Source organism: Scyliorhinus canicula, chromosome 6, assembly GCF_902713615.1.
Source record: "Scyliorhinus canicula chromosome 6, sScyCan1.1, whole genome shotgun sequence".
In the NCBI taxonomy this organism is placed as follows: Eukaryota; Metazoa; Chordata; class Chondrichthyes; order Carcharhiniformes; family Scyliorhinidae; genus Scyliorhinus; species Scyliorhinus canicula.
This window is the reverse complement of record NC_052151.1, coordinates 125902719-127056151: the sequence shown is the minus strand read 5'-3', so window position 1 is coordinate 127056151 and position 1153433 is coordinate 125902719. Positions and strand designations below refer to the sequence as shown.

General features: G+C 46.7%; 4 protein-coding genes, 3 non-coding genes and 1 pseudogene across 21 annotated transcripts; 3 read left to right on the top strand and 5 right to left on the bottom strand.

Moving 5' to 3' along the window:
* The first annotated feature begins 18474 nt into the window (after positions 1-18474).
* On the top strand, positions 18475-18587 carry trnas-aga. Its single transcript has 2 exons — positions 18475-18511; positions 18543-18587. It is a non-coding gene; the product is annotated as a tRNA-Ser (tRNA).
* Positions 18588-22955: 4368 nt separating this feature from the next.
* On the bottom strand, positions 22956-147412 carry LOC119967486 (microtubule-associated protein RP/EB family member 3-like). Of its 2 annotated transcripts, none has more exons than XM_038800107.1 (7): positions 147305-147412; positions 129004-129131; positions 111011-111156; positions 97075-97276; positions 79506-79648; positions 27450-27602; positions 22956-23765 (listed from the first exon to the last, which is right to left on the bottom strand). In XM_038800107.1, exons 2-7 carry the CDS (start codon positions 129122-129124, stop codon positions 23697-23699), a joined length of 834 nt encoding a protein of 277 aa, XP_038656035.1. In that variant the 5' UTR covers positions 129125-129131; positions 147305-147412; the 3' UTR covers positions 22956-23696. The 2 variants fall into 2 exon arrangements, with proteins under 2 accessions (XP_038656035.1, XP_038656036.1); XM_038800108.1 differs by lacking the exon at positions 22956-23765 and adding an exon at positions 76597-76693.
* Positions 30162-30402, bottom strand: LOC119968123 (annotated as a pseudogene).
* Positions 147413-156447: 9035 nt separating the features above from the next.
* trnaa-agc lies at positions 156448-156520 on the top strand. Its single transcript has one exon. It is a non-coding gene; the product is annotated as a tRNA-Ala (tRNA).
* A 63669-nt stretch (positions 156521-220189) lies between these two features.
* Positions 220190-345665, bottom strand: dpysl5b (dihydropyrimidinase like 5b). Its single transcript, XM_038800106.1, has 12 exons — positions 345194-345665; positions 313384-313542; positions 293597-293776; positions 293141-293209; positions 290577-290621; positions 290405-290480; positions 283996-284152; positions 281783-281924; positions 271155-271297; positions 258211-258418; positions 221436-221598; positions 220190-220696 (listed from the first exon to the last, which is right to left on the bottom strand). Exons 1-12 carry the CDS (start codon positions 345452-345454, stop codon positions 220611-220613), a joined length of 1689 nt encoding a protein of 562 aa, XP_038656034.1. The 5' UTR covers positions 345455-345665; the 3' UTR covers positions 220190-220610.
* Positions 345666-355435: 9770 nt separating this feature from the next.
* dnmt3ab (DNA (cytosine-5-)-methyltransferase 3 alpha b) lies at positions 355436-1064753 on the bottom strand. 14 transcript variants are annotated; one of them, XM_038800092.1, is made up of 27 exons: positions 1064625-1064753; positions 1062024-1062165; positions 977401-977478; positions 921694-921801; positions 828985-829363; positions 681321-681367; positions 678307-678453; positions 598435-598623; positions 572876-573085; positions 569356-569514; positions 566420-566527; positions 561971-562127; positions 554930-555076; positions 548582-548626; positions 548412-548491; positions 522134-522157; positions 520737-520849; positions 507691-507874; positions 495420-495504; positions 458225-458370; positions 443701-443791; positions 433115-433263; positions 427961-428046; positions 405780-405849; positions 382600-382773; positions 376122-376240; positions 355436-359630 (listed from the first exon to the last, which is right to left on the bottom strand). In XM_038800092.1, exons 2-27 carry the CDS (start codon positions 1062081-1062083, stop codon positions 359489-359491), a joined length of 3297 nt encoding a protein of 1098 aa, XP_038656020.1. In that variant the 5' UTR covers positions 1062084-1062165; positions 1064625-1064753; the 3' UTR covers positions 355436-359488. The 14 variants fall into 14 exon arrangements, 12 of the variants coding, with proteins under 12 accessions (XP_038656020.1, XP_038656021.1, XP_038656022.1 ...); XM_038800093.1 differs by lacking the exon at positions 1064625-1064753 and adding an exon at positions 1062462-1062482; XM_038800094.1 differs by lacking the exon at positions 522134-522157.
* Positions 669480-670312, bottom strand: LOC119967484 (cytochrome b-c1 complex subunit 8-like). The gene has a single exon (XM_038800104.1). It carries the CDS (start codon positions 669816-669818, stop codon positions 669576-669578), a length of 243 nt encoding a protein of 80 aa, XP_038656032.1. The 5' UTR covers positions 669819-670312; the 3' UTR covers positions 669480-669575.
* LOC119968098 lies at positions 679752-679942 on the top strand. The gene has a single exon (XR_005461121.1). It is a non-coding gene; the product is annotated as a U2 spliceosomal RNA (small nuclear RNA).
* Positions 1064754-1153433: the final 88680 nt, after the last annotated feature.

The following is a 1153433-nucleotide window of genomic DNA, read 5'->3' as shown; positions in this document are numbered from 1 at the left end:
ACAGGCCTTTCGACCCTCTTAAGCCTTTGCCGATCATGATGCCCGAACTAAAAAAAAATTCTTCTGCCCTTACCCAGTCCACTTCCCTCTATTTCCTCCCTATTCATGTACCCATCCAGATGCCACTTAAATGTTGCTAATGTGCCTGCTTCCACCGCATCCTCTGGCAGTGTGTTCCAGGCACCCACCACTTCCTGCGTGAAAAACGTACCCCGCACATCTTCCTTAAACTTTCCCCCTCTCACCTTTAACCTGTGCCCCCTTGTAATTAACACTTCCACCCTTGGAAAAAGCCTCTGACTCTCCACCATATCTTTGCCTCTCATAATTTTGTAGACCTCTATCAGGTCTCCCTTCAGCCTCCATCTTTTCAGTGAAAACAATCCTAGTTTATTCAACCTCTCTTCATAGCCAATACCTTGCGACCAGGCAACATCCTAGTGAACCTTCTTCGCACTCTTTCCAAAGCTTCCACGTCCTTCTGATAATGTGGTGACCAGAACTGCACGTAATACTCCAAATGCGGCATAACCAAGGTTTTATAGCTGCAACATGAATTCCCAACTCCTGTACTCAATGCCCCGGTTGATGAAGGCAAGCATGTCATAAGCCTTCTTAATCACCTTGGCCACCTGTGTTGCCACTTTTCGGGAACTGTAGACCTGCATGTCCAGATCCCTCTGTATGTTAATGTTTCTAAAGGTTCTGCCATTTACAGTATAATTCGGACACAGGCAAAATGCATCACCTCAAATATGTCCAGATTAAACTCCATCTGCCATCTCTGTGCCCAAGACTCCAATCTAGTTTTTTCCTGTTGTATCCTCTGACAATCCTCAGCACTATAAGCAACTCTGCCAATCTTTGTGTCACCTGCAAACTTCCTAATCAGACCACCCACATTTTCCTCCAGATCATTTGTATAACGACAGAGCTGAAAAAAGCACTTATCCCTGTGGAACACCACTAGCTTCAGATCTCCATTCTGAAAAACACCCTTCCACTGCTACTCTCTGTCTTCGATAACCAAGCCAGTTCTGTATCCATCTAGCCAGCCCACCCGAATCCCATGTGATTTTAGTTTTTGTAAAGTCTGCCATGTGGGACCTTGTCAATCACCTTACTAAAGTCCACAGCTATTGCCTAAGATCCACAGCTCTTCCCTCAGACAGTGTAGTCCATGCCCCTATCTGTATCAATGGTGTTGAGTTGAAGATGATTGACATCTTCAAATTCCTAGATGTAAACATCACCAACAATCTGTCCTGGTCCACCCACGTCAACGCTATGACCAACAAAAAGCAAATTAAGGAAATTAAGGAAATTCGGCATGTCCACAATGACTCCTACCAACTTAAAAAAATAATAAATTTAGAGTACCCAATTCATTTTTCCAATTAAGGGGCAGTTTAACGTGACCAATCCACCTACCCTGCACATCTTTGGGTTGCGGGGGCAAACACGGGTGGAATGTGCAAACTCCACACGGACCGTGACCCAGAGCCGGGATTGAACCTGGGAGCTCGGCGCCGTGAGGCAGCAGGGCTACCCCACTGCGCCATCGTGCTGTCCTTGACTCTTACCTACTTTTATAGATGTACCATAGAAAGCATCCTATCTGACTGCAACCCAGCCTGGTATGGCAACAGTTTGGCCCAAGACCGTAAAGAACTACAGAGAGCCGTGAACACATGAACACAGTCCAGTCCATCATGCGAACCCGCCTTCCATCCATTGATTATGTCTGCACCTCCCGCTACCTTGGGAATGCGGGCAACATAATCAAAGATTCCTCCACCGGTTATTCTCTCTTCCAACCTCTTCTATTCGGCAGAAGGTACAAAAGTTTGAGAACACGCACCAATAGATTCAAAAACAGCTTCTTCCCTGCTGTTACCAGACTCCTCAATGACCTTCTTATTGTTTGAACTGATCTATAGTTGTAGCAGTATATTCCGTATGCATCACCCAATGTCTATGTTTATGTATTTACATTGTGTATTTATCATTTGTTCTATGTGTTCATGTATGGAGTGAGCAGCCTGGTCTGTGTGCAGAACTAGGTGGTAAATTCAGCCCGAAAATTGTCCACATATGCCCTGTCCACTGAAAGCAGGACAAATGGAATCTGGTCAGTTATTGCCTTATCAGCCTGCTCTCAATCATCAGTAAAATGATAGTGATATCAAGCAGCACTCATTCAGCAATAATAACCTGCTTACTGATGCTCTTTGGGTTCTCCCATGACTTAAGATTTCATTATAATGACATGGACAAAAGAGCTGAATTCAAGAGATGAGGTGAGAGTTACTCTTCTTGACATTTGACTGAAAGTAGCATTAACGAACTCTAGACAAATTGAAGTCAATAGAAATCAGGCGGGAAACTTTCCACTGGTTAGAATCATACTTAGCAAAGAGAAAAATGGCTATGATTGTTGGAGGCCAACATCTCAGCCCAAGTCCATCGCTGCAGGCCTTCCTCAGGACAGTGTCTGGGCCCAACTCTCTTCAGCTGTTTCATCAATAACCTTCCCTCCATCATAAGGTCAGAAGTGAGGTTGTTTGCTGAGAATATACATTGTTCAGTTCCATTCCCAAAACTTTAGATAACGAAGCCTTTTATGCAAAAAGACCTTAACAACATTCAGGCTTGGGCTGATAAGTGGCAAGTAATGTTTGTGCAACACAAGTGTCAGGCAATGGCCATGTCAAACAAGAGAGAGAACCTAACCATCTCTCCTTGACATTCAATGGCATTACCATCGTTGAACCCCCAATATCAACATCTTGGAGTTACCGTTGATCATAATCATAATTAGACCAGCCGTATAAAAACAGGGCAAAGGCAGAGGATTCTGTAGAAAGTATCTCATCTCCTGATTCCCCAGAGCCTAGCCACTATCTACAAGGCTACAAGGCACAAGTCAGGAGTGTGATGTATACTCTCCATTTGTCTGGATGAGTGCAGGTTGCTTGATATGATTCAGGAAAAAAACCCTTCTTGATTGGCTCCCCACTCACCCCTTTAAACATTCACTTTTTCCACTTCTGCAGCTGCACTTATACCATCTACAAGATGCACTGCAGCAGCTCACCAAGGCTCCTTCTGCAGCACCTCCCAAACCCACAACCTCTACCATCTAGAATGACAGGAGCTGTAGATGCATGGGAACAACAACACCTTCAAATCCCCTCCAAGTCACACACCATACTGACTTTGAAATATATCACCATTCCTTCACTATCACCAGTCAAAATTCTGGTACTTGCTACCTAACAGGGTTGTGATGTATCTGCACCACATGGACTGCAGCAGTTGACTGCTGCAGATGGCTCATCATAATCTTATCAAGCACAGTTAGGGATGGGCAATAAATGTTGGCTTTGCCAGCATGCTCACATCCCAGAAATGAATAATAAAGAAAAAGCTATATTTTGCCACACTGACGAATGGAAAATCTGACCTCCAGCCCTAAACAACTCCATTACCTGACATACTACACCACCTGCCAACTTCTTATCACTACCCAAACATAAGTAATGAGAGAAGAAACAGAAATGAACAAAAAAGAGACACCAAAAATCAATACCACAAAATGTTTTTTGGCTGTTTAGTTTTTTCTTTTAATTATCCACCTCAGAAAGTCTGAAACTAATGTTTTAATGCAGGGTATATTGACTGTGCTTTCTGCGCACAATGCATCTGGAAATAATTAACAATCTCTGCAAAGTTTGATCTCTTTGGGGAATATTTTCTCTCTCATAATTTTGCTGCAGGTGTTAAATGTGACAAGAGAGTGGGTGTGGGTGCTTACGGCAAGGGAACAAGAGAAAAACCACAACACAAGCCAACCATGACAAAATTATATTTTACAGAATAAAAATAACGCTGTTAGGCATTAGATACGTAAATGCGGGTATGGATATTTCCTTATCATTGGAGACATGAACAAAATCAATACTGAGAACTATTCCTTTCATCAGACAATTTGACTTCAGAAGAGATATTTACTCTTTCTCACTGGAATCTTACTAGCACTACCTAACTATTATTGCTAACATTGGAACATATGGAATTATCTTCTACACCTCTTTATTCACCATGGGATTGGCAAATATTCATATAAACTAGAGCCCTGGTTTTAAACATTTCCCCACTCTCTGTCTCACCCAGTGCAAATAGTGCAGATGAAGGGTTAAGATAGTGGCCGTGATTCTCCGGAAAGATTTCGAAGTGTTGTAGCGAGCAGGAACTATTCAACATTAATTGGTCCACTTAACGAGGCCCCACGGACTTCTCGCTGTAAATGAAGGCTTGACAGCCAATTCTCCAGCACGGCGCTCACCAGCCCCCCGCTAACAAGGTTGAGCAGCACTTACACAGCCAACCGCAGCCACCTTGCAACAATGGCGCCCAGGGGACTGACTCCAAGATTCGGGGATGCTGATCTGGGGAGGCTGCTGGACGCTGTGGAGGCCAGGAAGGATGTCCTGTTCCCCTGAGGGTCCTGGAGGGTCAACCATAGGGCAGCCAGTGCTGCCTGGGGCAAGGTGGCGGCGGCTGTCAGTGCCGGGAGTGTGAACAGGAGGATGGGTCACCAGTGCAGGAAAAAGTCAATGACCTACACCGGGCAGCAGGAGTGAGTAGACATCAATGCCCCGCCCCCGCCCCTCCCCCCCCAAACCTTGCTGCCCCCATGGGAGCATCCACCCCCCAACTCTCCATGCGGCCCCAACCTTCCCTCCACCCCCTCCCCCTTCAGACCCCCAACCCTCCCTTCACACACCCGCTCCCACCACTGTGAAACATGTGTGTGGCTAACGATGCCCTCCCTGTGTCTCCTCAGGATAAGCTCTCCCACAATCGCTGGGAGAGGTTCCAGACTGGAGGTGAGGTGCCGGACATAAGAATCCTTATCACCTTCAGTGAACGTGCCCTGGAGGTGACTGGTGTGGTTGAAGACAGGGTGGTCACCAACACGGAGGCTGGTGGATGCCGCAGAGCTGAGGAACCACAGGATACCAGCCAGAGGACCAGTCAAACGTGAGTTGTTACTGCCTTATTGACTGATCCAACCCTCCCACTGACCATATATCAATTCTCCCGCAGGTCCTCCAGCCGATGGAACTGGCCCATCCAGGGTGGCCCCCTCTCCAACCTCCCATGAGACCACCTCGGAGGAGAGCTCCGAGGATGCCACCATAATAGTCGCGTCACAGCTGTCATCCCCACCCTCCACCAGCACAGATACACACATCTCGGTGGGAAATGTCAGTGGTCAGGCATATGGGGCACAATCTGGTGAGCACCACACAGCAGCTGATGTACATCAGATGGAGGCAGGAACCCCCAGGCGAGACAGCAGTCGGAGAGCTGCTGGATCCCAGCACCCAGCTGGGTCTCAGCCTGATGCTGAGCCTCTGGAAAAGGTCATCCTGGAGCTGTTGGGGACATTAGGGTGCACCCGTGACATTCAGAGGGAGATGTCAGCATCGCCAGGGCTGGCAGAGCCGATGATGCAGGGGCAGCTGGGGCTCGAACCAGCTCCCCTCCATCCCAAGTTGAACTCCAGGGACCTATGGGCAACGAGCGGGAAGAGGGGGTGCCGGGTGCCAACTCAGTGACATCCCATGGAGTGATGACAGTGGACACCAGCTCCCCCGAGTTCCACCCCTCTGATGAGAGGCTGCATCTCGCAGCCAGCACACCGACAGGGTGGCATGGCTGTGCTTGTGCCACCGACAAGTGAGCCAGGGCCCTCTGGCCTCTTAATTCCCAGAGGTTGCCCACCAGGGGCATCAAAGTCCACAGGACGAGGTAAGCAGCTGGTTGCCTCCACCTCAGATGTGCATCCTGGTGACACACCTAGACGTAGCGGTAGAGTTAGGAGGGCCAAGCATATCAAGGATCACTGAGGGAACTGGGGAAGGGGAGCAGGGATGGGGGTAGTTAGGGGGTAAGGGGACGGGGGTGGTGGAGGAGGGGCAGCACCATCTGGAGAGTGGGGAATTGTAAAACACAATAAGCATCCTTGTGCAAAACCAGTAATTATAATAATAATCATCACTTATTGTCACGAGTAGGCTTCAATGAAGTTACTGTGAAAAGCCTCTAGTTGCCACATTCCGGTGCCTGTTCGGGGAGGCCGGTACGGCAATTGAACCCGCACTTCTGGCCTTGTTCTGCATTACAAGCCAGCTGTTCTCCACTGTGCTAAACCAGCATGACACCTCCGTCACTTTATTCTGTAATGTGGGCCTACCTCCGAATCCTTGGCATCTCTCTCCAGGCATCCCCCCTCCCCGTGGCACTCAGCCATCCCCCGGCCGTGGGCATGTCCCCGGAACTGCATGTGTGGTGTTGCCTCCCATACAGTGTCCAGGCATCAAGGTTGGATTGGGATGCTGGGCAATGATTCCCACATGTTACACCCACATGAATCCACTCGGGTTGTGTGAAGTGCTCACCTAACCACGATTGCCAATTCCCTGTTAGTCTTCAGCCGCACTGCCAGAGGTCTCGCCAGTCGATGGGGGTTATAGGTGGTCAGTAGAGCAGACGGGCAGGGACAAGGGTTGCCCCCCGAACTGGTACACACAATCCAGGGGTTGGAATAGTGGTGCTGCGAGCAGTTGCCCCCCAGCGCCTCCCTCCCACCCTCCCATGGCAGGCCACCCCTGCAGAGGGTCTCCATGCCCAGCCGAGGGACCCCCTCCACCCCATGCTGAGCACTGGGGTGGCAATCGCAGCACCCCCAGGTTCTTTGCCTGTGAGCAAAAATGGCTACTCACCTCGTTGGCTCCCCAGAAAAGCCCATCCTCCAGGTTTATGTTTTTCAAAATCACTACTAATCGACGCCAGCGTGAGCACTTGCTGGGGAAGCTGTTGGATATGGGGAGCCTCTTAATAATTGTATGGAAATAGGGCTTAAGTGGTAATAATTGGTTTCTTGTCACAGTATGGCGAGATCCCGATTTCACCAGCAGGAGTGGGCCATTTGCATCGCAAACTGTTTGGCGCCTGTCGCGGTTCTCATTTTCAGCCACTCCCGCTATTCACTGGCCTTGTTTCATTGAGCTTATGTCATGAGGCTTCTGCTCCTTTAGTTTTTTTTGGTAAATATTTTTATTGAACATTTCAAAATGTACAAATACAGAAACATAACACAAAAACAGGAACAGCCCCCCAACCACCACCCACCCTCCCGCCAGCCCCAAAAGCTGACAGTGACCAGCTCTTTAAAATCTAGAACAAGTGTTGCCATCTTATATAGCACCCCCCAATCGACCCCTCAGCCTGTATTTAACTTTCTCCAAATACAAAAACTCCAGCAGGTCCCCCAGTCACACTGAGGAATGTGAGGAGAAGCTGCCCTCTACTCCATCAGAACCCACCTACAAGCAATCAGCGAGTCGAAGGCTAAAAATCTGCCACCACTCCCGCCTGCAGCTCCGGCAGCTTTGACACTCTGAATAATGAAATGATTCTAATGAAATGATCTCATGAAATGAAATGAATGAAAATCGCTTATTGTCACAAGTAGGCTTCAAATGAAGTTACTGTGAAAAGCCCCTAGTCGCCACATACCAGCGCCTGTTCGGGGAGTCTGGTACAGGAATTGAACCATGCTGCTGGCCTGCCTTGGTCTGCTTTAAAAGCCAGCGATATAGCCCTGTGATAAACCAGGCCCAGAACTACTGGACCCGGCTCCAGCTCCGCGATCAGCGACATGGTGCTGAAGAGCCCCAAACGTTTGCACGTTAGGACATGCCCAGAACATGTACGGGATTCTCTGGGCCCCTCCCACACCGCTCACACTTATCTTCTACCCCTTCAAACACCTGACTCATCCTTGTCCTCATTAAGTGTGCCCGATGCACCACCTTCAGTTGTATGAGCCCGAGGCATGCACATGGCGCCGTGGTGTTCAACCTCCATTAGGCCTCAAACCACAACCCCTCCCTCCACCCCCATGCTCCTCCTCCCATTTCACCTTAATCCCCTCCTGTGAAGCCCTGCCCTCCACCAGCAGCCTCCCATAGATACTAGAAATGTTACCCTCCTCCAACCCGGCCAGCTACAGTACCCTCTTCACCAAAGACGTGGACGGTGCAACCGGAATACTCAAATAAACCTTCCATGCAAAATTCCAGAGTTGCCGGCTCCAACATATGGTTGTCCCTGATCGGTATCATCCTCGACCCTCTCCTCACTTTAAAGTGCTGCCGTAATTACCTCCATATTTTTAGGGTAGCCATCACCACCGTGTTACCCGAAAACCTCCTTGGAGAGAACGGGAGCGGGGGGGGGGGGGGGGGGGGGGGGGGGGGTCACCAGCGCCTGCAATCCTATTCCCTCACACAACCTGGCTTTCACCTTCATCCAGACTGACTCCTGATCCCCCCCCCACCAACCCAACACCTTCTCTGCATTTGCCGCTCAATAGTAGTAAAGCAGGTTGGGCAGCCCAAACCCCCCTGACTGCTGGGCCCTCTGTAGACCACTCCTCGGATCCTCGCCACCTTCCCTGCCCATATAAACAACAAAATCATGCTTTCCACCCCTATAAAGAATGCCTTTGGCAGAAACACCAGCAGGCATTGAAACATTGAACCATGGCAAGGTATTCATCTTCACCGATTGCACTCGCCCAGCTAACGACAGTGGGAGACTGTCCCATCTCTGTGGGTCTGACCTCACCCTGCTCATTAAGCTTGAACAATGTAACTTCCGAAGTTGTGTCCAATCTCTTGCCATCTGTACCTCTCACTACCTGAAATGCAAGTTTGTCAGCCTGAATGGCAACACTCCAAATTAGTTCCCCTCCTGAGCGGGGTGACCAGGAAACATTCACTTTTATCCCAATTCAGTTTATACCCGGTAAAATCTCAAAACTGCTTTAGTATCCCCATTTTGTCCCCCATCGTCGGGATAGAGCCGTGATGTACAGCAATAGGTTGCTGGCATGCAGAGACACTCGAGACACCCTATTCTCCTCCCTTTCTCATTATCCTCCTCCACTTATCCGAGCTCCTCAAGGTGATGGCCAAAGACTCAATCACCAACGCATATAGGAGAGGGAACATAGGGGACCACTGCCTAGCTCCCCCATGCAGTCGGAAGTAGCCTAAGCTTACATTATTTATCTGGGTACTCCTGGTACAATTCCTAGTGCAACAACTTAACCCACAACGCAAATTTCGTCCCTATCCCAAATCGCTCCAGCACCACGAGCAGATACCTCCACTCCACCCTATCAAAGGCCTCTCTGCATCCAGCGCCACTTCCTGCTCATCCCCCTCTGCATGAGATGGCACCACATTCAACAGATGCTGCATAATGGAAGACAATCGCCTGCCTTTCACAAATCCTGTCTAATTCTCCGCAATGAACTGCGGGAACCACCACTCCAACATGAGCGGTAGCACCGTTGCTGAAATCTTGTATCTATGTTCAACAACAAGATTGGTTGGTATGACCTACATTCCACCGGGTCTCTATCCTTGTCCAGAAGTATTGAAATAGAAGCCTGACTCATTGTTTCTGGGAGCACTTCCGCATCCTCAAACGCCTCCAGCAGCAGCGGGACCAACCTGTCCATGAATGTTTTATAAAAGTCCACCGAGAACCCATTGTTTATTCTGTGTTGTGGTCGTAGTACAGATGCACACAGAACATCTAATTCCTTGACTAGTAAGATACGTTATTAACAGAATAAACACGTGGAGAGATAAATAACAAATTATGGTACTAACGGTAACAAGTAAATTAATGCAGTGAATTGTCCTGCAGCTACTTCTCGTGCGACTATCCTCGAGTACGACTTACTACCAACTACCGGATATTTCAAGTCCCATGTTAGATCTCTATCGCCACCAGCTGGTTTGAGGGCAAATTGATAACTATATACATTAATATATACAAAACTGTACACAGGCATATCACCACACCCATCCGCCCCCGGTGCCTTCCCGTCTCCATATTCCTAATTGCCTTCCTGACTTCCTCTGCCCTGCAGAGGCTCTTCCAATCATCCTGGTCCTCCTCCTACATACTTGGACACTCCAACCCACCCCTACCAAAAATCAACCATGTCCTCTGGAGATTCCGAGCTGTATAACATTTTGTAAACCATCTCAAACACTCTGTTCACTTTCTCCGGTGCAGAAACCAACTCATCCCACCCCCCATCCACGTATCTCAAAGATTTCCGGGGTGTTGCCTGCCACCTCAACTGGCATGCCAGCAGCCTGCTGGCCTTCTCCCCATACTCATAGATTCTCCCCTCGCCCGTTTCAACTCTGAGCCACCTTATCCATGGTCACTAGGTCACATCGTGCCTGCAACAGCTTCCTGTTCACCAAAAGCTCTGGGGTAGGGTCCTGCAAATACTTCCCATCCACCTCCAATATCTAAACCACCAGCTACTGGCATTCCTCCCTCTCTTCCCTGTCCACCTGTGCCTTATATGCAATCGCCTCTCCTCTCACCACAGCCTTCAGGGCACCCATGGCAACCAGGGCGAAACCTCTCCATTCCTATTGATTCTGCATAATCATCCAACACCTTGGCCATCTTTACACAAAACCCTAGCTCTGCTAAGTGTCCATATCCAAACTCCACGCTGGCCGTAGAGCTGGCCCCCTCTCCAAAACCACATCCACCAAGGGTGGACCATGGTCGAAAATTCCAATCGTAGAGTACTCCACTTTCTGCACCCACTGCAGCAGAACCCTCCCCATTATAAAAAAGTTGTTCCGCGAGTAGACCTTATGTACTGATGAGAAGAAAGAAAATTCCCTCTCCCTCGGATGTAGGAATCGGCACGTGTAGGTCCACCCCCATCTCTGTCATAAATTCCACTAATACCTAACCCCCACCCTACCCCCAAAGGGGTAAGCGACTTTGGCCTGGAGCGGTTGCCTTTCGGTACCTGGAAGGACCCTGTGACGTAAATCTTTAGGACGACCCTCACCTTGGTGGCCACCGGGAGCAGGTGCCCTCCCCCATTTCCCTGCAGTGCCAGATGTGCCATGATCTGGCAGATATGTTGGACTGTCCCCCTGCTCAGCCTGAGTTTTTGATGGCATGCACATTCTGGCAGGTCCTTGAATGACATGTGTTACCGGTACACTAGAGGCCTTATGTAGCACCTCCTTTGCACCTCCTCCTACTTGCCCTGTTGGGTGGCCGGCTCTCCATCCCCAGCAACTGCCTCCTATTCCGCTGCTGCACGTTCCGCTGCTGCAGCTTCCTCCTCTTCCTCGAGCAGCTCCAGCTCGTACAGCCGCAGTGCATCCCCCAGGGCTGCGGCGACTAGCAGGAAGGCCACCATTGCTGGTTGAATTCCAATATCAATTGTCTGCAGGGGTGAAAGCCCGACATATTAACATGGCGCTTACCCTCGAAGAAAGCATTTCCTCGTGAAAAACAAACTTAAACCTTTGTTGTGATCAACAAAGGAGGATGAGCAGAGGGGAAACAATTCACTCCTCACCCGGCCATTACAAGTGGGATGGTCAAGCTAAATTCCCACCATTTTTACTTCATCAGACGTATGAGGCTAGTCCAGAGGAGTGAGGGTCGAATGTAATGGTGGAGTTTAGTTTAATTATGCCATACAGATGTGCATGCAGTGTTAATTACATTCAAACTTAGGGCTACAAAGTCTCAGAGCAGCAGCGAAAGTACCACTGGCACTACCGGGGCCTCAAAAAGCCCAGGTGAATTTATTTTTTCTTTCTTTTTAAAGGTGTCATGTGGACCCTACTCCTGCCTCCACAAGGATTTCTTGGGTCACCCTTCTTCTGAGATCCCTCATTCCACTACAGCCTACAATTTTTTCCTGATCCCTTTCCTTACTTACCTTGCTTGGGATCAGTCCCTGTGTCTCTAGCAGTGGCTTGACCTCCTGAGACTTGTCTCTTCCGCCTGCCAGCTCACTTGTCATTCTAGCAGGCTACGGGGAGCGGGTCTTGGGGCATGCAAGATCTCCTGAGCCTCACACTCCATGGAGCTGGATGAATTGTAGCCCATTTCAGCTTCCACAGTTCTAATTTCTGTCCAAACTTTTATCAGGCACATTGAGTTATGACATGTGATGAACGTATTGCAGTAACCATTCACCGTATATGTAACTGTACCACGCTGTTGCCCATGAGGGCACCACCTATGGACCATTGCAAGGTATTACCTGTGATGTATCATATTGGTGCCTTTGTGGGCTCCGCCCTTGGCTCCTCCCCTTGAGGGGAGGTATAAGAGCAGTAGCTCTGTAGGCGGTTCTCAGTAGCAGAGCAGTCGATTAAAGCCACAGTTACATCTACTCTCTGTTTCGCGTGAATTGATGGTCGCATCATGACAAAAAATAATGACCCAGATCTCCTGGTGTCTGGGTTATTGTTCACAGATGTATGACCCAAGATGTGGGTCAGGAACCTGTGGAATTTCTGACACATTGACTCCCTGGAAATGGCCCAGGAAGTTTAATCTTGTGATGGACAATTGTTCTGCTCCCTGGGATCTTCTGCGCATATTTTTGGCTCTGAATTAGATATGGAGGCTTTGGACTGTTCAGGTTTACTTACCTGAATAGTTAACCAGGAAATGTTGGACAGAAAAATCCTAGTCTAATTCTTGGATGACCACAGAACTGACCCCTCCACTCAACTAGCACTGCAGTCCCCAACCAACCCCTGAAGCAAACCTGACTACTCCAGCCCACTTACCCATCCTCACCAATTTACTACCTTACCCAATTAGCACCCTACCAACCTGCCACTCTACCCATCTTCCACTGCCATCCAGCCCACTTACCCATTTAACTCACCCACCTACCCATTGTAATTGAAAATACAGAAAAATGTGTCATTTGAAACATGGAAGTCTGGCAATATCTGGTCTGAGAGGATACAGGGAAAGATCCCACAAAAGGTTAATAGCAGCTGCAAAGAGCAGGATTATAAAATGCAGATTCTTTCTCACAAGCAGGCTTATCAAACACACAGGATCATTGTGGTAAGCTAAAACAATGGCTCACACCTTTATTGAAAGTAACTATCTCAGGAGGCATCTGAAAAAGCATGGATAAGAGTTTCAATTGAATTAAGTGACGAATGTTTAAAGCAGGCAGGTCTTTCAAGTCATAACCAAGTTAAATTTTAGCATACAGCTAAAAGCAAAGTCTCACACCTTAATTGAAATTAACTCTCTTAGTAAACAGCTGGAAAGGATGGATGATGCTCAGTCGAATTTGGTGTCAATTCTAAGTGCAAAATTCTACGAACATCAAGTCAATTAAAAGAAAATTGGAGACGACCTGTCTACGAGAGACATAATTTAAAGTCAAAATCAAAGGCAAAGTTATGAGCTGGGGACAATTGGAAAATTAAACGATTCAAAATCACAGAAATAAAAGTAACACCTATTGAAACCAAAGCATTTTGTAATCAGATCTGAGAGGTGATGTTATGCCCAAAATGAATAATTAGTTGTATTCAAATGTTTACATCAAAGATACTTTTTAACAATCAAAGTGAAACAAGCTCATTTACAATAAAGTCGATAAAACTTAATAACTCTTTGAAAGAGAATATAAACCGGAAGAAAGGCAACAGCAACAGGAGAGAAGGGGAGGAGAACTCAGAGAGAGAGAGAGAGAGCTCGGTCATGGGAAAGACAAGATAAGCAGCCGAGTTTAAACAGTTATACATCTAAGGAAGACTAGAATTTAAACAGGAGTCAGAGTCAGCTTAGAGATAGCTAGCAGAGTTAGCTCTTATAGCTCAGTACATGGATCAACAAGACACAGCAACAGAGCTAACCAGCGAATACATCCCAAAATGACCAGAATTTAAAGAAGATTGAGTGTCAAGGTGGGCCTGAAGGTCCCTTCAACCAACAGGAAGGATCCAGAAGCAAGGTCTTTTTACCTTTCTGTAAAGAAAGTATTTGCAGCTTTTAAAAGAAAAAATATAATAATAAAATAACTTAACTTAACCTGAAAAAGTGTTTTTTTCCTAAAGTCTACGTTACTTACTTAGCAATGCAGGACCCAGGACATCGATGCTACTAAGTGGTAAGTAGATAAAATCTTCGGTGAAGGTATGGGTTATACTGAGGGATAACTTGAAAATATAGTTTAACCTGAATAGCACCCACCGTAGCCTGCATCGGAGTCAGGGACTGAGAATCTCTGTTCACCATTTAGAATATTGGCCCTTTTTTGGTATAGGGGGAATTCTAAGAATAGTGGTGAGTTTTCAAAAACACCATCCAGCCACCCGACTCATTCATCCACTTACCCATTCAGCCATTCACTCTGGACATTTAAACTTAACTCATGGTAGCTAATGCTTTAAAAGAGGAAATGTTTTCTGCATGTTTCTTTTCACTCCTCTCTGCATGGATTCCTGTGCTGAGCAAGTTATTCCGGCTGCTGCATTAGCAGTTGGATCCTTTTAAATAAGTGAACAGTTTTCTGACTGATCAACGTCAAAAGCAGTGGTTCCAAAGCTGATCGGAAAATGTGGGCCAATAATAAGAAATATTCATCCAGCAACATTATAACGGCAGTACTGGTAATTTTTGAACTGTCACATGGGAAAAGCAGCTGCTAATTTACGCACAACTAAATAGCAATGTGATAATGATCCAAACCCGTTTTAATAATGTTGATTAAAGGATAAATACTAGCCAGGACACTCAGGGAATGTTCCTGCTCTTCTTCAAAATAGTGCCATCAGACCTTTGCCTCTGAATTTATTTATTGGTTATTTTAACTTTGTGTGCTTTGGTTATCAACCCTACTGCTGGTGGGATGACCTAACAGGGAAAGCAGGACATCTTATCTAAAAAATGGTACCTCAGTGTGTCACTCCCTCAGTAACTCAGTGGCGTGTCAGTCCAGATTATGACTCAAGCCTCTGCCATTTTTTTCATTCTCCACAAGGTGAATTATTTTTTGTCTTTAGTTTGCTGATCCTTTTATATATCAATGATTTAGATTTAAATGTAGAGGACATGAAGAATTTTTTTTCAGACGATATGAAAATTGTCCGTGTGCCTGAAAGTGAGGAAGAAAGCTGAAGACTGCAGGGTGATAGAAATGGGCCGGTCAGTTGGTCAGAAAAGTGGCAAATAGAATTCAATTTGGAGAAGAATAAGATAATGGGGAGGATAAAAAAACAATGGAATGCCCAATAAATGATGGGATTGTGATAAGTGTAGAGTAACTGAATGACCTTGGAGCGCATGTCCACAGATCCCTGGAGTGGGCTGGTACATAATGTGATCAAGAAGGAACACAGGATACTTACCTTTATTGTCCAAGGCCTAGAGTGTAAGAGCAGGGAGGTTATGCTAGAACTGTATAAAACACTAGCTAGACCACAGCCAGAGTACTCTGTACAGTTCTGCTAACTGCATTACAGGAAGGATATGATCACACCATAAGGGTACAAAAGATATTTTCAAGAATTATGGAAAGTGTCAGCAATGAAGAAAAGATTGGATAGGTTGGAGTGGTTTACTTTGAGACAGCGGATATATAATGGAAACCTAATTAGTCGATTGCAATGACTTATTTTGATTAGTAGAGAGGTCAATAATCATGGGCTATATATTTAAAGTAATTAACAAAATGATTAAAGGGGAGTTGAGGAGTAACTCCTTTTTGCTGATGGGATGGTAGGGATCTGTGACTTATTGTCTGAATGAGTATTAGAAACTGAAATCCTCATTGCAATTAAAACAAAAAACTTGGATTTGCATTTGATGAGCCACAACTGGAGGGCTGTGGATCAAGAGCTGGAAGTTAGGATCTGACAGGGTAGCTCTTTTTCAGCCAGCACAGGCATGATGGACTAAATGGCCTCCTCCTGCATCATAACATTTTCCATGTGATCATTCCAATCTTTTTTTAACTTTAAACTTAAACAGGAAGGCTCTACAGCGCAACCTGCTGGCATGATTGGGCTTGTGACAGTTAATAATAGCTCACATAAACATTGGGAAATTATGAAAGGGCACTGAGAGGCGTAACATGGAATAGCGCAGTGCTAGTGCTTGCAAGACACTGTAATTACAATGTGGCACATTTAAGTATATGAGCCAGATTTAACTTTCTGGCAGTATTGGATTTGTGAGGGTTGCAAGTGTTGCAACACTGTTCAAAGCAGGGAGCCTAGTCAGTCAGCCGTCAGCCTAACATCAGTGGTGGAGAAAAGTCTTGCGACCATAATCTGGGGCAAAATTGTCACTTGGAAGAAGAAGTCTTTCAATAAATGACAACCAACATGGATATCTTATGCAAATTATATTTGATTAACTTTATTTAGTTTTTCAATATCTGGCTCCCGAGGCCTGCTCAAGGAACTTACCTTGAAAACTTATTTTCCCTCAGTTTTCTGCTCATCCAATCATAAGCTGGCTTCTCCATGCATTTGCTATTGGTTGGCTCACTAGTTTGACAAACCTGCCATAGAAGAAAAGGTCAGTATGCTAAAAATCCCAAGGAGACAGGACCAGGGACTCACCAAAATTAAGGTAATCAAAATATTAGGAATGTAGAAAATAACGGCACCAAAGAACGACAACTTCCCAGGGCCAGATGCTTTCCATCCCAGCGTTTTATAGGAAATAGGTGAGGAAATTGCTTATGACTGATGCACAATCAATGGACACGAAACAAAGGAATAGTCCGAAGCGAAGGCTTTAATCAGCAAGAAGTGAGCCCAGCAGCAGGAGTCCAGAAATGACCTGGCTGCTGGGGAACGCGGGTTCTTATACCCCGCCTCATAGGCAGAGCTACCTTCCTCTCGACCAATGAGAATACAGAGGACACAATACTTGGGCCAATGGCAGCAAGCCCTCTGACCCATGGCAGCTCACACTCCCAGGTACCGTAATACCCCTAGTCATACTACCACAATGACAAGAGTATAACTTTCCAAAGCTCTCTTCTCCAAGAGCCATTTCTGTGGATCGTAAAATTGCATGTTATTCTCTATTTCTGAAAGTTGCAAAGAAAACCAGGAAATTATAGTCCAGTTTGCCTTACATTTGTTGTTGGAGAATTATTACAAGTCTGTAATTAAGGATGGGGTGACTGAATGCCTAGAAAACTTTCAGTTGATCAGACAGAACCAGCATGAATTTGAAAGGGCTAAGTCATGGCTGACAAACCTGACTGAATTTTTTGAAGAGGTGATAGAAATAGTGGACGGGGGTTATTTATGGCTGTTACTTATAAGGACCTCCAGAAGGTGTTTGATAAATTCTGTTATCAGAGAATGCTGGCTTAAGTTTAAATTCTTACAATTGAAGGCAAATTATTGAGCTGGTTAGGAAACTGGCTAAGCAACAGGAGATGGAGTAGGAATGATAAACAGGTACTCTAATAAGCAAAATGTAACTAGTGAGATCCCACTGTAGTAAGGATATTCACTGTATATATTAATAACTTAGATGATGGGATAGAAAGCCACATATCCAAATTTGCTGATGACACAAAGATAGGTAGCATTGTAAGCAATGTACATGGAACAATTAAATTAGACATATTGATAGGTTAAGTGATTGGACAAAACTGTGGCAAATCAATTTCAATATAAGCAAATGAGAACTCATCCACTTTGGGCCTAACAGAATACTTTCTAAATTGAAAATATATGATTCGGGATCAGGGATGCAAGAGCAGTGAACAAAGAAATGTACCCCTGGAATAAGATAGCAGAAGACCAAAAGGTCCACAATTGGGTGAAGAAACTAATCTGGCAGCTGGGAAAGGGAACAGTATCTTAACAGTGTCTGTGAACAGATTTAGTTTTATTTATTCTCTCACGGGATGTGGGCTTTGATGGTTAGACTGTCATTTATTGCCGATCACCAATTGTCCTCGAGACGGTGGTGGTGAGCTGCCCTCTTGAACTGATGTTATAAATGCAGGTACATCTACAATACTGTTTCGAAGGGTGTTCCAGAATTTTGACGCAGTGACAGTGAAGGAACAGTGATGTAGTTCCAAGTCAGGATGGTGTGTGGCTCAGAGGGGAACTTGCAGGTGGTGGTATTCCCATGCATTGGTTTCCCTTGCCCTTCTAGTGTAGAGGTCACAGGTTTGGAAGGTGCTGTCATAGAATCCTTGGTGAGTTTCTGGAGTGCATTTTATAGATGGTCCACACTACTGCCACTGTGCTGGAGGGGGGTGAATTTTTTTTAAGGTGGTGAATGAGGTGCCGATCAAGCAAGCAACTTTGTCTTGGATGGTGTTACACTTCTGGAATGTTGTTGGAGCTGCATTCATCCAGGCAAGGAGAGATTTTTCCATCACATTCCTGACATGAGTCTTGTAGATGGTGGGCATGGTTTGTGGAGTCAGAAGTTGAGTTCTCTGCACAGAATTCCCAGCCTCTGATCTGCCCGTGTAGCCATGATATTTATAAGGCTAGTCCAGTTCAGCTTCTGGTCAATGTAGTCGTGGCCTAGTGGTTAAGGCGATGGACTAGATGCGGCCGAGTGGTTAAGGGGATGGACTAGAAATCCATTAGGATCTTCCCGCGCAGGTTCGAATCCTGCCGACTACGGTACTTCATTTTTTAGGGGCTGGTTTAGCTCACCAGGCTAAATCGCTGGTTTTTAAAGCAGACCAAGCAGGCCAGCAGCACGGTTCGATTCCCGTACCAGCCTCCCTGGACAGGCACCGGAATGTGGCGACTAGGGGCTTTTCACAGTAACTTCATTGAAACCTACTCGTGACAATAAGCGATTTTCATTTCATGGTAACCCCCAGAATATTGATAGTAGGGAATTCAGCAATGGACATCAAGGGGCTATGGTTAGATTCTCTCTTGTTGGAAATGGTCAATGCCTGGAACTTCTGTGGTGTGAATGTTACTTGTCCCTTGTCAGCCCAAGCCTGGATATTGTTCAGGTCTTGCTGCTTATGAACATGGACTGCTTCAGGATCAGAGGAGTCGCAAATGGTGCTGGAGATTGATTTGGCTATCATCAGTGAACATTTCATTTCTGACCTTCTGCTGGAGGGAAGGTCATTGATGAAGCAGCTAAAGATGATTAGGCCTAAGATCCTAACCTGACAAACTTCTTCAGCAATGCCCTGGAGTTGTGATGATGACCTCCAATGACCACAACTCTCTTCTTTTGTGCAAGGTATGGCTCCAATCAGTCTAGTATTTCCCCCCCCCCCCCCCCCATGCCATACTCGGTCAAATGCTGCCTTGATGTCAAGGGCAATCATTCTCACCTTATCTCTTCGGTTCAGCTTTGCCCATAAATGAATCAAGGTTGTAATGAGCTCAGGAGCTGAGTGGCTCCGAAGGAACCTAAACTGAGCATCAGTGAGTAGTCTATTGGTGCCGCTTGATAGCTCTGTCAACAATCACTTTGTGATGGTCGAGAGTAGACTGATTGGCATTAATTGTTTGGGTTGGATTTGTCTGCTATTTGTGATCAGGACATACCTGGGCAATTTTCTATATTGCCAGGTAGATAGCAGTATTGTAGCTGTACTAGAACAGCTTGGCCAGGGGTGCAGCAAGTTCTGAAACACCAGTCTTCAGTACTCTTGCAATAATGCTGTCAAGGGGGCCCGTAGCCTTTTCAGTAACCAGTGTCCTCAACCATTTCTTGCTATGGGGCTTGTTTAGCACAGGACTAAATCGCTGGCTTTGAAAGCAGACCACGGCAGGCCAGCAGCACGGTTCAAGTCCCGTACCAGCCCTCCCAAACAGGCGCCGGAATATGGCAACTAGGGGCTTTTCACAGTAACTTCATTGAAGCCTACTTGTGACAATAAGCGATTTTCATTTCATTTCATGTGGAGTGAATTGAATTGGCTGAAATCTGTGATTCTGGAAACCTCAGGGGGAATCAGAAATGTATAATCCACTCAATACACAGGATAGGTTGTGCAAACTATGCATGCATTTCCTTGAGTATTAATGGTAAGATAAGCACAGTGGATAGCACTGTTGCTTCACAGCATGAGGGTCCTGGGCTCGATTCCCGCTTGGGACACTGTCTGTGTGGAGTCTGCACATTCTCCCTGTGCTTGCGTGGGATTCCTCTGGGTGCTCCGGTTTCCTCCCAAAAGTCTTGAAAGATGTGCTTGTTAGGTGCATTGGACATTCTGAATTCACCTCAGTGTACCTGAACAGGCGCCGGAGTGTGGCGACTAGGGGATTTTCACAGTACCTTCATTGCAGTGTTAATGTAAGCCTACATGTGACAATAATAAAGATTATCATTATTATGATGGAGCTGTTACAGTAGAGAAATTATATCCTCCGATAGGGGGCTCAGAACCTTAATATTAGAAATATTGATCAGAGAGCATTTTTTCACACAAAGGTTTGTGGAAATCTGACCCTGAAAAGGCTGTTAAAGATGGATCAATTGAAAATTTCAAAACTAAGTGATAGTTTTTTTCAGATAAGGGCAATGTAGGAAGATAGTGTGAAGATACAGATCTTGAGTGTTGGACTTGTCAGGGCTGCAGGAGGTGAAAAAGTCTTGGTCTTTGCCTCTCTAATAGCCCGGAGGCGACTCTTGCTTGGATGGAGGGCATCGCAGCCGCCCAAGGCGTTGGCATGGTTGGGGGATTTGTCAGAATTCCTGAATTTGGAAAAGATAAAGTATGCCATAAGGGGATTGGAGGAGGGGTTTTACTCGAGGTGGCTGTCGTGGATTAAATTCTTTAAGGAGCTGGTTGTCATCAACAATAGGGGAGGGTGGTGGTGGTTAGGAAGGGTTCTGGGTAAATAAAGGATGGGGGGGCTGGGTTGTGGGGATATTTTTGTAACATAATGACATAATTGAACTTCTGGTAGCGGCCAGGGAGTGAGTGGTCACACATTTGATGGCTCCCGCTCTCGGTGGATTTTTTCAGTCCTTCCCCACCTGAATTGTGTGGTGTTTGAGGGCAAAAGGTACACGAGTGTCCAATGAATGTAATACTCTTCTGATCAGGCTGATGTATGGCTATTCAGATGAGGAATGCCATGAGGAAGAAAAAGCAGCTGGAGCAAGAAAGTTTTTGTGGTGCGACACAGGAGATGGCACAGAGCAAGGGTGCAGCATTGCCCTCCCAGTGATCGACAGAGCAGCTGGTGGAATTCCTCAATGGAAAATTTCATTAGCAGAGGAAGGCCTCTGAGGATTTGGCGGTGGAGCAACTTAGGGTGGCGATTAAGCGGGTGGAGCAGAGGCAGGAGGCTCAGGGCCTGGTGATCCATAAAGTGGAGGAGTCAGTGTGGAGCATGAGGATCGCTTGATCTTGCTGGAGGCTGAAATGGTGCTGAGTAGCCAGAAAAGGCTGAGGAAGAACCTGGAGGACCTTGACAGGCGCGTTAGGAGGCAGAATCTGCAGATTGTGGGGATGCCCAAAGGCTTTGAAGGGGCGGAGGCTGCCAAGCATGTGGCGAGCACATTGGAGAAGCTGATGGGAGAGGGGATCTTTGAGCCACCCCTCCAGGTGGACCAAGTGCACAGGGCAGAGGAGGAGGATGCAAGTGGGGGTGCCGCTGAGGGTCATGGTGGTGAGGCTGCATTGGTTCTTGATCAAGCAGAAGATCCAGAGGTGGATGAGGCAGACCAAAAGTGTACCTGGGAGGGGAGTGAGCTGCACTGAATTAGTCATTATTAAAAACTATGGGATTTCCTGAAATAAATGATTGGGACATACACCAGATTAATATAGTAGCTGAAATATGAAACTTAAAATGTTTTATGAATGTTTTGACATTCAGCAAATTAATTAGTTTTTCAGAGAGTGTGAGGCTGCCCGACCATACCATGAACTTAGTATGCTATTAGAAACCCAGCTACAATCGTGTAAAAGAACCAGTTATAATGATAATCTTTATTAGGGTCACAAGTAGGCTTACATTAACACTGCAGTTAAGTTACTGTGTAAATCCCCTATGTCGCCACACTCCAGCATCTGTTCGGGTATACAGAGGGGGAATTCAGAATGCCCTATTCAGCTAACAAGTAATCTTTCGGGACTTGTGCGAGGAACCAGAGCAGCCAGAGGAAAACCACGCAGACACGGGGAGAACATGCAGACTCCGCACAGACAATGACTCAAGCTGGGAAATTTATCTGAAGGAGAAATTCACTGAGAATCACTCCCCTACCTGGTACATGTTTCCTTTTCAGATGATAATCCAAATCCTTCCTCTTAGTTTAGGTCTCTGCTGAATCTGCTTTTACCACACTTTCATGCTGTGCATTCCAGATCCTAACCACTCTGTCCATGAAAAATATTTTCCTCATGTTGCCATTACTTCTTTTGTTCAGTGATTTGTACTTGATTTCAGTCTGAGGGGTGGACCTCCAACAATGCAGTTTGTGGGAAGGGTATGTATAATTGTTGGAATTTCCGGATTTTTGCATTACTGCTCATGCGCAGACCCCAGAAGTTCCTGTCAATTTCAGGGCAGTAAGATAGTCAATGCTGACAGTTTGCTTGTCAATGCCACAACAAAATCTGGGCCATTACCTTTAGGTCACTGTCATCAACCATTCAATAGTACATTTTCTGTTTTTTGAATGCAAGAAAATCTGTGTCTTTACTCGCATACATGTATGTGTGGGGCATTATCTTGTTTACATTGCCAATTAGTCTGCATTTTGCTTAATACACCCTCTAGTTGATAGCTTGACATGTTTTCCGCATAAAGTTTGCAAGATGCAAATCCCCAACACAAAGTATAAATGCCATGCTGGTCAGTATAATTTGTCAGAAGGTTTGCTGCTGAAATTATAATCCAATGACAGTGCAGGTAACATTTACAAGCTGGCCAACTTCAGAATCACTGTTGTCGCAAGTCAAAGTGATTTCATCTTTCTTTAGCAAGTTCTCCTGTATTAACCATATAGAGTTAATGTTTAACTAGCAAGATAGAGATTAAATAAAACATTTTCTTCTGTCATTTTAAACGTTTATTTTAAATAAAACTTCACAGATGCAAGTTTTTTCGCACACTAGTGTCATGGGCACAGTATCAGAGAGGTGGTGCAATATGTGATGTCATCGGCATATTTTAGTGGTTTCTGATGAAAAGCAGCTGGAACCAAGTTAATTTGATCTTAGTCACATCATAAAAGCATCCTTTATTCCTCATGTTTGTAGCAAACTAAAATAAATAAAACCCCTTAAAAGCACTATTAAACTTCACACTCCAGACTTCTTCAATCCACCAAGTATGTTTTTCTGTGTTTAAAAGCCAGCAATTTGCATAAAACTGTAGATACCATCTTTTGTGTCACGTCACGGTCTACTAAAATCTCCAGGTTCTTTTAGATGTTAGAAAATAACCTAAGTATATCCAAGCTGTTTCAATTTAAAAAGAAACCCAAACTACATGCTGCATATAACACAAAGGCAATTAACTTGCATCATCATGGATTTCCGATTACTTTCAAACCAAAGTGCAAGTTATTCATTTAAGAAAAATATACAAATTAAATATATTTTATAATACAATCTGCCAGCAATAGTAATGAAGATGACAGCTTTAGCAATCTGTGATACAGAATGCACAGAATTATTGTGATTGTGCAGTGGCTGTACAAACTCAATTCAAAATAATGTTAGTAAACAGCCCGGTGGAGTTCTCAATCACAGAGAGAAGACAGATAGGGAGAGAATGGGTAACAATTACATAGGCTCAGTATTCATCCTGGTCATCTTCTGGATGATTTATAACGCCATCATCTTCTGGAGGAGCAAACCCGTCCTGTAAAATGAAAACACAAACAGAGTGTATTGAATCAGTAGCACTGGATCAACTCAACAACATACATTTATATAGCATTTTTAACATAAATGCCCCAAGCTGCTTCAAAGCATTATCAAACAAAATGTGACTCAGCGATAACAGTGAAGAAATTCAATAAAATTGAGACTGCTGCCAATGGGATTTAGTGTCCCGACATCTGAATTGCATGCTTTGTGAATAGTTAACCACAAAATATCACAGCTGAAGCTATCAGGCTTAAGAAATATTCATTGACCAGCAAAGTAAACTAATCTCCAAAGCAATAATTATCAATGTAAAATGCTAATTTGGATAGCCTGGGCCCCAATTAATGCAGTGCATGAACTACCGTACCATATCAGATATTCTGGGTGATATGCCCTCTAACTTTCCTCCAATTTGTTGCTTTTCCTGCATGTTTTTGATAAATGACAAAAGTTGGTACTTGGATTAAAAGTATTTTTCATGGTATTGTTGAAATGTGCAGCATGGGAGGGGGCTATTCAGACAGTCATGTCTGTGCTGGCTCTTTGAAAGTTGCTTCGTCCCACATCCCTGCCTTTTTGTACACAACCCTGTAAGTTCTCCATCCTCAAGCACCAACATCCTTTTAAACTGGTTAATGGAATCGGCCTCCATCTTTTCAGGTAGGATGTTCTAGCTCCCAACAACTCTGAATGAAAACATAATTTTTGCCCCTCTAGATCGCTTTCCAATGATATTAAATCTGGTTACTCATCAACTTGCCAGACAAATTAGGTTTTAATCATCTTGAAAAGCTCTATTAAATCTCTGTTCAAAGGAGAACAGTCCTAACATTCCCAACCTCTCTTTATAAATGAAGCTCCTCAGCTCCTGACAACATACTGTTAAACACCCTCTTCTATGTTTTCCAAGGCCTTTACATTTTTCCTGAAGTGTGATGCCCAGGATTATCCACAAAACTCCAGTTGAGACATGACTAGTAATTTATAACATTTTAGCACAATTCCTTTGCTTTTATATTCCATGTCTCTTTATAAACAGAACTATCCCTTTAAAAAAATTTTTTTTTTTTTTTTTTAAAAGAATACCCAATTCATTTTTTACAATCTGGTTGTCGATCCTCCCACCTGTGGGATCAGTTTTTCCCTACCAATTCTGTCCAGACCCTCGTGATTTTGAATCAAATTTCCTCTGAACCTTCTCTTCTCCAAGGAGAACAGACCCAACTTCTCTAATTTATTGACAGAACTGAAGTTCCTCATTCCTGAAGCCATTCTGACAGATCTTTTCTGCACCCTCTCTAATGACTTCAAATCCTTCCTAAATTGTGGTGCCCAGAACTGGACGCAATACTGGCTGAACCAGTATTGGTTTAATATAACTTCTTTGCTTTTGTACTCTATGCCACTATTGATAAAGCCATGATGTGGAGATGCCGGCGTTGGACTGGGGTGAGCACAGTAAGAAGTCTTACAACATCAGGTTAAAGTCCAACAGGTTTGTTTCAAACACGAGCTTTCGGAGCGCAGCTCCTTCTTCAGGTGAAGGAGCTGCACTCCGAAAGCTCGTGTTTGAAACAAACCTGTTGGACTTTAACCTGGTGTTGTAAGACTTCTTACTATTGATAAAGCTCAGGATACCATATACTTCACTGATTGCTCGCTCAGCCTGTCCTGCTACCTTCACTGATTTATGCACATATATGCACAAGTTACTTTGCTCTGTCACCCCTTTTAGAATTGTACTTTTTATTTAATATTGCCTCTTCACGTTCTTCCTAGCAAAATTAATTCACTTGGAATAGGTGTCAATTTCACCAATCTGTTAATGTCCTTTTGAAGTTTACTATCCTCCTCACTGTTCATGATACTTACAGGTTTTGTATCATCTGTAAATTTAGAAATTGGGCCCTTTAAATCAAGGCCTAGGTCATTAATATACATCAGGAAGAGCAGGAGTCCTAACATCAACCCGTGTGGAACTCCAATCTGAAAAACAATAGTTAATCCCTACTCTGCTGTCACTCAGCCAATTTCATATTCATGTTGCTACTCTCCCTTTTATTCCGTGTTCCATTATGTGAAAACCATCCACCCCTTTACTTCTTATCATTGAGCCATTCTCATATCCATTATTTTCTCTTAACTCTATTCCATCTTGACAAACTGCCTGCGCGTTACAATTGATAATGCCAGGTGGTGAAGGCTAGAACAAGTATTTAATATTTACACACTTATGCTTTTAATTAAGAGATGCATATTGCAAACTTGTACCTCTAATCCTAACCAAACATTTCAGTCTTCTACTATATGTAGGAGCACAAGTGAATCCCCAGTTAATACCATCCTTGTGCTCCCCACCCTTGAGCCCTTGCTGCTTCACACAACACCTTTCTGGCTGCCCTGTTCCCTGAAAACAGCAAGCAGTGCAGTAAAGTGAGTGGCAAGTGGAAGGGTTCTGTGCCAGTACAGTGGCAGGTGGTACAATGTTAACATAAAGGGTAGAGTGAAGTGGAAGTCAATTAGCTGGCTGCCAAATTAAGCAAATTGAGAACAGTTATATCACATCACAATTACTGTGAAATGAACTCTAACTAACTGTAATTTCAATTGAATGGTCACTGAGAGTTGGACATGATGCAAAAAAACTGTTCACATTAAATAAGGGTGTCTAAGATCAGAACTAGATGTTTCTAAAGACAATTCCAAAGTTAGTTAGTCTGTCAGTGAAGGCTGGCAAACTACAACAAATTTTCAAGGAAATGTCATTCCTGAAATTCTTCTTTCTATAGGTCAGAACAAATTACATATGCAGCACAGGAAAACCTGGTAGTTTGCCACCCTTCATTGACAGGTTTACTAACTTTGGCATTGCCTTTAGGGCAGGGATTTAATTCCATGTATTTTCAAATTGATGCCAGTGTTTGTGCTCCAATCAAGCCTCTTACCATCTTTCCTTTTCTAAATCTATTATTGTAACCTTCCATTCTCTTCTCCCCATATATTTGCAGAGCTTCCCTTAAATGCATCTATACCATTAGCTGAAATGAGTCCTTGTGATAGCGAGTTCACATTCTCACCAATCTTTGGGTAAAGAAGTTTCTTCCAAAATCCTTATTTAATTTTTTGGTGACTATCTTATTTTGGTTGTCTCTATTTCTGCTCCTCCCCACAAGGAGAAACATTCTGTGTGGCTGTCATTCGTAACTGGCTGAGCGAAACAGGGTTTCAGACAATGTTTGCAGCTTACCTGAAATAATTTATGACAAAGTAGATGTATTAGCTGGTGTTAGTGAGATCAATTGAGACCTTACAGATCCTAATGTCAAAAGCAGGTAACACTCTTCTAACAACAGTTGAGGCTGAGTACCCTATCTTTGGAGCTATTGCCTGACACTGGACAACTTTGATTAGGTCAAAGGTGATTCTAAGTTAATACTTTCAATAAAATGGAAAAGACGAAGTAACAATTTACTTATAAAGAACAATAATGAGTTTTACTATCGACCAGGAGAGAAAAGTAGGGAAAATACAATTCAACAAAATGCAAGAGTGAGGAAGAACACTTGGCTCTCAAGCCAAGTTAAACATTTCTTCAGGGATAGTGGTCTATTATTGGTTTTTACATTTGCGCACGCCATGGCATTAATCTAAAAAATATTGAAATGAGAAAACACACCTCGGTTGCATACAGAATCTCCACAATCCTCTGAATAGCAGAGTTGTTTTCGCTTTCGTGTTCTTGGCAGATGAGTTCAATATCCCTTAGTTTACTGAAGTAAAAGTCTCTCTCCTTCTCAAGTCCATCCACTGTTAATTTCAATTCCATTAACTGTCAGAAAGTAAAAGGGGGGAAAAGTAAATATGAACATTTTCATAGATTTATCAACTTTTACAGCACAGGAGGCCATTAGGTCCATCGTGTCCACACCAGTCAACAAAGGTCTGACTACATTAATCCCATTTACAGCACTTGGCTGGAAGTTATGGCAGCCCAAGTGAATATCTGAATGCTTATTTAATGTTATGAGTGTTTCTGACTCAACCATCCTTTCAGTCTGACTTCCAAACTCCTTCCACTCACTCCCTCCCTCAGGGTGAAAAGGTTTCGCCACAACTCCCCTATTAGTCTTCTACCTCTTATCTTAAATTTATGTCCCCTGTTTATTGTGTAGCCACCTGGGGTGGCCACGTCCCGATTCCAAAATGACCCGCAAAGAGTGCAGGGAAAAACGGACAACACTAGAGAAAACAAGCAGGTGCAAGGTTTCCTGTGTATTAAGATTTCAGAACCCACACAGAACTGAAACCAATAGCCATTAGCATATTAATGAGCTATCTCCAGGGACAAAAAGAAACATTGAAACAATCGAGACCAGGACAGACTTCCCGGCGCCAGTGGGAGCTAAAACAAAGGCAGGCAAACGGTTACATAGACCCCGCCCAACGATCAGGGAACAACTACGGTATTGGAGAAAATCAATACGAACAATTGGGACATGGTCCCAATTGGGACCAAGTCCGGGGTCCGCCCAGAAGGGTATAAAACCCCCAGGTTCAGTTCGCTTTCTTGGAAGCTCCTGGAAGAACTCCCACCTTGGCTTTGGCTCTCAGCGACGAGAGGCCCGCCAAGCATCAACCAAGTAAGTCTAAGGTCAACGCACACTACGAGATAGGCGCACCTAGCTACTATTCCGTACCAGTTCGAAGCCAGCAGTATCAGAACCGGACAACGGCCATTGTTCCTCTGACTGAGTGGGCCACTCAAAGCTAAGTATATGCTTTTAGTAGTAGTTGTAGTTTAGCGAGTAGAGTTTATGCATGAGTAATAATTGACTGTGTGTGTAAATAAACGTGTATTGATTTCAAACTTACTAACTGGTGTATCGAGCCATTGATCAGTACTTGGCTTTGAACCCTGTGGTGGTATCAGAAAGATACCTGGCGACTCTTGAGCAAAGGTAATTAAAACAGAGCAAATTAAGGGAAAGCATAACGAGCAACAATTGACCCCACTACTAATGGAAAAAGTGCCTTCCTATCCACCTGATATATGTCCCTCATAATCTTATACACCTATCAGGACCCATCCCAACCTCACTGCTCCAAGGGAAACAGCTCCAGCCTATCCAATCTTTCCTCAAAGGTCAAACCTTTCAGCCCAGGCAGCATCCTGGTAAATCTCCTCTGCACCCTCTCCTATTAATTGACTACAGCTCCTCCTTTAACACCATAATCCCAGACAAGCTCATATCAAAGCTCCAAAACCTAGGACTTGGCCCCTCACTCTGCAACTGGATCCTCGACTTTCTGACTCATAGACCACAATCAATAAGAATAAACAACAACATCTCCTCCACGATAGTCCTCAATACCAATGCCCAGCAAGGCTGCGTAATTGGCTCCTAATATACTCCCTTACACACACGACTGCATGGCAAAAGTTGGTTCCAACTCCATCTACAAGTTTGCTGACGATACGATCATAGTGTGTCGGATCTCGAAAAATGACGAGTCAGAAAAAGAACCTAGTGGAGTGGTGCAGCAACAACAATCTATCCCTCAATGCCAGCAAAACTATAGAGCTGGTTATTGACTTCAAGAAGCAAAGTACTGCACACACCCCTGTCAGCATCAATGGTGCTGAGGTGGAGATGGTTGACAGCTTCAAATTCCTAGGTGTGCATATCACCAAAAATATGTCCTGGTCCACCCACATCGACTCTATTACCAAGAAAATACAACAGCACTTATACTTCCTCAGGAAACTAAGGACATTCGGCATCCACACTGACTCTTACCAACTTTTACAGATGCATCCTATCTGGCTACATCACAGCCTGGTATGGCAACTGCTCGGCCCAAGACTGCACAAAACTTCAGCGTCATGAATACAGCCCAGTCCATCACATGAACTTGCCTCCCATCCATTGATTCTATCTACACCTCCTGCTGCCTTGGGAAAACAGGCAGCATAATCAAAGACCCCTCCCATCCGGCTTATTCACTCTTCCAATATCTTCCATCGGGCAGGAGAAACAAAAGTCTGAGAACACGCACAAACAGATTCAAAAACAGCTTCTTCGCCGCTGTTACCAGACTCCTAAAAGACCCTCTAATGGACTGACCTGATTAATACTACACTCCTGTTTGCCTCATCTGATGCCGGTGCCTAAGTATTTACATTGTGTATCTTGTGTTGCCCTATATTGTATTTCCTTGTATTTTATTTTCATGTACTAAATGATCTGTTTGAGCTGCTCGCAGAAAAATACTTTTCACTGTACCTTGATACATGAGACACTGAACAAATCCAATCCAATCCAATCTCCAGGAATCACATCCTTCCTATCATGCACGTAGTACTCCAGTTGTGGCCTAACCAACATTTTTTTATTACTTTATCAGAGTTACAAAGCCAGAGCTCAGAGTGTGGACAGGGGCAAACCCTTAACCCAGCTCCATGCCTGCTCCAAAAACTAATTCAAGTTGAATCCAATTCTTGATCCCTACAGGAGAGACATACCAGATTCAGGCATTACACCTGACCTCACGCTCATGTTAGCCAAAAGGCCGAGAAGCGATAAGAACAGATACCACACGTGATCTTAGCTGAAAGGCCGAGAAGCTATGCCAAACCAGCATTTCTTTGTAGGTCTCTATATCTTGATAAGAACATAAGTACAACACATGATACTATGATAATTTACGTAAAAACGTATTTAGAAAAATCTCATTCAGTCTATGGGTATGTTTGCAAGCAAATGGACACAAATGCTCTCATGGTGAGTAGAAGACTTTGCCATTTTAGAGGCCAATTGAGATGCTTAAGCAAGACTGTCCAATTTTTCAATTGCATGAAAACACTGGAGGTATTTGGGTTGAATCTGTAATCACACTCATTTTCTGGAAGCTCCTAATTATCGTCTCTATTTATTTATATGCTAAATTTGGTATGAACATTCTTTGTGGAAAAAGCTGGAGATCCAGGAAGTTGGCAGGAAAGATATCCAGTCAGCAGAAACGCTGGGGGCCAGTTTAGCTCAGTGGGCTCGACAGGTGGTTTGTGATGCATAACAAGGCTAACAGGATGGGTTCAATTCCCGTAAAAGCGTTAAAAAACGTACAAATTGATCATTTAATTAAAAAAAATATTATTGAGGTATTTGAAAATTTTTACAAAAATAACAATGACATCAACGTGGGATATAAATCCCCCCCCCCATAACAATCTTCATACACCCCCAACCATACAACACCAATCTGCCCCCCCGCCCCTCTCCCACCAAATACTGGAGACTACTCTATCCTGTATCCCCCGTGGCGGCAGCAGTGGAAAGGCCGGCACCTGTTTTCTCAGGAAGTCTCGCACCGCAAATACCTAAACCTGTTCCCTGCTGGCAATTCAAATTTATCCTCCAAGGCTTTCAAACTGGGAAAGCTCCCATCTATAAATAGATCCCCCATCCTTTCAATTCCTGCCCTTTGCCAACTCCGGAACCCACCATCCAGCCTACCCAGTACAAACCGATGATTATTATAAATCTGGGTCCAAATTGATGCTCCCTCCACTCTCTTATATCTCCTCCATTACCCCCAGATTCTCAGAGCCGCCACCACCACCGGACTTGTGGAGCATCGGGCCGGCGAGAATGGAAGAGGTGCCGCTATCAGTGCTCCCAAACTGGTGTCTTTGCATGACGCTGCCTCCATCCGCTCCCATGCCGACCCCTCCCCCACTACCCACTTCCTAATCATGGCTATATTAGCCACCCAGTACCTGCGCTCCTGCAACACTTTCTTCACTCGCGGGGTTTTACCCGCCCAGACAAAGACCAAAATAATCTTATTCACCCGCTTGAAAAAGCCTTTGGGATGAAGATGGGGAGGTACTGAAAAACAAACAGAAATCTGGGGGGGGAACCATCATTTTCACGGTCTGAATCCTCCCCGCCAGTGATAGCGGGAGCATGTCCCATCTCTTAAAGTCCCCTTCCATTTGTTCTACCAACCTGGATAGGTTTACCTTGTGCGGTGCTTCCCATTCCCGGGCCACTTGGATTCCCAGATATTGAAAGCTCTTCCTTACCATTCCAAGCGGCAGCTCTCCCAGTCTCTTCTCCTGTCCTCTTGCCTGGATGGCGAACATTTCGCTTTTCCCCATGTTCAATTTATACCCCGAAAAATTGCCAAATTCCCCCAAGATTCGCATTACTTCCCCCATCCCCTCCAACGGGTCTGAAATATGCACGATGTAGCCACCTAAGATGGACACTGGGCTAACAAAATGGAGAACTGCTAAGGCTGTAGGGAGAAAACAGTCTTAGCCAGGACAAGCAGTCTGCAAAGGCTAATTAGCATTCTGCACGTATCGAAACTAGTTTATGGCCAGGTGAAAGATCTCAACCAAAGGTGTAAATAGCAAAACGCTTTGCATAGTAATGAGGCGATCCAGATCTGGGCCCACACAATAGCAACATTTGGGTTTGAATGGATACTTTGAGTGGACGCCCAGACGAAACGGCACCAAAAGTATCCATCACAAAAGACCCTAGAGACCGCCCCACCCATCGAGAAGAGACCCTCAGATTGGGGGATTTGTAAGATATCGATTGGGAAATGGCCCAATCGATACATGGCAGGTAAAGGCCCGCCCCGAAAAGGCACGGACATTGGGGGACCTATAAAGGTAGACCCCGCACATGGTTCTGTCTGTTGTGCTCCGGCTCTGTTGCTGTTTTTGTGCTCCGGCTTGGACTGCTGTTTTGACTCCGGCCCAGATCTGCTGTTGTATCCTGACTCCGACTCCAGCCGTTGATCCTGTCTCCCATCACCAGCCGTTGAGCACCAGCCATCGTTCAGTAAGTGCCAAAACGACGCTCGCTACGTGAACCCGGCATTGCTTATACATTATTCGACTATTAGCGAACAGAAAGGAACAAAGGCCTTGTCCCCTGACCTTGCTGGTTCCTACTTAGATAAGTATTTAGTCGTTTAAATAGTAGAAATAAGTATTAGTCTTTAGCGTATGCATGCGTATTTATTATATTTGTATAATAAATATTAATCGTTCGATCTTACTAATCGGTGTATAGTTTTATTACTTTGAACCTGACCTTGAAATACTTGTGAGGTGTCTAAATACGGCACCTGGCGACTCCGAGCTGAAAATACACACACAGAGCTGTAGCAGTGTTAAGCACACGGCCTTTAAACGGAGGCGTGTTAATACACTCCAATAAACGCGTAATACACTCAAGTAAAACGTGCAACATTTAGTGGCGACATCCTGACGGGACGCGGTTACAAGTGGCACCCCCACTCCGTCGAGGACCCTGAAATTTGAATTAGAAATCTGGTAAAGAAAAAGGAAAAGAAATCACAAGTATTCAAGGTGTTCAAACGAATAAACGTAATTCGGAAGTGTGTTTTGTGCATGCGTACTAACAGGGTTGTAAGGAAAACCTGAAAGCAGTTTTGTTGCGACAAACTTTCGGGAGTTTTGTGAACGGAACATAGCGTAAGCCTTACCCGTTTCGTGAGACATAACCTCAACACCCCCTGTTCCAAATTAAAGTGAGTCAGAGAAAATGGCCATGCAGGCAATGGAACGCCTCATGATTCCAGAACGGTTTGTGGTCGCAGCGACCAGCAGTAGCTGAGTAGGTCAGTGTCCCGTGTGGGAGCTGGAACTCCGCAAGTATCTGCAAGGAAAGGGATGGCCCCTTTGGAAAGAATTCTGTATGAATGAGGAGACAGGTCCCGGAAGTATAGGACATACTTGGTGGGAGAACCTCTCTCAAATTCATAAGAAAACCCTTAGTAAAGCACGCAAGCCGATGGCAATCGTGTCCTGTTTGGCACAATTGCGAGGCACAGAGGAGGTCGTTCAGACGCTTCGGGCAGAATTAGAAGAGAGAAATCGAATGAGTAAAGTGGATGTCAGGGACATCGAGAAAGAAAATATGGATCTTAGAGGGAAGCTGGCAGAGAAAGGTAGAGAGGTGGATGATGCCAAGAGGGCACATCAGTCTTGTCTAGCCCATCTCAGCAGTTCCCAGACCCAGTACGAAAAGGCCTATCAGGACGTGCAACGTGCCGTCCTGATAAGAGAGGAATCAGAGAAGCAGGTAGAGGCTTTGCAGAGGCAATGCTCTGACCTAAAGGCAGCTTTAAGAGCACTCCATGCTGCCACCACAGAACAAAGACAGAGTACAGTAGACCATGCAAAATACAGGAAGCAGATTGCGGAGCTGCAATCGCTGCTTTCAGTGCAAAATGGGTTCCAAAGCACCTTTGGAACGCAGTTAGATGAGGAGAATGCCCCAGACTGGAAGGAATTAAGCGAAACAGCGCAGCGTTATGTTCAGGGAACATGTGCGCCAGCAGCGCAGCAGAAAAGACAAGCATCCCAACCCCCCACAGATCAGATAGTTACCGCACCAATGAATCCAGTCACCACCCAAAGGAAAGCGACCGCAGAAGGCGTACCCGATATCACTTACACCACCCCCTTAACTGTAACCCAACTCAGGGACGCATGTGAGAAGATCACTCCGTTTCTCCCCACCGCAGACCCCCACCAGTTTTTCGCAAAAGTAAAGCAACAGGCAACCATGTACGGCCTGGACGAGAGAGAGCAGGTTAAGCTCACGGTTCTGAGCTTGGACCAATCGGTTGTAGCAGCCCTCCCCGACCCACAGAACGTTGGCGGAGGCACCCTAGAGGAAATGCACACCTCCATTTTAGATGCCATAGGGTATAACCGAGGTGACCCAGTAGAAGGACTTAACAAGTGCCGACAAAAGAAAACCGAGCACCCCACAGCATTTGCAGGAAGGCTGTGGATCCATTTTAACGCAGTTTTCGGCGATTTAAATAGAGCCCATTTGAACCGTGAAAACATGGTTAAATGGACGCGCACCATAATTTCCCATGCCACAGATGCAGGACAGAGTGCTTGCAACAGTTATGACCCCTCAGAAGAAGCCCACAATGAGAAATGGGTCCTGAAAAGATTGTCCCGCGCTTGGGAGCAATCAGTTCAGGGCAGAGGCAAAGTGAAGTCCCCAGAAGAAGCTCAGGCTGCAGCGGACATCCAGGCAGTGAGAGCGCACCAAAACCCCGCTTGGGTAAATGAAGGAAAGAACAGCCCTCCACAGAAGCCGCAGGAATGCTACAACTGTGGCCAGTTAGGACATTGGGCTAAGGAATGCAATGCACCCCAAAGATCACAGAGAGGCCAGCAGACAGGAACTCTGAATAGGAATAAAGCCAAACCAATCCATAGTATAGGAATACAGTCAGGACAGACCAATGTGGACGGGACGGACTGACGGTGTTCGGGCTCCCCCACTTGGGTCTGTGACACTCTTTGGGATCAATCCGGAAGACCGGTAGTCACAGCTAAGGTTAGAGGGAAGCCCATAGAGTTACTTTGGGACACAGGAGGGTCCCGCACCACGATTAATTCCACCACCACGGCACAGGCAGACACGTGGCCGACCACCTCCACCATCACACTTAGCGGTTTCACAGGACACTCGCAGCAGGGACACATTACAGCACCCGTAGCAATCCAGCTAGAGAACATTTCCACCAAACACCCCGTCGTTCTAGTAAATCTTCCCCGGACAGCAGAACACATCCTGGGGATAGATTTTATGAATGCCCATAGCCTGTCGTTCGACCCAGTTAACCAGTGTGTCTGGCGAATGGCGAGATCAGACAGAGCACCCGCTACTCTCACAGTGGGAGAGTACGCTAACCGGATTAGCGCAGTAGGAGACTATTCATTTGACCTGACTGCACTACACACGGACAGACAAGTAAAGGCAGTATTACACAAACACAGGACAGCATTTGCCAGTCACCGGCACGACTGTGGCAGAATGGCTGGACAAATTCACGTTACCGGACCTGACCCCCGACCACAGAAACAATACAGATTTCCCCTAGAAGCAGAGGGAGAAATAGAGAAGGTAATAGGTAGCTTATTGGAGCAAGGTGTGCTTAGAACAGTAGCCTCGACCAATAATGCCCCTATTTGGCCAGTGAGAAAGCCCGACGGATCATGGCGTCTGACCATTGATTATCGGGAGCTCAATAAAGTAACCCCAGCAGTAGCCCCCACGGTAGCAACAAGTCCCGAGACCATGCTCAAACAGGGACTCAACTCCAAATTTTTCACGGTATTGGACATTAGCAACGGCTTCTGGTCAATCCCATTGGCAAAGGCGTGCCAGTACAAATTTGCCTTCACTTTCAAAGCGCAACAGTATACGTGGACATGCCTTCCACAAGGATTCCACAATTCCCCCTCCATTTTCCACCGACAGGCTGGCGAATGGTTTAGAGAAATTTTCCCGCCCCGAATGTCTGGTACAGTATGTGGACGACCTACTACTGCAGACAGACACAAAGGCAGAGCACATTACGCTTCTGGCCAAGCTCCTGGAACTTTTAACCTCAATTGGATGTCAAGTCAATCCAAGAAAGGCCCAGATTTTGGAAAATAAAGTGATGTATTTGGGTACAGTCATCACACACGGCAAACGCGAGATCGAATTCAAAAGAATTGATTCGATTGTCAAATTGCCCCTTCCCCAGAATGTTTCAGCCCTCCGGTCGTTCTTAGGACTGGTTGGTTATTGTCGGAACCACATCGACGGATTCGCGACAAAGGCAGCCCCACTCTCAGACCTCCTTAAGAAAGGAGCCCCCTGGGAATGGCTTCCGCAGCATACAGAGGCTGTGGAGGAGTTAAAGAAAGCCCTTAGCGCAGCACCCGCGCTGCAAGTCCCAGACCAACTTTCCCCCTATGCAATAGAGGTAGCGAGCACAGATCTGACCCTCTCGGCCGTGTTACTTCAGGAACGGCACGAGCAGCTAAGACCAGTGGCTTATGCCTCCCGACTTTTAGACCCAGTAGAACAGGGATTTTCAGCCTGCGAGAGGCACCTCCTAGCAGTTTTCTGGGCAGTTCAGTACTTCTCGTACATTACCGGACTCAACCCCATCACCATTTTGACCGAGCACACCCCCACACAGTTACTCCTAGACGGTCGACTGAAGGACGGTTCAGTTAGCCAGATTAGGGCAGCTAGGTGGACACTACTCTTACAAGGACGCGACATTACGGTTAAACGGACCCGGACACACACATTTTTAGCCGACAACCTCCAATATCCAGGACAGCCCCATGAATGTGAAATTGTAGCACCCCTACACAACACAGGACCCTTCATAGCGAAGACACCCCCCAGGAAGATAGGGAACCCAAGACAAAGCCCCCAACACACAGACACGTGTGGCCCACTACGGATATACGTGGACGGTTCATCCACGGTTTTAGAAGGTGAGCGTATCACGGGATGCGGCATCTATGTCGAGGACGCGCAGGGTCGCGCTCTCGAAGAAATAGCGTTAAAATTGCCAGGTCACTTAGGCGCGCAGGCAGCAGAGCTCGCGGCCATAGCATACATAGTGGACCACCCCGATTCTTTCCCCAGCCCGGCGGACATATATTCGGACAGTCTATATGTCTGCAATAGTTTGACAGATTTTCTACCCCTGTGGAGGACACGAGGTTTTGTCTCCGCAGACGGGAAACCCCTTCCATCAGCCCCTTTACTCCGCCACATTTTAGATAAAGCGAAGGACAGAACCTTCGGCATTATAAAAGTCAGAAGCCACCATAGGTCATCCCCCCCTGGGAATGTAAAAGCTGACGCACTGGCTAAGGCAGGTTCCAGGCGAGGACACTTGTGGACACCCCCAGCTAGCGCACCAGCTAGCGCCCCTGTGAGCGCAGTTCAAGTCTCACAGACCGATATCAAGGATTTAGCTGAAGCACAGAAGCAGGATGAGGATCTCAGGGAGATTTGTAAAGGCAACTTTGTGCCTCAGTTTGACAAATTTAGACACGCACTGACCACACATGAGGGTGTGATCATCAAGGACCAGCTTTATGTGGTCCCGCAGCAGGACAGGAATCAAATGATTGCCTTGTTCCATGACGGGCATGGACATCAAGGAATCGACACGACCACGAGGCACCTCAGGCAGCTCTGTTGGTGGCCTAACCTAAGGACCGATGTAATCCCACTACATCGAGAATTGCCTTATTTGCGCCCAGAATAACCCGGAGAGGTATTCTAAAAAGGCACAGCTTCGGCATACTCGACCAGTTAATGGCCCCTGGACAAACCTCCAGATCGACTTTATAGGACCATTGCCCCCTTGTAGGAATGGCTATAAATACGTTCTGGTGGTAATTGATACCTTTACCAAATGGGTAGAGGCATTCCCCTCAAGAACGAATACAGCTAAGACAGCTGCAAAGATCCTGACCCACCACATCTTCACGAGATGGGGTTTACCAAGAAGTATTGATTCGGACCAGGGATCTCACTTCACAGGACGTGTCATGAAGAACGTCCTGACCATATTCGGCATCAAACAAAACTTTCATATTGCGTATCACCCACAATCCAGCGGGATTGTGGAGCGCATGAATCGGACCCTAAAATCCACACTTAGAAAAATGGTTCAAGGGAACAACTCAACATGGGATTCAGTGCTCCCATTTGCACTCATGTTTATCAGAAATACAGTTTCAACTTCCACAGGATACACACCACACACACTCATGACCGGACGCCCTATGAAAGGTACAGAATTCCTTTTAGGACTGGACATGACTAGCCCCGAAGTGACGGCCCTCACACATGAAAAGGCAGTTAAAGACCTAGTTGAGACTGTGAGGTCTGCACAGATCGCAGCCGCAGTTGAGCTAGGGAAACGGCGTAGACAAAGCACAGCATGCTTTAATAAGACCGTACACCCCACAGAATTCCAGGTTGGGCAACAGGTAATGCTATCTGTATATAACCCCAGCAGTTTTTTGGCACCAAAATATTCCGGCCCGTATTCAATTTCGGACAAAATTAGCCCCTCAGTTTACAGGATAAAATACCCCAATGGAAAGACCGCGTGGTTCCATATTAACCAGCTAAAGGCATATGGAACACAGTCTAACCATGCACACCATGTCCTGCTAGACGCAGCAGAACACCTCGCCCCGCCCACTACAGACACGTTTCCACCATCCCCCTCACAGACCAGTTCTTCATCGGACTCGCACACGACTCCGCCCACTGACCACAACAGACCACGCCCCGAAACGCCCACAAGCTGCCGCAGCAGAGACAGCGATACAGACACTGACTCTGAGGACAGCCACAGCACACCACACTACAGCCCACACTGCAGCGACTATGACCCCGACTCCAGTGACCCCATGGAAGTCACCTATATTAAAAACCCAGACCCACCACCCGACCCCGACTACCCCGACAATACCCATTCACTTTCAGACCCACTACTTTGGCACAGCGACAATTCGTACAGACTTGTCCGCAACGACGAAAGTGACCCCCGGTCACATAATTCAAAAATTTCATGCCTGATCCACACAAGGGTGTGGGATCCGGGAGAGCAGGACGACACGGTGTCTGAATCCCGATATGGCAACCCCTTTGTGACCCTGTTCACAGAGACAGAGGAAAAGTGAGGTGTCCAGATGATGTAAAATAGTAACCGCTTGAGGGAAGCGATATCCTTTCTGATGGAACCTGCACGTATGTTTTGTTTGTCAGTTTATGTTTGTTTGTATTTAATGTTATTGGTTCAGTTGGAGGCTGGACACCTTCTTTTCAGCTGAAAAGATTGTGACCACCTCGCACGCACTTTAGCTTGTCCGCCGAAACCTTTGAGAACTTCAGTTGTATCCTCTGGTAAACTGACACGGTTCACGACTTGTTCCCTGTTTTTAGATGAAGGAGCATCTTGGCTCCTCCCTTGTTTTTTAGGTGCCCCTCTATTCGGCGAATAGAGGCTGCAAATCCACGGTAGACACATTCTTGCCCGTTAATCCAGGTTGCTCAGGCAGTGGACAAACGGCACTGAGGACCCGCCCTGTCTGAGAACCCACTTTGGTCAGCCAAGCTCGGGTACGGCACAGCACGCCTTACCCGGGGATCCCATTCAAATCGTACCCGTAGCGGCCCATACGCAACCCATTCGACCTTCTGTTTCCAATTTGTTTTCATTTTTTGTTAGGTAGCCCTTAGGCCGCCATCCCACATGCTATTTACATCCAGGAACATTCGGATGGTAAATTAGCAAAGCCTGCGAGACGGCTCGCAGGAGGAAAGTTGTTAGGTGTATTCTGTTTCTAAAATTCGCTTTTGAAAAAAAAAATAAATGAGGGGAGTCACAGGGTGTGACTTGGCCAGTCATTTTAATGGGTCAATTGGAATTAGAGGACAGATACACTAACAAGTACGGATATTAAACTGTGTATTGACAGATACTGTGCTTGATCCCATAGCTTTCAAAGGACGAAAGAGGGTTCACAGCAAGGATCGACCATACAGGAGGAAGAGAAAGAGAACGAAGAGAAGACCATGATGGAAGCCTACCTATTACTGTTAAATGTTATATTTGTATGTGTGGAAGCGAGTCACGTTTCCCCCACAACCCCCGCCGTCAATGTTTCCCTCACACCAACTTCCCCGTGCTCAGCTCTGATCAGTGAAGTTCAGACCTGGTGCACAAAATTTATGACATGGTACTCCATGTCATACGTGATTGAATCACTGCTAGTGATCGCAATCCTCTGCATAATCGTACAGACCCTCAGGTTGAGGAAGTGGAAAAGGAGAGCCTCCCGTTCCTGCCCCTCAACCATCTATGGAGTTCAATCCCCTATTTTCGGTTTCCACCAATCCCCCCAGCCCCTCAATGAATAAAGCACTATGTGAATAAAAGATACCCATGTATTATATTGTTCTGAACTCGACTGCCGAGTCAGAAAATGTTATGTAATGTGGTATGAATGAATAAGGTTTAGACTGTAATAAAATGTTTAAGGTAAGATAAGGATAGTTGTGATAGGTAGAGGTTCCCGGTTTTGGTAATGCATGTCCCCTTTGACATAGCGCCAAGTAGCGATGTCAGGTAAAAAATTTTTTCTTCCCATAGTCAAGGACAGAATAGACGCCCAGGAACTTGCCGAGGTCAGGGAACACAAAGAAGGCACCCAGAAGCACTCGAAGCAACGTGCATAGGTGATCCTTCACAATTTTATTGTGAGGATCACAAGGAGGGAATGTAGCCACCTAAGATGGACACTGGGCTAACAAAATGGAGAACTGCTAAGGCTGTAGGGAGAAAACAGTCTTAGCCAGGACAAGCAGTCTGCAAAGGCTAATTAGCATTCTGCACGTATCGAAACTAGTTTATGGCCAGGTGAAAGATCTCAACCAAAGGTGTAAATAGCAAAACGCTTTGCATAGTAATGAGGCGATCCAGATCTGGGCCCACACAATAGCAACATTTGGGTTTGAATGGATACTTTGAGTGGACGCCCAGACGAAACGGCACCAAAAGTATCCATCACAAAAGACCCTAGAGACCGCCCCACCCATCGAGAAGAGACCCTCAGATTGGGGGATTTGTAAGATATCGATTGGGAAATGGCCCAATCGATACATGGCAGGTAAAGGCCCGCCCCGAAAAGGCACGGACATTGGGGGACCTATAAAGGTAGACCCCGCACATGGTTCTGTCTGTTGTGCTCCGGCTCTGTTGCTGTTTTTGTGCTCCGGCTTGGACTGCTGTTTTGACTCCGGCCCAGATCTGCTGTTGTATCCTGACTCCAACTCCAGCCGTTGATCCTGTCTCCCATCACCAGCCGTTGAGCACCAGCCATCGTTCAGTAAGTGCCAAAACGACGCTCGCTACGTGAACCCGGCATTGCTTATACATTATTCGACTATTAGCGAACAGAAGGTGCAGCCCAGAAAGGAACAAAGGCCTTGTCCCCTGACCTTGCTGGTTCCTACTTAGATAAGTATTTAGTCGTTTAAATAGTAGAAATAAGTATTAGTCTTTAGTGTATGCATGCGTATTTATTATATTTGTATAATAAATATTAATCGTTCGAACTTACTAATCAGTGTATAGTTTTATTACTTTGAACCTGACCTTGAAATACTTGTGAGGTGTCTAAATACGGCACCTGGCGACTCGGAGCTGAAAATACACACACAGAGCTGTAGCAGTGTTAAGCACACGGCCTTTAAACGGAGGCGTGTTAATACACTCCAATAAACGCGTAATACACTCAAGTAAAACGTGCAACAACGAGCAGGTCATCTGCGTAAAGCGAGACCCGGTGCTCGACCCCCCCCCCCCCCCCAACCCCGAACCAGCCCTATCCAGTTCCGAGAGGCTTTTAACGCCATGGCTCTATGGCCAGAGCAAACAGTCCCTTGCCTCGTCCCTCGGTGTAGTTTAAAGTACCCCGACCTCAGCCGGTTCGTACGCACACTCACTACTGGTGCCTGATAGAGCAACCACACCCAGTCAATAAAGCCCTCATCAAACCCAAACCTTCCCAGCGCCTCCCACAGGTAATTCCACTCCACCTGATCAAAAGCCTTCTCCGCATCCATCGCTACCACCAAATCCACCTCCTCTCCTTCTGAGGGCATCATAATAACATTTAAAAGCCTTCGAACATTGGCCTTGAGTTGCCTGCCCTTTACAAATCCCGTTTGGTCTTCCCCTATGACACCCGGGACACAGTCCTCAATCCTTGTCGCCAGTATCTTAGACAGCAGTTTTGCATCCACATTCAGTAGAGAAATCGGCCTGTATGACCCACATTGCTCCGGATCCTTCTCCCGTTTCAGGATCAATGAAATTGAGGCCTGTGACATTGTTGGGGGGAGGACTCCCTTCTCTCTTGCTTCATTAAATGTCCTCACCAGCAGTGGGCTCAATATCTCTGAAAACTTATTATAGAATTCGACCGGGTAGCCGTCAGGCCCCGGGGCCTTGCCCGACTGCATGCCCTCCAACCCTTTGATTATTTCCTCAATCTCAATTGGGGCTCCCAGCTCTTCCACCAGATCCTCATCTACCCTTGGTAACCTCAACTGATCCAAAAATTGCCTCATCCCCTCCAGCCCAGCCAGGGGTTCCGACTCATATAATTTACTGCAGAAGTCCTTAAACACCTAATTTACCCCGCTAGGTCCAGGACAGTATTCCCGCCTCTACCCTTTAGTTTCCCTCTCTCCCTGGCCGCCTCCCTTTTCCTGAGCTGGTGCGCCAACATTCTGCTTGCCTTTTCCCCGCACTCATAAATCGCACCCCTTGTCTTCCTTAACAGTTCCACCTGTGGTCAACAGCCCAAACTCTGCCTGTAACCTCCGCCGCTCCCTCAGTAGCTCCGTGTCCAGGACCTCCGAGTTTCTCCTGTCCACCTGGAGTATTTCCTCCACTAATCTATCCCTCGCAGCCTGTTCTGCCTTTTCTCTGCGGGCCCGTATCGAGATTAATTCCCCTCCGACCACTGCCTTCAGAGCTTCCTAAACCACTGCTGCGGAGACCTCCCCCGTATCATTTGTTTCCAGGTCGTTCTGGATGGACTTGTTAACCCGCCCACAGCTCGCTTTGTCCGCTAGCAACCCCACATCCAGTCTCCACAGCGGGCGTTGCCCTCTCTCCACACTAACCCGTAGATCTACCCAATGCGGGACATGATCCAACACTGCGATTGCCGAGTACTCCACCACCTCCGGTATTAGCGCCCTGCTCAGAATAAAAAAGTAGATGCAAGAGTAAACCTTGTGGACATGTGAGAAAAAGGAAAACTCCTTCGCCCTTGGCATGCAAACCTCTATGGGTCTACTCCCCCTGTCTGTTGTATAAACCCCTTCAATTCCTTTGCCGCAGCCGGCCTCCTCCCTGTCCTGGATTTTGACCGGTCCAATTCCGGATCAATGACTGTGTTAAAGTTTCCTCCCATCATCAGGTTATGTGACTCTAAGTCTGGGATCTTACCTAAAACCCCCCTCATAAATGCCACACCGTCCCAATTCGGAGCATATATGTTCACGAGTACCACCCGCATCCACTCCAGCTTCCAAACTCACCATCATGTACCTACTCCCCCCCCCATGTCTGACTCGATTTTTCCTACCTCGAATGCCACTCGTTTGCTGACCAAGATCGCTACCCCCTGGTCTTTGAGTCCAGCCCTGAGTGGAATACTTGGCTGACCCACCCCTTTCTCAATCTCGCCTGGTCTGTAACCTTTAGGTGTGTCTCTTGTAGCATTGCCACGTCCGCCTTCAGCCCCCTCAAATGCGCAAATACGCAAGCCCTCTTGACCGGCCCATTCAGCCCTCTGACGTTCCATGTAATCAGCCTGGTCGGGGGGTTTCCAGCACCCCCCCTCCCCCGACCCCCTTTTAGGCCAATCTCTAGCTCGCACCCTCCGCCTCCTCGAGCCCCACCTCGGGCAGTCGCCGTTCCCCTCTTCCTCCCGTCAGCAAAGAAGCTCCCCCCTCCCTCCCCCCCCAGCAACAACACTAGAAGCCCAAACCCCCAAATCAAGCTCCAGCTTAAAACCTGCTCACCTCCCACTGTGCTGCCGTGAATCAGCTGCCCCATGCTGACTTGATAGCGCCCGCCCCTGGCACCAAGCAGTCTGTCTCCCATTGTTCTCTCTCCTCTCCCCCCACATGGATAAACATTTTAAAAGCATCACATTCCCCAGTAAACAAACATCAGAAAAAAAAGTGAAGAAACAGCCACTTTAGAAAAATAATCACCCAAAAAGCGGAACCAACCCCAAAGCCCATCCCCCCTCTAACCAGCTCCCTGCAAGAGAAAGTTACCGTTAGCCATTCAAACAGCACCTTATTATACATAGCACTACTTGTATACAGCCCAGCACAACAAATCACCGCCACAGTACTTCCCAAGGCTTCAGTGTCTTTTAATTTGCCTCCAGCCTCTTTTCTTTAACAAAAGTTCATACTTCGTCTGGTGTTTCAAAGTAGAAGGCCCGTTCCTCATGTGTGACCCACGGACCGGCTGGATACAGCATCCCAAACTTCACCCCCTTGTTAAAGAGGGCCGTTTTTGCCCGATTAAATCCAGCTCGCCTCTTGGCCAGATCCGCGCCCAGATCCTGATAAATGCGCAGCTCACAGTTCTCCCATTTGCTGCTCCGTTCCTCCTTGGCCCTCCGCAGAACGTGTTCCATGTCCAGGTAACTGTGAAAGCGTACCACCATAGCCCTCGGCAGCTCATTCGCTTGGGGCTTCTTTGCGAGGGCTCTGTGCGCTCTATCCACTTCCAGATGCCGAGGGAACGCCTCAGCCCCATCAACTTCTCCAGCATGTCCGTCACATAAGTCCTCGCATCCGATTCCTCACTGCCTTCAGGGAGGCCGACAATTCTAAGATTCTGCCTCCTGGACCGGTTCTCCAGCTTCTCCTGCATTCTTTTCTGACGGTCATTCATCATCTCCACCTTGGTCTTGAGCACGGTTATTTACTCCTCATGCTCGGACACCTTTTTCTCCACCTCCTGGATCGCTCTCCCATGGGTCTCTTGGTTCTGCTTGAGCAATCAAAGCCTTAAATCGGGTCCAGTGTGTCCTTCTTCAGCTTGGCGAAGCTATCTTCGAAAAACTTCACCAGCTGCTCCGTCGACCACTGTGCCGTCTCCCCGCGGCCCTTGCTCTCCGCCATGTCTTCCCGAGTTACGAGCTCTGCTCGCGGCTTCTTTATAGGACTGTCTTCTCACACAGCCACTTCTGGTCCAATTCTCCATACACCGAAGGGGGATTTCTCCTTACTGTCTGACTCATCACCGATTTATCCCATAAGGTCCGTAAAAAAACAGGGGAAAAGGTCCAAACGTCCATCACAGGCAGGAGCTATCAAATGTGCGACCTACTCCTCCATGGCAGCCACCAGAAGTAAGCTGAGGTTAATTATGAAGGACCTGCCTTCTCAACCTTTCCCTCGCCTGAGTGTGGTGAATGAACCTCAAGTTAAATCATCACCAGTCAGCTCTCCCTTTCAAAGAGGAAAGCATCTGAGATTACAGTGACTTTACTTTTACATGTAACAATACTTGAATGGAAAGACACTTATTTTAGGATTCCATTCGGATGCAATCTCTCTCTTTCCCTCTGTTCTAGATCCCTCCAATTCTTTAGCTTTACTTCTGCATTTTGTTCTCTTTGTGCCCCCCAGCCACCTTAAGAAGGTGATTGAGTGGCGTTCAAGCTGCCACACAATTGTAGTGAATACATAGGCTAGAATTTCAGCCATTAAGCACAAACAATGTTATTAAACATGCACATACATTTTTTAAGCGGTTCATGCCAAACTCAGGAAATGAAGGTCCTGATTTTTACCATCATATTTTAAAGACAGCCAGCACAGTAGCCAGCTGAAAAGACCAAAACAACAAAGATACTGCCGAATTCTCAACTGAGGTCCAGCTGTTGTGATTTAGGTGACAGTGTCATTACACGGAGCACAGTGGTTAGCAATGTTGCTTCACAATGCCAGGGTTCCAGGTTCGATTCCTGGCTTGGGTCACTGTCTGTGCGGAGTCTGCATGTTCTCTCCGTGTCTGCGTGGGTTTCCCCTGGGTGCTCCGGTTTCCTCCCACAATTCCCCAAAGACATGGGGCGAGATTCTCTGATCGCTGAAATCTAGTTCAGCGATTTCTCGGGTAGTACGCCGCAGGCTGTATGGACGGCCTCAGGACGTCACCTGAGGCCCTCCCCCGATGTGCCGAGTCCCCGACAGCATCGCTCACGTGTGCTCTCATTATTCACGGGCCTCGTTTGGCAACTGTGGACTGAGTCCAGGACCACCACAGTAGAGGGGGAGCTGTTCCACTGGCAGGGGGGCTTAAGGGGGTGGTAAAGCTGGTTACAAAGGGGGCAGTTTTTGGCATGCAGGGTCCATACATAGCCGGCGCCATATTGCACGCTACGGCTCCTGCAGGCTGCCACTGTGGGCATACGTGGCCATGGACTTGCCTATTCTCCAGCCGTATCCGCAGGTAATGCCGGGTTGTTTTACGCTGCGTGGCTGCGAGCCCCCAACAGAATGGAGGATTGGCGCTGACTTTCTTGTCATAAGACCAGGCCTATACTGCGGATATAGACGCAGGATCGGAGAATCCAGCCCATGCTGTTAGGTGATTTGGACATTCTAAATTCTCCCTCTGTGCACCTGAATAGGCGCCAGGATGTGGCAACTAGGGGCTTTTCACAGTAACCTCATTCCAGTGTTAATGTAAGCCTACTTGTGACAATAAAGATTATTACCAGAAACAGATCATCTATGCAAACTGGGATCTGTAGTTTCAAGGTAGCGCAGTGGTTAGCACTGTTGCTTTACAGTGCCAGGAACCCGGGTTCAATTCCCGGCTTGGGTCACTTTTTGGCAGTCAAACATAAAGGAATTGATGGAAGGGCACCACCAGGAGTGGAGCCTGCGGCTGAATATGACTCAACACGGGAAATCTTATCCGGCCCGGACACAGAAAGGATTGACATATTGTTAGCTCTTAAGAGGCTGTGAATGATGTGTGGAGTCTGCATGTTCTCCCCATGTCTGCGTGGGTTTCTTCCGGGTGCTCCGGTTTCCTTCCACAATCCAAAAATGTGCAGGTTAAGTGGATTAGTCATCTAAATTGTCCTGACATGTCCAAAAGTTAGGTGGGGTTGCTGGGTTACGGGGATAGGGTGGAGGTATGAGTTTAGGTAGGGTGCTCTTTAAGGGACGGTGTAGACTCGATGGGTTGAATGGCCTCCTTCTGCACTGTAAATCCTATGATCCTAAGTAGTTAAGATCCAATGGCATTATCCAATGGTATCCAATGGTTATCAGCAGAAACAGCCATAATTACCTTCACTCTCATGGATCACTGGATGAGATTTGACAATATTAAACATGATGTGGAAGTTTTCAGCTTTCAGGGTGCTCTTTATTGTTCTTCCTGCTTCCTTTGCAATGTTCTCAGCCTCAACTGCTGCAGGCTGATGGTCTGTGACTGCTATGTCTGATTTTTATGCTGGAAATGCACCAGTGGAGTATAAATGACGCCCAACCATTAAAATGGTTTGGGTTCCTTATGCTGGTGTCATGACTACACCAAAGAATGACAGTAGGGGAAAAATTACAGACTTGGGGGTGGTTGATGATACAGGACACATTTTAAAAATTTGCAGATAACTCAAAACTTGGAAGTACAGCAAACACTGAGGAAGTTAAGTGCAGACTTCAGGAAAACACATTCAGATTGGCAGAAGAGTGGACACATTGCAAATGAAAGTCAATGCAGCAAAGAGGCAATACATTTTTGTACAAAGAATGGAGAGATAATATATGCAAATGATACAATTTTAAAAGGGAATGCAAAAACAAAGAGACCTGCAGGTGCTTGAGCTGAACTCTAAGAAGGTGGTAGGAAGGGTCAACAAAGCAGCAAATAAATCATATGAGATCCTCCGCTCAGCAGTTGAGGCTGAGAACATTGTAAAGGAAGCAGGAAGAACAATAAAGCTGAAAACTTGAACATCATTAATGTTTAATATTGTCAAATCTCATCCAGTGATCCATGTGAGTGAAGCTAATTATGATAGAGACATGGCCAGGACACCTCAGTCCCATCATATGCGAGGCCTTTGCCATGGAGGAACAGCAGAATGCCTCTTGTGTTGTGGACAACCACATGTGCTATCAAATGCCATCAGCTGGAAGAACTTGAACTCTGGGTTTTGAGCAGCAGCCGGTGCGACTGCAGGGCATCCATGAGGCTGAATGTTTTGTGGGTAGCATGTTTCAGAAAATGGTCATCTCCAAACTAAAGAGAGTGCAGACAAAGTGTGAATGGGTGACCATCTGAACAATTAAGGCGCTTCAAGCAGATAGTGCATCTCGCTCACTAACTAGTATTAATTGAAGACTGGTGACGTTCTGAGAAGCGCACCAAAAGTCAAAAGTCAAATCCACAGCACCAGTTGTGGCTAAGTTCTATAGGGGAGCAAGAAGTTTGTAGAAAAAAATGAGCAAAAGTGATAGAGGACTCAATACTTAGTGAAACAGTTAAATGTATCTGTGGTTGCCGGCATGTTTCAGAATGGTATCAGGGTCCCAGGGTCAAGGATGTCAGAATGGCTGCGGAGCTTTCTGATTGGTGGTTAAAGTCCTGCTGAAATTTTAGGGAGCTAGGAAGTAAACTAGGATGTAATATAAGTAAGAACAAACTGTCACAATCTCCAGTCAGCTTTAGATCCATGCACAGGTGAGTATAGATATAGGAGGATACATCAGATGAATAATGATTGGAGATGGTGCAGAAGGGAGGGCATTAGACTTCTGAAGCATTGGAACATGTTCTGAGGGAGGTGAGGGCTGTCAGGCCAGACAGGCTGCACCTCAAAAAGAGGTCGAAGGCAGCTGCATAGTGGTATTGTCACTGGACTAGTGATCCAAAGATTTAGGGTAATGCTCTGGGGCTTGACTTCAAATACTACCACAGCAGATGGTGAAATCTGAATTGAATAAAAATCTGGAAGTAAAAGTGTAAGGACCCATCAGGTTCACTCATTTCCTTTAGGGAAGAAAATTTGTCATCTTTACCTGGTCTGGTCTACATGTGACAGCAGGTCCACAACAGTGTGATTGACTCTTAAATTCCCACTGAAATAGCATAGCAAGTCATTCAGTTGCATCAAATCACAAAAAGATCTAAAAGGAATTAAATCAGATGGACCACCCTGGCATTAACCTCGGCACTGGAAATGGTAAATTCAGCCCCAAGAATCCTGCATAGTAACATCTTGGAGCTAGTGCCAAAATTGGGAGAACGGTCCCATGGACTTGTCAAGAAACAGACTGACAGTCATATTCACGGAATCACACCTTACACATAATGTCCCAGTCACCACAATCACCATTCCTAGGTATGTTCTGTCCCATAACAAAGCAGACCCAGCAGAGGTGGCAGCACAGTGGTATACAGTCAGAAGGGAGACTCTGATATCATGGTTATGTTGTAATTCACCAACTGACCACTAGGACTCTCACTAGTATATAAGTGAATGTTATTAAAGTCAAAGAACAAAGAACAATACAGCTTAGGAATAGGCCTTTTGGCCCTCCAAGCCTGTACCGGTCATGATACCACCCTTACCCAAAACCCTCAGCACTTTCTAGTGCCGTATCCCTCCATACCCATCCTATCCATGTATTTGTCGACATGCCTTTTGAACACCGTTAATGTATCTGCTTCCACAACCTCCCCTGGCAACGCGTTCCAGGCATTCACCACCCACTGTGTAAAAAAACTTGCCTCGCACATGTCCTCTAAACTTTGCCCACGGACCTTAAACCTATGCCCCCTCGTGACTGATCCCTCCACCCTGCGAAAGAGTGCTTGCCCATCCACTCTATCCATGCCCCTCATAATCTTGTAGACTTCTATCAACCTCCACCATTCTAATGAAAACAGTCCGAGTCGATTCAGCTTCTCCTCATAGCTAACACCCTCCAGACCAGGCAATGTCCTGGTAAACCTTCTCTGCAACCTCGCCAAAGATTCCACATCCTTCTGATAGGGTGGCGACCAGAATTATGCGCAACATTCCAAGTGCGGCCGTACTAAGGTTCTATACAATTGTAGCATGACTTGCCAGTTTTTATACTCTATGCCCCATGCAATGAAGGCAAGCATTCTGCACGCTTTCTTGACTACCTTATCCACTTGTGTTGCCACTTTCAAAGATCTGTGGACCTGTATGCCCAGATCTCTCTGACTTTCTGTATTCCTAAGAGTTTTGCCATTTCCGGTATATTTCCCCTCGATGTCAGACCTACCAAAATGCATTTCCTCACATTTGTCCGGATTAATCTCCATTTGCCATTTCTCTGTCCAAGTCTCCAACCTATCTAAGTCCTGCTGTATCCTCTGGCAATCTTCAACACGATGTGGAGATGCCGGCGTTGGACCTGTTGGACTTTAACCTGGTGTTGTAAGACTTCTTACTATCCTCAACACCATCTGCCACTCAACCAACCTTGGTGTCATCCGTGAACTTACTCATCATACCAGCTACATTTTCGTCCAAATCGTTTATGTATAACTATAAACAGAGGCCCCAGCACCGATCGCTGTGGAACACCACTATTCACAACAGAAAAACACCCTTCTACTGCTATCCTCTGCCTTCTGTGATCGAGCCAGTTCTGTATCCATCATGCCACCTCACCTCTGATCCCGTGTGACTTCACCTTTTGTAACAGTCTGCCATGAGGCACCTTGTCAAAGGTTTTACTGAAGTCCATGTAAACAGCATCTACCTTCCTCCCCTCAATCATCTTTGTAACCTCCTCAAAACCCTCGATCAAGTTAGTGAGGCATGATCTCCCCTTCACAAAACCATGCTGTCTATCGTTAATGAGTCCATTTGTTTCTAAATGGGTATAAATCCTGTCCCTGAGAATTCTCTCCAATAATTTACCTACTACCAATGTGAGACTCACAGGCCTATAGTTTCCTGGATAAGTCAGGTGACCTCAGGCTGACTAGGGAGCTGGGACAGAGGTTGCTTGTGCATGTTCATACTGTTATTCATCTGTTGTTTTGTATATAGTTTACCACAGTTAATGTTAATAAATTGTTTATAGCTTTAGCTACAAGTGTTTGTGTAATATAAATCAGACCATCCGAAAAGGACACTACATGGTACCAGGGCTGGATGGTATTAAACACTGGAAAAAAAACTTATCAGCCTGCCACGAGGTCCACCGAGATTTGAAGATTTTGCAGACTGCCTTGACATTCAATGGCATTATCATGACTGAATCCCTCGCTATCAACATCCTGGCATTTACCATTGATCAGAACTGAACTTGCCATATAAATACAGTATTGGGGCAGCACGGTGGTGCAGTGGATAACACTGCTGCCTCACGGCGCCGAGGCCCCAGGTTCGATCCCGGCTCTGGGTCACTGTCTGTGTGGAGTTTTTGCACATTCTCCCGTGTTTGCGTGGGTTTCGCCCCCACAACCCAAAGATGTGCAGGGTAGGTGGATTGGCCACGCTAAATTGCCCCTTAATTTAAAAAAATGAATTGGACACTCTAAATTAAAAAAAATATATAAATACGATAGCTACCAGAGCAGATCAAAGGCTAGGAATCCTATGGCGAGTAATTCACCTCCCGGCCCCAAAGCCTGTTCACCATCTACAAGGCAGAAGTCAGGAGTGTAATGGAATACTCTCCACTGGCCTGTATGAGTGCAGCTCCAACAGCACCCACGAAGCTCAACATCATCCAGGACAAAGCAGCGCGCTTGATTGCAACCCCTTCCATAAACCTTCAATCTCTCCACCACTGACGAACTGTGGCAGCCGAGTGTACCATCTGCAAGATCAGGAACTCACCAAGGTTCCTTAGGCAGCACCTTCCAAACCCCAACCACTACTATCTAGAAGGACAATAGCAGCAGATAGCTTGGAACACCACAACTTGGAGTTTCCCCTCCAAGAAACTCACCACCCTGACTTGGAAATATATTGTTGTTCCTTCACTGTTCTGCCACTGGGTCAAAATCCTGGAATTCCCTAATTAACAGCACTGTAGGTGGACCTACACTTCATGGACTACAGGGGTTCAAGAAGGCAGCTTACCGGTACCTTCTCGAGAGCAACTAGGGATGGGCAATAAATGTTGACTCAGCCAGCTCCCACTGTAAATAAATTTTTAAAAAGTTCCCCACACTGCCATTACCATCAAACGAGGGATCAACCCTGGTTCAATGAAGACTGCAAGAGGTCATGCTCCGAGCAGCATTAGGCATACTTAAAAATGAGGTGCCAACAACACAGGATTATTTGCATATCAAACAGCATAAGCAGCAAATGATAGGCAGAGCTAAGTGATTCCAAAATGAATGGATCAGATCCAAGCTCTGCAATTCTGCCACATCCAATCTTTAATAATCGTGGGCAATTAAACATCTCACTGGAGGAGGTGGTTCCACAAATATCTCCATCCTCAATGAAGGGGGGAGCCCAGCATATAATTCTAATAACAAGAATAATTTTTATTAATGTCACAAGTAGGCTTACATTAACACTACAATGAAGTTACTGTGAAAAGCCCTTATTCACCACACTCCGGTGCCTATTTGGGTACACAGCGGGAGAATTCACAATGTCCAATTCACCCAACAAGCACGTCTTTCAGGACTTGTGGGAGAAAACTGGGGCAGAGGAAATCCACGCAGACACGGGGAGAATGTGTAGATCCCGCATAGACAGTAATCCAAACCGGGAATCGAACCCGGGTCCCTGGTGCTGTAAAGCAACAGTGCTAACCATGCCACCAATTCTGAAGATAAGGCTGAAACATTTACAAAGATTTTCAACCAGTAGTGCTGAGTGAATGATCCATCTGAGCCTCCTCTGGAGATCCCCAGCATCAAAGATGCAGTCTTCAGTCAATTCAATTCACTCCACATGATACCAAGAAAACGTTGAAGGCATTGGATACTGCAAAGTCTATGGGCCCTGACAATATTCCAGCAATAGTACTGGTCTTGACCTCCAGAACATGCCATGCTCTTAGCTAAGCAGATCCAGCACAGCTACAACACTGTCATTGTGGGAAATTGTCAGGTATATCCTGTGCACAAAATTCAGGACAAATCCAACCAAACCAATTATCGCCCCATCAGTCTACTCTCGATCATCAGTAAAGTGATGGAGGGGGTCATCACCATTGCTATCAGTGCAACAGTGCTTACTTACTTAGCAATAGCCTGCTCACTGACACTCAGTTTGGGTTCTGCCAGGGCCACTCTGTTGCTGACCACATTATAGCATTGGTTCAACAAGGACAAAAGAGGTGAATTCCAGAGGTGAGGTGAGAATGACTGAATTACTGCACCTGATATCAAGGCAGCATTTGACCGAATGTGGCATCAAGAAGCCCTAGCAAAACTGGATTTAATGGAAATCAGGAGGAAAACCCTCCGCTGGATGGAGTTATTCCTGGCACAAAGGAAGGTTGTTGTGGTGTTTGGAGGTCAATCATGTCAGTTCCAGGACATCACTGCAGAAGTTCCTCAGGGTAGTGTCCCGGCCCAACCTTCGATCACAAGTAGGAATGTTGACTGAAGGTTGAATAATGTTCAGCATCATTCACGTCTCCTCAGGTACAGAAGCAGTCCATCAACAAATGCAGAAAGACCTAGACATTATCTCGGCTTGGGCTGACAAGTGACAAGTAACATTTGTGTCACACAAGTGTCAGGCAATGACCATCTCCAACAAGAGATAATCTAACCATTGGCACACTGACATTCAATGGCATACCACTGCTGAATCCTCCACTAGCAACATTTTGAGGGTTACCATTGACCAGAAACTGAACTGGACTAGCCATATAAATACTGTGGCTACAAGAGCAGGTCAGAGGCTAGGATCCTGCAGCAAGCAACTCATCTCTTGACTCCCTAAAATCTGTTCATCATCTAGGTACAAGTCAGGTGTGTAATGGAACAAAGTGGGCAGCACGGTGGTTCAGTGGTTAGCACTCCTGCCTCACAGTTCTAGGGTCCCGGGTTCAATACTGGCCTCGGGCGACTGTGTGGAGTTTGCACTTAAAAAAAATAAATTTAGAGTACCCAATTCATTTTTTCCAATTAAGGGGAAATTTAGCACGGCCAATCCACCTACCCTGCATATCTTTAGATTGTGGGGGCAAACTGCACACGGACAGTGACCCAGAGCCGGGATCGAACCTGGGACCTTGGCGCCGTGAGGCAGCTGCACTGACCACTGTGTTGCCCCCTGAGTTTGCGTAGGTTTCCTCCGGGTGCTCTGGTTTCCTCCCACAGTCCAAAGATGTGCAGGTTAGGTGGATTAGCCAGGCTAAATTGCCCCATAGTGTCCAAAAGGTTAGGTGGGGTTACGGGGATAGGGTGAAGGCATGGGCTTAAGTAGGGTGCTCTTTCCAAGTGCTGGTGCAGGTTCGATAGGCCAAATGTCCTCGTTCTATGTAAATTCTATGATTCTAACTCTCCACTTGACTGGATGAGTGCAGTTCCAATAACACTCAAGAAGGTCGACACCATCCAGGACAAAGCAGCCTGCGTGATTGGGTGGCTTCCACAAACATTCACACTCTCCACCACCGACGCACAGTCGCAGCCGTGTGTACCATCTACAAGGTGCACTGCCGGAACTAATCAAAGCTCCTTTGGCAGCACCTTCCAAACCCACAAGCATGACCATCTAGAAAGTTAAGGATACACGTGAACATCACCGCCTAGAAGTTCCCCTCCATCCTGACTAGAAAATACATTGTTGATCATTCACTGTCATTCGGTTAAAATCCTGGTACTCCCTAACAGCACTAATTGGACTGCAGTGGCTCAAAGCACCAGGAATTGATGGGATGCATCAAAGGATACTGAGGTTAGAGTGGAAATTGCGGAGATGCCTGCCATAATTTTCCAGTCTTCTTTAGTCTCAGGGGTGGCAGTGTCAGAGAACTGGTGAACTGCAAGTGTCACACCCTTGTTCAAAGAAGTATGTAACACTGGTTTGGCTTCAAATGGAGTATTGCATCCAGTTCTGGGCATAAGACGACAGGGAAGATGTGAAAGCATGAGAGGGCAGAAAAGATTCATGAGAATGGTCCAGGGCTGAGGAACCTGAGTTGCATAGACAGATTGGAGAAGTTGAGACAGTTTTCCTTGGAGAAGGGTAATTTGAAAGGAGATTTGACAGTGGTAGTCAAAATATTGAGGGATTTGGACAGAATAGATAGGACAAAACTGTTTTCATTGATGAAAGGATTGGGAATAAGAAGGCACAGATGTAACGTAATTGACAAATTTAGCAATGACGATGAGGTAAAGATTTTTCACCCAGCAGGTGGTTAGGATTTCAATGCTTTGCTTGAGAATGTGGTGAGACAAATTAAATCAAGGCGTTCAAGAGGACATTGGATTATTATCTGAAAAGGAAGAATGTGTAGGGCTGTGTGTAGGAGGCAGGGGAATACCACTAGGTAAATTGTTCACACAGAGAACCAGTGCAGACATAATGGGCTGAATTACCAACTTTTAAAGCATAAACTGTAATCAGTTCAGAATCTTCTGGATTTCTGGTACAGAAACGATTTGTAAGCATGGCTCCAGGAATGAGGAACTTTAGTTACATGAATAGATGGAGAGACTCAGACCATTCTCCTCAGAGCAAGTAGGTTGAGAGAAGATTTGATAGCATTTATTTTATTAATTTCAGGGATGTGGGCTTCACTGTCTAGGCCAGCATTTATCAATCTTCCCTAATTGCCCTTGTGGAGCGAATAGAGAAGAACTGAACCTATTGTTGGGAATCGTCGAGAACTAGAAGACACTCATTTATAATCATTGTCATAAGAGCCAAAAGTGGCACGTATGAATTTGTGGTTAGAAGCTGAAATGTACAGAGTCACATAACTTTTGAAAGAGAAACAAATGCAGGGGTATTGGACAGAGCGTGAGGTTGGGACTAGCTAAATTGTTCTTCCAGAGAACCAGCACAGATTTGACAGGTTGAACGGTCACCTTCTGTTCAGTATCTGATTCTACAATTTTACAAAAGCCAGAAAGTTATACTAACCTCCATCAAACAATAGTTTAATCTCTACTATCTCCAATTCTGGGCAACACAGTTTAAGAAGGAAGTGACGGTTTTGGAGAGGATAGAGAGAGATTTACTATAATGGCTCCAAGGGTGAGAGATTACAATTATGTGGACAGACCGGAGAAGCTGGGATGGTTCTTATTAGAACACAAATGGCCAAGAGAAGATTGACAGAAGGGTTAAAATCGTGACGGGTTTGGATATAATAAATTAAGAAAAATTTGCCAATGGCTGGAGAGCTAACAATCAGGGGGTACAGATTTACAATTGTTGGCAAAAGGACCAGAGGTGACAAGAGGAATTTTTTCTCACACGTCAAATGGTTATGATTTTGACTGCACAGTGTGATAGGGTGGTGGATACAGGCTCAATATTAGTCAATCAAAATGAAAGAAAAAAAACTAAGGAAATGGGGAGAGGGTGGGACTAAAAGGGTTTCTCTTCGAAATAGCCTCCTTCCGTACTGACTTATTCCATGATTCTAAGAAACTGTGGGATAGTGGAAGTTCAAATGCGCATAATGCACCTGGCATCCTTTGTCTTCATCATTGTATGCCGTACACAATTCAGAGTTAACTGTTGATGTTGGGCAAGTTAAACATTCATGACAGCTGTTTACTTGCATCATGTTATCAACACAAATAAAAGTGCTGAGAAAATGCCCAAATTGTAGCATTATTTAGGAAAGATTAAGCTAATTTTGATAATTAAATGTTTGAACATTTAATTTTATATTAGGATTGCGCCCCCCCTGATGTTTGCACTTGCGATTGAGCCGTTGGCAATCGCATTAAGAAGTTCGGGAGCATGGAAAGGAATAGTGCGGGAGGGGGATAGAGCATAGGGTATCCTTATATGCCGACAACTTGCTGCATGTGTCGGAACCGAGTGCGTCGATAGGAGGAATATTGGAGCTACTGCTCCTGGACCTGGACAAGAGTGAGGGCAAGGACTCACTTTAGGTATCTGGGGGTGCAGGTTTCCTGGGAGTGGGGGAGGCTTCGCAGGTACAACATCACTAGTTTGGTGGGGAGAGTGAAAGCCGATCTGGTAAGGTGGGATGGTCTCCCTCTGTCACTGGCAGGTCGGGTACAGGCGGTTAAAATGAATATATTGCCGCGATTTCTGTTTATTTTTTAATGCCTACCGATTTTCCTCCCAAAGGCTTTTTTCAAGGAGATTGAGGGAAGGAGTAACTCGTTCATATGGGGAGGGAAGGTGGCAGAGTGAGGAAGGTGCTACTACAGAGGGGAAGGCAGGCAAGGGGTTTGGGTCTCCCGAACCTGATGTGCTACTACTGGGCGGCGAATGTGAAGAAGGTGCGGTGCTGGGTTAGAGTGGTTGATTCCCAGTGGGTCGGAATGGAGGAGAGTTTGTGCAGGGGGTCGGGACTGAAAGCACTAGCAACAGCGCCGCTCCCGATAGCTCCCGGGAAATACTCAGGGAGTCCGGTAATAATAGCTTCATTGAAAATATGAAGGCAGTTTCACCAACACTTCAGGTTGGGGGCAGGGACAAGGGAAATGCCGATTCGGGGGAACCACAGATTTGAGCAATGGAAGTGGGATGGAAGTTTTCGGAAATGGGAAGAGAAGGGGATTAAGATGCTAAAAGATTTGTTTCTTAGGGGTCGGTTTGCAGGATTGAGGGAGCTGGAAGCGAAGTATAGGCTGGAGCAGGGAGAAATGTTTAGATACATGCAGGTTCGAGATTTTGCCAGGAACGAGATACAGCTTCCCGAGGAACTGGCCTCCACATTGCTGGAGGAGGTGCTGATGACAAGAGGACTGGAGAAGGGGATAGTGTCAGCGGTGTATGGAGCTATTTTGGAAAAGGATAAGGCACCACTGGAAGGAATCAAATGCAATGTCGGAGGAAGAGTTGGGAGAGGTTATAGAGGAGGGGGTCTGGTGTGAGGTGCTCCGGAGAGTAAATGAGTAAATGCCTCCACCTCATGTGTGAGGTTGGGGCTGATACAGCTGAAGGTGGTATACAGAGCGCACCTCACGAGGACGAGCCGATTCTTTGAAGGAGTAGAAGATGTATAGATGTATGTGAGAATTGCGGGGGAGGGGGGGGGGGGGGGGGGGGTGGCGCTAATCACGCTCATATGTTTTAGTCCTGTCCAAAGCTAGAGGAGTACTGGAAGGAGGTTTTTAGGGTAATTTCCAAGGTGGTGCACGTGAAACTGGACCCAGGTCCCCGGGAGGCCATATTCGGGGTGCCGGACCAGCCAGGGTTGGAAACGGGTGCGGAGGCAGATATCGTAGCCTTCGCCTCGTTGATCGCCCGAAGGCGGATCCTTCTGGGATGGAGAGCAGCCTCTCCACCCTGTGCCCTGGCGTGGCGGGGGGGGACCTGTTGGAATACTTGGCCCTTGGAAAAGGTTAAGTTTGCACTGAGGGGAAACTCAGAGGGGCGCTACAAGTCATGGGCATTATTTATTATGCACTTTCAAGAACTGGATAACATCGAACATTAGTTGTTGGGGGGGGTGTATATTAAGGATGACTATGGGTAATCCCTGATTCCTTTTTGTCATTTGTTTGTGTAAACATGAGGACTGATGTTTGGGGGTTGGTGGGAGGATGGGATCGTTGTTATTGTTATGGGGATTGACATATCTGTTGCTGATTATTGTTTATTGTTGGTGGGTGTAAATTCGAGAGAAAATGTGAAAAAGGAGAATAAAATATTTTTTAAAAATGAGGATTGCAGTAACAAGACTGCATAAAACTGCTATTTATCATTAGTCCAGAATCCACAGCTACTTTCAACAACAAAAATAAGTCTTAAATATATCTTTTTATTCCGATCTATTTGAATTACTACAGAAGTTTGAATGAAAGCATGTCAATTATTTAAAGTTTCTCTTAAAATAACATCCAAAGGGTCAATCGTCATATTAAAGCTACATTAAATGCTCACATTATGAAGCTAACTCTTGCAAAATTCCATCATGGACTATTGGAAACATGGCGACAGCAGCAATTTGATGGAAATATGTACTATTTTAGCATTGATGAGTAGGGGCTGAGAAAATATAAAAATAATTTATTCTCTTGATTTGTTGGTGCATTCAATTCTTTCATACAGACTTATTATTTACTACAATAGTATTGAATCTTGTTAGTAAAATATGCAGGAGAATTTACAGGGACAATGTTAACAGAATGGCTACTCTTTATATAGCCAGTTTTAATTGGGATTTGGAAACTTGGGAATGTTTTTCAAATTACAAAAGGTATAACCATTTTGATTACTTTAGTTAATACAACTAAACTAACAGCAAGGAAACTGACTGTAAAACAATAGAAATGATGAACAACTTGCCGATGTTTCAGGGGCTGGTTTAGCACAATGGGCTAAATCACTGGCTTTTAAAGCAGACCAAGGCAGGCCAGCAGCACGGTTCAATTCCCGTACCAGCCTCCCCGAACAGGCGACTAGGGGCTTTTCACAGTAACTTCATTTGAAGCCTACTCGTGACAATAAGCGATTTTCATTTCATTTCATTTCAACTTCTATATGCTCAGATGAACACAAAGAAACTCAGTTGTGTATGTTACATAGAACATAGAACAGTACAGAACAGGCCCTTCAGCCCTCGATGTTGTGCCGAGCAATGATCACCCTACTCAAACCCACGTATCCACCCTATACCCGTAACCCAACAACCCCCCCCCCCCCCCCCCCCTAACCTTACTTTTTAGGACACTACGGGAAATTTAGCATGGCCAATCCACCTAACCCGCACATCTTTGGACTGTGGGAGGAAACCGGAGCACCCGGAGGAAACCCACGCACACATGGGGAGGACGTGCAGACTCCTCACAGACAGTGACCCAGCCGGGAACCGAACCTGGGACCCTGGAGCTGTGAAGCATTTATGCTAACCACCATGCTACCCAAGTACTTTCAGCCTTAAAAGATTAAACATCTTCAGAACATTATCTGCATTATTTGAAAACTATAATGTTTAGAATTTAACCTTGTGAAACACACATTGATATTTTAAGTTACAATTTTATAGTTAAAGTTAGAGTTTTAATTTCATAAACCATCAAATTGAAATATAAGTTTAATAATGCTAAGTTAAGATGATCAGAACTTATGTTCAGCATGATTTCTGCATTTGCTGCACTTATGATTCAGTCAATTTCCAAGAGTTATTCTTGGAATTGTATCATAGATTACATAGAATATACAGTGCAGAAGGAGGCCCATCGAGTCTGCACCGACCCACTTAAGCCTTCACTTCCACCCTATCCCCATCACCCAATAACCTCTTCTAACCTTTTGGACTCTAAGGGCAATTTAGCATGTCCAATCCACCTAACCTGCACTCCTTTGGACTGTGGGAGGAAACCGGAGCATCCGGAGGAAACCCACGCAGACACGGGGAGAACGTGCAGACTCCGCACAGACAGTGACCCAGTGGAGAATCAAACCTGGGACCCTGGCATTGTGAAGCCAAAGTGCTAACCACTGTGCTACCATGCTGCCCCATCTTTGATGGTAGAACCTTATGGCTACAAGTACATTGATAAAATTAATAAGTATACGGTCTTATATCTGGTTTATGTAATTAAAATAGCTATACAAAATGTACAATGAAGTTCATCAGGTCCTTGGCAACATCTATGTGAGTTGAGTGTGAAGATTAACGATCCAGTGCTCAATTATACTTACGTTAACTGGTGGCTGTGACAGTTGCTTTATATGAGTCAATACGTGGGAACGACTCTGGGCCACTTTAGACATCACAATATAACCCTAGACAAAACCTAGTCTGAATCAATTTCTCCTACAATAGCACTTTAAAATCTGTTGCCCAATATTGGACAAGTTTCAAAAGTGATGTGCTTTTATACTGCTCACTTCAAGTTTTACTTAATTTCAGATGAAAAAAACAATGACCAGAATTTGGAAATAAAAATAATAGTGAGGCCATCAGCAGAACCTTTGCATCAACAGTGTCTCACTTTGGACTCAACATCGAAATGCATGGAAGTGCGTGAACTTGTAATACTTAAATAAGAGATACACACTAAACTTGACAAAGTAAACTTGACAAAGATAGGGGGCGGGATTCTCCCTTCTGGGGACTAAGTCCCCATGCCCGCTGGAAAACCGGCGAGAATCACTCTGGACTTTTTCCTCGAAGGTCCGGGGTGATTTTCCGTTATCCAGGGGGCAAGCAGAGCCCATGTGCGTCCCGCAGCTCTGGCTGCTGGGAGGGGCCCTGCTAGCCAGATCGCGCATGTGCAAGTGGGTCCGCGCATGCTTGTGGTGGCCCACCTCGGCGTGGGCGTAAACGACGTGGCGGAGCCACACAGCGCGGAAGGTAGGTCCCTCCCACCACCGCGGCTGCTGGTCCCAGCTCCCGCTGGGTGATACCACATGTAAACCACGGCAGCGGGAGTTTGGCCAGTCAACCGCGGAGAATCGCCACGGGGGCCTGTTCCAATGGCCCCGACCGGCGTTGCGTCGACCGCCCGTACGAGACTGGCGGATCTACGGAGAATCACGGAAGTGCCATCGTGCCGGATTTCCGGCGTGAACGGCTATTATCCGCCCTGCGCCGGGATCGGGATCCCGGGGCGGAGAATCCCACCCAAGGTTTGTTCATTCCAGTGTATTTTTTTCAAGATGTAATAAGTCTTAATTCCTGCCTGACAAGCTGTTACTAGAAACTAACTTTTACATATGGGGGTCTCATTCCATTAGATTTGAATTATCAGTGGACATTTAAAAATTTTTTATTTTTTAATTAAATCTCACTCTTACTTTTTCTATCTTAACCCCATTTTCCTCTTTATTTTACTTTCTGTTCATGATTTGGAATTGAATTAAATATTGGATTGGATTGGATTTGTTTATTGTCACATGTACCGAGGTACAGTGAAAAATATTTTTATGCGAGCAGCTCAACAGATTATTAAGTACATGGGAAGAAAAGGGAATAAAAGAAAATACATAATAGGGCAACACAAGATATACAATGCAACTACATAAGCACTGGCATCAGATGAAGCATACAGGGTGTAGTGTTAATGAGGTCAGTCAATAAGAGGGTCATTTAGGAGTCTGGTGACAGTGGGGAAGAAGCTGTTTTTGAGTCTGTTCGTGCCTGTTCTCAGACTTCTGAATCTCCTGCCCGATGGAAGAAGTTGGAAGAGTGAATAAGCCGGGTGGGAGGGATCTTTCATTATGCTGCCCGCTTTCCCCAGGCAGTGGGAGGTGTAGATGGAGTCAATGGATGGGAGGCAGGTTCATGTGATGGACTGGGCGGTGTTCACGACTCTCTGAAGTTTCTTGCGGTCCTGGCCGAGCAGTTGCCATACCAGGCTGTAATGCAGCCAGATAGGATGCTTTCTGTAAAAGTTGGTAAGGGTTAATGTGGAAATGCCGAATTTCCTTAGTTTCCTGAGGAAGTATAGGCGCTGTTGTGCTTTCTTGGTGGTAGCGTCGACGTGGGTGGACCAGGTTAGATTTTTGGAGATGTGCACCCCATGGAATTTGAAACTGCTAACCATCTCCACCTCGGCCCCGTTGATGCTGACAGGCGTGTGTACAGTGCTTTGCTTCCTGAAGTCAATGACCAGCTCTTGCTGGCATTGAGGGAGAGATTGTTGTCGCTATACCACTCTACTAGGTTCTCTATCTCCCTCCTGTATTCTGACTCGTCGTTATTCGAGATCCGGCCCACTATGGTCGTATCGTCAGAAAACTTGTAGATGGAGTTGGAACCAAGTTTTGCCACGCAGTCGTGTGTGTACAGGGAGTAGAGTAGGGGGCTAAGTACGCAGCCTTGCGGGGCCCCGGTATCGAGGACTATTGTGGAGGTGTTGTTGTTGTTCATTTTTACTGATTGTGGTCCGTTGGTCAGAAAACCGAGGATCCAGTTGCAGAGTGGAGAGCCAAGTCCAGGTTTTGGAGCTTTGATATGAGCTTTGCTGGGGTTATGGTGTTGAAGGCGGAGCTGTAGTCAATAAATAGGAGTCTGATGTAGGAGTCCTTGTTTTCGAGATGCTCTCGGGATGAGTGTAGGGCCAGGGAAATGGCGTCTGATGTGGACCGGTTGCAACGGTATGCGAATTGCAGTGAATCAAGGCGTTCTGGGAGTATGGAGGTGATGCGTTTCATGATCAACCTCTCGAAGTACTCCATTACGACTGAAGTCAGGGCCATCGGACGGTAGTCATTGTTGCTTGGTTCTTCTTTGGCACCGGTATGATGGTGGTCTTCTTGAAGCAAGTGGGGATCTCGGAGTGGATTAGGGACAGGTTAAAGATGTCTGTGAATACCTCTGCCAGCTGGTCCGCGCAGGCTCTGAGTGCACGACTAGGGATCCCTTCCGGGCCCGTCGCCTTCTGAGGGTTCACTTTCAGGAAGGCCGATCTGACTTTGGAAGCTGCGATGGTGGGTATGGGTGAATTATGGGCTGCTGGGGCACTCGACAGCGGATTGTTGGTTACCTGCTGGAACTGAGCATAGAATGCATTGAGTTCATCGGGGAGGGGTGCGCTGCTGCCAGAGATACTGCTCGGTTTTGCTTTGTAGCCCGTTATGTTGTTTAGTCCTTGCCACAACTGCCAAAAGTCTGTCTGTGATTCTAGCTTGGTTTGATATTCTCTCTTGGCATCTCGGATGGCTTTGCGGAGGTCGTACCTGGATTTCTTGTATAGGTTAGGGTCGCCTCAGATCTGTCCTTTAGTAGGGAGTCAATCTCGAGATTGAGCCATGGTTTCTGGTTGGTGAACCTACGTACTGCTTTCTTTGGCATGCAGTCGTCCACACATTTGCTGATGAAGTCTGTGACGGTGGTGGCATACTCATTTAAGTTGGTCGCTGAGTTCTTAAATATGGACCAGTCCACTGTCTCTAAGCAGTCACGGAAGAGCTCTTCTGTCTCCTAGGACCAGCACTGCACAACCTTCTTAGCTGGATTCTCCCACGTGAGTTTCTACTTGTATGCCGGGAGAAGGAGTACTGTCTTATGGTCTGATTTCCCAAAGTGCGGTCGGGGGATGGAACGGTAGGCGCCCTTGATTTTTGAGTAGCAATGGTCAAGAGTGTTGTCGCCCCTGGTGGGACTGGAGATGGGCTGGTGGAATTTTGGCAGTACACTCTTGAGGTTGGCCTTGTTGAAGTCTCCGACAATGATGAACAAGGCCTCCGGGTGTTCTGTTTCGTAGCTGTTTATAACAGTGTGCAGTTCGTCCAGCGCCTTCCTCACTTCTACCTGGGGTGGAATATAGACCACTGTGATAATGGCTGAAGTGAACTCATGTGGAAGATAGTATGGGCGGCCCTTCACGGTCAGGTATTCCAGGTCTGGGGAGCAGTAGGTCGCCAGGGTCGACACATCCAAGCACCAGGAGGAGTTAATGAGGAGGCACACCCCTCCATCCTTCACTTTGCCTGATGATGCCGTGCGGTCCGCCCGGTGAATTGAGAAGCCTTCAGGTTGTATGGCACAGTCCGGTGAGGAGGGGGTGAGCCATGACTCTGTTTAACAGAGCACACAGCAGTCTCTTACTTTCCTCTGAGAGGTAAGCATTAAGTTCATCCAGCTTGTTTTTGATCGCTTGGACGTTTGCCAGGGGTATGCTGGGGAGAGGGGTCTTGAAACCGCATTGCTTCAGTCTAACCTGCAGACCGCCGCGTTTCCCTCGCTTCCTCGGTCGGCGGCTGCTGCTGGATGATCCTGGGATCCGATGGGAGACATCAGCCCTTGTGGAAGGTAGGTGGTTGCGTCTGGTGGGGTTAGGGCGCTGTTTACGTATCCGGGGTCGCGTCTGGCAGGGCCCCGGTTGAGGTAGAAGGGTTGCTAGGGGAGCATGTTTGCGATCCGGATGAGTCCCGGCGTTCTGCAGGCACGGGAACCCGGCGTTCTGCAGGCACGGGAATACCTTGCAGCGCGTTTGGGTCCCCGCGCGCGGTTTCCGCCGTTTCTGGGGTCCTGGGTCGTGGGCAGGGGCTTCCTGAGGTCGGTCTTGAAGTAGGCCCGGTCGGGCCTCCACGTGGATTTTTCTTTCTTCCATAATTTACAAAGAACAGTACAGCACAGGAATAGGCCCTTCAGCCCTCCAAGCCTGCAATGATAATGATGCTTGTCGAAACTAAAACCTTCTGCACTTCCGGGGTCCGTATCCCTCTATTGCCATCCTATACAAGTATTTGTCAAGATGCCTCTTAAACGTCACCATCACACCTGCTTCCATCACCTACCGTTTAGCGAATTCCAGGCACCCAGCAGCCTCTGTGTAAAAAAAACTTGCCTTGCACATCTCCTCGAAACGTTGGCACTTGCAACTTAAACCTATTAATTACCCCTAGTAATTGACTTTTCCACCCTGGGAAAAGCTTCTTATTATCTACATTTCTGGTTAGACTCCATGTTGCTCAGTAAAGATTCTTCAGTCTGATGAGGTACGGTATTACTGCATAGCCTGCTCACACAAGCCTGGAGATGTGTCAATTGAGAATGAGTGTCTAATCATAGAATTTAAAGTGCAGGAGGAGGACAATCATTGTAATTTCCAGCCTAAGAGCCCACAGTAAGTATAATGATTCACTGCAGCGTCCAAAATCCAGGCTAATAAAAATTCTGTGAAAGAATTTCATCTGTTTACTCAAAAAACATGCAATGTTAGAAACATGCTGACATTGTTGATTTCTTGTTAGTGAGAAAGAGCTTTCTGTAAGACATTGGAATTAGTGGTACATGGTTTTAAGATCAATCATTTTTCAAAAATTCATGCATGGGATATGGGCTTCACTAGCTAGGCCAGCATTCATTGCTCATTCCTAATTTCCATTGAGAGGATGAAGCTTCCTTCGAGAAGTGCTGTAGTCCATGTGGTGTAGATACACCCACAGTGCTGTGAGGGAGAGAGTTACAGGATTTTGGCCCAATGATGGTGAAGGAACGGCGAGATATTTCCAAGCCAGTATGGTGAGTGGCTTGGATGGCAAGTTCCAGGTGGTGGTATTCCCATGTGTCAGCTGCTCTTTTCCTTCAAGATGTTGGCAGCCCTGGGTTTGGAAGACTCTATCCATGGAGCCTTGGTGAGTTCCTGCAGTGCATCGTGTAGAATTATACACACTACCGCAGATGCCAATCAAGAGGGCTGCTTTGTCCTGGATGGTGTCAACCTTCTCGAGTGTTGTTGGAGCTGCACTCATTACATTACACTCCTGACTTGCACCTTGTAGATGATGGGCTACTTTGGGGAGTTAGGAGGTGAATGACCAGTCCTTGTAGCCATAGACTTTATATGACTTGTTCAGTTCAATTTCCGATCAATGGTAATCCCCCACGATGTTGATAGTGGAAATTCAGTGATGTCAATGAGCGATGGTTAGACTCTCCCTTATAGAGGTGGTCATTGCCTGGCACTTAAATGGCACAAATGTTACTTGCTACCTTTCAATCCAAGCTTGGATATTGTCCTGGTCTTGTTGTATTTGGACATGGACTGCTTCAGTATATGAGGAATCGTGAACACTGTGCAATCATCAGCTCCACTTCTGACGTTATGATGGAAGGATGGTATTGGATGAAGCAGTTGAAAATGGTTGGGCCTAGGACACCCCAGTGAGGAACTCCTGCAGTGATGCCCTGGGGCTGAGTTGCCTGATCTCCAACAACCACACTCATCTTCCTTTGTGCTAGGTATGACACCAAACAGCGGAAAGTCGTCGTCTTCCCCCCCCCCCCCCCGACTCCAATTTTACTAGGGCTCCTTGATGCCACATTCAATCAAATATGGCCTTGATATCAAGGGCTGTCATTCTCATCTCACCTCTGGAGCTCAGCTCTTTTGTCCATGTTTGAACCAAGGCTGTAATGAGGTCAGGAGCTTGGTGGAACTCAATCTAGGCATCAGTGAGCAGGTTATGCTAAGCAAGTGCCACTCGATTGCATTGTTTATTTAAGAATGTTTTCATAATAATCAGAACAACCTGAAACAATCAAACAGAAAAATACAATAGAAGAAATAATATTTTTTTAAAAGCAAAAACATCCACAACACACAAACAACTTAAATACAAAAACGAACCTAAACTCCTCCCAACAGCTAATGGTGACTACCATAAGACATAGGAGCAGAATTAGGCCATTCGGCCCATCGAGTCTGCTCCGCCATTCACGGCTGATATTTTCTCATCCCCATTCTCCTGCCTTCTCCCCATAACCCCTGATCCCCCAACAGGCGCCAGAGTGTGGCAACTACCTCCTTAAAAAAGAAATAAATGGTTGAATGGTTGTCATCTTAGGTAGTACCTCTCCACCGACCCCCGAGTGGTGAACTTGACCTTCTCCAAATACAGAAATGACAGTAGGGCACCCAGCCAAGCAGAGGCACCAGGCGGAGTGGGACACCTCCACCCAAGCAAAATTTGCCTCTGGGCTATCAATGAAGCAACGGTGAGGACATCTGCCTTCATCCCAGACTGTATCACTGGCAAATCTGACACCCTAAATAAGGCCACCAGTACACGGATCCAAATCTACACGGAGTCTCTCCGCCATGGTGTTAAACAAAGAAGCCCATCAATTTGGGAAAGGACCAGAACATATGCGTATGGTTAGACAGACCCCATTGAACAACCTGCTCATCCTAGTCCTGGTCAAGTGTGTCCAATGCAAAACCTTAAACTGAATCATGAAGACTTAGAGGGTGGCATGGTAGCACAGTGGCCAACACTGTTGCTTCACAGTGCCAGGGGCCCCGTGTTCGATTCCCGCTTGGGCCACTGCCTGTGCGAAGTCTGCACGTTCTCCCCGTGTCTGTTTGGGTTTCCTTCGGGTGCTCTGGTTTCCTCCCTCAAGTCCCAAAAGATGTGCTTAATAGGTGAATTGGACATTCTGAATTTTCCCTCTGTGTACCCGAACATGCGCCAGCGTGTGGCAATTAGGGGCTTTTCACAGTAACTTCATTGCAATGTTAATGTAAGCCTACTTGTGACAATAATAAAGATTATTATTAGTTGACCCTGTGAAGGGCCTCACTTCACACCTTACGGCTTTGAAAGCAGACCAAGGCAGGCCAGCAGCACGGTTCGATTCCCGTAACAGCCTCCCCGAACAGGCGCCGGAATGTGGCGACTAGCGGCTTTTCACAGTAACTTCATTGAAGCCTACTCGTGATAATAAGCGATTTTCATTTCATTTCATTTCATAGTACTCACCCTCCGATTTTGCCCTCACACCATTCAACAGAGCAGAATCCGTTGAAAGGATGTGACAATATAGACCACCCATCAAGGCTGGCCAGAGATAGAATCTTCTTCATCAGGGAAGAGGGTGGCTCCAGAGGAAAGGAGGGAAAAGATTTACAAGAAAAATCGTGAATTTGGAAATACCTAAAAGTTCCAGCTGGAATTTCTTAGTGAACTCCTTAAATCTAGCAGACCACGGTTTCACCCCCACACCCAAAGATGTGCAGGTTAGGTGGATTGGCCACGCTAAATTGGCCATTAATTGGTACTCTTAAATTTATAAAAAAATAACTAGCAAAACCCCTCTATGAACAGGTCACCAAACCCTTCCATTCCCAAAATTTAAACGTTGAGTTAAACCTGCTGGTAAGAAATGGTGATGACTACATATGGGGGCTAGCGAAGACAAGAAAAGGAGCTCGAAATGCTGCATAAACTGCTTCCAAATTCAGAGGGAGGAGGCTACCACTGGATTCAATGAAAATCCAACAAGGGAAAAGCAACGGTGCAGTAACTATTGCATGAAGACTCAAGGTAGCGCAATTCCATTTGTCCCCATATGGAACTGGGATCGCTAAACCACACAATATTTCCTGAATATTGGCTGTCCAATAATAAAACAAAAAAATTGGGATGGGCCAGGCCCACCGAATATCTGTGCCTTTGGAGCTGAACCCCACGGATTCTGGGAGTCCTGCTACCTGCCCAAATGTAAGAAGATATCAATTTGTTGACCTTAATAAAAAAGAATTTGGGGAGAAAATGTGGAGGCACTGAAACAGAAATAAAAATCTCGGGAGTACGTTCATTTTAACAGTCTGAATTCTCCCCGCCCAGGATAGAGGGAGGGTTCCTCCTCTGCAAGTCTACCTCGATACCACTAACCAGACTAGAGTAATTTAATTTATGAAGTGAGGCCCAACTGTGGGCCACCCGGACCCCCAGATAACTTGTCTTGGCAAGGCTAAAAGGTAACATCCCCAGTTGGGCTAACCTCCCAGGGGGGTTGATTAGGAAGCATTCACTCTTCCCTAAGTTCAACTTGCACCCAGAGAAGAGGCCAAAAGTGCTAAGTAACTTCAGTATGTCATCCATGGATGGTACTGGGTCCGTAATGTACAGAAATAGGTTGTCCACGCAAAGGGACACCCATACTCCAGCCTTCCCTGATTCATCCTCCTCCACTTAACAAAGGACCTCAACGCTATACCAAGCAGCTCTATTGCCAGAGCAAACACGTATAGGGACAGCGGACAGCCCTGCCTCATGCCTCTGTTCAAAGGGAAATAATCAGAGTTCAGGCCATTCGTACGAACACTGACAATAAACAAATCCAAAAAATAAATTTGCAGCCATACCTCCCAAAGATCTCAAATACGCCCACTCCACTCTATCAAATGCCTTTTCAGCACCCAGTGATACAATCACCTCAGGCACTGAGGAGGGGAAAAGATAACATTTAACAGGCGACGTATTTTGGCAGACAATTGTCGACTCTTCACGAAGCTCGTCCGATCCTCCAAGATTATATTTGGGAGGCAAGGCTCCAGCCGAAGCGCCAGCACCTTGGCAAGGAGCTTGACGTCAACGTTCAAAAGTGAAATACATCGATACAAACCACATTCTGTCAAGTTTTGGTCCCTCTTAAGAAGCAGAGATAGAGGCCTGAGGGTAGAGGGCAGTGATCCCTGGAATAGGGAATCATCGAACATGTCCAAAATTAGAGGCACAAGCTCTGAGAACTTCTTAACACTTTGACAGATTGCATCAATCCAATACATTTTAAAATTTCATCAGGGTGTAACGGGGATTCCAACTCACTGCTTCTCTCCACCTCAACAGTTGAAATGGGTAGGCCGCCCATAAAGTCAGACACAACCGATCCATCCGCAGGAGGTGGTAATCTCATTTTGCCCCTCTTCAGATTAGTGCGGCTTTGGAGTCTTTTTACCGCAGTAAAAAGACTCCAAAGCCGCACTAATCTGAAGAGGGGCAAAACGAGATTACCACTCGAATTGCATATCTGTGAGATCTCCCGGGAGGCTGCCTGCCGTTACAGCTGGTGAGCCAAATGATGACCTGCCTTCTCCCCAAATTCAGGTTGCAATTGGCTTACGCCCTGTTAGTAGAAAATAGTTTGAACTGTGTTTGCCGTATTTTTCTACTCGCCAACAACTTTGGGGTAGGATCAAGCGAGTATTGGTGGTCCACCTCAAGAATGCAATCTAACAGTTCTGCTGCTCCACCTTCGCTGTCCTCACCAAATGCGCTCTTCATGGAGATAACTTCCCCCTAAGGACCACTTTAAGGGTTTCCCACAGCATGGAAGGTCAGACTGACTTGGTTTTGTTACATTTCATATCGTCCTCTATGGGATGTACGCTCACAAAACTGTGTTGCGTCTAACCTCCATAGTGGACGTTGGGTGGGGCCAAACTCTAGTCGCAACTTAATGAAGTGTATGGCATGGTCAGAAATAACAATCCCTGAATACCCAGTCACTGCCACTGAAGGGTGAGACAGGGAGGCCTATCTAGAACAACAAAATCAATCTGCGAATATACTTGATGAAAATGTAAAAAAAATGAAAAATCTTTATTGCTTGGGTGCAAGATCTATCCCCTCCACCTGCATCATGAAAGACGACAAAGCCCTAGCCACCCCCAGTGTAGCAAAAGATTTAGGCTTGGAACGATCCAAGACATGATTCAGGTCCCCACAAAAAATAAACTGATGCGTGTAAATGCTAATCACTGGGGTGCTCACCAGGGAGCCACAGACAAATAAGGTATCGACCACTGGAATCAGCTATAATCTGAATGGGTGGCACGGTAGCACAGTGGTTAGCACTGTTGTTTCACAGTAGCGGAGTCCCAGGCTCGATTCCCGGCTTGGGTCACTGTCTGTGCGGAGTCTACACGTCCTCCCTGTGTCTGTAGGGTTTCCTCCGGTTGTTCCGGCTTCCTCCCACAGTCCAAAGATATGTGGGTTAGGTGGATTGCTCATGCTAAATTGTCCTTAGTGCTCAAAAAGATTAGTTGGGGTTACTGGGTTAGGGTGGAGATGTGGGCTTAAGTAGGATGCTCTTTCCAAGGGCTGGTGTAGACTCAATGGACCGAATGACCTCCTTCTGCGCTGTATACGTTATGAGACCAAAAACTGAACCCTAAATCGCCGCACCCCTGGCCCTACCATCGAAATCCAAATGAAAGACCTGCTCCACCCACCCCTTGCACAGTCATCTTGATTGCATTGTTGATAACCGCTTCCATAAATTTAATGATGATCAAGAGTAGGCTGATGTGGCAGTATTTGGCCGGATTGAGCTTGTCCAATTTTTTGTGGACAGGACTCTTGTATCTTGTATCCGACGAAAGAGGTTGAAAGAGAGAATAACCCGGTGGGAGGGGGTCTTTGATTATGCTGCCCACTTTCCCAAGGCAGCGGAAAGTGTAGACAGAGTCAATGGATGAGAGGCGGGTTCACATGATGGGCTGGGCTGAATTCACGACTTTCTGTAGCTTCTTAAGGTCTAGGGCTGAGCAGTTGCCATACCAGGCTCCGTTGCAGCCAGATAGAATGCTTTTTATGGTGCATCTTTAAAAAATTGGTAAGAGTCACCGCGGACATACCGAATTTCCTTAGTTTCCTGAGGAAGTCTCAGTGCTATTGTGCTTTCTTTTTTTTTATAAATGTTTTTTTATTGGGTTTTTGAACAAAGTATATTTACCGTTATGTACACAGGATAAGAGACATATATATATAATATACACATATATAGAAGAGAAGGGCACACCCAAACATACCAAAGGAAATAGTTTTGCTGGCATTGAGGGAAAGATTGTTGTAGTGACACCATGCCACTATGTTCTCTATCTCCCTATTGTACTCTGACTCATCGTTATTTGAGATCTGACTCACTACAATCAGGTCATCAGTAAACCTGTAGATGGAGTTGGAGCTGAATTTTGCCACACAGACGTGTGTGTATAAGAAATATGATGCGGAGATGCCGCCGTTGGACTGGGGTGAGCACAGTAAGAAATCTTACAACACCAGGTTAAAGTCCAACAGGTTTGTTTCAAATCACTAGCGTTCAGATTTCACCTGAGGAAGGAGCAGTGCTCCGAAAGCCAGTGATTTGAAACAAACCTGTTGGACTTTAACCTGGTGTTGTAAGACTTCTTACAATGAGAAGTATAGTAGGGGGCTACGTACGCAGCCTTGCAGGGCCCCAGTATGGAGGAGTATTGTGGAGGAGGTGTCATTGTTTATCATTACTGCTTGCAGTCTGTGGGTGAGGAAGTCGAGGATCCAGTTGCAGAGGGAGGAGCCAAGTCCTAGGTTTTGGAGATTTGATATGAGTTTATGGGATTTGGTGTTGAAGGCGGAGCTATAGTCAAAGTCCGACGTGGGAGTCCTTGTTGTCGAGATGCTCTCGGGATGAGTGTAGGGCCAGGGAGATAGAGTCTGCTGTGGACCGGTTGTGTTGGTATGCGAAGTGCAGTGGATCAAGGCATTCTGGAAGTATGGAGTTGATGTGTCTCATGACCATGTTTAGAAGGCGAAGTTGCTTCAGTAGGTTTTGTATAATTTTGGTGTAATAAACCCAGTGGGATAAATTTTGAGCTCATGCTAGCCATCAGTGAGAAGAGCAAGCGCAAAATCTGGAATCGTAAAACGTGATTCTCTCCGGCGAGATCGCGATTTTCAACCCCCTGGCCAGTGGAGTAATGCGCAACAGGTCGTGGGAGCCCAGGAACCTAATTTTAACACATTAGCATGTCATTAGCGAGCACTCATTCTGGAATTTCCCCCCTCATCGAACATTCAACGGGTCCAAGCATGACAACATTTACAACAGGTTTATATAAACGTGAACCTGGCGACCTCACCGCCGAAGGAGATTTTGGAGTTGAGCTCTCAGTTAGCCATCACCCTCCAGGGTGTTCAATGCCAGGATGTACTCAAGAGAACACGAGAAACACTGATAAGTTGAAATCGGGGTGAGGGAAGGGGTTCAGTCTCTAAATCTCAGGGGAGGGGTCGTTCGCAAACATTACCTTCTCTTCATGTCGGGGTGCCACTTGTTATAAGGAGGTCTGAAGGCTAGCATGCAGGCATCGCTTCCCTTATCCACCTTGCTGGTCATGTGCCAGTCCATAGTGGGAGCTGGAAAGTGGGTGGGAGGAGGTGAATACAGAGCGTCAGCACTGGGGGTGACTGTGAGATAACTGGGTAGAGTTCCATTTGAGGACAGGTTGTAAGGGAAGAATTGGGGACTCAAGAATGAGTTGTATCCCTTCCTCATGTGACATGAAGACCGGCTTACTGGAAGGAGGTCGACTGCATTGTGAGTTGAACCCCACATTCAGGCAGCACTGTGAGGACAAAGGCATTAAGCTGCATGGAAGATCAAATCCAGCACGGTAGCATTGTGGATAGCACAATGGCTTCACAGCTCCAGGGTCCCAGGTTCGATTCCGGCTTGGGTCACTGTCTGTGCGGAGTCTGCACATCCTCCCCGTGTGTGCGTGGGTTTCCTCCGGGTGCTCCGGTTTCCTCCCACAGTCCAAAGATGTGCAGGTTAGGTGGATTGGCCATGATAAATTGCCCTTAGTGTTGGGTGTGGTTACTGGGTTATGGGGATAGGGTGGAGGTGTTGACCTTGGGTAGGGTGCTCTTTCCAAGAGCCGGTGCAGACTCGATGGGCCGAATGGTCTCCTTCTGCACTGTAAATTCTATGATCTATTTGCCAGGGAAGTTTGATTGTCAGCCATTGGTGTTGTGGTCGATAGCTGTGGTTGATGGAAGGCTGGTCAAGTCTGCAGCTCTTGTGACCTCGGAGAAAGATGGTGCCCTCTCATGATGTACTTGTCATGGTCACTGCAGGCTTCACTTAAATCAGCTGTGCCTCGTCTGCCACAAGAGGCACTCATTTTCCTGAAATGTAACCTCACCCTTCCTTGACTAGTCAATTGTGCCAATGCAATCTGCAGGGCTAAACATCAGTGCCACTGATTGGAGCTAAGTTCTTAACCCTTTGGAAGCATTGGCCTCAAACATGGATCTTCAAGCATTAACATTACACAGATAACACTGTGCAAGCTGTGATGCGATGGTGATCACTCACTCCGTTCAAGGTTATGACGGGGTGGGCAGCTTTGAAGTCCTCTGTGAGGATGCACATGCTGGTCCCATGCTTCAACTGCCCTTTCACCTAACGCCAGGGTTGGAGCCATATGTCACTGACTCTCGAGAGTTCACGTGCCTCATCCAGGTAGAGTTGTGAAGGACAACTGGGGAAGTGGCTACTGTGTGACGGGGGGGGAGAGACTCAGTGGAAAAGCACTCACATTGGGTGATGCACATGGGTGGGAGTCCCAGATCCTGAGAGGGCCGAGGGTCAGGGCATTGTCAGGATTTCTCATTCCTCACTTTGGTGCTCTCCATTTCAGCGCATGATTCTGGAGAATCATGGAGCCAGTTGAGTTGTTTTTTTCTACTCAGCGATCAAGCAGCAGCAGAGACAGCGACATGCCACTGCACATAACCAGGAACTGCGCTCTGCAGAGGAAGGGGAAGCTGGGCTCCTAGCTGCTCTGGGAGCAGCACCATCGCCTTGTAGGAGACACTACTGGCATAGGGTCTACCGGCTTCGGACATCTTACCTGCGTTTGTCCTGGGGGATGGTGGCCCATCTTTGCCAGGTCCTGCAAGAGCTGGCACTACATGGAATGGGAGGACACCCATGGCCCATGCCCGTTAAAGTTAGCGACAGTCTGAACGTCTATGTGAGCGGCTCATTTCAGGACAGCACCGGTGCTCTGTGTGGCATTTCCCAGGCAGGCGCACGCAAATGTATACAGGTGGTAACAAGTGTCCTTTTTACGAGGCCCACATATGTATAAACTTGAACCAGCATCAGGAGAGCCAGGACAACAGTACTATGGGCTTTGGCCACTTGGCAGGCATGCCCCAGATGCAGAGCGCAATAGGACTGAACCCATGTGGCCTCATGGTTTCCATGGTGTCATGCAGCTTCATTCATGCACTTCAAGGGATTCCACTCCCTCAAAATATCCAGATCGTTTGTGACCACACGATGCGCATAATGCAGATGTGTGCCCGTTTTCCTCACCCTCCCACTATGTCTAGTTGTATCCTCTGGATCCACAGTTGAGGTTGAGGTGACTTGCTGGCTTCTACGCCCTGTTGCCGAAGATGACCTTAGCAGGTGTCCCCTGGGGAGTGTAGACCTTGAGGGTCTGGACCTACTTTCAGACAGCATAGGAGCTGCAGGTTTACCCTCCTCGGTATCCTGGACTGGAGGACTGTGGCTCACAGGGAGCAGGGTGTCAGATGGGCTGGACATCCCTTGGTCACCTGGGTGGAGGTCCCCGGGCTGTGCTCCTGTCGATCCTCTTCCCTCTGGGTGCCAGGGGGGCCTCTGGGCACCTCTTTGGGATAGAGGGGCAGCTGTAGTGAGATCCAGAAACTCCACTGTTCACTGGCAATGACACTTCTGGATTCCCACCGTGCCTGCACCATGTCCTCAGTCATGGAGGTCATGAGCTGAGCCATGGAGCAGACATCGCCTGCACTAAAGTCTCCACTGGGCACCCCACCCTTGCACTGTTGGCCTCCTTGTGTAGGAGTGACGCCATCACCACGGACAGAAGGTGCTGGGACTCTTCCAATTGATCTTGCACTCCAAGGAGAAATACAGTCATCCATTCCTGATGCCTTTATAGCTCCAGCAGCTCTGGGACAACTGGACCCAGGGGCACATCATCGGCCAGGGGCAAGCAGAGTCCTGGGCTCCCGCATCCCTCCAAGAGTTGGTTCCCTGGGATATCCCAGCCTCTGCCTGCAGTGGATCTTCAATTATGAGGTGCTCACCAGCGAGTGAACCAGCAGCCTGCCTATTACTTAATCTCGAGGTGTAAGTATCTGCGCTGGTGGAGGATGTGGGTGACAGACGTAATACCTCTTCAATGGTGTGTCCAGGAAGTTTCCCTTGGAGCTGCTCGCGTACTTGGTATCCAGAGGGTACGAGGATGATCCGGGCTGGTCGAATGATTGCTCTGCAAGGGAAGGGTGATGGCATTAGTGCATCACGGGGGATAAATGATGGGACAATGTTTATTCACATGAGGCTTGAAGAATGACTATGTGTTCTGCAGGTTCTCACTTTTGTCTGCAGACCTCACTTTGCCCTCTGCACAAGGGTGGTCTTGCTCCTCCCCAGCCAGCTCAAGGGCTCTGTCCTCAAAGGGGGAGAGGCTTCTGAGCTTGCGCGTAACTCTGAGTGGCTACGCTTGCTTACACCTGTTATGCTCGGGGTTGTCCTCCAATGAGACAGATGGCAAGAATGTAGGCGGGAGTCCTATTAGTTCAGATGGTGATGAGGTGTGGCATGGGACTTGAGTGGGAGCAGCATCTGAGGAGCAGAATGGAGGAGATCATGGAGATTGGGGTTGGGGTCTCTTGAAAGGTGTTGGCAACCCACGAGGTGGCTGGGTAAGAGGTCACCTTGGAGGTGCCAGTGGTGTGTGACGGGAGGCAGTGAGAAACTGTAGGAATCAGTCTTATCCTGGCCCCGTGAAGAAGTTCATTCATCTTTCTGCAGCACTGTTGTCCTGTCCTTTTCTGTAGTAAGTTGGCACTGACTAAGGCTGCCATTGCCTCTAATTCGTGGATGCTGACCTTGCTGGATGCATATCTTCGTGACTGTGGATAGAGGACACTCCACCTCTGCTGCACAACATCCAAGAGCTTGGTCAGGGCTCCCACTTTGAATCGTGGTTTTGACTCGCTGGCAGCCATCCCCTCTAATGGATTTGGAAGAAGTGCTAGGGAAATGTTTATATGGAGCTCCCCACTGATTACAGAGACAAGTTGTCCCAGGGTGAGCGAATCAGCGGGAGGCCGCCACAAGTGGTTAAAAAAAATTTCAAAGAGGCTCAATATTCTGTGTGATTTCTTGCCGCTGACGGGATTTGCATCGGTTTTCACACTAGATCTGACACTTTGCCAAAGTTTGGTTAGATTCTGCCCAGCATTTTGGAAATTTGGAAATAAGTATTTTCATAACTTATACCTCATGCAAGTAGTTCAGAAACCTATCATAAGTACTTAAGAAATTGAAGGAGTAGGGCCTTTGGTCCCTCAAGGGCCGTCTACCATTCGATGGGATTACGGCTGATCTGCTCAAGGCCTTATCTCCAGTTTCCTGCCTCTTGTCTATAACCTTCGACTCCTTTGTAGATCAAACATCTTACCCAGTATTAAATACATTCGCGCAGCACGGTGGCTGTCGTTAGCATTGATGCATCACGCACCGTGGAGCCGGGTTCAATCCTGACCCCGGGTCACCGTCCATGTGGAGTTTGCACCTTCTCCCCGTGTCTGCGTGGATCTCACCCCCAGAACCCAAAAAGATGAGCAGGGTAGGTGAATTGGCCACGCTGATTGCCCCTTAATTGGCAAAAGGAATTGGGTACTCTAAATTTATTGGAAAAAAAAATGAATACATTCAATACCCAGAATCCACTGCTCTCTGGGTAAAGAATTCCAACAATTAGAGGCCCACTGAGAGAATAAATTCTTAATTTCTATCTTAAATGGGTGGAGACTCCTTATTTCGAAGATGTGCCCTCTAGTTCTGGATTCCCTGATGAGGGAAAATAATCCTTTCGGCATCTACCTTGACATGGCTTTGTTAAAAGTATTCAATGTGTTTTTTAAACATAATGGATGTTGAGGAGAAATATTCAGATTTCTCAGAAATTTAATTTTTAATCATTTGTCCTATATTAAAAGTTAAATAAATTAACAAAATTTCCTGTCAGTATTTGTACATTTTCTTTTTTTTTGAAAATCTTTTATTGGCTTTTCTCATATTTATAAACAGTTGTTACTTATACACATTACATTTTTCTTGCCCATGCTAATTTGCTTCATTTTACAGAGAGGTTTGTTTTGTCCTTCATGTGACTAACTGTACGTACGTTTTGCTGCCCTCTGGATCGGTCTATGATATCCCCCCTTCCTCCTCTCCTCCCCCCATTGGTTTCAGCACCCTTCCTCTTCTCTTGTGGTTTCCCATTTTTCTTCTCTCCCCCCTCCCCCCTCCCCAAACCAGGGTGCGCAGTCCTTCAGTTCTTCATCTTTTTGGTTTTTTTTCCTGGCTTACTCCTCATTGCTGGCCTCGAACAGGTTTTGCAACAGGCCGATGAACTGCCCCCAAGTATCCAGGAAGCCTTCCTCTCACCCTCGGATGGCGTACTTAATCTTCTCCAGGTGGAGAAATTCTGAGAGGTCAGCGAGCCAGCCTGCAGCTTTGGGTGGTGCTGCCGATCGCCAGCCGAGCAGGATTCTCTGACGTGCGATTAGGATTTGTGCAGTTTCCATTGGAAGAACTCGACTGAATGGGTCGAATGGAATTCTTCATTCCAAGCACATTCATGTCTTGTAAACATGTTGTTACAGCTTCTTGTTGTTAGAAGTTCCCCCCCCCCCCACAAAAAATCGAAATACTTCTTTTGTGAGAAGAGAACAATAATTCGCAACGTATTTATAAAAGAGCTAATTAGACCTTTATTCCCTAAACTGAACATTGTATGAAGATCTCACCAAAATAAGGAACAGTGAGGAAACTATAACATGAAGCAGAATAAACAGTCCATTATTCCGCTAATATTTTTACCCCTATTTACTTTTTCAATATGTCCTTTATTTTTGAGGATATTATATATGGAGTTTTTGTCCGATTACTCAATTCTCCCTATTTGCAGTCACTTAATAGCAAAAGCTGAATATTCATATTTTTATTGATTCTGCGGTTCATGTGCAATTGGTTGGTTACCCGTGAAGCACTAAAATTGTTATGCTTACCTGCTGATTCAGTTCAATTATCTGGGCATCTGCATCACTGGCTCCATTTCTGGAAAAGTGTTGGGTTTTCCTTATACCCATTGAGGATGGTGCATTTGGTGTTCTTGTGATCTTAGGCGCTGTTGGAGATGTTCTCTGTGGCACTTAAACCAGAATTGAAAATAGACAATTTCAGAACAATTTAAGTATTTTAGAACTGATTCCTGACAAATATCCTGAAAAGTAAAACATTTTCCTGCTGATGAGTCTAATCATTTATTCTCTGTATTGGGTGTGGGGTGGGAGGTGGAATTGGGCTATTCCTTTTCCAAGAACTGACAAGAAGGAGTAAGCATTCCATAAAGTTAACAAGACATTTTATGCAGTATTGCTGTCTGCCTTCTAATCTTTCAACTAACATTCACATCACATATGTGCCAGGCAATGACAATTTCCAATAAGAGTCCAACCACTTTCCCTTGATAGCAATTGCATTACCATTGCTGGATCCCACAATCAACATTCTGGACCCCATCACTGACCAGAAACTTAACTGGACCAGCCACATAAATACAATGGCCAGGAGCAGGTTAGAGGCTGAATATTCTGTGGAATATAATTCAACTTCTGACTCCCCTAAACCCTTTTACCATCAATGAAATGTATAAATGTACAAAAATAATTTATCCAGGAATAGCTTTTTAAAAAGAAATTCCTGGAATTTTGATCGACGCTTTAAGCACACCTGCCATTAATGGAATATTCTCAATTTTCCTCATGAATAGACCTCCAACAACACGAAAGCAGCTCAAATCATCCAGGAAAAAGCAGCCTGCGTGACTGGCACTCCACTCACCACCTTAAACATTCTTTTCCATCTGCAAGATGCAGCAACTCGCCAACATCACCTTCCAAGCACATGATCTCTACCACCTAGAAGGGAAAAGGCAGCAGATGCATGGAAACACCGCTATTTGCAAGTTCCCCTTGAAATCACACACTATCCTGACTTTGACCCATATTACTGTTCCTTCATTGTCGCTGGGTCAAAATCCTGGAACACCGTTCTAAACAGCACTGCAGATCATAGAAATATTTTATGGTTACAGCACAGAAGGAGGCCATTTGGCCCATCTTGTCCATGCCAGCTCGAGGACATCCAGGTGCCCTTTCTAATCCCATCTTCCTGCACCTAGATCATAACCCTATACCTTAGAGCAAATAAGGTGCAGATCCAGTTACTTTATAAAAAGAGTTTCGGGTCTCTGCCTCCACTACAAACTTGGGCGGCGTTTTCCCTTGTGTTCACTCTACACCTGCCATTGCCACTTATCTTGAATCTATGTCCCCTGGTTCTAGAAACCGCCATCAAGGGAAACAATTTTATCCTGTCCACCCTATCTCTTCCCCGTCTAATTTTGTACACCTCAATTAAGTCATCCCTCTACCTTCTTTGTTCCAAGGAAAATAACCCCAACCTATCCAATCTCTCCTTGGAGCCACACGTTTCTAGCTCTGGCAACATTCTTGGAAACCTTCTCTGAACTCTCTCCAGAGCAATAACATTGTATTCTAACATTATTCTATGGCTATGCCAATGAAGAAGAGCATTCCATATGCTTTCTTACCAACCTTGCCTACTTGAACTGCTGCCTTTAGGGACCTGACTACCTGTACACCAACTCTCACTTCATCTACCCCTCTTACTATACTCCATTTATTGTATACTCCCTCCAAATGTTTGACTTCCCTAAATACATGACCTTAAACTTCTCGGTGTCAAATTCCATCTGCCACTTTATCGCCCACTCCACCAATCCATCTATATTGTTTTGAAGATTACAGCTATCCTCTACACAGTCCACCACTCGGCCAATCTTTGTGTCATCTGCAAATTTCCCACTCATTCTCCTCACGTTCATGTCCAAATCGTTGATATATAACAGAAACAGTAAGGGACCCAACACCAATCCCTGTGGAACACCACTTGAAACAACTTTCCAATTGCAAGGGCAGCCATCGACCATTACCCTTTGTTTCCTGTTACTAAGCCAACTTTTTATCCAGTTTGCCACATTGCCCTTTCTTTTCCAATCTGCCATGTGGGACTTTTGTCAAATGCTTTGCTAAAATCAATGTACACAACATCTACTGCACTACCTTCATCAACCCTTCTTGTCACTTCTTCAAATAATTCGATCAAATTTGTGAGACAATACCGTCCTTTAACAAATTGATGCGGACTATCCCTGACTAATCCTAGCCTTTCTATGTGTCTCTCAGGATTGATTCTACTAATTTTGCCCATGACAGACGTAAGACTAACTGGCCTATAATTATTTGGCATTTCCTTCAATCCCATTTTAAACAATGGTACCGCGTTTGCATTTCTCCAGTCCTCCGGTCCCTCCCCCGTGTCTAGTGAGGATTGGAAAATTATCCTCAGAGCATCGGCTTTCTCCTCCTTGGCCTCCTTCAGTAGTCTCCTCCATCTGGCCCTGGTGACTTATCAACTTTCAAGGCTTTCAATCCTTTGAATACTTCCTCTCGCTATATAATTATTCCATCCAGTATCTCACAGTGTTCCTCCTGGACACCTGCATCTGCATCATCCATTTCCTTTGTAAACAAGGAGACAAAATATTCATTTAAAACTCTTCCCATAGCATCTGCATCTACACACAAGTTCCCCTCTTCATCTCTGACAGGCTTTTCCTGAACTAACCTTTTATCATTAATATATTGGTAAAACATCTCTGGGTTTTCTTTAACTTTATTTGTTCATCTTTTTTCATGCCCTCTCTTTGATTACCTTTGGAATTCATCCCTGCACTTTCTATACCAGTCTAGACTATCTGCAGTGCTTAGTTTGTTTTAGCTACTGTATGCGTTATTTTTCTGTTTGATCTTCCCCTGTATTACTACCCAATATCTAATTCTGCCCAACATCTCTTCCAATGACCTGCACCCACTCTGATCCCAACTTCTCTAATTATCAAGGCCAGACTTGATGACTTGCAAACGCCAAACTTTACAAAATCCTGAGTTGACCTTTAAATTCCATATTCAAGTCATTTCTCAAAAGTTTGTTCACTTCTGGAACATATCACTCTCAAATTACTGATATCTTTACCAACACTTTCATTGCCACGTGTAAGCGGAGTTGAGATATTTGCTCATAACAACAGCACTATATATAGTTTAAGCTGTTGGGTAACTGGGTATAGTTCACTCGGTCACATAAACAGTTCCACCACAACAGTGGGGGAAGAGTACCTGCTGCAGAATAATGCAACTCTAATTATACTGAAAGTGGGAATAGACAATTTTTACCAACCAGAACTTGAACTGTTAATTCTGTCTTTAACTGCAAATTTAATCTGCTGCCAGGAAACACCTTTAAATATTTGTAAGTATGAGCCTTCCTGAAAAAACAGGTAGTGGCCTTTCCGACGCTGCAGCCACTGAGGATACAGGACAGGGTGGTCTCCGGCACCTGGGTGGGGGAGGAGAGGGTGTCGTATATCTACCAGGAACTACAGGTGGCGGAGGAAACCCTGGTGGAGGAGCTCAAGGGCAAGTGGGAGGAGGAGCCAGGTGAGGAGTTGGAAGCAGGTCTGTCGGTAGAGGTCCTGGGCAGGGTTAATTCCTTCTCATCATGTACCAGGCTCAGTCTAATTCAACTTAAGGTGGTCCACCGGGCACACATGACGGCAGCGAGAATGAGCAAGTTTTTTGAGGTAGAAGACAGTTGTATGAGGTGTAAGGGCAGCCCTGCAAACCATGTCCACATATTTTGGGCATGTGCATAGCTTAGTGTTCTGGCAAGGGATTGTGAGGGCAATGTCCAAGGTGCTTAACACACGGGTGGTGCCGAGTCCAGAGACAGCGATCTTTGGAGTGTCAGAAGACCCGGGAGTTCAGGGGGCGAAAGAGGCCGACGTCTTGGCCTTTGCCTCCATAGTAGCCTGGAGACGGATTTTATTAATGTGGAGGGACTCGAAGCCCCCGAGTGTAGAGAGTTGGGTTACCGACATGGCTGGGTTTCTCAGCCTCGAGAAAATAAAGTTTGCCTTAAGAGGGTCTACGCTAGGGTTCTCTCGGAGGTGGCAGCCGTTCGTCGACTTTCTCGTGGAAAATTAAAATGTCAGCAGCAGCAGCAATCCGGGGGGGGGGGGGGGGGGGGGGGGTGTGAATGCTTCATTGGGATGGTGTGGGAAGATTGGGTCGCATGGGGTAATGTCTATTTAATTGTTATTGTATATTCTCCTTTTGCACTATGTTAATGTTCACTCCAGTTTGTTTTGTTATTATGGTTACTACTGTTTTATTATGAAAAATTCTGCGAACCTTAATAAAAATACTTTTAAAAAAATAATTCTGTCTTTAACTGGAAAAAGTACAGGTCAATCTGCTGTACTGAATGGAAGGCTATCAATGGGAAGGGGCAACACAGCAAGGACAGTCCAAACTCTGGAATCCTAGAGCATGGCAGACTCTGGGATGGCTGTCAAATCCCACCTAACCATAACAGCTCCCCAGAATCAATCACTTTATCACATCATGTCATTTCCACTTCCCTTTACTGCTCTACTAATGTTATCTCATCACCAAACATCAATACATAGTGTTATTCAAGTATATATAATTGCGAGCAGATGGATTTCATGAGATATATTTAAGCATTGTCCAATCAAAATTCAGAATGACCTTTCAATCCATTACGAACAAAGGGGAAATTCCCAACATCAACCTTCCCCATGGGATTTTCTCATTTTCAGAATGTGCCCATTTACCTGTAATGCTCATTAGGCCTGTAGGTGGCACATTAGGCCTTCAGGGGAGGCAGTGGCGTAGTGGTATTGTCATTGGATTAATAATCCAGAGACCCAGGATGATGCTCTGGGGACCCAGATTTGAATCCCACCAGGGCAGATGTGGAATATGATTTCAATTAAAATCTTTAATTTAAAGTCTAATAATGACCATGAAACCATTGTCGATTGTTGTTGAAAACCCATCTGGTTCATTAATGTCCTTCAGGGAAGTAAAGTTGCCATCACAAATCTACATGTGACTCCAAACCGACAGCAATGTGGTTGACTCGTAAATGCCCTCAGGAATGGGCAATGCTGGCCCACATCCACATCCCATGAACGAATAATGAAAGAAAAAAGTGATAGGTTTAATGGCACTAAATTAACATGTATTCTATATCCTGGTATTTTGAATCAGTTTGCAGTTCTGCTACTGGTCACTGCATTTCTGTGCAAAGATTATTTTGCTTATTATGTTTTATGAAAGTATGTTCATTGGGCATTATTTAAATAATTAATTTTTCTCTGCTGCTTCCTTTACGCTGGCAGCTCCAGCCAAAGTTAAGGTACCCCTCCCTTCCAAATGTCTTGCTTCCTTAAAAAAAATGTTTATTAAAAATGTTTTCATTCTAAACATAACAATGTAAAACAACTAACCCAAGTTACAATATCAAATAACAAAATAAACAAGCCAAAGTACAAATGAACTTAACCCCACAGAACTAATCTAAACCCCATGACAACTGATGGTGATTAGCTCTTTAAAAAAGGAAATGAATGGCGACCATCTTTCGTACCCTTCTACTGACCCCCTAATGGTGTACTTAACTTTCTCCAAAGGTAAGAAAGACATAAGATCCCCCAACCAAGCCAAAACACTGGGCTTACTAACCTGGGACACCCGGGGACAAGACCAGAGCAATGAGCGTGATGAGTCGGACCCCCGAGGGCAACCTTCATACCTGTTCTCCACCAGAGAAGAATCCGCTCATCCTCGCTTTAGTCAAATGAGTCCTGTGCACCACCTTGAATTGGATCAGATTAAGCCGAGCACAAGGACGTGAAGTTGACGCTGTGAAGAGCCCCACTCCATGCCTCATCATCCAGAATAGGGTCCAATTCACCCTCCCATTTCACCGTAAACTCATCCAACGGGGCCGACTCCGCTGATAGGATCTGGTCATATATGCATGAAATAGTCCCCCCAGGATCTGGCCGTATATGCATGAAATACTCCACCACCAGACCTAGTCAAAGACAAAATCCTCTTCAACAGGGGGCAGGATTGTGCCAGTGAGAATGAGGGAAAAGCCTTGCACAAATAATCGTGGATCTGAAAGTATCTGAAAAGACTGGAACCAGGGAGTTGAGATTTCTCTGACAGCTCTTTAAAGCTGGCAAACCTTCCCTCCATGAACAGGTCCCCAAACCTCTCCCCATGACCCAAAGGTCGAATTCAAACCCACTGGTAAAAATAGGTGATTATTGCAGATAGGTACCAGGAAAGACATTGAACTGAGTTTAAAATACTGTCTGAACGGATTCCAGATTCTCAGGGTGGAAACCATTACCGGGAAAGTCTTACCGGAGAGAACGGCAGCGATATGGCCACTAAGTCTAGAACCCTTACAGGAGCTCGCCTCCATTTGCCCTCAAATGGAACCCAGGTCACTGAACAACAACAGTATCTTCTGAATATTGGCTACCTAATGGCAAACTAATAAACTGTTAAATCTCCTGATTGCCTATCTCTCTGAAGGTTTGCCTACGGATCCTTGGGCTCCCAAATAAATGAGGACACTAATTTATTAACTTTGACAAAGAAGGACTTGGGGAGAAAAGTGGGAGACATTGAAAAATAAATAAAAATCTCAGGAGAACATCCATTTTAATAGTCTGAACCATGCCCGTCCACTTCTGTAAGTCAGATTTGACGGCATTAACTCGACTATCATAATTCAATTTATGAAGCAAGGCCCAAGCGTGGGCCACCCATATTCCCAGATAGCAAAATTTAGATCTGGCAAGGCGAAACGGTAACATCCCTAGATAGGCTCCCTCTCCAGGGGGGGTTAACTGGGAAGTATTCAATGTTATCCAAATTCAACTTATACCCAGTGAGAGAACCAAATCTCCCAAGCAACCTCATTATCGCATCAAAAGTGGACACTGGATCTGGAATATAAAAAAGCAGGTCATCCATGTACAAGGACACCCTCTGCTCCACCTCTCCCGATTTATTCCCCCTCCACTTACAAGAAGATCTCAGCGCTATGGCAAGTGGTTCTATTGCCAAAACAAACAAGAGCGGAGACAATGAACATCCCTGCCTCTTGCTCCAATCAGCAGACGGTAGCCAGAAATCAAAGTATTTGTGCGAACGCTACCAGTAGGGGCCCTATACAATAAACACATTCAGGATAAATTGTCCAAATCTAAACCTCCCAAGAATCTCAAAGAGATATTCCCACTGCACTCTATCAAATGTTTTTTCAGTGTCTCGGGGAACAATCACCTCTGGTCCAGGCACGGAGAAGGGGAGAGGACAACATTTAACAAACAACGTATAGCGGCCGACAAATGCTGACCCTTGATGAAGCCTGCCTGGTCTTCCGGGATCACCTCTGGGATGCAGGGCTCCAATCACAGTGTCAGTACTTTAGCGAGTAACTTAATGTCCACATTTAAAAATAAAATAGATCAGTACGCCCACACTCTGTTGGGTCCTTGTCTTTCTGAAGGATCAAGGAAATAGAGGCCTACACAAGAGTAAAGAGCAACGAACACCCGGGGGCAATAAATGCCACAGATCCACCCCCCCCCCCCCCCCCCCCCCCCCCAGGAGTCATTGAACATTATTAAAATTAGAGGCACCAATTGCTCTGAAAATCTCTGATAAAACTCAATGGGGAGGCCATCAGGGCCAGGAATTTTAGCTGTCTACATAAACCAAATGCATTTTATAATTTCCTCTGGGCCCAACTGGGATTCTAACTCTTCACCCCTCTCCCTCTCCACAGGTGGGATGGATAATTCATCCAAAAAAATCAGTCATGACCGAACTCTCCGCCAGAGGATAAGACCTATAGAGATCCTGATAAAACATTTCAAACGCCACAGTGACCTGAGGTGGGGCAGGAACCAGTCTGCCACTTGAGTCACGTATATGTACAATCTCCCAAGAAGCCACCTGCTGTCTCAACTGATGAGCTAAGAGGCGACTGGCCTTCTCCCAGTGTTAATAATATATATCCTTCAAACATTACAGCTGGCCCACCACATTATTCGTTGATAATAATTCAAATTGTGTCTGTAGCTTTTTCCTATTTACCAACTCTGGGGTTGGGACAAGTGAGTACTGATGGCCCAAGAATGGAGAACAGCAGCCTCTGCTGCTACGCCCTTGCTGCCTTTACCATATGCACTTTGTAGGAAATGATCTCCCCCATGATGACCACTTTAAGGGTTCCTACTGCATAAAAGGTGAGATAGATTAATTTTTATTAAAGTTAATTATTCCCAAATAGCAGGACATTTGTTCACAAACTCCCTTGTCCGCTAATAATGCTGCGTCCAATCTCCATGCCTAATACTGTGAGGGATCCGATTCTCGTGCCAAATCAATGAAGTGTGGGGCATGGTCTGAAATCACAATTGCCAAGTAACCTGCTGCCTCCACAAAAGGGAGGAGAGACCCATCCATTACAAAAAAGCCGATACGCGAGTATACCTGGTGCACATGAGAGAAGAAAAGGAATAAATGCACAGATCTGCAACCCCCCCCCTTAATCTGTTCCATGAAAAACAACAACGTCCTGGCCACCCCTGATGGAGTCAGAGATGTGGGTATGCACTGATCCAGCCTGGGGTCCAGAACACAGTTTAAGTCACCGCCCAAAATAAGCTGAGGTGAATCCAAAATAGGGATGGAGGCCAGCGGCTTTTTAATAAAATCTGTATTGTCCCAGTTTGGACCATGGATATTAACCAGAATCACTGAGGTGCCCACCAAAGATCCACAGACAATAACACGTCTACCATTGGGGTCAACCAAGATTTAGTGGAAGAAAACTGAACCCTTTGAAAGATTAATATTGCTACAACTGGGCCCTACGATCAAAGCCTGAATTAAAAACTTGCCCCACCCATCGTCCCTTGTCTGGCATGTGATCCACAATTGAGTCTCTTGCAGAAACACCACGTCGGCATTTAAACTCTGGTGAGAAAATACCCTTGACCTCTTTCACTGGGCCATTCAACCCCATGACATTCCAGGTGACCAAACGAATTGGGGGTCTCCTACTCCTCTTCCTCTCTCTCTCTCTCCCCCCCCCCCCCCCCCCCCCCCCCCCCCCCCCCGCAACCTCAATCCAGAGTCAGCCATTTCTACCAAGAGGGATTATCTAACAGTTAAATAGAAAGTACATCATCAAGCCCATGCACACCCAAGATGGCCGTCAAACCCACTACCAAGAGTAAACAAAAATCTGCAGTCACGGTCAGGAAACTACCACTGCCCCGCACTTCCACCCCCCTCAGACATTACAACACCCAAATACACATATAGAAAACAGCAAGACGAATATAAACAACTAAAACCTACTTCTAATAAACCGCACCCCAAACAGAACAAAAACACTAAGCACATTATCTAAAACAGAACTACTGATATATTTTCACAACAGTTAGAACAAAAACCTACATAAAACCCAACAAGAACAGAAAAATGCAAACATGAACAAGGAACATCAACATTTCCACATATCAACATGTTCATCTCCAACATCCAAAAACCTCAATCGCCCTGTGTCCAGTCCATGCTTCTTCACAGCATGGTAGTATAGTGGTTAGCACTATGGCTTCACAGTGCCAGGGATGTTTTGCTTACAGGAATGATTCTGCAAATCATTTACTTTGGCTTTCAGTGCTTTATTCGCACAGGACATCAGAGACATCTTCGCTTCCAAAGAGGCAATCTGGTCATTGTGCCTCAAAGGTGCCACCTCCATGCTTTGTATTGTGGCTCCATATGCCTTTACGGTTTTGTTGATCCTCTCTAATGCCAAACGGATGGGAGCCAAGACCTTTTCCGTTGATTTACGGAGATCCACTGACACAACCTGCCTGTGTTTGTCAAATTCTATCGCCAAGGTACTCATAGGCATCTCAGCCATTAGTGGAGTAGCTGGAGTCCCAGATGGAATGCACCATTTTTTTTCCATCGACAAGCAACCGGGGCCTACGACTCTGTTGACGAACTTCTGCTTTCAACCTTTTTACCTCTGGGTTTTCTGGCCATTTCTCCTATGTAGGTTCGTTATCCCATTAAATATGTGGGTTTTAAAACAAAACTACCCCCTGAAACTAAGCAAAAAGAGCTAAACTTTCAGTACCCTAGTGGGAGCCAAGGCCTCTTCCATCAATTTGCAGAGGTCCCCTGACACAACCTGCCCCTGTCAAATTCTATCGCCAAGGTGCCTCGTAGGCATCTCGGGCACTAGTGGAGTAGCCGGAGTCCAGGGCAGAGTCCCGCTGTCTTTTTTCCACCGATGAATCACCGAGAGGCCTAAGACTCTGTCGACAAACTTCTGCAAGCAACCTTTTTTCCCCCAGGTACATCTTTTCCTTACATTTAAAAAAAAAGTATTTTTATTCCAATTTTCAACGTTTTACATTTTCAACGTTTTACATTTTCTAACAAAAATCATACCCAACATATTAAACCCCGAAAACCCCCCCCGCAAAACGGTCGACAGTACCCAACTCTCCAAATAGGAAAATAAATAACCCTAATGCTTGTGGAACCCATCATTCATCAAACACATAAGGTTGAGGCATTCACCCTCCGCAACACCACAAACCCTCCTCTAATACTGTCCCCAACTCCTCTTCCCACTTGACTGCAATCCCTTCCATGGACTCATTATCCCCTCCAGAATCCTCCCATAAATCGCCGACATGACCCCTCTTCCAGTTCACCCACTGACAACATCTCATCCAACAACAAAGAGGCCGGCGCTGTCGGAAACACCTTCTTCACAAAGTTCCGCTCCTGCATGTACCGAAAGCTCTCCTCCTAGCCAGTCCAAACTTCTCATTCAACTCCTCTAAGCTCACAAATCACCCTCCCAGAAACACCTCCCTGACCCTGAACCTCGCATCTATCCTCCTCGGCTCGAATTCGTGATTCCCCCTGATTGGCATCAGCCTCAACCCTGCTCCCAACCTGACGAGCTGCCGGAACTGCCTCCAAACTTTCAACATAGCGACTACAAGAATACTTCCCGAATACTTCCCTGGAGCTAACGGGAGCAACACCGTTGCCAGCATCCACAACCCGACCTTTTAAACGAGCCCATCTCCATCCTTACCCACAAAGGCTCCGCCTCCCTATTCCAACTCCGTATCTTCACAACATTCCCCGCCCAGTAATAATACATAGGAACATAAGAACTAGGAATCAGAGTAGGCCATCTGGCCCCTCGAGCCTGCTCCGCCATTCAATGAGATCATGGTTGATCTTTTGTGGACTCAGCTCCACTTTCCGGCCTGAACACCATAACTCTTAATCCTTTTATTCTTCAAAAAACTATCTATCTTTATCTTAAAAACATTTAATGAAGGAGCCTCTACTGCTTCACTGGGCAAGGAATTCCATAGATTCACAAACCTTTGGGTGAAGAAGTTCCTCCTAAACTCAGTCCTAAATCTACTTCCCCTTATTTTGAGGCTATGCCCCCTAGTTCTGCTTTCACCCGCCAGTGGAAACAACCTGCCCGCATCTATCCTATCTATTCCCTTCATAATTTTATATGTTTCTATAAGAGCCCCCCTCATCCTTATAAATTCCAACGCGTACAGTCCCAATCTACTCAACTGCTCCTCGTAATCCAACCCCTTCAGCTCTGGGATTAACCTAGTGAATCTCCTCTGCACACCCTCCAGTGCAAGTACATCCTTTCTCAAGTAAGGAGACCAAAACTGAACACAATACTCCAGGTGTGGCCTCACTAATACCGTATACAATTGCAGCATAACCTCCCTAGTCTTAAATTCCATCCCTCTAGCAATGGAGGACAAAATTCCATTTGCCTTCTTAATCACCTGTTGCACCTGTAAACCAACTTTTTTGCGACTCATGCACTAGCACACCCAGGTCTATCTGCACAGCAGCATGCTTTAATATTTTATCATTTAAATAATAATCCCGTTTGCTGTTGTTCATCCCAAAATGTATAACCTCACATTTGTCAACATTGTATTCCATCTGCCAGACCCTAGCCCATTCACTTAACCTATCCAAATCCCTCTGCAGACTTCCAGTATCCTCTGCACTTTTTGCTTTACCACTCATCTTTGTGTCGTCTGCAAACTTGGACACATTGCCCTTGGTCCCCAACTCCAAATCATCTATGTAAATTGTGAACAATTGTGGGGCCAACACTAATCCCTGACGGACAGCACTAGCTACTGATTACCAACCAGAGAAACACCCATTAATCCCCATTCTTTGCTTTCTATTAATTAACCAATCCTCTATCCATGCTACTACTGTACCCTTAATGCCATGCATCTTTATCTTATGCAGCAACCTTTTGTGTGGCACCTTGTCAAAGGCTTTCTGGAAATCCAGATATACCACATCTATTGGCTCCCCGTTATCTACTGCACTGGTAATGTCCTCAAAAAATTTCACTAAATTAGTTAGGCATGACCTGCCCTTTATGAACCCATGCTGCATCTGCCCAATGGGACAATTTCTATCCAGATGCCTCGCTATTTCTTCCTTATGATAGATTCCAGCATCTTCCCTACTACCGAAGTTAAGCTCACTGGCCTATAATTACCCACTCTCTGCCTACCTCCTTTTTTAAACAGTGGTGTCATGTTTGCTAATTTCCAATCCACTACTAATACATCACATTCGGGAGGCCTAACCCACCCGACTGCCGTCCCCTCTGAAGTACCACCATCCCTGCCCAAATGAATGAAGAAACCAGCCTATCCCATCCCCATGAAAAACGCCTTGGGCAAAAAGACCAGCAAGCACTGAAATAAAAACAGAAACTGTGGCAAAATGCTCATCTCAACTGCCTGCACCCGACCTGCCAATGAGAGGGGAAGACTATCCCACCGCAACTAATCTGCTTTCACCCTCTCCATCAAGCTCGAAAAATGAAATTTCCGAAGACCTGCCCAATCCCGGACCACCTAAATTAGAAGGACACTAAGGAAATTCGGCATGTCCAAAGTGACGCTTACCAATTTTTACAGAGGCACCATAGAACGCATCATATCTGGCTGCACCATAGCCTGGTATGGCAACTGCTCGGTCCAAGACCGTAAGAAACTACAGAAAGTCGTGAACTCAGCCCAGTCCATCACATGAACCCGCCTCCCATCCACTGACTTTATATCTACACCTCCCGCTGCTTGGGAACGCAGGCAGATTATTCAAAGACCCCTCGCACTCGGCTTATTCTCTCTCCCAACTTCTTCCATCGGGCAGGAGATACAAAGTCTGAGAATACGCACAAACAGATTCAAAAACCAGCCTCCCCGGACAGGCGCCGGAATGTGGCGACTGGGGGCTTTTCACAGTAACTTCATTGAAGCCTACTCGTGACAATAAGCGATTTTCATTTCATTTTTAAAAAAAAGTTTCTTCCCCGCTGTTACCAGACTCCTAAACGACCCTCTTATGTACTGATCTGACCTCGTCACACATCTTCTCTACTGAGTAGTATTACACTCCTGATTGCTTTACTCGAAGCCTGTTGCAGGCACCGAAGTTGGCCACTTCCCGACCCAAAATGGCGATTTACAAAGCACGCAGGGAAAATTGGACACTTTAAGAAAGACAAGCAGGTTGCAGAATCTTCCTGTGTATTCTGCCTGCAAAGAAAGCAGACAGCACCGAAACCAGCAGTTTGCATATTAATGAAGCGATCCCCGGGAACAATGGATACAACGATTAGCTACATTTGGGACATTCTATAGCAGGTCAGACTTCCCAGCGCCAACGGGAGTCTGAAACAAAGGAGACAAACAAGCCAGGAAGAACCGCCCCGCGATCGAGGGACAGCCTCAGTATTGGGGGGATTCATACCAATCGATTGGTATAAGATCTAATCGATTGACAGTAAGCTCGGGGTCCGCCCAAAAGGGCGCGAAGCCCCTAGGACCTATAAAAGTCAGGTCCCAAGTCCAGTTCGCTCTCTTAGCCGGCCCTCCCAGCAGAACACCTTTGCAGCAGCTCTCTAAGAACTTGACCGTGAGGAGAGGCCTGGCCAACAGCTACACCGCCAAGTGTCCAACCAACGCACGCTACGAGAATAGACACTCCTGACCCCTTAGCCCGCACCAACTGGGAAGCCTGCAGTCTCAGGACAGAACAAGAGGCCATTGTTCCCTGATCCAGTGGGTTCCCTTATCGAAGATAAGTATTGGCTCATAGTGCTAGGAATAGTTTAGTCCGCTAGTATTAGTTGCATGAGTATCAATTTACTGTGTAAATAATAAATGTGTTTGATTGAACCTTACTAACTGGTGTATTGAGTCATTGATCTGAACTTGAACTTGAACCTCGTGGTGGTATCATAAGATACCTGGCGACTCTAGAGCTAAGGAATAAAACAGAGCCAATTGAGTGTAAAGCACACTCACCAGAACGAGCAACATTGTGTCTATGTATTTACATTATGTATTTATGTATGTCCTATGTTTTTTCATGTATGGAATGATCTGTCTGGACTGTACGCAGAACAATACTTCTCACTGTACCTCGGTACACATGACAATAAATCAAATACAAATCCAATCAACTCATGGGTATCAAGATTCAGAATGGCAGCCTGCGTTTCATAAATCCTACGTCATCCCAATTGGAGACATATATGCTAACCAACACCAACACGTCCCCTCCAACGCACCTGTTACAATCATGCACCTACCCCCCTGATCCGCCACAACCATCTCAATCTGGAACCTCACTCGCTTGCCCACCAGAATGTGCCCTCTCAAACCCCCCCCAAGTGAAACACCTGGTTCACCCACCGCTTCCTGAGCCTCATCTGGTCCTTCACCCTCAGATGGGTCTCCTTGAGAATCACCACATCAGCTTTCAAACTCTTCAAGTGCGAGAAAACTCTTGCTCTCTTCACCGGTCCCCCCGACCCTCACACGTTCCACATCACTATTCTGACCGGGGCCTCTCCCATGGAAGCAGACTATTACAGCCCTTAGTGGCTCATTCGTTTTAGACTTCATCTGGAGCAACCAATGGGCCCTGCCCACCTTGTAGAGGGAGTGCTTTTCCCCCTCCCTCCATCAACTTGGCGAACATAGCCGCAATGTAATCGGTCGGCCTGCAGGCCTCCACATCCTCGGGCAAGCCAATGATCCTGAAATTCTGTCTCCGCGACCTGTTTTCCAGATCCTCCAATTTGGCTCTTAGCCCTTTATTGAACTCCACCACCCCCCATAGTTCCTCACCCAAGGTGAACTGGTTGCTATGCTACGACAATGCCTCCTCCACCCACTTCATCCTCTCTCCTCGCTCCTGCACTTCGATCGACGTCTTCGTCAAAGCCACGTTTATGGGGGCATCTTCTCCATCCACTTCTTGAGCAAGTTTATCATCTCTTTCCAATACACCTCTAGATTTCTGGCTAACAGCTTTTCAAACTCCCCCGATATCACCTCGGTCAGAGCCTCAATAATAATTGGTGCGGCCCCACCGGACAAACCAGCACCTGACATCCTCCCTCTTGCTGGACTCTGGCAGGAGCCATCCAACCTCCACCTACATGCCGCCACCGGATGTTCTCTTTCCCTTACTTAACACTACAGGATATCTATGTCTTGCTTTCTTGACAGCAATTTGCCATTTCTCTCCTGGGGTAGCCTCAATTCCCATTCTTTTCCAGATTTGCTGTTTAAGTGCCTTCCTCCTTTTCTCTCTGTAGAACATAAATTTAATTAATTAATCTTACTTGTACCAAATTTAGGGCCCCATTTTCTTCTATATCCTACAACAGTTTTTTAAAAACTTTTTTTCCCAGGATCCACTTTTACCAACTGGCTGACCTTCACGACCCACACGGCCAACCTTCACAACATACCATTTTTCCCTCCCTTTAATACGACAGATGAGCCTGCTTGGTCCTCACAATCTCACTCCAACCAGGTTCAAAGGAGGGGAGGGCAATACGCATATCAGGTGCAATGCTCAGCCGATTCCTTTGTGCTGCCTTCATCTTCGTGAGGACGGAAAATTCAACCTTGCAATGTAGGCTGCTGTGAAGGGCAATAGCAAGAAATTGCTATTTTTACTCAGCACTGGATACTCCTCGGAGATGCTACTACAGAATGCTGACAGCCTCATGGAATTGTGGCATATTTTTAATTGCTGAAACTGGTGAGGCTCAGAAGTTTAATCTCTTTATTTGGAGTCGGCTGTAAGTTAATAATTGACTCTGGGACCAACGCAAAACGCATCTCTTGTGTTTCAAAATCTGAAACTTCTCTGGAAAGTACCAACAAAAACTGTTGATCAGCGCAGCCAGATGCGACTGAATAAAGCTTGCCAGTCTATGGACACTGTGTTGTAGCAGTGTGGGGAACAGATCGTAGTTTTGGCCTTGTACTCACATTTGCCAAACTTTTAATGACTTTTGGAAAGCACCTACTTCTTCACAGTGCCGAAAGCAATCATCATCCTTCACTTGCAATTTAGGGTTCAGTTTGTTTAGAATTGAAAAACTGTCTGCAAGGTAAGACATTGTCAGCATCCAACTCTCATTTGTCAGTTCTTCCCCGCATATAACATGCACGGGCTTTCATTCAGGTTTGTATTGGCACAATTACCAAAGCAATACCTCAAGAAATCAATTTTATACTATTTTGTTCCCAATTTCAGTTTCTTCTCAGTAGGTTGTTCACCAGAGGCCCTGGAGCTCTGTATATAGCTCACAGTAGCACTACTTTGTCCTGCCGTGGACTGTCCTGTGAAGCTCACACTAACAATACTTTGTCCTGCTGTGGACTCGCCTGAACAGCTATCTTCAGCAGATTCAGCTGTGATATCCTGACCTGTTTGTGTCTCTGGCCATCTCTCCCTTACAACAAAATAATCCATTTTCAGTTCTTCACAGTCCTGTTGCTTGCTTGCTTGCAGCTAAAAAATGGAGAAATCCCTCTTCTGTGATTTTGCACCAAAAGCACGGATGTACAGGATGTACATGACGTCAGTGTACGTGGCGGACGCAAGACCTGCTCTCTGTCACTGCCTCTGGTGGAAAGACTGCATCGTTCACATTTAAAACTCGACTGCGGACGACATTCTCAACTTAAAAGCCGGTTGCGGTTGGTTCTTAAAAGGTGGTCGTGGTCATTGGGCACTTCTACCGTGATCAGTAACGCCGTGACTGATCACTTCGTGCCCCTTCCCGACATACCTCATCCGCAGGTCACAATCCGCAGTTTGAAAAATCCTGCCCTATAATATTTAGCTCTTTAGCTCATTAGACAGTACATTTTTGTATGGTGTAAACAATTTAACACTGATTAACACTTGCTGCAATGCATTCCAAATGCTGATAACCTAGGGTGACAAAGCTTCTTCCAATCTTCCTTTTGAGCATCTTGCATTTATCTTCAGAACATACCCTCTGCATGTGAATTTAGCATGGAAGTAAGAGCATTAGTTATCATTTAAGAGTGTGTTCAAACAGGACACATTTCCAGAATGTAACGGGTAATCAGAAATTTACCTGCAGTGCCCACAGGTCTTCTTGGTTTGTTGAATATGTGGTCACCTGGGTTGTGTGGCGTAAATACATCGTGTCCTTGTCTTGCCAAAACTGGGTCATATTCCTTTCCATCATAGTTTGCATCAAATAATTTCTTAAACCACTGAACAAATTCAAAATTGTCTTGGAACTTTCCTTTCACTAATCTTTCGACTGGAATAATCTGAAAACAAAAACAAGAAATACATTTCTTGTCCAATCTTGTGAGTTCTTATTCTTCAAATTAAACTATCCCCCATATACCTGTGAGATAGAAGAAATCTATTAAATCCTAAATTTTTCAATGAAAAGTATTACCTACGATTTGATTGTCTGTTTTTATTAAGATAACTCTTCAATTATTTTATTTCAACAAATAATAATTGAGTCAAACTTACCAATTATAACATTTTACTTTGTATTGATGTTTTGCTTACACAGTTCAAGCTATGCTTGTTAAAAGACACAGAAACTAGCCCCCCAACATGAAAAAAGAGCAGTGGCAAATTGCATAAAGCATGTGTAAAGCAAAGAGTAAGATGAGAAATTGAACCTAAAGAAATGACAAGAATTTCAAAGAATAGTCCTCATCAAAAAGGTGTGAAACGTTAAGTTTAGACTTTAAAAAGAGGTAAATACATTTGGAATTTGGATTCATCAGTGAGTATAAATAATTTACTGGAATTTTGAAATGAAATGTGTAATGTCCTCCATAAAAGCTTATGTAATTGATCGCAAATTAGACTGGTGGTTTGAAAACTGTTTGCCATAAAAGGGAGATGACAACAAATGAGAAGTATTGTTTGGGAACCAAAGATGTGTAGAGTCCCACGAGGACATGTTCTATGACTTAAACGATAAGAGGATATCTCTGGCAATATTACAAAAATTTCAATGTATATGACCATAGAGTACTTTATTGCACATGGATTACATTCCAAGGGTTCGAGCAAACTAATACTTTATTTTCTTCGCCTGCAATTCTCTGAGTTTCTCTATTAGGTCGTCCTGGCCTGAAAATATTGACAGGCTTTAGTACCAGTGGCCTAGAGGAGTTTCTTCATTTGTGAGTATAAATGGTGAGTGGCAGTGCACCGGTCAACTGGGTAAGTGGGAGTAAAAAGGTCAAAGGAGGACAAAAGCATATATAAACTCTTCAAACAAAAGCAGCCTCTTCTTGATTTTTATATGGGCTAATTCCAAAAGCCCATTTAGGCTGGAAATCAAATCTCAAGTTGAACAATGAGAATATTTTTCCTTTAACAAATAGTGGATGCTAGCAAATGCGAAGCTAATTCCTTTTAAGGAAAAAAAAAACAACAGCGAGTTAAGCATCTGGTTAAATATGGGATTTTTATTTTAAATTTAGAGTACCCAATTCATTTTGCCAATTAAGGGGCAATTTAGCGTGGCCAATCCACCTAGCCAGCACATCTTTGTGTTGTAGGGGCGAAACGCACGCAAACACGTTGGCGAATGTGCAAACTCCACATGGACAGTGACCCAGAGCCGGAATTTAACCTGGGACCTCGGCGCTGTGAGGCAACAGGGCTAACCCACTGCCCCGCCGTGTTGCCCTAAATATGGGATTGATAATAAGGACTTAGAGCAGAGACTTACACATGTATCAAACAAGCTGCTCTTCTAGTGGGTCAAAATGACTGGCCTGTTAAACATAATTGTATGCCTTCGATATACTTGGAATAATATTCTGAAACGTTATTCTGCCTACAATTTGTTTTTATTCCATACTTTGTTACTATTCTTATATCAATGTAATCCCCAGGACGATGGGAGATATATTCAAATACTGATCAATTTTGTATTATGGATTTGCTCTTTCGTTTGACTGACATATTTGCATGGTGTGGGCATTAATAATTAAAACAAATGCTTCAAATGTAGCAGCACCACATCAGTCATCCGGTTTACTTCAAAAGTACAGGAGCAGGAAAGGAAGAACGATGAGATTGTGACGCAATCTGTAGCTCAATTACATGAGACAAATATAGAGTTAGATTTATCTTTCAATTTTTTCCTCTTATACATCCTCACTTCCACTTACCGATCACCGGAGATTGTGACATCAACAAAATATGACCCAATCCCACCTTAAATCTCTCCATCTCTTTCTTCAAGATACTCTTTAAAACCCCCTTCACAACAAAACTTTTGATTAGTCTGTCTATGATCTCTTTCCTGGGCTCAGTTTCGTTTTGGTCAAATTACTGTCCTGAGAATTTTTGACATATTCCTATGATAAAGGTGCTATATAAATTCAGAATGCTCTTGCTGTACTATTCTTTGGAATAGCACTTGCACTTAGAGAAGTATCCACTGTCAACTTACATTAAAATGAAAAATAATAGTGATGGCAGCTACAAGATCAGATTTATTGTCCCTGAATCCAAATTATATGGATGAGGACAAATAATGAAAACTAGTAAGTTTGACTGTTTGAGATCATGAGATCAAAGTTGAGTATGCAAATCCCAAACTGAATTCACTTGGCTGGAAAACGGCTAAGAAAGCTGCTGGACTGTCCTAAAATTCTAACCATTTCAGTACCCAGTTATAACACATGATACTAGAATCCATTGTATAATTAGCATCTGTAGGGAGCCAGAAAGCTACTCAGTTGTACAACCAGTACCAAATCAGAAGACGGCGCACTACCATCTTTTCAAGGTCATTAAAAACTATGTTTTCAAAATAAGAAAAAGTTTTAAATATTATCTAAGGAATGAGTTATTCTACAAAAATTATTTTCTATAGCACAGATTGGAAAATCACAGGTGCCAGTAAAAGCACGCGGGAAAAATGAAACACAACTAAGCAGTATATTGACTTGTGGTTAATATTTCTAGGACTCCAGAATTACCTGACCTGCATCTAATTTATTTTAATTTATTATTCATTCTTGAGGTGTGTTATTAGCAAGTCCAGCATTTGTTGGTCTTGCGAAGACCATGTTGAGTCTTCTCTTTAAAGGGTCATGCCCACGTGGTCAAGACACTTGCACCCTACTGTTAAGTGGGGAGTTCCATGATTTTAAACCAGCAATGAGAAAGGAATGGCAACATGTTCAAGTTGCAAAGATGTGGATTGGGAATCTGAAGGTAATGATGTTCCTGTGTACCTACTGCTCTTGTTCTTTTAGATCAGGGAGATTAAAGATTTTAGTAGGCACTGTCAAGGATGACGACTATGTCCGGTTGTTGTTTGGAATCTGTGAGACACTTCTCCCAACTTTGGCACAGATCCCCAGATGCTAGTGAGGGGAATGTTGCCACTTGAGATTTGTCTTTGTCTTGCCGATGCCTGGGTCACAACCTAGTGGCCTGACTGGTTTTACTCATATTTTCTGCAACTGTTCGATGCAACTAAGAGGTTTCCTGAACCACTTAAGAGGGCAGTTAACAGTCAGCCATATTGTAAGAAGTCTTACAACACCATGTTCAAGTCCAACAGGTTTGTTTCAAATCACTAGCTTTCGGAGCACTGCTCCTTCCTCAGGTGAATGAAGAGGTAGAGTCCAGAAACATATATATAGACAAAGTCAAAGAGGCAAGACGATGCTTTGAATGTGAGCATTAGCAGGTAATTAAGTCTTTACAGGTCCAGAGACTTAATTACCTGCAAATGCTCGCGTTCAAAGCATCGTCTTACATCTTTGACTTTGTCTATATATATGTTTCTAGAACCTTACAGTTCATTCACTTGAAGAAGGAGCAGCGCTCTGAAAGCTAGTGAATTGAAGCACACCTGTTGGACTTTCACCTGGTGTAAAACTTCTTACTGTGCACACTCCAGTCCAACGCCGGCATCGCCACATCATGCCAGCCATATTTATGCCAGATGTTTTTTTTAAATAAAATTTAAAGTGCCCAATTCTTTTTTTCCCCAATTAAGGGCAATTTAGCGTGGCCAATCCATCTACCTGTACATCTTTGGGTTGTGGGGGTGAAACCCACACAGACATGGGGAGAATGTGCAAACTCCCCATGCATAGTGACTCGGGGCTGGGGACAAACCCGGATTTCGGTGGCATGACGCAGCAGTGCTAACCACTGCGTCACCATGCTGCCCCTTTGTGCCAGACTTAAGTCACATTTTTTCCCAGACAGGGTAAGGATGATAGGTGATCTATCTTTAAGGGCATTACTGAACCAGTTAGATTTTTATGGCCTTTCTGGCAGCTTCTTGGCCACTTTTACTGATGCCAGTTTCAATTTCCAGCTTTTTATTCATTTAAAAAATAATGAGTGTAAATTCACAAACTTCAATAGCGCGGTTGAACTCACATGCTCTGAATGACTCATCCAGTAACATAACCACTATGATATTGTATCCGTGTGATCCACACCTAACAAAACAATTCCTTACTGTAATTACTGAATAAAGAACTTCAATTTATGACCATCAGAATTCTCCTTGCCCAGCACAAAATAGATATTAGTAATACATTAACGCTACATAGGAGTATTACTTTGAATTGCAATTGAATCAGGTATTCATTCAAAGGTTACTACCTATTGTAAAAATCTTTTATATTTATTTCAACATGTATCGAGACAAACAGATCATCACTCATATTCAACTCAGGTAGTCCCAGTCTGGTGTGATTATGGTAGTTTTGCCAGTGATTCTAAAAAAAAATCCAATTTGGCAAAACCAAATAATTAAAGCTGCTTCTAACCTCTGAAAACAATTGTAACTAATTCTACATTTCAATCATATATCCGTTACCTTTAAGATACACATGAGGATAGAAGAACACAAGTAGATCATTCAGTCCCTTAAGAATGTTCTGCCAGTCTACTAGATCATGGTAGATGCAAGGCGGGTGACACGGTAGCACAGTGGTTAGCACTGTTGCGTCACAGCATCAGGCTCCCGGGTTTGATTCCCGCTTGGGTGACTGTCTGTGCGCAGTCTGCCTATTCTCCCCGTATCTGCGTGGGTTTCCACCGGGTGCTCCAGTTTCCTCCCAGAAGTCCCAAAAAGACGCGCTCGTACGGTGAATTGGACATTCTGAATTCTCCCTCAGACCAGGCGCCGGAGTGTGGCAACTAGGGGCTTTTCACAGTAACTTCATTGCAATGTTAATGTAACCCTACTTGTGATACTAATAAAGATTATTAGACTGCATATATGTAATATATACTATACATACATATGTAAATGTCGCCACAGGAACATAGGCTGCTCGCCCCTTTGAGAGAGAGCTGACTCGTGGCGATTTAACCTGAGGGTCACTACGCTTCAGGCAAGGGCTGAGAAGGCGGGGCATTCCTGAATAACCTCAGTCTGTACAATTATTGAACCCGAGCTGTTGCCGTTGTTCCGCATCACAAATCAACCATCCAACCAACTGAGCTAACCGGCCCCCAGTCAGCTCTCAAAGTGGTGAACCAATGGTCCTCTGGAACTGTGGTGACATATGTATATGGTGTGTGTGTGTGTGTGTGTGTGTGTGTGTGTGTATCTATACCACATGCACATATATAGATAACTAAATGCCAATATTTCAGCTAATTGCAAGACAGTAATCCATTTGAGCAATTTAATGCATTGAAAAGATAAAGACTGACATCACTGAATGGCATTTCCCAATTTTTTGAAACAGTGCACTTTTCCATTGCTATTGCATTGTGTGAAGGAAGATGACGTACCTTGGTATTGTCTTCCTCATGATTTCAATGGAGTTTATCCACCACATACAGATGAATCAGGTCTGTCATCCAATGGGGGAAATCACAGGACTCTGTCCTTTTAACAATGTTCTTCGCAACAGCCATGTGATCTCCCTCACTCCCACACTGTATACAAGTCAGCGATCCCGATTCCCTCCTTAGGTATTTTTGATGGGGGTGGCTGAAAGTAGACCGAGGTGATACAACGAAGGAGAAATTAAACAAAATTAGCAATCAACCTCCAAGCACTCCAAATCAGTATGAAGACAGTGGGGAAGGAAGACTGAAGCTCTTTATGTGGAGGATAAATGCACTTAAAGAATGAAGAAGAACCAATACCAAAAATAGGTCATCATATTTGCTTCCTCATTTTTATCCTCCACATACAAGCAATTATATCATGGTAGTAGCAAAAATGGAGATGGGCAATTCTGTGATTTGACTTAGACCAGCTTAGAGAACAGATGTAGCAAAGGCTGTATTTTCTTCAGCAGATATATCCAAACAGCGATGTTTAGGAATATCTTGAAGCTCTTCAAAGTAGCTACCTTATAGCTAGTCCTTCTCAAAATCAATCCATTAAGTAGTCATAGATTCAGCAGAATAATCTTTAATTCTGCTTGTAAGTTGCCAAACCAACCAATGAAATATGACAGAGAAATACATTCCATTACCCACTCACAATATACAGCTTGGACGTAAATTCACTTCAGAGTTAGATCAAAGAAGAAAGTAATTATCTAGGGCAACAACTCCTTGATCCAATCCATTGTAATTGCATCCCGTGTTAAAATATTAACAGTGAATGTTGCGATCAACTTCTAAGGAACACAATGGGGCAGAAATTCTGTCCGCAGTATGAGAGAAATAAATTTATGAAACAAGTTTTCATAAAGAATATGAAGGAGATCCAAGAATGGCTGCACTTGAATGCCAAAGTACAATGGTTGCAGCACCAAAACATGTTATTCAGACACTTGTCTCACGTAAATAGCGCCATGAGACCAACTGTTTCTGGTGCAAGGAATTTGATCTCAAGAGTGAAGAAGTGCGCAAAGTTTAAGTAAGGGCAGCATGGTGGTGCAGTGGTTAGCATTGCTGCCTCATGGCGCCGAGTTCCCAGGTTCGATCCTGGCTCTGGGTCACTGTCCCAAAGATGTGCAGGGTAGGTGGATTGGCCATGCTAAACTGGCCCTTAATTGGAAAAACTGAATTGGAAACTCTTAAGTTTATAAAAAAAAGTTTAAGGAAATAAAAGGATTATCACAAGCTGATTATAAAACTCTCTACGTTGAGGACAAAATACATTTAAAGAATGAAAAATCACCGATACCAACGGTATAAAAACATCATATTCACATGATCTGAAAACACCATTGACTGCTTTCAGATAGTGAATCAACTTGGGAAATGAGCCTAGCCCCGCTCATTAATACTGCAGGAATTTTCTACACACGAGAGGTGCCACGCAGAACGGCCAGTAACACAAAAACCAAACATATAGAATGTCTCTAAACAGAATGAGACTGACACCTAATTTGTTGAATAGTTCAAACTTGTCTCCTCAGATTCTCAAACAGCTGTGCGCTCGTTGAATCCTCAAAAAACGTTTATCGCTTGTAGATGGACAAATTTCACTCAATACCTTTGAGTGGTCATCTGTATTTGTAAGCTGCAGAGTATTCATATTTTGGCAGGGTTTCCATTCTTTATCTACTTGAAGAACATTAGAGATAACTTCATTAGATTTTCTGGGCTTACACAGTTAGTCTCTTCGATTGAGGAAAGTAATCCAAATCTTTCCATGCCAAGTTATTGAATCCACAAAAGGAAAGAAGAAAAAAACCTTCTGTTTTCCATATATAGAAATAGCACATCAATAGGCCATAGCTCACTGTACCGTTCAGAATAGATAAGATGGTAATAGGATTAAGCTCAAACAAGATTTACCCTACGCACCAAGGATCTAAAAATCATTTGACCAAATTCAACAAATTAAAATTGGATCACAGAACCATGAGCTTGGAGATACACAAGCATTCCAGCTAAAATATGACAGAGCAGTGTTAGCTACTACTATATAAGATCACATGTGGACACCAATGAAGTACCACTGACTTATCAGCTGCTCAAGCCATGTCTGGGATAAAACAAACTAGACCAATACACACACCTGATACTAACTTGTTAAAACCAGCTCACATTGCGGAAGATACTTATCAAAGTTTAACAGGGGAGAGGTTCTCATTCAAAGATGGTACAACTCGCTCAACATTGCTCTCAGAAAACCAATCAACTTGACAATCCCCATCTCAGATCCAATCTAATGTGGGTTACTCAGGACTAAATATAATGTTCTTCCACATCTTAGGAAGCACCAGAAGTAATTTGTGCTTCTAGTTAGTTTGGAATCTCAACTTCAAAATTTCACTTGAAGTAGAAGCCATTCTTTGGTCCAGAAATCTTTTCCAGTGAGTCAGATTTTCTCAACAAATGCTTCTTGAAAGCTAATTGTCATACTTCTTTTAGGATGCTACACAGATGAAAGACAGGGGGTTCGATTCTCCATTATTGGGACTATGTCCCCACGCCGGTGTCAAAACGGTGGAGTTTCATCCAGAAAAACTGGCGTGAAAGGACCACTAATTCCCAGCCCTGCAGGGGGCTCGTAGGGACCCGGAGTAAATCTCTCAGCTTTTGCTGCAGAAACGGGCCCCCGCACTTCAGGGTTGGAGGCCGCGCAAGCGCACGGCGGCGGCGGCCTCCAGCGGCCGCGCCATGCTCCATGGCGGACGCGGACCGCAGAGTCAGACCCAAGAAAGAGACCCCCCAATCGGCCGCGTGCCCAACCCTCAACCTGTGCATGAACATTCCCCGGTCGCCCATAAGGCTCCCCTAGCCTCCGATCCGTCCCAACCAGGGCGGCCACGGACCGATTCCGCAGCTGCCACGTGTGCATCCCAACCGGCTGGAGCACATTAGTTCCACGCCATCGGGACTTCGGCTGTTCGGGGGCGAAGGATTGCTGAGCGGGCCTCTGGCAATGGTCCCAGGCGGCGCGGCGTACTCCCCAAGTACGCCGCTTTTCGGAGCACGCAGCATCGGTGAACTGCCGCCGGTCCCGATTTCTTGCAGAAACATCGATTCTCTGTCTGCGAATTCACTGCGAGAGTTGGAGTTCCAGCCCAGTGAGTCTGTTGCTTGAAATAGTTAGTGATAAAATATATTAAATTTAAATGAAGCAGTAAATGACAAAACTGAAACTCAAATGTTTATCAGATTGAAGAAGTTTAATAACTTGATGCTGAGGGAAGGACAATAGTACAATACTGTTACTGCTGGTAAACAGAGTGAGAAACACGAGGGAACCTGGATCGAAGTTTTAGATATGCCAAAGGAATAAGTGAGATCTTCCAGCCGCTTGAGGAAGATATGAAGGAATCCTGTGATTTCTGTTGCAAGGTGACAGACCTGATTCATCTGAATATAAAGTATATATGATGTAAGAAAAATGAACAATATCTTTATTTTCCAACGGTGTAATGCCTTGATGAGCCACATGAAGCAAGAATTCACAAAACATTAGTTTTATGCTGTAGCAAAGTTCCTAATTTTAGATTATTTAGATAATTTTCTCAGTACTTCAACATATTTTGTCCATTATATACATTTAGAATCAGTCTATCACAAACCACAAAACCATGAAAGCTCCCAGGACTATACGAAAGAAAGACACTGGGGTGAATTCTCCGCCGGCGGGATTCTCCGTTCCAATGGCAGCGCACCCCCGCCCCCAGGTTTCCCAGTGGCATGGAGCAGCTACAATCAGAAATCCCATTGGCCGGCGGCAGGAACGGAGAATACCACTGCCAGTGACAGTTTTGTCAGCACAACCATTATGACAATTGGGACTAAAGAATCTTCGTCTAGGAAATAATTAAACTCTCTCATCAATTTCAGGTAGTATATTTTGTTAACAACTACATGAATGATTTATTTTTAAATATTTTTTTTGTTTTTTAACATTTTATATATAAACCAAAACAACCCCCAACAAAAATAGCAAAATAACCCCCACATCTACCTATCAACCCCCATATAACTCGAAGAATAACCCCCCCCCCCCAAGCAGCATTTGACGATAACAAGCTCTTTAAAGTGAAGAATAAGTAGACCCCATCTCTTGTGGAACCTCTTAGTCACCCCCCTCAAGGTGAACTTCACCTTCTCAAGATACAGGAACTCCATCAGGTCCCCCAGCCACACTGAGGCACAGCATGGAGAAGCTGGCCTCTACCCCACCAGGACCTGCCTGTGAACAATCAACAAGGCGAAAGCTAAAGCATCCGCCCACACCCCTGTCCGCAGATGCGTCAGGTCCAGCACCCCAAATGTAGAAATAGGGGACTGGGCCCCAAGTCTCCTATGGTGCTGAAAAAAAGACTTCCAAAACGTCTCCATCTTCAAGTAGGGCCAGAACATTTTTGACCAGGCCTATTCTAAACCGCTCACAAATATTCTCCAATCCCTCAATCAACCGTCTCATTCTTGACGTCATCAGATGTGCCCTGTGAAGCACATTTAACTGTATTACCCCCAGTCTCGCACACAAAGGCAAGGCATTCACCCTCCGCAACACCTCACACCACAACTCCTCCTCCAGCGCCACTCTCAACTTCTCCTCCCACTTGGGCTTGACCCTCTCCAACAACACCGTATCCTTTCCCAGAATTCTCCCATAAATCGCCGAGATGATGCCCCACTCCAAGTCCCATCACCCACAACAACCCCTCCAACAACGAGGAGGGAAGTGTCACCAGAAATGTTGGGAAAACCATCCTTGCAAAATCCTTCACCTGCTTATACCTAAAAGCTCCCCTGTGGAAATCCAAACTTCTCTGACAAATCCTCCAACTCGCAAACCGCCCTTTCAAGATTAAGTCCTTCATTTTCACCACCCATCGCTCCTCCCATCCCCGAAACCTAGAATCCATTTTTGCCGACTCAAACAAATGATTCTCATGAATCAACATCAGCCTCGACCCCACCCCTAACTTAAAATGCTGCCGAAATTATTGCCGTCATATCTTCAGCATGGCTACCACCACTGGACCACCTGAATATTTCCCCAAGGCAAACGGAAGGGGCGCCTGAAATCCGACCCCTACAAGAGCATGCCTCCATCCTCAACCACATTGCCTCAATAATAATAATAACAATCTTTATTAGTGTCACAAGTAGGCTTACATTAACATTATGAAAATCCCCTAGTCGCCAAACTCCGGCGCTTGTTCGGGTACACAGAAGGAGAATTCAGAATGTCCATTTCACCGAACAAGCACGTCTTTCGGGACTTGTGGGAGGAAACCGGAGCACCCAGAAGAAACCCACGCAGACACGGGGAGAAGGTGCAGACTCTGCACAGGCAGTGACCCAAGTGGGAATCAAACCTGGGACCCTGGTGTTGTGAAGCAACAGTGCTAACCACAGTGCTACCGTGCCCCCCCCCCCCCCCCCCCCCCAAGCTCCCTACTTCAGCCCTACACCTTCTTGTCGACATTTATCGCCCAATAATAACACAGCAGGTTAACCCCCCCCCCCCCCACCCCACCCAAGACTGCGCCCTCTCTGAAGCACCGTCTTCCGAACCCTTGCAACTGTACGTGCCCGGACAAACAACAAAATCAACTGTTCCAGGCCCATACAAAATGCTTTCGGCAGGAAGACCGGTAAATACTGGAATAAAAACAAAAACTGCAGCAAAACATTCATCTTTTTAGCCTGCACCCGGCCTGCCAATGATCGAGGGAGGCTAGCCCACCTCAACAAATCCGCCCTGGCCCTGCCCACCAGCTCATAGAATTCAATTTCTGGAGCCAGGCCCAATCCCGAGCCACCTGCTCCCCCAAACACAAATGATTTTTACTGTGCACTCAGAATCCAAGTAGAAAATATCTTGCCATGTACTTTAAATAAAATCTGCTACAAATACCAGAAATTGGAATGAGAAATTTAGGCTTTCAATGCTTGGTTTGCTAATACATACATAGAAATAAAATATTTTTTTTCTAGCATTTAATGGTGCAAGCCAATTCATGGAAACAAATTAACTAACTCACTTGAAAGACAATCAATTGCTTAACATTTTAAAAGGATAGAAATTCTCCAGAAACACTTGAGAAATAATTTGAAAAAAAATTGCTGTTGCTATGCTACTATTTTGTTTTAGTGCAACTTATCCAAAATAGCAATTCTTTATACAGATATAAATAGCAATTGAGTCCATATGCAAATTGTCAGACAATGCATTTAGCCATATAATATGCGATGGATTAGTTTCTACCATTTCAATCTTCTCGTGAAAAACTTACTTTTCAGGATATGTTACTGTATATGTTCTTCATCATTTCACATATACTGTTAGTTAGAAACACATACATTTAAAGTGTTGGTTAAACAGCAGCATTTTTGCCATTAAAAAGTCTCTACTATACAAATAATGAGCATTTAGCTTTAAGTTTCTTATTGATGCATTGATTAAAACATTAAACATATAACATGCTTGGCCTAAACAGAACTGATTTGAGCTGGGAGCTATTGATTGTGTAGGGGTCTATTTTCTGCTGGAAGATAGAGATTGTGAAAAAATTGAAATGTTATCTACACTAGGCAGTTCAGGCAGCATCCATCGAGAGAACAAACAAATTGACATTTAATCTGTCCACATTTAATCTGTGGACATTTAATCAGAACTAGAATATATTTCAGATAAGCAACATTTAAAAGGAACAAAGGAAAGGCTGAGGGAACATATTAATCTACAAGATAAACGACCTGTAGATTTCTTGGATGGGAAACAGAGATGGTTAAATAATAGTGCTGATTTTAACATGTGTCAATAAGATTCAAATCAAAGACAGTCAGATACAGGGTGTGAAAGGAAAATAGGGATAAGGCAGACAGATTGAAGTACAAAAACTGGCAAGATGCCTTGGTATAGACTGCCTGCCAGCATGGAACGTACCCACTCGAAGACCTGTTTATATACTTCTCCCAGGTGCTTGTGTCAGTTGAACCTGCTCTGTTTCACTTGATTTTTGTGTTTCCATCACCGATACCTATCTGCCTCCTCTTGAGCTATTTGCACATTCTAAGTGTCTCACAAATGTATTTGATTTCTACTATCCTGTCAGCCATTTTCACTCAAACACTTCACTGATCATATATGTTCCCATATATTTAGGTACATACTTCCCTCAATTCCCTTCGGCTGATCATCTATAATGTCCCTCCAGTTCTGTGAAAGGTTCACAACTGAAATACTTATTTGTCTGATCTCTCCAAAGAGTCTGACCTGAATGTTTTGAACATTGTTTCTGCTTCAAATTTGCATCAACACTTTAATTTTGATTTGTTGAAAATGTTACACATGATCTTATGCTTAGAAAATGCTTTCTGTTGCTCATTATTGTTACATTGCCAAAACATCTTCAGATTCAATACAGGAACAACAGAAAATAATACCATATGTTTGTTTACAGAAAACCTTAAAAATTATTTTTTAAAAAACATTTGGAGTACCCAATTCATTTTTTCCAATTAAGGGGCAATTTAGCGTGGCCAATCCACCTACCCTGCAGATCTTTGGGTTGTGGGGGGTGAAACCCACGCAAAACACAGGGGAGAATGTGCAAACTCCACACAGTGACCCAGAACCTGGGACCTTGGTGCTGTGAGGCAGCAATGCTAACCGCTGCGCCACTCTACAGCCCTTAAAAATGATTTTTGCTGACAAGAACCAATACCCTACTACATAATAATAATATACTCTTTATTGTCACATGTACGCGTACATTAACACTGCAATGAAGTTACTGTGAAAAGTCCCTAGTCACCACATTCTGGCGCCTGCTCGGGTAAACATAGGGAGAATTCGGAATATTAAATCCACCAACAGCACATCATGCAGACATGGGGAGAACGTGCAAACTCCACACAGACAGTGACCAAACCGGGAATCGAGCCTGGGACCCTGGAGCTGTGAAGGGTCCCCGCTGTGCTACCATGCCGCCCAGTAGAGGTGACAGTCCAAGGGAAAATACATAGAGGTGACACATAGAGGTGCCAGCCCAAGGGGAAAAACTTTGCACATGTGACATGAAGAAAGACTCAGCAACTCTATAATTTAAAAAAGTAGTATTTTTCTAAATTTGAGCACATACTTTATCAACATTCATTTTCTTGAAGGCTGCTTGGAGGATTTTAAAATGTTGAATGTATTCATGCTCCAACTTTGCTTGGAATTTGACTTTCTTTAGAAGGACACAGCCTGGAAAGAGCATATCCATAAACTGACAGTATGCTGTTCCTGTTGAGAAAAAACAGCCATATTTAAAAGAGCTGAAATAGTTTTGAAGATTCTCAAGCATTCTATAATATAGGTATGGTTCTACAGATTATTATGATTGCACACACTTAGATTGGACACTATGAGTAATGAAATAACCAGACGTCAATAGTTGCATTAAGTAAGGACGCTGTTGCAAGTTATTTCCATCATCACATGATGTTTCAAATGAAATCATTGTCTTGGAAGAGTTCACATTAGAGAAGAATCTGACAGATTGAGGTACAAGGAGAGTTAGTTGCTATGTGAAAGATGGAAGATCGATCATCCCTGCAGGCTTATTAAGTGATATTCCAAAAGTTAATTACCGAAAAGCAATATATAATACATTACAATACAAATGGTGATGGATATGATAATGCAGTGATTATATTGCCACGCTAGCAATCCAGAGGCCCCAGATGAAGTATATTCAAATTTTACTCTCGCAATTTGATAATTTAAGATGTCTCCAAAAATACTTTCCAGCTGGTTTAGAGTCACGTTCTGTGTAGTGACATCAGCAGAGTGTTTGCGTAGGCTTTGGGAAGATCACCATCCTTAATTGTGTGAGCAACACCCTGAATAAACCTCTCATCACGTTTTACAAAAATCCAGTATGGGCACCTCCATACCTTTGCTCTGTGCATTAACAAGAAATAAAACAGAGGAGAAAACTGGCGCCGAGGATTGAGGCAGGAAAAATCATTTTAAAAAACTTTTTTATCGACTAAATATCAGGAGAAAGATACTATTCTCGAGACCAGACTCACACACAACGTCCGGTGAAGCAATGGCGTTAATGCTAAAAGTTTAAAAATACATTTTGACTGCACCTGTGAGTAAGAAGTTCCGGTGGCATCATTTAGTTGGAGGTCGCACGTCAGGTCGCTCTTGCTAGAGTCTCTGGTTTTTGGACTTTTATGCCCTGTTTCAGGGGTAGTTTGTGAATGAGTTGGCGTGGGGAAGTTATAAGGAAGACATGAAATGTCGAAGACCCAGAAGAAGGGTGCTGGAAAGAAGGGGATGAGCAAACGTCCACGGTCAATGAGTCTGTGAGTCTTGTAGGAAGAAAGATGATGGGGGTTGGATTGTCGGGTGGGGCTGCTCCCCTCACAGTGGAAACTCTGACCGAGGTGATGTCGGTAGAGGTCGGGAGGCTGTTTGCCAAGCATATGGAGGTGCTTCGGAGGGAGATGTTCACTGCAACGGAAGATTGGGTGGAGGCAGCAATTGTCCTGGTAAAGGCGGCAGTGATAAAGACATTGGTCAAGGTGCGGGAGCAAGGAAAGAAGTTGAAAGGGGTGAAGAAGGCATTGTCGCAACATAGCACCCAGTTCACCTTGATGGGTGAGGAGCTGCTGAGGGTGGAGGAGCCAACAAAGAGCTCAGAGCTAAGGCGGAGGACCTGGAGAACAGGTCAAGGTGGCAAAATCTGAGAATCGTGGGCTTGCTTGAGGTGGTGGAGGGCCCCGAGGCTGACTGAGTACTTTGCAAAGACGTTTGCAGAGCTGATGGGAGAGGGGGAATAACCCTCCCACTACGAGTTGGATAGGGCACATTGGTCACTCAGGCCAAAGCATAAAGCGAATGAGCCACCAAGGGCAATTATAGTCTGTTTTCACAGGTTCCACATGAAGGAGAAGGTCTTGGGTTGGGCAAAGCAGAGATGAGAGGTGAAGTGGTAAGGCGTTGGTATACAAATATACAATATACAAATATACAAATATTAGGGGCAGCATGGTAGCATGGTGGTTAGCATAAATGCTTCACAGCTCCAGGGTCCCAGGTTCGTTTCCCGGCTGGGTCACTCTGTGCGGAGTCTGCATGTCCTCCCCATGTGTGCGTGGGTTTCCTCCGGGTGCTCCGGTTTCCTCCCACAGTCCAAAGATGTGCAGTTTAGGTGGATTGGCCATGCTAAATTGCCCGTAGTGTCCTTAAAAAAGTAAGGTTAAGGGGGGGGGGGGGGGGGGTTGTTGGGTTACGGGTGTAGGGTGGATACGTGGGGTTGAGTAGGGTGATCATTGCTCGGCACAACATCGAGGGCCGAAGGGCCTGTTCTGTGCTGTACTGTTCTATGTTCTATACCAAGACCTGACGGTGGAACTGGCGAGAAGACGGGCAATCTTTGGACGGGTGAACGCAATATTGTATAGCAGTAGAGTGAGATTTGGAGTGGTCTAACCTGTGAAGTTGAGAGTGACGCACAACTCAAGGTATTTTTATTTCAAAATGGTGGAGGCGGCGGAGGCATTCATTAAGACGGAATGACTGCGACTGAGATGAGAATTCAGAGTTGGTCTTGGTTGGTTGGGACAGGGATGGTGTTTGTTCTTACAGAGGGCTTTCTATTTGATTGGGGTTTTGTTTCTGTCTCAAATGGAGAGGGTGGTTTGTTTATATTTATTTACACGTGTTTGAAGTTTTTGGTTTGATTCCTTTTTTTCTCTGGGTACAGTTTTGTATTGTTCTTTGATATGTAGGAGTTGGGGTTTGTTGGGGTATGTGGGGCTAGGTTACTGAGGAGGATGGAGCTCTGGTAGGTGTCACTGGATTACCAAGCAAAGGTTGGCTAGTGAATGGGAGCGTGGGAGCAGAGACCGTGGTCATTGAAACCTGGTCGAGCAGGTTTCGATGTACCTGGGAGGTGTGAAAGGTGGAGTAAAGGATCAGGTGGCTCAGGAAGGGTTGGGTGAGCCAGGTGTTTCATAGAACATAGAACAGTACAGCACAGAACAGGCCCTTCGGCCCTCAATGTTGTGCCGAGCCATGATCACCCTACTCAAACCCACATATCCACCCTATACCCGTAACCCAACAACCCCCCCCCCCCCCCCCCCCCCCCCCCCCTCCCCCCTTAACCTTACATTTTTATTAGGACACTACGGGCAATTTAGTATGGCCAATCCACCTAACCCGCACATCTTTGGACTGTGGGAGGAAACCGGAGCACCCGGAGGAAACCCACGCACACAGGGGGAGGACGTGCAGACTCCACACAGACAGTGACCCAGCCGGGAATCGAACCTGGGACCCTGGAGCTGTGAAGCATTTATGCTAACCACCATGCTACCCTGCTGCCCCATTCAGAGTTTCATTCAGAGTTTAATAGTAGGGGTCTGGGGATAGCGATATTGCTGGGGAAGAAAGTGAGGTTTCAGATGGAAAAGGTGGTGGCTGATCATGGGGGGGGGGGGGGGGGTGTAGTGACGGGTTGCATTAGAGAGGAGGTTGGTGGCGTTGGCAAGCGTATATGGTCCCAACTGCGACTATGTAGGGTTTGTGAGGAGAGCGTCGGGTGCCATCCCGGATCTGGATACCCACCAAGGGAAGGAGAGTTTTTCTCCCTGATGCACAAGGTGTATTCGAGGTATGGCTTTTTTGTGGTGGGAACGGCACTGTTGGCTAGGGTTAAGAGGTCAGGGTACTCGGCAATAGTGTTCTCGGATCATGCTCTGCATCGGATGGATGTCGTTTTGGAGAAGGGTGCAGGCCAGAAGCTGGGTGGAGAATGGATGTGCGGTTATTGGCGGACCGGAGCTTCAGTGACAAGACAGGGAAGGTGATTGAGGAGCATGTGGAGTTTAATTGCGCAGGGAAGGTCTCATGGTCAGTGGTGTGGGAGGCTCTGAAGGCGGTGGTAAGGGGGGAGGTGATATTGTTTAAGGTTAAGGTGGAGAGGGAGGAGAGGGAGGAACGCCAACAACTGATAGAAGAGATTTTGGAGGTGGACGGGAGGAACACAGGAGACCCAGACACGGGTATCCGGGCAAAGAGGAAAGAGTTCTAGGCGGGGTTTGACCTAATGTCCACAGGGAAAGAAGTGCTTCAGCTGAGGAGGGTGAGGGGAGCTGTCTAAGAGTAAATTTGCGTAATTGCCCCTTAGTTTCCAAAAAGGTTAGGTGGGGTTACTGGGATAGGGTAGAGGCGTAGGGTGTTCTTTCCAAGTGCCGGTGCAGACCCAATGGGCCAAATGGCCTCCTTCTGCACTGTACATTCTATGATTCTATGAGTATGGGGAGAAGGCAGGGCACATGTTGGCAGGTCAGCTCCGAAGGGAGGGCACGGCAAGCGAGATATTTCAGGTGCGGGATATGGTGAGGGAGTTGGTGGTGGCTGGCTCCGGAACAGATTAATATGGTGTTTGAGGAGTTCTATGCTGACCTGTATAGGTTGGAGCGACCAGAGGAGGAGTGGGAGATGAGGGAGTTTCTGAATGGGCTGGAGTGTCTGAGGTTGGGGGTGGTGGAGAGGATAGGGTTGGAGGAACTTTTGGGGGAAGAGGAGGGGAAGGTGGGTGAATGGCAGGTTGCAGGCAGAGAAAGCGGCTGGGCCCGCTGGGTTTCCGGTCAAATTTTATAAAAGAGTTAAAGATAGGCTGGCGCCACAGATGGTGGGAATGTTTGAGGATGCGATGGATAGGGATGCCTTGTCGCAACAATGGGGAAGGCTTCCATATCACTGTTGCTAAAGAAGGAAAATGATCCAGTGGAGTGTGGGTCATATAGGCCAATATCTCTGCTGAATGCAGATGTCAAGATATTGGCAAAGGTGTTGGTGTTAAAGTTGGAAGTGTGTCTCCCAAAAGCGATTGGGGAGGATCAGACGCGGTTCATGAAGGGAAGACAGTTATCCTCGAATTTGAGGTTGTTGAATGTGGTGCTTTCTCCGGCAGAGGGAGAGGAAAGTAGCGGTGGCTTTAGATGCAAAGGTGTTTGACCGAGTGGAGTGGAGTTATTTGGTGGCGGTATTGGAGAAATTTTGCATTACATCCGGGTACAAGGCAGGGATGGCAGATGGAATACAATGTTGACAAATGTGAGGTTATCCATTTTGGTAGGAATAACAGCAAACGGGGTTATTATTTAAACGATAAAATATTAAAGCATGCCGCTGTTCAGAGAGACTTGGGTGTGCTAGTGCATGAGTCACAGAAGGTTGGTTTACAGGTGCAACAAGGCGGCAAATGGAATTTTGTCCTTCACTGCTAGAGGGATGGAGTTTAAGACTAGGGCAGTTATGTTGCAATTGTATACGGTGTTAGTGAGGCCACACCTGGAGTATTGTGTTCAGTTTTGGTCTCCTTACTTGAGAAAGGACGTACTGGCACTGGAGGGTGTGCAGAGGAGATTCACTAGGTTAATCCCAGAGCTGAAGGGGTTGGATTATGAGGAGAGGTTGAGTAGACTGGGACTGTACTCACTGGAATTTAGAAGGATGAGGGGGGATCTTATAGAAACATTTAAAATTATGAAGGGAATAGATAGGATAGATGCGGGCAGGTTGTTTCCACTGGCGGGTGAAAGCAGAACTAGGGGACATAGCCTCAAAATAAGGGGAAGTAGATTTAGGACTGAGTTTAGGAGGAACTTCTTCACCCAAAGGGTTGTGAATCTATGGAATTCCTTGCCCAGTGAAGCAGTTGAGGCTCCTTCATTACATGTTTTTAAGGTAAAGATAGATAGTTTTTTGAAGAATAAAGGGATTAAGGGTTATGGTGTTCGGGCCGGAAAGTGGAGCTGAGTCCACAAAAGATCAGCCATGATCTCATTGAATGGCGGAGCAGACTCGAGGGGCCAGATGGCCTACTCCTGCTCCTAGTTCTTATGTTCCATGTCCCCCCTTCTATTTGCATTAACTATAGAGCCCTTGGCCATTGTGCTGACGAGCTTGGGGTTGTGGAAGGCGATAGTGAGGGGGGTTGTTGGAACATAGGCTGTCTTTATATGTAGATGATTTGTTGCTGTTTATTTCTGAGCTGAGCTCTTCGGTGGGGAGCATAATGTGGCTGCTCCAGAGATTTGGGACATTTTCAGGGTGTAAGTTAATTATAGGGAAAAGTGAGTATTTGGTGGTCTCTGCTCCAGGAGTGGGAGTAAAGTTGGGGGGGGGCCTGCCATTTTGCCTGGCAGCATCTCATTTTAGGTATCTGGGGGTTCAGGTGACACGGGATTGGGCAGGGCTCTGAAAGTTTAACTTCGCTAGCTTGGTGGAGAAGGTGAAGGCTGATTTGCTACGGTGGGACAATCTCCCTTTGTTGTTGGCGGGCCGGGTGCAGGCAGTAAAGATGAATGTTTTGATGCGATTTATGTTTTTATTTCAATGTCTGCCAGTCTTATTGCCCAACCCATTTTTCAGGGGGTGGAGAGGCTGATCTCCTTTTTGTTTGGGCGGGGAAGGTGGCCAGGGTGAGGAGGGTCATACTGCAGACGGGACAGCAGGCAGGAGGGTTAGGCCTCCCAATACTGTTGTATTATTATTGGGCGGCAAATGCAGAAAAGGTGCAGGGCTGGAGCAGGGAGGGCGGGGGGAGGCTTTGTGGGTGAGGATGCTGGTGGGCTCTTGCAGGAGGTTGGGGTTGCAGGCTTTGGCAATGGCTGGGTCATGGGGATGCCGATTAGGGGGAAATCAGGGTTCGAGCCTGGGAAGATTGATGCAAGGTTTTGGGGGATGGGAAGAGAGGGGGATCAAGGAAATTAAGGATCTGTTTCTCGGAGGGCAAATTGCGAGCTTGGAGGAGTTGGACGAGAAGTTAGGGTTGGCACGTGCCAAAGGTTTCAGGTATATGACGGTGCGGCTGAAGGTTTCAGGTATATGCAGTTGCGGGACTTTGCGAGGAAGGTCCCGACCTTCCTGATGGTGCCTGCCCCCTCGTTGCTGGAGGCATGCTGTCAGTGGGGTGGGGAATCATCTTGGCGGTTTAAGGGAGGATTTTGAAGGAGGATGGGGTGTCCATGGTGGTAGTTAAGGCAAAGTGGGAGGAAGAGTTGGGGTGGTGCTGGATGGGGGGGTCTGTGGTGTGAGGTATTGTGGAGGGTAACGCCTCAACTTTGTGCACGAGGCTGGGGCTGATACAGCAGAAGACAGTGTACAGGGTGCACTTCACAAAGTCTAGGATGAGTCGGCTATTCGAGGGGGTGGAGGATACCTGTGAGCGATGTGGGAGGGGTCCTGCGAATCATGTATATATGTTTTCGTCCTACCTGAAGTTGGAGAGTTTTCGGAAGACGGTGTTCAGCACCATTTCTGGGGTTCTACATGTGGATATGGAGCCCGGTCCCCTGGAAGCCAAATTCAGGGTGTTGGATCGGCCAGAGCTGCAGGCGGCTGCGAGGGCAAATGTTTTTGCCTTCGCCTCGCTGATTGCTCACAGGCGGTTTTTGTCAGGCTGGAGGTCAGCTCCACCCTGTGCCTCAGCGTGGTGGGGGGGACCTGCTGGAGATTTTGACCCTAGAAAAGTTGATGTTTGCTCTGACAGGGGTGTGAGTGATGGGTTCTACAATTGTTGGGGTTTATTTTCGAGAGGTGGTTACCTTTGATTGTTGAGGGGGGATTTGGCGGGTTTTGTGGGGTTATTTTGTCTTGTAAAACTGTTGAAAACTTGCAGAATGAAAGTACTTCCCAAAAAATCTGAGTAAGAAGACCGGCAGTAGGGGAAAACTTGCCTGTTTTGAGGTGAGTAGGGACTGCACACATGGTGAAGCTCAACAGGCTGCAGGGAATTTTCGGAGATTTCAAAGTCTGCAGACTCTGCACGGGCCACTACTCGAGGGAAAAACTGAACTATAGTCAGACAAAATGGGGGGAAAAAAGGTTCTGGTTGCTTGTTTAAGGCAGGTTCTTGTTACTTGTTTTTCAAACCCAGGGTCGCTATCAGTGAGTGGGTCACGGGCGGGTGCCAGGAAGGTCGCAGAGTGATTGGTCGTGGCGCTCCCGATCGTGGAAAAGTGCTCAACAGCCGCGGCCGGCTTTTAGGTTCAGAATGCCACCCTCGTCTGCCAGCAGCCACAACATTTTGCTTTGCTCCATCCGACTGGCACTCAATTATCCAATGGGTGTTTAGCTTTCCTAACATCACTTCTGGCGTCTAATTGTTCTGCTGACCAATAGGAGGAGGCGGGGTCGGTACTTCTGATGGTGGGGCTGTTGGAGCTCGGGGCCTGAGAAGGACATGGAGAGCGGCCGAGTAAAGTTCTTGTGATGATTGCAAATGATAAGTCACGATGCTGGCAGTCAGGGCTTCCCCAAGTACTTCAATGCCTACACCATCACAGCTACATTTTCAGGGATTGCAGCAACTTGTTTGATCTTCAAACTGAGATCCACGAAGAAGGCACCAGCAGCAATCACAGAAAATAAATGGCATGTGGTTCACCTCTGGGGCAGGGCAAGTGGAATTTAAGGACCAGCATGTGAAATCTGTGTGAATGTTTGAAACTTCTGCAGTTGTGTCATGAAAATGGTGTACTATAAATTATCAGTCTTCACAAATGAAACTCATGAGACACCATGTGTTGTCTAAAAAAAAAGAGAATGCCGTTGCATACACACCCTCAGCCAGTGCACAGGCCCAGTGCCCAGCAGGGCAGAATGCCACCTGCTGATGTCAGTGTGCTATCCCTGAACCGTCTCGTCCTAACGTCAGCGTGCTGTCCCATTACTGCCTCCTCCTAACATCAGCGAGCTGTCACAGGACCAAATTTAAAAACAACAGTCTGCGCACCAGAAGTGGTGAGAGAGAGCAGGTCACGCGCCTGACACGTGCACTGATGTCACGCGATCCATGCTTTGGCCACAAAATCCTGGAGGAGAGATTCCTCCACTTTGTAGCTACCAGCAAGAAAGCAACAGGAGTGCGCGAAGAACTGAAGGTGTAATAAGGGACAGAGACACAAACAGGCCAGGATCTCACACCTGAATTTGCTGGAGAGAGAAGATTAAACCCTCAAAACTTCAAAAGCATTTGAAGACTAAGCCTGGCAAGTTCGAGGACAATCCGCTGGATTTTTTTTCAAAGGATGCAGCGAGAGCTATAATCGCCACCACCACTACAAACGGTACCACTAGGTAGATAGATTCTTGATGGGCAAGAGAATCAACCATTATTGGGGGTAGATGAGAATATGGAATTTGAAATACAAACAGATCAGCTATGATCTTGATTGGTGGAGCACGTTCAAAGGGTCAAATGGCCTTCTTTTGCTCCTCTTTTGTTTCCTTGTATGACTTGCCAATCAATCAGCACCCTTTCCTCCTGTAGTTTGAAATGTGATCATTTGAAATTTTGCGTTCTTGCATTGACTACAATTAAAGCTCCAGCGACATATTTCTCAAACCCTTCATTTTCAAAAGCTTATGTGGGGCTATTGGGTTGCGGGGATAATAAGTGTCACAAGTAGGCTTACATTACTACTGCAATGAAGTACTGTGAAAATCAGTGGGTTGTGGGCCTAGGTAGGATGTTCTTTTTGAGGGTCGGTGCAGATTTGATGGGCCAAATGGCCTCCTCTGCATGTAGTAATTCTATGATCTACAATGCCAAATCATCTAGGTGGGCCACGTCATGTGTGGAGGATTTTAAAATGTTAAAAGCAGTGCTTTATAGTGAACCATGCTCCAGGAAGCAAAAATGAGTTGCAACTTTCCAATGGTATAAAAAAACATCTAAAAAGACAGCTCTATCTGGTTAACACTGATCAACAAGTGTGAGAGAAAGAGGCTGTCAACAGAGACAGTTGGTGACAACCAGGAAAGCAGCCTACATGTTTGAAACAAACAATCATGAGGCTGCTGAAGGAAAGCAGACAATGGAAGCAATCTGATTGTACCAGAATCCTCCCCAAACCAGAAGTTCTTGTGCTCTAACTGTTCAAGGGTTACAGGAAAAGAACTGGCCTTTATAGTCACCTACGATCATGCCAACCACCATAGACAAGCCTTCCCATATCTTCAACTGCAAACAATCTGCATTTATGACAGCAGATTACCAACAATGCAGTTTCCTGTCATTCTTGCTATACTTTTTAAAATTGGATTTGACTTAAACATATCCTATAAAATCTTTCTTTGCTTCATTGTTCTTACCATTCTATTGTTCATTCCCCCTTTTTACAGCCGGTTTTACTTTTGATTTAATTTCTCTAATCCTCACAATGGAAAATACCATGTAGCTTCATCACCTCTGTACAGCTCCACATAATGTCCTGCTGAATCCCTTATTAGAAACATTCCTTCTGGGACATTTTGCTTTCAATTAGAATTACCATTTTGCCCTCAGTTGCTAAAACTCATTTATAAGTAACTATCTTTCCTTCACATGGAGTCTTCTCAAAAGGCTGTTAAAGTTATTTCTAATATTATGTCTTGAGAATATACTTGCAGTGACTGAGAATAGCTTCTGGCTTTCTTTTAACCTTTTCACTATATTTTAGAATTGAATTATTTTAAGGCATTTGAAACGCCGAAAATTAATATCACATACTGCAGTGAAATAGTACATAGAAATAATAATAATCTTTATTGTCACAAGTAGGCTTACATTAACACGCAATGAAGTTACTGTGAAAAGCCCCGAGTCGTCACAGCCTGTTCGGATACGCAGAGGGAGAATTTAGAATGTCTAATTCACCTAACAGCACGTCTTTCGGGATTTGTGGGAGGAAACCGGAGCACCCGGAGGAAACTCACGCAGGCACAGGGACAACGTGCAGACTCCACATAGACAGTGATCCAAGCCGGGAATTGAACCTGGGACCCTGACACTGTGAAGCAAAAGTGCTAAGCACAGTGCTGTACTTAGCCTATCGAGACTACTCCACCATTTAATCAGTTCATGGTTGATTTGTAACTTAGTTCCATTTATCTGTCCTTGATCCACATTGTTTGACATCTTAACCGTTTAAAATTATCGATCTGTCTTGAAACTTTAACTGAGCTCAAACCAGAGCCTAGAGTTCCAGATTTCCATTACCTTTTTTGAAACTGATTCATGATCTCCCTCCTGAATCTACTCGGTCACTTTAAGACTGTAGTTCTGGGTTACCTCAGCAGATAAATTGTTTCAATTTATCTACTCTCGCAAATCCCTTTATCAGTTAGAACATGTCAATTAAATCACCCCCCAAATTTCTAATTGGAAGGTTTATGAAACCTGCCCTCAGAATTTAACCCTTTAAAACCCATTGTTATTCCGCTCAATCCCTGCTTCACCCTCTCCAAGGTCAATATATCTTTCCTGAGGTGCAGTGCCCAGAAGTTACAGAAGTACTCCAGCGGTGATTTACCTAAGCATGTTGAATAATTTCTTCCCCTTTGTATTTCAGCCCACTTAATATAAAAGCCAATGTTACTTTTGACTATTCTTTGCACATTCTACTAATTATACGAAATGACTATTTTAGTCATTTCTGTGCATGTATACCTAAATACCTCTGTAGCTCCTAGTCTCACGCCAGAAATTAAATATACTGATTTATTATTCGATCTAAAGAGATGGCCTCACACTTAGATCAGTGTTCTGCACAATCAAGGTTCCTTTAAAATGGAATGTGATTCTTAACTAATGTTCCTGTAAGTTGTGCAGGTGCGCAGCAATCCAAAAGTCCCCAGGAACTCTGCAAAAGTCAGTCCATTTAAATGAAAACACACACAGGCTATACAAAAATAATTAAAGAAGCTGTGCATTTAAACAAGACACCTGCACACTCCAAGTAATTAGAGGGCACATTGTTCCTAAATTACAAACTTGAATATGTAACATGCTACATGAACCCCTGTGTAGACTGATAACTTTTATAATCCAAAAAACCCAGGTATTTACTGAAAAATTGAAGCCACTACGTTCACAGCTTAAAACAAAATAATTTTACTCAACAAAAGAACATGAATTCTAATAAGTACACTATCTTAAATAGTCAGTTATGATAAACAAATTTAAAGTACAAAGAACATTTGTTTCACTTTCCTTCCACAGCATGACTTTGACAAAATGTTAATCCTCCGCCATTTTCGCCAACTCCAGCGTGATGCCACCACCAAACACATCTCCCCTTCACTCCCTCTGTCAGCATTCCGCAGAGACCGTTCCCTCCGAGATAATTTAGTCCGCTCCTCCACCATACCCAGTACCTCTCCCACCACCCATGGCACCTCCCCATGCAATCGCAGAAGGTGTAACACCTGCCCTTTTACCTCTTCCATGCTTAACATCCCAGGCCCAAAACACTCATTCCAGGTTAAGCAGCGTTTCACTTGCATCTCTTCCAATTTGGTCCACTGCATCCTCTATATCGGAGAGACCAAACGCAGACTGGGTGATCGCTTTGCTGAGCATCTTCGGTCTGTGCGCATTCAGGACCCTGACCTTCACGTTGCTTGCCATTTTAACAAAAGGCCCTGCTCCAATGGCCACATGTCTGTTCTTGGTCTGCTGCAATGTTCCAGTGAAGCTCAACGCAACTTGGAGGAACATCTCATCTTCCGGTTAGGCACGCTACAGCCTTCCGGTCTCAACATTGAATTCAATAACTTTAGATGATCAGCTCTACCCCACCTCGACCCATTTGTTTTCATCCCATATCATTTTAACTGTCTTTTACCATTTCTTTCTTTCTTAATATATATTTAACCACCTCCCCCCCCCCCAATCTTATCCACCTTTCCTTAACCTTTCTCCTCTTTATTCCCCCTTCCCCTCCCCCCACACCTACAGTTCATCCTCTGATGTTAGTTTCCCTGCTGTTTGACCTTTCACATCTTTTGTTCTCTCTGGGGACTACCATTAGCACGCTTTCCCCTTGGTTTCTGTGGCCATTAGCACCCGGTTTCCCTGGGTTTCTGTGGCTATGACGCATCTTTCATTCTCACTCCACTGTATAAATATTTCCCACTTTCTCTGTCGGTTAACTTTGACAAAAAATCATCGAACTCGAAACATTAGCTCTTTTCTCTCCCTACAGATGCTGCCAGACTTGCTGAGATTTTCCAGTATTTTCTCTTTCGTATCATCTTATAAAATCCAGCAATCATAACGACATTCATTCAGATGATTGATATTCAAGGTGGAAAGTTGCTCACTGACCAACATCCTTTGAGATAACCCGCTGATGTGTTAGGCAGGTTGGTTTGACGTTGACTACAACTGGATGCAGGGAAGCTAGAAACAAACATCTAACACCGGAGATGATCCAACACGGTTTTATTTAAACTATGAACGGCTGTACATGTTCAGCTGTGGGTTGACACTCTACTAATCCTACTGACGACCTCTTACTGGTTCAACCAGACTTACTAGCTACCACATGGCAATAATTTCCACTGACTTGTGCACTCTGACTGTCTCAGTGTCTGGGTCCTGAAAAGAGCGGGAGTCTTAATGCCCTGTGAGCTTTATAGTGGTGGTGTCTTGTCTGGTGATTGGTTGTTCTGTGTTGTGTGTTCATTGGTCAACCTATGTGTCAATCACTACCTGTCTGCATCTCATTATACATGAGTGGATATTATGACACCCACCATAGAGAATATTCCTTTTATCCCTCCTGTCTCTTACCTCTCAACCAATTACCCTCTATGTCACCAGACTACCTCCAATTTTGTGCATTCTAGTCTCATATGCAAAAATTTATCAAATACCTTCTGCAATTTCATATAAACAACATTTCTGTCCATCACATTAGCAATCTCCACAAAAGAATTCAACTAGATTACTCAGAAGTGACCTACTTTTCACAAATCTGTGCTTACATTCTTTGATCAGCTCATCCTTGTCCTACTGCTCAGTCACTCTGCATTTGATAATAAATTCTAACAACATCCCCACAACTGATGCTAATTACTAAGTCCATAGTTTTCTGGTTTCTCCTTCCCTGTCTTCTTAAACAATGGAGTGACATTCTTAATATTCCAACTCGAGGACAAAAACGATAGTGGACAAGTTTGAGTTGAGAGGATTAGCGGAGGGCTTTGAATCATGGTGACAATGTTTGAGGAATTTTTTGTCGTGGGGGAAGGGAGGGGAAGAGGTGACAAGGGGGAAAAAATGAACAGACTGTGTTGTTGACAATGTTATTGATTTGCGTTTTCGTACTTTTGAATAAGATTTGAACAAAATTCATTTTTTAAAAAACGATAGTGAAATACTTTGCCTTATGCTACTGCCTAGCTAGATAAGGACCACCTGGTGATATTAAAGTAAACTCCCAAACATTATTGCTTCCTTGTTGGTCAACAATTTTTATTTTCAAAAGTTCTTTTTTGATTATCAAGTTGTATGATGGAGCATTATCCATTTTGTGGACATTGAGTGGGCACCAAGAACTTTAAAATCACGTATAACCGAATTAGATGAACAGAACACTACTGTACTCTGTTTCAGCTGCAAGCTCAGAAGAGAATAGTTCCTGCATTGCAAGAGATTTGAAATGGGGGGGACTTTGTGGTGTGTTTCATGCTTTATCCATAGGATTAGCTCAAGTGGTAAAGCCAGTGAGAGGATGAAGGATTGATGTCCACGTTCTCCAATATGACTTTTCCAGCACATATAGGTGAGTCACCTGTTTCTATGCTGTATGTTCAATATGAAGTGCATTCAGACTTACCAAATGCATATTAAATAGATATCCTGCAGCAAGCAACGGTTGGAGATGGCACAGAGAAAGATTGAGTGGCTTTGTAACCATGGTGCATTTTCTTGCACTACATAGTCAATGTCCCTCATCAATTTACCATCAGGCTGAAGATCAAGTGAGCCCACCACTTCTCGATTTATTGCAGTACCTGAACAGTTGAGTGGTGAGTCTGCGCATTGTCTAGGTCGGCTTAAAAAAGTTACAGCCAACTGGAGTGTCTTCCGGACTGGAGAGGTTATAGTGTATCGAGAGGGAAAAATAAGACCCAGGTGTTATGCAGATACCTCGTTTATGACCGAGAGGCTATAGTAAAAGCAAAGTGTATTTCGATGCACAGCTAAGATAATTCTTAGTGAACGGAGGTGAGATGAGAGGAGGGCTGCGGACATTGGAGTCTGGTTAGCAGGTTTTGATGGGCCGAAGAGGCAAGCGTGGGGGAGAGAAGAGGAGAGAGGATCGGTATTGGGGGAAATGTTTTCGAGGGGAAGTGCAGGGGGGGATTCTGGGAACGGAAGGAGGTTTGATGTGAATAATGAATAGGATGAGAGACACCCAGTTAGGATAGTGACGTGGAACGTAAGGGGGTTGGGAGGCCCAGTCAAAAGGTTCTGAAAAGTTTCTTAAAAGTTTGAAGGCCGATGTAGCAGTGCTGCAGGAGATTCACTTGAGGATGAAGGATCAAGTGAGACTTAAAAAGGGCTGGGTTAGTCAAGTGTTTCACTCTGACGGAAGGGCTCGAGGGGTACGGTAATGGTCAGCAAAAGGGTATGGTTCCAGATGGAGAATATGGTTGTAGATTTGGGGGGGGGGGGTAGATATGTGATTGTGACAGGGGAGCTGGAGGGGAGGCTAGTGGCGCTGGTAAGTGTAGATGTGGGACTGTTGGGAGACCGAAGGTTCTGTGAGAAAACTGAAAAAGTAAGTGAGGAATATATGGGTTTCAACTGCACGAGTGAGGTGTCGAAGGCGGTTGTCTAGGAGGCTCTAATGGCGGTGGTGAGGTGATCTCGTTCAAGGCTAGGCTAGACAAAGAGGAGAGGTTGAAGCATCAGAGGGTAATAGGTAAGATGCTGGAGGTAGTTAGGAGGTATGCAGAAGACGGGGACCCAGCGAAGTTGGAAAAGAGGAAGGAACTTCAGGCGAACTTTGACCGACCATGTACCAGGAAGACGGTACACCAATTGAGGCGAGCAAGGGGTTCAGTTTACCAGCATGGGAGAAGGCAGGGCAGCTCCGGAGGGAGGCTGCGGCAAGGGAAATTGTCCAGGTGCAGGACAGGGCAGGAAGTTGGTAGTAGCTCCAGATCAGATTAACAAGGTCTTTAAGGAATTCTATGAGGTTGCACAGGTCAGAGCTACCTGGGGGAGTCATGGAGATGCAAGAATTTCTAGGTGGGCTGGAGTACCCGAGGTTAGGGGAGGGAGACAGGGCTACATTAGAAGGGGTGATAGTAGAGCAGGAGATAAAAGATGCGATTGGGAGGATGCAGTCAGGGAAGATGGCAGGGCCGGATGGGTTTCTGGTGGAATATTATAAAAAATTCAAAGATAAGCTGGTACCGCTGATGATGGGGTTGTTTGAGGAGGCGATAGAGAAGAGGGTGTTACCACAAACTTTGGGGCAGGTATCGGTTTCCCTGTTGCTTAAAAAAGGTAAGGCTCCAACCAAGTGTGGGTTGTATAGGTCCACATTACTTTTAAACGTGGACGCAAAGATATTGCCGAAGGTTCTGCCAGGTAGGCTAGAGGATTGCCTCCCGAAGGTGATAGGTGAAGATCAGGCCGGGTTTGTGAGAGGAAGGCAGCCCTTTTCGAACATTAGGAGGGTATTGAACGTGGTTATGGCACCGGCGGAGAGAAAGGAAACAGAGGTGGTTGTGGCATTGGACGCCGAGAAAGCGTTTGACCAGGTAGAATGGGAGTACTTGATGGCAGTTCTGGAGTGGTTTGGGATTGGACCAAGATTTGTGGACTGGGTAAAAGCTACTGTATAAGGAGCCAAAGTGAGTGTCCGCAGAAATAAGATCAGCTCGGAATACTTTTCTCTCCACCGTGGGATTAGGCAGGGATGTCCTATGTCTCCCCTGCTGTTTGCACTCGCAATTGAGCCATTGGCCATCGCGTTCAGAAGTTCGGGTGTATGGAAAGGGATAGTGCGGGGGGACATAGAGCATCGGGGTGGAGGCAGGATCAAGGGAAATGCCGATTTGGGGGAACCATAGATTTGAGTCAGGGAAGTGGGTTGGAAATTTTCGGGGATGGGAGGAGAAAGGAATTAGGACACAAAAAGATTTGTTTCTTGAGGGTCGGTTTGCAGGATTGAAGGAGCTGGGAGCAAAGTATGGGCTGGAGCAGGGGGAAATATTTAGATACATGCAGGTTCGCGACTTCGTCAGAAAGGAGATACAGAACTTCCTGCTGGAGGCAGCTTCCACATTGCTGGAGATGCTGATGAAAGGGGGACTGGAGAAGGAGGTAGTGTCGGCAGATAACGGGGCTATTTTGGAAGAGGAGAAGGCACCACTGGAAGGGATCAAGGCAAAGTGGGAGAAAGAGTTGGGAGAGAGTATGGAGGAGGGGTTCTGGTGTGAGGTGCTCAGGAGGGTGAACACCTCCAGCTCGTGCGCGAGGTTGGGGTGAAACAGGTGAAGGTGGTATATAGAGCACACCTCACAAGGGCGAGGATGAGCTGACTCTTTGAGGGGGGTAGAAGATATGTGTGAACGTTACGGGGTTGGTGGTGTGGGGGGTAGTAAAGTGGTGCACGTGAAACGGGACCCAGGCCCTCGGGAGGCCATATTCGGGGTGTCGGACCAAACGGGTGCGGAGGCAGGTGTTGTAGCCTTTGCATCGTTGATCGCCCGAAGGCGGATCCTGTTGGGATGGAGATCAACCTCTTCACCCTGTGCCCTGGTGTGGAATTCTTGACTCTTGAGAAGGTCAAATTGGAAATGAGGAGGGGATGGAGGGGTAGTTCTACAATTCATGGGCATTATTCATTGTGCACTTTCGAGAATTGGATTACATCGAACATTGTGTGGGCGGGGGGGGGGGGGGGGGGGGGGGGGGGGTTAATTGTGACTAAGGGTGATTCCTGATTCCTTTTTGTTATTTGTTTAAGGTAACATGCGGGCTAATGTTTGGGGATTTTATGGGAAGATGGGATTGCTGTTATTGATATGGGGATTGACATTACATTCGTTACTGATTATTGTTTATTGTTGGGTGTAAATTTGGGAGAAAATGTGAAAAAGGAGAATAAAAATATTTTTGAAAAATCTGCATACAGACAAATATAACGCCAGGAGTTTTAAGGATTAATTTTACTTTTAAACCTTATAAATGACTAAACAAAGCATTACAACTGAAAATCAGTGTTATGTATATTACTTATCCAAAAATATTACATGTCACCAGCTCATTACCTGAGCATAGTTGCTCAATCTTGGTGTAGCTGAGCTGGAGAGAGTCGTTGACCCATGACAGCATGTCATGTCGGCTCAGATTTTCACTTGTCACCGAGGTGGAATATACATTCACTGCCATGCCACAGCTGCAAAATAAACATATGAATAAATTCAGAAGGTAGAAAAAAAATCAACCGGACACCAGTGTGATCCAGGGCAACTACATCTGCAATAGGGTGGCACGGTGGTACAGTGGTTAGCACTGGTTAGCCAGGGACCCAAGTTTGATTCCGACCTCAGGCACTATGTGGAGTTTTCACATTCTTCACGTCTGTGTGGGTTTCCTCCGGGTACTCCAGTTTCCTCCCACAGTCCAAAGAGTCACAGGTTAGGTGGCTTGGACATGCTACATTATCCCTAGGTGGGGTTACAAGGATAGGGCGGGGCATTGGGCCTAGGTTAGGGTTCTCTTTCAGAAGGTCAGTGCAGACTCAATGGGCCAAGTGATCTTTTCCTGCACTGTAGGGATTCTATGATTCTTCTATGTGTCTGGTTCAAGGAGCTTCTGCTCAGAGTCAATAGGCTGGAGGCTGAGCTATGGACACTGCAATGCATCAAGGAAGGGGACAGGTTTTGGACACTTTGTTCCTGAATGCAGTCTCACCTCTTAGGATAGGGTTATTTGATCAATAGTTAGAGTCAGGAGGGTGTGACTTCAAGTGAGGCAGGTAAGGGAATCAAAAAGATAGAAATGTCGGCACTGCAGGTCTTGCAATTGTAAATAGATTCAAGATTCTTGCAGCTTGTATAGATGAGGGTGGAGACTGCAAGGTGGAGGAGCAAAATGAACATGGCACCATGGTACAGGAAGCCATTCAAGTGGAGGTACTAAATAGGGAGGTTGTAGTAAATTATTTTGTTTTTTAATAAATTTAGAGTACCCAATTTATTTTTTTTCCAATTAAGGGGCAATTTAGCGTGGCCAATCCATGGTTTTTCTATTCATGAGGCACTGTCATCACTACTAGGGAAAGTAGGAGGTGTACCATTGGGCCGGTCTTCACCAGAACATGCTGGGACCAGAATTCTGGCGAGTCATATAACTGGAGTGGTGGAGAAAGTTTTAAATTAATAGTGGGGGCAAGGGATCATACAAGAGGAGATATGGTGAATGGAAATGAGGAGGTAATAGAGCAGATTAATGATTTGGGTAATGACAACCAGAATGTGTCAGGAAGGGACAGAGCATACAAACCTGAGGGTTCACCAGCACATAAGGTCAGAAATTGCAAAAATGGTAAAAAGACAGAGTTAAAAGTGGTGTATCTGAATGTGCACAAAATTCACAACAAAAAAGATGAATTGTTAGCACAGATAGAAATAAATGTATATACCCTAATAGTGATTTCAGAGACATGGCTGCAAAGTGTCCAAGGCCAGGATCTGAACATCAATGGGTATTTGACATTTTGAAAAGATTGAAAATCGGGAAAAGGTAGTGCGGCAACCACTGGTTGTAGTGAGAGATGACAGCTTGAAAAAGCACGATGTAGAATCAGTTTGGGTAGAGATAAGAAATAGAAACGGTAAAGAGGTCACTTGCAGGAGTCGTTTATTGGCCCCCTAACAGTAGGTTACACTGTAGGTCAGAGTATACAGGAAAATATAAATAGGGTACATGAGAACGGTACCACAATCATGGGTGACTTGCATCCCGCCGGCGGAGAATCTAGCCCAGGGTTTGTGCATAATTAATGCAATAAATCTTAACTGCTGCCAAAAAGAACTTAACTGAAAAGTATGGGCTTTCACTCCTTCAGGTTTCAATTACTGTCGGAGATTAATAAGACATAAAATATACTAGGGGCTTTTCACAGTAACTTCATTTGAAGCCTACTTGTGACAATAAGCGATTTTCATTTTCATAAAATATACTTGTAATTATTTTGCCTCTCACCTCGTTTAATCTCATCTTTCTTTGCCGTACTTTATCATGCTTTCTATACATGATTTTCCAATGAATTAAATATTTTGATTTATACTTCCTGGTTTAGACTCTACGGCCAGAATGTTACACCACCATTATCCCAGGAACAGGCTGGCAGGTGGAGTAAAACCATGTGGCATGGCAGAGGACACTGTTTCAGTCACCTAATCACTTCCACTGGAATTTTATCAGGGGTAGCCCATCTGCCCTTCGGTCAATTGAGACCCTTATCACTTAAGAGCCTCCTCCTGCTGTTATTACCAGCAGTCGAGGGTCCCCATGGCAAGTGGCTGCAGGCTCCTCCTGTTTGGATACCCTATGCCCAATGGAGGCCTTTCCAAACAGTGAAAGCTGCCTTCACGTCTCCTCACTAGCCTCCGCCCCCCCTCCCGGCTGGCCTCAAGAGCAGCCTCCCCAACATTGTCAAATGCAGCATGACCTGGACAATATTCAGGCTTGGACTGATAAGGGGAAAGTACCATTTTTTGCCACACAAGTGCCAGACAATGACCATCTCCAACAAGAGATAATCTAACCATTGACATTTAAAGGTACTACCTTCGCTGAATCCTCCACTATCAACATCCCACAGGTTCAGGTAGATCGATTTCGCTCCTGAATGTGGATGCGAAACTGCTGGCAAAGATATTGGCCAGGAGGGTGGAGGACATCGTGCCGCAGGTCATACACGAGGATCAAACGGGTTTTGTGAAGGGGAGGCAGTTGAATGTTAATGTACGGAGGCTTCTGAATGTCATAATGCCGGCAGTGGATGGAGAGGCAGAAATAGTGGCGGCGATGGATGCGGAGAAGGCCTTTGATAGGGTGGAGTGGGGATATCTTTGGGAGGTGTTGAAAAGGTTCGGGTTTGGAGAGGGATTTATTAAGTGGGTGAGGCTGCTGTATGAACATAAGAACATAAGAACTAGGAGCAGGAGTAGGCCATCTGGCCCCTTGAGCCTGCTCCGCCATTCAATGAGATCATGGCTGATCTTTTGTGGACTCAGCTCCACTTTTCGGCCCGAACACCATAACCCTTAATCCCTTTATTCTTCAAAAAACAATCTATCTTTACCTTAAAAACATGTAATGAAGGAGCCTCAACTGCTTCACTGGGCAAGGAATTTCACAGATTCACAACCATTTGGGTGAAGAAGTTCCTCCTAAACTCAGTCCTAAATCTACTTCCCCTTATTTTGAGGCTATGTCCCCTAGTTCTGCTTTCACCCGCCAGTGGAAACAACCTGCCCGCATCTATCCTATCTATTCCCTTCATAATTTTAAATGTTTCTATAAGATCCCCCCTCATCCTTCTAAATTCCAATGAGTACACTCCCAATCTACTCAACCTCTCCTCATAATCCAACCCCTTCAGCTCTGGGATTAACCTAGTGAATCTCCTCTGCACACCCTCCAGTGCCAGTATGTCCTTTCTCAAGTAAGGAGACCAAAACTGAACACAATACTCCAGGTGTGGCCTCACTAACACCTTATACAATTGCAACATAACCTCCCTAGTCTTAAACTCCATCCCCCTAGCAATGAAGGACAAAATTCCATTTGCCTTCTTAATCAACTGTTGCACCTGTAAACCAACTTTCTGTGACTCATGCACTAGCACACCCAGGTCTCTCTGCACAGCGGCATGCTTTAATATTTTATTGTTTAAATAATAATCCCGTTTGCTGTTATTCCTACCAAAATGGATAACCTCACATTTGTCAACATTGTATTCCATCTGCTAGACCCTAGCCCATTCACTTAACCTATCCAAATCCCTCTGCAGACTGCCGGTATCCTCTGCACTTTTTGCTTTACCACTCATCTTTGTGTCATCTGCAAACTTGGACACATTGCCCTTGGTCCCCAACTCCAAATCATCTATGTAAATTGTGAACAATTGTGGGCCCAACACGGATCCCTGAGGGACACCACTGGCTACTGATTGCCAACCAGAGAAACACCCATTAATCCCCACTCTTTGCTTTCTATTAATTAACCAATCCTCTATCCATGCTACTACTTTACCCTTAATGCCATGCATCTTTATCTTATGCAGCAACCTTTTGTGTGGCACCTTGTCAAAGGCTTTCTGGAAATCCAGATATACCACATCCATTGGCTCCCCGTTATCTACTGCACTAGTAATGTCCTCAAAAAATTCCACTAAATTAGTTAGGCACAACCTGCCCTTTATGAACCCATGCCGCGTCTGCCCAATGGGACAATTTCTATCCAGATGCCTTGCTATTTCTTCCTTGATGATAGATTCCAGCATCTTTCCTACTACCGAAGATAAGCTCACTGGCCTATAATTTCCTGCTCTCTGCCTACCTCCTTTTTTAAATAGTGGTGTCACGTTTGCTAATTTCAAATCCACCGGGACCACCCCAGAGTCTAGTGAATTTTGGTAAATCATCATTAGTGCATCTGCAATTTCCCTAGCCATTTCTTTTAGCACTCTGGGATGCATTCCATCAGAGCCAGGAGACTTGTCTATCTTTAGCCCCATTAGCTTGCCCATCACTACCTCCTTAGTGATAACAATCCCCTCAAGGTCCTCACCTGCCATAGCCTCATTTCTATTAGTTGCTGGCATTTTATTTGTGTCTTCCACTGTGAAGACCGACCCAAAAAACCTGTTCAGTTCCTCAGCCATTTCCTCATCTCCCATTATTAAAACTCCCTTCTCATCCTCTAAAGGACCAATATTTACCTTAGCCACTCTTTTTTGTTTTATATATTTGTAAAAACTTTTGCTGTCTGTTTTTATATTCTGAGCAAGTTTACTCTCATACTCTATCTTACTCTTCTTTATAGCTTTTATAGTAGCTTTCTGTTGCCCCCTAAAGATTTCCCAGTCCTCTAGTCTCCCACCAATCTTTGCCACTTTATATGCTTTTTCCTTCAATTTGATACTCTCCCGTATTTCCTTAGATATCCACGGTCGATTTTCCCTCTTTCTACCGTCCTTCCTTTTTGTTGGTATAAACCTTTGCTGAGCACTGTGAAAAATCGCTTGGAAGGTTCTCTACTGTTCCTCAACTGTTCCACCATAAAGTCTTTGCTCCCAGTCTACCTTAGCTAGTTCTTTTCTCATCCCATTGTAATCTCCTTTGTTTAAACACAAAACACTAGTATTTGATTTTACTTTCTCACCCTCCATCTGTATTTTAAATTCCACCATATTGTGATTGCTTCTTCCGAGAGGATCCCTAACTATGAGATCATGTCCCTAACTATGAAGCCCCGGTGGCGAGTGTGGTTACGAATGGGAGGAGGTCGGAGAATTTTCGACTGTACCGGGGGACGAGGCAGGGGTGCCCCCTGTCTCCCCTGCTGTTTGCGCTGGCGATCGAACCCCTGGCCATGGCGCTGAGGGAGTCGAGGAGCTGGAGGGGGATAGTGCGGGGGGGGGGGGGGGGGGGGGGGGGGGGGGGGGGGGGGGAGCATCGGCTGTCGTTATACACGGATAATCTATTGTTGTACGTGGCAGACCCGGTGGGGGGGATGCCGGAGGTGATGAGGATTCTTGGGGAGTTCGGGGACTTCTCCGGGAATAAGCTCAACGTGGGGAAGAGTGAGCTGTTCGTAGAACATCCGGGGGACCAGGAGAGAGGGATTGGGGAGCTCCCGCTGAAAAGGGCGGAGAGGAGTTTCAGTTACCTGGGGGTCCAGGTGGCCAGGAGCTGGGGGGCCCTGCACAGGCTCAACTTTACGAAGCTGGTGGAGCAGATGGAGGAGTTTAGGAGGTGGGTAGTGCTGCCACTCTCCCTAGCGGGCAGGGTCCAGTCTGTCAAAATGATGCTCCTCCCGAGGTTTTAGTTCCTATTCCAGGAGTATTATGGGGTTTGCGTGGGCGCAGAAGACTCCGAGGGTGAGGAGGGTGTTCCGGAGCGGGGGAGGGATGTGGGGAGGTTGCCGTTGCCCAACCTATGTGGGTACTACTGGGCCACCAACGTGGCGATGATACGGTGGTGGGTGATGGAGGGGGAGGGGGCGGCATGGAAGAGGTTGGAGGCGGCGTCCTGTGTGGGCACGAGCAGTTGCCGCTCCACCCAACAAGATATACCACGGGTCCGATGGTGGCGGCTACCCTCAAAATTTGGGGGCAGTGGCGGCGGCATGGGGGGAGGTGAAGGCTTCAGTCTGGTCCCGGATACGGGGGAACCACCGGTTTGTACCAGGGAGGATGGACGGCGGGTTTCTGAGCTGGAACAGGGCAGGTATCAGGCGGATGGGGGCTGGTTTAGCTCACCAGGCTAAATCGCTGGCTTTTAAAGCAGGCCAGCAGCACGGTTCGATTCCCATACCAGCCTCCCCGGACAGGCGCCGGAATGTGGCGACTAGGGGCTTTTCACAGTAACTTCATTGAAGCCTACTCGTGACAATAAGCGATTTTCATTTTTTCATTTCTTTCCCGAGGGAGGAGTTGGAGGGAAGAATGGGCCTTCCCCCAGGGAACATCTTCAGATACATGCTGGTATGGGCGTTTGTCAGGCGGCAGGTGGCGGAGTTTCCACTGTTGCCGCCAAGGGGGGTTCAGGACAGGGTGCTCTCGGGGACGTGGGTTGGTGAGGGGAAGATTTCGGCAATCTACCAAGTGATGGAGGAGGGAGAGGAGAGGAGGCCTCGGTGGAAGAGCTGAAAGATAAGTGGGAGGAGGAGCTGGGAGAGGTGATCGATGAGGGGACATGGGCGGATGCCCTGGGGAGGGTGAATTCCTCCTCCTCCTGTGCGAGGCTTAGTTTGATTCAACTAAAGGTGCTGCATCGGGCGCACATGACTGGGACTAGGCAGTCGGGGGCTCTGCCAGGCTGACAATACCAAGGTGCTCTTGTGCCAGGTTTCCCAATTACGAGTGGACAAAGTGAGCATCGGGTGTCGCTATACGCAGGCGACCTACTGTTGTATGTTTCGGACCCACTGTAGAGCATGGAGAAGATCATGGCCTGTTGGGGAAGTTTGGGGCGTTCTCGGGAAAGAAGATAAATGTACGGAAAAGCAAAATGTCCCCGCTGAACGAGTTGGGTTGTCAAGTAACAAAGGCGACTGTAGAACTTGCAGCACGGGAAAGCATGGCGGAGGTGCAGGATCCCGGTTTAGTGGCACAGTGGTCAACGGTACAGCTGGTGGAGTTCATTCAGGAGAGCTTGGCCACGAAAAAGGAGGACGGGTTAGACCCAATTAAGGCAACGATTGACCGAGTGGAAGCCCACGGACTGGCGATTCAGAAGGTGGAGGAGAAGGTAGCTGAGCAAGAGGACCATTTAGCCGTGTTGGAGGTGGGGCTGATGAGGGACAACCAGAAAAGGCTGCAGGAGAGGGTGGAGGATCTAGAGAACAGATCCCAGAGACAGAATCTGAGGATCGGCCTCCCGGAGGACAGTGAGGGAGCGGACGCAAGGGCATATGTGGCAAGTATGCTGGAAAGGTTGATGGAGATGGGGCGTTTACTCGACCCCTGGAAGTAGACAGAGCGCACAGAGCGCTTGCGAGGAAGCCACGAGTGAATGAACCACCGAGGGCGATGGCGGCGGGAATGCACTGGTTCCTGGACAAGGAACAGATTTTGTAGTGGGCCAAGCAGAAACGGAGCTGCAAGTTGGAGAACTGAGAGTTGCGCATCTACCAGGACCTAGACACAGAACTGGCCAAAAGACCAGTCAGATTCAATGGGGTAAAATTGGCTCTCTTCAAGACGGGGGTGAATTTTGGGATGATATACCCAGCGTTTCTGTGGGTCACTTATGAGGGCCAGGAACATTACTTTAAATCGCCGGCGAAGCAATGGAGTTTATTAAAGACAAAAGGCTGGCAGGGGTTTGAGGGCATTGAACCTTGGGGGACGGCATTGCGGTATCGATTCTGTTAAAGTTATTTTGTTTTCAAATTGTGTATGCAGTGCCCTTTGTAACAGGTTTCTGGGCTGTTGCTTAAGATCTGTAAGTTAACTTTCTTTCAGTGGGTGGAGGGATTTTTTTCTACTGTGTGTTTATTTGGGACTGTGATGTTTTGAATACGTATGTTCAAGCGGCGGTGGGGGGGGGAAGAGAACAATACGGGATAGGATACCTGGCACCATGGGCGGGAGTTACCAGGCTAGCTGGGCGGGCTAGCTCACGGAAGCGCAGTGGGGGGGCGAGCAAGTTTGTTAAGGGGGGTTGGGATTGTGGTGTGCTGATGGGGAGGGGAGCTGCTCTGCCGACAGGGGAGGAAGACAAATGGGAGGTTGAGGACGGTGGATGCCTGAGGACGGGTCCACAGAGGCGAGAGACGCAAGCTGGAATCTGGCCTAAGGGTGATGGCTGATCGGTAGGAGGGGGGGAAGCCTCCCGACTAGGCTGATCACATGGAACGTTAGCGGGCTGAATGGGCCGGTTAAGAGGGCTTGTGTGTTTGCGCACCTGAGGGATTGAAGGCGGACGTGGCAATGCTACAGGAGACACATCGGAGGGTTATATATCAGACCAGATTGAGGAAGGGGTGGGTCAGCCAAGTATTTCATTCAAAGTTGGATTCTAAGACCAGTGGGGTCGCGGTCCTAATCAACAAATGGGTGGAATTTGAGGCAGGGAGAATAGTGGCGGACATGGGGGGGCATGTACATCATGGTGAGTGGGAAGCTTGAGGCGATGCTGGTGGTGCTTGTGAATATATACGCACAATGTGGAATTTATGAGGCGGGTGTTCAGGAAGATCCCGGACCTAGAGTCGCATAAGCTGATCATGGGGGATGGACTTTAATACGGTCGTTCATCCAAGGTTGGACCGGTTGAGGTCAAGGACAGGGAGGGTGCCAGCCGTAGCGAAGGAACTAAAGGGGTTCATGGAGCAGATGGGGGAGTAGACCCATGGAGGTTCAGACGGCGAAGAGTGAAGGAGTTTTCTTTTTTCTCCCACATGCACAAAGCATACTCCCAGATCGACTTTTTTATTCTTAGCAGGGCTTTACTGGCGGGGTGGTTGATACCGAGTATTCAGCGATTGCGGTGTTGGGCCATGCCCCACATTGGGTGGACTTACGGGTGAGTAAGCAGAGGGCAGCACCCGCAATGGAGGTTGGATGTGGGACTGTTATCGGATGAGGGGGTGTGCGGGTGGTGAGAGTCCATCCAGAACTGGGACTGTTATCGGATGAGGGGGTGTGCAGGCGGTGAGGGAGTCCATCCAGAACTATCTGGAAATAAATGACCTGGGGGAAGTCTCGGCAACAACGGTCTAGGAAGCGCTGGCGGCAATGGTTAGGGGGTAGCTAATCTCGATACGGGCGCATAGGGATAAAGTAGAGCAAGCAGAGATGGATAGATTGGTTGGAGAAATACTCCTGGTGGACAGAAGATATTCGTGGCCCCGGAGGCAGGGTTGTTGAAGGAGCGGCAGAGGCTACAGATGGGAGTTTGGTCTGTTGTCTACGAGGAAGGCGGTGGGACAGCTGAGGAAGGCGAGGAGGGCGATATACGAGTATGGGGAGAAGGCCAGCAGGATCCTTGCACACAAGCTGAGGAAAAGGGAGGCGGCCAGGGAGACAGGAAGAATCAAAGACAGAGATGGGAACACGGCCTTGGATCCAGCAGGGTTGAACGGGGTGTTTAAGGAATTCTATAGCAGGCTATATGAGTCGGAACCCCCAGCTGGGATGTAGATGAGGTGAGTTCCTGGGTGAGATGAAGTTTGCGGGAGGTGGAGGAAGGATTGGTGGAGGGGTTGGGAGCCCCGATTGGAATTGAAGAAATAGCAGAGGGGTTGGAGGCAATGCAGTCGGGTAAGGCTCCGGGACCGGACAGCTATCCAGTGGAATTCTACAAGAAATTCTCGGAGATGCTGGGACCGCTGCTGGTGACGGCATTTAATGAGGCAAGGGAGCAGGATGTCCTTCCCCCAACAATGTCACAGGCCTCGATCTCACTGATCCTGAAGCAGGAGAAGGACCCAGAGTTATGTGGGTCATATAGGCCAATCTCCCTATTGAATGTGGATGCTAAACTGTTGGCTAAAATATTGGCCTCAAGGATAGATGACTGTGTCCCTGAGGTAATAGGGGAAGACCAGACGGGTTTTGTTTCGGGCAGACAGCTGACGGCCAATGTTAGAAGGCTCTTAAATGTTATCATGATGCCCTCGGGGGGGGGGGGTTTAAACAATTATTTTAAGCTGCATCGAGGGACAAGGGTGTCCCCTCCCCCACTGTTGTTTGCTCTGGCCATAGAGCCATTGGCGATGGCATTAAGAGCATCTAGGGATTAGAAGGGGTCGGTCTGCGGGGGATCTCGCTTTACGCCGACGACCTGCTCCTGAATATTTCCGACCCATTAGGGCGGATGGGGGAGATTATGCAGATCTTAGGGGAATTTAGCCGGTTTTTGGGGTATAAATTGAATGTGGGGAAAAGTGAGATGTTCGCGATCCAGGCGAGGGGGCAGGAGAGGAGACTGGGAGAGCTGACGTTTAGAGTGGTGGGAGGGAGCTTCCGCTAGTTGGGAATCCAGGTGGCACGGGAATGGGAGACTCTACATAAGTTAAATCTGACCCGTCTAGGAGAGCAAACGAAGGAGGACTTTAGTAGGTGGGACATGCTCCCGCTGTCACTGGCAGGGAGGGTACAGAGTGAAAATGATGGTCCTCCCCAGATTTCTGTTTGTTTTTCAGTGCCTCCCCATCTTTATCCCAAGGGCCTTTTTAAAAGGTTAAACAAGGTGATTTTGGGCTTTGTGTGGGCTAGCAAAACCCCGCGAGTGAAGAAAGTGTTGCTGGAGCGTAGTTGAGGCCAACTTCAGCAACTATTACAGGGTGGCAAATATAGCCATGATTAGAAAGTGGGTAGTGGGGGGGGGGTGTTCGTGTGGGAGCGAGTAGAAGTGGCAAGGACACAAGTCTGGGGGCATTGATAACGGCACCACTGCTGTTCTCGTCGGCCCGGTACTCCACAAGCCCGGGGGTAGTGGCGGCTCTGAGAGTCTGGGGGCAGTGGAGGAAACATATGAGAGTGGAGGGAGTCTGGCCTCTGGGCTCCGATTTGCAATAACCATCGGTTTGTACTGGGAAGGTTGGATGGGGGGGTTTCGGAGATGGCAGAGAGCAGGGACTGAGAGGATGGGGGGATCTATTCAAAGATGGAAGTTTCCCTCGTTTGAAGGATTTAGAGAAGTTTGAACTGCCAGCAGGAAATGGATTCAGGTGTCTACAGGTACAGGATTGTTTGCGAAGGAAGGTTGCAATCTTTCCACTCCTACCGTCACAGGGCTACAGGACAGGGTAGATTCCAGAATGGGGGGTGGGTGAGGGGAAGGTATCGGACATCTACAAAGAGCTTATGGAGTCAGAGGAAACTCAGATAGAGGAACTAAAGGGCAAGTGGGAAGATGAGCTGGGGGAGAGGTGGAGGCGGGTCTGTGGGCGGGTGCTTTGAGCAGAGTTAATACATCCCCATCACGTGCCAGACTTAGCCTGATACAATTTAAGGTAGTTCACCGGGCACGCATGCCGGTGGCCCAGGTGAACAAGTTTTTTTGGGGGTAAGAGGACAGGTGTGGAGGTGTGAGGGGGGGCTAGCAAATCATTTCCATATGTTTTGGGCATGCCCGAAGCTTAGGGGATTCTGGCAGGGTTTTGCAGATGTCATGACCATGGTACTGAAAACACGGGTGGTGCCGAAACCAGATGTGGTAATCTTTGGAGTGTCGGAAGATCCGGGAGTCCAGGGGGCGAGAGAGGCAGGTCCTTTTTCTGCGGTAATAGTACAATAGTTTGAAATCAATTTTATGGACTGTGAGTGTGGATTGGCAAGGAGTACAAATCTTTATTCTTTGATCGAGTAACAATATCCTGCAGGCAATATTTTCTATCATAGTGAGACAATTTCAGATTCAGAATCACCTAAATGGAAATCAATTTGTAAGAGTTTTATTTTATGGTATTTCTACCATAACATAAAATTAAGTTGTGATGTGGAGATGCCGGCCAATAAAATTAAGTGATAAAGAGCAGTACAATATTTAGCAACAAACTGAGTGCATGTTCAAATACCCTTGTTTTAATACTTTTGGTCTACGTTAGCTTCAGCAGAGATCATGAGGCTAATTTTTCCATCATTTCTCATAATATCACAGAACCAAGCAAAATTGAAATATAATTTCTTTGCACACAAATATACAAAAACCATAAATTACAAAAATACTGCCGAGAATATATCAGGCTTCGATTGCATAAACATCTTGCTAATTATGATTAATCTAGGACAAAGGTTCGGTGCAACATCGTGGGGCAACGGCCCTGTTCTGTGCTGTATTTTTCTATGTTCTAAGTGCAGTATACCTGTAAGGTGGTCTTTTTTAACTGCACTTGCAGAAGGGAATGATCTTACTTCCATTGGGATTGAATTGGATTTGTTTGTCACGTGTACCGAGGTACAGTGAAAAGTATTTTTCTGTGAGCAGCTCAACAGATCATTAAGTACATGGAAACAAAAGGGAATAAAAGAAAATACATAATAGGGAACAATTGTAAGTTAAGTAAAAAATGGATCTGTTAGGGAGAGCTCGCAGAGTCGCCTCACTCCGGCGCCATCTTCTGGACTGTTGCTTTCAGATGGAGAATGAAAGGATAAAGGCAGTGTGGTAGGAGTCATGACTGCATTGAACAAATCACCGTTGTGACTCAGCACTTGGTTCATGGATATTGTTGCAGCTCCCCTGACTAAGATGATACAGCTGATTTCCCACAGGGTGAATAATCACTGTAGCATTCTGACTCTAACAGTTATGAGAAAGGGTAGGATGTGAGGAAAATGGATGGGGGATGGTTTAACAGTCAAGCTATGTGATTTTTTACTGCTCTTGTGATTGACTGTCAGATTTTCAACTTAGGATACAAACCAAATACAGGCATCTTTATTGAACCTTGAGTTTGTTGACATTATTAAACAGCATATCCAAATTCCCCACTCCAGCCTCCAAATGCCATTTTTGTTGTTTTCCATATGACCATCTCCATACCCATTGCCAGTGACGGCTTAAATTGCTTTTGTAGAAACCTAACCAAATATTACTGGTATGAAGCTATCTGGGGTTAAAGGTTGCTTACCCCTACAAGCCCTGACATATATTTTGGTTGAAGGCAAAAGATGAGATAAGCCAGCGATTGACAGAGCCAAATCTCTTCCAATTCTGTGGTCCAGTCCCTCGGGACACTAAGTTACTGTGGGTGTCTGAGGAGATTCCTCAAAACTCTGGAAGGTGCTTATATCCACTGTAATTAACTAGTGTCATTGCTAGTCCCTGTAACATTGCAGATTACACCAAAATATGAGGCAATACAGGCTCATTAATTGATGTATTAAGGAATTTAACATTTCTGAAAGTGAAGTAATCCTCAGGCCTGGATGAAACATATTCTAGGCTGTTAGGGGAAGCAGGAGAAAAAATTGTGGAGGTTCTGGCCATCATTTTCCAATCCTCACTGGCTGCACGTATCTTGCCAAAGGACTGGACCACAGTTGTTTAAAAATGAAGAAAGGTAGACCAAGTCAATCAGGCCAACCTCAGAGCAAAGACAAAATACTGCAATATTGGAAATCTGAATAAGGACAAAGAATGCTAGGAAAACCCAGCCCATCAAGCAGCATCTGTGCAGAGAAACAGAATTAATGTTTCAGGTTGATGACCTTTCATCAGAACTGAAGAAAGAATTTAATGGACAAGTTTTTAAGCCAGTGGAAGTGGTGAGGTGGCATGAAAAATAAAGGTGGTCTGTGATAGGGTTGAGGGTAGGAGAGATTAATGCAAGTTTTCATGATGCAACATCCAGGGAGAGCAGTAATGGATAAAGTAAAGAAGCAAAGGTGGTGCCCAAATGGCGCATGAATAGCTACATAAAAAACATCTGAATGCAACATGAAGGGATAAAGAAATATGACCAACCCAGCAAAATAAACAAAAAAAAACCACATCCAACAAGATGGAGGCAGAGTTTCAGGTCTAAAATTGTTAAACTCAACGTTGAGTCCAGAAGGCAGTAGAGTGCTGAGTCGAAAGACAAGGTGCGGCTCCTTGAGCTTCCATTGTGTTGTGGAACATTGTATGGACATGGACAGAAAAGTCATTAAGGGAACACGGTGGAGAGCTAAAATGAAAAGCAACCAGAATCTCAGGGTTGTGCTTTGAGACTGAACAAAGACTACTGCAAAGCGGTAACTCAATCTGTATTTGGTGACTCCAATGTAGAGGACAGCACATTGTAAGTATTGAATGCAGTATACTAAATTGAAAGGAGTACAAGTAAATCACTTTCACTTGGAAGGAATGTTCGGGGTTCTGTCTCCATTTCTCTGATTTTTTTTTGCAAGGTTAGTCTCGTTTCTTTCTTTATTCCTTCATGTTCCCTTTTAGATTTTCGATTTCTACTTTCGATTTCCAGCACCTGCAGTATTTTGTTTGTCATTTATTTCCATACTCGTTCCAGCTAATATTAAAATTTCTGACCCATCTAAAATAGTTATACAAACATAATACATAAGTAATTCTTCAAAACAAAGTTACTAATAGTATAGTCTTCTGTTCTGTTTCTTTAAAGAAAATGCTTCCTTTAAAATAACACCTTTCACGATCTCAGCACATCCCAATGCACTTTACAGCCAATTGAAGTCAACGGGCCATGAGCTTCCCAGAGCCGGATTGGTGAGGGAGGGGACCCCAAAGATGCACTGGAGGAACCCACACAAAACTTCAAAGGTAAGGGCCTGCACAGCATTAGCCCAATGCGCAAACTTGCTCTGAGCAATTGCTCAGTGCTGCGAACCATTTGAAAATGTGATTTAAATCACAAACGTTCCAAAAGGATTACACCAATAGTTAATCCCACCCCCGCATCCCACAGGCCAGACCCGATCTCCCCCACCACTCCCCACTCATCCACCTCCCTCCGAGGTCCAACCTCCTCCTCCACCCCCCCCCCCCCTCCCCATCCCCATCTTCCCTCCAGGATCTGACGCCCCCACCCCACCGATATGTCCCGAACCCCATCTCTCCAATCCTCTCCACTTATATTCTCCCTGGACTATTCATTTCAATGGACCTTTAACTTGCCTGGTTTACAGCAGCTTGTGCAGTGAAAAAGGGGCTTGACCTCATTCGCTGTGCAGGAGCTGGACGCAGATGCTGGGCCTCGAGGGCAGCTGTGTTACTTGGATCTCATCCAACCTGAATCTGAAGGTTGGGCGTGACAGGCATAGAAGAAAATCCACAAAGATAATTTGCCGTGGAGTCGCAATGTGACCCTTGCCACTCCAAGGAAGTTATGGTCCAATGTTATAATATTGGAAACACAGCAGCTAATTTGTGCACAGCAAGTACTTACAAATGTCAGTGTGTAAACAACCAGTATTGATGTTGTTTAAGGGATAAATATTGACCTGGACACCAAGGATAACTTCTCAGCTCTGCTTTCAAATAGTGCCATGGAATCTCTACATCCATCCAAAAGAGCTCAGTTTAAAGACTTATCCGAAAGATGATATATCAGACAGTGTAGAACTCGCTTGAAAGTCGCCATAATCTGAGGACCATAGACTGCTCTCCCTTTTGAGAGAGAGCTGACTGGTGGTGTTTTAACCTAAGTATCAAAACACTTCAGGCAAGGGACAAGGTTTAGAAGGTGGGGCCTCCATTGATAACTCTCTGAATATTACACTGAATGGCAGCCAAGATTTATGTGCTCAAATCTTTGGAGGGAACACACAATCCTCTATCTCAGAGGCGAGAGTGCTATCAACTGAGCCACGACTGCACCCTGCCCTAGTTTGACACTGTCTTAGTATAATTGTTGTTTAGCATGTTCCTATTCTGGGCGAAGGAGCAAAATACAATATAGAATTTTATAATTAAAGTAAAAATAATTCTCAGAACGGTATCTTTCCCTGAAGAACCATGACGGCATTCCTGAGCAGAAGCCCACATAACTGCCTGACCAGTATCTGAGTACTATTTAACCTCCCAAAACCACAAACTCTTGCAGTATAGGAGTGTCGATTTAGGCCACTGTCTATATCAGTTCTTTGCGAAAGCAGTTCAAAACAAATTTCACTGCCCTGTTTAAATGCCCCAACTCTGTAACGTCCGCACCGTTTTAAAGACACAATCAACCTTACCTAAAATACTGCTGGTGACAAATCACTCAATACTCCAAATTCTCTGCATGACGAAGTGCCTTTTGAACTCCCTATTAAATTTAAATGAGGATTTGAAATAATTTGAGTTATTTTCATTAACACCCTGACCAGAACAAATAAATAGGAAATTACTATCCAAACTCTTCGTAAATTTAAAAACCTCAAGTAAATGTGTTAAGCCTAATCTACTGCAATAGAAATAGCCCAGGTACAGAGAGAGACCAGTAGATTGGAGACACCCAAGGAATTGTAGGTCCTTGCAGGTGTCCTTATTTTGCAATTGGCCAAAACATGTAAAACAGATTGGATGAGTCAAATATTCCAGGATTTCAAATATCTCCACAGAATACATCCTTTTTAATAATAATCTTTATTATTGTCACAAGTAGGCCTCCATTAACACTGCAATGAAGTTACTGTGAAAAGCCCCCAGTCACTACTTTTCGATGCCTGTTCGGTTACACGGAGAGAATTCAGAATTTCCAAATTACCTAACAGCACATCTTTCGGAATTTGTGGGAGGAAACCGGAGCACCCGGAAGAAACCCACGCAAACACGGGGAGAACGCGCAGACTCCACAGTGACCCAAGCCGGGAATCGAACCTGGGACCATGGCGCTGTGAAGCAACAGTGCTAACCATTGTGCTACCATTCCGCCTTGGTTTTTCACCAGGGATTGTGCCTAATTGCCAGCAGGACAGAGTTTCAGTTCCATTTCAAGATTATTGGATTTCTTAAATTATTGCCATCCAATATTTCATTAACATTTCTTAGATCATTACCATTCCTTTACCACTGAGGAAGGGGATGTTCTGGTCCTGGGAGTTGCAACAGAGGCAACTTGAGCAGGGTAAGATGGTTATCATAGAGCCTGGCAGTTCCCAGTCAAATTAGGGCGACTCGTCCCATGCAGTCTCCTGGAAAACCCCTACTTGTGTGCTACAATTACTAATGTTTGGCACGACAGGTGTTGGGGATTACGATTATTCTTTTTTGTCCACTATGTACATCCCAAAAGAGGACCACCGAGATATTACACAGAGGGGGACGGGGAGGATGACACAGAGGGGGACGAGGAGGATGACACAGAGGGGACGGGGAGGATGACACAGGGGGGGGCGGGGAGGATGACACAGAGGGGGACGGGGAGGATGACACAGCGGGTGACAGGTAGGATGACACCGAGGGGGACGGGGAAGATGACACAGAGGGAAACAGGGAGGATGACACAGAGGGGGGGGGACGGGGAGGATGACACAGAGGGGGGGGGACGGGGAGGATGACACAGAGGGGGGGGGACGGGGAGGATGACACAGAGGGGGACGGGGAGGATGACACAGAGGGGGACGGGGAGGATGACACAGAGGGGGACGGGGAGGATGACACAGAGGGGGACGGGGAGGATGACACAGAGGGGGACGGGGAGGATGACACAGAGGGGGACGGGGAGGATGACACAGAGGGGGACGGGGAGGATGACACAGAGGGGGACGGGGAGGATGACACAGAGGGGGACGGGGAGGATGACACAGAGGGGGACGGGGAGGATGACACAGAGGGGGACGGGGAGGATGGCACAGAGGGGGACGGGGAGGATGGCACAGAGGGGGACGGGGAGGATGACACAGAGGGGGACGGGGAGGATGACACAGAGGGGGACGGGGAGGATGACACAGAGGGGGACGGGGAGGATGACACAGAGGGGGACGGGGAGGATGACACAGAGGGGGACGGGGAGGATGACACAGAGGGGGACGGGGAGGATGACACAGAGGGGGACGGGGAGGATGACACAGAGGGGGACGGGGAGGATGACACAGAGGGGGACGGGGAGGATGACACAGAGGGGGACGGGGGGTAGAATTAGTTGTCAAGAGTTGTGGGGAGAGGGGGCGAATGTTGCATGTTTTAAACTGGCGATGCTGGTTGGCGGATGGACTGAGCTGAACGCGGAAAGCTGCCGTTTGCTTCGAAACAGAATTTTTATTTGAACTGAAATCCGAGCCGCGGCTCCGCGCCCCCAGCGCGAGGGAGTCCGGCCACATAACACCCGTTATCAGTGGGGAGAAGAGGGCGGCCCCGAACCACGCCGGCCTGCTGCTGCTGCTGCTCGTGTTTTTGGGAGAGATGGGGACACAGTTTAGGGACCGGAAGACCCGCTACTCACCCTGTGCCGCGAATCTGGAGCCGCTATCAGGCCGCTCGCTCCAATCAACGCAACGCACCTAAGCCGCACTGCGCCTGCGCACACTGGGCAGGAGGGGGCGTGGCTCCGAGCACTGCGACACTGCGCCTGCGCACATTGGGCCGATGGGGCGGGGCTTCGAATGCTGCAGTGTTGCTCCAGGGCCGTGGGGGCGGGGTGCAAATTTTGCAGCGTCCACAGGGCAGTGCATTAATAATGGTGTGTGCAATGAAAACTTAATTGAGCGAATAAAATCCACGCTCAGCGTCTGTCAGCATACCACGCTGCTTAAATGGTTGTTCTAATCTGCACTTGTCCATCTGACAGCGGTGTACAGCATTTGCCAAGGCGATCGGATCCCCCCCGTCCCCCATCCTCCCTGGTCATTTCAACAACTTATATATGGCGGCTTTTAACGAAAGAAACGGCCCAAGGCCTTTCGCAGCTACATTATCAAACAAGATACAACGCTGAACTACAAACGTGTTATTTGAGAAGATGACCAAACGCCTGGTCAGATCGGTAGCAGAGTGGTTAGCACTGTTATTTCACAGCTCCAGGGTCCCTGGTTCGATTCTTGGCTTGGCTCACCGTGTGCAATCTGCACGTTCTCCCTGTGTCTGCGGAGGTTTCCTCTGGGTGCTCCTGTTTCCTCCCACAAATCCCAAAAAACTGTAAGGTGAATTCTCCCTCAGTGTACCTGAACAGGTGTGGCCAACAGGGAACTTTCACAGTAACTTCATTGCAGTGTTAATGGAAGCCTACTTATGATACCAATACAGATTATTATTATGAGGAAGGGGGGGGGGGGGGGTAGAGGTTGAAGGAGGTTAAAGTATTACAGAGCTTATGGCAGTTATAGGAAAGGTTGCCAATGGCAGAGCAATTAAAACGAGGGATACCTAAGGAACCAAAATTGGAGGTATGCAGATATTTTGGATGGTTTGGGCTAAATGAGAATAAAGAAGGAAAGGAAAAGACCATGGAGGAATTTAAAAATAAGGATAAATTTGAAAATGTAGGTGTCGCTGAACTGGTTGCCAATAAACAGCAAGCACAGGTGATGGATGAATAAGTTAGGGAAGCAGTGTTTTGGATGATCAAAATTCAGTCATATTTGAAATCAAACTCCAGTTTGGAAGCCCTGGTCACGGCTCCTCTACCGCTGCCGCCGGCCAAGTACACCACCAGCCCGGTAGTGGTGGCGACCCTGCGGATATGGGGCCAGTGGAGGAGGCATGTGGGGGAGATGGGGGCGTCTGTCTGGGCGCCAATCTGCGACAACCATCGGTTTGCCCCCGGCAGTATGGATGGGGGGTTCCGAGTATGGCGGCGAGCAGGGGCGGGAAGGGTGGGTGATATGTTCCTGGAAGGGAGCTTCGCGAGTTTGAGGAGCTTGGAGGAGAAATTTGGGGTGGTAAGGGGAAATGATTTTAGATACCTACAGTTGCGGGACTTTGTTCGTAGACAGGTCCCATCTTTCCCGCGCCTCCCGCCAATGGGGATCCTAGACAGAATAGTCTCTGGGAGGGATGAAGGGGAGGGTAGAGTCTCGGGTATTTATAAGGTGCTCATGAGGGAGGAAGGGTCCCAGACAGAGGAACTGAAACTTAAATGGGAGGAGGAGCTAGGCGGGGAAATGGAGGATGGGCTGTGGGCAGAGGCCCTGAGTAGGGTAAACTCGACCGCGACATGTGCTAGGCTCGGGCTGATCCAATTTAAGGTCGTTCACCGGGCCCATATGACGGTGGCTCGGATGAGCAAATTTTTCGGGATAGAGGACAAATGCGCTAGGTGTGCGGGAGGACCAGCGAACCATGTTCACATGTTTTGGGCATGCCCTGAGCTGAGGGGGTACTGGGAGGGATTTGCGGGGGTCATGTCCCAGGTGCTAAAAACAAGGGTGGTGATGAGCCCAGGGGTGGCAATTTTTGGGGTTTCGGAAGACCCGGGCGTCCAGGGGGAGAAAGAGGCCGATGTGCTGGCCTTTGCTTCCCTGATAGCCCGGCGACGAATACTATTGGCGTGGAGGGACTCAAAGCCCCCGAAGACGGAGTGGTGGCTAGCGGACATGTCGAGTTTCCTGGGGATGGAAAAAATCAAGTTCGCCTTGAGGGGTTCTGTGCAGGGGTTCACCCGGAGGTGGCAACCATTTATTGACTTCTTTGCGGGAGAGTGAGCGTCAGCAGGGGGGGGGGGGGGGGGGGGGGGTTAGAGTAGAGTAGGAGGGAAAATATGGCGGGTAGTACCGATGGGAGGGGAGCGGGCTTGTGCAATATGTTACGGTGGAAGTATTGAAAGAACGTGGATGTTTGCACATTTTTGCCTTTTTTGCTTCCTTTCTGATGATGTCTGTAACTGTTTATAAAGCCAAAAACTACCTCAATAAAATTGTTTATTAAAAAAAAAATATTTGAAATCAAACATTTTAGAATGTTGTAGCTTATTTCAAGGAAAATAGAATATAAAAGTAGGAGTGTTTACAACAGTTGTATGGATGCTGCCAGACCTGCTGCTATTTTCAAGCATTTTCTCTTTGGTTTCAGATTCCAGCATCTGCAGTAATTTGCTTTTATCCAGGGTGGCAAGGGGTTTAGGAGGTAGGAAGGAAAGTGGAGACCACTACCTGATCAGCCATGATCTTATTGAATGACAGAGCAGGCTCAAGGGGCCAAATGGTCGATTCCTTCTCCCAATTCATCTGTTCGTATATTATCGGAGATAGAATGCGGGAGGCCAACCAGGAATCATAGAACCCATCATGGAACCCCTACATTGCAGAAGGAGGGCAGAAGGACGGGTCAAGTCTGGCTATAACAGGGCAGCACGGTGGCACAGTGGTTAGCATTGCTGCCTCACGGCGCCAAGGTCCAAGGTTCGATCCTGGCTCTGGGTCACTCCGTGTGGAGTTTGCACATTCTCCCTGTGTTTGCGTGGGTTTCGCCCCCACAACCGAAAGATGTGGGATTAGCTCAAATGGTAGAGCGCTCGCTTAGCATGCGAGAGGTAGCGGGATCGATGCCCGCATCCTCCAGCTTTTACGGGCCTCACGGTAGCATGGTGGTTAGCATCAATGCTTCACAGCTCCAGGGTCCCAGGTTCGATTCCCGGCTGGGTCACTGTCTGTGTGGAGTCTGCACGTCCTCCCTGTGTGTGCGTGGGTTTCTTCCGGGTGCTCCGGTTTCCTCCCACAGTCCAAAGATGTGCGGGTTAGGTGGATTGGCCATGCTAAAATTGCCCGTAGTGTAGGGTTAATGGGGGGATTGTTGGGTTACGGGTATACAGGTTACGTGGGTTTGGGTGGGGTGGTCATTGCTCGGCACAGCGTCGAGGGCCGAGGGGCCTGTTCTGTGCTGTACTGTTCTATTATGTGCAGATAGGTGGATTGGCCACACTAAATTGCCACTTAATTGGAAAAAATTAATTGGGTCCTTTAAATTTATAGAAAAAAGCCTGGATATAACACACTAATGGAAAAGGGCTTCAGTAGCAGATGAGCTGAGACATGGGCAAAGCTGGGAAATTTTACAAAGGTGGAATGGTGATTTTAGTGATAGTCCACAATCTGGTGGAAGTTCATCTCAAGATCAAATATGACGCAAAGGGTGCAAACAGTCTAATCCAGCCCTAAACAGTTGCCAAAGAGGGATTGAGTCAGTGATGGCAGCTTGGTTGCATCGTGGTTAGCATAGTTGTTTCACAGCTCCAGGGTTCCAGGTTCAATTCCCGGCTTGGGTCACTGTCTGTGCGGAGTCTGCGTGTTCTCCCCGTGTCTGCATGGGTTTCCTCCAGGTGCTCCGGTTTCCTCCCACAGTCCAAAAGATGTGCAGGTTAGGTGGATTGGCCATGCTAAATTGCCCTTAGTGTCCAGAAAGGTTGGGTGGGTTACTGGGTTACAGGAATAGGGTGGAGGTGTGGGCTTGGATAGGGTGCTCTTTGTAAGGGCCGGTGCAGACTCGATGGGTCGAATGGCCTCCTTCTGCATTGTAAATTCTATGATTTTATGAAGGAATTGAGTTTATTGTGGAGGACTGAAAACATAACTTTGTCTCCTAAATATTTGCTTGGAATAAATTTCTATTCATCCAGTACTGGATGTTGGACAAGCAGTCTGACAATTTAGAGTGAGTGAAAGCATCAAACTAGGTGGTGGTGAAGTGGAGCTGGATATCATCAGAGTTCATAGGAAATTGACAGTAATCTTGTGGATTTAGTCCTTGCTGGAATGGCTGGACCATTTTCTGAGTGAAAACCAGAATAACTAATTTGTGCAACTTGCTATTTCTCTTTAACTCAGCTGTGACTTTAGCATCTCATCTCCAGGTTGCCTGATCAATTAGAGAGTGCAGGCGGAATGTTTCACCCTCCAGTCAAAGGAAATATTTCTAATTGAGGGAACCATGGTATGGTTTACAGGAGCTCACTAATACTTGAAGGGGCATGGGGCTGAGGAAGAGATAGATAATGCTACTGCTCTAGTTCCTCCTGGTATTTATGGTGGTGTGGCACCTGCTGTTGCTTTTCATCAGGGGTGTTAGGTGCAACTGTATAAGCTGCTCCTATACCATTTTGAAAATTGGCAGTCAGGAAGTGCAGCTGACAGTGAAGGGTAAGGGAAATGAAATGTCTTCCATGAAGTTGTCAATCACCCATCAAGCCGTGATAGCTCTCAGAAGAAATGCTTCAAACAGCTGTCTCTTTATTACCATGGCTCTCACTCTTCAGAGTAACTGAGCAAAGCCCTCACAGCCTGCTAATTTCACTGAAGAAGCTGTTCGCACTGTTGTACTTGCTTGGTGGTCTTGGTGATTTGCTGACAGATTCAGGTCCCCTGGCTGGGAAATCCAGAAGTGAGAATGAAAACGGTCTTAATTGGCTTCTTAGAACAAAGAAAGAACAAAGAAAAATTACAGCACAGGAACAGGCCCTTCGGCCCTCCAGGCCTGCGCCGATCCTGATCCTCTTTCTAAAACTATCACCTATTTTCTAAGGATAAAGAACAAAGAAAAATTACAGCACAGGAACAAGTCTTACAGCACAAGAAAAATTACAGCACAAGTCTTAACTACTTCTTGATAATTAACTGACAGATCTAAGGGAGCTCTCCACTCCTCTTTAATCCCACCCTGCAGAAACGTGGAATAGGATTTGGATTCTGAGCCACTGACAATTTCAGGGAATGTAACTGCCTGCATGCATGCAAACCTGCCTTCCCTTGCCTGGGGAATGTTTGCCTTCTGTTTTGAATGATGTGACCAAGGAGTAGCTAGTAGATGAGAAATTGAAAAGGTCAAAGGATAGATCCTCAGGGAACACGGGAGGTAATGGTGCAGGAGTAAGAAGAAAAGCCATTTCAGGACATTCAGGGGCTCTGAGTGGAGAAAAATGGAACTCAAAGAGTGCAAATACAACCCAGCTGGATGACAGTGAAGAGGCATTCAATGAGGATTATATGGTCATCTATGTCAAACATTGCAGACAGGTCAAGAAGGATGAAGGGATATTGTTTAGCACTGTCATAGTCAAATAGGATATTGTTGATGACTTTGATAAGAACCGTTTCAGTACTGTGCATGTAGCTCATATGAGAGATTCAAACGTGAGGTTCTGGAAAAGATGGGCAAGGATTTGGGAGATGGAATAATGTTCAATGAGAAGAAAATAAGTTATGAGATGCAACAGTAGTAAGGATGGAAGGGGAAGTCAAGGGAGGAGTGATAACGGCCATATGAAGAGGGGGGGCAGTGACTGAACAGAGAACTACAAGCAATATCAATAAATATGCTTTGTTTGGCCCCTTGTTCTGCACTGTAACCAATCACTGTTTGTCGATGTACCATTTGTTAATGTTCTCTGTTGATTAGTCTCTTTGCCTACTATGTATGTACTGTTTACGTTCAGCCTCAGAAAAATACTTTTCACTGTACTTTGGTACATGTGACAATAAATCAAATCAATCAATCAATATAGGAGCCTGTAAGTGAAGTGTGGTGGGAATAGGGTCGAAGGAGCATTAGGTGGATGTAGTATTAAAAAGCTTTGATAGAATTAAATTAGTGTCTAACACCGTGCTATTCTAACAACTTTTTTCTGCTGCTAGATTGCTTTTGGCTATCTTCAAGAAAGTTGCATTGTAGTCACGGGTGGTCTGGTAAGGATGCTTATGGGGCGACATGAGCAGTGAAGAAAGCAAGAGAGTTTAAACAGCTGGTAGAAGGAGGAGGATGCACAGGAAACCATGGCTATTTATGGAGCTCCTCTATCTTAACTATATAGGATAAATGTATTAACCTCATGGCTGTAGTGAAGGCACCCTTCACCAATCTAGTCACCTGCCGTACCCATAACTAAACTCTTGAACCGGGGCCTGAAAAGCACTACCTGCTGCTGTCAAGGCCTCTGTGGCTCTTAACTTCCATAGAGTGGGTCCAGGCTGCAGCAAGTAACACCAGTGACTTTCCCATTTTGATATTCACCATTGTATCAGAGGTGACCAAAGCTTGTTACACCAGGAGCAACAACATTATTTCCAAAGGGCAAAGTGAAGCAGGGTGAGAGAAGATTATGTCTCATCTGCGGTGCAAGGTGCTATAAACCGCACGTATATTAGCTTCTGTGTTATGCTGCCCATCCATCATCATCCAAGCATCTTTCTGACCAGAAAGGGGTTCCACTCTTTCAATGTCCAGATGTTTGTGATCATAGGCAGCACATTAGGCAAATCTAAGCTGCGCTTCTTGGCAGTAATTGTATTTTAACTTTATTCCAACCAGGTTGCAGACTGGTTACTGGATGATAAAGGATACCCCTTCAGATAGGAGTCCTGCCAGGAACCTGGGTAAAGTGTAGAGCTCCCACCGGAGACCCGTGTGTTGAATTGCATTTGTTCTGATTTGTCCTGTTACTTTCACCACCAATATGCACACATATGCAGTAATAGCAATCGCAGAATCACAGAAAAATAGAGTGCAGAAAAGGCCCTTCGGTCCATCGAGTCTGCACCACCACATGAAAGGCACCTGATTTGCCAATCCTGCTCTCATTTGCCAGCACTTGGCCGAGAGCCTCAAATGATAAGATGCGCCAAGTGCTCATCCAGGTACTTTTTAAAGGTTGCAAGGCAACCCGCCTCTGCCACCCTCCCAGGCAGTGCGTTCCAGACCACCACCACTCTCTGGGTAAAAAGGTTTTTCCTAAAATTCCCCCTAAACCTCCCACCCCCCACCTTGAACTTGTGTCCCCTCGTAATCGGCACTTCAACTAAAGGGAACAGCTGTTCCCTATCCTCCCTGTCCATGCCCCACATAATTTTGTACACCTCGATTAGGTCACCCCTCAGTCTTCTCTGTCCACCGAAAAACAACCCTCTTCATAACTTACATGTTCCATCCCAGGCAACATCCTGGTGAAAAGCCTCTGCACCTGCTCCAATGCAATCACACCCTTCCTATACTATGGCGACCAAAATTGCACACAGTACTCCAACTATGGCCTCACCAAAGTTCTATACCACTCTCTGCTTTTGTAATCTATTTCAGGAATGATAAACCATGGGCGAAATTCTCCCCCCCCCACGACGGGTGGGAGAATAGCGGGAGGGCCTTCCCGACTTTTTTGACGCCCTCCCGCTATTCTCCCCCCCCCCCCGCCGAAATCCCGACACGAATCGCTGCCGCCGTTTTTTTACGGCCGGCAGCGATTCACAGCTGTTAGAAGGGCCGAAGTCCCAGCCCTTTACGACCTTTTTACGAACGGCAAACACACCTGGTCCTGCCGTTCGTAAAAACGTCGTGACCACCTGGAAAAAAATAACCATGGCACCGATTGGCACGGCAGTACCACGGCCGTGCCAAGGGTGCCATGGGCCCGCGATCGGTGCCCACCGATCGCGGGCAGCGGGCCCGATGCCCGCGCACTATTTGTCCTTCCGCCGCCCCGCAGTATCAATACGCGGGGCGGCTGAGGGGCAACCCGGACCGCGCATGCGCGGGTTTCGCGCAAAAACGCGATGACGTCACCCGCGCATGCGCGGGTGGAGTCTTCCCACCTGCGCATGCGCGGCTGACGTCATATGACGCGTCAGCCGGCGCTAAGTCCGACAAGCGGGCTTAACGATTTTCGTTAAGCCCGACTTGTCGGGGCCTCCGACGTCGGGCTGCTAGCCCCGACGGGGGACCAGAATCGGTCCCCCGTCGGGAAGGGGCGCGATGCCGTAAAACCCGCCCGGGTTTTACGGCAGTTTGACGATTTCTCCCGTTTTGGGAGAATTTCGCCCCATATTCTTTTTCATCACCCTATTAACCTGCCCTTCTGCCTTCAGAGATCTATTTACAAACACGCCAAGGTCTCTTTGTTCCTCAGGACTTCCCAGTGTGATGCCATTCATTGAATATTTCTTTGTCAAATTGTTCCTTCCAAAGTGTAATACCTCACAATTTTCAGGATGTGTGGAGACTAGGGGGATTTTCACAGTAACTTCATTGCAGTGTTAATGTAAGCCTATTTGTGACACTAATAAAAGATTAAAAGATTAGTTCCACTCTGGTTCAAATGTAGACTGTCCCACAAGTCCCACCTTTCCCAGAAACGGTCCCAGTGGTCCAGGAATCTAAAACACTCCCTCCTGCACCAACTCTTAAGCCATGCATTCATCTGTGCTATTCTCCTATTTCTAAATTCAGTAGCACGTGGTACTGGGATAAATCCAGAAATTACAACCCGAGAAGTCCTATTTTTAGTCTACAGCTTAGTTTCCTGAATTCCTGATGCAAGACCTCATCCCTCTTTCTGCCTATGCCATTGGTACCAACATGTACAATGACCTCTGCCATATCACCCTGCCTCGTCAGGACGTTCTGGCACCAGGGAGGCAACACATCATCCTGGAGTCTTTCTCATGACCACAGAACATAAGAACTAGGAGCAGGAGTAGGCCATCTGGCCCCTCGAGCCTGCTCCGCCATTCAATTAGATCATGGCTGATCTTTTGTGGACTCAGCTCCACTAAGCGCCTATCTGTGCCCATGACTATGGAGTCGCCCATGACTATCGCTTTTCTGCACTTTGACACTTTGACAATGCATGGTCTGGCTTAATTGAGATATCATACATCATAAAGCTAATTCGGGGGATTAGCTCAAATGGTAGAGCGCTCGCTTAGCATGCGAGAGGTAGCGGGATCGATGCCCGCATCCTCCAGCTTTGGGGCAGCAGGGTAGCATGGTGGTTAGCATAAATGCTTCACAGCTCCAGGGTCCCAGGTTCGATTCCCGGCTGGGTCACTGTCTGTGTGGAGTCTGCACGTCCTCCCCCTGTGTGCGTGGGTTTCCTCCGGGTGCTCCGGTTTCCTCCCACAGTCCAAAGATGTGCGGGTTAGATGGATTGGCCATGCTAAATTGCCCGTAGTGCCCTAATAAAAGTAAGGTTAAGGGGGGGGTTGTTGGGTTACGGGTATAGGGTGGATACGTGGGTTTGAGTAGGATGATCATGGCTCGGCACAACATTGAGGGCCGAAGGGCCTGTTCTGTGCTGTACTGTTCTATAATCCAGAATGAGTGCCTCACTACAGTGATTTGCTCATACCTAAATACTATGTTTATCTATTAATCATTACATGTCCTGTACATTATCTATAAGTTACAGTGAAGAAATGATATATGTGGGTGACAGCATAACCTAATAATGTAGTGACACCAAGATGCATAGCATAACTAATTAATTGTACAGTAAGAAGTCTTACAACACCAGGTTAAAGTCCAACAGGTTTGTTTCAAAAACGAGCTTTCGGAGCACTGCTCCTTCACCTGAGGAAGGAGCTGCACTCCGAAAGCTCGTTTTTGAAACAAACCTGTTGGACTTTAACCTGGTGTTGTAAGACTTCTTACTGTGCTCACCCCAGTCCAACGCCGGCATCTACACATCATAATTAATTGTAGTTAAATAATGATACATTCACATAGCTAGAATTAATTTGGCCTTATCAATTCCTTCCAATTATTCCATTACCATGGTTACACTGCCTTATTTAACTCAGTTCCATTTCTCATAACCACCAGTGATCGAATAGGCATATTTCAGATCATTACTGAGTAATTGTCTGATATTGCATCATCTACTTTATCTGTGGTGATGCCTTTCCTTGTGCTACTTTACACAATCACAATGGTTTACAATCCCATGTTGAGTTTCACAATCCCATGTTCAGCAAAAAGCCATTTTAATTCATCATGCACTAATCCTAATTTAATGCACACTGATCCACAGGCTGCCCAAGACAGTGGGCAGGATTTCATGGCTGTTCCCACTGGCAGGATCTTACAGTCCCGCCAATGGCGCACCCCATTGCAGATTTTGTGATGACAAATGGTGCGTTCAATGGCAAACCCTGTTGACAATGGCTGGACCAGAAGATCCCGCCGCCGGCCACGGGCCATCCACCCTCCGCCACTGCAGAACACCCCCCGGAGGTGGAGGAAAATCCCGCCCAACGTCTGGACTGTGTCCGCGTCAGAAATGTTATTGAGCAGACTGTCAGCATGCTCAAGCAATATTTGCACTTCCTGGGAGGCAAATGGGAATATAAATAGGTTAATTGAATGGGTAACACATTTGGCCGAAGTACAATGTGAGAAAATGTGAAAATTCTTCCTTTGCCAGGAAGAATAGTAAAGTAAAAGCTATTTAAATGTGAGAGATTGCAGAACTCAGTGGTACATGGTACAGAGGGATCTGGGTGTGGTGTGCATGAATCACAAAATGTTAGTATGCAGGCACAGCAAGTGATTAGGAAGGTGCAATGATGCACTTTCACAGACTTTATTGGAAACACAAAATAATTTAATAATAATAAGAATTGTACAGCAGCACACAGCTGCACCTAGTCCCCTACATGTCTCTGCCTAAGAGAGGACTCCATCGTCTGGGGTGATTACCCACTCTCACTCCCAATTGGTCACACAAGCCATGTGACCCTTTCTCTGCTGTCTTGCCCTTAAAGGGACAACCACCACAAATCACAGAAGGCAAATGGAATGTTGCCATTTATTGCAAGGGGGATGGAACATAAAAGATGTTTTACTGCAGCTGTACAAAGCATTGGTGGGACCACGGGCTGGATTCTCCATTTGGGAGACTATAGGTGGGATTCTCCCAGCCCTGGGCCAGGCCGGAGAATCCCCGCCCCACACCAGCACGCGATTCTCCGCAGAGCAGATAAGCGACGGCATTGGGCCAGCGTGGTTGGCGTGATGCCAGTTGCAGGCCGCTCTACGTGGCCGGCCCGAATGGGCCTGGCAGCCGTAAGAAAAGAATAGAGTCCCACCGGCACCTTTCTAACCTGCTCGGAGCCGGTGGGACCTCAGCGTTGAAGGGTTGGGTGGCAGTCTGTGGGGGGGGGAGGGAGGTACGACCCCGGGGGGGGGGGTCTCCGATGTGGCCTGGCCCGGGATCGGGGCGCACCGATCGGTGGGCCAGCCTCTCTAGCTGGGGGCCTCCTTTCCTACGTGCCAGCCCCTGTTGCCCTGTGCCATGTTGTGTCGGGGCTGGTGGGTTGAAGGAGGGCACTGTTCATGTGCACGTTGGCGACGGCGCCACTGCGCATGCGCAGATCCCGCGGTGCCCAGTTTGCACTGGGATCGGCAGCTGGAGCAGCATGAATCGCTCCAGCGCCGTGCTGGCACCCTGTGGGGCCCAAAATTACTCCTGGCAGCGGCCCGTTCACGCCGTCGTAAAACGCGATGACGTTTACGACGGTGTGGACACTCTGCCGCGGGATGGGAGAATCCCACCCTCTGTTCTCCTGCCGGAGCTGAATCACTTCTGGTTTGCACTGGAGCTAGGAGCGGTGCCCATAAACTATTCCCTCTCCTTTGTCATGCAAATGTATGCACTTCCTGTTTATCCCAGCAGAAATTACTTAACTGCTTTTGATGTAGTCAGGAGCTGTCAACCGTAGCTAAATGTTTATTAACATTGAGGTTAGGTTCAAGGAAGGGTATCTGAGATGCATTCAAGCATGAAGGTATATGCAAATAAATAATCCGACACCTGGCTCTCTGGAAGTTATTACCCTGTCAAAGTTCAGCCTACTAAAATCTTTTTCTCTTTGAAAGTGATTAAAAACCTTGCAGATAAAAGGATCTATGGGATTAAAACCTTATGATGTGATTTAGGCTTTCTATGAAGCTACAGCTGCTGCTTTCTACACGTCTGTCTGAGGCAGTAGATGTAAGGGACAGGTGAGTGATAAAACAGTGATTTTTCACTGTTTCTGTCTGGACTGCTCTTTAGCTTCCAGGCAGGGATGACTGATGGAAGGGGGAGGGGCCTCTGATATGGGGACGTCTCTGATGGGGGGGTGTCTGTTATGGGGTCTCATACGGGGAGATCTTTGATATTAGAGTCTCTAATAAGGGTACTGATATGAGGCGGTCCCTGAAATGGGAGTGCCGCTGATGGAGAAGTCCTCTGATGGGGGCCCCTGATATGGGGGATCTCTTATGTCTCTGATATGGAGGAGCCTCTGATGTTAGTCCCTGACATGGCGGGGTCTCTGATTTGGGGGGTCGCTGGTTGGGGGAGGGTCTGGCGATTGGTTGGTGAGGGGGATGTCGGGTCATATGCATGTGTGCTGTGGGGAGGGGGGGTGACCCACAAATTCTCATGAGGGGCAGAGAATGCCCCTACTTGTCAGTGAGGGGCGGGGGCTGGCCGTCAGACTTCGGTATTGGGCCGCCTGTTCAAAATGGTGGCCCAATAGTGGGATTTGGAACAGAATCCTTTGTGCTCCATGCCGTGCATAAAATTGCATGGCAAGGGAGAGGGAATCACTCTGGGTTCCTTGCGCCAGTGCAAACCAGAATTGATTCAGTTCCAGTGGGTGAACTTTGAGTGGCATTCACCGTTCCTCGATGCCGATTTGGTAATTGGGTGGAGAATCCCTTCTGACTCCATAATCGGGGGCAGCGCCTGTTTGACGCAGGTTTTGTATTCTCTGCCCCTCCGAAATGGCATCATCACGTCACGCACAACACGCCGTTGGAACAGAGTTAGCGCGTCACCTGAAGGCCCTCCCCCGATGCTCCACCCCCGATGGGTCGGGTTCCCGACAGCGCGGTTGACGTGTAGTCTTAGCGGGTGGGAACCGAACGAGGGGGACTGCTGACTGTGTCCAGCGCCACCACAGTGGGGCGGGAGCCATGCTGCTGGTCGGGGGGTCTTCAGCGACAGCTGGGGGGACTGGTGGGGGGGTGGCCGGGGGGGGGGGGGGGAGGGTGGACCCGACCTGCACTATCTGGCAGGTCGGGTCCACGCACAGCCGCTGCCTTGTTTTATGGCACGGACACGGACCTGGCCATTCCTTGGCCGTTTATATCGGGATTTCTTTTTGAAGTAAAACACCACAGTTCCTCCGTACTTAGTCTCAAAACCAGAGAATCCAGTCTATAGTCTCGCAAATGGAGAATCCAGCTGATGGTGTTGCTGATGGCTAGAAATACCGTCCATTTATTTCGCTGGGATTCTCGGGTCCTGCTGCAGTGACTGAAGTTTAGGCTGAGTGCTAAATTCTCCCTTCTCCCTTCTCCCTGGCATTGATGATTGTCATAATATACATCCAGGTATATGATGGAGTGCAGACAGGCAGTGATTGACACACAGGGTGACCAGTGAGCACACAGAACACAGCAGCCAATCACCAGACAGGACACGACCACTATAAAGCCAGAGGGCACCCGTTTTCCCGTTTTCTTGGGATCCAACCTCTGAGACAGTCAGAGCTCGTGAGCAGCAGCCAAGGCAAACACCATGTGGTAGTAAGATAGTCTGGTCAGGCTTGCCTCAGGTCTCCAGTCAAGTCAGCATAATGTCAACCCACTGTTAAGCATCAATGATAAAATCATTGCATCTCATTAAGTGTTGGAAGCCTGTCTCTCTCTACACTGCATCAAACGCAGTCCACATAGACCCAGCTTACCCAACACATCAATGATGAGGCAAACTCAGATTGAAGAATCCTGCCCAAAGTGAATAGGAGTTCAGAATCAGGTAAAAAATGTAGTTTTCAAACTTGTCTCTGTTGAAACTCATGTAAGTATTGGCAGGCATCCAAGGACTCTTAATTCTAAGACTTCAAAAGCTAAACGCAACAACCCAAAACTAGATAAAGAAAATGTATTGGCGACAGAAGCATCGTGCCAATTACGAAATTAAGTTGCACTGACAGCAATTCAGATTTCACACAATTACCTTACTTTGCACTCTGGAAATCCCTCACAGATGCAGGTTTGAAAGCATTCATCGAGACAATAGCCTCAATAGCTTTCATATTCTGTTGCAGAACAGAACATTCTCTGTTCATCAGGAGCTATTAATAGCCTGGCACACAATATCCCAAATCTCTATTGGATAGTTAGCACATCTTCATCAGATAGGAATGCCACATAATACTAATTTCCTTCCCTTCCCCCTGACAATATTCTTGATACCAAGAACTTTGCTAATGACAGCTGGTGGCAAGATTAAAAATAAACACTCAGATGTATGGATGCTTCCCTGTTTTGTTTTGAAAGCATACCCCACAATAACCTACCCTTAACTCCACCCATACAATTCACCACCATATGAAATTATCAAGGTCGATAAAAGAAACCATAAGAAAGGATTATAAACCAAACAAGATATAATCTGTATGACCGTAGTAGATATAGCAACTCCAGTTAAACCTATTAACTGCTTACGTCATGATCAAATCTCTTTGAATCTGTTACAATGAAAAAACATTGAGGTTAAAACCTCAAATTCTATGTACACCTAAGCCATGTCAGTTCATAAGATGATAACCTTTAATCAAAGGCTTCTATTACTAAATTTTGTTTTTCTAATAGAGATTTATAAGAGACAGAAGATTTAATATAGCAATCAGAACATAAGACACAAGAAATCAGTTTTAAAACTGGAAGTGACAAAATGGGACAAGAGTTTTACCCCAATATGAATGTGGAAGTGTAATTTTGTGATGCCAGCATGCCAGTTTTCTGGCACCATCCCATCCCCCAAGCCATTTTCCTGCAGGCCAGACTGGTACCTGCCTGTCAGCAGTGGATAGCTGGCTAAGATAAATAAAATGCCAATGAAGTCCAGTATCAGAGGTCAACTGGAATTTTCAAAATTTATCCCTGCAGTGTCGGGCACATGGCAGCTGCCTGGAGACGGCCACTTGGAGCTGCCTGGAGAGGGAAACCAGAGGCCCTGCTGGCCTTCTAGTTTCAAGAGCCTACCCACAATTTTTAATTGGACAGCAAGTGTTTGGCTACTAATCTGGCTATATTTTGGCAAGGAAAACCGATTTCAGGTTATGGCTCCTGAAACAGTGTGAGGTTGGAATCTTATTCAATGCCAATGTCAGAGTCTCCATTTAGAAGTATGTTCTGGGATTGAGGTTGTGAATATTCAGCAACATAGACGCATTTATGGCTGTACCTTTAATTTCTATGTTGGCATGGGGTGTAGACATGATTGACCGTACAGCAAGAAAAGTATTATTTTATTTTGATGTTAACAAGATTGGGTGGGGACAGTTTTACAGGCAACAGTATTTCTTTTTAAGTAAAGTGAGTGGGAGCTGTTTGGACTCTGGTGAGTAAGGGAGCCTATGGTAGATTAATCTGAATTGGTAAGATTTTAAAAAAATATTTTATTCAAGGCATTTTCATAAAAACAAACAAACGCAGAAGAACAACTGTTATAACGTGCCTGCTTACCACCGGCTGGGGACTAATGGCAATCCCACAATCCTTTGGGAGTATGAGCTTCCCCAATGAGAAGGGGGGCGGGCGGAGAAATCATTAGCAGATTCCCTGCATAAATAAAGCTGGCCAGTTTGGAACCAGCTAGAGAGGAGTGAGTAGCAAGGAAGTTGTTGCTGCTATATATGTTATTGTAAATAAATGTTATTTCTTTCTATCCTTCAACTCATGCTGGATTCTTTGTAGCCCTTACAAAAACAACCAAAGAACATTATAAACAATTAACCCCCCCACGCCTGTTCCCTAATACCACCCACTTCTCACATCCCCTGACCCCTCAAACCTCCTTGAAGAAACCAATTAACAGCTTCCACCTCCGAGTGAACCCATTCACCTACCCCCTCAAGATGAATTTGACCTTCTCCAGACTCAGAATTTCCGCCACGTTACTCACCCACACCTCCACCACCCGAGCAAATTCCGTCTCCGGGCTATCAGGCAGGCAAAGGCCAAGACATTGGCTTCTTTCACCCCTGGACTCCTGGGTCTTCCGACTGCCCGATTATCGCCACCTCTGGTCTCGGAGCCACCACCACACCCAGCAGCTCGGACATCATGACTGCGAACCCCTGCCAGAATCCCTTCAATCTTAGCCACGCCCAGAACATGTGGACATGATTCACACGCCTCCCCCACACCGTCCACACTTATCCTCTACCCACTCAAAGAACCTACACATCCTTGCTACCGTCATATGCACCCTATGCATCACTTTAAACTGGACGAGGCTTAACCTCGCCCACAATAACCCATTCACCCTCCATAAGGCCTCTGCCCATGCCCGGCCTCTACCTCCTCTCCCAGCTCCTCATCACACTTACGCTTTATATCCCCAACCATGGTCCCCTCCCAATCCATCAATGCCTTGTAGACCTCGGACACCTTCACCTCCCCTATTACGTCCCTCAACAACACCTTATCTTGCAACCCCAGAGGTGGCAGCCCAGGAAAGGACAGCACCTCCCTCCTTACAAAATTCCGGACTTGCAGGTACCTAAAGCCATTCCACCTGGGCAACTCGTACTCTTCCTCCAGGTCCTCCAACTTCTCAAATTTACCCCCTATGAACAGATTGCCAAATCGCTCAATCACTGCCTGCCACCACCCCCGAAACATCGCATCCAACGCCCCCCCCCCCCCCCCCACCCCCCGCCCCCCCGGCGCAAACCTGTGGTTGTTGCAGTTTGGTACCCACACTGAGGCACCCTCCAGTCACAAATGCTGCCTCCACTGCCCCCACACCCTTAGGGCTGACACCACCACTGGGCTAACAGAGTACCTATTGGCGAGAACGTCAGATGCGAGAACAACAAAGCCCTCAAAAACATGGGGCGGGATTCTCCCACAACTGGCCGGGTGGCCCGATGCCGGCACGAAGAGCGGTGTGAACCACTCTGGCGTCGGGACGCCTGGAAGTTGCGGAATCCTCCGCACTTCCAGGGGCTAGGCAGTCACCGGAGAGGTTGGCGCCGCGCCAACTGGAGCCGAAGGGCCACCGTGGGCTGATGCGTTGGTGCATGTGCAGAACCGCCGCCGTGTTTCCTGTGTATGTGCAGGGGGATTCTTCTCCGCGCCGGCCATGGTGGAGCCCTACAGAGGCCGGCGCAGAGGGAAAGAGTGCCCCCTCAGCACAGACCCACCCGCAGATCGGTGGGCCCCGATTGCGGGCCAGGCCACCGTGGGGGCCCCAGGGACGGATCCTTCCCCTAGATCCTTGCCCCCCCCCCCCCCCCCCCTGCCGAGTACTCCGGCCAGACCGCCTTCGAAGCCAGGTCCTGCCGGGATGGACCGTGTCCATTTCACACCGGCGGGACTGGCCGAAAACACCCCCCTCAACCCTCGACCCCGCTCCGTGAAGTCCTTTCTAACCCACAGGGTCTTCCTCACCCACACAAATCCAGAGATCAACGCATTAACCTTCTTAACAAATGACTTGGGGAAGAAAATTGGGATTTTTTGGAACACAAGCAGAAATCTTGGCAGCACTGTCATTTTTACTGTCTGCACCCGCCCTGCCAACGACAGCGGCAGCACACCCCACCTCTTTAAATCCACTTTCAATTGACCAGCTGAGCCAGGTTCAAGTTGTGCAGCTGCACCCAACACCACGTCACCTGGATACCCAAGTATCTAAAGCTCGCCCCCACCACTCTAAACAGCAACTTCCCTAGCCTCCTTTCCTGCAGTCTAGTCTTAATCGGGAACACCTCGCTCTGCTCCATATTGAATTTGTACCCTGTAAACTGGCAAAATTCCTCAAAATCCCCATGATGCCTTCGATCCTGCCCAATGGGTCTGAAATATTCAACAACAGGCAGTCTGCATACAATGAGACCCTGTGCTCGATGCCCCCTGCTCAATCTCTCTCCAGTCCCTCAAAGCCCTAAGCGACATTGCCAGCACCAAAGCAAAGAGCAATTGGGAGAGTGGGCACCCTGCCTTGTCCCCCGATGCAGCCCGAAGTACCCGGAACTCGGTTCGTTCGCAGACTCGCGGCCGGCCCCTTATACAGCAACTGGACCCAATCTATAAACCCCTGCCTGTACCCGAACCACCCCAACACCTCCAGCAGTTATTCTCATTCCACCCAATCAAACGCCTTCTCCGTGTCTATCTCCACCATTACCTCCACCTCCTGCACCTCTGAAGGCCTCATGATTACATTAAGCAGCCTGCTCATGTTCGCAATCAACTGCCTCCCCTCCACAAAATCCACTTAGTCTTTGCCTATCACCCTTTGCACACAGTTCTCGATTCGCGAGGCCAGCATCTTCGCCAACAGCTTGGTAAGACCCCCACTGTCCCTTCTTTAATATCAGGGAGATGGAAGCCTGAAACAATGTAGGAGAGAGCTTCCCCTCTCCCTTGTTTCATTATATACCCTCACCAGCAGTGGCACCAGGCCAGCCCCAAACACTGAGAAAACTCTACTGGGAACCCATCCGGACCCGGGACTGTCCCTGCCTGCATCGTCTTCATACTGTCCATCACCTCCCTCAACCCAATTGGGGCCCCCAGTCCCTGAACCAGCTCCTCCTCTCCTGTGGGAAACTCCAGCCCATCCGAAAACTGCCAAATCCCCTCCATCTTGGCCAGGGGCTCAGACGCGTATAGCCTTCTATAAAATGCCTCAAACACGCCATTTACCCCCTCCGGATTTATCACCACCTTCCCCTTATCATCCCTCACTCTGCCAATCTACTTCACTGCCTCTTGCTTCCTCAATGGGCCATCCTGCTTGCCTTCTTCCCATTTTCATGTGTTGCCCCCCTAGTCCTCCGTAACTGCCCCACCGCCTTCCTCACAGACACTAGCCCAAACTCCATCTGGCACCTCTGCCTCTCCTTCAACAGCCCTGCCTCTGGCACCTCCAAGTATTTCTTATCCACCCTTAAAATCTCGTCCACCAGTCTTGCCATCTCCACCTGCTTTGCCTTCTCCCTGTGTGCCCGAATTGAAATAAACTCTGTCATGTCAGAGTGCCTTTAAGAAATGGGTGTTTATAAATGGGTGTGTATATAAATATCTGTTGTGAGAGTACCTTTAAGAAATGCGTGTTTACTACTGCAGTGATGTCAGAGGGTGGGTGGAGCTGGGCTGTCTGTCAGATTTTAACTTTCGAAGCCGGTTTTTTGGGACCGAGGACAGGTGTATTCGGTGCTCAGGGAGCCCAGCAAACCATGTCCACATGTTCTGGGCATGCCCAGCGCTGTCGGAATTTTGGAAGGGTGTAGCAAGGACGGTATCGAGGGTGGTAGGATCCAGGGTCAATCCAGGCTGGGGACTCGCAATATTTGGGGTTGCAGTGGAGCCAGGAGTGCAGGAGGCGAAAGAGGCCGGTGTTCTGGCCTTTGCGTCCCTAGTAGCCCGGCGGAGGATTCTTCTCCAGTGGAAGGATGCGAGGACCCCAAACGTGGAGCCCTGGGTCAACGATATGGCAGCGTTTATTAAATTGGAGAAGGTGAAATTTGCCCTAAGGGGGACAGTGCAGGGGTTTTTCAGGAGATGGCAACCATTCCTAGATCTCCTGGCAGAACGGTAAAAACAAAAGGTCAGCAGCAGCAGCAACCCGGGGGGGGGGGGGGGGGGGGGGGGTGTTGTCGCTTTGTTTTTGTTTTGGGTTGAATATCTGTTTTTTGCCAATGACAGGCGTTAATTTATTGTTTCTCTTTTGTATTTACGGTGGGGGGGGGGGGGGGGGGGTTTGTTCTTAGAATTTTCTGTTATTGTTTTCTTTTTTGTGAAAATGTGAAAATTTGAATACAAATTATTTTTAAAAATAAAGATTTTAACTTTCATTTTTGAGCAGGCTCCAGGGTATGTTTTAGTTTCGTTTCCAGAGCTGGATAGCTGCAGTCACAGCCAGAAGGTGTTTTAGGGTCTCTCTCTGTAATCTAAAGACTGTAAATCGATCCTGGTGATTTAAAACTAATAACAGTAGTGACTTTAACCTGATGTGCTTCTGATAAAGGTTTTGTTTTTAAGTTGTATGGATGTTAAAAAGGAAAGCTTAAAGGTTTATTTAGTGTTGTAGTCTTTGGGAGTTGTACTTGAATTAATGGCTGCTAAGATGTTCACTGTATGTTTTTAAAAAGGTTAAATTAAGTTCATACAATAAACACTGTTTTGCTTCAAAAAATACTTTTCCATTTCTGCTTTACCACACCTGTAGAATGGACCATGTGCTCCCCATACCACAATCTATTAAAAGTAGTGGGTCAGGTGAACTCCATGATACACTTTGGGGTTCTCTAAACCCTGGCCCATAACAATTCCCCTCTAACCACTGCCTTGAGAGCCTCCCACAGCCTGGCTGCTGTGACCTACCCCGTATTGTTTAGTTCCATGTAGCCCCAAATGGCTGCCCTTACCCGTTTGCACACCTTCTTAACCGCCAGAAACCCCACGTCCAGTCTCCACTGCAGGTACCGCACCAGCCCCCACCCCCTCCCCCCTGGCAAATCCACCCAGTGGGGCGCATGGTCAGAAACCACAATAGCCGAATACTCCAAGTCGACCAACCCCGCTAACAACGTCTTACCTCGCACAAAAAAATAAATTCAGCAGTACACCCGATGCACATTGGCGAAGTATGAAAACTCCTTTACTCTCGGCCTCCCAAATTTCCATGGGTCCATCCCCTTCATGTGCTCCATAAACCCCTCAGCACCTTCGCAACTGCTGACACCCTTGATGACTTAGGTCTTGACCAGTCCAAGCTCAGTTCTATAACTGTATTAAACCCACCCCCCCCCATAATCAACCAAATGCCATAAAATGAACATGTGGTGATATGCATCACTGTAGATATACAAGGGGTTAATATAAATACAGGTAGACTAGCTAGACACTAGGGGAGCACCAGAGACATGAGACACAGACACTCAACCAATTGGTCAGTAAGATAGGACACGACCGATGGGCATTCACGATACACACAGAGGTGACACTACCACAGGGGGGCATTACACCAACCCATATATAAAGGACACAGCACACATGATCTTCCTCTTTCCAGTGGAGGCACTCAGTGAGTACAGACACAGGGTTGATTCAACATCACACCCACTACGTGGATTGTAGCAGACTGGTCCGTCAGTCTGAGTAGCTACAGAAGGATTAACAGTAGAGGCGAATCCGAGTAGGAGAATTGTAAATAGTTTAATAAACGTATTGAAGTTATCTCCACGTCTGAACCTTCCTTTGTCAGAGTGAACATCAAGGAAGCAGCTTATGCTACGCCAAGAGCATAACAAGACATGGTACCAGTTGAGTGACTGTTTCAATCCATATAGTTACAACTCAGCAAGCAATAACAGCCAGGCAAGATGATGTTCAGGATTCCGGTTCTGCAGCAGCTCAGGTACCAAGGCAATCTCAGTAAAAACTGGCGTTGGTTCAGTCAGAGATTCGAGAGCTACCTGGTAGCGTCCGACTTAGATGGCATGGCAGATGCAGAGAAAATAAAGCTTCTACTCACCATCGCGGGTCCAGAAGCAGCTGAAATCTTCCAGACTTTTAATAATCAAAGGGGCAAAACAAGAGCGATTTCCAGGCAGTCCTGGACAAATTCTAAGAATTCTGCGAGGAGAATACAAGAAAAAAGGGTAAAAGAAGCACCAAAACCCACCACGAGGTAGGCTTGCAGCAGAAATCTGCAGTTTTGAATTGCAGCCATCTTGGTAAAGGTGCTGCACATGCGCAGTGGAGACAAAGGTCCCAAGTAAAGGAACAGCAATCTGAGCATTCCCAATCGCTTCCTACGACCTACGTCACACGCGTCATGCCATCAGAGGTCCCAGGGCACGCCCACTTAAAGGGGAAATGTACCAAAACACGGAAAAACATTTTTTAAAGCCGTAAAACAAGATTCTTTCACCTGGAACGACAGCACAATGCCTGAAATTCGACCAGTTGCTGAAAGACTCCGCAGAACCCTGCAACAAGCAGTTAGCACCGCCCAAAGAGATGATACAGTTCTTGAATACTACGACTCCGTCCTTTATTACTTCTTTGGACATCACGAGCCCAATGCCAGCTCCGACACAAACAGTTATGACATGGTCCCAGAAGACTATGACTCAGACAAAGGTTTTTTCATTAGAGATGGGGACCCCAGTACCAAATCCGAACCACAACGAGATGTGTTCTACAGTGAAGAATCCGACACAGACGCGGATGTGTTCTTCGGATTTGAGGATCTTCAGCCCAGCATATATGACATCCCGACTCGTGAGTGCAGGATTATGCTGCGGCCTGATGCCAAGAGACAGAGAGCAGTACAAGCCCACAGAGAGCGACCTGCTGCCACACAGAGAGTGGTCCACGCACCGCGAAGGGTCCCCGACTCCACACAGAGAGCGGTCCACGCACCACAAAGGGTCCCAGCCTCTACACAGGAAGCGATGAAAGACTCACAGCGAGACAACTGCACGTCTCCACATAAGAAGTGACTCCAGTGACACAAGCCTCCACAGCGAACTCGTGGACAGACTCCACGATAGAAGCAACACAAGACTCCAAAACCCAGTCCTTGCATGAACAAGACCATGAGGGTCTAGCAACCTCCTCTGAGCAACCAGCAGCAGATGATACAAGTCTGCCATGCTCAAGTGAACAACAGAAAGACTATGACAGTCTGCCATGCTCAAGTGCACAGCAAGAAGACTATGACAGTCTACCACGCTCCAGTGAACAACAAAGCAACTATGAAAGTCCACCCACATTGTTTGAGCCACCAGAAGAAGACTCTGACAGTCTACCCAGCTCAAGTGAACAACAAGAAGCTACTGAGGCTCTATCCACTGTATGTGAGACAAGTGACGACAGCTCCCACTTCCCATACAAGATGTGCAATGTGAATGACCTCAGCTAGTGTGTACAGAGGCACTCGACGATCACAGTGAGACCATTGGTGACTCCGGTGACACCACGTTACTTCAAACCTCATTCGCTCGAGCATCTCCACAAGCAAATGCATTCCTGAATGTTTTGACTCCAGAGATGGAGCATCAAGAAATCTCAGCCGACTCCAGTGAACCTGCTATGACTCCAGACGGGGTGCATCGACAAACCAAAACTGATTCATGTGACACAGTTGGGGAGCAACCAAATGCCAAAGATGATTCAAGTAAGCCGGACATGACTGCAGATGGGGAGCACCGCAAACTCTGTGACAGCACGCTCAAGAAAACAGCAGATACCACAAAGCACGCTGACACGAGTAACTGTGTGAAGGACTCGTATTATCCACAGAGTGTGGTCCTTGAGCGCAGCGAACACAACAACTGAACCATCCAACACAACATCACAACCTACGAAAACCATATCAAAGACAACAACACGACACGTACCAAAGGCAACAACGTCGACAGCAAGCACAACAAAGACTACACCAATGGAACTACGACTGATACGACATGGTACAACTCTGCCCATGAGGGACACTGTTACTGCTCAGATCAGTACAATGACATACCATGGCAGGACGATGCATCTTCCCAATTCACATGTGCTGCACTACCAACAGGCAACCTGGCTTTCAGGACAGATGCCATCCAACATCGCTATCACAAGCATCGGAAAATAAAAAGACTCCAAATCAGACAACAAAGTGATTTGACCACTTCTTGGTTCCTGATGCACAGGGACACTGATGGCGTTCACAAGGACCTGCCACCATCAAAATCAACCCATCAACCCAACAAGAAAGACATTCGACTATGATAAATGATGGGTTTTGGACTCATACATATGAGTTGGACTTATTGTTTAATGACTGTTCTCATAACTTGTACAGAGCATCGCTTATCTACCTTTTTTTTTGTTCAATTTTCTTTAAGTGTACAGAAAATATGTAACACGAAAAAAGGGGGATGTGGTGATATACATCACTGTAGATACACAAGGGGTTAATGTAAGTACACGTAGACTAGCTAAATACTAGAGAGAGCACCAGAGACATGACACACAGATACTCAACCAATAGGTCAGTAAGATAGGACATGACCGATGGGCATTCACGATACACACAGAGGTGACACTACCACAGGAGGGCATTACACCAAACCATATATAAAGGACACAGCACATGTGATCTTTTTCTTTCCAGTGGAGACACTCGGTGAGCACAGACACAGGGTTGATTCAACATCACACCCACCACGTGGATTGTAGCAGACTGGTTTGTCAGTCTGAGTAGCTATAGCAGGATTAACAGTAGAGGCGAATCCAAGTAGGAGAATTGTTAATAGTTTAATAAACGTGTTGAAGTTATCTCCACGTCTGAACCTTCCTTTGTCAGAGTGAACATCAAGGAAGCAGCTTATGCTACGCCAGGAGCATAACAAGACAGAACATATGACTGTTCTGCTGGAAGAATAGTTCCATTATTTGAATCACTGCTGAGGCTGCTGCTTTATAGTCCATAGGATATATAATTTAATCTAAAATTAAGCAAACCTACAGAAAACAACAGAGGCAGCAGGAAAATTAGGAAAGTGGCCAGGAAGGAACCTATGTGCAAACAGGAAAATTGGAGTGAAACTTTGTGATTATGTCTGACTTATGAAGTTGATACATATTGTTCTGCAAAGAACATGCCCCACATTCTCTCTAACCAAACTGAATGGGCATCCTTCAGCCAATTACACTTCCATGGCTTTACCAAAGAAAGACTTCCACCTTCAACAAATGGAAAAATCAATATTGATTTTCTGCTCTTTATCATATTTATGTTTTTCTAAACTCTACATCTGCATTTTCATTTGTCATCCTGCTTACCCTATTCTGTGATTTATTTTTCTGTATAAACTGCTTCCTGGGCAAGAGATGCAGTTTTTCTGTTGGGCAGCGCAGCCTTGCACATCCTGCCACAACCACTGTCAACTGGTCATGGTGGACACAGATGTGGAACTTGTCTTCTGCTCAAATGTTAAATTCCATCTGACTAACGTCATGCAGCAAACATGTATCATGACTTTTCAGCCCATGGCCAGACCTTTAGTTTTCCTGCCATTTTCACCCGCTCCTTTTTACTTCTGAGTTACAAATTCAACTGCCTGAATTTTGAAATGTATGAATAGTTATGCCAGTGTTGGCTTTACAAGATCGGTAGTTGTTGTTACTTTGGCCTCTTCATCATGAAAAGCCAGCACAGGAAGAGAAACAGAAGAAGATTTTACAACGCATCCCCATTACAACACCTTCAATGAGTGACATTTCATATACCTTGCTTTACAGCGTACCTCAAAAGTGAAGATGTAAGAAGTGAATCAGTGCAGATAAAGCCCTTGCATTTTACATTCTCAGCATCATGCGCAGCAATCAGCAAAATAATTGTTGTTATTTAGGCAAATGTAAAAGCTCACAGCAATGTCCCATAAATAGCAAATTTAAAAAAAATTGTTGTCTATGGTTGAAGTTGGAATAATGGCTCGGACATCAGCAAAACGCCATGCTCATCTTCCAATCGTGTCATGATGTCCTCCCCAAAAGAAAGAATATCCAGGCATAATTCAATCCTAAAATCTAAATTAAATGGAAATCTTAAACTAGCTGATAGGGCTTAAAAAAAACTAATCAGCAGGGATTTAGAACATTTATCCCAATGTTATGAGAGAGACTAGCAAAGAGATTTGAAAAACACTGACAATGATTATGAGGGTATCAGTAGATGCCAATGAATTGGAAAAAGGCTAATGGAGTGCCCATATTAAACAAGAATAATAAAAATACCCACAGACTACGAAAAGCTTTTACTTCAGTACCATGTAAAATTTTGGAATTTGATTTTAGGAGTACACTTGAGTATAATCTATACAATACTGTTTTAGATGGGTTAGATCCTACTTGACCACTCCCCCGCCCTATCTCATAGGCCCAGTCCTCTCCCTATCTTTGTAAGCCTGTGCATTGATCATGGCCAATCCACCTAACCTAATCTTTGGACTGTGGGAGAAAACTGGAGCACTTGGAGGAAACACATGCAGACACGAGGCGGAGAAAAGGTGAAAATTCCACCCAGACAGTCACTCATGGCTGGAATCAAACCCGGGTCCCTGGTGCTGTGAGGCAGCAATGCTAACCACTGTGTCACTGTGCCACCTGACACCCTAATCTGTTCAAAATCTTTCAGTATGGATACTATCTGGATTGCAATTTGGGAAATAATGTCTGAGACACTATAGAATTTAAGTGACTTAAGTAATTTAAAATGACTTACTCCTTTGCCCAGTGATCCCTCATCCCCCCCCCCCCCCCCCAGATACGTGCACGTCACTGTGCACTTTCAACAGTGAAGAAGGGTTACCTATAGAGTACTGTATCTTTGGGGGGGGGGGGGGGGAGATCAGTGTTGATAGTTGGTAAGATGTTTACTGTGTGTTTATAAAATGTTAACTGGATTCATAGAATAAACATTGTTTTGTTTAAAAATACTTAAGATCTCTGTTGCATAACACCTGGAAAGTGGGCCCTTGTGTTCCCCATAACCAAAATCTATTAAAAGTTGTGGGTCAGGTGAACTCCATGATATACTTTGGTGTTCTCTAAACCCTGGGCCATAACAATAATCTGAAGTTACTTTATTTGTAATATAATTATAACTGCTTTCTATATATATTAGCGTAATCAGGTGGTGTAAAACATAGACAATGGGCGGGATTCTCTGACCCCCCGCTGGGTCAGAGAATCGGCAGGGGCCGGCGTCAATCCCGCTCCCGCTGTGTCCCGAATTCTCCGCCACCAGAGATTCGGCGGGGGTGGGAATCGCGCCGTGCCGGTCGGCGGGCCCCCCCCCCGGCGATTCTCCGGCCCGCAATGGGCCGAAGTCCCGCCGCTGTCAAGCCTCTCCCACCGGCGGGAATCAAAACATCTACCTGACCGGCGGGACTGGAGGCACGGGCGGGCTCCGGGGTCCTGGGGGGGGGGGGGGGGAGGGCGTGGGGCGATCTGGCCCTGGGGGGTGCCCCCGACGGTGGCCTGGCCCACGATCAGGGCCCACCGATCGGCCGGCGGGCCTGTGCCGTGGGGGCACTCTTTTCCTTCCGCCTTCGCCATGGTGTTCACCATGGCGGAGGTGGAGGTGACCCCCTCCCCAGCGCATACGCAGGGATGACGTCAGCAGCCGCTGACGCTCCGGCACATGCGCGGACTTACGCCGGCTGGTGAAGTCCTTTTGGCCCCGACTGGCATGGCGCCAAAGGCCGTTCCCGCCAGCCGACGGAGCGCCAACCACTCCAGCGTGGGCCTAGCCCCTCAATGTGAGGGCTTGGCCCCTAAAGGTGCGGAGACATTGGCCGGGATTCTCCCCTACCCGGAGGGGCGGGGGTTCCCGGCGTGACGGAGTGGCGTGAACCACTCCGGTGTCGGGCTGCCCCAAAGGTGCGGAAGTCTTTTTTTATATGATCGATTGTACTTTGACACTTATATTTCATATTATTCTGTCATTCAGATGAGATTTCTGTCGAGGTCTGAGCACGCGCTGATTTTCTTTCTTCTTAGACTCTATCTAATTTTAGCTAAATTACTTCAGTAATTACCTGGTACCATGTAATGGATTTCCACTACTGGTAACATGTAATGTTCCTTGAATTGTTCTCCAAGATAGCCAAAGTCGTAGTGTTTACAAAGAACATTGAGCTAGATACTTAAACTGAAGCAAGTTTATTTTACACTACTTGAAATGGTTTGCACACTCTACTGAGTAACAGCTAACACAATAATATTACCGAATCTATGTTACAGTAATTAATTATCTCTCTCTAATACAACCAACAGTCCAACTCAATCTCACACTATCCTTCACCATCAGCTTCTCCCAGAATGCTTAGAAACGCAGCCTTTTATAACACCAGCAACCCAACCACCCCCACCGGGAGAGCAGGGGGTGCGACGAGCGGCGGCCCGAACAGAACAGCAGGGACAGCAGCGGGGACCGACCCAACACCCCCCCCCCCCAACCGGCAGTGACCACCACAAGGCAGGAACAAAGGGACTCCGGACCAGAAGCCTCTCTCTCTCTCTCTCTCTCTCTCTCTCTCTCGGCCCTGGGTGAGTGAGGGGAAAGGAAGAGAAAAAAGAACTTTTACAAAAACAAAACTCTGAAAAGAAAACTGTTAAAGAGAGGGGGGGAGGGGGAAATATATTATTTTTGGTTGGCACTGCCCAGGCATGTCTATCTCCTCCTCCCCAGGGTTTATACTTACCTTTGCGTCCACAACTGATTCTTGTTTGGCTGTTATAAGCCTTGCCTTTGCTGGCTTGAACCTTGTGACATTGCCAGCAAGGGGTGGGGAAAATCAGGAAACTCAAACTCTCTGGAAAGAATTGTGTTCCAGATTCTCTCCGGATTTTGTGGCTGCGTCGCCAATCCCATGCATAGCTGGTGCGGGCTCAAAATTGTCCCCATTGCTTGTAAAGAACATCAAGCTAAGTGAGCTAAAGAGCCCCTTTACAACTTATGACATCCCAGGTGAAACTGAGAGACTAGAATGGACAGTTTTCTGTTTGTGTGTGTTGACTTTCTTTATAGACCACGACCGAACCTTTCTGGTCGTTCATACTGGCAGGATCTTCCATTCCCGATGATGACGCACACACACCACGGGTTTCATGGCAGCAAGGGGTGCATTCAACAGGAAACCCCATTGACAATGGCAGGCCCAGAAGATCCTGCCACCCACTTCCATCGCTGTGAAACACAGGGCGGGTTGGGTGGAAAGTCCCACCCAATGTATGTGGGTAAGTTATAACTGTAAATGATGGTGCATGCAATGTGTTTTTTTCTTTTTATGAAACGAGGATGCTGGAAGAAATGTAGTGCTGCCTCTTGTGTACTGTGGTTTGCCATATCATCCCCGAGGTTACCTTGGGTAAAATAGAGTCTTTGGCCACCACCACCATTATCCAGCAGTGCTGTCCACCCCGCCCATTTCCATCCTCCTCTGTGATGAATGATGCACACGGCTCACAATGCATCGCCGCAGGAGAAATTAGCCCACACCAGATGATAAAGGGTCCATACAGGCAACAGGATGCCAGACATCAGAGTCCTCACCCCCTGCGAGGAACGAGCCCTGGGGGTCATGGGAATGGCCGAGGACAGATCGGTTACCGATGTAGGGGTTGACGTACAGTGCAGAGGATCCAATGACCGCCACACAGATGACCTGTCACGTGAGAGTTGTTAATGCCATACAGAATGATCCTTCCTTTTCACCGACAACATATCCATTACCCACCCCTGCCACCGCTGCCACCGCCTCCCAAGCGAACACCTCGGAGAGCAGCTCTGAGGACACTACCATATTTGCAACACAGCTGTCATCCCCACCCTCCACCAGCAAAGAGACATACACCTCGGTGGCTGACAATGGTGGTCAGGCTTCTGGGGCATACTCTGGTGCCCATCAGGTGGAGGTAGGAATGCCCAGGTGGTACAGCAGTCAGAGGTCTGCGTTCAATCCTAGTCAGATGCTGACCCTCTGGACTAGGTTTAGCCGGAGCTGATACAGACAAAAGGGTGCAGCTGTGATCTTCAGAGGGAGATGTCAGTGACACTTCAGCAGGTCTATAGCCGATTGGAGGACTCCCAAAGGCTATGGGCACAGGAGACAGTGCCGGCAATGCATGGCACCGAGGCCAACACTGCTAGGGTATGACCACAGTGGAGAGCTTGGTGCATGACGCCAGCAGCAACATTAGTGGTGGTGTCCAAGGCGTGGCTTAGTCAGTGACGGCCACGGCTGAGGACCTCGATAGCATGCCCAATTCGCTGGGGGCTGTGTCCCAATCCCAGGAGGACCTTTCTGAAGTGCTGCAGAATATATCCCAGTCTCAGGTGGGCATTGCCGAGGCACTCCAGAGCATGTCACGGCCACTGGGGGATGTGTCCCAGCCTCGGGTGGACCTTTATAAGGAGCTGCGGAGCATGTCCCAGTCACATGTGGACATTACCTGGGACCTCCAGAGCATGTCCCAGTCACTGAGGAGCATCGCCAAGGATATCGACACCATGGTTCTGTCATTGGGGAGCCGCCAGGGCTGGCAGCGTCAGATGACACAGTGTCAACCGGGGCTCAAACCAGCTGCCCCTCCATCCCAAGGTGACCTCCAGGGCCATATGGGCGCATATCGGGAGGAGGGGCCTCTGGGTGTCCCCTCCCTGACAACATGACTCAAAGTCAGCCCCCAGAACAGGGTTGCACGGCAAAGCATCTGCCGCTGGCAAGTGGTTAGGGACCATTCGGTCCCAGGGCCCCCAGAGGACGCCTGCCAGGGGCATTCACCTCTGATGTGCATCCTGGGGACACATCTAGATGCAGCGGCACTGCATGGAAGGCTAAGCAGTTTGAGGAGGTATTGAGAGGGAAGGGGGAGTAAGGTGGGAAAAGGGGGTAAGGGGTGGGGGGGCACTGGGAGGAGTGAGAAGGGAGGCTGGCACCATCAGGGGCTGGGGCAGTTGGGGATACATATGTATAGCAATTAAAAACGTTACACCCAAGAAATATGACGCTTCAGGCCCATTCATCCACAATGCGGGTTGACCCCCAATCCCTTGCCACAACCCCCTGGGATAGTGGTCCTTGGTTCCCTGCCCTCCCAGGCACACTATGCACCGGTGATGGGTGTGAGCGAGCACTCAGCAGACAAGCAGGAGTCAGTCTATGGCATAGATTGAGGAGCGACAGCGCTCAGCTCTCAGCGGGTTAACGCCTTTGACACTGACCCGCTGACAGTGCCGACACAGTCCCATTAACCTGGACTGATATTACACAGACCCTGGGAGGGTGGAACAGGGTGGTGGTACTAGAGTACAGATGGATAAGTTGCCAAAGACTAGCATCATGACTGACAGCAGCAGAAAATCTACTATCATCAATTTACAAAGACACTATCATGATCAACTGTTCACTGAATCAAATCCAGGCAGACAGGAAATGCTGAGGAAGTAGAGGAGACACTTCTGCAATGGTTTCACAATGCTTGGGAGAAATGCACTTATGTGTACTCTTCTGGTCCAAGGAGCCAAGCATATGAAGCAAGTGAAACACTTTGGTCTGGATTCACCAATTCTGCGGCTATGTCCACAGGATCCGTCTAGTCTTACGACCAAAAAGTCGGTGTCGCCCCTGCACAGATGCTCCACCCAGTAGGTAAGGCCCGGCTTTACCTGCCAATATGGATGCAGAATTGCTGGGTCTGTGGCCGCGCATGCGCACGGTGGCGGCTGGCGGCGGAGGCGACGTACAACATGGCGCAGGTTGCGCGCGGACCTGGGCTGTCAGAAACCGCCCCCCTGTAACCCCTCTCGCCACCCAGACCACACCCTACCAGCCCCCGCCGAAGCCCCCCCTGCCAGCAGGACGGCTCCCCCCGGACTGTGGCGGCGCTGGACATAGTCCACAGCCACCAGACGAGGTCACTGAAAAGTGAGAGGACATGCGTGACTCGGCCCATCAGGGGGAAGCATCGGGATGGAGCATTGGGGGAGGCCCTCAGATGACATTTGAGGCTGTCCCGATGGTGAGGGGCATAATCCTCAAGTACTCCGTTTCTGAGGGGGCGGAGCATCGTAAAAACAACACCGCACCCAATACCGCCGTAAAAATAGATTCTCCGGCCGATCGCCAAATGCGATTTCGATGATCGGAGAATCCTGCCCTGTATTTCTGATTTTAATCACGTGGAAAAGAAAGATGTGCTTTATCATGAAGTGAGGAACTACGGGCGGGATTCTCCGACTCCGCGGCGGGTCAGAGAATCGCCGGAGGGGGCGCGATTCACACGACAACGCCCTGACGCTGGTTCGCCAATTCTCCGGTGACTGGAGAATCCACGGCATTGGCGCCAGTGCGGTGCCGGTCGGGGCCGCTCTCCCCGGCGATTCTCTGCGCGCCATCGGCCGAGTGCCCGACGAGTTAGGCCAAGTCCCGCCGCCGCCGTTCACTTGTGGTCCTACCCGGCGGGACCTCGGCGTTCATGTTGTAGGGGGTTGCCTGGTGAGGAGGGGGGATCCAACCCCGGGGGGGGGGGGGAGGGGCCTCCAAGTTGGCCTGGCCCGCGATCAGGGCCTACCGATCGGCGGGCGGGCTTATGCTGGTGGGGGTCTATTTTCCTCCGCGCCGGGCCCCTGTAGCTCTCCTCCATGTTGCGTCCGCGCCGGAGCAGAGAAGGCAACTATCGCGCATGCGCGAACTCACGCCGGCAGAAACGTGCATGCGCGAACGCGCACCGGCTATCCCGCGCATGCGTGGACCCTCAGCGCCCATTCGTACGCCAGTATCAGCAGCTAGAGCAGCGTGAGGCTCTCCAGTGCTGTGCTGGCCCCCTGTGTGGCACTGGATTGCTGATCCTAGGAGCTTGTTGATGCCGTCGTAAAACGCAACGGCGTTTACGACGGCATCAACACTTAGCCTCAGGATCAGAGAATCCCACCCTACGTTTTTACATATTTAAGTAAGGCCTAAATAAATTTCTGAATCTATTCACAATGTATACTGCGTTAACAACAACATGCCTGACACAACCAGTGGGGACTGCATATGGTTGAAATGAGGACTTTCCAAAACATGATAGCAATTTGTTTAGGCTTTATATAGCTGAAGTCCATTGGTTCAAAAGTAGCCATGATGAAATTCTAATGAGTTGAAATCCATTTTGAAATAAAAAGATTGAGAGATATGCCACTACAATCATTCTCTGTTGATCCATCAATGTAGTTCAAAATTTACATTTAATTTCTCACTATAAATGATCCAATATGATATGACAGTAGAAGACAGAAATGAGAAGATATGATTAATGCCCACTCGTGGTGCTGTGAATCACAGGACTGTATTCCTTCTGAGATCAGCCCAATAAGTGCCAGCTGCCGCCCACAGCCTCTCATCGTGTACCGCTATATAATTACTTGTCTAATTTTATTTTGTTTACACAGAAAACCAGAAATTACACCCCTGAGCATTCTGATGAAGCTGCATGACAATGCAAAAAATGTCATTTTACCCCACCCTGCGAAGGAAGGTATTTAATTAAAGGCTGTATGTGGAGTGAAGTGAAAGCATTATGTAATATAAAACAAAGTAGGAGGCGATATGCCTTCCCTTTTCAGAGAGCAAGTTTATTTTTTTTAAAAATTTAGAGTACCCAATTATATTTTTTTCCAATGAAGGGGCAATTTAGCGTGGCCAATCCATCTTTGGGTTGTGGGGGTGAAACCCACGCAGACACAGGGTGAATGTGCAAACTCCACACGGACTGTGACCCAGGGCCGGGATTTGAACCCTGGTCCTCAGCGCCGTAGGCAGCAATGCTAACCAATGCGCCACATGCCGCGCCAGTTAATTTTTTTTAAGGTATATTATACTAAACATGTTCAACATAATAACACAATTTTACCATCCAACAGAATATACAGTTTGTACATTTTCCCCATTTACTTCACCCCCGCCCCAGGGCAAGCAGCTCTTCAAATATAACCATGACGGCCTCCACCTCAAAAGTCCCCTCTGACCCCCTCAGGATAAAATTGATTTTCTCCAGCCTGAGAAACTCGTACAAGTCTTGCAACCACACTGTGACCCTTGGTGGCGAAGCCGACCTCCAATTCAAAAGTATCTATTGTCGGGTAATCTGTGAGGCGTAGGCCATGACATTCACCCTCTTTTCCTCTAGCAGCTCTGGCACCTCCGATACCCTAAAGATCGACACCATAGGGTCCGGCTTCACCTCAACCCCACTACCCTCGATAGGTTCCTACATACCACTTCCCAAAAATTCTCCAACTCCACACAGTCCATGAAGAAGAGGGCATGGTTTACTGGCCCCCTCCCACACCTTTCGCATCCGTCCAGTACCTCTTCTGGGCCCGAATCATGTGAACCATGTGTAGTGATCTGTACATCTGTACATACATCTGCACATACACCAGGGACTACAGACAGATGTAACAGCCACAGCATCACTAGAGGGCAGCATCAGTAACGTGTATAAAGGGTCCAGCCCAAGGGAGGAGCCGCCTATTTCAGAAGCACAGGGCTAGTGAGCAGCAGCAGACAGAGACAGCTCAGCATAGGCAGCTTACCTTAGCTTCACTGGTCATACCTCTTGACTGTATTATATCTAGTTAAGCTCTGGAAACAGAACAAACCCTTTGAATAAAGTATTTGTGTTAACTGGAAGTCTACAATCTTTATTCAGTCTTAGAGAATAACATACCATGTGCGCCATCTTAAACTGTATAAGACATCCCTGTTCAGTCGGCACATTACTTTGCACCAAAGTCCCCATCCTAACTCCCTCTCCATCTCCTCCTCCCACATCCTCTTGATCCTTTTCAGGAAGGGCATGCTCTGTTCTCCCAACCACCCATATACATCCCCAAACCTACCATCCGCCCCTTCATCTGGGAACAACATTTTCTCCAAAAGCATATATTTGGTACCTGAGGGCTGAGGGAATGAGGGTAGCTCCTTGTGCACAAAGGCCCGCACCTGCAGTACTTAAACTCACTCCCCTGTTGTAACTCAAACTTCTCACCCCCCCCCCCCCCCCCCCCCCCCCCATCCCCACATCCCAGTAAACCTATGATTCCTACATAGTGGAAGTGACCCCTTAGCTAGTTCCAAATTCTTCCAAACTCCACCACAGGACGACTCGTGTACTTCCTTGTGGTGAATGGCAGCAGGACCATCACAAGGGCCCTCAGGTTCGCATGTCTCCTCCAGTAACCTGACCCAATCTACCCCCTTCCCCCCCCCCCCCCCACCATTGTCCCACCTTTTCCACATTCGCTGCCCACTAGTAATGCAGCAGATTCAGGAACGCCAGTCCCCTTTCCTGCCCCTGCCTTTGCAAAAGAGCCCTACTGACCCTCAGCCCCTTTGCTGTCCATACAAACTCTGAGATTAACGCATCGACCTTCCGAGAAAAGGCGCTGGAGAGGAAAATCAGAAGGGACTGAAAAACAAATCTTGTAAGCATGTTCCTCTTTACCACCTATACATTCCATCGCCAAGGGTTCAATCACCAACATGAACAGCAGTGGTGACAGCAGACACCTCTGCCTTGATCCCCTATGCAGCCCAAAATACATTGGGTTTGTCTCATTTGTTCGCACAATTGCCATGGGGGTCGCATACAACAACCGAGTCCACTCCACAAACCTCGGCCCAAACCTCTCCAGGATTTCTAATAAATACCTCCACTCTACCCCATCAAAGGCCTTCCCAGCGTCCATTAAGACAATCACTTCCGGCACTCACCCCCGACAGGATCATAATTACATTTGCAACCTCCTAATATTGCTAGAAATATTGGGTCCCCTTCAAAAACTCAGTCTGGTCCTCCGAGACCCCCTCCGGTGCACACCTCTCTAACCTTCTCACCAATTCCTTTATTAGGAGTTTCAACTCGATGTTCATCAGTGAGATTGGCCTACAGGACCACACTCCACCCCTCCCCCCTTCCGCCCGGCGGAAACCCATGCAGGCACGGAGAGAAAGTGCAAACGCCACACAGGCAGTCACCCGAGGCCGGAATTGAACCCGGGTCCCTGACGCTGTGAGGTAGTAGTGCTAACCACTGCAAACATCCATCTCGTCTTCTCGCCATACTCATACTGCACCCCCCGTGCCCACCACAGCTGACCCACCGCCCTTTCTGTCATCAGCCGATCAAACTGCCCCTGCAGCCTCTTTCTTTCCGTCAACAACTGCTTCATGGGGCCACAGAGTACCTCCCATCCACCCCAATATTTCCTCCCTCCCCGTCCCACTTTTATAGCTGTGGACGAGATAATTTCCCCTCGGACCGCCACTTTCAAAGCCTCCCAGAATGTGACTGCCCATACCTTCCCATTCTGATTGAGCTCAACATAATTATTAATTGCCACCGCCACCTTTGTCTGAATGAAGCCCTGATTCCAACGTCCCCACCGGCCTCTGTGTTTGACCCGAACAAAATCTCGCATCTAGATAGAGTGGCGTGTGGTCCAAAATCACTGTCCCTGCACATTCTGCTCCTTCCACCCCCATCAGCACTACCTGGATCAGCACAAAAAAGTCAATCCAGAAATATATCCGACAGACATTTGAGAAAAAAAAGAGTACTCCCTCTTTCCCGGGTGTCCAAACCACCATGGATCCACCACCCTGAAGCTCTCCATGAAACCTCCCAGCTGCACCATTCTCGACCTCCCCATCGATTTCAGGCCGACCTATCCAACCTTGGCTCCAGTACATAAAATTCCCCCATAATCAGCAGGTGGGAGTCCAAATCCGGAATCGCTCCTAACAACCTCTTCATGAACCCAGCGACATCCCAATTCGGCGCATGTTCACCAATACCACTGGAGTCACCACTAGCACCTCACTAACTATCGCAAAACTCCCCCCAGGTCCCGCACCTCCCTCGTCCTCGTAAACCCCATTTTGTTATTCAGCAGTATGGTGACCGTCCTCGACTTCGAGTCGAACCCTGAGTGGGAACCACCCACCCCTGATGGAACCATCAATTCACTAGACACGTGCTTTAAGATATGAACAGTGGTTTTAATCTACTTACAACAGAGCCAGCCTGTTCCGCGTTGAACTCTCGATGAACTGAACGACTGGCTCTGAGCATTGGTATTTATATGGCAGTCCAGGGGGGGAGTCGTGGGCGGAGCCAAGGGTGGAGCCCTGTACAAACTCCTAAGCATTCCCAGCGCTACTCCCCCTAGTGGTTCGGCAACGCAACTGCGCTTACAAATGAATGGTCTCATGTATATACAATACAGTGTGAATTACGGAGTTACATTCACCACATTCACCCCCTACAAAAAAATCAAGTCCGGCGGGGGTGGTGGTTCATAAATTGAGTCTGTCCGGTGGTCGGACTGTCCGCTGCGATCTGCGGAGCACCGGGGTTGCAGCCTCTTGCGGTGGCTGGATGGGTGTTGTGGGTTGGGGTACGATGGCGGACTCCAGGAAAGATCTCGTCCGAGCTCCATACCCGTCTGGTTCGACTGGGGACTGAGGGCGCTGGGGGTTAGCCGGTGCGGGCGCGCGGAACAGATGGGTTGCCCGGAACCAATGCAGCGAGCTAGTGGGCTCGGGAGCCCGAGGGGGTGGCAGGATGGGGTGTAGGGTGAGGGGTGCATCTGTAGTGATAGAGGGGACCCGGCGGGTGCAAGGTCCCGGAGGGATACCGTGTCCTGACGGCCGTCAGGGAACTCGACGAAGGCGTACTGGGGGTTTGAGTGAAGCAGGCGCACCTTCTCAACAAGGGGGTCGGTTTTGTGCGCCCTGACGTGTTTCCTCAGGAGTACAGGGCCCGGTGTCTTCAGCCATGCCGGAAGTGACACCCCCATGGTAGTGCCCCTGGGAAAAATGAAGAGCCTCTCATGAGGGGTCTGATTGGTCGCTGTGCATAAGAGCGTGGAGCGCGTCTGGGAGGACTTCCTGCCAATGGCAGACTGGGAGATTCCTGGACCGGAGGGTCAGTAGGACGGTCTTCCAGACCGTCGCATACTCCCTCTCCACCTGCCCGTTCCCCCTGGGGTTGTAGCTGGTAGTCCTGCTCGAGGCAATGCCCTTGTCGAGCAGGTACTGACGCAGCTCGTCGCTCATGAAGGACGAACCCCGGTCGCTGTGCACGTAGCTGGGGAAACCAAATAGGGTGAAGATACTATGCAGGGCCCTAATGACTGTGTGGGAGGTCATGTCGGGGCACGGGATAGCGAATGGAAAGCGGGAGAACTCATCTACGACGTTTAAGAAGTAGATGTTTTTGTTAGATGAGGGGATTGGCCCTTTAAAATCAATCGCGAGGCGTTCAAAGGGCCTCGAAGCCTTGACCAGGTGGGCCCTGTCTGGTCGACAGAAGTGCGGTTTGCACTCCGCACAGATCGGGCAGTCCCTGGTGACCGCTTTTACCTCCTCGTTGGAGAAAGGCAGGTTTTGGGCCCTGATGTAGTGGGCGAGCCGGGTGACCCCCGGGTGGCAGAGGTCATTGTGGATACTTTTTAATCGGTCGATCTGTGCGCTGGCGCATGTCCCGCGGGATAGGGCATCCGGAGGCTCGTTGAGCTTCCCGGGTCGATATTTGATATCGTAATTGTAGGTGGAGAGTTCGATCCTCCACCTCAGAATTTTATCGTTTTTTAGTTTGCCCCTTTGCGAGTTGTCGAACATGAAGGCAACCGATCTTTGGTCGGTGATGAGGGTGAACCTCCTACCTGCGAGGTAGTGCCTCCAGTGACGGATAGCCTCCACAATTGCTTGTGCTTCTTTCTCGACTGAGGAGTGTTGGAGTTCTGAAGCGGGGAGGGTACGGGAGAAAAATGCAACTGGTCTCCCTGCCTGGTTTAACGTGGCTGCAAGAGCTACCTCTGAGGCGTCGCTCTCTACCTGGAATGGGGTGGATTCATCCACCGCCCGCATGGCCGCCTTGGCGATGTCCTCCTTGATGCAGTTGAAGGCCTGGCAGGGGAAATAGTGTGGCCTTAAAGAGTGGGCCGGCTTTGTCCGGCTTTGTCCGCATATTGAGGGACCCACTGGGCGTAGTAGGAAAAGAAACCCAAGCACCGTTTGAGGGCCCTGGGACAATGAGGGAGGGGGAGTTCTAAGAGGGGTTGCATACGGTCCGGGTCTGGGCCCAGGACTCCGTTTTCCACGACATAGCCGAGGATGGCTAGTCTGGATGTGCGGAAAACGCATTTCTCCTTGTTATCAGTGAGGTTGAGTTTCTGTGCCGTCTGGAGAAAACGGTGGAGGTTGGCGTCGTGGTCCTGCTGGTCATAGCCGCAGATGGTGACATTGTCCAAGTACAGAAACGTGGCCCGCAGCCCGTACTGGTCCCCCATTCCGTCCATTGCTCGTTGGAACACCAAAACCCTGTTAATGACGCCGAAGGGGACCCGGAGGAAATGGAAGAGGCGGCCATCGGCCTCGAATGCCGTGTAGTGGTGGTCCTCCGGGATTGGGGGCTGGTGGTATGCAGACTTCAGATCCACCGTGGAAAAGAGCCGATACTGGGCGATCTGGTTTACCATGTCTGCAATCCTGGGGAGGGGATACACGTCAAGGAGCGTAAATCTATTTATGGTCTGACTATAGTCGACAACCATACGGAATTTTTCCCCGGTCTTCACGACCACCACCTGAGCTCTCCAGGGACTGTTGCTGGCCTCTATGATCCCCTCACTGAGAAGCCTTCGGACCTCCGATCTGATGAACACCCTATCCTGCAGGCTGTACCGCCTGTTGCGAGTGGCTACGGGTTTACAGTCCTGTGTGAGATTGGCAAAGAGGGGAGGGGGGAGATTCGCAGCGTGGCGAGGCTGCAGATAGTGAGTGGGGGCAGGGGCCTGCCGAAGCTGAGGGTGAGGCTCTTAAGGTTACATTGAAAATCTAGGCCTAATAAGAGTGGCGTGCAGAGTTCGGGCAAGACATAGAGTTGAAATTTAGCATAGCTAGCGCCTCGGATTGTGAGTGTCGCGGCGGTGCGCCCCTGGATCTGGACAGAGTGGGAGCCTGAAGCGAGAGAGATAGTTTGCCACACGGGGAAAACGGTAAGCGAACAGCGTCTTACCAGATCTGGGTGTATGAAGCTCTCAGTACTCCCGGAGTCGAAAAGGCATGGTGTGCTGTACCCGTTGATTTGGACCTCTGTCATCGAGTTTCGCAGATACTTCGGGCGCGATTGGTCCAGGGTGACTGAGCTGAGTTGCGGGTAGTCGGCGGCTCGATCAGCTGTGCTGGAGTGGCCCCGTGATGACTGCCCTCTGAGTTCGTAGTCGCCGAGGTGAGTTTCAGAGTTTGAAGGGGATCAATCCCAAGATAGCCGCCCCCATGAGTCGCACATAGCCGGCTGCATGGAGGAGGATTGCCAAGATAGCCGCCCCCATGAGTTGCACATGGCCGGCCGCATGGAGGAGGATTGCCAAGATGGCTGCCCCCATGAGTCGCACATGGCCGGCCGCATGGAGGAGGATTGCCAAGATGGCCGCCCCCATGAGTCGCACATGTCGGGTGGGGGCGGAGTCGGCATACAGGCTGCAGCATTTCGGGGCCTGCGGGCCTGTGAATTCAGGGACTAAGTGCTTTGAGCTGCGGGAGGGTTAGAGGCTGGGGCTTTCTTCGGCAGACACACTCTGGTATAGTGTCCTTTTCACCCGCAGCTGCTGCAGGTCACATTGCGGGTGGGCAATGCTGCCACGAGTGCTGATTCTGGCCGCAAAAGTGGCAGGCTAGGGCAGCATTGTGGCTGGGCGGTCGCACGGCGCAGGCCTGGGGGAGTCGCTAGTCGGGGGCCCATGATGGGGTCGCAGGGTCCGCGGGGAACGAGGTGAGGCTGCGGAAAGAGACCTCCATAGTGGTAGAAAGTTCAACAGTCGCTTCAAGATTTAGGGCCCCCTTTTCCAGCAGTCGCTGGCGCACGTAATTTGACCTAAGGCCCGCAACAAAGGCATCGCGTACAGCAAGTTCTCTATGTTCTGCCGCGGTAACCGCCTGGTAATTACAGTCACTAGATAAAGTTTTAAGTTCTCTCAGGAATTCTGCGAGCAGGGCAGCACGGTGGCCGAGTGGTCAGCACAACCGCCTCACGGCGCTGAGGTCCCAGGTTCGATCCCGGCTCTGGGTCACTGTCCGTGTGGAGTTTGCACGTTCTCCCCGTGTCTGCGTGGGTTTCGCCCCCACAACCCAAAAATGTGCAGAGTAGGTGGATTGGCCACACTAAATTGCCCCTTAATTGGAAAAAATAATTGGCTAATCTAAATTTTAAAAAAAAGGAATTCTGCGAGCGACTCCGTAGGCCGCTGGCGGCGAGTAATAAACACGTGTCGCGCATAGACTTCATTAACAGGCCTCACATACATTTTGTCGAGTAGCGCTAGGGCTTCAGTATACGAACTGGTGTAGTTTAGTTGAGTAGAGATTCTGTGGCTCACCCTCGCGTGCTGTAGGCTCATTTTCTGCTCCTCTGTTGTTTCGGCTGTGCTTGCTTCCGCCAGGTAGGCTTTAAAACACCGCAGCCAATGAGATCTCCCCTACCTGGCCCCCTTCCCCTCAGACCCTTCCCTTCAGCCCTCTCCTCTCAGCCCTTTCCCCTCAGCCCTCTCCCCTCATCCCGTACCGCGAACCACACCTCCCTCCACCCCCCTAACTATGATGGTGTATTGTGTGTTGCAGGGCCACGCGGTGACCAACCCGGAGCACCTGACGGACACTGCCCGCATCCAGCGCCTGGACGGCCAGCCAACGCAGACCAACCGGGCGCACCTGGCAGACACCGCCCGCATCCAGCGCCTGGACGGCCAGCCAACGCAGACCAACCGGGCGCACCTGGCAGACACCGCCCGCATCCAGCGCCTGGACGGCCAGCCAACGCAGACCAACCGGGCGCACCTGACGGACCCCGCCCGCATCCAGCGCCTGAGCGGCCAGCCAACGCAGACCAACCGGGCGCACCTGGCAGACCCCGCCCGCATCCAGCGCCTGAGCGGCCAGCCAACGCAGACCAACCAGGCGCACCTGGCAGACACTGCCCGGCCAGCGCCTGGACGGCCAGCCAACGCAGACCAACCGGGCGCACCTGGCAGACACCGCCCGGCCAGCGCCTGGGCGGCCAGCCTGCAGGGTCTGTAGCAGCAACGGGGAGGGTAGCTCCAACAACAGCCCCCCCGGCCCAGTCCAGTGACGACACGACGACACAGGACACCAGCACACAGGGGACAGACAGACATGAAAGGACACCACACGACACCAACACGGAGGGGACGGACAGACAGGACATGGCACCCCAGGGGTGCCCCGACCACAGGTCCGATAAAGACACTGAGGTTGCGTCACAACCTGGGGCTATCTGGGCACACGGCCTCCGCAGCCTCCGCGGTCCGGAATAGGGCTGCCGTTGCACAGGAAGCCATGGGCCAGAGCCAGCTGACCATCGCAGAGACGCTCAACAACCTGGCCCAGTCCCAGCAGGCCATGGCCCAGTCTCTGCAGGCCATCAGCGCCATTGGCCGGCCGATGAACGGCATTGTACAGAGCCAGACACGGATGGCGTACTCCCTGAGCTCCATGGCCATGAACGTACAGACCCTGGTCAATACCAGCGCGGGCCTCCAGGACTGGCAGTGCCAGGTGATGCTGGTGCCCCAGGTGATGCTGGTGCCCCAGGTGCCGGATCCGCCATCCCATCCCCATCCCATGGAGAGCCCCAGGGCCCACCGGGCACCCTGGGGGGGGGGGGGGAGGTGCTGGGGCCCGTCCCCCTGCAGGGGGGGGCCTGGAACCCCGCACCACTCCCCCTCCCCCCCCCCCCCACTGCACTTGGTGGGCAGCAGGCAGAACAATTGCCCAAGGTGAGGCCTCAGAAAGTGGCCGCCAACGGGGACCCCAGTCACAGGGCAGGAATCACAGGAGCCCAGTTCTGCTGTACCGTCTGGGGGAACACCTAGACATAGTCATAGGGTCCGTAAGGCCAGAACGGTAGAAACGGATGAGTGAGTTGACACGGGTGCTGGGCACAGATTAGTTAGATGGGCCAGGGCACCTGTACAGGACGTCTGTTATTAAACACATTCCACACCTATGTGAACTGCCTCTTTACTCTGTCCGATGCATGCGGGGGTGGGGTGGGGACCCCGGCCATAAGACAGGGTCATGAGATGCAGTGTCAGAGCTGTATGCAGAGTCCACCCAGGTGGAAGGTCGTGATGTGGCCATGAGTCAGACATTGTCAAACAATGTATGGCTTGGAGCCCATCGCAGAGCAGGCTGTCATCATCTTCCATGTCTTGTGGCAGACCCGCATACACCATCGACCGTGCCCCCATCCCGTTGTGCCGCAGGCGGATGTGTCATGGAGCATCATGACAGGTAAAGGCTTGGAGGGCCGAAAGGCTGTTCCTGTGCTGCGTTGTTCTTTTTTATAATTTTACCTTTCCCTTCCCCAACATTTGCTATCCTTTCCATTAGAACACTGGTCCCAGGTCGGTTCAGGTAGAGACCATCACAATGTTACAGATCCCTCCTGTCCCAATATTGGTGCCAGTGCCCCATGAAATGGAACCCCTCTTTCCCGCACCACCAGTCCAAAGATGTGCAGGTTAGATGGATTGGCCATGCTAAATTGCCCTTAGTGTACAAAAAGATTAGTTTGGGTTACTGGGTTACGGGGATAGGGTGTAGGCGTGAGCATAGGTAGGGTGATCTTTCCATGGGTCGGTGCAGACTCGATGGGCCGAATGGTCTCTTCCTGCAGTGTAAATTCTATGTCTATGTCTATACCACTCCTTTAGCCATGTGTTTACTTCCCTAGTTTTCTCATTCCTATGCCAATTTGCATGTGGCTCAGGTAGTATTCCACAGATTATAACCCTTGAGGTCCTGTTCTTTAATTTTGTTCCTAGTTCATGATAATCCCCAACTCTTTCCTAGTTTGTCCCAAAGTGGACCACAACAACTGGAGCCTCCCCCTCCCACTCCAGTATCCTTTCAAATCGGTTAGAGAGGTCCCTCACCCTGGCACCGGGCGGGACTCTCGGTCCTGCTTGCAAAAGATGCGATCAGTTCCTCTAATTATAGAATACCCTACAACTACCACTTGTCATGTGAGAGTGCCTTTAAGAATTGGATGTTTAAGAAATGTACCTTTAAGAAATGAAGCTGATCATATTACTGAAGTGAATTCACAGAGGGGGAGCTGAGCTCACTTCTGCCTGAGGAGTTTTTTTCAGGTTTGAAGAAAGCTTGGGTGTGGCTGTGAGCTGCATTGCCGGTGATCTCTGCCATGAAGGACTATGTCTTAATCCTTTGGTGAAATCGGAATTGTAAAACGGTCTCGGTATTGAATATAAATCTAGTGTGCTTCTGTTTGAAGGATTTGTTAAGTCTTTTGGATGTGTAAAGGAAAGGTTTGCAGGGACCTCCAGTTGCGGCAATGATTGGGTGAGCCGCACATTCGGGGGCTCTCACTCTGGCGGGGCTTTAGGACCTGATTCCCCGCGATAGCGGGACTGTGGAGCGGCGAAAGGACGGCCACGGAGGTGCGGAGGAGCGGGCAGCGCTGAATGGAACCGCGGGACAGCAGGAAGCAACGAAAACGGGAGAGGAAGGGACAAAGGCAAGGTGCAGGAGAAGCTGACCCGGGACCCAAGATGGCGGACCTGCGGACCTCGGACCCAGCAATCCAGCAAGCGCTGGAAAACATGCTGCAGGTTATTAAGAGCAGCTTTGAGTCGCTGAAGCGGGATAACTTGGACCCACTTCAGAAGGCAGTGGATCAGCTGAACCAGAGGCTGGATGCCCAGGGCGAAAAAGTTAAGAAGCTGGGAGAGGCGGTGGAGGAGCAGGCGGATGCGCAGACGATTGCGGCGCTAGAAGTCGACGGGTTGAAGGAGAGACAGAGAAGACTGCTGGACAGAGTAGAGGAGTTGGAAAATAGAGCCCGCAGACAAAATTTGAGGATCATTGGCCTGTTGATGCAGCTGATGAGGGCTGAAATCTTTCCGCGACCGCTGGAGCTGGAGGGGGCACACAGAGTGCAGGCGAGGCAGGGGCGGCCGGGGGGACCACCCCATCCGATGGTGATTAGGTTCCACAGGTTTATGGAAAAGGAGCGGGTGCTGCGGTGGGCAAAGAGCGCCAGGAGCAGCACGTGGAATAACAGTGTTCTTCGCATATACCAGGACCTAAGCCAGGAGGTGGCTAGGCGTCGAGCAGCCTTTAAACAAGTCAAGGAGGTGTTGTTCAAGAAGCACGTGATGTTTGGTCTGCTGTTCCCGGCCCGTCTTTGGGTTACGCATCAGGGTCAACATCACTACTTCTCCAAGCCCGAAGAAGCGATGGACTTTGCGAGGGATCAGGGGCTGATCCCGAAAAGTGGTCCCACGGACGCAAACTAGGGTCCGAGAACTACCTTTTGAAGGGACGCCGATTGTGCCTAGGCTGTTAGTCGACTGTTTACTGTTTTAAAGGTGCCATGTGGGGTATTTGGGGTTTTTTTCTTCAGTTTTTTGTGTGGGCAATTTCTACCTGGGGGTGTGTGTGGGGGGAGGGGGGGGGAGGGGGAGGGAGCCCCCCCGTCCTCCCCCCCCGTCTTGTTGAGTCTTTTTCCTGTTTTCTGTTTTTGTTGCTTTTATTTTATTTTCTTGGGTCTTTCTGCTGTGATGGGTACCTTTTGTTGGGCTCACTGAGTGCACTGGAGCCGGTATTGTTACAAAGGGGTGGCCAGTCAGCAATGGGGATTAAAGACGTGGGTTGGGGGCTTTCGTTTTATTTATGTTTATGGTTTGTTAGGTTTGTTTCGGGTGGGGGTTGTAGGGGTAATGGGGTATTGCGGGGTTATCTTATTAATGCTCGGAAAGGGACATGGGCTAACACTTTTCTGTGTACGCGGCGGAAACTGTATTGCACCTGGAGCAACCTCGCGGGGCGGTTTGAGGTTTACATTTTGTTTGCCCTTCCTGTGTTAGTGAGATTGCTCCAGTGGGTTGGAGGGGGGGGGGGGGATGGTGTGCTGGGAAGTGGGGATGAGATCGGGACACAATGGGAATACAGGTGGGTGCCAGAGTGATGAGTCACCGGGCTAGCAGATTGGCTAGTCAAGGGAGTCAGGTGGGGGGGGGGGAGAATACGCCGCCAGCTGCCGACTCAAGCTTACCACAAGCCTGCGCCGCGCGGCAGCCAGCCAACTCCGGGGGGGCAGCGCTGCACGGCGCAGAGCACGACCTGCAACGGGTGCGGGAAGAACGGCCACTTTGTTTCCGTTTGCCAGGCCCGGTCGGTCGCCGCTGTTTCCAGGCCCGGCATTGCTACACCCCCCCACGTGTGTGATCCAGGGGCACCGCCATCCTCTTCACCACAAGCCATGTGTGGCCCACAGGTGCCGCCACCTTTGATGCCGCCCGCCATGTGCGCCCGTGGGCGCCGCCTCTTCGGCGCCATTTTGGACCGTGCCTCAGGACCCCTGCTCATTGGGCCGTTTGCTGCCCGCTGATGCTTCCGCCACCGCTGATCAGCCCGGCACCTCCCAACATCTTCCGCAGCTCGCATCCATCACCCTGGATCAGTCTCAGCCCCGCAACCTCGCGACCGCTACGACAACGGTAAAGATCAACGGGCACGAAACAAACTGCCTCTTTGACTCCGGGAGCATAGAGAGTTTCATCCACCCCATGGTAAGGCGCTGCTCCCTTCCAGTACACCCGTCACCCAGAAAATCTCCCTGGCCTCCGGATCTCATTCCGTGGAAATCCGGGGGTACTGCCTCGCAACCCTCACCATTCAGGGTGTAGAGTACAGCAACTGCAGCCTCTACGTCCTCCCCCATCTCTGCGCTGCCCTGTTACTAGGCCTTGATTTTCAATGCCACCTCCAAATCCTTACTCTGAAATTTGGCGAACCCCTGCCCCCCCTCACCGTCTGCGGCCTCACGACCCTTAAGGTCAATTCACCGTCACTGTTTGCAAACCTCACACCGGACTGCAAGTCCGTCACCACCAGGAGCAGACAATACAGTGCGCAGGACAGGGCCTTTATCAAATTGGAGGTCCAACGGCTTCTGCGGGAGGGGATCATTGAGGCCAGCAACAGCCCCTGGAAAGCTCAAGTGGTGGTAGTGGTAGTAGCACAGGATGGTCATTGACTACAGCCAGACCATCAGCCAGTACACGCAGCTCGACGCGTACCTCCTCCCACGTATATTTTATATGGTCAATCAGATTGAGCAGTATCGAGTCTTCTCCACAGTTGATTTGAAGTCTGCCTACCACCGCCCAGAGGACCGCCAATACACTGAGTTCGAAGCAGATGGCTGCCTCTATCACTTCCTTAGGGTTCCCTTCGGCGTCACCAATGGGGTCTTGGTCTTCCAGCGAGAGATGGACCGAATGGTTGACCAGTACAGACTGCGGGCCACCTTCCCGTACCTAGATAACGTCACCATCTGTGACCACGATCAGCAGGACCATGACGCAAACTTCCAAAAATTCCTCCATACCGCCAAACTCCTTAACCTCAACTACAATAAGGAGAAATGCGTGTTCTGCACCAACCGCTCAGCCATCCTTGGCTATGTAGTGGAAAATGGAGTCCTAGGGCCCAACCCCGACCGAATGCGCCCCCTCCTGAAACTCCCTCTCCCACACTGTCCCAAGTCCCTGAAATGATGCCTGGGGTTTTTCTCGTATTACGCCCAGTGGGTCCCGAATTATGCGGACAAGGCCCGCCCACTCATCAAGTCCACAGTTTTTCCCCTGACGGCTGAGGCCCGCTAGGCCTTCAACCACATCAAGACGGACATCGCCATGGCCACGATGCACGCAGTCGACGAGACCCTTCCCTTTCAGGTGGAGAGCGATGCATAAGACGTAGCTCTGGCCACCACAATCAACCAGGCCGGAAGACCCGTGGCTTTCTTTTCCTGCACCCTCCATGCCTCCAAGATTCAGCACTCCTCTGTCGAAAAGGAGGCCCAAGCCATTGTGGAAGTTGTGCGACATTGGAGGCATTACCTGGCTGGCAGGAGATTCACTCTCCTCACTGACTAACGGTCGGTTGCCTTCATGTTTAATAATATACAGCGGGGCAAGATCAAAAATGACAAGATCTTGTGTGGAGGATTGAGCTCTCCACCTATAACTATGAGATCTTGTATCGCCCGGGGGAGCTCAACGAGCCCCCTGTGCCCTATCCCGCGGTACGTGTGCCAGCGCACATGTGGACCGACTCTGGGCTCTCCACTATGACCTCTGCCACCTGGGTGGGTCATCCGATTCTTCCATTTTGTTAAGGCCCACAACCTGCCCTACTCCATTGAGGAGGTCAGGACCGTCACCAGAGACTGCCAAGTCTGCGCAGAGTGCAAGCCGCACTTCTACTGGCCAGATCGAGCGCACCTGGTGAAGGCTTCCCGCCCCTTTGAGCGTCTCAGAATGGACTTCAACGGGCCCCTCCCCTCCACTGACCAAAACGTGTGATTCCTCAATGTAACTGATGAGTACTCCCGGTTCCCTTTCGCCATCCCGTGCCCTGACATGACTTCTGCCCCGGTCATCAAAGCCCTGCACAGCATCTTCACTCTGCTCGGTTTCCCCACCTACATCCACAGCGATCAGGGATCCTCCTTTATGAGCGATGAGCTGCGTCAGTTCCTGCTCAGCAAGGGCATCGCCTCGAGCAGGACGACCAGCTACAACCCCCGGGGAAACGGGCAGGTGGAGAGGGAGATCGGGACGGTCTGGAAGGCTGTCCTGCGGGCACTGCGGTCTAGACATCTCCCAGTCTCCCGCTGGCAGGAGGTCCTCTCCCACTCCATCCGGTCGCTCCTGTGCATTCGCCACTAATGAGACCCCTCACGAACATGTGTTTGCCTTCTCCAGGAAATCCACCTCCGGGATCTCGCTCCCAACATGGCTGACAGTTCCTGGACCCGTCCTCCTCCGGAAGCATGTGCGGAGCCATAAATTGAATCCCTTGGTTGAGAAAGTCCACCTCCTCCATGCAAACCCACAATACGCCTACATGGCACACCCCGATGGGCAACAGGACACAGTCTCCCTCCGGGACCTGGCACCTGCTGGGTCCCCACCCACAACCCCCAACCTGACACCGCTCCTCACACCCTGGTTGCCTCAGTCACCCCTGCGGCACCCACCCTCCCTCCAGCGAACCTCACCGCAGCCCCCACCCCAGCAGGATCCATCCCCTCACTGGATCCACTAAGGGGTGGCAATGAAGAGAACAACACACTCCCGGAGTCGCAGGTGACCACGTTGGCACCCACATCACCACCAGGACTGAGGCTATTGCAGCGGAGGGTCAAAGCCACCGCCAGACTTAATCTGTAATGTTTTTCGTCACCCCTGCCGGACTCTTTTTTTAAACAGGGGATGAATGAGGTAAACACCGCTAGTAACACATTGCATGTATTACAGTACTGCCCATGTATTACAGGTACCATGGTAAATCCCTGTCTGCTGGCTCCTCCCAGCAGGCGGCGTATAAAAGTGTCTGTTCTCCTGCGCTGCTCCCATTCTGGTTCCAGCTACAGGAGGCACAATATCTAGTGCAATAAAGCCTCGATTGTTTCACTATTCTCGTGGTAATTGACGGTGCGTCACTCTGATCCTCCGAGACTGCTCCCTGGAGACTAGGCCGTGAATCCCCAAGGGAAGTTACTTTATATACTCACTGCTCCGATCCTCCACCCTCCGAGACTGCTCCCTGGAGACTAGGCCACGGATCCCCAAGGGAAGTTACTTTATATACTCACTGCTCCGATCCTCCACCCTCCGAGACTGCTCCCTGGAGACTAGGCCGCGGATCCCCAAGGGAAGTTACTTTATATACTCACTGCTCCGATCCTCCACCCTCCGAGACTGCTCCCTGGAGACTAGGCCGTGAATCCCCAAGGGAAGTTACTTTATATACTCACTGCTCCGATCCTCCACCCTTCGAGACTGCTCCCTGGAGACTAGGCCGCGAATCCCCAAGGGAAGTTACTTTATATACTCACTGCTCTGATGCTCTGCTTTTCAAGATTGCTACCTGGAGACTAGTTTCTCAGTAATTTTTGTATAGAAAGCGATGTTGTCAAACAAAATGCCCAACATAAGGCGGAGTGGAATGGAGTGGGGATGGATATTATTAAATTGTAAACATTGTACTTCAGTGCTGTGATGATTGTCCCTTTAAGGGAAACACAGCAACAAATGGTCACCTGGCCTGGTGGACCGATTGGAGCACAGAATAGAAATCACAAAATCATCCTCGAGGGGAGGGGAGTCCTTTTTTTGTTTTTAAAGTATTTTTATTAAGGTTTAGCAGAATTTTTCTTAATAAAACAGTAGTAACCATAATAGCAAAACAAACTGGAGTGAACATTGACATGGTGCAAAAAGAGAATATACAATAACAATTAAATAAACATTACCCCACGCGACCCAGTCTTCCTACACCATCCCAATGAAGCACTCACCCCCCTCCCCCACGGATTGCTGCTGCTGCTGACATTTTAATTTTCCCCGAGAAAGTCGACGAACGGCTGCCACCTCCGAGAGAACCTTAGCGTAGACCCTCTTAAGGCAAACTTTATTTTCTCGAGGCTGAGAAACCCAACCATGTCGGTAACCCAAGTCTCTACACTCGGGGGCTTTGAGTCCCTCCACATTAATAAAATCCGTCTCCGGGCTACTGGAGAGGCAAAGGCCAAGACGTCGGCCTCTTTCGCCCCCTGAACTCCTGGGTCTCCTGACACTCCAAAGATCGCTATCTCTGGACTCGGCACCACCCGTGTGTTAAGCACCTTGGACATTGCCCTTGCAAACCCTTGCCAGAACACTCTAAGCTGCGGGCATGCCCAAAACATGTGGACATGGTTTGCAGGGCTACCCTTGTAAATGTAAAAAAAAAGAAAACCATTTGTTGGATATAGTTCTCCACCACCCCCGAGTTGGATACAACTGAGGCTTTATTGCTCTAAGATATGTGGCCTCCCACAGCAGCTAGCGAAATGGCTGCAGCATGGGGGACACACATATTTATACTCCGCCTACTGGGCGGAGCCAGCAGGCAAGGACTACCAACATACCTGTAGTACAGATCCTACCATACATCACCTAATAGAGGTGCAACAGTGGTTTACCACATTCACCCCCTGTTAAAATTGAGTCCGACGGGGGTGGTGGAGAACTATATCCAACAAATGGTTTTCTTTTTTTTTACATTTACATTTACATTTTTTTGGTAGAGAGAAAAAAAATGTCTTTTGAAGTCCAGTGGACCAGTTAGAGGTTTAACCGGTTCGGGGCCTTGATGTGCCGCTGGGAGCGACATAGTGGTGGCGTCGATGCCGATGCTGGTCTGATGTCCGGTGCCTCTTCATCCTCGGGCGTGGGCAGGGAGAGGATGGATGGTCCAGGGGGGGTTGCTGCTGGGAGCGCCGGGGGAGGGGAGGGTGGTGCCGGGCCAGGGGTGTGTGTGTGTGTGTGACCTGCTGGTGCCAGGTCCCTGAGGGAGACAGTATCTAGGCGGCCATTGGGGTACGCCACGTAGGCCTACTGGGGGTTTGCATGGAGCAATTGCACCCTTTCCACCAACGGGTCCGCCTTGTGGAGTCGGACGTGCCTATGGAGCAGGACGGGTCCTGGAGCTGTGAGCCAAGTCGGGAGCGACACCCCGGATGTGGACTTCCTGGGGAAGGCAAAGAGACGTTCATGGGGTGTGTTGTTAGCGGCGGTGCACAGTAGTGACCGGATGGAGTGTAGTGCATCAGGGAGGACCTCCTGCCAGCGGGAGGCTGGGAGGTTCCTGGACCATAGGGCCAGCTGGACGGCCCTCCAAACCATCCCGTTCTCCCTCTCCACCTGCCCGTTTCCCCGGGGGTTGTAGCTTGTCGTCCTGCTGGAGGCGATACCCCTGCTGAGCAGGAACTGACGCAGCTCCTCACTTATGAATGAGGATCCCCTGTCACTGTGGATGTAGGTGGGGAAACCGAACAGAGTGAAGATCGTGTTGAGGGCTTTGATGACGGCGGCAGACATCATATCGGGGCATGGGATGGTGAAGGGGAATCTGGAGTACTCATTGACCACACTGAGAATATATGTGTTGCGGTCAGTGGAGGGGAGGGGCCCTTTGAAGTCCACGATGAGGCGTTCAAAGGGGCGGGAGGCCTTCACCAGGCACGCACGGTCCGGCCGATAGAAGTGCGGCTGGCACTCCGCACAGACTTGGCAGTCACTGGTGATTGTCCGTCCGTCCTCGACGGAGTAGGGCAGATTGCGGGCCTTTATGAAATGGTACAACCGTGTGACTCCCAGGTGACAAAGGCTGACGTGCAGAGTCCGGATCGGTCCACTTGTGCGCTGGCACATGTACCTCAGGATAGGGCATCGGGGGGCTCGTTGAGCTTACTGGGGCGACACAAAATCTCGTAATTGTAGGTGGAGAACTCGATCCTCCACCTCAAGATCTTATCATTCTTGATCTTGCCCCGCTGTGTGTTATTGAACATGAAGGCTACTGACCGTTGGTCAGTGAGGAGAGTGAATCTCCTGCTGGCCAGGTAATGCCTCCAATGCTGCACAGCTTCAACGATAGCCTGGGCCTCTTTTTCGACGGATGAGTGCCGAATTTCTGAGGCATGAAGAGTGCGGGAAAAGAATGCCAAGCAGCGGCTGGACCTCGGACTTGATGAAGGTTCTTGTCCTGGGTGCTGTACCGCCTGCTCCTGATGGTGACCGGTTTGCAATCTGAGGTTAGATTTGCAAAGAGGGAAGGCGGATTGACCTTTAGGGTCGCGAGGCCGCACACAGTGAGGGATGGTAGAGGCCCGCCGAATTTCAGGGTTAAGCTCTGGAGGATGCACTGGAAGTCCAGGCCGAGTAGTAGGGCAGAGCAAATGTTAGGGAGGATGTAGAGGCGGAGGCTGCTGAATTCTATGCCCAGGACCATGAGTGTGACCGTACAGTATCCCCAGATCGCCATGGAATGGGATCCGGAGGCCAGGGAGATTTTTTGGGTGGCGGGATATACCGCGAGGGAGCAGCGCCTTATCGTATCCGGGTGGATGAAGCTTTCGATGCTCCCGGAATCCAGCACGCAAGTGGTCATGTGTCCATTGATTTTAACGCTGGTCAATGCGGTGGCCAGGTTGTGCGGACGAGGCAGGTCGATGAGACGAGTCGTGGTCGGTCGTCGCTGGTGTCGGATGATGGAGAGCCGGGGGGGGCACAGGTCCTGGAACGCTCCATGTGCCGTGGGGGAGACAAGATGGCGGCGCCTGAAGATATTGAGGACAAAATGGCGGCACTCATGGGCCGCATGTGGCGGGGTTGAACAAGATGGCGGCACCCATGGGTTATAGAACATAGAACATAGAACAGTACAGCACAGAACAGGCCCTTCGGCCCTCGATGTTGTGCCGAGCAATGATCACCCTACTTAAACCCACGTAATCCGTATACCCGTGACCCAACAACCCCCCCCTTAACCTTACACTACGGGCAATTTAGCATGGCCAATCCACCTAATTTGCACGTGTTGCTCGGAGGGGAAGATGGCGGTGCCCACTGGCCGCGCATGGTCCGGGGAGGTGAAGATGGCGGCGCCCATTGTCCGTAAATGAGGGGGGTGGGGGCGATAGCGGCGACTGCGTGGGCCTGACACACCGTGGCGAAGTGCCCCTTCTTACCGCAAGCCTTACAAAGGGCAGCACGGGCCGGGTAGTGTTGGCGGGGGGTGTATCTGCTAGCTGCAAAAGTAACAACGGAGACCCCTCGGGGTTCACTGGCTAGCGCGAGGCGCAGGTGTATTGGCTGCGTAAGGCCCCTGCTGGGGCGGCCGTCTGTGGGGTCCACAATGCGTAGGAGGGGTGGGCCGCGCGGCTGGGGGTGTAGGCCTGAACATTGCGCGAGGCGACCGTCATAGGGAGCGCTAGTTTCTTTGTCTCTGCGAGATCGAGCGTGGCCACTTCTAAATGTCGCTGGCGTATGAGGTGCGACCCAATCCCCGTAACAAATGCGTCCCGCATGAGGAGGTTTGAATGTTCAGTGGCCGTAACGGCCTGACAGTCACAGTCCTGGACGAGTGGGATTAGGGCCCGCCAGAAGTCTTCAATGGACTCACCAGGGAGTTGAGAGTAAATGGCGAGTACGTGCTTGGCGAAGAGCGTGTTCGTCTTCTGCGCGTAATTCACTTTGAGAAGCATCATAGCTTCGGCATAGCTTGGCGCGTCCTGGCGGAAAGACGCTGGAGCTCAACCTTGAGTACAGCCTCTGAGACAGGGCTGGGCGCCGAGTTGATGTACGTCTCGAAACAAGCTAGCCAGTGTTGAACGTCCTTTTTGGCGTTGCTTGAATGCGGATCCAGCTGCAGGCGATCCGGTTTGATACGGAGGGCCATCTTCTGAAAATCTTAGAGCAATAAATTGATGCATGATCAATTGCACAAAGACTTGGGTCTTGAGTTGGATACAACTGAGGCTTTATTGCTCTAAGGTGTGTGGCCTCCCACAACAGCTGGCAAAATGGCTGCAGCATGGGGGACATACATACTTATACTCCGCCTACTGGGCGGAGCCAGCAAGCAGGGATTACCAACGTACCTGTAGGACAGGTCCAACCATACATCACCTAATAGAGGTGCAACAATGGTTCACCACATTCCGAGTATGGATAGATCTCCCATCCTTCTGATGCCTGCCCTCTGCCAGCTCTGGAACCCACCATCCATCCTACCCGGGACAAACCTGTGATTGTTGCATATCGGGGTCCAGACCGACGCTCCCTCCACCCTCTTGCACCTCCTCCACTGTCCCCAGATCCGCAGTGTCGCCACCACCACCGGACTTGTGGAGTAACGGGTCGGCGAGAATGGCAAAGGAGCCGTTATCAAAGCTCCCAGACTAGTACCTTTACATGACGCCGCCTCCAGCTGCTCCCACGCCGCCCCCCTCCAATCACCTGCTTCCTAATCATAGCTATATTGGCCACCCAGTAGTAGTTTCGAAAGTTTGGCAGCACCAACCCACCCCCCCGATTCCGCTCCAACAGCAATCTCCTTCCTCGCGGAGGGGAGTGCTCTTTGGCAGAAGGCATGTAGGGAGCTAGATGTCGTGATCTGGATCTCGCTTTCACTGGGCGAGATCCAGATCAGCATATTTAAATGAGACATACAGCTCTGCGTATCTCCAGCAACCAGGCTACTCTGCAAAATTATAATTTTTATATTTAAAAAATGGACAAGGCTTTACCCTGACGAGCCATGACTCATTCCGGAGGAATTTCTCACCTTGAGACAATCAGCAGGGTGTAATTCTCTTTAAAAAAGGTACTGATGCCACTTCCTGAAGCTGGCCACCAGAGAGGCTGTGTCTTCACGTTCAAAAGCAACTGCTTGTTACTCAGAGTGCAGAATTTTCCTTCTTTGTCTAAGTGCTGGCTCAGATGAGTCAGGCAGCGTGCAGCTCGCTGGCTATACTTGGAATGAAATAAATCTTGGAGTCGTGTCCCATGCTGGCATGCTTGTGGGCTTGGCCTGAAAGGCGAACAAGAGAGGAGTGCTGGGCCCAGTGCCGTGGTTCTGCGGTGGGCATGCCCCTCTTCCCCCACACCCCCTGGCTGTACTTACCTGAGCGACACCAGCAGATTCCCGGCGTCTGGATCACGTTTTTACAAACGTATAAACCTCACCGACGTGGCGTCACATCAGTGATGGGTTAGATCCCAATGTGGGGGATAATACGGGGAAGACACTAATGAGGTGATGAAAAGATAAAGATTGTCCTGCCCCTCCTGGGCGGAGACCTTAAGTACTCATTTTTCATTTAATTTCATTTTTATTACTCACTTGTGAGATTCTCATTTTTGGCCTCTTGTGGAATGTTGCACCCACGTCATCATAATAATAATCTTTATTATTGTCACAAGTAGGCTCACATTAACACTGCAATGACGTTACTGTGAAAATCCCTTAGTCGCCACGTTCCGGCGCCTGTTCGGGTACACTGAGGGAGAATTCAGAATGTATAATTCACCTATCAAGCACGTCTTTTGGGACTTGTGGGAGGAAACCGGAGCACCCGGAGGAAACCCACGCAGATATGGGGAGAATATGCAGACTCCGTACAGACAGTGAACCAAGCCGGTATCGAACCTGGGACCCTGGCGTCGTGATGTACCTATTGATGTGCCATTTGTCAATGTACTCTGTCAATTATTCTTTTGTCTTCTATGTATGATCTGCGTTTGTTCCCTTGGTCACAGAAAAATACTTTTCACTGTACTTTGGTACATGTGCCAATAAATATCAATCAATCAATCAGTGAAGCAACAGTGCTAACCAATGTGCACCATTTGCAGTGAGGAAAACACTGGCACAAAATGCCAGCCATAATATCTAATGTGGCATTAATGGTCCAATTGTACCTGCACCAAAACACAATGGGTGCGATCTACCGGCCACATCGCCACTGATCGGGAGAGCAACATGGCCGGTAGCTACCAGGAGAAGCCTCACACGGGCTTCCGGGAGAGCAACATGGCCGGTAGCTACCAGGAGAAGCCTCACACGGGCTTCCGGGAGAGCAACATGGCCGGTAGCTACCAGGAGGAGCCTCACACTGGCTTCAGGGAGAGCAACATGTCCGGTAGCTACCAGGAGAAGCCTCACACGGGCTTTTGGACAGTCATGCACCTCGTGAGATCAACCCTAGTCCCATGAAGCAGTGCAACCAGAATCCCACCCACAATGGGTGGACCAGGCCGCGTGTGCTTAAGTAGGTTTGAAAGTAGGTTTTAAACCTCCTAAGTGAACTTACCTGTGATCTACCAGCCTCCCGGGATCGGACTCCCAAAGGAGGCATCAGACAGGCACCATTCAGTATTGGTCCACACAAACATGGACCAGGAGGAATGGCACCAAGGTGGTCTCCCGGGCCATTGGAGGCTGTTGAGTAGTCAGGGATAGGGCAGAGTGGCCCCCTATCCCTCCACCTGGAACATGGACACCTTGGCATTGCCCAGCTGGCACGTTGGCACTGCCACCCTAGCAGGTTATAGGGTAGTGAAAAGGGCATATGGGACACTTGCCGTTATCAATCGAAGCATTGGTTACAAAAGCAGGGAGGTCATATTGGAGTTGTATAGAACTTTGGTGAGACCACAGCTGGAGTACTATGTGCAATTCTGGTCGCCACATTATAGGAAGGATGTGATTGCGCTGGACGGGGTGCAGAGGAGATTCACAAGATGTTGCCTGGAATGGAACATTTACGTTATGAAAAGAGGTTGGATAGGCTTGGATTGTTTTCGTTGGAGCAGAGAAGATTGAGGGGCGACCTGATCGAGGCGTACAAGATTATGAGGGCCATGGATAGAGAGCAGCTGTTCCCCTTAGTTGAAACGTCAGTTATGAGCGGACACAAGTTCAAGGTGAGGGGGCAGGTTTAGGGGGGATTTGAGGAAAAACCTTTTTACCCAGAGGGTGGTGACCGTCTGGAATGCACTGCCTGGGAGCGTGGTAGAGGCGGGTTGCTTCACATTGCTCATAGGTGGGGGACCCATAAGCTCACTTAGAGATCAGGGCACCCTTTGAAAATGGCAGCCCGATCTTTGAGTTCAGCTCCCCAGTGTGATGAAAATAATTCTACATGTGGGCTAACTGGTAATAAACTCCCCAGGGCCCAAAACAGTGATGGGGCTGCAATCTAAAGGTGACTAAGTGTGGCAGTGAGCAGGAACTGCCTCGAGCTTCTCGACAGTCAACCTGGCAAGGCCGTCACTGGCATGAAACATTAATTGGCCCACTTAACAAGGGCACACGGGCTTCAGGGCATAAATGATTGTCCCACCAGCTGAATCGCCGGGACTGCGTCCGCCAGCTCCCTGCTAATAAGGGCCAGCAGTACTTAAACCGATCCCATAGAGCATTCCCCACACAGCTCGCAGCCATGTCACTGAGGAGACCAGCACCAAGATTTGGGGATGCCGACCAGGACAGACTGTTGAATGTGGTTGAGTGCAGACAGGATGCAGTGTTCCCCCCTGAGGGGCTCGGAGGGTCAGCCACAGGGCAGCCAGTGCCCCTGGGAGAAAGTGACAGCGGCTGTCAGCTCAGGGAGCATCATCAGGAGACATAGCGGCAGAGAAGGCTCAGCAGGTCAAAGATCATTGTCCCTCCCCCTCCAGCGCATCACCCCACTGCTGTGCCAGGTTGTTGAGGGCACAGCAGACCACCAGAAAGCGGGTGACCCTCGGGGGGGAGGGGGGGGGGGTCGTGTACTGCAATGTATCACCAGAGTGGTGGAGGCATCGGAAACACATTTTAAGCAGTCTGATGCTGAGGCTGGCATGGTCAGTGGGAATTATGGGTGGTCTGTGAGACAGACAGGCAGGAGCTGGAGTTGCCCCCGTTATGCTTACACACGATCCAGGAGGTGGCATAGCAGACCCGCTGGTGCTGAGACTCTAACTCCAGGTAAATAGCCTGTTACTGTCTACCATCTTACCCTTGAGCAGGCAGAAAGTGTTCTTTGTGGGTAAATTGTCTGACCTGCATCCACACTGTGAACTACTCAAATATTGTAGCTTATGATTTCAGGACTAACTCAACTCCAAATGCCTTCTCCTACCATGGAAGTCTTCACTTCCGGAAAGATGGATTACCCTGCAACAGTCAGTCTGCTATCCTCCAAAGGAATATTCCATTAGACGTTTGATGCAGGACTCTGGTAAAACCGTAACTTGTTTTTTCAGGGTCTTGCCCTGTACCCCCTTTCTTTCCCTTCCTTTATAGTAGGAATGCAAAATGGGTCAGACACTACAAAAATCCCTTTCTTACATTTGTGTGTGAAGTAAATTTACCCTCTTATTTGATCTTATCTTGAGTCTGCAGTACAAGTTAGAGGATTGGAATACTCGAAGTCTAAGGCTTGGGGAAAATATGACACCATTTATAAAGGGGGGAAACCAAAAACACCTTTCTTTGGACGGGTAGTGAGAGCAGATACAGGGCTGATAAAATTAATCACCCTCTCGTCCGTGACAATAGGTATATTAATGGTCCCATTCAAGGCAGACACTGATAAAATTATAATGGGGAATAAGAAAATGATGGAGACATTAAACATCTGCTTTATATATGTCCTCACAGTAGAAGGTAAAAAACATTCCTGAAATAATCCTGAATCAATGGTCCAGCGAGAATGAGGATCTTAAAAATAATTAGTATGAGGACAGAAGTTGCACTGGAGGAATTAGTGGGAGGAATTTTCCCAGGCCAGGTGAATTGGCTGTGGGATGGGATGGGGAAGAAGGAAAATTGTAATAAAATGCTGTAGGGCAGGTATCTGGACTTGCCCCTGCTTCCTTCAGTCTTTTTAAAATTACTTTATCAGATACAAAGCCAGAGTTCAGAGTGTGGACAGGGGCAAACCCCTAATCCAGCTCCTTGCCTGCTCCAAAAACCAATTCAAATTGAATCCAATTCATGGTCCCCACAAGAGAGACAGACCAGATCCAGGCATTATACATGACCTCACGCTCACCTTAGCCAAAAGTCTCCCGTAGGGTGGGTTGGGAGTGAAGTCGGGAAGACAATTAAACTTGCTAGGAAGGCAATTAGGAGGTTTGCACATTGAACCTTCATTTTCCAACAGGGAAGCAGCTATACGTTTTCTCTCCAACCCGGTAGGTTGGCGAAGGAGGGTCCATAATGGAAGGGGCTTCCTCAGCGTAACTGACGAGCTGTGAGGGTTTTGATCAGTTGTACTTAAAGAGCTGTAGATGCGGCCAGATGATACAGAAGCTCCTTCTGTTCGAGAGTGCTGTCACTGTTTGACCCATCACCCGTACCCATCTTTAGCCACATTTCTCCACTGGTAGCCTTCCAATTAGCATAGGAGTAGCTTATACAGCTCCACCTTCCATCTTTGCTGATGGTCAGGGCAGAGATTTTCCACTTTGTTAACCGTTCAAGTTTTTCATATTCCATTATTGTAGCAAATTCCCCCCCCCCCCCGCCCCCCGCTTTTCTTTGTATCTTTACCATTTGCCAGTATCTGTGCGATTTTTTTGTATTCTTGTATATTTTTATGCTGGAAACAGCCTCAACCTCTCCAATCTATCCTCATAGCTACAGTTTTTTATGCTTGGAATTATTCTTGTGAATTTCCTCTGTACGCTCCCTCCAATGCTTTCACATTCTTCCTCAAGTATGACACCCAGAACTGGATACAGTATTCCAGATGAGGCCGAATTAGTGCATTCCAACTCAACATGATCTCTTTATTCTTGTACTCAATGTCGCTCTTAGGACATACTATATGCTTTATTACCTGCTCTCGCAACACATCTTGCTATCTTCAATGAATTGTGTACATGTACACTGAAGTTTCTGTTCCGACACCTCCTTGGGTTTCTCCCTCTATTTTATACTGCCTCTTCATGTCCTTCATGCCAAAATGAATACTCTCATCATTTCTCTGCATTGAACTTTATCTGCAAATTATCTGCATAATCCACCAACGTGTCTGTCCTTTTGAAGTTCAAATGTCATCACAGTTGACATTTCTAATTTTCATATCATCTGCAAACTTTGAAATCATGTCCAGAGCACAACAGTCTAGGTCATTAATACATATCAAGAAAAACAAGAGTCCTAATACTAATTCCTGGGGAACTCCACTATAAACCTTCCACCAATCTGGAAAACAAACATTTATCTCTACTCTTTTTTTTCCATAGAAGTCATTGCATCCTCAATTACCAAGGTGATTCCTCCTTTTGCCTGGACACCTTGCGGGAAATTTTACAAGTTCCATGGTTCGGAGGTGTGGAGGACCAGCAAAAGTTTGGAAAAATGCATTGGGCTCATTCCCTGGTGAAATCCTGCCTCCAGTTGCTTGTCTCAGAGTAGGCTGTGTGTGGATGGCAATCTGTCTGGCAGTGGGGATGCAAATCAAGGTCATCCAGGGAGATTGGTCTTATTCAGCACATCGGCCTGCAAATACAGTAAATTAGAGGCATTGGCTTTAGAGGCTGAACCCAAGGTAGTCCAGCCCAATACTTACAGGATGCCATTTCCACCTATGAAGTGAGTCCTCGTTTCCAACATAGTATTAACCTACAAGGCTCGGAAATGGTATAAGAACTAATTTGGCAGAATATTATGAACCACCACTGGTGCTTGGAGGTGGGGGCACTGTAAAATTCCCATGGAGCATTTCTGCCACCTGCCTTGATCACAGTTGAGGGGGCAAGCAAGGCCCATCTGCCCTCATTCCAATTGAGACCATTAAATGGACAATTATTGGTCACTTAAGGGCTGTTTCCCCAACAGGCCTCAATTTTAAAACAGTCGAGGGAATTCCTAGACAGGGGAGACACTAGTCATCCTGCTTCTGCCTCGGGGGTGTGTGTGCGTGGGGTGGGTGAGTGTGTGTGTGTGTGGGGGGGGGGGGGGGGGGGGAAGAGGAGGTGCGTGGTTGGTGGGGGGATGGACCAGCAGGCCTCACCTCTCCCCGCCATGCAACCCCTTGCCCTTAGATGGTTCTGCACTCCAGGATCTGGAAACTGTATGTAGTTCCATTCCTGGCTACCTCTGCTGTTGGCACTACAAAGCTGCTGACTAATTCAATTAAACAATACATGCGTCAGGATTTTTCACCCAAGTGAGGAGTGGAAGTCCCATCTCAGCTAATTAACATTTAGGCTGTGGGCCTGCCAAGACTTGTGGGACTTCTGGTGGCAATGTGAGATACCCCACGATCTGAAAAATCCTGCCATGTATCAGGGAAGCTGAGCCTGCATTCAACCGCTCAGCAGCATGTGAAATGCAATAATATAGATTATTATTATTATTAAGCTATGAGTGTAAACCACTTTTGAGCAAAATAGTTGTTGGGGGAAACTAGCGCTAAAAGTGCAAGGGATAGAAGAGAACAATTTGTTGTTGGAGAAGAGCAAAATCAAGTGAGAGCAGTCCCATCAGTTATCAATGGAGGAAATGGTTATCAGCAAAAGGGTAGGAGGCAGCAAAAGTATAAAGGAAGGAAAATATACCAGAATATTGATTGTGGCTGTGATTAGAGACTAGTTTAGCACAGGACTAAATCGCTGGCTTTGAAAGCAGACCAAGGCAGGCCAGTAGCACGATTCAATTCCCGTACCAGCCTCCCCGAACAGGCGCCGGAATGTGGCGACTAGGGGCTTTTCACAGTAACTTCATTTGAAGCCTACTTGTGACAATAAGCAATTTTCATTTCATTGAGTTGTTTTGGGGTTATGGGAGGAGCAGAAACCCGATGAGAGAATAAAGCAAATAATTGTGGTAGAGATGTTTTGGAGGCAAGAACATGTCAGGTATGCTGAAGAGGAGAGCAAAGTTAGAGATAGGATCATAATATGCAAAAAGTGAGAAGTCAAAGGGGGGATGGCGATGACAGTAGTTTCAAGAGGTGGGGGCATGAGGTGAAGGGATCGTATACAATTTCAGCAAGGATTGGTGTCAGGAAAGGAAAATATATGGTCAGTAGCTTATTGGGGACAGTGTAAAGCTAGCAGGAGGTAGGCCTCATGGACAAGATGAGGTTTGTTGTGGTCCAGAGAAACCTGGTGATGAATGGCTAAGCCAGTTGTGCATCAGATACATTCTATGCCCCTTAGGATAAGGGATTGAACATGGTAGGGGTAGACCACATTGTTTTGCACAGATTGGAGTTTGGTTCTGTCAGCTTTATTATTATCACACTTATAGAATACTTGTTGGCTTTAAAGTCTGGACTGGACTAAAACCATGTCAACTGATATCCTTTGGTGTATAAAACTCTAGCAACATGATAAACAAATGCATGCTATTCTTTTATTCGAAGTGAAACAATGTCATGCTTCTGAAATAAATTGTTGTAGTATGAAGAAATCACAACAAATCTGATTTGCAAACAAACATGCACTCCAAAACAGGTTTAATGCTGTTTTGCATAAATTATCACAAATTTTATATATATATGCATATATACACACAGACACAAACACAATGAAATAGCCATAAAATAGCTTGATCATTACAGCAACAAATTATAAAAAAAATTGACAGTAATTCATTTCCCCAAATTGAAACAGTTTTCCTTTCCAACACTGACAGCGATCTATTTGCTATCTAAACAAACTACAGAGTTTCAAAGGTATATTTCTACACATCACATTTTTTCCATAATCTACACATCTCATATTTGTCATCATTAAAATAATCCTACAGGTGATATACAGCTCTTCACATTTTCTTCACGAGAACCATGAGAATAACACTTCACTAAAACAATACAATACATGCTTCAAATAATCTGTCTTTTAAAGTCCAACATGTCTGAAATATAATAGTAGATGTGGGAGACTATATATCACTGATTATTGCATTAGGAATGGAGCATTTGTGAAGCAGATCAGAAATATAAAGGTTAGTTTTATTTGAAACAAAAAACCATGGACATCAGGGAGAAATTTAGAAAAAATCTGATTCTACTGAAAGATCTAGAGTAGTGTTATTATATGTATATAACACGGTGCTGGTTTAACACAATTAAGCTTTCTCTGAAGAGCTAACTGACCACCTTGTTCCTATTGTGAAAGAAAATTGTAAAACTTTCAAAAGATAAACGTTCATAAGCAAACCGAGGCTATTAATTAGCATGAATTTAAACATCATTCATATTTAGCCAATTTTAACATCAATCAACTGAATAAAACCAAATAATCCTATCAAGCCTCAAACAATTCTGTAGTAACTTCACCAACAGCACAATAGTTGGGCTGTCACAGAAATATATTTGTTTGCATTCAAGTTATTGTTATCATCAAGATTTCCATTGGAAACCGTGAAAGTACATTGTATCTCCATTACATTTAGTTCATGCAGACTACATTCTTCTGTCAGTATTCATTACACGTACAGAAATCATTCAAATATAGAATGAACTACTTGATACACCATTTAAGGGTACAAATCAGTTTTAGTGATAAAGATGGAATACATCCCACGGATCTATCCTATACATCCTAAAGAAACTGCAGACATCCACCTAATTTGACATCTTTCTGGATGCCTAAACCTCCCATTTAATGTAATTATGATTTAAACAAGGAAACATTTTGCAATTGGATTATGGAATTACAAATTCTTATTATTATTCATGGACTTGCGTGAATTGAATGAAAATACCTACACAATTCGTATTTCAAATGTTTACATCATTGAACTTATTTTATAAAATCAAAGTAGTTTGAGTCAATTTCAAGATATCCTAGATGTGTCATTCTAGCATAGGACTGATGTGAAATTAATGAAATTAGAAAAATAAACACTTAAAATGTTTTAAAATGTGCCAATATCAGCTCAACTTAATACAAGTACAATGGAACAAGAAGTCCATGATCTGATTATGATTATTACTTAACCCATGGTTTCATCTGTGCCACGTTGGGACACATCATGTCTCCCATATCAACCTTCATTTAAAGTTCTAAACAATTAAGAACAAAGGGAAAATGGCTCTTTACAAATAAGCTTTAAGGAGGAACTAGATAGGCGCTAGCGACAGTGCCGCTCTTGACGGCCCCGGGGAGACACTCAGAGTCTGGTAGTAATAGCTTCATTGAGAATTTGGAAGCAGTTTCGACAGCACTTCGGGTTGGGGGCAGGGTCAAAGGAAATACCGATTCTGGAAACCATAGATTTAAGCCAGGGAAGTGGGATGGAAATTTTCGGAGATGGGAGGAGAAAGGAATTAGGACACTAAAAGATTTGTTTCTTGAGGGTCGCTTTGCGGGATTGAAGGAGCTGGGAGTGAAGTTTGGGCTGGAGCAGGGGGAAATATTTAGATACATGCAGGTTCGAGACTTTGCCAGAAAAGGGATACAGACCTTCCCAGTAGAGCTGGCTTCCACATTGCTGGAAGAGGTTCTGACAGAGGGATTGGAGGGGATAGTATCGTTGGTTTACAGGGCTATTTTGGAGGCGCAGAAGGCACTGCTGGAAGGGATCAAGACAAAGTGGAAGGAAGAGTTGGGAGAGGGTATGAAGGAGGGGTTCGGGTGTGAGGTGTTCCGGAGGGTGAACACTTCCACCTCGTGTGCGAGATTGGGGCTGATACAGCTGAAGGTGGTGTATAGAGTACACCTTACAAGGGCGAAGATGAGCCGGCTCTTTGAGGGGGTAGATATGTGTGAACGCTGTGGGGTGAGGGGGGGCCCGCAAACCATGTTCATATGTTTTGGACCTGTCCAAAGCTGGAGGATTACTGGAAGGGTTTTTGGGTAACCTCTAAAGTGGTGCACGTGAAACTGGACCCGGGCCCTCGGGAGGCCATATTCGGGGTGTTGGACCAGCCAGGATTGGAAACAGGCGTGGAGGCAGATGTTGTAGACTTTGCCTCATTGATCGCCTGAAAGCGGATCCTGTTAGGGTGGAGATCAATTCTCTGCTGGAATTTTTGACGCCTTGAAAAGGTCAAATTTGAACTGAGGGGAAGGATGGAGGGGTTCTACAATCATGGGTGTTATTCATTGTGCACTTGCGTGAATTAGATCACATTGAACATTGGGGGGGGGGGTTTGAGGAGAGAGGGACTGTGTGTGTTAATGGTGGCTGGGTGATTCGTTTGTCATTTGCTTATGTTAACATGCGGGCTAATGTCTGGGGTTTGGTAGGAGGATGGGATTGTCGTTATTGATATGGGGATTGGCATTACGTTCGTTACTGATTATTGTTTATTGTTGGGTATAAATGTGGAAGAAAATGTGAAGAAGGAGAATAAAAATATTTTAAAAATAAGAATGAACAAGATAAAGAGGACTGGGTATAAGGTACAAGTGGTCAATGGTATGGTGTTCAAGCATGCAAGTGACTTCTCAGGAAAAAGGAATGTTCTTAAATACTTCATCAATGAAGAATCTGTCTGAATCTTTCTTTTAGGCTCCTCTTCCTATTTCATGGCTACGTTTTTCCCCAATTACAAGTATTGATTCTCTTCGAACCGGTAAACGTTTCTGAGCAGACCAAATAAATTATATTATGTAAAGAATTATATGGAACTTTAGAAGCTATATTTTATGATAGTTCATTTGAAACAAAACTTTAAACAAACTAATTCATAAATTATTCTGACAGTGGGTAATGTCCCTCCTCGAGCCAGAAGCTCTGGGGTCGAGTCCCACCCCAGGAGTTGGCCAAGGAAGTTGTGTTCATAACGCAGCCAAATAGGTGAGTGTCAACTTGAAAATCCTTCAAACACGCAAATGCATGGTGGAAACAGCAGGGCGTGGAGTGATGACCTCTCAAGCGAGAAGCCATTGGCAACAGACTAGCAACCTGTTTCAGCAAATGCTATTTATAGAAAGTGGTGAAGGTCTGCCAGAGGTATGGGAATGGAATTGGAATGGAATTTATGGTGAAATTCTGGAGCATATTTTCACAAAGGCTAGTGGAAATCTGGAATTCCCTCCCCAAAAGACTGAATGCTAGGTCCATCAACATTTTCAAGATTGAGATTGATAGAATTTTGTTCGTTTTTTTTCTACTCAAGGGACAATTTAGAGTGGCCGATCCACCTATCTTGCAAATCTTCGGGTTGTGGGGGTGAGACCCACGCAGACACAGGAATAATTTGCAAACTCCACATAGATAGTGACGCGCGGCTGGGATCGAACCCGCTTCCCCAGCGCCGTGAAGCAGCAGTGTTAACCACCATGCAGCCCCAGAGGTTTGTTAGATAAGGGTATCAAGGGACATAGAGCACAAATGGAGTTGTGATTCAGATCAGTCACAGCGGCATAGGCTCAAGGGGTGAAATGGTCTAATTATAACCCTATGCTCCTACTCAAAAACTGTCCTGCAAAAATTAAGAATTTCCTATTTTCACATTCAGTAACCATAATGTGGAGATGTCGGCGTTGGACTGGGTTGGGCACAGTAAGAAGTTAAAGTCCGACTTCAACCTGGTGTTGTAATACTTCTTACTATATTCAGCAATGACTAGGCTACATTATAACCGGAGGGATTCTCCAATCCTGCTCGTCGCAGGAATTGTTGCGGGTGAGACAGAAAATTTAATCGACCAGCAAAAGCTCTATTGACTTTGGATGGGAATTTAGTCCTGCCGCCAAAAGTTTTATTTTAGACAGTCTTCAAAATTACTTCTTTATTGGCACTTAAAACTTACTTAATTCTTTCTCTGTGCGCTCAGTAAATAACGTTAGGGATAAACAATAAATGAGAAAGAAAATCATCCAATGCGTACAGATCACAGCATATGGCTATTGAGAATTGGGTAACTACAGCACCACATATTAACTTGAAACTATACCTCTAAGTCAGAAAGATCAATTTTGTTATAAAATTTTTAAAAATTCATTTGTGGGGAACATCTAGCAGTGACAAAGAATGTTTCAAATGCAAACAGATGAAAAGCAGGTAATTCTCAATTTGCTAAAACATGAATGCCATAAAAATAGCCCTTAATTATTTAGTGTGAAACAAGCATTTTAAAAACAATCAACATTTGAAAATGCTTTAAGTATTTAATTTTTCATACACAAATCATACCAAGACACAAAAATGAAGCCTGTAATGAGTTGGAATGTCTTTCTCCCTTCAGCAAAAAAAATCTCAGGATGTTACCTGTGGGTAAAACGCATTTAAAGGCGGTATACTTGCAGTCAGACTTTTGATAATATTAGACGACTGCTATATTTACACCAATCAGTCTCAGACTAATGACTGCATTATGAGTTCTAGCCATGAGTCCAGCTGAAACTCTGATTCCTCTGCCCAGGAAGAATTCTTTGGCTCTGCACTTAGAAATATGTGCAGAGATCTTTTCACTTGGAACATGCATTTTAAATATTTAGAAAACAAGCAGTAGCAGTTTCCATGATCTCTGAACAGTCATGTTATTTTAAGGTATGTTTAAAAAGTATTTAGGAGGCCTAATGCATGGGCACTCTCTTAAAACTCTTGACACCATGGTGGTTACCACATGTGGTGCCAGATTGTAGCTTCTCACCATTGCCCTTGGAGTCAGGGTAGGCTCCAACTAAAGTTGTGCATTACATTTTCAGCATCACAAAGCTTCTTTTAATTGACATCAAAATTGTGGTGTCAATTTAGTGGTCACTTGTATTGATTCTAATGGTTGCAGTTTCAATCCAGATGATTAATGCCAAGTTTGATGTCCTAACCCAAAACAACCAGTAATAAAGTGAAGGAGTGACCCTGATAATTTTAAGGCTTGTTGAAACCACAAAGGCTCCATTAAACTTTATTGCTTGTTTGCCATTTTTAATTAAGTGTCCACATTAGCAGATGGCTTTTTACTTGGAAGCAGGTCCTATTTATTGAATTAGGCAGCTGTTGATTCAGAAAAGTAAAAAAATGCATACACAAAAACAAAACTTAATATTTCTATCATGTTACTGCCTAATGTGAATTCACAGATAAAATCTGCAGTTATATTCATGCTCTAATGTTCACTTGTGCAAGTAAGGATTTGTGTATAGAGAACAGTCATTTTATACACCATCCAACTTGAGCACCAATTCCAAGGAATTTCACAAAAAATAAACTCTTAAAACCAAATCAATGCAGAATGTGTGGTGTTTGCTATTCTTAAAAAGAAATGTGTGGCAGAATATGGCTATCTAAAAGCCATATATCAAGCACATATCAAATAAAAACTGGGATCATATGAAAACAAGTACTTTTTTTATGGCTTTTGAAAGTAAATTAAAGACTAAAGTTTCTTTTCATTTCAATTAATAATTTGCTCAACATTTCAAATGCTAAATACTGAAGTGAAGTTTGAGAAATATGCTACAGAAAGTTGGCCAAGTCCCTGGGAAAATACTTGATATTGATATCATGTAAATGTTAGTTCCAGAACATAGGGACTGGCCAAGTGGATAATAATACTCTTTCCTGGTCCTGCATTCACAGTATTATCAAGATAAAACAAAAATCTTGCACTTTTGCTGTTTGTATTTTTTCCTTTTGCACAAACAAGTGGAAAGTACCACTGACCAAATTTAAATTTGAACTAAAACAAATACACTGAAATTTTTCTGCTCTTCTACCCCCACAGTGCACATTAATTGCTGATCAGCAGCAGAGTATAGCGAGGCCTGTATAAACTACATTCCCTTCCTTCGAGTGGGCATAACATTGATGTGCATGCTACATGCTTTGTCCTGATATATATAGATATATACTCACATATATATCAGCAATGCACCAAAGCAATGACCATCCTTGCGATGACTAATGCATTCCAATGTCACAATTAAAATCTTTCCATGTTTAAGCAGTCTTAATTTAAGATCAAATTATTCTTTGTACATGTTCTATAATGCCAAATTTAATCAATGCTGGTAAGATGTTATGGTAATTAACAGCGCCCATTACTAACAACACATACACTCATAGCCCACATTCACAGCCCTCACTACAAATGTCTATAAAACACATAATGCCACAATATACTAAGACAATATGAGCTACCAAACTTGATATCAGACAGTGAACCCAATGCATTCATAAAATACACAAGAATTCTTCACAACTGTAACATTTTGTCATGTTTCTGAGCAACTATTCTAGAAGACAGATCAGAGTTTTATAGGATCCTCAATAGGTTTTGGAAAAATTATATTGCTTTGGGGAAAATAAATAACATGGGATTTCAGGAAAGGAGATAATCCTCAAGAAAAATCAATTAAGGGTTGGTTAGAGCATATTGTGTTGATTAAATCGTAGGTATGGACTAGAGGGAATATATATCTAAATATTAACAACTTGCCAACTGAAAATTGAACAACACAGTATGAGAATTATTTTGAAGATCCATTTGCCACAATCCTTACTTTGACAGAGCCCATGAAAAAAATGGCATCAATAAAAAAAAAAGTCGCTCACAAGCTACAATATTTAAATTTTTAAAGCTTGGATTAAATAAAAAATTTCAGCCTCATAGTTTCTTTCAGCAATGCTCCCCATTAATAACATACCATTTTAAAAGAGGTTTCTCTAACACAAGTAGTAACTTAGTTTTTTAAAAATTATAACTTGAATTCAATTTTTTTATTGATCTTTTTCACTGATATTTCTTCAAAGTTTGGTTACATCATATCCTGCAGAGGAAAACATTCTAATCCAGTATATTTAAGACACAAGAGGAAAAAGTTGGTACTATTGATCTCTGATCAGCTGTTAACAGTAAATCTGTTACATTATACAAAAATAATAGTCAACTACTGTGAGTTCAAAGTTTTGTAGGTACTGCATGCTCTAGGAATGATGGGATAAATGCATAGATTCTAGCAAAACGATGCGATTCCTTCATTGTGGTGTGTGCTATCAACTAGAGAAACCAAATACTAGACAATTAATTATCATTATGCCATCGCTATCCATCATCCATTCACTGAAAACTGCTGAAATATACAATAGGATAGTTAAGTGGATGTCAGCCGAAACTGGAAATTGAATGTAAAAATGAATATGGAAAAATAAAAATCGGAGTATAACTTTATCAGGCTAAATGTAGAAAGTGCCTGAAATTGTATGTTCAGATCAGATTTATTTTCAAATAATTATATTTAAGATGATTTCAAATTTAGAATACTGGTTAGGATGTCCATTTGTTGTATATCTCCTATTTCCTTGCATCAAATTAAAAGTCAGCAGGCAATCCTGAAAAAAGTAACTGGGTAGATGGGCTTAGCAGGGACAAAAGATAGAAACATTTTTAAAAATACTGTAAATGCTCAATAACTGGAAAGTCCTGTTTTATTATGTGGTGCTACCTTTAATTGAATTATTACCAAATTAAAATAAAATCTGCTGCTTTGACATATAACATTTTAAACAAATTTCAGCAGGTTCCTTTAAAGTACACTAATCTTAATCATTTTTGCGCTTCAGAAAATCTATTTTTCATAGTTTGGAATCAACATTAAATACAAGTGTAATAAAATACTGTTTGGTCACAATATCATAATTGTTTACAGTTATCTTTGGGACATTATGGGGCACCATTTTTCTTAGATATTTAATATTTAGGTTAAAATATTTCACATGACTTGAAATCTCCAAATTTCAAATTGGACAACATTTCTAAACAGACACTACATACATGTTAAATAAGTTACATAATCATTTATATTGCAGGACTTTTGAAATGAAAAGCAATGACGCTATCACTGTAAATGCATGGTGTTTCTTACAGCAGCACATGCGCACTAATTACATCTCAGGAAGATCAAATGCCAACACTCAATGCAACTACTTCTCAGGAATTTGTATCCTACAAAACATCACACTGAACTTGATTGCCTCATTGATGTATTTAGGGACTTTGGTTATAATAATAATATTTATTGTCAGAAGTAGGCTTACATTAACACTACAATGAAGTAGTGTTACTGTGAAAAGCCCCTAGTCGCCACACTCTGGCACCTGTTCGGGTACACAGATGAAGAATTCAGAATGTCCAAATTGCCTAACAGCACGTCTTTCAAGACTTGTCGGAGGAAACTAGAGCACCCGGAAGAAACCCATGCAGACACAGGGAGAATGTGCAGACTCTGCACAGACAGTGATCCAAGCCTGGAATCGAACCTGGGTCCCTGGCGCTGTGAAGCAACTGTGAAGCAAACCACTGTGCTACAATGCCACCCTGTTGTTACACGGAGTTTTACAGCAAATAACAAGCTATGAGGTCCAGTGGATCCATGTTGGTGTTCCACGAAGCCTCCTTCCACCTTGCTTCATCCCACTTTATCAACAGATCTTTCAATTCCTTTCTCCTTCATGCACTTCTGTAGCTTTCCTTCGACTGTTATGCTATTCATGTCAACCATGCCACGTGGCAATAAGTTCCATATTCATAGCTCTCTAAGTAAAAATGGTTCTCCTGATTAGATTTATTATTGACACAGAAATTGAACTTATGGGAGTGCAAGAAATACAGTAAAATGCAAAAAACTTTAAAGGACCAGTTGTGGAAAGAAGGAAACTGCTGTGTGGTCACATCCTAAATTGCTCAAAAGACCAAACACAATGAGCTGGATAATCAATTTCTGAAGTTAAGTGCCGACGCCAACAGAGAATCCGTGGTGCTCCACAACGGGTAAATCAGTGCAAATCCCTCACTGATTCTGGTATCGGTGAGGGGCTAGCACTGGTGCTACATGGAACACCCGTGGATTATGTGGAGAATCGCCGGGTCCCAGGCCCTGCATGCGCAGGGCTGACAAGCTGCAGCCGCGCACGCCTACACCCCCACCGGTTGAGCCGGGAAACATGGCACCGGCCGTGCTGGATCATGTACCCAACCACCCTCCACCACTCTGCCCAACCCTAGCAGAAGCCCCCCGGGCACAGCACAGATCTCGGCCGAGTGTTGAGGCGCTGGACACTGTCTGCAGCCGGCACTGCTGGGACCACACGTGGCCCGGGCCATCGGGAACTTGGCCCATCGGAGGCGGAGCATCGCGGGTGAGCCAGCTGATGACGCGCCAATGACGTTGCGGCTGAGCATGTCCCATGACGCGGTATGGAGGGGGTGAATCGTGAATCGGTGTCAAACCAGTGTCTGCCCCGATTCCAGCGTCAGAAGCCATTCTCCGCCCAATCGCTGTTCCCGATTTCAGCGTCAGGCTATGGAGAATCCCGGCAATGTATTTCCACAGGGGCTGACTGAGGTTTGGTAACTTATCCAAAATAATCCCAGTGGTGACAACCTCACAACTCAAACGACATGCACTTACATAATAAACAACTTGTTAAAAGAATTAAATTTGGTTTTGCCCCAATTTTGCACAAACTTTCCAGCACTATTGAGATCTTGCACAGTGAAACTTCCCCAAATGAGCACAAGGTAAAAGTAACAGGCTGCACAGTTATTAGTTTACACAAAAAGGGATAATTTTGTTCTGACAGCAGCATGAACCACTAAGTATATAAACCACCTGAGTGTGTTAACATAAATTATTGTGCAACTTGCGTGCAAGCATTCAAAATTAGTAAGTATTTTATCTTTTTTATTCATTAGTAGTAAGTTTTGTTTTCTTCGAATGAACAGTTACAAATTTTTGAGGGTGTATGAAGTCAGCTTGCATCATGCACAGACTGCAAAACATTCCACTCACTGGTGTGCAATTTATTGTGGCAGAATTATGAAGATTCTGCATTTGCAGCAGCAGAGCCAAACATATGACTATAATAATGGATCTAATAATAGTCTACTTTTACTATACCAACATCTTCTACGTAACATTTTCATACATCTTACAAAAGTCTTAAAATAACCAAAAGGTGGCTTGTCTGTTCATTCATGATAGGGCCAATGTCGTAAATTCCAGTGTGTCATGGGTCTATGTCATTCATATTCTGTTTTCATTTGATGGTAAGAGTTGGCAGTAATGGGATTCACTGTTGTTTTTTTTACCAGATACCATTAGAGTGGCCACCAGGTGGAGCCAGAACTCTGGATACAGATCGCTTTGGCAGATGATCATCAACTTGAGATCCTGCAAAGAACAGATGGAACAGCAATGTCAGAAACTACCATCCCAACCAAATGAGTAAAGGACCATCAATGTAAGAAACTACCATCTCAACCAAATGAGCAAAGGACCATCAATACTACCAATGTTAAAATATTACCACATAAGGCCAGGTTAATATTATGTAAAATCAGATACCAACTCATTATTTTTCCTATTATCCATAGACCCACGTAATCCACAGATGGACTAATGATACATCTACTGAAAACATGATCACCACATTTAGAAAAATTGTAGTTATGCTTAACCAACATAATTTCAAGAGTAGCCCATCTTCAGCAAATTAACAGATCAACACAGAGTATCAAACTGAGATTTATGGATATTCATTGATTCAGTTATTCAGATGCATAATTATGTATCTTTCCAGAATTGTTCCAAGTAAAAGGCAAGTCACCGAGAATACTGTTAAAGCTGTGACAAGTAGTCAACAGCAAAGTAACTTATTTTAAATCCCATTTAAACAAATGTGGGTGGACAACCTCCTCTCTGACCTCCGCCAATGCCAGTCCTTATGACCAATGACATCGACTGATACTTCCCTGTAGAGGTCAGTCATTACTTCTGATTCCTCAACAAATTAAATTTTGACAAGCAAGAACTTCAGACACACACTGAAAACAATAGCTTAATAAATTCGAGTTATCTATAGTTACAAAATAGAAATTTATAAAGTCCTTCAGATAAAGTTAAATTTTACCTGATAAGCTGAAGCTGGATTCATGCAAATCCCTCACTCCACTGTGGCGTGTCACAGGCCGCGATTGGATGTCTGGGTGAATTGGCATCTCTTTTCCTGCATGCGAAACTATTGCCACATCACCTATATATGGGGCACGATCCACAGGCTTTGCAGTCAAATTCTAAAGACAAATATAGCAATATGTTAATACTGAGTTACACTGATCACTTAAGATCTCACTAGCCAAGTATGCTGGATTGATTCTCTGATTGATTCTCCTCATATGGCTCTCATCCCCATTCACTTAAGCTCAGGGACGCAGACTTGAAGATTTATGGCAGATAACTGGTTTAACCATTCATTACAAAACTGGCTGGACCACATAAAGCACTATCAGGTCTTGCTCTCTTCTGCCAAAAACTGCCCACCATCTGAAGATCATCCTGGAATGCAAAGGTAACACCATGCTTTTTAAAATCCATTGCATACAGCTGCGTGAATCATTCCCTTCCTCCACCCTCACCTCACAAAAGTGTGAGAAACTCATAGACTCCTTTGTCACCAAGATAAAGACCATCTGGTCAGCTGTCTCTGGTTCACTTTCTTTACCAACCCTCGAAGACTCCACTCTACCCTAGTCCTCAACTCGATTTTTCTTGAGTATCTCTTCCCTCATGTTCTCTCCTGAGCTCATTGTGCCCATGGGACCACCCTCCTGCTCTCTTAGCTTTATTCAAGCCTGAATGGCTCAATTTAACAATGCTCACCCTTGTTTTCAATTTCCTCCATGACCTCACCCCATCCCATCACTGCACCTTCTTCCAGCGCTCTCTGCATACCTTCAATTCTGGCGTTTTATTAACCTGCATTTTAATGCCTCCATTAGTAGAGTTTGTGCTTTCAGCTGTTTTGCCCTCTTTTTAAAAAATATATTTTATTCCAAACAAAATTAATCAAATACACAACAACCCAATACAAACATAATTCAAATTGTTTGTCAATTTGCCCTTATTTTCTCCCCAAAACCAACCCCCAACCCACAAACATTTCTTTAAACAGGGACAGGAAATGAAATGAAAATCGCTTGTCACGAGTAGGCTTCAATGAAGTTATTGTGAAAAGCCCCTAGTTGCCACATTCCGGCGCCTGTCCGGGGAGGCTGGTACAGGAAGCCTTCACTGTGTATAAAGCCCCTCGTCCAATCCCATAAGAACAAACTTAATTTTCTCCAGGCTTAAGAACTCATATAAATCCACCAACCACGCCGACACTGACCTTCAACTCAATAAGATCACCACCAAAGGGCACTGTGATAACTTCATCCCCACAATTTCGGACAAGGTCTTCAAAACTTCTGCCCAGAAACCCCCCACTTACTGCAGCCCCAGAACACAGGAGCGTGGTTTGACGGCCCCCTCAAACATATTTCGCACTTCCGGGAAAAACCCACTCAAAAGGTCCGTATCATATGTGCCCAATAAACCACCTTAAACTGTATAAGGGTCATCCTAGCACAGAGCGAAGTCGAATTGATCAGGTGCATTATTTCACTTCAGGCCCCCCACCCAAGCTCAAGCCCCAATTCCTCCTCCCATTTCCGCCTTATCCCTTCCACTGGCGCTTTCTCTGTCTCAACCAACCACCCAATCAGCCCTTCTCCCCAGCTCATACGGTGTTAACAACTTTGGCAGCTGAGGGAACGAGGGCAGCTGCTTCCATGCAAAGCCCTATACCTGAAATTATCTAAACTCACTCCCACTTGGCATTTTGAATTTCTTCTGCAACTCCGCTAGCCCCGCGAACCTCCCCTCACCCCCACCATGCACCAGCTCCCATACATCACGTCCATCACCCCTGGAATAAACCTGTGGTTCCCAAATATTGGGGCCAGTACAGACATACATCATATATTAAAGTGCCACCTCAACTGATTCAAAATTTTGAGAGACAACCAAACGATGGGGCTACTAGTGTACTTACCTGGAGAAAATGGTAGCGGGGCCATCGCCAGGGCCCTCAAGCTCGTCCACACATATGAAGCCTCCTCCACCTGCACACATTCTGACCCCATCTCTCCCCATCATCTCACCTTCTCTATGTTTGCCGTCCAGTAATAATACAAAAGGTGGCAAGCACTCCATCTGTCACCCTTCCTACAAAAAAACGGTCCTCTGAATTCTAGGTGTTTTCCCTGCCCAAACAAATCCAAAATCGACTTCCGGTGGCTGTGATGAAGTAGGAAGCCACACATTTGGGAGCTCCCGTTTTAAACTGACTTTTCGGCTCTTTTTAGAGCCCAAAACGGAAATTTTTCGACGTGTCCCGGTGGGGGAAGGTGTGCTGAACGACTTTCCCCACAGTCCATGACTCGAACCCGGAGTGGAAAGGGGGAAAAAGCAGCAGCAGCTCCCCAGAAAAAACGGGGGAAGGGATCCAAGATGGCCACCGGCAGAGCTCCAGAGGAGTGGAAACAGTGGGCCCAGGAGCAACTAGCTGCTCTCCTGCGCTGCTTCACAGACTTCAAGGCTGAGGTACTGAGCTCTCTGCAGGAAACAAACAGAAGGCTGTCGGAGATTCAGACCACCCAGGGTGCTGCCATCAAGGAGTTGTAGACGCAGGCCACTGAACGAGAGGAGGAGGCCGTGGTCCTCGTGAGTAAGGTGGAGGGGCACGAGGCACTCCACAAGAAGTGGCAGGAACGCTTCTAGGAGCTTGATCACTGCATGAGGGTGAAAAACCTGCGGATCTTGGGCCTTGCGGAGGGGCTGGAGGGGTCGGACTTGACAACCTATGTGGCTATAATGCTGAACTCGCTAGTGGGGGCCGGGTCTTTCCATCTGCCCTTGGAGCTGGAGGGAGCACACAGAGTACTGGCCAGGAGGCCTAAGGACAATGAACCCCCGCGTGTGGTGCTGGTGAGGTTCCACCGGTTCAGTGATCGGGAGTGTGTGCTGCGCTGGGCCAAGAAGGTGAAGAGCAGCAAGTGGGAGAATGGGGTAGTACGGATTTACCAGGATTGGAGTGCGGAGGTGGCTAAGCGGCGGTCCGGATTTAATCGGACGAAGGAGGTGCTTTACAGGCAAAAGATAAAGTTTGGAATGTTGCAGCCCGCGCGCCTGTGGGTAACTTATTCGGACCGGCATTATTATTTCGATTCCCCGGAGGAGGCGTGGGCCTTCGTGCGGACGGAGAAACTGGACTTGAACTAGGGGTTTGGGGTCGGTTGTAATATCTTAGCACTGGATTCTGCTGTTGCTATGTTCTTTTTTTTGTACTTTTGCAATTTTGATATGGTTATTTATGGGGGTTTTATGTTTTTTTCTGCTGTGGGGCATTGGTTGAGTTGTCTATCTTGCGGGGAGGGTCGGGGGGGGTTTTTTGTATTCTATGTCGGGTTGGGGGTATGGAGTGGGGCTGTTATTTGGGAGCTGCGTCAGAAGGGTGTGGTGGGGCAGTGCAAAAGCGCGGGCTTTCCTCTGGTTTCCCACGCTGCGGGGCTGGGGGGCGGAGACGGTGACGGGGGAGGCGGGGCCTTAACTGGTTCTTCCCCGCGCTGGAGCGGTGCCTGGAGGAGGGATAGATTGGGGGATGATCCCACTTTGAGAGGGGTTGGGTTATTGGCGGGAGTTTCCGGGGTCAGCAGAAGATAACTGACCTACGGAAGGACAATGGAGGACGGTTCGCGGCTGGGAGGGTTCCTAGCCTGGGGGGGAAGGGGGGGGGGGGGGGGGGGGGGGGAAGGGGAATACCGGGTTGCTGCTGGTAGGGTCAGGAAGGAGCTGGTGTGGGCCGGGGGAACAGAGGTGAGGTGTTGTCGCTGTGGGGACTGGGTCGGGCAGGGGGTGCTGGCCTGGGGCGGGCAGTCGACGGGCTATGGCTAGTCAACGGGGGAGGGGGGCGGGACGCCCTCTGATCCGGTTGGTCACCTGGAATGCGAGAGGGTTGAATGGGCCGGTGAAGCGGTCGAGGGTACTGGCTCACCTGAAGGGGCTAAAGGCAGATGTGGCAATGCTTCAGGAGACCCACCTGAAGGTGGTGGACCAGGTCCGCCTGAGGAAGGGATGGGTGGGGCAGGTTTTCCACTCTGGGTTGGATGTGAAGAACCGGGGAGTGGCGATTCTGGTGGGGAAAAATGTGTTGTTTGAGGCATCGGAGGTGGTGGCGGATAAGGGGGGTAGGTATGTTATGGTTAGGGGCAGGCTACAAGGAGAGAAGGTGGTACTGGCTAGTATGTATGCCCCAAATTGGGACGATGTGGGCTTTATGAGGCGTATCTTGGGACGGGTCCTGGATCTGCAGGCGGGAGGTCTGATCATGGGGGGGGACTTTAATATGGTGTTGGATCCTTCACTGGATCGGTCCAGCTCTAGGTCGGGTAGGAGGCCGGCGGCGGCCAAGGTACTGAGAGGGTTTATGGATCAGATGGGTGGGGTGGATCCATGGAGGTTTGTGAGGCCGAGGGCACGCGAGTACTCTTTCTTCTCCCACGTACATAGGGTCTACTCTCGGATAGATTTCTTCGTGGTGAGTAGGGGACTGATTCCGAGAGTGGAGGAGGCCGAGTATTCGGCCATTGCAATCTCCGACCACGCTCCGCATTGGATAGAGTTGGAGATGGGGGAGGTGCGGGACCAACGTCCGTTGTGGCGGTTGGATGTGGGGTTGTTGGCGGAGGAGGAGGTGTGTAGGAGGGTCCGGGCAAGTATTGAGGGGTACTTCGAGGTGAATGATACGGGGGAGGTTCAGGTGGGGATGGTCTGGGAAGCCCTGAAGGCAGTGATTCGTGGGGAGCTGATATCCATCCGGGCACACAGGGAGAGGAACGAGAGGAGCGAGAGGGATAGACTGGTGGGAAAGATGCTGGAGGTGGACAGGAGGTATGCAGAGGCACCAGAGGAGAGACTGTTGGGGGAGAGGCGCAGCCTGCAGGCTGAATTTGATTAATGACCACTAGAAAGGCGGAGGCACAGTGGAGGAAGGCACAAGGGGCAGTGTACGAACATGGTGAAAAGGCGAATAGGATGCTGGCTCATCAGCTCCGCAAGCGGGATGCGGCTAAGGAAATTGCTGGAGTGAGAGACAAGAGTGGGAATGTGGTGCGGAAGGGGGTAGAGGTGAATGAGGTCTTCAAGGACTTTTACGGGGAACTGTACCGGTCGGAGCCAACGGGGGAGAGGAGGGGAATGGAGAGGTTCCTTGACGGGCTTTCTTTCCCGAAGGTGCAGGAGGAGAAGGTGGAGGGGTTGGGTGCGCCGATTGAGCTGGAGGAGCTCGTTAAGGGGATCGGGCAGATGCAGTCAGGGAAGGCACCGGGGCCGGATGGGTTCCCGGTGGAATTTTATAAAAAGTTTGTGGACCTAGTGGACCCCTTGCTGGTGCGGACACTCAATGAAGCGTGGGAAGGGGGGACTTTGCCCCCGACGATGTCGCGGGCGCTGATCTCGTTAATTTTAAAGAGGGACAAGGACCCCCAGCAGTGTGGTTCATACAGGCCCATATCTCTCCTCAACGTGGATGCTAAGGTCCTGGCAAAAATCCTGGCCACCAGGATAGAGGACTGTGTGCCAGGGGTTGTGCACGAGGACCAGACAGGTTTCGTGAAGGGAAGGCAGCTGAACACGAATGTGCGGAGATTGTTGAATGTCATCATGATGCCGGCGATTGAGGGGGAGGCAGAGATAGTGGTGGCACTGGATGCGGAGAAGGCCTTCAATAGAGTGGAGTGGGGGTACCTATGGGAGGTGTTGGGGAGGTTTGGATTTGATGAAGGGTTCATTAGATGGGTAAGGCTGCTATATGAGGCCCCAATGGCGTGCGTGGCCACGAATAGGAGGAGGTCGGAGTACTTCCGGCTTTACCGAGGGACCAGGCAGGGTTGCCCCCTGTCCCCCTTGTTGTTTGCACTGGCAATCGAGCCGCTGGCGAAGGCGTTGAGGGATTCAGAGAGGTGGAGAGGCTTGGTGCGAGGTGGAGAGGAACATAGGGTGTCGTTGTATGCCGATGACCTGTTACTGTATGTGGCGGACCCGGTGGGAGGGATGCCGGGAGTGATGGAGTTGCTGGCTGAGTTTGGGACCTTTTCAGGTTATAAATTTAGGCAAGAGCGAGGTGTTTGTGGTGCACCCGGGAGACCAGGAGGAAGGAATTGGTAGGCTCCCGCTTAGGCGGCCAGGGGAGAGCTTTAGGTACCTGGGGGTGCAGGTGGCCAGGGACTGGGGGACACTTCACAAGCATAACTTCACCAGACTTGTAGATCAGATGGAGGAGGAGTTCAAGAGGTGGGACATGCTGCCATTATCGTTGGCGGGGAGGGTACAGTCCGTCAAAATGACGATGCTTCCGAGGTTCTTGTTCCTCTTTCAGTGCCTGTCCATCTTTATCCCCAGGGTCTTCTTTAGGAGAGTGACTAGCAGTATTTTGAGCTTTGTGTGGGCACATGGGACTCCGAGAGTGAAGAGGGTGTTCCTGGAGCGAGGGAGGGATAGAAGCGGGCTGGCGCTGCCCAACCTTCTGGGGTACTATTGGGCAGCCAATGTGTCAATGGTGTGTAAATGGGTGATGGAGGGGGGAGGGGCAGCGTGGAAAAGAATGGAGATGGCGTCATGTAGAGGTATGAGCCTGGGTGCCATGGTAACGGCACCGTTGCCGCTCTCCCCTAAGAGGTTTACCACGAGCCCGGTGGTGGCGGCGACCCTAAGAATCTGGGGACAGTGGAGATGGCATCGGGGGGAAACAGGGGGCTCGATGGAAGCTCCACTGGGTGGCAACCATCGGTTCATCCCAGGGAACAAGGATGGGGGATTTAGGGGGTGGCAAAGGGCGGGCATCAGAAAATTGAGGGACCTGTTTATTGGCGGGAGGTTTGCGGGCCTGGGGGAACTGGAAGATAAATTTGGCCTTCCCCAAGGGAACATGTTCAGATACTTGCAGGTAAAGGCGTTTGTTAGGCGACAGGGAGAGGGATTCCCTCTGCTGCCGTCGCGGGGGACAATGGACAGAGTGCTTTCGGGGGTGTGGGTCGGAGAGGGGAAGGTGTCTGACATCTATAAGGTAATGCAGGAGGTGGAGGAGTCGTCAGTGGAGGAGCTGAAGGCTAAATGGGAGGAGGAACTTGGGGAGCAGATAGAGGACGGGACTTGGGCGGATGCCTTGGAGAGAGTCAACTCTTCCTCCTCATGTGCGAGGCTTAGTCTCATCCAATTTAAGGTGCTGCACCGGGCCCACATGTCCGGGACTAGGATGAGTAGGTTCTTTGGGGGTGAGGACAGGTGCACCAGATGTTCGGGGAGTCCAGCGAACCACGCCCATATGTTCTGGGCATTCCCAGCACTGGAAGAATTCTGGAAGGGGGTGGCGGGGACGGTGTCGAGGATGGTTGGATCCAGGGTCAAACCAGGGTGGGGACTTGCGATTTTTGGAGTTGCGGTGGAGCCGGGAGTGCAGGAGGCGAAAGAGGCCGGTGTCCTGGCCTTTGCGTCCCTAGTAGCCCGGCGAAGGATTCTACTACAGCGGAAGGATGCAAGGCCCCCAAGTGTGGAGACCTGGATCAGTGACATGGTGGTATTTATAAAATTGGAAAGGGTCAAATTTGCCCTGAGAGGATCAATACAAGGGTTCTATAAACGATGGCAGCCTTTTCTGGACTTCCTGGCTCAAAGATAGGTAACTTGGTCAATAGCAGTAGCAACCCCGGGGGGTGTTCCTTATTGTAGTGTCTATTCTGTAACTTTATATTGTGTTAATTTGCGTTGTTGTTAAAATGCTGTGTTGTTCATGGAGGTGGGGCGAATGTTTATGATTGTTAATATTATTGTTATTTTTGGTATTTTACTATGGTGCGTTATTGTTGTAGAAATTCAAAATTTTTCAATAAAAATTATTTCAAAAATACAAAAAAAACAAATCCAAAATCAACTTATCCACCCGCCTGAAAAACGCTGTAGGAAGCAATATCAGAAGGGACTGAAAATAAACAAAATCCTTGCCAAGACATTCATTTCACAATTTGTACCCTTCTTGCCGGAGACATCAGCAGGGCATCACACCTCTTCAAATCCCCTCAAAACTGTGTCCTGGCCACCTTGAATGGCATGGCTCCTAAATTCGCATTCTTCCCCTGGGCATTCACCGGGAATACCTCACTTTTGCCACGTTCCATTATACCCTGAAAACGCACCAAGGTTCCCAACAGGTCCAATACCTTCCCCATATGCTCCGTGGGTTTGAGACGTATAACAGAAAATCATCCGCATATAAAAACACCATATACTCCCTACCTCTCCACGCAATGCCCTCCCACTCTCTGGAAGCCTGCAGCACCATCGCTTAGGGCTCAATAGCCAACTGAACAACATTTGGGGACAGCGGGCATCCCTGCCTTGTTCCCCTATGCAACCGGAAATATCCCAAATTTGTCAGGCTTGTCCTCGCGCTCGCCATGGGGAACGCAAATAACAATCACACCCATGAAACAAATGTCGGCCCAAATCCAAACTACTCAGGACTTGAAACAGCTACCGCCATTCCACCCGGTCAAAGGTCTTCTCTGCATCCACTGAGATGATAATCTCTGGCACTTTGCCCCGTGAAGAGGTCAATACCACATTTAACAACCTCCTGATATTACTTGACAATTGCAATCCCTTAATAAACCCCGCCTGGTCCTCCAAGATCTCCAGTACCTAAAACCTTTGCCAGTACTTTAAAATTATTTAATAGAGACAAGCTTATAAGACGCACATTCCATCGGGTCTTTATCCTTCTTTGGTTCAACGCAATAGAAGCTTGTGCCAGTGTGGCCAGCAAATCCCTCAGTCAACGAATCATTATACGTATCCAGGAGGTGGGGAATCAAATCTGACAAAGACTGCTTATAAACTTCAACTGGGAAGGCATCTGACCCCGGTGCCTTACCCGATTGCATCAACCCCACACTCCTGCAACCCCAATGGTGCCTCCAATCCCGGTCTCATCCTATTCTCCACCTCCGGAAACATCAACCATCCAAAACATTCCCTATATCTGCATCCTCCGCCCAGGGCTCAGATCTATACAGCCTCTGCTAGAAGGCCTCAAATGCTTTATTGATTTTTTTTCCCGCCATCGTCACCAACACTCCCCTCTGCTTACCTCACCTGCGCAATTTCACGAGCAGCCACCTGCCGTCTCAATGGACTAGCAACCAACCGGCCTTCTCTCCGTACTCATTCTGGACACCCCTTTATTGGCGAAGCTGACCCACCACCTTGCCTATTGCCAACCGATCAAACTGCCCGCGCAGTTTCTTTCTTTCCGCCAACTGCTCCTTAGTCGTAGCCCCCTCCAGCACTGCCGGTCAACCTCTACAATTGCCTCCACAAGCCTCTGCCTCTCCTCCCTCTCAACGTTATCCCTATGGGCCTTCTAAGAAATAGCCTTCCCCTGGGCCATCACCTTCAATGCCTCCCAGAACATGGAGGCAGAAACCTCCACATAATTGGGAGAAGAAACCCCCTGCACATGCGCAGGAAAGACGGCAGCGGTTCTGAGCATGCGCTATAACATGCAGGCGCTCCTGCGCCAACTGGCGCCGGCCAGCGGAGGCCCTTCGGCGCTGGTTGGCACAGCGCCAACCACTCCAGTGCCAGTCTAGCCCCCCCGAAGTGCGGAGGATTCGCACCTTCCGGGCGGCCTGACGTCGGAGTGGTTCACACCACTCTTTGGTGCCGGTATGGCCCACCCACTAATTGTGGAAGAATCCCGGCCTCTATCTGCCAAGAGCGCCGAGTCCACCCTGGTCTCTGTGACCATCCCGTTTCAAACCCCAGATTCACATAATGCAGTACATGGTCGGAAGTTACTATCCCTGCATATTCCGCCCCCGCAACCCCTGACGTGCCTTTCCCACCACAAAGAAATCAATACGGGAGTATACCTGATGTACATGAGAGAAGGAAAACCCCCTCTCTCATAGAAATCACAGTGCAGTAGGCCATTCGGCCCGTCGAGTCTGCAACAGCCCTTGGTAAGATCATACTGAAGCCCACGCCGCCACCCTATCACCATAACCCGACCTAATCTTTTGGACACTAAGGGGCAATTTAGCATGGCCAATCCACCTAACCCTGCACATCTTTGGACTGTGGGAGGAAACCCATGCAGACACAGGGAAAAAGTGCAAATTCCACAGAGGCAGTCACCTGAGGCTGGAATTGAACCCGGATCCCTGGAGCTATGAGGCAGCAATGCTTTTTAAAAAATGAATTCATTTTTTCCAATTAAGAAAAAATTTAGTGTGGCCAATCCGCCTAACCCTGAACATCTTTGGATTGTGGGGGTGAAACTCACAAACACGGGAGAATGTGCAAACTCCACTCGGACAGTGACCCAGAGCCGGGATTGAACCTGGGACCCCAGCGCCTTGAGGCTGCAGTGCTAACCACTGTGCCACCGTCTCCCGGATGCCTGAACCTCCACGGATTCCCTCCACCCCCCAATCTGGTCCATAAATACTCGCAGTCCGTTTGCCATCCCTGGCCTGACCATTGACTTGGGGCTAGACCTATCCACCCTCAAGTCCAAGATACAATTAAAATTGCCCCCATAATTGACTGATGTGAATCCAAGTCCGGAACGGACACTACCAGCTTCTTAACAAAGCCCACCTTGTCCAAATTGGGCGCATATACATTCATTAACATCACCAATGCCTCCTCCAGGACCCCACTCACATTCACAAATCGCACCCCCAGGTGCCTCTCTATCCATTACAAATGCCACCTTCTTACTGAACAGGATCGCAATCCCTGCCGGCTTAAGAGTCAAAACCCAAATGAAACCCCTGCCCTACACATCCCTTCCATAACGGCATTTGGTCCTTCACCCATAAATGTGTCTCCGGAAGGAAAACCACATCTGAACTCAAACAGTTTATGTGTACGAACACCTGCGATCATTTAACGGACCATTTAAACCTCGTGCATTCCATGTTACCATCCTCACTGGGGAGTTTTGACAACCCCCCCGCCCCAACTAAGGTTCCCCCATCCCCACCTCCCCACCTAGCACAGATCCCGCCCAACCATCCAGCAGCTATCTCACCAGGGCCCACTCAAACTGGAACTAGTCTCAATCAAAAAACCAACTATGTCACCATCCTCACCCACCCCTGCCTTTGCCATCCCCAAAACACCTTTCTCCCCCCACCCACTCTCCCCCGACTTCCTCGCCGCCGGTTGCAGCCCCTTCAGTCCCACTGCTTCTGTTTGCTAGCTTAGTGATTCCCTCCATGGAGATCCAGACAAAGGACCCAACTCAAACTGCCCAAACTACACCCCCCACTGTGTTTCTGCTCCTTACTCCAACCCAAAATATCATTCCATCCCATCATCGACCCAGTTCCAGCACAAGACCAACATATGCAAAAAGCAACTGAACACTCGCACATAATGGCCGTGATCTACCTGATTCGGGACAGTGTTTGTAGCGTGAGATTTTTCCAGCGCTCGGAGCACCGAGAAACACCCTGCTATTTAACACCCATCTGGGTGAATCGGCGGCCTCAGTGCAGGTGTCCTGCATTGAGGAGTTCTGCACGCCGTAACACCTTAGTGCAGCGAGAGACCGGGCGGCATTTTAAAATGGCACACTGATCTCTCAAGCCCCCGTCGAGACACCTCAATCACCCCCCCCCTCCAAGCCCCAACTCACTACAAGGGGGTGGGTCCCAGGGACCCCCACAATCTCCCACACCCCCACAGAGCACGCCCCGCAACTCCCACACCCAACTAGGGCACACCCAGGCTCGATCACTATTACACAAAAATGCCAGCTTGGTTCCAGGCTGGCACCCAGATGGCACTGCCAGGGTGCTCAGGTGACAACTGCAGTGTCAGGGTATCAACCTGCCCAGAGGGCATGCATCTCCGTCTGGTCCCAGTTTGTAGAAATCAGTATATTTAATAAAGTCCATCAAGCGCTTCACAGGCAGTGGAGATCCAGCCAAAACCCAACATGTGCAAAATTCAACAACATATCAATTTCAAAATGACCATACATAAGTCATAAAACATTAAAATAAATCACAACATTAGCCCTCCCACAAGCCACGTTCCTTGACAAAGTCTCCTCCTCTGGTGTCATGAAATAATGTTCCCAATAATGTTCCCTACTCTTAAAAGTCACCTAAAGTTTGCCCTGTTCCGAAAGAGTGCCGCCTTGACCCCATTGAACCCTGCCTGCTGTTTGGCCACGTTGGCACCATTGTCCTCATAGATACAGATCGGATTCCCCTCCCAACTACAGTCTCGAGTCGCCTTCGCCCACCTCAGAATCTTCTCCTTGTCCTGGAACTTGTGCTCAATCACTACCCACAGCAGCTCCCAGGCTCTCGACCTCTGTCTTAGTGACCAATTGGCACGATCCACCTCTGGGGTCTTCTTGAAGACCCAAACTGCTCGAACATCCTCGAAAGTAGCCTGTGGCACTCATTCCCTCAAAACCCTCTGACAGATCTACGATTCACAAACTCTAAACTGATTTTCCATCGCCCGCAGCACCTTACAGGTCTTCCCCAGCATCAACATCTCTGCCTCCAATGACATGATCCGGTCACTATGATCAGTCACCACTCTTTCCATCTCTTGGATCATCGCACCTTGCAACTTCAGGCGCTCCCGCGAATAAGGGCTACTGCTCCCTCAATCGAACTGGACCAGTTGATCTCCTTTCACTGATGACGAAATTTCCTCTTAATAAAGTCCATCAACTGCTCCACAGGCAGTGTGGAAGACAACAACAACCCTTCTGCCATTTTTACACTGATGCTGTGCCAAATGTGTCCTCCTGCTCCTAAGCTTGGGCTCTCACCGACTTTTTCCAGGTGTGATACCCCGCTGACATTCCACTCTTGGGGGAAAATCACCACCCTCCATTCACCTTTTCCACAAAAATCATCTATTAACTGTGTAGAAAGGGCTTTACCAACACCTCCAAGCGGGAGCCATCTTGTTCAGCTCATGGCCACCACTGGAAATTGGAATTCCCTCTCTAAACCTCTTTCAACTCCTTTAAGATAGAACATAGAACATAGAACAGTACAGCACAGAACAGGCCCTTCGGCCCTCGATGTTGTGCCGAACACCCTACTTTAAACCCACATAACCCGTATACCCGCAACCCAACAATCCCCCCATTAACCTTACACTACGGGCAATTTAGCATGGCCAATCCACCTAACCCGCACATCTTTGGACTGTGGGAGGAAACCGGAGCACCCGGAGGAAACCCACGCACACACAGGGAGGACGTGCAGACTCCACACAGACAGTGACCCAGCCGGGAATCGAACCTGGGACCCTGGAGCTGTGAAGCATTGATGCTAACCACCATGCTACCGTGAGGCCCCCTAGCCCCCTAGATGTTCATTAAAAACCTAATATTTTGCTCTAGACATTGTTCATCTGTCCTGACACCTCCTTCTGTGGACAAGATAAGCTTGGAGGAAGTATGACAGGAGATAGAATCCAGATAAAGATGCAAGTTAGGCACCTTGGGTGTTTTAATTTAACATACTATACAAATGTAAAATGTTCTTTCTGTTACACATTCTTTGCTGGATTTGAACAACTTTAAAATTGACTTTTTCTCCCCATGAATTTACTGGCTATGAGGGCAGCAAGATCATCTATTCTTGGATCACAGGCACCATTTTATAAACTGTAAGGATATACAGGAGCATGACCTGGATATAGACCAGCTTTTGGATTTGTCCTACTTTTTCCCCTATAATATAATAATTATATTTTTTGTCACAAGTAGGCATACATTAACATTGCAATGAAGTTACTGTGAAAAGTCCCTAGTCGCCACATTCCGTCGCTTGTTCGGGTCACAGAGGGAGAATTTAGAATGTCCAATTCACCTAACAGCACGTCTTTCGGGACTTGTGGGAGGAAACCAGAGCACCAGGAGGAAACCGACACAGACACGGAGGGAACGCGCAGACTCTACAAAGATAGTGACCCAAGCCGGGAATTGAACCTGGGACCCAGGAGCTGTGAAGCAACAGTGTGAAAGGGGGGGCGGGGGGGGGGGGGGGGGGGGGGTAACTGGCCCTCTGACAGTGCAGCACTCCCTCAGTACTGACCCTCTGACAGTGCGGCACTCCCTCAGTACTCACTCTCTGACAGTGCGGCACTCCCTCAGTACTGATTCTCTGACAGTGCAGCACTCCCTCAGTACTGACCCTCTGACAGTGCGGCACTCCCTCAGTACTGACTCTCTGACAGTGCAGCACTCCCCCAGTACTGACTCTCTGTTAGCATGCCACTAGAGTAGTTTTACATCAGTTACTTTATTAAGGATTGAGATAAATTATAGGAAGAGTACCGGGCAATCATTATTAACCATTAAACATGTATTTTTAGGACATAGCAGTAATAAGTAATCAAATGGGATTTAGGATAGCTAACTTGACCAAAAGGACATTACTTTTGACATCTTGTCTTTGTGAAACAATCCAGGGTGCTGGTTCTATTGTTCTACTTCTCACAGTCAGCAAGCTGCTGGGATTGTACGCAGATGTCAGGATGAAGATCAATCATGTGCTGCTTGCGGCTCTATTGGATAAGTTTAAAAGAAACAGCTTCAGGGATTGGATTGCGTCCAACTGGGGTGGGCTATTGATTTTTGAACGTTGTATAATTACTGTGTTCGGGTCTTTGTTCGGCAGAACAGGTCTTGGCTGGTATCCAGTCTGTTCTCCGTGTACACGTAACAAGCTTGATTAAATAAGCCATCTTTGTCCAGGTTGTCGTGTTTGTTTCCCTCTGTACTGAGTTGAGCCACATGGAATAACCCCACGTGGAAGCTGACTCAATACACAGATCTTGAAATCGCTCCTACATTATTTGGTGCTGTGAGCTTGGGCGTACACAGGATTCTGGCAGAATGATCTGCCTCCTAAATACGGGTGAGTACATTTCAATTTACCACCCAGTAGATAGAGGAGGTCGGATCCATAAGTTGTGCAAAAGTTGCGAGTAGGTAGCGGTGGACATACGCAACACTGAGAACGCGCTAATGTTGGGTGGGCAAAGACGGACTTTTGTGCCATGCCGATGAGCAGAGCAGGATAAACCTCCTTGCGTTAAAAAGATTGGAAAGGGTAGGGCCCCACGACAATTCGAAACAGTGAACCCCAGAGAGGCTCAGATTAAGTGACCAGTCAGACAAAGCTGGTGTCATTATTCTGACGTTGTATGTGTAACAGGATTTGAAACCCCACTGCTTAGAGCAGCTGTGGATAAAAGGGGAGGTAAAAAAAATGATAAAGATGCATGAATTGGAGCACAAAAGTTAACTGTTTTAGCATTCTATTGATTGGTTTTTAAATTGCCCCGAAGCATGTGTGTAAATTATTTGATACAAGATTAAATTGTGGATGTATGGGAATTCAATAACGCCAGTTAAAAGTAGAAATTCTAAGCATGCATCACCCTTATGAGGGAACAAAGGTTTGGTCGCTCATAATGTGTTTGAGTGAAATGCCTTTGAGATTTAAATTTACTAAAAAATTGGTCATGCCTATGAAATCAGGTGTTGAGGATTGGATTAAATGGAAAAAAGATAAATTAATCAAACAAACAGTTTAACTTCTATAATGAAATAGGGTAGTGAACCGTGTTCATTACTGTAACCGAAAGAGTGTCAGCTTGCGGTGCAGCAAGAACAAAAGCCTGCTGTAAACTTTATGAACAGAAGTATCGTGTTTCGTTTGTTTGGAGGAGATTCCTGGAGTAATGTTATTATTAAGATTTATCTTTCTGAGGAATGATTATTTTTGTTTCAAAACACTTGCTGCCTGAAGTTGCATTTTTTTAAATGTTTAATCATTTAAGTGCTTCAAGTCCAAACAATGACAAAAACCTGAAGTCATGTTTCCAGGATTATTCTGAACCACATGTGGGAATTTTAATCCAGAGACAATATGATCAAACTATTAAAGGAATGTTGGCGGTGGAAGGTAATGGACAGGGATGTGGCCAAATTCTGCCAGCGATGCATACAGTGCACCCTGGTGGAACCAGGCCGTCCTTGCAAGATAAATGGGAAGTCAGCCCCCGGCCCAATGGACCATGGGGAAATTTGCAACTAGATTTTACTGGGCCTTTGCCTCAGGCACAGGGTAGAACATAATGTTTGGTGATTGTAGATCAATCCACCCGGTGGGTGGAAGCATTCCCGTGTAAGGATGCCACCGCTAGAACCGTGGCTTTGATATTGGCTAATGAAATAATACCAAGGTGGGAGTGCCCCTCCAACTGGATTCTGACCAAGAGGCCCATTTCACGGGGAAAGTCATGAGGGAGGCTTGTGGGGCTTTTGGCATCCAGCAAAGTTTCCACATCCCACACCATCCTCCAAGCTCGGGAATGGTAGAGCGGATGAACCAATCCTTGAAAATAACCTAGCCAAAGCTATATTGCAAGAAGGGAATAATTGGGTACGGGCCCTGCATGCAAAATTGTTGCGACAAAGAGCCACTCCCATCCGGGGAACGGGTCTAACCCCTTTTGAGTTAAAGCCAGGAAGAGCAATGCGCCTCCGGAGGTGGTGATAACTGGAGGAGTGGAACTTGAGATAAACAAAGGCACTGAACTCCAATGCATACAAGATCTGGTGAACCGCATGCATGTCCTTCAGGGTCAGGTAATTGCACAGCAACAGCATAGTGATTGGACCAAACTGACTGGAAAGGATACCCCTTAACTACCGACACCACGGGATAGGGTCATGGTCAAACTCATGACAGGTAAAAGGGACCAGGGGTTTGATGGGAGGGACCCTATGCAGTAATCATCGCTGGACAAATATGTGCCTTAATAGACGAGAAACCCGGTCCGCGGTGGCGGAACTGGACTCAGTTGAAATTATACCCTCATGAGTCATCCCATAGTCACAAGGATTGAGAGAACTCTCCGGTGGGTCAGCGAACCCAAGGAGCGTGGGGTAGCCATGGCACTGCCACCTGCGGCACTTGTAATGGGACTTATCTGGATTTGTAGATGGGTCACCAGAGTGGCTCAGGATATGGGACTAAGGCACGGAGAGGATGTATATGAGGAAGGAGTGGTGATGATATGAATGATATAATACTAATTGAGTGCCGGAAGGGGTTTGTTTATTCCTACTGGATTCTATTGCTCGCACACCTCTGGATCCCATCTCATCTCTGGTTGCAGTCATCAACATCAACCACCTCGCCAGGGACGCAGAAGGAGCCAGGCATTGCTGAAGCCAAGTCCAGTGATCGCATGTACACGAATGTCACGCGGGTGCGTCAGGATGCTGTTAATGTTATGAGAGATGCAAAGGGGAGGAGTGGTATAGGTTACAGTGCTCCCCACTGTGCTACGTGCAAGCTACCTGTCGCTTTTGGCATAGTCAAGGTATGGAACTATGCAAGGGATCGACCCTCTGGGCACTCGCCACGGCAGCGTTCTCATCCCACCCAGCAAAAATACACTTCCTGCCCAGTGGTGGTAGCCACATTGAGAACATGGAACCAAATTAGGCAGCATTTCGGTTTAATCGGCACGTCCTCCATGGCCCCCATCTGCGGTAACTACAAATACCCACCAGTCATGCTGGAAAAAATGGTAAATGTAGGAACCAACCGAGTCGGGTCAGAATACTTTGGTCTCTGTAACGGGACAAGGCAGGGATGCCTGCTCTCCCCATTACTGTTTGTCCTGGCCGTAGAGCCCTGAGTGATGGCCCTTAGATCATCGAATGCCTGGCGGGGGATAGTGAGGGGTGTGTGTGTGTGTGTAGCACAGGGTCTCTCTCTATGTGGACAATTTGCTGCTCTGTCACAGACCTGGTGGGAGGGGATGGCCGAAATCATGGAGGTACTAGGAGAATTTGGGTGATTTTCAGGCTACAAGTTAAATATGGGAAAGAGCGAGATGTTCATGATCCAGGCACAGGTCAAGAAAGGAGACTGAAGGAGTTACCTTTTAAAGTGGTTGAAAGGAGTTTTAGATGTCTGGGGATTCAAGTGGCTAAGGATTGCGGGCAGCTTCACAATTTAATCTGGGCAAAGCAGTCGATCAAATGAAAAGGCACTTCTGCAGATGGGACATGCTCCTGCTGATGCTGGTGAGCAGGGTCCAGACGGTAAAGATGAGTAACTAGAGAGTAAAGAAGGCACTCCTGGAAAGGGGTCGTGGAAAGGGGGCTTGGCCCTCCCGAGCTTTATTAACTATTACTGGGTGGCCAACATATCAATGGTCAGGAAGTGGGTAGTGGGGGTGGGGTAGGTTTGGGAGCGAGTAGAAGCAGCATCCTGCAAGGGTACGAGTTTGGAGGCTTTACTAATGGTGCCTCTGCCGTTTCGCCAGCTGAGTACTCTACAAGCCCTGTGGTGGTGGCAGCCCTAAGGGTGTGGGGGCATTGGAGGCAGCACATGGGACTGGAGGGGGCGTCAGTGTGGTCACCGATTTGTGACAACCACAGGTTTGCCCGAGGAGCGCTGGATGGGGGCTTTAAGAGATGGCAGTGGGCAGGGATTGAGAGATTTGGGGATCTATTCAACCAGGCGAACTTTCCGACCTTGGAGGCATTAGAGGAGGAATTCAAGCAGCCGGATGGGAACGGGTTTCGTTATCTTCAGGTGCGGGGCTTTGTAAGGAGGCAGGTTCCAAGCTTTCCTTGCCTGTTTTTTAGGTGTTTTGTGTATGTTGGCCCGGGCGTTTGTTTAAGAAATGTTAATGTGTTAAACTGTGAAAATTACAAATGCTTCAATAAATTATTTTATTAAAAAAATGGAGACAGGACGGGTGGACGCTAGCGGTCAGGGACTTTTATATAGGGGACAGACTCGCGACCCTCGAAGATAAGAACTGGAGCTACCAAAAGGACTGGAGCTCTGCTTCTTCAAATCAAACATTTTCTCTGAAAGGAGACAATGGGGTACCCTTGGGCCCCGAACTACTGGAAGATCTACTAGGGAACATAGCCTCAAAATAAGGGGAAGTAGATTTAGGACTGAGTTTAGGAGGAACTTCTTCACCCAAAGGGTTGTGAATCTATGGAATTCCTTGCCCAGTGAAGCAGTTGAGGCTCCTTCATTACATGTTTTTAAGGTAAAGATAGATAGTTTTTTGAAGAATAAAGGGATTAAGGGTTATGGTGTTCGGGCCGGAAAGTGGAGCTGAGTCCACAAAAGATCAGCTATGATCTAATTGAATGGCGGAGCAGGCTCGAGGGGCCAGATGGCCTACTCCTGCTCCTAGTTCTTATGTTCTTATGTTCTAAACATTGACAGTAAGGATAGGGGAAATATGGGGACATCTATGGATGACTTCTGGAAAGGGCATGAACATCATTAGATGGAACTAGGCAGAAATGGGAGGACGAACTCGGGACGGAAGGGGATTGGGGATTCTGGAGCAAAATACTAAACAGGGCCAACTCCGCCTCCTCCTGTGCAAGGCTAAGTTGCATGCAGTTTGAAGTGGTGCACAGAGCCCACCTAACTAGAACCTGAATGAACAAGTTCTTCCTGGAGGTGGAGAAAAAGGGCCAATGGAAGGAATGTGTGTAAAATTTGTAAATAAGAAATGTCATGCCGTGTAAATATCAGGTACATTATATGTTAAACTGTTTTACTCTAAAAATTGGAAAATGCCAATAAAAATATTAAAAAAAAGATATGGAACTAATTGTATGAGGACAGTGCTACCAATTTAACATCTCGACCTTTCTTATTTGCCCACATATTTTGCTTAAAACATGTCTATTTGTACTTGCATTTTCTCAAAAACTAATTTTGGATTTGTTTGTCAAGTTTATCTGTAAAGTTACACTAAAGTTCAACTTAATAATATTGTTGAAAATTTATTACAAGCTAAATGTGGTATTTTAGAAAATTCTCTTCAAGTGCAACTACACTTTCCAATCAACCCACAAAAAAAAAGTGGTGGCATACCATATAGAGACTATCAGGCTGGACGAAGTGTTACAATCTATTTAGTTTAGTTTCCAACAGTAATTAATTGTTCCATCGAAATTATATATCCTATAATGGTATCAGTTCTAAATTTGCTTTTAATGATTAGGCAAATGATAAAGGAAAGAAAAGTCAAATCAAAGGCTGTTAAATTATGAGTGTAAACTCCGTACCAGCCTCCCCGGACAGGCGCCGGAATGTGGCGACTAGGGGATTTTCACAGTAACTTCATTGAAGCCTACTCGTGACAATAAGCGATTTTCATTTCATTCAACTTACAAACAAAATACAAAGCTTTTGTGTATTTATATACCAGTATTGGAAGAAAAACAATGCAAGATCTTTTGCAGCAGCGACTATAACAGTAATAAACCCTGTTAGTTTTAATTCCGTTTACCAGAAGCAAAAAGACCCATGGCATTCACACTGAAGGCATCAAGACTCCATGCAATTGGAAAATTGGAAAATGCCAATAAAAATATTTTAAAAAAAAGATATGGAACTAAATGTATGAGGACAGTGCTACCAATTTAACATCTTGACCTTTCTTATTTGACCACATATTTTGCTTAAAACATGTCTATTTGTACGTGCATTTTCTCAAAAATTAGTTTTGGATTTGTTTGTCAAGTTTATCTGTAAAGTTACACTAAAGTTCAACTTAATAATATTGTTGAAAATTTATTACATGCTAAATGTAATTAGCATTATCCAAAGAAGGATATACTTGCCTTAACGGGGGGGAAGCATGGGCGACACGGTGGTGCAATGGTTAGCACTGCTGCCTCATTGCGCCGAGGACCCGGGTTCAATCCGAGCCCTGGGTCACTCTCCATATGGAGTTTGCACATTCTCCCTGTTTCTGTTTGGGTCCCAGCCCCACAACCCAAAGATGTGTAGGGTAGGCAGATTGGCCACGCTACATTGCCCCTTAATTGGAAATAAAGAAGGGTGCTCTAAATTTATTTTTTAAAAAGGGGAGAAGCAAAGGTTAATTTGATTGATTCCTAGAATAAAAGGGCTGTTCCATGAGAGAAATTGATTACAATGGGCCTATATTGTATGAGGTTTAGACGAATGAGAATTGATCTCAGTGAAACATAATTGTATTTGTCACTAGAGTTGTTTACCCCAAGGTGTTCCAACCAAATATGTTCTCTCTCACATTGCTGCAGTTGCCTACAGGCAACTCAGAAGCATAGTAAGCCCTAAATACTGGGTTCATAGAAAGAAAAACTATTCCAAGCACAACTTTAGTACTTCAATGAAACTGAAATTCTCTGCAAAGGCAGAACTTAATGGCAGTGTCGGCAGATAATTCGAGTCTGTTTTGATGGATCATTAAAGCAACTCCACCCACTGAATGGCATTCTAGCCCGGCAAAAGGTCATGGTCATTCAAGAATAAAGGCTTTTGCAGCCTTTCAAAAGTCCTTCCTGAATCTCCTGCTGAGATACTGAGAACAGGAAAAAAACAGCATTTCATTACAATATTACAGCAAAGGACGAGGTCATTTTAGCTCATCCCTATTTCCTACATTTTGAAGTATTCTTCAAATATTTATCGACTTACCTTTTATAAGCAATTGAGGACTTATTTCTGGTAGGGCACTCTTCTGTATAATAATAATTCTCTTAATGTCTATCTTTTCAATTTCGTGATCATCTTTAAGTTAAATCTCTAATCACCAATTCTCCCTAAAACCTTGCACATTATTCCTTTTCAGATACCATCTAATTTCTTATATAATTCTTCTATTGAACCTGTCTCCACAACATTCTCAGCTGGTGCAAACCAAACCGTAACCACTTGCAACGTGAGAAAGTTTTTGCCCATGTCGCTTTTCCTTCTTTTACTCATGATTTTAAAATCTGTGCCCTTCTGATCTTTTCACGAGTGACAACAGTTTCTCTCTATCTACTCCCTCCAGCCCTCTCATTATTTCGAATACTTTTATCAAATATCCTCTTTCCTCCAAGGAAAACAGTTTCAAGTTCTTCAATTTATCCAATTGAAGTTCCTCATGTCATGAACCATTCTTGTGAATCCTTTCTACACCCTCTCCAATGACTTCACATCCTTCCTGAAACGTGGTGCCCAGAATTGGATGCAACATTCCAGCTGAGGCTGAATTAGTGTCTTAAACAGTTCAGCATAACCTCTTGCTCTTGTATCTATGGCCGGATTAATAATGCCTAGAATGCGGCTTGCTTTATTAACTGCATTCTCAATCTGTCCTATCACCTTCAATCCTTTATGCACCATATCCCTCTGCTCCTGCACCAGACTTTGAAATAGTGCCATTGATTTTATATTGTTTCTCCATGTTCTTTCGATCAAAATGAATCACCTCACATTTCTCCACATTAAAACTTCATTTGCAACCTACTTGCCAATTCCACAAATTTGACTATGTCCCTTTCAAGTTCTTCATGATCCTCCTCACAGTTCATAATGTTTCCAAGTTTTGAATCATTAACAAACGTTGAATTGATGCCTCCTACACCAGCATCAGGGTCTTAATTGTACATCAATTTGTGCGTCAGATGCAATTCAAGCACAGTTGCACTCTTGCTTCGAAGTCAGAGGTTTGTGGGTTCAAGTCCCACTCCAGGGTTTGAGAACAAAAGTCAAGGCTGACACTCCAGTGCAGTGCTGAGGGAGTACTGCACTGCCGAGGTGCCATCTTCGAATAAGTTTTCAAAGCCAAGTCTGCTTTTTCAGGTGTAAGTAAAAAATAAAAAAATCCATGGCACCATCTAAAGAAAGAGCAGGGTACTTATCCCCAAGATCCTGGTCAAGATTTAAAACAGAATAGCAGTAATGTGACTAAAGGCACTCGTTTCTAGTCTTATAGTCTAGAACTTTCTTCTTCAGCTGTCCGTAGGAGCCTCCCACTTTCAATTAAAAGTTATCTATAATCATGCCCTTTCTCCCTCTTGGTCTACATCCCCTCTAGTCTTCCTTCAACTACCTCCTTTAGCAAATTCTCCTGTCATAGAATATGGCTAATTGCCTTTTCTTGATGATATTCGATAACCATCTTTCCTCCTCCGCCATCCTGATAACTTCTTCATTGCATTTATGTTCTCTCCAATTGACCCACTCCATTCTTCTGTTCTCCACATTTCACAACATTTTAGTCTTTGATTGCCTGCTTTTCTCAAGGTCCAAATTTCAGCCCTCAACAACAAGACACTCCAAATCACAAGTCTTGATATTTATTTTCTTAAGATCTCTATTCATGTGTATGCTCAGCAGTTCTTTATCACTGTTACTTTAGCTTTGATTATTTCTGGCCTGATGATGCACTGTTACTTAAATTGTCCTATCGGTTCGAGACGTTGACCATTTCTCTTGACCTCTACTTTCCCACCATTGTATTTTCCAATCTTCATGTCTTTTGCCTTTTCTAGATTAAATTTTATTCCACAAAATTTTACCACTTTATTCATTCTATCCATTAGTGTCTGCAAATCTTCAGCTGTGCTAGCAACCTACAGCCTGGTCGTCTGCAAATCTTACTAACTTCACCAATTGGCTTCTTGTTTTGCTACCTTTCTGGACTTCATCTAATGCTTCTGCATAAATGATAAAGTGCAATAATGGTAGTAGACAGCCTTGTCTCATTCAATGCCCATTTACACCAGGCTCAGTTTCACTAAATATTGTCCCGATTGTAATAGGCTCTCCCATGTACAGATACAACCATTCTTTTATTAATCCAGTCAACAGATTGTCTCCAGCACTTTCAACAGATTTTGCCAGTTCACCTGGTCAAAAGGTTTTTCATAATCCACAAAGCAGATCATAGAATTATCATAGAATTTACAGTGCAGAAGGAGGCCATTCGCCCCATCGAGTCTGCACCGGCTCCTGGAAAGAGCACCCTACCCAAGGTTAACACCTCCACCCTATCCCCATAACCCAGTAACCCCACCCAACACTAAGGGCAATTTTGTCACTAAGGGCAATTTTTCTTGTCCAATCCACCTAACGTGCACATCTTTGGACTGTGGGAGGAAACCGGAGCACCCGGAGGAAACCCACGCACACGCGGGGAGGATGTGCAGACTCCGCACAGACAGTGACCCAAGCCGGAATCGAACCTGGGACCCTGGAGCTGTGAAGCGATTGTGCTATCCACAATGCTACCGTGCTATTATTTTATGCTTCTTTCATGTTTCACTCTCATCACTTCTATAACCTCTTTAGTTACACAATCCTTCTTAAAACTGAACTGAAGCCAATGTAATGGCTTGCTGAAGTTTCTAATCTATTGGATGCATGCAAAATCAAAATTGTGGTGTGATATTCTTATCTTTTATGGTATTTTCCCTCTTCTCCACTGGGACAAACATTCTCCTCAAACCATCTTCTGGTCACTCTCCCTTATTGTACATCTCCGAACCAGGTTAATCAATTCTCTTGTTATCTTCTCTCCAAGTTCTTCTTTATCGTTTCTGAAGGGATTTCATATCGTTCCTGGCTTAAGTTTTTCTATTGTTCTAAATATTTCACACTCCAAAAGATCAAGTTCTAAATCCTCCTGAAAAATGTCTTTTTTTCCCGCTGGTTCTAGTTCTGATGGCTTGCCAACTTTGCTATACAGGTCTTCAATGCAATCTTTCCACCTATTCTTTACTTGCCCAATTTCTACAAGCACCGTACCGTCTCTACTAGCGATTCTTTTGTGCATGCTTATTGCTCCTTCCTCCAGCCGATTTTTCTCTTTTCTCATAGTGCATATCTATGCTTCCATTTTTCTTTAGTTCTTTCGATTTTCTGCACTGCACTCCCTTCAATCTGCCCCATGCCTGGCCTGCCTTACTTATTAGCTAATTGTTTCGTTGTCTGTACTTTGTTACCCGTATTTGTGTCTTTGTTCTTCCACTCTCTTGACCATTTTCTTCAGCATTTCTTCTAAGACTTGTGGCTTTCTATCTCTTCCCTTTAATCATGCCAAGATTTTATTTTGCACGTTCCAAGATAGTGCTTTTCAATCTATCCCACTGACCTTGGCAATTACATTCACAAGTTTGTCCATCTCCAACTTTTTCTCCACTGCTTCACAAAACTAGCCGCCTCATCGCCTTGCAGTTTCTTTCTATCCCAACTGGGCTTTTGGTTTCCCTGATTGATTCTATTCAGCTGATTTACCTATTATAATGTGTGCACATTTGCACCTATATAAACACATATGCTGTTTGATATCTCTGCTTGATAAGGATGTAATTAATTTGGTATTGCTTCAGATCCCCAGGTGATTCGAGTGTACTATTTCCTCTGATTATGCTTAAGCCAGATGTTGATCATGCACGGCTTCAATCTTCTACAGAACCCAGCACTCCTCTGTTCCTTCTGACATCCAGTCTGTGGCTTTCGAATTTGTTTCCTTTTCTACTTTTACTGACTACAGCATTCCAGTCTCCCATAATCACCAATAAGTTTCTTTCTTTTGCCTTTTCTATCAATTCTTCCAGTTCATCTAATACTCGGTCTTCAATCTTCATCCAAGTGCTCTGGAGTACACTGTTATAACTACATCTACTGGAGCACCACCTTCAACAGTCTTTTTTAAAAATTAATTTTCATCAAATATTTTGTCATTCCATTATCCATTGTCTCTTTTGCTTAATTCACCACATGCATAAATGGCTCTTGTATTGTCATTTCAAAATCACGGAACCGCTCCATCTTATCTCTGTCAAACAAATAATGTTCAGGTATTTATTCCAATTACTCTCTTGACTTTTGTTTTGTAGTTTCCCCCTTCTTGGGATCCTTTTTGGGCCAACGGTAACTTACAAAAGTCAGAGACAACCACCCCAAGATACCAAAAGATCCTGCTACCCCATATAATCTGGTTATTTTCACATTACTGTTCATGGGAGCTGGCTGTGCATGATTTGGCTGCCATAACTACACTACAACAAAAATATATTTCAGTGGCTGTAAAGTGCTTTGGGGTATCCTGTGGTCACGAAAGGTGTTACATAAATATAAGTCTCTCGTTCCTTCCATAGAGCCAGACTCTCAATCTCTCCCAGATGCACTTGAAGAAGTTTCTCAGGAAGAATAAAACAACTGTGTGGATTATCTCACCCATTGAAATCCCTTGCCTTACTCAATACCTTTCCCATTACTCAACTGAGATTATCAAGTCACTGAATAGGTAATGAGCAATATAGCTAATCATAGCTAATAGCTAGTATGAAACTGCTGCCTGCACTGCCAACAGTCTGACTATTTCTCTATATGTGCACAATTAGCAGGTATTCACTTGACACATGAAATCAGGAGCTCAACATATGTAAAATCATAGGCATGACAATACATTTGATTATTCAATGGGTTGCATGTTGCAAGGCTGTTTCTCCACTGTCAACAGACATACAAACATATCAGTTTTGTGTTTTTCTATCACATTAAAAATAATCTCATGTGTGCAGACATCTGATGTTAAGTATGTACCTTCCCTGACCTGATTTACAAAGTTGAGATGAACGGTGACGAATCACAACTGAACACATATGCAACATACTTGCAATTATATAAAATTCCAATAAAGTAGGGATGGATTAAAGCGGGGTTGTATGAAAGACCCAAAAGGCAAAACTACTCAATACTTTAGAAGACCCTTGCAACATTTTTGACCCATCTATAGTAATGTTAAATAATACAATTTATAACAAAGCATAAAATTAAAGGTTTGGTCAAACAAATTATATAATATTGCCCAACTGCTGTTGCAAATGCATCAAACCTTTGCCACCAGGGTTTAGAGGTAGGTGTTGGGAGTGGGGGTGGGAGTCTAACCTCTGTCAAGTATCTTGTGCTTGAGTTTGGCTCTGAGACTGCTACTGGAGCAGCTGGTGTAGTTGCTTTGTGATCCCAAGTAATGCCAGAGGTTGTTCATTTCATATACAAGAGAAGGGCAGTGGAGCAAGTGGAACATGAGCCAGCAAAAGACAAAGTGAGAGTAAGCAAATGGAAGCTTGAAAGAAAGAGAAAGAACAAAATAAATACAAACACAAAAATGATGGAAGACAAAGCTGGATAGAGCAAACCAAATAATTTAAATTTAATGAAACAGAGAGTTATATGATTTGTTTGAATCTTTTGAATGCTGAGCAATACCTCATACAAGTCATTCAGGTTCAGTACCAGTACTGTCTCAGTTTGCTATGTGCTTTCTTTCCAAGTAAGAAGTCTTACAACACCAGGTTAAAGTCCAACAGGTTTGTTTCAAACACGAGCTTTCGGAGCACGGCTCCTTCTTCAGGTGAATGGAAAGGCTTGTTCCAGAAATGTTTATATAGACACAATGTGGAGATGCCGGCGTTGGACTGGGGTGAGCACAGTAAGAAGTCTTACAACACCAGGTTAAAGTCCAACAGGTTTGTTTCAAACACGAGCTTTCGGAGCACGGCTCCTTCTTCAGGTGAATGGAAGGGTGAATTCACCTGAAGAAGGAGCCGTGCTCCGAAAGCTCGTGTTTGAAACAAACCTGTTGGACTTTAACCTGGTGTTGTAAGACTTCTTACTATATAGACACAGTCAGAGATGCCCCGGAATGCGAGCACCTGCAGGCAATCAAATCATCAAAGATGCAGAGAGAGAGGTAACTCCAGGTTAAAGAGGTGTGAATTGTCCCAAGCCAGTTCAGTCGGTAGGCCTCTGCAAGTCCAGGCTTGTTGGTGGGGGCCGAATGTAATGCGACATGACTGGGATTCATGTCGCATTACATTCGGCCCCCACCAACAAGCCTGGACTTGCAGAGGCCTACCGACTGAACTGGCTTGGGACAATTCACACCTCTTTAACCTGGAGTTACCTCTCTCTCTGCATCTTTGATGATTTGATTGCCTGCAGGTGCTCGCATTCCGGGGCATCTCTGACTGTGTCTATATAGTAAGAAGTCTTACAACACCAGGTTAAAGTCCAACAGGTTTGTTTCAAACACGAGCTTTCGGAGCACGGCTCCTTCTTCAGGTGAATGGAAAGGCTTGTTCCAGAAATGTTTATATAGACACAGTCAGAGATGCCCCGGAATGCGAGCACCTGCAGGCAATCAAATCATCAAAGATGCAGAGAGAGAGGTAACTCCAGGTTAAAGAGGTGTGAATTGTCCCAAGCCAGTTCAGTCGGTAGGCCTCTGCAAGTCCAGGCTTGTTGGTGGGGGCCGAATGTAATGCGACATGAATCCCAGATCCCGGTTGAGTCCGCATTCATGCGTGCGGAACTTAGCTATAAGTTTTTGCTCAGCAATTTTGCGTTGTCGCGTCTCCTGAAGGCCTCCTTGTAGAATGCTGACCCGGAGATCAGAGGCTGAATGTCCTTGACTGCTGAAGTGTTCCCCAACTGGAAGGGAACAGTCCTGCCTGTTGATAGTCGCACGATGCCCGTTTATTCGTTGTCGCAGTGACTATTCTCCAAATTCAGTTCCATTCTTGGACACACTCGTCTCCATCAAGGACGGTCACCTCAGCACCTCGCTTTACCGCAAGCCCACAGATAATCTCACGATGCTCCACTTCTCCAGCTTTCACCCGAAACACATTAAAGAAGCCATCCCCTATGGACAAGCCCTCCGTATACACAGGATCTGCTCAGACAAGGAGGAGCGCAACAGACACCTACAGATGCTGAAAGATGCCCTCGTACGAACGGGATATGGTGCTCGACTCATTGATCGACAGTTCCACCGCGCCACAGCAAAAAACCGCACCGACCTCCTCAGAAGACAAACACGGGACACCACTGACAGAGTACCCTTCGTCGTCCAGTACTTTCCTGGGGCGGAGAAACTACGACATCTTCTTCGCAGCCTCCAACACATCATCAGCGAGGATGGACATCTTGCCAAGGTCATCCCCACACCCCCACTACTGGTGGGCAACCGCGCAACCTCAAACAAACCATTGTTTGCAGCAAATTACCCAGCCTTCAGAACAGCAACCACAACACCACAAAACCCTGCCAGGGTAATCTCTGCAAGACATGCCAGATCATCGACATGGACACCACCATTACACGTGGAAACACCACCCACCAGGTACGCGGCGCATACTCGTGCGACTCGACCAATGTAGTCTACCTCATACGCTGCAGGAAAGGATGTCCCGAAGCGTGGTACATTGGCGAGACCATGCAGACACTGCGACAACGAATAAACGGGCATCGTGCGACTATCAACAGGCAGGACTGTTCCCTTCCAGTTGGGGAACACTTCAGCAGTCAAGGACATTCAGCCTCTGATCTCCGGGTCAGCATTCTACAAGGAGGCCTTCAGGAGACGCGACAACGCAAAATTGCTGAGCAAAAACTTATAGCTAAGTTCCGCACGCATGAATGCGGACTCAACCGGGATCTGGGATTCATGTCGCATTACATTCGGCCCCCACCAACAAGCCTGGACTTGCAGAGGCCTACCGACTGAACTGGCTTGGGACAATTCACACCTCTTTAACCTGGAGTTACCTCTCTCTCTGCATCTTTGATGATTTGATTGCCTGCAGGTGCTCGCATTCCGGGGCATCTCTGACTGTGTCTATATAAACATTTCTGGAACAAGCCTTTCCATTCACCTGAAGAAGGAGCCGTGCTCCGAAAGCTCGTGTTTGAAACAAACCTGTTGGACTTTAACCTGGTGTTGTAAGACTTCTTACTGTGCTCACCCCAGTCCAACGCCGGCATCTCCACATTGTGTCTATATAAACATTTCTGGAACAAGCCTTTCCATTCACCTGAAGAAGGAGCCGTGCTCCGAAAGCTCGTGTTTGAAACAAACCTGTTGGACTTTAACCTGGTGTTGTAAGACTTCTTACTGTGCTCACCCCAGTCCAACGCCGGCATCTCCACATCATGGCTTTCTTTCCAAGTCAGTGGAGCTTTTTTCTTAAAATTACTCCAATATTTAAATCTTTACTCTTTTAACATTCAACAAATGAGGCATTAAAGTCATTTTCTCCACAGAGAGTTCTTAGGGTATGTGTTGCCATCAGATACAAAAAAGTCTATAAACATTGTAAAGGCAATGGTCAAATATTTGAAAAGCATTTAAAAAAAAATAGATTTGAAGGTATTGAAGAAAGCAGAGAACTCTTTTAGAGGCAGCAAAAGATGCAACAGGTCAAATGACCTCCACCGTCACAATACAATTCCACGATTTGTTAGTTATTATTTCTATACTGTTACTGTAAGAAAGACCCAGGGGCCCACTGTTTCACATGACTGCTCCATCTTACTCCTTGTAGGAATCCTTATGATTTCAGCAGCCCTTTAATGCTGCCTCTAGCTCCCGGTTATGCCCAGTACTAGATGCCCTCCCTGTTTATGCTGTCCCCTGTTCCAGACCAATAGTCCACACACATTAATGTTTCATGTGCCATGTGGCTTTAAGTACTTTTCTGAGACTTGAGTTCACCAAGTTGACAACCTCTGCAATTTAAAAGTCCATTCCAGAAAGAACGGAACAATGGGCGCGATTCTCCGAGGCTGTGCCGGAGCGAAGTAGCCGTCGTGAACTCTGTCGAATTCAACGACGGCGCGAAACGGCTCCGATCGCGACCTATTCTGGCCCCGGGAATGGGCTAGCATCGGGGCCGTGTGGAACACGGGGGGCGTGGCGTTGAATGCGCGTCGTCAGCGCGCGATGCCCGAATGACGCCACTCCACAACCTAAAAGGGCGCGATCCAAAGACCCGCAGTAGAAGAGGGAGGGAAATGACGGAGCCACGGAGGGCCGCGCCAAGGTTCCGTGATACAGACCTGGAGACCCTCTTAGCTGAGGTAGAGCATCGCAGGGGCATCCTCTGCCCAAGACGAGGGCATCGCCACCCTTCCAGCGCCATGCGACGGGCCTGGCGTGAGGTGGGCACGGCTGTCAGTACTGTGGGGCAGACCCCTCGGTCCGGGGAGCAATGCCGCAAGAAGCTCCACGAGCTCACCAGGGCTGCCAGGGTGAGTGCCACGAATGTGCCCCCGGGTCACAACCATTCCCCCCACCCCCCCCCCCCCCCCGCATGTCCCTCATCGAGAGTGAGTGGAGGTTGGTGAACAACGTTGTCACCCGTTATGCACCCCCCTGACAGTGTTTGAGCAGATGGCACTGGACCTCGCTGGGGGATCCACCCGGGAGGTCGCGCAATGCGAGGTTGGAGGCGCAGAAGCAAGTGAGACAACCCTGCATGAAACCCCCCCCCCCCAGCCCATCCTCTGTTCCCTCACACTCCGCACACTGGACTACCCATCCTCTCTCCCCTCACAATCTGCACACTGGACCACCCATCCTCTCTCCCCTCACACTCTGCACACTGGACCACCCATCCTCTCTCCCCTCACACTCTGCCCACTGGACCACCCGACGAGCGTCCAGGGCCGTCTGGTGCCACACACAGCCGACCATCCGCGACGACCACCGCACCTAGCATCGCACGCCAGAGGGCGGCAGGAGGTCGGCCAGGAGGGTCATCGTCCAAATCTGGTACTCTCGAGCGGGACGTACAGAGGACGGACAGTGACGACTTTCATGGCTGTGCGTTGCCTGAAGTTCGGGCCATGAGACAGGAGAGGACGGGGTCAGTGGACCCAGACACACAGAGAACGGCGACAAGGTCAACGGACTCATCCGACGCTGAACAGTACATGGACCGCGTGCGCCCTGCGCCGGGACATGTGGGACACTCCTGATTTACTGATGGACGAGGACCTAGAGCTTGTGGCACTGCTGTCTCCCACACCATCCACCATCCCAGAGACACTCACCTCGGTTGGGCAATTAAGTGATGAGGCTCCTGGGTCACGGTCTGGTGTGCACCTCACAGCCGAGCCGGTACAGCAGGTGGAGGTCGGAGCAGCCGAGGGGCTGGACGGTCGGCGGGCAGCCCAGGTCCAGCATCCAGCTGCCGCCCAGACAGTTCCCGGGTTCCTGGATTTACTCGACCCACCCCGACAGCCGATGCATTTTGAAACCCAGGGACACAATGACGGGATGAGGGCCATCTTCCAGCAGCTGCAGATGCAGTTAGAGGAGTGAAACTGCGTCCAGGAGCAGGCAGCGGTGCCGCTCATCGCAGCCACCCAGGCCGGCACCGCACGGGTGGCGTCCGCGGTCGAGGCAATGAGTGAAATGGTATCGGCCATGGGTCAGGTTATGCAAGGCGTTGGGCTTCATGTGCACACGTCATCCATGGCCCAGGAGAGGGCTGCCCTCTCACAGGCAGCAATGCGCCAGAGTCAACATGACATTGCCGGCGCGCTACAGGCCCCGGCCGAGTCTCACCAGGTCATGGCCCAGTCCCAGCACGCCATGGCACAGTCCCAGCAGTCAGTCGCGGAGAGCATTGACCGCCTTACGCACGTGCTGGATGGTGTCGCGCACTCACAGGTTGAGGTCGCACAGTCCCTGGCTGGAATGTCTCACTTCCTGGACTCTGTCTCAGTGAACCTTCGGACCCTGGTCGATACCGTTGCAGGCCTCCAGGACTGGCAGCGCCAGGTGTTGGTAGGGCGACGGGGCACTTCCCCGCTCGCACCTCCATCCACAGTGAGGCCCGGGGGCCACCGAGGGAGGAGGTGGTTCTGGGGGCCGTCCCATTAACTCCATCACGGGACGTCCCTGAACGCTCGGCCTCCCCCCCGTCCCATCCCTAGCGCATCGGGTGGGCAGCGGGCAGAGCAGGGTGGCACCACGTCATCCGACACTCCCGAGGAGCAGCCTGGCCCATCAAGGCTGGGTCGCCCCAGGAAATGAGTGCCGACGGGGAGCCATGTCGCGGGGAGTGATTCTCAGCAGTCCGCCTCCACTCCTGCTGTACCATCTGGGGATTCACTTAGACGTAGTGGTAGGGCCCGTAAGGCAATGAAGAGGGACACAGAGTAAGTTGGCACGGGTGAACGGCACAGTTTAGTTGTAGGGGCTAGGGCATCTGTACATAATATTCACCATTAAACTCACAGTTGCACCTAACTTGTAAGAATGTGTGATTTTTCCGTTGCCACGGGGATCGTGATGGTGACCGAGTGTCGCTGGGGTTGACGAGCGGTGAAACTTCGGTGTCGGGTGTGCAGTGCAGTCCACCCCCCCCCCCCCCCCCCCCCCCTCCCACAGTCGGACACCATAGTCCTCGGCACTCCGTGCCAGCTACCCCACACGGGCACGTGATTGAGTGTCACTGACGAACTCAGCGACCACTGAGATGGATGGTTCAGCTATTGCCATGAGTCAGACTTTGTCTAACGATTCTGAGCTCACAGCTCATCGCAGATCGGGCTGTCATCATTCAACATGGCACTGATCACACCCGCTGACACAGCCATCAATGTCGTGCCATACCATTGTGCCGCAATGGTAAGGGTGATGTCGAAGTGGAGCAGGTACCCGGAGCGGGGGTCCGGGGGGGGTTGGTGGTGGGAGTTGTGTGCTGTCCGTGTGCACGACTGACAGGTTGCTGGGCGACAGGGGTTATCCACTGAGGTCTTGGCTGATGACGCCAATACGGAGGCCTCCGACCAACGCAGAGACCCTATACAATGAGGCCCATGCAGCAACCAGGGGTGTGGTGGAGCGCTGCTTTGGTCTGCTTAAAATGAGATTCAGATGCCTGGACCGCACCGGAGGGGCCCTGCAGTACCAGCCCGAGAGGGTCGATGCAGGTGGTAGTGTATTGTTCAGCGATTCCGTCGCACGCGATGCGCGAATCTTGCAGTCACCAACGCGTTGCGTGCCCACTGTCCTCGCCGTCGTGCAGCCTCCTGGACATTACCAGCACCCGGGTCATGTCTGTGTGCTGCGCCCGACGCGCCACCCTGCTGCACGCCAACCTCCTCAACCTCCTCGTCAGCGTTGGCACCACTGTCAGTGGCTTCTCCCTCCGACTCCTCCACCAGGGCATCGCCCCTCTGCATTGCGATGTTGTGCAGCGCACAGCATACAACAACAATGCGACCGACCCTCTCGGGCTGGCAGGGCCCCTCCGGAGCGGTCCAGGCATCTGAATCTCATTTTAAACAGACCAAAGCAGCGCTCCACCACACCCCTGATTGCTGCATGGGCCTCATTGTATAGGGTCTCCGCATTGGTCGGAGGCCTCCGTATTGGCGTCATCAGCCAAGACCTCAGTGGATAACCCCTGTCGCCCAGCCACCAGCCCCTCAGCCGGGGGGCCGGCCCTCAAACATTGCAGGGATGTACCACTGCGCAAGAATGTACGCATCATGCACACTCCCAGGGAACCTTGCGCACATGTGCATGATCCTCATGTGGGGGCCGCATACCACCTGGATGTTCATCGAGTATGTCACCTTTCTGTTAGTGAACACTTCCCTGTTGCCTGCAGGCGGGCCATGGGGACGTGAACACCATCAATCACTCCCTGGACCATCGGTATCCCGGCCACCTTGACAAATCCACGGGCTCGTGCTTCTTGATGTGCTCGGTCCTCAGGAAAGGTTATGTAACGGTCCACGATGCCCAACAGGGCTTCGGTCACGTCCCAGATGCACCTGTGGACCAATGCCTGCGGTATCCCGGATAGGTCCCCGCTTGGAGACTGGAAGGAACTGATAGCATAGAAGTTAAGTGCCACTGTCACTTTGACGGCAACCGGTATCGCGTGTCCTCCTCCCGTTCCACGTGGGGCGAGGTGCGCCACGAGGTGGCAGATCTGTGCGACCATCTCCCTGCTGAACCGGAGTCTCCTCCTGCATGTGATGTCTGGTAGTGCCTCGAAAGAGATCCGGTCACGGTACACCCTAGGCCTCGATTGTCGCCTCTGGCACCCTGGCTCCTCCATCAGTGTCTCCTCCTCCTCCTTTCTCAGCGTTTGGGGGTCAATGTTCCCCTCGGCATCCCCCTGGACATACCGGCGAGTGCCTGCGGCCTGTACGGCGACGACGGGCCACTCCGCGGCCATTCCCTCTGCTGCTGCAGCTGCCCCTGCATCCACTGTGGGATGTCGCTGTGGACGCTGCTGGATGGCCAACTGCGGTGCAGCGGCCCCAACCACTGTGGTGAACATCGCCGTTCGGTTCGAATTTGTGGTCACCTACAGAAGGGTGGTGGGGGGCAGAGAAACGACATGTTAGACGGAGGTTATTCGACACCTCGGCAGCCGCCTGCCACGGGATACCTGTGTGTCCTCGTGGTCTGGTCGCGCTGCTGACATGCGGCCAGCCTAACCCCTGGTCACTTTCTGCGTCCAACGGTCAGTTAACAACGTCTTCCTCACCGGTGCGTCAGTGGGCTGTGCCCATCAGCCACAGGGCAACCAGCGGCTGTGTCCTCATCAACGTCCTGCCATGGCAGGGCGGCTGAGATATTGCATCCGGGGGTGGACGACCCACTCCACCTTCCCCCCCTCCCACTACTCATTCCCTCCCCCCCCGCCCACTACTCACTCCCTCTCCCCCCTCCCACTACTCACTCCCTCTCCCCCCTCCCACTACTCGCTCCCTCTCCCCCTTCCACTACTCGCTCCCTCTCCCCCCCACTACTCACTCCCTCTCCCCTCCACTACTCCCTCTCCCCCCCACTACTCGCTCCCTCTCCCCTCCCCCTCCTCGCTCCCTCTCCCCTCCCACTATTCGCTCCCTCTCCCCTCCCACTACTCACTCCCTCTCCCCCCTCCCACTACTCACTCCCTCTCCCACTACTCGCTCCCTCTCCCCCTCCCACTACTCACTCCCTCTCCCCCCCTCCCACGACTCCCTCTCCCTCCTCCACTACTCCCTCTCCCCCTCCACTACTCCCTCTCCCCCTCCCCCTCCCACGACTCTCTCCCCCCCTCCCACGACTCTCTCCCCCCCTCCCACGACTCCCTCCCCCCCCCCACTACTCCCTCTCCCCCCTCCCACTACTCGCTCCCCCCCCCCCCACAGCTGCTGCGTTCTCGGGGAAGCCTTCCCCAGTCCGCTCACCACTCACTGCTCAGCGTCAGCCAGCACGACTGGCTCACGACTTTAAAAAGCAGGCGTGGACGGCGACGGCGTGAACCGGGGTCACGTCGTCGGGACTTTGGCCCACTCGGGCCGGAGAATAGTGGGGGTGCCGGAGAATCGCCATTTTGGGTGCCTCGGGTGATTCTCCGGATTGCGCCGCGCGGAACACAACGGGACCGATTTCGGCATTTGGGAGAATCACGGGAGTGCGTCGGACCGGCGTTGCGTGAAAAACTGGTGCAGCCCACTATTCTCCCAACTGGCGCGGCCTCGGAGAATCGCGCCCTATGTTTTCAATATTTGGAAAAACCTTTCTTAAAGAATTCTATACCACTTCGGAAGGCCACTAATTTGTAAAGTATAAGACGTTTAATCAAAACAGGTTACCCAAGCCTGCAAAATTTAAGCTTTCTGCTCCTGCTTCCGGCCCCACATGTTCATGCCTTCTGACCAAGTTATCAAACTCAGCAGTGTAGCTGACATCGGACTTTAAAATTTTTTTATACATTCAGGTGGATAATAAAGACAGCATTAGATAGAATATAATTGGTAGGATTACTCAATCGAAGGAGAAAACTATAGGACATGGTGGAAATTACAGCTTTAATGTATCTAAGCAGGATTGGCTATTCTTTATCAATGTAAGATTGATTGTAAACTACTCTATTACTCAAAACATACAAGAGTATCAAAGTCAACATTTGGTTGATACCTTGTATGCCAAACTAAAACCATAAAATAGCAGCTCGCTTTCCTCTCCTCCAAATGACAAAAGAATTAAAACCAAGCAAATGAAAAAATGTTGTACATTTCTCCATGCCAGTGGAAAAGATTGTCCATTACTATAGTCAACTTTACCTTTTCTCTCTGGATCAGCTTCTTGTACACAAACTCCGAAAAGGGTCGAAGTGGACAAAACTTTCCTGTCCCCTCAGCACAAGTAAACGTGCCATCTTCATAGACAACTCGCCCACGGCTGATTGTCACCAGTGGAACGCCATGGCATCGTACGTTCTCATGAAGGTTTACATCACCACCCTGTACTTGCGTACTCACAGATATTGTTCTGAAACAATTATTTTATTATTACTACACATGAAGAGATCATTGAAATATATCACAGATTAAAACACAAAATTTCAAACCAATAATCTCTGAATAAAATCTGGACTGATTTACCTTAATATCTGGCAGCATTCTTGGTTGTTAACTTAAACAACTCTGCTTTGCTGCAGAACTATATAGAACCTTGGCTAGGCTAATGAAGCCTTAATTAAAAAATAGTTACAGAAATCTAAATGAGGAAGAATGTTAGCTTGGTTCAGCTAGTAAAGGAACTGACACGCTCGCATTCGGATTTCTAATGGTCAGAGTCAGAAGATTGTGGATTCAAGTGCTCCAGGATTTCAGACTTAATATAGGCTCGAACTTAAATACATAATTGAGAGATTTCTGGACGACCGTTATCTTTGGATGTCAAATTAAACCAAGATCCTATTTCATTATACATATGAAGGCAGAAAATCCTGTCCGATGACACTATTTGAAGAAGAACCCAGTGTCCTGGCCAATATTCCATCTTATTCAACATCAACAAGGCAGGTTAATTGGTCATTTATTTTACTACCCTTTATGTATGCAAATTGGCTGTCACATTTGCTTCCAAAACAGTGACTGCATTCCAGAAGTAACTGATTATCTATGAAATAGTTTGGGATGCTCGGTGGACATAAGGTTATTTATTTTGGCACAGGGGTCAGGGGTGAGTTGGCTGGATGGATGGTTTGCGACGCGGAGCGACACCAACAGTGCTGGTTCAATTCCTGTACTGGCTGAGGCTATCCAATGTGCTCAGGTTAGGATTTTTCTGACCTGAATGATTAATCTTACTTACCTATTTCTGACTGAGCCACCGAAGGAGGGAAAGCCATTTTTCCTGCAAAGAACAGGTCGGCTCTCACTTGGGGGATATTACTGTTCTAGGTTAAGTTACCTTCTAATGGAAGGTTTTTTGAGTAAGTCACTCAAAATCAAACCTCCTATTTTTTCAGCACAGATCTTCGTCATCTGAGACATCCTAAATGAGCGTCTAGAAGCTCAATGTAAGAATACAGCTTATTTTTCTAGTGGCAGTTTATTATAAAATATTTCCGAATATAAAAAGAAAGTTTCAGAGTTTTCAAAATACAAAACTGCTAACGGTCCTTTGTTATCTGCCAACAGATTATCTTTGTTAAGAGGATATATTTATGAATGGAAATCTGAAAGTATCTATAAAACATCTAGGTAATACATTTCTTTTTTAAAAAATATTTTTATTATGGTATTTGCAATTTTTATAATACTAATAACAGCGACATAAACATGGCACAATAAACATTTCCACCTCTATCACAATCTTCATCGCATCCAACTATAAAACAACAGTCTGGCGTGCCCCCCCTCCCCGCTTTTTGGAATTCTGATTCTGCCGACATTTTAATTTTCCCCGAGAAAGTCGACGAACGGCTGCCATGTCCGGGTGAACTTTATTTTCTTGAGACTAAGAAACCCAGCCATGTCACTGACCCAGGTCTCTACGCTCGGGGGCTTCGAGTCCATTCACATTAATAAGATTTGTCTCCGGGCTACTGGGGAGGCAAAGGCCAAGACGTCAGCCTCTTTCACCCTGTGAAGTCCCGGCTCTTCCGACACGCCAAAGATCACCATCTCCGGACTCGGCACCACCCATGTTTTGAGTACCGTGGACATCGCCTTAGCGAAACCCTGCCAAAATCTTCTGATTCTGGGCATGCTCAAAACATGTGGACATGATTTGCAGGACTTCCGCACACCTCTCCTCTACCCCGAAAAACCTGCTCATCCGGGCCTCCATCATATGTGAACGGTGGACTACCTCGAATTGTATCAGGCTAAGGCTGGCACATGGTGAGGATGTGTTAATCCTGCTCAGGGCATCTACCTACAGACCCATCTCTATCCCTCCCCCCAGCTCGTCTTCCCATTTGTCCTTTAGCTCCCCCACCAGAGTTTCCTCCGATTCCATAAGTTCTTGGTAGATGTCTGAAAACTTCGCCTCTCCCACCCATGTCGTGTAGACGACTCTGTCCTGTATACCCCAAGGTGGCAGCAGCGGGAAGGCCAGAACCTGCCTTCTCAAGAAGGCTCATACCTGTAGATACCTAAACCATTCCCTGCTGGCAATTCAAATTTATCCTCCAAGGCTTTCAAGCTGGGGAAGCTCCCATCTATAAATAGATCTCTCATCTTCCTAATTCCTGTCCTCTGCCATCTCCGGAACCCACCATCCAGCCTTCCCGGTGCAAACTGATGGTTATTATAAATAGGGGTCCAAACCCATGCTCCCTCCACTCTCTTCCATCTCCTCCATTGCCCACAGATTCTCAGGGCCACCACCACCACCGGACTTGTGGACTATTGGGCCGGCGAGAACGGCAGAGGTGCCGTTATCAGTGCTCCCAAACCTGTGTCTTTGCATGACACCACCTCCATCCTCTCCCACACCGACCCCTCCCCCACTACCCACTTCCCAATCATGGCTATATTTGCCGCCCAGTAGTAATTACAAAAGTTCGTCAGCGTCAACCCACCCTCCCCCCGACTGCGCTCCAGCAACACTTTCTTCACACGTGGGGTTTTACTCGCCCACACAAAGCCCAAAATAACCTCATGCACCAGTTTAAAAAAGGCCTTTGGGATGAAGATGGGGAGGCACTGAAAGACAAACAGAAATCTGGAGAGGACTGTCATTTTCATGGTCTGTACCCTCCCCGCCAGTGATAGTGGGAGCATGTCCCATCTCTTAAAGTCCTCTATCATTTGTTCTACAAGTCGGGATGGGTTTAACTGGTGCAGTGCCTCCCATTCCCAAGCCACCTGGATTCCCAAATATCGAAAGCTCCTTCCTACCATTTTAAAAGGCAGCTCTCCCAGTCTCTTCTCCTGTCCTCTTGCCTGGATCACGAACATCTTGCTTTTCCCCATGTTCAATTTATACAACGAAAAATTACCAAATTCCCCCAAGATCCACATGAGGAGATAGGCAGCAGCAAAAGAAATTAGGTGTATAAGAAATGGCGGAGGTACAGTGGTAACGGAGCAGGAGGAGGTGAATATGGTGTTTGAGCCTTTTTACCGGAAATTGTATAGTTCAGTGCCTGCTGTGGGGGATGAGGGTATGAAGCAGGAGTTCCTGAAGGTGGCGAAGGTGAAGGGACCGGGTGCTCCAATTAGGCTGAGGGAGATAATGGACTGCATTTGGTCGATGCAGACAGGGATGGCACGGGTCTGGATGGGTTCCCAGCCAAGTTCTACAAGAAGTTTGGGTGGAGTTGGGGCCCCAGTTAATCGAAATGCATAATGAGACATTGGTGAGGGGAGAGCTCCCCCTCACGTTGTTTCAGGCATTGATATCGCTCATTTTAAAGAAAGCCAAGGACCCAGAGCAGTGTGGGCCATTCTACCTGATTTCTCAGTTGAATGTAGATGCAAAGCTGTTGGCAAAGGTACTGCCGATCCGGATACAGGATTGTGCGCCGGGGTGGTAGGTGAGGATCAGACAGATTTGTGAAGGGGTGGCAGCTGTGGACAAATGTCTGGAGGTTATTGAATGTAATTATGATGCCCTTGGAGGGTCGATAAGTGGAAGTGGTGTGGCGTTGGACGCAGAGAAAGCTTTCAATTGGGTTGAGTTGGATTCCTTATTTGAGGTGTTGGGGGCGGTTCAGGTAGGAATTTGTGCACTGGGTTTGGCAGTTGCATCAGCACCTAATGCGAGTGCCTAGCGATTGAGCCATTGTTGCGGATTTGTGAAGGGGCGGCAGCTGTCAATGAATGTTCGGAGGTTATTGTATGTAATTATGATGCCGTCGGGCAGCACAGTGGTTAGCACTGTTGCTTCACAGCTCCACGATCCCAGGTTCAATTCCCAGTTTAGGACACTGCCTGTGAGGAGCGCACGTTCTCCCAGTGTCTGCGCGGGTTTCCTCCGGGTGCTCTGATTTCCTCCCACAGTCCAAAGATGTTCAGGTTAGGTGGATTGGCCATGATAAATTGCCCTTTGGTGTCCAAAAATGTTAGGTGGGGTCACTGGCTTACGGGGAGAGGGTGGAGTTGTGGAGGTTAATGGGATGATTTGGAGTTTCGTGTGGGCAGGTAAGGTGCTGTGGGCTGGGAGGGTGTTCTTGGAAAGGGATTGTCCGGGGGGGGGGGGGGGGGGGGGGGGGGGGGGCAGTATCGTTGCAAAACTATTGCAATGGTTGAGAAATGGCAGCAGAAGAGTGGTTAGTGTGGTGGCGAATGGAGACAGCCTTGTGTAAAGAGACCAGTTTGAGGGCACTATTCATTGAGGCATTGAATCCCAACAGTACAGAAGGAGGCCATCAAGTCTGCACCGACCCTCTGGAAGAGCACCCTACCGTGGCCCACTCTATCGCAAACCCATAACCCCACCTACCTTTGGGACACGAAGGGTAATTTAGCATGGCCAATCCACCTAACCTGCACATCTTTGGACTGGAAGGAAACCAGAGCACCCGGAGCAAACCCACGCAGACACGGGCAGAATGTGCACAATCCACACAGTCATCTGGTCAGAATCAAACCCAGGTCCCTGGTGCGGGTTACACTGTGCCACTTTGCTCACCGTGGCACCCCTTCCGTTCTCACCAGCCAGGTATTCCGTGAGACAGGCGGTGGTATCAACGTTGAGGGCGTGGACCCAATACTGGCAGCATTTTAGAATGGAAGGCATGTCTTGTGGGTGCCGATTTGTGATAATATAAGTTTTCCCCGACGGGATTAAATGCGAGGTTCCAGGGGTGGTGGCAGGTGGGGATAGAATATTTTAGGGATTTATTTGTTGGAGCGAAGTTTGCAGACCTGGAGGAGCCGAAGGGGAATAGGCTCAAGTATCTGCATGTTGGGGGCTTCATGAGGAAGGTGCCCTTGCTTCCTGTACTGCCACCCCTGGTGCTGCAGGACAAACTCCTGACGTGGAGTAAATAGGGGCAGGCAGGGTCTAGGATATAAATGGAGATCTGTTGAAGAGAGAGGGGGCCCCGGTGGAGGTGGTAAGGCATAAGTGAGAGGAGCTGGATGGGCTGCTGGAGTGAGGCTTTGCGGAAGGTTAATGCATCCTCGTTGTGCACAAGGCAGAGGGCACCCAGTTTAAAGTGGTACACAGGGCACACATGACGATGTCTAGGAGTTATCGTTTCGTTCCAGGGGTGGAGGATAGGCATGGGTGGTGTGCAGGGAGCCATGTCCATATGTTTTGGGTGTGTCTGAGGTTCAGGAGGTTTTGGACACAATTTACAGGTATAGTGCGCAATTTTCTAGCCTTAATACGCAATTGTTCAAGCGAAACAAGGCCGGTGAATAGGAGAGGCTGAAAAAGTGAACCACATCAGGCCAAACAGTTTGCGATGCAACTGGCCCACTCTTGTAGGCTAAAGCAGGATCTCGCTGTTGCGTGGCGAAAAACCAATTATCACCATTTAAGCCCCATTTCCATACAACCGAGCACTAGGGTAGCAAGCCTAGCACCGCCAGGATGTTTGCTGTGAGCAAATATGGTACTCACCCCCTCAGCTCCCGACAGAAGCCCTTCTGCCAGGTTCACGTTTTTTAAGGAGTACTAATCGGCGCCAGCGTGACCACTTGTTGGTGAGGCCGTTGAGTGATGGGACGCTGTAGGATAAAGGATGGCTCCCATTAATTGTATGGAAATAAGAGCCACCCCATAACCTACAGCGACCCTTCATTCATCAGCCTCCCCAGCAAGTGGTCACGCTGGCACCGAATAGTATTCCTTCTTAAAAAATGTGAACCTGGCTGAAGGGCTTCTGTGGGGAGCTGAGGTGAGGAGCCATCTTTGCTCACAGGAAAAGATCCTGGCGGTGCTGGGCTTGTCATCCCACTGCTTGGCGGGGGGTGGGGGACCCTCCGCAGTGTTGGGCTTCCATGGGAAGGGTGAGAGGGGCTGGGGGTGTGGATGGGGCAAACTGGGGCAGTAACAGCTTGCGGCACCGTCATGTCAACCGGGGCAAACTGGGGCAGCAACAGCTTGCGGCACCGTCATGTCAACCCTGGGTTGTGTTTACGCGTTCTGGGAACAACCCTTGTCCCTGCCCGTCTTTCCCACAGACCACCATAACCCCCACCGACTGCCAAGGCCTCTGGCATTGCGGCTGAAGGCTTTCACTAATAGGAAACTGAAAATTGTGGTTAAGTGAGCACTTCACACAACCGAAGTAGATTCATGTAGGTCAGTGGACCATGTAATGCGAGTCATTGTGTAGCATCCCAATCAGATCGCGATGCCTAAACACTGTGCCTGAACACCGCGGGAGGTAACACCACACACAACAGTCAACATCCGAACACCCAGGGGATGGGACACTGCTCAGGCGACATATCCACAGCCGGAGGGTGGGTGAGTTCCCTGGGAAGGGGACCATCACCCGGGCCAGGTGATGTTACGAGCGGGTGTCCGGGTTACAGGGTCTGGGCCGGGCGGCCAACGCCGGAGACGGCATCAGCAGCAGTGGTGTCAGCAGATGCTTGTGGTGGCAGCCGATGTGCCAGACCCTACGCCATACCTTGAGGATCCGGCCATCCATCAGGCCAGGGAGGGACACAGAGTGGGAGTCCCATAAACGCCCAGGGTGTACAGGTGTTGATGGTCGTTTGAACAGATGATAGACACGGTATGGGCAGCATGGTGGCACAAGTGTAGCTTCACAGCGCCAGGGTCCCAGGTTCGATTCCCCGCTGGGTCACTGTTTGTGTGGAGTCTGCACGTTCTCCCAGTGTCGGCATGGGTTTCCTCCGGGTACTCCAACTACGTGCAGGCTAGGTGGATTGGCCATGATAAATTGCCCTTAGTGACCAAAAAGGTTAGGAGGGGTTATTGGGTTACGGGGATGGGTGGAAGTGAGGGCTTAAGTGGGTTGGTGCAGACTCGATGGGCCGAATGGCCTCCTTCTGCACTGTATGTTCTATGTAATGCGTGCTGCAACAAAGAGACGGTGCAACACCGGTGCCATGTTCTCATGGACTTGGCACCACATGGAGGCAGAGGACACATGCTCCCGGTGGCTGTCACGGTCACCGCAGCCCTGAATGTTTATCCTTCGGGATCATTCCAGGGCTTGAGCTGGGACCTGTATGGTATCTCACAGGTACATCTGACAGGTCACGGATGTCCTGTATGCCCGGGTGGAAAACTACATCATCTTCGACATGGACCAAGCCTAACAAGATGCCCCGGCAACAGGTTTCTTGGCTATTGTCGGGTTGCCTTAGGTCCAGGGGGTCATAAATGCTACGCATGTCGCCCTGCACTCACTGGGCCACTTGGGGTGCCCTATATTAATAGAAAGGGGTTCCACTCCCTCAAATGCAGCTCATGTGCGACCACCAGATGAAGATCCTGGGGAGTGCGCATTACAGCTACAGCCTGGAGCAGTCGGTCATCACTGGCCTCTTCGAGGAGCACCCCAGGATGGGTGGCTGGCTTTTGGGGGATAAGGGGATCCACTGAGGACCTGGCTAATGACGCCAATAAGGAGGCCAGTGACTGAAGCAGAGACCCGGTTCAACGAGGCCCATGTGGCCACCTGGGCTGCAATTGAGCGATGCATCGGACTCCTCAAGATGCGGTTCTGATGCCTCGACTGCTCCGGTGGTGCACTCCAGTACCCCACTAGAGGGTCGCTTGCTTTGTGGTGATCTGCTGTGTCCTCCACAACCTCGCATAGCAGTGGGACGACGTGCTGGAGGCTGGTGATGAGGAACATGTGGCCACCGAGGAGGAAGAGGACAAGGACGATGAAGTGGCCCCAGCCTAGCAGGGGCTGGAGTATGAGGCCAGGGAAGAATCTGAGGATCAACCGGAGCCTGCAGGACGTCGGCAGCGGCGAGGGTCAGGCAAGCCCGGAGGGCCATCGATTCACTTTGGATGTGGCCTTGTCCTTCACACCCCCCTCCCATTTCCCACCCTCCCAGGGTGTCTATCACATCACTCAGGGTGTTGGGATAGCGTCGGCACCGTCAGCAGGTCCCTGTCAATGGCAGGGGAGTGATGATAAACCTGCAGGGAGTTGAGCTGTAGTGTTCCTCAATCTGTGCCATAGTCTGCCTGTCTGCTGAGTTCTCGCTCACACCCATTACTTGCACACGGTGCCCCCGGAGACAGGGAGAATGCCTGGAGAGATGGGCCAAGGGTTAGGCGGTCAGCCCACATTGTGGAAGAAAGTGACAGAGGCATCATACTGGTTGTGCACAATGTGTAATACAATTCTCCACTCACCTGATGTTGCGCCCCCCCCCCCCCACCCACCCCCAAACCCATTCCCCCCTCCCCAAGATGCCCTCGATGTGCTTGGCTTTCCTTGCTCTACCCTAGGTGTCTCCCCAGGATGCACATCAGAGGTGGAGGCAGCTCACTGCTTACCACATCCAGTGGACTTCGATGCCCCTGGTGGGTGTCCTCTGGGGCCTGAGGGCCCCAGTGCACTTGTCAATGGCACATGCGTAGCTGTGCCACCCTGTCCTGTGGAACTCTATGGGATGGGTCTGAGTTGGCACTCAGTGCCCCCTCCTCCTGCTCGGTGCCCCTAGGTTCACCTTGGGATGGAAGGGCAGCTGGTTCGAGCTCCGGCTACCCCTGCATCATCTGGCTCTGGCAGCTCTGGCGGTTCCCCATGGTCCGCAACATCGTGTCGTGCCCTCAGCAATACCCCTCAGTGACTGGGACAAGCACCGCAGCACCTTGGCCATTCCCATCTGAGAACGGGACATGTGCCACAGAACCTTCAGGTCAGCCTGGTACTGGGTGACATCCCCCAGCAAGGCGGACATTCTGTTGAGACCCTCAGCCATGGTTGTCACTGACTCGCGACGCCTTGGACACCTTCACTAACGGTGCCGACGTCATGCACCAGGCTCTCTACTGCGGTCGCCACACTAGCCTTGGTGCCACACATTGCCAGCGACATTTCCTGCGCTTGTAGCCTCTGGGACTCCTCAAAGCGGTTATGGATCTGCTGGAGCAGATCTGATATCTCCCTTTGAAGGTCCCAGCCGCTTCCTAACATCTCCATCAGCTCCGGGTAACCCTGTTCCACACGCTTAGCATCATGTTGGGATCCAGCAGACCTCCGACTGCTATCTTGCCTGGGGGTTCCTGCCTCCACCTGATGTGCATCAGCAGCAATGTGGTGCTCACCACATTGAGCCCCAAAAGCCTGACCACCAACTTTTCCCACCGAGGTGTGTGTATCTACGCTGGTGGAGGGTGGGGATGACAGCTGTGCCGCGACTATTATGGTGACATCCTCAGAGCTCTCCCCTGAGATTGTCTCCTGGGAGGCTGGAGAAGGGGCCACTTGGGATAATCCGGTGCCGTCGATTGGAGGTCCTGCGGGAGAATGGACAGGTGGTCAGTGGAGGAGATGAGTCAGTTAGTTGGTAAGGCAATAACAACTCATGTTTGACAGGTCCCTGGGTAGAGCTTGGTGGTTCCTCACCTCTGCGGCATCCGCCAGCCTGTGTAGGTGACCACTCTATCCTCGGCCATACCGGTCAACTCCAGGGCAGGCTCCTCGAAGGTGGTGAGGATTCGGTTGTCTGGCACCACTTCGCCAGTCTCGGCCCTCTCCCAGCGATTATGTGAGAGCTTTTCCTGTGAGACACAGTGAGGACATTGTTGACCAGTGGCGGTGGTGGTGGTTGGGGAGTGGGCACGTTGCATGCAGAGTTGACGGTGCGGTCCGAGTTCGCCATGGAGCATGACACGGCCGCTGCAGGCCGCCGCCGTGCGCATGCGCGGACTCCCGACCGGACGTGCGGGGGCCGTTTCCTCAGCCAGATCTGCGAGCAGCTCCCCAGGGCCCTGATAGCCCCCTGCAGGTAGGAGAATCCTAAAGTCAAGAGTAAAACGCCAGTGTTTTACACTGGCGTGGGGACTTAGCCCCATTTTTGGAAAATCCAGCCCATGTTTTATAAGGGATATCAGGCTCACTGTCAGAATTTATAGAAGGATGTTACCTTCTCTATGAACAGGAGGTAAAGAGATAAAGAATTTAGATGTAGGAATTCCAAATTCCCCAATCCTAATTCAGGATATTCATTATGAAAAAAATGAATGCTTATATTTTCCAAATATTGACCTGAATTTACATCCTTGAGGTGGGTAGCGGGATTTGTTATCTTCCCGCTTCAGGGGAAAGTGGCTACAAAAGAGGGGTCTTCAGTGCCACGAAGGACGAAAATAGGGGGGGTACATTTTTGGAAAATCCAGCCCATGCTTTATAAGGGATATCAGGCTCGCTGTCAGAATTTATAGCAGGATGTTACCTTCTCTATGAACAGGAGGTAAGGAGATGAAGAATTTAGATGTAAGAATTCCAAATTCCCCAATCCTAATTCAGGATATTCATTATGAAAAAATGAATGATTATATTTTCCAAATATTGACCTGAATTTACATCCTTGAGGTGGGTAGCGGGATTTGTTACCTTCCCGCTTCAGGGGAAAGTGGCTACAAAAGAGGGGTCTTCAGTGCCACGAAGGATGAAATGGGGGGCTACAGGCTGGAGTTGAGGCAGCTGACCCGAGAAAGAGGTCGGAGGTAGCCGTACGGGCTGCTGGGTGCCGAGGCAGCCTGTTTAAACAGTGCACCTTGGTGCAGTGGCACTTTGTCTTGGTTAAAATAAAAACACAGGCACTCCAGCACTTAACAGTCCCCCACCTCCACACACAAACTACCATGTCCCATCCATGTCACCTTATCTCTCCAAGCCAAACTGTGCCCCTCCATTCACCGCATAGTCCCCCATGCCCAATGCCAAACTATGGTAATAAGATGCCCACTGACCTACTATACTATATAGAAGCAATGACACCTACAGTGACAGTTGGATATGCAAAAAAAGGATTGCGCAAGATTAGGTGGTTACAAGGACTTGTAGTTTTTGCTATTGATATTTAAAAGTGGCAATCAAGGAGATTGCCTTATAGTGAGATGACTTTTTAAAAAGTGGAACGTTATGAATGAGCTACTTGAAAAAAAACATTTTTTTGTGCATCCAATTGTCACATTAGGGGCCAATGGTTCGAGACAGTGTATAGTGGGTCAATAGGTACAGATGCCATAGCTTGGCATAAGGGTATCGGGGCAGTAGGAGGTGGATGGAGGGGCATAGTTTGGCATAGGGGATATGCGATGCAATAGGGTGAGGAGTGTAGCTTGGGATTGGGAGATGAGAGGCCATGAGGTGGGTAGAAGGGTATAGCTTAGCACAAGGAGGATTTACTGGACTCACCTTTTGAAAGGTTCCCTCATGAAAATCAGGGTTCACATTTCTTTGAGGGGCTGTGAATCACGACTCTTTAAAAACCTGGCCTGACTCCAGGTAAATTGCAGAAAAGTAGAACAAACCCTTCTCTGCAATGGTCAACTAGATTGGGAGTGGCAGATTCCAACTTTTGACAGGAATCAGCCCACACCGTTTAAAGGCACTCCTGAAAATCATTCGGCTCAGGAATGGGGTCAGGAATCCTGGAATCAGGACCTGGCCACTATTTTTAAAGGGCTCCTAAGTCTCCCATGTTGATGAAGCTTTATCCCATCATGAGGTCAAAAATACACACATGGGGGAAATGAGTCAACTATTTGGGACATACCCACTCGAGGGAGTGCAGCAAAGGTTTACCAGACTGATCCCAGGGTTCATATGAGGAGAAATTGACTAGGTTGGGATTGTTCCCGGTAGAGTTCAGAAGAATGAGGGACGATCTCATAAAGACATAGAATTTTGACGGGTGTGTCCAATGATGGTGTGTCCAGAACCAGGGTTTACAATCTGAGGATTCAGGGTAAACCATTTCAAACACATCTAAGGAGACATTTCTTCACACAAAGAGTGGTGAGCCTGTGGAATTCACTACCACAGGAAGTAGTTGATGCTAAAACTTTGAATATATTCAGGAGGTGGCGAGATATAGCACTTGGGGAGAATGGGATCAAAGGCTATGGGGAGAAAGCAGGATTAAGCTATTGAGTTGGATGATCAGCCATGATCGTGATGAATGGCGAAGCAGGCATGAAGAGCCAAAAGGCCTCCTCTTGCTCCTATCTTCTATGTATCTATGCCTCTGATCCTGCCTCTGCTCTATGTTCATAGGGTTGAGATTTGTCCCCTTTTGCACACAATATCCTGTGCAATCCATCTACCACCAGCGTGCAAAAACATCAGGTGCAATTTGCCAATTCCAGGAGGGCAGTTCCCTTCCCTCCAAACATAACCTTAAATGTGCCCCCAGCTGTTACATTATTTTTATATCCAAGTAAGCTACAACTATTTTCTTTAGCACTGCAGACCATAATGCTGATTTGGCACCCCAGACGGTGCCTACTCATACAGTTTGGCAGTATGGAGTGGCTAATACAAAAACATGTCCCACTGAGACAGAGGTGAGTAAAGTTCTGGTCTTCAGAATCCCTGCCCATCTTCAGCTAACGGCCTTGTACAGAAATTATAATTATAATTTCTCAATTAGAGAAATTTCCACAAATGTTTACTCTCTGATCTATTTCCACAAATGTTTACTCCTTGAATCAACTGAAATTATCAAGTCATTTGAGATTAGGATTAAAAGTGTGTTATGGAACAGGCTGGCATTCCAATCAAGGGGACCAAGCTGATCTGTACTGCAGTCTCTACAAAAGTCTTAATTACACTTTGATCAAAACTCACGTGGTTCAAGATACATACCTTGTAGCTTCCGGATCCCACACAACAATATCAGCATCAGCTCCTGGAACAATTCTTCCTTTCTTGGGATACAGATTGAAAATTTTTGCAGCATTTGAACTAGTCACAGCAACAAAACAGTTTTCATCCATTTTTCCACCAACCTGAAAATAGCAAATTGTAATAATGGTTGCTTGGAGAATTAAGACTCTTTGTTTTTACATTGCATTAAATTTACATCACCCTCTTCGATCTACCAACATGTAATATAATTTTCCAGCAACTGGTTTAACAAGAAACCTGCATGCTGGTACTTTGTCAATCTCCAGTGGGATAACTAATTGCAGGGAAAAGGAATGGTTCAATATGACAAATTTTTCCAACTTTTCCCTTCCTTCCAGCTACTGACAAACCTTGGAAGCATGGCATGGATAATTACCTTGTAGCAAGGCAAAAGAGAACAGTTAGGAAGTCAAATTACAAAAAGGGCAGAAAGGAATTGTCAAACATCCAAATTAACTAGAAAGGCACAATGCAAAGAGCGGTTATTGAGAATGAACGGAATATTGTAAATAATATGACATTAAATCTTAGAATAAAAAACAATTAATTTTAAATTTTTTTTAGAGTACCCAATTATTTTTTTCCAATTAAGGGGCAATTTAGCACGGTCAATCCACCTACCCTGCACATCTTTGGGTTGTGGGGGTGAAACCCACGCAGACACGGGGAGAATGTGCAAACTCCACACGAACAGTGACCCAGGGCCGTAGGCAGCAATGCTAACCACTGTGCCACCATGCTGCCCAAAAATAATTTTAAATTCATGAGAATACACAAAGAGGATTAGGAAAAAGAATGTAATTGCTTAGATGTTTTTTTGTATGTTTAAACTTATTGGCATAAAAAGAATTAAACTAGACAAAAGAAACAGAAGTGCTTGCAGCAGAGAGGAAGCCGATGTGCAAAAGAATGATATGGCCTAATGGCAGCATTGATTTTGGGGGTAATTTGTTCAACTACAGACAGCCCAGAAGAGAGGGTTGATTATTTTTTGATGGATAATTGTGTTCTTCAGGATAACACAAACTATTAATTAGCTCTTTAAATATAGCAAAGTGCTCGGTCTAGCCGATGTGTTAAAATTTATAATTTGCGGCAGGGGAAATAGTCCAAATATGCTAGGAACATATGTGCTTAAGTTATTTATACCCATTTCACAGATGACTTCCATTCTTGGCAGTTATTTAGTATTTCTTTCCTCAATTCTTAGCCTCAATCTTGTTGCAAGTCATTGAGAACAAGAGTAGAAGTAAAAATAGATGAATTTTTCCCTTTTATCATTGCAGATTCTAACACACTTGGGCATGATTTCACAGGGACTGATAACTCTCTGTACCAATAAGCCTTCCTTAATGGTACGTAATAACGTACGTAAGGGGCTGGTTTAGCTCTCTCGGCTAAATTGCTGGCTTTTAAAGCAGACCAAGCAGGCCAGCAGCATGGTTCGATTCCCGTACGAGCCTCCCCGGACAGGCGCCGGAATGTGGCGACTAGGGGTTTTTCACAGTAACTTCAATGAAGCCTACTCGTGACAATAAGCGATTTTCATTTCATAACAGACTATGGAAGGCTTTGCAATCGTCACCTAATATCTATATATGGGGCGGAATTCTCCGCAACGGCCGACGCCGTCGTGAAACCCAGAGTGTTTCACGGCGGCGTCGGAGGCTGCTCCTCGTCCCCTATTCTCCGCCCCCCCCCCCCCCCCCCGGGGGGCTAGGAGCGGCGTTTCGGCAAACTCGGCCACCGGGCCTTGCCGCTGGCGACAAGGCGGCGCGCTGAGAATGATGCGGCCGGCGGCGCCTAATGCGTCAGCTGCGCATGCGCAGGTTGGCCGGCTCCAACCCGCGCATGCGCGGTTGCCATCTTCCCCTCCGCTGCCCCGCAAGACATGGCGGTTTGATCTTGCTGGGCGGCGGAGGTGAAAGAGTGCGTCTCTTGGAGACGCCGGCCCGACGATCGGTGGGCACCGATCGCGGGCCAGTCCCCTCCCGAGCACGGCCGTGGTGCTCAATCCCCTCTCCGCCCCCCACAGGCCCCAAACACACCTTTCGCGCGCTGTTCACGCCGGCAGCGACCAGGTATGGTTGCCGCCGCGTGAACAGGTCGGAAATGGCAGGCCGCTTGGCCCATCCTGGCCGGAGAATCGTGTGTCGCCGTGAAAAGCGGCGACCCGCGATTCTCTGAGCGCCCGGTCTGGGGAGCGGAGAATCGAACCCATGGAGTCTTCCCAGCAGGATCAGCATACAACAGAGAAATGATAGAACAGGTTGAATAAATTTGGTTTGCATTCCCTTAAATTTAGACGGTTGAGAGCCGACCCAAATGAGGTCTTCAAAATTATTATAAGTCATTAGGCTAAATACAAAGAAATTATTCTCTGTACTGAAAAATCTGGTCCATTTTGGAGTGAAATCAGGAAGTATTTTTTCACAGAGCAGTGGAAATCTGGAACTCTCTTCCCTCTACCCCCTGGTCAATTGAAATATATGCAACTTGCTAAGAGTTTGTTTTTTTTAATATGGAGACCAAATTGACATTAGAAATACTTATGTTGGGAAGCCAATTATATTTATTCCTCAATCCCAAACACAATGGCCGGAATTTCTGCTCCCGTTTGCGTCGGGTGAGTTTAGCAATGTGTGCAGAAAATATTGCGAGTACTGCAAAGTCACGTGTTACGTCAGTGTAAACACATGTTTTGACTGTCTCTTCTCCAGTTTGCGACGTTTCCTGATATTCAACATTATAATAAATGAACATATTATCAGGTCTCTACGCTGGAAATGTCAACCCCTCCTTTTCCTCGCTGGAAAATCCATCCATGGCGGCGTAACAGCAGACCGGCGTGATTTACAACTGGTCTCCGAAGGCGTACACTTGGCTGGCAGACCACCCAAGGGAGCTCAAGTGAGTGCAGTGCTCTGGGGAGTGTGTCATACCCGGAGACCCCCTCATACTGCCCAGGAAATGCCTGGACAGTGCTAAGGGGATTTCCAGGTTTAACAGGTTTTCTGTTGTGCGCTGGGATGGCTTTTAAACATGGCACCCCATTCTTGAGTTAAGATGCTGGCGGGGCAGGCGAATCAGAGGCCGCCAGCAATATGTCACATGGCATGATCCTTGAAGGTTTTTTTCCCCCAAAGTGTTTCAGTTTAAAGTGGAGAAAGTCGCCAGTGGTGTTGGCGGTTTCTACACCACTTTTTGACCTGCCTTTGGCCGTTGCTAATTTCCGGGAAAATTTCACCCAATGGAGAAGATGTTCTTGTTCCTGCTCCTGTGCTCATTGGATTGCTTAAATTTAGCACACAAAAGCAAATGAGGAAAATCAAGAGGATATCAAATTTGCAGCCCACCCAATTTTCTGCTTGTGAATAATCTGATGTAAACTTGCGAATGTTCCCTAACATGAGAGATTCAATTTCAACTGTGGGGAAGCTACCATTAAAGTTTGTTATTGGGTGGCATGGTAGCGCAGTGGTTAGCATTGCTGCCTCACAACACTGAGGACCCGGGTTCAATCCCAGTCCCTGATCACTGCCCCTGTGGAGTATCAACATTCTCCCAGTGTCTGCGTGGGTCTCACCCACACAACCCACAAAGATGTGCAGAGTAGGTGAATTGGCCATGCTAAATTGCCCCTTAATTGGGAAAAAAAAGAATTGGATACTCTGAATTTATTTTTTTTTTAAATTAAAGTTTGCCACTGAACATTTGAATAAATATGGGCTAATCATACGACCATAAGACATATGAACGGAATTAGGCCACTCGGCCAATCGACTCTGCTCCGTCATTCAATCGTGGCTGATATTTTTCTCATCCCTATTCTCCTGCCTACTCCCAGTAACCCCTGATCTCCTAATTAATCAAGAACCTATCTATCTGTCTGAAAGACACTCAGTGATTTGGCCTCACAGCCTTCTGCGGCATAGAGTTCCACCACCCTCTGGCTGAAGAAATTCCTCCTCATCTCTGTTTTAAAGAATTGTCCTTTTAGTCTTGTGTCCTCTGGTTCTAGTTTTACCTACAAGTGGAAACGTCCTCTCCACATCCACTCTATCCAGACCTCGCAGTATCCTGCAAGTTTCAATAAGATCCCATCTGATCCTTCTAAACTCCAACGAGTACAGACCCAGAGTCCTCAATCGTTCCTCATATGACAAACTCTCCATTCCATGGATCATTCTTGTGAACCTCCTCTGGACCCTTTTCAATGCCAGCACATCCTTCCTTAGATATGGGGCCCAAAACCACTCACAATAATCAGCATGGTTTTGTTAAAGTTAAGTTATGTCTGACTATACTGAGGAGGTCACTAACATATAGGTAAAGGAGTATGTATGCATAAACTGAGAGGACATTTGGTAAACTTCCCTCGAAAAGATAATTGGCAGCAGTGAAAGCTGTTATATCCTTTTCATTTATGATGGAAATTGATTTGAGAGAGGGTAATTTGGTTAAAGTAGGCATTAACTGGTTATTACACTAATAAGACATGCCTGTTTGAAATTTAACATGCACATTACAGGCTAATTGATTATTTAAATTATTTTACATTTCTGCTAATTGACGTTCAATAAATTAACATATGATTGGTAAGCACACAAGTGCTGATTGGAAGCAATTTTATGGAGTGGTATATTTAGCCTCCATGCACCTACCTTTACTGGGTTAGAATAAACTGGCTGGCAAAAAGGTCAGTGCTGCAGGATTGTACAGGGACCTGGAGGGTGCATAGGTTCCAGGATGCAGCACTGAAGGAAGAATTCCAGAGAAGAAAGAAAGAAAGAAAGGTAGGTGTGTGTTGTATAAAGAGAGAGAGGCCTTAAGAGGCAAACAATCCCACAGGCACATTACCCCAATTACTGCATCGACCACAAACTCAACAGATTTCTTCTACCATCTAATTATACACTGGTGTTCAACACAGGGCACTGCACCTCACCAAACTGATTTTTGGAAGGCGGTGCAGCGCAGATTTAGCAGAATGATATCATGGCATAGCAAATTAAATTACCATAATGAATTGCTTAAAATTGGCTTTTATTCCTTTCAGTTGAGAGGGATGAGGCTGTAGTCAGTGGATCAACTAGTGTTTTTGAGATGTAGAATTATGTTGGGTAAAACTAAGAAGGTATGACGAGGTAAGGTGTATAAATGGAGTTGAGTTATAGATAAACCAATATTTAATGGAATGGTAAAACAGACACGAGGACTGGATAGCGTTGTTGCGTGCAATCTTTTGCTTCATGGACTGCACCTAGGTAATTCAATATGCCCAGCTGCATATCTTTCCCAATAAGAGTCAGCAAAAATAGTGCAGAAAACGGTCAAGTTAGTTTACTCAAATAAACTTTGAGCATAGGCAGCCTGGTGCAAATATTTCAAAGGGGTAACACTTAAAAATGATTTTTCTTCTTGTGAAGATCATAATGTGAAGACTGACAATGTGTAACCTGTACAAACTTCATACACGTAATCTAAGAAAAATAATTAACATTTAGCTGTAATAAAAGACTACTTTCAATTGCTTACCTCTAATAATAATGATTATCAATTAAGCTGATGAAGAGTAATGAGGAGGTTTCAATGTCATATCAAAATGTTAGAATATATAAAATTATTCACTTTCCCTCAGTTGAACAAACCAAAATAATAAAAAAACACTGAGGAATTAAGTAAAGCTGTCTTTTAAGGATGCCAAAGAGCAAAGTAAAACTTTAAGGAAGTGGTAGAACTCAGAAACCACATTTTTATACTGGAACTTTACTGTGTTCTCAGCAGCAAGGAAAGGAAACCAGAGAACAGAACACAGTTTTTGCATGCATGGGCATATGTCTGAATCAAACACAAACTCATTTGGGGGATTAAAGTCTTTTTCTCTGCAATGTACTAAATTAATTGCTTTTTCACAGTATCAATGAGGTTTCTAGTGAAAATCAATGTCGCACATAAGAGACGATAAATTCAGCACAACTCAAGAGCATCTTCAGAAATTCCAAAAGAATTTGAAAAACAGAAAACACAAGTGTTCCAAAACAAATCCTCAACGGTGGATCAGGCTGAAGGTACTCTTATGGTATCAACAGCTGCGATGGCAAATGAAGGCAAAGGCAGTATGGTGATCCCTAGGTTTAAGGTTCCCTTACCACTGGAACTAGACAGTGTGTCTGCTGATGTGCAATGGCATACCCACGTTGAAAGATATCCCACACCAGTCTTCTATCTAGAGGATACCAACACAGAAAACCCGTGCGGCAATCGGCAAGAGGTAATGGGGCAGGACTGTGAGAACTGAAAGTATCTAACTTTGGACTTGCACATAGGCCATGGGAGTTTGATTCAGTTGGCTCTCTTGGAACAGGAACTGGAGAGCATTTCGACAGCTTTCTTCGCAACCGAGCAGCCCTCTTCAGGATCCACTCTGCTCACTCCGCATGGGGAAAGGATTGGAAAAGGTGCTCTAAAAATAGTCTGTACCGTCCCCAATCTGGCTGGAAAACCGCATCCTGCAGGCTCATCTAATTGCGGTCAGAAAATCATATTTAAATTCAATTTCGGAAACTGAAATGTCCGAACCCTCATGGATAATGAGCAAAACAATCAATTAGAATGGAGACCTGCCCTTGTTGTCTGTGTACTCAGGCACTTCAACATTGGCATGACTACTCTGCAAGAGACCAGAAAACCAAGCGAAGGGCAGCTGTTTGAAGATGGCTGCGATTACACCTTCTGGAGAGGAAAACCTGAGGATTAGCCGAGTATACATGGAATTGGATTCAGCATCAAGAACAAGCTGGTCATCGAACTCTTGGAGCTTCCTGCTGGCATTAACGAGGGCCTTGTGACCTTCCGTCTACAACTTGCTAAGAAACAGCAGGTAATGCCCATGAGTGCCTACACCTCAAGCCTTGGTGCCAATTACGAGTCCAAAGGGGCGGCACGGTGGCACAGTGGTTAGCATTGCCGCCTACGGCGCTGAGGACCCGGGTTCGAATCCCGGCCCTGGGTCACTGTCCGTGAGGAGTTTGCACATTCTCCCTGTGTTTGCGTGGGTTTCACCCCCACAACCCAAAGATGTGCAGGTTAAGTGGATTGGCCACGCTAAATTGCCCCTTAATTGGAAAAAATAATTGGGTACTCTAAATTTAAAAAAAAAATTATGAGTCCAAAGAAGGCTCCACCCTGGACACCGTACTCTCCAACATTCCGAAGGAAGATGAGCCCATCCTCCTTGAGGACTTCAGCGTCAGAGTTGGAAAGGACTCCAATTTCTGGAAAAGAACCATCGGAAAGGAAGGAGTTGGAAATTTTAACTCTAACGGCGTTCTCCTGCTCATCAAATGTGCGAAACACCAGTTTGTCATCACTAACACACTATTCTGCTAAAAAGACAAGTTCAAGACTTCCTGGAGACCTCCTCAATCAAAACACTGGCACATGATCGACTCCATCATCATCCGATTCCAAGATCAAAAGGATGCCCTCATCGCCAAAGTGATGATCAGTGCCGATGACTGAACAGACGACAGGCTCAACTGCTCCTCCATATCCATCAAACTCCACCAGAAGCAATGGAAGATGAAGCAACAGCTCAGAAAAAAGATAATTGAGCAGCTTCAAGAGCCAAGCATGCTAGTGAACTTCCAACAATATCTCCAAAATATCCAAAGTGTTAATTCTAATCGAGTGGAGGAAAATTCTAAGAGCTGAAGACCGCCATCATCTCAAGCCATGAAGAAACCAACAGCTACTAGATAGGAAACACCAAGACTGGTTCGACGAGAATGACCATACTATCCAAGACCTCATTGACAAGAAGAGGGAAGCTCTACTGTGCTGGAAAAACAACATAACTAGCAAGGCAAAAAGGAAGGCTCATCAATCAGCTAAGGCAGAGGTACAAAGAAGAACTAGGGAAATCATGAACCAATAGTGGACGCAGAAAACCAAGGAGCTGCAACTCCTTGCTGACAAGTACTACCCCTAGGGCTTCTTCAGTGCCACAAAGGGAATATATGGGCCCAACACCTTAGGCCTCAAACCGTTGGTGAGTAAGGACAGAATCTTCTTGAGACACAAAAAAAATATTGGCCTTCAATGGGAACACTTCAGAAGAAATCACCCGTCATCTCCATCAACTGTTTCTGTAAATTTGAGACAGAAATTCCTGTCAACCTCAGGGATACTGTCGTCGCTGCCACCTTCGAGAAAGGAGACAAAGTGGACTGTGGGAACTACCGAGGCATCTCCCTACTCTTCTTGGGAAGGAAGATCATCTTCCAAATCCGCACTAGCTGCCTTCCCCCAGTCTCTGAGGAAATCTTTCTGGAAAGCCAATGTGACTTCCAACCAAACCGTGGAACAGCAGACATGATTTTCATTGCTCGGGAATTTCAAGAATAATTCCAGGTGCAACATCAACCACACTAGAGGCTCGTTTAGCTCAGTGGGCTAGATAGCTGGTTTGTGATGCAGAAAAAGCCAGCAGCGCGGGTTCAAATCCCATACCAGCTTATCCGAACAGGCGCCAGAATGTGGCGAATAGGAGCTTGGGGCTTTTCACAGTAACTTCATACTTGTGACAATAAAAGATTATTACTACACGGCCTTCATTAATCTGACCAAGGCTTTTGACTCAGCCAATCAGAAAGTGCCAAGGAAAACCATGTCAAAGGCCAGCTGTCCAGAGAAATTCATCAACATCCACCAACTCCTCCAATGACAAGATGTCAGTGACGGCCATCACCAACGGAAATAAAACAGAAACCTTTGAAATCAAGACTGGAGTCAAGCAGGGATGTGTCATTGTCCCCACACTTTTCTCCATCTTCACTGCCATCATCCTTCACCTTGTTTAGAACAAGCTTCCCAGTAGAGTGGACATCGTTTACAGGATGGACGGAAAACCTTTCAACCTCAACTGGTTGAAATCCAAGAAGAAAACAACATTAACATTGCTCATGGAACTTCAATATGTGAAAAACATTGCCACCTCCACTCTCTCAGAAGAGAATTTCCAAGCCACGCTTGACACATTCACAGAGGCATACCGAAGAATTGGTCTCAGCCTCAACGTCAAGATGACTAATCCTTTACCAACCCACCGCTGGGCAGGATCCGGTCCCTACCTCTATCACGATCTACAGTGAAACCCTACCAAATGTGGACCATTTCCCCTACTTGGGGAACCACCTCTCATTTAAGCGTGGCACCGTATCCAATCTGCGAGCGCCACTTTCAGACACCGAAGGACAAGAGTCTTTGACAACCGCAATATCCATGCCGACACCAAGATCCTCGTGTACACTCTCCTACACGGCTCAGGAACTTGCAATATGTACAGACACCACCTCAAGGTCCTGGAGAGGTACCACTTCACTGCTGTCCGAGACAGATTCTCTGCATCAGCTGGAGGACAGGTGTACTAACATCAGCGAGCTTGAAGGAGCACCAGCATTGAGGACATGATCATCCAAAACCAAGTCCGCTGGGCCAGCCATGTGCTTAGGATGTCAGAGTCCCAACTGCCAAAGCAAATCTTTTTGCCCAGCTCAATGAAGGCTCCTGAACAAAAGCAGGACAAAGGAAGCGCTTCAAAGACACCTTGAAGGCTTACCTCAAGAAGGAGTTGGGGGTGGCACGGTGGTTAGCACTGCTGCCTCACAGCACCAGGGTCCCGGGTTCAATTCCAGCCTTGAGTAATTGTCTGTGTGGAGTTTGTACTCCCCCTTGTCACCACCCCACCCCCGTATCTGGGTAGGTTTCCTCTGGGTGCTCCAGTTTCCTCCAACAGTCCAAAGATGTTCAGGTTAGGTGGATTGGCCACGCTAAATTGCCCCTTGGGTTAGATGGGGTTATGGGAATAGGGCGGGTGAGTGGGCTTGGATAGGGTGATCTTTCAGAGGGTCGATGCAGACTCGATGGGCCGAATGGCCTCCTTCTGCACTGTAGAAATTCTATTTAAAAAAAATAAATGCAACATAGATATCAATGCCTGGGAGACCCTTGCTCAGAAGAGACCTACATCGAGGACCCTCCTGATTGAAGGGACAAAATTGTTTGAGGACATTAGATAGCAAGAGAAGGAATGGAAAAAGAGCCTGAGAAAGGCATTTCCAGCGATCTAAAGTCCAAGATCTGATCCCATCTCCTGTGGGGTCGACGATGAGACTCTCGGATTGGGCTCATCAGCCATGCAAGGACTCCGAACCCATGACCAGTAACACGGAGTTCCTTAGCTGGATAATCACACTTGTTAGCGGTGATTGCCAAAGAAGATAATGTGCCATACGTAAAAATTTAGGGGGACTGTCAGATCACATTGAATTTCTGTTATTGTTGGACTGGTACAAGAAAACGCGGAGTGGGGGAAATGAGACATAATTCTGTTCCACTGTCACATTCTGAGGTATACAAATTCATAAGAAAAAGTAAAGAAAAGGTTTGATAACATTTCACAATTTATGGTTTATGAATCAAAATGGTATTGTTGATAGTACTATTACCAAACCTTGTTGAACTCCCTAATGCAGACGTAATAGTAGTCAACATTAAAAATATCTTAGTAATGTCAAACATACCACTCCTTTCTCCCAGATAACAGTCATTCTGTCCTGCACTCCAGTAACACCGTGAGGAATTTTGGTAAAATCCTCCTTTCCTATAGCTTTTTGCTTGGTACTAAATGGGCGATGATCCGAAGAAACAACATTAATGGTATCACTAGGAAAAATAAAAACAGAAATAATATTTGACGAGGCACCGTGCCAAGATTTAATATTGGATTCATGTTTTGGCCATTTTAATTTAAGGTTAATTTATGACAGAAAATATTATTCACACCTTTTTTTGTTCAATATATACTTTTCTGCTCAACTTTACACAGTAGATTTATGGTTTTCATTGAAGCTGTTCATATAAAGAAATCCTCAGAGATTTTCCCACTCCAAAAACTATATCCTGAACAAATGATCATTTGGCATAGTCTAGGTTTGTCTAGAAGTTGACTCCCTCTTGTTTGGTGCTGATGTTAGACATTACAACAAGTCTTAACAGTATCACCTAATTAAAACATCAATGCTATCATCCCCCAAAATGGCATTATCTCAAAATAATCATAGTGACTTACTGCACACAATGGCAAGAAGTTATGTTACGACTACTTGCACCTCAGTTATTTCAGATTTTCTGCTTGCTGTGCTCGAGTTAATTTGCTAAAATGAACCCGCTGAGCTCTTAGAAGTTCACAGGAGCAGGGTCAAAAATGTATTACTGTACCTGATGCATTTGTCTCTCTTAGAATTTGGCAAAGCACCTGAAAATCCCTAGCAGAAGCCAATTAGTGTCCAGACACAAAGGCAAGTCTGAAGCACTTTTTAGGCATTTTCAAACATTCTTTGAATCCAGTTTAATAATTTCTAAATTACATAATCTTCTAATAAAGTTTTTTAAAAATTCATTTACATGACATGGATATCACTGGCAAGGCTAATATTTATTGTCCATCCATAAATCCCCTCGAAGGTGGTGTGAACCGCCTTCTTGGACTATTGCAGTCTGTGAGGTGAAGACATTCTGATGGTACTTTTAGGCGTGGAGTTCCAGAACTTTGATCCACCAATAATGAAGAGCAATGATCAAGTTAAGATGGTTCATGACTTGGAGCGGAAATTTGAAGGTGGTGTTGTTCCCTTGCACCGGCTGCCCTTGCCTTTCTAAGTTATAAAGATAATTGGATTGGCAAGTGATGATGAAAAAGCTCAGCAAGCTATAGTGCATCTTGTAAACGGTGCATATTGAAGAGACAGTGCTAGTGGCAGAGGGAGTGAAAATCTAAGATAGTAGATGTCTAAAGGGTGCTAATCAAGCAGGCTGCTTTGTCCCAGATGGTATTGAGCATTTTTGAGTATTGATGGCACTGCACTAAGATTTGTCCTCGGTGGATGGTGGAAAGACTTTGGGGAGTAAAGAGGCATGCCGCTAATCGCAGAACAGTAGTAATGTGGCTGGCCCAGTTAGGTTTCTGGTTAATGGTGACCCCAGGATGTAGACGGTGAGGATTTGACAATGATAGCACCACTGAATGAACGGGCTATAGTTAGACTCTCTCTTTACCCAGAGGGTAATGGGGCATGGAATGCACTGCCTGTGGAAGTAGTTGAGTCGGAAACATTAGGGACCTTCAAGCGGCTATTGGATAGGTACATGGATTACGGTAGAATGATGGGGTGTAGATTAATTTGTTCTTAATCTAGGACAAAAGTTCAGCACAACATCGTGGGTACTTGCAAGGCATGAAAGTAACTTGGCACTTAACAGCCCAAATGTGAATGTTACACAATTTTTGCTGTATGCAGGTGCAAACTGGCTCATTATCCAAGGAGCTTGAATGCCATGTTGTAAATAACATTTCTTGTTATATACTCATTTGGATAGGGTGATTTAGAAAACTGTGGCAAAAAACAGGACGATAAAATGATGCTTGTATGTAACTGGAAGCTTTGCGAATAAAAAAAACAGGTATTGGACTTCTTCATTTTTGGCCATTGGCATTAAATTTCTTACAAAACATTTCTTAAATTTTAAATGTAACCTCTAAATTCTAATCCAGGTTATATTTATGGAATAACCAGAACTTTTAAAAATACATTTCCCAATTTGTGAATTAATAATACCAAAATCAGTCAGGTAGAATAAATCATGATATGCACCGGCAATCTTAAGAGCTTCACCAAAAATAGTATTCCAACTTTGGGCAAGCAGTTTAAAGAAAAAGCTTGTTACAGAAACTCACTTGGCTAGCAGGCTCATGAGGTAGTTAGGTGTGCTAGCATCCAGTCGGAGAGGAGGTGCAATAACGTGAGCAGCAGCATGAGACCAATCTGGATGGTAATAGCTTGATCCATTCAGAGTTGTGTGTGCTAGGGTTGTTTCCCCATATATGACTTTGCCTGAAAAAAAATTGAATTAAGAATTTAAAAATGGCTACCATAATGTGTACTTCATTCACGTAATTATTGCTTACCAGTTAAATATACATTTTTCCTGTATTTTCGTTCTCTTTATGTCAGTTCTTACTTTCAATGCTCTGAAGCATTTTTAAAGTTTGGGTTAATCTAATTTTTACACTAGTTTTAACTTTTAAATCCACACACATTTTGGTATATTAGAGAGAATCTGTGAGGAAATTATTGTCGTTAAAGTAATCTTTTGCAGAAAAAACATTGGTGGAGTTTTGATTATCAAATACAAACCATTCAGTCAGGTACTCTGAAATTATGGATAAGGAGCATTGCAGTGCATATTTAAATAGCAAAAGATAGGCTCAGCCATTCAAACCTGAGAAATCGCACTAAAGGTTGGTATGTAATTGAATGTAACCATTGCGAACATTACAAAATTCTAGAGGAGGGAAGATTTAAAGGTTCCTGGGTTTGATTCTCCGATTTTGAGATTAAGTGCTAACGCCGGCATGGGAATGCTGGCATTTTGTGCCCGAACGGTGCAAAACGGCCACCGATCCTCCGTTTGGTGGGGGGCTAGCAGGCAAGCAGCGTAGAGCTGCAGATACTGCCGGAGAATTGCTGCATCTCTGGCTGCGCATGCGCACGGCGCTGGCCTGCAGCGGCCGCGCCGTGCAACTTAGCACTGTGGACTCGGCCTGCAAAATAGTGACCCCCTTTGGCCATGCTCGCCATCTCTGGACCACAACTTGCCAAAGCCCCACCTTTTCGCGGATCAGCACTTCCCCGACTGGTGAACAATGGTATTGGGATAGGGGTTCAGGTGGGAGGGTTGGAATATTGATCACAGATACTGTGGGATCCAGGATTACAGGAGGATGCTGGAGATTAAAGGGTGGGAGCTCTACCGGCACACTGTGGTGTTAAGGGCCACTGACACACACAGGTGGAGGGCCAAAGCTGGTCTCATAATAAAATCTTAATACTACCATCTGCCAACACAAAGTAATGGCACAGTAACAAACTGAAAGTGGAAAAGAATCTGGATGGGAGGGATCAGAGTCAGTGTGGGAGGAGCCCAGGGTTGTAGTCAGAGGTCTATTTTAGTGGCAGCCTCAATGTGCTTGCACTGAAAACATTCAGTCAGAGCTGATAGAAAAGAGGATCATTTCCTTGAGTAGCATCTCCTCAATTGGAGCCACTGACTTTTTTGGTGCTTTATAGAAAAACTGCAGGAATCCCTGACTTCACAATTCAGTCACTACATTTGAGATTCAACAGGGAGGTATGTGAGAATAACAATGAAGGCAAGCCTTTGGGAAGCACCGTTGCTGCATCTGTGCCAGATCATCAACAAAAGCCTGTATTTGCTTTATCCAATTGGCCAGGATCACAGGCCAAAGTGCATCCATGCATTGCTGAAGTGGTATTAAGTAAGGTTGCAGGAGTTCCTTTGGTGTGGTTGCACAATTCATAATGGGTGCGATCTAACCATGAAGCCTGGCTCGGGACGCGATGCGGCCAATAAATCTCATGAGAGGCCTCTCGCGATATTTACCTGGCTTGTTACGCCTTGTGGGATCTCCCAGATGATCGGGGCCCCTGGGCGGTCGGGCTCTGGGCAAGGTGGTACCCTTGCATCCCCCAATGCCACTCAGGCAGCACGGCACTGCCAGCCTACCACCCTGGCAGTGCCACTAGGGCAACCTGGTAGTACCAGCCACCCTGGCACTTACCAGACTGGTAGAGGAACTACCAGGGTGCCAGGGTGTCCAGGTGACATTTTGCCCTTGCCCGCTAGTGCAGGAAATGGGACTACGCGCGGCCACAGCGTGTAACTGAGGCCCTGAAATGAAGCAGAGTCCCGTTTAATAACGGGGTTGTTCATAGCGCAGCCGGCGTCGGGATACACCAGGCTCAACGTTTTAGACACGGGACTCTTTTCATTTCCGTTAAATCACCTATGTGTTCAAAGCTCTCTCGAGCCCAATGAGATAGAGATGTAAAATGTCAGGGTTGACATCGTGACCACCTAGATGTGTGCATGTGCCTCAGCTGCCAGGCTGTTGCAAATAGTTATTAGCACAGACTCAGTTCTGGGGCATGACTTCCTCTTTCTGTGTGAGAGTGGGAGGTTTACTTCATTTGCCCAATGTTCATTAATATCTTGAGTCAATCATTTCCCTGGGAGAAGGGAGATTTAATAATGGGGCCTATGGTCAATGCTGCCTTTATGATGGCAATGCCCCTACTGAGGCGCCACCTAGTCCAGTTTTGAGAAGAGGTCTAAAATCCATGGTCCTAAAATCTAAAAGCCTAAAATCCATGGTCCAGGAGAGCCCCAGCAACAACCAGAGGATGATGATGATATTAGACCCATCCCAAGGAGACAACTCACGACCAAACATGGACCAAAAACAATTCTGCTATTTGATAAGTGAAAGATACTGCCGTCTGCACTTGTCAAGAGAGGTGCGTCACATCTGCCACCTTCTGCAGGAGAATCTAACACCACATGGACTAGGAGGACGCCCCCTGCCAGTGCCCCTGAAGGTCACCACCACACTCAGTTTGCTGGTGGATCATTCCAGGGATCCACAGGGGACCTATGCAGCATTTCACAGTGCCCAGAACAAATATGTATCAAGGAGGTGACAGATGCCCTCTACCGTAAGGCTCATCATTGTGTTCACATTCAATGAAGCTAGACAAGAGCAAGACCTCAAGTGTTTGCAGTTATCCCTAGTGTACAGGGTCCCACTGATTACACTTGTGGCATCAACTGCTCCAGTAACAGCCCCTGGTATTCATCAACAGGAAAAGGTTCTACTCCATCAATGGCTTTTGGTTACCCCACAGGAGGAGAGCTAATTTGGGGGGTTGCCGTTTCATTTGATGGCACTCATTTTAGGTATTTGGGGGTGCAGGTAGCCGGGAATTGGGCTTGGCTTCATAAGTTAAACTTTACAAGTCTGGTGGGTAAGGTTAAGGTGGACTTACAGAGGTGGGAGATCCTCCCTCTGTCCTAGGCAGGCCAAGTGCAGTCAGCAAAGATGAACATTTTGCCATGTTTTCTGTTCCTATTCCAATGCTTGCCTGTTTTTGTGCAAATGGCATTGTTTGTGGGGGCGGAGAGGCTGATTTCATCCTTTATTTGGGCAGGTACGGTTGCTAGGATTCATTGAACATTCCTGCAAAGGGATCTGCAGTCCGGGGTTTTGGCGTGACCAAGCTGGATCTGCTACTATTGGGTAACAAATGCAAAAAAGGTGTTGGGTTTATGTGGGGATCAGGAGGCAGTGTGGGTGAGGATGGAGTTGGGCTCACTTAAGAGCATGAGACTGCGGGTGCTGGCGACGGCTTCGCTGCTGTCTCTCCATGGAAGTATTGAGGTAATCCAGTGGCGGTTGCGACGTTGAAAACCTGACGTCAATTTCTGCAGAATCTCAAATTAGGTAGGATGTTGAAGTGGTCGCCGATTTGTGATAATCATATGTTGAACCGGTAAGACTGGATGCCAGTTCTGGAACTGGGAGCATGGCATGGGGGACTTGTTTCTGGAGGGGCGGCTTGTGAGCCTGGAGAAACTGTCAGAGAGGTTCGGGTTTTCACAGGCGGAAATCTTTAGATATCTGCAGGTGAGGGACTTTGCGAGGAAGGTTTTCCCGTTGTTTCCGGTAGCACCGCCATCCTCACTGATAGAAGAGGGAAGTACCTCGAAGTTATGGAGATAATATAGGATACTGTGTCCCTGGTGGGGATCAAGGCCAAGTGGCAGGAGGAGTTGGGGTGGCATTAGAGGAGGGGGTATGCGCATGCCATTTAGTCATGCGTGAGACTGGGGTTGATACAGTGGAAGGTGGTACACCGGAACCACTTCACAGAATTACATCATAATAGTGCAGAAGAGGCCTTGACCCATCAAGTCTGCACCAAAGCATGAAAAACACTTGACTTGTCTACCTAATCCCATTTGCCAGCACTTGGCCTACAGCCTTGAATGTTATGACGTGCCAAGTGCTCACCTCGGTACTTTTTAATGGGTGTGAGGCAACCCGTCTCTACCACCCTCCCAGGCAGTGTGCTCCATAGAACCCTCTGGGTAAAAAGGTTTTTCTTCAAATCCCCTTTAAATCTCCTGTCCCTTACCTTGAACTTATGTCCACTTCATAACTGACCCTTCAACTAAGAGGAACAGCCCTCAATCTTGTACACCACGCTCAGTTCGCGCCTCAGTCTTCTCTGCTCCAGTGAAAATAACTCAAGCCTATCCAACCTCTCTTCATAACTTAAATGTTTGATCCCAAGTAACATCCTGCTGAATCGCCTCTGCACCCCCTTTAGTGCAATCACATATTTCCTCTAGTGTGTCGACCAGAATTGCACATAGCACTCCAGCTGTAACCACACCAAATTTATATACAACTCCAACATGGCCTCCCTGCTTTTGCAATCTACGCCTTGAGTGATAAAGGCAAGTGTCCCATATGCCTTTTCACTACCCTATTAACCTGCCGTTCTACTTCAGAGAACTATGAACAAACACGCCAAGGTTCCTTTGTTCCTTGGAACTTCCCAGTGTCAGACCGTTCACTGAATACTTCCTTGTCACATTACTCCTTCCAGAGTGCATCACCTCACATTTTTCAGGGTTAAATTCCATCTGCCACTTTTACTAAAATCCACTCTCCTTCAATCAAAACTTTTTTTTGAAACTGGTCTATTTCTTTGTCCATAACAAACTTAAATTGTACCATATTGTGGTTGCTATCACCAAAATGCTCCCCCCACCAACACATCAACCAATGTGCCAGCCTGTTTCTGCCCCAGCGAACTCATTTCTTCCTATCTTGACTCCATATTCTCTACTCTTGTCCAGTCCCTTCCAAACTGGCACTTCCCTTCCTTGACCTTTCTATTTCAATTCTGGGGATAGAGTGTACACTAATATCCATCGCAAACATACCGACTCCCAGTTATCTTGACTACAGCTCTTCACACCCCACATCCCGTAAGGACTCCATCCCATTCTCTCAGTTCCTTTGCCTCCATAGCATCTGTTCTGTTGATGCCACTTTACAAAACAGTAATGTTGACAATCTTCCTTAATCGAGGCTTCCCACCTACTGTGGTCGACAGGACTCTGAAATTTGTCCAACCCATCTCCCGCAGCTCTGCCCTCACCACCTCCCTCCTAGAACTGAGATAGAGCCCCCCTTGTCCTCACTTTTCACCCCACCAGCCTCTCCTTTGAAAGAATCATCCTCTGCCAGTTCCGCCAACTCCAGCGTGCTTCCATTACCAAACATATCTTCCCCTCACTCCTCCTGTCAGTATTTTGCAGTGACTGTTCACTCTGGGATTCTTGGTCCACTCCTCCATCATCCCCAAGACGTCACCCTCTTCCCATGCAATCACAAAAGGTGTAACACCTGCCCCTTTACCACCTTGCTCACCATCTCAGACTCTAAACACTCTTTTCAAGTGAGGCAGCGCTTCATGTGCACCTTCTTCAATCTGGTCTATTGCATTCGCTGCTCCAGTGCAGTCTACTCTATCTGGAGAGACTAAACACAGACTGGGTGATCGCTTTGCAGAACACCTCTGATCCATCCGCAAGCAGGACCCAGATCTTTCTGGCGCTTGCCATTTCAACTCACCATCCTGGTCTCACGTCCACATGTCCATCCTTGGCGTGCTGTAATGCTCTAGTGAAGCCCAGAGTAAATTGGAGGAATAGCGCCTCATCTTCACATTCGTGCTGTAATGCTCTAGTGAAGCCCAGAGCAAATTGGAGGAATAGCGCCTCATCTTCACATTCGGCAAACTACAGCCTTCCGGACTTAACATTGAGTTCAACAACTTCAGATTGTGGAACTGTCTCCACCACCTTTACCCCATTTTTATTTCTATCGATTTATTTTCATTTCTTCCATTGATTTTTTTCCCTCCCCATTGTTCCCCTCCCCGCATTCCACTTGTGCAATTGTTCCTTGTTGCCCGTTACACACTGCTTTCCTTTGTTCTGCCATTAACACATTTTAATCTCTTGATGTGCCACTATCTGCACCCTTCTTAGCCCAAACCACCTCCATTTACATTTCTTTTATCTTCTGTCCTTGACATCTTTGTCTATCTCCACCTATCACTGGCCCCCTACCCAGCCCTACTCCTCCACCCCGCCACTACAGTATAAATCTGAGCCCATTTCCAGTTCTCTCTAGCTTTGACAAACTTTACCTTGCATTCTTGCAGAAGCAATGATGTCACCTGCAGATTTGCTCGAGACATTAACCAAATATAATGGACAATGGGTCTGAAATTGGAAATTAACAGGAAAAGTTAGATATGGCACAGCTGAAACACTGAAGAATATACACTTAAAACAAAAATGTTGAACAGAAAAACTCACTCTATTAGCAATTGTGATGGCACGTTGTGTTGCTTCTGCCTCAAGCTGTACAAAGAAAGCAAGAAATAGTTTAAATATTTTTCATACAGAAACAAAAGTATTTAGTGAAAATTTAATTATACCAGCTCCTCCAATGAAGTGTTTTTTAATTATAGCACAAGGTCTCAGAATAAACAAGATACAATGATTGAATATTAAAATAAAACTTTCACAGAGTCGCACATTGGCTGCTGTAACATAATTCTAGTGAACGTGTGTTTCCTGTGCAGTTTCTAGACTATGCTGGGAAATTTAGCAGTGTGATTTAACAGAATGTCTATTAAAATCACGTTCCTTCATTTAAATTACCAAAACATGGAGACAAAAAAGGATTAATATTTGAATGTAAAATTTGTATTGCGAACTTACTGAAACAGAACCATTTTGATAGGCAAACTAGCCTCGTACACAAGTTTATTCAACTTATTGTGCAGTTTTCATTAGCATTCCTTCAAAATGTAACAGGAGACAGAAAGTAGTGGTGGAAGGGAGTGTCTCAAAATGGAGAAGGGTGACTAGTGGTATTCCACACGGATCCGTGCTCGGACCACTGTTGTTTGTGATCTACATAAATGACCTGGAGGAAGGTATAGGTGGTCTGATTAGCAAGTTTGCAGATGATACTAAGATTGGTGGAGTTGCAGATAGCGAGGAGGACTGTCAGAGAATACAACAAAATATAGATAGATTGGAGAGTTGGGCAGAGAAATGGCAGATGGAGTTCAATCCAGGAAAATGTGAGGTGATGCATTTTGGAAGATCAAATTCAAGAGCGGACTATATGGTCAATGGAAGGGTCCTGGGGCAAATTGATGTACAGAGAGATCTGGGAGTTCAGGTCCATTGTACCCTGAAGGTGACAATGCAGGTCGATAGAGTGGTCAAGAAGGCATACAGCATGCTTGCCTTCATCGGACAGGGTATTGAGTACAAGAGTAGGCAGGTCATGTTACAGTTGTATAGGACTTTGGTTAGGCCACAGTTGGAATACTGCGTGCAGTTCTGGTCGCCACATTACCAGAAGGATGTGGATGCTTTAGAGAGGGTGCAGAGGAGGTTCACCAGGATGTTGCCTGGTATGGAGGGTGTTAACTATGAAGAAAGGTTGAGTAGATTAGGATTGCTTTCGTTGGAAAGACTGAGGTTGAGGGGGGACCTGATTGAGGTATACAAAATTATGAGAGGCATGGACAGGGTGGACAGCAACAAGCTTTTTCCAAGAGTGAGGGTGTCAGTTACAAGGGGTCACGATTTCAAGGTGAGAGGGGGAAAGTTTAAGGGAGATGTGCGTGGAAAGTTTTTTACGCAGAGGGTGGTGGGTGCCTGGAACGCTTTACCAGCGGAGGTGGTAGAGGCCGGCACGATAGCATCATTTAAGAGGTATCTAGACAGGTATATGAACGGGCGGCAACAGAGGGAAGTAGACCTTGGAAAATAGGAGACAGGTTTAGATAAAGGATCTGGATCGGCGCAGGCTGGGAGGGCCAAAGGGCCTGTTCCTGTGCTGTAATTTTCTTTGTTCTTTTGTTCTTTGTTTGTCATAGGAACATAGAATGTTATCTGTGACGTTTATAAGAACTGATTTGGTATTGTAGCAGGATGCAAACCTCATTGGAAGGATTCAACATCAAATTCAGGGAAAGATCCGAGGGGTGACAAGTTCAAGGATTTTGGAGAGCAAAGGAAGGATGGAGATGGGATAGAGGGTTTGAGGGTTTTTTTGAGAACAGCGAAGACTGCCGACTTGATGGGTATGAGGCAGTACCCGAGGAGACAGCATTAACAGCATCAGCTAGTTTGGGGGCCTGGAAGGAAATTTGGGTGGCTAGCAGTTTAGTGGAAATAGGGTCAAAGAAACAGGAGGTGGATTTCATGGACAAGATCAACTCAGAGGTCATGAGGTAAGATAGAAGGGAAATCTTAGCAGAGGTTTGGCCTGGTCAGCTAGGGAAAGACAAGAAGCAATACAGTTAGTTAATTGGATGGTCTCAATTTTAGTGACAAAATCCATGAACTCTTCATACTTGCTGCTCGGGGTGAATAAAATGAGAACAACAGCTGGCTTCAATTTATGGGACAGGATTCTCGGATCTGAGTTCTCCCCACCACCACTGCCAGCGAGAATGGAGAATGTGGCGCTCAGCCAACCAGAGAATCTCCATGGCGTGAACCGACGGCGAATTCTAACCATAATCTTTCCTGCACCGAGACCCCAAAGCAATCAAAGGTATGCTTTCTTTTTCTCTACATTTTTTCCAATGGTTATAAAATGGGCACATGACAGAAATCCCTAATTGATTAATGGAAAACTCATTCAAACTCATCAACAGTATTACATCCTCATGAATTATTTGCTTTCAAATCACAGTACATTTTTACTTTTAAGCTTGCTACCTTCTGGAAAGGGTTTATATTCACTTTAAAGTAACCCTAGTTTATAAATGCACACAAGGTTAATACAAATATAATTTCAGTTCTTTTTAAACAGACACATATTGTGCCTAAACCATTTTGAGAGGACAAACCTCCTCAGGTCTGCTGATGTCTAAACCCTCAGGCCCAGTGATTCCTAGTTCAAGGGCTTCTTTTGCACCCTGTAACACAAGAAAGAAGAAATAATGTTGCACAGTCCCGACTTCAGAACTAAATTAGAGGGGAAGAATATTTAATTCCTATTCATTCCCGTAACAGCCTCCCCGAACAGGCGCCGGAATGTGGCAACTAGGGGCTTTTCACAGTAACTTCATTTGAAGCCTACTCGTGACAATAAGCGATTTTCATTTAATTTTTAATTTTCATTAGCTTTAATGCTACAATAGAATACACATAACATTGGGTTAATTAAAGCTTTCAATGCAATCTTAAATTATGTTGTGCCCTTGTGTAAAGTACAACTGAAAGATGTCTTTGAACACTACCAATGTGTAACTTCAAACATTTTTCATTGTTGACAAGGCAGTTGTTTAAATGTGAACAATTACCTCGGCTACTAGCTCCCCATTTTCAGCATGGACACAAGGTATGGCACCAAGGCTTTTACAAGCTCGAAAAACTTGGTAAAGCTCATTGTCCCGCAGCATGTATTGGTCTTTATAGGTCATGTATGCTTGGAAAGAATTCACTCCGTGTTCCTTCACTAGTTCCTCCATTTCAAGTTGCACCTGAATAATTAAAAAATAATGTGTTTAATTTTATCCATATTTATTTAAAACTCATCAACAGTATTAAAAGCATCAGAAATAGGAGCAGGAGAATGGCATTGGATCCCGTTGAGTCTGCTCTGTCATTCGATAAGATTGTGGTTCAACTTCCACATTACTTTTCTGCCCTACATCTATATAACATAATTCCCGTGTCCAAGAATCTATTGATCACAATCCTGAATGTAGAATCAGTGAAAGGTTACAGTACAAAAAGAGGCCATTTGCCCATATTGTCCATCCCACCTTCTGCACCCGGCCCATAGCCCTGTATCTTGCAGCACTTGAGGTACTTTTGAAAAAGAGTTCCGGGTCTCTGCCTCTACCACCAACTCGGGTTGCGAATCCCAGACACCCACTACCCTCTGCAGAAAAAGATTCTTCCTCATGTTCGCTTTACACCGTCTGCCACTTATCTTGAATCTATGTCTCCTGGTTGTAGAATTCTCCCCCAAAAGGAAACAATTTTATCCTGTCCACCCTATCTCTTCCGCTCATAGTTTTGTACATCTCAATTACGACGCCCCTCAGCCTTCTTTGTTCCAAGGAAAATAACCCCAAAATATCCAATCTCATCTTGCAGCTACACTTTTGTTTAGCCATGGCAACTTGCTTGGAAGCCTCCTCTCGATGACAGCAGTCCAGAGCCCTCTGCGGTGGACAATTCCAAAGATTCAGAACCATCTGAGGGAAGGAATTTCTCCCCATCTCAGCCTTAAATGACCAATCCTTTACCCTGAGACCTCTAGTTTTAGACCCTGTAGTCAGGGTAAAAAGCCCTCTAGTCAGAGGGACAAGATAGAGGAGAGCGTGCGGCCGAGGGACAGAGGAGGAGAGCGCACGACGAGGGACAGAGGTAAATGAGGAGAGACCGCACGGCCGAGGGACAGAGATAGAGGAGGAGAGCGCGCGGCAGAGGGACAGAAACAGACGAGGAGAGCGCGCGGCAGAGGGACAGAGACAGACAAGGAGAGCGTGTGGCCGAGGAACAGAGATAGAGGAGGAGAGTGCATGGCTGAGGGACTGAGGTGGAGAGTGCTCAGCCGAGGGACAGTGGAGGAGAGCGCGCAGCCGAGGGACAGAGGAGGCGAGCACGTGGCCGCGGGACAGAGGAGGAGTGCGCGCGTGGGATAGAGATAGATGAGGAGCGCGCCTGGGTGAGGGTGAGAGAGGATGAGAGTGCGTGGTCGAGGGCAAGAGGAGGAGCGTGAGTGAGCAAGGGCGAGAGACAGCATTGCACAGGCGCGACCAAGAGCGGAGTAGGAAAACATGCCGGCAAAGGCGCAAGAGGGGACAGCATTTGGGCGAAAGGTGAAGAAAGCAATGGCGTGAAGACAGTGCGGGGGAGAGGAGAGTTCACGGACAAGGGTGTCTAATCAAAATTTGGTACAGATTTAGCACAATGTCCCTTCTTCACAATTCTGTTCCTCGGGAAAGAAAATTGGGCGGAATTCTCCGCAAGGCCCGACTCCGTCGGGAAACACGGAGAGGTTCATGACGTCGTCGGAGGCCGCTCCTGGCCTCCTATTCTCCCCCCCACGGGGGGCTAGGAGGGCCGTGCCGTAAATCCCGGTGAGCCGAGAATGATGCAGCCGGCGCGCCTAATGATGTCAGCTGCGCATGCGCAGGTTGGCCGGCTCCAACCCGCGCATGCCGTCTTCCCCTCCGCTGCCCCGCAAGACGTGGCGGCTTGTTCTTGCGGTCGGCGGAGGGGAAAGAGTGCGTCCCTTTGAGACGCCGGCCCGATGATCGGTGGGCACCGATCGTGGTCCAGTCCCCTCCCGAGCACGGTCGTGGTGCTCACTCCCCTCTCCGTCCCCCACAAGCCACAAACCAGGTATTGGCGCCATGTTCACGCCGGCAGTGACCAGGTGTGGTTGCCGCTGGCGTGAACCGGTCAGGAATGGCAGGCCGCTCGGCCCATCCGGGTCGGAGAATCGCGGGCCGCCGTTTTTCACAGCGGCCCGCGATTCTCCGAGCGGCATGTCCGAAAACGCGAAACGCCATTTTGGGGGGGGGGGGGGGGGGGGGGGGGGGAGAGAGAGGAGGAGGAGGAGAATCACGGGGGGTGCCAGATGCCAGAGCGGCCCTCCCGCGATTCTCCCACCTGGCGTGGGAACGGAGAATCACGCCCATAGTGTTTGATTTGATGTTTTCAAAAAATGGCAATGCAAATTTGTGGTGCTACCATTAATGATTACTGAACTTATACTCTGAAAATCCTTTTGCCCTCTCAATTGGACCATTGTTGTGGAAAAAAAGCATCTGGATCGCAATGTCCTTCAGGGAAGGAAAGCTGCCGTCCTTATCTGGTCTGACCTGCTGAGACTCCAGATCCACAGCAATGTGGTTGACTCCCAGATGCCTCAGAAATACCCTGGCAAGCCATTCAGTTCAGGGCAATGAGAGATGGACAATAAATGCAGGCACTGCCAGCGAAATAAACCATAAAACTCACCAACCAATCAATTACCTGCTTACCTAATGTAGAAAAATATATATTTTCATTTCACAATTTTTGGCCTACTTACCTAATTAATGCCTCTGGATTAGTTCAGTGCTATTTGTGACCCAATCCCTCTATCGGACTACTTATTGGGTGGAATTTTCTATGCAGCTCGCAGCATGTTTGCAATGGCGGAGGCGGTCCACCAGCCGGATCTTCTGGTCCCGCCGTTGTCAACGGGATTGCCTGCTAAATCATAGAATCTATAGTGCAGAAGGAGGCCATTCGCACCCCTCGCGCCATGAAACCCGAGGCGAGGGTAAGACCGTAGGCTCCCGCCGGCATGAACAGCTGGTAAATTCCAGCCATAGTTTTGCAAAAGAGCACCCCTTACCTCACTGCACTGAATTTCCTCACTGACCAAATTACCAAAGTTAACTAAGTATTCTGTTGAGGACCACTTTGTGCTTCTTACTGCAGTGTAGGCAAGAGGTACAAGAATTTAAAAAACAGTGCGCTAAATTAAATGGAGGTCAATGGTTGGTTGCGAAAAGTGCTTTGAATTTATGAATAGTGGAGAATAGGATACAAAGAAATAAAGCATTTGTATAGTTAGACAGAGGCAAGCGATGTGGTGAGATGGATGCGTATGGTTTTCAAGGTGGTTATGAAGTTCAGCTGCAGTTTAATACAGGACCCAGATTTGGAATCAGTCTGGGTCAGTTGGAGATAGCAAATGGGAGGGAAATGAAATTTGTGGCAAGCCAGAAGAAATTAGAACAGTGCTTTGAAAACGTGTGCTGTGACATCAACAGCTGCCAGCTTGTCCCATCAAGACTCAAGGCACACTTTTGGTCATGAAGCAAAACAATGCAGAATTAGTCTCAGAGCTGCCTAGAGACAATGGACATGATTCTCCAATGTCACGGCGGTTGGGAGAATAGCGAGCCGCGCCAGTTTTTCACGCGACGACGGTCCGACGCACTCCCGCGATTCTCCCAAACGGCGGAATTGGTTCTGTCGTGTTCTGCGCGGCAAAACCCGGAGAATCGCCTGAGGCACCCAAAATGGCGATTCTCCGGAACCCCCGCTATTCTCCGGCCCAGATGGGCCGAAGTCCCGACGGCGTGACCCCAGTTCACGCCGTCGCCGTCCACACCTTTTTAAAGTCGTCAGCCAGTTGTGCTGGCTGACGCTAGTAGTGAGGAGGTGAGCAGACCGTCCCGGAGTCTCCGCAGACTGGGGAAGACTTCCCCGAGAACGCAGCGGCCGGAGGGTGGGGGGGGAAGAGGGAGGGGGGAGAGGGTGAGTAGTGGGTGGAGGGGGAGAGGGAGTGAGTAGTGTGGGGAGAGGGAGTGAGTAGTAGTGGGAGAGTGAGTAGAGGGGGGAGAGGGAGTAGTGAGGGGGAAGAGGGAGTGAGTGGTGGGTGGAGCGGGGAGAGGGAGTGAGTAATGGGGGGAGGGGGAGAGGGAGTGGGGGTGAAGGTGTATGGCGCTAACAATTGTACACAAAGACTCGAGAGCAGTACAAGAGAGGCTTTATTACAGGGAGATGCTATTCCTCCGGCAGCAGCTGTAGAATTGCATCTCGGTGAAACATACGAATATTTATACTGCTCCGTGTGGGCGGAGCTTGCCGGCAGGGGCTTACCGGAGAAACCTGTAATACAGGTACGGTCATACATCCCCCTACTGCAAGCACACATATATACTGTGGTTAGATCACCACATTCACCCCCTGTAAAAATGAGTCCGGCGGGGGTGACGTGGAACTATAATACATATAGTGATCTATTTACAAAAGGGCAAAACAAAAGAAAACCAAGAGTCCATCAGACAATCCGGTCACAGGTTGAGTCGGATCGGCGGTCGAACGTTCCGTTGCGAGCGACGTAGATGCAATCCTACAGACGTAGCTGTGGTGGCGACGTCTGCACAGGCGGCGTTGGTGACGACGGTGAAGGTGCTGGCGGTGTTGGTGCTGGCCAGTGGCGGGATGACTCCAGGAGTGAGCCAAAATCTTCCATGTCCTCCAATGTGGGCAGGGGAACGAGGGATGGACCTGGTGGAGACGAATACGGGGGCGCCGGGGAAAAGGAGGGTGGCGCGGGGGGGAGGGGCGTGGGCATGGGATCGGCACCCGAGGCAGCTAGGTCCCGGAGCGAGACTGTGTCCTGGCGGCCGTCGGGGAACTCCACGTAGGCATACTGGGGGTTCGCGTGGAGTAGGCGTACATTGTTCACCAGGGGTTCCGCCTTGTGGCGCCTGACATGCCTACGAAGAAGGACTGGGCCTGGAGCCGTGAGCCAAGTCGGGAGCGACACCCCGGATGTAGACTTCCTAGGGAAGGCAAAAACACGTTCATGGGGTGTGTGGTTAGTTGCAGTGCACAGCAGTGACCGAATGGAATGGAGTGCGTCATAGAGGACCTGCTGCCAGCGAGCAGCTGGGAGGCTCCTGGACCATAGAGCCAACTGAACGGCCCTCCATACCGTCCCTTTCTCCCTGCCCGTTTCCCCGGGGGTTGTAGCTGGTCGTCCTGCTGGAGGCGATACTCCTGCTGAGCAGCTCATCGCTCATGAATGAGGATCCCGTCACTGTGGATATAGTCGGGGAAACCGAACAGAGCGAATATGGAATCAAGGGCCTTGATGACGGTGGCAGACGTCATATCCGGGCATGGGATGGCGAAGGGGAACCTAGAGAATTCATCGACCACACTAAGACCCTGGGGCAGCAGGGTAGCATGGTGGTTAGCATAAATGCTTCACAGCTCCAGGGTCCCAGGTTCGATTCCCGGCTGGGTCACTGTCTGTGTGGAGTCTGCACGTCCTCCCCCTGTGTGCGTGGGTTTCCTCCGGGTGCTCCGGTTTCCTCCCACAGTCCAAAGATGTGCGGGTTAGGTGGATTGGTCATGCTAAATTGCCCGTAGTGTCCTAATAAAAGTAAGGTTAAGGGGGGGTTGTTGGGTTACAGGTATAGGGTGGATACGTGGGTTTGAGTAGGGTGATCATGGCTCGGCACAACATTGAGGGCCGAAGGGCCTGTTCTGTGCTGTACTGTTCTATGTTCTATGAATGTAGGTGTTGCGGTCGGTGGAGGGGAGGGGCCCTTTGAAATCCACGCTGAGGCGTTCAAAGGGGCGGGACGCTTTCACCAGGCGCGCGCGATCTGGCCGGTAGAAGTGCGGCTTGCACTCCGCACAGACCTGGCAGTCTCTGGTGACTGTCCGTACTTCCTCAACAGAGTAGGGCAGATTGCGGGCTTTGACTAGGTGGTACAACCGAGTGACCACCGGATGGCAAAGGCTCTCATGCAAGGCGCGGAGCTGGTTCACTTGTACGCTGGCACATGTACCTCGGGAGAGGGCGTCTGGGCGCTCGTTGAGCTTGCCGGGGCGATACAAGATCTCGTAATTGTAGGTGGAGAGCTCGATTTTCCACCGCAAGATTTTATCGTTTTTGATCTTGTCCTGCTGCGTGTTGTTGAACATGAAGGCTACCGACCGTTGGTCAGTGAGGAGAGTGAATCTCCTGCCGGCCAGGTAATGCCTCCAGTGCCGCACAGCCTCAACGATTGCCTGGGCCTCCTTTTCAACAGAGGAGTGTCGGATTTTGGAGGCATGGAGGGTACGGGAGAAGAATGCCACGGGTCTGCCGGCCTCGTTCAGAGTGGCGGCAAGGGCGACATCTGAAGCGTCGCTCTCTACTTGGAAGGGCAGTGACTCGTCTACTGCGTGCATCCCGGCCTTGGTTATGTCTGAGCGGATACGATCGAAGGCTTGTCGTGCCTCGGCCGTGAGGGGAAATTGTGTGGACTGGATCAGTGGGCAGGCCTTGTCCGCGTATTGTGGGACCCACTGGGCGTAGTAAGAAAAGAACCCCAGGCATCGTCTGAGAGCCTTGGGGCAGTGGGGGAGGGGAAGCTCCATGAGGAGGTGCATGCGGTCGGGATCGGGCCCCAGTAGTCCATTTTGGACTACGTAGCCAAGGATGGCCAAGCGGTCTGTGCTAAAAATGCACTTCTCCTTGTTATAGGTGAGGTTGAGGAGAGATGCGGTGTGGAGAAATTTGGCAAGGTTGGCGTCATGGTCCTGCTGATCGTGGCCGCAGATGGTGACATTGTCTAAGTACGGAAACGTGGCCCGCAGTCCGTACCGGTCAACCATTCGGTCCATTTCTCGTTGAAATACCGAGACCCCGTTAGTGACGCCGAAGGGAACCCTAAGAAATTGATACAGGCGACTGTCCGCCTCGAAGGAAGTGTAGGGACCGTCCGATTTACGAATGGGGAGCTGGTGGTAAGCGGATTTCAGGTCAATTGTAAAGACCCGGTACTGTGCGATCTGATTGACCATATCAGATATGAGAGGGAGGGGGTACGCGTCGAGCTGCGTGTACCGATTGATGGTCTGACTGTAGTCCACGACCATCCTGTGTTTCTCCCCAGTTTTAACCACCACCACCTGGGCTCTCCAGGGGCTGTTGCTGGCCTCAATAATGCCTTCCCGAAGCAGCCGCTGGACTTCGGACCTGATGAAGGCCTTGTCCTGGGTGCTGTACCGTCTGCTCCTGGTGGCGACGGGCTTGCAATCTGTGGTCAGATTGGCAAAGAGGGAGGGAGGTTCAACCTTGAGGGTCGCGAGGCCACAAACGGTGAGGGGAGGTAGGGGTCCGCCGAATTGGAGGGTGAGGCTCTGGAGGTTGCATTGAAAATCCAGGCCCAGTAAGAGTGTCGCGCAGAGTTTGGGGAGAACGTACAGGCGGAAACGGTCGAATTCCACGCCCTGTACAGTGAGTTTAACCAGGCAGAAGCCCCAGATCGGGACAGAGTGGGAACCGGAGGCTAGGGAGATCTGCTGGTTGGCGGGATGGACTGCAAGGGAGAAGCGCCTTACCGTGTCCGGGTAAATGAAGCTCTCGGTGCTCCCGGAGTCGGTGAGGCAGGAGGTCACGTGGCCGTTGACGAGCATCGTCGTGGAAGAGGGCACCAGATTGCGAGGACGGGACTGGTCGAGCGTCACGGAGGCGAGTAGCGGCCGACGAGTCCGACGGGTAGCGGCAGCGACCCTGGTCCCATGGTCCCGTCCCGAGGGGGGACAAAATGGCGGCGTCTGGAGTACCTGTGAGGAATAAGATGGCGGCGGACAAGATGGCGGCACCCATGGAGCGCATGTTGTGGGGGCGGGACAAGATGGCAGCGCCCATGGAAGCGGAGGTTGTAGATGGCTGCGCCCATGGCGGGGGCGGCGCCCACTGGGGGAGGGGTGGAGGGAGGGGGAGAGGGAGTGAGTAGTGGGGGGAGGGGGAGGGGGAGTGAGTAGTGGGAGTGAGGGGGGACAGGGAGTGAGTGGAGTGGGTCGTCCACCCCTGGATGCAACATCTCAGCCGCCCTGCCATGGTTGGTTGCCCTGTGGCTGATGGGCACAGCCCACTGACGCACCGGTGAGGAGGACATTAACTGACCGTTGGACGCAGAAAGTGACCAGGGGTTAGGCTGGCCGCATGTCAGCAGCGCGACCAGGCCACCGGGACACAGGTATCCCATGGTAGGCGGCTGCCAAGGTGTCTATTAACGTCCGTTTAACATGTCGTTTCTCTGCCCCCCACCACCCTTCTGTAGGTGACCATGTATTCAAACCGAACGGCGATGTTCAGCGCAGTGGTTGGGGCCACTGCACTGCAGTTGGACATCCAGCAACGTCCACAGCGGCATCCCACAGTGGCTGCAGGGGCAGCTGCAGCAGCAGAAGGAATGGCCGCGGAGTGGCCCGTCGTCGCCGTACAGGCCGTAGGCACTCATGGCAGGTATGTCCAGGGGGATGCAGAGGGGAACATTGACCCCCAAACGCTGAGGAAGGCACAGGATGCGGGCACTGATGTCGAGCAGCATGGGAGAGGAGGAGGAGGAGGAGACACTGATGGTGGTGCCAGGGCACCAGAGGCGACAATCGAGGCCTAGGGTGTTCCGTGACCGGATCTCTTTCGAGGCACTGCCGGACATCACCTGCAGGAGGAGACTCGGTTCAGCAGGGAGACGTTCGCACATATCTGCCACCTCGTGGCGCACCACGCCCCACGTGGGTCGGGAGGAGGACACGCGATACCGGTTGCCGTCAAGGTGACAGTGGCACTTATGCTGCCGGTTCCTTCCAGTCTCCTAGTGGGGACCTATCCGGGATATCGCAGGCATCGGTCCACAGGTGCATCCGGGACGTGACCGACACCCTGTTCGCCATCGCGGACTGCTACATAACCTTTCCCGAGGACCGAGCAAATCAAGAAGCACGAGCCCGTGGAGTTGCCAAGGTCCAATGGTCCAGGGAGTGATTGATGGTGTTCACGTCCCCATGCTCGCCTGCAGGCAACAGGGAAGTGTTCAGTACAGGAAGGGGACATACTCCATGAACATCCAGGTGGTATGCGACCCCCACATGAAGATCATGCACGTGTGCGCAAGGTTCCCAGGGAGTGTGCATGATGCGTACATTCTTGCGCAGTCGTTCAGTCGTTCATCCCTGCTATGTTTGAGGGACGGCCCCCCCGGCTGAGGGGCTGGTTGCTGGGCGACAGGGGTTATCCACTGAAGTCTTGGCTGATGACGCCCATACGGAGGCCTCCGACCAACGCGGAGACCCTACACAATGAGGCCCATGCAGAAACCAGGGGTGTGGTGGAACGCTGCTTTGGTCTGCTGAAAATGAGATACAGATGCCTGGACCGCACCGGAGGGGCCTTGCCGTACCAGCCCGAGAGGGTCGCTCGCATTGTTGTTGTATGCTGTGCGGCTGCACAACATCGCAATGCAGAGGGGCGATGCCCTGGTGGAGGAGTCGGAGGGAGAAGCCATTGGCAGTGGTGCCAACGCTGAGGAGGAGGAGGTTGAGGAGGAGGAGGATGTGGAGGAGGTTGGTGGTGCGTCGGGCGCAGCACACAGACACGACCCGGGTGCTGGTAATGTCCAGGAGGCTGCATGACGGCACCGGCGAGGACAGGGGGCACACGACGCGTTGGTGGCTGCAAGATTCACGCATTGCGTGCGACATCATCGCTAAACACTACCACCTGCATCGCCAGTCGTGGGGGCGGACAGAACACAACTCCCACCACCACCCCCTGCACCCCGCTCCGCGTACACTGTTCCACTTCGAGATCACCCGTACCATTGCGGCACAACGGTATGGCACGACATTGATGGCTGTGTCAGCGGGTGTGATCAGTGCCATGTTGAATGATGACAGCCCGATCTGCAATGAGCTGTGAGCTCAGAATCGTTAGACAAAGTCTGACTCATGGCAATAGCTGAATCATCCACCTCGGTGCTCGCTGAGTTTGTCAGGGACACTCCATCACGTGCCCGTGTGGGGTAGCTGGCGTCGGAGTGCCAAGGACTACGGTGTCCGACTGTGTGTGGGGGGGGAGGGGGGGGAAAGGAACTGCACACCCGGCACCGAAGTTTCACCGCTCGTCAACCCTAGCGACACTCGGTCACCGTGACGATGCCCGCGGCAACGGAAAAATCACAGTCTCACAAGTTAGGTACAACAGTGAGTTTAATGGTGAATATTATGTACAGATGCCCGAGCCCCTACAACTAAACTGTGCCCTTCACCCGTGCCAACTTACTCTGTGTCCCTCTTCATTGCCTTACGGGCCCTACCACTACGTCTAAGTGAATCCCCAGATGGTACAGCAGGAGTGGAGGCAGACTGCTGAGAATCACGCCCCGCGACATGTCTCCCCGTCGGCACTCGTTTCCTGGGGCGACCTCGCCTTGATGGGCCAGGCTGCTCAGCGGGCGTTTCGGATGACGTGGTGCCACCCTGCTCTGCCCGCTGCCCACCCGATGCACCAGGGATGGGACGGGGCCAAGAGTTCAGGGAGGTCCTGTGATGGAGTTAAAGGGACGGGCCCCATAACCTCCTCCTCCCTCGGGGAGCCCGGTGGCCCCCGGGCCTCACTGTGGGACGGATGTGCGAGCGGGGAGGTGCCCCGTCGCCCCACCGACACCTAGCGCTGCCAGTCCCGGAGGCCTGCAACGGTATCGACCAGGGTCCGAACGTTCGCTGAGACAGAGTCCAGGGAGTGAGACATTCCCGCCAGGGACTGTGCGACTTCAACGTGCGTCAGGCGGTCGATGCTCTCCGCGACTGACTGCTCGGACTGTGCCATGGCCTGCTGGGACTGTGCCATGGCGTGCTGGGACTGGGCCATGGCCTGGTGAGACTCGGCCAGGGCCCGTAGCGCGCCGGCAACGCCATGTTGGCTCTGGCGCATTGCTGCCTGTGAGAGGGCAGCCCTCTCCTGGGCCATGGATGACGTGTGCACATGAAGCCCAATGCCTTGCAGAACCTGACCCATGGCCGATACTATTTCTCCCATTGCCTCGACCGCAGACGTCACCCGTGCGCTGTCGGCCTGGATGGTTGCCATGAGTGGCACCACTCCCTGCTCCTGGATGCGGTCTGACTCCTCTAACTGCGTCTGCAGCTGCTGGAAGATGGCCCTTGTGGTGAATGAGATTCACACGGTATTATAATCTGTGTATATGTATCAATATTGTAAGTGCAGTTGCACTACCTGACCACCAGGGGGAGTAGCTCTGGGAGTACTCGAGAGTTTGTACTGGGTTCCTCCCTTGGCTCCGCCCAGAACTCCTCCCCCTGGAGCTGCTGTATAAAGATCCGTGCCCAGGGCCAGCCAGCCAGTTCACCGAAAGTTCAACAGCTAACAGGCTGGCTCTGTTGTAAGTATATTGAAACCGCTATTCTAATCCAACAAGCACGTGTCCGTAGAATTGTTGGTTCGAACAATTTAATATACTCAGGAAACAGTCGAAGTAAATCATGGAAGTAGCCCTCAAGCCCGGACGCCTGGAACTCGACCCGCAGGATGCAGAGACTCTGGAAATTTTTTTCCCACTGGCTGAGATGTTTTAAGGCCTACCTGGCAGAAGCCAGCACCGCCGGAACAAAAACTCAGCCTACTGCACGTGAGGGTAAGCCACAGAATCTCCACACAGCTAAATCCGGCAGGTTCTTACACCGCAGCGCTGGCGACATTGGACAAAATGTACGTTAGGCCCATTAACGAGGTTTATGCACGCCACGTGTTTACGACTCGCCGTAAGCGGCCTACAGAAACGCTAGCCGAGTTTGTACGGAACTGAACAATCTTTCTAATGACTGTAATTATCAAGCCGATACCGCGGCTGAACATAGGGAGCTTGCTGTGCGGGACGTTTTCGTAGCGGGCCTTAGATCTAACTATGTGCGCCAAAGACTGCTAGAAAAGGGGGCCCAGGACTTAGATACTACTGTGGAGGCTGCTACCAATATGGACGTCTCCTTCCGCAGCCTCACGTCGTTTCCCGCGGACCCCACACGCACGCCATGCCTCTTTGACTCCGGGAGCACCGAGAGCTTTATACACCCCCGACCAACAATCCCCCCAGGCCTGAGCCGCACGGCCCCCCAGCTACCGCGCTGCCAAAGCCAGTTACTCTGCTGGCCCAGCCAGCTACTCAGCTGCTCCAGCCAGCTACTCAGCTGCCCCAGCTTGCCATTTCTGTGGCCAAAGCCAGCACCCGCGGCAGCACTGCCCAGCCCGATCCGCGACCTGCAGCAGCTGCGGGAAGAAAGGCCACTATGCCAGAGTGTGCCTCGCGAAAAGGGCCCCAGTTTTTAACTCCCCAGTAGAGAGAACAAATCGCTCCCAACACCAGCAGGCCCGTGGGGCCCAAAACGCTGCGGCCTACGCCCCGACTCCGCCCCCTCCCACCACGTGCAATCCATGGGGGCCGCCATCTTGGCAAACCCGCACCATGCGGCCGGCCACGTGCGACTCATGGGGGCCGCCATCTTCCTCGCCACTCACCACGTGCGGCCCACGGGCCCCATCTGCTAGCTCAGAAACCTCATCTGAAGACTACGACTTCCCCGGGCACCCATCACACAGCCCGCAACTCAGCGCAGCGATGCTGCAACAAGCTCGCCAGAACGTACCGGCATCTACTCGACCGGACGCCCACTCGGAAGACTACGACCTTCCCAGGCACTCATCATGCGGCCTGCAACTCAATGCGGTCACCCTAGATCAATCCCGCCCCAAGCACCTACGAAGTTCGATGGCGAAGGTCCAGATCAACGGGTACAGCACGCCATGCCTCTTTGACTCCGGGAGCACCGAGCTTTATACACCCAGAGCTGGTAAGACGCTGTTCGCTTCCTATTTTCCCTGTGAGCCAAACTATCGCCCTCGCTTCAAGCTCCCACTCAGTCCAAATCCAAGGACGCACTGTCGCTACGCTCACAATTCGAGGCGCTAGTTATTCAAAATTTAAACTTGATGTCCTGCCCGACCTCTGCGCGCCACTCTTATTAGGCCTGGATTTCCAGTGCAATCTCAAGAGCCTCACCCTCAGCTTCGGCGGGCCCCTGCCCCCATTCACTATCTGCAGCCTAGCCACGCTGCGCATCGCCCCCCCCTCCTCTCTTCGCCAATCTCACTCCAGATTGCAAACCAGTAGCTACTCGCAGCAGGCGATACAGCCTACAGTATATGGTCTTTATCCGATCGGAGGTCCGACGGCTGCTCAGTGAGGGGATCATAGAGACCAGTAATAGTCCCTGGAGAGCTCAGGTGGTGGTCGTCAAAACCAGGGAAAAATTTTGCATGGTTGTCGACTATAGCCAGACCATAAATCGCTTTACGCTCCTAGACGCGTATCCCCTCCCCAGAATTGCAGACATGGTTAATCAGATCACCCAATATCGGCTATTTTCCACGGTGGATCTGAAGTCTGCATACCAGCAGCTCCCAATCCGCCCGGAGGACCGCCACTACACGGCGTTCGAGGCCGATGGCCGCCTCTTCCATTTCCTCTGGGTTCCCTTCGGCGTCACTAACGGGGTTTCGGTGTTCCAACGAGCAATGGACCGAATGGTAGACCAGTACGGGCTGCGGGCCACGTTTCCGTATCTGGACAATGTTACCATCTGCGGCTATGACCAGCAGGACCACGACGCCAACCTCCACCATTTTCTGCAGACGGCACAGAAATTAAACCTCACTTATAACAAGGAGAAATGCGTTTTCCGCACAAACAGACTGGCCATCCTCGGCTACGTCGTGGAGAACCGAGTCCTGGGCCCAGACCCGGACCGCATGCGCCCCGTTAGAACTCCCCCTCCCTCATTGCCCTAAGGCCCTCAAACGGTGCTTGGGGTTCTTTTCATACTATGCCCAGTAGGTCCCCCAATATGCGGACAAAGCCCGCCCACTCTTTAAGGCCACACGATTTCCCCTGTCTGCTGAGGCGCGCCAGGCCTTCAGCTGCATCAAGGAGGACATCGCCAAGGCAGCCATGCAGGCGGTGGATGAATCCACTCCCTTTCAGGTTGAGAGCGACGCCTCAGAGGTAGCTCTAGCAGCCACTTTAATTCAGGCAGGGAGGCCCATTACATTTTTCTCCCGTACCTTATCCACTTCAGAACTCCAACACTCCTCTGTCGAGAAGGAAGCGCAAGCCATCGTGGAGGCTGTTCGTCACTGGAGGCACTACCTCGCAGGTAGGAGGTTCACCCTCATCACCGACCAACGATCAGTTGCCTTTATGTTTGACAACTCGCAAAGGGGCAAAATAAAAAATGATAAAATCCTTCGGTGGAGGATCGAACTCTCCACCTATAGTTATGATATTAAATATCGACCCGGGAAGCTCAATGAGCCCTCGGATGCCCTATCCCGCGGGACATGCGCCAGCGCGCAGATCAGCCGTCTGAAAGCCATCCACATGGACCTCTGCCATCCAGGGGTCACCCGGCTCGCCCACTTCATCAGAGCCCGAAACCTGCCTTTCTCCAACGAGGAGGTAAAAGCGGTCACCACGGGACTGCCCGATCTGTGCAGAGTGCAAACCGCACTTCTATAGGCCAGACAGGGCCCACCTGGTCAAGGCTTCTGGGCCCTTTGAACGCCTTCCGATCGATTTCAAAGGGCCACTCCCCTCCACTAACAAGAACATTTACTTCCTCAACATCATCGATGAGTTCTCCCGATTCCCTTTTGCCATTCCATGCCCCGATATGACTTCACCCTGTTCGGTTTCCCCAGCTACGTGCACAGCGAACGGGGTTCGTCCTTTATGAGCGACGAGCTGCGTCAGTACCTGCTCGACAAGGGCATGGCCTCGAGCAGGACTACCAGCTACAACCCCAGGTGGAACGGGCAGGTGGAGAGGGAGAACGCGACGGTCTGGAAGATCGTCCTACTGACCCTCCGGTCCAGAAAACTCCAAGTCTCCCAATGGCAAGAAGTCCTCCCAGACGCGCTCCACGCAATCAGAACCCTCCTCTGTGCAGCTACAAATCAAACCCCTCACGAGCGGCTCTTCATTTTTTCTAGGGGCACTACCACGGGGGTCTCACTTCCAGCGTGGCTGAGGACACCAGGCCCGGTCCTCCTGAGGAAGCACGTCAGGGGGCACAAAACTGACCTCCTTGTTGAAAAGGGGCGCCTCCTCCATTCCAACCCCTGGTACGCATTCGTGGAGTTCCCGGACGGTCGCCAGGACACAGTATCCCTCTTCGGGACCTGACACCCGCTGGATCCAGCCCCCCCCACCCCCACTGAGGAACCCCTTACCCCGTTCCTTATGCTGCCGCCCCCTCGCACCCCCGATTCCACAAGCTCGCCCCACCGGTTCCACGCGCCAGCACCAGCCCGCCCCCAGTCTCCGGTCGAGCCAGAGGTGTATGAAGTTTGGACGAGACCCGCCCCGGAGTCTGCCATCGTACCCCAGCTCTCAACACCCACCCAGCCACCGCAAGAGGCTGCAACCCCAGTGCTCCGCAGATCGAAACGAACAATTCGTCCACCGGACAGACTAACTCTGTGAGCCACCACCCCCGCCGGACTCGGTTTTTTCACAGGGGGTGAATGCGATTCACACGGTATTATAATCTGTGTATATGTATCAATATTGTCAGTGCAGTTGCACTACCTGACCACAAGGGGGAGTAGCTCTGGGAGTACACAAGTTTGTACTGGGCTCCTCCCTTGGCTCCGCCCAGGACTCCTCCCCCTGGAGCTGCTGTAGCTGTATAAAGATCCGTGCCACAGGATCAGCCAGCCAGTTCACCGAAAGTTCAACGGCTAACAGGCTGGCTCTGTTGTAAGCATATTAAAACCGCTATTCTAATCCTACAAGCACGTGTCCGTAGAATTGTTGGTTCCAACAGCCCTCATCCTGTCATTGTGTTCCTGGGTTTCAAAAAGGCATTGGCTGTCCAGGTGGGTCGAGTAAATCCAGGAACCCAGGAAACGTCTGGGCGCCAACTGGATGCTGGGCCTGGGCTGCCCTCCGACCGTCCAGCCCCTCGGCTGCTCCGACCTCCACCTGCTGTACCGGCTCAGCTGTGTGGTGCACACCAGACCGTGACCCAGGAGCCTTATCATTTAATTGCCCAACCGAGGTGAGTGTCGCTGGGATGATGGATGAGACAGCAGTGCCGCAAGCTCTAGGTCCTCGTCCATCAGAAATTCAGGTGTGCCCTGGTCCCAGTCGTGTCCCAGCGCGGCCCAGGTACGGTTCAGCGTCAGGTGAGTCCGTTGACTGCGTCGCCGTCCTCTGTGCGTCTGGGTCCACTGACCCGTCCTGTCCTGTCTCATGGCCCGACCTTCGGGCAACGCACAGCCATGAAAGTCGTCACTGTCCGTCCTCTGTACGTCCCGCTCGAGTGTCCTGGATTTGGAGGATGGCACTCCTGGCCGAACTCCTGCCACCCTCTGGCATGCGACCCTGGGTGCGGTGGTCATCGCGGATGGTCGCCTGTGTGTGGCACCAGACGGCCCTGGACGTTCGTCAGCTGGCCCTGGGGAACAGAATGATACGGGGTTAGTTAGACATGCTCGGCCGGGCGTAGGATGGTCCAGTAGGCAGAGTGTGAGGGGAGAGATGGGGGGTCCAGTGGGTAGAGTGTGAGGGGACAGAGGTTGGGGGGTCCAGTGGGTAGAGTGTGAGGGGACAGAGGATGGGGGGGGTGCAGTGGGTAGAGTGTGAGGGGACAGAGGATGGGCTTGGGGGTGGGGGGGGGGTGTCATGCAGGGTTGTCTCACTTGGTTCTGCACCTCCAACCTCGCATTGCGCGACCTCCCGGGTGGCAGTTCCCCCAGCAAGGTCCAGTGCCCTCTGCTTGAAAACTGTCAAGGGGTGCATAACGGGTGAACCCCCTCCGGTTCTGTTGCGCTCCCGGCTGTTGTGAGCAGTCTTGTCCTGTTGGGTGGGCATAGATAGATCATCACAATTAGGCAGGTATCATCAGGGCATTCAGATATTGGCACAGGGTGGGGGGAAAGTTGCAGCCACACCATGACATCTCTCCAGGGGGTTGCAGCGCTCATGTGGGGGACAACTTTGTTAACCATCCTCTACTCACTCTCGCCCCCCCCCCCCCCCCCCCCCCCCCTCATGCCCGCGCCACTGTTGGGGGGGGATGATGATGAGGGACATGGGGGGGGATTGGGTTGTGACCCGGGGCCACCCTCGTGGCACTCACCCTGGCAGCCCTTGTGAGGTTGTGGAGCTTTTTTCGACACTCCTCCCCGGACCAAGGGGTCTGCCCCACAGCACTGACTGCCGTGCCCACCTCACGCCAGGCCTGTCGCACGATGCTGGAAGGGTGGCGATGCCCTCGTCTTGGGAAGAGCATGCCCCTGCGCTGCTCCACCTCATCAGGGAGGGTCTCCAGGTCTGTATCACGGAAACTCGGGGCGGCCCTCCGTGGCTCCGACATTTCCCTCCCTCCTTTCCGTGCGTGGATCGCGCCCTTTTATGACGCGGAGCGGCGTCATTCGGGCGTCGCGCGCTGACGACGTGCATTCAATGTCACGCGCCCCCCCCCCCCCCCCCCCCCCCCGTGTTCCTCGCGGCCCCGATGCTAGCCCATTCCCGGGGCCAGAATCGATCACGATCGGGGCCGTTTCGTGCCGTCGTTGAACTCGACCGAGTTCACGACGGCTTTCTCGATGCGGCGCGACATCGGAGAATCGCGTCCAATGTAAGTTCCACAATAAAAAGATCAGACTGTGCAGAATTGTTTTAGAATGAAAGTTAATGAAGAGGCATGTTTTGTTTTTAAATGAGTATATGTCCGCTATTAGCCTTATTCTGCATATTGGTGGTATTTATCGTCATTCAAAGATGTCAGAAAGAGGGTGGGGTTTGATGGAGGCTTCTCTATTAATTTCAGGAGACTACGTAGCAGCTTTTAATTTCAGGAGACTATGGAGCAACTTTATGTTAAGAGGGGGAACAAGATTGGAGAACAGCTGTTTACGATTCTAGAAAAAGCCACCTGAATTTTTTCAGCAGTTGCCAAGGGGCTTATGGTCAATTCTTCTTTTTGGTTTCCTACTATATTGTTCATATAGATCAGCATCCTTAATCTGAACTAGAACAACAATAAATTTGGCAGCACGGTAGCACAGTGGTTGCACTGTCGCTTCACAGCTCCAGGGTCCCAGGTTCGATTCCCAGTTTGGGTCACTGTCTGTGCAGAGTCTGCACGGTCTCCCTGTGTCTGCGTGAGTTTCCTCCGGGAGCTCCGGTTTCCTCCCACCGTCCAAAGATGTGCAGGTTAGGTAGATTAGCCATGCTAAATTGCCCTTAGTGTCCAAAGGGGTTGGGTGGGCTGCTGAGCTACGGGTATGGGGCAGAGGTGGTTGGCTTGGATGGGGTGCTCTTTCCAAGGGTGGTGAAGACTCGATGGGCCCAATGGCCTCCTTCTGCAATGTAAATTCTATGTCTAAAGCCAAGCCCATGCCTGCTAGTTAAATCATTCAACTTCACTCTTCGCTATTTCAAACATCATTTATAGAGTGTATACTATTTATCACTGTTCCACTATGCAGCATTTTAATTTCATTTGTATTGAACTTCACATGCCATACATCAGCCTGCATATAAATTACCTACCACAAACAATCTTCCAGTTCCACCGACGTCAACACCCGCCGGTGGAGGGTGTGAACAACAGGAAGCCCTGTTGACAGTGATGGGGCTGGAAGATCCCGCAGCTGGCCAACAGTGGGCCGCCTCCGTGGTGTGCGTGGTTTTTAAAATTCATTTTTTGCAGGATGTGGGTGGGCTTTGCTGGCTAGGCCGGCATTTGTTTCCCATCACTAATTGCCCTTGAGAAGGTGGTGGTGAGCTGTCTTCTTGAACCGCTGCAGTTCTCGTGGTGCAGCTAAGAAATCAGATGGGTTTAAATAATTCATGAATGTTTTGTTATAGAATGTAGTTCAAAAGGCTATTGCATCTTTTAAAAGAAATTGGAAAGATTTTCTTGAACAGAAGATATGCAAGAATATGGGCAGAACAAAAGGCAGTGAGATTGCTGTAACAAAGGTCTAGCACAGACATGATGGGTTGAATGGTTTCATTGTATGTTGTAAAGTTCTATGATAATTGAGATTGTTTTGGTAATCTGGAGGTTTATGTCTGATTTGGTTGTTTTATTAGATAATAAAGAAAAACTATCGCTTGAATCTGTTTTGTGATTTTTTAAAAACTGGATGACATGATCTTTTCTTTCTATCGAGCAGGACCTCCAGTGCCTGACTAATTATTGGTATCTGTCAGCACCTCCCATTTCTTGTTTCTTATATTCAGCCATAAGCCAATCTTGACTGGGTTTCAAAGTTAACTTAAGGGTGTGTGAAATAAGTAGCAAGATTTCTGTTCAGTCCTCAGCTTAAGAAGTAAGAAATGTGGATGCACATACAGAAGTGTGAAACACTGAACCCAAAATAAATATAGGAAGTAAAAACTGTTACCAAGCCAGTATGTTAGTTGTCTCTTGTTACTTCTACAGTCAAGAAACAGGACTTAATTACATCAACAGATTAAAAATCTAAACTCAGCATTTGCTTTTAATTGATTCAACTTCTGTATTAATCTTGTCACATACTCTTATCTCTTCATTGAATAAAGTCCACCTTCTTATTCTGATCTGGAGCTCTGTTGCACATTTTTGGAATTAGCTTTCCAAATTGAGGAACAGACAAATAGGAAAAAAACGTTTTTTCAAAAATCAAACAATAGACTGTAAAATTCACCCTTACCTGTGGACCCCACCAAGTTACACCAACATGAAGGCAGTAGTCACAGCAAACCTTGGGATCTGCTAGATTCCTACACTTTTTATAAGCCTCCAGAAGCGAAATCTCTTTATCAGGCAACGCATAACCAATTATCATAGTTGTTCCTCCAACCAGAGCGGCCTAGAGAGGAGGAGAAGCTTTTAATTTAATAATACAGGGCACATTTAGGGCAATAAAACCAATATACTTCATGCATTTAAGGCAGGCAGACATTTTAACATTTAAAATAACATGCATAATCCAAAGAGGAAATCTAAATATTTAATAATTATAAATTTCTAAAAGTTATTAATAGAGGTTCCTGGACACAGTTTTCCACTGGTCCTGGTTTATCAGCTTTAACAGAAGCCTTGAAAGCTATATTTGGTTAATCACCTGCCTGTTGAATTATGACATGGCAAAGATGTGGGCACTTACGAGCAACATTACAAACAAGCACACTTCCTTCTAACCTGCGAAAACACTGTACTACATTACCCTCTGATTTCTGGCTGTGTGCCAATTTTGTACCCATGCTGCCACTGTCCCTTTAATGATATGGGCTAAGTAGAATGTGATTTGACAAGCAACACCCACACACAAACACATACATCCAGATAATATGAATTTAGATCCTATCATCTTATTTCAGAAACTGAATTTGGAAATCAAATGCTGAAATCAGTGACAAAACCATGAAGCTACCAGATTGTCATACAGTCCCAATTGGTTCCTTTTAGAGAAAGAATACAACTGTCTTTACCTGGTTTGGCCTACATATAACTATAGTTGCGCACAACTGTGGTGGACTCGCTAATCAAAGGGTAGACTCTCTGAAGTGCCAGTAAGCCACTCAATTTGGACTAGAGATGGACAATAAATGCCAGCATTGTCAACTATGCCCACATGCCAGGAGTAAAACAGAAAATATTTAACACAGTACACTATTGTGTGTAATGCGTAGCTGTCGAGGTTTACAGATCGATTTGTTTGTATATGCAAATCTTTTTTAAAAAGACCATGAATTAAGGCACATTTTATGAATGATTCAGGTTTATATCTTTCTAAGCTCTCTCAAATTTCCTTTGATGGCAGCATTATTATCATCTTTGTCCAAAGAAATCGTCATTTTGCAGAAAAATCAATAACACTATCACATTAATAAATAGCAGCAATTGGGAATATTTGAAATATTAAAATGAGTCAAAATTTGTAATTTTGGGCAAGATCTAAATTATTTTACCTTTCTCTTTCAAATGTATTTTCACTGACAAACTATTTCACATAAATTATGCTGATTGCTTGTTTTTTAAAAAAAAGGTTTTGTTACACCTACACAAATATGCAGTTTGACAAATTGAATGGGTTGTGTACCACCTTGGGTAACTGGAGCATATTGTTCTTTACATGTTACACATTCTCCTTCCTACTTCCCCGGTGTCCAGAAAGTTAATTTGATATCTATGAAGAGGCAGCAGGACACGTGAAATTGAAATGGAGGAGATATTTCCCTCCCCGCCATCTGACACATCACTACTTATAGAAATACAATTTTACACAAAGTGCAACTAAAATCTACAAATAATCCAGACACACAATTCTGCATAAAGTACAAAAGCAAACAAGAGAATCTGACATTTTTGAATTCATGAATTAATGAATTATGAATAAATTAAGCAAATCTGCATCAAATAGCACTTCAAAGTCAGAAACATTTTAAGATCTGTTTTATCAAATCACTTTTTCTGTTGGACTTCACATTAAAAGGTGAATCTGCACCAACATAATTTTAACTATTGTTGAACATTTCTGTTTTGTCAAGCATGCTAAAAAGCAGATTAAATACACATCACATACAATTTGCTTGACCTGGTTGCATTATTTATACAATAATTTTTTTGGAGCCTTGGCCAACATTCCTCTCGTAACCATTGCCATCAGACAAAACAACAGATGAACTGGGAATTGATTTGATTGAGTTGTGGAATTCCACTGCTGCACAGCAGCTTTTACTTGTGCAATAATAATTCCTCATTCAGCAAAGCATTTTAATTGCTTCAGTAATGTGTGATAAGACCAGAAGATATAGAAGCAGAATTAGGCCACTCGGCCTATCGAGTCTGCTCCGCCATTCAATCATAGCTGATATTTTGAGTTATGGTGCTCTTCCAACATTTAAGAAAAATAAAAAGCCTAACATTTGACTGTTCACAAATAAAAACAAACAAAAAAAGCTACTTGTGCATTATATCATAATCATCAGAACAGATCATACTGGCATTCCGCTTTTATTTAAAGATGGTCCAAAATGTACTACAATAATCAATGAGTAACTTATAAATTCACTGATAATCTGGGTTCCTCATAAAAATCACACAATGTTTAATTAAAGCATCCTTTAATAATGGTTGAAATGCTGCAATGCATTGTTAGTCTTTTGTTTGACCTGGTTTTAGTGTCACAAGGATGCTAGTTTATCTAACAAAATTTCAAGAATCATTATTACCTCAATTTCTCCTGTACCCGATAAGACCACTAAAACGTAAGACTTCACAAGCAAGAAGAAACAATCTTAACATTCAATCTATGAAACTGAAATGTACACATGAATTATTGGTAATGATATATTCTATTTATATATGTTGCTATTGGCTGTTGAAATTGAAGAGCTTGATTTCCGGTGGCGGCCATGGTGTGTGTGGTTGCACACTAGGTAGCTCCTGCTTGAAGGCACAGAAAAGAGCTCTTTTAACCTGATACTGGGTGGAATTTTGATGAAAAGGTATAGGTGAAGGTCGGAGGAGTAGTTTCCCCTGGGAGTGGTATGCTCGCTGGTTACCAAACCCAGCAGAAGACTTGAGAGACTTGGCTAAAGAGTTGGAGGAAACCTGCGCTGCAGCAGACAGTGTAAGGATGGCTGTGGGGGAAGGGCTAGTGCAAGTGAAAGGCCCCATATGGAGCAGTCGATGGCTTTTACCAAGGAGGAATTCTGCCAACAAAGGAAGGAAATGTGAGAGGAATGCATGAAAGGCCATCAAAAGAGTTGTGGCATTCCTGAAGAGTTTGATGGAACGGGTGGATAAGTGTTTGGAGGTCCAGGGGTCGCAGATTCGGGAGTTTGAAGGTGTGATCTCGGACCACAACAATCGTGTGGTGGCTCTGGAGGAGGAGGTGGGGCTCCTAGGAGACCTTTGTAAAACGTTGAGGGCAAAGGTGGAGGAGCCGAATACCTCAAAGGCAGAAGCTGAGAATACTGGGCCTGCCAGAAGGAGTGGGAGATGTGAATGCCACGAGGTATGCCTCGAAGATGCTGGTGACGGAAGGGGTGCTAGATAAAGACCCTGAGGTGAAGCGAGCACATAGAACCCTGAGGCAGAAGCCAAGAGCTGTGGAGCCGTAGTGGGCAGTGATCGTAAGAAATTTGTGGGGAAAGAGAAGATTTTGCATTGGGCCAGGAAAAAGCACGAATAAGGTCCAAACTTATCAGGACATCGGAGCTCAATTTGCGAGGTGGCAAGCAGGGTTCAATAGGGCCAAGGTGGTGTTGCACCGGCAGCGGATCGGGTTTGGGGTGCTCTACCTGATGAAATTGTGGGTGAAGTTCAGAGGTCGGTAGTATTATTTTGAGACCCCAGAAGCGGCCATAAACTTCATTAAGGAGCATAAACTGGGGGAGAACTACGTGAACAATGCTGGGGAACCGGGGTGTTGGCATTTCGTAATGTTTGGGAGCATGTTTGAAGTGGGCGTAGGGATTGGGGATTTTCATCCCCTCTGGTTTGGAGGGGGGAATGCTGTTTATTGTTGGGATCGTAAGGCTGTAGGGGTGAGGAGATGGATGTTACCATCCACCCCCCTCCTGTTTTATGGGATTGTTTGTGTTAGCATTTGTTTGTTTGCTTTGGGAGGCGGCGACCTGGAGCTCAGAAGATGTAATTGTTTGGGTGGAGGAGGGTAAGGGCAGCAGGGAGACTTCTTCCTTGAGCTGAGGACTGGTTGGGAGGTGGAGGGGAGGTCATGGGAGGTGCCTTTGGGCAGGGGCGGCCGTGCTCGCAAGTCATGCTGGTGAACCGAACTGAGGAGGTGGGGCAAAAAACCGAGAAGGATGGCCGGGGGAGGGGAGTGGGTGGTTGTTGCAACGTGGCGGGGGTGAGAGATAACATGGTCAGGGACGGAGAAGGTGCCATCTGGGATTGGCTAGGTACAGGGTAGAATTAAAGGGGCGGGAGTTAAGTGTGGAAGATGACGGACAGTAGAGGGGATTGGAGGCGTAAACCTCCGGAAGGCTGGTAACGTGGAACATCCAGGGACTGAATGGCGGTTAAAAGGACGCTTGTGTTTGCGTACCTCAGGAGCTTGAAAGCGGGGTCTTTCTCCAGGAGACGCACCTCCGTGTGAAGGACCAGGTTAGGTTAAGGAAGGGAAGAGTCGTGCAGATTTTCCACTCGGGGTTTGATTCGAATGCGAGGAGTGGCGATTTTAACGAGCAGAAAAATGGGATTTGTTAGTTAGAATGAGGTGAGGGATGCGGGTGAAAGATATGTGATTGTGAGTGGGGTATTGGAAGGGGCACTGATGGTCTTGGTAAATATGTATGCCCCAAATTAGGATGATTTGGGTTTTATGAGGGGGTTGCTGACAGCGATCCCGGATTTGGCCACGCACTATTTGATCATGGGAGGAGATTTCTTTTAAAATAAATTTAGAGTACCCAATTCATTTTTTCCAATTCAGGAGCAATTTAGCGTGATCAATCCACCTAGCCGGCACATCTCTTGGGTTGTGGGGGCGAAACCCACGCAAACACGGGCAGAATGTGCAAACTCCATACGGATTCGGGATCGAACCTTGGACCTCGGCGTCATGAGGCAGCAATGCTAACCATTGCGCCACCCTGCTTCCCTGGGAGGAGATTTTAACTGTGGCCTAGAGCCAAGGGTGGATAGGTCGAGCCCCAGGTTGATGGGTAGGGTATGAATGGCAAGGGAGTTTGGGGGTTTATGGAGAGGATGGTTATAGTGGATCCATGGTGCATTCAGAATCCAGGAGGGAGTACTCCTTCTTTTCACACATCTATAAGGTGTATTCGAGGATTGATTACTTTGTAGTGAGTTGGAAGATTTTGGTTGGGGTGGACGGGGCAGAGTTGGGAGATTCTGGCTGGGATGGAGGGGGAAGAGTATGTGGGGATAGTTATCTCAGACAATGCGCCCCACTGGCTGGTGAATTGGTTTAGATCGGAACGAGAACAGAGGCCGGGGTGAAGGTTTGACTTGGGGTTGTTGGCAGATGGAGGATTTTGTTGTTAAGGTAAAAATTGTACATGGCGAAGTTAAAATTAAGGGTTGTACATGGAGAAGTTAAAATTAAGGGTCTCTCTGTTTTAATTGTGCTTGCAAAATTAAAACTAACCGTTCACTGTTGAGACACCTGCTACTCTTGTGACTGAAAACAAGGAGTTGTGGACATCAGTTATCAAATGTTTTCAGAGGAATGTGATTGGAAGCTAATTGTTGCTAGGGAACCTCATTGGTCATGTATCTAATCCCTTCAAGCTAATGAGGAACATGTATAAAAAAGGCTAACTGCCGCTGTGAAATTGAGAAGGTGACTGCGAGCACTGCGGAGTGCCGTCTCTTCTCCCAAAAGCTTCTGCCAATAAATGGACTTGACTCAACTCTTTGGTGTGGACAGGTTATTACCACTTCAATTGGCGTAGTCGGCAGGATTCTGCCCCTCGCCTGAGGTATTTGGCTACCCCTCTGGAAAACCGGGACAGAATAACTGAACATTGGTAAAGAGTTGAGTCAATTCACGGAAGGTTGAGTGACTGAGAGAATGGTAACTGCTTGTGTTGACCTAAGGACAAGGAAGTGCTCGTCCTTAACACGCAGCCGTAGACCTGTTGTTAAGGGAGGAAATCCTCTCACGCGTAGGTCAGGACCCTGAAGTGGGTGTAGGGACTGGAGACAGACCACTTGGGAGGAAGACTCAGGCAGCTGTGAGAAAGTGTGTGTGAGCGATCAAAGGTTGGAAGAAAATTACGGAACTGTAAGTATACTTTTCCTCTCAACAATTTGCAAGCAGCAAGGGGGAACTGATCATTCAAGAACTTGTCGGACTCGGGTAACGACGACCACGAAGAGAAAGACTTGGCCGGGTTGTAAAGGAAAGAGCGCTTTAAAAACCGATGGATAAAACACGATCTTGAGACTCGGGGATAATCGTGAGTATAAAAATTGTTACCAAAATGGCAGGAGAGGAAGTGAATCGGGGACCGGCAGGTTCACTGTATGACCGTCAGACACTCACTAATTAAAAAGATGCAGAAAGGTGGTTGGGATGTCTCTCATACATTGGAATAACAAAGGAAATGGATAGATGGTGAAAAGAAAGATAAAACAAAGAAAGTAGTAGTATTGTTAGTACACCAATTAGCTGGACTAATTGGACATGTAACAGCCTCGACCGAAAAATGGTCTGATGACAAAGTTAAGATAAAGAAATTAGAATCTAGGGTAAGGGAATTAGAAAAAAGGAATCAACTATTAAGGAGAATCATTGGGATCTCCTTCCACCCTATGGGACAACACAACAGAAGGCAACGTCCCGCCCCTACCTCAGGGGGATACGGAAAATTGTAATATGGCCCCGGTAACCAGCACAGGAACTGAGGCACAACCGAGGGCAACTTATAAACCCTTCACCCCCGGGGAAAGACAGCAAATATTGGACTCCTTGGGCAAATTACAACCACTAAGTGCAAATGCTAGATTTTGGGCGGAATTAGATACCGTATGGGTAGGACACCTATTACATTTGCGGGACATTCACCAATTAGTCAGAGCCGCATGCCCTCAGGATAAATGGAGACTGGTTAACGGTCCAGGCAACACAAATGACTAGCCCCCCTTACCAAAGTGGACGCCTAACAGGCGGACTTCACCCCATTTAAAACAGCAGTAGTAACAGCCCTGGGAAACGCACCAACTAATTGGAGTAGGATTACCACAACTAATCAACAAAAGGGAAAGGGAGCCTCTGAATATGGAGGACGATTGTTCCGGGTCTGCGAAGAATGTTCAAAAATAGCAAACCCAGCACGTGCTGATCGTGCCTTTATCCAAGCCTTTAAAGATAGGCTCTCAAGTAACCACCAGATCATCTTAAAAATGGGAGTAGTTGCGCTCCGAGGGTATGATGAACTAGTAGAGTGGACATGTGGAATACCCAGCGAAGAGAAATGCCAAATAAAAATAAAACAAGAAAAGATTAGCGCTTATGGCAGTGGAGTTGCGGCACAGCCAAAGCTGATGTGTTACAGCTGTGGTAGAAAGGGACATTTTGCAAAGGAATGTCGGGCCCCAAGGAAAGGAAACAAATCTGGGAATGGAGGGGGCCGTTGCAATTATTGCAACAAAAACGGGCACACAGAGGCCACATGTTGGGATAAACATGGGAAACCCCAGCCCCGACTTGTATCCGCAGCAGAAGGCAGGGGACAAGGGACCGAGGACGAAGTAGACTGACAGCCTGCGGCCCCCATTTGTAAGAGCAAGGAGAGAATTTATGTGTCTGCACTGGTAGAGGGCCGGCAATGTGAAATGCTGGTGGACACAGGTGCATCCATATCTATTACTGATCTCCCCCTGCCTACCTCCTATAGAATGATTTATATAACCAGGGTAGGAGGAAGTAAAACACCCGCCTATCTAAGCGAGACCACACTGGTGGAAATAAATAACTTGTATATACCAATGCGATTTTATGTATGCAAAAATAACGATGAAGCCCTTTTTGTAGATGGATCACGTAAATACGTGGAGGGATTACCAAGGACAGGATGGGCAGTGGTCAATGACAGATTGGAAACAATAAAGTCAGGAAGGATTGATGGAGGGTTGTCAGCACAGGTGGCAGAACTAGTGGCACTCACACAAGCCCTAAAATTATCTGAAGAAAAGGTAGTAAATATATACACCGACAGCCAGTATGCATTCGGGGTAGTACATGACTATATGACCGCATGGGGAAGAAGAGGATACATAACTAGAGACGGTACCTCCAATTAAACACAGACAAAGGATAGAAGGGCTACTAAAGGCTAGTGGGCTCCCTGGGGAGGTGGCAGTAATCAAAATCAAAGCCCACCAATGGGAACCAGGAAAGGATGACACTAAGTGGCCCAAATTTAAAGGAAATCAAACCGCAGATAGAGCAGCACAATTAGCATTAGAACAAGAGGCCGTTGATGAACTACCAGTAGCTGTGGCAGACTAGATAAAAGATGAAATAGGTATCCTAAAGCTGCACGAGGACATCTTGGAGGAGGAGGAGGGAGGGAAGTGGAAGGCACACGGAGCTAATAGAGGGAATGATGGTGTATCGAGATATAATGATAAAGTAGTAACGCCAGAATGTATACAAAATACCCTGGCAATTACACCATGGACTCTCGCATGTAGGAAGGGACGCCATGACGACTAGTATAAGAAAGGAATGATGGTGGAAAGGAATGGGAAGAGACATAGCTCAGTATTGCCACCGATGTGTGACCTGTGCACAATATAATCCCGGTCGACCCATAAAAATAAAAATGGGATACCAGCTCCGGCCAAAGGGGTCATGGGAACATCTGCAAATAGACTTCACGAGACCCCTACAACCATCTCATGGAAAGGCGTAATGTTTGGTGATTATTGATCAATTTACCCGGTGGGTGGAAGTAGTCCCTACTAGGAATTGTACGGCCACCACGGTGGCCAGGATATTGGCAGAAGAAGTTATCCCGAGATGGGGAGTACCGCTCCAAATTGATTCTGATCAGGGGACACATTTTATTGGGAAGGTAGTAAAAACGGTGTGCCAACTCATAGGCATAAAACAGAAATTCCACATCCCCTACCATCCACAAAGCTCTGGGATGGTATAATGAATGAACCGAACCCTTACAAATGCTTTGGCAAAAGCTATACAGTGTCGGGAAAAACATGGACTGAGGTATTACCCATAATCTGATGAAATTAAGAGTTACAATGAAGCGTACAACTGGATTGACCCCATATGAATTAATGACTGGAAGGGCGATGCAGCTACCAGAGAATATTATCACTGGTGGGGCCGATGTAGGCCCATTGAAAGATAGGATTAGACACTATGTTTTGGAGCTGAGCGCCCAAGTAAAAGAGATGCGTAAATCAGTCAAGGACAAACAGGAACAACGAGGCGCACAGAGAGAGCTCGAAACACTTCCTGATGTCCCTACTGCAGGGAGTCGAGTAATGGTAAAAACATTACCTGAAAAACCCAGTTTCGCCCCTAAATGGAACGGGCCATACCAAGTTATAATTAGTGGAGATACTTGTGCATGTATAGACATTAGAGGTAAGGGGGTCTGGAAACATTGGACTCAATTTAAAACGTACCCAGGCGACAGTTAAAAAAAATATGTGATTTGCTTGACTTACAGACTCTCCTCTCTGACCTCCAAGCAAGCTGAACGAGAACACGGGCAGTAGCGCGCAGCCGGTATAGGCTTTGGGATATTTTTAATTTAGAGTAATAAGGATGAATCTGATAAAATTGATACTGTGTTTGGGACTGCTGGGAGTCGGCAACTGTCTCCATAACAGCAAATGAGAGTTACATGTGAATATGTACCTTTATATGTCCTATCTGTATGCAAGGGATGCCAATGTGTCACCGTGTTGGGTTTGTGCTCATGTACCGATACATGTAAAAGGAGGGATCCCCCTATGTCCCATCTATTTTAATACTTCTGAAACGGCAGAATGGTGGCTAAGGAATGGCGATGCAATCACACCACGAGTAGTATTCTTGCCATTCTTTCACAACAGGAATACTATAGAAAAAGGGAATCGGCTGGGTATTATATGAATCAGTTCGAGGGTTGGTATCGACCCGAGTATGATGGCCACCATGACCCCCTTCATTTTGTCCTAACTAATACACAAGGGATGGGCCGCCTAAAGGGAGCAATCTGCTTCCTAAAAACTACCAAAGTAGAAGACAGTGCATGTGAACACTATCTCAATGTCACCCCCTCATACGGCAAAAGCACAACTCTTCATACTATTATGAATCTGGAAACTCCCAATAAAACTGAAGGAGGCAACGTAATATTTACAACCTCCTGGATGGGTGATCAAGTGACAAACCTGGCCTCGTACAATGGTACCTACTATATCTGTGGTCATATGGCATACCCCTGTCTACCTAAGATTGGACCGGATCATGCTACCTAGGATATGTAGTCCCGTACATCCACTACCTTAAGGACTTGAGGACTCACCATCAGGTGGGAGATAGGCAGAAACGGGACATAATGGAGACCCAACGTTTCTTCGGGGTTGTGCTTCCCCCTATTGGGGTGACGTTTGCCATTAAGGAAATACGTAAAGTAGCAAAGATCTTAGAAGAAGTAGCCAATGACACCACAGAGGCATTGCTCAAAATGAACAGGATGGTGGCCATAAAAACGGTGGCCCTGCAAAATAGGACAGCCTTAGATTACCTCCTGGTCAGCGAATTGGTTCTGAATGCTGTACCTACATCCCTGATAGTGCGGACAATATTACTAACCTTGCTGATCATTGGGAGGTTCAGAAATTGCATGTGACCTCGGGCGGGAGATGGTTAAATTGGCTACTTGGAGGGTTCTGGGGTTCTTACCTGATGCATGGATTGATGATACTTGTCGTAATTATAATTGTATGTTGGATAATCATTGGATGCCTTTATATGTGTTGTAAAATGGCTATGGCTCGAATGATGCCAGTACACTCGGCCCGCAATCAGGACGACATCCCGGTAATGGTCACCACCGAACAAGGTGGTGAAGAATGGGGTGTCACATATGATGATGTTTTTATATAAGTAATTTCAGACTAAACATCAAAACAGGTTTTATGCCCGGGGATGTTTAAAGCGGAGACGGGAAGATGTCTGTCTGACCAAGATCCGAATTTAGAACAAGACAGCAACAGGGATATTGTTGTTCTGAAGAATTGTTGACACAATGCTTGACCAAAAGGAGGGATTGTTAAGGTAAAAATTGTACATGGAGAAGTTAAAATTAAGGTTGTACATGGAGAAGTTAAAATTAAGGGTCTCTCTGTTTTAATTATGCTTGCAATGTGATTGGGATTCTGCAAAGATCTGGTGCAGCTGGCAATAATGTAATTGGAAGATTCTGTAGAGTTCTGATACAAAAGTGCAACAAACTAACCGTTTACTGTTGAGACACCTGCTACTCTTGTGGCTGAAAACAAGGAGTTGTGGACATCAGTTTTCGAATGTTTTCAGAGGAATGTGATTGGAAGCTAATTGTTGCCAGGAAGACCTAATTGGTCATGTATGTAACCCCTTCAAGCTAATGAGGTACACGTATAAAAAAGGCTAACTGCCGCTGTGAAATTGAGAAGGTGACTGCGAGCACTGCAGAATGCCGGTTCTTCTCCCAAAAACTTTTGCCAATAAATGGACTTGACTCAACTGTTTGGTGTGGACAGGTTATTACCACTTCATTGTGATAAGGTGCAGGCGGCGATTAAGGAGTATGTGGAGTTGAATCAGAAGGGGGAACGTGTCGCCGGCCATTTTTTGGGAAGCAACTGAAGGCCCGGGGGGGGGGGGGGGGGGGGGGGGGGTATTATTATTTTTTTTAAGAAACGTTTTATTGAGGTATTTCTGGTTTTATATAACAGAAGAAACAGTGTACATACAAATATAAACATAGTGCAAAAGCCGTCTTCCTCCCTCACAGGTCCCACCTTTCACCTTTTCTAACACCCTACTGTAAACTAAACAGAACCCCAAACCCCGCCCCCCACCCTTCTGCTGACCGTTAATTTTCCCCAAAGAAGTTGACAAACGGCTGCCACCTCCAGTCAAACCCTAACAGTGACCCTCTCAGGGTGAACTTGATTTTCTCCAGATAGGGAAAGCTAGCCATGTCAGTTAGCTAGATCTTTGACTTTGGGGGCTTTGAGTCCCTCCAAGCTAATAATATCAGTCTCCGTGCTACCAGGGAGACAAAGGACAGAATGTCTGACTCTTTCTCCTCCTGGATTCTTGGGACTTTTGACACTCTTTGGACTCGGTGCCACCCTTGTTTTCAACACCTTGGATATGACGTCCGCAAACTCTTTCCAGAATCCCCTAAGCTTCAGGCATGCCCAGAACATATGGACATGGTTCGCTGGTCTTCCCGCGCTCCTTGCACACCTACCTTCTACCCCAAAGAACCTGCTCATCCAGGCCACTACGTGAGCCCGGTGAACAACCTTAAACTGTATCAGGCTGAGCCTGGCACAAATTGTGGACGCGTTGACTCTATTCAATGCGTCCGCCCAGAGACCATCCTCTATCTCTCCTCCTCACTCCTCTTCTCATTTGTGTTTCAGTCTGCGTTTCCTGTGACCCCATGAGGTTGGTGCAAATGCCCGAAACCCTCCCTTCTCCCACCAAGATTCTGGAAACTACCCTGTCCTGTATCCCCCTTAGTGGTAAGAGTGGGAAGGTTGAGACCTGCCTGCGTAGGAAGTCCCGCGCATGCAGGTACCTGAACTCATTCCCTCACGTCAATTCAAATTTCTCCTCCAACTCTCTCAGACTGGAAAGTTCCCCTCTATAAATATATCTCCTATCCACTCGATCCCTGCTCTCTGCCATCCCCAGAATCCTCCATCTAGCCTCCCCGGGGCAAACTGGTGATTATTGCAGATTGGAGACCAGACCGATGCTCCCTCTGCGCCCACATGTTTCCTCCATTGCCCCCAGACTTCCAGGGCCGCTACCACCAATGGGCTGGTGGAGTACTGTGCCAGTGGGAACGGTAGAGGCACCGTTACCAATGTTGCCAAACTAGTGCCCATGCATGATGCTGCTCTACTCGCTCGCACATCGACCCCCCCACCACCAACACCCACTTCCTAATCATGGCTATATTCGCCGCCCAATAATAATTACTAAAGTTCGGCACTGCCAGCCCACTCTCCCACCAGCTGCACTCCAGCATCCCCCCCTTTTTTTTATTTGCGGGGTCTTACCCACCCACACAAAGCCAGAGATCACCTTATTTACCCATTTAAAGAAGGACTGTGGAATAAAGATGGGGAGACACTGAAACACAAGCAGGAATCTCGGGAGGACCGTCATTTTCACTGTCTGTACCCTCCCAGCCAGTGACAACGGGAGCACGTCGCACCTTCGGAAATCTTCCTTCATTTGGTCTACAAGTCGGGCCAGATTTAACTGGTGTAGCCGTTTCCATTCCCGCACCAGCTGGATGCCTAGGTACCAAAAGCCTTTTACCACTCTAAACAGCAGCTTCCCCAATCACCTCTCCTGCCCCCTTGCCTGGATCGTGAACATCTCACTTTTCCCCATGTTCAATTTATAACCCGAAAACTGGCCAAATTCCCCCAGAATCCTCAATTTCTTCTATCCCTTCTAGTGGGTCCGAAACATATCGGAGCATGTTGGCTGCGTATGGTGAGACTTGGTGTTCCACCGCCCCCGCCGGACCAGCCCCTTGAGGCTCTCAACACAATTGCCAGTGGCCAGCGCAAACAGCAGTGGGGAGAGGGGGCATCCTGCCTCGTCCCCCGGTGCAACCTAACATAGCCCCATGTCAACCTGTTTGTCCATACACTCGGCACGGGAGCCTGATACATCAGTCTGACCAAGTTGATGAAGCCCTGTCCAAATCCAAACCACCCCAGAACCTCCCACAGATAATCCCATTCCACCTGATCAAATGCCTTCTCTGCCTCCATTGCGACCACTCTACCTCCACGTCCCTACTCTCTGGGGGCATCATAATCACATTCAGAAATCTTCTTACGTTGGCCGCCAAGTGCCTACCCTTAACAAATCCCGTCTGGTCCTCCCCAATCACGTCCGGACCACAGTCTTCAATCCTAGAGGACAAGATTTTGGTCAACAGTTTGGCGTCTACATTTAGTAGGGAGGTCGGTCTGTAGGACCCGCATAGCTCCAGGTCCTTATCCCGCTCCAGGATCAACGGGATAGTGGCCTGTGACATCCTCGGGGGAAGCACTCCTCGCTCCCTTGCCTCATTAAATGTGCTCATCAGCAGTGACCCCAGTATCCCAGAGAACCTTTTCTAAAACTCCACTGGGTACACGTCCGGTCCCGGGGCTTTACCCGACTACATGGCCTTCAGCCCTTCTACTATTTCTTCCAACCCGATCAGGGCCCCCAGCCCTTCTACCAACCCTTCATCCACCTTCGGGAACCTCAGCCCCTAAGAATTGCCTTATCCCCTCTGGCCCAGCTGGGGGTTCCGACTCATACTGCCTGCTGTAAAACTCCTTAAACGCCTTATTAACCCCTGCTGAATCTCCGACCAGATTCCCATCCTTGTCTCTGTCTTTCCCAATCTCCCTGGCTGCCTCCCTCTTTGAACTGCTGCGCAAACATTCTGCTGGTCTTCTCTCCATATTCATAAATCGCCCCCCTCAGCTGCTCCACTGCTTTCCCTGTAGTTAACAAGCCAAACTCCGCCTGTAGCCTCCGTCGTTCCTTTAAAAACCCTGCCCCTCTAGGGTCTCCGCGTAACTCCTGTCGACCTGTAGTATTGCCCTTATCAGTCGGTCCGTCTCTGCTCTGTCTGCCTTCTCCCTGTGGGCCCGTATCAAGCCGAGACCTCCCCAGTGTCGTTAACTTCCAAATAGTTCTGGATACATTTCCCCACCTGCCCACACACCTCCTCATCCGCTAAAAGTCCAACATCCAGTCTCCTGTGCAGGTGTTCGCCACCCTCCTTGCTCACCTGTAGGTCAACCCAGCGCGGGGCATGATCCGAGATCGTGATTGCTGAATACTCAGTGTCTACCCCCGTCAGTAAAGCCCTGTTCAGGATAAAAAAGTCAATCCGGGAGAAGTACACTTTATGCACACGTGAGCAGAAGGAGAACACCTTCACTCTCGGCTACCCAATCTCCATGGGTCCACCCCCCCCCCCCCCCATATGCTCCATAAACCGCTTCAGCTCCTTTGCCATAGCTGGCACCCCGCCTGTACTTGAGCTTGACCGGTCTTGCCCTGGGTCAATTTCTTGTGTTGAAGTCCCCCCCCATTACAAACTTATGTGAATCCAGGTCCGGGATCTTCCCCAACATCCTCATCATCCCAATTTGGCGTGTACACATTCACGAGCACCACCGGCAGCCCTTCCAGCTTCCCACTAACCATGATGTAACGGCCTCCCACATCCGCAACTATTCTTCCCGCCTCGAATGACAATCGCTTGTTAATCAGGATCGCGACCGGAGTCCAGCCCAGAGTGGAAAACCTGCCCGACCCATCCCTTCCTTAATCTGATCAGTTACTCTGAGGTGCGTCTCCCCGACCTCCCTTTTTTCCCACAGCAACAGTCCCTCCCCTGTCAGCAGAACATTTCTCCCCCCCCCCCCCCCACAAGGTAACAGCACTATGCACACCACCCCCTTCAACAAGCATAGCATCTGCTTACCCCCCCACTGAGTTTCCGTGAGCTAGCCCACTCAGCTAGCTTGGTCTCCCCCACCCATGGCTCCAGACATTTTCCCACCTATTGTTCCCCACCCCGGACACACATATGCAAAAGAAAGTAATCCCAACCCAATTGCCTGAAAGAAACACACAGAAAATCAAAAAGATCCAACATCTAAAATTCACACCTCCATCCCCCATCAGTGAAAATGCAAACTTTAACTCACACCGCTGTGCAGCAGGCTCCAATCAGACATTACAGATAACGTCCAAAAATAAAAACTTTTTAAACATGCACAGTGCAGCAAAGTTCAAACATCTCAGTCCGCTACCAGCCCTTTCCTTCTAGCGAAGTCCATCGTTTCCTCGGGCGACTCAAAGTAGAAATGTTTCTCCTCATACGTGACCCAAAGACGGGCCGGATACAGCAGTCCAAACTTAACCTTCTTCTTAAAAAGGGTTGGCTTTATTCGGTTGAACCCTGCTCTTCTCCTGGCCACGACCGCACTCAGATCCTGGTATATGCGCAGGATGCGGTTCTCCCATTTACAGCTCCATGTCTGCCTGGTCCACCGTACAATACACTCCTTGTTGTCCAGGTACCTGTGGAATCTCACCACCATTGCTCTCGGGGGGGGTCCCTCACACGTGGCTTCCGCTTGAGCGCTCTATGAGCCCTGTCCACCTCCAAGGATCGGGAGAACGTCCCATCTCCCAGTAACTTCTCCAACATGCCCGCTATGTATGCCCCTACGTTCGTACCTTCAGATCCCTCCGGGAGACCAACGATTCTCAAGTTCTGCCGGCGGGACCTCTAGATCCTCCACCTTCTCCTGGAGGGTTTTCTGTTAGTCTCTCAACATCGCCACTTCCAACTCCACTGCTGTTTGGTGTTCCTCCTGCTCAATCAGTGCCTTCTCCACTTTCTGGATCGCCCGATGATGAGCATCCAGTCTAAGTTCCAGCCGTGCAATCATTTCCTTAATCGGGTCCAAAAATTCCTGTTTCTGCTTGGCGAAGCCCTCCTGTATGAACTTTATCAGCTGCCCCGTCGACTGCTGTGTCATCGAGCCAGGACTCCGGTTGTCCGCCATGCTTTCTCCCGCTGCAGCCTCGGCCCAAGCCATCTCTGTTCGCCTATTTCTTCCTTTGCGAGCACACCTGATCCGCCTCTCCATGAACTGATGTAGGATTCCTATTCACAATTGCATTCACCATCAATTTTCCGAATCAAATCCGACAAAGAATTGGGCAAAAAGGTCCAAAGGTCCGACCCGAGCGGGAACCACCAAATGTGCGACCTACTCCTTCATAGCTGCCACCGGAAGGGGGGGAAATTATTTTGTTTAACGTTTGTGTGGATAGGGAAATGAGGGAAGAACACGACCGTCTAGTGAGTGAGATAGTGGAGGTGGACAGGGAATATTCGAGGGTGGCCAAGTGGGAGAGATTGGCGAGGAGGAAAAGGTAGTTGGGGACATTTGACAGGCTGACAGCGGGGAGGGCGGTAGAGCAACTGCACAGGGCAAAAGGAGTGCAATATGAGTATGGGGAGAAGGCGAGCCATATGCTGCCGCACCAGCTGCAGAGGCAGGCCATGTCCAGGGAAATATTGAAGATATGGATTGGGGCTGGAGATGTGGTGGCGGACCCGGGGAAGATAAACGAGGTATTTAGGGAGTACTACCAGGGACTTTACGAGGCGGATCTGGGGGGAGAGGAGGGGAACATGGGACAGTTTCTGGACGAACTGGAATTTCCCCAGGTGAAGGAAGCAAAGAGGCAAGTGTTGGAGGAGTCCTTGGGGCTGAGGGAGGTGCTGGATAGTATCAGGGGTATGAAGTCGGGGAAGGGCCCAAGGCCGGATGGTTACCCGGCGGAATTTTATAAGGAATTTGCGACTGACCTGGCACCTGCTGTTTGCGCTGGCCATAGAGCCATTGGCAATGGCTCTTAGGTGGTCGAAGTGGCGGGGGATTATGAGGGGGACAGAGGGAGCATCGGGTGTCGTTCTGTGCCGATGACCTCTTGCTGTATGTTTCGGGTCTGCTGGAGAGTACGGGAAGGATTATGAGCCTGCTGGGGAGGTTTGGAAGGTTCTCGGGGTACAGACTGAATGTAGGTTTTCCCGATGAATGAGCTGGGACAGCGGGCTAATTTAGGGGATGCCATTTACAGTAGTGAGGGATAGATTTAGGTATTTGGGGATTCAGGTGGCAAGGGAATGGACAGGGCTCCATAGTGGAACTTAACGAAGCTCGTGGAGGAAACCAGGGAGGATCTTAAGAGACGGGATACACTGCAGTTGACACTGGTGGGAAGGGTCCAAGTGATGAAATTGAATATTCTGCCGAGGTTCTTGTTTATTTTTCAGGCGCTCCTGATCTTTATACCAAAGGCATTTTTTTGGAAATTGGACACGATCATTTTGGACTTTGAATGCGCAGGGAAGGCGCCTAGGGTTGGGAGGACCCTGCTAAAGAGGCACAGCCAGCTTGGGGGGTGGGGGGTTGGCGTTGCCGAACCTGGTTCATTATTATTGGGGGGGGGGGGGGGGGGGGGGCGGAATGTGGACAAAGTGCACTGATGGTAGGAAAGAGAAGGGGTAGAATGTGTTCGGATGGAGGAATCTTGTAAGGGGTCTAGTTTGAGGTATTCAGGGAGCCTGGTGGTGCATTCCATGGTGAAAATCTGGAATCAGTTGACGAGGCATTTTAGGGTGGAAGGGATGTTTGTGTTAACGTTGCTGCGCGTGAATAATGGGTTTGAGCCGGGTTGGGGTGGATAATGTATACAGGAGGGGGAGGGAAGTGGGGCTGGTCACGGTGAGGGATCAGTATTTGGAGGAGCTAAGGGAGAGGGTAGAGCTGCCAAGGGGGAGAGAGTTCAGGTATCTGCAGGTTAGGGGGTTTGCGCAAAAGGTCTGGATGCTGTTCCCTAGGTTACCGGGACACACCCTGCGGGAGCGACTGCTGCTTCCGGATGTGGAAGGGGAGGGAAGAATTCAGTATATATACACAAGTGGCAGGGGAGCAGGGAGGTGAACGGGTGGTGAAGATCAAGGAGAAATGGGAAGCGGAGTTGGGAGATCAACTAGGAAGTATGGAGTGAGGCACTGTGCAGGGTAAACGGAACCTCCTCTTGTGCAGAGCCTAACACAGTTTAAGATGGTGCACATGACTCGGGTGAGAATGAGTGCGTTCTTTCATGGGGTAGCAGATGTATGCGAGAGGTGGGCGGGGCCAGTGAATCACGCACACGTGTATTGGAGTTTCAAAAATTGGGAAGATTCTGGACGCGAGTGCTTGCAGGCTTAGCCAGGATAGTGGCGGAGGTGGACCTGGATCCATTGGCGGTGATATTTGGGGTTTCAGCGAAGCCGAAGCGCATGGAGTGGAGGAAGGCTGATACCGTGGCCTTCGTTTCTCGGATTGCATGGCGGCGGATTTTGCTGGAGTGGCGGTCGGCATCACCACCGGGGGTAGCGGCTTGGTTGGGTGACCTGTTCGACTTGCATTGGTTGGAGAAGATAAAGTATGAGTTATGGGGCTCTGCAGGGAGTTTGAGAAAACGTGGGGGATGTTTGTGACCGTGATTGAGGAGCTGTTCGCTGCGGGGTGGGGGGGGGTGAAAAAGGGAAAACATTTGTGCAGACTGTATAGTTGATTGCTGGGATGTATTTTTCCCAGGGTGTTTATTTGCTGTTACCTGTTTTAATACACGTTTGTAATAAAATACATTTAAAAAAGAAAGTGAAGAAACTCAACTTTGCCTCAGACTTGTGTTTTTTTTTTACATCTGTTCATAAAAACCTAACAAAAAGGTTATATAATCAAAATTCTGAGTGAAAATCCTGGAACTCGCTCTCTAACAGCAATAAGAGTGTACTTACACCAGATGGGACTGCAGCAGTTCAAGAAGGCAGCTCACTACCACCTAAAGGAGGCCAAAACTGAACACAATACTCCAGCTGTGGCCTCACGAACACCTTATACAGTTGCAGTATAACCTCCCTAGTCTTAAATTCCATCCCTCTAGCAATGAAGGACAAAACTCCATTCACTTTCTTGATCACCTGTTTAACCTGTAAACCAACTTTTTGTGACTCATGCACTAGAACATCCAAGTCCCTCTGCACAGCAGCATGTTTTAATATTTTATCATTTAAATAATAATCCCTTTTGCTGTTATTCCCACCAAAATGGATAACCTCACATTTGTCAACATTGTATTCCATCTGCCAGACCCTCGCCCATTCACTTAAACTGTCCAAATCCCTCTGCAGACTTCCAGTATCCTCTGCACTTTTTGCTTTACCACTCGTGGGTTTCCTGGGTGCTCCGGTTTCCTCCCACAGTCTAAAGACGTGCAGGTTAGGTGGATTGGCCATGAGAAATTGACCTTAATGACCAAAAAAGGTTAGGAGGGGTTATTTGGTTACGGGTATAGGGTGGAAGTGAGGGATTAAGTGGGTCGGTGCAGACTCGATGGGCTGAATGGCCTCCTTCTGCACTGTATGTTCTCAAAAGAAACTGGGTTGGGTCATAAATGCTGGCCGAGCCAGCAAAGCCAAGCCCACATCCCTTGAATGAATAAAAAAACCAAAGTAACAAAACCTTTCTTTTACTAGTCATTGTCACTACACTAAAAGTGTACAGAAAATCTCAAAAAGCACAACATGAAATTCTATTTCAGGTTCAATTCCATGCACAAAGTCTTTCACTTTAATTTATCTCTTCACCTAAAACATGAAAATGTTGCCATCTTATCCCAGGAGAGTCTAATACAGTACTGCATCTGCCCATGGTTAACGCGCACAAATTTCAGCACTGTTTAATGAACAGCTCTCTCAGCTTTACTGCACTTTGAACAAAATCACAGAATTAGGCTTCCTTTTGAAACAGCCATAGCAGTCATGCCAACCTTTTCAGAGTTCTTGTTGACTCTTAACCTTTCCAGCATATCAAACCTCAACTAAGAGAGAGAGCAGTTACTTCATTCAAAATAGAATTTAAAGATAACAATGTACAGTTAACATTTTGTTAATAAAATTCAAATCATCAATTAAGTAACAAAACAAAATTAAGTGATTTTTGTTGAACAGCAAGATTGTCTTGAAGGCGAGATAAGTGAACACCCTATAGTGCTGAAACCGCAAAATCAAAAGGTGGCAGAAAAGTAGGGTCAGGGGAGTTCTTGACATAGCAGACTTTAAAAACGCTCCAGTCTTCCGTTTTTTTATTCCGGGAAGGTTGGAGAAGGATGGAGTTGGACCAACGCCTAAGATGACAACACAGGCAAGTGGACGGATAAGCTTGCAGGCTGGGACATCACCCTCTGCTTACTTGAAGTCGGTCCAATTTTACTGATGGATGTCAGGACCTACCTCATCCCCAACCACACTTCAAGTCCCGTCACATTCCCAACTCATCTCCTGCCTCCAAACCCACAGGCCACGTCATATTCATCATGCCCCCTCCATGCACTTGGCTTTGTATAGACATTTGAACAATAGGTGAAACTGGTTTCATGTTGCTATTATGCAGTGGCAACACAAGTAGTGTTTTCCTCTAACGGGATGCTGCCATAACCAAAAGATAATCTGCCTAATGAGTAATGTGGTATATGAATTTTAGTGTATATGTGAGGGGGCAGCATGGTGGCACAGCGCCAAGGACCCGGGTTCAATTCCGGCCTTGGGTGACTGTGTGGCATTCGCACATTCTCTCTGTGTTTGCATTGGCTTTTAATAATCAATAATCTTTTTTAGTATCACAAGTAGGCTTAGAGTAACACTTCAATGAAGTTACCATAAAAATGCCCTAATCGCTACACTACGGCGCCTGTTTGGTACACGGCGGTAAAATTCAGAATGTCCAATTCACCTAACATGCATGTCTTTCGGGACTTGTGGGAGGAGAGACGAGTGCCTGGAGGAAACCCTTGCAAACACAGGGAGATCATGCAGACTCAGCACAGACAGTAATCCAAGCTGGGAATTGAACCTGAGCCCTGGCGCTGTGAAGCAACAGTGTTAACCACTATGTTACCATTCCTCCAGATGCTCCGGTTTCCTCCCATGGTCCAAGGATGTGCAGGTTAGGTAGATTGGCCAGCCAATTTGCTAGATGACTCACAAGCTGTTTTATAAGGCTGTAATCCCAGCCCTCTTGTTTGCAATAGGTAGAGTACTAATCATATTCAATCAATCCCTGCTTCCAAAACTTAGAACATAATGTCTAATGTCAGATGTGATTCTGCGAGTGGACAGCACTTGCTGACCATCCCAAGTGTGGTAACAATTACACTGACAACCAAATTAAGATTATCTGTCAAAACTACAATGTAGGTCACTTACACTATATTATACTGTTAAATATATTCTTATGCAGGCACCTAACCTCTACAAGGAAAAGGACACTGCATCATTTTTTGCATCAACAAAAGCGTGGGTGACAATAGCTCCCTGCTACATTCAACCTGGCAACGTCTTGACCAATCGGAGCACACTTGCCAACCAGTCAGCACCCATTTTGTCATGTGATATAAATTGTTTCCTTTCAGGTTTGGTATTCTTGTGTCTGTCCTGATAAGTGCAAGAAGAAAAGCTTTGACAGCATGTCTTTTTTCAGTATATATCATTTTAATAAGCAAAAAAGGTTTCTTATTTCCAATTTTTGCATTACATTACTTTCAAAGTATTACAGATTTAAAAGAAATACTGAATGACCAAAGCGCTGATTTGTCACTAACAAAATATTCCATCAATCAATACATTTCACAGGTGAGATAGCTGCAATGGAAAATGCATACTATACTTTAGTATGTCACAGATATTAACTGAGCCACTGACATGCTAACTGTATCATCACTATTGTTTTAAGGAAGCAGCTCAAGTTAGCTCGAAAACAAATAAGCTCAGACCACATTTCAGGTTTCCAGCCAATTCTTCCTGCCAATATTACATTACACAAGAAAATCAGAAACAATATACATTTGTAATTAATAATACTACTAAAGTTCACCAGAAAAGGAGATTAACTTATACAAAAAACAATGTTGTCAAAAATAAGGTGCTGAAAACCTTTTTTTTTAAACTTAGCTGTCATCAACCTCTCCATTCATTGAAATATTGCCCCTGTCACAATAGGAGGCAGCTGACAACTACTTAATCACCAGAATAGAAAGTGAACCTTTGTTAACAGACAGCCAGATAGCTGTCGAAGTAGAACAGAATTCTCTTGTCTATTTAAAAATTCTCTCTCTCTTCTCTCCAAACTGCTAGCAACAAAACAGCATTTCTAGAGAGGCATTGTTTCAGTCCATAATAATTTCACTAGAAAGTGACAAATTCCCTCATTGTTTTCACTCTTTCTGATGAAATAAAAACTACAGGGAAAAACTTGTACATTATCACAAAATGTTGTACTATACAATTGGAACTGTGTAAAAAAGTATCAAACAAAGTAACTTGCAACTGCATCTTCAATTTCTTAGCAGCAAATAAACAAAACTAAAACTCAGTGCATACACTGGAGCAACGACAGTCATGACAGTGAAAGTAAATGTCAAAAATACTGCTTTGGTCAGGGACATCATGAGAGTTCAGTTCTTTCTTTATTGGAAAGTAGGGGTTATGTCAAAGAGGGAAAATCACCTTGCCACTGGTAGAAAACTGTTAGAATAATGGCTTACAGGAAGAGAAGGCAAATCATCTTCCCTCATGCGTGAGGCCATAAAAAGGGAGAGCAAAATATCTCAAGTGGAAACAAAATAAAACTGCTAGAGTATGTCATAAGCTATAATGTATTTGAATGGTTATAGACAGCATATTTTATCACAAGAGCTAACCTTCAATGACTCGTTCAACTACAGTACAACTGGATAACAATGGATTAGCACAAGGGTTCAAATCTCTGGGACTGTGTTCAAATTTGATTCAAATGAAGTATGTTTTTCGTCTCTTCAAGTTTGGCAATTTAAAACCCATTCAGACTGCATACAGAGCGACATCATAAGACTGTCTATCTGTGCAGAATTATGCGCAATCTCATTCGTGGGTCCAAGGATGTCAGATGCAGAAAACCAGCGGTCTTACACTGTCAGGGATGCTCTTCTGAATTTGGAGGTTAAATTCATTGTTATTGCAGAGTAGGGGAAGTTTTAACTTCTGCCTCACTGTAGTATAAGTGGACCAGGAATACTTCCTACTATAAAAATCTCTCATCACAAATGAGAATCAAAATTATATTTTGACTTTAATTTATTATAACTTTCTTTCCTTTGATCTACTGCCAATTATTCTTTCAACACTGTTGCCGTTGCCATTATGCCAGACTTTCGGTATGTAACTAGATCATCCCTGATCTGACAAGATCAGTGTCAGCTAAAAGAAGAGTTTTAATCTGAGAAATAAAAATCATATAATATCCCTGTATTTGGCAATAGGACATAGATTTATTGTAATTTTCAATGAACGGGGAGTGGGAGCGGATTACTTTTATCTCAGCGTGGTGAATATGATCTGGAATGATATTGTTACGGAAGTAGTTTCAGTAGTAACTTTCAAAGGGAATCTGATTCATACTTGAAAAGGAAAGAAAATAGAGAGAAATGGGTAAAGAACATGGGACTAATTGAATAGCCCTGTCAAAGAGCTGATACAGGCCTGATGAGCTTCCCCCGGGCTGTACAATTCTATATTTTGACACCAGAGTTTCATATCATTTATTTTTCATTCTTTTGAAATAAATAGGTCACAACATTAATTATTTAACCACACAATACATGCTGCGCTTAAACAGTAAATTAATTATCAGGCATGCTCAAGGAATCGGTAGTGCTGGTTAATCAAAACTGCTGCTAAATGGACAGTTCCATTTACCAATGGACTACTGTGCAATACTTGTAGAATAAGCAAATATGTAAGCACTCCGGAAGTAAAGAACAGTACTCTTTTTATTTCTAATCTTCAACAGTACATTAAAACATAAATTATGAAATGATACAGTATAAAGGGACAGTCCTTGATAACTTCATAACTGCTTCCTGTTGATGAAATGATGATAGGTATTTGTGACCCATCAGAAATCCTGGTCAGTAGAGAATATCCGATTGGTAAAGTGGCAGATAACACAAAGTACTATGGGCCCAATTCTCCCCCAAAATTTCAAAGTTAATGTGTGACGGGTTTTTCAGGGAGTTTCCCGCCGGCTCTACTGGCAAATTCCCCACCACTTCCCGTACCAGTCTCCCCGAACAGGCGCCAGAATGTGGCGACTAGGGGCTTTTTACAGTAACTTCATTTGAAGCCAACTTGTGACAATAAGCGATTTTCATTTCATTTATCACTCGGGCTGGTTTAGCACACTGGGTTAAATCGCTGGCTTTTAAAGCAGACCAAAGCAGGCCAGCATCACGGTTCAATTCCCGTACCAGCCTCCCCGAACAGGCGCCGGAATGCGGCGACTAGGGGCTTTTCACAGTAACTTCATTTGAAGCCTACTTGTGGCAATAAGCGATTTTCATTTCATTTCACTTTACAATTACTCTTTTTTGGGCCCTGGAAATTTCTCACTGGCTTAGCCCACACTTCGAATTTTGTTTAGCACTGGGTAGCTGAACTCAGAGATAGGGCCACCATTTTGAAAGGGTGCCCCAATCTCTAAGGGAGCTTGTGGGTCCCTCACATCCCCCACCCATGGGCAATGTCACACCCCACTCACATGGGCACCCCCCTTCAAGCCCCCCCCCCCACCCCAACCTCATTTCATTCCCCCCCCCCCTTGCTACCTGACCCGGGCAATGCCACCCTGGCAGTGCTACTGCTGGCTTGGCAGTGCCATGCAGGCACCTTGGGCGGTACCAAGGTGCCCGCATTCCACAGGGAGCCATCCTGCACTTACCCTGACCACCCTTGGGTCACCGGTGGCTCAGGAGACTCTTCCCCACCCCCCATCGGGTGCCATTCCATCTAGTGCACGTTTGTGTGGGTCAGCACTGATCGGCGTCAAGCTGCAGCCTCCATAGGGATGCCGGTGAATCGGGGGAGGCTGCTGGATCCTGAGCAGGTAGGTCGTAAGTAGGTTTACGGCCTACTACTGCAAGCATCATACGGTCCTGCCCATTCAGGCCGAGTTTTGGCTCCGACATCTCGCGGGACTTCGGAGAATCCCGGGAGGAGCGGAGGTTGTTGGGAGGCTCGCTGTAGGCCTCTGCTGGCATTCTCTGGCTGCGTTGCCCTCAAGTGAGATTCGTGCCCTGTGTCTATTAAATTGGATAATTTTTACATCCGAGATCTGCAAATTGTTAGAGAGATAATTGGTTAAAATCATACCGCAGAAAAAGTAGGCATTTATTTTTTCTCTGCAATTGGGTCAATCTCTTTTTGATGGTACTCACCCCGATTATACCAACAATTCAGCTGGTTAGGAACAGCCATTGGAAGAAGTTATTTAAATAGCCAACGAATATGCTGGCATCTTTTCATTGCTTTGGTAGGAATACAAGACAGTAGGTGGGAAGTGGGTTCTCATCTATTTCTCATGAAACAAAGAACAATTACCAATCCCAGCTGACTTGACAGAGGAATGAAAATTCAAGTGCCATTCATCCCTACACTCCCCAGTGACCAGTTGGAGCAATATTCACTGCAAACAGATCAAAAAGAAAGCAAAATAAAGGTGGTTGGGGGTCTTAACTGATGTCAGTTTTCTCCAGTTACAAATGTGGCGTTTTATTTCTAAATTGCAGAATTCGAATTAAATGAAAAATTCACATGTGCGCTGGTCCTCAATGAAATCCTAATTGATAAAACTAACAAAAATTAACAATTTGGTAGAATTGGTACATTTGTGCTCTACTACATTACTGCAAAGGGTGGGGAAAACTAGGATAAAGAGCAAGGGTATTTAACTGTGTATCATGATATCATAAACCACTCAAGATGGTTCTGCAGCCCTGCACAACGTTCATTTTAATTTCTGGCAGCCTCTTTCAAAGCAGAGATTAAAAATATTATAATTGGGTGATGTAGTCCACAAGAAATTTTCAGAAACTAATCTATTATTTTAACATCAATGATGAGCTCAAATCAATACTGATACCATTAAATGAGTTAGTTGTAAATCATTTTTACCCCAATCCCATCTACTTGTTTATGCAAATACAGCATTTGGCTCGGGGGAGTTTCATGCTCTGGTTGGCAGACAAATCCTGACCAAGCTACTCAACTGTGACAAAAGAAAACAGTTGGCTGATTTCTAACCCCCTCAGATCAACTAATGCACATCAGGTCAGTTTGTTGAAAGTGGTTCTTTTGAGAATACATAACAGATACAATTACACTCTATTGTTTCTGGTATTTCAGTAACTGCACAACCTACAGTTTCTGCCCTCTCCCAGCAAAAAGAATGAACATACCAGACATTCCAAGAAATTTTAACAGTGCCAACCAAGTAGCTATTTTGCAGGCTGAAACAAATGTTCTTGATTAAATTGCTTTTTTGAAGTATTTTACGGAATAGAAAGACAACAAAAGTTGCCGATTAGGAAAGATCAAATTTACCACCATGAGAGTACTCTGACAAGTCGACTGATGCAACACAACCCGTGATTATCTGCCAAAATGAAATTTTAAATGAAAATCGCTTATTGTCACGAGTAGGCTTCAATGAAGTTACTGTGAAAAGTCCCTAGTCGCCACCTTCCGGCGCCTGTCCGGGGAGGCTGGTACGGGAACAGTCAAAACACATGTAAAATAGATTAGATCAGTTTCATAAATTCCACTCATATTGAACCCGTTACAAAATAGCTTGACATAACAGTATTATAAGACACATTAGTCAACTGTCAGTTAATTGTTGGGTAGAATATGGCAGAAGGTTTGCCTGATCTCATTCAGAAACATTTGCAGCACAGTAATTATTTAAAGGATGCTGGCGATAGTCATATACAAAATGACTTTCAGGTCATCTATGAGCAGTGCCTCTCCAGTCGAATACTTTACTACCTCTCTAATCGTCCTCATTATTAAAAATAAATTGAAGTGCAATGGTTATATGGTAAAACTTCCATAAATTTGTCAACAGTTTTCATGTTCAGCAATATGATAATCAACTCCAATTAAAACATTTTGGTAATTTATTCTCCAGATTAACAACTGCACACTTGCCAAAGTATAAAGGCTGTTGTTATATAATCTACCTAATTTCTTTGCTACTTGCTGCACTGGGAAGGAAAATTGAGTGGGTATATATGAGCTGCCCATTTCCTGTTTAAGTTGAAAGTTTTGCCCACTGTTTTGTTACAACGTTGTTACCTGGCACCAGTAGGTAATTTACAAATCCGATGCTGAATTTCTGACACTGGTGTATTTAACGGCTATGCGACACTTGAGAAAACTGCCATGTTTGGAGAATAAATAATTTAAAACAATATTAGTATTGAATGGCTCAGGCCCAAGAGCAAGACAGCTTCTCAAGGACAGTAGTGGGAAGTTGTGCGTACAGTCCGAGGAGATAGGAGAGGTGCTAAATGAGTATTTTTCATCAGTATTCACACAGGAAAAAGACAAAGTTGTCGAGGAGAATACTGAGATACAGGCTACTAGACTAGAAGGGCTTGCGGTTCATAAGGAGGAGGTGTTAGCGATTCTGGAAAGTGTGAAAATAGATAAGTCCCCTGGGCCAGATGGGATTTATCCCCAGGATTCTCTGGGAAGCTAGGGAGGAGATTGCTGAGCCTTTGACCTTTAAGTCATCTTTGTCTACAGGAATAGTGCCAGAGGACTGGAGGATAGCAAATGTTGTCCCCTTGTACAAGAAGGTGAGTAGAGATAACCCCGGTAACTATAGACCAGTGAGCCTTACTTCTGTTGTGGGAAAAGTCTTGGAAAGGTTTATAAGAGATAGGATGTATAATCATCTGGAAAGGAATAATTTGATTAGAGATAGTCAACATGGTTTTGTGAAGGGTAGGTCGTGCCTCACAAACCTCATTGAGTTCTTTGAGAAGGTGACCAAACAGGTGGATGAGGGTAAAGCAGTTGATGTGGTGTATATGGATTTCAGTAAAGCGTTTGATAAGGTTCCCCATGGTAGGCTATTGCAGAAAATACAGAGGCATGGGATTCAGGGTGATTTAGCAGTTTGGATGGATCAGAAATTGACTAGCTGATAGAAGACAAAGAGTGGTGGTTGATGGGAAATGCTCTGACTGGTGTCCAGTTACTAGTGGTGTGCCACAAGAATCTGTTTTGGGGCCGTTGCTGTTTGTCATTTTTATAAATGACCTGGAGGAGGGTGTAGAAGGATGGGTGATTAAATTTGCAGATGACACTAAAGTCGGTGGAGTTGTGGACAGTGCAGAAGGATGTTACAAGTTACAGAGGGACATAGGTAAGCTGCAGAGCTGGGCTGACAGGTGGCAAATGGAGTTTAATGCAGAAAAGTGTGAGGTGATTCATTTTGGAAGGAATAACAGAAAGGCAGAGTACTGGGCTAATGGTAAGATTCTTGGTAGTGTGGACGAGCAGAGAGATCTCGGTGTCCATGTCCATAGATCCCTGAAAGTTGCCACCCAGGTTGAGAGGGTTTTAAGAAGGCGTACGGTGTGTTAGCTTTTATTGGTAGACGAATTGAGTTTCGGAGCCATGAGGTCATGTTGCAGTTGTACAAAACTCTGGTGCGGCCGCATTTGGAGTATTGTGTGCAGTTCTGGTCGCCACATTATAGGAAGGATGTGGAAGCATTGGAAAGGGTACAGAGGAGATTTACAAAAATGTTGCCTGGTGTGGAGGGAAGGTCTTACGAGGAAAGGCTGAAGGACTTGAGGCTGTTTTCGTTAGAGAGAAGAAGGTTAAGAAGGGACCTAATTGAGGCATACAAGATGATCAGAGGATTAGATAGGGTGGACAGTGAGAGCCTTTTTCCTCGGATGGTGATGTCTAGCACGAGGGGACATAGCTTTAAATTGAGGTGAGATAGATATAGGACAGATGCCAGAGGTAGGTTCTTTACTCAGAGAGTAGTAAGGGCGTGGAATGCCCTGCCTGCAACAGTAGTGGACTCGCCAACACTAAACACATTCAAATGGTCATTGGATAGACATATGGACGATAAGGGAAAAGTGTAGAGGGACTTTAGAAGGGTTTCACAGGACGGTGCAACATCGTGGGCCGAAGGGCCTGTACTGCGCTGTAATGTTCTATGTTCAATTTGTTATGAAAAAGGGCATTTATATTAGCCAATAAATATGTTTCCTGTTAGGTTATCAAAGTTGAATTGCTGGTGAACCTGGTGGCGAGGAACTCGCTTGGAAGCTGAAATAATTCTAGATGGGCGGCACAGTAAACGGTGGTCAGCAATGTTGCTTCACAACACCACGGTCCTTGGTTTGATTCCCAATTTGGGTCACTGTCTGTGCGTCGGTCTGTACTTTCTCCCATGGTCTGCGTGGGTTTCATCCGGGCGCTCTGGTTTCTTCCCTTAAGTCCTAACAGATGTGCTTGTTAGGTGAATTGAACATTCTGCCTTCTCCCTCAGTGTACCTGAATAGGTGCCGTAGTGTGGTGACTAGGGGATTTTTACAGTAACTTCATTGCAGTGTTAATGTAAGCCTACTTGTGACACTAATAAAGATCATTATTAATCATGATTTCCCAACTAGGACATAAAACAGATACTTGTAAACACAGAATATACGAGTAGATCATTCCGCCCTTGAAACCTGCTCTGCCATTCAATATCATGGCTGACCTATCTTAACGTTATTCTCCTGTGCTCGTCCCGTACCCTGGATGTCTTTGGAGTCTAGAGATATATTTCCGTCTTAAATATATTCAGTGATTTGACCTCCACAGCCTTCTGTGGTGGAGAATTTCACAGATTCACCACCCTCAGTGAAGAAATTTCTGCTCATCTTAGTCCTAAATGGCTACCATGTATCCTGAGACCCCTTTGTTCTAGACCCCAGCTGTCCCCCAAGCCAGATGAATCCGCACCCCTGCATCCAATCTGTCCAGAACTGTCAAAATTTTATTTGTTTCAATTAGTTTCCTCTCTGTCTTCTGAATTCCAGTGAAAACAGGGCCCAGATGACCCAATCTCTCCTTGGGTTGGACAATCAGGCCATCCCAGGAATCATTCTGGTTACCTGTACAGATCAGTTCTTTGTTGTTTTGTTTTAACATTGTCGTTGGTGATCTGAAGTTTCTACTAATGTTATGAACGTTTTCAAAGCAAGTTAAATTCAAATGGCTAGCTTATACTTCATCAGTATTAACAATACTCCAATGTCAGGGTCCCAAATCCAAATCTAACATCCATTATCACCCAAACGAACTACCCCTACAGATAAAATTGCTTAAAAATTGAAAATTATGTTCTGAATTGTTATCTTTTCCATCACAAGATGACAGATGCCTATCTTAGTTCATCCATCCAAGGGTGATTATTTTTTTAAAATCTACAACGGTTTACTTGTACCATTTGTTAACTAGTCCATGAAATAGGACGAAGCTTTTTGTTGAGCCAAAAAAAACTATTTCTCCCCAACTGCAACAACTGATCACATAAGCAACGGAATTCCTGACAATCGGTTTCTCATGTTTTTAGGAACTACTTATAATGTGTGCCTTTTAAGTCATCCAAATCAATTTCTTCTGAAAATACAATATACATATCTTTCTTTGTATAAGGCTAGTTATATGACCACAATGATACAAAACGTTACAGCATAAACGAACCTCTTCACGACACAACCTTGCATCCCGTGTGCTCAGCAGCAAAGTGTAAACTTGTTTCCCCAGTCAGGTTACAGACAACAATCCGAAGCCAACAATGGCGTTGGATGGTATTCGAAGTAAAAACATTGCTGGCGACTCCTCTTACCGCATAAGATGTGTTGCATTTTCACCCTCAACCACATTTCCCCAGAGCATTGCATCCACTTCCCTTCGCCACCTTTGCCATCCTTCTACTCAATCCACCTGCTCTCCTTTAGCCCCCCCTCCCCCTCCATCATTGTCAGATGAACTGTAGGCGGCTCCACCCAGCAAGCTGTGAAATCAGCAGCGAACCGGTCAACAAAAGCTCCAAATGCGAGAGTGGCGACGGGACCGTTGGAATTATACCGGGTGCCCTCGTGGCAGAAGCGGCTGAGATCCTTCCCTCCCCCTCATCCCGAAGTTTGCCAGCTCCCCCTTTTCCTCGTGGGCGCGGGTGGTGGGGGCTTTCGGAGACAATGCTCGGCTGTTGCCTCCTCCTCCTCTTACCTTGGTGCCGTGGTAGTAGTCGTCCACCGAGGTCACGTTCATGAAGGTCTCCTGGAAGTGGGTGCTGGTGTCGATGCCGCCTGGTATGACCAGCTTGCCGGTGGCGTCGATGACTTTGGCCCCGCCGGGGATCATGAGCTCCCGGCCGACCAGCTGGACGACGCCGTTCTCGATGTAGACATCAGCCTCCTGGGTGCAGTCGTCGTTGACCACCCGGCCCCCCTTGATGAGGGTCCGCAGGGCGCTGGCGCTCGCGTGCATTGTTCTCCAACAAAGCTGGTGTTGCCAACTCACCGGTAAATACAATCTCCCACCCGTTACCCAGCTAACGACAATTCGGTTGTGTGTGTGTGGTGATGGTGGGGACTTGGGTGGGGTCTTTCCTTGTTAATAATATTTGAGTCGAGAAAAGCCCCAATCTCTCCCTCTCCGTCCTCTCGCCTCCGCGACCGTTGGCAAGTGGCGATCGCGCAGCTCCTGGATCGCGCGATTGTCGTCAGCCAGCCAATCCGCACAGGGGGAGCCGGCGGACAGCGCCGCGCGGTGCACCCTGGGGGTTGTAGTCTCCGCCTTCAGGGCAAAAGGAGAAAGGCTCCGCCAGCGCACTGCAAGTCCCAGCGCGCCTCGGGCCAGATTGGCGTGGTACTGGAATCCTGATCTATCAGGTCCAGGGAGAAGCGGTGAAAGACTTCGAGCATCGCCCAGCATTGTTTCAGTTTTATCCCCCGGCTCTGCCACAGTAACGTCTGATATTTATTTTGCTGTTTGCAATATCGTACAGATCAGTTATAAGTCAATTATAAAATAATACTGCCAACAGTAAAACTTTGTTTTAAAAAAATGTTTAATACAACTTTGAATTAAAATAAATGAAACACATTACGATCCCATGACGTTGCACACCAACAGATGATTTTCAGTTGTCTACGTTTCTGACTTCATCTGCTGTTCACACATAATCTAAGGCAGACATTTTTGAATATAAATCTTCCTCACAGGACATCACGATTAAGGAGGGCTGTTTTTTTCCTATTTGTGATGCCATTGAAGTGGACTGTTACGTAAAATATCTGTCAAGCATGGTAATTGGACCCGAAATCTACCCATCCTTAAGGTCTTGTAGATATTAAACTCCGTCGCCGATCCCTCAACCTTGGACATTTCCTCATTTCACGGATTCCTGCCATCTCATCTCCACCTCAGCTGATTACCAAGTTGATACTCCTGAGCCTTCTACCTCATTACTTCGTCAAATCCACCCATAAATACACACTGGGTTGCTTCCGTGCCATTGACACAAAACATGTAACAAAAGTGACCTCTTATGCAATAAAGACACAAATCATAGTCAAAGGAAACTTAACACATTAGATTAAAACTAAGCATGGAAAATCGCAAGCATTCAGATGGACATTATGTGCTCCCTCTTCAGGGCCACCGGGTGTGGGCAAAGCCAAAAAGAGAGGAAAACAGCAAGGGCAAGCATATCACGGACTGAATCCAACCTGGAACTGTGGATGGCTACCCTGGCTAAGCCCGGGTAAAAACCTACAAGGAGGTCTTCTGCTTTCTGTCCTCTTCATCTAGTGGCTAAAGATCAAGAGAATGGGATTTTAAGTGGAGTCCAAAATTGATGAGCTACTCTTTTAAAATAATGAAATTGATTTGAAACTCTTCCCTTCCATGGAGATATGAGCACAGTAAGAAGTCTTACAACACCAGGTTAAAGTCCAACAGGTGTGTTTCAAACACGAGCTTTCGGAGCACTGCTCCTTCCTCAGGTGACTGTAGAGGTATGTTCCAGAAACATTTATATAGACAAAGTCAGAGATGCCAGACAATGCTTGGAATGCGAGCATTTGCGGGTAATCAAATCATTACAGATCCAGAGATAGGGGGTGATCCCAGGTTAAAGAGGTATGAATTGTCTCAAGCCAGGACAGTTGGTAGGATTTTGCAAATCCAGGCCAGATGGTGGGGGAGTGAATGTAATGCGACATGAATCCAAGATCCCGGTTGAGGCCGCATTCATGTGTGCGGAACTTAGCTATAAGTTTTTGCTCGGCAATTCTGCGTTGTCGCGTGTCCTGAAGACAGCCTTGGAGAACGCTTACCCGGAGATCAGAGGCTGAATGCCCTTGACTGCTGAAGTGTTCCCCGACTGGAAGGGAACATTCCTGCCTGGTGATTGTCGCACGATGCCCGTTCGTTCGTTGTCGCAGTGTCTGCATGGTCTCGCCAATGTGCCACGCTTCGGGACATCCTTTCCTGCAGCGTATGAGGTAGACTACATTGGTCGAGTCGCACGAGTATGTGCCGCATATCTGGTGGGTGGTGTTTTCACATGTAATGGTGGTATCCATGTCGATGATCTGGCATGTCTTGCAGAGATTGGCCTGGCAGGGTTGCATGGTGTCGTGGTGGCTGTTCTGAAGGCTGGGTAATTTGCTGCAAACAATGGTTTGTTTGAGGTTGCGCGGTTGTTTGAAGGCAAGTAGTGGGGGTGTGGGGATGACCTTGGCTAGATGTTCATCTTCATTGATGATGTGTTGAAGGCTGCGAAGAAGATGTCGTAGTTTCTCCGCCCCAGGAAAGTACTGGACGACGAAGGGTACTCTGTCTAAATCTGGGGCTGATTTAGCACAGAGCTAAATCGCTGGCTTTGAGAGCCGACCAAGGCAGGTCAGCAGCACGGTTCAATTCCCGTATCAGCCTCCCCGAACAGGCGCCGGAATGTGGCGACTAGGGGCTTTTCACAGTAACTTCATTTGAAGCCTACTTGTGACAATAAGCGATTTTCATTTTCAGTTGTGTCCCGTGTTTGCCTTCTGAGAAGGTCGGTGCGGTTTTTTGCTGTGGCGCGTTGGAACTGTCAATCAATGAGTCGAGCACCATATCCCGTTCGTACGGGCATCTTTGTGCATGCTGGTGGCACACTGTGGCATTATGGAGATATGATACACAGGCCAGAACAGTCCATTCCTTACTGAACCTTTGTAGGGCTGGATTCATCCAAATTGCAAAGGTATTATTCTGAAGTAATATTATGCATTACTTTAAAGCAACAGTGGACAGATCATAGAATGAGCTTTATGATGCGGTCTCATCTTGAGCTTTCCTGTAATGCAGTAGAATCTCCTCATTTTCTTCTTCTGTGTTCCATTCTGCCATTTAAAACCATCTTAATTTCTTCATGTTGTTGAATGATTATGCATTCCTTTTGCATTTGATCTTGAAGGACAATCAACTGTTCTTTCAACTGTTAATTCTCTTGTTGACCTCTTGCCAACTCACTCTGGGTTTCGGTGCATCATTTAATTGCTCCTGATATTTTCAACACAGAACTTTCTGAAGTAGTATTCAATGTATCTTTTAGCTCCTAATGTTTTTCCATCTTGGTTCTTCAAGGCGTCTTTCAGAGTAACAACTTCTTTGTGTGCTTTTTCTGCCTGCCATTTTACCTGGCTGCACATCTGGTTGAGTTTTCCCACCTCCTGCCTTGATTTGCTAACTGTGGCATTGAAAACCTAAGTTTATTGTGCGTTACCAGAGCGATATACTTAACGTGAATCTTACGCTTCAAGTTTTCCGGTTCAGCTCTGGTGCAAATATCTTCCTGCAAAACAGCTTCACCCACTTCTTGCACATTTTGCTTTTTTTGAGTTACCTCACACTGTTGGGACTTCTGTTGCTCTCTTTCTGGAGTATTTTTTTGTTCTCTCTCTGGGGTCATTTGGACCCTTTTATTGTCTCTTTGAGGTCTTTGGTTGCCCTTGGTATTTGATTGACAGTTGCCCTCTCTCTGGAGACTCATGTTGCTCTTGGCACTTTGCTGAGGAAATGCCAGGCTTTCTTCTATGGCTTGCACTCTCTATAACTTGGAGTTGGAAAGATCTGTCAAAATCCTTTTAATATGTCACCAAACATTGTTGGCTATTGATTTATCCGTTGGCTGTGGAGTACTTCACCAGCAAATGAAATAAACATGAATAGAAACTTATCCACTTGTACGTTTTCTTATTCCTTGTTTAAATTTGTATTTCTGCGCATTAAAAATTGTCCATCTCCATGAGTCCACACTTGAGTCAGGGGAAAGGATGGGCTCCAACTTTCATTGGCTATTCAATGCAAGGGCTGTGCAAATTTGGTTTCTATGAAGTTTTCACAGTACAAATGTGTCTGGTTTTTCTGATTTACTGGCTACAGCAGCTTCTTTCCCTTCTTGTATTTACTACTTTGAATGTGTTGCTACTTTAAGACAGTAACCTATTTGTTCGCTGGGACTGCCCCTGGAGCTTGTCAGTTCTGTTTGATTTCCCCGCATTTTTCTGATTTAGGCGGCCTTCCAATGAACGTGTGTCTTCTTCGACGAACTTTTAAGGTAAGAACATTTATTTAGTTTCCTCTCTCTGCAGGTCCTGTATATTTTGAATTCTGTTGGCGTTCTCTGTCTTTGATCTTCCCCGCGGTATGGGTGTTTTGGCGGGGATACCTTTTGTTGCAAATTGCGAGCTGTGAGCTTGCCGCAGTGTGTTTTTTAGCTTTGAAATCGCAGCAGTTCATTCTCTGAGTACTAAAAATCAATTTCACGGCAATGTTTTCTTTTTTTTTGCTGGACTTTTTAAAAAGAGAGTTCCAAGGGCTTCGCCTTCTGGTCGGGCCCCATTTCCTTTCTTGCAAATTTAAAGCACTGTTTTCTGTGTGTTCTGCAAACCATGACGGGGATTGTATTTAATCCTTTGTTATACTCTGCCAGCTGATTTTACAGGCGATCATATTTTAACTTGCATCTTGCATTCAACTTGCATTCTAGCTGCCCTCTGTATGCTGTGCTTTGGGACTGTCACCTATTCGATGATGTAGGAACAACTTTTTGATTTGTATTTTGCTCAACCGTCATGTGGATCCTCACTCAGGGATCTTTCAATGTTTTTTCTTAGAGGCATATCTCTCTAATTAGGTTTTGGCATACGGTTCTGGGTTCATGTATTTAGCTGCCACCTTTCATGCTGCTGTTGATCACCACCACTGAACACCATGATACTATTGCTGTTGGTCATCACTGCTGATCCCCTTCTGCCAACATACCATGGCATAGGTTATTTAGATGTCACAATGAGGAGAGCTTGAGACTTGTATGTTTAAACATGAATCCTTTATTGTTGGTCTTTAACTGTTTGCAGTTTCCAGGTTACTATCTTGTTTGGAGCTGTTTCCATGCATGCTGGCTGCTTACTTACAGATTTTCACTTCGAGGCTGTTCTCTCAGAGTCCTTTACCATGCATTCTGTATCATACAGTGGGCGATGGTATTCTCTAGTCCTACGTTAACCCTTGTTTTGCTGTGCACCTTTACATTACAGTGCATTCAGGCACATAACACAATGTCCTGAGACTAAGTGTTGACGCATGGGCAGGATTCGTGGAGTTCTACGACAGTAAAACTGGCGCCACACCTGTACCGATTCAGTGACCGTGAAGGGGCTAGCCCCGGCGCCACATAGAATCACCACAATGCAGAAGGAGGCCACTCAGCCAAACAAATCTGCAGCGATCCTCCCAAAGAACACCCTACCTAGGCTCACAACCCATCATATCCCCGTAACCCAATAACCCCACCTAACCTTTTGAGAACTAAGGGGCAGTTTTAGCATGGCTAATCCACCTAACCTGCACATCTTTGGACTGTGCGAGGAAACTGGAGCATCTGGAGGAAACCCACACAGACATGGGGAGGACATACAAATTCCACACAGTTACCCAAGGCGGGAATTGAACCCAGGTCCCTGGCACTGTGAGGCAGCAGTGCTAACAACTGTGACTCCGTGCCACCCACATGGAATACAATCGATTCCAATGAGAAATGGTGCAGGATTCACCGTCTTTATGATCGACACTCGTGAGGCTGACAAGCTGCAGCCACGTATACACATTACACTCCTCACCCATATTCAACCCAGGCAACAAGATGGCACTGGTTGTACTGGAGCGTGCCCATCCCGCTGACGGGTCGGCAGGGGCCAGAGGCCACCTAGGGACCTGTGGCTCTAAGTTCACAGTGGAGGAATCTTGTAAGGGGTGTAATTTGAGGGCTATGGTGATGGCAGCTTTGCCAATGGTTCCCAGTAGGTATTCAGGGAGCCTGGTGGTACAGTCCACAGTGAAGATATGGAATCAATTGAGGAGGCATTTTAGGGTGCAAGGGATGTCAGTGCTAACGGCGCTGTGCGAGAATCATGGGTTTGAGCCGCGGGGGATGGCTAGTGTATACAGGAGGTGCAGGGAAGTGGGGCTGGTCAAGGTGAGGAGCCTGTATTCACCAGTCTGGAGGAGCTAAGGGAGAAGATAGCTGCCAAGGGGGAGTGAGTTCAGGTATCTGCAGGTTAGGGGCTTTGCCTGGAGGTGTTCCTAGGTTGCCAGGATACACCCTGTTGGAGTGACTGCTGCTTTCAGATGTGGAAGGGGAGGGGGGAATTGGGGATATATGCAAGTGTTTGGGGAGCAGAGAGACGAGCGTGTGGTGAAGATCAAACAGAAATGGGAAGCGGAGTTGGGAGGGGAGATTAATTGGAGAGTATGGAGTGAGGCGCTGCGTAGAGTTAACGGGACCCCCCTCTTGTGCAAGGATGAGCCTGATACAGTTTAAAGGTGATGCACAGGGTGCATACGACTCGGGTGAGAATGAGTGGGTTCTTTCAGGGGGTAGCAGATGAGAGTGAGAGGAGTGGGCGGGGGCCTGCAAATCACTGGCACACGTTTTGGGGTTGTGAAAAATTGGAAAGCTTCTGGGTGAGAGTGGTCATGGTCTTAGCTAGAATAGTGGGGGAGTAGGTGGACCCGGACCCTGTTGTGGTGATATTTGGGGTTTCAGAGAAGCTGGAGCTCATGGAGAGGAGGAAGACCAATGTCGTGGCCTTTGCCTCTCTGATTGCATGGCGGCAGATTTTGCTGGAGTGCATTGTCACCGTGGGTAGCGGCTTGGTGGGGTGACATATGACTTCCTGTGGTTAGAGAAGATAAAATATGAGTTGAGAGGCTCTTCAGGGGGGCTTGAGGAAAGGTGGGGGATGTTTGTGACTGTGTTTGAGGGGCTGTTCATCGTGGGGCAGGGGGGGTGAAAAATCTGTACAGACTGTCTCGGTGATTGTTGGGAAGTATGTTTCCCGCGGTGTTTATTTGCTGTAACCTGTTTTGATACGTTTGCAATAAAATACAATTAAAAACAATCTAAGCTCACAGTGGGCAGTCAGTGGCATGCGCAGATGCATGGCAATGATGCTCCGTGCCTGTCCACCCCGACTCCACAGACCACTTCTGGTCAACCCCCCACTTCTCCCCCGCCCCTGGCAAAAGTCCCTGACCAGTGGCCTGACTGTCAGCAAACTATGGTGATCTTGGACACTTTCCCTACCTCTGCTCTCTCCCTCGGCAGCCAAAGCACCTGTTTCATGATTTTTAGAAGCACAAGTGAACCTCGCCATTGGGAATTCGTCCCAGTGGAGGCCGAGCATCGCGGAAGCTCCGGAGAATACCGGGTCAGGCCCGCTAATGATATGCCAATGACATTTACTGTACGTGCCTTCTGGAATGCATTGATGGCACTATCGAGGCATCGGAGAACTGTGATTTGGCGTGAAACTGGCATCCGTCACAATTTTGGCATCAAATCCGAATTTCCGCCCAATCGCATTTCCCATTTCCGGCGTCGGCCGACGGAGAATCCCTCTCGTTATATGTTTTGATAGAAAGTAGTATTTTCAGCCATTGTTTCCCTAAATTATGTTCTAGCTCTCAAATGTTTCATTGTGGGATTCTGGAATTAGAAGATTATTTACCAAACCCACTTTTCTGCACCTCTTCGTTTATGGTTTTACAGAATCCAGGAATAAATTTGGAAGTAGAACTTCAAACCGTGCTTTCAGGCTTCACAATGAATTTGTCACTGAGGAATTCTAGGTAATGAAAGGGGGTTTACTTCCCTCAGGTATTCCTTTGTGCAAGGTGAGAAGAACTTGTATCAGCTACCCAAAAACATTCAAAGTGTTGAACTACATGCTCTAGTCTTGGGATAATGTGGATTGTGTTTGGGGATGTATTATCTATTTTAAAAACATCTATACATGGGATGTGGACATTGCTGGCTAGACAAGCATTTATTGTCCATCCCTAATTGCCCTTGAGAAGGAGGCAGTGAGCTGCCTTCTTGAACTGCTGCAGTCCATGTGGTGTAGGTACACCCACAGTGCTGTTAGGGAGGCAGTTCCAAGATTTTGACCCAGCAACTGTGAAAGAATTGTGATGTATTTCCTAGACAGGATAGTGAGTGACTTGGAGTGGTACTTCCAGGTGATGGTGTTCCCATGTATCTTCTGCTCTTGTACTTCTAGGTGGTAGTATGTTTGCAAGGTGCTATCTAACGAGGCTTGGTGAGTTCCTGCGAAGCATCTTGTAGATGCCATTGCGCATTGGTGGCGGAGGGAGTGAATGTTTGTGAAGAGTGTGTCAATTACTCGGCTGCTTTGTCCTGAATGGTGACGAACTCCTTGAATGTATTTGGAGCTGCACTCGCCCAAGCAAGAGGAGAGAATTCCATCACATTCCTGACTTGTGCCTTGTATATGATGGACAGGGTTTAGGAAGTCAGGACTCGAGTTACTTGATGCAGAAGTCCTAGCCTCTGACCTGCTTGGAGCACAGTATTTATAGGGCTAGTTCATTTCAGTTTCTGATCAACGGTAACCTCCTGGATGTTGATAATTGTGGATTTAGTGATGAGTAATGCCATCGAATATCAAGAGGCAATGGTTGGACTCTGTTGTTGGAGGTTATCAGTGCCTTACACTTGTGTCGTGAATATTACTTGTTATCTGTCAGCCCACATAGATATTGACCAGGTCTTGCTGTATTTGTAAGAAGTCTTACAACACCAGGTTAAAGTCCAACAGGTTTGTTTCAAACACTAGCTTTCGGAGCACTGCTCCTTCCTCAGGTGAATGAAGAGGTATGTTCCAGAAACATATATATAGTCAAAGTCAAAGATGCCAGACAATGCTTAGAATGCGAGCATTTGCAGGTAATTAAATCTTTACAGATGCAGAAATGCATTTTCATTGCACTGCTCGGTCTAGCAATGAAAAAAATGTCTTAAAGAGCAATTGTATTTGTTTAACAATTGAGGCTGTGTAAAAAATGTATGTAAATAGAAAATGTGAACTTAAGTAGGTCAAAAGATTGAACAGTAGAAATAGCTATTCTGGAATGTTGAGATGCATGATCATACAGGATCTCCTGGTCCTGCTGACTGCATACCCCATGCTGCGGATCTCCCGGCAGCGTGGGGTGGATTCAATGGGAAATCCCATTGACAGTGGTGGAACCAGAAGATCTTGCCACCGGCCAATGGCGGGCCACTGCTGTCTGCCGCCGAGAAACATACAAGGGGGAGGCCAGAACATCTAGTCCATTAACTCAGTTTCTTTCCCAACAGATGTTGCCCAGCCTGCTGAGTATTTCCAGCAGTTTAAGTTTTTATTCTGGAGCAATGCTTTATCTTTGGGTGTCAGCAAGAAACTTATTTATGCTCTGAAGGAAGAGGGCGTTCTTCATATTGCACTTGCTTGTGTTATGATTTGGACATTGGTCTGCTATTTACAAACTTCTGTTTATAATGTTTTTGTGATTCTCTGCGTTTTAATGCAGCTTCCCTTTAAGGGGCTGTCTTTTATTTTGCCCGTATTTCGTTAATGTAGTTTATTTGGTTAACTCAAATGAATATAATGTGTGATGACTAGAAATATCTGCTAATGAATGGCAAATTTAGATTTTGATTGATAATCTTAGAAAAGGATCTTAAGCTGTTTGACTGTAAAGTATCTGGCTGGAATCATCCAGTTGATTGAAGGTTAAGCCTAATTTTTCAGACTAGTTTCGCTATTTAGCTTCACTTATATTTTTGTTTCATTTTACGTTACAGCACATGGAACTTATTAAAATCATGTCAGAACTTTGTATCATTGTAATGTGTAATTGGTCTGCAATAAAAATAAGAATTAATAACAGCTTTTTTCCCCAGTTAGCTCTTGGATGGTCCATTTTTTCTGTATAAAATAAGAGCATAATTTTAGTACATGATGTAGAAATTGTGATTAAACTCAGAGTTCATTGTGCTTTTCTCAATAGTAAAATTGATGCAGTGAGCATAGTTACCACAGAGCTAACAAACTGAAGGCAATCATACAGGTGTTGCTTAGCAGTGCAATTTTGTATAACATTTTATTGAGGTTTAACAGACATACAGTCACAAATAAATGTACCAGTATAAATTTTGAGCAGTTACATTAACCATCCTTACAGTAACAGTCACATAGCAGGGTTACACCTTATATAATCATAATATCAATGATGGATGTGGGGGTATATATATTAAAGGAAAGAGATGAGAGAATACCTCATTTTAACCTTTAAAGGGATACTGTCTTCATGAAAAAGTGTTTGGCAAACCTTTTTTTGTTTGGCGAGAGAAAATATGCATGCACCATTTTGAATCATGATGAATGAATGATTCAGTGATTTTTTTTGGACAATTAACAATTGCATTAGGTGTTTGTAAACAAAAAAAAGTTTCTCAAAATACGTTTTTGTGACATCAGTGCCCCTTTAAAATAGTTTTTCTGTGCACTGGAGTTGCCATTAACCCTGGTGTGATACAATGTGCTCCAGAATGGACTCCAAATTTATCACAGCTAGATTTTTATGTACTGAGTACTTTTTTAAGCATTTAAAAAAATATTTTGTACCTCTTTCCCCCGTTAGATCCTTACAGTTGCCACCCTTTAGCACCATTATGCTTCATTCTTCATTGGGGAGGAAGGGACAGTTTCAAGCTGTGGAGAAATGCTGCTCTAGGATCAGATAACAGGAGGGAACCTTGAGTGGGAGAGCTTTTGTACTGCTTTTATCCTCCATTGCGCTGGAGTTTAATGCAGCTCAAAAATGCCATACTGAGCAGCCCTAATTCAAGCAAACAAAACTTTTGTTCAAACTTGCCTTATGAAATATACTCTTCCATTGCAGCAGAGAAGGTGCTTTAGTAAGATGCTTAGAACACATTAAAATGCAGAGACTACAAGTTCAAATCAAAAGCATCAATATCGCTTGAATCTCCTTTCTTAATCTGGGATGAACTCAACTATTTTTCAACTGGCATCTCAGTGAGTGCCTCAAAGAAGTACGATTTTTAATTTTACTAGAGGATGAAGACATGACTCATCCCATATAATTGCACATTGATTCTTAGCTGAAGATAGAGGCATAGTAGTATAATTTATGGATAAAGCCACAGCTTGGAGCTCTCCACTGTCCTAGCTGAAGAAAAGCAGCATAGAGGTGAGCAGTCATGTTAGGGAAAAATGGTAAAAATTGGGAGAGAATATAAATAGAAAAATATATCATTAAGGGGGTGGGGCCTTATATCCGCTGACTACTGGAGTATCAAGAGTTCCCCCAGCCCTCCATTTTTTTTTAAATTGAACAAGTATTCGTAATTAGATACTAATCTGTACTAATTGTCCTAATTGGGATGTTACTTGGATATACATTTTATGAGAAGCTCTTAGTCTTATTGGCATAAATGTTCCCTTCTGACAACAAAAGTGGATGCTGCAGAAGAGTAGGGAAAACAAAGAGCTGTTTAGTCCTTCAAGTTGTTACCAGTTAAAAAGTGCTTCCCCAACTATCGGCAAACACTGCTCCAAAAGGAACAGATTCGCACAGGTCATCTTTAACTTCAACATTTCACTATTTAATTTTATGCTGATTGTACAATAAGTGTATTGTCTAATTATATCAGCACTTTGCAACTCAGTACTCTGGATAATGTGACGCACCTGGGACCATTTGTACTGGGAAACATGTCCACAATGAAGTTAGCAGGTAAGCAAGGAGGCAGCAAAATGTGGCCACCCATGTGGTGAAAAAAATGCAGTGTTTTAAGCTTAATTTCCCCACAACACAGCAGCACACAGTTTAGAACACTAGGCAGAGGATTGGTTTCTGAGTAAACTGGCCAAAGTGTTGCATATAATTCCTTTTATCGGATCAGATGCACACATCTGAAATACATTAGCTTTCAGGACAGCAGAGTTCCTTCATCATGTGAGAAATGGTAATATGGGAATCTGAAAACGTTCACAAACAGTACTAGAAACTGTAGTGTGCCAATATAGTAAGCTGGCTGTTTCTGAATAAAACTACTGGAATTTTCTTTTTGCTCCTCAGCAGCAAAGCACCTACTCAACTAACTGATTAATTTAAGGGAATCAAATCACACAGGTGTGATTTTTTTTTCCTAGATGTCAGCCAACTGGATCTACAGTAGAAAAAAATAATATACTAGAAGAACAAAAGAATACACAACGAACTGATACACAACTGTGTACACTTTGCACAAAAAAACAATACATTTATTCAAGTGTTCTCCAGCACAAGTACATGAGAAAGGAGCATTTTGGGCATTGGAAATGGGGTGGAGGTTGACTGCTACATCTGCTGCACGTACTGACCTTTCCATAAACAGCTATGTCACGAGCAATACACAGTAATACAATATTCACTGAAATACAACCTTCAGTGAAATCTCTTAACTTTGAAATGCACATTGTCAATAAATATTATCAAAGTTATAATGACAGTAAAATGAAGAAATAAAACCAAAAATACTGTTTGCTGCGTGGAATGTGGAAAGAAAATGCACTGCTGCTGGGGATCAAGCAAATACATATGTAACAGTAAAAGTATTAGCAAATTTACTACATTGTCTTCAATATGAATACATGATTCCCACAAATAAGCACCAACTACGGCACTGTCTAGGCTAAAACACATGAAACTGATTTTTTTCTTTTCAAGTACAAAGTTAAAATGCATTTTTCTTTTCTTAAAAGAGTAAAATAATAGTGCTTTTCCTTGACCATGAGAACTTAATAAGTCATTGTCAAGATAGCAGATTTCTTTCAGTATTTCAGAAAAAAAATGTGTAGCACCATATGAATCGTCAACTGCTTCAAGGAAAACTGACGGCTGTGTTTGATCAAGTACTGACAGCAGAAATACGATTCGCATGAACAACTTATAAACAACAAAAAAACATAGATTAACAAAATAAAGCCAAAGGATAAGGAAGGAAATGGAAACAAAGGAAGAAAAAGAAAAGAGGCAAAATTACACCATCAAGCTGCACTGTATTGACTTGTACCTGATTATATGCAGCTACAAGGAGGGGTATGTCCTGGTATAAAAGAAACCCCTTAGGAAATTTTTTTTAAATCAACCAAAAAAAAGGAAAACACAGATGTAAAAAATTCATCAGTCCTTCAGTAAAAAACTGCAGCCTGTCATTTAGTTTTGGATGACCAAAAACATCACTGCATGTTGGCTGGCTATTTGTGCTGCCTATAAGTGACCTGTTAAGTAAGCACCAGGCCTTAGCCCAAGGATGAAAGCTTAAGAAAAAAGCACCATTTTCTGTTATATATTTTTTCTTATTGTACAAACATGATAGAAAAATTACAGTCATGGCAAAAGTCCTTAAAAGTGACTTCTTGAGCATATGAAAACATTACCACATTTTCACAGTCAAGCCACTAAAGACCACCTCGACAACATTAAATGTTGCTCTTTCCTGATTATTTTACAATTCTGCCTCTTGTAAACGGTAAGGCAACATCAGAGCTGATGTTTTCAATCACCTTTTGTAAAAGCACCATTGCAGAAATTGTTGCACAGTAGTACCTTTTTCGAACAACTATCAGTGTATTGTAAATGAGAGGTACTGGCAGCTGATATACTGTTTCTTCGTGATTTCTGGTTGTAGGCACCTGAAGTATTGTATAGTATTTGTATGTAGCTTTGATTTTTTTTTGCTCGAGATAGATACCAGGTATGGTGCTGGTAAGGCAAGGCTCAGCTGGCTGACTTGATGTTGCAGGCTCTGTTCAAATCCAGCTTCTTCTTGGTGCTCCTATCCACCTACACAAGGCAAAATTGTCATTTTCCCAGTGCTGCAAAGGATTGAACAGCCTCATCTCAAGTACAGCTTGAACACAACATAAACAAAAATTACAAAATCACCCATTAAAATAGCTGAAAATTAAAAACATTTAAAAAAATTAAATAGGATAAAAAGGATGACATTTAAAATAATGAAATTAAGTAACATCTAACAGAATGCGACTTTTTTCCTTGGAGTAAATTAATTTCTTTCCTTTCTTTTAATAAGTTCCTTTGTCTTCTTTGTTTTCAAACACAGGCAAAATATTCTTTCAGTGGTGCAAAGAGGTGTCGTATGACAGGAACACTCCAGGATCTTCCGAGAAGTCTTTGTCGGGCAAGGCGGCTCATATTGGAGACATCTGTGTAATGGACTGGGAAACCAAACACCCTGAAGAAAAAGTGAAAAACTTATTTTGTCAACAGCATTACAATGGAGTTTCATTCTAATGAAACCTGGATTGCTTCAGGACTTTAAAAAAAGACCTGTCCATCCATGTACAAATATGTATGCAGTCGTAAATCAATTAATTGATATTAGAGGAGGCATGCAAAATGCTACTTCTGGATGAAACCTAGAAAATTTGATAGAACAAGAACGGTTTGAATTTGCATTAACTTTCAGGACAAGCAGCAGGCCTGGGAGTCAGTTCAGATGAACATAATGGCCTAGTTATTCTAAATATAGAGTTCCCATCACAGTAGATTGAATATTTCATAATCTAAGAGCATCCTGAATGTGTCCATATCTCTGACTCTCACATGTAACCTGATGATAATACGATTTGATAGGAAGTAGTTATCATTCCATTTATTGTATTTTGCAATGATGTGAGCCAAAAACACAATTTTTGCTGTAAGTTGCAATTTACTAATGTACTGTTCTATTGAACAATTGTCATGACAAGTGGATAGAAGGCTTGAAGAGACTTCAAGGTAGGATGGTATGATGAACTGGAAGAACTGAGAAAGCTGAGATTATTCAAAATATTCACCCTTGATCTTTCTGACCCCCCCCCCCCCTTTGCAAACTATCACCCACTTCCAAACTCTCTTTCGTCTCTAAAATCTTTGAATATCTTGTTGCCTCGAAAGTCCATGCCAATCTTTCCTGCAACTTCATGTTTGAATTTCTCCAACCTGACCCTGAAATGGCCCTCTTCATCACAATTTACAGCTGTTACAATGACAGTTGTGAACTATCTTCCTTATCTTCTCTGCAGCCGCTGACACATTCAATCACCTAATTTCCCCCTGATACCTATCATCTTTTGTACAGTTCAGTAGGACTGCACTTGCTTATTTCCACTCATGTATATTCATAGTCAGATCATTCCTAGCAATGACTTCCCATCCTGCACACACTGATTTCTGAAGGATATATCATTGGCCCCTCCTCTTCCCCACCTACATGTCTTGGCAACATCCAAAGACATGGCGTCAGCTTCTGTATGTGTCTTGATGATTCTACCTCTCCATGATCTCTGCAAATCCTTCTTCTGCCTCTGTGTTAACAGGTTGGTTGCTTTTACATCATCTAGTTTTGGATGTGCTTCAATTTCCTCTGATGATCAATTTGTAGTCACTGAGCAAACACTCTGACCTTGTTACTAGCCACCCTATACAGTTCACAGCCCAGACTTCTGATTGATGAGGAAAGATTTTTGCGCAGTTAGTTCATAATTTTGCATATAGATGCTCAGCATGAGGCTGTCCGAGACATTCACTCTACACATGGAAACAACCACTATTCACTGGTGTCACTGCCAGAGAGGGAGGAGTAAGTAGTTGGGGTGGAGCAACTTCTAATTTGATATTTGCAGAGGTGGTGACTTAATTGTGTGTGGCTGTTGGGAATGCTGTAGAGTGAGGAGCAGCACTCTTCTCCTTTACGAAAGATTACACCTCCGAAAATGGGATAGAGCACAATACAAGAAATTATTGGAAGTTGTAATAAAAGCAATGTAATATTTGTGGAGAACTTTAATCTTCATCTAGACTGGACAAGTCAAACTAGCAAAGCTAGTCGAGAAAATTAATTTGTAGAATGCTTTTCATAACAGTCTCCTGGAGCAATACATTGTTGCACCAACAAATGAAAACAACTGATAAAGCTATTTTTGATATAATATTGTGCACAATATGCACAGAATGTGCTGATGTCTCACAGCAGAGCCTGGCCTCCAATTCTCTTGGAACCACCTTGCCACTGGATCAAGGTCCTGCTCAGCCAAGATCATGTGGTAGTCGTAGTTAAAAAAACATTTTGCATAGGCATCTTCCACTCATTAAAATAAAGTTTAGGACCCGGAATGTCAGGGCCCTCATGGTCAACCTCAACAGTAGCAGAATAAGTGCTGCATCAACATCCTAGCTTGGGACTGAGGCATCCTGATGTCAACATTGCCACCCTAAGAGATAAATGATGCGCCTGAGAAGGCCAGCTAAAAGAATGAGGTGGTGGGTACACCTTTTTTCTGGAAAGATGGTCCGTAAGAAGAACGACGCCTCCATGGGGTGAGCTTAACTGTCAAAAATGAGCTTGTCAGGTACCCCAGCAACTCTCTGTGGGATAAGCTAGTGCTCATGACTTGTTGGCTCTTCCTAAAGAGGAATCAGCACTCCACTGTCATCAGGGTACATATTCTTAGATTTGAGACAGCAGATGAGATTAAAGAGGGATTCTACACTGACCTTGAAAATCTGTGGGCGCGATTCTCCCAAACAGGGAGAAATCGTAAGGCTGGCGTCAAAAACGGGCGGGTTTGACGCCAGCCTCCCCCCCCGACCGGGAACCGATTCTGGTCCCCGGTCGGGGCTAGCATCCCGACGCCGTAAACTCCGGCATCACGGGCTTAACGAATTTCGTTAAGCCCGCTTGCCAGAGTTTGCGACGGCTGACGCGGCAAATGCCGCCAGCCGCGCATGCGCGGATTGGAAGACTCCAACCCGCGCATGCGCAGATGACGTCATCGCGCATTTGCGCGAAACCCGCGCCTGCGCGGGCCGGGATGCCCCTCAGCCGCCCCGCGAATGGATACAGCGGGGCGGCGGAAGGACAAAGAGTGCGCGGGAACCGGACCCGCTGCCCGCGATCGGTGCCCACCGATCGCGGGCCCATGGCACCCTTGGCACGGCCGTGGTACTGCCGTGCCAATCGGTGCCATGGTTGCCAAGATCCGAACTTTACGGCCGTTTTTACGAACGGCCAGACCAGGTGTGTAAAAAAACGGCGGCAGCGATTCGTGTCGGGAGTCGGGCGTGGGGGGGGGGGGGGGTAGAATAGCGGGAGGGCGTCAGACTAGCGTGGCCGTAAAAATTTACGACCCCCGCTATTCTCCGCACCGTCGTGAGTGCGGAGAATTGCGCCCTGTAGCCCAACAAGCGACAAACTGATCCTCCGAGATACTTTGATCTCCCAGACAGCTTACCGGTGGACACGCTCCTTGTTGATGTGGAGCCCAAAGTCAAATCAAAAAAGAGAGAAGCAGAGTCGGGAAAGACACAAATCTCTCCAAGACAGGCAAGGAAGGATATCTCCAGTGGAGTCCTCCTCCAAATGAATTGTCTAGAACAGGGGTGGGCAAACTACGGCCCGCGGGCCGCATGCGGCCCGCCAAAGGTATTTCTGCGGCCCTCCAAGTCATTAAAAAAAAAAAATTTCTTTAAAAAAAAATTTTTTTTTTTAAGGTTAATGGGGGGGGGGCTGTTGGGTTACTTACTGGTATAGGGTGGATACGTTGACTTGAGTAGGATGATCATTGTTCGGCACAACGTCGAGGGCCGAAGGGCCTGGTCTGTGCTGTACTGTTCTATGTTCTATATGAGGCGCCCAGAATCATAACCGGGTGAAGTAATTATTTTACTTAATATACTATGCGGCCCTTTGTGAATTGTGAATTTCTGAATGTGGCCCTTGCACGGAAAAGTTTGCCCACCCCTGGTCTAGAACATGACCTTGTCATAACTAACACCCAATTCTACCAGTGAAACATACATAAGACTTTATGGCAACACCCATGGTCCAAACAATTCCACTTGTTTGATTACTTCATTGTTTAAACAAGGGACTGCAGAGGCATCCACATCATCAATGCCCTGACAGGTACTGATGACTGCTGGACCAACCTTCACCTTATCTGATCTCCCACTTTCATCAGCCTGGCCCCCAAACAGTGGCGGCAGCAGGAGCAAGTCTGCAAGTAAATTAACATTGAAGGTCTCAAAGATCCGTCAAAGAGTCACTCTTCACTGCCAACCTCTCACCCTCCAGCCATCAGGAGCTACAGTGTGCCCATAGGACCTGGTTGACCCAAAAGTCTATCTTAACAAGCACCTGCAAAGAATTCCTTGGTCTTTCCAGCAGGAAATATTGTGACTAATTTGATGAAACAACAATAGATACAGGACCTAAATGATCATTAGTACAAAGCTTTCATTGATCGGAAACTTCACAACTCAAGAGAAAAGGAATAGACCTACAGATGGCTGAAGTCAGCAGCACAGCATAAATCCTTCAACAAAAAGAACAAATGGTGTGTCAGAATAGCGCGGGAGATCCAGCAGCTTGCGGACACGAATGACATGCATGCTTTCTTCAGCGCTGTTCCGATCATCTATGTCCCAAGCAGTCAAGGACCCAACCCATTGAGAACCAAGTATGTAGAGGAACTCATTATGGACAATATTTGTCAGTGCTTTTGGAGAGAATGTTTTGAAGCACCTAAGTTCTCCAGCTATTGTGATTCTTTTTTTCTGCTGACAATGTGCGTCTGCCTGCAGGTTTCTCGACGGCGTGGAGGTGATATCATTGGGAGATCCCATTGATAAGCGTGGGAAGAGAGCTGGCCAGCGGCAAACGGTGTGCCGCTGAGAAACACATGGCTGACGGACCAGAGAATCCCAAACTCTGTTTGTCAGACTTGAATGTGCTGAACTCCATTCCTCAATACCCCATCTGGCCTGGTTTTAGCACTATGCAGGTCTGGAACTAAATGGAAAAAGCCATTTGACAGCTAAAAGGCAACAAACCCCCAGGAGCAGAATCCCTGCTGAAATTCCAAAACATGTTGGAGATGCACTCATGGTATGTCCTCACCCTCATATCCTTAATCTGAGAAAAATAGCACAGGCCAGGGGATCTCAGGGATGCTGTGATCATGACTATAGTCAAGAAGGTAAACAAGTCCAATTGGAGTAACTGCAGAGTAGACTCCTGCTGTCTGTAACAGAGCCGATCACTGCAAAGGCCCCCCTCAACCACCTCCGTCCAGTGACCGAGGAACTTCCAGAGTCATAACACAGTTTTCACCCATTAAATGGCACCACAGACCAGATGTTCATTGTGCAGAACATTCAAGAAACGTGCAAGGGGCAGCACCAACAGCTGTACCTGCAGTTTTGACTTTTTCAATTGTAAAGACTTGTATGCTACAGTACTCAATTTGGCTGCCCTCAAATCTGACATCATCTTCTGCCTACTCCATGACAGGCATGGAACCTTCACTTCCTCATTGATAACTGGGCCAAGCAAGGCTGTTTCATTACAATAACCCTCTTTTCCAATTTCTTCATTGCAATACTGCACGCAGGGCTGGCTTGGCTAACCGGGTGGTTGCCTAGGCGTAGTTTGCTGAGGGATAGATAGATAGAGAAATATAGCACAGAACAGGCCCTTCGGCCCACGATGTTGCGCCGAACTTTTGTCCTAGGTTAATCATAGAATTTTGGACACTAAGGGCAATTTTTCATGGCCAATCCACCCAACCTGCACATCTTTGAACTGTGGGAGGAAACTGGAGTACCCGGAGGAAACCCACGCACACACGTGGAGGATGTGCAGACTCCACACAGACAGTGACCCAAGTCGAAATCGAACTTGGGACCCTGGAACTGTGAAGCAACTGTGCTATCCACAATGCTACCTTGCTGTCCTTAAGAAGAAGTTAACCTACACTCCATTATTCTACCCTAATCCATGTACCTATCCAATAGCCGCTTGAAGGTCCCTAACGTTTCCGACTCAACTACTTCCACAGGCAGTGCATTCCATGCCCCCACTACTCTCTGGGTAAAGAACCTACCTCTGACATCCCCTCTATATCTTCCACCATTTATCTTAAATTTATGTCCCCTTGTAATGGTGTGTTCCACCCGGGGAAAAAGTCTCTGACTGTCTACTCTATCTATTCCCCTGATCATCTTATAAACCTCTATCAAGTCGCCCCTCATCCTTCTCCGTTCTAATGAGAAAAGAATGTCAGGCCTAGCACCATCAACCTTTCCTCGTATGACCTACTCTCCATTCCAGGCAACATCCTGGTAAATCTCCTTTGCACCTTTTCCAAATCTTCCACATCCTTCCTAAAATGAGGCGACCAGAACTGCGCACAGTACTCCAAATGTGGCCTGACCAAGGTTTTGTACAGCTGCATCATCACCTCACGGCTCTTAAATTCAATCCCTCTGCTAATGAACGCTAGCACACCATAGGCCTTCTTCACAGCTCTATCCACGTGAGTGGCAACTTTCAAAGATCTATGAACATAGACCCCAAGATCTCTCTGCTACTCCACATTGCCAAGAACCCAACCGTTAACCCTGTATTCCGCATTCATATTTGTCCTTCCAAAATGGACAACCTCACACTTGTCAGGGTTAAACTCCATCTGCCACTTCTCAGCCCAGCTCTGCATTCTATCTATGTCTCTTTGAAGCCGACAACAGCCCTCCTCACTATCCACAACTCCACCAATCTTCGTATCATCTGCAAATTTACTGACCCACCCTTCAACTCCCTCATCCAAGTCGTTAATGAAAATCACAAACAGCAGAGGACCCAGAACTGATCCCTGCGGTACGCCACTGATAACTGGGCTCCAGGCTGAATATGTGCCATCCACCACCACTCTCTGTCTTCTATCGGTTAGCCAGTTTGTTATCCAACTGGCCAAATTTCCCACTATCCCATGCCTCCTTACTTTCTGCACAAGCCTACAATGGGGAACCTTATCAAATGCCTTACTAAAATCCATGTACACTACATCCACTGCTTTACCTTCATCCACATGCTTGGTCACCTCCTCAAAGAAGTCAATAAGACTTGTAAGGCAAGACCTACCCCTCACAAATCCGTGCTGACTATCCCTAATCAAGCAGTGCCTTTCCAGATGCTCAGAAATCCTATCCCTCAGTACCCTTTCCATTACTTTGCCTACCACCGAAGACTAACTGGCCTGTAATTCCCAGGGTTATCCTGATTCCCTTTTTTGAACAGGGACACGACATTCGCCACTCTCCAATCCTCTGGTACCACCCCTGTTGACAGCGAGGACGAAAAGATCATTGCCAACGGCTCTGCAATTTCATTTCTTGCTTCCCATAGAATCCTTGGATATATCCCGTCAGGCCCGGGGGACTTGTCTATCCTCAAGTTTTTCAAAACGCGCAACACATCTTCCTTCCTGACAAGTATCTCCTCGAGCTTATCAGTCTGTTTCACACTGTCATCTCCAACAATATGGCCCCTCTCGTTTGTAAATACTGAAGAAAAATACTTGTTCAAGACCTCTCCTATCTCTTCAGACTCGATACACAATCTCCCGCTACTGTCCTTGATCGGACCTACCCTCGCTCTAGTCATTCTCATATTTCTCACATATGTGTAAAAGGCCTTGGGGTTTTCCTTGATCCTACCTGCCAAAGATTTTTCATGCCCTCTCCTAATCCCTCTAATGCTCTCCTAATCCTTCTCACTAATCCTCAGTGGAGAGGTGGAGCAAGAAAGAAAGAAATTAATAAAAATAAAAACTGGAAAATGTAATTACTAAATTGCCACGTAATTGGAAAAAAATTGGGTACTCTAAATTTAAAAAAGAAAAAAAAGAATTGAACCCGGATCTCTGGCGCTATGAGGCAGCAATGCTAACCACTGTGCCACCGTGCCTCCCTATATGATAGTACATTACAATCTCAATTAGTGCTATTTAACTTCATATTAGCTAACAGTATTTAAGGATGCCTTAACCCACCCAAACAAATGTCCAGAATGAAATAATTAATTTGTTGGGAATGCAGTTCACAAAAATATATTAAATAATCTTAAAGAAGCCAAATATTTCAGCCTTATTTTAGACTGTACTCCAGAAGCAAGTCATACTGAGCAACATTTGTTGACAATCAAATTTTTAGTTGTAGAAGATATTTCAGTTACGGAGCATTTTCTGAGCTATAAACGAGTTTTGATACTATTGGAAATGGATTGTACGATATTGTACTTGATTTCAGAACAGAACGCAAGTTGGACTTACAAAACTGCGGAGGTCAGGGATATAACGGGTCCAATATGAAAGAAAAATCTAAACGGGTTCAGGCACTAATCTTAAAAGAAAATCCATGAGCATTTTATATACCATATGGATGTCATTCCCTGAATTTAGTCATCGGGATAAGTTGCCTGGAGTCAACGTCATTTTTTGGAACTGTCCAACACATATATGCTTTGTTTTCTGCCTCTGCTGCGCGATCGTATATATGGAAAAAAATGTTAAATGTTTCACCTCAAAGTCTTTATGCACAACCCGATGGGAGTGCAGAGTAGAATGTCTCAGAGCTATTAGATTTATTTAATTATTTTAACCCGAGGTGCTTTTTATGAACTTTCAGAAATGCTAGTTTCTGCAAACTCTTATATCATAACTAGAAGATTTCAACTTTTTAGTTCTTATGAGTTTCTGCTATGATATCCTACTCAGAATAAATGCTGCCAGCAAAACTATGCTATGTGCCTCTGTCAAACTGTGTAGCAGTTTCACTGATGAGTAGCGTCACAAATTAACAGTGGCATAGTAGTATTGCCGCTGGACTATGTCATAATATACATCTATGTATATAACGGAGTGCAGACAGGCAGTGATTGACTCGACAACTGATTCCATGATCTGGGATCAGATCGTTTTCTGGGTCCACTCCGATTCTCTTCGCCAGAAGCTCCTGAAAGTCAAGCAGCTCACCCTTACCATCGACATCGAAACGTGCGTTCTCCACGAACATGCTAACAATCGGTACTCCCACATCAGGGCGGCAAAGTTATCCTCCCACGAGGCGGAACAGGTGCACGCTATCACACAAATGCAGGGCCTAAGTATCGACAAGAGTGGCCATTTTGCGCGCTTTTCCCGGGCCCCTGCGCATGCGCACCATGACCGAGGGAACGGCGAGACCGACGACCAGACTGCGCAGGTGCGTACATCGTTCGACCACACTGCGCATGCGTGATGGCGCATGGAATGCGCTGACGTTGGTGTCATGACTTATCAGAATTGTGACTCCGCCCATTTAAAGTGGCAATGTCCGGCAAAATCACTACGGTGTCTTCAGTGTGGCAAGCTTGGCCTCTGCAGATCTGCTCCACTGCCCAGCAGCCAGCGATCCCAGCCGCGCCGCAGAAGCATCCGTTCAATACAGCAGGGTATGCCAGACTCCGACAGCCCAACAGGTCCTGATGCTGAGTGCCTTAAATCCCCATACCGGGTGGGCATCATTATGAAGCATACGCTGCCTTTCTCCAAGATAGTGAAGCACCTCCCGATCCTCAGCGTGGATCCCGACGATGGGTGGTGTGCTGTCCTCACAGTCAACAAGGCTCGCATCCGGTTCAAACTGGCCACCGGCGCATCGGCAAACCTCATCTCGAAATCCGATCTCGACACCATTCACATCAGACCAAGTATTCTTCCACCGGCCTGCCAGCTCCTTCACTACAACAGCAATGCCATAGCTGCCAGTGGCTCATGCCAACGGAGTGTCCAATAAGTCAATTAAAGCGACGCTGCGGTTTGAGATCGTAGGACCTGACAGAGCTTCCCTGCTCGGTGATCGGGCCTGCAAACTCCTGAACCTGGTTCAGCGAGTCCACACCATGTCATCGTCACAGGCAATGGCCTCACCTGATGAAAACTTCCAGGCTGATATTGATGACATCATCACACAGTACCACAGTGTGTTTGACGGAATTGGCACGCTCCCATACCGATACAAAATCCTGCTCAAACCGAACGCCACCCTGTGGTTCAGGCACCCCGTCGGGTGCCGGCACCCCTTAAGGACAGCCTCAAGCAGCAGTTGCAGGACCTCCAGGACCAGGGCATCATATCAAAGGTCACAGAACCCACGGACTGGGTAAGCTCCATGGTCTGTGTCAAGAAGCAGTCAGGGGAGCTTCGAATTTGTATCGACCCCAAGGATCAAAACCGCAACATCATGAGGGAACATTACCCGATACCAAAACGAAAAGAGTTGACCAGCGAGATGGCTCATGCCAAATTCTTTACGAAGCTGGATACCTCAAAGGGGTTCTGGCAAATACGGCTGGACGCATCCAGTCACAAGCTGTGCACATTCAATACCCCGTTCGGTCACTACTGCTACAACTGGAAGCCTTTTGGCATCATCTCTGCTTCAGAGGTATTTCGCCGCATCATGGAACAGATGATGGAGGGTATCGAGGGGATGCGAGTGTATGTTGACGATGTCATAATCTGGTCCACAACTACTCAAGAACACATCGATCGCCTCAAGCAGGTATTCCACAGAATCCATGAGCATGGTCTCCAACTCAACAGGGCCAAGTGCTCGTTCGGTCAGACATCAAATTCCTTGGTGACCACGTCTCGCAGCAAGGCGTGCGGCCAGATGCTGACAAGTTTTCGGCGATCAATGCCATGAAGACCCCAGAGGACAAGAAGGCAGTCCTCTGTTTTTTAGGGATGGTCAACTTCCTCGGGAAGTTCATTCCTAACATGGCGTCCCACACCACAGCCCTCCGCCATTTTGTCAAAAGTCGACGGAATTCCAGTGGCTGCCCGCTCATGAGAAAGAATGGTGTGAGCTGAGGGCAAAAGTCACCACAGCCCCGGTTCTGGAGTTCTTCGACCCAACCAAGGAGACCAAAATATCCACTGACGCGAGCCAGGACGGTATTGGGGCAGTGTTCCTCCAACAGGAAGACTCCTCGTCCTGGGCTCCAGTTGCATACGCCTCCAGAGCCATGACACCCACTGAGCAATGGTACACTCAGATTGAGAGGGAATGCCTGGGCCTCCTAACGCGAATCGACAAGTTTCACGACTATGTTTAAATTGCTATGTTAATATGCCAAAATTCACGGTTGAGACGGACCACAGGCCATTAGTCCACATCATCCAGAAGGATCTAAATTACATGACGCCTCGGTTACAACGAATCCTTCTCAAGCTACGCCGCTATGACTTTGAACTTGTCTACACGCCAGGCAAAGAACTCATTGTTGCAGATGCCCTTTCCAGGTCTATTACCACACCGTGTGAACAAACTGACTTTGTTTGCCAAATCGACGCGCAGGTGCAATTGTGTGCCTCCAACCTTCCGGTCTCTGATGAGAGAGTCATCCAAATTCGTGAGGAAACGGCCAAGGATCCTCTGCTACAGCGAGTGATGCAGCACCTTACAAATGGCTGGCAGAAGGGACAGTGTCCCCAGTTTTACAACGTCAAGGACGACCTGACGGTGGTGGACGGCATCCTATGAAGCTTGATAGGATCGTGATTCCGCAGAGCTTGCGAGCTATGGTGCTTGGCCAACTCCATGAGGGTCACCTGGGGGTCGAGAAATGTCGACGCAGAGCTCGGGAGGCAGTCTATTGGCCGGGCATCAGCCAGGACGTTGCCAACATGGTCCTCAACTGCCCTACATGTCAGAAATGCCAGCTAGCTCAACCCAAAGAAACGTTGCAGCAACATGAGATAGTGACCTCCCCATGGTCCAAAGTCAGTGTCAACCTTTTCCACGCCAAGGGGCGTGACTATGTCCTCGTGGTCGACTACCTCTCCAGTTACCCAGAAGTGGTGAAACTGTCCGACCTCACGTCAAAGGCAGTGATTAAAGCCTGCAAAGAAACGTTCGCCAGTCATGGCATACCGCTCACTGTGATGAGTGACAATGGTCCCTGTTTTTACAGCCAGGAATGGTCTGATTTTGCACGGCTATACAACTTCCGTCACGTAACCTCCAGCCCCCACTACCCGCAGTCAAACGGAAAGGCCGAAAAAGGGGTCCACATCGTCAAGAGATTGCTATGCAAGGCTGCAGACTCAGGCTCTGATTTCAACCTGGCAATGCTGGCATACAGAGCAACCCCGCTGTCCACTGGATTGTCTCCAGCGCAGATGCTCATGAATCGCACTCTGTGAACCACGGTTCCAGCCATCCATGTTCCAGACCTTGACTGCCTCACGGTCATACAAAAGATGCAGGAGCAGCACGGTAGCATGGTGGTTAGCATAAATGCTTCACAGCTCCAGGGTCCCAGGTTCGATTCCCGGCTGGGTCACTGTCTGTGCGGAGTCTGCACGTCCTCCCCGTGTGTGCGTGGGTTTCCTCCGGGTGCTCCGGTTTCCTCCCACAGTCCAAAGATGTGCGGGTTAGGTGGATTGGCCATGCTAAATTGCCCGTAGTGTCCTAAAAAGTAAGGTTAAAGGGGGGGTTGTTGGGTTACGGGTATAGGGTGGATACGTGGGTTTGAGTAGGGTGATCATTGCTCGGCACAACATCGAGGGCCGAAGGGCCTGTTCTGTGCTGTACTGGTCTATGTTCTATGCAGCAGTCTCGAGCCCAATAAAAATCAGCATACGACGCTCATGCCACAGATCTCCCCGAGCTGGTCCCAACTGATCGGGTTCGTGTTCAGCTGCCTGACGGCGGCTGGTCAGCCACAGCTGTGGTGGTCAAGCAAGTGGCCCCGAGATCGTTCCTCGTTTGCATGGCTGATGGCTCCTTCCTACGACGCAACAGATGGGCCCTGTGCAGAGTTCCACGCCCGCCACCTGACCGTGATGCCCTGCCACACACAATGCTTCCTCCGGACGTGCCCTACCACGAGGCCACCGATCTACCAGCAATCCTGCCGACCCCTGTGACCACCGCATTAGTGGCGGTCCTGCCTATCCAAGTGCAGGGGGCCCCTGATCCACCCTTGCAGCGATGAACCAGAATTCGTCACCCACCACAAAGACTAAACTTATTGACTGAACTTTTGCACAATTTTGTTACCTCATCGTTTTGACCTCTGTAAATATCGTATTTACCATTTCATCTGCCCTATATCTGCACTAGCAACACCTTCCTCTGTGTATAAGTTCACTGTTGTACATTCTGTACGTAGTCACACACATATAAACAAACATACACACACGCACATTAAAATTTATTATCTAAAAAAAAGGGGTCATCTATTATATCTATGTATATAATGGAGTGCAGACAGGCAGTGATTGACACATAGGATGACCAGTAAGCACACAGAACAGAGCAGTCAATCACCAGACAGAACACTACCACTATAAAACCAGAGGACACCAGGGTTCCCGTTCTCTCCGGACCCAGCCTCTGAGACAGTCAGAGTTCGTGAGCTAGTCAGTGCAAACACCATGTGGCAGTCAGTAAGTCTGGTCAGGCTAGCACTAGGTCTCCAGTCAAGTCAGCATAGTATCAACCCACAATTGAACATGTATAGTAGGTAAGACGTTAAATAAAATCGGGTTGCATCTTATCAAGTGTTGGAGGTCTGTCTCTCGCTACACTGCATTAAGTGCAGTCCTCATCGACCCAGCCTGCCCAACACATCAGACTAGTAATCCAGAAACTAGTAATCCAGTGTGCAGGTGAGTGCTCAATTTTCCTTGCACTGCAGCTCATAGGAACCCCTGCTGGCCTCTGGATGCAACTGCAGAAGTATCAAAGCTGTGTTGAGGCTCATTTCTCAAGGGGCTAGTTTAGCACACTGGGCTAAATAGCTGGCTTTTAAAGCAGACCAAGGCAGGCCAGCAGCACGGTTCAATTCCCGTACCAGCCTCCCCGAACAGGTGCCGGAATGTGGAGACCCGGGGCTTTTCACAGTAACTTCATTTGAAGCCTACTTGTGACAATAAGCGATTTTCATTTTATTTCAGAGACCCAGAGTCATGCTCTGGGGACCCAGGTTCAATCCCGCCACAGCATTTGATGACATTTGAATTCAATAAAAACATCTTAACATGGGCATGAAACCATTGTCGATTGTCGTAAAAACCCATCTGGTTCACCAATGTCCTTTAGGGAAGGAAATCTGTCGTCTTTACCTGGCCTGGCCTACATGTGGGATTCCAGATCCACAGCAATGTGGCTGACTCTTAAATGCCCTCGGGGATGGGCAATAAATGCTGACCCAGCCAGTGACACCCACATCCCATGAACGAATAATAAAAAGAAACTTAACCTATTATTATGCAAATGATTATGAAAAGGCACCACTAACATCTGCAAAAGAATTAGCTGCAGAGCTAGATGCGGAGCCCCTTTTGAAAAGTAGAAGGGGAATGTTCAAGAAAAAGTAATTTGAATATGAGTATTGATGATGTTCCTGATGCAGAAAATCCTGAAAGCCTGTTCAGAAATCATGGGTATAATGTTATAGTAGGCCCAGCCACAAGTCTTTATCAGAAAGAATCCAACAGTTACAAAACTTCAATAACCCATGGTGATTTTTATGGAACCTAAAGCATTTACCAGGTGAAAATGAACTATCGGGTGCGTGTCAAAGGTCAGAGGATAAGTTAAGTTACCAATAAAGTAGTGATATTAATGGCTGCAACTTACTGAGTGCATTAGAAATTGCAAATGCAATATTTCCTAAAGGTGAAAATGACCTAAATACAAGCAGTTTGACTGGGTGTGGAGTGCGAGGTGTGGACGGATGGGTGTGTGGCGTGATGAAGACAAAGGGGGCAATGTGGAAGAAGGGGTGTACAAGGAGTTGGGAAGCAAAGGTGAGGGTTCACAATGACAGGCAGAGGGGCAAACACCTGACCGACAAAGACGAACAATGGAAGGCAGAGGGAAGACCGAGGGGAGGGAAACTGGACCCCGACAAGCCTGCATGCATGAAAGTTCACAAACAAGGGGTCAAAGAGATTTCACATTATTGACTGGAAGAGGATACACAAAAACAACAGATGCAGTGGGTAATGGTCCAATTGGGCATGGGTACCTCACAGGTGATGGACTCGGGGGAGGATGGTTGGAACAAAGAACAGATTTCTTCTTGAGGTTGCTGACCGTTTCCCTCTGGGTTGCTGACATCCTGCATGGATTGATGAAAACAGGTGGGCTGGAGAGACTGATGTGAGTGTGTTGGACTGGTATTTAAATATGGTGGCAGGGCCTTATCACTCACCTGTCCATAATTAATGAGGTTCCAAGCACAGTATCTGGCGTGAGATCCAGCTGCCGGAGTCGCCCACCACCGCATTTCGTCTCAAAATAGGAGAATTACACCCACCTCCTCCTGCTTCTATTTGCTATGTTTCTATTACCCGTGCCTCGGAGACCCTGAACGAGCGCTGGTTAATACTGGTCTCCACACTGGGAAACACCGGGCCAAACGCGTTTGATAAAGGACTCTGTTAGATTTCTGTTAAGTTGCGCTCTAACAATTCAGATTTTGTACTTATAACAAGACTAACTATGAAGTGCATTGGAAGAAATTGACTGTAATGCAGTTGGAACAAATTGTTAGCTGGATAATCTCGATACCAGCAGTAAAATCTGGTCATTTCTGAAATAAGATTGTCAGAATGTGAAATGCATCAAAATACCATACATGAGTTAATTGAGGTATTTCAAAAGGAAATAGGAACACACATGGGAAACAAGCACATTAAGGGATTTAGGAGGGAAATTGTGATTCAAAAGTAAAAGAGCTAGATATCTCATCGTGTGCTACAGCAATAGTGTGATGGGCTTGCTACCTTCACTCCACCATGATCATGAAGTTAGCTTCCAGTAGGTCTTCCTTGCATCATTAAAGGAAAGGTGGCCACATTTAAGGGAATAGAGGCATCCCAAAGACGGAAATGGTGATTTTTGTTTTAATATTTGGACTGGGTTGCACCTCTATTGGATCCTCAGGGAAGGATGAGATGCTCACGGCTGGACCCACTCCTTCCAAGTGGGGCATGCCTTGGCCTTTTGCTGCTGCCCTGGGAACTGTCGCTCCTTCCTTGCAGTCTTGGGATGAGCAGGCTGAAAGCAGGGAAACTAATCATTGTGCCTGGCTCGAACGCTCTACTGTCCACTTCTTGTAGTCTTTGCTTCTTGGTTAGTGGAATGAAAATTTAGCTTGGGATGGAGATAAGGCAGTAGAATGGCCTCCTTCTGCACTGTAAATTCTATGTAAATTCTATTTCCCTGACCAACTTTCCACCAACATACTGAACAAATTCAGGCAGATTGAAATCCAATTCAAAAAGCTATTATGATCAACAACATGCACAGTCAGCTCAGTGGGCCGATTTCCTTATGTAATATTGGTTTGAAATATTTACTGGAGATATTCAAATATCAAACAGAATATACATGCTAACTATGGCTCACAGGTCATATGACTGGACTGACCACAATGGTGCACTTTATAATCTACGAGCTGTGTGTGAATGTGCCAAAGTTCAGGATTTCAGAAATTGCTTGATAACTAGTTGAAGCAAATGAGGAAAATATTGCATAAATGTGCATAAAGTCAGTTTAAAAATAATTTTGGTCATATTAAAAAGACAATACATGATATATAATACAAAGGGGAATAACAGAGAGTATTATCCATTTTATAAATCCTGGTCTGCTTAGGACTCATTTTATACACTCAAAGAGAGGATCCATCTCTCATGTGATTGCTCTGTGATGCTGTCCAACAAAAGAACATTTTTATTAAACCATGCCTCATCTATGCTCAATTGTGCTATGTATTGATGATGAGAGGCTGACATTCGATCAGTAGTTGGAATAGGATTAGATATGAGAAAAACAAACATACCGTTCCATTTCAGTGCACCAGAGAATGTCTTCCTTTTCATTCATTAGGACTGGGAAATGCTGGTCTTTGCCCTGCTTGACAGAATTAGATCTAGTGGTGATGGTTCGCACTTTGTTGAACTAAAAGAAAAAAGTTATGCTTAAGACCAAAAAGAATCAAAACGACAATAAAATCCCAAACCAATGAAACTAAAATAAGTTTTAATTTGACAAAGGATTACTGAGGAACTATAATACATATGCACGTATGGTTTCATTTATATTTCACCTTGTGACATGATCTCAAAGTTTTGTGTTCCACACGCAAATAGAAAGTAAGTTCAGCAGATTCATTATTTCTGGATTGGAGCACATTGTTAAATAAAGATGCAAGACTCGTTTGGAATATCATGACTGACAATCAATTCTCGTTGGTGGGAAAAGGACTATGCTTTCAATAATAGGTTTGGTGATCTATAGCTTTGAAAACAATGGTACATTATACATAACAATAATTAATAGAACCATGTAATTAGATTAATGGTTAGCATTGGGTAGCTTTACTAATAGGCAGGGATTGGATCCTTTTTATGCAGCAAAGACAAATTTGGAAAATGTAATCATGGCTTACTGGAAGTAGGTTTTAGGTCATCTTAAACCTTTGATCCAATCAGAACAAATAATGAAATATGACACAAATATTATGTGTTTGTGATCCAAAGGTGTCAAAAGTTAAGCTCAGATTCTGTTAGACCAACTTTCTAACTGAGTCACTGACCTGATTAATACTATACTCCTGTATGCTTCACCCGATGCACGGTGTGTATGTATTTACATTATGGACATTGTGTTTTCTTTTCATGTACCAAATGATCTGTTTGAGTATCTTGCAGAAAAATACTTTTCACTGTACCTCGGTACATGTGACAATAAACAAATCCATCCACCCATCAAGTGCACAACCCAACTTGTGACCTAGTGTGCGGAGTCCATGGATGTGGGAGAGGCAAAAAAGTAGAATCTGAAAAATTCGTGGAGAATCTTTTTTTCATATTTTTACAATTCCTATATGTGAGAATTTATATTTAGAGAAAGCACACTGTTAGTATGCTTGCTGCACACGAAGAAATCAAAATCATGGACATTTTCAAGAATCTATTTTATCTGCGATAATTGTTGCTGTCTGTGGTTGCAGTTGCCAAACATTTATTAGCTTCCTTCCCACGGTGGAACATTTTAACTGCTAACTCAACAATGAAGAGCTCCAGGTATTTGAGTATTGAATGTACATAGGTACATATAGAATATACAGTGCAGAAGGAGGCCATTTGGCCCATCGAGTCTGCACCGACCCACTTAAGCCCTCACTTCCACCCTATCCCCGTAACCCAATAACCCCGCTAACATTTTTGGTCACTCAGGGCAATTTATCATGGCCAATCCACCTAACCTGCACGTCTTTGGACTGTGGGAGGAAACCGGAGCACCCGGAGGAAACCCACGCAGACATAGGGAGAACATGCAGACTCCGCACAGACAGTGACCCAGTGTGGAATCGAACCTGGGACCCTGGCGCTGTGAAGCCACAGTGCTAGCCACTTGCGCTACCATGCTGTCCCCCAAAACAAAAATTACATTTGGAATGGAACTGCAAATTTACAAGAACAAAACAAACTAGTCTGGCCAACAGACAACATGGGAACCTATTTGTCAATGGCATGGTCTCAACTGCTATGGGTGAAGCCAAGTGCACAGAGTACACAATAGCAACAGGCGTACAGTCACTGATGCCCTGGACATGAGGAAAATCAGCGAGTGCTGCAAGCCCCAAAGCTTTCTCATGTTGACTGCTGAGGTCAGTTCGGGAGGATGATGATGTGGAGATACCGGCGTTGGACTGGGGTGAGCACAGTAAGAAGTCTTACAACACCAGGTTAAAGTCCAACAGGTTTGTTTCAAGCACTAGCTTTCGGAGCGCTGTTCATTCACCTGCTCATCAGCAGGTCATTCACCTGAGGAAGGAGCAGTGCTCCGAAGCTAGTGTTTGAAACAAACCTGTTGGACTTTAACCTGGCATTGTAAGACTTCTTACCTGGAGGTTGATGTACTGGTTCGCTCAGGCGAACAGGATATTGGTGAATTGCTCAATACAGCTTAGCATGATTGCCTGGGAGGTATGGTTAATAAATGTTGTGGCAGACTAGAGAGACACGATCGTAAAGAAGTTAAGCACTGTGGTGGTTTTGAGAGCCACTGCCAAAACATAGTTCCTGGTCCAGCAGGCAGAGGTCCCGTTGCAGGAATTTACATAGGCCTGCCTGGAGCATTGTAGCCGTCTGATGCACTGATTTTCAGATATATCCAAGAAACTACCTTTTTGTTGTAAACCCCAATGCTGAGACCAAGTGCAGCTCCCAAGTCCGCTCTCACTGGTGCAACTGATTGCACAATCCTCCTGGAGGTAGCCTCCTAATTAGCCACCATTGCCCAATCAGAAGGCCAGGATGTCTGGAAGCGTAGCAGCCACATAGGGTAAGGTAGTCGCTATTGAGACAAGTCGGGAACTGGTGTGTACATGCAGTTAAAATTATTTGGGGAGAAGCGAAGGAAAGAAACCCCTCCGAGTGCATTGTTCAAGCTGTGGGCGCGGGCTTTCCTGCCTGCAGCTGACCCCCACCACCCATTGGGACTCAAAGCTTCTGGCTTCAGTGGCCCCCAGCTTGCTGCAAGGAGGCTGACTCCATGGAAAAGGCAGTCCCTGCAGGCAGCGAGAGGCCACTCCACCTGATCACCCACAAAATTAGACCCAAATGTGTCCGTAATCAGCTTAATTGGCTGCCTTCTTTCCTGGTACAGGCAGCTGGTCTGATCCCCGCCCACGCATGAGAAACATCCCTGTAGTGAATCAGGAAGCTGTCCCAACATAACACCCCTCACTTCCTGGATCCACATCGGCATACAGGCTTCTTTCAACAATTTCTTCATCTAATGACTCTGATGAGAACTGCACCAGTGATAAGCAGTCAAAGCTTATCAAAGGTAAGTAAGGCAAATAAATGTGAGTAAAAAGCAATATGGAAGATGGAAAAGTCTAGCGGAAATCAGAAAACACGATGGTACTCAGATCCTTAGATCCAGTTACCTTAATGTTGAAATGAAATATTGAAATGTTGGGCAGGGAGGATGAAAATGGTCCATTATATTTCCGCATCCTGGAGAATTGCACTTCCATTTGTCACGCCATGCAGGTGACCTTCATAGTGATGGTCTGGTAACATGCTAAATTGAATAATCTTCTCACTTTAAATTCTCATTCTCCTGACTAGCAGTTAAATTGAGACACACAGTCAAATTTATAAAGAATTTCTTCTTGAGAATGAATACATTTAGTGTTGGATTCATGGACAAGTTCCCATCTATATAGTGATTAATAGTAGAATTTTAATCTCCCAATTTTTGATTATTCTATGAAACACAACATTTGCAATAAATTGGTACGAAGAGCAATTCCCTGTATGAATGATCTTAACGACATTAACAATGATTATTAAATCTCCTTGTGGCTTAGTTTAATTAGTAGACTTTTTGCTACCGAATCAAAGTTTTTAGGTCAAGCTGTCATTCGGGTTTTTACACACCCTGGATGCTCCAATGCAAAACCGAAGGCTTGTTATTTTGTAAGTGATGGTGTCCTTTACATGAGGCTACTAAACCAAGGTCGAATGTGCCTATTCTAGTAGTTCAGTGACTATTAAAGATCCAAGATCCGCAAATGATTTTCTGAATATCCTGGCCAATGTTCCTCCCTAAACTGACAGCACAGATTAACTGATTAGCAAACCACAATGTTTCCAGCTCATGCTGTATGTAAAATGACTGTGTCATTTAGCTCATAGGACAGGAATTAACATGCTTCAAAGCAATCTTTTGTCAAGGGTATGGTGACATTTTTGAAATTAACCACAAGTGTTATATATACAAACCCGTTATCATGTGGATAGGCAAGAAAAAAGTCAGCGGGCTCAATTTAAAAAATTTTTTAGTGTACCCAATTCATTTTTTCCAATTAAGGGCAATTTAGCATGGCCATTCCACCGACTCTGCATATCTTTGGGTTGTGGGGGCGAAACCCATGCAAACACGGGGAGAATGTGCAAACTCCACATGGACAGTGACCCAGAGCCGGGATCGAACCTGGGAACTCGGCGCGTGAGGCAGCAATGCTAACCACTGCGCCGCCGTGCTGCCCAGTGGGCTCAATTTAACAGAAAAGTTCGAAGGATGTGATCTAATGGCCATACTCTGCCAGAAAAGCAGCTCACTGTGGTCAAGCATGGCCGGTAAAAGCCTGGAGACCCTGCTCCTGGAATCTACCCAGACTGCAATGCCTCGTGAGATCCAACGCGATCTCGTGAAACATTGCAATGTAAATGGCACCCATTGTAGGCAGGATCACTTTCTGATAAATCTGCATATTAGTGTGAGACAGTTAGTCTCACTCTAATGTGCAGATACTCGAGGTACCCGAGACTTTGGGATTCAGCCCGGTCACCCCAGAGACCTTGGGCAAGCGCCATTCAGCACTGGCCCCCAAAATGGGGACCAGATGGAATAGCACTCGTGGAGGTCTCCCATGGGATCAGAGGTTCTCAGCTGCGTGCTCTTTGGGAAAGGTGATGCCTGGCACTGCTGGTGCCACCTGGGCACCCTGGCAATGCCAGCCTGGCACCCTGGCAGTGCCACCTTGGTGCCAGCCTGGCACTGCCAATGTGACCTGGTGGCATTGCCAGCTGACATGGGCACTACAGAATGCCACGCTGACACTGCCATGGTGTCAAGCTGGCAGTTGTTGCGCATGTGCGACCAGGCCGTGGGGGCTGCTGGAGAAGGCCGAGGTGGGTGCGGGGGAGGGCCTGGGACCCTCCCATAGTGTATTTGGGCTGGGGGGCTCGGGGAGGTCAGGGATCACTTCGGTGGCCTCGTCATTTAAAAATGGCGTCCTGATCTCTCGCGATCTGTAGCCTTGGCTGCCGTTCCCCGTTGAGGCCCCTTATACAATGCAAGTCGTATTGAATAGCCATGTGTTTCTCGGCACTGGTTAATGGGATGAGGGGATGGGCAATGGGGAGATGGGGTGAGCTGATGGACAAAGCCCCGTCTTATCAGGAGTGGGCGAGGATGGAGGTCTCCCTGGTTTTCTGGGCCCTCACCACCGCCTGTCCTCCATCCTCCTGCTGCTCCCGCAGTGCCTTCTGTGGCACATGCTGTCCATTTCCTTGAATTACCAACGACACCTGTACACTTTCGGCCGTTGCTGGTATTCCCCACTGGGTTTCTCCTTGGCCTGACGGGCAGCTGGTCTGCAAGGTGTGTGGCAGCATCCTGCACATGGGGTGCCGCCTCCAGCACTGGAGTCAACACTGCTGCCTTCTCTGCATCTGGCTGCCTGGGCTGCCACCAGCACCGTGAGGGCTACCACTGTGGGGTCAACAACACCATCTACCTTGATTGCTGTAAGGAATTGAAGAGAGACTGACAATCAGTTAGGGCCTCTGCCCCAGGACCCTCACATCTCCCTGGCCTCTCCCGACACTTACTTGTCCCGCCTTCTCTCAGAGTGCCATCCAGCTAGCCAGCTGTACTGGATGATGCCCTCGGCCCAGCAGGAACCCCTAAGCCACAAACCCCTGCCGGGAACATTAGGGAGACCGTGCTCGGTGCCCTCCCCTGATCCACACGCTCACCCTCTGGTTGCGAGAATAACCCAGTGCCAGCTCGAGAGAGTTTGACTGTTGGCTGTTGCTTATATGGTGCTGATGCCTCTAGTGTATTGGCAAAGTGTTCAGGCCTCACAGTTTGATTGGAATGTGAGGCAATAACACTAAGCTGAGACATGGCACGTGTACGCATGAGAATGCACTTGGGAATATTTTTTTAATTAGACGGTCAACAGGATACAAAAGTGCTCTCATAACTAACAATGCCAATTCCTTGTTAGCAATAGCCTTCAGCTGTGCAGCCAGAGGCTGCTCACAGCCAAAGAGCGTTAAAGTGACATTCAGCATGCAACCACAGAGCTTTGTCTCGGAAATGTTTGGTACGGCAGACAGGCTGTATTTGCCCCAGTTATGGGTATGCACAATATTAGAGGATGGGCCTGTAGGCTCAGCGAATGCTGAGCCCCTCACACCCCAACCGATGGGTGATCCCCGACCTGTGACTTTCAGGCCCGTCCCCTTGAGGGACTACCCCACTACATCCCCAGAGCACTGGGCAGCTGCTCCAGTGTCCTTGGACTGCATGCCGGGGATTGGAAATAGCTACTCAGGTCCCCTCAGCAGTCATTGTGCTAGCTTCCGGTTTTTAAATAGAAGCGTTAATGGCGCCCGCGCGACCTCTTGCTGGGGAGCCGCATAGCTCCCGGGGCGGCCATTAGATTGGGCTTCCACCTTGTTAATGAGATGGAGATTGCTCTTAATTGGTCTCAATTGGTGACTCACCACATCTGGGCAGGATCCGGAGCCTGCTGATGGGAGCGGGCCGGTTAGATCACGAACCGGTTTGCGCCTGGCACAGATCCCAATTTCAACCTCTTCCGCAATTTGACCGGCACTCCCGGATCCGTTAGAATCGTACCCTCTATATTCCATGACAGTTTGTCTCTTTAATCCTTCCTGTTGCATGATTCAAATAGAAGAAATGTTGCTAATAAACCTTTGGAGCTTGAAGCATGTTTGAGCCACCCTAACTAAAAATGAACAGCCTAGATTTGACAACCAGAGTTATTTTAACAATTAAATATAAATAGGCTGATGCCAGTGATAAAAATAATGCTGATTGGAATTTCTAGGTTAATTAAATATGAAACAAAGGTATAGTTTAAACACTTTGGCTGATAGTGAGGAAAACATACAGGTATTGGGCAACTTAATAAAACATTTAAAATGTACATTGAAAGCTTATTTCAAAATGGTGTGTGATCTTGGTAGACCACGGCCCGGGATTCTCCCCTACCCGGTGGGGCGGGGGGTCCCGGCGTGATGGAGTGGCGTGAACCACTCCGGCGTTGGACCGCCCCAAAGGTGCGGAAGCCTCTGCACCTTTAGGGGCCAAGCCCTCACATTGAAAGACTAGGCCCGCGCCGGAGTGGTTGGCGCTCCAGCGGGAACGGCCTTTGGTGCCACGCCAGCCGGGGCCGAAGGGACTTCGCCGGAGCGTCAGCGGCTGCTGACGTCATCCCCACGCATGCACAGGAGAGGGGATCGCTTCCGCCTCCGCCATGGTGAAGACCATGGCGAACGCGGAAGGAAAAGAGTGCTCCCACAGCACAGGCCATGCCACCGTGGGGGCAACCCCCCCCCCTCCCGGAGCCAGATCGCCCTGCGCCCCCCCAGGACCACGCCCGCGCCGCCTGCTCCCGCCGGTAAGGTAGGCGGTTTGATCCACGCTGGCGGGAGAGGCTTGACAGCGGCGGGACTTCGGCCCATCGCGGGCCGGAGAATCGCCGGGGGGGGGGGGGGGGGGGGGGGGGGGGGGGGGCGCCGACCAGCACGATTCCCGCCCCCGCCGAATCTCTGGTGGTGGAGAAGTCGGGACACGGCGGGGGTGGGATTAACGCCGGACCCCGGCGATTCTCCAACCCGGCGGGGGGGGGTCAGAGAATCCCGCCCCACGTCTTTGTGAGCACTGTTTTAATTATCTCCTTCAAATGGATGGTCATGTTCTGAGAGGGTTCAGCAGAGGAGTACAAGATGAAATAGCAGCTTGCAGACTATGCGTAATCGAGGGTTGTTCTTTTTCCCTTGATAATGAATACATTTAGTGCTGGGTTCAGTGACAAGTTCCCACCCATTTAGTGATTAATATTACAATTTTAATTTCCCAACTTTTGGATTGGAATGAGGAACAGTTCCCTGTCTAAACAATTTTGATAGGCCTGATATAAACAATGATTAAGTTTTAAGGCTATGTTTGGATTATATAAGTTTGAAATAGCCAAGTTTTGTTCTGGTGTACATAAAATTCCAGATCCAGAGACTATAGATTCAAGTTGAGGAAAATAAAAATTAAATTAGCAGATAATACAGAATTTTGTATGGGGTGATATTTGTGGAATTGGATGAATTGTAGTTTGAAACTGGGAAGTTTGGTATCATATAGGATTTATGGCAATGAGTCATAGGAAAGAAAGGGGTTAATCACTTATGTTAGATATGTGGGTGAATGATCGTCTCTGACCTAAAATGAGTTACTATGACATTGTAGTTTAATTGCTCACAGCGGCAGCAGACAGTGAGCAGATTCTAGTGAAGCTCACGGCAGCGGGAAATGAGGCCGGCGGTGGCACTTAATTGTGTGGGAGGCGAAATGTCAATTTCCTGATGACGGGATAAATGTTGGGAAGTAAACTGGATTAAAGTCGGATTGTGGTTTCTAACGGCAAGAGTCAGCAACCTATTTTTAGTTTGTCATGCATATTTATTATTGCACATGAACAAAGAACAAAGAAAGGTACAGCACAGAAACAGGCCCTTCGGCCCTCCAAACCTGTGCCGACCATGCTGCCCATCTAACCTAAAACCTTCTACACTTCCAGGGTCCGTATCCCTCTAATCCCATCCTGTTCATGTATTTGTCAAGACACCCCTTAAAGATACTACCATACTCACTTCCACTACCGCCTCTGGCAGCGAGTTCCAGGCACCCACTACCCTCTGTGTAAAAATAAAATCCCTCGCACATCTTCTCCAAGGTTTCCTCTAATCAGCAGTTGTCTTTTCATAGAATTTTTTTAATCATAGAATTTACACTGCTGGAGGAGACAACTCAGCCCATCGAGTCTGCACCAGCCCTTGGAAAGAGACCCTTACCCAAGCCCACATCTACATCCTGTCCCCGTAACCCCACTAAACATTTTTGGACCCTAAGGGCAATTTAGCATAGCCAATCCACCTAACCTGCACATCTTTGGACTGTGGGAGGAAACTGGAGCACCCGGAGGAAACCCACGCAGACATGGGGAGAACGTGCAGACTCCGCACAGACAGTGCCCCATGCCGGGAATCAAACCTGGGACCCTGGAACTGTGAAGCAACTGTGCTAACCACTATGCTACCATGCTGCCTCACAGCATTTTCTGTGCGATGCTGTGAGAAGATTTGAGTTTCCCTTCCCTTGGCAATCGGATCACATGGATATTTCTCCAAACTGAGCTATTTGTCATGACTTCACCACCCCGCTTTTCAGAATGTTTCTGTTTCACCTTAAGTTAAAGGCGATGTTTCAAAACACAACCATTCTGTACGGCTCAAGAACTGTTGAGGCTTATTCCTTCAGAATTTTTTTTGAAAATCGTTTTATTGGCATTTTCCGCATTTGCCACCAGTTATATACATTTTTCGCTGCGTTAGTTTATTGCATTATACAGAAAAGTTTATCATGTCCTTCCCTTAATTTACTCTATGTGCATTTTGCCACCCTCTGGCTTAGCCTGTGGTTATTCCTTCAGAATTGAATTAATGTTACAAGTCTAAAAGAAAAAGTACATTTTTCTTTTTTTTTTCCTGTTTCTTAACATTTTCTCTTCATCCTGTCTTTCACTCCCTCCATTTATTTCACTTTCTATACATGATTTACAAATAATTATTTAACAACATTTTCCATAATTTGTCAGTGTCCCCCTCTGCCTGAAACCTGGTGTGTATCTCTCCAGATGCACAGCCGGGTTTTCAGACCAGTCAAACAAAAATTTGGGGCGCGGTTTACACATCCTGTCTTTCATTCCCTCCATTTATTTCACTTTCTATACATGATTGACAAATAATTATTTAACAGAATTTTTCCATAATTTGTCAGTGTCCCCCTCTGCCTGAAACCTGGTGTGTATCTCTCCAGATGCACAGTCGGGTTTTCAGACCAGTCAAACAAAACTTTGGGGCGTGGTTTACGCTATCAATATGGCAAGGCCTGATGGAGCTGGCAAGGCCTGTTAGAGCTGGCAAGGCCGGCTCCACATACAGGGGAGTCAGCTTTAGAGGACGCCTTGATCAGTGCAGAAATTAAACTCCTCCCCCACCCCCATTGGACATGGAAGACGCACCCGACTAGCATCTGGACGATCCCCCACCACAAAGGTATCGGGTGCTCTCCCCAGCCCCTCCCCCCCCACACCGCAAAGTTATCGGCCGCTCTCCCCAGCCCTCCCCCCACCACAGAGGTATCGGGGACTCTCCATCCCCCTCCCCTCCCAACTGCACAGATATCAGTCCTGTATCAGGACAGTGCCCACCTGTGCTAAAGGGCAGATTCAGGGGGCAGTGAGTGGCGGGGAAAATCGAGAAATGAAATCTTGCCGGCAAGAATCCCATTTCCCAACTCTCGTGTGATTTTGCGGCCACACCGCCGTTTATGCTCATGTCGGGCACAGGTGCAAAATTGCCCCCCTGCTTTCTGGTTTATATTCCCTGGTTTAGCTTGTGTATTGCAGTGAGGGTTCTTGAATCTGATTGGTTGAAGAGCCTGTTGCTTGTCCTGCTCACACATGCCACAGATTCTTTTCGAGGGCAAAGTGTTGGAATAGATCTTTAAATACAGCAAATTGCCACTCAAAAGCTTGTGGAATGAGCACTAATCCTTCGCTTCTGACAATAAAATCCGAGGTCCAGATTTTCCAACCCGGATTGGGTTCAGCAAGTTGGGAGATTTCCTGGTCGGTAGATTAAATTGTACCTTTGTAATTAAGTCGGCAGCAAACCAGGAACATGTGCCCTCAGATTCACGGCCATTTAAAGGTAGTGTGCAGCCGGTGAGGTAGTCTTCCTCAAGGATTTGGAATGAATTTTGTCGGAACTGCTTTTCTTGTATGGGGAGCTTTATAAACCAGGCGACAGGGGGCTGAGCTATTGCACTGAGTTTGAGAAACAGCTGTCCAGAGAGGACAGTCTATTTGTGGTGACCATAAGGATTGCCAGGAGAGGGGGGGATGCTGGATGACAGAGAGATGGTCAATCTCTGCTGAAAGCAGATAGAGCTATAGATGTTTACAGCATGGAAACAGGCCCTTAGGCCCAGCATGTCCACGCCGCTCAGTTTCTATCACTAAGCTAATCCCACTTGCCCGGATTTGGCCCATATCCCTCCATACCCATCCTGCCCATGTAACTGTCTAACTATTTTTTAAAGGAAAAAAATTGGACCATCTTCTACCACTGCCTCTGGCGTCTCATTCCAAATGCTGACCACCCTCTGTGTGAAACTTTTTCCCATCTGGGGCTGGCTTCTTCGACCCCCCGCTGCCGAAGTCTCCGGCACCAGACATTCGGCGGGGGTGGGAATCGCAGCGTGCCTGTCGGCGGGCCTCCCCCCCCCCCCCCCCCCCCCCCCCGGCGATTCTCCGGGCTGAGATGGGCCGAAGTCCCGCTGCTGTAATGCCTCTCCCACCGGCGTGAATCAAAACACCTCCCTTACCGGCGGGACTGGCGGCACGGGCGGGCTCTGGGGTTCTGGGGGGGGGGGCACGGGGCGATCTGCCCCCACGGTGGCCTGGCCCACGATCGGGGCCCACTGATCGGCGGGCGGGCCCTGACGCTCAGGTGCACGCGCGGACTTCCGCTGGCCGACGAAGTCCCTTCGGCCCCGGCTGCCGTGGCGCCAAAGGCCTTTCCCGCTGGCCGGCGGGGTGCCAACCACTCCGGCGCGGGCCTAGCCCCTCAAGGTTAGGTCGTGGCCCCTAAAGTTGCGGAGAAATCCGCACCTTTGGGGCGGCCCGACACCGGAGTGGTTCACGCCATTCCATCCCGCCGGGTACGGGGAGAATCCCGGCCCTGGTCTCTTTTATATCTCTCCCCTCTGAACTTAAAACTATGCCCTCTGAAAGAGCACCCTACATCTCCTCTTCCCCATCCTTTCCTACTGGGGGATGGTTTAGCACAGGGCTAAATCGCTGGCTTTTAAAGCAGACCAAGGCAGGCCAGCAGCACGGTTCAATTCCCGTACCAGCCTCCCCGAACAGGCGCCGGAATGTGGCGACTAGGGGCTTTTCACAGTAACTTCATTTGAAGCCTACTTGTGACAATAAGCGATATTCATTTCATTTGCATTTCAGCTACCATTCTGCCTGGTCCTCGTTTGTGGAAACCAGTACTGAACAGTACACAACTCGGGTCTCCTGGCGAAACGGGTAGATGCCATATGGCCGTTTCACCTGGCGAAGACAGAGGTAAGTCAGCTTCTAAGCCGACTTCACTTTGCAAGACTGGATCCCACCCAACGTCTTGCGAGATCTGGTTAGATCTTGTGAGGCGTAATGGCTATCGGGAAGACCGGGTGACGCCTACCGATCGTGCCCCACCCCCGTTCGAGCTCAGCACTGCTCATCTCTGGAATCAATCTAGTGAAACTCCTCTGAACTGCCTATAATGCAACTTCATCCCTTCTTAAATAAGGGTCCAAAACTGTATACAGTACTCCATCAATGCCTTGTACAGTTGTAGCAACATTTCCCTACTTTTGCACTTGATTCCTTTTGCAATAAATGCCAAAATTCCATACTCCTTCCCTATTACCTGCTGTACCTGCATGCTAGTTTTCTGTGATTTGAGCACGAGGACACCCAGATCCCTCTGCACTGAATGACACTGAAGTATCTCTCCATTTAGATCATCAGTTGCTGGTTGATTTTTCAAAAAAATTCATCTGCCAAATTCTGGCCCATTCACCTAACTTATCTATATCTATTTGTAGGGTGATGGTTTGCAGCTCCTGGGATAAAGGTGTAGCAGGTAGGGGAGCAAACCAAGTTAAAAATACTCTTCACAGACAGGTAGAATGGTATATGGTTTGCAGGGAGTTGATGTCCGTTTGGGGGGTTGGTTAATACGTGCCTGGGGTTTTGATTACTGTGGCATAATGGCAGAGTTGATGACTTCCTGCCCATTCCCACTGCACAACTGGCTGTGTTCCTCAACTGCACACAGCTAATTGGCTGGCTACCACCTGATTGTGTGCTGCCAGCCATCCCGCCTCCGAGTGGAAATGCCGCTCACTTCCGATCCTGCAGTCAGGAACTCACCACTGCAACACGATTTAGCCCTGTGATGCTACCCATAGTCAAGCAGCTATGAACAACCTTTTGTTATCAACTGTATCTTGCTCTGCCATATCATTAAAAGTCTCGAAAAAAAGTGAAAACATTATACTTAGAGCTGAAGCAGCTTCTTCAGTCTCTGTCCTAACTGATGCCTGGAAAGCAAAAAAATTGAGCAAAAAGGTTGATCTTCATAGTCTGGAATTCTCCGGCAAGCTATCTATTGCTTCATTGATGATTTCGGTGTACATGACACTTCAATATTTCTATAGAGTACTTGCACCGTTTTTGATAAGGAACTCTATATATATATACCTGTGCTGACTCGTGAATTTGTAATGAGGCTCACTTATTTTGATGCAAAATGTAAAAACATTGCATATTCTTTCTTTCTGAAAAAAGGGGCTTCCCGTGTTTTGGTGCTGTGCATTCAAATCTCAAAAAAAAATCCTTGCACTTTTATGCTTTTGAGATACTAAGGTGACAAGTTAACCTCGGTTTAATGTTTAGTTAGTTTCGCAATACTTTTGAACTGACTAGAACTTGAAATAATAAAAATAAAGAAGCAGTTTCCGCTTTAGTATTTAATTGTTTCTTCAACATTACACAACAGCATATCCCTGATGAGGCCTATTGATCATAGTTGATCAAGGATGATGACAGCTTTGACAGAGTCATCCAGACTCGAAACGTTAGCTCCCTTTTCTCTCCACTGATGCTGCCAGACCTGCTGCGATTGTCCAGTATTTTCTACTTTTGTTTCAGATTCCAGCACTTGCAGTAATTTGCTTTTTTTGATCAAGGGTGATGGTGGGTCAGTGGTTAGCACTGGGACTACAGCGCTGAGGACCCGGGTTCGAATCCTGGCCCTGTGTCACTGTCCGTGTGGAGTTTGCACATTCTCCCAGTGTCTGCGTGGGTTTCACCCCCACAACCCAAAGATGTGCAGGTTAGGTGGATTGGCCATGCTAAATTGCCCCTTAATTGGAAAAAAAACATTTGGTTCTGCTAAATTTAGAAAAAAAAAGGGTGATGATGGGTGGCTCGAGGGTCCTTGATCTGGCTGTATGTATGGGAAGCTTTCCACGACTGGCCTGCTTGACAGGATATTTAGGTCTAAAATTCCTCAAGTATTAGTGGCAGACTCTTGCTGTACCTTCAGCAGGAGTCCACTGAAAAAGCCACAAATTCTGCCAGGAACTGGATTTGCTGGCCCCATCCATACCGTAGGACATAGATTGAGAGTTATAGTGTCATTTACCTCACTGATGGAGACCACATTAGACCCATTGGGTAAATGCGCCACCGTAGGGATTTTCTGTTTTGCCGGCAGCCCGGGTGGTTCCCGACGGCATGGGGCTGTCCCACAATGGGAAACCCTGTTGACCAGCTGGTAAAAAGGAGAATCCTGACGACGTGCCACAAGTGGGTCAGAGAAACCCACCCACTGAGTTTATACCTGCTCTCTGTTGTGCAATTTGGTCAGTCCCATTCTCCCGCTCCATCCTTCTCACCCAGCAAGCTTATTTCCTTTAAGAGTCCATCCAATTTAATTTTGATATTATTGATTGTCTCAACTTCTACCAATGCTATGGACAGTGAGTACCAGATCGTCATCACCTTCTATGAAAACACATTTTTGCACCCCCTCCCCACTGCAGCTCTTGCCCAAAATCCTGAATCCATGTCCCATAGTCCTTGTACCAGGAGCTAATGGGAACAGGTTTTCCTTGTCTACCTTATTCAAAACTTTCATAATCTTGTACACCTCTATCAAATCTCCACTCAATCTCCTTTGCTCTAAGGAGGACAAACCCACCTTCTCCAACCTAATCTGGTCGTTAAAATCCCCCATCCCAAGAACCATTTTGGTAAATCTCCCCTGCAACCTTTCAAGGACCCTCACTTCCTTCCTAAAGTGTGGTGACCAGAACTAGAGGGAATACTCTCGTTGTAGCCTAATCAAAGCTTTTTAAAGGTTCAGCATAACTATACTGGGGCAGCAGGGAAGCATGGTGGTTAGCATAAATGCTTCCCAGCTCCAGGGTCCCAGGTTCGATTCCCGGCTGGGTCACTGTCTGTGTGGAGTCTGCACGTCCTCCCCCTGTGTGCGTGGGTTTCCTCCGGGTGCTCCGGTTTCCTCCCACAGTCCAAAGATGTGCAGGTTAGGTGGATTGGACATGCTAAATTGCCCGTAGTGTCCTAATAAAAGTAAAGTTAGGGGGGGTTGTTGGGTTACGGGTATAGGGTGGATACGTGGGTTTGAGTAGGGTGATCATGGCTCGGCACAACATTGAGGGCCGAAGGGCCTGTTCTGTGCTGTACTGTTCTATGACCTATGTATACTGTTGTTGTACTCAGTACCTCTAAAAGATCCTATATGTTTTCCTAACCACTCTCACAATATATCCTACCACCTGTTAAGATCTATGCACATGTACTCGCAGATCTCTCTGTCTCTGCACTTTAAAACTGTCCCATTAATTCAACATTGTCTCCCTTTATCCCTTCTGCCAAAATGCATCTTCTCGTTTACTTCTCTGTTAAAGTCAAAATAACACTTGCCTGCCCATTCTGCTAGCCTATATTATGCTGCAGTCCTCATTGTTTACCAATCCTGCAGGTTTTGTATTATCAGATTTTGAAATTTTACTCTGTATTCCACATCCAAGTCATTTATTTATAACAAAGAAACCAATGGTTCTAGCATTGACTCTTGAGGAACCCCACCCTCTACCATCCTCTCGTCTGAAAAACACCCATTTAACATAGAATCATAGAATTTACACTGCAGAAGGAGGCCATTTGGCCCATCAAGTCTGCACCGGTCCTTGGAAAGAGTACCCTATTTAAGTCCACGCCTCCACCCATTCCCCGTAACCCAGCGCCTAACCTTTTGGACGTTACCTCATCAAAAGAAAAGTCAATTATAGAGAGTAGGCTCTTTTTTAAATAAAAATTCCCATTTAAGGGGTAATTTAGCGTGGCCAATCTACATACCCTGTGCATTTTTGGGTTGGGTGGGTGAGATCCACGCAGACACGGGGAGAATGTGCAAACTCCACACGGACAGTGATCCGTGCCCGAGATCGAACCTGGGTGTTCGGCACCGTGAGGCAGGAATGCTAACCACTGTGTCATCGTGCCGCCAGAGAGGAGGTTCTGAGTGGTCTGGCAGGCTTAAAAGTAGACAAATCTCCAGGGCCAGATAAACTATATCCCAGGCTATTGAGTGAGGCAAGGGAGGAAATAGCAGGGACGCTGGCAATAATTTTCAATTGCTCTCTGGCCACAGGAGAGGTGCTGGAGGACTGGAGGATTGCCAATGTGGTACTGTTATTCAAGAAGGGAGGAAGGGATAAACCAGGAAACAGGCCAGTCAGTCTATCCTCCATGGTGGGGACATTTCTGGAAGTAATTCTGAGAGACAGAATAAATCTGCATTTGGACAGACAGGGATTAATCATGAACAGTCAGCGTGGTTTTGTTAAGGGGAGGTCATGCCTGACCAACTTGGTTAAATTTTTCAAAGAGGTGACCAGGTATGCAGCTGAACAAAATGCATTTGATATAGTCTACTTGGATTTCAGCAAGACTTTTGATAAGGTCCCACATGGGTGACTGATAGTGAAGGTAAGAGCCCATGGGATCCAAGGATGTTTGGCAAATTGGATCCAAAATTAGCTGAGTGGCAGGAAGCAGAGGGTGATGGTCGAGAGGTATTCTTCTGACTGGAAGCCTGTGTCCAGCAGGGTCCCACTGGAATCAGTGCTGGGGCCCTTGCTGTTTGTGGTATATTTAATGGCAGTGGTGCAGTTGTTAGCACTGCTGCTTCACGACTCTGAGGACCCGGGGTCGATCCCGGCCCCAGGTCACTGTCTGTGTGGAGTTTGCACATTCTCCCCTGGTCTCCGTGGGCTCCAGCCCCAAAATCCAAAAGGATGTGCAGGGCAGGTACATTGGCCACGCTAAATTGCCCCTTAATTGGAAAACAATTGCATACTCTAAATTTAAAAAAATTAATAAACAAGGCTAGGAAATACATGATAAATGGCAGGACCCTGGGAAGCACCGAGGATCAGAGTGACCTTGGAGTACATATACACTAGTCCGTTAAGGTAGCAGAGCAGGTGAATTTAGTGGTTAAAAAGGTGTATGGTATACTGATCTTTATTAGCTGAGGCATAGATTTTAAGAGCAGGGAGGTTATGCTGGAGCTGTATAAAGTGTTGGTTAGGCCACAGCTGGGAGTATTGTGCAGTTCTGGAATCCACATTCTCGGAGGGATGTGATAGCACTGGAGAGTGTGCAGAGGAAATTTACCAGGATGTTGCCTGGGCTGGAGAGTTTTAGTTATGAAGAGAGATAGGATAGACTTGGATTGTTTTCCTTGGAGCAGAGGAGACCGAGTCGGGGACATGATTTAGATGCATAAAATTATGAGGGGCACAAATAGAGTAGACAGGTTTCCCCTTGGTGGACGGATCAATAACCCGGTGTCATAGATTTAAGGTAAGGGCAGGAGGTTTAGACGGAATGTGAGGAAAAATGCTTTTACCCGGAGGGTCGTGGGAGTTTGGAACTTGCTGCCTGAAAAGGTGGTGGAAGCAGAGACCCTCATAACATTCGAGGAATATTTAGATGTGCACTTGCGATGGCAAGGCATACAAGGCTATGGGCCAAGTGCTAGGAAATTATATTTGAATAGTTAAGTGGTTGTTTTTGACTGCGCAGACTCAAAGGGCCGAAGGGCCTTTCTGTGCTGTGTGACTCAATGAGATTAGTTAAGCATTATCTGCCTTTTACAAATCTGTGCTGGCTATCCTTAATTTTTTTAAATAAATTTAGATTACCCAATTATTTTTTCCAATTAAGGGGCAATGTAGCATGGCCAATCCACCTACTCTGCACATTTTTGGGTTGTGGGGGCGAAACCCACGCAGACATGGGGAGAATGTGCAAACTCCACACGGACAGTGACCCAGAGCCGGGATCGAACCTGGGACCTCAGCGCCGTGAGGCAGCTGTGCTAACCACTAGGCCACCATGCCGCCCTGGCTATCCTTAATTAACTCAAACCTCCAAGTGCCTGTTGATTTTTTTTCTCTGGCTATTGTCAGATCCATCCACCACTGATGTTAAACTAACCAACCTGTCTTCACACACTTTCTTGAATAAGGGTGTCACATTTGCCACTCTCCAATCCTCTGGCACCTCTCCTTCCCTGTAGCTAGGGATAATTATGGCAAGCCCTTCCACTAACTCTACCCCACTTCCTTTAGCATCTTGGGATGCAAGCCATACAGACTAGGCATTTTATGCACTCATTAAGAATTCTGGCCTTGCCCTGGGCCTCTAAGCATACATCACCCGTTGTCTCTAACAGGACCTATTTCACCTCTGACTACCCCTTTTCTATTTATATGTCATGTCGGTTGATAATTTTTGGGTTACCTCTTCTGATACCTAACATTCTATTCTCATATTCACTTTGCCAGCCTTATTTTCCTCTCCACATCCCCACCCAACCTAATGTATTTGACATCTGCAGGGTTTTTATTAATCCTGCAAATTCTTACTCCAGGAGTTGCTTTCATTTTCCATTTTACACCAGATTCAGCTAACTAGCATGGACAAAAAGGCCTAAATGCCTGAAAAACATCAAAACCATTAAGTCTCAAACAAATTTAGCCCTGAACAAATTTCTTTTCTTAAAACCGGAGGATACCGAGGTCAATTAGAGGTTCAGAAAATTTTGTTGTCAATTCAAAGATCATAGAATTTACAGTGTAGAAGGCACTTCGAGTCTGCACCGATCCTTGGAAAGAGCACGCTACTTAAGCCATACCTCCACCCTATCCCCGTAACCCCACCTACCCTTTTTGGTCACTAAGGGCAATTTAACATGGCCAATTCGTCTAACCTGCACATTTTTGGACTGTGGGAGAAAACCAGAGCACCCGGAGCAAACCCACGAAGACACGGGGAGAACCTGCAGACTTCACACAGTAACCCAAGCCGGGAATCGAACCTAGGGCCCTGGAGCTGTAAAGCAACTGTGCTAACCACTATGCTACCGTGCCACCCTAGTAATAAGGCAGTACATTTCTCTGTAGGCTCTTAAATTATTGACTTCCTTTTGCAATTGTGACAAAGTACGTGTGATGGGTTGTACTTATAAAAACTAGAGAATGTTAGAGGATGTATTTTGATGGTCACAGGCACTCAGGGCTGCCATGGAGGAGGTTCTTATCTACCAGCTTAGCTTCTCCTTTTAAGGCTCAAGTGGTAGGAATCCAATAAATGATAGCTACTTCTGATTGTGGCATACGTTAGATGAAATCAAATGGATGTCAGTAAATTGTTTATAAATTGAAGGTGTCAAATCAATGTTTGAATTATTTTTCCAAGATTATTTTGCAGCTGCAACAACGTTTGGAGTGCATTGACTGGAGCATAACACACTTGTGCAATATGTAAGACTTTCACACATACCAATCAATCAAAAAATCAAAAAATAGCAAATCTCCAGTGATATTGCTGGCCAATAGGAGGATATATTGTTTTATGATTAGGATAATTTTACATGGACTAGGTTTAAGACATAAAATACATGATTAGACAAGACTAACTTATACACACATACTTCAACTGAAAATACAATTGGTGGTATGTCAAATGGACAGCCAACCCAATCCTGTCAGTTTCCACCAGATTGTTTATCTAAAATTTACCTTCTAATTTGGTACCAAGACGGCTAAAGCTTCTGCCATTAATGATAGCCAACAGGAAGAAAGGAGGGGATCGAAGGTGAAAAATGCAGGGTGTGAGTAAGGTGTTGACTGTAGAGATTTGCAGAGCGAAGGGTGAGTGAGCTAGGTAGAGGATTCTAAAATAAATTTGATGAGGGACAAGGAGCCTGCACAGTTCAACAGGATCGGGGTTGACATTTGAGCAAGACTACATGCAAGACAACATGAGGGTAGTATAATTCAGGATGAATTAAAGTAGATGGAAGGTTGCTGAGCACATGGCAAAGACTGAAGATAGCTATGGCATGGATATGGGTTTCAACCGTTATGGGATAAGATAAGGTAGGAGATGAATGATACAGGTACTTTGAATAAGGTCATGAATATGTACGAATGTGGCATTTCAAGCTTCCCGTTGAACAGAATACTGATATTGCACACCACTGAGTTAAACTTTAGCAGCGTAACTTTCCGAATTGCATATGCTATTTCAGGGCATCAACATGAGTCATCATTTTACATCAGACTAAAGTAACATTTAGTACAGGAGGTTCCATACCATTTACTCAGGTATTATTTGAATATCGGTGTCACAACACCCGGTATCATTATATCCGATGATCTCACATCATATTGTCCCCAATGATTGATGGTAGCAAATGTAAACCCGCTAATCAAGAAAGGAAGGAGAGCGAAAACGGAACTATAAGCTAATTGACTTCAGAAAATGAGTAAATCTATTATTAGGACCATGGTAATAAGTCACTTAGATAATCCTATGGGAAGTGTCAACACAGATTGGAACAAACATCATAAATAAGAGGGAGCAAATTAATGTAGTATATCTGGATTTCAAAACAAATAATAATTAAGATGCCAGAAGATAGTTATTACACAAGTTATGGCTTATAAGACTGGCGTGGTTTGAAGATTGGTTAATCGAAAGATTGGTCAGAAAAAGGAAGTAGGAACTAAATGGTTCATTTTTGGCTTGGCAGGTTGTATGAAGCGGGGTAACGAACGGATCAGTGCTATTTCCAATCAATGACTTAGATGAGGGGATTGAGTGCAATGTTTTCAAGTTTACTAATGCTGTAAAGTTGACTGGGAACATTTATAAGTATATTAACTGTGAGGAGGACACAACGAGACTGCCAAGAAATATAGACAGGTAAGTGAGTGGGCAAGAATGCAGCAGATGGAATATAATATGGAGAAGTTGTCCGCATTGTTAGGAAGAATAAGAAAAGCATCATATTGTTTAAAAGGTGAAAGACTGGGAAATGTTAGTATTCAGAAGGACCTTGGTGTTCTCATACAAGGGTCACAAAAAGAAAATCATCTTGCAAAATCTATGCCAATCTCAGGAATATTATCACATAAAATAACAGCTAGAAAAATGAATGTGAGCAAAACCACAAATTCAATCATATACATTCAGATTCTATAAGGACTAATTCCATGCTCCTTGTTCTAGTGGGTAGAGAATTCTGTGAGGTTGCAGACATTCTGGCAATGAATTACTACAGTATTTTGTAGAACTGGCCCTATATTAGAAAGCTATTTAACTGTCAATACATGAATAAACCACATATTGTTTTTATATTTTATGTTTGACCAAAAATACACTTCAAGTAAACTTCAATGGTGAAAATAGCACACAGGAGACAATCACAAACCAGCTTTTCATTGTGTCCAATGCTTGTCACATTTTCAAAACTAGAGTTTTCAAAATCAAATTTCTTTTATCTCTCTTCCATTTTCAGGACACAAAGGGGCATACAGCTGGGCAGCACCCAACAATGTAACATTCAGGCCCTTTCATCCACTGTCAAAATTTGAGCAATCACATGACTTGACTGCCACAAATAGGCAATTGCATCCAAACAAAGGAATGATATCATATGAAGTCATCCCTGTATTTGTGTGCTGCGTAACCCTGAGTGCCAGAGATGTCTGTACAAGCTACTGTCGTGCGAAAACCAGCTCCGTGAATAAATGAAGCAAAGTTTTCTCATCAATTTCATTGGGACAGCCCAGTAATACCATGGTCAGTCCATTTTCTGAGTATCCAGCAGGAGTGGGTACCTCAGTTGCAGGTTTAAGGATGCAGGCATCCCTTCAATACATTCTAATTCGGTCGACCCGAGGATATGAGAAGGAATAAAGGATACATCCGTAATGTGGTAAAATTCTGTCCCATGTCATACTCAACACGCGTCTTAAAAAAATTCCAGGCACTTACCTTACTGTGTTGGAAAAGACAAAAGCTGAGCATTTGCATCCCAAATTGACATTTTGATTAGGAAGCATATAAATACTGTACAAACACTTGTGTCAATGGTCTTTTTTTTTGGCAGAGGATTATTTGGGTATGGGTCAGTGTGTGCCAGGTATTACTATGAATCTAGTCCCCAAATCCAAGTTTATATATGCTTGGTTGGTTTTCTTGTATGTAAGTTTAGATTGGCTCGGTTTACAATTTAGGAAATGGTGTTTTTTTGTGCAAAGGTTGTTCCTGGACTTAAAATTGAACAATTTTGAAGATTAGTTTAGTGAATTGAAGTATCTTGGAATTAAGCCAGAATCAGAGAAGACATTTTCTTAATGGCCAGCTACAGAAAGTGTAGCAAACACTTGTAGTATGCTTATATCTGCAAGTTTAAAATAAAAACACTCTAAAGGGATTTAGCCCATCACTTTGCCTCTCTCACATCGCATACCACTCCCTGCACAAGCGGGCTGCAAAGAGACCAGTTTGTATACCAATCCATAGATCAATTCAGAAGTGAATCAGAAGTGATTGGAAAAGTTCCATTCTTTCTGGGGGCTTCTATCTTAAAGTTGCTGTGTGCTTTTGACTGCACTGCTGAGATTGTGAACTCATAGTATTTTAAAATTCTGAAATCCTCATGCTCTTGAATGAATCATAAATACATCATGAAAAGACAAGAGCCAATGTCCGAAAGTATTATTATGGCTTTGTTGCACAGTAAACTGGTTCCCAAATGTACCATGGCACAGTTTCTAGACAACAGTTCCAATCAATGGTTCTAGATAAACTGAGTTCACAACCTCGCCATGTCAATAATAGGTGACACCAAGTGCCTATTAGCAAGAAGGGATCGAAGCCAGACCCCAGTAAAAGCAAGAAAGTAACTTTACTGGCAAAAGTATTAAAACGCATGGAAACTATGGTAAATGAGAAGCTGTTATAACATCTCAATCATAGTAATCTACTATCTGTTTGATCATTTAGCTTTAGAATAAAGCAGCAGACGCATGATGCCCTCATCCTCAAGATCCATCGAGTGATTTCCCTCGTTGTCCGGTATGAAATTAATGCAGTAGCCTCTGTCATGGATTGACCTTCAAGAGGGTATGCAATCCCTCCCTCACTGAGAAGATGGTCTCATGTGGTATATCTGGTGAACTGCTTAACTGGATACAACTCTTCCTCAGAAGATGGAACACACAAGGTCATGGTTATTGGTTGCTCATCTTCTTAGCTCAACACCTACGCAGGGGTCCCTCAGGCAATTGTGCTTGGCCCCGTTCTATTTCTTGTCTTCATCAGTGACTTGTTGGATGTCATCAAAAGTGATGTTCTCTTTGCTGATGACACAACCCTCTACAGAGTGGTTAACTCCCCATCTGAAAGACAAGCAGCGACTGAATCACTGCAGGAATAGACAGCATTGGACAGTGGGCGGACAAACGGTGTGTTACCTTCAACGCTGAGTAGATCAAGTTAATTACTCAGTCAAGAAAGTTTAATGGATCCCACCCACCTTTACTCTGCATGATTGTAAAGTCAACTCAGTTCCTAAATCGCTGGCTTTGAAAGCAGACCAAGGCAGGCCAGCAGCACGGTTCAATTCCCGTATCAGCCTCCTCGAACAGGAGCTGGAATGTGGCGACGAGGGGCTTTTCACAGTAACTTCATTTGAAGCCTACATGTGACAATAAGCGATTTTCATTTTCAAATCTATAATGGGGAAAAGCATGTGGGTGGGAAAGCAGGCAGATTGGGGGTTCCTCGAGAAAGTTCAGCACTATATGTTACCATCAGCAAATTCAGAGTTCTACAAAGTTCATGGGCTGAATTCTTCACCGTTGGGATGCTCCGTTTTGCCGGCAGCCCAGGGGTTTCTCGACAGCGAGGGGTTGCCCCACAATGGGTAACCCCATTGATCAGCCGGCGAAACGGAGCATCCCGCCGGAGTGCCGCACGTGTGTGGGACAGAGAATCCCAGTCCATATCTCCTAGTGACAGAACATTATTGTCCGATTTGGGAGGCTACAGACAATGTGTATTGCCTGCTCCTGGACTTTGTTCAGTCCAAAGCCATGCAGAACGGGAATAGAATGAGAATAGTTTACTCCATACAAGAGTCCACTTTCCACAACATTAGAAGGATGTGGCCAGGCTGCCAATCTTCCTCTAACCAACCAATTATGAGAGCTCAAGTGAAAACTCCACGATCTGTTGCATTTGCCCCTCAATATTCTGTATCAATTCAAACAATTTGCACAGAATACCAGCGACGAAGCTTAACACACCGGTTCTCCTGCCTCTCCAGACAACTAGAGCTCCATTCCTAGTATTCAGAACTTCAAATGCAAAAGTAACCATCACTTCTTGAACCAGGGTTGCAATAGACTGCCAGAAATTTCTGATCTGGCCATTGGTATCTCAGTACAATTTTCCCAGATCTTTTTGTACTCTGAGCCACCACCAAGGTCAAATTCATGAGACATCTGTCCTTGCTACAGCTGCACCTGTTTTTGTGTCACCCAATGTACAAAGAAAGAAATTGGACAGTAGGTAATTCTCCAAAGTGCCTGGAAATAATCAGAGGGAGCTGTCCAGGCCTACTATCCTTCCTGCAGAGTCCAGTTGTTCTCATGGGAGGGAAGGACGGTACATTTCCAGTGTTAACATACCTCAAAGAAATAGGGATAGAAATTAGCCTTGGGGATAGTGCAATAGGGACAGTAATGCATCTGCAACCTGTTATTCCTCCCACCTGATATTCAGTTTTACTGAAGTCAGTGGAACTGAATATCATTCTTGGTGTATAACAGACAGCCAATGAAATAATACTAATTTTGCACTCCTGCTCAAGGTGAATTTCTAACACCACAGTGTGCTTTATTTTGAGTTTACACTTTTTTAAAAACAAAGACAAATGCAGTTGTTATCCTGGAACTAGGACAGCATTTTCCATGTCAGCAAGAAGAAAAAGGAGGGATAATCCATCATTTCATTTATGACTTTGGTTCAGGCTTATTTGGTGCTTTGGGAGGGGAAGAAACCCAAGGAAGGGATTGAAACAGTAAATTGAGGATAAAAACTTTAAAAAGTTTGCAGGATTAACTCATGATCACATTGTCAATATGGCACAAAGCCTCTCACTGTCTGGTGTACATGGGTCGGAGAAGAAAATATTTATGACCAGTCTTGGAAAGTGAAAATGTTAGGAAGGATAAAATGTTCTGGAATATTGCTTGATACCCTTTGAGGATAAAGAAATATATCTGCATAATAACGGGACTGAATGAATGGGATAGTGCCCATGAAACAGAGATTATACAGGATCCGTGGGAGGAGAGAAGTTAATTGGTTAAACAATATTTTTTCAATGCTTTCTTATATTCTTACATCAATCGGTTTTAGTCCAGGTTTTACATAAAATATGATATTTTTCCAGTACGAAAAATTGAACTTAATTCAAATATAAGTCTAGGAGCTATAAATGCAAGTTAGTTAAAAGGATGAAGCAAGTACAATGGGCTTGCAACACTTTGTCTTTTTCATCAAGCGATAAAAAATGTTACTTTAATTAATTTAAAGATAAAGCAGGAAATAAACACTTTCTTTATTTCAGTACTGTTAGGGACTAATGGGCTTTTAGAATTTTAATTAAGACATATTCCGGTTGGATTTCAGAATAAATATTTCTAGTGAGACGCCGTGATTGCTGGTTGAAATATTGCAAGCTGTAAACTTTAATTTTTGCCCAGCAAAATAAACAGATGGAAAAATCAAGGGATGCAGACCCGTCATGAGTGCTGCCCTCACAGGGAGGGAGTGCCCAATCATGGAACCAACATGAATGCTCCTTGAAATGTCTATTTGCAATAAGTAGTGACAAAGCTTCACCTAAAAGGTGATTAAAAGCTGGTTCTGGTCAGAACACAAATCATCTAAAGAAGATTACACTGGATATTTCTTCCAGTTGTTTTCAGCTATTTTGATCAACTATGGATTAAGTGCCATGCCACATTCAAACTGCTGATAATGAATTGTATCAATAGCTGAAACCCATAACGAATGAAACACTTCTGTAATGGAGTATTTGGAAACCAAAGATAATTCAGGTAACAGATTCAAATTATATTAATCTACATTAAAAAGATGATGCTTTTAATAACCATGATTGGAAAGGCAGGGATCGGTCTATTTTTGTTATCAGAGCTTTTCTACTGATTGACCATTATTATGCACCACCAGTAAGAATGGTGGAAAAGAAATGTTTCTAGGCATCCATTCTCACAGTGACAAAAATAATTGAAATGTGGCACCAGCGCACACTGTTATTAAAGTAAGGATGCTGACACTGGGAATATAGCACACCTTCCCCTGGAGTAACACATGACTCAAACCAATTTCTTTATTCTTTATATGACAACCCGGGACATGTAATGCATAGTTAAAGGACAAGGAAATCCAAGGACAATTATTATGAATGATAAGCATTCATCCCTTGGTGCGACTTAAGACTATATATTTAATCAATAAAACAGTAAAGCCAGCATAATTGGGTGACACCAGGCAAGGAGGCCTTGGTGCATGTTCATTTCCTATGATTGGTGTCACTGTTCGTCTATGTAAACTTCTAGCTTTAATTTTAGCAAAACCTCAATGGTTACTGAGAAGATCTCCTTTTATAAAGAAATGATTTACACTGACACCAAAGAATGGTATAAACAAGCAACCCAGGCAGTGTGAAGAGCTGCAACAAGTTTCAAAGGATCAGATGCATTTCATCCAATAATTTTAAGTATTTTTTGGCTTGGAAAGACTGAAGTTATTCAACATGATTCCAAAGTTTATAAAGCACAGTAAGAACTGTGCTCGACACAGGAGAAACACCCAGGTGCTAGAAATGGTGATTCACAGTCAAGGATAACATATCCCCATAAACAATGTGCCCCCAATAGAGACAGATTATCTTTGTACAATGTTTACTGGCAAAATTTTCCTTGTAGGCATGTAAATTACTTTAACAAGGTTTTCTTGGCTTAATTATCTCACGTCCTCTTTTGTCATTTCACAGTGTCTTAACCATATCAAAACTCAAAATGTCTCCTGGTTGTTACTTTTTCAATATTTATCAATTGAACTCAGTTCATGTAAGATGCTATTTTGAAAGCTAAATCTGGTCTTTTTTTTGTCTGTAACAGAATCTTTCTAGGATAGAGTTACAAATGATTTATAAGTGAAATTATCACATTTCTGTTCTGCATTATTTAAGAAATTACAGACCAATAGATATTCTGTTTCCAAAGTTTCCATTCTATTTTGCAACACCATGACACTGGATGAATTAGCTATGGTTTCAGCTCGCATTTCTCTTCTCTGCTTGCATATCCTGCGGTATTTGATCCGAGCCTCATGAACAAAGGCGAGGAAGTATTTGGTTCAGTTGAACACAAATAGTAAAGGTTCAACTGACTGCCTTTCAAGTAACAGCAGTAAATTAGATTTTTATTTTTTGTTGTCTCAGAATAGATTATGATGGGCAGTTGTAAAGTATATGAGATTTTTAAATCACTACCGATAAGTCTGTTTCAGAAGGGAGCACAGACAAGTGATTACAATCCACCGATGACATATGAATCTCTAATTTCATAGAAAATCTATTTCATGCGCATTCAGCACATTTATCACATCTTAGTTTCCCCTACTGGTAACATCTGATTTACTACAAATTAAAAAATGTATATTAGTTCATTGTTATTAAATTATCAAGGGGATATTAATATATTTGCTAGTGTCTCAGTCTCTCTTTTTCATGAGAACCGAATAAGAAAAGGCTTTAAACATGTGCAGAACTTATTTGATTTGACATTATGGATGAAAACAGATGTTATTTCATGGAGGATAAATCCATGGTGTCTCAGAAGGACAGTTTTACTCAGAACATCTGCTTCTAAGCAGGAGATCTAAATATAAAACAAAAGACTGAAAGACATTGGTACCTGTACAAATACTTACCTTTAAGTATTTCTGACTACAGGGTAATTCTGCAATTCAACAGACAAGACTATTTATTGACAGAATATCTTTGGTGGGGTGGGGAGAGGACATGTAAAGCTCTGCAACGGGAATGCTGAAAATGAAAAATGAACCCCATATGTTCTCTTCAATACACACCTTTCAGTTAAGTAACTGCATGAAGGTGCTGCTTGAGAATTCCAATCGGCATTGCAAAACAAAATATTTTGGACTGGGGAGTATTGGGACAATTATGATACTGGCTTTTAGGTTCAAAAATAGAAGCAGAAAAATATTAAAATTTTCTTTTATACAATAATTTGCTATTTGGCAAAAAACGTATGCAGCCTCTTCACATTTTGCTCTCTGTACATATCCTCTTGGGATCATGGAATTCTGTTGCTAAGCAGAGAGACAGGTGGGGGTCATTTTAACCTAACCTACCTGATGTGAAGCTATCATCATATACTCTGCCAAACCTCATTACCCATTATATTACAATGGAATGTAAAATAATAATAATACTTTTATTATTATGAAGTTACTGTAAAAAGCCCCTAGTCGCCACATTCCGGCGCCTGTTCGGGGAGGCTGGTACGGGAATTGAACCCATGCTGCTGGCCTTGTTCTGCATCACAAACCAGCTGTCTAGCCTACTGAGCTAAACCAGCAATTGGGTGGAGTCTAAAATTGGGCAGATTAGATTAAAAATTATCCCCCTTAATCACTGTTTCATACCTTCCAATATCTTGTGTCTGAGGCAGTAAAATCAGCACATTTGTGGGGGGGGGCAGTGGCGTAGTGGTATTGTCACTAGACTAGTATTCCAGAGACCCAGGATAATGCTCTGGAGACCTGGGTTCAAATCCCACCATGGCAGATGGTGGAATTAGAATTTAATAAAAATCTGGAATTAAAGGATAATGATGATCAGAAACCATTGTTAATTGCTGTGAAAACCCATCTGGTTCCCTCATGTCCTTTAGGGAAGGAAATCTGTTATCCTTACCTGGTCTGGCCTACATGTGACTCTAGACCCACCAGAAAAGTAGTTGACTCTTAAAGGCCGTCAGAGATGGGCAATGAATGCTGGCCCAGACAGCCATGCCCAAATTCCATGGACGAATAAAAAGAACATAAGCTTGATATTATATCCTTCAGTGATTGATCTTGTCATTTTTTTATTAATGAGAATAATCGTTTCCTTGGGATTCCCTAAAGAGGAGGGAAAAGCTCGGCTACTTTATTAGGCAGCCAATAAACAAATATGACATTTCTGCAAAGAAGGCGGGAAAATTGATTCACAGCGCTTATCTCCTAGCAACAAGATACAGAAAGTACTGGTAAGAAGAACAGGCTACATGCCCTCTTTCTCTGTGGCATAAGAGTGTGTGGGATGTGACATTTAAAACCGGTAGAAAATAAATCACATACTTTCAATTTTAATCATCTCAAAATAGCCACCCAAAAAGCAATACATTTGCCATTTTGTAAGGTCTCCCTCAATGTTTCATTCTATACAGTGAATAGAAAATTATTTTGAAGACTATTTGCACTAACCTTTGCTGTCCTGCCATGCTCCAGACAGGTCTGAAGCTCAAGTTTGTCATTATACATTGCAACCAGTGGTCTAAAAGAAAAAGAACAGTTAGTTAGTCCGGCACTATTAGAATTAAATTGGATTATATTGTACAGATGGACATACATTCTAAACATCGTCCTGTCTTCCCAGGCCAAGAATATGTAACCAGGGCAAGTAAAAAGCTTGCCATCTGCCTTTGTTTCTTTGTGTTTGCTGATTGCCCGTCTGACAATGCTTCAATTTCAAAATTCTCATTCTTGTTTTATGGTGTACCTCCCTGGCCTCATCCCTCCCTAGTTCCATAACTTCCTCCTTTCCTACAATTCTCTTAAGACTCTTGTGCTCCTCCAATTCGAGCACCCTCAATTTTAATTGCTTCATCATTGATGTCCATGCTTCCTGGTGTCTTGGCCCGAAAGGGAATTTTGGGATTTCCTACCAATATTCCTCCACTCCTCGCTCCTCTTTGAAGATGTATCTTGAAACGTATTGAGATGACCAGATTTTGGTGTCCTGATATCTCTCTACCTCAATGTCAAAAATGTTCTTGTTCTTGTGAAGTGTCTTAGAATGTTTTGCTACATTAAAGGCACTATATAAATGCAATTTACTGAGCACGTTCCATAAATGCAATTTGCTCTTATTAACGTTTGCTCCTCTTCGATGATCTTTGATGAGATTTTCCGGTCCCGTGCGTCCCAAATCCAGAAATGCCTGTCCGAGGTCAATGGACCTTACTATGGTCTGCCAAATTGTCCGTCCCATCCACAGCGGGCGGGACAGAGAATTTAACCCTTTTTCCTTTAGTCCTTTTTGTAAGCTTCAATTACATGCTTTCCGGATTATACAATATTAAATTAGGGTTTGTGCTATCATGGATTCTTTGCTATAGTTATTAAATCTTTATATCAATTCGGTCTTTATCATTGAAAAATTAAATATGTATGTCAAAGCCACTCCAGGAAAATCTAAACTTTGAGAATAAAGGGTAATAATAGTGGCTTTCGGCTTTAATAGCCACTCATGGAGGAGGTAGCTGAGAAAGACAGCAGTGTTGGGCTGGTGAGGAGAACCTGGTCTCAATGCCAAAAAAGGCTCAATGACCTCATGAGGGCATCCAGGGTGAGTATGTCCTCTGCATGTGAATTCTGATACCATGTGCTACCGGGTACCATCGCGGATGTAGGAAATAGGGAGTTTAGTTGGAGTTCCAGGGCAGCATGATGCAGCAAATACATCGCTGTCAGCGACAATGTCAGTGTATTCTTATAAAGCTTTGCTCCAGTTGGAGGGTAAGAAGGTTGGTAGACTGTGTGGCTGAGGAATGTGCACACCATCAAGGCTGCCATGCACTTTGCTGATAATGCATCGATGGCATGACATTAAATAAGCTGACAGTGTTACCCACTGACTTATGTCTCTCTTTCACAGGTGAATCCTCTTCCACAAACTCTCCTCCAGTTGCCATGTCGTCACTCCCTTCTGAGGAGCAGGAGGAAGAACCCTCAGAGGATATAGAATTACATCCGTTCGCTGTCCCAAAAGCCATCACAGATATTGGCACCTCGGCAGGAATTTGCATATCAGAATAGAGGCACGTACAGGTCTGATGACGGCACTTCACAGCTAACAGGTAGTGTGGTGGACTTGTCCTTGTGCACTATGGTGTAATCCAGCTACTGATTCAGAGTCAGATGATGAGCCTCTGGTGTCGTCTGTAAGGGGCAAATGCTGCATGTCCAATGCGAGTTCCGTGAAGATTTAACAAGTATACCAGAGGGGTTGCGTGCTCTGGATGTGCTGCGGAACTGTCCATTCAGGCCATGTGCACTGCTGCGGGGCCCAGAGCCAGGTCAACAGGGGACTGGGAGCCTGATACAGATCCAGCTCCTGGAACCTCAGTGGTAGCCAGGGAGGTCCCAACATCCTAGAGACAGAAGACAAGCAGCAGCTGCCACCAACCAGAAGTCTCTCACAGGGCACTTCTGATAGTGGCACCATCTCCTCCTTCCATACCCATTGACACAATCCCCATGCAGTGCTGTGGTGATAGAAGATTCTCCCATATCTCAGCAGGGATCTTCATGACAGGCCACCCAAAGCCCCAACAGCACAGAGGTCACTGCCAAAGTCCTCCAGGGCAAGTGAGATAATAGATCAGCAGCCTCTCTCTAGTGCGGCAGCAAGTGAAGGGGGGGGGGGGGGGGGGGGGGCTCATAAATGTGACACAAAAAACTCCACAGTAGTCACCAAGGGGGACACAGGAGTGAATAACTTATTTGTTTGAATATATCTAATCATTGCACAATTGTAAATACACCCACATGTCCGTCGTGCTGATGTTTTCATACTGTGATGTGGCCGTGGAACATTTCAGGAGTTAGATGAATGCTTTATCATATTGATGCAGGGTATGGTGCCTTGTATGTTCATCTTTGGAAAGGGTAAGTGTGTTGACATGATGGTGACATGAGTGGCACATTGCACATGAATAAAGATTTGAACAGTGTCCACACACCTCTGATGACGGGATTTCAGAGTCTGTTGAAATATTTGCCTTATTGAAGCATCTATATGATTATGGCCAGGGCCTTCAATTTGAAAGTTGCCTCACTGCATCCTTGCCCTCATTCTCCAGGGTATCCCCTCTTTGGATAACTAGGTCATGGAGGGTGCAGCACACGACAGGGTCACAGGTGATGGAGTGTATGATAATGCCCCTCCAGATCTGTCAAGGCGTCTGAATCTCATTTCAATAGGCCAATAGTCTGCACAACAATGGCCCTGATGTTTCCATAGCTGTCACTGTATCTCCTTTCTGCCCTGGGTACCCTCACAAACGCAATAAGCCTTCTGTTCAATGTTGTCACCTATAATCCATCCATCCAAGGCTTCAGGGCTGTTGAATAGGTCTGGCGCCTGTAAATTTCAAAGACTAAAGAAATTGTGGCTGCTGCCTGAGCACCTGCCGCAAAGCTGCATGACCCGGTGATGATGATCGCAGGCCAGTTGGACATTCAATAAATGGAAACCATTCCTGTTAATAAAGGTGCAGAGCCGCCCAGCAGGAGCCTTTCTCGTGACAAGAGTACAATGAATGGCTCCCTGGACCTGGGGGAAACCTGCATTCACCACAGACCCTCTGCTCTATCCAGTTGACTCTGCTTATCCAGTGTGAAGGAGATGCAATTCCCTGCCCTTCAAAACATAGTATCAGTGAAGACTTTGATGCAGTGGTGTGCAGTAGGTTGTGTAAGTTCACTGGGGTCTCCACATGCTACCTGAAAGGAGCCTGCTGTGGAGATGCTGACAGCAACAGTGACCATCAGAGCTACAAGTATTGGGTACCCCCCTACCCCCACACAATGTAGATGGAAATGATCTCTCCTCTACACCTCCTTTGAGAATGTATTATCCTCTGTGTCTCGCACTGTTCTGGCCCTCATGCACTGCTAGTGCATTCTGGGTCTCATGCTCCGCTCTTCTTCCTTTCAATCTCCTCCTCCTCACCCTCTTCTCCTCCTCACTGGAGACTGTGTCTCCCATAGAGGCCACAAGCCCATTTTTCTCAGCTACTTTAATGCTTTGGGTGATGGGCAAGCAATAAATAGAGCACTTAGCAGAGCACTTACCAGGCAGATAATGTCTTCAAATTAATAATTTAAATGGGAACTGGTCCTTGAGGGAAACACTCTCAGTAGCTACATAACTCTGAACTGCCAGGATGAGATTCAGGGCTCTGCTGAACCTTTTAAACTCTCCCTAACAGGCTTCCTCATAAGCAAAAGAACTCCACATGGCATAAAACAGATTATGCGGCCGTATTATTGCAGACACGACATATTAGTGCAATCAATTAGGTTGTTAATGACCTTAACTAGCTATTTAAATAAAACTTTAATAATGTGGGCCCACTCCTGATTATTAAACCTGCCCTCCTGCCATATTGTACAAAACTGGCACAATGATGTCGGGAATGTGACTCGACTTCATCATGCCTAATATTACATTGGCGGGGCTGGAAAATGCTCCCATATTATTCAGCCTGATGAAGTGGTTCAATAATCCACTTTGAAGCATTCACCATGTTACATCCAGCATTTCACACCAATTTCCCCTTGAAAATACCAGATGGTAATGGTACAAACAAGGAATGCTATTCGGTCATCTAGCTGCTCCTTCCATGGAATCTAACCGATAATACGCCCAACCTCCTCATCTTAACCAAGATCTGGCACTTCTGGCTCCAGTCTCATTTCGACATTTGAAAACATGTCCATTGGATCAACTCCGGTTTTGGCTGTGTGAACCAATCCTGAGCTTGCTTGAGCTTGTTTTTCCAAATCTATTCTGAGCAGTTCAAACCAAAGGACTGTCAATGCTGGGAATCTAAAGTAAAATCAGAAAATGCTGGAAATACTCTTGGTAGCATTTGCAGAGCTAGAAACAGAGTTAGCATTTCGGGTCTCTCTCAACAGATGCAGCCAGACCTGAGTATTCCCAGCATTGTCTACTAATATCGTCATCTTGCTGGATTAAGTCACCGACTGAAAGCCATTCCATTCAGTTAGGATCTAATTATTTCTTTTTAAATACAATTATATCAGTTACCTCAGGATTTGATAATTTAAATGTAGGACATTTCCTTCACCTCCACTTGTGTCAAAGGTCAGGTACAGGATAGATTAAGTTAGAAGTGAGATTTTGCATGAATTCAGAGAATTGATCCCTCTTTGATAACCTTAGATTGTTCAAAATAAAATGCATTGCATAAAGAATCAACGATGAAAGCTATTAAATGTGACAATGTCGACACAGTGGTACCAAAATTCAATACCACTGTGGTGAATGTATAATATGTATCATTCACACTGTGCATCACTGTGTCCCTGTGGGCTCCATCCGTGAGCCGTTGCGCGGCTCTGCCCACAGGGGGAGATGAGGAGCATGTACAGGGCTCCACCCTTGGCTCCGCCCATGGCTCGTCCCACGACCGGAAGTATAAAGTGCTGCGGTCTTGTGAGCCTGCCCTTAGTTTTTCTGGTCGCAGGCAGGCTCAGTTGTAAGTCGATTAAAGCCACAGTTTACTTCTTTACTTCGTGTCTTGAGTGAATTGATGGTCGCATCAATTTAATCGACTTAAAAAAACCCACCATGGAATCAGCCCTCAAACCTGATCGACTGGAACTCGACCCGCAGGCTGCAGAAGCGAAGGAAATCTTTCTGCACTGGCTTTGGTGCTTCAAGGCCTATCTCGCTGCGTCGACTACCTCCGCTGTTACAGAAGAGCAGAAACTCAGTCTCCTACACGCACGGGTGAGCCATCGCATTTCTACTCAACTCGATAGCACCGACTCGTACACCGAAGTCCTCGCAATACTCGACCGCCTGTACATGCGGCCCGTAAATGAAGTTTACGCGTGGCATATTTTTACTACCCGCTGCCAGCGCCCCACAGAGTCGCTAGAGGACTACCTGCGCGACCTAAAAGCCCTTGCACGGGAATGTAACTTTCAGGCTGTAACTGCCTCCTAGCATATGGAACTCGCTGTCCGTGATGTGTATGTTGCAGGGGTCCGGTCCAACTACGTGCGCCAGCATCTCCTCGAAAAGGGGCCCAAAACCTGGAGGACACAGTAACGCTAGCAACCTCACTGGAGGTTGCTTTCCAAAGTTTGAACTTGTTCCCCGCTGACCATGCGACCCCATCGTGGACCCCCGACCAGAGACTGCCCCAGGCCTGCGCCGCGCGGCCGCCCGCCCACCACGGAGCGCCATCGTGCCATTTTTGCGGTCAGCCCCAACACCCATGGCAGCACTGTCCGGCCCGCAACGCGACCTGCAGCAGCTGCGGACGAAAAGGACACTTTGCAAAGGTATGCCTGGCTAAAACTAAATCCTCAAACTCTACCGCTATCCAGAACAATCGCCCCTCCAACTTGCAGACCCTGCAATGTGGCAGCGTGTCTGCCGACTCCGCCTCCGCACGACATGTGCGACTCATGGGGGCCGCCATCTTGGCAATCCTCCCCCATTCGGCCGGCCATGTGTGAGTCATGGGGGCCTCCATCTTGGACGCCACCTTCCTTGCCGCCCGCCACGTGCGATCAACAGGGGCCGACATCTTGGCCATCACTCGATATGCATATCGACGACTACGACCTCCGCAGACAGTCATCACGGAGCCGCTCCAGCACCGCTGACAAGCCACCGACTACCCGTAACTCAACGCAGTCACTTTGGACCAGTCACGGCCAAAGCACCTCAGAAGCTCAATGATGTCCGTTCAGGTCAACGGATACAAGACACCGTGCCTCTTCGTCTCCGGAAGTACCGAGAGCTTCGTTCATCCAGACCTGGTAAGACGCTGTTCGCTCCCTATCTTCCCAGCACGGCAAACTATCTCTCTCGCCTCAGGGTCGCACACGGTCCAGATGCAAGGGCGCATCGTTGTGACATTAACGATACAGGGCGCCAACCTCTCCAACTTCCAATTGTATGTCCTCCCAGACCTCTGCGCCCCTCTCCTACACGGGCTCGATTTTCAATGTAATCTTAGAAGCCTAACACTCAGCTTCGGCGGACCCCTGCCCCCCCCCCCTCACTATATGCAGCTTTCGACTCTAAAAATCGACCCCCCTCCACTCTTCGCTAAACTCACCGCTAACTGCAAACCCATGGCCACTCGCAGCAGGTGGTATAGCCTGCAGGACAGGGTATTTATTAGAGCCGAAGTCCAGCGGCTCTTACGTGAGGGGGTCATAGAGGCCGGTAACAGCCCCTGGAGAGCTCAGGTGGTGGTTGTCAAAACCGGGGAAAAGTTCCGGATGGTGGTTGATTACAGCCAGACCATTAACCGGTTCACGCACCTTGATGCGTACCCCCTCCCCAGAATTGCAGACATGGTCAACCAGATCGCCCAGAACCGCATCTTCTCCACGGTGGATCTGAAGTCTGCATACCACCAGCTCCCAATCCACCCGGAGGACCGCCACTACACGGCGTTCGAGGCAGATGGCCGCCTCTTCCATTTCCTCCGGGTCTCCTTTGGCGTCACAAATGGGGTCTCGGTGTTCTAACGAGCAATGAACTGAATGCTGGACCAGTACGGGCTGCGGGCCACGTTTCTGTACTTGGATAATGTCACCATCTGCGGCCATGACCAGCAGGACCACGACGCCAACCTCCACCGGTTTCTCCAAACCGCCCAAAAACTCAACCTCACATACAATAAGGAGAAATGCGTTTTCCGCACAACCAGACCAGCCATTCTCGGCTACATCATGGAAAACTGGGTCCTGGGGCCTGACTCGGGCCGTATGCGCCCCCTCTTACAACTCCCTCTTCTTCACTGTTCCAGGGCCCTCAAGAGGTGACTTGGATTCTTCTCCTATTACGCCCAGTGGGTCCCCCAGTATGCAGACAAAGCCTGCCCACTATTTAAGACCACACTCTTCCCACTGTCAGCCGAGGCTCGCCTGGCCTTCAACTGCATTGAGGAGGACATCGCCAAAGCCACCATGTGGGCAGTGGATAAATCCGTCCTCTTTCAGGTGGAGAGCGATGCCTCAGAGGTCGCTCTCGCTGCCACTCTGAACCAGGCAGTTAGGCCAGTAGCTTTCTTCTCCCGAACCTTCTCCGCTTCAGAACTTCGACACTCCTCAGTTGAAAAAGAAGCTCAAGCCATTGTGGAAGCCGTACGGCACTGGAGGCACTGCCTCGCAGGTAGGAGGTTTACCCTCATCACCGACCAGAGATCGGTTGCCTTCATGTTCGACAACTCGCAACGGGGCAAAATTAAAAATGAGACAATCTTGGGGTGGAGGATCGAACTCTCCACCTATAATTATGATATCATATACCGTCCGGGGAAGCTCAACGAGCCCCCAGATGCCCTGCCCCGTGGCACATGCGCCAGCGCGCAAGAAGACCGATTACAGGCTATCCACAATGACCTCTGCCATCCGGGGGTCACCCGGCTTGTCCACTACATCAAGGCCCGCAATCTGCCTTTCTCCACCGAGGAGGTAAAAGCCATCACCAGGAATTGCCCGATCTGCGCGGAGTGTAAACCGCACTTCTATAGACCAGACAAGGCCCACCTGGTAAAGGCTTCCCGGCCCTTTGAACGACTGAGCATTGATTTCAAAGGGCCCCTCCCCTTGACCAACTGTAATGTGTACTTCATCAACATCATAGACGAATTCTCCCGCTTCCCGTTTGCTAACCCGTGCTCCGATATGACTTCCCATACAGTCATCGGAGCCCTGCACAGTGTCTTCACTCTGTTTGGTTTCCCTAACTATGTCCACAGTGACAGGGGATCGTCATTCATGAGCAACGAGCTGCGTCAGTACCTGCTCGACAAGGGCATCGCCTCGAGCACGACTACCAGCTATAACCCCAGGGGGAACGGGCAGGTGGAGAGGGAGAACGTGACGGTCTGGAAGACCGTCCTACTGACCCTGTGGTCCAGGAATCTCCCGACCTCCCACTGGCAGGAGGTCCTCCCCGACACGCTCCATGCAATTAGGTCCCTCCTGTGTACGGCCACAAACCAGACTCCTCACGAGCGATTGTTTGTTTTCCCTTGGGGCACTACCATGGGGGCCTCGCTTCCATCCTGGTTGAGGACACCGGGCCCGGTTCTCCTACGGAAGCACATCCGGACACATAAAATGGACCCGCTGGTAGAGAGGGTACTATTGCTACACTCAAACCCCCACTATGCCTTTATCGAACACCCCGACGGCCGGCAGGACACCGTTTTCCTCCGGGACCTGGCGCCTGCAGGATCCACCATCACCACCGCCGAGGTACCCATCACACTACACCCCACCCGACCCCCCATGCCCTGCGCCCCCACACCTACAGGTTTCCTGGGCCCCCTTTCGCCCGTCTCACCGGTCAGGAACGAAGTTCAGTTCTGAACAAACCACTCCCAGAGTCCACCCTCAGATTCAACTCGGACATCAGCACACAGCCATCCAAAGCAGCTGCAACCCCGGTGCTCCGCCGATCCCAGCGGACGATTCGGGCACCGGACCGACTCAATCTGTAGACCCATCACCCATGCTGGACTTGATTTTTGTTAACAGGGGGTGAATATGGTGAATGTATAATATGTATAATTCACACTGTGCATCACTGTGTCCCTGTGGGCTCCATCCGTGAGCCGTTGCGCGGCTCTGCCCACAGGGGGAGATGAGGAGCATGTACAGGGCTCCACCCGTGGTTCCGGCCATGGCTCCTCCCACTACCGGAAGTATAAAGTGCTGCGGTCTTGTGAGTCTGCCCTCAGTTCTTCTGGTCGCAGGCAGGCTCAGTTGTAAGTCGATTAAAGCCACAGTTTACTTCTACTCGTGTCTTGAGTGAATTGATGGTCGCATCAACCACTGAGAGAAAATGCACAATTGCAATGCAGAATTACCCATCATCAATGCAAACACTGCAGCCTCAAAGGCCTGGATGCAGCCCATGAAGAAGCTTAATGTCCCTTTGCTGGAGCTGGTTCCTCCTGTCCATTGTTATGATCAAATGAGGAGTTTGCTGCCACTCCCTCATCTGCGTTCAGGTGTTTTCCCCTTTGTAAAGCCAGTCTGTGGAGGGTGGAGTACACCATGATAATGCACACGATCCTCTCTGGGTCGTATTGAAGAGCTCCCCCTGACCAGGCATCATAAACACATTTTCAATAATCCTATTATCTGCAGTTTGATGGCTTGTGTGGAGTCACAACTGTCATTTTCACTTTCCTCTGCTTCAGTGTGAGTGCTTCTCACAGCTATCTTGGTGTAACAGCCAGGTGTGCAGAGAGTATCTGCAATTCCCAGGGTTTCATCCATGAGACTGCTGACTGTACAGCTGCAACACCTGCTGGTGTTATAGGTACCATGGCTGCTTCCTGGATACATGTCACACAGCTGAAGAATAATTTTCCAGTGTGTAATAGTGCCCTTTTGTAACCATTGTGTCTGTAGATGTATATATGAAAAATGGATTAAACCAATCTCTCTGTTACCGATGTCCATGTTGTCAAAGTGAGTTATTGAAGAAAGAAGATGGACCTCTTGGAAATTAAGATATATCTCCAGGAACACTGAGTCAGGAAGATGGACTTTTTCCAGGACAGGGAATATGGAATGTCCACCTGTAGATACTTCCTCCACACACTGCTGTGGTTTTCCAGGGTCTAGGGATGTAGGTGGCCTCCATTCCAAGCTCCTGAGGAAGCCCCAGATATTATCCAGATGCGACCAACATGTGCTCGTCAGATTTTTCAAATGTGTTTCGCATTAGCGTGTTTTTCCGCTAGCGTTGCGGAGAATCAGGCATGGGTGGTTAAATCTCCATATGCATCTCATTAGCAGGAGGCCCAAGGCCTCCAGCAGGTTTCCTGATTGCCATGGCGGGCACCAGCGTAAAGTTCTGTTAGAAATTCACACCTGTGCAAAACTGATTTTTGGGGACTTGCTGTGATGGCCATGTAGTGAGTGGTTGCACATTTAGCGGCTCCCGCACAAGACAGATTTTCTTTTGGGTCTTTGCCCTGCCCGAAAGACAAAGTATTTGAGGGCAAAATGTACAGGGGTGCCTGGGGAAAGTAATACTCCTCTGGTGTGGCTGTTGCATGGAGCAGCGGACGAGGAGAACCACAAGAAAGGAAGTGCTGTTGGAGCAGAAGAGTTTTTGTGGTGTGCCACAGGGAAAGGTAGCAGAGGGTGTGCTGCCTGCTCAGTGGTCGATGGAGTTTCTGAATGATACTTTTTGGCAACAGAAGAAAGAGGCCCTGGAAGACCTAGCCAAGGTGGTGGAACTGTTTCTTCAAGGGGATGGACATGGCCAAGTTCAATCAGTGGCCCACCAGGTGTTGGCAGATTGCAGAGGAAGCAGGAGATCAGCAGGGCTCACCCTAACTAAAGGACACCAACACCGGCCTTTGGACCATCCTGGTTCTATGCCCTCTCAGGGCAGAGGCTTCACCAGAGATCCCCAACCGGATCACCAGCTGTCTCCTCCTACTGAGGCTGGCAATGCTGACTGCCTCTGCCACCTCCCATGCTGCATTCAGGAGCGCAGGCTTGAATCTATGGCCCACCCTGGGGAAGAGGTTGTCCCTCCTCTCCTCAATGGCATGGAGTGGAATGTCATGCTCGGGCCCCCGACCTCAGGGTACAGATCTTTGTTTTTAAGAAAATATTTTATTGAGCCATTTATAATTTAACATTTTAAACAAAGAGATCCAACCAAACAAAAAAGCCAAAATAACATAACCATCTCCCCCCCAAGCCTAAACCCTAACTATCATGGTCCATGTATCACACCATCTCATGGTTCTCCCTTCATTAGTTTCCCTACCTTTATTCATTACTTCCATGCTTCCCCCCAAATCCCGCTGACAGTCAATTTTCCTTGAAGAAGCCAATGAACGGCTGCCACCTCCAAATGAACCCCTGTAATGAACCCTTTAAGGCAAATTAGATTTTCTCAAACCTGAGAAACGTTGCCATGTCGCTGACCCAAACCCCCGACTTTGGAGACTCCGAGTCCTTCCATCCCAGCAGAATCCATCTCCGCGCCACCAGGGAGGCAAAGGCCAAGACGTCGGCCTCTCTCTCCCCCTGGTCTTCCGGATCTTCCGACACTCCAAATATTGCCACCTCTGGACTCGGATTCATGCTCCCTTTCTGGACCTCTGACACGACATCTGTGAACCCCTGCCAAAAGCCCCTCAACCTCGGACATGCCCAGAACATATGCATACGGTTCGCAGGATCTGCCCCCACAGCGCCCACACATGTCCTCCACCTCCTCTAAAAACCTGCTCATCCGAGCCACAGTCATATGAGTCCTCGGCCCCGCCCCCCCGCCTCGGGCCCGCCCCCCCGCCTCGGCCCCCCCCGCCTCGGCCCCGCCCACCCCCCCCACCTCGGCCCCACCCCCCCGCCTCGGCCCCGCCCCCCCGCCTCGGGCTCGGCCCCCCCCGCCCCCCCCCCCCCCGACCCCACCCCCCTACCCCCCGCCCCCCCCCACCCCGCCCCCCCTACCCCCCCCCCCGGCCCCGCCCCCCCTACCCCCCCCCGCCCCCCCCCCCCCCCCCGAAGGGCGCCGAAGTTCAGCTTGCCCGGGGCGCCAGCAACCCTAGGGCCGGCGCTGTAAGCGTGACACGTGACGAGGATGTATTGACTCTCCTCTGGGCCTCCTCCCATAGACCGACTTCCAACTCACCTCCCAACTCTTCCTCCCACTTCCTCTTCACCTCCCCTATTGGAACTCCTTCCCACTCCATCAGTTCCTCATATATTTCCAAGACCTTCCCCTTTCCAACCCCTGTTTTTGACATCATCTTTTCCTTTATCCCCCTTAGTGGGAGGCGCTGGAAGCCCGGGGTCTGCCTACGAACAAAGTCCCGCACCATTCCCATGTGGCAACTGAAACTCCCCCTCTAGGTCCTCCAAACGTGGGAAACCCTCCTCATTAAAAAATCTCCAAATCTCTCGATCCCTGCCCGCTGCCATCTCCTAAAGCCTCCGTCCAGCACCCCCCGGATCGAACCGGTGGTTGTCACAAATCGGTGACCACACCGTCGCCCCCTACAATCCCATGTTCTGCCTCCATTGTCCCCGCACCCTCAGGGCTATCACTACCACCGGGCTTGTGGAGTACCGAGCCAGCAAGAATGGCAGAGGTGCTGTTAACAAAGCCTTCAGACTCATGACACAAGATGTAGCCTCTACCCGCTCCCACACCGACCCCTCCCCCACTACCCACTTCCTAACCATTGATATGTTAGCAGCCCAGGGTGCAGCCTGCACCCTCGCTCAAGTAGGACCTTCATCCACGGGGCTTTCCCAGCCCATATAAAATCCGAGATTGCCGCATTCATCTTCCTAAAAAACGCCTTCGGAATGAAAATTGGGAGACACTGAAAAACAAACAGCAATCTCGGGAGGACTGTCATTTTCACAGACTGTACCCTCCCCGCCAACGACAGCAGGAGCATGTGCCACCTTCGGACGCCCCTCTTCTTCGGCTCTATCAACCGCCCCAAATTTAATCTGTGAAGCTGACCCCAGTCCCGTGCCACTTGAATACCCAGGTGCCTAAAAATCCCTCCCAGCACCTTGAACGGCATCTCCCCCAGTCTCCTCTCTTGCCCCCTTGCCTGGCAAAAACCTTACTCTTGCCCACATTCAGTTTGTAACCTGAGAACCGGCCAAATTCCTCCAGTATCCCTATAATTCCTGCAATTCCCCCCAAAGAGTCTGTTATATAAAGGAGAAAATCATCCACATAAAGCGAGACCCTATGTTCCACCTCCCCCCCCCTCACTATCCCCCGCCAAATGTTCGATGCTCTCAGCGCCATTGCCAAAGGGTCCATGGCCAGGGCAGACAGTAATGGGGAGAGTGGACACACCTGTCTCGGTCCCCCATCACAGGCTAAATTATTCCGATCGCACCCAATTATTCCTTACATTTGCCACTGGTGCCTGATGTAGCAACCGGCACCAATCCATAAATCCCTGCCTGAAAGCATACCTTCCCAGGACCTCCCTCAGATATTTCCACTCCACCCGGTCAAAGGCTTTTTCTGCATCCATGGCCATCACCACCTCAACCTGGCGCCCCTCCACAGGCATCATTATTACATTGAGGAGCCGCCTAATATTGGACGTCAGGTGGTGTCCCTTCACAAATCACGTCTGGTCCTCCCCTATTACCCCCGGAACACAGTCCTCTGTCCGTGTGGCCAAGACCGTTGCCAACAATTTTGCACCCACATTCAACAGGAAGATTGGCCTATATGACCCACAGCTTTCCGGATCCTGATCCTGTTTCAAGATGAGGGAAATCGATGCCTGTAATAACTTTGGGGGGAGCACTTTGACTCATTGAAAGCCTTTGCCAAAAGCGGCCCCAACAGCCCAGAAAATGTCTTATCGAACTCCACCGGGTATCCGTCCGGTCCCAGGGCTTTGCCTGATTGCATCGCTCCCAATCTCCCACAGCCCAATTGGGGCTCTACCAACTTCTCATCTATCCTCGGGAACTCCAGCACACCCAGAAACTGTTTCATCTCCTCCTCCCCAGCTGGAGGTTCTGATTTATACAATTTACGATAAAAGTCCCGAAACACATTATTCACCCCCGCCGGGTCCAGAACCACCTTCCCCCCTGTATCCCACACTTTTCTTATCTCTCTCGCCGCCTCCTGTTTCCTCAGCTGATGCACCAGCATCCTGCTGGCTTTTTCTCCATATTCATAAACTGCCCCCCTTACCCTCCTCAGCTATCTCAGCTCCTTACCTGTGGACAGGAGCCCAAATTCTAGCTCCAGTCTCTGACGCTCTTTCAGAAGCGCCTATCCATCTGTAACATTTTGCCTACCAGTCTGTCTAACTCCGCCTGCTCAACCTTCTCCTTATGCGTCCGAATTGAGATGCATTCTCCCCGAAAACCACCTTCAGTGCCTCCTAGACCAGACCCCACGACACCTCACCCATATCATTGATCTTTATGTATCCCCGAATGGCCTCTCTCACCCGATCACACACCTCCTCCTCCGCTAACAGCCCCGCATCCAACCTCCATTGTGGGCGCTTTCCTTTCCTAACTTGCAAGTCCACCTAATGTGGGATGCGGTGTGACACCACTATTGCTGAATATTCAGCATTTATCACCTCAGCCAGCAGCGCTTTTACCATCACAAAAAAGTCTATCCGGGAATACACCTTATGCACCTCGGAGTAGAATGAATGCTCCTTATTCCTCGGTCTCCCAAATCTACACGGATCGACCCCCCCATGTGCTCCATGAACCCCCGGAGCTCCTTAGCCATAGCTGATACCTTCCCAGACCTAGAACCCGACCGGTACAGCCTTGGATCAAGGACAGTGTTGAAATCGCCCCCCATGATCAGTCGATGCGAACCTAGATCTGGAATCTTTCCCAGTACCCGTCTCACAAACCATCCACGTTCGGGGCATATATGTTTACCAACACCAAGGCCATTCCCTCCATTTTCCTACTAACCATAACATATCTACCCCCCGGGTCAGCTTCAATATTCCCCACCTCGAATGCCACCCGCTTATTAACCAAAATCACCACCCCCCTCATTTTAAACTCTAACCCTGAATGGAACACTTGCCCAACCCGTCCCTTCCTTAACCTAATCTGACCTCCCACCTTCAAATGTGTCTCCTGCAATATGGCCACGACCGCCTTCAAGTCGAATACACGGGCCTTTTGATTGGCCCATTCAGTCCACGAACGTACCACGTGACCAATCTGGTCGGGGGCACCCCGCCCCCCCACCCCCTCCCCTGCCGATCAGCCATAGCTTCCCCTAGCCCAGTCTTCGGCCCATGTTCCGCACCTCCCCTGGCCCACCCTCACGCCACCACCGTCTCCACTTTGAAAGTCCCCTTCCCGTCAGCAGTATTTCGGGTAGAGGTCTTCTGAGAGCCACCTTCGTGGTTACAGTGAGTGTGTGGTAAGTGGAGCACTTAAAACAGCTCCAGCTGCCAGGCTCTTTGGCGCTAACTCCGGCCCGGCGGTTAGAATGCCTACTGTGCCAGGAAGGGGTCTACATTCACGCCGGTAGAGTGCTGGCCTATTTGCATGTCCTGACTCACTAAAGGAATAGCACCCCGAACAGGAACGCGAATAGGACGCTATTCAGAACCGGCGGCAACACTTTGTCTCCCAAATGGAGAATCCTGTCCATTATATTCCATCTGCCACATTATGCCCACTCTAGAACATAGAACATAGAACATAGAACAGTACAGCACAGAACAGGCCCTTCGGCCCTCGATGTTGTGCCGAGCAATGATCACCCTCTCGCCTTTTTTGCTCGTGCGCTCTTAGATTTGTGCAATCTCTCTCTTCCTGCCACACTCTGATCCTCATTTTCCATATTCCTACATGGCTGTTTTGCCTGGTCTACTGTAATTTCTCGAACCCTGATCCCTTGCCCCATTACTTAGTTTAAATCCCTCTCTAGCAGCCTAGTTATGCCACTCACCTGGATGCTTCCCACAGCACGTTTCCAACAGTCTTTCTCCCACTTTCCCCAATATTGGTGCCAGCGCCCCATGAATCAAAACCCCATTGCTCCCATGCCAATTTTCGAGCCATGCATTTAACCCTCTATTCTAATTTACCTCAGCTTTAGCCCCCCCCCCTCCCCCCCCCCCCCCCCCCCCTCCCTCAACAGAACCTCTTTCCCCCAGTTTGGCTCCTGGATTCTGCCCCTCCCACTGCAAGTTGCTCTCCAGCCCAGAGCCTGGCACCGGGCAGTCAGCACCCGCTCTGGGCCACAGGGAACCGCGTCTCTCCCTCTGACTGCACGAACCCCCCGCCACGGCCAGTTTGACCCCCACCCGGCTCTCCCTCACGCATCGCAATCTCTTAGCCTTTCCTTGCTCCCTCCTCATAACATAAGTGCTCACCTGCTTTTGTGTCTTCATAAAATTTGGAAATATTACATTTGGTCCCTACATCCAAGTCATGTATTTTAAAAAAAATTTCGAGTACCCAATTATTTTTTCCAATTAAGGGGCAATTTAGCGTGGCCAATCCACCTATCCTGCACATCTTTGGGTTGTTAGGGTGAAACCCACGCAGACACGGGGAGAATGTGCAAACTCCTCACGGACAGTGACCCAGAGCCGGGATTCGAACCCGGGTCCTCAGCGCCGTAGGCAGCAATGTTAACCACTGTGCCACCGTGCTACCCTACCAAGTCATGTATAAAGATTGTGCTTCACTTGAACTGTTGTGTCCTGGCACATCATATAACAAGGGCTGTAGAGAGAGATTTAATCTAAAAGATCGAAGAGTTAAGGGTTAAGGTGAGGGGATGTTAATAAAAAAGGTAAAGGCAATAGTGCAGGGCAGTAATGATAACCAGGCTATAACAGAAGGGATAGACTGTCGAAACATAAGAGTACACCAGAAAATCGATCAGTGTGGGGAATCCTGATAAAAGGATGTATTAAAGGCTCTTTATTTTTAATGTGTTAAGCATTCATAACAAGATGGATGAATCCATAGCATAAGTAGAAATAAATAGGTATGATATGAAAGCCATTACAGAGACATGACTGGCAAGGTAACGAAGGCAAAGAATGAATATTCAAAAATTATTAATATTTTGGAAGGATATGAAGAAAGGAAAAAGGCATGGAGTAGTTCTGTTAATAAAGGATGTAATCAAATCAGTAGTGAGAAAAAAATCTGACTAAAAAGACTACGATGTAGGGTTTAGGTGGAGATAAAAATTGGACGAAAAGTAGTCAGACTGCGAGTAGTTTATAAGCCTCCAAACAGTAGCTACATTGTAGTACAAAGTATAAATCTAGATATAATAAAAATACAATAATATTTATTAAGTGTTACAAGTAGGCTTACATTACCACTGCAATGATGTTACTGTGAAAATCCCCGCGTTGCCACACTACGGCAAGTATTTTATTTGGGATTTGACAGTAGGGCCCGAGGGGGCTGCGATTTTGATTAATAAGAAAATATATTTTCTCGTGGCTAGGATACTGATAGATTGGAATTGGAGGTATGCAATTGGAGGTCAGTGGGTTGTTGACTAGTAAGTAGTTTTTCTTTTCATTTATTTATATTTTTATTTTGTTTTTTGATATTGTAGTTGTATAAGTTAACCTAAGGTTTAAGACATGACAGGAGATCCCAGGCCCGTGTCATGCTCCTCATGTACAATGTGGGAGCTCAGGGACACGTCCACTGACTCTGACTCCTTCACCTGGAAAAAGTGTGTCCAGCTGCAGCTCTTGTTAGGCCGCCTGACGGCTCTGGAGCTGCAGGTGGACTCACTTTGGAGCATCCGCGATGCTGAGAATGTCATGGATAGCACATTCGCTGACTCGGTCACACCAACACAGGGTGATAGAAAATGGATGACCAAAAGACAGAGCAAGAGTAGGAATCCTTTAAAACAGAAATGAGGAGGAATTCCTTCAGCCAGAGGGTGGTGAATCTGTGGAACTCATTGCCGCAGAAGGCTGTAGAGACCACATCACTGAGTATCTTTAAGACGGAGATAGATAGGTTCTTGATTAATAAGGGAATCAGTGGTTATGGGGAGAAGGCAGGAGAACGGGGATGAGAAAATATTAGCCATGATTGAATGGTGGAGCAGACTCGAAGAGCCGAGTGGCCGAATTCTGCTCCTATGTCTTATATTCTTATGGTACCCTGATAGTCTTAGTTAATTTATATGCCAAAATTGGCATGATACAGTTTTTATCAACAAGTTGCTGGCTTCTATCCCCGATCTGGACTTGCACCAGCTAATTCTGGGGGGCATTTTAATTGTGTACTGGAGCCTTGCCTGGATAGATTGAGGCCTATGGGCGCGATTCTCCACAAAGGCGGAGAGTCGTGAAGGCTGCCATGAAAATGGCCGTGTTTCACGGCAGCCTCCGCGCCCCATCCCGGGACCCGATTCTGCTCCCTGGTCGGGGCTAGCATCGCGGCCCCGTGAACTACGGCATCGCGGGTTTAACGAATTTCGCTAAGCCCACGCGCCAAAGTTAGCGACGGCTGACACATATGATGACGTCAGCCGCGCATGCACGGATTGGACGACTTGAACCCGCGCATGCGCGGATGAGTCCTCACTGCAAGCATTCATATGGATATCTTGAGCTCAAATTATTTCCAGCTGAAGAGAGGTACAAGGCTGGGTTGTCCATGGTCCCCGCTGTTGTTTGCCTTGGCAATTGAGAATCTGGCCATAGCATTTAAATCATCTACGAGTTGGAGGGAAATAGAAAGGGGAGGAAGGGATATAGGGTGAATTTGTACGTGGATTGTTTCTCCAGTGTAGAGGAAATAATGAAGCTGCTGAGATGCTTTGTTTCCTTCTCGCAATATAAATTGAACTTAGGTAAAGACAAATACTTTCTGTTGAATCCCCCAGGGAATGGAGCTGATCTGGGGAGGTTGCCTTTTTGCCTGGCCAGGTCTAGCTTCCATTATCTGGAAATCCAGGTGGCCCATAAACTGAATTTTACAGTGCACGGTGGCACAATGGTTAGCACTGCTGCTTCACAGAACCATGGACATGGGTTCAATTCCAGCCTCGGGTAACTGCCTATGGTGCCTATGAAGTTTACACTTTCTCCCAGTATCTGTGTGGGTTTCCTCCGGGTGCTCTGGTTTCCTCCCACAGTTCAAAGATGTGCAGGTTAGGTGGATTGGCCATGCTTAATTGCCCCCTGGTGTCCAAAGATGTTAAGGTAGGTTACTGGGTTACGGAGATAGAGTGGGGAGGCGTGGGTGAAGTAGGGTGTTCTTTCCAAGGGCCGGTGCAAACTCGATGGACCGAATGCCCCCCTTCTGCATGTAAATTCTATGAATTTTGTTGGTCTGGTAAATGTGGTCAAGTCTGATTTGAAGAAATGGGAAAACCTCCATTTGTTCCTGGGGCGGCAGGCTCAATTGGTGAAGATGAATATCCTCCCAAGGTTTCTACTTTCGTTCCATTGTCTCCCAGTTTTCCTCCCCAAATATTTATTTGTGAAAGTTAATAAAATGATATGTTCTTTTATTTGGGTGGGCAAGACCGCACGTAGGGTGTTTTTGCAGAGAGAAAGACGTTGCCCAATCTGTTATTTTATTATTGGGTAATGGACATGGAAAAGGTACGGGGGTGGTTTAAGGGTACGGAGTCCACATGGCAGCAGGTGGAGAGGAGTGCCTGTAGAGGTACTAATTTGAGAGCCCCGGGCCGGAGAATCGCCGCAACCGCGTACACGACGTCGCGAACACTTTGTCTCCATTTTGGAGAATCGCCCCCTTGGTTTTGGGTCTGCTTCCATTTTCCCCCGCAAAGTGGACTTCAAGTCCGGTGGTTGTAGTCACTCTGAGAATATGGAGACAGTTGAGGTGACATTTCAAGCTTGGTGCCATGCCATTGTTAGACTCGATCTGCAGAAAACATCGCTTTGTTCCAACGGTTTTGGACTCGCCCTTTGGCGTCTGGGGGAGGAGGGATTGGAACGCTTTAGGAATGTGTTTATAGAGGGGAAGTTCACTGGTTTTGATGAATGGTAGGGCAAGTTCCAGGGGCTGGTTTAGCACAGTGGGTTAAACAGCTGGCTTGTAATGCAGAACAATGCCAGCAGCGCGGGTTCAATTCCTGTACCGGTCTCCCCGAAAATCCGCCGGAATGTGGCGACCAGGGGCTTTTCACAGTAACTTTATCAAGGTACTTGTGACAATAAGCGATTATTATTATAATTATACTATAATTATATTATTATTATAAGTTCCAGCTTCCGAAGGTTTAGGTGTTATAAAGTGCATAACGTTTTGCGTAAAGAGATTCCTTCCTTCCCCTTGGCACCCTCACTCTCTTTGATGGATGGGGTCCTTTTGATGGTTAAGCTAGGTGACGGGAAGATATCGGATATTTGTAGTCGGCTGGATCAATGGAGCAATCTTCATTGGATGAGGTAAAAAGGAAGGGGGAGTTGGGTCAGGTTTTTGATGGAAGAGGTGTAGAGTGAGGCTCTGCACAGGGTCAACTCAACCTCCTCATGTGCTAGTCTCAGCTTGATTCAGTTTAACGTGGTGCATAGGGTACATCTGACCAAGGTGCGGATGAGTGTTTTTTATCTGGGAGTAGAAGATAGTTGCGAGTCTTGTTCACGGGATCCAGTGAATCATACGCATATTTTCTGGTTTTATCCTAAACTTGAGAGCTTTTGAGTCTCCTTCTTTCGCACCATGTCAGGGATTCTTGGGGTTGAGTTGGAACCTTGCCCGCTGGTGGCTATCTTTGGGGTCTTGGACTCGCCAGGCTAATGCTTTTGCCCTCCCCTCGCTGATAGCCCAAAGATGAGTTCTGTTTGGGTGGAGGGCTCCAGTTCTGTCCAGTGCTTTGTCCTGGTTGAGGATCCTTGTGGAGTTTTTGTACTTAGAAACAGTCACGAATATATCAAGTATATTCCTGGTTTCGTTTCTGGTTTGACTTGGTTGTTTTTCCCTTGTTCTTGTCGTGAAGGGTGGGATTGGTGGGGATGTTGAGTCTGGAATTGTATTTGTTGTGTATTATGGTTTTGCAGTGTGATATTGAAAAACTTGTCTCAATAAAAATATTTAAAAAAAAAAGAGAATGACACCTTCTACAAGAAGGATGAACCATCCGTGGCTAAGAATGGAAGAATGGGTGCACAAGTTTGCAAAGATTAGTGGTATTGGAATATTGGAAAAAGTGTAGAAACTGGCAAGGGATGACAAAAAAAAGAGATATTGGAATGACAGTAAACTCGCAAGAAATATAAAAACAGATTCGGAGAGTTTCTACAAGTACATGCAAAGGAAGAGAGTAGCTAAATTAAAAGTTGGTCTCTTACTTAGAGGATGAGACTGGGGAATCAACAACAGACTTTGAACAAGTATTTTGTATTAGTCTTCGCAGCTGAAGACAATAACAGCTTCTCAAGAATAGTAAAAAGTCAAGGAGCAAAAGACATCGAGGAACTTAAAACAATCACTAAGGCATTAACAAACTAATGGGACTAAAGGCTGACAAATCCCTTGGACTTGATGACCTGAATCCAAGGGCCACATCAGTGATGTTACATTTATATCATAGTGCTTTTGGAATTGAACATGTGGAATAATTTATAAAGGAAGAAAATATAAAAGGACAAAATCAGGTACAATAATTAGAAATAAAATGTTGACAATTTAGAATTACTTAACTCCAGCGTAAGGCTTTGTCTGTCTCCAAAAGGCAGTCACCAGTTTCAAGTTTCTAACCTGTCATTTCAATCAGTCTAGAAATTTGCCCAGCTCTTCGTCATATGGGATAATTGTATTAATAAGTTCCTCTGCAGAAACTGGAAAAACTGACAAATATACCTCACCTTGCATCTAGTCAACCAATCACAATGTAAGAACACTACAACCTGGACCACATTATGTTTCTTCCTGAAAGGAGTGATACAGAAGAAACAAAAGGGAATAAAATCTAGGATCAAATGGTGAGTCTAAGGATTTCTATAGATAATGTATGTTCGCTGACAGAATATTCTGCTGAGTCTCACTGTGTCATGTTGTCCACTGGCTAATTCTCAGTATTGGTCCCACACCGTTCTTTCACCAACCTGTTCATACCAGGAAGGTTACCCCAGAAGTAACGGGCTCGATGGGCAGCAGAGACTTCCTTGGCATCTATCATCACAGGATTACACTGGCACGAAAAGAGAAAAAAGAAAAAGCTTATTTATTTCATGAATTTGGACAATAGAACATAGAACATAGAACATAGAACAGTACAGCACAGAACAGGCCCTTCGGCCCTCGATGTTGTGCCGAGCAATGATCACCCTACTCAAACCCACGTATCCACCCTATACCCGTAACCCAACAACCCCCCCCTTAACCTTACTTTTTAGGACACTACGGGCAATTTATCATGGCCAATCCACCTAACCCGCACATCTTTGGACTGTGGGAGGAAACCGGAGCACCCGGAGGAAACCCACGCACACACGGAGAGGATGTGCAGACTCCGCACAGACAGTGACCCAGCCGGGAATCGAACCTGGGACCCTGGAGCTGTGAAGCATTTATGCTAACCACCATGCTACCGTGCTGCCAATGTTATTATTTGAATGGAATCTTCTCTCTTGCCACTCCCCTGCCCCAATTCCCTGATCACCTGCTTTAAAACTATAAAGGACTTGTGCATCGGACATAGCGATTTGTCAGTTGGGGCATAGTAAGAATTCTGGCATGCTGTAGCCATGACTTTCAATCCGTCCTAAGGGGCCTGCACCTGCATTTTCAGCAAACACACTTTGTTGGGAAAGGGCAATACCAGGAGTGTGAATTTGCAAAATGACCCCATGTGAAGAATTTTCTGATTTAAGCTGTCAACTCAGGCTGGAGAAGCATTGTGTAGCCCGCCAGCTGCACTGCTGCCTTTTGTCATCATGTTTTGACACTCAGCCAGAAATAATCTAGGAGGCGGGTCCCATGACGTCATGCTGGCGGGGTAGTGTTAAAGGGGGACCTGATGTAAAAAAATTAGAAAAAACAAGAACCCCACAGAAACGGAACACCGTACTCCCCTCGGGAAGAATGTCCCCCACCATGGGACCCCCCCCCCCCCCCCCCCCCCCCCCCCGGAGCAGTGCCAGAGAGCAGTTCCCCATCCAGTGCCCAGGCAGTACGAAGGAGCAGTGCCAGGCATGTCCCCCTTTCCCTGGGATCTGTAGCCACCTGTGCACCTCCGGCAGGTTCCCCAAGGGGACCTGTTGTGAATGTACAGACCAACACATTGCAAATGAGAGGTAAATGGGGATCCCAACTTTAAAAGTCGGGATCCCTGTTAAGTAATTGTTGAGGTGGTGGGAACAATCAAGTGGCAAAACTTTTCTGCCATAAATGCCATTATGGGTCTCCCACTCGATTCTCCACCTCTCCACACTTACCCCCCAAAACAAAAAAAAGGGCTGAAAATTCCAGCCCCCATATAAATAATTAAAAGAAAATTTCAGATAATTTCACTCAATTAATACTAATATCTTACACCACAAAATTCATATTTATGATGTCTTGCATTAAAATTTTAAATCAACGTCCAAGCATGAAATCGTTCAACAGATTGGTGTATCTGTCAGCTTGTGAGGAGGATGGGTAGATGTGGTGGACCTGGCAATGCCATTATGTTTAAAAGCATTCCATGGCATTATAAATATTGTAGCTGTAAGCTTTGCATCACCGGTAATGCAGTGGATACTGATGGAAACGGATTTGCAGGCTTAAAACAATATTTAGTGAAGACCAATGAGTGCATCTCAAAAGGAGAAAACATTACCAACCACTGGAAAATACCCAGATTGTTGAAGCAAAAGAAATGTTATAAGACAAGCGTGCATTGCAGCCGATGTTTTAAGGGAGACACGACACTGCACTGTTTGATTTTGATACATTGTTGCTTTGATGTTATATAACATTTAAATAGTGCTAAGATTGGGGCTTTAAAAACTTTGGAGATTTGGGGAATTATTTTTATCCATGAATTTTTTCTTTATTTATTCATTCACAGGATGGTAGGTCAGCATTTATTTCTCATCCCAAATTGCCCTCGAAAAGGTGATGTTGAGCTGCCTTCTGGAACTGCTGCAGTCCATCTGGTGCAGGAACACTCGCAGTGCTGTAAGGAAGGGAGTTCTAGGATTTTGACCCAGCGGCAGTGAAGGAATGGCAATATAGTTCCAAGGCAGGATGATGTGTGGCTCGGAGGGGAACTTGGTGGTGGTGTACCATTGCATCTGCTGCCCTTGTCCTTTTATGTGGCAATGGTCATGGATTTGGAAGGTTGCTGTCAAAGGGGCTTTGTTGAGTTGCTGCACTGCATCTCGTAAATGGTACACACTTCTGCCAATGTGCATCATTGGTGGAGAGAGTGCCAATCAAACGGGCTGTTTTCTCCTGAGGGTGTTGAACTTCTTCAGTGTTGTTGGAACTGCAGTCATCCAGGCGATGGGGAGTATTCCATCACACTCCTTCCTGACTGTTGTCTTCAACAAGGGAATCAGGAGGTGAGTTCCTCGCCACAGAATTCCTAGCCTCTGACCTGCTCTCCTAACCATTGTAATTATATGACAAGCCCAATTCAGTTTCTGGGCTAGGCTACTGAACTGATAAATCACAACCCTAAAGCAATGCTCTGGAGTTCCAGGTTCAAATCCCACCATGGTAGATGGTTAAATTTGAATTTAATAAAATCATCAGCACGGTAGCATTGTGGATAGCACAATTGCTTCACAGCTCCAGGGTCCCAGGTTCGATTCCGACTTGGGTCACTGTCTGTGCAGAGTCTGCACATCCTCCCCGTGTGTGCGTGGGTTTCCTCCGGGTGCTCTGGTTTCCTCCCACAGTCCAAAGATGTGCAGGTTAGGCCGATTGGCCATGATAAATTGCCCTTAGTGTCCAAAATTGCTCTTAGTGTTGGGTGGGGTTACTGGGTTATGGGGATAGGGTGGAGGTGTTGACCTTGGGTAGGGTGCTCTTTCCAAGAGCCAGTGCAGACTCGATGGGCCGAATGGCCTCCTTCTGCACTGTAAATTCTATGATGATAATTCTGTGGCAGGCCTGGGTTAGCGGAATTTGTTTAAAGGTATTTTTTAGTGGTATTAGTCACTGAACTGATAAAACACAAGCCTAGAGCAGGAGATCCTGTGGCAGGCATGGGTAAGCAGAAAGGTTTGTACTAAAATAGTGGTAAGCCCCAGGATTTAGATAGTGGGGTGGTTAGAGAGGCTAATGCTATTGAATTTCAAGGAGAGATGGCCAGTGCATGATGCTTGTGTGACAAGTGTCACTGGCACTTACCAGCCCAAGCCTGAATGTTGTTTAAGTCTTACTACATATGGACACAGACTACTTCAGTACCCGGGGAATCGTGAATGTGAACATTGTGCAATCATCAGCAAACATCTCCACTTCTGACCTGAGATGGAGTGAAAGTCTGATGAAATAGCTGAAGGTGGTTGGGTCGAGGGCACTATGCTGAGAGACTCTGCAGTCCTGGGACTGAGATGATTGGCTTTTAACAACCAAAATCATTTTCGTTTCAACTAGATATGACTCCAACCAGTGGAGTTTTCTCCCTGGTTCCCATTGACCAGTTTTGCTAGAGTTTTTTGATGCTGCACTTAATCAAATGCTGCCTTGATGTAATTAATCCAGGGGCAAAGTGGCCCTGGGAGAACCCAAACTGAGCAGCTGTAAACTGGTTATTGCTCAGTAAGTGCAATTGATAGTGTTGTTGGCTACCCTTCCATCTCTTCACTGATGATTGAGAGTGGACTGATGGGGCAGTAATTGGCTGGGTTGGATTTGTCCTGCTTGTTGTTGACAGCAGATACCTGGACAATTTTACAGACTGCAGGGTAGATGTACTGGAATAGCTTGGCTAGGGACATGATTAATAATAATAATAACCTTTTCTTGTCACAAGTATGAGGTACTGTGAAAAGTCCCTCGTCGCCACATTCCGGCGCCTGTTCGGGTAAGCTGGTATGGGAATTGAACCCGTGCTGCTGGCCTTGTTCTGCATCACAAACCAGCTGTCTAGCCCACTGAGCTAATCCAGGTTAGTTCTGCAGCCCAAGTCTTCAGTAGTATTGACAGAATGTTGACAGGGTACATAGCCTTTCCAGTATCCAGTGCCTTCAGATGTTTCATGATATCACATGGAGTGAACCGAACTGGCTGAAGACTGGCATCTGTGATCCTGGGAACCTCACGAGGAGGCCAATGGATAATCCACTTGGCATTTCTGGCTAAAGATGGCTGCAAATGCTTCAGCGTTCTCTTTTGCATTGATGTGCTGGGCTTCCCATCTTTGAGGATGGGGACATTTGTGAAGCTTCCTCCTCCTGTTAGTTGTTTGATTGTCCACTACCATACATGACTGATTGTGGCAGGACTGTAGAGATTAGATCTGATTTGTTATTTGTGGGATAGCTTAACTCTATCACATGCGGTTTCCACTGTTTGGTTATCATTCTATTCCCTATCTAATGATACATAAAGAAATTATCTAAGAGTCATGAATGAATCCATCTATTTAGAATCTCATAGGTATTTTTTTCTACGCCCGCAGAGGCAATCATTTGTCTTTAGTTTCTTGTTTTCCTGCGGACATTTTTAACTTCATGTAGAAAAGGATACTGATTTATTTTCTCACACATCTTAAGCCATCATTTTTACAGCAATAGAGGTCATTGTTATAATGTCCAATCCATTCTGACTGAAATAGAATACGAGCAATGGAACGAGGTTTGAGGTTTCTGAGAAAATACATTTAGAAATTAATAATATCATTCCTCCCAACTGCACTGAAGCACAGAATATAAACTGCATCCAGACCTCCCATCTCTGATTTGTCTCTTCAATGTCTTTCTGTAGCATTCACAATATAATTGCTCAGGAGGTGAGTAGCTGGGACACTCCCTTAACTCTGCTGATGCAGCATTATAGACAGTATTTGGGAAATATAAAAGAGGCAAGAGGGACTAGATCTTCAGTCATATCATTGTGCATTTATTATAAATGGTTTGCAATATAATTCAGCTCCATTTGAATGAAAATTATGAAAGCTACAGATTATAAACATAGCAAATTGACTTGTTGGACAGAAATTGAGAATGCATGATTTGTTATGTCCTTTTTCAGGACTATGGGGGGTAGTGTTAAGGGAACTAGCTGTTTCTGTTTAGACCTCTTGCTTTGAAGAAACTTACCTCTAGAAAGCGGGAGATGTCCCTCTTGTCACTGACTCCCATTGCCACCACATTTTCAAACAGCCAGAAGAATGGTCGATTGTCTCCTTCTTTCGGCCTCGTTTCATGGAGAAGACGGTAGAATTCAAAAAACAGGCGGCCTGTGCCCTCTGTAAAGTAACAGGATGTAACACAGTAAAAGCTGTCCTTTTGGACACCTAGCCACGACATTCGATAAGACGTGAGTAAACGTGACGTGCAATTAACCCACCTCCATTACCTCCAGGACACAAACTTTGTACTCCCTTCTTTTTTTGTAAATAATTTCTGCCTGCAGCTAGCACTAACTGCATTTCTAAATACCTGCACCCCTGAGTGGGGGAGGGAGCACAAAATTGTGAGAGGCCAGCACTTAAAAGCTATCCTATGCTGCTTAGTTGCAAAAGGGATTGTGAGCTAGAAGAGCACTAAACAATGGAACAACAGTGAGCTGACTCCAAGATTTTTCACGTTAGACTAGTGGCCTTGTTTGAAGAGGTGCAGATGCCAACAGAGTACAAGAGGTGTCATATATCTGAAGGATCTCTGGACAAACTCTGAGAAGGCAGTGGGAACAGGTACCTGGGGTGGTCAAGACCATGAGTCCAACCTCAAGGACCTTGATGCAGTGATGTTAAATGTTCACTGACCTAACACCGGTTGTCAAAGTTGGTGAATGTATCTTCTATTACACTGCACAATTAGATTCACATACTGCTGCTCAATGCACCACCACATCCCCATCACGCTTCTTTCGACAATTTCTATCATTCACAACTCAAAGTTAACATTCATACGCTTTACCGCACTTTCACACACTTAATTACTGCAAGACACTCATCAACAAATCACAGCTTGCACGCACTTACAGCTGATCAACCATGACAGCCACTTCATCAAACAGATTGCACCCTGTTTGTAGACACACTTCCTCTCTGCTTCCTCCAGAGGCTGTAGGAGCTAACTCACAGAGGTTGAGCAAACCTGCATGTCCTTACAGCAATGGGAAAGAATGCTCACCTTCATTGGAGTAGCAGTGACTGAGGACCTAGTCAACAGTAAAGATGGTGATGGTATTCTCATAACTAATCCTCCTTCTCACACCTCATTTCTCCTCACCCCACAATCTTTCCTGGTTTACAAACTGCTGATGGTGAACGTATGTACCACTTGTTCCTCCCTCCCCAAACTCCCCGCTCCCTGCAAACCCAGTCCCTGTACCACAACCCTATCCTTGTGAATTGCTCCTTTCAGATACTCAAGAACTACAAACTGGCCAGGAGATGATGGAAGAGAAGGAGGTGGAAGTGCAGGATCAGTAAAGAGGAAGAGACAAAACTGCTCGCTCTCACACTCTCAGCCATCATCTCTGAAAATGACACTGCATTCACTTTACAGAAAGCTTAAAGCTGGAACCTGCACATGGAGAGACATGACAGCCCTGTGGCCAGGGAATAGGATAAGGCTTGTGCTGGTGCCAAGCTTTCATATGCGTTCTGCTGCACAGGACTCAAATGAGGATATCAATAGAACTTGCAGAAGCAGGCTGATGGGTGTGCACAATGAAATGCTTGGTGCATGGGAAATCCTGCCTGAAAGCCTCCTGTCACCATCATGGAGCATGGAGGAGTCTGGCTTCAAATACGCAGAGGGCTTTGTGCAGGGATTGGAGCCCATCCACATGAAAGTGGTGTTTAAATCCATGATGACATTTGTGGACCCAAACATGATGCTTCTTCTGATGGTCGGTGTCTCAGCTTACTTTGTATAACAAACAGAAACCACACTAAACCTGGTTACTGCAGTGGAAGCTCAGAATGAAGTTAGGCGAGTTCAGGCTGCTTCCACCATAGCTGCAGATACCAGTGTGCAAAGGGGCTTTAAGTGTGGTACAGCAGTCCAGCAATCTGTCCTGCAAAACGTTGCCAAGATTATTAAGGAGCTGCCACAGGGTGCGGCAATGGCACCGTGGTGCACAAAGCTGCTATCCTCTCTAAATATGACAGAATGTGGTGCCCCAAACCTGCCACTCCACCAACGCACCTGCTGTTGACCATCAGTGTTCCAGCCTGTGCAAAGGTGGTAACATGGGTGGCAACATGGGCCTCGTTGTAACAGGTGTCCACCTCGATCTCCGGCCGCTATAGTGGCATCATCAGCCAGGACCTCAGCGGGTACCCCTTACCCCCAAGAGCCAACCTGTCAACCTGAGGTAGTTCTTGAAGGCACTGAGGATTTCAAAGGGAATGTGCACACACATGCATGATACAGAGGTGCTGGTTGGACACAATCTGGACATTCAGGGAGTGGGACCCTTTTCTGTTAATGAGGGGCACTTCCTGATGCCCAGGTGCTGCAAGACGACATGCGTGCCATCTATTGTCCCCTGGACCTGGGGAATCCTGGCAATGGTGTAGAATCCGGGTACCTTCGTAGTTCTGGTCCAGCACAAAGCTGATATAGTCGGATGCCCGGGTATACAGGGATCCGTGACCTCACGGATGTAATTGTGGGTTGCAGCTTGTGATGGGCGGCTGGGTCTTCAGGGTGTGCGGCGGCCCCCTGCACATGGGGTGCCACCTCTTGCCTACGTCGATGCTGCTGCCTTTTCCGGCCTCTGGGCTGTCACCAGAACCGCAAGGGCAGCCTCTGCAGGATCGACAACACCAGCCATATTGTTGTATCTGTAAGAAATTCGAGAAGGAGAGAGACTGACAATCGGTTGCAGCTTCCACCCGGGACCTTCAAATCCCCCAAGCCTCCCCTTGCTCACGTGACCCGGATTCTTCAGAGCGCCATTCACCAGTTGTGCTGGAGAACCTCGCTCTGCACGCTCACCCCCGGCCACATCAGGAGCTCCTAGCGGGGTGGAGTCAGCTACATACAGTTGTGGGATTCTGTGCCCTCGTTGCCTCGGTTGCCATAACACACTGTTTACAGGTTGTTGTTGCCAGATGAGTTGGGGGATGGGAAGATCGCGGATATTCATGGATGGCTGGTGGCACAGGGAAAGCGCTAATCGAGGAGATAGAGTGGAAGTGGGAGGTGGAAGTGGGAGGTGGAGCTGGGCATGGAGTTGGGATGTGGAGTTAGATTATGCACCGGGTTAATGCTACATCGTCCTGTGCCAGGGTGAGCTTGTTGAAATTCAAGGTGGTGCATAGGGCTCACGTGACGTAGGTGTGGATGAGTGGGATCTTTGCAAAGATTGAGGATAAGAGTGAGAGATACGGAGTGGGGCTGGCCACGTGTTTTGGTCATGTCCACGATTGGTGGGGGCTCTGGAACCCGATATTTGAAACTCTATCTAAAATTGTGGGGATGGGGGGGCGGTGATGTCGCTGGGCTATCTGGTGGCAATCTTTGGGGTGTCGGGATTGCTGAAGTTGTTGGAGGGGAAGGGGGCTGACGTAGGGGCTTTTGCCATTTTGCCATGTTGATCGCCCAGTGGTGAATTCTATTGGAGTTGAGGTCGGTGGAGCCATCAAGGGTGGTTGGGGGCTATTGGAGAGTTCCTTAAGATGGAGAAGATTAAATTAGCCCTTCGAGGCTCGGAATGGGGGTGGGGGGGGCTGGTTCTGGGCGAGATGGAGGCTGTTCATGTACCTGTTTCAGGACCAGTTTGTTGCCAGCAAAAGGGGGGGGGGGGGGGGGGGGGGGGGGGGGGAGGGAGGTGGTGGTGCTAGTTTGAGGGGTTAAAAAGAGGGGAGAAAATGTCAAATTACAGGGACTGTTATGTTTTTGATTGACTAAGTGTCTCTTTTTATGTATGCCCTGGTTTGATTAAAAATATTTTAAAAAAGATTGCAACCTGATTTACGCCACGACAACCTTGATTTTAGCCCGTCCTGCTATTTAACTATTTAATTGGTGCGCCAAGATCGGAGCAGGGTGCAACGCGGTGGTTAAATCACTCCCGATACCTGCATTCACTTGTACCACAGTCAGAGGAACAGATTATGGACTGCCCAGCTGGAAAGACAACATAATGGTTGCCTTCTCCCATCCTCCTCACCCTCTTGCTCCTGCTACTTCTCGGTAGGGCAGGAGAGACATAATAAGTGTTGTATCCTCATGATGGTGTAGGATGTAACAGCTCACAACAAGTTGTGAAATTCACTCTGCTGAGAATGGCAGAGTTCCTCCAGACCAGCGAACAGAAGTGTTGTTTAAGCACCCCAATGGTCTTCTCGCTGACATTTGGTGTGGCAATATTGCTTCTGATATTGACGTGCTGTCCGTATGTGTTGGTTGCACATTGCATGTGGTTAGTGGACAACTCTGGTTGCCAAGTAGCCCCTCCCTCTGGTTTATTATGTTGGCTCAAATGCAGATGGCACAATGAACTGCGGATTAATCTGCATGATTTACTGAGCATGATTGTACATCGGCTGGACACTGAAGGAATGGAATCCCTTCCAGTTGCTTTATATCTTGGAGTTGACATACATTACCCACAAAGCAACACGTGTCAATGGGTGGCAACCTGCACCATGGGGAAGTCTGTAATCCTGACAAAGCTGTATCCTCCATCTTCTTGCTTGCTTCCGACAAGAGAAAAAAATGTATGCACTTCTCTATTCAAACAGAGAGCCTCTGAGGCCTCCCTTATGCAACAGTGAATGTCAAACTGCAATATGCTGCAAATATCATTTGCTCTGAAAGGAGTCAGACACATAAGACATTAATTGTCACAGTCACCTTCACTGCCACTGACAATGGGGTCCTCACCCTGCTTGATCTCTCCCATAAATAGCACTAGCGGGGATTCCATCCTATTGCTGAATTGCAAAGTTAAGGTGGTTGGACTGCTCGGGTCAGAAATGGCACCATCGAAATGAGTGATATGTGCTGACTTTGCTTATGTTCTACCTTCTCTGCATGCTTCTGATGCTTCCTCCCTGCATGCACTAATGCCATAACCAAAATATTGTCTGGCAAGGCCAGCGCCTAAAGCTTGTGCAGATGTTACTTTGGACCGAAGATGGCACTGCCTTCTGAAATTCTGCAGCCCTTAACTTAACTGCTACTTGTTCCAAGTGGACATAATTTCACAGTAGAATTGGTAACTACTATATTGGTGATAGACAGGGGTATAAATAACAAGATAATTCTGTTATTACAGTTCGGGATACAGATCGATAAAGCGCACAGTATCATAGCCATTAGGCATAATTTTCAGCAAGTTGATTTAATTTCCGTATTGAATATGCTAGGCACATTGGAGCGTATAATGTGAATTTGTTTCTCACACTTGCATCGGCTGTACCCCACTATCACCAAAACCTACTGTACATATAAATGGGGCAAATTAAAACCCCATGACCAGCAGGAGAGGCTTGTATTTGGGTGGGTGTGGGGAGCTAAATCAGAAAAAATGCAAAATTCCAACTCATCACAAATGCACCTACTTCTGTTTTCACAGTGATGGGGCTTGGGGTGTAACCTACTCTGGAGGTGTGGTTCTGTGATTATATGTTCATGTTATAATCCCCATGAGGATGTTTTATAGGGTCCACCAACCAATTAGAAGAACTGAAACTAATTAAGGGATAAATTAAAGGGGGCCGCTCCTGCAAAGAACAAATGGAGCACAGCCCAAAATGGACAAAGAGGAACAGAAACTTAAAAACATCAAACCAAAATGTGAAAATTGGGGTCGATCAAGCTGTCCAAACCCTGCGGTGCCCACGGAGCACGGAAGGCCTTGGGTGTGTCCGTGGACACCCCATGTTCTCTCCAGGGACATCCGGCCTTGAATAAAGCCGAGGAATAAAGTCGGGTCAGATATCCCCCTCGGTCGCGCAGGACTTGTTTATGGTAAGTTTAACCCCCATGAGGACCATGGAGAAACAATCATTGAGAGACTCATAGAATACAAGCTCCCCAGGTAGGGGGCGGAGGCCAACCACCTGGGGATCATTAAGGCAGGGAATAAAAGCAGGCCCAACTCAGGGCCTGATCAGATCAATCCTCCCAGCAGGGTGGGCACTGGGAGTGAAATGCTGTGCTAAGCGTGTAATTGTATGTAAATAAAATCACTTCAGTTCACAACTGCTTCTTTATGAGATATTATAGCTAGAATGGCTCTGTTTGTAAGAGTTTTGCAACTATTTAAATACAGTTTGGGCCTCTGGACTGCCCAGAAAACTGTCAGCTAAAAGCAGGCAGGAGCAGCAGGAGTCAAGCACCCTTTTTAGAACACTGCTTATGTGCCAAGAGCAGCAGGAGTGATTACCCTCTGACTATCAATCAATCTTCCTGCCATTGTCAACTGACCTGACCAATCTCCAATCCCGTTATCTTTACTCGTCAAGCTTATCCTGATTGCTGCTCTGTACACCCCAACCCCATGTTCTCACCCAGTCCTTTGATACTTGCTGAAAGCTTGTCCGACCAACACTAACTCTTTTACTCCCAAATGCAAGTTCAGAATTCTCTACTCAGTATCTAAATGTTTTCTTGCTGTCCCTCCCACTTTTCCCAATTGCCTGCCCAACCCCCATCACTCACCCTGAAGTCACTCACATTTTCTTCCTCTCTCCTGATTGCTAGTCCATGTCCCCTGCACCAACTCCACTATGCTACCTGGTTTCCAGAGACAAGCCTGGTTGCACACATCTGCTGCTGGCTTTGCTGCCTGGTAGCCAGTCAGCTTGTGAATTTAGCTGGATGCCAGGCGGGAAACTGTGTAAACCATTGATAATGAGTTCCTGTTATTAAGTTGAGAGGGGATTCTCCCCTCATCCCAAACACAAGCACCCCATCTCCCTCCCCATAAATATTGAGGCCAAAGTTGCAACTCTCGTTGCTAATTCAACCTTCAGTGTCCCAATTAGCACATGGAGAATTCTGGCCACGGGATAAAAGACCGAACAAAGCACAAATCTAGGCTCAACTACTATATTAATGTCTATCCTAATTTATTCTAACTGTTGGCCATATTTACTGACTTGGCTGACAATGTAGAATATCATTTTTGCACAGCCACAAGAAAAAAGTGAAAGTAGAAACAGGAGGCACAAAATTCAGATGCAGTACGGTAGCATGGTGGTTAGCATAAATGCTTCACAGCTCCAGGGTCCCAGGTTCAGTTCCCGGCTGGGTCACTGTCTGTGCGGAGTCTGCACGTCCTCCCCGTGTGTGCGTGGGTTTCCTCCGGGTGCTCCGGTTTCCTCCCACAGTCCAAAGATGTGCAGGTTAGGTGGATTGGCCATGCTAAATTGCCCGTAGTGTCCTAAAAAAGTAAGGTTAAGGGGGGGTTGTTGGGTTACGGGTATAGGGTGGATATGTGGGTTTGAGTAGGGTGATCATTGCTCGGCACAACATCGAGGGCCGAAGGGCCTGTTCTGTGCTGTACTGTTCTATGTTCTATGTAACATCTGTTTTTTATGTGTTTTAAGTAGCCTTGGAGGTCCAAAATGGTATCCGTGGTTTCTGGTGCATGTCACACTGGATACCATATTGATACGGGTGTTAGCACCTGATGCACGATCAATTGGACTTGAGTCGTAGTGAAGTTCCAAACAACAGGCTTTAATACGCTAGATGTGAGACCGGCAGTGGTCGTACAGAGAAAGGCCGACTGCCAGCCAACACGAGCTCTTATACCCCGCCTTGTAGGCGAGACTACCAACCTCTCAGCCAATCGGCGGGGAGTCACATGACCAGCCACAACCAATTGGCAGAGAGGCACATGACTTGCCAGGGCCAATGGGCAGCGAGGCTGCTGTACCAATGGCAGCCTGGTTCTCCGGTAATATGATCTCTCTAGCCATACTACCATGGGAAGAGTGCAGAGCAGACACCTCATGACATGGATTAACATGTGGCTTCAATTTGAGGCTGGAAGTGTCATTTTGGAGCTGAAAGCTCCAGCTCATGCTCTCACTTTACCATGCACAGCTGAGCACACATTCAGCATCAAGAAGGAGAGCCTACCAATGTTTTTTAAAGGGATCAACAACTTTCAGGTTAGTTGCTAATTGATTTTCATTGGCTGTTGCCACGATTGTACAAGTGTTTTTTTCAGATGCTTAAAGTAACTAAATTCTACAGGGAGTGTGGCAGATGCTGAAGGACGGTTTGCTGACTTCAAGACTTCCGCACAAACCAATTGTTCCCAGATCTTTGTGCAGAAGGAGGCATTTCCTGTGACGTACAACATGACTTGGTAAAATGGGCAGAGAGCAAGCAGAGGAGGGCAAGAATTAGAAGAGAAAGATGGAAGAAGAGCTCTCAGGAGGAGGTGATGTCCCACAGACTACTTAGGAAGCAATTCTCCTATCTGAACCACGGTTTGTGAGACGTCTGTGCTTCAGTGATAAGATCTCTACTGAAATCTCACCTGCAGCAGCTGCAACTGCAACATCAGGACAAGCACTTCATTGATGGTGCTTGTGCAGGTGAGTATGACAATGAACCTTTTTGTGTTAGGTTCCTTGGAACTAGAGGTATTTGTAATACAGTACTCGGCAGAGCAGGTGTCAAGAATTGCAATGGTCAACTATCTGCTGCACAAACTCGTCACCATGAGGAGATAGCCTTTGCCATTAGCTATATGGTGGCTGGAAGGGAAGGAGGAAGAGAAAAGGAAACCTACACAGCTTCATTTTGCCAAGCTGCCTGATTAGACCATTAATTCACGCGACACGTGGTTAGAAGCGAACAGTGGTTTTAATCGTCTTACAACAGAGACTGCCTGTGACAAGATGAACTCTCGATGAACTGGCAGGCAGGCTCACAAAAGCAACCTTTATACTTCTGGTTAGGGGGAGGAGCCATGGGTGGAGCCCAGTACAAGCTCCTCATCTCCCCCTATGGGTAGAGCCGCGCAACTACACATGATCTGACACAAGGTACAGGCTCAACACATGTTGTACAATACAGTGTGGATTATTAGTGTTTATAATTCACCACACTGCCGTAAACAGCTTCTTAAAGTGTGACACCAGTGAAAACAGTTGTCATTCCCATTTCACCAGCAGTCCCACAACTTTCTCTGTCCACTCCAAGTTCAAACTTATTGCACACTGCATCCGGTCATGCTCTACCTTGCCCTGCAAGGGAGAGGGAAATGTGTCTGTGATCTGTTTGTGATCTAAGCGATGGTTATAGTTGAATAGCTGACAGCATGGGCAAGCTGTGGGATATGGGTTTGAGGGCTTTGTTAGTGTTACGTGTGTGAGGGTGAGAAAAATGTTAGGCATGAGTGACAATTGATGGAAACTGTTGCGAGGTGACTGATGAGAGTCAGATGATTTGAGATGTGTAGTTGGTATGATCTGGTATTTAAAGGTACATTCACAACCTTGATTTCTCACTGAAGATCACTGAACCTTTTTGCAGCACTATATCCATATCTTTGGTTCTTGACCCCCAGTATTGATTGCCACAGCTATCTGGTTCCACTATTTGTTGAGATTCTGGTCTGTGGGTCTCCTGGCTCCCTCTAAGAGTGCACATCTCTCTTCAAATGCACATCTTCGACTAAGGCCCCCAGTGCAGCTTCGGAAACGTTGGAGTTGGCTGTCTGCCACGTTGTGCCATTTTGCCATCCTTCCCAGTCAGAATCAGTTGCAAAATAAATTCCAGCACCTGCTCCAGTTGCAATGGTCATGCTCCAGTCCATTTTAAGAGTTACAGGCTCTAATTAAGTAGTGCAGCCTACCTTTACCTGGTGCTAGCCTCTCACAATTTTGGTCCCCACAAGGAGGTGTACAGCCACTCAACAGTGTGGTTAGCACTGGCTACATGCTGCAACAAGAAGGTAGCATGTTGCCTGCATTGGAAGCAAAGCGCATAATTTAATACCCCTTTGCAATCCCCATTCCCCTTTTTCCATGTTATTGAATTTAGCCCCCAAGTAGTTAAGACCACTACTGCTAACTGCAATGCATAAATACTAAATTTATCTGAATTGAAATCATCTGGTTTATCATTGTACTCGCTGAATCTTCAACTCAGAAAGAGTTTCTGATGCTCTTTCAATATTTTTTTATTTGAAATAAGCAAGATATTAATGCTACTCTGAGTAATCGGTTTTGTCTCTATACTTCATGAACATAATGTAACCAACAGAGCAGATGAACAATCTTTTTCTCCCTTACAGGAAGGGAAAAGGCAAAGGGAAAAGTTTCAAATGATAATTTTTGGCAAAGTAGATTTTGAAAAAGTTAAATATTTGTTGTACTGATAAGTGTCCAACACAACAGAGCCTTAAAATAACAGTCTGTAACTGGACATATCAGATACAATAAAACTGATTTTCAATGGCACATTTGGTTGAACAATTGCTCTTTTACCTCATGGACTTGGCAAAAATCAACTGAGAGGATCATAGACCCTTCCCCATTTAGTAGGGGTAAGTGTCAAACTACAAGAGGAAAGATAAAAAAACTGTTCCTTTGGGCAACCACCGAATTGAAAAGTTAATCATCCCAGTCAGCAAGCTGAAGGAGAGTCTGTGGTGCTAGGAGTGGAATTAATGGAATAGCAATCAATTCAAGCACCTGGGTGAAGAATGAGATGGACAACTGGAAATAGTAGCAATTCTATAATTCGCTCACCATAAAGTCCTTTTCTGGCAGGATTCACTATGGATAAGTCATTGCAGGGGCTTCCACCAATCACCAGGTCAAATGGCCCCCACTCCAATAGCTGAAAGAAAAATTAATCAGTTTAGCAGAATTTCAAGCCACAGTTACTGTGCTGTCATGACATGTCACAGTCAAACCATCAATTTAATTTGTTGTAGCTGACTTAATTGAATAATTCAGGTGTTGAAAACCATATGGGCCATTTTCTGGTCCCTACTTTATTTTGAGATGTAAAGCTTTTCTGGAAGTAGAACACCGACTATCAGTTCTTTTGGTTTAAATAGAAACTGCTCCTACAACTCAACAGCATAACCAGCAGCTGCTAAAACATGGTGGCTGGGAAATTGGGCTTGTTAGTACTTGTTTTCTGGGGCTATGAGTGCCCTTGGAGCTTCAGAATGGTGCCCGTTGTGTGTGTGCACACTTGTGGAATGAAACACACATATTGGTGCAAGTTTTGGTGTGCAAACAGTGAATGTACTACTGGGTGTACGTACAGCAGACAGACCGACATTAGTTAGTCAACCAGCAACTAAACTGTAAGAAGTTGATGATCCTTTGAAATAGTCCTGGTGGGGGCTCTTGGTTATGTTCAACACATGTTCAGCCATGCAAGATTAAGAGAGGGTGTTGGTTGAAGCATTGAACTCTCAATTTAGAGAGTGGTGCACAATTCTCTGGCTGTCTGCCTCTGCATTCATCCCTTCAGACCAATATCTGCATAAACAACAAACATGGCATTCCACTTGGAATACAGCATAATTTTGAAAATGAACAGCTGTCACATGAAGCAGGGCAATATACTAGAACAAGGAGGACATGGAGAGGGTCTCTCAGCCAGAGGTAATAAATATCCAGAGTGATCAGGGAGCAACTCTCGGTGAAGAATAATGGGTGAGGTGTCTGCGCTTCAGTAAGGATGCCTCCATTGAAATTTATTGTTTACTGCCGCAACAACTAACCTCAGAGCTGGCATTAACCTCAATCCCTATGACCATTAATGTGACCATGGTAATGAATCTTTATCCACTCAACTCCCTCCAATCTGGAGCTGGAGATAGTTGCAACATCTCACTACTTTGCTGTCCACTGTCATTGAGGCTCTGTATTCCAAGATAGCTAACTACATTTCAATCTCTCTTCAGAACAGCAGTTGAGGTAAGTACATGACTTTGCTAGGACTGCTGGCTTCCCTATGATATAAAGTGCCAATGTCCACACGCAGATCATTTTTCAATCACCAACCAACCCGGAACCAAATGGGTTCCTCTCAATGTCCAGGGTGTGTGTGAACATTGGCAGTGAATCATTCAGGTTGATGCTTAGTATCTTGACAGCAGTCATGATGTCTTCTTTCTGGATTTGAGCCATCATGGCAAACTAAAAGGGGGTTATTGGGGGACAAAGGTTATCCACTGATTATATAGTTGATGACTCCGGTGTGCAATCCAAGCATACTTGGGCAGCACACATATAATCACGGCCATGCGGCCACACAAACCATGAGACAACTGGAGCTCTAAAACAACGGTTTTGTTACCAGAACTGCTCTGGACAAACCCTGGGTGGGATTCTCTGCCGGCGTGATTCTCCGTTTTGCCGGCGCCCGGGGGTTTTCCGACAGCGTGGGGCTGCCCCACAATGGGAAAACCCCATTGACCATCCGGTGTAACGGAGAATCCCGCTGGCGGGTCGAGGCTGAAAAGTGGCATGACGGGGTGGAGATTCCAGCCTCCTGTACCTAATAGTGCGTGTGTCAAGATTTGCAGTGGTCTGTGGCACCCAGCACTATCTCTTTATCATGAAGGAACAACCCTTGTCACCAACTGCACAGCAAGCAGCAGTTGAGGAAGTAGGAGGAGAGAATGAGGGAGGAAGGAGGCAAATCAGAGAGCCATTTTCTGCCAGGGTTTTCCTTAAGGAACTCATCGGAGTGAAAAACTGTGAAATGCAACTCCAATTCCTCATTCACTGAGTTCCACACTGTACCTTCTCTCTGTTACAGACCATAACATCTATTTGGCAATAATGCAAATATGCAACTCAACACAAAATGAACATTCCAAACTAAATGTAAATCAAAGCATGTCATATTGCACACACATTTCAGCAAATCACCTTTGAGCATTTCCTTAATGCCTGTCTTCCATGTGTCTTTACCTGTTCTGGTACTTTCATGCCAGTAGCTGCTGCATGCCTGGCCGAAAGCTGCTGATTTTCAATTGGGGAAGATTGTAGCTGGTTATTAAAGATCACCTCATTCATCTCGGGACCTAGAAAACCCTCGATGGACAACAGCACTTTGGCACAACTACCTGGGCTGGATGACTGACCGGCAACAGCAAGGGTACAAGTGGAGTCATTTCAGATAGAGATGAGGAATTTCTTCTCTCAGAGGATAGTAAATCTGCAGAATTCTTTACCAGAGCTGTAGAGGCTGGGTCATTAAGTACGTTCAAGGCTGAGATAGACAGATTTTTAATCAGAAAGGGAATCAAAGGTTATATGGATAAGACGAGTAGGTGGAATTGAGGATGATCATATCAGATCAGTCATAAACTCATTGAATAACAGAGCCAACCCAATGGGCCGAATGGCCTACTTCTGCTCCTACATCTATGGTCTTATGGGAGGACAAACGCATGAGGAAATGGAGAAGGCCAGTAGGCCCCTAAAGCCTGCTCCACCACTTGATAAAATCATTGGCTGATGTGACTGTGACCTCTACTATTCTGTCTACCCCTACAAACAAACATTCACGCTCCTCACTGACCAACTGTCGGTAGCTTTCATGTTCTATAATGCACAGCGGGGCAAGATAAAGAACGATAAGATCTTGCGGTGGAGGATCGAGCTCTCCACCTACAACTACGAGATCTTGTATCGTCCCGGGAAGCTAAACGAGCCCCCTGATGCCCTATCCCACGGCACATGTGCCAACGCTCAAGTGGACCGACTCCATACCCTCCACGATGACCTCTGCCACCCGGGGGTCACTCGTTTCTTCTATTTTATCAAAACCCGCAACCTGTCCTACTCCATCGAGGAGGTCAGGACCGGCACCAGGAACTGGCAAATCTGCGTGGAGCGCAAGCCGCACTTCTACCGGCCCCTTTGAACGCCTCAGCATGGACTTCAAAGGGCCCCTTCCCTCCACCGACCGCAACACGTACTTCCTGAACGTGATCGACGAGTACTCCCAGTTCCCGTTGGCCATCCCCTGTCCCGACATGACCGCTGCCACTATCATTAAAGCCCTCTACAGCATCTTTACCCTTTTCGGTTTCCCCGCCTACATCCAGTGATAGGGGGTCCTCCTTTATGAGCGACGAACTGCGTCAATTCTTGCTCAGCATGAACATTGCACAAGCAGGACAACCAGTTATAACCCCGGGGAAATGGGCAGGTGGAGAGGGAGAATGAAACGGTCCTGAAGACCGTCCTACTGGCCCTACGGTCCAGGAATCTCTCAGTCTCCTGCTGACAGGAGGTCCTCCTCGATGCACTCCACTCCATCCGATCACTGCTGTGTACCACGACCAACGAAACACCTCATGAATGTCTCCCCTAGGAAGTCCTCCTCCGGGACCTCGCTCCCAACCTGGCTGGCAGCTCCTGGACCCATTCTGCTCCGCTGGTCGAGAGGGTCCACCTCCTTCACGCTAACCCGCAATATGCCCAATAGAGCCTTCAATTGTCCTACAATCTCACTTCGGGAATTATTGATCGTGCATTAGACTGCTGCGAGACGCCACAAGTCCCTTTACACACTATAATACAGTATAAATATTTCCCACTTTCTCTGTTAGCTTTGACAAAGAGTCATCGAACTTGAAACATTAGCTCTTTTCTCTCCCTCCAGATGCTGCCAGACCTGCTGAGATTTTCCAGCATTTTCTCTTTCGTTGGCCATCAGGTGCTGCATCGTGGTTGAATTCACAGAGTTGGTCAACATTTGTATGCTGAAAAGGATGGGCACCATGCTTTGCACCGAACTGGTGCTGGACTCCTATATATTCATTGACATTGACAGACAGTTTTGGCTTCCCAATACATTGAGCATTTTATTATGCATACCTATCAGCATTGTTCTCTAGACTGCTCCATCAAAGTACACATATGAGTCCTCTGCAGCAGAACGCATGTGCAATCTTGCCCTCCGGTAAGCAGGTGCCATACACTCTCCTTGCTCTCTGTCCTTGGCTGCAGGCCAAGGATCCTGTTATATGCCACATGCTGATTCACCTCAAATCTATTCTCCAATATAGTCACAGAACCAGTATCAGGTCACACCTGCAAGTGTAACACCAAGTGCCAAGACTGTATTTTCATCTTTAGTATTTTGTTGCTGTTGCTTCACAAAGGACAAAAAGATAGGGTTATTGTGGGGGAAGTGGAAAGTAAGCAGTGCACCATCTGCGACTTGAAAATCCTTAGAGAGTGTGGGAGGGGCATTTTGGGATTGAAGACAGGGGATTATTTATGAGAATTCTGACTTCCGGTGGAAGCCATGAAGTGAGTGGTCACAAATAAGGTGGTTCCTGCCTGAGGTCGGATATTTTGGCCCTTTCTGTCAGTGGGACTGTTCCAGGTGGAAATAGTGGGACTATTAAAGAGTAAGGTATTCTCCTTTGTGGGGAATATCATAGGAGTACCAGCAGAGGAGTGCATCAAATAAGGGGCACTTTTCAGAACAGGAGGACACCTGTGGCGTAGCAGGGGTAAAGATGGTATCGTTGCCCGTACAATTGTTGATGGAGCAGTTGGTCAAATTTTTTTAAAAAGAGGCAGGTGGCCTCAGAGGACCTGGTGAAGGTGGCAGAGCCGATTTGGGCTTCCCTGGAGAATGTGATGCAGAGGCTGGAGGCACAGAATGCGTCAATCCAAAAGGCGTCTGATCACAAGGATAGGATTGCCTCTTTGGAGGCAGAAATGCCGATAATGGCGGATGGTCAGAAAAAGCTGAGGGAGTAGGTTGACGACCTAGAGAACAGCTCAAGGATACAGAACCTGAGTATCATGGGGGTGCCTGAAGGTATTGAGGGAACAAGAACCATGGAATATGTGGCCAAAAGGTTTGAGAAGATGGTGGATGAGGGCTTTGATGGCCCTCCTGAGGTAGATCGGTCACACCGGTCATTGAGGAGGAAATCGAGATCAGGGGCCCTACCACGGGCAATCATCATGAGGCTACATCGGTACTTCGACAAGGAAAGGATCCTGAGGTGGGCAAAGTAAATCTGGGAATGCACCAAGGAAGGCGATATGCTTCGTATTTGCCAGGTCTTGGGAGCAGAACTGGCTAAGCAAAGGGCCGGTTCAGGTAAAGGCCCTATTCAGGGACAAGGTGCGGCTTGGAATGATGTTCCCTGCCCGCCTGTGGGCCATGCATGGGGGAAAGGAGTATTACTTCCATTTGCCGGGTGAGGTGAATTACTTTTTAAGGGACCATGGACTGGGGGGGGGGGGGGGGGGGAGAGAATATTTGAATACTTTTGATTTTGCGTAGATTCACCAGTGAAATGGACTGGAGGAATTCTACTCAGGAAGGTGGGAATGGTATGGTTTCGCGTACGGTTGTTATGTTTGTTTCTGCTAGCATTACCCACTCTGTATAGTTAATTATGTAGAAGAAGAATTTTGTACCATTTTGGGGGTGTCTAGTGGGTAGCACGGAGGGGGGGAGGGGGGGGGGGATATGAAGGAGCTCGGTGCGACGGGGTGACAAGGTGAGGCGGGGAATAAGAGGGTTTTGTTATAAAGGAAGCGTGTCCTTTGCCTCGGGTGGGAGGTCCCCCTGCTAGCAGCTATGCTAGTTAACGGAAATGAAGTGGAAGGGGGGGAGGGGGGGGGGGCGGAAAGAGCTGTGGGGGGCAATGGGCTGGTTATTTTTTTTTGTTCTTCTGGTTTCTTTGTCTTTGGTTTGGGTTGGGATAGTGGGCCAGGGGTTGCTTTGTTGGGGATAGGAAGGGGGGAGTTACTGGTGTTGAAGATTGTGTTTTGGAGGAGGTGGTTGGAGGGGGATGGTGGTGGCATTTTTGAGGGGACTTGGGGGGTGGTAGGTGAACCAGGGGCCTGGGGGAGGCCATTGAAATTGGATATGGCTGAACGGGATTGGGGGGGGGGGGGTTTGGAGCCCCTTGACCAGATAGATCTCATGGCATGTTACTGGATTGAATGGGCCGATTCAGAGGTCTTGTGTTTTTGCTCATTTAAAGAGGTTGAGGCAGATGTGGTTTTTATGCAGGAGACGCACCTGAGATCATACGAGGTTGAGGAAAGGTTTTGGGACAAGTGTTTCATTCGGGATTGGATATGAAGCGAGAGGGACTGTGTTGTTAATTAGTAAGGGGGTGGCTTTCTCGGCAAATAGCATAGCAGGGGACTCCGGGGGTAGGTATTTTATGGCAAATGGGAGCGCCAGGTGGTGCTGGTGAATGTCTACGCCCAACTGGACAATGTGGATTTCATGAAGAGGGGTTGCTGAAGGTTCGGGATTTAGACACGCACCGGTTGATTATGGCGGGGGGGGGGGGGGGGGGGGGGGGGGGCTGTATTTTAACAATGTTTTGACCCTAGGCTGAATCCGTCATGCCTCAAGTACTTGAAGATGTCGGCGATGGCAAGGGAATGATTGGGCTTTCTGGAGCGAAGGAGGGGAGGGAACCCATGGGCAACCGAGGACAAAGGAATTTTCATTCTCGTGTGCATTGGATGTTTTCCAGAATCAACTTTTTTGTTTCGGACAAGGCTTTGTTGGTAGGGATGGTTGGGACCTAGTACTCAACAATTGTGGTGTCGAACCATGTGCCGCATTGCATGGATTTGTGCTGAGGGAAGCGGGGGTTTCCCCAGTAATCTCAGTGGAGGCTGGATGTGGGATTGTTGGCTGATAAGGGGGCATGTGAGAAGATGGAGGTGGCTACATCCACCTATGTTGAGCTTAAAAAAAGTGAGGAGGTATCTGCTTCCATGCTGTGGGAGGCGTTAAGGCGGTAATTAGGGGGCGATCTCATTTCGATCAAGGCGCATAGAGATAAAGCGGAGGGTTGGAATGGCAGAGGTTGGAGGAGGCCATTCGAGGTGTGCATTAGAGGTACTTGGCGGCTCCTGAAGAGGGCTTGTAGAAGAAGAAGCTCCAGACAGAGTTTGGGCTTTTGTCCATGGGGAAGGAGGTGGGGCAGTTGCGCCAGGTGAGGGACGTTTTATGAGCATGGGGAGAAAGCCACTAGGTTGCTCATGCATCACTTGAGGTGGCAGGTAGCAGCGAGGGAGATTGGACAGATAAGGGTTTCGGGGGGCAGAGTGGTCACTGAGCCAGGTAAGGTGAATGGAGTGTTTTAGGCCTTCTACTGAGGACTGGGCGGAGGACTTGAGCATGAGGCAGTCATTGGATGGCGTGGATTTTCCGGAGGTGGAGGAGGGGTGGGTGCAGGGGCTGCGCGTTCCAGTTGGGCTGGAGGTGATGAGGAGTATTGGGTCAATGCAGTCTGGGAAGGCCCAAGGTACAGATGGATTCCCAGCGGAATCTTTTAAGACGTTCGCTACAGAGTTGGGCCCTCTCCTAGTGAAAATGTTTATGATTCGGTGAATATGGGGGAGCTTGCAACCACACTAGTGCAAGCATCAATTTTGTTTATTTTAAAGAAAGATAAGGATCCAGAGGAGTTTGGGTCGTGTCGTCCGATATCGCTTCTGAATATAGATGCAAGGTTGTTGGCCAAGGTACTGGCAACGCGCATGGAGGATTGCGTGCCAGGTAGGGGCGGATTTACTATGAAACTAATGAAGCTTAAGCTTCAGGGCCCCTAATCCCAGAGGGGCCCCAGAAGCGACTTTAGTCCACATTGCTTAAAAATTTTGGATCTACTGTATGAGAAGGGGTTTAAAAAAAAATATTAATAATGTAGTGTAATTCAATACAAAATAATAGTTAAAATAAAAATTAAAAGATTATTAAAGTATCACGTAGGCTAGCCGTAAACGAAAAAACGTTCAAATTAAGGATGTTTCATTCTAAATATATTTAATATGAAATAATTATAAATAATTTAGAACATAAGAACATAAGAACTAGGAGCAGGAGTAGGCCATCTGGCCCCTCGAGCCTGCTCCACCATTCAATTAGATCATGGCTGATCTTTTGTGGACTCAGCTCCACTTTCCGGCCCGAACACCATAACCCTTAATCCCTTTATTCTTCAAAAAACTATCTATCTTTACCTTAAAAACATGTAATGAAGGAGCCTCAACTGCTTCACTGGGCAAGGAATTCCATAGATTCACAACCCTTTGGGTGAAGAAGTTCCTCCTAAACTCAGTCCTAAATCTACTTCCCCTTATTTTGAGGCTATGCCCCCTAGTTCTGCTGTCACCCGCCAGTGGAAACAACCTGCCCGCATCTATCCTATCTATTCCCTTCATAATTTTAAATGTTTCTAATCATAATTTTAAATGTTTCTATTTCACTATTTCACTATTAATATTTATGACAGAAATACAAACAGTAGATGACGTGTCGTAACAAAAAAGGGGAGCCATTGAAAAGGCAATCACAATGCTAAGAATTTATACCACAAGTTGGTAAAGCTGGAATATGCTTTTTTTAACAGTCGTTTGCGAAGATGTGCTGGAGCGTTTCAACAAAACAAGTAAGAAACTCCTGGTTTTGATATATTTGAAGGTTATCTTCTGCTATCATCTTTACTTTTGTTTGTTAAAGAACTCAGAGAAAATTCAGCCGATAGGATTGCACACTATGAGTCAGAAGCAAAAGGTTTGTGTGAAGATATCACCTCAAGTTATTCTGATGCTTCCAAACGCATTGTTGCAAGGACATTTTCAGATGGAACAAGTGGTATTCCTTCTTTGAGAGGAGTTGACAAACTTAGGATAGAAGTTCTATATCAACTCTATGACTGCTTGATAATCCAGTTACGCAAGAGGATTGACCCATATGAGCGGATTGCGAAAAGGTTCAAGTTCCTCTCAGAATTGGTGAACAATTCTGAAATTGATGAGGGCAGTATTAAACTTATAATATCGTATTACAAAGATGATATTGACCACAAATTAGTCAACGAGTGTTATCAGTTCAAAGAATATTTGCACCTTAGGAAATCCCAGAACACAGAAGAAAACACGCCATCTAAAATGCAATGCACAGAAGTTCTTCAGCTTATTTGTGAGCAACACCTAATTGAAGTGTTCCCCAATATTATTACTGCGCTTAAGCTGTACTTGACAATGCCTATCACGAGCTGTGAAGCAGAAAGGAATTTTTCAAAGCTATCATTTATAAAGAACAAATTTCAGTCTACCATGACTGAAGAGCACTTAAATTCTTTATGCATACGGTCTCTAGAAAATGACATTCCAAGGAAGCTCTCATATGACAAAACTGTACGTGAATATGTTGCTAGAAAAAACAGAAAAAAGAGTATTTTGTAAAATGTGCTTCATGTAGTATGTATTCTCATAGGTGTCTAAAATAAAAGATTATATTGACTGTGGTCTTTTCTATGTTTTATTTCATCATTCTATGATGCATCATGCATGTATATAACATTTCCCTAATTTTCATCCCCCATAACTCGAAAACTATAAGGCATAGGAAATTTTTATTCGCACCAGTGACTTTGACATGTGAGATAATCCAATACAGCAATTTTAATCAAAATCTGAGATGTAGTGGTTAAATTTTTAAAAAATTTGTGGTGATCTGTCATGGAACAACCCCATTGAAGAAGATAACAGTGGTTACCCAGACCTCGTTGCTGGTTGCGAAGGGGCCTCCATAACAGTTCAAGCTTCAGGGCCCCAAAAATGTAGGTCCGCCACTGGTGCCAGGGATGATAGGTTAGGACCAAACAGGGTTTGTGAGGGAGAATAGTTATTGTCAAATATTAGAAGATTATTAAATGTGGTGATGATGCCCCCGAGGGGTCAGGAATCGGAGGTGATAACATCCATGGACGTGGAGAAGGATTTTTATCGGGTTAAGTGGGAATATCTGTTTGAAATGTTGGGCCGGTTTGGTTTTGGGGTAGGGTCGGTGGGCTGGATTAAGATGCTGTACAGGGCTCCCACGGCCAGTGCAGATACAAATAATACAAGTTTGGGGTATATTTGTCTGCACCGGGGAACGAGGCAGGGGTGTCCTCTGTCCCATTTGCTTCTTGCTTTGGCAATCGAGCCATTGGCGATGCCGCTTAGGGCTTTAATGGGGTGGAGAGGTATAGAGGGGGAATGGAGTGTCGAATGTCCCTGTACACAAATGACTTGCTGCTGTATGTCACAGACCCGGCTGATAGTATGGATAGAATTATGAGGGTATTGACAGAGTTTGGGTCTTTTTCAGAGGACAAGCTTAATGTGGGACCGAGTGAGGTATCCCTGGTCAATGTTCAGATGCAGGGGAGGGGTTTGGAGAAGTTGCCATTTCGGCTAGTCAAGTCGAGTTTTTGATATCTGGGAATGAGGGAGGTGCATAGTTGGGCTCAGTAACATGAACTGAATTTGGTAGAGGGATGAAAGAGGACTTCAAGAGGTGGGATGTTCTGCTTTCACTGAACTAGAAAGTGAAGCTGACGATTCTGCTGAAGTTTCTGTTTGTCTTTCAGAACCTCCCAATTTTTGTACCTCAGTTTTTTTTTTGGGTGGTTTAATAGGCTGATTTCGTATTTTATATGAGTGGATAATGTACCTTGGATTAGAAGGGTGTTTCAGGAGAGGGGATTTGCCGAATTGTTGAATTATTACTGGGAAGCGAATGTGGAGAAAATTCGGAAGTGGGTCATGGAGGAAAGGCTGGTGTGGGGGTGGATGGAGGAGGCTTTGTGTAGGGGGCGCCGCTTCTTTCTCGCCGACTAAATACTCTACGAGCCCGGTGATGGTTGCATTGCTAAGAATCAGTGTAGGCAACATTTTACGATTGAGGGCATGTCGCTGTGCGCACCGGTCATAGATTTATTCCAGCATGGCTGGATTTAATGTTCAGGGAATGGGAGCAGGAGGGTTCAAAGATCTGGTCTTGACTCCTGCCAAAGACTGACACAGCTATCTGCTCCCACTGTCTTTTGACTGTGCAACTTGAGTGCTTTCTTTCCTCTTGTGGACACTTCTCCTCTCAACCTCCATTACCTCCAGTGCAGCCCCAGAAAATCTTGAAGTCTGCTCTTTTGTTGCTTTCCAAGTCAGATGTTCTTGAGCCAACTTCTTCTCCAACCATAATGCATTTCCCCCATAAGAAGTGCATGGATAGTTTTAGTTGATGTAAGGCACTCAGCATATTGGTCCCCTGCTGATGTGTCCAGCCAATGTAAAGTGTGGCTACTACTGGCAGAGAGTGTTCAAGTGAGCAGGCAGCACAAAAATGGCTTGACACCTAATATTGCCGTCAATGGGGCTGAGCTGAATTCACATCATGATCCTTGCATCTATATTCTGGGACTATCCAATTTCACCCTTAAGTGTGCCTTGGAATAGCAGGATATGGGCCGGGATTCTCCCCTACCCGGCGGGGCGGGGGGTCCCGGCATATTGGTGTGGCGTGAACCACTCCGGTGTCGGGCCTCCCCAAAGGTGCGGAAGTCTCTGCACCTTTAGGGGCCAAGCCTCACATTGAGGGGCTAGGCCCGCGCCGGAGTAGTTCCCGCTCCACCGGCTGGCGTGAACGGCCTTTGATGCCACGCCAGCCGGGGCCGAAAGGACTTTGCCGGCCGGCCGGCATAAGTCCGCGCATGCCCCAGAGCATCAGCGGCTGCTGACGTCATCCCGGCTCATGCGCAGGGGAGGGGGTGAAGACCATGGTGAGGGCGGAAGAAAAAGAGTGCCCCCACGGCACAGGCCCGCCTGCCGATCGGTGGGCCCCGATTGCGGGCCAGGCCACCGTGGGGGCACTCCCTGGGTCAGATCGGCCTGTACGCCCCCCCAGGACCCCGGATCCGCCCACGCCGCCAATCCTGCCGGTACCAGAGGTGGTTTAATCCACGCCGGCGGGAGAGGCTTGACAGCGGCGGGACTTCGGCCCATCGCGGGCCGGAGAATCACCACGCGGGGCCCGCCGACCGGCGCGGCTCCGCCCCCACCGAATCTCGGGTGGCGGAGAATTCGGGACACGGCAGGGGCGGAATTGACGCTGGCCCCGGTCGATTCTCCGACCCAGCGGGGGTCGGAGAATCCCACCCATAATCTCAGAGCCATGTTTCTCCAGGTTCTCCAAATCTGTAAAACCATCCACTATTCCATGGCACTTTACGTTGCACCACACCACACAGAAAGTTTCTTAAATTAGTCTGTGTTGGATTTCCAAAGTCATGACAAAGCTGCCAATTTTTACCTTCAGTTTTTCCTCCTGATATGAATTCTTTTTTATCAGAAAAACACAAGCTGGGTCTGATATGGGCTAAAGGTTTGAAAATGTTTATTTGGATTGATTGAACTGCACTTAAATATCAGTCAGCTCCCATTGGTACTGTATCAAAACTAGGGGTGATTATTTCAATTCACTTTTAAGTTTTTGAACTGATTACACTATAAAATTGAGGCAGACTATTTGCAAGGTCAGAAACTCCAGTTATATTTGAAGAGGCAGCTTTAAAACTATAAGTTTCCTCAAATCTCTCATTTTCCTTCCTTGTTCTCATCTTAATTGAAATTGTTAATGGTTCTCTTCAGATACTGTACTTCTTTTTTAAATCTGCCACCATCACCACGCTCCCCAAATAAAAACCATTGATCCCACTGTCCTTGCAAGCAAGCCCAACAGTCAACTTCTCTTCCTTTTCCAAATTCCTTAAATGTGTCGTTGGCTCCCAAATTGATGTCCATCTTTCCCAGAACTCCATGTCCAAATACATCCAGTTAGATTTATACCTCTATCACAGTCATGGCATAAATGACATCCTATGTGACTGTGACAAAGGCAACCTCTCTCTACTCATCCTTCTCAACGTATCGGAAACTTTTGACAGTTGACCACATCCTTCTCCTCCAATGCTTTTCTACCATCATCCAGCATAGTGGGACAGCACTTTCATAATTCCGTTCTTACCTTTCTAATCAGAAATAGGAGTCTCATAAGAATGGCTTCTCTTCTTGCTCCTGAAACATCATCTCTTGTGAACCATAAATTCTAACCTTGTGATCCCACTTCTATATTTCTGATGGAATGCTGTCCAAAGTCATCCAAAAACAATGCCACTTTCCACATGTACGCTGATGGCACCCACCTCTAACTCAGCAAAACCTCTCTTGACTCTTCCATGGTCACTAATTTATCAGACTTCTTGTCAAGCATCCATTACTGGATGAGCAGAAGTTTCCTCCCACTAAGTATTGGGAATACTGAAGCCTTTGTCTTGGTCTGTGCTACAAACTCTTGTTCCTTAACTACCAACTCTATTCGTCTCATGGCAACTGCACGAGGCTTCCCTATTTCTTTCCTGTTTAAAAAGCTCCGTAAAATTTACTTATGACCAAATCTTTTGTCATTTGCCTTGATATCACCTTGTATAGCCCGGTATCAAACTTTATTTTACAGCATTCATGTGCGTATATGTTTTATTGCATTAAAAGTGCAATTTACATTCAAATTGTTGTCGTTATTATAGCCTTGAATTCCTGGACTAACCCTTTAAAAAAACAGCTGAGAGAGAATGAGTTTGAAATTAAATTTGAAAGCTAAATAGATCTAATTTGAAACAAGATTGATTATTTTAGATTTGGGTTCTAAGGGTGAGACTTACCGAGCGACCCGCTGCGGGATTTCCAGCTGACTGCACCGCCATTTGCCGGGAAACCCGTGCGCCATCGGTGGAACGGAATGTCCCACCGGTGAGAACAGCCGGTAAATTCTGCCCTAAAGTTTTGCTGTTTTTAAATTTAGAGCCACCCCATCTGAATGATGAGTAAAATTGATTTTTCTCAAGCTCAGAAGGACAATTACTGTTATAATTACTTTGCTCAATTTGAATTGTGGGTAATTTGTTTTTTTTTGTGGGTAGAAGACTTCAAATGAACGAATAGATTGTACTTATCGGTCGGGCTGGCGTTAAAATCTGGGACCACTGTCCCCAAACCTCCCTTATCTCCTTTACAATGTTCCTTAACAACTACCTCTTTGACTTAGTTTTTGGCTAACTGACCTAACATCTCAATAGGACTGGGAGCATTTGTGGTCAGAGAAAAACTGAGTTAACATTTCAGATTTGCGACCTTTCATTTGACTCTGTTTCTAGCTCCACAGATGTTGAATATTCCCGGCATTTTCTGTTTTCAAACTTCCAGCAACCCCAGTACTTTGCTTTTGTCCTAGTACCTCCTTGTTACATGTCAAATTTAGTTAAAAATAGGTATTTTAAAAATAAAAAGCAGCAAAATGGATCAAATAAAAAAAATAGAATATTATTAAAATACCTGTAAAACCAAATCTATTTGTTAACAAATATTAATTTTCTGGTGCATGGAATCAATTTCAAAAGTATTCACGTACATGTCTGCGAGTAACATTTCGAACATCTCCCACATACATGATCTTCCCTTGGTGTCGAACCATTCCCACAGTGATGGAATCATCACAGACCTCCGATGCAATGTAGCGTTCCACATGGATCCCCAGATCCCTTAGCACGAGGAGCCCTGCAAATAGACAAACATAGTTGAACTTGCAAAGAATAAAAATGGTTCAGCCTACTGTTTAACTCATCTTTCCTTGATAAATGATGCAAAGATAATACTGGTAGACACAGCTAAATCCTGGCAAGTGCACACGAAAACTGCTTTGGCTCAGTCACCATTTTAACTCATCACAGCCAGACACGATGCCTCAACCTACATTCCTTCTTCTAATAAGACAAATATTAAATTAATAAATATTTCAACATTGTTATACGTATATTTTTGATTCACATTAGGAAACCTGATTCTTTTAAATAATTATTCTTTCATTGGATGTCGACATTAATGGCAAGGACAGCATTTGTTGCCCATCCCTTCTCGAGTGTCTTGCTAGGGCCATTTTAGAGGGGGCATTGCTGTGGATCTGGAGCCACATGTAAGCCAGACCAGGTAAGGGTGGCAGATTTCCTTTCCTAAAGGCATTGGTAAACCAGATGGGTTTTTACAACAATCGATAGTTTTGTGGTCACCATTGCTTTTTACATTTTTTTTTCCAATTAAGGGGCAATTTAGCGTGGCCAATTCACCTACCCTGCATATTCTAGGGTTGTGGGGGGTGAGACCTATGCGGACAAAGGGAGAATGTGCAAACTCCACACGGCAGTGACCTTGGTCTGGGATCAAACCCCGGTCCTTGGCACCATGAGGCAGCATGCTAACCATGCCACCCGTGGTCACCATTACAGAATCACAGAATACTACAGTGCAGAAGAGGCCCTTCGGCCCATTGAGTCTGAACCGATGCATGAAAGGCCCTGACCTGCCCACCTAATCCCACTTGCCAGAACTTGGCCCATAGCCTTGAATGTTATGGCATGCCAAGTGCTCATCCAGATACTTTTCAAAAGGATGTGAGGCATCCCACGTCTACCACCCTCCCAGGCAGCGCATTCCAGACTGTCACCACCCTCTGGGTAAAAAGGTTTTCCCTCAAATCCCCTGAAATCTCCCACCCATCACTTTGATCTTGTGTCCCCTCGTAGCTGACCCTTCAACTATGGGGAACAGCTGCTCCCTACCCGCCCTGTCCATGCCCCTCATAATCTTGTACACCTCAATCAGATCACCATCAGTCTTCTCTACTCCAGAGAAAACAACCCAACCTATCCAACCTCTCTTTATAACTTAATTGTTCCATCCCAGGCAACATTCTGGTGAATCTTACTGAGGTTAGCTTCAAATTCCATATTTGATAAATTCAATTTAAATTCTACCAGCTACTGTGATGGGATTTGGACCTGTATCCCCAGAGCCTCGGCCTCTGGATTAATAACCCATTGTCATTACCGTGATACTACCATTTCCCCTAGGAGATGACATCTGTTTTGAGACAGGATTTCAGCTGTCTGTAGGTAAGAAGCTTGACACCATCGAGGGAAAGTAGTACCCTTGACTAGTACCTCATCCACCACTTTCAATATTCACTCCCTCCATCACTGATGCAGTGGCAGCAGTGTGTATTATCTACAAGATGCACTGCACAACTCACCAAGGTTCCTTTCTTCGCACCTTCCAAATCCATGGCCTGTACCATCTGGAAGGGCAGGGGCAGGAGATGCAGGAGAACAGACCACCTGGAAGTTCCCTTCCAAGCCACACCCCCATCATGACTTGGAACTATGTCGCCATTCCTTTACTGACTCTAGGTCAAAATCCTGGAACTTATTTCCCAGCAGCACTGTGGGTTACCTACACCACGTGGACTTCAGCAGTTCAAGAAAGTGACTCACCAACACTTCCTCCAAGCAATTAGTGATGGGCAATAAATGTTAGCCTGGACAGCAATGCCCACATTCCATGAACTAACTTAAAAAATTGAGGCAATGGATAAAGAACATTATTTAAGACCCTTAGAAATCCTAAGGTATTAGCATAATCTCCATATTCAGATCCTAACTAAAATATCTATGTCATTGGTGTGAATGGTACAATTTACTGTGCTGGCATTTATGTTCTGAAGAGTCACATGGACTCAAAATGTTGACTTTGTTTCTCTCTCCGTAGATGCTGCCAGACCTGCTGAGCTTTCGCAGCATTCTCTGTTTGTATTTCAGATTTCCAGCGTCCACAGTATTTTGCTTTTATCTTATGCTTGTAATATTGATTTTCAGTCACTGTTCAGATCTGCTTTGTGGAGTTATTACTGATACAACAGCTGGGTAAGGACCATTTTCAATTGAACATTCTTCATGTTTGAAAGAGGCAACTTTTCTTATTGTTTTGTTACTTAGAATAAAAAAAACACAACACAAAAGTACAGGAAATATTAAACAACAACATTTATCAAACACATTAGTGGTGGTGGAACACAATTTCCACATGATTTGGAAACACAATTAACAGAACCAATTGACAATTTTGTTGACCCTTGGAAATAAAACCTACCTCTTACACCGGGCTTTTGCTCACCTCTTGTTTACTTTTTTTTATGGACTACATCTGTGAAATACCTTGCATGTTTTTCTATCTTAAAGTTATAAATATATTACTTATCCAAGGAATCAGCCTCATGAATCTTACTTGCACCCCCTCTGAGCAAGTACAACGGCACGTACAATAAAGTCAATTTGTAAGGAGACCAACTGTGCACAGCACTCCAGATTGGTCTCACCAATGATTACAGTAAAACTTATTTACTCTAATGCTTTTTGTAATAACGGGAACACACTATTTGCTTTCATAATTGTTTTCATTCATTCATTCATTAGTGGCCTTCCAATGAGACGATGGTTTGTGTCACGGTGGTCAATACTGTGATAAGCATCACCTGGTGTGGCTCAGGAGACCCACTCTGCCATGTCAGCTTCTGTCAGTACTACAGACAATATTATGGTGGGGGTGGGTGGGTCAGATTGGGGGTGGGTGCCCTGGGGAGTCTTGTATGGCGTGTGAGGCTGGGTTTTGGTTTATTAAATAGTTATTCTGGGGTTAGAAATGAATTTTTCCTTCTAACTTTTCAGAGCAATGTTCATGGTAAAACTGGCACAACCATCCGCAGTTAGCAGTTTAAAACACTTCTGTCAGATAATTCCCAGCCCAGTGCAATTGTCCAGAGGAAGTTAGCATGACTGGACAGTTGCCAGATAAACCCTTACCTGGGAAGCTCCTGGAGGGATTCCCCAGCCACCATTAGGCTACCCCCTAAATGTGATGCTGGGGACCCAGGAGGTTGTGAGTTTGTAATCCACAGAGGTGTCTAGTGGTCCCTGGAAGCCATCTTGAATTTCAGTCTTTTAAAGTGTAGCTTTTGAGAATCTAGTTTAAGAGTCACAATGGGCTACAACTTCTCCAGAGTGGTTGTCAGCATTGGACTGTCACTCTGTTCCCACATACGTGGATTTTCTTCCAAGCTTGTCTTGTTGCTTTTTATAAATGGGGAACTGGTGACCAGAACCCACCAGGGGCGCAGAGGTCAGTACAACCTACAATGGGGAGAAGGTCATGCCTGTGTAGTACCCTGGCTGGGCCTGGGTGCTAGCTGCGGGTGGGACTTCCATTGGATTGGATTGGATTTGTTTATTGTCACGTGTACCGAGGTACAGTGAAAAGTATTTTTCTGCACGCAGCTCAACAGATTATTAACTATATGAAAAGAAAAGGAAATAAAAGAAAATACATAATAGTGCAACACAACGTACACAATGTAACTCCATAAGCACTGGCATCGGATGAAGCATACAGGGGTGTAGTGTAAATTAGGTCAGTCCATAAGAGGGTCATTTAGGAGTCTAGTAACAGTGGGGAAGAAGCAGTTTTTGAGTCTGTCTGTGCGTGTTCTCAGACTTCTGTATCTCCTGCCCGATGGAAGAAGTTGGAAGAGTGAGTAAACCTTGTGGGAGGAGTCTTTGATTATGCTGCCCGCTTTCCCCAGGTAGTGGGAGGTGTAGATGGAGTCAATGGATGGGAGGCAGGTTTGTGTGATAGATTGGGCTGTATTCACGCTCTCTGAAGTTTCTTGCGGTCCTGGGCCAAGCAGTTGCCATACGAGGCTGTGATGCAGCCCGATAGGATGCTTTCTATGGTGCATCTGTATATGGATACAATGGATACAACGATTTTCTACTACTGGGATGCCACATTTCACGGAGTGAAGCCTCAATATTAGACATTTTATCCACTGTAAGGTATATCATAACATCCTGATTTGCCTACAATAGTAAGGATCCTGCATTGGGCATGTTGACTGTCTAGCAGTTATCCTCGGGAAAATCCTCAGTGGCGGAGCGGTAAGTTCACCACAATTCTATCTCAACAATTATTTAGCAAAAACTCCCGCTTCATCATTTTTCTTCTGGTTCTTTCTATGTCCTCTCTCTATTTTGCCTTTCTGCCTTCTTTCTGTTTTATTGGCTCTGGCTTCCTTTGTCTTCACTATCTCTTGTTTTAGTGTCTAGGTGAGAGCTATAGCCAAGGCAGCCAGCCAAGAGGTAGCACGGTTGTTTCATGTTGAAGTGTGGCTAGTGAGTAGGTAGAAGGGTCAGGCTGAGACGTTACATTTTTTGGATGATCATGAAAGGCAACAGTGGAGAATGGGATTTAGGCAGAACTAATGGTCAGTTTACTGCAGCGTGTATGGTGCTAGTTAATTTGTGGAAGTTGGGGAATGAGTTGATATAAGATGAAGAGGCATGGTGTTGGCCGGTAGACTAGTAGAGAGATGGCAGCTGGTAATTGCAAGGTGGGACGGGTGTGTGCATAGGGTGGAGAGGGAAAAGAGAAACAAACTGAAGTAGTAGTAATGATGGTGGGGGTGTGTTTGTGTGTGAGTTGGAGGCGGGGATGGAGAAGGGTGTGGCACAGCAGACAAATGTGGTACAGTGCAACCTACTAATTCGGGAAGATGGAGGAATGAAAGATATGTACAACATAAGCATATTGGAAGTTTACATTTTAAACGGATTTTCTAATCATCAGGCGATGGACCTGGACGGGATCCCTGGTCGTGCACTCAGAGCCTGCGCATACCAGCTGGCAGAGGTATTCAGACATCTTTAACCTATCCCTACTCCACTCCAAGGTCCCCGCCTGCTTCAAGAAGACCACCATCATACCGGTACCAAAGAAGAACCAGGCAACGTGCCTCAATGACTACCGCACGGTGGCCCTGACGTCAGTTGTAATGAAGTGCTTCGAGAGGCTGATCATGAAGCGCATCACCTCCATACTCCCGGAACGCCTTGACCCACTTCAATTCGCATACCGTCGCAACCGGTCCACATCAGACGCCATTTCCCTGGCCCTACACTCATCCCTAGAGCATCTCGAAAACAAGGACTCCTACATCAGACTCCTATTTATTGACTACAGCTCCGCCTTCAACACCATAATCCCAGCCAAGCTCATATCAAAGCTCCAAAACCTAAGACTTGGCTCTCCACTCTGCAACTGGATCCTTGAATTTCTGACCAACAGACCACAATCAGTAAGAATGAACACCAACACCTCCTCCACAATAGTCCTCAATACCGGTGCCCCGCAAGGCTGCGTACTTAGCCCCCTACTCTACTCCCTGTACACACACGACTGCGTGGCAAAACGTGGTTCCAACTCCATCTACAAGTTTGCTGATGATACGGCCATAGTGGGCTGGATCTCGAATAACGACAAGTCCGAATACAGGAGGGAGATGGAGAACCTAGTGGAGTGGTGTAATGACAACAATCTCTCCCTTAATGCCAGCAAAACTAAAGAGCTGGTCATCGACTTCAGGAAGCAAAGTACTGTACACACCCCTGTCAGCATCAACAGGGCCGAGGTGGAGATGGTTAGCAGTTTCAAATTCCGAGGGGTGCACATCACCAAAAATCTGTCCTGGTCCACTCACGTCGACGCTATCACCAAGAAAGCACAACAGCGCCTATACTTCCTCAAGAAACTAAGGAAATTCGGCATGTCCACATTAACCCTTACCAACTTTTACAGATGCACTATAGAAAGCATCCTATCGGGCTGCATGACAGCCTGGTATGGCAACTGCTCGGCCCAGGACCACAAGGAACTTCAGAGAGTCGTGAATACCGCCCAGTCCATCACACAAACCTACCTCCCATCCATGGACTCCATCTACACCTCCCGCTGCCTGGGGAAAGCAGGCAGCATAATCAAGGATCCCTCCCACCCGGCTTACTCACTTTTCCAACTTCTTCCATCGGGCAGGAGATTCAGAAGTCTGAGAACACGCATGAACAGACTCAAAAACAGCTTCTTCCCCACTGTCACCAGACTCCTAAATGACCCTCTTATTGACTGACCTCATTAACACTACACCCTGTATGCTTCAACCGATGCCAATGCTTATGTAGTTACATTGCATATCTTGTGTTGCCCTATTATGTATTCTCATGTATTTTCTTGAATTTTGTTTAATTCCCTTTTCTTCCATGTACTGAATGATCTGTTGAGCTGCTTGCAGAAAAATACTTTTCACTGTACCTCGGTACACGTGACAATAAACAAATCCAATCCAATCCATCAGCAAATGGCAGGAGAATTCCGGCCCTTATGTAAAATGTTGGTATATCTGTTAATATATTTGTTGTGTTTTGGGATTTTGTAATATTTTTTTTTTTTTAATTTATTTTTTTTAAATTTAGAGTACCCAATTTTTTCCAATTAAGGGGCAATTTAGCGTGTTCAATCCACCTACCCTTGCACATCTTTTGGGTTGTGGGGGCGAAACCCATGCAAACACGGGGAGAATGTGCAAACTCCACACGGACAGTGACCCAGAGCCGGGATCGAACCTGGGACCTCAGCGCCGTGAGACTGCAATGCTACCACTGCGCCACCGTCCTGCCCTCATTCTGATGAATGTAATTTGGTTCAGATTTGTTAAAATTTGTCTAAAGCGAGTTCACAAATACTTAAAATTGAATTTTACACCATATGCTAGAACCAATAGAACAATGTGAATAAGCTGACCGAAGATACAATTAGCAACCACTGTAAGTGACCTCCCATAAGGTCAGGGAGAATAATTAATTAATTATCTTGCTAAAATCAATGTTTTGCTTCAATTCATATACACACATTCATCGATCAAATTTATATATTGTTAAAATGTTTGGAATCCGATATACTTGTTGGGCATGATTCTGAAGCCATCCAAAGTGTTCCGCACCAACTTAAAACTCTCAGATGACACATAAAGAACGTCTATCAGCAGCATCATTTAAACAAAAAGCTGACAATGGAATGAGCTATTTTAATATTTTTATAACTCAATGCAGACTGGAATTATCCTCAAAATAGTTTCGGCAGTGGGGCATACGTTCAGTAATAGTAAAGGCAAACCTCTATGTAATAAATAATCCAAAGTACAACAAGAGAAGGAAAAATGTTTAATTTAAAACACCACTGAATTACATCACACGAAATGGTGTCAGCCGTAGCTCAGTGGTCACATACTTACTTTATAATCAGGAGGCATTGGTTCAAATCCTAATCCAGAAATGTATGCATGTGATCAATGCTGACAGGTCAGTGCAGCACTGGGGGACTGCTGCATTATTGAGGGTGATGTCTTTTGAATGAAATATTAAACATCGGCCCCAACAGGAACATAGGAACAGGAAGAGGACAAGTCTCTGCCATCATTTAATGAGAAGATGGCTGATCTGTAACATTTTATACTGTTGCCTCGAAAGATTATCTAACAATCAAATACAGTGATGACCTATTGGTTTTGTGGGAAGGTCCCACACTTCTACCAACCTTTCCATGAAGAATTGTTTCCCAACTGCTTGCCTGAATAGCCCGGCTCTGATTTGAAGATTACGTTCCCTTATCCTGGACTCGCCCACCCGCAGAAAAGTTTCTCTCTCTACCCCATAAATTCTTTACAATATTATAAAATCCTCTGATCACTCTTTTACCTTTTATATTGCAGGAAATACAACACTATAGAACATAGAACATAGAACGATACAGCGCAGTACAGGCCCTTCGGCCCACGATGTTGCACCGACATGGGAAGTCAAAAACGAAAGGCCATCTAACCTACACTATGCCATTATCATCCATATGCTTATCCAATAAACTTTTAAATGCCCTCAATGTTGGCAAGTTCACTACTGTTGCAGGTAGGGCATTCCACGGCCTCACCACTCTTTGCGTAAAAAACCTACCTCTGACCTCTGTCCTATATCTATTACCCCTCAATTTATGGCTATGTCCCCTCGTGCTAGCCACCTCCATCCGCGGGAGAAGGCTCTCGCTGTCCACCCTATCTAACCCTCTGATCATTTTGTATGCCTCTATTAAGTCACCTCTTAACCTTCTTCTCTCTAACGAAAACAACCTCAAGTCCATCAGCCTTTCCTCATAAGATTTTCCCTCCATACCAGGCAACATCCTGGTAAATCTCCTCTGCACCCGTTCCAAAGCTTCCACGTCCTTCCTATAATGAGGCGACCAGAACTGTACGCAATACTCCAAATGCGGCCGTACCAGAGTTTTGTACAGCTGCAACATGACCTCATGGCTCCGGAACTCAATCCCTCTACCAATAAAGGCCAACACGTCATAGGCTTTCTTCACAACCCTATCAACCTGGGTGGCAACTTTCAGGGATCTATGTACATGGACACCGAGATCCCTCTGCTCATCCACACTGCCAAGAATTTTACCATTAGCCAAATATTCCGCATTCCTGTTATTCTTTCCAAAGTGAATCACCTCAAACTTCTCTACATTAAACTCCATTTGCCACATCTCAGCCCAGCTCTGCAGCTTATCTATGTCCCTCTGTAACCTGCAACATCCTTCCACGCTGTCTACAACTCCACCGACTTTAGTGTCGTCTGCAAATTTACTCACCCAACCTTCTGTGCCCTCCTCTAGGTCATTTATAAAAATGACAAACAGCAACGGCCCCAGAACAGATCCTTGTGGTACGCCACTCGCAACTGAACTCCATTCTGAACATTTGCCATCAACCACCACCCTCTGTCTTCTTTCAACTAGCCAATTTCTGATCCACATCTCTAAATCACCCTCAATCCCCAGCCTCCGTATTTTCTGCAATAGCCGACCGTGGGGAACCTTATCAAACGCTTTACTGAAATCCATCTTATGTATCTATCTTATGTAATTTCTCCCGACAATCTACCTCGCGGTGCACTGGTAACATTCTCAGGAATCTGCACCCCTTCGGAGTTTAATAATATTTCCCTGTAACCCAACCAGGTTAATAATTTCTTTTTTTTATAAAAATAATTTTTATTCAAATTTTCGCATTTTCACAAAAAAGAAAACAGTAACAGAAAATTCAAAGAACAAAAAGAACAACCCCCTCCATATATATACAAAAGAGAAACAATAAATAAACGCGGTCGTTAGAGAAGATTAAACCCAAAACAAAACAAAAACAAAGAGACAACCCCCCCCTCCCCCCCCCCCCGGGTTGCTGCTGCTGTTGACCTTTTGTTTTTACCGTTCTGCCAGGAGATCTAGGAATGGTTGCCATCTCCTGAAAAACCCCTGCACTGACCCCCTTAGGGCAAATTTCACCTTCCCCAATTTAATAAACCCCGCCATATCGTTGACTCAGGCCTCCACGCTTGGGGGCCTCGCATCCTTCCACTGAAGAAGAATCCTCTGCCGGGCTACTAGGGACGCAAAGGCCAGAACACCGGCCTCTTTTGCCTCCTGCACTCCCGGCTCCACTGCAACCCCAAAAATTGCGAGTCCCCAGCCTGGATTGACCCTGGATCCTACCACCCTGGATACCGTCCTTGCTACACCCTTCCAAAATTCCCCCAGCGCTGGGCATGCCCAGAACATGTGGACATGGTTTGCTGGGCCCCCAGAGCACCTAACACATCTGTCCTCACTCCGAAAAAACCGGCTCATCCTTGTCCCGGCCAGATGAGCCCTATGCAGCACCTTAAACTGTATGAGGCTAAGCCTCGCACATGAAGAGGAGTTCACCCTTTCCAGGGCATCCGCCCATGTCCCCTCCTCAATCTCCTCACCCAGCTCCTCCTCCATCGAGGCCCCCACCTCCCCCCTGTGCCGCCTCCATTGCCCCCAAATCTTGAGGGTAGCTGCCACCGGGCTCGTGGTATACCTCGTTGGAGGGAGCGGCAGCGGCGCCGTTACCAGCGCTTCCAGGCTCGTACCCACACAGGATGCCATCTCCATCCTCTTCCATGCTGCCCCCTCCCCGTCCATTACCCACTTACGCACCATCGCTGCATTGGCAGCCCAATAATACCCACAGAGGTTGGGCAGCGCCAGCCGCCCCCTATCCCTGCCCCGCTCCAGAAACACCCTTCTCACCCTCGGGGTCCCGTGCGCCTACACAAACCCCGTAATGCTCCTGTTAACCCGCCTGAAAAAGGCCTTCGGGATAAGGGTGGGGAGGCACTGGAACAGGAACAGAAACCTCGGGAGCACCGTCATCTTGACTGACTGCACCCTACCCGCCAGAGACAGCGGCAACATGTCCCACCTCTTAAACTCCTCCTCCATTTGCTCCACCAGCCTTGTGAGGTTTAGCTTATGCAAGGCCCCCCAGCTTCTGGCCACCTGAACCCCCAAGTACCTGAAGCTCCCCTCCGCCCTTTTCAGTGGGAGCCTCCCAATCCCTCCCTCCTGGTCCCCCGAGTGTATCACAAACAGCTCGCTTTTCCCAAAGTTAAGCTTATACCCTGAGAAATCCCCAAATTCACAGAGCATCCCCATCACCACCGGCATTCCCCCCACCGGGTCCGCCACATACAACAAGAGGTCGTCCGCGTAGAGCGACACTCGGTGCTCCTCCCCACCCCGGACCAGCCCCCTCCAATCCCCCGACTCCCTCAGTGCCATAGCCAGGGGTTCAATTGCCAGCGCAAAAAGTAGGTGGGACAGGGGACACCCCTGCCTCGTCCCACGATATAATCAAAAATACTCCGACCTCCTCTTATTCGTGGCCACACTCGCCATTGGGGCCTCATACATCAGCCTCACCCAACTGACAAACCCCTCCCCAAACCCGAACATTTTCAGCACCTCCTACAAGTACCCCCACTTGACCCTATCAAAGGCCTTCTCCGCATCTAGCGCTACCACTATCTCCGCCTCCCCTTCCACCGCCGGCATCATTATAACGTTCAAGAGCCTCCGTATATTAGTGTTCAGCTGCCTCCCCTTCACGAACCCCGTTTGATCCTCGTGTATAACCTGCGGCACACAGTCCTCAATCCTCGTGGCTAAGATCTTTGCCAACAACATGGCGTCCACATTCAAGAGTGAAATCGGCCTGTATGACCCACACTGCAGGGGATCCCTGTCTCGCTTAAGAATCAAGGAGATCAGCGTCCGAGACATCGTCGGGGGCCAGCTCCCCCTCCCTTGCCTCGTTAAAGGTCCTAACCAACAGGGGTCCAGCAGGTCTGCATACGTCTTGTAAAATTCAACCGGGTACCCATCCGGCCCCGGCGCCTTCCCCAACTGCATGTTCCCTATCCCTTTGACCAGCTCCTCAAACTCAACTGGCGCCCCCAGACCCTCCACCCGTCCCTCCTCCACCCTCGGAAATCTAAGCCGGTCTAAAAAGCGCCCCATCCCCGCCTCGTCCGCCGGAGGTTTGGACCGATATAATCTCTCATAAAAGTCCCTGAAGACCCCATTAATGTCTACCCCCCTCCGCACCACATTTCCTCCCTGATCCTTAACACCACCAATCTCCCTAGCCGCATCCCGCTTACGGAGCTGGTGTGCCAGCATCCTGCTCGCCTTCTCCCCATACTCGGACACCGCACCCTGAGCCTTTCTCCATTGAGCCTCCGCCTTTCTGGTGGTCAACAAGTTGAACTCAGCCCGAAGGCTGCGCCGCTCCCTCAGCAATCCCTCCTCCGGGGCCTCCACGTACCTCCTGTCCACCCCCACCATCTCCCCCACCAATCTCTCCCCCTCTCTCCGCTCCCCTCTCTCCCTGTGGGCCCGAATGGAGATCAACTCTCCCCGAACCACCGCCTTCAGCGCCTCGCAGACCATCCCCACTCAGACCTCCCCATTATCGTTGGCCTCTAGATACCTCTTGATACATCCTCGAACCCGCCCCCTCACTGCCTCGTCCGGCAGCAGCCCCACCTCCAAGCGCCACAACAGGCGCTGGTGCCTCTCCTCCCCCAGCTCGAGGTCCACCCAATGCGGGGCATGGTCTGAAATGGCTATCGCTGAGTATACAGCGTCTACTACCCTCGCAATCAGCGCCCTACTCAAAACGAAAAAATCGATCCGGGAGTAGGCCTTATGCACATAGGAGAAGTATGAAAATTCCCTGGCCCTCGGTCTCGCAAACCTCCATGGATCCACCCCTCCCATCTGGTCCATAAACCCTCCTCAGCACCTTAGCCGCCGCAGACCTCCTACCCGTCCTGGAACTGGATCGATCCAGTGGCGAATCCAGCACCGTGTTGAAATCCCCCCCATTATCAGGCCCCCCGCCTCCAAATCTGGAATCCGGCCCAACATGCGCCGCATGAAACCCACATCATCCCAATTCGGGGCGTATACATTAACCAGCACCACCCGCTCCCCTTGCAGCTTGCCGCTCACCATCACGTACCTCCCACCGCTGTCTGCCACCACACTCGACGCCTCAAACGGCACCCTCTTCCCCACCAGGATCGCCACCCCCCGGTTTTTTGCATCCAGCTCCGAATGAAACACTTGGCCCACCCACCCCTTCCTCAACCTAACTGTGCTTCAGTACAGACAAGCTGAGAACTGTCAGTCTCGCTGTGATCCTGTACGTCGAGTGTGATCACCTTGTCACTGTTTTTGCATGCAGTGGGTAGATGTACATTGTCTTTTTCTTGTTTATGTGAGCTTGGTAGACTTTCATAGTCTGCTTGCGGTTGTTCAGATATGACGGGTTGACCTTCATGGTCTTGTTCACGCATGGTGTTTGCCAGGGAGTGTTTGCTTGCTTCCCTTTTGGAGTCTTTCATCACTCTCACTGTGAAGCCTGTCATCGCTCTCTCTGTGGAGTCTTTCTGTGCTCTCTGTGTGGCGTCGTCTTCGTCTTGGGTATTGCTGTCATCCAATGTATCGACGATCTGCCATGGCACCATGGTGTTGGATTCATCTACCACGCGTAGATTTGTGTTGAGCTTTGCGACCGTGTCGCTGATGCCGTGATCAGCATATCCGAATAACTCAGCCATGTCTGAGTAGTATTCTTCGAAAACCAAATCATCTTGGTTGGATTCATCTACCGCGAGTAGATTCGTGTTGAGCTTTGCGACCGTGTCGCTGATGCTGTGATCAGCATATCCGAATAACTCAGCCATGTCTGAGTAGTAATCTTCGAAAAACAAATCATCTTTTGTTGTTTCGGAATTCTTTTTGTTCTCTTCACTTTGGGTGGTGCAGACTGCTTTTTCCAGGGTGTTGTGAGAGTTATTTTCAACTGCTGGTTTAAGTTCAGGCGTTTTTCTGAGTTCTGAGGCAAGAAAATTTGGTTTTACAGCTTTAAGTATTTTGTTTTCAATTTTCGGGCATTTCCCTTTTAAGTAGGCGTGGTCCGGATGTTCAGACGTCATGACGCTCGTGACGTCATGACGTCTGAACGCGACTACCAACAAGCTGCTTGGGACCCAGGCGGCCCAGGAGGCGTCCATTCGGGAGTTGCAGCAGCAGGCCGCTGAGAGGGAGGAGGAGGCCGTGGTCCTCGTGGGGAAAGTGGAATTGCATGAGGCACTTCACAAAAAGTGGCAAGACCGCTTGGAGGAGCTGGACGTTCGCACGAGGCGAAAGAATTTGAGGATCCTGGGCCTGGCGGAGGGGCTGGAGGGGTCGGATCTCCCGGCTTATGTGACCATGATGCTGAGCTCGCTGATGGGAGCGGGGTCCTTCCATTTGCCCCTGGAGCTTGAGGGAGCTCACAGAGTGCTGGCCAGGAGGCCTAAGGCAAATGAGCCCCCGACGGCGGTGCTGGTGCGGTTCCATCGATTTAGCGACCGGGAGTGTGTGCTGCGCTGGGCCAAGAAAGAGAGGAGCAGCAAGTGGGAGAATTCGGTAGTGAGAATCTACCAGGACTGGAGTGCGGAGGTGGCTAAGCGGCGGGCCGGGTTCAACCGGACAAAGGCGGTGCTGCATGCCAGGCAGGTCAGATTTGGAATGCTGCAGCCTGCGCGCCTGTGGGTGACATACAAGGACCAGCACCATTACTTCGAGTCCCCGGAGGAGGCGTGGGCCTTTGTACAGGCGGAGAAGCTGGACTCGAACTAGGGCCTGGGGACACACTATGGCCGTTGCTGTTTTCGCTGCTGCTGTTCTTTAACTTTGACATGTGTGTTTTTTATGCTGGTTTTCTTTTTGCTCTGTTTCCGGGTGGGTCTGTCTGTTGGGTATGGGTGTGGGGTATGTGGGGAACGTTGGGGGTATGTGCTTTATATGTTCTCTTCTGTACGGGGCTGGGGGTTGGGGTGAAACTGGATTTTGGGGAGCTGCATCAGAAGGGTGGGGTGTGGCAGTGTGAAAGCGCGGGCTTTCCTCTGGTTTCCCGCGCCGCGGGGCGGGGGGGCGGAGCTGGCGGTGGGGGCATGGCCTCTACTGGTTTTCTTTCCCGCGCTGAAGCGGTGCCAAGGAGGTGTGGCAAGAGGGGCATGACCCCATGCCGAGAGGGGATGGGTTTTGGCGGGAGCTGCTGGGGTCAGCAGAAGTCAGCTGACTCACGGAAGTACCATGGAGGATGCGTCGCGGCTAGGAGGGGTCCTAGCCTTGGGGGGAGGGGGAGATACCGGGTTGCTGCTGGAATGGCCAGGAAGGAGCTGGTGTGGGCCGGGGGGGTAAAGGAGAGGCGTTATCGTCATGGGGAACGGGTCAGGCGGGGCGAGCTGGCCTGGGGAGAGCAGTCGATAAGCTATGGCTAGCCGGCGGGGGAGGGGGGCGGGTTGTCCTCTGATCCGGCTGATTACCTGGTACGTGACGGGGCTGAATGGGCCGGTTAAGAGAACTAGGGTATTTTCTCATCTGAAGGGGTTGAAGGCAGATGTGGCTATGCTCCAGGAGACCCACTTGACGGTGGCGGACCAGGTTCGTCTGAGGAAGGGCTGGGTGGGGCAGGTTTTTCACTCAGGATTGGACGCGAAGAACCGGGGGGTGGCGATTCTGGTGGGGAAGAGGGTGGTGTTTGAGGCGGCTGAGGTGGTGTCGGACAAGGAGGGCAGATATATTATGGTGAAGGGTAGGCTGCAGGGAGAGAAGGTGGTGCTGTTTAATGTATATGCCCCGAACTGGGATGATGCTGGCTTCATGAGGCGCTTGTTGGGCTGCATTCCGGACCTGGAGGCAGGGGGCCTGATCATGGGGGGAGACTTTAACACAGTGCTGGATCCCCCACTGGACCGGTCCAGTTCAAGGACGGGTAGGAGACCGGCGGCGGCCAAAGTACTGAGGGGATTCATGGACCAGATGGGAGGGGTGGATCTCTGGAGGTTTGGGAGACCGAGAGCGCGGGAGTATTCCTTTTTCTCTCACGTCCATAGGGTTTATTCCCGAATAGATTTTTTTCGTCCTGAGCAGGGGATTGATCCCGAGGGTGCAGGATGCCGAGTATTCGGCCATAGCGATTTCAGACCATGCTCCGCACTGGGTTGATCTGGAGATGGGGGAGGCGTGGGACCAGCGCCCGCTCTGGCGCCTGGATGTGGGGATGCTGGCTGATGAGGAGGTGTGTAGGATGGTCCGGGGAAGTATTGAGGGGTATCTTGATACCAATGACACGGGGGAGGTCCGGGTGGGGATGGTCTGAGAGGCTCTGAAAGCAGTGATCCGGGGGGAGCTGATCTCCATCCGGACCCATAGGGAAAGGAGGGAGAGGAAGGAGAGGGAGAGACTGGTGGGGGAGCTCCTGGATGTGGACAGGAGATACGCGGAGGCACTGCAGGAGGGGTTGCTGGGGGAATGGCGTAGTTTGCAGGCCAAATTTGACTTGTTGACCACCAGAAAGGCGGAGACACAGTGGAGGAGGGCGCAGGGCGCGGTACATGAGTATGGGGAGAAGGCGAGCAGGATGTTGGCGCATCAGCTCCGTAGGCGAGATGCGGCTAGGGAAATTGGTGGAGTGACGGATGGGGGTGGGAATGTAGTGCAGAAGGGGACAGAAGTAAATGGGGTCTTTAGGGACTTCTACGAGGAACTGTACCGGTCGGAACCTACGATGGGGAGAGAGGGGATGGAGAGCTTCATGAACAGGCTATGTTTCCCAAGGGTTCAAGAGAGGCTGGTAGAGGGGCTGGGGGCACCGATAGAGTTGGAGGAGCTAGTCAGGGGGATTGGACAAATGTAGTCAGGTAAGGCCTCGGGGCCGGACGGGTTCCCGATGGAATTTTATAAAAAGTATGCGGATCTGGTGGCCCCCTGTTGGTGCGAGCCTTCAATGAGGCATGGGAGGGGGGGGGGCTTTTCCCCCGACGATGTCGCGGGCACTGATCTCTCTGATCCTAAAGTGGGATAAGGACCCCTTGCAGTGTGGATCATACAGGCCTATCTCTCTCCTCAATGTTGACGCCAAGTTGCTGGCGAAGATCCTGGCCACCAGGATAGAGGATTGTGTGCCAGGGGTGATACACGAAGATCAGACAGGATTTGTCAAGGGACGGCAGCTCAACACGAATGTGCGGAGACTGCTAAATTTTATCATGATGCCGGCAGTGGAGGGGGAGGCGGAGATAGTGGTGGCGCTGGACGCAGAGAAAGCGTTTGATAAGTTGAGTGGGGGTACCTGTGGGAGGTGTTGGAGCGGTTTGGATTTGGGGAGGGATTCACCAAATGGGTGAGGCTGCTCTACGCGGCTCCGATGGCGAGTGTAGTTACAAATGGGAGGAGATCGGAGTACTTTAGGCTCTACCATGGGACCAGGCAGGGGTGCCCCCTGTCCCCCTTGCTCTTCGCACTGGCGATTGAACCTCTGGCTATGGCGTTGAGGGAGTCAGGGAGATGGAGGGGTCTGGTGCGGGTTGGGGAGGAACATCGGGTATCGCTGTATGCGGAACACCTGCTGTTGTATGTGGCGGACCCAGAAGGGGGAATGCCGGGGGTGATGGAGCTGTTAACGGAATTACGGGGGTTCTCGGGCTATAAGTTAAATTTAGGCAAGAGCGAGGTATTTGTAGTACACCCGGGAGATCAGGAGGAGGGAATTGGGAGGCTCCCGTTTAAGAGGGCAGTGAAGAGTTTCAGATATCTGGGGGTGCAGGTGGCCAGGAGTTGGGGGACTCTCCATAAGCTTAATTTTACCAGGCTGGTGGAGCAGATGGAGGAGGAATTTAAAAGGTGGGACATGGTGCCGCTATCGTTGGCGGTTAGAGTACAGTCCGTCAAAATTACGGTTCTCCCGAGGTTCTTGTTCCTCTTCCAGTGTTTTCCCACATTTATCCCTAGGGCCTTTTTTAGAAGGGTGACCAGCAGCATCATGAGCTTTGTTTTGGCGCATGCGACCCCGAGGGTGAAGAGGGTCTTCTTGGAGCGGGGTAGAGATGGGGGGGGGGGGGGGGGGGGGGTGCTGACACTACCCAATCTCTCGGGGTACTACTGGGCGGTCAATTTGTCGATGGTGCCCAAGTGGGTGATGGAGGGGGAGGAGGCAGCATGGAAACGGATGGAGAGGGCGTCCTGTGGAGATACAAGCCTGAGGGCCCTGGTAACGGCGCCGTGGCCGCTCCCTCCTACGAGGTATACCACGAGTCCGTTAGTGGCGGCTACCCTCAAGATTTGGGGGCAGTGGAGGCGGCATAGGGGAGAAGTGGGGGGCTCGATGGAGGCTCCGTTAAGGGGGAACCATAGGTTCGTCCCGGGGAACATTGATGGGGGATTTCAGGGTTGGCACAGAGCGGGCATCAGACAGCTGAGGGACCTGTTTATTGATGGGAGGTTTGCGAGCCTGGGGGAATTGGAGGAGAAATTTGGGCTCCCCCCGGGAAACATGTTCAGGTATCTGCAGGTAAAGGCATTTGCTAGACGGCAGGTGGAGGGATTCCCTTCGCTTCCCGCGAGGGGGTTGAGTGACAGGGTGCTTTCGGGGGTCTGGGTCGGAGAGGGGAAGATATCTGATATCTACAAGGTTATGCAGGAGGTGGAGGAGGCGTCAGTAGAGGAGCTGAAAACTAAGTGGGAGGGGGAACTGGGGGAACAGATCGAGGACAGGACATGGGCTGATGGCCTGGAGAGGGTTAACTCTTCCTCCTCGTGTGCGCGGCTTAGCCTCATCCTATTCAAGGTGCTGCAACGGGCCCACATGACTGGGACGAGGATGAATTGGTTCTCTGGGGGTGAAGACAGGTGTGTCAGGTGCTCGGGGAGTCCAGCGAACCATGCCCATATGTTCTGGGCATGCCCGGTTGGAGGAGTTCTGGAAGGGGGTGGCGAGGACGGTGTCAAGGGTGGTGGGATCCAGGGTCAAGCCAGGCTGGGGACTCGCGATTTTTGGGGTCGGGGTGGAGCCTGGAGTGCAGGAGGCGAAAGAGGCCGGTGTGCTGGCCTTTGCGTCCCTAGTAGCCCGGCGAAGGATTTTGATACAATGGAAGGATGCGAGGCCTCCAAGCGTGGAGACCTGGATCAATGACATGGCGGGTTTTATTAAGCTAGAGAAGGTCAAATTCGCCCTGAGACGATCGGTACAAGGGTTCTTTAGGCGGTGGCAACCTTTCCTCGACTTTCTGGCTCAACGATAGGGTACGGGGACAGTAGCAGCAGCAACCCGGGGGGGGGGGGGGGGGGGGGGGAGGGGGGGAAGGGGGAGGGAAAGGGGGGGGAGGGAAAAGGGGGGGGACATGATGACTATGTTTGTTTATTTAATATTAATTTATTTTTAAGTTCTCTTGTTGGGGTTGGGGGTGTGGGGGAGATATGATACATGCGTTGGTACGGTCTGGGGGGTGTTACAGTTGTTATGGGTTATTGTGTTGCATTTCATTCTTTGTTGTTATATTTTATATTTTCTGTAAAAAATTCCAATAAAAATTATTTAAAAAAAAACAATCAGCAACACAAACTTCTTTTAACTGCGCATGCGCGGCTTCCGTTTCCTGCGCATGCGCAGTTCTTTGTCTGCCCGAGACTGCAAAATGTGGTCTGACGCCATTTTATCGTGGATTTCAGCGTTTTTTCTTTCTAAAAGTTGTAAGTTACCTTTTCCTTTCGATCTGGACTGGATTTCAGCATTTTGGCTTTGTGAAAAATTCAAGTTATTTCTTTTTGATCTGTACTTTTCACTCGCGATTTCTTGATTGAACCCTTTCTTTTTGTAGAGTTTTGCATCACTCAGTCTCTGTGCAGTTTGGCCTCTGAGCATACCGTGCTGTTCAAATTTCTTACAGTACTCTTCAAATTTGTTTAGTATTGTTTGTAAGCTGTTGCTGTCTTCATCTTTTGAGTATTTAAATCCATTATATACTTTCCTAGCTTCATGTCCTTGGATGAGCATTGCTATTTTAATTTTGTCTGAGGCTGCTGCTACATCATTAGCTATGATATATAAATCAAACCATTGTTTAAACATTTTCCAGACATTTCTTACATTGCCAGTCGTGACCAGCTGAGGTGGGTATCCAAGCCACATCCTCGAATTAGCGATGTCTTCCCAAGTCGAATGTCCAGTAGGAGAGTTCCATGCCATTTTGTTCTTTCTGTATCTGCAGCTGAGTTGTCCTGTAGTAAGCGTCTGAAGCCACACCAGGTACCATGTGTTGTTCCTCGTGTCTTAATAAAGCTCGTAGTCTCAAAGGTGGAGAAGATGCTTTATTGTGAATTTGTTCTCTCTTCAGAGCTTAGTTTACGGCTACCTCAAATGCTGCCTGCCTGTGTGTCTGTATCCTGCTACGAGTTCTGCCTTCCGTGAAGTGTGTCGTCACTTCCTGTCCCTGTGTATATATAGCTCTCCCGTGCTCCCTCTAGTGCTTGCTCAGTTGTATGGCATCTACTCAGATCTACGATCACCACAGCCCCAACAGGAAGTCGGTTAATAATTTCTAAGGTGCAGTTCCCAACTTTGTATACAGTACTCCATATCTGTTCTATCTAGGGTTTTGGTATAGCTTTTTGCACCGCAGTAAAATGTCTCCCACTTTATTTTCTAGACTGTGAGTTGTAAGGCCAAACATTGCATCAGCCTTTTTGTTTATTTCTTCTTTCTAAATACATTCCAGTGATCTGGTACATGAACTCCTGTACCTTGTTGAATCTCCACTGTACTTAGGCCAGCACTACTCTCAGTTTTATGTGCACGATCCCACAGTACTTTCAAAGAATTCCAGCAAGTTCTCCAAGATGGCATAATTAATATTTATCCCACAGTCAACACCTTTTGGCCATTACTGTGTACAAATTGGCTACCGGGTTATCCTTCATTGCAACAGTAACTACATTCGTAAATAATTAATTAAATAAATCCTAACTAAATTAAATTTAAGTGGCCCCAACACAGAAAGTAATTATTAGGTGAGCAGAAAAATATGAGAATTGTGTTAACATACTTTGCATCACAATTGTTTCTACATTTTGTTTCTATAAGCTTCACATTTTACTTTTTTCTTCCAATTGCCACCTAACTCACAGTTTTAGAATGTTCTGTTTCAGAGGTACAGCATTTGGTAGATAACTCATTCCAGGAAAAAACAGCATTCTGCAACCTAACTTCGAGGAAAAGAAAAATTTATTAAAGATTTCAAGAATTACCTCAACAACCACAGCTTTGAAATAGTGATATCTAAAATGTCCCTACAAATGTCTATTTGTCAGTGAAATCCTCTTTGACTAAGGATTGCTTCTTTAAATAATTAATATTAATGGCTTAGTTTGATTAATTATGCCAATGAAATAGCTAATCCTTGTCTTTTCTTTTACAAAGAAATATCATCACCTTTCAATGTTATTAGAGTAAAGCTTCTGCTTAGTTCTGCTAAACATGATGAGGTGATTTCTTTACTTTGAAAAGCCAGTCCACACTAAAAATGTGTTATTTGCAAAAATTAAAACGTTTACACTTTTTTCCCTCCTCAGGGTATTAAAAACTTTTAAATATTAAAATATTTCCTTACTCTAATTTTCATATGTTAGGCTTTTAAAAATTCATCCATAAGATGTTGATGTTGCTAGCTGGACCAGAATTTGTTGCTCATCCTCATTGCAGTTGAGAATGATGAGCCCACCTTTTGAACTGCTTCAGTCCATGCGGTGCAGGTACACCCAATGTGTTGTTATGAAGGACGTTGCAGATTTTTTTATCATGTGACGGTGAAGGAATGGCGACAAAGTTCCACAACAGAATGGTGTGTGGCTTGCAGGGGAACTTGCAGATGGCGGTGTCCCCAAGCTTATTTTGCCCATGGTAGAGATTGCAGGTTTGGAAGGTGCTGTCAAAGGAAGGTTGGGAGATGCTGCAATGGATCTTGTATATGTCGTTGATGGAGGGAATGAATGTTAAGGTGGTGGATGGGGTGCCAAACAAGCAGGCTGCGTTATCTGGATGGCGTTGAGCTTCATGACTGTTGTTGAAGCTGCACTCACCCAGGCAAATAGAGAGTATTCCATCACACTCCTGACTATGTCTTGTAGATGGCAGACAGGCTTTGGGAAGTCAAGAGGTGACTGACTTGGATTCCTAGCCTCTGACTTGCTCTCATGACCAATTTCTGGCCAATGCTAACACCACGGATGTTGATATCGGATTCAGCGAAGGCAATGCCCATAGAATGTCATGGGGAGATGGTTAGATTCTCTCTTGTTGGAGATGGTCATTGCATGGCACTAGTGTGGCATGAATGCTACTCTGCTTGGTTTAGCTGAAGAAGATATTTGATTGTACCACTGTTGAAGGCGCTCACAACAAAATTAATAATTTATTTTGACTTATAAGTGTTTCTCACAAGTGGTAGGAACATCCTGTTGCATTATTATTCTGCATTTGTACACAACTGAAATAATAATAATTTTTTTTAAATCCTGGGATATCCACTAGAATTATTCAATATAGAGGGTGGTGTATCATAACCTGCAATTTGCATTACGAGAAACAATTAATTATGGGCGCGATTTTCCAGAACCGCGACTAAGTGCTCCCACCAGCAGGAAAAGCAGAATGGTTCCTGCTGGCACTAGGAGTGATCCTAACATGCCATGGAAACTTTTTTAAAAAAAATCAAAATTGGCTTTTCTGTGCCATTCAATGGCACACAGGGGTCTGCGCTGCAACTGAGAAGGGAGGGACCTAATCTCTTTGGTAGGTCCTGCACCTCTGAGATTGGGGCCACATTTTTAAAGGGCCATCAGTTCTCAAAAAGCTGCTGCAATTTCCCCCTGCCGACCCCAATTGCTGGCAAGAGCACCCCCCCCTCCGAATACCCTTCTCAGCACCCCCCTCCCTTCAGCCCCTGCACTTTCTTGGAAGCACTTGTGAATAAAGAGGCACATTCAGAAAATAAACTACAGTTAAGAAAACACACCCTCTTAACGGGTTTCGGGGTACAGATGAGAATATTTTCACCCTATTATGAGAAAACTTTAGGGCACAGTTCTCCTATCGTGGGACAGGGTGTCCACACCATCGTAAACGACAGCACGAAATGGGCACGGGCACGAGCGGTTCTGTCCCCCACAGGGGGCCAGCACAGCTCTGGAGCGGTTCACGCCGTTCCAGCCTCACTTCCTGGCGCGCACTGGGGGCGGCAACCCGCGCATGCGCGGTGGCTTTACAGAATGCGCTGGCCCTGATGCAACATGGCGCGGGGGTTCTGGGGCCGGACGCGTAACAAAGTAGACCCGGGGGGGAGGGGGGGGGGAAAGAGGGCGGCCCGCCGATCGGTGGGCCCCGTTCGCGGGCCAGACCCCATTGGAGGCCCCCCCCCCGGTGGACAGAGCCCCCCCCGACCCTTTGTGCAGAGTTCCCACTGGCAGCAACCAGGTGTGGCCGGCACCGGCAGGACTCTGCTTTCTCCACGCGGCCGCTCGGCCCATTCGGGCCGGAGAATCGGCGGCCTGGCCTTGTACAGCGGCCCGTGACCGCGCCATGCCAAACGCGCTGATGCAAATGGCGCCGATTCTCTGCATCTCGGAGAATCGCGCGCTAGCGTCAGGGCGGCGTGGCGTGATTGCGCTGATTCTCCGGCCCAGCACGGGGCTGGGAGAATTGCAGCCTAAATGTTTTACATACTGACTGACTGTTTAAAAGGTCTTAAAGCTGCAGATGGGGAGAGCAGCCAAACAAGCCCCATCCCACAAAGGATCCTGCTTGACCCACTGGAGGACATTGTTGGGAGGGTATTTGTCCCCTTTGCCACCCCTCAGACTAAAAACCCCCAGGCTCACGATCCTCAATAATTGCACCAAATCATGGCACCAATACGGTCTGTAGATGAATTGGGCTTCCAGTCCATTAATTGTGTCTTGCATGTTCCCGCTGTCGTGCGGCTGGAATCTCGCTTTGGCTGGCGGAGAAGGCTATGAGTCTCACGACAGATCTGACGCCTGGCACGAATCCCGATTTTGGCCCGACATGCTATTCTGTGGCTGATCACAAATCCCGCTTCTAGCGGGAGGCCCCGGACGATCCTGACCGAAATGGCTTTTTCAAGTTGAATGCAAATACCAAAAGACTACTTGGAGCATCACAAGATGATTAAGAAGTTCTTAGAATGTAAATAAACAGTTAATAACTGTCACAGTTATTAACATATTTTGAAAAGTATCTTCAGTTTTTTTCCCTCTTATAGTTAACTTTCCCTTTCTACTTGCCCCAGCATTTGTTTCTGTCCTTCAGCTGCCTAACCCAGGCAGCACGGTAGCACAAGTGGATAGCACTGTGGCTTAACAGCACCAGGGTCCCAGGTTCGATTCCCCGCTGGGTCACTGTCTGTGTGGGGTCTGCATGTTCTCCCCGTATCTGCATAGGTTTCGTCCGGATGCTCCGGTTTCCTCCCATAGTCCAAAGACGTGCAGGTTAGGTGGATTGGCCATGATAAATTGCTCTTAGTGACAAAAAAGGTTAGGAGGGGTTATTGGGTTACGGGGATAGGGTGGAAGTTGGGGCTTAGGTGGGCCAGTGCAGACTCGATGGGCCGAATGGCCTCCTTCTGCACTCTATGTTCTATGTAACCCCAAGCTTCACAATTGGCACTGAAATTACATCCTTCTTGCTAACTTCCTTGTTTCTGCTACGCCGCTCCTTTAAGCTAACCATGAAGCTTTGGATCACTCATCCACCTATCTCCTACTTTGAAAATAGGTTTGATATTGTCATGCGATAAAGCTCATTTTACTGAAAACTAATTGTACATTTATCCTCTTTGTGCACATTTTATCTCCATTTACAATCATAGAATCAGAGAATCCCGACAGTGCAGAAGGAGGCCATTCGGCCTATCAAGTGTGCAACGACCCTCCAGAAGAAGAGTCTGCTTGGGCCCAGGACTCCGCCCCATAACATAACCCAACCTATTGGACATTAAGGGTCAATTTAGCATGGCCAATCCACCTAACCTGCACATCTTTGGACTGTGGGAGGAAACCAAAGCACGAAGAGGAAACCCACGCAGACACGGGGAGAATGTGCAAACTCCACACAGTCATCCAAGGTCAGAATCAAACCCGGGTGCCTGGCTCTGTGAGGCAGCAGTGCTAACCACTGCGCCACCGTGCTGCCATCTCACGACAAATAAGTCGGACTTTAGCTGGAGTAGAATTGATAGGATTTTAAAATTTTAAATCTCTTGAGTGTGGGAGATTTTTTTCAGTGCCATTTCAAACTTATAGGTCTAAATATTTTGCAAATATTATCATTTGTGCAAGAGGGTCTTGTGGCTTGGTGGGTAGGGTCCCCGCTTCTGAGTCAGAAGTGCACGGTTAAAGTCCCTCTCCAGAACCTGATGGCCAAACGGGCTGAGTATCAACTTATACATCCTTCCAACAGATATAAAAGACAGGCAGTAAGAGCAGGAAAGATTCCTGGTCAGTATTCTAAATTCAACAATATTGTGATGGAATCCAACAGGACTAATAGGGGAGCAGGTGCGAGCTGAAGTTGGAACAGATGATATATCAAATATTCTATTGAATTCATTGACCCTGGTTTCAATGCTTGTATTTTGTTGATTCACACCCTAACTGATAGGGAAATAGAAACTTCAGATTTCTAGGGAAACTGAAACTAGTTGAGCCATAATAAAGCCATCCGAGCCCAAGATCGTCCAGCAGTGCACTGAAGCAGACAGAAGAATAAAAGGTTAGATCCAGAAGCTGGAAATAGGTAAATACCAGGGTTGCTGCAACTCTTTGTTACTTAAAGTAATTGATTGACCAGACTTGACCATACAGTGGATAGAGTTGTCATTGAGGGATTGGATAAAGGTAATACTGGTGGATCCATGCCATCAAGTCATTCAAGAGAAGGAGTGAAGAGGTTCTGAAGAAGTGCTCCGTTTTAGTGAAGACCATGCCATGGAACTTAAGTTTAAGGGGAGCTGCTGATAATCAGTGGCTAAATCCTTGAGGTAAAGGAGATGGAGTGCTAGTTGAGGAGGTCCAGTACATTGAAAGACATTGTGACTGAAAGTGGTGCCATCTATGCTGAGTGAGCTGCTTAGTCAATCTTAGAGATTTAGCTTTGTTGTGTCTGCAATTTTACGCATTTCTGGTCTGTATTGACTTCAATTTGCTTGTTAATTAATGTTTGCTTTAAGTTGATTTTGGTTTGATTGTTAAAAAATACAAGTTATTAAAAGTAAAATCTTGTCCAATAGTTTTTCATTGGGGTTGTTTAGTAAATTCAGTTCAATTTACGGTTGGTCTACAAGGATCTACAACCATATTCTTGGCAGTTTCTGCATGTCCTTCTCCCCCAACCATCTTTTCCATTCTATACCTCTCAGAAAATCAGAATTCAAATATAAAGCTGCCATCTGTTAACTATTGGTACCTAAAACATATAGCAATAGGTTATAACTTGCACTTAACAGTCAGGTCTTAGCTCTGGAATTGCGAACAATGAAAGGTGATGAACATTCACTGCCAGAAATTGGTTGGAAAAAATAATTGGAGCATTTCCTAACTAATGAAGTACACTATGCTATACAGGAGTTATTACAGAAACATCATCATATGAAGGTGTGTTGATTCAAAGCCTGAAAGAGAGTGAAGGCAGTTTGAAATGTATGTCTCAATTTTTTAAACTAAGAGTTGGTCACTCTAGTCCTGAAATAGTGAGTTGACTCCCAACTTGGAGTCTCATTCAATGGAGCTGAACAGTAGAAAATCAGATCGATCCAAGATAATGCATCGGCTCACTGTACCTTCAGTTTTCCAGCCACTTGAGCTGTAATTATTAAAATTATTGTAGAAAAGTTACACACACTAGAATATGCTTTAACAAAATATTATGAATAGGGAGTATCTAGTACATGTGAACATAAACTGCATAACGTGTGAGGACATAGTAATGTATATGCACAACACTTTCCTGGAGATTAGAACTTTTCAAAAGAACAATGACCCAGATTTTGTATTCAGTGGAAGAGATTCTGCTCACCGCTGACCTGGAAGAAAATTTCCTGCAAAGATGTAACAATCCCTTGTGGCGTGGATTACACATTTCCAAGTGGTGCCAAGTCAAGAGGATGTCTAGGCATCCAGCAACAGTAATATCATCAAGCAGGGTGAGAAGCTAATCACATTGCAGTATTCTTACAGGCAGTAGAGCAGGGCATGAAATCACTGATTATCCTTCACTTTTAGAAATTATACAGAGGGGAAAGTAAATGATTGAGCTAATATTTCACAGATATTAGAGACTAAAATTTCCTTAAAAGTCTTTGAAGAGACAAGGACGTACCCACAACCGCCACGACAGACACTACTGGAAGACCTACTGGACGCAAGTATCCTAGAGAAAGGGAACTGTAGTGACATGTATGACCGACTGGTAGATAGGGACGACACCGTACTGGACGCAACAAGGAGGAAATGGGAGGACGACCTGGGGATGGAGATCGGGTGGGGACTCTGGAGCGAAGCACTGCATAGGGTCAACTCCACCTCCACGTGCGCAAGGCTCAGCCTGACGCAACTAAAAGTGGTACATAGAGCCCACTTAACAAGAACCCGTATGAGTAGGTTCTTCCCGGAGGTGGAAGACAGATGTGAACGGTGCCAAAGAGGCCCGGCCAACCACGCCCACATGTTCTGGTCTTGCCCCAGACTCGTGGAGTACTGGACAGCCTTCTTCGAGGTTATGTCCAAAGTGGTGGGAGTGAGGGTGGAGCCATGCCCGATAGTGGCGGTCTTCGGGGTTTCAGAACAGCCAGATCTATTCCTGGGGAGGAGGGCAGACGCCCTTGCCTTTGCCTCCCTGATCGCCCGCCGTAGAATCCTGTTTGGCTGGCGGTCAGCAGCACCGCCCAGAGCTGCGGACTGGCTGTCCGACCTCTCGGAATCTCTCCAAATGGAGAAAATCAAATTTGCCATCCGAGGGTCGGACGACGGCTTCCACAGAACGTGGGAGCCATTCATGCAACTGTTCCGGGACCTATTTGTGGCCAATGTACAAGAGGAAGAATAGTCGGGGGAAGGTAGCGGGAGGGGGGGGGGCTACAGGTTCGTTACGGGGGTTCGATGGCTAGCTAAGGCCCAAAACCAAACTAAATAAACATGTCGAGGGGGGGGGGGGGGGGGGGGGGGGGGGGGGGGGGGGGGGGGGGGCGCAGTTACTACTACGAAGATGCTTACCTGTAAATATGTATGTTAATTTTTGCGTGTTTGTTTTTTTTCTTTTTTCTTTCTCCTAACAATTTGTAATTTGTTCAATATAAAATATGAAAACTGAATAAAAACATTTATAAAAAAAAAAAGTCTTTGAAAATGGTAACATTAAAAAACTAGATTTCTTTTAAAAATGGAAAAACTTAACATTACACGAATAAATAAAGTTTCCAGGACCAGAGAGGTTCTTAAGAGTAATTATGACTTAGTATGCTCTTTAAAACCCCAGTCATACGTTAATAACCAGATGCAACTGTTTCAGGGTTCTTTGGTACAGCGATGTTACAGTAATGGAATGTTCTAATTAGTTTAGTGATTTCTGCAGTGACTTCACAACATCACGCCTAATGGTGAGGTAGAGAAACACTGACAACAACCTTTGGATTTTTGCATTTTACTGTACATGTGTGAACTCCAGAGGTAGTTGTCAGTTTCAGAGAAATAGGTGGTGTCTGCTGACAGTTTCACAATCAGTACTACTGCAAAAACTGGTCCAATGGTTCAAGCTGTGCAAGAAACGCGAAGATAATTTTCTACATCGACCATGTTCAAGCAAGTAGAATCAATGAGTAGGAGTGTCTGTAACAGCTGGAAAGGATTCTAGAGCATTGAGAAAAATATTGCTGAATATTCCTAGCCTGGGGTGGGGGAGGTGGGGGGGGGGGGGGGGGGGGGGGTTGGAAAGCGGCATCCCAGGAAGTTAGCAGGGAGCCAGGAACTTTCCCAGGGAGGGCAGTTAATTAATATCGTTATGGCCCTAATTGGAGAAATTCTGCCGACAGCGGCGCGGTTCCCTGCTACATGCAGAGCCCACCGGTAATATGGCAAACCTCCCTGTGGCAGACTCCCACAATCCTTTAGGAGCCATCCGAGGGGTCTTACTATCCTCCCCCATCTAATTAGTACGCATGATTTTACCCTTCAGGGGTTGTGAGGTGCTCTCGAGATAATTCTCCTGCCTCAGTGGGGCACCTCCTAGTGGGGCTACCTAGCTTTCAGAGTTGTGAACCCTCTGACTGGCTCTGCCACATCAGGACCCCTCCTGCCAGCCTTAATAGGATGACCAGCTCAGAAGCAGCAAATGAGGAGGCCGCCACTGTGCCAGTCCCAGTTATGCGCAGGCTCAGGATCCCCATTTGGTCCTGAAACCTATGGGAACATCCTGCCGATTGTCACAAATTACAGAAAGAGAAATTCCATTTTTCAGAACCATGTTAGATATTCACTATGTTGTTAAACCCTTTTAGACCAACCTTGATGTACTATGTAGATGACATATGATAATGTCTAAACTCACAACCATGGTGACTAGCGGGTCTAAATGAGAAATATTCTGGCATTATTAAAACCAAATGGTTAACTCAGTGGTTCAAACTTGCTGGACATAAGGAAGTTTCGGTAAGCACCTGTTCTTAAAAAAAAAAAAATTTTTATTGGAATTTTTTACAGAAAATATAAAAATATAACAACAAACAATAAAATGCAACAAAATACCCCATAACAACCATAACACCCCCCAAACTGTATCAACGCATGTATCCCATCCCCCCCAACCCCAACAAGAGAACTTAACAATAAGTTAAAATTAAATAAACCAAATTTAAATAAAATAAACAAACATGCCTGAAGAACCCTTGTACCGATCCTCTCAGGGTGAATTTGACTTTCTCTAGCCTAATAAAACCCGCCATGTCATTGATACAGGTCTCCACGCTAGGGGGCCTCGCATCCTTCCATTGTAGCAAAATCCTTCGCCGGGCTACTAGAGACGCAAAGGCCAGCACACCGGCCTCTTTCGCCTCCTGCACTCCCGGCTCCACCCCAACCCCAAAAATCGCGAGTTCCCATCCTGGCTTGACCCTGGATCCCACCACCCTTGACACCGTCCTCGCCACCCCCTTCCAGAACTCCTCCAGTGCCGGGCATGCCCAGAACATATGGGCATGGTTCGCTGGACTCGCCGAGCACCTGACACACCTGTCTTCATCCCCAAAGAACCTACTCATCCTCGTCCCAGTCATGTGGGCCCAGTGCAGCACCTTGAATTGGATGAGGCTAAGCCGCGCACACGAGGAGGAAGAATTAACCCTTTCGAGGGCATCAGCCCATGTCCCGTCCTCGATCTGTTCCCCCAGTTCCCCCTCCCACTTAGTTTTCAGCTCCTCTACTGACGCCTCCTCCACCTCCTGCATAGCCTTGTAGATATTGGATATCTTCCCCTCTCCGACCCAGACCCCTGAAAGCACCCTGTCCCTCACCCCCCTCGTGGGAAGCGCAGGGAATCCCTCCACCTGCCGTCTAGCAAATGCCTCTACCTGCAGATACCTGAACATGTTTTCCGGGGGGAGCCCAAATTTCTCCTCCAACTCCCCCAGGCTTGCAAACCTCCCGTCGATAAGCAGGTCCCTCAGATGTCTGATGCCTGCTCTGTGCCAACCCTGAAATCCCCCATCAATGTTCCCCGGGACGAACCTATGGTTCCCCCTTAACGGAGCCTCCATCGAGCCCCCCACTTCTCCCCTATGTCGCCTCCACTGCCCCCAAATCTTGAGGGTAGCCGCCACCACCGGACTCGTGGTATACCTCATGGGAGGGAGCGGCCACGGCACCGTTACCAGGGCCCCCAGGCTTGTATCCCCACAGGATGCTCTCTCCATCCATTTCCATGCTGCCCCCTCCCCCTCCATCACCATCGACACGTTGACCGCCCAGTAGTACCCCGAGAGATTGGGCAACGCCAGCCCCCCCCCCCCCATCTCTACCCCGCTCCAAGAAGACCCTCTTCACCCTCGGGGTGCCATGCGCCCAAACAAAGCTCATGCTGCTGCTGGTCACCCTTCTGAAAAAGGCCCTAGGGATAAAGATGGGCAAGCACTGGAAGAGGAACAAGAACCCCGGGAGAACCGTCATTTTGACGGACTGCACTCTACCCGCCAACGATAGCGGCACCATGTCCCACCTTTTAAACTCCTCCTCCATCTGCTCCACCAGTCTGGTAAAGTTAAGCTTATGGAGAGTCCCCCAACTCCTGGCCACCTGCACCCCCAGGTATCTGAAACTCTTCACTGCCCTCCTAAAAGGGAGCCTCCCAATTTCCCCCTCTTGATCTCCCGGGTGCACTACAAATACCTCGCTCTTTCCTAAATTTAGCTTGTAGCCCGAGAAGCCCCCAAATTCCGCTAACAGCTCCATCACCCCCGGCATTCCCCCCTCTGGGTCCGCCACATACAACAGCAGGTTGTCCGCATACAGCGATGCCCGGTGTTCCTCCCCACCCCGCACCAGACCCCTCCATCTCCCTGACTCCGTCAACGCCATAGCCAGCTTGTTCAATCACCAGTGCGAAGAGCAAGGGGGACAGGGGGCACCCCTGCCTGGTCCCACGATAAAGCCAAAAGTCCTCCGATCTCCTTCCATTTGTAACTACACTCGCCATCGGAGCCGCGTAGAGCAGCCTCACCCATTTGATGAATCACTCCCCAAATCCAAACCGCTCCAGCAACTCCCACAGGTACCCCCACTCAACTCTATCAAACGCTTTCTCTGCGTCCAGTGCCACCACTATCTCCGTCTCCCCCTCCACTGCCGGTATCATGATAACATTTATCTGTCTCCGTACATTCGTGTTGAGCTGCCGCCCCTTGACAAATCCTGTCTGATCTTCGTGTATCACCTCTGGCACACAATCCTCTATCCTGGTGGCCAGGATCTTCGCCAGCAACTTAGCGTCTACATTGAGGAGCGAGATAGGCCTGTATGATCCACACTGCAAGGGGTCCTTATCCCACTTTAGGATCAAAGAGATCAGTGCCCGCGACATCGTCGGGGGCAAGGCCCCCCCCCTCCCATGCCTCATTGAAGGCTCGCACCAGCAGTGGGCCCACTAGGTCTGCATACTTTTTGTAAAATTCCACCGGGAACCCGTCCGGCCCCGGGGCCTTACCTGACTGCATTTGTCCAATCCCCCTGACTAGCTCCTCCAACTCTATCGGCGCCCCCAGCCCCTCTACCAGCCCCTCTTGAACTCTTGGGAAACATAGCCTGTTCATGAAGCTCTCCATCCCCCCTCTCCCCATCGGAGGTTCCGACCGGTACAGTTCCTCGTAGAAGTCCCTAAAGACCCCATTTACTTCTGTCCCCTTCTGCACTACATTTCCACCCCCATCCTTCACTCCACCAATTTCCCTAGCCGCATCTCGCCTGCGGAGCTGATGCGCCAACATCCTGCTTGCCTTCTCCCCATACTCATATACCGCGCCCTGCGCCCTCCTCCACTGTGTCTCTGCCTTTCTGGTGGTCAACAAGTCAAATTTGGCCTGCACACTGCGCCGTTCCACCAGCAACCCTTCCTCCGGTGCCTCCGCATATCTCCTGTCCACATCCAGGAGCTCCCCCACAAGTCTGTCCCTCTCCTTCCTCCCCCTCCTTTCCCTGTGGGCCCGGATGGAGATCAGCTCCCCCCGGATCACTGCTTTCAGATCCTCCCAGACCATCCCCACCCGGACCTCCCCCATATCATTGGTATCCAGATACCCCTCAATACTTCCCCGGACCCTCCTACACACCTCCTCATCAGCCAGCATCCCCACATCCAGGCGCCAGAGCGGGCGCTGGTCCCGCGCCTCCCCCATCTCCAGATCAACCCAGTGCGGAGCATGGTCTGAAATCGCTATGGCCGAATACTCGGCATCCTGCACCCTCGGGATCAATCCCCTGCTCAGGACGAAAAAGTCTATTCGGGAATAAACCCTATGGACATGAGAGAAAAAGGAATACTCCCGCGCTCTCGGCCTCCCAAACCTCCAGGGATCCACCCCTCCCATCTGGTCCATGTATCCCCTCAGTACTTTGGCCGCCGCCGGTCTCCTACCCGTCCTTGAACTGGACCGGTCCAGTGGGGGATCCAGCACTGTGTTGAAATCTCCCCCCATGATCAGGCCCCCTGCCTCCAAGTCCGGGATGCGGCCCAACAAGCACCTCACGAAGCCAGCATCATCCCAATTCAGGGCATATACATTAACCAGCACCACCTTGTCTCCCTGCAGCCTACCCTTCACCATGATATATCTGCCCTCCTTGTCCGACACCACCTCAGCCGCCTCGAACGTCACCCTCTTCCCCACCAGAATCGCCACCCCCCGGTTCTTCGCGTCCAATCCTGAGTGAAAAACCTGCCCCACCCACCCCTTCCTCAGACGAACCTGGTCCGCCACCTTCAAGTGGGTCTCCTGGAGCATAACCACGTCCGCCTTCAACCCCCTCAGATGAGAAAATACCCTAGTTCTCTTAACCGGCCCATTCAGCCCCCTCACGTTCCAGGTAATCAGCCGGATCAGAGGGCAACCCGCCCCCTCCCCCGCCGGCTAGCCATAGCTCATCGACTGCTCTCCCCAGGCCAGCTTGCCCCAGGCCAGCACACCCCGCCCGACCCGTTCCCCATGGCGATAATGCCTCTCCTCTACCCCCCAGCTCCTTCCTGGTCATTCCAGCAGCAACCCGGTATCCCCCCCCCCCCCACCCCCCCAGGCTAGGACCCCTCCTAGCCGCGACGCACCCTCCATAGTACGTCCGTGAGTCAGCTCCCGCCAAAACCCATCCCCTCCTGGCATGGGGTCATCCCCCTCTTGCCACACCTCCTTGGCACCGCTTCAGCGCGGGAAAGAAGACCAGTAGAAGCCCTGCCCCCACCGCCAGCTCCGCCCCCCCTTCCCCGCAGTGTGGGAAACCAGAGGAAAGCCCGCGCTTTCACGCTGCCACACCCCACCCTTCTGACACAGCTCTCCAAAATCTAGTTTCACCCCAACCCCCAGCCCCGTACAGAAGAGAACATATAAAGCACAAACCCCCAACATTCCCCACCTAACCTACAACCATACCCAACAGACAAACCCACCCGTAAACAGAGCGAAAAGAAAACCAGCATAAAAAACACACATGTCAAAGTTGAAAAAGTTGAAAAAACAGCAACAGCGAAAACAGCAACAGCCATAGTGTGTCCCCAGACCCTAGTTCGAGTCCAGCTTCTCCGCCTGTACAAAGGCCCACGCCTCCTCCGGGCACTCGAAGTAGTGGTGCCGGTCCTTGTATGTCACCCACAGGCGCGCAGGCTGCAGCATTTCAAATCTGACCTGCTTGGCATGAAGCACTGCCTTCGTCCGGTTGAACCCGGCCCGCCGCTTAGCCACCTCCGCACTCCAGTCCTGGTAGATTCTCACTACCGAATTCTCCCACTTGCTGCTCCTCTCTTTCTTAGCCCAGCGCAGCACACACTCCCGGTCGCTGAATCGATGGAACCGCACCAGCACCGCCCGCGGGGTTCATTTGCCTTGGGCCTCCTGGCCATCACTCTGTGAGATCCCTCAAGCTCCAGGGGCAAATGGAAGGACCCCGCTCCCATCAGCGAGCTCAGCATCATGGTCACATACGCCGGGAGATCCGACCCCTCCAGCCCCTCCGCCAGGCCCAGGATCCTCAAAATCTTTCGCCTTGTGCGAACGTCCAGCTCCTCCAAGCGGTCTTGCCACTTTTTGTGAAGTGCCTCGTGCAACTCCACTTTCCCCACGAGGACCACGGCCTCCTCCTCCCTTTCAACGGCCTGCTGCTGCAACTCCCAAATGGACGCCTCCTGGGCCGCCTGGGTCCCAAGCAGCTTGTTGGTAGTTGCATTCATGGAGTCCAGCAACTCAGCCTTCAGCTGCGCAAAACAGCGCAGAAGAGAAGCTTGCTGCTCCTGCGGCCACTTCCACCAGTCCTCGGGTGTCCCGCCGGCCGCCATTTTGTCCTTCTTCCCCCGCTTTTCTTGGGGAGCTGCTGCAGCTTTTTCCTTTGCCCCACTCCGGGTGAGCACCATAAATTATGGGGAAAGCTCCTCCAGACACCTTCCCCCACCGGGATTCGTTGAAACAGCGCCGTTTGGGGCCCTCAAATCGGCCCAAAAGTCCCTAAATAGCGGGAGCTGCCGAACGTGCGGCTTAGCTCCGCATAGCCGCAACCAGAAGTCCCCTTCGGTAAGCACCTGTAAACGTATCAGCTGAATTCTGTTGTTACTCTGTCTCATCCTTGGAAATAGGCATAAAAGCTATGAGAGAAAGGTTACTGTTACTGCTGCTATTCCAGATGTTCAAAGTATTAGCTGTTCCCACTACAGCCTCCAGCAAAAGTCGGATGCTTTGATTAACCTGAAGAAATTTCCCTCTTTTACTAAAAGCTATGAAGTATATATTAAACATCCTTTGTTAATCTGTTTTAAAGGGTCAGGTAAGATGTCTTGCTTACACGCAAAGACTGGAAGCGATCGGGGCCTACCGATCCACGGGCGGGCCTGTGCCGTGGGGGCACTCTTTCCCCTCCGCGTCGGCCATCAACCTCCGCGATGGCCGAAGTGGAGGTGAACCCCCCCCTGAGTATGCGCGGGGATAACGTCAGCAGCCGCTGATGCTCCCGCGCATGCGCGGACTTCTGCCGGCCGGCGGAATCCCTTCGGCCCCGGCTGGCGTGGCGTCAAAGGCCTTTGCCGCCGGCCGGCGGCGCACCAACCAGAGCCTTGTACAGCCTCAGCAGTATATCACTGCTCTTGTACACTACCCTCTTGAAATGAATATTAAAACTGTATTTGCCTTTCTAACTGCCAACTGAACCTGTATGTTAACGTTAAGAGATTCGTGAACTAGGGGCGGAATTCTCCCCTACCCGGGGGTCCCGGCGCCGAGGAGTGGCGTGAAGCACTCTGGCGTCATGCTGCCCCAAAGGTGTGGAATCCTGTGCACCTTCAGGTGCTAGGCCAGCCAGGAAGGGGCTTGACGCCTCGCCAACCGGCGCCGAAGGGCCTCCGTCGGCCGGCGCGAGTTGGCACATGCGCGGGAGCACCAGCGTGTGCTGGCATCATCCCGGCGCATGCGTGGGGGGGGGGTGAATCATCTCTCCGTCAGCTATGGCAGAGGACACCAGCTGACGCGGATGAATAGAGTGTCCCCACGTCACAGGACCGCCCAGGATCGGTGGGCCCCGATCGCGGGCCAGGCCACCATGGGGGCAACTTCCGGTGCCAGATCCCCCCCCCCCGAGGCCCCCGCGCAGTCACGTCCCGCCGGTAAGGACCTACTCTAATTTACGCCAGTGGGATCAGTAAAAAAAAACGAGCGGCCACTCGGCCCATCGCGAACCGGAGAATCGCGGTTGGGGGGGGGGCGCTGCCAGCAGCCACCGATTGGCACGGCGCGATTCCCGCCCCTGCCAGATCTCTGGCGCCGAAGAATTCGGCAGCCAGCGGTGGTGGGATTCACGCTGCCCCCCGGTAATTCTTCGACCCGGCGGGCGGTCGGAGAATTCCGCCCTCGTCTCCCAACTCCCTTTATGATTCAGAATTCCCAAACCTTTCCCCACTTAGGAAATAGTCTATGCCTCTATTTTTCTATCAAAGTGCATAACCTTACACTTTTCCACACTGCCCACTCTCCTAGTCTGTCAAAGACCTTCTGCAGCCTCCCCGCTTCCTCAACACTATGTGTCCCTGTACATATCTTTGTATCTTCCGCAAACTTAGCAACAGTGCCCTTGTCAAAGGCCTTTGACACAGTATGGTCTACTTTATGTTCCTGTTTGATGATTGGATAGGAACTGCAGATGATGCAATTTTGGCTTAAGCATTTGCAAAGATAACATTTTGAGTTATTAAATTTGTGATGTAATGCTTGACAACATACATTTCAAGATAATCTTTAGGCAGTAAATTCCCTTTAATCGCGATAATACTGTTAAGATAATACTATATTTCAATAAATCAACAGGCCTTTCAAACCTGGGTGCAATTTAATAGAGAGAAGATTACAGGTCCACTGATTACTCTGAATTCAACTATCTCATGAATACTTTTGTTTGAGGAGAGTGAAATGATGCTAAAGGAAAACAACCAAACAGGTTTACAAAGAGAATGAAGGCAAGTGGTAAAATGAAATGAAATGAAAATAGCTTATTGTCACAAGTAGGCTTCAAATGAAGTTACTGTGAAAAGCCCCTGGTATCTGCCCAATCTGCAAAATGGGAGAATTGTAACAGCTATTCTTAATCTCATTGTGACATTTTCAGCATAGTTTCTTTTCTGTCGTCATTTGAAACCTTTAGAATGGAGGAAAATTTGGGAATAATAACATTAAAAAAAACTTCTACAGAATTGGAGGGTGCACAAAAACAGATGGAGACAATTTTATTTATACAAATCAAAAGGGCATGCAGTTTATCACTGAATATGTACATTTGGCTGGAGACATTACCTGTGGCTATGCCATCAAAAAGTGACAGTACTCGAACAGGTTTTCTCTTCTCAGCAGCAATAGGTGCAAACAACTTTGGTGGGTCCTGCAAATTCAAGTAAATAAAAATATTAACAGAATTTCAGACCAATGCGTGACATTATAGAAACATCCCTTGGTGTAAAAGACTACACTTGTGGATCTCCTTTGGAGAAGTTGATTGCTTTATGAATTGCAAATAGTTTTCTTTCTTTTTAATACTGTATTTTATTTAAGTGTCAAGCGAAAATTTGCAAAGAGAGGTGTGATGGACAAACTATAACCGGATATGGTCAGGGACAATTTGTTCTCGAGTTTCAAGGAATCACAGATCCCTCCATCCTAATTAATCTGATGTACTGCATTTATTTTTGCAGTATAATCTGGTGCACGATCGCTAAATTTTCCCTGCCTAGATCAGATGAAATGGAGATGGGACATTGGAATAATAGCTGCTGAGGAGAAAGGGCAGAAGTCCTATCTCAGTTTCTATCCTCTGCCATTTTCCGAGGGCAGGAGAGCCAGTGGGCCTTGGAACAGGCTGTTCCTATTAATGAGGTACTCAGTGTCATTGTGGGCTTATGAAGAGCTGTCCCAAGGTAAGTTATAATATTTTTTGATAAGGCAGATGGGCTTTAGCAGCTGGCTGTACCAGACCAATTAAATGGAGGTGAGGACAGGATTGGCTGTGAGCCTAAGTGAAAGGTTACTGTCTGAAGTAGCAGTGAAAGTACTGAACATGGCAGAGGGGTCCTACCCAGTGATATAAAAATAGACTCATTTTAAAGAAAGATTCACCAACATACCCTCTCTCACCTTCCAAGCCTCTGTAATGTGGAAATTTTAACTTTGCCAACTTCTGTCCTAAAATATTACTGAGTAAATGGTTGCTGAAGCAAGTCACAATGTGGCCCACATTTTGACTAACCCATTTCCTTGCTAGTTCATCGGGCCATTAACTCCTCACTTGATCAAAATAGCAGTCTTTTCCTGTTTAAATTTCCACCGGAATTGAACCTTACTCACGATTCCCACTTTCAACATGAAATCTGACTTTGTTTCTCCAACTCTCCTCCAAAACATTGATCCCAGCTTCTGCTTTGTTCATTGTATTAATTCTCAGGACTTTCTGCTGCTGGCAAAACAAGCATTTTTGTTGCCCACCCCTAATTTTCTTAGATAAGGTGGTGGTGACCCACCTTCTTGAACTACTGCAATCCATAGGTACATGCATGGTGCTGTAAGTAAGGTAATTTGAGGTTTTTGATCCAGTGACAGTGAAAAACAGTAATATAGTTCCAAGTCAGGGTGGGTTGTTACTTGGAGGTGAACTCGCAGGTGATGGTTTTCCTCTGCATCTGCTGTTCATGCCTTTCTAGCTAGTAGAAGTGACAGGTTTCGAAGGTGCTGTCAAAGGTTTGGTAAATTGCTGCAGTGCATCTTGTAGGTGGCACACACTGCTGCCAAAGCCCTGAGCCTTTCATCACCATCCCTTTCTCTTTGTTGAATTTGTTTTCCCCTCATGATCATCTATCTCTTTTTATTGCCATCTATCGTTCCCTTTTATCACCATCCAGCTCTATATATGCCCCCTTTGTAATATCATTAATTTAGTCAACTGACCCTTTTCATTGCCAATTAATTTATTCTCAATGTCATCCATTATCTTTCATTATGAGGGGAGATTGGATTGGATTGGATTTGTTTGTGTCACGTGTACCGAGGTACAGTGAAAAGTATTTTTCTGCGAGCACTCAACAGATCATTAACTACATAAGCATTGGCATCGGATGAAGCATACAGGGTGTAGTGTTAATGAGGTCAGTCCATAAAAGGGTCATTTGGGAGTCTGGTAACAGCGGGGAAGAAGCTGTTTTTGAGTTTGTTCGTGCGTGTTCTCAGACTTCTGTATCTCCTGCCCGATGGAAGAAGTTGGAAGAGTGAATAAGCCGGGTGGGAGGGATCTTTCATTATGCTGCCCGCTTTCCCCAGGCAGCGGGAGGTGTAGATGGAGTCAGTGGATGGGAGGCAGGTTCGTGTGATGGACTGGGCGGTGTTCACGACTCTCTGAAGTTTCTTGCGGTCCTGGGCCAAGCAGTTGCCATACCAGGCTGTGATGCAGCCCGATAGGATGCTTTCTATGGTCATACTCTGAGATGGTGGCGTAGTGGTAATGTTGCTGGATTAGTAATCCAGAGACCCAGGCTAATTCACTGGGGGTAAGGGTTCAAATCACACCTTGACAGCTGGTACAATTTGAATTCAGTTAATAAAATCTGGAATATTAAGCTAGCCTCAATAATAGTGATTACTGGCATTGACCGTTTCAAAAATCCATGTGATTCACTAGTGCCATCCTTACCTGGTCTGGCCAAATTGTGACTCCAGATCCACAGTAATGTGCCCGATTCTGAAATGTTCCAGCAAACCACTCAGTTCAACTGCCATCAATGGGCAAGCCATGATGTGGAGATGCCGGCGTTGGACTGGGGTGAGCACAGTAAGAAGTCTTACAACACCAGGTTAAAGTCCAACAGGTTTGTTTCAAACACGAGCTTTCGGAGCACGGCTCCTTCTTCAGGTGAATCTTCAGGTCTATCAATGGGCAACACATGCTGGACTTGCCAGCGATGCCCACAACCCATGAATGAATAAAGAAAAACTCAGTCTGACTCTTACTCAAGTCTGACTGTGGTTGACCTCCATTGATTGTTGTTGCATCAGAATGGATTCCTCTCTACGTTCATGGCACTTGCCCAATGGCAGGAATATAGGAGCGAACCACTAGCAGAACATAAGAAATAGGAGCATTCAATAAGATCATGGCTGATGACGATACTTACCCACCTTATCCCCATATCTCTTTATTCCCAAAGCTCTATTAATCTCGATGTGGAGATGCCGCCGTTGGACTGAGGGTGAGCACAGTAAGAAGTCTTACAACACCAGGTTAAAGTTCAACAGGTTTGTTTCAAACACTAGCTTTCGGAGCACTGCTCCTTCCTCACCTGGGGAAGGAGCAGTGCTCCGAGAGCTGGTGTTTGAAACAAACCTGTTGGACTTTAACCTGGTGGTGTAAGACTTCTTACACTATTAATCCCTGTATTGAACTGACCCAATAACTAAGCATTCAAAGCTTTTAGGATGGGTTCAGAGCCCATTGAATGAAGAAATGCATCTTTATTTCAGTCCGCCCCTTATCCTAGGAGTATGGCCAGTAATTCTAGATTCTTCAGCCAGAGGAAATATCCTCTTAACATTAGCCCTATCATGCCTTTAAGAATTTTATATATTTCCATGAGAAAACCTCTCATTTGTCCGAACTTTAGGGAATATGTCGACTGAATCTTTCCTCTTGGGAAAATCCCCACATTGTAGGAACAGTCTGGCGAACGTTCATTTTCAGAATGGCAAACTGCTGATGACACAAAGATAGGAAGGAAAGTAAATTGGCAAGAGGACATAAGATATCTACAAAGGGATTAAGATAGGATAAATGAGTGGCCAAGAATTTGGCAGATGGAGTACAATGTGGGAAACTTTTCCACTTTGGCAGCAAGAATACAAAAGCACGTTTTAAATTATTTGAATGGAAAATGAGTGCAGAATTCTACAGTACAGAAGGATCTGGGCGTCCTAGTACATAAATCTCAAAAAACTGGTATGCAGGTGCAACAAATGATTTGGAAGACAAATGGAACGTTATCATTTATTGCAAGGGGAATGGAATATACCAGGGAACTTGCTGCAGCCATACAGGGCCTTAGTTAGACCACACCTGGAGCACTGTGCACAGTTTTGGTCTCCTTAATCAAGCAAGGTTATAACTGCAATAGCAGCAGTTCAGAGGAGGTTCAGGCACCTGATTCTTGGGGTGAAAGGGTTAGCTTATGAGGAAAGGTTGAGCAGTGGACCTATACCTGTTGGAGTTTAGAAGACAAAGAAGAGATCTTATTGAAACGTATAGATCAGGGGTGGGCAAACTACGGCCCGCGGGCCGCATGCGGCCCGCCAAAGGTATTTCTGCGGCCCACCAAGTCATTAAAAAAAAATAAATAAATTTCTTTTTAAAAAATTTTTTAAAAAAAATTTTTTTTTTTTAAGGTTAATGGGGGGGGGGGGGGGGGGGGGGGGGCTGTTGGGTTACTTATTGGTATAGGGTGGATACGTTGACTTGAGTAGGGTGATCATTGCTCGGCACAACGTCGAGGGCCGAAGGGCCTGTTCTGTGCTGTTCTATGTTCTATATGAGGCGCCCAGAATCATAACCGGGTGAAGTAATTATTTTACTTAATATACTATGCGGCCCTTTGTGAATTGTGAATTTCTGAATGTGGCCCTTGCACGGAAAAGTTTGCCCACCCCTGGTATAGATCCTTAGGGACCTGACAGGGTGGATGTTGAGAGTATGTTTCCCTTTGGAGAAGTTTAGAACTAGGGAAACAACTTAAAAATTAGGGGTCTCGACTTCCGGTGGAGGCTATGAGGGAGTAAGTCACACATTTGGCGGCTCTCGTCAGACTTATGGACCTTTTCCCCGACGTTTTGGTACTTTTGAGTGCTGAATCTGAAGGCATAGGCACTCAGGCACTGATTCCAGATATAGGTGTACAGAATTAAGAAGCAGAAAGACTCGTAAACAGTTGAAGAAGTGAGCAAGCAAGGGCAGTGTGGGGGCTACTGCTGAGAACAATATGGCCGATGTCCGGACCCCGGTGCAGGCAGCCCAGCCAACAACGGAGCATCTCCTGAAGGTCATCCAAGAGGCCTTCACCGCGCTGAAACGGGACAGTTTAGACCCAATCCAGAAATCAATCGAGCGCCTGGAGCACAGGCTGGATGCCCAGGATGGGACGATCCAGAAGCTGGAGAAGGTGCTGGAGGAGCAGGAGGATCATCAAACGGTGGTGGAGGTAGAGATGGGGAGGCTGAAAGACCAACAAATAAGGCTTCTGGAGAAGGTGGAGGACCTGGAAAATAGGTCCGTCGGCAGAATTTAAGAATCGTTGGTCTCACAGAGGGGGCCAAGGGAGTGGATGCCGCCACATATGTGGCAGACATGTTCCAGAAGCTGTTGGGGAATGATGCCTTCCCTCGCCCGGTGGAGGTGGACAGTGTGCACCGAGCGCTGGCGAGGCAGCCGCGAGCGGGGGACACCCCCCCCCCCCTCCCCCCCCCCAAGCGACGGTGGTCTGGTTCCACAGGTTCCTGGACAAGGAGCGGGTGCTACAGTGGGCCAAGCGCACGCGGAGCTGCAATTGGAACAACAGTGTCTTGCGCATCTACCAGGACCTGAGCGTGGAGGTGGCCAGAAGGAGGGCAGGCTACAGGCAAGTCAAAGAGATTTTGTTTAAGAAGCAGGTGAAGTTTGGGCTACTATACCTGGCGCGCCTTTGGGTCACGCACGAGGGACAGCACCATTATTTTGAGGAGCCCGAGGACGGGATGGACTTCGCCAAGAGAGAAGGGTTGGTGCCGAACTGAGGACTTTTGGACTTAAGTTGAAATGTTATAAGTAATATTTACATATTTTTCTTGTTTCTTGTTTTTTTCTTCTGCATTCGAGTTTTCGCTGGAAAAGAGGGAAGTTAAGGTATTTGGTGCTGGGGGCTTTTTATGTTCTGATCAGGGTGGTTGGAAGTGCCTATAAGTTATTTTGTATCACTTGATTTGCACTAGCGTTGGGGTTTTCTTTGTTCCTTGTTTTTTATTTTTTTTCAGAGCAATTGAAAACGGGTAGCACGTTAGCATAGTGGTTAGCATAATTGCTTCACAGCTCCAGGGTCCCAGGTTCGATTCACGGTTTGGGTCACTGTCTGTGCGGAGTCTGCACGTTTTCCCCATGTGTGCGTCGTTTCCTCCAGTGCTCTGGTTTCCTCCCACAGTCCAAAGATGTGCAGGTTAGATGGATTGGCCATGCTAAGTTGCCCTTAGTGTCCAAAATTGCCCTTAGTGTTGAGTGGGGTTACTGGGTTATTGGGATAGGTTGGAGGTGTGGGCTTGGGTGGGGTGCTCTTTCCAAGAGCCGATGGGCTGAATGGCCTCCTTCTGCACTGTAAATTCTATGAAATTGCTCGAGGATGGCTGGTTTGGGGAAGTGGTGTCGATGGGCTGGGGGGGGGGGGGGATGGTTCAGAGGGAACAATAGGTGGGAGACTTGTTGGCGCCGGAGTCAAAAGTCACCAGGCTAGCTGGGTGAGCCGGTCTACGGAAGCCAGGTGGGGGGTGTGTATATAGCTAGTTTATGGCAGGGGTTAGGTTACAGGGTGTTGTTGCTAGGGGGAGGGGGGGGGGGTAGTTGATCTGCTGACGAGGGAGTGACTTGGGTTTGGTAACATGGAGGACGGAGGTGGGGACTGCCAGGAGGCAGGCCAGGGGAAGCACGACACAGGGGCTAGGGGCGGCCCCAAGAAAGGAGATGGCCGATCGGTGGGGGGGGGGGCACCGTGCCCCCCAACCAGGCTGATCACCTGGAACGTTAGAGGGTTGAACGGGCGGGTAAAGAGGGCATGTGTGTTCGTGCATCTGAGGGCACTGAAGGCGGACGTAATAATGCTTCAGGCGACTCATCTGAAAGTAGTTTACCAGATCAGATTAAGGAAGGGCTAGATTAGCCAGGTCTTCCACTCGGGGCTGGACACTAAAACCAGGGGGGGGGGTCTCTATTTTGGTTAATAAGCGGGTGCAATTCGAGGTGGGTAGCACAACCTCGGATGGGGGAGGCAGGTTTGTCATGGTGAGTGGCAAGGGGATGAGGGTAGTTTTGGTCAATGTGTATGCCCCAAATTGGGATGATATGGATTTTATTAAGAGACTGCTGGGGAAGATACCTGACCTGGACTCGCACAGGCTGATTATGGGAGATGATTTTAAACACAGTCCTTGACCCCGACCTGGACCAGTGTTCAGAAACGGGTAAGGTGCAGGCGATGGCAAAGGAACTGAGGAGGTTCATGGAGCAAATGGGGGGGGGGGGGTGATCCATGGAGGGCTAGTTGGCCGATGGGGAAGGAGTTTTCATTCTATTCACATGTACATAAGGTGTATTCCCAAATTGATTTTTTCATTATGAGCAGGGATTTGCTGGCGGGGGTGACGGACATAGAATATTCGGCGATCGCTATTTTGGAACATGCTCCACATTGGGTTGATCTGCAGGTCTGGAAGGAAAGCTTTCAGCGCCCACAATGGAGGCTAGAGGTGGGCCTGTTGGTGGACGAGGCGGTGTGTGAGAGGGTGAGGAAATGTATGCAAAACTACCTGCAGGTCAATGACACGGGGGAAGTCTCAGCTGCGGTGCTCTGGGAGGCACTAAAGGCAGTGGTGAGAGGGGAGAGGGGAGCTGATCCCGATTCGAGCACATAGGGACAGGACGGACAGGGAAGAAACGGACCGATAGGTGAAGGAGATTTTACAGATAGACAGGAGATATGCAGAGACTCCGAGGGCAGAGCTATTAAGGGAACGACAAAGGCTACAGACGGAGTTTGGGGTGTTGTTCACAGGTAAGGCAGTAGAGCAGCTTAAGAAGGCGAGTGGCGCGATTTATGAGCATGGGGAGAAAGCCAGTAGAATGCTGGCACAGCAATTGAGGAAGAAGGAGGCGGCTAGGGAAATAGGGAAGGTAGTCAATGGGGCGGGGGGGGGAAACTTGGTAGGGGATCCGGCAGGGCTGAACAAGGTGTTCAGGGACTTCTACAGTAAGCTTTATTCCTCGGAACCCCCCTGCGGGAGGAGGGGATGGACTTTCTGGATGGACTGACCTTCCCAAAAGTGGGTAGGGGGTTGGTAGGCGGGCTGGGGGCCCCAATTAGGACTGAGGAAATATTGGTGGGCTTGAGGGCCATGCAATTGGGTAAAGCCCCGGGGCTGGATGGGTATCCGGTGGAGTTCTATAAAAAGTTATCTGAGATAGTGGGGCCGGTGCTGGTTAGGGTTTTTAATGAGGCAAGAGACAGAGGGGTTTTACCCCCGATGATGTCACAGGTCACCATTTCCCTGATATTGAAACGGGACAAAGACCCGGAGGCACGTGGGTCCTATAGGCCGATCTCTCTGCTCAATGTAGATGTAAAATTACTGGCTAAGCTCTTGGCTGCTAGGATTGAGGACTGTATGCCAGACCTCATTATGGAAGATCGAACCGGGTTCGTCAAGGGCAGGCAGTTGGTGGCCTAAGAAGGCTGCTGAATGTGGTCATGATGCCCCCGGAGAGAAGGGAGGTAGAGATAGTTGTGGCAATGGATGCCGAGAAGGCTTTCGACCGGGTTGAGTGGGACTATTTATGGGAGGTGTTGGGACGATTTGGGTTCGAGGAGGGCTTTATCGACTGGGCCAGGCTGCTGTACCAGGCTCCGGAGGCTAGAGTAAGGATGAATAGGACGACGTCTGACTATTTTAGACTGTACCGAGGGACAAGACAGGGGTGCCCCCTGTCCCCACTGCTGTTTGCGCTAGCAATAGAGCCACTGGCAATTGGCCTAAGAGCTTCTAGGGATTGGAAGGGGCTGGTACGAGGGGGGGTTGACACAGAGTTTCGTTACACACCGACGACCTGCTCTTATACATGAATGAAATTAAATGAAATGAAAATCGCTTATTGCCACGAGTAGGCTTCAATTAAGTTACTGTGAAAAGCCCCTAGTTGCCACATTCCGGCGCCTGACCGGGGAGGTTGGTACGGGATCCAGTGGCTGGGATGGATGAAATCATGGGAATCCTGAGGGAATTTGGCTGGTTCTCGGGGTATAAACTGAACATGACAAAAAGTGAATTGTTTACAGTCCAGGTGAGGGGTCAGGAGGGTCGGCTGAGGGGGCTGCCGTTTAGGTTAGTAGGTGACAGTTTTAGATAATTAGGGATACAGGTGGCGCAGGACTGGGGCTGGTTGCACAAATTGAACTTATCTCGGTTGGTGGAGCAAATGAGTGGAGAATTTTGCTCGCACTGTTGGAGGGGGCAGGGGGTTTAAAGTAATTTGACAGGGGGATGGGATATGGTGGATGTGTACAAGGTGATGCACAGCCAAATATAGAAGAAAAAACAGGTCAGTCAGGAAGCCAGAGTGATTATAGACAATTTAAGGCACAAAGGAGCAGTACGGCAAAGCTGGATGGCATTTATTTTAATGCAAGGAGTCGTGCGAGTAAGGCAGATGAGTCTATGGTGTTGATTAACACATGGGAATGTATTATTGCTGTCACAGAAACATGGTTAAAAGAGGGGCAGGACTGGCAGCTCAATATTCCGGGGTATACTCTTCAGACGAGATAGGGGGATGGGGCTGGTGGTGTAAATGAAGAGGTGGTGTTGCAATATTGATCAAGGAGTCAATTAATGCAGTAAGGAGGGATGCTATCTTGGAAGGTTCCTCAAATGAGAGCTTAGAAACAGAAAGGGGGCAATCACATTGCTGGGAATCATGATGTGGAGATGCCAACGTTGGACTGGGGTGGGCACAGTAAGAAGTCTTACACCAGGTTAAAGTCCAACGGGTTTGTTTGGAATCACAAGCTTTCGGAGGGCAGCTCCTTCATCAGGTGAGTCCTTATGAAGGCGCTGTGTTCTGAAAGCTAGTGATTCCAAACAAACCTGTTGGACTTCAGCCTGGTGTTATAAGACTTCTTACATTGCTGGGAGTGTACTACAGGTCCCCAAACAATTAGGGAGAGATAGAAGGGCAGATATGTAGGCAAATCTCAGAGAAGTGTAAAATAATAGGGTTATAATAGCAGGGGATTTCAACTTCCCCAATATTAACTGGCACAGTCAAAGTGTGAAAAACTTAGAGGGGGCTGAATTCTTAAAATGCATCCAGGAGAGCTTTGTATACCAGTACATAGAATGTTCTACAAGAGAAGGAGTGATGCTGGACCTACTTTTAGGGAATAAAGCCAGACAAAGTGGTAGGAGTTTCATTGGGGGAGCATTTTGGTCACAATAACCAGAGCTCAGTAGGATTTAAGGTAGTTATGGAATAGGACAAAGATGGACCTGAAATAAAGGTTCTGAATTGGGGAAAGTCCAATTTTATTGGGAGACGACCAAATTCAACTGGGAACAGCTACTTGTAGAAAATCTACGTTAGAGCAGTAGGGCACATTCAAAAAGAAAATATTGAGAGTACAGGGCCAATATGTTTCTGTAAAGGTGAAGGATGGGAGCAACAACTCCAGAGAACCCTGACTGTCAAGGGAGAAATATGGGAGGCTGATGGCAGATGAGTGTTCAAAACAGCGGAAGCCCGAGAGGAATATATAAAAAGTGCAGGGGGTTACTTGAAAAAGAAATTAGGAGACCGAAGAGCGGGTATGAAAAAAACCTGGCGGGTAAAATAAAGGAAAATCTAAAGGTGTTTTATAAGTATATTAAGAGCAAGAAGATGACCAGAGAAAGAGTAGGGCCCATTAGGGACCAACGTGGCAATTTGTGTGTGGAGCCGGAAGACATAGATAGAACATAGAACAGTACAGCACAGAACAGGCCCTTCGGCCCTCGATGTTGTGCCGAGCAATGATCACCCTACTTAACCCACGCAACCGGTATACCCGTAACCCAACAATCCCCCCATTAACCTTACACTACGGGCAATTTAGCATGGCCAATCCACCTAACCCGCACATCTTTGGACTGTGGGAGGAAACCGGAGCACCCGGAGGAAACCCACGCGCACACGGGGAGGACGTGCAGACTCCGCACAGACAGTGACCCAGCCGGGAATCGAACCTGGGACCCTGGAGCTGTGAAGCATTGATGCTAACCACCATGCTACCGTGAGGCCCCGAAATAGGTTTAAAATAATGAGGTTTAAAATAAGTACTTTGCATCTGTGGTCACTATGTAGAAGGACAATGTAGGTAGAGAAATCAGGGAAGGGGACTGTGATGGACTTAAACAAATTAACATAGAGAGAGGGAGGAGGTATTATTGATTTTAGCGGGCTTAGAAGTGGATAAATCCCTAGGCCCAGATGAGATGTATTCCAGTCTGCTTAGGGAGGCAAGGGAGGAGATTGCAGAGGTTCTGACAATAATTTTCAAATCTTCTCTGGTCACAGGAGAGGTGCCAGAGGACGGGAGGAAAGCTGATGCTGTACCATTATTCAAGAAGGGTGGCAGGGATAAAACAGGAAATTACAGGCCAATGAGTCTAACTTCAAGTGGTAGGGATAGAACTAATCTCCATTTGGGGAAGCAAAGTTTACTCAAGGATAGTCAGCATGACCTTGTCAAAGGGAGATCGTGTATTACAAATTGAATTGAATTTTTTGAGGAGGTGACTAGGTGTGTAGATGAGGGCAGTGCAGTTGATGTAGTCTACATGGACTTCAGGACGTCTTTTGACAAGGTCTTGCATGGGAAACTGGTCAAGAAGGTAAGAACCCGTGAGATCCAGGGCAATTTGGCAAATTGGATCCAAAATTGGCTGAGAGGCAGAAGGTAAAGGGTAATGGTCAAAGATTGTTTTTGTGACTGAGTGCACCTATGTCCAGTGGTGTTCCCAGATCAGTTCTGTGTCCCTCGTTGTTGGAGTGTACAAAATGATCTGGATGGTTATGTCGGAGATCTGATCAGTAAGTTCGCAGATGAAACAAAAATTGGTGGTGTGGTAAATAGTGAGGAGGAAAGCCTTAGATAACAGGACGATATAGATGGGCTGGTCAGATGGACTGAACAGTGGCAAATTGAATTCAACCCTGAAAAGTGAGACTAAAAAGGCAAGTGAATATATACAATGAATGGCCGAACGCTAAGAAGTACAGAGGATCAGAGGAGCCTTGGTGCACATGTCCATAGGTCCCTAAAGGCAGAAGGACAGGTAGATCAGATGGTTAAAATGCATTTAAATGGCGGCCTTTATTAGCCATGGAGGTTATGATGCGAGCTGTATATATAACACAGGTTAGGCCACAGCTGGAATAATGTATGTAGTTCTGGCTGTCACCTCCATCTCCAGAGTGAGAAGTGGGATTTTCATGGGATCTGGATCATAATGACCCTAGAGATGGGTCTGCCACCCAATTAGTGACAGTGGGGGAGGGGCCTAGAGGTGGTGAAGGAGGATATGGAGGTGGGATACCAGAGAAGCTCCCTAACAATTTTAAGCTGCCCAATTAACAATGCTGGTGACTTCGCTTTCTCACCCACCTTCCAAACTGCCACATCCTCAGGAAAATCATCATTGTTGGGAATATTTAAAGTATATTACATGTAAGCGTATCTCTGAAACGAAAGCACATGAAAATAATACTCACAAATTCCTGGTCGTGGTTATTAGCAAAAAAGTGTTGGAGCCGAACTGGCCAATCCTCTCTCCGCCTTAGCAGTCCAAAGATTCCTTTATGGTTGCACATGTAACAGTTCCAGGGGTCTTCTTTAATAGCTGCCTGTGCAGCGCCTGGTCCAACCAGTAGGTCCACACATTCCACACAGAAACACCTTTATGAACAGAAAATGGAGCATCATCACAGTATTTGGTGGCAAGGTCAAGGCTCAGTGACAATATTGCTGCATCCTCCAGCTTTGTTGGGTGAAGAAAGTTGGCGCCAATACTTTCCGCAAAAACAATTTAAGAATAAGCCAATATAACTGAAATAATAACTGTAAATTCGGCAGTTTTCAACAGTGAGATTGAACAATATGTAATTCCCATTCATGGAACAAGACATTAAAAATTGAGAATCTCTGTTTTCTACTAATGGTACGACATCAGCAAATGTTCGCATCGATTCTGAGAAATAATAACATACTTTTAGCAAATGCTCTGCACAAAAATAAAAGTACCAAATTACTCAGTGCGATTAGCATATGACTGCTTGCAGCATATTTCTTGGTCTTGCTCTTGGGGTGATATTTGACGCTGAGATAAGCTTTTGACCTCATATCTGAGATTCGACTAAGACTGTGCCTCCACCTCTGTAACACTGCCTGACTGTGCCCCTGCTTCAGCTCATCTGCAGCTGAAATGATCATCTGCATGTCACCTCTGGACTTGATTACTGCAACATACTCTTTTTTTTTTTTTTTTTTTTTTTTTTTTTTTTAATTTTTTTATTGGAATTTTTTACAGAAAATATAACAAAAAGTATAGCAAAAAGCAGTAATATGCAACTAACAGCCCCATAACACCCACAATTCCCCCCATACCGTAACATCACATGTATCACATTCCCCCCCCCCCCCCAAACAAGAGAACTTAACCATAAATTAAAATTAGATAAATCAAATTTAAATAAAATAAGCTAACATAATCAACGTCCCCCCCCCCCCCCCCCCCCACCCCACCCCCCCCCCCCCCCCCCCCGGGTTGCTGCTGCTACTGTCCCAGTACCCTATCGTTGAGCCAGAAAGTCGAGGAAAGGTTGCCACCGTTTAAAGAACCCTTGCACCGATCCTCTCAGGGCGAATTTAACCTTCTCAAGCTTAATAAAGCCCGCCATGTCATTGATCCAGGTCTCCACGCTTGGGGGCCTCGCGTCCTTCCACTGTAGCAAAATCCTTCGCCGGGCTACTAGGGACGCAAAGGCCAGCACACCGGCCTCTTTCGCCTCCTGCACTCCCGGCTCCACTCCAACCCCAAAGATCGCGAGTCCCCATCCTGGCTTGACCCTGGATCCCACCACCCTTGACACCGTCCTCGCCACCCCCTTCCAGAACTCCTCCAATGCCGGGCATGCCCAGAACATATGGGCATGGTTCGCTGGACTCCCCGAGCACCTGGCACACCTATCTTCACCCCCAAAGAACCTATTCATCCTCGTCCCAGTCATGTGGGCCCTATGCAGCACCTTGAATTGGATGAGGCTAAGCCGCGCACACGAGGAGGAAGAATTTACCCTCTCCAGGGCATCAGCCCATGTCCCGTCTTCGATCTGTTCCCCCAGTTCCCCCTCCCACTTCGTTTTCAGCTCCTCTACTGACGCCTCTTCCTTCTCCTGCATAAGCTTGTAGATATCGGATATCTTCCCCTCCCCGACCCAGACACCCGAGAGCACCCTGTCACTCACCCCCTTCGCGGGGAGCGCAGGGAATCCCTCCACCTGCCGTCTAGCAAATGCCTTTACCTGCAGATATCTAAACATGTTTCCCGGCGGGAGCCCAAATTTCTCTTCCAACTCCCTCAGGCTCGCAAACCTTCCGTCGATAAACAGGTCCTTCAGCTGTCTAATGCCCGCTCTATACCATCCCCGAAATCCCCCATCCATGTTCCCCGGGACGAACCTATGGTTCCCCCTTAACGGAGCCTCCATCGAGCCCCCCACTTCTCCCCTATGTCGCCTCCACTGCCCCCAAATCTTGAGGGCAGCCGCCACCACCGGACTCGTGGTATACCTCGTGGGAGGGAGCGGCCACGGCGCCGTTACCAGGGCCCCCAGGCTTGTATCCCCACAGGACGCTCTCTCCATCCGTTTCCATGCTGCCCCCTCCCCCTCCATCACCCACTTACGCACCATCGACACGTTGGCCGCCCAGTAATACCCCGAGAGGTTGGGCAACGCCAGCCCCCCCCCATCCCTACTCCGCTCCAAGAAGACCCTCTTCACCCTCGGGGTGCCATGCGCCCAAACAAATCCCATGATGCTGCTGGTCACCCTTTTAAAAAAGGCCCTAGGGATAAAGATGGGCAAGCACTGGAAGAGGAACAAGAACCTCGGGAGAACCGTCATTTTGACGGATTGCACTCTGCCCGCCAGCGATAGCGGCACCATGTCCCACCTTTTAAATTCCTCCTCCATCTGTTCCACTAGTCTGGTGAAGTTAAGCTTATGAAGAGCCCCCCAACTCCTGGCCACCTGCACCCCCAGGTACCTGAAACTCTTCACTGCCCTCCTGAAGGGGAGCCTCCCAATTCCCTCCTCCTGATCCTGCAACATACTCTTAACTGGCCTTCTGCATTCAATTCTCTGTAAATTCAAAGTCACCCAAAACTCTGCGGCCCGTGTCCTTACTCCATAAAACCTTAAGACATAGGAGCAAAATTAGGCCATTCGGCCCATCGAGTCTGCACCGCCAGTCAATCATGGCTGATATGTTTCTCATCCCCATTCACCTGCCTTCTCCCCATAACTCCTGATCCCATTATTAATCAAGAACCTATCTATTTCTGCCTTAAAGGCACTCAGTGACTTGGCCTCCACAGCCTTCTGCGGCAAAGAGTTCCACAGATTCACCACCCTCTGGCTGAAGAAATTCCTCCTTATCTCCGTTTTAAAGGATCATCCATTCAGTCTGAGGCTGTGCCATGGGGTTCAAGGTTCTCCTATTAGTGGAAACATCCTCTCCACATTCCTTCTATCCAGGCCTCTCAGTATCTTGTCCGATCCCCTCTCATCCTTCGGAACTCCATTGAGTACAAACCCAGAGTCCTCAACCGCTCCTCATTCTGAGTCTTGTCCACACATTATGCCTGAGCTCGCTGACCTACAATGGCACATGGTCAAGCAATGCCTTGATTTAAAAATTCTTGTTTTCAAATTCCTCCATGGGCTCCTCCCTCGCTGCTTTTGCAGTCTCCTCCATCCCGGCAACACTCCAAAAATATCTGAACCCATTTAATTCTGGCCCTTGGAGCATCCCTGATTTTAATTACTCCACAACTGGCAGCTATATCTTCGCTTGGCAAGGATCCAAGCTCCCCAATTCCTCCCCTTACCACCTCCACCTCTCTACGTTCTTTCTGATGAAGATCCTTAAAAATGACCTCTTTTGGCAAGTTTTTTCGCCACTTGCCTGAATGTTGCCTTATGTGGTTTGCTGTCTAATTTTGAAGTACAACACTCCTGTGACACTCTTTGAGATGTTTTATTGGGTTAAAGGCACTGTATTAATCTAAGTTGTTATTTTGTTGTGAGATATTTTAGGAAGAGGATGAAAACACCTTCTGAAGCCACTGGGTGGAACTTTCCTCTGTGACAAGTTGACTGCTGATAATAATAATAATAACAACCTTTTATTGTCACAAGTATGAAGTTACTGTGAAAAGCCTCGAGTCGCCACATTCTGGCGGCTGTTCAGGTAAGCTGGTACGGGAATTGAATCCCCACTGCTGGCCTTGTTCTGCATCACAAACCAACTGTCTTTCCCACTGAGCTAAACCAGCTAAAGTGTATAACAACGGCATTTCTACCTGCTGCTGTCAACCCGCTCTGCTCCCATCATATTTTTCACAGTCAGGATGGGCTCCCAGTACTATTTATGACTTTTATTGGAAGCTGACCTCTGGGCCTGCGGGATTTTTAAAGTGGCAGGTTAAAATGATCTGGAAGCAAGGAATTCAACCAAGGTCAGGAGCAGAAACAAACCCGAGAGTGCGAAAGAAATACACAGTGCCCCCATTTTTTTTAACCTGTCCATAAAGGTTTTATTGGTCTTCTGGGACTATGGGAAATGTCCCTGCCTCTCAATTAGAAGCTCCAGGTTCAAGTCCCACTCCAGGACTTCATGGCCAAAGAATGTGTACATAACGTGGCCAAACAAGTTGAGTATCAACTTGTAAATCCTTTGAACACATGTCAATGACAGGCAGTGGACAGGGAGAGATTCCTGGTCAGCCATGTGATCGGGATAGCCATGGTGGAAGTCGTGGCGATGTGGGTAGGACCTGTAACAATTGAAGAAGCATAAGCAAGGTTTTATTGCCTGAAATCAGGCAAATAATTTCTCTAAACGAGCGGCAATTGGCCACATTCTGCAACAACAGAGAGAATGAGAGGTTTTGGCATTGTTCCAGGATGTGGTCATTCAAGAGGGAATTCAGGATACTGTCAGTGACCACCTGTGGTGGCAGCAAACAGGAAACAGGATCAATAATGGATCTATGAATAATCAGAAGTCTAAGAGATACTTGGTAGGTCAATTGAAAGCCATCAATGCCTGGGTTTGAGTCAGGTGAGAATTCAAAATTCAAATAATTTTCAAATCCCAACCTCAACCTGTCCACCGGTTTTTAAAAAATGTTTATTTGTTAATGGGTGTGGCCATTGCTGGCAAGGCCGGAACTTATTACCATTCCCTAAGTGCCCTTGCGAGGAGCTGCCTTCTTCAACTGCTGCAGTCCAAGTTGTGTAGGTAAACCCGTTGTGCTGTTGGGAAGGGAGTTCCAGGATTTTGACCCAGTGACAGTGAAGGAACAATGATATAGCTCCAAGTCAGAATGGTGTATTGCTGGTCCAGGAACTTGCAGAGAGTGCTGTTCACATGGATCTGCTACCCTTGTCCTTCTAAGTGATAGAAGTCACAGGTTTGGAAGGTGCTGTCGAGAGAGCTTTGGTGAGTTATTGCACTACATCTTGTCATGAGACTGTTGCCACTGTGCTTTGTATTGGATGGTATCGACTGTCTTGAGTATTGTTGGAGCTGCACTCATTTAGGCAAGTGATGAGTATTCCATCACACTCCTGACTTGTGCCTTGTAGATTGTGGGCAGGGTTTGGGAAGTCAGGAGATAAGTTACTTGCTACAGAATTCTAAGCCTCTAAACCACTCTTCCAGCCATGGTATGTATAGTCCAGTCCAGTTTCTGGTCAGTATTAAGCCCCAGAAATGTGATAGCAGGGAGATGGACACATTTTCTCTTGTTGGAGATGGTTATTGCCATGTGATGCAAATGTTACTTGCCATTTGTCAGCCTAAGCCTGACATTGTCATGGCATTACTGTATATGGACACAAACTAGTCCGGTATCTGAGGCATCGCGAATTGTGCTGAACATTGAACAATCAATGATGAAGCAGCTGAAGATGATTGGGTCGAGGACGTTATCCTGGGGTACTCCTGCAGCAATATCCTGGGACTGAGATGATAGACCTCCAAGAACCACAAACATCTTCCTTTGTGTCAGGTATGACTCCAAACAGTGGAGAGTTTCCCTCCCCGAGCAGAGAAACTACGACATCTTCTTCGCAGCCTTCAACACATCATCAATGAAGATGTACGTCTTGCCAAGGTCATCCCACACCCCCACTACTTGCCTTCGAACAACCGCGCAACCTCAAACAAACCATTGTTTGCAGCAAACTACCCAGCCTTCAGAACAGCGACCACGATACCACACAACCCTGCCAGGGCAATCTCTGCAAGATGTGCCAAATCATCGACATGGATACCACCATTACACGTGAGAATACCACCCACCAGGTACGTGGTACATACTCGTGCGACTCGGCCAACGTTGTCTCCCTCAAGACGCTGCAGGAAAGGATGTCCCGAAGCGTGGTACATTAGCGAGACCATGCAGACGCTGCGACAACGAATGAACTGACATCACGCGACAATCACCAGGCAGGAATGTTCCCTTCCAGTCAGGGAACACTTCAGCAGTCAAGGGCATTCAGCCTCTGATCTCTGGGTAAGCGTTCTCCAAGGCGGCCTTCAGGATGCACAACAACGCAGAACTGGCGAGCAGAAACGTATAGCCAAGTTCCGCACACATGAGTACGGCCTCAACCAGGACCTGGGATTCATGTTGCATTACATTCACCCCCCACCATCTGGCCTGGGCTTGCAAACTCCTACCAACTGTCCTGGCTTGAGACAATTCACACCTCTTTAACCTGGGGTTACCCCTATCTCTGGATCTGCAAAGACTTGATTACCTGCAAATGCTCGCATTCCAAGCATTGTCTGGCATCTTTGAATTTGTCTATATATATGTTTCTGGAACATATCTCTTCATTCACCTGAGGAAGGAGCAGTGCTCCGAAAGCTAGTGTTTGAAACAAACATGTTGGACTTTAACCTGGTGTTGTAAGCCTTCTTACTGTGTTCACCCCAGTCCAACGCCGGCAATTCCACATCTGTTTTACTAGGGCTCTTAATGCCACTCAGTCAAATACTGCCTTGATGTCAAGGGCAGTCACTCTCACATCCTCTTGAGATCAGTTCTTTTGTCCATGTGGAGCACAGCTGTAATGAGGTCAGGAGCTGAGTGGACCTGGCAGAACCCAAGCAGGCCATCAGTGAGCAGGTTATTGCTGTGTAAGTACCATTTGATACTGTCAACAACATCTTCCATCGCTTTGTTGATGATCAAGAGTAGACTGATAGGCAGTAACTGTCCAGGTTAAATTTTACCTGGTTTTAGTGGACAAGACCCAGGCAATTTTCTACATTGCCAGGTTAACGCCAGTGCTGCAGGTGCTAGAACAGCTTGGCTAGGGCCAAAATGGATATGGGACAAGTAACAGGTGAATTTAAGGTGGTGGTTTAATTGGTAAATGAATTTAATGAGATGTTTTATATTTTAAACATTTCAATGGATTTCCTGGGATTCAGAAAACCTGCAGTTGAAATGGCTCAATTCATTTACAGCACTACTCATGAGCCTGGAAGAGCATGTTCAATCCCCAAATTCCAACAACCCCCGAACTCCCCTCAGAAATCTTGGACTTTCCCATTCTCCAGGTTTTGATGTCTCTCTGCAACCTCTCCTTCTCCATCCCCACAATCTCTACCTCCAATTAGGAGAAAGCCTTCTCGTGATGTCTCCCTCCCTCCCAACCAACACTCTGGTCTTCCCCAGAGGAACATGTGTCGCGACTCAAGAAAGTATTCCGACGCATACATGAACATGGCCTCAAGCTAAACAGGTCCAAGTGCTGTTTTGGGACATCCACGCTGAGTTCCTGGCGATCAGATTTCACAACACGGTGTGCGCCCGGACACAGACAAAATTAAAGCCATTGAGGCAACGAAAGTCCCTGAGGACAAGAAGGCAGTACTGTGCTTCCTGGGAATGGTCAATTTCCTTGGCAAGTTCATCCTGCATTTGGCCACACACAACACGGCCCTACGCAACCTGGTGAAAAAATCAACCGCTTTTGAGTGGAAGGCGGAGCACTGAACAGAGTGGCTGGAGCTGAAAGCCAAGCTCACCACTGCACCCGTCCTTGCATTCTTTAACCCAGACCGAGAGACCAAGATATCCACAGATGCGAGTCAGGTTGGCATTGGGGAGGTGTTGCTTCAAAGAGACGATACGTCATCCTGGGTACCAGTAGCGTACGCGTCATGGGCAATGACACCCACTAATACCAGATATGCGCAGATTGAGAAGGAGTGTTTAGGTCTTCTCACTGGCATCCTCAAATTTCAGGATTATATCCACGGCTTGCCAACATTTACTGTTGAGACGGATCATAGGCCTCTGGTCCACATCATCCAAAAGGAGCTGAACGACATGACGCCTCGTTTGCAGAGAATTCTGCTCAAACTCCAGAGATATGATTTTAATTTGGTGTATACACCTGGCAAGGAGCTCATCATCGCCGATGCATTGTCCCACTCCATCAACTCACCCAGTGAACCAGCACATTGAATTGCAGGTACAACTGTGTGCAAGCACTCTCCCGGCAACAGATGAGAAGATCGTTCTCATCCGAGAAGAGACAGCCTGTTACAGCGTGTCATCCACAACCTCAGCAATGGCTGAAACAAAGGGCAATGCCCTCAATTCTATAATGTCAAGGACGACCTGACGTTGATCGACGACATCCTGCTCAAGCTGCACAGGATAGTCATCCCGCTACGTCTCCAAGGCATGGTGCTGCGGCAGATTCATGAGGGACACCTAGGCATAGAAAAGGGCAGACACAAGGCCCGGCAAGCTATCTACTGGCCCGGCATCAACCAGGACATCACGGACATGGTCCTGAACTACGAAACCTGTCAGAGGTTCCAACCAGCGCAGAGCAAGAAAACGCTCCAACCACATGACCTAGAGACCTCTCCGTGGTCCAAGGTTGGCATTGACCTATTCCACACGAATGGTCGCGACTATATATTAATCATCGATTACTTTTCAAACTATCTTGAGGTGCTGAAGCTGCCAGACCTTACCTCACGAACCGTCATCAAAGCGTGTAAAGAGACATTCTCACGGGATGGCATCCCGAACACCATCATGAGTGACAATGGCCCGTGCTTCCACAGTCGAGAATGGTCCACGTTTGCCAACAGCAACAATTTCAGGCATGTCACCTCCAGTCTGTACTATCCGCAGTCCAATGGCAAAGTCAAAAAAGGGGTGCACATCGTTCAGCAGCTCATCCGCAAGGCCTCAGACTCCGCTTCCGACAAACACCCTGCACTACTTGCGTACCGGGCGACTCCCTTGTCCACTGGAATGTCGCCAGCACAACTGCTGATGAACAGGGACCTGCGGACGATGCTTGTAGCCATACACCTGCCCAACCTTGATACCTCTCGGTGCTGCAGAAGATGCAGCAGCTTCGCGACAGCCAGAAGCAGGGCTATGTCGCACATGCCACCGATCTGGATGTGCTATCCCCGGCTGACACAGTCAGGATCAAGATACCGGATGGTGGGTGGTCTGCTCCGGCTGTCGTTGTTCGACAGGCCGCACCCAGATCCTATGTCACACGTATGGCTGATGGCTCCATTGTGGAATCGAAGGGCACTGCGAAAAGTTGCTTCCCCTCCATTTCCAATGTTGAATTGCCACCTCCAGACAATTTGAACCATGAGGCCACCAGTCATGCCTCCCACTCGCCTGTCAAGACACCGTCATCCCCTCCACCACCTCTCCGGTGGTTGACGAGGATCCGTGCAAGCCTCAGAGACTGGACGTATGAGCATTTGTTTTGTTTGTTCTGTTCTGTATTCCTCAGTCAGTCACATTAGACAAACACATTCACATGTATATGCATCTACAAAATCAAAACAAAAAAAGGGGGAGATGTCATGATATACAAACATGCAACCAATGAACACTTAGAATAGGACACAACCAATGGGCAGTCAGGACACTCAGAGGTGGCATTACCACAAGGGGACATGACATAAACACTATAAAAGGGATGAGGCACTCACACCCTGCCTCTTTCCACACAGACATCTAGAGACTTAGACAGGGTTGATCAGCAGCATCACACCCCAGCATGTGGCTTAGAGCAAGCTGGTACAGTTACTACTGAGTTACTACAGTTAGATTAGCAGAGAGTCAAACTCATTTCAGAACTGTGTTAATAGTTCAATAAACACGTTGAACTCATTTCAGAGTCTGGAGCATCCTTTAGTTAAGACTGCATCAAGCAGCAGCCTGTGTTCTCTGAAGCAGCATAAAACCCAGGCGTCGGAGTGTGGAGACTGGGGGATTTTCACAGTAACTTTATTATGTTAATGCAACCTACTTGTGACACTAAGAAAGGCTATTGGTTATTATTATATTGAAGACCAAAAACTTACAGATGATATCACCAACAGTAACCTAGATGACAAAGAGTAATGTGGAATGGCTGGATCCTTGGGATCCAAAGGTGCCAGTGTGTGTTTTGGAAGAGAAGCACTGATAAAGATACTTGGGATTTGATTGGAAAGATAAGAGAGAAACTGAGCAAGGGGAGAATCACGGTAACATCGAGGTTGTCCGCCATACTGCACCACAACCTGAAATATTCTGGAAATTCATATCGAGCAATTTCCAACCATGCATTAACCTAAGGAAGGAGAAAATGTACACTATAATGCTTTGAAGCAATAAGATCAAGGCAGGAACTGGCTGAAAATGGACAGGATGTATCTAAGGGTCGAAACAGTACTGTGAATTCAAGCATGGATTGGGTCTTGGTGGTTTGAAAGAGATCAAGAGCTGGATTCTCCGCCGCATTGGGAAATTTGCTACTGGCCCCGCTCCCGTTCCCATGATATGGTCACCCACTGGCATCAGGATCAAGGTTCGCGCTCGTGCCGGCGGGTAGATGCAAATGGGTCATTAAAACCCACTTGTCTCCTATTAACAGGCTGTGCACCATATTCCCCAGACCCTTGTGATTCTCTGGTCCTCTGGACCAGAATAACGTGGGTGAGAATTGGTGCAGGTCTTGACAAGCATGGCCCTGGCGTGGTGGACCTTGGGAGGGGGGGGGGGGGGGGGGGGGGGGGGCAGGGTGTCTTTTTAAGGGAGTTTCCCCCAAAGTCTATCGAAGGACCACAATGCAAAACCTGTCCACCCTACTAGAGACCTTCTAATTAAAGAGGCCCTCACCAGAAACCCACAAATTAAAGAGTAACTTTGAAGTAGTCAGCTGTGAAACAAGCATGAAAGAGAGTTATGTGCTTTCTGTTAGTTTTACAGCTGACTATTTCAAATTCATCCAGCATGAAGGGGGATGAATGAAACAATGCAGACAGCTGGGTGTGTGTGGAAGCTGTCAATCACAACCGAGCAAAATCAGTATACAGAGAAATTAATGAATGGCTTGCAGATCAAAAATCTGAGGGGATTTAAACCCAGCTGACTGGTTTTCTCTGACTAGGAATTGACAGGTGCTGCTTTCTGTGCCTGAGCCAGCAGGTGTATTACACAGGGGAGTTTTAAAGCAGTGATTTGTTTTTCACTGCCTCTGTCTGGACTGCTCTCTAGCTTCCAGATAGGGGTCTCTCTTCTGGGGAATGGGGGAGGGGGGGGGGCACCCTTGTACCATTGGGGCAAGAGGTGGGTGGGACACAGACAATCCTGGGGGAGGGGGGAACCACTGAATTCCATTGCAGCGGGAATAGGGCTGAATTGTGTTGTGGGGGGGGGGGGGGCGACCAGCAGCCGGACCTTGTTATCCGGCCGTACATCCAAAATGGTGGCCTGGTAGTCCACACCATGCATAAATCTGTAAGGCAAAGGATTGGGACTCGCTTCCTGATTTGCGCTCCCAATCAGGTGCAACTCAACTCTGGCGGGAGAACATAGTTCTCCCAAATAGAGAATCCTGCCCCAAGAATAATCAAATCGCATTCTTTTGGGTTCTTTTACCACATAAGTTTGCTCTGCCCTGCTACCTCCTTTACTACCATTGCTCTCTGGTTTTGCTCTTCCCTATCTCCGCAGCGCCTTCCATTTCCCTAATTATCTGCACTCCTCTAACTCTGGCCTCATTCCCAGTTATTATTGCTCCACCACTCATGGCTGTGTCTTCAGGTGCCTTCACTACAAGCTCTGGAATTCTCTCCCTACACCTCACTACCCCAACTTCCCTCCTTTTTGGTACTCTGCAAAACCTACATCTTTGACCAAGCTTTTGGTCACCTGACCATAAATCTCCTTATGTACCTTAGTGCAACATGTTGCTTTATAATGCACCTGTGAAGCATCTTGGTATGTTTCATCATGTTAACATAAATATAGGTATTTCTTGTTGTTGACTGCAAAAATGCCCAATCCTGTTAAGATTTTGACCTGTTCTGAGTCCATTGCTAATGTTCCCAGATCGTTCTTCTCTCCTCAATGCTCCCAGATCCCCTTCCTAATGATCGCAGGCCCCATGCACTGCCACCTTGATCTCAGAACAACAATTTGTCCCTGGAGTATTATATTTTAATTCTGAGAATTGATAGCTTTACTGTGCATTAAAAATAGTACCATTACTTTGATATTCAATTTATTCATTGACAGTCGTAGTTTCAAAACCAGAAGTCCCCTAAAAGTAGGATCGTGTCTGTAGTTTTGCCGTAATTGCACAATTTGAGTGTGTCAGAATTAAAACTCCATTATAAAAACTGCTGTAAGTATACTCAAGGGCAGGAATCTCTGATTGTCAGGTTAAAAATCACCACAGTCAGCTCTCCCCCTCAAAGGAGAACGCAGCCCATAGTCATCTGGGACTATGGTGACTTTACCAAAGTTTATTGTATTATTTGCAAGATTAATTTGCATAATTATCTCTCCAGTGTGCAAATTCTTTAAGAAAACTTTTCTAAGTTGATTGTGTATGTATAAAATTTGCCTTGTGTCTCACTATTACCCAATTCCTGATCATCTGTATTGATGATGTCAACGTAAAAAGTAATGTGGTGATTTAAAGCTGAGATAGTCTGGCAATAAGTGACATTTCTACACTCAAAACGAACGAAGATGCTAAAGTCAATGTGCAATTTTACTGCAAAATAGGATACTTGTTAATCATGGATTATATACTCCTGGAGCATGAGACATATAGGGAGGGATTCTCCGGCCACGTTCGTCCAGCGACCGGAGAATCCCGCCCGAGGTCAATGGATTTTTCCATTGTCGGCGTCTCGCCCGTGGTGTTCTTGCAGTGGGCGGGGTGGAAGAATCCAGCCCATAACTTGGTCCCGAGTAGTTTGTCACAACCGTTGAAAGTGCACCAATGCTAGGTCTTCTTAATAGCAATGTTACTCTTCCGTGTCTTGGTAACAAGAATTGTGGACAATACATTGGAGAGCATCTAACCAGTGCAGCATGAAGTCACACTGTACAGCATGCATCCAGTAAGTTGATTTTGCATTTCTTCTTCTCCTTTTCCCATTTGTAAAATCAAATTGATCGTACCTGCAACAATTATTGTTTCCGCACATGAGTACCTCCCTGCCCCCACAGCAGATGGTACAGTAGGACTGGTAACCGTCATCATCGTATTGGTATGCACACTCCAAGAAGCAATTCTGAAAACAATCACAACATGATTTGGAATTTCATAACTATATTACTCAGTTGTACTTTCTTTAGCCTTTTCCTGCACCTCAAAATCAATGTGAGATCGTGCAATGGTGCTCACTCTGGGATTCTCTGTGCCACTCAGTGCTCGGAGCGTACCTTCACATGATGACTCGCGCATTTACAATTCCTTCCACCACATCAACTTTTAACACCAGATTATATTTGCATTTTCTTTTAAAAATACCTGACTAAATAATTGTATACTGTTGGGTTGGCCTGGTGGCTTAGAGATACCAATGTGCCACATTACAGTTCTAGAATATGGGATCAGGCCTGCTAACCTGCTGGGGTATCTGAGACGGTAAGTAGAGACAAGGAACTTCCCAGCAGGGAGGGAGAATCAGAGGTTAAGTAAATCTGTGGTGCTCTCAAGCACTTCCTAGAAGCCAACTCAAAGAGTGACTTTGGTAGAGGTCTGAACCGACCCGACCCGTCCTCTCAGTCAGAAAATGTTGGGCGATGACCTAGAGAAAGGAAAAAAAGAGGACTGAGAGTAGACAACAATTCTTTTAAAGGGATATGGCAATGGTGGTGGTGGAAACAGGAGGGAATGTATTTTATATGTGTGTTATCCCACAGAGACAGCTTTGAAACCACTGCAAAAAAAAAATCAAAATAAGGAGAAAAGTTACTCAGTTTGTCTCAGAGGCAGTGATTTGACACAAGCAGATGCAACATAGACATGAAGAAGGGAAGAATCTTACACACAATGAGTACCTTCCCCCTTTCACCTTATATTTCACATCTGTTTTAAGCAAGTTACTGTCTCCTGTGATCTATGGAAGATACTTACAAACAGTTATTAGTTTTTAATTAATCTTGTTTTAAGCCTAATACTGTGTGGCTCACACACTGGTGGGAAAGCAGAAGACACTTTGCACTTAAAGTACTTCCTCTCTCCCCCCATCAGCCAATATAGTCCCCACTAACCCTTTGAGTACTGACTGTGTCTTGCAGCTTTCACAATATGCACCTCGGGCCCTATTTTCAAACCTTTTGCTGCTTTGAAATGATATTTGCAGAGTGTTTGTTTTGGGCAAGTTGCACTTGCAAAGGTTTTCATTTTCATCCCCTTTGGGGCAGTGCGCATTGCAGTTGCACAAAAAAACTTCTGCAAAGGTTTTCTGCAGTTTTTGGAGGCAATTCCCGTAGGATTATCGCACTGAGGATGCGATATTCGAATCTCATAAACTGCCGCAAATCGTCAGGTTTGCGTGAAAATGACTTACCCCAGTTTTAACTTGCCGTAAGCCCTGCAGAAACAAGAAACATACATTAAAATAAAAAAAAATGCGAATCTGTTTTTTTTTACAAATGACAAGGCATGTGTATGTGTCTTGGGAAACAGAACAACGCACAAGAAATAACTTCTCCCTCTGCAGGGTCATCTTCCCAAATGTTAGCGATCTTTGCCATTGTCTTGTGTTTCAGTGAATTTTCCCGCAAGATTTTCCTGGTTCACCAAGATTAAAAAGTGCCATTTTTGATTTTTTTTTCCCAATAACATAATTGAAACATGATAGCGCAAAATGAGACACTGAGCTAAAACTTGATTTATCAAGGTGCAGCAGTGTGTAATTTTGAAAACATCCCAAAAAAATCTTCAAAAGTAAAATTTCACAAATGTTCTGCAGTGCATCTCTGCAAACTAAGCAGCTATTGCGCGAACAAAAATGCAAATGACTGAAAATAGGGCCCATCACATTTCACACAACGTCGCAATGTATTTGAGTACTATAAGGTAATTAAGAGAACTGTGTGAAAGCACGCATCAGGTCTTTGGTCACATTCTTGTCCAAATAAACCAAAACTTCAATAATTGTTATTTTTATTCACAGAAATCTAATATATTCAACAGTTCTCAAAGGGTTTGTTTCTCTTCATAACAGCTTTGTCTCCACATGTTCTCCATCCAGAATATGCTATAACCTGTGAAAGTTCCTTAACCGTATATTAGTGGAAGCAGCATAACCCAAAGTTTGGGTGAACTCTACCTTACTTATGCTTGTACAATAAGGCTTCAAAGCAGATTTGCACTGTGACAAACTGAATCTATTGTATTATAAATATTTAAGTAAAGGAGAAATGCATTAGCCATGCACCACTAAGAGAGGTGGGAAAATCCCAAATGTTATCATACTTCCTCCCATCACTGTTCAACATATTGTATCTACTTCATTCAAATAACTGTTCAAATAACTGGGCTTTACATATACTCTCTGTGATATATCCATTCATCCATTATAATGTTGATGCTGGACAATGTCCACCATGGAGGGTCCACAATGAAATGAAATTGCGTATTGTCACAAGTAGGCTTCAAAATGAAGTTTCTGTGAAAAGCCCCTAGTCGCCACATTCCGGCACCTGTTCGGGGAGGCTGGTACAGGAATTGAACCCAACCTGCTGGCCTGCCTTGGTCTGCTTTAAAAGCCAGCTATTTAGCCCTGTGAATGTTAATTTCTCCATCGAAATAGAAGGCATTAGAGTTTAGCCAGCCCATATGCACGTATTATGCATTGTAATATTATCAAGCATTACGTATAAATGTGTGTGTGTGTGTGTGTATATTTGTGTGTCTGCCTCCAGTGAGTTATTCTGTATGATATACCTATCCCACAGATTATGTGTGACATTAACCATGCAAAATGGGGCAGCACAGTAGCATTGTGGATAGCACAATTGCTTCACAGCTCCAGGGTCCCAGGTTCGATTCCAGCTTGGGTCACTGTCTGTGCGGAGTCTGCACATCCTCCCCGTGTGTGCGTGGGCTTCCTCCGGGTGCTCCGGTTTCCTCCCACAGTCCAAAGATGTGCAGGTTAGGTGGATTGGCCATGATAAATTGCCCTTAGTGTCCAAAATTGCCCTTAGTGTTGGGTGGGATTACTGGGTTATGGGAATAGGGTGGAGGTGTTGACCTTGGGTAGGGTGCTCTTCCCAAGAGCCGGTGCAGACTTGATGGGCCGAATGGCCTCCTTCTGCACTGTAAATTCTATGATATAAAAGTCAGAGGATACCCTTACAATAAGGGTGTTATCAACAAAGTATGGCAGTGAAAATATTATGAAAAGCTGTTACAGGAAATGTAAACTATATGCAAGATTTCGAAGATATTGTAGATATTTCACATTGCCTAACTTTTTCTATATTCCTGTATGTATTCATCTTCCATAGGTTTCCTATCCTTCACTATCTCAAATAAAATATATTTTTTAAATCTGTGTCTATATGATTTTATTCCCACAAGAACTTGTCTCGTTATGCTCCTAACTTGGGGGTCAGGACGATTAAAGTTACAAAATTCACTGTAATCCTCATCTTTAGATGAATGGGAGAAGCATTTGTTGCACAGTGACTAATTTTAGTCAGTGTGTCATATGGGTCTGCCACATAATAGGTTTGTCAGCTAAGTTGAAGCCCGTGGAATAAAAGAGACAGGGACAGCATGGATATTAAGTTGGCTAAGTGACAGAAAACAGACAGTGGTGGCGAATGATTGTTTTTCTGATTGGATGAAGGTATATAATCAAGTTCCCTAGACGTTGGTATTAGGACCACTGCTTTTGTCAATTTTTATTCATGACATTAACTTGGGTGTGCAGGGCACAATTTCAACATTTTCTGCTGACACAAAACTTGAAAAATATTGTAAACCATGGGGAGAATAGACTTTAAGAAGACATAGATGGACTGGTGGAATGGCCTGACACATGACTGATGAAATTTAATATGTAGAATTGGGAAGTGATATATTTTGATAGGAAGAACAAGGGAAGATAATATAAAATAAAATATATAATTCGAAAGGGGGTGCAAGTGCAGAGGCAGCTTCGGTATAATTGTTGAAGATGCAGATTATATTGAGAAAGCAGTTAATGAGGCATAGAGGATATTGGGCTTTATAAACAGAGGCATAGGCTAGATTTCCATCTTCAAATGGAGGCAGGAATCAGGTTGAAAACCTTAGTTTTTTTTCCAGGGGAATATTCCCAACATTTTCACATGGCCTTTTTGCGATTCGGAAAGGTGCACAAAATCCACACGGACATCTCTCTGTTTTGTGGACCACAAAAAAATATTCTTTCCTTCTGAATGCCATTTTCATATGGTGGTACAAAGTTTTGGAAGGACTAAAAAGAGGCTCCTTGAGAGATTGTGACCACGAAGGGATGCCAACTTAAGAGTTGAGAACATTCTGACAGATAAGCGTAAAATGTTTTGATACCTTCAAATGTCCAGATTAGATGTTGTTTTTGTAATGTACATGTGATTTTAATGCAGTTATTCATCACAGGGATCTGTCTTGCAAGGGTAAGTTCACCCTTAAATTGACCAGTATTGTCTAATTGTTGTCATGCATTACAGAACTTTTCCAATTTCCAGAAGTTACATAATGTATTCAAAATCTGAACATAAATGCTGTCAGACTTTGATGTGATATTTTGTATTGTGATTCAAATCAAATGATGGTTCTGTTTTTAAAAAAAACCTAGGTATGATTTTCTGGTCCCACCTGCCTTGAGAATTGCTGCGGGCAGGAGGGAATACTTGATGGACCAGCTAAAGGTCTACTGACTTTGGGTGGGAATTTCTGGTCCTGTGGCGGGCCCCTTGCCCCCACTTGTTTGACTCTATGACTTATAAGCAGCAGGATCTTAATTCGGATGAGGATAGAGATCGCTGCACACATATTATAGGCCAATCTTGCATGTCTACCCTACATGCAGTTGTATGCAATTGGGAAATGCAGGCCCATGACACCACTGATTATTTGAGTATTACAGTCGGACATCTGTAAATGGCATTTGACTAAAATTCCAACATGCACTTCTGGAAGGCAAGGCTTACCAGAGAAAGCATGGACTCTCAATAGATAAACAAATATTTCCTGGAAGTCGCATTTTTTTACATTAATTGTATACATCCATTTAAAATACTTCATCAATAGGGGATCCATTGGCATATCTTTTGAGCAGTTTCCTTTCTCGATTGTTGTTGATTTCAGGTGCAGAAATATTGTAAAATGAATAAATCTGGCAAATGGAACCTGAAATATTCTCCAGATAACCAACGATAATGCAGACCCACTCTTTTGAGGGCTGTTCGTCCAGTGTCCACAACTATCCATGCACTGAATTTTACAGTCCTCTGCACTGGGTTCATAGATCATAGAATTTACAGTGCAGAAGGAGGCCATTCGGCCCATCGAGTCTGCACCGGCTCTTGGAAAGAGCACCCTACCCAAGGTCAACACCTCTACCCTATCCCCATAACCCAGTAACCCCACCTAACAGTAAGGGCCATTTTGGACACTAAGGGCAATTTATCATGGCCAATCCACCTAACCTGCACATCTTTGGACTGTGGGAGGAAACCGGAGCACCCGGAGGAAGCCCACGCACACACGGGGAGGATGTGCAGACAGTGACCCAAGCTGGAATCGAACCTGAGACCATGGAGCTGTGAAGCGATTGTGCTATCCACAATGCTACCATGCTGCCCCAGGTTGCTTTCCCATTGCCTATCTTCCATTCATGATAATAATAATAATAATCGCGTATTGTCACAAGTAGGCTTCAATGAAGTTCCTGTGAAAAGCCCCTAGTCGCCATATTCCGGGGCCTATTCGGGGAGGCTGGTATGGGAATTGAACCCACGCTGCTGGCCTTGTTCTGCATTACAAGTCAGCTATTTAGCCCACTGTGCTAAACCACCCCTGATTGTTCTGACCTCAATTAATGACTACTTAAGAGTCACTTCCCACCTAACTACAATCTTTGGCCGAAGGAGGTGGATGCTCACAGGTGGGAAGCCTTGGCCTGAAAGGGGGGGGGGGGGGGGGGGGGGGACTAATTCACGGGCTGCCTTTTTTAATTGGAGACCCCCTTCCCCCACCCATGCTGTGCCCACCAAACCCCCAGCCCTCCCAATTGCCACTTTCCCCCGGCCTGTCCACTCTGGTCTCCACTCCACCCCTTGAATGCCCTTCCTCCAGGACCGCCTCTTCTGCATTGCTGGAAACTCTCCCGAATTTGCTGGTCATCTGACTTCTTTGCTGGCCTGGGTGCAGACCCAGGAGTAAGCCACCACTCCGGGTGCCACAGGTGAGAGCAGAGAGGTCACGGGTGAGAGCAGACTGGCAGATAGTCCTCGTAGGCGGGATGCCCTCCCCCATGGGGGCATTGCACTGCTCCTAACGCAATTATATCCTTTTTCAGTTCCTCGATTGCTTTCCATATCTGCTGAGCCAAATTTAACACATGATCCATGCTTCTATCATGGTGGAAATTGTACCATAATACAAGAATGTTGACACATGAGCCATGATGTTGATGCAATAACCGCTCCGTATATGAGCGCATTTTGCTGATGCGTTGCCAGCAGAAGGGAATTGTTAATGCACAGGACAGAAGTCTCTGAAAATTAAACTAACATCTGTTAGGTGCCCGGACTCTAATAGGCACATTTTAAAATCATTTGAGTACATTTTTTCCTTAAATTTACTTAGACACTGACACAAATATAACTAGTAAATGGTCTTGTATAGCTTTTGTAAAGTTATTTCCAGTTATTTAAAATCCAGTTACTCACCCTACATCGATTAAAATGCTGATTTTTAAAAATGTTTTTTTTCCTGCTGTATTAATCAAATTGCACCAAATTACCGCTCTTAAATGTACTGTGGGATATTTTTAAAGCAAATTAAAATGTATATTTCTAAAATTCTGTGGGATTGTTTCATTGCAGTGTTAATGTAAGCCTACTTGTGACACGAATAATGATTATTATTATTATGCTGGACCACAGCAGAATTTTAGATTTGGTGATAATTAAATATGCAGGGTGAAAACTTGAGGAAAGAAATACTTTGCGAAACTAGGGCAATATTGAGTTAATTTAAACTAAAAGACAGAAAATGCTGTAATGCAGACTCAGCAGGTCTGGCAGCATCTGTGGAGAGAGAAACAGAGTTAATGCTTTGAGTGCGTATGACTCTTCTTCAAAGCTTTTATGTTATTGAATTAACTTTATTGCTCCCAGATAATCAATTATAACAGAAGCAGAAACTCTGGTGAGATAATTTAACTGTTCTTAAATAAACACAGTCTGAAGTCAGATTTAATTATTAAGAGGTGAAAGCTATAGGGCACGATTTGGGACACTGAAGTTAAAGTCCCCTGAACGGCACATTTAGCACGGTGTTTCGCAGCGGCGAGAAACATCCTGATATCTAGCGGCACTTTGCCCTTTTTTTGGCCTCAAGGAGTTTATCCCCGCAGAGGCCGCATTTTGACAGCGAGAAAGGCACTTCACGGGTCAGGCCGCCATTTTGTTGGCAGCCTCGATCTTCCCTTCCCTGAAACTATTTGGTCCGCCCTCACCCCCAACCTTGGGGCGGTCCCTGGGAACACCTCCCTCCGTTTTTCTACTTGGTCCAACCCCTCCCTCACGCTCTCCCCCCACCCCCGGCCCGGCCCGACCCATGGCAATGGCAACATGGCACCTGGGCACCTTAGCACTGCCTGGGTGCTTGGGTGGCACTTCCAGGATGCCAGGTTGGCAGTGCCAAGATGCCTGGGGCTACCCTACCCTGTCCCCGACAACCCGGGGATCTCCAATGGCCTGGGAGGCCCCGGCCCCTGTATTTCTATGCCTGGTTTGGGTTTGTGTGGACCATTAATAAATGGCGCCCTGGTTTGATCTCCCAGGCGTGGCTGGTGAATCCCCACGCCGGGCGGAATGGGTCGGGTGACTCGCGATGGGCCTGGCGCGGAGCCTTATTTGGGTCTCGCCCACGATTCACCTGTTGCATCCGGATCTGCATCAGGAGCAACGGGGTCGCTGAATCACGCCACAGAATATGTTTGTAAATTTCAGCTACCAATCAATTGAATCTGGCCTCAAGTCCTTGACACTTTTTAAAGTTTAGTTTACATTTGTAGCAAAGTTTTAAATTAGGACTATAAGTGAAGTCTTCAGGAGGCAAGACTTCTTTATGTACCTATGTCTTAGAGCCATAGAAAGAGTTAAGAGTTTTACACCATGGAATGAAGCCCTTCGGCCCATCACGCCTGGGACAGCCATCAAGCACCTATCTGCTGTAATACAACCAGCACTTGGTCTGGAACACAGAAACATTGAAAATAGAAGGAGGAGGAGGCTATTCGGCCCTTTGAGCCTGCTCCACCATTCATTATGATCATGGCTGAGCATCAAGTTCAATACCCGAATCCCGCCCCCCCCCCCCCCCCACCCCACCTCCCTATCCCTTGATCTCTTTAGCCCCAAGAGCTTTTTCTAATTCCTTCTTGAAATGACACAATGTTTTGGTCTCAACTACTTTCTGTGATAGTGATTTCCACAGTTTCACCACTCTCTGAGTGAAAAGATTTCTCTTCACCTCAAAAGGTTTACCCTTTATCCTCAAACTATGACCCCTAGTTCTGGACTCACCCCACCATTGGGAACATTCTTTCTGAATCTACCCAGTCTAGCTTTGTCTGCTATGGCATTTCAAGTGCTCATCTAAATATTTTGGAAATATTGTGAGGGTTTCCGCCTCTGCCACTTTCAGACAGTGAGTTTCTGACTCCATCCACCTTCTGAATGAAAACATCTTTTCTCAAATCCCCTCTAACCCTCCTGGCCTTTATCTGAAATCTATGCACCTGGTAATTGATCCCTCCTCTAAGGGGAAAGTTCCTTCCTATCCACCTCATCGATGCCTCTCATAATCAGCCTTCTCTGCTCGAATAAACACACCCTGTCCAGTGCAATAACTTCCTTCCAATAATCTGTGGTAACCAGAACTGCACACAATATTCCAGTTGTTGCCTAACCAGGGTTTTATACAGCTCTATCACAACCTCTCTGCTCTTATATTCTTTGACTCGGCTGATAAAGGCAAGTATTTCATATGTCTTCTTAATTCACCTTATCTCCCTTGCTGTCTTCAGGGATCTATGGATATGCAGATATAGCAGTCCAGAGATATTGTGAGATATTAGATGGGATAAATATAAAGAGAGGAAGTACTCGAAGGGTTGGAATACTTGAAAGTTGATAAGTCGCCAGGTGGATTGTTTCCGCGGCTACAGAAGGTCAGTGAGGAAATAGCAGATGCTCTGAAGACGAATTTCCTCACTAGACACAGGAGGCGGGATAGGTGCCGCGCCGGCGCCAATTCTCCGCTCTCCGGAGAATCGGCAGACTGGCGTTGGGGTGGCATCCCGCGATTTGCGCCCAGCCCGGCGATTCTCCGGCCCGGCCTGGGCTGAGAGAATCCCGTCCCCAGGATGGACTGGAGGACTGGAGAATTGCAAATGCGGTTCCACTGTTTAAAAAGGGATCGAAGGAAATGCCAAACAATTATAGGCCAGTTAGTCTTATGTCAGTGGTGGGCAAATTACTAGAATCAATCCTGAGAGATAGGATTAACTGTCACATAGCAGGCATGAACTAGTGAGGGCTATTCAGCATGGATTTGTTAAAGGAAGATTTTGCTTCATAAATTTGATTGACATCTTTGAAGAAATGACAAGAAGGATTGATGAAGATAGAGCAGTGGATGTTGTATAGATGGATTTTAGCAAGGTAATTGACAGGGTCCTACATGTCAGATTGGTTAAAAAAGTGAAAGCCCATGGGATATGCCAACACAGCCAACCCCCCCACAACTCGCAGCCATGCCACCGAGGACACCAGTCCCACGATTTGGGGATGCGGACCTGGGCAGCTTGTTGGACGCGGTATTGTTGCCCTGTTCTCCTGAGAATCTTGGATTGGTCAGCCACAGGGTAGCCAGTGCCACCTGTGAGGAAGTAGCAGCGGCTGTCAGCTCGGGAAGCGTCACCCGGAGGACCGCACCCATTGACATAAGAAGATCAATAACCTCCGCCGGGCCCCCCTGCCCCCGTGACGCACCTGGCACCACCCCTGCCAAACACTATTCTGTGCCCCGGCTCACCCATGTTCAGCAGTGCCGCCCTCGCAACCCCACCTTCACCCCCCTCCACCGCATGTGCCCCAATGCCCCAGTACCCACACCCCCACGATGAATGACACACACAATGCCCCCTTTCTGTCCCCACTGGAGAAGTTGGCCACAGCAGACGGGAGAGGGCCACAGATGGGTGACAGGGTTCCGGATATCAGAGCCCTCACCCCCTACGAGGAACAGACGCTGGAGGTTGTGGGGTGGCCGAAGATAGATCTGTCACCGATGTAAACGCCACGTATTCGTGGTACAGCTATCATCCTCACGCTCCACAAGTGCAGAGACACACCTCGGTGGGCAACAGTAGTGGACAGGCTTCTGGGGCACATTCTGGTGAGCACCCTAGTTGCTGATGTACATCAGGTGGAGGCAGGATTGCCCAGGCGAGGCAGCAGTCGGAGGTCTGCTGGATCTCAGGACCCAGTTGGATCCCAGTCAGGTGCTGAGACTCTGGACCAGGTTTACCCGGAGCTGATGTTGGCTGCTGCGTCTAAGTGTTGCTTCCTGCAGTGTTTAGACATAGTGTCCAAGCATCACGGTCTGATTGGGATGTAATAACTCCCACACGCTACATGGCACGCCTACCCATGGGATCCATTTGGGAGGTGTGAAGTGCTCCCAATTAGCAATAGACCTGCCGCACAGCCAGAGGCCTCTGCGGTCAGTGGGAGCTATGGGTGGTTGGTGGGGCTGGTGGGTAGGGGATGCCCCTGGAATGGGAACACAATCCAGGGGGTGCCATGGCAGACCCATGGGCACTGAGACACCCATCACTAACCCCTTGCCCAGGCCCATCTGAGACCATGGGCGATCACCACCGCTGCCCCTGCACCTCCCCATCCAATGGCAGCCCACGGCGACCGAGGCTGGACCACCCCCAAGGACTCCCCCACCTCCCTCTAAGCACCGTGGAAGCAACCCCAGTGCCCCCGAGCTCATTGTCCGGAAGCGAGGGTGGCTACTCTCCTCCTCGAGTCCCCACGGCAGCCCTTCCACCAGCTTCACATTTTAAAAAAGGAGTAGTAATCAGCGCCCACATGACCACCTGCTGGGAAGGCGATTATATCACAGGAGGCTGTCAGATATGGGGTCACTCCCGTTAATTGCATGAGATTGGCCTTAAGTGGTGATGACTGGTTTCTCGTCACGCTACAAAGGGATCCTGATATCGCCAACGGGCACGCGCTTTAACGGCCTCGTTGCGCGGCCATTAAATATAGAATATAAAAGTAAAGATGTAATGTTGGAATTGTATAAAACAATTGTAAGGCCACAACTGGAGTATTGTGTGCAATTCTGGTCGCCACATTACAGGAAGGATGTAATTGCTCTGGAGAGAGTGAAGAAGGGATTTACAAGAATGTCACCAGAACTAGAAAAGTATTGCTGTGAGGAGAGATTGGGTAGTTTGGGGTTATCTCCCTTGGAACAAAGAAGGCTGAGGGGTGACTTAATTGAGATGTAAGAAATGATGAGGGGAAGATATAGGGTGGACAGAATAAAATTGATTCAAGATAAGTGGCAGAAAGTGAAGAGGGGACATGAGGAAAAATATTTTTACGCAGAGGGTAGTGGATGTTTGAAATTCGCTGCCCGAGTTGGTGGTGAAGGCTGAGACCCTAAAATCTTTTGAAAAGTACCTGGATCTGCACCTTAAGTTCTGTAAACTACAGGGCTATGGGCCGAGTGCAGGAAGGTAGGATTAGAAAGAGCACCTGGATGTCCTCTATCTGGCATGAATAAGATGGGTCAAATGGCTTCCTTTAGGGCTATAACATTTCTATGCTTCTATGAATACCAAGGATCCTCTGGTTCTCTGTATTTCCTAGGGGCCTACAATTTATTGTACATTACCTTGCTTTGTTCGTCCTTCCAAAATGCATTACCTCACACTTTTCATGGTCAAATTCCATTTGCTACTGTTCTGCCCATCTAACCAGCCTATCTGTATCGTCCTGTAATCTAAACCTTTCCTCTTCACTATTTCCTACACCGGCATTTTTTGTGTCATCAGCGAACGTACTGATGTATCTCCTACTTCATTATTAATAATCTTCATGTGGAATTTCTTCAGGAATTTTCCAATGAAAGACTAGTGGAGGACGTGGAGAAATGTTAACACTGATCGTACTACACTGATCGTACTAAAATATGAGCTGCATGCAACATTTTGTGCATACAGTCATGTTATTTCTCATGAAGATTCAGAGACTATATTGTTGTGCAGGGTTGCACATCTTAGATGAAGAGTTTGGGGGAGGGGAGAGAAAGGGTCTGCCCAGAGATAGCGAAACATGTGTTTTGTTGTTAGAAGGAAGAAAATAAGCAGTATTGTTTATACCTATTCAAGTCTATAAATAGATATCGCAGTTACATACATTTTTCCACGTCACATTGGGGAATACAACTCTTTATTCTTAACCGCTGTTTAGATGTGTCTTTTAGAGGTGGCTTGTGGCGCAGTGGAAAGCACTGGGACTGCGGTGCTGAGGACCCAAATTCGAATCCCGGCCCTGGGTCATTGTCCGTGTGGAGTTTGCACATTCTCCCCATGTCTGCATGGGTTTCACCCCCACAACCCAAAGATGTGCAGGTTAGGTGGATTGGCCACGCTCAATTGCCCCATAATTGGAAAAACATAATTGGGACTCTAAATTTTTTTTTTTTTAAAGGTGTGTCTTTTTGGACTTCCGGTGGTGTAAAATGAGGTAAGGATGCGCAGAAGGCAGCTCCCATCACAATCTGCATATAAAGTCCTTTTTGCCGTTTTATTCAGGAAACTTTTGCACAGTAATGTTTCTTACTGAACAGGATCCCTAACCTGCTACAATGCAGCAAAAAAGAAAACGGGGAAAAAAAACAATCCACAAAGAGCAACTCGTCGACCGATTCGGGAGGCGCCACGCAGCTCCTCTGCGGAGGCTGTGTGACAATGGTGGCCTCCCTGATTGTAGCAGCTGGCTAGCATGCTGGCCAAGGAATTCAACGCCCATTTCAACAACAGCGGAGGTGGATGGAACAGAACTTGCATAAGTCATTTGAAGAAGCCCTGGGCCCTGTCTGAGTGTAACTAGAAAACACCGCTGATTCAGTGAAAAAGCATGGTGAGGTACTAGAAGGTATGAAAGAAGCGCTTGATGAGGCATGGTGAGCAGCTTGCCTCGCCGGCAGCCAAAACAGCGGTAGTGGCTGACGAGAACTGGAGGCTGAAGGTTATGGCTGATTACCTCGAGAACCGATCTACCAGACAGAACCTCAGGACATCACAGCCTGGTATGGCAACTGCTCGACCCAGGACCGCAAGAAATTTCAGAGAGTTGTGAACACCGCCCAGTCCATCACACAAACCTGCCTCCCATCCATTGACTCCAGTTACACCTTCCACTGCCTGGGGAAAGCGGGCAGCATAATCAAAGACCCCTCCCACCTGGCTTACTCACTCTTCCAACTTCTTCCATCGGGCAGGATATACAGAAGTCTGTGAACACGCACAAACGGACTCGAAAACAGCTTCTTCCCCACTGTCTCCAGTCTCCTAAATGACCCTCTTATGGACTGACCTCATTAACTCTACACCCTGTATGCTTCATCCAATGTCGGCGCTATGTAGTTACATTGTATACCTTGTGTTGCCCTATTATGCATTTTCTTTTATTCCCTTTTCTTCCCAAGTACTTAATGATCTGTTGAGCTGCTCGCAGAAAATACTTTTCACTGTACCTCGGTAAACGTGACAATAAACAAATCCAATCCAATCCAATCCAATCATGGGGTTGCCGCAGGGCCCAAATCCAACCACATATTTTGCACAAATGTTTGGGAAAATGATGTGGGAGGGTGGGCCCACGTTCCCTCCCTGCCACGTGGGGAGGGTGGGCCCATGTTCTCTCCACACCACGTGCTGTAGTAGTACGCTTCCATAACTCGAAGAAAAAGAGCAGGTTCTGAAATGGGCCAAGGAACATCGAGATTGGAAGTGGGAGGACAATCCCGTGTGGGTCTACCAGGACGTTGGAACTGAGCTGGCGAGGAAGCAGGAGCGTTTAACAAGGCCAAGGCCTCCTTGCACAAGCAAGGAATTTTGTTCGGGGCGGTGTACCCAGCGAGACTGCGGGTCACTTATGATTCACTTTGATACATTGGAGGCGGTCACTTTCGTTAAGAAACATGGACTTGGCCAGGATTAGGAAGGTGGTACTGCAGAGGGGATGGCAAACAGGGGTTAGGCCTCCAAAATTTGTTGTATTATTATTGGGCGGCTCCCAATGGCCCCAGGGAAGTATATGGTGAGCTTGGTGGTGGTAGCCACGTTGAAGATTTAGAGGCAGTTTAGACAGCACTTTAAGCTGGAGGCCGGGTCGGGGAATGCCGATCAGGGGGAATCATGGGTTCGTGCCGGGGAGGATGGATGCGAGGTTTTGGGGATGGCAAGAGAGGGGGACTAAGGAAATGAAGGATCTGTTCCTGGGAGGGCGATTTGTAAGTTTGGAGGAGTTAGGTGAAAAGTATGGGTTGGTGTGGGGGGAAGGGTTTAGGTATATGCAGGTGTGGGACTTCGCGATGAAGGTTTTCTCTATCGTCCTGACAATGCCTGCCCCCTTGTTGTTGTCAGTGTTCTGTCAGTGGAGGTTGGAGCCGGGGGGGGGGTCCATTTTGGCGATCTATTGGAGGATTCTGGAGGAGGATGGGATATCTATGGAAGGTGAAGTGGGAGGAGGAGCTGGTGGGGATGCTGGAAGTGGGATTGTGGTGTAAGGTGCTGCGGAGGGTGAATACCTTGATTTTGTGCGTGAGGCTGGCGCTGATACAGCTGAAGGTAGCGTACAGGGTGAACCTCACAAAATCAATGATGAGCCGGCTGTTTGAGGTTGTAGGGGATGTCTGTGAGCGATGTGGGTCCTGCAAACCTGTTCATATGTTTTGATCCTGCCCGAAGCTGGAAAGGTTTTGGAGGACAGTGTTCAGTACAATCTAGGGGGTCTTACACATGGATATGGAGCTCGGTCCCCGAGAAACCATATTCAGTGTGTCAGACCAGCTGGAGCTGCAGGTGGGCTCGGAGGCAGATGTTTAAGCTTTTGCCTCGCTGATTACTTGCAGGTGGGTCCTGTTGGGTGGAGGTCAGCATCTCCACCCTGTGCCTCAGCGAGGCATGGGGACCTGCTGGGGCTTTTGACTCCAGAGAAGGTGAAGTTTGCGTTGAGAGGGGCTAGCGACGGGTTCTACAATTGGTGGAATTTGGTCAACGTGCACCAACGGCCGGGAGGGGTGGTTTGTAGTTACTTTGCAGTGTAGAACTGTTGAGCGATTTGCTAAATAAAAATACTTCCAAAAAAAAGCATTGACTCAGTTCAAATTAATGATGCTTTGGAATGCTGTGGGTTGGGAGGAATATTGGGGTATCTATATATAGTTATTGTTTTCTGAGGGTGACATTTTTTCTTCTCTTTCTCTGTTTTTCTTGGGATGATGGGGGATTTATGCTTCTCGTAGTTTGTTTATTGGTGGGGGCTAACTTCTATGAGAAGTGTTTCTTGTATTCTACTTGAACTTTATTGCTCCTATTGAGAACTCAGTCTTGTAGGAGTATTGGTTTGGGGAAATTTGTTTTATCCTCAAGGAGGGCAATAAAGTTGTGTTTTTTCTTCTCTATCCTGGGAAGGACTGCCCACGCTAGTATTAAAATTCAGCTAGTTAAGGGGAGTGAGATGGGGGGTGGAGGTGGAGGAGCTGCAGCTGTGGAACCAGTCTCACGTGATTTGACAAGCTTAGCATCTGCGAGCAGTTGGGGATTGGGGGGAGGGGGTTTTGATTATTTATCATGTATCAATATGTGTTTTTGGGTGCGGTGTTAGCTGGGGAGGGGTGGGGGGTGTGTTGGTTTGCTGATGGTGATTATGAGGTTCTCTTTGTCTCATTCTGTGGGTGGGTTTGGTGGTCATTTTGGCTGGGCCCTGGGCCTGTGTTTTTTGAGTAGGTACTTGGTAGTCCCTAGTGGTTGAAATGGCTGAATCGGGGATGAGGGTAGGTGGGAGGTCCCCAGTTTGACTGGCCACCTGAAGTGTAAGGGGGATGAACATCCAGGTAGAAAGGTTGTGAGTTTTTGCTCACCTAAAGAATCAAAGTGCTGATGTGGTGTTTTTGCAGGAGATCCATTTGCGGGTAAAGGATCAGAGCAGACTGCAGAAGGGGTGGGCGAGCCAAGTTTTCCATTCGGGCTTTGATGGATGGGCCCGAGGTACAGCGTTCTTTACATCGTCAGGGACCCGGGTTCGATTCCCGGCTTGGGTCAATGCCTGTGTGGTGTCTGCACGTTCTCCCCATGTCTGCGTGGGTTTCCTCCGGCTGCTCCGGTTTCTTCCCACAAGTCCCGACAGACGTGCTGTTAGGTGAATTGGACATTCTGAATTCTCCCTCAGTGTACTTGAACAGGCGCTGGAGTGTGGCGACTAGGAGCTTTTCACAGACACTTCACTGCAGTGTTAATGTAAGCCTACTTGTGACAATAAAGATTATTATTAAATGTGTTCTTTTTTGGGCCATGAGGACCGTAGCGGATTCCAATGGCAGATTCGTGATGGTCAGTGGGTCTTTGGCGGTTACGTCGGTGGTACTGGAAAATGTCTACGCATCTAATTGGGACGTTGTGTCATAAAAGAATGTTGGCTTCCATTCATGATGTGGATGCTCACCAACTGATCTTTGCAGGGGACTCCAACTGTGTATTGGATACGAAGCTGGATCGATCCAGGCCTAAATCGTTTGCTCTCTTGGGGGTGGCGAAGGGTCTCCTGCCCTCTATAGAACAGGTGGCGGCATTTGCACCTGGGGACAAGAAGTTCTCATTCTTTTCCCACGTGCATAAAGTCTATTCCAGGACTGACTTCTTCTAAATGGGTTGATCCGTCCTACCCTGGGTGTGGTGAGCAGAATCCTCGGTAATCTCAGACCGTGCTCCACACTTTGTGGACTTGGTCTTGGAAACAGACTCTAGTCAGCACCTGCTGTGGAGGCTGGATGTTGCTGGATAAGGGTTTTTTTCCAGGAACTTCGAGGAGTACACAAGATTCAATAGGAATGACTCTGTCTTGTCTCTCCCTCTACACTGTGGGAAGCCCTTAAACTGGTCATAAGGGGGAGTTAATCTCCTATAAAGCACATTTATAGATGGACGGTGAGGGTGGAGCTGCAGTGGTTAGCCGATGCGATTCTTGAGTCAGATCGGCAATATTCGTCTGACCCTACCCAGAGTTGCTTGCGAATAGGAAGAAGCTGGAAATGAAGTTTTATTTGTTGTCCACTGGGAAGATGGTTTGACAGCTATGGTGCTTGAGAGTTTTTTTATGAGTATGGAGAGAAGGCCCACCAGCTGAGGCAGCAGGCGGATTCCCGAGAGAGTATACAAATTAAAAACCCAGGTGGCAATTTGGTTTTCGCCCTGAACAAAATCAATGTAGTCTTTCAAAGTCTTTTTACAGGAACCTCTATAGCTCAGAGCCCCCGGAGAATAGTTTGGAGCTCTCACAGACCTCTATATCTCTCATTTTGAAAAAAGACAAAATCCCACACAGTATGCTGCTCCTCAACCCATTTATCTTCTGAATGTTGACACCAAACCGATAGCTGCGTATGGAGCTATGTATCCCGGTGGTGATTGCGGGCGACCAGGCAGGCTTCATTAAAGGATGGCGATTATCGGCTAACGTGCAGCGGTTATTGAATGTTGTCCTTTCCCCTTCTATGGTTTCCGAACCAGAAATGATTGATTCTTTGGACGAGGAGAAGGCATTCGGCAGAGTAGAGTGGGAGTACCTCTTCGAGACCCTGGGGAAGTTTGTTCTTGGGCAGAAGTTATTTTCATGAGTTTGGCTGCTTTATAGTGCCACTACAGCCAGCTTACGCAGAAACGCTGAGTGCTCGGGGTATTTTTCATTGAGTAGGGGTATTAGGTAGGGATGTCCTCTGCCACCACCACTCTATGGATGAATTAATCAAGCTACTCAGGAGCTTTGGCTCCTTTTCGGGATACTAACTGAATCTGGAGACAAGTGAATATTTGATGGTTAAACTCTCGGGAGGGGGAACTAATCTGGAGGTATTACCTTTTCGTCTTGCCAGAGGTAGCTTTTGTGAGACGTCCGGTGATGGCATGTGAAAGCAGATCACACGAAAGGTGCGTCTTGGTATTTTGATCCCTTCTGACTTCTTTTTCTGAAGTTTTTATGTTCTAACCCAGTATTTGGTGTGGAGAACGGAAAGACGACAGAGGAATGTCAAAAGCCTCAACCAAAAACACCACAGGAAAAAGGCCACTGGTAGCCCGATAAAGGAATCTCGGGGACAAAACAATGGCGGAAGTGGTCACACCCATTACGTTAGAGACGTTGGCTGGAGTGATGGCACAGAGTTGGAGAAGTTTGGCACGCAGATGATGGTCAGTTTGAGTGACAAGGGAAGGAGATTAAAGAGTCGTTCAAAGCCACGATCGAGGAGGCTTTGGGCCTGATACGGGACCAGCTGGGCAAGACGTTCAATGCTGTGAAGGAGCAAGGGGAGACATTGAAGGGCGTGGAAGAGTCCTTGTTGAGGCATTAGGGTCAGCTTGCCTCGTTGAAAGCGGAGATGACGGACAGGGATAGGGCCTGAAGGCCAAATTTGAAGATCTGGAGAACAAGTTGGGTTGCATGAACCTCAGATTGGTGGGCTTGCCGGAGGATGAGGAGGGCCCTGAGATCAACAGAGCATTTTTTAGAAATGTTCTCTTGATTGTTGGGAAGGGCTGAAGAGTTATCTGCTTTGGGATTGGACCAAGTGCATTGGGCTCTGTGGCAGAAGCCGTGGCTGAACGAGACACCGCGGGCATTGGCCATCTGAATTCAGAGTTACCAGAGGAAGGAGTGGGAACCGGAGTGGGTCAAGAGGAATTGTAACATCAACTGGGATGGGCACACGATGCACATCCACCAGACTTGGTACCAAATTGTCGAAGCGGCAGGTTGCCTTCAGTAAGGCGAAGGCGATGCTGTACAATAAGACTGTATGGTTTTGGTGGTGCATCCAGCGAGGCTGAGAGTTGCACTGGACCTGAAGGATCACTATTTTGACACAATGGAGCAGGCTGAGGCCTTCATCAGGGACAAAGGAATTGTACGGATTTGAGGAGGGTTGGTGAGATTTGTTCTGGATGTGAAAATTGGATCGGCTGTAAATATTGCAATATAGTGTGTTATTCTTTGCTCTTCTTTTTCTTGGAGGTTGAGAGGGGGGATTTTTTCTGGAGGCCAGGATCATGGGGATGATAGAGTGGAGGGACTGATATGGTAATTGGAGGGAAAGAGAAGCATGGTAAGGATGCTGGGATTTGGACAAGGGATTAGGGAGGATGGTTATGGGGGATGGGGTGTTGGCCTTTGCTTTCGTCATGTGTGGGCAGTAACGGGGGGGGGGGGGCGCGCTGGAGAGAACACCTTGCTAGCAGTCAGATCCATGGAGGTTTACGTACCCTGGGGAGAAGGAGTTCTCGTTTTTTCTTTGGTACGCAAGGTGTTGTAAGGATTGATTATATTATTATGAGTCAGACTCTTCTCGCGGGGGTGAAGAAGGCTGAGTACTCGGCCGTGGTTATTTTGGATCATGCCCCACATTGGATGGATCTGGTCTTGGAGGTCGGTTGGGAGCGTCGTAGGGGGTGGCGGTTAGATGTAGAGCTGCTATCGGACATGGGGTTCTGTGAGAATTTTGAGGGTCATACGGGAGAATGTGGAACATAATGATAAACCGGAGGTCTCGCCCTCGATTTTGTGGGAGGCTCTGAAGGTGGTGATCAGTGGAGAGATCATGGCATTTAAGGCACATGTGAACGTGAAGGCGAGGGAGGAGTGGATTGTAGGCACACGAGGCACCAGACCCTGGAGCTTTTGCCGTGCAAGAAAAAACGCCAAAAGCAGTTTGACCTGCTGTCCACAGTTAGGGCGGTTCAGCAATTGAGACAGGCAAAAGGGGTGGTGTACAAGTATGGGGAGAAGGCCACCCATCTCTTGGCTCACTAATTAAGGCGGCAGGAGGCTGCCAGGAAGATTGTTCAGGTTAGGGATTTGGAGGGTAGGCTGGTCTCAGCCCCGGATAAGGTGGATGGAGTGTCTAGGCCATTCTATGAGAGGTTGTATAGGTTGGAGCCACCGGAGGACGAACAAGGAATGGCAGAGATTCTGGGGGTTTGGAGTTTCCCAATGTGGGGAGGAATTGTGGGTGGTGCTAGAGGCGCCACTGAGCGAGAAGGAGATTCAGACAGCGCTGAAGCACATGTAAGCAGGGAAGACACCAGGGCCGGATGCGTTCCAAATGCAATTTTATAAGTTGTTTTTGGATCATCTGGGTCCATTGTTGCTGGGCATACTTAGGGACTCTTTGGCATGGGGCACCCTCCCAGAGACGTTGGGCCAGGCATCTTTCTGACTGCTCCTGATGAAGGATAAAGACCCCACAGAGTGTGGGTTGTATCCCTGATCTCCTGTTAAATGTAGATGCCAAGTTATTGGCCAAGGTACTGGCATTAAGTTTGGAGTATTGCTTTTCGGAGGTAATGGGGGAAGACTCAATGGGGTTTGTGAAGGGGCAGAAGTTGTCGTCGAACATGCGTCGGTTGAAATAAAAATTATTTTAAAAAAAAGAACATGCGGCGGTTGCCGAATGTGGTGCTCACCCCTATGGCCGGGCCGGTACAGGAGATAATTATATCATTGGACCAGAGAAGGTGTTTGACCAGGTGGAGTGGGGGTATCCTTTTCGTGGTGTTAGAGAAGTTTGGGTTTGGACCTGGGTTTGTGTCATGGGTGCGGTTGCTTTATGCAGCCCCGTTCACTAGTATTTGCACCAACACCATGACCTTGGCGTCTTTTCGATTGCATTGGGATTTGAGGCAGGGGTGTCCAATGTCTCCCTTGTTTGCGTTGGCAATTGAGCCCTTGGCTATTGCTTTGAGGGATGGATCATTAGAGGTTGGGTGAAACAGAGGGCGTTGTTATATGCAGATGATTTGCTGCTGTATGTTCGGGACCTGGGCCGACTCTTGGAAATATTATTGTTGGGGGGAGGAACTAGCTTTTGATAAATAGGGGTCTAGGTGACGGGGGATTGGACGCTGCTTCAGAGGTTGAATTATTCGAGCCTGGTGGGTAGACGTAAGTCAGACTTGTAGAGGTGGGATAGACTCCCATTATCGCTGGCGGGTTGGTTTCAATCGGTTAAGATGAACATCTTGGCGAGATCCTTATTTTTATTTTAGTGTCTCCGGTGTTCTTGCCCAAGTTGTTTTTCCGAAGTGTCGAGCGCCTTATTTCTGACTTTATTTGAGGGGTCCTCCAGAGAGACAGACAGGCAGGGGATCTAAAGCTACCAAATTTACTGTACTATTATTGGGCGGCCAATGTGGAGAAGGTATTGGGATGATGCGGGAACCCGGGGTTCTCTGGGTTCAGATGGAGTCGGGGTCATGTAGGGGGACAAGTATGGGGGCATTGGTAACAGCGCCACTTCCGTTGGAGCGGGCAAGGTACTCAACGAACCCAGTAGTGGTGTCTACGCTAGATATATGGAGGCAATACCCCGTCAGCATTTTAATTTGGGGGGGGGGGGGGGGGGGGTGTAAGCAGAAGGGTTTCTCTTCCCTTTTTTATTGTGTTTCTTGGATTTTAAGATTGTGTTGGGGATTTGTTTCGGGTTTGTGCTTGGTTAAGAGACTTTGTTTGTGTGTTTTGTAATTTTGTATAAAATGCCAATAATTTAATTAAAACATTTCCCAAAAAAAATGTAGCCTTTGTTATCTGGGTATCCGGGTGGCTCGTGACAGGTTATCGCCCCATGAATTGAACTACACTAGTCTGATGAGCAGGGTGTGGTCCGACTTGCAAAAGTAGACAACCTCCTTCTGTCCTCGGCTGGCAGGATTCAGAATATCAAAATGAATATTCTCCCGAGGTTTTTGTTTATCTTTCAGTGTCTCCTGATTTTCCTTCCCATGTCCTTTCTTACTAATGGCGTTGAAGGTGGAGCTGTAGTCGATGAACAGCAGTCTTACATAGGTGGCCTCTTTTATTTGGGTGGGTAGGGCACCTATGTAAGACTGCTGTTCATCGACTACAGCTCCACCTTCAACATCATTATCCCGACAAGACTAATAACCAAACTCTGCAACCGCTGACTTGATCCCTGTGCAGCTGGATCCTTGACTTCCTCATCAACAGACCACAACCACAATCTGTCAGGATAGGTAACAACACCTCCTCCACAATAATCCTCAACACCGGGGGCCCCGCAAGGATGTGTGCCCAGTCCTCTACTGTACTCCCTATACACACATGACTGTGTGTCAAGATTTAACTCCAGCTCAATCTATAAATTTGCAGATGATACGACTGTGGTGGGCCGTATCTCAAACAAAGACGAATCAGACTACAGGAGGGAGATAAATCACTTGGTTGCATGGTGTACCGAAAACAACCTTCCTCTAAATGTCAAAAAGACCAAGCAACTGATCACCGACTTCAGGAAGCATAGCACGACACACACTCCCATCTGCATCAATGGTTCTGAAGTGGAGATGGTCGATAGCTTTACATTCCTGGGGGTCACCATCACCAACAGTCAGTCCTGGTCCACTCACGTTGATGTAACAGTCAAGAAAGCCCAACAACGTCTTTACTTCCTATCACAGCTAAAGAAGTTTGGCATGTCTGCATCGACTCTCACAAACTTCTACAGATGTGCGATAGAGAGCATCCTATCCGGCTGCATCACAGCCTGGTATGGCAACTGCTCAGTTCAAATCACAAGAAACGACAGAGTGTGCTGAACTCAGCCCAGCGCATTACACAAGCCTGTCACCCCCACATTGATTCTTTATACACCTCCTGCTGCCTCAGGAAGGCAGACAGCATTATCAGAGACCCCTCAAACCCAGGCTTTTCCCTCTTCCAGACCCTTCCATCAGGCAGAAGATACAGAAGTCTGAAGACCCGCACATCCAGACATAGGAACAGCTTCTTCCCCACAGCTACAAGACTCCTCAACGACTCACCCTCAGACTGATCTGTTCCCAGTAAGAACACTATTCACAAAACCCTATGCTGCTCTTGCTCATGTATTTGCTTTGTTTGGCACCTTGTTCCGCCCTGTAACCAATCACTGTTTGTCAATGTACCATTTGTCAATATTTTCTGTTGATTATTCTTTTTGTCTACTTTGTATGTACAGTGTACTTTTCACTGTACTTCGGTACATGTGACAATAATTCAAATCAAATCAAATCAAGACCCCGAGAGTCCATAGGGCATTCCTTCAGAGGGACCGGCAGTCGGGGCGACTGGCGTTACACAACTTGCTCATTTAGCATTGGGCGGCCAACATAGAGAAGGTACTCTTCAAACCCGGTGATGGCGTCCACTCTTAAAATATGGCAGCAATTTAGGCAGCATTATTAATTGGGTTCCATGTCATTGCTGCGTGCAATCTGTGGCAACCATCTATTTGCTCCGTCGTGCTTAGACACAAAGTTTAGGTCTTGAGCGAGGATTGGGTGTACCTTGGGAGTTTTAGAGATCTATTTGTGGAGGGACAGTTTGCTAGTTTGGAGGTATTATTGATGAGGTTTCAACTTTCAGGGGCAAACTTGTTCCATTACCGCACATGATTGTGTTTGGAAGGCTTTCCCACATTTCCGTTGGCTCTGCCACCCTCTTTGTTGAGTAGCATCCCATCACTTTCATGGTCTGTTGGGGGGAGAATTTCCAATAGATGTGGGAAAATTGTGTCAACAGAGGTGGCCCCGCTAGATGAAGTGCAGGTAAAATGGGAGGGAGAACTGGGGCCTATTTTAGATGGGGGCATGTGGTGTGAAGCTCATCGTAGGGTGAACTTCACATCCTCCTGTGCGTGACTCAGTCTAATTGAGCACACGGTAGTACACAGGGTTCACCAATCTAAAGCGGGAATGAGTGATTTTGTTTTGGGAGTGGAGGACAGGTGTGAGCGGTGTCCTTTGGAACCTGCTAATCACATCCATATGTTCTGCCTGTGTCCCAGTGTGGCAAGCTTTTGGGTCTCCTTCTTTAACACTATGTCAGCAGCCTGGCGCCTTGTCCTTTGATGGCCATTTTCAAGGTGTCGGACTCACTGGGTTTGCAGACCGGGATGAAGGCGGATCTTCTCGCCTTTTCCTCGCTAATAGCCCGGAGGCAAATTCTGCTGGGGTTGCAAATTCTTCAATCTGGTTGGGTGACCACATAGCATTTTTACAATTCGAGAGGGTCAAGTACACCATGATTGGGCGAGTCGAGGGGTTCTACCTGAGGTGGCGGCCATTCATTTCCTACTTTAAAGAATGCATCACCATCAGCTGTGACAGCTGGGAAAGTCGGGGGGGGAGGTAGTTCTCATTGTTGAGGGAAAAGTGTTTCTCTCCTGGGTGGGCTTTGCATGGTTGGTTCTGTTTTTCCCAATATTACATTTTGCAACGTGCTGATATTTTGAATTTTGTTTGTTACAAATAAAAATATTTTTAAAAAGGTGTGTCTTTTAGAACTTTAAGTGAAGGCCAAGACACACATAAAATTTGAGTTGAACTTTAAGTCGATACTAAATATATTTGCAACTTAAGCAAATCCCTTTGGTAAAACATGTAAATTTTAGGACTTCTATTTAGCCTTCCTACAGACTTGAATAATGGTGAGGTCCTTACAAAAGCTATCTGCCTATGTGAACAATAATTTTCAGTTCTCGGTAGAAACAAAGAAAAAACTACTGCTGTTACTATTCACAGTATATAGCAAAATAAAAATAAAAATTCTTTATAATGTGGCATAGTTTACTGTTTGCTTATTGTCACAAGGAGGCTTCAAATGAAGTTACTGTGAAAAGCCCCTAGTCACCACATTCCGGTGCCTGTTCGGGGAGGCTGGTACGGGAATTGAACTGTGCTGCTGGCCTGCCTTGGTCTACTTTCAAAGCCAGTGATTTGTTGTACATGTAATATACTTTAAACCAGGCATTGTCAAACTCGGGGGCGCGACCCGTGGGTGGGGTTTCGGGAGGGTCGCAGAGCCGTCAGTCGTGGCTCTCCAGATCGCGCAAATCTGCGCGCAATAGCCGCAGCAGCAGGCTGTTAATAACGCTGACTGCAAGCGGCCTTCAAAATGGCCGCGAACATGTAAATAAAATGCGACCGCACTGCGCATGCATGCCAGATCATCGGCACTCATGCGCAAAACTATGCTCATGCATGCCGATGATCGGGCCTGCATGCGCAGTGTGGCCGCTTGTTTTTTTAAACGGTCACAGCTTTTTGTTTTACAAGTTCGGGGGGTTTTATTCATTTATGTTATTCATTGAATTTTTATTTTGTTCATTTATTTTATTCATTTTTTTTACGAGCTTGAGGGGGTTTCATTTGATCAAATTTTACAGGAGAAAAATGCAGAACTATGGACAGATGGAGACTCCATACTTTCTGACACCGGAAGACTTCACCTTCGTCCAACAGGTTCCATTGGAGGAGCGTGTACGAGGGCCAAAGGGACCCAAAACCATTTCCTCCATTTTTGTCAGCAGCAAACAAGGTAAGAGAAAATGGTGGGTCGCGCAGGTCGGCTGGTATGGGTCGCGAAGGTCGGCTGGCATGGGTTGCACCGGTCGGCCGGGTTGGGTCCCAAAGGTTGGCCGCTTGGTAAAAATGGGTCCCCGGAAAAAAAGTTTGAAGAACACTTCTTTAAACAGGTCTAATATAAGTAGTATGCGCACAAGAGAATATCGTAATCAAAGTTATCGCAAGAGAAAACTGAAGAACTTATGCCTTTTCTTTTCTTAAATATTTTATGCAAAACACAAATTTTGATTACTTTCGCTGTCCAATAAATTATTCCCTAGAGCTACTCATTTATTGCTTTGGGGGGATCTGGCCCCGGAAAATGTTGTCACGTTGTGAATGCGCAGTCTTGCTGTCAATCATTAAAAAGACCAGAAGTTGTACACATTGCTGAATGCAAAGGTCTGTTAGCGTGGTCATCTTCAGCTAACAATGAAAGATCTAGCAACTTGCAAGACCCAGTTATCTAACACAAATACGCAAAGGAAACACAGAAGGAAGTATCATGCAGGCAATTTTAAAAATGGCCAGGAAATTCCTCTGAGTTGCTTCTACTTTGTTTATGTCACTTGGTGGAGTTGGAGAAATCAATAGTATTTGCGAGCCATGTTTTTCAAACGTTTTGAATTACTATAATGCCCTTGTTACAAACATTATTCCGAGTAGTACATGTTCAGTTTAGTAACGAAAACTAAATGACAGCCAAACGAATGTTACAAATATATGGAGTTATTCTACTTATTCACTTTCTTGTTCCTTTTACTGATCAGGTTTTCTGACTGGCTATTATCCAATCATTGTTTAACGGCTCTTCACCGGTAGCTTTTATTAATTGCTTTCCTTGTCTTTACATCCTGCATCCTGTACCCTATCAATTCTGATTGGTTGCAGTTTTATATGTGTTAACTGTACGTCAATCAATGACAAGAAATTTGCATATATTCATATCAGGTATGACACAGGAATATAATGTGCCAGACTAAATGTGCCGTAGAGACAACGTTAATTTGCAGGTTTGGATCAAGGGGTAGCTGGATAGATAAATAAATAAATAGTCAGACACAATATACCAATACACATTTGCTAAACCCAACACAGAGCAGTCACCTTTAGAACCAAATAGAAGGGAAGGATTCTTCATAAATTGACTGAGCATGGCTTTTCTGAAGAAAAGAGTCTTCTTCCACCAATTTTTCCCATCCTGGTTATCTTTACTTAGGAACATATTTTGCCCACTGATTGTTCTGGTGTGTTGCTGAAGTGAAAGGGGAAGGAAACATAGCTGAATTTAACTTAACTGTGGTGGAAAGTGGGGCAGAGGCACACTGACCACTCACTATATAACCCACCCAACCTTCCTGTCCATTGGTTTCAATTAATCATGGATAGCTGACCTGCTACCATTCATTTTCTGACACTGCTGAAAGTTAGCATCAACCCTAATTTACTCAACTTCTTCTGCCCATTTAAAAAAGACATCTCACGGATTAGTTTTGCAACATTTCGCTGAAGATCCGTTCCACTGACAACAGGAATACTGCCGAATCTATTGCAAGAGTCACCCAGGAATGTGCATAGTGTGCCTGAGCAGAGATAAGAAGAGCCCCCAAACAATCTTATCATTGCCTCTGGTAGCTCTATCACAAAAAAGGGGAAAATTAGGTGGTGTGTCAGTAGCTCCACTGACCCATCACCTTTTAGACCGGCTGGCCCCATGCCCTAAGTGCCCTGGTAAAATGGGGTTGAAACACGAACGTGGTGGTTGCCTTGTCACGCTATCACCAGGTTGACAAAAAACTGCTTACAGTACTGCAGCTCTAAATCATCACCAGCAATGCAGTAAATCATGCATTGATATTTGATATTCTCTTACCTTGCAACTTTGGCACATGCCGCCAATGAAGAGAGGGTGCTCAAGCGAAATATTTTGACTTCCACAAGCAAGACAGATATCTGTAAACAGCGAAGAAAGCAATAATTAGCCTACATTAAACATATGTTTATATATAACGTTTTTTCTTAATGACATCTGTATGTATTTACCTTCAATGTTTCTGCTGTTTTGCCTCACATCATAGACTAGTCTCTCTGAAAAACAAAAGGCATTTATGAGAAACATACGGTTGATGTTACAGCTGTTCTTTTTCAATATTATTGCTGGAGCTCATACACTCCTGAACGATGTACAAACTCACTTCCTTGCTGCTAATTACTGGATGACCAGCATTAAATGCAGTTCCTGAATTAGAATCTATATGGTTGGAGGTGAGAAACAGGAAGGGAGCGGTGACCTTGTTTGGTAGTTATTATAGACCTCCAAATAGTGGGGAGGAAGTGGAAGACAGCATTTATAGGCAGATTGTGGAAACCTGCAGGGCAAGTAGGGTTGTAATAGTTGGGGATTTCAAATTGCCCTAAGATAGACTGGGAAAAGGGTAGTCTGTGGGGCATTGAGGAAACAAATTCCTGCAGTGTGTGCAGGAGAATTTTCTGGAACAGTACATTTCCAGTGCTACCAAAGAGTAAACTATGCTAGGTAACTTGACCCTGGGAAATGAGGCAGGGCAGGTGGAGAACCTTGGAGTGGGGGAGCCGTTGGGAAACAGCGATCATAATATAATACGATTCAATATTAAGTTGGAAAAGGACAAAGGTCAGTCACAGATTAAGATTCCCAGACTGGAAAAGGGCAAATTTTAGGGGTCTAAAATTTGAACTGGAGCAGGTTGATTGGAAATGCATTTTGGTGGATAAAATAGTTAATGAAAAATGGGAGACTTTCAAAGAGATGAATAGAGTACATGTTAGGTACATATACATGAGAAATAAATACAGGGTATCCAAAGCTAGAATACCCTGGATGACTAAAGATATTGATGATAAAATAAGGAAGTAAAAAAAGTCTTATAATGCATGCCAGAACAGTAATAGCAACAGAAATCAGGAAGAGTTTCTCAAATGCAGGAGAAAGGCTAAGGATGGAATAAGGAAGGTTAAGAGGAAGCATGAGGAAAGAATGGCAGGCTCTGCTAAATCAAATAGCAAAATGGTCTTCAAACATATTAATGGTAAAAGATTAGCGAAGAATAGAATGGGGCCCAAAAGGGACAAGCAGGGTAAACTGCTCAATGAAGCGGAGGGTATGGCAGTGGTACTAATTGAGTACTTTGCTTCTGTCTTTGCCAAATTAGAAGATGGTAACAATGACCCAATTCAAAATGTGGGTGTTGAGCAATTGAACTGTATGGAGATAGATAAAGAAAAGGTGGTAAATAGGCTGGCAGCACTCGAGGTAGAGGTCACCTGCCCTGGATAGGATGCATTCTAGATTGCTGAGAAAGGTAAGGGAGAATATTGCGGAGCTCTTGACAAAAACTTTTCAGGTGTCTCCGAACACAGGATTAGTCTCGGGGGTCTGGAGGATTGCAAATGTAATGCCATTGTTTAAGAAAGGGGCAACAAATAACTCAGGAAACTACAGACCTGTCAGATTGACATCAATAGTGGGAAAACTGATGGAGGCCATAATATGGGATGAGATTAATATACACTTAAGAAAGAAATCAGTTAATACTAGACAGTCAACATGGCTTTGTCAAGGGCAGGTCATGTCTGACAAATTTAATTGAGTTCTTTGACGAGGTGACACAGGCAGTGGATGAAGGTAATGCCGTGGATGTTGTATATTTGGACTTTTAGCAAACATTTGATACAGACCCATGTGGCAGGTTGGTTAGCAAATTAAAAATGATTGGGATTGATGAGTCCTTGGCATAGATTAGAAGTTGGCTAAGAGATAGGAAACAGAGTGTAGGTATAGAAGGGCATTTCTCTGGCTGGAGACGAGTTCAAAGTGGTGTTCCCCAGGGCTCAGTGTTGGGACCCTTGCTTTTTATGATTTATCTAAATGATTTAGAAGTGGGCGTTGAGGTCAAAATCTCTAAATTTGCAAATGATACCAAGCTAGGGAGAATAGCGAATTGTGAGGATGATGCTGAACGACTTCAGAGGGACATTGACAAGTTGGCCAAATGGCCAGACATCTGGCAGATTAACTTCAATGCAGCAAAATGTGAGGCAATGCATTTTGGTACAAGAAACATGGGGAGACAATATCGGCTCAATGGTACAACTTTGAGGGGAGTACAGGAGCAGAGAGGTCTTGGGGTTCAAGTGCATAATTCTCTGAAGGTGGCCAGGCAAGTTGAAACAGTTGGTAAGAAAGCTTATAGGATCCTTGGGTTTATAAATTAAGATTTAGAGTATAGAGTAGTAGGGGTATGGAACGCCCTGCCTGCAACAGTAGACGACTCGCCAACTTTAAGGGCATTTAAGTGGTCACTGGATAGACACATGGATGAAAATGGAATAGTGTAGGTCAGATAGGCTTCAGATGGTTTCACAGGTCGGTGCAACATCGAGGGCCGAAGGGCCCGTACTGCGCTGTAATGTTCTATGTTCTATGAAGTGGTGCTACACCTCTACCAATCATTGGTCAGACCACTGTGTTCAGTTCTGGGCACCTTATTTAAGGAAGGATGTTAAAGCCCTCGAGAGAGTGCAAAGAATATTTACTAGAATGATACCAGGAATGAGGAATTTTAGATACAAGGGAAGTTTGGAGAAATTGGGCTTGTTCTCCTTGGAGCAGAGATTAACAGGTAACCTTATTGAGGTGTTCAAAATCCTGAATAATTTTGACATGGTAAAGAGGATATTCTGTTTCCACTAGATGTATGTCAGTGACTCGGGGTCACAATTTCAAGATGATCAGAGAGCTAGGAGTCAGATGAGGAGAAACTCCTTTACTCAGAGAGTTGTTGGGGTTTGGAATACGCTGCCTGGGAGGGTGGTGGAGACGGATTCCATAGGAGGTTTCAAAAGACAGCTGGATACATATTGAAAGTGATTAATTTAGAGGGCTAAGGAGATAGGGCTGGGGAATGGGACGCGCTAGGTAGCTCTTTCGGGAGCCGGTGCTTACATGATGGGCCACGTTGCCGCTTTCTTTGCTGAAAGTAACAAAAACAAATATTCAAGCCCAGATTTCCCACTGCCCTTAAGTCCAATTGCAAGTAAGGCAGAATGTCTAGCCGTCAAGTAAATTACATATTTTATGTGTGTAAATTCTGAGATGACATCTAATTTACATAATCAGAAAAAGCACCAGGCACAAGGAATGTAACTGATGGTGTTTCCACTGGAAAACATGAAGTCCTGAAGATTTAAAGGCATGCAGAAGTTTAACTCCGATGGTATCCAGGAAAACGAATTGGAAAAAGACCAGTAGTACCTGTGAGGCCTGCAGGAACACAGAGAATCCCGAGTTTCGCCTATGTAGCTGTAGAAGTGTTGTTGGGCTAAGGCAAGCAGAGGAGAGAGACACTGGAACAGAATGATGTAGATCTCCAAGTCAAGCTGCTCAAGGACAGTGAAAGGGAATGAATGGGACAGGAAGTGTCAATACAAACACCCTGTCACTGGAGAAGGCTCATTAATCAGATATCGGCACTGGAAATTTCCTTTAGGCATTCTCCCATTCCTTCACTGTAACTTTGGTGAAAGACTAAGGTCGCTTCCACGACCTTGCCTCTCCACATGTGCTCTGATAGCACCTGGTGCAGCTCCAGCATACTCTCCTTTCTGCTCTTGCTACAGTTGATGCAGCTCCTCCGCCTCCTCATCTGCCACATGTCTCTCGAATCTCTCCCGTGGCAACTTTCCTCATTCGATCTCCCTCCCTGAAGGCAAAGAATAAATTCTGCCACAATTTTTAAAAAGATCTCTCTGCTTTACTTGGTTGCAGAAGTTGCAACTCTTTCCACACCACTCAACTCAGAATTTCACCAGAAGTACCACCATTCTTTGTGCAGCTGCTTTCTCTTTAAAACAGGTTTTTATTTTCCAATAGTGACCTTCACCTAGCATGGTTAACCTCGGATGGTTCAAACCCTTGGTCCTACTTTCATTTCAGATACCTATCAAAGGATTCCAATTTGTAAAAGGGTGTTAGCCCTTTGCTGCCTTCAATCAGTAACCCAATTGCGAAGTTCATCTCCGCAGGACAATGACACTGTCAATGGAAAATAGTGGTAATTATTTTCTGAGTAGATAGGAGGCTTCAAAATTCACATGGACTCTAATTTCTTTGTGGGTTCGACAACTGCAACTGCTCTCCAAAGATTACAAGATATCTACAGATGAGGAAGGCCATTTGTCCAATTAATTTATCTGTTCGGAAAGACAACACACTATCCCCATTGTTATATCTAATTGATTCAGTTTTTGCCTCAACTTGCTTACTGAAGTCCCTTTTGTTCTCTGCATGAAGTAGAGCATCCAAATTGCAGTACTAAAATCGCCTTTTACTAGTTTACTCAGAGTTTAATTTAAAGTAGTAGTCCAGATTTACTTTTTCATTCACAGAACAATCTTATATGACTATAAGGTCACCTCGTAGATGTCTTCTTTCCTGTCTGAAAAGCCGATGGTTTCTGGTCTTTCTCTATATTCCTGTTACAAGAGTTCTGCCTTAGGGCTCTTCTATACTCAGCCTTCAATGCTTTTTAAATGCTTTTCTTGTTTCTCAGTCATCAAGGTGTGAACTGACCAGAGCGCTACAGTTTGATGTTGATTTCCTATTACTTGTATTCCACTGTTTTTTCTATGTAGTCTATCCTTATATAAGCGGAGCTGATTGTGGCATTGATTGGATATGCTAAGCACTGAGTCAAAAATGACTTTCAATGTCACCTAATAATAATCTTTATTAGTGTCACAAGTAGGCTTACATTAACACTGCAATGAAGTTACTGTGAAAAGCCCCTCATCGCCACATTCCGGCGTCTGTTCGGGTCATAGAGGGAGAATTCAGAATGTCCAATTCACCTAACAACACGTCGTTCGGGACTTGTGGGAGAAAACCGGAGCACCTGGAGGAAACACACGCAGATACGAGGAGAACATGCAGACTCCGCACAGACAGTGACCCAAGCCGGGAATCGAACCAGAGTCCCTGCTGCTGTGAAGCAACAGTGCTAACCAGTGTGCTACTGTGCCGCCCATATTGTAGCTAAACATGGAGTGCATGTATGAGTATGTGGGTCATCCATTTTTTCCAAAGGAATATGGCTGACGTGGAATCTAACTCCAGATACCCGCCTTTGCCCTAAATTCTTTAATATCTTTGGCTGACAAAAATCTACCAATCTCTGTTTTAAAATTAGCAATTGATCCAGCATCAATTACTGTTTGCAAAAGAGTTTCAAACTTCTACCACCCTTTGCATCAAGGTATCCAATTTCACTCCTGTAAGGTCTGGCTCAAATTTTCTAACTATACCTTCAAGTCCTCAATGAGTAAAAATATTTTCGCCCTACCCTATCTGTTCTCCTTAATATCCTGAAACAATTTCTGGGTTGGCTCCTTCATTGTTATTACTGCTGCTAGTTTGGCATCAGCAAATTTGAACATTTGCATTTAGGCCCTAAGCATGGACAGTCCCATGAATGTTGCTGCTGTTTCAGTCTAGTTGCAGCAATGGAGTGTGCTGCCTTCTTCTGACCTCAAAGGCTGGATTACTGATAAGTACCACAGACAACCCTACTGATCTTGTTGGTGTAACCTGCATTCCAGTCGATCAATAGCCATGTTTGTGGAGTGCGCAGCAGGAATGAGTATGCATAATAAGGCTGTCACACGTGATAGTTTCACATGCGAGCTTTTCAGTCAGACATCCCTAAAGTTTGCATGTGGTTGAAAGGAAGCAGTGCAGTGCTAAGCAGCAGGAAAGGTTATGTAGCCTCTAGCAGGTCCATTACAGTATTTAGCTTGTTTCAGGTTCTTTGGATTCCTATTGGCATAAACAATATTCCATTGGAATAAACAACCAGCCATCTCATGCACTTCAATCATTGAGGTGGCTTGAGGCGAGGTGTAAGATTTTAAACAAAAGAAGGTCCATGGTTAAGATTTGCTCTGGTTGCAGAGGCTAACCTTGATATTTCAGAAGCTATTCAGAGTCTGAAAGAGCTGAAGGCATTGTTTGGCTGTATTATGGTATGCTGCTGATCACAAAAGAATCAATCACATATTAAAAGCGTGGAATACTTTCTTCTGAGCATAAGTTCACGCATTGAGCAAGAGAGTATGTATGATGACCCTGTGGGTGAAATCAATGATTCCTTGCAATGGTATTTGTGTGGAGGTAGATCAGTCCGCTTTTGACATATAGACAAAGGCCAACCATCATATATATGCTTCCAAGAACTAGTTTGAATATTCAGAATTAATTTTCCATATTTTCGTTCTGCTGACAGGGATTCTGATATGTTTCTCTTAACAATCCATGCAATACTTGTTAAACAATTTGGTTGAACAACAGGTTCGTACCTCGAGTTTGTTCGTCTATGATTTCTTTGACTTTTAGCTTCTCTGTGTTTCTTCTTGCTTTTTTGGCTGGGGGAGGCGGAGGATAAACAGAAGCTTCAGGCTCCGCCCAGCTTTCCGTATAAACCTCTTTGTAAGGATTTCGTTCTTCTGAAAATCAAAGAGCATCATTGTTACTAGATACAGGAAAAAAACTATGCAAAGACTACAAAAGGCAACATTGTACAGCTATGGAATGCTGACAGGTTTGGTGATATTCTTAAACATTCGGATAAAATTTAGCTCCATGGGCAGTAGTAAATTGACTGCCGTTATATATACATCTGTTCAGTTTTGCTTTCCATTGAAGTCATTGGGCGGGTTGTTTTGTGCCTCTGTAGAAGACGAATTTTGCCATCCACATATCCGTGGGCTGGATTTTCCGCCGCCGATCTATTTTTGATGCTCTGGTTCCCCCGCTGATGGCGGGATCGAGGTTCGTGCCCCGCATGACCCATTTGCATTCCATTAAGGTGCTGGCCATTGGATTCTCCATGCCTCTTGTGATTCTTCGGACATCTAGGACATGATTCATGCATGCGTGGATTGGTACAAGCATTTGCCAGCGTGCGACGTGGTGGACCTCACGGTGGGCCAAGGTCCATCAAAACACCCCATCCCTCCCTCTTGATTGACAGATGCTGGCTATTTCAAAGGAGGAATTAGCTTTGTTTGGTTTTCTAGCTCTTTGTGGTCGATTAACTATGAAGTGGTTCCTCTTTTGAGCAGGTGGTGTTTCTAACTGCAGTTATTTTAAAGAGGCCGTTTCTTCATTCTGAAGAGCTTTCTAGACCTTCTAACTGTGCAAATAACACTTCAAAGATTTCCAGCACACCAATGACCTACATTTGTCTTCACCAATCTTTTACTCTTCCTATACCTATAGAAACTTTGAGTCAGTTTTTATGCTTCACGCAAGCTTACTCCCGTACTCTATTTTCCCCTACTTAATCAATCCCTTGGTCGTCGTTTTCTCAATTCTAAACTGCTCCCAATCTATTGTTTTTCCTGGTCAATTTGTATGCCTCTTCCTTGGATCTAATGCTATTTCTAATTTCCCTTGTAAGTCATGGTTTGGTCACCTTTTCCATTTTACTTTCGTGCCAGACAGGAATAAACAATTGTTGCAGTTTACCCATGCATTCTTTGAATGCTTGCCATTGCCTGCCCACCATTTAAAGTAACATTTCCCAATATATTGTCGCTAATTCATACCTCATACCATCGTACTTCCCTTTATTACAATTCAGGACCCTAGTCTCAGAATTAACAATGTCATTGTCCATCTATTCTAACATATCATGGTTGCTCATCCCCAAGGTCTTGCACAACTAGATTGCCAATTATTCCTTTCTCATCACACAGTACCTTGTCTTGGATGGCCTGTTCTATAGTTAGTTCCTCAAAGCATTGGTCCAGAAAACCATCCTGCATACACTCCAGGAAATTCTCATCTACGGTGTTGTGACTAATTTAATTTGGCCAATCCAAATGGAGATTAAAGTCACCCATAATTACAGATGCTCCTTTATCGCATGCATCTCTAATTTCCTGTTCAATGCCATTCCCAACATCAACACTACAGTTTGATGGTCTATATACAACCCCCATTAATATTTGTTGCCCCTTAGTATTTCTCAACTCTGCGCATATAGATTCCACATCATTGGAGCTAATATGTTTCCCCACTATTGCATTAATTTTCTCTTTAACCAGTAATGCAACCCCACCACCTTTTCCCTTGTTCTTCCTAAGTTGTGAATATCCCTGGATGATCAATTCCCATCCCTGGTCACCCTGAAGGCATGTCTCCGTAATCCTGATTAAATCCTTCGGGCGCGATTCTCCGCCCCCCACGCCGGGTGGGAGAATAGCGGGAGGTCCTCTCGACATTTTTCACGCCCTGCTGATATTCTTCCCCCCCCAAGCCCGACCCATGCCACGAATCGCCGCTCGCCGATTTTTACGGTGAGCGATAATTCTCCGAGGCCGATGGGCCGAGCGGCCGGGTCTTCATGCCCGTTTCAACACGGCAGCAAACACACCTGCTCGCTGCCATCGTGAAACGGGCGGCAGATGCCCGTTTGGGGCATCTGGGGGCCTGATTGGCACGGCAGTACCACGGCCGTGCCAAGGGGGGCATAGGCCCACGATCGGTGCCCACCGATCGCGGGCCGTGCGTCCGTAACAGACGCACTCTTTTCCCTCCGCCACCCCGCAAGGTCAAGCCACCACGTCTTGCAGGGCGGCTGAGGGAAAAGACAGCAACTGCGCATGCGCGGGTTGGCGTTGTCCAACCTGCGCATGCACGGCTGACATCATCGGCCGCGTCAGCCGGCGTGACGCTTGACATGCGGCCTTGACGACCGTCATCAAGGCCGCGCTGCCGTGACGCACGGGGCCGCACTCCTAGCCCCGCCCGGGGGGGGGGGGGGAGAGAATCGGTCCCCGGAAGTGGGCGTGAAGGCTGCAGTGGGTCACGGCCTGTCCCACGGCAGCCTTTACGATTCTCCGCATTTGCGGAGAATCTCGCCATACTTGTTTACATCTAATTGCATGATTAATTCATTCACTTTATTGCAAAAACACAGTGCGTTATGATACAAAGCCTTAAGGCTTGTCTTTTAACACTATTTTTCACTGTGGCACTGTTTGATTCTGGCCCTTAATTTCACAGCCCATCATTGTTCTTATTCCCCTTTCTGTCTTTTGTTCTTCTTCTGAATTGAAAAATGAAATGAAATGAAAATCGCTTATTGTCACGAGTAGACTTCAATGAAGTTACTGTGAAAAGCCCCTAGTCGCCACATTCCGGTGCCTTTTTGGGGAGGCTGGTATGGGAATTGAACCGTGCTGCTGGCCTGCCTTGGTCTGCTTTAAAAGCCAGCAATTTAGCCCAGTGTGCTAAACCAGCCCCTCTTCTGACACCTTGCATAGGTTCCCATTTCCCTGTCATTTTAGTTTAAACCCTCCCAACCACTCTAGTAAATACACCCCCTAGGCAGAGGTGGACTTACAATGAACACACAGCGCTGCAGCGTGAGGCCGCTGGCCAATGGGGGCACCCAGACTGAGAGATGGCTACGTGTGCCCCTACACGTGTACCTCTGCTGTGAAGCCTTCAGCGAGGCTAGGAGGAGGAGGCGCAGGCCAACGGCCACCAAGGGGATCAGCGAGGTGATTCTTGGCCTCCAGTCCAGGGCTGGGGGTGGGCACGCAACCAGCCAAAAAGAAAAGGGGCCATCAGGTCATATAGCCAGCAGCAGCAGCCAGGCAGCTAGTCAGGAGCACACATGGTTGTTGAGGTCTGGCCACCCTGGTGAGAGCAGAGAATTGAGCAGAGCAGTGGTAGGAAGGTGCAAAGAAGGCCACAAGTGCAGGCTATGTTCTCCTGCTGGAGCTGAATTGTATATGATTTGCTCTCTCACTGAGAGGGCAAATCATGGAGCAATTCAGTGTCCTTTGTTATGTAAATTTTTGCATGGTGAGGAATACATACAGTTGAGGGAATCCCACTATCGGGCCACCATTTTGAGCGGGCAGCCCGTGAACAAAATTCTGCGGCTAGCCACCGCCCCCCACTCCTCCCCCGCACATCAGCCACCCACCCCTTCCCCACATCGCAAAGCAGCCCCTCCCACTTCTGGTTTTTCTGGGTGCCCCCTTACTCCAAGCTAGAGTCCTCCTTAATCACCTTCTCCTGTGGCTGAAGAGCTCTTCCCAGAGTCGTAATGTGGATTCTGCTCACTAAAGGGCACAACAATGGCCATCATTTTCACTGTGTGGCAACTACAAGAGAAATTCAGGGAGCGGCACAAACCCTTGCACATGGCTTTTTGTGACCTCGCAAGGCCTCCAACATTGTCAACCGAGAGGGATTATGCAGCAGCGACCTCCTTTTCTGCTGCACCAAAAGTTTGTCACCGTCCTCGGCCTGCTCCACGATGACATGCAAGCTGTGATGCCGACCAATAATCCACCACAGACCCAATTCATGTTCGAACTGGAGTCAAGCAAGGCTGTGTCACTGCACTGACGCTCTTCTTGATCTTCCTTGCTGCAATGTTTCATCTCATTCTCGGCAACTCCCCGCTGGAGTGGAGCTAAACTACAGAACAAATGAGAATCTGTTCAACGGTAGCACGGTAGCATTGTGGGTAGCACGGTAGCATTGTGGATAGCACAATTGCTTCACAGCCTCAGGGTCCCAGGTTCGATTCCGGCTTGGGTCACTGTCTGTGCGGAGTCTGCACATCCTCCCCGTGTGGGCGTGGGTTTCCTCCGGGTGCTCCGGTTTCCTCCCACAGTCCAAAGATGTGCAGGTTAGGTGGACTGACCATGATAAATTGCCCTTAGTGTCCAAAATTGCCCTTACTGTTAGGTGGGGTTACTGGGTTATGGGGATAGGGTGGAGGTGTTGACCTTGGGTAGGGTGCTCTTTCCAAGAGCCGGTGCAGACTCGATGGGCCGACTGGCTTCCTTCTGCACTGTAAATTTTATGAAATCTATAACCTGCAGGCCAGATCCAAGGTCATTCCATCCTGTTTCACTGAAATACAGTTTGCAGACAATGTTCCAAGCCATCGTCAACACCTTCAAAGGGTTCACATTAAACATCTGTAACCTTCCCCTGTCATACAGCACTGATCTTCAGTGATCAAAATCCACGATAAGGCCTTGGATAATGTGGACCACATTCAATACCATGGGAACCTATCGTCATCAAGTGCAGACATCGACATCAAGGTCCACACCTTCAGTGTGCCAGCGCAGCCTTTAGTTGCCTCAGGAGGCGAGTGTTTGAAGACCAGACTGCAGACCCAGCACCAAGCCATAGCCTACAGTAGCAGTGATACCTGGCTCAGAGACGTGGACTATTGACAGCAGCCTCCTCAAAGCCCTGGAGAAGTATCATTAATTCTGCCTCCATAAGGGCCTGGAAATCCATTGGCAGGATAAGTGCACCAACATCAGTGCTCTTGCACAGGCCAACGTCCCCAGCATCAAAGCCCTGACCACACTAGATCAGCTCCGCTGGGTGGGCCACATCATCCACATGCCTGGCAAGAGACTCCCAAAACAAGCTTTGAAAAAGCGCAACATCCCCACTGATACTGGGGATCTTTGGCCCAAAACTGCCTGAAGTGGAGGAAACGTATGTGGGGAGGAACTGAACTGCTAGAGTTTCATCGCTGAGATCAAGCTGAATCCAAGCAACGACAGTGAAAGGAATGTGTTGCAACCTGGGCACCCCACGTACCTGCTCCTCCCCACGCACCTGCTCCTCCAACCACCATCTGCCCCACCTGTGACAGACTGTAGGTCGTGCATCGAACTCCTCAGTCACCTGAGAACTCATTTTTAGTGTGGAAGCAAGTCACCCTCTGCTCTGAGGGACTGCTTATGACAAAGAATTTGCCATTAATAATGGACCCGATGTCCGCTGCTAGTACCTTCAGTTCTAATCACGAAAGCTGAGACATGTAGTTTACAATGTTAGCAAATGAATGCTGAACACGTCATTAGAGATTTCTCTATTTGGTAGGTTAATGAAGCATTAATTAGATGTTTTCAAAAGGCTGCTGCTAATCAAACAAAACAATATCATATCAATGTGTTCGGCACCTATATATTAATATTGCATAAAGGCAATGCTTTCATCATAGGAGCGGACAGACCTGCCTCAAGGACAGACTACGCTTTGCTCGCCCTCTTTCCTTCTTTCCGCCTTCCCCCCCCCACCCCACCAGTTACTCCACTTCTGTTGCATTTGCTCTGATGGTTCCACATTCATTACCAGACCTTCTGAAATGTATTTATTTCTGTCAGTTGAAACTGCCTGTCTGTCCCAGTTCCTGGGTTACTGATTTCAACTCTTCCCACTTTTCCTCACCTTCGTCTTGATCATCCTCTGTATTTTTCAAATGCTCTCCCACAATTTCTACCATCTACAAAAGGAGGTCACTGCGAAGCACATGTTCTTATCTCCTCCACTCTCTGCTTTCCATAAGCACCCTACCTTCAAGAAGCATTGGTTCATTATTCTATCATGGCCTCCTGTTCTTCCCAGGCAACTGACAAATGTAACACTTGTTCATTTACCTCTCCCCACATCATTGTCTTGGGTCACAAAACATTTGTTCCATATGAGACTGCTGTTTACTGCATTATTCATGGGGCAAATAATTTAATAATTTCATCATTTTCCCGACGGTCACCAGCAACAGTGTGAGATGGTCAAAAGGCTCCTGCGGACATTGACATCACACAGATAAAGTTCATCTTATTCTACAGCCAGAATAGATCGCAAACATGCCACTCAAATTTTGAATAAGCACGCCATATGCCTTAATAATTGGGAAATAGCTTACAGTGCAACACACCAAGCTTTTTTCAGAAAAATCATCATCTTCTATGCGCTCCGTGCTTATACAAAGAGGCCTCAGTATGAGGAAAAGTAATTGGATGTCAAAACTGTGGCAGAGCAAATAAGTTGAGCTGCTGATGAAAATTTAGTTGTGGAGCCAACAGTACAAAGTAGGCTGGTGCATCAGGCACTAATTCAAGGTGTTTTACTTTGCAGCAGTTTCATTCAGTTAATTTGGTGTATTGGCCATTCCACCAGCTGAACTGTGTAAATGCTTCCAAATAGCGGTTCAGAATGAATTCCAGTTTCTTTCATTCAATGGGTGATCCGTTGTGTGGATGGTACTATAGGACACGCACTGAAAACAGTAAAATCACGCATAAAACAATATCTTCACAATTTTTAATCTCCCTCAATTAACCTCAACAGGACAGAACCAGAAATTACCAGGACATCACAATGATGCTTTATCTTTTAAAGTGAGAACATTCACCCAGGCTACCTTCTGCTCTATGCATAATTGTTGGTGGCATTTTCTCATCTCAACATATAGGTAACATTAATTTAAACAAGAGAAATACTTCTACTTATAGTTGCCCATTTAGTTGGAGTTTGCCCCAATCTATGCTCAATCTTACCTTCTGGTGGTTCCAAACCCTTTGGTCCCAAAGGCAGAAATCCTTCCAAGGCCCATTCGATCATCTGCTTGGTTTGGGCTTCCACGCCTTTGGTTGTCTGTGACTCATCATTCCCAGATTGTGTTGGAAAGAGTTTTCCTGCTCTGTTGTTTGCCACCTAGTTTAAGTTAGTAAAGTGTAAAGTCAGAGTAATCTTTTGGTAATTTGAAACCTGAAGCTTGCATCTATGGACATCCAAGTCCCAGGCAACAACACACAGTGAGTTGCAACGATATGAGGCGATTTATATAAAGTTAGCATAAATCACAATATTAAACTATTCTGTAAAAAGCAGTTTCTTTTGCAATATTCTTTTTCAAATGATGTACGAATTAGTCAGCCTACTCATTATAATAAGTGACAACAGGTGTAATAATGAGCAAGACCCAAATGGTGGATTTCCTTAGTTACAGTTTGTGGTGTCTAGGCCTATGGTTGGGATTCTCCGAATGGGGTCTCAGACCCGTGATCGGCTCTGATGCCAGGACACGTTTCTCCGCGGACCGGAGAATCGGTGCCGGTCGGGGGCCGTTGAAACAGGCCCCGCGGCGAATCACCGCGATCGACCAGCCGAGTTCCGCCGGCGTGGTTCCCGTATGGTTCCAACTGGCAGGAGCTCAGACTCGCGGCTGTGCTGCCTGCCCTGGTTTGGGGGGGGGGGGGGGGGGGGAAGGATCAGACTCTGGGGACGCCTCCATGATGGCCAGGCCCGCGATCGGGGGCTACCGATCGGCGGGCGCGCGCAATTCGGGAGGGCCTATCTTCTTCTGCGCCGGCCCACTGTGTGGCTCCGCCATGTTATATGGGCGCCGGCACAAAAATGGCCAGCGCACGTATGCGCGGACCCACGGCCAGAAGTGCAGGACCCCGTATCAGCAGCAGGAGTTGCGGGGCGCACGCCGGGGCCCTGCTATCCCTCGTGAAATGGGAGAACCATTCTGGACTTTTAAAAAAAAGTCTGGAATGATTTGCGCGGGGACATAGCCCCATTTTCGGAGAATCCCGGCCACAATTTCTGTATTATAGATTGTCCTCATCACAGGGGACGGAAACTATGAAAGATTAATATGACTAATATAAAGTCAACCTGTACTATTTTTGTGTGTCTCTTGGAGGAGATGTTTAATTAGGTCATTCATCAAATTTACAAAGACAAACATTCAACTGTCCATTCCTTCTCTTCAGAACAAAGACACCCTGCTATGATTTTTTTGACTGAAAAAATCTTTGTCAGGACTGGAATGAAATTACATACTTTAGACTACAGTTCAGAATTTATCAATATAAGAGAATTTATACCATGTGTGATTGAGATTGGGCAGCGTATAAAAGCACAGTGTTATAAGTGTATAATTACATTAGTCCTTAGCCCTCTCAATATTTTATGGAGAATATTTTCTTTCTCTTGCTCTGCAAAGAAAAATGTCGAGGACCTTCTTGAGATTTGATCTTGAGCACTGCCATGCATCTTGTGAGTACGGTGCTTTCCTAGAATTTTCAGTCATTCTGTACAATCCTGTCCAATTATGTACATGGCCATAGTCTAATCCAGATTGACTAATATTGCCTTGTGCACCATTTCAGCTATTATGAATGCTATCTTTAGATTTAAGAAGGCATTACACGTTGCACAAAATTTAAACAAAAGACACTAACATTATAGTACAAACGTGATGAAAAATTGCCCTCAAGTATTTTGCACCTGCTTCCCCCTGGTGGCAATACACTGGGGGGGGGGATTTTTACAGCCCTGACCCAAAAAACATATTTGCAGGTGATGTTGGGTGGGGCATGGAAATAGAATGGGTCCACCCGTAATACGGTGGATGTACCAGCCCGTACCAGCCTCCCTGAACAGGCGCTGGAATGTGCCGACTAGGGGCTTTTCACAGTAACTTCATTTGAAGCCTACTTGTGACAATAAGCGATTTTCATTTCATGGGTGTCAGTATGGCACATGGCTGGAGTAATTAAGGTAGAAGTTTTCTTGGTCTCAGAGGTAACCTCTTGAGTTTGAGGTAGCATGTCTGCATAGGTGTCTTCTTGACTTTGCTCCATTTAAATCACTGACAGAAAATTGAGTATTGTCCTTCACTCACATGCATTCCGGCTCACCCTTCTATGCTGACAATTGTTGCCATGATGTGGAGATGCCGGTGTTGGACTGGGGTGGGCACAGAAAGAAGTCTAACAATAGATTTGTTTCAAATCACTAGCTTTCACAGCATAGCTCCATCATCAGGTGAGTCGCTTGTTGCAGCCAGGCATTTCAGTCTACTTGGATCTCGGGCAGCATTTTCCAGTCCCATTCGATGATGGGACCTTCTGGCCCTACCGAAGTCAATCTCTCACAGTGGGTTTCCTGGTGTCAGGACAGGTGAGCCATCAAAAGCACATAGACTTTAGCAGGACCGGAAGACCACGCTGCATCCGTGACAGGGGGCCGGTTAAGAAAATCGGCCATTATGAAATATGTGTTACAAAATTAGCTAACAGCTCCTTCTAGGTGTTCTGCACATGGCAGGAGTAATTAAGGTAGAAGTTTTCTTGGTCTCAGAGGTAACCACTTGAGTTTGAGGTACCATGTCTTTCTTCATGTTGGTTCAGGAGATGGTTAGGAACTTTAGTGTGCAAAGTCCACTGCTGCAGGAGTTGGCTGTTTCTGCCATCTCTTCAGCAAATCGAGTGTCATTGAAATGAGCTGGCTGGAGATGGTAACTGAGTTCTTGCACTGTTGCTGGGCACTTAGCAGCATTTCCAGTGCCTTTTATGAGAGCAACTGCAGGTGCAGTGTAAATCTGCGTGTAATTGAACTTTCAATTTGATCCTCCAGTTTGTTGGAGCTTGAGAAAAGAATTTTGTGGCATTTGAAGTCCTCGGCCTCCATTCAAGCAGGCTGACTGTTCACCATGGATACTCCTGTGAGAAAACGTCCCTCATGGAAGGTTTGATGGTAACTGGTTTAAGAGTTATCTCATATTTTATGATGTATTATAGTTCAATTAAGTTGTCATGCATAAATCACAGAATGGTTACAGCTGAGAAGGCGGCAGTTTGGCTTGTTTGTCTTTGAGGATCCCTGCAAGACCAACTCATCTTGTCACATACTCTTTTCCTCCATAGCCCTGGAAACATTTTCTCTTCAGGTAATGACTCAATTGTCTTTTGGAAGCTATGAACGAACCTGCTTCTAATACTCTCAGGCAACTGCAAACATAACTTCTCACTGCATAAACAAAATTCCTCCATGTTATCACTGCTTCTCTTGCAAATCACATTAAATTGGTGTCCTTTGTTTCTCGATCCTTCTGGCAATTACAACAGTTTTATCCTACATACTCTGCCTGGCGCCCTCATGATTTTGAACACCTCTATCAAATCTGCTCTCAGCTTTCTGGTCTCCAAGGAGAACAGCTCCAGTTTCTCCGATGTCGCCAAAGTTCCTCTTCGGGTTCCCTGGAATCATTCTTGTGAGTCTTTCCTGCACTTCCTATTATGCCTGCACATCCTTCCTAAAGTGTGACACTACAATTGAGGATGAACCATTGTTATATGGAAGTTTATCAAAACTTCCTTGCTTTTGTATTATCTTTCCCTCTTTATAAAGTCCAGCATTCCTTATGATTTATCAACCACTCTCCCAAACTGCCCAGCCACCTTCAATGATTCGTGTACATATAGTCCCGGGTTCCTCTGCTCCTGAACCCCATTCAGAATTGTATTCTTCATGTTGTATTGTCTCTCCTTATACTTCCAACCAAATGAATCACTTCACGTCTCTCTGCATTAAATTTCACCTACCACTTGTCTGCCCATTCCACCAGCACAGATGTCGGCAGTAGTCTCTTCCAGATTCACAACCAAACTTTGCAGTATTATTCTTTAACACTTATTCAAATATCGTTGATAGGAGCCTTCTATAGAATACAGGTTTGTGAGGATCTAATAGCTGCACAGCATAGGAATGCAAGGAGCTGATTTGCTAAGCATCAGATTCCAACCCCTTCACTGCTACCACGTGTTTCTGTTCACACATGGTCTATGATTTGTCCAAATTCCCCAGTCCTACTGCTGCTGTGTTCTTATTTAAGGCCTATAAGCAATAACGTTTTCTACTTCCTGTATTCTAATAGGCTCCATATTGCATGCCTATTCCAGTTTGCTATGAATAAATATTGAGGGTGATTCCAGAAAATACAGCAGAATGGGCCATTCATGGGGGCACTGGTCTTCCTGCTTCAGTCCTTGAAATGATACAACTACATTATGTAACACTTCAGGGAAACATCACAGTGAATAACGATTGATTTTATTGGGACCAACCCAATGAAAATCGACTCACTGAAGTTGCTGACATATATAAATAATAAACAAGCATTTAAAGAACAGATTAATGAGCGAGTTTCATACCTGTAAGACTTCAAAAATTGCTTTCCTATACATAGGTTGTTTGCTATAGGTTGGCTGGTGAAAGGCAGTGGAAAAAGAACTCAAAGGCATCAGCTTTTCTACACAGACCTGTCAAACCAGAGAAGATCAAACTCAGTGGCAATCACAATCATTGAGAGAAGTACCTATGGCCTTTCATTCACATACCTGAAGACCAACGTTTCTGAGACAAAGAGGGAAAGTAGAAAGGAATGAAAGAAAGAAATAGGATAAACTTATCCAGGACTCTTATCATGTCTGGGAAACACCTCAAATACTTTGCATACACTGAATTGTACAATGAATGGGCAGCACGATGGCAGAGTGGTTAGCACTGCTGCCTCACAGCGGCAGGGACCCGGGTTCAATTCAGGCCTCAGGTGACTGTCTGTGTGGACTCTGCACATTATCCCAGTGTCTGCATGGGTTTCCTTTGGGTGCTCCGGTTTCCTCTCACAGTCCAAAGATGTGCTGGTTAGGTGGATTGGCCGTGTTAAATTTCCCCTTAGTGCAGGTTAGGTTATGGAGTTATGGGGATAGGGCGGGGTGGACGGGGGAGTGGACATGGGTAGCATGCTCATTCGAAGGGTTTGTGCAGCCCTCGAAGGATGGAATGGCCTTTTTCTGCACTGTAGGAATTCTATGAATTTTTCCCAAATGCACAGATTGTTGATCTGTATGCAAATGCATCAGCTAATTAAAATCCTGCACAGAGCAACGAGACGATTGGCTAATTATTCTGCCTTAAGTTTTGTTGGAGAAATGTTATCGAGAAGCTCTGGAGAAATCATTCACACACCTCAACAAAGGAATTAAAACGGAGGCATGGTGGCATAGCGGTTTGCACTGCTGCCTCACAGCGCCAGGGAACCGAGTTTCATTCCGGCCTTGGGTCACTGTGTAAAGTTTGCACGTTCTCCCCGTGTATCCATGGGTTTCCTCCAGGTGCTTGGGTTCCTCCCACAGTCCAAAAATGTGCAGGTTAGGTGGTTTGGCTATGCTAAATTTCCCCTTAGTGTCCACAGATGTGCAGGTTAGGTGGATTGGCTATGGCCAATGTACACGGTTATGGGGATAGGGTGGCGGAGTGGGCCTAGATAGAGTTCTCTTGCAGGGGGTCGGTGCAGACTTGATGGGGTTAATGGCCTCTTTCTATTCTATTCTAAAACAGCTTATTCCCACACCTCGGGAACAGGAAGTCCTGTGGTGTTTCATTTGCATACTTTGAGAAGAGGAGCACCTGAATTATTTTGTTGAAAAATATTGAGATCAAGAAAACTTAAAAGCAGTGTTCCCATATCATGCTCACATTTTTCTTCTGTTTGTCATGTTATGTACTCTGGGATAACACAGGCTGCAACTGGATGCAGCTTTAACCAAAAGATACTCCAGACCTTGAAGTTAGTTCAATCTGATTTATTGAACCAGTAGCACAGTTAGCACAGTTCTCTATGAGTTCGACTCTCTGCTAACCTAAGTGTGGTTACTCTGTCTGACTGAACCAGACTAGCTCTTAGCCATGTGCTGGAGGTGTGATACTGTACATACACCCTGACTCACCCTGTAGATGTTCATCAGTGGAAAGAGGCGGAATGTGAGTGCCTCGTGCCTTTTATAGTAAGATACCAACCCTGAGTGGCCTGCCTGCTCATTGGTCATGTCCAGTTCTCTGTGTTCATTAGCTGCCTGTCTGTGCCTGTCTGTATATCATTATCTGCATGTCTGCATATCATGACACTGTTTGCTTTCCTTTATGAACCCATATATATTGGGTAGCCTGAATATTTTTGTATATGTATGTTGGAGCTCAACTAGAGAAGTACGAATACAGAATAACAAGTCTCAGATTCTCCAGAAGCTAGAAGTACTCACAACTCTGCGTGTTCTCTTATGGGCTTGCAGCAGCATAAATGGATGAATTCACAAAGTTACATGTGCAGCTTCTCTTAATATTTTGTTTCTTTTCTTTAGTTTTATTACTCTTTTTCCCATCTGCTTTGATCCTTACTCTATTCCCTTGCCCTAAATGTTGAATTCCCTTTATCCACTGTTTCTCCCACCCTCCAGCCTTTACCCCTTCAATTACCCTCATATATCCCTTGGCAGTGGTTTTCCTATTTCTCTTGTTTCTATTTCATCTTCTGTTGTCCAGCTCTGCCTTCAGTTTCTTGAAATCATACTGCAGTTAACCACCATATTGCATTTGTACCATGTCTTCCTGCAACTAACCAAGAGCTAGTTCGTGCGGATATTAAGATTTTAGAATCGTGACCATGTTCCATCAGATTTTTCTTACAGAAGAGAGAAATCCCATGGTTTTCTTTGGTCTTCTTGCACCATGTATATTCTGCGGCAAAACAGACAAGTGTGTAATTGGCTGCTATTTCACCGGCGGTTCTGCTTTGAGCTGATTTTCAAAAGGCTCATGTGAAGTGACAACTATCTCAATGAGCTTTCCTCGCTCAGGATCAGTCTCAGCCCAGTTTCCCCACACTGACATCTCTGAGATTGTGAACTATGTAGAGTTTCTGGTTTGGGCTTATATTTTGCAGCACGGCATGCTGATACCTCAATGTGGTTTGCTACAATGCTGCTTTGCTCCATGAGGCACTTGCTGCTCAGTAATACAATGTACCCTTGGACTTTCTTTTATCTTCGGAAAGCCACCCCATTTTGAGAACCGTAATGTTGGGCTTCCTACAAAGCATTATCAGATGAACAGAAGAAAAACAATAATATGTAATGATTTTTGAATCATTGTATTTGAAAGTAAGCAGACATGGAAGGGATAAAAGAGGATTTTATGTAAAGAGCCTAGATTACAAGGTATCTTCATGAGATCAACTATTTCTATTCTCTCTGGCACAGAAAAATAGTATCTGCAAGTGCTTTTTTGAAAACCAAGATATTAGACTTACAACAGAAAATTTTCCATCTCCAAACCACATCACCCATCGTGTCCCTTCAGCTGCCCGACTTCGGCCAGTCATCCACCAGGAGACAATACGACCGGGCCACCAGGAGAATCCCCTTAATTTTCCCCAGACCAGCTCACCGATGCCAAATCCACGCCCATCCTGGAAATTCAAATAGCAAATGTTAATGAAGGACTTTGATATTTCATTGCAAAAATATGAGAGATCCAAGGTTTGAGTACTGGCATCAAACAACCTTATTGATCATTACATCACTGTGAAAGAATATCACAACAGTTCAACATTTTGGAAGTTCTTGTCCTCGTTCATTAGTTTTAATAAACAGAAAACTACAAGGCTGACTGCCTGGCAAATGAAAAGATTCGGTCCTACATACACAAAATTGTACTCCTTATGCCCTAATCTCCATAATCTGGTTTGGTATCAATGCAAACCTTTTCTGCAGTATTTGTTTATAAATACTACAGAATCTTAGAAATGACAGTACTGACAAAGAGGCAATTTGTTCATCATATCTGAAGTGATAGCTTTTCAAATGCTGTCATCTATTTTAATCCCAATTCCCTGCCATTTAGTCAAAAGAGGTAAGATTTGGGCACTTTAACAGAGGTAGCTGACTGAATTTCCTCTTTTGTTTTGAGGTGCTGGGCCACGGCAGTGATGTACCTGCCCTGAGGAAACATCTGCCCCATTGAAAAGACCTGAACCCACAACAACAACAACAACTTGTGCTTCTGCAGCACCTGTAGCATAAGGTGGTCGACAAGAGTATTTTCAAACATAATTGGACAGAGAGCCATATCAGCAGATATTGGGGTAGATGATCAAACGTTTTGTCAAACAAGCAGATTTTAAGGAGTATCGTGAAGAAGAGGTAATGAGATAGAAATGTATAGGGAGGGAATTCCAGAACTTAGGAGAATCACCACCAATTGTGCAGCAATCAAAATTGGGGATGCTCAATTGGAAGAAAGCAAATATCTTGGAGGGTGTAGAACTGCCAGGGGCCGGCTTGAATACCGCCTCTGCCGGCTGCCGAATTCTCCGGCACCGGGGATTTGGCGGGGGTGGGAATTGCACCATGCTGGTCAGCGGCCGCTGGCAGCGCGCCACCCCCCCACCCCCCCCCCCCCCCCCCCGACAATTCTCCGGCCCGGATGGGCCAAAGTCCCGCCCATTCTATGCCAGTCCCGCCGGCGTAAATTGGAGTTGGACCCTGACCGGCGGGACCTGGCGGCGCGGGCGGGCTCTGGGGTTCTTGGGGGGGTCGCAGGCGGATCTGGTCCCGGGCGGTGCCCCCATGGTGGCCTGGCCTGTGGTCGGGGCCCACTGATCCGCAGGTGGACCTGTGCTGTGGGGGCACTGTATTCCTACGCACCGGCCGTGTAAGCATCCGCAATGGCCGGCGCCAAGGTGAACCCCCCCTACGCATGCGCAGGGATGATGTCAGCAGATGCTGACACTCCCGCGCATGCGCGGACCCACGCCAGCCGGCGCAGTTCTTTCGGCACCGGCTGGCGCGGCGCTAAAGGCCTTCCACGCCAGCAAACCATTCCGGTGACGTCCTAGCCCCTGAAGGTGCAGAGGATTCCGCACCTTTGGGGCGGCCCGACGCCAGAGCGGTTCCCGCCACTCCACTGCGCCGTTTCTGCCCGCCCCACCAATTCCCGGAGAATCCCGCCCAAGGTGTTTGACAGAGCTAGGGAGAAGCAAATCCATGTTGTGTATGTGTGTGTGTGTGTGTGTGTGTGTGTGTGTGGGGGGGGGGGGGGGGGGATTTTAAAGTAGAGCTATTGCATGACCAGCTGCTCATGTAGGTAAATGGGCACAGGGGCTGCACAAGACTTGGTGTAAATTAGGACACGATAAGGTAGAACATAGGAGGAGTGTGCTGGAAGAAACAAACCTCGAGATAAAAACAGAAATGATGAGGGTTTCAGTAGCAGAAGAGTTGAGACAGGAGCTGGGCAATGTTATGGAAATAGACGGTTTTAATGTTGGCATTCGCCAGGAAGACTGCCGAATATAGAGAGTTCAGGTTGTGTTAAGTGGAACATAGTCATGCCAAAGCCCAGGCAGAGGGAGGTGTGTGAGGGGGATGAAAATTATCCGACTGACACTGCTCTATAAAACTTTGAAATATTTGCCAGGATTTGTTAAAACTGAAGTGCATGTGCAGCAAATGAAAAGGAGGGATAGAGGGCGGGATTCTCTCAGCCGGGGCCAGGCCGGAGAATCCTCGCGACCAGCGCGAATCACGCCACGCCGCCCTGATGCCGGGATGCGATTCTCTGCAGAGTGGGGTCCGGGAGCGGTCTGTGGGAGGGAGAGAGAGAGAGAGAGAGAGAGGAGCGGTGCTCCCTTCCCAATCGGGCCCCTGGATGCCCCAAACGGACATCCGGCGCCCGTTTCACGAATGCAGCGACCAGGTGTGGTTGCTGCCGTGGTGAAACGGGTGTGAAGGGCCGGCCCATCGGGCTCGGAGAATCGCCGTTCGCCGTGAAAAACGGCGAGTGGCGATTTTTCCGAGAGGGGGGAGAATCGCGGGGGCGCCAGGGGGGCGTAAAAAATGTCGGGAGGCCCTCCCACGATTCTCCCAGGCCACGTGGGGAGCGAAGAATTCCACCCAAGAAGTTTGAATCAAAACAAATTTATTTTACACTACTAAACTTGATTAGGTTCACACACTTTACTGATTAACAGATACTAAATTAATAATACTGAACCATTATTCTTTCTATTAAACTACACTATAACTTGACCTCATGCTATATCTCGACAATGAATTCTCACTCTGCTCTCATCAGCTTATCACCATGTTCTCGCAGAATTCCTAGAGATGCTGCCTTATGTACAATAACTTCTCAGTAACGCCATCTAGTGTTTGATTTACACATAGTGTCTGATGTTAACCCTTTACTACACTTGTACTATATATATTACATCCTCCCCACACACACAAGTAAACCTTCTCACCCATGTACACGATAAAACCCCCTCCCCCCACACACACAATCAACCCCTCCCAACAAACACACACACAAACAAACTCTCTCCTCCACACACTCAATCAACCCCTCCCCCATACACAAAATCAACCCCTCTCCCCCACACACAATAAAGCCCTCTCGCCCCCCCCCACCATGCACACACAATCAACCACATTCCCTCCCCACTCACAAGCAAGCCCTGTCCCCCACACACAATCAATCAACCCCCCCCCCTCCCCCACACACACAATCAACCCCCCTCCCCACACACAATCAACCACCCTCCCCTCCACACACACAAAAAAATCAACCGGTCTGCACACTGCTGGGAAGCTTCTGTTAGAAAGGAATCAGCATTGTATAATGATCTATTAATCAATTAGCACAGGCATCTCACCATGATGCCATTTCTGCATATTTTTCTGAGTATTAAACTAATAAGCATGGTACCTTTCATAGAACTGCCAAACTACCAGGCCAATGTATATCAGAGGATAAAACAGTGAACTTACTTCATATTCTGCTTCCTCGTCTATCACTTTGGAAGTGGTCTTCTCAGCTGTCTGAGTTGAAATGGCTGTAGGTTCTGTAGTTGTTGCAATGCTGGGAGGTGTTGGATCAGTGGATTGCTGGGAAATGATTGTGCTTGTTTCTTTCTCTTTCTGAGCAGGGGTACCTTCCTGTGTATTCATCACAGCTACAAGTTGTGCCCTCTTCTCAGCCTGTGGATAGGAAAGGGAGAGTTTGGGGAAGGAAGGGCACAAGTTAGAATGGGTTTAAATAAGTGAGGGTTTTAACGAATATCTGGAGTATTGAAGAAATATACTCTATGGGGGCGATCTAATTGGCACTTTGTGCTAGACACAGTGATGGACAAGGCCGCTAAACTTGTGAGAGGCAACGTTCAGAACACCCCGTGAGATCTAATGATATCGTGTGAGAGGTCGTGATCTGGATCTCACCCTTGCCAAGACAGATCTAGATTAACATATTTAAATGAGTCCATTAGGCTCATTTAAATAGATCTACGCTAGGTTCTCCAGAGGCCTGGAAACTAATGGCCTTGCCTGGGAGACCTCACCATGGCACCTTTAAGCACTGGTCCACATTGCATAACCTCACCTGAAGGTCATTGGAGTGGTCAGGGCAGGGCAGATCCAATGGCTGAATGGCCTACTTCTGCTCCTCTGTCTTATGGTCCATTATAATAGGGCTGAGCTTGCCAGTACCTTGGCACTCCTTCGGGCACCCAGGCTCCTTGGTAATGCCAGCCTGGCACTGCCCAGGTGGCAATGCCACACTGCAGGGGCACTGTCAGGGTACCAGGCTGACAGTGCCACGATGCCTGGGTGCTAGGTTGCATGTGCCAGGGATACCCTGCCCTTAAGAAGTGGGCCTTGATGACGGAAGATCGGGATGGCATTTAAAAAATGGCGACTGATCTCTTCCTGCAGTGAAATGAGGAAATGGACTAAGTGTGGCCTCGGAGGGATGTTCCTCGCCAAGGCCAAAAAAAATGGCAATGTCCCATTAGATAGTGGGGTTGTTGAAACACCTATACATGCCCAAAATGGGACTCTGCGTTTTGCACATTAAATCACGCCCTATATGAGGTTCCTTTATAATGCACAACTATTAGCTAAGCCTTTTTAACAATAGTGCATTAGTTGGATAAGAATTTAACACTATTGATATGAGTCTTTGCCTTAGAGGCATGAGTGACTGCTTCCCCATCTGGTCTGGTTTGTCCCTTAGAAATGCACCCGAACTTTGTTTCCCACCCTGGAGGGAAAGCTTGGCCCTATTATAATGGACCATAAGACAGAGGAGCAGAAGTAGGCCCTTCAGCCATTGGGTCTGCTCTGTCAAATGATGGATATTCAACTCTGGAGCTGTGTTGCAATTCAGCCCGCCCAATCACATTCAATAAACTAAGTCTGGGCAATCTTGGTTCCTTTCCTGGAAGGAAGCTAATCTTAATTTAGCACTAACTGGTACCCAAATTGCCAGCTTTAGCTTAGTTGGTGGTGTCATGGTGACTTGTTTGGAAAATGTAAATGCCACAATGATAAAGGATGCTCTTTGGAGTTTGGGGCTGATGTGATTCTTGGTACAGTGTAGCGGGATACCAGGGATCAAACCTGAGACTTTCTGAGTCTGTGTGACTCAGGTAAAGTTATTGATGATTTGTGATGGATGTTCACCCAGGGTTCCCATCTATTCCCAGCACGAACACCCATTGCCACAGTTACCAAAAAAAAAAATCATTTTGGGAGAGAATCTGAAAGCTGAAGTGGAGAAGAACAAATAATTTTAAGGCAGATGAAAAACGGCAGAGATATCCATAAAATATTTTTTAATTTTGCTGTGTTAAAATGGCTGCTGCACAAGATACTCAATAAATCTGAAAATGAATATAAAGCAGAAATGGAACCTTATTGAATTTTAAAAAAATGAAATGAAGTAGTGCACTACACAATGGACTATAAAAATGTAACACACACAAACAATCCATACAACATACAAGGTTACATGATTTGGAAAACAAAGCACTTCGAAGGACTATTCATTTAAAGGTAATATCGAAATACCCACCTGCCATACCTACCCTTTAAATGAAATAAAATTTAAATAAGAACACATTATCCCACCAATAACTCTGGTTGATCCCCGAGAAACATATAGTAAATACAGGAGTGACCTGTGAGACTGTTGGACTTTATTGTGTATTTTCAGGGGCATTTCACTGCTCTGATTTTACATAATAATTGGATATCTTTGATTATTTCTTGATGTTTCATAAGACCCAAATTTTAGAAATACCAATACTTCTCTTTATTTGAAACCTGTTTTCATGTACCCGCCAACTGGTGAGTAGATAGAATACAGAACAACAGCCTTATTTTCCTGGCCTCACGCACTCACAAGAACATTTTGTACTCTTCATTTTTTTCCCATCCTTTCCTGGAGGCACCAATTCATACTAGGTTAAGGTTTATTGAATACTGTCACACTTTGGTATCTTATCAAAGTGGCTACGTTTCATCCATGAGCTTAGACAGTAAGAGTTGACAAGTTGTTTCACTATGAAGGATGTCCTGGCTGAGCGAGATCCTAACATTCACACATCCACACTTTCCAATGTGAGGCACTGGACAGAAAGTCTGGATGAACATTTTTCTGCTCCGCAGAAAAAGATGCACCAGTTTAGATCAGCAAGGTTAGCTTATAAGCAAGAATGAAATCTGAAACTTTCTGTTCAGTATGTCTTTGATTAAATTTACTTAAATCAGTCATGGGCAAAATTAAGTTACAATTTATGATGCAATAGCAGCAGAAGGATTATTCTCTAACTCGGTGCTTGTTATAATTAGCTGCTTATTCACTGAGTAAAGGAGGAATCTGAAGCCAGTCTTTCCTTAACATAGGTTTATTCACATATCCCAGACAAAACAGGCACAGATTTCCTTTTCCTTTACCCCACTCAGGTGGAAAGCAGGTTTTCCATATTCTTAAGATTAACGCCCTAAACTTTCAACAATTAGTAACAGCTGCTTTCATTTTACAGCTAGAGCATATAACTCATTGTGGCAGGATTGCAATATTAACATGCTAACCCCTCTATGAGATCATACTAGCTATCATTACTGGGCACGAAATGTAATTCAATTAGGCCAAAGAGATAGGGTGCGAACTTCCGGCCTCGTTATACTATCGCTCAAGCGAAACTAGGCCAAATAGTTTGCGACGCAACCAGCCTGCTCCCGTAGGCAAAATCAGGATCTCGCATGACGAGAAACCAATTATCACCACTTAAGCCCCATTTCCATCCAATTAACAAGAGCCACCCTTTACCCAATGACCTCAGCGGCCTCGATTAGCTGGTACCGATTAGTACTCCTTTTTAAAAACGCAAACCTGGTGGAAGGGCTTCTGTGGGGAGATGAGGTGAGTAGCCATCTTTGCTCACAGGCAAAGAGCCTGGGGGCATTGGGCTTTCTGCCCCTGTGCTTGACGGGAGGTGGAGGACCCTCGGCTGAGGGACCCTCAGCAGAGGTGGACCACCATGGGAGAGTGGGGGGGGGAGGAGTTGGAGGGTCGACCGCTCGCGACATCACCACTGGATCCTGTGTACCCATTCCGGGGGCAATCCTTGTCCCTGCCTGTCTGCCCCACCAACCACCCATAGCCCTCACCGACTGCCGAGGCATCTGGCCGTGCGGCTAATAGAGACTTGGCAATTGTGATTAAGTGAGCACTCCACACAACCCAAGTGGGTTCCCGTAGATGGGCGGACCATATAGCATGTGGGAGTCATTGTGTAGCATCCCAAACAAACAGTGATGCCTGGACAATGTACCTGAACACTGCGGGAGGCAACACTAAACATGCAGCAGCAAACATCCAAACACCCAGGGGTGGGATACATCTCCGGGGACATGTCCATGGCCAGAGGATGGGTGAGTGCCAGGAGGAGGGGGCCAGCACCCGGTCCATGTGAGTGTCTATCCGGGGTGCCATTGAGTGGTGCATCGGACTCCTCAAGATGCGGTTACGATGCCTCAACTGCTCCAGAGGTGGTCTCCAGTACACCACCTGGAGGGTCGCCCGCTTTGTTGTGGTCTGCTGTGTCCTCCACAACCTGGCACAGCAGTGGGACGACGAGCTAGAGGTTGGTAATGAGGAACATGTGGCCATCTCCGAGGAGGAGGAAGATGAGGAGGCGCCGGACCAACAGGGGTTGGAGGACGAGGCTGGGGAGGAAACTGAGGCCCAGCCAGAGGCTACAGAACAGGCGGCGGCGGAGAGGAACCACCGGGCTCCACCCGGAGGACCTGTCAAACGTGAGCCAGGGAGGCCCTCATACCCATCCATTACACCTAGGATGTGGCTTGGTCCGTCATCGCAACCTTAATGTGATCCTCAATGTGCTTTGCCCTCTTAGCTCTACCACTATGTCTAGGTGTGTCCCCAGGATGAACATCTAAGATGGAGGCAGCCAGCTGCTTACCTTGTTCCGAGACCTTCAATGTCCCTGATGGGCGTCCTCTGGGGGCTCTGTGGATGGAGAGCCCCGCTCACCTTCCATCGGCACATGCACAGCCGTGTTGGGCTGTCCCGTGTGCTGACACCGAGACGTGGTCCCATCAAAGGGGTGGAACTGTGGGGAGCTCGTGGCCACCGTCGCCGCCCCATGGGATGGGTTTGGATTGGACTGACTACCCCCTTCTCCTGGTCGGTTGACATAAGGCCCCGGGGTTCACCATGAGACAGAGGGGCAGCTGGTTCGAGCCCCGGCTGCCGCTGCATCATCTGGCTTTGCCAGTCCTGGCAATTCCCCATAGTCCGCACCACCATGTCGACGCCCTCGGCGATGCTCCTCGGTGACTTGGACATGCTTTACACCGCCTCAGCAATGCCCACTTGCGACTGGAACAATCTCTGCTGCGATTTACCATTCCCATCTGAGAGTAGGACATGTTCTGCAGAATCGCATCAAGGTCAGTCTGGTACTGGGTGCCTTCACCCAGTGTGGCAGATATTCTGTCGAGATCCTCAGCCATGTCCATCACCGACTGTGTGACGCCTTGGACACCTTGACTAATGGTGCTGATGTTGTGCACCAGGCTCTCTACTGCGGTCGCCACCCTAGCAGTGTTGGTCTCAGTATCACTCATTGCCGGCAACATCTCCTGTTCCCGTAGCCTCTGGCACTCCTCCAATCGGCTATGGATCTGCTGGAGTGACACTGACATCTCCCTCTGAATGTCCCGGCCGCTCCCTAACGTCTCCATCAGCTCCAGGAAACTCTGTGCCAGGGCACAGCATCAAGCTGGGACCCAGCTGTGTCCAGGGATCCAGCAGCCCTCCGACTGCTGTCTCGCCTGGGGGTTCCTGCCTTCACCAGAGATGCATCATCAACAGTGTGGTGCTCACCAGATTGTGCACCAGAAGCCTATCCACTAACATTTCCCAATGAGGTGTATGTATCTGCAGGGTGGGGATGACAGCTGTGACGCAACTATAACAGTTGTATCCTCGGAGCTCTCCTCCGAGGTAGTCAGGAGAGGGGGCCGCTCGGGATGGGCCGGTGATGTTGGCTGGAGGACCTGCGGGAGAATGGACATGTGGTCAGTGGGAGGGATGGATTAATCAGTAAGGCAATCACTACTCATATTTGACAGGTCCTCCGGGCGTAGCCTGGTGGTTCCTCACCTCTGCGGTGTCCGCCAGCCTCCACGTTGGTGACCGCCCTATCCTTGGCTACACCAGTCACCTCCTGGGCCCGCTCCTCGAAGGAGTTGAGAATTCTCAAGTCTGGCACCTTACCACCAGTCTGGGCCCTCTCCTGCTGATTAGGGGAGTGCTTTTCCTGAGGAGACACAGAGAGGGCATCGTTAGCTACACGTGTGCATGGTTCAGAGTGCTGGGGGGGGGGGGGTGGGTTGGAGCTGGGTTGGGCTTGAGGATTGAAGGGGTGGGTAGAGGGAGGGTTGAACAGGGAGGGGGGTGGAGGGAAGGTTGGGGGTCACTTCGGATGGGGGTGGTTCAGGGGATGGATGTTCCCTTGCGGGGGGGGGGGGGCGGGCTTTGGTGTTTACTCACTCGTGCTGCCCAGTGTTGGTCGTTGCCCTTCTTCCTGCACCGGAGGCCAGTTCTCTGGTCACACTCTCCCGAGCTGACAGCTTGTCCCACTGGCTGCCATGTAGCTTACCCTCCGGGATCCTCGGAAGAACAGGACATCCCTCCTTGTCTCCACTGCATCCAGGAGCCTCCTCAGGTCAGCATCCCCGAATTTTGGGGCCGGTCCTCTTGGCGCCATTGTTGCGAGCTTGCAGGGGTTGGCTGAGCAAGTGCAGCTTAAGTGCTGCTCGACCTTGTAAGCGGGGGGCTGACGAGCACGTTCCGGGTGAATCAGCTGGTGAGGCATCATTTGGGATGAGCAGTCCAAGAGGTCTCGTTAAGTGGACCAATTAACATTGAATAGCATTGCCTGCCTCGCTGGGCCAAGCGTCGGGAATCACGCGGCAATTCCCGCTCGCTACCATGCTTAGAAATTTTTCCGGAGAATCGTGCGCCCACTGCAAAACAGATATTTATGTCCACAAAAAACATTCATCCGAATCAGGGCACGACCCGCGGGTGGGAGCCGGTAGGGTCACGGAGCCGGCACGGGCGCTCCCGATTGCGCAAATCTGCGCGCAACAGCCGCTGCGGCTGTGAATAGCGCCAGCTGCAAGCGGCCTTCAAAATGGCCGCGAACATGTGAAAAAAATGCGGCCACACTGCGCATGCATGCCAGATCACCGGCGCGCATGCGCAGTGCGGCCGCTTTTTAAAAAAATGGTCGCAGCTTTTTGTTTTACAAGTTCAGGGGCATTTATTCATTTATTTTATTCATTAAATTCTTTTTTCCATTTATTTTATTCGTTGTATTTTTATACAATGGGGGGGGGGGGGCATATTTGATAAAATTTTACCGGAAAAAAATGCAGAAATTTAATTTTGACAGATGGAGACTCCACTCTTTGCGACACTGGAAGACTTCACCTTCATCCAACAGGTTCCATTGGAGGAGCGTGTACGAGGGCCAGAGGGACCCAAAACCATTTCCTCCATTTTTGTCAGCAAACAAATGGTGGGTTGCGCAGGTCGGCTGGCGCGGACTGTGAAGGTCGGACGGTTGGTAAAAATGGGTCCCCGGAAAAAAAGTTTGAAGAACACTGATCTAAATAATAGTAAGAGGTAGTTGTGGATTTGGCTTCAGACTTCTGGGGCTGGATTCTCTGCTCCCCGATGCAAGGCAGCATAATTATACTCTAATAGTTGAATTCCTTAACAATAAAACTAATATCCAAACCTTGGATGAAGAATACCCTTTAATTGTGTGTAATACTGTATTTTGCACTTAAATTTCATTCAGTTGTGGGACCAGCCCCATTATTAGTTTCTTCAATCCACTGGGGCGTTCGGTGATGGGACGGGGATCTGTTTTGCCGCCAAAATCAGGAGCAGCGCTGGTTTTTGAATTCTCTGCTCCCTGAGGAGTAAGCCACGCCGCAGGCCATTGCCTGAGGCCTGCCTTGCGATGCTCCATTGCCGACCGGCCGAATTCCTGAGGGCGTGGGTTACGTGTGCTCACACCGTCCGGACCACCGTTTTCAAGCCGGCGTGAGGACTTAGTCTCCAAAACGGAGAATCCAGCCCCTGTTTTGTTCCTTGCTGGAGAAGTCAGTGACCAATTGTCAATACTAAAAAATGCCACATGGAACAAAATAAGATGGAATAGTCATTTGTAAAGTTTGGGAATAAAAGGAGCTGTTTGAGAAAGATGTTTATGCCTTTAGCCACAGACTGCAAAGTCACTACGATAGGAAACTACAATGATAATGAGGCGCGATTTGGCTATGATGGATTTGGAAACGTTCCTTAAAAGGCTGATGGTGGACAGGCAATGTCAAACAGTCAAAGGGCGCATAGGTTAACTGCAACAATTGTTTATTCCAGTCGGGCGCAAAAGTGAAACGAGAAAGATGGCTAAACCATGGCTTACAAGGGAAATTCAGAAGTCTTCCGGTGGCGGCATTTAGTCGCACATGAGGAGGCTTCTGCCTGAGAACTTTTATTTAAACCCTTTTCACCTGATTTTTGGAGGAGATTTGGGCTGGAATTTAGTTAGATCGATGGGTTAAGACTCCCACGACAAAGGGATGCCCAATAAATACAAAACTGGGCAGCAGAACAATAAAGAGATGCAGTCAAAACTGGAAGCCTCGAGAGCGCTGTCTGTGAGAAAAATGGCGGAGGCTCCTGCAGCATCGGTGGCCACTCCACTAGCTGCTGACAGGCATCCCAGCAGTGGAACTTTAGAAACATACGGCAGGAGGTCTCTGAGGATCATGGAAGAATGATTGAGGGGCGAGGTCCTCGAATGGAGCAGCCTTGGCAAAAGTGGATGAAGTGGCATAGGTGCCGGGCACAACGCTAAAGGAGATGGAGGTGGCTCTTTCAAGGCAAAGTGATCAGATTACCTCTCTGGAAGTGGAGATGGTGTGTATGGCAGGTGATAACAAGGCCTTGGTCGACGATTTGGAAAATTGCTCTTTAACACAGAATGTGAGGGTGGTTGGGCTGCTCTGAATGTCTTGGAGGGTCCGCGTCCATCAAAGTTTATGTCGCAGTTGTTTTGGAAGATGGTGGGTGGGGAAATGGTTTTCATAATAGCCACAGAAACCAAGGGGAAAGAGTGCTAATGGCAGTCCCCAGAGAGAACAAAAGGTGCGAGAGGTCAAACAGCAGAGAAACTAACATCAGAGGCTAAACTGTGACAGATGGAGATGTGAGGGGAGGGGAAGGGAGAAGCAAAGGGGGGAAGGGGTAGGGAAAGGTGGATACGATTGGGGGGGGTTAAATATATATTAAGAAAGACAAGAAAGAAAGAAATGGTAAGAGACAGTTGAAATGAAATGGGATGAAAACAAATGGGTCGAGGTGGGGCTGATCATCTGAAGTTGTTGAATTCGATGTTCAGGCCGGAAGGCTGTATCGTGCCTAACCGGAAGATGAGATGTTGTTCCTACAGTTTGTGTTGAGCTTCACTGGAACATTGCAGCAGACCAAGAACAGACATGTGGCCATGGGAGCAGGGTCTTTTGTTAAAATGGCAAGCAATGGAAGGTCTGGGTCCTGATCGCGCACAGACCAAAGATGCGCAGCAAAGCAATCACCCAGTCTGCGTTTGGTCTCTCCGATATGGAGGAGACCACGTTGGGAGCAGCGAATGCAATAGACCAGATTGGAAGAGATGCAGGTGAAGAGGTGCTTAACCTGGAATGAGTGTTTCGGGCCTGGGATGTTAAGCATGGACCTGGGATGTTAATAATGGGATGTTAAGCCGGGTCCTCAGCGCCTTGAGGCAGTAGTACCGACCATTACGCCACCGTGCTGCCTGACCGGAAGGATTCCTCATTGAATTTTACAAGGGATTTGCAGGTCAGCTGGTCCCATTGTTGTTTGAAATGTTTAATAACTCCATGCCTAGGGGGAGGTTACCAGCCACATTGGCGCAGAAGTTGATTTCTTTGATTTTAAAGAAAGGTAAGGATCCGACAGAGTGTGAATTGTATCACCCTAGTTTGTAATTGAATGCAGGTACAAAGTTGTTGGCGAAGGCTTTGGCAACGCGCTTGGAGCCCTGCATCCCAGATGTAATGTCGGAGGAACAGGCTGGGTTTGTTAAGGGCAGGCAGTCGTCGGCCAACATTCGGCTATTGCTTAATGTTATTCTGTCCCCCTCTTCAATGCCTGAAGCAGAGGTCACTAATTCAATGGGTGCTGAAAAGGCGATTGACAGGGTGGAGTGGAGTATCTGTTCGAGATCCTTTGAAGGTTTGGTTTTGGTCCTAAATTTATATCTTGGATCCATCTTTTATACAGAGCCCCACTGAGAGCATTCATGCGAATGCCTTGAGCTCGAAGTATTTCCAGCTAAAGAGAGGTACAAGGCTGGGTTGTCTATTGTCCCTGCTATTATTTGCTTTGGCAATTAAGCCTCTGGCCATAGCATTGAGGTCATCTGCAAGGTGGAGGGGGATGAGGGGGTGAAGAGTATTGGCGTTCTCTGTACGCGGATGATATGTTGGATGTGAGGAGATAATGAAGCTACTTTGGAGTTTTGGCTCCTTTTCGGGATATAAATTGAACCTGGGCAAAAGCAAATGCTTTCTGGTGAGTTCCCCCAGGGTGGGGAGCTGATTTGAGGAGGTTGCATTTTTGCCTGGCCAAGTCCAGGTTCCATTATCTGGGAATCCGGGTAATCCATGATTGGGCATAAACTAAACTAAATTTTGAGAGTCTGGTAAATAGAGTCAAGGTTGCCTTGAGGAAGTGGGATCACCTTCCTCTGACCCTGACGGGCAGGGTACAATTGGTAAAGATGAAAGTTCTCCCAAAGATTCTATTTTTGTTTCAGTGTCTCCAGTTTTCCTTCCCAAATCTTTCTTGGTGAACACAGTAAGAAGTCTTACAACACCAGGTTAAAGTCCAACAGGTTTGTTTCAAACACGAGCTTTCGGAGCACTGCTCCTTCCTCAGGTGAATGAAGAGGTATGTTCCAGAAACATATATATAGATAAATTCAAAGATGCCAGACAATGCTTAGAATGCCAGCATTTGCAGGTAATCAAGTCTTTACAGATCCAGAGATAGGGGTAACCCCAGGTTAAAGAGGTGTGAATTGTCTCAAGCCAGGACAGTTGGTAGGAGTTTGCAAGCCCAGGCCAGATGGTGGGGGGGGGGGTGAATGTAATGCGTCATGAATCCCAGGTCCCGGTTGAAGCCGCACTCATGCGTGCGGAACTTGGCTGTAAGTTTCTGCTCGGCGATTCTGCGTTGTTGTGCATCCTGAAGGCCGCCTTGGAGAGCGCTTACCCGGAGATCAGAGGCTGAATGCCCTTGACTGAAGTGTTCCCCGACTGGAAGGGAACATTCCTGCCTGGTGATTGTCGCGCGATGTCCGTTCATTCGTTGTCGCAGCGCCTGCATGGTCTCGCCAATGCACCACGCTTCGGGACATCCTTTCCTGCAGCGTATGAGGTAGACAACGTTGGCCGAGTCGCACAAGTATGTGCCGCGTACCTGGTGGGTGGTGTTACCACGTGTAATGGTGGTATCCATGTCGATAATCTGGCACGTCTTGCAGAGATTGCCATGGCAGGGTTGTGTGGTGTCACTGTTCGCTGTTCTGAAGGCTGGGTAGTTTGCTGCAAACAATGCTTTGTTTGAGGTTGCGCGGTTGTTTGAAGGCAAGTAGTGGGGGTGTGGGGATGACCTTGGCTCGGTGTTCATCTTCATCGATGATGTGTTGAAGGCTGCGAAGAAGATGTCGTAGTTTCTCCGCTCCAGGAAAATACTGGACGATGAAGGGTACTCTGTTGGTTGTGTCCCATGTTTGTCTTCTGAGGAGGTCGGTGTGGTTTTTTTGCCGTGGCGCATTGGAACTGTCGATCGATGAGTTGAGCACCATATCCCGTTCGTACGAGGGCATCTTTCAGCGTCTGTACATATCTGTTATGCTCCTCATCTGAGCAGATCCTGTGTATCCGGAGGACTTGTCCATAGGGGATGGCTTCTTTAATGTGTTTAGGGTGGAAGCTGGAGAAGTGGAGCATTGTGAGGTTATCCATGGGCTTGCGTTGAGCGAAGTGCTGAGGTGACTGCTTTGTGAAGGTTAACAAAATGATATCTTCTTCTATTTGGGCGGGCAAGATCCCACGGATTCGGAGGGGGTTTTTTTTAGAGTGAAAGGCAATCGTGGGGGTCTAGCGTTGTCCAATCTGCTGTTATATTATTGGGCGGTGAATATTGAGACGGTGCGGGGTGTTTTATGGTCATGGAGTCCATGTGGGGCGAATGGAGACGGGTGCCTGTACAGACACTGGTTTGAGGGTCTTGGTTATGGCTCCTCATCCGTTTGCCCTGCAAAGTGGACTTCAAGTCTGGTGGTTGTGGCTGAGAATGTGGAGACAGTTTAAGTAACATTTCAAGCTGGGTGCTATGCCATTGTTAGCCCTATTCTGTGGAAACAATCCTTTGGTTCCAGGGGCCTTGGACTTGTGATTTTGGGCATGGGGCGAGAGGAAGGGTTGGAGCAGATTGGAACATGTTTATACAAGGGAAGTTCGCTGGTTTTGAGGAGTGGTTGGGCAGGTTCCAGTTCCGAAGAACTAATCTGTTCAGGTATTATCAGGTACGTTTTTGTGTCTGGAGATTCCTTCCTTCTCCTTGGTACACTTGCCCTTGTTGATGGATAGGGTCCTTTTGATGGTTGAGCTGGGGGAAAAGAGAAGATATCAGATATTTATAGTCGGCTGGTGTCAGTGGAGCTAGGTCCATTGGATGTGGTTAAAAGGAAGTGGGAGAGGGAGTTGGGTTAGTTAAGCTTTTGAAGGGGGTTTCTGGAGTGAAGCCCTACAGAGTCAACTCCACCTCCTCATGTGCTAGGCTCAACGTGATTCAGTTCAACGTGGTGCATAGGGCACATCTGATCAGGGCATGGATAAGTGGGTTTTTCTGGAGATAGACAGGATCGAGCATTGTTCATGGGGTCTGGCGAATTTCATGCATATGTTCTGGTCTTGTCCTAAACTTGTGAGTTTTTGGGTCTCCTTCTTCAGCACAATGCCAGGAATTCTTGGGATTGACTTGGAGCCTTGCCCGTCGGTGGCTAGTTCAGGTGTTTCAGGCTCGCCAGTGCTTCAGACGGATGCTCTGGCCTTCGACTCGCTGATAGCCCAAATGCGAGTTCTGCCTGGGTGGAGGACTCCGGTTCTACCCAATGCTTCGTTGTGGTGAAGTGTCTTCATGGAGTTCTTACACTTAGAAAAGGTCAAGTATATCATAAGGGGTTCGAGAAAAGGGTTCTATTTGAGGTGGCAACGTTTATTTCCTATTTCAGGGAGCTGGTCACCATCAGTTGTTGTGGGGGGGTTTTCGGTATTTGTTTTGGGTTTTTGTCTTAGTAGTTTTTCTTTGGGGGAGTGAGGAGGGGTGGTGGTTGAGTCTAGAATTGTAATTGTACTTGTGGAATATGGTTTTTATTGTGTTATACTGAAAAGATTTTCTTAATAAAAATATTTTAAAAAAAGGAAAATTAGAAATAGTATTAGATCCAAGCTTAAAGCATACAAGTTGGCCAAGAAATACAACTGACCTAACATTGGGAGCAGTTTAGAATTTAGCAAAGGAGGACCAAGGGATTGATTAAGAAGGGGAAAATAAAGTAAGCTTTAACATAAAATCTGACTCTAAAAGTTTCTATCGGTACGTGAAGAGAAAACAACTGATGAAGACTGTGTCAGAAGCAGGAGAATTTATAATGGGGAACAAAGAAATGGCTGACCAACTAAACACATACTTCGGTTCTGTTGTCACAAAGGAGGACACAAATAAAGTATCAGAAATGTTGGGGAACATAAGCCGTGATTCTCCACAACCACGATGGGTGGGAGAATAGCGGGAGGTCCGCTCCCGCACCTCCCGCTATTCTCCCACCCCCCCCCCCCCCCCCCAAAATGGCGTGTCCAGTTTTCCAACACGCCGCTTGGAGAAACGTGGGCCGCCATTTTTCACGGCGGCCCACGATTCTCCGACCCGGATGGGCTGAACGGCCTGCCGTTCCCGACCAGGTGTGGTTGCCGCCGTCGTGAACATGGCGCGCCAGGTAAGTGTGGGGCCTAGGGGGGGCGGATCGGGGATCGAGCACCACGACCGTGCTCGGGAGGGGACTGGCCCGCGATCGATGCCCACGGATCGTCGGGCCAGCGTCTCAAGGGGACGCACTCTTTCCCCTCCGCCGCCCCACAAGATCAAGCCGCCACGTCTTGCGGGGTGGCTGAGGGGAAAGACGGCAACCGCGCATGCGCGGGTTTGAGCTGTCCAACCCGCGCATGCGCGGCTGACGTCATTAGGCACCGCCGCGGCGCCATTCTTGACGCGCCGGGCCTTGAAGCCAGGGACAAGGCCCAGTCGCCGAGTTTCCCGGTACGGCCCGCCTATCCCCACCGGGTAGGGGAGAATAGGGGGCCTGGAGAGGCTTCCGACGCCGTCGTGAACCTCTCCAGGTTTCACGACGGCGTAGGGCCTTGCGGAGAATTCCGCCCATAGGGTTTAGTGAGAGGGAGGAACTGAAGGTAATCAATATTTGTAGGGAAATGGTGTTGGGCAATTTGATGAGATTGAAGGACTATAAATCCCCAGGGCCTGATAATCTACATCCCAGAGTACTTAAGGAAGTGGCTCTAGTAATAGTGGACATGTTGGTGGTTATCTTGCCAGATTCTATAGACTCTGGAGCTGGTCGCTGCAGATTGGAGGGTAGCTAATGTAACCCCACTACTTAAAAAGGGAGGTAGAGAGAAAACAGGAAATTCTAGACCAGTAAGCATGACGTTTGTGGTGGGGAAAATTCTAGAATTCATTATCAAAGATTTTATTGCACAGCACTTGGAAAACAGTGGCAGGATCGGACAGTGTCCACCATGGATTTATGAAGGGGAAGTGATGCTCGACAAACTAATGTAATTCTTCAAGGATGTAACAAGCAGAGTTGATGAAGAGGAGTTAGCTGATGTGGTTTATTTGAACTTTTAGAATGCATTCGACAAAGTCCCACATAAGAGATTAGCGAGTAAAATTAAAGCGCATGGATTAGGGTAGTGTACTGAGATGGATAGAAATCTGGTTGACAGGTAGGAAACAAAGAGTAGGAATAAATAGGTATTTTTCCAAATGGCAGGCAGTGACTAGTGGGTACCGCAGGGATCGGTGCTGGAATCTCAGCTATTCACAAAATATATTCATGATTTAGATGAGGGAAATAAATATATCTCTAGATTTGCAGATGACACCAAGTTGGGTAGGAGGATGAGCTGTGAAGAGGGTGCAGAAATCCTTGAGTGTGATTTGGACAAGTTGAGAGAGTGGGAAAATGAAAGATGGTCAATGTAGTAGAATTTGGATAAATATGTTATCCACTTTGGTAACTAAAACAGGAAGGCAGATTATTCTCGGAATGGTTATAGATTGAGAGAGGGAAATGTGCAATGAGACCTGGGTATCCTTGTACACCAGTCGCTAAGATAAGCATGCAGGTGCAGCAGGCGGTGAAAAAGGCAAATGGTATGTGGGGCTTCATAGCGAGATGATTTGCGTCCAGGAGCAGGGATGTCTTGTTGCATTTATACAGAGCCTTGACGAGGCCACACCTGGAATACTGTGTGTAGGTTTGGTCTCCTGAGGAAGGATATTCTAGCTATAGAAGGCGTGCAGAGAATGTTTACCAGATTGATTCCTGGGATGGCTGGACCGATACATGAGGCAAGATTGTATTGCTTCGGATTGTATTCACTGGATTTCAGAAGAAGGAGGGTGGAATCTCACAGAAACCTATAAAATTCTAACAGGACTAGACAGGATAGATGCAATAAGGATGTTCTTGGTGGTGGGGGTGTCCAGAACCAGGGGGATTTCCAGAACCAGGGTCATAGTCTGAGGATACAGGATAGAACATTTAGCTCAAAGATGAGGAGAAATTTATCACCATAAGAGTTCTGAGCCTGTGGAATTCTCTACCACAGAAAGCAGCTGAGGCCAAAATACTGCATATTTTCAAGAAGCAGTTAGCTGTCACATGTGGGGCGAAGGTAGGATCAGGCTTTCGAGATAATGAATGGCGGAGCAGTCTCAAATAGCCAAATGGCCTCCTCCTACCCCTATTTTCTATACTTCTATTACTGCCTTAGAACATAGAACAGTACAGCACAGAACAGGCCCTTCGGCCCTCGATGTTGTGCCGAGCAATGATCACCCTACTTAAACCCACGTAACCCGTATACCCGTAACCCAACAATCCCCCCATTAACCTTACGCTACGGGCAATTTAGCATGGCCAATCCACCTAACCCGCACATCTTTGGACTGTGGGAGGAAACCGGAGCACCCGGAGGAAACCCACGCACACACGGGGAGGACGTGCAGACTCCACACAGACAGTGACCCAGCCGGGAATCGAACCTGGGACCCTGGAGCTGTGAAGCATTGATGCTAACCACCATGCTACCGTGAGGCCCCTTATTTCGGTTTGACAAGGAACTATCATTTCTCAATTAATATAAATATTTAACACAGTCCACAATTTGCAATATAAAAGTATTTACCTGAATAGTTGACAAATGCTAATAGTTGGCAGCACAGTAGCACAAGTGGATAGCACTGTGGCTTCACAGCGTCAGGGTCGCTGTGTCATTCCCCGCTGGGTCACTGTCTGTGCAGAGTCTGCACGTTCTCCCCTTGTCTGCGTGGATTTCCTCTGGGTGCTCCAGTTTCCTCCCACAGTCCAAAGACGTGCAGGTTAGGTGGATTGGCCATAATAAATTGCTCTTAGTGACCAAAAAGGTTTGGAGGGGTTATTGGGTTACGGGATAGGGTGGAAGTGAGGGCTTAAGTGGGTCGGTGCAGACTCGATGGGTCGAATGGCCTCCTTCTGCACTGTATGTTCTATGTTCTAAGATTTCTGCAGGCCAATGGGCAATTCAAATTATTTCTCCGAGGCACCCTGCACCCTCTGTTCTAAACACTTCAAATTTTCGATCTTCATTTTCAAATTAGTTTAAATTATCCCCTAGCTTTTCCAATGTTTGTCTTCATCCATTTTCCACGTGGCCCATTCTTTAGATATTTACACATCTTATTTCATAATGCTTTTCATAGTATTTATTTATTAATGTACTGATTTGTTTGATTTCAGTTCTGAGGAAGGGTTAACTTGTCTGTTTTCCCCACACATGTTGCTTGACCTGCAAAGATTTACTAGTGCTTTTAGGATCATAGAATCATAGAATTTACAGTACTTAATCAAAATTATTTGACTGATGTCAACGAGAAACATTGAATTGCCATGTATTGAAACTATATACTAAAATTCAGATCATCATATTTTGTCACTTAAATCTTATGCCGATTGACATACAATATCTCCTAAATCACATTTTGGTTTTGGTATTATGCTAAGAATTTTGAAAATTCATTCCAGCAGTTCAACAGACGCTGTGACTATTAATCTAAAGACTGAACAGAAGTAGAAGTGTAATTTTAAAAGAAGTATTTGTATTAGCGATGGGTGCTTTAATTATTTCTATTTGTTTATATTTTATCCAGCAATTTGGTTTCAACATTTCTTTACAAAGTAATTCTGACTACCAGACAGCCAGAGATTAGTGTAATGCATGGTGCTGGTGGCTGGAAGGTTGGATGTCGATGTTTTATTCCATATAAATGGATAAATTGCTAGGCAGCCTTGCTATAGTGCCCAAGAATCCACTGTTTGATATTATCTTTCATATCAATTACTGCATAGACCAGACCTATTATATTATCTAATCCTACAATTCACATAGAATACTCACGGACAAAAACAATTTAGTGTTGCATTACAGGGCCAGGGAGAGAGTTAATGATGAAAATAAATATTAAGGCATGATGGATTTCAAAAAGATCGAAATTCTGTTCTTGATGCTCATTAACAGTTAACTCATGCCTCATAACTGGATTACATAAACTTACTGGCCCTGGTTCATCGCAATCTCTTTTGCTCCAGTCCAGGTAGTATCCCAATCTTGGTGGTCCATCTTCAAGACTTCTTTGGCCACCCCCCATTTTCTCTTCCATCTTGCGGTGTCCATTCGACTGTCAGTTCAGTGGGAGAAATACATAAACTGCCAGCCCCAGGCTCTCATGTGCCTGTCTCTTTTCTTCATATTTGATGCTGTCTCTCCATGTGGTGCCCAGGATCTTATGTAGGTCACGCTGGTGACATCTTTACGTGACATCTTTGTTTTGTCTTCTCTGTCTCACTGGCACAGATTTCAATTAGTACTACTATAGACATGTAGAGTCACAGCTCCATGGCTCTGTTGATGGTTTTAGATGCCCAAACCATGTGGAGCTGCTGGGATGTTAATCATGCTTTGCTGATTCTTGTGTGGACGTCAATTTCTATATTAGTCACTCTGGAGATGTTGCTTCCTAGGTAGGGGAAGTGATCCACGTCTTTGATGTTCTGTTACCCAATGGTGACGGAAGGGCTTTTGCCTTCCAGTCATAATTGTCTTGGTCTTCTGGCAGTTGATGCGTAAGCCAACCTTGGTTCCACTATTCTCAAGACTAGGTGGTTATGTTTTGGATTGTGCATGATTCTTTGGTCAATGTCATCTGCAAAATTCAGATCCATCAACCGTGGTGTTGACACAGGATAGAAAAAGCTGCATCTTCCATCGCTCCCCTCATGATTAAATCAATAAGCAATAAGAAAAGGAATGGGGAGAGTATGCAACCTTGCTGCACTGCTGTGATGATTTTGTAGGAGCCCATAGTTCCCATGCCGGTCTTGACGCAGTAGCTGGAGACACATGATAGGGCTTTGAAGATGTTAATATACTGCTCCAGGATGTTCTATTATCTTATGATGTACCAGAGTGATTGCTGATGGACGTTATCGAAAGCTTTTTTGAAAGCAATGAAGTTGATAGCAAGTGACTTCTGATATGCTAGGCTCTGTTCAATGACGTTCCTGTCATCCTGGAAACCTGCCAGGTCATCATGAAGGGTACAGTCTACTCTGCTTTCAATCTGTTGAGGAGCACCATATTGAAGACCTCACCAGGTACTGACAGCAGTGTTATGACCCTCCAGATGATGTTGGCACAGGTTTTCCCTTTCTTTGACAGCTTGTTGATTACTCCTCCCCTTCAGTCATCCGGGATGTCCTTTGCAGAGCAACTCTTGTTGAACAGGTCCGTTATGATGGTATTCTTGTCATCTTTTAATAGCTTTGCTGATATTCCATCAATTAGAGGTGCCTTGCTTTTCTTCAGGCTCTTGACGGCTCTTTGGATCTCTGGTCTGGTAATTTCTCCCAGGTTGACATTCAGCAGCTGAGGTGTGGTGTTGTTATCAAACTCAAACATGGAGTAGGGCTGGTTGACGATCTCTTGAAAGTGATCCATTCATCTCATTTCCTGCTCCTCAACCTTCAATAAAATCATGTTCCTCTGTTGCAAATAGCCATTGTGGGCATGTGGTTGTTGCCTTCTTCAGCTTCAGGTGTATCTTGTTGAAAGCAAGGTGGTGGTCCAAGCCTACATCAGCACTTTGACAAGTCTGGACATCTTGCCGGGATGTCCTCCATCTGCCGCTGACGCATATAGAAATAATCAATCTCATTGAGGGTGTTACCTGCTGGCAACCTCCATGTCTTTTTATGGGTGCCTGCATGTTAGAAGAGTTGCAGCTCACCATTTCCACTGAGCATGCTTGTTGATCTATGGGACTTAATCTTACTGTTCAGTCCTTGCCGGTTGCCATCGGCCTTTGCATTAATGTCACCGATCGGTATCTTGATATCATAGCTGGGTGCTTCGTCCGGTGTAGCCTACAATTGTTGGTAGAATTCATCTTTCTCTTCTGTATCTGCCTCTGTTGGTGCATAAACTGCATGACAGTGATTGTGGCGTGCCTTGTGTGGAATCTGGTGATGGTGATGCAATGGTTTACTGGCTTCCACCCAACTAAATGCTTGTGAAGAGCATCAGTTAAGTATTAGGACAAAGCCATGGATGTGGTGTTCTTCTTGCCCATAGTACAGAATCATTGCACCCTACTATTGATTTGTCCTTATCCTGTCTACAGTATCTCACTGATGCCCAAGATGTCAAGTCGATAGGTTTCAACTCTCGCAGCACCGGGGACACCTTCCCACATGGGAAGAGTGTTTGGGTGTTCCAGGTGATGATTCTGGCGATGGTTTTGATGCTGAAGATTGGGTTTGTCAAGGATCGGACTTCCTTTCAGTACTCGTTCAGTCCCAACACAAGACCATAAGACATAGAAGCAGAATTAGGCCACTCGGCCCATCGAGTCTACTTCGCAATTGAATCATGGCTGATATTTTTCTCATCCCCATTCTCCTGCCTTCACCCCATAACCCCTGATCCCCTTATTGTACATATGTACATCTTTGGATATGCTGTACTTTCTTTGCCTTGGTTTGCTGGTATGGCTACTTCTTGTTATTTCTGTTGCAGAGCTGCACTCTTCCAGACAAGTGGAGAGTATTCCATCACACTGCTGAGTTGTACCTTGTAGATGTTCGTCAGGCTTTGGGAGTCAAGAAGTGACTCATTCACTGCAAAATTCCCAGTGTTTGACTTGCACTTTGAACAAAGAGCAAAGAACAAAGAAAAGTACAGCACAGGAACAGGCCCTACGGCCCTCCAAGCCTGTGCCAACCATGGTGCCCATCTAAACCAAAATCTTCTGCACTTCCAGGGTCCCTATCCCTTGTAGCCACAGTATTTAAATGGCTGGTCTAGTTCAATTCCTGGTCAATGGTAATCCCAGGATGCTGATTGTGAAGGAACACCAAGACGTGAGTGAAGATGAAAGCACAACACCCTCACTTGATTCACATTCAAAACCATGAGCTCAGATGCTGGCATAGCTTGCACCTTAGAATGTAGATTACAGGCACGATCTGCACGTGGTGAAGCTAAGTGTGATATAAACAGGTCAAGGGGTGAAGACAGGCCAGGCAGCAGCTCATTGAGGGTGAGGTCACACACAGTTTCTGCTGCAGGGGACTAAGATAAGGACCATAATGGGACAACCTACAGAAAACATGGATATGTAGAGCAAAATGCTTAGTGCATTGTTAAACCTGCCAGAAGGTAAGAACTAGGAGCAGGAGTAGTCAATTCAGCCGTTCAAACCTGCTCCACCATTCAATATAATCATGGTTGATCTCGTCTCTGCCTCATCTCCACCTTTCTGCCCGCTCCCCATAACCCTTTATCCCACTACTAATTAAAAACTTATCTATCTCCTCCTTAAATGTATTTAGTGTTGCGGCACCCACTGTACTCTGCAGTAGAGAATTCCACAGATTCACGACCCTTTGAGTGAAGTAATTACTCCTCATTTCTGTATTCAATCTGCCACCCCTTAGCCTAAAACTATGGCCTCTTATTCTAGAATGTCCAAAAAGGGGAAACGTCTGTGCTACATCTACCTTGTTAATCCCATTTAGCATCTTATAGACCTCAATTAGATCTCCTCTCATTCTTCTAAACTCCAGCGAGTATAGGCCTAAACTGCTCAACCAAAAGACAAGTCCTTCATCCCTAGAATCAATCCTCCCACCCCACCATTGCCGTTGCTTTTGCCTGTCAGCCAGCCTCTGCCAAGATAGTGCAGCCTTAGCTGGAACGACCGGGGCCAAAGTTGTTCAAGGTAATCTCCAACGTCATCTGTAGTCTCTCCACTGAAAGCCATCAGCTTTCTACCTACCATGCTGCAGCCATCACTGCGTAGGAGCACTAGGACAGGTAAACACATGGAAGACAGACACCAAGGGAATGCAGAACGACTTTTGTGTACATTTGGCTGGAAATGTTTTTTATGTTGGTTCTTATTTATTTTTGCATTGAGGGCAAGCAGATGCTGTGATGAACGGTACATAGAATCTCTACACCACAGGAGGCCATTCGGCCCATCGAGTCTGTACCGACCCTTTGAAAGAGCACTCTACCCATGTCCGGTCACCCGTCCACCCCACCCTATCCACGTAACCCCATAACCTAAACTACACATCCCTGACACTAAGGGGCAATTTAGCATTGGAAATTCACCTACCCTTCACATTAAGGAAACTGGAGCACCCGGAGGAAACCCATACAGACCTGGGGAGAATGTACAAACTCCACACAACCACTCAAGGCCAGAATGGAACCTTGGTCTCTGGTGCTTTGAGGCAGCAGTGCTAACCACTGTGTCGCCCCAGAGGGAAAATAGTGGGACGGTAAGGTGCAGGAATATTGGTAAATGAAGAGTTGAGTCTGTGGTTACTGGTATTGCACTCACATGAGTTCTATGGGGATTGCCCAGGTAGAAGGAGGCTGTCCAAGTGTTGCCTCAGCCCTTTCTCCTCTTCCGCCTCTTGCCTTCAGCTTCTCGCCATCCAGCAGGTAGCAGGGTTGGCAAGATTGTGCAGCAGACAACGACAAATCTTGACACCCGTTCTGCCGAGTGCTGCAGGACTCCTCTGGAGAAGTCCAGGTAGATGCATTGTTTCGATACACCAAAGGTCTGATCTATTACATTTCCTGTGACAGCATTACTTTCATTGCATGATGTGCATGTGTGAGTGGGTTGTGTACCAGAAGGCATCCCTTCAGCAGGTAGCCCTTGCATCGCAGTAGCTTTCCTTTGGTCTGCTGTGGTGGCTCAAATGTAGCTGGTACAGCTGACTGCCACAGAATGAAGGCATCATGAATGTGATCAGGATGTATGATCGACTGTTTGATCCACTTCCTATGGCCAGATAACAGCTGAACAATGAGGGAGTAGAATTTCCTTTGATTCCGTAACAAAGCAGAGTTGGTACGCAGTGCGCTTGTGCAGTCAGTGGTAGGCTGCGCAAAACAAAAATTCTAAAAAACATAAGGGAAGGGAACCATTTGTAAAGTTATTATGATTGATAGATTTTAGGGACAGTATAATAAGGAGTAAGAAGGTTTCGATGTAAGGTGGAAGAAGACATGTGGATATATTGGAATGTATCTATTGGGCCAATTGACTTATTTCTATGTTGCAAACACAATAGAATTATTTAATCTTTATGATGTCACAAGTAAATTAATAAGATCAATGAAGTAATGATGACACTGTGTTTTATATCACCACTACTACTGGATGGAGCAGCGATATTTGGTATCAGTCAGGTAATGTTGATAATTTTTACTAGAATTTTCAAATTAGACTTATTCAAATCAGTTAAGTAAAATCAGCTCAATGAAACGTGAGGTAAATGATTCAGTGAGTTTTGATGAAATTCAGTCCAAACTGGAACTCATATCAATTCACACCAGTCAAAAAGGAAGATTATCAACACAAATGGAAGTGTTAATTTATGGAGAGCAGAAACAGCCCTATGTACTTTTCTAATGTTTGCTAAGGAGCATAGGATTTGCCATGGAATAGAAAGGGTAGGTTTGAAACCACTCTCCCAGCATTGAACTTCATACCCAGAGGACATGTAGGAAATTTAGGAAGGCAGATCAGTGGGCCTCCCAGACATTTTCATCTATTAACCAGAGTGAAGAGAAAACCCAACTAACCTCCTCGTTCAAAATCTTGCTACATACTCATGGTGCACAACGCTCTGCTCTGGGATAATTCATAACATTTATAATACAATCAAAAATAAAGCTATCATTCTATGTAGACAAAAATGACAGAGATGACTTGAACGTAAATTTAACTTCAATTCAGTGAATATTCAGCAGGATTGTGACCACATTTTCTGTTATTTCAAAGTTACATTATATTTCAAACTCAAAACAATTTTCAGTTGTTGCACACTACATGGTTACCATTGGTAATGGCAATGTAAAACTCTGCCAAAGAAACTTTCCGACAAACACATCATACCAAACATCATTGTTGAACAGTCGTTAATTTTAGTGATAGATGTTAACATGTAATAGTCAATTGTAAGGTCTTGCAACTTGCATTGACACAAAGAATTATGTAACAAAATTACATTTAGCCACTAGGTGGGGATAAAGTTACATATTCTGACTGGTGAGACAACAAAAGATTTTTTAAAATTTGTGCACCTTTTAGGAACAAGGACGTAAAAAAAAACATGTTAATTATTCCAATGAATATCTCTAAAATGCTACAGTTACATTGGCTGGTCCAACACTGATTTCACCGTTCTTATCCCTGCAGAGATGTGGGGTGGGGTACGTGGTGGTGGTGGTACCAAGAGAGTGCTGGAGGTGAAGCTCAAACTTTAAACTTACTGTGTTTCATCTCACAACTCTCTGAACCTCTGTGATACAATGTACTGCTATTAGAGTGGTGAGGAAGTCTTTGGATTTTCTCGTCAGTCTCCCCAGTTGTTGGAGAATGGAAAAGTGGAAGAAAGGAGGGCTGGGTGGGGAGGGAGTGGAAAACGGGATATGTTCAAAATGTATCAAATCTGTAATCACTCTGCATGGCTGGATTTGATTTATTTTCTGATATCTGGATAGGATATTTATTACTGGCAGTTTTATTGATGTTACTCACAGTAACTACACAAATAGCAATCCAAAAACACTATAATCTAAAGAATGATTTCACATATTCAAGCAGGTAAGAATTCCTCTGGTTACCATGCGAAAAATCAATTATAAGTACATCTGCATTCATTATTTCAATCAGAAGTGCAAATTATAATAATCAGCTTACCATTTCTCTCAACAAAGGAAATCTTCACTAAACTTCACTTATTGCTACACAGGATGGGCTGTGAAATTTTCATGAATAGTCTGGAGTCTGGGAAGTGATCATGGATTTAACAGCATAACACAGAACTAAAATTCATCACTTAAATCAACATCCTTGGAAATAGTTCAAAGGATTGGGGAATCAAAAGGGATATCCAGTCAGCAGTGTAAATTTCCTGATGTAATGTTAACACCTTGTAGAGAACGTTCTCCAGTGTTTACGAGCAGTGTCATAACTGATTAGGGAGTGCTTGTTGCTCTCAATGGAGGATGGCAATGTGGGAAAAATTTCCACTGACAAATATTCCTTACCTTGAACTTCCCAAAATCCCCTGAAAGCTCATGAAAAAGAACTGCCTATTCTACTGATGACCCCACTTGTGGTAACTTTTCAAATGTATTTTCTTATCCTTCTCTTATTCACCTCATCAGTTTTCTTTCCTGATGATGCTGACTCATTGCTGAGCTATATTTATTTGTGAGTCTAACCAGAGAGCATCAGCAGGTTTTTTGACTGTAACAGTGGAGAAAGGCATCACTACAAAGCCCTCACGTCAATTCACAAGCCCTTCCAGCACATGTCTCTGGATTGTGATCAGAAGTGGAACGATGATTCATTCTTCCCTCCTGCACCCTGTGGCCATTGTGGGTGATTGTTGTGCCCTTTACCTCTGGCTGGATCACCTAACTCTTTATTGGTAGCAGGTTGAATCTTTCTGGTCCATTTTGGCAAGCTTGCTGAACTCTCCAGGGAAACCAATTCCACCCATCTGATTGGACAACTACAATCTACAACAAGGGTTAATTTCCCGACGCTCTTGGACAAAGCACAGGAAATTATGGGGCATCACTGCTTAGGTTATGGATGTAATTTTCTGATCCAAATTTCCTATCAGAGACACTTATGACTTGGAGAAACAGGCTGGAATCAGCCTATTGATTCTTAGCCTGCACCTGCTGCCATTATGTTCAATCATTCAGTTAGTGACAAAAAAGAAGGAATCCTTGGTAACAAGATTATGACATCATCAAGGCATCTCATGGCAACAACCAATCAGAAATGTCCTGATAACACACTCAGGAATTTGTGCGAATACTCTACGCACCCCTGCTTTATGCGCTGGGTGACAAAATTATTTACTGAAACAAAGTAACCCAGTAGTGTAATGGTTTAGACACTGTACCTCAGTCTGGGGGAGGGGGTGAAGCTTCCCACTTCGGGGAAAATATGATATTCTTTCCATCTCACCCCACGGTAAGAGTGCTTCCTCTTGGCTAAGCAATGGAGTGGCATTCAAGTGAGAAGCATCAATGGGGTCTGCAGCCTTTTTACTCACCCTCCTAGCGGGAGAAGGATGCATGGAGGTGAGAGACTAAAATGAAGGAATAAGAAGACAAAAACAGGAAAAATATAAGTAAATGAAAAGAACACCCATTATGGAACGGGGACAACATTAATAACTTTTCGGTGTTTCTTATCTACAATTATAAATAAATATACTAGCATAACTAAAAATTCTACCATTGTGACATCAACTTTTTGGGAAACATTGATCATAGTCAACCAAGCAACAGGCTAAACTATCTTCACCCTGTTTAAGTCTGACCTCTGAAGAAGCCTCCACCATGTTTTCAAAATTCTGAACCATTGTGCCATGGACCCTTTCATCTGATCTTTTACTCATAAATTTGTTCATTTAAGATAGTAAGAAGTCTTACAACACCAGGTTAAAGTCCAACAGGTTTGTTTCAAACACGAGCAGGACTGTTCCCTTCCAGTTGGGGAACACTTCAGCAGTCAAGGACATTCAGCCTCTGATCTCCGGGTCAGCATTCTACAAGGAGGCCTTCAGGAGACGCGACAACGCAAAATTGCTGAGCAAAAACTTATAGCTAAGTTCCGCACGCATGAATGCGGACTCAACCGGGATCTGGGATTCATGTCGCATTACATTCGGCCCCCACCAACAAGCCTGGACTTGCAGAGGCCTACCGACTGAACTGGCTTGGGACAATTCACACCTCTTTAACCTGGAGTTACCTCTCTCTCTGCATCTTTGATGATTTGATTGCCTGCAGGTGCTCGCATTCCGGGGCATCTCTGACTGTGTCTATATAAACATTTCTGGAACAAGCCTTTCCATTCACCTGAAGAAGGAGCCGTGCTCCGAAAGCTCGTGTTTGAAACAAACCTGTTGGACTTTAACCTGGTGTTGTAAGACTTCTTACTGTGCTCACCCCAGTCCAACGCCGGCATCTCCACTTCATTTAAGATGTAATAGCATTTTCCAACATTCCTGTAGTTGTGTTGTAATATTTCAAGAAATTGTTTAATAAATCAGTTTCGACTGTGTTGATCTCTGAGATGAAGCTTGTACATTTTAAATAAACTTTGCCTGGTAGTGTGGGGGTTGGTGGGGGTGATGGAGGGGGACGAGTGAAGTAATTAAATGAAGCAACGTGCTCTTTTTGCTGATACAAGCTAGTGTAACACCAGTTCATAGTAAGACCTGTATGACTGCTAAGCACAGCACCGTAACATTTTGTGACTTATCCTTCTTTCTTATCATGGATCATTCCTGCTTACCAAAATGGTGTTGGCTTAACAGATAACCATTTGTTGACTGATTACTTTCTTCCTGGACAAGAATTGGTAATGTGTGTACGCATCAGAGGCCACACTAAGACATGCAGTTTAACTTTAAAGCAGATTTCATCATATTTAAGAAAGCCTTCCATATACATACATTATATAACATACCTTCTTTGTAACAGTGACAGCCTCATCTATGACAAAACACGTACTGATTCCTAAGTAACATAGAAACCATACCAAAGATCCCAGCTGATTTTACAATCTTTGCATGATTTCTAACATAAAGGTCTGGTAGCTTCAAATTTTGAACTTCAACAGAAATTGAGAAGCTGCTTTGTTTGCATTCCCACTTATTGCTAAATAGCTTCTGGTCCTTCAGGGACTTCTACGAGAAACTGTATCGGTCCGGAGGAGGGACGGGTGGAGGGGCTGGGGGCGCCAGTTGAGCTGGAGGAGCTGGTTAAAGGGATAGGGAACATGCAGTCGGGGAAGGCGCCGGGGCCGGATGGGTTCCCGGTTGAATTTTACAAGAAGTTTGCAGACCTGTTTGGCCTCCTGTTGGTTAGGACCTTTAACGAGGCAAGGGAGTGGGGGGCTTTGCCCCCGATGATGTCTCGGGCGCTGATCTCCCTGATTCTTAAGCGGGACAAGGATCCCCAGCAGTGTGGGTGGTACAGGCCGATCTCACTCTTGAATGTGGACGCCAAGCTGTTGGCAAAGATCTTAGCCACGAGGATAGAGGATTGTGTGCCGCAGGTTATCCACGAGGATCAAACAGGGTTTGTGAGGTGGAGGCAGCTGAACACTAACATACGGAGGCTCTTGAATGTTATAATGATGCCGGCGGTGGAAGGGGAGGCGGAGATAGTGGTGGCACTGGACGCGGAGAAGGCCTTTGATAGGGTTGAGTGGGGGTACTTGTGGGTGGTGCTGGAAAGGTTCGGGTTTGGGGAGGGGTTTGTTAGTTGGGTGAGGCTGTTATGTGAGGCCCCGATGGCGAGCGTGGCCACGAATAGGAGGAGGTCGGAGTATTTTCGGTTACACCAAGGGACGAGGCAGGGGTGTCCCTTGTCCCCCCTACTTTTTGTGCTGGCAATTGAACCCCTGGCTATGGCGCTGAGGGAGTCGAGGAACTGGAGGGGACTGGTGCGGGGTGGGGAGGAGAACCGAGTGTCGCTCTATGCGGATTACCTATTGTTGTATGTGGCGGACCCGGTGGGGGGAATGCCGGAGGTGATGAGGATTCTCTGGGAATTTGGGAACTTTTCGGGGTACAAGCTCAACTTTGGGAAGAGCGAGCTGTTTGTGGTACACCCGGGGGACCAGGAGGGGGGATTGGTAGGCTCCCATTGAAAAGGGCGGAGAGGAGCTTCAGGTACTTGGGGGTGCAGGTGGCCAGGAGCTGGGGGGCCCTGCATAAGCTTAACCTTACAAGGCTGGTGGAGCAAATGGAGGAGGAGTTTAAGAGGTGGGACATGTTGCCGCTGTCTCTGGCGGGCAGTCAGTCAAGATGACGGTGCTTCCGAGATTTCTGTTCCTGTTTCAGTGCCTCCCCACCCTTATCCTGAAGGCCTTTTTCAGACGGGTTAACAGGAGCATTACGGGGTTTGTGTGGGCACATGGGACCCCGAGGGTGAGGAGGGTGTTCTTGGAGCGGGGCAGGGATGGGGGGGCTGGCGCTGCTGAACCTCTGTGGGTACTATGGTGCGTAAGTGGGTGTTGGGGGGGGGGGGGGGGGCAGCATGGAAGAGGATGGAGATGGCGTCCTGTGTGGGTACGAGCCTGGAGGCGCTGGTGACGGCGCCGCTGCTGTTCCCTCCAACGAGGTATATCACGAGCCCGGTGGTGGAGGCTACCCTCAAAATCTGGGGGCAATGAAGGCAGCACAGGGGCTGGTGGGGACCTAGATGGGATCCCCGATACGGGGGAACCAACAGTTTTTTCCGGGGAGAATTGATGGCGGGTTCCTGAGTTGGTACAGGTCAGGTATCAGGAGGTTGGGGGACCTGTTTATAGACGGGAAATTTGCGAGCCTGGGTGAGCTGGAAGGGAAGTTCGGGCTCCCCCCGGGGAACGGCTTTCGGTACATGCAGGTGAGGGTGTTTGTCAGGCGGCAGGTGGCGGGGTTCCCTCTGCTGCCGCCGCGTGGGATCCAGGACAGGGTGCTCTCGGGGGTGTGGGTTGGGGAGGGGAGGATCTCGGCGGCGTACCAAGTGATGCAGGCGATGGACGAGGCCTTGGTTGAGGAGTTGAAGGGTAAATGGGAGGAGGAGCTGGGTGAGGAGATTGAGGGGGGTACGTGGGCAGACGCCCTGGGGAGGGTGAACTCCTCCTCTTCTTGTGCGAGGCTTGGCCTCATACAGTTCAAGGTACTGCATAGGGCTCATATCACTGGGACAAGGATGAGCCGGTTCTTTGGGAGTGAGGACAGGAGTATTAGGTGCTCTGGGAGCCCAGTAAATCATGCCCATATGTTCTGGGCATATCCAGCATTGGGGGAATTTTGGAAGGGGGTAGCAAGGACGGTGTCGAGGGTGGTGGGATCCAGGGTCAAGCCAGGCTGGGCAATATTTGGGGTTGCGGAGGAGCCGGGAGTGCAGGAGGCGAAAGAGGCTGGTGTTCTGGCCTTTGCGTCCCTGGTAGCCCGGCGGAGGATTCTTCTTCAGTGGAAGGACGCAAGGCCCCCAAGTGTGGAGGCCTGGGTCAACGGCATGGCACGGTTTCTCAAGCTAGAGAAGGTGAAATTTGCCCTAAGGGGATCAGTTCAGGGGTTTTTCAGGAGGTGGCAGCCATTCCTGGACTTCCTGGCAGAACGATAGAAACAGGCCAGCAGCAGCAGCAACCCGGGGGGGAGGGGGGGGGGGGGGGGAGGGAGGGGGGAATGTCTTGTACTAAAGGGACGGGCATAGTTGTTCTGTGCCAATGTCGGGCATTAATTAATTTCCTCTTCTGTGTATACGAGGGGGGGGGGGTTCTGTCCTGTCTATTAAAGGGACGGGCAGATGTTTTAGGGGAATGATGGGTGTTAGTTTATCTCTTCCGCTGTGTATGCGCGCGTGCGCGCCCGGGGGGAACAAAGACTATTCTTTGTAAAAAAAAAAATCTGTCTTTTTGTTGTTGATATTATGCAAAAATTTTAATAAAAATGATTTTTTTTAAAAATAGCTTCTGGTCAAGTGCTACTGTCTTTCTTTTCTTAAAGTGGGCAGCAATAAGGTACTGTTTTTACCACGCGATGTCTCTCATGATAACCATTAAGGTAAAAATGTGCTGAAATGCAACACATTTGTATTGCATGAACTTACTACTGCCCCTTCTGCAGAGCTGCCACATTTTGCCTTTAACCAGTTTAGTAGCAGATGATCCTACTGGCCACAAAAGGGAATTTTTACCCTTGGTGTGTGTGTGCATGTGTGTCCACATTTGTGTGCATAAAGTCAGTAATGGCTTGAGCACATGACTTGTGTGGGTAAAACGCCTTACAACAAAGCTGATAAATTAAACAGTTACGTTTGGATAAATACACGGAATCAGTCAGAATTATCAATATGAAGGGGATAGACTTGTGTTGTGCAGAGCACGGGCAGACTTGCCTGTCAGCCATGCACATTGGAAATTACAGGAAAGCCATCCACGATTTCTCAATTTGCACAGCAACTGGGTTCGGCTACCTGAAGCAGCAGAAATTTGGAAGATCTATGCCAATACATTACCAAATAACTATTTTTGGAAGGATTCTGGAAAACTTTCCTTTAACTGCTACACTGTAACTCAAACCGCCAAACTGATTTCTCCTGATCACAACTATTTCTTCTTTCTTGTCCAGTCTCTTCTCATTTACATCTGCAAGTCTTCTGATGCCCTGGCTCTGTATCCTTTTCATTAAGGATGTCTGATATCTCTCCAAATCCATCTCCCTCCATCTGGCTGAACTTGTTCCCACAGTGAACAACTTGACTTTTGACTCCACTTACTCATTTCTAAATGAAAGGTGTTACAATCAGACCTGTATCGGTCTGAGCTATGCAAGACTTTTTGTTTCAGTCATACTCTCCCACCCCTTAAGCATATTGTATCAGTGTTGTTTTTTTCCTCTCACCCTGAACTGAAAATTTTCATTTAACTCTGCTTCACATTTCCATCTTTCCCTCATCGATAGATGGACCTTTATTTGCCTTCCATGACTTAAATGTTGTCATTTCTGGGTGGCACAGTGGTGCAGTGGTTAGCATTGCTGCCTCACGGTGCCAAGGAGCCGGGTTCGATCCCATCCCCAGGTCACTGTCCATGTGGAATTTGCACATTCTTACCTTCGCAATCCAAAGATGTGCAGGTAGGTAGATTGGCCACGTTAAATTGCCCCTTAATTGGAAAAGAAAATTGGGTACTCTAAATTTATTATTCACCATATATTCGTAAATATTTACTATAAACCCAGTCACTCCCACAGCTACCTGACTGTACTTCCTCCCACCCCGCTTCCTAGAATGGATTCTAATCCATCCTCCCTGCATCTCCATTATATCTGTTCTGGCATGCCATCTACTGGTGCTGAAACCTAATATTCTGTGTCACTGTGAGGATTATTAGAACTAATGTGACTGCATTGTGAGCTAGTCACTGTAGAACATCACAACTGGTGTTGAAGTTTACATACAAAACCGCTATAGTATCTTAAGGGAAACATATATTGGATGAACTGATATGCACAGTAAAATGTTTAAATGGCGTGACATGTGTACAATTTTGAATCTTCAGAGCTATAACCAGTTGAAGATGGCAGAGGAAACCACACCATGAAATGCTGCAAAGTTTCTACGAATGATGTTGGAGGAGATCCAAATGCAGTTCCCTCATCCAGAACATGGACCTTGGCTGAACTGTATGTGTGAAAGTTGGCCAGAACAAAAGGTCAGAAAAAAATAAGTGGGTTAGGTAGCAGAGGAGAAACCTCAGTTCCCACCAGAAACTGAAGCTAACAGCCCTGGTTTGGAGTTAACGCAAGGCCTGATTTGAAAGATAATGCAAGTTGTGTAATACCTGGAATATCCAGCTTGTCGCCTTCTGAAAAGAACGGAGACTGGAATCACTCAGCTGAATCTACCAGTTTATTGTTTTCCCTCCGCCGCCAATAGAAATAAAACCTCAGACTGAACCATGCCAGGCCAACCTAGAGAGTCTCAAGATTTCAAACTTTATTTGGGGACCTTTTCCACTCCAGAGACTAAGTGTGCTGGTGATCCGCACAGATCTGCTTCTCACGCCCAATCCTCTGCTTGAAACTTCATTAATTATCCACAGGTGAGCTGCTTGCTGAACCACACGGCGGGATGGGTACTGATCGTCCATCCGCTATTGACTCCTGGAGTCAAAGTTCTTGCACCATTTTTAAACGCCACCAGTACGCACATATTACTGCAGTCCAGCTGTGTGGGCGAAAGTTCTGAAGTTAGCCCTAAGTGACAAGGAGAGTACACCAAGGTTTAGACTTTAATTAGAAGTGTTCGCTGGCACTGGGGAGTTCCATTTCTCAGGGAAGGATTCAAGAGGTCCACCAACTTTATTTCACCGGCCTGAGAGACAGTCGAGAAGGAGATCAGCTCTGTCTGCAACTGCCAAAGAAATGCCATCCAAGGGAAGTCAACCTTCAGCTTACTCCAAACTCACCGTTTCATAATGCCATCATTAACTCAAAGCAACACACAGATCAGGAATCTCACGCAACATTAGCACGGGGGGATATCAGCATCGAAAGCCTATTCATCTACTGTCCTGCACAATTAGCCCCTCTTCCTTCAAGGAGTCAGGCAGGGGCTCTTGGGCACCCAAAGGCAGGAGGACATTTTGAGCCGTCCATTCAAGTGACTCCATGAGTGTTCACCCGATCCCAATCTCCTCTGCCTGTGACCCCATCACCCCCGCTACACAGGTGAAGAGGGTGCCACTGCCTCATAGCAGGAGATCCAAAACAGGCTGAGGCCCTGTAGGCCCCAGCCCTCCAAGGGGCGCCTGCTAAAGTCATCAATGAAACATGGTCCAGCAGTGAGCAGGCTGCATCCACCTATGCTGCAGATGTCAGAGATGCACCTGGACATAGTGGTAGGATTAGAAAGATGAAGAAACCTTGATATCACTTTTGGGTGACGAATGTTCACTCACCATATGTATCAGGCTCCTTCATAAATACATTTGCTGCTCATAACAAGGGTCATTTGAATGCTTTGTGCATATTCATCAATGTGGCCTCTTATTGCGAGGATTACCCAGTTCCCAGTCATGTGATCGCTTCTCTTTGTGAGTCTCACATTCATGTGATGTCCAGCTGACTCATGTTAGTTACATGTCCCTTGTCTAAGGCCAGGGAGGTGTGCTACCCTCTTTCTTGAAAGTGACTGTGAGTTACATTAGGAAGTCATATTCATTAAAAAACACCATGGAATTATGTGTGTTCATTTGCATTGGAGGGTTACCGCTCATGTTGGCTCACCATCAAATAGCTGTCTTCACTGTTTGTGTGAAAGTTGGCCAGGACAAAAGATCAGAAAAAAATGAGTGGGTTAGGTAGCAGAGGAGAAACCCCAGTTCCCATCAGAAACTTAAGCTAGCAGCCTGGTTTGGAGTTAACGCAAGGCCTAATTTGAAAGATAATGCAAGTTGTGTAATACATGGAAAGCACAAGATCATTAAAATAAATTATTTGATGGATGTGGGCATTGCTGGCTGGGGACCAGCATTTATTGCCAAACTCTAATTCCCCTTGAACTGAATGGCTTGCTAGGCCATTCCAAAAGGAAGTTGAGGGTCACCCACATTGCTGTGGCTCTGAAGTCACATGCATGTTTTCAGTTACCAGGGAGTGAACACCTCTCAACTCGACCAGGAGAAGAAAGACTGGACCGGAGAAGAGAACAAAGAGGCAGAATTCCCAAAGAACCAGATGTATACACAGGTGCCCAACATTGTTACGGATGCCCTATGCGCCTAGGCAGCAGACTAGCAGCAGCTTCAGTCTGGATGAGGCATACCAGAATATCCGGGCTGCTGGATTTTCCGCTACAGAAACACCTGCTCAAATGAGGAAGCACTTCAGAGTTAATGGACCATGAAGAGTTATTAAAACAAAACTAATTCCTCCTTTGAAATAGCCTTTACCTTTCAATCAAGAGGCTTGTAAAAGGTGATGAACTGTGAACTTAATCAATGAACCGTGAATTGAAACAAAGTTATTCAAAGCTTTTAGACATTTTAGCAATCCCAGTGGCTCGAAAATGTCTAGGGAATTGAACGTGAAAAAGCATTTCAAAGCTTTGCAACACATGAAAGGGAAGATTTTAATTCATCTGACAGATCTTTGAACGACATGCTAGAAAAGACATCTACGGTTTTAAGGCTACAGAGGGAAGACTTTTTTTTAACCTTCATTTGATAGATCTTTGAACTTGACCTGTTGGGAGAGAGTTCAAAGGTTTTCAAGACTACGGAGGAAGACTTGCCACACGACCCCCATCCCAGGAAGGACTCCAAGACCTGAGGTTCTCCAGCCCAGCCCAAGTGCCCCTGAACACCCCTCCCCCCTCCGAAGGACCCCTCTCTGTATTCTGGAGGTAAGTGTAGTGAGGGTACTTACTCCCTTGTTCTTCCTCGGAGTCCACTGCGCCTCCTCCCCACTTTTAAGCACCAGTACTGATTGGCACCCACAGGACTTCCAGCTGGGAATGTGGGAGCACCCTGAGAGGCTACAGCATTCCACTTCAATCTCGCTAATGAGTTCTGATCTGGTTCTTGCCGTTTCTGAGCAAGTACCTGATCTCACTAGGGGGAGCGGGCCGGGAGACTTGTGACAATTTCTGATGCCCAGCAAGAATCCCATTTTGGGCCTCACGCATTTTCAATGGGTCAACCGGAATCCCGGCTATGGCTAACGGCCCCCGAGAATTGCCCCCATTGTTTCATACAGCCACATATAATTTGCCTTGCCTTTTTTGTATCCTTTGTTCCACCATATTTTAAATTAGTTTACAGCTTTTACAAAGGCTTAAATTTTCCCCTTGTGTGGCTTTAAACAACCAATTCAGCAGTTTTGCATAATCCTCCTAATCCCCTCCCTACTGAGTATGCTCCCACTTGCAGACAGAAACTAGGCCAGAAACATTACTTGCTTAGACTGTCCAACCTCACAAAGTAGTAGGACAGACTTTGTAGTATTCACCAAGCACTTTGCTCAATATTCTTCTGCACTGGGACCAGAACCTTTAATGTTCTCTTTTTACCAAATATACTTATATACTTCAAAGATGGCAGACAAGGGGGGAACTGGAAAGTTTTCCATTCTACAGCAGATATCTTTCACTTGGGTGAATAGAAAAATTGTGAAATAAAAATAAACATTTAAAGCAGATCAATATATATGTTCGAAGGAATGGTTATCAGAGTGATAATGATCAACTAGCTAGACAGATGGTTTATGATGCGGAGTAAGGCCAGCAGCATGGGTTCAATTCCCATACCAGCTAAGGTTATTCATGAAGGACTCGCCTTCTCACCCTAGTGAATTGCTTGAGGCATGGTGATCCTAAGGTTCATCCACCACCAGCCAGCTCTCCCCCTCAAAGGAGCATGATGAGTTTCAAACAGCAGTCAACATTAGCCCAGGTTACTTGCCTGGAGAATGCTTCCAAAGCACAGATATGTATTAATCAGCGATTGAATTTTAACTATTTCAGTTGTTGAATTGAAACTAGAAAGATACAGAATAAGATTGGAACAAAAGCAATTCGTGTTTTTGACTGTATAAGTTACAAAGATGATTGTAAATTCATAACATAAACACATCACAGGCTTAAGAGTCCACAATAGGGTGGCATGTGGCACAGTGGTTAGCACTGGGACTGCGGCGCTGAGGACCTGGGTTCGAATCCCGGCTCTGGGTCACTGTCTGTGCGTAGTTTGCACATTCTCCCCGTGTCTGTGTGGGTTTCACCCCCACAACCCAAAGATGTGCAGGGTAGGTGGATTGGCCACACCAATTGGAAAAGAAAAAAAATAATTGGTTACTCTAAATTTAATTAAAAAAAGAGTCCATGAGCTCAGCAATGAGATATCCTCTGTAACTATGCTGTTTTGCTCAATAATAATTAATCTATGTCTCATCACAGATTGTTACTGCAGTACAAAATGTGAAATGGTGTTGTCCCTCATTAAACAACTTTAGTCTCACAATCAAAAGGTCCCCACTACTGGACTGCCCAAACATGTCCAGGAATATTAGAGAGTCCTTACTTTGTTCTGAGTGCTTGGCAAAAAGAGGAATGCTCCGCATGGTTCAGGGTTTTTTTTTAATGAAAATGCTCATTTTATTTTCACCAATTAAGGTTGTACTGAAAAATATATAGGACAGATCACAGGGAATCTAGCTTCCAGCTATTCTCAGTCGGACCACCTGGGGTCTATTTCAAGGGCCATTCAAAAACTGATTGGGGAACGTGAGTGAGGTGGGGAGAGGGGCTGCGGCCATCGGAGACTGGCAGAACAGGTTCCGATGAGTCTAGCCGGGGTGGAAAGTTGGGGGGGAAGGAACAGAGGTTGGGGGGAGGAGTTTTGTAAAAGGAAGTGGAGGGGAGGAGTCGTGGAGGGGGGCTTGCAATGCATGGGTGTCATGAACGGTACTCTTTCGGGGATTCAATGGCATTGAATGTTAGGGGGAGGGGGGGACTCTATAGGTCAACGGTGATCATAGGCGATTCCTGATTCCTTTTTTTCTCCTTTGTTTGTCCCACCGTGGGAGGGTTTGTTTTATTTGATGCTTATATTACCAGGGGGGTTGTTGTTTGGGGTGGTGGGAGGATGGGATCGTTGTTGTTGATAAGGGAATTTACTTTGTATTTGTTACCTTGCTTGTGGGTGGGGTGTAAATTTTGAAGAAAATGGTGAATAAAAATATTTCATAAAAAAAACTGATTGAGGCATACCTCATGCAGTCAATAAGTCAAACAGTTTAAATAAAAATGGTGTCTACCTACTAACTTGTTACCAGTACCAGCGAGTCAGTGGGCAGATGCCCCGAACATGTCTTCAGGAGCAAAGACAGAAATAAAAATTGAAGGGAACTTTTTGGGGGAGTTAACTAATACACTAGTGAATAAATGGGTGGTGATGTATTTTTGTTTGATATGTTTATGTTTCAAAACATATGCCCTTTTTGATTAACTTGTGCCACTGCTTTCATTGATGTGGCTTATTTTCACAGCTGGTGTTAATCGGTGCTACAATATGGTTGTTTTTAAGCAAAATTATGTCATTTTGCATTGGTCTTGCTTTGAGCAAACACAGAGGCCATTAACTTCCAGGGGCCACCTCAAAACTAGAATAATATTTCTGTATTTTCTCACTGATTTGACACAACGAACATTTTGTCAGAGAATTGATCTTAACTCATATTTGCGGAAAATTATCCAGCTCTTTTGAGGGCTGACTAAATTTGTTTCTGGCTTCTTAGGCACTGCCTAGATAAACTAGCATTAAACAAATAGATTTGAATGTGACTCAAGGGGTTATGTCTCCTTCAGATGGAAGGGGTGGCGAGATGACTTTTGGAATGTTGTGATGATATTCCTTTTCTGATTCATCCAACAGCAGGAGTGAGTGTTGGACGGAGGAAAGATGGTCTATGTCCTACTTGGCAGTCTGACAAAGACAGTCTAATATAATCACATGCGGGAGAGGGAATTGGAACCTGATACAGTATGACTATTTTCAGCAGGATTGCAGAAAGGAAGGAAAACACATGCAACTTTCAGGATTATTCAAAATAAACCTTACAGCTGCAATTTCTTTGTAGTTTTCATTTCAGTAAAATCTAGGGGTGCGATTCAGCGACTGTGCTGCACTCGGCGAGGAGCCGTTCCTGCTGGCCAGCTCTCCGCTAAATCAACTAAAGTTTGGTGTTGCTGGGAAGAAATTCCCTGAGGCCCAAAAAAACCTCACATGCCAGTGAATCGTGGGGTGAATTTCGGTGCCGCAACCACTGAAAAACACAACGCCATTCGCCCTCGAGACGGCACTTTCACTTTTTTCCACTGAATCGCCCCCTAGATGTCTAAAATTCCTCTTGAGCGATAGAATTAATATAAAATCATTAAGAAATAACATTTTCTGTTTCGTATAATTACTGTGATTTAGCACCGTAAATAGGCAGGAGGAATTTCAAACCAGAAATGGTCTTGTAATTAATATTCTATGACTAGCTGTAATGCTCAGATGATGATATATGGATTCAGTGCTGCTAACTCGCATTCATAATGACTCATGTCTTGTTACTAAAATAACAATGTCATAGCTGTGTGAGAAGTTACCATGACTGCTGCCCTTAAATACATTTTCCTGCATAAAATTAAAGAGAAAATATTTTATTAAACTGCCCCTGTTTATAATGCAAGTTGGTTAAAAACATTCAAGATTATCCCGTAGTGTTCTACCAAAAGCAGAAAAGTAGCAAAAGCTAAATAGCAGCGACTTATTCGAAGTCCTCCAGCATATGAAATGTAAACATCATTTTTTATTTGCATTAATGTATCAATTTCCCAGCCTTTCATTTGTTTAGGTGAGGTGTAACAGCTGCTTTTTATCTCAATTATGAACAACCACTCACATCAAAACCCTGTAAAGGATTTTAAGCACTGTAAGTTAATATGAGCAATGGATGTCTTGGAAAACAAACCAATTTGTCCAGGCACAGCAGAATGTTTGTTTTATTAAATACTATTATGCGAATTATTATTACATTCTAAAGCATCTCAGTTCTATATTCTCATTTTTCTGTGTTTTCTTTCAAGTGTTGTCGTTGTTAACTGACAATAAATGCTTTGTTGACGGTTCATGCAAAATAAATACAAAGACCATTCCAGTAATGACAGTAATTTGTATTGTCATTCTAGATCAATGGTTTTCAAACTTGGTCACCGACAGACCACTTAGGCAGGGCAGAAGAATGCACAGATCACCTCTCGGTCCTAGCCAATCCACTCTTGCTTGTCACTGCAAAACAGTCAGCAGAATTAATGGGAAGAATGGTGCTATTTTGGTGAGACACCAATGAGGTGATGTCTGGTTCCCTCTTAGTTGTCGTCTGGGCAAATGGGGAGCTGGTGGTAGGCGGGCTTGAGATCCACCGTGGAAAAGACATTGGGCGTAATTCTCCGCTCCCGCGATAAATCGGGAAGGCCGTCGTGAACTCGGCCGAGTTTCACGATGGCCTCTGAGGTCGCTCCTCTCACCTTATTCACCCCCACCCGGGGGGGCTAGGAGCGGCGCTCCGTAACTCTCGGCATCCGGGCCTTGACGCTTGTTCAAGGCGGCGCGCCAAGAATGACGCGAAGGCGGTGCCTAAGTAACGTCAGCCATGCATGCGCAGGTTGGCCGGCTCCAACCCGCGCATGCGCGGCTGACGTCACAATGCTGACGGCCCAAAACCGCGCATGCGCGGTTGCCGTCTTCCCCTCCGCTGCCCCGCAAGACGTGGCGGCTTGATCTTGCGGGGCAGCGGAGGGGAAAGAGTGTGTCCCTTTGAGATGCCGGCCCGACGATCGGTGGGCACCGATCGCGGGCCAGTCCCCTCCCGAGCACGGCCGTGGTGCTCAGTCCCCTCTCCGCCCCCCACAAGCTTCAAACCAGCTTTTGGCGCCATGTTCACGATGGCAGCGACCAGGTGTGGTTGCCGTCGTCGTGAACCGGTCGCGAATAGCAGGCCGCTTGGCCCATCCGGGTTGGAGAACCGCGGTCGCCGTAAAAAACGGCGAGCGGCGATTCTTCTGAGCAGGGGGTGGGAGAATCGCGGGGGGCGCCAGGGGGTCGTGTCGTGAGTCACCCGGCCCTCCCGCGATTCTCCCACCCGGCGTGGGGAGCAGAGAATCGTGCCCCTTGTATTGTGCAATCTGATTGACCAAATCAGATATGCGGGGGAGAGGGTACGTGTCAAGCTGCGTATACCTGTTGATGGTCTGATTATAATCGATGACCATCCTGTGATTCTCCCCGGTCTTTACAACCACTACTTGAGCTCTCCAGGGACTGTTGCTAGCCTCAATAATACCTTCCTTCAGTAACCGCTGGACTTCCGACATAATGAAGGTCCGGTCCTGGGCACTGTACCGTCTGCTCCTGGTGGCGACGGGTTTGCAATCCAGGGTGAGGTTCTCAAAAAGGGAAGACGGATCGACCTTGAGGGTCGCGAGGCTGCAGACAGTGAGGGGGGGTATAGGGCCACCGAATTTAAAAGTTAAACTCTGGAGGTTACATTGGAAGTCTAACCCGAGGAGCGTGGCAGCGCAGAGGTGAGGGAGGATGTAGAGTTGGAAGTTTTTTAATTCCCTTCCCTGGACCGTGAGGTTCGCTACGCAGAACCCTTTAATCTCTACAGAGTGAGACCCGGAGGCCAAGGAGATTCTTTGGTTAACTGGGTGGATGGTAAGAGAAAAGTGCCTTACCGTGTTGGGGTGTATGAAGCTCTCTGTGCTCCCGGAGTCGATCAGGCAGGATGTTTTGCGCCCTTTGATGAGCACGGTCATCGTCGCGTTCGGGCCCGAGACTGGTCCAGGGTCACCGAGGCAAGTCGTGGTAAAAGTTGGAGATTTTCCTAGGGCGGTGTGTGGTCATCCGAATCGGGGTCCTGAGACTCAAGCCAAGATGGCGGCGCCCACTGGTCACACATGGCTGGGGGTGTGCAAGATGGCGGCGCCCATCCGTCGCACGTGATCTCTGGGGAACAAGATGGCGGCGTCTGGGGCCCGCACATGGATCAGGAAAACGAAGATGGTGGCGCCCGTTGGCCGCACATGGCTCGTGGAGGGAGTTGTGATGGCGGTCCCGTTTCCCCCTGGAGACCACGGCGACCGCATGGGCCTGGCATACCGCCACGAAATGGCCCTTTTTGCCGCACCATTTGCAGGTGGAAGAGCGGGCCGGGCAGCGCTGCCGGGGGTGCTTGGCTTGCCTGCAAAAAATAACAGTGGGGCCCCCTGGTAGCTGCACGGCACAAGCTTGTGGGGGGATGGGGGATGCATCGGGGTCGGCTGCGGGTTCCACGCTGCCCAAGGGGCTGCCGCGCGGTCGGGGATGTACGCGCAGGCGTTTCAGGAGGCCACATCCAGGGAGCTAGCAAGGGCCCGTGCCTCCTTGAGGCCTAGTGTCTCTTTCTCTAGCAGCCGCTGGCGAATTTGAGAGGACAGCATACCTGCAACGAATGTGTCCTGGATTAAAAGTTGTGTGTGGTCGCTGGCTGAAACTTGTGGGCAGTCACAGTTCCTACCTCTTACCAGAAGCGCACAGTAGAATTCATCCAGCGATTCCCGGGGATTTGTCGCCTCGTCGCCACAGATGTCGGGCGTAGACCTGGTTGACTGGGCGAATATAGTGTCCTTTCAACAGGGCCATCGCAGCCTCGAAATCATCCGCATCCTCGATGAGGGTGTAGATCTCTGGGTTCTCCCTCGAGTGGCGAACTTGCATCTTCTGGTCCTCCATGGGTGTAGTTGTGGCCGCCTGAGGTACCCGTTGAATCATGCCAGCCAGTGTTTGAAAGTTGTCGCTGGGTTTGCCGACACTCCTAAGTTGCAGACACTCCGGCTTGTTTCGGAGCTCCATTCTTTAAAATCTAGTCCAATAAATTGATGCTCGATCAATGACTCCCGAAGCGAGATTGGATGACAATTGAAAGCTTTACCGGACTAAATGTTTCCCCCAGCAGCGCAGGTACAGAATGCAGCTGCTAGGGAGACACAGGCTCTTATACTCCGCCTTACTGGGCAGAACCAGCGGGCAGGCTTCACCAATGATCTTGTTGTCTCAGGCACCTCCCACACCAATGGTCTTACAGCCTCAACCTGGGTACCGTAATACCCCAAATACCGACTACCACACCTTTACATATAGTTCTGCTGCATTGATTAAGTATAGTGTGTGTTGCCATTTGTAATTTACTGGGTGTCATGAGGCAGATTACAGAACTTCTACTTACTGATAATAGTTTGAATAACAAATTACCATTTTATCAACTGTTTTGTTCAAATCTGGGCATGGCATTTTAAGAGTGATGCAGCAAGCAGTCCCTCATTGAAGTGCCATCTTAGATGATGTGCTGGAATGGAACTTGAGCCTACAACTATCTGACTGAAGTAAGAATGCTTAACCTTAAGAAACCAAATGCAAAATTACCCCCATCAGTGAAATACACCAGTTCTTCAGCTTACTATTTTTTGTTCATTTTTTATAAATGCCTATCTAAAACAAACAAAATACAACCTATGTAGAGGTCTTAGGGAGAAAATCTTTGCAGTCATTTTATATGTACAGAGAGACGAGATCAATTGGCCTTCATAGTTTGACCCTTTCTGTTTTCCTCATGGCTTGAATGGAAGCTCCCATTTTTATGCTGAAAAATGCTTTGCTGAAGGTTCACTAGGTTTTTGATGTTGGCTTACTGTATTTCCTGGCACCAGTCCTGCTCTCTAAAAACCTGCTGTAATTATTCCACTGTATTAAATCATATACAAATACAAACCTGAAGAAAACCATAATTTGTGCAGCAAGGTTCAGAATTCCCTCTGCATTGCAATAACTTAATATGAACTGAGACTCTCATATATGAAATAAGATTCTAACCATAACACTAACTCTGAGCCAACCCCTTCGTTTCAGATGGGCCTCACTGAAGAAAATATTCTACCAGATGTGTGACATTTTTATACATAGCTTAAAGGGTTGTTTAAAAATGACTTTATGGCCAAAGATGAGAGATTATATCGAGGAAGGTTTGCAAGTCATTCCCAAAATGGGTACAATATTCATGGTGTGTTCAGAGGCACTCGCACAATCGTGCAGTCAGGAGAACTGGACTATTTTAAAGTTCAGGCTTTGTTTGAAGTTTATCAGTGAATTGTAGCCGTCTACCAGGGCATTATATATTCCACTGCAGCTGATCAGTTCAGTGTGGTGGAAAATCAATGGGCTCTTGAGCAGGGTCACCCAGCGGGTGGGTGCGGTGAATATGGATTTTGCTGGGGGGAGGCTAGGAGAATGAGTTGCAGAACGTTGGAAGATTTTTGGACTTCGCCTTCTTGTCTTCCAAAAATCTTAAAATTAAGTGAAAACTAACAGAGTCTTTCAGCAGTCCTTTGCACAACTCAATGTCTCAATTAAATGCTGCAGTTTGCATGGTCTAGTTATTTCTCACTGTAAATGGCAATCAGGGACCGATAACCGAGGCGGGAGTCTGATTTGTATGTTTAAACAGCCTCCCGCCTGTTTTGGGTGGGAACAGTGATTGTTTAAAGACCTCCCTGAAATTTGTGTTCAGGTTACCACTGTCCTTGCCAGAATTTTATTTACCAATCTCCCATGTTCAGGCAGAGAACTGACACCCATGAACAGGGTGGCCAGTACCATGGAATAGCAAATGCTTCCATCAAATGAGTCCACATGCACTTTGACCACGACCATGCAGATTGTATATGATGACAGATACGTTGGCCACGTCCTAGTGGCGCCTCATTGATTTGCAAATGTGTTCCATTTGACATTCCTCTCGCTACTTTCAGCAAAGCCTTTGACAAGGTCTCACATGGCAGACTTATAAAGAAGGCATATGGCACATCGCGTAATTTGATAAAGTGGATTCAAAATTGGCTTAGTTGTAGGAGACAGGACATGATGACAGACAGCTACTTTAGTGACTGGAAGTCAGTGTCCAGTGGCGTACCATGCTGAGTCCCCTATTATTCGTCATTTATATAAATGACATAGATGACTGTGTGTGTGGTAGGATCAGTAAGTTTGCGGATGACACAAAGATTGGCTGTGTGGTTAACAGTGAGGTTGTGGGGCAGCACGGTGGCTTGGTGGTTAGCACAACCGCCTCACGGCGCTGAGGTCCCAGGTTCGATCCCGGCTCTGGGTCACTGTCCGTGTGGAGTTTGCACATTCTCCCCGTGTCTGCATGGGTTTTGCCCCCACAACCCAAAAATGTGCAGAGTAGGTGGATTGGCCATGCTAAATTGCCCCTTAATTGGAAAAAATAATTGGCTAATCTAAATTTAAAAAAAAAAACAGTGAGGTTGTGTGTGCGGTAGGATCAGTAAGTTTGCGGATGATACAAGGATTGGCCGGGTGGTTAAGTGAAGTTAAGTGTCTTGGGTTAAAGGATGATATAGATGGGCTGGTCAAATGGGCAGACAAGTGGCAGATGGAATTTAACCCTGAAAAGTGTGAGGTGATACACTTTGGCAGGGATAATGTGGCAAGGAAGTATTCAATGCATGGCCTGACACTGGGAAGTTTGGAAGAACAAAGGGACCGTGGCCTGCTTGTCTATAGATTTCTGAAGGCGGGTGGGCAGGTTAATAGGATGGTGAAAAAGGCATACGGGGTGCTTGCCTTTATCAATCGTGGCATAGATTATAAAAGCAAGGAGGTTATGTTGGAGTTGTATAGGACTTTGGTGAGGCCACAGCTGTGTGAAATTCTAGACGCCACATTATAGGATAGGTGGAGGGGGTGCAGAGGAGATTTACCAGGATGTCGTCTGGGATGAAACATTTAAGTTATGAAGAGGTTGGAAAGGGTTGGGTTGTTTTCGCTGGAGCAGAGAAGACTGAGGGGCATGGACAGGGTGGATAGGGAGCAGTTGTTTCCCTTACTTGAAGGGTCAGTCATGAGGCGACACACACTCAAGGTGAGGGTCAGGAGATTTAAGGGGGATTAGAGGAAAGACCTTGTACCCGGAGGGGGGTGACGGTCTGGATTGCACTGCCTGGGAGGGTAGTCGAGGTGGGTTGCCTCACATCCTTTAAAAGGTACCTGGATGAGCACTTGGCACGTCATAACATTCAAGGCTATGGGCCAAGTGCTGGCAAATAGGGTTAGGTAGGCAGGTCAGGTTCTTTTGCACTGTATTTTTCTGTGATACCCATTCAGCACCCAATATGCTTCATCATCACTTGATGGCTGAGTCTGCCTTTCCACAGGTGCAAGTGGAGAAGTCTTTGACAGGGCTTCCCAGGCTCCAAAACCAAGAGGATGTTGGCCAAGAGCATCTTAGTAATTCGAGCAGGAACCTGAATAGCCTGTTTCTGCGTCTGTTGAAGCCACAGAGATTGTACCCTCAAGGAGTTGGAGGAAAAGGAAGAGTAAGGCTTTGTAGTGGCACAAGCATATATATTTTAGAATTTGACGGTGAAAAAATTTCATGTTGTTAATTTCTGTATTTAATTACATCATATAAATATTACCCTTTTGTACGATTATTCCATGTTGTTCATTCTGGAGCACAGGCAGATAAGTCACTTTTTAAACTTTTTTTCATTGATGAATGGGAAGACATGAATTGATGTGGACCTATGGGAGGATGTTCAAGGGGTGATTGGTCGTTTGCATGACTGCTTTGTGTCAATCGGTGAAGCTGGAAGAGTGATCAGTGCATATGCCTGTGACATGGGTCAACCTTGGATTACTAAGGATATCCTTGGCATCATAGGCAGCAATGCAACCAGCTCAGGCTCCACTGCTATCTTCATCTTGTTCCTCTCATTTTCCTCTTCCTGTCCTTCAAGGGGCTGCAAATATCTGCCATCTAACATGATAATCTGAGTCTCCAGGCACAGCTCTTCATGCATGCCAAAGAAACAGAGATGCTGTTTCATTTGTAGTGCCTCCAGTGAGCTGCATCTTGCTTTCTTTTGTTTATTCTTTAATGGAGGTGTGGGTGTCACTGGCTAGGCCAGCATTACAGCACTTGTGCCGTGGATGTTAAACCCTGTTGTCTGTTTCGTTCTCTGGTGTTCCACTCCCTCCTGTGCAGTTACAAATCTGTGCTGACTTTTGGGGTGGTCATGTTGCTCCTCAGCTGCGGTCTAATCAAAGGTAGCGAAAGAACCACTCACCCTGGTTGTGATCGAACAAATCTCCAAAGTGTAGAAAGCAAACTCAGTGAAAGCAATGTGAATACCCTTTCCCACGAGCAGAGAAGAAAGCAACTATGAGTATTGAGTATTTATCGCTATATTTCCATTAGATGGACTGCTCCCTAACAGTCACGGTGCTCTCACCTTGCTATCACTGGGAAATTTAGGAAGCTCATGAATCCCACAGACCTAATGTTGAAGTCAAAAGTATGTGTGAGTTTCATTCTAATTGAAAGATTGATATATGTGACCATATGAAAAGTGTGCTACAGTGAGGGGCCATTTTATATGGCTTCTCTGAATGGGGAGCTGGAAGCACTGCATGTGATATCACAGGCTGTGGTGCATCAGTGTTGTACTGGGTTTTACAATACTATAATAGACAGGAAAATATTGTATATTTTTTTAAACTAAAAATGTTTGAGATAATTAGGCATTTTACTCTCATTTCTAAGCTCTTAAATAGAGGAAACATTTCCAATTTAATTAATTTATTTTAGGTGGCCTGATTTAACAATGGGCATATAGCATGGTTTATGGATTACTAGTGCATATCTGACTTTTAACAAAAAGACGAGTAAAAGACGCACATTGCAGTCACATATGCATTTAACAAATTTCTAATGAGTTTATTTTATGTTGAAACACAATCAAACTACATTCTTCGAAATGGTGCTTGTGTCATCTGTTCGTAGCCTTTGAAAACACCTACTGCACATAAGGTCGTCATCATTGTACCAGTAACAGTTAAATAATAAAAAATGTTGTATACTAAAAAAAAAGAAGTAGCATGGATAGAGGATTGGTTAATTAATAGAAAGCAAAGAGTGGGGATTAATGGGTGTTTCTCTGGTTGGCAATCAGTAGCTAGTGCTGTCCCTCAGGAATCCGTGTTGGGCCCACAATTGTTCACAATTTACATAGATGATTTGGAGTTGGGGACCAAGGGCAATGTGTCCAAGTTTGCAGATGACACTAAGATGAGTGGTAAAGCGAAAAGTGCAGAGGATACTGGAAGTCTGCAGAGGGATTTGGATAGGTTAAGTGAATGGGCTAGGGTCTGGCAGATGGAATACAATGTTGACAAATGTGAGGTTATCCATTTTGGTAGGAATAACAGCAAACGGGATTATTATTTAAACGATAAAATATTAAAGCATGCCGCTGTTCAGAGAGACTTGGGTGTGCTAGTGCATGAGTCACAGAAGGTTGGTTTACAAGTGCAACAGGTGATTAAGAAGGCAAATGGAATTTTGTCCTTCATTGCTAGAGGGATAGAGTTTAAGACTAGGGAGGTTATGTTGCAATTGTATAAGGTGTTAGTGCGGCCACACCTGGAGTATTGTGTTCAGTTTTGGTCTCCTTACTTGAGAAAGGACGTACTGGCGCTGGAGGGTGTGCAGAGGAGATTCACTAGGTTAATCCCAGAGCTGAATGGGTTGGATTATGAGGAGAGGTTGAGTAGACTGGGACTGTACTCGTTGGAATTTAGAAGGATGAGGGGGGATCTTATAGAAACATTTAAAATTATGAAGGGAATAGATAGGATAGATGCGGGCAGGTTGTTTCCACTGGCGGGTGACAGCAGAACTAGGGGACATAGCCTCAAAATAAGGGGAAGTAGATTTAGGACTGAGTTTAGGAGGAACGTCTTCACCCATAGGGTTGTGAATCTATGGAATTCCTTGCCCAGTGAAGCAGTTGAGGCTCCTTCATTACATGTTTTTAAGGTGAAGATAGATAGTTTTTTGAAGAATAAAGGGATTAAGGGTTATGGTGTTCGGGCCGGAAAGTGGAGCTGAGCACAAAAGATCAGCCATGATCTAATTGAATGGCGGAGCAGGCTCGAGGGGCCAGATGGCCTACTTCTACTCCTAGTTCTTATGTTCTTATGTGGGCACACCACCACTTTCAATGGGGTCTGTATGCACACAGCCTAAAGAGTTGCAGTGATAGGGAGAAGTTGGCAGATTGGAGCCAGATTCCCAACCCTACTGTCAATTTCCTGGTTTTAACCCCCATCCACTCTCAAATCCAAGTGCTCCTTCATGTCTCCCCTCTATCCACTGTCTCTTTAAGTATCTATAATTATCTGCAACCCTAGGCACCAAATATCAAGTCAAAGAAACTGTGCTCCTGAAAATTAAATGTCACCATAACCTTTTTATGGCGGTTAATCATGGTAATGCTGAGAATGATTAACTGTACGACTTGGATAACATTTAGCTATTTTTAAATCACACTAAAGTAGAATTCAATATTTTAACTACAGAGTAAATTACCAGCTGTCCAGAATCAGTATCATTACAGTGGTTAGCATTGTTGCTTCACAGCTCCAGGGTCCCAGGTTTGATTCCCGGCTCATCACATTATACCTAATGAATTATCGGAATCTGTGCAAGTTTGGACAATTACTCCCTTTTCCAGTAGGCAAAGACCTACAACATAATGAGCACAAAACCACCCTTTCAAAGCCAGCACTACAGATAAACAAAACAATCTCGATACCTGCTTGCATATATACACTGATCTTGAGCAAACACACAAGCACATGGAAAATAAAGCTTAGCTTCATCAGTAAACAATGTCTTTGGCAAATTAATAATCTATGATCATGGCAAATTTGTAAACACAATAAATGCACCTTGACAAATGTATGTAATAGTTATGCACACCACAACAATATTCAAAATATTTTAATTCATTACCATCAACTGGGCAGTAAAAAAACCTTAAAAATACTGTTGCACAGTAGATAATTTGCATCCAACAGTTCAAAAATAATTTAACATTCTATTTCCAAATATAAAGATTTCCTTAAAGACTAGTTTTTGTTTTTGTGAGGATTTGTACAAACAGCTAACGAGTCCCTTAGGATACTGATTTTCCAATAGCTTATTCTATAGGGTCCTTTATGACAATATATACTCAGCAATATTTAGAATGCAAAGGGGCTTTGATTTGTAATTTTGAAATCTTACAAGATTTTTACCATTGAAGAAATTACATATTGTTAATAAACCAGTACCATAAAATCATCTTAATATCAGTGAGTCAACACCTATAAAGTACAAAGTGCCTTCAGATCTTCAAAACATGACTATTCCTAAAAGCAAAGTTCTACCTGCAATAGAGGAAGTAATCAGGACTCAATCAATTCCATTTTAGTTTTAATTAAAGAAGAAAGGGACAGAATCAAAAACCACCTAAGCAGCATCCAGCTGGCTGCTCACATTGGATGCGATTAAATCATTTTATTCAGAACCAAAACAGCCAGACAACTTGGGGAAGCAGAGATCTATATTATCTGAATGTTCACTGCACTCAGAGCAAGGTCTCCAGAAGAAATACAACTGAAGATCATACCTTATACAGATTTATAAAATCTAAGTTTAAAATTTTGGTTGATTTGTGGCCTCAGATTAAATAAGAGACAAAAAAAGCGACATATGCAATTTATGACAAAAGTGAGAAATCTATGCTGCACATTCTTTGACGGCCATTTTTTGTCCGACATAGCAACTTGTTCTATTTCTAATGTAATAATTCATAGGACAAGAATAATAAGGTAACAATAAGGTCAGAGCGAACCCCATCCTGTCAACCCCCCTCCCTTAAGATCTGGAAGATGCCAACTATTAGAAGATCAGGGAGATGTAGTTTTGGTAGGGTTCAGTGATTCCAGTACTGCTGCCCAGGCTTCTTGACTCCTTTCTCACCGTATACCAATAGGGTCCCGTATGTTCTTCCATCTATCACAATGTTAGTTTCTATATGTATGCGGACGACGCCTAACTCTACCCCAATACCATTTCTGACCAAATATTGCACACAATTCTGGTTGCCACACTATCAGAAGGATGTGGAGGCTTTGGAAAGGGGGGAGGAGGTTTACCAGGATGTTGGCTGATCCAGAGCGTGTTAGTTATGCGGAGAGGCTGAATAGACTCGGACTAATTTCATTAGAACGACAGAGGTTGAGTGGCAACCTGATATTAATCTAATAATCTTAATATTTATTATTATACAGGTAGGTTTACATTAACACTGCAATTAAGTTATTGTAAAAAGCACCCAGTCGCCACACTTCGGCGCCTTTTCGGGTAGACTGAGGGAGAATTCAGAATGCACAAATCACCTAACAGCAAGTCTTTCGGGACTTGTGGGAGGAACCGGAGCACCTGGAGGAAATCCACGCCGACATAGCGAGAACATGCAGACTCTGCACAGACAGTGACTCAAGCTGGGAATCGAACCCGGGACCCTGGCGCTGTGAAGCAACAGGGCTAACCACTGTGCTACCGTGCCACCCTATATAGAGGTCTACAAGATTATGAGGGGCAAGGGTAGAATGGATGGACAGGGTGGAGGGGTCAGTCACTAGGGGGCATAGGTTTAAGGCCCAGGGGGTGAAGCTTAGAGGAGATGTGCGAGGCAGGTTTTTTTACACAGAGGGTGGTGAGTGCCTGGGAGGTACTGCCCGCGGATGTTGTGGAAGCAGATAAATTAATGGCGTTTAAAAGGTATCTCGACAGATACATGGACAGGATGGGTACTGAGGGATATGGCACTACGAAGTGCTGAGGGTTTTGGCCATGGGTGGTATCATGTCCGGTACAGGCTTGGAGGACTTAAGGGCTTGTTCCTGTTTCACTGGGTGCCCTGCACGCATTGGAGGCACACCCCAAAATTATGCCCTCCCTTTGTGCTTCCCCACCTGGCCTCCAAAACCTGTCCTCCCGTCTCCTTTGCCTCCCCTCTTCAGGGTGTCCGATCCCTTGACACCCCTAAAGTGTGGAACTTACCTTAGTGCGGATCCGTTGCTCTTCATCCTGGGGCTCCCTTGCAGTCACAGCAGCAGCCACTGCTGGGATACGGCATTTCTGCAACTGCTGGCCATTTGATTGACCGGTGATTCTTGAGGAACTTCCACCCAGCTCGGTAAGGCAGCTGGCAGCATGTTAACGCTGCAGTGTAACTTTATTTTAAGTCTGTTGGTTCATGGCCGACTTTTGTAATAAGACCATAAAAGATAGCAACAGTAGTAGGCCATTCAGCCCTTCGAGCCTGCTCCACCATTTAATAAGATTATGGCTGATCTAACACTAAGTCCACTTTCCTGCCTTACCTCCGTAACCCTCAGTTCCCAACTGATTAAAAAACATCGATCTCGGCTTCGAAAATGTTCATGTCTCAGCTTCCACAGTTTCCTGCGGTAAAGAATTCCAAAGTTTCACCACTCTTTGAGAGAAGAAATTCTACTCAAATTCATCTTAAATGAGCACCCCCTTATTCTGAGACGATGTTTATTGGTCCTACACTGTCCCATGAGTGGAAACATCCTCTGAAAGAGCACCTTACCTATCACCAATCCCCCGTCCCATACCCGTAATCCCACCTAATCACATCGTTGGACACTATACTGTCACTATACACTATACAAAATATACTCTGTCTAACCATATATATATATGTTTCAATCATATCACCTCTCATTCTTCTGAACTCAAAGGAGTACAGACAGGCAGGTGGCATGGGGGCACAGTGGTTAGCACTGCTGCCTCACCGTGCCAGGAGGCTAGGTTTGGTTCCAGCTTTGAGTGACTGTGTGGAGTCTGCACATACTCCTCGTTTCTGCGTGGGTTTCCTCAGGTGCTGTGGTTTCCTCCCATAGTCCAAAGATGTGGCGGTTCGGTAGATTAGCCATGCTACATTATTCCTTAGTGTCCAACGATGTGATTAGGTGGGATTACGGGTATGGGATGGGGGATTGGTGATAGGTAGGGTGCTCTTTCAGAGGGTTAGTACAGATTTGATGGGCCAAATGGGCTTCTGCATGTAGAGATTCTATTGAACCTGTTTAACCTTTCATCAAATGGCAGGCAGGGGTGGGAGGGGTAGTAGGGTGTGCAATATGCTCTTCCTCCTTAATGTTCAGCCCCTTTAAAAAAATTAAACTTACAACAGAAAGCCAAAAGGTGGTATTTTTTTCAATGCCTGCTACTTTTTTTCCACACTAGCAACATTGTATCAATCCATTTGTTAAAATCAATTAGAAGGTTACATTTAAGACATCTTTATGAAAACAAACCCCAACAAAAGATGGATTTTTGCCATTTTGGAATTAAATGGGCACTTTTTTTTAAGATAATAATTTCACTGATTAGGCCACAGGCTCATAAAAACAGGATGTTGTTTCCACCACGCACAGGTACTGCATGGTTACTGTGCTGCAAGGTGAAAATATAATTTACAATTTTGAAATGTCAACGCCAGGCACTTTCATAATATCGTGATTTGAAAATTAACATTATGATTTATTTGTATGTGCACAGATATATATACATATATATATACTTTTAATTCATTTTAAAATATTGATGTGACCATCAATTCACTCGAGACACGATTGGAAGTAAACTGTGGTTTTAATAGACTTACAACTGAGCCTGCCTGCGACCAGAAGAACTGAGGGCAGGCTCACACGGCTGCAGCACTTTATACTTCCGGTAGTGGGAAGGGCCATGGGTGGAGCTGAGGGTGGAGCCCTGTACAAGCCCCTCATTTCCCCTATGGGCAGAGCCGCGCAACGGTTCACAGACAGAGCCCACAAGGACACAATACTATACAGTGTGAATTATATGAAGTACATTCACCACAAATAGCCAACCCAGAAAATGGAACTAAGTGTCACAACTTGACTATTTTAAACCATGTAACTATTTAAGAATCTGGTATGAATTGAAATTTTGAAAATGAATGAATGCACTGACTGAGATTTTGGCAACTTATTCAGTTACAAAACTTGACTTTAAAAGCATAAAAGACATCTGCCACCAGTTTCATATTAAACTGGGGTACAAATTAAAAGGCGGATAATTCAGAACTATTATTACCGTATTGCAGGTTGGCAATCAAACACTTGGGAAGTAACATCTCAGTAAACTAACGTTTTTTGTAATCTGCCATTTACCTGTGCAGTAAAACTTATTAAACACATCTGTTTTGTATTCAGTTTCCCCGGGGGGGGGGGTTTATGGAGCTCTCACACCCCCGCCCCCCCCCCCCCGTAATTCCGATGTCTGCAGGCAGGGACTCATCCAGCCAGCTTGTTTAGCAGATTTTGTAATGTATTACTCTGGTATAGGAAGTGCAGGACAAAATATTACAGTGCTACATAAACTAGTAAATAAGGGACGCACCGGGTACAGTACATCTTTTTTTTTATCCAGTGAGTTTTGTCCCCTGTTGCAGAATAGAAGCCCAGAAACAAGCTGATGTTTCCTTTGTCTCGAATTCAAAACCACATGACCAAAGTCTAGAATTCTGGTTGGCTCACACCCGGAAAGCTGGCAAGGGGCCAATTGCTGTTGGATGCAGACTAAACATTCGGTATATATTCTTTCTTTCTCCCTGTTACTCATCTGCACCAAACACTATCTGTGCAGCAGTTACAGACGTATAAAAGCCAAGAGCGAAACTGTTATACTGACAGGGGCATATGTTTATATTTGGCAGCACAATCTGCAACAATACTGTCAGATTTTCCTTGCGTTCCTGCACCATTTCTTCTTCCCAGACTTATTTATTGCCTGGTTGTGTCGCTTCACTGCAGGAGCCTAGATAACAAACACATACACGCAGGCTTTGGAGGAAATAGGCCTTACTCTTGTTACCATGACAACAGGTCATTATTAAACTGGGTATCGTTTAGTCTTTCAAATTCATTTTTGAAAGGGACAATTTATGACTTGAGAGGAGGCCACGCACATTTCATACTTAGAATTGAAATTAAGAATCGATGTAAATATCAGAAAATTTTAAATACGTGCACTTTTTGTTCTCCATTTCCTTTAACATAACTGCCCCGACATGCCCTGACTCACACGCACTGCTGCAAAATAAGCCCTTTGTTTGCTGTGACCATTAATAGAATTCTTATGATTTATATTTTCTCCTTCTGGATAATTCTAGTGTTGATTATGGAAAAAGTCTTTACAAGACCACATATGCCAAGTCTTTCCAAAACAAGTCTAAGCTCAGTCTTTCCAAAATACCAAGCTTCACCATTCTCGTGATCAAGGAGTTAAATTAAGCAATCAAAGTAATAATAAGTTGTATTCAGGGTTATTATTAGCAAACAATGTATGATACCAAAACAAAGATATTACTTCAATGAAATATCTCTTTCCCATCCTCGGCCACTAAATGAAAGACCGAAATACAAAATCTAGGGGTTTCCAAGATTTTAGTCATTGTGGGCTTCTTAGATGCTTGCCATGGAGTCCTCAAGAGCCACATGAAAAACTGAAAGAAATGTTTCAATTAAGTTGCGTACATCTCAAGTTGCAAATAAATACCAGAAGATCTAAGTGTTAGGACCTGGTATATGTCCATTAATGAGACAAGAACAAAAATCAGTCCTCTCCAAATTTTGGGGTCTTCAAAGTACAAATAGAAATCACCAATGACATATATAATAACCATAAGTAGAACCTGAGCTTCCTGAATTCAATAGGCTAGATTTCCTGGGTGCATGAGCACATGGCAGCTCAGAAGTCATCAATCTTTGGATGTAGTTTCTCATGATATCGAATGGGCAATCTGATCTGGTGATCACTAAAATTCTGATGAACAATCCATACTCAGGCTCTCGAACCTGAATGAATAATTAAATAACATTCTTGCCTTGGAAACAAATGAAGCAACAAATCACATTACTTTTAACAAACTGATTATTAATGTTCCTTTTGTCAAGAATGCAAACTAGGTATTTTTTGACCACACAACTTACTGTCCCATTATCATGAGGGGACTATGCTGCACATTTATTGTCCCCTTAGTTTAATAGCATGTCAAAGTGCTGGGCAAAGCAAATATTGCTATTTACCCATCTAGTCTCGAGGGAAAATGTGTATGAAATGCATGTTTATTTCCACATATACAAATGCCTGTTGCTGTTAAGTCAGGCTGTGAACTTGATACAGAAGGACAATGAACAGAAGATCTCCTGGGACTGTGTATTTTTACTGTCCAGTGCATTTTGAATCATGCTTGTTTGAGCAGTAAACCAATCACACAAATGAGAGACATCTTTAAATGAGTTTCTGTTCTGAAACTTGTGCAAACACTCTCTTATTGTAATCCATTATGTGGAAGAGACTTCACACTGAATAATTAATCTATCAAATCTCAAACATCAGAAACAGGTGACGATGCAACAATAGGGCCCTGAGGTGCTGAATTTAACTGATTTATGCACAATTTGGACGCATTCGTGATTTCTAGGATATTTCAGGCAAAATTTTCTATTCTGCGGTTGCAGGCAGGAATTTCATAGAATTTACAGTGCAGAAGGAGGCCATTTGGCCCATCGAGTCTGCACCGGCTCTTGGAAAGAGCACCCTACCCAAGGTCAACACCTCCCCCTATCCCAATAACCCAGTAACCCCACCTAACACTAAAAGCAATTTTGGACACTAAGGGCAATTTATCATGGCCAATCCACCTAACCTGCACATCTTTGGACTGTGGGAGGAAACCGGAGCACCCGGAGGAAACCCATGCACACACGGGGAGGATGTGCAGACTCTGCACAGATAGTGACCTAAGCCGGAATCGAACCTGGGACCCTGGAGCTGTGAAACCATTGTGCTATCCACAATGCTACCGTTGGCATGATTTCTCCTAAGCAGTGGGTCGGTTGAAATGTGCATGATTTTCTGGTTTTCAGCTCATTAATTATCCTCAGAGTCCAGGACACTCACCACTTATGAGGAACAGGCGGCAGAGTTCCCGGAGAGGGCAGAAATTGTTCCTGTATAGAAGGTGTTATTGGCTTCCTCCAACAAACCAGTGGGGCTGCATCCAGTATAGCAAGGAGCTCATTGAATATTGTGTCAGGGCAGTTATGTCATGGGCTAGGTCCTGGTACCATATTTTATAAACCAGCACCTGAACGGACATTCACTCACTGCAACCCAGGTGTGCTGTGTCGTCCAGATTCCCCATGGTGCCTAAAAGAACCAAACCCTCCGCTTCAGCAAGACCTCCCTTTCCTCAACAGGAAATGCTGGAGGTCCTCTTTCCAAGGGATGGGAGCAGGACGTCCTCCCATCTGACCACACCCGCCAAGGAGGAGTTTTCCATGGAGGTCGGCCTTTGTGGCTAACAAAGTAGGACTGGTCTGCAGTGTCGGAAAAGGATCATTAAACTAGTACTCGTTGCCAGGGTAAGAGAACCTTCTCCTCACTCCAAACTCACACTCTTATAAGGGTGTTAGGCAATTTTAGGGTTAGAGTCCACACTAGTGGCAGACAGATGGGACATCAGCACTACCTGTCAGCCACGTTAAATTCAACATCTTTGAGTTCTTACTCAAAGGCATCTTAATCGCTTATTGGGGAGGGCTCAGCTCATGGAACAGGCAAGCATGCTTCTGAACTGCACTTTTATCCATACTGCAGGAAGCCATTCGGCCCATCAAGTCTGCACTGACCCACTTAAGCCCTCCACCCTATCTCCGTAACCCAATAACTGCTCCTAACCTTTTCTTTGGACACTAAGGGCAATTTATCATGGCCAATCCACCTAACCTGCACGTCTTTCGGGACTTGTGGGAGGAAACCCACGCAGACACGGGGAGAACGTGCGGACTCCGCACAGACAGTGACCCAGCGGGGAATCGAACCTGGGACCTGGGACCCTGGCGCTGTGAAGCCACAGTGCTATCCACTTGTGCTACCGTGCTGTCTTTTTTGTTGGAGATTCAGAGACAGGGAGGATAACATCAGGCAGAGTTGTCAAAGGCTATCCACAGACTGGAAGAAGGGAGGAATCTGTCCATGCTCTGTCTGACATTTTGGTCCTGGTGGGCAAGGGCATCAAAGTGTCTATGGGAAGGGCAGCAGCCTCTTTTGAGACCCAGGGCCAGTAGTTCCTGCCAGATTTGCACTCTGACCTGTGCATGTCAGGCCTAGAGCAGGAAACTCTTAGCAGGCCGGGTCACTGGGACACCACCAAAGTCATCTCAGACAACTTGACATAGCAGTCAGTAGGCTGCCTCCATCTCTGCTGCGGATGTCGTGGCTGCCCTCAGTCAAAGTTGTAGGGTACAAAAAATTTATAAGTCTTCAATACACAGTGGTGACACAGGTGTTCCTTCACTGTGTAAAATCTTCACCATTGTAAATATAGTTTGCATTTATCCTTCTCCTAGTCGCAGGTATTGAATGGCTAATCGATGGCAAGGTCCCACACTCCTACAAGGGTCCAGCATGAATACCTCCCAATTATCTTCCACCTGGATACTCAGTTCCATTACCTTCAAGCAAATCTCATCATAGTGAATTGCCTTTATTTACGCATCAACAACATTAACAAAGACAATTCATATGTGAAATGTTAGCTGGACAATACAGATGTGACCCGTGAATCTCAAGCAGACTTGGCCTCATGTGAATTGCTCATCATCCTGTGGTTATCCTGATGCTGTCACACTGAAGTCTAGTTTGTGGATGTAACAAGTATTTGTTGCGATGAATGTTAGAATATTTTCTCCCAAATGTAGTTTGCAATGGTATTTATTTTATGACAGTGAATTTTCAAGAAAAGTGATATTCATCTTTGGGCACCATAGCCTTTCATGCCTTCCTACAGCATGTTTTCATCTGTTTATTTAAGGCTGAACGTTATTCATTTCTTAGTTCTCGCTCTCACCGGAATGATGGAAGTAGGTTCCACTCAATGACATTAGAAACAACTGCTGAAGGGGAGCATAACACGGCTTTGAGTGCTGCATACTGTAGATGAGTAACAGGTCACTGCATCCTGATAGAATTATAGAATCATCAACTTTACAGAGCAGAAGGAGGCCATTTGGACCATCGAGTCTACACCGGCACCTGAAAGAGCACCCTATCTAAGCCCACACCTCCACCCTATCCCTGTAACCCCACCTAACCTTTGGACAGTACGGGGTGATTTAGCATGACCAATCCACCTAACCCGCACATCTTTGGACTGTGGGATAAAACAAGAGCACCCGGAGAAAACCCACGCAGACACGGGGAGAATGTGCAGACTCCGAAAGCATATTGGTGCTCAGTGATAGGATGAAGTCTCTGCATTATTCATCCATGATGGCTGGCGTTTTGAGAGATGGTGCTATCTGGTTGCTGCTCCCTCTTGAAATGGTCAAGCATTTACCATTAACAAATGTATTTCCTGTTGGCGCCATCTTGCTCAGCTGCTGTCATACTGGCATGACTGCATCCATGTGTGCAATGATGTTTCAGCTGCTACAAGGTTTCCATGCCCACTGTCTTGTTGATGCCATGGTTGAATGGGCTGCACTATGGGGAGCTGCTGAAGGAGATGCACTAGTGGAGTGCTAATTACATTCCATTACATGACGATGTTCCCAAGGCCTTCCAAGGATGACACCATCGGGAATTAAGATAATTTACGTTGTTTGAATGATTATTGTGAGATTGATGACCGTTCCTGCTATGATGACACTGAGAAGGAAGGTTTTGTTGTATCCCCTTCCTCGAAACCGGAAGAGAAACTTGATCATACAAACTTTCCTTCACCTTATACCACTTGAAATGTTGTAGCTATGAGGTTGCCATGGGCTGTCTGCCATGTTGTGCCCATGCAATGGCTTACTTATGTAGCTCATCTGAATTCTTACACTCTTTAGAGTCATCCCTTTCCAAGTCCTCCTCAACCAAGGAAATGCCTAGCTCCTTAATGTCTCCCTCTGGCAATACATCCCCCCTCTGCAGTGCAAGGTTGTGTAGGGCGCAGTGAACAATAATGTGGGATACCCTCTGTGTTGGGCAATGGAGTATCCGGTTTGACTGGTCCAAACATCTCAAATGCCAGTAGGATGTCAATACTTTGTTCTATTAAGAACCTTATGGCAGCGAAGCTATACTTGGGACAATACCACCCTGCGTGTTTATCAAGATTTGAGTGCTGAGGTGGCCAGGAGGAGGGTAGGCGACAGGCAGGTGAAGGGCCTACTGTATAAAATCCATATGAAATTCAGGCTGCTTTTTCTGGCGCAACTGTGGGTTACGTATGAGGGTCAGCACCACTATTTCGAGGAACCCGAAGAGGCGATGGACTTCGTTAAGAAGCAAGGGCTGGCCCTGAGCTGAGGATGTTTAGACTTATGTTAGAACTTTTAAGTATATGTGGTGTCTCTCCCGTTTTAGACATTGCCTGTATGTTTGGGTCCGTTTTGTCGTTTCTTTGCGTGATTTTTGCGTGGTTTACCTGAATGTTTCCTTTTTGGGCTCTTTGATTAGTTGGAGCTTGGCTGGGGGGAAAATAATAAAGAAAACAGTTAAACGGGTTGGGTTAAGAGGGATGCTTCAGGGGAACTTTGTGCAATCTTTCCTGTGTCTGTATGGGAAGGACTGAGAGTGCCCGTTACTTCTTATCTCTTTCTTTTTTTAGATCATAGAATTTACAGTGCAGAAGGAGGCCATTCGGCCCATCGAGTCTGCACCAGCTCTTGGAAAGAGCACCTTACCCAAGGTTAACACCTCCACCCTATCACCATAACCCAGTAACCCCACCCAACACTAAGGGACACTAAGGGCAATTTATCATGGCCAATCCACCTAACCTGCACATCTTTGGACGGTGGGAGGAAACCCACGCACACACGGGGAGGGTGTGCAGACTCCGCACAGACAGTGTCTTGTTTAACTTGAATTGAGCTATTATGGGGGTTGTTTATGACTTGTATAGGGTGTTTGCTTAAGTAGGGCTGATCTGGGGAAGTGGTGTGGAGGGGTCGGGGGGAGGGGTGACTGGGAACAATGGATGGGAGGCGCGCTAGTGCCGAGGCTGGGCGCCCCAGGCTAGCTGGGTGGGGCTAGTCAACGGGAGCCGAGGTGGGGTTAGGTGATAGGATGGTGTTGTTGGGGGGGGGGGGGGGGGGGGGGGGCGCGGGGGGGAACTGGGCATGGTAACAGTGAGGAGGTCATGGGTGGAGCCGGTCAGGAGGCGGGCCAGATGAAGCGCGACACATGGCTGGGGGCCTGGCCAAGGAAAGGGGATGGCTGATCGGCAAAGTTGGGGGGGGGGGGCGAAGTGCCCCCAAACCAGGCTGATCACCAGGAATGTTAGAGGGTTAAACAGGCCAGTGAAGAGGGCGCATGTGTTTGCGCATCTGCGGGTTCTGAAGGCGGACATAGTCTTATTGCAGGAGACGGACCAGAAAGTGGCAGACCAGGGTAGGTTAAGGAAGGGCTGGGTCAGTCAGGTCTTTCATTCGGGGCTTGATTCTAAGACAAGGGGGTTGCGATCCTGATTAATAAAAGGGTACAATTTGAGGCGGAGGGCACAGTTGTGGATGGGGGTGGCAGGTTCATTATGGTGAGAGGTAAGCTCGAAGAGGTGAGAGTAGTCCTGGTCAGTGTGTATGCCCCTAATTGGGACAATGTGGATTTTATTCGGAGGATGCAAGGGAAGATCCCCGACTTGGACTCACGTAAGTTGCTCATGAGCGGGGACTTTAATATAGTCCTGGACCCGAGCCTGAACCGGTCATGTTCAAGAACAGGCAGGTTGCCAGCGATGGCAAAGGAACTGAGAGGGTTCATGGAGCAAATGGGGGGAGCAGATCCGTGGAGATTTAGCCAGCCGATGGCGAGGGAGTTCTCGTACTACTCCCACGTCCACAAGGTGTATTCCCGAATTTACTACTTTGTTGTGAGTAGGGACCTGCTGGCCGGAATGGTGGAGGCAGAATATCCGGCAATTCCATATCGGACCATGCTCCGCACTGGGTAGACCTGCAGTTTTGTAAGGACAGCTTTCAGCGCCCACCATGGAGGCTAGAAGTTGGATTACTCGCGGACGAGGTGATGTGTGAGAGGCTGAGGAAATTTTAAAAAAAATTTAGAGTACCCAATTCATTTTTTCCAATTAAAGGGTAATTTAGTGTGGCCAATCCACCTAGCCAGCACATCTTTGGGTTGTGGGGGTGAAACCCACGCAGACACGGGGAGAATGTGCAAACTCCACACAGACAGTGACCCAGAGCCAGGATCGAAACTGGGACCTTGGCGCCGTGAGGCTGCAGTGCTAACCCACTGCGCCACCGTGCTGCCCTGAGAAGCTGAGGAAATGCATGCAGGATTACCTGCAGGTGATCGATACTAGAGAAGTCTCGGCAGCGGTGCTCTGGGAGGCACTGAAGGCAGTGGTGAGACAGGAGCTGATTTCAATCCGGGTGTACAGGGACAGGACAGATAGGGCAGAGACGAACCAACTGATTAAGGAAATTCTACGGACGGACAGGAGTTACGCGGAATCCCCGAGGCGAGAGTTACTCAGGAAACGACAGAGGCTGCAGTCCGAGTTCGGGGTGCTGACTACAGGCAAGGCTGTAGAGCAGCTTAGAAAGGTAAAAGGCGCGATTTATGAGCATGGGGAGAAGGCCAGTAGATGCTTGCACAACAACTAAGGAAGAAGGAAGCGACTAAGGAAATAGGGAGGGTGGTGGTTGGGGAGGGTAATCTCATTGGTGACCCGGCAGGGCTGAACAAGGGGCGGAATTCTCCGCAAGGCCCGACGCCGTCGAGAAACCTGGAGAGGTTCACGATGGCGTCGGAAGATAGAGTCTCGTTATACGCAGATGATCTGCTGTTATATATATCGGACCCAATGGTGGGGATGGACGGTATTATGGAAATCCTGAGTGAATTTGGCCGGTTCTCACGATATAAATTGAACATGGCTAAGAGCGAGATGTTTGTAATTCAGGCGAGGAGGCAGGAGAGTAGGCTGAAGGGGTTGCCGTTCAGGCTAGTGGGGGAGACTTTCCGATATTTAGGGATTCAGGTGGCACGGGACTGGGGCAAGTTGCATAAGCTCAACCTGTCCCGACTGGTGGAACGAGTGAGGGAGGAGGTCCGGAGGTGGGATACGCTCCCGCTGTCATTGGCGGGGAGAGTGCAGACTGTTCAGATGACGATTCTCCCACGCTTCTTGTTTGTTTTTCAGTATCTCCCCATCTTTATCCCGTGGTCCTTCTTTAAGAGGCTGAATAAAATTATTCTGGGATTTGTATGGGCAGGGAAGTCCCCGCGGGTGAAGAGGGTGATGCTTGAAAGGAGCAGAGAAGAAGGGTGCTGGCGTTGCCGAACTTCAGCAAACTATTACTGGTCGGCCAACATAGCGATGATAAGGAAATGGATGGTGGGTACGGGGTCGGTTTGGGAGCGGATGGAGGCTGCTTCGTGCAGGGGCACTAGACGCAGCCCCGGTCACGGCGCCTCTGCCGCTTCCGCCGGCACGGTACTCCACCAGCCCGATAGTGGTGGCGGCTCTTCGGATCTGGGGCCAGTGGAGGAGGCATGTAGGGGAGGTAAGAGCATCGGTGTGGAACCCCAATCTGCGGCAACCACCGATTTGCCATGGGGAACATGGACAGGGTGGTATCGACTGTGGAGGAGGGTAGGGATTGTGAGGATGGGGGATCTGTTCCTGGAAGGGAGCTTTCCGAGCATGAGGGCGCTGGAGGAGAAGTTTGGGCTGGCAAGAGGGAACGACTTTAGATACTTAAAGGTGCGAGATTTTGTCCGCAGACTGGTGCTGTCCTTCCCAAGTCGTCTACAAGGAACTAATAGGAGCTGAGGATACGTAGACCGAGGATCTGAAGCTTAAGTAGGAAGAGGAGCTCCGGGTGGAGATGGAGAATGGTGTCTGGGCAGAAGCCCTGTGCAGAGTAAACATGACCGCAACATGCGCCAGGCTCAGCCTGATCCAGTTTAAGGTCGTGCACTGGGCCCACATGACGGTGGCCCGGATGAGCAGATTCTTTGGGCTGGAGGACAAGTGTGCTAGATGCGCCGGAGGGCCAGCTAACCATGTACACATGTTCTGCTCGTGCCCGAAACGCAGGGGGTATTGGCAGGGATTAGCAGATGTCATGTCCTGGGTGGTAATGAGCCCTGAGGTGGCAATCTTTGGGGTTTCAGAGGACCCGGGAGTCCAGGAAGAGAGAGAGGCCGACGTTCTGGCCTTTGCTTCCCTGGTAGCCCGGCGATGAATATTGTTAGCATGGAGGCATTCAAAGCCCCCGACGGCTGAGGTATGGCTATCGGACATGGCGAGCTCTCTTGGCCTAGAGAAAGTCAAATTCGCCTTGAGAGGTTCGCTATTAGGGTTCGCCCAAAGGTGGCAGCCATTTATTGACTTCTCAGAGGAGTAAGCGTCAGCAGGGAGGAGGGGGCGGGGGTGGCGCTAGGGTAGAGTAGAGTAGAGTAGGGGGATATTGAAGCAGGTCCGTGCGTGAACAGAGCCGTGGTTTGCACTATGTTTAATTTGTGTCTTGACTTCCTTTTCTTTCATTCTGTACAATGTCACTTTTTCTATATGCCAAAAATACCTCAATAAAATTGTTTGTTAAAAAAGACCTTATGGCAGGATGTGTCACATTATATCTCTCCTTAGAGGCACTCTGTGGCCAACGAATAGGTGTCATTAGCCATGTCTTCTGGAGGTACCCCTCGTCAATGAGAAGTCAACCTTCTAACCGCCGAGGTCCCTCAAATATCCTGACACCCGGGAGCAACTCAAAATGTATCAGTCGTGTGAGCTCCCCGAGTGCCCAGCACAATGTGCTGGATCTGCCTTCTGTGATCACAAATGAGCCGGATGTTCAGAAAGTGAAATCTTCTTTGATAAACAAATATTAATGAAAATAAATCTCACAGGAGGCTCTCAATGTCACTTGTGTGCAGTCGAGAAACATGAGGCCACAATGAATCCCACAGCTCGAAGCTTACATCATCCATGTGGAACTGCCATAATGGTGAACTTTACTGAAAAGGGCATGTGTCACCTCCTTCATGCATTTCTGTGTCGTTGATTGTGAGATTCTGCAAAGGCCCAAGCGGAGCCCTGGAAGGACTTGCAAAATTGCGGCAGTAACTTTCAAAGCAACTGGCATCAGTTTCTCTTCAAGTCAATGCAGCAGGTGTTCCTCACAGAGAATGTGGAAAATATGATCTACCATATCCCTAGACAAGCACCGTCTTTCATTCAAGTTAGGTATGAGCTGCATCTTCTGTCGACCCTTGGATACACTAAATGTCTTTATGGATTTGACGCCTTCTCGTCTTCCTGGGCCCATTGGCTCTTGATCCTCAGGGTGATGGTCTTACCTCGGATGTGCAAATTGGTAACAGGCCTTTCTTATCATTCTAATCATAGATGCCTGACAACCCACAATCAGGCTTCTTGTGGCTGCCCTCCAGTAGCCTTGACATTAACTATCGATACCCAATCACTACATGTATGTCATGACTGCAAGCATGGTGCATTGAATGCCATGACTCATACACTAGGAACATGGAGGCTTATAGGGCCTACACAGCCTCGGTGCAGCAGATATAGCCCTTGGTGTTTTGCCCCATTACCCACACTGACATGCCTCTGTCAGGATCAGACTCTAATTTATACCAGGTGTACCGCAGCTCCCAAACATAAGGAATTGTTGCCTGAATGAGCAGTAAAGAAGCCCGGCTTGTTCATTAGACGCTTGAGTCCAGCACTCAGCTGAGCTATGCTCTCCATAGTTTGGGCAGGGAATTAGGGAATTTAAAGGGGGCCAAATATTGTGATGCTGAACTCCTGCCACGCGCCCAGAAACTCCTCCCCAAATTATTTTTTCCAGCTTGCTTTTCAAACCATGCCATTCTTTGGTGAATGAGAAAATGGTGGTGTTGACATTCATACATGAGGCAGCTTTCAACCTCCCACTCTTATTCACCAGGTTCCTCCCATCCTCTTCCATACCCATTGCCCCCTAATTTAATTCCCCCCATAACTATCCAGCCTCCCCCTTACTTTTCACGACCGTCCCCAATATGAGACCATTCAATATCCAACCACCTCCCTCCCATCGTTTTTCAGTCTTACAGGATACAGATGCCTCCCTTGAACATTACTATGCCCTCTGTCTCAGAATACCATGTCTCGAAACCCCAGGACAAAATTCCTTAGGTGATTGACCACACCGTGTATGATTGTCACTGCCCAGAGAGGCAATCCCCACCCCTCACAAGACCTGGACCAAAACATGTGTGCAATGCAGAAGCCTCAGACATGGGCCCCCACAGCCGCAGGACAATCACTTCAATATCTCTACACCCCCTCGCCGCCCGACAGCATGACGTTAGTCACAGGACGGACTCTTCAATATGACCCGCTTAGTCCCAAGAGAGTCTCTGTCTCGTACAGTGTTATAACTCTAGCCCCAGGACACTCTCCGTCTCGTACAGTGTTATAACTCTAGCCCCAGGACAGACTCTGACTTGGACAGTGTTATAACTCTAGTCCCAGGACAGTCTCTGACTTGGACAGTGTTATAACTCTAGCCCCAGGACAGACTCTGACTTGGACAGTGTTATAACTCTAGCCCCAGGACAGACTCTGTCTTGGACAGTGTTATAACTGTAGCCCCAGGACAGTCTCTGACTTGGACAGTGTTATAACTCTAGCCCCAAGACAGTCTCTGTCTTGGACAGTGTTATAACTCTAGCCCCAGGACAGACTCTGACTTGGACAGTGTTATAACTCTAGCCCCAGGACAGTCTCTGTCTTGGACAGTGTTATAACTCTATCCCCAGGACAGTCTCTGTCTTGGACAGTGTTATAACTCTATCCGCAGGACAGTCTCTGACTTGGACAGTGTTATAACTCTAGCCCCAGGACAGTCTCTGTCTTGGACAGTGTTATAACTCTAGCCCCAGGACAGTCTCTGACTTGGACAGTGTTATAACTCTAGCCCCAGGAGAGTCTGTCTTGGACAGTGTTATAACTCTAGCCCCAGGACAGTCTCTGACTTGGACAGTGTTATAACTCTAGCCCCAGGAGAGTCTGTCTTGGACAGTGTTATAACTCTAGCCCCAGGACACTCTCCGTCTTGGACAGTGTTATAACTCCCGCTTTTATAACTGTCCCACTTTGTTTCTTAACTCCTCCCTCATTCTGCCTTCGCATCCCCCTCCCCTCATGTTTCCACTGCTCTGGTCCTGCCTCCATCTCAACTCTCCGGGTGGTCTTGCCTTCCATGTCCAGCCTTGATGCAGTTTATGCTGCAGGCACCCAATAATAGTCTTAAAGGAAACTGAAAGCAATATCTACTGACCTCCAAGTCATGGATGATCTGAAGCTCGTTGGGTGCGTGCCACTTGTACACAATAGTAAAACAGATCATTCTAATTATCTGCTGGGCACTTAATTTAGAGGGCGAAAGGTATTCTGGCAAGATGACCTTTTCACAAACACTCTTGAGATAGAAATGATTGCAAACGTGATTGCCGACATTGTTCAATGGGAAACCTGACCCATCTTAATCCTACCATCAAAGTCGGGAGAACAAAATCCCAAACTAATTTCACACCGGTGGGAAATAGACATTTTGCATCACACCAAATACAGTGCCCGCAGCTGCCATGATTCCTATTGCTGGAACATTCTGCCAATGTTTTGATACCTTGTGAAAATTGACAAGGTGAATTATTGGAGTGCAGGTAACAGAGCAGGACTGATGTCAGTATTTTGATAAGTCATTTATTTTGTTTTGAAGTTTTTCAGACAGCCAAATTGATAAACAGTAGCCTCAATTTTTGTAACTCAAATGGGAATTGGGCAGACATGCAGAGGTCAAGGCAAGGAAAAGAAAGGTTATCTACCAGCCCGCTCCTGCCACACAAAACTGCCACCCAACCATCAAGATTCATGGTGAGCCCTTGGACAATGTGGATCATTTCCCATACCTCGGGTGCCGCCTCTCGGTGCGAATAGAATTGACGACAAAATCCAACATCGACTCCTCCCCGCCAGTGACAAAGGGAGGTTTTCCCACTTTTTCAAGTCAAAATTGACCCCAGTTACCAAACCAGCAAAATTTAGTTTATGGAGCGAGGCCCAAACAAGGGCACCCTGATTCCCAGATAACGGAAGCTGGACCTGGTCAGTCAAAAAGGCAACCTCACCAGATCGGCTCTCCTCCCCAGGGGATTCATTGGAAAGTATTCACTTTTCCCAGATTCAATTTATATCCCGAGAAGGAGCCAAAACTCTTAAGCAGCTTCATTATCTTCTCTACACAGGAGAGGGTCTGTTATGTACAACAGCATATGCTCCCGCTCCCCTCCCTATTCCCCTCCACCTCGCAGATGACCTCAATGTGTGGCCAAAGACTCAATTGTCAAGGCAATCAATAGCAGGGACAATGGACAACCCTGCCTCATACTTCCCTTCAGCTGGGAATACTTCAAGCTCAAGGCATTTGCATGAACGATCACAGTGGGGCTCTATATAAAAGCTGAATCCAAGATATAAATCTAGGTCCATTGAGTGGCATGGTAGTATAGTGGTTAGCCCTGTTGTTTCCCAGCACCAGGATCCCAGGTTCGATTCCCACTCAGGTCACTGTCTGTGCGGAGTCTGCACATTCTCCCCGTGTCTGCGTGGGTTTCCTCCCACAAGTCCCGAAAGACGTGCTTGTTAGATGAATAGGGCATCTGAATTCTCCCTCAATGTACCCGAACAGGCGCCGGAGTGTGGCAACTAGGGGCTTTTCATAGTAACTTAATTGCAGTGTTAATGTAAGCCTACTTGTGACAATAGTAAAGATTATTAGATTATTAGGTTGCCCCTCAACCTCCATCATTTTAATGAAAACAGTCCGAGTCTATTCAGCCTCTCCGCATTGCTAACACCCTCCAGATCAGACAACATCCTGGAAAACCTCCTCTACCCCCTCCAAAGTCTCCACATCCTTCTGATAGTGTGGCGACCAGAATTGTGCGCAATATGTGGTCAGATGTTTGCTTTTATTGGGCATTCCTTTGACGTAGGAATCTGAACCCATCAAACTGACCAAATTCCACCACAAATCTCCACTGAAAACCAGCCAAAAGATGCTTAAAACAGAGTTCTCTGGCGGGAGCCACCTCGTGCGTGACTGCTACATGTTGCCACCGGAAGACCGTCATTAAAAGATAGATACTTTTTATAAACCCAAAGGTTTGATGATTTGATGAACTATATGTATTTTGTGTGCAGTTAAATTGTGTATTTGCTACAAAAGAGTCTCAGTAGTGCAAATGGGTTAGATTACTGGCAGATAGACATAGAACATAGAACAGTACAGCACAGAACAGGCCCTTCGGCCCTCAATGTTGTGCCGAGCCATGATCACCCTACTCAAACCCACGTATCCACCCTATACCCGTAACCCAACAACCCCCCCCCTTAACTTTACTTTTATTAGGACACTACGGGCAATTTAGCATGGCCAATCCACCTAACCCGCACATCTTTGGACTGTGGGAGGAAACCGGAGCACCCGGAGGAAACCCACGCACACAGGGGGAGGACGTGCAGACTCCACACAGACAGTGACCCAGCCGGGAATCGAACCTGGGACCCTGGAGCTGTGAAGCATTTATGCTAACCACCATGCTACCCTGCTGCCCTGGACAGATCTGGTGATGCTGTTATTTTGGAAAGTGTACAGGCTCCTTCTTCAGTTCCAGAGGTTCTGATATGCTGGCTACTGGAAATCTGGATTGGAATCGAGTTCTACAGCTGACATCACACTTCAGAAATATAAGTATAACAAATGTGCAAATCTAATAATTAAAAGCAGCCAATACCAACTTATGAACATGCATAATGGCATCAGGTGTTCTGAGAGTGCAGGAAAGTGGTGTATAAAAAGAAGGCCGAACAGCCAAGCCTGAGATGACTTCAGAAGCCAAGGAACCGATGAAGCAAGGTGAAAAGTAAGGAAGTTCCAGAGAGCAGTGTCACCCTGTCACCAATAGCAAAAGGAGAGAGCATGAACAACAGCACAGACTGAGAAGAACTGAGGGTGTGGGCTGGAATGTATGGAACCAGGAGAGTATAGAGGTTGGGACAAGAGGTCATTTGGAGGCAAGGAAGAATATTTTCAAGTTAATGCATTGGGAGATTAAGAGTTATGGAGGTCAGCAAGGTCAACGGTAATAGTGACCAGGACATGCCGGGCTATAGGATGTGAATACAGCAGCTCTGGATAAGTCACAGTTTGTCTGTGGAACATTTCAGAAGGACAGTGGCCACAGCTACGCAGAGATTGAACCTGAGGTGACAATGGTCTAACCAGTGCTTTTAAAATTAACAAAGAGGCTTGTGCCTTCAAACTACATGCGGAGGAGGAGCTAATTGAGGAGTAAAGAAAATGATTTCTCGGTGCTTTACAAGGAAGAAGTTAATTAGAGCACTCTGTCATCCTGGCTTGCCACTAGTACTTTGCACTGCATTTGAACATGTGCTATATAATATACCCGTGTCAGGAATGTGTCAGGTCAAAGGCTAAACAATTGCTAGTGCTGTGCAATACCATATAGTGTTTAGGTCAGACAGTTAGGGCAGAAACTGTCTCAGGATAATTAGCATGACAGTCTCAATGACTTGACAGAATGTTTTTTCATGACTGCAACCTGAAAGTCATTAGATTTAACTATATACTGAGACGTTACATCCAGAGCCTATTCTTAAATCCTTTAAAAAGTATATTAGTATGCATCAAAATCAACTCAACGCACTGACAGCGCTATTACCAAAGTGCGAACCATGTGAATACTCAGTAATCTGAGCAGTTAACATAAGGGAATCCTTTTTTTTTCTCTTTTATAAATTTAGAGTACCCAATTATTTTTTCTCCAATTAAGGGGCAATTTAGCATGGCCAATCCACCTAACCTGCACATCTTTGGGTTGTGGGGGTTAAACCATGCAGACACGGGGGGAATGTACAACTCCACATGGACAGTGACCCAGGGCCAGGATTCAAACCCAGGTCCTCAGCACTGCAGTCCCAGTGCTAACCATTGCGCCACATGCCGCCCCTCATATAAGGAAATTCTCTGACCCCAGATGTTGTTAATTATTTTAGAAATCCACTACAGTTCCTTCATCATTTAGTCATCCCTTGCAAACTGATCCTAAACCTCTGCCTTGTAAATAGCACATAAATTGTCAGGACTTTTTTCGGGGACAGCTACTGAGATATTCCCAAGAAGGAATCTGGGCCAGGAACTGTGTGACTCAAGAAGCATGATAGGGGACAATGGACCATAATTCAGAACAAACCCTTGACTCTCAGGCTCTCACATATCTTACAATCCCCGTGGCTGGCATCCAGTCTTAGTTAAGCCATCTCCAAATCCTTCTGTGGCTATCCTCTGGGCTGAATCAGATTCCTCAAAATCATGACATCCCTTAAAGGTGTGCTTTTAACAACTGCCATAAAGATTGTCTACTCCTGCTTACACATGCCCTTGTGATGATTGGACAATTTTAGGAATATTGGCTTCTAAATATTGGGACGAGTTAAGAGTTAAAAGCTTGGTGTTAGAATGTGTTTTACTGAAATGGTCATTTGAAAAAACAATTCTGATCTCCAAGGCTTGGTAGTTTTCACAGCTATCATGTGAAATAGACCAAGGAATGTGTTTTATAGTCTGGACTAATACCTAATGGTTTTCCTGGCGAAGTCCCTGAGGAGTCCCAGGGGCAGCAGGGTAGCATGGTGGTTAGCATAAATGCTTCACAGCTCCAGGGTCCCAGGTTCGATTCCCGGCTGGGTCACTGTCTGTGTGGAGTCTGCACGTCCTCCCCCTGTGTGCGTGGGTTTCCTCCGGGTGCTCCGGTTTCCTCCCACAGTCCAAAGATGTGCGGGTTAGGTGGATTGGCCATGCTAAATTGCCCGTAGTGTCCTAATAAAAGTAAGGTTAAGGTGGGGGGTTGTTGGGTTACGGGTATAGGGTGGATACGTGGGTTTGAGTAGGGTGATCATGGCTCGGCACAACATTGAGGGCCGAAGGGCTTGTTCTGTGCTGTACTGTTCTATGTTCTATGTTCTAGGAGTCAAAGTGTTTTGCAGCCTGCAGAGAGAGTTGTTTTTCAGTTTGTGGAGATGAGGTTATTGCTGGGTGGAGCCAAGAAAGACAGAGAGACATTTTGAAAAGCTGCGGAGAAAGGCAGTTTTGGAGAAAGCTGTGGAGAGAGACAGAATTTGGGAGACAGGTTTTTGGAAATGAAGTCTGGCCTGGCAACCCTTGTTTTTAGGCCATAGATAAAGACAGATTCTGTCCCAGTGGAATAGGTGGAAAAGAGTAAAAATATTACAAAGCAGAGTAGTCTCGTCTGAAGACAAGAAAGAGGCTGCACCCACCTCTAATAAAAGCAGTGATTTGAAGATATTCAGCCAGAGTCTGAAGGGGTTCTAACAAGAGCCAGAATGTGTTCTACTACAAGTGTTATTTTATGCCCTGCCAATTTTAAGCTGTATTAAGAGCTACTGTATGTTTTTTTCTTGCTGTTTAATGGAAAATTGTGTAGATGCATTCAGGGGTAATTGTAAGCTGTTCTTTTTCAGGTGTGAAGTTAAAATGTTGATATTGTATTTGTAATGAAGTTTTGTTTTAGAAATAACAAAGCCCTAATTTTTCATGCAATTACTCCTGGAGCGAATCATTCTTTGCGCACAGTCTTAAAATAAACTAAAATATTAGGGTTTCGATCCAGTATCCTAGCCACTGTTGGGGTTTAGTCTGGGATCTAATAATCTTTTCATCTCTATTATTCCAATGCACTCTCGGTTCGCTTTCCATGCTCCAACTTCAGCTGATCCAAAACTCTGCTGTCCAAATCCCATCCTTCATCAGATCATCTTCATCTTTGAACTCTGCCCTCATTGACCACACTGGTTCCTTGTCTCACAGCAATTTAAATTTTTATATACATTCCTCCATGCATCGTCATCATCCTCTGTTCATAAGTCTCTCTGACTCCAAACTCTAGCTTCATTGAAGCCTACACGTGACAATAAGCGATTTTCATTTCATTTCATAGTGTAGATCCTCTCTCCCTGCCTCACCATTGGTAACGTCACTTCAAATCATCTACATTCCCACATCTGTAATCTCCTATCTATCTCCTCTTTTGAGATCATCCTTAAAACCCACCTCCATGACCAGGCTGATTAATGTACAGGCCTGAAAACATCTCTGACTATTGCACCATAAAGTAAGAAATATATGGAAAAAATGTAAAGAGAGAAAAAGAAAGGACCAGAAGTAGATGCGACAAATATATGAATGTCATGATTACATTCCAATAAAGGATACAGTTGTGCTCTATTTTCACACAAATGTAAGAGCTAAAGGCATATTTTTGCTATCATTTTAAAACAGCATGAATTAAGAGCACCTTCTCGCTGGCCTCCTGCAATTTCTAATGATGGAAACCAGCTGCTGAAATAGTCAGCACTTTTCAAACATCAAATCTAGAATGCACCAGAATTTATTTGAACATAAACACTTTACAGTGGAGCTTTGCACCAGTTGCTTTAAATCCAGTGCCCCTCACTGCCAATACGAGACCACCTTATCCAGATAATTTCTGATCGATGATTTACTGCAGGCCCTTCTTCCTCTCCTGCTCAGGAGACACAGCTAAACAGCTGATGATAAAATAGCGTTGGGAGTGATCCCATTAGCAGGAGAGAACATTCAGACTATTGCACGCACAGGGTGTGCCCTGAATCTCATGTGGTGTATGTAATTTGTCATGAAAACTGTAAATTCTGGGCATATGTTTTGAAATGAGATGACACTTCAGGTACAATTCAGGGCTGAATTGTAATTAAAACTCTCCCACCTAATATAATGCTGCAGGGCAGGATTCTCCTCTCACCTTTACTGTGAGCACAAGCAAATTAATTAGAATGTTGAGAAAAAGCAGAATTAAGCTCCAAAAAAGAGAAAAAAGAAAATGCACATGGTTATTTTCAAGAAATTTTTTTTTGCAATCTGCTTCTTTGCTGCTATTTTCTGTATGAAAGGCTGGAACAAATAATGACTGAGATACATTGAGCACCAGGGGACGCTGTAACCAAGATTTTGCTCAAACCTGGAAAATATATCTCAACAATCAGGCCTGAATCCATCCCCTGCTGCTGTGACATTGAACATATAACCGAGGCCAGTATTTATAATACAATAACGGTGTATAAAAATGGTTAAAAATTTCAAGTCACAGCTGATTTTACAAGACAACATACCAGACTGTTTTCAAGAGACATAAACATTGGCCACAGATATGAATTACTGGAGCATTTCAAAGAAACAACGGGGTGGGTTTTAACCTGCCAGGGTGGACAGGAAAGATGTCGTACAAAATGGGAAGCTGGCAACCTTTCCACAAACTTCCGGTTTGAAAGGCTGTTTAGCGTAGTGGGGTGGGGTGGGAGGGTGGGGGTTAGAGAAATATGATCAGATACGTTACATGCCCTCCAGAGGCAAAACAGTAATTATAATATGCTAATGAGACTGAGAAACCACAGCTCTTAAAAATTAGTTCAAGGGATGTGGCAAACACTGGCGTGACCAACATTCATTGCCCATCCCTAATTGCTACAACAGAGGTTTGTCATGAGTTTGGGTCTAAAATCACAGGTAGGCCAGACCAAGTAAGGACAGCAGACTTCCTTCCTTAACGGACGTTAGCTGAACTAGATGGTTTTTGCTGACAACCATTATTGTTTTTAAACTTCAGAATTATTGATGAATTCTTATTAATTAATTGAATTCAAATGGTAGAATTTAAACTCGTGCCGGGGATTTGGTGGGGGCGGGAATCACGTCAAACGGAGGCTGCTGGCAGCAGCCCCCCCCCCCCCCCAGCGATTCTCCTGCCTGCGATGGGCCGAGTGGCGGCCCGTTTTTGGCCGCTCCCGCCGGCGTATGTTATGACAGGTACTTACCGGCGGGAACTGGCTCTGCGGGCGGCCTCCGGGGTCCTTGGAGGGGTGCAGGGGGATCTGGCCCTGGGGGGTGCCCCCATGGTGGCCTGGCTCACGATGGGGGCCCACCGATCCGTGGGCGGGCCTGTGCCGTGGGGGCACTCTATTCCTCCGCGCCAGCCGCTGTAACGGTCGGCGATGGCCTGCACGATGAACCCATCCCTGCGCATGCGCTGGGATGACACCAGCACACGCATGCGCCAACTCGCGGCGGCCGGCGGAGGCCCTTCGGCGCCGGTTGGTGTGGCCAGCGCGGCACAAACCACTCCGGCGCAAGCCGAGCCCCTGAAGGTGCGGAGGATGCCGCACCTTTGGGGTGGCCAGACACCGGAGTGGTTCACGGCACTCCTTCGCGCCGGAGTTGCCCGCCCCACCGGTTTCCGAAGAATCCCGCCCCTTATCTTTAGGCTAACACTCTTTCCGACCCACAAAATTATATCCAGAGCCATCTCCTCCCCTGGTGAATTCTCCTTCCCTCTTCTCCAGCTGCAGGCTTGTACAGCATGCTTTCCCACCTGGCAGCTTCTCAATCGGGCTGGCTGCCAGGCAGGACACTTGAGTACAAAAAATTTTAATGAGGCACTGCCGTTAGTTTAGCAAAAGCTCTGGGTTTGGCAGCTGCTTACAATCACCAGCTCCTCTGTTTCCCTGCAAATATTACGGTCAATTTATTTTACCAACATGCCTAGAGGATCTGCAGAAATAGCACATTGATAGCTGGCACTCATCCGTCATGCTTGCAGGGATTATGACACAGCACCTTGTTGCTCCAGAATGGTGGTGCCACAAGTTGAGGCCAAATGACTTCCTCGGGTAACAATTTCTTGATCCTGGACTCCAAGATCATTTGAATTTTATATTGTAAATCCACGTGAAGTGCAGTTATCGCCAACCATACTGGTAGCATATCTTGGGTGGGTTTGCAGGAGATTTCACTAAGTCCTTTACCCTATACTCTCAAAACCTATGTTAGGTTAGAGATGAGAGAAACAATACTACCATTTCTGACTCGCACGCCAAAGCAGCAGATCTTTTAGGTTTATATCTTTGAAGAAGATAAACACGACACTGGTTTCACATAAGAAAATGTATATGATATTCAAGTGAAGGGTTGTTCTGTGGCTAACAGTGTCACCACAGTTACACAGCATTTGCTTGAACCCAATTTGATATTATGAAGGTGGGATGACTCCATGTTTCCCTATAGTTTATAGGACAACTCGAGTAATATTTATCGATGTGAATAATGGTACATCTGCACACATTTCCTGTCCATCACACACACATCCTATATCGCACTGCTTTAATCACAATGTGGAGATGCTGGCGTTGGACTGGGGTGAGCACAGTAAGAAGTCTTACACCACCACGACTTGTTGTAAGACTTCTTACTGTGCTTTAATCACATTTACTTTCTAAATAAATTTATTTTAGGTTAAAAAAAGATCCTTGGACTTCCGGTGACGGCGGGCGGGAGGCAGCCGCGCGTTGGAGGGCTCCCGTTCGGGAATGGCATTGTCGGGGATTGACGCGTGGTCCTCAGGGCAGCGAAGGCGGTGAAGATCAGGAGAAAGCAATGGGAAGGGATATGTCGAGGACTAGTAAAAAAACGGCTGTGAAAACAGCTGAAAGTTCGTTGGGGAGTAGAAAGGTCACCGCGGGGTCACCAAGGAAAATAGAGGCTGGAGCACCAGGGGAGGCCGCATTGCTTATGGCTGAAGAAATAATGAAGGTGATGGCTGCGGAATTCGAAAGATAGTTTACAAAATACATGGAGACAATGAGGAAGGAGATGAGGGAGGTTTTGAGTGTGCTGGTGGAGGAGGCGATTTCCCCGGTGACGATGGCGGTGGTGAACGCAGTGGCGGAGGTACGGAAGCAAGGGGAGGCGCTGAAGGAAGTGGAGTAGACATTATTGCAGCACGGTGATCAATTTACCTCAATGAGGAAGGAGATGCTGAAAGGTGATGGAGATTAACAATGATCTGCGAGGAAAAATGGAAGACCTGGAAAACAGATCCAGGCGACAGAATTTGAGGATTGTGGGGCTGCCCGAAGGAGTTGAAGGGCCGAGGCCGACTGAGTATTTTGCTGCGATGCTGGCGAAACTAATGAACAATGAAATAATGAAAATCGCTTATTGTCACGAGTAGACTTCAATGAAGTTACTGTGAAAAGCCCCTAGTCGCCACATTCCGGCACCTGTTCGGGGAGGCTGTTACGGGAATCGAACCGTGCTGCTGGCCTGCTTGGTCTGCTGTCAAAGCCAGTGATTTAGCCCAGTGTGCTAAACAGCCCCTGCTGGTAGGGGGGAAACACTGAAGAAGTGAACTATTGGGGGAGGGGAGGATCCCTCCCGATATGAACTGGATCAGGCTCATCGGTCGTGGAGGCCTGTGCCAAAGGCGAGTGAGCCGCCAAGGGTAGTGACTCTGTGCTTCTGTAGGTACAGTGTGAAGGAGAAGGTCCAGTGCTGGGCCAAGCAGAAGCGGGTGGTGCAGTGGGCTGGAGCTGGTATACGTGTATACCAGGACTTTACGGTGGAGCTGGCGAGGAGGTGGGCTGCTTTCAACCGGGTGAAGAGGGCACTGTACATTAGCAAGATGCAGTGCGGCATTGTATATCCAGTGAAGCTGAGGGTGACTTACAAGCTCAAGGACTTTTATTTTGGAACGGCAGAGGCAGCGGAGGAGTTTGCGAAGGCAGAAGGACTGTGGCAGAACTGAGAAATTGAGAAATGACCATGTGCCGATGTAACCTGATGACTGTATTTTCTTCTTTTTTGTTTCACTGCGTGCGATTGTATAGGCTAAAGGAGCCAATGTTGTATATATTTGGACAAGGGAAGTGATGGGACTTGCACTAGAAGTGAGGGCTCTTTGGGGTGTAGGTGGATATGCGGGGTGTGTGTGCTAAAAGTGGATTTCTGGGCGGGGGCCTCCACGCTGGCCGGTTTAAGCCGACCAGTGAACGGGAGCGAGGTGGGGGGGGGGAGGGGCTGCGGCCTTCGGAGCCTGGCAGAACAAGGTCCGAGTGGAAAGTTTGGGGGAAGGAACCGAGGTTGGGGGAAGGAGTTTTACAAGAGGCAGTGGGCGGGAGGAGTTGGGGGGTGGGGGGTTTACAACTCTTGGGTATCATGTACGACACTGTTTCAGAGGTTGGACAGCGTTGCGTGTGGGCGGGGGGGGGTGGACTCTATGGTAACCATGGGCGGTCTCGGACTCCTTTTTTTTTCTCCTTTGATTTTTGTTTCCACCGTGGGAGGGTTTGTTTTATTGGATGCATATACTAACAGGTGGGCCGTTGTTTGGGGTGGTGGGAGGATGGGATCGTTGTTATTGTTAAGGGGATTGATTTTGAATTTGTTACCGTTTACTGTTTGTGGGTGGGGTGTAAATTTTGAAGGAAAATGTGAAAATGGAGAATAAAAACATTTATAAAAAAAAAGATCCTTGCTTTTAACTTGCATCCAAAGAGAAATTAAGCTGAAATTGGCTCGTGCCTCTGTTTATTTAATAATGAATAGACTTGGCAACGAAGATCCACCTTTGCAGCAGAACAGTACACTATGGGTTACATGCTTTATACTCCTACCGTTATCAAACTTGTCTCCCAAATTAATGGGTGGAATTTTGTGGTCCCAACTCAGACTGCACAGAGTTAGGTGGGAGACAAAAATGGTGGCTGGAGGGTGGATCCCCCAATTGCTTCTCTGGCTATTTTTGGCAGTGTGGGAAAAAGGGTGGATTGTGCTGCTGTTTAGAAGTGGTTGTCAACCCTTTTGGAAGCAGACCTATCAGAACTTCTGCAATTTTTGATTGAGGAGGCTGCATTTTGTAAGCCTTTCTCCATAACACCTGGGGTGTGGCATAGATTTGAGGTGAGAAAAGTTGAAAAGGTGAGTAGAAATGGTGTTAGCCCCAATACAGTTCATCACAAAATGCTGTACTCTGTATTAAATAAACTTTGTTTACTGTGATTAGAAAAGGTAGAAGTGACCGTTAAATAATGTGGTTGCCAGGCTGTTAAATCTGACAACTGGCAAGCTGTCAAATGAAAGAACAGGATTGTAAAAGTGGAAAAGTCATCAGCTTCATTCAATAAATTGTGCACTTGTTCAAGTGCTATCCTGCACTGTACAATATTGAAAGAATCACCCACTGTGAGATCAATAGCTAATTATTTAAACATTTCCCATGGTTTTAATTCATTCCTTAAAGAACATCCTTATAAACTATTTGACTATTACAAAGCTTTGACAGCTCTTTGAGCTTTTATTCATTCACTCAATAACAGCTCAGCCATCCACTTGGCTGTTTCAAAGCTTTGATGAAAGACACAACTGGATTCTGTACTGTATGGCTTATTGAAACAACTGTGATGGGAATGCCAGTTTGATAGTTTGGATGCCTTCCAAACCACTAATGGTTTCTTCACTGCAGGATTTGTTTACATAGTTGTCTAGGGAGGTGTGAGTTTGACTATTTTGGCAGATTTATGAGCTTCTCAGAGGTTAATGGTTTTCAAATGCCCATTCAAGTGGTGTTTCCTTATTCGTACACATTTATGAACTTTTCAAAGACTTCTTAATGCTATTTTAGGACTTCTAAGTTCTGGATATAAAATGGATACTGGTTGATTAGGTAAGAGGGCTGGAGGTAGAGTGAAGAGGTTGAGGCAGGTAAAGTGCTCCAGGGATGAAGAGAGTAAAAGGGGAAAGGGGGTTTACAAATGAGGGTTAAAGGGGTGTAGGATGGAGGTTAAGAGGATGAGGGTGTAACATGAGAGTGAAGAGGTAAAGAAGGGAAAGAAAGCCTTCTGTGCTATTCCTCATTTTGAGAGCTCTTCCACATTGAGGACGTGTTCTGATAGTTGGCAACTAGTGAAAGAATATGAGATTCACAAGTTGTTTTGGTGACAACACAGCAAAGACAGTTAAAGTTCAGGATTTATTAGAAAGGCGGACATGGGTACTGAGGAACAATTTTCCAATTGAATATACACACAAGAACCTCTGATCTGCAGCCACACACTGTAAAGATTTCCAATGGATATCGGACAACATATCTGAATTCCTCAGGAAATATAAACAAGATTGTCATTTCAGAGTTTAATAATTATCCAGCCTCTACAAACATGTTTTATCTAACAATGACCTATTATATGGTGCTGTGACATGCAGTTGAACAGTACTGAATGATTTTCGTCCCTGAATTAAAGGGGCAGCTTTGATTGATTTTGTTTTGAGAGGCTGAATTCAAAATAAATTAACTGATGCAGTTTCCTGATGATTAGAATTTTTAAGAGCTAGCAGACACAGTGAACATCGAAAGAACCCTAGTCTAAAATAGACTTACAGATCTACTGAAAGGAGGGTGGGAGCAGATATCAGCCATAGTTTCCAAATCTGATCCCTGTCCTGTGACCCTTATTGAAAAATGTGTGACATTAGATGTCAGACAAAATAGGAGCAGGATTGGCTATGATGTTTCCCATAGCACAACATTAACTATAATCAATCAGGCAGAATTGCCTGTTTCAGAGATACTAATTGTTTCATGTCGTGGGTAAAATGGTTTCTGCCGCACTTCTGACAGGACAGAGGTCACATGACTCAGAGGTTACATGACTATGGCAAGCCACAGTACACAATATGCACCGTGCACAAAGACAAAGACATTTCTATAAACACCCCCTTTTCATGAAAAAAAACACATTGCAAGCACTATCATTTGTAGATTATTCATACACATGGTCTACACAGAATGTCACCATGCACAAACAGAAAACTGTTCATTCCAGTCTCACCTTTGTCTATCTCAACACATGCATTGCACACATAGGGCGCAATTTACTGGCCACGTCCCGTTGTAATCAGGACAGGACATTGTTGGTAGAACCTGCAAGTGGCCGTTTCAGGGATTGCGGATGGTTGTTACACCTCTCAACATGTAATGAAATCTCGCAAGACGTCGTGATCCCGCCTACAATGAGCGCGTCCCAGACTTGCAGAGTTAAATGAGTTTAAAGCTCGCTTAACTCTGTTGATGCCATATGGAACCGGCTCCCGGGATCTACCACCCTCAACGAAGAGATCCCAGCTGGGCGCCGTTTAGCACTGGTGGGGAGGGGGACTACCAGGTGATCGGTGGCCCCTGGGTGGTTAGTATCTGGGCAGGGGGGCACTATGGCACTGCTAATGTCACCCGGACACCTTGGCACTGCCTGTCTGGTACCCTGTCAGTGCCATCCATGTGTCAGCATGGCACTATCAGGGTGCCCAGGAGGCACTGCTGAGCTGGCAGGGGCATTGCCAGTGCCAGACTGGCAGTACCAAGGTGCCCTGGCCATTTTGCCAATGCTAGGGATCAAGCCCAGGGATGCCCTGTTCATATGAGGTGGGATGCGGGGGGCTTGAGGACCTCCCAACGGGTGAGTTGGGGTGTTGGGTGGGGTACGGGGTTGCATCGGGGGTGTTGAAAGATCGAGGTGCCAATTAAAAATGGTGCCCCAAATCTCCTCATTGCAAGAAATACGACTGAGTGCGGCCTCGAAGAGGCATTCCCTGCTGAGGCCCAAAAGAAAGCCAAGAGTGCCGTTAGATAGCGGGGTCATCCCTGTTGCTACAAGCACCAGAATGTCTCCTCAAATCCCACCCAAAACAGAATCTGTTTTCTTTTTGGTTAGATTAGTTCAGGTAATTTAATGGCCTGCATGTGAATTGTTCTTTGTTCATCTGGTGTCTACTGGTTTCTCGGGTGGCTTTGCCGTTCCGGGAAATATCATTGTCATGCTAAGTGTTGGTTCTGGCATTTGTAGGGAAATAGTTGACCACTGGGACTGATGGTCATTCTCTTTGTTCAATTGGTGAATTCAACTCTTCCTCACCAGCTGTCTGCTGAGAACATAGAACAGTACAGCACAGAACAGGCCCTTCGGCCCTCGATGTTGTGCCGAACAATGATCACCCTACTCAAACCCACGTATCCACCCTATACCCATAACCCAACAACTAAGTGGGCTAAATTTTATTGAGAACGTTTATAGCTTGCAATCTGACTGGCTCTCCAATTATCAACTCCGACAATGATTTGGCTGCTTTATCATAATGAAATTTGACTGTCTGTGGTTTCATTTTCAATCCTGTTACTACTTCTGACTTCAGTAGTTTTTTTTTAGTTATTGGAAAGTAGTTTGGTTGTGGCATGACATTAGTTTATGGACTGGACTACTGTCCATGCTTTCAATAGATATGTTCACCTCTCTTAAGCTCACCTTGTACACATTTGTGTTGGATCTACTCATTTTTTGACAATCCCGTTGTCAATTTTCACCACAACCTCAGCCTTTATATTTGACGGAGATAGTGTGGTGATGAAATTCTCACTCTTTCATGAAGTGCCTGAATTTTTCACTTGTGAAGTTGGGGCCATTGATACTCATCACAATGTCAGAAATGCTATAATGACTGACGTGTGCTTCCAAGCATGCTACAATCTCATTCATTGTCATTCACGTCAGCTTGTCTATGAGTACGAGTCAACAGTGGCAAGATAGTAAGTAAGAAAGTGAAGAGGTCTAATCCAAGCTTCATCCATGATCTGGGATGTCATGAATGGCTCTTTAGCAAAAGGGGAAAAATCTGTACAGACTGTATAGTTGATTGTTGGGAAGTATGTTTCCCAGGGTGCTTATTTGCTGTAACCTGTTTTGATACATGTTTGTAATAAAACACATTTTAAAAAAATGAATAGCTCTTTAGCATGTTAATCTTGCTGTTCATTACAAGTATTGGGTAGGCTGATGTGACCCTTAATCTCACTGCTCATGCTTGAAGTAGGGCACTTCTCTCTTTCTCAGACTAGATTGAATTCCTTGATAACTTTGCATGAATGCATCGTTTTTCTCATCTCTGTCAGGATAATAACTTGAGTTTCTCTATACACAATCCCATATTGGGCAACCTCCTCTTCTCTGGATGCCCAGTCCTATCTTGTGGAAATAGTTATGTCCTTGACTCTTTCTGGTCATTCTTTCACCGACCGATACTTCTGACAGCACTTGGACAGTTGCATCTCATTGTGTAGTCTGCTTGATACATAGAAAATAGAACGAGAAGGCCAAGCCCGACGAGCCTGCTCCATCATTCATTATAATCATGGCTGATTATCAAATTCAATATCTTAATACCACCTTCCCCCTCTATACCCTTGTCCCTTTAGCCCCAAGAGCTATATCTAATTCCTTTTTGAAATCATATGTTTTGGCCTCAGCTACTTTCTGTGGTAGTGAATTCCACAGATTCACCACTCTTTGGGTGAAACATTTCTCCTCACCTCAGTCCTAAAAGGTTTACCCCTTATCCTCAAACTATGACCCCCTAGTTCTGGTCTTCCCCACCATTGGGAATATTTTTTCCGAATCTAAACTGTCTAATCCTGTTAGAATTTTATAAGTTTCCAAGATATCCCCTCTCACTCTTCTAAACTCCAATGAATATAATCCTAACTGACTTAGTCTCTCCTCATAGGACAGTCCTGCCATCCCAGGAATCAGCCTGAAAAACCATTGTCGCAATCCCTCCATAGTAAGAGCATCCTTTCTCTAATAAAGACAGCAAAACTGCACAAAATAGTGCAACTGTGGCCTCACCAACACCCTATACAATTGCAGTAAAACATCCCTATTCCTTTACTCAAATCCTCTCGCTATGAATCCCAACATACCATTTGCCTTCTTTACTGCCTGCTGTGCCTGTGCACTTGCTTTCAGCAAGTGATGCACAAGGACACTAAGGTTTCTCTGAGTATCCATCTCTCTCAATTTACACACATTGAAATAATAATCTGCCTTCCTATTTTTGCTACCCAACTGGATAACCTCACATTTATCCACATTATACTACATCTGCCATGCATATGCTCACTCACTTAGCCTGTCCAAATCACGCTGATGCATCTCTACATCCTCCTCACAGCTCACCTTCCACCCAACTGCAAATTTGCAGATAATACGTTTAGTTTCTTCGTCCAAATCATTAATATAGAATGTGAATAGTTTGGGTCCTAGTACGCATCCCTGCGGTACCCCACTAGTCATTGCCTGCCAATCGGAAAATAAACATTTATTCCAACTCTTTGCTTCCTGTCTGCCAACCAGCTTTCGATCCACCTCAAGACACTACCCACAATCCCATGTGCTTTAACTTCACATGCTGGAAAATGACCTCCGTTGGATCTAATATTTCTAGGGCCTCTTCCTTAAGTATTCTGGGATGAAGATCTGGAGATTTATCTGCCTTCAATCCCATTCATTTCCCCAAAACAACTTCTCTACTAACACTAATTTCCTTCAGCTCCTCACTAAAACTTGTCTTTCTCAGAACTTCCTGTGCATTATTCATGTCTTCCTTTGTGAAGCCAGAAGCAAAGTTAATCCCTTGGTCCGCCTTTGCTGAATTTTAAACTGTTCCCAATCCTCAGATCTATTGATTTTCTTGCTGTTTTGTATGGTACGCAAGATCTGAGCAAGGCGCTTGTTTATTAGATTCAATGGGCGAAATTCTCCGCCCCCCACGATGGGTGGGAGAATAGCGGGAGGGCCTTCCCGACATTTTTGCCGCCCTCCCGCTATTCTCCCCTCCCCCCGCTGAAGTCCCGACCCGAATCGCTGCCGCCGTTTTTTTACGGCCGGCAGCGATTCTCAGCTGTTAGATGGGCCGAAGTCCCAGCCCTTTCCGCTGTTTTTACGAACGGCAAACACACCTGGTCTTGCCGTTCGTAAAAACGGCGTCACAAACTCCCAATTAATAACCATGGCACCGATTGGCACGGCAGTACCACGGCCGTGCCAAGGGTGCCATGGGCCCGCAATCGGTGGGCACCGATCGCGGGCAGCGGGCCCGATGCCCGCACACTACTTGTCCTTCCGCCGCCCCGCAGTATCCATTCGCGGGGCGGCTGAGGGGCAACCCGGCCCGCGCATGCGCGGGTTTCGCGCAAAACGCGATGACGTCACCCGCGCATGCGCGGGTTGGAGTCTTCCAAACTGCGCATGCGCGGCTGACGTCATATGACGCGTCAGCCGGCGCTAACTCCGGCAAGCGGGCTTAACGATTTTCGTTAAGCCCGTCTTGCCGGAGCCTACGGCGTCGGGCTGCTAGCCCCGACCGGGGACCAGAATCGGTCCCCGGTCGGGAAGGGGCGCGCTGCCGTAAAACCCGCCCGGGTTTTACGGCAGCTTTACGATTTCTCCCGTTTTGGGAGAATCTCGCCCAAGATCTCTCCTGGGTTGATGACTTCCAGAGTGTGTAATTCTGTTGCTTTCCATTGAATATGGAAGATGTTACAGTCTATACTAATGTCATCAGCTTCCTTCAAAGGGAGTGCAGCTCTCGACAGCATGTTGGCAACGTACATTGGCTTCATTTGTTCATATTCATTCTGAAATGATATTTCTGCATACAAAGTAACATGCTTTGCAGACACTCTGGAGCAGATACAAGCGGTTGGAGAAAGATGCTTTGAAGTGGCTTGTGGTCAGACTCTACTGTAACTTTGTTTCTCCCAAATAGATAATTGATTAAAATGCTCACATGTAAAGATAACAGCCAGGCAGTCTTTCTCAATTTGGGCACAGTGTCACTTGGTTTGCCACTAATGCTCTGGTGCTACTAGCTGCATTAGGATTGCACCAAGTCCTGTTTTATTGGAATCAAACCTGAGGATGCTTTTGTCATTGACACCACAGTACCTCAGCACTGGCATTGATGTCATTTGGTTGCCTGATGTGAGTGAAAGCTGCTTCTTCTTCTGTGCCCAATACCACTGACCATCCTTTGCAGAGAGTTTGCATAGAGGTTCAGATGATGGACAGCAGCAGAAGAGGACAAGATATAGGAACAGAACTAGGCCATTCGGCCCATTCATCTGCTCTGCCATTTGATCATGCCTGGTATGTTTCTCATCCCCATTCTTCTGTCTTCTCCCCATAACCCCTGATCTCCTTATTAATCAAGAATCTATCTATCTCTCTCTTAAAGATACTCAGTAATTTGGCCTCCACAACCTTCAGCGGCAATGAGTTCCACAGATGCACCACCTTCGGGCTGAAGAAATTCCTCCTCATCTCTCTTTTAAAGGATTGTCCCTTCAGTCTGGATTGTCCCTCGGGTTTTAGTCTCTCCTACTAGTGAAAACATCCTCTCCACGCCCTCTCAGTATTCTCTAAGTTCCAATAAGATCCCCCCCTCATCCTTCTAAACTCCAACGAGTACAGACCCAGAGTCCAGGGCTGCTCCTCACATGACAAGTCCTTAATTCCGGGGATCATTCTTATGAATCTCTTGGGCCCTCTTCAAGGCCAGCACATCATTCCTTAGATATGGGGTCCAAAACTGCTCATAATATTCCAAATGGGGTCTGACCAGAGCCTTATACAGCCTCAGCAGTACATCCCTGCTCTTGTATTCTAGCCCTCTCGACATGAATGCTAACATTGCACTTGCCTTCCTAACTTTCAACTGAACTGGCCTGTTAACCTTAAGAGAATCCTGAACAAGGACTAAGTTCCTTTGTGCTTCAGATTTCCAAAGCCTTTTCCCATTTAGAAAATAGCCTACGCCTCTATTCTTCCGACCAAAGTGCATAACCTCACACTTTTCCACATTGTATTCCATCTGCCACTTCTTTGCTCACTCTCCTAGTCTGTCCAAGTCCTTCTGCAGCCTCCCTGCTTCCTCAACACTACCTGTCCCTCTACATATCTTTGTATCATCTGCAAACTTAGCAACAATGCCCTCAGTTCTTTCTTTCAGATTCTTTCCACCGTGAATAGTTGTGGTCCCAACACTGACCCCTGCGGAACACCACTAGTGACCGGCTGTCATCCTTTTTATCCCCACTCTCTGCCTTCTGCCAGTCAGCCAATCCTCTATCCTTGCCAGGACCTTGTCCCGAACACCATGGGCTCTTATCTTATTTAGCAGCCTCTTGTATGGCGCCTTGTCAAAGGCATTCTGGAAATCCAAATAGATCATGTCCGCTGGTTCTCCTTTGTCTAACTTCCTCATTACCTCCTCAAAGAATTCTAACAGATTTGTCAGGCACGACTTCCACTTGACAAAGCCGTACGGACTCAGTCCTATTTTATCATGCACTTCCAAGTACTTTGCAATCTCATCCTTAATAACCAACAACCGAAGTCAGGTTAACCTGGCTATAATTTCCCATCTTCTGCCTCCCTCCCTTCTTAAACAGGGGCATTACATTAGCCACTTTCCAGTCCTACCTCCAGTGATTTTCCGGCCTTGGGCGACTGTCGCAATGGAGTTTTCACTTTCTTCCCATGTCTGCATGAATTCCTTCTGGGTGCTCTGGTTTCCTCCCACAGTCTAAAGATGTGCTGGTTAGGTGGTTTGGCCATGCTAAATTGCCCCTTAGTGTCAAACGATGTTCAAGTTAGGTGGGATTATGGGGATAGGGAGGGGGAGTGGGCCCAGGTACAGTGCTCTTTCAAAGGGTCGGTGAGGACCCGATGGGCCAAAAAGCCTCCTCCTGCAGTGGAAATTCTGAATCTATGATGATAAATTGGCGAAGAACATTGCTAGGTAGTTCACAAATCCAACAAATCATTCACATCTGTTGGTTGCTACATCTCATGTAGATAAAAGCAAATTACTGCGGATGCTGTAATCTGAAACCAAAACAGAAAATACTGAACAACAGAGTCATCCAGACTCAAAACGTTAGCTCCCTTTTCTCTCCACAGATGCTGTCAGGCTTGCTGAGATTGTGCAGTATTTTCAGTTTTTGTTACAGGTTTCATTTGGTGGAAAATGGCTTCTGCCTCAATCCTTTACTGAGAAAGTAATGACATCAAAGGTCACGTGACTCAGAGGTCACAGGTCAATGGCAAGCCACGGTATGGAAAGTATGTACAACATGTACTGCGCGCAAAGGCAGTTCTCCAAACATTAATGACATTGTCTTATTACATCATAACACATAAGAACATAAGAACTAGGAGTAGCTGTTTATCAATTTCAGTCATTGCAATAACTTTTTCACAGGTGGCCTTCAAGGATATAAGAAAACCAGATATAAGAATGGTTGCCCCTATTGCATTATATGCTTTCTAGTGGTATATATATATATATAAAATCTACTCTCTCATGAATTTAATACAGCTCATTTAATCTCCCAATGGAATGTTCTGTGAAGTTATGTCAAAAAATATGTCAAGTTCAAATGGAGACAGTTTATCTAACCTTACGTCATAAATGGTTGCCTTACTTGGTGTTACATATTTATGCTCCCAGAACCTAGGGGAGTGTTTTCGTAATGATGCACTTTCAAAGACTTCACTACTGAACACAAATAGTATTTATTAATAAGAAACAGCAGTCTCGTGGCTGCACCTACTTCCCTACATGTCTCCTGCCCAAGAGGACTGACTCCATCCCCTGGGGTGATGACTCACTCTGAGTCGCAATTGGTCCCCCAACCTAGGTGACCCTTACTCTGCTGTGTTGCCTTAAAGGGACAATCACCACACTCATGTTTCACAGAACATTCAATCAATCTTATTTATAATTCACTTTATAACTTTCAATACTATCCCTAAACATACGCTTATCCACATTTTTGGAAGATGATAATTGATACAATTGAAACTGGTTTTATTGGAACTCAATGCAATGAAAAGAGGATAAAATTCAGAAGTGATGACAAGCAAATGCTCTTACAGTCTTGTAATCCTATGACAATTAAAAATAACTTTCAAATGATATTTTGAAAAATACTTTTGTTTTTTTGTTGTTACTATGATGTAGACATTGGTACCTCTGAAAGAGGTTAATGGGGTCACCTATCTTTCACAAACGTAGATAAGTTATCTGCATTTCTGAATGAGTTATTCTCTTCAGTTAGACAGAAATAATTATTTCAATAATAATAGATTAAAATTAATTCATCCTCTAGGATACTGAGGGTCATGCTGTTCTTTCAAAGGAAATTCTAATTATCCAGTTTTATGAAAAACATCTGTAAGCAGAATAAGATAAAATTGTTGATGTGTAGCAAGTTACTACAGAAAATAAGTGCATTAAAGGGTCATGACCATTGTTTGTGTCGACAGCAAGGCGTGGGCGTTACCTTTCACTAGTTTAGGAGCAAATGAAAAGTGTTTCAGCATTGGCCAGCAGACAGGAAACACAAAATGATTTTCACTCACCATATATGTCTTGTTTGCTGCTCACAAAACTATGTCCCAAGTGCTATGTGAAGACTTGCTCCTAATTGTAAAAATCTTGCACAAAAGAGTTTGGAATGGCAATAGCATCAGGTGCTAAATTGACAAATGTTAAAGTATTTACTTTTGAGAAAGGGGGGTAAATAAAATAGCCAGAATTGTGCGGAGGCGGCAGAAATAACGCCACCAGGTCTAAAGTGGGAGGCAACCCAACTTTGGTAACCAATTGGGCCTTAAACTACATTTATTGTCACAAGTAGGCTTACATTAACATTGCAATGAGGTTACGGTGAAAAGCCCCTAGTCACCACACAACGGGTAAACAGAAGGAGAATTCCGAATGTCCAATTCACCTAACACATCTGGAAGAGGAGGTCACACTGTTGGCCATGCACTCAGGTTCGATTCCCGGCTTGGGTCACTCTCTGTGCGGAGTCTGCACGTTTTCCCTGTGTCTGCATGGATTTCCTCCGAGTGCTCCAGTTTCCTCCCACAGTCCAAAGATGTGCAGGTTAGGTGGATTGGCCATGCTAAATTGCCCTTAGTGTCCAAAAAGTTTGGGTGGGGTTACTGGGTTACGGGGATAGGGTGAAGGTGTGGGCTTGGGTAGGGTGCTCTTTCCAAGGGCCAGTGCAAACTCGATGGGCCGAATGGCCTCCTTCTGAACTGTAAATTCTATGATTCTATGAAATGTCCAATGGTGACCATGAAACCACTGTCAATTGTCGCAGAATACCCATCTGGTTCTCTAATGTCCTTTACAGAAGGAAATAAGCCATCCTTACCTGATCTGGCCTACATGTGACACCAGAACCACAGCAATGTGGTTGACTCTTAAATGCCCTCTTAAATGGTTAAACAAACCACCAAGTTATAGGGCAAACAATACTGGCACAGCCAGCGACGCCCACATCCCATTGTCATGTGAATGTCCCTTTAAGAAAAGTGTTGCTTTATCAAATGGCAGCAGTGATGTCATTGTGTGGGAGGAGCTGAGCTCTGCTCTGCTTTTAACTTTTGTTTTGAGCTAGAAGCTCTTTTTGGCTCTGTGTTTAGTTTCGCTTTCAGTTGGAGAGCTGTATTCAAACCAAGCAGATGTGTGTGTTGATCTCTCTCTCCGCAAACTAAAGAATGTCTCCAGATCACTTGATGATTTCAAAGTAATACCTGCTTCTGTAATGAATGCAAACCTACTGACTTTGTTAAAATGGGGTTTTGGCTTATGGATGTTGTTAGGAAAGTTACTGAGGGTTACCTATGAAGTACTGTGGGCGCGATTCTCCCAAAGGGAGACAAAGTGCCGACGCCGGAGTGAAAACCGGAGTGTTTCACTCCGGCGTGGGAGGCCGTTCCTCACCCCCTATTCTCCCACCCACAGGGGGCTAGGAGCGGCGGCACATCAATCACGCGCACCGGGCCTTGACGCTTGCGTCAAAGCAGCGCCGCCTGAATGACGTCACCCGCGCATGTGCAAGTTGGCCAGCTCCAACCCGCGCATGCACAGTTGCCGTCTTCCCCTCCGCTGCTCCGCAAGAAATGGAGGATTGATCTAGCGGGGCAGCAGAGGGAAAAGAGTGCGTCTTTCAGAGACGCCTGCCCGCCGATCGATGAGCACCGATCACGGGCTAGACCCCTCCTGAGCACCCCCCTGGTGCTCGATTCTCCCTCCGCCCCCCACAGGTCCACAAACAGCGGTCACGCACTGTTCACGCCGGCAGCGACCAGGTGTGGTTGGCGCCGGTGTGAACCGGTCGTATTAGGCAGGCCGCTTGGCCCATCCGGGATGGAGAATCACCGCTCGACCGGAGCGGCGATTCTCTGAGCGGCCTGTTGCAAACGCGACATGCCGTTTTGGGGGGGGTGGGAGAATCGCGTGCATGTGCCAGGGCGGCATGGCATGAATCGCCCGGCACTACCGCGATTCTCCCACGCGGCGTGGAGATCGGAGAATTGCGCCCTGTATCTTTGGGGAGGGGATCAGTGTTGGTGGTTGATAAGATGCTTACTGTGTGTTTATAAATGTTAACTGGATTCATAGAATAAACATTGTTTTTGTCTAAAAATACTTTTAGATCTCTGTTGCATCAGACCTGTAAAGTGGGCCCTTGTGCTCCCCATAACCAAAATCTATTAAAAGTTGTGGGTCAGGTGAACTCCATGACATACTTTGGTGTTCTCTAAACCCTGGCCCATAATACCATGAACGAATGGTATTATATAGGCTCAAATCCTTGCCGTGTCATCCCCCAAGAGATTAAAATTTCACCTGCTGGCAATATCGGGGCAGATGTATGATGTGATGATGTAATGAATCCAGATTCTCGCAACTTGCCTCCAACAGGAAAATTCTGGTTTCAATGTCGAACAGAACTTGTGAATGGTAGAGCTAGGTATTGTCTGTATATCCCTGTCTGGCCAGGGTGGCAGCTTGCCCGATGTCAAGTGGGCCCCTGATGAAGTGGGCCCCCTATATCAAATAAAAATGCAATAAAGAAACAAACACAGACAACTGTTATAGTAATAAAAAGGAATAAGAAAAAAAGAGAACAGGCCACAAATAAGCAGTGCATGAAAAGGAACGAAGCAGGGGAGGTAGTGGAAGGATGTGGAATAGGGGGGCCCGGGTCGGGCATAATTAAGGAAATTCCATGTTTTCAGCAAGAGTGTGTGAATTTAAAGATAAAGTTACAATTCGTGATTTGAGGTGGTCGGCAGGCAACTTCAAAGGATATCAAGCAATAGTCTTGGTTCAGCCGGTACATCGGTCCGGGGCCCGGAGAGCCAAGAAGGAGCCCGTGAATCTCTGAAGGGCCCTTAAAAATTATAATTAATTAGATAAATAAATCTCCAACTTCTTTCCTGAGATTTGTATTCTAACTTAATAAAATATAATTGTTTTTAAAAAGAGCAATACCAAATAAAAATGCAATAAAGAAACAAACAAATAATCACTCAGTGTATGAAGGAATGAAGCAGTGTTAAACGGATATGTAAAGGAGTGGGGGGGGGGGGGGCTGGTTCACCCGGGTCGGACATAGTTGGAAATCCACGCTTTCGGCAAGAGTGTGTGAATTTAAAGATAAAATTACAGTTCGTGATTTGGGATGGTCGGCAACTTGAAAGGATATCAAGCACTACATAGGGTCGTGAGGTCACCGAAAAGGAGAAGCGGTACCTTTGACCGTGAATCATGAAGTCAAAGATATTGAAGTGATAAGCCATGATCGGTAAACTCAAAGGGTTGCGACTTGTAACACTACACTGGTATCAAACTGGACATGTTAACTTTGGTCGTGGGACTATTCTTAATGTCTTACTATAGTCGGACCAAACTTCTAAGTTTCAACAGTTGTCTCAGTTACTTGCTGGTGTGAACACTGGACAGTGGATTGTCTCCTCTTCTGAAGCTGCATAGGCCACAATAGTATTGACTAATGAACATAGACTATTGAAGTGTAAGTAAGTTATTTTATATTTTTTATCAAGTAGAGGTTTATCTGGTGTTCCTTCAAGTTATTCTTGCAATCATCAATAGTCATTTTTCCCAATGTGGGCTATTTTTAATTAAGTTTTTATTTCATGAATATTACCCCTACCAGCATGGAAAAGAAAAAGCATAAATCTGGGTCACTAAAACGCAAAGAACAAAAAGAAGCAGAAAGGAACGAATCAGCCAAGTGATGCAGGCCTATTACAGAGTTTATAATACCACAAGCACATTCCACATCAATATCCAGTTCTGCAACAAATAATCAAGAAGCAAGGAACAATGCTCATGGTGATGATGTAATGACATGCGAGTTACAAGAACAGAGAAGAGCTACTTTAACTGTAGAGACAAATACAAGTGCATCCATTACTAATCAACCCAGGCCCAATATTTCTTCTGGCTTCCTTGTTCCGGTATCTGTACTGCCTGTAGTTGCAACATCTGAACACATAGCTTCAACTAGTGACAGGGAATCAGATATTCCTTCAAGCATAAATGACTTGGTTTCTGAAGCACATCCTGTAAATGAACCTACGCAAGAAAATGAAAGATCAATTACTGGAATCTTCCAATATCCATCATGAGCAAAGCTAAAACAGTTTTTTGCTGAACATCCACTTCAGCCACTTGATGATCTGCCATTTGATGCTCGTTTGTATGAGAGGAAAATTATGAATGACTCAGTCCCAAGAAAATGGCTAACATATAACAAAGAAAATAGATGCTTATATTGTTCATACTGCTTAGCCTTTGAGTTTCCCAACACTTGTAATCCATCACCCTTTGTACGTGGCTTTAGTGACTATAGCCGTATTAGCCAGAGCTTGACTTTACATGAATCAACAACACATGTCAGAAATGCTCAGCAATATATCAGTGTGGTTAATGATGGCAACTTAGATAAAATTTTTGCAGCGTCACTAATTAAAAGGAAAGAAGTATTGAAGCAGAGAAGTATTGTCATGAGGATTATAGACATCATAAAGATGTTAGGCAAGCAAGCACTTCCTTTTTGAGGTCGCAAAAATGAATCGGCCTACACTCTGGATAATGAGGTTCTGAATCATGGCAAGTTTTAGCTACAGTGCAGTTGATGGCAAAATATGACCCCATTATGGCAGCTCACATTTCTGCAGTGCAAAACAAGTCAAAACAAAGAATCAAACGATTAGAGCCACAAGGAAAGGCTCAAAGTAAAGACCATGGTGGACTTGTTACATACCTGAATAAAACAACTATAAACATGTTAATCAAAATTATGAAGTATATGATACAAGGAAGAATTAGTAATGAAGTTTCTCAAGCAAAATATTATTCTATTCAGGTTGATTCAACACAAGATAATTCATCCATCGATCAGTTTAGCATTATTATTCGGTATGTGCTTAAAGGTATTATCTGTGAGCGACTACTTTCAGTTGTGCCAAGTAATGATGGTACAGGACAGGGACTTTTTGATCTATTGATTGAAACATTACAGCATCTTAAAATTGACCCCCAAAAATGTTTATCTGATAGCACAGATGGCGCTGCAAGCTACCATGGCCAGTATAATGGTTTACAAAGTAAAATTGCTGATGTGGCTGATCAACATGTTCATATATGGTGCTATGCCCATGTCTTGAATTTGGTGATAACTGAAACAACAAAATGTTGTGTGCCTGCAGTTTCTTTTTTCAATTTGCTCCAGAATATAGCAACTTTTGTGAAAGCATCATATAAGAGAATGGCTGTATGGATAGAAGTTGTTGGAAAACATCTAGGACAAAAAAAAATGAAACGATTAAAGCTCATTGGTGAGACCAGATGGTCAGGAAAATCCAATGCAGCAACAACTATATTTGGTCGTTTTGATGATGCCGCTGCCAGTACTTTCGTAAATCTAGTGACATGCTTATCAATGATATAAGATTCAGAAAAGTTTGATGCAAAAACAAAACATGAAACAAATGTTTTCCTTCAAAGTCTTCTAAAGTTTGAAACCATATTGACAGCATTTACTTACTTGTATATATTTGAAACTACAACCCCGTTATCAAGTTATCTACAGACAAGTGGTTTAGATATGTTTACTGCATGGAGTTTGGTAGATTCAGCTACAACAAAGTTGAAGGAACAGACAAGAACATTTGATAACGTTCACAGCAAGGCTTTGGAATTTGTAAATAAATGTAATGACAGGATTTCACAGATGAATATGGATGAAAATCAAACATTGGAAATTGATGCGTTGGAAACAGCATTGCCAGTTAAGAGGCAGAGGAAGAAGAAAAGAATGGCAGATGAGCTTATTGATGATGAAAAAAATTCCTCAGATTCTCTAGCTGATTTTCAAGTAAATGTGTTTAACCTAATAATGGATCGCATTGTCCAGTCACTAGAATCACGCTTTGTACAACACAAACAGTTGTATAAAGATTTGTCCTGCTTGGACCCAGCAAAGTTTAAAACTATTGCAGAGAAGGGCCTTGAAGATGAAGCATTGGAAGGTATTATTAAGCTGTTTCCACAAATCAGCAAAGTTCAAGTAATATTGGAATTGTTTTCTTTTGCTTCAAACTTTGATGTATTAAAGCTATTGCTTAATGATGGTGAGAATATGGATTCCAGTTGCAACAATTGTAAAATTTGCAGCACTTGCCCATCGTGTGTACTAAAAATTCTGGCATCCAACAGACTTCACGACAAGGCATATGATAAACTTTATGAACTTTATAAAGTCATCTGCACACTATCAGTTACTCAAGTCCAATGTGAGAGGACATTTTCAAAGCTAAAGATCATAAAGACAAGGTTAATAAATTCACTGTCTGAGGAGAATTTGGAATCATACATGTTGCTATCCATTGAAAAGGAATTGTTAGATGAATTGGATGCAGAAGCAATTATTGGCAGATTCGCTCAATCATCTAGCGAACACAAACAATTGCTCTTAATATAGTGGACTGCATGCAATGCTCTATTGTGCTTTTGAACTATCTGTTAATGTGTAAATTGTGCAGTAAACTATTTAAAAATATCAACCACTTACTTAAAATTTAAAAAATCTTTTTAAAAAATTCAATTATAACATTCTGTATTTACATTTGGTATCTACTGCCAGTAATATGTACAGTACATGTACACTGTAATTACTAAGAAATACACATTTTTTCCACAAAAAATTTTAATTGTACCCTTTTTTCCATATGTATTTTTTGAAAATTTTATTTATTCGTTATGAAAATTAAATGATAGCATTGTAGTTGTGGGTGGGCCCCCTTTGTCTCCTGGCAACCAATATTTTTAGACCCAGTCCGCCACTGGCAGCATAGTGGTAGGCACCATAGCTTCACAGTGCCAGGTTCCCAGGTTTGATTCCCTGCTTGGGTCACTGTGCGGATTTTGCACGTTCTCCCGTGTCTGGGTGGGTTTCCTCCGGGTGCTCCGGTTTCCTCGCACAAGTCCTGAAAGACGGGTTGTTAGATAATTTGGAGATTCTGAATACTCCCTCTGTGTACATGAACAGGCGCCGGATTGTGGCGACTAGGGGCTTTTCACAGTAACTTAATTGCAGTGTTAATGTAAGCCTACTTGTGACAATAAAGATTATTAGAAGATAAGGGAAGCAGCAACTTGGATCACAGAACTTACAGTGCAGAAGGAAGCTATTCGGCCCATCGAATCTGCACCGGCCCTTGGAAGAAGCACCCTATCTAAGCTCACAGCGTTACCCTATCCCCGTAACCCAGTAACCCCACCCAACCTTTTTGAACATTGAGGGCAATTTAGCATGGCCAATCCATCTAACCTGCACATCCTTGGACTGTGGGAGGAAACTGGAGCACCTGGAGGAAACCCACGCAGACACGGGGAAAAAGTGCAAACTTCACACTGACAGTCACCCAAGCTGGGAATCGAACCTGGGACCCTGGAGCTGTGAAGCAACTATGCTAATCAATATGCTACCATGCCACCCGTGTGCTAATGTGCCGCCTGGCATGGCCAAAGACTTTGGAAAGAAAGTGGGTCCATAGTGATTTTTCTGAGGGAGAGTGCAATGGCTTCAGCTTTGAAAAGCAAGGGTACATTTCCTGAAGAGTAAGAGTCATCTACAATGGCAGCTATCAAGATGTCAGAAAATTGGATGGCCATTAGTTTAAGGGAACAGGGTCATGGAAGCTGGAGGTGGATCTCCAAGTTAAGATGAGCTCAAGGAAAGTGTGAGAGAAGATAGGAGAAATACTAGAGAAAGATTCACACCAATTTCTTTCAATAAAATTAACAGGAAGAAGCTTACCAGTAGCCTGGATTCATCGCTAATCACACCTCTCTTGATACTCACATGAGTGCAGCAAAACATTTCACAATAACCCCGTGATGGCGTGAGGTTACCCCAGGTGTAAATATCCGCATCTTTGCCTACTTTCTATATTAAACTTAATTTAGTAAAAAATGAATACACTCTAGTAGTGATGGGAAATAACAAAAGCCAGTTTCCACAATTCAGCAAGAGTGTGCACTGAAAATAAATGACAATATCAGTTTTGCTCAGTATTTAATTTATATAATGATACAATTACCTTCAACAAAGAAGCAACTGAAGCTACACTGCCTTAACCTTCTCATACTGTGGTCCAGCTGCGGTTCACTTGAAGAAGTAATTTCCTGGTGACGTGTGCATTCAGTTTGTTTGGCTGTTGTAGAGTGGTTCTTTTGCGGTATTGCTTCATGCCTTGAAATCTCATCTTCCAGTCTCCCCTGACTGAGAGGCCCCACTTACAAACCAAATCTGAATTCAGAACTTGTTTCCAACACACAGAACTTGAAAATAAATCTAATTCGATAACACTGCCTTGATGTTGAAAGTTTCAAAAAGCAGAATTTAATATAGCCAGCTTCTTGGTCACTTGATTTCCCGCACAGTGTTTGTCCATGGTATGGCATGCTCCAAAGCAAACTCACAACCTAGGGTGCTCTAAATGTAGGTAAAAGTTCAAATCTGGGAACACAAAATGGCATTTCCTTCATACATTCAGGCAAATTTTTTTTGTACACTATAAATACTTCATTTTTAAACCCAGAGACAATGTTTTCAGAGAAAGCGAAGAGTTGATCAGGAATACCCTTGGTCCATCATCAGAAATTATACCCCCCATATACCATCATTCATTTATTGTTCGCATTGTCAGCCGGGTTCTTCCTCAGTGATAATTCGTGTTTATGGTTGGTATAAATGAGGTACGAGAACACAAACGGTGGAACAACTCGAAGCACTTGTCCCCTGAATCGCTTCCAGGTATTTGGAATTCCTTTGGACAAATAATTCGCAAATGCCTTCTGTTCAAAGGGAGAGATGGCGTATGTGATGATGTGTCGTACCTTGATCAAGTTTCCAAAGTGGCGATCCATTTTACAGCTACTAAATCCAAAGTTCTTCCAGCCGCCTTGGCTGCAATTCTAATCCATTCAGGCAAATTCAATGCAAATGGTGCCACTGCTTGTCTGGGACATTGTAGCTCTCCTTGCTGCACCCATCAGAAATGGACACATCGGGTAAATTCTAACTTCCCCCCAGTTTACTTTTCATAATTATTTTCAACCGCAAACAACAGAAACACAGAGAAACATAGAGTTACACACTTAGACATGCAGACAGACACACAAATGAAATCTGGAAAAAGGTGACTGCCTTGATAGCACAGACTGAGTCAGCCGACTGGCCAGGAGTTGGAGGTGCCAAAACCTCTTCTCTCTTAGACTTCATGGGAGGCTACAGATTTTCTGTCAACGCATTCCTGATCAATTTTTGTTTAAATTTAATGGGACATGGAGGCATAACTCTCTGAGAGGAGAGTGTCGCAGTGCCTCCCTGGGAGCCCCCACCATATTGGATTAATTTTAATTGAAAACAGGTGATGTGGGACTAGACTACTCTTTACTCCAAGATAACAGAAGCTTGGCTAAGTCCAACAAGGGTGAAAAGATTCAGCTGTGTACCAGGCTTTCATCCCTTTTTAAGTACCTTTATTGGAGACAATTTTCTTTATTCTCTCATTCTTGCAATTACATTGCTATGGGTCTGGGGTCACATGTAGGCCAGATTGGGTAAGGATGGCAGATTTACTTCCCTGAAGAACATTGGTGAACCAGGTGGGTTTTTAAGGTCACCATTACAGACACAGGTTTTTTATTCCAGGTTTATTAATTGAATTCAAATGCCACCAGCAGTCATGAGCGTGCTTCCCCAGAACATTAGCCTCGGTGGCTGGATTACAAATCCAGGAGCATTACCACAACGCCACCAATTCCCCTGCTGACATACTAACTTGTGTTGCCTGAAGTGTTAAAGAAAAGAGAATGCCTATTAAACACTGCTTTTTGTGCCTTGGACAATTCATTTTTAAAACAAGGGAAAGCATAGTTCAAGAAAAGTATTGCTTCTGTACTCAAGCACATATATTTAATCATCCAAGGGAAAGGACTGCATAAACAATTCTTGACCTCAAAAGATAATCAAAAATTCTGAAAAGTACTCTTACATTTGTGTATCTGAATGCATCAGCCCCTGAAAAGGAGGGTCTTGCATAGCTGCTTGCAGGTCAAATGTAAAGGTGCTGGGACTTACTACAGACGCGATTCAGCAGACCAAAATTGAAGTCTGGTTTTGGGCACGTTTGGCGTGGTGTTTCACGACAGCCACGTTGGCGAGATCGTGGTCCATGTTCAATGGCTCTGAGTGCCAAAAATAAGCCCCCATGAGATTCTCGGTATTACTGGCTCCCTCACCGTCTGAGTCACCCTCAGCTGCGTGCCGCTAACAAGGAGGGCTGCTTTTAAACGCTCCCTTTCCATGCACTCCCAGTCAACACACGAGCATGGCAGTGCGCGGACCTGCTCCTCGATTTGGGATGCTGACCTGGCCAGGCTTCCCCACACTGTGGATGAGAGGAGGACCACCCTGTTCCCCAGAGGGGGCCAGAGGACCAGCAGGGTCAGCATTGCCACCTGGGAGGCAGAGGCAGCGGTTGTCAGGGCGGGCAGCATAACAAGGAGGACCACCGTCCAAAGTCGGAAGAAGACAAACGACCTCCAATGAGCTGCAACAGTAAGTTACCATCTCTCTCCTGGCACGTTCCGCTTACCACACCTTCAATTTTCAAACCCCCCACTTCCCACCCTCACAATGCACTGTCTGAAACCTCGCACCCTCAGCACAACTGATCTTCAAGCTTGTTCCTCAGAACCCCTGGCACCCACGAGCACAGCCCCACACATGTCACCTGCTATAGACCCCCCTGATCCATTAAACGTGCATCGCAAAACACCCTCTCTTTGTCCTGCAGGAGGGGATAGGCCATAATAAACAGGAAAGGCAGGAAAGGACCAAAACGGGGGGGGGGGCTGGAAATCACCAGGTTGCCTGAGGAGAGAGCAGTCACTAACAGCAAGATTGGCCTGTGGCAGAGAGGTGAGGATCCACTGGCCCTCCAATGAGATGAGGTGTCTCAGGTGAGTTGTTGATGTCTCCTGATCAGGATGGGGCCGTGCCATCTGGTGTCATCCCCCCACCCCACAATAGATCACCTCGGAGGTGAGCTCCGAGGAGACAACTGGCGAGCAGTACAGCTATCGCCCTCACCTTCCACCAGCACGGAGACGCATACCTCAGTGGGCAATATTAGTGGACATGTTTCTGGGGCATACCCTGGTGAGCACCACACAGTTGCTGATGCATATCAGGTGTAGGCAGGAACATCCAAGGGAAACATCAGTCGGAGGTCTGCTGGATCCTGAGTCACAGCTGGTTCCCAGCCAGATGCTGAGCTTCATGATCAAAGTTCTGCCAGAGCTGATGCAGATGATAGAACACAGCCGTGAGATACGGGGGGGGGGGGGGGGGGGGTCATCTACATTCCAGTGACTGCAAGGCCAATTGGAGGAGTCCCAAAGGCTTCAGGCGCAGGAGAGGGTGCCAACAATGAGTGGTACTGAGGCCAATACTGCTCGGGTGGCCACCGCAGTGGAAAACCTGGAGCATGACATCTGCATCTTGAGTGGTGGTATCTGAGGCATGGCTCAGTCTGTGATAACCATGTAAGAGCCTTAACCTCATGTCCCAGTCATTGAGGAATGTGTCCCAGACACAGGTGGACATTGTCATGCTCTGGGGTGCCTCGACAAAGTCACTGATCAAAATCGCTGAGGGTGTCGACATCATGGCACAGACAATGGGGATCCTTTCGGACTGGCAGCACTAGATGACTCAGAGGCATCTGGAGCTGCATGCATTCCCCAGGGCCCTATAGGCACCGTCAGGGAGGAAGAAGTGCCGTAGGCCAACCCAGGGCCTGCCAGCAAGGAAACTACGGCGGTCGCTATTTCTTCTGAAACCCCCCTCCTGACACCGGCGCATCTCATGGGCAACAGGCAGAATAATGATGATAATAATCTTTATTGTCACAATTCGGCTTACATTAACAATGCAATGAAGTTACTGTGAAAATCCCCTGGTCGCCACACTCCGGTGCCTGTTCGCATACACAGAGGGAGAATTCAGAATGTACAATTCACCTAACAAGCACGTCTTTCAGGGCTTGTGGGAGGAAACCGGAGAACCGGGCAGACACGGGGCGAACGTGCAGACTCCACACAGACAGTGACCCAAGCTAGAATTGAACATGGCACCCTGGTGCTGTGAAGCAACAGTACTAACCAATGTGCAACCATGCTACCCTAGGGTGGCATGGCAACGCCTGTGACACCGGCAAGTCGGCTAGGGGCCCCTGGCTCCGGGCCTTCCAGAGGACATCAAAGGCCACAGGGCACGGAAATGCAGCAGGTTGCCTCCACCTCTGATGTGCATCCTGGGGACACACCTAGACGTAGCAGTAAACCACGAAAGATAACAAAGAGTGAGGAGCACTGAGGCGGCGCTGAGTGGGGTGGGGACACTATCATTATCTGTAGCCAGGAGGAATGGAAATCTGTCACAGTGAAATGTTCCCGATTAAAACATGTCACACCTCAAACATGTGAAACCTCTACCACGTTAATCTTCACAGCGGGCCCTGCTGCAACCCCACCCCCTCTGCTAAACCCCCCCCCCCCCCCCCAAGGGCAGCGTAGTCCAAGATCTAAAGCCCTCGATAAGGACCCCATTAAGAGGATGGCTGTCAGCAGAAAGACAGAAGTCAGCCTTTACTGGACACTGAGGAGTAACAGAGCTTTCCTTACAGCGCATTACCATCACTCTCCTGCCTTGCATGGTGACCTGCTGACAGTGCCAACACAGGCCCATCACCCTGCTGACAGTGCCAACACAGGCCCATCACCCTGCTGACAGTGCCAACACAGGCCCATCACCCTGCTGACGGACCATTGGAAGGGGGAACTAGGTTGGTCAGGTAGGGGCCAGTGTGTGGTGGGCTGTGGGTGGTGGGAGGGTGGGGAACAAAATGATGGGGGGGGGGGATAGGAAATGGGCGGGGGTGTTGAGCTGACTGACATAGCCTCATCCTAGGAGAATCTGGAGACGATGAGGACCTCCCAGATCCTCCTGACATTTTGGACCCTTGCCACCACCTGACCTCCACTCTCTGGCTCGTCCTCAATCCGGCTCATCCTCCAGCCCCTCCTGGGCCGCCTCATACTCCTCCTCTTCAGACGAGGTTGTATGACCCTCTGCCTCTTTCTGCTTCTCCTCCAGCATGTCGCCCCCCTGTTCTGCCAGATTGTGGAGGGCACAGCAGACCACAAAGCAGGAGACCCCGTCGGGGGTCTACTTCAGGGCAGTTTAGATATTGGAACTGAATATTCAGCTGCCCGATGCACCATTAAAAAGAGCACAGGTGGTAGCAGGAGCCTCACTGTATTGGGATTCCCCCTCGGGCGCCAGCCTCTGCACAGCGTCATCAACCATGACCTCAGCATGCATCCATCATCTCTCACAGACCAACCCGTCATCCTGGGCGGTCCTTGAAGGCACTGGGGATCTCGGACTGCCCCAGGCTGTATCTGTCATGCATACTCCCATGGTAGTGGGCACACAAGTGCATCCTCCTCAGTTTGTGGGTTGCACATGATCTGAACATTCAGGGAGTGGAACCGCTTTCTGTTAATATAAGGCATTCCCTGATGCCCCGGTCCTCGCCGGGCAACATGCGTGCTATCGATCATCCCCTAACCAGAGGCATCCCGGCAATGGCGACAAATCCTACAGCCCAGGCATCTTGGTGGGCCATGTCCAGCTCGAAGTTGATATAGTCTGATGCACTGGCATACAAAGGCGGTCGGATGAGTATAATTTTCCACACAGGTCCCCTCTTGAGCTCTGGAATGACCCAGTGGCAAAAATGTATAGGGCTGCAGTGACCTTCAAGATCACCAAGGTCAGGTGTACTCCTCCTCCTTCATGGGGTGCCAGGTGTTCCTATTGAAACGCAGTCTTCTGCCGCATATGGTGTCTGTCAGTTCATGGAATGACCAATGATGCCTGTACAACTAGGGTCATCGCTGATCTCCCCTTTTGGGTCCCTCCTCAGCTTGATGGGCAGCCGGGCCTTTAGGGTGTGCGGCAGCCCCCTGAATATGGGGCCTCCAGCTTGAGTGGCGTTGCTGCCTTGTACGCCGTCTGCCAAACTCGATTGCCGCAAGCAAGGCGAGGGCAACCTCCTCCTCCTCCTCCTCCATTGATGGCGGGACCAACACCATCAAGCGTTATAATATCTGGAAGGAATTGGAGAAGGAGAGTGACTGACAATCAGTTAGGGCTTCCAGCACGGGATCCTCAAATCCCCCAAGCCTCCCCCACCTCACCTTGCTTTGTATACTCACACCCAATCACATCAGGAGACCCTAGACCCCAGATCTCTGCCAGATTGCTCAGCTGCCCTCCGCTCATCCACACACTAACCCTATGGCAGTGAGAGGATTCTCAGTGGTGAAGCCCTGCTCTTTATTTTTGATTGTTGGCAGCTGCCTCTATAGTGCTGATGTTCCTAGAGTTCAAGCAGACTGTTCAGGCATCAAAGCTTGCTGGGCATCTTCTCAGACATAGCATGTGTGCCTTCGAGGAGGCACTCAGAGTTGAGAATATTTTGTTTATTAAATGGTCAACAGTAACAAAGATTTGAAAATCAAATACATAAAAATTAACATATCACACTAACCATTAAACAACAAGGAAGCGTCACCGTTCCATATTGATATCAATGCAAAGCTATATCAGCTCATTTGCACACAAACAAAAAATCAGTATCACCTCTTGCAGGTTCCTCAAAAGAAATGGAGGATAAGTTGAGAATGTGTCATCATGTCCAGAACTTTGTCATATAAATGATCTGTCCATCAATGTGCTACTTGTTCCACGTATCAGTGCCATTCTCCGCCCATGAGCCACAGCTGTGCAGGTCCTCCCACACGGCCCAATCTCACCGGAACCAAATCCTGGCACCCACATATTCCACTGGCGGTCAAGGTGCAGTTGACAGCTCCGGTGTGCTGGAGCGGCATGCCAGAAAATGGACATGGCTCCTCACCTCCTCACTTCCTCTCAGCAGCCATTGTGCCAGGTTCACGGTTTTGAAAAAGAGTAGTACTAAACGAAGGCCGGTAATTCCCGGGAGGCCACTGCATTCGACTTCAATCTCGTTAATGAGATTGAAATGCATGCACATTCGGGCTAAAAATATTCTCGCTATATTTGGATGAGATCTGGAACTGCCAGAGCGGGCTAGGTGAATTGCAAAATGGTTTGCACCCGCGTCAAACTCAATTTATGCCTTTCCCACTATTCACCCATCATGCCCGGATTCACACCGGGTGCAACGTGGTTGCTGAATTGCTCCCTAAAACTGGCTTCCATTAGTTTTCCACTTTCATGCAGTCAGTTGTGCAGACTTGTGTTCCTAGGTATTGACATCATCTCAAAAATATTTACACGACCTGAAGATTGTTCTTTGATGCAGGAATGAAGTCCTTTTAACCTTCCCTTTCATAATCATTTTACTCATCCAGTAAATTGTGGCTGTCCCTTTTCCTTGGCTCCAATATTCTTCAATAAGTGGAGCATCTTGAACCTTGGCAATTTCTGCCAAATAATTTTCTGATAAAAGTTCAAATGCTCTTCCTTGCTGTTGTGTTCAAAAATCCAGAATCCCAATTATTATTTTGCCACCTTTTCTTTCTGCAGTCCCAGCTTCAAAGATGCATCTATGTGCATTTCTAGTTTTGACTGTTCCTCCACTGATTTATAATATTACAGGTTAAAATTTACTATACAAAGTGCAGTACTTTGAATTTCTCTGTATTGAACTGCATCTGCCATCTCTCTGCCTAATTTGCTAACCTTTTAATCTTCCTAATATTTACAGATTTGAGGTGAAAAAAAGTCAAGTTTACAGTTTTACTTGAGACTTGTTAGTGTTCTGCACATGTCCTCTAGAATTCTACATTTTAACATCCAAGTTAAAAAGCCTGCTCAATATCTATACTCAATGTTTTGAAGACCAAGCCTTCTTTTCTTTTATAACTATTTCAGCTTTGCAAGCCTCTCCTTAATTATGTAAACAGTACTATATGCAGATGGTGTCCAGACAGCTTCTTTTTCCATCATGGCTAATCTGGTTTCCTGAATACTCTGTGAGCTCACTTCAACCCCACGTCACTTAAAATACAAAGTATAAAACGCTCCACAAAAAAGTCTCCAACATGTAGCGTGAAGGCTAGATAATAAGTGCTGTAGAGATAGTTCATGGAAAATAGAATCTACTTTAAATGCCTGAAACTGTATGAGGGGAATGTTGAAGATTTTAACTGGAACCAGAACAGTTTAAAATCTTTTCTGTTGTTTGATTCCACTCTTTGTTTAACTAGCCAGTGTCAAGTTGCGCACTATTTTAAATAGTTCCTGTGTAATTTTAGTTACCGGTGATTGTTTGTTTTCATATTGTCACACCTGCAAACTGGAGCAATATAAATGAGGCTTTGCTGCCAAATTACTGGAAACAGTTCCCTGTCGTTTTTTGTCTCTTACTTTCAAATAGGCAAATAAATTATTCAGAATTGTACCAGGTTCAAGTTCCTGTTGCTCTCCTACCACTCAGATTTATGCTGGGTTCACAAAGAAGTGAAGCTCAAGAACAAAGGTCTAGGGTAGAAAATACAGACTACGCGCCATGTATCCAATGCTATTTCCTCCCTCCTCCACTTTCCTGTTACACAGTTATAAGAAAGTGGAATGTGAAACCATTCTTGATGATGCCTACATAATCTTTGAGCAAAGTAAATCTGCGAGTAATGAGCATTAGCATATATATACCCCAGATTTCATTTGACTTCATCCAGGCTTATACCGGAGTATATATCATGGTGGAGTAAAAGCGTCACAAATGTAGTCAATCAAATGAATAATACAGCTGCAAAGAAACATAGTGCCCTCCATATGATCAGTATACCTCCATGTTACGGATCACACAATACCTGTAATTGATACTCTATTACATCACCCTTTTCCACTGCCCCAGGATACAGGGAAACGCGGCACTGATACCAGAAATCCCACATTCGATTCACTGAAATTGTACATAATCGTTTAAAAAGCAGTAGAATGGGGGAAATTAAAACATATTAATAAAGCATCTTGTCAGAGGGAAGTTTTGATGCATTTGAATCCCTTTGGTTATGGCAGTGTGTGATAAATCCGGATTGCTTATTCCTTGACACAGGAATTCCTAAGCACAGGAGATGTGAAGACTGTCAACTTGTAATGAGCTTATCTGAAAACAAGCGCAAATTTCAAATTGTAACTTTCATCCTTTATTTAAATGTAAACTGCATTTTTGAATAGGGCTAGGGTCTTTGCTGCTGTTCTCCGGTTTTATTCAAAAGAATGACTCACCTCCTTCTTCCATTTTGCAAGCCACTCATCTCTCTTCCTTTTGCTGATATAATAGGGATCACCAGCCTGGAAGGTTATTCGCTGCATAGGTCTCTGACGCAGGCTACTCTCCCACCCTGACTGGCCACGGCGCCTCCCCCTTGTCCCCTGTTCAAAAAGATGGATATTGTTGACAACATTAGAAAACATCAATCTATAATCCATTCACTTCTAACTTCTAAATGAATGATTACTGAGTGTGAATAGGCAGCTCTGGGTGCTACCAGCAGCTAGGTTCCTGCTCGATGTAGATTAAACTGGATGGAGGTGAAATTTCATATCAAACTACAGCTGGTCAAGAACACTTTATAAATATTTACATACAATACTCTGAAAAGGGTTAGCCAGCCAGCTTTGGCATGTGCATTTCACTGAAACGTGGAGCGTTTTAGATTTTCCTGAGCGCTGGCATACAAGCCGAAAATAAAATTACAATCTCTTCCAAATTGAACAAGAATCATATCTGAGCACAAGGAGTTGAGGATTTAGCAGTTTTATTTTTAGAGAAAGAAATCGGTGACAGGATTAAGATTTCATTTGATCAATTAAACACGTGAAATTTGTACGTCTAATGTTCATTTTCCCTGGCTATATCCTGCACATTCTGATCCAATCACAAATGGGCTTTTGAAAAAAATACTTAGTCGGATTTAGTACAGCGAAGTGTCAGCCTTCTATTACTTTGTGCCTCAATACCTAGTTTAAAAGCGAGACATATTTATATAGCAAATACTAAATAGCAACGGTGAATATGATAATTGGCATATGAAAGAAGAAAAATTACTAATTTGGCACACAATGGGCATGATCTAACAGGAGAAGCACTAAGTGTGGTAGAGAGCGAAAATTGGCGGTAACTTTCCGGCGGCCAGCCCAGCGAGAGCACGACCGGTATCGAATGTCAATTAGGGCCGAATCAACCAGTGCCGCCAAGGAAGTACTGACAGTGGCAGTCAGTTTGGGCAGCGTCATGAGGATGATCATAGTCCAATGCAGAAAGAAGCTCAACAACTGCCATGGGCTGCAAGGGTGACATCGCCCTCTTGCCATCAGTCCCGCCTGCCACCCCCAGACCCCTGCCCAAATGGGTTGGCGGCTAGTACCGCATACCACACACTCTCTGCCCCCCCACGTCAGCACAACACTGTGCTTGTGCCTCAGCAGTGCCCACACCTATCGCCTTCCATAAACCCCCACCCCTGAACATCAAACGTGTGGTGCACAATCTCTCTTTGTCCCCACAGGAGAGGTTGGCACATAAGAACTGAGAAGGGGAAAAGCTGCCCAATTCATGCTGGCCTTCAGCGTGGTTATCAGGATCCAGCTCGGAAGCCTCATCTCAGTGGAATTTGTCTGTATTTGGAAACCCGAGTTGTTGAGATGAGAGGGAGATCCCAAAGATTTAAATCGCTTCTCGGCCTTTTGGCTAAGATCAAGTGTAGTTTCTGTTCTTTTCAGTTTAATATCTGGAACGTCCCTGATCTGGGGACCATATATTAAATTGATTTTTAGAGCAGGGAAATGGAATAGGGGCTTGCTCCGTCCATTCCAAGCATCAACCTGGTATTGCAGTACCTCCTGGAATGGTGCACACTCCCCCTTCGTGGATTTATTTTTTTTGGGCCTCACGGTAGCATGGTGGTTAGCATCAATGCTTCACAGCTCCAGGGTCCCAGGTTCGATTCCCGGCTGGGTCACTGTCTGTGTGGAGTCTGCACGTCCTCCCCGTGTGTGCGTGGGTTTCCTCCGGGTGCTCCGGTTTCCTCCCACAGTCCAAAGATGTGCAGGTTAGGTGGATTGGCCATGCTAAATTGCCCGTAGTGTAAGGTTAATGGGGGGATTGTTGGGATATGGGTTATGTGGGTTTGAGTAGGGTGATCATTGCTCGGCACAACATCGAGGGCTGAAGGGCCTGTTCTGTGCTGTACTGTTCTATTCTATTCTATTGAACCGGCTCTATTCTCCTCCGCGTCGAAGCTCCCTTGGTGAGAACCTTCACAGACACCAATTGGGACTCGCGATCATTGTTCACATTAGGCAGCACCAGATTGACGACATCAAAACCGTTCTCTCTTTTCATAAATTCTTCTTTAACTGCCAATCTCTGCAGAGACACTATCTGTTTGTCATATATATGTGTGTGCTCGCGCTGCTGGGGTATTTGTAAAAGGGATAGATATAGTTACACTGACAGATTACAAATTGTGTGCTGACCAGTTTTTGCAACTTTTCTTTTTAAAGCATTTTGCTTTACAATAAATCAATCATTCTGAGTTTATTGAAGGAAGTCTGGTTTATTCTGGGTCTAATGGTAGGTACTAAGGTAAATAATTGGCATTTTGGTGAGTGAATTAAACACTTGCGCTAATGGTTTAACCTGTGGAGCAGAGGGGACTAGATAAACAGCACACTCGTCCCATCCCGATCGTAACAATTATGGTAATTTCACACAGAAACTACACTTGATTAGCTTGTTGTTGTAAGCATGATCGGCGTATATGTCACATCTCTGATTGACAAAAGTGGTTGAACAGTGCTCCGATTTTAAAAAGTTGTGCTCTGACACATGCCCTGGCATAAAGTGAAAATTACAAAACTTATTTTATTTAAAAGTGTGCAATAGTGCCTGAATAAACAAAGGAGCCCAAGACAATTTTACAAACCTTCAAGTTTGAAAAGTTTATGTTATGAATCCTGAGATTGTATTGCTTCATTTGACTGAAGTTGTAGCAAACTGGTATTTTGTAGATAATGGGAAGTTTTGTTGCAGAATGGACTGTTGGCCCGCTCTCCTCTGTTATCCATCCATTATATTATATTATTTAATAGGAAGGAAGTAACATAACCATTCTAAGTTTTTTTTTAAATGTTGTGCTATAATATCATGCAATGGAAAACAGTGCTCCAAGGATACTCAGTCCCTTGGACATACATATGCGTTAATGCTAAAGACAAGATGAAAGACGGGGTATTACCTCTACTTTTACTGACTCCTGTGTTGATGTGGTGTTTTCTTCAGATCCTAAAGAAGTGAAAAAACATTCATGACTTTATAGAATTCTAACACCAATATATTACGCTTAAGCAAAAGACACACAGGTTAGGATTTTATCACAGGGTTAGAGAAAGTTTGACTTTACTTATAAAGCTTATTGAAATGCTATGTGCTCCTCCAGGTGGGAGATGAACTGACATAACTACGTAATTTTCCTAAGAAAATTGCGCGTGACTTGCATAAATAATCAAGGACTTATTATAGATCCTTCATAAGCCTTAAACCTATGATATCAGCTTCACTATTTATATGGGAATTAGGCTGGAGGTGTGCATTCTCAACCATTTCAAAAGATATTTATTCCCTCCTCTTTTTTGATCATTTCACCTGACAAGTCAGTACTTCCCCTTAAAAATGTTCAAGTGGTCTCTTACATAGCAGAGCTCACTAGATGGGAAAATCAACCTTTTCAACTGTTATAAGGTTGTAGAATTGTGCATTCACAATTACATCACTTTCTCACAGACCTGTTGTCAAGGCAACCTAACTGTCCTAAATGGTCAAGCACAAAGCTAGGGCGGTTTCAAATGGAGGAGATGGGGATCTTTCCCGCCAGCTGGAGAGCTGACAAGAGCTCCACACCGCTTCTTTTTGGGAAGGTTGTCTGCATTAAGTGCCAATCAGGCACTTAACTGGGCAATGGCGGGGCTTTCTCAGCATCAGCTCCTCATGACTCAGCAGCAGCACTGGGGAGGTGGTGGCTGTTATTGGTGGTACATCCACCCAAGGCCTAGGATTGCCATGGATTCCGGCAAAGGTGAGTGACAGGGCCGTGAAGAACAGAGGGAGGTGGCTGGCAGCAAAAGCAGAGGCCTGATTCGCAGCGGACTACCTCTTTCCTGATGTTGGTCCCTCAATAAGGTGCCAAGTGTGTGACAAAGCAAGATACCCCTCTCTCTCCCTTCACCCCACCAGATGTCAGCAAGCAAATGCGCTAAGATTTGCTTTCCAAGCTTCACACATGGCATTGCAAGGCACCCCTCACACACACACACACACACAGTCTGTCACTGGGTGAATACCAGCAACAGTAGGATGAGGCCCTGAAGCGGGCATTAATTGTCCACTAAGAGTCTCAATCGGTGACAGGATGGGAAGGCGGTCCATGGCTTCCCATTCATGGACTTAATTGGGACACTGACAGGAACGCTGCAGTTTCCCCACCAGCTTGATTAAATATCTCCTTGCCAACAAACATGCCAGAGAGGAGGGCATTAAGTTACGCCCCCTACAGACATTTAGCAGAGGAATATGAAACATTAGGGCCATTTGTGTTTAGCACCCTCTTAAAGGATGCCATCATCGTGAAGCTGCATTTGGAAAAATGTTTTTTTCTTTTTACAAAAATATAATAGAACCTAGAACATACAGTGCAGAAGGAGGCCATTCGGTCCATTGAGTCTGCACCGACCCACTTAAGCCCTCACTTCCACCTATCCCCGTAACCCAATAACCCCTCCTAATGTTTTTGGTCACTAAGGGCAATTTGGCATGGTCAATCCACCTAACCTGCACGTCTTTGGACTGTGGGAGGAAACTGGAGCACCCGGAGGAAACCCACGCAGACACGGGGAGTGACCCAGCGAGGAATCGAACCTGGGACCCTCTGTGAAGGCACAGTGCTATCCACTTGTGCTACCGTGCTGCCCACAATGCATCACAATATTGTGATGCACTATCAATTACGACGAGATGAGAGTAGAACGTAATCGAGGCTTTATTACACAGATATGTGTGTGCTCTCCGTACAGCAGCCATTTTGTCAGCTGCTGTAGGAGGCCACACATCTCTGTGCAATAAAGCCTCGATTACGTTCTACTCTCGTCTCGTCGTAATTGATAGTGCATCACAATATTGTGGTGTGTGGCCTCCTACAGCAGCTGATGAAATGGCTGCTGTACAGAGAGCACACACATTTATACTCCGCCTACTGGGCGGAGCCAGCAGGCAGGGATCTACCTCTGTATCTGTAGTACAGGGGCCTTACCGGAAAACCCAGAAAATACAATATAATACATCAGTGGTGACTACCACATCAGTGCTATCCATTTGTGCTACCGTGCTGCCCACAATGCACCACAATATTGTAATAAACAGCCCTACTAGCACCATTTTTCCCCAAACATTAGCAAATACACCACAACATTGTAATAAACAGCCCTACATGTACCATTTCTTCCCAAACATTAACAAATCTCACTGAGCACTTTTTTCATGAAGTTGGAGTTGTGGAATACGCTGCTACAACTGAAGTGTAAACTATAAACTGGTCCTAAATAGAGGTTCCTGAGAAGAGAAAGGATTGAGTATCATAGATAAAAGAAAATGCTCAGACTTATACAAAACCAGGACTTCTGGCAATGTCAAAAGTGTTGAGGATGCTCATGTCGTATTTTAGAGCGTTTTTCATGTTGTTTTTCAGGAGATTCTTTCACCAAAATGCTTTTTATTCATAAAGGATCCTTCAATCACTGCATGCCAAAGAAAGGGCATAAGCACCAAGCAACCCACTGTAAGAAATTCCTCGACCGACCCGGAGGCGTCGCGCAGCTCCTCCGTGAACAAAATGGAGGAGGCTGCGTCGGCGACTGTGACCTCTCCAGTTACTGCAGATATACTGTTAGCATGCTAGCTGAAGAATTTGATGTCTACTTCAATAAGCAGTGGAGGCAGATGGAAGAAAAACTACTAAGTCATTTGAGGAAGCCCTGGGCCCTGTCTGGGTGAAATTCGAAAAAACTGTGAAATCGGTTAAAAAACAGGGCAAAGTGATCAAAAGTGTGGGAAAAAAAACTGATGAATCACGGGAAACAGCTTGCCTCACTAGAAGCTGAAATAGCGGTGGTGGCTGCTGAAAACAGGAGGATAAAGGCTCAAGCCAAAGACCTCAAAAACCAAGCTAAGAGGAAGAACCTCAGAAGAACCTCAGAGTCGTGCAGTTGCCGGAGGGAGTAGAGGTTCCAAACCCAACCACATATCTTGCTCGAATGATCGGGAAAGTGATAGGGGAGGGCGGACCTGCATCCTCTCCACAATTGGATAGAGACCTTCGCCAAAAACCTCGATCGAACGAGCTGCCACAGGCGATGATAGTGAGCTTCCATAGTTTTCAGGAGAAAGGGCAGGTCTTGAAATATGCCAAGGATCTTTGGGATTAGGGGGGCATGGTGGCACAGTGGTTAGCATTGCTGCCTCACAGCGCCGAGGACCCGGGCTTGATACCAGCCCTGGGCCACTGTCCATGTGGAGTTTGCACATTCTCCCCGTGTCTGCATGGGTCTCACCCCACAACCCAAAGATGTGCAGGATAGGTGGATTGGACACACTAAATTGCCCCTTAATTGGAAAAAAAAAATTGGGTACTCTAAATTTATATTTAAAAAAACATCTATAGAATAACAGAATGCAGGAAAAGAATTAAAGGAACAGCTCAGCACTAATTCAACGATGTATAATTAAAAATACTATTGCTGAGGAGAAAGTACTTTCAGTCAGCATTGAAAATGCACAAGGTTTCCAGTACACAAAGCGGTGTTGTACACTGGAAAACCCACCCTCCATTTCCTGCTCTGTACTTTGTAATACTGATTGAGTTCTACCTATTGCTTGGATTGCATCCAAAAGAAACAGCATCACAGCTGTAAGTACAGTGCAAACAAGGGACTGTATGTACTTAGTAGCTCTCTAAGCTCTCATTGATTTTATCTAAAATTGCACTCCAACCGTCTAAAAATGACAGTAAATATTTTTTGAAGCTCTATATATAAGGTATTTTTAAAAATGTATCAACCCAGAATCACTGCCAAAAATTACTCACAATATTTTTGTTTATTTTGTGAAAAGTGCAAAATATAGATTTCAAATTATCACTGGTGAAAGCTGAAATTCCTTTTGAAAAATGGATAGCTGATTTTCCACTTTTGTTTGCACACTTTGAAGTGTAACATAGGGTGCTTTCATATCCAACTTACAGTCTAAGAGCATAAGGAAATAGAAATGAGATAAGGCCTTCCATTCATCCGCGTCAACCTGCCTCTTTTGGGACCTGCCAAAATCATTTTTATCTCTCTCCTGAATTGGCATCAAGCCCAGATTCCTCCACTACCTGATGAATCATGAATATGCTGTTTTTTTCTCTCAGTGGTAGAGCTGAGTCGACATATACTGTGCTGATTTCTTTTTACAAGTTAACAACTCTTAAGTTGTTCACTTACATAAAAACAGTACCCTTGCCTTGCTGCTAGCTTAATCTAGTTCTCCTTGACCACCTGCTCCTTCAGAAGGCCTCTCTGTGCAGTTGGGGTGTGCAACCTGCAGAAGAGTAGTATAGGTGCCATGGTAACCTTAGACTGTAAGACATTCCCAGATTTTGTCCAGGAAGCTGAAGCTTCGGTTGGCAACATGTAGCTCAAGATATCACTGTTCACTTCATATTGCAGCTATCTTAAACATAGTTATGACCCAGGGATTAATATTTATCCTCAATATCCAAAGATAATTATAGATGAGAAAAGCCATTTATCCCACCTTGTTAATCTGGACAAAAACCCGATATTGGCCCACTGCAGCATCTACTACACTAATTACTTCTAAAATAATTCCAAGGTTTTTTCTCCACTGGTTTGTCGTGATCTCCTGATATTTTATTTGGCAAAGGCACAGATCCCTGATCTTTCCGAGTCCTCTGCAGTTTACTGTCTTTTCGGTAGAATCCTTGGACTCCCTTTATTCCCTGAGGTTTGCGGGGCACAGGCCAAATTACCTGACTGTCCAGTCCAGGTGTTGATTGCTCTTTCCGTGAAGAAACCTGGCCCATCTCAGTCCAAATGAAGCTGAAATTCTCTTCTATGGGCGGGATTCTCCATTGGCGGGATCCTCCTTTTTGCCGGCAGCGCACTGGCGCCCGCGGATTTCCCGACGGCGTGGGGTGGGCACAATTTAAAACCCCATTAGCCGGCTGCCGGGATGTAGGATCCTGCTGCCAAAGGGGGCGAGCCGCGCTAGAAAACGACAATCCCGTCCCGTATCTTTGTCATCTCCAGGCCGAACTATTCCAATGATGTCCTGGCTGGCCTTCCATTTCCCAATTTTCTGTTTTCATCTAAACCAAGTGCTGTTCCTTCATCACTACTCTCATTTCTGAAATACATTAGCTCCTGATTTCCAACACATCCAATTTAAAATTATTATTCCTGTTTTAGGTATTAAATCACTTCATGGCCTTGCTCCTCCTGATCTCTACTGTAGCCCTAAAATGCCTCAGTCAGGATCTCATTGAATGGTGGAACAGAGTCGATGGGCTGAATGGTCTACTTATGCTCCTCGTCTTATGGTCTTATAAATGCATGAGAATGAATGGATCACAGCCGCTGCAGGGGGAATATATTGTGCAAGTAGTCATGATCCATCTTAAAATTCACGCAACAGATTTCCTTTCAGGAATTGAAAACTTTGCCATCAAGTGCAGGGCTCTGCATGAGCATGGCGGTGCGATCAACAATGTCTACAATTTGTAGAATAAAGGCAAAAGGACAAATGCAGTCCTCTTTCACTCTGCTGCTTGCTTTATGTGAGAAAACAGGAAAGGGTTAGCTCTGATGGATAAGACATCTGTCAGCTCTATTGTATGCACCAGTACACTGTTGATTGATTTGACATAAAGTCCCAGGGCTAATTTGGAGTGAACTGAAGTTCAGTGTTATTGTTACCTTTACTGCCATTGGGAGGACTATCCTTGTGGTTAATCTAGGGCTTGATCTACTGGCCACATTGCGCTTGAAAGTCAGCTCACCCACTCCGCATTGTGGCCTGTAGATGCTGGGAGCGACCCTGCTCCCGGCTGGCAATGCCTCGCGAGATCTAACATGTTAGATCTTGCAAGATGTCGCGATGTGAATCCCGCCAATTGTGCACGGTCTCACTTTCTGGCAAACTAGTATGTTTGAGTGAGACTAGCGAGACAGTTAGTCTCACTTTAATACGCAGTTCCCAGAGGTCATCAAGGCGTTAGTATCTATCTCCCTCGGGCGAGCACCATTCAGTACTGGGCACCACAAACGGGGACCAGGCAGAATGGCACTTGCAGGGGTCTCCTAAGGGATCAGAGGCCCTTGGTGCTTGCCCTTTGGGCAGGGTGGAACCCTGGCAGTGCCACTGGGTGCCAACCTCATATTACCAAGGTGCCTGCCAGCTGGCAGGAGCACTGCTAGGGTACCAGGATGGCACTGCCAAGATGTCATTGTTTTACTAATGGGGATTGGGCCCAGGGGTGCCATGTGCACGTAGATGGGGTGCTGGCGGACCCAAGGAACCCCTTACAGGTAAGTGGAGGTTTAGGGGAGGGGGTTTTGGGGATCGAGTCAGGGGCTCGAGAGGTCACGCGTATTTTTAAACTGTGTCCCAATCTCTCCCGGCACTGAGGCATTCTGGTGAGCGCCGCTCCTCAGTGCACGAAACGGGGCTAAGTGTGGTCTCTGTTGTACGTTCCCCACTGAGTAAGTAACTGGAGTCGCAAGTGGCTAATCACGTTCACTATGGGACTCTGTTCCCATTTGGTTAGATGGAATCCCTTGTCTGCAGATGAGGGGCGCGATCTACAGACCCCATTGCTCCTGAACGGGAGGGCATCACAGCCGGTAGATGCTGGGAGAAGCCTCCCGTAGGCTTCCCAGCAGCCAGTATGCCTTGCGAAATCTATCCTCGCGAGGCGTCACCATCAGGAACCCGCCCACAATGGGTGTGACCAAGCCTCACTTGCCTGAATAGGTTTTAAACCCACTCAGGCATGCTCTCCCAGGTATTACCTGGCCCCAGGCATCGAACGGCATCCAACAGCCTCCCTAGGAAAGTCCCCAGACAGGCACTGTTGAATCCACACAAGTGTGGACCAGCCGGAATGTCACACGGAGGGGGTGGGGGGGGGGGGGGGGGGGGGTGTCTCCCTGGTCATCGGAGGCTCCTGGGTGGTCAGGGATAGGGCAGGGTGGCAGGGTGGCCCCTTGGCCCTCCCTCTGGAGCATGGGCACCTTGGCACTGCCAAGGTGGCCAGCTGGCGTTGAAAAGCCGGTAGGAGCACTGCCCCAGGGTGCCTCGGTGCCTCTGCCAAAGGACAGGGCCTCGGGGAGCCATGTCCATAAAAGGAGGTTAGCGAGGGAATAGGAAGGGTGAGGGGGTGAAGGGTGGGTATGAAGGGGCCTCTAGCATCTGGAAGGTTTGGGGGCGGTGTAGGGTGGGGGTCCTGGAAGGGGGGGGGGGGGGTGGCGAGGGGGGGTTTGGGAGGGTCTGAAAAGGGGGGCTCTCAGCGACCCCCCACTTGTGGGGGGGCTGTTAGGTAATGGCCTTGTATGTGTGGGGCTGACATTGCCCATGGATGGGGATGTGGGGTTCCCTCTCAGAGATCGGGCGCCCTTTCAAAATGGTGTCCTGATCTCTGAGAAACCGGTCTGGCCAGCGAGTTCAACTCCCCAGTGATGAAAATAATTCTAAGCGTGGACTTGACCAGTGAGAAACTCCACAGGGCCCAAAAAAGTGATTACATATGGTTAAATAGCGGGCGGGAATTCGCCAACAGAGCCGGGGGAAACTCCCAGCAAAACGCACCAAAATGATACTTAGGGCAGGATTTATCGCTCCAGCAGGATACTCTAGTCCCACGCTGGCGCACTGGTTTCCCAGCAGGTGTGGGGTTCCACACTCTCCAGGTGATGATACCACGCTATGTGGTCGCTGAGGGACCCCTGTTCAGGCCTTCCCAAGTCCTTTCACCCCCTCCTTCCAGGGCCACCATTTCAACCCCTCAACCTTCCGGAGGCCCCTTTTTATCCACCCTGCAACCCCACCCTTCAATCCCGCTAACAACGGCGGGACTGGTCGATCCCAACTTTTGCGTTGATTGTGATCGAGGTTTAAGGATATACGGCTGATTTCCTCAGACATTCCCAGGTAGCTGTTGCTGGATAAGCAGACAAAGCTATATTTGGTAAGGCCATGTGCAGGTAGGTCACCTCTGGAGTAAAAAGGCTGCCTCTCATTCCTCCTCAGATCTTCACATTTCACCTCCACTTACAGAGGCAGAAATCCATATTTTAAAATTTGACTCACAGAAATTCCAAAATTGCATATGTCAGAAATCCAGGATACACAGAGCAAAACCACAGCAATGTAAATTTTTGGATGAAAAGTTCAACACATCCAAAAGAAGTTGGGCTGGATTCTCCATTTGGGAGATTATTGTTCTCCCGCCGGAGCTGAATTGCACCAGTTTTACAATCTCCTTGGTGTCGTAAAGTAATAATAATAATAAAAAATGTAATACTCTTTATTGTCACAAGTAGGCTTACATTAACACTGGAATGAAGTTACGGTGAAAAATGTGGGATGCAATTCAGTGTTCCACACCATGCAACTTTATGCATAGCGTGGAATACGAGGGATTCCCAGGGAACCCCACTATTGGGCTGCCATCTTGAGTTGGTCGCCCGATAGCGAGGTTCCATGGCCGGCCACCACTGCCCCTCTCAAATCAGCCCCTAACCCCCACACCATAACTCACCCCCTCCCCCCCACACTGCACAGCAAACCCCACGCTGGATTGCCTGTGTGCCCCCCACCCCAAAGTACTAGGGTGAATCCTCCGGATCCCTGTAATAGGGGGACCCCTGTAATTGGCAGACCCTCCCCCAGAGACACCGATATTAGGAGGACTTGCACAGGAACCCCTGTAATAGGGGAAACCCCATCAGGAACTCCTGTAATAGGGGGGGACCCCCACAGGAACCCATGGCTACAGGAACCCCTTCACACACAGACCCGCCATTCCCAGAAAACGGACCCCTGTCTGGAAGGTGCAGGACAGTCCAGACAGGGCCGTGGGAACCAAGCACAGTGAAATCACAGACTTGAGTGATTGGAATGCACAGTGCTTGGAATGCACTTACCTCTCTTTGATGTGGTCAATGTTTACAAACATTGGGGTTTCACCACCTAGTCCACTGAAGAATGAAAGGGTATGAATGGATCAAAGCTGCAGATAGTTTTTACAAGCTGTCACTAACAGACCACTCCTGGATAGCGATGAATGGTTTGCAGATAATGGATCTGTGGGAGCCAGATGCAGGCACAGCTGCTCTCCTTCAAGGAATGGACAGGTGTAGCTCCAAGGTAAGTACTACAGCCATAATGCTCCCTACTGCTCCTGTCAGGACTTCTCTCTAGCTTCCGGACGGGGGTCTCTTTTCGGGGGGCGGGTATGTGGTCTGTATGTGGTGTGGGTCTGTGGAGGGGGTTCCTTTAGGCAGGAGTCCCTGTGGGGTGTCCCACAATTACAAGACCCCTTGGGGGGTGGGGGGGTCCCTCTATTACATGGGTCCCTGTGGGGGTCTCCCTATTACAGGTGTCTTGGAGGGGGGTGATCCCCTATTACAGGGGAGGGGGGGGGGGGCTGCTGGAGGAGGTGTGAACAGGCAGCGCATTATTTGGGGGGGAAGGGATGTGGCCCTCGGATGATCTCTACCAGCGTGGCCCTGGCATGGTGAACCTCGTGATGGCCCACTGAGACCTCCATCATATCAGGATTAGGATCGCTGAGATCACAATTGATCCACGACCACGCAACTCCGCGGGGACCGGAGAATCACCAGAGGCCAGAGCAGAGAGCGCTGTGCCTGCTAAGCAGAGCAAATGGGTCATTAAGACCAATTCGCATTTATTTACATCCCCCGCCAGCACGTGTCGTGGGCCTTGTTCTCGCCACTGGTGAGGGGTCGGAGCATTACATTTGAGCCGATCTTCTCCAGACGCCCAATTCTCCGTCCCATCGGGGAACGCATTCTGAGCGTTCTGGGACAGAGAATCCCGGCCCCAATCTTCTTAAACCAGAACAGGCCTCTCATTAATCACCCATTCCATACAGGTTACTTCAACACAGAGAGTTCCAGGAAAAGAAAACAGAAAAACCTGCCACAGGGTACTTTATTCACATTTGTATGATTTCCAGGCCGTTAATTAAGCTCCAGCACATTTCATGCAAGAATATTTTAGAATTGAACCGAAATCCTGAGGGGATAAAGTGTCTCAGGGTAAATCAGATAGGGGTTGTGTTGCAAAGATCTTTCACTATACTTAACATTCCACACTGGTGAGAATCAGCTTGGCAATCAGAAAATTGGCCCTGGTCCCTCTGGATATATGCCAAGTAACTAATTTTCTTGAAGGAGTGGAGGATTTTACTTTCCAAATATCTAATTTACTGGAGCAATAATAGGAGATTCTCTTGCGCCTACGTTCAAGATAATTGGATCAGTTCGGTGCAGTGAATATCAGAAGATTGGGTGAGTCAGAGCACGCACACATGTCAAGCAGTTCACTTCACTTACTTTCTACTAGTTGAAACAGAGGGAGAATCAAGTGGCTTTGTTTGCAGGATACACACTGACCTGCTCCTGTTTTCTCTAATAATACTGGCCCATAATGCCCTGGTACCCCAGTGCCACATTTAGGAGGGACCCCAATGATGCGCTGGGGAAACCCTCTAGGAAGTTCCCACATAAGTTGCCAATTGCGCTGGGCTGTGAACCATCCAACATTTAAATCATTAACTTCGGACGGTTCTGCCAGATTTACCCTGATAGTTACTCTGAAAGAGGTAGAAGGGAAAATAACGCCCAGACCCCAGCCTTGCACCGGACAAGTTGCACACACACGACCACCCAGCAGATTCCCCCACATCAACCCCCCCCCCCCCCAAAGCAATCTGACCATTAGTGCCATTAAGGGGGAGTTCCTTTCTTCCCTGTGCCTCAGTTACTCCACGCTGATATGGCTGGGGGCACATTTTGCTGCCTTGTCTCACCCAGCCTGAGCGAGGAAGGTTGATGAGATGGGGGCTTTGGAATTTAAGTGAAGGTAAGTCCGTCGACAGTGGCAATCCAGCGGAGATTGCCACTCTGAGAAATGTACGGGCCAACACAAGATGGCCACATAAGTTTTCTGCCAATAATGAAAACAAATGATGTCATTGCCTGGAGACAAAAGTGTGAGCAAACCTCATCTTTAAACAAAAACTTTAAACTAAATAACTTGGGTCCAAAAACTATAATTGTACTCAAATCACTGTGTACCTGTATTTATAGATTCTGCTTTTTTTTAATAAACATTTTATTTAGGTATTTTTGGATTTACAACAATGACAAAATAAACAGCACACATCAGTCTATCAATATAGTGCAAAAAAGCCTGCTTCCTCCCTTACAGGTCCCACCTTTATTAACTCCCTACTCTAATCTAAACTAAACCCCCCCCCCACTTCTGCTGACGTTTAATTTTCCGCAAAGAAGTCGACGAACGGTTGCCACCTCCGGGCGAACCCTAACAGTGACCCTCTCAAGGTGAACTTGATTTTCTCCAAACAGAGAAAGCTAGCCATGTCCAACAGCCAGGTCTCCACCTTCGGGGGCTTTGAGTCCCTCCAAGCTAATAATATCCGCCTCTGGGTCACTAGGGAAGCAAAGGCCATAACATCTGCCTCTTTCTCCTCCTGGATTCCCAGATCTTCCGACACCCTGAAAATCGCCACCTCTGGACTCAGTGCCACCCTTGTTTTTAACACCGTGGACATGACATCTGCAAACCCCTGCCAGAATCCCCTGAGCTTTGGACATGTCCAAAACATGTGGACATGGTTTGCTGCCCCTCCCGCACACCTTGAGCACCTGGCTTCTACCCCAAAAAACCTGCTCATCCGGGCCACTGTCATGTAAGCCCGGTGAACAACCTTGAACTGTATCAGGCTGAGCCTGGCGCATGTTGTGGACACGTTGACTCTACTCAACGCGTCCGCCCAGAGACCATCCTCTATCTCTCCTCCTAACTCCTCCTCCCACGTGCGCTTCAGCTCCTCAGTCTGCGTGTCCTTTGACCCTATGAGCTCCTTATAGATGTCGGAGACCTTCCCTTCTCCCACCCACACTCTGGCGACTACCCTATCTTGAATCTCCCTTGGTGGTAGGAGCGGAAAGTTGAGACCTGTCTATGTAGGAAATTCTGCACCTGCAAATACCTAAATTCATTTCCCCTCGCCAATCCAAATTTCTCCTCCAGCTCCCTCAAGCTAGGAAGGCTCCCTTCTATATCATATCCCCCATCCTCTCAATTCCTGCCTTCTGCCATCTCCAAAAACCCCCGTCCATTCTTCCCGGGGCAAACTGGTGATTATTACAGATTGGAGACCAGACCGATGCTCCCTCCGCTCCCACATGTTTCCTCCATTGCCCCAGACTCTCAGGGCTGCCACCACCACGGGGCTGGTGGAGTACCGTGCCGGCGGGAACGGCAGAGGCGCAGTTATCAATGCCCTCAAACTGGTGCTCTTACATGATGCCACCTCCATACGCTCCCATGCCGAAACTCCCCCTACGACCCACTTCCTGATCATGGTTATATTCGCTGCCCAATAATAGTGACTGAAGTTTGGCAGTGCCAGCCCGCCCTCTCCCCAGCTCCGCTCAATCATCCCTTTTTTTACTCGCGGGGTCTTGCCTGCCCATACAAAGCCCATGATAACTTTGTTAATCCGTTTAAAAAAGGACCGTGGAATAAAGATGGGGAGACACTGGAACACAAACAGGAATCTCGGAAGGACCGTCATCTTCACCGTCTGGACCCTCCCAGCTAGTGACAACGGGAGCACGTCCCACCTCCGAAAATCATCCTTCATTTGGTCCACCAAACGGGCCAGATTAAGTTTGTGCAACCATTCCCATTCATGCGCCATTTGGATGCCCAGATACCTAAAACTTCCCCCTATCACGCTAAATTCCCCCAATCGTCTCTCCTGTCCCCTTGCCTGGATCGCTAACATCTCACTTTTCTCCATTTTTAGTTTGTACCCCGAAAGCCGGCCAAATTCCCCCAGAATCCTCATGATTTCTTCCATCTCCTCTGCTGGGTCCGATACATACAGGAGCAGGTCGTCTGCGTAGAGCGAGACACTGTGTTCCACTCCTCCCGGACCAATCCCTTCCAACCCCTTGAGGTTCTCAGCGCAATTGCCCACAACAGTGCGGAGAGGGGGCACCCCTGTCTCGTCCCCCGGTGTAGCCTAAAATAGTCCGATGTAGCCTAAAATAGTCCGATGTCGTCCTATTCGTCCGTACGCACGCCACAGGAGCCTGATAGAGCAACCTGACCCAGTCAACAAAGCCCCGCACAAATCCGAACCGTCCCAGTATCTCCCACAGATATTCCCATTCTACTCGATCAAGAGCCTTCTCTGTGACCATTGCGATCACTACCTCCACCTCCCTACCTTCTGGGGGCATCATGATAGCATTTAGCAACCTTCTTACGTTGGACGCCAACTGCCTTCACTTAACGAACCCAGTCTGGTCCTCCCCAATCACATCCGAAACAGTCTTCAATCCTAGAGGACAACATTTTGGCCAACAGTTTGGCGTCCACATTCAGTAGGGATATCGGCCTGTAGGACCCACACAGCTCCGGATCCTTATCCTGCTTCTGAATCAGCGAGATCATGGCCCGTGACATTATCGGGGGAAGCACCCCTCTCTCCCCCGCCCCACGGAACGTCCCCACCAACAGCAGCCCCAATATCCCAGCGAACCCTCCACAGAACTTCTCTGGGCACCCATCCGGTCCCGGGGCTCTACCCGACCGCATGGCCCTCAGCCCCCCTGCCACCTAGTCGTCCCCAATCGGGGACCCCAGCCCCTACACCAGCCCTGGGAAACCCAGCCCCCCTATGAAGTGCCCCATCCCCCCTGGCCCCAGCGGGGGCCAGACCCACACAGCCCACTATAAAACTCCTCAAATGCCCCACCCACCCCTGCTGAGTCTCCCACCAGACTCCCCTGACCACCACCCAGTCCCCCCATCTCCCTGGCTGCCCCCATCCCTCCACGTCGCCGTGCAAGGACTCCGTTGGCCCTCTCTCCATCATCACAAATCACCACCCTCGCCTCTCTCAGCTGCTCCACCACCCCTGCTGTGGCCAACAAGCCGAACTCCGCCTGCAGCCTCCACCGCCCCCCAAAAGGCCTGCCTCAGGGGCCTCCGCACACCTCCTGCCGACCCGCAGCATCCCCTCCACCAGTCGGTCCGTCCCTGTCCTGTCTACCTTCTCCCTGTGGGCCTGTATCGAGATCAGCTCCCCTCTAACCACTGCCTTCAATGCCTCTCAGACCACCGCTGCCGAAATTTCCCCCGTGTCATTGACCTCCAGGTAATTCTGAATACATTTCCTCAGCTGCTCGGACACCTCCTCGTCTGCTAAAAGCCCCACGTCTAACCTCCAGTGTGGGCGCTGATTACGTCTTTACTAACCTGCATGTCAACCCAGTGCGAGGCATGGTCTGAGATTGTAATCGCAGAGTACCCCCTGTCCACCACCCCCGTCAGTAGAGCCCTGCTCAGAATAAAGAAATCAATCCGGGAATACACTTTATGCACGTGTGAGTAGAAGGAAATATCCTTTACTCTCCCCCCCCCATCTGCTCCATGAACCCTTTTAGCTCCTTAGCCATTGCTGGCACCCTGCCTGTTTTTGAGCTTGACCAGCCTAAACCAGGGTCAATAACTGTGTTAAAGTCCCCTCCTATGACCAGTTTATGCGAATCCAGATCCGGTATCTTCCCCAGCATCCTTTTTATAAACTCTACATAGTCCCAATTTGGCTCATACACATTTACTAGTACCACCTGCACACCCTCCAATTTCCCACTAACCATAATGTACTGGCCTCCCACATCCAAAACTATTCTTCCCGCCTCAAACACCACTCGCTTGTTGATCAGAATCGCAACCCCCCTGGTCATTGAGTCCAGTCCCGAATGAAAAACCTGTCTGACCCAACCTAATCTGGTCAGCTACTCTAAGGTGCGTCTCCTGCAACATTACCATGTCCGCCTTCAGTCCTCTCAAGTGCACGCTTGACCAGCCCATTGAGCCCTCTTACATTCCAGGTGATCAGTCTAGTTTGGGGGGCTCATCGCCCCCACCCCTTCGCCAATCAGCCATCCGCTCTCTTGGGCCAGTCGCCAGCCCACACCCCACGCCTCCACCGGCCCGCCTCCAGGCAGCCTCCGCCCCCGACCTCCTCACTGTCCTTCAGCAAAAGTTCCTCCCTCGTCAGCAAACCATTTTCCCCCCTCCCCCCTAGTCACAGCACAAAATAAATCAGCCCCTTTGATAAGCCTAACATCTGGTGGCCCTTGCCCGTGGCGCCAGACAATCTTCCACCTATTGTTCCCTCCCCACCCCGCTCATACATACATATTCAAGTGAAAAACAATTGCCCGACAGAGATAAAAAAAATCCAAGTTGAACACTAAATTTAAAAAAAGAGATCAAGCGAAAGATCCAGCATCTGAACAAACACACCTCCATCCCCCAACAGTGCAAATGCAAACTTTACCTTATACAGTTCTGCAGCTGGCCCCAGATCCATGCCGCAAGCATTACAAATAATGTCCGAAAAAGCAAGAAACAAGAAATTTGGGCGGGATTCTCCGACCTCCCCGCCGGGTCGGAGAATCGCCGGGGGCCGGCCTCAATACCGTCCCGCTGTGTCCCGAATTCTCCGCCACCGGAGATTTTGCGGGGGCGGGAATCGCGTTGTGCCCCCCCCCCCCCCGGCGATTCTCCGGCCCGCGATTGGCCGAAGTCCCGCCGCTATCAAGCCTCTCCCGCCGGCGGGAATCAAAACACCTACCTGACCGGCGGGAGCAGGTGGCGCGGGCGGGCTCCGTGGTCCTGGGGGGACGCGGGGTGATCTGGCCCTGGTGGGGTGCCCCCACGGTGGCCTGGCCCGCGATCGGGGCCCACCGATTGGTGGGCAGGCCTGTGCCATGGGTGCACTCTTTTTCTTCCGCCTTCGCCATGGTCTTCACCATGGCGGAGGCAGAAGAGACCCCCTCCCCAGCGCATGCGCAGAGCGTCAGCACGTGCGGGCTTACGCCGGCCGGCAAAGTCCTTTCGGCCCTGGCTGCTGTGGCGCCAAAGGTCGTTCACGCCAGCCTGCGGAGCGCCAACCACTCCGGCGTGGCCTAGCCCCTCAATGTGAGGGCTTGGCCCCTAAAGGTGCGGAGACTTCCGCACTTTGGGGCGGCCCGACGCCAGAGTGGTTCACGCCACTCCGTCACACCGGGACCCCCCGCCCCACCGGGTAGGGGAGAATCCCGGCCCTTATCTTTTTAAAAAGAAAACCATAAACACTGCAATAGAATTCAAAGTTCAAAGTCCGACACCATTCCTTTCCTTTTCCCGAAGTCCAGCGCTTCCTGAGGCGACTCGAAATATTAATGTTGCGCCTCGTGTGTGACTCAGGTACAACAGCCCGAACATCAACTTTTTCTTGAAAAGGGTTAAACCCCGCTCTTCTCCTGGCCACCTCCACATTCAGATCTTGATAGATCCGCAGGATACTGTTGTCCCATTTGCAGCTCGTGTCTGCTTGGCCCAGGTATCTGTGGAATTTCACCACCATTGCCCTTGGGGGGTCTCCCATTCACAGCTTCTTTGCAAGCACTCTGTGAGCTCTGTCCACCTCCAAGGGTCGGGGGAATACCCCAACCCCCAGCACTTCTCCAACATGGCCGCTATGTATGCCCCAGCGTCCGCTGTTTCAGACCCCTCCGGGAGCCCAACAATCCTCAAGCTCTGCCGACGGGACCTATACTCTAGATCCTCCACCTTCTCCAGGAGCCTTTTCTGCTGGACTCCTAGCGTCCTCACCCCCAACTCCACTACTGTTCGATGTTCCTCCTGGTCAGCCAGCACCTTCTCTACTTTCTGAATCACCCGATCTTGGGCATCCAATCTAAGTTCCAGCTGGGAAATTGCCTCTTTAATCGGGTCCAAGCAGACCCGCTTCTGCTTGGCAAATCCCTCCTGGTAACTTGCATCAACTGCTCTGTTGACCGTTGGGTCGACAAGCCAGAGATCTGGTCCTCCGCCATGCTTCCTCCTGTTGCTGCTTCAGCCTACGCCTTCTCTGTCCTTCGGTTTCTGCCTTTAGGAGCACTTCTAGTCCATGCACCGATGTGGGAATTTAGTTCACAATTGCCTCTGTCATCAATTTTTCAAATCAAGTCCAGTAGAAAATCGGGGGAAAAGGTCCAAAATTCCGACCCGAGGAGGAGGCACCAAATGTGCGACTTACTCCTTCATAGCCACCAACGGAAGTCGAAATTCTGCTTTTAATAAGTCTCTATGTTAAGTTCTTTACCATCTGGTTATGTATGAACTTTCCAAATAACTTGGAGTTACACGCAGAATTTTAGAACTTTATATTTAATGTCTGAAGGCCTTCAAGTTGATCTGCACGTGTTTTTGAGTTGTTCCATATGAAAGTACATTGATACTTTAATATTAAAATCTGATGAAATTACATAGAGATTTTCTACTTTGCCAGGTGGGTGACCACTATTGTTTTAATTTAAAAACACATGGGGCGGGATTCTCCAAGCTCGCGATGGGTCGGAGAATCGCTGGGGGCGTGGGAAATACCCATCACGCCGCTCCGACGCCGGGCCACCGATTCTTCGGTGGCCGGAGAATTGCCGCCATCGCGCCCAGGCGGTCGCCGTGGTGCTGGTCAGGGGCCGTTGAAATAGGCCCCCGCAGAGATTCACCGCGGGCGACAGGCCAAACACCCGCTGAGTCCTGCCGATGTGATTCAAACCTGGTACCACCCGGCGGGAGCTCGGACACGCGGCAGCTGTGGATATCCTGGTGGTGGGGTAGGGGGGATCTGACTCCGGAGGGGGGGGGGGGGGGGGGGCGCGGCTCTACCGGGTCCAGGCCCGCAATCGGGTGCCTCCGATCAGCCGCGATCTTGAGGGGGCCTACCTCCTTCCGCGCGGGCCCGTGTTAGGACCCCGACATGTTGCTTCGTGCCAGCGCGGAGACGCCAAGACAGCAACCACGCGCATGCGCCGGCGTGGAGACGGCTGTTGTGCACATGCGCGGACCCGCGCCAGCCGTGGCTCGCATGCGCTGACCCGCGCCGGCTGTGCAGGGCCGCCTTTCAGAGCCGGAGCAGGACGCAGCACTCCGGCGCCATGCTAGCTCCCTAGAAAATGAAGAATTCCTGGGCCAGGAGGCCCGTTGAAGCCAGCGGACACCACTCCAGTGTTTACACCGGTGTCAACACTTGGCCGGGATTGCGGAGAATCCCGGCCACTATATTCATTTACTTTTCATTACAAATCAAAATTGTAGGCCAATGCATATCTAAGAAACTAAAGATTAGAATTGATCTGAATTCTGATCTCTGACATGATGGAGTAAAACAATATAACTGCACATACATCATGTTGGTAGCAAATGCAGCTCTTTGTTAATCAGGGTCATTAATAATGACAAAGGGTCATCTGGACTCGAAACATTAGCTCTTTTCTCTCCCTACAGATGCTGTCAGACCTGCTGAGATTTTCCAGCATTTTCTCTTTGATTTCAAATTCCAGCATCCGCAATAATTTGCTTTTGTAAAATGAAATGAATGAAATGAAAATCGCTTATTGTCACGAGTAGGCTTCAATGAAGTTACTGTGAAAAGCCCCTAGTCGCCACATTCCGGCGTCTGTCCGGGGAGGCTGGTATGGGAATCGAACCATGCTGCTGGCCTACTTGGTCTGTTTTAAAAGCCAGCGATTTAGCTCAGTGAGCTAAACCAGCCTCTTATCTCTATTAATCATGGTGATTCAATGCACTTGGACACAAATTAAGGAAAATCCCTTGTGTTGTGTACTGCCTTCACACTCCAAAACCATCAGCTGATGCCTTGGAATGAAGTGTCACAAACCTCCAAATCTGCACACTTCTTAAGGTCATGGTCATGGGTCTTTACAGGTCAGTTATAGGTTTTTCTCTCCCACCTTACCCAAATTGCACTCAGTTTTTGCTTCTTTCTTAATCTGATTCTATTTTACATCATTGAAAAGATAGCAACTCATGAAAATATTAATTGATTAACAATGAATTTTAAAATTCTGAGTTTTCCATGAATTTTCAAACTGGGAGGTGCCATAAAGTCTTAATCTAATCATTTGCAAATGGATTACAAGTTAACTTGTAAATTGTTTGTTACCAAGTTTCTTTCTGGCTGAGAGATGCTTCATTAATTTAAATGATTCAATGGATGTGACAAGAGATTACGGCGAAGTCACTACCACAGCAAGGTTGATGGCTCTGATCCAAAACCATTCTTAAAATTTGGAATAATTCATCTGGGGAATACCCAAGATAAAGCCACTTACTTGGATAGCAGGTTGGCCGTCAGGAGGTGCTTGCTGAGGTGGGGGTAGTCAAGAATTGATGTAGTCGGGGGGGTCGGGGGATAATCAGGGGTCGAGAGGGTGGTCAAGGGGTTGAGGCGGTGCTGTGGGGGCAGCAACTGGGTGGTCAGGAGGTCAGCAGCATTCGGGAGTTGGAGTGCACGAGAGGAGGAAAGTTGAGTGGTTGGGGTTAGGAATAGGCAGAAGGAGGAAGGTTGTGTGGTCAGGGAGTAGTCGCGAGTGGGAGGAGATGGGTGGCTGGGGGGTTGTAGTGGGGTTTCGGGGTGGGGGAGTACTCTGTATGTGGGGGAGTACTCTGTATGTGGGGGATTGTCACGAGGTATACTCAGGAGGTAGTCAGGTGGCCAGGGTAGGTAGTCTGTAGGTGGATAGTCGGGTGTCGAGGATTTGTTGGGGGTGGAGGGAAGTCAGATGGTTGACATTTTGGTGTGATAGTGGGTGGGCCATGGATAGTTGGAGGGTCGGTACATGAGGGGGTAGTTGGGGAGATCAGTGGGAGTCAGTTGTATTGTTACCCAGGAGTTAGAATTGTTATTATTTAATGACAAGCTCTTGTGCTGTGTACTGCCTTCACATTCAAAAACCATCAGTTTATTGTTAGCAATGTGATTTCCAACCAGCTGGTGGCGTCAGACATCGAGTCACGTGACGTGGGGCACTCGCCAGTTGGTAGTAAGGCGTACAATAGGACAGTCGCACATCGGGGGTGCGATTCTCCACCCCCACGCCGGGTGGGAGAATCGCGGGAGGGCCGCTCTGGCATCCCCCGCGATTCTCCCACCCCCCCAAAATGGCGTGTCGCGTTTTGCGACACGCCGCTCGGAGAATCGCAGGCCGTCGTTTTTCACGGCGGCCCCCGATTCTCCAACCCAGATGGACCGAGCGGCCTGCCGTTCACGACGGCGTGAACATGGTGCCAGATGCTTGTTTGGGGCTTCTGGGGGGCGGAGAGGGGAGTGAGCACCACGACCGTGCTCGGGAGGGGACTGGCCTGCGAGTGGTGCCCACCGGTCGTCGGGCCGGCGTCTCAACGGGACGCACTCTTTCCCCTCCGCCGCCCCGCAAGATCAAGCCGGGGCAGCGGAGGGGAAGACGGCAACCGCGCATGCGCGGGTTTGAGCCGTCGTGACGTCAGCTGCGCATGCGCGGGTTGGAGCCGGCCAACCCGCGCATGCGCGGCTGACGTCATTAGGCGCGTCGACCACATCATTCTCGGTGCGCCGGGCCTTGACATCAGCGACAAGGCCCGGCGGCCGAGATTCACGGCACGACCCTCCTAGCCCCCCGGCGGGGGGAGAATAGGGGGCGAGGAGCGGCCTCCAACGCTGTTGTGAACCTCTCCAGGTTTCACGACGGCGTCGGGCCTGGCGGAGAATTCCGTCCAGGGTATTTCCAGGAGAGTTCACAGAACTCAAATAGTAACTTAGTCTATATAACATTCTGTTTGTTATCTTTTCACGTGTTAATCAATAAAGCATCATTCTATTTAAGTCAGCAAATGGTCTGAGTGCATTACTGCAACGGTAACGTCACAGAGTACCACCAGAACCAGCGGACCTCCAGTGCGACATGGGAGCTCTAATCGGGACCTGCTTTTTTGGGGGATTTTCGCCTGTTTTTTCAGGGATACCCACCAGAGTACATCAGAATAGATACTGGCAGAATAGATTCTCCTCCTGCCGATCCCATGCCCAAATGGAAAGGAAGAGAGCACGGTAACACAGTGGTTAGCACTGTTGCTTCACAGCGCAAAGGTTCCAGGTTCGATTCCCGGCTTGGGTCACTGTCTTTGTGGAGTCTGCACGTTCTCCCCGTGTCTGCATCGGTTTCCTATGGGTGCTCCAGGTTTACTCCCACAAGTCCCGAAAGACATGCTGTGAGGTAATTTGGACATTCTGAAATCCCCCTCAGTGTACCCGAACAGGTGCCGGAATGTGGCGACTAGGGGCATTTCACAGTAACTTCATTGCAGTATTGATGTAAGCCTACGTGTGACAATAATAAAGATTATTAGGCAGCACGGTGGCACAGTGGTTAGCATTGCTGCCTACGGCGCTGAGGACCCGAGTTCGAATCCCGGCCCTGGGTCACTGTCCGTGAGGAGTTTGCACATTCTCCCCGTGTCTGTGTGGGTTTCACCCCCACAACCCAAAGATGTGCAGAATAGGTCGATTGGCTATGCTAAATTGCCCCTTAATTGGAAAAAATAATTGGGTACTCTAAATTTAAAAAAAATAATAATAAAGATTATTATTATAACAAGAGAGCCTGAAATTGATCTGCTCTCAAAGGGCTTGGGAGCCTTGTGGAATGCCTCGGCACCTAAGATGGCGACCACAGAGATGCAGTCAGCAGCAGCCTCAATCATATTAGACACGCTTTCATAATCCTTTGCCAAAGAATTCAATAAATAATTCAACTTACACTTCGAGAAGCAGTGGAAGCTGATCTCTGACTAAATATGCAAATCAATATTGGAGGCGCCGAAGCTGTAACTCAGGGATTTAGGAGTGGGAAGAGGGGTTAGCTGTCCGATGGTTGATCTAGAACATTCTTTGTGTATTTCTGGAGGTGGGACTGGCTGTCATCTTGGGGGGGGGGGGTCTTTTGATCAATACCTCTTAATGATTTATTTGCTTATCCTTCATGGTGGAAATGGCTGATTCCAGAAAAGGATGGGGGGTGGGGGGGGATTAATGTGCTGCTTTTGCAGGAGACCCATTTGCAGTTGAGGGATCAGACCAGTTTCCTGAAGTGGTGGGTAGAGCCTAAGGCGCAGAAATTTTGATAAATAAGCGAGTGCCTTTTTCGACCACCCAGGTTGTGGCTGACCCTAACGGGAGGTATGCAATACTGAGTAAATCTTTGGCAACGGTGCCTCTTACTTTCATGGAGGAGATGGGGGAGCTGACCCATGGAGAATCCTGCATCCACATGATCGGGAATTCTCATTTTTCTCACATGTACGTAAGGTCAGCTCAAGAATAGACAATTTTGTGTTTGATAAGTCTCTGCTCCTGAGAGTCAGAAAAGTGGAATATTTGGGGATAGTAATCTCTGATCACGCTCCACATTTTGTGGACGTTGAGCTGAAGCCAGATCCCATCCAGCGGGCTGCATGGAGATTAGATGTGGCACTACTGGCTGAGAAAGGGTTCTGTGATTGCACATCCATGGCCATTGACGAGTACATCAAGTTTAACAGTAATGGATCGGTCTCTCCCTCTACACTATGGGAGGTACTTAAGCCTGTATAAGAGAGGAGAGGTGATCTAATATAAAGCACACTCAGATAAGATAGTGATCTGAGGAAAGGCAGCGTTTTTGTCGGAGAGATCCAAGAAATAGACCATCTACACCGGAGCTGTTTGCAATCAGGAAGCGGCTCCAGGTGCGATTTGACTTGGTATCCATTGGGAAAGCGGTGAAACAGCTACGACGAGGGGGTAGTATATGAGCACGGGGAGAAGGCAGGTTACTGGCTGGAGCACCAACTGAGGTGGCAGGCGGCCTCTCGGGAGATTGTGCAGATCAAAATCTCGAGGGGTGGTTTAGTGACACTGAAAGAAGACAATGCGACATTTGAGGCTTTCTACAGGGATCTGTATAAGTCGGAGCCACCGGAGGGTGTGTCAATTATGGCGGAGTTTCTAGACAGGTTGTCCTTCCTGAGAGTAGAGGAGGAGAGTAGGGAGGAGCTGGAGGCCCCGTCAGGCTTGGATGAGGTGCTGAGGGCAATTGTGTTGATGCGGATGAATTAGGCTCCGGGCCCTATTGGGTATCCTGTTGAATTTTACGAAGGATTATCAGACCAGCTGGTACCAACAATGGTAGAAACGTTCAACGATGATTTAGCTCGAGGTTACCTGCCTGGTGCACATGCCTCCATCTCCCTTATTTTAAAGAATGAGAGATGTGGTTCTTACAGTCCTATTTTTCTGCTAAATGTGGATGCCAAGGCACTAGTTAAGGTGCTGGCTTTGCGGTTAGACTTCTCAAAACAATTACAAACACTAAACTCAATCCAAAGACAAATTCTATTGTGTTATAACATTGACTGTTATACATTGACTGTTCCTCAAAGATGTCTGGTGAGATCTTCAGGCTGTTTGTGCCAGTGGGATCTTCCAGTCCCGCTCATGGCACACACCCACCACGGGGGTGTGGCAGGACCAAGGTCAAATGGACAAAATCCTTTTTGCTCACAAGATGATGTCGCTCTTCTTCAGGATGACAATGCCATCTGTCAGTGCTGGAAAGAATATTTCCAACAACTCCTTACAGAAAAAAAAAGAGGCCCTTCGGAATTCAATTCCTCGACTGCGAATCCACAGTAGCAGGTGATACTCTCCAGACTGTTCCCAGGTACCCTGTAGTGGAATCCACCAGCAATGGGACAGCTGCAACAAACAATCTAACAAATGGAAAATAACATAGGCTGTGGTTCTGATGCTATTCTCCACCCCAAAAACCAAGTCAGGAATGCAATAATTGTAATCAGCTTCAAGGAACAAGATAAATCATGCTGTGGAAACTATTAAGATATTTATCTCTTGTCCATAGCAGGGAAAACCCTGAAATGCATTCTCCTGATTTGTCCAAATCCTGAGGAATGACACAGTGTGGCTTCTGACCTTCCAGAAGAACCTTTGACATTTCTGTTGCCTGATAAATCCAAGAAAAATGTCGAGAACAACATCAGGAACTCTTCATTGCATTCATCAACCTGGCCAAAGCATTTGGCTTGTAAGTCTGTGTAATGTATTTCAGTGATGTGGATGTCCAAGAAACACCATCTCAATCCTGCAAATGTTGGATTGTTATGACTGCAGCTGTCTTGATTGGGAGATCTCAAACAATCCCCTTCAAAATCTGGCAAGGTTGTGAGATAGTCCCTGCTATGGGCCAGGGTTTAGAAAACTCCAAAGTATATCATGGAGTTCACCCAACCCACAACTTTTAATAGATTTCGGTTATGGCGAGCACAAGGCCCACTTTACAAGTGTGATGCAACAGAGATCTAAAGTATTTTTAAAACAAAACAATGTTTATTATATGAATTCAGTTAACACTTTATAAACACACAGTAAACATCTTATCAACTACCAACACTAATACTTTCCCAAATACAATATTCTATAGGTAATCCTTAGTAACTTTCCTAACAATATCCACAAGCCAAAACACTTTTTAACAAAGACAGTAGGTTTGAATTCTCTACGAAACAGGTATTAGTTTGAAATCATCAAATGAGCTGAAGACATTCTTTAGCTTGTAGAAAGGTACCAGTATACATCTGCTTGCTTTGACTGCAGCTTTCCAACTCAAAGCAAAACTAAACAGAGACTCAAAGCAGCTTTCCAGCTCAAAACTAAAGTAAAAGCAGAGTAGAGCCCAGCTCCACCCACACACTGACATCACTGCAGCTATTTAATAAACACCCATTTCTTAAAGGCACTCTCACATGACATCCCCATACTATTTACAATCTGCCTGACAACTACCTCATCAAAGATCAACTGCCCTCTGATATGTGCTAAATACCATCTATATACAGGGCGGGCATTAGGAAGTTGGGAGAACTGTTTATTGACGGGAGGTTCGCAAGCCTTGGTGAACTGGAGGAGAAGTTTGAGCTCCCCCCCGGGGAATATGTTCAGGTACCTTCAGGTCAAGGCGTTTGCTAGGCGACAGGTGGAGGGGTTCTCTTTGCTGCCCCCGCGGGGGGTAAGGGATAGGGTGCTTCCGGGGGGGTGGGAGGCGTCGGTAGAGGAGCTGAAGGCTAAGTGGGAGGTGGAGCTGGGGGAGCAGATTGAGGAGGGGACATGGGCGGACACCCTGGAGAGGGTGAACTCCTCCTCTTCATGTGCAAGGCTTAGTCTCATCCAGTTCAAGGTGCTGCACCGGGCCCACATGTCCGGATCTAGGATGAGTCGGTTCTTTGGGGTCGAAGACAGGTGCGTCAGGTGTTTGGGGAGTCCAGCGAACCATGCCCATATGTTCTGGGCATGCCCGGCACTGGAGGAGTTCTGGAAGGGGGTGACGGGGACGGTGTCGAGGGTGGTGGGATCCAGGGTCAAGCCAGTTTGGGGACTCGCGATATTTGGGGTTGGGGTGGAGCCGGGAGTGCAGGAGGCGAAAGAGGCCGATGTCTTGGCCTTTGCGTCCCTATTAGCCCGACGGAGGATCTTGCTGCAGTGGAAAGATGCGAGACCTCCGAGTGTGGAGACCTGGATTAATGACATGGCGGGATTCATTAAGTTGAAGAGGGTCAAGTTCGCCCTGAGGGGGTCGGTACAAGGGTTCTTTAGGAGGTGGCAGCCTTTCCTCGACTTTCTGGCTCAACGATAAGGTACTAGGTCAGCAGCAGCAGCAACCCGGGGGGTTTAGGGGGGGAAAGGGGGGGGGGGGTTTAGGGGGATAGTGTTTAAGTTAATTTGCTTATTGTTAATTTATTTTGTTGTTTATTGGGGTTGGGGGGGTTTGCTATATGCGTTGTTACGGGTGTCGGGGGGTGTTTATTATTATTATTGTTTTGTTGATATATATTTTTCAAAAAATTCCAATAAAAATTATTATTTTTTTAAATAAATAAACACCATCTATATGAAAAACTCATTAACCTCAGTTACTGCTGTTCCAAAACTGTAGACATATATGATCTATAGTTTGTGGATGACTGCAGTGTAATTGATAATTCTGCACCAAATCTGCAATCACTCTCAATTTCTTCAACCTTACATACACAAAACGCAACCTGTCCTTGAATGTTGAAGAAATAAAACTCATTTCAACCCATACCTGGTCAACCAAATATTCCACCTCCCATAAATGTTAAAGGAGGGACTCTGGAATACGCTGAGCTTTTCCCTTAGCCTGCCACCTCTCACAAATGACCACCATTGGTGAGGAGATCCAACATCAGTCAACTGTGCCAGCTCAGTCTTCTACAAACTGCGTTGGTGAATTTTTAACAACAAAGACCTGCACAGGTCAACAAAAGTCCAAGTGTACAGAAGAGTTATTGTTACCACACTCAGGTACTGCAATGAGACCTGGACCATGTATCAGCGACACATAAGACTGCTAGAGGAATCTCATCAGCAATGCCTCTGCTGCATCGTTTGGATTCAATGGGAGGATCATCAAATAAACACCAGTTTCCTCATTGAAACCAGCTCCACAAGCATTCAGGTAAAACCACAAAATCAATTACGATGGACTAGACAGTTTCTGAATGGCTGGAAAAGCTGTTTAATTACCATTTAATGACGGAAATGAAGCAGATATTCTCAGATGTTGTTCATGCATCTCCCTGTGGAGCAATCCAGTCAGACCCACTCTGCACCCAATCCCTGTAGTTCTGCAAGCTTATTTCCATCAAGTGCCCATCAGTTTATTTTTCAAATCATTGATCATCTCCACTTCCACCACCATAATAGGCAGCAAGTTCTAGGTCATTACAATTCGCTGTGTAAAGAAAGTTCTGGCTCTCCTTCAGCTGAAAGTCATTGGCCTTACAAGGATAGGCTGAGGTTGTGTGTCTAGGTCAGGTGGTCTTTCGGAGGGCCGGTGCAGTCTCAATGGGCCGGATGGCCTCCTTCTGCACTGTAGTATGATTCTAAGTAACTTTTATCACGCTCAAAATGTTAGTGGCCCAAGGTAGGAGAGGTTTGTCTTTGTGGTTGGATTAACATAATGAAAAGTTACTGAACTGAAAGTTAAAGCAATTCTGGGAATGTATAATCAATAATCACCAATGGATACTCTTTAAAGGAGTTATGTTGGAATGGAAGGAATAGTAATTGCAGTGTCCTGGAACAGTTACTATTTCTAATTCATACAAATGGTATTGAGTTGGAAACTCATTCCAAAGTGCAGCTTGCAGCTGAAACCAAGTTAAGAGAAACATCAGAACTGGAGGAGGCAGAATGAGTTGGGGTAAAATACTCAAACTGACAGAACAAAGGCAGATGATGAAATTTAATGAGAAAAGTGTAACTAACGTGCTATATAGAGGGAAAAAAATAAACAATGACTTCACGAATGTTGGGCAAATAGCTAAATATTAAGTTGAAACAGTCCTGAGTCCTAGTAGATTCTATGCCAAATATGTCCAGCCAGCAGAGAGCAGCAATTAACAAAGCCAGTAAGATGTTGAGCCACAGCCAAAATAGGAGAGTACAGGTCAGAACAGGTTATGATCAAACATTATAACTTGTAGTTGAGTCGACCGCAGCTTGAGTACATCTAATTTGGATTATTGGGAAATACCAGAAACATTCAAATGCTGGAGACGAGCTGCAAGCTGATCCCATCCCTATTGCGTGAACTGTGAAGAAAAGCTGGGTTTTCAGCCAAGAAAGGAGGTGATGGTGAGATGATCCAACAGGGATTTATAAGATTGTTAAGAGCTTTAGAAAAAGTCAACTCTGAATGTTACTTCATATTGAATTGTGGAGGTAGAAAAATCAGACACATATTCAAACTAACAATAGGTAACTTTAGGACAAATGGCAGGAAATTTTTGCTCACACGTGCATGTTCAATTTGTGGTGAAAAGCTCTGGAATAATTTCAGAAACGCCTGTATACCACAGGAAGTGGAGCTGGTGTCGGATGTCACTGGCTGGATAAACACTCGTGGGCTGAGTGACCATCCACATTGAAAATTATTTTGGTGAATGTTGTTCGCAAATTATGTGACCTCTAGCACCATTGAGTATCTAGTCTTTTGACTGACCACTGGAAATTACATGATTGTGTCCAGAATTAATTAAGTATTCCCATAGCTCAATCTCTTTATTCTCCAATGAGCATTGCAATTTGCTTTTTTGCCTAAATTTGCTGCACTCACCTGGCCACGGTTATGCCTAATGTCCCTGCCATTGCCAAGGGCTAAATTCCAAGTAACAGTTATCAGTAGTGGTTCTTACTTCAAAGAATTCCATATATCAACTTTTTGTGCTTTTCTACTTTCAGATCCTGACCTGCAGTAACTCCCTTTTGGTGATATTTTATTCTGTCTCTGCAGCTGAACTTCTTTCTTTCCTGCTCCCCAATTGCTGCTATTTCTTTCAACAATAATACACTCTCCCACACTGTTTTACAGATTTTCTCCCCTCTTCCACCTTACCCAAAGTTGATCTTACTCCAGGAGAGGGTGTGCATTCCCCTTGTTTTAAAACTATGCTAGTTCCCACAATTGTCACTTTAAACTACAGTCATCGCCAAGGTAACTGCAGGTGGCACCAGCAAATCTGCAACCCAGGCTAAACGGCTCAATCACCATTTTAAGTGGAAACTCCTGTTTCAACAGATTCCTAAAGAACAGCAAGAAAATAATTATCTTAAATATCAAAACAGAATACGGCGACCAAAATAAAGGAGGAATGAAGTGGAAAACCAAAAACAGGTTAAAGGAAAAGAAATACATAAAAGCATAGATTGTAAAAAAACAAAGTGATGTAAGTGAGAAAAGTAATTTTACAGCAAACAACATGTCTATAGTTCTAATTTCATTTGTTTTTCAATTTCACTGTGTGGTCGATCTATGAGAATGGCTTTAGTGGGCTGTTTAACTGCATTCCATAGTCATGTCTTTTTATAATACCTTTTTGTCTGGTTCAAGCATAAACCATGTGTGTAGAACAAACATGTCCATCAGCTTTTGCTCCGGTATCCTGATTACATGAACTTGGATTTGTAATGTCAATGTACTTTGCTTGTGATGCTGCTTCAGTAGTAACACAGCACCTTTTGGTCATGTACTGACAAAGTCCGGGCCAGAAATCTGAGCTAATCCATTAGATTTAGTGTGATCAAGTTAAGGCAAGTCGCAGCTATGCTAAATTCAGGGATTGATAGGTTGAAATTCCCTTTGAAAATGACTCAATTCCTGCTTTAAAGGAGTGGGAGAACTGGATAGTTGAGAAGTCAGGGAATTAAAAAAATTGCTTTTGACAGCTACATGTAATCCAATCGCACATCATCTGTATCTGTAAATGTGATTGTCCTTCAAAACCAAAAGAGAAAGGCACTTGTGCTCGATTGAGGCTACTTGCTAATTTCATAATGGTGATCTCATAAACTGACTCTGTTACTGCTAGCTCATGGACTCTGACTGTCTCAGTAGCTGGGTCCCGAGAGAGCGGGAAACCTAGTGCCCTCTGGCTTCATAGTGGTAGTGTCCTGTCTGGTGATTGGCTGTACTGTGTTCTATGCTTACTGGTCATCATATGTGTTAATCACTGCCTGTCTGCATCTCATTATATACATGAATGGATATTATGACAATTACGACAACATGATATCGTTATATCACCATGGATGAAAGTGGGTATTGATCTATTTCATTCATTGGGTAAAGATTATATCTTAGTTGTTGACTACATTTCCAATTTTCCTGAACTGATTAAGTTAAATGATCTAACATCCAATACCATGATTAAAGCATGCAGGGAAATATTTGCCAGGCATGGTATTGCTCATACCATCATGTCTGATAACGGCCCATGTTTTTCAAGTAATGAGTGGAAAGAATTTTCAACAATTTACAATTTTGAACATATCACTTCTAGTCCTCATTTCTCTCAGTCCAATGGGATGGTTGAGAAAGGTGTCCACATAATGAAACAGTTCCTGAGCAAATCAAAAGATTCACAATCTGATTTCGATCTAGCACTGCTTAATTACAGAGCTTCACCTTTGTTGTCAGGATTATCTCCAGCTCAAATGTTATATAACAGAAGTATAAGAACAACTCCATCAGTTACACATTCCTGATTCTAATCAACATCTTACTGTGAAGAAACTTCTGCAAGAAAGACTGAAACAAAAACAATATTTTGAATTTCATGCAAAAGATTTGTCAATTCGAACAGAAAATGATACTGTTCGATGCAGACTTCCTGAAGGAGGTTGGTCTGCCATTGCTCATGTCACAACTCAATTCTCTCCAAGATCTTATCTGATTTAAACTTCAGATGGCAACAGCTACAAAATAAATCATCGTGATCTACTTCAAAAATCAAAAGCCGATTTTTCCGCATCTTGACTTACATCAGCACTTATGGGCAGCATGGTAGCATTGTGGATAGCACAATCGCTTCACAGCTCCAGGGTCCCAGGTTCGATTCCGGCTTGGGTCACTGTCTGTGCGGAGTCTGCACATCCTCCCTGTGTGTGCGTGGGTTTCCTCCGGGTGCTCCGGTTTCCTCCCACAGTCACAAAGATGTGCAGGTTAGGTGGATTGGCCATGATAAATTGCCCTTAGTGTCCAAAATTGCCCTTAGTGTTGGGTGGTATTACTGGGTTATTGGGATAGGGTGGAGGTATTGACCTTGGGTAGGGTGCTCTTTCCAAGAGCCGGTGCAGACTCGATGGGCCAAATGGCCTCCTTCTGCACTGTAAATTCTATGACTCTATCACACAGTTTCAAAATAAGTTCAAAGTCAACTAAATTCCAATCTGACAAGTAACATGAATATTAAAACTTCTTCATCACCTGTGAAATTAAGAAGACCGACAAGGACAAGAAAAAGATCAAATTGATTGAATTTGTGAACTTTTATGTAATTCTAGTAATTGCTGTATTATGTAACCACTGCATCTCACATGTAACATTTTAAAAAAAATATTTGCAAGAAAATGTTTAAAAAAGGGGGGGATGTAGTGATCTCTGTATATCAATATACCTGATCAATATATGTAGTGCTAGCACAGGCAATTGAACACTCGAGGTCTCACCATCAGAACCTAAATTAATGGTTTTCCCGCTCTTTCTGACGACAGTGTGTATCAGGAGTGCAGAGAGAACAGTCATAGTAAAGCGAGAAAGCGAGGAAGTTATCTGTTATCAAAGCATTGTATTGTTTAATTTAGTGAGTTATCTTAGAATTGTTTCTTTATTCACGAGTTGAGTATTAAGTAAAATAACTCACAATATTATTTATATTACTCAATAAAATAGTTTATGTTTAAAAGAAGACTATTACTCATTTCAACAACTCGGCTGGTTCAAGAGAGTAATTTACGTAACATGAATTAAGGCCGACATTTATGAAACAAGATTTTGCTTTGATGTAAATGCTGTCGTCCTCACAATTTTCAGTACATAATCCTAACAAGATTCACAAACTAGATACCTCAGTTGTAATTGTCACCTTGTTTGATGGGTTGAATTGAAGGGCAATTCATACTAGGGCAACTATGCAAATAAATGAAATGGGAAGAAGATTCAAAGGGAATCTTTGTGTCCTGTTTTCTGATATTCACTACAGCAAGTTAATTCACTATGGCTGGGCATAAACCCAGGAATATCTTCCTTTACAAATATAGCTTTAGGGTTTTTGCTTTCTATTTCGCTAAATTCTCATGCCAAAAACCTTCAAAACATATCATTATGTGCTGGTTCCAAAATTAGATACCCAGCCTAACCACTTTCTTTCAAGGTTAATTGCTGCTTTGTTGCTATTTATAAGCTTGGAAAGGTATTACCATTTACATTCCTACATGTGCAAGAAGCCAAGAGAGAGAAGCCCGTATGAGGATGCCTTGCCCATATAACCACAATAAAAATGGAAGTCCATTCTTTTTCAACTTGGAAAAATTCAAACCTATGCCATTCTTGTCATGGTCAAGTTTTCGTCTGGACTACATTATCATATCCAGGTAACTGATAGATATTTGCCACAAAGACTATGCCACTTTAAAACAAATATTTCTGCATCACCGTGGAAGAACATTTGGCAGATTTTAGTTAACACATATTAAATTTAATTAAATACTGGATTACATTTGCCATGCAATCTCACAGCTCACAGATAAGTAATGTGTTACGATAATAGGAATTTATCTGCTTTCTGAGCAGAAGTGAAGAACTATAAGTCCTGACATGCCCAGAGTCATAGGAGAGGAGGCAGAGGGAGGGGACAAAGAGAGGTTCCAGAGAGGTAGAGGGAACCCAGTGAGAGGGGGCAGGAGAAGAGAAAGAGAGGACCAGGGAAGAAGCCACTGGATGGAAACTACTGGTAGGAACCACTTGAGAGAAATATATGTGTGACCAAAAGAGATCCTATGGATTTATCAACAACCCATTCAAATGTCAGTGTCCACTGCAAGTTACACAGTCTCGTTAAAACTCTCGGTGAAATTCTGTGTTTGTGAGGCTATCGGCTGGATTCTCCATCAGCGAGGTCCTCCGCTTCGTCGGCAGCGCACTCACGCCCGAGGATTTCCCAACAATGGGAAACCCCATTGACCGGCTGCCTGGACAGAGGATCCCACTGCCGGCGTGGGCGCACCGCACAAAACGGGTGTGGCCGGACGGAGAATTTCGCCCTATGTTCTCCCACCAGATCTGAATTGTACGGGATCAGGAAGTGATTGCCAATCCTTCACAAAATTATGCATAGGGAGGATTGCGGGGGATTCGTATTATCGGGCCGCCATTTTGAGCAGGTGATCCGGTATTCCCTTGGATATCCCTCATAATCCTCAACGTGCACAAATTTTCATGGTGTGAGATACAGAATTGCTTTGTGATTTACACTCCCAGAGGGAGCTGTAATCAGTAGCAATTCTCCTCTGGCTGGAGAACAATGGGCAGGACTCTCCGTTGCCCGACGTCAAAATTGTTTTTGAATGGGCTCCAACGTCGAAATCAGGGCCGGTGCCGATTTGACGCCGGTCAGCCGTGCTCCGCCACCTCTGAAATGGCATCATCGTGACACACGCCATTGCAATGTAATTGGTGCTTCATCGGCAGGCCAACTCACGATGCTCCACCCCCGATGGGCCGAGTTCCCGACGGCGTGGGACACGTGTGCTCACGCAAATCGTGAACCCGGTGTGGCGACTGCGGACTATGTCCAGCTCCGCTACACTCGGCTGGAATCCTTAATGAGTATGAGTTGCCCCAATGAGGAGGGTAGATAAATCATTAGCAGAGTCACCTGCATAAATAGAGCTGGCCAGTGTGGAACCAGCTAGAGAGGAGCGAGCAATGGTAGAGTACTGCTGCTGTTGTATATATGTAATTGTAAATAAATGTCTTTCCTTCGATTGTACAAACTCGTGCTGGATTCTTCGTGGCCCTCACAAAAGTCTGTATTTACTAGAGTTTCAAAGAATGAGGAGTGACCTAATTAAAACGTACAAAATTCTTAGCCAGCATTATAACAGGGTGGATATAGATCAGATGTTGCCCCGGCTGGTGAGACTAAATCCAGGGGACATCATCTCAGGATAAGGGGTAGGCGATTTAAGATTGAGATGAGGAAGGATTTCTTCACCCAGAGAGTGGTGAATCTTTGACGTTCTCTAATCCAGGGAGCTGTGGAAGCTCAATCGTTGAGAATATTAATGACAGAAATCGATCGATTTCTGGCGATCAATGACATGAAGGGATATGGAGATAGTGCAGGAAAGTGTCACTGAGGTAGATGATCAGCCACGATCAGATTGTCTGCTGGAACAGGCCCAACAGGCTGAATGACCTATTTCTGTTCCTAAATACCTGACACACTATCAAACAGATACCTGACGATGATAATGAAAAACTTCTCAAGAGCATCTAATTAGAATTCATCAGTTAAAGAAATTAACTGCTTGGAAACCAGATCATTGAAGGAACGGTGCACATTTATCCACCAATAAACCCAAAAAAGACTTCTGGGAAAATTTTACGTCTGGCACAAACTGATGGCTCTCTTTAGGTTCCCACCACCATGCAGCATGGTGAGGCTATGATGATTTTAATTGCTTCTTCAACATGCCAAGAGATGGTTTCCCATCTAGAATAGGTGGCTTTCCGGCAAGTAAGTAAACAGGGACATTTGAACAGCCCTCCTTTCTGGTTTACACTGGCAGGCAAGCTTAAAAGCTGCCCCCTGCTGTGACCTTTCAGCTATAAGGAATAGTCTTCAAAGAAATGTGACCAACTGCTTCTCACATTTTTCCACCAAGAGCATATATTCATTCAGTCCTGGAGTTAACATATCTGTGCGTTGCATTTATCTCATGGGCAATACAATATTGGATATGTGACTTTGTCATAGGATATATTTAACACTTGTAAAAATATTTTGTTCCACTTGTTTACTACTGAGCTTAGACAGAAACATCATTGCCAAGGGTAGGGAGGGCTGGAAGCCTGGGCTCAGCAGTTGGGGAAACATCCCCTTGTGCAAAACCATGCTTAATGCCATTTGAATGCATGATTGGGGTACTGTCTTATGGAGGACATTCTCTAATGGCCCGCTGTCCATCTTCCATACAATTAAAAGTGTCAATATAATGCCTTCCAAATGCATCAGACCTGAAAATATAAATCAGTAGATGATAGCTGCTTTGTGTAAAAAAGGATGCAAAGCAGCAACTCACCAAAGTATTTTTTTTTTTTTTTTTTTTTTAAATAATTTTTATTGAATTTTTCAAAATACAAACATTTTAACCCCCCCTACATTTACATTATAACAAAACAAAGTCAAACCCCCCTACTTAACAAGAAAGAGAAAAAGAATCCCCCCCCCCTACCCGCGCATCCCCCCCCCCCCCCCCCCCCCCCCCCGCCGGCGAACCGACAGTCAGACCAACTTATCATTTCTAGCAGCGTCCTCGGGCAGGCCTTGCCCGTGCCACCGCCGCTACCGTACTTCCTTCGTCGTTTTCCCCCCCCCCCCCCCCCCCCCTCCCCCCCTCCCGCCCTCCCCTCCCCTCCCGGGTTGCTGCTGTCATGGCCTCAGTTTCTATCTCTGATCCAAGAGGTCTAGGAAGGGTTGCCATCGCCTGGAAAACCCCTGCACCGACCCTCTCAGGGCGAATTTGATCCTTTCCAATTGGATAAAGTTTGCCATGTCGTTTAACCAGGTGTTAACACTCGGAGGCCTTTCGTCCCTCCACTGAATCAGGATCCTCCTCCGAGCCACCAAGGACGCAAAGGCTAATATTCCAGCCTCCCTCGCCTCCTGTACCCCCGGTTCCACCCCAACCCCGAAGATCGCAAGTCCCCATCCTGGCTTGACCCTGGACCCCACCACTCTCGACACCGTCCCTGCCACCCCCTTCCAGAACTCCTCCAGTGCCGGACATGCCCAAAACATATGTGCATGATTCGCAGGGCTTCCCGAACATCTAATACACCTGTCTTCACCCCCGAAAAACCGACTCATCCTTGTCCCCGTCATGTGGGCTCTATGCAGTACCTTAAATTGAATGAGACTTAGTCGCGCACATGACGACGACGAGTTAACCCTCTCCAGGGCGTCTGCCCATGTCCCGTCCTCTATCTGTTCCCCCAGCTCTAACTCCCACTTATCTTTCAGCTCCTCTACTGGTACCTCCTCCACCTCCTGCATAATCTTATAGATGTCCGAGATCTTCCCCTCCCCGACCCAGACCCCTGATAGCACCCTCTCACTCACCCCCCTGTCGGGGAGCGCGGGGAACCCCGCTACCTGTCGTCTGGCAAATGCCTTCACTTGGAGGTACCTGAACGTGTTCCCCGGGGGGAGCCCAAATTTCTCCTCCAGCTCTCCCAGGCTCGCAAACCTCCCCTCTATAAACAAGTCCCTCAGTTGTCTAATACCCGCCCTCTGCCAGCTCTGGAATCCCCCTCCTGTGTTTCCCGGCGCAAATCTGTGGTTCCCTCTTAGTGGTGCCCCTATCAGACCTCCCACTTCCCCCCTGTGTCGCCTCCACTGCCCCCAGATCTTGAGGGTGGCCGCCACCACCGGGCTCGTGGTATACCTCGTGGGAGGGAGCGGCCATGGTGCCGTTACCAGTGCCCCTAAGCTTATGTTGCCGCAGGACGCCCTCTCCATGCGCTTCCAGGCTGCCCCCTCCCCTTCCATCATCCACTTTCGTACCATCGATGTATTTGCCGCCCAGTAATATCCGGAAAGGTTGGGTAACGCCAGCCCTCCACTATCCCTACTCCGCTCCAAAAAGACCCTTCTAACTCTCGGGGTGCCATGTGCCCACACATACCCCATGATACTACTCGTTACCTTCTTGAAAAAGGCCCTGGGGAGGAAGATGGGCAGACACTGGAACAAAAACAAGAACCTCGGGAGGACCGTCATTTTAACTGACTGCACCCTCCCTGCTAGCGACAGCGGCACCATGTCCCACCTCTTAAACTCCTCCTCCATCTGCTCCACCAGTCTGGAAAAGTTCAACTTGTGTAGGGTCCCCCAGTTCTTTGCCACCTGCACCCCCAAATACCTAAAACTTTTAACTGCTCTTTTGAAGGGGAGCCTCCCAATTCCCTCCCCTTGGTCTCCCGGGTGTATTACAAAGACCTCACTTTTCCCCAGATTTAATTTATATCCCGAAAAGTCCCCGAACTCCGCTAGTATCCCCATTACCTCCGGCATTCCCCCCTCCGGGTCTGCCACATACAACAACAAATCATCCGCATAGAGCGAGACCCGATGTTCCTCCCCTCCCCTTGTCAGTCCTCTCCACCCCCCTGAACCCCTCAGTGCCATCGCCAACGGCTCAATCGCTAATGCAAAGAGTAAGGGAGATAGGGGACATCCCTGCCTAGTACCTCGATGGAGCCCAAAATATTCTGACCTCCTCCCGTTTGTTACCACACTTGCCATCGGAGCTGAATAGAGCAGTTTTACCCACTTGATAAATCCCTCCCCAAACCCAAACCTTTCCAACGTCTCCCACAAGTATTCCCACTCCACCCTGTCAAATGCCTTCTCCGCGTCCAGCGCTACCACTATCTCCGCCTCCCCTTCCACTGCTGGCATCATAATCACATTTAACAATCTCCGAACATTTGTGTTAAGTTGGCGTCCCTTCACGAACCCCGTCTGGTCTTCATGGACTACCCCTGGCACACAGTCCTCTATCCTGGTTGCCAGGACCTTTGCTAACAGCTTGGCATCTACATTTAAGAGGGAGATAGGCCTGTAGGACCCGCACTGGACCGGGTCCTTGTCCCGCTTCAAAATCAAGGAGATCAGGGCCTGCGACATTGTTGGAGGCAGAACACCCCCCTCGCGCGCCTCATTGAAGGCTCGCACCAGCACTGGACCCACCAAGTCCACAAATTTCCTGTAAAACTCCACCGGGAACCCATCCGGCCCCGGCGCCTTCCCCGCCTGCATCTGGCCTATCCCTTTAATTAGCTCCTGCAGCTCTATCGGCGCCCCCAACCCTTCCACCAGCTCCTCCTGTACCTTTGGGAACCCCAATTTGTCGAGAAAGTTCTTCATTCCCCCTCTCCTCTTCGGCGGTTCAGACCTATACAATTCCCTATAGAAGTCCCTAAAGACCCTATTCACCTCTTGCCCCTTCTGCACTACATCCCCACCCCTCTCTCTCACTCCCCCAATCTCTCTGGCTGCATCTCGCTTACGAAGCTGGTGTGCCAGCATCCTGCTCGCCTTTTCCCCGTACTCATACGCCGCACCCTGCGCCCTTCTCCACTGCATTTCCGCCTTCCTAGTGGTCAGTAGGTCGAACCTGGCCTGCAAGCTACGCCGCTCCCTTAATAGCCCCTCCTCTGGCGCCGCCGCATATTTCCTATCTACTTCTAGGAGCTCCCCCACCAGCCTCTCCCTTTCCTGCCTCTCCTTCCTCTCTCTGTGTGCCCTTATGGAGATCAGCTCTCCTCTAATCACTGCTTTCAAGGCCTCCCAGACCGTCCCCACCTGCACCTCACCTGTGTCATTCGTACCCAGATAGTTCTCAATGCCCGTTCTCACCCTTCTGCACACCTCTTCGTCCGCCAACAGCCCTACATCCAGGCGCCACAACGGGCGTTGGTCCCGCGCCTCCCCCATGTCCACGTCCACCCAATGTGGTGCATGGTCCGATATCGCAATGGCCGAGTACTCCGTGTCCTGCACTCTCGGTATCAGCCCCCTGTTCAATACGAAAAAATCGATCCTAGAGTACACTCTGTGGACGTGGGAGAAAAAAGAATACTCCCTCGCCCTAGGCCTACCAAATCTCCATGGGTCTACCCCTCCCATCTGCTCCATGAACCCCCTTAACACCTCTGCCGCTGCCGGCCTCCTATTCGTCCTGGAACTCGATCTATCCAGCCCAGGGTCTAACACCGTATTAAAGTCCCCTCCCATGATCAGGCCCCCTGCCTCCAGTCCCGGGATGAGGCCCAGCAGGCGCCTCATAAAACCCGCGTCGTCCCAGTTCGGGGCATACACATTTACCAGTACCACACTCTCTCCCTGCAGCCTACCCCTCACCATCACGTACCTGCCCTCCTTGTCTGCCACCACCTCTGCCGCCACAAACGACACTCTCTTTCCCACCAAAATCGCCACCCCCCGGTTCTTGATATCCAAGCCTGAGTGGAACACCTGTCCCACCCACCCCCTTCTCAGGCGGACCTGATCTGCTACCCTCAAATGAGTCTCCTGCAGCATTGCTACATCAGCCTTCAGTCCCTTCAGGTGTGAGAAGACCCTTGATCTTTTGACCGGCCCATTCAGCCCCCTTACGTTCCACGTGATCAATCGGGTCGCAGAGCGACCCGTCCCTACTCCCTGTCGATTAGCCATGTCTTGTCCCTTGCTCGCCCCGGGTCATCCCTTCTTTTCTGACCCGCTTCCCATAGCGATGGCCCCCCCCCCCCCCCCACCCCCCCCGGCTCTCCCCTTCTCGTCCCTGGTCTTTCTGGCAGCAACCCGGTGTCCCCCCCCAGTCCCCTCCCCTTCCCCCCCCCCCCCCCCCCCCCCCTGGCTAGGACCCCTCCTAGCCGCGATGTACCCCACATCGTACTCCCGAGAGTCAGCTGGTCTCCGCTGACCCGGCTGCTCCTGCCACATTCCGACTCCTCCCGGTTCACCCCATCTGCGCCCGTGAAAGATCCCCTTAAAACCCCCGAGAAAGACCCGCATAATCAACCCGCTCCCCCCCGTCCCGTCTCCCCAACTTAACGATATAAATACAAATACCCAATGGCAACTAAATACATAAATACTTAACTACATACTTAAATAACAAAATAATTAACTAACTATCAACTAACCGCGTGCCCAACCATCACCCTCCATCAAACAGTATAAATAACCGCAGATAACCATAACCCGAAAAGAAAAAAAGAACCAAAAAACCCCCCCAAGCACCCAAAGAAAAAGGGTAGGAGGGGTAAATAACTAAGGGAAATTGGAAACGGGAAAAAAAACACCCCATAAGAAGCCAACGACCCACAATAGAGATTTCAACAGTACAAATATACAGAAACACCCAACAACTCGAAACCTTCAAAATATTCAGAAAAGTCAACCGTTCGAGAAAAAACACCCCAAACACTCCACGAAACTGTTACCCAGTTCCGACCTGGCCTGAAAAAGAAAAGGGCCACTTGCACACTCAAGAGTCCCCCGGCGGCTACGACCGCCGGTGCTCCCAGGTTTTAGTTCGTGTCCAACTTTTCCTCTTGTACAAAGGTCCAGGCCTCCTCTGGGGACTCGAAATAATGATGTTGGTCCTTGTAGGTGACCCACAAGCGCGCCGGTTGCAACATTCCAAATTTGATCTTTTTCGCGTGTAGCACCGCCTTTGTCCGGTTGTACCGGGCCCGCCGCTTTGCCACCTCCGCACTCCAGTCCTGGTACACCCTTACCGTCGAGTTCTGCCACTTGCTGCTTTTCTCCCTTTTAGCCCACCTCAGGACTTTCTCTCGATCACTTAGCCGCTGGAACCGCACCAGCACCGCCCTCGGGGGCTCGTTTGCCCTAGGCCTCCTGGCCATGACCCGGTATGCCTCTTCCAATTCCAGGGGCGCCGGACCGGCCCCTTCCCCCATCAGGGAGCTCAACATCTCCGCCACATATCCCGGGAGATCCGACCCCTCCAGGCCTTCTTCCAGGCCCAGGATCCTCAAATTTTTCCTCCTCATCCGAGTGTCCAGCTCCTCGAAGCGGCTCTGCCACTTCGTGTGGAGTGCCTCGTGCGCCTCCACCTTTGCCCCGATGACTGTGGCCTCCTCCTCCCTCGCGGCCATCTCCTGCTGCAGATCTTTAATCGACGCCTCTTGGATCGCCTGGGCTCCCACCAACCTGGTGGCCGTCGCGTTCATGGACTCTAAGAGTTCCACTTTCATCTCCGTGAAAAAACGGAGGAGAGCGGCCTGCTGCTCCTCCGCCCATTTCTTCCACTCCTCCGGTGCACCGCCGGCCGCCATTTTGATTTTCTTCCCCCGCTTTTTTTGGGGAGCTGCTGCCGTTTTTCTTGCCGCTCCACTCCGGGTACCGACCATAAAATCGGTCTAGTTCTCCTCAGGGGACCTTCCCCCACCGGGATTCGTTTTTTCAGCGCCGTTGGGGCCCTCCAATTGGCCCAAAAACACCTTTGTTGCAGGAGCTTCCAAATGTGCGGCTTAGCTAGTCATAGCCGCAACCGGAAGTCCTCACCAAAGTATTTTAACAGCTCCTCCAAACTTCTTTGTCCTCTACGACCAAGAAGGATTACAGCATCCATATTATGCAAACATATTCAACTCCAAGTTCCCCTCTGAATCATACACCATCCCAACTTGAATTTACACTGCTGCTCTGTTGCTAGGCCAAAATCCAAGGACCTAACACCTAGAACAGTGCATCATCGCCACAAGGGCTGCAGCATGTTTGAAAAGAAAGCCGAATACCAACTTCTCAGTGCAAGTCGGGTTTAGGAAATAAGTGCAACCTTGCAATTACCCCGCACCCCAAGAGTCAATGCTATTTTCTTTTTAAAAGTCATCAGACTTCAAATGTCTTGCATCTTAAAGTATCAGTCCACAATGACCAGGCATCTATAAGAATTAGTATAAATGCAAGAAAGGACCCCTCCCCTCACATTCACTGCTAGTTGTGGTTTGGGTCATTTCACTCCAAAAAGGTAGCGTGTGTTGTTGCTGCCTCCTTGGCTGGGATTGAAAACTTCTTAGGTTGCAGCGGAGGTTATTGCCAGCCGCTGTTGACAGTTTTTGTTTGTACAGGGGATGCCTCAGGTTTGTTGCAATTTTCACCCCAACACACGTGGAATATAAAATTCTGAAAAACGCAACACAGCAACTCTTGTGACATGATAATGTGGTGGCGAGGACCAGAGAGTTTTATCCCCTGGGGAAAAACTGTGTCAGATATCATGGGGATTACAACCAACCTGCTCAGGTAGAATTACTACACTACTTGGAGTGAACTCTTACTATTTACTAAGTTTACTTAACATTTACTAAGCACAACTGTAAAATGTGAGTTGGAAAAAATGTTGCAGCATTTTCTTACGCTTTGAGTTATCAAATGAAAATTCTGAGCTTTACAAGCAATATGTATTCTTCCTTTATATAACCTTGATTTTCAAACTTTGGGAGCTCCTTTTACTAAATCTGACTGTGATGATAATATCTGTGCCCATGATAATATTACTCTCTGACACCGGTCATCTTTTATGGGATCACGTAGGGATTTTTGACAACATTCCCTGTGGGGTTTTTTGCCTCTTCCAGGAAGCAGGCAAATCAGAAGGAAAGATTGTCATACGGGAATTAATCTGGTACAAAGAGGGGTGAGTGTAAATGGGCGCGGTGACCTTTTATGGACATGACATGACACAATCAAACAGAACATAAACAAAACATAACGTAACACCTTTGTTCTTGTAAAGCCACCTCAAAGTTAAAATCATCAACTTTTAATACATTTAATAGATCCTGGTAGAGCTTGCATTAGGTTGTACTGATGCCCTAATTCAGCACAACTGATGCAGAAGATTAGGGAATTTTAAGTGTAAATTACAGTCAGCACAAATCACTTTTCCACAATTTTTAAATTCATTTCCAAAACATTCTGCTTGAAAATGGCTTTGTTCAGAAAACTGGTCATGCCCAAGGATAGCGATCACCTTTAGGTGCTTCCGTAAAATGTGGTTATTTGCAGCCGTTTGAGGAGAACTACATTTTTCCAGGGTGCATGGACACGATTCAGCACCTTCTAAAAGTTTTTGAATATAACTTTTCATTTAAAATCAAGTTACTCACAAACAGTGGATTGACACTGTGATTAAAAATAATTATTTTATGTGATAAATGTTCATTCGTTTTTATTAATCAAACTGGACCAGATTGGTACTTTTAAATATATCAAATCATAGTTTTTAATGTGAAATTTTAAAAAACGTTTTGAAATGCTGTCAGATTCTGTTGGTTCGTGGCAGATGTACCATTTGGTGATGTGCAAATACTTTTGAGTGGAAAGTCGTAAAACAAACATCACTTTTCCAAACATTGGTGTTGGAGGTACCTGATACTGTAAAATCATTGGTGAAGCCTGCCTGCTGGTTCCGCCCAGTAAGGCGGTGTATAAGAGTCTGTGTTTCCCTAACTGCTGCATTTCTGTACCTGCGCTGCTGGGGGAAACATCTAGTTCAATAGAGCCTTCAGTTGTCCTACAATCCTGCTTCGGGAGTTATTGATCATGCATCACCGCTTCCTCCGAAATTACATTGTGTGCCTCACGCCGTTGGAAAGGCGTTGGCACGTCATCGGAAGCCCCTTCCCCGATGCTCCAACTGGGATGAGCCGAGTTCCCAACGGCGCACAACACTTATGTTATTTTTCTTCGGCAACCCCGCGTCGTGGCTGCAGACTGTGTCCAGCGCCGCCACAGTCGGTGGGAGGGATCCGTGCCACTGGTCGGGGGTGGGGGGGCTTCAGCGAGGGCTGGAGGGACTGGTGGGGGATGGTCCGGGCGTGGCGAGGGGGGTTTCTGGGGATCATTATTTGGCAGACCGGGTCCGTGCGCTGCCGGCACCATGTTGCACAGCACAGCCATGGACCCAGCCATTCTCCAGATGTTTTTGGCTTGGGAGCCGGGAGCTTTACCCGACACGGCAGCTAGCCGCCCAATGGTCCTGGAATCGGTGCAGCTGTTGCGCCGTTTTTTCTGGCGTAAACGCCACTGTTCCCACGCTGCGTCAGCACTAAGTCTGGAAATCGGAGAATCCAGCCCAAGGTCTTTGAAATGCCTCACACTTTGGATGTCTCTTTTTGCCACATGGTAAATTTCTGTGACACTGAAATAGAAGTGTTAAAAGGAGAAGGGAAACCAGACATTTCCTGTCAGATTTCAGAGAAACTGCTCCATTAGCTTCAGAATGCATGAAACAGCAATAAACTCCAATGAACCTCAGGATGAACTTGCAGAAGAAATAACATCAAGTAGCTGAGATGTAGATGTTGCTCTGGGCCATATGTTACTCGTTGGTTTTAGCAATCTAGCCCTTGCAACTCAAGCAATTAGCCATATATAATTTTATTTTTTTACTCAATGCTTTGTCCTCTTTGAATTTTGTATGACTATGGACTTGAAAAAGGTGTTGTGTTTATAAGCTGCTGCCTCATTTTGGATAAATCCTAAATCCAAACACTGAAATTGCCAATAATTTTCATCTTGATATATACAGGTGCATTGATTTAAACTTTTACATTTGTCCTGTAAGGCACCTAAAATATAAAAGTTCGGACACACTTGGAGAAAGAGCAAGTTACACTTAGGTTCACCCTTAATGCCATTGCCTTTACAAATGAGAGTATCATTCTCACTTATGGTGAACAGTTCCATGGAAGATCTGTCATTACGGTTCTGTGGCTATAATTTTGAATGTACTAAGCACCATCTGTGTGCACATTTCCTCTGTCACAATTCAGGTATCTCATTCTAGCAGCAGGACTCAGCAGGCCCGTTGGCCATGGGCGCAAATCACGTTAAGACCACTAAATATCATGAGAGGGGCATAACAGGATTTGCGATGATATCTCTGTTTGAGACCTTCCCCAGCCCTGCCTGTAATGGGATTGGGTTCACACGCAGAAAGGGCAGGAACTTGATTTCTATACATTATAATATTTTATCATATACTTACTGGGCTTGATGCCGTAATGTCCGCCCACACCTTATCCTCCCAATCAATCGGCCTGCGGCAATCATTACCGGTTTTCAAAAACGAGAACCAGTCATGATGACCACTCTGGGAGCCCTAAGGTGAGCATAGCCGTGGGTAATGAGGGACATGGCTGGCAGTGCTCTGGCACTAGGCGGTGCTGCCAGGTTGGCACTGAAGTGGGCACTGCTGAGTGGGCTTTCGCAGGGGGTGGTTCCCCTTATGTATGGTGGGGGGAAGAAAGGGGTTGGGCCTGATAACAGTGCGGGGGAGGGGGGGGAATAGTGGCCTCCGATACTTCCAGGGTGGGTGGGGGGAGTAGAGGGGAAGCACTTGTGGCCCTCAATACCTCCGGGGGCGGTGGGGTGGGGGGTCGCGCCAAAGCTTGTGGGGTGGTCCGTGTCCATGGGCGGGGATGGGGGAGGGGGTTTAGGGAACTTATTTTAAATGCAGATGGGGTGCCCTTTAAAGATGGCATCCCAATCTCTGTGGAGCCGGCCGCGCCCCGCCTCACCAGAGTGACGCCGCAAAACATGCCCCCAGATGTTTTGTGCACTAAATGCCAGAAATCTGGTCTGGAAACATGGCTGTGTTTTGGTCAGAGCCTGACACTTTGCCATTTTTGGGGAACTTTCTGCCATCGATATCACACTAAGAGCAGAATCCTCTTCCTTCTCCGGTGGTAAGCTTATTTCATAGCATCGCTACAATGCAGGAGGCTATTTGGCCCATTGAGTCTGCACTGGCCCTCTGAAAGAGCAGCCTACCTAGGCCCACACCCACCCAGTAACCCCTCCAAGGGGCAATTTAGCACGGCCCTTCCACCTAACCTGCACATTTTTGGACTATGGGAGGAAACTGGAGCACCCAGAGGAAACCCACACACAGGGAGAATGTGCAAACTCCACACAGTCACCCAAGGCCAGAATTGAACCCCGGTTTCTGGCTTGGTGAGGCTGTAATGCTAACCACTGTGTCACCACGATAGGAGGCGGAAAGGGTGGGATGGTGTCATGCCAGAACCCACTGCCTTCCTACCTCGGCTACAATGAGGTCATGGGTGGGAAGGCCCATGGTTGACTTTCCTGCCCCTCTGCCAATTGAGGCCCTTAAGTGGTCAATGACTAACGACTTAAGAGAATTTACCTACCATATTCCCCCAGCTGTAGTTAGGCCTGCCACCATGCAGTGTGCGCAACAGCTAAAATCATGCAGCCAGCTTGACAGGGCTGTGCAGGGCCCCGGATCCGCAGCCAGAGCCGCGAGGAGCACTCCGGGGCCCTGCTAGCCCCCTGGAAATTGCAGAAGCACCCTGAACTTACTCCAGGTAAGTCCAGAGTGATTTGTGCGCATTTGCCATAGATAGAACAGAACAGCACAGAACAGGCCCTTCGGCCCTCGATGTTGTGCCGAGCAATGATCACCCTACTTAAACCCACGTAACCCGTATACCCGACAAACCCCCCATTAACCTTACACTACGGGCAACTTAGCGTGGCCAATCCACCTAACCCGCACATCTTTGGACTGTGGGAGGAAACCGGAGCACCCGGAGGAAACCCACGCACACACGGGGAGGACGTGCAGACTCCACACAGACAGTGACCCAGCCGGGACTCGAACCTGGGACCCTGGAGCTGTGAAGCATTGATGCTAACCACCATGCTACCGTGAGGTCCCCACGGGCGTGGAGACATTGCCCCATTACTGGAGAATTCCAGCCAAGGTCTTTATGTTCAATTCAGAGTAGTGTCAATTTTGCAGTGATTAAAATTAATGATCACAAAATTAATAACACTACAAATCAGGCAGATAGACTGAGATGCCTGCTTGTCCTGTTGAATGAGATTTCAGGGGGAAAAAAATGCTCACACACCACAGCAAAATCTTACTCATCATTTCAAGGCTTTCTATTTGAACAAATAAAATTGATAATAAAGTCAGGCAAATATTTTATTCCTACAACCAGTTACATACATGACATTGTTAAAAAATAACCTTGTTGACGTATATAGGATGAATTTGCTCTGACTCTCACCAGCAACATAGTTTGTTCTTACACCCATGTTAAGGTGGCCTACATAAGTGGTTGCAAGAGAAATAAGTTGTGCTGTGTGCCACAACATGATCTATTTCACCTTTGGCACCTGGATTTGAACGTAGATCAGACAGAGTCATTTGCCTTACATTGTAATTGAGCTTCAGCAAGATTACATAACACAAAGGTCTTTTAAAAATACACTTCACTTGCCCAAAGCCTATTTATACTGTGCAGAGACAAGATCCTATTATAATAGAGTTAGTGATGCAGAATAGAGTCACTGAGTTGCTGCAAATGCTATTCACTGTGGGTGAATATTATATTACATTTCAGAATTCTGTATCCTGATGGGGTCACATTAAATTCCCAAAGGTCTCATCAATTCTCCTGATCACTTTCTTTCCTGCTTCTCTACATGCAACCCATTCTCTGTGCTCCAACCCGAACCCAGGCCCAGTTGCTATGCGAGTGAAAGCAAAATATTATGGATGCTGGAAATCTGGAAGAAAAACAGAAAATGCTGGAAAACTCAGCAGGTCTGGCAGCATCTGTGGAGAGAGAAACAGTTACCCTTTCAAGTCCAATATGACTCTTTCTTGGAATTGAATGTTGCGATGATCTTTGGCCATCAATAAAATGTCACCACAACAAAAGGAATAACTGGTATTCTACCATCGGTCTCTTGGGACAATGACCTTGCGATGGACACATAGCAAAGAAATTCCAGCCCGAGCTTTCCAACATATGTGGAGAGCAATAATTGGCATCCATCAGTTTTGCACTGTATCAGGTAAGTTATTGAATATTTAACATTGACACAAGAAATGTTTCTTCATTTATATGTAGTATGATTTGTGTAATGATGGGGGCTTAAAAATTGATATACACAGTGCCTCTTTCTTGGACTGCATTGTCAGAGGTGCGATCCTGCACATGAGGTATTAAGTCTGACCCCTCAATTGGCATTATTCTGAAGGATTGTGTTCTGGCCAATGGCTATCTATAAAGCGTCATCAGGAGAATGGATTATCTAATCATTATAACATTGCTGTTTGTCAGACCTGCTGTGCATAGTTTGACTACCATAATTCACTTCATTACCTTAAAAGCATTTCATGGGCTATACAGCACTTTGCACAATTTGGGATATTCTGAACTGTGAAACGCACTATGCAAAGGCAAAAATATCTTTCTTTTAACTAATGTTATGATTATGTTTCGAATCAGTACAGATGAACCCTTGATTATGTCTTAACATTTGCCCTGGAACTATGAATTTCGATATTAACTAAACATAACTAAATACAAATTAATCATAATCATAATAATCTTTATTAGTGTCACAAGCAGGCTTACATTAACACTGCAATGAAGTTACTGTGAAAATCTAGTTACCACACTACGGCACCTGTTTGGCTGCACTGAGGGAGAATTCAGAATGTCCAATTCACCTAACAAGCACGTCTTTCGGTACTTGTGGGAGGAAGCCGGAGCACCTGGAGAAAACCCACACAGACAAGGGAGAACGTGCAGATTCCGTACAGACAGTGACCTAAGCTGGGAATCAAATCTAGGATCCTGGTACTATGAAGCAACAGTGCTAACCACTGTGCTACCATCTTGAATACTGGTACTTCTGTGGCAAGGGTTTGATAATTGCCCATGTTTTCATATTTTGATAAAAGGTTCACAATACTGAAGCCATGTTAAAAGCTGGATAAAATGTGATAAGATTCATAAAATAGTCATCAAAGTTTATTGAAGCATTCTATGCAGATACTTTACTAATAGAAAGGAAATAAGCTCTCTGTGTTGAAACTTATCAGAAACATTTTGCCTCCTTAACATGTTTTCATAATAAGGAGTGCTATCACACACTCAAGATGTTAATAATTCTCAAAATCGATTTTTCCTTATTTCTGCTGCATCGACGAAATTTATCTTCATCACATGGTTGAGCTCACTAGGCTAAATCGCTGGCTTTTAAAGCAGACCAAGCAGGCCAGCAGCACGGTTCGATTCCCGTACCAGCCTCCCTGAACAGGCGCCGGAATGTGGCGACTAGGGGCTTTTCACAGTAACTTCATTGAAGCCTACTCGTGACAATAAAGCGATTTTCATTTTCATTTTCTGCCCAAAGGTAGGTGCGTGGCTTGTCTTTTGCTCATTCTTCATCCTGAGCCATTTTCTTTGCCAGGTTTTGTCAGTAGTGGTTTTCCATTGAGTTTCACTCTCAGGGGTAAGACAAGGTCCCTAGTTTACCTCAGCCAGGACAGGAATTTGACCTGCACTGTCGGCATTATTCAGCATCACATGCCAGCCATCTAGCTAATTGAACTAAGCAACCGCCACACCATTGTCTAAGTTGTCAAGCTCAATTCCAGGTGTAAAGAAATACCTTTGCCTCACTTTGTTGATTTGTTCAATGCGATGATTACCTTCAAACCTTTCATTGTCAGTCAGAAAGCAAGAAGTTTTCTCACTCCTAGCCCAGGTCATACTCTTTCTGCGAAAAAAAAATGTGACTCAGGTCTGGAATAAATAGACATCCTTCTAAGAATCTGCTCTCTCATCATAATTAATATTATGCTGAAATCTGACTGTGTTGCTTTTACATTCCCAAAAAAATGGGAAACTGGGATGAACGGACAGGGCAAAAAGGCAATTGAGGAACAAAGTCTCCAATTAATATACATAGATTGGTCATATTACGGTTAAATATGAGAGGGAGGTGGACATGTATGAAAAGGAATATTGAACTTATTTTAGTAATTCCAGCCTGAGAAAATTTAGAGCGATGAAAACTGAGCCAAATGCTAAAGGCATGAATAAAGACCAAATCAGCCATAAAATCATTGGCCGTTTCAAGATCCAAGAATCTCGGAGGTCTAGATGACCTCAGATATGATCTGAGACATACATGGAACTCAGAGATATATCCTACCCTTTTACTCTCTTTAAATTATATGCCATGTGGTGAAAGTACTCCCACAGAGCCTTTAGTTAAATTTTGACCCAGCAACGATGAAGGAATTCTGATATAGTTCCAAGTCAGAATAGTGTGTGACTTGGAGGGGAATTTGGAGGTGGTTATGTTTCCAAGCTCCTGCTGCTTTCGTCCTCATGAGGGACAGAGTGCAAAGGTTGGAAAAGGCGCTGTTGAAGGAGCCTTGGAAATTTGCAATAGTTATCATAAACTGTTAGGCCAGAATTTTATGTGGCTGGGCCGGGCACGCGCCGAACCTGGACGTGGGTTAAATTGCGTGAGAAGTCGTTGGGTACATGCACCACTTCATTGTCGGAAGCAAGCGTGCCGACAATCAAGAAGACAATTTAAATTAATTAGACAGCAATTGACTGGGAATTTACGTTGCCTGTCTGCCTTTATGGTTGATAGACTGAAACTGCAACCACGATCCAGAGTGGGACGAAAGGTCAGGGCTGAAATAAAATTAACAAATGCATCTGGGCACTAAGGTCTATGTGTGATTGTGCTGCCTAGACACTCGTGGAATAGTTATAACATAGATATTTCGCTTTCACGGGTCAGGAGCTCTCTGAGATGGCTCTGTAGCAGCTGTCCCCGAAGGAACACTTTGGCAATGCCAGTCCACACACTACTTTTTTTCAGCGCCCGCCCTCCTCCCACCCTTCCCAGCAGCTCTCAGTCTTTCATAGAGTACGTGTCACGCTGGATGAAGATTAACTGGCCGGTCAGTGTGAAATTGTACTTTGGGGCCAACCAGGAATGGCTTTCACGCCCGCTTCCCAGCCCACTGAGTGCCCACCTCCAAGAGGTCAAAAGGTCAGGCCTTAGTTTGTTCAACTTGATGCCAAGATATTAAAGCGAGGATTTTCTCAACAGAATGCCATTCCCAACCTTTTAACTGGAACTGTGTGCCACTTATAGTTTCTCTCTTTTTCCTGTTTCCCACATGATTACAAGTAAAATTATAAGTGCTGGCAAGCACATGTGACTAAGCAGCGGGAAATGCTTTTCACTGGTGAAACCTGCCCTCAGCTGACAATGCAGCGGGTGCAGCCAGGTTATAAAGCACCTTCTGGACCAACAGGCAGGCTCTGCATCACCGCCACAACTTTCCTGTCCAATTACATTGCGATTAATACAAGACGTGAGAGCACAAAGGTGTGTTTTTTAAAATTAAATTTTACTTGTAAATATTTCACTTTGCACTGGTTTCACTTTATTCACCTGTGCATCATCACAATTTGCTGGGATGAGCTTAGTCAGAGAACTAAATATAATGGCACGTCTCACGATAGGGCCGCATTGGTGGTTATAGTGCAATTAGGGGCATTTCCTTTACTGTGGAAGAAACATTATTGCATTTCTTTTCTTCACTCTTTACTGAATGTTCATGTTAGTGTCCAGTGCTGTACCTACCCCTTTGTGGGACATGGCTGAACTTTCAGGCTCAGCTGACCCTCCCTTCTATGCACTGCAAAGGACGAAGTTCAAGATCGCTCTCAGTGTGGATATCTGAAATGTTCCACAGGGTCAGAGAGAGAAATCATGGGCCCCAGTAATTCTCATGTTTCTGGGCTCATTATTTTTCACTCTCCCGTCCCTTAACCCTCACCTCAGTCATGCATGGCTATTTTGATCCCTTCCAAGAGTTTCCAACCAACTCACCAAACAACCACAGAAAGTTCAGAGTAAAATAATAATGCCCATTGTTGGCACTATTACAAATATTATCCGATATATATGCAGCATGGGTCATTAATGTTAAGAACAGCAACAATATAATTCAATGTTAGTTTGTATGCACACTATAGGTGATCCCACCATGTCTAAACAAACCAGCAAGTGCAAATTTTAGTTGACCTTCATTGTGCATTATTGTTAATTTGAAAGGAAGATCTACCATAGTTATTTGTAATGCTGTGCAGATCATAACATTGATTTTGTTTGCTGCCTCATTATCGGATCTGTACATTACATCATATGTACATAGTGGCAGTAAATTCATATTTGGGGGAAAGATTCAATGCTTGCAAAGCAGATTACAAGACAACCTTTCACGTTTCTTTTACATATTTTGACTACATTTGAGTATAGCAAACAAATACCTTCTCCATGCTGCAACTCGCATTGTTTCATTGTTGAGTAGTTGTAGCATTGTTGGAGAGTTGTAGAAGGGAAAGGGAGTGAGGTGAGGAGGAGAAGAGACTTTCCCATTCATTTGCTGCTGCCCAATCTCCCTGCTCCATCCCCTGGAGGCACTGACACAGCACTCACTCACCTTGTTCACTAAACATCTTGCAATTAACAGGATAGATCAGAGAGCCAGAACCATCAATCAAGCAAGGTTTTCCCTGGGGCTCAGACCTTTCAGCACTCTAATGGATTGCAAGGCACTCAAATGTTTATTTACATAAGATAAAGAAGTATCAAGTGCTTGTGGTTTCTGCTATTGATAATTTAAATGTTCTGGATGGTTGACACTTTTATTGGCCAAATTTGTTTTACGAATGTAGAAGGTTATCAATGAATGAGTGTTTCTTTTAAGCTTTTCTATTCTACCAACCGTCGCAATAGGATTAATTGGTTCTCGTACTTCTTGCATGTGCACCAGGTGCTCTCCTGGATTCAGTTCTTCGTGTTAGACAAGGCATTGTTGGCGGGGGTAGTTGGATCAGAGTATTCACCGATTGTGGTTTCTGACCACGTGCTGCACTGAGTGGATTTGCGGGCAGTGGAGCGGGAGGTTTATTAGCTGTAGTGGAGGTTGAATAATAATAATAGCTTATTGTCACCAGTGGGCTTCAATGAAGTTACTGTGAAAAGCCCCTAGTCACCACATTCCGCCGCCTGTTTGGGGAGGCCGGTGCGGGAATTGAACCCGCGCTGCTGGCATTGTTCTGCATTATAAGCCAGCTGTTTAGCCCACTGTGCTAAATCAGCCCCTGTGGGGTTGCTGGTGGACAAGGGGGGGAGGGGGGGGGGGGGGGTGCCTGTGAGAAGTTAGCCATCCAGAATAATGGGGAACTGAATAATACGGGGTAGGTTACTGCTTCCACATTGTGGGAGGCGATAAAAGCAGTGATAAGAAGCAAATTTGTATCGATTCGGGTGCAGAAAGAACAGAGTGGACTGAGAGGCTGAGGTTGGTGGTGGGCATCTTGAGGGTGGACCAGGGATATTTGGTGGCACCTGAGTAGGCATTATTAAAGGAGAGGCAGAGGCTCCAAGTGGAGTTTGAGCTGCTGTCCACTAGAAAGGCAGTGGGGCAATTGCATAGATCTGGAGGGGCAGAGTATGGGGAGGAAGCGAGTAAGACGCTTGCGCATCAGTTGACGAAGAAGAGAGAGATTGGAAAAGTGAGAGATCAGAGAGGTACGGTAGTATGGGAGCCAGAGGAGATGAATGGGGTTTCCAACGCCTTCTATCGGAGGTTGTATGACTGGAGGCCTTTGGTGGGGGAGGAAGGGATGAGGCAGTTCTTGGATGAGTTATAGTTCCCGAGGGTTGAGGAGGTGAAGGTGCAGGGATTGGGGTCCCGTTGGGCTGAGGAGGAGATGGATAGAGTGGGGTTGATGCAGGTAGGGAAGGCTCCGGGGTCGGATGGGTTTTTAGAGGATGTTTGCGTTAGAACTGGGGCCCCTGCTAGTTGGAATGTATAATGAGTCGATGGTGAGGGGGAAGCTCCCGCCCCCACTCTGTTGCAGGGTTCTATGTCACTCATTTTATAGAAGGACAGAGATCCGGAGCAGTGCAGATTGTACTGCCCGTTTTCATTGTTGAATGTGGGCGCGAGGTTGTTGGTGAAGATGATGGCATCGCAGATAGAAAGTTGCATGCCGGGGTGATCGGAGAGGACCAGATGGGGTTTGTGACGGGGCACGAGGCTGTCAATAAATGTACGGAGGGCTGAGAAGTGGAAGTGGTGGTGGGAATGGACGTGGAGAAGGCATTCGATAGAGTTGAATAGGTATATCTTTTTGAGGTGTTGGGTCAGTTTGGCTCCTATACAAGCGCCTAAGGCTTGTATAATTGAATTGGTTCAGATTGCTTTGGGCTTCACCGGCCGATGACACAGAGGTGCCCCCTCTCCCTGCTGCTCTTTGCCTTAGGAATTGAACCATTGGCAATGGCGCTTTGGGGGGCCAAGTGGGTGGAGAGGGATTGAACGGGATTGGATCAAGCACTGAGTTTCTCTCTACGCAGGTGACCTGTTGTACATTTTGGACCCGGTTGGGAGCTTCAATAGGATCATAGGGATTCTGGGTGAGTTAGGCCGCTTTTTGGGTCACAAGCTGAATATGGGAAAAGCGAGGTGTTCCCAATCAATGCACAGGGCATGAGAGGAGGCTGGGAGAACTGCCATTTCAGGTGGTGGGGAGCGAGCTTTCACTATCTTCAGATACAGATGGCATGGCATTGGGCTCTGCCGCACAAGCTGAACTTGTCATGGCTGGTGGAGGGAATGAAGGTGGACTTCAAGAGGTGGGATGCGTTTCCATTGCCTTTGGTGGGGTGTGTACAGACAGTGAAGATGACTGTGTTGCCAAAGATTTTATTCGTACTTCAGAACCTGTTGATTTTTGTTCAAAGTCCATTTTTAGGAAGGAGAACTGTGGGGGGGGGGGGGGGGGGGGGGGGGAGAGAGCCACCAAAGGCGGGGGTATGTGTGAGTGATTTGGCAGAATTTCAGCGTTTGGAAAAAGTTCAGTTCGCCACACGTGGGGTAGGGGTGGGGTTCACTTTGAGGTGGAAGCTGTTTAACGAGTATTGAGTTGTCAGCAGGGCCGGGGGGGAGGGTTACTTTTTGCTTGGTGGGGGGATAGTCTGGAAAAGGGAGATGGGTACTGGGGTGGCAGGGTGGTGGTGGTTGTGGGGACTATCCAGGGAGGAGTTTTTTCCCCTGTTGCCATGGTTGGCTTTTGTATTTTTGTGAATATGTATATATTAAAAATGTCTTTAATAATATGTTTTTAAAAGAAAATAGATTTCTGAGGCCAGAAAAGAAACACATTTATACTCCTGTCTTATTTGTTAAAATCATGAGACTACAGCATATATACTGGCGTTACATGGACTCTCAAGGTGGACACACAAGAAAACATCCCACGATATTGGGTACAAGACAATGAACAAAATAGAAAACAGTACATGTTAAGTTTATAATTGTTCCACACCATGGGTGAATTTTAACCATAATCCCAATATACTGACTATTGACTTTCAAAATTCAATGAGTGGCCCAAGTGAATTTCCCCCTTTATTTTGTACCCTTTTTCTTTCTCTCCATTAAGTGCATTTCTGAAGATCTTCTATACCAGCCAAGGAATACCTATAAAGAACAAGGCCAGTACAGCACAGGAACAGGCCCTTTAGCCCTCCAAGCCTGCACCAATCATGATGCCTGTCTAAAGTAAAACCTTCTGCATTCTGGGGTCTGCATCCCTCTATTCCCATCCTATTCATGTATTTGTCAAGACGTCCCTTAAACGTTGCTTCCACCACCTCCCCGGCAGTGCATTCCAGGCACTCACCACAAAACTTGCCTCACGCATCTCCTCTAAACTTTCTCTCTTGCAACTTAATCTGGATCCCCTAGGAATTGACCTTTGCACCCAAGGATAATCCACTCTGTCCATGCCACTCATAATTTTTGTAAACCTCTATCAAGTCACCCCTCAATCTCCCTCGTTCCAGTGAAAACAATCTGAGTTTATCCAACCTCTCCTCATAGTTAACACCCTCCAGACCAGCCAACATCCTGGTAAACCGCTTCTGTACCTTCTCCAAAGCATCCACATCCTTCCAGTAGTTTGGCGAGCAGAATAGCACGCAATATTGCAAATGTGGCCGAAGTAAGGTTCCATACAGCTGCAGCATGACTTGCCAATTTTTATACTCAATGCCTCAACTGATGAAGGCAATCATGCCATATGTCTTCTTGACTGTCTTGTCCCCTATATTGCCATTTTCAGTGATCGGTGGACCTGTACTCCCAGACCACTCAGCCTGTCTATATTCTTGAGGGTTCTACCATTCACTGTATATTCCCTGCCTGTATTAGATCTTCCAAAATGCATTACCTCACATTTGTCCTGATTAAACTCCGTCTGGTATTTCCCCCCCCCCCCCCCCCCCCCCCCCAAGTCTCTAACCAAGCTATATTCTGCTGTATCCTCCGACAATCTTCTTCACTATCTGCAACTATTACAGCACGGTAGCATTGTGGATAGCACAATTGCTTCACAGCTCCAGGGTCCCAGGTTCGACTCCGGCTTGGGTCACTGTGTGTGCGGAGTCTGCACATCCTCCCTGTGTGTGCGTGGGTTTCCTCCGGGTGCTCCGGTTTCCTCCCACAGTCCAAAGATGTGCAGGTTAGGTGGATTGGCCATGATAAATTGCCCTTAGTGTCTAAAATTGCCCTTAGTGTTGGGTGGGGTTACTGGGTTATGGGGATAGGGTGTAGGTGTTAACCTTGGGTAGGGTGCTCTTTCCAGGAGCCGATGCAGACTCGATGGGCCGAATGGCCTCCTTCTGCACTGTAAATTCTATGAAGACTATGAAACTCCACCAATCATTATGTCATCCGCAAACTTACTAATCGGACCAACTACATTTTCCTCCAAATCATTTATATATACTACGAACAACAAGGGTCCCAGAACTGATTCCTGTGGAACACCACGAGCGGGATTCTCTGACCCCCCACTGAGTCGGAGAATTGCAGGGGGCGGCGTGAATGCCGCCCCGCCGGCTGCCAAATTCTCCGTGCCGCGATGGGCCGAGTGCCTGCCCATTTTAGGTACGTTAATTATGGCACGTACTTACCAGCGGGACCTGGTTGCGCAGGCAGCCTCCGGGGTCCTCGGGGGGGCACGGTGTGATCTGGCCCCGGGAGGTGGCCCCACAGTGGCCTGGCCCGCGATTGGGGCCCACCGATCCGCGGGCAGGCATGTGCCGTGGGGGCACTCTATACCTCCGCGTCAGCTGCTGTGGTCGTCCGCAATGGCCAACGCGGAGATGCACATGCTGGTGCTCCCGCGCATGCGCCAACTCACGCTGGCTGGGAGGCCCTTCGGCGCCATTTGGTGTGGCGCCAAGCCCATTCCGCGCCGGCCGGCGCAAACCACTCCGGCACCGGCCTAGCCCCTGAAGGTGCGGAGGATTCACGCCACTCCTTCGTGCCGGAGTTGCCCGCCCCGCTGATTCCCGCAGAATTCCGCACCACTAGTCACAGCCTTCCATTCAGAAAAACACCTTTCCACCACTACCCTCTGTCTTCGATGTATGTTCTTGTAAGTCCCAACACAACTCTCACTAGCTGAGAGGTGGTTAAGTTTTGTCCGGATCTAGGAAAAGATAAAGACTAAGGCTGAAACATGGAGGAGGGAAAAATAATCATGTCACCAAACTCCTTTGCTGAACTTTTCCTTCTGAACCAGGAAGCTGTAGGTTCACGTCCCATTCCAGAAACACGAACACAAAATTCAAGGGAGACTCCAGTGCAGTAATGTGACTCTATCAGAGGTGCCATCTTTCAAATGAGCTATGAAACCAAGGCCCAGTCTACACTCTGAGGTAAAAATGTCATGCTGCTATTTTGAACAAGAGCGGAGATGTTCTCCCTCGTGTCCTGGCCAATATTTATCTCTCAATCAACGTCACTAAAACAGATTATTTGATCATTATCACATCGCTGTTTGTGAGAACTTGATGTGTACAAACTGGCTGCCGTATTTCCTACATTATACATTTATAAATTTGGGGGCAGCACGGTAGCATGGTGGTTAGCATAAATGCTTCACAGCTCCAGGGTCCCAGGTTCGATTCCCGGCTGGGTCACTGTCTGTGCGGAGTCTGCACGTCCTCCCCGTGTGTGCGTGGGTTTCCTCCGGGTGCTCCGGTTTCCTCCCACAGTCCAAAGATGTGCGGGTTAGGTGGATTGGCCATGCTAAATTGATCGTAGTGTCCTAAAAAGTAAGGTTAAAGGGGGGATTGTTGGGTTACGAGTATAGGGTGGATACGTGGGTTTGAGTAGGGTGATCATTGCTCGGCACAACATCGAGGGCTGAAGGGCCTGTTCTGTGCTGTACTGTTCTATGTTCTATGTTCTATAACAGTGCTGAGCTGCAAATGCACTTCATTGGTTGTTAAACTTTTTAGAACATCCTGAAGTTGTGATAGACACCTTACATTTTCATGTCTTTTTGTTCTGAAAGCAGCAAACATTGAGCCTACTGCAATTAAGGTTATGAGGTTTATATGCAGCCTAAACAGTGGACCTCAAAAAGGCTACGAACAAAAAGGTATATATTTTTAAAATGAAGATATTTATCTGAATGCGGAGCAGGAGCATTTGGAGTGCTCAACACAGACAATGAATCATCACTGTCAGTGACTACGTGCATTGACTCTGGCCCCTGCGATTGCCACCCAGGCTCAGGAAGGGTCCTCGACCGGCAGTCCTCCAATGGCCTTGCGAGTTGCCCCTGGGGCCTTGACTGGCGAATACAGCATACCCGTGATCAATAAAGGAGGCCAGTGGGCTAATTTTCCATGGTTGTGTTGCTAATCTGTTTAGGCGCATTCAGTGTGTACTGCACAAGGACTCCATTATTTTTATTTCTAAGCCACTATATTATACATACAGAGAAAGTGGAGTTGAGGATTATATCAGATCAGCCATGATCTCGTTGAATGGAGGAGCAGGCTTGAAGGCCCAAGTGGCCGACTTCTGCTCCTACATCTTATGATCTAATGCTGCCCTTTCCCAATTAGCCTCAACTCTAATTTTTCAGACACAGTAATTACTCTGTTGCTTTGCTTTTTTTTAAACATTGGTTTCTCAGAGAGATGGATCTCCTTTGTTTCTGAACCAACTATTTATTCCATGAATATATTGCACAATGGAGTTACAAGATTGGTCACAATCTGACCTTAAATGTGAGTAATAATAGGCTGCCTGAGGCACGAATGCTGGATTTGAGCCAATATAAACTAGGTACAGCACAGGAGTTGTTTTCTTTCTGGCTGTGGCTCATACACATGTAACTATAACTTGGGTAACTCCACCAGTACAGTATTAACACTTCCCTAAATTAATGCCGAGGGTGTCAGTATGGCTGATACATTATAGAAGAACTTGCAGGGAACGGTTGTCTGATAATGTTGCATCTCTTAAGATGTTACATTTTACAGGCTTGTCCGAACTACAGCTTATAAGCCACATCTGGCCCCCAAAGATCCTCCATGCAGACCCCAGAGCCAGCGTTCAAAATTGAACAGATAAGATGGAGCAGAAGATTCTGCTAGGAGCTGTTTCTCCAATCACAGGCATCTTCTCTCCAACATTTGCTGCTGATAGGATCATTAGTGAGCGTTTAGCAGCAAGCACAGGAGAGAAACAGTGTTGTGAATGGAGTAGCAGCGAATACCAGCACTGGTGAGTTTGCTGGGGAGAAAGAGGTTTTCTCTCAGGCAGGGTGAGGGGTGGGATGAGAGATAGAGAGGGAATGATTGGTGGGGCAGGGATGAAAGGAGAAGCTATCGGCCGGGGCCACAGGAAGGGAGGGCTGGCTGCCAGGGCCCTGGGAATTAGAGGCTGCGGGTCCTGGCAGTGAGACGCTGCGAAGCCTGGGGTCAGAGAAATGGGGTGGGGAAGAGGCTGGATGGCCTGTGTATGTGGAAGTGAGAGAGTAAGTATGTATGGGACTGAGAATGTGAGTGTGTGTGTCAGAGTGAGAGAGTGAGTGGGAAAGTGTATGTGAGAATGAGTGTGTATTAGTGTGTTTGTGATGCAGGGGCTAGGGGCTAGGCCGGTGCCGGAGTGGTTTGCGCCGCGCTGGCCGGCGCGGAATGGGCTTGGCGCCACACCAAATGGCGCCGAAGGACCTCCCGGCCAGCGTGACTATCTATTACCACAAAGACGAGATTAGTGGAATAATCGAGGCTTTATTGAGCAAAGATGTGTGGCCTCCTGTAGCCGTTATCAGAATGGGAGCCGCACCGGCGAGCGCGCACATTTATACGCCGCCTACTGGGTGGAGCCAGCAGGCAGGAATTTACCCATGTACCTCTAGTATATGTATCTTACCGTAATGCATATAATACAGCAAGTGGCGACTACCACAGTTTGTGAGTGAGGGACTGTGTGAGAGAGTATGTGAGTATCTGTGGGAATGAGAGAGAGTGAGGGTGTGTGTGAGGTGGGTGTGAGAGGGTGAGGGAGTGTGTGTGAGGTGGGTGTGAGAGGGTGAGGGAGTGTGTGAGGTGGGAGTGAAAGGGTGAGGGAGTGTGTGTGAGGTGGGTGTGAGAGTGTGAGAGGGCGAGGGAGTGTGAGAGGGTGAGGGAGTGTGAGAGGGAGTGTGTGAGGTGGGAGTGAGAGGGTGTGTGTGTGAGGTGGGTGTGAGAGGGTGAGGGTGTGTGTGAGAGGGTGAGGGAGTGTGTGAGGTGGGAGTGAGAGGGCGAGGGAGTGTGTGAGGTGGGAGTGAGAAAGGTGAGGGAGTGTGTGTGAGGTGGGTGTGAGAGGGTGAGGGAGTGTGTGTGAGGTGGGTGTGAGAGGGTGAGGGCGTGTGTGTGAGGTGGGTGTGAGAGGGTGAGGGAGTGTGTGTGAGGTGGGTGATAGAGGGTGAGGGAGTGTGTGTGAGGTGGGAGTGAGAGGGTGAGAGTGTGTGTCTGAAGTGGGTGTGAGAGGGTGTGTGTGTGCGAGGTGGGAGTGAGAGGGTGAGGGAGTGTGTGAGGTGGGTGTGAGAGGGTGAGGGAGTGTGTGAGATGGGGGTGAGAGGGTGAGGGAGTTTGTGGTAGGTGGGTGTGAGAGGGTGAGGGAGTGTGTGTGAGGCGGGAGTGAGAGGGTGAGGGAGTGTGTGAGGTGGGTGTGAGAGGGTGAGGGTGTGTGTGTGAGGGAGTGTGTGAGGTGGGTGTGAGAGGGTGAGGGAGTGTGTGAGGTGGGTGTGAGAGGGTGAGGGAGTGTGTGAGGTGGGTGTGAGAGGGTGAGGGAGTGTGTGAGGTGGGTGTGAGAGGGTGAGGGAGTGTGTGAGGTGGGTGTGAGAGGGTGAGGGAGTGTGTGAGGTGGGTGTGAGAGGGTGAGGGAGTGTGTGAGGTGGGTGTGAGAGGGTGAGGGAGTGTGTGAGGTGGGTGTGAGAGGGTGAGGGAGTGTGTGAGGTGGGTGTGAGAGGGTGAGGGAGTGTGTGAGGTGGGTGTGAGAGGGTGAGGGTGTGTGTGTGAGAGGGTGAGGGAGTGTGTGAGGTGGGTGTGAGAGGGTGAGGATGTGTGTGTGAGGTGGGAGTGAGAGGATGAGGGCGTGTGTGTGTGAGGTGGGAGTGAGAAAGGTGAGGGAGTGTGTGAGGTGGGTGTGAGGGGGTGAGGGAGTGTGTGTGAGGTGGGAGTGAGAGGATGAGGGAGTGTGTGAGGTGGGTGTGAGAGGGTGAGGGTGTGTGTGAGGTGGGTGTGAGAGGGTGAGGGAGTGTGTGAGGTGGGTGTGAGAGGGTGAGGGAGTGTGTGAGGTGGGTGTGAGAGGGTGAGGGAGTGTGTGAGGTGGGTGTGAGAGGGTGAGGGTGTGTGTGAGGTGGGTGTGAGAGGGTGAGGGTGTGTGTGTGAGATGGGAGTGAGAGGGTGAGGGAGTGTGTGAGGTGGGTGTGAGAGGGTGAGGGAGTGTGTGTGAGGCGGGAGTGAGAGGGTGAGGGTGTGTGTGTGAAGTGGGTGTGAGAGGGTGAGGGTGTGTGTGAAGTGGGTGTGAGAGGGTGAGTGTGTGTTTGAGGTGGGTGTGAGAGGGTGAGGGTGTGTGTGTGAAGTGGGTGTGAGAGGGTGAGGGTGTGTGTGTGAAGTGGGTGTGAGAGGGTGAGGGTGTGTGTGAGAGAACGAGGGGGTATTTGAGTGTTTGTTGGAGTGAGTGTGAGTGAGTGTCTGCTTATTCCCAGTCTTCGATTTCTTACTCACTCTCACCACCATAGACCAAAGCATACTCACACCCACTCACACAACGGGTGAGGGTGAGAACGAAGACTGGTAGTGATCCTGTCACACACATTCTGAGCTGGATTCTCCGCAGCCCCGTGCCAAAATCGCATTTGGCGCGCGTGCGGAGAATCCGATTTCATGCCGAAATCGGGCCCGGCACCAATTCGCCGATTCTCCGGGCCCCAAAAATCGGCGTGTTCGCGGAGTACACCGCGTGGCTGGGGGTCCATTGCCAGAGACCCGACCAGCGATCCTCCACTCCCGACCGGCCGAGTTCCCGACAGTGTGGAACAAACCTGCTGTGGCCGGTCGGGATGCTCGCGTGGCAGCTGCGGACTCAGGGGGCGGGGGGATCGGACACCAGGGAGGGCCTAATGGGTGGCCGGGAGACAGATCGGGCCGGTCAGATATTCGGGCGCTCGGCCGATAGGGGGGGGGGGGCCTACATCTTGCAGCTGCCTCCGCGGTCCGAGTCCGCCACAGTCCGAGAACTAGGTAAGAGGTTCTGTAAAGTACAAGGAGATAGGCACTAAATTAAAAAGCAGAATCTCAAAGGTTATATCTGAATTATTACCTGAGCCATGTGAAAATTGGCATTGGATGCATAAAATTAGGGAGATGAGTATGTGGCTCAATGAGTGGATTGGAGGCAAAAACAGAAAACACTGGACAATCTCAGCAGGTCTGACAGCATCTGGAGAGAGAAAGAAGCTAACGTTTCAAGTCTGGATGGCTCTTTGTCAAAGGCAGATTCTGGCATCCACAATAATTAGCTTTGATCATTGTGCTGTTGGAGTGCTGGTTCATGGGGCACTGGCAGCAGTACTGGGGAAAGTTGGAACTATCACGGTCTGCACCTGAACCATGCTGGGGACCAGTGTTCACGCGAACCGTATAACTAGGGAAATAGCAAGGATTTAAAACTAAATAGTGGGCAAGGGATTAAATTTGGGAAGATGTAATCAAACAAAGAGTAGAGACAAGGCAAGAGAGAAAGGTATTAATATGAAAAATGATAAACAGACTGTGACAGGAAAGGACAGAGTACAAATCTAAGAGTAAATCAGCAGATAAGGTTAAACATAAAGAAATAATAAAAGTCTCTGTATCTGAATGCACGCAGCATTCAAAACCAAACAGATGAACTGAGTGCCAATAGAAATAAAAAGTACAATCTGATAGCCATTGCAGAGACAGGGCTGCAGAATGACATAGTATAGGACCTGAATACTGAAGATGACATGACACTAAGAAAGGACAGGAAGCTTAGAAAATAAGAAAGGGTGGTTGTCTTAACTAATGATAGTGCTTGTAAAATATAGAGGGATGTCCTAAGTTCAGGAAACTATAAGAAATAGGAACAGGAGTAGGCCAATCAGCCCCTCAAGCCTGCTCTGCCATCCAATCAGATCATGGCTGATCTGACATTCCTCACACTCACTTTCCTGCCATTTCTCCGCAATCCTTGATTCCCTTACTGATCAAGAATCTATCTGACTCAGCCTCTACAGCTCTCTGTAGTAAGGAGTTCCAAAGATTCACAACCCTCTGAAAGAAGAAATTCCTCCTCATGTCAGTCTTAAATTGGCCCCTCTTTATTCTGAGACAGTGCCCTCTAGTCCTAGACTCCTCAATGAGGGGAAACATCCTCTCAACATTTATTCTGTCAAACCCTTTAAGAATTCTATAAGTTTCAATAAGATCGCCTCTCGTTCTTCTAAATTCCAATGAGTAGAATCCCTACCTGTTTAAACTCTGCTTCTCAGGCAATCCCTCCATACCGAGGATCATCCTCGGGAACCTTCTCTGAAACGCTCCCAATGAAATAACATCTTTTCTTAAATAAAGGGACCAAAACTGCTCACAGTACTCCAGATGTGGTCTCATCTGCTTGTATCAACCTTGTATGGTTGCAGCAGGACTTCCTACTCTTATGCTCCAACCCCCTTGAAATAAGGGTCAACTTCCATTAGCCTTCCTGATTAACTGCTGCACCTGTGTGTTAGCTTTCTGTATTTCGTGCATAAGCTGTGTTGCAGCTTTCTGCTGTTTTTCACCAGTTAAATAATACTCTGCTCATTTGTTCTCCCTTCCAAATTGAACAACCTCACATTTTCCTACATTATACTCCATTTGCCAACTTTTTGCCCACTTACTTAACCTATCAATTTCTCTTTGCAAATTCTTTGTATCCCGCTCGCAACTTACTTTTCCACCTATGGTTGTATCGTCTGCAAATTTGGCTTTAGTATGTTTGCTGCCTTCCTCCAAGTCATTGGTACATATTGTAAACAATTGTGGTGCCAGCACTGATCTTTGTGCAACCCCACTGGTTACAGGATGTAGAAGCAGTTTGGGTAGAGATGAGAAATGATAAAGGCAAGAAGTCACTTGTGGGAGTGGTGCATGGGGCCCCTAACAGTAACCACATGGTAGGTCAGGGTATAAAGGAAGAAACAATAACAGTTTGTCAGATAATCATGGGAGATTTTAATCGACTTCTCGGCTGGAAAAATCAGAAAAGCAAAGGTAACTTAGATGGGTAAGTCAGAGAGTATTTTCAGGATAATTTCTTAGAACAGCACATTCTGGCACCAACCTGAGACAGGCTATACTAGACCTGGTATTGTGCAACGTGATAGGAGTGAATAATGACCTCATTGCGAAGACACTGTCGGGCCACAACTATCATAATATGATTGAATTTTGCATTCAGTTTGAGGGAGGTCCAAGAGTAGTATTTTCAATTAAATAAGGTTAATTATGAGGACATGAAAGCACAGCTAGCTAAAGTGAACTGACAAATGAGATTAAGAGATAGGTCAATGCAGATGCAGAGGTTGACATTTAAGAAGAGTTTCAGAGTACAAAATAGAACGAGAAAGAAAAATTCCAAAGGGAGAACCCACCATCTGTGGTGAACAAAAAAAAGATAAATATAGTATCAAACTGAAAGTAAAAGCATATAATTGCACAAGGATGGGTGGTAGGTCAGAAGATTGGACAGAATATAAAAAACAGCAAAGAATAACTAAAAGATTAAGAGGGAGGGAAAAATTAAAAGTATGAGCGAAAGCTTGCTAGAAATAAAAGGGCAGGTAGTTAAAGAGTTTCTATAGATACTTTAATAAAGTGAGCACTGAACAAAGAACAAAGAACAGTACAATGCAGGAACAGGACCTTCGGCCCTCCTAGCCTCTGCCAATCATGTGTCCTATCTAGACCAACTGTCTATATCTTTCTCCCCCGTCTGTTCATACGTCTATCCAGATAAGTCTTAAAGCCCGGTAACATATTGCCACAAACCATTTCACTTGGCAGTGCATTCTAGGCCACCACCACCCTCTGTGTAAAAACTTCCCCTGCACATCTCCACTGAACCTGTCCCCCCTCACCTTGAACTTATGCCCCTTGTAATTGTAATTTCCGCCCTGGAAAAAAGCCTCCAAATGTTCACCCTATCTATAACCATCATAATTTTATTAACTTCTATCAAGTCGCCCCTCAACCTCCGTCCCTCTAGGGAGAACAATCCCAGTTTATTCAATCACTCCTCATAGCTAATATCCTTCATACCAGGCAACATCCTGGTAAACCTTTTCTGTACTCTCTCCAAAGCTTCCACATCCTTCTGGTGGTGTTTAGACCAGAATTGGACACAGTTTTCCAAATGTGGCCTAACCAACGTTCTATATAGCTGTAACATAAATTTGCGAGCTTTTATACTCGATACCCCGTCCGATGAAGGCAAGCATGCGATATGCTTTCTTTACCATCATTTTCACCTGTGCCGTCACTTTTAAGGAACTGTGGACCTGCACATCCAGATCTCTCTGTGACTCTATGCTCCTGACGGTTCTGCCATTTATCTTATAGTTCCCACTTGAATTGGATCTATCAAAATGCATCACCTCACATTAGTCCATGTTAAATTCTATCTGCCATTTCTCCGCCTAATTTTGCAGCCTATCTATATCCAGCTCTATTCTCTGACAATCTTCATCACTATCCACAACTCCTGCAATCTTAGTCTGCTCCGCAAACTTGCAAATCAGATCAGCTACATTTTATTTCAAGTCATTTATATATATTACAAACAGTAGAGGTCCCAGTACCGATTCCTGCGTATCACCACTAGTTACAACCCTCCATTCGGAAAAAACACCCTTCCACTGCTACCCTCTGTCTTCTATAGTCAAGCCAGTTCTGAATCCATATAGCTAGTTCACCCCTGACCCCATGTGATTTAATCTTTTGCACCAGCCTGCCATGAGGAACCTTGTCAAATGCCTTACTAAAGTCCATGTAGACAACATCCACAGCCCTTCCCTCGTCAATCATTTTGGTTACCTCTTCAAAAACTAAATTAAATTAGCGAGACATGACTTCCCTCGTACAAAACCATGCTGCCTGTTGCTACTAAGACCATTCACTTCCAAATGTGCATAGATCTCATCTCTGAGAATCTTTATCAGCAATTTCCCTATCACTGACGTCAAGCTCACTGGCCTATAATTACCCGGGTTATCCTTGCTACCCTTCTTAAATAACGTGACATCATTGGCTATCCTCCAATACTCTAGGATCTCATGTGTGGCCAACGAGAAAACAAAGATTTCTGTTAGAGGCCCAGTGATTTTATCTCTTGTCTCCCTCGATAATCTGGGATAGATGCCATCTGGCCCTGGGGATTTGTCTACCTTAATGCTTTTTAACACATGCAACACTTCCTCCCTCGTAATAATGACCTGTTCTAAAGTATTTACATATTTCTCTGAGACACCACCAAACAATGTGTCCCTCTCCTTTGTGAATCTATATTGGATCTATAGAAAATGAGTCTGGGGAATTAATAAAGAAAAATAAGGAGGTGGCAGATGAATTAAACAGGCATTTTGCATCAGTTTTCATGACAGACGATATAAGGAACATCCCAGAAATAGCTGAAAATCAGGAACGAAAAGGCAGGAGGAACAAGAAAATTATAATCGCCAGGAAAATGGTACTCAACAAATTATTGGAGCTCGAAAAGTCCCTGGGTCCTGATGGACTTCATCCGAGGGTCTTAAACAAAGTACCCAGTGACATAGTTGATGTATTGGTTTTAATTTTCCAAAATTCCCCAGATTCGGAAATGCTCAGAGCTTGGAAAATAGCTGATACAACTCATTTATTCAAAATAGGAGGGAGACAGAAATCAGGAAACTACAAATCAATTAACATCTGTCATAAGGAAAATGTTAGAAGCCATTATTAAAGACATTATAGTGAGCCGCTTTGAAAAATTCAAGTTAATCAAGAACTGTCCCTTTCATGCAAGGGAAATCATGTTTAGCCAATTTATTGGAGTTCTTAAAAGAAGTAACATGTGCGGTGGATAATGGGGAACCGGTGGATGTACTGTACCTGGATTTCCAGAAGGCATTTGATAAGGTGCCACATAAAAGGCTCTTGCATAAAACAAAAGCGCAGAGTGTACAGGGTAACATTGTCATGGATAGAAGATTGGCTGGATAACAGGAAGCAGAGAGTAGGCATGAATGGATCATTTTCTGGTTGGCAAGACGTAATGAGTGGTGTGCCAAAGGGATCAGTGCTGGTGCCTCAACATTTGACTCAAATGACTTGGACAAAGGGACCAAAGCTATGGTTGCTAAGTTTGCTGATGACACAAAGATAGGTAGGGAGGTAAGTATGAGAAGACATAAAGAAGCTACAAACGGATGTAATTAGGAAAGTTAATAGAATGTTATTGTTTATTTTGAGCTGAATTGAATATAAAAGCAGGGAGTTTATACTTCAGTTGTACAGTGCGTCGGTGAGATCACATCTGGAGTACTATGTACAGTATTGATCTCCTTATTTAAGGAAGGATGCAAATGCAATGAAAGCAGTTCAATGAAGGTTTACTCGATTAATACCAAGAATAGGCATGTTGTCTCATGAGGGAAGGTTGGACAGGCTAAGCTCGTATCCACTAGAGTTTAGAAGAGAAAGAGATTGATTAATTGAAACATACAAGGTCCTGAAGGGTGGGCGTGGAAAGAATGTTTCGTCTTCTGGGAAAATCTAGAACTAGGGATCATAGTTTAACAATAAGGTCACCCATTTGAGATAGAGATGAACCGAAATGTATCCTCTTTGGAACTTTCTCAAAAGGTAGGGCAGCAGAGTCTTTGAATATTTTTAAGACAAAGGGAGATAGATTATTTATAAGCAAGGAGTGAAAGGTTAGCAGCGATAGGTGGAAATGTGAGGGTGAGGTTACAATCAGATCAGCCACGACCTTACTGAATGGCTTAAGTGGCCTACTCCTGCTCCTAATTTGTCTGTTCACTGATGCTGAAAACCCTGGTGGGATTAGTACTGGTGGCCACTATGGATGCAATACCTGCCCTGATTGCTTCTTGTGCATTTTTTGGTGCAGTACACTTCAGCTGCATTGTGCTCGTCAAGCATCCATGACATGTGAACCAGTAAACAGGTCCACAAGAACATCTCTGAGAAACATCCCTCGTGTCCAGCGGCATGACAGCGGCACATTGGTTAGCACTGCTGCTTCACAGTGCCAATTCCGGCCTTGGGTGAGTGTGTGGAGTTTGGACATTCTCCCCGTGTCTGCATGGATTTCTTCCGGGTGCTCAGATTTCCTCCCACAATCCAAACATGGACTGGTCATGCTAAATTGGCCCTTGGTGTCCAATAGTTAGGTGGGGTTACATGGATAGGGCGGGGGAATGGGCCTAGGTTAGGGTGCTCTTTCAGAGGGTTGATGCAGACTCGATGGGCCAAATAACCTCCTTCTGCATTGAAGTGAATCTATGATTCTATAGCACCTGTAGTAACATCATTTATGATGTGAGCAGTCAGGTCACAGAAAGGTTTTGTTGAAATGCAGTGGCTCACAACACTAACATTTTCTACTTGGCGATACTAACCCCATCCTTTTTCACACCTACATGCTTCCGTTCAGCAACATCATCCAAAAATACAGCTTTAGTTTCCATATGTATGCTGACGATACCCAGCTCTACCTCACCACCACCACTGTCGCTCCTCCACTGTTGCTAAATTATCAGACGGTTTATCCAACACCAAGTACTAGTTGAGTAGAAATATCTTCCAATTAAATATTCGCAAGATTGAAGCCATTATTTCTGATCTCCACTCCAAACTCTGCTCCTAGGTACCTCTCCTTGGCAATAGTCTGAGATTAAACCGGTTTGTTTGCAGACATAGTGCCACATTTGACCAAGAGTTGGGTTTCCAATCATACATTTGTTTTATTACAAGATTAACTATTTCTACCTCCATAACATCATCTAACTTTGGAATCTCTAAAGCGCAGAAGGAGGCTATTCGGCCTATCAAGTCTGCACCTACCTTCTCAAAGAGCACCCACACTATCCCTGTAACCACATCAAACCAGAGCATCTCTGGACACTAAGGGGGAATTTTATCATGGCCAATGAACCTAAGCTTGCGCATCTTTGGACTGTGGGAGGAAACCGGAGCACCCGGAGGATACAGGGAAATTGTGCAAACTCCAAACAGCCACCTAAGGCCGCAATTCATCCCAGATCCCTGGCTCTATGAGGCAGCACGGCTAACCACTTTGCCACCCGTGCCACCTGGGACTTTGCCCCTGCCGCAACCCATCTGCTGCTGAAACCTGCCTTTGTTCACTCTATAAACAACTATTTCTACATACTCTTTGCTGATCTCCCACATTCTACCCTCCGTAAATTTGAGATCAGCGAAAAGTCTGCTGCCCAAGTCCCGTTCCCCTCCCATCCTATACTCACTGACTGATATCGACTTCGAGTTCAGCAATGTCTTGAATTTCAAATTCTCCTCTCCAGCCCCACAACCGTCCATGAAATCTGTGCTCTCTAATTCTGATTTCTAGTGCACTCCTGCTGCTTATGGCCCACAACACCTCAAGGCTGGTCAGTCTTGAGTTGCGGGATCTGTCCTGAATCTATCCCATTTAGCACGATGGTAGTGCCACACAACACGCTGGAGGGTATATTCAATATGAAGACAGGGCTTCATCTGAACAAGGACTGTGAGGTGGTCACTCCTACCGATATTGTCATGGACAGATGCATCTGTGGCAAGTAGGTTGGGAGGATGAGGTCTTTTAAGTTTTCCTTTTTGTTGGTTCCCTCACCACCTGTCACAGACCCAAGTGGGCTCTGGCAGGAGGGCTTCTTCTACTGCGGAGAAGATGCATTTGCCTTATATGTCGTGGGGAATGGGGGGGGGAGGAGTTGGGAAAGCCTTAATGACAATGCAGGGAGGTGGGGAGAGGGGGGATTTCCTCCGAGATTGGGGGTGGTGGTGGGGGGGGGGGGGGTCTGGAGGTGGGGGGGCACCCCAAAGCTTGTGGGGATGATGCTCAGTGTCCGTTTGGAGGGGGGGGGAGAAACTTATTTTAAATGCAGATCAGAGCGCCCTTTAAAGGTGGCCCCGATCTCTGTGGAGCCGACCCTGTCAGCTCTATCGCACTCCGCCCCATCAGAGTGACAGTGCAAACCATGCATCAGATGTTCTGTGCACAAAGCCAGAAAATCTGGTCTGAAAACACAGCGATGTTTCCGGAGAGAAACACGCCGGTTCCAGTCAGACCCTGACATGTTGCCATTTGTTGGTAAAGTTCCGACTATTGTCTCAAAATTACATCATATGTTACTCTTCAGCTCCGTTGTACTGTTCAAACATATGCTACCAGTTACAAATCATAGGTAAAACCTTGGCCATTATTAGTTTATGAAATGAATTGGAACACATAAAAGAACTGCCTTCCAGTAATACATTAACCATCAGCATTGCCTCAGCCTTTTATTCACATGAATTTCAATATATACATCTCGGGGATGAGGATGGGGGACATTTTCGTCCAGGGGCTGGGGGACATGGCACCCCATAAAAGCTAGCTGAATGTGTTTTGGCAAAAATACATACATATGCTTTGACATATTAATACAAATGCTTAATTATTTCTTGAAAACAATATTCACAAAACTCTTTAAAGCCAATTCATTGACGCCAGCTATAATAGCAAATAGGACGTTGGCAGCGTGGACAAAGGAGTAAAGCTCAAATCTGAGCAAGTGACTGAGTTTACACAGAGCTGGGAATGTTTAAACTGCTCACGGTTGTTTTTATTCAAGATACACAAGGGTACCAAACCAATAAATGTCAATGGAATAGAACTTCTGAAATACATGTCAATATGCACTCTTCCCCAGGGTTTCCACTGAGATTATAGTTGACAGGCACAAAAGTCCCCATGGAAGTTACAGGGATATATGAAATGAAATGAAATGAAATGAAAATCGCTTATTGTCACGAGTAGGCTTCAATGAAGTTACTGTGAAAAGCCCCTAGTCGCCACATTCCAGCGCCTGTCCGGGGAGGCTATTTACCATATATAATAACTCAAATTCAGAAAAAGTTTGCAGGGAATTAAAAAACAGTTTACATTTAATTACACAGAGATTGTGTCTGAATGAAATGGATTGTCAAAGAACACAGTACAATCCAAGATGAGTCACTGACAAAGATTTGATAAGAAGATATAAGCAATATTTCCTAACACTGGAACTAACCAGGCGAATCTCTATTTCCATTCCTATAAATCTCTAGGAATCAGCCCCACCTATTTATGGTGCACCCACATAATGCCTGCATTAACTCCCTTGCTGAAATGGCATTTGGAATGGGCAATGCTGGAAGTGAGTGGAAGTGACAATGATGGCAATTTGGTACTAATGCTGCATCCATCATGCCAAAACTACCAGTGTTGTGGGACTGAATGTTGCGGCCTATGTTTCTATTTTATTAGGTTTCTCCCAGTCGCTTTAAAATCTGGATCAGTGGATTGCAGTGAAATTGCAGGAGAGCGTCACAATACTTGATATGAATGAATATTGGATTTGGAGGGTGACATACGTTAAATAATTGACTGCTAAATAAATCTGTCAAATCGTTTTGCCATTTTCAGCCATTTATGTCATTTCTCTGGAGGTTCCACTGAACCCCACTCTGTGCCAGTGCTTTATATTAGGCATATTTTAGTGCACACACCACATTGAACCTTGTAAGCATTTCATATACTGAAACCAAATTTCTTATTAAACGAACATATCAATAAGTTTGTTTGTACTTTACTTTTCTTCAGGCCTATCAAACATCTTGGGTTTTTTTTAGTTGAATTAATCTCATGCCTACATACCAGGCTTTGGGAACTGCTGGACTGCACAGTTATTTTTGCAATATTAGGATGTACACAGGAAGATTCGTGCAAGGTTGCGTTAATTTTCTGAGTCTCTTGGCAGAACTGTCTTCAACAACTTCATCAAATAACTGTTCCAATTCATAAGGTCAGAAATGAGCTGTTTGTAAATGATTCTACAGTGTTCAACTCCATTTACAACCTCAACAATGAAGCAGCCTACAGGAGGACCTGGACAAAATCCAGGTTTAGGCTGACAAATGTGTGGGGGGCTAGGTAGAGAGCTGTTTCGGAGCGTCGGTGCAGACTTAATAGGCTGAATGGCCTCCTTTGGCACTTGAGGGATTCTATGGATAACCAATTAGAATCGTCATGGTTAAGGCGTCTGAGCGATGTTCATCATGATGTGATCAAATGTCTGTAACACGGGATGAAGGCGATGCACAGTAATCCATTGTGCTCTGTTCATGCTGTATAAGTCCCCAATAAAAAAAGACCCAACCACCTCCTCTAACCTTCAATAGCACCAGCAATGGAACCCCTTCATCAACATTCTGGGGATCACCATTAATCAGGTTAATCACATTCCCTCCATACGTCTGGGGAAGTTACAGCAGCAAAGTGGGAAATACTCTGAGGAACCTCCAGGCTAATTCTAGCCTTAACAACCAGCACAATGCGGCTGCATGTGGTATTATCTGCAGGATGTACAGTCGCAATTTACTAAACTCACTTTCGTTGACTGGACTTACCAGCCCTGTGTATAATCGGCCTTGGGAGGTCACTGGAAAAGTGAAGATGATGTAAAACAAAGGTCTTTGAAGCTAAATGTAAAATTAACCAGGAATTAAAATCTGCTAGCTCGGCACAATTAAAACTCAAAACTGTGATTTTGATGATCTGAATTGTTCAGTCATAGGAGAAAGATACTGAACCGTTGGAGGAACCCTTCCCATTTAAGTAAGTGGAGCCCCAGAAAATCTAGCAAAGCGTATATACAACAATTGATCTCTTTTTTCCTCTCTCAAGAAACCTCAAAAGCTATATGAAATCTTTCGAGTCCAGCAGCAGTTCTGTGTTCAGATTCTGTATAATGCCTATCACGAGCAGATCGTGTCCATCATCTCCAGCATCCCCTCTTCAGACTGTGGAAACTATTAGCACACTCATTAACCTCTTACTGAAAGCATCATGTTGTCTCATAATATATCACAGCTTTTAAGTGTCTGTTGACTGACAGATAATATGGAACTCAGTTGCTCCTCCATGTGTATATACCCTTTCTTTCACTGCCCACGCACAACAAATTAGATTTAACTCCTATTTACTGACCTTGTGAGTTTAAGGTCATTGTGCATGATAAAGCAGGTTAAAGGTGTGTCGACGTTGCATAGGCAGCCTACAACATTAACTCAAAGCAAAATGACACTGAGCATTTGGGTCTATCCATTTTTTCACAGAAGGAATGCAAAAGCGAGAGGCCTAGATTGGGACCTTAGGAGACCATTACAGTTTATTGGAAAAGTGCCAGTGCAACAGAAGGCCTACTTTCCCTGAACTAGACAGTTTCATATTAGTGTAATGTATATGTGTTGGCAGGATCCTAGAACACTGCAAGATACTTATGGAGTCACTCTTGTGGCATTTGCAAAAATCAGTCTGTATGACTTGTAATGTTTTTTTCCTGGAGGATTTAAATATATAAAATGATAGTCAATACATATGTCAATAATGAGTAACCTGCCATGTGGTCTTATAATCAACATTAAAAAAGGGGGTTCCTCTGGCTGTGCTAAAGATAATGGAACAATGCCTTAAATTGATTAGTCACTTTGAAGTCCAGTGACTGTTGGTGCTTCAGTAAATAATGCTATCAGTTTGTGCACAGAATGATACCACAAGCAGCAGTTAAGCAAGAGCTAATCTTTTTTAACATTGGAGACGGTATTGTTGGACAGGACATTAAGAAGTGCTCCTTGCTTCTCTTTGAACAGTGTATACGAACTGTGGAACTATGGGCGCGATTCTCCCAAAACGGGAGAAATCGTAAAGCTGCCGTCAAACCCGGGCGGGTTTGACGCCAGCGCGCCCATTCCCGACCGGGAACCGATTCTGGTCCCCGGTCGGGGCTAGCAGCCCGACGCCATAGGCTCCGGCATGACGGGCTTAACGAATATCGTTAAGCCCGCTTGCCGGAGTTAGCGCCGGCTGACGCGTCATATGACGTCTGCCGCGCATGGCCGCGCATGCGCGGATTGGAAGACTCCAACCCGCGCATGCGCGGATGACGTCATCGCGTATTTGCGCGAAACCCGCGCATGCGCGGGCCGGGTTGCCCCTCAGCCGCCCCGCGAATGGATACTGCGGGGCGGCGGAAGGAGAAAGAGTGCGCGGGCATCGGGCCCGCTGCCCGCGATCGGTGCCCACCGATCGCGGGCCCATGGCACCCTTGGCACGGCCGTGGTACTGCCATGCCAATCGGTGCCATGGTTATGAAAAGCGAGTTTGTGACGCCGTTTTTACGAACTGCCAGACCAGGTGTGTTTGCCGTTCGTAAAAACGGCGTAAAGGGCTGGGACTTCGGCCCATCGAACAGCTGTGAATCGCTGCCGGCCGTAAAAAAACGGCGGCAGCGATTCGTGTCGGGAGTTGGGCGGGGGGGGGGGGGGGGGGGAGAATAGCGGGAGGGTGGGAAAAATGTCGGGAAGGCCCTCCCGCTATTCTCCGACCCGTCGTGGGGGTCGGAGAATTTCGCCCTATATATTTTCAGAGTTAGAATATGATTGATGTTAGTTGTGAATTTAAGTGGTGTATCATAAAGTACGATACTTATGTATCATAATCCTGATCAAGCCATAAAGGAAACAATGTTGAGCTTATTTAGCAGCGAAATGTAGACATCTCACAAATTACTCTGGAATACAGTGGCTATTGCTGTACAGACAAACATAGCAACTGGTCTGCATCAATAACATCCACAATTGCAATAAGATGACTGACAATTTCAGCAGGTTTTTGCAGCACTGACTCTAGTCTTTTAACTATCTTCCCAACTGGTTGATAGTATCTTGTTTTAATGTCCCATCCACAAAACAGCAATTTAATTCACTCACTGTAGCGTTCTCTGATTTCACTGGAATGCTAGCCTCGACTCTGAACTGGAGTCCTGGAACACAGTTCAACCCTATCCTTCTAACAGAGGTAAGAGTGTTCTAGATCACTGGGATTGAGTACAAGCTTTGCTGATATTACCAGTCGGGAAGAGCAATTCATTGAAAGAGACAACTTTGAAATGATAAAATTAGTTGAAAAAATAGATACACGAGCAGATGAAATGTAATACATGCATTGGAAGGAAAATGGATGCCACACATAACTGCACAAATGGTGTTGAATAACTAAGATGGGTTGAAGAACACCAAGCATGGAATAGTTAATTCCATTGATGGGTTGTAGCAGGTTGACTGCCTGTGATTCATTTTTCCTTTATTTCTTATCTCATAAATGTTCCTTTTCATTGAAGTGACGAGCAGCCAATCCAATACCCCCAACAATCTGTAGAATGGATTTGATTTGATTTATTGTCACGTGTACCTAGGCACAGTGAAAAGTACTGTTCTGCGTACAGTCCGGACAGATCATTCCATAGATGAAAAAACATAGGACAGATAGATACACAATGTAAATACATAGACACAGGCATCGTGTGAAGCATACGGAGTGTAGTACTACTCAGTAGAGAAGATGCTTGGTGAGATCAGTTCAGACCATAAGAGGGTTATTCAGGAGTCAAGTAACAGTGGGAAGAAGACGTTTTTGAATCTGTTAGTGCGTGTTCTCAGACTTTTGTATCTCCTGCCTGATGAAAGAAGTTGGAAGAGAGAATAACCCGGGTGTGAGTGGTCTTTGATTATACTGCCTGCTTTCCCAAGGCAGCGGAGGGTTTAGACAGTCAATGGATGGGAGGCAGGTTCGTGTGATGGACTGGGCTGTGTTCGCATGATGGACTGGGCTCTCTTCACAAATGGAGAAAGTTAAGATCCATCCACCAAAGTGTACAACTCAATACACACATGTTCAGTACCAATGAAGCCAACCAAACGCTGAACTACATGGCAAAGCCAGTAGAATGCAATTCAGAAAAAGTCAGGATTCCAAAAGTGTAATTTTGAAAGCAAATTAAAGAATAATATTTTTAAAACCCTCAAATAAAAAGATGAGTATGAGTTAGTTAGACTGGTAGCTGAAGAGAAAGAAGAGATAATGTTTCATCTAAATGAGTGATAGTTTCAATTAGAATTATAACAGTCCAGAAAGGAAGAAGAGCTAGAAGAGGTGGAAATACTTTTCATCAATATGACTATTCCTCCAATCTTGGCCAAGTAGTAGGATACCAAAGTTTACTCCATCCTGGCAGAACTGTCTTCAGCTCCTCTAACTGTGGGTGCTCAAATTAACTGATCTTGTCCAATTTGTATATTTGATCGTTTTAACTAAAACTGGCATGTAATATGTAACATGCTAGATAAGTCTGAGGGATGGGGAGTGGGCTTCATTTTGGGAACCGCAACTAGTGAAGGATGCTGGCTACTCACTGAGGACTGGCATTCATTTGTAGCACTGGGAAGGGAAGGAATAGGAAGGGCTCGGGCAGACACTTTTGAAGCCAAAGTGAGGAAGAGTTGTTGACTAATGGTGACAATTAAAACTCTGAGTTACCATAGGGAGAATTATAGACTACCCAGAACTAAAAAGTCTGCTGGCCTTCATCTTTAGCATCCATTTTTCAGAATTGCTCAGACACCCAAATTGCCTAATAGGACGGTTCCTCTGATTTAAACATTTTTGTGACCCTTATGATGTATGGGTTATTGCACAAGTTCCTAAACCTCTTTGTGCTGCCTGGCTTTAAGGGCTTCAATAATCTGACAAAACATCTGCCATGTTTGTTGAGAGACCAACAACATCTGCATTTGAAAATAATTCTCTGTGGTTGTGATGCACTTCTCAAAATTCAGAGCTGTAATAAGTGAGATACAAAAGCAAAGTATCTTCTTTAGAGTTTGGCAAGAAACATTTATCTTCACAAAGCAGTAGATTAAACTTACAGCAAAAAGCTCAATCACTAAATTGATCAGCTTCTTCGGGAAGGGGTGGGCTTACCCACAATCTCTGCTGCTGTAAGCTCACTTGCACCAAGTCCTGCTCAACCGTAACCCTTTGGCCATCAACCAACACTGGCTCTCAGTCTGGCAACATTCAAATTTAAAATTATTATCCTTATTTCTAAATTCCCCCATAGTCTCACCATCCCATATTCTGATACCTCCTCCAGCCTGTGAGCACTTTAATTCTGGCCTCTAGTGCTCCCGTTATTTATCACTCCACCAATGGCAGCAATGCCTTCAACTGTCTGGGTTCAAAGCTTAAAAATTCCTTCCCCAGTCTCTCCAACTCTCTACCTCTCTCCATAAGACCATAAGGCATAGGAACAGATTTAGGTCACTCCGCCATTCAATCATGGCTGATATTTTCTCATCCCCATTCTCCTGCCTTCTCCCCATTACCCCTGATCCCCTCTCTGCGCCTATAAGCCACTCTTTGACCAAGCTTTGGTCATCTATCCGTTACAATTATTATGTTTTGGGACTGTCTTTTATTGAGAGTAAAATGAAGAGGGTTATGGGACTTGTTCTAACGTCTGCCTAACGGCAAGCCTGGATGCTGGTTATTTGGGCGGCATGGTAGCACAGTGGTAAGCACTGTTGCTTCACAGCTCTAAAGACCCAAGGTTCAATTCCCGGCTTAGGTCACTGTCTGTGCGGAGTCTGCACATTCTCCCCGGTCTGCATGGGTTTTCTCAGGGTGTGCTCTGGTTTCCACCCACTAGTCACGAAAGCCGTGCTTGTTTGGTGAATTGGACATTCTGAATTCCTCCCTCAGTGTACCCTAGCAGGCACCGGAGTGTGGCAACTGGGGGATTTTCAACAGTAACTTCATTGCAGTGTTAATGTAACCTACTTGTGACATAATAAGATTATTATTACTATTATTATTATTAGCCATTAAAGAAGAGCCAGGTTGCTTTTCTGGGAAGAAGATACATGGAGACAATGGCCAGCGAGACAATGGCAGCAGCTTGTGTGCTAACAGTGGATAGACTATAAGTCTCCAAAAAATGTTGACAATGTTGGGCTGTAAACAGTTGCCCTTAAACTGTCCACTTAGTTCAAAGTTAAATGAGAGCTGAACTCTCAAGGGTATCTAATCCGCATCTCTACCTGGATACAATGCCCATATGATACATGCTGTCATGGAAATGGGCGTGGCTTGTGCTGCAGGGTGGATTGCTTACTGTCACCATGAATATAGAATGAAATCACTACAGTGCACAAGCAGGCCATTTGGCCCATCGAGTCTATACCGGACCTCTGAAAGAGCACCCTACATCTCCTCTTCCCCATCCTATCCTGTTGGGGGCTGGTTTAGCTCAGGGCTAAATAGTGGCTTTTAAAGCAGACCAAGGCAAGCCAACAGCACGGGTTCAATTCCCGTACCAGACTCCCGAACTGGAGCCGGAATGTGATGACTAGTGGCTTGTCACAGTAACTTTATTTGAAGCCTACTTGTGACAATAAGTGATTTTCATTTCATTTCATTTTTCATCCCTTGTAACCCATAGGCCCACCTAACCTTTAGACCAAAGGGACAACTGGGCGGGATTCTCCGATCTCCGCTGGTTTGGAGAATCGCCGGGGTCGGCTGTGAAAATCCCCCTCCCACCGGCTCTGCCGAATTATCCTGCACCAGGGATTTGGTGGGGGCGGGAATTGCTCCGTGTTGGTCGGTGGCAGCCCCCCTGGCGATGCTCCGGCCGGCAGCAGCCCTTTGGCGCTGGTTGGCGTGGCGCCAAGCCCCTTCCGCGCCAGCCAGCACGGCGCAAACCACTCCGGCGCCGGCCTAGCCCCTGAAGTTGCAGAGGATTCTGCACCTTCAGGGCGGCCCGACACCGGAGTGGTTCACGCCACTCCTTCGCGCCAGAGTTTCCCACCCCACCGGTTTTCAAAGAATCCCGCCCATGATCTGCAAATCTTTGTGCCATGGGAAAAAAATTAGAGCACCCGAGGAAACCCAGGTAGACATGGGAGAATATGCAAATTCGGCACAGACAGTCACACAAGGTTGGAGTGGAACCCAGGCCCCTGGTGCTGACAGCCGTGCGAACCGCTGTGCCACTGTGCTCGGGGTAACAAGTTACCAGGTTGAGAAAGTAAATCCTTGGCAACTAATAACCATTTTGGACTGATTCTGGGGGAATTAAGTGTCCACTTAATGGATAATTTGATGCATATCTGTAAAGTGTTTTTTGTCAGTTTTACCAAAACTAAAAAGGGAATATTCCATTCGATTGTTTAGTTGTTTACACAGATAATGTTCAGTCAATAATGCTACAGTGATCTTGGTATCTTCTCATATGGGCATGACAAATTTTGTTTGATTATGTTCTTGTGAAATTTTACTATGCTAACGGTGCTACATAAAATTTGACTTAATGTGGTTGGACAGATGTTTTCTGGAGGACAACAGGCCAGTATCAAACGGTGATGCAAAAACCATATATATTCTGGCAATTTTCCTTTAGGCATCAGGAATATTTATCCAGAATAATTCACTCAGACAATTAATTTGTAGAGTATGTGACAAACAGTTTGAAGCAGAGGAAGATATAGGGCAATGAGAAGTGAGCAGTGGATTTGTTTTGGACTTATCTAGCTAAAAGCTGGCATGGCAATGATGGGGTGGCTCGTTGGACAAATATCAACCTTTCACACATTGTCAGTACACTAAGTGCTCAGTTAACAACTTTACATTCCTGAACAACATGAAGTGCAAAAATTTTAAGACGATCAGATGTTCCCATTACAACCAACATAACAGCTGTAGTTAGGTTCTGCAGGACCTATCCCGTCAGAAAAAAGCATTAAAACATTATAAATTTAAATACATTTTTAAATTCTTATGTGGAATAGCTTTTTTTAAAATAATAAATTTGAAAGTGTAAAACGTGTTAATTCTTTCTTCTTACCTCTCGCTCACCAACTTTCCTACAGGACCACTCTCTCCCACTCGCCACTTTCCTCCCCATCGCCACTTCCCTCCCTGACCTCTCTCCACTCTCCATTTCCCTGCCTGATCCTCCCACTCACCAATACCCTGCCTTACTGTCCCACTCGCTGCTTCCCTATCTCAAGCCCAAGAGAGAGTGGATCTCGGGGAGTGGGAAAAAGCACAGCAAAATGGTGTAGCCATCTGGGATGACCACTCACAAAGGGAAATATGGCCACTTGCAAAGAATCAAGGGAATTATGTCCAATGCAGGATCCAGACAAACTCAGAGCTTAAGTGTATATTTGCCACTAGAGAACCAGACACTATCGAAACCCCCAGCCGATTGACATTCTAATGACCCATTTCACCAGGACAAAAGACTTGTACTCAGGTATCAGATACAATTCCAGACACATTGGCGCCACTCTCTTCACCCAGAAAGCCCAAAACAGCCAAGGTCAATGACCGCTCAGGACACGCCCCCATCAAGGCACCCGCCCCGCCATCAAGGCACCCGCCCCTTTATTGGCTCAAATCGAAGGCAGTAATCGAAGCCTGCTGAATTATTGGGTCCCAAAGAAGGACCGCACAAAAGCGTGAAACCCCCAAAGGATAAGAGAGACACTGACATGTGTTCGATCTCTTTTGGACCTGGCACACCGGCACTCTTCGGCCCGGCCTATACCTGAAGCCAACTGCAGCCCACGACCAGAAGCTGAGTGCTTCGGATGAGCCGAGCAGAACCGAAGTCACTTCTCCAGACCCAGCCACTTCAGATCCGAAAAAGGCCTTGTTCCTCTGCCAAAGCCGGGTGTCTCAAGTTAAGTACAGGTTGTTGTAGTGTTAGGTATAATTTAGCTCTTCGTGTTTTAATGTTGCATGTGTGAGTTAATCTTGTGTGTAAATAAACTATAATTGAACTTGAACTAACTGACTGGTTGTTGGGTCTTTGATTGATATCTGGTAGAACCTTGTGGTGATTGTCGTTTATTCACCCTGGGGTAACACGATTGCAACACGATGCAGATTAACGATAAAGTATACACCAAACGTAGGCGTTGGTTCAATAATTTATTGAACTTCAGTAATGAAGCACACAGCTCTCTACTACTCTTTTGTTTATAAATGTTTTTATTCTCCATTTTCACATTTTCCTCCAAAATTTACACCCCACCCACAAACAGTAAACGGTAATAAATACAAAATCAATCACCTTAACAATACAACACGATCCCATCCTCCCACCACCCCAAACAACGGCCCACCTGTCATATATACATCCAATAAAACAAACCCTCCCACAGTGGAAACAAAATAAAAGGAGAAAAAGAAGATGAGTCCGGGGCCGCCCATGGTCACCATAGAGTCCACTCCCCCCCCCCCCCCCCCCCCCCCACCACACACACACACACACTCAATGCCGTCCAACCTCTGAAAGAGTGCTGCACATGATACCCAAGAGTCGTAAACACCCCCTCCCACCCAACTCCTCCCGTCCACTGCCTCTTGTAAACTCCTTCCCCCAACTTTCCACTCCGGCTAGACCACTCGGACCCTGTTCTGCCAGGCTCCGATGGCCGCAGCCCCTCCCCCCACCTCACTCCCGTTCACTGGCCGCTTAAACCGGCCAGAGTGAGGCCCCCCCCGGGTCCCTTTCCCCGCTGCCTGGCCCTAGGAAAGCCCAGAAATCCCCTTTTAGTACACAAACCCCACATATCCACCTACACCCCAAAGAGCCCTCACTTCGCGTGAAAGTCCCATCACTTCCCTTGTCCAAATATATACATCGGCTCCTTTAGCCCATACACCCGCACGCAGTGAAACAAACAAAAAAAAAGAAAATAGTTATGAGGTTACATCGGCACATGGCCATTTCTCAATTTCTCAATTCTGCCACAGTCCTTCTGCCTTCGCAAACTCCTCCACTACTTCCGCCGTTCCAAAATAAAAGTCCTTGATCTTGTAAGTCACCCTCAGTTTCGCTGGATACACCATGCCGCACTGCACCTTGCTAATGTACAGTGTCCTCTTCACCCGGTTGAAATCAGCCCGCTTCCTCGTCAGCTCCACCGTAAAGTCCTGGTATACACGTATACCAGCTCCAGCCCACTGCACCACTCGCTTCTGCTTGGCCCAGCACAGGACTTTCTCCTTCACACTGTACCTACAGAAGCACAGAGTCACTACCCTTGGCGGCTCACTCGCCTTTGGTACAGGCCTCCACGATTGATGAGCCTGATCCAGTTTATAGCGGGAGGGATCCTCCCCCTCCCCCAATAGTTTCGCCAGCATCGCAGCAAAATACTCAGTCGGCCTCGGCCCTTCAACTCCTTCGGGCAGCCCCACAATCCTCAAATTCTGTCGACAGGATCTGTTTTTCCAGGTCTTCCATTTTTTCCTCGCAGATCCTTGTTAATCTCCAACACCTTCCGCATCTCCTTCCCCATCGAGGTATATTTTTAAAAATAAATTTAGAGTACCCAATTATTTTTTCCAATTAAGGGGCAATTTAGCGTGGCCAATCCGCCTACCCTGCACATCTTTGGGTTGTGGGAGACACGGGGAGAATGTGCAAACTCCACACGGACAGTGACCCAGGGCCGGGATTTTAACCTAGGTCCTCAGCGCCGTAGGCAGTAATGCTAACCACTGTGCCACCCTGCTGCCCTCCCATCGAGGTAAATTGATCACTGTGCTGCAATAATGTCTCCTCCATTTTCTTCAACCCCTCCCCTTGCTTCCGCACCTCCGCCACTGCACTCGCCACCGACGTCATCACCGGGGAAATCGCCTCCTCCACTAGCGCACTCAAAACCTCCCTCATCTCCTTCCTCATTGTTTCCATGTATTTTGTAAACTGCCTTTTGAATTCCGCAGCCATCACCTTCGTTATTTCTTCGGCCTAAGCAATGCGGCCTCCACTGGTGCTCCAGCCTCCATTTTCCTTCGTGACCCCGCGGTGACCTTTCGACTCCCCGATGAACTTTCAGCTGTTTTCACAGCCTTTTTTTTACTGGCCCTCGACATATCCCTTCCCGCTGCTTTCTCCTGACCTTTACCGCCTTCGCTGTCCCTAGGACCGGGTTACAATCCCCGACAATGCCGTTCCCGAACGGGAGCCCTCCAACGCACGGCTGCCTCCCGCCCGCCGTCACCGGAAGTGACTCTCTACTACTCGAAGTAAACTAACTCTAACTATCTAGACCAGGCTAGCTCTGATCCATGTGTAAAAGGTGTTGAATGTTTGTACACTCTGACTGTCACTACAGTTGTCACCAGTGGAAAGAGGCAGAGTGCTGATGCCTCATTTTTTTGTATAGTTGGAAGCCCCGCCTCTGGTGTTCTGTCTGGTGATTGGTTGTGTTCTCTTCTGTATGTTGATTGGCTCACCTGGGTATCTGTCACAGCCTGCTTTTACCTCATAATGTGCATGGGTGCATATTATGACAGTGATATCATTTGATACCTGGCGACTCTGAAAGCAATATCCTCATTAATAACGGTCAGACTAATATCTGACTAAAGTAGATACCCCAGAATTGGCAACATTATTGGTGACGCTGGTGGGATAGTATTCCACTCATTAAAAGAGCACCATTATTGGCGTCTCGGGTGCTGATTGGCAACAATGGCAGATTGGGTCACACACACTGTATCGGCCCTGGTGCAAAATGACGTTGAAATGAAAATCCTGACACTAATTGGCACATACCAGCCCTAATATATCCACATCTCTGAATTGAAATGATGCAGAATAGGGCAACCTAAAATGGAAACTTTCTTTACCTAAAATGGTCTGCAGAAACACTGGGTTAAATGGGCTTCTCTTGTTCTTTGCATTATGTTCTAATTACTTCTCTTTATTTATCCGATATAACTATGCTTTAAAGTCATTTTAAAATCAGATTAGACTGGATTGACGTGCTATAAAATAAAAAGTACTCAACATTTCCTGATTTTATTTTATCATTGAATTCCTCCTACTCGGAGTAATTAGCAATTTAATAGCAATACTAAATTCCAATGTGTGTTTCTATGGCAAGGATTAGCATATTCACATTGTTCTGGCATAACTGAAACTGAGAGCTAAACTAAACATTGACACTGGCAAATGAGACATGCTTAATGGTTCATTGTTAATTAGAATGCAATTTTTGTTTGTATCTTGATGGTGACACCTCAGAGTATTCAATAATTGCTGCATCATATCACATTGGGAAACAAGTTTGTTTGCAAATTTCATCAAAATGTTGAAAAAGGATGCAATCTGGGCAAAATGTGATACTGGCCCTGTGTCTGTGTTTAGGGCAGCACGGTAGCACAGTGGTTAGCACTGTGGCTTCACAGCTCTAGGGTCCCAGGTTTGATTCCCCGCTGGGTCACTGTCTATGCGGTCTGCACGTTCTCCCCATGTCTGCGTGGATTTCTTCTGGGTGCTCCAGTTTCCTCCCACAGTCCAAAGACGTGCAGGTTAGGTGGATTGGCCATGCAAAATTGCCCTTAATGTCCAAAAAGGTTAGGAGGGGTTATTGGGTTCCAGGGATAGGGTGGAAGTGAGGGCTCAAGTGGGTCGGTGCAGACTCGATGGGCCAAATGGCCTCCTTCTGCACTGAATGTTCTAAACAATGCTTGGTGGCTTACTCCAAAAAGTAAAAGTGTTTTCCCTTGTTAATAGTTAATCAGTACCAATTTAGGAAGAGTTGGTTGTGGGTAGGGAAGGAATGCTAAGAAGAGTGAATACTGTATGGAACTCTAGCTCATACTTGCTGTTAATTAGATCTATGACTAGAAAGGTGACGCAACCATTAATTCACACAAGACGATTAGTAGAAGTGAACAGTGGTTTTAATAATCTAGATCTGTGCCTGCCTGCGACTTCACCATACTGAGTGCCGCTTACAGGCTGCAGATTTATATACCACCTCCGAGGGGGCGGAGCCACAGGTGGAGCCCACAAGAGCATTAACATAATACAATACAATACAGTGGTGAATTGTAGTAGCAATACGTTCACCACAAAAGGATTTGAAAGTAGCATCAACAGTGGTGACAGAAGTGAATACTCTGAAATTGGAAACAATCCATTTGCTGCAATTCCATCTGTAACTTATTAAGGTTTCCTCACTCTGAGATTGTAACTGTGCATCAAACTCAAAGTGACGTTCAAGACGCAAGTTTGAGGCGTTTGCTTTATCACGACAGTACTACACATATTCGAGTGCAACTGTTTGCAGGCTTCAATGCAATTTTCTTCAAAATTAAGGAATTCAGTTGAAAGCACAAGAAACATGTCTTGGTGGCTAAATTCTGAATGTGTGAATTTAAGTACACATTGAGAACCTGATCATCAATATTATTACAATACTCTGTTCGAAATATGGTCATCACTCCACCAATGAATGAATGGATACCTCATTATGCACCAAATGAACTGTCTCCATGAAACACTTTCCACAATCTTTTATATTAACTATCATCTACTTGAGTTACATCAAGCAATTATTCTCTTGGTCCAATCTACAGGAATTGAGTTCAGTTCCTAGTGAAGAATACCCTCAGAGTCATTGGCCAGAAAAGAGGCGGGGGGGCATACATAGAAAAATAGGAGTAACCCATTTAGTCCTTCATTATGATTATGATTGATCATCAAATTCAATATCCTGATCCCACCTTCCCCCCATATACCTTGATCCCTTTAGCCCCTAGAACTATATCTAATTCCTTCTTGATACAAGACATTTTGGTCTCAATTACTTTTTTCTGTGGTAGTGAGTCCCACAGATTCACCACTCTCGGGGTGAAAAAATCTCTCCTCACCTCAGTCCTAAATGTTTACTCCTTATCCTGAAACTATGACCCCTAGTTCTGGACTTCCCCACCATCGGGAACATTCTTCCTGAATCTATCCTGCCTGATCCTGTTAGAATTTTATAAGTTTCTATGAGATTCCCTCTCACTCTTCTAAACTCCAATTAATATAATCCGAACCGACTTAGTCTCTCCTCATATGACAGTTGCACCATCCCAGGAATCAGCCTGGTATACCTTTACTGCACTCCCCTAGCAAGAACATCCTTCCTCAGATAAGGACACCAAAACTGCACACAATATTCCAGGTGTGGCCTATAAAACTGCAGGTAAAATATCCCTATTCCGATACTCAAATCCACTTGCTACGAAGGCCAACATATCATTTGTCTTCTTTATTGCCTTCTGTACGTGCCCCACTCCACATTTTATCAGTGCCAGCCAGTGGCTATTGCCAGAGCTGCCATGATGTTAAGGAGGATGGTGACCACTGGTATTAACGCTGAATAAATAGTGCCAGGACGGAACTCTTGTCCATGTTCTACACGTCTTCCCTGAAGGCTAATGTGCACCTCGATTGCTTGTGACTGAAATCCTCTCCATCATGGGACATATTCCCTGAAGACTCCACAATATTTAACAACCCCACCCGTACTTCTGCTGCTAAAACTTTTATGCATGTCTTCATCATCTTCTGGCTCAACTACTGAAACTACTTTCTTGCTGACTTCCAGTCCCCTCTGAGGACTCTAATTTATCAAAAATTCTGCTGCACATTTTCTGCAGCACCAAGTCATCACCCAAAATTTATGCTTCTTGTACCAATGCTACAAAGCTAAATCCTCCTTTCCATCTTTAAAGCCTCTAAGGCTTCATTTGACGCCATCTCTGCAAACTCTTCCATATCTTCCTGTATCTCATCCATCAACACATTATTCCTCCGAACCTTATCTCCAAACTCCATGGCCTGGGCCTCGGCTCCTCCCTCTGCGACTGGATCCTGAACTTCCTAACCCACAATCAGGAAGGATAGGCAACAAAACCTCCTCCAAGATCATCCTCAACACCGGTGCCCCACAAGGCCGTGTCCTCAGCCCCCTACTGTACCGCTTATACACCCATGACTGTGTGGCTAAATTCCCCTGAAGCTCGATTTTCATATTTGCTGACAAATTTGCTGACATATTTGCAAACAATGACGAGACAGAGTACAGGAGTGTGATAGAGAATCTGGTGAACTGGTGCGACGATAATAATCTCTCCCTCAATGTCAACAAAACGAAGGAGATTGTCATCGACGTCAGGAAGCGTAGAGAAGAACATGCCCCTATTTACATCAATGGGAACGAAGTAGAAAGGGTCGAGAGCTTCAAGTTTTTAGGTGTCCAGGTTACCAACAACCTGTCCTGGTCACCCCCCCCCCCCCCCCCCCCCCCCCCCCCCCCATGCTGACGGTAGTTAAGAAAAGCCCACCGACGACTCTACTTTCTCAGAAGACTAAGGAAATTTGGCATGTCACCTACGACTCTCACCAATCTTTGTAGAGGCACCATTAAAGCATTCTTTCTCGTTGTATCATCGCTTGGTATGGTTCCTACTCCACCCAAGACCACAGGAAACTACAAAAGGTCTTGAATGCAGCCCAGACCATCACACAAGCAAGCCTCCATTCCATTGGACTCTGTCTATAATACCCCGCTGCCTCGGAAAGGCAACCAGCATAATTAAGGACCCCATGCACCCCGGACATAATCTCTTTCCACGTCTTCCATCAGGTAAAAGATACAAAAGGTTGAGGTCATGTAACCAACTCAAGAACAGTTTCTTCCCTGCTGCCATCAGACTTTTGAATGGACCTACCTCATATTAAGTTGATCTTTTCTCTACACCTTGCTATAACTGTAACATTATATTCTGCAGTCTCTCTATGTACGGTATGCATTGTCTGTATAGCATGCAAGAAACAATACTTTTCACTGTATACTAATACATGTGACAATAATAAATCAAATCAAATCAAATTTCTCTAACAGTATCTTCTGAATGCCTCTCTACTTTTATTCCACCACTGGTAGCCACCTCTATCCGACTCTCTGGAACTGTCTCCATTAATTTCTGAATCTCTCGTTCCGAATTTAAGAAAATTCTTAAAGCCCCTATTACTTTGACTCAGCTGTTAGGTACATCTCCCGTCAACATTAGTCTGTGTACATCTCTGTTAAGTGCCTTAACACATTTTCCTACCTTAAAGGCATTACATAAATAAATACTTGTTGCTATTTGTTTTATTTTACAACAATACGGCAACTCCCAGTGGGAATTGCACCAGCAAGGGGGAGTTTTCCGAAATGTAGTTTGGGAAGATCCCAAAGCGGCAGCAAAGGTACTTAAAGAGGTAATAATAAACTGAAGTCAAAATGACAAACTTCTTGCGAGGCTGAAACATGTGAGGCCTTGTCTTGGCCATCTCTCTGTCATTTGAAGAATTTAAAAACCTCAACTCCAATCTCTTCGATCATGTTTTAGCCATCCCTCTTAATCTTTGCTCAACATCTGTTTCCCATATGCTTTGTGAAATCCTCATGATTTTTTAATGTAAAGGGACTATCTAAATGGACTGTTTTGTTATTGCATATAAAAATGTATTCTTTGGTTTTAAGAAATAGTGACTGATACTGTGCTCAGTTTCTACATGTTTAACTGTGTGAACTTCACTGGGCCTCGGAGTTTTGGAATGGTGGTAAGATGCTTAGTATTAGTGCTTTTCAATCTTAAAAATATAATGGATTTTTCTGAGCTATAAAAATAACATTTTAAAAAGTTACCCAATTGCCTGTGTGAAGCCTTAAGGCTAGCTCACTTTCTTGTTGAAATTCAAAAAAGATGAGCCACTTCAGCACTTCGAGGTGAAGAACAACTTAATGTTTCACATAAGAATAAGTCTTCGGAACAATTCTGTGGTCTGAAAGCCTGAAGGGTTAATTAATAATACATAGAAAGTGTCATGCTTGACAAGACACAGAACCCATGGGCTCAGAGATAAAAGATGTGTCTCATTGGGTTACCTTGGTTAAATATACCCAATGTAAATTAAAAATAAGTCAACTGCACAGTTGTGCGAATGCATAAACAATTTCCTACAGTATAGTACAGGCTTAATTAAAACTCACAAAATGCACGTGACTGTTTAAATTGCCAGCTGCTTTCTTTAATTAAAGTCAGAAGCATGGTCATAGTTCACAGCTGGCTTACACAAAAGGTGCTTTAACATTCCCCAAGTCTCAGGTTACAGCAATAAGAATGAAACGGGATGGAACGTATGAAAAAATCTGTAACCAGTTTTAACTATGTTAGTTTTAAGGGGAATTTTAACAAGTCTATTCTATTAAAGGAACTTACTATTGAAAACTTTGGTCGTGGGATCTCCAAAGTGTTTGTAGAGCCACCTGCACTCCAGATTATATTGTTTTGTGTGTCACACTACTGCAATGGAGTGCAAATCTTTATAAATCTTTAATCTTTATTGCCACAAATAGGCTTATATTAATACTGCAATGAAGTTACCGTGAAAAGCCCCTAGTTGCCACATTTCGAAGCCTGTTCGGGTCAGAGGGAGAATTTAGAACGTCCAAATTACCTTTTGGAACGAGTCGAAGGAAACTGGAGCACTCAGAGGAAACCCACGCAGACACAGGGAGAACGTGCAGACTCCACACAGACAGTGACCCAAGCCGGGAATCGAACCTGGGGCTCTGGAGCTGTGAAGCAATAGTGCAACCACTGTTCTACTGTGTCTCATGGATGAAATTATCTCTGATTGAGCGAACATTGACAGGCTTGAAAATACCAAGTAGGTAAGATACACCAATCAACTTCTGGGGCGGGATTCACCAACCTCAGGGTCGGAGAATTGCCGCGGGGGGGGGGGGGAGCGTATATCACGCACCCGCTGGCTGCCGAATTCTCTGGCGCCGGGATTTTGACGGGAATCGCGGTGCGCTGGTCAGCGGCTGCTGACAGTGCTCCCCCCCCCGGCGATTCTCCGGCCTGCGATGGGCCGTAACCGCTCGTTTCTGGCTGGTCCCGCCGGCGTAAATCACAAGCCCTTACGTTGGGACCTGGCTCAACAGGCGGCCTGCAGAGTCCTCGGGGGGATCTGGCCCCGGGGGGTGCCTCCACGATGGCCTGGCTCGCGATCGGGGCCCACCGATCCGCAGGTGGGCCTGTGCCATGGGGGCACTCTTTCCCTCCGCACCGGTGGCTGTCAAACTCCGCCATGGCTGGTGCAGAGAAGAAACCCCCTGCGCATCTGCTGGGATGACACCAGCACACGCTGGCGCTCCCGCGTATGCGCCAACTTGCGCCGGCCGGCGGAGGCCCTTCGGCGCCGGTTGACACCGCGCCAAACACTCCGGCGCTGTCCTAGCCACTGAAGGTGCGGAGGATTCCGCACCTTCTGGGCGGCACAAAGCTGGAGTGGTTCACGCCACTCCTCGGCGCCGGAGTGGCCCGCCCCGCCAGTTTGTGGAGAATCCTGCCCCTGATGTGGAACACATGGGTGCGATTCTCCGCCCCCCCATGCCGGGTGGGAGAATAGCGGGAGGGCCTACCGACATTTTTCATGCCCTCCCGCTATTCTTTCCCCCCCCCCCACGCCACGAATCGGCGCTCGCCGTTTTTCAACACGGCAGCAAACACACCTGCTTGCTGCAGTCGTGAAACGGGCGCCGGATGCCCGTTTGGGGCATCTGGGGGCCCGATTGGCACGGCAGTACCAAGGGGGGCATAGGCCCGCGATCAGTGGCCACCAATCGTTGGGCCAGCGTCCAAAACAGACGCACTCTTTTCCCCTCCGCCGCCCGGCAAGATCAAGCCGCCACGTCTTGCCGGGCGGCTGAGGGAAAAGAAGGCAACTGTGCATTGGCGTTGTCCAACCTGCGCATGCGCGGCTGACGTCATCGGCCGCGTCAGCTGGCGTGACGCTTGGCGTGCGGCCTTGATGACCGTCGTCAAGGCCGCGCCGCCGTGACACACGGGGCCGCGCTCCTAGCCCCGCCCGGGGGGGGGGGGGGGGGGGGGGTGAATCGGCCCCCGGAAGTGGGTGTGAAGGCTGCCGTGGGTCATGGCCTGTCCCACGGCAGCCTTTACGATTCTCCACATTTGCGGAGAATCTCGCCCATAAGCTGCAGGCAGGAGCACCACATCATATTATATACATCTGGTGTGAAAGCTGTGATGTTTGCTTTATCCTCACCTTTATTTGATTTTCACCTAGTAACATTTTAAAAAGATGACAGAGTTCAAGGTGTAACCTTACTTTGAATATCATTCACCAGTTTTCACTTCTGATTTTTTTTGGAAGAGAACCTATTTGCAGCCCATTAAATCCATTCACTCCTCTTAAGACAGATGTCAGTAGTCCTGACTCTATTTTTACATGCATTCCTCCAGTCCCTCTGTTTCATTATCTTCCGCTCTTATTTTTAACGTCTATAATTTATTAAGGATTTGGCATTTTCGCGAATGCCAAACAAAAGTAAGAAATAATACATCGCCATAAGGAACATAAAAACCGGCTCAGCATCAGTACAGAGAGAGACAGGATAACAACATGACAGCTGGCTATAGCCCCATCAGAGATCGAAGGAGTAACAGGATGAGGCCCTGTAAAACAGAGTAAAATAGTGCACACCCTCGCATGCCACGTCAGCCTGCAAATAATGACAAGAAATCAGGATAACTTTTCCGCGTCATATTCAGGTGCACACCAAGGCACATCTCCCTCAACCCCAGCACAAAAGGCACCACAGCCTCTTCTCCTCGGACACCAGACCCATCAGCAACCATGTAGGAGCCAAGCATAGATTCTTCATACCAACCATTACAAAAGCAAAGAAAATATGTGAAAACCCCATATCCAAGCGGAATTACATATATACATACCACATAACCTAACTTAACCCCAAACTAAAGCCCAGTGCAGAACCAACATCATTCCATACAGCAAGGACCGGCAGTAACATGTTTGGATTATGATCAAATTTTCAGAGCCTCCCAAGAAAGGAAGAAAAAAAGGAAAGGAAGGAAAAGCTGGAACTACCAGAACTTTCCCACAGGATAACAAGTGATCAAGACTCACCTCAGGCTCCATATTTCCCTGGCGCACACCAAGCAGCTACCAATGATGAAGAGAACAGGTCGCTCAATAACCAACAATGCCCCCCCTCCCCCCTCCCGGGCAACAGGTTACTAGTAACAGCACCAAACCTGGCCTAGCCCAGCATATCCCAACACATAGGAAACTATATCCAGGGCCTCCAGCACACCCCAGGACCTGCACCTCAGCCGAACCAATACATCTCCTACCCCATCCAGGGCAATGCAACAAGCAGAAAAGATAATCACTCCAGCCCCACACTGAGGGATCCTAAACAGAGAGGAAGAACTGGCAAGACACCCAAGAATTATGCACCCTAGGATGGAGTGCCGATCCCCAGGTCATTGTCCATGAGGAGTTTGCACATTCTCCCCGTGTCTGCTCACCACCACTCTGAACCAGCAGCCATGAGCTGCCGAGCATATGAGCCTGTTATGATCTGTATGTTGCCAATCACCGGATCCTCTCCCGAAGGAATTTTCCATTTGTCGCTTTGACTGTCTTCAGTATCATATGTGCCCGGGCTCCCCTAGGGTGCAGACCCTGGTGTTTGCACAGTGTGCACCCCTCCTTATCCTGGGCCTTGGTCAACAGCTATATGGAGAGCAACTGTGAAGAAGGAGCAAGAGGAGAAAGAAGAGCAACATGCAAACATACGAATTAGGAGCAGGAGTGGGTCACTCAGCCCGTTGACTCCACATTCCCACCTACTGCCGATACCTTTACACCCCTTTGCTTATCAAGAATTTTGGCTGGGATTCTCTAAAAACGTGGCTAAGTGTTGACGCCGGCATAAACACTGGCCCAGCGATTCTGTAGCCCACAGGGGGCCAGCATGGCACCGGAGTGCTCCGCGCTGCTCCAGCCGCCGTACGCGGCCCTGCACTGCTCGCTACGGATCTGCGCATGTGCGCGGTGGCCGCTTGCGCGCCGGTGCCGAACATGACTTAGCCATACAGCGGGCCGGCGCGGAAGAAGGTAGGCCTCCCCAGATCACTGTCCATGTGGAGTTTGCACATTCTCCCCATGTCTGCTCACCACCACTCTGAACCAGCACAGGTCGCCGGAGAATCAAGTCCCAGCGTTGGACCTGATCGCAGTCTGAGGCCTCATTCTCCGCCCCCACGCCGAGCGCCATGTCTGCACGGAGGCTCAGAGAATACCGGCCCTTATCTAGATCGGCCTTAAAAATATTAAAAGACTCTGCTTCCACTCTTTTTATAGACCCACAACTCAAAGAAAAACATTCTCCTCACCTGTCTTTAATGGGTGATCCCTTGTTTTAAAAATGATGACTAGTTCTAGATTCTCCCACAAGAGGAAACATTCTTTCCACACCCACCCTGTCAAGACCCCTCATGAAATGATGTTTCAATCAAGCCACCTCTTACTCTTTTAGACTCCAACAGATACAAGCCTAGACTGTCCAACCTTTCCTCATGTGACAACCTACACAATTCTAGGTACTAATCTAATAAACCTTCTCTGAACTGCTCCCAATGAATTTATATACTTCCTTAAAGAAGGGGACAAATACTGTACATGGTACTCCAGATGTAGTCTCACCAATGCCCTGAATAACTGAAGAATAACCTTCCTACTTTTGTATTCAATTCCCCTCGCAATGAACAATAACATTCTATTAGCTTTCCTAATGACTTGCTGTATCTGCAAACTAACATTTTGCAATTCATGCACTAGGACGCCCATCCTCTGCATCTCAGTGCTCTGCAATCCTACTATTTAGATAATATGCATCTTTTTTATTCTTCCTGCCAAGATAGAAAACCTTTCATTTTCCATTTTATACTCCCTTTGCCAGATCTTTTCCGACTCAACTAACCTATCGCTAACTCTTTGCAGCCTCTCCTATGTCCTCCTCACAACTTCCTTTCCTATTATCTTTGTATCATCAGCATATTTAGAAACCATACCTTGTCCCTTCATTCAAGTCATGAATATAAATGGTAAAAACGTGAAGCTCAATGCCAACCTCAGTGGTGTACCACTGATCGCTTTTTGCTAACTAGAAATGACTCATTCATGCCCACTCTCTTCCTGTGAGCTAGCCAATCTTCTATCCGTATATCATGAATTTTAGTTCCCACAATAACAGTTGATGTGGCAACTTATCAAATGTCTTCTGGACATCTAGGTACAGCACATCCAATGACTCCCCTTTATCCACAGCACATGCTACTCCTTCAAAGAACTCCAATAAATTGATTAAATATGATTTTCCTCTCACAAAACCAACTTGACTCTGCCTGATAACCAATTTTTCTAAGCTTCTAACATTTTCCCCAGGACTTATGTGAAGCTTACTGGTCTGTAGTTTCCTGGGGCTGGATTCTTCCCTACCCAGTGGGGCGGGGTGTCCAGGCGGGATGGAGTGGGGTGAACCACTCTGGCGTTGGGCAGCCCAAAAGAAGCGGATTTCTCCGCACCTTTGGGGCCAAGCCCTCACCTTGAGAGGCTAGGCCCGCGCCGGAGTGGTTCCCGTCCCGCCGGCTGGTGTGGAAGGCCTTTGGCGCCAAGCCAGCCGGGGCTGAAGGGACTTCGCCGGCCGGCGGAAGTCCGCACATGCGGCGGAGCGTCAGCAGCTGCTGACGTCATCCCCGTGCATGCGCAGGGGAGGGGGTCACTTCCACGTCAGTCATCGCGAAGGCTATGGCCGACACGGAAGGAAAAGAGTGCCCCCACGGCACAGGCCCGCCCGCGGATCGGTGGGCCCCGATCGCGGGCCAGACCCCCGTGGGGACACCCCCGGGACTAGATCGCCCCACGCCTCCCCCCAGGACCCCGGAGCCTGCCCCGCCGCCAGTCATGCCGGTAAGGGAGGTTTTTTGATTCACGCCGGCAGGACAGGCATTACAGCAGCGGGACTTCGGCCCATTGCGGGCCAGGGAATCGCCCGGGGGGGGGGGGGGGGGGGGGGGCGTCAACAGGACCAGCACGATTCCCGCCCCCGCAGAATATCCAGTGCCGGAGAATTCGGCGGCCAGAGAAGGCGGGATTCATGCCGCCGCCACCCACCCCCCCCCCCCCCCGCCGATTCTCCGACCCGACGGGGGGTCGGAGAATCCAGACCCTGCTTTTTGTCTCCCTTTTTGGATAAAAGGAGAAGAGGTAGAAGCCTAACCACCACTTTTTGCTTGTGCTATCCGTAAATAACTCATCTGCTTGCAACAGCAGTAACTGCAATCCCTCTCTTACTGACCATCCCGGTAACACAGTGGTTAGCACTGTGGCTTCATAACGTCAGGGTCCCAGGTTCGATTCCCGGGTGGGTCACTGTCTGTGTGGAGTCTACACGTTCTCCCCATATCTGTGTGGGTTTCCTCCGGGTGCTCCGGTTTCCTCACACTAGTTCCAAAAGCCGTGCTGTTAGGTAATTTGGACATTCTGAATTCTCCCTCTGTGTACCCGAACAGGTGCCGGAATGTGGCGACTAGGGGCTTTTCACAGTACATTCATTGCAATGTAAGCCTACTTGTGACTATAAAGATTTTTTAAAAAATTGTGTCGGATTCACCACTAATATGAAACGCACCGCAAAATAAACATTTTGATCTAAACTTATAAATGTAATCAAGTGATATTGCATATAAAAGTTAACCAATTGCCCTTGACTAATCCCTTGTCTGTCCTAGTGCTCCTACACAGAGCTATCCCAATTACCGTTCATCAGAATTGGAAAACATGACAGGTGTAACTGGTCAGAAGCAAGTACTGAGGCAGAGAAAGAGGGGGAGGGGAGAGAAGAACAAAATCGAAAGTCTGTGTTTGGCTGTAAAACAGGAGTGATTTCACAACAGAAGAGATGACGGTGCAGGCAAAAGGGGATGGTAACAGGATAAATAAACAAATTTTAAAAAAATAGACCAGGAGTGGTTATGATCTGAAATTGTTCAATTTGATAGTGAGTTTTTAAAATGCCTCAGCGAAAGTGGAACACGATAGCAGCCAAAGGATAGAAATGTCAGAATGGGTGTGAGAATTAAATGTGAGTGGAATCTTATGCCTGCTGATTCAACAAAAGTTGTTCAGTGTAATTCTAATCCGATGTGCAGGTGACCACAGTGCACACGGCGAATACAGAATATTACATTGAAAGAGGGACAAGTAAATCATGGTTGCACCTGCAAGATGCAGTCCTCCTTTTAATTCTCTGCTCCATTGGAATTCTATGGAGAGAGAGGGGGAAAAAAAGTGTCCAACATTGGTACAGCTGTGCCGCTGGTCGGGGGGCTTCTGCCAGGGCTGGGAGGAGCAGTGAGTGGTCGCCAGGAGGTGGGCCATTTGCATTGATTTACGTGGACCTACTGGAGTGGCGTGGACCTCGTTCCCACTGGGGGGCGAGGGTTTGGATTGGCGATTTTCCCCCGCGCTTGATTCTCTGTCCCATCGGGGTACGTATTCCGGTCATCCCGGGACGGGGAATCTCGGTTATTATGCTTGAGAGAATCAGAGGTATGGTGGTGGATGCCACTGGCTTACAGAGATATTTATTGATCAGCGCTTACTATAGTCATGCTGAGGTTGGTATTTCCATTGCAGATGGTTCTATGATCAGGGCAAAGAGGAAAATGGGCACGCCCACTGGGTTCCTGGTCAGGTTAATATTAGAGCAATGTCAGCTATTGCAATGACTTTGATTAATTTTACCCTGAGGTGAGACCGTTCAGGCACATTGAAGTAGACTAAAGTATATGCCTTTCCAATATTGAAGGAAACAATTGTATTGTAGAATGATGAGCAGATATTGGATATAGTCTACTCTCCTGTAGACAAAGATTTGTCTGCCTTTGTGCCAACTTGAAATGAGATAGTTTAGGCATACTGCCAAGATTTGGGCATCACAGTTTAAACAAGAAAATTGATTTACAGGTTCACAGTTAACTAGGTCATGTCTTTTTTTGTAGATAAGCAAGATATTTACTTATTCTTACATGCTTGTAAAAGTGCTGATGTGAATCACATGCTAAAACATCTCATTCAGAAGGAGGCCAATTCTGGGGCCAGTATTTTGCTCAACTCTGTTGAGACTGAAGCATTTCTGGGGCTTTACAACGATGTATGACCTCTATTGCTTACTTAACTTCTATAGGGGTGGGGGCCTGGCTCTTCACTCTTCATCTCAGGTGCTGATTGCTTCCAGCTAAATACCCTGCTCGTGCTTTGACTGTGAAGGAAATGCTTACACAGAAATTATTCACTTTAAAGGAACAAATATACTGTGAGAAACCAGTTACTAACTTGAGAGGGAATGAATGCCTGTACTAAGGAATATTGAATTGTGTCAGCAGTGGATGGTTTTCTTTCCATTTTTTATTTTACGAATACTGTTAAATACTCTCATATCCCCCGAGGTATTACTCACAAGCATAGTTTCTGATGTTCACAAAGGTCCAGCAGCAGCCTAAATGTGACAGTAGAGCAATTCCAACTAATTTTTGCAAATAAAAAAGATTTAGAGAAGTGAATGGCAATCCAGTTTGTGCATTTTGGAATCGTACTGCTTGATACTTTGTGTTCAATCTTGAGTTTGGGTGTTCATAAATTCTGTACACTGGTGAGGGGCCCGGACTCCAGACACCATAAGGTAGTTATTGTATGGTCGAGTGGGTTGGATTACAATTCTTGGCCGAAGAATCAAATCCCGCCCAGATGAAAGAGATAAAGTTCTCTTGTTGATGTCTACTCAAGGTCGTGAGAAAGGTTTCATAATGTAATCCAATTTAGCATTCTTTCAAAGAAAATTACTGTTGATAGTTTCTTCAATTTATTTCTTTGCAGTTTTGAGTAACTGGGAGAACCTCTACTTAAACTGAAACAGTGTCTATTTTCATCTCAAATCTTTTGAAATGTAGCAAAGTATTAAGTACTAATTTTAGTCAACCTGATTATGAAGTGCCTATTTTAGAATAGTGTATAATTAGATAACAATAACATTCCGGGAATTAGTAGATCTAAACCAGCCTTCTAAAGATTTAAATAGGTTAGAAAATGGTCCAGGGCTATCGTTGGGAAATGCTTGTTGCAAGTTGTATAGCAACAATACTTCAGCAGATAAACTGAAACAAATTGTAACTCTTTAATGAACTTATCTTAAACAGATAAATTATTTACTGTGCCACAATCCAACATATGTATTTTGAAGAATATATAATGGTCATAAGGATCCATGTTGTCTATGAGATGGTGTTAAATCTCAGCAAAATTTCATTTTGGAAGTGAAACACTGGTCATGTACTGGAGAGTGTGATGGTTAAAGTTACAAACTTTTCTCCCTGCATTTTATCTCTTTCACTGCTTCTACTGATTAATGTTGGACCGCAGTGCAGCGGTCATGGAAATTTACAGCACAGAAGGAGGCCAGTGGGTTTGTGCCAGCCATAAAAGAACTATCCAGCCTAATCCCACTTTCTAGCTCTTGGTCCTTCACCTTGAAACTTATGACACTTCAAGTCAATATATAAATACTTGTAATGAGGGTTTCTGCCTCCACTCCCCTTTCAGGCAGGGAGGTCCAGACCACTGCCACCTTTAGGATGCCACGGTTTCTTATTTGTCCTCTAATTCTTCTACCAATCATTTAAAATCTATGCCCTAGGTTATTGACTCCGCTGTAAATGCAAATTAGTCCTTCTGATCCACTCTATTTAGGCCCCCCAAAATTTTATATACCAATTAAATCTCCCCTCAGATCTCTCCATTCTAAAGAAATCAACCCCAGCCTATCCAATCTTTCCTCATGGCTAAAATTTTCCAACCCTGACGAAACCCTTGTGAACGCCCTTTATATCTTCTCCAGCGCAAATCACATTCTCCCTGCAATGTGGTGACAGGAGATGTGCATATTTGTGGTCTAATTTTTTTTAAAAAATCATGCTTTCTAAGTGTCCTTCAGAATTTTCCCAATAATCTGCACGCCACCAAGATTCGGCTGATGACCTGTAATTATTTGATCAATCCCTTTTTAAAATGTTAGCTGTCATTCAGCGCCATGCCTATAGCCACACAGAATTGAAAATGCTCAGATCGTTTGTTATTTCTTCCCTTGCCTCTACTGCTCAGGATTCATTTCAGCCTGGCCTGGCAATCTACCTACTTCCTGAATGCTCAATCTCTTAATATTTCCTTTCTCATTACGTTGATCACATCTAATATTTGACATTTCTCCTCCTCAAGTGTAAGGTCCCTCTTTTGTGAAGGCAGACACAAAATTTTCAGTCAGAATCATGCCCATGTTTTCTGCATCCACACACAAATTACTTTCTAGGTCTCGCTCTGTCTCTCTAACAGGAGCTACTCTTTGCGTATTTCCATAGTTATCCTCTGGCTCTTCATGCATTCCTAAACATTTTGAGGTTTCCTTGATTTTACGTGTCAATAATTCTTCATGCCATTGCGATGCTTTCCATTTCACCCTTGAACCTTCAGTACTCCTCCAGGTTTTCTGTTATATTGAGCTATGTATCAGGCAATTGCTTCTTTATTTGGTCCAATCCTGCCTAGTATGATTCTTGTTGTCCAAAGTGCCCTAGATTTGGGAGAGCTCCCTATTTCCTTTGTGGAAACATTTTTGATGTGAACCCTCACCATCTCTTCCTTGAATGCCTCCCATTGCTCTGCTATTTATTAATTTTCAAATAGCTGTTTTCAGTCCACATTTATAAATGGCATCTCAGCTGAGTAAAATTGGCCTTTCCCCAATTCAAAACTTTTACTCCAGGTCTATCTTTGTCCTTTATCTTAATTACACTAAGTTTAACTGACTTGTGATCACTAGACAAATGTTCTCCCATTGATACCCCTACCACCTGTTCAACTTCATTTCCTAAAACTAAATCCATAATTGTTCCAATCTTGTGAGAGTTCACCTGAATACATTTTAATAATTTTGTGCCCACTGTACCTTTTACACAGATTTGGGCATGATTCACCAGAAGAATTTTCAAGTGCAGTTTCGGGTGCATTTGGCAGGATGTTTCATGGTGATCGCAGTGTCGAGGTTGACACCATTATTGAATGGCACTTGGCTGTTTTCTTGGGCCTCTGGTATTTCTCCCCGCCGAGGCTGTAATATCCCGCTTACGGGGTGGGATTGATTATCTTCCCAGTGGTTCTTGTGGAGTACAAGCTCCACCGCTGAGGGGAGGGGGAGCTCCATTTCACCAGTAAAGCACCAACCAGAGAGAGACCCGGTGGGGATCTACCGGGAAGTGTACATGCCATTATTATAACTTCTTTATTTTACTCGGGTGGACTCCCTGTATCCTTATTAAAGGGGTCGCACTGAGAAATTTTCCTGCACTGGGGAGTTGAATACATCAGCAGGACCGGCTCCTCACAGATCAGAGCGCTATTTTGAAAAGCTGCCCTAATCTCAACCACCCTTCCCCCCGGCCCTCTTTTCCAGGACCATCCCCTTCAATCCCCCTCAACCTTTCTTTAGCACCCTCAAACCCTCACCCCCAGGCCCTGAACCTTGATAGTGGCAAACTGGCACCCAGGCACTGCCATCCTGCCAGAGCCAACTGAGCAACCTGGCAGTTCCACATTGGCACTGCCAAGGTGCCAGGTGGAGTGCCCCATAGCTGACCACCCGGGGGGCTGGAATGGCCTGCGATACTCCCGTCCCCGCTGAGGTGTCATCATGCCTGGTCCACAATTGTGGAAACCAGTGCTAAATGGCGCCCAATTGAGGTCTCACGGCACGGCCAATGACTCCCGGGCGCCGGATGCTTACGGTGACTGGATATTTAAATGAGCCTAATGGCTCGTTTAAATATCATTATCTGGACACGCCCAGCAAGGGCCCTAACAAGAAGACAGGACTGTTAGGAGAAGAGAAGGCTCAGAGGAGGTTTGATCGAGCTATTCAAAATCATGAGGGATAATGACAGAGGAGATAGGGAGAAACTATTCCCATTCAGGAAATGTGTGAGATCGAGAGGGCGTTGATTTAATGTAATTGACAAAAGGAGAAAAAGTGACACGAGGAAAAGCTTTTTATGCAGCAAGTGGTGAAGGGCTGGAATGCGCTGGTGAGAATATGGCATTGTCAGGTTCAATCGAGCTATTCAAAAGCGAATTAGACTTATCTGAAAGTGAAGAATATACAAAGTTAGAGGGGAAGGTGGGGGAATGGCATGGGGTGAACTGCTTATTTGCAACTCCGGTGCAGACATGATGGGCCTTCCAGGCTGTAACAATTCTGTGAATCTAAAATCCTCCTCTCCTACACCATCTCTTCAGCCACATATTAATTTGCACTCTACTATTTCTGTACTCCTTGGAGTATGCCACCGGGAAGTAATTATGAGATTACAATTTTTAAGGTCCTTTTTTTAAATTCCTTCCTGCCATATGATCTGCCTGCTTGGCCTGGAAAAACTGATCAACTGGAGTCTGTCTTGGTTTGTATGACTCCAAGCTGCACCATATGGTAAGTGGTCAAGGCCTCTCCTCAACTGCAAATTCATGCACAATGCCCGTATCTTACGGTTAATCACTGTGGTGTTAAGAAGAAAAAAAACAGAGATTATTACATCATTAGCCTTTCTTCAATAACAAACTCTTATACTTCTGGTTCAGTATCTGGAAAATATTAACCTTAGGTCAAGAAACCAGAGCCAAATTTTACTATAGTATTTACTCTGTTAACCAGGTGGTTATTTTAGCTGTGGTTCTGTTATTATTTTGAGTAGAAATAATTTAATTTCAAGGGGCAATCATTAGCCATTGTGAAAAAACAACTTGGTTGGTTTGAACTTTGACCTGTATGGATAGAATGCAACATCCAAGCCAGGATAAAGTGCTTGCTGTTAGATCACTCAGAATTACCATTAACTTGGAAATTGGGTGTTATCCAAAAGAACAAATTACTCAAATTAATGTAACCAATAGCTTTTATTGGGGGGTCGATTAGATGGTTAAAGTGTGTTGCAGAATGATGCCAATGGGTTGAATTTAATCCCTGTACCAGCTGTGGTAGTTCATGGATGCCTGACTCCCTGCCTTGTGCAATGCTTGCGGAGGGCTGCCCCTCCATAACCAATTGGATCTCTCTCGAGGAGAGAAATGCCTGTGGGCCTTTGTGGGCTATGGTTAATAACCTCATATTTTTTATTGATCAAACTAGTGCCAAACATTTTTTATAAGAAAAGTAATGCATTTTTGTGCTCTAGTGAATGACCCAAAAGGAAAGTACAGAAACAAGCAAATTTGAAATGAGTAATTTCTGAAAATATGATACATCGAGTTTTTATGAACAGAGAAAAACTAACATTTTTCTCTTTCATTGAGAGGAATTTAACCTTCCCAGCAATAAGAGGGTAAGAACTATGATTCCCTGAGTGCCCAAAAATCTATCTTAGCGCTGAATATACTCACCAACTCAGCATCCACAACTCTATGCGGTCGAGGATTCCAAGGATTCAACCCCTCAGTGAAGAAATTTCTCCTCAACTCAGTGCTAAATACCGACCTCTTATTATGAAACTGTGACATCTAGTTAGAATCATTCCAGCCAAGGACATCTCCCCTGCTTAGTCCTCTAAGAATATTATACATTTCAATGTGAATACCCCTCAATCCTCCAAACTACAGAAAATATAGGTCCACTGCAATTAGTCTGTCCCCATAGTTTGAATCCTGTCATCCCTGGAATAAGTCTAGTGTACCTCTGTTGCACCCCCTCTAAGGTAAGCATATCCTTCCTTAGCTAAGGAGGCTATAACTGTACGCAGTACTCCAGCTTTGGTATCAACCCAATCAAAGCAAGAAGGATAACATACCATTTGCCTTTCTATAGTGGAATAAACTCTGGTTATATCAAAGTCATCAACCAATCCTCCTGGCAGAATAGAAAATTCCATAGAACGATGCCCATGAATAACTGAAATCTTGCACTTGGTAACTCTGGATTAGCCAAATTTGTTTGAGCTTGATATATGACTGCGCCGACCCATCGGAGCAGAGTTGAACCACACAAGAACGCAAAATCATGGAGCGCTGGGAAAGTCATCATTTGACACCGCAAACTCCCTGTGAAAGGATTTGCATAGCCTGCGAGTATGGCTAAACCTGTGAGAAAGTTAGAAATGCCGTCGATTGGGGAGAAGGTGAAGTTGAAACAGCAAATAGAAACCGTGGTGTAAAGTGGAATGTGAACATCGCAAATGTGTGGGAGATTCTACTATCGAGTTTGTCCCCTGTCATGAAACACAAGGCGAAGATCTTGGAACAGTTCGATCAGCACATATTCTCTCCAGCAAGGACGTGGATGAGAATGGACGTTGAAGAAATGCTGAACATTGCCCACTTGCCTGTCTATTTCTCTAGCCGATGTTACAAAGAACCTAGAAATGCCCCAGGACTTTACACTGCAGCATTAAAATACCGAAAATGTTTGACTGTATTGATTACAGGGTGGACTGTCTCATATATGTCCAAAAACACCATTCTAAGCAGAAAAAGATTATGGAGTTTTTCTGGAGCTAACTCCCGACATTTTTCAATGCAAAACTCCGGACTTTTATAAGGTCAGGAAATTGTACGGTGTAAACAAATTAAATAAGTACTTTCTTTTACACATTTATTGCTTTACTGGGTTTTTTAATTTGGCATCTAAATATGCTATCTTTGACATAGACAACGTTTTTAGGCATTTCATATTACAGAGGTGCATTCATATGGGAATGGGGCTTCCTTGGCTATCACAAAGCTCCGGTTAACACAGATTTGTGGGTGGCTTCTCTGGGATTTGAGTGTTCAGGATTTTACTGTAATTGTTTTCTGTACCTGCACGTTAACTTTCTGTAATGTGCAAGAACAACCAAATTCTTCTGAAAACCAACATTTACTAATCTCCCATTATTTAAAAAATATCCTGTTTTTTCTGTTCGTCCTACCAAAGTGGATAATTTAAAACTTTCCAACCATATAAGAAATAGGAGCAGGAGTAGACCATATAGCCCAGGGTTTTACAAAGTGTAGGTCATGACCCACGGGTGGGTCACGGGCATGTGTCGGAAGGGTCACGTAGCGATCAGTCACACTCTTCCCGCAGTGGTCCCGATGGCGGGAGAAGGGCCCAACAGCCTCTACTGGTGTTTACATCAGGAATGGCAGCCGCTGCTGCCTTTTAAATGAAAATAAATGAGGCTGTGTGAAGTCTTCTGGCCAGAAGCAGCAACAGAGAGCAGGTCACATGCCCAGTATGGGACTCTTGACGTCAAGTGCCCTCCAGATACGTGCTTTTGACCCCAAATCACAGAGCAGTGTTGCTTCCATTTTCCAGCTGCTGGAAAGCAAGGCAAATGAATTGTGAAGCTGAATGGTTTTCTTAAAAGTAAGAGTCTGAAATAGGCAGTTTACCGACTGAACATGATCTCACAACAGAATCTTCTGGCGAGAGCTGCGCAGGGGAGTCCAGGACAGGACCGAGCAATGCTATTGTTAGCTGTGTACAGAGCTCCAGGGAATCTGGTTAACAGACTACAAAGAAGAAACTTAATTCGGGAACAAAGCAGGATAAAGATGATTTCTTGAGGTACAGTTTGTCAATTGTGCCAATGCAGTAATGACGCAACGTTCATGTGTGTTTTGTGCAGGGAAGTACTGGCAAATGAGAGCAGTTTTAGGTTTTGAAAGAAAAGTGGTGTGAAAAGTTCCCTTTGAGGTTGAGACACCAGTCAGGTTATTAACTTAGAGCTGACTCCAAATTAAAAGACTATGTTGCTGTAGCTGACCTGTAATAACACTTTAAAAACATGCCAAAAGTCCATGAAGCTGTCAGCATTCTGCTGTAGCATCTCACAGGAATATCCAGTGCTGAGTAAAATACACATTTTGTCACTATTTCCCCTCACAATGAACTACTTGTGCAAGGCTGGATTCTCCGTTCTCATAACGACGAAGATGGGCCAAAGGAAGTGGCTGAAGTCTGTACCTGATATGCGCATTGCCCACTCCTTCTTTGAACCTGATTCAAACGAGATCATGAGAACCAAGCAGGCTCCCCTTTCGCGTTAAAGGTAAGTGAACATGGCGTATGTCACGACGGTCGGTTGGTTGACAGAAGTAGGTCTGGGGAAAAAGAAGTTTGAAAAACACTGATCTAGCCTGTCAAGCCTGCTCCGCCATGCAATACGATCATGGCTGATGTCCAGCTTCAACTCTACTTTTCCACCCTCTCTCATAATCCATTGATTTAGATAAAACATACTCTGTTTCTTTGTCTAAATCATTGGCATCAATTGTAAATAGTGAAGGCCAAAGCAGTAATCCTTGCAGCACTTCACTAGCTATACACTGTCGTCCCCAGAATGACTTGTTTAGTTTTACTGTCTGTTTTCTATCTGTAACCAATCTATGCTGATACAAACACACAATCCCATGAATCCTAATCTTGAGTTGTGTGGCACCTTATCAAATATTTTCTGAAGATCCAAAAATACTACATCGACTTATTTTCTGTTATCCAGCCTGCTATAGTTGCATTCTCAAAAAACTCAAACTGATTCGTAAAACACAATTTTTCTTTCATAAAACCAAGTTCCCTTATACAAGTGCCCTGTTATCTAGCCATTCTCTCCTGCTGATATGAGGCAAATTAGTTTTTCTGTCTCTCGCCTTTCTTGAACAGCAGGGTTAGATTTTCTGCTTTCCAATCCACAAGGATGCTTCAAGGATTCTGAAAGGTGAAAATCAATGCATAAACTATCTCTGCACCACTTCTTTCAACATTCTCGGGTGTAAACCATCAGGACCAGGGGGTTTGTCAGATTCCGATTCAGGGTAGCACGATAGCATTGTGGATAGCACAATTGCTTCACAGCTCCAGAGTCCCAGGTTCGATTCCGGCTTGGGTCACTGTCTGTGCAGAGTCTGCACATCCTCCCCGTGTGTGCGTGGATTTCCTCCAGGTGCTTCGGTTTCCTCCCACAGTCCAAAGATGTGCAGGTCAGGTGGATTGGCCATGATAAATTGCCCTTAGTGACCAAAATTGCCCTTCGTATTGGCTGGGGTTACTGGGTTATGGGGATAGTGTGGAGGTGTTGACCTTGGTTAGGGTGCTCTTTCCAAGAGCCCGTGTAGACTCGATGGGCCGAATGGCCTCCTTCTGCACTGTAAATTCTATGATAATTAGAATCAATTTCTTCCATACTTTTTCTCTACTAATATTCATTGTTTTAAGTTCCTTGCCCTCACTAGAGCCTTGGTTATCCTCAAATGTTTTTGTATCCTCTGCTGTGAATACAAATATTACTTTATCATTTCCCATTCTTCATTATCATTTTTTCGGTCTCTGTCTCTAAGAGACTCGCGTTCTTTTCCAAATCTCATCCTTTTTCCGTGGCTGTATGAGCTCTTACAATCTGTTTTTATATTTCTTGTTAGATAATCCCATGTTCTATTCTATTTTATCACTCTTTACCAATTCCTTGGTCATTATTTGTTGATTTTTAAAACCCCACCCACCCTCAAGCTTACTATTCTTTTTGAAAACATTGTCATCCCTACTTTGAATCTACTATGATCCTTAACTTCTCCAGCTAGCCATGGTTGTTGCACTTTCCCCGTGCATCTTGTATTCCAAGTTTCAGCTTTAACCACATGACTCTCAAATTTATGGAATTCTACATGATCACTCTTCCCATAAGATCCTTTACAATTGACCTGTCCTATTACACAATTCTAAATCTAAAACAGCCTGTGGGGCAGATTCCTCGTCATACTGTTCTAGAAATCCATCTCAACTGCATTGCCTTAACTCGTCCTTCCAGCTACTTTTGCCAATTTGGTTCGTCCAGTTTATATGAAGATTAATGTAATCCCTACGATTACTGTCGCATTACCCTTGCTACATGTTTCTCTAATGTCCTGATTTATTGTATGGTTGCTGTCAGGAGCCCCTCTGGTCAGAGCTTTTTGCTGTTTGTTATTTCTTAGTTTCATCCATACCAACTCTATATCCTGCCTTTCTGAGCTGAAATCATTTCTCTTGGCTGCTTTTATCGCATCCCTTATTATCAGGTCTACCCCATCTCTATTTTCATTTTGCCTATCTTTTCTAAGAGTCACGGACCCTGGAATATTTAGTTCTCAACTATCCTGTGGCCACGTCACTCTGATACCGACTAGATCAACCTATTTATCTCTGTTTATGCCACTAATTCATTTATCCTGTTATGACTGCTTCATGCACTCAGATATAGCACCTTCAATTTTCACTTGTTGCCATTTTCACTGATGAGACCTCAGTTGTTAATGTCCTTCCAAGTGTTATTAAATATTCTGTCTCTTCCTGATACAAGCACCCTAATTTTACCCAGATCGCTGAACCGTTCTACATCTTTGACTTTTCTCTTCAGACTTCGAAACTTAACCTTGCCTGAACCCCATTCCTGCTTGTTAGTTCAAAGTACTATGTACCACCCTTGTTATTCATTTGGCCCAGATACTGGAGCCTACTCTGTTTACGTGAAATAATAATTACAAAATGCTGGAAAATCTCAGCAAGTCTGGTACCATCTGTGAAGAGAGAAACAGAATTAACATCAATGTTTCCCACGCCCCAGATGCTGCAAGATCTGCTGAGATTTTCCAGCATTTTCTGTTTTTATTCCAGATTTTCCAGCATCTGCAACATTTTGCTTTTATTTTCCGGTTTAAATGAAGTCTATTCCAACAGAACAACTCACTCTTTCTCCAGTATTGGTGTCAGTACCTCATTATTTGGAAACTCTACCTCTTGCACCACTCTTTCATCCATGCATTTAAAATTCTAATCTTTTTGTCTGTATGGCAATTTCCACATAGATCGTAATCCAGAGATTATTACATCTAAGCTTTTGCTTTTTAAACTTGGACTCTAGTTTCTCAAACCTTCCTCAGCAGAACTGCATTTCTACTTCTACTTCTGTCATTAGTTCCAACGTGAATCACAGAAGTTATATTCTTCCTCTCCTTCTCCAAATTCTTCACCAACAACCAAATATCCTTATTCCTAGCACCAGACAGGCAACACAGACTTTGGGACTCCCTGTCACAGCTGCAGAGAACACTAACTATCTCCGGTATTAAAACCCAGGAAGCCGAGCAGTATGGTGAAAGTTGTTTTTTTGCAGTCACAGAAAGTTTGCCTATGGCAGCGAATATAATTACAGAGTATAGTCCTGTAACACGCTGGTTCCTGTCTGAGCCAGCCTTTATACAGAGTTCTTAGGAGCCCCAGCTGGGCGGACCTCCGCCCACTAGCAGGAAAGTTCATGTGCCACAAGTCCCACAGGGAGATCAGTCAGAGTATCCATTTGGCCCTCCTGGGGGTTATTGCACCCCTTCCTAATGAAATCACAAAGCTCCCAATCTGCAACAAACCGAGGAGGGTTTCTGCGCTGCTTTGCATGCAGTTGTGCTTCAGCCAGCAGCGGGGCTGGGTTGGTAATGCATATCGGTTTGTAGCCCGTCTTTTCTGAGACGAGGGCTATTGCCGGGGATTCGGTCTGGACATCACGTCATCTGTAAGTGTGGATGCTTCGGTGTCCATCTCCAAGCTGGAGTCGTCATCGTCTTGACGGACCGAGCTTCAGGCCATGTCGAGTAGGATGCTTGGCTAAGGAGTGGTACATGAGGCAGTCAAGGTACCGACGTCCTTGGCCAGGCATCCTTTGGGGCGGGCACCCATCTCTTAAGATGATCAATATGTTTGTGCCAGGTCTTCCCTTGGACTCGACCCCAAACATACAGGCCCGGTTTTCTCCAACACAATTCTGGGAGCCAAAGAGCACCATCTCCAAAGTTCCGGACATAGACAGCATCTCCTGGTTGAAAATGTCTTGGTGTCCTGTGGTCATGATGCGCTTGTTGCATGTCTTGCTGCAGTTCGGCTTTTCTGCCCAAACTTGGGAAAGTTAGTTCAGAGGTGCCGGCCCATCAGCAACTCGACCACAAGAAGGGTCAATGTAAATGCGTGCTTTGGCTCCTTTTATCTTGCCCAGACCCTCCTGGAATACCTTCTGATGCTTTCCAAGAACCTCATGCAGGTTTCCAGTGCCCATCGTGAAATTCTGCTGCCAATTGAACAGGGGTATTTGCAGCCAATCAAGTTCCAACAGGTTGGGTCCCAGCCCTTGTACCACTCAAAGGAAGCGATCACTACCACAATCCTTTTTATTTCCCAATTTTGAACGTCTCCCTGTACCATTGTCTATTTGCCCATCCTCCCTGCAGTCTTTGTTCTCATCACAACAATAGTAACTAACTCATATCTGCTGGATAATGGCAAAAGCTGAGGCTCCTCCAACCCTGCACCTGCCGTCCCCATACCTGCCTTTGTTGCAGTTACATCCTCCCATTTCTAACCACTAACCAAATCCAAACCACTAGTTAACCTATGGGGTGTGACTGCCTCTCGGGGCAAAATATCGAGGTCATTCTCCCACTCTCTAGTGCATCGCAATGTCTGCCCCTCAGACTCGAGTTCAACAAATCACAACTGAAGTTTCTCTAGTTGCAGACATTTTATATGAATGTGGTTTCCTGCGATCTTATTGCACTATGCTGCAGATGCAGTGCACCTCCGGAACGGCCATCAATATCTAATTTTACTGAATGCATTTAATTAATTCAAGTTTTATGTCATAATTGCCTTAACTTGTTTTTGGCTTTTAAAACTAATTAACTTAACTAGCTAAATTTGTTCGTTTAACACAAAGTATTAATTAAAGTTCCTAGCTTAAATACTTCATTATTAAATTGCTCAAGGCAGAAAGGAGGGCTTCCTTCTATCTCTGCACTGAATTCCCACTCTCGCCAAATTTTCAACTTCCCACAAAGTTGATGCACTCCATTCATGTTGTGATCTCTGGTTGCGCAGTGTCTGAGAGAGTTTTGAACACTAATTTTAAGGACAACCCAATGAAAGGACTTCTGTGGTCCTGAAAGCAAGCATAATTAAAAATGTTTGAATGGACCCAGCACTCACTGTACAGCATTTTCAGTAACTTACCTCACTGCGGCAAGACTATATTTTTTCCCTGGTTTCCTTTGCATTAAAGTTTATTAGAAATCAGCTGGAAATATTGTACATTTTTATGCCAATATTGCAGACTGTGACTTTTCCCATTGTTCTAGGAGTTAAGGTAGTGATCACTGGCAGGAATCATAGGCATGGCATTATTAAATGGAGCCAAAGTGGAATCAAAGGGAATTACACAAATTACAGAATGAGATCAGCATAATGTGCATGTTAGTCGAGCAGTGACAGGTAAAACTTTTTTTTATAAATTTAAAGTGCCCAATTATTTTTTTTCCAATGAAGGGGCAATTTAATGTGGCCAATCCACTTATCCTGCACATCTTTGGGTTGTGGGGGTGAAACCCACGCAAACACGGGGAGAATGTGCAAACGCCACACGGACAGTGACCTGGAAATGTTTGAGCACTGTGGGCAATGCATAGAAAATCCATGAAGAGGTGCCCCTAGTGTTGGTAGTGTGAATAACAAGGAAAGATTGGAGAAACTGAGATTTTAGTCTGTAATCTAACTAAGAACAAAGAAAATTACAGCACAGGAACAGGCCCTTCGGCCCTTCCAGCCTGCGCCGATCCAGATCCTTTATCTAAACTTGTTGCCTATTTTCCAAGGATCAACTTCCCTCTGTTCCCCGCCCGTTCATATATCTGTCTAGATGCATCTTAAATGATGCTATCGTGCCCGCCTCTACCACCTCTGCTGGCAAAGCATTCCAGGCACCACCACCCTCTGTGTAAAAAAAACTTACCACGCACATCTCCCTTCAACTTTCTCCCTCTCACCTTGAAATCGTGACCCCTTGTAATTGACACCCCCACTCTTGGAAAAAGCTGGTTGCTATACCTGTCCATACCTCTCATAATTTTGTAGACCTCAATCAGGTCCCCCCTCAACCTCCATCTTTCCAACGAAAGCAATCCTAATCTACTCAACCTTTCTTCATAGTTAACACCCTCCATGCCAGGCAACATCCTGGTGAACCTCCTCTGCACCCTCTCTAAAGCATCCACATCCTTCTGGTAATGTGGCGACTAGAACTGCACACAGTATTCCAAATGTAGCCTAACCAAAGTCCTATACTATTGTAACATGACCTGCTGACTCTTGTAATCAATACCCCGTCCGATGAAGGCAAGCATGCTGTATGCCTTCTTGACCACTCTATCGACCTGCATTGCTACCTTCAGGGTACAATGGACCTGAACTCCCAGATCTCTCTGTACATTCATAGAACATAGAACAGTACAGCACAGAACAGGCCCTTCGGCCCTCAATGTTGCGCCGAGCCATGATCACCCTACTCAAACCCACGTATCCACCCTATACCCGTAACCCAACAACCCCCCCCTTAACCTTACTTTTATTAGGACACTACGGGCAATTTAGCATGGCCAATCCACCTAACCCGCACATCTTTGGACTGTGGGAGGAAACCGGAGCACCCGGAGGAAACCCACGCACACAGGGGGAGGACGTGCAGACTCCACACAGACAGTGACCCAGCCGGGAATCGAACCTGGGACCCTGGAGCTGTGAAGCATTTATGCTAACCACCATGCTACCCTGCTGCCCCAGGACTTCATTTTACTTCATTTTACCCAGGACTCTTCCATTGACCGTATAGTCCGCTCTTGAATTAGATCTTCCAAAATGCATCACCTTGCATTTGCCTGGATTGAACTCCATCTGCCATTTCTCTGCCCAACTCTCCAATCTATCTATATTTTGCTGTTTTCTCTGACAGTCCCCCTTGCTATTTGCAACTCCACCAATCTTAGTATCATCTACAAACTTGCTAATCAGACCACCTATACCTTCGTCCAGATCATTTATGTATATCACAAACAACAGTGGTCCGAGCACAGATCCCTGTGGAACACCACTAGTCACCTTTCTCCATTTTGAGACACTCCCTTCCACCACTACTCTCTGTCTCCTGTTGCCCAGCCAGTTCTTTATCCATCTAGCTAGTACACCCTGAACCCCATGCGACTTCACTTTTTCCATCAACCTGCCATGGGAAACTTTATCAAGCGCCTTACTGAAGTCCATGTATATGACATCTACAGCTCTTCCCTCATCAATTAACTTTGTCACTTCCTCAAAGAATTCTATTAGGTTTGTAAGACATGACCTTCCCTGCACAAAACCATGCTGCCTATTACTGATAAGTCTATTTTCTTCCAAATGTGAATAGATCCTATCCCTCAGTATCTTCTCCAACAGTTTGCCTACCACTGACATCAAGCTCACAGGTCTATAATTCCCTGGATTATCCCTGCTACCCTTCTTAAACAAAGGGACAAAATTAGCCGGGACCGACACTGGGTCCTCGGCGGCATGAGGCAGCAGTGCTAACCCCTGCGCTACCGTGCTGCCCTATGATTGCACAATGTTCAGCACCATACAGACGTCTCAACACTGAAGCAGTCCATGTGCACATGCAGCAAGACATATATACAGGCTTGGGCTGACAAGTGGCAAGTAATATTCGTGCCACACAAGTAATGGAGGCATCTGCTCTTTTAGAGAAATTTTAGAGATATTTTGACTTTTACGGACATCTGACTCTTCCCATTGTCCTCTGTTTCTCCAGCAGAAGAGGCACCTTTTAGCAAAAGTCCACTTTATTTTATACTATCTGTCCTTTTCAAAGTTTGCTGTTATAAGACCCATTGTTCAGTTTCACTTGACTGCAGAAAATATTTGCTTCCCAACCACCACTGAAACAGAATTTCATTATTGTTTTCTGAGCCAAACTCACAAGTAGTGAGAAACCTTCCAACCAGGACAAAGTTCAGCAGTAGGAAAGTACACCACATGGAAAAGGCACTTTATGTCAATAAGACAATCTGAAAGTAGATTTGCATTGGCATTGGTAGTGTTTATGTCCATGTGCCAAACTGAAAATTCGGAGATTTGATTTTTCTCGACAACAGAATAAAAGCTTGTGTGTTATATAATCATGATTTCAGAAACAGTGGGCTGAAGGACCTCTGGAAATACTGGCATTAAGGGGAAGCGGTGGTGCAGTGCTATTGTCACTGGATTGGTGATCCAGAGACCCAGAGTAATACCCGAGGGACCAGGGTTTGAATCCCGCTACGGAACATTGTGGAAATTGAATCCAATAAATATCAGGGGTGGAATTCTCCAACCCTCCGCAGGGTCGGGGATCGCCCGGGCCGGCATAAATCTCGCCCCCGCCGTGGCTGGAATTCTCCGCCACCCAGGAATCGGTGGGAGCGGGAATCACGCCCTGCCGGTCGGTGTGCCCCCTGCGGCAATTCTCCAGACCGCGATGGGCCGAAGTCCCGCCGCTGACAGGCCTCTCCCGCCGATGTGGTTTAAACCACCTCTGTGCCGGCGGGATTGGCGGCACGAGTGGGCCCCCGGGGTCCTGGGGGCGGGGGGTCGCGGGACGATCGGACACCGGGGGGGGGGGGGTACCCCATGGTGGCCTGGCCTGCGATCGGGGCCCACCGATCGGCCGGCGGGCCTGTGCCGTGGTGGCACTTTTTTTCTTCCGACGCCGCCACGGCCTCCACTATGGCGGAGGCAGAAGAGACCCCCTCCACCGCGCATGCGCTGGTGGTGACGTCAGCGGCCGCTGACGTACCGGCGCATGCATGGACTCACACCGGCCGGTAAAGGCCTTTCGGCCAGCCCCGACACCGGCCGGCGCAGCGCCAAAGGCCATTGGCGCCGGTGTTGGCGCCAGTCGGCGGAGCGGGAACCACTTCGGCGCGGGCCTAGCCCCTAAAGGTGCGGAGAATTCCGCACCTTTGGGGAGGCCCGACGCCGGAGTAGTTGCCGCCACTCCGCTATGCCGGGACCCCCCGCCCCGCCGGGTAGGGGAGAATTTCGCCCCAGGAATTGAAAGTCTCATGATAATCATGAAACCTTTGTCAATGTTTGTAGAAGAAACCCAGCTGCTTCACTAACATCCTTTAGGGAAGGAAATCTGCAGTCCTCACCTGGTCTGGCCTGCATGTGACTTCAGACCCACAGCAATGTGGTTGAGTTTTAAATGTCCTCTGAAATGGCCTAGCAAGCCAGTCAGTTGTGTCAAACCGCGACAAAGTCTCAAGGGAAAGAAACGAGACGGACCACCCGGTGTTGACCCAGACACTGGAATTGACAGTGGCAAACCCCTCCATACTAACATCTGGAGGCTTGTGCCAAAATTTGGAGACCTGTATCACCGACAAATCAAGCAACAGCCTGACATTGTCATACTTACGGAATCATAACTTACAGATAACATCCCAGACACCACTATCACCAATCTACCAGCAAAACAAATCCAGCAGAGGCGGTGGCACAATCCTCTCTCAATTCTCAGTTAAGTGATGAAAGGCGTCATCATCTGTGCTGTCAAGTGGAATTTACTTTGCAATAACCTACTCACTAATGCTCAGTTTGGGTTTCCAGCTCCGGACCTCATTACAGCCTTGGATCAAACACACACAAAAGAGTTGAACTCCTGAGGCGAGGTGAGAGCGACTGTCCTTGACATTAAGGCAGAATTTGATCAAGTATGGCATCAAGAGGGCAGCACGGTGGCGCAGTGGTAGCACTGCTGCCTCATGGCGCCGAGGTCCCAGCTTCGATCCTGGATCTGGGTCACTGTCCGTGTGGAGTTTGCACATTCGCCCCGTGTTTACTTGGGTTTCGCCCCCACAACCCAAAGATGTGCAGGGTAGGTGGATTGGCCACGCTAAATTGGCCCTTAATTGGAAGGAATGAATTGGGTACTCTAAATTTTTTTTAAAAAGAAAAAAGAAAGTATGGCATCAAGGAACCGTGGCTAACCTGAAGTCAGTGGGAATCAAGGGAAAACCTTCCGCTGGTTACAGTCATACCTAGCACAAAGGAAGGTGGTTGTGGTTGTTGGAGGTCAGTCATCTCAGTCCTAGGACAGCACTGCAGGAGTTCCTCAAGGTAGTGTTCTAGGCCCAACCATTTTCAGCTGCTTCATCAATAACCTTCCTTCATAAAGTCAGATGTGGGGATGTTCGCTGATGATTGCACAATATTTAAAAAAAATAAATTTAGAGTACCCAATTCTTTTTTTCCCAATTAAGGAGCAATTTTGCGTGACCTACCTTGCAGATATTTTCAGGTTGTGGGAGTGAGACCCTCTCAGATACAGGGAGAATATGAAAACTCCACACAGACAGTGACCCAGGGCCGGGATCGACCCTGGGTCTTCAGCGCCATGAGGCAGCAGTTCTAGCCCCTGCACTACCGTGCTGCCCTATGATTGCACAATGTTCAGCACCATACAGACTCCTCAACACTGAAGCAGGCCATGTGCAAATGCAGCAAGACATATGCAGGCTTGGGCTGACAAGTGGCAAGTAATATTCGCGCCACACAAGTGCCAGGAAATGACCATCTCCAATAAGAGGGAATCAAACAATCACCCCATGACATTCAGTGGCATTACCATCACTGAACCATCACCCCATGACATTCAGTGGCATTACCATCACTGAACCATCACCCCATGACATTCAATGGCATTACCATCATTGCACCCTCCACCATCAACATCCTGGAGGTTACCACTGACCACAAACTGAATTGGATTGGACATATAAATACTGTGACTACAAGAGCAGGTTAGAGGTTAGGAATCCTGTGGCGTAACACACCAGCTGACTTCCCAAAGCTTGTCGATCACCTACAAGGCATCAGGTGTGTGTTGAATACTACCTGCTTGCATGGACGACTGTAGCTCCAACAACACTCAAGAAGCTCAACACCATCCAGGAAAAAAGCAGTCCACTTGATTTCTACACCTTCCACAAACATTCACTCCCACCACCACCGACTCAGTAGCAACAGTGTTTACCATCTACAAGAGGCACTGCAGGGACTCACCAAGGCTCCTGACGCAGCACCTTCCAAACCCACGACCACTACAGGACAAGGGCAGCAGATGTATCAGAGCACCACCACCTGGAGGTTCCCCTCCAAGTCACTCACTATCCAGACTTGGAAATATATCGCTGTTACTGGGTCAAAATCATGGAATGTCCTCCCTAACAGCACAGTAGGTGCACCTACACCTCAGGGACTGCAGCAGTTCAAGAAGGCAACTCACCCCCACATTCTCAAGGGAAATTAGGGATGAACAGCAAATGCTCACCTAGTTAGCGAAGCCCAGATCCCAGAAAAATGAAAAAGAAAAAAAGACAGGTAAGATTTTGATGACTACCAATAATTATGAAGCTACCATTCTATATTGGTCAAAAGTTAGACAGAATTTTATTAGAGTCAGCAGTAATGTCACTGGGCTAGTAATCCACAGACCGAGGCTAATACGCTGGGGACACAGGTTCGAATCTCACTGTGGCAGCTGGTGGAATTTTCATCATATTAATAAATCTGGTATTAAAAGCTAGCCTAATGGTCCCACAAAACCATTGTCAAATGTCATAAAAACACATAGAACATAGAACAGTACAGCACAGAACAGGCCCAGCGGCCCTCAATGTTGTGCCGAGCAATGATCACCCTACTCAAACCCACGTATCCACCCTATACCCGTAACCCAACAACCCCCCCCCCCCCCCCCTTAACCTTACTTTTTAGGACACTACGGGCAATTTAGCATGGCCAATCCACCTAACCCGCACATCTTTTGACTGTGGGAGGAAACCGGAGCACCCGGAGGAAACCCACGCACACACGGGGAGGACGTGCAGACTCCGCACGGACAGTGACCCAGCCGGGAACTGAACCTGGGACCCTGGAGCTGTGAAGCATTTATGCTAACCACCATGCTACCATGCTGCCCATGCTAAGAGCAACACCAAGTGTCATAATATGCACCCATGCACATCTGCTTCATTAATGCCTTTGAGAGAAGGAAATTTGCCCTCCCTACCTGGCCTGGCCTAATGCGACTCTAGATGCACGTAATGTGGTTGACTCTCAAATACCTTCTGAAATGGCCTAATTTGACTGAGTTGGATCACCGGACGGATCACCTGGCATTGACCTAGGCACTAGGAATGACAACAGGATACACAGCCCGGTTAATTCTGCTCTCCTACTAACATCTGCGGGATTGAGTGAAAATTCGGAGAGCTGTCCCACAGGCTAGTCAAGCCTGACACTGTCTGTAAGGTAAGATTCCATGAGTTTTTCAATGTCCCAGACACCACCATCACATTCCTGGATCTGTCCTGTCCCACTGAAAAGGGAGCCAAAGAGCCAGTTTCACATTGAGGATAACTTCCAATATGTTATGTGACACTACCACCGTGCTAAACGGGATCAATTTTCAACAGATCCAGCAACTCAAGACTGGGAATTCATGAAGCAGAATAACCTGATGGCTCAGCATATCCCCAAAATAGAATTACCATCAAGCTGCAAATCAACAGTGGTTTAATGAAAAGTGCTTGAGGGCATGCTAAGAGCAACACCAAGTGTCATAATATGCACCCATGCACATCATGAGGTAAAAGCAGGCAGTGACAGATACCCAGGTGAGCCAATCAACATACAGAACAGAACACAACCAATCACCAGATAGAACACCAGAGGGGGGGCTTCCAACTATAAAACACATGAGGCATCAGCACTCTGCCTCGTTCCACTGGTGACAACTGTAGTGACAGTCAGGGTGTACAAATCATTCAACACCTTCTACATGTGGATCAGAGCTAGCCTGGTCTAGATAGTTAGTGATTGTTTACTTAGAGTAGTAGAGAGTCAACCCACAGGCAGCTGTGTGCTTCATTACTGATGTTTAATAAATCTTATTGAACCAACGCCTATGTTTGGTGTATGCTTTATCATTTAACTGCATCGTGTTGCAGTCCGTGTTACCCCAGGTGAATAACACAACACCAAGCATACATAAAAGTCACAAAAAGACTCAAAATCAGCTTCTTCCCCACTGTTACCAGATTCCTAAACGACCCTCTTATGGACTGACCTGATTAATACTACACCCCTCTATGCTTCACCTGATGCCGGTGTTTATGTAGTTACATTGTGTACCTTGTGTTGCCCTATTATGCATTTTCTTTATATTTTATTCTCATGTACTTAATGATCTGTTGAGCTGCTCGGAGAAAAATGCTTTTCACTGTTCCTCGGTACACGTGACAATAAACCAATCCAATCCAAAGTTTGCCAGATTGGTGAAGCTACAACACGGGACTACTTACGTGCCAAACAACAAGTGATGGACAGAGCTACGCAATCCCACAACCAATGGATCAGATCTCAGCTCTGTAGTCCTGCCACATCAAATCATGAATAGTGGTGGCCAGTTAAGCAACTAACAGGAGGAGGAGGCTCCTCAAATATCCCCATCCTCTGTGATGGGAGAGAGCTCAACACATCAGTGCAAAAGACAAGACTGAGTGAAGCATTTTCAACAAACTTCAGCCAGAGGTGCAAAGTGGATGATCCATCTTGGCCTCCTCCTGAGATACCGAGCATCGCAGCAGGTAGTCTTTAGCCAATACGATTCACTTCACATGATATCAAGAAATGGATGAAGGTACTGGATACTGCAAAAGCTATGGGCTCTGACAATATTTGAGCAACAGTATGAAAGACTTGTGCTCTAGAACTAGCCATGCCCCTAGTCAAGCTGTTCCAGTACAGCTACAGCACTGGCATCGACCCGGCAATGTGGAAAATTGCCCGGGTATGTCCTGTTCACAAAAAGTAGAACAAAGCCAACCCGGCCAATTACCGATCCATCAGTCCACATTCGATTAAGCGGTAATTAGTCAGCAATGACTAATTGAGGCTCAGTTGGTGTTCCACCAGTCACTCAGCCCTTGACCTTTTTAGTCTTGGTCCAAACATGGACAAAAGAGCTGAACTCCTGAGGTGAGGTGAAGTAAGAGTGACTGCCATTGACACCAAGACGTTTGACCGAGTGCGGCATCAAGGAGCCCTAACAATAATGCATTCAGTGGAAATCGGCTTGGATACTCTCCACTGGTTACTCATACCTGGGCAGCACGGTGGCACAGTGGGTAGCACTGCTGCCTCACAGCTACAGGCCATCGTGTTCAATTCTAACCTTCTGTATCATACATCAGCCTGACTTGGAAATATATCGCCATTCCTTCACAGATGATGCTAATATAGATAACCTTTAAATCACAAAAGACTCTTTCTTCAGGCAATACAGAATAAAGGTTCTACAATTAAAAGAAATACTTGCTCAGCATCTCATTTTTTAGCCTGGAAGCTAAAAAGCATGTTGCAAATAATAGCCTTTTGAAGGGACTTTTTCAAGGCTGAGGTGATGGGAGAAGGATAATTTGGGTAAGAAGGTACACTTCTGTGATTTTAAGTCTTTGCAGATTCCTTTCAATATGATACTGTAAATAAAAAGCAAATCACCAAATTGGAATAACAAACAGAGAAGGCCACACATTTCATGGAGGTATCATTTCAGATCATTATATGCAATCGTTAGAAATAATTTAAACATTAAATGGCTTAAAATGTCATCTCCCTTGGATGTGCAAGCAACATTAACACCACAGTTTACCGTACAATTTAAATACCAGTTCTGAATGATTTCAGTTTGCTTAGCCAATGGATGTTATAGACAGAGCTTTATTTACATTACGCAGTCCACTCTGGAATAGCCCATACCTTTAACAGCACAATCTGAGGTGCCAAGGCATATTTCTTTATGATTGTACCACCAACAGTATTCTCTGAGGTCAATTAGAAATAAAAACACATTCCCATATTCTAGTTTTTTTTGTGCGTTTAATTCCCCTATTACCTGTAAACTCTACAATCAAAATGTTTGACTTAATTTAGGTGTTATTTGTAAATGTCTCTGAAAAGAAAGAACACTTCTGTTTTGTTGTTTTATGTTCACCTGGTCACAGTGGAAGAAACACAACTCGCGCAATGCGCCTCCCAGGTCATAAAGTCCTGCATGAAAGGCCAACTTTGTGGCATACATTATATACACATGATTTATGCTTTCAGAGGCCATGAGGAAAGGGCAAAAAACATGATTAGCTCCAAATCTTGTAAAAATTTGCAAACCTGATGCAGCAAATAAAATTCCTGACTCATTTTGATTAGGTTCTTCAAGAAGGGAATTAAGGTGTTATGCTCTCCTAGAATGTTCTGCAGAATTCACACTGAGATTGCAGCTGGTTGACAGATATTATATGGAACTCATGCTGAGAATCCAACAAGCAAACAGGGGTGTGCAACAGAACTCACAGTTAGAACCCTTGCGCTAGCAGAGACAGGACGCTATGCTAACATTGACACCTCTCTAAGTTATGAGGGACGTAGTGCAGAAAGAAAACTAAAAATTTTGAAAACAAGTCGAGGAATATTACAGAGCAAATTGGGACACCACGGTTGTTTTATACAGCAAATCGCAATGGTAACTATACGTCCAAAGTATTGTTTGTGAAGCATTTCAGGATGTCCTGAGGTCATGAGAGGTCTGATATAAGGGCAAGTTCTTTCCTTCCTTTGACTAGATGCTGAAACTTCAAGAATGTGGCACTTGTGCTGTATGGCTCTCACTCAGGGAATGTGTTACTTCTGAGACCAGAATAGAATGGAATTAATAGTCCAAGATTAATTTTCCAAATGAGCCTGAGTTTGTGCATCCCCAGAAAGTGTAGACTTTTTACACTGTTTTTGGAGATTTTCCAACAGTTTGGTGCTGACAATGTACCAGACAATTTACTATTTCTCCACCGATGGAATTCCATTCTTTTGTCCTCCAGAAGTGAAACGTTACTATGAATAAATAGGTAATAATTCAATGGCATTTTTAGAAGCATAAAAGCAAATACTCTGGATGCTAGCAAACTGAAATAAAAACACAGAATTCTGGATAAACTCAGCAGGTCTGGCAGCAAATGTGGCAAGAGAAACAGAGATAACGTTTCGAGTCCATACGATTCTTTTACAGAACTGAAGAAGGATAGAAATGAATGTAATGAATTATATATTTGGAGAGGTGGTAGGGCAGAACAGAAGGTCAGGGATAGGTCGGAACTAAGGAGAGATTGACAAAGATGTCATGAACTTAAGACAAAGGGGATGTTAATGGTGACTTTAAAGACTGAAGAAGTGTTAATAGTGGCATGGGGAATGGGTGGTGTGATATTGGGGTAAACCTAGAAAACAAAATAAAGAGGGTCAAGATGGGGAGGAATGTTTCACATGGGTTTGAAACTTTAATTCTGGGTGCAATTGCCCGAACGGGAGCACAACGCGGCCAGTAGATGCTAGGAGAAGCCTCCCACTGACTTCTGACAGCCATTACGCCTCGCAAGGTCTACCTGGACCTCGTGAGGCATCGCAATCAGGATCCTGGCCACAATGGGCGTGACCAAGGTTTGCGCACCTGAGTAGATTTTAAACCCACTTAGGCAGGCTCACCCAGGATCTACCGGGTTCCCGGCATCTAAGGGCCATCCCAGAGAGACCCCAGCCAGGCATCATTCAATACTGCTCCATACAAACATGGACCAGGCGATCCACCCAAGGGGGTCGTCCAGGCCATTGGAGGCCCCTGGGTGGTCAGGGACAGGGCAGGGTGGCCCCTGGCCCTCCCCCTTGAACATGGACACCTTGGCACTGCCACAATGGCACTGCCAAGGTGACTAGGTGGCATTGCAAAGCCAGTAGGAGCATTGCCAGGGTGGCACTGCCAAGGGTCAGGGCCTCGGGGAGCCATGCCCATGAAAGGAGAGTGGAGAGGGTGTACAAAGTGTGGAGGGGGGTGCTGGGCGGATATGAAGGGTGCAGCTGGCCTCTGGAAGGTTGGGGGGGGTGAAGGATGGGGGTCCCGGAAGGGGGAGGAGGCAAAAGGGGGCATTAGGTCCTGAAAATGAGGACATAGCGGGGTGTCATCACTTGGGTGGGGGGTAGTGTCCATGTGTGTGGGGGATGACATTGCCAATGGGTTGTGGGGGGATGGGGGGAGACCCACAAGCCCCCTTAGAGATCGGGGATGCCCTTTCAAAGTGGTGGCCTGCTCTCTTAGCAGCCAGTCTGGCCAGCGACTTCAGCTCCCCAGTGAAGAAAATAATTCTACATGTGGACTTGGCCGGGGAGAAACTTCCCAGATCCAAAAGAGTGACTACGTTTGGTTAGATTGCGGTGGGGAATTCGCCGACAGAGCCGGCGGGAAACTCCCAGCAAAACCTGCCACAAATAACTTTTCCATTAGATCGTATCCTCTGTTTCTCTCTCCACAGATCCTGCCAGGCCGGTTGAGTTTATCCAACATTTTCTGTTTTTATTTCAACAAAAATAGATGTGTAAAATATTAAAGGCATTGATAAAGTTTTAATTAAGCTAGTATTTTCTGAAATGAAACAGAATCTTAAATGAAAACACAACACTGACCTTATGTATGAGCAACTGGTGATTTATTGCTCGCCTTCAATTATTTTAATTTAAATCTATTAAAGATTGACAGAAAACTATTCTGTCTGGCCAAGTATTCCTTATTAACTAGACTGGATAGGTGTGGCATGTTAACAGGAGTCTCTCCTTTTTCATCCCGCCAGCTAATGCATAGTGCCCAGGAATGAGCTATGCCAGCTGGGGAAATAGCCACTTCCTTGATGCTGGGAACTGTTCCTGGGCAGGAGGCAGTCTGTTGGTTCTGCTCCCTCACATAAACCTACCTTCATAAATGCTCAGATGACACCACCAGCATTGCCAACTGCGCGTTTGAATCCCCCTCCACCAGACTTTAAAGCTCTGGTTCCCACTGTCACAAACATTCGAATGTTTGGGAAAATGTCACCTTTGCCTGTGTTGTCTCCCTTTGCCTTTCACTGCCTGCCAACATCTTCCACTCAAAAGCAGTTTTGAGACAGGCTCCAGGCCTGTACAAATATAGGGTGGAATTCTCTGACCCCCCTGCCGGGTCGGAGAATCGGCAGTGGGCCGCGCGAATCGCAGCACGCCGCCCTGATGCCGGGACACGGGTAGCTGGAGAATCGGCGCCACTGGGGCCGGTGTGGCGCCAGTCGGGGTGTGCACCGAATCTCAGGCCCGGGCCAGCGTGCCGATTCTCCACCCGGATGGGCCTAGCGGCCGTCAACAGAAGGAAGAGATGTTACCGGCCGTCAACGTTCTAACATCTTCTGAGTCGGCGGGACCTCGGCCTTGAAGGGTCCGGGGGCGGCCTTTGGGGGGGGGGGGGGTCCGGCCCAGTGGGAGGGCCTCCGTAGTGGCCTGGCCCGTGATCGGGGCCCGCCGGCCTCTCTGTCAGGTGGCATCCTTTCCTCTTTGCCGGCTCCTGTAGCCCTGCGCCATTTGGCATCGGGGCCGTCGCGGGGAAGAAGGCCACTGCGCATGCGCTAGTTGGCGCCGGGGTAACTGCGCATGCGTAGACCTCGCGGCGCCGGGTTTACGCAGGGATCGGCCGCTCGAGCGCTGTGCTACCCCACTGTGTCCCAGAGAATCGGGTCTCGGAACGGGCGCCGACGCCGGAGTAAAACACTCCCGTTTTTACACTGGCATCGGCACATAGCCGCCCGATTGGAGAATCCCGCACATAATGTGCCAAATCCACAGTCTAAAATTATTTTTTATATAAATCTATAACTTTCTATTCTACCATCAAAATTGATAAAGCCAGCCATTTAACCTTCAAGCCTTAGCCCTTCCTTATGTACAGCCATTCTTGGGCAGCATGGTAGGACAAGTGGCTAACACTGTGGCTTCACAGCGCCAGGGTCCCAGGTTCGATTCCCTGGGTCACTGTCTGTGCGGAGTCTGCACGTTCTCCCCGTGTGTGCGTGGGTTTCCTCCGGGTGCTCCAGTTTCCTCCCACAGTCCAAAGATGTGCAGGTTAGGTGGATTGGCCATGCTAAGTTGCCCTGTCCAAAAAGCTTAGGAGGGGTTATTGGGTTGCGGGGATGGGGTGGAAGTGAGGGCTTAGGTGGGTCGGTGCAGACTCGATGGGCCGAATAGCCTCCTTCTGCATTGTATGTTCTATTCCAAAGGAAGTCCAAAATCCATCCTCACTTCCAGCTGCCTTGCTGAGTATGGAAGACACCTCAAGAAACAATGCATGTATTGACATTTCAGCTGAGTCACCATGAGCGACATATGCACCACAGCTCAGACCTCTTAAGTGTCAGTGAAGGCATCCGTGCTGATTTTAAATTGCAGTGCAGTAATCAGGCCCAAACTCTAACTGTGCAAATATAGACAGGATTGCACCCTTCAGTATGACGTATTGAAAATTGTCCCCAAGATTAGTGACTTCAATCATCAGGGAAGGAAAGTGAATGACATACATTTAGAAGCAATGGATGTTTGCAGGAAGGGAATGCATTGATGGCCATGGTATGGTAAAAATAAATGGACATGATGGACCTCATTGTCTTTTCCAGTTACCAATACCAAGTACAGACGGGCATACAAATTAGGAACAGGAATCAGTCCTCAAGCTGCTCTACCATTCAACGAGATTATGGCTGATGATTGAAACCTCAACTCCATATTTCTGCCTACCTCCAAAACCTTTCACTCCTTTTAGTATAGAGAATTTATCTACCTCTGACTTAAAAATATTCAAAGATGTCTCTTCATTCCCCTGTCTTTTGAGGATGAGTGTTCCAAAGTCTCACAACCCTCACAGAATAAAATTGTCCTCATCTCAGTCTTAAATGGATGACCCTATTTTTTAAACAGTGACCCCTAGTTGTAGATTCTCCCACATGCACCTGTCAAGACCCCATGACTTGGGATAACTGAAGGATAAACTCCCTACGTTTGTATTCAATTCTCCTCACAATAAACAATAACATTCTATTATTATTCGTAATTACATGCTGTAACTGCATTCTAATTATTGTGATTCCTGCACTAGGACACCCAGATCCCTCTGAGCTTTGCAACCTCTCACCATTTACATAATATGCTTCTTCATTTATTCTTCCTCCCAAAATGGATCACTTCAAATTGTCCCACATTCTTCTCCATTTTCCAGATCTTTGCCCACTCGCTTAACCTATCTATATTCCTTTGTAGCCTCCTTTCATCACACCTTATTGTCCTATCTATCTTTCTGCATGAAACACCTCCTGCCAAATATAAACTGAGATATAGTACATACCGCACGGTGGGTGACCTGATCTCACAGGGTAAAGAATCCAAACTTGTCAGGGGCATCAACTGAGACCATGGCTTCATTTTGTGATTTTAAATTGAAAACACTGACAATGGAGGTAGAATGCTGGGAATCTGTTAATATGCAAGGATCAGTTATCATGTAAGGATTTTGGTTACTTATTCACTGACAACATCAATTAATGTAGGACAACATCTGCTTCGATTTACTTTGTGAGAAATATTCCAAGTTTAGAGATGCTGCTTTCATTCTGTTATCACTGAAAGATATTTGGAGAGATAAAAGGGAACACATATATTGTAAATGTATAAACAGTTTTCAGTGAAGTGGCCAGATGATACAATGGGACTGATATAAATTTTTGGAACATAGTTAGCAGTTGAAGTACGTCACCAGACTTAAATGCTGTGATGCCTCCAACTTGAAACTGGTGGCTGCAATACGGCAGAGTCACTAGATCATTGTTATTCAAACTTTTTTTCCCAGGGCCCACTTTTACCAACTGGCTGACCTTCGGGACACAGGCAGCCGACCTTCGCTACTCACTATTTTCACTTATAGATTGCCTGCTTGGTCCTCACAATTTCACTTGCTTTGTCATTCAATGTTACATTTCTGCTAAGGACTTCAGCTGACAATTTAAGTTCTTGCTGCATACTTTGAAAAAAATTAAGAGGTTTGTCCTTGAACTTGCCATGCTTAATCTTCAAATGTCTTTTAAGATTTGAGAGTTTTAAACTTTCATTTGTCCTGCCATGGACTCTCCTAAGCAGCTCTCTCCAGCAGATTCAGTTGTGAGATCCTGGACTGTTTATATCACTGCTCTTCTGTTCCTTTTAAGAAAATGGTCTATCTTCAGTCCTTCACAGTCCTGTTGCCTTGCTTGCAGGCAGCTAGAAAATGGAGGAATCGCTCCTCCGCGATTTTGTGGCAAAAACACGGGCATACAGTGAGTGCAACTTCAGTGTATGTGCCAGGCACATGATCTGCTCTCTGCCTCTGCTTTTGGTCAGAAGACTGTATTGTTCGCACTCAAAAGCCAGATGCAGCCAGCATTTTCAATTTTTTCCTCTTTTTAATCTTTATTAGTGTCACAAGTAGGCTTACATTATCACTGCAAAGAAGTTACTGTGAAAATCCCCTAGGGCGTCAATCCCGCCCCGCGGTGTCCCGAATTCTCCGCCCTCTGAGATTCGGCGGGGGTGTGAATCGCGCCGGGCCGATCGGTGGGCCCCCCCGCGCTGGTCGGCGGGCCCCCCGCAGCGATTCTCCGGCCCGTGATGGGCTCCAGGGTCCTGGACGGGGCGCGGGGCCCCCACGGTAGGGTGCCCCCACGGTGGTCTGGCCTGCGGTCAGGGCCCACCGATCGGCGGGCGGGCCTGTGCCTTGGAGGCACTCTTTTTCTTCCGCCGCCGCCACGGCCTCCACCATGGCGGGGGCGGAAGAGACCCCCTCCCTTGTGCATGCGCCGGTATGACTTTAGCAGCCGCTGAAGCTTCGGCACATGCGCGAATTTTCGCCGGCCGGCTAAGTCCTTTCGGCCCCGGCTGGTGTGGCACCAAAGGCCGTTCACGACAGCCGGCGGAGTGGGAACCACTCCGGCGCGGGCGTAGCCCCCCAATGTGAGGGCTTGGCCCTTAAAGGTGCGGAGACTTCCACACCTTTGGGGTGGCCTGACGCCGGAGTGGTTCACGCCACTCCGACACGCCGGGACCCCCCCGCCCCGCCGGGTAGGGGAGAATCCCGGTCCTAGTCTCCACACTAAGATACCTGTTCGGGTATATGGGCAGGTGGGGGGGGGGGAGAGAATTCAGAATGTCCAATTCACCTCACAAGCACATCTTTCAGGACCTGAGAGAGGAAATCGGAGCGCCCAGAGGAAACCCATTCAGACACGGGGAAAACGTTCTAATTCCACACAGACAGAGACTCAAGCCGGGAAACGAACTAGGTCCCTGGAGCTGTGAGATAGCAGTGCTAACCACTGTACCACGGTGCTGTTTAAAAGTCAGTCGTAGCCATTGGGTGCTTCTCCTATGACCAGGAGCTACATGACCAACCGCTCCATGACCCACAGTTTGAAAAACCCTGCACGAGAGCAACCTAAAATCATTTTCAGACCAATATCACCCCATTTACTGCAGACAGAGGCAGTTGAAATTGGCCGCTGCAAATATAAACATTTAGTTATGTAGTGGTGTTCTCTTTGGGGCACTCTGTAAATCAATAACACAAGAAATATAGGTGAACACAAAGCTTAACAGCTTTTTAAACATTCAGTCAGGCAGATAAGAAGGAAATGCAACGTTCAAACACTACTTCAAATCAGCAAGAAAAGAACAGCTTTTTGGCAAATATAATTAGCAATGAGGAGTGTCTATTTCTCAGTGCATACCTGTCTATAGTGGTGGTACAACCTTGGAGAAACAATGGTAATACAAATATAAAAAGCTGACTTTAACATTGTTTCACTCAGATAATACCACCTCAATAGAACAGAAAGTAGTGCTTAACAGGTAGCTTATTTGTTTGCTGGCCTTAAACGATAAACCTACAATCAAAGCAATTGATAAAGAGCAACAATGGTGAGGGAACAAAAGTGATGGTAGGGTGAGCAGAAGTGTTTAATTTATTTAAAACTCACCGCTATTTCTAATTACTTTATCAACCATATCGGCTTATTATTAGAGTAATAATGTTACTGATATTTTCGTACTTTTATTACTATATCTCACAGTGCTATGTCTGAGTTGAAGTAGTTGACTAGTAGTTGACTGAGTTGATAGTCCAAAGATGTGTAGGTTAGGTGGGGTTACAGGGATAGGATAGGAGAGTGGGTCTAGATAGGGTGCTCTTTCAGAGGGTCACTGATGGGCTGAATGGCCTTGTTTTGCACTGTCGGGATTCAATGGATCTCTTGAAAGACTGCTGCCTAGGTCCTTATATAGAACATTTACCATCACTGGCTGCATAAAGGGCAGATCAATTTTTCATTGGCAGCCTCAAGCAGTCATCTACTCAGATCGGCATTAAACAAATTAATGCCTGTTTCAAGAATGGGTTCTGGTTATCTTTTCATTTACCTTCACCAATATCGTGAGTAAAACACTTAGGACCTGGAATGATTTCACCAGGCATATTGCTTAAGTGCTAGGTCTGTCCCCGAAAATCAGGCACTTTGCCATCCAGTTTTAGTCCATCACTTTATTTAGTGAAAATAAAGCCTTTTACAATAATTTCAATGCATTCTTTCATCACAAGGTAAAACTAGTTCATAATCACATTTGTTGCTGTGCTGACCTTAGAGGCCAACAAAGATTATCGGATTAATGGTACATTGAATTAGCTACTTAACTGCATGAATTAACTTTAGTTTTCCTACAACACAAAATCTATCATTCTTTTATTGTATAGAAATAACGGATCATTTGTCGCAAAATAGACCCAACATATGTGGTCCTCTGTCAAAACTAAAAGATAAAGCAAACAGCAGTTTTGTAATTGTTAAATCAAGGAGAGCTCTGGTCTCCACCCACTAAGACTGAGTAGAGCAGAATTCAAGGCCTTCACCTTCAGGGTCAGGCATGAATGCTACCATCAAAGCTTCATTTCTGCCATAGCTGATTGTCACAGAACCCATGCACCTTGAAACTAATCACAGAGATACATTATTTTCTTCCTGTACTACTCACAAAGTCATCAAAATAATAGTCCTTCCTATCGAGGCATGGTGTAAGTTGGCTGCACGCATCAATAAATCCGGTCACATATGGAAGTCAAGAATTATGAAAAGAGTCATCCAGACTCAAAATGTTAGACTCCTTCTCTCTCTTTCCACAAATGTTGTCAGACCTGCTGAGATTGTTCATTATTTTCTGGTTTTGTTTCAGATTCCAGCATCCGCAGTAATTTGCTTTTATATTATGAAAAGTTTAGTGATGACCAGGATGGAATAATTAAACAAATTTTAACCAAGACAGTATATTCTACTTTTCCTTTGGGTATCAAGAGGGACATCTATGTAAAGTTTGGTGGGAAAATTACAATCACAATCAGAATAATTTAGATCCAAATGTCCATTTTGTTCTTTGATGCTTCTTATAGCATCTTTCACATGTACTTCAAACTTTGTACGTGCAAACTTCCCTGTGTATTCTTTATTCTTCAATAATCTGTTTTGTAGCTGCATAGTGGATTCACTAAAAACACTTGTTCCTATATTCTCATTTTTTGTTTCCATGTACCAAAGCAAAATGTGTTTTCAATAAAAAATAAATCTCAAAACCTCCTTCTAATATCTATTAAGGAATACAAAAGATTGGCGTTTTTTCAGAAAATCAAAAAGCCGTTATTATAATAATAATAATCTTTATTGTCACAAGTAGGCTTACATTAACACTGCAATGAAGTTACTGTGAAAAGCCCCAAGTCGCCTCATTCCGGCGCCTGTTTGGGTACACAGAGGGAGAATTCAGAATGTCCAAATTACCCAACAGCACATTTTTCGGGACTTGTGGGAGGAAACCGGAACACCCAAAGGAAACCTATGCAGACACAGGGAGAATGTGCAGACTCTGCACAGACAGTGTCCCAAGCCAGTAATCGAACCTGGAACCCTGGTGCGGTGAAGCAAATGTGCTAACCACTGTGCTACCGTGTGCATAATCTTATGGAACACTCAGCTCAATATATCCTTCTGTGTACACCTAAACCATGGTGATTAGGCAAGGAAAGAGCTTTCTGATTACCATGTACCGGCCATCATCAGCTGATGAATCAGTACTCCTCCATGTTGAACAACACTTGGAGGAAGCACTGACGGTGGCCGGGGTGCAGGACATGATCTGGCTGGGAGGCTTCAATATCCATCCATTAGAGTGGCTCGATAGTACCACCACAGACCGAGCTGGCCAGATCGCAAAGCGCATAACTGCTAGACTGGGTCTGCAGCAGGTGGTGAAGGAACCAACAAGAGGGAAAAGCACACTTAACCTCATCCTCACCAACCTGCCTGCTACAGATGCATCTGTCCATGACAGTATCGGTATAAGTGACCGCCTCACAGTCCTTGTGGAGACAAAATCCCACCTTCACATTGAGGATACCGTCCATTGTGTTGTTTGGCATTACCACCGTGCTAAATGGGATAGACTTCGAACAGATCTAACATTCATGAGGCGCTGTGGGCCATCAGCAGCAGCAGAATTTTACTCAACCATAATCTACAACCTCATGTTCCGGCATATCCCCTACTCTACCATTACCACTAAGCCAGGGGATCAACCCTGGTTCAATGAAGAGTGCAGATGAGCATGCCAGGAGGAACACCAGGCAAACCAAAAAATGAGATGTCAACTTGGTGAAGCTACAACACAGGACTACTTACAGCATAAGCAGCAAGTAATAGACAGAGCTCAGCAATTCTACAATCAATATCTCAGATCAAAGCTCTGCAGTCCAGCCACATCCAGTCGTGAATGGTAGTCGACAATTAAACAACTCATCAGAGGAGGAGAAGGCTCCACAAGTATCCCCATTGAATGCTGGAGGAGCCCAGCACATATGTGCAAACAACAAGGCTGAAGCGTTCGTAACAATCTTCAGCTTGAAGTACCAATTGGATGATCCATCCCGGTCTCCTCTGGGGGTCCCCAGCAACACAGATGTCAGTCTTCAGCCAATACGGTTCATTCCATGTGATATCAAGAAACAGCTGAAGGCACAGGAAACTAGAAAGGCTATGGGCCCTGACAATATCCCGGCAATAGTACTGAAGACATGTGCTCCAGATCCTGCCGCACCCCTAGCCAAGCTGTTCCAGTACCATCTATGAGATGCACTGGGGAAACTCACCAAGTTTCCTTAGACAGCACCTTCCAAACCCACGACTGGCAGGTTCCCCTCCAAGTCACTCACCACCCTGACTTGGAAATACATCACCGTTACGTCACGGTCACTGGGCCAAACTTTTGTAACTCCCTCCCTAATAGCATAGTAGATGGACCTACACCACATTGACTGCAGCAGTTCAAGAATGAAGCTCACCACAACCTACTGAAGGGTAACTAGCAATGGGCAATAAATGCTGGCCTAACCAGTGATGCCCAATCCCCCAAGTGAATTTTTAAAAAATTGTTTTCAGTCACCCGTATCCACGCAGTCATTTTCATAGAGCTGTACTTGACTACTGCACAGGATCAAATGTCATGATTATTGTCCCACAATGAAGAAAGCAACTTTTTAATGTTAAAAGTAGGTGCAATGGATTAAATTGTGCATGTTTCTCGGGCAATGGAAGAGCCCTTAAAACTCCAAAATGGCATCTGGTAAGTACATGCGCACTTCCACTGTTAGTTGTGCCGAATGTCATACTGGTGAGAATATTAGAAAGGCAAATATGCTGACTAGGCAGATCATGACATCACTCAGTATTCAACGCTGATTTACACTAGCACTGCCATTTTGAAGCTCAAAGCTGCAGCTACCACCTCTTAACATTGCACAACTGAACACATATTCAGTAGCTGAAAGGGAAGGGCTTTCACCAGCACTATTTGAAGGGATCATCAACTAATTTGGGACCAAATATTCCAGGATACTTACCTTTTAGAAGAGAGGCAAAATGGGGAAGGCGGAGGGGCAGCCTTGTCAATAAATAGGATAAAGAAAGTTGAGAGAAAGCATCCTGACTCAAAAAATAAAGTCGAATCAGTCTGGGTGCAGCTAAGAAACAGCAAGGGGCAGAAAACATTGGGAGAAGTTGTTTATAGGCCAGCAACCAGTTGTTATAGTGTAGGGCAGAGCATAAATCAGGAAGCCCATTTGGGACCAAAGTAACAATTTGTGTGTGGAACCGGAAGATACAGGTGATGTTTTAAATGAGTTAAAACTATTAATACCTCTTCTCTCTTAAGGTAAGTCATTCAAGTAAATCACAATGTGCCCTCTTGATTTATATATCGACATCAACCGTTCTCCGTCGTGAACACAGATGCAAAGTACTCATTTAAAATCTCACCAATATCTTCTGGTTCCACACACAAATTATTATGTTGGTCCCCAATGGGCCTTATTCTTACCCTGGTCAACCTCCTGCCCTTAATATACTTCATAAAACACATTTGGATTTTCCTTTATTTTACTCGTCGGTACTTTTACATGCCCTCTCTTCGCTCTCCTAATTTCTTTCTTTTTAAAAAAAATATTTTTATTCTCCTCCTTTTTCACATTTTCTCCCAAATTTACACCCAACAATAAACAATAATCAGCAACAAATATGTCAATCCCATAACAATAACAACGATCCCATCCTCCCACCAACCCCCAAACATTGGTCAGCATTTTTACATAAACAAAAGACAAAAAGGAATCAGGGATTACCCATAGTCACCCTTAATACATACAGCCCCCCATCCCCACCAACCCTCCCACCCATCCCCCTCAACTAATGTTCGATGTTATCCAGTTCTTGAAGTGCATAATAAATAATGCCCATGACTTGTATGTCCTTCCTCCGTCCTTCCCCTCAGTTCAAACTTCACCTTCTCAAGAGTCAAGAATTCCAACAGGTCCCTCCGCCACGCCAGGGCACAGGGTGGAGAGGCTGCTCTCCATCCCAGAAGGATCCGCCTTCGGGCGATTAACGAGGCGAAGGCTATGATACCTGCCTCCGCACCCGTTTCCAACCCTGGCTGGTCTGACACCCCGAATATGGCCTCCCGGGGCCCTGGGTCCAATTTCACACGCACCACCTTGGAGATCACCCTAAAAACCTCCTTCCAGTAATCCTCTAGCTTTGGACAGGACCAAAACATATGAACGTGATTAGTGCCCCCACCAACGCTCACACACATCTTCTATTCCTTCAAAGAATCGGCTCATCCTCGCCCTCGTGAGGTATGCTCTGTATACCACCTTCAGCTGTATCAGCCCCAACCTCGCACATGAGGTGGAGGCATTTACTCTCCGGAGCATCTCACACCAGACCCCCTCTTCTATAACCTCTCCCAGCTCTTCCTCCCACATTGCTTTGATCCCTTCCAGTGGTACCTTATCCTCTTCCAAAATAGCTCCGTACACTGCTGACACTATCCCCTTCTCCAGTCCCCTTGTTGTCAGCACCTCCTCCAACAATGTGGATGCCGGTTCCTCCGGGAAGCACTGTATCTCCTTCCTGGTAAAATCTCGAACCTGCATGTATCTAAACATTTCCCCCTGTTCCAGCCCATACTTCGCTTCCAGCTCCTTCAATCCTGCAAACTGATCCCTAAGAAACAAATCTTTTAGCGTCTTTGGCCACCTTCCCTCCCCATATGAATGAGGTATTCGTTCCCTGAAGAAAGCCTTTGGCAGGAAAATTAGTAGTCATTGATAAATAAACAGAAATCGCGGCAACACATTCATTTTAACCGCCTGTACCCGACCCACCAGTGACAGAGGGAGACCATCCCATCTTGCCAGGTCGCTTTCACTCTCCCCACCAAACTAGAGATGTTGTACCTGCAAAGCCTCCCCCATTCCCGGGCAACCTGCACCCGCAGATTCATAGGGCAGAGTCCCTGCCCTATGGAATGGCAGCTCCCCCACCCCTGCCCCCACCCTCGGCCAAGACACCACAAAATACTCACTCTTGTCTAGGTTCAGCTTGTACCCCGAGAAAGACCCAAATACTCGCAGTAGCTCCAATATTCCCCCTATCGACACACTCGGTTCCGACACATATAACAGCAAGTTGTCGGCATGTAAGGTCACCCTGTGCTCCATCCCCCCCCCCGCACTATTCCTTTCCATGCTCTGGAACTTCTTAATGCGATGGCCAACGGCTCAATCGCAAGTGCAAACAGCAGGGGGGACATAGGCCATCCCTGCCTCGTCCCATGGTGGAGAGAAAAGTATCTCGAGTTGATGTTGTTTGTGCAGACACTTGCCCTCGGTTCCTTATATAATAGCTTTACCCAGTTCACAAATTTTGGTCCAATCCCAAACCGCTCCAGAACTGCCGTCAAGTACCCCCATTCTACCCGGTCAAACGCCTTCTCGGCATCCAATGCCACAACCATCTCTGTTTCCTTCCCTTCCGCCGGTGCCATAACGACGTTCAAAACCCTCCTAATGTTCGAAAAAAGCTGCCTCCCTCTCACGAACCCCGTCTGATCCTCACCTATCACCTTCGGGAGGCACTCCTCCAGCCTGCCTGCCAGTACCTTTGCCAATACTTTTGCTTCCACATTCAGAAGTGATATGGGCCTATATAACCCACACTCCGTCCGATCCTTATCTTTTTTTAGCAACTGTGAAATCGATGCCTGCCCCAAGGTTTGTGGCAACACCCCCTTCCCTATCGCCTCTTCAAACATCCCCACCATCGGGGGTGCCAGCTTATCCTTGAATTTTTTATAATATTCCACCAGAAACTCATCCGGTCCTGCCACCTTCCCTGACTGCATTCTCCCAATTATATCCTTTATCTCCTGCTCCACTATTGCTCCTTCTAATGTAGCCCTATCCCTGTCCCCAACCCATCTAGAAATTCCTTCATCGCAGTCTCCTCCGGGTGGCTCTGACCTGTACAAACTCTCATTGAACCCCTTCAAAAATCTTGTCAATCAGCTCCGGAGCCACCACCAACTTCCCTGCCCTATCCCTCACCTGAAGAATTTCCCTTGCCGTTGCCTCCCTCCGGAGCTGACCTGCTAACACATGCCCCGCCTTATCTCTATGTTCATAAACTGCACCCCTTGCTCGTCTCAGTTGGCGCACCGCCTTCCTGGTGGACAGTCGGTCGAAGCTCGCCTGTAGTTTCTTCCTCTTTTCCAGCTTCGCTGGGTCCCCATCTTCTGCATAACTCCTATCTACCTCCAACATCTCATCTATTACCCTCTGCCGCTCCAACATCTCCTCTTTGTCCACCCTGGCCTTAAACAAAATTACCTCACACCACACCACTGCCTTTAGAGCCTCCCAGACAACCGCCTTCGACACCTCACCCGTACAGTTGAAACCTACATATTCCTTAATTACCATTTCAATTTTCTTACAGAACACTTGGTTCCCTAAAAGCCCCACATCCAATTTTCACCCCGGCCTCTGCGCTACCCCCTTCTCCAGTACCATATCTACCCAATGCGGAGCATGTTCTGACACTGCAATTGCCGAGTATTCCGACCCCTTAACCCCAGCCAGCAAAGCCTTCCCCACCACAAAGAAGTCGATCCGCGAGTATACCTTATGGACTGCTGAGAAAAACGAGTACTCCCGTTTCCTTTGGTTCAGGAACCTCCAAGGGTCCACCCCTCCCATTTCCACCATTAGCCCAGCCAGCGCCTTTGCCCCCCTGATGGGACCAGCGAGTGCGGCCATGATCTGTCCAACCTTGGCTCCTGCACCAAGTTCCAGTCCCCTCCCACAATCAGCTCGTGTGTGTCCAAGTCGGGGATGGCCCCAAACACCTTCCTCGCGAATCCCACATCGTCCTAATTTCTTTCTTAAGTAACCCCCTGAACTTTCTATATTCCTACAGGGCTTCTGCTGTTTTGAACCCTTGGGCCTCAAAGTAAATAAATCCCCGGAGCCAGATGAGATATTATCCAGGTTGCTGTGGGAGGCAAGGGAGGAGATTGCAGCGGCTCGACCAAAAGTTTTCAAATCACTTCTGGAGAGGTGCCAAAGGACTGCAGGACAGCTAATATGGTGCCATTATTCAAGAAGGGAAGTAGGGACGAACCAAGAAATTACAGTCCAGTGAGTCTAAGTTCAGTGGTAGGGAAAATGCTGTAAACAATTCTGAGGGACATAATTAATCCCCACTTGGAGATGCAAGCGTTAATCAAGGGTAGTCAGTGTGGTTTTGTCAAAGGGAGATTATGTTTTACAAATTTTATTACATTTCTTGAGAAGGTGACTCGGTGTGTAGATGAGGGTAGTGCAGTTGATGTAGTCTACATGGACTTTAGTAAAGCTTTTGACAAGGTCCCACATGGGAGGCTGATGAAGAAGGTAAGAGCCCATGGGATCCAGGGCAATTTGGCAAACTGGATCTAAAACTAGCTTAGTGGTAGGAAACAGAGGGTGATGGTTGAAGGTTGTTTTTATGATTGGCAGCCTGTGACCAGTGGTGTTCCACAGGGATCGGTGTTGGGTACCTTGTTGTTTGTAGTATACATTAATGATCTAGATGTGAATATTGGAGGTATCATAAGTAAGTTCGCAGATCACACAAAAATTGATGGTGTGGTAAATAGTGAGGAGCAAGGATTACAGGATGATATAGACGAGCTGGTTAGATGGCAGAAGAGTTTCAAATGGAATTTAACCATGAAAAGTGTGATGGAATGCATTTTGGGATGTCCAAAAAGGCAAGGGAATATACAATGAATGTTCAGACCCTAGGAAGTACAGAGAATCAAAGGGACCTTGGTGTGCATGTTCATAGATCTCTGAAGATAGCAGGACACATAGATAAGATGGTTAAGACGGCATATGGTATTCTTCCCTTTATTAACCGAGGCATAGAATATAAGAGCAGGGAAGTTATGTCGGAGGTGTATAAAATGCTGGTTAGGCCCCAGTTGGTGTACTGTGTACACTTCTGGTCACCACACTATAGATAGGAAGTGATTGTATTGGAGAGGGTGCAGAGAGATACACCAGGATGCTGTCTGGGCTGGATCGTTTCAGTTATCAAGAGAGACTGGATAGACTGGGATTGTTTTCCGTGGAGCAGAGAAGGCTGCGAGGGAACCTGATTGAGGTGTATAAAATTATGAGGGACATAGATAGGGTGGACTGGTCGGTATTTTTCCCCTTCGTGGAGGGATCAATAATCAGGGGGCATAGATTTAAGGTAATGGGCAGAAGGTTTAGAGGAGATGTGAGGAAAAGCTTTTTTACCCAGAGGGTGATTGGAATCTGAAACTCACTGCCTGAAAGGGTGGTAGAGGCAGGAACTCTCAACTTTTAAGAAATATTTAGATGATCACTTCAAATGCCATTGCATACAAGGCTACGGACCAAGTGCTGGAAAATGGGATTAGAATAGTTAGGTGCTGATGGTGGGCGCGGATGCGATGGGCCAAAGGGCCTCTTTCCATGCTGTAAAACTCTGTGACTCCATGGCTAATTATCTATCTCAACGCTATTCACCTGTGCTCTCCCATACCACTTGATGTGTTTAGAGTCTATAAATCTATTTATTTCTAAAATATATTCAGTGCGCTGGCCTCCACAGCATTCTGTGGTAGAGAATTCCACAGGTTCACTAGCCTTTGCCTGAAAAATTGCTTCCTCATCTCAGTCCTAAATGGCCTACCCCATATCCTGAGATCGCGACCCCCAGCCAGAAGAAATATCATTCCTGGATCCAGTCTGCCCAGCCTGCTCAGAATTTTATACCTTTTAGGCTAATTATATATTGGCAAAAATGTAAAACATTTAGGGCAAATCGGCCACTCTACTTCTAACCCGGTTGACCAGCACTGGTGAACCTAAGCCTTTGTATTTTGTATATTAGTCGACAACTATATGTAAAAATAGTTTAAAGATTAAACTTGCAGAAATGAATCCCAGGCATATCCCAGAGTAAAATGATTCTGGTGTCACATATTAATGCCTGAAATGATGCAGAGAAGGAGGCTTCCGAACATGTCTATAATGTGAAAAATATGACAGGGATTAAGACAGTTTGGCAAGAATTGATACTTTTGGAAAGCTTTCTTATTGACTCAAACAAGACATACAAATTTAGACCCAAATCTTGCTCAGGCAGAGCAGTTTGATTCTCCAATGAACTTTCCTTTCCCAAGAATTGGAACATGTCCATTGGCATATTCTGTAATAAGCACTGCCAGTGCCAGTTTATTCTAGTGAATGAACCAGAACTCCAAATGTGGTTTCCTGTGGCAGGCATAAATATCTGGAGACCTCCTCATCCTCATTCCGGAATTAATTGGCCCCACTCTACTTTCACTATCAAACTACATCTCCACTTAACTAGAATTATTGGAGCATGGTCACATCATACTGCATTTTCACTCGTCTCTCACACTTATTTTGTTGTCGTTAAAATCTCCATTTGAGGTGTAAGAATCGGAGCATAAATTATTGTAAAATATCGCTCTATTTTATATATAAGGCAAAGTCTGAATCATAATCCAATTCATTATTAATATAGAAATTCAAGATAATAATATACAGTAATAATAATTGCTTATTGTCACAAGTAGGCTTCAATGAAGTTACTGTGAAAAGCCCCTAGTCGCCACATTCCGGCGCCTGTTCGGGGAGGCTGGTATGGGAATTAAGAAGCCACTCTGCTAGCCTTGTTCTGCATTACAAGCCAGCTATTTAGCCCACTGTGCTAAACCAGCATTGTTATGATATGCTCCCCCTCTCTCTCATTTTCTGACATCTGAATTTTGCTACCTAATAATAGACTACTGCCATAAGAAATGTTAACTTTCCCTCTGCCACTGAGTATTAATAATTTACATTACATGGTGCTGAGGATCCGGGTTCGATCCCGGCCCCGGGTCACTGTCCATGTGGTGTTTGTATATTCTCCCCATGTCTGCATGGGTATTATTCCTGCAACCCAAAAAGATGTGCAGCGTAGGCAAATTAACCATGCCAAATTGCCCATCATTTGGAAAAAAAGAATTGGGTACTCTAAGATTATATGAAAAAAACAATAATAATTTGCATTGCACATTTTCGTATACCTTTCAGCTTGATTGTTCTGTCTGAGGCTGTGTGCGTGACTGTTATGGGAACATCAATTTCTCAAGAAGATTTTCATGGTTTTAAGAACAAAATTCAAAATATGATGAGCCTTTATTTCCAAATCAATTTTTCAAAAGATTGCTGCACGCTACCTCTCAGAACATGTGCAAGAGTTGTGGCTATCTTCATTTATCTAGAGCATGGCCGCTATGCCATTAACAAAGAAACATTTAAAACTGCACACAAATCTTTGTGACAGATTTATGCAATTACTGGTTCTAGAATTCTCCGCCAAAGGAAACAATTTTATCCTGTCCACTATATCTCTTCCCCTTATGATTTTGTACACCTCAATCAAGTCACCCCTCAGCCCTCTTTGTTCCAAGGAAAATAACCCAAACCTATCCAACTCTCTTGTGCGAGTGTAACAAGCCGCCTGGTGGTGTATATGATAGGATTTATCCTCATGGTCCACGTATGAATGGGTTGCCCAGATACACAAAAGTATGTTTTTTATGTTCACTCTTTATGTTCAATCTTATCTCTGACTGGTTCTGCACAATGTGAATTGGCCAAATGATGGATTGAGTTGTTGCAACCAATTCTGAGTGAATTTTCTACACGCATGGTGAAGGATTCCTTTACCATTGCAAATACTACAGCATCTTTGGAAATAATGGTGATATAAATGGCTCCAGAGAGATGAAGGTACTTTATGCCTTCATTTCATAAATTAAATCCCTTAGGGGGTCGAGATTGAAGGCGCTAGCGACAGCGCTGCTCCCGACGGCCCCGTGGAGATACTCAGGGACTCCTGTATTAATAGACTCGTTGAGAATTTGGAGGCAGTTTCGACAGCACTTCGGGTTGGGGGCAGAGTCAAGGGAAATGCCGATTTGGGGGAACGGGCACGATTCTCCGCAAGTGCGGAGAGTCGTAAAGGCTGCCGTGAAACTGGCCGTGTTTCACGGCAGCCTCCGCGCCCCCTCCCGAGACCCGATTCTCCCCCCGGGCAGGGGCTAGCAGCGCGGCCCCATGAAGCACGGCATCGTGACTGTCGCTAAGCCCGCGTGCCAAGCGTCACGGCGGCTGACGCGCACGATGATGTCAGCCGCGCATGCGCGGGTTGGATGGCTCCAACCTGCACATGCGCGGATGACGTCATCACGCATATGCGTCAAACCCGCGCATGCGCGGGCCGTCATGCCCCTCAGCCGCCCTCGCGGACTGATCCTGCGGGGCGGCGGAGGAACAAAGAGTGCGCGGGTATCGGACCCGCTGCCCGCGATCGGTGCCCACCGATCGCAGGCCCATGCCACCCTTGGCACGGCCGTGGTGCGGCCATGCCAATCGGTGCCATGGTTGTCCGGGACGGCACTTTGCGGCCGTTTTCACGAACGGTGAGAGCAGCTATGCTGCGTTCGTGAAAACGTGGGAACTCGGCCCATCGGCCTGGGGAGAATCGCTGTTCGCCGTTAAAAACAGCGAGCAGCGATTCGTGTCTTGGGGGGGGGGGGGGGGGGGGTGAATAGCGGGAGGTCGGGAAAAATGTCGGGAAGGCCCTCCCGCTATTCTCCGACCCGTCGTGGGCAGCGGAGAATCGCGCCCATAGATTTGGGCCAGGGAAGTGAGATGTAAATTTTCAGAGATGGGAGGAGAAAGGAAATAGTACACTGAAAAATTTGTTTCTTGGGGGTCGTTTTGCAGGATTGAAGGAGCTGGGAGCAAAGTGTGGGCTGGAGCAGGGGGAAATATTTAGATACATGCAGCTTCGATACTTTGCCTGAGAGGAGATACAGAGCTTCCCAGTAGAGCCAGTTTCCACATTGCTGGCGGAGGTGCTGACGACAGGGGACTGGAGAAGGGGGTAGTATCGGCAGTTTACGGGACTATTTTGGAGGAGGAGAAGGCACCGCTGGAAGGGATCAAGGCAAAGTGGGAGGAAGAGTTGGGAGAGGGTATGGAGGAGGGGTTCTGGTGTGAGGTGGTCCGGAGGGTGAACACCTCCACCTCGTGTGCGAGGTTGGGGCTGATACAGCTGAAGGTGGTGTATAGAGCACACCTTACAAGGGCGAGGATGAGCCGGCTCTTTGAGGAGTAGAAAATGTGTGTGAACATTGCGGAGGGGCCCGCAAACCATGTTCAGATGTTTTGGTCCTTTCCAAAGCTGGAAGATTACTGGAAGGAGATGTTTAAAGTGGTGAACGTGAAACTGGACCCGGGCCCTCTGGAGGCCATATTCAGGGTGTCGGACCAGCCGGGGTTGGAAACGGGCACGGAGGCAGATGTTGTAGCCTTCGCCTCGTTGATCACCCAGAGGTGGAGCGGGGGAACCTGCTGGAATTCGTGATGCTTGAAAAGGTCAAATTTGAACAGAGGGGAAGAATGGAGGGGTTCTACAATGGGCATTATTCATTATGCACTTTCGAGAATTGGACCACATCGAACACGGGGGGGGGGGGGGGGGGGGGGGGGGGGGGGAGGGGGGGGAGGCAAGGGACTGTATGTGTTAATGGTGGCTATGGGTGATTCCGGATTCCTTTTTGTAATTTGTTTATGTTAACGTGCGGGCTAATGTTTGGGGGTTTGGTGGGAGGATGGGATCATTGTTATTGATATGGGGATTGCATTCATTATTGATTGTTTTTTATTGTTGGGTGTAAATTTGGGAGAAAATATGAAAGAGGAGGAGAATAAAAAATATATTTTTTTAAATTTAATAAGTTAAATCCCCAGCCTAAGTGATGGAATGGATTCATCTACGGTGATATCGCATGCTCAACAATAGGTTGCTCACCAGCGCTCAATCAGAGATCCTCCAGCACTATTCAGCTAAAACCTCTAATATGACACTAGTTTAAAGATTGTTTCCAGGAATTAAAATTCCCAGCTAGTCACATATTTACTTTGATTTTTGTCTTTGGGCGTGACTCTAATGGAATGTATACCTAAAGCCAACTTCTTAACCTATTAGTCTAAAATTGAATGATACACAACGCCTTACATGCAGGGAAATATTTCAGCACTACCGCCTCTGCCTGGGGTGACGTTATCAACAGGAGCAATTTCATCGCTATTATTTTTGTGAATTTTGTCAGTTGTAAGAGGGTTTTACTTCTTTGGATTTTGTTGTCCTTCAGTTCATATTAAGGGAGCATTGTCAAAGGCCAACTTGTTTCTTGTTTCATACAATGCTCGAGTTCAATCAAATGTGGAAACTTCATCGTATCATGTTTGGATAATACAATTAAGAAGAAAAAAGGTAATTCTGCAGTTAATCGCTTCTTTGCACCCAAGGTATGCAAGTAACATATTGGTCACAAGTGGATTTCCCCAATGGTAGGCAACTTTATCATCTACCATCATCTAGTTTTATAAGTGCTCCTTTCAATCACTGTCTAAGGGGGAAGAAACCAGAGGTGGGATTCTCCGCCGGCAGGATTCAACGGAGAATCCTGCCGGCGAGTCGAGGCTGAAAAGTGGCGTGGCGGAGAATCCAGCCCCAGATTTCTCTAATCTTGCATAACATTAAAGATCAGTCTTGTGGCTATTCTTTGTGCCACCTCTCGAGAACTGGAGAGCATAGATTTAAGTTAAGAGGGGAAAGAATTAATGAGAACCTGAGGAGCAACGTTTTTTACACAGAGGGTGGTAGGTATGTGGAATGAGCTGCCGGAGGAAGTGGTTGAGGCAGGGATATTGACAACGTTTAAAATGCATTTGGACAAATACATGAAGAGGAAAGGTTTAGAGGGATGTGGGACAAATGCAGGCAAATGGGGTTAGCTTATATGGGATTTTTAGTTGGCATTGGCCAGGTGGGCCGAAGGGCCTGTCTCTGTGCCGTAGATTCTACTCTTGACTGTCCTCTTTATATTTTTGTCACTAAACCTGGACACAGCACTCAGGTGCAGATTGAACTGAGCACTATAATGTGACACAATATTTCACATTCTATTTTCTTTGTTTATTTCTGCTCTACAGTGATCCGACATTTTATTATTGTTATTATTATTATAATTGATAAGCCTATCGACAATCCTAGATCGCTTTCTGTTTTTCTCTTAGCTACTCCATCAGCATTTACGGAGTGTTATGTTATTTGTAAAGAGCTAGTAACTAATTGTTATGCAAGTGTACATCAGGCTGCCACATTTACTACTGCATTCAGGTGAATTTATTGCCAATTTCCAACAAGACTGAGATATGCAGCCAGGAGATGTAAATTCAAGGAAAGGGATGCAAGGCCAATAGCTCCGTTAATATGGAGTTTCACACACCCTGAAGTACAAAGAGATTTTGTTGGAAAGGACAAACTCACAATATCACAGGCTGTAGACAATGCCAGGACACTGATGCCTCAAGTAGACAATGAAGACAATGACTACCCAACTTCAGTTAAGTCTACTGAAAGGCAGGAATTATGTGGTGAAACAGCAACAAAAGAATGTACATGACATGAACAAATCGACGCGCAGGAGATGTATATGACGAGTTCATAGACAGAACAAAATGTTCCACATATGGATCAAATTGTAGAGCTCATGGGAAGCCCAATCACGAGGAAAAGATGTGCAAAACAAGTACAGAAGGTGGTAAATGAACTGTCAGAAACTGAGAAACAGAGCGAATGAGATACAAAAGAAACTACAGCATCCACACCATGGGAGATCACAATGAGTTTTAGAACACAATAGACATAGAAATATAAAAGTGCATAAAATGCTGAGTTCAGGCAGCAAATTAGTGAAGTGCAAGTTCAGTTTAACACTGTCATAGACAGAGAATGATTTACCAATCACAAACGGTGGGAAATTCTAGAGATTTTAAATGGGGAAATGCAAAAGACAAGAAGTCAAGCAGATTGGGCACAATGGGAAACTATTGGTAGATGATAAATAGCAAACAAACGGTGGAACAGAGGCACATAGAGTAGTTGGAAGAGAAACAAACACTGCTGAATCATTAAGCTGAGCTCAAGGAGAAGTACTGCCAGGACAAAGACCAACTCCCCATTCAGCTTTAGGCACAACATTTAATCACCTGAGCAATACTGTGAAAAATGTCTTCTGAGCACACCTGGGGAGTGGGAAGGGTCGGAGGTTGGGAGGGGTTGAGCGATTTGGGAGGAGATTTTGAGGTCAGTGGGTTTGGGGGGTGCAGTGGTTTGGGGGGGGCGGGAGGGTGGAGCGGGTAAGACAACGGAGGTGGAGGGGGTTGGACATCAGGGATTAGGGGGGTAGACATCAAGGTGGTAGGTGTCAGGGGTTGGTCCAGCCAGGCCAGATGGGGGCAGTTTATCCAGGTCAGGACGGTTCAGTTGGGCAGTTGGATCAAGGGATATCCAGCTTGGTCAAGCTGGGGTGGGGTCATCCAGCTAGTTTGTGGGTTGTCATCATTTTTGAGGAGGGAGAGAAAGTCCAGCCAGGTTGGGGAATCGGGAGAGGGCCCAGCTGGGTCAGGTTGGACCCGGGAGTCAGCCCCGCGGGTGGGAGGGATTCCATGGAGGTCGGAGGGTGGGGAATACCTTAGGGGGAGGCAGGGAGGGGTGGGGTGTAGAGGAGTCCATGCAGTGTTTGGTCTCTGTGTTTAAAATAGTTATGCATAAGTTAGAGGGTTTTATTTCTTCAAACGTTTTCAGAGTAACTATCAACGTAACCCAAGGGGAACCATCCAAAGTTTGTGGTTTAAATTGCTTTGTCGGAGGTTCACAGCGCAGCACATTTGCTCAGGGATGTTAGTGATTCTGGACAATTACCATTTAACTGTGAACTTCCGAGAGGGATCCCCCAGCACATCTTTGGGGTACCCCTCCCAAATCTGACACTGGGGAGTCCAGAGGTTATGGCGCAATATATCAACCCACCAAGCAGCGGGTTATATGAAATACACAATGAAACCTGAGCATTTTGAGTGAAAGAGTAATTATTTCAAATTCTGGGAAGAAGACATAACACTGAGTATGGAACTAATGTTAATTCAGATCACCAATGCAAACATCGTAGCACTGGCTGGAAAATGACCTTGTATGACTTACTCCCCATTCATGCTGCTGCTCCTGCCTTTGCCAGCTTGGAAGGATTCGATCAATGGGCAGCTTGAGTACATTCCTGTTTGTATGGTAGTTACTGCTTTAATGTAAACATCACCATAATTGCAATTTTAGCAACAAATGGATACAGTGGGCGGGATTCCCCCAGCACCGTGCCGGGAAGGAGCCGCCCCGACACCGGCACGCTATTCTCCGCCGTGCGGTCGCGGGCCACTCTATGCGGCCAGCCGACAATTCTCCGGCCCAGATGGGCCGAGAGGCCGTAGGAAAAGAGCAGAGTCCCCCCCCCCGGCGCCATTCTAACCTGCTCTGGGCCGGCGGGACCTCGTAGTGCAAGGGTCAGGTGGCAGCCTGTGGGGGGGGGAGGGAGGTCCGAATCCAGGGCGGGGACCTCCGATGTGGCCGGACCCGCGATCGGGTCCCACCGATCGGCAGGTCGGCCTCTCTAGCTGGGGGCCCTTTCCTATGTGCCGGCCCTTGTAGACCTGTGCCATGTTGCGTCGGGGCCGGCGAGTTCAAGGAGGCCACTGTGCATGTCCGTGTTGGCGCCGGCGCCACTGTGCATGCGCGGATCCTGCGGCGCCTAGTTCGCACTAGGATCTGCAGCTGGAGTGGCGCAAACCGCTCCAGCGCCGTGCTGGCCCCCTGTAGGGGCCAGAATTAGACGTGGAAGCGACCTGTTCACGCCGTCGTAAAACGCACTCTGCTGCGGGATTGGCGAATCCCGCCCAGCATTTAAAACGTTTTTAGTTAAATGGCCACAAAATGTTTTTACTTCAGTTTCATGGGGCTGGGAGGAGCAGTAGTCCACTGGGCTCCACAATAATACTATAGGTTGCTGTCATCCATTGCAACCTGCCTGTTGACCAATTCAGCATCCTCATCCAGCCAACCATGAGCTGCAGTGGGACACCCACACTCATTTTGCAATATAAAGGTGTCATGCTAATGAGTTCCAAGTCTCAAAATAGTTGGGACTCTCTGCTGACCCAAATTTTCTCCATGCATATTGTTGTGGGCCAGGGTTTAGAGAACCCCAAGGTGTATCATGGAGTTCACCTGACCCACAACTTTTAATAGATTGTGGTTATCGGAGCACACAGGCCTACTTTACAGCTGTGATGCAACAGAGAACTAAAGTACTTTTAAAATAAAACAATGTTTATTTATGAAACCAGTTAACACTTTATAAACCCACAGTAAACATCTTAACAACTATCAACATCAATAAATCCCCACAGATACAATATTCTATAAGTAACCCTTAATCTTTCTTTGCAACATCCATAAGAAAAAAGACTCTTTTTAACACAGAGATCGGGTTTAAATTCTCTACTGAGGAGAGCAGTTATCACTTTGAAATCACCCAAATGATCTGGAGACAGCCCTTAGATTGCAGAGATACTCATACAGCTGCTTGCTTTTCCTGCAGCTATCCAGCTCTCAAAACGAAACTAAAAACACCCTGTAGCTGCCTGCTCAAAAACAAAAGTGAAAGACAGACAGCCCAGCCCCACCCACTCTCTGACATCACTGCAGCTATCTGACAAACACCCATTTCTTAAAGATACTTGACAATATTAACAATTCTTTCTTCAATCTGAGACTGAATTTTACCTGTGACTGCCATCCATTTGTAAATGTCTATTTCCAGCTCATTCTTCAGGCCTTTGGCTGCATCATCAGCTTTGATTACAGCACCAAGTTCTTTTATTTGTCACTCTTGCCTTCAGCTGATTTCTTGACCATTTTATGTGCATTCTTAGTTCCCATCAACTCATGCTTAGATGACTTGTATAAAGAGCTTTGTTAAAAACTTCCTAGCAGTCCATGTCACTTTCCACAATACACTTTCCCCCAAAAAGCATATATATTTGATCAGAAGGACACTTTCTTCTTGCAATACAAAGACTGTTGCCCAGTGAGTGACTATTATTCACCGAGAGTTGTGCTTCAATTTGTGTGAAGGAGATTGCCTGCACAGCTTCCAAAAATGATGGAGCATTACTAGCTCAAACTGCTACTGTACAGTAAGGTAGCTGAAGACACAACTTGTAAGTTATTAATTAAAAAGTACCTTGGTTAAGTTAAAGGACAATGCTCAGCAGCTTGCACTGGACATAAATGGATGTGTTTTTCAGATAGATAATATATTTTGCTTCCAGAAAATGTCTGACTAGTAATAAATACGTAGCAGAACAATTTTGTTTTTATCTAGGTGGCATGTACAGTGGTTAGCACTGCTGCCTCACAGCTCCACGGACCCGGGTTCAATGCTGGCCTTGGATGACTGTCTGTATGGAGTTTACACATTCTCCCCATGTCTGCGTGTGTTTCCTCCAGATGCTTTGTTTCTGCCCACAGTCCAAATATGTGCAGGTTAGGTGGATTGGCCACGCTAAATTGTCCTTTAGTGTCTAAAGGTTAGGAGGGGTTACGGGGATAGAGCAGGGGGCTGGGTGCTCTGTCGGAGCGTCGGTGCAAACTTGATGGGCCGAATTGCCTCCTTCTGCACTGTAGGGTTTGTGTGATTCTATCTAAGATAGGGACGTATTTTGCATCATGCATGGCTTACAGTGAGATCCATTTAAATGAATCGCTCTTGATGACACTACTACAAAAACACACTACTCCTGTCCATCCCATAAATTAGCTGTAATAGTTTATCTAGAGAGTGTGCCTGATGATTGTTGGTTCTGGGATGAACAAGTACGATGAACACAAAAACTAATCCCAGTTATTCATTGCTAATTCTAGTAGTAACAGCACAGACACTCGACAGTTAGTTTTTCAAAAGATTTACTTAACTGTATAAACATTATTTTCCTAAACATTAAGCTGAACTCAGTCACCTCAGTTTGCCATGACAGTATATTCAGGTTCAGATTTTTGCATCTACCACAATTTTGCTGGAGAAAGTTTAGAGCTTGTTTAATAAGCCCTGTTGTTGCATGTAACACTGGGGCAATGGGGCAGACTTTTCAATCGGAAATATTTTAATAAAAAGAATTTAATCAACCTTAAAATCTTGGACTGTTTGCGGCTTTTATAGTGCCTGAGCCACAGCTAATTTTGAACACGTAGCTATAGATATTTATTAAAAAGTTTTCAAACCTTTTTCAGCAGCTTCCAATTGTCGCTTTTTGTACTTCTTTCTGAGAGTGGATGGTACCTTCTCATTTTCTCCCTTTTCAGAATCCTGCCCATCTTTCGGGGTATAACATCCATTCTCCATCTCCAAGTCTATTTCAGCTTCTCCATCCAAACTTGTGCTTTCTTCATTGGACTCCTGATCTTTCACGTTCTGAGCTTCAGGAACAGATTTTCCACGGTCACCATTTTCAGGAACACTCCTTTCTCCAAACTGCTGTGAGTTCCCTATGTCTTGCTGGTTACTTTCCACCTCTCCATTGTGAACCTGTGATGATGACTCCTGGGAAGATTGGCACTTTGGGGTTGCCACCATTTCATTGGAGGCTTCATTGATGTCCACCTATATTGAAGAAACAGAATTGAATTAACAGTAATCAATAGTTATGTAAATAAAAGGCTTGGAATATGTTCCCCTTCTGACATTTTCTCCATGGATTATGGATGCATTTGCATTGTATATGTTACACACCTAAACATAACACAAATATTGCCACCTTTCCAGATCAACAGAGAATGAAAGTATAAAAAGCTTGATTGCTCTGAAACACTTTCAGAATGCTTCAGCAAACATTTCCACAGAACTTTGTTTCCAATGCAGAATGTACTCACAAAGAAAAGTCATGAAGAGATAATTAGGAGGTGGCACTGTCTGAATTTCTTTTGAAAACTCCAGGGAACAGTGTGGGGCACTATCAAAACTGGTAAAATTAGAGACAACTTTTAGTTGCATCGGGTGGTTCAGAGTAATGTCACTGTATATGCTTTTGCATTGTCTAGCAATCATAAGAAAAAAGCAGAACATTTGAATGAATAATGAAAATCGCTTACTGTCACGAGTAGGCTTCAATGAAGTTACAGTGAAAAGCCCCTAGTCGCCACATTCCGGCGCCTGTTCGGGGAGGCTGGTACGGGAATTGAACCGTGCTGCTAAACCAGGCCTCTCTAATCAATAAATTGCTGTCTTATGTTTAACGTATTTCAAATTTTGGGGAAGGCAGTGAAATTGAATTTTAGTTGTACCTTCTTTTTGAGTTTTATTTGGTAAAACAAAATTGATAACATTAATAAGTGAACAACCGAAATATCTATTTTGAATTATTCCCAAAGTAGGAAAAAACTGATGATATTGATTTAAGCGAGAATTTTTAAAATTCTCTAAAATAACTGATGGAAGTAGGCACACAGTAAAAGAAAGTCAAAATAATATGTCCATGCTACTTTACATTCCTGAGTAAAACTTCTGAGATAAAAAAACAAATAATCACAATATGTATCCATCACCATACAGTGCCTTCAGGAATACTAGTTACCAAACATTGTGATTTCAGAACTCTAGCTAGGAAAGGATATTAATTTAATTGGATCACGTAAAGGGTTATGGGGATAGTGGGTATCAAAGACATTTAAGTGTTCGATCAGCCATGATTGCATTAAATAGTGGAGCAGGGTCGACTTATGTTAACAGTACAAACATGCAAACCCATCCCGTAGGTCCTATAACTTCACAGTCCAGTGCAATTATCTGAAAACAACAGAATAATTTTATCACATGCAGGTGAGGGGGTAACGGTGGGAAGGGGGGTGTGAGGGGGAAATCAAGGGGGAGACAAAGGGCGTGATTCTCCGGGAAAATTTCTAAGTTCATTCGTGGCGGGTTTGTTGGGGAGTTTCAGAGCCGGCGAGTTCCCCACCGCTATTCAATGATATTTAGTCATTTTTTTTCTGGGGTCTGGGGAGTTTCTCACTGGCTTAGCCCACACTTGTAGCACTGGGGAGCTGAACTCAGCAATTGGACCACCATTTTGAAAGGGTGCCCCGATCTCTAAGTGAGTTTGGGGATCCTCCACACACCCCCCCACCCCCACACCCATGGGAAATGTCACACCCCCGACATACATGGGCACTACCCCCCCCCCCCCCCCCCCCCCCAAGTGAGCACACCCTGCTATGAGGTCCCTGGAGTCCTTTCCTCTTCAGGCCCACCAAGCCCATTTACAGCACCCCCTCCCTTCCAGTCCCCCCATCCATCACCCCTCCCAACCTCGGAGGCCCCTACTTACCTACCCTGCACACCCTACCCTTCAAACTCCCCCTCCACCTGCCTTTCTTGGGCATGATCCCCTTGACCCCTGACCCTTGGCAGTGCCACCTAAGGCACTTGGGCACCCTTGCACTGGCAACCTGGCACCCAGACAGTACTCCTGCCAGCTTGGCAGTGCCATTTGGGCACCTTGGCAGTGCCAGGGTGGCAGTACCAATGTGCCCGTGTTCCAGGAGGAGGGCTGGGGGACCACCCTGCATTGGTCCTGATCACCCAGGGGACTCCGATGGCCCGGGAGACCCCCTGGGTTGCATTCCGCCTGGTCGATATTTGTGTGGACCAGTGTTGAACGGCGCCTGGCTGCGGTCTTGCTGGGAATGTCGGTGGATACCGGTTAAGTTCGCCGAAGTCGGTTTAAAACCGGCTTCAATGCACCCATTTGGTCACGCTCCTTGTGGGCGGGTTTCTGGCTCTGATGACTTGTGGGACTTAGGTGAATCCCGCAAGGCATGAAAACGTCCGGGAAGCCTGCGAGAGGGCTCTCCTGGCATTCACCGGCTGCACTGTGCTCAAACGAGAGCGCAATGTAGCTAATGGATTGTGCCTATAGTGATTAATATTTGGGATTGGTTGAAACAGTGAGTAAAGCTGGTGTCCATCAGCAGGCAGTGTTTAACAAGCATTGAACATTCGAGGCCAACCATTTACAAACGCTGTCTGATCCTCCCCAAGCACCTGTGGAAGGCACTCCTCCAACCTAAGTGCCAACACTTTAGCAAGAATCTTGGCACCCGCCTGTTCCTTATCCTTTTTTAACATCAGCAAAATAGATGCATGTCCCATTGTCTCTGTAAGCACACCTCTAGCTACTCCGTCCTCAAACATCTGCCCCAACAGCAGCACCAGCCTATCCAAACGTTTGTTATAAAATTCCACCAGGAACCCATCCAGCCCCAGTGTTTTACCCATTTGCATCTTCCGTACCGCCATCCAAATCGTCTCAATCCCCACTGACTCCTCCAACCTGCCCGATCCTCCTCTTCCACTGTAGGACACTCCAGCCCCTCCAAAAACTCCCTCATTTCCGACTCATCCCCTGGTGGTTCCGGCCTGTACAACCTCTTATAAGACTCCTCAAATGCTTTCTTCACCTGCTCCGGCGCAATGACAATCCCCCTCACACTATCCCAGACCTGAACAATCTCCCGGGAGGCTGGAGGAGTGTCCCACCAGTACATCTGTACATCACACCTTTTGCCCACTTCACCTGGCGTACTGCTTTCCCTGTAAACACATCGTCAAACTGCGTCCACAGTTCCTTTTTACTGACCCACAGTTCCGGAGTAGGATCCTCCACATACTTCCCACCCACTACCAACTTTGTCTACCAACTGCAGCCGCTCCTCTCTTGCCTCCCTATCCACCTGCGCCTTAAACAAAATGATTCCGCCCCTTACCATTGCCTCTCTGCATTGTCGCACGTCCTGAAGGCCGCCTTGGTGAACCCTTACCCGGAGATCGGAGGCTGAATGCCCTTGGCTGCTGAAGTGTTCCCCGAGTGGAAGGGAACATTTCTGTCTGGAGATTGTTGCGTGATGTCCATTCACCATTGTCGCAGCGTCTGCATGATCCTGCCAATGTACCACGCTTCGGGACATTCTTTCCTGCAGCGTATGAGGTGGACAATGTTGGCTTGTGCGACTCGGTCAACGTGGTCTACCTCATACGCTGAGACAATGGATTAACGGCCATCACACGACAATCGCCAGGCAGGAATGTTCCCTTCCAGTCGGGGAACACTTCAGCAGTCAAGGGCATTCAGCCTCCAATCTCCGGGTAAGCGTTCTCCAAGGCGGCCTTCAGGACGCACGACAACGCAGAATCGCTGAACAGAAACTTATAGCCAAGTTCCGCAGACATGAATACGGCCTCAACCGGGACCTTGAATTCATGTCGCATTACATTCATCCCCACCATCTGGCCTGGGCTTGCAAAATCCTACCAACTGTCCTGGCTTGAGACAATTCACATCTCTTTAACCTGGGGTTACCCCTCTCTCTGGATCTGCAAACACTTAATTACCTGCAAATGCTCGCATTCAAAGTATCGTCTTGCATCTTTGACTTTGTCTAGATATGTTTCTGGAACATACCTCTTCATTTACCTGAGGAAGGAGCAGTGCTCCGAAAGCTAGTGATTTGAAACAAACCTATTGGACTTTAAACTGGTGTTGTAAGACTTTTTACTGTGCTCACCCCAGTCCAACGCTGGCATCGCCACATCATGTTTATCAATCGTGGCATAGATTACAAAAGCAAGGAAGTCATGTTGGAATTATATAGAACATTGGTGAGGCCACAGCTGGAGTACTGTGTGCAGTTCTCGTCGCCACATTATAGGAAGGATGTGATTTCACTGGAGGGGGTGCAGAGGCGTTTCAACAGGATGTTGCCTGGGATGAAACATTTTAATTATGAAAAGAGATTGGATAGGCTTGGTTTTTTTCCTCTGGAGCAGAGAAGACTGAGGGGCGACCTCATTGAGGTGTACAAGACTATGAGGGGCATGGATAGGGAACAACTGTTCCCCTTAGTTGACGGGCCGATTACAAGGTGACACAAGTTCAATGTGAGGGTCTTGAGGTTCAGAGAGGATTTGAGGGAAAACTTTTTTACATAAAAGGCGGTGATGGTCTGGAGTGCACTGCCTGGGAGAGTGGTAGAGGTTGGTTGCCTCACATCCTTCAAAAAGTACCTGGATGAGCACTTGGCACGTCTTAACATTCAAAGCTATGGGTCAAGTACTGGTAAATGGGATTAGGATTGGCAGATAATGTGCCTTTCATGTGGTGATGTAGACTCGATGGGCTGAAGGGCCTTTCTTGCACTGTATTTTTCTTGTGATTCTGTGGATAATCCTCATCTAACTTTCATGCAGACTTTCTCATGTGATGACGTTGAAGTTATAAAGACTGTGGAAGAAAGTAGTCCCTCCCTCAAATCATTTTCACAGGCTCCCTCCCCCACAACCTCCCTGCTCGAATGAGTCTCTCTTCATTCTGGTTATGGGCAAATTCATACTCACACCAACACAAGTTAATCAAGCGGCTTAGCAAACTTTCAACAGAAAACTAGCCCTCTGCAGATGTAAGTGGCATATAACTCAAACCGTAGTATCAGGGTCAATGAGTTTGACCATCTGTCGATACCAAAAACGTTTGCCCCTCCCAAACCAAACTGTTGCTGGAGGTAATCACATAACTGCATCGATGCACATGCAAAGAAACTGGGAGCATCACTGAAGGCCTTGTGACGCCAAGAGCAAAAGCTCCAAACTAACCTTGAACAAGTTAAAAATTACCAAGTTATTTGTGCACTTTTGCAGTGTACAAAGTGGTTTATTGATTTAGGTCAGTATAAATGCATGCTGTACAAAGTTAGTATTGATAGATTTTTCTTGTGTTAAATGGTGATTATAAGAGGAAACCTAACATTTAAGTGTAGATTTTACAAATTTGCTCTCCTGACTTAGACCATAAGACCATAAGATATGGGAGCAGAATTAGGCCATTTGGCCCATCAAGTCTGCTCTGCCATTCAATCATGGCTGATATGTTTCTCATCCCCTTAATCCTGCCTTCTCCCGTAACCCCTGATTCCCTTATTAATGAAGAATCTATCTATCTCTGTCTGAACGGCATTCAGTGATTTTGCCTCGACAGCCTTCCGCGGCAATGAGTTCCACAGATTCACCACCCTCTGGCTGAACAGATCCCTCCTCGTCTCAGCTTTAAAGGATCTGTTCAGTCTGAGAGTCTGCCCTCGGGTTTTAATTTCTTCTATTAGTGGAAACATCTTCTCCACGCCCCCCCCCCCCCCCCCCCCCCCCCCAGGCCTCTCAGTATCCTAGTAAAATGTTTTACAACACCAGGTTGAAGTCCAACAGGTACCTGGTGTTGTAAAACAGCTTACTGTGCCCACTCCAGTCGAACACAGGCATCTACATATCTCAGTATCCTGTAAGTTTCAATGCGATCCCCTCCTCATCCTTCTAAACTCCAACAAGCACAGGCGCAAAGTTCTCAACTGCCCCTCATATGACAAGCCAGGCACCATTCTTGTAAACCTTCTCTGCACCTCTTCCAAGGCCAGCACACCCTTCCTCAGATACGGTGCCCAAAACTGCTCACAATATTCCAAATGGGGTCTGACAGAGTCTTATACAGCCTCAGCAGTACGTCGCTGCTCTTGTATTCAATCCCTCTTGAAATGAATGTTAACATTGCATTTGCCTTCCTCACTGCCAACTGAACCTGCATGCTAATCGTAAGAGAATCCTGAACTAGGGCTCCAAAGTCCCTTTGTGCTTCAGATTTCGGAAGACCTTTCCCACTTGGGAAATAATCTATGCCTCTATTCTTCCTACCAAAGTGCATAACCTCACACTTTTCCACATTGTATTCCATCTGCCACTTCTTTACCCACTCTCCTAGTCTGTCCAAGTTCTTCTGCAGCCTGCCCACTTCCTCAACACTACCTGTGCCTCTAAATATCTTTGTAACATCTGCAAAATTATCAACAATGCCCTCAGTTCCTTCTTCCAGATTGTTAATGTATATCGTGAATAGTTGTGGTCCCAACATTGATCCTTGCGGGACACTACTAGGCGCCGGCTGTGATCCCGAAAAGACAGCTTTATGCCCACTCTCTGCCTTCTGCCAGTCAGCCAATCCTCTATCCATGCCAGCACCTTGCCCTGAACACCATGGGCTCAATAGCTTTTATTGGTAGAGGAATTGAGTTTCAGAGCCATGAGGTCATGTTGCAGTTGTACAAAACTCTGGTGCGGCCGCATTAGGAGTATTGTGTGCAGTTCTGGTCGCCGCATTATAGGAAGGATGTGGAAGCATTGGAAAGGGTACAGAGGAGATTTACAAGAATGTTGCCTGGTATGGAGGGAAGATCATATGAGGGAAGGCTGAAGGACTTGAGGCTGTTTTCGTTAGAGAGAAGAAGGTTAAGAGGGGACTTAATTGAGGCATACAAGATGATAAGAGGATTAGATAGGGCGGACATCGAGAGCCTTTTTCTTCGGATGGTGATGTCCAGCACGAGGAGACATAGCTTTAAATTGAGGGGAGATAGATATAGGACAGATGTCAGAGGTAGGTTCTTTACTCAGAGAGTAGTAAGGGCGTGGAATGCCCTGCCTGCAACAGTAGTGGACTCGCCAACACTAAACACATTCAAATGGTCATTGGATAGGCATATGGATGATAAGGGCATAGTGTAGAGGGACTTTAGAGGGGTTTCACAGGACGGTGCAACATCGTGGGCCGAAGGGACTGTACTGCGCTGTAATGTTCTATGTTCTATGTTTATCTTATTTAGCAGCTTCCTGTAAAGCACCTTGTCAAAGGACTTCTGGAAATCTAAATAGATCACAACTACTGGTTCTCTTTTGTATAACTTCCTCGTTACCTCCTCAAAGATTTCTAATAGATTGTCAGGCCGACCTTCCCCTGATGAAGCCATGCTGACTCAGCCCTATTGAACTTCCAAGCACTCTGCAATCTCATGCTTAATAAGGGACTCTAAAATTTTACCAACAACCAAAGTCAGGCTAACCGGCCTATAATTTCCCATTTTTTGCCTCCCTCCCTTTTTAAACAGTGGTGTTACATTATCCATTTTCCAGTCCTCTGGGACCCTCCCTGACTCCAGTGTTTCCTGAAAGATCACCACCAATGCTGCCACAATCTCCTCAGCTATCTCCTTCAGAACCCTGGGTTTTAGTCCATCGGTCCAGTGACTTATCCATCTTCAGACCTTTCAGTTTCCCCAGAACCTTCTCCTTAGTGATGGCCACTACACTCACCTCAGCCCCCTACTCTCTTGAAGTTCTGGTATGCCACTGGTGTCTTCCACCGTGAAGACTGATGCAAAGTACCTATTCAGTTCCTCTGCCATTTCATTGTTTCCTATTATTAAGTCTCCAGCCTCATTTCCCAGTGGTCCAATGTCCATTCTTTCCTCTCTCAAAATATAGCTCAAAAAAACTCTTGCAGTCTTCTTTTATATTACCAGCTAGCTTACACTCATATTTCATCTTCTCCCCCCAGTTGCCTTTTTAGTTGTCCTCTGCTTGCTTTTAAAGGCTTTCCAATCCCCTGGCTTCCCACTAATCCTCACCCCATTGCATGCTTTTTCTTATGCTCTTATACCTCGTCCTCCGCTTAGCATGTTTCTTCCTCATTGGGATGAATTTCTTCTTTGCCTCCTGAATAACCCCCTAAGCTCCTGCCATTCTGTTCCACCATCTTCCCTGCTCGGCTCCTCTTCCAATCAACTCTGGCCAGCTCCTCCCTCATGTATTTGTAGGTACATTTACTCAATTGCAATACCGTTACATCTGATTCCAGCTTCTCCCTCTCAAACTGCAGGGTAAATTCTATCATATTGTGGTCACTGCCCCCTAAAGGTTCCTTCACCTTAAGTTCCCTAATCAAGTTTGCCTCATTACATATCACCAAATCCAGAATTGCCTGTTTCTTTGTGGGATCGCCCACAAGCTGCTCCAAAAAATCCATTTCATAGACATTCCACAAATTCCTTTTTTGCGGATCCGCTACCAAGCTGATTTTCCCAGTCCACCTGCATACTGAAGTCCCCCATGATTATTGTAATATTACCTTTCTTATATGCCTTTTCTATCTCCTGATTGATTTTCAGCCCCACATCCTGACTACTGCTAGGGGGCCCATTATGGGTCCTTTTTCCTTTGCGATTCTTCAACTTTACCCACACATAAACTATGTCTTCCGACCCTATATCGCTATCAATTTAAATTCATTCCTTACTAACGATGCAACCCTGCCGCCTCTGCTCACCTGCCTGACCTTTCGATAGGACACATATCCTCGGATATTTAGATCCCATCCCTGATCCTCTTGCAGCCAAGTCTCTGTGATGTCCATAATATCATACCTGCTAATTTCAATGTGCTTAAAAGCTTATTTACCTTGTTTTGTATATTGCGCCTATTTAAGTGCAACACCCTCAGTTCTGCATTGACCACCCTCCTTTCTAATAGTTGCGACATTATCTGCTATGCCTGAAGTTAGATTTCTGCAGCTTTCCATACTATCTCCTCTATTACTTGTTCTGAAAGTTTACTAACCTCTCCTCTCCTTCAACGTGTTTAAAGTCCTCATCATTAACCTGCACTCCTACCTTTACCTTTAATTTTCCATACAACTGCGCCCCCCCCCCTCCCCCCCCCCCCCATTTAGTTTAAAGCCCTACCTATAGCCCTAGTTATGCAATTCACCAGGACTCTGGTCCCAGCTTGATTCAGGTGACACCAGGTAGGCAACACATCTTTTGGGTCTCTCGATCGGAACCTGCTGGATAAGGACAAGGGCTGAGGCTCCTGCAACCCTACCTTCTGGATACCTCTACCTACTTCACCCATAGTCACACCCTGACCACTGGCCGAATTCAAAGTAGTTAATCTAAGGGGTGTGACTGCCTCCTGAAACACAGCGTCCAGGTAACTCGTCCCCTCCCTGATGTGTCACAGCATCTGAAGTTCAGACTCCAGATAATCAACTCTTAAGCTGAGGTTCCTCAAGGAATCAACACTTGCTACTGATGTGTTCACCACGAACCACAATAGGGTTCACCAGCTCCCACATCATGCAGGCACAACACATCGCCTAGCCTTCCATCTCTATTTTGTTTGTAGGTATTACGTTGTTTTTTTCTATTTTAAATTTCCAGATGGTATTTAGTCTTTCTAATCTATAAAATATTTATCTTTCTACCTTTAATCTGAAAGTAATTTAGAATAGGTATTGTAAATTTGCAGTTACTTACTTTTTCCTATGACATCACTCCTGGCTTGTTTTTCAAACTCAGGGCACTACCCAGATGTGTCCCTTCCAGCTCCCACTCCGACTCTCAGCTCTCGCTCCCACTCTCAGCTCCTGCTCTTTTTTAAATCTCCACTTCCTTAAACTTTCACTCTTACCTTAACTCACGGCACTCAGAGCAAAAATGACACTCCGTGCAAGGCACTGAACAAGACTTGCAGCTTAATGCAGTCGGAGTCCAAACAGAGAATTTGGACTTTGAAATAAATGGGCTGCACAGGAGGGTCTTTCCATTTTGAATCTAGTAAACTCCTGTTGGACACACTGACCTTGGATCCAAATTCTAAATACCTTTTATTCACATTCTAAGTTCTGAAAATGTGTTATTCTCTCATTAAAATACTTCAACTTTGTAAGCGTAAGCCCCATTTTCAATTGATATGGGGTACAAATAGGGAATATCAATAATTAGTTTTGTAGATGAAACTGATTGGATATGGGTTAAAGTTAAAATCCACATGGTCTGTTTATTTTAATAACACTCTGAACCACCTGACTAATTCTGAGGATTTATTCAGCTGGTCTCCATTGTTAATTAGGCCATGACTAAAATTATCTTTTTATTCCTCTACTGACTTTTTTTCTGTCAAATTCTCTACAATATTCCGCCTGATAGCTAAGATTACAATGTCACTGTGGCCCAGAGACAGACTAATATTGGGAATATGACAAGATTACCATTCAAAAGTATTTATGTACAAATCACCAAGAGTAGCTCAGCGGCACCAAATTAGCCGAAGTCTGAAGGACCTTCTATTGTACTTAGCCTGAGGATATCCACCATAATGTTGTGTGGCACCACTACCCCGCTAAGTGTTCTAAGATTTAGAACATATCCAGCAACTCAAAACTGGGGATCCATGAGGCACTGAGGGCAATCAGCAGCTGCAGAAGTGTAATCTGTGACTTCATGGCCCAGCATATCCCTCACTGAACCATGAACCTCTAGCCAAGGGATTAGCTCTGGTTTAAGAAAATGCAGGGGGCCATGCCAGCGGCAAACCAGGCAAACTTAAAAATGAGCACAGTGCAATACATGACTACTTGGGTGCAAACTGCAGAAGCAGCAGGCAATAAACAGAGCTAAGAGGTCCCACCACTGAGCAGGTCAAAGCTCTGCAGTCTTGCCTTATCCAGTCTCAATGGCAGTGGAGAATAAAACAAATAACCTGAGTAGGCTCCACAAAAACCCCATCATCAACAATGGAGCAGCCCAGAATGTCAGTGCAAAAGACAGCATGAAACATTTCCAACTATCTTCAGCCAGAGGTGCTGAGTGGATGATCCATCTTGGCCTCTTTCTGAAGTCCCCAGCATCACAGATGCTAATCTTCAGCCAACTCAATTCACTCCATGAAATATCAAAAAACAGCTGACGGTGCCCGATACTGCAACAACCCTACCAACATTCTGACAGTACTGCAAACTTATGTTCCTGAATAGCTGCACATCTTACTAAGGTGCTCCAGTATGGCTACAACACTGGTGCTTACCCGGCTCTGGAAAAATTACCCAGGTATGCCCTGTGGACAAAAAGCAGGACAAATCCAACCCAGCCAATTACCATCCACCAGCCGACTCTTGATCATCAGAAAAGTGATGGAAAGAGTCAGAGACAGCACTATCAAAAGATACTTACACAGCAATAACCTGCTCACTGATGCTCAGTTTTGGTTCCACAAGGGCCATTTGGTACCTCACTTCATGACAGCCTTGGTGCAAAAATGGACAAATGAGCTGAACTCAAGAGATGTGAGAGTGACTGCCCTTCACATCAAGGCAGCATCTGACTGCGAGTGGCATCAAGCAGCCCTGGCAAAACTGGAGTCAATCGGAATTTGGGGGGGGTGGGGGGGGGGGGGGGAGCATTCCACTGGTTGGAATCGTACCAAGAAGAAAAGATGCTTGTAGTTGTTGGAGGTCAATCATCTCAGTCCTGGTATATTGCCACAGAAATTCTTCAGGGTAGTGTCCTCGGCCCAACCATCTTCAGCTGCTCTATCATTGACCTTCCCTCCATCATCAGGTCAGAACTGGACATGTTAATTGATGATTGAACAATGTTCAGTACCATTTGAAATTTCTCAGATACTGAAGCGGTCTGTGGGAGCAATGTAATAGAAGTGTTTCTAAGTGTAATTTCAGGCGGATTTGGCTGAAGGTTTCTCCCCGGTGAGTTCCTCACCGCTACCTAGCCACACTTAGGGCGTGATTCTCCCCAAGACCTTCCAAGGACAGGTTCTGCAGAGGCATCCAGGGCTCACACTCTTCCAAGTTAATTTGTGGCGGGTTTTTCAGGGAGTTTCCCGCTGCTATTCAATGACACCGAGTCATTGTTTTGGGCCCTGAGGAGTTTCTCACCGGTTTAGCCCACACTTAAGGAATTCCTTTTTAGCACTGGGGCGCTCAACTCAGAGATCGGGCCGTCCGTTTGAAAGGGTGCCTTGATTTCTAAGTGAACTTGTGGGTCCCCACACCCTCCACCCCATGGGCAATGTCACCCCCCCCCCCTCCACACACACACATGGACACTACACCCCCCCCCCACCTCCGCAAATGAGGACACCCAGCTATGGGGTCCCTGGCGGTCCCCTCTCTTCAGGCCCCCCAAGCCCTCCCTACAGCACCCCCTCCCTTCTAGCACCCCGCCTATCACCCCCCCCCCCAACCTCCCGGAGGCCACTTCTTATCTGTCCTAGAATCCGCCACCCTTCAAACCCCCCCCCCCCCTCCACACTCGTTCCATGGGCATGGCCCCACTCTCCCCCTGGCCCTTGGCAGTGGCACCTGTGCACCCTTGCACTGTCACACTAGCACGCAGGCAGTGCGCCTTCTGGATTGACAGTGCCATCTGGGCATCTTGGCAGTGCCAGGGTGCCCAGTTTCCAGGGGAAGGGCCGGGGGCCACACTGCACGTTCATTCAGCCGTGCCCATTTGGGGTGGAGTTCCGACTCGCGGCACTCCAGCGAATCCCATAAGATGTGGAGGCTGTCGGGAGGCTCACTGCAGGCCTCTCCCAATATTCTCCGGCCGCATTGTGCTCTTGCTTGAGCACAACGCGGCTGGAGAATCACATCCTTAGTCAGTTTTGTGGGCCGTAGGGAGTTTCTCTGGGCTAGTCCAGCTGAACTCTCTGGCTAGACTGGCTCCTCAGAGATTGGGCCACCATTGTGAAAGGGTGCCCTGATCTCTAAGTGAGCTTAGGGATCCCCCACAACCCCACCCATGGGCAATGTCACCCTCACATAAATGGGCACTTACCCACATCCTCCAAGTGAGGACACCCCACTATGGGGTGACTGAGGGCCCCTCTTTTCAGGCTTTCCCCCACCCATTCAGGTTCCCCCTTCCCCCCCTACACCTTCCAGAGTTCCCTTCATACCCGCTCTTCACTTCTCCCCATCCGTCATGCCCTCCTTCATGCTCCTTTCATGGGATGGCTCCGGCCCCAGCCCTTGGCTGTGCCATCCTAACACCTGGGCCCATGTGCTGGAAGACATTAACAACATGTAGGCCTCAGCTGATAAGTAGCATGCCACACAAGTGCTAGCAATGACATCCTGAAGGTTACCTTTGACTGGAAGCTTAACTGGACCAGTCATATAAATACTGTGGCTACAATAGCAGAGGTTGGAAATTGTGTGGTGAGTCACTCACCTATCCTAACTCCCCAAATCCTGTTCACCATCTACAAGTTTGAAGTCAGGAGTGTGATGGAATACTCTCCATTTGCCTGGATGAGAGCAGCTCCAACAACATCGTAATCATAAATCATAGCCGACTCAGGCCTCATACCACCGTAGTTTCCTTGATTAAGATTCAAGACCCTCGTCTTTAATCAACTACGTCACTCTCTATCTTGCTGAAAAATTCTATCACCAAAGCTCCTTCAATAACACCTAGTAGACACACAGGACGGGATTCTCCGAGTCCCGCGTCGGGCCGGAGATTCGCCACAACCGCGCCACGCTGGCCCAACGCCGGCAAGCGATTCTCCGAGGAGCGGAGAATCGGCGGCATTTGCGCCGGCACGTTTGGCGCGGCGCCAGTTGCGGGCCGCTGTCCGCAGCCGGGCCGCCGATTCTTTGGCCTTGATGGGCCGAGCGGCCGCGGGGAAACGGCAGAGTCCCGCTGGCGGGAACTCTGCGCGCAGGGTCGGAGGGCGGCCTGTGGGGCGGGGGGCCCTCTGATGGGGTCTGGCCAGCGATCGGGGCCCACTGATTGGCGGGTCAGCCTCTCCAGCCCCGTCCCTATTTTGTTACGCGGCCGATCCCTGAACCCCCGCGCCATGTTGCGTCGGGGCTGGCGCGTTGAGGAAGTCCCACGTGCAGCGGCACCACTGTGCATGCGCGGGTTGGAAGGGGGGCTGGAGTGATGTGAATCGCTCCAGCGCCATGCTGGCCCCCTATGGGCGCCAGAATCGGCAGTGCCCACGCCGTTTTGCGCCGTCGTAAAACGCGACGGCATTCACGATGGCGCGGACACTCTGCCTCCATTTCGGAGAATACCGCCCACAATCTCCAGAGCACAAGGGCAGCAGATACATGGGCACACACCATCTACCATTGTTCCTTCACTGCTGCTGGATAAAATCCTGGAACTCCCTTCCTAACTGCACTGTGGGTGTACCTGCACCGTAAGGACTGCACAGGTTTAAGATGGAACCACCACTTCACCATCTTCTCAAGGACAATTGGGGATGGGTAACAAATTCTGGCCTTGCCAGCAATGCTCATGTCCCATGAGAGAATAAAATAAAACAAATATTTTCCTTGAGCATGTGATTATTTCTGGTCTTTGGGAAGGATGTGCAAAAAAAATATTTACCTTGCCAGAGATAACCTCCGGGGCTCGTTAGAACAGTTGTGTGTTTTTGTCAACAGGCTAAGAGTGCTTATTGTGCATGCAATGTACCTGTTGTGGGCAGTCGCAAAATAATTTTGCAGAGTGTCTCAAACAAGCATTAGTCTTCCTAATTGCATTTGGAAATGACCTAACACCTGATTGAAGGTGGGAGCCCTGGATGCCTCTGCAGAACCTACACAAAGATGGTGAGTGGTGCAATTTCACTTAAGGCGGAATGAACGTGCATATGCCGTATTCTTGGGTGGCATCATTTCTAGGCCCACATGTCTAAAAAAATCCACTCAAGTGCATTTTGGCACAGCAGCAAAATCACATATTGCTGAATTTAATACTAACCAATTTATTTTCAAATGTTCTAAACATTCCTGCACATCGGCATGTTTGTGCTCACGAAGGAAATTACCTCACACAGCACAAGAGTTTCAAAGGTGCCATTTGTGAGGTAGTGCTTTTTTTCCTTTGAAGGAATAAAAATATCTCAAACGGTATCAGAAAATTTGAACTTAGAGGTTCTTGTATTTTTCATACCAATGTACAAACAAAATGTCAGTGCAATATTACATTTACTATTCAGTGCAGCTATCACATTCCCTGAAAGTAAACAATAATGTGTTGGCAGATCTCAGGAACTAATTCATGGCCCTCAAAGTGCACAATGGCAAATGTCAATATTAATTTGTATTTTTCTTTTTTTTTAAATTAGTTTTATTCAAAATGTTTCCAAAATTTTACAAACCACTACAGAAAAAAACAACAAAAAATATAATCGTAATAATAAAGAAAAACAAATTAACAACTTAACAAAGAAAGTTGGGGTATCTGCCCTTTACAAGTAAAATCAATCCACCACCCATCCCCCCCCCCCCCCCCCCCCCCCCTTCCTGGCTTGCTGAGCTCCACTTAATGTTCCGCGAGAGAGTCAAGGAACGGTTGCCACCGCCGGGAGAACCCCTGCAAGGACCCTCTTAAGGCAAACTTTATCCTTTCCAAACTTGGAAACCCAGCCATGTCACTAACCCAAGTCTCCACACTTAGGGGTTTTGCGTCTCTCCACATTAACAAGAGCCGTCTCCAGGCTACCAAGGAGGCAAAGACCAAGACTTCGGCCTCTTTCGACTCCTGCACTCCCAGATCTTCTGACACCCCAAATATCTCTATCCCCCAGCTCGGCTTTACCTGAGTGTCCAAGACCTTGGACATAGCCTTTGCAAAGCCTCTCCAAAATTCTGAGTGCCGGGCATGCCCAAAACATACAGACATGGTTTGCTGGGCTCCCTGAACACCTCACACACCTGTCCTCCACCCCAAAGAACTTGCTCATTCTCGCCACTGTCAGATGCGCCCGGTCGGGGGCATATGAGCGGGCGTTTCTGTTCGCGACATCTAGGGAGGTAGTGAGGGACCGTGCCTCTGTGAGGCTCAAGGTTTCCCTTTCTAATAGTCTCTGACGGATCTGTGGGGACTGCATGCCTGCAACAAAAGCGTCCCGGATGAGGAGTTCAGTTGTGCTCACTAGCCGACACTTGTGGGCAACCGCAGTCCCTCCCCAGTACGAGGAGCGCACGGTAAAAATTGTCCAACGACTCACCAGGGATCTGCTGCCTCGTGGCCAGTAAGTGCCGAGCGTAAACTTGATTTACAGGCCGGATGAAGTGACCTTTGAGCAGTTCCATGGCTGCGTCGTAGTCGGTCGTGTCCTCAATGAGCGTGTAGATGGCGGTGCCGACACACGAGTGGAGGATGTGTAGCTTCTGCTCCCTCGTCGGTATGCTTTCAGCCGTACTAAGGTAGCTGTTGAAACAAGCCAGCCAGTGCTTGAATGTGGCTGTTGCTTCGCTGCATGGGTGCTGAGTCGTAGACACTCCGGCTGGATGCCGAGCTCCATCCTTTAAAATCTTGTAGATTAAATTGATGCGCGATCAATAACCACTGAAACGAAGGAGTAATCCGAATCGAAGGCTTTAATCTACAAGCTGTTTCCCCAGCAGCTTGAGTACAGAAAGAACGACGGCTGCTGGGAAACACGGGTTCTTATACTCTGCCTCGTGGGCGGAGCTACCTTCGTCTTGACCAATGAGAAAGCAACACTTGGGCCAATGGGCAGCGAGCCTTCTCCACCAATAGCAGCTCACACTCCCAGGTACCGTAGTACCTCTAGTCATACTACCACAACAACTTCTGCATCCCCTCCCTCCGAGGGCATCATAATCACATTTAGGAGCCTCCGCACATTCGTGTTCAGCTGCCTGCCCTTCAAAAAACTCTGTCTGATCCTCATTGATCACTCCCGGGACATAGTCCTCAATTCTGGTGGCCAGGATCTTGGCCAACAGTTTGGCATCTACATTAAGGAGCGATATCGGCCTGTAGGAGCCACATTGCAACGGGTCCTTATCTTGCTTAAGGATGAGCAAGATCAGAGCCTGTGACATTGTCGGGGGAAGGATTCCCTTCTCCTTAGCCTCGTTGAAGATTATCAACAATAACGGGCCCAACAGCTCTGAGAATTTCCTGTAAAATTCGACCGGATATCCGTCCGGTCCCGGGGCCTTGCCCGACTGCATACCCTCCAACCCCTTAACCAATTCCTCCATCTCAATCGGGGCCCCCAATCCCTCTACCCGCCCCTCCTCCACCTTAGGGAACCTCAGTTGGTCCAAGAATCGCTTCATCCCCTCCCCCCTCTCCGGGGGTTTTGACTCATACAGTTTACCATAAAAGTCCTTGAAGACCTCATTGATCCTTGCCGTTCTCCCCCCCCGGGTCCCTAATTCCCCCAATTTCCCTGGCCAATTTCAACTCTCTTCCATAGTTGGAGCGCCAGCATCCTGCTTGCCTTTTTCCCCATACTCGTCGCGAACAGAAATGCCCGCTCATACGTCCCCGACTCGTACACCGCTCCTGTACCTTCCTCCACTGAGCCTCTGCCTTCCCTGTGGTAAGCAAGTCAAACTCCGCCTGCAGACTCTGGCGCTCTTTTTCAACAACCCCTCCTCGGAGGATTCCACCCTAAGTATCTCCCCCACCAACCTCTCCCTCTCCATCCTATCCCTCTTCTCCCTGTGGGCCCTGACTGAAATTAGCTCCCCCCTGATAACTGCCTTCAGCGCCTCTCAGACCACACTCACTGAAACCTCCCCAGTATCGTTGGTCGCCACATAGCTTTGGATACTCCTCTGAATCCACCCACAGACCTCCTCATCCGCCAATAGTCCTATGTCCAGTCTCCACGGAGGGCGTTGGCCTCTCTCCTCCCCCAGCCCCAACTCCACCCAGTGCGGGGCGTGGTCTGAAATCGCAATGGCTGAGTACTCTACCCCCTCCATTCTCGGGATTAGCGCCCTACTCACCACGAAAAAGTCAATCCGCGAGTACGCCTTGTGAACATGGGAGATGAAGGAAAACTCTTTCGCCCTTGGCTTGGCGAATCTCCACGGGTCCACTCCCCCCATTTGGTCCATGAACCCCCTCAGGACCTTGGCCGCTGCCGGTCTCTTACCCGATCTAGACCTAGACCGATCCAGTGCTGGGTCCAGGACCGTGTTGAAGTCGTCCCGTTCTCCCGTCCCCCAATTACCAGACTGCTTGACTCCAAATCCGGAATCCTACTCAACATCCGCTTCATGAATCCTGCATCATCCCAGTTCGGAGCATACACATTCACTATCACCACCCTGCCCCCCCCTGCAGTTTGCTACTCACCATAATATATCTACCCCCTTTATCCGCCACAATACCCCTGCCTCAAATGCCACCCGCTTGCTCACCAAGATTGTGACCCCCACTGGTCTTCACTGGACCCTTCACTGGAAGAACTGCCCCACCCATCCCTTCCTCAGCCTAGTTTGATCTGCGACCTTCAGGTGCGTTTCTTGCAGCATGGCTACGTCTGCCTTTAACCCCCTTAAGTGCGAAAACACACGGGCCCTCTTGACGGGCCCATTCAGGCCCCTCACGTTCCATGTGATCAGCCTGGTCAGGGGGTTAATTCCTCCCCCCCCCCAGCCATCTCCTTTTTTCGGCCAGCCACATGCCCGCACCTCCCGCACACTCCAGCCCCCGAGCCGGAGGCTCCCCGTCCCGAATCTCCCCTTTACTCCAAAATTTGATTCCCCTCCAGTCAGCAAAGCAGCATCCCAGCCCTTCCCACACACCCCCCCACAACCTCCCCCACCCTAGTCAAGCGATCGCTTCCCCCCCCCCTTCCCCCCCCCCATTGCACTCCCGCAGGTCAGCTGACTCATGCTGACCCCGGCCGCTCCCGCCTCCAATGCCCCTGTTGGCTCCCTCTACGGGTCTGCAACCTCCCCCACTCAACTAAGTGAGGTAGAGAGAGTCCTCCCCCTACATCGCATGTGTACAGAGAAAAAAAAAACGCAACTCTCTCAAACAAACAAACTTCGGGTTCTACCCCCAACGTTGAGCGAATAAACTGCTCTCGCGGTCTGGCCCAACCCCACAACCTGTGATGCAGCTCTTCCCAACTGCGGCCCAACCCAGAACCCCGAGGGCCCAGGGCACAGGGAGCAACAAAAACAAAAGAGAACACGGGGAGAAAGCCCAACATAACATAACACCGCCCCCACCACCATGCCCCAACAACATACTGCAGTCCATTAGTTCGAGTCCAGCTTCTCGTTCTTTATAAAAGTCCACACCTCATCCGGCATATCAAAATAGTGGTGCCGGTCCTGATATGTAACCCACAGCCTCGTCGGTTGTAACAGCCCGAACTTCACCCATTTGCAGTGGAGGACCGCTTTAGCCCGGTTGAATCCCGCACGCCTCTTGGCCAGCTCTGCACCCCAGTCCTGGTAAATACGGATCTCACAGTTCTCCCACCTGCTACTTCGCTCCTTCTTCGCCCTTCAGGGAGACCCTGAATCCGCACGTTCTGCCTCCTTGACCTGTTTTCAAGGTCTTCCAGCCTCTCCTGTCATCTTTTGTGCAGAGCCTCGTGCGCCTCCACTCTAACCGCTAGGCCCAAAATCTCATCCTTGTTATCAGAGGCCTTCTGCTGCACCTCCTTGATCACCATTCCCTGCATCTTCTGGGTCTCCACCAACCTTTCAATAGAAGCCTTCCTAGGGGCCAACATCTCCGCCTTTAACTCGGCAAAGCAGCTTCTGAGAAACTCCTGCTGCTCCCGTGACCACTGGGCCCATGCTGCCTGATCCCCGCCTGCCGCCATCTTGCTTTTTCGCACCCGTTCTCCTCTCTTCTCCAAAGCCGCTTTTTTGTCCGCCCCACTCCTGGTCCACTCCATACAGCGCTGGGGGACCTCACTGTTTCCTTCCCACACCAGGAATCGTCGTCCATGTGCCGCTGGAGCTCCGTAAAAGTGCCCAAAAGTCCGTTATCGGCAGGAGCTGCGGACCGTACGACCTATCTAGGCATAGCCGCAACCGGAAGTCATAATTTGTATTTTTCTATGGAAAATAATAGGTGGAATTGAGAATACCGACAAAACTCCCTGAATGCTGTATAACAAAATTAGATTTTTTTTTTCAGTCTGAGAAAACTGCTGGGTCTGATTGGAGTTATGGGACAAAATATGATTCATTCATCTCCTGCAAAATGGTGGCAAGGCAGAGCCTTTTGCTTGCAAATTTGTGGAGATATAAGTATGCTGAAAATGGGTAGATCAGTCAAGATAAATGTGCACTTTACAGCATGTGCAGAGCTGCAGTTTTGCCTTTTGATGTTATGGCACCTCAAAGGGGAAAATACTCCTCTAAACTCAGAACATACATTTGGAACTACAGTTTCAATAAGCATTTTTGTGACTTCAAGGTTGTGGCGCAAAAATTTCCAACCACCTTTTCACAAAATCAATTCTCAGCAGACGTTCTAATTCATGATGAGTTTGTTCCATTTTCCGTCAAATTGCAAAAGAAGTGATAAAAATTATGCATTTAAATCAAACACACAGGGCGCAATTCTCCGCAAATGCAGCGAGTCGTAAAGGCTGCTGTGAAACTGGCTGTGTTTCATGGCAGCCTCCGCGCCCCCTCCCGAGACCCGATTCTCCCCCCCGCATGCGCGGATGACGTCATCACGCAGATGCATCAAACCCGCGCATGCGCGGGCCGTCATACCCCTCAGCCGCCCCGCGGACTGATCCTGCGGGGCGGCGGAGGAACAAATAGTGCGCGGGTATCAGACCCGCTGCCCGCGATCAGTGTCCACTGATCGCAGGCCCACGCCACCCTTGGCACGGCCGTGGTGCGGCCATGCCAATCGGTGCCATGGTTGTCCGGGACGGCACTTTGCGGCCGTTTTCACGAACGGTGAGAGCAGGTGTGATTGCATTCGTGAAAACGGCCGTAAAGGCCTGGGAACTCAGCCGATCGGCCTGGGGAGAATCGCTGTTCGCCGTAAAAAACGGCGAGCAGCGATTCGTGTCGTGGGGCGGCCGTGGGGGAGGGGGGAGAATAGCGGGAGTGCGGGAAAAATGTCGGGGAGGCCCTCCCGCTAGTCTCCGACCCGTCGTGGGCAGCGGAGAATCGCGCCCAAAGACATTCAAAAAACAAATACCATATGGAAAATATACCTTTCCAATGCCTTGCTGGCAGGCACAAAACCAATTTAATGTTAAATTATTTATCAAGACCATCAATGCTTTCCTACGGATCAATCCAACAGAGTTCTGAAAAGTTGCGTAACCAATATTTGTAGAATTACAGCAGCTTACCTCATCTTGGCCCTATTCACTGCAATTTCTCATCAAAGGAGCACAGTAACCTTCTTCCCAAGCTGCAAGCCCAATATTTTCATTGATACAAATAATGTAAAAACAAATTACTAAAATAGCTGAGGGATTGCCTGCGAAAGAGATAGTTCTTTTAAGGTGGGTTAATATCAATTACTGGTGCAGGCTGCCCTGTGTAAAATGGCAGAAAGCTATTCTTAAAATTACCACCATCCGAAGAGGAGACTGGCAATTTTCTGCTCCCATGAAGACATATGGAAAAATATAATGGCAAAAGTAGAGCATCTTGCAGGGCTGAATTTAATGGTCACAATAGTGACTCTATCCACGGGCCAGAAAGTCAGGGGCAAGCCCACTATTGACATTTCTGCAATCCCTGATGCAATTATATGGCCATCACAAAGTTCACTATCTGGCTTTGTGACTTCCAGGCATTTAAGGGTGAAGGACCCGCCTCCAAGCGATGCTGGATCAGCAACAATGAAGGAGGCCCCCAAAATGGAGCTACGTGTATGGTCAGTCAGATCAGTCCCAGCTTGGGTAAGGGGTGGGGAGTCATTTAGAGGGAAGGGCGGGGGATTTGAGGGGGGGTATTCCATGGGCCAAAGAGTACCTGATCAGGAGGGAAGCCTCGCCCAAGGAGCCTGCTGGAACGGGGTTGGGGGGTGGGGCTCTCCTGAACTAGGTGATTGTCAGGAAATGGGTAGTGGGGGAGGGGTCAGTATGGCAGTGGATAGAGGCAGCCTCATGTAAAGACACGGGTTTGGGGGACCTGTTGCCGGCACCTCTGCCGTTCTCGCAGGTCCGGTACTCCACAAGCCCGGTAGTGGTGCCAGCCCTGAGGGTGTGGGGACAGTGGCGGCAGCACATGGGGCTGGAGGAGGCGTCGGTGTGGGCGCCGATATGTGGCAACTACCGTTTGCTCCGAGAGGGCTGGATGGGGGGTTTCGGGGGGTGGCAGCGGGCAGGAATCGAGCAGTTTGGGAATTTGTTTACAGGCGGGGACTTTCCGTGCTTGTAAGATCTGAAGGAGGAGTTTGAGCTGACCGGTTGGAATGGGTTCCGTTACTTGCTGGTGAGGGACTTTATGTGGTGGCAGGTATCAACCTTCCCACACCTGCCGCCCCAGGGGCTACAGGATAAGGTGGTGTCGAAAACGGGAGTGGGGGAGGGGAAGGTATCGGAAATCTATAAGGAGCTGATGGACTGGGAGAGAGCCCCGATAGAGGAGGTGAAGCGGAAGTGGGAAGAAGAATTGGGTGGGAGTTGGAGGCGAGGTTATGGGAGGACACCCTGAGGAGAGTCAATGCGTCCTTATCATGTGCCGGGCTTAGTCTTATACAATTTAAGGTGGTCCACAGGGCACATATGATGGTGGCCCAGATAAACATGGTTTTTTGAAAGGGTGCAGGAAAGATGTGAGCAGTGTGCGGGTGGGCCCGTAAATCATGTCCATATGTTTGGGCATGTCTGAAAGTAAGGTGCCGATTTTTGGTGTGTCAGAAGACCCAGGGGTCCAGAGGATGAGAGAGGCCGATGTTTTGGCCTTTGCCTCCCTGGTAGCCCGGAGACGGATCTTGCTAGCATGGGGGGACTCGGAACCCCTGAAGTCGGGGGTGTGGGTGAGAGACTTGGCTGGGTTTCTCAGGCTTGAGAAGATTAAGTTCGCCCCTGAGGGGCTCGATGCTAGGGCTTGCCCAGAGGTGGCAGACATTTATTGACTTCTTTGGAAAGGATTAAACTGTCAGCAAGCGGGGGGGAGGTTAAAAAGGGGAGGCAAGGGGAGTTGGGTAACATGGGGGTAGGTTGGTGGGGAATTGTTGTTGGGGTGTTGCTTATGTAAACCATGTTAGCTGGGTTTTGTTTTCATTGATGTGCAGTTGCTCATTCTGTTAAAATTTACAATATAAATGCCTCAATAACACATTTTTCTAAAAAGAAATTGACTTTTTGTGTTAATGGGACCATTATAGATTTTCATTGTAATCTGTGTTAATCCTAAATCCTGCATGTAATTGTTAAACTGGCGGTAAGGGAGTATTGTATAATGATCCTACTTTTCATGTTTAATAAATATTTTCTTTCCTGTTGTTAAAACAAATTATCGGTCCTCTGATCCTGTTCCTCCTCATTTTATTAAAAAAAGATAAAAGTTACGGGCTGGAATTCTCCGGTCTTCGGGGTTCACTTGTCCCGCTGGCAGCGCATGCCCGCAAAGGGGTTATACGGTGCTGTGGAGTAGTTTCAATGGGAAATCCCATTGACAAGCGGCGAGAGCACAGGATTCCACTGCCAGCGAATGGCACGCGGCTGAGGAAAACGTGGCTGGGGAAACGGAGAATCATGCCCACATTATTTGGCGCCAGTGTTTCATTCTGGAATTTTACTGTGGAATCATAGCATCAACTGGAAAAATAACACCCACTCCTGGGAGAATTGGAGGAAATCAGGAAGGTGACAGACACCACTCTATCTCGCTGCCTTCCATCTCAATTCTATGATTCTATGACTGTCATATGAGGAGAGATTGACTAGGTTAGGATTGTTCTCGCTGGAGTTCAGAAGAATGAGGGGGCATCTCATAGAGACTTATAAAATTCTAACAGGACTGGACAGGGTAGATGGAGGGAAGATGTTACCAATGATGGGTGTGTCCAGAACCAGGGGTCACAGACTGAGGATTCAGGGTAAACCATTTTGCACAGAGGTAAGGAGACATTTCTTCACACAAAGAGTGGTGAGCCTGTGGAATTCATTACCACAGGAAGTAGTTTATGCCAAATTATTGAATATATTCAAGAGACAGCTAGATATAGCACTTGGGGAGAATGGGATCAAAGGTTATGGGGAGAAAGCAGGATTAAGATATTGAGTTGGATGATCAGCCATGATCGTAATGAAAGGCAGAGCAGGCTCGAAGGGCCAAAAGGCTCCTCCTGCTCCTATCTTCTATGTATTTGTTCCCCGCATCACAACCCCCTCCTGTGGGCAGAATTATAGTCCATCCACACTGCGCAACATTACGTTACACGTTTCCCTGCAGCTTGGAAAATTTTTGTCCTTTAAGTTGTTAGAAATGCAAGTTTATGATAAGGGCAAACAGGCCATCTGAATAGTGAATAGGGGGAGCAAATGATGCATTACCTAAAGCAGCAGAATGTAAAGACTGAGAAAGACACAAAGGGACCATGGAAAAGAAGGGTGAGTTAGAGAGATATCAGGGGCGGGATTCTACGACCCCCCGCCGGGTTGGAGAATCGCCAGGGGGCGGCGATAATCCCTCCCCTGCCGGCCGCCAAATTCTCCGGCACCAGAGATTTTGCAGGGGCGGGAATCGCGCCGGTCGACGGGCCCCCCTCCCCGGCGATTCTCCGGCCCGCGACAGGCCGAAGTCCCGCTGCTGTAATGCCGGTCCCGCCGGCGTGAATTAAACCACCAACCTTACCGGCGGGACAGCGTGGGTGGGCCTCGGGTTCCTGAGGGAGACGCGGAGCGATCTGGCCCCAGGGGGTGCCCCCACAGTGGCCTGGCCCGCGATCGGGGCCTACCAATCCGCGGGGGGGCCTGTGTCGTGGGGGCACTCTTTCCCCTCCGCGTCGGCCTTGTCAGCCTCAATGATGACTGACGCGGAGGTGACCCCCCTGCGCATTGCGGGAATGACGTCAGCAGCTGCTTCCGCTCCCACGCATGCGCGGACTTCCGCCGGCCGGCGGAGTCCCTTCAGCCCCGGCTGACGTGGCAGCAAAGGCCTTTCCCGCCAGCCGGCGGCATGCCAACCACTCCGGCGCGGGCCTAGCCCCTAAAGGTGAGGGCTTGGCCCCTAAAGGTGCAGAGGGTTCGGCACCTTTGGGGCAGCCTGACGCCGGAGTGGTTCACGCCACTCCAACCCGCCTGGTAGGGAGAATCCCGCCCCAGGTACAGAACAAGAAATAAGGAGGAGGAAAGAAAGATTGGATTGAGAGAGGGAGAGACAGAAATGAAAAGTAAGATTATTTTTTTAAATTACGTTTCTGAGAAGAATTTACTATAGACAGGAATGAGCTCTACAATTTCAAGTGTTTTGGCCAGAGTGGTTAATTGGCTTTGTATGAACAATAGTCATGTCATTACCAGGGTACTTGCATTGTGAAATACTGCAATACTGACATATTCTTCTGCAGTGAGCCTAACTTGAGTTTAATGTGCACGTCCAGTAAGTTCTTAAAAATAACAGGGAGGTGGAGGGCAAACGGTCGTTTGTACAAGGCTAACAGTAGAACAGTGTAAATCAGCCAGCAAGCTTCAGAGATTTGCAACTCAAAATGTATACTTTCTTCGCCTGAATGTCCTGGCCGATCTGTATATTGATAAAAGGGTGGACTGTGAACTCAGCTTTATTTTCCATGTCAAATTAGCCCAAATTCCAGTGAGCTTTTCTCACATTTGTCTTTTCCTCATTCAATTACACAATTATCTCAACATTTAGTCCATAGCAATATTAAATATAAACATTGCAACACATCCATTTGTGAAATGTCAATCAGGACTCTACATTCTCCTTTTCACCTTTGTAATAAATGGCCCCACTCGACTGTTCAGTGAATAAATTATTTACCAGCATTGTAACCTGGGCATTTAAAGGTTAACTGGTGGCACCATAAACCAAGGCCATAAAAACGTCTGGCTCCGCTGAGAGAAATGTCACATTGCAATAAATTTGGTGAAAGAAATTATTATAGTGGTTGGGGACCGAAACAAATTCACTTGCCCTGTTTAACCACTTCCCTCGGGGGCTACAATGACATGATGCATCATGAATTAACTATCTCAGAACCTCACACACACTATTCTTAATTCAATAGGAATGGATTGTGATACTTTTGTATAATGCTTCATTTTACCCAACATATGGTGTAATTTATGTCTGCTTTTGTCAGTGGCTGAAGGGAAAAATGTTTACATTGTAAGTATATCAAATGTAGATAATTTAGAAGTATAGTTCTGACAAAGGATCTAAACCCAGAGTTATGCATTTTTCCTTTATCATAGAGATGCATATCAAATTATATGGCTCTGCTTTAAAAAAGACAGCGAGTTTGGGGGGGGGGGGCGTGGAGAACAATGTCACTATAAATCAGCAAGAAATGTGTGGCAACATTTGTAGCTGAGTCTCTGTGGCAGTAGTTCAAAGCACAGTGGGAAATAACTCTCCAGAATCCACACCGTGTTGCTAAGGAGGCCTTGGGCTTCAGCTACAACAGGCTTTCTTGTCTGTCTGCAACATACTGGGAGATCAGACGGAAGGGACCATAAAAGAGGATTTCACGAACATCATTGCTACCCTGATGTCTCATCGTCTCATGCAGATCACAATGAGGAGGTGTCCAAAAGCAGAGGCGTAATTGAAGAGACACAGATAAAGTTGTTATATAAAAGCAAGTTGCTGTCACCTCTCAGGCCAGTTATCTAACTGGCTCATCCACCCATTACCCTTGCTCAGTGACAGATGTGGCACAACATTTGGGTCATCTCGCAACCTAGTATGAGGTAGTAAAGAACTGTCTCAATTCTAACTCGCCCCCAAAGAAACCCCCCCACACTCCATCACAGGGGACAACACAGATAGAGTAATATGAGGTTTAAAAGGCAACCCTCCATTCTGTCATAAAGAGAAACAAAGAAAAATGGTATCACTTGCTTAATGGTTATAGAATCGTCAACATTAATTTTATCTTTGCCTGAAGGGTGAAATGCAAGGTCGCAACAGATCAAAGGATTGGCATTCATAGTTGAAGTAATACAGAGAACAAGGGTGCGATCGAATAGCCTCGCTGAGCCCAACTTGGTGACAGGATGAGGCCGTTAAATTTTGCAGAGGCCTCTGCCAAGATTTGCCAAGGCAGCAGGGTAGCATGGTGGTTAGCATAAATGCTTCACAGCTCCAGGGTCCCAGGTTCGATTCCCGGCTGGGTCACTGTCTGTGTGGAGTCTGCACGTCCTCCCCCTGTGTGCGTGGGTTTCCTCCGGGTGCTCCGGTTTCCTCCCACAGTCCAAAGATGTGCGGGTTAGGTGGATTGGCCATGCTAAATTGCCCGTAGTGTCCTAATAAAAGTAAGGTTAAGGGGGGGGGTTGTTGGGTTACGGGTATAGGGTGGATACGTGGGTTTGAGTAGGGTGATCATGGCTCGGCACAACATTGAGGGCCGAAGGGCCTGTTCTGTGCTGTACTGTTCTATGTTCTATGTTCTATTTGCAATGCTCGGAGATCCTCAAGAGATCTCACAATACGCCACAATCTGGATCCTGCCCTGGTTGGGCGAGATCCAGATTAACATATTTAAGTGAGCCTTTAGGCTCATTTAACTATGTCAGCGCCCGATTCCCCTGAGGCCCAGGAACGAACGGACGCCTGTGCCTGGCAGACCTCGCCATGGCTCCATTTAGCACAGGCACCTGGAGGGTCTCAGGGGCCTTTGGGTGCCCCCTGGTGGTTGGGCTCTGGGCAGGGTAGTACCCTGGCATGCCCACTGGCACCTGGGAACCTTGGCACTGCCACCCAAGCAACCTGGCAGGGGGCACTGCAAGGGTGCCAGGCTGGTAGTGCTAATGTGCCTTGGTGCCGGGTTGTCTGTGCCAGGGATGGGCCAGGGGCTGCCTACATTTCACAATCTGTATGTCAAAAACACAATATCATAAGAGGATTCACTCTAATCCCATTTATGTAAAACTGAGCATTCAAACTCTCACGCATTCTACGAGAGAGGAAAATCTTGTACCCAGAAAAATAGTACACTATTGTCAATCAGGGTGGAGCTGGCAACGTTCATTGCCCTGTCATTTTCCATCCCTGGCAAATTTGTTTCATGTCGCTGGGAACATTTCTGCCAGTAATAAGTTCCATCTCACCCTGCACAGAAGTAATCTCTATGTCGCATCACATTCTGTGTTGCAGCCTAATCAAGCTCTTTCAGTTCTCAGTTAACTAGGATTTGAAACTGTCACACAGGATTACACTAAAACCTAGACCACTTCAGTAATGAGTAGTGAACCATAAGGAAAAGCTGAAATTACGCATCTTTTTGAACTGATTCATCAATACCCAAATTTGATGTAATTTGTCCTATGTTGAACCTGTCCTTCAAAGGAAATGACTGTGCATGCAGGAGGTAAAAACAGAAGTAAGACAGCCTGAATTTTAGACCGGAGATTAGTTCTATTTGTTAAGGTGTGTGGAGGTGGGGATGGGGGTTGGGGGAAGTGGTGTTGAAGCTGCAGAATCAAGTGAAGGCAGGAAGCCTACTTCCAGAATCCACGTGGGGGGGGCAGGGTGGGAAGAGGGGTCAGGGTTCTTGATTGGCTGGGGCTGGAGGAATTTCTTGATCATACAAGGATCGTCCAATGGTGATCGTGGTAGATGGTAGTGGTCGGGAGTACTGATTGCAATCAGAGGTTCCAGTGGTGTTCATGGGGTCTGATGGTGGTCAGGGGGAGCGGCCAGATCACTGACAGGAGGTAATTTATTGGACACGGTAGAAACACTTCAGCTCCACCAGGTCCACAAGCAGTGCTGTAAAGTCAACACTTCTCACCTTCTTCCAGCTGCTGAGTTTCCCAAACATACCCACCTGAGGTTAGAAATAAAATGGCTTATAATGAAGGCTGTTATTATAATACTTAAATGACAAACAGCTTCCTGTAAACGGATTGGCCACCCATCCATAAAACCAGTAGTGCATGGGTTCAAAGTAGGTTTAGTATTTGTTTCAGAAGTTTTGCATATGAAATCTGACATGCACCCATTTTTGAGAGTCAAGAACTGACCCATTGGGCGAAATTCTCCCAAAACGGGAGAAATCGTCAAACTGCCGTAAAACCCGGGCGGGTTTTACGGCATCGCGCCCCTTCCCGACGGGGGACCGATTCTGGTCCCCCGTCGGGGCTAGCAGCCCGACGTCGGAGGCCCCGACAAGTCGGGCTTAACGAAAATCGTTAAGCCCGCTTGTCGGACTTAGCGCCGGCTGACGCGTCATATGACGTCAGCCGCGCATGCGCAGGTGGGAAGACTCCACCCGCGCATGCGCGGGTGACGTCATCGCGTTTTTGCGCGAAACCCGCGCATGCGCGGTCCGGGTTGCCCCTCAGCCGCCCCGCGTATTGATACTGCGGGGCGGCGGAAGGACAAATAGTGCGCGGGCATCGGGCCCGCTGCCCGCGATCGGTGGGCACCGATCGCGGGCCCATGGCACCCTTGGCACGGCCGTGGTACTGCCGTGCCAATCGGTGCCATGGTTATTTTTTTCCAGGTGGTCACGACGTTTTTACGAACGGCCAGGCCAGGTGTGTTTGCCGTTCGTAAAAAGGTCGTAAAGGGCTGGGACTTCGGCCCTTCTAACAGCTGTGAATCGCTGCCGGCCGTAAAAAAACGGCGGCAGCGATTCGTGTCGGGATTTCGGCGGGGGGGGGGGAGAATAGCGGGAGGGCGTCAAAAAAGTCGGGAAGGCCCTCCCGCTATTCTCCCACCCGTCGTGGGGGGGGGAGAATTTCGCCCAAGGTTTTTGCTGTAGTGAAGACAGAGCCTAGTGATAGTGGAAAGTCCTCAACAGAGTAATGTGCAAAACAAATAGCAGTTGATTGGACAGGACAGAGGGTAGTAGTATCATCATGGGGAATAAGGAATAATGATTAAATACTGAGAAATAACAAAACACAATCAGAGAAATGGAAACTACAGCATATTGTGTATGACATAATATTTCCTATATTACAGTGACATTTATAATCAAGATGATTAATTGTCACTCCATCAGATAATAAGCATTGTCAGATAATATGTATAGATGTAGCAGAGCACCAAAATGATCTAATTTACAGTTTTCCACTGGTAATTTAATGGTAAATGTGCATTTGAAGCTACTGAGAAAATGGGGTAGGGACAGAATGAATCATAAATTTCTAACTGTCTATTATTGAGTTTGTATCTTATCTGCTCTGATGGAGTCAGGTAATAAATTAAACTTTCCTGACAGGATAATGTTGAGTAAATGCCTTATCACCGGTCACATTTCCAAGGTCTAGTAGTGAACATGGGCAGTTTCATAGTCATACACATATGTATCTGTGCTGGGAAAGTAGTACGAACTCCAGGTATTGGTAGGATTCTTATAAGTTAGAGGCCGGAATAAATGTATTTCCTGATTCTAAAACCTTAAGAGAATTTGCTGAAAGATTACCTTTTTTTTATTCTTTCATGGGATGTGTTTGTAAGTCCAGCATTTGTTACCCAAAATTAGTTATCCATAAGAAGGTGAACCAACTTCATGAACTGCTGCAGTCCATGTGGGGTAGGTACAATCACAGTGATAGAAGGACGGAGTTCCAGGATTTTGATCCAGCAACAGTGAAAGAATGACAATATGGTTTCAAGTAAGGATGACGTGTGGCTTGGAGGGGAACTTGAGGTGGTGCTGTTCCCATGCATCTGTTGTTCTTGTCCTTGTAGATGATAAAATTCACAGGTTTGGAAGGTGCTGTTGAAGGAGCCTTGGTGAGTTGTTGCAGTGCAGCTTGTAAATGGTGCACAGAGCCCCACATGAGGTAAAGGTGAAGATGCCATAGTCCCAGATAACCATAGGCTGCTTTCCCCTTGGAGGAGGAGAACTTACAGGTGGAGGTTTAACCTGAAGATCACCACACCTCTGACGAGGGGCAAGGTTGAGAAGGCAGGCCTTAGCCGGTATGGGAATTGTTCAGCATCACAAACCAGCTATCTCGCCCACTCTGCTAAACGGTCCCCGGAGCCACGGTGCATTTGTGGTAGAGGGAGCGAATGTTTGGGTGATGGGGTGCCAGTCAAGTGACCTCTTTGTCCTGAATGGTGTTGAGTTTTTTTGAATATTGTTGGAGCTGCACTCATCCAGGCATCCTCACTCCTGACTTGTGCCTTTTAGATAGTGGACAGGCATTACGGAGTGAAGAATTGAGTTACTCACATCAAAACTCCAAGCTTCTGATCTGAACTTGTAGCCACAGTATATATATTGCTGCTTCAGTTCACTTTCTGATCAGTTTGTCTAATTGGGGATTCAGTGACGGTAATGCCATTGAATGTTATGCAATGGTTAGACTCTCTCTTAGTGGATATAGTCATTGCCTGGCATTTGTGTGGTGCGAATGTTACTGATCACTTATCAGCCTGAGCTGAATGTTCTCCAGGTCTTGCTACATATTGACACAGACTGCTGCAGTATCTGAGGAGTTGCAAATGGTAACAAACATTGTGCAATCATCAGCAAACATTCCCATTGCTCATTTTAGAATCCATAGAATAGAATTCCTACAGTGCAAAAGGAAGCTATTTGGCCCATGAAGTCTGTACTGGCCCTCTGAAAGAGCACCGTCAAGAGACCCACTCCACTGCTCTATCCCCGTAATCCCACCTAACCTGCACTCCACTGCTTTATCCCTGTAAGCCCACATAACCTGCACATCTTCGGACACTAAGGGATAATTTAGCATGGCCAATCTACCTAACCTGCACATCTTTGGACTGTGTGAGGAAACCGGAGCACCCACAGTAAACCCATGGAGACAAGGGAGAACGTGCAACCTCCACACATTGCAACCTCCACACAGGCAGTCACCCAAGTGCGGAATCGAACCCGAGTCGGTGGCACTGTGAGACAGCAGTGCCACTGTGCCACCATGCTGCTCCAACTTTCGGATGGAAGAAAAGTCGTTGGTGAAGCAACTGAAAATGGTTAGGCCGAGGACATAACCCTGAGGAATTGTTGCTGTTCTGGGGCTGAGATGATTGGCCTCCAATAACCACAACAATCTTCCCATTGACCAGCTTTTATAGAGCTTCTTGAAGCCACACTTGATCAAATGCTGCCTTGATGTCAAGGGCAGACACTCAGTCCATCTCTTGAAGTCAGCTCGTTTTTCCATGTTTGCACCAGGGCTGTAATGAGCTTTGTGGCTGTGGCAGAACCCAAACAGAGCATCAGTGAACAGGTTATTATTGTTGAATAAGGACCGCTTAGAACCACAGAATTTCTACAGTGCAGAAGGAGGCCATTTGGCCCATCAAATCTCCTCTGACCCTCTGAAAGAGTAGCCTATCGAGACCCAATCCCAGTAACCCCATCTAACCTGCACTTCTTTAGACACTAAGGGGCAATTTAGCGTGGCCAATCCACCTAACATGCACATCTTTGGTCTGTGGGAGGAAACCAGAGCACCCAGAGGAAGCCCATTCAGACACGGGAGAACATGCAAACTCCACACAGACAGTCATCCAAGGCTAGAATTAAACCCGTATCCCTGGCACTGTGAGGCAGCAGTGCTACCCACTGTACCACCGTGCTACCCCTGCACTATCAAGTACAGCTTAATAGCTGTAATAACCCTCATGAGACTCACGGGGCACCCCAATTGATCCTATCCTGGGCTTCATGGAATATGAGCTCCCTGCTATTGGGCTGAGGCCCATTAGCTGCGGCTTGTAAAATAGTCTCATAAAAGTCGGCACGGTCTGGGACCAGCGCGAGCAGTAGTCCTGATTGAGACCTTTGGGCTGTAAGCCGCATTGCAGCCTTTCCTTGTTGTCAAATTAAATGTCTTTTGGATTCACTTTCTCAGGCCTCTAAAAGCACATTGACAATACCCTTTGTGGGAAAAAATCTCCACGGTAGCAGGAGGAAACCCTTATTGGCCTCAATTGGCTTGCAGGTGAGCGGTCTATCCAACGTCACCCCTGCCAGCAGGTAAAATATTCTTGGCGGCGGCTGCGTTGGGACAGTGGCAGGAAAGGTGCTGTTGCCATGGCACCCTTTCCTGCCTGCTATCCCACCCTGGAAGGGGTAGGGCACCAATTCAGTTCAAAAAATTCAGTTCTGCACAACTGCTCTGACTATTAAATGAAGAAACTGAATTCATTTCACTTACTTCAAAGTCCCATGACTATATCTTGGTGGTGGTATCTGTGGTGATACACAGTAAGGCGCTACTCCCTTGCGGTCCACCTCGCCAACCGGCAGATCTCTCTCGCCTCGGTTCCCACTCTGTCCCGATCCGGGTCTCCTGCCTGGTTAAACTTACTGTACAGGGCGTGGAATTCGACTGTTTCCGCCTGTACATTCTCCCCAACCTCTGCGCGTCACTCTTATAAGCCTGGACTTTCAATGCAACCTCCAGAGCCTCACCCTCAAATTTGGCGGACCCCTACCTCCCCTCACCGTTTGCGGCCTCACGACCCTCAAGGTCGAGCCTCCCTCCCTCTTTGCCAATCTGACAGCAGATTGCAAGCCCGTCGCCACCAGGAGCAGACGGTACAGCACCCAGGACAAGGCCCTCATCAGGTCCGAAGTCCAGCGGCTGCTTCGGGAGGGTATCATCGAGGCCAACAGCAGCCCCTGGAGAGCCCAGGTGGTGGTGGTTAAAACTGGTGAGAAGCACAGGATGGTCGTGGACTACAGTCAGACCATCAATCGGTACACGCAGCTCGACGCGTACCCCCTCCCTTGCATATCTGATATGGTCAATCAGATTGCACAAAACCGGGTCTTCTCAACGATTGACTTGAAATCCGCTTACCACCAGCTCCCCATCCGTAAATCGGACCGTCCCTACACTGCCCTCGAGGCGGACGGTCGCCTCTATCAATTTCTTAGGTTTCCCTTCGGAGTCACAAACGAGGTCTCGGTATTTCAACGAGAAATGGACCGAATGGTTGACCGGTACAGACTGCAGGCCGCTTTTCCGTACTTAGACAATGTCACCATCTGCAGCCATGACCAGCAGGACCATGACGCCAACCTTGCTAAATTCATCCACACTGCATCCCTCCTTAACCTCACGTATAACAAAGAGACGTGTGTGTTCTGCACAGGCCGTTTGGCCATCCTCGGCTACGTAGTCCAAAACGGACTACTGGGGCCCGACCCCGACCGCATGCGCCCCCTCATGGAGCTCCCCCTCCCCCACTGCCCCAAGGCTCTCAAACGCTGCCTGGGGTTCTTTTCTTACTACGCCCAGTGGGTCCCACAATACGCGGGCAAGGCCCGCCCACTAATCCAATCCACACATTTTCCCCTCACGGCCGAGGCACAACAGGCCTTCGCCCGTATTCGCTCTGACATAGCCAAGACTGGGATGCACACAGTAGATGAGACACTGCCTTTCCAAGTAGAGAGCGATGCTTCAGATGTCGCCCTTGCCGCCACACTGAATCAGGCAGGCAGACCCGTGGCATTTTTTTCCCGCACCCTCCACACCTCCGAAATTTGACACTCCTCTTGTTGAAGCGGTGCGGCACTGGAGGCATTACCTGGCCGGCAGGAGATTCATTCTCCTCACTGACCAACGGTCGGTAGCCTTCATGTTCAACAACATGCAGCCGGGCAAGATCAAAAATGACAAAATCTTGCGGTGGAGAATCGAGCTCTCCACCTATAACTACGAGATCTTGTATCGCCCCGGCAAGCTCAACGAGCCCCCAGACGCTCTCTCCCAAGGTACATGTGCCAGCGCACAAGTGAACCAGCTCCGTGCCTTGCACGAGAGCCTTTGCCATCCGGGGGGTCACTCGCTTGTACCATCTAATCAAAGCCCGCAATCTGCCCTACTCCGTCGAGGAAGTACGGACAGTCACCAGAGACTGCCAGGTCTGTGCCGAGTGCAAGCCGCACTTCTACCTGCCAGATCGCGTGTGCCTGGTGAAAGTGTCCCGCCCCTTTGAACGCCTCAGTGTGGATTTCAAAGGGCCCCTCCCCTCCACCGACCGCAACACCTACATTCTTAGTGTGGTCGATGAATTCTCTAGGTTCCCCTTCGCCATCCCATGCCCGGATATGACGTCTGCCACCGTCATTAAGGCCCTAGATTCCATTTTCGCTCTGTTCGGTTTCCCCGACTACATCCACAGTGACAGGGGATCCTCATTCATGAGTGATGAGCTGCGTCAGTTCCTGCTCAGCAGGGGTATCGCCTCCAGCAGGACGACCAGCTACAACCCCCGGGGAAACGGGCAGGTAGAGAGGGAGAACGGGACGGTATGGAGGGCCGTCCAGCTGGCCCTACGGTCCAGGAACCTCCCAGCCGCTCGCTGGCAGTAGGTCCTCCCTGATGCGCTCCATTCCATTCGTTCACTACTGTGCACCGCAACTAACAGTACACCCCATGAACGTGTTTTTGCCTTCCCTAGGAAGTCCACATCCGGAGTGTCGCTCCCGACTTGGCTCACGACTCCCGGCCCAGTCCTTCTCCGTAGGCATGTCCGGCACGACAAGGCGGAACTCCTGGTGGACAAAGTACGCCTCCTCCACGCCAACCCTCAGTATGCCTACGTGGAGTTCCCCGATGACCGCCAAGACACAGTCTCGCTCCGGGACCTGGCTCCCTCAGGTGCCGATCCCACGCCCTTCCCCCCCCCCCCCCCCCCCCCCCCCCGCGCCACCCTCCTTTTCCCTGGCGCCCCCGTATTCGTCCCCACCGGGTCCATCCCTCGTCCACCTGCCCATACTGGAGGACACGGAAGATTCCGGCTCGCTCTCAAGAGTCATCCCGTCACTGGCCAGCACCAACACCACCAGCACCTGCACCGTCGTCGCCAACACCGCCTGTGCCGACGTCGCCACCACAGCTACGCCGATCACAGCGGAACGTTCGACCGCCGATTCGGCTCAACCTGTGACCTGCTAACGGGATGGACTCTTGGTTTTCTGTTGTTTGGACCTTTTGTACATAGATCACCTTTTGTATTATAGTTCCACGTCACCCCCGCCGGACTCATTTTTTACAGGGGGTGAATGTGGTGATAGAACCACTGTAGATATGCATACTTGCAGTAGGGGGATGTATGCCTGTACCTGTAATACAGGTTCCTCCGGTAAGCCCCTGCCGGCCAGCTCCGCCCACAGGGAGCTTGTGTATAAATATGCGCTAGCTTCACTGAGATACTATTCTACAGCTGCCGCCGGAGGAATAGCATCTCACAGCAATAAAGCCAATCTTGTACTTCACTCGAGTCTTTGTGTACAATTGTTAGCGCCACAGTCTCCTGATACAGTAAAGGCATGAAGCTGGAAAGGAAGTTTCACAGTCCTTTTGGCAAAATTGATCTAAGTGATCGCTGCAAGGTATCAGAAACTGAAGTAACAGAAAATACCATTACTTGTTTTTGGGGGGTGAATAAGTTATGTACGTATAAAAACTGTCAAGCAGCATGGGAGAGGGAAAAACAATTCAAAAACGCATTTGTCATTGTTATTATATTCCAGCTAGAAAAAAAGTTATCTGAATTTGGTATAAAGTAAAGCCAGGTGGTGATCAAGGTTTAAAAATCAAACTAAAGCAAACGTGCCCAGTTCACCAGGTAAGTATTTCAATCATTTCTGGCACCATTCTCTGTTCTTCGAGAAACTCAAACTAACCTGATTTAAATCCAAACAGACAGTCCAAAGATGTGAAGGTTAGGTTGATTGGCCATGATAAATTGCCCTTAGTGTCCAAAATTGCCCTTAGGGTTCGGTGGGGTTACTTGGTTATGGGGATAGGGTGGAGGTGTTGACCTTGGGTAGGGTGCTCTTTCCAGGAGCCTGTGCAGACTCGATGGGCCGAATGGCCTTCTGCACTGTAAATTCTATGAAATCTTAAGAGTTGAGCCAAGATTCCATCTGCATCATTGATTATTACTATGGGTAGACTCTGCAGTGTAAACTTAGTGGACTAGTTCCACACACTGGAAGAAATGAAAAGTGGCTCGTTAACAAGACATACTTTTGTTTTTCCGCTAGCACGTGTACATATACACTGCCAACACATCTACAAGAAATCAAACGTACACCAGGATATTTGTAGTGTGTGATACAACGGTAGTGGGTGGAATGGGAGTGAATATTTTAATATGATGTACAGATTAAATGTGATATAAACCCCTATTTACACCATTTATCAATTTATTCCTATATAACGTTATAAAATTATTTGCAAGTTTCAAGTTCAAGTTGAAATCTCAAACAGTGGATAACTGTGGTTTGAGAGCCTGACTGTTTCAAAGACCCAGTTCTGCCTTTTAGTTTAATGGATTGACGTTATTCAGCTAAGACTAGTCTAGTCTATTTATAACACAAATAAAGAACATTAGTAACTAATTATACAGGCGAACAACTTCAATAAAATCACAATGAAAAAGACCTTCAACTGGTATCACACATTACAATTTCATTCCAGAAGTGTATAAGACAAAAGGTCTGAAGCCCATTTCTGCCATTACATTATGGGACTGTACAACTGTAATGTATTAAAACTGTGTTTTCCTTTTCTCAATGTTTAACAATGCAGCAACCAAGATTATCTGTATCCCTATTGGCCCATCATAATATACCTGCATAAATACTCAAACTACAATTTCAAGTAAGGAGATATTGACTGTTGCTGCAGTGTAAATACAATGCAGAGATCTACAGATATCAAAACTTTTCTTCAGAATATGAATTAAAGTTCGATGCAGATTCTGTCTGGTCCTACATAGATTCCTTCTACATCAACAGTTATGGGTATTAAGTGAACCAGCTATGGTGAGCTACGCCTACCATAACTGCCCTGAAAGCAGATTGCTGGACCAGGAATGTTGCACAGATATTTGTGAATATACAAATGGTGAGAGTGTGGTGCTCAGTACATTATTTCAAAATTTAAAGATGATTGAAAGATTGAAAACGTCAACTGTGATGAGGATTTCCGCCATGTGCTCCGACGACCGGCAACCGGAGAATCGGCGGCAATCGTGCCCGCACAGTCGACAGGGCGATGGTCAGGGGCCATTGAAAGAGGCCCCCAAGGCGATTCTCCACGGTCGACCGGCCAAATTCCCGCCAGCTTGGTTCCAACCTTGGACCACCCGGTGGGAACTCAGACCCGCGGCTGCGGTGGCCATCCTGGTGGGGGAGCGGGGGTGGATCAGACTCCGGGGGGCCCTCCATGCATCCAGGCCTGCGATCGGGGGTTATCGATTGGCGGCCGTTCGCGATCTGGAGGGGGCCTACCACCCTCCGCGCGGGCCCGCTGTAGGGTTTCGCCATGTTGCTTGGCGCCAGCGTGGAAACAGCCATGACACGCATGCACCGGCGCAGAGACGGCTGTCACGCGCATGCGCGTACCCGTGCCGTCAGTGCCGCGGCACCTTTCGGCAGCAGAGCAGCGCGCAGCACTCCAGCGCCGTGCTTGTCCCCTGTGGTCCGCTGAATCGCTGGGCCAGGAGGCCCGTTGACGCCGGCGCGCACCATTCCAGTGTTTACACCGGCATCAACACTTGGCCAGGATTTTGGAGAATCCCAGCCATGGTATCTTAGGCTTTATTAGTAAGGGCATTGACTCTTCTTCAAGAGTATGGAGGTCATGCTGCACGAGTATAAAACTCTAGTTAGACCTCTACTGGAGTACTGCATCCAGTTCTGTGGGCAGGATGTGAACGCACTGGAGACAGTACAGAGACGATTTGCAAGAGTCCAGGGAAAAAGAATAGTAGTTACGAGATCTATTGGAGAAGTTGGAATGTTTTCCTTGGAGAGAAGATGACTGATTAGAGTTATTCAAGATCTTATAATAATAATAATAATCTCTTATTGTCACAAGTAGGCTTCAATGAAGTTACTGTGAATAGCTCCTAGTCGCCACATTACAGGGTCTGTTCGGGGAGGCTGGTACGGGAATTGAACCTGCACTGCTGGTCTTGTTCTGCACTACAAGCCAGCTGTTTAGCCCACTGTGCTAAACCAGTGCCTTGAGAGGTATTGACATACTCACATCTGATGTTACTACTGGACAAGTCAGATCCCAGGGTTGAGCGATGTGTGGAAACCGGCTATTAAACAGAGCCATGGGAGTCAGCTGATAATTTTTGATTAAAAAAATAAAACATTTACATCTGAGAAAAGATCAACTGTTTTACACCACCGTTTCACCCCTCTATATCTTGACAGAGACATACAGATTCATAATGGTAACACAATTTATAAAATATATCTTATATTCAAATATTCTCATTAAGTACACAGTTCGAGGGGCAGCACGGTGGCACAGTGCTTAGCCCTGCTGCCTCAAGGCGCCAAATTCCCGGCCTTGGGTCACTGTCCGTGTGGAGTTTGCACATTCTCCCCGTGTTTGCGTGGGTTTCACCCCCACAACCCAAAGATGTGCAGGGTAGGTGGATTGGCCACGCTAAATTGCCCCTTAATTAGATAAAATTAATTGGGTACTCTAAATTTAAAGGAAAAATAAAGTACACAGTTCATGTAAACCAGAACGCAAACTGAGGTCAGACACCCCACACTCTGAAACCAAGTGGCAGATGCCAGCCAAACAACTTTTAAGGATTTCTCATCAATTCTCCTCAGACGCTTGTCAAACTGTGAGCCCAACTGGCCTCACTAGAAATGGATATAGTTCTCCTAGACTTTCGCAGTAGGGCTTCCAATCTGTGTTACTAAAGAATACACCTTGGGGTTCTTTTCTACTAACTGACCCTTTCTCTTGGATGTCATCACTAAGGTTCTGCCTCCAGAGTTTCCACTTATCCTTCCAACGTTCTTCTCTCCTTGATCACCGTGAGCATTCAAGCTTCACCACCGGGGAGTCAGGGTTGAGTTACTTGCTGTAAAGTTCACTGCTCTTGTAGCCACAGTATTTTTATGGCCAGTCTTGTTCAGCTTCTAGTTAAAGGTAACCCCAGGATGATAAAAGGAGGGCATTCATCACAGCGAGTTTGCACCGACCCTCTGAAAGAGCACTCTACCTAGGCTCACTCCTCCACCCTATCCCCTTAACCTGCACATTTTCGGACTGTGGGAGGAAGCTGGAGCACCTGGAGGAAGCCCACACAGACACGGGGAGTCAGTGCAAATTCCATACAGATCAGTCATCCAAGGCCGGAATTGAACCTGGGTACCAGTGCTAACCACTGTGCCACTATGCTACTCATGATGGTGAGGGATTCAGCAATGCTGTTGAACATCAAGAGGAATTCTTCCTTGTTGGAGATGTTTGTCTGGCAAATTTGGTGTGAATGTTGACATTTGCTGTCCAGGTTTTTCTGGCATGTTGGTGTGAACTGCTTTAGTATCCAGAGTTGCGAATGGTAGAATATTGTGCAATTATCAGCAAACATCCTCACTTCTGACCTTTAATGCGGGGAATGTCATTGGTGAAGTAGCTGAAGGTGGTTTGCCCTCAGGCACTACCCTAAGGAACTCCTGCAGCAATGTCCTGGAGATGAACTGATTGGCCTCCAAAAAGCACAACCGTTTTCCTTTCCGCTGGGTATGACTCCAGCTAATGAAGAGGTCCCCCCCCCCCCCCCCAGATTCCCATTAATATTGCACCTCCCTATGGGCCCAAACTCCATGCAGCAGTCAGCCAGTGTCGAGTCTCGATAAACACAGTAAGAAGAATGCAACTCTCTACAGCTTAAAGCAATAATTTGATGGCAATAAAATTAGAAAATAAATTAATTAAATGTCAATTAATTAAGCCAGTGAATCAACTGTAGATTATTAAACAAATAAAGTAATTCCATTATACCTTGTTGCTCGGAAAAGTTCCACAACCAGAAAACCAATCTTGGACAATATTCTCATTGCTTTGATTAAAGGAACAGCTTTGCTATCCCTAAACAAGCTAACAAGTAAGGACTCAGAAAATAATATCATTGTAACCAGCACCTACTTTCAGACCAATTCTTAAAATGCAACATTTCACCACATTATCATCTTTATTCCAGTAAAAAAAGCTGCTGAGCCACTTTTTATATAGTGCAGAAATATGTTGCATGTCACACATAAATCATCCAGTATTGATCAATACTGCCACCAAAAACATTATGAATACTGCATTGTAATGAACGCACTGAATAAGGAATACAGGTGATAAAATGCCCTGCACTCTTGGGAACCCTGCCATTTGGTAGAAATTCTGTACTACCCAGCTAATATAGTTTTTCCATAGGAAAAGTGAGGCAAGCATGTATTGCTCTTTTGACACATGTTGATGTATTATGGATATGAGATTGGCTGATCTCGAATATTATGTGTCTTCCAACCTCCCCCGTAATGCTTTGGAAGAATCCAGTTGTCTGAAACTTAGTTCACTGGTGTCCTTCACAACTGTGGGAAGAGCCACTACTGTTCTGAGAGTTGGCTGCACAGCAACCTGGCGCAGATGCCACTGACGTGTGACAGCCTCTTTTGCAAAGCAGTGGCTGAAGGTCACTCATTTTCTGATGCCTGGATCGTGGTTTGTGTGACTGTGATCAAGGGGTAAGGACAACTGAATACTTAATACTAGAATTATGAGGGCGATTCTCCAATATGGAGATGGCGCGAACAGGGCCCGTGTACGACGGATTTGGGGCCAGCACGGCGCTGGAGCGGTTCACGCCAACCTGCGCATGCGCGGAGGACTTCTTTAGCGCGCCGGCCCCGACTCAACATGGTGTCGGTGTTCAGGGGCCAGCCGCGCCAGAAAGTAGGCCCGGTGGGGGAGAGGCCGGCCCGCCGAGCGGTGGGCCCCGATCGCAGGCCAGACCCCATCGCCCCCCCCCGATGCAGGAATTAATATGCAAGGGAAAATGCAGAATGAACTAAATTTTCACTGAAAAATAATGAAATATTGCAACCAAAATCAATGCAGCTGTACATTCAGACATACATACAAAATAAGAGCAGAAGTAGGCCACTTGGCCCCTTGAGCTTGCTCCGCCATTCAATAAGATCATGGCTGATCTATTTGCATTGAGTTCCACATTCCCCATCTATCCCTTGATAACATTTGATTTCATTGCGTAACCGGACGACCTTATGAAGCAACTCTGACCTACAAAATATTCAAACGTTTAAGTTTCTGAGTAAGTTCCATCATGGGGGATCTGGTAAGAACAGCGTTGTATCTAGTATGGGACCAATTAATGATATTTAAATTACATTGAGGCTCACGGTGACCCTCAATCTCTAGTCCCTTGAAAGCTGGCCCATTTACTTCATAGCAAAATATAGTACATGGTGAATTGAGCATTTCAGACTGTGCAGCTCACTTTATGACCCACATTCTACTGCAAGGAAATCTGTGTTGCTGGGCACCAGCAGCATCCCATCATATTTATGCTGAATGCATGCTTGCTACCGTCACAGCCACACATTAAAGTGCTACCTGAGAAAAGAGGAATCACATCTGACATTAAGTTTAACAGATATACTGATCCCACAGACTGAACTGGAGGATGGGGTGGATGTTCCAGGCACTCGCAATTTCTCTAACATTTAAAAGGTGAATGCTCATCGGTACTCTTGGAACTATACAGCTATCTTTCCACCGGTCCCTAGTCATTCTCCGAAGCCCCAGTTTTTAAGAACAGGACATTTGGTTGCCAATGGTAATAAATCATTGGCATATTATTAACATAGTGCTTGATTATGTTGAAATGCATGAAAATATAAAATTGATCTTTTTTTGATAATGGAACTTTATTGATACAACGACAAGTATGAGATCTGATCCAAAGAAGCAACCTTCAGAAATCTAAACTATCAGCAGCCAAGTAGCACAGAGGTTAAGGCACTAACTTGGCAACCCTGCAATCATGGCTTTCATTCCCAGTACTGTCTGACCCTTGAATCTACACATTGTGCTTCGGATGCATTACGTTGCTTCTTGGCTACACTGGTATAAAGGACTTCCCTGTGCTGTTGGAACATGACATGACAGGAGTAACGAGGGTATGGCAAAATCTAATTTGCTTCCTCGGACCTCCAACTGACCAGAAGTAGAAAGCGACTGGAGTCCACTGGAGGCTCATCTGCTGCAGAAAAGCAATACCTGAAATAGAGACAAATAGGGAGCACGAAAAAAAGAATGTGATGGTAAATAAGCAGCACACTGGATGTGTGGGTGCATGGGAGTAGAGAGTCGCACGGTAGCACAGTGGTTAGCACTGTTGCATCACAGCTCCAGGGGTGCCAGGTTTGATTCCCGGCTTGGGTCACTGTCAGTGCGGAATCTGCACGTTCTCCCCCTGTCTGTCTGGGTTTCCTTTGGGTGCTCCAGTTTCCTCCCACAGTCCAGTGCAAAGATGTGCAGATTAGGTGGATTGGCCATGCTAAATTTCCCTTCGTGTCCAAAAAGGTTAGGTGGGGTTACTGGGTTACGGGGATAGGGTGGAGGTGTGGGCTTAAGTGAGATGCTCTTTCCAAGGGACAGTGCAGACCTGATGGACAGGATGGCCTCCTTCTGCACTGTAAATTCTATGATTCTATGAAGTCCATTGCTTTTAGCACGTCTCTTATCATATAGACTGGGACCTTCTAGCCCTGACACAGCAGCGGTGGATATGGCGATCCATTCAAATCCCTGTTGACTTTGGAGGGACTGGATGGTGCCGTCAGTGGGAGGGCCTAGAAAATCCTGCTCATAAGGTTGGCGCACATCAAACATGCGCTGACTAACCCACTCTTTATGTGGCTGAACTATAACAGTGACTACACTTCATTGGCTGTATATTGCTTTGAGACATCTGGTGGCCGTGAAAAGTGCCCAATAAATTAAAGTCTTTCTTTTTTTTCTGTTCCCCCTTTGCCATAAAGCTGTGACACAGCAGAGATTGAGTTTCCCCTGGACAATCCTCTTAGTGGTTTCTATCTGTAATTTAAAAGGAACTAGTGTAACCAAAGGATATAACTGGATGCGACTAATCTTGGAAGCACTCTTCAAGGTTCCCAAGATTCAATGTTTGACATCTAAATTAAAACCCAGGGTGTCTAAGGTTAACCACTTAACCACAGTTCGAGAATTAATTACGCACATTTTTCAAATACATGTGTTAATGCCACCACAACCACACTTCTGCCATACTTTGCTTTCTTGCTGGCTCTAAAAATCACATGGTAATGCAGCAATGCATTTGGTGAATCCAAAGCTACAACACATCTTTAGCTTTGAGTATAAATGTCAAGAAATGCCGAGTTTATTCAGGAAATAACTTACTAATTGGCAGCCAAGGGTGGAGGGTGTAGAATGACATGCAATCAATCCCATTGCATTTTGCTGCAGACCTAGAAAGTGTCTGTCTTATCAAGTCTGTGCAGAAAAGGTGTTTTAAATTGATCATGGATAAACATGGTAAGTTCAATTTAGCAAACTTAGTTGTTTAGATCTATGATCAAAATGGAATAAATTATTGTGTTGGAATAAATTAGAGTTGTTTAATATGAAATGTATACCGAATTCACTAACTGCAGTTTTATGGCTGACTATATTCCAACCATTAAGCTTACATACCATAGATATCAGCGTACAAGTCGATATTTGTAGCCTTCAAAAACCATTCCAAAAACAGGGTCAACTTAAGTGACTAGTATAAAATGCTAACAGCTGGTGCAGGTGTATATTGTCACTATTTTGAAATGTGAAAAATAAACATAACACCAGTAATTCATATTAAGTTAATGCGAAAGAAAATGAAAATCGCTTATTGTCATGAGATGGCTTCAAATGAAGTTACTGTGAAAAGCCCCTAATCGCCACATTCCGGCGCCTGCTCGGGACGGCTGTTACGGGAATCAAACCGTGCTGCTGGCCTGCTTGGTCTGCTTTCAAAGCCAGCGATTTAGCCCTGTGCTAAACAGCCCCATGTGGCATGGTTAATTGAATAAATTAATTGTCCGAAGATACCTATAACCACAATGCAAGCACATTAAAACCTCTCAAATCCATTGTATTCTGCATCCGACGCAAGAGTTCGTCAAATTAATTACATAACTTTCACTATGGCGTCATTGTAAGGATTCGCCTTTGGATCAGTTTTAGTGCTTTTAGTTTGAGAATCAACCCTCCACAACAAATCATCTTCCTCCACAACAAATCATCTTCCTCCAACACAAATTGCCTTCCTCTCCATTTCTCTTGAATTGGATATTCCACATTCTTTGAATGATCTGATGGCAGTTGGTGCACTAACAGAATCCCATGATTTGATGACAAAACTACAGAAAATATTAGGGGGGGAATGCACACAGTTTCACAGTTTGACGGTTCCCCCCCCCCCCCCCCCCCCCCCCCCCCCCCCCATCAGCCATCCACCAATTCAGCGTAAACAAGATTCTTGAATGGCTTGTTGAGGCAACCTGGTCACCAACTCCACATATTACCGATCCTCAACTTCACTGCATGCTCATCCATCCAGTCATTGTCAAGTGCATGATGGGACCTTTCCAGAATTTAGGGAATTTAGAAAAATTAAAACCAATGGATGTATGATCTCAGCAACCCCTTCTTTTAAGGATGAAGTCCATCAAGACCTGAAGACTGATCAGCTTTTCGTTCAAATAATTTTCTCAGTACCCTTTCCTTGATGATTTTAATTGTTTCCAATTTCTCCCTTCCATTCACTTCTTGATTCACAATTACAGGGATGTTATTTGCATCAGCTGCAGTGAAGACAGATGCAAAATATCTGTTCAATTCATCCTTCATTTCCTTATTTTCTATTATTAATTCCCTAGATTTACTCTCTCAAGGACCAACATTCACTTTACTTGTTATTTTTGAATAACTGCAGAAATTCTTCTGACTTGTTTTTGTATTTCTTACAGCTTTCTCTCTCACTCTGGGCTGGAATTTCTACGCAACCCGCCTTGTGTTTATCAGCGGCACAGGCAGCCCGCCAATCTGATTCCATCTATATGTAGATTAAAATCACCCATCATTGTGGCCGCACATTTTTCACATTCCCCGATTATTTCTTCCTGTATACCCCGTCATATAGTGTGGTCACTGTTATAAAGCCTGTAAACCCCCCCCCACAAATGACTTGTTACCTTTACTATTTCTCAGTTTGACTGATGAGAAATTGTTGGAAACTGGCCATTTCGGCAGTGTCGTTTTCTGATATTCTCTGAACAATCTTGGTCTACTGCCACAACACTAGATATTTTTGTTCCATATAATGGCTTCATCAACTAGTTGTTGCTCGGAAATCTTTGCAGGATTCACGGTTTGATTTGGCCCACTTACGTATGTATATATGCATACTAAATTACTGGTGACAGCTTGGACTGCTGACAACTAGCAAGCTACATTCGTGCCACACAAGGGCTAGGCAATGACTATCTCGTACAAGACAGGATCTAACCACCGACCTTTGACATTCAATTACATTACCATCACTGAATCCCCCAGAATCAACATCCTAGGGGGTTACTACTGACCAGAAACTGACTAGCCACATTCATACTGTGGCTACCAGGGCAGGTCAAAAGGCTCGGAATCTTATGGCGAATAACTCACCTCCTGACACCCCCCCCCCAAAGCTTGTCCACCATCTACAAGGCACAAGCCAGGAGTGTAATGGAATACTTTCCACTTGCCTGAATAACTGCAGCTCCAACAACATTTAAGAAGCTTAACACCATCCAGGACAAAGCAGCTCACTTGATTGCTTCCCCTTCCACAAACATTCAAACCCTCCATCACCGACAAACAGTGGCAGCTGCGTGTATCATCTACAAGATGCACTGCAGTAACTCACCAAGGTTCCTTTGACAACATCTTCCAAACCCACGACCACTAACATCTAGAAGGACAAGAGCAGCAGATACCTGGGAACCCCACCCCCTTGAGGTTCCCCTCCAAGTCACTCACCATCATGACTTTGAAATATATCGCTGTTCCTTCACTGTCACTGGGGCAACATCCTGGACACCCTCTCTAAAGCACAGTTGGTGTATCTACACCTCAAGTACTGCAGCAGTCCAACAAGGCAACTGACCACCACCTGAAGGGCAACTGGAGATGGGCAATAAATGCTGGCCTAACCAGCGACGCCCACATCCCGTAAATTAATTTTTTTTTAAATGAAACTATTCTGTGTTTTTCGAGGACCCATTCTCATACATTCTTCTCAAGATCAGGCCAGTAGGTCCTTGTTCTGAAGGCATATTCCATCTCTACAGCAGTTATTTGATGAACTCGAAAATGTTTTGACTTTTAACTAGAAACCAGCTTCACACTTTATAAAGGCAAATTACTGAGGATGCTGGAATCGTAAACTAAAGAGAAATACTGGAAAATCTCAGCAGGTCTGGCAGCATCTGTAGGGAGAAAAAAAGAGTTCACCCTACAGATGCTGCTGGCGCTGCTGAGATTTTCGAGCATTTTCTCTTTAGTTTCTCACTTTATTTGTTTTGTTGGAAAACTCATTTCTCATTATCATTCGCCATATGAGTTCTGCTCATGTGTGGTCATGTCTTAAACCCTTTGCGCATCTACGCAACAGAGTTCGTGTCACCTGCTTGATCCTTTATGCTTAGTTATAAAGTAAGTAAAACATGCATTTGTGTGGTGAAAAGTCAAGGCTGACTACTAATGCGAGTATAGCATGTCGTTGCCGAAAAGGTGGCTCAACTTATATGCCGGATATATGCAAAAACATGAGCCAGGATTCTCCGGAAATGGGGCTATGTCCCCACGTCCACAAAAAGTCCAGAGTGATTCTCTGACTTCAACAGGGATAGCAGGGCCCAGGCATGTGCTGCGCAGCTCCTGCTGCCGATACGGGACCCTGCACTTCCTGCCGCAGGTCCGCGCATGCGCGGCGGCCCGCTGTGTGGCTCCGCCATGTTGCATGGGGACCGGTGCGGAAGAAGATAGGGCCCCTCCAGATCACGCCTGCCAATCGGTAGCCCCCGATCGCAGGCCTGGCCGTTGTGGAGGCCCCCCACCGGAGTCTGATCCCCCCCCCCCCCCCCCACCGCCGGGTGAAACCATACGGGAACCACGCCGGCGAAACTCGACTGGTCGACCACCGGAGAATCGCCGTGGGGGCCTCTTTCGACAGCCCCTGACTGGCGCCTAGTCGACTGCGCGCACGACTGCCGCCGATTCTCCGGTAGCCGAAGAATCGCGTCCCAGCGTCAGAGCCGATCACGGGTCTCCGCCCCCGCAGCGAGCGCGATTTTGGTGCGGAGGCTCAGAGAATCCCAGCCATGATATTTGGGGTCAGAAAAATCTTATATGCTGGGTTGATTTATATGTCGGGTTCTACGATTTTTAAATCTCCCAGCTTTGTTATTATGTCTACGGTCTTTCGTCTAAATTTAGTCAAAGCTGATGATTACTACATAATATAAATCTCTATTTTCATTTTCAGTTCTTAGGAAATCTTGATAACAGTATAGGGCTAATGCATGAGACAGAAGGACAATGGTGGCCTTTGTTTGAAGTTCTTCACATGGAGGTCCCTAATCTCAGTCAGGCTGTCAGGAAACAGAGTGAAATATTAAGCATACATCAACGTTCACCACTCTAGCATAGCAAATACTTAACTACAGAACTGGGTATTTTAGTCGATGGATGTAGTAAACTAGATAATTTTTAACATTAATCAAACAAAAAAGCCAGCTGTGTTGATGATTATTTTAGGTGCAGTCATTAAATAAAATCTTAGACATTGCCAGCATAGAAGGAGGCCATTCGGCCCATTGTGTCCACAAAGACCTGGGGCTGGGTTCTCCCAAAATGGGGCTATGCCCCCACGCCTGCATAAAAACGCTGCCATTGCACTCCGGAGTTTCCGGACTCGGACCGCGGAGGCAACTCCAAAATGTAGGCCCCCCCCAATCGGCCGGATGCCTTTGAATCCGGCCAGCCCGATCTGTGCCCCCCCTGCCCCCCGCCCCCGGATCCCTCAGCCAGGGCGGCCGTGGACTAAGGTTCTCGAACGGTTAGAACTACACCGTGGGGAACCCGGCAGGCAGGGAGCGGAGAATTGTTGGGCGGGCCTCTGGCAATGGCCCCCAGCCGCGTGGAGTATCTGATGAACTGGTGCAACGACAATAATCTCTCCCTCAATGTCAACAAAACGAAGGAGACTGTCATCAACTTCAGAAAGCGTAGTGGAGAACATGCCCCTGTCTACATCAATGGGAACGAAGTAGAAAGGGTCGAGAGCTTCAAGTTCTTCGGTGTCCAGATCACCAACAACCTGTCCTGGTCCCCCCATGCCGACACTATAGTTAAGAAAGCCCACCAACGACTCTACTTTCTCAGAAGACTAAGGAAATTTGGCATGTCACCTACGACTCTCACCAACGTTTACAGATGCACCATAGAAAGCATTCTTTCTGGTTGTATCACAGCTTGGTATGGATTCTGCTCTGCCCAAGACCGCAGGGAATTACAAAAAGTTGTGAATGTAACTCAATCCATCACGCAAACCAGCCTCCCGTCCATCGACTCTGTCTACAATTCCCGCTACCTCAGAAAGGTAGCCAGCATAATTAAGGACCCCATGAACCCCAGACGTACTCTCTTCCACCTTCTTCTGTCAGGAAAAAGATACCAAAGTTTGAGGTCACGTACCAACCCACTCAAGAACAGCTTCTTCCCTACGGCCATCAGACTTTTGAATGGACCTACCTCGTATTAAGTTGATCTTTTCTCTACACCTTGCTATAACTGTAACTTATATTCTGCAGTCTCTCCTTCCTTCCCTATGTACGGTATGCATTGTTTGTACAGCATGCAGGAAACAATACTTTTCACTGTATACTAATCAGATCAAAATCAGATCAGAAAATCAGTAAATTGCAGAATCACCGATTCTTAGGTCCCGGAGAATCGCCGGAGCAGCACCGAGCCTAGTTTCGGTGCGAAAGTTGATTCTCTACCTCTGCGCCAAACATGATTTCAGCGTGGGTCTACAGAGAATCCAGCCTCTGATGACACAGATCCCATTTTTCAGCATTAGGCCCATAGCCCTGTAGGCTATAGTAAGAAATCTTACAATAGCAGGTTAAATCCATCAAGTTTATTTGGAATCACGAGCTTTCAGAGGACAGCTCCTTCATCACTCACCTGATGAAGGAGCTATGCTCCGAAAGCTCATGATTCCAAATAAACCTGTTTGACTTTAACCTGGTGAACCACCCTTTCAGACAGTGAGCTCCAGACTCCTGCTACCCTCTGGCTGAAAAAGATTCTCCTCAACTCCCCTCTTAATCTTCATCCTCTTATATTATCTTAAATCTATGACCCCCTGGTTATTGACTCCTCCACTAATGGAAAAAGTGCCTTCCTATCCAGCCGATCTATACCCCCAATAATATTATGCACCTCCATCAGGTTTCTCAACCTTCAGTCCTGCCGCATCCAATTCAGCCATTTTTGGTTGCGTACAATTAAACATCTAATGGGACGAGGAGGGCCCATAAACGTTCTGTTCCTCAATGATCGCAAAGCCCAGAAAGTGAGCGAAAAAGGCAAAGGTGAAGAGTATGTTACTATCCTATAGTAAGAAATGCCTAGTACATGATCCATCTTGGTCTCTTCTTGAGGTCCTTGTCACTACAGAAGCCAGTCTTCAGCAAGCTGAGTCACTTCATGTGATATCAAGAAACCGCTGAGTTCTGTTTGCTGAACACAGCAAAGGAAATCAACCCCAATAATATCCTGGCAGTAGTTCCGATGATTTATGCTCTCCCAATAATGTGATGGATTACATAGTTGGAGAGGCCAAGTGGCAGTCGCCTGTTTGTGGAAACTTGTGCTAAATGGTGCCCACTCGTGGTCTCCAAGGCGTGGCCTTTGGGCCCTGGGTGCAGGGTAGTTCTGGCCATAGACACATTCAAGTGAGACTAACTGCTCGCTTGAATATGCAAATCTGAGTCCCAACCTCAATGGGCGGGATCCAGATCGTGAAGCCTCATGAGATCTCGTTATATCTCGTGGAACATGATGAGGCTGGTAAATCTCTCGAGTTGGGCACGTCGAGGCCGATAGGTCGCGTCCAAAGCATTTTGTTCATTTTGCTGGTGGAAAATGTTTACAATTGTGAATGATATTGCTGATCACGTCTCACTGAATAACTAATTTTCAGGGTTCATTAATTTGTAAATACCCACAATTTTCCCACTTGTGATTGCTTTAGAGTTATTTTATACATTGTTTTGCAAGTACATAGTACTCAGTCACTGTCTGGTTTGCAGTGCTATTGTTTCTAATCTGCTATCAATTTTGCTTCATCAGGGAAATGGTAAAAAAAATTACTTTCTTTCCACAACAAAGTCTAGAGAAAGCCAAGGGAGCAGGGGAGTTCCTAATTATTGTCCACAATTTAGAATGTTATGGCAGGTTAACAACCCTTTCAAAACAACCATCAACTTATCTTTCAAAAAATTCCCCGAGGCCCCTGTGCCCTTGCAATCAGTCACTCTGTCGCATTGGATCTCGCGAGGCATTTTGAGCTGGGTAGATCCCAGGAGCGAGGTCGCCCGGCTTTTATTGGCCACGTAGCGAGCTGCTTTGCCGGCGCAGCGTGACCATTGGATCGCACCCTGAGGCACTCACCCAAGCTGGAATGTCAAATATTCACACCATATGGAGACAGTCACAACTTAGTTGGGCTGGTCATACAGCCAAAATGCTGCACTCACTTACCAAAGCAGATTCACAAGAACACCCTGAAGGTTTCATCTGCAGTATCTTGTTCTATTTGCAGCAGAACCTTCTGGGTGCAGACCAGTCTTTGCAGTCACCACTGGAGCCCTACCAAACACCTCCAATGATGAACATGGTTATCTTCACCTCGAAGGACAAGCAAGATGACACCCAACTCTACTTCACTAAGGTAAAAGCAAATTAAGTTTCCGTTTTGTGTCTGGATGACATGACATCCTTTGACAAAGCATCATCGAGACTCAAAACATTAGCTCCCTTCTCTTTCCACTGATTCTGTCAGACCTATTGATAAGGTTTGATAAGGTTCCCCACGGTAGGCTATTGCAGAAAATAAGGAAGTATGGAATTGAAGGTGATTTAGCGGTTTGGATCAGTAATTGGCTAGCTGAAAGAAGACAGAGGGTGGTGGTTGATGGCAAATGTTCATCCTGGAGTTCAGTTACTAGTGGTGTACCGCAAGGATCTGTTTTGGGGCCACTGCTGTTTGTCATTTTTATAAATGACCTGGAAGAGGGTGTAGAAGGATGGGTTAGTAAATTTGCAGATGACACGAAGGTCGGTGGAGTTGTGGATAGTGCTGAAGGATGTTATAGGATACAGAGGGACATAGATAAGCTGCAGAGCTGGGCTGAGAGGTGGCAGATGGAGTTTAATGCGGAAAAGTGTGAGGTGGTTCACTTTGGAAGGAGTAACAGGAATGCAGAGTACTGGGCTAATGGCAAGATTCTTGGTAGTGTAGATGAACAGAGAGATCTCGGCATCCAGGTACATAAATCCCTGAAAGTTGCCACCCAGGTTAATAGGGCTGTTAAGAAGGCATATGGTGTGCTAGCCTTTATAAGCAGGGGGATTGAGTTTCGGAACCACAAGGTCATGCTGCAGCTGTACATAACTCTGGTGCGGCCACACCTGGAGTACTGCGTGCAGTTCTGGTCACCACATTATAGGAAGGATGTGGAAGCTTTGGAAAGGGTTCAGAGGAGATTTACTAGGATGTTGCCTGGTATGGAGGGAAGGTCTTACGAGGAAAGGCTCAGGGAATTGAGGTTGTTTTCGTTAGAGAGGAGAAGGCTGAGAGGTGACTTAATAGAGACATATAAGATAGTCAGAGGGTTAGATAGGGTGGACAGTGAGAGTCTTTTTCCTCGGATGGTGATGACCAACACGAGGGGACATAGCTTTAAATTGAGGGGTGAGAGATATAGGACAGATGTCAGAGGCAGTTTCTTTACTCAGAGAGTAGTAGGGGTGTGGAACGCCCTGCCTGCAATAGTAGTAGACTCGCCAACTTTAAGGGTATTTAAGTGGTCACTGGATAGACATATGGATGAATATGGAATAGTGTAGGTCAGATAGGCTTCAGATGGTTTCACAGGTCGGCGCAACATCGAGGGCCGAAGGGCCCGTACTGCGCTGTAGTGTTCTATGTTCTATGTTCTATGTTCTACCTGCTGAGACTGTTCAGTATTTTCTGTTTTTGTCTTATTATTCCCTACCTGCTTCGCCCTTTTCACTGCCTTAGTCATGTCAAGTGCCTCTTTGACATCCTGTTTAACAAAATGAAGACATTTTCCTGCACTAACTTTGTATTCCCCCTCCTTGATCGCTTTCTCATGTTGCACCAGACTATTCAGAGCTCCAGTGTCCCAGGTTCGATTCCCGGATTGGGTCACTGTCTGTGTGGAGTCTGCTCGTCCTCCCCGTGTCTGCGTGGGTTTCCGTCGAGTGTTCCGGTTTCCTCCCACAGCCCAAATATGTGCAGGTTATGTGAATTGGCCACGCTAAATTGCCCTTGGTGTCCATAAAGGTTAGGTGAGGTTACTGGGTTACAGGGATAGGGTGGAGGTGTGGGCGGATGTAGGATACCCTTTCCAAGGGCCGGTGCAGACCCGATGGGCCGAATGGCCTTCTTCTGCACTGTAAATTCTATGATTCTATCTAACTACGATTTGAATTTCCAATCTAATATCCACTCCATCACAAAGGCCATCTACTTTCACTATTGTAACATCGCATTCTTTGCTTCAGCCCATTTGCTGCTAAAACTCTCATTCATGCAGTCTCCTGGCCTAAGCTCTCCTGGTCATCCTTCATAATCTCCAGTTCATCCAAAACTCTGTTACCAAATCCAAACTTGCATCAAATCCTATTCACCTATAACCCCTATGTTCACTGACCTATAATGACTTCCAATTTAAGCAATATTTCCATTTTAAAGTTCTCATCCGTCTTTTCAAATCACTTCATGATCTCTCCCCTCCCTATCTCATAAGTTCTTACAGCCTGCCAACCCTCTTTAATATCTGCACCCTGCCAATTCTAGCCTCTTGCACACCCCCGATTTTAACTGCTCCACCTTTGACAGCCATGCCTTTAGCTACCTTGGCCCACAGCTTTGGAATTCTCTCTCTAAATCTTCCCACCTCTTTATGTTTTCTTTCTTATTTCAAGACGTTCCTTAAAACCTGCCTCTTTTACCAAGGATGGGATTTTCCCACCCTTCCCGCCTGCAGGATCTTCCAGTCCTGAAGTCAACCCCGCTGCAGGTTCCTCGGCAGCGGGATGGGCATGCTTTGCAAACTCCCATTGAATTTAGCGGAACTGGAAAATCCTGCCAAGCCGCCTCCACCAGGGGAAAACTCCACTCCTGGGGTGGGTGAGGTGGTGGTGCTGGAAGATTTAAGCCCTACCTTTTAGCCAAGTGCCCTAATTTCTCCTTAGATGGCTCAGTCTGACAAGGTTCCAGTGAGGCACCACAGAATATTTTACTTCATTAATAATGGTATAAAAATGTGAGTTGTCATATATTAATAACCCATGTTCTCTGATTTCCAGAGTCCCACGTGTATGAACTAGACAGGTTCACATTTAGAAGTTACTATGCCAACCACAAAATGGGATTTGTTTTTTCATAGGTGTTTTTTGACGATCGTTGCATCGCAGTAGATTCACGAAAATTGGAGATTATCTGGAAATTGAATTATCTCTTCAAATGCTTTGTTTGGTAAATTATGTTCAATAGGTAAACATTTTTTAATAAAACCTTGTCTACTGTTCCTTTTTTTTAATAAATGTTTTTATTGGTTTTTTTTGATCTGCTGTTCCTTTGACAGCCAGTAGAAATGTTTAGCTCAAGTTCATAGAATTCACAGTGCAGAAGGAGGCCATTCGGCCCATCGAGTCTGCACCGGCTCTTGGAAAGAGCACCCTACCCGACCGCACACCACCACCCTATCCCCATAACCCAGTAACCTCACCCAACACTAAGGGCAATTTTGGACACTGAGGGCAATTTAGCATGGCCAATCCACCTAACCTGCACATCTTTGGACTGTGGGAGGAAACCGGAGCACCCGGAGGAAACCCACGCACACACGGGGAGAACGTGCAGACTCCACACAGACAGTGACCCAATCCGGGAATTGAACCTGGGACCTTGGAGCTGTGAAGCAATTGTGCTAACCACTGTGCTACCATGCTGCCCACCGTGTTGAAGGAGAATTAAAAATACATGCTGTCTCCTGCTACTAATTCCGACCGATTGTGTAAACCTTCATCCTGGACAAGTTGCAATCGACATGTTAGTTAGTACTCACTAACACTGCCAAGTGCCTGCTGACAAGAGCCTCTCAGTGCCAGGCAACACCGACAGCCAAACAGTAAAGCAAAGTCTTGCAAGAAATCTATAATGTAAAAGTTAAAATCCAGAAAAGTGTAAAAGTTATATATTTTGGTAACAAAATTTCATAAGAAGGGAATTACTTCTGAAAACTTACATGGATCCTCTAAAACTGCCCCAGACTTAGGAAATACACAATAAATTCAAAGTTAACACTTCCTCCTGGTGTTATAAGGTTTATTTTTCTCAAAGGCAAAAAAAATCTTTTAATTTCCCCTCCATTCACTTTCTTCCCTGAAAGCACTACCTGCAGCTGCGAAACCACGAGGTTGTCATTAACTCATAGAATCTATAGGATCCCTACAGTGCAGAAGGCCATTCGGTTCATTGCGACTACACTGACCTTCTGAAAGGGCACCCTACCTAGGCCTACTCCCGTACCCTGTCCCTGGGACCCCACTGGATTTGGACACTAAAGGGGAAGTTAGAATGGCCAATCTACCTAACCTACCTATCCAAAGATAGTCCTAAATATCTAATTTTGTACATTTCAGCAGTTAAAATAATAGGCAATGACATCCCCCCTTTCAACATTGCCCTCCCACCAGCCCCCAATATTAACCTGTTCTGTTCAACAGCCTAAGCAGGAGGCAGCATGAAGGCAAAGGGGTCCCCTATTTAAGCATGCTTCAACAGTCTGAGGCCGAAGCAAGGAGCAGGCAGGCCAAACGTGCTGAGAGGGCCATCATGAGCCAGAAGAGGTCAGGCAGCTAGGTTTTTAAATGTTATGTTGTTATGTTTCTCTGTGGGTCAGGAGGAACAATGTGCTGCTCTGGGTCTCCTTTTCCCTGTGCTTCCACTTTGATCAAGTTAGCTCCCAATACCATTTACCTGCTTGCCGAGGATTGTTACCAGTGGTCTCCACCTACAGCTTCTGCTCCAGTCCATCAGCCATCTCAAGGATCTGGCTGGGTATGAGCGGGAGTCCGACAGAATTCATGCTAAAATCAGTCTGGCCTTAACATCTCCAATGCTTTCTGGTGTGTGACCCACTTCAGGGTTCACACATAAAATCCGTGTCACCACTTCAAAATGAACGCCACAGTATCAGCGAATCTTCTTCTTCTTCTTAGGAAGTCACTCAGGATAAAGGGCGATATCCTTCCATTCCAGTTAGGTGGGTAATAAGAGGACAGAGAAGCCCAAGGTGCAGATTCTTCCACATGTAGGGACGGTGCTGCTTGGAATGCCGGGTAGATGATTTGTTGGGAGGTTGGCTCTCCAACACCTTAACTTCACCTGTGTGTGCTCCTAATGATGTCACTCAATGTGTGTGGCATCTTTCCAGAATAATCTTCTCCATTATGTTGTTCAAAGCCAGGGGCTTCCATGAATCATAGAATTTATAGTGCATAAGGAGGCTATTCGGCCCATCAAGTCTGCACCGGCCCTTGGAAAGAGCACCCTACTTAAGCCCATCCTATCCCTGTAACCCAATAACCCCACCTAACCATTTTTGGCAAGTAAGGGCAATTTAGTATGTCCAATCCACCTAACCTGCACGTCTTTGGACTGTGGGAGGAAACCAGAGCACCCGGAGGAAACCCATGCAAACATGGGGAGGACGTGCAGACTCCGCACAGTCAGTGACCCAAGCCGGGAATTGAACCTGGGGCCCTTGAGCTGTGAAGCCATAGAGCTAACCACTGTGCTACCGTGCCACCCTTAGGTGGATTGGCCATGACAAATTGCCCTTAATGACCCAAAAAAAAGGTTAGGAGGGGTTGTTGGGTTACGGGGATAGGGTGGAAGTGAGGGCTTAAGTGGGTCAGTGCAGATTCGATGGGCTGAATGGCCTCCTTCTGCACTGTATGTTCTATGAGTTGGTGGGAATATTTGACCGCTTCAAGGATGCTTTCTGGACAATACTAAAGTGTTTCATTGTCCTCCTGAGAGTTTCTTGATCAGAACCACTGATGCCATATTCTGCCCAGTGGAGTTGGCTTTGAGTGATTAGTACCTCGATGCTGGGCATGTTGACTTGGGAGAGGATGTTGCTGTTGGAGTGCCACTGCATGTGGAAAATCCTGTGAAGGCACCACAGGCGGTGCTTCTCTAGAGCTTTCAGGTGCCTGCTGTGGATTGTCCAAGTATCTGAAGCCTAGACAAGCATGTGGATCATTGCTGCCTGGGAAGTCATGACCTTAGTCTTAGGCTTGCGGTCCTGGACCTTGAATACTCTTTTCCTCGGTCAGCCAAATACTCAGCTGGCACCTTGGAGGCGATGACGAATTTTGTCAAAGATGTGGAAAATGCTCTACAATTTCCAGGATCTCATTGTTGATCTTAATCAATGGGGGAAGGTGTTGTGCTGTGCAGGACTATAGTTTTCCAGGTGTTCAGTGAATGGTTCATGTTCAGAGGAGTTGTGAGCGAGTTTCTGAGTGACCACGCACACAAGCATCATGTGCATGCTGGAGCTCTATGACTGAAGTTGGAGTGATTTTGGTTTCCAATTGGAAGCAGCATAGGTTAAACAACATCTCGATTGCTATACACGTGATCTCCATGCCTAAGAAATGGGTTAAATAACCACTACCAACCTCATAAAACCCTTCGACTAGGTCAACCATGAAGGCTTATGGATAGGGTGGCCAGATTTTCAAAAGTCAAAAATGGCGCACATGAAAATGTTTTGGGAAGTCTGGGAGAGGGCCAGTTGAAGCTGGGAGGTTATACAATGACATCTCCCAGAATATGTTGGCAACCCTATTCCAGAGATTGTTCAAAAGGCATCATCAGCAATGCAGCCATCGGTGCCAAAAGGTAATAGTGACAGCTCGCTTGGAGCTGTCAAGGGGGTAGTGGAGGCAGGGATACAAATTTGCTGCATGCAATGTGACATGATGGGTGTTTACAGGAAGAAGAACAAAATTTCACAGTGATTTCATTCCTCTAGGCCAAGTTTATAATTCACAAAAAAAAAAAGATGAAAGCGGGGGAATTTGAACTGTTTATAGGAAATAGTTGGGGCACCGGCATATTTAATGAAAAACCGGGACTGTCTTTCGAAAAATCAGGCAGTCTGTTCTGTTAGAAAGTATCCTCCTCAAACTTGGCTGCCCTCATTAATCTGTCACCATCCTCTGCCTACTTCACAATGGTTTGCAAAAGATGTGGGGCGCAATTCTCCGCACTCACGATGGTGCGGAGAATAGCGGGGTTCGTAAATTTTTACGGCCACGCTAGTCCGACGCCCTCCCGCTATTCTCCCCCCCCCCCCCCCCCCACCACGCCCGACTCCCGATACGAATCGCTGCCGCCGTTTTTTTACGGCCAGCAGCGATTCTCAGCTGGCCGATGGGCCGAGTTCCAAGCCCTTTACGGCCGTTTTTACGAACGGCAAACACACCTGGTCTGGCTGTTCGTAAAAACGGCCGTAAAGTCCCGATTTTGAAAACCATGGCACCGATTGGCACGGCAGTACCACGGGCAGCGGATCCGATTCCCGCGCACTCTTTGTCCTTCCGCCGCCCCGCTGTATCACTTCGCGGGGCGGCTGAGGGGCATCCCGGCCCGCGCATGCGCGGGTTTCGCGCAAATGCGCGATGACGTCATCCGCGCATGCGCGGGTTGGAGTCTTCCAATCCGCGCATGCGCGGCTGACGTCATGTGACGCGTCAGCCGGCGCAAACTCTGACAAGCGGGCTTAACGAAATTCGTTACGCCCGCGATGCCGGAGTTCACGGCCGCGGCATACTAGCCCCGACCGGGGACCAGAATCGGTTCCCGGTCGGGGAGGGGGAGGCTGGCGTCAAACCCGCCCGGTTTTGACGCCAGCCTTACGATTTCTCCCTGTCTCGGAGAATCGCGCCCGTGATCCTCACGAACAGAATCCAATCTCAGTGAAGACTAGTGTAATGACCTCCAATTAGCATTATTGGTTGGCCAATTGGAGTATGAGCTCCCTCAATGATAGCTCATTGAGGGGGCCCATATAAGCACCTGTGTAGGCTTTGTGAGCAGTCTTAAGTTGACTGGAATGCTAGCAGCACTGTTTGGAGCTGCTCTTGTATCTAGTTATTGGCAATAAATATTGGTGTGGTGACGGGACTCCGGCCTCCTGTGGATTATTACAGCGGCGACGAGGTAAACAAAGAACTTTGCGGAGAGCAGCTGCCGCACTCGGAAGGTAAGCCTTGCTATTTCAAAAATGCCGTTTTGTGGGAGGTTAGATGCATTCGACCCGACTATTGAGGACTTGTCCCAGTATGTGGAGAGAATGTGTTACTTCTTCTGGGCCAATTATATAATTATGGACGAAAGGAGACGGCTTATCCTGCTGTCGGCGTGGGGCCCTCAGCTTTCGCCATTATACGTAGTCTAACTTATCCCGATGCACCGGACACAAATTCTTTCCAAGAATTAACAGAATTGGTGAAAGAGCACTACGACCCAAAACCACCCCTCATTTTGCGTAGGTATAGATTCTACACAGCAAAGCGGGAAGACAGTGAGTCAGTCACGAATTTCTTGACCCGCCTGAGAAGGCTGGCGGAAAAATGTGAGTTTGGCCCGCGCTAAATGTAATGCTTCGGGACCGGTTAGTGTGTGGCATAAACAACCTCACCATACAGAGGCGCCTGTTGGCGGAAACGCAGCTAGACTGCAGGCAGGCATTACAGCTCGCACTGTCCCTAGAAAAGGTAGCAAGTGGGGCGCAGGAACTACAGGGCACGCCAATGGAGGTAGATACATGTGAGAGGGACTACCACAACGGGTTCAGCTACCAGATAGCCGCTCTCAGGAAAAACCTGAGGAATAGAGGGAAAAAGGAAAACCCCAGAACTGCCCCCAAGTCTGCTAGGACTAACTGGAGACAGAGGGAAGTACCGGCTGAGGCTCCCCTAAAAGAGAAGGACTGTTTTTGGCACCAGACAGAGTGGGGTAACAGCGACAGAAATCCTAGAAGGAGGTGGCAAAAGAGGAATAGCAGGTGGGGACGCAGGGAAGTATACAACCTAGATGCCCCATCCTCCTCCGAAGGGGAACAATTATATAATATTGCGATTGAAGAAAGCAGAACCTATTAAGATTACCCCACGGGTGAACGGTCAGCTGACAATAATGGAAATAGACACGGGGCCGGCCGTATCAGTAATGGGAGTGGCAGCATTTTAAAAAATCAAAGATGGACTCCAGCCACTAACCCTAACAAAAACATCGACAAAACTTAAAACCTACACGGGGGAATCCCTGGAAGTTCTAGGCACGACTCATGTACCCGTGGAATATGAGAAACAATTGCTGAGATTACCGTTGACGATAGTAGAGGGCTCCGGACCAAGCTTAATTGGACGGAACAGTTGAGTGGAGTACTCCAAAAATACCCGGAGGTCTTCCAAGAAGGTTTGGGGGAAATCACAGGCACCAAAGCAACTTTGCACGTGGACCCAGAAGCCCTTCCGAACTTTTGTAAGGCCAGGGCGGTACCTTTCGCATTAAGGAAGAAAGTAGAAGTCGAAATAGAAAGGTTAGTGCGCGACGGCATTATTAGACCAGTACAGTTCTCGGAATGGGCAGCGCTGGTGGTACCAATTTTGAAGCCAGACGGCTCGATACGTTTCTGTGGAGATTTCAAACAGACAGTAAACAAATACGCACTGCTGGACAAATACCCGATCCCGAAAATAGACGGCCTATATGCCAAATTGGCAGGTGGACTTTTGTTCACGAAACTGGACATGAGCCACGCCTACCTGCAGTTAAAACTGGACAAGGACTCCCAGAAGTTCGCTTCGATCAACACCCTGAAGGGCCTTTTTGGTTATACTAGGCTACCTTTCAGAGTGTCATCAGCCTGGGCTATATTCCAGCGTACGATGGAAAATATTCTGCAGGGACTACCGCAGGTGGCGATTTATTTGGACGATATCTTAATCACGGGTAGGACGAACAGGGAACACTTAAGGAACCTGGAGGAAGTGCTCAGGCGTTTCGCAAAGGCAGGCGTACGGCTTAAAAGAGAAAAATGTGTTTTTCTGGCCCCACAAGTGACGTACCTGGGATATAAAGTAGACGAGTCGGGCTTACACCCATTGGAAGACAGAGTAAGGGCAACAAAAGAAGCCCCAGATCCCACCACGGTCCAGGAGTTATGATCATTTTTAGGGTTGGTAACCTATTACGGAAAATTTATTGAAAATAGGGCGTCCATCCTAGAACCCCTCCACCAGCTACTAAAAAAGGGGCAAGAATGGAAATGGTCCGCCCGCCAAAACCGAGCATTTAGGGACATTAAGGAACAGCTGTCATCCGAAAATGTCCTAGAGCATTATGACCTAAGGAAGGAGTTGGTGGTCACTTGTGACGCATCCCCTTACGGGGTAGGAGCCGTCTTAGCCCATAGAGGAAGGAATGGGGAAGAACTGCCAATAGCCTATGCTTCAAGGACCTTGGCGGTGGCTGAGAGGGAGTAGGCCCAAATCGAGAAGGAAGGACTGGCGGTGATATTTGCAGTAAAAAAATTTCACCAGTATCTGTGCGGGCGGAAACACGCCATAGTGACGGACCATTAGCCGTTATTAGGGTTATTAAAAGAAGACAAGTCAATACCCCCGATCGCATCAGCTAGAATCCAACGTTGGGCGTTGCTACTGGCAGCGTATAGATACGTTCTGGAGCACAGACCGGGAACGCGAGTAGCAAATGCAGATGCTTTGAGCAGATTTCCCCTCCCGGACACCCCGCCGCTAATACCGAAAGTAGAGGAGACAGTAATGACTCTAAATTTTTTGAGCACCCTACCAGTGGGCGCACAACATATTCAGTTGTGGATGCAAAAAGACCCAGGGCGCAATTCTGCGCAAATGCGGAGAATCGTAAAGGCTGCCGTGGGACAGGCCGTGACCCACGGCAGCCTTCACGGTCACTTCCAGGGCCAATTCTCCCCCCCCGGGCGTGGCTAGGAGCGCGGCCCCGTGCGTCACGGCGGCGCGGCCTTGACGACGGTCGTCAAGGCAGCACGTCAAGCGTCACGGCTGCTGACGCGGTCGATGACGTCAGCCGCGCATGCGCAGGTTGGACAACGCCAACCCGCGCATGCGCAGTTGGCGTCTTTCCCCCCAGCCGCCTGGCAAGACGTGGCGGCTTGATCTTGCCGGGCGGCGGAGGGAAAGAGTGCGTCTGTTTTGGACGCTGGCCCAATGATGAGTGGGCACTGATCGCTGGCCTGGCCCCTCCCGAGCACAGTCGTGGTGCTCCCGTGCCAATCGGGCCTCTAGATGCCCCAAACGTGCATCTGCCGCCCGTTTCACGACGGCAGCAAGCAGGTGTGTTTACTGCCGTGTTGAAACGGGTGTGAAGGGCCGGCCGCTCGGCCCATCGGCCTCGGAGAATCGCCACAAAAAGCGGCGATTCATGGCGTAGGTCGGGCGTGGGGGGGGGGGGGGGGAGAATAGCGGGAGGGCGTGAAAAATGTCGGGAGACCCTCCCGCTATTCTCCCACCCGGTGTGGGGGGCGGAGAATCGCGCCCCCAGTTTTAGTCAAGATGAAGCATTTACTGCTAACAGGGGAACTGAAAAGACCAGTGGAGCCCCAGATGCACCCATACTGGAGCCCAAGGGGACCAAATAACTGTTGAAGACGGTATCCTATTATGGGGAGCCCGGGTAATAGTCCCAGCTCAGGGCCGTTGGGCAATCTTAACCGAGTTACATCACGGACACCCAGGGGTGTCTAAAATGAAGATGCTAGCTCGAAGCTACGTTTGGTGGCCAGGTTTGGACACAGACATAGCAGCCTTGGTACGTCGGTGCCAGGAGTGCCAACAGGGGCAAAGAGTGCCACCAGCTGCGCCATTGCACCCGTGGAATGGCCAGGCAGACCATGGACCCACCTGCATATTGACCACGCCGGCCCTTTCATGGGCTCAATGTTTTTGATAGTGGACGCCTACTCCAAATGGTTGGACGCCCACCGGGTAAACAAGGCAAGCACAGCATCGACAATCGAAAAGCTCAGGCCTCGTTTGCAACACATGGACTGCCGGAGGTATTGGTATCGGACAACGGAACGGCATTCACAAGTGGGGAATTTGGAAAATCCCTAAAAGAAAACGGAGTCCGCCACATCAAGACGGCCCCTTACCATCCAGCATCCAACGGCCTGGCAGAGAGAGCGGTCCAGACACTAAAAGCGGGACTGAAGAAGCAGCCGGCAGCGTCAATGGACACAAAGCTCTCCAGCTGGCTGTTTGATTACAGGACCACACCGCATTCCACAACAGGCATACCGCCAGCTGAACTCTTAATGGGAAGGCGGCTGCGAACGAAGCTGAGTCTCCTTTTCCCAAATTTAACGGGGAAAGTGGAGAAACAACAGGAGGCCCAACGCAGGGGGCATGATAATAGTCGGCAGCAGAGACATTTCCAGGTGGGGGCACCGGTTTGGGTCAAGAATTATGGGAATACACCAACGTGGGTCAAAGGCACGGTAGAGTCCCAAACAGGGCCCATATCCTATGAAGTTTCGATAGGAGGTAAGGTGCTGAAGAAACACCTAGACCAAATAAGGGCAGCGGAACCACACCTGGAGGCAGGCGAAGCAGGACCGCCTCAAGCTGGGATAGCCCAGACGGAAAAGATCCCCAGCCCCGAGCAATTTCTCCAGACCCCGTCATCCAGTCGTCAGAGTCGGAGATGGACACGTTCGACGAGGCCGCCGCGACACCTCTTCCCGAGGAGGAGGAAGAACAACTTCCAAGGAGGTCGTCAAGAAAAAGACGGGCACCTATAAGGTACACCCCGCCCACGTTGGAGAACCACCCGGCGGACGACACAGAGGTGACAGACCCGGACATGAGGAGCAGGAAGAAGCTCAGAGGAATGCCAGCGGGAATGCTGTCTGTAGTGTCCTTGTCATCAAACCCAATCCAAGTTTACAACAACTAAATCAACACAAACTCCAGATCACAGATTGAAGCTTTATAGTCTGTATGGATCAATAATGCACAACATGGTTCATCTTCTTAGTGAAACCTGGGCAGAAGCATTTGTTTTATAGCTGTTACATTGTGAATTTGATACCTTTTCATTTCAGGATTATCTGTAAACCTCATCAGTTAAAGTCCCCTTTCCAGCTGATGTTTCCAAGTGTTCACTCCGAGTGGAAGGTTCCCTCTCAAGCAACAATGCTTGAAAGTACCCCCATTTTCAGATCTTGCTACTCCCATCATTAACATACTCATTTTGATTGCTTCAGTGAGGCATTGCCTTCTTGTGAAGAAATTCATAAGAAAACTATAAAACAAATCCCACACGGTTAGTCGAGCAACAGCTATTTCCCACTGCCGGAATTAAATGGAAGTAGCCCACGGTTGGGTATTTCAAAATGATGGTTTCTTTTGTGTGATTCTAAGTCACCCCTTTGGTGAAGAGATAAACCGAATAGAGTTTTAAAAAAATTAAATATTGTATTTCCAGTTAAAACTCCCACACTATTAAACCGAAAAATATTGACTGAAGTTAATCATGCTGTTTAAACAAATATGCCCACATTTATAAAACTCTATCAGTGGTCTCATTTTTTTAAAAGATAATTAATTGTTCATACTTTTCAAACATTTACTTTTAAGTTGTGGGACAATGAGAATAACCCTTTTTAGAATGCAGAAATCATCTTTACAATTTTCATAGGTTACCATGTAAGGCCTTTGGCAATTCAGCTCTCAGTAATAACAATTGTTTCTCAATGATTCTAGCACTTTTAATCAATGCATAGTCACATATTTGGTTTCGAAGTTATCCTAAAATGTCAGACTTTAGGTAAGGACAGAGGTATATTAACAAAAAAATGTTATTAAATTTAATAACCCCCATCTCTCATTGATCAATGTCACTTAAGTGCTTTCATACGACAAGGTAAAATACTGGGTACTTGCACAGTTATGCATATAAACCTCTACACTGGCCTCAATGATGCATGCATAAAAGGCTGGCAGCTGCTCACTGGCTTGGCTCTGGAAGCTTACAAACATTTAATGATTCCCTGTCCCAAGGGTCTTTGCCTCTGACCCTTACTCCGGCTTCTATTTCTTTGCTTCTGAAGAAGGATAAGGACCCGACAGAGTGTGGGTTATACCGTCCAATCTCATTTTTGAATGCAGGTGTCAAGCTGCTTGCTAAGGCGCTGGTGCTCTGGTTGGAGCCTTGCATAATTTTGGAGGATCAAAGAGGCTTCGTGAAAGGCCGGCAGTTGTCGGCCAATGTACATTGCCTGTTCAAATTCATCCTTTCCCCCCTTCCCGGTGTCAGAACCTGAGGTGATAGTATCTCTTGAAGCTGAAAAGGCATTTGACAGAGTGAAGATTCTTGGGAGGATTGGTTTGGTCAGAAATTTGTTTCCTGGGTTCGCCTGCTATATAAGGCCCCTACAGTTAGTGTTCACACAAACACTTTATACTCTGTCTATTTTCCCCTGAATAGGAGCACTGGGTAGGACTGTCCACTTTCCCCATTCTTGCTCACGCTGGTGATACAGCCACTCTCTATAGCATTGAGATTCCCTCACTAATAGAGGGATATTGGTTGTGATTGGGTGGAGAATCGGGAATCTCTCTATGCGGACAATTGACTTCTTTATATTATGGACCCAGTTCCTTCCATTGGCAGCATAATGAAGTTGCTTAATACCTTTGGCTCCTTCTCTGGGTATAAACTAAACTTAGGCAAGAGTGAATGTTTCCCTGGGAGGCGAGCCCAATTGGGGGTGTTGTCTTTCGCCATCGCTAAAATGAGCTTTCATTATCTGGGGGTCCGGGCAGCCAACAACTGGTCCTCACCTCATAAGTTGAATTACATAAGCCTGGTTAATAGTGTTAAAACAAAAACAACCTTCCTTTATCTCTGAATATTTGCAGCAGGTCTGACAGCATCTGTGGAGAGAGAAGAGAGCTAACGTTTTGAACCTTGATGACGCTTTGTCAAAGAGTCTTCAATTCTTTGACAAAAAGTCATCCAGACTCGAAATGTTAGCTCTCTTCTCTTTCCACGGATGCTGTCAGACCTGCTGTGATTGACCAGGATTTTCTATTTTTGTTTCAGATTCCATCATCTGCAGTAATTTGCTTTTATTCCTCTATCTCTGGCAGGGATGATTCAAACAATTAAAATTAATGTGCTGCCGAGGTTTTTCATTTTCTTTCAGTGCCTTCCCATTTTCCAAAGTCCTTCTTTGTCAAGGTTAATAAATTGGTATCTTCTTTTATTTGGGCGGGTAAGAATCCTATAAACCATAGTGTTCGACTACAGATAGACAGACAGACAGGGAGCTTGGTTCTCCCCAATCTATTGTTTTATTTCTAGGCTGCAAACATCCAACTAATTTTATCAGTGACCCTGATTCTATTTAGGGTCAAATGGACGCTTGTTCCTGCACTACTTCTACTCTTGTTGCCGTACTCACTGCGCCGTTGCCTCTTCCCCCACTAGATGTTCCTCAAACCAAATGGTGGTTTCCTCGCTTAGGATTTGGAAGCAGTTTAGACAGCACTTTAAGCTCCTTTCCCTGTCCTCGCTTGCCCCTATTTGCAGTAATCAACTTTTCCTACCTTCTGGTTTTGACCCAACATTTAATTCCTGGAAAGTAAAGGGTCTTGAGCATTTTGGGGATTTGTTCGTGGAGGGGGGGTTTGCCAGTTTTAGGGAGTTAACTGATACATTTCAACTAACTAACTCCAGCCCTTTTTATTATTTTCAAGTTTGCAACTTCTCGTGTAAGGTTTTTCCTTCCTTCCTCTTCTTGCTTAAGCGGATTCTGTCCCTCGCTCAGCTTGGCAAGGGGTCTATCTCCGATCTTTCTGGCCATATTCTTTCTTCAGATCCCACCCTTGCTAGGCGGGGGAACGGCAAAGTGGGAAAGTGACTTGTGCCCTATACTTATTGAGGAGGTTTGCAGGGCAGCCCTTCACAGGGTCAACTCCACATCCTCATGTGATTTGTTGAGTTTAATTCAGTTTAAGGTGTTTACGCAGGACACACTTGACTAGGGCATTGATGAGTGGGTTTTTCCCTAATGTTGAGGATAGATGAGATCGCTGTTCACTTGGCCCAGCTAGCCACACACATGTTCTGGTCCTGTCCCGAACTTGTAGGTTTCTGGGCCTCCTTCTTCAGTACAATATTGGAGATACTTTATGTGAACTTAGATCCAAGTCTGCTGGTGGCCATTTTTGGTGTGTTGGATTCGCCGGTAGTTCAGTCTAGGGTAGAGGTGGATATTGCCGCCTTTGCCTCGCTGACAGGCCAGAGGCAAATATTGCTTGCTTGGAGGTCTCCCAATCCACCCAGTGCCTCTGCTTGGTTGGGTGACTTAATGTCATTTCTATAAATTTACCATCAGGGGGTCAATGCAGAAGTTTTAAGATAGCAATCATTTATTTCCTTTTTTAAAGAGCTAGTCAGCATCAGTTGTTAAGGGGTTTAGTTTAGTTTTTTAGTTAGTATTTTAGGTAATTGTGTTGGGTTTTCTTTTCTTTTTACCATCTTACTTGTACATTTGCTAATAGTGATTTTTTTGCACTTCTTGGTTCTTGGTTGTGTTGGTTTTTTATGCTAAAACTTTTAACGAACATATATCTTTTAAAAAGCAGGTCATTCAGCCCATCAAATCTGCTCCATCATTCAATGACCCAATAACCCATAATTCCCTTACTGGTTAAAAATCTGTCTATTTCATACTTAATGACCAATGGCCACCAGCAGACATGGATCTAAGACAACATGGAGAATCTCATGACCCAGTCTCTACAGCCCTCTGTGGTGAAGAATTCCACAGACTCACTACCCTCTGAGAGAATGAATTCCTCCTCATCTCTGTTTTAAATGGCCAACCTCTTACTCTGAGACTATTCACTCTGGTCCTAGACTCAGTCAGGAAATTATGGTGATAAGGTGGAAAGTAGAGTTGAGGATTATATCAGATCAATCCTGGTCCTAGACTCTCCCAGAAGCATCTACCCTGTCAAGCCCCCTGAGAACACAATATGTCTCAATAAGGTAGTCTCTCGTTCTTCGAAACTCCAATGAGCACAGACCCAACCTACTTAATTTATTCTCTCCTCATAAGAAAATTCCTCCCGGGATCAACCTAATGAATCTTCTCTGGCCTGCCTCCAATGCCAGTATATATTTCCTGAAATAACGGAACTAAAACTGTTCAGAGTATTCCAGGTGTGGTCTAACTAGTGCCTGGTAGAGCTTTAGCAAGATTTCCCTGTTTTTGTACTCCAATCCCTTTGAAATAAAGGCCAATATTCCATTTGCCTTCTCAATTGCATGCTAGCTCTTTGTGATTTATGCACGGAGGTCCCGGAAATCCCTTTGTGTTGCAGTTCTCTGCAGACTTTCTTCATTTATATTTCAAAAGTCATTGTTTGTATCACAAAACAGCGACTGATATCAGTCCTTAAGAGGTTAGTACAATCCTTCATGCTGCGCCCCAAGTAACAGGTAATTAGTCTGCTGGATTTTAGGTGTTGTTACCTTCTTTCTCTGCTTCATACCAAACTTGCTCCAATTACTACAAAAACACCAACAGTTCAAAGCGCTACCTTAAATTAGGAAGAAAAGCATGTCTGTTAACGAACACTCTACTCTGAACGTGATAATCGTACTGATTATCGTACCATAAAACCAAGATCCCACTAGCTGTTATTTGGAAAGATCTGAAGAATTAATTAAGTTTAAAGCTCAAAGTTCTGCACAAACTGATATCAAGCAAATTACATAGAAAGATCAAACACCACCTAATCTCTTAAGTACCTTTCAGGAACAGGAAACTCTGCTGTACCCGTAAAGGTCACATGTTAGTACATAGAATTACATAAAATTTACAGCATAGAAACAAGCCCTCAGACCTGACTGGTCTATGTCAGTTGTTATGCTCCACACGAGCCTCCCCCTATACTACTTCTGCTTCAAGGATACAGGTTGATCATTTAAATATGAAAAAGGGCCTGTTGTCAGCTGGGTTTTCCAAACCTCAAGGAACCCAGCAACCTCATCCATGTGATGACTTGGGATCGAGGAAGTGAATGGCTTTACACCTACTTCCTGAATCCAGTGTACCTGCCTGAAGAACCGCAGTGATTGGAGCACGCCCATGCCACTCCACATAACATTTTCCATGAGACCACCAACCCCACCCCCAAAGCTTCCAACCTTGCCCCAAGCCTCCGATCGACTCCGCCAACCAGGCCGCCCAACTGCCCCCTTACCGATCGACCCACCTAGGTCCCTGAACTCCCCTCCTCCCAGGGCTCTGATCATGCCCCAGATCGTATACATTCATCTAATGATAGTGTTAAATAACTTGTGTATTAAATAGGAACTATCTTATAAAACCTACTATTCTGAAATGTTTTCCAAATTTAATGATTCCCGAGTATTCTGAGCATCTCCCACTCTCCTCCTCCCATACCCACAACTCCAATATTTTCCCCTTCTGCCCTGAAGATGATGGCTTATGCAGAGGAAAATAGCAGAAGCATCACCTCATCCAATACCTGACCAAGGATACCGTTCTGCATACATTACTGGTTTATGAAAACGTTGGAAGTACACAATCAGTGACACATAAATAAAAGAGGGAGAGTACTAAGATTTAGAAGTAAAAACTGCCACACCCCTCCCCTCAGGAGACCAAGTAATTGTGGCATGTTTTGGAAGGATTTGTAAGTTGATACTCAACGTACTGACCTTCCTTGCCCATCAAGTCCTGGGGTGGGACCTGAACCCAGAGATTCTGGTTTAAGGGCAGGGATGTTATCCACTGCGCCACAAGACCTCCTTGGGTTTTCTGCTCTATCTTTCATGATTTCTGAGTCCTTTGAAACCATATTGCTGTACTTACATGACCAAAGATGATATTTTGAAGTCCCTATAACCATGTGAACTGCTTCTGTCATCTGATTTGTTATTCAGTCACTGCATGGTTAAAACTCCAATTATTCATTATTTTATTAAATATGGCTTCTGAAAGTTGCTAAAAGAAGAATTAACTACAGGGTTCAGAAGTCTCACTTTTATGTTTCAAATATCCAATCGGAGAGCCAAATAAATACGATTTGCTTAAAAATGCACATCGCAGTGCAGCACAGTGGCGCAGTGGTTAGCACTACTGCCTCACGGTGCTGAGGATCCGGGTTCGATCCCGCCCCGGTCACTGTTCATGTGGAGTTTGCACATTCTCCCCGTGTCTGCGTGGGTCTCATCCCCACAACCCAAAGATGTGCAGGGTCAGTGGATTTGCCACGCAAAAATTGCCCCTTAATTGGATTTAAAAACAAAAAAATGTACATTGCACCCATTCAATCAGATTATTTGACTATTCCACTGCTAGGGTGAAGAGTGTCAACTTTATGAAGTACCTGATGAATCAGTTCCCTTTGTTTATAAACCAGTAATTTAATTTTCATAAATGACCCTGCAATGTATTATGTTAACCGCACAAAGTATTACTGCATCAAAAATCATACGGTGCAGTCATAAAATCATTGCCTGTCACTTTCTTCATGAAGGCAATGTCTTTTTGCAGTTATTAGGAGTCCACAGCAGGAATGTGGACTGAGCAGCAAACCTAAAACAAGCAATTAGAAAAGATGCTAATTTGGGCCTGCCTGCTCATGCTTCACATTGCCTGTCCTTTTGTAAATCAGCTTTGGTGCCAGACATAGACAGGCTTTCTTCTGTTGCATCACAATGTTTCTGTGACGGCTGTCATCTACTTGTCATGGCTATTACTTTGAAAGAATGTTTTCTGCTTATGCAACTCACTCACCAATTTTACTTAGCCTAGTAATTGTTTAAGTTTAGTAATTTATTGACATTTTTGTGGTTCGTGGCAATTGTTCTGGCAATTGTTGTGACTTTCAGAAGCAACATGTGTTACAGTGCTACTGTTAATATTGTTTGGTATTACACCAGCGTTTCCACAGACCTTTCTTCAGATTGAAAGTTGCTGCTGCAATCACACCAATGGACCTGGGGGTACACGGCACAATTGTGACATTTGCTGATGTTCCACGACCTGAAAACGTAGTAAACAGCGAGGAAGATAGTGATATGCTTCAAGGGGACATAAGCAGGCTTGTGGAATGGACAAATACATTATAGATGCAGCTAATTGCAGAGCAGAGTTCTGAGATACATTTTGGTAGGAAGAATGAGGAGAGACGATACAAGGTAAATGGTATAATTTTAAAGGGAGTGCAAGAACAGAGAGATCTGGGGTGGCAGGACAGGTTCCCAAAGTGGTTAATAAAGTATATAGAAATCTGAGCAATATAAATCAAGGGACAGAGTGCACAAGCCAGGAATTTGAGCTAAAACTGCATAAAGCAGCAGTGCATCCCAGCTGGGTATTCTGCCCAGTTCTGGGCACTACATTTCGGAAAGAGTTTGGAGAGAGTACAGAATATTTTTACTGGAACACCGAGCTACCAACGCAAGATGGTGGTCAGCTCATGTGCACTGATCTGTGGATGCCTACTGACGTCATTCCGCTGCACCCAAACAGCTAGGAGCAATCTATTCATGCGCAGCTCTCTGCGTGTGCACAATTAAGGGTTGCATGGCAGGGTGATGTCAGAAGGATCATGCATGCACGAATTTCAAAATACGGTGGGTCCTGGGGAGTATGTCAGAAGGCACATTATCCATAGCAAATGTTGGACAGTATTTATTGGGGTCTGCATTCATTCCTCCTCACTTGGTCCCACCCTCCTCCCCCTGGATAAGCACTCGGGAAAAAACCCCATCAATGCCTGCTTATGCAATGGCTAGAGTGATCAAATACATGCTGCCATATGCTTTTGTTACATTTTATCAATGGCTGGGACAGTACAGTTTTAACAGTGAAACCCAACAATTTATCGTCCCTTCTTGTTCCACAGGCAACTCTGCAATTATTTCTTGCAAAAATGCACTTTTTTTAAGCTAGCTGGCTATATGAATTTTGGGTACAAGCAGCTCTGATTCATTCCTGCATGTTGGCATACATGACAGAGAGGGTGCAATGCCTGGCCTTAAATCTGTGTATTTCCTTTATGTTATAATTTAAATAACCCACAAAATGGATGAGAACAAATTAACATGGTTTCACATTTCTTTCCGGGTTAAAGGACAACCCGCCCAGGAGTGATGATTACTGCAGCACCATCTTTGGTCCTGGCCGTTTCCTACTTGGGTATTCCAAATGACGTCATGGAGCAGCACACTTGAACTGCGCATGCATGGAGCATGTCCAGTGTTGGCAGGAAACACATCGTTAATGGAATGGTTCCACGAATGAGAGTTGACTGTTAGATGGATAGATTGGAGCAGCTAAGTTCTTCTTGGAGCAGAGAAAGTGAAGAGGAAATTTGAGAGACGTTTATAAAATCATGGTGTTTACATAGAGTAAACAAAGGGAAACAACGAGTTAGAAGTGACCTTAATGAGACACATAGGATTCTCAAGGAGCTTGACATGGTAGATGCTGAGAGGATGTTTCCTCTTGTGGGAGAGTGTAAGGCCAGAGGACATAATCTCAGAGTAGGAGGTTGCCTATTTAAGGTAGAGATCGGAGATGAGGAGGAATTTCTTCTCTCAGAGGGTAGTAAATCTGTGGAATTCTTTACCACAGAGGGCTGTGGAGGCTGAGTCGTTAAGTATGTTCATGGCTGAGATACAGATTTTTAATCAATGAGGGAATCAAGGATTATGGGGATATGGAGGAAAAGTGGAGTTCAAAATGATCAGATCAGCCATGATCTCATTGAATGGCGGAGCAGACTTGAATGGCCTATTGCTGCTCCGACATCTTATAGTTTTATCTTAAATGGTTTCAAATGGCTGAATTTGTTTTATTGCACAAAGCTTGGTTAGGACTTGGAATGCACTGCCTGATATGAGGTAGATAAACTTTTAATGCTAACTTTCAAAGAAGAATTGGATAAATACTTGGAAAGGAATAAAAGTTCCAAGGATATGGGGAAAGAGTAAGGGAGTGGGACTAACTAGGATATTCTTCGAACGAGCTGGTGCAGATTTGATGAGTCTCCTGCTGTGTTGTATTTTTCTATAGTCCCATGATGCGATATCCCTGTTAGCTAAAAGGTCTGTTTTAGATTGAGCTTAATACATTGTTGTGTAGTCAGCCCAGCGGTAGCATGCATTGGTATAGCGATAAGAACGAGGTAATAAGAGGTCTGTTGTTTGCAATGATTTTCCCATCATAGAATTTCTGTTAGGAAGTAGAGCTGTTTAAAAAATAAATAAGATAGACGACCGGCCACACTACTCTTTTGTACCTTTGAGCAACGGGTTTGCAATATCCATTAGAAAAGACCAATTGTAGCCTGTGAGACTACCTTTGCAATTGGGAACAACCAGACAGGAGGCTGGTTTAGCACACTGGGCTAAATCGCTGGCTTTTAAAGCAGACCAAGGCAGGCCAGCAGCACGGTTCAATTCCCGTACCAGCCTCCCCGAACAGGCGCTGGATTGTGGCGAGTGCGGGCTTTTCACAGTAACTTCATTGAAGCCTACTTGTGACAATAAGCAATTTTCATTTCATTTCGATAAGCATAAACCGAATGCAAATTAGTATGGAAATATCATAATTCCCTGATGTCAGTGAAATAACAATGGGGTTGGATGGCACAATTCATTTTCTTAATTCACCCTCATTGCAGTGAGGTGTGAGATCGGAAACAGTGAAAACAACCGCAGCCACATAAAAATACATGCTTTCATCACTTCCCTTATGCCAGCACCTATCATAGAGACACTCAATATGCTTTAAGCAAATATATTCTATATTCCGAAGTTTACAATAAAATGAATCAAGACTGCCTTTTCTTCACACTTCACTACAGATCCACAGAATCCGCAGAATGCCTACAATGCAGATGGAGGCCTTTCGGCCCATTGAGTCCCCACCCTATCCGCGCAACCCCACCTGACATACACATCTTTGGATTGTAATTTTTTTCTATGTTCAAAGCTAGGTCAACTTACACATGGTTCCACTTAATAATTTTCCCAGCTTTCATAATCACACATCACAGATTCTGCACACATGCTATCCTGTACAATTATTTTGCTGCCAATAACAAAATAATGACCTCTCCAGTCTCACAATAAACAGAAAAGTAACACAAGTTAAATGAATTGCATGATCTTGGCCAAATAAAAGTGTGTAGATGATCAATATTCAGTCCTTGTGCTGAACACGTGCTTCCACCCACATATAGATAGCTACAGTTCCACTTCAATTGGGCCTTAATCATCCAGCTTGAGCCTGAACACGTTAGATTTCAGTGAAACTGATTGTTGGTTTGAACATTAAAATATTTAATATGCCTTTACAGGTTAACTAGCGTTTTTCTCACATTTAACAAAATATATCAGACCTGGCCTTAACTGTTTTAAGACTGAAAGCGATAGAAACCAGAGAGATCATTCAAGCTTGGTGTAGCAAAACTATCAGGCTTCGTAAAGTTGAAAGTTTTAGTTAGGTATCTGTGACAGGAAAAACATACATTAAAAAGACTCATAGTAGCTAAAGTAAAGTCAATGATTAGGTCTGACATACCATTATATGGAACTAAAGTCCAAAATATTTTTGCCGATGAGATAATTCCCTGAAGATGCTGTAAAGATGCACGCTCCTTTGCTGTCTTTATTCATACACTTCAAAGTAGCACTTCCTGTCAAGTTTAAATGTGCATTCTCCTGTCATTTACAGAAACCACCCCCACTTCCTGTTTTCAGTATGCGTTGGGCAAAAGCCTTACAATATTAGTTACACTGTAAACCACAGATCAAATCAGCTTCTACAAGGTTTCAGGCCACCACGTATATGGAATTTCCAGTTCTCTCAGATGCATATTTTATATTCAAGTTTTTGGCCACCCTCAACTACGTCATCTGTAACAGATAACTTTAACTGGAGACTTCATTAATTTCATAATATTTCTTCGTCTAAATATTTACATAATTCTAGTTTTTGTCTCAGGAGTTGATGCCCTCCATTTAATATCCAATTGAAAATGAACATGACTTGGATTTATTCCTGACTTTACGATTTGAGGGTCACCTCTTCCTCAGCCAGGAGAAGCTATCTCTAAACACTGACAGAGTATTACACAACCTCCACATGCTTTTTATCAAGTCCTATGATTACCTTCAATGACAGATTTTTATACAGAAACATAATTACACCTAAAATATCCTGCAACGCACCTTGGAGATCACACTTGGCATTAAACTATTCAACTTGTTACAATTATGAAAATAATAAGATTATCGGGCTGGATTCTCTGCTGTTGGGATTCTCCGTTGCGCCGGCAATGCACCCACGCCTCTGGATTTCCCGACTGTGTGGAGCTGCCCACAATGGGAAACTCCATTGGCCGGCTGGCGGGACAGAGAATCCTGCTGCCTGCAGGGGCGCGCCGCACCAGAAAATGGTGCGGCGGGACAGAGAATCCCGCCCAATGTTTTAGAACTATGTCCTTTGGTTTATAACAGTATTATAGTTTTGGACTTTTAACTTACATTAAGGATCATATGGCATGTGCTGAAGTCTGCTTTACAGTAAGCCTGGGTGATTTAATTGTTTAGAGATCAGAAGTATACGCAGATTGTTTTATGGAGAAAGGTAGAGGGTATTTATATTTGGTGACAATGACAACTGTTCCTATATCTCCAATGCGTCGGCCCTGCATCTCCTGAAGTTTCAATATCAAGTTGGAAACAGTTGGGCTGGAACCTATCCCTTTACTTCCAAAAGGAACAACAGTTGTGATCAAAGTAACTGATGAGCGTTTCTATTTGTATACAAAACTATTTGCTACAAACCAAATGGGGGCGATTCTCTGGCCGTTTTGCACCTGGCACAAATCCCGCCATGTCGGTGGAATTCTGGGAGATGCCAAAAATGGGATTTGCGGCAGGCACCTAACAGTTTCTGATCCTCCCAGGCCCATATCCTCGCTGGGCATGACCAGATTAGCACGTTAACAATCTCGTTTAAACTTGCAGGATCGGCTTTAAGTTGAATTCTCCAAGCTCCTGCAATTCCTCCATCCGCCAGCACAACGTGAGGTCAGCGTAAATCACTACTGGTCTCCACAAATGCAGACCAGATGTGATGACCACGCCGTGGGGCTTGGAAGCCATTATAGCCTCGAGGCCCGTGGTCAGAGACATGACAAGCGGTGCCCCTTGGCAGTGCCAAGGTACAATGTGAATGGGGTGGAGCCTGAAGGGAGCAGGGTCAAAGGCCCTGATCTCGGTGATCCTTGCCCGGGGGGGGAGGGTTGAGAAATTATGCCGCGAGGAGGGAGGGGGGTGTCGATCATCCTGATGTCTGCATGGTGTAGGGGAGGTGATGACACAAACATTTATTGGTTTGTGTGGGGGGGGGGGGGGGGGGTTTGCCTATTTGTATTAAAAGGCTGGGGTGTTCCCCTTGAATGTGGAGGGTCGCAATGTCAATTAGGTGGTGGGGGTAAGGGTGGCTGTCACTTAGCTTTGAGATTGAACTACTCTGGAGAAATGTCCAAAGTGCAGGTGGATTGAGATCTGGATTGCGCCGACCCACCGATTGAGAATTGAACCACATTTCCTGCCGGAAACCACACTTCGAATTTTTTTGAGAGAATTGCGCCCAATGCATTTCTTGTCGCCATGGGTAAGGGTTGGGTAAAGGGTTGAGAAAGCCATTTTGTGATCAGATTACAGACTTCCTGTTAAACATGAGAATATCACAGCATAAGGAAGTCGCAATTTTGTCCTGCAACCAACTGAGAGATAGGGAGCAGGGAAAGATAGATTAGGCAGGTATGTACCTTCAGCATAGAAAATACTGACACTATGTAGAACACAGGTGGGAGCTTGTGCTCAGTTTAGGAGCACAGGATCAATGGTAGGTCATTCAGCCTATCAAGCTTGCTCATCCATTCAATGAGGTCATGGCTGATCATTTGCTTCAAAGCCAATTTCCTGCACTATCCCCATGTTCCTTGGTGTCATTAGTATCTAGAACTCTTCGTTACTGTTTTGAACTTGCTCAATGATTGAGCTACCATAGACCTCTGGGGTAGTGTATTTCAAAGATACACTACTCACTGAGTGAAGATATTCCTCCTCACCTCAGTCCTAAATGGTCTTTACGCTTACTTGGAGTCTGTACCCTCTGGTCCAAGACTCACCAGCTGGGGGCAACATCCTAACCACATCCTATCTACCCTGTCGCCCCTGTAAGAGTTCTGTAAGTTTCAATGAGATCACCTCATTCTTCAAAACTCTAGAGCAGTGATCTTCAAAGTCCGGGGCGCGACCCGTGGGTGGGTCGTTGCCGTGTGTCGGGAGGGGCATGGAGCCATCCGTCGCGGTGCTCCAGTTTGCGCAAATTTGCACGCAACAGCTGGCTTTTAACTATGCCGGCTGCGAGCCATGCGAGTGTGACCGCACTGCGCATGCGTGCCCGCTCATCGGTACGCATGCGAAGAGTTTTGTGCATGCGCACTGATGAGCGGGCACGCATGCGCAGCGCAGCCGCATTTGTTTTATATGGTAAAAAGGCCACGCGCAGCCGGCATAATAAAAAGCCAGCTGCTGCTCTCTCTGCCCGGTTCGAAAGTGCTCGGTTCTTCTGAACGAAGCTAAGGCCAAGTTTCCCCCGGTGACTAGCACCATCGGACCCACCCGCAGAGATCCAGCGCCATGGTCTCCACCTCAGAACTCGCCTGTATCTACAGCGCGCTCATCCTGCACGACGACGAGGTCACTGTCACCGAAGACAAACTCAATGCCCTGATTAAAACAGCTGGTATGACCATTGAGCCTTTCCGGACTAGTCTATTTGCCATGGCATTGGCTAATATTGACCACAATAGTCTGATCTGCAATGTTGGTGCTGGTAGCAGTGCCCCAGCTGCTGCAGCAGTTGTTTCCACCACTGCCCCTGTTGCTGCTGAAGAGAAAAAGGAAGAGAAGAAACAGGAAGAATCGGAAGAATCTGACGATAACATTCTTGTGAACCATCAATGGACCTTTTCCAAGGCCAGAACATCCTTCCTTAGATACGGGCCCAAAACTGCTCACAATGCTCCAAATGGCGTCTGACTGGAGCCTTATAAAGCCTCAGAAGTACATCCCTGCTCTTATATTCTAGCCCTCACAACACAAAAACTAACATTGAATTTTCCTTCCTTTTTTAAATAATTTTAAACTATCCAATTTTTTTTTGCCCAATTCAGGGGCAATTTAGCATAGCTAATCCACCTAACCTGCACATCTTTTGGATTGTGGGGTGAAACCCACGCAGACACTGAGAGAGTGTGCAAACTCCACACAGACAGTGACCCAGGGCCGGGATTCGGGCGCGGGTCCTCAGCGCCACAATCCCAGTGCTAACCACTGCACCACCGTGCTGCCCTGAATTTGCCTTCCAAACTGCCAAGTGAACCTGCATGTCAACCTGAAGAGAATCTTGCACTAGGACTTCAAGTCCATTTGTGCTTCTGATTTCCTAAGCCTTTTCCCATTTAGAAAATAGTCTATGCCTCTATTCCTCCTCCCAAAGTGCATAACCTCACACTTTCCCACATTGTATTCCATCTGCCACGTCTTTGTCCACTCTCCTTGCCTGAGTAATAACTAACAAGACACTGCTTATTTCCACAATTTAAAGTTTAAGTTGCTTACGTAAGAAAATAGTGTTTAGTCAATAGCATTTTTAAAAAATCATTTGATACAGTAAAAGGTTTAAATATTGTGTAATATTGACATGTCATTGTTGCAGCTGTTAACAGGAAGTTTGAATTTCCCTTTACTGTCTCTACAGAGATTGTGCCCAAGTATGTCCTGTACATTAAAAGCAGGACAAATCCAACTTGGCTGATTATCGGCCCACTAGTCTACTCTCGGTCATCAGTATCGTGGGTGGCATGGTAGCACAGTGGTTAGCACTGTTGCTTCACAGCGCCAGGGGTCAAGATTCGATTCCCTGCTTGTGTCACTGTCTGTGCCGAATCTGCTTGTTGTCCCTGCGTCGGTGTGGGTTTCCTCCGGGTGCTACGGTTTCCTCCCACAAGTCCCAAAAGATATGGGGCGCGATTCTCCACTCCCAAGGCCGGGTAGGAGAACCGCGGGAGGGCCGCTCTGGCACCCCCCGCGATTCTCCCACCCCCCCCCCCCCCCAAAATGGTGTGTCGTGTTTTGTGACACGCCGCTCGGAGAATAGAGGGTTGCCGTTTTTCACGGCGACCCGCGATTCTCCAGCGCAGATGGGCCGAGCGGCCTGCCGTTCCTGACCTGTTCACGCCGGCGGCAACCACACCTGGTCGCTGCCGGCGTGAACATAGCGTGAAAGGTAAGTTTGGGGCCTTTGGGGTCGGAGAGGGGATCGAGCACCACGGCAGTGCTCGGGAGGGGACTGGCCCGCGATCGGTGCCCACCCATCGTTGGGCCGGCGTCTCTAAGAGATGCACTCTTTCCCCTTCGCCGCGGCGCAAGATCAAGCCGCCACATCTTGCTGGGTGGCGGAGGGAAAGACGGCAACCGCGCGGGTTGGCGCCAGCCAACCTGCGCATGCGCGGCTGACGTCACTAAGGCACCGCCGGCCACGTCATTATCGGCGCGCTGCCTTGATGCCAGCGTCAAGGCCCGGCGGCAGAGTTTCATGAAACGCCGCTCCCAGCAGGGGGGGTGGGGCGGAATAGGGGACGAGGAGCGGCCTCCGACGCCGTCGTTAAACACTCCGGGTTTCACGACGGCGTCGGCTGTTGCGGAGAATTCCGCCCATGCTGTTAGATAATTTGGACATTCTGAATTCTCCCTCTGTGTGCCTGAACAGGTGCCGGAATGTGGTGACTAGGGGCTTTTCACAGTAACTTCATTGCAGTGTTAATGTAAGCCTACTTGTGACAATAAAGTTTATTTTTATAAAGTGGTGGAAGTGGTCATCAACAATGTGATCAAGTTGCATTTACTCAGCAAAACCTGCTCACTGATGCTCAGCTTGGATTCCACCAGCATCACTCAGCTCCTGACCTGATTACAGCCTTGGTTCAAACATGGACAAAACAGCTGAGTGAGACTTACTGCCCTTGACATCAACGCAGCATTTGACCGAATATGGCATCAAGGAGCCCGAGCTAAACTGGAGTCAATGGGAATCAGGGAAAAATTCTCTACTGCTTGGAGTCAGACATGGCAGAAAGGAAGATGGTTGTGGTGATTGGACGTCAGTCATCTCAGTCCCAGGACATCACTGCAGGTGTTCCTGAGGGTATTGTCCGAGGCCCAACCATCTTCAGCTGCTTTATCAATGACCTTCGTTCCAGCACAAGGTTAGAAATGGGGATGTTCGCTGATGATTGGACAATGTTCAGCATCATTCTCAACTCCTCAAATACTGAAGCAGCCCATGTCCAAAGCAGTAGGACCTGGAGAATATTTGGGCTGACATGTGGCTTATAATATTTTCATTCATTTGATGTGGGTGTCACTGACTCAGCCAGCATTTATTGGCCATCCCTAGTTGCCTTTCAGAAGGTGGTGGTGAAATGCTGCAGTCCATGGTACACCCACGGTGCTGTTAGGAAGTAAGTTCCAGGATTTTGACTCAGTGACAGTGAAGGAACAGTGATATAATTCCATGTCAGGATGATGTGTGGCTTAATGGAGATCTTTCAGGCGGTGATGTTCCCATGTGTGTGCCACATTTATCCATCTCGTGTCGAAGTCAATGCCGACATGCTTTTAGCGGTTTGATACACACGAGTGGTTTGCAAGGCCATTTTAAAGGTCATTTAAGTGTCAACCACATCACTGTGGGTCTAGAGTTACCTGTAGGTCAGACCAGGTAAGGACAGCAGATTTCACTGAATACATTAGTGAACTAGATGGGTTTTTACAACAATGGTTAATGGAAATGCACCATCAGGAACTCGGCCCATCGGAGGCAGAGAAGCGCGGACACTCTGGAGAATAGCGGGTCAGGCTGGCTAATGATTTACAAATGGTGTTTACTGTACTTGCGTTCCGGACTAAATTGATGCCGCTGTCGAGATGACGGAGAATTGTGATTTGGCATCAAATCGGCGCCAGCCGCAATTTTGCCTTTGGGACTTATTCTCCACCCAATTGCATTTCCTGATTTCAGTGTCAGCCAAAGCAGAATTCCGCCCATATATTTTTCAATCCGATCTTCCCCTGCTACTGTACCAATGCAAGTCACAAAACACATCCTATGGGCGAAATTCTCCGACCCCCAGTACGGTCGGAGAATCGCCTGGGGGCGCCTAAAATCCCGCCCCCGCCGTGGCAGAGATTCTCCGCCACCCGGGAAGTGGCGGGGGCAGGAATCTCGCCACTCCGATCGGAGAGGCCCCTGCGGTGATTCTCCGGCCCGAATGGGCCGAAGTCCTGGGAGGCCTCTCCCGCCGCCGAGGTTTAAACCACCTCTGGAACGGCGGGCTCAGCGGCGCAAGCAGGCCCCCGGGGTCCTGGGGGGGCGGGGGGCGATCGAACCCCGGGGGGTGCCCCCACGGTGGCCTGGCCCACGATCGGGGCCAGCTGCCGCTGACGTCACTGCCGGCGCATGCGCGGACCGGCGAAAGCCTTTCGGCCAGCCCCGCTGCCGGGGGCGCCGGTCTTTTGCGCCGGTCTTCTGGTGGCAACCGCTCCGGCGCGGGGCTGGCCCCCAAAGGTGGGGAGAATTCCCCACCTTTGGGGAGGCGCGACCCCTAAGTGGTTGGCGCCACTCTCCTACTCCGGGACCCTCCGTCACGCCGGGTAGGAGAGAATGCCGCCCTATATGTGCGATTCTCCCCAAAAATGTCCAAGTTAATTTGTGGCATGTTTTTCAGGGAGTTTCCCGCCGGCTCTGCCGGTGAGTTCCCCATCACTATTCAATGACACTTGGGGCTGGATTCTCCCGGTCTGCCTGCCACAAGAACGCCACGGGCAAGCCGCGTGGAATGGAAAAATCCACTGCCCTCGAGCGAAATTCTCCGGTCGGCAAGCAAAGTCGGTCGGAGAATCCCACCCTTAGTCTCTTTTCGGGTCCTGGGGAGTTTCTCACTGGTTTAGCCCACACTTAGAATTTTGTTTTCGCACTGGGGAGCTGAACTCCGAGATGGGGCCGCCAATTTGAAAGGGTGCTCCAATCTCAGCACCCCTTCCTTTCTAGGACCCCCACCCATGACAATTCGAACCTGAAGTCACGACTTACCTGCTCTACACTCCCCCACCCGTCACAACCCCCGCATCATTTCATGGGCATAGCCCCCCTCGGTCCTTGGCCCTTTGCAGTGCCACCTGTGCACCCAGAATGGCAGTGCTAAGGTGCCAGCTGAGCAGTGCCAAGGTGCCCACGTTCCAGAGGGAGGGACGGGGTCCACCCTGTACTTAGCCTGTACACGAAGGGGTCTCCGATGTCCGGGAGACTCCCTGAGTGCCGTTCCGCCTGGTCCACGTTTGAGTGGACCAGCACTGATCAGCGCTCAGCTGCAGCTTCCCCGGAGCGGCCGGAGAATCGAGGGTGGCCAGTGTATCCCGGGCAGGCAGGTCGTAAGTAGGTTTGCGACCTACTTCTTGGAGCGGCATTTGGTCACGTCCATTTGGGGTGGAGTTCCAACTCCGACGTCTTGTGGGACTTCAGTGAATCACTCAAGGCACGGAGCCTGTCGGCAGGTCCGCTGGAAGCCAACCCAAGATTCTCCAGCTGCGTGTGTTCTCGCTTGAGAGCAACATAGCCGGAGGATCATGCAATACATGTTTGTGACAAAAGCAAACTGTCCTTCCTCATCCTGTCTGTAGCCCTTGAGAAAGTTGAGCACCATCATTCTTCTCTCACGCTTCTCCATGGTAGTCCAAATGGGGGTGAATTCTCTCATTTGATTCCATTCCTATCTATCTAATCATAACCAGAGAATCATAGAGAAGCAATGGCTTCTGTCACTGCTCCTGCACTATGACCTTTGAGGACCCCCAAGATGCTATCCTTGGTTCCCTCCCATTTCTTACCCAAATGCTGCCCTTGGCGAAATCATCCGAAAGTACAGATTAGTTGACACATGAATACTGATGACACCCAACTCTACCACACATTGAGCGGACTTGATGGGCTGAATGACCTAATTCTGCTTCTTTATCTTAAGAACTTATGAACAACCACATTGTTTGACTCCTACACTGTTGCTAAACCATCAGACGGCTTATCCAGCACCCAGTACTGGATGAGCAGAATTTTTCTCCAATTAGATGCTGGAAGACTGACACTATTGTTATCTATCCCTGCTCAAAACTCTTGTTTCCCAGCTATCCACACCATCCTTCTCCTTGGCTGAGATTAAACAAGCCTGTTCGTAAACTTGGTTTACATCTGAGCCCAGGATGAGTTTCTGACCTCATGTCATGCTATCACTAAGACCCCCTGTTTCAACCTCCTGCGCATCACTCAACTTTTGTTGATGTCTGAGCTCATCTGCTGCTGTAACCTTCATTCATCCCTTTGTCATCACTACACTTGACTATTCCAGTGAACTCTTGGCTAGTTGAACACATTCTGTCCTTCGTAAACGGACGGTCATTCAAATCTCTGCTATCCGCCTCTTAACTCGTGTCAAGTCCTTATTCCAGTGCAGCTTTTCCAAGGTGAGTTTTTCCAGTTTTGATTTAATTTTTGCTGCGATTACCATTTGCAGACTTTAGATCCTCAAGTAGAAGCTTTTTTGCACCTAATGTTTTGTGGTCAGCTCATTAACATAACTTCAGGGACATGATCTGCCGGCTTCATTGCGCCAAAGTCGGACGCGTCGAGGCCATTAAGTATCACAAGAAGCTTCTCCAGAGATTTACGATGTCGTTATGCCTCACAAGATCTAATGAGATCACACGAGGAGTCACAATCTGGATCTCGCCCTTAATTGGCATGATCCAGATTTGCATATTCAAGTGAGTAGCTAGTCTCGCTTGAATATATCTGCGCCCGAGTTACCCAAGGCACGGAATCGAATGGCCTCGCCTTGTTGAATATGGACCAGGCATTATAGCACTTGCGAGGGAAGGGGGGGAACGGGATCTCCGAAGCGATCTGAGGTCCCTGGTTGGTCAAACGCTGGGCAGGGTGGTTCCCTGGCACACCCGATGCCACCCAGGAACCCACCGATGGCACTGGAACCCTGGCACCACCACCCGGACACCTTGGCACTCCCACTGCCAGGGTGTCCAGGTGGCACTGCCAGGCTGGCTGGGGCACTGCCAAGGTGCCAGGTTAGCAGTGCTAAGTTTTCAGGTTGCCCGTGCCAGGGATTATGGCCCGAGGATGCGCTGGTCTTATGGGATGGAGTGCAAGGGGAGGGCTTGAGGACCCCCGAATTGGTAAGCTGGTTTGCTGGGGGGGTCTGGAGGCCCCGGTGCGGGGGGGGGGGGGGGGGGGGGGGGTTGGGGGGTGTCTCGAAAGATTGGGGTGCCATTTATGCTGCACAGGCAAGCTGGGCTCATTAGTGCAGGAAATGAGTCTAAATGAGTCCTCGGCGGGGCATTCCTCGCCAAGACCCAAAAAGGAAGTATAGTTCCATTTAATAGTGGGGTGATTCTCAACGCTGCAAGCGTTAGGAAACACGCTGTTAAACATGCCCAAAATGTCACTCTATTCTTTTTCCATTAAATCGCACCCTAGGTTCAGGTTTGGATAACAAGAATCACTTTTGTTCATATAGCATGTTTCTAGTAATAAAATGTCCCAAGGTGTTTCACAGGAGTGTTACAAAACAAAATATGATACCTAGGAGTATGGAAGAGAAGTGGAGCGTTGTAGGTACTTCAGAGGTTAGGGTCAAGGAAGGTGTGGTTATCAATGGTTTTTTCATAGGATTTACAGTGCAGAAGGAGGCCATTCGGCCCATTGAGTCTGCACCGGCTCTTGGAATGAGCACCCTACCCAAGCCCATATCTCCACCCTGTCCCCATAACCCAGTAACCCCACCTAACACTAAGGGCAATTTGGACCCTGAGGGCAATTTAGCCTTGCCAATGCACCTAACCTGCACATCTTTGGACAGTGGGAGGAAACCGGAGCACCTGGAGGAAACCCACACACACACAGGGAGAACGTGCAGACTCCACACAGACAGTGACCCAAGCCGGGATTCGAAACTGGGATCCTGGAGCTGTGAAGCATTTGTGCTAACCACTATGCTACCGTGCTACCATGGTGGAGAGATTAAACTCTGGGATGCTCAAGAGGCCAGAATTAGAGGAGTGCAGATATCTTAGAGGGTTCTGCGGGCTGAAGGAGATTACAGTTAAGGAGGAATTAGACCATAGGAGGCATTTGAAAACATGGAGGAGAATTTAAAAACAAGATGTGGCTTGACCAAGAGTAAATTCAGGTAAGTGTACACAGAGGTGAGAGGGAGGGAGCAATGTTCGCAACAACTCTTACTTTAGTTGCATACAATAAGAAGTCTTACATCACCAGGTTGAAGTCCAACAGGTTTGTTTCGAATCACTAGCTTTTGGAGCGCAGTTCCTTCCTAAGGTGAATCCTTAGGTTTCATACAGTAGATATCCAATTGTTAGATATCTGGTTAATTTTGGAAATGTACCACCAACCAACTTCTCAACTCCTTGTACAATAACCGTTTTTACTTTTTATGGGGCAGGATCTAATTTGTGTCAGTGAGACAGTGCTAAATCCTATTATGAAATTTTCTAAGTGCACTGCCTCAGGCAGGAAGGGGACTAGCCCTAGTAGAAAACAAGGATTAGCATTTTAAAAATCAGGCATCTGGGAGCAAATGTGAGGTCAGAAATAATGGGTGAATGAGACTTGGAGTGAGTAAGGACACAGGCAGCCGACTTTTGGATCATCTCAGATTTATGGAGGAAATTTATGGAGAATGCGGGAGGTAACCCAGGAGCGTGTTGGAATAGTGTAGTTGTAGCAACGGCAATATTTAAACAAAAGAGCTTCCACAGATGAACTAACGCAGTGGTGGAGTCTAGCAATGTTGCAGATTTTGAAGTAGATAATCTTAGAGATAGATAGCATAAATATGTGACTGGAGCAGTCAGAGAATTCTCTGAGATATCTGTGTCCCTATTCTGCTTCTGTAAAATACCTATTTTATTCAACACGCTCTACAAGTACAATTTGGTTTATACAATATTCTCCAATTCAATATCACTTTGGATTTGTATCAGTCATTTAGATGACAAGTTAACCAACATTGTGCTTTTTAAAAGTCAGACCATCAAATCTGCTACAAACACAAAACATTCTGAAATTTGTTGATTTTGTTGAAAATATAAAATGGTATGTCCATTTTAGACTCCACTGTTATCCACCCTGCTCAATTTTCCTTTTCATTGGAGGGTGGATAACAGATGGCCAAGTTTCAGGACCCAGTTGAAGTAGCAGGTTTTTCCCTTAAAAGTTTGTTCTATTTTGAACTAGATCACAATGATACAGCCGGTCCTGGAAGTCATAAATTATGTTACTGTTAAACAAAGGCAGCCCCACCTATCTCAAACTTGGCCATTATAAATGCTAGTAATGATGGCACTTTGCTATTTTATCACACTAATATCGGATCAAATAGTTCCCCTGCTAACTTTTGAATGATAAAGGGTGAATGTGTCTGCATGTTTGAATGAATGTGCTTGAGGGTGTGAGTGTGAGAATGAGTGCGTGTTTGTGCGTGACCTGTGTGCAGATACATATGAGTGAAACACCATCATCAATCTGTCACACTTTCAACATTCATCTTTATGGGTTAAACTGGAAGTTTCACACACATAACCTGAAATTTATCACGTCACATTTCTGGAAACTGCGGTTAAGAAACTTCCAGTAAACAAAATAGACCAAAATGAAATGTAATTTTTAAAATAAATTCGATAACCAAATGGCCTATTACTTCACTTACTGTACGAAATTCGACAATATTTTTCTTAAAGATCTAGCACGGTTTATTTTGAAATGTCAACACTGTAACCCTATTCCAACAGTGTTGTCCATTTTTGAGTACTCTCCATCAAACAGGTAATGCAGCTTCTTTCAGATCAAAGCGACAGATCTAATAACTTATAGAATTATAGAACTTACAGTTCAGAATGGAGGCCATTCAGCCCATCGAGTCTGCACCAGCCCTTGGAAAGAACACCCTACCCAGCCCTACACCTCCATCCTATCCCTTTAACCCAGTAACCCCACCCAACCCTTTTTGGACACTAAGGGCAATTTAGCATGGCTAATCCACCTAACCTGCACATCTTTGGACTGTGGGAGGAAACCGGAGCACCCGGAGGAAACCCACAGACACTGAGAGAACGTGCAAATTCCACACAATCAGTGACCCAAGCTGGGAATCGAACCTGGGACCCTCGAGCTGTAAAGCAACTGTGCTAACCACTGTACTACTGTGCCTCGCTTGCCTCTGTCTACAACACGTTCACAACTACCACGTATATGAGATTTGGCTGCTGACAGTTGACAATCCACAGTTACAAAAATGCTTGGTTGTCTCCATTTAAATTGGCAACCTTATTAAGATAGGGAAATATTTTGCAGGAACTTTTTTTACTACAGATTATTTTGTTGCCAGATTATTGGTGGCAGAATTGCAAGATTCCAACAGCAAACAAAAAGTATTTTATTCCTTAAAATTCAACCTGAGTGGTTTTGGTATTGGATAGCTGGGAATAATTGCAACAGTTTTGACGGCACTATAAACTGCAATGGCTACATTTTCAGCATTATTTAAGTGCCGCCTAGAACTTCATGAGATTAGATTATAAACTTGGCTATCTCTTTGGCAGCCTGATATTTAGGACAGGTTTTTAAAATGTTATTATTATCTGGAATTGCCACACTTTTCAGACATTTTTTGCGTTGGTAGCAGCCTTCTTTGTGTTTCTGATATGCAGTAATGTTCACAAAAACAAAAGGGACAAAATTACCTCAAATCTATTGAGGATTGAACTGCAGCTGATGACCAGGAAACCCATTGTCTCATGCACAGTGTGGATAGGGTGATAGCAATCGCTTTTATCAAATCAAGAAAACTGGCTGTAAACTTTGGCTGTACAGCAACGCACTGACAATTTAACTTACATTTTGGCTAAATTTGTTTAATTACAGCTGTACAAAATAACTACTCATCCTTAAATTCCAATGTTCTTGTGAAAGGAAGGAACTTGCTCTTGTATAGTACCTTTAGCATTCTTTGGATATTTATCTGCAGTGTACAGGTACTGAAATAATTTGAAAGCATAGCAATGTTTGTTATAGAGGCAACATTGCACCCAATTTGAGTACGGCAAATTCCCACTACCAGAAACAGCAGATCAGCTGAATGGCCTGTTAATCTGGAGGAGTTGGTCGAGAGATAATCTTGACCAATTTTGCTTCCTCGATGCTGTTTCCAGTGTGAAATGCTCCTATTGCAGTTCACAACTAGATTTGAAATACTGCAGCTCTCTATTAATTGCCTGGCGACAGTATAGGAAAATTACCACAGTTTTATCCAAACACTAAAAAGAACCAAAATGACGCATGATCCAGTAACGGTAAATTCTCTCATGACGCAGAATCAGAGTTTGCTAATATGATGTGAGGAATTGCCAACAACGTTTGAGCTTCTAATGGGACAATCCCTGCATCTGGAACCCTCTGATACTCTGAGTTAAAGTCAGAGATGTTGGGTGGTTCCGACTCACTTACCAGAGTAATTACCCAGGAATAGAGAAAGGATTAAAACTATTCTAACTCCTGGATAATTATATTACTGGCTCCAGACTCCTCACAGGACCCCAAAACTAATGTCTCCCAGACACCCCCCTCGCAACAAACCTCAACACCCCCCCCCCCAACGATGCTCCCACAGCTCAACTATTCCCCCTAACTTCCCTGACTAACCCCCAACTAAATGACTTTGCCCCTGCCCTCCAAACCACCAGAAAACTCTACCCTCGCCCACCCACCTGCCAAGCTACACCTCACCCACCACCATCCTTGCCCCTCACCCACATACCTGTCATCCTTGCCCCTCACACATTTACCTGGCAATCTAACCCTCCATCCACCCAATTGTGCTTCTACTCCCTCACCCACCCAACTGTCACCTCACCCACCTGCACTCAACTCACCTTCACTCTACCCACCCCCCACCAACAACCTAGCACCCTATCCCTCACTCACCCACCTACCTGTTACCCCATTCCCTCACCTACCTGCCATCATAACCACTCACCCACCCCCTCCCCTTACACCATCACCCACCCACCGCTCTACTCTCTCATTGACCCCACCGTCACACTGCTCCCCTATCCATGTGTTCCCCTATCCCTTCAACCACCCGCGACCCTATCTCCTCACCTTCCCACCTGTCACCCTGCCCACCCACCTACCTCACGCCTTCTCTCTGGAGTTTCTCAAAGTGGCTTTGGGATCTTAAAACTCTCTACTTACCGGAATATGGCAGCTAGTGCCAAGAAAAGAGGATGCGGCTTGGCTTCGCCCCGATGATCCTGGACCACAAAGAAGGACTCCCAGAACAAGTAGGCTCCGCATTTCTGAAGAGGCCTGGTTTGGAAGTCTGGGCCAGAAATGCAGAGCTCCATCTGACGGTCAAAAAAAAAAAGAGCGGAGTGGAAATCCAAAAGGTGATTCCCAGTCCTTGGAAGATTTGGCGCGCTGTCTTGGAGAAATACCTCTGACTTGTGTGTGGAGACTTCATGTAGGAGGTTTCTCTATTTCTGGGGACTGAGATCAGTATTAAGGGAGGCTGCAGCAGCTAGAACTCAAAGGAATGAGGTTTGCGGCTATTTCTGAGTACTTTGGAATATTAGCAATCATTTCCTATACATGGATCATAAACAGAATATAAGGTGCTGTCTTTATTTCATACGTTCATAAGAGATAGGACCAGAATTAGGCCATTTGGCCCATCGAGTCTGGTCTGCCATTCAATCATGACTGATCACATCCTGGCCTTAACCTGTGGTCAGTTGATATACTTTACAATTAAAAAATCAGTAAAGTAATGATTTCAAAAATTATAACTTCTTAAATTGATTCATGTTATCATTTAATCATGGATCAGTTAATTATTTACCGATACATAAAGAATGCCCAAGCTAAAACTGCATGATCAAATTCTGCTCAAGATTATAAAATTTAAAGTCTACAAACTATTTCGATAAATCTAAAACACGATTAATACCTTTAAAATTAATGTCCATATTTACTCAATTGTTCAATGTATTTGAATCAAATGTTTTGGTCCACAACCATTATGCTTTGGTCTTTTATCATCTTCAAATGAAATCAAATACTTTATTCGACAGTTATGAACCAAAGAACAAAGAAATATACTACATTAATAAATATTTTAAAATGTCCAGTCAACAATCCTAAAAATAAATCAGCACAGCGTTTAGGTTATGAAATAGCAATTAAGCAGTTCAGCAACATTTTTTGTTCTTTCCATTATGTATAATAAAACTATATAATAAAACTAAATCAAACTTTACATTTAGTTCACTTGACCTAGAGAAGACAAAGCACTGATCTCAAAAACCCTCCACAGTTTTTCAACTATTCAGCAAAATAGCGTCAACTTTAATTACTTTTGCAGAGGATGGTGGGTGTGGTAAACAGTTTTTCTTTAAGAGATTGATTAAATTTCAACTTTTCTGCACCTAATAATTACAATGGTGGTGGTGTACTACAGATCACTCAGGTGGTCCAGGTTGCTGTGGCAACACACATTTTTACATGCATATTGTAGTGTTGAGCTATGGATAGTTAGGAGAGGCTCAAACTTACTTTCCATTGCACTGCTGACCAGGAATCTCTTCTGCTATTACTACCTGCCATTGGCATGTGTTGGAAGGATTTGCAGGTTGGCATTTGACCTGTTTGGCTGCACAATGAACACACCATCGTTGGCTATAAGGCCCTGGGGTGGATCTCAAACCTGGAGCTTCACTATACCACAAGACCTCCCAACAATTACTGTATGCCTCATTAAATTTAATTTAACGCCAATAGTGGAAAATCATCCTCCTAATTAGCAGAATATAGTGAATATAATTAATCTTGTTGCATCTTTCTGCCGTATGGATACCTTATCAATAAGGTATGGTTTGCTGGTGTTTGAGCCATGCTATACCCTACCTAAAGTTGGCTCAGTGAGTAATGCAGCCAAGCTGATCACTTCACTACACAAATTGGTTTATTTCTACCAAACCAAATCAATCACGAGCAATCTTCAACCTTGTTCACTCTCTGCCTGAGATTATTCTTGGATAGTTATACTTCAGATCTCTTTTACCACAAACAAAAAAATATTTGATTCTATGATTAGTGCATACATAACTATGGTGTACAGAAGTTTTCACCAATGATGACTTTTGTCATTACCCCAAACAATGAGGATAACACCCACAAATACACTCACACACATGCACTCACGTGCACACATACACACGTTTATGGCCATAGAACAAATACATTAGGTGACAGGTTATACTATATAGAAAATATGCATGGCAAGGCGTTATTAGCTATTTTCGGTGACATCTGTCACACAGCTCATCCAAAACTGAGATATGAGTCTCATCAGTGAACTGCAGACTCCAACTGGGTGTCCAAAGGCAGCTCACCAGTTTCACAAGGAAAATGTTAGTCTGGCCCCCCTCCCCAGCAGCGGCCCTCAGGTAGGTCCTGGGATGGGGGTTGGGGACAGGGTGAGAAGGAAGTCGGGGGGGAGGTGTAGGAAAGGAAGGAGTTGATTGAGAGAAAGGGTGAGCAACTGGGAAGGCTAGAGGAATGATGGAAAGGGGACCAAGCTGGGACAGGCAACCGTCTACAGGACTCGTGTGAAGCCGAGCGGAGCCCTCCTTCTCCTCCCAGCTCCACATTCAGGTAAGTATTTTTTCAAAAACTTACCTTTATGGTGGCGGCCTCCAGCGGTCCCTTTAAGGACTGCTGGTTAGGCCGCATGTAGACACGGTTATCTTGAACGCAGCTGGCCCGGTGCCAGAGAAAGGAGAAGACCTATGTAGAGGAAAATTGTTATTGGGATTTCTAGATAAAATAAAATAATATGGCCATATTTAATGATATGTTAAGAGAATTATTTGATTTTATGTGATTATTAAAAATCATTGGCTCAAAAAGCAACATAGCAACCAAAAGAAATTGAAGTAAAACTGTTTCAACAATTGTGTTGTGTTTCGGCCTGTTGCTGCCTAGTTGATAGCTTTTCTCATTAGTCAAGTGCATAGATGCAATTTTTAATTACTTTGCATTTAGTTCATCAGATTCTTGGGTCAATTTCAATTGTTCCCTCATGGACATGTGTGACTGTTAAAAACTATAATATTGCAGAGTTACAACAAATGCAAAACTTCAATTATAGATGCTGAATTTTAACATAAATTTGTACTTTTGTCTTATTTTCCCAAATAAGATGGATGGACAAAAGGGAAATTTCAATTCCCAGAGAGATAATGGACCACATTATGCTAATAGCATGAATAGTTCTGACTCCAACCTTTCCCCAAATGCTTTACGTTTCCATTCCTTCGACTAGCAAACAAACTGTTCAGGTAGCCCTCGGAGAGACAGATTAAAATGTTAGTTTGCACTCCTGTGATGTAGCTATTTGGTCATGTCATTCTAAGTTTGCATGTGAACTAATGACATGCATGCATGCAATTATCTTGCTGACTACAGTCATTTTAGCTCCAATTTTAACTTGGGAAAGAAAGGCAGGAGCTGAAGCTGGCCCCATTTTAATGTTTCCTCATGGGCTCCAGCTGAAACTGGCAGGGATGACCAAGCGGTCAGCAGTTGTGCCTGGAAAATTTAATGGCTGTGTGTTCCCACCAGAAAACAGCCTTAAGCAAGCGAATGGAAACCCTGAGCAAGGGAGGCCCATGATGTATTTGTGGAGCCAGGAAGAACACTCCCACTCCTCGTGTCCCAAAACTAACCTGTAAAAAAAATTAAAAAACAAGACTTGCACGGGCTATACCTGCTGTCAGCTTTCACTTTCAGATCAGTGTCTGGCTGGGCCTTAGTTGACCCAGAGTTAAAATTGCAAGTACAGCACAAATTTGCATTTGTAATTGGGCCCCTGAACTAGCCCCGAATTAGCTAGACTAAAAGGAAAATATTGCAGATGCTGGAAATCTCTGATAAAAACAGAAATTGCTGGAAATACTCAGCAGGAGTGGCAGCGTCAGTGAATGCAGTTAACAGATTTGGTCGAATAGGACTTCTTCAGAACTGACCGCATAGAATGCAGTCCCCTCTACATTGGGGAGACTAAACATAGATTAGGTGATTGCTTTGCAGAGCATCTGTAAGCTCTGCAGGTATGATCCTAGACTTCTGATTGCTTTGCTCTCATGATCACAGTTTTGGCCTTGGCCTGTGTTTCAATGAAGTTTAATGCAGGCTCAAGGATCATCTACTAATTAGGCACGTTATTGCCTTTGGACTCGACATTGAGTTCAATAATTTCAAACCATAAATTGTGTCCCCCATTTTGATTTTGTTTTTTTGTCAGGTGCCAGTTTGAATTCCGTTTTTCATGCTTTTCCTTCGGAGAGAGTATTATTCTAGCGTTTGCATTCACTCTGGACAATGCTTTGCCTCTTTACTGCAACTATTGCCACTTTGGGTGTCTTTTTATCCATGACATCTTTGTCATTTAATATCCCCTGCCCTCTACGCTGTCCCAGACTTTCCGTTTTGTTCTCCCCACCAACCACAACTTTTGACAGCATATGGGCGCAATCTAATTGAAAGGTTTCTCAGTGTCAGTTCAGGCATGTTTGGCTGGGAGTTTCTCCCCGGCTCTGTCGGTGGGTTTCCCGCCGTTGTGTAACCACACTGTCACTTTTTCAGACTCTGGGGAGTTTATCTCTGGGCTCGCCCACATTTTTTTTCCATCACTGGGGAGTTGAACTTGCTGGCCAGGCCGGCTGCTCAGAGATTGGGCCACCATTTTGAAAGGGTGCCTGGATCTCTAAGTGATCTGGAGGGTCCCCCACACCCACCCTTCACACATGGCCATTACCCAACAGCCCCCCCCCCCCCCCCCCCACTTAAGGGAGGACACCTCACTATGGGGGCGTTGAGGGAACCCAACCTTTTTCAGGCCTTCCTTGGCCCCCTTTTAGGAGCCCTCCCTTCCAGAACCCCCACCCTTCACCCCCCCTTGACTCCCTTCCCATCAAACTTCCGGAGCCCCCCCCCCCCCCCTCCCTACCCCACCCCACCCCACAAATCCTTTATACACCCTTATCCCTCCTTTTAAGTGCATGGCCCCTTCAGACCCTGACCCTTAACAGTGACACCTCAGCAGCGCCACCCTTCATGCTGGCAGTGCCACCTGGGTACCTTGGGTAGCAGTGCCAAGGTACCAGCCTGGCATTGCCAAGGTGCCCGGGTGCCAGGGGAGAGCCAGGGTGCCAGCCTTCCCTGTCCTTGGCCACCCAGGGGCCTCCAGTGGCCTGGGAGACCCCTCAGGTGCTGTTCCACCTGGTCCACATTTGTCAGTACTAATCGGCGCCCGGCTGGATTTCCCTGAGAAGGCTGATAGATGACGGGTGCCAGTTAGATCAGGCATCAGAACGGTTAAGTGGGTTCTTAAACCCACTTAGCTGTGCGAGACTGGGTCCTGCCCATTGCAGGTAGAACTCAGAGGATCTGGTTATATCTAGTGAGACGCAATGGCCATTGGGAAGCCCTGAGGGGAGGCTTCTCCAGCACCTGTTAGCCACGTCACTCCCCTAACCGGGCACGACACGGCCAGTAGATTGCTCCTTATATAACCCATCACATTTCTACTCTCCTTCAGTTCTGAAGAAATCATATTTTACTTTGACCTTGTTACTTCACAAATGCTGCCGGTATGGCTGTGTATTTTCAACATTTTCCATTTCGGGCACACTTATCCAGGACAGGCAACTGTTCCAAAGCCAGATTATTCACCAGATAAAATTGCCTGCATTGCGAATAGTGTGGGAAGTTTACAAATTTGATTTTAACTGCCAGACAGACTGGATTAAGATTAAGTCTTTGAATTTTTACTACCAATTATATATGTGTTGAGCACTGTAGTTAATTATAATTTAATGGCCTCCACAAAACAATCATTGAAACAATTTCAAGTCAAATTTGCTTAACAACCAAACATGGTCTAGGTATTTTACACTTGTTAAGACTCACCTTCACTTATTCAATACTCAATATCAGTTTCCCCTGAGGTTACTGCTCTCCAAACTCCATCAGTAACAGCCATGAATAATCACTTTTATTCAGAAAAATTATTAACTGTCTCCAAGTGGTTACTTACTTAGAAGTTTAAATAAAGGTTCACAGTACAATTAGATGAAATATGTGATTATTATTTTTATTTTCTTGCAGCTTTGTTATGTTATTGGCCAGCTGTAGCTGCAATGTTACAAAAGTGAACATGATAGAGTATAATTGTGGTCGTAATTAGTAGGTCTGTGATGGTTCCAATTTATGTGATAAATATGCAGTTGATTGTAGTCATCAGCAAAGCCTGTACTACACTGCGTACTATAATCATATAGTTCTAGGGTGTATGTTTTATTACCTCTATCAAATCACAACATTATAATGATTTTTACATTGATATTTTACAGGATTATTTTTGCAGCCCAGATTGAACATGGTGATTTAACAGCAGTAACATTACAAAATTAGGTTTACATATGTAAATCAAACTATCAGAGAAAAGAGCCGTTGTGTGGGACTGAAAAACCTTTTTAAATAATAGCCAGTGAATTAATTAAAAAATATATAATAATGATTCTTTGCACGCTTGGTATTTGCCATTAAAGTACCTATTTCTCTGATGGATTCCAGGTATGATTAAATTTATGTGATAACATAGTGGCTTTCCATCAATGTGCAAATGTGTTCATGTTCTCTCGTGCTTTTATCAATTTCCTCAGTACTCTGGATGTTTGACCTTCTGAAGGCATGTTGTTGAGTGGGGTGGGGGGGGAGGATAATTTCCCTCACAATTTAGTTGTGGGTAACCCCCCCACCCCCAGCTTCAAGTTATCAAAGGTATATACCTAAATTCTTAATGCTTGTTTTGCAATATATTTAATCACCCAAATTTAAATACTTAAACCTTGGATTCTGAGTTCCAAGTCTGGATCCATCTGAATTCTCCTTTTAAATTTAAGTTAGAATAGATTTTCCCTAATTCAAGCATTATCCTTGGTCAATAGGACTGTGTTGAAACCTGCTTGAGGCATTTTATGCCAATAGTCAACTGCTCAGAATACATGTGGGCAGTCTAGGATTTCAGAGTCCCTTGTCTCCCTGCAATCGTCAAATCACCTTCAAGCAATTAGTACAATTAGCAGTTCACTGCATGAAGAACCAATGGTACATAATTCATTCTGACCTATACATACATAGGAGGTAAAATTGGCTTTTGACAACCCAGTTTAAAGGACAAGATCTACCGCTGTGTTGTGCCCAAAAAGCAGTGCAGTGCGGCCAGTAGATGCTGGGAGATCTCACGAGTCATCGCAATGCGAATCCCACCCATTATGGGTGTAATCGCTTTCTGACAAATCTGCATATTAGACTGAGGCAGCTGGTCTCACTCTCGTATGCATTCTTGAGATCTGACCAAGGGGTGTAATCTAATCCCCTCGCCATGGAGACCTCGGGTGAGCCCTGTTCAGTGCTGATCTCCCAATTGGTACTAAATGAACAGTGCTCGTGGAGGTCTCCCAAGGGATTGGAGGCCTCCAGCTGCTTGACCTCTGGCCAGGGTGGCACCCTGGCACTGCTGGTGCCAGCCAGGCACCTAGGCACCAACAGTGCCTGGATGCCAGCCTGGCACTGCCAAGGTACCCAGGTGACACTGCCAGGTTGCCAAGCTGGCAATTTTCACGTGATGGGGAACGGGTCTGTGGGTGCCCTGGGCAGGGGGTACCAAGGACCCCATATAGGCAAGTTTGCTCCCTGTACTGAGGTGCTCCAGTGAACAGAGCAGCCTAGTGCAGTAAACGGGACTAAGTGCAGCCTTCCACGCGTTTCCCACTGAGGCCTCCAATCTACCCGAATGGCTGTTTGATAGCGTGGTGTTTCTTGGCACTCTACGCGCTCGGAAATGCCTGGCCATTCCCGTGCAACATATGGTATTCTGTTCCCAATCGGGGCGTCTGGTTTTCCAATGGAAAATAAATTCAAGCTTATCCTATTCATTGTGAGTGCACTACAGGTGAAGACTAATTTCATCACCCTACACCATGAATTTCCAACTCAGTTCCTTGGGCGCAGTGAACGAGGGAAGAATTCCATGATGGGAGATTTTTGACTTCACACACACTAATTTGCACAATCTTATTTGACAAGAAAGCTATCTTTTCATATCTAGAGAAGTGTTAACAACTTGTCAAACAGCTATCGAAACAGGATCTAATGCTTTATTTAGCGAACATCTGTTTGACCAGTTGTTCACATATTATACTGTGTGTCATATTTCTAATGCAAATTTACACTACCTATATCTTCTGGACCTTGCCAGACACAAGAATAAATGTAAGCAATCCAGGCTTGTTGGAAAAAATCCATCTTCGATATCTCAACTTGCATTCAAACCTTTTACATGTAAATCAGTCCAGCTAATTTTTCTTCTGCCATAAAACCTTTTCCCTAGTCTGACGTAAATCCCATCTCAGTCTAACAGGCGGTTGTTAAAGACAAACAGATTTCATTGCTTTAGAGTATGACAAAAGCATCTTTGCAGCTAAAGGCCCAGAAATTCAGGGCATTTAATTCTAGGAAATTTCTTTGTGTACAGTTAATCGCCAACATTCAAACTCAAGGTCAGCCCTAACCTTGGTTCTCGACCTCATCATAATGTAGATGTCGCTGTGTGAAGAGGATAGTGCTCCAATTTCCAGATAACAAATAGGGTTGAATCACAGGAGTCTGGAGAGGGAAATGTGTGAATGCTGGAGCTAGAGTTGCCAATTGTGATTAAATGTATTCCTGGAGGTTTCATCGCATGACTTTTCCCCAATTAGTCAGCCAACACATCCAGCCCCAGCCTGGTGATGCACTGCTTTCCTTTGTTAACTGGAAAGCAAAAGGTCTCATTACCCAATTGAATAATACTCGACAGCCATATCCCATTTTCAATATTTCTGTATCCGGTAAAGAGAAAAGTTTACAGAAAATGACCGAAAGAAAAATCTTTTCTAACGTCCCTATGATTTTCTCCAGGGATTTCACACAGCAGTGTTCTGGTGATTGATCATCAATTCCCAGAGACCCCAGGCCTATCCTGGTGGGTTGGCAACCCTAGTTGCAGCTCATGATCAAGATTTGATGGGGAATCAGGAAGGATAATCATGAAAACTGTCAAGGATCAGGTAGAAAGATCCAGAACTCAGGAATACTGCTTTTTTTGGGGTTGAAAGATCAAAGACCTCAGAAATACAGTTGGTGGTTGGATAGGATCACTGATCTCAGGAATATTCTTGGGAATCAGGAAGGAAAACCGCAGACATGGGGTATACTGTTAGAGGTTCGGGAGTGCTGTTGGGGGTGAGGGCGAGCTCAGGGCCAGGAGCAGCAAGCATTACGATAAGTACAAACTTTTTAAAAACTTAACATGATGTCCAGTGTTGGTTTTCTCAGAGGCAATTAGCACTGGTGCTGGCTGACTCATGTCAAACTAAAGTTAATGCAAGCATTATTTTCTTATCTTCATGTGTCAATAGATTAACATCTACTTCAGATATGGCTGAAGGATGCTTCTCGTTTTGTCCTTTACCAGCTGAAGTATGTATGCACACACGTTGTATGCCATTTTGGTCCTCAGTCGACTCCCATAGCTCCCAAACAATGGGCATTACCAATCCTAATCACACCTCCAAATTGTCTTGTGTACCCAAAACGTGCCAGCTCCATTACTTGCAAAAGCAGATTATCAAATCCTAATGTCAAGAATCATGCACTTTTTAAAAACTGTTTTGTGTTTCATCAATGATAGTTAAAAGGATGTTCATTAATTTCTCCTGTTTCAGTGAGGTGGGTATTGAATGGTGTTGCTGTTCCCACAAAGGTATTATACCTGAAGTATTCAACCTGTCTTTTCTCTCCACTAATGCTGACTGGTCTGCTGAGCATATGCAGCATTTTCTGTTTTTGTCTATATTTCCAGGAACTGCAGGGTTTTTCTTTGTTTATATTACAGAGGGACAGATCGCAGGAGCCCGTTATATTCACTTTTTAAAATTGGTTAATATTGTTTGTGTCCTTTTTTCCCATCTTCACCTGCACTGAGTATCCTGCTCTATTTTACATATAAGCAACAGAAATAATTAAAGAAATGGCAAAACAAAAAAACTGGGTAGCTAATAGCCTCCTCACAGAGCAAATCCAGAAGCTCCACTGCATCCAAATAGAACCTAAATGTTGCTGTAATATTCCTGCTTCATTGTCGGAGCAGGGTTCTGGGAAGCAGTCCTTCTGAACCCCATAATTTAAAAGCACACTATTTCTTTGGGGGAGAAAACCAGAGGATCTGAATAATATTATATACACACACTACTTGCATCACCAAATCTTGACAATGAAGTCTTTGCATTATAAATAATAGGCTGTAAAATCCTCGGAGTGGCAAACAGCATCAGAATTACGCTCCACGTCCACGTACCTATTCAAATTTCTTCCGTGCGCATCGCCTCTCTCCTTCCAACACAGCTCGGGTGAGATCAAGGCACCACATCTGTCCTGGTGGCTCAGTGTCACAGTTCAGCAGAGGCAGCATGAAGGGGGACTTTCCCTCTCTTTTACTGCACTAACTGCCTTGAGCCAGGTAAGTTTAACGGTCTGATTGCAATTGATAGGCCAGGTTTGGAGGGTGCCAGGTGGGGAAGGGTGGTCAGGACAAAGGGTAAGAATTAGGCCTGTAGGGGAGGGGAGGGGGGAGTGGGAATGAGGAGTCATGTGTGAGTCGGGGAACAGGGAATACCATAGGGCGTAGGAAAGAATCAGTCAGTGGAGGAGTCCAGTGGGGCGTTCAGTCTTGGTCTTGACATTAGTTAGTTACAAGTTAGAAAAGGTATTAATTGCTGTAACCTTTGAGTGACTATTAGTGTAACTATGTCAGAACCATCTGAAGTTTGTGATTTAAATCGATTTTCTGATGGTTCACAGCACAGGGAAATTGCCCAGAGATGGTTCGTACTTCTAGGTTATTGCCATACAAATGCTTACCTGTGAAGATCTGAGAGGTTCCCCAACGCATATTGAGATACCCCTCACCCAATCCAATGCTGCGGAGCCCAATATCACTGAATATGTATTAGCGTGGTAAGTACTTAACATTGCTCGCACAGGATTCGACAACAAATTCTCCTTTGAAATATGCATAATTACTTTTGGTCTTCACAACTTTAAGAAAGTATTTCGGCTTCTGAAATGTTAAAATTTCCCCCCATCCCCCGAATCTCCCTGCCTAATGTTAATTCTATTAATCCCAAAGTCCCCAGGATCGCCACATTTCACAAATGATCTGAATAGGATAAGATCAGGTCACATCACAAACGTCTGTGATGTGCTTATTATTTAAATTTTCAGCCCGTTCAAGTCCTTCTAAGACCCTGCCCCTCCCTATCTCTGTAACCTTCTACAGCTGTACAACCATCCAAGATGTCTGCATTTCTCTAATTCTGGCCCCTTGCCTTTCTCGATTTAGGTCTTCACCATTGGCAGCTGTGCCTTCAGCTTACTAGGCCATTAAGTAGTGGAATTCTCCCCCTCTCTCACTTTCCTTTTTTTAAGATGCTCCATAAAACCTAACTCTTTGACCAAACTTTTAGTTGCCTGCCTTAATATTTGTTTATGTGACTCGATGACAAATTTCATCTGATGATACTTCTGTGAAGTACCTTGGGACGTTTTACCATGTTAAAGGCACTATATAAATGCAAAGTTTCTATATTATTTAAAATTCATGCACCTATTAAATATTTCAGATTTTATACCTATTTTGTTTTGCTCGTGTAGCTGAAGGATATGAATGTCCATGAATAGAATTATTCATTTCAAGCATGCCCACACCTATTTATTGTGACTCAGGTTTGGGAGAAGTGCCTTTATTTCCAGAATGTGCATCGTTAACCTACTTCCCTTGTTATTACTGCCCCCCTGTCTCATTGTGAAACCAATGCTCAGAGCAAGATTGTTGCAAGATTAAGACAATGAACTTGGGACAAAATGTGTACTTCTACATTATCAAATTGATCCCCAGTTTTATCTCTGCCCAAGCTAGGGGGGTCTGCCCTAGTAAAGTGTTTGCTCTACCTGTTTGACCAAGAAAAAAAATAACCAGACCTCGTTAGTTGCCTCTTAAGAAGTAATAATCAGATGGTTGAGTACCTCTAGTGACTTTACAACATATTGGTGTGATCTGATTTCTGTGGTGATCTTGTAAGTTATTAATGATGGACTTGTGCCCTTCGGGTCTAGACTCTTATTCCAACTATAATATCCTGCTTATGTCAACATCATCTATACTCCGCAGCATTTGGAAGACCTGGATGATATCTTTATCAGTCTTCTGATTCTTTCAGTCTTTTTTCATAGTTATACTGCAGCGCACAACCTGACAGATGACTGATGACACTTGTTGTCAAGCAGAGCATGTCAAAATGAGTTCTGCTTCCACAACAGTTCATTTTAATACTTAAGAAGAAGGTAATAATGGTTCAGATCCTAATTCCTCTAACTTTAAAAGCACTCCATATAAACGTTTTAGAAGTTCAAAGGTGCTGTTTGGTTTTGAAATTCAGCTCCACAACACACTCTTGTCTAAACACAATGTCATATGGGATACCTCTTGGGAGACTGGGCACTGGCCGCTAATGCACTTCAGTCATATTGACACCCAGTACCTGGGCCAGATATGTGCCCCTCCCCCCCCCCCCCCCCCCCAAAAAGAAAACGTCAGAAATGGGTATGAGAATCAGAAAACCGGAGTGCTGCAGGACCAGAAGTTTGAATTTCCTCCTCAAAAGGAGCCCCACACAAAACAGATTTCCCATAGACAAGAAAGAGTTCAGGTTAAGGTCGGGTTGCAACCTCTCACACACATCCTGTGATGTTGGGGTCACCACTGAGCGATCTGGGAGACAGATTTGTATTTCCGTGTCCCACAGTATTTTCATTGGATCTGGCAGGTTTTAGAAACCTTTCGGAAAACAGCCAGGTAAGAGATTCCAGGAACTTTGGGGAAGCCTGTTAAGGTGTAAGAAACATTCTGGCAAGTAAATGTTAAATAGTTTGATAACTTCAAGTGTCATTATTAGATGCAGTATAGTAAATATGTTTTTACTGCACTGATTGATCATGGGTTCTGTCCTTTGAAGGGAAGTTGGACATTATATTGACCTGCATTGTGTATGTATTGATGTGCATCAGAGTACTTTTCCCATTGGGTAAAGTGTTACTATGCATTCAAAACTATGGAAAACAGTGCTTAGGAATTCTAGTATCATAATCCTAAGTGATTTAATTACCACAGTGGTTTAAAGTGGAACAAATGGCCAGCTGCTTTCACAAAGGGAAAAAACATCCACCCAGGAATTATTTGAATGATGGGCTATGTGAGGTAAATTAGAAAAAACATAATTATCTGTTTTTGCAGTTTCAATAAGCTCTGAGGCTATAAAGGTTTGTTTTGACAATTGAGTCCTTTATGACCGAGTTTCAAAAGTTGCTAAATCACTTAGCAGGGGACTGTGTCGACAGTTACGATTGACAGTTTAAAGAGTTTTTTTTTAAAGATTATCTGTTGTTAGCGTGTTTTCTGTTTAGATGTTTGTTTTTATTACTGAATGACCACTTGTGAGTATTTAAGTTTTTTTTCAATGTGTTTAGAGGTTTTCTTTCCATTTTGGTGGTACCCGCACACCTCTGACATGGCCTATTTCCTGCCTAGGGAGGAGGTAGACTTAGCACAGAAATCATAGAATGTACAGTGCAGAAGGTGACCATTCAGCCCATTAAGATGACATCGGCCCCCGAAAGAGCACACTACCTAAGCCCGCACCTCCACCCTACCTCCACCCTATCCCCGTAACCCAGCAACCCCACCTAACTTTTGGACACTATGGGGCAATTTAGCTTGACCAATCCACCTAACCGCACATCTTTGGACTGTGGGTGGAAATCAGAGCAATGGGAGTAAACCCACGCAGACACGGAGAGAACGTGCAGGCTCCACACAATGACCCAAGCCGGCAATCGAACCTGTGTCCCTGGCGCTGTGAAGCATTAGTGCTAACCACTGTGCTACTGTGACAATTTCTAGGGGACAAAAATATGGCAGTTATGGGAGGTGAAGTCAAGAACTTCTCCAACTCGTATTTCCTGAGCCCAAGACGAAAGTCCAACCCATTGCGTTTATCCTCATTGGTGTAAATGCAAAACTGTTGTGTCAACAGAATAATTGTACACTCGGATCTTTAGGCTACTAAATATCTGAACACCAAATGCAACACTCCACGTTTGTATTCACCGAGTTTCCACAAGGTTCAAATAAATTATTTTATAATCAAATGTTTCTTTAATGTATCCCAATATTTTGGCAACCTCGCAGATAATAGCAACACACTGGATGAAGATTGGCCAGAAATGACACTTGTATTATTTTGCTCTTCCTCTACTACTAATCCTTTTGTCAATGTTATTGTGTTAATTGATTAAATATTGTGTTTGAGTATAAAAATTGGCAAGTCATGTTGCAGCTGTATAGAACCTTAGTTAGGTCACACTTGGAGTATAGTGTTCAATTCTGGTCGCCACGACTTCCGGTTGCGGCTATGCGGAGCTAAGCCGCGCGTTCGGCAGCTCCCGCTACTTAAGGAATTTTGGGCCGATTTGAGGGCCCCAAACGGCGCTGTTTCGACGAATCCCGGTGGGGGAAGGTGGCTAGAGGAGCATTCCCCATAATTTATGGTGCTCACCCGGAGTGGGGCAAAGGAAAAAGCTGCAGCAGCTCCCCAAGAAAAGCGGGGGAAGAAGGACAAAATGGTGGCTGGCGGAACACCCGAGGACTGGTGGAAGTGGGCGCAGGAGCAGCAGGCCTCTCTTCTGCGCTGTTTTGCGGAGCTGAAGGCTGAGCTGCTGGACTCCCTGAATGCGACTACCAACAAGCTGCTTGGGACCCAGGCGGCCCAGGAGGCATCCATTCGGGAGTTGCAGCAGCAGGCCGCTGAGAGGGAGGAGGAGGCCGTGGTCCTCATGGGGAAAGTGGAGTTGCACGAGGCACTTCACAAAAAGTGGCAAGACCGCTTGGAGGAGCTGGAAGTTCGCACGAGGCGAAAGAATTTGAGGATCCTGGGCCTGGCGGAGGGCCTGGAGGGGTCGGATCTCCCGTCGTATGTGACCACGATGTTGAGCTCGTTGATGGGGGCGGGGCCCTTCCATTTGCCCCTGGAGATTGAGGGATCTCACAGAGTGCTGGCCAGGAGGCCTAAGGCAAATGAGCCCCCGAGGGCGGTGCTGGAGTGGTTCCATCGATTTAGCGACCGGGAGTGTGTGCTGCGCTGGGCCAAGAAAGAGAGGAGCAGCAAGTGGGAGAATTCGGTAGTGAGAATCTACCAGTACTGGAGTGCGGAGGTGGCTAAGCGGCGGGCCGGGTTCAACCGGTCGAAGGCGGTGCTGCATGCCAAGCAGGTCAGATTTGGAATGCTGCAGCCTGTGCGCCTGTGGGTGACATACAAGGACCGGCACCACTACTTCGAGTCCCCGGAGGAGGCGTGGGCCTTTGTACAGGCGGAGAAGCTGGACTCGAACTAGGGTCTGGGGACACTCTATGGCCGTTGTTGTTTTCGCTGTTGCTGTTCTTCAACTTTGACATGTGTGTTTTTTATGGTTTTCTTTTTGCTCTGTTTCCGGGTGGGTCTGTCTGTTGGGTATGGGTGTGGGGTATGTGGAGAATGTTGCGGGTTTGTATTTTATATGTTCTCTTCTGTACGGGGCTGGGGGTTGGGGTGAAACTGGATTTTGGAGAGCTGCGTCAGAAGGGTGGGGTGTGGCAGTGTGAAAGCGCGGGCTTTCCTCTGGCTTCCTGTGCCGCAGGGCGGGGGGGCGGAGCTGGCAGTGGGGGCGTGGCCTCTACTGGTTTTCTTTCCCGCGCTGAAGTGGTGCCAAGGAGGTGTGGCAAGAGGGGATGACCCCATGCCGGGAGGGGATGGGTTTTGGCGGGAGCTGCCGCGGTCAGCAGAAGTCAGCTGACTCACGGAAGTACCATGGAGGGTGCGTCGCGGCTAGGAGGGGTCCTAGCCTGGGGGGGGGGGGGGGGGGGGGGGGAGGGGATACTGGGTTGCTGCTGGAATGGCCAGGAAGGAGCTGGTGTGGGCCGGTGGGGTAGAGGAGAGGCATTATCGCCATGGGGAACGGGTCAGGCGGGGCGAGCTGGCCTGGGGCGAGCAGTCGATAAGTTATGGCTAGCCGGCGGGGGAAGGGGGCGGGTTGCCCTCTGATCCGGCTGATTACCTGGAACGTGAGGGGGCTGAATGGGCCAGTAAAGAGAACTAGGGTATTTTCTCATCTGAAGGGGTTGAAGGCGGACGTGGCTATGCTCCAGGAGACCCACTTGAAGGTGGCGGACCAGGTTCGTCTGAGGAAGGGGTGGGTGGGACAGGTCTTTCACTCAGGATTGGACACGAAGAACCGGGGGGTGGCGATTCTGGTGGGGAAGAGGGTGGCGTTCGAGGCGGCTGAGGTGGTGTCGGACAAGGAGGGCAGATATATTATGGTGAAGGGTAGGCTGCAGGGAGAGAAGGTGGTGCTGGTTAATGTATATGCCCCGAATTGGGATGATGCTGGCTTCATGAGGCGCTTGTTGGGCCGCATTCCGGACCTAGAGGCAGGGGGCCTGATCATGGGGAGACTTTAACACAGTGCTGGATCCCCCACTGGACCGGTCCAGTTCAAGGACGGGTAGGAGACCGGCGGCAGCCAAAGTGCTGAGGGGATTCATGGACTAGATGGGAGGGGTGGATCCCTGGAGGTTTGGGAGACCGAGAGCGCGGGAGTATTCCTTTTTCTCTCATGTCCATAGGGTTTATTCCCGTAGAGATTTTTTCGTCCTGAGCAGGGGATTGATCCCGAGGGTGCAGGATGCCGAGTATTCGGCCATAGCGATTTCAGACCATGCTCCGCACTGGGTTGACCTGGAGATGGGGGAGGCGCGGGACCAGCGCCCGCTCTGGCGCCTGGATGTGGGGATGCTGGCTGATGAGGAGGTGTGTAGGAGGGTCCGGGGAAGTATTGAGGGGTATCTTGAAACCAATGACACGGGGGAGGTCCGGGTGGGGATGGTCTGGGAGGCTCTGAAAGCAGTGATCCGGGGGGAGCTGATCTCCATCCGGGCCCATAGGGAAAGGAGGGAGAGGTAGGAGAGGGAGAGACTGGTGGGGGAGCTCCTGGATGTGGACAGGAGATACGTGGAGGCACCGGAGGAGGGGTTGCTGGGGGAACGGCGTAGTTTGCAGGCCAAATTTGACTTGTTGACCACCAGAAAGGCGGAGACACAGTGGGGAGAAGGCGAGCAGGATGTTGGCGCCTCAGCTCCGTAGGCGAGATGCGGCTAGGGAAATTGGTGGAGTGACGGATGGGGGTGGGAATGTAGTGCAGAAGGGGACAGAAGTAAATGGGGTCTTTAGGGACTTCTACGAGGAACTGTACCGGTCGGAACCTCCGATGGAGAGAGGGGGGATGGAGAGCTTCATGAACAGGCTATGTTTCCCAAGGGTTCAAGAGGGGCTGGTAGAGGGGCTGGGGGCGCCGATAGAGTTGGAGGAGCTAGTCAGGGGGATTGGACAAATGCAGTCAGGTAAGGCGCCGGGGCCGGACGGGTTCCCGGTGGAATTTTACAAAAAATATGCGGACCTAGTGGGCCCCCTGCTGGTGCGAGCCTTCAATAAGGCATGGGAGGGGGGGCGGGGACTTTGCCCCCGACGATGTCGCGGGCACTGATCTCTTTGATCCTAAAGCGGGATAAGGACCCCTTGCAGTGTGGATCATACAGGCCTATCTCGCTCCTCAATGTTGACGCCAAGTTGCTGGCGAAGATCCTGGCCAGCAGGATAGAGGATTGTGTGCCAGGGGTGATACACAAAGATCAGGCAGGATTTGTCAAGTGACGGCAGCTCAATACGAATGTGCGGAGACTGCTAAATGTTATCATGATGCCGGCAGTGGAGGGGAAGGCGGAGATAGTGGTGGCACTGGATGCAGAGAAAGCGTTTGATAGAGTTGAGTGGGGGTACCTGTGGGAGGTGCTGGAGCGGTTCGGATTTGGGGAGGGATTCATCAAATGGGTGAGGCTGCTCTACGTGGCTCCGATGGCGAGTGTAGTTACAAATGGGAGGAGATCGGAGTACTTCAGGCTGTACCGTGGGACCAGGCCGGGGTGCCCCCTGTCCCCCTTGCTCTTTGCACTGGCGATTGAACTTTTGGCTATGGCGTTGAGGGAGTCAGGGAGATGGAGGGGTCTGGTGCGGGGTGGGGAGGAACATCGGGTATCGCTGTATGCGGACGACCTGCTGTTGTATGTGGCGGACCCGGAAGGGGGAATGCCGGGGGTGATGGAGCCGTTAGCGGAATTTGGGGGCTTCTCGGGCTACAAGTTAAATTTAGGCAAGAGCGAGGTATCTGTAGTACACCCGGGAGATCAGGAGGAGGGCATTGGGAGGCTCCCGTTTAAGAGGGCAGTGAAGAGTTTCAGATACCTGGGGGTGCAGGTGGCCAGGAGTTGGGGGACTCTCCATAAGCTTAATTTTACCAGGCTGGTGGAGCAGATGGAGGAGGAATTTAAAAGGTGGGACATGGTGCCACTATCGTTGACGGGTAGAGTGCAGTCCGTCAAAATGACGGTTCTCCCGAGGTTCTTGTTCCTCTTCCAGTGTTTGCCCATCTTTATCCCTTGGGCCTTTTTTAGAAGGGTGACCAGCAGCATCATGAGCTTTGTTTGGGCGCATGGGACCACGAGGGTGAAGAGGGTCTTCTTGGAGCGGGGTAGAGTTGGGGGGGGGGGGGCTGGCGTTACCCAATCTCTCGGGGTACTCCTGGGCGGCCAATGTGTCGATGGTGCGCAAGTGGGTGATGGAGGGGGAGGGGGCAGCATGGAAACGGATGGAGAGGGCGTCCTGTGGAGACACAAGCCTGGGGGCCCTGGTAACGGCGCCGTGGCCGCTCCCTCCCACGAGGTATACCACGAGTCCGGTGGTGGCGGCTACCCTCAAGATTTGGGGGCAGTGGAGGCGACATAGGGGAGAAGTGGGGGGCTCGATAGAGGCTCCGTTAAGGGGGAACCATAGGTTCGTCCCTGGGAACATTGATGGGGGATTTCAGGATTGGTACAGAGCGGGCATCAGACAGCTGAGGGACGTGTTTATTAATGGGAGGTTTGCGAGCCTGGGGGAGTTGGAGGAGAAATTTGGGCACCCCCCGGGAAACATGTTCAGGTATCTGCAGGTAAAGGCATTTGCTAGACGGCAGGTGGAGGGATTCCCTTCGCTTCCCGTGAGGGGGGTGAGTGACAGGGTGCTTTCGGGGGTCTGGGTCGGAGAGGGGAAGATATCTGATATCTACAAGGTTATGCAGGAGGTGGAGTAGGCGTCAGTAGAGGAGCTGAAAACGAAGTGGGAGGGGGAACTGGGGGAACAAATCGAAGACGGGACATGGGCTGATGCCCTGGAGAGGGTTAATTCTTCCTCCTCGTGTGCGAGGCTTAGCCTCATCCAATTCAAGGTGCTGCACCGGGCCCACATGACTGGGACGAGGATGAGTAGGTTCTTTGGGGGTGAAGACAGGTGTGTCAGGTGTTCGGGGAGTCCAGCGAACCATGCCCATATGTTCTGGGCATGCCCGGCACTGGAGGAGTTCTGGAAGGGGGTGGCGAGGCCGGTGTCAAGGGCGGTGGGATCCAGGGTCAAGCCAGGATGGGGACTCGCGGTTTCTGGGGTTGGGGTGGAGCCGGGAGTGCAGGAGGCGAAAGAGGCTGGTGTGCTGGCCTTTGCGTCCCTAGTAGCCCGGCGAAGGATCTTGCTACAATGGAAAGATGCGAGGCCCCCAAGCCTGGAAACCTGGATCAATGACATGGCGGGTTTTATTAAGCTAGAGAATGTCAAATTTGCCTTGAGAGGATCGGTACAAGGGGTCTTTAGGCGGTGGCAACCTTTCCTCGACTTTCTGGCTCAACGATAGGGTACTGGGACAGTAACAGCAGCAACCCGGGGGAGAAGGTGGGGAGGGGGGGGGAAGAGAAGTGGGGGGGGAGAGAAGGGGGGGAGAAGGGAGGGGGGGAGAAGGGGGGGGGGAAGGGGGCGGGGAGGGGGGGAGAAGGGGGGGAAGGGGGGGGAGTGGAGACGATGACTGTTTGTTTATTTAATTTTAATTTATTTTTAAGTTCTCTTGTTGTTCATTGGGGTTGGGGGGGTGGAGGGGATGTGATACATGCATTGATACGGTCTGGGGGGTTTTACAGTTGTTATGGGTTATTTTGTTGCATTTCATTGTTTGTCGTTATATTTTATATTTTCTGTAAAAAATTCCAATAAAAATTAGTTTAAAAATTTTTTTTTTAAATTCTGGTCGCCACACTACTAGAAGGATGTGGAGGCTTTAGAGAGTGTGCAGAAGAGATTTACCAGAATGTTGCCTGGTGTGGAGGGCATTAGCTATGAGGAGAGGTTGAATAAACTTGGTTTGTTCTCACTGGAACGAAGAAGGTTGAGGGGTGACCTGATAGAGGTCTACAAAATTATGAGGGGCATAGACAGAGTGGATAGTCAGAGGCTTTTCCCCAGGGTAGAGGGGTCAATTACTAGAGGGCATAGGTTTGAGGTGCGAGGGACAAGGTTTAGAGGAGATGTGCGAGGGAAGTTTTTTACACAGAGGGTAGTGGGTGCCTAGAACTGGCTGCCGGAGGAGGCGGTGGAAGCAGGGACGATAGTGACATTTAAGGGGCATCTTGACAAATACATGAAAAGGAAGGGAATAGAGGGATACAGACCCAGGAAGTGTAGAAGATTGTAGTTTAGGCGGGCAGCATGGTCGGCACAGACTTGGAGGGCCGAAGGGCCTGTTCTTTTGCTGTACTTTTCTTTGTTCTTTTGTTAATGTACATGACCTTGCAATTCTCCACACTAAATATAATTTACCATTTCTTTGTTCATCCACTTCATTGATCCTTGTTCCTCTGCACGTTATCTCTTATACTGATCAGTCGGCGACTTTTCAATTGGACTTTATTTACACCAGAAACACGCTCTCTAATGTAACGCTATGTAACCCGAGCACAAGTTTGTAAAAGTTATCATATTTATTTACAGTATAGTAATATATCTACACCTACACATAATATGGGCTTGCAGCTCACAGTCTATTGGCAGGAAGGTATCCTTCATTCATTGGATTAAGTTCTTTTGGTGATGGTAGAACTGCAGACAGATCAATGAAAACTGTCATTTGCAATATTTGTGAAAAATATGTTTAACAAAATGTTTTTGAGTTAATACAGAGAAAACTTGGCATTAATTGCTGGACAGAACAAGGAAGATTACCTGGATCCGATATAGACCTTCCCATTTTATGCAGGAAAGATTTGTTTTTTTAACAGTAACAAAGATTAATTTGTTTCTTTGCAACCTAATCTTTGTGAATGGTTTATTTTTTTTAAAAGATACATGAAACATTTCAAACAGTTATGCAGGTAAAAATATACATTTTAGAGGCCTTAGTTCAAAACAGCTATAGTCAAAGGTTTAAATATGCATCGAGTGACAAAAATTTAACCACAAGATCAAAATGTAATATGAACCTTTTTGAAATACTGGTTTCAAAAATAAATCCTTCAAACATTCAAAGAAGAATTATTCACTAGGTGTAATCCGTGCAAAATATTTCTGGTTATTCCACTTGTTTTACTACATTCTCCGTTTTTGTCTAGGATTCATTCCCAGTAGTTAGTAAAGTTGCCAGAGGCATTTGGCTGATTTAAGCCACAGGCTCAGATGATTTGGTGAGGATCAATTTTTTTTTTAAAGTCCCTGATCATGGTCACAAAAGGCTTTGAGATTTCGCAGCACAAAATGCAAATGTTCCAATCAGCTACAGGATAGACTACCCCCCCCCCCCCCCCCCCCCCCCACTTCCTGTTCTCTTTTTACCATGTGCTGGATATTTTAACAATCAGATTTGTTTCATGGGTTACATTCACAGGTTTACTGACTTATTTATCTGCGTAAAGGGGAAGGAAGCAAGAATAACCCAAATTTGAAAACCACATCTTTAAATCTATTAGTGTTGTCTGTATGGTTCTCTTCTAATATTTACAATAAAATTAATTTCATACAGGTATGCAAACTATGCTCGCTAGCCACGTGCCAGACAGCACTGTCCAATTCATTTTCAGGAAACATAATAAACAGGACACAAGAATTAAAGTACGTTTTCTTTACTTCAAAATGCGCACAGAGAACTGCCAGTGGAAATGTTGATAGGCACCAACCACTCGTTTGAAATACTTAGATGAGTCCAAAGCCTAATTTTGGACTAGCCTCCATTCTCTTTATACATGTACACTGCTTGAGCAGCACCAAACACAGCCCAAAAATAACAGCAAAATAAACAGTTTGAAGTCAGCTGTACTCATCAAACTAGCCTTGTACGCAAGCGATTGTTCGGCAAGAGTTATTTTATTCCCCCAATGAAACATTCTCATTGTGAAATAGTTACTGAATCTGCACTATGGTGGGAAGGATAAAGTCTTTGTTAACATTATCTGGAACAGAGAAGCCATGTTGAGTCATACATCTTCCGTAAAGCTGTGGCTTTACTAGCTCTTTTCTTCACCCCTTTCCCTTGGCCCATGGGACTTTTGCACAAGAGAGTTTTGGTTTTTAACCCAGGTCATGGGGACTCTATTAATAAAAGTAACACAGGAAGTAGCAGATGCTGATCAGAGCTAGGGCCATGGATTACGTATGTGAGGGGATGGTGCAGAGTACTGGTTTACTATTTTGATGACAAAGATTATTTCAGAACTCCAAAATATTGCATTGTTGGTCCTGATATTTTAAAACAACATTTCAGTCTCAGTCAACTACCCTGAAAAATGTGATCAAATAAATGAATAGATTCCCTTTCCTAACATGTAACACTAACAACATTTTAGCTTCTCTATAAACATTTTTACCTTCCTTTGCGAATTGGATCTTAGTGCATTTGCAAAGATACAACTTGTTATAACAGCAGTTCTCGTTAAATGTTTACTTCCAATGACAGCTGGTAAAATGTGAAGCTATAGCGCGTATTTCTGGAGCCCTTCTCAAATGTTTTCAGCATCTATGATCTTTTACAAGTGTTTAAAAGAACAGACACATTCTAACACACAAACAGCTGGTTTAGAAATAAGCATTAGAGTGAATATATACCCACCCGGCTTTTATGAGTGGCCTGCGGAAACCATCCTACACATTATTTTATTTTGTACAATACTCCATTAGCAATTTGGAACATACTGTGGGCTATCATTCACTCCGCCAACCATCTGAGTCATTCATTTCATTACATACACTGAACAGCTGCACATTATAACCACTGAACTCAAAAGCTTAGCAGCCAAGATTAGCCCTTAGACTTCCATGTTGCTTTTGATTCACTTGCTACATGATCACTATTTTATCCAGCTGCAACATTGAACTTCAATTTGATAATGATGGTTATAAATGGTGTAGACACCTACATCATAGAACATAGAACAGTACAGCACAGAACAGGCCCTTCGGCCCTCGATGTTGTGCCGAGCAATAATCACCCTACTCAAACCCACATATCCACCCTGTACCTGTAACCCCCCCCCCAACCTTACTTTTTTTTAGGACACTACGGGCAATTTAGCATGGCCAATCCACCTAACCCGCACATCTTTGGACTGTGGGAGGAAACCGGAGCACCCGGAGGAAACCTATGCACACACGGGGAGGACGTGCAGACTCCACACAGACAGTGACCCAGCCGGGAATCGAACCTGGGACCCTGGAGCTGTGAAGCATTTATGCTAACCACCATGCTACCGTGCTGCCCCACCATGCTACCGTGCTGCCCATTTTTGCCCAAAACACTTTGCATTTTTTGAGTGAAAGTGTGAGGAAACGATATACACGCAAGATTGGAACTGAGTAAATGTGGATGATCTCACTAACCCATGAGCAATAGTGAAAATGAAAGCTTGGTCAAACTTCAGAGGTTTTTTGTGAATAGAATTCAGATTTTTGATAAAATAGAGAACATGTGTTTCCCAAAATCTTTGACCCTAGCCAATTCTCACTTATAGCTAAGTTTAGTTAAGATTAACATTTGCTTTCATTTCTGTCACTTGTACACAAAGTGCATTCTAATTATTTATTATCCAGGGCAGTGTCAAGCCTCTGTGCAGCTCAGCATTAAAAGGTCAAAGTGTATAACTGCCATAATTTACATGTAATTACAAATAATTATTTACAACTACAAGTTATACAACGTAACTTAGAAGTATGTCTTGAAATCTGCATATGTTTTAATACTGAAAGTTTGGGCGGGATTCTCCGACCCCCCACCCCGCCGGGTTCGGAGAATCGCCGGGGGGGGGGGGGGGGGGGGGGAGGGGGGGGGGGCGTCAATCCTTCCCCCGCTGGGTGCCGAATTCTCTGGCGCCGGAGAATTTGGTGGGGGCGGGAATTGCGCGTTGCCGGCCGCTGGCAGCCCCCCCCCCCCCCCCCCCCCCCCCCCCGGCGATTCTCCAGCCCCAATGGGCTGAGTGGCTGCCCGTTTTCGGCGGTTCCCACCGGCGTATGTTACACCAGTTATTTGCCAGCGGGACCTGGCTGCACGGCAGCCTCCGGGGTCCTTGGGGGGGGGGGGGGGGGGTCTGGCCCCGGGAGGTGTCCCCACGGTGGCCTGGCCCACGATCAGGGCTCATCGATCCGCGGGTGGGCCTGTGCCATGGGGGCACTCTATTCTTCCGCACCGGCGGCTGTACCAGTCCGCCTTGGCGGTGCAGAGACGAAGCCCTCTGCGCATGTGCTGGGATGACGCCAGCACACGCTGCCGCTCCCGCACATGCGCCAACTCGCACCGGCTGGCGGAGGCCCTTCGGTGCCAGTTGGCATGGCGCTAAGCCCCTTCCCCAACAGGAAATGGAAGTCCTGCCCACTGCCAGTCAATGGTTAAGTGAGTGTTAAATGACAGCAGGAGTTAGAGAGTCGGTGGCTGCGTGTGAGGTGTCGATTCTCAAGATGGCGAGCACCGACTTCACCATCCTTAAAATTATACCACATGGGCTGCATCAAGTCAAGAAGGCGGCTCACCACCACCTTCTCTAGGGCAGTCAGGGATGGGTAATTATTGTTGGCCTCGTCAGCATCAACCACATTCCATGAAGAAAAGAAAATGCATGTTTCCCCATTTGAGGCTCTTTCCAGTTGCCATGGAGTCAGCAAATTTGCTTCTATGTAATACATCATTGGACAGGGATGGAGTACGAAACCCCATTGATTTAATTACTGCCACGGGTAACAAAATAAACCGCTACTGAGCGCATAATGATATATCTATCAAACCCCACACTGAAGAAATGTCTCCTCCTTTGGCTCAGCTCATTTTTTTTGGCTGAATACCCTGCTAAGAAAAGCCACAAGACTTCTTATTATGTTAAAGCTGTGTCATCAATTGCAAGTTATTATGACCTGGCAAGAGAAAGTAAAGTGATCAAGGAAAAACATATTTTCAGAAATAATGGCTGAAGTGTGAAACAATAAAAGTAACTGGCTAAATTACATAAAGTAAAAATGTGAAGAATTCATGAAGCGAGTGGAGCTTGCGGAGAAAAGCTAAAGAAAATCAAAGCAAAAAGAGAACGAGGAAAAGTAAGAGACCTGATATAGCAAACCAAAATTAATGAGAACAAGGAGAAAGGAGAGAAACTAATTCCAAATAAATCAAAGTAAGGCGAAATCAAAAATAAATTGCAGGACTAACAGTTGCAATGAAATCTGCAGCTCACTGATTTCACAATATATGAGATACAGATGCTTTTATTTGTTTTTCCATTGTTTCTGTTGGCATCTAAAAGTGTTTTGGACAGGCTGGCAGATATTAGTGGTTGAAATAAATAAAAGCAGCATCATAGAAAGAATGCTTTTGGTTCCTTTGTAGACTGACATTACTGACATCTGTACAATTCACATCCCTGATACTTGGTGAGCGCATCGATGAATAAAACTAAAGTGGGAATCTGAAATATTTTGGCATCAGAAAATCTTGGAAAGCGAGGAAAATGCAGAAGTGGTAAAGGAGCAAGAACATACTGATATCTATGTCCATGTTGTTATGTTAAAATAGTCAATGTGAAGAAATGGCTGGAAAATGCTTTCAACACTGTTCCTTTGTATCTGGTCAATTTTCTCTTGTAAATGCTCAGGCAATCTGATGAGCCTATGTGATGGTGTTACCCTTTGAAACAGCAATATATAATATGTGATAAGCTGCCAGAAATGATTCAGGCCATCTCAATGCTTAAGAGGCTATAAACCTGTGGTGCACCTGGCCAAAGAAAGCAGTCATTATAGATCAGCATTACTGGAAAGAGCAAGCTTGTACTATGTTGAGCCGACACTGTTAACAAAGGAGTTACACAGATGCAATTTATTTTCTGAAAGACCCTGTGTCCAATGTGTAAATGATAAAGAAGACAGCAGTAGCTTTTGTGTCTATGGGGTCAGTGCACTGGATTTGATCAGAGCACTGGTATGTCACTCATATCAGTATCCATGCCATCTCTCTCTCTCGCTCTCTGTAGCTCTGAATTTTTAGCAGCCAAGGTCGCAAGAAACCACAGTGACACCATCTTGTTGGGCATACGATACAGAAAAGTGCAAAGAAAAAAATAGGAAGGCTGATGGCATGGAAGTTGAGGAGTGGAAAGAGAAGTTGTTCGAAGTAAGAAGCTTGCCAGGCAAAGAAGAATGGTGGTCGGTGAAAAAAGGTAGGGCCTCCACTCAAGGAAGAAGCAGAGAGTCCTCAGACCATGACGGATTGACAGATGAAATAAACCAGGAAAGAAAAGGGAAATGCAAGGCTGGCTAAACATTGTTAACTTTGCAGTTGGTAATTCTTCATCTGAGCCATAAGTTATAATAATTAGTCACACCTCTCTTGCAGAAATAAAGGTAGAAACTGCTGGTAATACAAGCAGCATCCAAGGAGGAAAAAAAAACTAACTTTTTAGGTTGCAAATGTTTTAAGTGAATGGAGTGCTGCTGCAAAAAAATTTGTTTGTGATATGGTGGAAGACAGGAGAGGTTAAAATGACAAATGAGTTTCTGTTACAAGGTGAAAGGGAATGGTCATGGGACAAATAAAGAAACAAAAGATGTATCTAAAGGAGGTATATGAAGAGCAGAATGATGGACAGCTGTGATGCAAATCAAAAGAACAAATGGAGGACAACAAATTGTTGAATTCAGTGTTGAATGTAGAAAGCTGTAACATGCTCAATCAAAAGATAAGCCACTGTTCCTTGAGCTTACACTGAACTTCACTGGAAGACTGCAGGAGGGCGAGGACAGAGAGATCAACGTGAGAGCAAGATAGAGAATCAAACTGATAGGAAACTAGATGCTCAGGACGCGTCTAAAAGATGTTTCACTATGCAGTCAACCAATCAGTGTTTGGTCTCCCCATGTAGAGCAAACCAGATTAATAATAATCTTTATTAATGTCACAAGTAGGCTTACATTAACACTGCAATGAAGTTACTGGGAAAATCCTCTAGTTGCCACATTCAGGCGACTAGTACACAGAGGGAGAATTCACCGAACAACCACATCTTTCAGGACTTGAGACTTTCAGAAACCAGAGCACACGCAGGAAACCCACGCAGATACAGGAACCCAAGCCAAAATTGAACCCAGATCCCTGGTGCTCTGAAGTTAACCACTGTGCTTTTGTGCTGCCAAAATGTGAAATTATTACAGTATACTAAATCAATTGAAACACGTTCACATATATCGTTGTTTCAACTGGAAGCAATGTTTGGGGTCATGAATAGTAAAGAGAGAGGAAGTGAAAAGCAGGTGATGCATCTCCTCCAGTTGCATGGAGGGGTACCATGGGAAGGGGAATGAGTATTGAGAAGTGGACCAAGGTATCATGGAGGGAGTGGTTTCTTAGGAATGCTGAAAGAAGTTTGGAGGTAGTGGAGGACGATCCATTAACTAGGAAGGTTTATAGGGTGGAAGATGAGGAATAAAAAGGGAAGTTGTTCCAAGTAAGATGTTTGCCAGGCAGAAAAGAATGGTGGTTGATGAAAACTGGTTGGGTCTAAGAAGCAAAGAGCCCCAAGACCATCCTGATCAGGGATGAAGCGTAGAGAGATTGGATGTCCATGGTACGTGTCAGGAAACTAGAAACTTTTAAAGTGATGGAGAGCATCAGATGAATCGCAGATGTACGTGGAAAGGGACTGGACAGCGGGGGTTGATGAAAAAAAAAGTCATGATAGGAAGAAATAGGTTCAGAGGGGCAAGACTCGGTGGTATCAGCTGAAATAGATCAGGTGGGACAGTATTAGATCTAAAAGGTTGCTAGTTCAATCCCGGGTCTCGGCATACAACCGGACATCTATTTGTCCACATACCTCCTAATTCTCACTGCTTTTTCCTTTGTGACTTGTTTTTTGTTTGATGCAGTGCCACTTTCAGGGTCTGCTCTTTTTGATTTGTCTGGTTAATTTAGTTTACCCCCCACCCCGCCAAAGAAACAGGCTGAAATGTTTGTGAACATAATATACAATATTAAACGTACATGTAAATCACTATTTCACCTGGAAAGAGTCAGGCTGATGTGTTATGAATTTTAGGCATTTTCAGGCTTTCAAAATAGTTCATTTTTTATCTTGTTATATGTAACATTATCAAATTCTTTAACCACAAATCTTTGTGCTGTAAAGAAAATGGATTAGAAATTGGTATGCGCTATCAAATCGGTGTAACACATATCGATTTGTCAGTGGAACAGTCAATCTCAGCAGCAGTTCAGCTCAACATTAAAATTCTTATTTTTTTAAAATAAATGTTTTTATTCTCCATTTTCACATTTTCTTTCAAAATTTACACCCCACCTACAGACAGTAAACGGTAACAAATACAAAATCAATCCCCTTAACAATAACAACGATCCCATCCTCCCACCACCCCAAAATAAAAGTTCTTGAGCTTGTAAGTCACCCTCAGCTTCACTGGATATACAATGTCGCACTGCATCTTGCTAATGTACAGTGCCCTCTTCACCCGGTTGAAAGCAGCCCACCTCCTCGCCAGCTCCACCGTAAAGTCCTGGTATACACGTATACCAGCTCCAGCCCACTGCACCACCCGCTTCTGCTTGGCCCAGCACAGGACTTTCTCCTTCACACTGTACCTACAGAAGCACAGAGTCTCTACCCTTGGCGGCTCACTCACCTTTGGTACAGGCCTCCACGACCGATGAGCCCGATCCAGTTCATATCGGGAGGGATCCTCCCCCTCCCCCAATAGTTTCGCCAGCATCGCAGCAAAAAACTCAGTCGGCCTCGGCCCTTCAACTCCTTCGGGCAGCCCCACAATCCTCAAATTCTGTTGCCTGGATCTGTTTTCCAGGTCTTCCATTTTTCCTCACAGATCCTTATTAATCTCCAACACCTTCCGCATCTCCTTCCCCATCGACGTAAGTTGATCTCCATGCTGCAATAATGTTTCCTCCACTTCCTTCAGTACCTCCCGCACCTCCGCCACTGTGCTCGCCACCGCCGTCATCACCGGGGAAATCGCCTCCTCCACCAGCACACTCAAAACCTCCCTCATCTCCTTCCTCATTGTCTCCATGAGTTTTGTAAACTGCCTATCGAATTCCGCAGCCATCACCTTAGTTATTTTTTCAGCCGTAAGCAATGCGGCCTCCCCTGGTGCTCCAGCCTCCATTTCCTTAGTGACCCCGCGGTGACCTTTCTACTCCCCAACGAACTTTCAGGTGTTTTCACAGCCATTTTCTTACTGGACCTCAACATATCCCCTCCCTGTGCTTTTTTCCTGGCCTTCACCGCCTTCGCTGCCCCTAGGACCAGGCGTCAATCCCCGACAATGCCGTTCCCGAACGGGAGCCCTCCATTGCACGGCTGCCTCCTGCCGGCCGTCACCGGAAGTCAGCTCAACACTAAAATTATCTGGTTGATTTATTACGCATTCTAGATAGCTGCCTAGGACATGAACTATGGTCCTGAATATTTAAATAAATAGCTCTTACTGGAATTTGTTGAAGATGCAAGTGTTGGGATCAACTCAGTGAGAATTCTTCAATGGTCCCTGTGTTTACCAAACAAAACATAGGTCTTCTCAAATCTTCTTTGATTAAAGAACCCCCCTGAGGAGTGAGGTGAAGATAGAGTGCTCCCTGACTTCACAATCACCACAATTGCTTCCCAAACCTAATTTCCCACCCCATCTCTGTTCCTGGAGCAAATCTGAAGGCCATTGCCAGTTGCCGGTGGAAATGTACCAGGAACTCACATCAAACTGTAGGTCAAGCCCAACCCGTAGCCTCCAGTGGTCCCAGACTTATGCCCTTTGGCACAGTGAGATTTTCATCTTACTCCTAATTTCCTTGAACCTAAAGCCTTGGAATGAGTATTTGACACTCGCAGCTTACTAGTCACGATTCAAATGAGGCTATAGTCTCAAAACAGCCACGGCCACATGCCACAAGGAATGGGATATCTAGTGTAGCATTCACAGGTCAGTTACCCAAAAGTCAAAATCTACTGAGTGCTTTTACTATGGAGTACAATAATCTAGATGATTTACAGATGGTAATGTCAAAAGAAATAAAAATTAAGCTATACAACAAACTGAAAATTCTGGATGTTAGATATTATAATAAAACAATTAGGATTAATACAGGGCAAGACTACACAAATTGATTTTTTACCTCTCTAACCTGAATTATTGTATTCTTAGTTAAGCTTCAGACTACTACTCCTCTAAAAGTCCTTCAAGAGTTTAAACTTACTGCCTTCAAAACTCTAAAGTGCAGCAGTGTGGGACTTGAAATGAAAATGAAAATGAAAATCGCTTATTGTCATGAGTAGGCTTCAATGAAGTTGACTTCCCCCTCACAATAGCCCCCAACACTGATTTGCACCACCACTTGCTGGCTGCACACATCTGGGAGACCCAGGAAACCATTCTGAGGTCACAGCTGCAGGATTTAAAGATGAATTGCTCTTAAATCAGAAGCAGCAGGAAACATGGTACAGAAATAACTCCAACTGGAGAGCAGCAACTCTCCAGAGAGTAATGTAAATATTATTCCATCCCTCCTGTGGTCTGAAAGCAGCTCCAGCATGTAACAATCTGAAGACACGGCACCAACAAGGTGGTGAAAAGAACAGAGTCTCTACCTGTGGGGCTGAGCAATATCAACATTCAGTGTGAAATGTTGCACAGGAGGGATGTAACCTTGGGAGTGTCGCTCGTTCCGAGGTCAGAACCACGTGAAAGGAAATGGGCAGAATTCTCCCATGAGGCACCACCAGTGGGTTCAATGGGAGTCCAAATAACAGTTTTATGCTAGCATGAATTTCCTATGGAACCAACTGCTGGTGCCTGCCAAGAACAGCGATTGGGAAACCTGCTGGAGGCCAAAGCAAAATTGATTTGCATCCTACTAATAGGATGCAGATCATGGCCCAATTGGATCTTCCACCCACGCCTGATCCTCTGCAATACCAATAGGAAAAGGCACCTGTCCAGAACATGCTTGAACAACGTGACATGCAGTAGTTGGGATTCACCTGAAAAATGCCTGGGGCTGCCTCCAGAGTTAGAGTGGAGGCTACCAGTGAGCCTGGAACCCATATCGCCACAGCAATGGGTGGGGGGAGCATCTATAGATAGATCTTCCAGGTTCAGTGTCATGGAGGAGATCCATCTTCCAACCTTAAGAGTGTCCCTGAAGATCCATCTTGTTCTTCAGGTGGTCCATCTTCTTTCTTCAACACTGGGTCAGTGATATTGGGTATCTTTTCAATATGGCCACCCAGGAATGATGGCAGGACTCACACCATCATGCCCAACCCGCCATGGAATATGGTGCAAAACCCCGGGTGCATAATCAATTCAATGGGTGCAAACCCTGGACGCCACTTTTTCTACCTTCACCAATTGTTTTTAAAAAATGATGCCATAAACATGGAGATCAGCATTTTATAATGTGACTAAATAACTGGCCCAAACATTCATGGGACACTGAGATCCTGTCTGATGGGCGGCCCTGTCAGGTTTGGATGGCCGTGCCAGAGTTCCACATTTACATGAAGTTAGCGCAACAATCTGAATGGTATCCATCTCGACCTCACAGTTAGAAGGTTTGGCACCTGGCTGCCCTTGTAGATGAGGCTGCCTAAACCACCATCCAAAGCTCCCTTGATCCTGTGTAAAATGTGGTCACCTTGACTTTCTTTTCCATCTCTGGACTGGATCATCACCAGCACCCCAGCCCCCACCCTAATCCCCAGTGATGGGTTCTGTGCCATAAAGATGTGCAGGTTGGGTGGATTGGCCATGAAAAATTGCCCTTAGTGTCCAAAATTCTATGATTAACCTAGGACAAAAGTTTGGCACAACATCGTGGGTCGAAGGGCCTGTTCTGTGCTGTATTACTCTATCTCTATCTAAAAGGCTGACTTGGCTCCCAACCACAGTCCTTCACTGCCCCAATACCTTCTGCAGAGTCCTATTAAGGTACAACGGGAGTGCAGGCAAATTTCATGGATTTTTACAGTCATGATCTTCTAGTGCAATCATCAATAGCAATGAAAGAAAAATTCAATATGCTGCCTCCATTCAGTCACATTTCACTAAAGCTCAAGTTAAAAAAGAACTAATTAAAGTCATGCTGCACGCGCACATCCGTTGGGGTCATCAAAGGTTCAGATCTGAAAATTTACCATTTAAAAAAATAAGCAAAATTGAAGTCTTTCCAGTGAATCCAACAAATTCTTGAGGAGATTCAGAGCTATTCAGACCCTCCATGAATGTACCGAACATTGAAATAACGCATTAACTACTTGGGCCTGATTTTGTTTCGTGAAAGTGTGGTTATTCATGACCCTGGGGTTGTCAGGAAGTGTTTGGAATGACCCCAGCTTGTTTGGATTACATTTTTCAGCTGATCGATGTCAATTGCCTAGTTAAAGACCACAAATACCCTTCAGGGTTTCTTTTGTTATTAAATTGAGGTCAGTGGACCTCTGTGAAATATGATCTCCAGGATCAGATGAAAACGCGTCCAGTGATTTGCCCAAACCAACTCACTCAACAGCAAGAGGATCTGGTAATTGTATGATATTCTGTCAATCAATTCTTCAGTCAGCTGGTCCAGAATATTTAATTGTGAGTTTGCTTATTGAGAAAGCATGATCTTTTTGTGTACAGTACCTTTTCCTTCAAAGATGTATTTAATAGTAACAATCACACATCTCAATGGAATGTTAATGCAAGAATTACATGCCTATTTCATGTGCCATACAATAGGTTAATCAAAAGAAAATAGTTTCTCATCTGAATCCAGTGTCTGTAGTGTGACTGAGGTTCTTGCATTTCATTCTCCACTTTGCAAGTTTATTTTCATAGCTTCTGAGATTCCTTCCCCCCTGCTGCCGCCCCCCCCCCCCCCCCCCCCCCCCCCCCCCCCGACCACCACTTCCAGTTGTACATCATGTTCCAGTAAACAAGCAGACAGGCAAAATATCTCTAGGTCCCCGCTGCTGTTGCTCTGAAACAGGAATTACTGTGTTATTTTATCTTAACCCGCTTTGCAAGAAATTGATGGGATTAGCTTGGTAACCAATTTTACACCCTTCCTTCAACTCCAACGGAGAGTAGCATTGGGTAGGATGTAAACCAGCAATGAAACTAAGGGCAGCATGGTGGCGCAGTGGTTCGCACTGCTGCCTCTAGGCGCCGAGGCCCCAGGTTCAATCCCAGCTCTGGGTCACTGTCCATGTGGAGTGTGCACATTCTCCCTGTGCCTGCATGGGTTTTGCCCCCACAACCCAAAGATATGCAGAGTGGGTGATTTGGTCACGCTAAATTGCCCCTTAATTGGAAAAATTAATTGGGTGCTGTAAATTTATTTTTAAAAATTAAAAGAATGAAACCTATCACTTTCCCACTCATTCTACATGTCCTTCAACCTAGAGGTGGGGGGGGGGGGGGGGGGGGGGGGGGATTGCAGTGATGAAACTATGTACCACTAGACTCTAGTGTTGGTGACCTTGAGGCGCAAGCAATTGCCCAAACAGAATTGTAGATATATGCTTTAATCTTGGGTCTAACCTTCTTCCATTTTCATCCCTCTGACCTTTTCTACTCTTATTCATTTTCTTATTAAAGCATGGCAAGTAGCCATTGATCATAGAATCCCTCGTGGAGAAGGAGGATATTCGGCCCATCAAGTCTGCACCGACCCTTGGAAACAGCACCCTACCTCGGCCCATGCTCCCACCCTATCCCCGTAACCTCACCTAACCTTTTGGACACAGGGGCAAGTTAGCATGGCCAATCCACCTACCCTGCACATCTTTGGACTGTGGGTGGAAACCGGAGCACCCGGAGGAAAGCCACACATTCACAGGGAGAAAGTGCAGACTCCGCACAGTCACCCGAGGCCGGAATTGAACCTTGGTCCCTGGTGCTGTGAGGCTGCAGTGCTAACCAAACGCCACCCAGTTGCGGGACTGAACAGCGTTGCTAACTGATTGACTCAGGAAAGATTTACAATGATGTCTGGTCCTATTCTCACCTGCTGGCCATACGCTTAATGAAACAACGATTTGAGATTAGGACCATGACTAATTTTCCTCTCCCTAGCTCAATGGCACTGGTATCATTCACCTGACTGCACTACCACCAAAACCAGGCTGCAACTGATGCCAGGACTACAGGATAAAAAGAGCACTAAAGTAGTCGTCCTAATCCAAATATCATTTTTGGAAGAATTAAATTTAAATTTCACAAGCAAATCTCTGGACAAAGGAGATTTTCCATTTACCAGATTTAAAACATCTCAGGCCCTAAATAAAGTTTTCTGGCAATCCTGTGTAACCACAGTAACATGTGAATTGAGTTTACTGTACTGCATCTACTGCGACCTAATACAAAGCTTCACAGGATCAGTAACTCTGGTTATGTATAAATGAAAGAAATGTGCTCTGGTTCTGGACAGCTGCCAATTCTGAGCTGGAGACAATGGAATCTGCAGTAGACACTGACAACAGACTGAAAATGGACAATCATAATCCTGGTGCCACACCCAAAACATTAATAAAGTGACATGATGTCAATGTATTACAGCTGAATTTTAAGAATACATGAAAGATGAGCAAACTAGAATACAAGAGTAGGACTGAAAATATTTTAGCCATGTTTCAAGATGTACTTCATCGGTAAGAAGTGAAAGTTGGTTGCTAACACGGCTGTTATGGTCATTTGAAATTTTCACGATACTCAAACTATTCACATCCTTTACACATGAAAATGTTGATCAAATCAGCATGATAATTCGGCCACATGACTAAAGTAATATGAGGCAAATATAGCTCTACAAAAGAATACAGGTCACCAAAATATAATTCATAAGGATATCACCTATTCTATGTACATTATAAACCCAGCAACTTTCCTCCCTGACCAAGTAAACCTACTCTGTGGTGTGCATAGCTCCCACATAGAGATGAAAGAAAACAGCATTTTTCCTCTTCAAAATTCAGACTATGGGCGCGATTCTCCCGTACCCAACGGGGCGGGGGTCCCGGCGGGACGTAGTGGTGTGAACCACTCCGGCATTGGCCCGCCTCAAAGGTGCTAAATCCTCCGCACCTTCAGGGGCTAGGCCGGCACCGGAGTGGTTTGCGCCCCGCCAGCCGGCGTGGAAGGCCTTTTGGCGCCACAACAGCCGGGGCTGAAGGGACTCCGCCGGCCGGCGACAGTCCGCACATGTGCGGGAGCGTCAGCAGCTGCTGACGTCATCCCTGCGCATGCGCGGGGGGGGTTCACCTACGCGTCGGCCATCGCGGAGGCTGACACGGCCGACGCATAGGAAAAGAGTGCCCCCACAGCACAGGCTCACCCACGGATCGGTGGGCCCCGATCGCGGGCCAGGCCACCGTGGGGGCACCTCCCGGGGCCAGATCTCCCCGCGCTCCCCCCATGACCCCAGAGCCCACCTACGCCACCAAGTCCCGCTGGTAAGGGACCTAGTCTAATCCACACCGGCGGGACTGGCATAAAACCAGTGGGACTTTGGCCCATCGCGGGCCGGAGAATTCGGGCAGCTCCGGGGCCAATTGAGTCGCGCCAGTCCCCGCCATTCTCCGAAGCGGGCGGCGCGATTCACACCTCGCCGACTTTTGTAGGACGGCGGGCGCGGGATTCATGCCGACCCCCGTTGATTTTCAGACCTGGCGGGGGTTCGGAGAATCCCGCCCTATATATCTACCAATGTGATTTAAAATGCACAGCCTGCCACACTGACAACTCCAAGAACACACATCTAAAGGCAGGGGATCTCTTAAGTTTTTGCTACAACATTATCATTGGCACTAAAACTATCAGCATGGCAGCCTAGGGCAGCACGGTGGTGCAGTGGTAGCACTGCAGTCTCATGGTGCCGAGGTCCCAGGTTTGATCCCGGCTCTGGGTCACTGTCCGTGTGGAGTTTGCACATTCTCCCCGTGTTTTCGTGGGTTTCGCCACCACAACCTAAAAGATATGCAAGCTAGGTGGATTGAACATGCTAAATTGCCCCTTAATTGTAAAAATGAATTGGGTACTCTAAATTTATTTTTTAAAATGGTAGCCTAGTGCAATTTATATTGCACATATATATTTTGCCGGTTTAATTCAGCTTTCCCAAGGCCCCCATTTGAATAAAAGCATTGAATTTGAGAGTCCACTGACATATTGGAAAGCAAGGCGGCACGGTAGCACAGTGGTTAGCACTGTTGCTTCACAGCACCAAGGTCCCAGGTTCAATTACCGGCTTGGGTTACTGTCTGTGCGGAGTCTTCACGTTCTTCCATGTCTGTGTGAGTTTCCTCTGGATGCTCCAGTTTCCTCCCACAAGTCCCGATAGACGTGCTTGTTATGTGAATTGGACATTCTCCCTCAGTGTACCGAACAGACCCCAGATTGAGGCGACTAGGGGATTTTCACAGTAACTTCATTGCAGTGTTAATGTAAGCCTACTTGTGACAATAATAAAGATTAGTATTAAAAAGAGACAATTGGAACAGATGGATAAATCTCTCAAGAACCTTGATGAGCTACTGTGAGCAGGTTAAATTTGTTGGTGCAATTTTTGCCAAATACTTTAAGCATTAATGGGATAAAGAAGTGACCAGGCTGAGGTCTCAACCTGAACTGTCACTTTAGCCCATGTTTAGTGTAATATATCACCCTGGTAAATGAGTTGAAGCCAGTTCTAGAAACAGTCACCCTGAGATGTGTTAAATGCCTATTTACCACTTAATGCCTTATTAGAACATAGAACATAGAACACTACAGCGCAGTACGGGCCCTTCGGCCCTCGATGTTGCGCCGACCTGTGAAACCATCTGAAGCCTATCTGACCTACACTATTCCATTTTCATCCATATGTCTATCCAGTGACCACTTAAATACCCTTAAAGTTGGCGAGTCTACTACTATTGCAGGCAGGGCGTTCCACACCCCGACTACTCTCTCCATTAAAGCAGCTGCATGGCATTTTTAGATGGCAAGGGCTTCAGGTACTTGGGAAGGGAACATCACCACCTGCACATTTTCTTGCGAATGTCAAACCATCCCAACTAAAAATAAATCATGGTTCCTTCATTGTTGCTGAGCCAAAACCTGGAACTCCCTCCCCAACAGCACAGTGGGTGTACCTACTCCACATGGACTGCAGCAGTTCAAGAAGGCAGCTCATCACCACCATCTCAAGATGAATTAAGGAAGGGCAATAAATGCTGGCCTAGCCAGCAATGCTCGCATCCCATAAACGTATAAAAGAAAATCTAATGCCAACTCATAAAAGTATCAGTCAACAAAGCATTGATGGTGATTTCGAGCACAAACGAGATACTTGCCACTTCCAAAATATACTCACCATTGATGGTTAATGCTGCTGCAGCTAACAAGGACACGTCAAAACATTTTGGGAAACTTTCTGGGGTAGGATCTCCACCACCTGAAGAGTCAGCAGATAACGCATCTATGCTGATCACAGTAGCCCCACAGCCATTTGATACTACATGGAGCACTAATTGGCTGGAGGCGGAACATCTACCCCTCACTCGGGTGAAAGACCCACTTCGGACAGTTATTCGCCAGTCTAGTTGGCCGACAGCTCCCTTGGCCCAGCAGTACTACTGACAGTAGTGGCCGCTACATGCAGTCCCCAGACTCGAAGTCCTGGGGCGAAATTCTCCGACCCCCCCTCAGGGTCGGAGAATCGCCCGGGGCCGGCGAAACTCCCGCCCCTGCCGTGGCAGAAATTCTCCGCCACCCGGGAATTGGCGGGGGCGGGAATCACGCCCAGCCGATCAGCATGCCCTCCGTGCTGATCGGCGAGCCCCCTGCGGCGATTCTCTGGCCCGCGATGGGCCGAAGTCCCGCCGCTGAGAGGCCAATCCTGCCGCCGTGGTTTGAACCACCTCTGGTGGCAGCGGGATCGGCGGCGCGAGCAGGCCTCCGGGGTCCTGGGAGGGGGCGCGGGGCGATTGGACCCCAGGGGGTGCCCCCACAGTGGCCAGGCCCGCGATCGGGACCCACCGATCGGCCGGCGGGCCTCTGCCGTGGGGGCACTCTTTTTCTTCCGCCGCCGCCACGGCCTCCACCATGGCGGAGGCGGAAGAGAATCCCCCAGCGCGAATGCGCCGTGGTGACGTCAGCGGCAGCCTTTCGGCCGGCGCCGGGCGCGGGCGTCAAAGGCCGTTGGCGCCGGTTTTGGCGCCAGTCGGCGTGGTGCCAACTACTCCGGCACGGGCCTAGCCTCTCAATGTGAGGGCTTTGCCCCTAAAGGTGCGGAGAATTCCGCACCTTTGGGGAGGCCCGACGCCGGAGTGGTTGGCACCACTCTGCTACGCCGGGACCCCCCGCCCCGCCGGGTAGGGGAGAATCCCGCCTCAGAGTCCAGGACCAAGAAAGTTCAGAGTCTCACTGCAGGAAGGGGAGGGTAGGCCTTGGAGAGGGGAGGACTTGTCATTTTCATTCACCATCCAACTCTATTATGACATCTCTGACCTTGGCCTCCTCCTACATTGTTCCAATGAAGTTGGAACAGAAGCTTGAGTATGTGTCTCAAAATTTGATTCGGCACTTCACAATCTCTGGACTCAATGAGTTTAACAATTTTGGATCATAACCACTGCTCCCATTCCTTCAGAGAACAGCATTCTAGCCATTCACGTCTCCCCATGATCTCTTGTTTCTTTACTTGTCCGATTAGCATTCCTTACACCATATCCCTTTAGTAATTTAATCACTTCTATCATGGGCACTTCCCTTTTATTCTTTCCTATCCTACCCCTTTCTTGCAACAGAACTTTCTTAAACCTGCTACATTGTATCCAATTCTTTTTTCCAATTAAGGGGCAATTTAGCATGGCCAATTCATCTACCCCGCACATGTTTTGGATTATGGGGGTGAGACGACCCACGCAGACACGGGGAGAATGTGCAAACTCCACATGGACAGTGACTCAGAGCCGGGATCGAACCCGGGTCCTCGGCATCGTGAGGCAGGAGTGCATGGCCACCGCGCCACCGAAACCTGATACATTGCTGACCTTTTCCATTTTTGATTAAAACATTGACCCAAAACATTGGGTGGTATTTTATGGTGCCTGTAGGAGCAGAAAATATACTAGGCGCCTTGACTTCATTATGCTGGAGCCAACATTTTGGTTTCCCGACGGTAGGTTGAGGTACAGAGATTAGGTAAGTAGTAGGCCAGGCCTCATGCTGTCTCATGGCGAGTTCCAACTAGCTAGACAGCTGGTTTGTAATGCAGAACGCCGGCATCTCCACATCAGAACAAGACCAGCAGCGCGGGTTCAATTCCTGTACCAGCTTACCTGAACAGGCGCCAGAATGTGGCGACTGGGGGCTTTTCACAGTAACTTCATACCTATGACAATAAAAGGTAATTATTATTATTATAATCTATTTGCATGCCATGAATACTCATTGGGTGTGATCTGCCGGCCGCGTTGCACCTGAACGGCGGAACGGCACGGCCAGTAGATGCCTCTTCCGGGATCTACCCAGCTCACCATGCCTCGCGAGATCTAACGGGATCTCACGAGATGTCGTGATCTGAATCCCGCTCATTGTGGGTGCGATAGTTATTTCGCAAATCTGCATATTAGAGCAAGACAGCTAGTCTCACTCTAATATGCACTCATCTGATATACCGAGGCACTGGGATCTAACCCTTCGCCTCGCAGGCCTCGGGTGAGACCCGTTGGCCCCCACAAACGGTGGCACTTGCGGTGCTCTCCCAGGGGAATGGAGGCCCCCAGGTGGTTGCCCTTTCAGCAGGGTGGCACCCTGGCACAACTGTTGTCACCTGGGCACCATGGCACTGCCAGCCTGGCAGTGCCACCTGGATGCCTGGCTGGCACTGCCAAGGCACCCAGGATATGCTGGCAAGGGCACTGCCAGGATGCCAGGCTGGCATTTTTCCCACAGTGGGGATCAGTTCCCCGCTGACGCCTTGAATTGCAACAAAGTCCCAATTTCTCGGCGCTGCCAGCACTGGGAAACACCCGGCTCAATGTGCTCCTCACAGGACTCTGTTGCAATTTGCTTAGATTGTGCCCATTATATTTACATTTTTGGTAATTACGTCCTGTCTTCCAGATTAAGTCAGCAGCGCAGGGAAATCTTGTGGCACCTGATTCACTTTCATTTAAAAGTGACTTGCAACAGCTGGTTTTGTGCAGTTGTGTCCAAGTTCCGCAGTTACTTTGTTGAACTCTGCGACACAAGGGAGGGAGAATGGCAGCTAAAATAGAGGCTCGGGACCAGCAATGGTGAGTCAGAGTTATTAGGGGGCGGTGTGGAGTGAGGTTGGGGCATGGATGAGTGGAAGAGGAAACCAAGGGACGACAGAGGCTGAGGTCGAGGCCACAAAGGAAAGAATACGACACCAGAGATCACAATGTCAGCAGCACGCACACCAAAGGATGCAGCCATCCAGAAAAGACGTCATAGAAGATGGGCACGGAGGTGTCACCGCTTCCTCAGGACAATAATTAAAGACCTGCAAATGTCAGCGAGGCAATGCCAGTGACAGCTGAGGTTGTCCCACACGTAGCCAGTAAAATGTGTGTTATTGTAAGCGAGCCTGGCAGAACATTGATATACCAGGAACCCCATGCCAGTCGCCCTCAAGGTGACTGTGGCACTCAATGTTTTCACAACCAATAATTTCCCGGGTTCCACTGGTCACATATAGGCATTTCACATGCTGCTATATGCAGGTGGATGAAATGGGTGACCAATGCTCTCTTCCATCATGTGAATTAATTCATCAAGTACTCCACAGATGGGAACAGACATGAGGCTTTGACAAAGGGTCATCTGGGCTCGAAACGTTAGCTCTTTTCTCTCCCCACAGATGCTGCCAGACCTGCTGAGATCTTCCAGCATTTTCTCTCTTGAGGCAAGAACGGGCTTTGCAGCTGTTGGAAATCTGAATTGAAAACAGAAAATGCTGGAAAATCTCAGTGGGTCGGACAACATTTGTGGAGAGAGAAACAACGTTGACAGCGGGATTCGTCAATGAATTCTCACCCTCGCCGCATGATCACACGTGCATACCAGCATTTAAATTTTAATTAAATTCGCGAGGGAAACGGCTCCCTTCACGAGCATGGAAGTGCCACGCACCATTCCGCCAACAAGATCGGTCCGCCATGGATGAAATACTTCCCATGACTTTTGTTTCTCTCTCCACAGATGTTGTCTGACCCACTGAATTTTTCCAGCATTTTCTGTTTTCAATTCAGATTTCCAACATCTGCAGTGTTTTGCTTTTGTTTTATGCCTTTAATCTGTTTGATAATGATGGTAAATTAAAAACACTGTAATTATTTGCCTTTGAATCCAATTAGCTCTTTGCATGGCTGAGGGAGAACTGTTTGTAAAAACAATAATTTTACTACACAAAAGATTAATTTCTCCAAATAAATACTTATAGGCCAATAATAAGGTTGAGGCTTATTCTTAATTGTGAATTCAAAATGACAACACCTTGACATTTGTTTTTTGAAGAAAATTAATTATTACATTTTACAATTGTAGCTGCTGCGTTAAAATATTGCAGAATATCATTCAATAGGTAGATCATTAATAAGCTGCACTGCTGTGAATGGTGAAGCCCAATGCTTCAAATGGTACATATTTTACTTTTTACACTATTCTTAAACTCAACCATTGAAACTCCTTTCCATCCCAGATGTGCACATGCCGACAGCAAATAATACAATGCTGCTCGTGCTCCCAGACAAAAATCCCCTGGAGTCAGGCTTATTGGATCCCACATGAAGTGCATTTACTGTTCTCCCTCCCCATTCTGTTGTAAAGTTGTTGACTCCTTGTTGGATACAGTTCCATGGGACTGCAAGTGAAATACAAAGGGTGGCAAACCCACCGGCTTCCCACCTGCCCTTGACCCGTACATTGGGTGGATGTGTCAAAATCAGCAACCCGCCGGACATATTTTTTTTAAAATTTAGAGTACCCAATTCATTTTTTCCAATTAAGGGGCATTTTTACACGGCCAATCCACCTACCCTGCACATCTTTGGGTTGTGGGGGCGAAACCCACGCAAACACGGGGAGAATGTGCAAACTCCACACGGACAGTGACCCAGAGCCGGGATCGAACCTGGGACCTCGGCGCCGTGAGGCAGAAGTGCTACTCACTGTGCCACCGTGCTGCCCGCGCCCGACATATTTAAATGAATAATTAATGAGCAATTGAGTTTGTTTATAGGCCACATGACCGTATTTCACACCGCCCGCCCTGTGAAGCAAATGAGACGGGCAGCAATGAGACGCCCGGTTTTCAAAAATCACTTTTGTAAAGGGTAGGAAGTAAAATTGTTTTTTGTGGGGGGGGGGGGGGGGGGGTGAGAGAGACACAGGGTGCCATTTGTGCATCAGGCAACCCCCCCCCCCACACCCCACGATGTTCACACCCCGTTTTCCTCATCACCTCGCCTCCAAAAACTTCCCCTCACAATCCACTATTACCTCCCTCCCTATCTGACCTCCAGGGGGAGTAGCTCTGGGAATGCTTGAGAGTTGTACAGGGCTCCTCCATTGGCTCCACCCAGAACTCCTCCCCCAGGAGCTACTGTATAAAGATCAGTGCCACAGGGTCAGCCAGCCAGTTCACCGAACGTTCAACGGCTAACAGGCTGGCTCTGTTGTAAGTATATTAAAACCGCTATTCTAACCCTACAAGCTCGTGTCCGTAGAATTGTTGGTTCCAACAATTTAATATACTTAGGAAACAGTCGAAGAAATCATGGAAGCAGCCCTCAAGCCCGGACGCCTAGAACGCGACCCACAGGATGCAGAGGCTAAGGAAATTTTTTCCCACTGGCTGAGACGTTTTAAAGCCTACCTGGCAGAAGCCAGCACCGCTGGAACAACGGAGGAACAAAAACTCAGCCTACTGCATGCTAGGGTAAGCCACAGAATATCCACACAGCTGAATCCGGCCGGTTCTTACACCGCAGCGCTGGCAATACTGGACAAAATGTACGTTAGGCCCATTAACAAGGTTTATGCACGCCACGTGTTTACAACTCGCCGTCAGCGGCCTACAGAAACGCTTGCCGAATTTGTAAGGGAAATGAACAGCCTTTCCAATGACTGTAATTATCAAGCCGTTACCGCGGCTGAGCATAGGGAGCTTGCTGTGCGGGACGTTTTCGTAGCGGGCCTTAGGTCTAACTATGTGCGCCAAGGACTGCTAGAAAAGGGAGCCCAGTTCTTAGACACTACTGTGGAGGCTGTTACCACTATGGAAGTTTCCTTCCGCAGCCTCACCTCGTTTCCCGCGGACCCCGCGACCTCATCGTGGACCCCCGACCAACAGTCCCCCCAGGCCTGTGCCGCACGGCCCCCTAGCTACCGTGCTGCCAAACCCAGTTACTCTGCTGCCCCAGCCAGCTACTCAGCTGCTCCAGCCAGCTACTCAGCTGCCCCAGCCTGCCATTTCTGTGGCCAAAGCCAGCACCAGCACTGCCCAGCCCGATCCGCGACCTGTAGCAGCTGCGGGAAGAAAGGCCACTATGCCAGAGTGTGCCTCGCGAAAATGGCCCGAGTTTTTAACTCCCCTGCAGAGAGAACAAATCGCTCCCAACACCAGCGGGCCCGCGGGGCCCGAAACGCTGCGGCCTCCGCCCCCTCCCGCCATGTGCGATCCATGGGGGCCGCCATCTTGGCAAACCCCCACCATGCGGCCGGCCACGTGCGACTCATGGGGGCCGCCATCTTCCTCGCCGCTCACCACGTGCGATCCACGGGCCTCAACTGCATCGGCATGCTCAGAAAGCTCATCTGAAGAATACGACTTCCTCGGGCACTCACCACGCGGCCCGCAACTCAACGCGGTCACCCTGGATCAATCCCGCCCGAAGCACCTACGAAGTTCGATGGCGGAGGTCCAGATCAACGGGTACAGCACGCCATGCCTCTTTGACTCCGGGAGCACCGAGAGCGTTATACATCCAGAACTGGTAAGACGCTGTTCGCTTTCTATTTTTCCGGTGAGCCAAACTATCGCCCTTGCTTCGGGCTCCCACTCAGTCCAAATCCAAGGACGCACCGTCGCTACGCTCACAATTCGAGGCGCTAGTTATTCTAAATTTAAACTTTACGTCCTGCCCGACCTCTGCGCGCCACTCTTATTAGGCCTGGATTTCCAGTGCAACCTCAAGAGCCTCACCCTCAGCTTCGGCGGGCCCCTGCCCCCACTCACTATCTGCAGCCTCGCCATGCTGCGCATCTCCCCCCCTCCTCTCTTCGCCAATCTCACTCCAGATTGCAAGCCAGTAGCTACTCGCAGCAGGCGATACAGCCTACAGGATAGGGTCTTTATCCGATCGGAGGTCCGACGGCTGCTCAGTGAGGGGATCATAGAGGCCAGTAATAGTCCCTGGAGAGCTCAGGTGGTGGTCGTCAAGACCGGGGAAAACTTTCGCATGGTCGTCGACTATAGCCAGACCATAAATCGCTTTACGATCCTAGACACGTATCCCCTCCCCAGAATTACAGACATGGTTAATCAGACCGCCCAATATCGGCTATTATCCACGTTGGATCTGAGGTCTGCATAACACCAGCTCCCAATCCGCCCGGAGGACCGCCACTACACGGCGTTCGAGGCCGATGGCCGCCTCTTCCACTTCCTCCGGGTTCCCTTCGTCGTCACCAACGGGGTTTCGGTGTTCCAACGAGCAATGGACCGAATGGTAGACCAGTACGGGCTGCGGGCCACGTTTCCGTATCTGGACAATGTTACCATCTGCGGCTATGACCAGCAGGAACACGACGCCAACCTCCACCGTTTTCTCCAAACGGCACAGAAATTAAATCTTACTTCTAACAAGGAGAAATGCGTTTTCCGCACAAACAGACTGGCCATCCTCGGCTACGTCGTGGAGAACGGAGTCCTGGGCCCAGACCCGGACCGCATGCTCTTAGAACTCCCCCTCCCTCATTGCCCCAAGGCCCTCAAACGGTGCTTGAGGTTCTTTTCGTACTACGCCCAGTGGGTCCCTCAATATGCGGACAAAGCCCGCCCACTCTTTAAGGCCACACGATTTCCCCTGTCTGCTGAGGCGCGCCAGGCCTTCAGCTGCATCAAGGAGGACATCGCCAAAGCAGCCATGCGGGCGGTGGATGAATCCACTCCCTTTCAGGTTGAGAGCGACGCCTCAGAGGTAGCTCTAGCAGCCACTTTAATTCAGGCAGGGAGGCCCATTGCATTTTTCTCCCGTACCCTATCTGCTTCGGAACTCCGACATTCCTCAGTCGAGAAGGAAGCACAAGCCATCGTGGATGCTGTTCGTCACTGGAGGCACTACCTCGCAGGTAGGAGGTTCACCCTCATCACCGACCAACGATCGGTTGCCTTTATGTTTGACAAATCGCAAAGGGGCAAAATAAAAAATGATAAAATCCTTTGGTGGAGGATCGAACTCTCCACCTATAGTTACAATATTAAATATCGACCGGGGAAGATCAACGAGCCCTCGGATGCCCTATCCCGCGGGACATGCGCCAGCGCGCAGATCAACCGTCTGAAAGCCATCCACGTGGACCTCTGCCATCCAGGGGTCACCCGGCTCGCCCACTACATCAGAGCCCGAAACCTGCCTTTCTCCAACGAGGAGGTAAAAGCGGTCACCAGGGACTGCCCGATCTGTGCGGAGTGCAAACTGCACTTCTATAGACCAGACAGGGCCCACCTGGTCAAGGTTTCTAGGCCCTTTGAACGCCTTGCGATCGATTTCAAAGGGCCACTCCCCTCCACTAACAAGAACATCTATTTCCTCAACATCATCGATGAGTTCTCCCGATTCCCTTTTGCCATTCCATGCTCTGATATGACCTCCCACACAGTCATTAGGGCCCTGCATAGTGTCTTCACCCTGTTCGGTTTCCCCAGCTACGTGCACAGCGACCGGGGTTCGTCCTTTATGAGCGACGAGCTGTGTCAGTACCTGCTCGACAAGGGCATTGCCTTGAGCAGGACTACCAGTTACAACCCCAGGGGGAACGGGCAGGTGGAGAGGGAGAACGCGACGGTCTGGAAGACCGTCCTACTGACCCTCCGGTCTAGAAAACTCCAAGTCTCCCAATGGCAAGAAGTCCTCCCAGACGCACTCCACGCTATCAAACCCCTCACGAGCGACTCTTCATTTTTTCTAGGGGCACTACCACGGGAGTCTCACTTCCGGTGTGGCTGAGGACACCAGGCCCGGTCCTGCTGAGGAAGCACGTCAGGGGGCACAAAACTGACCCCCTTGTTGAAAAGGTGCACCTCCTCTATTCCAACCCTCAGTACGCATTCATGGAGTTCCCGGACGGTCGCCAGGACACAGTATCCCTTCGGGACCTGGCACCCGCTGGATCCAGCCCCCCCCCCCACCCCCACTGAGGAACCCCTTACCACGTTCCCTATGCTGCCGCCCCCTCGCGTCCCTGATCCCGCAAGCTCACCCCACCGGTTCCACGCGCCAGAACCAGCCCGCCCCCAGCGTCCCCAGTCTCCGGTCGAGCCAGAGGTGTATAAAGTTCGGACGAGACCCACCCCGGAGTCTGCCATCGTACCCCAGCTCTCAACACCCACCCAGCCACCGCAAGAGGCTGCAACCCCGGTGCTCCGCAGATCGAAAAGAACAATTTGTCCACCGAACAGACTACCTCTGTGTGCCACCACCCCCGCTGGACTCGATTTTTTTCACAGGGGGTGAATGTGGTGAATGTGATTCACACCGGATCATAACCTGTATATACATGTGTCTAAATTGTAAGTATATTGTAAGTGCAGTTGCACTATCTGACCTCCAGGGGGAGTAGCTCTGGGAATGCTTGAGAGTTGTACTGGGCTCCTCCCTTGGCTCCGCCCAGGACTCCTCCCCCGGGAGCTGCTGTATAAAGATTAGTGCCACAGGGTCAGCCGGCCAGTTCACCGAAAGTTCAATGGCTAACAGGCTGGCTCTGTTGTAAGTATATTAAAACCGCTATTCTAACCCTACAAGCACGTGTCCGTAGAATTGTTGGTTCCAACAATTACACATACATTGGGATTCCAGCATTGCCTTTTAGGATTATCCAATTTAGCCCTCAATGAACTTGTGAACAAGTCAAACTGTGAGCATCAAAATTTTTGTAAAACAGGCCAGTTGCATGATGCATGTTTTTCCTTCCTGGGGAGGGGAAAGCTTTTTGACTCAAAATTGCAACATTTCATGACTGCTTAATTACTTTTCAGGCAGGAATAAATTATGGGGTTGAGCTGACAAGAGTTTGAAACAGTAAAAGCTCTTGACTCCTTTTGAGGAGACTACCCTGAATACTATTGAATATGTCAATAAAATGGGGGATGTTGGAGGCCTCCCCTAAGATTCATAACATACCCTCTTGTTCTTCCTGAATCTGATTCCCTCACCTGCTCTGTCACTGACACATGGCTCCAGTAATTTCACACACAGTGCAGGGCAGCACGGTAGCATTGTGGATAGCATAATTGCTTCACAGCTCCAGGGTCCCAGGTTCGATTCCGGCTTGGGTCACTGTCTGTGTGGAGTCTGCACATCCTCCCCGTGTGTGCGTGGGTTTCCTCCGGGTGCTCCGGTTTCCTTCCACAGTCCAAAGATGTGCAGGTTAGGTGCACTGGCCATGATAAATTGCCCTTAGTGTCCAAAATTGCCCTTAGTGTTAGGTGGGGTTCCTGGGTTATGGGGATAGGGTTGAGGTGTTGACCTTGGGTAGGGTGCTCTTTCCAAGAGCCGGTGCAGACTCGATGGGCCGAATGGCCTCCTTCTGCACTGCAATTTCTATGTAATTCTATGTACTGTAAGGAAAGTAGAGCCAGAATGAGCTTATTTGATTAATTGTTCTTCTTTTCATCGGCCACGAGAGAAGTGATAGTGCCGCTTGGGCCCCAACTAATGTGTATCTTACCACAGCTGGTTGTATTTACTCTGCTTTTACAAAGCTTGAGCACAGTTACACAGGCCTTGGAAGATATATGCAGTGTGCCTGAGAATGTACTACATAATGAATCAGTGAGTGTAAACCATAATGGACAAGATTGCTGAAAGAAAAGGTGCCCACTATCCAGAGGTCCACTGTGTATTGCAGAGATCTGACCTCATGAAGGCTGTTTTGGAGATTGTTTCTTGAACAAGGTTATTCAAATGAATTATTCGTGCATGTGTAAAATATTCTGTAAACACTGTTGGTGAGATTTTTGAAGCAATTTACCCACCAGGTTTGTGCAGTAACAACCCGCTCCTCAATATGATAAATAAGGAGTATTATCAAACAAAATTTGATACCATATCAAACAAAATTTGATACCAATCTACATAAGGAGATATTAAGGCAGGTGAGAAAAAGCAATTGGTAAAATAGGTAGGTTTTCAAATCATCTAAGAGGAGGGAGAGGTGTTTAGGTTTTGACAGCTGAAGGCATGGCCACTAATGGTGGCAAAATTAAGATTGGGATGTGCAAGAGGTCAGACCTGGAGGAGTGGAGACATCTCAGAGGGTTAAAAGGCTGAGGAGATTGCAGAGACAGGAAAGGGGAGAGCCGAAGGAAAGCAAGGATGAGAATTTTGAAATCCGGGTGTTGCTGGACTGGGAGCCAATGTAGGTCAGCACATGCAGGGGTGATGAGGAATGGGACTTTGTACCAGTCCAGGCATGGGCAGAAGACTATTTGATGAGCTCATGTTTACTGGGGGCAGAACGTGGGAGACCAGGAAGGAGAGCATTGGAATAGTCAAGTCTAGAAGTAACAAAGGCATGGGTGATGGTTTCAACAGCAGATAATTTGAGGCAAGGGTAAAGACAGACAATACAATGGCTGACTATTTAATCAACAATAAAAACTTGCAGTTACATTAACGTTGGGCTATTAATCTACAAAACATTTCAATATACTTCACAATAGAGTAGAGTAAAGAAAAAAATATTTCCTGAGACGTTCAGTTTTCCCGTAAGGAGGGAAGGGGGATTACAAAAACATTATGAATTTTTGAATGGTCTTAAAAGAAGAGCGACGTGGAGGGGTTCCGGAGGTTTATTCCAAAATGTGGGCCCATGGTGATTAAAGGGTGGCTACCGATGGTGGGGTAAAGTGAGATAGGATCGGCAAGAGGTTAAAGTTATAAGAAGGGAGTGTGAGTATGTGGTGAGTTGGAGGGGTGGGATGGTTACAGCATTGAATTTATAGATTTAGAGGGGAAATGCCATGGAGAAAACTAAACAGGAGAATAAGAATTTTACATTTGAAATGTTGAGGAACGAGAATGCAATGTAGGGCAGCAGGGATATGAAGTTCTGAAACAGCTAAACTTTATGCAACATGGAAAGCCAGCCAGGAGATTATTGGATGGTGAGCTTGAAGATGAAAAAGACATGAGGATTTCAGCAACAGAAGGGCCATGGTAGGGGTGACTGGAGGCAGATGGAAGTGTGCAGTCTTAATAATGGAGAGGAGCTTGGGTTTAGCAGAAAGGAAATGCAGCTCATCCAAGACTGAATGCCGTTGAAACACACTAACAACGTAGAATCAGTGAAGAGTTGAGACAACAGTGGTCAGGTTGCACATGTTTATGTTTGGAACCTGATTCCATATCTTCGGAAGATAATCACCAAGAGGCACTATGTGGATAAAGAGGTGGATGGAGTCAATGGTGGATCTTTGATAAACTCCTGAGGTGATGGAGTGGGGCAGGAAGAGGCATTGGCAGGAATTCCCCCAAGCCCCACTGGCGGATTAGATGGCGGACATAGGTGCAGAATATTGTGGCAGGGCCTGAAATCAGTTTCACGGTGGTGTGATTTTACACTGGGACCCACTAGGGTGGGTCGGAAAAACCAGTAGAGTCCGTCGTGAACCACATTTGTATCCCATTAATGGGATGCAGCTGAAGACCTGACCCCACCCCCCACCCAATTCTCTGCAATCTCGGTGGGAAAACACGCTGGTGTGAAACATGTTTGGAACAACATGGCGTTCAGATGTTAGGATTCACCTGAACACTGCATGGGGCAGTCTCCCGAGATCAGGATGGAGACAGACAGCAACCTTGGACCACCACGGCAGTGGGTCAAGCAAGAATCTGCAGGTGGATCTTCCAGATTCGATGTCATAGAGTGGGTCCATCTTCTAGCCTCAATGTTCCTGGAGATCCATCTTCATTCTCAGGAAGTCCACCTTCCTGAGTGCTTTCAGAAATTCAGCTTAATTTTTAGGAGGTCCACTTTCCTCTTTCCATAGTCGGTCAATGATGTTGGCTGCCTTTTCAGTAAGGCACCTGGATAGGACGGTCGACTCTGTGCTATCAAGTCTGCCTCACCATGGAATGCAGCCCAAAACACCCAGGTGCCTAATTAATGAAATCAGGACCATAAGATTTAATGTGCTTTCCTCTGTAGTTCCTGCCCCCACCATGAAACCTTTCCCCAGATGTCCACCATTGGTAGAGATGGTGTGACTATGCTCAGATAGATATGAGTAAAACCAACAGACAGTCCCACCGCTGGTAAGAAATTGGTGGACAATGGTGTAGTCAGTGAGGTCAAGGTGGAAAAGGAGGGATGATGCAACATGATCACATTGACATAGAATATTGCTTGTAGAGGCCTGTTATATTTTCAGGGTTAGGCAGTTAAAGTGCCCAGGAAAGACTATCACAGAACAGTTAGTAAATATAGTTACAGTTTTTAAGAGATTTCAGAATGATCAAAAGTGGGAAAGAAAAAATATGAACAAAAAACCAGACATGATCATTTCAAATAACCCTCAGTGTTCTTTTCACTTTTATCAAAAATCTCATAAGATTAGGTAGGAGGTGGATAGCTCAAATGTGTCTTCGACAGTGAGATCTAACTGCAGCATAAGAATATTGTGTGCATTTTCTATCAATTTAGACAGTTCCTTCCACTGAGAATATCACAATTCAGTGGGAAGCAGTGCTCGCAGGTAATCTCCTGCATTTGCTTTTATCACCTAGATGGATCAGAAATGAATTGACCAGACTTTATTCCCCGAAATAACTTGGCTTTTTATCTGATTTTTTGCCTGTCTCCCGAGGTCACATGGTTTGAGGTGGAGGGTGTGTACATATTGTGATACATAGGTTGGATGGGCCAGAGAGTCTTTCCTGTCTGTCATTGTTCATATGTTTGTACCTAAGTTATATAATTTATTTCCGCTTGGGCAGAAGAGGAATGATACTAAATATTTGACAATCTTACTCAATGTAGGGATTAGGATCATAGAATCATAGAATTTACAGTGTAGAAGGAGGCCATTTGGCCCATCGAGTCTGCACCGGCCCCGCAGTCGGGGGGGGGGGGGGGGGGGGGGGGGGGGGGGGGGTTTGGCGCTGCCGAACTTTCGCAACTACTCCTGGGCGGCCAATATAGCTATGATTAGGAAGGGGGGGGGGGGGGGAGGCGTAGGAGCAGCTGGAGACGGCGTCATATAAAGGTACTAGTCTGGGAGCTTTGATAATGGCTCCTTTGCCGTTCTCGCCGACCCGTTACTCCACAGGTCCGGTGGTGGTGGCGACACTGCGGATCTGGGGACAGTGGAGGAGGTACAAGAGGGTGGAGGGAGCATCGGTCTGGACCCCGATATGCAACAACCACAGGTTTGTCCCGGGTAGGATGGATGGTGGGTTCCAGAGCTGGCAGAGGGCAGGCATCAGAAGGATGGGAGATCTGTTCATAGACGAAAGCTTTCCCAGTTTGAAGGCAATAGAAGACAAATTTAATCTGCCGCCAGGAAACACCTTTAAATATCTGCAAGTACAAACCTTCCTGAAAAAACAGGTAGTGGCCTTTCTGACGCTGCCGCCACTGAGGATACAGGACAGGGTGGTCTCCGGCACCTGGGTGGGGGAGGGGAGGGTGTCGGATATCTACCAGGAACTACAGGAGACGGAGGAAACCACGGTGGAGGAGCTCAAGGGCAAGTGGGAGGAGGAGCCAGGTGAGGAGTTGGAAGCAGGTCTGTCGGAGAGGTCCTGGGCAGGGTTAATTCCTCCTCATCATGTGCCAGGCTCAATCTAATTCAATCTAAGGTGGTCCACCGGGCACACATGACGGCAGCGAGAATAAGCAAGTTTTTTGGGGTAGAAGACAGTTGTATGAGGTGCAAGGGCAGCCCTGCAAACCATGTCCACATGTTTTGGGCATGCCCGGAGCTTAGAGTGTTCTGGCAATGGTTCACGAGGGCAATGTCCAAGGTGATTAACACACGGGTGGTGCCGAGTCCAGAGACAGGGATCTTTGGAGTGTCAGAAGACCCGGGAGTTCAGGGGGCGAAAGAGGCCGACGTCTTGGCCTTTGCCTCCCCAGTAGCCCGGAGACGGATTTTAATAATGCGGAGGGACTCAAAGCCCCCGAGTGTAGAGACTTGGGTTACCGACATGGCTGGGTTTCTCAGCCTCGAGAAAATTAAGTTTGCCTTAAGAGGGTCTACGCTAGGGTTCTCTCGGAGGTGGCAGCCGTTCGTCGACTTTCTCAGGGAAAATTAAAATGTCAGCAGCAATCCGTGGGGGAGGGGGGTGAGTGCTTCATTGGGATGGTGTGGGAAGACTGGGTCACGTGGGGTAATGTTTATTTAATTGTTATTGTATATTCTCTTTTTGCACTATGTTAATGTTCACTCTAGTTTGTTTTGTTATTATGGTTACTTCTGTTCTATTATGAAAAATTCTGCAAAACCTTCATAAAAATACTTTTTTTTAAAAAGAGGCTGCACCGGCCCTTGGAAAGAGCACCCCACCCCCTGTACCCCAGTAAACTCACCTAACCTTTTTGGACACTAAGGACAATTTACCATGGCCAATCCAACTAACCTGCACATCTTTGGACTGCGGGAGGAAACCGGAGCACCCGGAGGAAACCCACAGGCATGGGGAGAACGTGCAGAATCCGCACAGACAGTGAACCATGCCACAAATTGAACCTGGGGCCCTGGAACTGTGAAGCAACCATGCTAATCACTGTGCTACCATGAGACTGCAAGAAGACAGAGAGATCAGTAAATGGGCAGGTTGGAAACATAGAATGCAAAGTAGTCTAGTTGTGGAGAAAAAAGAACAGTCAAAGTATGCCCTAAATGGTAAAGAATGAGGAAAGATATTTAAAGGAGTGAGTGGGGCTGAGTGCAGGTGGAAAAGCCCATAGAATAGTAAATGAAACTCTGGGTTATATATCCAGTGCATCAACAACAAATACATTATACGGGATTTCTGTGAGACATTGGTGAGGTCACATATGGAATAATTCATGTTGTTTTGGGCACCAAAATTTCAGGAAATACATTAAAACACATTAAAACAATGGAAAAGGTTCAGAAGAACTCACCAGAAGGATAACATAAAAGACAGAGATTTGGTATCAATAAAAGATTCAATAAAAGGTTCCTTTCTCCTGGTCTTTTCTGTGTTCATTTATGCAGAAGCATTTGTACTGTGCTGTACCGGTTTTAAGAGTTTGTTACATTATTTGTAAAAATTGAACATCTCTAATGAAAATATATATTCAAAAAAGGGTTTTATATTCAAAATGCGTTCATAGGATTTGGTGCATTAAGTCCCAGGCGCGATTCTCCGCAACCACGATGGGTGGGAGAATAGCGGGAGGTCCGCTCCCGCACCTCCAGCTATTCTCACACCCCCCCCCCCCCCCCCCCCCCAAAATTGGCGTGTCCGGTTTTCCGACACGCCGCTCGGAGAAACGCGGGCCGCCACGATTCTCCGACCAGGATGGGCCGAGCGGCCTGCCGTTCCCGACGGCGGCAACCACACCTGGTCGCTGCCGTCGTGAACATGGCGCGCCAGGTAAGTGTGGGGCCGGATCGAAGATCAAGCACCACGACCGTGCTCGGGAGGGGACTGGCCCGCGATTGGTGCCCACCGATCGTCGGGCCGGCATCTCAAGGGATGGCACTCTTTCCCCTCCGCCGCCCTGCAAGATCAAGCCGCCACGTCTTGCGGGGAAAGACGGCAACTGCGCATGCGCGGGTGATGTCATTAGGCTCCGCCGCGGCGTCATTCTTGGCGCGCCGGGCCTTGAAGCCAGGGACAAGGCCCGGCCCCCGAGTTTCCCGGTACGGCCCGCCTATCCCCTCCGGGTAGGGAAGAATAGGGGGCCGGGAGAGGCTTCCAACGCCGTCGTGAACCTCTCCAGGTTTCACAATGGCGTTGGGCCTTGCGGAGAATTCCGCCCCCACTTTTTTTTTAATATCCCCCAAAAATAAGCAAGCTACTGAAACATTAGACATTGCCTACCTATTCAAATGCTATTGATTGATTAGGTATATGGCAGTTGAATTTCTTCTGTTATGATCAAAGTTGATATTATAACTGAACAGGAAGGTCCCAGAATGGAACCATGGCTTAAAAAGACCATAATGTTTAAATTTGTTGATCATAATGTTTACATTTGTTGATCAAATGTGGTGGAACAAAGTCACAGGCCCACTAATTAGTTTTAAGAACAAGAAGAAAACATTTATTAAACATGAAAAAATGGATTATAACATAATACATTTACTACTCTCTTAGGGTAACAGTTACACACAGTTTTAAATTAACACAGATAACGCAGTACACTTGAAGCTACAATGATCTCACTGACACACAGAGTCCCTTTTTTAAGGCACACTGATTGGCCATGGTCAAATACATATTTTGCTCCGAAACCAATTTAGTGTCAGTGGGTTTCTCCTTCGAATCCCCCAGATGATTGTCATATGAGAGTTTCCAAACTCCATTCCCAAAATCACGTGTTAAAACCTGTTTTCATAATAAGGCTTTCCATTTGCAGCTTGCATTGTGAAATCCACTCCACATTTTCCAAATGACTCTTTTGAACAGAACTTCCACTCCACTTCTACCTTTGAAAAAAAACTGCAGGTTTTACACCAACCCTTTTAGGATTTCTTTGTCTTGGCTGTTTTTACACAAACAAATTCTGATATCCAGCTCCAGAATTATTTCAATTAACGTCTTACAAGCTGTAGTAAGATCTCTCAAACCTTAGAACCACTTCAGATATATTTCTGGCTTCTCAATAACCAGCTCCTTTATAGTTCTGCGACTTGAAATAAACAGTACCCTATTCTGCTGCCAGTTCCACTTTGTTCCTTTAACTTCAGGCTCCCTGGAACTCCTGCTCATTTTAAGTAGCTGTCCTTTAGATTTCAGGCACTAGCTTTCTTAACCATTAGTCCATTGTACAGCGTTTCTTCTAGCAAACCTGAGAAAGATGTTCCCTCTCTAGTTGCCTATCCCCAACTGCTGTAGGTTCCAGCTAGAACTAAAGAACAAAGGAAATATTTATCTCTTACAGGGGCCTCTAGTTGCCAAAACAACGATATTTACTCTTCATGCCATGGCTCCTTCTATCACAGTTGGAACTTAACCAACCAACCCCCCCCCCCCCCCCCCCCCCCCACACACACACAAACACCTTTGTCCAGCATGAATCTAACTATAGGCCCCCACCAGACACAGAAACATTAAATTAAACTCATCTAAAACTATACATTATTTCTAATGTTTACCAATACAAATATAAATCCCTTAAAACTATCTTTGGTTTCCGAACACTTCTTTTGCGAAAGTTGCAGCTTGGCAGTGCTGATCAACTTGATAACTGGTTCCTAACAAAAAGGGTACTATTTTCCAAATATCAAAATTGTTTTACAGTTGGATCTGAGCAAAAGGTTGAGCCAACTCAAAGCCCAAAATAATATGGCTATCATAAATCTGTATTTGACTATAAAAGGTGTAGTTGATTTGATCATTGCTTACATTCTTTCAGACTGAGTCTGGATTGAAGATAATCCTATATAACTGATGCAGATTAGCTTTTATAGAAGGAGAGCTACGGTCTCTACTCAGACGATAAATAATCTGAATAAACGTGCACAAAACTATTCCAAGTTACTGTCAACTTGGCAAACATGACAAGAAGAACCTGAAGCCCTGTAAAGTAATGCTAGAAATACTTAGCAGGTCAGGCAGGAGCACCTGCGTAAAGAGGAAAGCAGTTTTAAGTTTGAAATAAGTTTAATATTTCAGCCCACTTGTTTTTAACCTTTTGCTCAAGCATACTCTTCTTGACCTTTTGCTCAAACAGGCTCTTTTTCTTCTTAAGATATCTCATAGAGTAAGAGATCCAAGAACCTCTGAAACTCAGCACATACGTGATTGTTGGCACAACGCAACACAAAGCACAATGTAAAGCAAGTTGCCCTTCTAGTCATTGTGAAAGCAATGATTAATTTACTGACATAATTCTGGGAAGCTATTTAGAAAGTAAATTAAAGTTATATCACATAAAATAGGTATTTATGCACATGCACTCTATAAAGCCAGCCCCAATGCATAAGAGAACTATTAAGTGCGACTGGCAAAGTCTAACAAAGAGCAAATTTCAGATGAGCAGCATTCTGATTTTAACTATAATGTTTAGGTAATGTTGAGATGCCAGCCAAATCATCTATTTGAACACAAATACTAACACAAAAGAAGGGTCCTGCTGTCTCTGGGCAAACCAGTAGTTAGAACTTGGCAAAAATAAATGCATTTAGTTAACTTTCAGAATGATTCAACAAATGTGCAGAACAGTCTTGAGGAAAGTTGATTCAACGCACGCATGGGCAATAATTACAAGAGCTGGATCCTGCCAACTGTTGTTGTGACTAACTATATACTGAAGGCACTGACGGTTACTTGTATGGCTATGATGGCTTCCAATGGTAGCATTTTCAATCCTAAATAGAAATGATTGATACATAACATTAAATGACTCTCCTGATACATGAAGTAGTGATAGGTTTCTTTTGTGTCTGCAAAATGTTATAAACACAAATAAATGGTGTAATGAGATGAATATTTTTGGAACTGTGTTTAATTTAGCTGAAACATCTACCCTCTGTGCAGTAACCTCAAATGAAAAGCATTTGGATAGTATCAACCTGGTTCCCAAAGGAATAGTTCCACAGGCTATAACTGTGCTCTAATTATTGTTAAACTAGAGCCATATTCATAAACCAAGCTGACTTGCTGGTGTGTGGAATGGAAAACTTGGAAAGGATAGATAGGCTTCCTGTTTATGCTACGTGCAACAAAGATGTAAACGTATTTAAAAAGAATTGGGTTATGATTTTGCCACATGAAGTACAGTGTTGGTGAAGTGGAAGTGCTTCTTTTGGGTTAGGATTAAAGCAAATTATTGGACATTACACTGGCCTTCAGCACCAGCATGCTGGAGTTGAAGCAGAGCTTCTGGGGAAAACTGGAAGGAACTGAGAGAAACAAAGCTAACACCATCTTAAAATGTAAAACAAGGATCTGGGAAAGAAAAGCTTCCCAGGGCTACATGGAACGATCTCTTTCAAATTCTGTGTTCTGGTGCCTAGATGAAGCTGTCAGTCAACCAGTAATTAGATTGCACGATGAAGGAAGAGCTAAATATAAAACAGTCACTGGAAAGGACTGTTAAAAGACACTTGGAATCAGTTAGGGGAACAAAGGCAGCCAATCGATTCATACTCTTATGAGAATGTTGACATTCCATTAGTGCAACCCTACCAGCAACCAGAGGACTCACTGTATTTGAAAATCATGGGACATTTAACAATAGGATCTGTGCTTACCATTGTTTGCTTGCGTTTTCTCCCTGGCCTGCCTCGTCTTTTCTCCTTGTTTCTATTTTTCTCTGGCTGCTCATCATTCTGTATCATAAAAACAAGGTACAGACAACCATATGATTTTTTTTTTAATAAACGAGGATGTAGCAGGTTATTAGAATGATCAGCAGGGCAAAAGTCTTTTATTTGCCATTTTTATTACGAACTGTAATGGACAGTTTATTTTATCTTTGATCCACATTTTCTTCTCGGTGATTCACTAAATTATTTTGGCAACTGGTTGATTCTGATAGAATTTCCCAATATGAACATTTTTTCTGTTCAGGTGGATTTTTGAGCAGTCATTGCTAAATTGGCACTGTAAAGGGACTGCTAGGATATCTCTCCTGCACAAAGTATATATTGTTTTCCTTAGATAAAAGACAATTTGAGAGAACTTTAAAGGGGCAAGTGGAAACTGGGGTGGGTGAAGAATACTCTGACATCTGCATCTTTAAAATTCTTTTTAGATAGGGAGAAAGGAAGAAATAAAAAGTTGTTTTGAAAGAGAGTTCCAAAGGATAGTATTAAGAGATCAGCCTTTGGGGGTAGAGTGGAAAGTTAAAGAACAAGCAGCACAGAAGAATTTGAGGAACAAAGGATGCTGGTTTGCATGTATTACTGGAAAATATTGCATACCTAGAGGAGGATCTTGAAGCTAACCTGCTGGGAAATACTGACTCAGCACAACTAGTTTGAGGGTAAATGTGCCTTTATATTGAGAGGCCCTGTCCAAAGAACGAAGCTAAAGGTTCAGTGTGTGGTGCACATAAGAACATAGTCTTCAAGATGATGACGGTGTGGAGTAAGCTTTCATCAGTGGAGGTAGTGTGTTGCAGACATAAGTGACATTATACTGTAAGTGAAAGAAAGACATGTTGGTGATGGTGATGGTCAAACATATGATAAAAATCTCAATTCAAGATCAAAGAGAAAGCCAATGTTCTGTACCACTGGATTTAGTTTTCTGGCAATAAGGGAAGTTGATGAATTACCAAAGAAATTTAAACAGGTTTCAGTTTTCCAACACTGAGCTGCTGGAAGATGAGACTGATCAAAGTCTTCCATATCAGACAGAAAGTCTAGCAGTTACATGGAATCATTGAGTCTGCTGGATATCTGGGTGACATTGGAGTAGCTGTTTCCATATTTGGCAATTAAAAAGTCAAGGACAAAGGATGGAGGCTTAAGGCAGACAAGAAATTATTTAACATGTAAGGCAAGAGAAACCCTTTGAAGAGATGTAGTGATTGTGTTGGTATGGATATGAATAGAATCAGGAGAGCATGGTGACTAGGAGGTGGACCGTGACTGAGAGGCAGAGGAGAAAAATGGAATTTGTCAACATGTTGGCTGGGCGAATAGGACTCAATAAGTCCTATTGACTTATTGAGAATACTAATAATAATATTTATTATTGTCACAAGTAGGCTTACATTAATCCCCTATTCGCCACACTATTCGCCTGTTCGGGTACACGGAGGAAGAATTCAGATGTCCAAATGACCTAACAAACACGTCTTTTTTTTATAAATTTAGAGTACCCAATTTATTTTTTCCAATTAAGGGGCAATTTAGCATGTCCAATCCACCTAACCTTCACATCTTTGGGTTCTGGGGGCGAAACCCACACAAGCACAGGGAGAATGTGCAAACTCCACACAAACAGTGACCCAGAGCCGGGATCGAACCTGGGACCTTGGAGCCGTGCAGCAGCAGAGCTAACCCACTGCGTCACCATGCTTCCCTGCAAGCATGTCTTTTGAGACTTGTGAGAGGAAACCGGAGCACTCAGAGGAAACCCACACAGACACGGGGAGAACGTGCAGACTCCACACAGACAGTGACTCAAGCCTGGAATCAAACCTGGGACCCTGGCACTGAATAGCAACAATGCTAACCACTGTGCTACCATGCTGCCCCTAATTTTGTTGACACCATGGGTTGGTTGGAAACCAAATTAGAGGGGCTCGAACAAGGGTTTGTGGAAGAGGTACCATACTTTGAAGCCACCTGTTTAAGAGATGAATACTTATAAATAGCAGTAACATAGTAACATAAAGCTTGGTGCGATAAACGAAAAGAAAAAAATTACTAAAGCCATTCCAAAGGTTTCACAGATGATGTATGACTTTTCTGAAGTAGAGTCACATACTTGGAAATAAATGGAAGAGAATGGGCTAAATCTTAACTCCCAAAAGTGGTATGTTGGGAATGTAACAGAGGTTAAAATCCTAAAGGATGAACCTGCCTCTTCCCAATTATAAATGGAAATGGAGAAAGGGGCACATGGCCAACCCACTTGCAGGAAACAAGCTGATAATTTAAATTGCCATTATTTAACAGTCATTATATTTTAGACCGTAGGCAGCTGAGTTTCTCAGACCTTGGAAAGAAATTGAAGGAAGGCAAAAAGGGCTGAACGTGTGAGGTAAGTGTCTTTACAGCATTGCTTGTGGGCCAGGAGGAGCAGGAGTTGTTCCTCCAAGAGAAACAACTTACCCATTAAACCACTCTGCCAAGATCGGACAGCTCTTCCCCAGCAGCACCATCAGATCCCATGAAAACTATCTGCTCTCCCTGACCACTATCAAGACTGTTCATCCACCCCACTGCAAATCACCACCCCCCCCCCCTCCACCCCACCATCCCTCAGGATTAAGACTTGATAAAAAGTATAAAACATTGGGGTGAGAATGCTACCACTGATTTAATATCCTGAAAAATACAGTATAGTTTTTTGCATACGTTAAATAATAAAGTGAGATTTAGTTCAAATCAAAGATCCTTTCATTACATATTATGATGCTATAGGGCTTGGGTATTAGGTAGATGGATAAGATAGCTAACTGAAAAGACAAAATGTTTATGCGCCAAATGGCTATGTATGCGTCAAGAAAATAAGCACATAATTGTCCCAAAACCAGGTTTCTGAAACAAATAGTTCATAACCAAACCAGATCTCATCAATCAGCTCCTAAATACATATTTTGGAGACATATATGCCTTTAAAACAATTTTGCATTTTCGTTCTTTTTAAGAACCTGTAACTTTAAAGATCATTCCAAAATAAAAATTACAACTATCTTGAAGAAGTAAATTGATTTCATTCAGCTGAAACTTATCCTAACTTAATAAACGTTACAAAGGGCTTCTCTGTTGTTCTTTGCAGATTTTTACTTTTTCCCTACTTATTAACATCACATTTATATATATATTACATTTTCTCTGCTTTTTAAGAGTAGGTACAATTTGCCATATTGCCTTCTCGCTATTATAAACATGACTCAAGTAAGCACCATAGAATCCCTAGTGCAGGAGGCCATTTAGCCGATCATGCCTGCATCAATCCTCCAAAAGAGCGCACTATCTAGGCCCAAGTCCCCACCCTATTGCCGTACTGTTTGGACACTAAGAGGAAATTCAGCATGGCCAACCCACCGAACCTGCACTTCTTTGGACTGTGGGAGGAAACCGGAGCATCCGGAGGAAACCCACACAGGCATGGGGAGAAAGTGCAAAGTCCACACAGACAGACACCCAAGGCCGGAATTGAACCCGGGTCCCTGGCGCTGTGAGGCAGCAGTGCTAACCACTGTGCCACCCAATACTTTGGACCGAATTTTAACTCTCCCTGCCTGGCAGACACTGGGTGGATGGGGCAGTTAAAAAGGAATGTGAAACAGAGCAGCTGGCTTCTTACTCTGCTCTGGTTGACAGAAATTTTAAATTGCAGACACCAAGGACACCTGCCAGCTTCCTTTTTTAAATATGCAGATCGAGCTCTGAAGATATCACTGGGGCTCTACAGCAATCTACATGGTGGCTACCCGCAGAGAAAGCTTCTTGGTTAATGGATCTTGGACCAGAAGAGGTGAAGTTATTTTTACATTTTGTAGCTTCCCTTGCAGGCCAGGGGACGCCGGAGTGCTCCTCTGGTCCCCACGAAGAAAACCTGGGTCTCCCCTGCAACCCCCCCCACTCCTTAATCATGGCCCCCTCCTGAGTACTTACCGTAGTACCGGAAACCATTTCTTCTGGTTTCCAGCAGCAGCTTCCTGCTGCCTGATTTTAATGGCCGAGCAGCCGCTTCCCATCTGCTTTGTTCCGGGAAATTGGCTAGCGGCAGACTGTCAATGAGACCCGGCCACTAAAATCATCTGAGCCTCCCCGCTGTAGCTCCCGGATGTGCCAATCACTCGCTAGGCCGTGTTATCACCTGGGTGTTAAAAGCGACCCCATTATCTTTCAAAATTAGATAGACTATAAATCTGTGCTTTGTGTCGAACATTGACCTGCTGATAAGGAAATGGCCGCTTCCAGCAGGATGGATAAACTGTGGCTGCTTTGACGGTTTGTACGGCACTAACGCTTGCCGGAGCTTTATCAAAGTGAACAAATTTATATTATTCTCGTCACCATTCTGTACAATGCATTTAATTAAATTTAATTTCCGGTGTTGATTAAACCTTATGAGTATCTTTAAAAGTACAACTTTTCAAAGGTGATTAATTTAAAAAGTGGAAATGAAAGAAACCCAGCATTTCTGGTCAATCGTTCTTTGTACAAACTAATGAATTACAACCTGAAAGGAACAATTTGTAATTATATGGCACCCAATCTCTTAGAAAAATTTCACAATGAGTACTTTGAAGTACTCTCAATAGTTGCTGAGTGGGCAAAAAGCTCCAGATTTGATGGCTTATCTTTCATTAAATAATATTTTTTTATAAACATGCTGTTAGTCTTTAACATTTGTTTGCAACGGGGTTCTTTAAATCTTAAAAATAGTAACAATTTCCTACAAATCGCAGCAAGACAGCAATTAGCTATGTAGAGCCCCAAAAGTAGAATTTTATTGCATAACAACCTGAAAGTTCACAAATCTAGCAATAATAAATAAATGCATTGTGCCTGACCATATTTCTGCCTACATTTTGAATGGAGTCCATAACGGCAGCTAGCTACACTGTCCCAAGATTCCTTGATGAGTTACTGCAGTGCATCTTTTAGATGGTACACAAGGCTGCCACTGTTTGTCGGTGGTGGAGGGTTTGATTGTTTTTGGAAGGAGGAGCAATCAAGCGGGCTGCTTTGTCCTGGATGGTGTTGCGCTTCTTGAGTGTTGTTGGAGCTACACTTATCCAGGCAAGTGGACAGTATTCCATTGCACTCCTGACTGGGGGGGGGGGGGGGTCAGGAGGTGAGTTACTCACTGTGGATTCCTAGCTTTTGACCTGCCCTGGTAGCCACAGTATTAATGTGGCTAGTACAGTTCAGTTTCTGATCAATGGTAACACCCAGGATGCTGATTGTGGGGGATTCAGCAATGGTAATGCCATTGAATGTCACGGGACGATGGTTAGATCCTCTCTTGTAGGAGATGGTCATTACCTGGCACTTGTGTGGCTCGACTGTGACTTGCCACTTGTCAGCCCAAGCCTGGCTATTGTCCAAGTTTTGCTGCATTCGGACATGGACTACTTCATTATCTGAGGAGTCACGAATGGTGCGAAATATTGTGCAGTCATTCGCAAACATTCCCACTTCTGACCTTACGATGGAAGGCAGGTCATTGATGAAGCAGTTGAAGATGATTGGGCCGAGGATACTACCCTGAGGAACTCCTGGAGTTGAGATGATTGATCCCCAACCACCACAACCATCTTCCTTTGTGCCAGGTATGACTCCAATCAGCGGAGAGTTTTCCCCCCGATTCCCACTGACTGCAGTTAGCTACAGCTCCTTGATGCCACACTCGGTCAAATGCTGCTTCGATATCTTGCCTTATAATCTTTGCAAATATGTAGCGAGTGGGATCCAAGACATACAAGCTTCTGATTTTTTTTTCCATTTGTCAATAAGCCCACTTGCACTAAGGGTCTGTATGACTATGACTGGCATTGGGGGATCTGGACACAGGTTCAAGCAGGTATGGGCAACTAAACAGTATTGAAGCCACTTGACTGACCTGTGGAACTGAGGTGCCCTCCCATTACCTCTGCAAGCTCTTGTGGGGCGAGAGGACACCATAGGGCACAATCCATTTGTAACTACAGGGATAATGGCCCAAAAAATGTCACATTCAGAAAAACTTTCCTACAATTAAACAAATACAAGGTTTATAACAGAGAACATAGAACACAGAACGATACAGCGCAGTACAGGCCCTTCGGCCCTCGATGTTGCACCGACATGGAAAAAACTAAAGGCCATCTAACCTACACTATGCCCTTATCATCCATATGCTTATCCAATAAACTTTTAAATGCCCTCAATGTTGGCGAGTTCACTACTGTTGCAGGTAGGGCATTCCACGGCCTCACCACTCTTTGCGTAAAAAACCCACCTCTGACCTCTGTCCTATATCTATTACCCCTCAATTTAAGGCTATGTCCCCTCATGCTAGCCACCTCCATCCGCAGGAGAAGGCTCTCACTGTCCACCCTATCTAACCCTCTGATCATCATCACATATTGACATTACTATCTGACAGCTCATCAAAGGTACATTATGAAAATGTTTTGCATGCTTATCAACAACCTTCTTTTACTGCACACAATCATAAAAAAACAAATTTAATAAGATATGGAAATTAATATTAGACCAAATATTATAGCTAAAGAAAACATGGCTAAGGGATTATATCAGAGACCCCTTTTGTAAAATATATACAATGAGTACATGCTTATTAGTACTATAAAACCCAATTAACTACACTGAAAACTCATGATTGTTCTTCTTCAAGGTGTTAAATAGATCTTTTAGCAATGGGTTTTCTGTTATCTCCTTTAAAGAAACCGCAGCAACAAGACTGAAAATTTATACATCTTCCAACAATTCTAATTAAAGCAAACTCTGTGTTAAGAGGGACTTTCAGATGATAAGCAAAATACAACTCGTTCTGAAACACTAAGTGACATTTTGCATGTGCTCAACGCTCACTGCCAAATAGTTAAGTAGTGAATTTGTTCTGTGTTTTTTTCTGCCTTCCCAAGATCAATAGGGAGTGGGAAAAGTTTCACCTGCACATGTTGCATCAGGCGCAAAATATCCTTACTCTTATAGAACTGGTGCCCAGGCTTTGACCTGAAACATCATCCCCCTCACCTCACTGAAGTTGCACATAACCTGCAGCATGCTGCAAAAATTCAACACGCAATGCTTTGCATTTATTTGCCGCTGCATTGAACTAATTCCACTGAAATCAGTAACATTTTAATCCAATCCTTGCATGCGTTATTAGTTTTATGCACAAATAGCTTGGGCAGATGAAGGATGATCTTTACTCCAAATTTCATGGTGTTGAAGTATGACATTGTCAAACGAAACAAAAGCTGTGTAATTTAGTTCAGACCTTCCTCAGAATGGAATGTAAACACCCAGCTACATAGCTGAAAGTATTCATTTTCTGGCATTGTGTTTTCAGTGAGAAGTCTTACTAGTTGTTGGAAATTCAGCCTCATGGCACACAATTTTCCAACCATTTGAAGGAATGATTTAAAAAATCAATTGCAGGCTGCACTGGAATTTTGCTACGTATACTTCATATTCAAAGCTCCTCACTGGTATTGAGAATTTTTTTTAAAAATTGTATAATATAATGACAGTCAGTCAAAGGAAGTTATTCCTTACATTTGACCATTACACTCTACCAAAAAGTGAGCATAATTCACGTGTGGCATTCAACTGTCACAAATACACAAACTCTTCCTCTGCAGTTCGATTGCACTGCCTGAACAAGCAAGGTACACAGGGATTCTCTTATACACGTGGATTTTGACTTTAGTAATCACTACATGACAATCAAGTTGCCCAGTCTATGTGAAATTGAAGCCAAAGTTGTTGACGGTACCCCATTAAATCTGGGTTTGTAAAAAAACTCATTCTAGTATTCTTTGGGTGTTAATAAAGTCATGTCAACTCTTCAAATCAAATCCTCAATCTGATAACCATAACAATAATTCTCAAAGTCCTTCTGTTGTGGCAGGTTTTGGTGGCTGTTTTATAAGTTCACAAAAATAATGATGCAACTATCATTTTGTTGTCTGTTGTGTTTTTTCAGTTAACATCAGCTAGGTTAGATCCACACACATAAATATCTCAAGATGGTTCTGAAAGAATTTAGTGTTTTACAGGCTTAAATTTACACCTTTAATTTATTTACAAATATTTGTTTACTCTAATGAAACCAGAAAGCATTTTTTTGAACAGTAATCGTGTAGCTGTTACAGCGGACACCTGACCTCAAGAGGTTTCCCATTTTAAATGGGGGATGAATATTGGTTTTCACCAGTGTACTTTTGTGTCTGGTGGTGTGGGGTGTGGAAGCCCAAAGCAAGCCAGTTTAAGAGTTTGTGAAGATAATGGAAAGCTTGGAGAAGTCTGGAGCGTTCTGAAAGGCAAGTTTCACATGTTCAAATGTCACTATTAGATGTGTTTAAATGCAGTAATTAATCATCCGGGAACAGATTTTTAAAGGTAAATTAATCCTGACCAGCAATTTGTGTTTGTTCACATGCACAGTGCCTTTCCAATGGAAAAAGTTCCGTAATGCAATGAAAAATATTAGAAATATCCTGTCAAACTGTGCTGTCATCTTTTCTATTGTGATTTAAATGGCTCTGGCTGCTCAATAAAATCTAAAGTTGAAAAAAAAACTACACACCTGCTCCGTTATATTTATTGACAGGCTCTCTGCTTTGAAATTGAAATGAGTAGCCTTTGTCCTTCCCAGAGACAAGTCTATTGTTTGGAGAGCTATGGTGTTTATCAATGCTTTGCAGAATTTCAAGTGCGAATGGGGTTCAGCACAGTAAGTGTTCCATTAATCCAAAAATGAATGACAATTTCAAAAAGTTGCGACAGCACATTGAACCTTTTAATCCGGTTTCCGGTTGGTTAACACAAGTCAATAGAATTGCAAGTTCTCGAAGGTTCTCTCACATGGCAGATTCAATTTTTTAAAATCAGATTCAGTATCATAGAATTTACAGTGCAGAAGGCCATTTACCCCATCGAGTCTCACCAGCCCTTGGAAAGAGCGCCCTACTTAAGCCCATGCCTCCACCCTTTCCCCGTGACCCAGTAACCCCACTTCACCTTTGGACACTAAGATGCAATTTAACATGGCCAACCTACTTAACCTGCACATCTTTGGACTGTGGGAGGAAACCGGAGCACCCGGAGGAAACCCACGCAGACACAGGGAGAAAGTTCAATGGAGGCTTTTATGAGGTGGTGAGAACTTTCTTCCCACCATGAAATAAAATATTTTTCATGGAACCTGAGGGATGTACATAGCCACTCACCCAGTACGCGCTATGGAGGTTACATGGTAGCACAGAGAACATCTCCATCTCGCTGCCGCAAATCCTATAATGGCCGTCGTGAGATTCAACAACCATAATAGATTTGCACCCGTGACGAATGGGCCTCTAAAATTCTGCCCATTATTTTATTTTCCATTATTTGCTGCAGGTCTCTGATAACCCCTTACTCTGGCCTGGTGCTCTAATCATTACTTCTTACAAGTTTCCAATTAGGCTAATAGGTCTATAATCATCTAGGTCCTATTTGATTTTTAAAACTTGGTACAGCATCCCACTCTCTCAAATACAAGAAGTCAGTCTTGATCTCTAATCTAATTAATTAAGACTAATTAAATCAGTATATTGAAATTGTTCATTGCTGGACCATATGTGAAATGTGTTAATGCAATGGCAATTATCTCACAGCTACACATGCAGACTCACAGTCATGGCCACTGCCCAAAAGTCAAATATAAACCACCTGTTGTTACGTACACTGCCCCTAAGTTGCATGCACCACTTGGTTATTTATACCATTCCATTGCCATGCACGTCTTTCATGCAATAATTAATTCAGCAAAACATTTCTTCTAATAATGTATTGAATATAAAAAATCTTGTTCTAGAGTAAGAGCTCAGTGATGAAGTGATGGTGCTCGCCACTGGTTTTGAAGAAAACCTTCAAAAGGATCCAGTAAGCTCTCTGTGATATGGATTTCATCTTTCCTGCTGTTTATTCTGGTGCCAGAGGTGGGCTTCTCTAGCTTCCAGCAACAATTAGGTCATCAACCAGACTAAGGAGTTACCTTGAAGATGTTCACAAACACCAAACCAGGAAATAATAACAAGCGGGTTTTAATAGGTTCACTTTTTAATCTAATTATACAAAATGTGAAATGAAGATTGGATGTGCAAATGGGATGTTTTATGATAAACTTTATTTTTTTAGCATTTTGAAAAATCTATGAATATTGTTTTGCCATGGAATGGAGAAATTTGACATTCCACAAATATAAAATTAGATTTCAGAGCCAGAGAGGCTTTTCAGAAGTTGCTACGACTTAGTATAAACTGTTTAAAAAAAACACGGTTAGACTTCCATCAATGTCATAGCTTTTTCAAAGATTTTTACAGCAAGAATAACACGTAGTATAAATGGAAGATCATGTTAATTCGTGGTTTCTAACTGATTCCCATCTGTGAGGACTTCAGCAGCACACCTTGTGGTGGAGTGGGGAATCACTGGCAACAACTGCGTTCACCTGCGCAAATGTAAATGCAGATGCCAGCCTTAGCGGTCAGTTTCACGCAGTAATGAGGGAAAGTACTCACACTGTCATTATCATTACAACTGCAAAGTCCAGGCCATGAGTAAATGTGCAGCAGTGTATATTGTATAATTGGCATATTAATTCCATGTTACAATTTAGAAGTAAGAGTACTGGACATACTGCTTCAAAAGAGTCTAATGTGGCAGTGGGGCAATAGGATCAAAGTGTACAAATCCACAAATTACTAAAAGTAACGACACATGCAGCCAGGGCCTATTTCTGTGCTGTCTTTTCCATGAATCAATGATATATCATCAGTAAATAGAACACTGCAAGGAGTTTGGTGCACTGAATATTATAAGATAGCACGTAAAGTCAAACAACATTAATCCACAAATAAACTGCTAATCTATCAGCATTAAATAAGATATATACTGCATAAAGATTGCCCCTATAACCAAATGAAAATGATCTTCCAAGAAATTTACAATAAAACGAGAAAATATGAGATGCATCTGTGAAACCAATGCAGCAATGCACAGAGACTCTGGAATTTTCAACTGAGCAGCAAAGTGGTAACAAGTACAACTTCAACCACTCTCTAAACCTAAGTATAGGTTTTGTGCTAAACAGATGGCACTCCAGATGGCATTAACCTGGATTTCTGTTTGTTTACATTCAAACACTAAAGATAGCAATGCAATGAAATGTCACACCCATATAGTATTTTATGAATGGAATATTCATCACCAAATAATTTTAGTGAAGCTGTAAATTAACTAGTGATGGCTACAAAATGCACTATATGCTGATTAGCTTTGTTAACGTTGGAATTGTGCTGCAATAAAGTTCATGTTTTAAGTTGATAATTCAAAGCAGCTATCCAAAGCAGGGAAGTGTTAGGGCTTCATTACAGGAGTATAAAAAACAGGGAATTGGGGACTCGAGTGGGCTGGATTCTCCATTTAGGAGACTATGGGCTAGATTCTCCTATTTGCAGACTAAGTACTGATGAGGGTGTGCGAACAGTGGCGCAAAGCTGCATTGATCCTCCGCCTGATGTGGGGCTAGCAGCCACGCAGTGCAAAGCCCCGGAGAATTGCCAGGGCCGTGGCCGTGCATGTGCACGGCAGCGGCCGCATACGGACCCAGCCTGCCAAATACTGTCGCCCCATTAATCCTCCTCGCTACCCCCCGGACCCCCCCCCCCCCCCACCAGTACCCCAAGCCCCCGCCAAACACCCCCCCCCCCGCCCGCGGAATGGCTTCCCCCCGACTGTGGTGGCGCTGGACTCAGTCCGCAGTCGTCATGCGGGGTCCACGAGAAAAGATAGCATGAGTGACCCACACTGTCGGGAACTCAGCACATCGGGAGAGGAGCATCGGGCGAGGGCCTCAGGTGACGTCCTGAGGCCATCCATACGGCGTGCGGCGTATTCCCTGAGTACGTCGCAAAAGCGACACCGTCCCCAATTTTGGTGCACACGGGGACTCTCTGGCTGATCGCTGTCAGCGTCGGCGACCGGAGAATCCCACCCTATGTCGTCTCGCTAGAGGGGAATTAAAGAAGGTTTACGATTCTCCGGGGGAGTGCAAACCGGTAAGCAATTCATTATTCCATCCCATGCAAATCCCGCTATCGAGATGCCATCTTGAGCGGGCGGCCCACCGCCCCACCTCCGACACCCTTCAATCAATCCCCCCTCCCCTCCAGGGACCTCATAGGGGGATTCTCCCCGCCCTAGGGACCCCTGTATAAGGGGAGACCCCCTACCTAAAGGGACCACCTTCCATACACAGCCCTTCACCCCCTTCTTCCCACCCCAGAAACCAGACCCCTGTCTGGAAGCTAAAGAGCACATCAAAAAGGGGTAAGTGCAGGGAAATCACACACCTGAATGATTGGAAAGCACTTACTTCTCTTTGATGTGGTCAATGTTTGTAAACATTGGGGTTTCACCACTTAGGCCACTGAACCTGAAGAGAGATGAATTAATCAAAGTTGCAGATGGTTTCTAGAATCTGTCAATCACAGACCACTGCTCGAAAGCTATGAATGGCTTGCAGCTAATGGATCTGTGGAAACCAAACATAGGTCATAGCTGCGCTCCTTCCACGTGATGCTGCAAGGTCACAGCTGTAATTCCTTGCACTGCCCCTGTCTAGGCTACTTACTAGCTTCCAGTTCTGGGAAGAAGGGCGCCTGTGTGTGTGTTGGGAGAGGGGAGGGGTGCGTGGAGGAGGGTACCTTTAGGCAGGGGGCCCCCTATTACAGGGGTCCCTGTGGGGGGGGGGTCTCCCCCTATTACAGGGGTCCATGTAGGCAGTCTCCCCCAATTACAGGGGTGCCTGTCGGGGGCTGCGGGACCCGGAGAATCACAGGAGCCCGAAACATGGGCGCCAGTCCCGCTAAAAAGATGCAAAATGGGTCATTAAGATCCATTGCATTTATTTACGTATCCCCATTGGCATACAATGCAGACCTCATTCCCTCCGCCATTGAGGCGGGTCACAGCATCGCGTTTAGACACCGATCCTGATTTTCCCCCAACACACAATTTGGTGTCTCATCGGAGAACACAATCCAGGCAACCCGAGACAGAGAATCCCGCATTGTGTCTTTACACTGCAGGCTTGCAAATAGATCAGTCTTAAGATATAGGCTGGCTTCAGACAAGACAGTATGCTCTTTCCTCAACATATTGATATTTAATTTATTAAACTTGTGTGCTGTGCATCTTGTTTAGTGAGCGTCTTCACATGTTCAGGTGCATACGGACAACTGCAAGCCATCCTGATAACTAAAAGCAGAGGTTGTTTATACATTTATGAGACAAAGCTGTGCTACAGTCTAATCTGTTGGGTAATCGGGTTTGATCTTATGATTTAAGAGATGCCCCACACCCCTTGATTAGATTACAACTTTGTTGGCTCATTTTCAGGTATTTACAATTCACAGGCAAGTTTTAAACAGTACTCCAAATTGAATTCAGAGAGTCAAGTCCCAATCAAGAAAACTGGCCAGTGGAAAGGAAATGATCTGGCGGGTCGTTCAGTTCAGTTGGCAAGACAACAGTGTGTGGATCAGATTAGTTTATAGTGCAGTGTCAACGGAATGGGGTCAGATCCCCCGTTGCCAATGAGGTGCATTTGGGGCCTGCTTCACATCCTACCTGTAATAAAATTTACAGCATTTTACCTTGGTTTGGGGATTAATCAACAAGGACCTACTTTCAGTCAGAGAACTGAAGAAGTATATTACTGCATAATATTGGCCAATATAGAAAAGCAAACCATATGGAAATTATAAAAGAGCATGATTGAGTAAGATTTTTTTTTTGCTTCTGAAATGTTGAGCTTTGCTGGAAAAATTAGCAACTGTTGCTCATCACTAATTGCTCGAGGAGGTAGTGGTGAACCGTCACATATTGAACAGTTGCAGTGCATGTGGTGTAGGAACACCCACAGTGTTGTTGGGAAGGGAGTTCCAAGATTTTGACCCAACAGGGAAGGAACAGTGGGATATAGTTCCAGGTCGGGGTGGTGTGTGGCTTGGAGGAAAACTCTCAGGTGGGTCGTGTTCCCATGCATCTGCTGCCTTTGCCCTTCTAAGTGAACATAGAACATACAGTGCAGAAGGAGGCCATTCGGCCCATCGAGTCTGCACCGACCCACTTAACTCCTCACTTTCACCCTATCCCCGTAACCCAACAACCCCTCCGAAACGTTTTGGTCACTAAGGGCAATTTATCATGGTCAATCCACCTAACCGGCACACCGTTGGACTGTGGGAGGAAACCGGAGCACCCGGAGGAAACCCACGGAGACATGGGGAGAAAGTGTAAACTCCACACAGACAGTGACCCAAGCCGCAAATCGCACCTGGGACCCTGGAGCTGTGAAGCAACTGTGCTGACCTCCGTGCTACCATGCCCCCCCACGTGGCTGGTGGAGAACGATTGAGGGAGCAATGGCACCTCTGCGAGGATCGTTGGATCAGGTGGAGAAGTGCCTCGAAGCACACAGGTCACCCAATCCCACTCTTATCAAATGCTTTTTCAGCATCTAGGGAAACAATCACCTCTGATTCGGAAACAAAGGAGGGTAAAGGACAACATTTAACAGACGGCGTACATTGGCCGACCCTTGACGAAGCCTGTCTGGTCCTCCGAGATCACCACTGGGAGGCAGGGCTCCAATTGCAGTGCCAGCACTTAATGTCCGCATTTGAAAGTGAAATAGGTCGATACAACCCACACTTTGTTGGGTCCTTGTCTTTCTTAACGATCTAGGAAATAGAGACCTGCACAAATGTAACAGGCAACGAACCCTGGGATAAGGAATCGTTACGAAACATACTTAAAATTAGAGGTATCAATTTCTCCGCAAACTCATGGGGAAGCCATCAGGGCCAGGAGCTTTACCCATCTGCGTCAACCCAATACATTTCAAAATTTCCTCTGGGTCCAACGAGGATTCCAACTCTTCACCCCTATCCCCCTCCACCATTGGGATGGATAACCCACCCAAAAAAAAAAAAAATCAGTCATCACCAAACTCTCTGTTGCGGGCTCAGATCTATAGAGATCCCAATAAAGCGTGTAAAAAGCCGCATTATAGAACATAGAACATACAGTGCAGAAGGAGGCCATTCGGTCCATCGAGTCTGCACCGACCCCCTTAAACCCTCACTTCCACCCTATCCCCGTAACCAAATAACCCCTCCAAACCATTTTGGTCACTAAGGGGAATTTATCATGGCCAATCCACCTAACAAGCATGTCTTTGGACTGTGAGAGGAAACCGGAGCACCTGGAGGAAACCCACGCAGACACAGGGAGAACGTGCAGACTCCGCACAGACAGTGATCCAGCAGGGAATCAAATCTGGGACCACGGCACTGTGAAGCCTCAGTGCTAATCACTTGTGCTACCATGCTGCCCACTTGTGCTACCGTGCTGCCCTGAGGCAGGGCAGAAACCAGGCTGTCACTCGAGCATTACCTATACAATCTCCCGTGAAGCCACCTGCTGTTTCCGTTGTTGAACTAAGAAGCGACTGACCCTCTCCCAGTATTCAGAAAATACATCCCTCGTACATCGCAGCTGGCCCTCCGCCTCATCCATTGATAATAATTCAAATTGTGTCTGTAGCGTTTTTCTACTTGCCAGCTACTCTGGGGTAGAGGCAAGTGAGTAATGATGGCCCACCTCAAGAATGGAGTCTACCAGGGCAGCACAGTGGTGCAGTGGGTTAGCCCTGCTGCCTCGCGGCGCCGAGGTCCAATGTTCGATTTTTGCTCTGGTTCACTGTCCGTGTGGAGTCTGCACATTCTCCCCGTGTTTGCGTGGTTTCGTCCACACAACCCAAAAATGTGCAGGGTAGGTGGATTGGCCACGCTAAATTGCCCCTTCATTGGAAAAAATGAACTCTAAATTAAAAAAAAAATGGAGTCCACCAGCCTCCGCACCTCTGCCCTCGCTGCCTTTACCATTTTGTACAAAATTATCTCTCCCCCCCCCCCCCCACGCCTAGTTAACCACCTTAAGTACTTCCCACAGTATACAAGGTGAGATAGATTCACTTTTATTAAATTTAATATATTCCCCAATGGCAATGGACATACATTCACAAAAGCTCTTGTCCACTAATAATGCTGTATCCAATCTCCATGATGGACACTGGGAGGGGCCTGATTCTCGTGTTAAATGAACAAAGTGCAGGGCATGGTCTGAAATCACAGCTCGCCAAGTAACCATCTCCACAAAAGGGAAGAAAGGTTTATCCACCACAAATAATTTGATAAGCGAGTATACCTGGTGTACATGGGAGAAAAAGGAAAAGTTTTTTGATTTGATTTGATTTATTATTGTCAAATGTATTAGTATACAGTGAAAAGTATTGTTTCCTGCATGCTGTACAAACAATGCATACCGTACATAGGGAAGGAGAGACTGCAGAATATAATGTTACAGTTATAGCAAGGTGTAGAGAAAAGATCAACTTAATACAAGGTAGGTCCATTCAAAAGTCTGATGGCAGTAGGGAAGAAGCTGTTCTTGAGTCAGTTGGTACGAGACCTCAAACTTTGGTATCTTTTTCCTGATAGAAGAAGGTGGAAGAGAATATGTCCGGGGTGCATGGGGTCCTTAATTATGCTGGCTGCCTTTCTGAGGCAGCGGGAATTGTAGACAGAGTCAATGGATGGGAGGCTGGTTTGCGTGATGGATTGGGCTACATTCGCGACCTTTTGTAATTTCCTGCGGTCTTGGGCAGAGCAGGATCCATACCAAGCTGTGATACAACCAGAAAGAATGTTTTCTATGGTGCTTCTGTAGAAGTTGTTGAGAGTCGTAGGTGACATGACAAATTTCCTTAGTCTTCTGAGAAAGTAGAGTTGTTGGTGGGCTTTCTTAATTATAGTGTCGGCATAGGGGGACCAGGACAGGTTGTTGGTAATCTGGACACCTAAGAACCTGAAGCTCTTGACCCTTTCTACTTCGTTCCCATTGATGTAGACAGGGGCATGTTCTCCACTACGCTTCTTGAAGTCGATGAAAATCTCCTTCGTTTTGTTAACATTAAGAGAGAGATTATTGTCGTCGCACCAGTTCACAGATTCTCCATCTCATTCCTGTACTCTGTCTCGTCATTGTCTTTATCACCTGGTTTCAAAAACACCACGAATCTGCACCCCCCCAAAAAAAAAGCTGATGCAAATCCAAATCGGGGTGGAGGCCAGCAGGTTATTACTAAACCTGTATCATCTCAGTTTGGAGCATGGACATTTATCAGGTCCACCAAGGTGCCTGTCAAAGATCCACAGACAATAATATGTCTACCGTTGGGGTCAGCTAGGATTATAGCAGCAGAAAACTGATTAATATTGCCACACCCCAGGTCCTGCCATCAAAGCCCGAATGAAAAACGTGATCCACTCACCCCTTCTGCAACCTGGTCTGTTCTCTGACCCGCAAGTGAGTCTCTTGCTACATCGGCATTAAAACTCTTACGGTGAGCAAATATCCTTGACCTTTTCACTGGGCCATTTAACCCCCTAACGTTCCAGGTGACCAACCAACTTGGGGGCCTTCCAAATACCCTCCAGAGTCAGCAATTTCCAGCAAGAGGGATTATCTAAGTGACATAGAAAGTACAGCAACTAGGTCCACACGAGATGGCCACCAAACCCATGACCAAGATTATAGAAAGAAAAATCTGCAGTCACCAAGTATCCATACAGAAACCAGCAAGGTGAACCTAAACAACTAAAACCTACTTATAATAAACCTAACCCCAAACAGAACAAAAACACTCGGCTCATTATCTAAAACAATGAGCTGCAGTCAACCCCTTAACACCTTTCCCGTCAGCTAACTCTTTGGCTAGCAAGGTGGCTCCTGCCTAGAGCGAAGAAAAATGCTTACAGAAAAAACGCAAAACATAAAACCCCCCTAAAACATGGGGCGCGATTCTCCGCTGCCCACGACGGGTCGGAGAATAGCGGGAGGGCCTTCCCGACATTTTTCCTGACCTCCCGCTATTCTCCCCCCCCACGGCCGCCCCACAACACGAATCGCTGCTCGCCGTTTTTTACGGCGAACAGCGATTCTCCCCAGGCCGAAGGGCCGAGTTCCCAGGCCTTTACGGCCGTTTTCACGAACGCAAACACACCTGCTCTCACTGTTCGTGAAAATGGCCGCAAAGTGCCGTCCCGGACAACCATGGCGTGCCAAGGGTGGCATAGGACTGTGATCGGTGGGCACCGATCGCGGGCAGCGGGTCCGATACCCGCGCACTATTTGTTTCTCCGCCACCCCACAGGATCAGTCAGCGGGGCGGCTGAGGGGCATGACGGCCCGCGCATGCGCGGGTTTGACGCATCTGAGCGGCTGACGTCATCGTGCGCGTCAGCCACCGTGACGCTTGGCGCGCGGGCTTAGCGACGGTCGCTAAGCCCGCGATGCCGTGCTTCACGGGGCCGCGCTGCTAGCCCCGCCCGGGGGGGAGAATCGGGTCCCGGGAGGGGGCGCGGAGGCTGCCGTGAAACACGGCCAGTTTCACGGCAGCCTTTACGACTCTCCGCATTCGTGGAGAATCGCGCCCAAAGTACTCCAACAGGTAGCTATATATTTTCACAAGTTAGAACAAAAACCCACATAAATCTAAACACCAGGCTTAAGCCCAACTTGCAAAACATTAGTACTCCAAAAAGGAGCTATATATTTTCACAACAGCTAGAATAAAAACCCTCATCAAACTAAACTCCACACCTAAGCCGAACTTGCAAAACATTCAACCCTAACAAGAACAGAAAAATGCAAACATGAACAAGGAACCCCGACAACTCCACATAGCAACATGCTCATCCCCAATATCCTAAAACCTCCATCAACACGCACCCAGCCCATGCTTCTTTACAAAGGAATCCGTCTCTTCCGGTGCATTAAAAAAAGTCTTTTCCCTCAAAAGTTACTCTTAGACGTGCCGTGTACACCACTCCAAAACGGACACCGCTTTTTTACAGGGCGGCTTTGGCCTTGTTGAACACCACCCGCTTCTTTGCTAGCTCTGCACCCACATCCTGGTAAAGCCTGATGATGTGACCTTCCCATTTGTAGTCACGATGCTCCCTTGCCCACCTCATAACCCTCTCTTTTTCTTGCAAGCTGTGAAACTACACGATTACTGGCTGTGTTGGTTCACCAGGACAAGGCTTCTGTGGAAGTGTCCGGTGGGCGCAGTCCAGCTCAGGAGGGAACGCGAGTCCACCCTCACCCACCATCTTCCCAACCATCTCTGCAAAATATTCTCTCTGGCAGCCCCACAATTTGGATATTTTGCCTCCTGGAACAATTTTCCAAATCATTCACTTTGGCCTTCAGCGCTTCATTTACATCTGTGCTTCCAGAGAGGCAGTCTGGTCGTGCCTCGAAAGTGCCACCTCTATGCCTTGCATTGTGGCTTCTTATGCCTTTACCGTTTCATTAGTCCTTTCCAACGGCAAACAAATGGGAACCAAGGCCTCTTCCATTGATTTGTGGAGGTCTCCCGACACACCCCGTCAGTGCTCATCAAATTCTGTCGCCAAGGTGCTAGTAAGCATCCTGGCCATTAATGAAGTGGCCGGTGTCTTAGAGGCTGCATCCGCCATTTTTTCAACTGATGAACACCAAGAGGCCTCCGACTCAGTCAACGAACTGGTACTTTCAGCCTTTTTCCCCCTGGGTTTTCTTTTTCTTTTCAATGTTTTTTTTAAAATTTAAAGTACCCAATTATTATTCTTCCCAATTAAGAGGCAATTTAGTGTGGCCAATCTACTTACCCTGCACATCTTTGGGTTGTGGGGGATGAGACCCACACAGATATAGGGAAAATGTGCAAACTCCACATAGACAGTGACCCGGGGGATGGGATGTTGATCAAGCACCCACGTAATCCTGGAGAGTATGAAGCGTCTTGAGCATTGTTTAAAAGTGGAAAATATTCCATTTTATTCCTTACTATTTGAAAATTCTTCCACAGGATGTGGGTTTCTCTAGCTAAGCCAGCATTTTGTTTCCATCTCGAATTGGAAATGTGGTGGTGAGCCACATTCTAGCATTGCCGCAGTCCATGTGCTGTCGGTGCACCTCTCAGTTGGTCAGCACGCTTTTGGTGAGTCAGGAGCCGAGTTACTTTCCACAGAATTCTCAGCCTCTCAGCTGCTCTTGTTGCCACAGTACTTACATTGCTGGTCCGGTTACGTTTCTGGTCAATTGTAACCGCCAGGATGGGAAGGGATTAGAGAGCGTGCAGAAAAGATTCATGAGTTTGATTCCAGGGTTGAAAAACTTCAGCTGTGGAGGTGGGAAAAGGAGGTGATTTGACAAGAGGTTTTTAACATCACGTTGGGTCTGCCCAGTTGAGTTTCTAGATCTGTTCTGAATCTCTCCAATTTAGCATGGTGCTTTGCCGGCACTTCCTATCTTTTAGCTTAGATTTACTGGGAATGGCCTCAGTAGTCCACGCAAATCACAATTATTTGTTTCAAATTTATTCAAGCTGAAATAATAATAATAATAATAATAATCGCTTGTTGTCACAAGTAGGCTTCAGTGAAGTTACTTAATTATCTGTCTCCCTCACTACTGGTTCCATTCATTCTGTTAGGTTCATTTTGAAATGCTGGAAATACTCAACAGGTCTGGCAGCATCCTTGGAGAGTGAAACACAGTTAACATTCCAGGTCAGTGGTCTTTCATCAGTCAGGTTAGGTTCATTCTTGGTTTTTGTCTTTTGCTCCTATTTGCCCTGATGCAAATTTTAAAATAAAGGTAATGTTTACTTGTGCCCCTCAGCAAAGACAGTTTCACAATAATCAGGTTCAGCGGCTAACAGACACAACAGGTACTAGAACCAAGTAGTAGACAAATATTTATCAGCCAGGTAACTTATATGAAGGAATGGGTTTAATTGCAATCACAAGCAAGTAATGTGTATTTGTACACCTATAGATTGGGCTAGCTGGGACATTGGTGTGTTGGGAGTAGTGTTGACTGTGAACTAAGTCAATAAACTCTCTCCAGCAAAGAAAATTGCTGTGTCGTCATTGGTTACCAACGTGGATTATATAAACAACTAAGAAGGTAGTGTCAGAATTAGAAAATAAATCAGAAATTGGAAATAAGTCAGTAACTAAGAGGATACCGCAGAGTCAGAAGTGGGAAGAAAATTTTTATGCAGGTGGATAACTATTACCTACAAAGCAATTTACATTTAGCACCTGCTATTATTATATTTGCAACTATAGAGATCCAAAAGAATCCGGGGAGGATACTTGGTCAGTGGAGAACTAATCCATTTAAATTGCAGTGCTGTACTAGACTCAATGGCTCCCTGCTGTTTAATTAAATTGGCAACTGCAGCACTATAACCACAAAGTGCCCATTTGGACTTTAGACTGAAAAGGAATGTGCATTAATGCAAAATACCCAACTATTACTGCCTGTTGCCGTCCCCCCCCCACCTCCATCATTCAGTTGCCATGCCCTCCATGAACCATGTGCCGTTCCCCCATCATGAGCAAATATGGCCCTTCTAAATGAAAAAATGAAAATCGCTTATTGTCACGAGTAGGCTTCAATGAAGTTACTGTGAAAAGCCCCTAGTCGCCACATTCCGGCACCTGTCCGGGGAGGCTGGTACGGGAATCGAACCGTGCTGCTGGCCTGCTTGGTCTGCTTTAAAAGCCAGCGGTTTAGCCTGGTGAGCTAAACCAGCCCCATGTAGAAAGAGCACATATTAGATAGAAGAGGTTATTACAAAAGGAACAGGAGACATGTGTTTGAAAGGCACCTATTTAGACAATATTTTATCATGTTGTCACAACATCTCCAAACTAATAATAATAATAATAATAATAATCGCTTATTGTCACAAGTAGGCTTCAATGAAGTTACTGCGAAAAGCCCCTACTCGCCACATTCCGTCGCCTGTTAGGGTAGGCTGGTATGGGAATTGAACCCGCGCTGCTGGCATTGTTCTGCATTTCAAGCCAGCTGTTTAGCCCACTGTGCTAAATCAGCCCCTAAACTGCTTGACACAATTCACTTAAAAAAGTTCAGTATTCCTAAATGTACCTTGCAGGTAAGATTCAATGCAGCTGCAGTCTTTGACATTCTCACCCAGCTAGACTCCAGGAGCAAATCACTAACCTTGCCTTGCATCCCACCACCCATCAATGAGCAACCATCAGGATTGACTTACAGTTTCGTCCAGATTTTCTTACCTTAAGTATTTTTTGACTGGCATTTTTGCTTTGTAGATGGATTACTTTCCCCCCTCATATTTGTTCATCATGCGAAAATGTCTTTTTTTTGTAAAATGTTCGTACTTTCTGCTGAAGTGTCCAAATATCCTTACCATGGGAGGATTTCTGCTAATAGTACCAACACTAGAAAGTTGGTGAAAGGATTCAGTATAATCCACTGGTGCAATGTTTAGAGAATTGCATTCTTGCAATTTATGACATGATATGACTTCTTTGATTAGGCTCTTGGCCTTGCTGCTTACTCTAACATATCTATTATTCAATATCTTTGTTTATATTGAGTGGAGAATTACTTTTGAAGTTATATTAATAGTTAATGAAAACTGCACTTTGTGGAGTTCTGTTTTATTACAGAAAGACTTGATAATAAAAATGGAAGATAATTATCTAAACATAAATAATGGATAATTAAATAAGTAGGCCATAGAATATCAAACCATATATAAAAGTGTAATACCAGGATAAATTAAGATTAGAAAACCGTATGCAGGTCAAGGCTCTTTATCAGATGGTACTTTTTGCATTAATGCTTTTATTCAGATTAAAAAAGAGCAGTGTCAAAATACTGGCTATGCATGTTAATACTGCTAAAAGCATCTCACATATCCTGACAGTAGGTAGACCCATGAAAGGTAATCGGGATAGGGAAATCAGTTTACCAATGTAAACACAGACAGCCAATCATGTAGATTGCTGACTCTCGTAGAGCATGCCCTACTTTTGTTCCATTGAAATCACTGAATGAAAACTTAGAAACTAGGTACATGAGTGGGCCATTCGGCCCAGCACCACCATTCAATATTATCATGGCTGATAACGTAAATTCAACATCCCACTCCTGTTTTCTCTCCATATCCCATGATCCCTTTAGCCGCAAGGGCCATGTCCAGCTCCCTCTTCAATATATCAAACGAACGGGCCCCAACAACTTTCTGTGATAGAGAATTCCACAAGTTCATAACTCTCTGAGAGAAGAAGTTCTACCTTATCTCAGTCCTGAATGGCTTACCCCTTATTCTTAGGATGTGACCCTCTACTTCTGGACATCCCCAACATCGGGAACATTCTTCCTGCATCTAGCCTGTCCAGTTCCATCAGAATTTCATGTTTCTATGAGATAACCTCTCATTCCTCTGAACTCCAGTGAATACAAGCCCAGTGAAAACTCAGGCAGGTGCTATAAAGGGCAATCAACCAGAACAATTGAACCACCATTCGGGTTTCAAAAGCCAGAGGATCACTTGAGGATTTTTACCATGGACTATACTATTGTGCAATGACCTGTACAGCATTAACAATGCTCAAATCAGTAAATCCACCCATTAAAAATACAAAAAAGGTCAAGGATATTTAGCATATCAAACACCCCTTCATCTTCATGTAGAAATCACTGATCTAACAAGCAAATAATTTTACTACTTACCCTTTTGTACTATTGATCTTGCCATAAATCTCCTTGAAAACGTTACACATTGCTGAATGAGGTGTAAATAGATTTGTAAATGGCATACTAACTTCATAACTATTGTTAACTACCTTCACTGGCTTTGTAAAACTAAATTTATATTTGTGGACTGTAAAATTTCACTATTAAGATTTGAAATATTCATATTTTTGAAATAATATTTCTTTATTTAAATGATTATGATACTTCCGCTTCTATCTTAATCCCAGTATATGTTCCAATTATTTATTGTGCTCTACTTAAAAGTGAAATTCAGCAAATTTTGTTTCCTGGTTTGCTGTATGTGTTAATGCATCAACACTTATCCTGCTTGATGATGTCACTGTTGCTGGACACCAGTGGCGGGATTCTCCGTCCCTCCACGCCGGAATAGCGCCCGGCGGGGGGGGGGGGCAGAGAATGGCCGTTCACGCTGGAAATCTGGTGCGGCGGCCCACTTCAGCACGGGTGCCGCCGACATCGCGGGCCCACTATCCCCCCTAGATCGTGATGGTCTGCCGATCAGTGGCCCCCAATCGCGGGCCTCGCCACCGCTGAGGCCCCCCCGGAGTCAGATTCTCCCCGCCCCCAACTATGACCGCCACCGCGGGTCCGAGCTCCCACCGGGTGGTAAACCACGCTGGTGGGAGTTCGGCCGGTCGATCACGGAGAATCGCCGTAGGTGTCTCTTGCTGCGGCCCCGAACGGGTGCCGTGTCGACCGCACGTGCGACCAGCAGGTCTGCGGAGAATCGCGGAAGCGCCATCGCGCCGGATTTCCGGCATGAACGACTATTCTCCACCCCTGTGCCAGGCGCGATTCCGGCATGGAGGGTCGGAGAATCGCACCTGGAGAATCACCCCGGCGATCGTGAGGACTTAGTCCCAAAAAGGGAGAATCCCGCCCCAGGAGTTCCTCTTGACTTAGTGCCAGATTCACAATGGTAAAGGAGAAATTAATGGCGCAGAGATCACTCGAACATTATGGGCAGCTCTTTTGAGGTCAGCGGCAAGTCACTTTGCTGCTCCACACAAAATCCGGAGCAAAAAAAAACAAAATCCGGAGCAATCTACATAAATAATATTTATTCTTTGTTGATAAAGCTGACATCATAGAGCATAGGACATGGAACTATACAGCACAGTACAGGAACTTCGGCCCACGATGTTGTGCCGAACTAGTCTGAAACTAAGATCAAATCAACCTACTCCCAATTATTCTAGTACACTCCATATGCCTATCCAATAACCACTTGAAAGTTCCTAAAGTGTCCCACTCCACTACCATAGCTGGGAGTGCGTTCCACGCCCCAACCACTCTCTGAGTAAAGAGCCTACCTCTGACATCCCTCCTATATCTTCCACCATGAACCTTATAGTTATGCCCCCTTGTAACAGCTACATCCACGCGAGGAAAAAGTCGCTGAACGTCCACTCTATCTATCCCTCTCAACATCTTATACACCTCAATTAAGTCACCTCTCATCCTCCTTCGCTCCAATGAGAAAAGCCCTAGCTCCCTCAACCTTTCCTCATAAGACTCACCCACCAATCCAGGCAGCATCCTGGCAAATCTCCTTTGCACCCTTTCCAATGCTTCCACATCCTTCCTATAATGAGGTGACCAGAGCTGCACACAATACTCCAAATGCGGTCTAACCAAGATCCTGTACAGTTGCAGCATAACCTCACGGCTCTTAAACTCAATCCCCCTGTTAATAAATGCTAACATACTATAGGCTTTCTTCACAGCTCTATCCACTTGGGTGGCTACTTTCAGAGATCTATGGACATGAACTCCGAGATCTCTACGTGCCTCCACATTCTTCAGAACCCTACCAAAATGAATCACCTCATACTTATCAGGGTTAAACTCCATCTGCCACTTTTCAGTCCAGCTCTGCATACTATCAATGTCTCTTTGCAGTCTACAACAGTCCTCCACATTATCCACTACTCCACCAATCTTGGTGTCATCAGCAAATTTACCAACCCAACCTTCAACTCCATCATCCAAGTCATTGATAAAAGTCACAAATAGCAGAGGACCCAGCACTGATCCCTGTGGTACACCGCTGGTGACTGGGCTCCAGGTTGAAAATTTACCATCTGCCACCACCCTCTGTCTTCTTTGTGATACAACATCAGGTTAAAGTCCAACAGGTTTGTTTCAGGTTTGTTTCCTGTTGGTCTTTAACCTAGTGTTGTAAGACTTCTTACTGTGCTCACCCCAGTCCAACGCCGGCATCTCCACATCATTCTTTGTGATAGCCAGTTACTGATCCAATTGGCCAAATTTCCCCCCATGCCATGCATCAGCCAACCATGGAGCACCTTATCAAACGCCTTACTAAAATCCATCTATAAGACATCAACTGCTCTACCTTCATCTATGTACTTAGTTACCTCCTCAAAGAATACAATCAAATTTGTGAGGCAAGACTTACCCCTCACAAATCCGTGCTGACTATCCTGGATTAAGCTGCATCTTTCCAAATGATCATGAATCCTATCCCTCAGGACCCTTTCCAATAATTTACCGATGATCAAAGTGAGACTAATCGGCCTATAATTCCCAGGGTTATACCTATTCCCTTTCTTGAACAAGGGGACAAATTCGCCTCTCTCCAGTCTTCTGGCACTATTCCTGTAGACAGTGAGGACATAAAGATCAAAGCCAAAGGCTCTGCAATTTCATCCCTCACCTCCCAAAGAATCCTAGGATATATCCCATCAGGCCCAGGGGACTTATCTATTGTCAGGCTTCTTCCTTCCTAACACATCTTCCTTCCGAATATCTACCTCCTCCAGCCTGTATCACACTATCCTCCTCAACAACATGGCCCCTCTCCTTTGTGAACACTGAAGTAAAATATTCATATCTTCTATATCTCTTCTATATCTTCAGACTCCATGCACACGTTCCCACTACTGTCCTTGACCGGCCCTAATCAGACTCACATTTATTTTTCACTAATTTAGATTTAAATTCTGTGGCCGTATTATTCAAAGCGATGTCATTGATTGACTTCATTCAATTCACTTAATGTCTTTGAAGATCCTTCTAAACTACCTAGGGCGCAATTATCTGACCCCCATGCCGGGTGGGAGAATCACGGGAGTGCCGGGCGATTCCCGTCAGGCTGCCCTGGCACGCGCACGCGATTCTCCCACCCCCCCCCCCCCCACCCCCAAAACGGCGTGCCGTGTTTCACGACAGACCGCTCGGAGAATCGCCGCTCGCCGTTTGTAGCAGGCGAGCGGCGATTCTCCGGCCCGGATGGGCCAAACGACCTGCCCAATCCGACGAGTTCACGCCGGCGCCAACTACACCTGGTTGCTGCCGGCGTGAACAGCGCGCGAACGCTGCGTGTGCGGCCTGTGGGGGAGGGGGGGGGGGGAGGATCGAGCACCAGGGCGGCGCTCAGTAGGGGTCTGGCCCACGATTGGTGCCCACCGATCGGCGGGCCGGCTTCTCTAAAGGACACACTCTTTTCCTCTGCCGCCCCGTAAGATCAATCCTCCATGTCTTGCGGGGCGCCCGCAGGGAGGATGGCAACCGCGTATGCGCGGGTTGGCGCCGGCCAACCTGCGCATGCGCGGGTGACGTCATTTACACGACGCCGGCCGCGTAATTTATGCGGCGCCGCTTTCACGTGGCGCCACGGCCCGGCGCGTGTAATTGACGCGGCGCCGCTCCTAGCCCCCTGGGGGTGGGAGAATAGGGGGAGAGGAGCGGCCTCCGACGCTGGAGTGAAACACTCCGGTTTCCACTCTGGCATCGGCACTTGTCTTCCTCTGGGAGAATTTCGCCCCTTATTTACAAATGCCTCGAAGTAAAACTACCTTGGAATCTTGGCATATCTGTGACTGAAGCTGTTACTGAGATATTATTTAAAACGTCTACTTGCCTCACAGTGGCTCTATTCACCCAGCAGGCAAAGGGGTTTGCCAATGGCCAAAGATGATAACTTGAAGAAGAACCATGAGGAGGCCAAAAAAAACATTTTGTACAGAGGAGAAATGAAGGGAAACAATGTGGTAAACTAAATGTCCCATTATTTCCCACTGCGGGTGGGAAACTCCGGAAAGATTTCTAAGTGTGGTAGCGAGCAGGAACTGCCTTAAGCTTCCCAGCGCTCAGCCCAGCGATGCTATTCAACATTAATCCATCCCCAGGCTTCTTGCTACAAATGATTCACCGCCAGCTTCCTGCTAACAAGGTTGAGTGGCACTTACTCAGTCAACGCCAGTCAACTCACTAGAATGGTGCTGAGGAAAGCAGCCTCAAGATTCAGCAATGTGGGCCTGGGGAGGCTCCTATTCAAGGTGGAGGTCAGGAGAGATGTTCGGTTCCCCCGAGGGTGCCAGAGGGTCAATCCTCCACGTTGACCATCCATCCCTCCCAGCACCTCTCCTCCACCCTCCCATGGCGACCCACCCATGAGGGTGCCGCAGCCACCCTAACCGGGGTTCACCCCCACCCAGCCAAGGGTCCACAACCCCCAGCCGAGCACTGGTGTGACAAGCCCAGTGCCCCCGGGCTCTTTGGTATGAGCAAATATTGTTACTCACCTCCTCAGCTTCCCTCAGAAGCCCTTCTGCCAGGTTCACATTTTTCAACAGGAGTACTGATCAGCACCAGCGTGACAACTTGCTGGGGAGGCCGATGAATCACGGGAGGCTGTTGGATGTGGGGTCCCGCTCCCGTTAATTATACAGAAAGAAGGTTAAGTGGTTTCTCGCCATGCTCCGGCAAGATCCCGATTTCGCCGAGGACAGCAGACAGATTACATCGCAAACTATTTGGTGCAGTTCTTGTTTTCGGCCTCTCCCGCTATTCACCAGCCTCATTTCGCTTGAGCAAGAGTGTAATGAGGTCGGAAAATCCCACTCTGGATGTTCTGAAGACTTTTTGATGCAAAATAATTAACCCAAAATTAATTCTTATTTAGCATTGTACAGATGTTGACACAGCTCTCATGTTTTGCGTGATAGTACAAATCTATTTTTTCTTCTCAAGTGTCCAATAACAAGAGTGAAAATATCAAAGTCTTGGTAATTTTGGCCTCAAATATTATTTTTCTGTGCAAGGACCAAACTTTCTGGCAAATGTTACCGGAGCAAAAAGGCGCCAACCTGTGCTGTGTCGACTTGCTGGAATTTTTGCCAATTCAGATGGAGAGTGTACGGCTACGTTAATTCCCAATATAACTTTTCAAGTCGGAACAGCCTTGTCAGGCAATCAGCCGAAGAATTGGGGACTGGATTCTCCGTCAGCGGTGGCCATTGGCCAGCTGCCGGGATGGAGAATCCTGCTGTCAGCAGGGGCGCACCGCACTGGAAAACGGTGCAGCGAGACGGAGAATCCTGCCGCCATTCTCCCAACATGGGGTCTGAAAGCAACTCCCCCAGGGAAACTAACTGACTAAAGCCAATAGAATACTCCATTGGTGTATAAGTGAATGTATTTTGGATAGAAAAGTCACACTTATGACTTCAAACCATCTTAATTGAGCAATAAACTTCACAAAAGACAGTTAATGTTGTAGTGTAAGAGTGGGTTATGATTTAGTCATATCTATTGGTTACACCTGTAACTAAAGAGAAACAAAGGAACTCTTCCAGTCAATTAAGTTTCAAGTATGATTGCTTATTAGGCTCATATTATATTCCTATGTTTATCCAGGAGCTGCATAGAAATAGTGCACTGTGTAGTCTTACATCAGGAATCAGACTGAAACTGCTCAAACATATTTCACTATTTCACACTTCGCACCAGTCCAATTTCTTCAGGCTGCAATCAAAGTGTCATGGCATCTTCTAATTCACTGCATCAACAAGTCCAAATTAATTTCTTAAATCATTGAATGGATCAAGTTTTTGCAAAGGGGTCTATATCTTTATGTGACTTGAAACAAACAAATATTTAGGTTAATAACTGTAATCCTGGAAGTACAAAGAAAATAGGCTCAGTTATGCGATTCTCCGAGATCTTTACAGTGAGAATTCAGATTTACATGGTGCCGTATCCTTTCTTTGGCACATTCCCAAGCTTTTCACCACCAAATCAATTACTTTCAATTGTGGTATCTTGTTGTGTGCAAGTGAGCACACAAGATCCTACAAACAGAAATTAAATGACTAACCATTAAACTGGGCAGAATGTTGGCCAGAACAATACACTGCTCTTCTTCAAGTAATGCCATGGGATTTATATTTACATCAAACTAGGACCCAATTTGATTCTTCATCCAAAGTTTCATACAATTCATGGCATCTCTGATACTGTTGCAATCCCTCACTTCTGGTTGGATCATGTAGTGAAAGTTAAAAACCCGCATCATATGATTCAGCACCACCAATGCCATCAATTCAACCAAACTGATACTTGTAGGCGTGGGGTCAGAATTGACCAAACCTGGCACATTGTGTTGGCCAGTTTTGTCACTGTACAAGAACTAGATGATTCTGGGACAGCTCATGCATCAATTGCCACTTCTTTGGCAAACTCTACCTGCAAGACCGAAAACAATTTTCTGAAAAGGTACAGATTTTCAAATAAAGCTGAAACTCTTAATCAGTGGAACATGAACAAGTAAAAATGGGAACCAGAATATACACACAGTAAATTTTAAGAGTCATAAAGAACATGCAAATGAAAACATAATTCAATCCAATAATTGATAATAGATAACTTTTATAACTTTATTAAACATTTATCAGAATTATTTACACACACTCTTATGTATACATTCCCTGCTTTGAAGTATGATTAACAGTACCACTCCATACTTTCTGTTTTCTACTGAACAGATGGGGCTGATTTAGCTCAATGGGCTATATCGCTGGCTTTTAAAGCAGACCAAGCAGGGCAGCAGCACGGTTCGATTCCCGTATCAGCTTCCCCGGACAGGCGCTGAAATGTGGCGACTAGGGGCTTTTCACAGTAACTTCATTGAAGCCTACTCGTGACAATAAGCGATTTTCATTTAATTTTGTTTCATTTCAAATCCATCATCATTTGGCTACTTTCATAACAACAATAATAATACAATAATCTTTATTAGTGTCACAAGTAGGCTTACATTAACACTGCAATCAAGTTACTGTGAAAATTCCCTGGTCTCCACACTCCAGCACCTGTTCGGATACACAGTGGGAGAATTCAGAATGTCCAATTCACCTAACAAGCACATCTTTCAGGGCTTGTGGGACGAAACTGGAGCACCCGGAGGAAACCCACACCAGATACGGGGAGAACGGTAGAATAGTGGATTGCACAGTTGCTTCACAGCTCCAGGATCCCAGGTTCGATTCCTGGCTTGGGGCACTGTATGTGCAGTGTCTGGGTTTCCTCCAGGTGCTCTGGTTTCCTCCTAGAGTCCAAAGATGTGCAGGTCAGGTGGATTACCCATGCTAAATGCCCTTAGTGTCCAAAAAGGTTAGATGGGGTTACTGAGTTATGATGATAGGGTGGAGTGTGGGGTTAGGTAGGGGTGATCTTTCCATGGGCCAGTGTAGACTCAATGGCCCGAATGGCCTCTTTTTTTCACTCTAAATTATGTCTATGTCTATAACGTGCAGACTCCACACAGGTAACCATTATGCTACTGCGCCGCCCAGTTTTATTCCTCCATTTTTAATTTTTTCATGCCAAAAATAACACCAGTGTCGTCTCTCTCTTTTTAGTTCAAAATCATTCCAATTCATCATTTTTCTCATTCAACCAATTTTCTATATATTTGTGTGTACCCAAATACCTCCCCAGTGGCCTTCATGAATTCAAGGCCTATTTTTCACATATTTACAATGTCATTGAGCAGGGAAAAAACTTTAGGATCGACAAGTCTAACAAAGGACATGGCTGAGAGTTTCAGCAGATGAGCTGAGGCAGGCTACGGAATGGAGGTGGACATTATTGAGGGAGTGCGAAGAAGCTAATCTCGGGGTCAAATATGACACCAAAGTGCCAAACAGTCGATGGAGCCTCAGACAGCTGCCAGGCAGGGAGATGTCACTGTGGCTAGGAAATGAACTTTCATGGCTGGGATCGAAGACAATAACTGCAGTCTTTCCAATATTTTGTCAGGGGGGATTTCTGTTTGTCCAGGACTGGGTGGCAATACAGTGTCAGAAACCGGATCCAATGGAGGGGTTGAGAGCTGCTGGTGGGAGAGAGCTGTTTTACCATCAACAATGTGTATTTTTGGTTATGTCACTGAAGTGGAAGAGGGGAGTCTCATTCCTTTTGGTCCAGAGCAATATTCCCTCCAAGCATTGCATATTGCCCCAGTTAAGTTAAAGCACATACATTTTGCCCCAGTTAGAATAACGCCGTGCATTTTTACCCGTTTAATTTAACATCGCTTTGGTCCATAGTTAGGTCAGATCTAACAAGCAATTTTGTACTGCACTAAATTATTGTCATGGTGAAGCTGAAAACACTTCACACCCCTGCCAAGCTTGGAATGTGAATGTGCCCCAAACATTCTACATTTCATCACCAGCTTGACTTTATGATTGCACACATGGAAAAAAGTGTGAGAAACTTATTTTATCATTAACCTTCGTTAAACTTTTTCATTGTTTCCCTTGCTGGTATGCTGCTCAAATAAACTTATTTCTCTCACTATATCCATATTACTCACGCTGATATTGTTTTTGAGCATCTCCTTTACCATTTACTTAATTTTCGAAACTTTGTCAACCTATGTTCAAATCTGGTCTAATTTGCCGGCTTCAACATCTCCTATAATTTATCTTGCGTGTGTAGAATCTATTCTTGCTGTAATTGAGACTGTTTTAACTATTATCCACTATTCCAAAACCCATCTTTTAAGTCTTCTCACTAACTTCATAATAAATTTGTTCACAAACCATGGCTAGTGGAAACAAAAGCAAATTAAAACTGATGCTGGAAATCTGGGAGGAAAAATAGAACATGTTGAAAATACTCAGCGGTCCTCAACATCTGTGGAGAGAGAAACAGAGTTAAAATTTCCAGGCAATGGCCTTTATCAGGTGACATTTGGGTTTTGGCTCCTTGCCAGCTATGTCGAGAAATGCCACAATAGCCCATTCACAAACAACAGTGCAGACAAAAGGCTACATACACAACAGCAGTATTAAAGAAAATAGAAGACTTTATTTCATCTGCATAAGATAACAGAAAGGTCATATGTTCTTGGTACAGGTGATAAATAAGGGCGAAGGTTCAATATGGAGTTTGTTTCCACATGTTCAATGTTTTGTTTCTCAATGGTCCATAGAAATTAGAAAATTTGCACCGACAGACCCTGAAGGACATTTGGAGAATTTGGGACAGAGGGGATCACTCTCAATCATATATGTTAGCCATTTTGTGGAGATGCCGGTGTTGGACTAGGATGGGCACAGTAAGAAGTCTACAACACCAGGTTAAAGTCCAACAGGTTTATTTGGAATCACTAGCTTTCGGAGCACAGCTCCTTCATCAGGTGAGTGATATGTTACATATATGTAAGGAATGTCCAGATAATACAGTAAATGGCAGTATTTTCAAGGATATACAAATAAGTTATTCAAGTGAACTTTCCAATAACTCTCACAGGTAGGGCTGGATTTTAAGGCTCAACACCAGGTGTATTTTTGGTGTGGGTGGAGGGCACATGGACTATGTTAGCTGACTAGCCCATTGCCTTCCAACCCAGTCCTCATACTACAGGGAATGGGCAAGATGCCCATTAGCTTGCTCACTCTTAGGCCTATTGAGGTTCTTAAGAGGTCAATTACTCCCCACATAAAGCTTGAATCTGCTTCCACTGTCATAAAGCGTTGGGTAGCTGAAGGGAGGATGGAAAGGCCATTTTTTTGCTAAAGGAGGGAAGAACGGCAGGTACATCCTATGTGGTGGGGGGGGGGGGGGGGGGAAGGTGGCTTTGGCAATGACATGGTTAAGCCTTTTTAAAGACAAGTGATGGTATTGGTTCAACCTCCCAAAAAAATAAAAAAGAGTAGGCCAACTCGCACCTCATACGATCGTGGTTTCCTTTATTTAGATTCAGGAACCTGGGGCTGGATTCTCCAGTTTCGGGATTATGTCCCCACTCCTTCGTGAAAACGATGGTCTTTTATGCAAGGAAAACTGGCGTCAAAAGGCCACAGATTCACAGCCTTGCAGGGGGCTAGCAGGGAGCTATCATGGAACTCACAGCTCCAGATAAAGGCCCCCCACAAATCTGGGTCAGAGGCCGTGCATGCGCGGCAGTATGACATAAGATGTATTGCTGAAAATAGCTAATTATTGGCCAGAACAGAGCAGGGCAGTCCATTACAAAATCGCATTGTTCGCTCTCTATCTTTGAAAGAGTACAGTATTTGGCGGACTCAGCCTGGACCGCCAAAATAGTGGCCCCGGTTGGCTGCTCGCCCGACCTGGACCACCCGCACATATAGCCCCCAGTTCCGAATGAGGCCCACCCCCGCCCTCTGACCATCCTGCCCCCGACTGTGGCGGCCATGGACTGAGTCTGCAGCCGCCTCGCGAGTTTCCCAAATGACAGGATCACATTAGAAATACGCCATCGGCAATTCGGCTAGTCGGGGATGAAGAATAGCGGGACGGGCCTCAGACAATGGCCTCAAGTGCTGGATACTCGGTGCAGCATACTCCCCGGGTAGGGTGCTTTTCGGGGGACGGAAAATCGTGGAACCACCGCCGCTTTCAATTTCATGCGGGAAAACGGATTCTCCGTCCCGTCACTGAACGCGATTTCGCCGTCGGGTGTGGAAAAGCCAACCCCTGGTCTCAGAATCAATTACATCTCTCTCTATCTCAATGAAGAATACTATCACATTTTTATTGCTCATCCCTAAGGGGCCTCGGACAACAGGATTGCCAATTATTCCTTCCTCATTACAGGATGGCCTGTTCTCTAGTTGGTTCCTCAAAAGTATTGGTCCAGAAAACCCTGGGGCGGGATTCTCCCAATGGGAGACTAAGGGCACGATTCTCCGCTGCCCAGGCCGGGTGGGAGATTCGCGGGAGGGCCGCTCTGGCACCCCCCTCGATTCTCCCACCCCCCCCAAAATGGCGTGTCACATTTTGCAACACGCCGCTCGGAGAATCGCGGGTCGCCGTTTTTCACGGCGACCCGCGATTCTCCTGCCCGGATGGGCCGAGCGGCCTGCCGTTCCCAACCACACCTGGTCGCTGCCGACGTGAACATAGCGCGAAAGGTGAGTTTGGGGCCTGTGGGGGGTGGAGAGGGGATCGAGCACCAAGGTTGTGCTCGGGAGGGGACTGGCCCGCGATCAGTGCCCACCGATCGTCGGGCCGGCATCTCCAAGAGACGCGCTCTTTCCCCTCTGCCGCCCCGCCAGATCAAGACGCCACGTCTTGCGGGGCAGCGGACGGGAAGACAGCAACCGCGCATGCACGGGTTGGAGCCGGCCAAACTGCGCATGCGCGGCTGACGTCACTTAGGCGCCGCCGGCCGCGTCATTCTCGGCATGCCGCCTTGACGCAAGCGTCAAGGCCCGGCGGCTGAGTTCCATGAAACGCCATTCCTAGCTCCCCGGGGGTGGGAGAATAGGGGGCGAGGAGCGGCCTCCAACGCCGTCGTGAAACACTCCGGGTTTGACGATGGCGTCGGCCGTTGCGGAGAATTACGCCCTAAGTGCCGACACCGGAGTGAAAACCGGAGTGTTTAACTCTGGCGTCGGAAGCTGCTCCTCGCCCCCTATTCTCCCACCCCCGGGGAGCTAGGAGAGGCGCCCCGTCATTTATGCGCACCAGGCCTCGGCGCCGCATGAAAGTGGCGCCGCGTAAAGTAACCCGCGCAAGCGCGGTTGCCGTCCTCCCCGCAAGACATGGAGGATTGATCTTGCGGGGCGGTGGAGGAAAAGAGTGCGTCCTTTAGAGACGCCGGCCCGCCGATCGGTTGGCACTGATCGTGGGCCAGACCCCTTCTGAGTGCCCATCCGGTGCTCGATCCTCCCTCCCCCTCCACAGGCTGCCCACGCAGCGTTCGCATGCTGGCAGCGACCAGGTGTGGTTGGCGCCGGCGTGAACCTGTCGGATTGGGCAGGCCGCTCGGCCCATCCGGGCTGGAGAATCGGCGCTCGCCTGTTGCAAATGGCGAGCGGCGATTCTCCGAGCGTCCTGCCGTAAAATGCAGCGTGCCGTTTTGGGGGGGTGGGAGAATCACGTGCGTGTGCCGGGGCGGCATGGCCGGACTCGCCCCCCCCCCCCCCCCCCCCCCCCCGCGATTCTCCCATCCGGCATGGGGGGGGGGGGGCGGAGAATTGTGCCCCATGTATACTCCAGGAATTTGTCTTCTATGGTATTGTGACTAATTTAGTTTGCCCAAGACCAAGGAGATATGGGGTTATGGGAAGAAGGCAGGAGAATAGGGATGAGAAAAATATCAGCCATAATTGAATGGCGGAGCAAACTCAAAGCCGAGTGGCCTAATTCTGCTTCTATGTCTTATGGTCTTATACGCAGTTTAAAGTCACCCATAATTGCGATGTTCGTTTATTGCATGCATCTCTAATTTCCTGATTAATGCCATTGCCCACAATCACCACCACAGTTTGGGGGTCTATATAAAACCCACATCCCATGAAAATAATTTTTACATTAGCAGGAAATTGGCAAAACCTAGGGAGAAATAGAAAAACATTTTTTTTTAAACCTCTTAAATGGTTTCTCCAATGTCAGCAGGAAAACAACATGGTCCATCCAAACAGTTGTGTGTAATTATTTTTCCTGAATTATCAGGCAAGTTTGGTGAGGGGAGGGTATCTCTTGGGATATGTCCAAATCGCATTTCATGCTGACGTAAAAGTGTGACACGATAGTCCCCTCCCCCCACCAGTGATGTTATGTGGTTCCTAATGAGTTAGGAACATAATTTCTGGACATTAACAGAATTAACAGGCCTCCATCCCTGAATCATGCCCCTCCTCCCACTAATACCCCCCAACCCTTAAAAAGTCCATTCATGTCGGTATGGGAGCAGACTGGTGTGAAACACAACTGGTCTCTCAAGGTGAACACCTGGAAAGCACTGTACCTCCCAGGGGAGCTGGGGTTGAAAGAGGTTCATGCCCGGCAGTGCCTGGCGAGGCAGATTCAATCAGAACCCATCCCGCCAATGTGGTGTTGTGGGACCAACCCGTTGACATTTCTGAACTATACAATGGAGCCGGCTGTCGGTGCCAATGGCGATTCAACGCTGCTTTTCCCACCCGCTCCCGGCCTTGGTCAAATTTAAGAAAAATTCCACCCTTTGTCCCAGTCCTCAGCATTTTCGCTGCTTCATGCCTTCAATGCAGAATGTTTATCCTAACTAATTCCAAAAGAGCAGCCCTTGCTTAAGTTGTATTACTCTGTCAGTGACTGTTTTTTCTGTACTATTCATGTCAAAACTGATGGCATGCTAGTAATTCTACCACCAATAATTCCAAGTTAATTATGTAGTAAAATGTTGACAACGTCCATAGAGACAGTGGAAAGAATGTAGTGCACATTTTAGCCCGTCCAATATATGCACGGAGCATTAAGCCCCAATATCTATTAATCCTGTGGCAATCAAATATAACAATAAAATTTGAAAGAGAAGGCATGACGTATTGCTAGCTCCTCAAAGACAGATGCTCAGCAGTGGAACTATGACCAATACCATCTCTGCATCTCCACTCCTTTATGTAACTTTTACAGCATATAACAAACAGTCCATATTGGTGTATGGCACCACCCACTCTACTTTTAACTCAATTAGTATATCTGTCTATCCCTTTCTTTCCCAAGTACATATTCTGTTTTCCCTTAAATGCAGTTATGCTAATGAACTCAGCAATTTCATATGGTCCCAAGTTCCAAATTCTAGAATCATAGAATTTACAGTGCAGAAGGAGGCCATTTGACCCATCTAGTCTGCACCAGTCCTTGGAAAGGGGACACTATCTAAGTCCACACCTCCACCCTATCCTGTAACCCAGTAACCCCACCTAACCTTTTTGGACACAAAGGACAATTTAGCGTGGCCAATCCACCTAACCTGCAAATCTTTGGACTGTGGGAGGAAACCGGAGCACCCAGGTAAACCCAAGCAGACATGGGGAGAAAGTACAAACTCTACACAGACAGTGACCCAAGCCGGGAATCAAACGTGGGACCTTGGAGCTGTGAAGCTACTGTGCTAGCCATTGTGCTACCATGCTAACCACTGTGTTCCCCGTGCAGAGGAGGTTTACAATAACGTTGTCAGGGCTAGAAAAGTATAGTTATGAGGAGAAATTGGGTAGTTTGGGGTTATTTTCCTTGGTACAAAGGTAGAGGGGTGACTTGATTGAGGTGTACAAAATAATAAAGGGAAGAGATGTAAGAGTGGACAGATTAGAATTGTTTCCCTTGGTGGAGAATTCTAGAACCAGGGGTCATAGATTCAGGATAAGATAAGTGACAGAAGGTGTAGAGGGGACATGAGAAAGAACCTTTTTAGACAGAGGGTAGTGGGTGTGAGGCATTTGCTGTCCGAGTTGGTGGTTGAGGTAGTGACCCTAAACTCTTTTTAAAAGTACCTAGATCTGCTATAGGGCTATGGACTGGGTGCAGGGAGGTGGGATTTGAAAGGGCACCTGAGTATTCTTGGGCTGGGATGGACAAGAAGGGCCGAATGGCCTCCTTCTGCACTGTAATGCTTCTATGGTTCTCTGTCTACTCTGTCAAACCGTTTGATAATTTCAAAACTCTCTCTCATGTCAGCCTCAACTTTTGCTTTATTGGAGAAAAGAATCCCATCGTACTCCATTTTTACTGATAGTCATAGCCTCTCAGTTCTTATATTCATCCATATAAATCATTTCTGCACCTTCTCCATATCCATTTTGAAATATAGAAACCAGAACTGTGGACAGAACGCCAAATGTGGTCGAACCAGGGTTCCTTTCGAGTTTAGCACGTCTCTGCTTTCCAGTCTATTCCTCTAGAAATGCTTTATTAACCTATTCTGTTTCAGAAATACACCCAATTTTCTAAGAAACCCTTAACTATTTGAGCAAGCTCAGAGCGTCCGTTTAGAATTGAATGCACGGAATAAACAACTTAACTCTAAAGAGTTAATAAATAGCTGCAAATTAATACTTGTTCCAGAAATTCAGAATCCATTCTCCATTGTTGGGATTCTCCGCTTTTCCGGGAGTCCGGGGGTTTCCCGATGGCGTGGGGCTGCCCCACAATGGGGAACCCCATTGACCAGCCGGCGAAACGGAGCCGCACCAGATTTGGGACGGAGAAACCCGCCCATGGTTTCGGCAATTCTGGATGTGACTGCTCAGTCCGGAACAAGACATTCACTACTAGCATCAATACAACTTGTAAGTTCAAATTAAAAATCAGGGTTCTAACAAAATAAGTCATTATCTTAATGATTTTTGAAAGGAGTTATATTCAAAATATAATCTGAAAATCACTCCATTTTCTATAAATATTAACTTGAAAGAAAGCAACATAATCTCTTGTATTTCAACAAGATGATGTTGTTGCTTGGTCGCACATCATAAATTCATTTTGCTCAAACTGACCAGACAACTTTACTAGCATCACTTCCTGTCTCAGTCGAGTAAGAATTCTTTGATGAAAGAAATGCTGATTTCAATCCAAATATAAAATAATACTTTAAGACAGCAACATATTTTCAACTGAAAAAGGTTTCTTTTATCAGTTATTGAAGGTCAATAATACATATCTCAAGCAGATGTTAAACACAACTAACACGCATTTGATGGGTAGTACTCAAAAGACCGATTTTTACAAAAGTTTATTATTGTTTCAATTAAACTATTTTAAAGTTGTACTGAGACCAGTCCTCACTGGACTTCAAATCTCAGAGCTTAACTGCAAAAAAAACTTTTTAAATGGATTTATGTTAAATATAAACAACAGGAGAAACTGTTTCAATGTTTTAATGTTTCTGTGCCTGGAAGGGTAAAATCTAGTTAGATTCATGCTGGACAAAGTTATTTGTATATTTTGGGATGGGTTTTAATTCCAACTTTGATTCTATTGTGCTTAGAAAGAGATACAACATGAAGAGTAATAAACCAGCAGTGGTTGCTTAGAAACTGGGGCCTTGAGCGGGGTGTGCTGGCCTGGGGCGAAGAGGCGCTATCGCCATGGGGAACGGGTCGAGCGGGGTGTGCTGGCCTGGGGCGAACATCTGCCAAGCTATGGCTAGTCGGCGGGGGAGGGGGGCGGGTTGCCCTCTGATCCGACTGATTACCTGGAACGTGAGGGGGCTGAACGGGCCGGTTAAGAGAACCAGGGTGTTCTCCCATCTAAGGGGGTTGAAGGCGGACGTGGCTATGCTCCAGGAGACCCACCTGAAGGTGGCGGACCCGGTCCGTCTGAGGAAGGGGTGGGTGGGGCAGGTTTATCATTCAGGATTGGACGCGAAGAACCGGGGGGTGGCGATTCTAGTGGGGAAGAGGGTGGCGTTTGAGGCGGCTGAGGTGGTGTCGGACAAGGAGGGCAGATATATCATGGTGAGGGGTAGGCTGCAGGGAGAGAAGGTGGTGCTGGTGAACGTACATGCCCCGAATTGGGATGATGCTGGCTTCATGAGGCGATTGTTGGGCCGCATCCCGGACCTGGAGGCAGGGGGCCTGATCATGGGGGGAGATTTTAACACAGTGCTGGATCCCACACTGGACCAGTCCAGTTCAAGGACGGGTAGGAGACCAGCGGTGGCCAAAGTGCTGAGGGGATACATGGACCAGATGGGAGGGGTGGATCCCTGGAGGTTTGGGAGACCGAGAGCGCGGGAGTATTCCTTTTTCTCTCACGTCCATAGGGTTTATTCCCGGATAGACTTTTTTGTCCTGAGCAGGGGATTGATCCCGAGGGTGCAGGATGCCGAGTATTCGGTCATAGCGATTTCGGACCATGCCCCGCACTGGGTTGATCTGGAGATGGGAGATGCGCGGGACCAGCGCCCGCCTTGGCGCCTGGATGTGGGGATGCTGGCGGAGGAGGAGGTGTGTAAGAGGGTTCGGAGAAGCATTGAGGGGTATCTGGATACCAATGATATGGGGGAGGTCCAGGTGGGGATGGTCTGGGAGGCTCTGAAAGCAGTGATCCGGGGGGAGCTGATCTCCATCCGGGCCCACAGGGAAAGGAGGGAGAGGAAGGAGAGGGAGAGACTGGTGGGAGAGCTTCTCGAGGTGGACAGGAGATATGCGGAGGCACCGGAGGAAGGGTTGCTGGGAGAACGGCGCAGGTTGCAGGCCAATTTTGACTTGTTGACCACCAGAAAGGCGGAGACACAGTGGAGGAGGGTGCAGGGCGCAGTATATGAGTATGGAGAGAAGGCGAGCAGGATGTTGGCGCATCAGCTACGTAGGCGAGATGCAGCTAGGGAAATTGGTGGAGTGAAGGATGGGGGTGGAAATGTAGTGCAGAAGGGGACAGAAGTAAACGGGGTCTTTAGGGACTTTTACGAGGGATTGTACCGGTCGGAACCTCCGAGGGGGAGAGAGGGGATGGAGAGCTTCATGAACAGGCTATGTTTCCCAAGGGTTCAAGAGAGGCTGGTAGAGGGGCTGGGGGCGCCGATAGAGTTGGAGGAGCTAGTCAGGGGGATCGGGCAAATGCAGTCAGGTAAGGCCCCGGGGCCGGACGGGTTCCCGGTGGAATTTTACAAAACATATGCGGACCTGGTGGGTCCCCTGCTGGTGCGAACTTTCAATGAGGCGTGGGAGGGGGGGGGCTTTGCCCCCGACGATGTCGCGGGCACTGATCTCTTTGATCCTAAAACGGGATAAGGACCCCTTGCAGTGTGGATCATATAGGCCTATCTCGCTCCTTAACGTAGACGCTAAGTTGCTGGCGAAGATCCTGGCTACCAGGATAGAGGATTGTGTGCCAGAAGTAATTCATGAAGATCAGACAGGATTTGTCAAGGGGCGGCAGCTCAACACGAATGTGCGGAGACTGCTCAATGTTATCATGATGCCGGCAGTGGAGGGGGAGGCGGAGATAGTGGTGGTGCTGGACGCAGAGAAAGCGTTTGATAGAGTTGAGTGGGGGTACCTGTGGGAGGTGCTGGAGAGGTTTGGATTTGGGGAGGGATTCATCAAATGGGTGAGGCTGCTTTACGCGGCGCCGATGGCGAGTGTAGTCACAAATGGAAGGAGATCGGAGTATTTTAGGCTTTATCGTGGGACCAGGCAGGGGTGTCCCCTGTCCCCCCTGCTCTTTGCACTGGCGATTGAACCGCTGGCCATGGCGTTGAGGGAGTCAGGGAAGTGGAGGGGTCTGGTGCGGGGTGGGGAGGAGCACCGGGTATCACTGTATGCGAACGACCTGCTGTTATATGTGGCGGACCCAGAGGGGGGAATGCCGGGGGTGATGGAGCTGTTAGCGGAATTTGGGGGCTTCTCGGGCTATAAGCTAAACTTAGGAAAGAGCGAGGTATTTGTAGTGCACCCGGGAGATCAGGAGGAGGGAATTGGGAGGCTCCCCTTCAGGAGGGCAGTGAAGAGTTTCAGGTACCTGGGGGTGCAGGTGGCCAGGAGTTGGGGGGCTCTTCATAAGCTTAACTTCACCAGACTAGTGGAACAGATGGAGGAGGAATTTAAAAGGTGGGACATGGTGCCGCTATCGCTGGCGGGCAGAGTGCAATCCGTCAAATTGACGGTTCTCCCGAGGTTCTTGTTCCTCTTCCAGTGCTTGCCCATCTTTATCCCTAGGGCCTTTTTTAAAAGAGTGACCAGCAGCATCATGGGATTTGTTTGGGCGCATGGCACCCCGAGGGTGAAGAGGGTCTTCTTGGAGCGGAGTAGAGATGGTGGGGGGCTGGCGTTGCCCAACCTCTCGGGGTACTACTGGGCGGCCAACGTGTCAATGGTGCATAAGTGGGTGATGGAGGGGGAGGGGGCAGCATGGAAATGGATGGAGAGAGCGTCCTGTGGGGATACAAGCCTGGGGGCCCTGGTAACGGCGCCGTGGCCGCTCCCTCCCACGAGGTATACCACGAGTCCGGTGGTGGCGGCTACCCTCAAGATTTGGGGGCAGTGGAGGCTACATAGGGGAGAAGTGGGGGGCTCGATGGAGGCTCCGTTAAGGGGAAACCATAGGTTCGTCCCGGGGAACATGGATGGGGGATTTCAGGGATGGTATAGAGCGGGCAATAGACAGCTGAGGGACCTGTTTATCGACGGAAGGTTTGCGAGTCTGGGGGAGTTGGAAGAGAAATTTGGGCTCCCGCCAGGAAACATGTTTAGATATCTACAGGTAAAGGCATTTGCTAGACGGCAGGTGGAGGGATTCCCTGCGTTCCCCGCGAGGTGGGTGAGTGACAGGGTGCTCTCGGGGGTCTGGGTCGGGGAGGGGAAGATATCCAATATCTACAAGCTTATGCAGGAGGTGGAAGAGGCGTCAGTAGAGGAGCTGAAAACGAAGTGGGAGGGGGAACTGGGGGAACAGATCGAAGACGGGACATGGGCTGATGCCCTGGAGAGGGTAAATTCTTCCTCCTCGTGTGCGCGGCTTAGCCTCATTCAATTCAAGGTGCTGCATAGGGCCCACATGACTGGGACAAGGATGAGTAGGTTCTTTGGGGGTGAAGATAGGTGTGTCAGGTGCTCGGGGAGTCCAGCGAACCATGCCCATATGTTCTGGGCATGCCTGGCATTGAAGGAGTTCTGGAAGGGGGTGGCGAGGACGGTGTCAAGGGTGGTGGGATCCAGGGTCAAGCCAGGATGGGGACTCGCGATCTTTGGGGTTGGGGTAGAGCCGGGAGTGCAGGAGGCGAAAGAGGCCTGTGTGCTGGCCTTTGCGTCCCTAGTAGCCCGGCGAAGGATTTTGCTACAGTGGAAGGACGCGAGGCCCCCAAGTGTGGAGACCTGGATCAATGATATGACGGGCTTCATTAAGCTTGAGAAGGTTAAATTCGCCCTGAGAGGATCGGTGCAAGGGTTCTTTAAACGGTGGCAACCTTTCCTCGACTTTTTGGCTCAACGATAGGGTACTGGGACAGTAACAGCAGCAACCCGGGGGGGAGGGAAAGGGGGGGAGGCGATGACTATGTTTGTTTATTTAATTTTAATTTATTTTTAAGTTCTCTTGTTGTTCATTGGGGTTGGGGGGGTGGAGGGGATATGATACATGCGTTGATACGGTCTGGGGGGTGTTACAGTTGTTATGGGTTATTTTGTTGCATTTCATTGTTTGTCGTTATGTTTTATATTTTCTGTAAAAAATTCCAATAAAAATTAGGGGGGGGGCACGTTGATTAAGTTTGCTCATTTTATTTAAATTTGATTTATTTAATTTTAATTTATGGTTAGGTTCTCTTGTTGGGGGGGTGGGGTGGGGGGAGTGTGATACATGTGATGTTACGGTATGGGGGGAATTGTGGGTGTTATGGGGCTGTTAGTTGCATATTACTGCTTGTTGCTATACTTGTTGTTATATTTTTATATTTTCTGTAAAAAATTCCAATAAAAATTATTTTAAAAAAAAGAAACTGGGGCCCTGTAAGGTAGAGAAACTTCTAGGATTTGGTTTAGTCAATTTGACTGCAGTTGGAAATAGGTAATGGGAAAGGAGGCAACTTTCACTGCTCTGCTAGAAGCAGTTGGTTTTAGAAGGCTAAAGAGAGAACATTTCTTTCAGCCTTGCGACAAGAAAAGCCATACTATGGTTATGAGAACAGCGGCAGGATTCTCTGATCCTGAGGCTAAGTGTTGACGCCTTCGGAAACGCCGTTGCGTTTCTTGACAGCATCAACATGGCCTCAGGATCAGCAATTCTTGCCCCTATAGGGGGCCAGCACGGCACTGGAGCGGCACACACCACTTTAGCTGCTGATCCCGGCGTCAACTGGGAGCTGTGGGGCTCCCTTCTCCGCGCCGGCCCTGACGCAACATGGATCAGGGTTAAAAGGGTCGGCGTGGAAGAAAGGAGGTCCCCAGCCCAAGAGGCCGGCCCGCCTATCAGTGGGCCCTGATCGTGGGCCAGGCCACAATGAAGGCCCCACCAGGGTCGAATCCCCCACCCCTCCCCACAGGCCACTGGTTAAGAGCAGATTAGAATGGCACCAGCGGGACTCGAACACCCCCCCCCCCCCTGAACGGCGGCGACCACGCCGGCACACATGGCGCCGCGTGCCGGTGTCGGGGCGGCGTGGCCCGGTCGCGGGGTTTCTCCAGCCCAGCCCCGGGTTGGGGGAAGGACGCCCGAGATGTCAGGAATCTAATGTCCAGCTACTTAAGGGAACTAGAGAAATTAAGAAACAGTTCCAAAATGTCTGGAGTTAATGGAACAGAAGAAATTGGGAACTAGAATCGAGTACTTTTCAGTTAAGCCACAGAGTCGAAAAGGCATAGGATCATTGCAGTAGTGCTAAGGTTTGTGAAAAAGTATTAGTTTGGGAGACAATCGGCGAATTCTCCGACCCCCAGCAGGGTCGGAGAATCGCCTGGGGCCGCCTAAAATCCCGCCCCCGCCGTGGCAGAGATTCTCCGCCACCCGGGAAGTGGCGGCGGCGGAATCTCGCCACTCCGATCGGAGAGGCCCCTGCAGTGATTCTCCGGCCCGATTGGGCCGAAGTCCCGCCGCTGGGAGGCCTCTCCCGCCGCCGAGGTTTAAACCACCTCTGGAACGGCGGGATCAGCGGCGCGAGCAGGCCCCTGGGGTCCTGGGGGGGCGGGGGGGTGCCCCCACGGTGGCCTGGCCCGCGATCGGGGCCCCCCACTCAGACTCCGGGCCAGTGCCCTGGGTGCACTATTTTCCTCCGCGTCTGCCACGGCCTCCGCCATGGCGGAAGCGGAAGAGAACCCCACATCGCGCATGCGCCAGCAGTGACGTCAGCTGCCAGCGAAAGCCTTTCGGCCAGCCCCGCTGCCGGGGGCGCCGGTTTTTTGCGCCAGTCTTCTGGTGCAAACCGCTCCGGCGCGGGGCTGGCCCCCAAAGGTGGGGAGAATTCCCCACCTTTGAGGAGGCCCGACCCCTGAGTGGTTGGCGCTACTCCCCTACGCCGGCACCCTCCGTCACGCCGGGTAGGGGAGAATGCCGCCCAATATTTGAAACATGTGGAAATCGGTGGCTGGACCTCAGAGTTTGTGTGAGAGCCTTTAAGACAAAGGAAACCTGAATGGAGTGGTGTAAAACCCAGAAGTGAAAACTTGTTGGAAGCAATCATTGGAAAGGATCATTTAAAAGAAGATTTGAAAGTGTGACTTTTGTAAGTGGAATTTGAAATCACTCCTGTGGAAGCCAGAGTCCAGTGCAACAAGGTGGCTTATGGTACAAGAACCACCTGGAGGGATTTGAGGAAAAATCCACAGACATTCTCTTGGGTTCAGAGAAGGATGCGTCTTACCACAGTCATCTTGTGTGCTTAAAATGGGCCTTGTGTGTTAATGAGACCATTGTAGCTTAAGATATACTTTGTAATCAGTGTAAATCTTAAAATCGGTGTGTAATCGTGAAGCTTAAAGGGGGAGTAACGGAATACTGTATCATAATCCAATTTTTTCATGTGTAATAAATGTTTTTTCTTGTTAACAGTAATAGTGGTCTTGTGATTCTGTCCCTCCAGGTTGTTTTTTAAATACACGTTACGGTGTTTTGATCCAAAGTTCCATTCTGCAATCTTCTCGTCCAGTTACAACACCAACTGGGATTGTGGCAGTTTTTAAAGGTATGAAAGGTTTTGAGAGAGTGGATTCAAGAGAGAATTTTTCCACTTGTAGGAAAGAGGTCATCAATACAAGCAAGTCACCGAGGAAGCAAATCGGGAATTCAGAATAGTGAACAGTATAGATGTATTTAAAGGGAGGCTAGATTAACACAAGTTAGGATGGAATAGGGATATAATTAGATGTGGTAGAATGAGAGGAGGCTCAAGTGAGGCAAAAACGCTGGCTTAGGCCAGTAAGGATGGCAGGGTTTCTCTTCTCCACCCCCTCCCCCCGAGTTCAATTAGTGAACCAGGTGGGCTTTTATAACAATCCAGTGGTTTCAGGAGTATTAACAAAACTCGCAATTCATTCCAAGTTTATGAATTTAATTTAAATTCCGGTGTTTGTGTTTGAACTCATATCTCCAGCCTCTTTACGACTCTTTCGCCCAGTAGCATTACAACTGTGCAACAGTCCCTTGGTGATAGGGAAGGAATTACGCAGCAAATTAAAAAGATCTCTGCCCAGAATATTGGTCAGTCTAAATCTGTATTAACTAATTTTACGAGAAAGGCATTATGAAAGCCCACTTTTTTTTTAAATTTAGAGTACCCAATTCATTTTTCCAATTAAGGGGCAATTTAGCGTGGCCAATTCACCTACTATGCACATCTTTTGGGTTGTGGGGGTGAAACCCACGCAAACACGGAGAGAATGTGCAAACTCCACACGGACAGTGACCCAGAGCCGGGATCGAACCTGGGACCTCGGCGTCGTGAGGCAACAGGGCTAACCCACTGCGCCACCGTGCTGCCCGAAAGCCCCACTTTTAAGCTTGGGAGACGGCTGCACATGTGTTGAGCAACACCTTTTGGGCCCAACATGCCTGAAAATCCAAGTTAGGTGACCAGGTGCAACGCACCATTGCCAGCAAGTATCCCAAACAGAGGACAGGCGAGGCCCCAAAGGAAGAGCCCCAGACAGGCAAAAGGTAAGGAGTGGAGCAGAGAAATAGGCTTCAAGCAGGAAAAGTTCTGCTGAGAGCAGAAGGCATCCGAAAGTTGATGTCTCCAGGCTGCAAGCAGTTGAATAAAATATACATCTTTGGAGCAGTAGTGCTCTGCACAGCACAAGCAAAGATTTGAAGTTGGTACTGAAGTGTAGACACAGGAATCCAGGCAAACAGAATCTCGGGAAACGAGACTGAAATCCTCTGAGGTGGGCCATTGTTGAATGCAAAGTTGGGATGAGCTTTGGCGATAATGCCAAGGGTATATCTTCAAAAGGTGAAGACTGCAATCCCTTGTGGAAGAGGCAGTATCAGTGAGATTGGTTGATTCACAGTATGACTGACATCTGGGTGAGCTGTTGAGATCTGCCATTTATTGTGTGGTGTATTCAATCACAGTTCACTGATTAATTCATATGTACCTCACACTTACAATATCGGTCTTATACTCTAATGGTCAGGGTAAATTGTTTTATCTTTCTGACCTTGTATGGTAAAGTTTATTTTGGTTCGTTCAAAACCAGTGGAATATTATGGCTTTATTCACAGAGCAAGGATCTTGAATCACAAACTTTCTCCACTTTAAAAATTATTGTCCCCTAACCAGCTATTGACAACTTAGGGATCGGGCCAAAAATTATTACAATGTTTAGGGTTATTAGAGATTATGTGGTCCATTCTTGATTGCTAATACATTTGTTTGACTTTTTTAGATTGAATGTTCCTTACGGCCAAGATCTTAAATTAAATGATAAATAGCAGATATGGGCGGCACAGTAACAACAGCACGGTTGCTTCACAGCACTGGGGTCCCAGGTTCGATTCATTATTGGGTCACTGTCTGTGTGCACAGAATCTGCACGTTCTCCCTGTGTCTGTGTGGGTTTCCTCCGGGTGCTCTGGTTTTCTCCCACAAGTCCGAAAGACGTGCTTTTAGGTGAATTTGACATTCTGAATTCTTCCTCAGTCTATCCGAACAGGCACCTAGGGGATTTTCACAGTAACTTCATTGCAGTGTTAATGTAAGCCTACTTGTGACAGTAATAAAGATTATTTTATTTATTGAATAACTCTCATTTATCATACAAGTACTAAAACGCTACCTTTAAAAAAATCTCTCCAAGATATAACTGAAGCTCTTTTTTCATCAAGTACACACATTACAAAATCTCCACTTCCAGCCCCCTTCTCCTTTAGTACTTCATTACATGTTATATTTAAACAACCATCTCTACTTTGGCAAAGTGCTAATTTTTCATGTGTAAATCTAGACAGTAAAGATTTTTTTGATTTGTTTATGGGACGTGGGTGTCACTGGCTGTGCCAGCATTTATTGCTGCTGAGGTAGCAATTAACCACATTGCTTTGGGTCTGTAGGCCAGACCAGGTAAGGACCGTAGATTTCCTTCCCTAAAGGACATTTGTGAACATTTTTACGACAATTAACGATGGTTTCATGATCATCATTAGACTTTAATTCCAGATTTTCCAATTTCACCATCTGCAGGGGCAGGATTTGAACCTGGATCCCCAGAACATTAATGTGGAACTCTGGTTTACTAGTCCAGTGACAATAGCGCTACGTCACTGCCTCCCCAGTGTGCTTAGTATGTTACGATATTAAGGTGTGAGGAACTATCAGATGTGTTTGATCCTGCCTCACACATGCATGCACTTTCCAGCACGGACCAAAGGATAGCAATCAAGACCAAGATATCAAACAGATTTTCAAAGGGAATGAAGGCAATCATAACATAGCGTAATCCCAGGTGAGATCAGCTATAAGACCAGAGATTGACCCTTGGTCTTTTACTACTTGCTCAGCACCATACCACCAACAGGTGATATATACAATTAAAGCATTCAAGATACTTAAATACATGAATAAATTAAAATAAAGTAGATCACTCTGTGATCTGAATTCTAGATTCAAGCGATTCAGCTGCTTAATCAATTGGAGAGCATGATGAAAGATCCACTGATCATCAGTCATCTATTGGTGATGTAATTCTGTAATGTATACTGCTCTCGTGACCACAATTACCACTGTAAAAATGCTGATTGGGATGCCTACGCCAGCTTTTGGCAACAAGATACTGAAAAGCTGCCAAGTGATGACATAGTTCACAAAAATTGTTGGGCCCAATGTACAAAATTATTTTCACAGTGCTCATACAGCTGACTACGTTAATCAAAGGCTGAAGGATTAATTTTGAAAACTGGGAAAAATAAGAATTGCCACTACATTGGCCACACACATCACTTTTTAGACTCTGGAGAGAATCAAAGTATGCACATTGGAGAATAGTGAGCGATTTCAATCATGGCATAGACTTGCATAATTCACTCCTGGCATCCTCACTATTTTGCTATTATTGAATATGAAACCTTCTTTGCTCATGGAATATTCAGAGCAATTAATGCCTACTTTGGGGCCTCATCCCACCATCACTTGTCAGCTGTGGGGAGAGAATTAGGATGCATAAAAAGCAAAGGGGAGGGCGAGGTGCAACCACCACACCGCTCTCACCAACCTGTGACCTGGGTCTCTAAGCAATGCGAGGCCTCCGGTGGGTGCATTGTTCCACCATCCCCATAGTTTTCAGGTATGTGTGGTAAGTGCTCATTTTAACAGTTCAAATGCAAAGAGAAGGAAGCGGATAGCATATTTACAACTTAGGTAGAACAAGACTACAAAGTTCAATGCTGAATTTGAATAGAAGCAGCTGAGAAAGTCTGCAATGAAAACAGTGAGACCAAAAGTTAAAGATGACGTAGAAAAACCTATTATAAAATCATATCATAAAAACTTAGAAACATAGGTTCTCTGGGATAAGAGTAATTAATATGCTGCCAAATCAGAGCTCTTTATAATTAGGGTCTAAACTGCAGAAAAGCACAGAAGGAGTACATTGATCCATCATGTTTGTTCTGGCTCTTTGAGCTTTGAATCTTATCCACTTTAAAAAGATAAAGGAGGTCAGGGACATTTGTGTGTCCTGACCCTGCCCTCGAGGGCTACATGGCTGGCGGCATACACTTCTGGCAGACAGCCTACTTTTGTGGAAGAAAATCAAGTTTAGCTAATTTATTAGAATTATTTGAGCAAAGATGATTTATAAAGGGAACCTGTAGATCCATAGAATCTCTACAGTGCAGGAGGCCATTTAGCTCATTGAGTCTGCACTGACCTCTGAAAGAGCACTCTACCTAGGCACACTCATCCAGCCTATCCCTGTAATCCCACTGTGTATTGATCATGGCCAATGCATCAAACCTGCACATCTTTGGACACTAAGGGAGCGATTAAGCATTGTCAATCCACCTAACCTGCACATCATCTAACTTTGGGAGAAAGCCGGAGCACTCGGGAGGAAACCCACACAGACACAGGGAGAACAACGTGCAGCTCCACGCAGTCACCCAAGACCAGAATCAAAACCAGGACCCTGGCACTGTGAGGCAGCAGTGCTAACGACTGTGCCACCTTTGATGTGGCACAAGATAAGAGCCCATGGTGTAGGGATAACATATTTGCATTACCTATCAGTGTAGGGATAAATGGATCTTAGTAATTTAGTGGAGTCAACTACTTACCATCTAAATTGTTACAATTCCGTGTGATTTTATAACTGGACGGAATTATCCCAGAATGGAACCCTGGCTCAAAAGACTGTAAACTTAGATTTTTTTTTCAATAAAACATTGAGGAACAGGGTCACAGGACTGCTAATTACTTTTAACAAGAAAAAAACATTTATTGAACATGAAAAAACTGGATTATGTTACAAAACACAATACGCCTTAGTTCAACAATTACACACCAATGTCAAGATTAACATGGATTACAAAGTACATCTTAAACTACAATGTCTCATGAACACACAAAGACCCAAGATGACAGTGGGCAAATACACTCTCCACCCTGAACACCAAGTGAACGTTTGTGGATCTCCTCTCAGAATCCCCCAGATGACTGCCACGCGAGTTCATGCTTTAAAATCTTCTCTCATAATAATGCTTTCCCTTAGCAGTCTGCATTCCAAAATCTGGACCAAGTTTTCCAAATAGTATTTCTGAACAAAGCTTCTGCTCTACTTTTAACAGCAAATCCAGTCCAGGACTTTACCCCAATCCTTTATGGATTTCTTTGCACTGACGGCTGTGCAAACTGCTCACAATTGATTGCTCTCGATTCCCAGACTGGATTAAAATAGTATCAGATATTTCATCTACTTCTGAAGTCTGCTGTCCCACTTTAAATCTAGTTACTGCAATTGTCTCTTTAACTCAGAATGCTTGGTTTATTTTCTGTTGGATTCTTCTGAACAATACCTTAGTCTCTGTTCACTTCGATGTCTTAAACATTCTTTCTGCCCCAATCCCCTCATTATCTGGACTGTAACTTGCACTTTAGGAAGCCTGTCTCATTGCAGCTCCCATCCTGTCCAGTCTTTCTTCTGGCAGTGTTCAGAAGTGTTTCCTCCCAGAGGTCCGGTCTTCAACTCCAATCAAATTAGCTAAACTAAAACGTACAAGCTTCTCTACCCTAGAAGGCTCACTTGCTAAAGCAATCACAGCTGGCTCATTTAATTTTCACACCGCAGCCCTTGGTAAACACAATAGAAACATAATTGGAACTTTAGCAACCCTCACACAACAAATACCTTTATCTGGCATGAATCTAACTACAGGTTTTACCTGCCACAGAAACATTAAATTAAATCCATTTAAAACTATACCTTGGGCTAGATTCTCTAGTCCCCCAGCCACATGTTTCTCAGCGGCATTTGATTCGCTGGCGGAGGGACTCTCTACTCCTGCCACTTGTCAATAGATTTCCCATGAAGCCATGCTGCGCCTCCAGGAAACCCATGTGCGGGGGTACGCCACCTGTGGGAAAAGAGAATCCCAATGGCTGGAGAATTCCAGCCCTTATTTCTAATGTTCACCAATACATATCTAATAAAACTACCCTTGTTTTCCTAACAATATGACTTAGATGAAGAGACCGAATGTATGACTAAATTTGCCGAAAACACTAAGATAGGTAGGAAAGTAAGTTGTCAAGGGGAGGGGACATAGAGAGATTAAGTGGACAAAAATTTAGCAGTTGGAGGCTAATGCAGGAAAACGTGAACTTGTCTGCTTTGGCAGGAACAATAGAAAAGCAATATACTATTTAAATGGAGAGAGATTGCAGACTTCAATGGGACAGGGAAATATGGGTGTTCTGATACATGAATCACAAAGTTAGTATGCCCCAATAGATACAGCAAGTGACAAATGGAAGTTGCCGTTTCTATCAAGGGGAATGAAATATAAAAGTAGGGAAGTTTTAGTGCAGCTGTATAGGGCTTTGAGACCTCATCTGTAGTACTGGTACAGTTTTGATTTCCTCATTTGAAAAAGGATAAACTGCATTATAAGCAGTACAGAGAAGGTTCACTTGATTCATTTCTGGGATGAAGCTTTTATCTTATAGAACATAGAACAGTACAGCACAGAACAGGCCCTTCGGCCCTCGATGTTGTGCCGAGCCATGATCACCCTACTCAAACCCACGTATCCACCCTATACCCGTAACCCAACAACCCCCCCTTAAACTTACTTTTTAGGACACTACGGGCAATTTAGCATAGCCAATCCACCTAACCCGCACATCTTTGGACTGTGGGAGGAAACCGGAGCACCCGGAGGAAACCCACGCACACAGGGGGAGGACATGCAGACTCCACACAGACAGTGACCCAGCCGGGAATCGAACCTGGGACCCTGGAGCTGTGAAGCATTGATGCTAACCACCATGCTACCCTGCTGCCCTTATGGAGAAAGGTTGATCATATTGGGTCTTTACCATTGGAGTTTAGAAGAATGAGAGGTAACCTTACTGAAAAGATCATGAGAAGTCTCACTATGATGGATATTAGGAAGATGTTTCCTCATGTGGGACACAACTGGAACTAGGGGGCACAGTTTCAAATAACAGATCACGCTTTTAAGACTGCAATGTGGAGAATTATTTTCTCTTAGAGAATAATTGGTGTGTGAAATTCAGCCCACAAGAAAGCAGCGGGGGTTGGCTCGTTCAAACTTATTCAAGGCTGAGTTAGAAAGACTTTTGATCAACATGGGAGGTGAAGGTTATGATGGATAGACAGGGAAGTGGAGTTGAGGCCACAATCAGAACAGCCATGATCTAATCGAATGGCACAGCAGGCTAGGCAAGGGCCAAGTAGCCTACGCCTGCTCTTAAGTTCTATGTTCCTAAGTTGCCATCTCAGGATCTGACAGGACCTCTGATTGTGGATCCAATCGAAGGACCGGGAACCTTGTGAAGAACGGCAGCCTGGCTGTCAGGAGTAGGCACTGCCACTTCAGAAGGGGGATGAACTTTGGCCACAGCTGATAAGCGATCCCTATGGAGGGGAAACCCAAGGGAAGCAATGGTAGGTGTAGCCCACTGATCAGTAATACTCCAGTGGGGAGGCAGAATTAGAAGGGCCTCACAACAACCATCCTGCCACCATCCACACCCAGTCCCCACCCCCAACACAAGCCACCCTACTGGCCAGCCAGTTCCAGGCACCTGCCAAGGTTTGGCCTCAGTCCTTCACCAGGATGATCCTATCTGCACCCCCGATCAATTGGGCAGTTAATTATTCATATAATTGATTGCCCACAACTGCTGGGAGGATAGCCGTTGCCGGTGATGACCCATGTTTGGCAAGAATGCGTATTCCCGAATATCAGCATTTCCTCCCAATTCCACTTTCAAGTTCACCTTCACAGGATCAGGACGATTCAGCCCAGAAAAAAAACTGTTGGCTTAGTCACCTATCCTACTTATTCTCTGCAGCCCTGTGCAGAAGCATAAAACAAAGAGCTTTCCCATTTACAGGCACAGTGTTCAAATCAGAGATAGATTTGAGCTTTGAGAAAGTTAGGGAGAAATGGAACGTTTGGTGTGAAATACCTTTAGCAACGGTGGTGAAATTAGAATATCACTTATAGGTTAGCAAAGCGAATTTTCAACTTACTGCTGGGTGTACAACTGGCCTCACAGATCAGCCAATCATCGTAGAAACTGTCCAATTTTAATTTACAATTCACTTCTGACTCATGAGTAACATTTTAAAGTTAAAATATTTATGATTTTTTTATTATAACATGGTTTTGAATGCAACATGCGCAAAAGAGAAGTACCACATCCAAAGATAATGAACAAGAGAATGCTGGAAATTGCCTGAAGATTGCACAGTCTGGGAAACAACAAAGTCTTTACCTTTTTCAAGCAGCTGTAGAAATCTGGCTAAAATAAAGGTGTAGACAGTCCATTCAAATCAACTGGCATGATTCCAAAGCTGAAAAATCACCTTTATAAGCTTCAGTCAATTGAACTAAGTAAACAATAAAACCGTATTGAATCAGGTAAACCTCTACTGTGCATGTATTCACAAACAAAGCTCTACCTATTTTCTAATGGTTATGACTATGTATTTGATGGAGTGCTCTGGCAGGCTCATAAACCAATTTCAGTTCCTTTCTTTACTAATTACATTTTTCTGAGAAAAAAATGTTAGACTGACCTTATAAAGTTGTGAAAGTATAAATTATGTTTCAATTGTTCTTAAGGTACTGTATACTTGGAAGAACGGATTTTGGCAAAGCGGCAATTGATTTGATCGGTGTTGGTTCTGGTTCATGAATCTGAGCACAAAGATTCAGACTATACTATTGTTTTCAGTTTACTGAAATGCTATTTTTGATCCTTTATAAACTGTACTAACACAATTGGTATTCCAGTATTTCTTACCATTGTGCGTCAGAGTACGTGCAGAGGAAAGATGGAACAAAATAGGTTAAAAAAAATTAATGTTGCTGAAATTCATGATGTATGTTACAAAATTATATTTTTCCAGTGCTACATTTTGTATGAATAAACCATTCAGTACGGTTTTCATGATAAGCTATCATTGCCATAAAGCCACCTGACTAACGGACTTGCTGAGCTACAGTTCCTGCTCATGGTCGCACATACATTAAAAAGGGTATTGAGCGTTTGTTAGGGCATTTTTAGATAATAAGCCATGTAGAGGAGATTTGGATGGTATTGCAAACTGCCAGAGCAAAATTCACGATTTTTCAGCAACTGAAAGCTGAAACACAAGCTAAGATTACTGTCTCTAATCCACAGAGCATTATCTTGTGAAAATGTCTCTCTCATTTGTCTGAAGAAAATAAATGAGTCTCTTCATCTTATCTCGCTTCATGATGATTAGAGATAAAGAAACTATAACTGGCTGAAAGGCAGCAAAAGATCTGCAGATCAGTTTAGTTCCTTTTTTAAAAAAATGGTGCCCAATTATTTTTTCCCCAATTAAGGGGGGATTTATCATGGCCAATCCTTTGCACATCTTTGGGTTGTGGGGGTGAGACCCACGCAGACATGGGGCGAATGTGCAAACTCCACACTGACAGTGACCTAGGTTCAGGATCAAACACGGGTCCTTGGTGCCGTGAGGCAGCAGTGCTAATCAATGTGCCATAGTGCCGCCAGCTCAGATCAGATTAGATCCTAAGAGTGCTTAGTTCCAACCTTAAGACAGGCTGCCTTTCTTCAGGATAAATGGAAGGAAACTGCAAAATGGAAGAAAACCTCAATCCTCAGTTCAGACAAAAATGTAAAGGGAAATGATGAAAGTTATAAATTTTGATGTTTGATGTTAGAGTCAACCACATTGCTGTGGATCTGGAGTCACATGTAGGCCAGACCAGGTAAGCACCAGCTCTCTTGGGAATGAACTTTTTTTTTCAAAAACGCAGCAAGTTGTTGGGATCTGGAATGCACTGCCTGAAAGTGTGGCAGGAGGAGAATAAGTGGTGATGTTCAAAAGAGAAAGAATTTAATACTGGAAGAGGAAAATATTACAAGGCTATGGGGAAAAAGATAAATTTGATAGCCGTACAAATAAAATGGCACAGACATGATGGGCTGAATGGCCTCCTCGTGTGCTGTATGATTGTGTGATTTCAGATTCAAGTAATTGTGCTGCATATTCATGCATGTGAGTTTCATCAAATAGAAGTCACGTTATTATACTAAACGCCGTGGGTGGGATTCTCTCAGCCCGCGGCCGGGCTGGAGAATCCCCGCGACAGGCGCAAATCACGCCACGCTGCCCTGACACCGGCACGCGATTCTCCACAGAGCGGAGAATCAGCACAGGCATGGTTGACGCGGTTCCGGTCTTGGGCCGCTCTACGTGGCCGGCTCGCCGATTCTCGGCCCGGGAGGGGCCGAGCGTCCGCCGTCAAAACGCCGAGTCCTGCCGGCGCCGTCCACACCTGCTCTCAGCCAGCGGGAACTTGGTGTGGAAGGGTCGGGCGGCGGCGTCCGATGTGGCCTGGCCCGTGATCGGGCCCACCAATCGGCGGGCCGGCCTCTCTGGCTGGGGGCCTCCTTTCCTACGCGCCGGCCCCTATAGTCCTGCACCATGTTGCGTCAGGGCCGGTGCGTTGAAAGAATCCACTGCACATGCGCGCGTTGGCACCGGCGCCACTGCGCATGCGCGGATCCCGCAGCGCCCAGTTCACGCCGGGATCGGCAGCTGGAGCCAGAATTAGTCGTCGGGTCAGTCCGTTCACACCGTCGTAAAACGCGATGGCGTGGACGCTCTGCCGCGGGATTAGAGAATCCCGCCCCCCATTTGCTTGCACACTTGCCACCCAAGTATGATCTGGTGATTTGAACACAAAATCAAAAAAGCTGGCACATCAGTGCAGTAGAAGCAGAGCATGTCAGGTGATAAAACATCCCACTCCACTATCTCAGAAGAACCGGAAAATTTTCCCTGGTTCCTGGATAATGTGCATTTCTCAATTAACATCACAAAAACAGATTATCTGGTCATAATAATATTGCTGTTTGTAGGAACTTGCTGTGTCCAAATTGGCTGTCTTGTTTCCTACATTATAAACAATGATAACACTTCAAAGATACCCCAAGACTGTAAAATGCTTTGGGATGCCCTCTAGTGATGGGTGCAATACAAATGAAAGAGTTTTATTCCCTTCCCCGCCACTGCGCTTCATTTAAAAAAAAATGTACTTTACTCCAACCATATGTAAAATAAACTGCAAATAAACTACGTGCGCCTCAAAATCACAATCCAGTTTGTACAATTTTCCCTGTTTAATCCTCCCCCCCCCTCACACGATGAACAATTCCTCAAACATCATGAACAACCACACTCCCCAGCCTATTTACCCGCTCTCCCAACTCCTCCTCCTATTTGTTCTTGATCCTCAGCCCTGCTCCCTCAACCACCCATATATATCTCCAATCCTACCCTCCCCTAACTCATCTGGGAGCAGCAGTAGCTCCAATACAATGTACTCCAGCAATTTGGGAAACACCCTCCACTCTTTTCACGCAAAGTCCCACACCTGCATATGTCTAAACTCATTACCCCTCAGTAACTCAAACCCCTCCCGCAGCACATCCAGACATGCAAACTTCCCTACCGAATACAAATTCCTTACCCTCTCCAGCCACGCCTCCCTGCATTTCCCATACATCCCATCCATCCACCCCCCCACCACCCACCATCGCCTCACCTTCTCCACATTCGCTGCCCAATAATAGTGCAGCAGTTTCGGGAGTGCCAAACCCCCTTTCTGTCTCTGCCTTTGTAACAGAGCCCTCTTTACCCGCGGTAACTTCCCAGCCCATATGAATTCCAAGATCACTATCTCCAACTTCTGGAAGAAGGCCTCAGGGAGAAAGATCGGGAGGGTCTGAAAAACAAACAGGAACCTTGGCAGGACATTCATCTTTATCACCTGTACCCTCCCTGCTAGTGTTAGGTGCAACATATCCCACCTCTTAAAATCCCGCCTAAACTCCTCCACTAACACTGTCAAATTCCATCTATGCATCAGAACCCAATCCCTCGTCACCTGATGCCCAAGTAACCAAAACTTTCCCTAGCTACCTTGAGTGGCAACGCCTCCAAAGTAGCCCCCTTCCCCGCCGTATTCTCCGGAAACACCTCACTCTTCCCGACATTTAGCTTATATCCACAGAAGGCCCCAAACCTCTCCAACAGTCCCATGATCCTACCCATACTCTCCAGTGGGTCAGACACAAACAGCAATAGGTCGTCGTGTATAATGACACCCGATGCTCTCTGTTCCCCCTGACAATCCCCTGCCACTCCACTGAACCCGAGGGCCATCGCTAAGGGCTCAATCACTAGCAATGACAACCCCATCTTGTTCCCTATGCAGTCCAAAACTTTGTGAACTCATCTCATTTGTATGTACACTTGCCATCGGGGATACATACAAAAGACGCACCCATATCATAAACCTAAGGCCAAACCCAAACCCATACAAAACTTCAAATAGACTTCCGATGCGGCTATGAAGGAGTAAGTCGCCCATTTGGTGGCCCCCGCTCTGGTCGGACTTTTGGACCTTTCCCCCGGACATTTTTCTAGTTTGAAATGGTGAATTCGTAAGCTGAGGCAATTGGGCACCGTTTCCACATATTAGTTTATGGAGAAAAGAACCAGAAGTGCACGAAAAGGCTGATGCACTTTCAATTACGCAAAGACGAGAGTAGGATGTAATCGAGGCTTTATTACACTGAGATGTGTGGCCTCCTACAGCAGCTGACGAAATGGCTGCTCTACGGGGAGCACACATATTTATACTCTGCCTACTGGGCGGAGCCAGCAGGCAGGGATCTACCCCCGTACCTGTAGTACAGGGGCCTTACCGTAAAGCACCTATATCAACATCCTATATATACACAATATGTACATCAGTGGTGACTACCACAAAGGCAGAAATAGAAAGATAGGCAAGAACTGTGCTGAAGCTGCAGCAGGAGACAGCATGGTCAAGAACCGGACCTCTGGGGTGGCAGTGCAGCGACCAACGGAGCAGTTGATGCAGGACCGTTTTGCCAAGCAGAAGCGGGACTGTCTGGACCCGATTAAAGAATCGATCAATCGGCTGGAGCACAGATTGGACGCCCAGGATCGGGCGATTCAGAAGGTTTGAGAAGGTGCTGGCTGAGCAGGAGGAGCATCAAACAGCGGTGGAGCTGGAGGTGGGGATGCTTCGGGACCAGCAGAAAAGGTTTCTGGAGAAGGTGGAGGACCTAGAGAATCGGTCCTGCCGGAAGAACTTAAGAATTGTTGGGCTCCTGGAGGGGGCTGAGGGAGTGGACGCTGGGGCATACCTAGCGGGTATGTTCGAAGAGCTGCTGGGGGAGGAGGCGTTCTTCCGACCGTTGGAGGTGGACAGGGCGTACAGAGCGCTTGCGAGGAAGCCGCGAACGGGGGACCCTCCAAGGGCAATGGTGGTGAGATTCCACAGGTTCCTGGACAAGGAATGTATTCTGCGGTGGGCCAAGCGAACGCGGAGCTGTAAGTGGGACAACAGTATCCTGCGGGTGTACCAGGACCGGAGTGTGGAGCTGGCGAGGAAGAGGGCAGACTTCAACCAAGTTAAGCCAATCTTCTTCAAGAAACAGGTGAAGTTCGGACTGCTGTGTCCGGCTTGTCTTTGGGTCACATATGAGGACCAGCATCACTATTTTGAGTCACCCGACGAGGTGCTGGACTTTGCTAAAAGAAAAGGACTGGTGGGGGTCTGAGAACTCTCGAACTTTGAGGCAACTTGTTGGCCTACATTGGGCCCTTTATCTGTTTTAAATTGGTTTTGTCTCCTCTTAGTGTTTCATTTCTGTTTTTGAGTTCTGTTTAAGAGGGCGGGGGGGTGGAGTTTATTTCTTGTTTTCGGGTTCTCTTTTCGGTGGATGTTGGCAATGTCTTTTTCGTTGATGTGCACTTTTGTGGGGTGGAGAGGTGCTTGTTGAAGTTTCGTTGCGTGGTGTTTTTTCTTGCCGCTGGGTATTTGTGTGGGGAGTGTTAGATGAGGGAATTTGTACGATCACGGGGAGGGGGAGGGGAGCGAGGGAACAATAGGTGGGAGACTTTTTGGCACCGGGGATGGGAGTACCAAGCTAGCTGGGAAGAGAGGGGGGGGGGGGGGGAGTGGTTCTGCTGACGAGGGACTTCAGTGGAGGGACAGTGAGGAGGTCGGCGGCGGGGGCTGCCAAGGGGCGGGCCAGAAGAGGTGTGGCGCAGGGGCTGGAGGCGGGCCCAAGAAAGGGGATGGCTGATCGACAGGGGGGCACTTTGCCTGCAACTAGGCTGATCACCTGAAATGTTTGAGGGTTAAATGGGCCGGTTAAGAGGCCGGGTGTGGGGGCGGGGGGGCTGCCATTCCATAGGGCAGGGACTCACTTTAGGTACCTGTTGGCGCATGTTGCCCAGGAGTGGGGAGGGGGGGGGGGGGGGGGGGGGGGGGGGGGGGGGGGGGGGGGGGGGGGGGGGGGGGGGGGGGGGTCCACAGGTACATTTCTAGTTTGGTGGGGAGAGTGAAAGCTGATCTGGCAAGGTGGGATGGTCTCCCTCTGTCACTGGCGGGTCGGGTACAGGCGATTAAAATGAATGTGTTGCCACGATTTCTGTTCATTTTTCAGTGCCAGCTGATTTTCCTGCCAAAGGCTTTTTTCAGAGAGATTGAGGGAAGGATTATGTTGTTCATATGGGGAGGGAAGGTGGCCAGAGTTAGAAAGGTGCTGCTCCAGAGGGGAAGGCAGGCAGAGTGTTTGGGTCTTCCGAACCTGATGTATTACTACTGGGTGGCGAATGTGGAGAAGGTGCGGAGGTGGGTAAGAGGGGTTGATTCCCAGTGGGTCAGAATGGAGGAGAGTTTGTGTAGGGGGTCGGGATTGAAAGCACCAGCAACAACGCTGCTCCTGATAGCCCCGGGGAAATACTCAGGGAGTCCGATAATAATAGCTTCATTGAGAATTTGGAGGCAGTTCCGCCAACACTTCGGGTTGGGGGCAGGGTCAAGGGAAATGCCGATTCGGGGGAACCACAGATTTGAGCCATGAAAGTTGGGATGGAAATTTTTGGAAATGGGAAGAGAAGGGGATTAAGACACTGGAAGATTGGTTTCTTGGGGTCGGTTTTCAGGATTGAAGGAGCTGGAAGCGAAGTATGGGCTGGAACAGGGGGAAATGTTTAGGTACATGCAGGTTCAAGATTTTGCCAGAAAGGCGATACAGAGCTTCCAGGTGGAGCCGGCATCCACATTGCTGGAGAAGGTGCTGACGACAGGGGGACTGGAGAAGGGGGTAGTGTCAGCGGTCTACGGAGCTATTTTGAAGGAGGAGAAGGCACCACTGGAAGGGATCAAAGCAAAGTGGGAGGAAGAGTTGGGAGAGGATACGGGGGAGGGGTTCTGGTGTGAGGTGTTCCGGAGAGTGAATGCCTCCACCTCGTGCGCGAGATTGGGGCTGATACAGCTGAAGATGGTATACAGAGCGCACCTCACAAGGGCGAGGATGAGCCGATTCTTTGAAGGAGTAGAAGATGTGCGTGAACATTACGGGGTGGGCCCCGCTAATCACGTTCATATGTTTTGGTCCTGTGCAAAGCTAGAGGATCACTGGAAGGAGGTTTTTAGGGTAATTTCTAAAGTGGTGCACGTGAAACTGGACCCGGGTCCCCGGGAGGCCATATTCCCGCTGTCGCATCAGGAAACGGGTGCGGAGGCAGATGTTGTAGCCTTAGCCTCGTTGATCGCCCGAAGGCGGATCCTGATGGGTTGGAGAGCAGCCTCTCCACCCTGTGGGCGGGGGGGGGGGGATCTATTGGAATTTGTGACTCATGAGAAGGTTAATTTTGAACTGAGGGGAAGGATGGAGGGGTTCTACAAGTCATGGGCATTATTCATTGTGCACTTTCAAGAACTGGATAACATTGAACATTAGTTGGGAGGGTTGGGGAGGAGGGGGGCGATGGGTGTTAATGGTGGCCATGGGTGATTCCTGATTCCTTTTTGTCAGTTGTTCATGTGAACATGTGGACGAATGTTTTGGGTTTGGTGGGAGGATGGGATCGTTGTTATTGATATGTTGGGTTTGGTGGGAGGATGGGATCGTTGTTATTGATATGGGGATTGACATATTTGTTACTGATTATTGTTTATTGTTGGTGGGTGTAAATTTGGGAGAAAATGCGAAAAAGGAGGAGAATAAAGAAATACTTTTTTAAAAGAGGGCACGTGTGTTCGCGCACCTGAGGGGATTGAAGGCAGACGTGGTAATATTGCAGGAATCGCACCTTAGAGTAGTGGCCCAGGTTAGATTGAGGAAAGGCTGGATCAGTCAGGTTTTCCACTCGAGGAAGGATACAAAGACTAGAGGGGTTGCAATCTTGATTAATAAGCGGGTGACATTTGACGTGGGCAGAATAATTTCGGATGTGGGAGGTCGATATATCATGGTTAGTGGTAAGCTGCAGGGGATGAAGGTAGTGCTGGTTAATGCATATGCGCCAAATTGGGATGACTTGGAATTTATAAAGAGGATGTTGGGGAAGATACCGGACCTGGACTCGCACAAGCTGATCATGGGAGGGGACTTTAATACAGTTATTGATCCCGGCCTGGATTGGTCATGCTCGAGAACAGGGTAGGCAATGCTACAGCGGAGTCGGGGGGAGGGTGGGCTGGCGCTGCCGAATTTTAGCAATTATTACTGGCCGGCTAATATAGCCATGGCCAGTTCAGTGGTGGTGGCGGCCCTGAGAGTCTGGGGGCTGTGGAGGAGACGAGTGGGAGCAGAGGGAGCATCAGTGTGGTCCCCAATCAGCGATAATCACTGGTTTGCCCTGGGGAGGATGGATGGGGGGTTCAGAATTTGAAATGAAAATCGCTTATTGTCACGAGTAGGCTTCAAATGAAGTTACTGTGAAAAGCCCCTATTTGCACACGGGGAATTTGACGGAGAGCAGGAATTGAGAGGATGGAGGACTTGTTTATCGAGAGGAGCTTTCCGAGTATGAAGGCGCTGGAGGAGAAGTTTGCATTGGCGGGGGGAAACAAATTTTGATATCTGCAGGTGGGGGACTTTCTGCGCAGACAGGTACCAACCTTCCCACTCCTGCCACTAAGATGGATTCAGGATACGGTAGTTTCTAGAGGATGGTTAGGAGAGGGGAGCGTTTCGGACATATACAAGGAGCTTATGGGATTGGAGGAGACGCAGACAGAGGAGCTGAAGCAAAAGTGGGAGGAGGAGCTGGGGGGAGAGATAGAGGAGGGCCTCTGGGCGGACGCGTTGAGTAGAGTCAACGCGACCGCAACATGTGCCAGGCTCAGCCTGATTTAATTCAAGGTCGTGCACCGGGCTCACATGACGGTGGCCTGGCTGAGCAGATTCTTTGGGGTGGAGGACAGGTGTGAAAAATGTGTGGGAGGACCATGTCCACATGTTCTTGGCATGTCCAAAGCTGAGGGGATTTTGGCAGGGGTTTGCTGACGTCATATCCAAGGTATTAAATACAAGGTTGGCATTGAGTCCAGAGGTGGCGATTTTCGGGGTGTCGCAGGATCCGGGGAATCCAGGAGGAGAAAGAGGCAGACGTTCTGGCCTTTTGCTTCCCTGGTAGCCCAGAGGCGGATATTAGTAGCATGGTGGGACCCGAAGCCGGAGACCTGGCTATCGGACACGGCTGGCTTTCTATGCCTGGAGAAAATTAGGTTCGCCATGAGAAGGTCACTGTTAGGGATTACCCGGAGGTGGCAACCATTCATCGACTTCTTCGCAGAGAATTAACCGTCAGCAGAAAGTGGGAGGGGGGAAGGTTAGTGTAGACTAGGGGGTAAAGTAATGGTGGGACCTGTGGGAGAGGGAGGCGGTATTTGCACTATGTTTATATTTTTATGTACATTGTTTATATTGCTGCTGTTACAATGCCAAAAGAAATACCTCTATAAAATGTTTATTAAAAAAAAACTTCAAATAAGTACCACCACTTCACCCGATCAAAGGCCTTCTCCGTATCCATAGAAACAATAACCTCTGGCACCTGCCCCTTGACGGAGTCATAAACACATTTAACAACATCCTGATATTGCTAGAGAGTTGCCGGCTATTTACAAAACCCATTTGATCCCCAGAGACCACCCCTGGCATACATCCTTCCATCCTCCCTGCCAACAAATTAGCGAGTACTTACTTCTGTATTAAACATCAAAATGAGCCTACATGACCCACATTCCAACCGATCTTTCCCTATCTTCGGGATTAACGTATTGAGTGTCTGTGTCTCTGGCAACTCCCCTTCTCCAACGCCTCACTTAACATCCCCAACAACTCTGCCACAAACACCTTTTAAAACTCCACCGGGAAGTCATTTGGTCCTGGGGCCTTCGTCAACTGCATTCCCCGGATACTGTCAATTACCCCCCTCAGACACAGAGGCTCCTCTTCTCTACCTCCAACGCTGGGAACTCCAACCCATCCAAAAATCGCTCCACCTGACTCAGCCCTATACAGCTTCTCATAATAACCACCGTACACCTTGTTTATTCTCCTCGGCTCTGACACCACCTCCTCCTTCCCTGCCTGCAACGAGTATTTCCCGAGACGTCGCCTGCCTCCGCAGCTGGTGAGCCAGCATATGACCTGCCTTCTCTTTGTACTCGTACTGCACCACCCTCGCCTCCATAACTGTCCCACCACCTTTCCCGTTGTCAACCTATCAAATTGCCGCTGCAACCTCTTCCTCTCCACCAACAATTCCTGATTGGGAGCCTCCCCGAGTATCTACTGTGCAGCTCGACTATCTCGTCCAGCAACCGTCCATTCTCCTCCTGCCTCCTCCTATCCCTGTGTACCTTGAACAAGAATCTCCCCTCAAACTACTGCCGACACCTCCCCATTCTGATTAATCTCCACATAATCCCTAATCGCCAGCCTGACCTTTTAGCAAAACCCATAATCCTCCAAAAGACCGAATCTAGCCTCCAGCCTGGACTCTGCACCTGCCCGAGTTAAGCCTCATTGCCAGCCAATGCAGCGCATGATCCGAAATGACAATTCCTATATACTCCCCCCCCCCCCCCCCCCCCCCCCACCCCACACACACGATCCCCATCAGCACCCCTCGACTCATCACAAAGAAATCAATTCCAATTGCTTCGCCATCCTCATCCTTTCCATTGAATTGGGGCTCGATCTGTCCACCTTCGGCTCCATCACACAATTGAAATCTCCACCCATAATCAGTTGATGCGTATCCAAGTCAACTCCCACTAACCCCTTTGTGAACCCTACATTGTCCCAATTGGGTGCATATACATTGACTAGCGTCCCCTCCCAGCACACCCCACTCACATGTCTTCCCCCAGGTCCCGCCCCCAGAAACTCCATTCTTTTGTTCAACAAAATGACCCCCCGCGCGCGGAACTTTGAATAAAATCCCGAGTGAAATACTTGTCCCACCCATCCCTTCCTCAACCTAACTTAATCCTTCACTCAAATGTGCATCTCCTGAAGAAAATCACCTCTGCTTTCAAACTCCTCAGGTACGCAAAAACACAGGAGCTTTTAACTGGCCCTCTAAACCCCAAATGTTCCACGTCACAACTCTTAACAGAGACTTGCACCTCCTCTCCCCTCTCCAATCCGCTATCATCTCCCACTGGTTATACCTCACTTAATACGTCCTTAAATGGGGCCCATAGAAAATGGCCTCCCTCTCAGCCCATGACCACGCTCAGATTCCATGTCGGAATCATTTCACCAACTCTCAGTTCTCCCTCAGTTTATGGTCCCTTATGAAGTCTTCTAGCATCTCAAAATAATGCTCCTGGTCACCGAACGTAAACCAACTTTTCGCCAAGTACAACACCCCAAACAGAATCTTCCTTCAATACAGTACAGCCTTGGCCCTGGTGAATCCAGCAAGCCTCTCCGCCAGCTCCGCGTCAATGTCCTAGTATATTGGGAAATGATTCCCATCCCACTCACAGTCTTGCTTCTCCCTTGTCCACCTAGAATTTTCTCCTTCTCCACGAACTTTTGTAACCGCACGATCACCGCCCGTGGCAGCTCCTCGACTCTTAGCTTCTGCTTTAAGGACCTGTGGGCCCAATCCATAGCTGGGGCCTTGTCCAGCACCTTTTCCTCCACCAGCCCGGCCAGCATCCTCGACACATACTTTGTGGTGCTCGTTCCTTCCACCCAGTCCCACAATTCGCAAGTTCTGCCGCCTGGATCTGTTCTCCTGCTCTTCCAACTTCACTCGCAGCGACTTGCATCAATCCCCCAGGATCCCCACCTCCGCCTCCAAAGACACAATCCAATCACTCTGGTCAGACACCACATTTTCCACCTCGCATACTGTTGCCCCTTGATCCTCGCAGAGGTGCTACTGCTCCCTCAATTGTCTTCGACCAGTCACCCTGCATCTCCTTCCTATTTTGGCGAAATTCCTCCTTGATGAAGGCCATCAACTGCTCCATCTGGGCCTTTCTCACTGCCGAAGACCCTTCCCCCTCTGCCATTCTCGCAATTGTTGATGCACAGGTCCCTTCCAATTCCTTAGCCAGATCTGGTAGCTAGTAGACATGCAAATCCTGGGGAGAACCTCTCCTTCGACACCTTGCCAAAACTATACCGTTAACGGTATAAAATGCCCAAACCAAACTCTTTGAGCCGGAGCTCCATGTGTGCAACCACTCAGTCCATGGTCCTCACCAGATGCCTTCCCCCCCCCCCCCCCCCCCCCCCCCCCCGCTCCTTTAAACATCAAGCCTTCCCTATGCTCCCAAGTTGAAATAAATGAACCCAGGATCTTATCAAAGAGGAAGATGGGAGTTTTTCTGGTGCCCTGGCCAATATTTATCCTCAATCAATGTCACAAAAGCACATCGACTAATCATTTTTATTTCACTGCTGTTTGGGGAACCTCATTATGCACAAATTGACAGACAAATTTTGTCACATTACATCAGTGAACGTTATTCAAAAATACTTCACTGGTTCTGAAGCACTTTAGAACATACTGAAGTCATGAAAGCTGTTATATCAATAATTACTATTTATTTATTAAAAAAATAACTGGCCATTTGATTCGCAACGCCTGAATTGGTCCCAGTCCTAAATATTTAAAATTAGTTTTCAACTTCAAATACGCAAAATTTAAGACAAAACACACAACAAAACATTTGCGGCACACAAGTGCTCGGCAATGACTATCTCCAACAAGAGAGAATTGAACCATCGTTCCTCGACATTCAATGGCATTACCGTCGCTGAACCCCCACCATTAACATCCTGGGGGTTACCACAGACTAAAACTGGACTAGCCATATAAATACTGTGGCTACAAGAACAGGCCAGAGGCTAGGAATCCTGTGGTGAGTAACTCAGCTTTTGACCCTGCTCCTTCATCTACAAGGTACAAGTCAGGAGCATGAAGGAATGAGTCACGGATATGTGCAGTTCCAACAACTCAAGCTGAAACCATCCTGGACAAGGTAGCCCACTTGATTAGCACCAGATCCACAACCTCCCCCACCGATGTGTAACATCTAGAAGATGTACTGCAGCAGTCACCAAGGCTACTTAGTTATCACCTTCCAAACTCACAACTACCATCTAGAAGGACAGATGCATGGGAACACCACCAGCTAAAAGTTCCCCTCTAAGCCACATACCATCCTGAGTTGGAAATATATCGCCATTCCTTCACAGTTGCTGGGTCAAAATCCTGGAACTCCCTCCATAACACTGTGAATGTAACTACACAATATGGGCTGAAGCGGTTCAAGAAATTAACTCACCACCATTTCCTCAAGAGCAATTAAGGATGGGTAATAAATGCTGGCCTAGCCCGCATCCCAGAAATAAATAAAAACAATACAAGGGGCTTGGGAAGTGATGTGACAATTTCAATGAAAAAATCGTTAAATTGGCAAGAATTTGAAACTAGGTTTGGCAGAAATCAGCAATAAATTGCAAATCTAGGAGGGTAGCAATCTAGGAGGAGTAAAACTTTATGATTGTCAGGACTCTCTGAGACAGAGAATAAAGTGTCATGGCTTTTCAGGGTGTGGTACAGCTGACGTAGGAGCCAGCAATGGTGTTCTCTGTGGTACATTTTACACAACCATAGCACAAGGATCTGCCAGTGCTACAAGGTGCAATCTGCAACCCATCCCAGCATAGTTCCCAGAGGCAAGTTGGTAAAACACCATTATAATCTGTAAATGAGAAATCAGTATCTAACAGCCAGGGAATGAGTCATGGTTGCTGGAGATGTGAGTGAGAGCTAAATAAGATAAGGTTTGCGGTTCTGATGTGTGTCAGAGTTTTAGTTGGGGCTGAGTCACCTTTGCAAAGAGGATGTGATGGTACAGAAGTGGAAGGGGGCAGTCTTAGTGACTAACTAGATATGGAACTTGAACTCAATTCAGGAACAAACAGGAAGTTGAACATTCTCCAATGGATAACTCCAGAGGAAAATTGAATGAGGCTAAAATGCAGTTTCTAGTGGGATTCAAGCAGGATGGCTTTAGTTTTGCCAGTATGGAGGTAAAGAGTGTTCCAGCACTCATCCAGCTTGGAAGAGCCGGCAGTTCCATTAGTCAATGCTAATCTGGAACAGACAGCTGTCATTCAAAGGCTGAGGTATCAGCAGAGGAGAGGGTAGACAGAGGTCAGCAAAGTAACAACATTCAAACAGCAAATAAAATCTGCAGTGGTCAGGTGAGCTAGGTGATGGTTCTGAGCCTGAAATACATAACTCCCTCTCTGACATACACACCGGACTAGCGATTGGCTGCAATTCAACCTATCATGAAAGAATTGATAGCCAATGTCAGCAGTGACTCTAACTGAGAATTGATTAAATTAGGTGGACCCCATTGCAAGTTCCTCACATCCAAGAGCCAGCAGATATATCACTCAAAACATTTAGCACTAAGCAGATGAAGTCACACCAGCAACAACACGGCAACCTTTGATGGTCACCACCATCCTTTCAAATGTGGAATAGGACCAATGGGAAATTTGAGACAATATTGTTGACACTATTTTCAACAAAAATATTCTCAAAGCTCAACAACTAAAGTTATACACTAGCTCAGCTGATACAAAGCGACACAAACTCATCTCAAAATAACCTAGCATCCAAACAAAGTTTTATACAAGTTTGCAGTTTACAATTATATGGGACAAAAAAATGTCATCTAAGCCGGTCTACTTTTGTCATGCTAGTGAACATTCCAAATGCAGAAAATTCCAACTGTCCTCTGTTCAATTACATACGCACATATTAGAGGGAAAGACATTAATCAATAAACAAATGACTTACGTGCTTCACGTCAGAGAAATACATGCCCACTGTATGTAATTTGTGATTTTTTAAAATAAATTTAGAGTATCCAATTATTTTTTTCCAATTAAGGGGCAATTTAGTGTGGCCAATCCCCCTACCCTGTACATCTTTGGGTTGTGGGGGTGAAACCCACACAGACACGGGGAGAATGTGCAAACTCCACACGGACAGTGACCCAGGGCTGGGATTCGAACCTGGGTCTGCAGTGCCGTAGGGAGCAATGCTAACCACTGTGCCACCCCGTAATTTGTGATTTTACAAACATAGAAATCAGGAGCATGAGTAAGCCATTTGGCCTGACCCGATTATGGCCTCAAATCCACATTCCCATCTACCTCAGTAACCTTTGACTACCCTGTCGGTCAAGAATCAATCTATTTCAAAAATATACAATTCCCTTGCTCCCACCATTCTCTGAAGTGAGATCCAAAGGCTCACAATTCTGAGGGAAAAAAAACTGCCTTCTCAACTCCATATGTCAGTTTTGTAGCGATAGCAAAAGGGGTCTGATGCATCACCAATCGCTAATTTTAGCAAAATGAAACGGAAAGAGTGGGATATCAGAAGGTAGTACCAGAGTGGTTCTTCATATCAAAGAATGTTGAGAATTGGTCTGAACATTTTTAATTTCCAAAAAAAGACATGCAAAGAGCAAGAACATTTTTGTTAAAAATAATTCAATGATGAATTTGTTCGAAATCTGCAGATTCGAATTTAAAAGTGAACGATTTGCTCCAGGTGAGAAATGGTGCAACTTCAGCAAAGATGGAACTGTCGAACTGTCACCAGAAGCGAGCGGTAGGTACAAAGGAGGTTTTCCGTTTGGGAGATTGGGTCTGAAAATTATCGCCGAGGAATTTGCAGAGACGGAGTGGAGAAAGAGGACGGCCAGGAGTCACACAGGGACTTTAGTACGACTCTCAACAGACACTTTCCCAGGAGCTGGGGCACTGCAGCAGTACCAACACTTGAGCTTGGTAAGAGTGCAGTCGCTGAACTGACTCAGGATCGAATTATCTCCAATTTGTTTTTTCTCTCATTAGGTGGGACCATTTTCAGGCTGCGGACCCGAGCGCCACAGCAGCTGCAGGCCAATCTTCCGGGAGGGGGGGGGGGGGGGGGGGGAGGAGAGACAGCGAGTGGGTTGACAAGGCGGGAGGGTGATTCAGCTCGGGTGACTGACTGCAGGGCCAGCAGCCTTCAGTGTGTGTGTGCGCGCAGTGAGAGCAGTGCTGTTGATGCGAGCAAGGGCTGCACAAAATGGAGGCGCAGAACAGCTTAACACAGCAATAGCCACTTGCTCATCGCCAACCCTATTTGTTACTGCGATCTCCAGGAGGGAGTTACTAATGAGCCTCGATGACATGGGTTGCTCATTTTTCACGTGCGATGGATAGACTGCATTTAATTTTCATGGCGCCCCGATCTAATTCCCCCATCATGCACTCCCCTCCTGGGAGTTGACAGTCCACTGACACCGCAGGGCTCCTATGGGGCTGCCTTGCCTTGGGGACCTTTCCGTTCATTGACTCCTAAACAACCGGAATTGTCTTCCCGATTCTGGGTGGCCCAGTTCATATTTTCAGCCAACCTCTCGGAACAGCAGTCAGAGAGGTGACAGCGCGCTACCCCGACGCATTTTGGCCTTTTGCCAATACAACATCTCATTTGTGCTTGTTTTCCCAAGATTCCATTAAGTCTCCCCCTGACTTCATACTGCACGTGCCTTTCAGCCAGCTGAAGACCTTCTTCGCCTTCGTTTGCTTTCAGGAATATGGATTGGTGATGGGACTAAGGGATGATGTCTCTCACTCCTATTCACACAGCCAAACATTAACGTCTTTATCAATATAGCTCATGTAACCAAATTCACCTGTGCGCTAAGATAGTGAACTCTGATCAATTCTGATGGTGCTATAATCACTTCAATGCGCAGTAAAGACGTGCCTTCAGCAAACTGCATCATTCTTACCTGTTTAAGGACTATATTTGATACCAAATTGGGTAGATTTTAATTTGCACTGTCAAAGCTGCCTACTACATCTCTGAATGATTTTTCTTTTTCCTGGAGTCAATGGAAATGAACATGTGGCAGGATGTATAACGGGACCGGGTGAGATAAGCTGGGGCAACCAACTTTACACCAATTGGTGAAATGTAATCTCTTCTCCAATGCATTAAAGGCATTTTTGGTTTTAAAATTAAATTATTTGGTAATATCAATTAAAAACTGCCCATTATACACCAATACCTTTTACCTTGTGGTAAAATTTAGGAATTGTCTAATTTGAATTAAGCAAATCTAAATTGAGAAATAGGCTTTGGGTCAGATGGAAATGTATGGCATACAGAATTTTACCTCCATGGGCAAATCAATTTGAAGTATGCATGGCTTTATGTTGACATAAGGGTTAAGCTACATCAATGGTGAACACAGATGCACCATTGGTGAGAATTTAGCCTGACAGAAGGGTAGCACGGTAGCATTGTGGATAGCACAATTGCTTCATAGCTCCAGAGTCCCAGGTTCGATTCCGGCTTGGGTCACTGTCTGTGCGGAGTCTGCACATCCTCCCGTGTGTGCGTGGGTTTCCTCCGGGTGCTCCGGTTTCCTCCCACAGTTCAAAGATGTGCAGGTTAGGTGGATTGGCCATGATAAATTGCCCATAGTGTCCAAAATTGCCCTTAGTTACTGGGTTATGGGGATAGGGTGGAGCTGTTGACCTTGGGTCGGGTGCTCTTTCCAAGAGCCGGTGCAGACTCGATGGGCTGAATTACCTCCTTCTGCACTGTAAATTCTATGATAATCTATCCAGAACTACAACAGAACATTACAAAAATCAAAGACACAAGATCTTGTTCTTGAAAACATGCCAACGCCTATCTAAAGGAACATTCTAACATGAACAACTAACCATGACAATGTTTGATATATTTCTTACTCTGATGGGACATTAGTGACTGCTACTCCGCTCTCCCCAAAATTATGAATCATATCGGATACGACTTCTTCCTCTTGTGATATGTCTGTCTACAAGAGGAAAAGAAATACCCAAGCAACCAATGAATGAAAACACATGAGTGCAGCAGAGTAAAACAAGCACACACAAGATGGTGATATTGTCGGACTAGTATTCCAAAGGCCCAAGCTAATGACCTGAAGCCCTGAGGGTTTAAAACTCACCATGACAGTTGGTGGAATTTAAATTCAATCAATAAACTTTTGGAATTGAAAGCTACTCTCTGTTATAGCGACTATGAAACTATAATTGATTGTTGTACAACCCTTTAGTTCACTAATGAGCTTTAGGGAAGGAATCTGCCAACCGTACCTCATCTGGTCTATATGGGACTCCAGATATGCAATTTGGTTCACTCTTAACAGTAGACTCTAGCAAGCAACTCAGTTCAATTCAGGGACAATTAGGGATTAGCAACAAATGTTGGCCTTGCCAGTAATCCCATGAAAAAAATAAAAGAAAAACCACCTAGAAACACTTAATTGATAGAATGTCTGTCAATGGGGTTTCATTAAACATGAGATTCTTTTAGATAACAAAGAAAGAGCTTGCAGTTATATCGTGTTTTTCATGACCACAGGACATCCCACAGAAAATGAAGTACTTTTTCAAGTGTAATCGCTGTTTAATGTAAGAAATGTACATTGAATGTAAATATGTGCAATGGTCACTGATCAAGGAGTGAATAATTCAGAATTTACTAAATAGATAAGACCTGTTGATTAGAAGTGCGCTGGTAAGAACATTTTCCAATCTGAAATGAGAACAAAATAGAAATTACGTTTACAACCACCGTAGTGTGGGCTGTTGGAAGTGCTTTCTGAGCATGGGAATATAACTTTATGTCTAGGTGAATGGATTTTGCTTAGCCATACTGGAAAGCACTCCGATCAACCCGAGACCAAAACTGTAGTCTGAGTACACTGTATGGTTCTAAAATTGATGTAATCTAGATACTTTTTGAATACAGAGGATGAAGTAGTTAGATGTTGAGCCTGGGAACTGAGCATTCACGATGAGAATAATCATCTTCTGGAAATTGCAGTCCATCTGTATGTGGAGCAAATAAAAACTTGAAATACACATGGCAAGGCACGCAATTTCAGTTCCACAGAGTGGGCCACATCCAACACCTGGAGTAGCTAGCAATGGTGTAAAATAATTGCGAACTGTCCAGCGAGTCCTCTACATGCTGGCAGAAAGATAAATCAGCCATCCGTGTTTTCCAAGACAGTGTAACAGTTATTGTTCATATCAATTAGTTTGTTTTCCTGTTTTCTTTTAGTTCTAAGATGAACATATATACACGAAATGTAGCCGGTAGGGATTTAGAATGCATTATGTGATACAAAGACTGAGTTATTCTGCCTAATCTTTCCCATTTGTTACTTTTCTCCTCAGTAGTTTGACGCCCTGCTGTACTTGTGAATCATAGTTGCAGATAAGCTAGTGTACAGTACATGTTACTTTTAATGTTACCTCAGAAAAAAGTTTAAAAGTAAACTTTATATTTTATTTTGACATTTTCAGTCAAAAAGTACAACTTCTAGTTCACGCCATGGTTTATAAAAAAAAGTTTCCTTTGGAGCTTTAACCTGCATTAATCTTTGATACACAGGACTGGGATAGTGCTTAAGGCTTGTTAACAATATGATGTGCCATGCTCAGCAAATGGCAAGCCCTGCCGTCAACCATAAAAATTCTGCAGGCTCAAAGCATGCTAGGAGCTGTAAGCTGCTACATCATTGAGTCTATTCAGCTTTGAATAATGGGTCTGAGAGCATCTATGAACAAAAGACTCAGGCTTCAGACAGGCACAGGCCTACAATGGAAAATATTGGAGGCATTGTGAACACAAGGAAATCTATTATTTTATTCTACTAATCATGTTCTTGTAAATTAATTCACCATTATATTACAAATATTTTTTCCAATTATAAGTTCTAAGCTTGAACAAGAAACAAATATGGTAGCCAGGATGATGAGTGTTTTTAAGGATTTCATTGGTTTCCTTTTTATATAGTATATATAGTTCTTTTTGCTACTGAACTGGCTGTATTCATACATCTTTAGTAACACTTTTTGTGAGTGTAACTACTATAGCTACATATGATTAGAGCACTAGCTATCTATTTAATGAGTTACTTTTTGAATATGAATTTTGAACCTGAAATTTGAACCTATCAGATGCACGTTTGGTGCAAAATGTGCACATAATAAATGTGTTGCCCAAATTGCAATGAACAGAATGTATGTAGCTGCAAGATCTTTTTTTAATATCTAGATATACTTGGTTTGCAAGAATAAAGTAAAACTCCATCTGCTGCTGTCTTCTTCACTACACCTATCTGCATAGGAACAAGATATGATGAAAAGACAGTTGAAAATCAATCATTTCTTTGTCCAGTCTTTTGTAATTTGAGGAACAAATTTCAAGGATTCATAGTAAATCTGAAATATTATGACACTCTTGGAGAGATTATTTTTTCCATTGAGATTTGTGAGATGAAAGCCATGATTGGCCTAAAGTGATTTTATTATTAGTCACTTAGGACTGTAGATACAGAATTTCAAGATTTTCAAGATTTTTTTTGTTTTGCAGTCATTTATGGATTTCTACATATGGTAGCTGCAAGTCAGCAACGGGCTTGTCATACATCCATCAGAGTTTGAATGAAATTAAAAGGTGCTGCAGTGAAACTTGAACAATTTCTTACCCTACTTGATTTGTCAAAAGTTTCTGCAATGTTGTACTGCCATGGAAATTTAATTAAGGAGTGTAATAATGAACCAAAACTGAAAGATGCTGATAAAGTCAATGGCAGCCTTCATGTGATAGCGTAGACGACAATTGTCTGATGTGAAATGTGACATTCTAACTGAAGCTGGATAGACAGAAAGACAATTGAGTGGGTTAGATCAACAGTAGAAATTCAGGAATCAAAAGTTTGCTAAGTACAGTTAGAGCGTAGATTTCTGTTTGTCTTTTAGTGCCTCCCCATCCTCGTCATGAGGGCCTTTTTTAAAAGGGTGAATAAGGTTATTTTGGGCTTTGTGTAGGCAGGTAAAACCCCGCGAGTGTAGAAAGTGTTACTGGAGCACAGTTTTGTTGGGGGGGGGGGGGGGGGGGGGGGGGGTGAGCACTGCCAAACTTTTGTAATTACTACTGGGTGGCAAATATAGCCATGATTAGGAAGTGGATAGTGGGGGAGGGGTCCATGTGGGAGCGAATGCAGGAGGCGTCATGTAAAGACACAAGTTTGGGAGCACTGATAACGGCACCTCCCCCGTTCTCGCTGGCCCAATACTCCACAAGTGCGGTGGTGGTGGTGGCTCTGAGAATCTGGGGGCAGTGGAGGAGATATAAGAGAGTGGAGGGAGCATCGGTTTGGACCCCAATTTATAATAACCATCGGTTTGTACCGGGTAGGCTGAATGGTGGCAGAGGGCAGGAATTAGGAGGATGGGGGATCTATTTATAGTAAGGAGCTTCCCCAGCTTGAAAGCCTTGGAGGATAAATTTGAATTGCCAGCAGGGAATGGGTTTAGGTATCTGCAGGTAAGAGACTTTTTGAGAAGGCAGGTTCTGGCCTTCCCGCTGCTGCCGCCATGGGGGATACAGGACAGAGTAGTCTCCAGACATGGGTGGGAGAGGGGAAGGTATCAGACATCTACCAAGAACTTATGGAATCGGAGGAGACTCCAGTGGAGGAGCTAAAGAGCAAGTGGGAAGACGGGTTGGGGTGAGAGATAGAGACGGTCTCAGGGCAGATGCCCTAAGCAGGATTAAAACATCCTCATCATGTGGCAGGCTTAGACTGATACAATTCAAGGTGGTCCACCAGTGGCACGGATGAGCAGGTTTTCCTGAGTAGAGGACAGGTGTGCGAGGTGCACGGGAAGTCCGTAAATCATGTCCGCATGTTTTGGGCATGCCTAGAGCTTAGAGGGTTTTCACAGGGTTTCGCTAAGGCGATGTCCACAGTACTCAAAACACGGGTGCTGCCGAGTCCGGGTGTGGCGATCTTTGCAGTGTTGGAAGAACCGGGAGATCAGGGGGTGAAAGAGGCTGATGTTTTGGCCTTTGCCTCCCTGGTAGCCCGGAGACGATTCTTATTAATGTGGAAGGACTCGAAGCCCCCGAGTGTAGAGACCTGGGTTAGTGACATGGCTGGGTCTCTCAGTGTCGAGAAAATAAGGTTGGCCTTAAGAGGGTCAATGTTAGGGTTCACCCGGATATGGCAGCCATTCGTCAACTTTCTCGGGGAAAATTAAAATGTCAGCAGAATTCCAAAAAGTGGGGGGGGGAGGGGGGGGATGTTTATGTCGCTGTTATTGTTATTATTATAAAAATTGCAAATACCCTAATAAAAATATTCTTTAAAAAAAAAAGTAGTTAGAGCGAGAAAGTATGGATATTGGAAACAAAAACCCAACAGCCTCATTCTGGCAACAAATGAAGGAGAAATGGAGGGTAAAACAGAAGAGGAAGAAGAAAAATCAGATATGTGGATAATACTGAGACATGGACAAAGGGAGGCTTTAAAAAAACTAGTGAAAACACAAGACAATGTCAATGGCCAAACTAAAGCCAAGGTGAAAATAAACAGAAGTACTGAAGTGATATCATTTAACCTGGGTAGATTAGCTCAGTTGCTGGACAGCTGGTTTGTGATGCAGAGTGAAGCCAACATTTTGGTTGAGGTTAATCACAAGTAGGTTTACATTAGCACTGCAGTGAAGTTACTGTGAAAATCCCCTAGATTTTCTACTCATTTTGGTTGAGGTTAATCAAGAAGCACCCTTCTCAACCTTTCTGCTTGCCTGAGGTGTGGTGTCCCCCAGGTTAAATTACTACCAGTCAGCTCTCAAATGGGAGAGCAACCTATGGTCCTCTGGGACTGTGGCACCATTTACATTGGGATTGGTTAGCTCAGTTGGCTGTACGTCTGGTTCATGATGCGGAGCAACGCCAGCAGTGTGTGTTCCAATTCGTGTATTAGTTGAGATTACTTATGAAGGACTCATCTTCTCAAACTTTCCCTTTGCATGAGGTGTAGTGACCCTCAGTTAAATCACCGTCACTCACTTCTCAAAGAGGAGAGCAGCTAAGAGTCCTCTGGGATTGTGGCGACAATTACTATTTATTCGCAGTTGGATCTTTCGACACCACTAAAAGTCCCGAAAGATGTGCTTGTTAGGTGAACTGGACATTCTGAGTTCTCCCTCAGTGTAACCGAACAGGTGCTGTAGTGTGGTGTCTAGGGGATTTTCACAGTAACTTCACTGCAGTGCTAATGTAAACCTACTTGTGATACTAGTAAAGATTAGTATTATGATAACTCGGAGTAATGTCTTATACCTGCTATAATACAAGATTGACAAATTAGTGTCTATTCATCTGCTGGAGAAACTAAAGAGGTACAATAGTAATGGGAGTATCCGAAAAAATAACTAATCAGAAAAATTGTAAATCCTATAAATTGCAAAGATTGCTGACTAATTTACTGCTAACTGCACTAAATGTCAAACAATGGCCAAACTTAATTTGATGCAAAGATAAACCATCATTAAAGAGAACACAGTAAACCTGAAAAACCTTCAAGGGACACACAGAGAGGTTAAGAAATGGGGAGGGGGAGGGAGAGAATCTGTTTGTAGAGAGAACAGGGTACCATAAATAATATCGTAAGAAGTCTTACAACACCAGGTTAAAGTCCAACAGGTTTGTTTCAAACACGAGCTTTCGGAGCACGGCTCCTTCTTCACCTGAAGAAGGAGCCGTGCTCCGAAAGCTCGTGTTTGAAACAAACCTGTTGGACTTTAACCTGGTGTTGTAAGACTTCTTACTGTGCTCACCCCAGTCCAACGCCGGCATCTCCACATCATAAATAATATCAAGCGAGATCAAGTGATGTATTATTTAGTCATTGAAGGGAATTCAGTTGCCTGGCAAAGTGAATGATATTACTTCAACTGTAATCAACCTTCTTAGAGACAATGATAAAACAATATCCTCTGCTGCAAAAATTGATTTGACAAAAAAAGATATTTTAAATTAAGCAAATAATGTTTAAAAACATTTCAGCCACAATTTGATTAACAAAACAATTTACATTTATAAAACACCTCCACGACCTCATGGCATCCAATAAATCCAACCAATAAAGAACTCGTGAATTGTAGTCGTTTGTTAGAATGTAGGAAAATACATCAACCAAGTTACAGACAGCAAGGCCCCACAAATAGTAGTTAGATTATGATTAGATAATTGGCTAAATTTTCTCAATCGATCACAATCACAATGCAGCCTGCAATTCTGTGATGGAACCCAGAAGTGGCTGTGGTAGGACATCAGTTATGGTCTTCCTGGAGACAGCCACTTAAGAAAAAACCACCTTCAGGAGCTATGTTCATATAAGGATGTTGGGTGGATCACAGATGTGTGATACCAAGTAGGATGGCCCGCAGTAATTATCTGAATGGCAACTGTAGTAGGAGATATGGATGCCTCTGAGGGGCAGGCATGAGATTGTGTCTGTACTAAAAATGGAGTTGCTCTCTGTAGCATTGAGAAAAATTAGAAAACATGCAAAGTTATAGTTGTCAGGCTATCATTGTGGAGGGGAACATCGCCTCAGGATGGTTGGTAGCTGTGGCTCTTGGTCATCACATTTCAGTGAGCGTGTGTTGTAGTAAGAAAGATGAGGGATCGTGGCCTCTTAGTCAGGAAGCTACTCCCCATTAAATGCTGGTCTCTGGCTCCAACAGAAATCTATTCACCATTGGGAAGGTCACGGCAGCACCACCATCTCCTTTCCCCCCGCCCCCCCAGTTGTCTCATTAATGAGCCCAATTGGCTACCTGTTGCTGCCAGATGGGTAGCGTCTACCATGCATCCAACAAGGTAGTTCAGAGGCGGTAACACATTGGTCAGCTTTGCGACATGCCATTTTACAAATTTGCTTCCAGTCCCACCTTTTAACCCACTTATGCAGTTTTGTTTGTTTTTTTCTATGTTTTTGATTGTGAAACTCAAGTGATAAATTTTGTGCAAGACACTGGTGGTACTCCCTGCTCTCCCATTTTATGCACCAGTATCAATATTGAATGCTATTGACTAGATAAGAAATATCTTTCATGCTATTTTGATCCAATAATATACTTTAATCTTAGAATAGGAATTTATTAGTCAAAGATCAACAAATGACTAACCATTTATGACAATTAGAAATGTTACACTCCTGTCCTTCAAGAATGCTTGAATTCTTGATTGTTATTTTTTTTAATTAAGGGGTAATTTAGCGTGGCCATTCCACCTATCCTGTACATCCTTGGGTTGTGGGGGTGAGACCCGACAGACATGAGGGCAATGCGCAAACCCCACACGGGCAGTAACCCGGGGCCTGGATCGAAGCCGGATCCTCAATGCCATGAGGCAGCAGTGCTAACCACTGTGCCGCCGTGCCGCCCTTGAATTTTTGATTATATTTCAAAACCAATTAATTTATATTACATTTCAAATATGTACCACACCAGCTAGTGAAACATTTCCTTCAACTTCAACTTACTGATTCTGCCTTAAAAATAAAATTTAAGGGATGCAAGACACAATGATCCGAGGACATCCAAAGTCAAGCCTAATACTAAATTTAGTAGTCAGCCAGCTGCATTTGATGCTTACATGCTGGTTGTTATGGTGATATGGTCAACCTGCTGGGTGAGATAAACTGCTAATTGGCACCACTGGAGTACTGAACTCCATGAAATACATATTTTCCCCAAAGCTGGCAGAACTGCCAAAGTAATATGATAGTTGTGCAATTTGTCTGGGAAATTAAGAAGTCGAAGTAAAATCTAATATTGAAACGTATTGACTAATTATGTGGTACAATTGTTTCATTACATCTTTCTGCACTACAAAGTAATACAATTTTAAATAAATTACATTTGTCAAGATTTACATTATTTCATAGCCACTAGCTACAACTTTAATTATTTGTATTGGGCTTTGCTGTGCACAAACATTGTTTCAATACAATGTTACAAATCACAACTGAATACATTTTAAGTTAGGCTTATTGTACAAATTCCTAAGCCTTTAGTGAACAAGTTTGAAGATGATAAATTTGCATGAAGCCTCAGCATAAACTGCCATTCTGAAATTTCACCCAAACATGAACCCAAAGAAACTGAGCCTTGCAATATGTGTTTATGTTATAATTTCCATCTGAAATACTGTTTATTGCTCTCGGTAAAGTTATTTTACTTTGAAAATGCATTTGCACTACTTGGACAAATCACAATTGTCCTTTTTTTTTAAAGTAAAAGCAACTGTTTTCCCTTTTGACCAAAAATAAATTCTACACTAGCATCCAACATTATCAAAAGTACATTAAATTTAGTATAATTTAGTATGGCGGCCTAGAGGATTCAATTGCTGAGGATTACAAAATATGGAAGATGAAACAAGCATATGGTTGCTATGACTTTTACTAAGCATCCATGTCACTAGCTAACAACAATTGCTACATCAGTATATTAAACTTAATGTAAATCTCTTGGGAATATATATTACATCTTCGATGGATCTATTTGACTTTATACCTACGTTGTTGCTAGCAAGAATTCAAATACATTTTCTAACAGAAAATAACTCCAAACAGGAATGAAGGATCTATGATGTTTACTCTCAGTGATGAATTGTTCCACTCCTTACCATTAGAGTGACAACTCAAACTCAATTAATACACTTTCATTCATGTACCAAGTAGTGGACTGTAAAGGGTAAAATACAAATATGAGTACAGGAATTGTCGACAATTACTACAGAATTTGACTTTCAATTTGTGCAAATACATCAAATGGCCAGGGTGTGTAATGCAGTAACCATTTCATTGAGTGTAGTTATTAATATTAGTTTCAGTGTAACATCAATTTTTTAAAAAATACAGTATAATATTTGCTAGATAATTCTAGAAGAATTTGAAATTGAATCCAGTATATTTACTTTATTGTACCGGGTAACAAAAATGAATCTCTAGTTAATTATTTCCCTGAAGAGCTGATTCAGTGTAGATGGCACGAAATAAAATGCTTATTTTGACAGTTATCAGTAATTTCTAACTCATTTGAAATAAAGTGAAACATTTTAATTCTGTATAATGTGGAACTGTGATAAAGGTGGGAGCAGCAACAGCTGTGATTGTAATGTCACAATAGCTGCAGCAATCAAGCTAATACACACACATTTGTGTTGATAAGTATTGTGTGTAAGATAAATGATTTCTTTATGGTAACCAGGATGACAGTTACGAAGGGGATGATTGAAGGCATATATTTACAAAAAGAATCATAGTCCTAAAAACTGCAAACATCAGAATTTCAAGGAATCAGAGAGACAGAAGAATAAGGAAAAAAGGAAAACCTGCGAAATTAAGAATTCAGACAGAAAGAGTTAGAAAAAAAGAAACATGCAAGTAATATGGACAGCTTATAAAAGCAGCTTGTGGAGCACGGCCTCAATATGGATTGGGGTTCTTCCACTTTGTTCAGTTTTAAACCTTGCCATTAGGCAAATCCAATAAAGGTAGCAAAAATAATCAATTGGCACAGCATCCAAGTAAACTGTGTCACATTTTCCTATAGAGATTGCCTATAAATAATGTAAAACATTTAGTAACGTATTTTGACCCCTTGTGAAGAGTTAGATATTAGTCATCTTATTTTTAGTCCTAATAGGCATGATTATGTTTGTTAATTAATTCATTTATAATTATAATTGATTATAATTAATTTACAATGGAAAGTCAAATAACCACAGAACAGATATGTTGCCGCCTTGAAAGGTAGATCTATTTTCAGATCTACTTTTTGATAGTGTGAAGTGATGTAATTGCATGCAAAAATGCAGGATATTATGGATCTTGTAACTTTTATATTTCACAAAGGGTTTATTTTAAGATTTTCCAATGGAACAAGCTGTTTTTGCACATAGATGATGGCAGAGTGTAAATACTCAGTTTGGCACCTGTTCAAACAGTGAGCTTCCAATTGTGTTCAGGCTAACAACAAAATATACTGAGAACTATGAAAAGTCACTTAGGTACATGGGAGACCAAACCAAATAGTGAGGTGAGCCAAGCTAGTCTTGCCTACCTTTGAGTAAGGAGTGGCACCTCTTGAAGGAATATGCTGTGGTGCTGGAATGTTTGAGAGATGAAAAATGACCAAGTTGTATTTTTTTTAATTATAAAAGTTATTGTTTAATTATTTGAGAGGTCTACAGGAACTTACTCCTATTAAAGGCCCATTACTGTCACTTATTCAGACACCTGTGACACTATTAATGAGTGTTCCTTCAGTTCTCATTCATTGTACTGAACACCCCACAGGTTAGTGTGCTCACCTTGCCATATGCAACGTTTTGCTGACTAACTGTAACACAGTTAAATGCAATGTATAGATAGAGGACCTAGATTTGTGGTGAAGCAAGTAGCTCAAATTAAGAATGTTTTTGGGGGGGGGGGGGGGGGGGGATTAAAGGCTTTAAAATGGTTTTCCCCAATATTTAAGTCCGGAGAAATAAATAATATTTGCATTTGTTTTAAAAATTGCTATTCAACTTTACTTTGGGACCTTGGTACTGACAACCCATTTTTTCATTCTGAGTGCAGAATTCCAGTTTGGTTTATTTTGAATAGTGATTTGGATTAATATTCCGGACACATGGATAACCAAAACAACAACAATATCTCGATTGTAAACAACTCTCAAAGGGAATTACAACAATTACAATTACGGCATCTTGGGTTTAATACTTCCTAGGCACGTTTTCTTGAGAAGAGTTTTGAAACGTCCAAAGAGTCATTACTTTCAGAGTTGGTCAGTTGAGATGAACAGCAAGTTGCAGCAAATGAATCTTGCACCATTTGGGGTGCACTTTTTAATCTGCTTTCAAATTGGCTGAGGCAACGGACGTATCTGGCAATTGCAAGACGGCTCTTGTCTGTTCCCCAACTACCGGCCATGCTAATGTGGGGCGGCATTCTACTAAATAGACCTCCCATTGAGTCAAGAGCCAAATGGAGTTCGCACTGCAAATTGACCTGCTCTCTTTTCAAACGGGTGAGGTGAAAGTTTGTGAACTGGGTGCAACCTGGCTATGTTTATTCGGAACATAAACCGCTTGACCTTGATGGAGCGCGGTGGTGTTTGTCAGCAGAGAGGGAGGTGGGGCGGAGGATGATGAGAAACCTCATTTGAAAATAAAATACACGAATTAAGATCCCGCGGGCGGGAATGCGGAGCTGTGCAGGAGCGGGGGCCGCGCGAGGCGGAGTGGGATTGTGCGGGGGGGGCGGGGTGGGGATTGTTCGAGGCGGAGTTGGCGGGAACGGGATTGTGCGGGGGTGGGGACTATGCGGGGCGGGGTGGGGATTGTGCGGGTGTACCCTGTGTGCAAAGAGTTCAAAGTTTGATGTGACTTTTGCCTGCGCTATGCGACAATCCCACAATGCAACGCACAGCAGCTCAGCAGCAAAAGAAAATCAGCCCCGATCAGCAAGATCCCAGCGCCGAGCCACAACAGCAATTCAGGGAGGAGAGGAGAGGGGAGTCCGAGGGGAAGTAAAGAGAACAGAATGTGGCCGAGACTTGGCGGAGATCGAGTCCCGCTCCTATCGACCTGAAGCAAACCCTGTCACGGAACAAATCGAAGAAATGCAAAGAATAAAAAGTGCTAAAGTCTGAAGGGGTCATTTCTTACCATCTGTGTGTCAACTCCTTCTTCCAGGGCAGGGTTTGTGTTGTTATTGGACGGCATCATGGGATCAGATTTAATAGATTGCTAGATTTTATAAAGAATAAAGCGGGGTAGTAGTGCCTTCTGTCCTTCAGCTTTTTCTTGTCTGTGAAAAAAACAAACAAAAAATATAATAGATGATTTTCAAGTAGTCGAATTAAGGATCGATTTCTTAATGTCTTCAATTATTTAGCAGTCCGTGGCTCTTGCCACCTTGGCGAAAATGATAACCGTTCCAGGCAGTGGAGCTGGACAGTTGTTGACAACCATTTTCAGGTTGGGATTTATCTCGCCTTCTGATCAACGCTGATCATCAGCTCCCCCTCACTTGGACAACTGGTCGAGCATTATTGTCATTATATGTCTCTCCTTTAAAACAAAACCGTAACAGACCACAATTACATTGAATGAGTGTTCCCCCCTCTCTCTCTCTCTCTCCCTCTCTGTTATAACATGGCGGTTTTGACATGGTGCCAAAATGCGCATTTTGTTGCTTTACTCGCTTTGGCCAGAGGAGAAAGCGACCCTTTTTTTTCTTCAAATTAAAATGCATTTTTAAAAAAATTTTGCTGGCAACGTTCCATTCTCACGTTCTGCTCGGTCAGCATTTTCCATTTTCGCCTCATCTCCGTCAAGCATGTCAGCAACACCTCACCAGCAGCCCAGCTCCCCTGTTTTCTATGTACCTCAACAGGCAAGAATCTCCCGTCCAACATTTTGTTTGAAATCTCTTTCGCTCGATCTTTGATGGGAACTAATCTTCACACATGTGGAAACAATTGGATATATAACAAAGTAGAGCAATACTTCCCGATCCCCATGAAATATCTGATGTCCCTATCATATTGTGTGTTTCGTATTACATTACTGGATTGAATGCTCTGTAAAAAAAATACATTCGCCTTTTTTGTGTTGGTCCGTGCAATTCAGAGGAACAAGCAGAATAGATTTTTTTAAGTGTTTGACCACGGGCTGCAGGTTGACATATCGGATGTTAAATAATATAAATTGAAAAGAAAATCACATCTTAGCACGTGAATACAGCCCCGTACGTCATTCAGTTTTTTAAATATAAAATAGCGAGGATGGCCTGTTTCCTCGATACGCCGAGTTGTGATCAGATTGATAATTAGAGCTTTGCTCTGTGTTTTCACTCAGAAACGGTGACCTCAGCTAGTCTGTCTGCACAGATGACTGTGAATCAGTCCTGCAAGAGTGCAGGCGATGGAGGATGAAAAAATAACGCCCCGTCAAAATAAAAGACCGAGAGCACCTGTTGCTATGGAAAATCCTTCATGCATTTGCCATGTGTGATGTTTTACTTGGCAGTGAGAAATTTTCTGGAGCCTTCCATTCCTCCAGCATCCCCCCCCTTCATCGAGAGTCATTGGGAATAGATCGCTAACATGGCGCCTGCTGCCTTTAAACTTCAGGTTAACCTTCATGGACCGTTTTACAGCAAACAACCAGATAAAAGATGCATTCACAAGGTGACATCCCCAATACTATCCCCGTGCCACAATTATGAACGTTAATTATTGCTGGCTGCTTCGAATAGATTCATCTACGCGTTACTAGTGCAGCAGATATACAATTGCAAAATATACATCCGCTACAACTGGGTAACTTTAAAAGTTAATAAAAGCAAAGAAATCCCAAGATCTTGAGACCTACAATAACGAGATACACTTTAGACATTGGGACTTGATTATGTTACAGACATAAATGACAACCACTATACTTTGCTGCTGGCCAGTGACACTGAGATAAAAGAAAAACATGACATGTTTAACAGAGGCTGCAATATAGATGTTTTAAAAATCTATTACTAAAAAAACCATGTAGTTTACATATATCCCACGCCCCCCCCCCCCCCCCCCCTCCCCCAAAAAACACACACACCCAGTTTTGCGCCCAGGTGGGATAAGGTAGGATCTATCGTGATTCCACACGGACATCAAGTAATCCTCGGGGGAATCATTTACTATTGCACAGTTACAGAACAAAATTCTCCAAATGGGCTACACTGATGCAGAATTTGATGCCATTTTGGTTTGCTGGTGCTATCAGAAAGCGAGCAATGGAAGTGCAGGAGACTGACGATATAAGTGGAGTTTGGAAGACAGCCAAGCTTCAGATGATAAACTAGCTTTAGCTGCAGTGAATACTAACACGTACCGAGGCTTAGCTGCATTTTTGTTCGATGTACGATTAGGAACAAAAAAAATCACACACAAGACACGGCCAGATTACACTTGAACGAATATTTCAGCTTTTAACAGCTCCTTCGCTGAATCGGAAAACGCAATTCTTCCCCGATAAAACCTCCCAAGTTCACGGTGAAAGTGAACAACGGTTAAAATGTACAGGAGGACACATCTGCAGAGAGCTCTGATGGAACCTCTCCTCCACCACCACCACCCCCTCCCCTCCGCCCCCCGTATTAAATGAAAAACATCACCATCTTTTACTCCTTCTAGGTTCGCGATCGCCGTTCGAAAAGTTGACAATCGGAAAATATATTGATTAGCTGATGACTTTAATAGTGATCCGAGTGTAAATTACCCGTTGCCAATCCAGGCCTGGACCTTTTCCCTCGGCTGATTCTTCCAGCGTCCTCCCCAGCCGGCGCGGCCTCCTTGAGGTCCCCTGCACTTACTGCAGAGTCCTACCGGGTACAGCTTGGCTTCCGCGCAGTCCTAAAGCCCGACATTCTCTCGATCCTGTACACTTCCCAGAGTCCAGTCCACAGTGAATGCCACCAAACAAACCCCTCCTCAATAGACTGCCTGTTCTAATATATCCCTCATATCATTTTGAACTAAGTTGTAGATATCTGCAAAGTGTGATCCACCTCTTGCTTAACGTATTTCATTGTACTCACGATCAATTTATATTTAACATTCCAATTTCCCTCCAAGCAAATTGAAGTAAATAATTCACTTTTTTTCTAAAAGGTGCATTCAAAACTCTTTATTACAGACGTGTGAAGATCAACAAAGTAGTTCTTTTCATCAGGATCTAATGTGGAGTTTTGAGCTCCTTTACAAAGCTTCCCCCTGGAAGTAGGTGCAGAATATAATTACCTGTCACCGTGACCCGGTTGGATTTCAGACATCCTTTCACTTATCTTATTCTCTTCAACACCATGCCAATTCCACACTGATTATTTCCACTAATTTAACTGCCGTCTGAATATTTACTGGCATCACTTATAGGAAGGCCGGATTTCAAAATTAGCGAGATAAACAACAGATTGTACGATCATTTCAAATTTTACAACTTCTAAGAGATTTACTATTAGAAAGTGTCTTCTTTAGCACAATCACTAATCCTAATTTTACAAATGTTACGTAAATCATTAAGCTACCGTAAGGAATCTTGTATCTAAATCACAAATAAATGTTATGGTAATAAATGCTTTTCCTGAAGGATATTAAATGGCAAGTAAAATAGTCCATATGTTGATACCCTCAGCCATTCCCACTTCATTCAAAATCGATTAACTATATTTAAAACGTTTGACCAAGGTATAACAATTACAACATTTAGATCTATCACTAATTACTTTTTGCTTGCTTTAGTATGATTAGTTGCACACCTTGAACTTGGATAAACTTTAGCTTAACCAATATGTGGTTTATAACATTCTCTGTTATACAACAATGGGGTTGTCTGTGTTTGAATAACAATGATCCTATTTCGCAACCAGTTAAACTGAATTTTTTCGCAAACCCGTTACACTGTAATATTACACACTGACAACATTACGGGGGCAGAAGTTTGTGAAACAGAAAGGAGTGCCTTTCTGGAAATATGTAAATGACGACGAGTTTACAGTTCTAGACCTTGGTCACTGATTTTAGTGCAGGTCTTGATTCTGGGCAGATAGTCTGACATCTTCACTGGACCGTGTCTCTATTTATTACAATCTTTAAGAAAACATTTCCAAAATGTTCATGGATGGAACCTTCACCAGTGTGATTTTTGTTTTAGAAACATATATTCTTAGGGTGTAAGTTTTAATGTCAGTTTGTCTGTAACGTACTTCATTAAAAAGGCCTATATTTAATACGTAACTCCAGTCTCATGATATCAATAATAAAACTAATTGCATGTGGATACAGAATAACATTTCATTCACTATTATTTTCCATTGCGTTTTTGTCCAAATAGATTGCTTAATTAAATTGTGTTTTATAACGCTATGTTTGCAAGTACAGTGAGTAAATCGGAGAATGTTGCATCCCTTTTCTCAAATGTGCCTGCGATCGAACAGAGAATGAATAACATGTTTACCATGTTTTCCCTGATAGGGGACCCGGGTAGTTTCAAAGTTGTAACAAAAATCCTGCACCAACATATTGTATACCTAGCAATCATAAACATGATGTACCTTTGATTCAATATCTGAATGTTTTGTTGTTTGACAGGTATGAAAACTAAATTGTCAAAACAGTTAATCACGTTTTATTTGGGCATGCGATTTTTATTTATTTTTTGAATATCACTACATATGATTAGATACAAGAAGTTATGGTGCCAGTATTGTGCACAACAGTGGGACTAAAGCCGTGTGAAAAACCAAATTTTTGGCTTGGTAATTTGCATCAGACCTGGAATGTGCTTCCATCAAGACTGCATGATATATTAGTATAATGTATCTGTAATATCCACAAATAAAAACATCCATTCAAAAACATGACCTCAATATGCGTGCCACAGTTAAACAGCAATCTCTTCAATTACGGTTCTCATAGATTAACAATCAGACCCGATGCATGTAGCGTTACATCCGCAACGTATTCTCTTGGGGACAGTGAGTCAATCAAGGTGAAGAACGTCAGTGCCGGGGAAATTAGACGTTTTCCCACTGTTCACTCAGTGACGGTATTGCATTTTTCACTCAGCTGTGAGAAATGCGCTGCATTTCAACGTTTCCAAATTAGGGGGCGCTCTTTCCGCATTGAAGTACATTGCAACGCCGCCATGCAAGTCAATCTGGGAAGGGCAGCCGCGGGCTGCTATTTCCCAAAGAAGCGGTCTCTCTCTCCTTACGTGAACGGAATTTCTGCTGTGAACCCACACTCATTGCAAACACTTCACAGCGAGGGGCACAGACAGCATGTTAAATAGCGCCTTTAACGTTGCAAAACTTCCCAAAGAAAACGATTCTATCTGGCTCGGTAGGGATTGATTGAAATCAATAACCCCCAGGTGCAAAAAGCTCGTATAAAGGTTAAAAAAAAGGTTGCCTGGATCCGCCCAGTTAGGGATTGCGAACCTATATAAACATTTGTTGCTCGATCTCATTTTACTGTCTGACAAACCCGCTGCGTGGGTATTGACTTGAAAGCCAAAACGGTGTTCCTTTCTTCCAAGATTTTTTTGGCTAAAGTCAAGATGAAATTAGGTATTTATCACATAATGGGTCAACTGAAAAAGTGGTGACGCTAAACAATCAAAGGTAATGAATCTTGTTGATATGCGGGCATCGCTATCAGTGATTCATTCGTTCAAAATTCTTGGCAAAAATGCTCAATGAAAACAAAAGTATCAATCGAATTCCCATATCTTTCCCTGATGTCTGAACTGGAATTGAGGTCAGCGGACAGCTGCGCCAAACTGCCTTTAGGGCCATGTGGCCTGCAGTGGTTAATCTTGGCTGCTCACATTTTGGTCATTTCCAAACAATTTACACACGAGATTATTATTATTTTTTTAACAATAAACCTCGAAAAACATTGGACCATCTTGAATTTTGATTGGGATCCGTCGCAATGTTCGATCGGTCTCTCATGGCATCTAAACATTTGGGTTTGACACATACAGGTCGAAAACGCTTTGAAAATGGACAGATGTGTCAACTCAGAACAGTCCAACAACAGCATCAAGAATATTCGCTGTGTTACATTTGTTTTTTGAGGATTAAAGTTCAAACCAGTCCCTTATTTTCATAAACTGAGCAACAATGTAGCGGCACATAGCGACTCGAATAAAATGACTTAGCAGCTGGCTGAAGATCCTTTACTTATCAGCCGCCCCACCCAAAGGTCAAGGTCAGGTGTTGTAAACTGACTTCAGGGTAGGGAAAGAACAACCCCGTTCACACAAGGTTAACCCAAGAACTAGCCTCTGAACAGCTGGTCCAGAGCAGAAGAAAAGAAAAGTTTCTCACCACAAAGAGAATCACACAAATATATATATATATATTTATATAAAATTTTAACGTGGGGTCATTTCCATTACTTTTGTTTAAAGGTCATCGTTCTGAAGTGGCAGATTTGAAACGGCGAGAAACGAAACATTGCACCAGTCTAACTGCGTCATTCTTCTTTAACCAGAAAACAAGCAAGGAGAGATTCTCCGCCAAGCGCCATTAGAAAAAAAAAATCTGCCGCAGTAAATGAAGACGCCTGGGTGGCTGATCTGGCGTTTGGCTTTCTCTATCTGACCGAGAACGTCAGCATCCCCGGGCCAAACTTTCACCCAGGGAACCCAGTCTGCACATGACGTGTCATCTACCATTAAAATTTATTTAAAATCTTTTAAAACCCTGCAATTTCCCAATCTCAGGAATTTGCAGATAATCCGGGGCCAGAGAAGAGGTGGATTAGTCAAACTCCAACCACCCCTTTACTTAATAAATCACCAGGCTTGTCTTTACCTATCCCAATCCCCTGCCTTGTTTTTTTTTTAAAAACATTTATTTTTTGCATGTTTTATCATCGCGGTGGAAGTACGAGTTCGCTTCCCGAAAACCCAGATCCCAAATATTGAGTGTCGCTCTATTCGGTGAGCACCATCAGGGTGAGGTGGAGCCACACACCATCCACTGTTTTTTTTTGCAAATTTGCTTCCCGCTCCGCTCTTTGGTTTATTTTTGTTGCAAACCTCTGAACTTGGTCTTGCCTGAATTGCAAAGCCGGATCACATTGTAGAAAATGGCGTTGTGGAAAATCCCCAGCCCTTTCTGTTACCTTCAGCTCCAGCCTTTGTTGTTCAGGTTTCACTGACGGCCGAGGCGAGCCCCTCAGTAGATTCCTTGCAAAATTAACATAAACTCCAAGGAACGAGAGGGAATGGCGTTTTTAACTGAGCGTACGGTGCAGTTTAAATTGAAAGTCTAACTTAATTCATAGAAAACCCGAAGCTACAACACGTATATTATTACCCTCTTATGACAATATGCATTTATCTCTTGGTGGTCTTTCTGTGTGAATTCATAAATGTAAGAGTTTTCTTTCTGGTTCTAATCTTTCTACATTGCGTCATGTGTGGAGGTCTCGACGTACTTTTTCTTCCTATTTTAATGACGCCCCTTTGAAAGCAACCGGGCTAGAATATGGCCTCAACAATTGAAGGATTGACCCACAATGACAAAACAGGCGGTCGCCCATTGTCGCCGAGTAAGGAGAGCTTTCACCCGAAAATTGTACATACTTGACAGGCTTTACAACAGTTTACACGTGAAGTGGGTCGTTCTTACGCATGGTAAAATGAAATAACCCACACCCTAAAAAGAAACGAAATGAACCCATGCAGAGGTCCTGCTTTACATTTGTAACAGGAATAGATAGTTACTATTTTGATTTGAGTATTTGCAAGGCAGCGAAAATCCAAAATCGGACTTTCATTTGGCATTGGTCTGATTAATTGCAATGCACTAATTGTTTAGACCGTCTTGCAGAACGTTGCGTGCACTGCCACATACACCATTGAAAATCTTTTGGGTAACATATAGGACACCACAAGGAAAAATGGCCGAGGTGTATTTGTTGATCAGCACTGAATTAGTTCCGATTAATACAATGTCCATGACGCACAATTTACAATTATTTCAGTTTCTTTCAAGCAAGTTGTTCTGGTTGATTCACTGGTATACAGGGATATTGACATTTAAATCTCAGATTCCTGCTGAGTTCTTGTTTAATCGTGGATCCTGTCAAGCTGTCATATTTGAAAATATTGTTTACAATGGGTTAATTAGATTACATGAACAGACTAACGATGTGATTAAACTTTTGTTATTTCTTGTTATTTCCTTATTTTTAAAAAAAGTAATCACTGAAAATCTGGAACCCTGATCGTTTGCCATTGCAGTAGCAGAACAGAACTTCCCCTAAACGTAGGTTAAGGCAATGGGAATGGGCAGATGTTTATGCCAATGACATGCAACTATGCAAACTGCTTGCTGGGCAAGGGTGAAAATTATAAAATTAATCAATTGTGTGGGCAAGTAAATTTGGATTTAAAAATATCTTTCAAAAAACAGGGTCAATTTCCAGCAAGGCTACGTTCATCACAGTGGCCGGTCACTTTGCAACTGATACCTGAAGGAAAACCACCTTTCCTGAATTTGGTGAGTTTCATTTTCACCATCTTTAAAATACATATTGCCTGATTACTAGGAGCACCAGAGACAGCATTGGTCAAAACTCTAATAGGTCACGTCATCCTCTGACACAGATTCAAAGTGAATGGAAGCTAAGGTCCCACATCAAAGTACCTTGATTGCATTTTGAATCAGCAAAGCTCACCACAGGTATTTGGCAATTATGTTTTGCTTAAGAAAATTAGTCTGCAGTGCTACTGTGATTCCTTTTTTGAATAAATCTAACACTCATCAATAGACAGAGGTAAAAGCATAGCTTGATGAACAATTCTTCATTCTATATTTGGACAGTGTCCAATCCTATGGATGTCAATTAAAATAAGCTGCATTGACAAATCAGGAATATTGATTACCAACCAAGAATGGTTTTCCAATGTTTCTGGAGAAAAATCCAGATAGACAGGAACAGTGAGAAAGAAAGACTCGAGATGAATGTGCCATCCATAGCTAATGTAAGAACATAAGAACTAGGAGCAGGAATAGGCCATCTGGCCCCTCGAGCCTGCTTCTCCATTCAATGAGATCATGGCTGATCTTTTTGTTGACTCAGCTCCACTTACCCGCCCTCTCACCATAACCCTTAATTTCTTTACTGTTCAAAAATCTATCTTTGCCTTAAAAACATTTAACAAGGTAGCCTCAACTGCTTCAATGGGCGGAGAATTCCACAGATTCACAACCCTTTGGGTGAAGAAGTTTCTCCTCAACTCAGTCCTAAATGTGCTCCCCCTTATTCTGAGGCTATGCCCCCTAGTTCTAGTTTCACCCGCCAGTGGAAACAACCTCCCTGCTTCTATCTTATCTTTCCCCTTCATAATTTTAAATGTTTCTATAAGATCCCCCCTTCATTCTTCTAAATTAGAATGATATAGTCCCAGTCTACGCAGTCTTTCCTCATAAGCCAATCCTCTCAACTCTGGAATCAGCCTAGTGAATCTCCTCTGCACCCCCTCCAGTCTCAATACATCCTTTCTCAAGTAAGGAGATCAAGGAAGTTAAAGATTGAAAGAAAAAACATACGATTCTGCAAAGATTAGTTGTAGGTCAGAAGATTTGACTGAATTTAAAAACAAACAACGAATGATTAAAAAGTTAATAAGCTCCCATCCCCACACAAAAAACACTCCAGCAACCCGGTGGTGATAGCCACCCTCCAATCCTGGAACCAACTACGGCAGCAATTTGGCCTGACCAAAATGTCGGACAAAGCACCCATCTGCAACAACCATAGGTTCACACCAGCACTGACTGACGCCACCTTCAAAAGGTGGGGGCAGGACGGAGGGACACTGACAATCAGGGACCTATACATGAACGGCAGGATTGCAACACTGGATGAACTGACAGAGAAATTCCAGCTAGCCAGGGGGAACGAGCTAAGGTATCTACAGCTCAAAAACTTCCTATGAAAGGAGACAAGGACGTACCCACAACCGCCACGACAGACACTACTGGAAGACCTACTGGACGCAAGCATACTAGATAAAGGAAACTAGTGACATGTATGACCGACTGATAGAAAGGGCCGGCACCCTACTGGACGGAACAAGAAAGAAATGGGAGGAGGGCCTGGGGATTGAGATAGGGTGAGGACTCTGGAGCGAAGCACTGCATAGGGTCAACTCCACCTCCACGTGCGCAAGGCTCAGCCTGACGCAGCTAAAAGTGGTACATAGAGCCCACTTAACAAGAACCCGTATGAGTAGGTTCTTCCCGGAGGTGGAGGATAGATGTGAACGGTACCAAGGAGGCCCGGCCAACCACACCCACATGTTCTGGTCTTGCAGGGTACTGGACAGCCTTCATCGAGGCAATGTCCAAAGTGGTGGGGATGAGGGTTGAGCCATGCCCGAAAGTGGCGGTCTTCAGGGTTTCAGACCAGCCAGATCTATTCCGGGGGAGGAGGGCGGGCGCCCTTGCCTTTGCCTCCCTGATCGCCCGCCGTAGAATCCTGTTCGGCTGGCGGTCAGCAGAACCACCCAAAGCTGCAGACTGGCTGTCCGACCTCTCGGAATCTCTCCAAATGGAGAAAATCAAATTCGCCATCCGAGGGTCAGAAGACGGCTTCCACAGAACGTGAGAGCCATTCACGCGATTGTTCCGGGACCTGTTTGTGGCCAACGAACAAGCGGAAAAATAGCCGGGTGGCCAAGAATCAGGGGAAAGTCGCCAAAGCATGAGAGGGAGAGGTAGACCGGGAGGGGGGGGGGGGGGGGGGCAGCTAAACCTAAGAGGAAAGAAAGGCGAATCACAGGAGGGGGAGGGGGGGGGAGTGAAGAGACAGGGAACAAGAGAGGAGAACCAGGGAGGTGGGGAGGAGGCAGGGAAATGAGAGCCGGAAGGAAGGCATGGAATACAATAACGAACATGGCATCTCCAGGAGCAGGGAACGAGGAGAATAAAGACGGGAGGAATGGCAGAAGCGGAGGTGAGCGTGAGATGGCAGCGAGATCTGTCCAGGAAAAGCAAGCGACAACACCAACACCAAATCCATTTGAGTATTGCCCACTGTAATTATTTCTCCGGCACCCAAATGTATATTCACCTCCCCAGTCTCCACCCCCCCCCCCCTGTCCCCCCCATCCCCCCCACCAACAGTCACCCACTTATGTGTTGTAAATAATTTTGCCAGGTGTACAGAGTTGCTGCCGTTGAGCTGGTGCACAATACCCTACCAGTTATTCTATTTAATTTTTTTTTGTATTTTTTTTTATTATTTACTATTTTCTTTTCTTTTGTATGTTTGGGTGTGCCCTTCTCTTCTATATATGTGTGTATATATATATATATATATATATATGTCTCTTATCCTGTGTACATAACGGTAAATATACTTTGTTCAAAAACCCAATAAAAAACATTTATTAAAAAAAAGTTAATAAGGAGAGAGAAATTAGAGTATGAAAGAAAACCAGCTCGATATATAAGAACAGATAGTAAGTGTTTCTCAAGAATTTAAAAAGGAAAAGAGTAACTTAAGTGAGCATGGAGGACAGCACGGTGGCACAGTGGTTAGCATTGCTGCCTACGGCGCTGAGGATCCGGGTTCGAATCCCGACCCTGGGTCACTGTCCGTGTAGAGTTTGCACATTCTCCCCGTGTCTGCGTGGGTCTCACCCCCACAACCCAAAGCTGTGCTGGTAAGGTGGATTGGCCACGCTAAATTGCCCCTTCATTGGAAAAATGAATTGGGTACTCTAAATTTAAAAAAAAAGTGAGCATGGGTCCTCTAGAAAGTGAATCTGGGGTTTTATTAATAGAAAATAAGGAAATGGCGGAAGCATTAAACAGATAATTTCTGTCTGTCTTCACTATCATAGACACAGATAACATTCCAGATATGCTGGTAAATCATGTAATGCAAGAGAATAAGGAACTGAAAACAATTACAATCACCAAGGAAAGTGTATTGAGAAAGCTATTGGAACTAAAGGATGACAATCATCCGGGTCTGATGGACTTCATCGTCAAGTCCTAAAAGAAGTGATTGTGGATATAGTAGATGGTATGGTTTTGTGAAAGTGAAATCATGTTTGACTAATATATTGAAATTCCCTGAGGAATTTACATCATGGGTCAAAGGAGAATCTGTGTACCTGTGGTGTGGGTGTAGTTGGATTTCCAAAAGGCATTTGATAGTGTGCCACATCAACGGTTACTACACTCGGGCGGCACGGTGGCGTAGTGGTTTAGCACTGTTGCCTCACGGCGCTGTGGACCTGCATTCGATCCCAGCCCCGGATCACTGTCTGTGGAGTTTGCACATTCTCCCACGTCTGCATGGGTCTCAACCCCACAATCCAAACGGCGTGCAGCTAGTGACTGTGGCTATGATCCTTTCTGCACCTAGTTTCTTCCAGGCTACAGCAGGAGATATTTGCAACATTTCTCAGTTTTCCATTCACTGTTGCATAAGGCTACACTTCGATATTGAAAGATAGCTAGCTGCATTTTATTTTCTCTTGCCAGAGGCAAGCAGGCAGAATGACCATGTGGCTATTGGCTGCAAACACATCACTTTGCAGGTCAAATCTGAAATGCACCTAAACCAGAAGGGATTCCACTCCTTCAACGCACAGTTTTTACTATGACCACAGACGGTGAATCATGCAGGTCAATGCCCGGCATCCTGGCAACAGCCATGATGATTTACTTCTGCAGCGATCTGCTGTTCCATCAGCGTGTGGACCACCACTACAAACTGCAGGGTGACAAGGGCGATCTGCTGATCCATGTTCCTGTGCAGAACAGGAAGCATGCAATGAGAGCCATGTTGGAACATACAATGTGACATTAGCATGCTGAAACAATTAACATTGGATTACCACTCCGGGGAAGTCCGTGCCTATCTTGCCCAACATTCCGACTCAGGCCATATCCAACTCAGGTGATATCCAGGCAGCACAGCTGTCTCCGATGCTCAGTGTTGACATGCAGGAGAAGTGAACTGAAGGAGGATATGCCCCCTTCTTTACAACACTCGTCAGGGGTCTGGGAGTTGGGTCAGGTCGAGGTCGGGGGGGGGTCATCAGCCGTTGGGGGAGGGGGATCGCATCGGGAGAGGTCTGATTGGATCAGGGAATGAGAGTTGGGCCTGTAGAGGGGGACTGTGAGGACCCCTGTGTGGGTGGGAGGAATCTATGGGATTGGGGGACTGGGAATATGGTGGAGGGTTCCCCTGGATGGCTGGGGGTATGGGAGGAGTCCTCCAGGAGTCTAGTGTGTGTGTAGGGGGGGGGGGGGGGGGGATGGAGGGAGAGAGAGAGTCTGGATCTTTACAGTGATTATTCCAGAAGTTAGAAGAGGTTTTAATTCTTCTAATTTCTTGGTAACTATTGGTGTAACCCTGTCCGTAATTTGTGATTTAAATTGCATTTTTGGATGGCTCCTATTGCAGGGAAGTTGTTCAGGGTAAGTTTGCACTTCTGGGCAATTGCCATGCAGATCCTTACCTGTGAAGTTCTGAGAGTGATTTGCCCAGCATATCATTGGGGTACCGCCTCAATCTGGCACTGGAGAGCTTGGCATGCTGAAACAATGCTGGTCCTTTCTGAACTACTCTGGGGAGCCATACAGAGTGGATGTCAAGATTAATGATGGCCTGCTGCATGCTAAACAACCTCAACAATCCAGCAGGGGGCAGCAGAGCAGAGCTTCTGATTGGCTGTTCCGGGGAGATTTGCATACGTGCGGTGCGGTCAGCGTAAGTTGAAGGTGCACCTGCATCAGTGACCCAAGGAGTTCGACGGAAGTCAAGCATCCAGCAGGGGGCAGCAGAGCAGAGCTTCTGATTGGCTGTTCCGGGGAGATTTGCATACGTGCGGTGCGGTCAGCGTAAGTTGAAGGTGTACCTGCATCAGTGACCCAAGGTGTTCGACGGAAGTCAAGCATCCAGCAGGGGGCAGCAGAGCAGAGCTTCTGATTGGCTGTTCCGGGGAGATTTGCATACGTGCGGTGCGGTCAGTGTAAGTTGAAGGTGCACCTGCATCAGTGACCCAAGGAGTTCGACGGAAGTCAAGCATCCAGCAGGGGGCAGCAGAGCAGAGCTTCTGATTGGCTGTTCCGGGGAGATTTGCATACGTGCGGTGCGGTCAGCGTAAGTTGAAGGTGCACCTGCATCAGTGACCCAAGGAGTTCGACGGAAGTCAAGCATCCAGCAGGGGGCAGCAGAGCAGAGCTTCTGATTGGCTGTTCCGGGGAGATTTGCATACGTGCAGTGCGGTCAGCGTAAGATGAAGGTGCACCTGCATCAGTGACCCAAGGAGTTCGACGGAAGTCAAGCACCCGAGACACTACACGTGTAGTGTCTCCCATCCGCCCTCCTTCTCTAACCTAATAATAAGACCCATTGGGGTGAGCAGGTGAGTGCCTTATTACATTATTATTTTTCTTTTTCTTATTTGTTAACCAGAACTAGGTTGAAAAAGACTATAGCAGAGGTATCCAAGTTTGTTTTTTTTTAAACTGAAATTTATACAAAGTAATAAATTAATTAACTAATCAGAGATGGCTGGGCAGGTGATGTGCTGTAGCTGTATGATGTGGGAGCTGGCTGTTCCCCTTGTGAATGGCAATGACCACATCTGCAGCAAGTGTTGGTTGCTGGAAGAACTCCGGCTCAGAGTTGATGATCTGGAATCTGAGCTTCAAACACTGTGGCACATCCGGGAGGGGGAGATTTACCTGGACACTTTGTTTCAGGAGGCAGTCACACCTGGGAGATTAAGTAATTCACATTCAGTAAGTGATCAGGGATTTCAGAGTGTGACTGTTAGTGAGGCAGGCAGGGGGAACCTGAGTTCAGGAGTGCAGGAGCCTCAGCCCTTGACCTTGTCCAACAGGTATGAGACTCTTGCTCCCTGTATGGATGAGGAAAAGGGCTCTGGACAGGATGAGCCAGCTGACCACGGTACCATGGTGCAGAAGGCCATTCAAGAGGGGGGAGTAAAAAGACAAGTAGTTGTTATAGGGGATTCTATAATTAGGGGGACAGATAGTATCCTATGCAAGCCGGATCGGGAGTCTTGCATGGTGTGTTGCCTGCCCGGTGCCAGGGTGCGGGACATCTCTGACCGGCTTGAAAGGATATTGGAGCGGGAGGGGGAGGATCCAGTTGTTGTGGTCCACGTTGGGACTAACAACATAGGTAAAGCTAGGGTGGAGGACCTGTTAGGGGACTATCAAGCACTAGGAAGAAAATTGAAATACAGGTCCTCAAGGGTCATAATCTCCGGATTACTGCCCGAGCCATGTGCCAATTGGCATAGGGACAAGAAAATTAGGGAAGTAAACACGTGGCTAAGGGATTGGTGTGGGAAAGAGGGATTCCACTTCATGGGACATTGGCATCAGTTTTGGAACCGGGGGGATCTGTACCGTTGGGACGGTCTCCACCTGAACCGATCTGGAACCAGTGTTCTAGCGAAGAGGATAAATAGGGTGGTCAGTAGGACTTTAAACTTCTGAGTTGGGGGGAAGGGAAAGTGAAAGCGACAGGGAGCATGGAGTTAAATGGCAAGATACGCAGGAGGATAACATGTAGGCAGGTGGATTTAAGCTTGATGCAGACTAGGAATTCAACAAAAAGGAAGGATAACTTTGGACATCTTAGGACTTCCAATATCTGTAATGATAAGAAAGTTAGCATTAAGGTACTTTACCTGAATGCTCGTAGCATTTGTAACAAAGTAGACGAACTAATGGCACAGATCATCGTGAATGATTATGATGTGGTAGGCATCACAGAGACATGGCTGCAGGGGGTTCAGGACTGGCAGTTAAACATCCAAGGATATACAACCTATCGAAAAGACAGGGAGGTGGGCCGAGGGGGTGGGGTTGCCTTGTTAGTTAAGAACAAAATTAAATCTATGGCACTAAACGACATAGGGTCGGATGATGTGGAGTCTGTGTGGGTAGAATTGAGGAACCACAAAGGCAAAAAAACCATAATGGGAGTTATGTACAGACCTCCTAACAGTGGTCAGGACCAGGGGCGCAACATGTACCGGGAAATAGAAAAGGCATGTCAGAAAGGCAAGGTCACGGTGATCATGGGGGACTTCAATATGCAGGTGGATTGGGTAAATAACGTAGCCAGTGGATCCAAAGAAAAGGAATTCATGGAATGCTTACAAGATGGCTTTTTGGAACAGCTTGTCATGGAGCCCACAAGGGAGCAGGCTATTCAGGACCTAGTGCTATGTAATGAACCAGACTTTATAAAAGATCTTAAAGTAAGGGAACACTTAGGAAGCAGCGATCATAATATGGTTGAGTTCAGGCTGCAGTTTGAAAGAGAGAAGGCAAAATCGGATGTAATGGTGTTACAGTTAAATAAAGGTAATTACGAGGGCATGAGAGAGGAACTGGCGAAAATCAACTGGAAGCAGACCCTAGTGGGGAAGACAGCAGAGCAAAAATGGCAGGAGTTTGTATGCATAATTGAGGACACTGTACAGAGGTTCATCCCCAAGAAAAGAAAGATTATCCGGGGAGGGATTAGACAGCCATGGCTGACAAAGGAGGTCAGGAAATGTATCAAAGAAAAAGAGAGATCCTATAAAGTGGCCAAAAGCACTGGGAAATCAGAAGATTGGGAAGGCTACAAAAACAAACAGAGGTTAACAAAGAGACAAATAAGGAAGGAGAGGATCAAATATGAAGGCAGGCTAGCCAGTAATATAAGAAATGATAGTAAAAGTTTCTTTCAATACATAAGAAACAAACGACAGGCCAAAGTAGACATTGGGCCAATTCAAACTGATTCCGGAAGGCTAGTGATGGGAGACGAGGAAATGGCTGGAGAACTTAATAAGTACTTTTCGTCTGTCTTCACAGTGGAAGACATGAGTAATATCCCAAAAATTATAGAGGGTCAGGGGGCTGAGTTGAGTATGGTTGCCATTACAAAAGAGATGGTGCTAAAAAAGCTAAAAGGTCTTAAAATTGACAAATCTCCTGGCCCCGATGGGCTACACCCTAGAGTTCTGAGAGAGGTGGCTGAAGAAATAGCGGAAGCGTTGGTTGAGATCTTTCAAAAATCACTGGAGTCAGGGAAAGTCCAGGACGATTGGAAGATCGCTGTTGTAACCCCCTTGTTCAAGAAAGGATCAAGACAAAAGATGGAAAATTATAGGCCAATTAGCCTAACCTCGGTTGTTGGTAAAATTCTAGAATCGATCGTTAAGGATGAGATTTCTAAATTCTTGGAAGAGCAGGGTCGGATTAGAACAAGTCAACATGGATTTAGTAAGGGGAGGTCGTGCCTGATGAACCTGTTAGAATTCTTTGAGGAGGTGACAAGTAGATTAGACCAGGGAAACCCAGTGGATGTGGTCTATCTGGATTTCCAAAAGGCCTTTGATAAGGTGCCACACAGGAGGCTGCTGAGTAAGGTGAGGGCCCATGGTGTTCGAGGTGAGCTACTGGCATGGGTTGAGGATTGGCTGTCTGACAGAAGGCAGAGAGTTGGGATAAAAGGTTCTTTTTCGGAATGGCAGCCGGTGACCAGCGGTGTCCCACAGGGTTCAGTGTTGGGGCCGCAGCTGTTCACCATATATATTAATGATCTGGATGAAGGGACTGGGGGCATTCTAGCGAAGTTTGCCGATGATACAAAGTTAGGTGGTCAGGCAGGTAGTGCTGAGGAAGTGGGGAGGCTGCAGAAGGATCTAGACAGTTTGGGAGAGTGGTGCAGGAAATGGCTGATGCAATTCAACGTGAGAAAATGTGAGGTCTTGCACTTTGGAAAAAAGAATCCAAGCATAGACTACTTTCTAAACGGTGAGAAAATTCATAATGCCAAAGTACAAAGGGATCTGGGAGTGCTAGTCGAGGATTCCCTAAAGGTAAACATGCAGGTTGAATCTGTGATTAAGAAAGCGAATGCAATGTTGTCATTTATCTCAAGAGGGTTGGAATATAAAAGCAGCGATGTGCTACTGAGCCTTTATAAGGCTCTGGTTAGGCCCCATTTGGAGTACTGTGTCCAGTTTTGGGCCCCACATCTCAGGAAGGACATACTGGCACTGGAGCGTGTCCAGCGGAGATTCACACGGATGATCCCTGGAATGGCGGGTCTGACATATGATGAACGGCTGAGGATCCTGGGATTGTATTCATTGGAGTTTAGAAGGTTAAGGGGAGATCTAATAGAAACTTACAAGATAATACATGGCTTAGAAAGGGTGGACGCAAAGAAACTGTTTCCGTTAGGCGAGGAGACGAGGACCCGTGGGCACAGCCTTAGAATTAGAGGGGGTAAATTCAGAACAGAAATGCGGAGACATTTCTTCAGCCAGAGAGTGGTGAGCCTGTGGAATTCATTGCCGCGGAGTGCAGTGGAGGCCGGGACGCTAAATGGCTTCAAGGCAGAGATAGATAAATTCTTGATGTCGCGAGGAATTAAGGGCTACGGGGAGAATGCTGGTAGGTGGAGTTGAAATGCCCATCAGCCATGATTGAATGGCGGAGTGGACTCGATGGGCCGAATGGCCTTACTTCCACTCCTATGTCTTATGGTCTTATGGTCTAACATCATAGCTCTTGCCACCAGTTATATGAGGAACTGCCAAGGAGGAAGAGTGGGATGGAGAGGAAGGAAGGTGATCAGCTGCACACATCTGTTCTGGCCAGGCTGCCCATGAGCATCTCATTGTATTCGGATATCACTGAACAACCCAATTCCCCATTCACCAACACATCCGACCTGTTCTCCATGTCTGACAATCGTATCTGCTTGTGATGAAAGAAAGAAACACAAAGCAAACATTCAAACCAAGTTCACAAAATAAATCATGCCATACAAATTGCAAACTAACATAAAGCGCACGATCCAACGTGGACAATAACAGGTAGGATACCCCGCCCCTGGGATCTACCCAGCTCGCAATGCCTCAAGAGATCTAACGCGATCCCGCGAGATGTTGTGATGTGAATCCCGCCCAATGTGGGCAGGATCACTTTTTGGCAAATCTGCATATTAGAGTGAGACAGCTAGTCTCACTTTAATATGCAGTTTCTTGAGGTACCCAAGGCGTTGGGATCTATCCCCTTCCCCTTACAGACCTCGGGCAAGTGCCGTTCTGCACTGATCCCCACAAATGTGGACCAGATGGAACGGCATACATGGGGGTCTCCAAGGGGATCGGAGGCCCCTAGGTAAGACATGCCCTTTGGGCAGGGCAGAACTCTGGCACTACTGGTGCCACCTGGGCACCCTGACACTTCCAAACGAGCACTCTGGCAGTGCAACCTGGGTGCAAGCCTGGCACAGCCAAGGTGTGCATGTGCACTGCGAGCTGGGAGGGACACTGCCAGGTTGGCACTGCTAAGGTGCCAAACTGACATTTTTTGTATGTTGGCAATCGGGCTTGTGGTGCCCTGTGCGGGTGTTGGGGCTTGTGGGGAGGTGGGGGGGGGGGGGGGGGGGGGGGGGATACATCAGGGGCTTCTGAGATCGGGATACCATTTGAAAATTACATCCTGATTTATCTCTACACTGAGGAGTCCCGGCGAGCGGAGATCCTCGGCGTAGAAAATGCAGGTATGAGCGGCCTCGGCCACGCTTTCCCCACTGAGACCTCTCATTTAATGCGAGTGGTGTTGTATAGCCATATGTTTCTCTGCACTGCGAGCACCGGGAAACACACAGCCAAACATACTCGCTATGGTATTTTGTTCCCATTTAGTTGAATCGTGCCCAAAATGATCACTATTTCAGATTCCTTTAGTACCTGTCTTACAAATGCCTTTGTCTGTGTTAGTACTCTAATGCAGTGCTACCCCAATGGCTGCAGCATGGTTGTGGAAGGCTGCTGATTTCAGTGGAGGAGATTATCGATGGCCTCGTAGGATGGCCTTGAGGAGACCTGGGCCTAGAAGTCTCCACTGTGAATTGCACCATCTCTCCATGGACAGCAACAGTCCGAGCTGACTGATTCTTGGGGAACAGTCGGGCCACTTGCATAGTGGTAGGGGTGGGAGCATGAACGCTGTCAAGCTGAGTGAGAGTAACAGGTTTGTGCTATGTGGAGCCATGACCACTTCATTGGGGTGGCAACTGAGAAATCCTATGTAATGTGTTGGAAGGCAGATTGCTGAACTGCTGTGGCACCATGCAAGTCCCTTTGAACACTGCAATTTACAGGTATGTGTGCCTCAGTCTGATGTTCCAAGATAGCAAGATGATCTTGCGTTGCAAAAGTCTGAGCTTTCATTGCAGTTTGCCGAACTGTTGTGGCTTCTGCTTGTGCTGCAATGGAGGCTGAGACAACAGCCATCACATGTTGCACCATGGCTTGGTCCATGGCTCAGGCCATTTGGTACTGGCCTCCTCCATACTCTTCAACATTGCATACAGACTTTCTGGCAGGACTGCCAAGGTGCTGAACATTTCATTGTGCATACCCAACATCCTTCTTCTGAAGCCCATCCTTTCAAAGTATTGACCTGAGTCCACTGCAGCAGAACACGTGTGCAATCTCACCCTCAGAAAAGCTGCAACTATTGTGTATCATTTGCCCCTGATATGGCTGCGGAAGTTGTTGTATTTCGATGTTGAGGCTAACAATTCTTTAACCAGTTCCACATGTTGAATTGTGAATGGTTGTGATGCCACCAGGCATGGATTTCTGAGGAAACAATTGCAACGTATTTCAGTATATGGGCGTAGGCCTGACTTGTACTGCTCCAGACCTCATGCTCAATGTCTTATGTTGTTCAGATACCACCTCTAAGCTACTTTTTAAATTATGTGTAGTGCCAGAATCTGAGCTTGTGGCTGCAAGTACGAGATGAAGTGACATTGTTTCTTCATCATCACTGCCTTGTTGCTTTTTCAGCACTGCCTGGTCATGTGCCTGTTTTTTGCTTTCTGAAAGGGGAAAGATTAATGCAGCTCAGCCCATTCCTTGCACCTTTCAGACAGAGGACTGAGGCAGTTCGTAACATTGGCGAACAGGTGTTTGATTGTACTATTTACTAACCTATGTGCTTCACCCGTGTCAACTTAACTGGTGTCAACCTTTCTAATCTACCGTGTCCTAATGCTCCATCTAGGTGGATCCCCAGGTGGTACATCGGATGTGGAGGTGGCTGGCTGCGTTCCCCGCCTTGTGAGCTGGGTCCCCCTTGGTGGCCGTCCTCTGGAGCGACCAGGCCTGGATGGGCCTGGCAGTCTTGCGGGTGTCCCAGGTAGTGTGGTGCCACCTTGTTCTGCCTGCTGCTGATCAGATTTGCCAGGGAGAGGGGGGGTGGGGGGGGGGGTGGATTCAGAAGCGCTGAGGTGTTCCAGCACCTCCCCTGCCGGTGACACCACCATGGGCCCCATCACCTTCTCCTCTCTTGGAGTGCACGATGACCTCCGGGCGACTCCTTGGGACTGTGGTGTGGCTGGGGGGAAGGGCACGGTAGCACAGTGGTTAGCACTGGTGCTTCACAACACCAGGGTCCCAGGTTTGATACCCGGCTTGGGTCACTGTTTGTGCAGAGTCTGCACGATCACCCCGAGTCTGCGGGGTTTCCTCCGGGTGCTCCGGTTTCCTTCCACGAGTCCCAAAAGACGTGCTGTTAGGTGAATTGGGCATTCTGAGATCTCCCTCAGTGTACCCGAACAAGTGCCGGAATGTGGCGACTAGGGGCTTTTAACAGTAATTTCATTGCAGTGTTAATGTAAGCCTAATTGTGACAATAAAGATTATTATTATTAATCAAGCTCTGGGTGCTCCCCCACCGCTTGGCGCTTCCAGTCCTGGACAACCGCTCTCATCTCGACCAGGGTCTCAATGCCCGCGGCCATGGAGCACAGGGACTGTGCCACGTCTCTCTGGCACTGTTCCACATCAATCAGCGACCGGGTCAGGCAGGCCAGAGCTAGGCCAATACCCTTAATGTCCACAGCAATGATCCAAGTGACTGGACCAAGCTCTGGACCTCTGATGCAATGTCCATGTGGCCCTGGTACATGGCTGCCTGTGACATGGCCGCCTTGTCCTCTGCCTCGACCACCGTCTGCACAGCATGCATCACAGCAAGACCTGGGACATCTTAACCGATACTTGCACCAAAGCCCTCCACCATGGATGCCACCCGTGCAACGTTGGCCTGGGCGACACACATGGCTGGCACCGTCTTCTGCTCCTGCAGGTGGTTGGACTCCTCTAACTGCACTTGCAGGTGCTGGAAGGTTGCTGCCACCCCCTCATGTCGTCTGCGCCTGCATCTCCAGCATTGATCAAATCATCCTTTCCAGAAGCCCAAGTCCCATCTGGACGACAGCTAGTCCCTGGGGTCAGGCCGCCCTCCGACCGTCTGCCCCCTTTGATGTTCCTACTGCCACCTGATGTACTGCTGCATGTTTGTCGTGCGCACCAAAGAGTGTCCCAGGTTCTGCTTCACAATGTACCAAACGGAGGTGAGTCTCTCTGGGATGATGGTGGGTGTCAGCGACAGCAGTGACAAGATGTTAGTGTCGTCCCTGGACAGGTGCTCTGGTGTTTTGCGGGTTTGCTGGCGGTGTGGGTCACCAGCAGGTTCCACCTCGCTGCCAGGTGATCCTGCAAGGTAAAAGACAAGGTGCATAGTTAGATTGCAGGTAGGTATAGTGTGGGGGGAGGGGTGGCATACGTGCCTTGGGACATCGCAATTCATTGGGCGCTCACTTGGATCTCCAAAGCTGACCTCGCCTTGGTGACCACCCAACATATGAACTAACATTGGAAGAGAATAACCTCATATATTTGCAACAATTCACATTTAGGAAATATTAATAGGTCATATGAAACAAGGTTAGAGCATTTTCACTAAGTATAATTTTGCTTTTCTCTTTCGCCAGATTGCACCCTCCACTCCCCCAACCCTCTCCTACCAACTTCTTTAGAATTATCATTTAGCTTCCAACTCCACAAGTACTGCCAAACCCCTAGCATCTCACATGCAAATATTCTCAATGTGCATATTGAGTGTTAGCGGGCTATTTTACCACGGCCAAAGTTGAGTTTGATCACACGTGATATCCATGTATGTGAGCTTGGCTCACAAAGCTCTAGTTGTGATTAACTAACTCAACCTTGGATTGGCAACAAACCTGGGATACCTGTGGTCGTCAGGCCTCAGAAGTGCATCGGAGGTGCAATTTACTGAAGGTAAAAGGGTCCGTTTGAGTCAGACACTTGGGTTTATTCCCCCCTCATCAATGGATAGTAAAACCAGGTGGGTGTCTGACCCCCAAACCCCACCCCCAATCCTCCTGGTGGGTTAGGCTAAAATGACCCACCCTGACTCAACCATCAGTGCGGGTGCAGCCCAAAATTTCACCATGCCTCATTATATGCAAATCCCTCCAAAGCAAACAGTCCTGCAAAGCTGTGGGTTATTCAAATTCTCTCAACTCATTTATTCACACTTGATGCCTAATGTTTCATCAGCACATTTATCCAACAGGATTCACTAACATTAATGCTGGAAGGGGGAAGCCAAATAAAACAGTGAAATCTCACAAAACAGTTCCCAAAGTTTCTAGAGTCTAATTGTTTCCTGAGATGGAAGTGAAAATTTCCAAAGTCGGGAAGGTGTTACATTTGTGGAAATATTAAGAATTTACACTACAAAACACTAACTTTACAACAAATAACCTTCTGTGCTTTTTTAAAACCTTCAGTGACCTTTTTCAAAAACCAAGCCTCAGCCTTTTTCAGAGCATCAGGCAGCTGATACTTTTTTCAGGTATCACTCAGAGCCTGTAATTACTTGGAGGCCACAGAGTGTTGAGTTTTCAAGCATGGTAAGGTGATTATCTCAGTGTGCAACTCGAAAACAATCTTCCTTTGTGTTTAATAAGATTTTTAAGTTTTCCTTTCCAAATTGCTTGTAAACCAGATTTTCAGTCGGTGTAACAGATCGTAGCTGTGGAATGAAACTTTGTGAGTGGGGAGGAGAGAATATATGTACCTGAGACTGGCCCAAATTGGTTTGGGTACATAATGCAGCTGCTTTGCTGCTTCTGTGCCAGGGGCGGCTGCCAATGAGTGCCAATAATATGAATAAGTTTTGTCTGCTGCTAGCCTTTAATGTGAACCCCTACAGAGCTCTCAGGGGATCTCTCAATGATGCCACGTCCCACCTGACCTCATTCACCCTCAACTCACAGAGCACAAAGGGACAAACCACAATAGTATACAAATTGATCACTGTTTAACTGCTTTTTAATTTGTTAAAACACGCCTGTATGAATAATTGCTGAACTGAAATCCAAGCTTACCACTTGTCAGAGTGATGGTAAAGATGAAATGAAAAAATGAAATGAAAAGAAAATCGCTTATTGTCACAAGTAGGCTTCAAATGAAGTTACTGTGACAAGCTCCTAGTCGCCACATTCCGGCGCCTGTGCGGGGAGGCTGGTACGGGAAGGACAATATTGCGATGTGTGTGTCTTCAGGCGAGCAAACATGGAACTTGCTAATCAACAACGAGATGGAAAATCAGGCAATGAAATCACTGCAGCACAGGCCAGTGCAGGAGAGAATGAGCCAGTCCAGTGCGTGAGCAAATACTTTAATCAACAAGGTGCCTATGCTGCCATCCAATAAGTCCAATATCAGTGGCCCTAAATGCAGGATTCTGTTCGTTGTCCTGAAGAGACTTTCTGAAGGCTGGTGTTGAGAGTGATGGCGGTTAGAACTGTTAACGTGACCAGGTGCAGCCACTATATTAGACCAGCAATGGTCCATTTTGAAAAACAGAAGTTGAACAAGAAAATATGGAAGACATAGATTTTTAAGATGTTCTTGCTTCATCCATTGTTAACATGGCCATTTAGATTGTGTTTTAATCTATACATTTTTTTCTTAAATCAATTGTATCATCATAGGTAAAATCTTGCAAAGACACACTTTCAATCACCAATTTTGCTGAACCTGTCTAATATTCCTGACTCTTCACAACTCTTTTCAATACAGAAAAAGAAAGTTTACTGGAAGCATTTGTGATAGTCATTGTCAAAAATATTTTCAGAATGGTTTCCACATTTGGAAAGATTGCCTGCAAATCGTCATGCACAAATCTTGTCATGAGAATATCACTTTAAGAAATGTCTGTCTGCACATGTTACTACAGTGATGTCAGAGTGTGGGTGGAGCTGAGCTCTGGCTCTGCTTTTTAGTTTCACTTTGAGAAAAGCTTGGGTGTGTCTGTGTTTTTTGGTTTCGCTTTTTCAGTATTGGAGCTGAAGCCAGACAAAGCAGGTGTACTTTTGTTCTCTCTGCCATGAAAAGACTATCTCATGATCATTTGGTGAATTCAGAATTATAAATGTTCTCAGTAGTGAATGTAAACCTGATGGGCTTCTGTTAACAGGTGTTTCTTTTGCCTTCTGGATGTTGTTTGGGAAGTTATTAAGCATTATTTAATGTTGTATTCTTTGGGGGTTCTATTTGAATTAATGGTTGCGAAGATGTATGAAAAGATTAACTTGAGTTCATAGAACAAACATTGTTTTGCTTTGAAAAATACTTTTCCATTTCTGCTGTACCACACCTGTAGAATGGGCTATGTGCTCCCCATACCACAATCTATTAAAAGTTATGGGTCAGGTGAACTCCATGATACACTTTGGGGTTCTCTAAACCCTGGCCCATGACAATCTGTGTAAATCAACTGGTGGTCTCAAAGCACAGAGCTCATCATTGTCGATGAAATTAATGAATTGTTTCACTTCATCTTCAAAAGGATTTGTGTCTATGTCCCTCCAGCAAACATCACTTAATTTCTTATTGCAGTGGCTTTTATCATTCTCATCCAAACATCTATCACAAATCACCCAAATCAAATCAACAACTTCACTTCTAATCAGCAATTGCTCAATTATTCTCTCAAATAACAGTGAAAGTCTCAATGCTGATCTTCTTCCATTTTAAAGTGATTTCCTTGTCTCTAGTTTCATCAAAAAATAACTTTCTGAATCTTGTTCACATCTCATCATGAAAGGGTCTATAGTTTATGCTAATATTAGTGCCTCTGCCTCCACTGAACTATAGTCATTTTGAACTTGTGTGACAAAACCTTTGACTGAGGCTAACAATTGTGCAGCATTCAATAAAATTGTATCAACATTTTGCAGTTTTTTGCTGTTGGCACTAATTCTTTGAAGCAAACAGTTCCACAAAAAAGTAAAAACTGTTTTGTACTTTTCAAACTTCTATGCTCAGGGTTTTGCTTCAGCTTTCCCACGTGGTTTATCTGAATTTGATGTGGCTGATGAGGTCTGCTTTATAGCAATAAAGTTCATTTTCAAAGCCAAAACAGCATCTGCATGAGTGGACTGCCTGATGTCACAAATTATTTTGACCATCAAAAGTGTTTTCCACTTGCCTGCGCCAAGTGTGATTGCAACAGTTTCCACTAATGCATGGAAACCGAATAAAAGGCATACACGCTTCGAACAAAGTCAAAAAAAGCTCCCTCACATGATTCAGCTGCAGTGTTGGAGATTAAATTCAAGGAGTGACTGGAACATGGGACGAATGATGCACAGGGTCTTGCACTGTTCAGTCTTGCCTGCAGACCTGAATATTTTCCTTCCATATTTGTGGGATTATTGAAGCTCTGCCCACGACAATTTTTGATGTCCTAACCAAAATTTGCAATGATTTCCAAAACGGTTGACTCCAAACACTCATAAGTGTGGAATTGTAGCTGGATAAAACAAGGAAATCGCTCTACAACTTCACTATCGCTGGTCACATAGCTTAAAATTAATGTTAATTGGTCCACATGACTGACATCTGGCATTGAATCAATTATTATGGAATAGTATTTGGCATCTTTAACTTCATTCGTGAATTGCTTTCTGAGCCGCTCTGCCATTATAGCGATGAAGTCATCATAGTTTCCGTGCATTAAAAAAATGGGTTTTCCCTGAGCCACAATATTGGTAACTTTTCAAATGCTGTTTGATAAACTCGTGAAATTCACTGCCTGCTTGAGCCTATCAGCAAATGCAGAGCTATCAGGCACTGATTGGTGTCCACAGACAGCAGCCAGCATGCACCCCCCCCCCCCCCCCCCCCCATTATTGGTCGGCGTCCTGTGCCTAGGCACAGTGTGTATCATTGTACGTCCACCTCTGACAATGATGGATGAACTCATTCCTTGATATATAGGACTGTGAATGCTACATGTAGCGACGTAGTAAATCTACTTACAAATATCTCCTCTTCAGTACTTCAAGGAAAATTATAAACACAACCAAAACATTAGGTCTCTTCATAATAACCTGAAACTTTACCCCACTATAGATGCAAAATATAATGACAACACCATAAGAGATGTAGAAAACGGCATAAAACAGATGGAATTGACTTGGACTAAATTGTTCAATAAAATAAACGTCATTAATAAACTAACAGGATAAATGAAATGATGCCACACTAATTTTCTCCTTTTGTGCCTTCCTGAGGTTGTTAACAGCCTCAGCTGTACAAGTCCAGAATGTTGGCAAGTTATTTGACCATCTAAACATCCCAGCTAAAGGACTACACCTAATAATCACTTCAACGAGAGTCACTGTAGAGCAATCAAATACCTTTAATCCTTTCATTCATCGGATCACAATAGATAGCTGTTATATACACATTGCTGCCATGGCTGAGGTCAATCAACTCAGCACCAGGGACTGAATGTTGGCCCTTCCTATTATTGTGGCTCACAAAGGTTCCACATTTATCCATATAGGGCCTATTTGCTTTTGGAAGGAATATTTGAGATTATCAAGGTAAATTCTGTCAGGACTGGAACTGTATTTCTCGTTGAATTTATTGAGAAACCAAGGTAAAAGTGTTAAAATTCATTGCACAGCTTCCACAGGCCCAATTTGGGATTTTGAGTTAGTTCAAATCTCACTTCACAATTTTTGGAAAATATGTAAGATCCAGTAGCCTCTGGACCTCTTCCCTCCTGTGCCTCTCCCCCAAGATTCAATCACCGCTTTGTGTCCCCCCCCCCCCCCCCCCCACCCCCAAAGGCCTTCCTCGCCTGGGACACCTTGAATGCATCCTCTGGTGCCCTCTGTGGCGGTGTCATTGTAGGGACTGGAGAGCAGCTGGCCAATCAAATTGGCCAATAGCACTCAGAGGCGGGACTTTCTCCCAAGTGAGGGCCGGAAGTCCCATCTGCATCCACTTAACACTCATTCGAGTGTGAAATAGCTGTGGGGCACTCTGGATGTGTTCCCGGCATCAGAAACAGAGTGGGGATATATGGATAATTTTCAGGTTGGCAACTGTAACCAGTGGAGCACATGGTGATCACTGCTGTGAGCCAACTATGTACAATCTATATTGATGATTTGGATGCTGAAGGTCTTGTGGCACAGTGGTAGCATTCTTGCCACTGGACCAGAAGCTTCAGGTTCAAGTCCAATGCCAGGACTTGATGGCCATGGAAATAGCATTCATAACCTGGTTGATCAGATTGATAGTCAGCTTGGGAATCCTTCCAACACTTTCTCCAGTGTGAAGATAAATTAAAAAAATTATGTGGATGAAGGGACTGATTGTATTGTAGCCAAATTTTCTAATGGTATAAAGATAAGTAGGAAAGCAAGTTGTGAAGAGGATACAAAGAATATGCAAAAAGATATAGATAACCTAACTGAGTGGGCAGAACTTTGGCAGATGGAATGTAAGATGGAGAATGGGACCCTGTCCATTTTGCCAAGAGCTGGAAGTGGGATTAGGCTTGAGAGCACTTTTTCGGCCAACACGGTCAAAGTGGCATCTAATTAATTATATACAGGTGGTTCACTTGTACTCTTTCAAGTAACTATCTGAAATTGTGATTGTTAAGTTAGGAGGTGCATGTCTGGAATGTGTATCTCTGTAAATAAATGCTCATAAAAGTGCATTGTCTACAACTGCTATGAAGTTGGGATGCTCTGTTGATGACTGTTATTTCTTAGGGACTGTCAACACATTTGAGAGTCTGTAGTAATAAATTAAGCTACATGGATAAAATAATAGCTTAATGCTAAAAAAAATAGATGCTGCCATTCGGAGCATTTTGCCTAGTTTTTCTGAAGCATCCACTTCTGATGTGGTTGTATGGTACCATTCAGGAGAACATCCTTTGATGGGCATGTCTTTCGAAGAAGTTGGTCAGTTTTTCTAACCTCAGAAATAACTATTTTTAAATTATTGTGGTCAGGCATAATTTTGTCAGGGATTGTCAATATAGGGCAAGTTATAGGTGCACGACCGACATGTGGATTGGGGAAGGATCAGAAAATTCCAGACAGTGCAGGAGGCTCAGATACCTTAATCATCCTCTGACCTTTTTCACCTTTCTTTTGCTTGATTCCCCATGTGAAAGGAAGTAAACCTTTATGACATTCTTGCCCCTCACTGTTCATCTTTTATATACTCAAGATGCAGATTTTGCACAGTACATTTCTTATTGTCGTTATCATATAGTGATTATTTTTAATTAAAATAAAAGTCAACCTAATATTTGGTTTGTCGATGATCTTTTTTGATGCTGCATTTGCATGCATTGATCAGAGTGGTCAATTTTCTTCAAATAAACTGACTCCACCAAAACTGTCAGAAATCATGGTTGGGATTCTCCAAGCCCGCGCTGGGTCACTGCTTCTCTGATATTTCTGTTTCTATGTGGTGCAGACACATTGGGCATGCTTCTACCCCTATTTTACGTAAATGACTCCCACCTCCAAGATTGGAGATGAAGTTAGCCTTGGGTTTGTCCAGCGATGAGAAGTCTCTGGGTAGGAACTTTCGCTCCCCCCAACCCCCACCTCCATTAATTCTAGTCGCTTCACTCCATTCCATATGTATCTGAAAAATGTAAACGATGATGGCTGCCCATTTCATTGGCTCTAATATTTTCTTCTGCAATTTTCAGTCACGTGCAATTTTGTTTCATCCTGTAATTTACATATTCATGTCAGATGTGTCAGTTGTATCAAATGACTGCATTCTTTGTTCTACCCGTTGCATCCATGTACACTGGGTAATTTTTAAAACGGTGATGATCTGCAAGGCTTTATTGCACTTGTTGCAACGTTCACTAGTTTGGAGGGAAGGCATTTCAGTATTTTAAAAGTACTGGTGCCAATTTGATTAAAGAAATTACTTCAGCAAGAGGAGAATTGAGAGGAAAATTAGACGGTGATTTTGAAACCTGCAACTCCACTTCAAACCTTTCCAGGATTTTGATTTTAGAAGCTAGACGAAAATGTTATTTTTTTACTATACGTTCACCCAATTCCACACTGAGCTCAGTGCTCCATACAGCTCTGTGTTAAAACATGCAGCAATCCTTTGCTGTTGTAATTCCTCGTTGAATAAGAATCATGACTGCATTATATTTAAACATTAACTTAAATACATTGATAAAGTCACTCAAAGAACAAGTCTGAGTGATTTATGGAAGGAAGTGACCCACCAGAGCAAGGGTGATGTTGTTCAATTACCCTTTGAGATGAGCTAGCATAGGCCAATGGATTTTATTTCAGCTGTCAATAACATTTTATGCTGAGAAAGATTAAAGAATGAGCTGAACTAATTTCTCTCTGACTAAAGCAAGAAATGGTGTTAATTTAAAGTCAGCATCTCTTCTGGTTGTTCTCTTGCTTTCTTTTGCAACAATTCACAGGCCATAATGGCGAGGAAATGCTGTTTTTACTTTTCTTCTGAATGAAGCAATAAGAAAGTGATATGCATTTGAAAAATAATATATGGTGCAAAAATCACAATAGTAAAATGAATCAGAAGGTGCATAACGCAAACAAGAGAATAAATCAGAGAAAGTCTGGCAACCTGACATGAATGAATGAAGGGAGCCTTCTTAATCCCTGTTCTCGAATGATGAAATGAAGTGTTTCTATCTGATGAGCAACAAATATAATGTGAATGCTAACAGATAGAATCCCAATAGTGCAGAAGGAGGCCATTTGGCCCATCAAGTCTGCACCAACTGTCCGAAAGAGCTCCCCACCGAGCCCCACTCCACTGCCCTATCCCCGTAACCCCAACGAACCTTCGGACACCATGGGGAGATTTAGCATGGCAAATCCACGTATCCTACACATCTTTGGGCTGTGGAAGGAAACCAGAGCACCTGAAAGAAACCCATGTTGACATGGGGAGAAAGTGCAAACTCCACATGGACAGTCACCCAAGGTCAGAATTGAACCCAGGTAACTGCCGCTGTGAGGCAGCAGTGCTAACCACTGTGCCACTGTGCAGCCCGATGTCATCATATCAGAGACAAAGGGCTCCATGATCAGTCACTGCACTGGATAACTTAGTGGTGGAATTAAGGAAAGATGGCCTCCTTCTGCACTGTAAATTCTATGATATTTCTATGTCTTATATCCCCAGAGGGCTAGAACCCTCCAGGTACATGACCAGAAGGCAGTGGGGGAATCTAGGAGTGGATGTCAATGCCAGGAATCAAATCAAGGACCTGCATGCAGAATCACAGAACATTTGAGGTCAAGAATAGTAAATGCATCCTCAACTCCCATATCCCTTCAACTACACCAATAGCTTCAGACATTACTCAAGTCATTGCATCCCTATCTCTTACCCTTTTGGAACAGACAGCTGAGTGCACGGGCCCTTTAAAATCTTTTGCACAGCCATGCATGTGTGGTAAATTAATGGAGCTGATTTGTACCCAGTCTGCGCTGGGACTTCTGGCCACAAAGCCGAGAAGGAACATTGGCTAAGATTGTGCATTGGTGTCACTGGAGAACTTCAGATGAAAACTTCAATGGGGTAGCCGACAGCAGAACACTGATGATGAGTTTGCACAGCAAAATACAAGATACATTGAGAAGCATCGCATAGGGTTTGCACAGAGACTGGAGCCCAACCATTCCAGCATGGAAGTAATAGAGAACTCTGCACACTTGTCAACCCATCCATGATGCAAAACCTGATGGTTAATGTCACAGCTTCCATTGCAGCACAGGATGTACTCCAGCCAGTATGGGGATTGAGCCTACGTTGTTGGTGTTATGCTGCATGACAGGATAGCCATTAGCTGACTGAACTAACCGACCCTTGTATAGCACCAGGGCAGGAAACCGACCCTTGTGTAGCACCAGGCCAGGTGTATGGGCAGACAGTAAATAAATGCACGAGGGTGATTTGCTGATGTTTATATGCAATGTAGCATAATGCCATTTAAAAAAAAAATTTAGGGTACCCAATTATTTTTCCAATTAAGGGGCAATTTAGCATGGCCAATTCACCTACCCTGCATATCTTTTGGGTTGTGGGAGTGAGACCCACGCAGACATGGGGAGAATGAGCAAACTCCACATGGACGGTGACCCGGGGCCATGAGACAACAGTGCTAACTACTGTGCCACCATGCCGCCTAATGATTCCATTTATAAATTTGGTTTGAAATGTTTATTTTTTGGTGGCTGTTACTTGTGCGTTGTGATGGTCGGCGACAGAGGGAAGGGAAGGTTTGTGGGTTGGTGGAATGTTGAGGGAGTGGAAGTGCTTTCAGTTCTAATTTAAGGTAACATTGATAGGCAGCACCTGTGTGCAGTCAATGACATTCTGCACCTTTTCATCCTTGGGGATTCGCTTGCCTTCTTTTAGAAGTAAACAGTATTGTGTGTCTGATCACACAGTTATCACCAGGATAGTTCAATATGAGTTGAGCTACAGTTTACTTATAATGACTAATTTCTTCGCCTCAAACAGATCAACTAGCGGCTAATTTTCTCGGTGAAAAGCAGGGGATATGAGAGGGCAGAAATGAGAGGGGAAAGTGGTGGATGGAAAGTGGAGTGGGGGGAAAACATGCGTTGACTTTGCTTGATTGTCTCTAGCAAAAGGGAATGAAACGTTTTTAGCTCTCATTGAAAATAGAGTCTCAATAACTCCCCTTACAGCAGGAGAATGGCAAATGACAAGATGTTGCCAATATCTCCAGCACCAACCAAGAATGAAACAGATACATAAAGATTCATTGTCATGTCCCCTTCACAACCGTTGGTAATACAGTATTTGCACTGCTCTGAAGTTGCAGTTGTGACTACAACAAGGGGCAGATTTCAGCCAGGACATCCTTACTGGAGAGCATATGTCCCACACAACAGTCCTTGCTGATATCCATGTGGAAGAACTGTGTCCTGAATACGATGAGTGGAAATAGTCTGATGCGGTTAGCTCTTTTTCCCCCTTCTATTTCTCACTCTTCCAGCATATTATCCTGCTCTGCATTGCCTCTGTTCCTCCTCTAAGCTACCGGGGCAAGGACTTTCATCCAGTGATGTCCCACTGGAATTACAAGAAGTTAAAGCACATTGACCTGCTCTGGAAACTTTGTTCAAGCCTCTGCTGGCTAGAGCTGCTTGGGACCTGCAGCAAAGAGTCCCTGAAGACAGCAGTGCAATGCAACAGCAGGGGCTGGTTTAGCTCAGTGATGGAGAGTAAAGCCAACAGCAGAGGTTCAATTCCTGTACCGGCTGAGGTTATTCATGAAGCCTTCACAACATTGCCAGTCACCTGAGGTGTGGTAATCTTCAGGTTGAATCGCCACCAGTTGACTCTCCCCACTCAAAGGGGGAAACAGCCTATGGTCATCTGGGACTATAGTGACTTTACTTACTTACTTAGACTACAACGGCGGCAAATTTAGGGAAGGCTTGCCCCCTTTTTTACTGCACTGCTTTCCAGAAAGCAGGTGAGTTTAAAGGGCTCCGTGAAAGAGACAGACCAGGGAGGAGGTAAGTGCCCAAACTAAGTGGATGGGATTTGGCTGGTCGGGAGGATTGTGTCGGGGAAGAGGTAGGGAAATCGAGTCCGGAGGTAGGGGATTAGAGGGGCAGTCAGGAAGGCAGAATCGGGTCATGTCTGGAGTGGTTGGGGTTTGGTCAGGAGTGGGGGAAATCGGGTTGGTTGGACTGGTCCTGGTCGGGGAGTGTTCAGTCGAGTTGAGAAGGTTCAAGTTGAACAGGACGTGGGTTGAGTTGGGAAGGAACTCCCTGACATTGAAATCATACTAAATCATTGCTAAATTGTGTATTAGGCTGAAGGTCTTTTTGGACTAATGGCGGCATCCCATTAATGTAAAATGTAACCATTAGCAATGTGAAATGACTTGTGTAAGCCCATTGTTTAAATTTTTGAGATATTTTGCCTTTCCAGGGTAACTTGAGTTCGATACATTTTTACAAATACAGAAAACAGATTTTAACTAGTATGGTAAACCAATATAAGGTGAGTTTTGTGACCAGTGGGTTGGTAATCCAAAATGTTTTTTTAATCACAGTGAGGAAAGTTCAAGACTATTAAGACATTCCACCTAGAAAAGGATTCTATTGACAAAATGGAATGGGATTTTCTCTCTGAAGTGATTCAATGTTGAAATTTTCTTATGAAGCTACACAGATTTATTAGGTGGAGTGACTTTGTTATGGTCTCTTATCATTGCCGCTCATTTATCTGTTGTAAGCATTCTGTAATAAAAGCAAAACAGCGGATGTTGGAAATCCAAAATAAAAACATACTCAGCAGATCTGACAGCATTTGTTGAGAGAAACAGAGTTAATACTGAGTCGAATATGGAGCTTCTTCAGAACAGAAGGAGGGTGAAAACATGATGAGTTATCTGCTGTGGAAAGAGGGAGGGGAGGGGAAAGGAAGAACTTAATTGAAGATCTGAGATAGGGTAGAGGATGGAAGTATTCAAAAAACAAAGATATCATGGAACAAATGATAATGGGAGTGTTACTAATTGAAGTAAAGAGACAAAACATTTGTTCAGAGTGAGTGCAAATGCAAGAATAATTAACAACTCTGTCTAAAAGTAAAAACAAGATTCCAAATAGCACATGGCAGAGAAACAGAGTCAAAATGGAGGACACAGAGTTCATGGTCTGAAGCTTGCCGGACTAAGAAGAGGTTTTCTGCCGGGCGGTCACATATTTTGCATTGTCTATCCATTTATATTTTACTATCAGAATACTTCACCTCACAGATTTTCCTATTCTTGAAATTTTCCTGTATTGGGATGATCACATGATTATAGAAAAGGAGGGTTAATGATCAGGAGCTGGCAACACTTTTGTAGAAGATGAAAGGATAAAAGTAAGAAAGGGTTTTAAAAATAATCAATCAAACGAAGTTGGCATCATTGGCTGGATCAACATTTATTACCCATCCCTAGTTGCCCTGGTTTCCAGGCCATTTAAGATTCAACCACATTGCTGTGGGTCTGGAGCCACATGTAGGCTGACGAGGTAAGGATGGCAGACTTCATTAAAGGACATTAGTGAACCAGGTGGGTTTTTATGACAATCGTTCCATGGTCATCATTAGACTTTTTAAAATTCCAGATTTAAGAAAAAACAAATTCAAATTTCAACATTTGCTGTGGTGGGATTTGAACCCGGGTCCAGAGTTTTACCCTGGATTTCTGGATTATTAGTCTCGTGACAATACTACTACAGCACCACTGCCTGTAAATACAAAACCAAAGTGATGGCAGGATGTGCTCAATCTCCTTTGAAGTTATCAATGCACAGGCATAGGAGGATATATTAGAATAGGACCACCGTGTGTTCCGAACCAACAGGAACGCAAAGGATGTTAGCAATAAGATGTTAGAGCTGAAGAGATCTGGTAAGGCCAAACAACATTACTGTTAGATATACAAAAGGTATCTGGAAAAAAACAGCTCTGTAAGGAAGTCTGCTCTGACAAGCTTTAAATCCTCGTCTAATCAGTAAGAGGAGTTTTAGCATGACAGAACTAAGACAATGGATAATTAGTAATGAGCGGGGATACTAATGTATGAGAAAAATAGAATGGGTTGGGTTTTACAATAGTAATGAAGGCAAAACTTCCGGCATTCACTGTTATTAGAATCACCAAACTGATAACAACTTCTGTCATCCATAGATAGGCAGTTAAACGTGGAAATCTAAAAGCTGGATTGATTTGGCATGAACGTCCAGTACTTGCATTATTTGTCTTGCTATAAAATCCCTTGAAAAAGTTGAGCCTTGATGAATGAGGTCTAACTGAGTTTTCAATGGAGTAATAAGCCACAATTACTGCTGATCAATGATAAAACTAATTTCACACTTGCAGCATGTCTAACTTCCCAATTATGATAAATATTTGTCAGGAATGTGGAAAGCTAACATGGTTAATCGTGAACGTGAGATGAAAGTGAAATAATAGAAGAGTATCAATATTAGCAGACACCTAAAGGAATAATGAGATGCAATTTGCTCAGTAACAAGATCAGCAGAAGTCTAGAGCAGGGTTTTTCAAACTGCAGGTCATGACCCGCAGGTGGGTCGCAGGCGGGAGGGTCGTCGAGCGATCGGTCACAGCATTCCTGATCACGGGAGAAGTGCCCAATGGCTGTGACATGCTTTTAAGTTGAGAATTCCGCCTGCGACCAGCTTTTAAATGAGAATGATGCAGTCTTCCCGCAGTGGCATAGAGCAGGTCGCGTGCCCAGCATGTACACTGACATCACGCACCCTGTACGTACATGCTTCTGGCACAAAATCACAGATGAGAGTTTCCTCTATTTTCAAATTGCGAGCATGCAAGGCAACAGGACTGTGAGGAACTGAAGATGGATCATTTTGTTATAAGGAAGAGAGGGCCAGAGAAACAAAGAGGCCAGGATATCACAACTGAATCTGCTGGAGAGAGTTGCTCAAGAGAGTCCACTGCAGGACAAAGCAGTGATAGTCTGAGCTGCACAGGAGAGTTGATAGTGGGACAATCCAGTTCTAGCATGAGCTGCTCAGGAGAGTCCATGACAGAATAAAGCAGTGCTGAAGTGAGCTGCACAGGAGAGTCCACGGGAGGATAAAGTAGTTCTACTGTGAGCTGTGCAGGAGAATCCACGGCCAGACAAAGCTGTGCTACTGTGAGCTGCATGCAGTGTTCCGGGGCCTCTAGTGAACAGCCTACTAAGAAGAAACTGAAATTGGGAACAAAGCAGTACAATGGTGATTTCTTGAGGTATGGCTTTGTTAATTGTGTCAATGCAAATCAGGATGCAAAGCCAATGTGTGTTTAATGCAGGGAAGCACTGGCAAAGGAGAGTTGGATGCTAACTATCTATTACCTTGCAGATATCTTTTCAATTCTAAATGAACTGAACCTCAAATTGCAAGGGAAGGATGACCATTGCTTTTGGCACTGTAATAATAATCTATTATAATAATCTTTATTATTGTCACAAGTAGGCTTACATTAACACTGCAATTAAGTTACTGTGAAAATCCCCAGTCTCCACACCATAGCGCCTGTTTGGGTACACTGTGGGAGAATTCAGAATATCCAGATTACCGAAAAGCATGTATTTTGGGACTTGTGGGAGGAAACCAGAGCATCCAGAGGAAACCCATGCAGACACGTGGCGAATGTACAGACACTGCACAGACAGTGAAGAAATAAATGCATTCCAAAAGTCATTGAAAGTTTGGCAAGTGTGAATAAAAAGCTAAAACTACTACATGTTCACCATACTGCAAATCTTATCAAAGAAAGCAATGTTAGCAAGGAAACTGTCAATAGACTGGCAAGCCTTATTCAGTCACGTCTGGCTGTGCTGATCAACAATTTTGTCACTGCTTTCCAGCGAAGTTTCAGATTTTGAGAAAGAGGGGTGAAAAATACTTCTAAGTTTGAGACCCCAGAGTCAATTATTAACTCACAGCTGACTTCAGAAGAGACAGAACTTCATCGCCTCACCTGTGACAGCACATAAAAACATGCCACAAGTCCATGAGGATGTCAGCATTCTGAAGTAGAGCCTCCGAGGAGTATCCGGTGCTTATTAAAACAAGCATTTTGTTGCTCTGCCCATCACAGTGACCGACACATGCAAAGTTGGATTTTCTGTCCTCACAAAGATGAAAACGGCACAAAGGAACTGGCTGAGCTCTGCACCTGATAGGCACATTGCCCTCTCCTCCTGCAAATCTGATTGAAGTGAGATTGTGAGGACCAAGCAAGCTCACCTGTCATATTAAAGGTCTGCCACGGTGGATTCCCAAGGTCGGCCAAATGGCAAAAGTGGGACTCAGGAAAACACTTTTGAAAAGCACTGGTCTCAAGACATTGAGGTGTGAATGGCCTTATCAGAAACATTGTTTACCAAGTTCAGTGGGGCTATATGAATAATAACATTTAAAGGCAAGGGATTTGTGCAAGGTAGTCAACAGAGTCCACAGAGGGGACTATCAAATAGACTGATCAGTACATCTGCTGGCACACTCATGGGGGAAGGAGGTTAGTTGTCCATCCAACAGTCAGACAGCCCAGTTCCGTTTGTGATCTAATCCACAGAGGCCTGTTCCATCTAACATTTAGAGTCACGGCAGATTGCAGGTATTCTCTTGTAATATACACAGTTTTGTGCTGTCGCTAAACCAGGAAGGGATGTTTTCCCAGACTTCGTTAGCTGAGTGGTATTGTGTGGTTACTATTAACTGAATTTGACCTATAGAGTTACTTAAATTGGATGTCGTTTGGGAAAAGGGGGTCTCAATGAGTTCAGGGAGCAAGGGTTATTTTGGGAACAAGAATAAACTTCAGATAAAACAGTGTGTTTTGTTATTCAGATACTTAAGTGTCATAGTGTATATTAGTATTTTGCCGTGTGTCTTTTTTGTTACTTTAATGAATATTCTTTATTCATTGTTTACACAATGACTGGTCTGGTCCTCACTGGGTTCTACATTGTTCCTCACAATATTCCAGACAAACAGACACCACTCAGAACCAATGTTTCAAGTTATCCTTCGGGGTTTTGAGACACTCTCGCAGATAACATCAGTGGAGTTCTTAGCAAAATCAACAGATCATTTAAACAATGTAAGGTTTCCAATACTTCAGATTCTACCTTAATTTGGCTGCCCCAACTTTTAATAATAATAATCTTTATTAGTGTCACAAGTAGGCTTACATTAACATTGCAATGAAGTTAACGTGAAAAGCCGCTTGTCGCCACATTCCGGCGCCTGTTCGGATGCACTGAGGGAGAATTCAGAATGTCCAAATTACCTAACAGCACATCTTTCGGGACTTGTGGGAGGAAACCGGAGCACCGGAGGAAACCCATGAGGACACGGGGCGAACGTGCAGACTCTGCACAGTGACCCAAGCCGGGAATCGAACCTGGGACCCTGGCACTGTGAAGCAACAGTGCTAACCACTGTGCTACCGTGCCACCCTTTCTCCCTGAAAAATATAAAAAATGAAGAAAAATCAGTGCATTTTATTTCCTGGTTTACTGTCGGTGAAAATTATTCAATATGATTTGCCAGTTCCTTAGTCTGCTTGATGACATCACATTTACTGGCCACCAGAGATTCCCTATAGCGGGTGCTAGAATTAAAGTAACATTGGGAAAGGTGAAAATCAGGTGACAAGTGTTGCTAGACCATTGTGGTCAGCTTTCTTTGAGGTCAATAGTACCATCACTTCACCCCTAACCCAAAAGTCCAGCCATTGTGCTTTATGTCCAAATCAATGATTCTTAAAGCATGTTGCTGCAAAAAATACTTGTATCTCAACCTTGCAAGATTATACCTATTTGTTTCTTAGAAAATAAAATTGTCTTGAAGCGGGTCAGCCACTTGACATTACTATGGTCTATGAACTTTTCTCAAAACTATTCTACCATTTTCAGGACAAAAGTCTAACAGTTCTGTCGAAATGGAGGAACAAAATATTTCAAGCACAGGATTCCATTTAGGAAGGCAAATATTGAGTAATTGAGAGCGTACACATCAGGGCATTGGAAAACCATGAACTCACAAGTTTTTTGACTTGTATGACCAGCACTATAATATCACAGAGGCAGTCACTGGATTTGAATAATACCACTGAAAGCATCATTCAATGAGAATAGTTAATTGGGGTAGTGCCGTTTTTTCTGTATTTTTCAAGATGGAGGGTATGTTAATCAAGATGCAGAACCTGTGTCCCGAAGGAACAATATTCTGTGTCACAATTACCATGTCTGTCAAATACCAGCACAGCCATTTGCACCGTTGGGGAATACAAAGGTTAGGAAAACGGCACTAATGTCATGATGCAAACTACATGGGAGATGCAGTTTTGCCAGCAATGCCAAAACTAAACTTTGAACAAACTAAAAGGGCACCTGCCAGACATAGCAATGTGGATGCACATGTTTAACATCTGTTAGCCAATACTGTGGAAACACAAAAATTCTCAGGCATTGGTATTTTCAAAGCTAAGATCGAGCATTTTCCTGGAATCACTGTCTGGAATTGATTTCCGTCCAGGGAGCTTTTTCATATCTGGAATCTTGTTGCGGTTTCACCCATCCAGGTGAGCGGTGAATACTCCAACACACTCCTGACCTGAGTCTTACAGATGATGGAGAGCTTTCAGGGATCAGATATGAACCAATGTCGCAGATGACACAGAAATTGGTGGAGTTGCGGATAGTGAAGAGGATTTTCAGAGGATACAGCAAGATACAAACTGGTTGGAGTCCTGGGCGGAGAAATGGCAGATGGAATTTAATCTGGACAAGTGTGAAGTAATGTACTTTGTAAGGTCCAATGCATGTAGGAATTACACAATAAATGGTAGTACTAGCAGGCAGAGAGATCTGGGCATGCATGTCCACCGATCACTGAAAGTGGCAACGCATGTGGATAATCATAGAATGATAGAATTTACAGTGCAGAAGGAGGCCATTCGGCCCATCGAGTCTGCACCGGCCCTTGGAAAGAGCACCCCACTAAAGCACACACCTCCTCCACCCCATCCCCTTAATCCAGCAAACATTTTTGGATGCTAAGGGAAATTTAGAATGGCCAATCCACCTAACCCTCACATCTTTGGACTGTGGGAGGAAACCCATGCACACACGGGGAGAATGTGCAGACTCCACACAGACAGTGACCCAAGCCGGGAATCGAACCTGGGACCCTGGAGCTGTGAAGCAACTGTGCTAACCACTATGCTATCGTGCTGCCCTAAAGGTGGTCATGGATAAGGTGGTCAAGAAGGTATACGGCATGTTAGCGTTCATAGGCCGGGGCATTGAATATAAAAATTGGCAAGTCATTTTGCAGTTGTACAGGGCCTTAGTTAGTCCTCATTTGGAATATTGTGCACAATTCTGGTTGCCACACTACCAGAAGGATGTGGATGCTTTGGAGAGGGTACACTAGGTTTACTAGGATGTTGCCTGGCATGGAGTGCATTAGTTATGAGGAGAAGTTAGATAAACTCGGTCTGTTCTCACTGGAATGACACAAGTTGAGAGACGACCTGATGGAGGCCTACAGGATTATGTGTGGCATGGGCAGAGTGGATAGTAAGATGCTCTTTCCTAGGGTAGGAGAGTCAAGTTCTCAGGGACCTAGGTTTAAAGTGCATGCGGGAAAGTTTAGAACTGATATGTGAGGCAATATTTTTACACAGCGGGTGCTAAATATATGAAACGCGCTGCCTGGGGAGGTGGTGAGAGCAGGTACGATAGCGACATTTAAGGGGCATCTAGACAAATATATGAATAGTGTGGGAAAGGAAAGATACGGGGCCCGTGGGGGGTCGGAGAATCGCCCGGGGCCGGCATCAATCCCGCCCCGGCCGTGTCCCGTATTTTCCGCCCCCCAAGATTCGGCGGGGGCGGGAATTGCGCCGTGCCGGTCGGCGGGCCCCCCACGGCGATTCTCCGGCCCGCGATGGGCCGAAGTCCCGCTGCTGACAGGCCTTTCCCGCCGGCGTGGATTAAACCATCTACTTGACCGGCGGGATTGGCAACGCGGGCGTGCTCCGGGGCCCTGGGGGGGGGAGAGGCGCGGGACGATCTGACCCCGGGGGGTGCCCCCACGATGGCCTGGCCCGCGATCGGGGCCCACCGATCGGCGGGAGGGCCTGTGCTGTGGGGGCACTCTTTTTCTTCCGCCTCCGCCATGGCCTTCACCATGGCGGAGGTGGAAGAGACCCCCTCTCCTGCACATGCGCCAGTATGACGTCAGTAGTCGCTGACGCTCCGGCGCGTGTGCGGATTTATGCCGGCCGGCGAAGTCCTTTCGGCCCCGGCTGGCGTGGCACCAAAGGCCGTTCACGGCAGCCGGCAGATTGGGAACCACTCCGGCGCGGGCCTAGCCCCTCAATGTGAGGGCTTGGCCCCTAAAGGTGCGGAATTCTCCGCACCTTTGGGGTGACCCGATGCCAGAGTGGTTCATGCCACTCCGACACGCTGGGACCCCCCGCCCTGCCGGGTAGGGGAGAATCCTGGCCACGGTTTCCGTAAGTGCATACAGTTTTAGTTTAGGCAGGTACAATGGTCGGTGCAGGCTTGGAGGGCCAAAGGGCCTGTTTCTGTGCTGTTCTTTGTTCTTTGTTCATAAATACTAAATATCTATCCTTCTTTTATAGCCATACTGGATATGTTGATATGGTATTTTAGTTCAGTTTCTGATCTATTGATGACATTTATATTGAAAAATGAGCAGTTGGCTTCAGTTTCTTTACTCTTTGCCTGAGCATTGCGATTCACCTGGTGTCCCCTCCTCAATCTCATTTACTGCATCCTCTATATGTATAGCTGTTTGTATACCCTGTTAAGATAACTCTGTCTTGTGGTCCAATGTCAAGACTGACAGGTTGCTCTTCAAAGTCTGTAATGACAGAAAGAACAAATGTTAGAATATGGACAACAACAGAGTTAAGCTGCGACATACCACTGGTCAGGTTCTTTGGTTTTTTGTGTATGTAACTGGAGACAAAACGTAAGAGTGGTATGGTTTACGCCATGAGCTTGGAGGTCTCCATCACCTCCTATTCTTTCCATGCTTTTGTTTATAAGGATATCTGGGGTATCTTTCTACAAATCTGGGGCGGAATTCTCCGACCCCTCCCACTGTGTTGGAGAATCGGCGCCACGTCGCCAGCGCGCCGATTCTCCGGGCTGGATGGGCCGAGTGGCCATCAACAAAAAACCAAGTCCCGACGGCACCGTTCTAACCTGCTGTGGGACGGCGGGACCTCAGCATTGAAGGGTTTGGGTGCGGCCTGTGGGGGGGGGGGGGGGGGGGGGGGGGGGGTCGGACCCCGGGGGGGGGGGGGGGCCCTCCGTAGTGGTCTGGCCCGCAATCGGGACCAGCCAATCGGTGGGCCTGCCTCTCTGCCCCCCGGCCTCCTTTCCTCTGCGCTGGCTTCTGTAGCCCTGCGCCATTTGGCGTCGGAGCCACCGCTGGGAAGAAGGCCACTGAACATGCGTGAGTTGACGCCGGCTCTTCTGCGCATGCGCGGACCCCGAGGTGCCGGTTTCAGGCCGGGATCGGCAGCTGAGGCGGCGGAGGCCGCTCCAGCGCCATCCTAGTCTCTTGTGGGCTGCAGAATGGGGTCCCGGAACGGCGCCCAAGTAAAACACTCCTGTTTTTACTCCGGCGTCGGCACTTAGCCGCCCATTGGGAGAATCCCGCCCCTGATTTCAAGCCTGTCTACAACATGGATCTGATTCTTTGCATTATGCTCTGATTCTTTGCATTGTGCTCAGTCATTTTATGAGTATCAGCCTATTTTCATTGGCAAAGCTCCCACTTCTGAATCAGAAGATTGGGTTCAAGCCCAAATCTGAAAATTAAGCAGAAAATGTAGGGCAACACCTCAGTGCAACATTTAGGGAGCATGAAAATACTGAAAATATTGCCTTTCAGATAGACAATTATTTTTTTTGTCATAGCCCGCAAAAGCAGAATGTTGTTCATAATTTACCTGAACTATAAGATCATCTGCAGAATAACCTTTCACTGACTAACAATAATAAAGTTACCCAACTGCTTCAACAGATGTTATAGGGTTTGATATTGTTTCTAAGGATTCTGCAGTAAAAAATAAGTTATTATAGTTAAAATATATGTCCTTGCTCCATAAGCACAGACTCTTAGTGCCTGTTATGCCCAGTAAATCCATATTATATCCTTAATTTTAAAAAAGAGTGTTCAGATAGACGTTTCAGGAACTGTATTTTATTTAAAATGGAAACTGATGAACTTTTAAAATGGGTGCCAAGGGTCAAATAACCTTTACAATTTCAACACAGTCTACTGGAGCCCCCGGAAAGTCCCTAATTGCTTCACCTTGGGTCAGGGGTGTGGTGTTATTTGTGTTACTTAATTCAGGATGGTTGGCATAATGTTCACAAAGACCACAAAATAGCTTGAATTTGAACAAAGCTATAAATTCATTAACATTACTAATTTTGATTCGACACGTACTTTTTATTAATACACAGTTGATTGTTAACAAATAAACTACTCTCATCTACAACTGATCTTAATACTGGTATAAACTACGATCTGCTCTAACTCACACAAACAATACTTCTGACTGTCTCCAGCTAACTCCTGGATGACTCTCACCCAGAAGGCTTAGCATCAATGCCTTAGATACTTGTATCTGTGGCTCGCTGTAGTGGCTACTGTAGACATTTTATTAACCCTTGCAGTGCTTACAGTTATGATAATACAACAAGGGGCTCCCTTTGGAGTGGGAATATCAAACCAAATACTATTTGTAGAATTGATGTGTGCTATTATTTGGGGATTTACCCAAAATACAAATCCATACTATAAGTCTCCAAATGAGATATCTATCAATGAGAACTGAGCAGAAAGCAATTCACCTTACTTAAATGTGAGGAACTCATCCATTCTCTCCATTGTATAGCAATGGTTTTCATGTGGCAATTCTGGGTGGACATTACCACAATTGGTCATGTGACTGAAACTGAGTGAGCTAATGGGTTTTATTCAAAGCTCCAGCAAGCCCTCGACAATCTACAGAAAATACTGAAAGAGACAGGAGATACAGCAAAATATGGCTACCACCAGGAGGCTATATATCTTGAAAGGGCCTCCCAGCCTGTGGAAGGGAAGTTAATTTGAGGATTACTTGCTTGCTTAGAGAATACATTAATATTAGTTGCTATTAAAGAAAAGGCACTTGCTAAAGCATGCTGGGAATGCTTGACTATATTTTAACACTGCTTTTTAACGAAACTTAGAAGGTCAGGTAACGTAAACAAAATACGGCTTAGTATTTTGGACTTAGCCTTATGATAACACATTGTCCTCTGAAAGATAACAAATGTGTACGAGAATTGTTTTTAAACCAAGGGCAAAACATTCATATTTCCTCTTTCGTATGTTCCCAAGGTTTTATGTCTTCAAAGTTGTTTATTTCACACTATAAATATAATGGTTTTCAACTGTATAATTCAGAGTACTGTCAAATAGCTATTTAGCCAGACCACAGCCCTCTCCGCAAATATTAGTATCAAATAAATGTCCTAAATCGAAGCTCGAAGAATTTGTCTTTATTATAATTTCCAGGACACAGCCTGATTCCAAAAGTTAAAGTCCACTGTAAAGAAATTTGACCTCCTGATATTGAAATCACAAGTGCCTAGCTTTATAACCTACTGAACATTCATCGAGACTCCTTAAGGGAATCCTGCAACAATCCAGTTATATGACTTTGGGTATTTGAACCCATCTGAACTACGATTCAAGAGTGAAAAAAGACTCCTTTTTTTCGGGCTCGCAGGGACTCTTCTTCTGTTTAAAAATTCAGCATATAAACTATTCCTTTGATTTACTGCGTATCAAAGTATGTTATGTTTTTCAACTGTATACTTAGTGTGTCTGTAGCGGTGATTGATGTGGTATTTTGACTTTTGAGTTGTATGTGGAACAAATAAAAGTTTTTATTAAAATCCACAAAAACTTGCTGCTGTTATTTCTAAATTAACCAGACTCTGGGGACCAAGAACCACACTGATTATGGAAAGTAAACAGAAATTCTACAATTGCTTCAGTTTTCCTCCTCCACTGCCTATAACAGTGTCATATTCAGACTTCAATAGGCAACAAGAATGAATACTTGAGCCACTAACATCCATTATTAAGGTCCTTATTTGGACACATCCAGACTGTTTCCTTTGGATATTGAGGTGTATAATCTTAACAGCTGCCATAATATACAATACTATTTCAAACATGTTTAAAATGAGACAGAATTCCATCTTCACATTGAAGACACATCCATCATGTTGTGTGGCATTACCACCATGCTAAATGGGATAGATTTTGAACAGATGTAGCAACTCAAAACTGCTCATCCATGGAGCACTGTGGGCAATCAACAGCAGCAAAATTGTATTCAATCACAATCAGTAATCCTATGTCCCAGCATATCTCTCACATTACCATTGCCATCAAGCCAGGGAAATCAACTCTGTGTCAAAAAGATGCCACTTTATTTTTGACTTTTAAAAAAACTTTCAACTGACTAGAAATTAAGCACTTAAATTGCGACAGCAATCTGCTTTAAAATGTGAAGCCTTCTTCCTTGAGGAAGGTGAGAAAAGAAAAAAAGACCCCCCTCTGACAGGAAGTGTGAAGAGAGAGACATTTCAAAGGAAACCTACAGAGATTAAAACCTAACATTCCAACTAAGGAAGAGATTAAGATACAAAGTGTTGAATTTAAATGAACAATAAAGATGATGGGAACTGCAAACCAGCCAGATACACTCAACAAACTCTCAACCCTCTGTGAAGATGAAACAACCCCATCTCCTGCTGGTTCTACTATCTTGAAATGCATAAAAATCTTATGAGATGAATGGTCAATATATGATTACTTATTCTATAACAATGACAGCAGGACATGTTAGTAAAATTAATTTTTGGGAATATACAGACAGGAGGTTTTTAAGAACTGGTTTGCCAAGCCAGACACAGAACAAAGTCATCAAAGTCAACTTGAACAATTGCTGAATGGAGCAGTAAGGGATCTCCCCCTCGCTCTCTCAAGTCGAGAAAAGCCCTATCACTATAGTATAAAATCCAACAAAAAGATAAAGATTGTCCATTGGAAAGGACCTCAGGAGACAGACAACGATTTCTGGAAGATAGATCACAAAATTAAAAGGAAGGAAATTGTCTCCAGGAAGTTGCAACTACCTGGACTTCAATTTTACTGCAGGATTTTAAAGGGCCAGCCAATTAAAACTGCCGCAACATTCAAAATCTATGGCTCACGGACAAGCAAAGGACTTAATTGTATACTCTCTTAACTTTTATTTGGACTCTAATTTTTCTGATATCTATGATGCATCATGCATGTATATAACATTTCCCTAATTTTCATCCCCCCATAACTCAAAAACTTTAAGGCATAGGAAATTTTTATTCACACCAGTGACTTTGACATGTGAGATAATCCAGTACAGCAATTTTAATCAAAATCAGAGATATAGTGGTTACATTTTTAAAATAATTTTGGTGATCTGTTGTGGAATAACCCCATTGAAGAAGATAACAGTGGTTACCCAGACCTTGTTGCTCGTTGCGAAGGGGCCCCCATAACAGTTCAAGCTTCAGGGCCCCAAAAATGTAGGTCCACCACTGCCCAAGCTCTGCAGTCCTGCAACAACAAACTGGAGGAGGAGATGCCACAAATGATCATCAACAATGGCGGAACCCAGAACATCAGTTCAAAAGAGAATACTGAAGTATTTGTAAACATCTTCAGCCAGAAGTGCTGAGTGGATTATCCATCTTGGCTCTCTCCTTAGTTCCCCAGTATCATAGATGCCAGTCTGCAGCCAGTTAATTCCAGTCTATGTGAAATTGAGAAGCAGATGAAGGCACTGGACATTGCAAAGGTTTTAGGCTCTCATAATATTACTGAAGTTTTGTGCTGCAGGACCAGCCGTGTCTCCAGCCAAAATGTTCCAGTACAATTACAATGCTGGCATCTACCTGACAATGTGGACGTTTATATAAATATATGTTCTATACAAAAAAATCAGGACAAATCCAACCCAGCCAATTACCACCCAATCAATCTACTCTCTATAATCAGGGAAGTGATGGACAGTGCTGTCGAGTGACACTTAATCAGTAAAAAGCTGTTCACCAACACTCAGTTTGGGTTCTGCCAAGGACACTCAGCTCTTGACCTCATCACAGCCTTCATCCAGACATAGACTGAAGAGCTCAACTCAAGAGGTGAGGTAAGATGTCCTTGACATCGAGGTAAAATGTTTGACAGAGTGTGGCACCAAAGAGCTAGCAATGGGAATCAGGGGGAAAATTCACCCCTGGTTAGAATCATACCAATCACAAAAAAAGATGATTGAGGTAGTTGGAGGTCAATCATCTCAGCCCAGGACACTGCTGCTGGAAATCCTTGGGTATTGACCGAGGCCCAACCACCTTCAGCCATTTTAAAATGTATTTTATTGTAAACTTATTCAAAAAGTTACAAAACATAAATAATCCGGGGACCACAACTCCCCAACTCAGTTTTACACTCTGTACAAATATTCGCCCTTTTTCATCTTGCGCGCCCCCCTCCAGCAATGAACAGCTCCTCAAACATGGACACGAACAGTACCCTCTATGCCTCAAAGCCCTCCGCTGCACCTCTCAGTTCAAACTTAATTTTCTCCAGCTGGAGGAAGCCGTTTAGATCCCCTAGCCAGGCCGCCTCCCCCAGCGGCATTGCCGACTGCCATTCCAGTAAAATTCTCCACCGGGCAATCAGAGAGAAGGTCACAACGTCGCCTTTCTTCACACCATCAGCTCCGGCTTTTCTGATATCTCCAAAATCGCCACCATAGGGTCTGGCCTGACGTCCACCCCTCACAATCTTTGCTTGCACCCCGAACACTCCCACCCAGTGTGTCTCTAATTTCTCACAGCCCCAGAGCATATGCGTGTGGTTCGCTGGTCCTGCCCACACTTCTCACACTCGTCTGCCACTTCCTGCCACTCATTCGCGCCCGAGTCGTGTGCACCCTGTACCACCTTAAACTGTATCAAACTCACCTTCGCACGCTGGAGAAGATCAAATTCACCCTACGCAGTGCCTCACTCCACACTCCTCAACCTATCTCCCCTCCCATCTCCTTTCCCATTTATACTTGAGGTATTTCAACACCCGCACATCCCCTGATCTCCCAGCCACCCAAATATGTCCCCAATCTTACCCTCCCCTTCCATGTCCGGAAGCAGTAACCATTCCGAAAGGGCATATTTCGGTAGCCTGAGAAACCCTTTCCACATGTTCCGTATGATTTACATAAATACTTTGCAATGTCAGATATTTTTCTTCTGCGTTTCAAAGATGCAAAATAAGGTAGGGCATGTCAGTGCTTGCTGGCTGCAGACATAAAATGCACTGAATGAAGAGGGCAAGAGTCTTGTTCTTACTATTTCAAGTGGCAGTGTACAAATACAGTCACTGAATGAAAGGCAGCAAATCTCTTGATGCCTCCTTTAACAAAAATATATGTTGAAATCTGCAGTACCAACACCTGAAAAACATTTCCAACTCTCAAAATATGCGAAGCCACCATTATGCAGAGAAGGCAGCAACACCATACCGAGGGCAAGGGAATAATTCAATGCCAGTTTTTGCTGAGATCCTAAAGACAATTGGAATGTCATTTGTAATGTCATCAGATTACTGGCTTAGAATCATAAATAATACATAGAAAATTACATGCTCATTAAAAAAAATATTGTATCAATTGAATTAATATAACTTAGGTCATCTGAAGTTATGTGAAAAAACATATATCTACCGTACATTGTGTGCAGACATTACTGAGTTGAACTAACAATAATAAAAGGATTAATAATTTTTTTATTGTGTCTATAGCAGGAACTTTACTTATCTTGATGGAAATGTCACTTCTAGTTTGTATTTAGAATTACTGGGACATTAAACCTATCCAAAACTTCCAGCTCTGAAAATTCTTTCTCTGAGTAAGGCTTCTAATGGTAACTCTAAACATTACACTGCACCGGCAGAACTCATTATTAATTAAATTCATACTTACAGTTACCATGAGAAGCCTTATTGAAATCTGGTCAGTGTTTCATACACAAATACTGTCATTTTGAAAGGTAGCATAGTCGTTGTTGGTTTTGTGATGTTCATTGGACCAGCATTATCAACACTATAAAGGTTTGTCCTGAGATTAAAGCAATTTGCTTCACATGTTGATAACTCGCCATGGCATTTATCGGAAGTTTAATCATACCTGTGTCTATGATTGCAAATAGCAAAGATGTATCCTCATCAGATTTAATTTTTAATTTTGAGACTGCATCATAACTTAGCACATGGAATGATAATTGTAAATTAGATAAAAATGCATGAAGTGGCTATTTATCACAGATTTTAGCAAGAAGCAAAGACAAGTGCTGAAAAAGGAGTCTGGTGGGTTTGTGCCCAGATAAATAGACCCAAACAGTTGACTTTCAAACTGTAATGGAGAATAATCCAAAATAATAAAATATCCAGAGATAAATAAATTGTGCAAATATTTTTGAGCGAGTGTGTGCCAATGATTTTTAAGATCCAGGGTACAAAGTTTTATAGGTTACTATGGTTTCCTGGGACTTTGCCCAATTGGTTTAATGGGCCTAGAAGAAATTCCCTGGAGAATGTTTCCTAAATTGGTTTCAAATTTTTTGTATCTCCCAGGAATTTGTATAATTATGGAATTACCACACGTCAATTTTTTATGTGGCTGGATCATGATTAGTTGGGGCTGGCATGATGGACTAGATAGATTCTTTCTACCACATTTCCAAATGTAAAAGCACACTTTTCCATAATGTTTAAATGGTATGAGATGCTAATATGAGAGTTATACATGGTGGACTGCCCGGTAGTATATTGGCTTCACTGCTCCAGGGTCCCAGGTTCGATTCCCGGCTCGGGTCACTGTCTGTGCGGAGTCGGCACGTTATCCCCGTGTCTGCGTGGGATTTCTCAGGGTGCTCTGATTTCCTCCCACAGTCTAAAGATGTGCAGGTTAGGTGGATGGCCATGCTAAATTGCCATTAGTGTTCAAAAAAAAAAGGTTGGGTGTGTTGCTAATTGTGCTTTTACTTAATTGCTCTGTTTTAATAACCTTTGCTCTAGAGTCGGCAGGTATCTTTCTGATACCACCACGAGGTTCAAGGTCAAGTGCTGATCAATAACTCAATACACCAGTTAGTAAGTTTCAAACCAAAACACATTTATTATACACACAGTCAATCACTACACATGCATAAAACTCTACTTACTAGACTATTACTAACACTAAAGGCCTATACTTAGCTTTTGGAAGGGCCCACCTGGTTAGAGGAATAATGGCCTTTGTTCAGTTCTGAGGCTGCAGGTTTCAAGCTGGCATGGAATAGTAGCTAGGAGTGCCTATCTCGTAGCGTGCGTTGACTGGAAACTTACTTGGTTGGTGCAGCTGCTAGGCAGGTCTCTCCTTGTTGAGAGTCACGGTCAAGAGTTCTTTCGAGCTGCTAAGAGAACCTGCCAAGAAGGACGAGCTGAACTTGGGGACTCTATTTTATAGTCCCCAGGGGTTTCGCGTCCTTTTGGGCGGACCCCAGACCTGGCCCCAATTAATTGGACCAAGTCCCAATCGTTTCAATCGATTTCTCCAATACTGGAGCTGTTCCCTGATCGCTGGGCAGTTCCTATGTGTCCGTTGGCCTTCCTTTGTCCTGGCTCCCACTGGCGCCGGGGAGTCTGGTTTGGTCCTGATCACTTCAATGTATCTAATTGTTCCTGGGGATTGCTCATTAATATGTAGATGGCTACTGGTTTTGGTTCTGTCTGGGTTCTGCAAGTCTTAATACACAAGAAACCTTGCACCTGCTTGTTTCCTGTGCCTGGCCAGTTTTCCCTGAATTCTTTGCGGGCCTCCATTTTGGAATCGGGAAGTGGCCAACCCAGGTGGCTACAGGTGGGGTTATGGGAGGCTGGAGGTGTGGGCTTGAGAAGGGTGCTCTTTCTAAGGGCCGGTGCAGACTTTTTGGGCCGAATGGACTCCTTCTACACTGTAAATTCTATGATTCTATGAATTATGACAACAACTTGCATTTATACAGCCTTTCACATAATAAACTAACGCAAGGCACTTCACAGGAGCATTATAAAGCAAAAACTGACACTGAGCCACATAAGGAGACATTAGGACAGATAATCAATAGCTTAATTAAAGAGGTAGATTTAAGGAGCGCCGTGATGGAGAAAAGAGAGGGAGAGAGGTGTAGAGATTTAAGGCAGGAATTTTAGTGCTTAGGGCCTTGTAGTTGAAGTCACTTTCATCAATGGCAGAGCAATTAAAAATTGGGGATAAGCAAGAGGCCAGAATTAGAGGAGCACAGAGATCTCAGAGGGTTATGGGGCTGGAAGGGGGATTTTGGAGCACAGAGATCTCAGAGGGTTATGGGGCTGGAAGGGGGATTTTGGAGCACAGAGATCTCAGAGGGTTATGGGGCTGGAAGGGGGATTTCGGAGAAAGGGTTATGGGGCTGGAAGGGGGATTTCGGAGAAAGGGAAGGGTGAGACCATGCACGGGTTTGAATTGAAAGGATGAAAATCGAGGAGTTGCTTAACCAGGTTAGTGAGCACAGAAGTGATGGGTGAATGGGCCTTGGAGTGAGTTAGGACACATTTATCAGAATTTTGGATCACCTCAAGCTTACAGAGATGAGGATGTGGAGACCATCCAGGTGTGCATTGAAACAGTCAATACCAGAGGTAATAAAAGCATGAATGAAAGTTTCAGCAGCAGACGAGCTGAAGCAAGGACAGAGTCGGGTGATTTCATGGAGTTGGAAGTGAGCAGTTTTAATGTTGGTGAGGATGTGTGGTTGGAAGCTCACCTCAGGATCAAAAATGACATCAACTATTTGAACTGACTGGTTTTGCCCAGACTGTTGCCAGGGAGTCAAAAGAACAAAGAACAAAGAAAAGTACAGCACAGGAACAGGCCTTTCGGCCCTCCAAGCCTGTGCTGACCATGCTGCCCGTCAAAATTAAAATCTTCTACACTTCCTGGGTCCGTATCCCTCTATTCCCATCCTATTCATGTATTTGTCAAGATGCCCCTTAAATGTCACTATCGTCCCTGCTTCCACCACCTCCTCTGGCAGCGAGTTCCAGGTACCCACTACCCTCTGTGTAAAAAATATTGCCTCGTACATCTCCTCTAAACCTTGCCCCTCGCACCTTAAACCTATGCCCCCTAGTAATTGACCCCTCTACCCTGGGGAAAATCCTCTGACTATCCACTCTGTCTATACCCCTCATAATTTTGTAGACCTCTATCAGGTCGCCCCTCAACCTCCGTTGTTCCAGTGAGAACAAACCGAGTTTATTCAACCGCTCCTCATAGCTAATGCCCTCCATACCAGGCAACATCCTGGGAAATCTCTTCTGCACCCTCTCTAAAGCCTCCATATCCTTCTGGTTGTGTGGTGACCAGAATTGAACACTATACTCCAAGTGTGGCCTAACTAAGGTTCTATACAGCGGCAAAATTACTTGCCAATTCTTATACTCAATGCTCCGGACAATGAAGGCAAGCATGCCACATGCCTTCTTGGCTACCTTCTCCTTTCAGTGACCTATGGACCTGGACACCTAGATCTCTCTGACTTTCAATACGTTTCCTCTGGCTCCACACATAGATTCCCTTGCCTATCCTTTCGTGGGCCAACCCTTTCCCTGGCTACCCTCTTGCTTTTTATGTGCGTGTAAAAAGCCTTGGGATTTTCCTTAACCCTATTTGCCAATGACTTTTCGTGACCTCTTCTAGCCCTCCAGAGTCCTTGCTTAAGTTCTTTCCTTATATTCCACACAGGCTTCATCTGTTCCCAGCCTTCTAGCCCTGACAAATGCCTCCTTTTTCGTTTTGACGAGGCCTACAGTATCTCTCGTTATCCAAGGTTCCCAAAATTTGCCATATTTATCCTTCTTCCGCACAGGAACATGCCAGTCCTGAATTCCTTTCAACTGACATTTGAAAGCCTCCCACATGTCAGATGTTGATTTACCCTCAAACATACTCCCCCAATCTAGGTTCTTCAGTTCCCACCTAATATTGTTACAATTAGCCTTCCCCCAATTTAGCACATTCACCTGAGGACCACTCTTATCCTTCTCCACCAGCACTTTAAAACTTACTGAATTATGGTCACTGTTCCCAAAATGCTCCCCTACTGAAACTTATACCACCTGGCCGGGCTCATTCCCCAATACCAGGTCCAGTACAGCTCCTTCCCTGGTTGGACTGTCTACACATTGTTTTAAGAAGCCCTCCTGGATGCTCCTGACAAACTCTGCCCCGCCCAGGCCCCTAGCATTAAGTGAGTCCCAGTTAATATTGGGGAAGTTGTCGTCTCCCATTAAAACAACCCTGTTGTTTTTACTCATTTCCAAAATCTGTCTCCCTGTCTGCTCCTCTATCTCCCGCTGGCTGTTGGGAGGCCTGTAGTAAACCCCCAACAATGTGACTGCACCCTTCTTATTCCTGATATCTACCCATATAGCCTTGCTGTCCTCTAAGGTGTCCTCCCGTAGTACAGCTGTGATATTCTCCCTAACCAGTAGCGCAACTCTGCCACCCCTTTTCCATCCCCCTCTATCCTGCCTGAAACATCTAAATCCTGGAACGTTTAGCTGCCAATCCTGTCCTTCCCTCAACCAGGTCTCTGTAATAGCAACAACATCATAGTTCCAAATACTAATCCAAGCTCTAAGTTCATCTGCCTTACCCATAATACTTCTTGCATTAAAACATATGCACTTCAGGCCACCAGACCCGTTGTTTTCAGCAACATCTCCCTGTCTGCTCTTCCTCAAAGCCATACTGGCCCTATTCCCTAGTTCTTCCTCAATGGTTTCACCTTCTGGCCTATTGCTCCGGTACCCACCCCCCTGCCATACTAGTTTAAACCCTCCCGTGTGACACTAGCAAACCTCACGGCCAGGATGGCTAGGGAACAGAGTTTGGAATGAGGACAAATGACAATTGCTACATTCTTTCAAATACTTAACTGTAGGAAATTTTGATTATCCATTACTAGATGTTGGACAGGTTGCCTGACAAGTTGAGTTACAGTGGTTGAGAGAGATGGTGTTGAAGTCGAGCTTTGTGTCGTCAGCGTGCTTGTGGAATCTGACGCTGTTTAAGATGATTATGTCTAGGACTTCCGGTGACGGCGGGAGGCAGCCGTGCAATGGAGGGCTCCCATTCAGGAACGGCATTTTCGGGGCTTCAAGCCCGGTCCCAGGGTCCACGGAGGCGGCAAAAGCAGGGAGAAGGCACAGAGGAGGCACAGTGAAGACACAGTAAAGGAAAATGTCGAGGGTGAGCAAAAAAACGGCCGTTAAAGAAACAGCTGAAGATCTGTCGGGGAGTGGAAAGGTCACCGCGGGGTCACCAAGGAAAATGGAGGCTGGGGTGCCAGGGGAGGCCGCATTGCCTACGGCTGAAGAAATAACTAAGGTGATGGCTGCGGAATTCGAAAGGCAGTTTACAAAATACATGGAGACAATGAGGAAGGAGATGAGGGAGGTTTTGAGTGTGCTGGTGGAGGAGGCGATTTCCCCGGTGACGATGGCGGTGGCGAGCGCAGTGGCGGAGGTGCGGGAGCAAGGGGAGGAGCTGAAGGAAGTGGAGAAGACATTATTGCAGCATGGTGATCAACTTACCTCGATGAGGAAGGAGATGCGGAAGGTGTCGGAGATTAACAAGGATCTGTGAGGAAAAAGGGAAGACCTGGAAAACAGATCCAGGCAACAGAATTTGAGGATTGTGGGGCTGCCCGAAGGAGTTGAAGGGCCGAGGCCGACTGAGTATTTTGCCGCAATGCTGGCGAAACTATTGGGGGAGGGGGAGGATCCCCCGATATGAACTGGATCGGGCTCATCGGTTGTGGAGGCCTGTACCAAAGGCGAGTGAGCCGCCAAGGGTAGTGACTCTGTGCTTCCGTAGGTACAGTGTGAAGGAGAAGGTCCTGTGCTGAGCCAAGCAGAAGCGGGTGGTGCAGTGGGCTGGAGCTGGTATACGTGTATACCAGGATTTTACAGTGGAGCTGGTGAGGAGGCGGGCTGCTTTCAAACGGGTGAAGAGGGCACATTAGCAAGGTGCAGTGCAGCATTGTATATCCAGTGAAGCTGAGGGTGACTTACAAGCTCAAGGACTTTTATTTTGGAACGGCGGGAGGGAGTGAACTCTATGGTGACCATGGGCGGTCCCGGACTCCTTTTTTCTTTTTCTCCTTTGTTTTTTGTTTCCACCATGGGAGGGTTTGTTTTATTGGATGCATATATTGACAGGTGGGCCGTTGTTTGGGGTGGTGGGAGGATGGGATCGTTGTTATTGTTTTGTTGTTTGTTTTTTTAAATAATTTTTATTGAAAAATGTTGTATTTATACAATAACAAACAGTAATGAGAATAGCAACGGTCTCTAACAATAACAGTCATAGCACCCCAGAACCGTAACAGCTCATACACCAAACCCTCCCCACCCCCCCAACCCCAATGACCAACAGAATAAATTAACAACAAATTAAATTAACAACATATTAAATTGAATAACTGTAGAACACATAGATAACACCCTCCCCCTCTCCCCCCCCCCCCCCCCGGGTTGCTGCTGCTATTGACCCATTTCCCGATCTCTGAGCCAGAAAGTCCAAGAAAGGCTGCCACCGTTTATAGAACCCCTGTACTGATCCTCTCAGGGCGAATTTGACCCTTTCCAGTTTGATAAACGTCGCCATGTCACTGATCCAGGTCTCCACACTTGGGGGCCTCGCATCCTTCCACTGTAGCAGGATCTTCCGCCAGGCTACTAGGGACGCAAAGGCCAAAACACCGGCCTCTTTCGCCTCCTGCACTCCCGGCTCCGCCGCAACCCCAAAAATCGCGAGTCCCCACCCTGGTTTGACCCTGGATCCAACCACCCTCGACACCGTCCTCGCTACCCCCTTCCAAAATTCCTCCAGTGCCGGGCATGCCCAGAACATATGGGCATGGATCGCAGGACTCCCCAAACACCTGACACACCTACCTTCGCCCCCAAAGAACCTACTCATCCGAGTCCCGGACATGTGAGCCCGATGCAGCACCTTAAATTGAATGAGACTAAGCCTCGCACATGAAGAGCAAGAGTTAACCCTCTCCAAGGCATCCGCCCAAGTCCCGTCCTCAATCTGCTCCCCTAATTCCCCTTCCCACTTAGCCTTCAGCTCCTCCACTGATGCCTCCTCCCCCTCCTGCATTACCTTATCAATGTCAGACACCTTCCCATCCCCCACCCACACCCCCGAAAGCACCCTGTCCCTTGCTCCCCGCGAGGGCAGCAAATGCCTTTACCTGCAAGTACCTGAATGTGTTCCCTGGCGGGAGCCCAAATTTCTCTTCCAATTCCCTCAGGCTCGCAAACCTCCCGCCCATAAACAGGTCCCCCAACTTCCTAATGCCCACCCTGTACCACCCCCTAAATCCCCCATCGATGTTCCCCGGGACGAACAGATGATTCCTCCTTAATGGAGCCTCCACCGAGCCCTTCACTTCCCCCCTGTGCCGCCTCCACTGCCCCCATATTTTTAGGGTCGCCGCCACCACTGGGCTAGTTGTATACCTCGTGGGAGGCAATGGCAACGGTGCCGTTGCCAGGGCCCCCAGGCTCGTGCCTCCACAGGACGCCATCTCCATCCTTTTCCATGCCCCCCCCCCCCCATCACCCATTTACGCACCATTGACACATTGGCCGCCCAATAATAGTTCGAAAGGTTGGGCAGCGCCAGCCCCCCCCTCCCCCCATCTCTACCTCGCTCCAGAAAGATCCTCTTCACTCTCGGAGTCCCACACACCCACACAAAGCTCAAAATGCTACTAGTCACCCATCTGAAAAAGGCCCTGGGGATGAAGATGGGTAGGCACTGAAACAGGACAAGAACCTCGGGAGCACCGTCATTTTGACGGACTGCACCCTCCCCGTCAACGACAGTGGCAGCATATCCCATCTTTTTAATTCCTCCTCCATCTGCTCCACAAGCCTGGTGAAATTGAGATTGTGAAGAGTCCCCAGCTCCTGGCCACCTGCACCCCCAGGTACCTGAAACTCTTCTCTGCCGTCTTAAACGGGAGTCTTCCAATTCCCTCCTCTTGGTCCCCCGGGTACACCACAAACACCTCAGTCTTGCCCAGATTCAGTTTATAGCCTAAAAAGGCCCCAAACTCAGCCAACAGCTCCATCACCCTCGGCATCCCTCCCACCGGGTCCGCCACATACAGTAACAGGTCATCTGCATACAACGACACCCGATGTTCCTCCCCACCCCGCATCAAACCCCTCCACCTTCCTGACTCCCTCAACGCAATCGCCAAAGGTTCGATTGCCAGTGCAAACAACAAGGGGGACAAGGGGCACCCCTGCCTGGTCCATCGGTAGAGCCGGAAGTAATCCAACCTCCTCCCATTAGTAACTACACTCGCCATCGGGGCCTCATACAGTAGCCTCACCCACTTAATAAACCCTTCTCCAAATCCAAACCTGTCCAGCACCTCCCATAGGTACCCCCACTCCACTCTATCGAAGGCCATCTCCGCATCCAGCGCCACCACTATCTCCGCCTCCTCCTCAATCGCCGGCATCATAATGACAATTAGCAACGTCCGTACATTCGTGTTCAGCTGCCTTCCCTTAACAAAACCTGTCTGGTCCTCGTGTATCACCCCTGGCACACAGTCCTCAATCCTGGTGGCCAGGATCTTTGCCAGCAACTTGGCGTCTACATTAAGGAGAGATATGGGCCTGTACGAACCACACTGCTGGGGGTCCTTATCCCTCTTTAGGATTAAGGAAATCAGCGCCCGCGACATCGTCGGGGGCAAAGCCCCCCCCCCCTCCCATGCCTCATTAAATTTCCGTACCAACAGGGGGCCCACCAGGTCCACATACTTTTTATAGAACTCCACCAGGAACCCATCCGGCCTCGGTGCCTTCCCTGACTGCATCTGCCCAATCCCCTTAACCAGCTCCTCCAGCTCAATCGGCGCCCCCAGCCCTTCCACCTGCTCCTCCTGCACCTTCGGGAAAGATAACCCGTCGAGAAAACTCTCCGTTCCCCTCCTCTCCACCGGTCGCTCCGACCGGTACAGTTCCCCATAAAAGTCCTTGAAGACCTCATTCACCTCTGCCCCCTTCCGCACCACATTCCCACTCTTGTCTCTCACTCCAGCAATTTCCCTAGCCACATCCCGCTTGCGAAGCTGATGCGCCAGCATCCTACTCGCCTTTTCACCATGTTCATACACCGCCCCCTGTGCCTTCCTCCACTGTGCCTCCGCCTTTCTGGTGGTTAACAAATCAAACCTAGCTTGTAGGCTACGCCTCTCCCCCAGAAATCCCTCCTCTGGTGCCTCCGCGTACCTCCTATCCACCTCCAGGAGCTCCCCCACCAGTCTCTCCCTCTCCCTCCTCTCCGTCCTATCCCTGTGGGCCCGGATGGATATCAGCTCCCCCCGAATCACTGCCTTCAGGGCTTCCCAGACCATCCCCACCCGGACCTCCCCCGTATCGTTAACCTCGAGGTACCCCTCAATACCTCCCCGGATTCTCCTACACACCTCCTCCTCCGCCAACAACCCCACATCCAGACGCCACAACGTGCGCTGGTCCCGTACCTCCCCCATCTCCAAATCCATCCAATGCGGAGCGTGGTCGGAGATTGCAATGGCCGAATACTCGGCCTCCTCCACCCTCGGAATCAATCCCCTGCTCACCACGAAAAAGTCTATTCTGGAATAAACCCTATGGACGTGGGAGAAAAAAGAATACTCCCGCGCTCTCGGCCTCCCAAACCTCCAGGGGTCCACCCCTCCCATCTGGTCCATAAACCCCCTCAGCACCTTGGCCGCCGCCGGCCTCCTACCCGTCCTTGAACTGGACCGATCCAGTGAAGGACCCAGCACCATATTGAAGTCCCCCCCCATGATCAGGCCCCCCCCTCCAGGTCCGGGATACGTCCCAGCATACGCCTCATAAAGCCCGCATCATCCCAATTTGGGGCATACACATTAACTAATACCACCTTCTCTCCCTGTAGCCTGCCCCTTACCATAACAAACCTACCCCCCTTATCTGCCACCATCTCAGATGCCTCAAACAACACCCTCTTCCCCACCAGAATCGCCACCCCCCGGTTCTTCGCATCCAACCCGGAGTGGAAAACCTGCCCTACCCATCCTTTCCTCAGACGGACCTGGTCCGCCACCTTCAGGTGGGTCTCCTGAAGCATTGCCACATCTGCCTTCAGCCCCTTCAAATGAGCAAATACCCTCGACCGCTTCACCAGCCCATTCAATCCTCTCGCATTCCAGGTGACCAACCGGATCAGAGGGCATCCCACCCCCCTACCCCGCCGACTAGCCATAGCCCGTCGACTACCCGCCCCAGGCCAGCACACCCCGCCCGACCCAGTCCCCATGGCGACAGCACCTCTCCTCTACCCCCCCGGCCCACACCGGCTCCTTCCTAACCCTACCAGCAGCAACCCGGTATCCCCCCTCGCCCCCCCCCCCCCCCCCCTCCCTCCCCCCCCAGGCTAGGACCCCTCCTAGCCACGATACGCCCTCCATTGTACTTCCATGGGTCAGCTGACTTCTGCTGACCCCGGCAACTCCCGCCAAAACTCGATCCCTCCCGACGTGGGATCATCCCCCCTCCTGCCACTCCCCTTGGCACCGCTCCAGCGTGGAAAAAAAACCCAGTAGAGGCCCCTCCCCACCGCCAGCTCCACCCCTCCAGCCCCGCAACGCGGGAAACCAAAGGAAAGCCCGCGCTTTCGCACTGCCCCACCCCACCCTACTGACGCAGCTCCCAAATACCAGCCCCACTCCATACCCCCAACCCCATATAGAATACAACAAACCCCCAACATCCCCCGCAAAATACTCAGACCATACCCCACCTCCCCCCCCCCCAGAAAACAGAGCAAAACCCACATAAAGAAACCATTTCAAAATTACAAAAGTACAGAAAACACAACAACAGCAAAAACCAGCAATATAACATTACAACCGACCCCGCAACCCCCAACCCCTATTTCGAGTCCAGCGTCTCCTTCTGCCCACGCCTCCTCCGGGGACTCAAAATAGTAGTGCCGATCCAGATAAGTTACCCACAGGCGCGCAGGCTGCAACATCCCAAACTCTACGTGCTTCTTATGAAGCACCTCCTTCGTCCGGTTAAACCCGGTCCGCCGCTTAGCCACCTCCGCACTCCAGTCCTGGTAGATCCACACTACCGAATTCTCCCACTTGCTGCTCCTCATCTTCTTGGCCCAGCGCAGCACACGCTCCCGATCCCTGAACCGGTGGAACCTCACCAGCACCGCGCGCGGGGGTTCATTCTCCTTGGGCCACCTGGCCAGTACTCTGTGGGCTCCCTCCAGCTCCAGGGGCAGAGGGAACGACCCTGCCCCCACCATCGAATTCAACATGCTGGCCACGTAGGTCGGCAGATCCGACCCCTCCAGACCCTTGCCACTTCTTATGGAGTGCCTCGTGCACCTCCACCTTACCCACGAGGACCACGGCCTCCTCCTCTCGTTCAGCGGCCTGCTGCTGCAACTCCTGGATGGCAGCACCCTGGGTCGTCTGGGTCTCCATCAGCTTGCTGGTTGTTTCCTTCAGTGAGCTCAGCAACTCAGCCTTCAGCTCCGCAAAACAGCGCAGGAGAGCAGCTTGCTGCTCCTGCGCCCACTTCCACCAGTCCTCGGGTGCTCCGCCGGCCGCCATCTTAGATTCCTTCCCCCGTTTCTTCTGGGGAGCTGCTGCCGTTTTTCTCCTTGCTCCACTTCGATTTTAAACATAAATTGCGGAGAATGTTTCTCCCAACACCTTCCCCCACCGGGAAACGTCAAAAAAGCGCCGTTTGGGGCTCTAAAAAGAGCCCAAAGGTCCGTTAAAATCGGGAGCTCCCAAATGTGCGGCTTAACACGTCATTACCGCAACCGGAAGTCCGGGATCGTTGTTATTGTTAAGGGGATTGATTTTGTATTTGTTACCGTTTACTGTCTGTGGGTGGGTTGTAAATTTTGAAGGAAAATGTGAAAATGGAGAATAAAACATTTTTAAAAATGATTATGTCTGCAATTATATGTAATGCATTAATTCTAAGCAATCATATCTTCTTAATTAATTCATGGATGGGTGAACAAAGAACAAAGATTTTGGCCAGATTCTCCATCACCCGACGCCGGAATTGGGAAAAGTGATTGGCGATGAATTGCACGTGAGGTGAAAATAACGGTCGGCACTGGGTGCCCAACAGAATGCCACGCTCCAGTGCATCGACAACAGCGTCAATGCATTCTACTCCGCGCGTACAGTAACCGTTGGCATATCATTAGCGGTATATTCAGGGGCCTCCACAATGTTCTGCTTCTGTCAGGGGGAATTACCGACGGCGAGATTAACTTGTGATTTTAAAAATCGTAAAACAAGCGTTGTGGCTGATGGCTGAGGGAGGGAGTGGAGGTAGGACATGTGGAGGCCTGACCGTGGGCTGCCTCTCCTGCCACTGGCAGGGCTGACTTCGGGGGGGAAGTAATGTCTACCAGGCCCAGGTTGGCACAGCAGGGAGTGATAAGGGTTGACCAGGGGATGGGATGTGGGGTCAGGGTGACCTCCCACGGGACCATGGTGCCCAGGCATGACTGCCATTACCACTGCCTGCAAGTCAGCCATCTTGCTGCACACACCCTACATAGCCCGTGGTTGCACAGAGTGACACTGGCCATATGGGTGTCCACGCCCCACCACCCTCTGCACCCACCCACCAACCATCACCTCCTCACTCTACCCCCCACCATCCACCCAACTACCCGTGGACCCCACCTCCCACCCTGCACCCTGTCATGTTAGGTACACTGGTCTAATACTGGCTGCAACTGGATGCAGTTTAGATCAGAAAGATACTCCAGACCCTGAAGTCAGTTCAATCAGGTTTATTGAACAAATAGCACAGTTAGCACAGTTCTCTGTGAGTTCAACTCTCTGCTAACTTAAGTGTGGTTACTCTGTCTGACTGAACCAGACTAGCTCTTAGCCACGTGGTGGAGGTGTGAGATTGTAACAACACCCTTGACTGACTCTCTAGATGTTCATCAGTGGAAAGAGGCGGAGTGTGAGTGCCTCATGTCTTTGAGAGTCAGATCCCACCCCTGAATGTCCTGCCTGCTTATTGGTCATGTCCTGTTCTCTGTGTCCATTAGCTGCTTGTCTGTATATCATTATGTGTGTGTCTGCATATCATGACACACCCCACCACCCCATCATCCCTCTCTCCACCCCTCCCCCTCCACCCCACCACCCCGGTACTCCAGTTCCCATCTTCCAACCCATCCCTCCTGCACTCCACCCCACCAACCCCAACACCCAACAGGCTGCCACCCACTGGTAGGGCATCACGTGTCCCACCCAAGAGCAATGCCCATGGTAACCCCTGCAGGAGGCAACAGATGAGGACTACGCAGCCTACCGCTGGCATGGGTAGGGTCAGCCAACAGTAACCCTGTCAGCAGGGATGGGTGCCTGCCCACAGGGATGGGCGCCAGGGCTGGAGGCCCTTATGGGGCTGGGCACTGAAGGGGCCAGGGATGTGGAGGGCAGAGTGCGAAGGGGAACGGCCAGGTGTGGATGAGGAATGGGGAGGAAAGGGGTGGTGGAACATGTGGGGGCAATGTTTGCAGTGCAGACTGGGGCCACATTGTAGCCCAGTGGACGTGGTTGGTCATGGGGGTGTGTACCTTTTATCCCCTGGAGACAATGGTTATCAGAACCCAACCAAGAATGGTTGTCTTCATCCTGGCCGCTGTAACCCAGGGGGATGTAATGAGGCTGTACGAGCAGGAATGTCTCCAGTAGGACCCTGCAGCAGCGGTGCCTGCCCCAGATGAAGATGACCCAGCCGGTGAGGATTGAGAGTCGGCTGCACTACAAGCCGAGGAGGAGGTGGGAAGGAGGCACCGCATCAGGCTTTGCTGGACTGGGCATGCCGTCGAAGACACCGGCTGAGCAGGGGATCAGTACAGTTCTGCCAGATAATGGCACACCTGGCACCGCGGGTGTGAGGGCAAGGGCACCCACTCCCGGTGCCTGTCAAGGTAATAGTTGCCCTGAACGTTTGTGCCACATGTTCCTACCAGGCACTGAGTGGGGACCTGTCCGGGATCTCACTGACCTCGGTGCACAGGTGCATCCACGCCATCACGGAGACCCTAAATGCCTGGTCTGCACAATGTATCAAATTCAATGTGGACTGAGCCCGGGCAGTGAGGATCGCTGCCACCACTGAGATGCCCAGATCCAGGGGTTGATCAACAGGATGCATGTTGCCCCATGAGCATCGGTCATGATGGGCCGGTCTTCACAAACCAAAAGGGGTTACACTCGATGAACCTGCAGCTGGTGTGTGACCATAAGCTGCACATCATGCACATCTGTGCCTGACGTACGCGCCTTCATCCTAACACACCAATGGGTCCTGACCTCTTCGAAGCGCAATTGGTTAGGGGTTGCCTCCTGGGTGACAGGTGCTATCCACCACAGTTAAGGCTGATGATGGCTATCCGCATGCCACAGACCAACGTGGAGACCTGCTACAATGACGCCCATGCCATGACCAGGGGTGTGATCGCGCGGTGCAGTGGCGTCCTGAAGATGCGTTTCAAAGGCCCTCCAGTGTAACGCTAGGAGACTCTGCCACATCATGCAGGCCTGCTGCATCCTCCACAACATCGCGCAGCAGAGGGGCGATGTGCTGGAGGAGGAGGATGAAAGGCAGGCTTCATCTGATGAGGAGGATGTGGGGGAGGGTGAGGATGGACATGACATTGGGCCCGGCCAGGCACAAGAGGTTGTACAACATGTGCGGGCCCTGCGTTGACAGGAATAGCGGGAGGATGATGACCACCCACTCTGCGATGAGCTCTGGTGCTTTGCATCATTTGACAATGTTTAACCCTGCCCATGGCAGCACTTTCCACCATCCACCTGGGCGATCCCTGCATACGAGCTGGCCATTCCCATCACACAGTCCCATCGATCCCCTGGGGTGGCGGGAGTGGGGATGATGGGGGGACGGGGCGGAGAGACGAGGCGGTGGGGAGGGGAGGGATGGGGCTGGGACAGGGTACCGGGGCAGCTGAATGTGATGGCTGAACTGGGGTCCCTACCCAAGCCCACCCCCAACACCTGCCTATTTCCCCCAGCGTCCCCTCTGCAGCCAGCCCAGCCCATACCTCACACCCTTCTGACCAAGGCATGTTGAAACATTGTGAACAGGTGTTTATTGTGAAATGGTGAAAATCTTTGTACAGGTTTGTGCCCTAGCTCCTAATGCTATACTGTGTGGTGCATCACTGCCAACATAACTGGTGTCGACCTTTCTGGCCTTATGGACCCTAATGCAACGTCCAGGCAGATCCCAGGGACAGGGAGTGATGGGCGGGGAGTCCGAGGCACTGGGCTTTTCTGGCACCACCCCTGTGGGAGTCACAGGCATGGGCCTCATCGCCTCCTCCTCCCTCGGGGTGCCCAATGGCCCCTGGGTTACTTCGTGGGAACAGAGCTAGCCCCTGAGGCTCCCCTGCCACCAGGCGTTGCCAGTCCTGGAGCCCCGTTCCTATCTCAACCAGCATCGTAATTCTCACAGCCATGGAGCACAGGGAGTGAACCACCTCCCTCTGGAACTGTGCCACGTCGGACAGTGACTGTGCCACCTCCCTCTGGGACTGTGCCACATCAGACAGTGACTCTGCCACCTCCCTCTGGGACTGTGCCACATCAGACAGTGACTCTGCCACCTCCCTCTGAGACTGTGCCATGTCCCTCTGGGACTGTGCCACAGACAGTGACTGTGTCATTACACTCTGAGACTGTGCCACATCAGCCAATGCCCCTTTGCGACTGGCTCAAGTCAGCCAACGCCAGGCGGCACGGTGGCACAGTGGTTAGCATTGCTGCCTACGGCGCTGAGGACCCGGGTTCGAATCCCGGCCCTGGGTCACTGTCCGTGAGGAGTTTGCACATTCTCCCCGTGTCTGTGTGGGTTTCGCCCCCACAACCCAAAGATGTGCAGGCTAGGTAGATTGGCCACGCTAAATCGCCCCTTAATTGAAAAAAATAATTGGGTACGCTAAATTTATTTTAAAAAAAAGTCAGCCAACGCTGGGGCAATGCAGCCATCGCCCTCAGCCATGAACTGCTGTGACTGGGCCAAGAAATGTCCAGCTGGCTCTGGTAGAAGGCTGCCTGTGACAGGGCAGCCCTGTCCTGTGCCTCAGCCACTGCCCGCACAGAGTGCCCCAAGCTTTGGGCATCATGACCCATGGCCGATTCCTTTGCCCTCAAGACCTCCACCGTGGACAGCACCCGTGCAGTGTTGGCCTGGGTGGCACTCATGGCCAGCACCACCTCCTGTCCCTGCAGGCGGTTGGATTCCACCAACTGCACCTGCAGGCACTGGATGGTTGCTGACAACACCTCATGTAGTCCCTTTATCTGTGACTCCATCTCCACTATCGATGGGACCGCCCTTTCCAGAAACCCGAAACTCGGGCAGCAGCTAGTCCTGGGGTCGTCCCGCCCTCCGAATATCCATCCCCTTCGGGGTTTCTACCTCCACCTGATGTACCATAGCATCTGTGTTGTGTGCACCAGATCAAGCCTAGGAGCCCCTTCACTAACGTGCCTAACCGAGATGAGTGTCTTTAGGATGGCGGGATGGTGGAGGATGTTGGAGACAGCTGTGACAGGAAGTCAATATCGTCCCCGGATTGGTGCTTCAGGGTATCTCAGGCTGCGGTTCAAGGGCTCTCTTCACTATCCATTGCCTCTTCCTTGCTGATATCCACTTGTGGTTGGGGTTACGGGACACCAGTGAGGCCCGCCTCATTGCCAGGCGATCCTGCAAGACATGGCGCATGATTGGATCGCGCTCAGGGGTGGTGGTGTGGGGGTGGTGATGGGGCTGGTGTGAGTGTGGGTATGGTGGTTATTGGGGAGGTGTGGGGTGGTGATAGTGGGGGTGTAGGGGTGGTGGGTGTTGTGGGGGGGGGGGGTGGCGTAGCAGCCGTGCCATAGGGAACCCCAACTCAGCAGGGACTCACTTGCTCACCTGATGATGACCTCCGCCTCGGCAACTGCCCTCTCTCCACGCCCATCAACCAGGTCTAGTGCCCGCTGCTCTGCTGCAGTCAGGTGCCCCAGATCCGGCCATCCCCCTCCGGTCTTTTCTCTCTCCCAGCAGTTGTGCGTTGCCTTCTCCTGTGGGGAGGAGACAAAGCCCACAGCATTGGGCAGTTGGCCACATGCAGCACAGTGGGTGGGCAGCTGGTAGCCTTCGTGGCCAGGACATCTGGCCATGGTGGCAGTATGGGTGCTGGAATGTGGTGCAGGGTGCGGTGCACACACACTGCCGGAGGGTGAGGTCCAGTCGCCCTCAGGATGAGGGGGGAGTAATGGGTGTGTGGGACAGGTGTGCTGTCAACTCACCCTGGATGCCCTGATGAGGTCGTGCAGCTTTTTGCGGCCCTGGTAGTGCGGCCCATGGCGTCACGGCCTCTGCCACCTGCGCCCAGGCCTGGGGTACGGTGGTGGGTAGCAGCATCCTTCCCGAGGAATAGATTGGCCAATCCTCCACGGTGTCCAGCAAGGTCTCCAGCTCCGCGTCTGCAAACCAGGGTGCTGCCATCTTGCTGGCTGTGGGGATGAGTGTATGTGGGCAGTGGAGTGCTGATATGCAGCTGCAGCTTGTCAGCCTCTTGAGTGTCAATCCCTACCCTGGCGAATTGGACACCATTCTTTATTGGAATTGCTCGTGTTCCATGTGGTGCCAATGCTAGCCCCTTAACGGTTGTGGAATTGGTCTGATACCAATGCCAATTTTGCTGTCGTAGAAGTCCACTGATTCTGTCCTGGCGTCAGCACTCTCTGGAACAGAGAAACCCGCCTTAGTTATTTAGTATCTGCTGAGGAGAGTTTATGCTTTTAATTTTCCTTCAGGCCTGTGGTTATTGGTGTACACTGCTGACTCACTGCATCAACAATAATTTTGAAGTCCAATGCAACATCTGTCAATGAACTCAGATATCACACTTTGTTTGCATAAAGATTTTATGTTACTTTAATTAGTTAATGAACCAACTCAATCTTCAGGCCAAAGTCAACATTGGCTACAAGGTGCAAGGAGGACGAGGAGAATTGCTGATCATTACAGTTAGATGTAAAATGTTTTTTGATGCTTGACCACTCTTCAGTTGTGTTGAGGGCTGGGTTTTGCATGAGAATGAACAAAATGACTGAGTATTCTGCGTGCTTTATTACTTGTTTCATGATAGGCATGGCATTAGTAAAGCTGCATTTATTGCTAATCCCTTGTGGTGCTGATAAAATGTTGGCAGGCCTTCTTGTGCTGAGGTTTTATCGTGCTTCTTAGCAATTGTTTTCTAAAATATTTTATCTCTCATATATCACATATATCACAGTCCAAGATTTTCAGATTCCCTCTTCTGCAATATCCTTGTCTTAAGTAAGGTTTAATGCAAAGTACTTATTAAATATCACGGGGATTTTTTGATAATCATTTTTATATCTTTTTGCAGGGAGCCACTCTCTCTGTTAACAATTCTCTTTTTACTGATTAAAACATTCAAATCTTCACTGTTTATTTAAAGATTTTCTTTGTCCTCCCTTTTAGTTTTCTTCTCCTGGCTCTTTTTCTCACATTCTCATTTGCCCTTATCAGCTTTAATTTACAATATTTCAAACCTCTATTTATCCATTACAATCGAAAACTACTTGTAATTTATTTTTCATTGGAATGTTTTTACTATAAAAAACTCCCGAACCCGTCCTTTTACCCTGTTGCAGACTTTGGGCGGGATTCTCCGAAATGGAGGCAGAGTGTCGGCGCTGTCGTGGACGCTGTCGCGTTTCACGACGGAGCGAAATGGGCGCGGGCACTACCGATTCTGGCCCCCATAGGGGGCCAGCATGGCACTGGAGCAGTTCACGCCACTCCAGGCTCCCTTCTTGGTGCCATCTGGGCGCCACGCCAATCCACGCATGTGCCGTGGACTTTCTCCACACGCCGGCCCCAACGCCACATGGCGTGGGGGTTCAGGGGTCGGTCGCATAACAATATAGGGCCGGGGCTGGAGAGGCCAGCCTGCCGATCGGTGAGCCCCGATCGCGGGCCAGACCAGGTGAAGGAACCCCCCTCCCCCACCCCACAGGCCGCCCCCCGACCCTGCGTGCAAAGTTCCCGCCGACTGTGAGTAGGTGTAGACAGCGTCAGCGGGACTCTGGCATTTCCGCGCGGCTGCTCGGCCCATCAAGGCCAGAGAATCGGCAGCCCGGCCGCGGAGAGCGGCCCGTGACCAGCACCGCGCCAAACACGCCGGTGCAAATGACGCCAGTTCTGCGCTCCTCGGAGAATCGCGTGTCGGTGTCGGGTCGGCGTGGCGCAGTTGCACCGATTATCCGGCCCGGCGCAGGGCTCGGAGAATCCGGCCCTTTGTATTTTCTTGGGGTGCATGGCTTGTGCTATGTACCGAGGAGTGGTTGGTTGGTGCCCTAGCAAGAAAGAGCTGAGATAAAATGCTGAACTCAGCGTTTGTCCATGGCGGCTGGAATGAGCTGGGGCGGGGTCTGCTTTCCGTTGCGATTGAGCAGGCTCCTGCCTTAGTGGCACTGTGTGCATTGGATGATGGCTGCCAACGGAAATGTTGTCCAGGCTGAAAGCCTCGGATCTTAAATGCAGATTATCAAGCCTCACTTCCAAGAATTGAAGGGTACCTTTATGGAAATGTTGGAAGTGCACAAGTAGATTTTTGTACTTGAGAGAGCTCTTTCCCTGATGGATGCACGTCTCCGTACTGTCGAGTTCCTGGTGCATGGCTTGTCACCCATCCTGATGGGTTTGGGAGAAGGAGAGGGGGACTGAGGGGGGCACATCACTGATCCTGGCCCCTGGCGAGAGGTGGCGGAAGAGTTCCAGAGTGAGTTTGAAGATTGGTTGCCATGATTCGGTAATATTGATTTTGAGACTGGCCGTTTCACATTCGATGGGGCGCATCATATCCTGTCTTCGAGGCGGGGGCTTGGTTTGGCCTACCAATCACTGCTACTATTTTGTCCTGATCCTGATGCTCATCGTGAGGTGGCCCTACCTGTCGAGTCACCCCCCTAGGCCTAGGCTGTGGACTACCTGAGTGTTGGTAAGACAGGATGGTGGGAGTAATGGTGTCTCGTGCTTTGATAATTGGAATCCTTGAAAGATTCTGAAGAGTGCTCGTTGATCCTGCTTTATCCTTGGCATTTGCTTTCTTCGTGCCTCCAGGAAGATGTGTTTATCCCAAGGACTGCCCTACAATTTGATTGTTATCCTGGACATTGCTCCCTGTTGATCATGTGGATGTTTGCTTGATGCTGTCTTTTTTCCTACAGGGGAGAGTGTATTATGGATGTGGTGGTCTGTGCCATTAGCTATCCTGATTTAGCACATTCTTGTTAGTCAAATACGGAAAACATAATTTGTGCATAGTTTTAACCCTGATATTGATTTATATTCCTTGTGGTTCTTTGTCTATGTCTTCACCCCTCTGTCTCATTTAGTGGGAAGATGAGTAGAGTCAGAATGGGGAGAGGGGTGGAAGATTGGGGTTGGTAGGGTTAGTTCGTCCTTGCCCTGACTGAGGATAGCCCCCTAGTTAGAGCTAATCCGTTTTGGGTTTTCTCTTTTTCCTTTTTGATTTGAATTTTCGAACCCTTGCTTGGATCCTTCTTCGGCCTGGACAGACTTTTTGTTATCCTGGGTGAGGTGATATAACCACTGTAGTGATGTGTACTTGTAGTAGGGGGATGTATGGCTGTACCTGTAATACAGGTTCCTCCGGTAAGCCCCTGCCGGCTAGCTCCGCCCACAGGGAGCCTGTGTATAAATATGCGTGTGAGTCATTCAGACCCTAGTCTACAGTTGCAGATAGAGGAATAGCATCGCACAGCAATAAAGCCTCTATTGTACTTGTCTCTCGTCTTTGAGTATAAATGTTAGCGCCACACTGGGGAAGGCTGGATTCCGTCTGATTCTTCCTTCGGGCCAAGATTGTTTTTTCTCCTCACATGGGTCTCTCTGTTTGATTGTGTCAGTACCTTTGGAGCAGACTGAAGTGGAATCGGTATCTGTGGTTGAGGAAGGGAGATGAGGAAAGCCCTGAGTATCATTTGTATGGCAGTGGTTTCTGCAAATTGGGCTGGGTGTCCCCTCCCTGGGGGCTCTTATTTCTTCTCTCATCTGGGTGAGCGTGTTGCTGGTCTTGGTTCTGGTCTGGGCTAGTTGAATGGGAGGGGTTGGTGGGCTCTTGGAGGTTGGGGGAGGAGGATCAGCCTTCCCTCCCAGGACACCCATTTGATGGGTGTCTTGATGATTCTTCTTTCTCTGGACTGGGGTCCCCTCCTGGCTGGGGCTGGAGTATTATCCTTTCTCTCCTTGCGTGACAGAGCGTGGTGCCTTGCCTGAGATGACTTTTGTTATGTGCAGGATCGGTGAGGTATAGGTTTGGAGTGTGTGAAAGGTCCTGCGAAGATAACTTCCTGTGCTTTTATTTTGTACGGTGCTGGGCTACATCAGCTAGAGAGTCATGGAATCATACAGCACAGAAAAGGCCCTTTGGCACATCACATGGGTCAAAAGCAACCACCTAACTATTCTAATCCCATTTTACAACACTTGGCTCATCGCCATGTATCCTTTGGGATTGCAAGTGCACATCTAAATACTTCTTAAATGTTATGAGGGTCTCTGTCTCCACCACCCTTTCAAGCAGCAAATTCCAAACTCCCACCACCCTCTAGATGAAAAATCTTTCCTCACATCCCCCTAAACCTCCTGTCCCTTGCTTTAAATCTATGCCTCTTGATCATTAATCCCTCCACCAATGGGAAAGGTTTCTTCCTGTCCTCTCTATCTGTGCCCCTCATAATTTTATATATCTCAATCATGTCCCCCTCAGTCTCCTCTGCTCCAAGAAAAGCAATCCAAGACTATCCAATCTCTTTTCATAACTAAACATTCTCGTTAATCTAGGCAACATTCTAGTTAATCTTCTCTGCACCCTTTCCAGTGCTATCACATCCCGCCTATAATGTGGATTCCATAACTGCACACAATATTCTAACTGTGCCTAACCAACGGTTTCTACAGCTCCAGCATAACCTCCCTGTTCTTAAACTCTATACTTTGGTTAATAAAGGCAAGTCTACCATATGCCTTCTTAACCACTGTATCCACCTGCTCTCCTACCTTAAGGGACTGGTGTACATGCACACTAACATCTCTTTGATCCTCGGTGCTTTCCAGGGTCCTGCTGTTTATCATGCATACTCTTGCTTTGTTTGTCCTGTTCAAGTGTTCCACCTCACACTTATCCGGATTGAATTCTATTTGCCACTGATCAGCCCATCTGACCAGCCCTCTATATCCACCTGTAATCAAAGGTTCTCCTCTTCCCTATTTACCACCCCACCAATTTTCATGTCATCCGCAAACTTACTGATCAACCCATCTACATTCCTTTTTTTTTAAAATAATTTTTATTGGAATTTTTTACAGAAAATATAACAACAAGTATAGCAAAAAGCAGTAATATGCAACTAACAGCCCCATAACACCCACAATTCCCCCCATACCGTAACATCACATGTATCACACTCCCCCCACCCCACCCCCCCAACAAGAGAACTTAACCATAAATTAAAATTAGATAAATCAAATTTAAATAAAATAAGCCAACATAATCAACGTCCCGTCCCCCCCACCCCCCCGGGTTGCTGCTGCTGCTGTCCCAGTACCCTATCGTTGAGCCAGAAAGTCGAGGAAAGGTTGCCACCGCCTAAAGAACCCTTGTACAGATCCTCTCAGGGCGAATTTAACCTTCTCAAGCTTAATGAAGCCCGCCATGTCATTGATCCAGGTCTCCACGCTTGGGGGCCTCGCGTCCTTCCACTGTAGCAAAATCCTTCGCCGGGCTACTAGGGACGCAAAGGCCAGCACACCGGCCTCTTTCGCCTCCTGCACTCCCGGCTCCACCCCAACCCCAAAGATCGCGAGTCCCCATCCTGGCTTTACCCTGGATCCCACCACCCTTGACACCGTCCTCGCCACCCCCTTCCAGAACTCCTCCAATGCCGGGCATGCCCAGAACATATGGGCATGGTTCGCTGGACCATCTACATTCCTATTTAAATCATTTAATAAACCACAAACAGCAAGGGCCCCAGCACTGATTCCAGTGGGACCCCACTGGACACAGGCTTTCAGTCAGAAAAATACCTCTCGACCATCACCCTCTGCTTTCTGCCACTCAGCTAATTTTGGATCAAATTTGCCAAATTTCCTTGGATCCCATGGGCTCTTACCTTCCCTATCAGTCACCCATGTGGGACCTTATCAAAAGTCTTGCTGAAGTCCAAGTAGACGATGTCAAATGTATTTCCCTCATCTACACGCCTGGTCACCTTTTCGGAAAATTCAATCAAATTGGTCAGACTTGATCAGAGTTGGTCTCAAGCTGTGGTCGGTATCCTGTTGTTCCCGAGGATCAGGACTACTTTTCTCAGTGGTGCCTTCAATGCCCCCCCCCCCCCCCCCCTCCACACAGGTGTGTGGGGACTGGGATGGGCTGAGCACTGCATTGAATAGATATCCTGGTTTTACCATGGAGCTACTTGGAGGTGATGTTTAATTCTGGCCACGTTGAGCGCAGCTGGGTTTTGGTGACAGCCCTCCTCCCCCCTTTGGATTGCATCTTGGTGGGTCAGTTCTGGTAGCTCTGCTCATTTCTCTCTTCGTCTTTTATGGGAGACTGAGTCTGAGAACAACTTGGACTTCACAGCTTCACAGCTCCAGAGTCCCAGGTTTGATTCCCCGCTGTGTCACTGTGCGGAGTCTGCACGTTCTCCCCGTGTCTGCGTGGGTTTCTTCCGGGTGCTCCGGTTTCCTTCCACAGTCCAGAGACGTGCAGGTAGGTGGATTGACCATGATAAATCGCCCTTAGTGACCAAAAAGGTTAGGAGGGGTTATTGGGTTAGGGTGGAAGTGAGGGTTTAAGTGGGTCAGTGCAGACTCGATGGGCAGAATAGCCTCCTTCTGCACTGTATGTTCTATGTTTTATTAATCCCTACAGTGCAGAAGGAGGTCATTCAGTCCATCAAATCTGCACCAACCCATCGAAAGAGCACCCTACCAGGCCTACTCCCTGCCCCAACCCCATAATCCCACTGTTAGAACATAGAACATAGAACATAGAACAGTACAGCACAGAACAGGCCCTTCGGCCCTCAATGTTGTGCCGAGCCATGATCACCCTACTCAAACCCACGTATCCACCCTATACCCGTAACCCAATAACCCCCCCCTTAACCTTACTTTTATTAGGACACTACGGGCAATTTAGCATGGCCAATCCACCTAACCCGCACATCTTTGGACTGTGGGAGGAAACCGGAGCACCCGGAGGAAACCCACGCACACAGGGGGAGGACGTGCAGACTCCACACAGACAGTGACCCAGCCGGGAATCGAACTTGGGACCCTGGAGCTGTGAAGCATTTATGCTAACCACCATGCTACCCTGCTGCCCCCCCAATTATATAGTTATAACCTGCCTGGATCCTATTGGCTGGGACAATTGGTTACCCAGGTTCCTTGGAAAGTATGAGCTCCCCCAATGGGGCTGGGGGTGAGGTGGGGTGAGGTACAATCATTAGCAGTACAGCTGTATAAATAGAGCTGGCCAGTGTGGTACTGGCTAAAGACAGAACCAGTAGTGAACTACTGGCCCGGTGTACATATTGTTGTGAATAAACTTACTTCCTGCTTGCTTGACTCTACAACCCATGCTGGATTCTTCGTGGCCCTCACAAAACCCACCTAACTTTTGGACACTAAGGGGCAATTTAACAAGGCTCATACACCTAGCCTACACGGTGTTGGACTGTGGGAGGAAACCGTAGCATCTAGAGTAAACTCACGCACACACGGGGAGAATGTGCAAACTCCACTCAGTCAGTCACCTGAAGTCGGAATCAAACCTGGGGTCCTGGCGCTGTGAAGCAGCAATGCTAACCACTGTGCCACCATACGATCCATGGATTAGCGTGGACTTTCGTTTTTTGTAGTTCTGGGTATGAGGTATCTGTACTAGGCTTTAGCATACAATATCCAAGAGAGATGGTTATGTTGGGTTGCAGTTATTTATGGTGCTGTCGGAGCTGAAGGGTTTGTGTGTTGGTGAGTTTGTGAGGGCGACGTTCAACTTCAGCAAAGGGGGATACTGCCACTTTGGACAATGATGTGGAGATGCCGGCGTTGGACTGGGGTGAGCACACTATGAGGTCTGACAACACCAGGTTAAAGTCCAACATGTTTGTTTCGATTCACTAGCTTTCAGAGCGCAGCTTCCTCATCGGGTGAATGAAGAGGTTGGTTCCAGAAACACATATATAGACAAAGTCAATGATGCAACATGATACTTTGAATGTTAGTCTTTGCAGGTAATTAAGTCTTTACAGGTCCAGACTGGATGTACTTTAGACAATGAAAATCATTTGGGCTGGATTCTCAGCTGTCGGGATTCTCCGTTGCGCTGGCAGTGCACCCACGCCCGGGGATTTCCCGATGGCATGGGGCTTCCCACAATGGAAAATCCCATTGGCCGGCTGGTGTGACGGAGAATCCCCTGCTGGTGGCGGTGCAACGCACCAGAAACCTGGTGTGGCGCAATAGAGAATTCCGCCTAAATTTTCTAATTACGGTAAGCTCATGGTTTCCATTGGAGTCACCCATGCCTGAGGTTTTCCTGAAGGCGTGGGGCTGCCCACAATGGGAATGTGAGTCCCACTCACCTGATGAAGGAGATGTGCTTCGAAAGATAGTGACTCCAAACAAACCTATTGCACTTTAGCCTGGTGTGCAAAACCTCTTACTGTGCCTACCCCAGTCCAACGCCGGCATCTCCACATCAAGATTAAATTTGTTGGCTTCCGGTGGCGGCGATGACGTAGTAAGCCGCGCATTTGGGAGCTCCCGATTTAAACGGACTTTTCGGCTCTTTTTAGAGCCCAAAACGGAGTTTCTTCAACGTCTCCCGGTGGGAGAATGTGTTGTGATCAACTTTCTCCACATTTCATGCATCGAACTCGGAGTGGAACACGGAAAAAAACGGCAGCAGCTCCCCAGAAAAAACGGGGGAAGGATTTCAAAATGGCGGCCGGCGGAGCACTAGAGGAGTGGAGGCTGTGGGCGCAGGAGCAGCAAGCTGCTCTCCTGCGCTGTTTTGCAGATTTTAAGGCTGAGCTGCTGAGCTCTCCACAGGAAACAAACAAAAAGCTTTTGGAGATCCAGACGACCCAGGGTGCTGCCATCCAGGCGTTGCAGGAGCAGACCGCTGAACGAGAGGAGGAGGCCGTGGTCCTCGTGAGTAAGGTGGAGGGGCACGAGGCACTCCAGAAGGAGTGGGAAGACCGCTTTGAGGAGCTTGATCTCCGCATGAGGTGGGAGAATCTGAGGATCTTGGGCCTTGCGGAGGGTTTGGAGTGGTCGGATCTGACAACCTACGTGGCCAGGATGCTGAACACGTTGGTGGGGGCAGAGTCTTTCAGTCTGCCCCTGGAGCTGGAGGGAGCCCACAGAGTACTGGCCAGGAGGCCCAAGGAGAATGAACGCCCGCGTGCGGTGCTGGTGAGGTTCCACCGGTTCAGTGATCGGGAGTGTGTGCTGCGCTGGGCCAAGAAGATGAAGAGCAGCAATTGGGAGAATGCGGTAGTACGGATCTACCAGGATTGGAGTGCGGAGGTGGCTAAGCGGCGGTCCGGGTTTAATTGGATGAAGGAGGTGCTCCATAAGAAGAAAATAACATTCGGAATGTCGCAGCCTGCGCGCTTGTGGGTAACTTATTTGGAGCGGCATTACTATTTTGATTCCCCGGAGGAGGCGTGGGCCTTTGTGAAGACGGAGAAGCTGGACTCGAACTAGGGGTTGGGGGTTGCGGGGTCGGTTGTAATGTTTTATTGCTGGTTTCTGCTGTTGCTGTGTTTTTTCTGTACTTTTGTAATTTTGATATGGTTATTTATTTGGGTTTTGTTCTGTTTTCTGTTGGGGGGCATGGTTTGAGTTTTGTATTTTGCGGGGGGGTTGGGGGTTTGTTGTATTCTGTATGGGGTTGGGGGCATGGGGTGGGGCTGGTATTTGGGAGCTGCGTCAGTAGGGTGTGGTGGGCCAGTGCGAAAGCGCGGGCTTTCCTCTGGTTTCCCGCATTGCGGGGCTGGAGGGGTGGAGATGGCGGGGGGGGGGGGGGGCTTTACTGGCTCCTTCCCGCGCTGGAGCGGTGCCTTGAGGAGTGACAGGAGGGGGTACGATCCCACTTTGGGAGGGGTCGGGTTTTGGCGGGAGTTTCTGGGGTCAGCAGAAGTTAGCTGACCCACGGAAGTACAATGGAGGACGGGTCGCGGCTAGGAGGGTTCCTAGCCTGGGGGGGGGAGGGAGGGGGGAAAGGGGAATACCGGGCTGCTGCTGGTAGGGCCAGGAAGGAGCTGGTGTGGGCCGGGGGGACAGAGGTGAGGTGCTGTCGCCGTGGGGACTGGGTCGGGCGGGGGGTGCTGGCCTGGGGCGGGCAGTCGACGGGCTATGGCTAGTCGGCGGGGGAGGGGGGCGGGATAACCTCTGATCCGGTTGGTCACCTGGAATGTGAGAGGACTGAATGGGCCGGTGAAGCGGTCTAGGGTACTTGCTCATCTGAGGGGGCTAAAGGCAGATGTGGCAATGCTTCAGGAGACCCATCTGAAGGTGGCGGACCAGGTCCGTCTGAGGAAGGGGTGGGTGGGACAGGTTTTCCACTCCGGGTTGGATGTGAGGAACCAGGGCGTGGCGATTCTGGTGGGGAAAAATGTGTAGTTTGAGGCATCTGAGGTGGTGGCGGATAAGGGGGGTAGGTATGTTATGGTAAGGAACAGGCTACAAGGAGAGAAGGTGGTACTTGTTCATGTGTATGCCCCAAATTGGGATGATGCGGGCTTTATGAGGCGTATGCTGGGACGTGTCCCGGATCTAGAGGCGGGAGGTCTGATTATGGGTGGGGACTTCAATACGGTGCTGGATCCTTCACTGGATCGGTCCAGTTCAAGGATGGGTAGGAGGCCGGCGCCGGCCAAGGTGCTGAGGGGGTTTATGGACCAGATGGGAGGAGTGGTTCCATGGAGGTTTGTGAGGCCGAGGGCACGGGAGTATTCCTTTTTCTCCCATGTACATAGGGTTTATTCTCGGATAGACTTCTTCGTGGTGAGTAGGGGACTGATTCCGAGAGTGGAGGAGGCCGAGTATTCGGCCATTGCAATCTCCGACCACGCTCCGCATTGGATGGATTTGGAGATGGGGGAGGTGCGGGACCAGCGCCCGTTTTGGCGGTTGGATGTGGGGTTGTTGGCGGAGGAGGAGGTGTGCAGGAGGGTCCGGGCAAGTATTGAGGGGTACCTCGAGGCGAATGATACGGGGGAGGTCCGGGTGGGGATGGTCTGGGAAGCCCTGAAGGCAGTGATTCATGGGGAGCTGATATCCATCCGGGCACACAGGGAGAGGAGTGAGGGGGATAGACTGGAGGGGAAGATCCTGGAGGTAGATAGGAGGTACGCGGAGGCACCAGAGGAGGGATTGTTGGGGGAGGGACGCAGCCTACAGGCTAAATTTGATTTGTTGACCACTAGAAAGGCGGAGGCACAGTGGAGGAAGGCACAAGGGGCAGTGTATGAACATGGTGAAAAGGCGAGTAGGATGCTGGCTCATCAGCTCCGCAAGCGGGATGCGGCTAGGGAAATTGCTGGAGTGAGAGATAAGAGTGGGAATGTGGTGCGAAAGGGGGTAGAGGTGAATGAGGTCTTCAAGGACTTTTACGGGTCGGAGCCAACGGTGGAGAAGAGGGGAATGGAGAGTTTTCTCGATGGGCTTTCTTTCCCGAAGGTGCAGGAGGAGCAGGTGGAAGGGCTGGGGGAGCCGATTGAGCTGGAGGAGCTGGTTAAGGGGATTGGGCAGATGCAATCAGGGAAGGCGCCGGGGCCGGATGGGCTCCCGGTGGAGTTTTATAAAAAGTCCGTGGACCTAGTGGGCCCCCTGTTGGTGCGGACACTCAATGAGGCATGGGAGGGGGGGGACTTTGCCCCCGACGATGTTGTGGGCGCTGATTTCTTTAATCTTAAAGAGGGACAAGGACCCCCAGCAGTGTGGTTCGTACAGGCCCAAGTCTCTCCTTAATGTGGATGCCAAGGTGCTGGCAAAGATCCTGGCCACCAGGATAGAGGACTGTGTGCCAGGGGTTGTACATGAGGTCCAGACAGGTTTTGTTAACGGAAGGCAGCTGAACACGAATGTGCGTAGGTTGTTGAATGTCATCATGATGCCGGCGAGTGAGGGGGACGCTGAGATAGTGGTGGCGCTGGCTGCGGAGAAGGCCTTCGATAGAGTGGAGTGGGGGTACTTATGGGAGGTGTTGGGGAGGTTTGGATTTATTGAAGGGCTTATTAGATGGGTGAGGCTACTGTATGAGGCCCCGATGGCGTGTGTGGCCACGAATGGGAGGAGGTCGGAGTACTTCCGGCTTTACCGAGGGACCAGGCAGGGTTGCCCCCTGTCCCCCTTGTTGTTTGCATTGGCAATCGAATCGTTGGCGATGGCGTTGAGGGATTCATGAAGGTTGAGGGGTTTGGTGCGGGTTGGGGAGGAACATAGGGTGTCGTTGTATGCCGATGACCTGCTACTGTATGTGGCGGACCCAGTGGGAGGGCTGCCGGGGGTGATGGAGCTGCTAGCTGAGTTTGGGACCTTTTCAGGCTATAAACTAAATCTAGGCAAGAGTGAGGTGTTTGTGGTGCACCCTGGGGACCAGGAGAAGGGAATTGGGAGGCTCACGTTTAAGAGGGCAGGGGAGAGTTTTAGATACCTGGGGGTGCAGGTGGCCAGGGACTGGGGGACTCTTCACAAGCGTAATTTCACCAGGCTTGTGGATCAGATGGAGGAGGAATTCAAAAGGTGGGACATGTTGCCATTGTCGTTGGCGGGGAGGGTGCAGTCCGTCAAAATGATGGTGCTTCCGAGGTTCTTGTTCCTCTTTCAGTGCCTGCCCATCTTCGTCCCCAGGGCCTTCTTTAGGAGGGTGACTAGCAGTATTTTGAGCTTTGTGTGGGCGCATGGAACTCTGAGAGTGAAGAGGGTTTTCCTGGAGCGAGGGAGGGATAGAGGCGGGCTGGCGCTGACCAACCTTTTGGGGTACTATTGGGCGGCCAATGTGTCAATGGTGTGTAAATGGGTGATGGAGATGGGGGGGGGGGGGGGTGCGGCGTGGAACAGAATGGAGACGGCGTCTTGTAGAGGTACGAGCCTGGGTGCCTTGGTAACGGCGCCGTTGCCGCTCACTCCGAAGAGGTTTACCACGAGCCCGGTGGTGGCGGCAACCCTAAGAATCTGGGGACAGTGGAAACGGCATAGGGGGAAATGGGGGGCTCGATGGAGGCTCCATTCGGTGGAAATCATCGGTTCATCCCGGGGAACAAGGATGGGGGATTTAGGGGTTGGCAAAGGGCGGGCATCAGTAAATTGAGGGACCTGTTTATTGGCGGGAGGTTTGCGGGCCTGGGGGAATTGGAAGATAAATTTGGGCTCCCCCAAGGGAACATGTTCAGATACTTGCAGGTAAAGGCGTTTGCTAGGCGACAGGTGGAGGAATTGCTTTTGCTGTCCTTGCGGGGGGCGATGGACAGAGTGCTTTCGGGGGTGTGGGTCGGAGAGGGGAAGGTGTCTGACATTTATAAGGTAATGCAGGAGGTGGAGGAGTCGTCAGTGGAAGAGCTGAAGGCTAAATGGGAGGGGGAACTAGGGGAGCAGATGGAGGACGGGACTTGGGCGGATGCCTTGGAGAGAGTCAACTCTTCCTCTTCATGTGCGAGGCTTAGTCTCATCCAATTTAAGGTGCTGCACCGGGCCCACATGTCTGTGACTCGGATGAGTAGGTTCTTTGGGGGTGAGGACAGGTGCACCAGGTGTTCGGGGAGTCCAGCGAATCATGCCCATATGTTCTGGGCATGCCCGGCACTGGAAGAATTCTGGAAGGGGGTGGCGAGGACAGTGTCGAGGGTGGTTGGATCCAGGGTCAAACCAGGTTTTTGGAGTTGCGGTGGAGCCGGGAGTGCAGGAGGCGAAAGAGGCCGGTGTTTTGGCCTTTGCGTCCCTAGTAGCCCGGCGGAGGATCTTGCTGCAGTGGAAGGATGCGAGGCCCCCAAGTGTAGAGACCTGGATCAGTGACATGGCGGGATTTATAAAATTGGAGAGGGTCAAATTTGCCCTGAGAGGATCAGTACAAGGGTTCTATAAACGGTGGCAGCCTTTTCTGGACATGTTTTGTTGTTCATTGAGGTTGGGCGAATGTTTATGACTGTTATTGTTATTGTTATTGTTGGTATTTTATTGCTGTTCGTTGTTATATAAATACAACATTTTCCAATAAAAATTATTTTTTTTAAAAAAAGATTAAATTTGCTAATTGCATTAGGATTTGGTCGGTCTTTTTGCTGATACAGATGTATTATTCCACCTGTACATTAATCTGACCCAAGTAATATAGCGTCTACACCAGGGGTGGGCAAACTTTTCCGTGCAAGGGCCACATTCAGAAATTCACAATTCACAAAGGGCCGCATAGTATATTAAGTAAAATAATTACTTCACCCGGTTATGATTCTGGGCGCCTCATATAGAACATAGAACAGTACAGCACAGAACAGGCCCTTTGGCCCTCGACGTTGTGCCGAGCAATGATCACCCTACTCAAGTCAACGTATCCACCCTATACCAGTAAGTAACCCAACAGCCCCCCTCCATTAACCTTAAAAAAAAAATTTTTTTTTTTAAATAAAAAAAAATTTAAAATAAATTTTTTTAATTTTATTTTTAATGACTTGGTGGGCCGCAGAAATACCTTTGGCGGGCCGCATGCGGCCCGCGGGCCGTAGTTTGCCCACCCCTGGTCTACACAGTGGTCTGATATTGTATTGTTTCCCCACCGTCTGAAATAATGGGAAAAAAGTGTTATTTGTTAAATGTGGGTTACACTAATCAATGCCAAGCAGTTTATAAAGAAGTATGTTTCAGTGCATAATAGACTATCTAATTGTGAAAACTATAGTCCAGCTGAGAGCATGAGAAGTGTTCGGGGAAGAAAACAAATTAGAAGAGTTACATTTTTGCTGCCTCATCAAAGGGCATGGGAATAGATCAATATATAGTGATTTGGCATGGGAATAGATCAATATATAGTGATTTCGTTTTTGTGGTGCGGCTGGAATGGAGATTGTCAGGAGCGAAGGCGTGCAGTCTGAAGGAAGTTGTTAACTATAAAATTGATTAATCAATGAAACATTGTATATAATCAGCTGGTAAGTGGAATGGCCACCTGTATTAAATGGAACAGAAATGAAGGCAGGACTGAGTTCTGAAGAATTCCTCAGTTAAAGCAAAATGAGTTAGAGGAAAAGCAATGACCTCAGGCATAATTAAATAAATTTGAATGGAAACTTTGAACCGTGACCTTATTCAGAAGGTGACTGAGAGATGATTCGCCATATTGTTCTTGAACAGTTTCAGCAATACAGAGGCACTAAAGCCAGCCATGGAATGGCAATGCTGAAAACCATATTAACAAAGATGGTTCGGAACAGACCATTCAGGCTGATGCACAGTTTGAGAATTCGCAGCATCTTCTTGGTCCCACAAATATATCTTAACTATAACCTCAGAACATGAAGCAGTCTCGTATTTCTATTTCTATACCAGTCAATCTTATGACCTTTGACTGAGAAAATGTGTGAAAATTTCCATTTTTAACACTAAATGCAGTGGTGGGCGGGTTTCACAGCACATTTCCTGCTGGCTGGCAGTGGGCGGAGGTGGGGGGGCGGGGGAAGAATTGACGCCTGATTTCGCACTTGGAAGCTCATTATTTATGCATCAGTGAGGCGATCTGGGCAGCACGGCCCATCGAGTCTGCACCGGCTCTTGGAAAGAGCACCCTACCCAAGGTCAACACCTCCACCCTATCCCCATAACTCAGTAACCCCACCCAACACCAAGGGCAATTTTGGACACGAAGGGCAATTTATCATGTCCAATCCACCTAACCCGCACATCTTTGGACCGTGGGAGGAAACCCATGCACACACGGGGAGGATGTGCAGACTCCGCACAGACAGTGACCCAAGCCGGAATCGAACCTGGGACCCTGGAGCTGTGAAGCGATTGTGCTATCCACAATGCTACCGTGCTGCCATGAGTCATGGACCAGAATTTTACATTGATCGGGTGGGTCTGTGCCTGACATGAAAATGTGTGAAATTGTGTGAGAAGATGTCGGGCGTGCTCCCCAACGTTCACACGTACATGTGCGATTTCAAGGTCAGTGGTAAGTGCGTAAATAGCTTGAGCGCCTGCTGACAATTAAAGCACCAATTATGACCATTAAAAGTCCAATTAACGGTGATTTCACACTGCCCTTGCGACTTTCTGTTTGTTGCACGGGTAAAACAGGTGGGCACTCATCACGTTTTTTGCATTTTCTAATCCTGGAATCACCTCCAACTGTGTGGACAGTCAGCCCAAACTGCTGGCATTGAAGGTTACAGTGGACCTCGACTTCTACACTTCTTTTCAACTCAGTGAGTGATCCGTGTGGCATCTCTCAGTCAGCTGCACACAGTTGTGTCAAGCTAGTGACTGAGAACATCTTTAGAGATGCTCGCATGTTTGTCAACCACTGGACAGATGAGGGCAGCCAAGTGGAGCGAGCACGAGAGTTTGCGACGATGGCTGGCTTTCTCCGATCCAGGGGGTTATAGTCTTCCTGGGTCCTCAAGGTCAGCTGCAGCTCCTGTGGATGATGCCTCTGTTGAAGGAAGGTACAGTATTCAATCACCATTGTCAATATATATGCGGCGGTGACCTGCTGAGACAACGGAGAGATGGGTGCCATCTGAATTGGAGCTTCAATGGGCATTCTGGCTGGACAGCTCACTTTCTGAAAAAGGCGCCTGTGAACTCTCCCGCACCTGGAGCACATGTATCTGGGACATGCTCTCTTATCGACACTCCAGACCTCTGCCTCACCAAGACCGGAGAAGTGAGCAGGCTGGTGAAACTCCAGCTCCGGAGCACCAGTTTCTTCCGGTGAGGAACAGCTGATTGGGGACTTCCCCAACGGTTCAGCAATGTTCTGCAGCCTCTGACTTTTCTTCTCCTGACAGAAAAAAATAGAAATAGAATAGGTGTATCACCTTCCTTAAGGTCCATTCCAGATGCCCTCTTTCCCAACACGGGCACTTAGCGGGCCATTTCACTGCGACACATATCCCCCCTCCACTGCACTGCAGCCTATTGTGCTGACAGTCCAGCTTTGGTGGGGCAGGCTTCATTGCCAGTTAGCATATACACTGAGACTGACCCCAGAGCGTACAGGGGAATAGACATTCATACACCTCTCCTCACAGGCCATGCCATCTCTACACTTATTGTTGCCAATCGCAGTAGATCATTTAATCTTTTGCAGAGCTGAAGTTAGGTGTGGTGCGCAATGTCCTGCCCATTGATTTTGGCTGTGAGGTGCATCCAGGCTTTCTTTGTCAGGTGGGGCAGCCTTCTCTTGCCATTCCTCGGCTTGATAGTGTGGCACCTGGCACTGTCCTCCAGAACTAGGGCAACAAGGAATTCACCAGTGAAGCAGGGGGCACTAAGCCCACTCGACTTGCCCACCCACATTCCATGACCCCCTGGTGCAGCTGCCATCGCTGGACAAGAGGAAGGTTATTATTATGGTTCCACACAGTGCCCTCAGCCTCCCCCACGTCGCCTGGAAGCCTTCAGAGAACAGAGAGTGAGAACAGAGAAAATACAGTGCAGAAGGAGGCTATTCTGCCCATCGACCCATTTAAGAGCTCACTTCCCCGTAACCCAATAACCCCTCCTAATCTTTTTGGATACTAAGGGCAATTTATCATGGCCAATCCACCTAACCTGCACGTCTTTGGACTGTGGGAGGAAACCGGAGCACCCTCACAGGGAGAAGATGCAGACTCCGCACAGACAGTGACCCAGCGGGGAATCGAACCTGGGATCCTGGCGCTGTGAAGCCACAGTGCTATCCACTTGTGCTACAGTGTACGAAACCCAGGTAGGTGCCTCCTCAGGTTTCAAACCCCTCCTCACCAGGTCCTCATTGAAACTTGGTCGCCAGACACATTCCCATCCCTACTCAACGTGGGCCCAACTTGCAGGCATGTTTCTTGTTGGACGGGCCTCAATTGGCCATCCAGCGTAACATCGAATTAACTATGCGATCTCGGACTGGAGGGGGGTTCACATCCGTTTCCATCTGTGCCAACATTGGGTGCACTCTGAAGTTAAAATTCAGGGCATTACTGAGACAAGCTTTATTTTCCAGATTTATTAATTGAATTCAAACTTGGCAAGCTGTCATAGTGGGGTTTGAACTCATTTCCCTGGATTATGAGTTCAGTGGCAGTATCGCTACATCACTGTCTCCCCATAAACAGTTTTGTTAGACAGCGGGCAGGATCTATTTAAAGATGAGATGACAGTAGAATTCACCTATTTAGATGGTTGGCATGGAGCTTCAGGCCACAAGAGTATAAATTTGCAAAATTTGACTTCAAAGTTGATTTGGGCCATAACTTCCTCAGAGTGGTGCTCAGCATCAGATTGCTACTCCGTATCCACTTAACTACAGTACATTTCTTCCATGTCTGTCTCAACCGACCTTCCTGACACCCAGATAGCACAGTGGGGTCCTGGGTCCAGCATCAGAGTCTAAATGAAGAGGAGTTAAAGAGGACCCCCCCCCCCCCCCCCCCCTTCCTTTAGAACGAGCTGCTGTAAAACAGGTGAGTTTAAATTAAAAATAATTGTCCAGAGAGAAGGTACGTTTCTAAGCTAGGTGGATGGGATTTGGGGGGGATCGGACGTGGGGAATGTCAAACATTGGAGGGGGGGGGGGGGGGGGGGTTGGGGGGTGGTTGGATATGGGGGATGGGGGAGCTCAGACATTGGGGTGGGGTGTCAAATAGAGGTTAGGGGGACAGGCAATGCGGTTGGTTTGGAAAATTGGGCATCAGGGGGTGGGGGGCTCGCATATCGGGGTGGGGCAGGCATTGGGTTGTTGGGGGCTGGAACATTGGGTAGGGGATTGGACATTGGGGGGGGGGTCCGGACATTGGAGGAGTGGATGGGCAGACATAGGGGGTGGGAGTCAGGTCGACGGTTCAGGTTGGGTCAGGTAGGGGAGGAATCCTGTGCGGGTGGGTGGGGGGGGGGGGGGGGGGGGGGGGAGGAGGTCAGAGTGGAGAATACTGTGAGCGGGTGCTAAGTGGACAGGGGGTGTGGGGAGTCCCTGAGTTGTGCGGGATGTAACTATTAGTGCAACACTGGCATAACCACCCAAAATTACCAATTTAAACCACTTTGTCAGATGTTCCCAGCCCAATGCAATTACCCAAGGGAAGTTAGTGCTTCCGGACAATTGCAGTATAAACCCTTACCTCGGAACTTCCAAGCGGAATTCCCATTTTTGAGGTACCTGCCAAATCCAGTGCCCGTGAGCCAGGAAGTTACCAACCATTAAGCTATTTAGTAGTGTCCGAAGTGCCTCTGTTAGAAGCACTCTCATCTCTGAATCATAAGGTTCTGGGTTCAAGTCACACTCCAGGATGTGCACTGTTGGAGACGTTCAACCAAGGCCTTATCTGCCTACTTGCGTGGGTATGAAAGATCCCGTAGCACTATTCTGAAGATGAGCAGGAAATGATCCCTGGTATCCTGGTGATACTTATCCCTCAATCAACATTACAGAACCATGTAATTTGGTCATTTTGTGGGTGTTTGCTGTGCGCAAATTGGTTATCACATTTCAGGCGATTGCTCATGCTCAGGTACGCAGAAAATGTAAAGTAGCATGCATTGAAGTAAATTGGACATGCTCAAAGAAAATTTAGAAGGAACACTGATGAGGACTCAATTGGCTTAATTCTCATTACAATAATGTTCAGTACTAAAAAAAATGCATTTATGTATTACCAGCCAGCGTAACATTGGTAGATAATAGGGTAAAAGGTTAACACTCACTTTTAAAAAAACATGAGTTAATTCAGGACAGCCAGCACAGATTTCTCAAAAGGCAAGTCTTTTCTTTTATGCAGAGAATCTTCAGTGTTCCCTGTTCTATCAAGAATAATGATGGAAGCAGAATCTGGAATGATTTTTACAAGGGAATTGATTGGAACTATAGAGGAGAGGGCTTTCAGAGAACCGGCAAAGGAGAGAAGGGCCAAATGACCTCCTTCTGCGTAAGGCAGTTCTATCTTTTTTTTACTGTTAAAAAACACGAGAGGGTTCATTATGTTGAAACAAGGGAACATGAGCTGATTAAAGTATTCTGCCTCAGCTTGCGCTTTAATCAGCTCTGTTGCCTATTCCAGCAGGAAACATGCTGGAACATTCATTATAACCAAAATGAAACATAATTGAGCAGAATCCAAGCTTTGAATCAGCCAGCCGGTCATTAATTTGTGTCAGAGGATTGAAGAACCAATTTTAAATTCACAAAGTCAACATAAAAAGTTTAAAGCAAATACTGATATTGTAAATATTATTTCATACTCCTGTCGACAGATATAAACTGAGTATCAAAGTTAATGTCTCAAAACAAATTCAAAATCTTAATTATCAGAAAAGATATCACGCAAATGTTTATTTAAAAATTTTTTTAAAACCTTAATTCAGTTATGCATTAATGACTTCAGTAAGCGATAAGGGACCTCAAGCAGATGAATTCACTTGATGCTCAGTTCCTGATTTAATTATTTTTCTGTCCATTATTTTAGCAGAAACCATAGGGGGTCAGGCAGTATAGTCTGATTTTAGTATTGTTAATAATTTAACATGATATATGATTTGACAAGTTGAAATTCCAAGGTGTATTCAACAACAAAAAAAGATTGAAGTTTTACAGCAAAAGAAACCTCACAACTCACTAAAATATGCTCTGGTCCACACATGTTTTTGACATGGGAAACAATTTTCTTTTGATGAACTTACCACAATGAATTAACTCATTTTATTTACAAAGTAAGGTCTCCCTGGGCGATATACCATAATAATAATAATAATAATAATAATACTCTCTTATTGTCACAAGTCGGCTTCAATGAAGTTACTGTGAAAAGCCCCTACTCGCCCACATTCAAGTGCCTTTTCAGGGAGGCCAGTATGGGAACTGAACCCGTGCTGCTGGCCTTGTTCTGTATTACAAGCTAGCTGTTTAGCCCACTGTGCTAAACCAGCCCCTAATGTATTTGAAGTTTGGGCAGATAACCTATTCATCAGGCCTCTTTAACCAGCTGAGGGGGCATGAGAACTGCCCTGGTTGATCCACCCACTGATCTTTCCTGCCCACAGCAAAATGCTTGGCTTTGAATTGCCTTCTCCGAATGTGATCGAAATGGGCCACTGCCTGTGCCTGAAGAAGCATCATGGCAGCCAGTACAGCTGTGTAGTACTGAAGCTCCAGTGAGGAATCACTATCTCGGTGCCATTCATCAAACAAATACACCATTACAATCATGTGTTTAAACTTTTATTTGACTAAGTGAAATAAGTATATGTATGTAGATGCTTCGAAGCAGCCTTCCTATTGATGTCACAGTCAGTGTTTTAAATGTGGGATCAGTTTAATGACTGGGTGGGACTAAAAGTCAACAAATCCCTTGGGCCTGATTGTCTATATTCTGGAGTTCTAAAGGAGGTGGAGGCATGCGTAAAGATTTTCCAAAATTCCTTAGATTCTGGAATAGTCTCACTGGATTGGAAGGCAGCATATAACATATCTATTCAAGAATGAAGGGAGGGAAGATAGCAACATTAGCCTGATATCAGAAAAATGGTGGAATCCACAATTAAGGGGGCAGTGTTAGGGAATTTTAGAAAATATGATTAAGATGGTTTGGCAATCTAAAAAATGATTGGATGACCTTAATTGCTTTTCCTGTCCACCCTTACCAGCACTACCCATACTTTCCATTGGGGCCCTCCCCCAATCTGCCTGTTCTCGTCTCTAACATTTAGCTGAATGCTAACAGATTTTCCACCCTTTCAAATTGATGAGTTCACCACCAGCAATTGGAATACACAGGCAACATGCTAATTTAATTTAAATAAAACCAAATTTGAGTGTGGTGATTCAAGCCAATATACTGGAGACTTCCAGTAACAACTAAAAGGGGTTTATTGACCGTCGGCAAAGGCAATATATACAGACAGAGAACAATGATGGGCAGGTCTTGACTCTCCAGATCCAGGGTCCACGTTGCCCGGGCCACTGATCCCAGGGCCCCGTGCTTTCATTTGGTCGGGATTCATGCGCTCGCGGGCGATTGGTCCCGAGCCGGTCACATGGACTGCAAAGTCTGCCCCCTTAAAGGGGCCACACCACCACATCCCTCCACCGTTAAGTCCCTTATTAAATCTTACACATAAAGTTATATGCAAGTATCTATATAAGGTCAAGAGACATGAAGGAAAAAGTTAATCAGGTGAGCAGCAGAGACCAAAAATGAAATAGGAGAAAGAACCACACAAAGAGAGAGTCAAGATAATTCCTAACATCAAGAAAACAGATGTTCAAGAAATTAACCACATTCTCTGACTATTAACAAAGGGTCATAGAGTTATTAGGGCACAGAAAGAATGGAGTTTTGCCAGCTCTTTGTGGAGAAATTCAGTCAGTCCCATTCCTGACTGGAGAATGGTCGATATGGGATTTAAAAGCATGATTTGTTCACAGAAATGATATAAGAGTCTGGTCAGATAATCACAGGAAGGGAGCAATACATTCTATTTACATATAGGTATCTTGAGTTTTAGAATAATTAAATGAGCACTCCACTAACATTTCAGCAAATGGTTAAGTAGTTTCCACAACTTACAGCAATATTAAATAAACAGGAAAATTGCTATAAATGGCTGTTCAGCACTTGAAAGAAAAAGATACATTTCACCAGAACTGCTTCTAACTGAATGGCCCATTCAGGGTCCATGCTCTATTTATTCATAGGTTGGGGAGGATCAGACGGGATTTGTGAAGGGTAGGTGTTCGTCGTCTAATGTGAGGCGGCTTTTAAACGTGGTGCTGTCCACGGCAGAAGGAAGGGAGCAGGAGGCCATTGTGGTGTTGGATGCCAAGAAGGCTTTTTCAAATAAATTTAGAGTACCCAATTCATTTTTTCCAATTAAAGGGCAATTTAGTGTGGCCAATCCGCCTAGCCTGACACCTTTGGGTTTATAGAATTTCATAGAATTTACAGTGCAGAAGGAGGCCATTTAGCCCATCGTGTCTGCACCGGGTCTTGGAAAGAGCACCCTACCTCCACCCTATCCCCATAACCCCATAACCCAGTAACCCCACCGAACATTAAGGGCAATTTGGACACTATGGGCAATTTAGCATGGCCAATCCACCTAACCTGCACATCTTTGGACTGTGGGAGGAAACCGGAGCATCCGGAGGAAACCCACACAAACACGGGGAGAATGTGCAAACTCCACACGGACAGTGACCCAGAGCCGGGATCGAACCTGGGACCTTGGCGCTGTGAGGCAACAGTGCTATCCATTGCCCCAGTGTGCTGCCCCCTCCAAGAAGGCTTTTGATTGGTTAGAATGGGAGTATTTGCAGTGTTGGAATGGTTTGGGACAGGGCCTAAATTTGTGTAATGGGTTCAGTTGATATACAAGGCACCCAAGGTTAATGGCCGTACAAATAACGTGATTTCAGGATATTTTCAGCTGCAGAGGGGAACGAGGTAGGGGAGCCTATGTCACCCCTCTTGTTTGCGTCGGCAATTCACATTGGTCATTGCCCTCAGGGCCTTGCACAGGTGGAAAGGGATAACGACGGGTGGGGGTGGAACACAGGGTATCCTTGTGCGCTGATGATCTTCTTTTGTCCCTGATCCCCACAATGGGTGATATTATGGCACTGCCGAAGCACTTTGGGCTTTATCAGAATATAAATTAAATTGAGAGAAAAGTGAATGTTTTCCGGTCACGCCACCATGAATGGGAGCCAATTTGGAGCTAGAACATAGAACATTACAGCGCAGTACAGGCCCTTCGGCCCTCAATGTTGCGTCAGCCTGTGAAACCACTCTAAAGTCCCTCTAAACTATTCCCTTATCGTCCTTATGTCTATCCAATGACCATTTGAATGCGTTTAGTGTTGGCGAGTCCACTACTGTTGCAGGCAGGGCATTCCATGCCCTTACTACTCTCTGAGTAAAGAACCTACCTCTGACATCTATCCTATATCTATCTCCCCTCAATTTAAAGCTATGTCCCCTCATGCTAGACATCA

Coding starts and splice junctions, on each gene's coding strand:
- dpysl5b (XM_038800106.1), bottom strand. CDS start 345,454: ATGCACGCGAGCGCCAGCGCCCTGCGGACCCTCATCAAGGGGGGCCGG. Junction 293,777..313,383: donor TAACTTGGTGGGGTCCACAG/GTAAGGGTGAAT, acceptor TTAATTATTCAG/GTGCAACTTGAAATGGAGGA. Junction 284,153..290,404: donor TGCTTCTGCAAGAATGCAAG/GTAAAGTTTGTC, acceptor ATTTTTTTTCAG/GCAAAGTCATATATGGGGAA.
- dnmt3ab (XM_038800092.1), bottom strand. CDS start 1,062,083: ATGATGCCGTCCAATAACAACACAAACCCTGCCCTGGAAGAAGGAGTT. Junction 921,802..977,400: donor GAAAACGCAAGCAAACAATG/GTAAGCACAGAT, acceptor TCCTCTACATAG/GTCTTCTCCTTTCTCTGGCA. Junction 507,875..520,736: donor GGAAACAATAATTGTTGCAG/GTACGATCAATT, acceptor CTGTTCATAAAG/GTGTTTCTGTGTGGAATGTG.
- LOC119967484 (XM_038800104.1), bottom strand. CDS start 669,818: ATGGATCGCCACTTTGGAAACTTGATCAAGGTACGACACATCATCACA.
- LOC119967486 (XM_038800107.1), bottom strand. CDS start 129,124: ATGGCAGTGAATGTATATTCCACCTCGGTGACAAGTGAAAATCTGAGC. Junction 97,277..111,010: donor AGAAAATGAATGTTGATAAA/GTATGTGCTCAA, acceptor TTTTGTTTTCAG/ATTATTCCAGTCGAAAGATT. Junction 27,603..79,505: donor TAATTGAACTGAATCAGCAG/GTAAGCATAACA, acceptor ACTTTCTGACAG/TTAATGGAATTGAAATTAAC.